Source organism: Schistocerca piceifrons, chromosome 6 (genome assembly GCF_021461385.2).
Source record: "Schistocerca piceifrons isolate TAMUIC-IGC-003096 chromosome 6, iqSchPice1.1, whole genome shotgun sequence".
Lineage (NCBI taxonomy): Eukaryota > Metazoa > Arthropoda > Insecta > Orthoptera > Acrididae > Schistocerca > Schistocerca piceifrons.
Window position 1 is genome coordinate 234,158,939 of NC_060143.1, and position 1,153,433 is coordinate 235,312,371.

The window sequence follows — 1,153,433 nt, forward strand, 5'->3', positions numbered from 1 at the left end:
CTCTTCTGTGAACCTTGCACAACTAGCACTCCTGGAAGAAAGGATATTGCTGAGACATGGCTTAGCCACAGCCTAGGTCCAGAAACAAGGTAGGAGGCGAGGTACTGGCAGAATTGAAGCTGTGATGACGGGTCGTGAGTCGTGCTTGGGTAGCTCAGTTGGTAGAACACTTGCCCGCGAAAGGCAAAGGTCCCTAGTTCGAGTCTCGGTCCGGCACACTGTGGTACTTCACTTCAACACACTGGACCACTACGTTACTGTTACTATTGTCTTCTAGGTCATTAATATATAACACGAATAGCGAGGGTCTCAACATAATTTCCTGGAGCAACTGTGAGTTTAATTCTAGATCTGTTGATGAGATTGCATGCAAGTTAACATACTGCATCCTCCCTTTGAACGAGTCCTAAATCCAACCATATATTTCATTTGATACCCCATGCGAGCGCACTTTCGACACATACAGGGATTGGACAAAAGATGAAAATACCGCGAGAACAGTATGATCGAATATAAATGCCAAAGCTAGCCAAGCCTGCAGGTTGCGCTGTTGTATTTGACCACCAACGGCAACTGAACAATGTTCTCAATACATTGCAAGTGTCTGTTGTGATTGGGACGATGTTCTGTGCAGTCGTGACTGCATCATGTCGTCGTTAAATAAACTCGTAAGCGGGCAAACTGTTGGTGCTCGTATGGTGAGTGCTTCAGTAACCTAGGTAGCCAAAGTGTTTCGTGTTTCAAGAGCCACCATATATAAGGTTTGTACTGCATGCAGGAAAAGCCGAAAAACATCAGCCACTAAGTCACAATGCGGACGAAAATGAGTGTCGAGTGATCTTGATGGACGGACATTGAAGAGGTCTGTGACGAAAAATAAGACGACAACTGCCAAAGTCACTGCAGAACTGAATGTCGCATTCGAGAACTTTGTCAGCGCCAAAACAACAGGAAGGGAGCTTCATCAGCAGGGAACTACTGAGTGAGATGGAACCCCTAAACCACTCACCAGAGATAAAAATGGGCGTATCAGAAAAAAGTGGTGTCGAAATCTTAAAACTATGGAGTAATGGAAGAAAATCGTTTGATCGGATGAGATTTCACATTGTTTTCAACCTTTGGCAACGTTTATGTCCCAAGAGAGGGTTATGTAGTGATCTGGAGTGGCCATTTCGTGGTTTTCCATGGGCCTCATTATTACTCTGCCAGATCGCATTACTGCCAAGGGTTATGTGCCTATTGTGGCTGATCTGGTCCATCCGACGGTACGGTATTTGCTACCCAACAGTGGCGCTGTACTCCAAGGCGACAGGACCCACATTCAGATGGCTCTCACCGTCCAGGGCTGGTTTTGTGAGCACGAGGATGTATAGTCGCATCTTCCCTGGGCACCACAATCACAGATCTCAATTTTATTGATCCTTGATCGTCCGTTTTGGAGAGAACGGCGCATGGTCGCTGTCCACCTCCATGATCGTTGCCGCTGTTTAGCAGGAAGAATGGTGCAAGATTCTCTTGAAATGCATGCGAAACGTTATTTATCAATTACGAAACGACCGGAAGCTGTTTTAAATGCCTACGGATTTCCTACGCCGTATTAGGCATGTAAGTGTGTTGTGTTTTTGGTGTTTTCATATTTCTGCGCCGGCGGGGGTGGCCGAGCGGTTCTAGGCGCTACATTCTGGAACCGCGCGACCGCTACGGTCGCAGGTTCGAATCCTGCCTCGGACATGGATGTGTGTGATATCCTTAGGTTAGTTAGTTTTAAGTAGTTCTGAGTTCTAGGGGACTGATGACCTTAGAAGTTAAGTCTCATAGTGCTCAGAGCCATTTTAACCATATTTTTGCCAGCCCCATTTAAGTGTTACTCTGGTACTGCTTTTCGGAAGACAAGAAATACTGCTTGTACCTGAGTGCTTTGATCCATGGCTTCCAGAATGTCGTGTGAGAACCCACGCAAGCTGACATGCAGGAAGCCATTCTATTCGGGAGACCTCATTATGACAGAACTCAGAATATTGTCTGTCAAAAGCTATTGGACCATTTCAGCTACTCTTCTTGCAGACGGGTGTGCTTTGTTCCAACTAGGGTGCAAAGTTCCTTGTTCAATGACTCTACGGTTACGTCTGTAATTAATAGTGGGGCTTATTCAGACGTAAATTGTTTATAGAATCTGTCAGGGATTCAGTCGGTCCCTGGAGCTACGTTTACGTTTAGAGGTTTCAGCTGTTTCTCTTTGCCACAAGCACTAATATGTGTAGCACTAATCGGATATTCCTTTCTGCCCCACGCTCCAAATTACGACGACGCTGTGATAAAAAGTGGCCGTGAGTATCAGGATGTTTGTCAACGACGTTACATGTTGAGTAACGATTGGAGGAAAGAGCTTGTTAGTGTGAGATCAGAAAATTATGTGCCGCCTTATTGTATATCGTGACCGGTAAAATGAATCTCTGAAAGCGGATTCATCTTTTGTCGCCCTGTGATCTCTGGTCGCAGGCACATTACTGTGTCGTTTCCAGCTTTAAAGTGAAGTCACTCTTTCCTTTCCGCTCCTCTTCATCGCCTTCGTCGTTGTTCTGTTTATTATTATGCCGCATTCTATGCCAAACATCCTCTTAATAGCTTTCAACATATCTTCTAACTCTTCCTTAGTTTCGGCCAGTAGAGCTAATTTCGTTCTAGTTGCACCTTACGTGAAGGACGGCCTGCTTGGGGTTCTGGGACGCCGTACCTTCTATGTTTGCTCTCATAACAAACAATAGTTGCTGTATGTTCCAGAGGTCAAAATCGAAATTACTTCGCGAAAACGCTTCTCGTTTCAGAGTGCGATGTACGTGCGCCATAAAGGCCACATCTCCGTAGCCCTGTAGATACGGCTCCTCTCGCTTACTGAAAAGTTCTCCAGGCGCGCCGTCGTCCACAAGCATACCACGCGTGAATTAAAAGATATATCGAAATGAAAGATCGTCAGTTGGAGTATTTATTGTGAGTTACAGTTATGGTGAGAGGCCGGATGACTCAATGAAATTAGGCACCCCAGTAGTGAGAGGTAAGGAGATTCACTAAAATCAAGCACCCTGTGATGAGAGGCAAGGAGATTTATCGATGTCAACCACCCTGGTGGGAACAAAAAACTGTCATCCACGTCGTTGTTCCTAGATCACGCTAAATGTAGTTTCTAATCAGACGTTGAAACAGATAACAATGTAGTGCTGTACACTCAAATTTGGAAGATTAGAATAAATTTCGAACATAAATGTCAATCGTTAGAACACAATGGTTTACATTTACATCGTAATTGAAGTATAGAGTCCAGTGCGTCGGTACCCAATTGCAAAAACAAGAACGTTTGATGTTTGTCGATTACAGTTTCATCTAACGGAAACAATGGTGTGAGTAAACAGCACGAATCTGAATATACAATAAAAATGGGGGGGGGGGTCCATTTGCAGATACAAAGCTGACGCCACCCAAGCAGGAGGGGTGGTTAGGAAGTGGCCAGTTTTAGCACAGACAGATGCCCCCTTTCCTAATATTAACTTTTCACCTAAAATATTGTTTTTTTTCCATACAGTGAATCGTTTTCGAGATATTTAGTTTCTCAAGTTGAAAGAAACACCCTGTATACAGCTTGTAAAGGGCATACATGCAGATATTTTTATATGTGATACCTTAAGATATATACACATCAGTGCACTGGTTGTTTTTCCTGTGGATCTAACAGTCTTCCTGCAAAAATATGATATAATTTACTACCGTATACTTTCTGCATCATCATAACTGCGCCCCAAAGTGAACTATACCTGTTAGCATAGACTACCCGTTTATCTTCGATGCATCCACAGTAGCTGACCTGCCACCCAGGGTGAAAAAAAAAATTGTGAGTTGCGTGCGGTATGCGTACTTGGAGTTACTAAACAGCCTAAAAACATACTACTCGTAATAGCTATGATTATTAGCCTGCAAATGAAGTAAATACTGATGTAATGTTGTTCTTTACACTGCCTTCAGTCATCAGTAGAAATATCTGTACTAATACCCCTAAACCCTGACATTTACGGTGGCTTAGATGACACTTAAGACAAGTAATTTAATTGTAAGACACACGGGGCGCAAATATCGGGCAAAAGTATAGGACAGATGTTGAACATGTGAACATCACCGGATGATACACCTCGCTGCACGAGTAGCGGTGGAGCCTATCGGCCTGTCACATCTGGTCATCCCAACCCAGGTCAAGTATTCACGTCGGCGTGGCCCCAGGCCTACCAGCGCGACTATAGAGCGTGGGGCTCAGGGCTAGATTCTTACGTCTGACAGGCAGTATTTTTTTGCCATTACGTTAGACATTTATGTTTTTACGTTGGCGTAATATCCATTGTTTCATTTACCAGTCTCGCGGTCTCCAGTTGTCAAGTACAGTACGACAAAAACCTACCATATTTCCTCAAGAGTAAATAAGTATAAGCTTCCGAACTGCATCACTATGTCTTCTTAACTACGTAAAGTCTCTAAACTAAAAAAGAAGGGAAGAAAGGAAAGAAACACAAAATAAGAACAGCTTTTGCTTGGTTACACTAACAGCAATAATTTTGTAACTTCGACGGTTACAACAGATCACATTTACAAAAGGTGGTCGGAAAAAGAGTAGTCTAGCGGAGCCACGTGCAGCGCCGCCCCCCTCCGGCGAGGCTGTGACCGGCAAGTGTGCGATGAGGTACGTCATCTGGTCACGTCACATGTTCAACATTTGTCGGCCAATTTTGCAATATGTCCCGACATTGCAATCAAGTCTACGAATGAGGCACTAGTGTAACGATTCAATTCACGACATCCGAGATTTATGGCTCTGTATGACATTTATTTTTATTTGGAGAGATGTATATGGGGCCTGAAGATGGCATACTGAAATGCTGAAACTGGTAACCGTCGAAATAAAATAAAAACTTAAGTTACACGGATGTTGCTGAATTTCATTGACATTTACAATTACTTAATCAACCGATGGCCCCCGTCCGTGATGGACCAACAGTATTTAAAATACAGAGGGGTCCAAAAAAATGTATCCACTGTTTAAAAGTCCATAACTTGCAAACTAATTGACGGAGTTGTCTCATTTTTGGTGAAAGTGTAGCTTAAAGTCCAACTTAAAGATTTCACTGTAGGTATTCGAAATGGTAACCATTAACACCCACACACAAACGATGCCGCCGAACTGCAGCAGGAACTACTGACTGCAACGTGTTAAGTTGGATATTTGCACATGAATGAACGATGGATTCTCGAAGGTCATCCAATGTGCGTAGCTTATGTCGATAAACGACGTCCTTTAGTGTTCCCCACAGGCAAAAGTCCAGACGAGTTAGGTCTGGGGAACGTGGTGGATACCCCACAGCACCTCTACGGCCTATCCATCTTCCTGGTAGATTTTCGTCTAGATACGCCCTAACACGATTTTGGTAGTGGGCTGGGGCACCATGTTGTTGAAAGTAAACTCTTCCGTCTCCATACAAGTCTCGGATGGCAGGTAAAATGGATGTCTGAAGCTACTGAAGGTACAACTCACCGGTAACTGTGCCGTCAAAGAAGAATGGCCACACATTTACTCCTGGCAAATTCACGGCTTTGTCTACATGGACGTTCGGATATTCGGCGGCCCAGTAGATGCAATTGTGGCGATTTACTGTACCATTGAGTTTGAACTGTGCCTCATCAGACCACACAATCATCTCTGCAAACTCTTCATCGATTTTTGGACAACATGGTTGTGGAGAGAAGCAGCGATTAGTATGATTAATCAATAATTCAAGGACAGTTCTTAATCGCATTTATTATTGTTATAATACCGCGAACCGGTTTCAACCCGACGTAGGAGTTATCTTCTGGGCGTTTACACCATTGCGCATAGTTTCCTGCCGTTATGTAGACAGGAGTGACACCACCAACAGTCGACCAATGGTGTAAACGCCCACAAGATGATCCCCTACGTCGGGTTGAAACCGGTTGGCGGTATTATAACAGTAATAAATGCGATTAAGGACTGTTCTGGAATTATTGAGACTTTTCATCGTCGCGCACCATGTTAGTAAACCACTCGCAGTACTCCATTCTACGATCTGGGTCGTCCTCGTTCATTGCGTGTAGCAATCGTAGGATGTATCACTTCCACTCTGCTGTCTTCAAAATTCGCCGAACACTTAAGCGACTCACTCCAGTTTCACAGGCACACTGTCTCACAGACTTCTGTGGTGAGCGAGTGAATTGTTGTAACACACGACAGGAGTTAGCTGGACTTGTTACTGTTGAATGTCGTCCAGATCGTTATTTGTGTACTTCTTTAACACAGCCTTCGGCTTCAAATTTGTCTCGAATGCGACGAATCGTTAAACGTGTCAGTGACTCTGTTTGATACTCATTTCGCCATTGCCGTTGAACCTCATTAATATTTTCGTACTTAAAATACCACGTCAAAACTGACTTCCTTTCATCGAATGTAAGCCTTGCGCCAGCCATGTTTACTCGAGTAACTAGATGCAGCTAAGAACAAAACACTATCTGGCGACTGTCATCTGTCAAAAGAAAACAACGCAATACAACGCTTGTGTGGCGATTGCCGGAACTACGAACTATTACACTACCAAAGATGTGACAACTCCGTCAATTAGTTAGCCAGTTATGGACTTTTAAACCGTGGATACATTTTTTGGAGCCCTCTGTATTTCTGTTCGGATTTCTCCCGCCTAATAGCAGCGACGGGGCCATGAATGTTAGCTGTCCCATCTCAGTAGCCTATTACATTCATGGGAATCACATCCACTACTCCATGGATCACTGCGGAATAGTTTGTGATGTAGCCCAGAACTATGGGGTATAGGTCGACTGATCAACAATGGTACTTTATTGGCCTCTCCTCTCATTGGCATCACCTGGATCCGAAGCAACTGCCTGTAGGTCGAATTTCAAGAATTTCCCTTCTTACCACCACCTGCTGCTCTGGGAGCGAGTCGAACCTCCGCTCGCCCTCGCACCAGAATATTCCGGTCGGAATGTGAAACGCCGACGACGACTTCCGCCCAGTGCGTCGCGCGCCGTGACAAATGCGACGTTCCGAACAGTAGAGTTCGGTGCCAAATGGCGCCGTAAATCTGGCCGGAACGTGAGCCGAAGTGCGGGTTGTGTGACACGCAGGCGTCAGTCCTCGGCCTTTCCCCGTTATTCTGTAATGGGGCGCGCCGTCGCCGCGGCACAAATATTTGCGGCCGCAATGCTGGCCCGCCTCACGTTACGCTGTTACGCCGTGTGTGCGCCCAGCGGCGGTGTTGATACAAGTGCCCGCGCCGCGCTGCCTAATAACTCACCTCGCTCGAGAGGTACACAGGCCTTGAAACTGAGAGCGCTGTGACAACCTGGGCCTTCTCCGAAATCTTCCCCGCCCACCCGCGACACCGTGATGTCAACACGGATGTCGAGGGGGATCTGTAACAGAACTTGAACTTCATATCGACAAACCTGCGTTTGAATCTCCTAATAAGGAAGCGACGAATGAAAACTTGTACCAAGGACGCAATTCAAAACTGGGTCTCCTGCTCAGTAGGCAGGTGTGCTAACCACTACGCCAGCCTGACACACTGGCGTTGCACATCTACATCTACATCTACATCTATACTCCGCGAGCCACCTTACGGTGTGTGGCGGAGGGTACTTATTGTACCACTATCTGATCCCCCCTTCCCTGTTCCATTCAGGAATTGTGCGTGGGAAGAACGACTGCTTGTAAGTCTCCGTATTTGCTCTAATTTCTCGGATCTTTTCGTTGTGATCATTACGCGAGATATATGTGGGCGGTAGTAATATGTTGCCCATCTCTTCCCGGAATGTGCTCTCTCGTAATTTCGATAATAAACCTCTCCGTATTGCGTGACGCCTTTCTTGAAGTGTCCGCCACTGGAGCTTGTTCAGCATCTCCGTAACGCTCTCGCGCTGACTAAATGTCCCCATGACGAATCGCGCTGCTTTTCGCTGGATCATGTCTATCTCTTCTATTAATCCAACCTGGTAAGGGTCCCATACTGATGAGCAATACTCAAGAATCGGACGAACAAGCGTTTTGTAAGCTACTTCTTTCGTCGATGAGTCACATTTTCTTAGAATTCTTCCTATGAATCTCAACCTGGCGCCTGCTTTTCCCACTATTTGTTTTATGTGATCATTCCACTTCAGATCGCTCCGGATAGTAACTCCTAAGTATTTTACGGTCGTTACCGCTTCCAATGATTTACCACCTATGGCATAATCGTACTGGAATGGATTTCTGCCAGGACTACCCAAGCACGCCTCCTCCTCAATCCACATTCCCATTCACACCCCAGCCCACTCGGTAATCCCCTGAACAGTATTGCCAAGATTCACCAAATGTATTAGAACAGCACCTCAGCAACGAACGACAAAGTAGATATACCGGGTGATCAAAAAGTCAGTATAAATTTGAAAGCCGGCTGCGGTGGTCTCGCGGTTCTAGGCGCGCAGTCCGGAACCGTGCGACTGCTACGGTCGCAGGTTCGAATCCTGCTTCGGGCATGGATGTGTGTGATGTCCTTAGGTTAGTTAGGTTTAAGTAGTTCTAAGTTCTAGGGGACTGATGACCACAGCAGTTGAGTCCCGTAGTGCTCAGAGCCATTTGAACCATTTTTCTGAAAACTTAATAAACCACGGAATAATGTAGATAGAGAGGTAAAAATTGACACACATGCTTGGAATGACATGGGGTTTTATTAGAACCAAAAACAAAAACAAAAAAAGAACAAAGTATTGCGACACGCGTGAAAGATCTCTTGCGCGCGTCGTTTGGTGATGATCTTGTGTTCAGCCACCACTTTCGTCATGCTTGGCCTCCCAGGTCCCCAGACCTCAGTCCGTGCGATTATTGGCTTTGGGGTTACCTGAAGTCGCAAGTGTATCGTGATCTCTAGGGATGCTGAAAGACAACATCCGACGCCAATGCCTTACCATAACTCCGGACATGCCAACATTATTCCTCGACTACAGCTATTGTTGAGGAATGATGGTGGACGTATTGAGCATTTCCTGTAAAGAACATTATCTTTGCTTTGTCTTACGTTCAAAATGGCTCTGAGCACTATGCGACTTAACTTCTGAGGTCATTAGCCGCCTAGAACTTAGAACTAATTAAACCTAACTAACCTAAGGACATCACACACATCCATGCCCGAGGCAGGATTCGAACCTGCGACCGTAGCGGTTGCTCGGCTCCAGACTGTAGCGCCTAGAGCCGCACGGCCACAACGGACGGCTTTGTCTTACGTTGATATGCTAATTATTGATATTCTGATCAGATGAAGCGTCATCTGTAGGACATTTTTTAAACTTTTTTTTTTTGGTTCTAACAAAACCCCATGTCATTCCAAGCATGTGTGTCAATTTGTACCTCTCTATCTACATTATTCCGTGATTTATTCAGTTTTCAAATTTATACTGACTTTTTGATCATCCGGTATACGTCATAGATGTTGAAAAGATCTTGGTAACCATATAGTTTCATTTGATTAAAGCACCTCTGCCTGGTTTCAGGCAGGATTTCCTATTTCGTTTGATAATGGGACGCTACACTGAAGAGCCAAAGAAACTGGTACACCTGCCTAATATCGTGTAGGGCCCACGCAACCACGCAGAAATGCCGCATCACGACGTGGCATGGACTCGATTAATGTCTGAAGTATTGCTGGAGGGAACTGACACCATGAATCCGGCAAGGCTGTCCATAAATCCGTAAGAGTTCGAGGCGGTGGAGATTTCTTCTGAACAGCACATTGCAAGGGTTCCCAGATATGCTAAATCTTCATGTCTGGGGAGCCTGGTGGCGAGCGGAAGCGTTTAAACTCAGAATAGCATTCCTGGAGCCACTCTGTAGCAATTCTGGACGTATGCGGTATCGCATTATCTCGTTGGAATATCCCAAGTCCGTCGAAACGCACAATGCAGATGAATGGATGCAGGTGATCAGACACGATGCTTATGTATTTGTCACCCGTCAGAGTCTTATCTGGACGTATCAGGGGCCCCATTTCAATCCAACTGCATACGCTCCACGCCATTACAGAGCTTTGACCAGCTTGAACAGTCCCCTACTGACATGCAGGATCCATGGATTCATGAGGCTGTCTCCATACCCGTACACTTCCATGCGCTCGGTACAATTTGAAATCAGACTCGTCCGATCAGGCAACATGTTTGCCGTCATCAACAGTACAGTATCGGTGTTGACGGACCCAGGCGAGGCGTAAAGCTTTGTGTCGTGCAGGCATCAAGGGTACATGAGTGAGCCTTCGGCTCCAAGAGCTTATATCGGTGATGTTTCGTTGAATGATTCGCAAGGTGGGACTTGTTGATGACCAAGCATTGAAACCTGCAGCAATTTGCGGAAGAGTTGCACTTCTGCAACGTTGAACGATTCTCTCCAGTCGTCGTTGGTCCTGTTCTTGCGGGATCTTTTCCAGCCGCAGCTATGCTGGAGATTTGATGTTTAACCGGGTTCGTGATATTCACACTACACTCTTGAAATGGTCGTACGGGAAAATCCCCACTTCATCGCTACCTCGGAAGTGCTGTGTCCCATGGCTCGTGCACCGACTATAACGCCATCTTCAAACTCTCACTTAAATCTTAATAACTTGCCATTGTAGCAGCAGTAACCGATCTAACAACTGAGCCAGACCCTTGTGATGTATAGGAGTGACCGTATTCTGCCTGTTTACATATCTCTGGATTTGAATACGCATGCCTATACGAGTTTCTTTGGCGCTTCAGTGTATGATTCGTTGTAATAAAATGACGAGAAGCGTCATATTCATGGTAATGGAAGTATTGTCGCTTGCTTATTATGAGAGTATGAAATTTGAAGGCGATGACACTTTGAGGATCCATGAAAATCGCATTTTTCTTGGTAAAAGTTGTTATAATTAAATTTCAGATAGTAACATAGCTACGATTAAAGGTTTCGAGAGATGGTAAGAAGTTAGGGCTGGCTACAAAAGATTCGTGGTAGGTTTAGTGCACTGAGCAACGTTATAGATTCGTAATCAACTGTGTAATATGATGGTCGTTCGTGTCCACTACATTTGCGTGTTTTTCTTCTAACGTTCGCGTTTTTAATAGGTTATGATACTTTATTATTAGTTTAATATCAGTATAAGCTATAATATTCGATGCTATGTAATTATAAGTACGTCCTTTCTGAGGGGTGAGTTTGTGCGATTGGCGTAATCTACAGGACAGCTTGCACTACTTTTAGAAGGTATTTTGCACCTTATTCTTTTAAGTTTCGCAATTAACGTGTTGTAAAGTTTTCGTTACTGAACGGGAATAGTGATCTAGTAAGAATGCCCTTAGGGTTTTACTAAAAAGTGAGAGTGATGAAATATTTTTTATCTTATATGGAGAACTAATGTAAATTTGTATTGCACGATTGAAATGGAACTTTTATGAGTCGATGCCCTTATTGACTGGACGCGATACTTTGCATTTTGCCTTTACATATACTACACGCAGAACAACGTGACTAGCAAATATATATATTGGCCACGACATCTTGGTAAATGATTGTTGCAGAGTCTGTGTGTTTATGGGTTGCATTTTTTCATATGACTTGTCAAGCCAATGGCAGCACGGCATCACTTGCCGCAATTGTCACAAGTGTATCTGGCTCCTGAGGCAGGAGCAGTGGTAGCATTACGAAGCTTTTTCTGCCTTCATCTGTCTAACAAGTCTTCATCATGCTTCGACATTCCAGATGATACATCATCACGCCACTCTGGTCTCATGCTAGCCCGTGCCTCCCACCTGTTTGTGTCGATTCCAAAGCTCTCCATATCTCGTTTACAGGAGTCCTTGAACCTCAATACAGGAAGTCCTACAGGTCTTTTGGCTATAGAGATCTCTCCAAGACTCACCTCACGTGGTAATCTGTCAGGATCCATACGGTGGACGTGTCTCAGCCAGCGGAGTCGTCTCTGCTTCAAGATAGCTGAAATACTGTTGCAGTTAGTTTTAGATAGCACTGCTTCGTTGGTCACTCGGTCCTTCCACGTTACTCCGAGGATGGACCTCAGGCACCGCATGTGCAAAGCATTAAGACGACGTTCTTGTTTGGTATAGGTAGTCCATGTTTCCGATGCATACAAAAGGATGCTGAGGACGCAAGTTTGATGTATAAGAATTTTGGTTGTCAAAGAGAGTTTGTTGTTTTTCGAAACACGTGTAGAGAGTTTGCCAAAAGTTGTCGCAGCTCTTCCAATGCGAGCATCAATTTCTTTGTCGACAGACATCTTTGATTCTATAGTAGATCGAAGATAGCCGAAGTTATCTACGACTTGCAGAGTAGTGCCATCTAGTGTGATATTCGGCTTTGTGTTAGCACCCTGAACCATAATTACGGTCTTACTGCTGTTTACACTCATCGAGAATAGGTGGCATGCGTGACTAAATCATGATACTAGCTCTTGCAGCTCTTCTGCGGAGTTCGCAACAATTGCAGCATCATCAGCGTACAGGAGTTCACGAGCGACTATCTCGTAGCGCTTTGTCTTTGTTGTGTACATAGTTGCGCGTAGTCAGCGCGTACTCAACTTTCCCAACAGAGCGCGCCCCGCTAAGCACAACAGCGCAGGCGCAGTGCTCGTCCGTCTCCGCACTACGTGATAGCGCTGTCTTAGAGACGGACCAAATTCTGCTTCCGCCGATCCGCGTATTAATATGTAACGCAGCCAATGAGATTGCTGCTAACGTAGAACCTTTTCTCCTCGCGGATCACACTCGCGCAGTGATACCTGAACGTGCGAGGTATTATAACGAGTTTACAGACCTCCGATTAGTCAGTCTGCATTAGTCTGCATCAGTCTATAGCCAAGTTTCAATCTGCGCCTAATAAAATTATCATATTCCTGTACTTTGTCAAGTATCAGAGATATGTGAGAATAAGATTAATGTACCAAGACCAAATGAACTTCAGATTGTCAATTGTAAACAGCATCCAGAATCAAGTTACGTAAAATCTATGCTTTTTATTATTTTAATAAATGTGTGTGAAAATTAATCAAGTTCTGTTTAAAGTTGGTCACCGTCAATCTGCTACTCTAAGCGTGCAAGTGGCATTTCTATCGTCTGGCCTAACGGCAGAAGATAAACACGCCACAATAAGACGACGAGAGATATTGCTGACGCTCGCCTACTTCGTTAGAGCGACAAGTCAAATAATCTGATGGTGTGTGTATCGAAGGTCTTACAGTACGCACACCACAGTCTTACTCTTCAGAAGACTGACATTGACAAGCATTCCATCTTTCCTAGTATGCAGATGTTCTCCAACATTGCAATTCTCGAAAGCCACTTGGAGCAGACCCGAGAGGAAAATTCCAAAAAGTGTAGGTGTGACTAGCAAATGGACAGTGGAGAAATGTGCTTTTTAATAGAGCTAACGTAGGTATTTAACGCGCGCCCATTTCGTAAACGGTGTGTTTTACGGGCCAGATACAACCTACAACTGCCACTGGAGTTCTTTGCGATCGCGTACACCACGCTGCAGCCCACGTACCGTGTGAACAAGTCGCATCGTTCCTGAGCGTTCGGCAGCGCACTGATCTCGGCACGCTCGACGTTGACGTTCGCAAGTACGGTCCGTTTGCTAATGGCGTTAGGTTACGGAGGAAGAAACGTAGGGAGGGCGAGGAAGTGCGCAGCGATCGTCTCGGCACCTGCGAGCCTAGCGCTCTTCCCGCCGGTCAGAAGCCCGCCGCGTGCCGTGACGCTATTTTTACGGCAGACGCCTCCGCCTCTGCCGCTGCTCGGACTGCGGGAAGCGACGGCCTCCGCGCCAAGGTCGCAGCTCGGCGCCGCCTCCTACACACTCGCCGCCGTATGCTCACATAGCGGGGGGGGGGGGGGGGGAGGCAGCCGCCGCGTCGTCTTCCCCGTCTACATCTAGATACATACTCCGCAATCCACCATATGGTGCGTGGCGGAGGGTACCTCGTACCACAACTAGCATCTTCTCTCCCTGTTCCACTCCCAAATAGAACGAGAGAAAAATGACTGCCTATATGCCTCTGTACGAGCCCTAATCTCTCTTATCTTATCTTTGTGGTCTTTCCGCGAAATATAAGTTGGCGGCAGTAAAAATGTACTGCAGTCAACCTCAAATGCTGGTTCTCTAAATTTCCTCAGTAGCGATTCACGAAAAGAACGCCTCCTTTCCTCCAGAGACTCCCACCCGATTTCCTGAAGCATTTCCGTAACACTCGCGTGACGATCAAACCTACCAGTAACAAATCTAGCAGCCCGCCTCTGAATTGCTTCTATGTCCTCCCTCAATCCGACCTGATAGGGATCCCAAACGCTCGAGCAGTACTCAAGAATAGGTCGTATTAGTGTTTTATAAGCGGTCTCCTTTACAGATGAACCACATCTTCCCAAAATTCTACCAATGAACCGAAGACGACTATCCGCCTTCCCCACAACTGCCATTACATGCTTGTCCCACTTCATATCGCTCTGCAATGTTACGCCCAAATATTTAATCGACGTGACTGCGTCAAGCGCTACACTACTACAGGAGTATTCTAACATTACGGGATTCTTTTTCCTATTCATCTGCATTAATTTACATTTATCTATATTTAGAGTTAGCTGTTATTCTTTACACCAATCACAAATCCTGTCCAAGTCATCTTGTATCCTCCTACAGTCACTCAACGACGACACCTTCCCGTACACCACAGCATCATCACCAAACAGCCGCACATTGCTATCTACCGTATCCAAAAGATCATTTATGTAGATAGAAACCAACAGCGGACTTACCACACTTCGTTGTGGCACTCCAGATAATAAGTCTGGAACCGAGCGACCGCTACGGTCGCAGGTTCGAATCCTGCCTCGGGAATGGGTGTGTGTGATGTCCTTAGGTTAGTTCTAAGTTCTAGGCGACTGATGACCTCAGAAATTAAGTCGCATAGTGCTCAGAGCCATTTGAACCATTGCCGGCCGAAGTGGCCGTGCGGTTAAAGGCGCTGCAGTCTGGAACCGCAAGGCCGCTACGGTCGCAGGTTCGAATCCTGCCTCGGGCATGGATGTTTGTGATGTCCTTAGGTTAGTTAGGTTTAACTAGTTCTAAGTTCTAGGGGACTAATGACCTCAGCTGTTGAGTCCCATAGTGCTCAGAGCCATTTGAACCATTTGAACTCCAGGTGATACCCTCACCTCCGATGAACACTTACCATCGAGGACAACGTACTGGGTTCTATTACTTAAGAAGTCTTCGAGCCACTCACATACTTGGGAACGAATCCCATGTGCTCGTACCTTAGGAGTCTGCAGTGGGGCACCGAGCCCAATGCTTTCCGGAAGTCAAGGAATATGGCATCCGTCTGATACCCTTCATCCATGGTTCGCAAGATATGTGAAAAAAGGGCGAGTTGCGTTTCGCAGGAGCGATGCTTTCTAAAGCCGTGCTGATGCATGGACAGCAACTTCTCTGTCTCAAGGAAATTCATTATATTCGAACTGAGAATATGTTCGAGAATCCTGCAACAAACCGATGCTAAGGATATCGGTCTATAATTTTGAGGATCCATCCTTCTACCCTTCTTATATACAGGCATCGCCTGCGCTTTTTTCCAGTCGCTCGGGACTTTACGTTGGGCAATAGACTCGCGATAAATGGAAGCTAAGTAAGGAGCCAATGCAGTAGAGTACTCTCTGTAAAACCGAATTGGAATCCCATCAGGACCTGGCGATTTATTTATTTTCAACCCATTCAGCTGTTTCACAACCCCAGGGATGTCTATCACTATGTCCTCCATATGGGGATCTGTATGAGACTCAAACGGCGGTATGTTTGTATGATCCTCTTGCGTGAAAGATTTCTCAAATGCTAAATTTAAAATTTCAGCTATCGTTTTGCTGTCTTCCGTTGCCAGGCCAGACTGATCAGTGAGTGACTGGATGGGTGCCTTCGACCCGCATACCGATTTTACGTAAGACCAGAATTTCCTTGGGTTTTCAGCAAGATCTTTTGCTGAGATAGTAGTGGTAGTGGTTGTATGCTTCGCGCATCGCTCTTTTTACAGCAGCACGAATCTCTACTAACTTTTGCCTGTCTTCATTCTCCCGATCTTTCCTGTACCGCGAGTGCAACTGTCTTTGCTTCCTGAGCGTTCTCCGAATTGCGCTGTTAAACCGCGGTGGGTGGTAACCCACTTTTTCGGCACATACTTCTCCAATGCGCGATTTACAATGTCTTTAAAATTTGCCCATAATTCTTCCACGTCCATCGTACCGGAAGTAAATGAAGTCGATTCATTTACTAAGCGGGATTCCAACAACTGCTTATCTGATATTTCTAGTAAGAATACTCTCCTAGCCTTCTTGACCGACTTTTTAACTTTCGTAACCATAGTGTTAATGACAACATCATGATCACTAATCCCTGTCTCAACAATGACACCGTCGATGAGATCTGGTCTGTTCGTGGCTACCAGATCTAAAATATTTCCATTATAGAGTGAGGGCGGGAAAGCGGGCCGTCCTGCACCTCATCCCTTATTTTACCGCGCGTCTGCATCTACAGGGTGGTCATGATTTAAGGGCAACTACTCACGGACGTCCAGTGTGGGCTGTAATCACCGCTAGGCCACGAAACTTGGTAGATTCACTGATCAGCCAGAAAATTATGACCACCTACATGACAGCCGGTATGTCCTTCGGCACGGATGTCCGCAGCTCGTGGTCTAATGGCTAGCGTTGCTGCCTCTGGACCGCGGGGTCCCGGGTACGGTTCCCGGCCGGGTTGGGGATTTTCTCTGCCCGGGGACTGGGTGTTTGTGTTGTCATCATCGTTTCATCATCATCATCGTCATCATCATCATCATTCGTGATAGTGGCTCGATTTGATTGTGTACAACTTGGACTGTGTAAAAATTAGGACTCTGATGACCGCGCAATTGAGCACCCCACGAACCAAACAGCATCATCATTTGGCACGGATGACACCGACGACGCGTCGTGGCACAAAAGCAATGAGGTCTCAGTAAGTCAAATTCAAATGGCTCTAAGCACTATGGGACTTTACATCTGATGTCATCAGTCCCCTAGTCTTAGAACTACTTAAACCTAACTAACCTAAGGACATCACACACATCCATGCCCGAGGCAGGATTCGAGCCTGCGACCGTAGCAGTCCCGCGGTTCCGGACTGCAGCGCCAGAACCGCTAGACCACCGCGGCCGGCTGGTGTAGTAGAAAATAACATTTCACAGCTACATGTTTTTCAGTTAAACTTGCCATTGTAAAATACGAAACAAGAACAAAACAGAGCTGCAGGCCTGAGTGGAAGAGCGGTTCTAGGCGCTACAGTCTGGAACCGCGCGACAGCTACGGTCGCAGGTTCGAATCCTGCCTCGGGCATGGATGTGTGTGATGTCCTTAGGTTAGTTAGGTTTAAGTAGTTCTATGTTCTAGGGGACTGATGACCTTAGAAGTTAAGCCCCATAGTGCACAGAGTCATTTGAACCATTAAAACAGAGCTAGCAAAATCAATCACTGCAGATGAGCAGAAGAAGTCAGGTCGACAACACAGGCGGCACTGAACTGGCAATGGGTTGCGTGCGCTTTACACGCCTAGCGGCAGAAAGGCGTACTACACCTGCTCCGCCCACGGCAATGTTTTTCCGTTTTTTTTTCCTTTTTCATCTTTTTTAAATAGCTCATCGCTCTTGCACTGCGATATAACAACACGCACTGCTTTAATCGTAGTGGACCCTGCTTAGCCGTGTGGGCAAGTTACTTTCTGCTACTGCCGCATTACCACTTGTCTTGTCGGGTAGCAGAGTCGACAATGTTTTGCCTGCATGTTTATCGCGGGTGTAGTTTCCAACGCGAAAGCTGACGGCAAACAAGTCACCCTCGGTAAGGGACCCAACTCCGAGGCAGTGTGAGCGTTAATCGTGTTTTCGGCGTTTGTTCAGCGAACTGTATCTCACCCTAACCCTCACTCTACTCACTAGACCTCCATGAATATAAATGCGATCCGTGCGAGGTAAACACGTCACGATTTCGTATATGCAGAGGCCGTCGCGAGCTTTGGAGACTGCCTGTGGGAACACGGCGAACCGCTAGAGGCAGACTTCCACAAGGAAACTCACCAGCTTGTATACATACACAACCCGGCAGCTGCGATGCCTTTTCTCATCTTGCTAATACGGAAAGCACACAGATCGGCAGATAATGACAAATCAGCTAGAGTATTGTCCCCGCGCGATAAATTAAGTAGAAAAATACCAGAATGAAAAACGCTCCTGACATATCACAAAAAAGGCGAATGTGTCCTGGGAAGAGCTAGAAATGTAAAAGAAGAGAACCAGCTTTTCGCCGTATTTGGCAGCTTCAAAGATATTTAAATCAAAATATCTTGACATATTCGAGCTCTTTCATTTGTTACTATTAGTACCCACTATAATGCATCGTGTCAAAATTGGTTCAAATGGCTCTGAGCACTACGGGACTTAACATATGAGGTCATCAGTCTCCTAGAACTTAGAACTACTTAAACCTAACTAACCTAAGGACATCACACACATCCATGCCCCAGGCAGGATTCGAACCTGCCACCGTAACAGTCGCGCGGTTCCGGACTGAAGTGCCTAGAACCGGCATCGTGTCAAGTAAAGTAATATGTTACATGATGTCATGTCATATAACATGACACATTGCAGATGTGTTTCACTCTTTAGGAGCACGCAGATAACATTTTGTCTGTTCTTACAACACTCACACACACATGTTGAGCATCGGGTCGGTCTAAGAGAGCTAGGGATAACTCGTAAAAGTGCATGAATATGTTAGATATTTTGATTTAAGTGTCTTTGAAGCTGCTAGTTAGTCCGAAAAGCTGGTTCCCTTCCTTTACTTCCCTGACTCTGCCCAGGACATATCCGCCTTTTTCTTGCTATGATAGGAGCGTTTTCTTTCTCCTTCCCAACTTTCACTCTGCCATAAGACTGACGTTAGACCGCAAAGCTCGTCAACCGACGTGGTAATGACAGTGGCACGCAAAGTGCCCTCCGCCACACACCGTTGGGCGGCTTGCAGAGTATAAATGTAGATGCAGATTTTTGTTGACTCGGGAGACAACTGATCCGGTATAGGTGTTTTATTGTCTTTCAAATCATGTTGTTTATATCGTGGCAACAGCTAAAGCTTTCAGAAAACAACACGACGACCATTAAAATTACGTGTATTTATCTACCTTCTTACAAAATTTTTACCAATTCGCACAATTCTGAAACACGGAAGTGGCGCGCGTAAGAAAACTCACAATAACGAGCTTTTGCACCTAAACTCCGAATGAAACTAAATTTTTGAAAGTAAGTTTTCCATTTTATCGCAGAAATACATTTTTTATTTATTTGGTCCGCTTTAAATTTTTTTTCCGTATTGAGTAATTTAAGAACGAATTTTACGCGCTACATTTAGCTTCGCTGCCGCTTCAGCTGCCTCGCCGCAATTCCTGTTCGACCGTCAGAGGGTGCGCGCCTTCGCCTTTGTGTCCTGGGCTTTGGCTTCTCCAGTCGCAGAGCGCCGTCCAAGGGCGCACACAGCCGATCGCAGCCTTAGCTGCGAATTCTATAATTCGCAAAAGCAGACTGTGTCACGTGTCTGCTCTGGCTACACGTCCAAAAGATCGAAATTGTCGACGTTAGGGCGAGCGTAGAAGTAGGCGAGATATCTAAACAGCCGGACTGATAGATAGGGAATCTGGCGAGCCATGGCCCTGACTTCGGTCAGACACGTCCGTGTTCGTCGAGGCAAAGGCACAGAGTAGGGTGCAGGCCTATTCCCCGCGGTCAGGTGAAATTAGGTGAACAATTCCTTCCATCATTCAAACACATGGTTCCACACTGAAGACATGTCCACCAAAACCAGAAACTCCACCAAGACCAGAAACTCCTCCAAATCCAAGAGCGCCAAAAGTACGGCACCGATTTCCCAAACCGAAAACATCGGCAATCCCAACGTCCCTACCAATGAAAGGGACGAAGTCGACGATGCAGCACCACCCATTCTCTCCCCCATACCTGGCGTAAGAAGAGAGTCATACGCCGAAGTCGCCAGCAGCGACGCTTCCCATTCACCGGAAGACACGCCTTCATTGTCTCCAATGAAAATCCCAGAGTCTGGAAACTCCAACAGCAGTCCTCCAACTCCGATCATGCCAAAAGCAGCACCAACACAAACTTCTAGCAAGGAACCCACAAGCGTAATGCTATACGACCTCCCGAAAGGCACCTCCAGAACCAAAGTAGCTGCAAAAGACAGCTCTAGATGGTGAAATCACCGACTTCGTTGTAACTAACCTGTTTCTACTGGTTATTACGTTATTAGTGGGAATAGAAAAGCTTATTGATTGTGAAATTAACTTGAGAAGATTAGGGTCGCCACCGATTCTAACCATACAACTAATTAAAGGTTTGGCCGAATCGGAAAGTAAATTAATTTGATCACAGACCAAAACTCATAAAAATGCATACGTTGTGATGTCGCTCATAGGGGATGCGATGTAATTAATAGTATTGCCCGTGCACTGTTCACGAGAATCAAACATTTAAAATAAAATAGAACATGCATGAACACTGTGCAGAAGATCAGCTCCCAACAACACATCTGAAAATAAGACTTAATCTAAAGCATTTGTTTTAAAATAAAAGGGGAAACCAATTACTGGACCTGTGCGTAAGAAAACGCGCTGGATGTGCTAACGGGAAAGCTATGAGGTGAGTGGCTTAGGTGCAAAAACGTAGCGAAATACAAGAGAAAATTGTTGATAAAATCATTTATTCCTAAGATATGGATGTGAGGTATATACACAATTCCTGATAACATTAATTCCTAAAACATCCATACGTTCACCGTTATAATCTACACCTAAAATCATTGGTGTGAATCATTCATACAACTGCTGTTGCCTGATTACTGATCGCAATAACTCGTGAAACGGTACACGTTTCGCAGTACACCCGCATGCCCACGTGGTTTGTGGAGACGCAATTTCTAGGTATCGTGGCCAAATTGCAACAATATCACATCACACAATCATGAGCAGTTAACATTCTTTAAAACAAACATGCGATCGGACAGTTAGTGATGACGGTAGCCCAACAAACTCTAATGTTCAACCACGTGGTTTGCTCCCCACGGACGAAAGATACATAAAGCAAGGAAAATTTACGAGAAGGCAAAGCTATTAATATTTAGACAAATAAAAGCTTATACAGGCACAGCTGAAGGCAAACAGACATTCATACAGAAGCGAGTGCTCACTTCTTATCGACACCTTTGTGTGGCGCTCTTCCGGCGAATCCAAGTCTGCTATAGAAATTTACTAAAAGAAAAATCTGCCAAAGTTTTGCATTCCTTACTGCGACAAGGCAAAGCAATCTTTCAGAGTTGATAAGCGAGACCAAAAGCTAATAGCTCTCCTCTCGCCAAGTAACAACGCGCCACGCGTTCAGTCTAACTCACCCTTCTTCGACTGGAACACAGCTGTGGACGCTTCGCGTACCGGCGGCAGACTGCCTCCCTTTTTTATCTCCAGCCTCTTCCACGCTCTTCGTGCCCTGGAAAACCCAAAGATGCCTATTCCACCACCAACCTAACGCAGGTGGATTTCCCACAAGTAGCGCAAACCTCTTTGCCTACTTGACCACTACAAGAGTTGGCTATTCTGTACAACTGCTGCTGAATCTGTACGACTATCGCAGACTTTCTGCAGCAGACTACGCCACCGTCTAGCAACGTGACACACAACCACATTCATTCAATCACACCACTATGAGAGTAATGAAAAAAGAGAAACAAGGAAAAGAAAGAGATATGGCAGTGAAAATGGGCTACCGGACTAATGAAAGGTGGCTACAGGACCCTTTCATCGTCATGACGCGAAAAGGCGAGGCAATCATAAAAAGTACTCGCACTTACCTAAACTAACACTAGAGCAAAAATTCCTCGTAAATAGTTTCCCAGGGGCTCGCATGAAACTACTACCACCACGTAGACCGAACGAGCCTAGACCACCCTGGGAACCAACGTCCCCAATCCTAGCAGTCGTAATCAAAAAACGTTGAAGACGACGTCTCTGGCGCCGAGAGAAATCGAACAAGGTCTAGAGAACGTGCTAAATACCCAGACAGCCCTCACAGGAGAGTAAGCAAAGCTTCTGGCGTCAATTACCGAAGAGGAAATTGCGCTAGAACTCATGTCCGGCAAACCAAATGCAGCACCTATCAGGGAAAAATGCTCACGGCCACTCCACACCACATCCTCCTTCCAACACTAAGCCGCCTCTTCAACTCTGCGGTCAATCTAGAAATAGTGCCTAAACAATGGAAAGATGCAAATATCGTCGTGATACATAAACCTGGAAAGCCACTTAATCATCCCACCTCATACCGCCCAATCTCGCTCCTACCAGTAATAGGCAAGACATTTGAAACAATCCTAAACAACAGAATACACAGATTTATTAACAAACTAAATATCCTCCCACCAGAGCAAGCCGGTTTCAGACAAGATCACTCGACTATGAACACCAGCATCGGACTCATCAGCACCACAACGCAAGTTCCAAACAGAGGTGACTGCGTACTGGCACTATTCCTAGATATCGAACGAGCATTCGGTAAGGCATTTAAAATTGCCACGCAAAACTTCCCTCCACACTTCGTACGCCTCACAACCTCCATAATAACCAATACCCAGCGACAGTATCGATCGGAAACAAACTCTCAGACAGATTCTGTCCAGCAGCTGGAGTAGCGCAAGGCGCAGTCCTCTCTCCTACGCTCTACGGTTTATACACAGCTGACATCCCTCGCCCCAACAGGTAGAACAAACACTTCGCCCTTTACGCAGACGACACCGCCTATTGGTGCACAGCACACTCGGCAGAGGAAGCCGAGACCCTAATAACATCCTACATCCCTCAACTGGAACGGTGGATGGTCAAATGGCGCATCAAACCTAACCCTACCAAAAGCGAACTGCTACTATTCAGGCACCGGAACTCAATGCAAAGCGCCAGGATAAAACACAATGACCTCTCCATAACCTTATGGCAGAAGAGTGAAAACCCTGTGCAGAGTGCTAAATACTTAGGGATGACACTCGATTCCACACTGTCATGTAAGCACCACGCTAAGAACATTATAAACAAATCCAAACAAAGGATGAATCTGGTGAAATTAATCAGCTCCAAATTCGGGGGCGCCAGCCCACACGCAGTACTACATACCTATATAGCATTCGTCAGACCAATCCTTGAGTACGGTGCCTGCCTGTGGAAAGACCCCAAAGCACAGTATGACAGAATTGCCGCATTCGACCACCGATACCAGAGACTAGCAGGGAAGCTGCACTACACCACAGCAAACGATCTAGTCTATGAGGGCACCAATGCCCGTCCCATTTTAGATAACTCCAGATGTGCCAAATACGGCCTGAACAGAGTAAGCAGGGAAGGGATAAGGAAAGTCCTAGTCAGCAGTCCAGTCTACGAGTTCAGAATTACCCAATTCAAATACCCTCACCCCCCAGACTTCATCGCACACGCAATCCAAAGAACGTTCCCCAATAATAAGGAGCTTATCCAAAAAATCAGAAAATGAAGAATTCAGTGAAGTGAAGTGCACCACACAACTCCGTTCTATCCTCACCAATCCAGGGAAGTGAAGTGAAACGACCCATCGCATCTCCCCCCCCCCCCCTTCCCCCGATCAACCTCCCCACACACTGGAGATTAGGCATAGAGTTAACCAAAACAAACCATAGGATAGACACATACTAAGTCAATATAGCCTATAGCGTAGGAATAATCCATAGTCAATAATAAAATTCCATGAACAGATGACAAAATCCATTTACCAAAAATGTTCAAATGCGTGTGAAATCTTATGGGACTTAACTGCTAAGGTCATCGGTCCCTAAGCTTACACACTACTTAAACTAAATTATCGTAAGGACAAAAACACACACCCATGCCCGAGGGTGTGTGTCGGGAGCCGGCCGTTGTGGCCGTGCGGTTCTAAGCGCGTCAGTTTGGAACCGCATGACCGCTACGGTCGCAGGTTCGAATCCTGCCTCGGGCGTGGATGTGTGTGATGTCCTTAGGTTAGTTAGGTTTAAGTAGTTCTAAGTTCTAGGGGACTGATGACCTCAGTAGTTAAGACCCATAGTGCTCAGAGCAATTTTGTGTGTGCCGGGACCAGGCGCACAGTTCATGACTGCAGCGCCCTAGACCGCTCGACTAATCACGCGCGGCTTCCATTTATCACTAGATTATCAATCAGACTAGAAACCTAACTTTAGAAACTCGCAGATATCAGAAGATGAAAATCCAGCGTGATCCCGACTGAGGTTTTGGTGGTTTCCCCCAGTTGTAAGGTGAATACCGGGATGAGGGATTCCACCGCATATATTTAGCAAAATCTCACTAGAAAATTGCATGAGGCAGAACAAAACTAACAACCAAGATGGCAGCACTCCCCCATGGAGTAAATAAATGATGTCCCAACGGCATTACCAACCCCAGGCTGACAAGGACACGTGCAAAGTATTAACCGATTCGAAGAAGTATAGAAGCCGCGCGCTTCAAAAACCTCCCAGAAAAACATGTTTCTTACATGTAAAATCCAAACGAAGCAAGATTTTTCATTCAAATGGTTAAAACTCAATTTAGACCAATGTTCGATACACCAGTGTACCATATTTGAATCATCAGTCTCGCTCCAGTCCGGAGCTTTATAAGGGTGACTTTCGGCGGCAAAAATCCGAACTTGGGTGACTGTTTCTGCACGTAAAATCCGAACGGTTCAGATGGAAATTGTGTCATCACCTGAGCATTAATTTCAGCCCAATTAAAATGTCTTGCAAAAGGAATTAATCAAAAATGGCTCTGAGCACTATGGGACTTATCGTCTGAGGTCATCAGTCCTCTAGACTTAGAACTACTCAGACCTAACTAACCTAAGGACATCACACACATCCATGCCCGAGGCAGGATTCGAACCTGCGACCGTAGCGGTCGCGCGGTTCCAGACTGAAGCGCCTAGAACCGCTCGGCCACAGCGGACGGCAGGAATTAATAGATTCATGCATTCGCACAATTTGCCTTGGCGCCAGTTCCGGTTCGTTGTTCAAACTTGCTTAATATACTGCAATATAGTTACAATAAGACCAATGTTCGAACGGCTATAGGATCACCCGCTGGTCCAGGTTAAGCCAGAACCTTTCTATTTCATGTTTCTAGCTCTAACTACACTACGGGCCATTAAAATTGCTACACCAAGAAGAAATGCAAATGATAAACGGATATTCATTGAACAAATATGTTATACTAGAACTGACATGTGATTACATTTTCACGCAATTTGGCTGCATAGATCCTGAGAAATCAGTACCCAGAACAACCACATCTGGCCGTAATAACGGCCTGGATACGCCTGGGCATTGAGTCGGCCACCATTGACCAGATGTTTTCAGTTAGCGAGAGATCTGGAGAATGTGCTGGCAAGGGCAGCAGTCGAACATTTTCTGTATACAGAAAGGCCCGTACAGGACCTGCAACATGCGGTTGTGCATTATCCGGCTGAAATGTAGGGTTTCGCAGGGATCGAATGAAGGGTATAGCCACGGGTCGTAACACATCTGAAATGTAACGTCCACTGTTCAAAGTGCCGTCAATGCGAACAAGAGGTGACCGAGACGTGTAACCAATGGCACCCCATGCATCACGCCGGGTGATACGCTTCCGATGTGCGTTCACCGCGATGTCGCCAAACACGGATGCGACCATCATGATTCTGTAAACAGAACCTGGATTCATCCGAAAAATGACGTTTTGCCATTCGTGCACCCAGGTTCGTCGTTGACTACACCATCCCAGGCGCTCCTGTCTGTGATGCAGCGCAAGGGTAACCGCAGCCAAGGTCTCGGAGCTGATAGTCCATGCTGCTGCAAACGTCGTCGAACTGTTCGTGCAGATGGTTGTTGTCTTGCAAACGTCCCCATCTGTTGACTCAGGGATCGAGACGTGGCAGCACGATCCGTTACAGCCATGCGGTGAGAGGCACCCACATGCCTTGCTCATACTGTGGCATCAAGCAGTCAGGCCTGCAAGATGAGTGGTCTGCCAAGCGAGTGGATTCATTCTTAATTTATCGAGTAACATGAACTCTCGTACTCACAATTTAAGTTACAAGTTATCCTCCTATATGATTAATACGCAACGGAAACACGCATCTGACTATCAATAATTTACAGAACTCTGACTGTACACTACGCACTGGCAATACCACATTTTCTTTTTTGTCTTTTATTTAACGGCTTTTGTCAACACGTGGCCATCGCACACATTATAAATTCGGGACATTATGACAACATACAATTCGAAGTAAAAGTCCACCAATCTTTTTCTTTTCACTATCTTATTTATTCCGATAAATTCTCTAACCTAAACACACAAATTCTACAACCTACAACAATAACACATAAGAAATTCCGCCCAGTGGGCATGGCTTTACAATGGTGAATCTCTATATTATGGTCTCGTAATTATTTTTACCGCTACAGTGAACTTTCTGGATAGGATGGTGGATCTTTTATTATACCTCACACTTCGACTCTCACAATCATCATCACGAAACTTTCCTCCAGACCGAGCGGTACCGAAGGAACAAGCATAACCCACTAATCTTTTGAAACTACCTCGCTACTCTCCCATGCAAACCACACATACCCAAATTACCTGACATACACCACACTACAATATGAAATACTACACAAAGAATGGTTACAACATTTTCACTTTCAGCTTTCCCACTTCAATTAATATTTATCCCAGTTTCACACGACACTGCCCCACTTTGTAATTCTACTTTCCTACTGTGAACTCTGGAGATATATGCACGTCTTCCTGTGCAATGCCAGCCAAGTGGCGTTGCTGGATAGACGGCCGACTCACCTTGATTCTCTCTCAGAGTTTAAATCTAGCGTCACACGGAATCATACCACACAATTTAACATTAAGAACATCACACACGCGAGTCCTCAACTGATACCATGGACGAGTACTTCTCTTTATCCTTTGTCTCATACACATACTGAGACTCACACAGTACTCACCACGTGGAAGTACTCGTCTCTAATTTCAAGTCCTGCACACGCCATTTCTTAAATATTTCAACTTATGGTACACACGCTATTTCTTAAATATTTCAACTTATTGTACACACGCTAGTAATTCAGCTTAACTTAAGCACACGGAAGTATTTCAACTTAATGCTACACGTGGTTTCATTGTGACCGTTGGTCACTCCCGAAGATTCCTACAATCCCATTAATATTACCTGCCTGACATTTAATTCTCCCCACAAAAGTTCCTGAAATAGAGAAATTAATATTTCAAACTACTCTTAAATATTCCACATGCATACCATGTCTCCACTCTTTCGTCATTTCGGAGCACAACTAAAACAGGTCTTAACAGCACAAGATCCAGCGGCAGAGTGCTGAAGCATGGCCGTTCTTGAGGTTCTCTCCCATCTCTGTCGAGGTGGGGGAAGCACCTTGCTATCGTATTGGTCAGCCACATTTCAGGCGCTCAAAGCTCTGGTAAACTTCATCTCTTTGGTCCCACCAAAGGTGGCCAAAGGATCGACTCAAAGATGATCATATATTCACATTCACTATCTGCGGTTAGCAGACGACCATACATTCATTCATTTCACAGATCTCACCAAACTGGATGCAGGGATTTACTTTGTGGGAGTGCACATGTGATCAATTAAATAAATAAATTGTCATTCTTTCCCACACTGGTATCCGGCTTCGCTGTATTAATTGAAATTGAGTTATTTTACAAAAAAATGTGTTCTTCTGACAAAAATAATGAAATATGTTGTACCTATTTTCAATGTCGGGCGGTACTGTACCCTTTCAGCGGATAAGATGCCTGTCATGTCGACTGGTAGTGATACGAGACCCTTGGGATCCAGCACGGCGTTCCGTATTACCCTGCTGAACCGACCGAATCCATATACTGCTAACAGTCATTGGACCTCGATCGACGCGAGCAGCAATGTAGTGATACGATAAACCGCAATCATGGTAGGCTACAATTCGACCTTTATCAAAGTCGGAAACGTGATGGTACGCATTTCTCCTCCTTACACGTGGCATCACAACAACGTTTCACCAGGCAACGCCGGTCAACTGCTGTTTGTGTATGAGAAATCGGTTGAAACTTTCCTCATGTCAGCACGTTGGAGGTATAGCCACCGTCGCCAACCTTGTGTGAATTTGCATATCACAGCATGTTCTTCCTGTCGGTTAAATCTCGCTTCTGTGGCACGTCATCTTCGTGGTGTAACAATTTTAATGTCCAGTAGTGTAGAACCGTGCACCAAGACCCTCACAAACCGCGATTCTGCGTGCGGTCTTTTCATACATATTTGTAACAGCGCTTCCTCGCCTTAGCGATTCTCATCTTAGAGACGATCTCAAGCTGTTAATTTCTGCTCTTAGAATAGCCTGGTACAGGTGAAACATCACACCTTCTATGGGAAGTTTATCACTGTAGACGTAGCAGCGGACCAGATAATTTTTCATTCGAAATAATTTAAACTTTATTACAGGGGAGGGGGGGGGGATAGGGGGCAGGAGCGCATTGGACCGCATGGGGTACCAGTAAGAGTCTACACTGAGTACGTGGAAGAAGTTGCTACTCTTCTAAGAACAGTGTTCCGTAGATTTCTTGGACAAATGCCGCAGGTCACCCCCGCTTCCAAAAAGGTTCGTCAAACGGACGCTTAAAATATACTTATTGCTCGCGTGTTTAACACACCCACCGTCTAGTGGAGCGTTTCTGACTAGTACGCAAAATGTCTTCAGTGCCAGGTTTGATGCCCACATCGATCAAATTTGGAATACAATCGAAAACTTCTGGCACATGTCCAGCGGCGTTGTCAGAAAGGAATGGGTAGCAGATAGAGATTGAGAGTTTGTCGTCTTCCCCTGCTTGCTGCTGCCGCTCCTCGCCCTCTGTCAGCTCTGCCCTGACCCCTTTCTCAGCTTTCTGCTGATGGTGTTGCTGCTCCCCGACCTACATCGGCTCTGCCTTTCCCTCTTCCTCCACTTGATTCTGCTGCTGCAGCTCCTTCTGCTCCATCAGCTACGCACTGTCGTCTTCCCCTGCTTGCTGCTGCCGCTCCTCGCTGTCAGCTCTGCCCTGCCCTCTTCCTCAGCTTTCTGCTGATGGTGTTGTTGCTCCCCAACCTACATTGGCTCTGCCTTGCCCTCTTCGTCCACTTGATTCTGCTGCCACTGCTCCTTCTGCTCCGTCACCTACGCACTGTCGTCTTCCCCTGCTTGCTGCTGCTGCTCCTCACCAACTGTCAGCTCTGCCCTGCCGCCTTCCTCAGCATTCTGCTGATGGTGTTACTGCTCCTCGACCTACATCGGCTCTGTTTTGCCATCTTTGTCAATTTTATTCTGCTGCCGCTGCTCCTTCTGCTCCGTCAGCTACACCCTGTCGTCTTCCCCTGCTTGCTGCTGCCGCTCCCCGCAAACTGTCAGCTCTCCCCTGCATTCTTCCTCAGGTCTCTGCTGATGGTGTTGCTGCTCCCCAACCTACATCGGCTCTGCCTTACCCTCTGCATCCACTTGATTCTGCTGCTGCTGCTACTTCTGCTTTATCAGCTACGCACTGTCGTCTTCACCTGCTTCCTGCTGTCGCTCCCCGCCAACTGTCAGCACTGCCCTGCCCTCTTCCACACCTTTCTGCTGATGGTGTTGCTGCTCCCCAACCTACATCGGCTCTGCTTTCCTAGCTTCGTACACTTGCATCTGCTGCTGCCGCTCCTTCTGCTCCGTCAGCTACACACTGTCGTCTTCCCCTGCTTGCTGCTGCTGCTCGTCGCCCTCTTTCAGCTGTGCCCTGCCCTCTTCCTCAGCTTCGTGTTGATGGTGTTGCTGCTCCCCAACCTACATCGGCTCTGCCTTGCCCTCTTCGTCTACATGATTCTGCTGCTGCTGCTCCTTCTGCTCCATCAGCTACGCCCTGTCGTCTTTTTCTGCTTGCTGCTGCCGCTCCTCACCCTCCGTCAGCTCTGACCTGCCCTCTTCCTCAGCTTTTTGCTGATAGTGTTGCTGCTCCCCGACCTACATCAGCTGTGCTTTGCTAGCTTCATACACTTGCATCTGCTGCTGCTACTCCTTCTACTCCATCAGCTACGCACTGTTGTCTTGCCCTGCTTGCTGCTGCTGCTCATCACCCTCTTTCAGCTCTGCCCTGCCCTTTTCCTCAGCTTCGTGCTGATGGTGTTGCTGCTCCGCGACGTACATTGGCTCTGCCTTGCCATCTTCATCCACTTTCAACCGCTGCTGCTGCTCCTTCTGCTCCATCGGCTATGCACTGTCGTCTTCCACTGCTTGCTGCCGCTGCTCCTCACCCTCTGTCAGCTCTGCCCTGCACGCTTCCTCAGGTTTCTGCTGATGGAATTGTTCCTCCCCGACCTACATCGGCTCTGTTTTGCCATCTTCGTCAACTTGATTCTGCTGCTGCTGCTCCTTCTGCTCTGTCAGCTATGCATTGTCATCTTCCACTGCTTGCTGCTGCTGCTCCTCGCCCTCTGTCAGCTCTGCCCTTCACTCTTCCTCAGCTTTCTGCTTATGCCGTTGCTGCTCCCTGACCTACATTGGCTATGCCTTGCCCTCTTCGTCCACTTGATTCTGCTGCTGCTGCTCCTTCTGCTTCGTCACCTATGCACTGTCCTCTTCCCCTGCTTGCTGCTGCTGCTCCTCGCCAACTGTCAGCTCTGCCCTGCCCTCTTCCTCAGCTTTCTGCTGATGGTGTTGCTGCTCCCCGACCTACATCGACTCTACCTTTCCCTCTTTGTCCACTTGATTCTGCTGCAGCTGCTCCTTCTGCTCCATCAGCTATGCATTGTCCTCCTCCCCTGCTTACTGCTGCCGCTCCTCGCCAACTGTCAGCTCTGCCCTGCCCTCTTCCTCAGCTTTCTGCTGATGATGTTGCTTCTCCCCAACCTACATCGGCTCTGCCTTGCCTTCTTCGTCCACTTGATTCATCTGCCACTGCTCCCTCTGCACCATCAGCTATGCACTGTCATCTTCCCCTGCTTGCTGCTGCCACTTCTAGCCAACTGTCAGCTCTGCCCTGCCCTCTTCCTCAGGTTTCTGCTGATGGTGTTGTTGCTCCCCGACCTACATTGGATCTGCCTTGCCCTCTTCGTCCACTTGATTCTGCTGCCACTGCTCCTTCTGCTCCGTCACCTACGCACTGTCGTCTTCCCCTGCTTGCTGCTGCTGCTCCTCACCAACTGTCAGCTCTGCCCTGCCGCCTTTCTCAGCATTCTGCTGATGGTGTTGCTGCTCCTCGACCTACATCGGCTCTGTTTTGCCATCTTCGTCAATTTTATTCTGCTGCCGCTGCTCCTTCTGCTCCGTCAGCTACACCCTGTTGTCTTCCCCTGCTTGCTGCTGCCGCTCCTCGCTAACTGTCAGCTCTGCTCTGCCCTCTTCCTCAGGTTTCTGCTGATGGTGTTGCTGCTCCCCAACCTACATCGGCCCTGCCTTGCCATTTTCATCCACTTGCATCTGCTGCTGCTGCTCCTTCTGCTCCGTCAGCTACGCACTGTCGTCTTCCCCTGCTTGCTGCTGCCACTCCCCGCCAACTGTCAGCTCTGCCGTGCATTCTTCCTCAGGTTTCTGCTGATGGTGTTGCTGCACCCTGACCTACATCGGCTCTGCCTTACCCTCAGCATCCACTTGATTCTGCTGCTGCTGCTACTTCTGCTTCATCAGCTACGCACTGTCGTCTTGACCTGCTTCCTGCTGTCGCTCCTCGCCAACTGTCAGCTCTGCCCTGCCCTCTTCCACAGCTTTCTGCTGCTGGTGTTGCTGCTCCCCAACCTACATCGGCTCTGCTTTGCTAGCTTTGTACACTTGCATCTGCTGCTGCTGCTCCTTCTGCTCCATCAGCTACGCACTGTCGTCTTCCCCTGCTTGCTGCTGCCGCTCCTCGCTGTCAGCTCTGCCCTGCCCTGTTCCTCAGCTTTCTGCTGATGGTGTTGCTGCTCCCCAACCTACATCGACTCTACCTTTCCCTCTTCGTCCACTTGATTCTGCTGCAGCTGCTCCTTATGCTCCATCAGCTATGCATTGTCCTCCTCCCCTGCTTGCTGCTGCCGCTGCTCGCCAACTGTCAGCTCTGCCCTGCCCTCTTCCTCAGCTTTCTGCTGATGATGTTGCTTCTCCCCAACCTACATCGGCTCTGCCTTGCCGTCCTCGTCATCATTATTCTTCTGCCGCTGCTCCTTCTGCTCCATTAGCTACGCCCTGTCGTCTTCCCCTGATTGCTGCTGCCGCTCCTCGCCAACTGTCAGCTCTGCCCTGCCCTCTTCCTCAGCTTTCTGCTGATGATGTTGCTTCTCCCCAACCTACATCGGCTCTGCCTTGCCTTCTTCGTCCACTTGATTCATCTGCCGCTGCTCCTTCTGCACCATCAGCTACACACTGTCGTATTCCCCTGCTTGCTGCTGCCACTCCTCGCCAACTGTCAGCTCTGCCCTGCCCTCTTCCACAGCTTTCTGCTGCTGGTGTTGCTGCTCCCCGACCTACATCGGCTCTGCTTTGCTAGCTTCGTACACTTGCATCTGCTGCTGCTGCTCCTTCTGCTCCGACAGCTACGCACTGTCGTCTTCCCCTGCTTGCTGCTGCCGCTCCCCGCCAACTGTCAGCTCTTCCGTGCATTCTTCCTCAGGTTTCTGCTGATGGTGTTGCTGCACCCTGACCTACATCGGCTCGGCCTTACCCTCTGCATCCACTTGATTCTGCTGCTGCTGCTACTTCTGCTTCATCAGCTACGCACTGTCATCTTGACCTGCTTCCTGCTGTCGCTCCTCGCCAACTGTCAGCTCTGCCCTGCCCTCTTCCACAGCTTTCTGCTGCTGGTGTTGCTGCTCCCCAACCTACATCGGCTCTGCTTTGCTAGCTTCGTACACTTGCATCTGCTGCTGCTGCTCCTTCTGCTCCGTCAGCTACGCACTGTCGTCTTCCCCTGCTTGCTGCTGCCGCTCCTCGCTGTCAGCTCTGCCCTGCCCTGTTCCTCAGCTTTCTGCTGATGGTGTTGCTGTTCCCCGACCTACATCGACTCTACCTTTCCCTCTTCGTCCACTTGATTCTGCTGCAGCTGCTCCTTATGCTCCATCAGCTATGCATTGTCCTCCTCCCCTGCTTGCTGCTGCCGCTGCTCGCCAACTGTCAGCTCTGCCCTGCCCTCTTCCTCAGCTTTCTGCTGATGATGTTGCTTCTCCCCAACCTACATCGGCTCTGCCTTTCCGTCCTCGTCAACATTATTCTTCTGCCGCTGCTCCTTCTGCTCCATTAGCTACGCCCTGTCGTCTTCCCCTGATTGCTGCTGCCGCTCCTCGTCAACTGTCAGCTCTGCCCTGCCCTCTTCCTCAGCTTTCTGCTGATGATGTTGCTTCTCCCCAACCTACATCGGCTCTGCCTTGCCTTCTTCGTCCACTTGATTCATCTGCCGCTGCTCCTTCTGCACCATCAGCTACACACTGTCGTATTCCCCTGCTTGCTGCTGCCACTCCTCGCCAACTGTCAGCTCTGCCCTGCCCTCTTCCTCAGGTTTCTGCTGATGCTGTTGCTGCTCTCCGAAGTACTTTGGCACTGCCTTTCACTCTTCCTCCACTTGATTCTGCTGCCGCTGCTCTTTCTGCTCCGCCAGATACGCCATGTCGTCTTCCCCTGCTTGCTCCTGCTGCTCCTTGCCAACTGTCAGCTCTGCCCAGCCCTCTTCCTCAGGTTTCTGCTGATGGTGTTGCTGCTCCCCTACCTACATTGGCTCTGCCTTGCCCTCTTTCTCCACTTGCTTCTGCTGCCGCTGATCGTTCTGCTCCATCAGCTACACACTGTCGTATTCCCCTGCTTGCTGCTGCCACTCCTCGCCAACTGTCAGCTCTGCCCTGCCCTCTTCCACAGCTTTCTGCTGCTGGTGTTGCTGCTCCCCGACCTACATCGGCTCTGCTTTGCTAGCTTCGTACACTTGCATCTGCTGCTGCTGCTCCTTCTGCTCCGACAGCTACGCACTGTCGTCTTCCCCTGCTTGCTGCTGCCGCTCCCCGCCAACTGTCAGCTCTGCCGTGCATTCTTCCTCAGGTTTCTGCTGATGGTGTTGCTGCACCCTGACCTACATCGGCTCGGCCTTACCCTCTGCATCCACTTGATTCTGCTGCTGCTGCTACTTCTGCTTCATCAGCTACGCATTGTCATCTTGACCTGCTTCCTGCTGTCGCTCCTCGCCAACTGTCAGCTCTGCCCTGCCCTCTTCCACAGCTTTCTGCTGCTGGTGTTGCTGCTCCCCAACCTACATCGGCTCTGCTTTGCTAGCTTCGTACACTTGCATCTGCTGCTGCTGCTCCTTCTGCTCCGTCAGCTACGCACTGTCGTCTTCCCCTGCTTGCTGCTGCCGCTCCTCGCTGTCAGCTCTGCCCTGCCCTGTTCCTCAGCTTTCTGCTGATGGTGTTGCTGCTCCCCGACCTACATCGACTCTACCTTTCCCTCTTCGTCCACTTGATTCTGCTGCAGCTGCTCCTTATGCTCCATCAGCTATGCATTGTCCTCCTCCCCTGCTTGCTGCTGCCGCTGCTCGCCAACTGTCAGCTCTGCCCTGCCCTCTTCCTCAGCTTTCTGCTGATGATGTTGCTTCTCCCCAACCTACATCGGCTCTGCCTTTCCGTCCTCGTCAACATTATTCTTCTGCCGCTGCTCCTTCTGCTCCATTAGCTACGCCCTGTCGTCTTCCCCTGATTGCTGCTGCCGCTCCTCGCCAACTGTCAGCTCTGCCCTGCCCTCTTCCTCAGCTTTCTGCTGATGATGTTGCTTCTCCCCAACCTACATCGGCTCTGCCTTGCCTTCTTCGTCCACTTGATTCATCTGCCGCTGACCCTTCTGCACCATCAGCTACACACTGTCGTATTCCCCTGCTTGCTGCTGCCACTCCTCGCCAACTGTCAGCTCTGCCCTGCCCTCTTCCTCAGGTTTCTGCTGATGCTGTTACTGCTCTCCGAAGTACTTTGGCACTGCCTTTCACTCTTCCTCCACTTGATTCTGCTGCCGCTGCTCTTTCTGCTCCGCCAGATACGCCATGTCGTCTTCCCCTGCTTGCTCCTGCTGCTCCTTGCCAACTGTCAGCTCTGCCCAGCCCTCTTCCTCAGGTTTCTGCTGATGGTGTTGCTGCTCCCCTACCTACATTGGCTCTGCCTTGCCCTCTTTCTCCACTTGCTTCTGCTGCCGCTGATCGTTCTGCTCCATCAGCTATGCACTTTCGTCTCCCCTGCTTGCTGCTGCTTCTCCTCACCCTGTGTCAACTCTGCCCTGCCCCCTTCCTCAGCTTTCTGCTGATGGTGTTGCTGCTACCCCACCTACATCGGCTCCGCCTTGCCCTCTTCGTCCACTTGCTTCCGCTGCCGCTGCTCCTTCTCCTCCGTCAGCTAAGCCCTGTCATCTTCCCCATCTTGCTGCTGCTGCTCCTCGCCCTCTGTCAGCTCTACTCTGTCCCCTTCCTCAGATTTCTGCTGATGGTGTTGCTGCTCCCCCACCTTCATGGGCTGTGCCTTGCCCTCTTCTTGCACTTGGTGCTGCTGAAGCTGTTGCTTTCCCTCATCCTATGTCAGCTCTGCCCTTTCAGCTGCTCCTGCTTTCTGCTGCTATAGCTGTTCCTTCTCCTCATGCTATATCAGCGCCGGCTTGCCCTCTTCTGCCTCTTGGTACTGCTGTACTGTTGGTGCTTCTCGTCGTCCTCCAATAGCTTTGCCTTGCTCTCTTTCCCTGCCTTCTGCTGCTGCTGCTTCTGCTTCAGCTTGTCGTCGGTCACAGAGACGACTGTGGCCAAAGTCTCCTATTGTCATTTGCCTGCCACTTCAGCCCGCTCTCGCCATGCCGTGCTCCCCTACATTTTTCGCTGAAGCTGCTGATCTGTAGATCGCTCTTTTTGAGTTCTTTTATCAGGTGATATCTCGACGAATGTCGTACGGAAGACGACTGTCATGAAGTCCAAGGAGATGCACCCACCGTCTGTCCTGGACCCAATGAGCTCTTGGACCAAGCTGGCCTCCGCCTACAGCATAATGCTCCTCACATTGCCAACCTCCTGAGAAGAGTCCATGTCAGCTGGTAGGTTCTGCAACCTATGGCCGTAACCTCCGGAGGCGCAAGACGGTCCCTCAGAGTCTGCGACTCTATCATCCTGAGATAAGAGCACACCACATTGAGCCCCAAGCCCCCTAGTGAACGCACAGTCAGTGTGGAGTTTGGGTCAGAGACCGACGCGATACTCAGCAACACGCAGACAGTAGTGGCACATCTGCAACAGACCACGGCCACTGCCTGTGGTGCTGCTGGACTTTGATGCGCTGGTGGCCACTGTCAGCCAACACGTCGGCGCTAGCGGTGGGGATGGTACCTACTGCAGCACCTCCTCCACAGACATTTCAGGTCCACTGGTCATCAGGCACCGCTTCAGGCTCCTCAGCTTGCGACTCTCCACTGAGGACCTCCTCTGCCCGCCAGAACTACTGCTGTCCTGCTTCTCGTCGTCGCCCTACCCTCCTTCGTGGTGGCCGTGTTTTAGCTGGTCTCCAGGGTGGAGGGGGGGAGTGAAGGCGAGTCACGGCTCCGGTCCAGGCCCAGCACGGATGTCTGTGCACTCTGCAGAATGCAAAGTGCAATATCCCCTCCCTTAATTTTACTACTTAACTTAATTGCTAGTGGCAGCCTTTTATACCAAGTCTCCCAACACCGATAACTCTAATTAATTTGGGTCGCCAGCCCCACTATAAAAGGTTCACCCCATGAGACAAGGCGAAGTAGTCTGAGTCTGCCCATCTGACATCACCAAGATCCAAGCATTGTTCACAAGGATGGTCGAACCGTGGGGAAATACATACACTACTGTGCCCCAACACTTTCAAAATCTGGTCTGCTCTCTTCAGTTGCATCTCCTAGTTCAGGTAAATCTTTCTCTTTCTTGGTTTCTAACCCATCATTATCAGAGGCACTTAGGTGGCTACATCTAATTCCTGTGGGGCCGAAAGATCATCATTTGAGATAATGCACATGGTCATCTTTCCCATATAGTGCGTTAAATTTACATCTTCTAAATTCTCTCCTTCTCACCGTGTTTGTTCGTTTAAGATCATTTTTTCTTGCTTGCTGCACTAATCTGAACTGCTCTGCTTATACCTTAAAAATCACTTGTTTCTTTCTTCATCCTGTTCCTTCATCACAAGCTCTTTCTCGGCCCTATTCTCGACTCTATTTCTCTTCTTTTGGGCCATTTTTTGCGACCTCTCAGCTTCTTTCTCTTTCTTATCTGTCTTCCTCTCTTTCTTATCTGCCTCCAACTACGCCAACTATTAGATCCATTTTTATTCGCACTAAATACTTTCTATTTCCTTCTTTATTGCACTCCCCAAAACTCAGCCGAAATAGACGGCCCTACTGTTTATTCCACACTTCTCATTTAGACAGTAAATATTCGCAACAAATTTCAGCATCCCACTACATTCAAGAGAAAACAGCAACACAAGCACAAAACCGAGCAACCTCACTCATGGTTGTTCCTCAAAACAGCGTTGCACTGAGCTGCAGTATTTTCTCTGTTGTGCAGCTAAAGGTCGATGTCTCTAGCTAGTGAAGATGAAATTCTGGCATAGTGGTACCAATCCTGGCAGGCACCGACAAGTGAAACTTTCCCTCCCTTAATTGCACAACCTAAATCAAATTAACTGCTATCGTCAGCCCTTATACCAGCATATCCAACACCGATAACTGCAATTATTTTGCGTCGCCAGCCTCACCATAAGACATTCAGCCTGTGGTAAAGCGGGATTCGTCCAAACGGAAATCATTGGCCCATCTGAAAGTCACGAAGACCCTTCGTCCATTCATCATGATCATCGAACTGTAGGGAAACCAGTGCAGAAATGCATACACATAAACATAGTCTATCGTCACACAAAGCTTATGGTGGACACTGAAAAATAAATGATGGTTCTTAGGACCTTTGCCAACGGCCTTGCCACAGTGGTAACGCCGGTTCCCTTCTGATCGCCGCAGGTAAGAGCTGTTGGTCTTGGCTAGCACTTGGAGGGGTCGCTGTCTGGGTCTGCAGAGCGCTGTTGGCAAGCGAGGTGCACTCAGCTCTTGTAAGGCCGTTTGTCGAGTTACATGATTGAGAAGTAGCGGCTCTGGTCACAAAAACTGACACAGCCAGGAGAGGCGTGTGCTGACCACATGCATCCCATGACGCATATCAGCAGTTGATGACACGGCGGTCGGTCGGTATCCTTGGGCCTTACGAGGGCTGTTAGGACGGAGTTTTTTTTAAGTATTACGTAGGACTTACGACACTTATTTCTGTATAGACTAACCGTTAAAGGGATATGGCAATATGGATCAAAAGTGAAAAGACTTTTAATTCATATCCTTTGACAGGCACTTCCATCCTTTCACACTTCTACAAGTAAGGTCTCATCTAGTCTCTGTATTTGTGTGTTCTGATTAACGATCCTTCCATGCACTATGAAAATTAAGGTTTAAACTAGTCTCCTTCGAACCCTTAGACACTTCTATTCCTTCCTGACTGTTAGTAAATCCCAAAAACTACCAGTCCTTTAGTCTTCAATTGATCAGAATTACTTGCGCTCGACCCATACATGAAATTACAGAAGGTTTGCTGCAGCGCTTTAACTCTGAAAGCGAACGCTGCTCCTCTCCGTTCTCCACCATTCTAGACCGAACTGCCACTCCCGTTCTCCAGGCCGCTTCCAGCTCCACACGCCGATGTCAGCATTTCACAGTTACACTACTGGCTCCGACTACCGATCAACTCCACACACACACACACACACACACACACACACACACACACACACACACATACAAACATTGCGTACAGTAATTTCACTCCTGCACCACGTCCTCAGACTCCGTCCACAGAGGCCTCAGACCTCCTAACGGTACCGAACGGCCACCGTGTCATCTTCAGAAAACAGGCATCATTCAGTGTGGATGTCGAGGGCATGCGGGCAGCACACTGCTCTCCCAGCCATCACTTTCCGTGACTGGAGGAACTACACTACTGGCCATTAAAATTGCTACACCAAGAAGAAATGCAGATCATAAACGGGTATTCATTGGACAAATATTTTATACTAGAACTGACATGTGATTACATTTTCAGGCAGTTTGGGTGCATAGATCCTGAGAAATAAGTACCCAGAACAACCACCTCTGGCCGTAATAACGGCCTTGATACGCCTGGACATTGAGTCAAACAGAGCTTGGATGGCGTGTACAGGTACAGCTGCCCATGCAGCTTCAACACGATACCACAGTTCATCAAGAGTAGCGACTGGCGTATTGTGACGAGCCAGTTGCTCGGCCACCATTGACCAGACGTATTCAATTGGTGAGAGATCTGGAGAATGTGCTGGCCAGGGCAGCAGTCGAACATTTTCTGTATCCAAAGGGTTTCGCAGGGATCGAATGAAGGGTAGAGCCACGGGTCGTAACACATCTGAAATGTAACGTCCACTGTTCAAAGTGCCGTCAGTGCGAACAAGAGGTGACCGAGACGTGTAACCAATGGCACCCCATATCATCACGCCGGGTGACACGCCCGTATGGCGATGACGAATACACGCTTCCAATGTGCGTTCTCCGAGATGTCGCCAAACACGGATGCGACCATCATGATGCTGTAAACAGAACCTGGATTCATCCGAAAAAATGACGTTTTGCCATTCATGCACCCAGGTTCGTCGTTGAGTACACCATCGCAGTCGCTCCTGTCTGTGATGCAGCGCCAAGGGCAACCGCAGTCATGGTCTCCGAGCTGATAGTCCATGCTGCTGCAAACGTCGTCGAACTGTTCGTGCAGATGGTTGTTGTCTTGCAGACGTACCCATCTGTTGACTCAGGGACCGAGACGTGGCTGCACGCTCCGCTACAGCCATGCAGATGAGATGCCTGTCATCTCGACTGCTAGTGATACGAGGCCGTTGGGATCCAGCACGGCGTTCCGTATTACCCTCCTGAACTCACCGATTCCATATTCTGCTAACAGTCATTGCCTCTCGACCAACGCGAGCAGCAATGTCGCGATACGATAAACCGCAATCGCGATAGGCTACAATCCGACCTTTATCAAAGTCGGAAACGTGAAGGTACGCATTTCTCCTCCTTACACGAGGCTTCACAACTACGTTTCACCAGGCAACGCCGATCATCTGCTGTTTGTGTATGAGAAATCGTTTGGAAACTTTCCTCATGTTAGCACGTTGTAGGTGTCGCCACCGGCGCTAACCTTGTGTGAATGCTCTGAAAAGCTAATCATTTGCATATCACAGCATCTTCTTTCTGTCGGTTAAAATACGGCTCTGTAGCATGTCACCTTTGTGGTGTAGCAATTTTAATGGCCAGTTGTGTACTTCAAATCAAGTGGCTCCTAGACTGGCCTCAAGAGTGATGAGTGCTACCCCTCACCTATCCAAGCCTGACAGCACTTAACGCTGGTAATCTGACGGCAACCAGTGTTAACACTGCGACAGGGCCGGTCGCCTCGGATTTGCAGATTACTGAAAATGGCAATGAAATCTGTAACAGATCTGTCACGAAATAAAGACTGATAATTACATTGCAACTATTCTTGACCTTTAGAATAATGGCATTATCTGACGTACAATATAAGGCATGGTTCCTACGAAAGAAATATACAATGTCTGAAGCATACACGTGTCGAACTTATTATGAAAATAGGAGGTACATACAAGATATAAACAATCATGATGGAATTAAACAGTTCCTTTCATAATACGAGTAACAAAATAACGCTTTTGCATTTCCCGAATGGAAATTGGACTGCTGTGTTTTTGGATTCTTAGTACTTTGTCCAATCTCCGTTCTTTCTAATTACATTAAAAATTCTCTTCGGCATTGATTTTCTTACGGTCTGTAGCTCTTCCAGTGCAGTTCAGTGTAGTTGTCGCCCTCTCTGCTCGTACCACTTCCTGCAGCTCACATGCGACCTAAATTGCCATCCATTGCGATAAACACACCTTGCAAGTATTCCCCAAATGTTTCCCACTGGGTTCATATCCGGGCTACGTGAGGGCCAGGAAAAACATCGATATCACTATCTTCAAACCAGTTTTTATTGTGCATAAACCTGTGCAGGTGCATTATTTTGTTGATCCTTTAGACTTTCAGTCCCCTAGGTTCCCATACATTATAATTTGTTCTGTCTCTAGCATCTCAGTGTACATACTAGAGTTCATTCTAGTTTTCAGCCAAGCAATGCGTGATTAACCTTTACTGCAGAAGGCTGCCCAAATCATAACACTTCCCCTGCCCAAATTTCTGCTCATTCTTACCTGCTGGTCTGTTATCAGATAGTGTCCGTCGTACTGAAATCGATGCGGACCATCTAAATTAAACTTCTTCTCATTACAGAACATCACTATTCACTCTCAAGTACATGACAAGTTTTTCAGCAAACTCCAGTCTATCTTGTTGTTCCATCATCTTTCGGGCGTGCACTCGGGACAGCGACAATTCTTCTTGCGATATTTCGGGTAGAAACCTCCCAGCCATCTTCAAGGCGAGTCGGAGACTGAGTTCATAGCGTTTGCGCGTGCCTATTTATACGGAGAGTCACGTGATACAAAGCTGCTGAGGACTGAAAGCGAATGCGTCCAAAGATATCAAAGTCGCCACTACTGCGCTAGTCATAGATAAGATGTATATAGCAAAGATAAACATATAAGCGCAGAGTGCAAACGAAATAGTGCTGCTGCGAATCCACCGTCCTTGTAAATAAATAATTAATCTTTAAAAGTGGTAACATCTGTCGGAAGTGAAGATGCAGAAATTCTTTCCGAACGAAGGTGTGAAATAAGCGGTTTCCAAGCATTGTCAAGATGAAATCCTTCGTCACGGTTTAGCAGGTTGTCGGATAGTTGTATTTGCACAGCTTCCTTAACAACTTAGTCCCAGAAAGATGAAGCAGTAGTTAAAATCTTAACATCTTTATAACCCATGGCATGGCCAGTAGATATGCAATGTTCGGCAACTGCTGATTTGTTGGACTGAAGAAGACGTGTGTACCGCTGGTGTTCGACGCATCGTTCCTGTACAGTGTGCGTGGTTTGCCCTATCACATCCAGTCTATCTCGTTTATGTCTGGGCGTTAGAGCAGGTTCCTGCAATCGTTTCTTGAATGCAAGATCTTTTCAATTCAAATAATTTGTGTTAACACGTTGGACAGTTACCGACAACTGTAAATCAGTAACAAACTGAGAAGAATAACGTTTTTTGGCCCTTACTTTGTGGAAAAGTAACCGTTTCGATGCCTTAGACAATTTCCTACTTTGCCCATATCTTCCGTCCGGTCGATATCGTGCACCGAATTGACGAAATTATTAATCACAGTACTTGAACGGCTCAAATTCTTGGTGATTTGACGATTGGAGAGTCCCATTTCCATCTACGCACCGATTTTCGCTTTGTTTGTCACATGATAATTTTTTCCCACATGGCTATGTCATAATCGTGCTTTATGCACATTATGCGCTCTGTCACTAATGGTGTCTGTTTCGTATCTGCAGAAAAGGCACGTACACACACACACTAACACCGCACAGAGCTGACTTACTTTATATCGCGTGCCTGCCTCTACCACCTGAATCGTTGATGTCTTGTTATATGCTATACCACTGACATCAAATGCGATACCATTTGACTGCATTTTTCAGTACAATGGCTCTCGTACTACTGCATATACACTATTCGGAACTGTTCCAACTGAAAATGTTAATTTTCCTACATACATCGATGACTTTAGACTGATTTCCACGACTGTATACCATGGTGTAGTCCAAGTGAACAAACAAAGATGCAAACAGATGTTCACTATTCTAGCAAAATAAGCGTGGTTTCTTCAGATATTATTTGTAGAGTGGACTACCACCTAAAGACTTATTTGCATTGTTTTTAACCATATGAGAAATTTTGGATTCGTTCTCGCTATGTGAATACGGCACACCTCGAAATTGTTCTCTGTGGAATGTGGTTCAACGTTATCTGCAATATGCTTCGATAGCAGGTTCTTCGTAATGCTGACATCGGATAGAGTAGTCCCTTGTTCAAAACAGGCTTCTATACAGAAGTCGGAAACCCTCAGTGCCAGAAGCAAAACTGCTGAGCCGGAAATTTGTAAAAGATACCTGTTTCTTCCTGTTGTGACAGCCAAGTGCTTTTTTTTTTTTTTTTTTTGTGCCAGCCTGGCCCCAGAGAACAGATTTCATGCGTCTGTCGCTGCTATGGTCTTAGGCACGCAGTCTGACGTTTTGCTACCACAAGACGTTTGGCTACCGTCTTGTGTTGGTGACTTCGCTATGTGTACTGCTTCGCACCATTGCATGCATCGAAGTCTCTGATGGTTTAATTTACATTTCTTTAAGATTCTTCCAACGAATCTCAGTTTGATATGGAAGTCTTCTTACTTTTAGTTCAATTTTATGGGGTCTGGCTACTTTGCGTCATCAGAAAACAGACTTATGAATTTTCTGGTTATCTATTACGCCATTTACATACATTTCGTAAACCGTGACGGCCCTGTAATACGCCCATAGAAATGACGTCAGTTGTATTTGTTGCGTGCTGACATCTCGTAAAAATTTTTAAATGAATTTATATTCACACTTGTCTGTACATTTATTACAATTTCCACTATTGCAATTTTGACCTTTTTCTCATTTTCATGTGGACAGCATTAATAAATACTGCTGTGTTTTCAGCACCTCTCATTTGAAAAATCAACAAAAGGTGGAAATTGCAATAACGGGTATTGTAACACATGTACAGTCAGCGGCTAATATGGAGTCAGTTGAGAAATTACGTCAGGTGGCTTCTCCCTGTTAAGAAACACAAGTTGAATTTTGCCAGGAAGTACTGAAAGCCGATCATAAAGCTGATCCGAATTTCCCTAATGTCCACAAGCGATCTACTTTGATGATTCCTCTCAGAACACCACAATGGATTTCATTTCGTAAGTCTTGTTCCATTTCAGTTTGCCAAGAAGTTTCTAAAGACTTTACCTTACAATTGTGGAAGTACATGAATACTCTCTTACCTTCCTCTGAGTTAACAAAACGACTGTTTGTTACTGACACCCTCCTGGTCCCAGTCCCTAGGACAACTAACATTCCGAGAAGTCACATGCATTTCGTAAAATTCCAATGCTGATTAAATAGGAAAATCTTCTGCAGCCAGGATCACTTGGTATTTTTATTTTATTTCGTAATAAACTGGTTCGACAGAATCTTGCTGTCATCTTTGGATCTATACCGTATCAAAAGTAAAAACGTAACAAAGAAAATTTATCACTGTTTACAAACCCTTATATCAGTGGGAAAAAGTACATAATCATTAGTTTACATACTTTGGGAAAAATTTTATTAATATGCCTACATGTATCAATATAATGAAAAAACGTAACACTCATAGGAAACGACATGACTTTGGCTTGTCAGACAGATAAAAAGAAACATACACTGCACCAACTCTGTGCCTAGGAGTGAATGTGAACAAATGAAAAGTGGAGTCGTAGTCCAGACACATCACAAGACAAACAGAGCAGGCAAGCAGCTTGCGGCAGAGCGAGCCGTTAAATGCACAGTCAACAGGTGGTCTATATGTTCACATACTGATACTTGGTATTGTTACAGAAATGCACTAGGGACTCATCAGTTGACACTCTTACATTGCAGTATCATTACACCGTGGGATCCAAAATATACCATATGATGCATTGAGTATTTGTGGTCCCCATTGCATCACAGTCCCACAGCACCACAAGCAGTGGCCATGGTCCTTTGCAGATGTGCCATCACTAGCCTGTTGATACTGACGATGGCGCTGGACACTGACCTGGAATTACTACTGACTGTGCCTTTGCCAGAGGGGCTGCACTCACTGTGGTGTGCTTCTCCTCTCATGACAACAGCATGGTGAACTCTGGGGTACCACCAGCACATCCAGAGGCAACGACTACAGCTCGTAGGACTTACCAGCTGACACAGAGTCTTCTCAGGAGCACGATGAGGTGGGGAGAATTATGCTGGAGCTGGAGACCAGTCTAGTTCTGGAGCAGGTTAGGACTGGGGTCAAGGATCGAGGCTTCTCCTCAGACTCCTTGACAGCCATCTTCTGAACAGCATTGGGTGAGATATCACATGACAGAGGGACTCTAGCAGAGCGACGTACACATCAGCAGTGTCAGAGGAAAGCGTTGGAGAACACAGCAAGGCGAGAGGAGGCTGAGGAGCCAGGCCGAGGACAAAAAGTGGCCGCAGCTGCAGTGGCCTTTGTGATCCGCAACGAGCTGATGCTGAAACTGAAGCAGCAGCAAGGCAGGGAGAGGGCAAGGCAAATCTGATGGAGGCTGAGGTGGTGCACCAGCCATAGCAGCAGCACCGAGCAGTTAAGAGGGCTAGGCGTAGCCGACGGAGGATGAGGGGCTGCAACGGCAGCACCAGCAGCATCAACCAGGGGAAGAGGGCAAGGCATAGCTCATGGAGAATGAGGAGCACCAACAGCAGAAGCAGCACCAAGTAGAGGATGAGGGACAGGCACAGCTGATGGAAGACGAGGAATATCAACAACATCAGCAGCAAGCAGAGGAAGAGAGCAAGGTGTAGCTGATGAAGGTTGAGCAGCATCACCAGCACTAGGAGCAGCAGCCAGCAGAGGAAGAAGGCAAGGCTTGGCTAATGGAGAATAAGGAGCAGCAACAGCAGCAGATGCACCAAGCAGAACAAGAAGGCAAGACGTAGCTGACAGAGAATGAGGACCATAAAAAGTAGCAGCAGCAGCAAACAGTGGAAGGCGCCCGTGCTACATACTCTAGTTGATGGAGGGCAATGAGCGGCAATGGCAGCTGCAGCAGCAAGGAAGGTAAGAGTGCTACATGTAGCTGATGGAAGACAAGAAACAGCAACAGCTGCTGCAGCAGCCAGGGGAGGGAGCCAAGGCATTACTATTGGAGGATGATGAGCAGCAGTATCAACAACATCAGCAAGCAGGAGTAAAGGGCGAGGTGCAGCTGATGGAGGGTGAGAAGCAGCAGGAGCAGTAAGTAATACAAGTCAAATGATGCCCAGGTGTGCAAAGGAAGTTACATGGAAGGACTGGGCTGAGTTTCATGTAAACATCATTTAGCATTTGTAAAACATTTATTACAAAATGAGCTCCAAATTTCCACTTATACATTAAGCAAACTGATTGTAATGTGTAAATTTCCAGTTTCATGTTAAGAAACTTTCAGCATATACCGAACAGCCATTGTCGCTTAATAAATTTGAAATTGAGTGAATCTGAAAATTTCTTTAACAATATTAAAACAAGCACAAGGGCCCCTAAATAAAACTTGAACAGTAAATAACAGAATTTAGTCCAACTGTGAATTCTACACGTTTAGGAAAAGGAAAATAACTGTCAGTGCCAACATGCTATGTAATTGTTCTGATACAGGCGACCAGTTTGCGTTGTAGAATCTTATACCACAATTTACATCTACACAGGGGATCCCAACTAATTTGAAACCAGTAACGTGATGGGTAATAAAGACAGTTATGTACAAATGCATCCCCATTAATAAGCTGTCTCTACATTTAAAAAACCCTTCAATTAAAAATTCGGCCAGCACCAGATTGCAAAACATTAAGAAAAAATTTATCAAATTAATAAATGGCCAATTACAGCTCTTCAAAATTTAAATCTGGCCAGCGCTATATGATACAACTTAAAAAAATTTATCTTCCTGGGGAACAGCTGCTCATGATCTTGCAAAACATTAACCCAACAGAGTGAAACTTCTAAACTCACAACATAAGATAGGATGATGCCTCTTTAGCAAAAGGAGAATAAAACCAAATATTACAATTATTGCGGCAGAAGCCCATAACAAAGCTACTTAATTTAATTCCTTGCTGCATGAGGTGAGCCGAGCGGGATTAGCCGAGCGGTCTTCGGGCGCTGCAGTCATGGACTGTGCGGCTGGTCCCGGCGGAGGTTCGAATCCTCCCGCGGGCACGCGTGTGTGTGTTTGTCCTTAGGATAATTTAGGTAAAGTAGTGTGTAAGCTTAGGAACTGATGACCTTAGCAGTTAAGTCCCATAAGATTTCACACACATTTTTTTGCATGAGGTGATACAGGAAGCAGCAGGCTTCGGCAGAGATGATGTCGGCAACCGATTCAATGTCCTCTGTGTGTCACAACAGCTGCAAGACCGGAACAAACTAAGGGAGTGTCTGCACTGTGGCACCACTAGCCCCTTTCCCCCTTTCACAATCTGCCATAATTTGATCAGGGTAGGGTTCCTTAACAGGCGCGACCTCCATCAGAGTCAATATTTCTCTGCTCATGGAACTACCAATGATTTACACACTTTCATGGTGTCAGGTTTGCTGGTGAGCATACGCTTACTAGCACCACAGCTGAGACGTTGCAGCCCTTTGCAGCACCGAATAGCAAAATACTGGGACGGGAAACAAACCCAACCACCGTCAGTGTCCCCTTCTCCAGACTTCGCCCATCTAATGTGCTTAACCAGCTCCAAGCTCACTGGGCTGAAGGAAGGCACAGCTGGTCTCATAATCGAAATGTCAAAGTACGTAATGAATCACACTTTCCAAAACACCAGACTCTCCTGTACATCTGTTCATACAAACTGAACCTCCAAATGAGAGGAAAATGACTTAAACATACAAATTGATAAATTTGGCCCTCAAGGAAGGCACAGGGCCAAGATTGCTACAACGATGAACACTCGGTAATAATGTCGGAGAACTGCTGTGTCCACTGGCGCCATATAAAACCATAACAGCTGACGTGACCAATCTTGGGCCCCACACAGCGCATCACTCGAAGTGGAGCTCACTTGATGTTGGAAACTACACTGCCCCTGACAGCAACCGCAAGACTGACTGCAGCTTCACAGCTGTGTTCCCTAATTGGATGGTACTGTGTGGCGAGAAAGCGCTACTTCTCTAGTGTACAGGGCGCGAGATTTGAAGGAAGGAAGCCACCACGGCTCAATCTCCCCCACCAAAACAATAGCGCCCTACTTCACTCCTCCAGGGTCTGCTTATTGGCTTTTCTTGACCTCCTAACATGAATTTGCAATGCTCTGGTTGTGCACAAGAAGTTTCACAGTGCTCAGAATCCTCACATTTTGATTCGGTCCCAGGAAATGAGGGCCGAAGTTACTAGCGAAACTCAGTCCCCCTTTAGATGCAATGCTGGGATTGCGCGTGAACACCCAGTCCCCAGCCTTAGCCTTGAACCCCATCGGCCTTGATTGTAATGGTGGGCCGACCTCTTGTGTGCAAAATCATATTCCGCCTAGACCTCCATCAGTTCTGCTGTATAACTCCTAGAGTAACCTGCTCCAGGGGGAGATCGTTAATACATCAAAGATTAGCAAGGGGGGACTAACCAGATAAGCTAAAGCACGGGAGGTGGGGGAGGCATTAAGAGACTTGTGGTGTGCAGTGTTGAATGGGAAGTTCAGCCAGGGTGTCAACAGAGCCCACTTCTTCTCAGATTTGCTGTAATATATAAGGAGAGCTGCCTTTGGGTTGCAGCTCGCTCATTCCACAAAGTACAGCTGTGGATAATAAGGTGTAGCGGTGAGATGCTGGACGGTGTTCTCATAGCAGAATCTCATAAATACGAGGGTCGTTCAATAAGTAATGCCCCACTTTTTTTCCCAGAACATATTGATTGTTCAGAGTCAGAATTTGGTGACAATATACATCAACATGTCTTGTCGATGTCCTATTTTTCTACATAGTCTCCATCACGTTATATGGCATTATGCCAATGTTGTGAAAGAGCGTGTGTTCCCTGCTGGTTAACACTCTTGTCCTGTAGCGTAGCCATGTCTTCACTGCATGACTGACACTCTCGTCATCTTCAAAGTGTGTTCCCCACAGGGAATCTTTAAGCTCCAACAATACAGATAAAATGGCCTTTCTTCGAATCTTGTGTCCGCTGTGAGAATTTGTGGAACCCATCTTGAGCTCTTTGAATATCCGAGAGGCCCGATCATTGCAGACGCTGACCGACAACTGTAGAGCCAATTGTCGAGTTGTTATGCTCCAGTCGGCACGAATAATGATATCCACACGATTCAGCGTGGCGGGAGCAGTGGCTGTGACAGGACGTCCCAAGCGTGATTGATCATGGAGCTCTGTTTCTGCATTTCCTGGGGCTGTAACTTTCTTTACCCGTCACCCAGTTGCATTCCTATCAACTGCAGCATCGCCATGCACTGCACGCAAACGTTTATGGACGTTCACTGTGGTTTCTTTTTCTGCACACAAGAATTTAATAGCACGCTGCTTGTAACGTGAATCCTACATAGAGGCCATTTTGACCCTGTACTACGCCTCTGACATCTGCCAGAACGGTTCGAAACTCCTCCGGCGCACAAAACAAACATCAAAAGTGAAGCACCAACAAGGACGTTTGTCTATGTGTGTTAATGGCTCTTTTAAAAATATTGTGGGGCATTACATATTGAACGACCCTCGTACCTTGGAAATAAAGGTAGGCGCATTACCTTTAATTTGCATTCTGGGTGGCCCAAAAATGGATAAAATCTCGGACAGATTATGAATAGATAAAGGAGCCCTCTGCTCAGAACCAGACAACAAAAATGGGAAAAGGCTTCCACAGCCGTCAAGATACACCTGTTTCCAGTGCGAGTACATTGGAGCGGCTCTATGTAACTAATAAAAATTTTACTCATAGGATGCTACTTCCTGGCTGACTGCATAAACCCTTTACAGGAATTAGGGCTAGTGTTACAGCTCTTACAGCTTCCACACTCTTCACTAGTCTCTGACCATCTTTATAAAGGGTAGGCCAAGTAACATATTGCTTGATCTAAGCAATAGTTTTATAAATCCTTATATGCCTGCCTACCATGGTGTTGTGGGAAAAACGAAATATGGGCACTACCAGTTCCTTAGACAAACAGCTGCAAGGTCTGCGTTCACTCTACAATGTAGCAAAGCAGTCCTCTATGCTGACCATACCTGGACACCTATTCTCCACACAGTAATCTCTGCTTCATATCTGCAGTCACAGAGTCATCTTCCTGTTCACTCTTTAAATTCACAAACAGCCCCAGAACCTCAGTTATGTCATCCAATCATCAGAGGGATCCGCCTGCTCACTGCAACCTAGCCCCTCGCCCTCGAACATCCGACTTAGGGCATCTACCACCAGATTATGAGAGCCCCTAATATGCCCAGAGTGAAAGTCAGAAATGTGGATCACACATCGAGGAATTTGCCCAGTTTTTCGGAGACGCACCAGAACCCAGATAAGGGCCTGGTCATTGGTTTCTAAAAGAAACTCTCTGTGCTTCAGATAAAACTTGATTCTTTCGAGAGCGAAGAGGACTGCCAAGGCTCCCCACTCACACATAGAATATTTCATCTCAGCGGATGACAATTTCCTCAACGCATGGGGTTTTGGACGTCACTCACCGTTTTGTTCTTGCAAGAGAAGTGCCACTACCGCAGATTTAGATGCTTCCATTTGGGCGACAGATGGAAGCTCAAAGTTGGAAAGCAGTACAGCTTCCACAACCACCTTTTCATTGGCTATCCTGTAATCAACCACTGGACGAAAGACAAGGTAACGTGGAAGGCCTAATGACCCCCTTGTGCAATACACCATCAATCAAACCACACAAACTCCTCATCTTCGGGGGAGAAAACCTATAAGGAGCTTGCCTCACGGAAATCTTAACACTAAGGCGGTCCTTACGCTCAGTTTTACTGGTAATGCGCAGTTTGTCTGTCAACACCTCCAGGAAGCGACTAAGGACTTCCAAAAGCTGGTTCGCCTCGACTGGACCCAAGTGACTGACCTCCGATTTTTTAAGATAGATAGTAACACATTAAAGATCCCCAATGAACTTCGACAGGGGCACAAGGCCAACCTCTCAGCAGAATGAAACTTAAAAGTGAACAACGCTATCCGATAGTCCAACATCAAACCCATGCCGTGTATAAAATCGTAATACAAAATCAAGTTCACCAATAAATTGTTAACCATCACCTAGATAATGAGCAAGGAAACGTTCGAAACACTCAAGTTCGCTCGCAACTCCTCAACCACAGGCTGTGTTTGCCCATTAACAGCCCAACATTCCCAGGAGGAGGGGCATAGGCAAGGCAACTTGCAAATTCTAAGAACCACCGGTACTCAAGGAAGGAAACAGAATCAGTAATTGCACACACGGGCTCCTGACTCTGTTGGGCACAAAGATAAGGCAGAGGCTTCGCCACCACAGCCTCAATACGAACATAGCACTTCAGTAAACCTCAGCTATACGCTTCTCTTGCCTCCAATGGCGTGAGGTGTTCGTCTTCCCACGCTGTTTGACTAGGCACCTACACATGAAATGCCCCTCTCCGTTGCACCAAATGCACGTCTTGTGCTTGTCCTTCCGCAAGAAAGTAGTTTTAGGTTGTTCGAAGTCCATGCAGGCACACTGGTAATTACATTCTAACCCCCCTGTCCCACTGTTGATATGCGAAGCTCTACTCTTCAGTAACGGAAACCAAAGCATCTAATTCAACAAAGGTAATAGCTTCATTGAAGCATGTAATACGCGAGCGGCCCTCCGGCTTCATGACTACCCGTATGTTGTCAAGTACTTGCAGCTCCGTAAACTGCAATTTCAAGGCTCAGTCCGAATCTCCTCAGTATGCCTGGATAAGGTTGTTTGGGAGGCCAGAATACGCCAAAAATGCCTCCGTTCAAATTCACTCTTAATACAGGATGATAATTTCAACCTGATAAAACGTTTTCGCAGATCCTTCAAAGCCCTGTGTTCCTGTAAAATTTAAGAGAATATGTGGCTCAATATACCAAGCATTAATTGGTGCAAGAAACGAAGCACAATACTATGGGAAATTCCTAAAGCATCAGCATGAAATGTAAATCTGCCTGCAAGCCACAAGATGGATCCTACCTGGCTCAACCTTTCTACAGAAAGTTACTCGATCCATTCAAGCAAAAGCACCAATGGATTATGCAATTTACTGAAGGAATCCCCAGCTGGCCCATTCACTGCACCTATGACTTTACTACTACGTCCTAGAGGTAGCTGTTCGGTAGACGACACATGCTGCCCAATCGTGGCCCCTAAGTCCTTTCATCCGAGATTGCTTATACTATCTTGCAAATCCCGCGCCTGCATATGCAAATGCTGGGCTAAATTAATCTGCTCAGCATGAAGCTCAAACTGCTGAATATCACATAAACGGTTATCCTTATGAACAAGCTCCATCAAAGCCTATAAATCTCCTTACAGGTGAGCTGACTACTTTCTAAAAATTTCACATTCTGACGGAAAGCCAATATATCAGTGGGGTAATCAGCTGGCAGTGTATCTACTTTGCCAATGCCGTCAGTACTGATAATCAAGGGGTTGTCCAAACATGTGCACAAGTGAGTCGCCTGTTCCATAATGCTACCATCACATGGAAGGCTGCATATTCTGAGCTCATATGCCAAATGTTCCATAAACAAAAGGGATAAATCAGGACAGCCACGAGACCCCATGCTCATCAATAAATATATGAAAAATCACAATTCAGTTAGTGCCCACATACAAGAGAACAAATCAAATTAAAATACAAATAGGAATAAAACAACTATTGGTAAATGGTGTCAGAAGGACAAACGCACCTCCCCTTGACCCAGGTAAAACCACGCTCTGAATTACCATCCAACTGGCGCCAAGGCACCAAGAGTAAATGACGTGGAAAGACTGGACTGGGTTATGAGTAAACATAATTTACCACTTGTAAAACATTTATTACAAAAGATTATAAGATGCAAATTTCAAGTTACACATTAATCAAACCGATTATAAGGCGCAAATTTCGATTTTCACATTAAGCAACTTTCAGTATATACCCAAAGGCTATTGCCGCTTGATGAGCTTAAAACTCAGTGAATACAAAACTTTCTTTAACACTATAAAAACAAACCCACGAGAAATAACACAGTTTAGTTTAATTTTGAATTTTACACATTTAAGAAAATAAGAAAAACTGTCAATGCCAACACGCTGCACAATTATTCGGATAAAGACGAAAAGAAGAATATTATACCACAATTCACATCCACAAACAGGATCCTGAACAATATGAAGCCAAGGACATGATGAATAATGAATGCATCCCCATTAATATACTGCCTCTACATCTAAAAAGGTGGCAGGGATAAAATACAGGGAGCGAAAGGCTACTTACAATTTGTACAGAAACCAAATGGCAGTTAAGAGTCGAGGGACATGGAAAGGAAGCAGTGGTTGGGAAGGGAGTGAGACAGGGTTGTAGCCTCTCCCCAATGTTATTCAATCTGTATATTGAGCAAGCAATAAAGGAAACAAAAGAAAAATTCGGAGTAGGTATTAAAATCCATGAAGAAGAAATAAAAAATTTAAGGTTCGCCGATGACATTGTAATTCTGTCAGAGACAGCAAAGGACTTGGAAGAGCAGTTGAAAGGAATGGACAGTGTCTTGAAAGGAGGATATAAGATGAACATCAACAGAAGCAAAACGAGGATAATGGAATGTAGTCGACTTAAACTCGGGTGATGCTGAGGGAATTAGATTAGGGAATCAGACACTTAAAGTAGTAAAGGAGTTTTGCTATTTGGGGAGCAAAATAACTGATGATGGTCGAAGTAGAGAGGATATAAAATGTAGACTGGCAATGGCAAGGAAACCGTTTCTGAAGAAGAGAAATTTGTTAACGTCGGGTATAGATTTAAGTGCCAGGAAGTCGTGGAGTGGGGCCATGTATGGAAGTTAAACGTGGACGATAAATAGTTTAGATAAGAAGAGAATAGAAGCTTTCGAAATGTGGTGCTACAGAAGAATGCTGAAGATCATATGGGGAGATCACATAACTAATGAGGAGGTACTGAATAGAATTGGGGAAAAGAGGAGTTTGTGGCACAACTTGACTAGAAGAAGGGATCGGTTGGTATGACATGTTCTGTGGCAGCAAGGAATGACCAATTTAGTATTGGAGGGCAGCGTGGAGGGTAAAAATCGTAGAGGGAGACCAAGAGATGAATACACTAAGCAGATTCAGAAGGATGTAGGCTGCTGTATGTACTAGGAGATGAAGCAGCTTGCACAGGATAGAGTAGCATGGAGAGCTGCATCAAACCAGTCTCAGGACTGAAGACCACAACAACAACAACATCTAAAAACCCCTATAATTTAAAACTCGGCCAGTGCAGATAGCAAAACTTGAAGAAAAAATTTAAAAATTAAGAAATGGCCAATCATGATTCTTCAAAATTTAAATCTGGTCAGTGCCAGATGATACAGTTTAAGGAAATTTAACAACCTGCACAATGGCCATTCATGGCCCCACAAAACAGGACCAGCAACAACAGCAGCAGTAGTAAACAGGAGAAGAAGGCTAGGTGTAGTTATGAAGGATGAGGAGCAGCAGCAGGAAACAGGGGAAGAGGGCAAAGTGTAGCTGATTGAGGATGAGAAGTAGCAAGAGTGGCAGCAGCAGCAGCAAACAGGGGGAAAGTCAAGGCATAGCTGATGGAGGACAAGGAGCAGAAACAGCAGCAGCAAGCAGGGAAATGGTTAGGCATAGCTGATAGAAGGTGAGGCGCTGCATTAGCAGAAGCAAGCAGGGAAAGAGGGTAAGCAAAGCTGATGTAGGATGAGGAGCAGCACCAACAGTATGCACAGAAAGAGCACAAGACATAATTATGTAGGCTGAGGAGCAGCAACCGAAGCATTAAGTAGCGGAAGAGGATGAGGCAACACTGATGGAGAATGAGGAGCCACAACTGCAGCAGCAGCAGCAGCAAGCTGGGGAAGAGGGCAATGTGTTGTTGATGTAACACAAGGAGCAATAATAGTGGCAACCGTAGCAAGCTGAGGATGAGGGCAAGGCATAGCTGATGTAGGATGACGAGCAGCAACAGCAGCTGCAGCAATAAGTAGGGGAGGAGGATGAGGCAACAGTGATGGAGGTTGAGGAGCCGCAGCAGCAGCAGCAAGCAGGGGAAGAGGGCAATGTGTTGTTGATGTAACACAAGGAGCAGTAATAGTGGCAACAACACCAATCTGGGGAAGAGGGCAAGGCATAGCTGATGTAGGATGAGGAGCAGCAACTACAGCTACAGCAGCAATCACCAGAAGAAGGCAACACGTAGGACAAGGAGCTTCACATGTAGCAGTAGTAGTGAGCAGGAGGAGAGGGCAGGGCAAAGCTGATGGAGGACAAGGAACAACAGCAACAGCAAGCCATTGGGCCACATCACTTTGCGACTGTCCTGCTTCCATTCTTCCTGTGTCCACCGCAGAGAGTCTGGTAGGCGTCTGCACTGTGCCGTACAGCACCGTCTATGATCGTGTATACAAATATTGTGGATTTGGATTACCCAGAAGCACTATCGCGTTTGACGGGTGCCCTGACGTCATCACTGCCATGGTTGTTCGTTGACCGGAATGCCATCTTCCGTGCAGAATGCTATTTTGGGGACATCTGTTGACAGTTGTGTACGATTATATCGTAAATTAGACACAGGACGAGGAAATAGTGGTTTGTTGCTTTAATTTTGGACACCAGTGTTTTTAACTGTCATAGAAATAAACCTGTTGCTATAGGTTCTGTTAACACAAAAGACAAAGAAAACGTCAGAGTAACATCAGAGCAGTGCAGAAGACGGCTCTCAAAACGTTTTAAGTTTGTCTCCCAAGAAAACAAAACTAGGCAAGTCAATTAATAGAGAAATACCTTCTGATCCGATCGCTATAAGCAAAGAGCAATTAATTAAGGGCTTGAAGAAAGAATTGGCTGTTGTGAAGAGCAGAAACTCTTAAGTGGAGCAAAAAATGGCAGCTATAAAGAAAACAAAGAAACATAGTGTACCTCTCAAAACATCTGCTTCTGCTAGCAAGAATACGGGGATAGTAAGGAGTCTCACCCAAGCACAGATTCCGGGCCTGTCGGAGGGAAAGAAAGAAAGAAAGAAACCTGTACAATGCAGATCGAACGGCATTGCAAATGTCTTTTGCCCTGTCGGTCAACGCTCCAAAAATAGACAAAGCAGTTTAAGTGTCAAGCAGGCATTTTAAAGGAAGTACTAGATTCAATTAAGACTAGGTCACCAATGTTTACACCAAGGCTGTCCTAAGCTTCGATGAAATGAACATTGACAACCGTGTAAGTTACGATTCATCTGACGATGTCATACTTGGATCATACAAGAATGTTCGAGTAGCAATGATAAGAAGTTTGTTTCCGAAGTGGAAGCAGCCAGTATATTTGGGATTTTACGATTTTGATGCGACAATGACAAGCAGTTGTTGCAAACAGTCAGTATAGAACGTAAAGCAGTTGGGGTTCGTGTTGTAGCAGTTACATGTGATATGGGAGCGAAACATTGAAATGTTTGGAAACAATCTGGTGTACCCACAACAAAGACGCATTTTTCGAACCCTATGGATAATAGTCTTTTTACGACGTACCGCATTTGCTAAAATTATTAAGAGATCACTTGGTTGACGTCGGAATGATCTTGCCTGACCGTAATGTATTTACTAAGATTGTAATAGAAGCTCTACTGCAACATTATAAAGTGATTTTTCGATCACTTATGACATACCAAAAACTCATATGAATGTGAGTGGGCGTGCACCTCAGAACGTTCGAAATGTTGCGAAGCTATTTTCACGTCGCACCGCCCAAGCTGTGAGATACGTTTTCCATAAACATCGCGGAGGAAGCGTCATCGAACGGACAAACGACGTTTTCGATGTGTTGAACTCGAGGAACACATCAGAAAGCACCTCATAGGAGTGATTATGGTTTCACCTCAGAAGTCAAGAAAATTCCTTGAAGAAGTTTTTGGAAATTCGCTCGAATATGCGAGAAGTGAAAAGGAACAGTCTTCCCGTTCCAAAAATATTTGTTACATCAATAAATTCACTTTTAGGACTTTTCGCAGATGTGGAAAATGTTGGAGCAACTTACATTATGACTGCCAGACTGAACAAAGAGTGTCTCGAATCTTTATTTTCTAGAATTCGTGATCTACGGGCATTTTATAATAACAAGATGCCCTTCGAGGATAAACACAGAATTGCCTACTAATACTGACTGGCCATGCGACGAACGCACTTTTGTGCCTCCTTGCTTCCACTGAAGAGCACAAAGATCGAACTTCTGCAGAAGAAACAGTGGACGAAGTCGTGAATTTTATTTCTAGTGCGCTGTGCAACAAAGCACCTGACACACTACGTCACGATGCTTGAGGTGAAGAATATTTGCTAAGAAATGCTATCTGAGTTATTTAGTGAGCTCCAATGAAGACTTTACTCACGATGCCTTAAAATACTTGGACAGATACATTGCATTCAAGTGCAAAAACATCGTCACTTCATTAGGAATTACAAAAGCAAAATTCCATGTCGATATAAAATTAACAGCTAAACAGGACTGGAAAAGGCTACGTACGAAAGGTAGATTTACTTCTTAATCACATGAGACGTTTGCTATGATAGAAGATTTCGAAATTTTTGCGGCTTTTTATGGAGCAAATATTTCACATTGCAAACGTGTGACTAGTTCATTAGCAGCACTAGTAAAATCAAGATTTCACGCAACCGAAAAGAATATCATTGATTTATATGTAGAAAGGAGAACTTTAGTCCGTTTTAGGTTTTTGAATAAAAGCCAAATTGGATGCAATGAAGTGGAGTTCGGCGGAAAGAAATCTTCTCTGGACTGCGTCGTCTTCAGCAACTTCGAATTAAATTTTCCGCGGCTACATCACCAGGTAAGTTTCGTCATCTCTTTTAAAATATTCTCTAGATATGTCGCAACTACAGTAGCACGTAAAAATTTACAATTTTCAGCGTAGTCACGTTCTTAAGTCGTAAATTTTATTGACGATCATCTACAGCTAGCTTTGTACTCGTATCTTAACAAATGTTGTCATCAGTGCTTTTGCTGCTTAACATTTCCTTTCGAATAATTTTAAAACTAATTCTTTCGCATCCCCTTGAACATCATCAATGAGGTGCTCAAAATCGAATAAGAAGGGACGTGAAAATTCGTGTTACTGATTGTGAGTGAGATTCCCATTAGCGACCGCGCGACTGCGCCAGCGCTGGCTGTCAAGTGACGTAATACGTCGCTGACCAATCAGAGCGTACTCTCCGAAATGGCCTACCATTCTAGATTATGTACCTTGGGGACAACCAATGACCAATTACCAATATCAGTTCCTTATTGTTATACCCTTGCATATGTCCACAGTATTCTTTCTTCTGTCCGCTTCAGACCAGTCTCCATTTTCACTCCCCTACCCTGGAATCATTCCATATTAAATACTATTTCGCTAAACACTTCTCAGTTAACAAGTCTCTTCTGGTGACCATTTTCGCAGCACCTGGATAGAAAATGCAGTAGTTTAAAAGAAAGACGCCTTTTGCACGCTGCTCATTACTTTTTTACGTTACTTTTGCACCCATATGGGTTTATTTGTAAGGCGTCTTTAGCGTGTTGACCTGAAATATTACACGATTTATCGTTTGCACATGTAGGTGATAAATTCAACACAGTTTATGGAAATTTTTATAATAAAATGGAAGGTACTTACATATCAGCGTCTGATTCATTACTAAGGAAAAAAGTTTTCTCTCATGTGGAATACTGATTGAAAGCGTGCACCTTTTTGTGATCGCACTGTTTAGGAAACATAGGACTTCAACTGCCATTTTCAAACAATGCACTGAAACTGCCGTTTTTTGTCCCTAGAGTGTCATACGTGTTTGCATGTGTTGCCAACCTTCTCAGTATTTGCTTTCGGTTGTTTTTCGTTTGGTTGTATGTGTGTTGACGTAAGTTGCGTATGTGTCTGCGCATAATCTTTTATTTTTATTTATTGTTGATATTATTTTATGTATTTATTTATTCAATAAAATAAAGTATGTATAAGGAAAATAATATAAAAATTAATAAACAAAAAAGCTTATAGGCACACACAGACGCAACTTATATCAACACACATGTAGTCATACAAAAACAACTGAGAACAAATACTGAGAAAGTTGTCAACACTTACAAAAACGAATGACACTCTAGAGACAAAAAACGGCAATTTCAGTGCTGTGTTTCAAAATGGCAGTTACAGCGCTATGTTTCGAAACAGTGAGGCCAAAGAAAAACTGCAAGCTATATGAGAGACAGCTGTTTACCTTAGAAATAATGAACTAGACCCTGATCTGTAAGTACGCTTCCACTTAATAATAAAAAGTTTCCATAAACTGTTTTAAATCTTCAGACGATACGTGAAAACGAAAAATCGCGTAATATTTCAGGGCACCCACTGAAGATGCATTGTAAACAAGGCGAAACGTGTGTGATGCAAACGTAAAATAAAAGAATTAATTTTCAGCATACAAAATGTGTCTTTCTTTTAAACTAATGCAATTTACTATTAAGTTAGTTGTTTCTTCAGGTTTTGTATTATTTTTCCTAAATCGTTTTCTACTTGATGGATGTAACCTGTTGCATTTCCGTCCCACAAATATTTGAGGAGCTTTTTGGTTACTCTACTCTCTAACACTCGATAGAAATGTGAAAAAATACCGGTTTCTTTTTCTCGTTACTTCTGATGTGCTTCCTACGTTTCGATAATTTTCAACAGCACTACGTAATTTCCAACCTTGCATAGTCGTGGGCCTAAAATTTTTCTAATTTATCCGCCTTTCTGACATTTTTAATTTATCTAAACTATAGATTAATGCGATTCATTCGCTTACAGACATTCAGCCTCCATTATTGTGCTGCAATGCCTATTTTTGCATTTTCAGACAGTCATTTTGTGTTGTAAAATTCTTTAGTTATACCATATGCCCTTCCCATTTTATGTAACATTTCGCCTACAGCAGCTTTTTCCAAACCGTTTTCTAGGACAATGTCCCGAAGACATATTAATTTTCAACCTTTTCAGTTTGAGAATATCTGTTTTCAGAAATTTCGGCCCATTGTAAAAAATTGTTTTTTTCTCTGCAGAAATTGCTAAGCCGATCCAACTGGCTATTTCTTCTAGAAGATTAATTTGTTTTGGAGCAGATGTGACATTTTCAGAAAGTATATAAAAGTCGTCTACAATTGCGAGATGGATTATTCCAATATTTTTGTTCCTTCTTTCCTTCCCAGCTGGTGAAAACTTACATACATTCAGTTCTTTCATTCCAAATTTTCACTGTTTTTTCTCGAACACAATTAAAAAGAATTGCGGATAGTGCATGGCATTGCTACATACCTGCCAACTCTCCAGATTTAGGCAACTCTCCCGATTTTCCAGTTTATTCCTTTATTTCTCCATATTTTTACCTAATTGTCGTCAAACCTAAGTCACTGGTTTTGAAAACCCCCTTTTAAATATTTTTGACATTTGTAGGAAATCCTGTGCAGTTTTTAATAGATATACGTATCGAAGCTTAAAGAAATCAGGAAGCCACGTGCGATAGTATCGATTATTATTTTTCCTATTTCCCGCGCATTTTGTAGATTGTGTATTTGTATTGCTCAGTGTTGTGCTGTTTGGATTTGTGTTTGTGTGTTGTCATTATGTATAAGTGAAGTAATTTATTATCCAACGTTTTTATAATCGGTGTAAATTTTTACAGTAGGTGTTTATGAGTGTTATTTTGTTTCCTTAGCCTCTGAAAGACTTTATTTTTGTTTAAGCGATTATTTCATGTGCATCTTATTAATCATATTCGTAATATTTTAATTCGATGTTTTGTTTTTCACTATGATAAAAAATATCTGTTTCATTCTTCTTCATCCATAAGAAGAAAGGTACTGTACATTTTCTTATGATTGTTCCAGTGTAACTCGATATTTAAGTGTAAATGAATACTAATAGGCTACATACGTAGCTACAGTTAAACATTATGAGAATTTTACGGCTCTAATGACATGTTTCCCTGAAAATATACTAACACCAGCTAACTTTGAACATGCTGACATATTATGTTTGAAATCTTATGAGGTGAAAGTGGATACTAACTCTGAAACTCAAAAAGGAAGCGTTATTCATAGAATTTCAGAATACGCGACGGCCAGTCGGCAAGCCTTTTTTACAATTTTCATGTGTATGTTACAAAATAATATGGCGGACACTGTTTTACGGCAATCATACATTTTTTATCTAAAACCAAAGAAATATGCCAACCTTGTACAAATTACCCGGCCTTGCAGATAACGGGTATGGAATCAACGTTTTGGGTAGTTCTAGTTTTTTCATTTGTGTTCTTATACTCGTTATACAGCTTTGTTACATCATAGAGAAAGACCCGCATCAGTTATCTCGGGACTATGGTAAAAATGAAGCGCGGTTTCGATCATTCGTGTACTTCTTGATTTTTAAAATTCAGTCTCCCATTTTCAGATTTTTTTAACGTTCGGAGGTATGTTACTGCAAAATCTTTTCAATTCAGTAATCTCTGACGAATGACTGACTTCAGATTAAATATTTGTTCAGAACTCGACTTGCAGTTCATAACATCGTTGCATTTACACTAAAGACCGAAATAAACTGATTTAGCTATGCGTATTCAAATACAGAGATAAGTAAGCAGGAAGAATACGGAGCTACGATCGGCAACTCCTATATAAGACAAGTGTCTGGCGGAGTTGTTAGATCGGTTACTGCTGCTGCACTGGCAGGTTATCAAGATTTAAGTTAGTTTGAAAGTGGTGTTATAGTCAGCGCACGAGCGATGGGACACAGCATCTCCGAGGTAGCGATGAAGTGGGGATTTTCGCATACGACCATTTCACGACTGTACGGCGAATATCAGGAACCTGGAAAAACATCATATCTCTGACATCACTGCGACCGGAAAAACATCCTGCAATAACGGGACCAACGACGACTGAAGAGAATAGTTGAACGTGGCAGAATTGCAACCCTTTCGCAAATTGCAGCAGATTTCAGTGCTGGACCATCAATAAGTGTCAACGAAACTTCATCGATATGGGCTTTCGGAGCCGAAGGCCCAATCGTTGACGATTGCACGACAAAAAGCTTTACGCCTCGCTTGGGCCCGTCAAAACCGACGTTGAACTGTTGATGACTGTAAACATGTTGCCTAGTCGGACGAGTCTCGTTTCAAATTGTATCGACCGGACGGACGTGTACGGATATGGAGACAACCTCTTGAATCCATGCACCCTGCATGTCAGCAGGGTACTGTGCAAGCTGTGGAAGCTCTGTAATGGTGTAGGGCGTGTACAGTTGGAGTGATATCGGACACCTGATTCGTGTAGATACGACTCTGACAGGTGACACGTAAGTAAGCATCCTGTCTGATCGCCTGCGCCCATTCATGTCCATTCGTGCATTCCGATGGACTTGGGCAATTCCGGCAGAACAATGCGAAACCCTTCACGTCCAGAATTCCTAGATAGTGGCTCCATAAAAACTTCCGCTGGCCACGAAACCCCCCTCCAGACATGAACATTACTGAGCATATCTGGGATTCCTGGCAACGTGCTGTTCAGAAGAGATCTGCACCCCCTCGTACTCTTACGGATTTGTGGACAGCCCTGCAGGAGTCATCGTGGCAATTTCCTCCAGCACTAGTTCAGACATTAGTCGAGTCCATGCCACGTCGTGTTGCGGCACTTCTGCGTGCTCGTGGGGGCCCCTACACTACATTAGGCAGGCGTACCAGTATCTTTGGCTCTTCGGTGTATTTATTTCAGATTTGACATAACTTCAGTTGCTGTTGATGAACAAGTAATGAACTGCTGCATTTCGGCGTCCCTTCGCGCAGATGCGTGAACCGGTGTGTCGTGGCTGTCACACTGGCTACACCGAGCGACGATACAGACGCAGCACTCGAATCGACGCGGTTGGCGCGTCGCGCGCGTTTCCACACCGACTGACAACTCGCGCTTTGCTCGCCAACTGCGCAGTCACCGCGACAGGCCAAAAAGGATGTCAAGCACTGGACAGGGATTCGTTTCTGGCAGGGCAGGAATCGCTCCTGTTTCTTTGCAAGGCCGTGGACAAGGTTTGGAGGCTCTACCTTAGGAAGTGTGACAACGCAATGCGCTTCAGCTTTTACCAGGTGCAATATTTGGACGCTTCAGTAAAAATAAAAATACAGTCATACGTTTTGTGAAATGATTGGCTTGAAAGCAAGAAATAAAATAGATTGGAGAACAATTTGAGGCGCCTCTGAATGATGCTCGAAATCATGTACAGCAAATGAGGACCCGATTGAGAATTTGAGTGCCAGAGAATATTTGTCTGGTGGTTTCCCATTCCGAGCATCAGTCAAAGGTACGTCATATACTCCTCTAATCTATTTTCCGACTTTTAAATTATTTCGCAAATCATTTGACCTTTTTAACATTTCTTTTCATACTCAAGTGATGCTCAGAAAGCATGTAATCTAACATATTTAAACATCGATTGGTATTCCGTTATTATTAAGAGTATATGAATTAACAGCAGAGCATTATCAATTTATGCTGTGTTTTGATATTTACTTCGTTGTTTTCGACATAAAGGAGAAAACTTTCCCTCAAATCACTAATTAAGTTATCTTTAACTCCCCTGATTACTTTCAAGCAATTAAATATTTTTATATCTGCAAAACCAGACGTCGCGCTGGACGACACGAGTGATGTGAATAGAGGTCCTGTGTCTTGCAACACTGCATAGTGGCGAACAAACATTGTATAATTGGTGGTCCCGATCAGCCAAAATTGTCACATAATTCTTTGCAGTAATGCCACCTTGTGGAGTAACCGTGCGTCTCATAGAATGCCACGGTACGGTCGCCCAAATCATGACCGAACCCCGCCATACTTTACTCTCGGGATGTAATTTCGATCAAAAGTTAGAAGCAGTATGCAATGGGACTCGTACGAGTAAATGACTTTCTTCCATTGCTCCATACGCCAGGTTTTATGCCCCTGGCGCCACGATTCCCTGTTAAGGGCATTTGCACTAGCGATGTGTAGCGTTGGAATTGCAGCTCGTTCTGCAGTTCCCAACTTGTGGAGCTCACTATGTGCTGTTCTGGTGCCGACAATGTGTGCGATATTCAGTTCTGCAGTGACTTTTGCAGCCGTCGTCATCTTATTTTTCGTCACAATCCTCTCTAATGACCGTCCGTGGCGATCACTCAACACACACTTCCGTCCGGGTTGTGTCGTAGTGCATGTTGTGTTTCTTCCGCTTTCCGTCCATTCTGTTCTTCGATACGGTGCATCTTGAAACAGCAAACTCTACGGCTCTCTTCGCTACAGAAGCACCCATCGTACGAGCACTAACAGTCTGTCCACGTCCGAATTCCCTTAACGTCGACATAACACAGTCACAATTGTGCACAACACTGCTCCGACCACTGCTGACACTTACAACGTATGGAGAACATGGCACAGTTTCCGTTCGTGGTCAGACACAACAGTGCAAACTGCAGGCTAGGCTGTCATCTGCATTGGCGATCAACCACACTATTCTCGCGGTGTTTCGATATTGTTAACCAAGCTCTGTATGCGGAAGCAAGTAACATGTTGCCATACTCCTGCTGGGACTTTCGGCACTGTGATTTAAAGAACTTCTGCTGTAGGGTCTGCCGGTGGAGTTGTGAGCATCTCCGAAACGGTCTAGCATTTACTAAAAGCTTTCGTGATGAAACGCGCCGCTCTTAGTAAGATTTTCTCTATCTCTTGTATTGATACAACTTGGTAAGAATAACCTATTGACGACCAACGTTAGGAAGCAGTCAAACGAGTTTCTGTAAACCACTTCTTCTGTGGATGAATTACATTTCCTCATGCTGGCATCAGCGTTTCCTTCATACAATCGTATGGAGAATAATCTGGCATTGTCATGCTGAAGGACAGCGTGCTCTATGTCTGGACGAACTTTTCGCATTCGAAACTCGATTACAGCACGTTGTTTCCCAAGCATCGACATAGTTAAGTTACACGGTACATACCACGGCGTTACACGCTACAATTCGGAGCCCTGTAGCAGCAGAGGGCTGCAAATATGTAGACTTGAAAAATAAAGATGTAGAATGTTAATAACGTTAGTATTATTTAAAAAGCTTAAAAGTCATTACTTTTCTGCACAGCTTCGTATAAGCAGAATTACACAGTATCATTGTCGTCTTTAGCCAGAGATGCTTATGCTTATGTAACCCGTGGCGCACTTTGGAATGTTGGGTTGCCTAAGTCGCAGGCGACGCTGCGCAGTATTCTTGCTAGACGGTGGTGGCGGGTTTTAGTGCCGGTATGTGGAAATGCCTCTTGCCTTCATCTGCTGCGAGAACGAGGTGCCCAGAGCTTACGGTTTTGAAGTGTTCTCCGTGTAGAAGAATAGGGGATATTCATTTTTTTTCGTTTTTATGATCGTGCTGACAGTAACAGCATTGTGTGATCGATATTGTGTGTCATTCGATATCGACTGACTATATTAATTTTGCGTAAGGAAACTGAAAGTTGCAGGACAAGGCTGTAAATCGGTCCTACAACTGTTTACTTGGCCACTTCTCATGTTGATGAATTGCGTTTCCATAAAATTGCTCCATTCGTCTCAGCTTCGCATCTGCTGTCCTTACAAATAGTTTTATGTGATCATTCCCCTTTAGTTCCTCCGGGCTGTTTCTCGTAGGTATATTAAGGTGGCCATTGTTTCCAGTGATTTTTTTAATAGTGAACAGTAATGGATCTAGTAAATGAGAAAAGTGAGAGGGGATGGACTACGAACAAAATAGGTATAGAGAATGTACGGTGTAGATGTTACACAGACATGTAAGGAAGAGTGCAGTATAGGAAACGACGGAGAATGCACCAGATTAGTCAACAGAGTAATGACTTAACTAAAATGCCCAGTCACATCGCATAGTCCACGAATTGATGCAGGTGATCAGACAGGATGCTTACGTACGTGTCAGCTGTCAGAGTCGTATCTAGACGTATCAAAGGTCTCATATCACTCCAACTGCACAAGCCCCCAACATGACGGGGTCTCCACCAGCTTGAACAGTCCCCTGCTGGCATGCAGGATCTATGAACTCATGAGGTTGTCTCCATACCTGTACACGTCCATCCGCTCGATACAATTTGAAACGAGACTCGTCGGACCAGGCAACATGTTTCCAGTTTCAGCAGTCCAATATCGGTGTTGACGGACCCAGGCGAGGCGAAAGCTATGTGTCATGCACTCACCAAGGGTACACGAGTTGGCCTTATGCTCCGAAAGCCCATATCGATGATTTTTCGTTGAATGGTTCGCACGCTGACACTTGTTGATGGCCCAGCACTGAAATCTGCAGCAGTTTGCGGAAAGGTTGCACGTCTGCCACGTTCAACACTTCTCTTCACTCGTCGTTGTAGGATGTATTTCCGGCCGCAGTGCTGTCGGAGATTCGATGTTTTATCGTATTCCTGATATTCACGGTACACTCGTGAAATGGTTGTACGGGAAAATCCCCACTTCATCGCTACCTCGGAGTTGTTGTGTCCCATCGAACGCGCGCCGACTGTAACGCTACGTTCAAACCCACTTAAATCTTGATAACCTGCCATTGTAGCAGCAGTAACCACCCGAACAACTGCACCAGATACCTGTTGTCTTATATAGGCGTTGCCGACCGCAGCGCCGTATTCTGCTTATTTACATATCTCTGTATTTGAATACGCATGGCTTAAATACTTAAATACTAAAATTCTTAGATACTGAAGCACATCCTTTCTGTACTGAACATTTCACTTCTAGAAAACCTCTTTATTAATGGAATTTACTTTCAAAAGTTTTTACTCTTTGAACTAACTTTGTATATTCATTTAATAGATTCTAGTAACTTTGCTTCGTTCTGACTGAATTTTACGTAATCAAACTTTCACTATAACACTTTGCAATAGTTAAGAAAAGTTTCTCATTATTTACACAAAAACAATTTAAATGGTGCCATTTTATACTATCTTGGCACTTCATAAGTCTGTAAAACAACATACTCAAATTAATCAAACGCCAGGAAGGAACCCTATATAGGTGTATGATTAGGATGAAATAACAGGGTGGACCAGTTTTTTTCTTTTTAAGTTCAAAGTACATACCGCACACTAAAAAAGCGGGGCTCGATCTTCAGCACATTTTAATTTTATTTGGAACATTCTGTAATAGCCAGACGTTAAACGAAGTCGTATTACTAAGTAGTCCAGCTTTGCATACTGTTAAATATTAGTCACGTAATTCGATTATCAAATGTACGTTAGTTCAACATACTGATAAATCTTGTTAATGTGCTACAGTTACCAGTGTAATAAGTATTCCATTACGTGCTGGTAAATGTACTTAAAAGAAACGTTGATTTTTCGCCGACTTTATATCGGACATTAATTATGCCGTATGTATACAGAGTCAGAGCATGAAGCAAAGATTCCAATGGTGTCCTAGAGCAGCCTTCTTGACGCTTGTTGGCAGCTTTTGGTCATACTCAGACGATGCACGTGGAAGAGTTGCGGGAAACCAATACGACGTGTATGTCCACATATTTAGCCGTCGCAGATGTCAACAACAAATCAATCCTCCACAGGGCATTGTGCATTCAGACCAGTATAGTGATACTCCGTCCCGAGTTCTTCATAATATTGACTTAATACAATAATAACTATTATTATTGATTCATGTAATGTAAATACACGAAACTCGGTGGATCTTCAGATATTTCCATGTATATCCGCATGCGTGTGTGCTTTAATGTGCACTGTAGTTAATTCTTCGCATATCTAAAGCCAAGCAAACCAGTACCCATGATGTTATCTAACGAATCTTCGCGGGGTTCGCCTCATCTGACGTATGGGAGCCGCAAAAATCTCATTAATGAATGCAATAAAAGAATTTGAATCATATCGTTCTGCCGTAAAGAAAAGAAGCAGAGAAAGTCACTAGAGAGCAATTTACGTCAGTTTGTCAGTAATTATATTCGCAACAGCACAATGTTTTAACGTCAGGAAATCAAACACGACAGAACAAGACAGCATTACTAAAGGTCGGATAGCATTAATATAGGGCGATTTCGTAAGAGCTATGAATACAGTTGTGGAATGAGGCGGACGGTGGTTAGCATTTGGACGACAAGTGCACGGCGCAGATGAGGGACGGACTCGAGAAGAAGCATTAATAACCCGGTGCCCCATTTAGACTGCTACGTCCAGAATTAAACCGGTGGCTGAAGCCGGGGTGACTAAAAAGACGTCTTCTGGTACGGATTTAGTACGGCGGTGCATAGCAGCGGCTGGCGTGCTCCCGGCTGGATCCAGATTTTTCCAGGCATTCGCGGTGTCTCCGGGAATAGCGACCTGGACCTTAAGGAGACATCCCTGTCCAAGCATCTCCTTATCATTTAAGATTGTAACCAATCATGCGTGTATGTTTTCACGGCACAGGAGAGCTATGGCTCGACATGGCTAGCCACTGCACTGAGGCGACGACAGTCACGAGACGCCTCCTGAAATCGTGTCAGACCCCCTCTTGCCCTGCATAGTGCGACAGCTGAACGTGGCATGGACTCAACAGGTCGTTTGAAGTCCCTGCACAAATGTTGAGCCACAGTGCCTCTACAGCTGTCCATAATTGCGAAAAAGTTGTCCGTGCACGATGTTGTGCACGATCTTCCATCTCCATTCTGTATCACAAATGTTCGATGGGATTCAAGTGGGGAAATCTGCATGGCCAAATCATTCGCTCGAATTGTCGAGAATGTACTTCAAAGGTAATCACGAACAGTTCTAATCCAGTGACGCAACATCATCCATGAATGGCCGCAAATGGTCTCCGAGTAGCTGAATACACTACTGGCCATTAAAATTGATACACCAAGAAGAAATGCAGATGATAAACGGATATTCATTGGGCAAATATATTATACTAGAAGTGACATGTAATTACATTTTCACGCAATTTGGGTGCATAGATCCTGAGAAATCAGTACCCAGAACAACCACCTCTGGTCGTAATAACGGCCTTGACACGCCTGGGCATTGAGTCAAACAGAGCTTGGATGGCGTGTACAACTACAGCTCCCCATGCATCTTCAACGCGATACCACAGTTCATCAAGAGTAGTGACTGGCGTATTGTGACGAGCCAGTTGCTCGGCCACCATTGACCAGACGTTTTCAGTTGGGGAGAGATCTTGAGAATGTGCTGGCCAGGGCAACAGTCGAACATATTCTGTATCCAGAAAGGCCTGTACAGGACCTGCCACATGCGGTCGTGCATTATCCTGCTGAAATGTAGGGTTTCGCAGGGATCGAATGAAGGATAGGGCCACGGGTCGTAACACATCTGAAATGTAACGTCCACTGTTCAAAGTGCCGTCAATGCGAACAAGAGGTGACCGAGACGTGTAACCAATGGCACCCCATACCATCACGCCGGGTATGGCGATGACGAATACACGCTTCCAATGTGCGTTCACTGCGATGTCGCAAAACACGGATGCGACCATCATGATGCTGTTAACAGAACCTGGATTCATCCGAAAAAATGACGTTTTGCCATTCGTGCACCCAGGTTCGTCGTTGAGTACACCATTGTAGGCGCTCCTGTCTGTGATGCAGCGTCAAGGGTGATCGCAGCAATGGTCTCCGAGCTGATAGTCCATGCTGCTGCAAGCGTCGTCGAACTGTTCGTGCAGATGTTTGTTGTCTTGCAAATGTCCTCATCTGTTGACTCAGGGATCGAGACGTGGCTGCACGATCCGTTACAGCCATGCGTATATGATGCCTGCCATCTCGACTGCTAGTGATACAAGAACGTTGAGCTCCAGCACGGCGTTCCGTGTTACCCTACTGAACCCACCGATTCCATATTCTGCTAACAGTCATTGGATCTCGACCGACGCGAGCAGCAATGTCGCGATACGATAATCCTCAATCGCGATAGGCTACAATCCGACCTTTATCAAAGTCGGAAACGTGATGGTACGCATTTCTCCTCCTTATACGAGGCATCACAACAACGTTTCATCAGTCAACGCCGATCGACTGCTGTTTGTGTATGATAAATCGGTTGGAAACTTTCCTTATGTCAGTACGTTGCAGGTGTCGCCACCGGCGCCAACCTTGTGTGAATGCTCTGAAAAGCTAATCATTTGCATATCACAGCATCTTCTTTCTGTCGGTTAAATTTCGCGTCTGTAGCACGTCATCTTCGTGGTGTAGCAATTTTAATGCCCAGTAGTCTATAACTATTTCCAGTCAGTAGTCGGTTCAGTTCAAGCAGAGGACCCAATTCTTTCCATGTAAACAGAGCCCACACCACATGGAGCCACCGTAAGTTTCCACAGTGCTTTGTTGACAATTTAAGTCCATGGCTTTGTGGGATCTGGACCACACTCGAACTCTACCATTAGTTCTTACCTTACCAACTGAAACCGGGACTCAGCTGATCAGGCCACTGTTTTCCGGTCGTCTAGGATCCAACCGATATGGTCACGAGTCCAGGAGAGGCGCTCCTGTCCATATGTTAGCAAAGGCATTGTCGTCGGTCGTCTGCTGTCACTGCCCATTCGGTAAATTTCGCCGCACTGTCCTAACAGATACGTTCGTCGTACGTCTCATAATGATTTCTGCAGTTATTTCACTCAGGGTTGTTTGTTTGTAGCACTGACTACGCAAAAAAAGCTGCTCTCGGTCGTTAAGTGAAGAGCGTCGGCTACTGCGTTGTTGGTTGGTTGATTTGGGGGTGGGGACCGAACAGCGAGGTCATCTGTCCCATCGGATTGGGGAAGGATTGGGAAGGAAATCAGCCGTGTCCTTTGAAAGGAACCATCCCGGCATTTGCCTAAAGCGATTTAGGGAAATCACGGAAAACATAATCAGGATGGCAGGAGACGGGTGCTGCGTTGTGCGTGGTGAGAGGTGTAGCCTGAAATTTTCTTGTCTCGGAATACTGAATTCCCTAACGATCACCGAAATGGAATGTCCGATGCGTGTAGCTCCAACTACTATTCGCGTCTGCTAATTCCCGTGGTGCGGTCACAATCATGTCGGAAACATTTGCACGAGTACAAATGACTGCTCTCTCAGTGCAGTGACCTATCATACGTTGTTTACGCGTTACTACCGCCATTCACATATGTGCATATCGCTATCCCACGACTTTTGTCATCTCAGTGTACAGTTAAATATGCCATGCAAGCGACTTGTCTCCTAATACATACAAAATGCTATTACTTGCAAGCATCAGTGACATCCTCGTCAATACAAAAAGTTTCGAGACTTGATTATAAAAAAAATAGAGAAAAGCGAAGATGGCGGTTTTAATGGTTTAAGTATTCTGCGTAGTCTCGCCGCCTTTGGGTACAACGCACAGAACGTTCTTACAAACAAGCGCAATTGTCAGGAGAGACCTTTCGGATGATGTTCGACTCGCACGCCACGTTGGCTTGAATGTCAGTTATTCGTCAGTGTGAATTCATGTACTTTATCGTTTTGTAATAAGTTAGTATTGATAACAAAAGTCTCGTCAGCCATGATGATGTCTTCCAGAAAAGAATTATCCCTGTTTTGTGTTTCAATCAAGTCGCAGCGGGCGCCCCTATGTCGCTCTCTTCGGGAATTTGCACACAATTTTCTCTTTTTCGAAACATTTTGGAGAACGTATTGTCAGTTGGTTTCGAAATGTCCTCCCACTGCGAATTTTGATATTACTTACCACTGCCAGCTCACATCTGACTAATCGGATGCACATCTGTTGTTTACAGTTGTCGGTTCAAGCTGCCACCGTAGTTACCTCGGCTGACGTCGCTTATAAACCAGGAATAAAATCAGCCTCCGAACTTATTAGACGGACGGTGTGAGTTCGGTGGTAGACCTTCGTTAAATGCACATTTTCCAGTTTTTGCGCTACATATTCTGTTATAAACAGCACGCACAACGTAGAGTTTCAGGCACAAATTAAACACCGGAACTACAGTCCATTCAGTTTCTATAACAAATCCGTCGAATAATTATTTCCTTCTCAGAGCAACAGATTTTTGTAATGTTTTACTTCAAATTAACATATCCAAATCAGAACAAATAAATGTTATTGCGCGCGCGGTAGAGCGCTGCAGCCTAGCAGTCATTTAGGCCGCAGTGTTACACGTGATGCCGCAGAAAGTGCCACAATTTCTTTTCTCTCCAAATCTTCACTACTTATCCATCTGCGCTTTAATTGTCAATGACTTCGGCAACACTGCATTTCAAAAACGTAATTTTTCCTGAACTACCCGTCAAAGTTTCGCTACCCTACATGGCTACACTCCAGATACCTTTGGACAAGACTGTTTAACACTTAACATATTCAGTGTTAACCAATTTCTCTTTTTTGGGAACTCATTCCTTCCATTTGTTGTTTATATCCAGTCTTCATCTTCCGCATCACGTTGTTCAAGTAGTGGAGGCAAACTAGACTGTAAACAATCAGTACTCGTGGTTGATCAGACTTGATTAGCTTCACCGCAGACATTTTTAATACTGCGAGTCATTCCTTTCCTCGACACGTTCCAACCAGACTGCCTTTTCAGACAATTCAGTTATACACTCATTTTGCAAGTTGAACGCACTCTTCAACGATAGAAGATTTGATGTATGGGTTTCCTGAGACCTAGCTCATTCGTATTAATCAGGCAATGCTGTCTCTATATCTTCATTTTTAGGTGTTTTCGAAATGTTTTCTCTGTTCCGAACATACTGCACTCAAACATTACCGTATTTTCAGTACTGTTTTTGGTTACCATCGACACTGGTTGAATCAGCATTATTGACAGTTTTGCGTTTTCCCCTTCTGTTTCTCATCAGCTGCCTTAAGCATCTGCCGTCTTCATTTTAATCGAAATAGCGATGTGTTTTCAATCCCGATTTTCCTGTCACTGCCCGAAAAAAAAAAAACCAATTAACAGGAAACATTTTGATACTAATTCACCGATTGCTACATACACTTCATTGACTTCGACACATCCATTATAGAACTCGAAAAGTTGTTTTGACGATGTCAGAGGTAAAACAGTAGTAGTAGCAAACTATTTACTATGTTCACTCTACAGTTAAAAAAGCCGATGAATACCGGTTGTGTCGCAACTGCAGATTGCAGACAGAATTGTTCTCTCCGCGTAAGGAAGTCTTTTGGTTTTATGCGAGTTTTGTTTCTCGTTCAAAGAATGAAAATGTATGAAATTACACAGTACTTTCCGGAATCGCAGTATTGTTTCAAGTTAACCAAACCATTTTCTGCTGTCTTCCACTTATTGGTTTGAAAGCTCCGAGCAAGACCAGTTTTGTGTTAGTATCCGAGTAATTCCGCAGCTGTCGCCTGCAGCGCGCGGATTTGCGGCGTCGGTGCTGACTGAATTCGCGAAGAAGCGGGGAACCAGGCTAGGTTTTGCGGTGGCCGAGCGATCGATGTACAAGCCTCGGCTACTGCGACATATGGCGTGCCGCAGACCCACGGCCCGTGGCCCTGAAAATGCAAGCGCAGTGCGGCGTGCGGCGAAGGTGCTGCCCCCTGCAACCTGCACAAGACCGCGAAAACTTTCCGCGAACTGCCGGCGCCCCTACCGGCGGAGGTGGCAGGGGCGAGAGTGGGGGGACGCCGCACAGTGGGAACAAGGCTTCGCCTGTGAGTGGGGGAGGGGGGGGGGGGGTGCACATTATTCGGCCGTAACGGAAATGCCGCCCATCCGGCGGAGTCCGCGCGCGCCAATTTTTTTGCGCGAGCGTCTTTTGTTTTCGTAAAACCGTGGCAACAAGAGAGTCACGTATTATTGTGGCGGTATAGTAGACAATTTCACAAGCATTAATGGTGACTGTCGAATAAATAACAGCTACTACAGTAAACAGCAAAAGAGTTTCGTTTATGTTAAAACAAAGATAAAACATTTCGTAACTAATCCAGATCTAATCAGCCTAATATCCAACGCTATCAGCCATCGCGATTTCCAAAATCTTAGCTGTATCATCAGGTGACATGTAGAGTTTTAGTTCGTCAGTATTGTTGCAAAGAATACAACGCCGCTTTTTTTAGCACTATAAATTAAAAAAAAGTGGAATTACTTTGACAACTATCGTTAAGGCAGGTGATGTAAACGCTGGTTAGCACACACGGAACTATTCACACAAGACGAAATTGCTCCATTTAATAAGACGCTTTACCGCTTCTACTGTAACCTATACAGTGCCACGACTAATTTTGTAATACAGTTGCCAGAACTATTTATTTGATACAAAGGATACCTGAACTACGTACTCTATAGCTGGAATAAACGCCAACCACGGTAATCCTGCAAAAAACAATATCGACATAGCCTATCTATTGTTTTCTTTTTTTATGTACCTAAGAGCAGATACGCACGCAACTGCATGCTTAACAAGCACGCATGCAGAAGTGTACTTGCGCAAGAATGCTTGAAAGTGTGCAGGATGACCTTCTGCAAGCATTAGGACCCCAGAAGAAGCTTAATGGTTGATCAACTTTCGATTACGCACGCTTGTGCAAGCGTTCAAGCGTGTGCATGCTTGAGCTTGTGTACGAAGAATATAGAGGTTCGTGTAAGCAGTGATACAATTTAATTTTTATTTGGCCCTGTTACATTGCATTCTGCACAAAGGTTGTACTGTAATGTAGGGCCGGCCAGAGTGGCCGAGCGGTTCTAGGCGCTGCAGTCTGGAACCACGCGACCGCTACGGTGGCAGGTTCGAATCCTTCCTCGGGCATGGATGTGTGTGATGTCCTTAGGTTAGTTAGGTTTAAGTAGTTCTAAGTTCTAGGGGACTGATGACCTCAGATGTTAAGTCCCATAGTTCTCAGAGCCATTTGAACCATTTTTGTAATGTAGGACAAGTCAAAAGAAGGGGGCAATACTGTAAGACGTTTTCTGTAGCGTGTCTACCACGAGTAGGTAATTGGTTGAGCTCGACGTTTTCTGGCAAACAAAGTGACGCTTTTACAAGCATGCTTGAGCCGTGTAGAATGCGAGTAATTTGTGCATGCTTGCACAAGCACGCTTACTCATCGGTGGCTCTCAAGCGTGCACTTGTACGTGTGGCAGCCTTTTTTTTTTAAAAAAAAAATATTGTGACTATTTCGGAAATTATCGCTTCCAGTTGACTAACCACACCAAACGATGTTACAAGGAATATATACGCCGACGAAGTTGGTTGGTTAGTCGGGGGGAGGGGGGGGGGGGAGGGACCAACCAACCAACAAAGTCGTCAGTCCCACCTGATTAGGGGAGGACGTGGAAGGAAGTCGGCCGTGCCCTGTCAAAGGAACCATCCCGCCATTTGCCTGAAGCGATTTAGGGACATCACGGAAAACCTAAATCAGGATAGCCGACCAAGTTCAAAGCCGGGAATAATTGAATGGGCTAGTTTAGTACAAATGCATTAGTGTAAGCAGACGAGAAAAAATCATGGGTGTGAGATCCAGTGATCATTGTAAATATTTTTATTCCACTCTTTGATCACAACATAAATTCCTTTGACGATGACCGATTTCAGTCAGTAATGACCACCTTCAGATCTACAATATAAAAAATATATACACCTAGTGTGTAGTCTATCTTTCAACACAATACAGCATTTCATATCACAATAGAGTATCATACAAACTGGGAAATGTACAGATAAAAGAAGGTAAAGCGTACCTGTTCTACACCATGTCCTAATGTGATAAGGCCGTAATGGCATCGTCAAAACATATAAATATACTCAGCACAGCATCGTCACATAAATCCAAAATATGATGTAAAATAGGCCACATCGTCCACAAGCCATTTTGCTATTGGCGTTATTGTACTAAACCTACTGGAGTGCAGTAGCTACCAGAAAACTGTTTGACTACATCCTTCATAGATGTCGCTACTGTGGGCTTAGATGTAGTCATCATTTACGTAAGACCCACAATCTGATAAAAACGCATTAGTTAAAATACATGTAGCAAACTTTTAAATTTTGGTAACTATTGTACAAAACAGTTGTGATAAAGTAGAAGACGAATACAGTTACCCATATAAAATTATTAAAAATAGAATATATAAAGAATTTAGGAATAATAAAGGAATTTATATTGTGATCAAAGACTGGAATAAAGAAACATTTGACAGTATTGGATCACTGTTCATATTCATACTCACATCGTATGTTCTGGCAAAATGTTGCACAAAAGAAGTAACCGTAGAAAATCGAGCGAGCGCGTCTGTACACATTAAAAATATTACAAAGTAACATTGGTGAAAGTTTCTTCCATTGACGTTTGTTTCTCCAGAGGAGCAGGCACCTGGACAGATTGTGATACAGATTGGACTTTAATCTAGTAACCAGGGCACGGAATTGTATCGACAGAACTTGCTTGCACTGTGCTTGGGCAAAACAGTTACAGAATCTACTATTGCAGCAGATAAAATCACAAATTAAATGCATTCACTCCACAATGATTGTATGTATTACTCATTACGCAATACGTTGGTTCTTAGATTTACATGGACGACACGTGTGCGCCTGTATTTGACCAGTGTCAATAATGGCTCAAAACAGAGTGTACCTGCAGCTAAGGCTACTGCAACACGTGCCAGAGGGATTGGAGTTTGGTTGGTTGATTTAAGGGGGAGGGGACCAAACAGCGAATCCTGCCTCGGGCATGGATGTGTGTGATGTCCTTAGGTTAGTTAGGTTTAAGTAGTTGTAAGTCTAGGGGACTGATGACCTCAGATGTTAAGTCCCATAGTGCTCAGAGCCATTTGAACCACTTGAACTTGGAGTTGGGAAAAACGCGACAGGAATTTTTTATGCCGGTCATACATAGCAACTTCCTAAGAACAGCAGTGGACAGTGTTTCGTTGGACAGCAATTTAGTCCTCGCACTATGTTTATTACTCGCTCATCGTCGAAATCATAGCCAGCAGAGGAAAAAGTGAATCCAGCATATACTAAGTTACAAGTCAACAAACGCAACGTTTGTTCTACATACCGCGAGTTACACTGAAGCGACAAAGAAACCAGTATAGGCATGAGTATTCAAATACAGATATATGTAAACAAGCAGAATACGGCGCTGCGGTCGCACCGCCTTTATAAGACAAGTGTCTGGCGCAGTTGTTAGGTCAGTTACTGCTGCTACAATGGCAGGTTATCAAGATTTAAGTAAGTTTGTACGTGGTGTTATAGTCTGCGGACGAGTTGTGGTTTGAACGTGGTGCTATAGTCGGCGCACGAGCGATGGGACATAGCATCTCAGAGGTAGCGATGAGGTGAGTCTTTTCCCAGACGACCATTTGACGAATGTACCGTGAAAATCAGGAATCCGATAAGATATCAAATCTCCGACATCGCTGCGGCCGGAAAAAGATCCTACAAGAACGGGACCAACGACGACACACAAGAGAATCGTTCAACGTGACAGAAGTGCAACCCTTCCGCAAATTGCTGCAGATTTCAGTGGTGAGCCATCAACAAGTGTCAGCGTGTGATCCATTCAATGTAACATCGTCGATGTGGGCTTTCGGAGCCGAAGGTCCACTCATGTACCCTTGATGACTACACGACACAAATCTGGGCCCATCAACACCGACATTGAACTGTTGATGAATGGAAACCCGTTGGCTGGTCGGACGAGTCTCGTTTCAAATTGTATCGAGTGAATCGACGTGTACGGGTATGGCGACAACCTCATGAATCCATGGACCCTGGATGTCAGCAGGGGACTGTTCAGGCTGGTGGAGGCTCTGTAACGGTGTGGGGCGTGTGCAGTTGGATTGATAGCGGACCCCTGATACGTCTAGATACGAATCTGACAGGCGACACGTGTGTTAGAATCCTGTCTGATCACCTACATACATTCGTGCCCATTCGGTATTCCAATGAAGTTGGGCAATTCCAGCAGGATAATGTGACATCCCACACGTCCAGAATTGGTACAGATTGGCTCCAGGAACAGTCTTCTAAATTTAAACACTTCCGCTGTCCACTAAAGCCCCAGACATGAACATTTTGAGCATGTCTGGGATGCCTTGCAGCGTGCTGTTCAGAAGAAATCTCCACACCCTCGTATTCTTACGGATTTATGGACAGCCCTGCAGTATTCATGGTGAGTTCCCTTCAGCACGACTTCAGGTGTTAGGCGAGTCCATTTCACGTCGCGTTGCGGCACTTCTGCATGCTCCCTACACGATGTTAGGCAAGTGTACCAGTTTCTTTGACTCTTTAGTGTATTTTTAGTAATATCAAATGTTAATTAATTCGAAAAACTGTTATCAACAGTGTGAACAGACATTGCTAAACCATATGCAGTGCTCACGGATTGTTCTAGTAGTTGTGGCCGGTGGCAATTACATTTACAGACACATTCATGTGGAAGGTCATGGACATTAACGAGGTTCATATTCATTGAAAGCAACTGATCTAGAGAGAAAAAAACACACAGTAAAAACAGTAAATCTTGCATAGTGCCTTCTTGACAACTTGGGTCCATGGCTTCGTGGGGCCTGCACCACACTCGAACCCTATCATCAGCTCTTACCAACTGAAATAGATACTCAACTTATCAGGCCAAGGTTTTTCAGTCGTGTAGGGTCTAACCGATAAGGTCACGAGATCAGGAGAGGCGCTGCAGGCGATGTCGTGCTGTTAGCAGAGGCACTCACGTCGGTCATCTTCTGCCATAGCCCATTAACGCCATGTTTCTCCGCCCTGTCCTAACTAAGGGATATGATCGTCGTACGTCTCACATTGATTTGTGTAGTTATGTCATGCAGTGATGCTCGACTGTCAGCACTGAAAACTCTACGCAACAACCGCTGCTCTCGGTCGTTCAGTGAAGGCCGTCGGCCACTGCGTTGTCCACGGTGAGAGGCAATGCCTGAAATGTGGCATTCTCGGCACACTCTTGACACTGCGGATCTCTGAGTATTGAATTCCCAAACGATTTCCGAAATACAAAGTCCAACTAACATTCCGCCTTCACAGTTCGTTAATTCCAGTCTTGCGGTCATAATCACGTCGGAAGCCTTTTCATTATGTGTCACCTGAGTACAAATGACAGCTCCGCCGACGCACTGCCCTTTTATACACTACTGGCCATTAAAATTGATACACCACGAAGATGACGTGCGCCAGACGTAAAATTTAACCGACAGGAAGAAGATGCTGTGATATGCAAATGATTAGCTTTTCAGAGCATTCACACAAGGTTTGCGCCGGTGGCGACACCTACAACGTGCTGAAATGAGGAAAGTTTCCAACCGATTTCTCATACACAAACAGCAGTTGACCGGCGTTGCCTGGTGAAACGTTGTTGCGATGCCTCGTGTAAGGAGGAGGAATGCGTACCATCACGTTTCCGACTTTGATAAAGGTCGGATTGTAGCCTATCGCGATTGCGGTTTATCGTATTGCGACATTGCTGCTCGCATTGACCGAGATCCAATGACTGTTAGCAGAATATGGAATCGGTGAGTTCAGGAGGGTAATGCGGAACGCCGGGCTGGATTCCAACGGCCTCGTGTCACTAGCAGTCGAGATGACAGGCATCTTATCTGCATGGCTGTAACGGATCGTGCAGCCACGTCTCGATCCCTGAGTCAAGACATGGGGACGTTTGCAAGACAACAACCATCTGCACGAACAGTTCAATGACGTTTGCAGCAGCATGGACTATCAGCTCGGAGACCATGGCTGCGGTTACTCTTGATGCTGCATCACAGACAGGAGCACCTGCGATGGTGAACTCGGCGACGAACCTGGGTGCACGAATCGCAAAACGCCATTTTTTCAGATGAATCCAGGTTCTGTTTACAGCATCATGATGGTCGCATCCGTGTTTGGCAACATCGCGATGAACGCACATTGGACGCGTGTATTCGTCATCGCCATACTGGCGTATCACACGACGTGATAGTATGGGGTGCCATTCGTTACACGTCTCGGTCACCTCTTGTTCGTATTGACGGCACTTTGAACAGAGGACGTTACATGTCAGACGGGTTACGACCCGTGGCTCTACCCTTCATTCGATTCCTGTGAAACCCTACATTTCAGCAGAATAATGCACGACCGCATATTGCAGGTCCTGTACAGGCCTTTCTGGATACAGAATATGTTCGACTGCTGCCCTTGCCAGCACATTATCCAGATCTCTCACCAATTGAAAACGTCTGGTCAATGGTGGCCGAGCAATTGGTTCATCACAATACGCTAGTCACAACTCTTGATGAACTGTGGTGTCGTATTGAAGCTGCATGGGCTGCTTTACCTGTACACGCCATCCAAGCTCTGACTCAATGTCCCGGTGTGTCAAGGTCGTTATTACGGCCAGAGGTTGTTGTTCTGGGTACTGATTTCTCAGGATCTATGCATCCAAATTGCGTGAAAATGCAATCACATGTCAGTTCTGGTATAATATATTTGTCCAATGAATACCCGTTTATCATCTGCATTTCTTCTTGGTGTAGCAATTTTAATGGCCAGTAGTGCACCTTGTGTTCGCGATACTACCGCCATCTGTATTCGTGTATATCGTTATCCGATGACTTCTGTCGCGTACATTTAATCTACGTCTGCATAGATACTCAGCAAACCACGGTACGGTGCGCGGCGGAGGGTATCCTGTACGGCTACTAGTCATTTCCTTTCCCGTTCCACCTCAAACAGAGCAAGGGAAGAACGACTCTACATGCATCCGTATGAGCCCCATTTCGTCGTATCTTTTCGTGGTTTTACGCGCAGTGCACTTTGGCAGCAGTAGAATCGTTCGGCAGTCAGTTTCAAATGCCGGGTCTAAATTTTCTCAACAGCGTTTCTCGAAAAGAACGTCACCTTCGTTCCAGGGATTCCCATTTGAATTCACGAAACATCTCCGTAACCTACCGGTAACAAATATAGCAGCCCGCCTCTGAATTGCTTCGATGTCTTCCTTCGATCCGACCTGGTACGGATCATAAACACACGAGCGGCACTCAAGAATAGGTCGCACCAGTGTCATATATATGAAGGGCTTATTTCAATAATGGTACAAGTCCATTGTTGTTCATTCTGAGATACAGAGTCCTAAAGTTAGAGTGCTGAAAAATCTGCAGTTGAGATACCAGAAATATTCAATCATATGGCTTCTTGCTGGATATGAACCTTTCTTTCTGTTTGTTTGGATCATTAATTTTAGAAGCATTATAGGCAGAAAAGTGGAGGTAATGGACTTGCACCACTACTGAACTAAGACCTTCATATAGTCTCCTTTACAGATAAACCACTACTTCCCATCCGCATTAGCTTACATTTTGTCACATTTAGTGCTAGTTTCCATTCATCACACCAACTGGAAATTTTGTCTATGTCGCCCTGTATCTTCCTACAGTCACTCAACTTCGACACCTTACCGCACACCACGGCATCGTCAGCAAACATCCACAGATTGCTGCCTAACCCGTCCGCTAAATCATTTATGTAAGTAGAGAACAGCAGCGGTCCTATCACACTTTCCTGGGGCACTCCTGTGTGCATTTATTGTAGCTACAACGTTCTGTGTGATTCACAATTATTTTTTAAAGTTACAACATTGAGGACATCTCCGTGAGAAGCACATCTGCGTTCGGAATTGGAGGCAACACAAGCAGAAAATTAGTCAGAAACCACATTGCAGACTGTTTCTGTCATGGATCATGCCTTCATCTACATCTACATCTATACTCCGCAAGCCACCCAACGGTGTGTGGCGGAGGGCACTTTACGTGCCACTGTCATTACCTCCCTTTCCTGTTCCACTCGCGTATGGTTTGCGGGAAGAATGACTGCCGTAAAGTCTCCGTGCGCGCTCGAATCTCTCTAATTTTACGTTCGTGATCTCCTCGGGAGCTACAAGTAGGGGGAAGCAATATATTCGATACCTCATCCAGAAACGCACCCTCTCGAAACCTGTACAGCAAGCTACACCGCGACGCAGAGCGCCTCTCTTGCAGAATCTGCCACTTGACTTTGCTGAACATCTCCGTAACGCTATCACGCTTACCAAATAACCCTGTGACGAAACGCGCCACTCTTCTTTGGATCTTCTCTATCCCCTCTGTCAACCCGACCTGATACGGATCCCACACCGATGAGCAATACTCAAGTATAGGTCGAACGAGTGTTTTGTAAGCCACCTCCTTTGTTGATGGACTACATTTTCTAAGGACTCTTCCTATGAATCTCAACCTGGCACCCGCCTTACCAACAATTAATTTTATATGATCATTCAACTTCAAATCGTTCCGCACGCATACTCCCAGATATTTTACAGAAGTAAGTGCTACCAGTGTTTGTTCCGCTGTCATATAATCATACAATAAAGAATCCTTCTTTTTATGTATTCGGAATACATTACATTTGTCTATGTTAAGGGTCAGTTGCCACTCCCTGCACCAAGTGCCTATCCGCTGCAGATTTTCCTGCATTTCGCTTCAATTTTCTAGTGCTGCAACTTCTCTGTATACTACAGCATCATCCGCGAAAAGCCGTATGGAACTTCCGACACTATCTACTAGGTCATTTATATATATTGTGAAAAGCAATGGTCCCATAACACTCCCCTGTGGCACGCCAGAGGTTACCTTAACATCAGTAGACGTCTCTCCATTGAGAACAACATGCTGTGTTCTGTTTGCTAAAAACTCTTCAATCCAGCCACACAGCTGGTCTGATATTACGTAGGCTCTTACTTTATCAGGCCACAGTGCGGAACTGTATCGACCGCCTTCCGGAAGTCAAGGCAAATGGCATCTACCTGGGAGCCTGTGTCTAATATTTTCTGGGTCTCATGAACAAATAAAGCGAGTTGGGTTTCACACGATCGCCGTTTCCGCAATCCATGTTGATTCCTACAGAGTAGACTCTGGTTTCCCAGAAATGACATGATACGCGAGCAAAAAACATGTTCTAAAATTCTACAACAGATCGATGTCAGAGATATCGGCCTATACTTTTGCGCATCTGCTCGACGACCCTTCTTGAAAACTGGAACTACCTGTGCTCTTTTCCAATCATTTGGAACCTTCCTTCCTCTAGAGACTTACGGTACACGGCTGTTAGAACGGGGGCAAGTTCTTTCGCGTACTCTGTGCAGAATCGAATTGGTATCCCGTCAGGTCCAGTGGACTTTCCTCTGTTGAGTGATTTCAGTTGCTTTCCTATTCCTTGGACACTTATTTCTATGTCAGCCATTTTTTAGTTCGTTCGAGGATTTAGAGAAGGAACTGTAGTGCGGTCTTCCTCTGTCAAACAGATTTGGGAAAGGGTGTTTAATATTTCAGCTTTACGCGTGTCATCCTCTGTTTCAATGCCATTTTCATCCCAGAGTGTCTGGATGTGCTGTAAGTGCTGGAAGGAGTAAATCCTAAATGGTTGTCCTAACTGGAAAATAAAGAACAACTTGCTTGTAAATATATGCGAAGTGACAATAAGTCTTTGTTATAGTTTTCGTACGTATCAACTTGATTTGTTTCTCCCCCTCTCACTTTCCACTTAATCCATGTTGCACAGCGATGCTGAAGTGATCGGGTCGGTAGTGCGCAACGGACTGGACGGCGAGTAAAAAACTGGTCGTGCGATCAGGGAACTGGAATTCCTGCTGCTCTCAGTCCTGGCCACCGTCACTTAGACGCTGCAGTTCTATACCTGCCGCATATTTTCCAGCTCTAATCCCGCTGGAAAAGTCGCACGTGCGGGTGTAGCTCCACCAGCTCCCCCGCCCCCCCTTCCATCCCCTCCCCACCCCTGTCCTCACAGCCATGCAATTTCTCCGTCAACGAGCACTGGCGTTATCGTTGCACACAGGTAAAGTTGCCTCACTCCAGCAGCCGTAAACAACTAGTCTTGCAGAGCTGCATGTCAAACAAAATTTTGGAGACTCTCAGGTCCACTGACAAGCTGTGTGATGTTTTTCTGGAGTATAGAGAGTGTTTCCGTAAGAGCGTGCAAAAATTTAACAGGACATACAGGATGCTCCACTGAACAATATGAGGTAGGGAACGTGGAGTCGGAGAAGCCAGCTGAAGGAGACAATAGGGACAAAATCACTTTACTGTGTACTTTTACTATTTACATTAGTTTCATTTAACTGCAAATGTTATCATGGACACAATGAACGTACCATTTGTACTGTATCTAACAAAATGTGCTGATACTGATAGTCAACAACATCAAAGCAAGCATGGCAGTGACGAACTAGATTCTGATACACACTGACAGATATACCTGGTGAGTTTCGAATCACATCACAGGCAGCTACAATTATGGCAACTAATTCCATTCCCGTATTCACTGGGGTCTCATGCACAAATGACATGAGATATCTCCACGGGAAATAATGAAGGGGTTCCAGCTCAGGTGAGCTCGCGGGCCATGGACTAGGACCTCCCATTCCAATCCAGCGACCAGGAAATACAGCACTGAGATGGAGGCGGACATCAACAGTGAAGTGAGGCGGTGCACCGTCGTGTCGTATCGTATTTATATTGTCGCATGACAGAACGTGCTATGAATCAACGATGTAACAGAGCCACCTTATGGACATGTAAAGTAAACAATACTTGCATCATGACTTTCAAGTAATCAGGCTCGTCCCCCTTTCTTCCTTGTAGGAAATAAAAGTTGTACTTGTAAATAAACAGCACAGTACATGTAAACTTGTACGCTTGTTAGATGTAAATAACCTGCAAAACAGTAACGCTAGACAAAGCGATAGACAAGTTTACTTCCATATCTCGAGCTGGCTTCTCCGACCCCAGGATCCCTACCTCAAATTGCTCAGTGGAGCATTCTCCATGCCCTCATACATTTTTGCACGCTCTTACGGAAACTCCCCGTATAAAATGTGAGAGCAAGAGAATATACGACAAGTGGCACGTTTTTACAGCACTTGATGCGGATTGTTATACAGAAATGCCCCGTGTAGAAACTATCATTTAAGATTACGAAACAGACCACACGACACTAAGATGGTTATCTTGGTGGTTGAGTAAGAAATGATGCACTGGAGTGGGGCGGGGCAGAGGGTCGATAACGCTAGTGTCTAGGGGAGGGGGATTGTAGGGGCAGGTCAGACACCACGTGGGCGCAAGTCACGCCACCTGGGGACCCAAGGTCACGGGACCGCAGAGGGCTCCACGCGCTCAGCGGATGAACTGGAGGCAGCCGATTGCCCGCCACTGTCCAGCCGTACCGTTCAGCCTCAGTTGGCAGCACTGTAGCGCCGGCAGATGTTCGAAACTTTGCACAATTGATGTGAACGACGAAAGTCAGGTTATGAGGGATAGTACATCTTGGAAAACGTCATAATACGGTATCGAAAGTAAGGGACTAGCAGTTGTAGAATTTATTCGCGATGGATGTTCTCGACAAGAACCGTGCGCGAGATTCCACACAGAGTTCAGAACTGAAAGAATAAGAGAAGCAGCGTAGAAGCATTTCAAAACATCAAGTTTAATACGTGCATATTATTACACATTCGATATCCTTTTATGGAGTAGAAAGAGTTGTCCATCAGATGTGACTTAAGGTTGCGTTTGAAGTTAATTTTGTACATCACTGGGCTATTTGGTCAAAAATATATGGCTGAATGGCTCACATGTTTCTGTGAGAGCAGGTTCCACAGCGGACACCACATACCAACTATCCTGAATGAATTTTCAAATTGCTGAGTAGTGACCGCTGGTATGAAACTTCGTGGCAGATTATAACTGGAACAGGACTCGAACCCAAGACCTTTACCTTTGGCGGGCAAGTGCCCTACTATTTGAATTGCCCACGCATGACTCACAGCCCGTCCTCACAGCTTTTTGCCAGCCGCCTTTTGGTGTGTGGCATAGGGTACTTGTGTACCACTGTCGCTTTCCCCTTTCCCTTTTCCAGTCGCGAATGGTTAGCGGGAAGAACGATTGCCGGTAAACCTCCGTGTGTGCTCGAATCCCTCTACTTTTATCTCCATGGACTTCTCCGTCCGCAGCTCGTGGTCGTGCGGTAGCGTTCTCGCTTCCCGCGCCCGGATTCCCGGGTTCGATTCCCGGCGGGGTCAGGGATTTTCTCTGCCTCGTGATGACTGGGTGTTGTGTGAAGTCCTTAGGTTAGTTAGGTTTAAGTAGTTCTAAGTTCTAGGGGACTGATGACCATAGATGTTAAGTTCCATAGTGCTCAGAGCCATTTTTTTGGGCTTCTCGCGACATCTTGACACTTCTAGGAACAAATCTCCGACATAGCTGCGGACGGAAAAAGATACTGTAAGAACGGGACCAACGGCGACTGAAGAGAATTGTTCAACCTGACAGAATGAACCCTTCCGCAAATTGCTGCAGAATTCAATACAGGGCCATCAGCAAGTGTCAGCGTGCGAACCATTCAATGAAACATCATCTATGTGGGCTTTTGGAGCTGGAGGCCCGCTCGTGTACCCTTGATGACTGCACGACACAAAGCTTTATTTCTCGCCTGGGCCTGTGAACGCGGACATTGGACTGTTGATAACTGGAAACGTGTTGCCTGGTCGGACGAGTCTCGTTTCAAATTGCATCAAGTGGATGGACGTGTACGGTTATGGGGACAGTCTCATGAATCCATGCACCCTGCATGTCAGCGGGAGACTGTACAAGCTGGTGGAGGCTCTGTAATGGTGTCGGGCGTGTGCACTAAGAGTGATACGGGACCCCTGATACGTCTAGATTCGACTCTGGCGGGTGACACGAACGTAAGCATCCTGTCTGATCCCCTGCATCCATTGATGTGCATCTGCATTCCGATGGACTCGGGCAATTCCACCGGGGAAATGCGACACCCCACACGTCCAGTATTGCTGCAGATTGGCTCCAGGAACACTCTTCTGAGTTTAAATACTTCCGCTGGCCTCCAAAAAAAAAAATTATTTCGCATATCTGGGATGCTGTTCAAAAGAGGTCTCCACCTCCTCGTACTCTTACGGATTTATGGACAGCCCCACAGGATTCATGGCGTCAGTTCCCTCCAGCACTACGTCAGACATTGGTCGAATCCATGCCACGTCGTGATGCGGCACTTCTGCTTGTTCTGGGAGGCCCTACACGATATTAGGCACGTGTACCAGTTTCTTTGACTCTTCAGAGTATTTGTTTATGCTGAGTGTCAATTGCCACTACCTCACCAAGCGTCGATCCACTGCAGGTCTTTCTGCAATTCGCTACAATTTTCTAGCGCTGCGATTTCTCTGTATAAAACTGTATCAACCGCGAAAAGCACCATGGAAGTTCCAATGTTGTCTATTATGTCATACACATATTGCGGAAAGTACTATACCTGTAACACTCCCTTAGAGTACGCCCGAAGTTACTCTTGTGTCCGAAAACTTTTATCCAATGCTATGTTCTGCTTGTTAGTTTATTTGCTGGGAATATATATAAATATAACAATTTTTAGAAGGCAGTACATGTCGTCCTTGTTTTATCCCGTGTATCTAATGTCATGTTTAATTGCCAAACGATTACAAAAAACTAGTTTCCTCGCTCAATGGAGCTGTTTCACTGTTGCATAATTTTCAATAAAATTTTACTATCTATGCATGTTCTTTTTTCTCATCTTGGGTATTGTAAAATGTACGAATTTTTAGTTTCAAAGATTTTCTCTTCTGTGAGAAGGGAAAATATCGAGTTCTAGTGCGAACGTTGCAACGTGTCACGAATGCAAAGCAAAGTAATTAAATTAATTTTAAGAAAACACAAAGTGCAAAATTTGCTACTGTAATGTGAATGAGCACACACTGCACTGACTGTGAATGCCACCATTTGAGATGCACTGCGGAATGTTATGACGTTTCGTTCCGTGGAGTCCAGACTTAACCAGAGTTGAAGCCATCGCCATCGAAGACACTGGCTGGAGGAAGCCGTAGGATAGACTATTGATACTATTTGTTTATTAATTTGTTTAGTGCCAGCAGAGTCCACAGAATAGCATAAAAACATTTGCTTTAAAGGATGCATCGTTCATCGAGACAGATATGGTGAAGACGCTGGGAGGAGGGAGGCTCAGGTCGCCATTAAGTTTCACTGTCGAATCCTTAAACAGTTGAATGTAAATGCTGCAACGGTTCCGGCAAGAGCGATTTCTTTCGCAACTCTTGTGCGTCCATCTCACAATGACAGAATTTCCTCGGGACTCCCTTCAAAGGAAATTTACTCCACAACAGGAGATGGAGTGATTGAACAAGAACATTTCTTCTTACGGTACTCAGACGCTGTCAAGAGTATAATCGCTGTACCTACCAACAAATTCAGTGTGCTCTTGGTATTGGATCAGCAGTTTTCTCGTACCGAATCTTCGGCTTAGAAAACTTTTTGATCGGTGGACACCACACGGTCAAAATCGGGAATAAACAGCTAAGTGATGCAAGTCCTATCAGCAGATTGATAAGATCTAATTCTGACAGCTCAAAATCGACATCCAACATCACAACTAGTGGCGGAAATTGGCTTTAACGTTCTTAGTCAGAAACGAAGTTGTGTTCGTTTATCGAAATCCTCCCAGATGATTCCGTTGCGGTTAAACAATATACAGCAAAGAATGTCGGGAAAGAATGATACAGTATCTGTTTTCTTAGTTACAACTTGGTACAACATATTACTCACACACTGTAGATGCGTGGTGTTGCAGTGCGCATTTGGAATATGTGGAACCAGTGAACAGAGAAGTGTTAACGAAAATTTGTTCTACCACAATAACAGGCCGAACTCAGGGTGGCCAAAATATGAGCATTTTCTGATGAGCTCTAAATCCAAAAATTTCCGCATGTACCTACAGGTCCAAGTGTAATCTCAGGTCATTTCTTTCTCTTCTCAAAAGTGAAAGAAATACTTGTGGGCATCAGTTTTCGTTCCTCGAACTATTTGCGTCTGATTAAGAAGTGTTCGCAAACATCTTTCCCTAATACTCAAACAGTGGATCATCCACCACGTGATTTGAGAGACTGCACCAACGCGTATATCCTGAAGGGGAATAATGAGAGATTGCATGATATAATTTTAAGATAGAGGTATTTATATGTATTTTAACGCAACTGTCAGCACAAAGCATTGTGAGCGGTAAGATGCAATTATTGGTGGAAGAAATCATTGGGCGGACTTGGGATTTAAAGTCTAATAACTGTTCATCCACACGACCACGGTAATGTGTTCTTAACGCTTCCCATGACCCTCTAATCGACGCCTGTCTCTCATTGCAGCTTCAAATTCTACATTACGGGTTCACTCCATGCATTTATTTCTATAATTCATCTATTCTTCATTTAACTTTATCGTAGCGACCACAATCAAACCTCCCTTATTTTTACTGGTAGCAACTATTAGTGCAGAAGCCTGCCTATTCATGCATTATTAACTTCATAGATGAGGCATGCTTCACAACTATCCCTGTTCATTGATTTCCATTGTTTTTTCAGAATAGGGAGTATCTATAACTGAAGCTTTCGCAAAATATATCTATGTCAAATCTTCCAGAAGAGCTTTACGTGAGGTGATTCTGGCTATGACTGTTGGTGAAAGTAACTGTTTCAAATGGCGAAGTTAAAGTAAATCAGCATCTCGCCCTTGCTTACAAGTAAAAGATGTATTTTTTCTCCCATATGAAAACAATATAGGCGTTTACAGCAATCAAAGAATTCTCATATTATTATTAACGAAAATTAATTCCTGTACAGCCTAACTTACGAATATTTACGAAATTTGACCAGCGCATTTGTTCCGTCTTGAATTCATTATTCTGTTCGAGATTTTTCTGTCTCTCTCTTTGCAGTCGCTTAGCGCTATCGATGCACCTTTGGAAGTGAGAACAAATTAATTAATCTAATAGTCAAACTCTTGTAAGTTATTAGTATTTTATATCCGAATCTAAAGTACTGATTCCAATCTGACTAACGTATCTCGCCAAAGGTTTCCTTGCACGTCGTAATTGTCATGATTGCCAGATTCAGCTTTCGTGAATAACCAAAAGTTCTTGAAACATTCAAGACGGGGAAACAACATTCAAGAAAGCAAACATACATATCACGACTACTGAATGAGGTAAAATAACTATGCGTTATAAGGTACAGTGTTTCATGCAGGGACACTCTTCGGATGAGAGATCTGCTTTCTAATAAAGCGAAAATATTCAATCGAATACAAATTTGGACTTTCACGAATGACAGGATTTCGCTGCTCCAAGTTTGTCAGTGATAATTAAGTCATAAAAACGAACGGTTCATGGTTAAACTCAAAAACAAAAAAGTCTTTTTTTTTCATATAAGGCGTTCCTTCTATCTATTTGACTACGTAAATCGGATAGCTAAAATAAAAATGTACTTTTCTAAATTCTCCGCAAAATTTTGCAGGAGGGGGTTCTACCAACTAATGCACAAAGAAGGGTAACAATACAGATGAAACGTAATTTTACTCAACTCCAATTGTAAATCAATTTGATGCGCATTCGTTCACTTGCTACTAAAATAAACTGGTGGCTTACCTAATTATGGCTTTTCTAACGATTCACACGAATCCGCTAATGAATGTACTTCACACAAAAAGGTTTCACCGAGTCCATATTTCAAAAGACGGTGTGGTGACTACCTCACTAAAAGTGTTGATTCATGTTTTTACTGGGTTATCACTAAATATTGTTTTCGTGCACACGTGTAACTTAATGCGCATCTTTTTCGCATGGCAGTCTCCAGCTATGACATGCTTCTTACTAATTAATTGTTCCATGGAAAACGGTCCCATGCATTTAACTGTCACAGAGCTTTATCTATACTTGTTCTGTTACGAACTTTATGTGAGACCGCCCCTGCGTACAACTGCTCCACATCACCGACGACTAAATGCAAGATATCTATTTACGCTCTGCAGTCGGGAAACAGCGCACTAGCGCAGTTGCAGGGTCACTAGAACACCGCAGTTGCAGGGTTGGTAGGACGACCTGCAGGGTTCGCCAAGGAATGGAATATTCCACTCGCCGATACGCCAAGCCCCTCAGTACGCCCACCACCGCTACTCCCAACATGTTATATTCCACCCTCTCGTGAATGCATTACGAGAATTTATTGCGTGGATCGAATAGCATTCCTGGTCCTTATTATTTTATGTATTTCCTTTCCAGCTTCTTCCTCACTTCGCTTCAGTGCCTTCTGGCATACTTCAGAAACTCATATGAAGACGATAAAAAGAGATAAGAAGAACAGCAAATAACAAAAGCACAAGGCGCATGACTGTGTTTTAGACCTCACGTTATCAGAGTTCCGGTGATGTGTCGGAAATATCTTGAAAGCAAAATTTGTACCGGTACCGCAGTTTTGAAATTGTTATCACAGATGTCTGCTTATAAACATGAGGCAGAGAAATAATATAATGTTTTTATTAGACGCGATAAATAATAAGACATATTTTACTATCCGTCGTAACGATTCTCCAATGGAAAACAGATTCTCTGATTACAGTAATTTTTTGTCATAAGTATTGGGAAAGCGAACAAGCTATCAAAAGGTGCTGTACAGTACAAGGGGACGTACCTTGTGCCCTGCACTTCATAGTAGTTTGCAGAGTATAAATGCAGATGTAGATGTAGACCAATTGAAATTTTCTGTACCAGTTGGAAGTCTGAACAGGTTCAAGAGCCGAAAAGACAGCAGACACGAGAAAAACTATGTTATGATTCAGAGTGTAAACCATAGAAGATAGATGAAATCAAAATGACACACAGGCATGTCTTAGTTGAGACATTGATGTGAATAGGAGAACACTCTTTCATTCTCATCTACAAGACAAACACCAGATTCGTTCAATGACAGACGTAAAAGTAAATGTTAAGTTCTGAGTGGTGGTAAAGTACAGACGATATGACACTGAGGGTCATAGCGTCTTGTAACAGCACGTGCACGTGTGAATAACGTAGTCATTGAGATAGAGAACCCGATACATGATACCATGCTTTTAAATAAATGCTTTAGAATTATGTACGTTAAAGAATCCTTCATTTATGAAAACTAGGTTATTGTTGCACATTGACAGTAATCCTGTACTATAGCCTTGAAGTAGTACTAATTAATTATTCTCCATTGTTACATGACAGAGTCACCTGTATTATAGCGGAAAAAGATATATTTAATTTAGTGATGAACCAGTCATGTCAGGATAGTCGTGCTTACAGTTATTTGTTTCTTCTGTTGCAGGTGCTTTCCTGATACCCTTTGCCGTAATGCTTGTTCTGGAAGGGATACCTCTTTTCCTGATTGAACTGGGCATTGGACAACGCATGCGGCTGGGATCCATGGGCGTCTGGAACACAATACACCCTTGGCTGGGAGGAATTGGCATTGCTAGTGGAATAGTCACGTTCTTGATCTCGTTGTACTATAACGTCATCATCACTTGGTGCTTCTATTACCTGTTCAACTCATTTCAGGTAGGAAGATCCCACCTAATTTCTGTCATATGAATTTTTTTTCCTTCAGTATTCTCTTATGGGTATAAATATGTTAGAAACCTTACTTTTCCATTGGAACATGGATTTGTACAATATGAAACGTTACTCTTCGAAGAAATAAATCTACACATTCCCTTATCCTAACGAAATTTTCAGAAATATATAAATTTGATTCTGCATTTCGAGCTGCATTGTGGAACATAAAAATGATAAATACTGATAAAGAAACTGTTCAGTCTCACAGTAGTAAACACGAAATCGACAACAGAGAAATTTTTGGGGTAGTTTAACCCTTCATCAGATAGAAACTTATAACTGAATCCTTCTAATAGATGTCATCAAAAATCCCAGTTCACGCATATATACACTCTCTATCAGACTACTTTCATTAGAGGACACTACAGCTACCCAGCAATTGCTTGGTATAGTTGCAGTAAGTGGTGGTCATGACAAGATGCCTAACAATAGCAAATACTTTCGTTCATTCATAGATTTAGAAAAGAAACAGAACCTTCTGGAGTGTGAAACAAGTCAAGGTATAGATACAAAAAGACAAGAACATTGATCAGATAACTACTTGGCACACATTGTTTGTAAGTCCACTCACTACAGCAACAGACAGACTTGCCGCCTTTGAGGGAGGATGTTCACAATGAAACAGGTAGCAGTGACCATGATGCACCTGTAGCAACATGATTACCAAAGCATGAACAGTAACTAAAAAAATTAATTTTATTCTTGACAAAAATAGATAAGCCAGCAGTAATGCCTTAAATCTAGGAGGAACTCAAGCATTTAGCTCTGGCAGGAGCCTGTAAGGAACTGTGTCTCTAGTTTAGAAGTACGAGGGTGGTTTGAAAAGTTCTCTAAACGGAAATGAAAAAAAAAGTACTTACATCACTGATACTTTTTTTATTTTTCAATGTAGTCCTCCTGTAGGTTAATGCACTTGGTCCAACGATGTTCCAGTGCCTTGATCCCATCTCGAAAATGAGTTTCCTCCGGGCCTGCAAAATAGTTGTCAACTATGGCTATCAGTTCTTCATTTGAAGTGAATCTTCATCCCCAACAAAAGTTTTCAGTTTTGGGAAGAGATGGAAGTCTGACGGAACCATATTAGGTGAATAAGGTGGGTGTGGCAACAATGCATACCTTAATTTTGCCATGGCGATGGCACGTGTGTGTGGGCGCGCATTGTCTTGATGGAAGGTGACTTTCTTCCTTGCCCAGGATGTTAGCATAGTATTCTCCAGTAATTTTTTGCTCAGTGGGGAGATAATCTACAAACAGAAACTGATGCCATGACCTTTCCTGCTGAAGGAATTGTCTTTGCTTTCTTTGGTGGCGGAGAATCAGCATGTTTCCACTGCTTTGACTGTTGTTTTGTCTCTGGAGTATAGTAGTGCACACAAGTTTCTTCAGTGGTCACAAACCATCGCAAAAAATCTTGTTCATTTCTCCTAAAATAGGCCAAACATTGTTCCGATATGTCCATTGTCATGCGTTTTTGATCCAGCATCAAGAGTCATGGCACCCATTTACATATCATTTTTTCATTTCTAATTCTTCAGTTAAAATATGATATACCCTTCTGGATGACATCTGGCAAGCGTGAGCAGTTTCACGCACTTTCAATTGGTGATTCTTCATGACCATTTTGTGCACTTTTGCAATGATTTATGGAGTAGTGACACATCTTGGCCAACAACTGCATGGATCATCATCTAAGCTCTCCTGACCAAATTTAAATTCAATTGTCCACTCGGCAACAGTTGAATATTAAGGAGCAGAGTCCCCCAGTGTAGTCTGGTAATTGGCATGAATGTATTTTGCTTTCATACCTTTCTTTACAAAGTACTTAATCACTGCTCAAATCCCGATTTTTTTTTTTTTTTTCCATCTTCACAAATCATTATGCGGGAACAACAACAGAGCCACACCACCACCACAGCTCTCTTCCAAGAACACTGACGTGGCATGTGTTTATAGGGAATAGTCCAATGAATATCACATGAACAACTCGTTGCGCTAGTGCTGACCTCCCATGGTGATTCCGAGAACTTTCCAAACCACCCTCGTGTATTTGATCAATTATTGGATAGATATGTACCTAGTAGAACAGCTCATGATGGGTTGTACCTCTGTAGTAACAGGCTCTGTAAAGGAACTTCTCAAGAAGCAGTGACTAGTGCACAATATGTGTAAAAAAAAAAAAAAAAAAAAAAAAAAGCATAGGACTATAGACAGATATACACTGAATGAAACACATTTGGATGTTGAAAGAGCAATGCATGAACCCAGAATGAGATTTTCACTCTGCAGTGGAGTGTGCGCTGATATGAATCTGCCAGGAAGTTTCAATGCATTAACCCTTCGATTACTGCCATAGTAGAGCCTTGTCAAAAGACCTCTAAAAAAAAGTAATTCATATGTTTATCTACAAAGAAGATTCAGAAATACTGCACCAATGTAACTGTTGCACCACCACAAAGATGAGTGTTGTTGATATTAATGTCAGAGGGATTGAGAAATAATTGAAATTGCTAAAACAGACAAAAGTTACGGGGCTGATGGAGTCTCTGTGAGGTTCTACACAGAATTTGCAGCTGAGTTAGCCTCTCTCTTTAACCTTAATATGCTGTGGATCCCTCAAACTAAAAGCTATGTGCAGTTGTTGGAAGAAGGTACAGGGCAAGGAGAATGGTACTAGAAATGATCCACAAAAACTACCGCCTGGAACCATTTACATCCATGTATTGTAGAATCTTAGAACATAATCCAAGATGAAATGTAATGAAATATATTGAACCAAATGACCTCCACCAGCATTGAATCTGAAAACATTGGATTTGCCAGACCCAGCTGCACTGTTCTCACATGACAACCTGGAAACCAAGGCTGAAAGCAATCAGGCGGAAGCAATATTTATTGACTTCTAAATCACTTTTGGCTCAGTGCCACACCAATCAAAAGTATGATCATATGGTGTTTCAAACAGAATTTGTGATTGGACTGATAACACTGTTCTACAAAAAAAACTTTTGTTCTATTTCTGATAAAAAATATTGTGATCCTAGTTGTATTTTGCATGCTGAATTGAAAACTGGTTTTGGTTTTTTTCTGTCAGGGATAGTTTATGAGTAATCACAATTTTATTTCTCTTTTCAGTTTCTGATACAGTGCAGCAAACGTGAGGTGAAATTCGACAAACAAATGCACATCTTTATGATGTTATAAGTTCATCACATTAATGGAGGGTGGGATCTAACATATAACACAGTAACCTTTGTGTATACACTTTGAAGCATTTATTTGACATGAGAAATTTCAGAAAATTGACAAACAATAAGCCACTGCCTTGTATTGGACATCACTTTTTTTCTCTTGTATTGTGAATCTTTCTTCTTTCGAATGATATTCCAGCAATAATCTGCTAACATAGAAGGTACCCACTTCCCTTCATAGTGCCTTTCTATGGTAGAAATGTCTTTATGGAATCTTTCCCCATGTTCATCCGATACGTCACCACAACTCTCTGTGAAGTAGTCCAGATGAGAGTCCATCATATGTACTTTCAAAGACATATTGCACCCCAAATCCTGATATGCTTTGATCATGTCCTTCACCATTTCTTTGTCGTTAGTAGCTCTTCTTCTTCCGAGGAAGTTTTCCGACACCATCTTGAAACAGTCCCATGCGGTTTTTTCTTTATCAGTTAAACATGCTTCAAAATTTGCATCTTTCTGCAGCTCCCTGATTTGTGGGCCCACAAATACACCTTCCTTTATTTTTGCAGCTGAAAGTCGGGGGAATTTGGTAGCTAGATATGCAAACCCACAGCCTCTTTGATCCATGGCCTTCACGAATTGTTACATCAGGCCAAGTTGGATGTGAAGCGGTGGAAGTAGTATATATTCAGGAGCTACCAGACTTTCACGTTGCACATTCTTTTTGCCAACTTTCCATCTTCGCCTAGGCCATTTCTTTTTCACGTAGTGTGAATTTCGGTCTCGACTATCCCACTCGCAAAGAAAACAGGCATACTTTGTGTAGCCTTGTTGCATTCCCAGTACCATAGCAATTACCTTGAAATCTGCACATATTTTCCATTTGTGTTCATTGTATTTTAATGAATTTAGCATCCTTTGTACAAATTCGTAATTCTCTTTTGTCAAACTAGTATAAGCTACTGGAACAGAGGCTATTTTATTTCCGTTATGGAGCAAAACACCCTTCAGACTTGTTTTTGATGCATCTATGAAAAGTCTCCACTCCTGTGAAATATAAGTGAAGTTCAGCACTTTCATCAGGCCAGCAATGTCATTGCAAAATGTCAGTGCTTCGCCAGTTGAAAAATAAGAAATAAAGGCATGTTCTCTGTGCCTGAACACACTGATTTTAGTACTTTGGTGCAGTAGATTATACTCTTGTAATCTTGAACCAAGCAGCTGCGCCTTTTGTTTACTTAGTCCTAGATCACGTACTAAATCATTAAAATCTGCCTGTGTTAACAAATGTGGTGATGACTCACTTGTGCAGTGATATAAAGAATCATCATCTGTGATTTCTTCAGTACTACTTATTTCAGTGTCACTTGAAATTTGACCTAGAGCTCTTGAAGGTACTGGAACGTTGTCGGAATGCTGCAATGGCATTCTCGCTGAAGGCAGATCTGGGTGAACAATGTGCCTCTTCGACTTTTTGTTTGTAAAACTCTGAATTTTTGTTAGACAGAAATAACAATCAGTAACATGCTCCTTAGGCTCCCTCCACACCATGGGAACAGCAAACAATGCCACATTCTCTTTACCTTTCCACCACTGAATTAGTTTGCAGTAACATGTAGCACAGCAGAAATGTGGTCCCCATTCTTTATCTTGGTCTCCTACCTCTACTCCAAAGTAATGTTTGTATGCTTTCTTTATGACTGAAGAAATTTTCTTTCTATTTCTGGCAAAAGTGAACTTCCCACAGATGTAGCAGAAGTTGACCGGCTTATATCGACATCCACGATGACGTGGCATTTCTGCAAATTTAAAAATACCACTTTGGTAATACACCTGTATTAAATTAATAGTAGGGAACTAGAGGAACGCTGATGTGTAAAAACAAGCAGTCGTTTTACCTTCAGCACCAGGCTCAATCAGTTTACACGCAGGAACTAAAAAATTCAACCGTGCTCGGAAATATGACAGACATTTACTTGTCAGCCAAAACACCCATTCATTAAGACTGACACAAATTGTGGCTAACACCACCGTTGTAAACTCGATGCACCTGCCCCTAGGAGGCCTGAAGCTTTACTGCCTAGGCAGCGACTGGCTGTCACCGTTCGAGTTAATGAGATGTTTCAGGTGGTCTTAATGACATAGGTGTGGCAGGGGATAACCTAATGATGTCTGATTCTTCCCACCTGCTGTTGCACAAGAAATTATCATGTTCTATCATTACTGAATGCGGCAACATACCCGTATTTCTCTATAACGTCTCTGTGTTTGCCATGAATTGTGTGAATATACATATGTATACATATTAAATAAAAAATATCCCTGACAACGATATTTTGTTTACATATTTGAATTTCCCACAGTAAAATGGTCTAGAAGCACATACTTTAATATCAGAAATAGAACCCATGTCGAACAGTGTAATTTCTTGGTAGGGAAGGTGAAGCTTGTTACCTTGGGTGGAGAGAGATTTACAGATGTAGAAGTAACCTCAGGTGCATCCCAGAAAAGTGTCTTGAGACCCTCACTGTTTGAATTGTATGTTAATGAGCCGACAGACAATGTTAACAGAAACCTCAGATGTTTTGCAGATGATGCTGTTATCTGCAGTGAATGACTATCTGGAAAAAGCTGCACAAATATTCAGTTAGATCTCAGTACGATTTAAGAGTAGTGCAAAGATGCCAATGTACTTTAAACATCCACCAATGTAAAATTGTGTGCTTACCAAAATGAAGAACATAGTATTCCATGACTACAATATCACTGACTCACAATCGAAACTGATTGACTCATATAAATACCTGGCTGTAATGATTTGTAGGATGAAATGAAACAATCACAAAGTCTCAATCATAGATAAAGCAGGCAGTACACTTTGGTTCATCCTTGGGATGCTAGGAAAATGCAACCCATTTACAAAGATGATTCCTTATAAAATTCTCGTACAACTCATCCTAAATGATTGCACAAGTGTGTGGGTCTGCATAGCAAATAGATATATACAGTGAAGAGCAGCACAAATGGACACAGGTTTGTTTGACTCATGGAGATACTGGAAAAATTGAACTGGCAGACACTTAAAGACGTGAGGAATCTAGGACTGTGTAACTCGCCTACATATTCCTACCATTAAGGACTGCAAAGACTAAATTAGACTGATTACAGCATACACAGAGGATTCTAAGCAATTATTATTATTATTATTTTATTATTTGTTGACCATCCAATTTATCGTATGCGGTCATATGAGATTTGTCATGTTTTGATACAGAAAAAAATTAATAAAATTGCCTTATGTAATAGTGCCTAAGAACAAATCTTAAGTTTATAAACCAAACACATTAAATTTTATTTGATGTAAATTGTAACAGTGCTGTAATTGGGTAGAAACAAGAAACAGTTAGCAGAATGAATTTCCACTCTGCATTGTAGTATGTGCTGATGTGAAACTTCCTGGCAGCTTAGACAGATTAAAACTCTGTGACCAGAACTTGAACTCAGAACTGTTGAGTCTCAGTCTGGCACACAGTTTTAATCCAACAGGAAGTTTCATATCAGTGCACACTCTGCTGCAGATTAAAAATTCATTCTGGAAAAATTCCCCAGGCAGATGAGGAACTGGTGGAAGTAAAGCTTTGAGGACAGGCCGTGAGCTGCGCTTGGGGTACCTCAGTTGCTAGAGCACTTACCCATGAAAGACGAAAGTTTCGAGTTTGAGTGTCAGTCTGGCACAAAGTTTTAATCTCCCAGGAAGTTTCAAGAAACGATTAATTTAATATTCTGTACTGTTGGGGCAAATTATACTGAACACTATCTCATGTAATGTCAGTGACATTGCCGTAAGGAGCACTTGATAATAGCACTGCTACTTATGAACACCCAACTTCTTTAGTAACTCTGTACATCAGCCCTGTGACACATGGCTACATGTAACTTGAATTATGGGACAGATATACTGACATTCTGAGAATCCATGTATCCACTAACACTAAAAATTTCCACTTATTAACATTTTTAAGCTCCTTTTTAAAACTGAACAACTTTAGAAGTGCTATATAAAGAATTTTGGGATGATATATGATACTGGTATTTCTTATGTAGTTTTGTTGTTGTTGTGGTCTTCAGTCCAGAGAGTGGTTTGACACAGCTCTCCATGCTACTCTATCCTGTGCAAGCTGCTTCATCTCACAGCACCTACTGCGACCTACATCCTTCTGAATCTGCTTAGTGTGTTCATCTCTTGATCTCCCTCTACGATTTTTACCCTCCACGCTGCCCTCTAATACTAAATTGGTGATCCCTTGATGCCTCAGAACATGTCTAACCATACAGTAAAGCTGCATGCCCTCGGGAAATACTATGTAGTTCTATATGAAAATAATTAGCATGTATTGTTGCACAGTCATGGAATGCACTGTTTACAGAAGAAAACTGCGGGTGAGATTTCAAAAAGCAGATACTTTTGAAGATATAAATAGATAGAAGAGACATAATTTTAAGTTCCTTACCCTAAAGATTTCCCTACACGGCTCCCTAGCTGCAACACCTTTTATTATTCTTGTTGCTCATTCTTGAATAGTGAGTGAGTGAGTGAGTGTTTTGTGAGACTTGAATTGTCCCAAAATAAGAGACCATATCACAATAGACTACGCATAAATTCAAAATAGGTACCATTACTATTTGTTCACTGCAGTAGCTTTCTAGCATTCTAAATCCATAGCAGCATTTACTTAACTTTTTGAGCGGTTCTGTATGTTTTTCCCACTCTAGATATTAATCTAGCCAAATTCCTAAAAAAAAAAAAAAATATTCAGAGTTTGTAATAGCTTCTTCTTGCCTAACTTCACAATTATATTGTGCCTTACATTATTTAATTTGTGGCTGAAATTCATCGATAATGTTTTTTTTTTCTCATTCATAAATAATCAGTTATCCCTAAATCATTTACTTGCTTCTTTTGTTGTTATTTCTATTTTTTGTGCAAGTCAGCCTAATTTTGAGCTGTGATAAAGAGACTTGTATCATGAATGAGACGTACAGTATCAGTTTATGTTAAACAGGTTGGTAAGTCATTTTTAAATATCAGGAACAATTGAGGTGCCAGCACTGAACCTTGGGGTAGTCCATAACTAACTTTCTTATATCCAGAGAAGTATGAGGCATGTGAATGGAATGGGGAGGAGCTCTAATAAGTGGTACAATGGGGGAAGTACCCACTACCATGCACTTCATAGTGGTTTGCAGAGCATAGAGGAAGATGTAGATGTTACTTTGATAAATGTCCCACATCCATGACATGAGGTGATCATATCAGTTATGAAAAATAATCCTATCACTTTTGAAGATTAGGTACTCATGACATTTACAAAATTGCTCTTCAGAATAGAATACTGTAATGTTCTATGTGCCATGTCTAATTTATTAGGTAACCCAAATAAACAGACTGGATGAAAAGACCCAAGAGATGTCACATGGGTAACACCTCAGGTCTTGATAATGGCGTCAATAGGGCAATGAAAAGTGTCCACAAGCCTGTTAAAAGATGTCATATGCAGTTGAAGCCATTGATTATTAGATCCAATAGAGGTAACAGATTGTGAAGATTTCCCTCCGACATTTGTCATGGGAAGGGTCACACGACCATCTCGAACTACTTTTACACAATATGTAGTGCCCAAAGTAACCAGTGTGTCCTTTTAAGAGGTAACAAATACTTTATCTACATCTGCAAGCCACTGTTGGTGCACGGTAAAGGGTACCTTGTTCCACTACTACTCATTCTCTTTCTCGTTCCAGTCACAGATATAATGAGGGGAAAATGGATGCCTATATGCCTCCAAACAAGCTCCAATTTCTCTTAACATATTTCCATGGCCCTTGTATACAATGCACATTGGCATCAGAAAAATTGTTCTGCAGTTGAATTCAAATGCCAGTTCTCTGAATTTTCCCAATTGCAAAGAATGTTGTCTTATCCCCAAGAATTCCCATTTGAATCCATGAAGCATCTTCATAATAGATACATGTTTACTGAACCTACTGGTAACAAATCTAGCTGCCCACCTTTGAACTGCTTCAATGTCTTTCTATAGCCCACTCAGGTGAGAATACCAAATCTCCATAATACTCATGAGTTGATCAAACCTGCCGGTATCAAATCTAACAGCACACTTCTGAATTGCTGCTATGTCTTCCTTTAATCTTTCCTGGCAGGGATCCCAAACACTCAAGCAATACTTAAGAATGAGTTCCACTAGTGTTCTGTATTGGGTCTCCTTTACAGATGAACCATGCTTTCCTAAAACTCTCACAATAAACCGGAGTCAACCATTCGGCTTTCCTATTAGTGTCCTTAAGTGCTTTTTCCATTTCATATAACTTTGCAACATTATGCCTAAACATTTAATCGGTGTGACTGTGTCAAGCAGCACACTACTAATGCTTTATTCAAATGTTATAGGATTGATTTTGGTACTCATCTGCATTAACTTACATTTTTCTGCTTTTAGAGGAAGCTGCCATTCATCACACCAACTAGAAATTTTGTCAAAGTCAATCACTCAATGACAATATTTTCCTGTATACTACACCATCATCAGTGAACAACTGCAGGTTGCTGTTCACCTTGTCCTTCAGATCATTTGTGTATGTAGAGAACAAGGGTGGTCCTATCACACATCCTTGGTGCACCTCTTTTGATACCCTTGTCCCTGTTGAACACTCACTATGGCGGAAAACATACTGGATACTATTACTTAAAGAGTCTCCAAGCCACTCAAATATCTAGAAACCTGTTCTACATGCTTGTATCTTCATTAATAGTTTGGAGAGGGGCACCATGTCAAATGCTTTCCAGAAATGTAGAGTATCGAACCTCCCCATTGCCCTTCATCTGTGGTTTGGAAGATACTGTGCAAGAAAATGGCAAGCTGAGTTTTGCATGAATGATGCTTTCTAACTCTGTGCTGATTTCTGGACAGAAGCTTTCACATATACAGAAAATTTATTATACTGAAATGAAAAATATGTTCAATAATTCTGCAGAAAACCTTTGTTAAAGATATTGGCCTATAATTTTGCAGGTGCTTCAGTTTAAATTTTTACATTAAGACAATATCAAATAATAATTCCACACAACACTTAATGGTATGTTGACAGGTCTACTCAAAATTAATAGTTATTCGAGAACCAGGCTCTAACAGATCAGTGATTGTAAGTAATTTTAGTTATTAGTGGAGAGTGTGATCTGTAACGTTATGATGACCTTTTGCTGTGGGGACAGCGGGTATAGTCTATGATTATAAGACATTTGCATCTATACTACTGTGTAGCTATTGAGATCACTTCTAATTTTTCTGTGACCTATTCACAATATTTGCTACACATTAAAAGCTGTTGGATGAAATAACATATAAGATTCTAATTATCTATAGTCTCAATTTATACAAAATTTATCTCCCTTATTGTATCACTACCATTTGTTACATGATTTGTTACAAAAATAAAAAAATAAAAGCAACAGCCTTAATTAATGTGTATTAAATGCATCTACTAGACTCCAGGATTATCAGTGGGCACTCTTACCTTGCCATTCCTCTTGCACCCAAACATGGTAATCATAGGAGAGAATCTTTATGAAGGAATCTCGTGCTTGGTTCTTTTTAAAAAGAATGAAAAGTAAACTATAATTTATTTACTTGTAGAATTATCAGTACTGTTCAACTTTCATTACTAGTGTCAAGAGAGCAGTGATCTGAAGGCTAGTGTAAAGTAATTTTCAAGGCACTGCAATAATGTATGAAACTCCCTGTTGGATTAAAACTGTGTGCCAGACTGAGACTCAAACTCATAAAGGCAACAGTTCTGAGTTCAAGTCCTGGTCACAGAGTTTTAATCTGCCTAAGCTGCCAGAAAGTTTCACATCAACGCATGCTACAATGCAGAATGGACATTCATTCTGCTAACAGTTTCCTGTTTCTACCTAATTACTCCATTGTTACAATTTATATCATGTAAACTTTAATGTGTTTAGTTTATAAACTTAAGATTTGTTCTCAGATGCTATTACATAAGACAATTTTATTAATTTTTTTTCTATATCAAAACATGACAAATCTCATATCACTGCATATGATAAATTGGATGGTCATCAAATAACAAAATAACAATAATAATAATAATAATAATAATTGCTTAGAATCCTCTGTGCGTGCTGTAATCTGTCTAATTTAGTCTTTGCAGTCGTTATGGTAGGAATATGTGTACTGATGTACCTGAGTTCATGAGAAGGTACTTTGGGAAGATGTTTGATCTTATATTACTAAGATTCTTTTGGAAATTATCAGTATACATTTTAATGCTACTGAAACTTACATCCATCTTTATGTGCAGCATCATTTTTTGTTGTGCTGGAGTATAGTTAGAGCATTTCTTAGGAAAAGTGTTTAGGATGTACACAGATTTTTATTTGAAACTCTTCTCTTCCCTTTCAGTTTCTTGCATTTTTTAATACAAAAGGGAGCCTGGGAATAACAAAATTTTCATGCAAGCCTTTTGTTGATCTCATAACCGCATGAGCATAATGGCAGATCATGTTCAATTAAAAGGGAAACAGCATTGAATCTCTCCGTGTACTTTAGTATTTCTGTTGCGTAAACAAACCTTGAATTTCATTTTATTCATTGTGGTACTGAGAGCAGTTATTCTGTAATGCATGATTCTGAGAATGTTGTATGTTACTATAGTCAACTCTGTTGACTACCAGGATTCTGTGATTCTACCTTTTATGAGCCATTCGGTTCAATTGTAAATTGCAATAGTTTTAACAAATACCATAATAATATTTTGATTTACAGAGTCCTTTGCCTTGGGCATCCTGTCCTGTAGTCAATGGCACAGAAATTGCTGAGTGTGCAAAATCCTCTGAGACAGCTTATTTCTGGTACCGAACAACACTCGACGCATCACCAGCGATTGATGACCCACAGGGCCTGAAATGGTGGATTGTAGTCCTCCTCCTATTGGCCTGGACCATAGTCTTCTGCATAGTCATGAAAGGCATTCAATCTTCTGGGAAGGTACTAATTTTGTATTTCAGTTCTATTCAAAACAATTTTAGGAGACTCTTATTTAAGAAATAATGACTATTTCTTGTTTTTAATAAATAGAATGGCACTATTGGCTTGGTAATGTACCTTAATGTTTAAAAAAAAAATTGAAAGGAAAATGTTTTGTATGTTAAGGGATGGCTTAAAATGTATGTGAGTAACAAAATGTCAAACAACAGTAATGCTATTCCATATTTAATTAGTTGTAAATAAGTATTTAATTAGACTATTACAAATATGAGATGTTATTATGTTCCAGGTTGTCTATTTCACATCGCTGTTCCCATATATAGTCCTTACAATCTTCTTCATAAGAGGATTAACATTAGAAGGTGCTAAAGCAGGAATAATCCATATGTATACACCAAAGGTAAGAGCTATAAATATTTTTATTTTTCTGTTATTTATAAATGATAAATCAGAGCCGACTACTTCTGAAACATTAGTGTTTTTTGGTCCTTCATTCTTTTATAATGTGTCTTACCCTCACATTGCCTAACACAGCTTCATTGTCTGAGACCATAATTGTTCTAAGGATCTGCTTTTCATCACATGACTCCTGTTTAGGTACTGCTTTTTGTGACACGATTCTCATTTCTGTAATGAATATGAAGCCAATATTTTACTCCAGTAATGTGTTCAGAAAATGCATTAATATAATTTATGTTAAAATGTAGACATATACTGAAGGAGACACTTTACCATAAATTACATTTTTTGTGTGGTTATGATATATCATAATGTTGCATGATATTCTCAAGCACAGAGACTTATCTGGTCATATTAATTGACTACCTGAAGAATGTTCCCGTTGGAGCACAGAAAATCCAAATATGCTCCTCTTTAAAATACTTTGATGGAAAAATGGAGACCAGCTGCATCAATCCTCATTCAGCCATCCTCACAAAAAATTTTGGCGTTCTAACGTATTTGTGATATTTTAACACAGAACATTCTAAATCCTTTTACCCAACCTCTCTTCTGTAGTTAAGCCTTTATGCTTGGCATTTCCCCCTCAGTGCCACTGTCTATATATGTATCTCTGTTACTGTCTTATTTTTCTCCCATTGACACTTTCTTCTGTCTGTCTCTCCCACTGTCACTGTCTTCATTCCTTTCCTTCACTCTTCCTTAGCACTGTTTCTTTTGTTGCCACTACCACTGTGTCTCTGTCCCATTGCTGTTGTCTTTGTCCCATTCTTTTTCCCTACCATTGCAACTGCCTCTTTCTTTCTTGCATATAGTTTGCTGCCTTTCTCTTCAGCCCCCATTGTCTCCTCTCTACACATGTCCTTGGCAATAATTTTTTATAAGGTGGTTAATCCTGCCAGGTGACACCATCGAAGAAATTCTAGTAACACAACATGTATAGGTATGGAGTAACTATTATACTGAGACAGTACATGATTAAGTTATATTGATGAAAAGATAGTGACCAGAAACATAGCTTGGTGACCTCAGAACCCTTGTGATGACCCCAGAAACCTTGCCATGTGTTCACTACATTAGCGGAAAATACATTTGCACCTCAGACTGGATATTACACACGTATTTTATGTGTGTAGGTACGGTAAATTCAAATCTCTGGATCTCAGCAACATATAATGACATAAAAATTTCTAGGTTCCCTGAGAATGCCATCTGAAGAACGTATGGTAAAAATTTTGACAATTTGCCATGAGCAGAAATGATAGAAGTGGCATCTCCACAGTTAGTATCGGTACACAAACATAGTGGTTTTTCGAGGTTTCCTCAGGAAGCAGTTATAAACAAATGGTGCTTTTACAAGCCATCTAAGGCCCACCCTATACCACATTTAACAGGGAAGAACCAACTGATTTGCTCAGTTTGCTTGGGCTGGAGAGGTGTGTAATGTTTAAATTTCACCCAGTACTGTAGAATAGCTAGAGTATGCCTATTCTTCCAATAGGTATACAGATGGTTACTAGGCCAAGGCTACTGAAGATACTTGACCCTTTATCTCTGTGATCAATAGAACCACCTGAAAAGTTACATTTTTGTGTGCAGCTTTTTGGAACATGTTGTTGTTGTGGTCTTCAGTCCTGAGACTGGTTTGATGCAGCTCTCCATGCTACTCTATCCTGTGCAAGCTTCTTCATCTCCCAGTACTTACTGCAACCTACATCCTTCTAAATCCATTTAGTGTATTCATCTCTTGGTCTCCGTCTACGATTTTTACCCTCCAATACCAAATTGGTGATCCCCTGATGCCTCGGAACATGTCCTATCAACTGATCCCTTCTTCTAGTCAAGTTGTGCCACGAACTCCTCTTCTCCCCAATTCTATTCAGTACCTCCTCATTAGTTACGTGATCCACCCATCTAATCTTTACCATTCTTCTGTAACACCACATTTGAAAAGCTTCTATTCTCTTATTGACTAAACTATTTATCATCCACGTTTCACTTCCATACATGGCTACACTCCATACAAATACTTTCAGAAACGCCTTCTGGACACTTAAATCTATACTTGATGTTAACAAATTTCTCTTCTTCTGAAATACTTTCCTTGCCATCACCAGTCTACATTTTATATCCTCTCTGCTTGGACCATCATCAGTTATTTTGTTCCCCATATAGCAAAACCCGTTTACTTCTTTAATCGTCTCATTTCCTAATCTAATTTTCACAGCATCACCCGATTTAGTTCGACTACATTACATTATCCTCGTTTTGCTTTTGTTGATATTCATCTTATATCCTCCTTTCAAGACACTGCCCATTCTGTTTAACTGCTCTTCCAAGTCCTTTGCTGTCTCTGACAGAATTACAATGTCATCGGTGAGCCTCAAAGTTTTTATTTCTTCTCCATGGATTTTAATACCTACTCTGAATTTTTCTTTTGTTTCCTTGCTCAAGAGAAGGACTATGAAAGGAAAATGTTGAGTCAGAAAGGACTTGAATTTTAGATTTCTTATTTCTATGATAGAGGTAGGTACAGGTATAGTTTAAAACATTTTAAGCAGCATAACACAGCAGTGTGATTATTCAGACAACTAAATGTTAAGTTCTGCCTGTGATTACAAACTACATGTGTGTTGTAATGATCAGATGGAAATACGGAGTGTCAAAATTGATAATATTCAGAATCATGTTTTGCTTGGACCAATGCTAGTGGCATCAGAAAAAGAGATCTTGTAAAAACATTAATTAACAGGGCTTAAGTCATTGCAAAGAAGACCTCAAGAGTCAGTACAATGAGCTTGACAGGTACAGAGAGCTGGAGTAGTTCAGATTTGTGCCCAGCTTTTCAAATAAAGCAGCATTTAAAGACAACATCTGGAGAACTGAGCTCACTTGGACTGAATAAACCCTGAATAATAAGCACAGATTATTTAAAAACCAGGAATCTTCTGTGATACTTAATTTCAGAAGGTGCTGGTCCACTTTTTCAGAGGGCTAGTGTCAGATATCGACAGGAAGTGCAAAATGGCTAAGCAGGGATCGCTAGAGGACAAATGTAAGTATGTAGAGGCTTATCTCACTAGGGGTAAGATAGATACTGCCTACAGAAAAATTAAAGAGACCTTTGGAGAAAGGAGAACCACTTGCTTGAATATCAAGAGCTTTGATGGAAACCCAGTTCTAAGAAAAGAAGGGAAAGCAGAAAGGTGGAAGGAGTATATAGAGGGTCTATACAAGGGTGATGTACTTGAGGGCAATATTGTGGTAATGGAAGAGGATGTAGATGAAGATGAAATGGGAGATATGATACTGCATGAAGAGTTTGACAGAGCACTGGAAGACCTGAGTCGAAACAAGGCCCCTGGAGTAGACAACATTCCATTAGAACTACTGACAGGCTTGGGAGAGCCAGTCCTGACAAAACTCTACCATCTGGTGAGCAAGATGTATGAGACAGGCGAAATACCCTCAGACTTAAAGAAGAATATAATAATTCCAATCCCAAAGAAAGCAGGTGTTGACAGATGTGAAAATTACCGAACTATCAGTTTAATAAGTCACAGCTGCAAAATACTATTGCAAATTCTTTACAGACAAATGGAAAAACTGATAGAAGCCGACCTCGGGGAAGATCAGTTTGGATTCTGTAGAAATGTTGGAACACGTGAGGCAATACTGACCCTACGACTTATCTTAGAAGAAAGATTAAGGAAAGGCAAACCTACGTTTCTAGCATTTGTAGACTTAGAGAAAGCTTTCGACAATGTTGATTGGAATACTCTCTTTCAAATTCTGAAGGTGGCAGGGGTAAAATACAGGTAGCGAAAGGCTATTTACAATTTGTACAGAAACCAGATGGCAGTTATAAGAGTTGAGGGGTATGAAAGGGAAGCAGTGGTTCGGAAGGGAGTGAGACAGGGTTGTAGCCTATCCCCGATGTTATTCAATCTGTATATTGAGCAAGCAATAAAGGAAACAAAAGAAAAGTTCAGAGTAGGTATTAAAATCCATGAAGAAGAAATAAAAACTTTGAGGTTCGCCGATGACATTGTAATTCTGTCAGAGACAGCAAAGGACTTGGAAGAGCAGCTGAACAGAATGGACAGTGTCTTGAAGGGAGGATATAAGATGAACATCAACAAAAGCAAAACGAGGATAATAGAATGTAGTCGAATTAAGTCGGGTGATGCTGAGGGAATTAGATTAGGAAACGAGACACTTAAAGTAGTAAAGGAGTTTTGCTATTTGGGGAGCAAAATAACTGATGATGGTCGAAGTAGAGAGGATATAAAAAGGAGAACGGCAATGGCAAGGAAAGTGTTTCTGAAGAAGAAAAATTTGTTAACGTCGAGTGTAGATTTAAATATCAGGAAGTCGTCTCTGAAAGTATTTGTATGGAGTGTAGCCATGTATGGAAGTGAAACGTGAACGATAAATAGTTTAGACAAGAAGAGAATGGAAGCTTTCGAAATGTGGTGCTACAGAAGAATGCTGAAGATTGGGTGGGTAGGTCACATAACTAACGAGGAGTTATTGAATAGAATTGGGGAGAAGAGGAGTTTGTTGCACAACTTGACTAGAAGAAGGGATCGGTTGGTAGGACATGTTCTGAGGTATCGAGGGATCACCAATTTAGTTTTGGGGGGCAGCGTGGAGGGTAAAAATCGTAGCTGGAGACCAAGAGATGAATACACTAAGCAGATTCAGAAGGATGTAGGCTGCAGTAGGTACTGGGAGATGAAGAAGCTTGCACAGGATAGAGTAGCATGGAGAGCTGCATCAAACCAGTCTCAGGACTGAAGACCACAACAACAACAGTGTCAGAACAGCTGCAATTACTATGAAGGTCTCTGCTGAAAAATTTAGTGTGGAAAAATGTAACTGAATTTAGAGACCCAATGTCATTTTACTTGTTTTTTGAGGTAAACTGATACTCTGTTTCTATTTATCAAACGAACATATGGATTCCTAATTATTATTCATTTATTTTCAGGTTGAAAAGCTTCTTGATCCAACTGTGTGGCTTGATGCAGCTACACAAGTATTTTATTCATTTGGGTTGGCTTTTGGATCGCTCATAGCTTTTGGCAGTTACAATCCGCCAAAAAATAACTGTGTTCGTGATGTTATTCTTGTTTCTATTGCAAATGCATGTACTGCAATTTATGCCAGTGTGGTCATCTTCTCAATTCTTGGTTTCAAAGCCATGACTATTGTACATAAATGTATTGATGGGTAAGTTCATGCCGATACACTATTTTTGTGTACAGTATTTCCGTGTATGTAATTTTAACTGTATAATAATTTCCACTTGCAGGAACACAGAAAAATTATTGCATTTTGGTTTCAATGTATCAAAAGATGATTATGAAGACTTCATGAACAACTTTGGAACTAATGACACTATAAAAGCATTGCAGCTAGAGGACTGCAGCTTGGAAAAGCAGCTAGATGAGGTAAATATAAAATTTGAATTAAAATTTTATTGTCTGCGTATATAAGCAAGAATGATATTTTGATTCAATTATTTATAATTACTATGATACTTTTATTAATATTGATTTCTTTACTGGCTAGTAATAGACAGTGGAGCAAAACCATTCAACATATCACCTATAGATTCTTCATTTTGTTTAAGAAAGTATGAATTGAGAAAACATTTTGTATGCAGTTGGCCTATAACTGCATTCAACAATCTGTTTTTACCTAAATGGCATTTTTCTTCATATGACATTGCTAAGTTGATTAAAACTTAACTCTGGCAATGTACTGAAAGTACATAATTAAAAAAATCATGTGTATGTGAAGAGCCTTAAAATACAACAAACAAGTCCAGTATGAGCCTAGCTAAGGACGTAAATCTTTGTACAGGCTGCAGAGGGTACAGGTCTCGCCTTCATAGTCTTCACAAAGGCTATTGTTGAGCTGCCATTCTCACCTTTCTGGTCTCTAATTTTCTTCATGATGCTGCTGGCCTTGGGCCTTGGTTCGCAGATTGGCATTCTTGAGGGAATGCTTTGCACAATTTTTGACATTGAAATACTGAAGAGGGTGCGAAAACAGTACATAACAGGTTTGTGAAATAACTTTGTTCCACATAAAGTAGGTGAATTGTCCATATTTTGGACGTTTATTTAATGCTTGGTTCTGGAAGCATTCCATAATGGAAACTAAGAACCAAGTACGCTTTGTAGCTACTAGGATGTCTTTTGTTTTTAATGATAAAATGTTTTTCCAGCGTGGATTTGAGAGGTAAGTATGAGCAGTATATTTATTTGAAATGGATTTTAAAATGTTCAATAAAGAGTTAATAAGATTTCAGAAAGAAGTGATGATATTACTGAGGTAAGCAGTGAGTTGCTTATTTTTAATCAAGGCTATTAAGTTTTGTAAATTTTAAATTTCTTAGTAAGAATCCATGTAACACCTGTATCTTGATTCTTTTCAGCTGCTGTCTGTATTGTGTGCTTCTTTGTGGGTCTCCTCTTTTGCTCTGGCGCTGGAGAGTATTGGCTCAAGCTGTTTGACTCATTTGGAGGCACTATTGGACTTGTACTTGTTGCTTTACTTGAAACAGTTGCAGTTATGTATGTTTATGGACATGAAAAGTAAGTGTTTCTCTGCATTCAGAAATCTTAAAAGCTTCTTTTTGTTACCTGAAAAAAAGTGTCTTCCGGATATTCTTTAATAATGTATTGTATAATCTTTTCCTTCCTTGGTCTGGCCATGGCAGCCAGAGACAGTGTCATGTGTGTGTGAACTGCGTTTGTGTAAATGTGTGTATGTGTATGTCGTCTACTATGTGAGAAGGCCTTCTGGCCAAATACGTATGTATTTAGTAGTCTTTTTGATGCCTATCTGTGACTTGACATCTCCACTATAAGGTGAGTAGCCATCTACCATTTTCATTATTTTGCCATTATTTTCCTTCTGTATTTACATGTGTTAGTACCTTCTCCATTTTTTCATTTTCATCTTTGTCATTTTGCTACCAGGACATTCTGCACACTTGAGCAAACATACTAAACGGTACTTTCACATGTGTTAGTCACACTAAATTTTTTGAAATTGCAGACGTTTCTGTATACATAAATCATCACTGGTGAAATAAGTATGATGTTTTGGGATTTCTTGGGGTGATCTAGCTTGCTAAGTATCCTCTATTCCCCACCAGAGCGATAGTGAAATATGCCAGTGAAGCTTATATTGTGCAAACCATTTAAAAAATTGGCATTGCTCAGTCATAAATGGAGAAATTTCTATTGAGTATTGCCAGGAAAGACATGAAAACAAACAAATGGATTGTGGATGAGACTGAAATGGAAGACATAATTATGGCTGCAATGGAGATGAAAATGAAAGTGAAGTGAATGTAACAAGAAGTCAGGCAGGTGTATGGTAGGTGACACCAAAAAAGCCCTTTGCTGTATTTAAACTGATAGGGAAAGTCTGTTATATAACTAAAAAAAGGTGGGTAGATGCCAGAAGATATGCAGGGGCATTGTCAGTGCATATAGTCAAAAACTACTGTATAATGCATGAAAAACATCAAGAAGAGGTATTTATATAGCAGTGATTGTCAAATGGTCCTCTAAAATAAAGAGAAAAAATAGTTATTTTTTAAAGAAATAGCCATGAGATACACAGCCTGACAAACAAAGGGATACACCCAGAAAACATAGTTGAATGTCAATGTAACTTCGTACATGTACACATCATCGGCAGCTTTGTAAATGATTTGAGTTGCACTGGTCTGTCACTTCAGAGTGCATTAGTGTTATTTGTGTTTTGTGTTGTTACCGGGCCAGGTAGCAAATATGAGGGGCATAAACAGTGTCTCATGTTGAGTGATTATTGTGACGGACAGGGAGATGCAAGGAAGGAAGATTGGGTTTAATGTCCCATCAACATCAGAGTCATTAGAGATGGAGCAGAAGCTCAGATTGTGTCAAGGAAGGGGAAGGTAATTGGTTGTGCCCTTTTAAAGGAACCGACTCAGAATTTGCCTGGAGCAATTTAGGGAAATCATGGAAAACCTAAATCTGGATGGCCAGATGCAGGTTTGAACTGTCATCTCCTGTTGCCCATCTGGACAGATTGTGCGTTATCTGGCTTTGTAGGACATTTGGATGTGACTGTAGCCCAATTTTAGACTGGGTGGGAATATAAGGACAGGCATACTCATCGTCAAGATCCTGTTCAACCACATCTGACCGTACAAGTAATGAATGCCATATTGTGCCCAAAGCACAGTGTAATCCCTTCATTTCTGTGCCTGCCATCCGAAAACAAGTAAGAGGCCCCATGCAACATTCTATGTCATCCCGCACCATTGGTCAGAGGCTATGAGCCACTGGACTGGGGAATTACTGTCACTCTTGTAGACTGCTGTTAACACCACATCACAGGCAGCTGCGTTGGAAGTGGTGCCATGAACAGGAAGTGTGGATTGCAGATGAATGCCATTGCATTGTGTTCAACAATGAATCATGGTTCTGTCTGCCCTGATAGCTGAGTGGTCAGTGTGATGGATTGCCGCCCTACGGGCCTGGGTTCGATTCCCGGCTGAGTCGTTCTCCACTCAGGGACTGGATTTTGTGTTGTCTTCATCGTTTCATCCCCATCCGGCACACAGGTCACCCAATGTGGCATCAAATGTAATAAGACCTGCACCAAGGTGGCCAGACCGGCCCTGTAAGGGGCCTCCTGGCCAATGATGCCAAATGCTCATTTCCATTTCCAATCATGGTTCTGCACTGCCCCAGATGAGATCATCGAAAAAGTAAGGTGGTGACCTGCAGAGACTTCCAATGTTTTGGAGAAGCACAGTGGTCTTACTGCTGGTGTCAGTGTGGGGTGCCATTGGCTGTCACCTCAGATCATGGCTGGGAGTGAGTAAGGGAACTCTGATGGCACAACGGTACATCACGAACATCCTGTGTCCTCATGTGTCACCTCTCATGTGAGAGTATCATGGTGTCATTTTTCAACAGTACAACGCTCCTTCACATAAGTCTCTATGTTGAGATACTCCCCTGGCCAGCAAGATTCTCAGATCTACCCCTGACAGAATGTGTGGGAGTAGCTCTGATATCAACTTTGCCACACTGCCAGTATCCAAGATACCAAGGACCAGTTGCAACAGTTCTGGACCAGCTTACCTCAGGAGGGGAACAATGATGTTTATGACACCTTTCCCAACAGAATCAGTTCATGCCTCTAAGCCAGAGGGGATGCAACATCGTACTGATAAATGGGCTCATACAACCAAGTTATTTGTAAATTTAACTTTATTTTATAATCAGTCAAGTCATGCCATATACCCTTTGAACCTGTGAAATACCAACTGTTTCCTTCTCCCCTTTTGGGTTTTTCACTTTTTAGGCAGTGAATAAGTAAAAGAGCTTTCACACACACTTTGTTATGTTACAGTATTTAACTGACAGGTTGTTTGAAGAACAGGATTTGAGTTTGTAACATTCTTGATTGTTCTTGTTCGCACTGGATACTTCGTAGTTCATAGATCACAGAAGACATTGTAGAGATAACAATTCATTTATTCTCATTAATTTAAATGTTTTCACCTACAGATACTAATCTCCTGTCTAGACGGTCAGAGCACCTTTTTTAAACACACTCTGTATCTGTATCTAATCAATGAACTGTTGTTCAGTTTATTTACCTTAAGAAGACGAATGTTATGTAGTAGCCAATTGTGCTTTTCAGTCATGAAGTACTTTCAAATTTATACAATTCTGTGTATAGTAGGCCTATACTCAAATTTTCATTAAATTTAAAATTGTAAGTAAGAATTCAGTTCACTGCTTTAAGGATCATCCATAATGCAAGCAACATGTGATCATTAGTGCAGTTGAACATCTGTCTGTCTAAGGCTCTTTAGTATTTTGTTGTTGTTTGGGCTTCTTAAGGATTATTTGGATAACAAATGAGATGTAGTACTTCTTAAATACATTACAAAATTACAACAAAGTTGAAACACTGGTATCAGCACATTATTTTTGGTCTGTTCACTATTTTATAGCAGAGTAAGATAAAAGTTACTGAATGTTGTGGTAAGTTACAAATGGTTTTCATAGAAGAAACAAATAATCGACTAACTATACCATAACATACTACACTGAAGAGCCAAAGAAACTGGTATACCTGCCTAATATCATGTAGGGCCCCCAAGTGCACGAAGAACTGCCTTAACATGACATGGCATGGACTCAACTAATGTCTGAAATAGTGCTGAAGGGAACTGATACCATCAATCCAGCAGGGCTGTCTATAAATCCATAAAACTACGAGGGGGTGGAGATCTCTTCTGAACAGCACATTGCAAGGCATCCTACATATGCTCAATAATGTCCATGTCTGGGGAGTTTGGTAGCCAGAGGAAGTGTTTAAACTCAGAAATGTGTTCCTGGAGACACTTCGTAGCAATTCTGGACATGTGGGGTGTCGCATTGTCCTGCTGGAATTGCCCAAGTCCATCGGAATGCACAATGGACATTAATGGATGCAGGGGATCAGACAGGATGCTTACATACATGTCACATGTCAAAGTCATATCTATATGTATCAGGGATCCCATATCACTCCAACTACACACATCTCACAGCATTACAGAACCTCCACCAGCTTGAACAGACCCTTGCTGACACACTTGGTCCATGGATTCATGAGGTTGTTTCCATACCTATACATGTCTATCTGCCTGCTACAATTTGAAATGAGACTCATCCAACCAGGCGATATGTTTCCAGTCATCAGCAGTCTAATGTCAGTGTTGATGGGCCCAGACAAAGCATAAAGCTTTGAGTCATGCAGGCATCAAGGCTACACGAGTGAGCCTTTGGCTCCAATAGCCCATATCAATGATGTTTTGTTGAATTGTTCACATGCTGACACTTGTTGATGGCCCAGTATTGGAATCGGCAGCAATTTGTGCAAGGGTTGCTCTTCTGTAACATTGAACAATTCTCTTCAGTAGTCGTTGGTCACGTTCTTGCAGAATCTTTTTCTGGCCGCAGCAATGTCAGAGATTTGATGTTTTACCAGATTCCTGATACTCATGGTACACTTTTCAAATGGTCATATGAGAAAATCCCCACTTCATCGCTACCTCAGAGATGCTGTGTCCAATCGCTTGTGCGCTGACTATAACACCATGTTCAAACTCACTTAAATCTTGATAACCCGCCATTGTAGCAGCAGTGACCAGTGTAACAACTGTGCCAGACACTTGTTGTCTTATATAGGCATTGGCAACCACAGTGCCATATTCTGCCTGTTTACATCTCTGTATTTCAATATGCATACCCACACCATTTTTTTGGTGCTTCAGTGTATATCAATGGGAAAATTACATTGAGAAAGCTTAAGTTACAAGGAGACAACATGGCTGGCTAGAACTTACCTTCTGATAGTGAAATTCTTCATGTTCCTGTCAGAAACACTAATTCTAGATTTTATGTTCCTATTTCAGAGAGTCCACAGCTCATGGTCTAGTGGCTAGTGTTACTGCCTCTGGTTCGTGGGGTCCTGGGTTCGATTCCCGGCTGGGTTGGGGATTTTTCTCTGCCTGGGGACTGGGTGTTTGTCTCGTCTTCATCATTTCATTATCATCATCACTCGTGACAGTGGCTCAATTGGATTGTGTAAAAAATTGGACTCTGTAAAAATTGGGTGTTTATATGGGCACTGATGACTGCGCAGTTGTGCCCCACAAACCAAACATCATCATCATCATCATCATCATCATCCTTCTTCAGAGAGGAAAGAGGTGCATCTTGGAGCTGGTGGGAAGGGAAGGTGACTTCACACAGATCTTAGGTTTAGAATAGCTGTACATGGTAGAAACTGTGCTATCTTCGGTACAGAAGTGTTTGAAGGGACAGAGTGAGAAATGTACTAAAGTGGGAGTGAAACGAAAAGTGTAATGAATAATGCAGTTTCCACATACATTTCCCCTCTTCCCGCTTCTGTCAACTTGAGCAACCACTCAAACTATCAGTGTTGCCACAGACACTGATGGGTGCATTTGAGAGCCCATGTTATTGTGTGTACATTAGAATGTAGTCTTGCACTAGAAGAAGATAGGTTTCTTGAAAGTTTGTTGTCTGTCTGTGCACAATATATCATCTTTTATTTACCATTTCCATCCAGGAATTACTATCAGTGTAGTAACTGGTAATTCACAGAGTACATAATTTTGTTTATGTCTGCATAAGTATCTGTTCTCTTTCCTTATTTTATGGGTGAAAATTTTGCAGGGGAAAATATCCATACATGAGGAGGATGAAGGTTTTCATGGTAGAACCGATCAGTTCCAAGTACATTAATTCTTCAGTTACTAAAGATTCTACAAAAAGTTCTAAATATAACCATATTGATCCAAAATTAAGAATAGCTTCAAATTTGCACCTGGTGCCAGATAAAGATATTTGCAAAATTATCACCCTAAAGTGAATTTTTACTACCAGAATCCTTCATCCACAATAAAGTTTTGAAGAAATGAACTTACTCAAGTCACTATGCATTGAAATTCAAATATTACTCATCAGGATGTTTATAAAATGAGACTACATAGTAATAAATCAAAATAAATGTACACAAAAACTAATTTTGTCTGTAACCACAGAGAGAAAGCTTCATTCTTGAGTGTGCACAATTTTGAAACTTTCTGGCAGTGTAGGTCCAGGACTTTGACCTGGAACATACCCATTACTTTTAAGGCTGTCCGGGCATAATTCAAGCATGATCTGCTCTCACAGCTCCTCTTTTGCGCAGTACCTTTCACCTGCTCTGTTGAAGCTCCCCTATGGATCTTGCATATTATAACCCTCACTTAGAGCCAACAATATTTACTGAACACACTCGACTTCTGTAACAACAGATTAAAATCGTCTGTTGGTCCAGAAACTAACCAGTAATAGTATTCAGCAGTGTATCAATACAAGCCACAATAGAAATTAATATAAGATAGTTCCTGTTCAAGATGAATAAGTTTAGGCACTACTTAGCTATAATTAAGTGTTTAGTAATCAAAGTTCCATTAAACATAGCAGTGGTGGAAACCACAAATCCATAATTTGTAGTGCTATGCCCACAGTAAACCGTTGCAACAGTCCGAGTCTACGGGTAGAGGCAAGTCAGATAGAACCATCTAGGAAGAAACCACTGCTGGGTGCCCTTTTATTTGCCCAATATGGAAATTCATGTGACTAGCCAGTGATATCTGTGGTGCTCTTGCTGCAAGCAGTGATGCTGGATGTGGGTGACTTTGCATATAATGATACATACATGTCTTCTATTTGCATCTCCAATGGGGTTAATAAATTGGTAGACTAGCATTTTGGAAAGAGAAAAGGCTTAGCTAAAGGTCCCAGTTTGATACACAGATTAAATCACCCACACAGTTTGAAAACTGAGTGCACTTTGCTACAGAGTGAGAGATTCAGTTTGGAAACAATGGCCTAGATGTGGCTCTCTGCAGTATCCATCAGGAGTGGCTGCCAAGAAGGAAAGTAGGAGAGAGTTACTAGCTGAAGTTAAGCAGTGAGGGTGCATCATCTGGATAGAACAGGATTCGCGTTCCAATATGTTACACAACTTCAATCTGACAATTGGTAGTTTTGCCCTGTCTTACTGTGCATCACTTGACCAAGAATTATTTGCTACTTAATTCATTAATAATATCCTTTCTAATATTTTGTATACATATTTGTATGATGTCAAATGGCAGAAAAAGCTTTTTCTGTCAATATTTGATTGTGGTCCTATAAATTTTTGAAATCTTGGTGTTAAAAGGGAATGTTGAAAGGCACTGCAGCAGAGTTATCATTAAAATGAGAGTCTTGGATGTCAAATGATGACAAAGAAACTGTATCTGTAACTAGACTTAATGTAAATGCAGGTGTATGTGCAGGCAAACTACAATGAAAAGGATATGACTCTGTAGGTGAACAAACATTTTTTGGCCAAGTGTCCACTTGGCTCAAAGTATGAATGAGCTGTGATAGTGGATTTAAGTTTGTTACTTTCGGCCTTTTGGAGGCATTGGGTTGTTTTGGGGAGGAGACCAGACAGTGACATCATCAGTCTCATTGGATTAGGGAAGGATGGGGAAGGAAGTCAGCCATGCCCTTTGAAAGGAACCATCACAGCATTTGCCTGGAGTGATTTAGGGAATTCAAAGAAAACCTAAATCAGGATGGCCAGACGTAGGATTGAACTGTCGCCCTCCCGAATGAGAGTCCAGTGTGCTAACCACTGTGCCACCTTGCTCGGTGGGCCCTTTGGAATCAACGCTGTTAAGTATTAGCAAATATAATAAAAAGTGAGTCAAAAGAAAAAATCCACAATTTCTTTGCAACAAATTTTCAAAAGAACAACAGTGACCAGCTTCAGAATATTGTACATGCTGCTGTTCCAATAAACCTAGCAAACCACATGCTACATGAATATCTAATACGTTTTTTGATTTTCTTTTGACACCTGAAACAATAAAATTTATTCGTGATGTTACCTTCACCAATTAATATATCACATCCCAACAGAAACTTTATAATGGATTATAATATGTACAAAATGATATGTTATTAGTCATCATTAATCTGTTTCACATAGATTTATATAACCCTCACTAGTGCTATTTATAATTTCTGTAAGTGTGTAGGTCATCCAATTTTGTGTTGTGTGGATGAGGTATATTTTATTGATCTGTTATATTACTGTTTCATATGCAGAACCAATTCAGTCTCTGTTCTCCAATACAGTCAAATAAATAATGTTTCCCATAAAATCTCAAAATCAGCAAATTAGATTTCTTTTAGTTATATTTATTTTAGTTAGTTTATATTGATTTATATTTATTTCAGTTATATTTATTTTATGCATATGTTTCTGTAACATGTAGGAACTCATTTGGATTTTTTACAAAAATTTACTTACAGTTGTTGATTATAAAATGTAATCTGTCTGGATTTGAAAGCAATTGCATTTTTGACTTCTTGTCTTTTCAGTCTAACAGTCAGTGATTTTGTATTTCAACACTTTATATTAATTATTTTCAGGCATCAATAATAGGAATAAGATGTAATGATTTCTGGGCATATTTTCAGGTACTAAATGAAACATAAATTAACAAAATTTGACAATTGCAGGTTCACTAAGGATATTGAGGACATGACAGGATACAGACCAGGAATTTACTGGCAGATAACGTGGAGACTACTTGGTCCACTACTGATGACAGTAATTCTTGTGACATCAGTGATTTTCATGATAATTAATAAACCAAAATACCATGCATGGAATGCAGAACTGGTGAGTAACACCTTGGTATTGACATCACCAAAGCTCATTTATACAGCTTCTTAAGTTTCCAGACTAATCTGATTTGTGAAAAGTTGGGTTCCGGATAATGTGTGTTTTTAACAAATTGCATTATTGACCTGTAATCAAAAATACTGTTTGCACTTCTTATTTGTTCTGTGTGATGTATCTCTACATTTTTATGATTTTTTTTGTTGTTGCCCTAATAAACACATATTTTTGCAGAAGCTATTCAGGAGAAATTAGTAAGTACATTATTAATGTTCCCATTAAACAGGCTTTAACTTTTCAGCTTATAGATGACTGGTACCCTTCTCTGAAGTGGCCTTTTTTTAAGTAGCTGCTTTCCTCCTTTACTTGTCATAACTTATATAGTTGATTATTAGTATGATTTACAGATATAGGCTGCAATGCCTACTTATACCTGTTAATGTGTAACTTGACTTTTTCCACAATCTTGTCAGCTATCTTTCATGATGGGATTTTTGGAAAACAATTCTTGTATGCATGAAGGAATTTAAATTATAAACTGATACTGAAACTGTGTTATGTCTTTTTTTTGCCAGGGAAAAACTGTTGCGACAGATTACCCTGATTGGGTAATGGGAATAGCTATATGTATGGTGGTTGCTGGAATTCTTCCAATGCCAATTGTATTTATTCTGAGGAGATGTCAGTGCTTGAAGCTAGATGTAAACATTCACCAAGGTTCTATCAGAAGAATTGAGACAACAGTTTCTACGAAAGAAATGATGGGAGATGTTGATGTGAGTTGTGCACATATCTATTTTTATACCTCTTGTACATACAACGCCTCATATGTTATAAAGGGAACAAAATGCAATAACTGGTCAGATGGCTGAGCATTTTTAGTCATTTAATAATTCCTTTTGCAACTTGTAATGCAATTAAAATGTTTTTGGAAAGTCTACTAATTTGTATTTCTTAATTAAGGCCTTATGATTTCTTGAATCGGATTTGATTTACATAGCTTAACAGTGATCAACATGAACTTATATTATTTGTTTGTGGCATGTCTAATAAAAAGTTTTATTAACATCTGCCCATCTAACAGTAAGTAAATAAAGTATAAGGGATCACTCCCTGTTTCATCACATAGATAAATGGGCTGCACTTACCAAAAGCTTTGAGACCTGAGCTGCTGTTAAAGTTGATAAAACTACAGAACAGAGACCTTAGAAGCAGAAACCCTTCCTCAGCAGTTGAAGAGGGGCATAAGTATTCTTTCTAATTCTGTATACAAATTACATTAATGTCCCACCGACAGAGCTCCTGATTTTATAAGCTCAAGATTCAGTGTCTGCCGGTTAATGTTACTATGGACAGACATTAGTTTCCAAAGCACTTGGAATGCATTGCCCATTTCTCAAAGACTATAAGCTTCCATTTCTAACATTTGTGGTAACATTTAAAAATGTGTTTCTTGCAAATGATAATAAAGACTATGTTTCTATTATTGCTGTAACAATAGCTTTATTACAATATTTACTTAATTGTATTTAAAATAATCCAATTAACAGCAATGTTTTACAGAATTAATTTTGTGTGTTGGTTCTTCTGGCTTTTCTGTCTGTATGTGTATCTTAGTTATAGGTTGAGACTATGGAACCACCAAGGCTTCCTTACTCAGATGTTATGTGACTCACCTTCTAATTCATCACGCATAGCAATAATAATGTAAACAGAAATTTAACACGTGAGTTATGCTCGAAAACTTGCAAGTGCCTGGAAAAAAAAAAAAGAATCATCGGAATGATATACCCTGCCTTCCAGAAATTAGTATAGCTCTGCTGGTTGTAAACCCGTATGAATATGTACCTATAGTGGCACGGTTCTTGGTGTTGGGAAGTGGAACCAATGCAAGCTTGCATCACAAAGCTTATCCCACTTTTAACTTTTACACTGTCTTCCACCTAAAATTACAATACATATATTTATCACGATGCTCAGGGCCTAAGCTCTCCTGTTGCTGACTAAAGCATTGTAGGGCTTCAGTGTCTGCCATAACCTCACCATCCTGAGCAAATTACTACATAGAAAGGTTTTGATTCTAAGAGTACAGCATCTGTCTTGCTTGCTGCTCCAGCACAAATTTTAAATCTAATGATTCAGTTTACATTGGAATGACTTTACAGACAATAAAGCACAAATCAGCTGAGCAGTTTATGATATCCAAATAGTAAAATAATCTCCATCAACTAGTCAAAATTTGTAGTTCAACAGCTTTAAATTGAATTTTCTTGGTGCTGAATCTCATTGGTTCTGCTCACTCTTTTTACATTCAGTTAGTGTTATCAGACAAGTCTAGAAACTGCCATTTCACCAGAAAGGAACTGAAACATTTGTATAGAACAAAGGTTTTTCATTCTTGTTTTGCTTCTATTTCCAGTTACCTCAAAATTTGCATGACATTTTTGAGACCTCTGCCCAAGAACTTCCCTTTTATCTTTGCATTTGAATAAAATGAAGATTCTGATGATGCTTTGACTCATACTAAGACAGTGTGATAGCCATTACATAAAACGCTATGATATTACACTCAGAATGTGCACGTGAATTAAATTTTCTAATATTATGATATTTTATAAAGAATAGCATTTGGAAAAGTTACTTTCTGTGCCCATTTTCTTGAGCTCTTGAACATCTAGTCCTCAATAATCACAGAAAACTATGGACTAGTGTTATTTTTATTTAACTTGAACATTGTGTTAATTTTTGTTGTGGATTATTGAGCTTGCCAATGTGTGAAAATGGTTTTGTTTGGGTACCCAAAACACTTAACGCATTCGTTAGCTCTGTGTTTCCCTTACAGCCTCATGGATGCTCAGTAAGCAGTGCAGAAAATAGGCCCTATTTACTATATGGGTGCCTGTCACGAGGGATATGGATCTGATCCTATCTGTATTACTCCTCAAGCAGTGACAATTTATTTGAGGGGCAAAACTACCTCCCTCCCCCACCCCAATTCATACTACTTTCTGTTAGTACTCGAGAAAATGTCTGAGAGCATATGTAAAATTATACACAACAGTAAACAAAAATCAAATTAAACTACATGTAACTAATGAAGTGCTTGTGGGAAATAGGGTTTTTGGTCAGGAACTTAATGCACAAACATACATCAAAATTGTAGCATACTGTCATAAATCTAACAGAAGTGAAGTCCAGAGCATAGCAAAAGTCATCTTCAGCATGTGCAAATAGTACAGGGAGTGATATGAATAAAAAAACATATACTCAGGCAGTTCAGCATATGAAAATGATATTAAAATTTATTGAAAATGTAGGATATTATCATAAATTTCAAGTGTACTTCAAGATTTGTAGAACAATATGACGTATCAGATAAAACTTTCTAAATATATGCAGACTGGTATCATAAATTTCAGTTCCCTCGTGTACTGAAAAATTTTATCTTTTGTCAGGCAGGGGGGGGGGGGGGGCAAAAAAGTTATGAGATATGCAGGACAGCATCAAAGAACTGTTCAAATTTACTTCATCTGAGGAAACCGACTCAGTTTAAATGGGAAACAAAGCAGTAAAAACTCACAGTAAGGTTTCACAAAGTTGAAGAAGCCACTACCATTCAATTAGAATGTGAAGAATACATTAGGTATGTAAAATTCATTCAAGGAAGTGATAGTGCTACTCTGTGTAGCAAAGTGAACAGCTAACCAGAAGTGAAGTCCAGAGCATAGCAAAAGTTATCTTCAGCATGTGCAAATAGTACCGGGAGTGATGCGAATCAAAAAACATATACTCAGGCAGGGTCAGTCACTCTTCCATCAATGGTGTGTACTGAATGGTTCATAGATTGTGAAAACTGCTGGACCAGTGCAGTGCTGCACTATTTACTGCCCACATGATGTGCCAACAGTGCTGTCTGCAGGAGCAAGCTGTGAGTGTAGTATGAAGCACAAGTATCTCTCTATCCATACTGAGGCTCAGCAGGGAGTCTGAATCACTGTTGGGTACTAAAGACACAAAATGATAATGTAGAAGTAAATGACTACAAAATTATTTACAAACAAAAATGAAACCACATACCACACATTTGTAAGCCATACTTAAATCATCAGTTACTTGTAAGCTTACTGTTCATCCAAAAAATATTAAAAATATTTGTTTAAAGACATAGCAGTAGAAACAATATTTATGATATATACATAATTCCATGGCACTTGTCTGCTGCATTGAGAGTCAAAGCAATACCAATTTTATCAGTTTCTCCATTTTGCAGAAATGTTTTATATAATATTTCTCCATTTTTCAGTGTATCTCATCTACTGCTTCATTAACTTACATCCAAATAGCTGAAAGTGCATGTGTTTGCATTTTTGATCACAGGAAATTCAATGCACTCTATAGGCAAGAGTGATTACTTTTAGAAAGAAAACTTCTAAACAGTAACTTGCATGGAATGAATACTTAAAAACAGTGTGTAATTAATTGTTAACCTCAAATTATCAAATTTTGTACAGAAACTGTGTGCACTAAATCTCAAATTTTCATTTTTAAGTGCTAAGTTATTAATGATAATGGCATGAATTCTATTTGTGTTGAGATATTTCTTGCTCTTTATTCAGAGCAATCCAAGATAGTAAATTCCAATTACCCCATCTTTCCAAATTCAGAGTTACATACAGAGGTTCTGAATTTAACATTAATGCGATATTCACACTCATGTTTATATTATGCAAACAAAACAGGGTACTTTGTACTGTATAGGACAGATTTTCTCCTGAAACTTTGTATTCTTGTGTGCTAGTAAGTACAGCTCATCACTGATATAATGGAAAGTCTTGTGTTGAGTGGGGGGAAAAATGCAAGGAGAAAAGGTAACCATTCACAATATTCTCTCTCTCTCTCTCTCTCTCTCTCTCTCTCTCTCTCTCTCTCTCTCTCTCTCTCACACACACACACACACACACACACACACACACACACACACGGGGTCTACATTGTCCCAGGGCTGCAGCTCAACTTGTAGTGCTGTGACAATGTTTTTATGTGTGACTATCTACCACTTAACAGTTCAACTGTAAAGTGAACGTTTCCTTTACTCTGTGAAACTTGAGTTTCTCCAAGCATATAGAATTTTCAAACAACTTATAGGATTCCAGCCAGGTGATGTCTGTGACAACCACTAACACTTTGACAGATGTACATGCCATCATTTTGAAAGCTGCATTTGTGTCTTGAAGATGATGGGTCGTGCACCTGTAGAAATAGCAGTTGTCAAATACATCACCTGGCTGCACTAACTTTGCTCTTTGTGTTGTTCGTACTTTATTTGCATTTGTTGCACTGAGACAAAACTTTGTAATGTTTCAAGCAATGTTATGTCTACAGTAAAACAGTGGAGATAAGTTGGTGTACTGTAAGAATTTGGTTTGTAAGGAATATTTAGCTTACCTTGTGTATGTTGTGTTTAACCTCTTCCAACAGAAAGGAACTCAGTTATTGAGCATTTGATTGCACCAAGTTTTAAGGCAGAATTATTTACCTGTTTTCAGATTTCTGCTCACTGTCAGCTTTTCACTATCGAGATAGATGGAGACCTTCAACTATCATTGCTTGTAATGTTGCTCATGATTTTAATTGTTTTAATATTACCTTTAGTTACATCAGTACTTATGCTATTAAGTGCATGACTGGCCTTGTCTGAATGTTATTATTTGTTGTTATGAAGTCTGTCTGCATACCAAACATGCATCTGAGGTGCTTCTGAAACAACCTGCAAAGAGTGCCACTGCATTCCATAGCATTTTTACTCACTAAGCTAAAAATGTTGGTAACAGTCATCATAAAAAATTAGTGTTCTATGTATGTACTCACCATTTATTTATTTTTTAAAGTTAACTTTATATATTATTTCCTTCCAATAATTAATGTGCTAATGTAAATCATAACTTCTTTTAAAAAATCTTTATTTTTTGTCCTTCTACAAACTAATATAAAAATTAGTGTATTATATTATCTATTTAGGCAGGTATGGTAGATTCAGTAAAGAGGAGAAGGTGAATACAAGTATTCACTTTGTATTCACCTTCTCCTCTTTACCGAATCTACCATACAATTTTATTCCGCCTATATATACTCAATAATATGTAACCCACTTCCAAATATTATCTATTTAATATGTTTTGGAGACAAATTGGAGAAAATTTTGTGTATATATGTTTGACTATTCCTACAAATCATTTTTCATGTAAGTTAATAATTTATTGACCCAGTTAAAACATTCATTTAACAAGACTTAACTATTACATGAAAGGATAAAAAAAGAAACTTCTCATCAAAGATTTTCACAGTGAAGCACAGAGTAAAAAAAGGCAGAGCACCCACATACAGGAGCTGGAATTTGTACAAAAGTTATCGAATGAAATAAATGCTACCTAATTTTAGCAAATGCCACTATTTTTCAATTAAAAATAGCAAATGCATAGATTTCTTTTTTAACAAAAGGTAAACACTTCATTTGCAAATTAGTGGCTTTACACATTAGCTGCTGTATGCTTAGTGACAGATGTTTCACCACCAGGCCAGGCCATGTACATGACCTTAGGTGTGAGGCTCTGCTGTGGTTGGCCGTGGCCATACAGTATCAGGCTTGCAGTTCTGTTGTGGCTTCCAGAAGCCACACAGCAGTCCATGTGTTAAGTTAGATCCAGTTTATAACTACCAAATATGAAAAGCATCCAAGATTGGCAGAATGAAAGACAACATTAGACTAACAAAGTTTGTTTTATTCTACCACTGGTGATTTAGCAGATCAGTCGCTGTTGCGATTTGTTTTGGTCTTGTGCTTTGTTGCTATGTGTGAGTTTATTATTTTACGTGACAGAATGCCTGAAGCTAACAGCAGAAATGAGTAGGAAAACGATCAAGCCATTAAGATCCAGGAAAGCTAACTCAGTATGCACACTGAATGTGATCACATTGTGCACACGTGTAATTGGGATTGACATCATCCCCTCCTGTACACAACTGTCAATCAGTTCGCCACTTTGAGTCAGATATATGTTTGCTCACTACAGATTGGTTGAGCTATTTCCTTAGATTGTATTCTATATGTAAGCGGAATAATGTACTCATTTGCAATTTATCACTGCCTATGTTAGTAAAGAAGCTTTTCAACTCAATTCTATTCAGTACCTTCTCATTAGTTACTTGATCTACCCATCCAATCATCAGCATTCTTCTGTGGCACCTCTGGTCTGAAATGTTTATTGTCTGTGTATCAATACCATAGAAGGCTACACTCCAGACAAATACCTTCAGAAAAAACTTCCTAACAGTTAAATCTGCATTCAGTGTTAAAAAATTTCTCTTCTTCAGAATTGCTTTTCTTTCCATTATGAATCCACATTTTACAGCCTCTCTACTTTGGCCATCACCAGTTATTTTACTGTGCAAATAGCAAAACTCATCTATTACTTTTAGTACCTTGTTTCCCAATCTAACCCCCGTAGTATTACCTGATGTAATTTGAGTACATTCCATCACCCTTGTTTTGCTTTTGTTAATGTTCATGTTATATCCTCCTTTCCAGACACTATCAATTCCATTCAACTGCTCTTCCCAGCACTTTGATGTCTCTGAGAAAATTGTAATGTCATCAACAAACCTCCAAGCTTTTATGTCTTCTCCCTGAACTTTAATTCCTTCTCCAAATTTTTCTTTGGGTTCCTTTACAGCTTGCTCAATGTATAGACTGAATAACTTCAGGAATAAGCTACAACTCTCTCTCATTCCCTTCTTAACCACTGCTCCCCATTCATATCCCTCAGCTCCTATAACTGTCACCTGGTTTCTGTACAAGTAGTAAATAGCCTTTTACTCCTGCGGTCTTCAGGATTTCAAAGAGAGTATTCCAGTTGACATTCTAGAATGAAATTTTCACTCTACAGCGGAGTGTGCACTGATATGAAACTTCCTGGCAGATTAAAACTGTGTGCCGGACCGAGACTCGAACTCGGGACCTTTGCCTTTCGCGGGCAAGTGCTCTGCCGACTGAGCTACCCAAGCACGACTCACACCCCGTCCTCACAGCTTTACTTCTGCCAGTACCTCGCCTCCTACCTTCCAAACTTGGGTAGCTCAGTCGGTAGAGCACTTGCCCACGAAAGGCAAAGGTCCCGAGTTCGAGTCTCGGTCCGGCACACAGTTTTAATCTGCCAGGAAGTTCCAGTTGACATTGTCAAAAGCTTTCTCCAAATTTACAAAAGCTGTAAATGTAGGTTTCTCATTTCCTTAGCCCATCTTCTTAAGACAAGTTGTAGGGTCAGTATTGCCACGTGTATTCCTACATTTCTCTGGAATCCAAACTCATCTTTCCTGAGGTTGGCTTCTCCCAGTTTTTCCACACATCTGGAAAGAATTCATGTTAGTATTTTGTAACCATGACTTATTAAGGTGATAGTTTAGTAATATTCACAACACCTGCTTTTGTTGGATTCGTAATTATTTCATTCTTCATGAAGTCTGACAATATTTTGCTTATCTCATACATCTTGCACACTGGATGGAATAGTTTTGTTATGGCTGGCTCTCCCAAAGATATTAGTATTTCTGAGGGAATGTCATTTGTTCCAGGGGCTTGTTTTGATTTAGGTCTTTCAGTGCTCTATAAAATTATTCTCACAATATCAAGGTTATTTGGCATGATAGTGGAGAAAAAGGGTTGAAATGAGATGGGAAATGCAGTTCAAGAAGTTAAAATTACGAAGTGCCAGAAATGTTAACCAATAATTACCAGCACTACGATACAAGGGTTATTGAATAAATAATCCCATAAAATTTTTGTTCAAGTCATTTTAGTATACATAGTAAAACATCATTCTAGGTCCTTCAAATTAGGTGCTTCTTCTTCACATTTACAAAGTTTTGAACAATTCCAACAGATGCAGAACCATAGTGAAACATCAGAATGGTGCCTATGCAAGACACGTGTTACAAGCAGTGTGTTGTAACTGGTTTCATGATTGCAAGAAAAGAAATCATAGTGAACATCCTTAATGTTCATGAGTACTATTATGCAAAGGGTAAAGAGATTTAAAACATCAGGAAGTGCAGAAACTGAGCTTCATTGTTGGCCACAGTTGGGATGTACTGCCGCAACCACTGCTCCTGTAATGATGAGTGTGAATGCCATTACTCATGCAGTTGATCTGTAACTGCCTGTGAGCATTGATAGTGTGTTTGACAGGTGATATTCAATATGAGTTCCATTAATACTCACAGCAGACCACAAGATTCAAAGAAAAACATTTTATCTGAACTGTTTGAGTAGTTTGAGGCCAATGAAGAGGCCTTCGTGGCATAGATCATTACAAATGGCAGAACCTGGGTGTATTGCTTTGAACTGGAAACAAAAAGGCTATCACTGGAGTGTCACTCCCTGCAGTCACAAAGAAAGAAGAAATTCAAGGCCACTCCCTCCCTCTGCTGACAAGGTCATGATGAAAGTTTTGTTGGATAGTGATTGTCTCATTCTTGTGGACTTGTTACTAAAAGGGACAATAATTAATTCAGAGGTATACTTTAAGACTCTGAGCAGACTCAAGATGCATTTCCAATGTGATCCATCTGTCAAGAATCCAAAATAAATCTTGCTCCAAAATGACAATGCATGTGACTACACACAGAACTCAGAACGGAACACATTGCCATATTTGGTTGCACACTACTGCTCTATCCATCCTATATCCCAGACTTAACACCCTCGGACTTCTGTCTGTTTGTGCCACTTAAGGATTCTCTATGTGGGACACGCTTTGAAGATGATTAGACAGTAATTCATGCAGTGAAAATATGGCTATGCACACATGACAAGAGCTGGTAGCAAAAGGGAATATGTGCTCTTACAAAACTTTGGTGTAAGACCATATAATGTGATGGGTGCTATGTAGAAAAATAGTATGTGTAATAGAAATGTGACTCATGTTGTCACCAATTTCTACCTCTTAAGAATAAATATGTTCTGAGAAAAAGTATAATTTATTGAACAACTCTCATAGAAACACACAAAAATAGATATAACACGCATAGCTTTCAGAAAAATAGTTTCCGTCTTTGGGGAGGAAGAAGACGTGAGAACAAGCAGAAAAGATGGATTGGTAGAGGAAAAGAAAATGGAAATTGGAAAGAATAAGAAATTAAATATTTTTTAGGAAAATTGAGGTGAAAATTACATATTGGTGGAAGAAGAGAGAGTGCAGGGGGGAATGGGGTAGCTTTGGAGAATAAATAGTAATTCAGATTGTTCATTTAGTGCAGCAGTCACTCATGTATGTTGAATCATGCTGTTGTGTGTGCTCAGCAATTGTTACCTCATTCTCTTTCCCTTTTTATTGCTTATTCCTACAATATGTGCAACCACTTCCCTTTTTCAAAAAATAATTCCATAATTACATTATTGTTTCCATTTTTCACTTTTAGCTCTCTTCCAATCCTTCTTTTTGTCTCGTTATATTCCTTGTGTCATCTCTGAACTGAAGCTGACACAGTGTTTACTAATCTACCTTTAACCTCCTTTTTGCCATCTTTTCCTTCATCATAGTCTTCCTTTTTCCGCAAACCAGATGTAATTATTTATATCTGGGTATATCTGCCTCCTCCTCATCCCCCCCCTCCGCCCCCCCCCCCCCCAAAAAAAAATAAAAAAAAATAACCACTATCCCAGAAACTTCTTGCAATCAATTCCTCTTTCCTCCTAGAAATAGGAACCTCTTGTTCCAAAAGCTAGGTGTGCTGCAATCCTTTATCATGCATTTACTGAATATTGATTTTATAGGAAGTTCCACTTTCTGAAGGTTCACACACGTCAATCTTTCAGTCTCTTTTTGATTTGGAACTGGGAATTCATTATGTAACACCCATGGCTCCAAGTGAAGGGAGACACCAGAGCTGGAACAGTATTTCTTTTTTCTGTCTGTCACCCCAAATTTTTCTTTATATGCCTACGTCTTTTTCTGTGTTTGTCTTTGCTCTACCCATAATAACCACTCTGTTTTTAAGTAACTGCTTCTTTCTTGTATTCCACTCCCCATCTACAGAACTACTGTCAGCTGCTCACTTAACTCAGCAGTTCCTGCCTCATAGAATTTTATGATTGTCCTATTGTTTCTCAATATTTCCAAATCCATTGCATTATCTTCCTTCTCATGAATTACAGCCAGTTTAATTATCATCACTGATAGAAGATGAAGTGTGTGTGTCATTATCTTCTGAAATTTAAGTCCTGTTGTGTTTGTTTTCTTACAGTTGTAGGCAACAAAATAGAAGCTGAACTGGAATACTGCAACCATCAAGGAGTAGTATGATGCTTCTCAAAAAAATTATGTGTACTTTGGAATATTGCCAGAATTGTCAGTAGAAATACATTTTAAGTAAAATGAAATCCAAAATATGAGAATATGAGGAATTAGTGCTAAACAGTAGTGAATAACAGAACTATCCATTAACAGCAGATCTCACTGTTATTTTCTTTACAATCTTTACAGATTTCTGTAGATCCTTAATCTTTTTGTTTCATGACATACAATGTTAATGTAAACCTTTCCATGTCATTATTCACTTCTGAAGTGAAACAAATATCGAAGGGATGATGATGATAATCACAGAATATGGTTGTAGAAGTTCACTGAATTCGTAAGATAAGATTAACATAAGTTATAAAAATCTAATTGTATTCTATGTGTGTTTCAGTTTGATGAATATCATGATATACCCCAAGATGGTTCCGATTTTGTTGATGATGACGATGATGATGAGCCCCCAAATATGGGATCTTTGAAGCAACAGAAGAGAGAATTTGCCATGGAAGTAATGGACTAAGTAATTGTGCTCAATTAGTGTTAGTGAATACGGACTTTGTGAAATGGGCCAGTGAAATGCAAGCTCAAAACGAAATGAAAGAAATGAGTTTTAAAGCATACAATGGCCAACATACTGCCACATACATTATGAACAGAGCAACAATAAATGGCACCATGAATCTCATTATGTAGATCATAAACTACCATTGTCTATAAATATTGTACATAGTGTTTTCCTAAGTTTTTATTATTTTGAGTGATCCTTTGACATTTTTCATATGTTTCATAATGATTTTTGTAGTTTTTAACCTAATAAGCAGCCTTCATTGAATCAGTGTGTGATAAACAGCCCATTGGTTCAAATATCACTCATTATGTGTAACAGCTGCAACAACCCGGTGAGAATTCATGAAAAGTACTATTTTATTATGTCACAAAAAAGAGGACATAGTGTCTCAAATTCAAAATGAAGCCAAAATTGTTGAACATGGCTAATAAGTGAATGTTATCTTGAAATATTGTTGACAGTATAATTCCTTCTGACACTTGTAGCATCCTTTTTTAATTTTTGTGATTCTTATTTTTACCTTGAGGGCACAAACTGTGTAAAAAGGACTCTAGATTATATTTTGTAACATAATGAGAACTACTAATAATTGTATATATGTACATGTAAATAGTATTTATTTAAGCTTTTTAAGATAATAAAAATTATACATACCATAAAGCAGTTGTTTCTTATTCATTATGAACCTATAGTGAATTCTTTGTGTGTAAGGGCAGAGGGACAAAGTAGTTAGACAACATGTAGAGCATGGGGGGGTTTCTTTATGAAATAACAAAGGCAGGAACATTTCTGAGAATGCTGTATGGCAGTATAATTTATTCTGTAGACATACCGTTCAGTGTTCTTGTTGCTTGTTGTAGTATTCCATTGTGGTTGATGCACTCACAAGAAAAGAAAAATGCCCAAGTAGCTGAGAACAGTAGAATTACAAAACAGAAATTGTATGATAATGTTGAGCAACTGAAAGAGCTTCCGAGTGAAGGCAGCTTAAAGATTGTCCTGATCTGATGAAAGATTGTCACTAATACGGTAACAGTTATTGAAGGTGCAAGTTGAGCACTCAGTCTGTCACAATTGAAAAACACTGCCGTAGGCATGGTGGGTATAGACTGCATTGGCAGTGTCCAATGGTATGTGCTGCAATCTGAGGAATTTACTAGTGGCACTTCCAAAGTAGACCACCGAGCAGAGAAAAACCAGGAAGTTATCTAGTATCAAATGGCTCATGGACATGAACTGATTGTGACTGCATCCTGGAGATGTGACACCCTCATATACTGTAGTGGCTGTCACAGGCAAGACAAGTTACGGTCACAGGAGAAGCTAATGGTCGCTCAACGCCGAGGTTATCAGTGGAGCTGTAGTCGAGGTGTAGGCATCTTCACAGGGCAGCATTCTGTTGTGTGGCATGTGATTGGATTGTAAGGCACACTCTGTATGCCACATTCCTTTCCCTTTCAGAGGAGATGTCAAAGCCATCTCACTATGTAGACAATGGCTACAAAGACAACACCCAGAGATATGGTGCTCCTCTTCCCCATGGAAGAGATGGTGAAGTTATCAGGGAGAAGTGAAGCTGAAGAAAATACAATAAATAGTCAAGGTCATCATTGAGAAAAGTAACCAAGTCGCCAAAGATGACATGGCAATGCCTGGCTTGTAGCAAAACTCTCAGACCAGAAAACACAAGTGCAGTGAAGCCCAACAAAAGTCCCAGAGAGGGTGCCACAAAGAAATAAGGAGAGGATGCAGAAAGGAGAAGGCTCTGAAGGACACAAGTGATGACCATGATTGGAGACATTTGGGACCCATGACCAGGATGGAACAACACAAAGAGGGGTCCAGAATAGGACTTGTGGTGCACCACAAAGTTACCTGTTGAAGAGAAACCCAGTGCATGAGACTCACAAAAGTCACAACCAGAAGAGAAGCATCCTGGGTAAGGAAGTAGGGCCTCAAGGACATGGGGCAGGAAGCTGGCAACAGGCAGATGGAATTATGGAATGAAGGACCACTTGTCCAGAGGAGACAAGGAGTGGACAGCAGAGGCAACAGACGACAGAGATGATGATGCCATTTAGGAGACTGGAGCCAATGGCACAGAAAACACCAAGGAGGGGCTTAGGGAGTTGTGGAGGAAGGTGAGTGGGCTGGCCATGTGCGTTTCTGCAAGACACGGAATGGCAGCGTATGGGTTGGTGGTGTGAGGACCTGTGGTGCATGGGCCAAAGGTTTGTGGGCCTGCAGTGTGTGGTCTGACAACTCAGAAGGTGCCAGTGGTCCTGGAACCTGAGGAGGCTCCGGGACTAGTGGCAAGAGTGCCAGTTGCGTTGGAGCAGGGTGTTGCACATGCCCAGCGCAGAGGTTGTAAGGCTTGCTGTGTTGCGCTGCTGCAGACTGGCCAGCAGGATGACGGTTAATGGCAGACAGGTGCTCAAACCAATGGTGGCATGTGGAATGCAATTATGTCGATGGACAGTGATGGCTGGGGAGGACACAGTGACAGCTGGATCCAAACTCAAAATTGCAAACAAAATGCCCTGGGAGATCACCAGATGCCTCATTGTCAAATTTAGGAAGAGTCCAGAGTATTGAGCTACCTGTAGAAGGAAGACTAACCAAGGCCCCAAGCTTCCAGCAGACACAGCACTGGAGGCAGCCAGTGGAGTGCAGCCACCAGGGCAGACTAAAGGAAGGAGTCAACCTATAAGAACAAGAGATGTGCTGGGCCATCACCAAGAAGGAACAACCACTGAAGGTGGGGAGAGCAGGTGCAGCTGGGCCTCATGGCAAAACTGCCAAGACCAGAGGACAGTAGGAGCAAGGAAGTCTGTGAGGCCTCAGGAGACGACCACGATGAAAGTTGTCCGAGGGCTGTGATCAGATTGGGGCAGCACTGGGCAGGGCCCCACAGAAGACAGAAAGCAGGCCATATAGGTGCCTGTCAGAGAACTTGAGAGTACAGGTGGGTGAGACCCACACTGAGAAGGGAAAAGGTCTGTAGGTGAAGGAGGACACTGGAGGTGAGTGTGAAGTATTGGCTGTGGGCAAAATGATGGGGGACGTTTCAGGTGGTGACAGGCCAGGATCAGCAGGAGCGGGAAAAATATGTACAGCAAAAAAGGAATATCATGTATTGCTAAACTTAACAGATTAAAAGTCTGCCCACATGCTCCCTATCTGGAAGATAAGTTAAATGAAATGGTACTGTCATGAAAAGAGGTTACAAGAAGAACATAAATCATATACAACCGCTCACTTGACGAAACGTCTGTTCCTAAAGATTGGAAAGTAGCACAGGTCACAGCAATATTCAAGAAGGGAAATAAGAGTAACCCATTGAATTACAGACCCATATCACTGACCTCAATTTGCAGTAGGATTTTGGAGCATATACTGTACTCGAACATTATGAATCACCTTGAAGAAAATGACTTGTTGATACATAACCAACGTGGATTCAGACAATATTGTTCTTGTGCAACACAGCTAGCTGTTTATTCCCATGAAGTAATGAGTGCTGTCGACAAGGGATCTCAGATTGATTCCATATTCCTAGATTTCCAGAAGGCCTTTGATACTGTTCCTCACAAGTGACTATTAATCAAATTGCATGCATATGGAGTATTGTCTCAGTTGTGTGACTGGATTCATGATTTCCTCTCAGAGAGGTCACAGCTCATAGTGATAGTCAGTAAATCATCGAGTAGAACAGAAGTGATATCTGGCATTCCGCAAGATAGTGTCATAGGCCCTCTGCTGTTCCTGATTTACATAAATGATCTAGATGATGATCTGAGCAGCACCCTTAGACTGTTTGCAGATGACGCTTTAATTTACTATCTAGTAAAATCATCAAACAATCAATTCCAATTACGAAATGATCTAGAGAGAATTTCTGTATGGTGCGAAAAGTGGCAATTGGCACTAAACAAAGAAAAGTGTGAGGTCATCCACATGGGTACTGAAAGAAATCCGTTAAATTTTGGGTATACGACAAATCGCACAAATCTAAGGGCTGTCAATTCAACTAAATACCTAGGAATTACAATTACGAGCATCTTAAATTGGAAAGACTACATAGATAACATTGTGGGGAAGGCAAAACAAAGACTACGCTTTGTTGGCAGAACACTTAGAAGATGTGACAAACCCACTAAAGAGACAGCCTACATTACACTTGTCCATCCTCTGCTGGAATATTGCTGTGCGGTGTAAGATCCTTACCATGTGGGGTTGATGGAGGACATAAAAAAAGTGCAAAGAAGGGCAGCTCGTTTCGTGTTATCATGCAATAGGGGTGAGAGTGTCACTGATATGATATGCTAGTTGGGGTGGCAGTCACTGAAACAAAGGCAGTTGTCTTTGCAGTGATATCTATTTATGAAATTTCAGTCATCAACCTTCTCTTCCGAATTTACCCAGATACATAGGAAGAAATGATCATTATAATGAAATAAGAGAAATCATAGCTTGAATGGAAAGATTTAGGTGTTCCTTTTTCCCACACTCCATTCGAGAGTGGAATGGTAGAGAAGTAGTATGAATATGGTTTGATGAACCCTCTGCCAGGCACTTAAGTGTGAATTGCAGAGTAACCATGTAGATGTAGATAAATCAAATCAAAACATGGATCATGAAGTTTAGTTGAATTAAGTTAGGTGATGCTAAGGCAAGTATATCAGAGTATGAGATGCTGAAAGCAGGAAACATGTTTTACCATCTGGCTAGCAAAATAAGTGATAACAGCAGAAGTAAAGAGGATTTAAAATGTATACTGGCAGTAGCAAGCAAAGCTTTCTTAATAGAGCGATATGTGTTAACAATGAACATACATTTAAATGTTAGGAAGTAATTTTTGACAGAATTTGTTTGAAGTTTAGCCTAGTATGGAAGTGAATATGGAAATTAAATCCTCTTATAGGCTTAAAGTGCTTATGGGGGTCAAGTATAACAAACAGTTTCTGCCAAATGTGAGATGTTAGACTGATGCAGACATTTCTGTTTCAGTGCCAGTAATTGGTTACCATCCCATTAAATATAAGAATACTGGGGACTATGTGATTGAAATAAGGTTAGATGGACAGCTATTCATTAAAAGTGGTGTAACTCTATTGCTAATAATAAGTTAATGTAAATATGAACAATAACTCACTAGTTTTTACACAGATTTAGTTATTTATTATCATGTCATAAGTACAAAAGTGCATAATCAACAAAAGGGAATAAGTTGTTGACATCAGTTTATGCATTGGTTGACCAAAAATTTGCCGCATTGAGTGCATCTGGCTTCGTCCTCATCAGGTTTCTCATAGAGCATGTGGCTGGAGATGAATAACACTATAGTTGATGGTTGTTAATCTGCACAGTGCCACACTTCCTCAAAACTCTGACTCAGCACGAAGACCCTGCTTCTGCAGGTTGGTCTTACACCTCATGGTACTAGAGTTCAGTCTGTTCAGAGCCTTCCATGTTGTCCACTTCACTGAAAATGCCACTTTGAGATCCTTACTTGTTGTGGTGTTCCTATAATAGCTTTAGTTGTTGACAAGAAGCTCTTCCTTGATTTCAGCTGAGGATGTGCAGGCTGATGGTCATATGAAGGGACAAATAAAATAAAATTAAATATATCCATCTTCTGAACTGCTATATTTATGCAAATAGTGATGATGTCTTCAGCTGTGTGTATTAGGTTTCATTTATTAAGGCCTTGTCATGAAGTTATAACAACTAAAAGTTGTAATTTCTTTCTGGTGCTACAGAAAGTGTACTCACTGTTAGACAAATAACTAATTACACAGGTAGTATACAGTTTCATGTTTATCTCAACACCATAAACAGCCTTCACAGTTTATAATAACCATCACATAGTTATGCTGCTGTTGGCAGGATGGTAAGCAACAGAGTCTGTCATGTATTGTACCGCTGACCAGTGGAATCATGGAAATCCAATCTCGGCAGTGTCAGTTTGAATGTGAGAATCTGCTGCACAACTTTTCTCCTACAGTTTCTAGCAGGAGAAGAACATAATGCAACTGGGTAAACCTGTAACTGAATCTTGCATACTGTGTTTCAATATGCTGTTTTACAACAGTAACATTATTTAGTACATTCTTCTGTGTTTACAGCAGGATTAGATCTAATACAGAATGAGATGACAGCTAGTTTCCAACACACTCATGAATAAAATAAGAAAGGAGAAAAGTGAACCTTATTTTGTCTCAGTTATTCTGGGTGAAGCAATTGATGTGTATAATTTGTCGCAGGTCTCCTTAGTACTTCACCATGTCTGTGAGAGATTTCTAAAATTCATGAACAAGCTCAGAGCTACAATGGAGCTGCAGTCGGCAGGCCATATGAATGTATTGCAATCAAGAGTGATAAACACATTTTCTGCTGCAGTATTCCACTCATCAATGGAATTTAATGCTATTACAAGCTGTGTCAGAGATCAAAGAGTGCTTAATTTTTTCCCTTATTTCGAATGGCAAGCTTTTTTACACCATGTCAGCAAAAGGGACCTGGGTTCTTGGTGAGAAAGTAAAGAAATGACTGCTAAAAGTGCCTGCTATATGTTGGAGTTCTGCATTCTGTTTCATGAAAACCTAATATTGCAGTGAACTGGTTTCAGATTTTAGTAACATAATAGATCTAGATATGTGGGACAAAGAAGCTTATACTGCTGCTCATGGACTGGAAATCATCATGCAAGATGTCAGTTTAAATTTTGTTCTACATACTTTTGCAGAAATTTTCTCTCTCATTTGATATATTTAAAACAGACTGCATGATAGCAGCTAATATGTAACAAAATTAATGAGTTTGAAGAAATATTGAAAACCAAATGTGACAGATGTACCTAACATCCTAGGAATAACCACTAAATCCCCGAGTCCTTAACGACTCGAACTCCTATGTACAAAACAGCTTCAGACTTGTGTTTATTTTACAAATGATTTAATGCATTAAATATTTGGTGTTAAGATTGTAAACAAGAAAATTACAGAAAAATTTTGAAATTATGTTTAAAGTTCATCAACCTGGAAACTCCCACATTTTGGAAGAATGGCATTTATAAGCTTCCAGAGAAATGGCAATATATTGTCAACAATAATGGTGCATACTGCAGGAAATAAATAGATTGTTTATAGAACCAATCCATCTTATGTAATCATTTTATGCAAGACCTTGTGTGTGAAGTGTGTAAGAAGACAGGCCGGCAATCACTCGGTCATCTGTGGGGAGGTGCGTTCCGCAGCATTTTCCGTGACTGCCCCTTAGCAAAAGTGAACAAACTTATGAGATAACCCAATGTATTATTCACCATCAGCACATTTCACAATATTCACTCCTTTTCATTGTATGCTCATAATTTTCAGAGGAAATGTGGCACAGTTTCAGGCTTCTTGTTGTGGTGCATAACTGTCAACCAGGTCAGTCTGCAACAGGTGATGTGAAATTCCACTGCTGCATGAAGAACAGCTGTCAGAATTTGCCAGATATCCATGGTATACATGCAAAAAAAAAAAAAAAAACCTTTGTAGTTTTACATAAAATAACCATTACTAAGATAAAATCATTAACTTTGGTTCATAGTACATTACATATCATACTTAACAATTCATTGTGTATGTGGCAAAGTCTTCAGTGCTACAGTACAAGTATATATATCATCACATGCATGTTAATTGAAATAACAGCAATTTTATCCAGAGTAACAGTTTTCATGCTAATTTTATGATCCTCATTTATAGTTAATGGATAAACAAATAGAATAAAATAGTCAAATGACAATTAAATTTTCATACAGTGTATACAATTATTTTCTGATAGCTACTGCTTTCTGTTAATATATAATAATAATAAAACTCTAAAAACATTGTGTCTGTCTGCGTGAACTTGCTACTCTCCATAACTACTTGATGAATTTTTATGGGGTTTTCACAGGTAACTTCGGCACATCTTGGGGCAACGTATAGGCTTTATTTCATAATTTAAAAACAAAAGTAAAGAAAAAGGAGAAGATATCATAATTTAAAGTTTTATCTAATGTCTTCTGCTCAGCTCAGTAGTTCGGATGTTTAATCATCACAGCAAAGTACCCCAAAGTACCAATAGGTAGCACTGCTAATTTTGTAGTACACCAAACAACCAACAGATGGTGCTGTTAGACTTTTTAACTTGATGACAGATGTATTTTTGGAAGTTACATCAGTGACAGAATTAAGTGCCACAATCTAATCTTTTCCAATACAAACTATCAGTGAGTTTAATGGGTGATGATATATGGATTTACTGATTGTCTTTGTGTATTAAAAACTTAATGACCACTGGGAAGAACAGGTAATTAGGATTGTGGAAAGGGCCAAATAAAGTTGGGGTCAGTTTCACCTTCTAATTGTAATTTAATAACACATTTACAACCAAAGTGGCACGTAGCTGAATCTTTACCAAATGCAACTCTTTCACAGCTGAAGGCCTCCAAACAAGAAATCTTAAAAATCAACAAGATAGAAATGCAATTAAAATAGTAAATAAAATAATTAAAAAACATATATCACACTAGGTGGAAAGTATCAAGGCAAAGTAGATAGAACAAACATATGCAAGATGCAATACAAATGACTGAAGACCACAATTAAGTTTCAAAATTTTAAAATATATTACCATAATCTTTTCAAGGCAGAAGGCCACAATTTTTAAGCTTGAAAGATAATTTTAAGAATAAAGTTGAAAGGCTGAAAGCCCCCCCCACAGTTAATTTTTGCAAAATTAAAAAAAAAAAAAAACTATAAGCCTTAAATTTTAAGTAGCTGAAAACAGACAATTAAACACCAGTGGGAAAGACAATAAGGACAAAGGCACTAAGAAGCCTCCAGGGAGGTCAGTCTGCCATCGTTCACTTAGGTGAAACAGGTGGTGAGCCCAACTACACTTGATCCATTGGACCCCAACCAGGGTACAGCCACAGACCAACCAACACGACGACTTGCCTGCCATCAATCAGTACACGAGAACTCAAACACAAAAGGTTATGAACATGGTAATCCGCTATGATATATGTATTAGTTGTCAAAATTACACACCATGTTGGACAGCAACAACAGGCAAGGAAAGGACGCTGCCTGAAATTATGTTAGTGGTCAGTGCAGGTAACCGGAACACTAACGGCCACAAGGCTGAAAATTCCACTGGCACTCTTGAATTTGAAATACATTAATGTAGTTCATCTACATCTACATCTACATTTATACTCCACAAGCCACCCAACGGTGTGTGGCGGAGGGCACCTTACGTGCCACTGTCATTACCTCCCTTTCCTGTTCCAGTCGCGTATGGTTCGCGGGAAGAACGACTGTCTGAAAGCCTCCGTGCGTGCTCTAATCTCTCTAATTTTACATTCGTGATCTCCTCGGGAGGTATAAGTAGGGGGAAGCAATATATTTGATACCTCATCCAGAAACGCACCCTCTCGAAACCTGGCGAGCAAGCTACACCGCGATGCAGAGCGCCTCTCTTGCAGAGTCTGCCACTTAAGTTTATTAAACATCTCCGTAACACTATCACGGTTACCAAATAACCCTGTGACGAAACGCGCAGCTCTTCTTTGGATCTTCTCTATCTCCTCCGTCAGACCGATCTGGTACGGATCCCACACTGATGAGCAATACTCAAGTATAGGTCGAACGAGTGTTTTGTAAGCCACTTCCTTTGTTGATGGACTACATTTTCTAAGCACTCTCCCAATGAATCTCAACCTGGTACCCGCCTTATCAACAATTAATTTTATGTGATCATTCCACTTCAAATCGTTCTGCACGCATACTCCCAGATATTTTACAGAAGTAACTGCTACCAGTGTTTGTTCCGCTATCATATAATCATACAATAAAGGATCCTTCTTTCTATGTATTCGCAATACATTACATTTGTCTATGTTAAGGGTCAGTTGCCACTCCCTGCACCAAGTGCCTATCCGCTGCAGATCTTCCTGCATTTCGCTACAATTTTCTAATGGTGCAACTTCTCTGTATACTACAGCATCATCCGTGAAAAGCCACATGGAACTTCCGACACTATCTACTAGGTCATTTATATATACTGTAAAAAGCAATGGTCCCATAACACTCCCCTGTGGCACGCCAGAGGTTACTTTAACGTCTGTAGACGTCTCTCCATTGATAACAACATGCTGTGTTCTGTTTGCTAAAAACTCTTCAATCCAGCCACACAGCTGGTCTGATATTCCGTAGGCTCTTACTTTGTTTATCAGGCGACAGTGCGGAACTGTATCGAACGCCTTCTGGAAGTCAAGAAAAATAGCATCTACCTGGGAGCCTGTATCTACTATTTTCTGGGTCTCATGAACAAATAAAGCTAGTTGGGTCTCACACGATCGCTGTTTCCTGAATCCATGTTGATTCCTACATAGTAGATTCTGGGTTTCCAAAAACGACATGATACTGCACCCAAAAGAACACTGCCTGAATTTACATCGGTGGCCAGGGCAGGTAATCAGGACACTAATGGCCACAAGGCAGAAAATTCTACTGGTGCACTCGAATTGTAGTCAACCAATATAGTTAATTGCACTGCATGGCAGCTAAATTTCAGCAATAGAAACACTCTGTGTTGCTCACAGGAAAACCTCCCCAACAGTGAACCACCGAAACGAACCACACAACATGAAAGGACGTGACTTGGGTAGTTGAACCTCAAAGCTCGTAGCGATCGGACAGCTGCACACAAGCTCCAACACTGCGCAGGGACTGCCAACGGACCCAGCTGACTGCACCGCATGGAGATCCATCCTGGTCCACACCAACCAACCGACTGCCTGCTGGTCCGTATGCAACTGCTTCTCCGTCACGACTGCACTGCTGGTGCGTCTCCCACTCACTTCCAGACACACAATGGCGGAAATACTGGCTTGGACCCAACCATACAGAGGAAACATGCCCACTGGCTAAACAACATCCCTGCACCAGGAAAGGAATGACCAAAGTCCCACAAGATGGTAATTGAAGGGGCTCAGAAGCACTCAGAGAACCAGTTACACATCACCCGATGAGATGACTGACCTCTCAGAGCCAGTGTGCTGACAACATTTAAAACAGGTTGTCAGTGAAAATCACACCAACTGCACACACAGTTCGACAAACACTTGCATGAAGACTTGAACGATACCCAATAGTAATTAAGCATGCTCGAAAACAAATCAGGAGTTGATGCGCACACCCACAGCCGACTCATGAATGATTGGCAAGCCAAAACACATTGTCCAGTAGCACGACTGACCGACATGTCGGTGCAGACCTCACTGCTCCAACCCGACCGCACTAGTGACGCATGCATTTCCCCGACTGGCAGGTTCGGACTGAGCTCCAGACACGTTCCAACTGACTGGAACCACGAAGTCATGACCTGAACTGCCCTACGACAGACAACGACCGGGAAGTAATAGCAGTCAAGCAAAGATACTACAAGAGGGGATACATCGATACACACAGCTAGTGCCGGTCATGGCCAGGCAAAGCAGCAATTCCGTGGCAGTAGTAATTTAAATTAACATAGTGAGGTGGAAGTACAGGGTGTAAAATACATGATGGCGGGAACTTCTTTTGGTATGTTATATTTATATTCTTTGCTAGGAAAAGTGAATTTATAAAGTTTGTTTTGTGATTTGGGTGCCTACACATTATATTCAGATTTCTTTTTTTTATGAATAAAAATGCCTAGAAAATGGTTGAGTCTTTCTGAATATACCAGAATGACTAAAAGACTGAGGACTATGCAGTCTCAAGAACCCAATTGAGATCTTGAGGCAAGACTACTTGTGGCTTGAGGACATCAGTCCTTAACTTGCTCCTTGGGAGCTTCTTCTGAGAGAGAGACATGATGTATATCTGATTGAGGTGTTATCTTGCTCCTTAGAGCCCTTCACCCACAGAGGCTCAAAGTTACTTCTCTCTAACCATAGAAGTGAAAATTTTGATGCAAAATGGTGCAGGCAAGTGAGTTTTTTTTGCATCCTGCTTATTCCTAAAAATTTACCATTTTGCTTTAAAGATGTACAGTTCCTGATGGGCTTATGTTATGCCTTGACCATAAACAAAGTACAAGGCCAGGTGCAGCATATTGCAGCTGTGAACCTTAGTATCAGTTGCTTTTCAAACAGCCAGCTGTGTGTGGCTCTCTCCTGCGTTAGTGAAGCAAACAAGCTCTTCATTCATGTCCCCAATCATACAACTTCAAATGTTGTATACAAAGATATCACCACACAGGTTGTAACTTTCTTCATTGGATATAATATTACTAGCTTCAACCAGCATTTGATCACAATACGAATGCATGTCACTGGGGTTGTTGAGTAAAGCCTAAGATCAATAAACTATTGTCATCATCAAATTTATAATTTGTTTACACCCATTAGTTCATTATGGTTTGAATATTTCATAATGGAGATGATCATTGAGGAATTTGAAGTGATATATAGTATTTACTAGCTGAGAAATCCATCATTGGTGAGGTATTTATTTATAGCTGTGCCCATATGGTGTATACAAAAAAGAGATTCCACCCATATGAAATCTTGGGCACAACTGTAAATAAATACCTCACCAATGACGGGTTTCTCAGCTAGTAAATACTAAAAATCACTTCAAATTCCTCAATGATCATCTCCATAATGAAATATTCAAAACATAATGAACTAATACATGTTAACAAATTATAAATTTGATGATACGCAAGTGTATTAATCTTAGGCTTTACTCAACAACCCCAGTGACATGCATTTGTGTTGTGGTCAAATGCTAGTTGAAGCTAGTAACATTATATCCAATGAAGAAAGCTACAACCTGTGTGGTGATATCTAAACTAAGCCACCACTATTTTATGAGGTTGGTGCATAAGTCTGCAGTCTCTTTATTTTGCATGTTGGTAATCCTGTTGCTATGGGTTTATTTATCAATTTTTGTTTTTTATTCATAATTCACTGTTGCTATTCGAGTTTACATATTGTGATTTTGTCATTTGGAGATAGTGAGTAGTGTTGTGAATACTATAAAATGGAGTGCCAAGTGGAGAAATTGGAATGTTTCCAACATATACTTTGAGGGGTAACAGCAGTGGAGGCAGCCAGAAACATTTGCACTGCATATGGGGATAATGCCACTGACAGAGCATGGCAGGAAAATAGTTTGCTCATTTTAAGGAGGTTAGTTTTGATATTAGTGACTCTCCACATTCAGGAAGACCTTTGGGGTTTGATGAATATTGTTTAAATGCATTAATCCACAAGAATCCATATCAATGTACTTGAGAACTGCAAATGTGATGAGCCATGATCATTCCACTATTGACACTTGCATGCAATGGGGAAGATTTGAAAATCAGGTGTATGAGTATTGCATGCTCCAAGTCAAAATCACAAAAATCTATGGATAGCCACATGTGCAACTCTGCCTGTTCATCATCAATAGGCTCATGAACAGCACCAGCCATTCCTACCCTGTATAATTATTGGTGACAAGAAATGGTGTCTTTATGTTAACGAAAGGTAAAGAAAGGAATGGCTGGGTGAAAATAAAACAGCAACTACTAGTACAAAGACCTGCGTGCATCCACAAAAGATAATGTTACACATCTAGTGGAACAGCAAAAGTTTGGTGTACTATGAATTGCTTCCCTGCTGCTGACATTTACTGTCAAGATCTGGGATGTCTTGCAGATGGAATCCAAGAACAATGACCAGGAAGACTGCTTGAAGTAATGCTTCTCCATGACAATGGCTGCCCATATTTTGCCAGACTGACAAAAAACACTATACTGGAGTTGGGTTGGGAAGTCATTCTGCACTCTGGGTTGAATTCTACTACATGAGCGTTTGGTACAGAGTTAAATGGAAGAATCCTTTCCATTTCTGAGCTCAAAGTTGCCCGTTAACAGAGAATAAAGAGAAATAACAGGTTACATTACCATAATGGCAAAAGTCTTCGGATTCTGAAACACTGTCAAATAAAAAAAAGCAGCTTTTTTGGGCATTTCTTCCAAAGCAAGAAATACAGATGCAACTCATTGAAGGAAAGACAGAAGGAAAACATGGACCAGAACAGAGATGAGTTTTATGGTTGCAGAATCTCGGAGAGCAGTTTGGCATCCCATATACTGCTACCCTGATTAGAACAACTGAGAATAGAGAAGAGTACTCCATGAATGACCTTTGATAACAGGATGACTTTCACAGAAGAAAGAGAAGCCATCAGTGAGCTATGGAAGCCTTGGTCTATGTTATCTGCTCATATGAACCAAATTTCTACCTCTACGTGAATTATGAGCATTGTCATCTTCTTGTGCAATATTAGGATTGGGAGTATTGCATCCAAGGTGTGGCATAAGCTAGAAGACACACTGTTATGGCATGATAATGCATTGGAAATGAAATGAGCGTTTGGCGTCATTGGCCGGGAGGCCCCTCGCGGGGCAGGTCCGGCCGCCATATCGCAGGTCTTATTACATTCGGCGCCACATTGGGCGACCTGCACGCCGGATGGGGATGAAATGATGATGAACACAACACAACACCCAGTCCCTGAGCGGAGAAAATCTCCGACCCAGCCGGGAATCGAACCCGGGCCCAGAGGACGGCAATCCGTCACGCTGACCACTCAGCTACTGGGGCGGACGATAATGCATTAATTACATGGAAGTGGGCCAAGTAAGCAACGTGAGACATACTTTGAATCAGTTGTTACACAGAGATGCCAAACAACTAGAGTTTCATCGGGTTTTGTCGGCGCAAAGACTGTTCCATTTAGTTTCGAGTGTGCAGCCGCAAGAAATCTCCTTCTTCTTCTAATATTTCGACTGTATAATATTCAGCCATCTTCACAGTGAGCCGAAAGACTGCCGCTCCAGTGCTCGCTTCGTCCCTTTATGCTGTTGTACCGCGCGACTGCGCATGCGGCCACAGATGCAAATGCGCCAGAGATGTTGGTCGGCGGCAGAGACATGCATAATGCGCGAGTTGTATCTATGGCTCCGCATGACAATGATATATCGATATGCAACACAGATCAACTGCGGAGTCATAGATACAACTCGCGCATTACGCACGTCTCTGCCACCGACCAATGTCTCTGGCGCATTTGCATCTGTGGCCGTATGCGCAGTCGCACGGTACAACAGTATAAAGGGATGAAGTGAGCACTGGAGCGGTCCTCCAAGTACTGGTCAGTCTTCCACTGCCTTACTGGTAGCCATCTCACCCCGCATTACCCCATCCTCCATGACGATCGACCCTTTCCTGACAACCTCAGTAAGGCTAACCATTTTGCTTTCCACCTATCCGAGGTCTTCTCCATTCCTGACGATCCCCATTTTGTATACTCCCTCTTCCCCACCGTCCTTGACTGCACTGACACCTCTGTCCCCCCGCTCCCCGCTCCCCCTAGCTTCCAGTACTTGGATCGGTTACCCCCCTCAGACATCAACACACTCATCACCGCACAAGACATCACACTTGTCCTCTGCTCCAAACGCAACACCGCCCCTGGTCATGATGGCGTCACCTACCGTCACCTCAAGGAATCCCCTCCATCCTTCCTGTCTGTCCTTGCTACCCTGTACAATGTCCTCCTCTCCACTGGATTTTACCCTGACCTGTGGAAGACTTCCCGTGTCCTGCTGTTCCCTAAACCTAACAAACCCCCCTCTGATACCTCTTCCTATCATCCAATCTGCCTCACCTCCGTGTTCAGTAAGGTCTTCGAGGCCATCCTCTCTTGCCGTATTCACTGCCACCTTAACCAGCACCACCTCCTTCCTCTTACCAAATGTAGCTTCTGGCCTTCCTTCTCCGCCGATGACCAGCTCCTTAACCTTACCAATCTTCTTTCCCTCCAACTTAATTCCCGTCGCTCCGCTATCTTTGTTTCCCTTGATATCCAGAACACTTATGACTGTGTCTGGCATCCCAGGCTCCTCTTCAAACTCCAGACCTATGCTCTCCCCATCAACTTCGTCCGTCTCATTGCTTCCTTCCTCTCCCATCGTCCCTCCTATGTGACTATCCACAGTTCCAACTCCCGTACTTTCTATCCCTCTGCCGGCGTGCCCCAAGGTTCTGTCCTTTCCCCTCTCCTCTATCTCCTGTACACTGCTGATATGCCCAAACCTCCCCCTCCTGTTCATTTTCTCCAGTTCGCTGATGACACCGCCTTCCTAGCCCTTTATCCTACCCTTCAACGGTCCCAACGTACCTTCCAAACCCACCTTGACCATTTCACCACTTGGTGCAACCAGTGGTTCCTCCGTGTTAATCCCTCCAAGACGCAGGTGATCATCATAGGGTGCACCACCCGCTCCTTCCGCCTCCATGATTTCTACCTCACCATTTATGGCCGTCCTATCAACCTCACTCCTACCCTCAAATACCTTGGCCTCACACTTGACCACCACCTCACCTGGACTCCCCATCTCCTTACCATCCAAAACAAAGCTCACAACCGCCTCCGCCTCCTGAAACTCCTGTCCGGCCAGACGTGAGGTCTGCATCCTTCCACCATCCTTCACACCTACAAATCCTTGATCCGCCCCATCCTCTGTTATGCCAGTGTAGCTTGGATTTCTGCCCCTCCCCGGTTCTAAAACGCCCTCCAAATCCTCGAATGCCATGCGCTCCGCCTCGCCTTCCGCATCTGCCTTCTGTCCCCCACGTGCATCCTCTACAGCCTCATCCCCTTTCCCCACCTTCTCCTTTTCCTTGAACACATCTGCACACTATACATTGTCCGCCGCCTTGGTCCCCCTCACCCCCTGGTGTCTCCCTTTCTCTCCACCCCCAACCGGTTGCTGCGCCTTTACCGTTCTGTCCCACCCTCTCTCCATCTCCACACACTTCATCTCCTTTCCCAATGCAACTTCCACCGTCTACCCCTCCTGGATGATGAGCTTCGCCCTGACATCTCCCCTTCCTACCAACTCTAACCCCACTTTCCTGCCTCCTCCTCAGGGCTCCCTCTCCTCCCCCTCCCTCCTCCTGAGCGGCTTCCCCCTCATACTCCCCCTCCATCTCTTGTGCCTCCTTTCAGTGTCTCTGCACTTCCTCCTGCCCTTCCTCTCCCACCCCACGTGTCTCCTGCCTTTTCGTGTACCCACTGATGCCCCTCCTCTCTTCATCCCACCACTTCCCCTGTTGCCCCTTGCTCTCCCTCCTTTTCCATCCTCTCTGCCCTTTCCCTCGACAGGTCCCACCTGGCAGTTTTATTCTTCGTCGTGTGTGCTCCAAGTGGGTTTTAAGTGTTTTGTTCCAGAGTGTTTTTACTACTGTGGCCGACTTTTAACATGTGCATGTCCATTCAGTGTCTTCTCTGAGTTTTGAAGAATCGCCAACTGTGTTTTTTAACTTTCTAGTGACTTTTTTTTAACTGTCCTCCATGAACGTCTCCGTGTTAGTCTATATTTTTTACCTCCATTTTCTCCCATTATTCTGTTTTAAGTTCCCCTTTATTGCCTTATGTATGTACTATTTTATTCTTATTTTAAGTTCATGTCACTCGGCTGAAGAGCGGCAGATTGTGCCGCTGACAGCCCTCCCCTGCCATATGGGGCAGGGGAATAAAATCACAATTTTTTTAAAAAAAAAAAAAAAAAAAAAAAAACCTGGAGCGGCAGTCTTGCGGCTCACTCTGGAGATTGCTGAATGTTATACAGCCGAAATATTAGAAGAAGAAGAAGGAGATTTCTTGCGGCTGCACACCCGAAACTTAATGGAACTAGAGTTTCACTTTGAATGTCATCTTCAACAAGCTGTGCCCTAAACAACCTGTGCCATAAATTCCCCCTCCCCCAATTTCATTCACTACCTTCTTGTTAGTTATTCAATCTACCCATCAGATTTTCAACACTCTTCACTAGCTTCTCATTTCAAAAGCTGTTTTCTTCTTCTCTGAACTGCTTATCATCCACATTTCACTTTCATACAACACTACCTACCATACAAATACCTTAAGCAAAGACTTCATAAATCCTAAATTTATACCTGAAGTTAACAGAGTTGCCTTGTTCACAAACATTTTTCTTCATATTGCCAGTCTGCATTTTATATCCTTTCTATTTTGGGCAATATCAGTTATTTTGCTGCCCAAACAGCAAAACCCATCTACTACTTATAGTGTCTCATTTCATAATCTAATGCTCTCAGCATCACCTGACTTTGAATATTCAGGGAAATTTTTTTCTAACAATGTCCACATTAGTGACACAAGTTGAAAATTTGTGCCTGACCAGAACTTGAACCTAGATACTCTGCTTCTCTAGAATTGTTGCCTTAACCACCTCAGCCATGTGGGCACACTTCTCGGACAACTTATCGCAGGCCAATGCAGCATCCCTGTCCTTGTACACCTTGCTCACAGTGTGACCCACATTCTCACAAGAAGAAATGAAACATGGTGTGCATCCACAATGAAGAAATTCTGTTTGGCCTCCAAGCCCATAGAAATGTTACATATCCATATATATGTATGTGATTTCTGTTCTGTTGGGTTATATTCCAATACTTTCATTTTACTTTTGCTGATATTCCTCATGTAACCTCTTTTCAAGATACTATACATTCCATTCAACTGCTCTTGCGTACCTCTTGCAGTCACTGACAGTATTACAGTTTCATTGGCAAAGCATCAAGCTTTCATTTCTTCCCCTTGAATTTTAATTCCAATTCCAAATTCCTCGTTGGTTTGCTTTGCAAGTTGCTCAGTCTACAGAGTAAATAATATCCAGGAGAGACTACATCCCTGTCTCACTCTGATCTGAACCACGGCTTCCCTTTCATGACCAACTCTCATATCTGAAGTCTGGTTTCTTCACAAGTTGCATATAACTTTTTACTCTCTTTATTTTATCCCTACTACCTTCAGAATTTTGAAGAATGTATTCTAATCAACAATGCCAAAAGCTTTCTCTGAATCTAAAAATGCTATAAATGTAGGTTCGCATTTCATCAGTCTGTCTTCCAAGATAAGCTGTAGGGTCAGTATGGCTTAATGTGACCCTGCATTTTTCTGGAACTCAAACTGATCTTCCTTGAGTTTTTCAATTATTCTCTAAATAATTTGTTGTAAGTTGCTTTCTCAAAAATGTTTATACCTTGTTCTTCCCATTGGCTATGGCCTGGCCCAGTGCCATGAATGTTTCCCTTTTTTTCCCTATGAGGCAAAATCCAGTAGAAACAAGTTCACCACAGATAACAGCCCAACAGATGGCAGCTGGCCTGAACATGACTTAATTTGCCTGCTTCAGCTGCAGCAGCATCGAGTTCAGGCCAGACTCATGTCATGCATCAGTGTGTTCAGATGTTTTATTTTGGTATAAAAGTGTTGCATAGAAATTTTGACATACTGAGGAAAGCAAGGTTTAAAATATGAGGTAATTAAAAGTCTAGACTCATAATTGTCAATTTTATTTACTGATAACTGGGTTCGGTTATTTAACTATCATTAGTCCATCTGTGTGTGCACCAGGTTATACTACATACTAATTTACAATAAGTCCATGCTGGCAGCACATTGATAGTGGTTAAATAACCAGCTAGTTACCAGAGAATAAAACTGACAGTTGTGACTAAACTTTTAATTACCTTGTAGTTAACATAGATGCCTCAATTGTGTACATTTTTGAGACAATATTAGTATGGAATAAGAGTGGATGAGGTCACTCGAACAGGAATGTTCTGTACATTGTAAAATTCTTTGGCTTCCCACCTGGAAGTATACTCTAGTTGCTCATACATGTGCTTTGCTTCCTGTTCATCTGTAAGTGCAGCAGTAGTTTCAGCAATAATGTATAATAGATGCTTGAGGTGCATCTGTTTTAAAGGTATATGAAAGAGTCTTGAAAGATAACCTGATGGCAAGTTATATTAGTTTTATGACTTTTTTAAGGTACACTATGTGATCAAAAGTATCCGGATACCTGGCTGAAAATGACTTACAAGTTCATGGTGCCCTTCATCAGTAATGCTGGAATTCAACATAGTGTTGGCCCACCCTTAGCCTAGTTCTTGGGGAATGGCAGCCCATTCTTCAGGGAGAGCTGCACTGAGGAGAAGTAACAATGTCAGTCGGTGAGGCTTGGCACAAAGTCGGCGTTCCAAAACATCCCAAAGGTGTTCTATAGGATTCAGGTCAGAACTCTGTGAAGGCCAGTTCATTATAGGGATGTTATTGTCATGTAACCACTCCACTACAGGCCGTGCATTATGAATAGGTGCTCAATTGTGTTGAAAGATGCAACTGCCATCCTGAATTGCTCTTCAACAGGAGGAAGCAAGAAGGTGCTTAAAACATCAATGTAGGCCTGTGCTGAGATAGTGCCATGCAAAACAAGAAGAGGTGCAACCCCCCTTCATGAAAAACACGACCACACCATAACACCACCACCTCCAAAATTTACTGTTGGCACTACACATGCTGGCAGATGATGTTCACCGGGCATTCGCCATACCCACACCCTGCCATCGGATTGCCACATTGTGTACCGTAATGCGTCACTCCACACAAAGTTTTTCCACTGTTCAGTCATCCAATGTTTACACTCCTTGCATCAAGCAAGGCATCGTTTGGCATTTACCGGCATGATGTATGGCTTATGAGCAGCTGCTAGACCATGAAATACAAGTTTTCACACCCACTTCCTAACTGTCACAGTACTTGCAGTGGATCCTGATGCAGTTTAGAATTCCTGTGTGATGGTCTGGATAGATGTCTGCCTATTAAACATTACGACCCTCTCCAAGGTGTTGGCAGTCTCTGTCAGTCAACAGACGAGGTCAGCCTGTACACTTTTGTGCTGTACATGTCCCTTTACATTTCCACTTCACTGTCACATCAGAAACAGTGGACCTAGGGATGTTTAGGAATGTGGAAATCTCGCCTGCAGATGTACGACACAAGTGACACCCAATCACCTGACCACGTTCGAAGTCCGTGAGTTCCGTGGAGTGTCCCATTCTGTTCTCACACAATGTCTAATGACAACTGAGGTTGCTGATATGGAGTACCTGGCAGTATGTGGTAGCACAATGCACCAAAATGAAAATGTATGTTTTTGGGGGTGTCCGGACACTTTTGATCAGTTAGTGTAAGTGCTATACTAAGATTTTTCTAATCAACAGTTTTAATTTCTGTGAAACAGGAACTATAATGTGGAAAACATTAATTTTCTGTTCTATATTTAAATCAACATCTACATAAATACTCTTCAAATGATTATGAAGAGCACGGTTTAATAGGGAATTACCATGATCAGGGAAATGAAACGGAAGAACGAGGCCCCTTTAACTAACATCATTTATCTTTGTACAGCAACATGTATTTCAATATATTTCTTTTATAACAACAGGTCCCCTTTGAAGAACAGATAGAAAAATTGAAGTTAACTTACCATTACAGGTGTTCAAAACGGTGAGTGAGACAGCTGTTAAATTACAATAATAATTATGTCAAATAAATTAAAGAAATAAGACCTTAACAATATTTTCCCCATTAAATTTTTTTAAAATTAAACAATTGTAAATAAACCAGCCAATTAAAATAATTAAAATAGTCCTAGATAAATCTCTTCGAGTGCATTCAGGTTCAAGATATTAGGTGGACTGGCAGAGGATAAATATTAATGAAGATAACGTACAGATTACCCAAAAGGTTTGCACAAAAAATTTACAATAAAGCTTTGACCAAGAATACAATATGTATTAAACATTAAAGAAAAAATTTCCTGTGTGAAGCCAGTTACCCTAAGGCCTCTTGGCTGACAAGTCAGATAGCATAAGATACTCAACTCGAGCATAGACAGTCAGGAGATTTGACTGCAAACAAATAGCAAGCCGCACTAGGAAATGCTCGGGTGCCATGCACATGAGAGAAAGGTTGGCCCTCAGTTTTAAGAAATATAACACCAGATCTAATTTTGTGCTTAGTTTTGTGTATGTAAGCAATTTCCTAACTTATTTTGGCCATTCATAGTTAATATCTTTTGTTATAGGATGAAATCAGTAATTGTTTCCTGACTTAAATAATATTGTTCATTTATAAACAAATATAATTCTGTAATAATTATGAACATTTGGAAGAAGAACTACTAGGATTCTTAAAGTATTTATTTGGCTGTATTCAAAAACATATTAGCAAAGCCAGCCCTTAACTAATTCCAAATAATTACTAGGTTTGTCAAAAGTATTGTATGTATAGCTATATCTATTAATTTCATTAGTTAAACAAATAATTCCACCTAACCTTTGTGGTAGAAATAACTGTTTAAAAGGAGGAATTTTTCTATATATTTATTTCATTGAATGTTTTACTTGTAATTTCTGTAACTTAAACATCAAGAAATGTATAGTTTCAGTGCCTATTATTGTGAGGATATATAAATGCTCAATTTTTGGTCCTGAGACACCAGACAATTTTCAGACAGGAAATGTGTATTAGTTAGAGTAACAATAACGTAGTGGAATTAGTGTAACACCAATAGGCCATGTTAAAACAATGACAGTGTCTGTTCAATTTATTTGAGAAATAGTGAACTGTGGTTAGGTATTTACTGCTCATAGATGTTTGACAGCCAACTATTGTAGCAGTATGCTGATGTTTGCCTGCAAAATATTAATGAGGCTTATCAAAAGTTAACCAATAGTGAACTGGTAATTTAAATGTGTAATACTGGGATTGGGAACTGAAAGTAAAGAACTGTGAAACGCAACTGTGCAACTGTTGGCTACATCATTTACAGTAATCAGTGTTGAACTTACACCCCCCCATTTTTCAGCCAGTATAACAATGCAGTACATCGACACCGAGGCCTATCAACGAAGAAATAAAGCAGGTGAACATCACATATGGTGCCCTTTCAGGTGAGGGCTATTGTATTTGGGCACAATAATCTAGAACTTGCAAACTTTGAACAGTGAACTCAAGAATGGTTTACAATACTATGATTTTAACAAAGGAAGTGCAACAGCCAATCACTGCATGGATTTCATGGCCACAGTATGACAGCAGCAAATCAGTGAGTGGGTTCTATGGAAGCAGCCATTGAGTACAGGAGTAACCAATCAGTACACAAGTGGACACAGCTGACTGGGATAAACAACATGCCTCACCGAGAGAATTATAACATGCAACAGCCATGCGTATGATGAATTGATATGACAACCACAGCAGCAGAAGCAAAGTGAATAAAAATAAGGTACTTTATAGCAAAAGCTGTTTTATATTAAGTGGTACATAATGAGTGGCCTTAGCGAACAAGACAGTGTGATGGGAGAGAATGAACAGTAGAGAAGTGATGTGATTGATAACAAAACTGTAACAATTAAGTTTTTAAATGAATATAATGACTTAGTAGGGACTGAATCAGAGGACAATAGTGGTTACGGAAAATTGGAAGTGATGTTAAGGCAAATTATGAGTAGTCTGAGTAATTATAAGTATGAAAGAAGACATTAGTAGGTTGGGGAATAGTCTGTAGAAAGTAGTACATAATACTAATCATAAATTAACATTAATGAGTAGTAAACATGTAGAAGAGAGAGAGAAAAACTCTGTGGTGACTATAGTAGGGTGGAGGCTTCTGAGAAATTTTGTGCTGAAATTAGCGTTAAACTTGAGAACATATATAATATATAAGATGAGTCTCTAGTCACACGACGAGGCCCATACAACAGGCTTCAAGTGAATTTCTACAGTTGGTTTGATAGAAGTGACAAAACCTTATGGTTATTCAAGTTTTATGAAGTTGACTTAGGACGTGGCCTGTTTTAGGCAAACATTTAAATAATAATTTATGTTCTGAAGAAGACGTTATTAATAACGTTGAAACCTAGGTAAACGAAAAGTTAACCTGCAACTGTAGGCTGTATATTCTTATATAAATAATATCAGTTGCTGTCACTGCATAAAAATGTTAAAAATGTTAAAACTTGAGAACCAAATTGATCAGATTAAAAATGATTTAGAAGTGGAGGTAGAAACCAAGTGTGTAGTAGTGGAAGAAGAAAAACTGATAACAGTAAATGAAAATGTAGATTCAAAATTGAATGAAATGGAGATAAACGGGGAAGAGGTACAAAATGTAAAGCATAGAGAAAGTGACAGTGGGTCTGAATCTGACGGTAGTTGTAATGATAGCAACAACGAATCCAGTAATGATGAAGATGAAGTATTTGAATTTTTTAATTGATAATGATGGCAATGTGTTAAGTAAAGAAAGAATAAAGGACGATAATATTAGGCCTAATGAAGAGTTATTGTTTAATGAGAGTGGTAATGAGGAAGAGGACCTTGTTGTCTGTCATTTGTTTTTTCAGGTAAAGGATTAACAAGGATTTGTTGTTCGAAGAAGATCACATGGTAAGTAAAACGGAAGTGTGGCACCCTGTAATAACAGCAAGTGCACAAGGTACACATGTTAACAGTTTTCTGGACAGTGGTAGTGATTTCAATGGCATTTCACAGACATTTTTTGAATCTATTAAGAGCTCAGAGGGTATAGTAATGATACATGTTTCTGGAATAAAAATTATTAGTAGTGCTACTGGTAAGCTATCAAAGAGTGTGAAACAAGAACTACTATTAACTGTGGAATTGGCAGGACAGCTATTGGAATGCAACAGTTTCTTGGTGATTCAACTGATGTAATATTTGGGACTGATTTCTTGTGCAAATAGCAAGTAGGGGGTTCAACATTCTGTGTTGGATTTATGGGAACGTGATGCATGTAGATGTATAATGAAAGAACTGTCCCACAAATATCTGCACATAAATATATATTTCCACAGTAGTCGTACACATTACACAGCAAGAGACATAAATGCAGACTCCTTGAATAACATGGCAGCTCAAAAGTCCTATCTCAGTCAAAGATCATGTTGTTCATGGTTGATATGACCTATTGACACTACACAGCCCCCCCCCCTCCCCCCCACCCCCACCCCCCACAGTACAGAGTACCACAGGTGAGGGTCCACCTCGAAGTCATTGAGCCAGGGAAGGTGGACAATGTGGTGGCCGGACCATCAGCAGGCGGGTGAGACAGCAAATGGTGGGGTGTAGGTGTGGCAAGCCCTGATGCTAACCGAGCTGTCTAGCAAGATAAAGGTGCGGATTGTCATCAGGTCACACTCACAAGGGGGGGGGGGGGGGCTAAGCACAACACTGAAGTTTAGCTGGTTGTTGGGTGGCGAGGTTGTGGTGTCTGTGAGTATGTTGTCCTTGTCCATGCGTTGTGGGGGTACGTTGCAGAGCAGGGTGACTAAGCAAGAGGGTGTCACTGTAGTCAGTGAGGTAGATGGGGTGGAGGTTGACATATCTGAGAAACCCACAAATGATGACGGGGAGGCGTCGGGTGAAAAAATAAGCATGGTGGCCTGAGGAGAAACGTTGTTGGACTCCATGGTGGCAGATAGACTGGCAGGAGAGTCTTTGGAAGAATCTGACTGAGCCAGCAGGGGGGCATCGGGGTCCATGAATCCTGGTTTGAGTTGGTGTAATGAAACAGTTTGGGAAGAGTCTATGACGATGATGTCGAAAGTTGTATCGCCCCACCGGAGGACATTAAAGGGACCAAGGTAAGATGGTTGCAGAGTTTGTTGGACTGAATCGTCTCTCAGCATCACATGGGAGTAAGTGTTGAGAGTGGGTGGCCTGTAAGTGTCTGGCGGGGAGTGGCTGATAGGTGGGTGTGGGTGCAGTCGCGAATGTTTGAAGTGAGTGCACATGCGACTTATGAAATCCAGGTGGGGGGGGGGGGGGGGAAATCTTCAGGTACCTGAGGCTGAATGAGTTCCCCTGGCAGGACGGGGTTCTCCATGAAAGCTAATTCTGAGACAGTTCCCTGTAAGTTTGGCTTGAAAGTTGAGCAGAGGCCGAGGAGCACCAAAGGAAGAGCTTCAGATGAGAGGCAGTCGTGGCACCTAAGCGCCCTTTTCAGAGTGTGGTGCCACCTTTCTACCAACCCGTTGCTTTGTGGGTGGTAGACAGTGTTATGAATTTTCTTTATGCCGCAGATGTTACATAAAATGGTGAAGCGAAGACTCAAACTGCCGACCCTGGTCAGTGGTGATGGTGCTCAGACAACCAAACCTAGCAATCCATGAGTAAATGAAACCCTTGGCCACAGTCTCATCTGTGATGTTAGGTAAAGGAACTGCCTCTACCCAGTGGGACATGCAGTCGATTATGGATAGAATGTATCTGTGGCCCTCTGACGGTGGAAGAGAACTGATAATATCGATATGTACGTGGTGAAATTGTCCTGAGGGGATGTCAAACCTGCCCAGTGGTGGGGTGGTGTGGCGGCCAATTTTATTGCGTTGACAGGGGATGCAGCTGCGGGCCCAGGTATGACAGTCCCATTTATATTTTTCCAAATGAAACGCTCAGAGACTAGCCATGTAGTGGCGGGGACGCCAGGGTGAGCGAGGTTATGCAGCGGGCTGAAGGCCTGCTGGCCCAGGGGGGTTGGGAGCAACGGGTGGAAAGTACCAGTAGAAGATTGGCACCAAACCTCGCCCACAACACAGGGGCGAATTTACCTTTGGTAAACACAAGGGATCTTTAAGGCTCCATGAGGAGAGCGTGAGATTCCTCGTCGGAGGCTTGTAGGGCAGCCAGGTTGGATAAGTCTATGATGCACAATATAGTAAAAATAGTATAGATGTTGTCCATGCCTTTGATGTGGCGAATGTCTGTTGTGAATTGGGAGATTAGATCAAAGTGGCGGAAACGCTGAGGGGGTGTGTCCTTGAGGGGGGGGGGGGGGGGGGTTGCAGAAGCGTCTGCGAGTGCTTTGTGATTCGTGAGGATGAAGAACAAGCAACCCTCCACGTCGAAGTGGAAGTGTTTGACAGTCTCATAGACCACAAGGAGTTCTCTATCAAAAGCGGAGTATTTCTTCTGGGCTGTTGATAGTTCTTTAGAGAAGAAATGAAGAGGGGAAACCGTGTCTGCCTTTCTTTGCTGTAGTGTCACTCCCACCGTAATGTCACTGGCATCCGCAGTGATGAACAACTTGGCCGAGGGGTTGGGGTGGGCAAGCATCATGGCATGAGCTAAAGAAGTGTTTAGTGCATGGAAGGCCTTCAGCATAGGTGCAGTCTAGTGAACGGGTTTGCGTCCGGAAGTCTGTTTACCCGACAGTGAGTCTGTCAGCAGGGCCTGCACGGCAGCAGAAGAGGGCAGGTGACGGCAGTAGTAATTTATTGTGGCCAGGCAATGTCAGAGTTCTTTGTAAGTAGCAGGGGTGGCACTGATGTGATGACCTGCACATGAGATTTGGGAGGCTGTATTCCGTTGGTGGAGATGGTATAATCCAAGAAAGTGACGGAAGGCTGGCACAATTGGAATTTGTTGACCTTGACACCGTTTGAGTTCAAGGACTGGAGGACCATGGATAAATTATTTTTATGTTCCTCAGCCGACTTGCTAAAAATGAATAAGTCATCCAAATATGCAAAGCAAAACTCGAACTGTTGTAAGATGGAGTCAATGAATTGCTGCCATGTTTGCTCCACGATTTTTAGGCCGAATGGCATGAAGTTGTATTGCAACAAACCAAGCGGTGTGATAATAGCTGTTTTTGGGATTTCTTCTGGCGCTATGGGAATCTGGTGGTAGGCACATTTACAATCAATAACACTGAAGATTGTAGCACCAGATAACATACGAGTGAAGTCATGTATGTTAGGCATGGAGTAATTGTCAATTAAGGTACGAGCGTTTAGACGTCTGTAATGACCGCACATTCAGAAAGAACTGTCATGTTTGAGGGCAAGGTGAATCAGTGAAGACCAGTTACTGCCTGATGGTTGCAAGATACCTGCCTCCAAAAGTTCATTAATTTGCTGCTGGGCCATGTGCAATTTAATAGGGGTTAGGCACCTAACCTCGTTCCTAATAGGAGGGTCAACAGTGGCAACTATCTTGTGCATCGTTCTGTCAGTGATGGAAGAAACTGAGAACTGCACACGAAACTGATAATTGTCCTGACGTGAAGTTTTTGGACGAGTAGAGTGCGATGAGGCATAGCTGTTAGTGAGAGTGGGAAAGGGCAGCCCGAAAGTCGAATGCCTAGTACGTGAGCATGGCACGTGCTTTTGTGGAGAGGGTGGCTGCATGTGCAGCGTGGAGCAGGTCGGAATGAGTGATGGGTGTCTGCTGTCAACCTTGCACTTGATTACCAGTGCAGGCAAAGGCAGCGTAGGCGTCATGCGTGGAACAGCGATGGCTGCCGAGTCACGTGACTGGCACGCGAGAGAGGGGGATCATTTATCAACATGCAGGGCGGGTGCTTGCATGGTGTATGTGGACTCATCATGCGCACAACTGTCATTAGAAGCAATGTTTGAAACACAAGGTACTGAACGTGGTGAACATGTCAGGGGTGCAGAACTACCAGACGTGAATCTTCATGCTCGATTAATGTCGTTTGGACTAACCTGATGAGTGTCCGAGCTGGTGTCGGCCAGAGAAACTCGATTAAGTGGCGGGACTGTGGACTGCAGTTTTAGCAGCTAGTTACGAGCTGCAACTAGCTTGTTGTAGGTGTGTGCGATGCGTTGTTACAACTCATCTTTGTCCCAGTGGAGTTGTGCTGCCGAGTCATATTCTGACAGTAGATTAGCTACACAGTTCACAATGTCACCCGTGAGGGTGGAGCACCCGTGTACTAACTCACATGTCATGAGGAAAGCAGAGCAGGCAACATAAGGACAGGAGCACAGTATCTCAGTGTTACTGGGATGGTGTAGCACTGAGCCCTCAACTACGTTCAGAGGGAGTTTGTAATGGGACAAAAAATCCATACCCAGAATTGGTTCATCAATGTCAGCAATGTAGAAAGTCCACGGAAAACACAGAGATTGAGACAGGTGCATCGTAACTTTGACAGAGCCTGACGTTTGTAATGTTGATGCGTTGACAGCTCGTAGAAGTGACCTCGTGAGTGAGGAGATGGGGGGAACCATCGATGTAGGTATGATAGAAATGTCAGCACCAGTGTCAACTAGGAAAGTGAGCCATGATGAAAAGTCAGTCACATACAAATGACTGCTCAGCAGGGCGGACAAGTGGATGGAGTGCAATGTATGAGGACGCCCGTGATGTTCCCTGCAGGACTCTGCGTATTTTAGGTCCTGCGGTCGGCGCTTGGGTGCTGGCGAGGGTACTGGCAATTTAGCATCCTCCCTGAAAACCCTGTGGTACCAGCAATATGGATGAGCCAGATATGGGGGTGGTGGTGACTGCGGCAGCGGAGGAGTCTTGTCCTCATCGATTTGTTCTGGCATGGATATGGTGCGTGGGCGATACTGGAGTGCTTGGACAGTGGAGAGAGCAAGTGTATGCTGTTAGGTGATGTAGAAGGCGTGGAGGTAGAGTGAGCATTGCCTCTGCCAACAGATGGCTGGTAAGCAGGAGCAGTTGTGCCAACTGGTTGTGAGTGGTGAGCTGGCTGGCGTTGTCATGGCAATGAATACAGTTGGTCTGCAATGTGGAGACAAGGGCCGATTGACTCAAAGGAGTGCCATAGCAGGTGGATCTATAGGTCAGTAGGCAACTAGGCAGACCACACTGCCCACAGAGTGATGTCCAGCATGGTATGCTCACTCACGAGTAACTGAAGGTGGCACCAGAGTTGTGATGGGGTTTGGTCCCCCAGGTGTTTCTCATGCAAAATCTTGATGATTAATTCTTGTGGTGAGCAGACGAGTCGTTCAATGATCGTCTTCTTCATGAACTTGTATTTTGGTGGAGGCAGTGGCGAGAGGGGTGGATCACCAGTCAAGTTTGAATGATCATGGAGACGTGTGATGAGACACAGGAATTTAGAGTTGTAGTCAGACATGTGATACAACTCAAAAAGATGCTCAATAATCACAAACCATGACACTGAGTTGTCCTCTTATAAAGGTGGCAGCTTCGGCAGATGACCTGCAGGTGGAGACGAAGGCAGCTTCAGTGCTTCTTGGAAAACTGTCTGGTCCATGATGGGAGAGGCTATACAGCAGGTCGGCACGGTAGGCGCAGGTGTGTTTCTGGTGAAAACATCCGTAGCAACCGCAGGTTCCATCGTCTTTGATGTGTCACGAAAACACCATGTGGCTGACACAGTCAGTACTGTGGGAACGGGCGGTTGTGTGGTAGGTGTTGGGATCCTGTAAACTGGGCCGTAGGCTACAGGCACTGATTTGAATTGACCCAACTCGGATATAATCTGGAAGGCCGGCGCAGCAGGCACATACGGTGCTGTGGGAGAGGCGAGCAGCTGAGCAGCTGGAACCTTGGCCCGCTGCAAGTGCATTGGAAGGGGATGGGGAGGGGGGGGGGGGAAGGGCCAGGAGGGTGTGGGTTGGTAACTTGTATGACAAAAGTTTCAGTTTTTCATGCATGTTGAAGACACGCCCCATGAGGTCAGACTATAAATGACCAGTGGAACTTCTGGAATGTCACTTCAGTGTGGTAAGATGCCATGGGAAGCCTAAATACCAAATGATGCACTCGAACCGATGTGGTTGAAAACTTGAACGATCAGTCTGGGGGGTGAGTATGTGAGTATGGAGAATTGTGCACACTAAAGTGTCCTTGATTAGTTTGCAAATGAGGCAAAACCAGACCAGGTCACAGTTGATAGTGGCCGGGTGCATTTTGCATTAATAGTGGCACTGCGCACGACACCACAGTAACTGTCATTGTGGCCCATTGAGAGTCAAAGTACGTGTGCAAATGTAGATCACTTTGAGCATTATACGGTCGATCGGTAGGTACACAGTTCTGAATATTGTTCACTTTAAACTTTACACGTTGGCGAGCACAGTCCAGTGACGCAAAACCGAGTCCATTGTTTGTGTTAGTGTTGTAGCACTCGACCGTTGTAGAGCTACAAAGTTTGAGATTAACGTGGCTGGAGATCACAAATCACTGTGAATTAATGTAGAACCGGTCATTGATGAAGGAATGAAGAGGTCCGGCAATTGTTGTTGAGCTTCCAAATCTTTGAACCAAGTGTTGGGTGAGGCGGTCATGGTGGCATGCACATAAACTGTTGGTGCTACAAAAATGCAGACTCCTAGAATAACATGGCAGCTCAAAAGGCCGATATCTGTCAAAGATCATGTTGTTTATGGTCGATATGACCTATTGTATGCTACACAGTAATAGTTTCGTGACTTAAATTCTATTTTTTACTTATAAACAAATGTAAATTCTGTAATAATTATAAACATATGGAAGAAGAACTACTGGCATTATTGAAGTATTTATTGGCTCTATTCAAAAACATATTAGCAAAGCCTACCCTTAATTAATTCCATAATAATTACCAGGTTTGTCAAAAGTATTGTTTGTACAACTATACCTGTTAATTTCATTATTTAAACAAACAATTTGGCCTAACCTTTGTGGTAGAAGTAACTGTGTAAAAGGAGGAATTTTTCTATTTGTTCAGATAATTGAATGAGTTATGTTTTATTTGTAATTTCTAAAACTTAAACATCAAACAATGTATAGTTTCAGTGCCTATTATTGTGAGGATATATAAATGCTCAGTTTTTGGTCCTGAGACAGTCAGTCCATGGATGATTTTCAGATGGGAAATCTGTATCAGTTAGAGTAACAATAACGTAGTGGAATTAGTGGTAACACCAATAGACCATGTTCAAACAATGACAGTGTCTGTTCAATTTATTTGAGAAACAGTGAACTGTGTGGTTAGGTATTTACTGCTCAGAGATGTTGTACCTATTGTAGCAGTATGCTGATGTTTGCCTGCAAAATATTAATGAGGCTTATCAAAAGTTTACCAATAGTGAACTGGCCATATAAATGTGTAATATTGGGGATTGTGAACTGAAAGTAAAGAACTGTGAAATTCAACTGCGCAGCTGTTGGCTACATCATTTACAGTAGTCAATATTGGACTTTCATCCCTCATTTTTCAGTCAGTATGAAAATGCAGTTACATTGACATGAGGCAAACATCACACCTGGTGAGATGCCACCTAAAAGTTATCGATAGTGAAATGATCTGCCATGGCTCACATGACAATGGGTGCCTAGCATGGTACCACATGTCAGGATTTCCATTCATTTTGCATATGGGATATGGTGTGGGGAGAATAAGCACTAAGTGCCTCTGTGCATGCTGTAATTGGTAGTTTATCTTAAGTCAGTGCAGGAGCAATTCTAAGTGCTGAAGCATATCTGTAGGAGCCTCACTTAATATTGATTCTTGAAATGGGGGTAGTTGAGATTGGATTCTTGAAATGGGGTAGTTTCTTTCAGGCTCATCAGTTTTCTCAATATGAGCCAAACAAACCTCTGATTATTCGTGTTGCCCTTCTTTGTATAGCTTCAAAATCCCATGTTAGTCCTATTTCACTTGATTTGTAAGCAGTATCCTTTGAAGAATGACTGCATTTTCTCAGTGTTCTGACACTGAATCACAGTTTACCATCTATGACTGAACCTATGTGATCATTTCATTTCATATCACCACAAATTGTTACATATATGTATTTGTATAAGATTACTGATTTCATCTGTGACCCATTGATGTTGTTATCATAGCATAGTACTTTTCCACATTTTGTAAAGTGCACAATTTTACATGTAAAACAAGTTACCAGTCTGTAAGCACTTTGAAATAATATCAGGATCTGAGTGGGGATATCTGTGCAGCTCTTTTGTGTAGTACCTCATTACAGAAAACTGCACTGCATGCAAAATGTCTGATATTGTCTGATGGGTCATTAATATGTAATGTGAACAACAAAGTTCCTATGACAATTCCCTGGGGCATGCCTGAAGTTACTTCTCCGTCTCTCCGTTGAGGACAGCATGTTGCAAATTCCCTATCTGAAAATTCACAATCTATCACAAATTTTATTTAATGCCCAATATAATCTTACTTTGAGGAATAAACATTGGTGTTGGACTAAGTCAAATGCTTTATGGAACTCAAGAAATATTGCATCCACCTGATTGCCTTGATCTCCAGCTTTTAGAATTTCATGTGAGAAAAGTTCACGATGGCTTCTGCATGACTGAAGTGCCTACAACGAGGAAAAAAAAATTGAAATATCTCAGAGACTAGTTCACAGGAGAACTATGGAAAAAATCAAGTTTCATCTTCACGAGTTCCTGCAGATATCATTAATGTACTGAAAAGACCTTATTTCAATATGATGACATAATCAGGAAATTTGTGCAAATTTTTTAATGTTATGAATCCTTTGTACCAGTTTTTGAGACTTACTACTGGAAAACTGTGAAATATATGAATATATGACATAGTTGCACAGTAATCTGAGCCCACCGTCATAGGGTGCTGATGACATTTCCCAGGAGTCTGAAGAATCGAACATGTGTATTGAATTTCTGCTATGGAAGAGAGACCTATAACGGATGTTTATTCAAAATGGAGAGGCAAAGGCTTTAGTATTTGCTGGAAAAATCACATAAAAAGTGACATTGCATGGTTATGAAATATTTTTTAAAACAACATGTTTTGCCTAGTAATCTAATTTTATTTCCTATCTCTTCTTCACATCCTGCAAATAACTGTAAATTATGTGGCATTCAGCAGTGACAATTGAAAATGTATTCTGAGGTAATTTTCCTTTCACATAGGAAGCTTTAACCACATAAAAAAGTATAATAAGAATAATACGCCCTCCTCACCCATATTACTCAGATATCTCGTCAAAGGTCATAGAAATCTTATTTTCACTTCCCAGCACACTGACTTCTTAATGGTATTTGTTTTGGGCAAAATATCAGTTTCAATTTAACTGTGATTTATACAACTACAAAAGAAAGTAGAAAATTAATAGTGACTCACATTTAACGTAGAGTACCTCCTTCTGCTGTGGTGAAGCCGTGTGTGCAAAACAGTGATCCTTTCTCATCAATTATTGTGTCATTATCATGAGAGGTAGAAATGATGTAGCTAAAAATCAAGTAAATGATGCTAACAGACACATAAAAGGACACTTTATAAGTTAACTGGCACTAAAGTAATTCTCATCAACATTCCACAAAGACATGGTCTAATGGAGCAATTTATTGTGAACTTAGAAGATCATAAAACAAATGATAGGCTTACCACAATATGTAATAAATTTTACAATGTGTGTCTAGTACATCTCAGTAATCTAGAAAGGGACCTGCACACAACTCATGGTATGTTTATGAATAAAAAAGGTAAAAATATTGTCATTAAATTAACTATTGAGAAATAGTTAATAGACATATGTCTGCTTGTGTCTGTATATGTGTGGATGGATATGTGTGTGTGTGTGTGTGTGTGTGCGAGTGTATACCCGTCCTTTTTTCCCCCTAAGGTAAGTCTTTCCGCTCCCGGGATTGGAATGACTCCTTACCCTCTCCCTTAAAACCCACATCCTTCCGTCTTTCCCTCTCCTTCCCTCTTTCCTGATGAGGCAACAGTTTGTTGCGAAAGCTTGAATTTTGTGTGTATGTTTGTGTTTGTTTGTGTGTCTGTCGACCTGCCAGCACTTTCATTTGGTAAGTCACATCATCTTTGTTTTTAGATATAACTATTGAGAAAATTAGACGAAATTTTTCACATAGTAATGTAAATAAATGCATTGCCATGGAATGGCAAACCTACCCCAAACAGTATCTGCCACACAAAAGCCACTCCTGGCAAGTCATGGAAACTTGTAAAAGTCTGCTGAACAGCTTGATAGCCCTAAATTATCCTCTATGGTCCAGTACAAAAGACTCAGCTCAATATTGTACAGTAGATTTCTTTTTAGTCTTAAAGACAAACTTAAAGATCTGGACAGCATTGCATGTATTGATTGACCTGATATGTTAGTTATAACTGAACTACGGGACACTGAAGATCTAGTCAGCACTGCAACCACTCTCCATGGAATTTTGCTCAGCATTTAGAAAATACAAGAATGGAGGGGATGTAGCAATATTCACTGTAAAAGGAAGTAATTCCAATGTTATTAATGAGCTTTCAGCTTTGGAAGAGTATCAAAATTTGCTGAATAAATCTAAAATGTGGTAGAGAAAACACCATGTCTGCAGGCCATCTGTGGCAAATATACATACCTTTTACAAGCCATCTGTGGGAAATATGGATACCTTTTTCAAAACTCTATCTGACTTGCTTGTATATACAGACAGGAACTTTGTGGGTTAAATGGTCTTGCAAATATTACATCGAACAGCCAAAGAAACTGGTACAACTGCCTAAATTGTGTAGGGCCACAGCAAATATGTAAAAGTGCTGCAACATGACATGGCTCGGACTCAACTAGTGTCTGAAGTAGTACTGGAGGGAACTGACACATGAGTCCTGCAGAGCTATCCATAAATCCGTAAGAGTATGAGGGAGTCGAGATCTCTTCTGAACAGCAGATTGCAAGGCATCCCAGATATGCTCAATAATGTTAATGTCTGCAGAGTCTGGTGGCCAGTGGAAGTGTTTAAACACTGAAGAGTGTTCCTGGAGTCATTCTGTAGCAGTTCTGGATGTGTGGGGAGTTGCATTATCCTGCTGGAATTGCCCAAGTCTGTCGGCATACACAATGAACATGAATTGATGAGGTCATCAGAAAGGATGCTTACATATGTATTGCCATCAGAGGCATACCTACATGTATCAGGTGCCCATATCACCCCAACTACACATGCCCCACACCATAACAGAGCCTCCACCAACTTGAACAGTCCCCTGCTGATGCAGGGTCCATGGATTCATGAGGTTATCCCCATACCTGTACACAACCACCTGCTCGATACAATTTGAAATGAGACTCATCCGACCAGTCATCAACACTCCAATGTCAGTGTGACTGGCCCAGCCCAGGCATAAAGCTTTGTGTTGAGCAGACATCAAGGGTACACAAGTGGGCTTTCAGCCTCGAAAGCCCATATTGATGATGTTTCATTGACTGGTTCACACACTGACATCTGTCAATGGCCCAGCACTGAAATCTGCAGCAATTTGTGGAACAGTTGCACTTTTGTCACATTCAATGATTCTCTTCGGTCTCATTCTTGCAGGATCTTTTTCTGGCCACAGCAATGTTGAAGATTTGATGTTTTACCAGATTCCTGATGTCCACAGTACACTCATGAAATGGTTGTACAGGAAAATCCCAATTTCATCACTACCTCGGAGACGCTGTGCCTGTCGCTCGTGCGCTGACTATAACACTGTGTTCAAACTCACTTAAATCTTGGAAACCTGTTATTGTAGCAGCAGTAACCAATGTAACAATTATGTAGAACTTTTGGATTAAAATTACATTGCATGTCATAGGATGGTCTGACTATTTGCACCTAGAGGTGGTAATGGGAACATCAGGTCCAGTAGTGATTCCATATTAATCTATCAAATGTCTCATACAGGCAATGCCGACTGCAGTGCCATATTCTGTCTGTTTACATATCTCTGTATTTGAATACAAATGCCTATACCAGTTTCTTTGGCGCTTCAGTTTGTAATAATAGGAACATATATACAGACTTATTAACCAATGATACCAACTCCAAAAAGGTAAATCTCCTACTCAATGAATTCAATCTGACCTCACCCATCCAGGAGCCAAATAGTGAAAGTGGCAACAGCAAAATATGTCTGGATAACAAAATAATCCCCCCATGAACCATGGACCTTGCCACTGGTGGGGAGGCTTGCCTGCCTCAGCGATACAGATGGCCGTACCGTAGGTGCAACCACAACGGAGAGGTATCTGTTGAGAGGCCAGACAAACATGTGGTTCCTGAAGAGGGGCAGTAGCCTTTTCAGTAGTTGCAGGGGCAACAGTCTGGATGATTGATCTGGCCTTGTGACATTAACCAAAATGGCCCTGCTGTGCTGGTACTGCGAATGGCCAAAAGCAAGCAGAAATTACAGGCGTAATTTTTCCCGAGGGCATGCAGCTTTTCTGTATGGTTAAATGATGATGGTGTCCTCTTGGGTAAAATATTCTGGAGGTAAAATAGTCCCCCATTTGGATCTCCGGGCGGGGACTACTCAAGAGGACATCGTTATCAGGAGAAAGAAAACTGGTGTTCTACGGATTGGAGCGTGGAATGTCAGATCCCTTAATCGGGCAGGTCGGTTAGAAAATTTAAAAAGGGAAATGGATAAGATAAAGTTAGATATAGTGGGAATTAGTGAAGTTTGGTAGCAGGAAGAACAACACTTTTGGTCAGGCAAATACAGGGTTATAAATACAAAATCAAATAGGGGTAATGCAGGAGTAGGTTTAACAATGAATAAAAAAAAATAGGAGTGCGGGTAAGCTACTACAAACAGCATAGTGAACGCATTATTGTGGCCAAGATAGACACGAAGCCCATGCCTACTACAGTAGTACAAGTTTATATGCCAACTAGCTCTGCAGATGAAGAAATTGATGAAATGTATGATGAGATAAAAGAAGTTATTCAGGTAGTGAAGGAAGATGAAAATTTAATAGTCATGGGTGACTGGAATTGGAGAGTAGGAAAAGGGACTAAAGGAAGCATAGTGGGTGAATATGGATTGGGGGTGAGAAATGAAAGAGGAAGCCGTCTGGTAGAATTTTGCACAGAGCATAACTTAATCATAGCTAACACTTGGTTCAAGAATCATAAAAGAAGGTTGTGTACATGGGAGAATCCTGGAGATACTAGAAGGTATCAGAAAGATTATATAAAGGTAAGACAGAGATTTAGGAACCAGGTTTTAAATTGTAAGACATTTCCAGGGGCAGATGTGGATTCTGACCACAATCTATTGGTTATGAACTGTAGATTAAAACTGAAGAAACTGCAAAAAGGTGGGAATTTGAGGAGATGGGACCTGAACAATCTGAAAGAACCAGTGGTTGTAGATAGTTTCAGGGAGAACATTAGGGAACGATTGATAAGAATGGAGGACAGAAATACAGTAGAAGAAGAAGGGTAGCTTTGAGGGATGGAACAGTGAAGGCAGCAGAGGATCAAGTAGGTAAAAAGACGAGGGCTAGTAGAAATCCTTGGGTAACAGAAGAAATATTGAATTTAATTGATGAAAGGAGAAAATATAAAAACGCTGTAAATGAAGCAGGCAAAAAGGATTACAAATGTCTAAAAAATGAGATTGACAGGAAGTGCAAAATAGCTAACCAGGGATGGCTAGAGGAGAAATGTAAGGATGTAGAGGCTTATCTCACTAGGGGTAAGATAGATATGCCTACAGGAAAATTAAAGAGACCTTTGGAGAAAAGAGAGCCACTTGTATGAATATCAAGAGCTCAGATGGAAACCCAGTTCTAAGCAAAAAAGGGAAAGCAGAAAGGTGGAAGGAGTATATAGAGGGTCTATACAAGGGTGATGTACTTGAGGACAATATTATGGAAATAGAAGAGGATGTAGATGAAGATGAAATGGGAGGTACAATACTGCGTGAAGAGTTTGACAGAGCACTGAAAGACCTAAGCAGATTCAGAAGGATGTAGGTTGCAGTAAGTACTGGGAGATGAAGAAGCTTGCACAGGATAGAGTACCATGGAGAGCTGCATCAAACCAGTCTCAGGACTGAAGATCACAACAACAGCAACATAATAATAAACAAGGCACACCTTTCCTACAGTACATCTGTCCTAAAATTAGCCTTCTCTGACCACCAAATAGTAAAGCTTCAATTGGAGTTCTATGATGTTCACTTTGTCACTAAAGGAAAACAATATGAATTAAAATGATGGTGCTCTGGAAGATGCAGTGTAGACTGCATATTTCACACCATGCTGAAATTATTAATCTATGTGTTTGTGGAATATTTGAAAAAGATAATAGTTCCAGTTTCTGCCAACAAGTAAAAGCATGGTGATGTAAGCAGTCAGAAACTGAAATATTTCCTATTTCAGTGTCAGTATGCTGTTTTTGTCACTTGGCACTGTGTGTTGATTTCTTTTGTGAAGTGAACATGGGTGTAAAGGGTTATGATGGTTGAAGTTTTCTGTATGAAACACAATGGCTATTAAGAATTAAGACCATGAGCTGCTGGTAAAGTTGTTTTATCAGAACAGCAGCAATAGCAGTGCTGCATTGTGGGAATAATGGTGACAGATGCAGCTATGAAGAGGTCTCATATATGAATAATTGGGCTAAAGAATATGGTCAAGCAATGTCAAGAAACAGTTGAATTAGATAACACAGTAGGGAGAGGTAGATGACCCATTTCCCTGGCAGTTTTTGATGAAGCTGCTGTAGCTGTAGCCAACTGTGCAATACAAACCACAAATTATGCAGAAAGTGCTTATGCTGTGTCATATGAATTGTCTCTCCCCTAGCCAACAGTTTGAAAGATTTTGTGGTACATTTTACGCTAGTATCCCTACAAGATTCAGAAAGAGCCCGAAATAAAGCCCTAAGATAGGTTACAATACTGCAACTTTGCCCTTTGTTGTTTGGTACACATGGAAATGGATAACATGAGGCTGGGGAATATTATTTGGAGGGATGAGACATTTTACTCTGCACAGTGTTGTGAATACACAGAGCTGTCACACATGACGTTCTGTTCTGTCACATGTTGTGCAGGAACACCCATCACATTCAGCTCATGTGACCATACTGGAGCTTTATCGAAAGCTCCTTCATTGTCAGTCCATTCCTCTTTGAGGAGATGACAACTAAAAGACCTTTTCCATGTACAGTGACATCTCCACTTTATAAGGACCTCCTTGTGCAACACACAATTCCAGCTTTGCACGAAAACAACTGTGACCATATCACTATTTTTATGCAAGATGGGTGACACCGCATATCACTTGACGATGAAACATTTGCTTTGAGAAACCTTCGGTAATGACCACATCATCTCTCAGCAATTTCAAAATGTTTGGCCTCTCAGATTCCCTGACCTATATCTATCCGACTTCTGATTGTGTGTCTTACCTGAAAGATCATTTCTGTCATGTATGTATCCGGACTTTTTCTGATCTGAAGGCTAGTATATGATAATGTATGGCTCTGATATCACCAGATATGCTATGAGCAACTGTCACTATGCTGTGTTATGGATGCAGTATTTGCTGTTGGCAGGCTATATTGAACTCGTGTTGTAACATGTGACCATATGTACATCGGCATCTACAGACATACTCTACAAGCCACCAAACAGTGTCTGACAGAAGGTACACTGTACCACTACTAGTCATTTCCTTTCCTGTTCCACCCACAAATAGAGTGAGGAAAAAATGACTGTCTGTATGCCTCCATATATGACCCAAATTCTCTCCTCTCTCCCTGAGAAAAGGCACACTAAATGTGCCTGAACCACCATTATTGTGTGTTTGATCATCCCCATTTTCCTGAACTGACACCACATCCTGGCTGCTTTCAGTGACTTAGTTCCACTTGGTGGTGGAAAGTGGAACTATTATTATTTCGGCATACTCATGAGCACACTGATTAGTGAACATAGATAAAATGTTTCAGTGTCCTGCAATGTGTACAGCCTACACTGTGACAATAAGGACACCTGTATTTTACTTAAAACCACCCAGTATGTATAACAATAACATCCACAGACTGAAATGCATGTTAGTACACAAAACATAGTTTGTCACTGCTAACTTTTCCTTTGACAGCTTTGCTGCTGACTTCTATTACTATTTTAATGCCACATATCCAGTCATAGCAATAAAAGGTAAACATGCAAAAAATATGAATAAAAGTACAGTAATCTCATTGAAGCAAGAGGAAAAATTAAAATTCCTCTATAGTTCAATGTTGAATAATAAAGAAAATCTTAAGCTAAAAGAAGCCTTAAAAATTTAGCAAGAATACTATAAAGATAATACAAACCAGGAGTACCTATGTTGCAAACAAGTCAGGCTTCACATAATGTTACTGATGGTATCTGGTTAGTGATAAACACTTTCAGAACATGCAGAGACAAATCTTGTATTGACTTTACTATTAACTTCAGTGGGATGTTCATAAAAGACCAAACTGAAACTGCAAATATATTCAGTGAATACTTTTCTTCAGTAGGAGTATCCACCAATGACAAACATAAAAACCTGCAGTATAACATTAAAGACAATCCATCTGAGCATAGCATAAACCTAGGACCCCCACCCCCACAAATTGCAAAGAAATAAGGAACATCATTATCTCTTTAAAATCCTCCAGTTTTACAGGGCATGATGGCCTCAGTGTTAGTGTATTAAAAGTGTATAGACAAATTGTCAATGTATTGTCTGTAGCAATAAGTAATATTATAGAATCAGGCACCTTCCCAGAGGGATTAAAACAGCCCAGGTAACACAAATCTTTAAAAAAAGGTGAAAAATACGAACTTGAAAACTACAGATCAATCTTTATACTATCTGTCTTGTAAATTAACTAGCACAGCAGCTCACTGGTTAACTGAAGAGGCATTAAGCACCACTGAGAACAAGGAACGTGTTGGAGGTACATACTTAAACCTTGAGAAAGTGTTCGACTGTGTGAACATTGCTATCCCATTAAATAACTTGTGGAACAATGGCATCAGAGACACTACTTTAACTTAATTAAGTCCTATATGTGTAACTGAAAACAGTGTGTACTGCTTAAAGCTAAAAGTGGTGTTCACAAACCATTGAAAACAATTAATACAAAATAAGGAGTGCCACATGGCTCAGTATTGGGTCCTCTTCTGTTTTTGACTTACTTAAATGGCATTAAGTTCAAAAGTAATTCTGTATGCAGACGATATGTCCACCATGTGTAAAAAGGAAGCATTTAATGAACTAGAGTGCCATTGTAATTATGTGAGAAATGAAATTGTTCAGTTCTGTTATGAAAACCACCTAAATTTAAGATACGTCTCATGGAGTTCATCAACAGTAGTTTGAATGATAAAATTAAATTATAAAGAGGTAATGAATTGGTGAAACGAGAGTTTTCTTCTAATCATTTAAAGTGGTCTGAAGTGGGATGCACCTGCTTGTTCTCCAGCAAGTAAGTTATCTGAGAATATAATCACAATTAATATGATTAGGTAGTTCAGCAAAGGCACTGTTGTCCTAAGGACTGCATACCATGCTTTATTTTTCTCACAATTTACCTACAGAATTGAATTTTTGGGGAGCAACAACCAAAGTATATCCAAGTAAGCCATTGATACTTCCAAAAAGAGCTATATTAATCATCTGTGCACTTAAAATAAGGAATCACATTGTGGCTTGTTTCCAAAAGCTAGTGCGCTAACCATAGTAACCACGTATATTCTAAAAGAAATACATTGCTTGTTAAAAGACTGCACTCCAACATTTATTCTCACTTGCATCAGTACAGTACCAGAAATAAAAAGAACAATTTACATCAGCAGCATGAAACAGCACTCTATGAAAAGGGTCCTCTCTGGGTAAAAATCTTGAACAAACTCTCTTCTTACATAAAGCACAAAATTGAGAAACCCTGTAAATGTAACATAATGTTTATTCGATTCATAAACAACATACATTATAAGGATCAGGTCACATTTGTGTCACAAGCTTGGAAAAGTATATATATGTCTAATAACTAGCATTTAGTATTGCATAAATACGCTTGGCCTATACCATATTAAATTACAATTTTGCTTACAGTACATCAGCTGTACTCCATGTACATATATTTCTATATGGCTGAAAAGTTTATCTCTCTTTTAAGAATATGTTTTGCGATTTACACATGCTACATCTCATTTTTATTCAGTACTCTGTTCCAATACTTCTTACACTATTGTGCACATAAAATGATTTTCAACATAGAAACAGTTTTCTATCAAAAATGTTCTGAGATAATTTTTTAAAACTGTTTTTATCATTTATCTCTAAAATCTGAAGGGTTTTTTCTATGCTTTTGTTACTGTATAGGATGGGATTGATTTTAAGTGCATGGTGATGTTTCTGGACTCATGGAAGAAGTTTAGTTTCTTTTTGATGGATTTTTCATGTCTTGATATCATGAGCATCAGGAACATATTTGAATTTGGGCCAGCATATGATTTAATGTACGAATATGCTTGGTAGTGTTAGTATCTTAAGTGCTTTAATTGCTGGTCTACCTGATGCTTTTCATTTATGGTTAGCTATCATTCTTATTGCTCTTTTCTGCAATTTGAGTACACTACCAGTATTCGTTCTGGAGATGCTTCCCCACAAAATTACGGAAAAACTTAATGAAGAACAAATTAATGTGTCAATTTCATATTATTTATGACTTTTACATTCCTGAGTTTGTGCAGAACATAGAGCTTGGAAGTGAGTTTTACCACATTGTTTCTCCCAATTTACATTTTCATCAATTATTATCCCAAGGTATTTTGTACATGCAATGTTTTCTGCTACTTACTCATCTATGCAGATACTGATATCTTAATATGTTGTTTTTTTAGCCTGAAATTCAAACAAAATGTTTAAGCAATGTACAGTACTATTAAAATTTATTTTTGCAAATCTTTGTATAACATCATTTACTTTCAAGCTGGCTTTTATTTCCAGATTTCCTCTGCCCACATAGCTGAATAATAGAGTTATTTCAACCATGTGAGTAGCTACATTGCCATAATTAACAATGTTTCAGAAATAATTTGTGTATAAAATAAAGAACAGTTTGCCAAGTATGGGTCCCCATGAGACAGAGAAGTATAGAATTCTCACTTCAGTGCCCCCACTAGCTGCTCCATCTGTACCCACAGCTGCATGTCAGCAGTTGCAGACATACATCAGTGTCTGTGATAGCATTGGTTTGCTGAGAGTCACAGTAGTAAAGATAATCATAGACGGGCCTTTGTTCTTATTACAACAATATTAACTATTGTTTGATGCAAAGTAATGGTATGTTCATGTGGTTATTCCCAGTCTCTTTCATGATGGGACCCACAAAACATGAATGGCTAGATAGACGGATAAGCCTACATTTGTTCACTTACTAACAATATTGACACATTTGTAACAGGTTGGTTTATTTAACACTTAATCCATGAGTTGCAAAAGAATGGTAAATGTAAAAAATGTACCTCTATGGAAATACAGCTGCTATAACACACTAATGTGCTTAGCTTACAAGAAATAGTAACTATTTAGGAAATGAACCAAAATGGACATACATAAGATCCATTACAAATAAGGCCAAGCCATTTGTGCAGATAATGTACTAGTATGGGTGTTCATTGTAGTTATATTGAGAACATGCAACTATGAAGTACAATAATACAATTTTATGTGTACTTCATGTAGATTTATATGTGTATTTATTTATTTATTTATTTTCTGTCCATATAACAAAAAGATTTCGGACATTGTCAGGAAAATTTAGATTACATTACACATATACAGTAAAATATTTACATTCTTTCATAACAACATATGGATCAGACACCATGTCTGTACACATTATTTTTCAAAATGGCACTACAAGTAGATTCCTCTATAGTGAAACACAATTTAGCTTATATTTATAATAGTACAGTACACATAATACAGTGTATAATTACATTCTTTCATAACACTGATAGATCGGACCCATTTTCTATATACACTGTTTTCCAAGATGGCACTACAACTTAAAGTCCTCTATAGAGTAACAACACTTCTCTATTAATAATTGCTTCAGTCTACTCTTTAGCATATTTAGGTTTACTTTCTTGAGTTCACAGGGTAGTGCATTGTAGAAAATTGCTCCCATTCTGTGTGGGCTGTGGTCCGTTGCCTTTTTATTGGTCACAATTCTATGGAAATTTTCCCTTCCCCGTGTATCATAGTTGTGTACATTACTGTTTCTCATATTAAATTCAGGATTTTGTTTCACGAACATGACTGTCTGCAATATATACATGGAGTACACCATAAGAATTTTATATTTTCTAAAGATGTCTCTACAAGGCTCTCTCTTCTTTAGCTTGGCTACCATTCTTACTGCCTTTTTTTGTAATCTAAAAAGTCTATCTATATGAACTGCTGATGCTCCACCCCATATCTCAATACCATACTGAAGGTGCAGATGAATTAACCCAAAATATATTTGCCTTAAAATGTCATGGTCCAAGAAGGCTGAGACCCGTTTCAGTAGATACACATTTCCACTGATTTTCTTGCAAATATAATAATGCTCTTTCCATGATAAGTGTTCATCAACAACGATGCCCAAAAATTCGTGTGAATTTGCATATGCAAGACCCAATGGGGATGTAAATACAGTATCAGTTATGGCAGCATTATAACTGTGGATGAACTTCATTATTACCATTTTGTCTTTATTTACAAGAAGCTTGTTTGCTGTAACGTATGTGGACAGGGTGTTGAAACTGATCTCAGTACTGTTAGCAGCAGACTGCATATCACTGCCACAGCTGATGAAGGATATGTCATCGGCATAGCTTACAACCATGCAATTTTGGGGTTCAAATAAGTTATTTACATATACAAGGAACAGAAAAGGCCCTAGTATGCTTCCTTGAGGCACGCCACATTGAAGTGTCCTGAAGTTTGATTTGGTTGTTAGGAACTGCTCATTATTTTGATAAGTTTGCTTTAAGTAAGTAGTTTCAAGGCTAGTCCTCTCAACCTCTACTCTTCTAGCTTACACAGAAGAATGGCATGATTCACAGTATCAAAGGCTTTACTCATATCTAGGAAAGTGCCTATTACCATGTCACTTCTGTCCAGCTTATTTAATATTTCAAGTATAAAAGATGCTACTGCTGTTGTAGTAGTTCTCCCTTTTCTAAATCCATGTTGTAGGTTGTTTAACAGATTGTATTTGGTGGAATATGATTCAACTTGATTTAGTATTACTCTCGCTAACAATTTGCCTAGTTCTGAGGTTAATGATATTGGCCTGTAGTTTTTAGTGTCAGTTTTTAATCCCTTTTTATGCACTGGTATAATTTCAGTAATTTTCAAAAGGTCAGGGAATACTCCATTTCTGAGGAAGGTATTTATCAAGTGAGTCAGGGGTTTCACTAATTCATCCCTGCATTCCTTTAGCAGTTTAGGTGAAATGTCATCCCAGCCACAAGACATTTTTGGTCAAAGTGCTGATATGATTGCTAGGACGTCCCTCTCAGTAATGCTGTGGATATAAAAGGACTGGCTAGATTTTCCAAGACTAAAATTTTGAGGCTTGACATGAACTTCATTTGTACCAACTGTACTGAACTTTTCTATAAATTTCTCACAGACTTCTCTTGGGTCATTTATTTCTTCACCATTTTCTTTTAATGTTTTGTTGCTGTGTTTATAGGAATTCTGTTTCCAACTTTCTTTATGCATTATTTTCCAGGCAGTTTTACTGATACAGCTAGAGTTCCTTATTTCAGAGGTATATTTCTGTGCTTTTAAGTTAGTCAAGGACTCTCTGTATGTTTTTCTGAGCAGTTTATATTTTGTTGAGAAATATTGTAGTTTAGTATCTCTAAAAAAGTATATAGCAATCTTTCATTTTCTCCCTCAGTTCAATAATTTCAGAAGGGAGATTCTCAGCTTTATGGTTTACAGCTTATTATATGTGGTCTACTACATATATGTGTGTGTCTGTATAATCAAGGTCGAGAGTATGAAATGTGTGCATGTAAAATTTATTTGTGTATTTGTGAAATGTTATTCCCATATGTTAAGAGTTATATTGTTATATACTGAAAACCATACAACAGTTCTTCTGTTAAACTTTATTGCAAATTATTTGACTTGTCCTATATCATTATGTACCCCTGTACAGTGTAAGATTCACAGGACCAATAAATATACAATACAATACAATACAGTAAATATATTCCCTGTTCCCCAAGAATATGCATACATTTACTATATTATTAATTACTGAAGTTTACAAGGATAAAATATAAACATACCAACAAATTATTGAATTTAAATTGCTGAAATATACTTAAAAGATTCTTTCAAATTTCAGAATTCTTTGCAAGCTTTTTGGAAAATCTGGTGATCTCAACAAAGTAGCATTGAATTAAAAGTGTAATTATTTTTTGGTACAAATATTAAGTTATTTTACACATAGAGAAATACTGTATCAGGAATGAAAAATAATGCCAATAATTGAGTTAAGAAACTCAGCTAATTATTCCTTGAAATGATAAGTGATTTCTCTTAATTGTCTAATATATTATTGATATAAATTAAAATAATTAACTCTATAATGCATAGTGAAGAACTAATTTATCTGCTGTTTCTTGGAAATGAATGTAGAGAACCTTTCTGCTCTTGACTAATGCAGTTTTCTGTATATAGACTCCCACAAATAAATTTATCTAGTTTGTATTATGGTGCCTAATATTATCAGTAAAACAGGTTTAACAATATTAGACAATCAGTCACAACATGTGTGACTATGCACTGGAAGGCTGCATGTAGCTATAACCAGACGTATTGTATTTTGTCATACTCTGCTGAGCATGGCAAAACTGTGACCAGTGTATATTACTGTAACATCTACATGAATGGTTCTTCTTGCTCAGAAGCCTATTGACATTGCACATGTGATGCAAACATGCTTATCATCTTTATGGATTTCCACTTAAAGGGACAATCAATATAGCCTCATACACTACATGTGCACTGTTGCCCAGGAGCCACAGGTACTGTACACAGTCTGCAACAACAAGGTGAAGTCTGTATAAACAATGTGAATTTGTAAAATCCTCTCAAACACAATGGAACTAATTGGCCTGCAAAGCATCATTTGTGGATACAGTGAGTAAAGTCATTAGTTCATGAATATGTGTGCAATTTATTTTGTGTTTGGATCTTTTATTTACATTAAACATGCTGTTTGCTTGTTGTACATAGGCCAATGTTCAGAACTTACTAAACATAATTCTTAAGAAGTGCTTATATTTGCTGAATTTAGCATTATTAAACCAGGTTTTTTCTGGTATTAGGATTTCAGTGATCTGAAACTGTGTCAGGCAATAATCACAGGTGATACATATTTTATTTAGAGGCACAAATATTTGGCTCTTCTGCCTACTACATGAAGTGGCAAAAATAGCCAGAGTAATATATTGTGGGACAGGTATGTTAAGAAGTTCCATGACTGAACCTGGTTCTGGATGCTACATTTCCTAGCCACTGCAATGAGACAATCTCATTACTGATTTGCCTCATTTTGAAATACAATAAAAGTTTTCTTTAAATGACTTATTTCTGTTTCATATATTACATATCTGAAGATCTTTTTAGAAAGAAAAATCTTTCGGTGGATCCACCACAACTTCACTCATATGTAGTATGTAGTTTCTCAAATATTTCCTGAGTGTGTTTAATGACATGGTTTAAGCATTTAGAATAATCAAACTTTCTTATGTGCTTTATGAATTGTAAACTCAACAAAATATTACTTATTCAACAGCTGTAAAATTGTATGTATCTATATTTTTAGTGCATCTCCTTATTTTGCAACAATATACAATGTGGCCCAGATCTGATGTATCTATAACATCTTTTACCAATTCATCTGAGGATATTCCATTACTGTACATCCAGTATCTTCTTTGCATGTAAATTATTTTTAGGTCCATATAAACTATTGTTGCTTCTGTCTCTGCCATTAAAAAGCAAGATTCGGATCTGTAACTTCTATTTTTATTTCACATTTCTTATTTAGATTTACATGTGTTTCTAAGGTTTTCTCTATTGTCTGGTCTGAATACGCAAAACCAGGTAGCTCCTTAGCCACTTTCTGTGTGAGCTGAGGTGTTACCAGTCCGCTGCTAACATTTTGACTCTACTGAATAATTTCTACATAGACAGCATAGGCAGATACTAACCCTGGCTCAGAGCTAGAGCTGACTGCTGTCTATAGCCACAGTATCTTTACAATTACTGAGATTTAGGAGAAATCAAACAATGGAAAACCCATGATGGAATGTAACAATATTATGAAAAGGAAAGTAGCTGCTCACCATATAGCAGAGATTCTGAGTTGCAGATAGGCACATCAATAGGACTGTCACAAATACAGCTTTCGGGCAGTAAGGCCTTCGTCAACAATAGATGACAGGCACACATACACACACTCCCACAAATGCAACTCACACACGACTGCAGCCTCAGGCAACTGAAACCACACTGAAACTGGGTTGGTGTAAGGAGGAGGCTGGGGCAGGGAGGGGGGGGGGGCATAGTTTGGTAGAGGTGGTGGACAGTGAAGTGCTGTAGGCTAGACAGTGGGCAGGGGAGTGGTGGGGAGTTGGGGGGGGGGGGGGAGGGGAGAAGCAGAGAAGGGCAGAAGTAGAAGGACTGGGTGTGATGGTGGAATGATGGCTGTGTAGTGCTGGAATGGGAACAGGGAAGGGGCTGGACGGGTGAGAACAGTGACTAAGGAAGGTTGAGGACAGGAGGGTTATGGAAACATAGGATGTGCTGCAGGGAGGTTCCCACCTGCACAATTCAGAAAAGCTAGTGATGGTGGGAAGGATCCTTATGCTACAGGCTGTGAAGCAGTCATTGAAATGAAAGATGTCATGTTTGGCAGCAACAGAGGGTCTTGGCCACAGTTTGTCGCTAGCCATTCACGCGAACAGAAAGCTTGTTGGTTGTCATGCCCACACAGAAATGCAGCACAGTGGTTGCAGCTTAGCTTCAAGATCACATGACTGGTTTCACAGGTAGCCCTGCCTTTGATGGGATAGGTGATGTTTGTGACTGGACTGGAGTAGGTGGTTGTGGGAGGATGCATGGGACAGGTCTTGCATCTAGGTCTGTTATAGGCATATGAGCCATGACATAAGGGGTTGGGAGCAGGGCTTGTGTAAGGATGGACAAGTATATTGTGTATGTTTGGTGGATGGCAGAATACCACTGTGGGAGGGGTGGGAAGGATAGCGGGCAGGACATTTCTCATTTCAGGGCACAATGAGAGGTAATTGAAACCCTGGCAGAGAATGTGATTCAGTTGCTCCTGTCCTGGGTGGTACTGAGTTATGAGGAGAATACTCCTCTGTGGCCAAATGGTGGGACTTTGGGAGGTGGTGGGAGACTGGAAAGATAAGGCTTTCATCATTTGTTTTTGTAGAGGGTTGGGAGGATAATTATGGTCTGTGAAGACTTCAGTGAGACCCTCTATATATTTAGAGAGTGACAGCTTGTTACTGCAGATGCGATGACCATGGGTGGCTAGGCTGTGCGGAACGGACTTCTTGGTATGGAATGGGTGGCAGCTGTCAAAGTGGAGGTATTGCTGGTGGTTTGTAGGTTTGATATGGACTGAGTCACTGATGTAGCCATCTTTGAGGTGAAGGTCAACATCTAGGAAGGTGGCTTGTTGGGTTGAGTAGGACCAAGTGAAGCAAATGGGGGAGAAGTTGTTGACGATCTGGAGGAATGTGGATAGGGTGTCCTCACCCTCGATCCAGATCGCAAAGATGTCATCAACGAATCTGAACCAGGTGAGGGGTTTAGGATTCTGGGTTTTTAGGAAGGATTCCTCTAGTTGGCCAATGAATAAACTGGCACAGGATGGTGCCACGTGGGTGCCCATAGCCGTACCCCGGATTTCTTTGTAGGTAATGCCTTCAATGGAGAGGTAATTGTGGGTGAGGATATAGTTGGTCATGGCAACTAGGAAGGAGGTTATTGGTTTGGAATCCATTGGGTATTGAGAAAAATAGTGTTCAATAGCAGTAGGGACATGGGCATAAAGCAACAACAGTGTCTGTTCTATACATACCTGATTATTCCGAAAGAACTGTGACTTATGTGGCTTTTTTTCTGCTAGTAGATGTTCAACAGTAAACTATTGTAGCAGTATGTAGACATTTGCCTGGAAACTAGTAATGAGGCTTATCAAAAGTTGAACAATTGTGCACCGGTCTTATATAACTGTGTGTTATTGGGGGGGGGGGGGGGGGTTGCAAAAAGTGAAAGTAAAAAACTGTGAAACACAACTGTGCATCTGTCGACTACATTATTTATTGTAGACAGTACTTGCACATCCAACCCCTAACTTTTCAGCCAGTATGCTGACATTGAGGACAACCAATGAAATAATAAATAAAGCAGGCAGAACTGCTACAATGGGCCTATGGATCTGAGTAGTGACAGGAGAGCCTGCTGGACTTCTGAAATGGGTGGGAAGGTTTGTAGGTGGGAGTATTTCACAGCTGGCAGAGTCCTTCTGCCAGGTAATCCTTGCGCTTCAAAACAACAGTGGTGGAGCCTTTGTTCACAGGTAGGATCAGTTTTTAGATGGTGCACTGTGGTTCTTTCTGTGGACGTAATGTTTGTATGTTGAGGGATTTGGGGAATGATGATGAGGCAGGGTTCAAGGTTAAGAAATTCTGGAACGTTAACAGGGGGTGATTTGAGGGCAGTGGGGGTGGATCATGGAGAGACTGATCAGGAGAGACCGATTCCTGAATATGTTTTCAACTTCATATTTTTCATATTTGTGAACACCATAGCTATAAGGGAAAATTCACTGATGGATCTGAACTGGAGGCTCACTTAGCTGCTCTGTGGTTTCCCTGTGTGTATCCCTAATACTCTTCTACCAAATCGGACTTATTAACAGCACTATGAAAAGGACTGAATGTTACTCATCACATAGAGAAAGTGTTGAGTGGTAGCCAGGCATGCTGAATAAAAATTACTAGAAATTATTTAGTTATCATACTAAGTCCTTTGTCAGAAGTAGACAAAATACACACAAACTTTCACATATGCATAGTTCATGAGCACATGACCTCTGTCATCTTACTATCCTTTATGCAGAACTGTTCATGATCTGAAGACACTGGAGCAGATGAGATTTACAATCCTGTGAAATTCATCAAAAGTTTTGACTCCCTGAGTGTCCTTCGATTCACATTCAGATTCTTTATTAGCCATTCAACATCAGTACATACAATAGATTTCTGAACGATGAGTGTATAAAGCACATAAATAAATCTTTGTATTCAGACACCATTTCCCCATCTAGAAATTTTGGAGAACATGGTGTCATTCTGCTTGTTATGAGAGTACAATGGAAAAATCAATCAGCAGATGTGCTAGCTAAAGAAGCAAGCATAGACTACTTTGATTGAACTGCAATTCTTATGTTTCTTCTAATTAATCATAGTCTGAAATCCACTTCCACAAGTACTAACCTTAAGTGGTCATTACACTTGAAATAACACATCCTTAGAAATTTGATGGCTGTCACTGACTCCTGTAATTGACCTAAGCTAACATTATCAAATAATGCTGGGTCATTTTGTTTATACAGTCACACTATATTACATATAAGTTCATGATGGGAAAGCCCATCCATACTGCACGGTATCTGTCTGGAAATAATGACTGCTGCATTGTAGGTGGAAACAAAACATAGAGCTATGAATACAGAAATGCTAAATGAAATGCATTTTGGTGTCGAAAGGCAATGCGTGAAGCCTTTAATGACTGCTTTAGCAGAATCTTAGGGAAAACATTGTATGTGCCTCTCATACTTTATTGGTATAATAGCACTGTTTTTATTATGATACTGGACCATGTTGCCCATATCTGTATATAACACATTACAAAATAAAACTTGTGTGGTACATCTGTGTATTCACTAACATCCAACCAGAGTGCAACATTGGTTATATCTGTCGCTCACCTTTCAACAGTACATAAGCTACAAGCACTCACTGCCCACACAGCAACAGAAAGTGAAAGTGTTAACTACATAGGTAGCAAGGCAAGTTCCAAATAATGTACCGCAAACTTGAAAATTTGCTTGTGTATATTCCAAAAATGCAATAAAAATAACAAATTGTAGTTTACATGTAATAGCTGTTCATTGCAAGTGTGTGGTCAGAATTAATTCTTGAATGTTCATTATTGTATGAGTAAGTTCAAATATTTCCTGTGCTCTAATACTGTGATAAAGTCTGTAAGAAAGGAAATGGTCACATCTAGATCATCACATTTTTGAAAATGTTGGGGTGATTCCATTGTTCCCACTTGCTATTCTTCAAAGTAAATATCTGCTGCATCCTTCTGTTTCCATCTACGATAATTCTTTTGTGGATGAAAAATTATAGTTTATTTTTGGATGAAAAATCACGATTTTCTGTTCACTAATTGATTCAGCATTACTCTCCAAAAAAACTTATATTACTGGACCATGCCTTCCAAACTTGTGTACATCATCTTATTTAGTGGTCTAGCATCTAGAACTATTCTGATTTCACCATCTTTCTTTTCATTAATGTACAATGGGTAATTGTACAGACTAGAAGACCATCCAGTGATTTGCTCCTGTAGCATTGCCTGTAATCTATTGTGAAAAATGTCTACTTTTGTCTGAGGGACTGGGTCCTGCTTGGAGTTAAATATTACATGTTCTTCAGTTTGGAAATGACAGAATGCTTTGTATGGGGCCCCTGGTTTACCAGAAAATATTTTTTGTTGTTTTCTTGCAGTTTTCGATAACCTTCTGATAAATTTGCCTGGTGAAATGTTATTGTGATGCATCGTGTAAGGAGGAGAAATGCGTACCATCATGTTTCCGACTTTGATAAAGGTCAGATTGTAGCCTATCGTGATTGCAGTTTATCGTATTGCGACATTGCTGCTCGTGTTGGTTGAGATCCAATGACTTTTAGCAGAATATGGAATAGGTGGCTTCAGGAGAGTAATACAGAATGCCGTGCTGGTTCCCAATGGCCTCTTATCACTAGCAGTCGAGATGACAGGCATCTTATCCGCATGGCTGTGACAGATCGTGCAGCCACGTCTCGATCCCTGAGTCAACAGATGGGGATGTTTGCAAGGCAACAACCATCTGCACGAACAGTTTGACGATGTTTGCAGCAGCATGGACTATCAGCTCGGAGACCACGGCTGCGGTTACCCTTGACGCTGCATCACAGACAGGATCACCTGCGATGGTGTACTCAGCGACTAACCAGGGTGCAGGAATGGCAAAACGTCATTTTTTCGGATGACTCCAGGTTCTGTTTACAGCATCATGATGGTCGCATCCATGTTTGGCAACATTGTGGTGAACACACAATGGAAACGTGTATTCATCATCACCATACTGGCGTATCACCCAGTGTGATGGTATGGGATGCCATCGGTTAAACGTCTCGGTCACCTCTTGTTCGCAATGACGGCACTTTGAACAGTGGACATTACATTTCAGATGTGTTACGACCCGTGGCTCTACCCTTCATTCGACCCCTGCGAAACCCTACATTTCAGCAGGATAATGCACAACCACATGTTGCAGGTCCTGTACGGGCCTTTCTGGATACAGAAAATGCTCAACTGCTGCCCTGGCCAGCACATTCTCCAGATCCCTCACCAATTGAAAACATCTGGTCAGTGGTGGCCGAGCTACTGGCTCGTCACGATACACCAGTCACTACTCTTGGTGAACTGTGGTATCGTGTTGAAGGTGCATGGGCAGCTGTACCTGTACACGCCATCCAAGCTCTGTTTGACTCAATGCCCAGGCGTATCAAGGCCATTATTACGGCCAGAAGTGGTTGTTCTGGGCACTGATTTCTCAGGATCTATGCACCCAAATTCCATGAAAATGTAATCACACGTCAGTTCTAGTCTAATATATTTGTCCAATGAATACCCGTTTATCATCTGCATTTCTTCTTGGTGTAGCAATTTTAATGGCCAGTAGTGATATTTAATAAAGAACAATGAACTATAATTGTTAGAAGCTGTGTGATACCACAATAAAGTATCAAAGACCATATACTTCACTTGCAGACTTCCGTGAAGATAACAAAGTTGATACTAACAATGTCTCCAGTGATCAAGTGTCTATATATGTTAGTGCATTTCTTCCTGTCATCACTTGGGTCAGCAGTTTCCCTGTATTGCAAGTACATGGTGTTTTTACAAGACACGTGGAGTCCAGCAATACTGGTAGTGGAGCAGACATCAACATTCCAAAACTCCAGCTCAGCAGACAAAACTTCAATGTAAGTGATGCCCTGAATCAGGTATGACAACATGACAACACACATCACAACGCATTGCTTAAATGCAAGAAAACAATGATTTTGCTATACAACTGCACAAGTTTTATCTGCTGATCAATTATCAAAGTAATTCAGCTTGTGTTTGCCTTTGTGCATAACCTTTCTAAGGTAATACATGTATTTTTTGCAGAAGTAGTGGTTTTTGTCATTCATGTTACGTGTATTGTGAATGTACTATTAAATTAATGCACATGCAATGTGAGATACACATTGTTCTATTCATGAGTTACTTTTATACTATCAGCATTACACATAGCGTTGTTTCTTGCTACCTACATTGTGTGGATCCAGTTATTTACTCTCTTTTACATGCGACAACATTGTGCATTCTGTAATGTGCGTCACCTATTCTATGTCGATAGTTGATGCCCAATTTCAATGAGCATTACATTTGCAAGCAGTTATCATAATGTCCACATGCGTGTAAAATAAGACATTCCTATCTATAAGACATTGTTATTTATATCTATACATAGCAGGCCACCTTACAGTATGCATTAGAGGTTACTTTCTGCATCACTGTTACTTCCCCCTTTTTCTGTTGCAATTGTGAATAGTCTGCAGAAAGAATGATTGCTGGTAAGCCTCCGTGTGAGCTCAAGTCTCTCTAATTTTAGATTTACCATTTTTCATGAGATTTGCATAAGGGAAAGCAATATATTGGATGACTCTTCTGGGAACATACTCTCTCAGAATTTTAACAGTAAACTTTACCATGATGCAAGACAGCTTTCTTGTACCATCTGCTATCTGGTACTGATCCCAGACTGGCCAGCAATATTAAAGTTCTGGTTGAACAGTGGTTTTGCAGGCTATGTCTTTTGTGGATAGACTACATTTCCTGTGGATTCTTCCAATGAATCTATCACGCCTCTGCCTTACCTGCAATTAGTGTTCTGTGCTTGTTTCACTTGTGTGCTCCTAGATGTTTTATGGATGTGACTGCCTCCAATGTTTTTTCTGCAATTGTGTGATCATACAATAGCAGGTCTTTCTGCCTATTTATACACAGTGCTACATTTGTTTATGTTGGGGATGCACCAAGCGATGGACCTCTACATTCCAGTATTTCATTAAAATTTTCTAGGATCACAGCTTCTGTGTATATGAAAACGTAATCTGTGAAAAGTCTGTGGCGGTCCCACCTGTTTATAATTTTTCAGTGATAGATTGTTGTTGATTGTCCTTGGTGTCTTCGCAATGCATTGCTACACTGGCTGAAAAATGGGTTGTGGATTCTGACACTGACTACTTTAAATGATGTAGCTGATAGATGCACAGTTACATTTTACAGTACCGGCACTTTAATTTTCACTTTGGACAACCCCTAATAATACACAGTTACATGTGAATGGTCAGTGCACTATTATTCAAACTTTCCAGAAGCCTCATTAATAGTTTGCAGGCGAAACTCCACATACTGCTACAATAAATGAAAATTAATCGAAAACCCTCACCTGCCAACAGGTGTTGTTGATATACCTCAATGGGGACAGTTGAAAATGTGTGCCCCAACCGGGACTTGAACCCACTGTCCCATTGAGGTATATCAACAACACCTGTTGGCAGCTGAGGGTTTTGATTAATTATCATTTCTTTCTAGGGAAGCTGCATGGTCATCACTGGTATCTATTCTTTCGGAACAGTTACTGCTACAATAGTTTCTAGTTGAACATCTACAAGCAGTAAAACCTAACCACAAAGTTCACAGTTCTTGAAGAATAATCAGGTACATATGGGGCAGACACTGTCACTGGTTTTTACACGCAGCCTAATTGTTTAACACTTATTTCACAGTTAATTTGAAGCATTGTTGTTGTTCTAACCAGCACAAGTTACTCGTCTGAAACTCAGCCGTGGGCTGACTGTCTCGTGACCAAAATTCGGGTCCTTATATATCATCACAATAATCGGTACCGAAACTACACCTCGTTCAACGTTAAATTTACAGAAATTAACAATTAAAACTTAACTCACTCAGTTAGCTGAATACATTGAAAAATTGCATATATTTAACAGTTTATTCTACTTCAAGGATTAAGACGAATTACTTATTTAAATCAGGATATTAACAAATATTGTCACGCAAACAATACTTTTGACAAAGCTGTTAATTACTATGCGATTAATTCAGGGCTGGTTTTGCTAACATGTTTTAGAATATAGCCAAATAGATACTTTAAGATTATTAGCATTTCGTCTTCCAAATGTATGTGATCAGTGCAGAATTTATATTTGTTTATATATCAACAATAGAATTTAAGTTACAAAACAATTACAGATTTCGCCCTATAATAAAAGATACTAACTAGTAATAGTCAAAATAAATTAGAGAATCAATTACATGCATAAAACTAAGCACAAAATTAGATCTTGTGCTAAATCCTTTAGAACTGAGGGCAAATCTTTCTCTTTTACGAAAAGAAAGATTATATTCACATATGTTAATGGTATATTGTAAAAAGTGAAAAAACGAGAGGCAGATGGCAAAACAAGAGGGGAATTAAAATTATCCCAGCTTGCTTCGTCACAAGTTTATTTGGGATTTCTCGCATATTCCGTTATGTCATTTCGATATGTTGTGAAAAGTAATGGTTCCTTTAATACTCCACTGGGGTTGTAACATTGGGTGTAATATGTCCATTATGAATAAATTAAGCAAAGAACTGTAGGTTCAGTTGCATATTATTTAGCTCCAACTTGTCATCAGTTGGTTCAATCAGATAGGTATGCAAGTGTTGGGGAGAGTAAGCAAAATAGGTTGGCTGAAGAGCAGCAGACAGCTGGACGGAAGCCGCCTGGGTTTCCTGCAGTGGCAAAAACAGTCACTGCGTGGGTGTGAACACTAAGCAGTATGGCAAGATTCTGATTGTGTTACAGATAAAGCTTGAGATATCCTCCAAAAGCATTAAAATCTAATGAAAGTGGTGATTGCTATTTGTTGAAAATTGGCATATTGAGAACTGTGGCTGTCATTGAATGAGGTTTATAACTGAAACAGCAACCAGCCATATGTATGATTTAACAAGGTGTATTTGGATCAAACCAAAGTTAGCACTGAAGCATTGAAATTGTAATACAAAGAAGAGTTCAATAAAATTATTACAACATTTATACACAAATGTTATGACATTACAAACACTTATGTATAAATTGTTTATAAAACCAGTAGCAAAAGTTCCAGACATGCAACAAATTTGTATGACACACCATATGTTAGGGTTCCAAGTCAGTTATAAAATCAGTATATTTATTACAGTACAAAACAGATACACTAATTGTAACAAAACATTATTTAATAAGTATCATCTGAGTGCCAAAACAAAGAGATCTCCACAGATATGCAATAGATTAGTTTCCACGTGAAAGATTTATACTATTGTTTCAATTTGTTTATTTTTGTTTAATAAGCCGTTGTTTGTAAGATATCTGTTTGAGTAACATAGTGAGGAGCGCTGATGACCTCGACGTTGAGCGCCCCCCCCCCCCCCCCCCCCCCCCCCCTTATGAGGAAGCAGCAAGCTGTATAAAGTAATACATCTGACTGACGCCTACCATTACATTTTGTGCAAAATGTAAAATATAATTTGAAGTTTATTATCCTGTGGCATTTAATGCATAATGATGTAATGTCTACATGCAAATCATTTAGCAGTGTATATTATGCATATCTGAAATATTTAAAATTGTAAATAGTTGTTCCTAATGGAATGATGGTCTATCTTTCAGATTCTCACTTGACCATAGTAGTCAGTCACATGATGGAAATGATAAAGTGGCATGCAGGGCTGTTTCTAGGTCTTTTGATGATTGTAGCTGGATGGGTAATGTTCTTGGTAAGGTTGAGTGGCCAATCAGCCACAAGTGTTCAGATGTGTTCGATGCTGGAATATTTCAATGTTCACCTATTTGGAACATAATCATTTTCTTGTAGATTAGCTGGTGATTTAAAGAATGTTTGAACAGTGAATGCTAGTATAGCAAACAGTGACTGAACTTTTCTATGGTGAATTGGTTACTGCACATTGACATGAAACTGTTGAGCATTAGAAATTTATTCAGTTTAGCTGATTTTGCCGCACAGCACAATGCCTTCGACTTACATTAGTCATTGCTTGCGAATCCTCTGTTGGGTCGATTATTTCACCTTCCCTTTGTTTCATTGTGTATAATAATAGCCTTTGTAGGGCCACCATTCAAGGTAACTAATGTGTGATCTGAATAAAATGACAGTGAACTCTAATCCAGAGGTTAGGCTACATTAATATCCTGAGGAGTCATTTCTTTATTTAATAATTTTCATATTCATGTATGTAATTTTCTATAGTACTATTTGTTGATTGTTTATTAGGCTGGCTGTATGATTAGTAGATGCTTTCATAACAACACAGTGCAACAGTGCACAGCTGAACCCCTATGTATACAGACTTAAACACAGATGTAAGGTTGTGTACTTTCCCTGTGGTGGTTAGGTGGCAACAAATTGAGTTCAACTAATGATCTGCCTCACAATATTTATCTCTTACTGTAAATCCTTGATACCGTTGTAGGGTTTGCCTGAAGTTACTTCTACATCTGAAGATTTCTCTCTGTTGAGAATGACATGTTGTGTTCTGTTTGCTAGAAACTCTTCAATATAATTGCATAGCTGGTCTGTTATTACAAAAGTTCAATGAACAAAATGAAAGACTTGATGAAATTAAATCATCAATCGACAGTTCAAAAGTGTCAGAGGGAGCCATTAAGCAAGATGCTGAATGATATGACAAACAGGTGGAAGAACTGATTTAAAAAAAATTGGTAATCAGTCAGGACCAGGTCATGCCAAATACCAACAAACAATGCAGAACATCAAGAAACAACAGCATGATATTAGCACATGTGTAGATAGCCAGCAACATGCTATCTAACTAGTGCAAACTGAAATGCAACTAAGTGGGCAACATAATAAGTGGCAAGAGGAAACTGTAGGGAAATTAGCACACTATGTTTACAAAATTAAAACTGAACAATGCAGTGGGTACAAAAAAATGGATACATTTTCTAATGACCTAAATCAAACACAATCGGTTCAACAAGTGCTTGGTTACATTAAGAAACAAGTCTACAGTAGAGTTAAACCAATTTTACATCGAGGAATTTGTACAGGGAATCCTTGGAATGCAATAACTAATAATGAAAATTTCCTTCATTACAGTAATTTTGTTAAGTTCCATGCTAACATAAAACTTAAATCCCACATCATGTCTCAATCAGTTATAAGGCAATTTACCCAGATGGTACATCCAGACACAGAAAATAAACTTATTCTTTTGTAAGGTGACAGCTAAATGATGAAGCTTAAACATGAGTCCTGAAGACAGGCACCAAATATCAAACTTATAAGCAAAGTAAGGAAGCATTTTTAGATAAGTATTGGTCAGATGTGCAACAAAATATTAGTCTACATAATGCTAGAACTTGTGAAATGGAAAGGAAGAATAAACTGCAAAAATATTTCAACAGTTATTATAGAAAAAGTGAAACATTCAATATGTCACTATCAGACAAATTAGTTGTCATGACAATTACATCCCAATTACCCCTAGAAATTCAAGAAAAACTAGTTGGAGTATCCATAACTGATATCCAGGCACTGAGAAATGTGTTAAGGGACTTACATTTTGTGAATTTCAGATGTTAAAAACTGTCACAAGGATGAAGTGGAAAAGATCAATGATTAAATAACTTTCAGTATGAAGACAATTACAGTGCTTCTTACCAACACAGGAATGGGTCAAGGAGAGGCAGAGGAGGAAACTACAGAACATGGTAGCTACCACCCTGAATGTGGTGACCATCATTGACAGATGTCACAAGACAGAGATGACTGCAAGGATGAGCAGCCAGATAGTGGGTTAGATCACAAATAGATTGAACATGTGCAGGAAATGATCAAGAGTTCCTAATGCAGTCCAATCAGGAAAGACAGCTATAGGACCACCAATTGATAATTTTCGTGTAATGGCTATAGATAAAGGTACGAAAGAGTATCTACTGCAAGAGGAAAATATTTTATTATAGAAATCAGAGGCTACAGAAACAATATCAAACCTGTAGTAGATACATGTAGTTCAGTCAATGCTGCCTCATGCCACCCATACCACAAATGGCTACAAAAGGTAGTGTAGCAATTTTAATGGCCAGTAGTGTATAAAGCAGAGTATGTGTGTACGTCCCAGAGCTCTTCCCAAACCCCTGGATCTGTTTCAACTAAATTTGACACTGAAAGAGTAGGCCTGCACCGTCTGACTTAAGGATAACAAACGGTTTTCCAGACCATAACATGTAGACTGCCCTGGATGACTGTCATATTCTGCTTTGCATGGCGCCCTATGTGCCAGGGGCAAATACACTCCTGGAAATGGAAATAAGAACACATTGACACCGGTGTGTCAGACCCACCACACTTGCTCCGGACACTGCGAGAGGGCTGTACAAGCAATGATCACACGCACGGCACAGCGGACACACCAGGAACCGCGGTGTTGGCCGTCGAATGGCGCTAGCTGCGCAGCATTTGTGCACCGCCGCCGTCAGTGTCAGCCAGTTTGCCATGGCATACGGAGCTCCATCGCAGTCTTTAACACTGGTAGCATGCCGCGACAGCGTGGACGTGAACCGTATGTGCAGTTGATGGACTTTGAGCGAGGGCGTAGAGTGGACATGCGGGAGGCCGGGTGGACGTACCGCCGAATTGCTCAACACGTGGGGCGTGAGATCTCCACAGTACATCGATGTTGTCGCCAGTGGTCGGCGGAAGGTGCACGTGCCCGTCGACCTGGGACCGGACCGCAGCGATGCACGGATGCACACCAAGACCGTAGGATCCTACGCAGTGCCGTAGGGGACCGCACCGCCACTTCCCAGCAAATTAGGGACACTGTTGCTCCTGGGGTATCGGCGAGGACCATTCGCAACCGTCTCCATGAAGCTGGGCTACGGTCCCGCACACCGTTAGGCCGTCTTCCGCTCACGCCCCAACATCGTGCAGCCCGCCTCCAGTGGTGTCGCGACAGGCATGAATGGAGGGACGAATGGAGACGTGTTGTCTTCAGCGATGAGAGTCGCTTCTGCCTTGGTGCCAATGATGGTCGTATGCGTGTTTGGCGCCGTGCAGGTGAGCGCCACAATCAGGACTGCATACGACCGAGGCACACAGGGCCAACACCCGGCATCATGGTGTGGGGAGCGATCTCCTACACTGGCCGTACACCACTGGTGATCGTCGAGGGGACACTGAATAGTGCACGGTACATCCAAACCGTCATCGAACCCATCGTTCTACCATTCCTAGACCGGCAAGGGAACTTACTGTTCCAACAGGACAATGCACGCCCGCATGTATCCCGTGCCACCCAACGTGCTCTAGAAGGTGTAAGTCAACTACCCTGGCCAGCAAGATCTCCGGATCTGTCCCCCATTGAGCATGTTTGGGACTGGATGAAGCGTCGTCTCACGCGGTCTGCACGTCCAGCACGAACGGTGGTCCAACTGAGGCACCAGGTGGAAATGGCATGGCAAGCCGTTCAACAGGACTACATCCAGCATCTCTACGATCGTCTCCATGAGAGAATAGCAGCCTGCATTGCTGTGAAAGGTGGATATACACTATACTAGTGCCGACATTGTGCATGCTCTGTTGCCTGTGTCTATGTGCCTGTGGTTCTGTCAGTGTGATCATGTGATGTATCTGACCCCAGGAATGTGTCAATAAAGTTTCCCCTTCCTGGGACAATGAATTCACGGTGTTCTTATTTCAATTTCCAGTAGTGTAAATTGTTTGCAGGCCCCTCATGTGTCGCCTGCCCTGCATGATGGGTATGTTGTGGGAGAGTATCAGCCTGCTTCATTGAACTCTATGGCAGGGGCTACACATGCTGATGAGCGTGGGTGCAGACTGGTTGAGACGGATAGGAAAGAGATGAGGAAATGGACAGAGAGAGAGTGAGAGAGGAAGAGCAGGGGCGAGAAGCAAGTGGCAGGTGAACGGTGTAGAGGGTAGTGAGCAGGTGGAAAAGGAAGACAGGGTGGTGGAGATGGGAACAGAGAGTGGGAGAGGAGGATATGGTCAGAGGGTGAGGGGAGGAAGATGTGGTCAGAGAGAAGGGGTGGAAGAAATGGACAAAGGGAGAATGAGAAAGAGTTGAAGAGACAGAGAGGGGGGACAGAGGAGATAGACAGATACAGGAGGGAAGATGAGTTGGATATGGGGAGGGGAAGGAGAAAATGTGTTCAGTATATGTCTCACTGCTCAAAAAAAAGGTCACTGGTGCTTCACTTCCAAAAACTAAAAATACAAAAACGTGTTGCCATGTAAGCAACTCTCCTACTTTGTTGGTACCTTTATTACTAAGGGTGAAGGTCATCCAACTCCAGTTTGCAGGTTGCCTATCTAATGGCTTTTGATGATAAAGAAAATTTGATTTTCGGTACTTCATGTAATTAATGGCTGCATTTAAAAATTTATTAAGCTATCATGTACTACTCATAAAGAGGTTATGTTAAAGGTTTAACACAGTAATTCAAGTATTAAAGTTAGAAACATTGTGTATGTTTTGAGACCACTTAACTCATAGAGCACAAATTACTCAGACTGTATTCATCAGGTATTTGAAAATGAGAGACCTTAGTGACTTCAAACAAACTTTTCACATAATTTCAAGCCTTTAGAAACTTTTTCTCACTGACATCTCTTACCAAACAATTGAAAGGAAGTAAGTTTATCACTTACTCATTTTCATTGTTCATACAGTAACACTTCAGCATCCATATAAAACATGACATTTTATTACTTCTTTTCTACGAGCTATTCATAATACATTTTGCGGACAGTATCCACACATACCACTAACTGCAAAATTATATCATTAAATGAGACATAACACTATTGGCTCATAAAGTTTTGAGACTGGATTAATAAAACAGAGAGAAAATTTAAGGTGGTATTTCTAATGCTTGAGGTGTTCTATATAGTCTCTCCCCACTTGAGCGCAATGCACAGAACATTCATACAAGCATGTGAAGTTGTCAGAAAAGTACTTCTTTGGGATGTTGTTCAACACGCATATCACATTCACACCTACTTCAGTCTTGGCAAACTGTCACTCATACTGCACTTTGTCATTTTGTAGTAGCTTCGCATTAATAACACAAAGTCTGATTACCCATGCAGATTTTTTCCAGCAAATTACTGTCTGCCTTTTCCATTTCCATCAAATTGCACCAGGCAGCCATTCATCGTTTTCTGTTCAGCAGTCAAGGTATACAGTATAAACTTTTCACACACTTTTCTCTTCCTCAAAAACATTCTGGAAAGTGTCTTAAACACATGATTTAGATATGTTGGCTTTGGTGCAATACTGAGATTTGTGATACAGCAATTATGTTGGTGTACTATGGTCGCACCTCCACTACTTAACAATGCCTGCTTACAACCACCAAAACATCTCAACTGATGGGGTGAATGCTCATCTGTTGTTTAGCCCTTAAGCTGCAGTCACAGTGGCTCCAATATTGGTGGATTCCTCCAATGACTGACATCGGCAGGGGATGGCCTATCTTTTCAAATCAATATGGCACTACATGCGTGGTAACACTATAACTAATCTTATCTACCGAACATATAGGCTTTGGATGATAATCGATGGATCAGTTCGCTTTCTTTGGTCAAATGTACCTACGTCCTTGCATACAAAATATGGACTGTGAGAAACTGAGAAGTTTAGTCTAGGAAAGAGTGAGTTTGTGGCATCCTGTGGATGAAAATATCATATTCAGATTATAGTTCAGAATCTATGGACTGAAACTGCAGGTTTATATGAAAACTTAAATAGGCAAAATCTTTATTCGAAATTTTAGGAATAAATTATCACCTCAAAAAATAATTTGTTCAAGTGAAAAGGATGCTGCTGTACTGGATCTTTGTTGTGGATGGTTGTGATTAGTTGTCTACAAATTATTATTATTGCTTACTGGCGTTTAATGCCAGCAGGGTAGAGATTCTGTTAACATGAAGTGGTTTGCAAATGTGTTGTACGGCATGTATTTCCGCTTTTAAGTGATTACAGTTTTGAACATGGTTGTTTTCAGAAACCATAAACAATTTTAAAACGTAGGAATTAAAAATGGAGACAACCGGTTGCAAATAACTGTTTGGTACAATTGACCTAGGTTTTGACACCTACTAAGGGTATCTATATTATAATGAACTTTTGAGAAATCGTAAAATTACACTGCGAGAAAGCAATGCTCAGAATTTAGGGCAGCCATGTTAAAGTAAAAAATAAAATAATTTTTTTATTTTATTTTTGACTTGAGCACAGCTGGTCTAAATTCTGAGCATTCCATTCTCACAACGTAACTTCATGATTTCTCAAAATTTCAATGTGATGACGACAATTTTGGTAGGTGTCGAAGCCAAGTCAAGTGTACCAGTTATTTGCAACTGGTTAGCTGCATAATTCCTTTGTCTGAAAAAAAATTATGTGCTTCTAGGTTTTCACAGTTATCTTACGCTAGACTTCATGCTTTTCTTTCACTCGTGTGCTAAATGACAGTCACTGAAGGTTAATTGACGTACGTCTGCACAACATTCAATAAATATAGCGAAACAGGGTATTTATAACTTGCTTTTTAAGTTCATCACGAATTATTTCGAGTATGTAACGGAACGTTTATCGTGTCATCTCACATATTCGTAAATGTTGTCTCTTTATTCCGATAACTGACGACGTGATATGTCAAGAGCTTATTTCGATAGTGGCACAAGTCCATTTTTGTTCATTCTGATATACAGAGTCCTAAAGTTAAATGAGCGCTGAAAAATCTGCAGTTGAGATACCAGACATATTCAAGTACATATACTTGAATATTTCTGGTATCTCAACTGCAGATTTTTCAGCGCTAGTTTAGCTTTAGGGCTCTGTATCTCAGAATGAACAAAAATAGACTTGTACCACTATTGAAATAAGCCCTTCATATATCACGTCGTCAGTTACAACTGCAGATTTTTCAGCGCTTATTTAACTTTAGGACTCTGTATCTCAGAATGAACAAAAATGGACTTGTACCACTATTGAAATAAGTACTGGTAATAGCCACTTTCTGTAGGAGACAGGAAAGCTGTTCATACACATCACGTGTCTTTTTAATAGAGAAGCCGTTATGCAAAACTCATGTCCAAGCATAGAGGCGCCGTGGTATTCACACCACCCTAACAGATTAAAATCTAACCTACTTCAATAGATTCTGACGTGACCTTGATCCTGTCAAAAACTGACGAAGGCTATCGGACGCACAGCATGGCACACGCTGTCGTCCGATGTTATCGGACGACCTCTGGCGACAGTGCCTGACGACCATTGTTGGTGCTATTGTGAACGCAGCCGCAGTTGATAACATGTAAAAATTGTGCACTAATGGTAACATCCTTCTTGGAGATTAATAGCGCCAAATTTGCAATTTATGTCCCCTTTAGTGAATATCAAAAATTAATAACAATTTAAAAAGCGTGATCAAATATTAATACCAACATTTTAATAGTGATTTGCGTTACATCATGCTAAAATTACTTATCTTTTGTTCATGAAATACTTTTTAAAACTTTCAATGAAATAGCTTGTAAAATTGACTTGTTTTCTCAGATATATTGATATATATTGAAAAACACGAAAGAATTACAAACTTTCTGCACATATTTTCATGGAGCCCTGTAAGCAGTTGGATTTATCACATTTCAGCACTTACGGAAATAAAGAAAAAAAATTACAAACTAACTTTCTGGACATATTTCATATATTTTCATGGAACACTGTAAGCAACTGGATTTATCACATTTCACACACATATATGCTGACATTCTGTTCAGTGGGTAGGGACAGTAACGACTGTTCTTCTCCTTTCTTTTTTTGTTGGTTCACCATCTCGCTGCTGTCCAGCCAAAATATCTGAAATAGTTTTCCTAAGTCCATCTGCTAAGTTTCGAATCTGGACTCTGGGGCCTTCTCTGCATGTCTTCCGATTAAGCATTTTCTATGCTGTTCATGAACTCAAATCTTGACATTGTTCTGTTATGTAAATACATAATATAGGCATTTGCGCACCTCATTGATATCAGGAAGTAAAATATCGCCGTGGCCACCGCCTCGTTCACCGGTTTGCTGAGTAGTTGCTGCTCTTAATGCCTAGAACGTCTACGCCAGATTTCGTGGCATTATAAAAATTGATAATTTCTGGCTTGTTATTTTTTTTACCGGTATATAATACACTGAAGAAATCAATATAACAGTATTAGATTTTTTTGAACAAAAGACGATAGTGTAAGATATTTACTGAAACCGTGAATACTGGAGTCCACTTCTTTCTTTGGATCGGAAAGAAACTCTTTTGGAACTTCTCTTTTGTTGAATTTTAGATTTCCAGCAGATGTTAACTTGCTTTTCAGTAGCTCCTTACACAATTACATAGAGGGAAACCAATTGTCTGCTGTGATATTCCTGTCTGATCAATATAATCATTTGGATAGACAAACCACAGAGTGGGTCGTCTTTTATAACTTTTTCTCTTCTTCTGATAGTGTTGCTCCATCGCTATATTTCCCCACATTAATACAAGCATTAAATAAATACGATGAGTGTCCATCTGGGAGACAGATGACCTTTATACCATATTTAGACTGTCTCTTGGGCATATATATATATATATATATATATATATATATATATATATATATATAATGAATCGGTATCTGCCTCTAAATGGGATTAGATCTCGTCAAGACACGATTGAGCTCCAACGGCGTATACCTTCTGACAATTAGGTATGTTGGACATAGCTGCTGCAGGATCATCTATTTTCCTTTGTTCACGAGTAGATGCATCATCAAATCTGAGAGCCACCAGTAAAACATCACATCGTTTTAAAGACACGGTTGCACGAAAAATGGGACGTCTGGCACAGTCATTCGCAAAGAGTGACGCCAATTTTTCATGTTCATACTTGAAAATCGAACATAGAACCACCAAACCCATCAATGCCTCAATTTGAGTTTTGTCTGTCTGTATCTTTATAACTGGAGGAGGAAGGATTCTTTAAATTATTCCTTATGAGTTAGCCGGCCGGAGTGGCCGAGCGGTTCTAGGCGCTTCAGTCTGGAACCGCGCGACCGCTTCGGTCGCAGGTTCGAATCCTGCCTCGGGCATGGATGTGTGTGATGTCTTTAGGTTAGTTAGGTTTAAGTAGCTCTAAGTTCTAGGGGACTGATGGCCTCAGATGTTAAGTCCCATAGTGCTCAGATCCATTCCTTATGACTTACATTTTTGAGTTGGTATGTACTACAATCTCATCCAAAATCTCAGTGTTGAAAAACAAACGCCACGTTTCTTCTGGGTCTGGATCGTTATATAACTGATTGGCAGGGCCTGACAGTGACAACGATCCAATTTTTATTATATTTTTATGTGGTGTGCCGCAAATGGGCGCTCTGGAACTTCAAGTGAAACAGTTCATCGTGCCATGACAAGCTATGTCAGTTTCGGTGTCATCATTTCCCCTATTCTGAACAGAGTCAGTACTATCTCGTTCATTCCCAGACGAGTGGAGAACATCATTCACATCTATCTCAGAATCACTGTCATGGTCTGAATCTGATAGGTGATCTTCTTCAGGAACATAAGAATCGTCTGGATGATAATCATTATTTCTCTCCTCAAACTGCTCTAAAGCCATCTGCGCCTTTCTCTTGCTTCTTTGCGACACATCAGGTAATCCCCCACTAGTAACCATTTGTATACAAAGCGATATGTGGAAAGCAAGGAGTGGTTGTTATGGGCTTCAGTCCAGAGACTGGTTTGATGCAATTCTCCATGCTACCCTGTCTTGTGCAAGCATCTTCATCTCCCAGTACCTACTGCAACCTACATCCTTCTGAATCTGCTTAGTGTATTCATCCCTTGGTCTGCCTCTACGATTTTTTCCCCCCCATACTTCCCTCTAATACTAAACTGGTGATCCCTTGATGCCTGAGAATGTGTCCTACCAACCGAGCCCTTCTTCTAGTGAAGTTGTATCACAAGTTCCTCTTCTCCCAATTCTATTCAGTACCTTCTCATTAGTTACGTGATCTACCCATCTAATCTTTAGCATTCTTCTGTAACACCACATTTCGAAAGCTTCTGTTCTCTTCTTATCTAAACTATTTCTGTCCATGTTTCACATCCAGACATGGCTACACTCCATACAAATACTTTCAGAAACGACTTCCTGACACTTAAATCTATACTCAATGTTAACAAATTTCTCTTCTTCAGAATTTCCTTGCCAGTGCCAGGCAATATTATATATTCTCTCTACTTCGACCATCATCAGTTATTTTGCTACCCAAACAGCAAAACTCAACTGCTACCTTAAGTGTCTCATTTCGTAATCTACACTCCTGGAAATTGAAATAAGAACACCGTGAATTCATTGTCCCAGGAAGGGGAAACTTTATTGACACATTCCTGGGGTCAGATACATCACATGATCACACTGACAGAACCACAGGCACATAGACACAGGCAACAGAGCATGCACAATGTCGGCACTAGTACAGTGTATATCCACCTTTCGCAGCAATGCAGGCTGCTATTCTCCCATGGAGACGATCGTAGAGATGCTGGATGTAGTCCTGTGGAACGGCTTGCCATGCCATTTCCACCTGGTGCCTCAGTTGGACCAGCGTTCGTGCTGGACGTGCAGACCGCGTGAGACGACGCTTCATCCAGTCCCAAACATGCTCAATGGGGGACAGATCCGGAGATCTTGCTGGCCAGGGTAGTTGACTTACACCTTCTAGAGCACGTTGGGTGGCACGGGATACATGCGGACGTGCATTGTCCTGTTGGAACAGCATGTTCCCTTGCCGGTCTAGGAATGGTAGAACGATGGGTTCGATGACGGTTTGGATGTACCGTGCACTATTCAGTGTCCCCTCGACGATCACCAGTGGTGTACGGCCAGTGTAGGAGATCGCTCCCCACACCATGATGCCGGGTGTTGGCCCTGTGTGCCTCGGTCGTATGCAGTCCTGATTGTGGCGCTCACCTGCACGGCGCCAAACACGCATACGACCATCTTTGGCACCAAGGCAGAAGCGACTCTCATCGCTGAAGACGACACGTCTCCATTCGTCCCTCCATTCACGCCTGTCGCGACACCACTGGAGGCGGGCTGCACGATGTTGGGGCGTGAGCGGAAGACGGCCTAATGGTGTGCGGGACTGTAGCCCAGCTTCATGGAGACGGTTGCGAATGGTCCTCGCCGATACCCCAGGGGCAACAGTGTCCCTAATTTGCTGGGAAGTGGCGGTGCGGTCCCCTACGGCACTGCGTAGGATCCTACGGTCTTGGCGTGCATCCGTGCGTCGCTGCGGTCCGGTCCCAGGTCGACGGGCACGTGCACCTTCCGCCGACCACTGGCGACAACATCGATGTACTGTGGAGACCTCACGCCCCACGTGTTGAGCAATTCGGCGGTACGTCCACCCGGCCTCCCGCATGCCCACTATACGCCCTCGCTCAAAGTCCGTCAACTGCACATACGGTTCACGTCCACGCTGTCGCGGCATGCTACCAGTGTTAAAGACTGCGATGGAGCTCCGTATGCCATGGCAAACTGGCTGACACTGACGGCGGCGGTGCACAAATGCTGCGCAGCTAGCGCCATTCGACGGTCAACACCGCGGTTCCTGGTGTGTCCGCTGTGCCGTGCGTGTGATCATTGCTTGTACAGCCCTCTCGCAGTGTCCGGAGCAAGTATGGTGGGTCTGACACACCGGTGTCAATGTGTTCTTTTTTCCATTTCCAGGAGTGTAATTCCGTCAGTATCACCAGATTTAATGACACTACATTCCAATATCCTCGTTTTGTTTTTGTTGATGTTCATCTTATATCCTTCTTTCAAGACACTGTTCATTCTGTTCAACTGCTCTTCCAGGTCCTTTGCTGTCTCTGACAGAAGTACAATGTCATCGGCAAACCTCCAAGTTTTTATTTCTTCTCCAAGATTTTAATTCCTACTTCGAATTTTTCTTTTGTTTCCTTCACTCAATATACAGACAGAATAACATCAGGGATAGCCTACAACCTAGTCTTACTCCCTTCCCAACCACTGCTTCCCTTTCATGCCCCTCGACTCTTATAAATGCCATCTGGTTTTTGTACAAATTGTAAATAGCCTTTCGCTCCCTGTATTTTACCCCTGCCACCTTCAGAATTTGAAAGAGAGTATTCCAGTTAACATTGTCAATAGCTTTCTCTAAGTCTACAAATGCTAGAAACGTAGGTTTGCCTTTTCTTCATCTTTCCTCTAAGATAAGTCGTAAGGTTAGTATTGCCTCACGTGTTCCAACATTTCTACGGAATCCAAACTGATCTTCCCCGAGGTCGGCTTCTACCAGTTTTTCCATTCGTCTGTAAAGAATTCGCGTTAGTATTTTGCAGCTGTGACTTATTAAACTGATAGTTCGGTAATTTTCACATCTGTCAACACCTGCTTTCTTTGGGATTGGAATTATTATATTCTTCTTTAAGTCTGAGGGTATTTCGCCTGTCTCATATATCTTGCTCACCAGATGGTAGAGTTTTGTCAGGACTGGCTCTCCCAAGGCCATCAGTAGTTCTAATGGAATGTTGTCTACTCCCGGGGCCTTGTTTCGACTCAGGTCTTTCAGTGCTCTGTCAAACTCTTCACGCAGTATCTTATCTCCCATTTCGTCTTCATCTACATCCTCTTCCATTTCCGTAATATTGTCCTCAAGTACATCGCCCTTGTATAAACCCTCTATATACTCCTTCCACCTTTCTGCCTTCCCTTCTTTGCTTAGAACTGAGTTGCCATCTGAGCTCTTGATATTCATACAAGTGGTTCTCTTCTCTCCAAAGGTCTCTTTAATTTTCCTGTAGGCAGTATCTATCTTACCCCTAGTGAGCCAAGCCTCTACATCCTTACATTTGTCCTCTAGCCATCCCCGCTTAGCCGTTTTGCACTTCCTGTCGATCTCATTTTTGAGACGTTTGTATTCCTTTTTGCCTGCTTCATTTACTGCATTTTTATATTTTATCCTTTCATCAATTAAATTCAATATTTCTTCTGTTACCCAAGGATTTCTACTAGCCCTCGTCTTTTTACCTACTTGATCCTCTGCTGCCTTCACTACTTCATCCCTCAGAGCTACCCATTCTTCTTCTACTGTATTTATTTCCCCCATTCCTGTCAATTGTTCCCTTATGCTCTCCCTGAAACTCTCTACAACCTCTGGTTCTTTCGGTTTATCCAGGCCCCATCTCCTTAAATTCCCACCTTTTTGCAGCTTCTTAAGTTTCAATCTGTAGTTCATAACCAATAGATTGTGGTCAGAATCCACATCTGCCCCTGGAAATGTCTTACAATTTAAAACCTGGTTCCTAAATCTCTGTCTTACCATTATATAATCTATCTGATACCTTTTAGTATCTCCAGGATTCTTCCAGGTATACAACCTTCTTTTATGATTCTTGAACCAAGTGTTAGCTATGATTAAGTTATGCTCTGTGCAAATTCTACCAGACGGCTTCCTCTTTCATTTCTTCCTCCCAATCCATATTCACCTACTATGTTTCCTTCTCTCCCTTTTCCTACTGACGAATTCCAGTCACCCATGACTATTAAATTTTCGCCTCCCTTCACTACCTGAATAATTTCTTTTATCTCGTCATACATTTCATCTATTTCTTCATCCTCTGCAGTGGTAGTTGGCATATAAACTTGTACTACTGTAGTAGGCATGGGCTTTGTGTCTATCTTGGCCACAATAATGCGTTCACTATGCTGTTTGTAGTAGCTAACCCGCACTCCTGAGATATATTGAAAAAACTGTATAATTCTGAATAGCGTTATTCCCAAACCTTATAGTTAGTCCCACAGACTCGTGAGGAAGAATACAATGTTATGCCAACAATCTGTAATCATAGGATGAAGGCAACTAATAGAAAATGCTAATAGAAAATTACTGACATATCCCCTTTTTGGTTTAAACAGCAGTCATTGTACTGAAATATTGTATAACGAAACAAAATACATCTACAAGCAAAATATTATTTTTAATCATTTCAACCTTGTCATACACATGTAACATGGCAGAGTTAATTCCACATGTTTTGCTTATTAAACGACCCTTTTTATATTGACAGAGATATATGTTCATAAATTTGTCACTCTTGATCACTGTCCCAAACTTCACTTCAGATTCATTGGAGTCCTCTCCACCAGTCGCATTGCTTTAGAAGGCTGTCAAAATACTCACGATACTGCAAAGGGATAACGTCAATCATGCGTGCAATATCCTTCAGTTTCTTAGGTTTCAGTGGAATGACGTGCATGTATGCTCTCGGCACATTATGGAAATGAGGGACTGTCTCAGCCTTAACCAGACGAAAATCATATTTCACCATTCCACAGCTATTGGGTGAAACAGAGACGCATTTTGACTGGTCAGTGTACTCAAATAGTTTTTAACGTATAACAACCCATTTTTCTCCTTTCACAGTTACAGACTACTTAAAAATGAATCTACAGGGTGGTCCATTGATCGTGACCGGCCAAAACGAAAAAATTACAAAGAAGGAAACTTGTCTAGCTCGAAGGGGGAAACCAGATGGCGCTATGGTTGGCCCGCTAGATAGCGCTGCAATAGGTCAAACGGATATCAACTGCGTTTTTTTTTTACTGGGAACCCCCATTTTTTATTACATATTCGTGTAGTACGTAAAGAAATATGAATGTTTTAGTTGGACCACTTTTTTCGCTTTGTGATAGATGGCGCTGTAATAGTCACAAACATATGGCTCACAATTTTAGAAAATGGCTCTGAGCACTATGGGACTTAACATCTATGGTCATCAGTCCCCTAGAACTTAGAACTACTTAAACCTAACTAATCTAAGGACATCACACAACACACAGCCATCACGAGGCAGAGAAAATCCCTGACCCCGCCGGGAATCGAACCCGGGAACCCGGGCGTGGGAAGCGAGAACGCTACCGCACGACCACGAGCTGCGGGCCACAATTTTAGACGAACCGTTAGTAGCAGGTAGGTTTCTTTAAATTAAAATACAGAAGGTAGGTACGTTTGAACATTTTATTTCGGTTGTTCCAATGTGATACATGCACCTTTGTGAACTTATCATTTCTGAGAACGCATGGTGTTACCGCGTGATTACCTGTAAATATCACATTAATACAATAAATGCTCAAAATTATATCCGTCAACCTCAATGCATTTGGCAATACATGTAACGACAGTCCTCTCAGCAGTGAGTAGTTCACCTTCCGTATGTTCGCACATGCAAGGACAATGCGCTGACGCATGTTGTCAGCCATTGTCGGTGGATCACGATAGCAAATATCCTTCAACTTTCCCCACAGAAAGAAATCCGGGGACGTCAGATCCGGTGAACGTGCGGGCCATGGTATGGTGCTTCGACGACCAATCCACCTGTCTCGAAATATGCTATTCAATACCGCTTCAACCGCACGCGAGCTATATGCTGGACATCCATCATGTTGGAAGTACATCGCCATTCTGTCATGCAGTGAAACATCTTGTAGTAACATCGGTAGAACATTACGCAGGAAATCAGCATACATTGCACCATTTAGATCGCCCTCAATAAAATGGGGGCCAATTATCCTTTCTCCCATAATGCCGTACCATAAAACCGCCAAGGTCACTGATGTTCCACTTGTCGCAGCCATTGTGGATTTTCCGTTGCCCAATAGTGCATATTATGCCGGTTTACGTTACCGCTGTTGGTGAATGACGCCTCGTCGCTAAATAGAACGCGTGCAAAAAATCTGTCATCGTCCCGTAATTTCTCTTGTGCCCAATGGTAGAACTGTACATGACGTTCAAAGTCCTCGCCATGCAATTCCTGGGGCAATCGATGTTGATGTAGCATTCTCAAGGCCGACGTTTTTGAGGTTCCCGATTCTCGCGCTATTTGTCTGCTACTGATGTGCGGATTAGCCGGGACAGCAGCTAAAACATCTAGTTGGGCATCATTATTTGTTGCAGGTCGTGGTTGACGTTTCACATGTGGCTGAACACTTCCTGTTTCCTTAAATAACATAACTATCCGGCGAACGGTCCGGACATTTGGATGATGTCGTCCAGGATACCGAGCAGCATACAGAGCACACGCCCGTTCGGCATTTTGATAGCGATAGCCATACATCAACACGCTATCGACCTTTTCCACAATTGGTAAACGGTCCATTTTAACACGGGTAATGTATCACGAAGCAACTACCGTCCGCACTGGCGGAATGTTACGTGATACCACGTACTTATACGTTTGTGACTATTACAACGCCATCTATCACAAAGTGAAAAAAGTGGTTAAACTAAAACATTCATATTTCTTTACGTACTACACGAATATGTAATAAAAAATGGGGGTTCCTATTTAAAAAAAAACGCAGTTGACATCCGTTTGACCTATGGCAGCGCCATCTAGCTGGCCAACCATAGCGCCATCTGATTTCCCCGTTCAAGCTAGACAAGTTTAGTTCTTTGTAATTTTTTCGTTTGACGCTTATTTCGTGAGGTATTTGGCCCGATCACGATCAATGGACCACCCTATATACGTTTCCGAAAGTCAAGAAATGCCTGTTGTGTGCGTAGTTCAATACACATGCGTTTCCTTGCTTTCTGTAGTACTGTGAACCATTGGTGGGGAGTATACACTGTGTCCTGTTTCCTTTTCCATAATTGCAGACTTGTAAAGTCCCTATCACAGGCATTGCAGGAATGCCCACGGGTTGGGAACATGTAGCAAACGCTGGAAAATCTACCACTATGAACTAAAGTGTACCAAAATTGAACCATTGTGCGATTCCTATCCTGTCCTGTACAGGCATCTGAAAATGCACACAACGTTTCCACAGCAGAGGCCACATGTTTACTTACGATATCCATAAGGAGAGAAACCACTTCATTAGGACCCTTCTTAGCGGTTACTTCATCAAACATACAAATGAAAGATTTGTCATCAGAAAATCTATGAATACCAAATATAAATACCCATGGCTGCCGCAAACAGAACGTATCAGTTACCGGTATGTGTGGAACAGGTACCTTCAGCATGAAATCGAATGTGATCATTTCTGATTTTCCCACATTTTCTCCTTGTACAAGTTTTTCACAACGTGCCATGTTACCATAGAACTGACGTGCCCGAAGCTTATGGAGTTTCGACTCATTTTGGGCTGCAGTCTTGATAGAAGGGTTTTTCTCTCCTTCAGTTGTACACGTAAGCCTTTCACATTCACCACAGACATCCACTCAAGGACGACCAAAGCCACAGTTGTAATGATGCTTGAAATAATCATAAAAATAACGATATCGTACCTTTGGTTTGAACAGCCCTGGGTCAGTAGTGTTACTTTGAGATCTATAAATTATGTACATTTTGGGGTCATATTTTTCAAGAAACATTTCCCACATGGTTTTCACAGATAAAGAACTTGAGAGGTATCTCTTCTTCCTACCACAACGTCCATAATGTGCTACCCTTACTGAAAACGACTTAATGAATTCCGCTATCATGACATTGGTATTTTCTGGAACAGAATAATGGTCTTGATGTCTACCACGACCATCATGTGGCGAAGTCACTCCTCCTTGACTTAAGTGGCACAGTCTCTCCACTCGGCGTTTTTTTATGCCAAGGAGTGCAACATAAGCTTTCTTGCATACCATAGTTTCCTTGAAGCCAACTTTAAACTGCAGATACAAGTGAACTAGTATCATAACACAAAAATCTACTTAATCGTAATACTGTAACCCTATTAAATATATACCTTAACTATTTGCCTTTAAGATTCTACAAAACGTGGATGAAAGATGTACATAATTCAGTAATGAAATGGTTAATAAAATAATATTACAGTTGTCATACCAGTTACCTTATAATAATAGTTTGCTATCCTTGGACAATTGGTAATGGAATTTGGGTGTGGTCTCCTTGCTTTTGGAATGAAGGGAAGAATGTGAGCACTCAAGTACGCATCCTGTCAATCTTTATTGGGCATATTGTCCAATTCTGTCAACAATAGTTACTTCTCAGAAAATGATAACTTCTCAAAACATTTACACCGGCATCTGTAAACAGATATTACAGTATTATTAACCTATATACTCGGCGAATAACATATTTTTACCGATTTCCTGTATTACAACTAAAACATAAATTGAAACTTTGCGTCCATGAAAGGAATTTATATTCACATTTTAGTACAATGTTTCTACACAACTCGCCTCTGCTACAGAATATTACATTATGTACAGAGAATCCAAACAATGAACACTGTATGACTATTTACCTGCGATCTGCATCTGTTTCCCTCCTAGGAACAATGCCTCCTTTCCATTTGGTATGCTCCAAACCCTTCACCATCTTTTGTTCAATCATATTCCTCTTCCACAATTCGGGGCGTCTTTTCTTCCTTCTAAATTCATATAAATCGTTTTCGGACTAGTCTTTTCCATCACCGAAGCCACTTTGAAATCTCACAGCTGATTAATACAAACTGCTACAGTACTGCCCTCACGCCTCAGTTTCTTTCGTGCAATATAGGGACTTGTCTCTGTGACAGGTCCTCTTTGTGCACGAAACGTAATTTCAGCACTGGTTCTGACAGGGAAAGAAATACTGAACAAGTCCCATTTTAGAACCAACAGATGCGGAATCGTGTGAAAATATCAACTACAGTAATAACTCATATACCCCAAAAATGATGGCAAATGCCGTTTCTGAACTCAATGCCTCAATTCTAATGGAATGTTGTCTACTTCCGGGGCCTTTATTCGATGTAGATCTTTCAGTGCTCTGTCAAATTCTTCACGCAGTGTCATATCTCCCATTTCAACTTCATCTACGTCCTCTTCCATTTCCATAATATTACCCTCAAGTTCATCGTCCTTGTATAGACCCTCTATATACTCCTTCCACCTTTCTGCTTTCCCTTCTTTGCTTAGAACTGGTTTTCCATCTGAGCTCTTGATATTCATACAGGAGGTTCTCTTTTCTCCAAAGGTCTCTTTAATTTTCCTGTAGGCAGTATCTGTCTCACCCCCAGTGATATATGGCTCTAAAGCCTTATATTTGTCCTCTAGCCATCTCTGCTTAGCCATTTTCCACTTCCTGTCAATCTCATTTTTGAGACGTTTGTATTCCTTTTCGCCTGCTTCATTTACTGCATTTTTATATTTTCTCCTTTCATCAATTAAATTCAGTGTCTATTCTGTTACCCAAGGATTTCCACTAGCCCTCGTCTTTTTACCTACTTGATCCGCTGCTGCTTTCACTATTTCATAAGCTACCCATTCTTCTTCCACTATATTTCTTTCCTCCGTTCTTGTCAATCATTCCCTAATGCTCTCTTTGAAAATCTCTGCAACCTCACGTTTTGTCAGTTTATCCAAGTCCCATCTCCTTAAAATGTGATCTTTTTGCAGTTTCTTCAGTTTTAATCTACAGTTCACAATCAATAAATTGTGGTCAGAGACTATCTATCCGAAATCTTCCAGTATCTCCAGGCCTCTTCCACGTACACAAACTTCTTTCATGATTCTTAAACCAAGTGTTATCTATGATTAAGTTATGCTCTGTGCAAAATTCTACCAGGCGGCTTCCTCTTTCATTCCTTACCCCCATTCCATATTCACCTACTAATTTTCCTTCTCTTCCTTTTACTACTATCGAATTCCAGTTCCCCATGACTATTAAATTTTCGTCTCCCTTCACTATCTGAATAATTTCTTTTATCGCATCATAGATTTCTTCAATCTCTTCCTCACCTGCGGAGCTAGTTGGCATATAAACTTGTACTACTGTGGTAGGCATGGGCTTCGTATGTGTCTTGGCTACAATAATGCGTTCACTATGATGTTCGTAGTAGCTTACCGCCCTCCTATTTTTATTCATTATTAAACCTACTCCTACATTACCCCTATTCGATTCTGTATTTATAACCCTGTATTCGCTTGACGAGAAGTCTTGTTCCTCTGCCACTGAACTTCACTAATTCCCACTATATCTAACTTTAACCTATTCATTTCACTTTTTAAATTTTCTAACCACCTGCCCGATTAAGGGATCTGACATATCACACTGCGATCCGTAGAACGCCAGTTCTCTTTCTCCTAATAACGACGTCCTCCTGAGTAGTCCCCGCCCAGAGATCCGAATGGGGGATGTTTTATCTCCGAATATTTTACCAAAGAGGACGCCATCATCATTTAATCATACAGTAAAGCTGCGTGCCCTCGGGAAAAATTACGGCTGTAGTTTCCCCTTGCTTTCAGCCGTTCGCAATACCAGCACAGCAAGGCTGCTTTGTGTAATGATACAAGGCCAGATCAGTCAATCATCCAGCAACTACTGAAAAGACTGCTGCCCATCTTCAGGAACCACACGTTTGTCTGGCCTCTCAACAGATACCCCTCTGTTGTGGTTGCACCTACGGTACGGCTATCTGTATCGCTGAGGCATGGAAGCCACCCCACCAACGGCAAGGTCCATGGTTCATGGGAGGAGGAAGTAAGGAGTATAACACAAAATATGTACTCGTTTAAAGTAATATCCGTCCACAAGAGGGAGGAAAATTATTCCCTTACTGTAATATCCGCCTGTGAGACGATGTGGCTGAAGTGTGTGCCCAAGTAAAAGACTACTGTCGCGGAAATTAAACAACGACGTCCACACAGTAAGTTCGACTCACGACTGAAGCGTAGTCGAAATATCAGATCAAATTAACAACGTACGTGAGCCAATAATACGTTGAGAAATTGTACATCCGCTTATGGGGAGTATGATACCAACTAAGAGACGAGAGTTGTTAGTTCAAGCTAGTAGTTACTCCAATGATGTCACTTAAGGTAAGTAGGCCTGCCTACACACTTGTGAACAAAATCGAGCGATTGTCGATAGACACTGTAGAGGGACTGTCTGCAGACATGTAGCTAGACACCTGGATGTCTTGTTGCATCTTTGCTAAATATGGCTGACCTTGTGGGGATCGCAGCTCAGAAAGAAATCGAAACAGGAGACGTCGATGGGAATGTGAACTGTTTGTGGAAGAGCCTCGTTTCGGCTGTAAATTACTTTCTACTCTGAAAGTAAAAGACAGTAGGTCTTTTTTCCAACCTCACTCACTGATACCGGTCCTTATTATTTTTTGGCCAGCACTTCGATTATCAACTTTTTCTTGTTTCGACATTCATTTTTGGAATTACTAACTTCCCACAAACATCACGTTGCGTGAAAATCATCAGTCAGCTGCAGCACTGTCTCCACTGATAAGTGTTGTATAACACACAAAAATGATAAAAAACAGATGAGGCTTTTGCATATCGCAAAGAGAACAACTGGAGGCCTTGCCACCAACACGTCCGCACTACGAAATGTTGCGCAATATTGTATAAGAATTGTCTCATGTCTCCCATTTCAAACGGGAGTCGAAAGTTTGGCGATTTTGCAGCAAATGCTTGATAAAGATAAGAAATGTCTCTCAGTTGACTATATACAATATCGGTCAATTGTCTTTAGACACTGTATAGGTACAGAATCGTTCGAATTTGAATACTATTGTGTACAAGGCATTATACACCAGGAACAAAATTAGTCTCGGAAATGTTTGTATGGACGGTGTAGTTCAGGAGATGAGACGCCATAAATATTGAGATGCGTGAAAAACTAGCTTTTCTCAAAACAGAACGCATTTGGGTTTTGGGTCTTCAAACGTGAAGGCTTTTCATGCTGAACGTCAAACATTGTACACATTTGTAAAGAAGCTGTTTTATACGTGGGAGTCAAATTATTTACAGAATCGACGGTTAGGGGAAGGTTGTGCAGTTACCCGTGTAAGTAATGCTATAATTATGTCGTTTAACGTCCTGTGCACGCCACGTTACGAAACAAGGCGTGTGTGGTGCCTTTGTGTATCCACGAATGTCCACTCAGAACACGACGTAGTTTGTATCAGCCACCCACTTTTCGAGGGGGTATAGGCTGCCACAGTTCACTGACCACACTGCAGCACATTAACTATACGGGCGTAGGTAGCTAGGCCAGTCCTACATAAAGTACCACAAACTTGAAAATACGCTCGCTTATATTCTAAAGTTCCTTCAATGAAAATAACCAGTTGAACTTTGCATTTAATAATTGTTAGCCGCACGTGTGTGGCATGGACTAATTCTTGAATGTTCATGATTGTACGAGCAGTCATTAAGGAAACAGAGTGCTGATTGCTGCACACATTGGGAAAGGTGATTCATATCTTCTGGGTTCTAAGGTTATCTACATCTATATTCCACAAGTCACCTTAAGAGGTCTGGTGGTGACCTTAGATGTTTGGTCTGTTTGAACACTCGATCAGATCACGAATCCACTCTTCTCTGACGCACAAACGAACTGGCTGGCCTTAGTCGAGGTATTCACATTCTCTCTTTCAGCACTTTCAGAGTGTACAAGGTTCGAATCTAAGTATTCTCAAATCTTATTAGTTAATCGCGTCTTTTAACCCAGCTGCTTTTACATATGGACAATTGACTGATCCTTCTGATATACTCATCATGTAACTCCGCAACTTTCTCTCTTCGATAATTTGTACATTGCGAAGAACCCATAATGGAATTTATGACTGAGGGCACTGTGCCTATGCTATTTCGAACTGGCTGAGAAAGGCAAGCATGAGACAGAGCGAGATTAATACTGTGAATACTGCAGGGAATATATTTAGCTTGTGGAAACTTTTCACAAATCACCCTTGCGCCCCTCGAAGATATCCACTCATTGCAGACACATAAATACGAGATATCAAGTTCGCAACTTTCAAGCTAGTCCATGAGCACAACCACTAACCCTCGACCTGTTAGGTCACGGACTGGAACAAAAGCTGACAAGTCTTTCCTAAGAACATAGTAGTTGTCTTCAAATGATCTTTCAGCATAGCGTAGACATAGCAATACTATATTTGCTCTGTCATTCACATATCATAGGTTTCATCTGCCAAAACAGAGAAAAAACTATGACTTCTTTATTTTACTGATTATTTTTCCTTGAATTAAAGATCCACAAAAAATATTATTTCATTCTAGTTGCTCCGACTTGTATAAAGTGCATTTAATTGTGAGGTTTGTATGTGTTTTCTGGAAGAAATGACCCCATATTTCACAAAGATTCTCGGGATCGCTCTGAAGTGGTGATATCCAGCTGTATAGATTCTGGATCAATTGTTCCCCTAAATGGTATACCCTGTCTTGCCAATAGCAGGATGACTTTTACTATGGGCACAAACTTTGTCTATTGTCTTTTATTTTTACTTTTAAGTGCGGAGTTCATCTGAGGAATGGCATCTTTGTGTCTGTAAGTAAAATTGCCAACAAAATTATCAGTTACTGAGACATTTATTTAGAGATAATGACTTTGTTCGTGTTTCTTAAACACGTCTCATGCATTTCTTTCAGATTTTGTAAACACCTTGCATACAAGCGCACCAGTATTTTAGTGGCTACTCTTTCCACTTTGTTCTTTACCGAACACAAAACAACACCTACACAGGGCCCCATTTGGTTTTAATGAGTACACCAACCAAGCATGGTCGTTTAGCCGCTGATGCTGGAAATGCAACTTTTAGGCCTCGTGATAAGAAAAGTAAAACCTTTATGTGACATCCAAGGCTCAGTAACAAACTTCATTGTCAATTCACAGTTACGAAGTCTGTGATTTATGTATGCACCAACATCAAATTTGTCACAAATTGAACCAAGAGAGGAGGACATATCTGGAACTTTCACAGATTCTTCATTTCCCTGGGCTTCGTAGTTTGAGTTCTCTGTTGGTAACTCAGAAGCAGTATCCCTCACGCAATTCGTTGTTGAGGTGACTGACTCATCAGCGTGATCTAGATAGGCATGTTATCTTGTAACGAAGTTCAATATTTAGCACCGTTATACAATTTAGCACGGAACACACTTGTAACACCACCTCCATCTCAGTAGGTAGCCAACTAACTGCATATTGTCTACAATCGAGACAAAATATTCCACCTTGTCAGCAATGCAATGAAATCAGCTATGGCTGGGAGGCCCCATTCGGGGGAGTTCGGCCGCTGTATTGCAAGTTCGCTACTTCGGCAACTTGCGCGTCAATGATGATGAAATGATAGACACACAACACCCAGTCCCCTGCCGGGAATCGAACCCGGGCCCCCTGCGTGGTAGGCGGTAACGCTGCCGTTACGCTACGGAAGCGGACATCTTATTAAGAATAACGAAACACAACACGAGAAGAGAGTCCAATTCCAAGGGAACCAGTCGATGCTACCAACATAACCAGCTCTCGCTTAAACAGTGCTCTTCATTAAGTTAGAAGATATTTGTTTTTCATACCAACGCGTTTCCTAAATCTTACGAGCATGCCGAGGATTACACTTGAGCAGTTTCACTAGTAGTCACAATAAACAGCGAATACACAGGAAAACTAATCATATTATTCGTTACTTCATGAATTAAGAACGAGCTACACCTACACTATAGAGATGTACTCGGATGAATACTCTAAATTCGCATAAATAATTTTAAAGTGCGAAGAGAAAACCCGATTGCTCTAGAATAATTAATGGCGCATAATACAACATTGTTTCTTTGTGTAGCTCACCTAGATTACTGTGGGATCAAACTGAAGCCTGGAAACTACAACATTATCAAAATAATGTAAAATGGGAATATGATATAAAATATTCTTTAAAGATTTTTTTGTTTTTTGTTTTGTTTTGGTGGGTGAGTGGTTGATCCCCTTAGTCCCCCCCCCCACAGCGACAACCCTGTGTATGCAGTTTACTAAGTCAGTTACAGTAAAATTTTAAGCGAATATTGCATTAAGAGTTTTTTCATTTTAAAACTGGACATAGATAATCGCAGATCTAACGGCATAATTAGCTATACACTGGATACGTAAATTTTACTTGCCTGCACCAGCTTCATCCATGAAACATTCAATAATGAGAGATGGGATTTTGCTACTGATATAACTAAAGTATTCCCTGGACTTGATGTTTCATGTTCATCATTTCGATTACCTAATTTATGCTCACATATCTGGGCTTCCGTAATGCAGGCAGTTAATAAGGGGCAAAACGCCATTTTGCATTTTATGTAGCAGTTATTACTCAATTTCTTACGTTATCATTGAAAAAATATCACTTTTTTATTTTCTTGGACGAATAATGTTGAATCTGTGCAGTTACAATGTTGTGCTGGTGGAACACTCTGGTTTTTCTGTGTTGCGTATTGCAGAAGCAGAAAGCTGATTCTCAGAAACAACAACGACACAGATCAAAACACCTCAAGTTTATTGCAATAAAAATCTGCACAGCCAGCAGTATAAAACTTGGGAAAATTTAGTACTATTCATGTTGTAAATACGCAACACACGTACAGGTGCGAGAGCCGTTCAATAAGTAATGCAACACATTTTTTTCTGAAAGCGGGCTGGTTTCCAGTATACCATATTGTTTCCCCCCTTTTGGCTACAGAACCCTATTTCTTAACGTAATCTCAACGTAATCTCTGTTCAAAGTGGCGGGCTTACGCCACCTTAGGCCGTGTCCTACGTGAGCGACAGAAGCGAGCGACAGCTTCAGGCGACAATACACAACCGCAGGTACTGTTATGGAAGTGTCCTACGTGAGCGACATCTATGTCGCTGCCTGTCTCCCGCTGCAACTGGCGACGTTTGAATTCAAACGTGTTTGACTCTTGTCGCTCCAGCACGTGCAACACAGAGCGACAGCCACGTGTCTTCTTGGCAAGGCAGTGGAGCGGACGCAACGGCAGTTACGAATTACTTAACATCCGATTTTAAGAAAACTATTAGGTGGAAAAATTTGATTCTTCTGCAACCTATAGCTTGATATCCTTATATGATAAAGGTCAGAATTTATTTTCGTTATTCGTCATAGTTACTGCGCTGCACGAAATTGAGTACACGGCTGCACGAAATTTTTAAGAATTTGCAGAGGTAACATCACACTGTGTAGACTTTCCGTATAGTACATTTAAGGCCCTACATTATTGCATATGAAATGTAACCAATATATCTAAATTGTATTTAAAGTTGAGACCGGAAAAATATCTCCTTTCATTCTTGCGATATTAGTTGTTATACCCGCGGACGGGTCGCTCGCGTCGCGTCCGAACCTTTCCTGCGCTTCGGGAATCAAGTGGTCGTAAAAATCGCCCGCTGTATCTCATAAAAGGTTCAAGATATCGAAACGACGAATTTTGGAAATGACAGCATGCAGAAAGGACTATTTTATCATATGATAAAGACTCGATACGTTTTTGTAAACGCGCGAGCAGAGGGAAAACAAGTCTCCCTATAACTTACACCATGAGGTTTTGTCCAAATTTTCATAGCCAAACAAAGGGAGAGAAACATGTAAACGGGATATCAAAGTTACCAGCATGGGGTCTAGTTTGGCATGAAAATATGTAACTGCTTGAGAGTAATCAGGGTAATGAACAAAAACTTAATTAGTAAGCTGAGGAAAAAATTGAAACATTCCACGAAAATCTGCTGTAAATGAAGTATCAAAAATGTCATATGTTCAAGACCTAGCTATTTTGCACATAAAGAGATACATTGGTGCGGTATTTAAATGTCAAAAAGGCTTCCTTCGAATCAAGTACGTTAGGAAGGCAAACGAGGAGTCATTACAAGATCATGCTTTCTGAATAAAACTTGAAATTCAAAAATGGAAGAAATCAGTCAAATATTTTATGAAATGATCTATGTAAAATAAATAAGTAGATCAGAGAAACGTTCTACGTGCCTCTGAATGATGCTCGAAATCATGAACAGAAAATGAGCTGCACCATACGTTTCCCTAATATTTTTTATTTCATTCTTTTAGACAAATCATTACACAAAACGTTTGACTTTCTTTTCAAAAATTTTGTAAGCTTTACTTTTACAGACTATTTAGAGTAATTCGAACACTTGGCCTTAACACCGACTGCTGATGAATTACGTTCGCAACATCAAATATCTCTCAAATTTCATGGTTCATTGTAATTTATTAGGAATTATATGTGTGTAATATATTGGGATAGGTGTGAAGATCAAGTTCTTTGGCAAGACCTTAAAACTATACTTACCGATGCAGTGTAAACAGTATACATAAAAGTTAGTATACAGAATCATAACTGAGTCAGTAAAAATACAGGATCGGTCGGGAATCGTACCCATGACCTTTACCTCACACGTCCTTATGAACTGCATACAGTATCTGTACACCACAGTTAGCTATTGTTCACTAGCATCAATCTGTGTGCTTTTGTTAGTATTTAGCGTAGTTAGTCATGTAATAGTCATTTCTCCGCATTTATTGGCTGTTAAAAGTTTTTGATCACGTAAAAAACATTCGTATTTAATGTATTGATGAGGTAGTCGAATGCTCCTCTGCTCACTCACGCGTATTCGAAGAACTTACCTGGTGATCTTCGTAGTTGACGATACTTACGAAATTCTCCATGGAGTTTCCTCCCTTTGTAAATTTCATGCACAGCATTCCTTTTTGGTTTTTTTTTTTTCAGTAAACCTAATTCTGTAGCCTTACGCTCCAGCTACAGTATTCTATAGGTTACGGACGCTGTTTTACAAAAAAATGGTTCAAATGGCTCTGAGCACTATGGGACTTGACATCTGTGGTCATCTGTCCCCTAGAACTTAGAACTACTTAAACCTAACTAAACCAAGGACATCACACACATCGATGCCCAAGGCAGGATTCGAACCTGCGACCGTAGCAGTCGCGCGGTTCCGGACTGAGCGCCTACAACCGCTAGACCACCGCGGCCGGCCGCTGTTCTACAGAAACAGCTGGTTGGCACTAAGCAACCATCTTGTAGCGCAACATGGTCGCTCGCACGCAGGATACCTGAGGTTTTCGCCCGATGCTGCTGCTTGTCGCTGGGGTGTCGCGTATCCAGAAGTCGCTCGCTGTCGCTCGCTTTTGTCGCTCACGTAGGACACGGCCTATACTGGGAGGGCCCGTATGCCCGCATGGTACCACTCTACTGGTCGACGTCGCAGCCAACGTCTTGCTGCCTCAATGACCCCCCGGCCATCCACTTACTGCTGCCTGCGGAGCGCATCCTTCATTGCGCCAAACAGATGGAAGTCGGTAGGTGGAGATCCGGGCTGGATGAGGAAGAACAGTCCAATGAAATTTTGTCAGCTCGCCGGCCGGTGTGGCCGTGCGGTTCTAGGCGCTTCAGTCTGGAACCGCGTGACCGCTACAGTCGCAGGCTCGAATCCTGTCTCGGGCATGGATGTGTGTGATGTCCTTAGGTTAGTTAGGTTTAAGTAGTTATAAGTTCTAGGGGACTGATGACCTCAGATGTTAAGTCCCATAGTGCTCAGAGCCATTTGAACTATTTTGTCAGCTCCTCTCGGGTGCGTGGACTTGTGCGAGGCATTGCTTTGTCATGGAGAGGGAAAAATCCGTGCGCATTTTTGTGGCGGCGAACACGCTGAAGTCGTTTCTTCAGTTTCCTGAGGATAGCACAATACACTTCAGAGCCGATTGTTGCACCATGAGGCAGCCCTAGAAAAAAATGTGTTGCATTCCTTATTAAACGTCCCTGGTAGCATTAATTTTTTTGTCCTCAGTCAACGGATTCTGTCAGACAGCCGTACAAATTCACTATTCACATGGGACTTGCTCATAAAACTTCAATTTTTCAGTCATGATACACTGTTAGAACAGTATAGGCTTTCTTCTTGGCATTTTTTACTGGCAGAAGTTTATCATGCAAGATAGGAAAAAAATAGAATGTTATGAGGCGCCACATTTCCTTTCCCAGTAGCTCTCGGCTTTCTTGCAGTGCTTTGACTAACCGACGATTGCTGGATGTTGTGGCTTTTCCTTCCCCTTAGTGTATTGTGTTGTCAGATGAAATACACTACTGGCCACTAAAATTGCTGCACCAAGAAGAAATGCAGATGATAACCGGGTATTCATTGGACAAATATATTATACTAGAAGTGACAAATGGTTCAAATGGCTCTGAGCACTATGGGACTTAACATCTGTGGTCATCAGTCCCCTAGAACTTAGAACTACTTAAACCTAACTAATTAAGGACATCACACACATCGATGCCCGAGGCAGGATTCGAACCTGCGACCGTAGCAGTCGCGCGGTTCCGGACTGCGCGCCTAGAACCGCTAGACCACCGCGGCCGGCCTAGAAGTGACATGTGATTAAATTTTCACGCAATTTGGCTGCATAGATCCTTAGGAATCAGTATCCAGAACCACCACCTCTCGCTAAATGACGGCCTTGATACGCCTGGGCATTGAGTCAAACAGAGCTCAGATGGCGTGTACAGGTACAGCTGCCCATGCAGCTTCAACACGATACCACAGTTCATCAAGGGTAGTGACTGCCGTACTGTGACGAGCCAGTTGCTCGGCCACCATTGACCAGACGTTTTCAATTGGTGAGAGATCTGGAGAATGTGCTGGCCAGGGCAGCAGTCGAACATTTTCTGTATCCAGAAAGGCCCGTACAGGACCTGCAACATGCGGTCGTACATTATCCTGCTGAAATGTAGGGTTTCGCAGGGATCGAACGAAGGGTAGAGCCACGGGTCGTAACACATCTGAAATGCAACGTCCACTGTTCAAAGTGCCGTCAATGCGAACAAGAGGTGACCGAGACCTGTAACCAATGGCACCCCATAGCATCACACCGGATGATACGCCAGTATGGCGATGACGAATACACGCTTCCAACGTGCGTTCACCGCGATGTCGCCAAACACGGATGCGACCATCATGAGGCTGTAAACGGAACCTGGATTCAGACGAAAAAATGAAGTTTTGCCATTCGTGCACCCAGGTTCGTCGTTGAGTACACCATCGCAGGCACTCCGGTCTGTGATGCAGCGTCAAGAGTAACCGCAGCCATGATCTCCGAGCTGATAGTCCGTGCTGCTGCAAACGTCGTCGAACTGTTCGTGCAGATGGTTGTTACCTTGCAAACGTCCCCATCTGTTGGCTCAGGGATCGAGACGTGGCTGCACGATCCGTTACAGCCATGCGGATAAGATACCTGTCATCTCGACTACTAGTGCTACGAGGTCGTTGGGATCCAGCACGGCGTTCCGTGGTACCCTCCTGAACCCACAGATTCCATATTCTGCTAACATCATTGGATCTCGACCAACACGAGCAGCAATGTCGCGATACGATAAACCGCAATCGCGATAGGCTACAATCCGACCTTTATCAAAGTCGGAAACGTGACGGTACGCATTTCTCCTCCTTACACGAGGCATCACAACAACGTTTCACCAGGCAACGCCGGCCAACTGCTGTTTGTGTATGAGAAATCGGTTGGAAACTTTCCTCAAGTCAGCACGTTGTAGGTGTCTCCATCGGCGCCAACCTTGTGTGAATGCTCTGAAAAGCTAATCATTTGCATATCACAGCATCTTCTTCCTGTCAGTTAAATTTCGCGTCTGTAGTACGTCATCTTCGTGGTGTAGCAATTTTAATGGCCAGTAGTGTATGTAGTCATTCATATTCAATTATTCTGAATAAGCTCTGAGCAACCCTTGGTCTAATGTGCTAAAGATCCCTGAAATCCTCTGATTCATCATACAGACAAGGAACCCGTTCCCTTTGGTGTTGGAAATGACTGGAATCCAGTCGTCTGGGTGAAAGGATATTTTGTTCCTCTCTATAAGGGCAAAATCTGTTATCACATGGTGGGAAACTACGCCCAGTAATCAAGAATTTCTGTTCTACAGCACTGAAATATTTACGGATGATCAGATTTTGGAAAAGTGTCGTACTATTGTGAAGATCTCTCGCAATATTTAGGTTTACATCCGAATGAAAATCATATGAAAAATAGAAATTATGATCAAAAGTTTCCAGTTTCATTGCTCTGCTCTGAATGCTGTCGTTCACTTTGTCTAATGCAATGTGGAAACACTTCTGAGGCATTCTGTAAAAATTCTGAAAACGGTCGGGATACATGTTCAGTTCTTTCATTATGTCGAATACGCCTGATTGTTTCTCTCTTTTCAACCATTCTGGATGTGACCAATATCTTATTTGCTGACAAACTGCCTATTGGCTTCTGTCTGGGGTTCTTCGGCCGACGTTCATCTAATGATTTTACTGACGTTTCGCCAGCACGAGTGGCTGGCATTGTCAAAGCTTCACCTTCCATTGCCGGTGGTGAACTGGAGCCGAGCTCGCGGCCGCAGGCTATATGTACCTGGCTCGCCAACGTCCGAGGGCTTCTCCGCTGTCATTTCCGGTATGGTTCTCCTCTTGTTACCTGCCACGGTCGTCCGCTACAGTACTGGAAGCCAGAATTCGTTTACCTTAAGGCTTTCCTCTTTCTTGTTGAAGCTGTTCCAGTGTTTGTGTATTTCTAAAGCTTCTCTAAACAAGCAGGTGTGATAGTGCTTCTCTACAGCCAGAACTTCCGTGTCGGCGAATTTTATTACGTGGTCGGTCTTACTCAGTGCGTGCTCTGCCACGGCCGATTTCTCCACCTGCCCCAACCTGCAATGTCGCTTATGCTCTTTGATCCTGGTGTTGATTGATCGTCCACTCATTCCGACATAAACTTTTCCGCATGTGCATGGTATACGGTGTATTCCCGACATTGCAAGTGGGTCCCTTTTCTCCTTCGCCGATCTAAGACACTCTTTGACCTTCTTTGTCGGTTTGAAAATCGTCTTTACGCCGTGTTTGCGCAATATACGGCCGACTCTGTCCGTCACTCTGGGAATGTATGGCAGAAAGGCGGTACCCGGCATTTCTTTTTCTGATTCCTTAGTTCGCCGAGTGTTTGACTCTGTTACACTTCTAATATAATTTGTGGAGTACCCATTGCTCCTCAGAACACTTTCCAGGTGTTGCATTTCTCGTCTGAGGTGCTGCGGCTCACATACTCGTCCTGCTCTCGTTACGAGAGTATTAATCATACCTCTTTCCTGGTTCGGGTGGTGGTTTGATAGTTTGTACAGGTATCGGTCCGCGTGTGTCGGTTTTCGATACACGCTGTGTCCCAGGTTTTCGCCGTCCCTTGTGACCAGCACATCTAGAAATGGCAGTTTCTTGTCCTTTTCTACTTCCATGGTAAATTTTATGTTGGCATGGAGGCTGTTCAAGTGTCTTAGGAAGTCACCGAGCTGTTCTTCACCATGGCTCCACACCACGAAAGTATCATTGACGTATCTGTACCACACCTTAGGTTTGCAAGTCGCCAAGTCCAGTGCTTGTGCTTCGAATTGTTCCATCAAGAAGTTGGCCAGGAAAATCATTAGATGAACGTCGGCCGAAGAACCCGAGACAGAAGCCAATAGGCAGTTTGTCAACAATTGGGCACGAAAGCTTTAACAATTCTGTATCTTATTTGGTGCTGAAATTTTACGATTTGCAAAAGATATAGTGCCTCGCTAGCTTCGTCTGATGGACACGACACACTCTAAACCCTTCGTAGCGCGACCGTCCCGCGTCTGTGTGACAGCGCTACGTCCCGCCGGCGCCATCTTCCTTCCTCGCAGCCGCTAGGCGTCCGCGCCGCGTCATTTCTGTGTGGACTACACCTGACGCTCTCGCACTGACTGAACGATCCCGCGGCAAAACGTGACGCTCTTCGTTGTATCTTATCCAGCTCCTCTACGAAGGATCCTAGAGTGATAAGCGGTACTCTAGAATCAGTCTTACAAGTATTTTGTAAGGAACTATTTTCATAGACGAATTAGCCTCCTTGTTAACATTCTACCAATGAATCTTGGCCTGACATCTGTTTCTCCTATAGCTTTTTTTATTAATATATATAAGAATCACCTCAGTGGTATTACAGTTGTTGTTGTTGTTGTTGTTGTTGTTGTGGTCTTCAGTCTTGAGACTGGTTTGATGCAGCTCTCCATGCTACTCTGTCCTGTGCAAGCTTCTTCATCTCCCAGTACTTACTGCAACCTACATCCTTCTGAATCTGTTCAGTGTATAAATCTCTTGCTCTCCCTCTACGATTTTTACCCTCCACGCTGCCCTCCAATAATAAATTGGTGACCCCTTGATGCCTCAGAATATGCCCTACCAACCAATCCCTTCTTCTAATCAAGATGCGCCATAAATTTCTTTTCTCTCCAATTCTATTCAATACCTCCTCATTAGTTATGTGATCTACCCCTCTAATATTCAGCATTCTTCTGTAGCACCACATTTCGAAAGCTTCTATTCTCTACTTGTCCAAACTATTTATCGTCCACGTTTCACTTCCATACATGGCTACACTCCATACAAATACTTTCAGAAACGACTTCCTGACACTTAAATCTATACTCGATGTTAACAAATTTCTCTTCTTCAGAAACGCTTCCCTTGCCATTGCCAGTCTACATTTAATATCTTCTCTACTTCGACCATCATCAGTTATTTTGCTCCCCAAATAGCAAAACTCCTTTACTACTTTAAGTGTCTCGTTTCCTAATCTAATTCCCTCGGCATCACCCGACTTAATTCGACTACATTCCATTATCCTCGTTTTGCTTTTGTTGATGTTCATCTTATACCCTCCTTTCAAGACACTGTCCATTCCGTTCAACTGCTCTTCCATGTCCTTTGCTGTCTCTGACAGAATTACAATGTCATCGGCGAACCTCAAAGTTTTTATTACTTCTCCATGGATTTTAATACCTACTCCGAATTTTTCTTTTGTTTCCTTTACTGCTTGCTCAATATACAGATTGAATAACATCAGGGATAGGCTACAACCCTGTCTCACTCCCTTCCCAACCACTGCTTCCCTTTCATGCCCTTCGACTCTTATAACTGCCATCTGGTTTCTGTACAAATTGTAAATAGCCTTTCGCTCCCTGTATTTCACCCCTGCCACCTTCAGAATTTGAGACAGGTTAGTCCAGTCAACATTGTCAAAAGCTTTCTCTAAGTCTACAAATGTTAGAAACGTAGGTTTGCCTGTCCTTAATCTATTTTCTAAGATAGGTCGTAGGATCAGTACTGCCTCACGCGTTCCAACATTTCTACGGAATCCAAACTGATCTCCGAGGTCGGCTTCTACCAGTTTTTCCATTCGTCTGTAAAGAATTCGTGTTATTATTTTGTAGCCGTGGCTTACTAAACTGATAGTTCGGCAGTTTTCACATCTGTCAACACCTGCTTCCTTTGGGACTGGAATTATTATATTCTTCTTGAAGTATGAGGGTGTTTCACCTGTCTCATATATCTTGCTCACCAGGTGGTAGAGTTTTGTTAGGCCTGGCTTTCCCAAGGCTGTCAGCAGTACTAATGGAATGATGTCTACTATTACAGTACATTTCTTATATTACGAATTGTTTCATTCAATGAAACCAGTTGGGTGACTGTCAAAAGCCTTTGTAACAATTTCTCACGCCGTTGTGCGGATATCATGAGTGAAGAAGTCTAGTCGTCTTGCTTAACGTTGGAGGCACATTATGGAACATGGCGAACACACAATACGCTCCACCCAGCTGCCTGGCAGAAGAATAGCAAGCAGTGGGTGCAGAGAAAATAGCATGTTGTGCGCGCAACACAGCCAAACAGCGAAACTGTTTCGACATTTCATGACACAGGGCTCTGTGTAGGGTTGCTATGTGCCGGCATCCATAACACGTTACGATTTTCTTCAGACTGATACCGGATTGATACCTGTATCTGACTGTGTGTGTGTGTGTGTGTGTGTGTGTGTGTGTGTGTGTGTGTGTGTGTGTGTGGCGGAGGGGAGGTGGAATGCAAATTCGTCTAGAGAAGGTAATATTTTCTTCTAGGAGGAAAGGGGTTTGGTCAGTTGCCCTAGCATGCCACTACCTGGGTTCTTCCCTGATTGAATAATAATATTAGACGAGTGGATGATAGTGATTTGAAACTTCCTGGCAGATTAAAACTGTGCGCCGGACCGAGACTCGAACTCGGGACCTTTGCGTTTCGTGGGGAAGTGCTCTACAAAGCACGACTCACGCCCCGTCCTCACAGCTTCACTTCTGCCAGTACCTCGTCTCCTACCTTCCAAACTTTACAGAAGCTCTTCTGTGAACCTTGCAGCTGCGAAGTTTGGAATGTAGGAGATGAGGTACTGGCAGAATTGAGGACGGGTCGTGGGTCGTGCTTGGGTAGCACAGGTGGTAGAGCACTTGGCCGCGAAAGGCAAAGGTCCCGAGTTGGAGTCTCGGTCCGGCACACAGCAAAGGTCCCGAGTTGGAGTCTCGGTCCGGCACACAGTTTTAATCTGCCAGGAAGTTTCATATCAGCGCACACTCCGCTGCAGAGTGAAAATCTCATTCTGATGGTGATTTGTTTCCAACCAACATATTTTATTGCTGATTAGCAAGAACATTATCACCACCTACCTAATAGCTGGTATGTCCACCGTTGATACGGATAACAGTGGCGATGCATCATAGGGTGGAAGCAATGGGGCCTTGGTAGGTCGCTAGAGGGAGTTGGCACCACATCTGTACACACAAGTCACGTAGTTCCCTTATAATCGGGGAGGGGGGGTGATGAGCTCTGACGCCAAGTTCAGCCACATTCCAGAATGTTCGGTAGGTTTCAGATCTGGCGAGTTGGGAGATTAGCACATCAACTGGAACTCGCCACTGTGTTCCTCAAACCAATCCATCACACTCCTGGCCTTGTCACATGGCTCATTATCTTGTTGAAAAATGCCACTGCCATTGGGAAACATGATCGGACGGAGTGGATACAAGACAGTGATCTCCCTTAGAGCGCCTTGACGACAGGAGTGGCCGCTCTTGATGTCCCATCTGAGGAACGATCCCACCCGATAACGATGGATTCCATGGAGGGAGAGTCCCTGGACCCCACTACAGCAGCGTCACTACAACTCGCCCTCGATGAGTGCGACAGTTGCTTACCACCTGTTCCACTCTCCTGGGCTGATGATGTCGACGATGGAGCAGATCGCGATGGTGGTCCTCGCGTCAGGCAGTGCCCCTTGGAGGTGCCTGACCCACCTTCCACCCAGTGATTGCGGCTACAGTGACTGCGCCGGATGTTGCACGCCAGCCGAACATCTCTGCCAATAGTGGGAGCGCGCCACAACATAACCGCATCGCGACGATGAATCTGGCCACCATGCGGGCTTCCCACTAACTGGCAATGTTCCGAGAGACCATTTACGCTTCTGATGTCGACGTTGCCCTTCTTCAAGAAGTGATCGTCGCTGATTTCTACACCCCCACTGGCTACACGGCACACATCCGCCAGGCTTCTGACAACGGTAGTGGAGTTGCCATCCTCCTCAGTTCTGGATTCCCTGCTGGAGATGTAGTGTACCTTCCTAATGCTAGAGATATGGATCTCACGCTGTTCGGCGTCTGCATCCTCAATGTACTGTATATGCGCTGCCCAGCTCCAGTCGACGTCGTGACGGACACACATTCTTTGCTGACGAGGTAACACCGCTTTTTGAGGGTCCCCTGGATGCAATGATCCTCGGGGTGATTTCAACTCCACACAAGAACCTGATGACCAACTTCCACTTCGTTCCCTGTGTGCGGGCCCTCTCCGTCATTATCAACAGACTCCAGCTTGTTGACACACAGACAATGGTTCATGGCAGACAAGCAGGTTTCACATACTGTATGGCGCATTCGCCCAGTCGCCTCGACCATATATGCCTCACACTTCTCTTGCTGCCGACACTCGACATGCCGAAGTATGGTCTCTGGCTTTCTCTGAACGCGACGCCTACATCTGCGATGTCGTCCTCGCCCGCCAACAGGTAAGGCACAGACGCGGCCTGTGGAAATTAAACATTTCCCAACTGACTGTCCCTGACTGTCGACGGATCGTTGAGGATGCATGGGCCCTCTGTCGTCGGCGTCGTCCCGCATACACGTCCACCTTACCCTGGTGGCTATCCTGCATGAAACCAGCTCTACACTGGGCACTGATGGGATATGGCAAAGACTTCAAAGCTTGGCAAGCGAGCACCGTGGATTTTTATTACGCGGCGCTTTGTGACTGCACTTCGATGGCATCCTCTCCTGTCCGTCAGACGATAGTGCATCGTTCTAAAGCGCAGATCACTTCACTCATACGCGACACTTGGAAGGGACCCTTATCAGATCCTGCACCCGTGACCATATGCCTCACGAAACGCCATCGATGCACCACCTCACAGAACGTTGACATCGTCGTCTAGCTCTCATCCACGACCTCACCGAAGCGGAAGGACGACGATACACTACGCAATGCACCATTGGTCATGCTTTCTATTATCATTTCCGCCGGCTGTACGCTGCCGTCCCAAGTCCCCCGACCTTAATTGAGGATGTAGCAACACCGACTGTCAACACCATGCCAGAGGATGTGGCTCAAGAACTTCAGGAACAAGTGACCTCCGATGAAGTCCCAGATGCTATGAAGGTGGGAGCTGCCAACAAGTCCCCTGGACCTGACGGCCTTCTCCTCCAATTTTACAGGTCCTTAAGCCACATGGGCAATCACGGATCTGTGATTAGCGGCCCATCACTCTGTTCAGCGGTGACATGAAAAATTTTATCCGTTTGTTGTCCTCACGACTCAAGAAGGCAGCAAGATACGTCACCTCCCTAATCAGTCTTCGCTGGGCGGTGGCAACAGCATCCACAGGGCCCTTTGCCGTTACAGGTACATGATTGCGCTCGCGCTGTCGCAACATTTACCTGGTGCATTAGCATCGCTTGACTTCAGGCAGGTATTCGACCGTGTCGACGACACCTTTCTGAAATCGGTCCTCCAACACATGGTTTTTCCGGCTCGTGTAGTAACAGTGGTAATGCGGCTCTTGAGCGGCACTACTTCAAGAATACTCTGTAATGGTCGCCTCAACGCGCCTATAGCGATCGAGCGCTCTGTCCGACAGGGTTGCCCACTTTTCACGAAACTGTTTGCTTTGGCATTAGAGCCCTTCTCCAGGGGCTTCGCCAACGCGTGGGCACCGCTTCTGTTGTACAGCCTATGCTGACGAACCAGTCCTCTACCTCAGCAATGAAGACCATTCGCGTGGCTCAGACTTGCGTGGCGACTGTGGGGAGGCATCAGGCAGTTCTCTTAACATTTCCAAATCCAAGGTTCTTCTCATTGGTGTGGGTCTAACTGAGAGATATGTCGCTCCTCTAAGTGTTACCATCAGCATCCGTTGTTTGGGCATTGATTTTATGAATGACCTCCGTCGTTCAGCGGCAACCAACAGTAGACGTCTCCTCCAAACGATCAGGACTGGCCTTGTGGGCCACCGGCTTCGATCCCTCGACGTTGTACAGCGTGCGCAATACGTGAATGCTTACTACGCCTTAAGCATCCCCCATGTGGCACAAGTGTCCCCGATTCCGATTACCCTCGCATGTCGTATGTTGATGGCGATGGCATCCTTGTCTGTACTGGGATGTTATTTAAAGTTCAATATTCGTCTCTTGCCCTCCCGCGGGAGCGTGGTGGAGCGGGCTTATTCCATGTGCCAGACAGAGTTACGGCACTTTTTGTTAGCTCCCAACTGAAAGTCTGGCGTCGCTGCCCGACGAGCCTGCTTTTGCATGAATACGCGCCAATCTCCATGTCAGCCCCAGTCATGTTATCAGACATTCCACCTCCCTTTAATCACTTTCGCCACTTCTTTCTTGAAATAAGGTACATCCTACACTCCTTGCCCATTCCACGTACGATATACCACTGTCAATGGCAAACAGATCAACCAGTTTCGTTTGCGCCGTATCCGCCTCGCTGACCCACCCCTCTGTGTTCACTGGGTTGTGGAGGACACAGACGCTCATCGATTCTCATGTGGTCCCTAGTCTGACGTCTGGAGGCTCGCGCAGCGTTATCTTGGCTTTTCTTACCCGACAGACACCTGCTCAGATCACTTTCCTGATGCTTTTATTCCCAGATGTGATTCATTTCTCCGCAGCAAAACTAACACTGTGAATTGGATACGCGGTCATATCGTCCGCTACCTTTTTGGCCCCGACGAGAAATCAGAACAAGCCTGTTGGACTTACCTTGACGATCGGCACTGTGCACTTGTTCGCAACCCCAGATACAAGCAGTTCTTTTCCAATTTTCTGCGGAGCGCTTTTCATGACCCGCCTTCCAGCTGGACGGTCCAAGCCACGAGATGCTGACGCTTTTTTGCGACATGATGCTCTGAACGCACTACAAACGGAAACTCCATTAAATTTTCTAGAAGACACGTTTGGATGTTTCGCCAAATGGAAGATGCTAGCGTCTCCTGGAATTCTGGTACATAGACTAATATAATTTTAAAAAAATAAGATACAAAATTCAAAATAAATAAATAAAATAAAAATATACATAAAAAGCTATGCAATAACATCAACTAAAATACAACAGCCCGTACACAACTACTTTCATTTTCATCGCTACTCTCTACGTTCTTCCCCCCTACTTTCTTCCTTTCCTACACCCTTGTAGTAATAGAGTACTTGTTTTGGTATATTCGTAGACAGGTGCCAACGCCTGAAGAGGTGCATTTTTTTTGTATTTTTGATTTGTATAGGACAGAAGTGGCAGTGGCAAGTAGATTTTTTTTTTGTAGTTTCCCTTTCTTGTCCAGGGTCAGAAAAAAGTGGTAGAGCATAAAAAAATAAAATAAAATAAAAACTCGCGTCATAGTGGCTAGTGGCATGGCCTCTCACGTTTACGTCCCGTGTTCGAAACCCGATTACTGTTTTTATTTTATTTTTTTGATTTATCTATCCATGTCCGTGGAAGGTTACTACATGAATATTTCTTATCAAGTCAGGGCATACAAGGGCGTTGTTTTAATTGTAAACTGGATTTCAACTGGATTTCACAATAAGTGTCATACATTTATTATTAGTATGTGTGTGTATGGTATTTTCAGAGGTTACAATCTTTATAAATTCACGTATTCTTATATTTCACTTTTACATTAATTCTTATATTTTATTCTTATGTTGATTCTTCGGGATGATTTGGTGCGTTCTCTTGGTTGATACCGATCGTAGCAACATTCATCTAAACACAGAAATTCTGAACGTCACGAGCATTGTGTGGAGTCAGGTTTGCCACAGGAATATTTCTTCGTACGAATCTCACTTGGGAAAGAAACATCGTTAACACGGCTGAAAATTTCATTCGTTTCACGTCAAACAAAGCATAACGTATCACTTTTCTGGATAGTGGCTCTTGCAACTGATTGTGAATCCAGATACACAGAGGTATTTCTCCGAAAATAATTTCAAATAATTTTTCCACTCATTTATTTTTTTTAATTCATTCACCAGACATACAATTGGACGATAAGCACAAAGTTTTTTCAATATACACTGGAAAAGATTCGCGTAGTAATCTTCTGCGGAAATGAGTAGATAAATGAAAAATAAGAATAACTAGCGGGTTTCGAAGACGGGGCGCAAGAATGTGAAGCCCCGACATGAGCCACTGTGCCACCGCTGCGGCTGAACGATTTCCTCTCTAAAAGGTACATAAAGTCCCTCCAAAACCTTGACCTGAGAAACGGTCGAACATATACTAATAAGCCGAGACACGTGTTCGCTTATTTTGCCGCCTCTTACACTGAGCGAAGTGTCTATGAGATCGTGTTATGGCACTTGCCATGTTTTCTCCACTTGCCCTGTATGAAGTAAAAAACTTCGATCGGTGGCTCGTTAAGCGCCAAACACTTGGGCTCCCTTGGTTACGGAAGCATTCGAATTGACTTAGCTCCGACATAATGCACTCATAAAAGAAAGAACTCTGTTCCTCTGTTCTGCCACATGCAACGTTTTGAGTAAATTGCACAGGTGCCGTTCGTGCTCAAATACAATAGCGCAACTGACAGAATCGAATAGCGTCTGTATCTACACTGACGGAAAAAAAATCGCCACACGGAGATGGAGTTGTGCAACATAAACGAAAGTTGATAAAAGTTGATAGGCGTGTCTCCACACCTGAAAGATGATGTGGCTCAGATGTCGCACCAGTCGCATAAGTGTGGCGCTAGCAGTGCCACTGTGAGAATGCAAATCAGATTTGCTTGGAATTCACGTTGTAACAGTCGTGAGCTTTAATTACACTACTTGCCATTAAAATTGCTACATCACGAAGATGACGTGCTACAGACGCGAAATTTAACCGACAGTAATAAGATGCTGTGATATCCAAATGATTAGCTCTTCAGAGCATTCACACAGGGTTGGCGCCGCTGGCGACACCTACAACGTGCTGACACGAGGAAAGTTTCCACCCGATTTCTCATACACAAACAGCAGTTGACCGGCGATGCCTGGTGAAACGTTGTTGTGATGCCTCGTGTAAGGAGGAGAAATGCGTACCATCACGTTTCCGACTTTGATAAAGGCCGAATTGTAGCCTATCGTGTGGTCGAGATCGAATGACTGTTAGCAGAATATGGAATCGGTGGGTTCAGGAGGGTAATACGGAACGCCGTGCTGGATCCTAACGGCCTCGTATCACTAGCAGTCGAGATGACAGGCATCTTATCCGCATTGCTGTAACGGATCGTGCAGCCACGTCTCGATCACTGAGTCAACAGATGGGAACGCTTGCAAGACAACAATCATCTGCACGAACAGTTCAAAAAATGGTTCAAATGGCTCTGGGCACTATCGGACTTAACTTCTGAGGTCATCAGTCCCCTAGAACTTAGAACTACTTAAACCTAACTAACCTAAGGACATCACACACATCCATGCCCGAGGCGGGATTCGAACCTGCGACCATAGCGGTCGCGCGGTTCCAGACTGTAACGCCTAGAACCGTTCGGCCACCCTGGCCGGCACGAACAGTTCGACGACATTTGCAGCAGCATGGACTATCAGCTCGGAGACCATGGGTGCGGTTACCCTTGTCGTTGCATCACAGACAGGAGCGCCTGCGATGGTGTACTCTACGACGAACCTGGATGCACGAATGGCAAAACGTCGTTTTTTTGGATGAAGCCAGCTTCTGTTTACAACATCATGTTGGTCGCATCCGTGTTCGGTGACATCGCGGTGAACGCACTCTGGAAGCGTGTATTCGTCATCGCCATACTGGCGTATAACCCGGCGTGATGGTATGGGGTGCCACTGGCTACACGTCTCGGCCACCTCTTGTTCGCATTGACGGCATTTTGAACAGTGGACGTTACATTTCAGATGTGTTACGACCCGTGCCTCTACCCTTCATTCGATCCCTGCGTAACCATACATTTCAGCAGGATAATGACCGCATGTTGCAGGTCCTGTACGGGCCTTTATGGATACAGAAAATGTTCGACTGCTGCCCTGTCCAGCACATTCTCCAGAGCTCTCACCAATTGAAAAAGTCTGGTCAATAGTGGCCGAGCAACTGGCTCGTCCCAATACGCCAGTTACTACTCTTGATGAACTGTGGTATCGTGTTGAAGCTGCATGGGAAACTGTACCTGTACACGCCATCTAAGCTCTGTTTGACTCAATGCCCAGGCGTATCAAGGTCGGTATTACAGTCAGAGGTGGTTGTTGTGGGTACTGATTTCTCAGGATCCATGCAACCAAATTGCGTGAAAATGTAATCACATGTCAGTTCTAGTATAATATATTTGTCCAATAAATACCCGTTTATCATCTGCATTTCTTCTTGGTGTAGCAATTTTAATGGCCAGTAGTGTACCTCTAAGATTAGAAATGGTTAGCTGATGTTAGCCAAGAATGCCTTTAAGGCAACAAAGACGCAATTTTCAGTATCTCACTAAGTTTGAACGAGGACGTGTAACAGAGATGGGAGAATCTGGATGACTGCTGGCAGCGGTGGTTACGAGAATGTACGGCCGCAAGAAGACCGTACCCTGGACAGCCATGTGTCACTACCGAGAGGGTTAGACCACCGTGTTTGGCGTATCACTCTGGCGCATCATACTGCATCTGCAGCAGCAACTGAGTAGCAATTGGTTACCACAGTGATACCAGAAACTGTTACAAATCGGTTACTTCAAGGACAGCTCCGAGCCAGGCACCCTGTAGAGTGTATTCCATTGACCTGAAACCACCGCCATTTGCGACTTCAGCGGCGTCATGTGAGAGCTCAGTGGAGGGTACGGGGGAGATACGCTGTGTTTTCTGATGAAAGCGCGTTCTGCTTCCGTGTCAGTGATGGCCGTTTCTTGGTTAGGAGGAGGCCAGTAGAGGACCAGCCGGCCTCTGTGACCGAGCGGTTCTAGGCGCTTCAGTCCGGAACCACGAGGCTGCTGCGGTCGCAGCTTCGAATCCTGCCTCGGGTATGGATGTGTGTGATGTCCTTAGGTTAGCTAGGTTTAAGTAGTTCTAAGTCTAGGGGACTGATGACCTCAGATGTTAAGTCCCGTAGTGCTCAGAGCCATTTAAACCGTTTTCAATAGAGGACCTGCAACCAACCCGCCTGGGTGCTAGATACATTTCACCTACGCTTGGAGTTATGTTTCGGTTGCGATTTCGTATAACAGCAGGATACCTCTCGTGGGTACCCCACGCGCCCTGACCGCAAATTTGTTCGTCAGTCTGGTGATTCGGTCTGTTGTGCTGGCATTCATGAGCAGCATTCCATGGGTTGTTTTGCAACTGGATAACGCTCGTCCACATACCGCTGATGAACCCAACATGCTCTGCAGAGTGTCGACATATTGCCTTGAACTGTTCGATCACCAAATCTGTCTCCAATTGAGTTCATATGGGACATCATCGGCGACAACTCCATCGTCACACAAACAGCATTAACCACCAATGTGTCGACCGATCGAGGTAAGAGGCATGGAACTCCATCCCACGAACTGACATCCGGCACCTGTCTAACACAATACATGCGCGTTTGCATGTTTGCATTGAAATTCTGGCGGCTACACTGGTTATTATTGTACCAGCATTTCAAAAAATGGTTCAGCTGGCTCTGAGCACTATGGAACTTAACATCTGAGGTCATCAGTCCCCTAGAACTAACACTGGTAAGCAGTTACTTCTGTAAAATATCTGGGAGTGTGCGTGCGGAACAATTTGAAGTGGAATGATCATATAAAATTAATTGTTGGTAAGGCGGGTACCAGGTTGAGATTCATTGGGAGAGTCCTTAGAAAATGTAGTCCATCAACAAAGGAGGTGGCTTACAAAACACTCGTTCGACCTATACTTGAGTATTGCTCATCAATGTGGGATCCGTTCCAGGTGGGGTTGACGGAGGAGATAGAGAAGGTCCAAAAAAGAGCGGCGCGTTTCGTCACAGGGTTATTTGGTAAGCGTGATAGCGTTACGGAGATGTTTAGCAAACTCAAGTGGCAGACTCTGCAAGAGCTTGTTGTCCAGGTTCCGAGAGGGTGCGTTTCTGGATTAGGTATCGAATATATTGCTTCCCCCTACTTATACCTCCCGAGGAGATCACGGATGTAAAATTAGAGAGATTCGAGCGCGCACGGAGGCTTTCCGGCAGTCGTTCTTCCCGCGAACCATACGCGACTGGAACAGGAAAGGGGGTAATGACAGTGGCATGTAAAGTGCCCCCCGTCCACACACCGTTGGGTGGCTTGCGGAGTATAAATGTAGATGTAGATGTAGAACTTAGAACTACTTAAACCTAGCCGGCCGGTGTGGCCGTGCGTTTCTAGGCGCTTCAGTCTGGAACCGCGTGACCGCTAAGGTCGCAGGTTCGAATCCTGACTCGGGCATGGATGTGTGTGATGTCCTTAAGTTAGTTAGGTTTAAGTAGTTCTAAGTTCTAGGGGACTGATGACTACAGACGTTAAGTTCCATAGTGCTAAGAGCCAGCCACTTAAACCTAACTAACCTAAGGACATCACACACATCCATGCCCGAGGTAGGATTCGAACCTGCGACCGTAGCGGTCGTGCGGTTCTAGACTGTAGCGCCTAGAACAGCTCGGCCACCCGGGCCGGCCCAGCATTTCACATTTGGAATGGTTTATCTCGCACTTACATTAACCTGCGATATTGCAATGTTGATCACTTAAATACACTGACTTGGCGAATGTCATGGGATAGGCACCTACAACGCATGACGCCTCCTATCAGCGTGCAGACTGCAGTGAGACGCCGTGGATGTGACTCTACAAGTCCCTGGTACTCCTCTGGAAGCAACTGACACTAAATCGTTTGCAGAGCGGCAGCCAATTCTGCTCTGTTCGTGGGTGCAGAATCCATGGCACAGAGCCTGCATTCCATGACGTCCCAGATATGCTCGATGGGGCTGAAATCTGGGCTCCGGGATGGCCACGTCGGTCTCTGGACTTCCCCTGCATATTCCTGAAATCCTGGCGACGTGGGAGCGATGTGGCAACCTGTCATCGTCTTGAAACATCGCAAAACCGTCAGGATGTTGAAAGGCCAAAAATGGGTGGAGATGGTATCCGAGCAGATCAACATAATGTGGACGATTCAAGACCCTTCCAGAACAACCAGGGGACCTGTTCCATACTAGGAAAATGCATCCCAGATCATAACAGAGACAGCACTGCCTTGACCACACCTTCTTGCCGTGCAGGATTAGTCGATTTATGCGGTTTGGACCACCCATCGGCATGGTGCAGTTGAAATCGTGGTCCGTCCGACCGTATCACGCTAGGCCATGCTCCAGTGTCCATCCTTGGTGATGGCGACAAATGCAAGCCTTTGTGCCCAATGACGTCGCGTTAACAGTGGCATACGTATGTAGCGCCAGCTCCCATACCCCATGGAAACCATGTTCCTATGGATTGTCCACTGGGAGACGAGTCTAGCACGTCCTGTATTGAACTGAGCTGCGATTTTTTGTGCTGTTGCCCTTCTGTCACTACTGACGCATCGTCAATGATGATGTCTCAAATGTCGACGATGACGGTCCTCGTGGGTAGGTGGACTGCCGGTAGTTCGTCCGTTGTGGACCGTGACACCCTCATTCAACCGTTCACGGCCGCTCTGGACACGGTTGAGCGTGTGAAGCCGAATTCCTGCACCACTGCCGAAATCTAAATTCCCATTTGGGCGGGTATCGACCACCATACCCCCCTCGAACGTCATCAGCTCATTACGACGTTGCACGTTACACAAATTCAAATTTTTTTATTTACACATCAAGTTCCATAGGACCAAATTGAAGAGCAAATCTCCAAGGTCATGGAACGTGTCAGTACATGAAATTACAACATAAAAATAGTAACAGATAAAAATAAATGTTCATGAGCCTGAAAAAAGTCAGCCCGTAAGTTTAAGTAAACGCTATCAGCGATACAATAAGAATCAGCTTAATTTTCAAGGAACTCATCGACAGAATAGAAGGAGTGACCTATGAGGAAACTCTTCAGTTTCGATTTGAAGGCTCGTGGATTACTGCTAAGATTTTTGAATTCTAGTGGCAGCTTATTGAAAATGGATGCAGCAGTATACTGCACACGTTTTTGCACAGGAGTTAAGGAAGTCCAGTCCAAATGCAGGTTTGATTTCTGCCGAGTATTAACCGAGTGAAAGCTGCTTATTCTTGGGAATAAACTAATATTGGTAACAAGAAACGACAATAAGGAATATACGTATTGAGAGGCCAATGTGAAAATACCCAGACTCGTGAACAGACGTGGGCATGAGGTTCGTGAACTCACACCACTTATTGCCCGAACAGCCCGTTTCTGAGCCAAAAATATCCTTCTAGAATGGGAAGAGTTACCCAAAATATAATACCGTACGGCGTGAGTGAGTGAAAGTAAGCAAAGTAGACTAATTTTCGTGTCGAAGTATCACCTACTTCTGATACCGTTCGAACAGTAAAAATGGCAGTATTAAGTCTTTGAACAAGATCCTGAACGTGGGCTTTCCACGACAGCTTACTATCTATCTGAACACCTAGAAATTTGAACTGCTCAGTTTCACTAATCATATGCCCATTGTGTGAAATTAAAATGTCAGGTTTTGTCGAATTGTGTGTTAGAAACTGTAAAAACTGAGACTTACTGTGCCTTAACGTTAGTTTATTTTCTACAAGCCATGAACTGAAGTCATGTACTGCACTATTTGAAACCGAGCCAATGTTGCACACGACATCCTTTACTACCAAGCTAGAGTCATCAGCAAACAAATATTTTAGAGTTGCCCGTAATACTAGAGGTCATATCATTTATATGGCAACTGCTTTGACGCGGTGGATACACCGGTTCACGTCAGATCACCGAAGTTCAGCGCTGTCGGGCGTGGCCGCCACTTGGATGGGTGACTGTCCGGGCCGCCATGTGCTGTTGCCATTTTTCGGGGTGCACTCAGCCTCGTGATGACAATCGAGGAGCTACTCGACCGAATAGTAGCGGGTCCGGTCAAAGAAAACCATCGTAACGACCGGGAGAGTGGTGTGCTGACCACACGCCCCTCCTATCCGCATCATCCACTGAGGATGACACGGCGGTCGGATGGTCCCGATGGGCCACTTGTGGCCTGAAGACGGAGTGCATATCATTTAAATAAGGAACAGGAGTGGCCCCAACACTGATCCCTGGGGCACCCCGCACTTGACAGTACCCCACTCAGATCCCACATCACAGCCGTTATCAACATTGTGAATAATGACCTTTTGCTGCCTGTTGCTGAAGTAAGAGGTGAACCGATTGTGAGCTACTCCCCGTATTCCGTAATGGTCCAACTCCTGGAGCAATATTTTATGATCAACACAATGAAATGCCTTAGTTTAATCAAAAAATACGCCAAGCGTTCGAAACTTTTTATTTGGACCATCAAGTACCTCACAGAGAAAAGAGAAGATAGCATTTTCAGTTGTTAAACGACTTGTAAAGCCGAACTGTACATTTGATAGCAAATCGTATGATATAAAATGATCAATTATCCTTTCTTACACAGCCTTTTCAATAATTTTTGCAAACACTGATAGCATAGAAATAGGTCTAAAATTATCTACATTATCCCTTTCTACCTTTTTATAAAGCGGCTTTACTACTGAGTACTTTAATCGCTCAGGAAACTGACCATTCCTAAAGGAAAAATTACAAATATGGCTAAATACAGGGCTAACATGCACAGTCACCTCTACAGCTACATCTACATCTACATCTACATCTACATCCATACTCCGCAACCCACCCGACGGTGTGTGGCGGAGGGTACCTTGAGTACCTCTATCGGTTCTCCCTTCTGTTCCAGTCTCGTATTGTTTGTGGAAAGAAGGATTGTCGGTATGCCTCTGTGTGGGCTCCAATCTCTCTGATTTTATCCTCATGGTCTCTTGGCGAGATATACGTAGGAGGGAGCAATATACTGCTGGACTCCTCGGTGAAAGTATGTTCTCGAAACTTCAACAAAAGCCTGTACCGAGCTACTGAGCGTCTCTCTCGCAGAGTCTTCCACTGGAGTTTATCTATCATCTCCGTAACGTCTTCGCGATTACAAAATGATCCTGTAACGAAGCGCGCTGCTCTCCGTTGGATCTTCTCTATCTCTTCTATCAACCCTATCTGGCACGGATCCCAAACCGGTAGGCAGTATTCAAGCAGTGGTCGAACAAGCGTACGGTAACCTACTTCCTTTGTTTTCGGATTGCATTTCCTTAGGATTCTTTCAATGAATCTCAGTCTGGCATCTGCTTTACCGACGATCAACTTTATATGATCATTCATTTTAAATCACTCCTAATGCGTACTCCCAGATAATTTATGGAATTAACTGCTTCCAGTTGCTGACCTGCTATATTGTAGCTAAATGACATGGGATCTTTCATTCTATGTATTCGCAGCACATTACACTTGTCTACATTGAGATTCAATTGCCATTCCCTGCACCATGCGTCAATTCGCTGCAGATCCTCCTGCATTTCAGTACAATTTTCCATTGTTACAACCTCTCGATATATCACAGTATCATCCGCAAAGAGCCTCAGTGAACTTCCGATGTTATCCACAAGGCCATTTATGTATATTTTGAATAGCAACGGTCCTACGATACTCCCCTGCGGCACACCTGAAATCATTCTTACTTTGGAAGACTTCTCTCCATTGAGAGTGACATGCTGCGTTCTGTTATCTCAATCCGATCACACAACTGGTCTGATAGTCCACATGCTCTTACTTTGTTCATTAAATGACTGTGGGGAACTGTATTGAACGCCTTGCGGAAGTCAAGAAACACGGCATCTACCTGGGAACCCGTGTCTATGGCCCTCTGTGTCTCGTGGACGAATAGCGCGAGCTGGGTTTCACACGATCGTCTTTTTCGAAACTCATGCTGATTCCTACAGAGTAGATTTCTAGTTTCCAGAAAAGTCATTACACTCGAACATAATATGTGTTCCAAAATTCTACAACTGATCGATGTTAGAGATATAGGTCTATAGTCCTGCACATCTGTTCGACGTCCCTTCTCAGAAGGTCTGGTATACAACTGCAGTTGGCACAGGGGGCGTATGGTGGGCATGCAACACAACTGCGCCATCTGTGCTCCAGTAACCCATTACATTTGCTAAGTCATTGTGTATTACCTAGACAAACGTATTCCCGAAATATCACTACTCTACATTAATTATTGTTTGGTGTTGCGGTTTTTTTCCGGCAGTGTGCGTTCGAGCAGGTATTTCTCGCGGTGTTTCCATATTTTTGTCCAACCCCTGTAGATCTCGATACGCGACAGTTAAGTTCTACTGTCGGCCGTATCGGTTATTCGTACTGTGGTGACAGCAGTTGGCGGAAAATAAGGCAGGCCGTGTTGGCGTACCGAGTGGGCGCGAAGTGTTGACACAGTGGAGTGATAAGGTGGCGGCGGGGCTTAGCCGCGGCCGGCTAGCGGAGGCGGCGGCGGCGGCGGCGGCGGCGGCGGCGGCGCAGCAGTTGCCGCCGACTGACGTGCGCGGGCAGCAGCTGAGTCCAGCGTAGCGGGGCCCGGCAGCCGTGCGACGCCGACAGACCGCCTACTAAGACGCCCCTACTGGCCGCTACCAGAAGCCCTCGTCCACACCCGCGTCCTGTGTTCCTTTCTCCTCGTACCGAAAAGCGACTTCTGTTTTTGGGAAATATACACGTACCCGAAAACAAAACTTGTTAAATGGCATCGCGCTTCGGTGTCCGGAGGCGCTGCAAGGATGCCTGGACAAGCGACTAGGAGGGGCGGAAAAAGGTACAGTATGGTCACCTCATACACGGAGCGAGTCCAGTAAAGGACTGTGCTGCTCTGCCTGGCTTTGCGCGTAACAGCTGCTTTGTAACAAAATTGCTTTAATGAGACTTCCTGGCAGATTAAAACTGTGTGCTGGACCGAGACTCGAACTCGGGACCTTTGCCTTTCGCGGGCAAGTGCTCTAACAACTTTTTTCTTTATTTGTTTCATTTTTTAATTTTATTTTGTTTTTTACTATTTTTGTTTTTTATGTCTTTTGCTTTTTTATTTCTTTTTTGTGGCAAGTGCCCTACCATCTTTTTTTCCAAAGAGAAAAAACACCTATAACATGAGCACAAGTTGTAGGTAAGGAGAAAACAAATAAAAACCTCTTGTGTATGAAAATAAAAGACGACGTTCTTCATAAAATAACACCATATCCTTTGAAAAACGTAAAACATAAAAGGTAGCTATATTTCCGCAACGGCCTTTTTTTTGTTAACATAAATGAGTATACAGTCTCACCATCAGCAGCAACCCAATTTTTTTATGTTATTTTTTTGGAGGCGCACAGGAGAAAGAAAACAAATAGGCTGCAGATAGAGAGCTATGCGTGAAAAGGATAAACATGTGTAAGGAAAAACAAACTTAGAAGAGGAGGAGAAAAGAGAAATGAAATAAAATAGGAAAACTTTCCGCGCCATGCTCCACTTTGGCGCGCCATCAGAACAAAATGCATTCTATCATTGACCATTAAAGGGGAACGTGGGATCGTCTAGTCTTGGGCTGGCACGGTTCGTTGAGGTTCCAGCTTTGAGGCGGGTTGGTAAAAACACTCTGTAAATAGTTCGCGAAAGTGACCCGATAGTATCGATGTCGGCGAAGGGTGTGGTGATGTACTTGGAGGCGTGTCCAAAAGTCCGCCGGATCGACGATGTCGTCCCGGAAGAGGTAGTTGACAGCCATGCCACTGATCCATGTGATGGCGTGCCACTTAGCCGATGGAAAGCAGGTCGTGTCGGGATGTATCATCATGGTAGGAGAAACGTGATGTGGCGGTACTCGGAGGTAGAAAGCCACAATCTTCTGTACGAGGGTCCAGACAGCTGACCAACTGAGCTACCCAAGCACGGCTCACGACCCGTCCTCACAGCTTTAATTCCGCCAGTTGGTAAAGCACTTGCGCGCGAAAGGTAAAGGTCCCGAGTTCGAGTCTCAGTCCGGCACACAGTTTTAATCTGCAAGTAAGTTTCATATCAGCGCACACTCCACTGCAGAGTGAAAATCTCGCCCTGAAAACATCTCCCAGGCTGTGGCTAAGCCATGTTTCCGCAATATACTTTCTTCCAGGAGTGCTAGTTCTGCATGGTTCGCCGGCCGCGGTGGTCTAGTGGTTCTGGCGCTGCAGTCCGGAACCGCGGGACTGCTACAGTCGCAGGTTCGAATCCTGCCTCGGGCATGGGTGTGTGTGATGTCCTTAGGTTAGTTAGGTTTAAGTAGTTCTAAGTTCTAGGGGACTTATGACCTAAGCTGTTGAGTCCCATAGTGCTCAGAGCCATTTGAACCATTTTTTTTCTGCATGGTTCGCAGGAGAGCTTCTGTGAGGCTTGGAAAGTAGGAGACGAGGTACTGGCGGAAGTAAAGCTGTGAGGACGGCGCGTGAGTCGTGCTTTGGTAGCTCAGTTGGTAGAGCGCTTGCCCGCGAAAGGCACACAGTTTTAATCTCCCAGGAAGTTTCATATCAGCGCACACTCCACTGCAGAGTGAAAATCTCATTCTGGAAAATTGCTTTAACTGCGCCTGCAGGTTTTTGGTATTTGATGTACTTGTCTGTGAGGAAACTGTGTGTGGTAAAAATTGCACTAATATCCAGCTAGATGTCGGCAAAATGTCAGCTAGTGCTAACACGTGACAACTTGCTCTCAATGTAGAGAAAACTGTACTCTTCACGAAACATACGAGACTGCAACGTACATTCACATATACAGGGTGAAAATTTGGGAGGTTGCACAGGACACCGAAACAAATATTTTTTTTATACTGTCATATTTTCCTGTGAAGATTTTTTGAATCGGTAGAGGGACTTTTGATGAAAATGGAATGGAGTCTTGGAGATTGCAGTGCAAACAATTTTTCTAACGTGTTTTCCCCTGAGGACAAAAAATAACACAAATAAGCTGCAATTCTTTATTACTAGGAGACAACATTAAGGCAGTAATGTGAGTCGTGCTTGGGTAGCTCAGATGGTAGAGAACTTTCCCGCGAAAGGCAAAGGTCCTGAGTTCGAGTCTCGGTCCGGCACACAGTTTTAATTTGCCAGGAAGTTTCATTAACGCAGTAAGTTTGAAAAGTAGGACATGGGGTACTGACAGAAGTCAGGCTGCGAGGGCGGTTCCTGGGTCCCGCCTGTGTGGTTCAGTCGGTAAAACCATCAACAGTGTATGGTAAATGCTCCGCATTCCATGCATCGGCACACATTTTTAATCTGCCAGAGAGTTTGAAATCAGTGCACACTCCGCTGCACAGTGAAAATTTGTCTTGGGGCAGTCCCCTGGGCTGTGACTAAGGCATTTCTCTACAGCCGTTCTTCCTCTATGAGTGGTAGTCGCACAAGGTACGCAAGGAAACTTCTGTGAAGTTTGGAAAGTAGGAGATGAGGTACTGGCGGAAGTGTAAGGGTCGGTAATACTGCTGTCTGGGTAACTCAGTCAGTAGAAAAACACCTAACGAAAGACAAAGGGTCCCAGTCTGGCAATCAGTTTTGCCAGGGAGTTTCTTCTAACAATTGTTTAGTTTGGCCATAACAGTCATTGTGTTTTGCGAAAAAGAATAATCAATGCTTCAAAAAATGTTCTGAACATAGGTAATACACTACTGGCCATTAAAATTGCTACACCACGAAGTGACGTGCTACAGACGGGAAATTTAACCGATAGGAAGAAGATGCTGTGATACGCAAATATTTAGCTTTCCAGAGCATTCACACAGGGTTTAGCGCCGCTGGCGACGCCTACAACGTGCTGACATGAGGAAAGTTTCCAACCGATTTCTCTTACACAAACAGCAGTTGGCCAGCGTTGCCTGGTGAAACGTTTTTGTGATGGCTCGTGTAAAGAGGAGAAATGTGTACCACCACGTTTCCGACTTTGATAAAGGTCGGATTGTAGGCTATCGCGATTGCGGTTTATCGTATCGCGACATTGCTGCTCGCGTTGGTCGAAATCCAATGACTGTTAGCATAATATGGAATCGGTGGGTTCAGGAGGGTAATACGGAATGCAGCGCTGGATCCCAACGGCCTCGTATCACTAGCACTCGAGATGACAGGCATCTTGTCCCCATGGCTGTAACGGATCGTGCAGCCACGTCTCGATCCCTGAGTCATCAAATGGGGACGTTTGCAAGACAACAACCATCTGCACGAACAGTTCGACGACATTTGCAGCAGCATGGACTATCAGCTCGGAGACCATGGCTGCGGTTACCCTTGTCGCTGCATCACAGACAGGAGCGCCTGCGATGCTGAACTCAACAACGAACCTGGGTCCACGAATGGCAAAACGCCATTTTCGGATGAATCCAGGTTCTGTTTACAGCATCATGATGGTCGCATCCGTGTTTGGCGACATCGCGGTGAACGCACATTGCAAGCGTGTATTCGTCATCGCCATACTGGCGTATCACCCTGCGTGATGGTATGGGATGCCATTGGCTACACGTCTCGGTCACGTCTTGTTCGCACTGTCGGCACTTTGAACAGTGGACGTTACATTTCAGATGAGTTACGACCCGTGGCTCTAGCCTTCATTCGATCCCTACGAAACCCTACATTTCAGCAGGATAATGCACAACCGCATGTTGCAGGCCCTGTATGGGCCTTTCTGGATACAGAAAATGTTCGACTGCTGCCCTGGCCAGCACATTCTCCAGATCTCTCACCAACTGAAAACGTCTGGTGAATGGTGCCGGAGCAACTGGCTCGTCCCAATACGCCAGTCACTACTCTTGATGAACTGTGGTATCGTGTTGAAGCTGCATGGGCAACTGTACCTGTACACGCCATCCAAGCTCTGTTTGACTCAATGCCCAGGCGTATCAAGGCCGTTCTTACGGTCAGAGGTGGTTGTTGTGGGTACTGATTTCTCAGGATCTATGCACCCAAATTGCGTGAAAATGGAATCACATGTCAGTTCTAGTATAATGTATCTGTCCAATGAATACCCATTTATCATCTGCATTCTTCTCGGTGTAGCAATTTTAATGGCCAGGAGTGTATGTTGTACATTTACTTAGTGATCTCGACAACGGAAATAATACAGTAGTAGCGAAAGGTGAATTTTTTATACACTGACGATGTCGTACGAAAATTGTACACTGAGCTGACGGAAGCCTCGGGACACCTCCTACTATCGTCTCCGACCTCCTTCTTCCCGGCACAGAGCATCAACTCGCTGAAACGTGGGCTCAACAAGTCGTTCCAAGTCTCCTGCAGAAATATTGAGCCCTGCTGCGTCTATAGCCTTCCACAGTTGCGAGAGTGTTGCCGGTGCAGGATTCTGTGCACGAACTGACATCTCCATTATGTCCCCTAAATGTTCGATGGGATTCATGTCGGACGATCTGGGCTGTCCGATCTTCCGATCGTATTATCCGTAATGTCCTTCAAACCAGTCGCTAACAATTGTGGTCTTGTGACATGGCGCATTGTCATTCATAAAAAACCCACCCGTACCCTACCATCAGCTTTTACCAACCGTAACCGCGACTCATTTGAGCAGGCAAATGCTTTCAAGTCGTCTAGGATCTAACCGCTGTGGTCACGAGCCCAGCAGAGGCGCTGCAGGCGATGTGCTGTTAGCAAAAGCACTCGCGCCGGCCGTCCGCTGCCATAGCCTATTGTAACGTCCCCTCGGTAAAATTATAAATGACTGTGCTGATAAACCTCTGACGTTATTTGATTTTCAAACAGCTGAGCAGAACTCAACGTACTCAGGCAGTTTTCTCTTTACTTATTCTGATCGTCACTAAACTGACACAATGTTTTAGCACAACGCAGTATGACTTTCAATAATACCTAAAGAAGAATGGCCCCGACTAACAGTAACCTTTACCTTTCATGAATCACTTACCTCACAAAAATCTTCGTTGCTCGAACTACTGCAGTACAGCGAGCGGCAATACTGCCAGCTAAATAAAAGATTCTAACTACTGAAGGCACTAACTAGTGATAGGCATAGCAAAAGAAAGATTTTGATAGAAAACATACAGTGTATAATGTTAATAATGTTCAAAAGTCATCAAATATACATATATATCTATCAATTCATGACATCCATCTTTACACATTTCCTTTTTCTGGCGGAAGCAAGTCCAGATCATCCGCTTATAGTAACCTCTCAAAACTCTGCCATCTCTCTCCCCACATCCACCACTGCTGGCGGCTCACCTCCAACTGCGCAACGCTACGCGCTGTTCCCATCTAACTGCCCAACACTACAACAGTGAATATTGCAACAATGAGTACAACCAGCCACAGACTCCACACAGCACAGTTGGTGATTTTCATACAGAGCGCTACGGGGCGTTACCAACATAAAAACCTAAACAGCCTACTTACACTATTAACGACGAATTCCGCCGTAATGTCCTAACGAATATGTCCGTCGTACGTCCCACATTTCTCCGGTTATTTCACGCAGTGTTGGTTGCGTGTTAGTACTAACAACTCTACGTGAACGCAGCTGCTCTTGGTCGTTAAGTACGTTGTCTGTGGAGAGAGGTAAAGCATGGAAATTGGTTCTCGCACACTCTTGACATTGTAAATATCGGAATACTGAATTCCCTAAACATTTCCGAAATGAGTTGTCCCATGCGACTAGCTCCAAATACCTTTCCGCCGCCGGCCGGTGTGGCCGAGCGGTTCTAGGCGCTTCAGTCCGGAACCGCGCGACCGCTACGGTCGCAGGTTCGAATCCTGCCTCGGGCATGGATGTATGTGATGTCCTTAGGTTAGTAGTTCTAGTTCTAGGGGACTGATGACCTCAGATGTTAAGTCCCATAGTGCTCAGAGCCATTCGAACCATTTTTGAACCTTTCCGCCTTCGAAGTCTATTGATTTCCGTCTTACGGCCTAGATCACGTTGGACACCATTTCAAACGAACCACCTGTGTACAAATGACAGCTTCACAAATGCACTGCTGTATTATACCTTGTGTACGTGATACTGCCGCCATCGTATATGTTTATATCGCTATCCCATAACTTTTGACACCTCAGTTTAGTACGTTGTGTATAACACTGCTCGACGAGGACTGGTGTGTCGGCCAGCCTGGATGTTGTTTTTAGGCGGTTTCCCACGTCCACCTAGGCTAAAACGGCTGGTACCCACTTCACGTCTCCCTTACGCGCTACGCAAACATTTAGAAAACGTTTCCAGACTGAGATTTTCACTCTGCAGCGGAGTGTGCGCTGATATGAAACTTCCTGGCAGATTAAAACTATGTGGCGGAGCGAGACTCGAACTCGGGACCTTTGCCTTTCGCGGGCAAGTGCTCTACCATCTGAGCTACCCACGCACGACTCACGCCCCGTCCTCACAGCTTTACTTCTGCCAGTATCTCGTCTCCTACCTTCCAAACTTTACAGAAGCTCTTCTGCGAACCTTGCAGAACTAGCACTCCTGAAAGAAAGGATATTGCGGAGACATGGCTTAGCCACAGCCTGGGGCATGTTTCCAAAACGAGATTTTCACTCTGCAGCGGAGTGTGCGCTAATATGAACCTGTGAGGACGTGGCGTGAGACATGCTTGGGTAGCTCAGATGATAGACCACTTGCCCGCTAAAGGCAAAGGTCCCGAGTTCGAGTCTTGCTCTGCCATACAGTTTCAATCTGTCAGGAAGTTTCATTTAGAAAACGTTCTTAAATCTGAACATGAGATTTACCCTAGATGAAGACTGACTGGGGTAAAGCAATTCCATCCCTGCGGAAGTGGTGGCGTTAGGAAATGACGTCCGACCACGAGCTGTGTCTAACATAGTGAAAGGCTCTTTAACTAAGTACGACTCCGTAAAGAAAAGGGGCAAGGCGAGGAGGAGGAGGTGGAGAAAGAAGAATGGATATGTGTTCACGAAAACTCTCTTCGTCGTGGGACGTTGCAAGTAGCGACCAGCGGCCGTGCAGCGCCGTGACGACGCATCCACTTGTGGCGACGCACTGCGTTGCCATGGCGACGTTTGTTTACGAGCCAGTCGCGCGTCCGTGGCCCGCGCTGGATTGCCGGGCAAGGATGGACGAATCGCGGCAGCTCGTGACTGCTGAATTAAATCAGAGCTAGCCGGCTGGCTTCTACGTGTCAAGAGCACACTTCTTATTCCGCCTGTGTGGAGTACCGCTCCTTTTGAAGAGAACAGTGGTAGGAATGCCGACGTGGTGTACAGTGTCTGTCATAATTAAGCGCGAAGACTGACGCGGGTGAAAATAAACAAATATCTATGTAAACATAGTCCAAACAGCGAATATTTGCTTAGGATCCGCCGTTGGCCTGAGCATAAATATTGTCGTGCTTGGTAAAATTGTATTTGAAATATACCGGGTGATCAAAAAGTCAGTATAAATTTGAAAACTGAATAAATCACGGAAAAAAAGTTCAAAAAACGTCCGATAGATGGCGCTTCATCTGACCAGAACAGCAATAATTAGCATAAGAAAGTAAGACAAAGCAAAGATGACGTTCTTTACAGGAAATGCTCAATATGTCCACCATCATTCCTCAACAATAGCTGTAGTCGAGGAATAATGTTGTGAACAGCATTGTAAAGCATGTCCGGAGTTATGGTGAAGCACTGGCGTCGGATGTTGTCTTTCAGCATCCCTAGAGATGTCGGTCGATCACGATACACTTGCGCCTTCAGGTAACCGCAAAGCCAATAATCGCACGGACTGAGGTCTGGGGACCTGGGAGGCCAAGCATGACGAATGTGGCGGCTGAGTACACGATCATCACCAAACGACGCGCGCAAGAGATCTGTCGGACATTTTGTAAACTTTATTTTTTTTTAGTTCTAATAATACCCCATGTCATTTCAAGCATGTGTGTCAATTTTTACCTCTCTATCTACATTATTCCGTGGTTTATTAAGTTTTCAAATTTACACTGACTTTTTGATCACCCGGTACACTTTACGTTTGGTCTCCACCTAACTGAGCGTAAATTTCATTCATGGCCTGTCTTAACGAGAAAGACAGTATTGCTTCTGTTTGTTACACGTTACAATTTATTGTACACTCGAAACTGTTAAAAGAAGTATTAGGTATTCCATGTGTCATCCTTGCATTAAGAGATAACACTACACTGAGTTACGGATTCCTTCCAGCGCCACCGGATCCTCTCGTAAACCTTGACAAGACTGTGCAACTCCTTGTTCAAGTTCTTCAACCGTATCAACGCGAGTGCTGTACGTTTCACTTCTGAGAAGACGTCGGAAAGAAATGTCCGAAGGACTGACGTCAGGTGGTCTTGGACGCCAAAGTACAGGCCCTTCTCGACCTACGCATATTAGATCGTACTGGCGCTTTAGAGGTGGTCTTACGTCAGCAGTGAAATTTGTTTGAGCCTCATCATGCATGTATAATACAGGGGCGTGACTAGCAAATGGCGCAAGCGGCTCTCTGACACCCAAAAGAAAGACAGAAAATAAGGGAACATTAAAATGAAAAGTGGAAAAATAGGAAAAACGGCCGGCATCGATATTCGTCCACTAAGGCCCATAGTATGTTGGAGGTCAAAAATTGTGTTCATCTACGAAGGGAATGGCTGAAAAACGAAAAGAGCACGAAAGCAATAACGGACACACTTTTCAGGGATGGAACCACAAGGTTCTGCTTGTAAAGACTCAGGTTTTGGCAGCCACGAGGTGATACTTCAGTAGTTTGTACAGAGGTGCTTCTGCACACGCCAATAATTTTAATCGGAAAGAGGAAGATGTAAATATTTAGTGATACTTAGTCCTTAATTATAAAAAGGAGGCGCACTAGCGACCAGTCTTCAAATGCCTTATGGTATCAGCAGTGTTGCCCAGTGACAATGGCCAACTTTGTCCCGAAATTGGAAGCCGAGTGACGTCTCATCAATGCACCGCTGTGTACGGCTACAAATATTAACTTCTGTCAGTAGGGACGCACTGTTCGAATGTCTACATCTACATCTACATCTACATTTATACTCCGCAAGCCACCCAACGGTGTGTGGCGGAGGGCACTTTGCGTGCCACTGTCATTACCTCCCTTTCCTGTTCCAGTCGCGTATGGTTCGCGGGAAGAACGACTGCCGGAAAGCCTCCGTGTGCGCTCGAATCTCTCTAATTTTACATTCGTGATCTCCTCGGGAGGTATAAGTAGGGGGAAGCAATATATTCGATACCTAATCCAGAAACGCACCCTCTCGAAACCTGGACAGCAAGCTACACCGCGTTGCAGAGCGCCTCTCTTGCAGAGTCTGCCACTTGAGTTTGCTAAACATCTCCGTAACGCTATCACGCTTACCAAATAACCCTGTGACGAAACGCGCCGCTCTTCTTTGGATCTTCTCTATCTCCTCTGTCAACCCGACCTGGTACGGATCCTACACCGATGAGCAATGCTCAAGTATAGGTTGAACGAGTGTTTTGCAAGCCCCGTCCTTTGTTGATGGACTACATTTTCTAAGGACTCTCTCAATGAATCTCAACCTGGCACCCACCTTACTAACAATTACGTTCGAGGTACGACGCCTTCTGAAGATGCTCTTCTCAGGCGGAGTCGCAACGCTGATTTTCTCAGGAAAACCTATGTATTATCGTCTAGAGAATTTCGAAAATTAAAAATTCTGATAATATATACAGTTTACTCATTTCGAGGATTATGGAAGGCATGATGTCAACAACTGTATGTTTTACCAAAGTATGCAATGAATAACAGAGAACCGTTCAAGTTACAATATTAATTTTCTTTATTACTTAATGACTAATTTCGAGACTAAGTGGATGATTTGATAATGAGCATAGACTCTAAACTGCTCACCAAGTACTAAGGTAAATTAATATTGCAACTTGGACGGTTCTCTGCAATTTATTGGATAATTTGATGTAGAGTTTAAGTGATTTTCGTAAATTTTGCTCCATCTCCCTTAACAGTTACGCTGTTGCACATGACTGGCTATACATTCAAAAGGAATTAATGTGCTACAAATCTTTTCAGCTAGAAGTTAAAGTAAAAAAAGTATCATAACTAACAACAAAAAAGTTTGAGCTAAATTTTGCATCGAAATTGTTAGCGATCGAAAGTTTAAAAATAATTCAGATATGTTATGAAATGAAGAACCTACTGTCAATCACACATATGAGTTTGGATGAAGAAATCGAGAAAAAAACTTGTGCTTGTCATAAGCGGTTTGAACCAATCCCCATAATTATGTCTGCAAACATATTTCAGTCCATTAAAATGAAAGGATGGTCAACAATTAGCTCATAAATGTTACTACTCTTTTTACTCACAATATGGAGCCTAAATTCCGTCTACAGATCACGATCATTTTTATTACAATTTTTTGTCCCGACCCCAATTATTTTGTTTTATAGCGTTCCTTACAAAATGCTTCGGCATCACCATTAGTAGCTCAATAAAAATTTAGTATAGAATATATCTAAAACGCATAACGCAGTTATTTCTGGAGAATGGCTCTGCAGAATCTCAGAGTGCGTTAAGCAGTAAGAGACTGAACATTTACGCGAAAGGACTCAACCGCAGGACCATTCACAGCATTATGCATATACCTGTGTTACAAAAAAAAAAAAAAAAAAAAAAAAAAAAAAAAAAAATTCTAAAAGAGTGCAATTTTTAGCGTAATGTTTTCGAAACCATAATTTATGTCCCATAAACATTCGTAACAAGCTGTCCTCCGTGGAAAAATCTGCAATATAACATACTGAAACACGAGTAATTTTGTAACGTCACCGAACTACTTGACAATTATGATTCAGTTCTGAAAAAAATGACATGAGAAACATGTCTCGATAAAGAATCAGAGTCTCGTAAATCATAAAGAAATTATTTCTTTGGTGGTAAGAGAAGTCAAACAGGAAATAATTCAAGATATTCAAAATGCAAAGCTGTTTTCTGTCAAATTCGATACTGCACAAGATGTTAGTAAAATCATTTAGTGGGAGTCTTTTACTATGTTACAATAATCAAAGGTGATTCTAGAAACCCGCTACCCACATCAAAGAGGAATCTACATTACCATCCGAACATCAAATAATTACGTCTACTCAATGGAAGACATTAGATCAAATTACGAGGCGAAGACTGTAACAGAGCTTGGATTATGAGCAGCGTGCACAATAGAACACAAAAAAGAAAAAAAATCAGGAATTAGCTCCTCATATCTGTGTCGTCTATTGTGCAAGTCATGATTTAAATATAATCCTCAAATGCGCTGTAGAGGTTAATCAAGGAACAGCCTCGTTTTTCAAAACAGTTGAGCACGGCAATAATTATTTTTGCATAACATGTTATAGCGAAGGAATTGACAAATTTGTTCCTTGAGTACTTCCGAGGTAACGCTAAAGCAGCTAAACCAGTACATATCCAGCTGGGTGGTACGACGCCACCTATGCGCTTATAGAAAGGTTCGTTGACGTTCTTAAGCCTTTCACAAATATAATTCTTACAAATAAGAAATAAATTAAGCAATTGCAGACATAGGTCTTAAAAATAAAACTTAATATTGTAGCTTTGTTGTCGTATTAGTGATGTAGTGTAAAATACTAGAAAAAGATCAGTACAGCATCTAAAGCAAAATAATCCGAATGTATGGACGCCGAAACTGCATATTACCTCTATGGAAAGGCTCTTCCACGAATAACTTGCTAGCATAAAAGTATCGTTAGACATGCAGCTGCATGAACTTTCAACATATTTGTAAATTACCTAACAAACAAGAAACAGTTATGAAGCATTTCGATGAGCTGCTGACAGCGCCTATAGCTATAATTGGAGTGACACTTTCTTGTTCGATGATGACGTCATTTACTTGCAACAATATATGCTATTTTAAGGAACGAAGTAAGTTACAGACAAGTACAAAGCAAAACTATCTATTGCCTGTGATGAAGATCTTAAAAATGTAGCACTTGTGTTTATAACAACATTGCCTCTTGACATTTATCCCCTGTTTGTAGAACACGTTACAGTGATAAGAATTTTATTTAAAGCATAAATGTCTAAACTGTCTAGTGTATAAGATTTCGAAGTGCCATTGTACTAGTACTGAGTAACCCTGACGTAAGTACAGCCGTATTCATGAATCTTACAGTACCTGTTGCGAAAGTCAAGCATTCTTTTTCCAAGCTAAAAATTAAATTGAAAAAGTGTTAGTTTTATATAATGATTCGGGAACGGTTATCTTGTTGTGCATCTCTCTTCAATTAACTTGTTGCTTACGTTTTGTCTCAAAAACTGTATTATTTCCCTTTTTGATGGTATTATTCTGTGTTGTAATTGATTAAATTAAATATTGTTATTTGGAACGTGAGATGGTCGTGCTATTAGACGAATACTGAATCCATTAGAAAACTGTTTTGATATTACATTAAAATTTTGCTTACACAGAGTGCGGTATTTGTTAGTGCAAAGGCGACGGAAGGAACAGATATTGCAGATATTCATGGGTCAGAGAAAATGGATTTAAGAAACATTCTGTTTTACTAAGCTATTAAAGATAAAGCACTATTTTTAAAAAAAGTTTTGTGTTATTAATTTTGGTTTTTTACCAATGTGGGAAGATAGAAGTTTTGATGATTGATTTGTGTATATGTGGGGGGAGGGGTTGGGGGTGAAGTGGTGGGGAATAACTTTGAGAGAAGCGAAGTTGGCGACGTTTTGGTTGGCTGGGAATGTGGAAGAAAGCGGCCACGGAAGAGGCTGAAATGGCGGGACGACTTTAGATTCTTGCTTTGGGACCTTCATGACTGTACGTCCCTCGTAACATGGGACGTGGGTGAAAATAAAGCCCAATTACAGGGAGACTTACTCGAAGAACTTACACTTCAATTACATTTGTACTAGGACAATGTTTTATAATGATGTCAGTGGCTGTTCACAATTATACATTTGCACTTTTCTCGCAAACAACTCGTTTGCGCACCCACGTTCACAGAAACTTTTTGTTTCTATAATCGCATATCTTCATCTGTATCAGTTTTCGCTATTATTTCTTGTACATGGTGTGTAACATATAGATCATGTTATTTCCAACTACATCCATAAGTTCATGACTACCCAGCAATTCACACTTAGTTACCTGACAGACGGTTCGTCGAAACAGCTTCAGACTATTTCTATACCGTTCCATTCCCGAACAACACTCGGTAAAAACGAACACGTCAGCTACTCCGTGCGAGTTCTGGTTACTCTTTTTTTTTTTTTTCTTTGTGAAAATCATTTAAGTCTATGTCGGTGGACGTAACAAAAGGTTTTCACAGTCAGAGGAGAAAGTTCGCGCTGAAATATTGTAAAAAGATCACGCCGCTACGTAAAATGTCTTTCTTATAATGACTGCCATCCCAAGTCACTTATCATGTTCATGACACCCTCTCTCCGTTTGTGCGATAGTACGGAACGCGGTACTCTTCTTTGAACTTTTTCAATGTACTCCGTTAATCCTACCTGGTAAGGATCACACACCGCGCAGCAATATTCCAAAAGAGGACGGACAAGCGTAGTATAGGCAGTCTCTTTAGTAGATCTGTCGCGTCTTCAAAGTATTCTGCCCATGAAACGCAGTCTTTATTTCGCTTTCCTCACAACGTTTTCTATGTGATCATTCGAATTTAAGTTGTTCGTAATTATAACCGCTAGGTATTTAGCTGAACTGACAGGCTTCAGATTTGCTTTGTTTATCGTGTAGCTGGCCCCTGTCACCGAGCTGTTCTAGGCGCTTCAGTCCGGAACCGCGCTGCTGCTACAGTCGCAAGTTCGAATCCTGCCTCGGACATGGATGTGTGTGATGTCCTTAAGGGGAGCCGGAGGTGGTCAAATCCAAAAAATTACGATTTCTTTTTGCTACCGAAAATTAATTGGAACATTCCCCTTTAATGTAAACTTTGAATTATTGTTCTACTCGCCCTAGAAGTGGAGTTATTACCATTTTCCCCCACGCCTGCAGAGGAAATGGGCGGCCGCTGACTGCATCTAACACCCTCTCGTGACTTCCTGGCGAACTGCTTGGGATTTTCTGGCCTGTTACGCATACAGCGCCTTATGTTACGCATACAGCGAGTGTGCAAGGGTTGGCTACATTGTTTTCTGTGGCAAATGAAGCGCTAAGAGCGCGGAACATCGTCTCTTTGCTGTTTACCGTTTCGAATTAGTTCAGTGTTGCGCCTGTTGTTGGTAGTATTATACTTCTTGTGTAAAGCGTTGTTCTGGTTACGATGCCACGTTTTAGTAACCGTGTATATAAGGAGAGGAAGAACGTAGTGAAAAGAAAATTAACACTAATACCAAGTTGTGATACTACAATTACTGAAACAGTGCGTTCTTCTGCTAAGCAACACATGGCCGGCCATAGCCCTGTGACATCTTCTAGCAAGAAGCTGACTGGTGGAAGTGACAGATTTCGTGAATATGTTAGTGACAGTGATGATATTAACGAAGTACTGAATATTGGACTATTATCTTCTGTGCTGAAAGAAAGTGTTCTGTGCAAAATGTGTTCAAGTGTAGGAGTGGGACTAGAGATAACAAAGCACTTTGGTTTAGCTTGTGAGATGAAGATAATCTGTGCATGTTGCAAGTATCAAGTGACTTTCTACAATTCACGTGCCAGTCTCTTTGGTGAAAATGGACGATCTAGAGTGTTTGATGTGAATGTTCGACTTGTGTATGGTCTTCAATCCATTGGAAAAGGGTCTGCTGCTGGTAAACTGTTTTGTGGTATTATGAACTTGCCATCGCCTCCAAGCAAATTTGGGTACTACTGTGAACTGGTAGGATCCTCTGTTGAAGATGTGGCTTTGAAAACCATGAAGGAAGCAGTGGAGCAATCTGTAGAAATGAACGGTGGTTCTAGGGATTTGGTAGTGGCATTAGATGGTTCCTGGCAAAAGAGGGGTCATAAATCCCTGAATGGGGTTGTAACTGCTACTTGTGGTGATAGTGCAAAAGTGATGGATGTTGCAATATTATCAAAACATTGTAGGTGCAAAAATAAAATCAAAGGACAGCACAGTGGAACCTGTGAGGCAAATTTTAGTGGATCAAGTGGAGCAATGGAAGTGGATGGAGTGAAACAAATTTTTGAACGTTCAGTTCCCAAATACAACGTTAGGTACAAATACTACCTTGGGGATGGTGACTCCAAAGGTTTCAAGATTATAGAGGAACTGAAACCATATGAAAATGAATTTGTAGTTGAAAAGTTGGAATTCATTGGGCATGTGCAAAAGCGTACGGGTGCACGGCTTCGAAGGCTCAAACAAACTTTGGGTTCAAGTAAGCTCAGTGATGGAAAGACAATAGGAGGGAGAGGCAGGCTTACTGATGAGGTGATTGAACGTCTACAGAGATACTATGGGTATGCTATAAGGCAAAATACTAGTAATGTTAGTGACATGCGAAAAGCAGTGTGGGCATTGTTCCTTCATACTGCCTCTTCCAATGAATACCCTCAACACAGCCTGTGCCCGAAAGATTCCTGGTGCAAATATAATGCAAAAAAGGACTATGATCACAAACGTGGTTTGCCAGCAATTGTGATAAATGCAATAAAACCAATTTTTCATGACTTAGCACAGCCAGAATTGTTACACAAATGTCTACACGGAAAGACGCAGAATCCTAATGAGAGCGTAAACAATATGATTTGGAAAGTGATTCCTAAAAGGGTGTTTGTAAGCATAAAAACACTGCACTTTGGCATTTATGATGCAATAGCAACCTACAACCAAGGGAACAGTGTGAAGTTCTGAAGGCATTAGGATTTACAGCTGGGGTGAACACTGTACGGGCACTAAGAAATATTGACAGAGAAAGGATAAGAGGAGCAGAAAGAAGAGAAAGGCATATGAAGTATGATGGAACAACAGGCCAGAAAAGAAGACAGAAGAGGAAGCTTTTGGAGGATGAAGAAGAAGACCCTGATAATCCATCCTGTAGTGCAGGAATGTATTGAGAAACTTTGAGAGCCATTTCCCGTAAATTAGAATTTTCGAATATAAGGAACATTTTCTCAAAATCCACTCAAGCTAGAGAGATGAAATTTTTATACAGCACTCCTAGTGGTCAAACTTACATTGTAACACAGCCATTTGGCAATATGTTCAGTAGTTTCATTTCAGTTTAATTATAAAGCAATTATTTGTAAAAAAATTTGGGTCATTAATAAAAAAATAATTGGAAGGGAACTAGAAAAGATACTCCAAAATCCCTCTGTCATAACTGCAATACTAAACCACTCTATATGTAAAAAAAATTCAAATTTTTCTACTTGGTAGTTTATTCATAAACGTTCCTCAAACTTAGTGATTTTAACATGGGCAGCATAGGCACCTCCGGCTCCCCTTAAGTTAGTTTGATTTAAGTAGTTCTAAATCTAGGGGACTGATGACCTCAGATGTTAAGTCCCATAGTGCTTAGAGCCATTTGAACCTTTTTCTTTTTATCGAGTGAAAGAAATTCCTTGTAGTACTCATGTGGATGACCTCACACTTTTCATTATAGAGAATCAATTGTCACTTTTCGCGCCATACAGATTGCATTTGGTTTTGAACTTCTGATCACTTTACTGGACGGTACCTGCTAACATCATCTGAAAATAATCGAAGAGGGAAGCTCAGATTGTTTCCTAAATCATTTATATAGATGAAGAACAACCGACGGCCTGTATTTCTGCTCTGTGTGCCTGTAACACTTCCTTGGGGAACGCCAGATATCACTTCTGTTCTATTCGATGAGTTTCCGCCCATTACTATGAACTGTGACCTTTCTGACAGGAAAACCCGAATCCAGATATACAACTGAGACGATGCTTCATAGGCACGCAGTTTGATTAGAAGGCGCGTGTGAGGAACGGTGTCAAAAGCCTTATGAAAAACTACAAATATGGATGCAATTTGAGATCGCCTGTCGATAGCAATCGTTACTTTCGTCTGAGTAAAGACCCGGTTGTGTTTTAAAAGAGCGATATTTTCTGAATCCCTGTTATTTGTCAACAGATCGCCTTCTTCGAGGTAGTTAACGATGGTCGAACACAGTATATGTCGCACAATCGTACTGTTGCAAGTAATTCTGAGGATTACCCGTATTTCCTTTCTTGAGTATTGGTGTGACCTGTGCAACTTTGCTTCCTTAGGTACGGAGCACACTCTGAAAGGAGCAGGACTAGAATACACTGAGGCGGGAACGTCATGGGATACCGATATGCACATATACAGATGGCGGTAGTATTAAGGGGCAGTGCATTGGCGAAGCTGTCGATGGTAATAAGGTTTCCGATGTGATAATGACCGGAATGGTAGTTGGAGGTAGAAGCATGGGACATTCCATTTCGGAAATCATTAGAGAATTCAATATTGTGAGACCCACAGTGTCAAGAGTGTGCCGATAATACCAAAATTTCCGGCATTACCTCTCACCACAGACAATGCAGTAGCCAGCGGCCTTCACTTAACGACCGAGAGCAGCGGAGTTTGTGTAGAGCTGTTAGTGATAACAGACAAGCAACACTATGTGAAATAACCGCACAAATCAATGTGAGACGTACTACAAAGGTACTTATTACGAAAGTGCGGCGAATTTGTCGTTAATAGGATATGGCAACAGACGACAGACGCAACTGCCATTGTTAACAGCACGAAATCTCCCTTAGCATCTCTCCTGGGCTCGTAACCGTATCGGTTTGAACCTAGACCACTGGAAAACCGTAATCGGGTCTGATGAGTCCTGATTTCAGTTGGTAAGAGCTCTTACAGGGTTCGAGTGTGGCGCAGACCCCACGATGCCACGGATCCAGGTTGTCAAGAAGGCACTGTGCAAGCTGGTAGTGGCTCCATAATGGTGTGGGCTGCGTTACATGGAATGGACTGGGCCGTCTGGTGCAACTGAACCCATCATTGACTGGAAATGGTTATGTTCGGATATTTGGAGACTATTTGCAGCCATTCATGGACTTCATGTTTCCAAACAACATTGAAATTTTTATGTTTGACGACGCGTCATGTCACCGGGCCACAGTTGCCCGTGACCAGTTTGAAAAACGCACTGGACAATTGGAACAAATGATTTGGCCACCCAGATCGCCCGGCGTGAATCCCATCGAACACTAATGGGACGTAATCGAGAGATCAGTTCCTGCACAGACTCATGCACCGCCAACACTTTCGTAATTATGAACGGCTGTAGAGGCAGCAAAGGACTTGTAACGACTTGTTGAGTCCACGCCACGTCGAGTTTCTGGACTACACCGGACAGAAGAAGATGCGACACTGTATTTGGAGGTGACCCACGACTCTTCTCACCACAGTTATAGCTGAACACAAAGACTTGCCCTTATGAAGTGAGTTGAGTGCTTCGCTGTACAAAGGATATCGACTTCTAAGTATCTTTTGTTTTCAGCTACTCTTTATTCGAATTCTGGAATATTTATTTGGTATTACGGTATATTGATAATTTTTACTTATGGACCGTCTGACAGCAAGTGAATAAAACACAATTTTAGTGCCATACGCGTTTCGCCTTTATTTTCTGCAAGGCATCATCAGTGGCCTGGAATATGTACATATGTTAGCTATTTAATTTACATTTTTGTCACTGTGCCTTTAGGTTATAAACAGTTCTGGTGGTTGGTATTTCCTATTAAGTAGTAATGTTTTGAACTGTACTTACAGGTTGCGTGGACAATTTCTTACTTATTACGCTCATGTTGCATTTTTGGTGTTGTTATTCTTCTTATGAATGCCAATTTGCGGTTTTTTTACCACATTCCACTGCACTATGAACTGAACGCTTGTTTCAATGCAATATTTTGGTTTCTGTTGCCGACTGTAAAATGTTTAAGCCAAAGATCGAATGTTATTGCCAAACTTTCGAGTGTAATTATTGAAGTATCTGTGGTCTGTTCATGTATGCATTTGTGTGTGCGTACATGAACAGACCTAGGTACAATTATGTCGCTCTTTTCATTCCTGAGCCCTTAGTGAGCGCGTAAAGATGTTATAGAAAATAGTGTCTCCCGCCAAGTACGACGGCCTGGTGAGAATTTTCCCCTGAAGCTATGCAACCAACATTACATAACTGTCGTGCGGTTTCTTCTTCAAGACAATTCTCAGCCTCATTCTGCAGGGGCAATGAAGATGTTCCTGCATCTTTTCAATTGGAAATGTTTGGTTACCCACAATACAGCCCGTAATTGTCTCCCACTGAGTTTCATCTCTGCTCAAACGAGCCGCTGGCTATGAAAACAACATTTTGGCACAGACAACGAGCTTTAGGCCAGCGTAGAGAAATGACGGAAAGCACTGGCGGCCGCCTTCTATGACTAGGGTATTGGAAAGTTGGTACAACGCTATGAAGAATGTCTGAGTCAGAACGGCGACTACGTAGAGAAGTAGCTGAAAGGTGTAGGTAACTGTTAGAAATGAAACATTTCTGATTTTCGCCGTAGTTTTCATTTCGCGATCAATCGTAACTTACTTTCTGGACAGCCCTCGTATTTAAAAAAAGTACGGTACTGATTTGTTACGAGAATCATTGATAGCATTCTACTGAAACTTATTTCCCAAATTAGGGGCGAAACCGAAACTATAAGCACAGATGTACACACAAAGAATAAACGGAAGCGTTATCTCGACTACATCACTACTACCTCTGGGTTGATACCAGAGTGCTATTGAGTGTTACTTACGAGTTTGTTGACGTGCATCCAATTGACTTTAACACACTGGTCACGTGGCACAGTGACAACATCTAACACGTTTTACATGTAGGCTGCACATCTGCAATAGCTGTGTCCGTACGTAATATGAAAAACCATTATTAGGTCGCCAGCACAATGTTTCCTCTGTCCAGACGCTGATGTATGGAATATCACATCGAACACGCTGTGAGCATAACAGTTTGTATAGTGAATGTCTAAGTGGGCGAAATTAGCCTGTTGTTGAATAAAGAAATAAAAGCTGTGAGGGCGGGTTGCAAGTCGTGCCTGGAGGGCTCAGTCGATAGAGTAATTTTCCGCAAAACGGCAATGGTCATGGGTTCAAGTCCCAGTCCAACACGTAGGTTTCAATCTGCCAGGAAGTTTTAACTAAATAAAATGTTTCTATCCTGACAAAAGAACAACCTGCACAGGAAAATGTCTTCCTTTAACAAAATACATTGGCTGTATACCCATCCACAGTTCTGACTATACAGCGTGTTAGGAGCATTTGTAAGTGCAGATGTTTTGGTCATTGGTGCCTTAATATGTACCCAGTTCAGTGTGTTAGTGTGTCTAACAATCTCCCCGCAAACGTGTCACATGATTCACTACTTGATGTTTTCTACATGCTCGTAACTGCATCACTAACTGGACTACGCGTGTCAGTATAGGCTAATCGTTTTGCGTCCACACTCCAGCACCTGACCTGCTGCCTAAGGGGAAATGTGCATTAATGGCTCGCTCTTGCCGCATATAGGTGAACTTGGACTTACTAACCAGCCTGAAAATATTATATTCCTAACAGCTATTAGTGTGGAAATGAAGTAAATACTGACGTAATGTCGTTCAGTACCCTGTCTCCAGGCACCGATATCTGTACTTATAACACCCTGTATGTGGAACAGTATCATGAAGTACGTAGACTTCATTACAGGCTCTCCCGCCGTGCCGGCCGCGGTGGCCGTGCGGTTCTAGGCGCTCCAGTCCGGAGCCGCGCTGCTGCTACGGTCGCAGGTTCGAATCCTGCCTCGGGCATGGATGTGTGTGATGTCCTTAGGTTAGTTAGGTTTAAGTAGTTCTAAGTTCTAGGGGACTGATGACCACAGCAGTTGAGTCCCATAGTGCTCAGAGCCATTTGAACCATTTCTCCCGCCGTACATACCTATTAGCAAGGAGAGCTGTTCTGCCCTCGTCATTAGCAAGCATTGTGGACACCATCGCATGTCAGGCGTACACTTGTCCTTTCTGCTGTTTTTTTGATATGCGAGTTATTTTTGACAGATTGTTGATCCTTTAAATAATGAATAGACTAGAACGGTTTGCTTAAGGCGAATTTAAATTATTTTTATTTAAGGTGAATTCGAAAGAAACATTACAAATCCTATAATTCTTTATGAACGACGTTTTCCTACGGGAGTACCAAATCGTGCTTCGTTTTATCGCTTAAAAAAAGAGTTTAACAGCAGTGGAAGTGTACAGCCGGAGTAAGGGACACGTAGAATAAATGTAAAGCGGGAAATTAGGCGACAAAGAGACAGCGAGCGATATTAGCTGTTGTTACTATATACTCTGACATTAGCTCTCGAAATGTTTGTTGTGGTTTTGGAACGTTAGAGGCTAGCATTCTCACAATATTGTGCCGTTATAGTTCTCACCACGTACCGTTGCATCAGGAACTCCAAAGCGACATTTTTTCGTAATCGCCTCATGTTTTGTAACTGGTTTGCAATAAAACTGATGCTCGATATACTCCTTTTCATCGTATGAAGCTGAACATCATACCCTTCACTCTTTTATTATATGATGTGGAATAATCGGTGGCAGACTTGTTGGTTTTTATTATTTTGGGGGTTTTCGGATTGACAGACACATGAAAACTTTATGAAGGCCAAATTACCGTTGTTGTTTAAAGATCTTAGACTTAAAGAACGTCGGATTATGTAGATAAAGAATTATGTTTGTCCATCACGGTATTCACGAAAAGCTCGGCAGATATTTGAAGGCGTTTACAACGGTCTCTGCATCAAAAGATGTAGTACAATAACAGTGGCCGTGTTAGATAACCGGATCCCTATACCTGTGAATTTATTTCTCTATGAAAACAGTTAATAAAAGAAGGAGGTAGAACGTTTTGAAATGTGGTGGTACAGAAGAGTACTGAAGATTAGATGAGTAGATCGTATAATTACTGAAGAGGCACTGGATCGAAATGGGGAGAAAAGAAATTTATGGTATAACTTGACTAAAAGAAGTGTTCGCTTGAAAGGACACACCATGAAGACTCAAGGAATCGTCACGTTCGTATTGGAAGTGTGTAGACGTGTTTGGGGGGTGGGGGGTGGATGGGGCAAAGTTTAGAAGGACACCAAGGTTTGCCTGTAATTAGCGAGTTGAGCGGGTGGAGGTGGCACTAATCTAGAGATTAAATGGCTTGTACGAGATATACTCGTACTGTCGTGGAGAGATGCATCAGTCCAGTCTTCAGGCTGAAGAACGTTACAACATGGTTTATTAAAAGAGAGCCGGCCGGTGTGGCCGTGCGGTTCTAGGCGCTTCAGTCCGGAACCGCGTGACGCTACGGTCGCAGGTTCGAATCCTGCCTCGGACATGGATGTGTGTGATGTCCTTAGGTTAGTTAGGTTTAAGTAGCTCTACGTTCTAGGGGACTGATGACCTTAGAAGTTAAGTCCCATAGTGCTCAGAGCCATTTGAACCATTAAAAGAATTGTAGAAGCAAATGCGAGCATCTGAACGCATTACAAATACACTCTTCTTCTTTATCGTCGCCTTGTCCCACGTCACGTAGGGTCGACGTTGCTCTTGTGGATCCTTCTCCTCCATAGTGCTCTATCCATTGCCTCTTCCTTATTAGATCGTTTCTCCCGTAGGTCTCCGGATATCTTATCCTTCCACCTCATCTTCGGTTTTCCTCTCCTTCTCGCTCCTTCAATCTTTATATCTTCAACTCTGTTTCCGATATACTCTTCCCCTTTTCTCTGTAAGTGTCCGTACCACCTTAGTCTACTCTCTTGTATCTTTTTCCCCATGGGTCCCACTTTGACAGCTCCTCTAACAAATTCATTTCTAATCCTGTCCTTCCTTGTTACCCTACACATCCACATCAGCATCCTCATTTCCGCCACTTCCATCTTCCCTCCCTGGACTATCGTGATTGGCCATGTCTCTGCCCCGTATATCATAGCAGGCCTTACCACCGACTTGTACATTTTTGTACACTTTCCCTTTCAACCCAGTGCTCACCTTCTTGTCACACAACACTCCACTCATTTTCCTCCAGTTGTTCCAACCGCAATTTATTCGGTGTTTTATCTCGCTTTCCAGTCCTCCGTGCCTCTGTATGTACGACCCCAGGTATTTAAATTTGCAGACCGATTTCAGCTCATCATCCTGGATCTTGCAAGACCTCATCTGCACATCCTTCAGTGCTAAATATTCTGACTTCGTCCTGCCAATTTTCATCCATCTTTCTTCTAGTGCTTCCTCGAATCCTCCAGCTTTTCCTCAAGTCTGTCAATGCTTTGCTCACAAAGAACCACATCATCCGCAAACATCATATTCCACGGCGCTACCTTCTTAACATCTTTCACCAGCACATCCATAATCAGGTCAAAGAGGTATGGACTAAGCGCAGACCCTTGATGTAACTCTACTTTTACTGGAAACTCCTTTGTCATGCCCACACTACTTCTCACCTGTGTCATTGCTCCTCTGTACATTTCCTTCACTAACCTCACATACTTCTCTGGCACGCACTGCTCTCTCATGCTTTTCCATAATTCCTCCCTTGGGACTCTGTCATATGCTTTCTCCAAATCAGTGAAAGCCATATGTAGATCGGCTTGTAGCTCCCCGTGTCTCTCCACTATCCGCCTTAAAGCATGTATTGCATCAGTCGTTCCTCTTACAGGCATGAACCCAAACTGTTCTTCACACACCACAGTCTCCTTGCGTAATCTTGCTTCTATAACTCTTTCCCAAACTTTCATTGTGTGTGCCATCAGTTTAATATCTCTGCAGTTACTGCAGTTCTGCACATCACCTTTCCCCTTAAATACTGGGATCAGTACACTAGTTCTCCACTCGTCTGGCATCTCCTCCTGTCTTACAAATACACTCTAGGACACAAAAAAAAAGACGCGCCACGAAGGAATAATCCGGAAAGAATGGAAATCGATAAATGTGATGCACATTTACAAACAAATGATTACAATTTCAGAAAAGTTGGATGATTTATTCAAGAGAATGAGCTTCACAAATTCAGCAAGTCAATAACGCGCTGGTCTGCATGTGGCCCTCATGCGAGCAGTCATTCGACTTAGCATTGATTGACAGAGTTGCTGGCTATCCTGCCAACTTCTGTCCAATTGGCGCTTTACGTCATCAGAATCCCGAGATGGTTGGAGGTCCGTGCCCATAATGCTCCAAATATTTTCAGTTGCGGTGAGACCCAGCGATCTTGTTAGCCGAGTTAGGGTTTGGCAAACACGAAGAGAAGCAGCAGAAACACTCACGGTGTGCGGGCAGGTGTTATCTTGCTGAAATATAACTTCAGGAAGGCTTGCTATGAAGGTAATTGGCAACCATTGCTGTTCAATCGCAATAAAGTCATGAGATGTTCAATTGACTCTTTTATTAGAGCATGTCACGCGTTTCGGGATTACAACCATCTTCAGACATCTGTTACAAAAAAGTACAAAATATAAGTGAACAGAACACTCAACACGTCTCGCTGTTACAGAAAATGAGATCTGGTCATATGGGTTACATACCACAAACAACTCCTTCCTAACCAACCAGGCGTACAGCCTTGACAACTCAAAGAAAGTGAGGAATAACTTATGACTGGGACACAAGCAGTCAGCGTATACTGACGCTAAACAAGTCAACTAGCAACGAAGCGCCCTTGGTAGGGGACGCTGCATGGTCATGCACTCCATGCGTTCACATGTAATTTGATAATAATATAGTCAGCATATAACATCTAACAGGGTGTAACTACGACTAGCAATCGAAATATTACTTCCGTACACGTTAACATTAAAGGATTTTTAAAAATTTTTTTTAAACTCCAAAACTTTTTTTTTACATTGCCATACTATGCCTATAGCCAGTAGAGGCACTAAGCACAACTCAAACCATATGTCAATATAAAATAAAAATTGCTTCATGAATAAACCTTTCAACCTCTCAAATCTCTAAGACAATACCACCAAATTAAATATAACCAACATTATCCGTCACAAACTACAACCCTGTGATCAGCTCACGTACACAAACGTCTTAGGCGCTACTTGTCAAAGCCAGCGGCAACCACATCGGCGGCAGCCACCCGCCTATCGAATTACAGTCAAGTGATACTCATGGGCCAAGATTGCCCAAATAGAAGCCTTCAAACAACAGCTTACACCCCTCTACCTCATGGAAAAAGTTTAATGGTGAGAGGAAGAACACTTTTATGCAACCCCAAAACACACGTGGGTTGTACGTCATTCATTCCTTATATAAACTAGTGGCACGACAATTGACCGAGTCCTGCCTATGCTATCCGGATACCGGAGAGCTCTAGATTTTTTAAAAAACAAAGAAAAAAACATTAAAACTGATAAAACTATGAAGTCTAAAACCAATAAAATAAACCATTGTGTCATCAAGGACCATCCAAAGGGTACGGTGGTGAACAAATCCGTATATACCAGTTTATCTGTCCATCTAACTTTCCCCGTATGACGTTAAACTAGCCAACCACTCAGCAAAAAACGTAGCCTATTATAACGGTACTTGCACAGAACACCACCAGCTCCCATGAAATACACTATCATACTTCTCATGAGGGGATAATAGACACCAAGTTCAAAATAGTATCCGTTCAAACAAGCCAAAAAACCAGTTGTTCCCACCGGAAGCCTGTTTATTAAAGGCTGGGTGGGCTGCGTTCTGTATACGCGCGTAGATCTCCAGATCTTGAAGGTTATCTAAAATCTCCCCTTTTGGTTCTAAATGCAGAATCCTTAGGCTATCTTCTATCGGGGCCAACTTTTGGCCAGTCTCCCTCGTATGGCACCCCAGCCCACTATTATTACTGTAGTTATGTTCTTTAAACCTTGTGGCAAAATCCCTACCCGTCTGGCCAATATATGTCCCAGCAAATCCTCCACACTTAATTTCGTGTACACCGGATAGCTTAAACTTATCTGCATCCCGTTCTTCCTTGTTGTTGTTGCTGTTGTGGTCTTCAGTCCAGACACTGGATTGATGCAGCTCTATATGCTACTCTATCCTGTGCAAGCTGCTTCATCTTCCAGTACGTACTGCAGCCTACATCCTTCTGAATCTGTTTAGTGTCATCATCTCTTGGTCTCCCTCTACGATTTTTCCCCTCCACGTTGCCCTCCAATACTAAATTGGTGATCCCTTGCTGCCTCAGAACATGTCCTACCAACCGATCCCTTCTTCTAGTCAAGTTGTGCCACAAGCTCCTCTTCTCCCCAATTCTAGTCAATAACTCCTCATTAGTTATGTGATCTAACCACCTAATCTTCAGCATTCTTCTGTAGCACCACATTTCGAAAGCTTCTATTTTCTTCTTGTCCGAACTATTTATCGTCCATGTTTCACTTCCATACATGGCTACACTCCATACAAATACTCTCAGAAACGACTTCCTGACACATAAATCTATACTCGATGTTAACAAATTTCTCTTCTTCAGAAACGCTTTCCTTGGCTTTGCCAGTCTACATTTTATATCCTCTCTACTTCGACCATCATCAGTTGTTTTGCTCCCCAAATAGCAAAACTCCTTTACTACTTTAAGTGTCTCATTTCCTAATCTAATCTCCTCAGCATCACCCGACTTAATTGGATTACTTTCCATTATCCTCGTTTTGCTTTTGTTGATGTTCATCTTATATCCTCCTTTCAAGCCACTGTCCATTCCGTTCAACTGCTCTTCTAAGTCCTTTGCTGTCTCTGACAGAATTACAATGCCATCGGTGAACCTCATAGTTTTTATTTCTTCTCCATGGATTTTAATACCTACTCCGAATATTTCTTTGTTTCCTTTACTGCTTCCTCAATATACAGATTGAATAAAATCGGGGTGAGGCTACAACCCTGTGTCACTCCCTTCCCAACGACTGCTTCCCTTTCATTTCCCTAGACTGTTATAACTGCCATCTGGTTTCTGTACAAATTGAAAATAGCCTTTCGCTCCCTGTATTTTACCCCTGCCACCTTTAGAATTTGAAAGAGAATAATCCAGTCAACATTGTCAAAAGCTTTCTCTATGTCTACAAATTCTGTTAACGTAGGTTTGCCTTTCGTTAATCTTTCTTCTAAGATAAGTCGTAGGGTCAGTATTGCCTCACGTGTTCCAACATTTCTACGGAATCCAAACTGATCTTCCCCGAAGTCGGCTTCTACGAGTTTTTCCATTCGTCTGTAAGGAATTCGCGTTAGTATTTTCCAGCTGTGACTTATTAAACTGATAGATGCAGTAATTTTCACATCTGTCAACACCTGCTTTCTTTGGGATTATTATATTCTTCTTGGAGTCTGAGGGTATTTCGCCTGCCTCATACATCTTGCTCACCAGATGGCGATGTCCTAATATTCCCCCCCCCCCCCCCCCAACGTCTTCCTTATATGGAAGCCTACGCGAACGCCAGCCTTCCTGAAGGCTCTTGTTATTTCTTGGCAACATGGTCGAACATATTCCATTGACACAAACTTACTATTTAATTTTTGTCGGCCCGACTGCCGCGCCTTGCCAGAATTTTAGCTCCATTTGTTATGAAGGGCAACAAAACGGAGCATAGAACATCATCGACATACTGCTGTGCCGTGAGGGTACCACGGGGGTTCCTGTTATGAAATGTAATGGCACCCCAGACCAAGACTCCTGGTTATCGGGCCGTATGGCAGACGCAGTCAGGCTGGTATCCGACTACTGCTCGGGGCGTTTCCAGACACGTCTTCCGCCTGGAATCTCATTGTCTGGAATATAATTGTCTTTAGTGACGAGTCCAGCCTCGAATTAACCTCCAGTTTTCAGCGAAGACGTGTCTGCAGACGCCCCGAACAGTGGTGACATACCAACCCTACTGTCATCTGCCATACGGCCCGACAGGTAGAGGTAACGACACGGGCGCCATTTATTGCGGTAGCAGGACCCCTCAGATTGTCATTCCGCGGCACCCTTACAACACAGCGGCACGTCGACGATATTCTGAGCCCCGTATTGTTGACCTTCATCATAAGCCATCTGGTGCCTACATTTCAGCAAAATAGTGCCCACTCTCACACGGCGAGAGTTTCTACTGCTCGTCTTCGTGCTTGTCAAACCCTACCTTGGCCGCCAACATAACTGGATCTCTCCAGAATTAGAACATTTGGAGCGTTATGGACAGGTGCCTCCCACCTGGTCGGGATTTATAAGGTCTGAGGCGCCAACTGGACACAATTTGGCACGGTATTCCTCAGTAGGACATCCGACAACTTTATCAATCAATGCCAAGCCGAATAAATGCTTTCATAACGGTCACAGGTAGACCAGCACGTGATTGACTTGTTCAGTTTGGAACCTTTTTCTTTTGAAAAAAATCATCCAAGTTTTCAGAAACTGTAATCATTTGGCCGGCCTGGGTGGCCGAGCGGTCCCAGGCGCTACAGTCTGCAAACGCTACGGTCGCAGGTTCGAATCCTGCCTCGGGCATGGGTGTGTGTGATGTCCTTAGGTTAGTTAGGGTTAAGTAGTTCTAAGTTCTAGGGGACTGTGACCTCAGAAGTTAAGTCCCATAGTGCTCAGAGCCATTTTTTTGTAATCATTTGTTTCTCTATTCACATACATCACATATATGTATCACATACATATATCAGTACCATTCGAATAATTTCTTCGTGGTGCGCCTTCTTCTTTTTGTTTTTTCTTCTTTTTCTTTCTTTTTTTTCTTGGAGTGTACTTTTAGTGGTGCTGGCGAAGAACTATTGTTGCGTTTCCAGGACTCCTCTACAAGAAGAATCAATAAATGTATCAAGATCAAAGATTATCACTTCGAACGAATACTGTGGTAACTCCTTTTTGCACAATTATTCCAAGCTTTGCAAAAATGCGTTTTTTATTAATTAAACGGAAAACAATGAAACGATTTAGCATAAAGCTACTCATTTTTCACGTAAAACACGCATTTGCGTAGTTCTTGAGATAAGTTTTTGCCTCAGCTTCAATGATTGATCCTTGTATAAGCGTATATCCGGACAACATTATTTTATCAGTGTATCAACCGATTACCCAGAGTTTAAATTATTTTTATGTCACTGCACTCCTACCACTAACACGTCAGCAGGGGTGAAATGTCGTTGGGGTTGTCACTATTTAGCCAACGACTCTAAAGGCCTGTGGGCGTCACACTGACATAATCCGTTTTAGATCACTTTCCCTATCACTACCGCCCTCCTCCTCCCCTACTTCCACACCTAGGTGTGCTAGACACGTAATGTCTTGGTCTCAGTATTTTTTTGAGTAGCGAGTGATATGTGTGCCAAGTTTCATTGAAGTTGCTACACACACTCGACAGTGACGCTCAATATCTCATCTCCTTTTCAGCTCCCACCCTCACACTCACCGTTGTGGATCTATCAACTCTTTTTAAATAAATTAGTATTCTATGGTGTCACAGGCAGTACTGCAAAATGGTTCAAGTCATACCTCGCTAACAGGAAACAAAGGGTGCCAGTGCAAGGGACGAGTGAATTAACTCATCAGTCATCATCAGAATGGGAAGAAATTACATGTGGTGTCCCACAAGGATCCATCTTAGGGCCATTGCTTTTTCTTCTGTACATTAATGATCTCTCACCAGTTCCACTGCCAGACGCAGAGTTCGTTTTGTTTGCAGATGACACAAGTATTGCAATAAATAGTATGTCGAGTGTAGTTCTAGAAAGATCTGCAAATTATATTTTCATGGATATTAATAAATGGTTTAAAGCCAACTCACTGACAATAAACTTCGAAAAGACTCACTATACGCAATTCAGGACCTGTGAGAGGTTTCCACCCAGCATATGCATAAAGTATGAAGAAGAGCAGATAGAAGAGGTTGACAGTCTTAAATTCCTAGGATTACAACTTGATAATAAATTCAGTTGGGAGGAGCACACCACAGAACTGCAGAAACGCCTTAACAAACCTGTATTTGGAATTCGAGTGTTAGCAGACATAGCCAACATAAAAATGAACAAGCTTGCATACTTTGCCTACTTTCATTCCATAATGTCATATGGTATAATATTTTGGGGTAACTCTTCAAGTCAAACAAAAGTTTTCAGAGTCCAAAAGCGTGTAATACGTATTATTTGTGGAGTAAATTTACGGACGTCCTGTAGAAACCTCTTCAAAGAACTGGGCATACTAACTACTGCCTCTCAGTATATTTACTCCTTAATGAAATGTGTCCTAAATAATATATATCTTTTCCCAACAAACAGCTCAGTTAATATATACAATACCAGCAACAAAAATGATCTGCACAAGGACTTAAAAACACTTACTTTAGTTCAAAAAGGGGTCCGCTACTCAGGAACACACATCTTCAATAATTTGCCAGCAAACATAAAAAATTTAGTTACAAATAAAGATCAGTTTAAAAGGAGCCTGAAAGACTTTCTAGTGGCCAATTCCTTCTACTCCAGTGACGAATTTTTTAATAGAAACAAATGATGTATAGTATATACTCATACTGTTAGTATTGTTATTTCAACTTAAAAAAAAGAAATGTTCCACATCCACGAGGATCTCCACAGCACGGACCTATGGAACGAAAAACTAATCTAATCTAATATTATGTATTCGAGATTAACACTAATCGTTCCTATGTGGCTCCATTCGCACCTCCACCAAAAGCGCCACCAAATACCTAGAGAAGAAATGTCTTCCGAATTGTTACCCAGCAATTACCCAGCAGTCTAACAAGAGCAGAAACTTTGGAATCGCCGCTAATATTATCCATTTGAGATTACTTTTCCTGACTGCCAACTGTGAAATTTAGTGCCTCCCGGTGGCGTTGCCACTACTGGACGAAGTAACGCAGGTATGAAATCGAAATATAGACAAATGGAGAATGTTCCTAGCGACGATAGGTGGCGAAGTGGCCAAGATCACGGAATTAAACGACGCTGACAAAGGGCAAATTATTATAGGCCGGCACCTGGGAAACATCGAAGGTGGACCACCGTTCGCGTGCTACTGTCTTGAGCATCTGTGTAAAGTGGTCGAATGACTGCGAAACCACGAGTAGGCGACATGGAGTTTGATGTCTACGCCCCATCACAGATCGTGATGGTCGAAGACTTGCGCCTTTGTAAAGCAGGATAGGCGGCGATCTGTGTCTGTCTGACGACATAGTACAATGCTGGTGTGTTTCGGAGCACGCCGTTCAGCGTACACTGTTGAACATGGGGCCCGGCAGCAGAAGAACTATACATGTTCCCCTTTTGACACACGACACCGTCAGTTACAATGGGCACGTTATCACCGAGATTGGACCATGGATCAATGGGAACACATTGCTTGGCCGGATTAGTCACGATTATTATTACACCAGGTCGATGGTCGTGTCCCGATACGTTGCCATCCAGGCGAACGACTGCTCGAAGCGTACCCCACGTCACCGATGCAAGCCGGCGGGAGAGTATTATGGTGGTGTGGCGGACATTAATATGTGCTTCGACGGGACCTCTGGCAGTAATCGAAGGCATATTGACAGCTGTGATCATTATTGCTGATCACCTGCATCCCTATACGGCTGATGTCTTGGCGTCTTTCAGCAGGATAACTGTCCAAATCGCCAGATCAGAATCGTGCTACAGTGTTTTCAGGAACTCACGTTGATATCTTGGCCACAACATTGTCCTGACTGGGATCCGATGGAACACATCTCGGCGTCGGTTTCGCAGCTGCAGTTTAAGGGAATAGCGTGACCTGTGTGCAGACATCTGGTTTCCTATACCTGCGGAAACCTAGGACTTCTCGTGTGCAACCCATGACAAAGAGAATCGCTGCTGTATTTCGTTGCAAAGGTTGACCAACAAACTGTGAAGGGGGTGGTTATAACGTTTAACCCCTAAAGTTATACAGGGTGGTCCATTGATCATGACTGGGCCAAATATCTCATAAAATAAGCGTCAAACGAAAAAACTACAAAGAACTAAACTTGTTTAGCTTGAAGGGGGAAACCAGATGTCGCTATGGTTGGCCTGCTAGATGGCTCTGCCATAGGTCAAACGGATATCAACTGCGTTTTTTAAAAATAGGAACCCCCATTTTTTATTACATATTCGCGTAGTACGTAAAGAAGTATGAATGGTTTAGTTGGACAACTTTTTTCGTTTTGTGATAGATCGCGCTATAATAGTCACAAATATATGGCTCACAATTTTAGACGAACAGTTGGTAACAAGTAGTTTTTTTAAATTAAAGTACAGAACGTAGGTACGTTTGAACATTTTATTTCGGTTGTTCCAATTTGGTACATGTACCTTTGTGAACTTATCATTTCTGGGAACGCATGTTGTTACAGCGTGATTACCTGCAAATACCACATTAATGTAATATATGCTCAAGATTAGGTCCGTTAACCTCAATGCATTTGGCAATACGTGTAACGACATTCCTCTCGACAGCGAGTAGTTCGCCTTCCGTAATGTTCGCACATGCATTGACAGTGCGCTGACGCATGTTGTCAGGCGTTGTCGGTGGATTACGATAGCAAATATCCTTCAACTTCCCCACAGAAAGAAATCCGGGGACGTCAGATGCGGTGAACGTGCGGGCCTTGGTGTGGTGCTTCGACGACCAATCCACTTGTCATGGAATATGCTATTCAATACCGCTTCAACCGCACCCGAGCTATATGCCGGACATCCATCATGTTTGAAGTACATCGCCATTCTGTCATGCAGGAAATCAGCATACATTGCACCATTTAGATTGCCATCGATAAAATGGGGGCCAAGTATCCTTCCTCCTATAATGCTGCACCATACATTAACCCGCCAAGGTCGCAGATGTTCCACTTGACGCAGCCATTGTGGATTTTCCGTTGCCCAATAGTGCATATTATGCCAGTTTACGTTACCGCTGTTGGTGAATGACGCTTCGTCGCTAAATAGAACGCGTACAAAAAATTTGTCATCGTCCTGTAATTTGAGATTCCCGATCCTTGCGCAATTTGTCTGCTACTGGTGTGCGGATTAGTCGCGACAGCAGCTAAAACACCTACTTGGACATCATCATTTGTTGCAGGTAGTGGTTGACGTTTCACATGTGACTGAACACTTCCTGTTTCCTTAAGTGACATAACCATCCGGTGAACGGTCCGGGCACTTGGATGATGTCGTCCAGGATACCGAGAAGCATACATAGCACACGCCCGTTGGGCATTTTGGTCGCAATAGCCATACATCAACACGATGTCGACCTTTTCCGCAATTGGTAAACGGTCCATTTTAACACGGGTAATGTATCATGAATCAAATACCGTCCGCACTGGCGGAATGTTACGTGATACCACGTACTTATACGTTTGTGACTATTACAGCGCCATCTATCACAAAGCGAAAAAAATGGTCCAGCTAAAACATTCATATTCCTTTACGTACTACACGAATAAGTAACAAATAATGGGGGTTCCTATTTACATCCCCGCGGGGTCAGGGATTTTCTCTGCCTCGTGATGACTGGGTGTTATGTGATGTCCTTAGGTTAGTTAGGTTTAAGTAGTTCTAAGTTCTAGGGGACTGATGACCATACATGTTAAGTCCCATAGTGCTCAGAGCCATTTGAACCTATTTAAAAAAACGCAGTTGATATCCGTTTGACCTATGGCAGCGTCATCAAGCGGGCCAACCATAGCGCCATCTGGTTTCCCCCTTCAAGCTAGACGAGTTTCGTTCTTTGTAGTCTTTTCGTTTGAAGCATGTTTCGTGAGATATTTGGCCCGATCACTATCAATGGACCACCCTGTATACAGGGTGTCTCTCCTAGGGCCAGCCGCTGTGACCTGGGGTTCTAGCCGCTTCAGTCCGGAACCACCCTGCTGCCCCGGTCGCAGGTTCGAATGCTGCCTCGGGCATGGATGTGTGTGATGGATGTCCTTAGGTTAGTTAGGATTAAGTAGTTCTAAATATATGGGACAATGTAGTCAGATGTTAAGTCCCATATTGCTTAGAGCCATTTGAACCATTTGGTATCTCTCCTAAGAGGCTTCAGGAGTCAGGCACATATGGTGTTTCGGCTGATTTTCGATTTCGCGATGTGTAGCAAGATCCAGCCCAAAAAAGATACTGATTACATGTCTTTCGTAAGACGCGCAAGGTCTACGGAAAGCGTCGGTTTGTTTCCCCTTACAAACAAAATTAATTTTAAAGCGGAATTTTACGTGCTCATCGCACTTCTTCACAACACACGCACTGCAAAATCGTATTTATCCGCCGATACCAGCCAGCGACCTTCAATTAAAATGTCCTCTTCTGTAAGTGAGTTACATAATGCGTACGAGTGCAGCTTTTGACACGTGAACGACGACATATGGAAGTTTGAGTCTGGCCGTGAGTCATCCACGGATAGCCAAACCGAGCGAGGTGACGCAGTAGGCAGCACAATGGACTCGTATTCGGGAGTACAGCGGGTTAATACTCGCGTCCGGTCATTCTGATTTAGGTTTTCCATCATTTACCTAAATTGCTTCAGGCAAATGCCGGGATGGTTCCTATGAAAGGGCACGGCTGACTTGCTGTTTGGTCCCCCCCCCCCCCCCCCCCCCCCCTCAGTCAACCAAACAACGAACAGCCAAAGCGGTTAAGACGACCGCTCGCGCAAAGCGGAAAGTCGGGATAACTTCCGGTCCGGCACAAACGTTCATTGCCGTCATTCCATTATACAGTTTCGTGTTCGCAACTAAATCCGAGGAGAAGCACAATGCGAAATTTGTGTCACGCGCAGCGCAACGCCAAGAGTTCGTGGATTCAGGCCACGACCGCGCGTTTTGTTTCACGCGACACGACGGAAGCTCCAGTCATATTGGTAGATCTAAGCGCCACAAACAAAAGGGAGACTATTCACCGAACACAACACTATGCTACTCAGTGTCCCAGCTGATTCTGGTTCCATACAACACTAGTCTCTGCTACCTGTGGTGTGGTGTCAGCGGCAAATCGAGATCTGCACCCAGTTTCTACATTACTGGCCATTAAAATTTCTACACCAAGAAGAAATGCAGATGATAAACGGGTATTCACTGGACAAATATATTATACTAGAACTGACATGTGATTACATTTTCACGCAATTTGGGCGCATAGGTCCTGAGAAATCAGTACCCAGAACAACCACCTCTGGCCGTAATAACGGCCTTGTTATGCCTGGGCATTGAGTCAAACAGAGCTTGGATGGCGTGAACAGGTACAGCTGTCATCTCGACTACTAGTGACACGAGGCCGTTGGGATCCAGCACGGCGTTCCGATTACCCTCCTGAACCCGCCGATTCCATATTCTACTAACAGTCATTGGATCTCGACCAACGCGAGCAGCAATGTCGCGATACGATAAACCGCAATCGCGATAGGCTACAGTCCGGCCTTTCTCAAAGTCGGAAACGTGATGGTACGCATTTCTCCTCCTTACACGAGGCATCACAACGTTTCACCAGGCAACGCCGGTCAACTGCTGTTTGTGTATGAGAAATCGGTTGGAAACTTTCCTCATGTAAGCACGATGTAAGTGTAGCCACCGGCGCCAACCTTGTGTGAATGCTATGAAAAGTTTATCATTTTCATATCACAGCATCTTCTTCCTGTCGGTTAAATTTCGCGCCTGTAGCACATCTTCGTGGTGTAGCAATTTTAATGGTCAGTAGTGTAGTAACTTGCTTCGGACCGTTTGCGGTGACACACTGCCTGTAACCTCCGCCCGTACTTCAGCTGTTGTCATCTATCAGTTCGGAAAACCACCAGAACAATACTACGATATTCTCGTGTGCACTCCTTCTAGGAGTGCCACGTCTCTTCTACTTGCCTCACTACTGTCCAGATTACATTTCGACACGACGCGTTGTACATTCATGACAATACATCTGGCCGTCTGTGCGATCTTTCACTACGATTGTCCTGCGTTCCTCATGCTAATGATTCTAACTTCCGAAAAATGTCGAGAAACTGCATACGCGAGTGCACTGGGGTTGCGGTGTCGCGATCTCCATCTGGAAAGTCCCAGTAACGTTGGATAATCCCAGTAACCTTCAGGCACTAACACTATTCATCTGTAGGAATGACTTTTTCTGCCTTGAAAATGAGCTCAGATAAGGATGAAATGTTAATCAACGTATCACTCGTGCGTGGATCAGTGTCAGTTTGGTAGGGTTCGATCAGAGTGTTCATGGTGTAAAATTTTCCATTTCTGTCAGAGATATAACGGTCAATCGACGATGGGTGAAATCACGTTTTGAACGTGAGGTCAGCGTTAGGTGAGAGGGAAGGTAAATGGTGCAGTAGACAAGGATTGAACATCAACCCTCGTGGTTTTCTGGTTCAAATGGCTCTGAGCACTATGGGACTTAACTGCTGTGGTCATCAGTCCCCTAGAACGTAGAACTGCTTAAACCTAACTAACATAAGAACATCACACACATCCATGCCCGTGGCAGGATTCGAACCTACGACCGTAGCTGTCGCGCGGTTCCAGACTGTAGCGCCTAGAACCGCTCGGCCACTCCGGCCGGCGTGGTATTCTGGGTTGTACCCGACTACGCTTTCATATGCGTGGTCCTGTTCACAAGCGGCCATCTTTCTGGATCGCATAGTTGAACGAGAAATCAGAATGTCAGGGGAACTTGGTATCTTTCAAACAAAGTATCATCAGTTGGTGAAAGTCACTGACAGTGTCGCAGAAACTTTAGTGCTAACGTCAATAGCGTATAGTATATCATTTAAAGCAGATCTCGGCCCTAAGATAAATCCAACTTTTGCATCACTGACGTCATTATAAGTGGGCACTTTGGATCTATTTCTGTTTCACTCGTCATCATTGCACCAATGTCCGCCTGCTTAGCTGAGCGGTAACGTGCTTGCCTCCCATGCAGTGGGGTTGGGTTCGATTCCCGGCCGGGTTGGAGATTTTCTCCGCTCTTGGACTGGGTGTTGTGTTGTCCTCACTATCAATTCATCCTCATCACCTGCACGCAAGTCGCCCAATGTGGCGTCGACTGAAATAAGACTTCCACTCGGTGTCCGAACTTCCCCGCATGGGCTCCCGGTCAACAATGCCACACGCTCATTTCATTTCATTGCAGCAATGAATCTACATTCATAGTTGACCCAGGTTCAGCAGTTTCTTGACTTGATCCTGAAGGGAATTACGTGTCTGATTAAGGTCAGTACTACGCATTGATTTTTGCGTCCAGGCTCAATGCTTTCGTCGACATTCGATTTGGAATTATTTGCTCTATACGTTAATGCTAGCTTCTGTAGTTCTGATTGTACTTTGCCCTCAACTTTTCAGCATCGTATTTTTGTTGTTTTGAGCCATACGCCTCTAGCCCAAGATGAGCTGTAACATATGTGATCGGAAACCTCTTTCTCAGTACTCTTTTAAATGCGGGAAATCGCCACCAACAGTCACCTGTGTAGCGGAAGTGCAAGTGAACCTGCATTCTGTGTAGAGTAGAGACAGGTAAACTCGTTCATCCTTGGGAACTAGTTCACTGGTGATCGCTCCTTTTAGGGAACCGTTCATTTTTACTCGTTCACTGTTCATTGTGCTTGGTATATGGTTCTTATGAAAAACTGAAAGTTAGTAGCATAGGTGTCTGAAGAAGGAAGGCGCCAAGAGGGGGCACTTGCCTCCCCCCTGGAGTAGAGAGTTTTTATTCATAACAGAATTCTCACACACTTGAAGTAATTTTTGTGATTCTGGAAAACGTCTCGTTTCGCCAACTGTAGCGTTATGTGGCTGATCGCAATGAAATAGTATAAGGTAATACATCATCTTGGACAGTTTCCAGCCACTGGCTGGGTCTGTCGGGAACACAAGCCTCTCCACCGTGTTCTGTCTTTCCACCATTCCCCCTCTTCCACCTTCGTCCAGTTCTCTCCTCTTCTCACCACACATTCCTTCACTCCCTTCACCCATCTATCTCTTGGTCTTCCTCTGGGCCTCTTCCCCTCCAGTTGCAGATCAAACATCCTCTTTGGAATTCTTCCCTCATCCATTCTCTTCATGTGTCCATACCACTGCAGTCTTGATTTTTCTATCCTGTCCTGTACTGGTTCCTCCTTTAGTCTTTCCCTCACATACAAATTTCGCAATCTGTCTCGTCTTGTTACACCCAACCTGCTCCTCTGGAACTTCATTTCACTAGCCTGTATTCTACTTTTGTCGCTTTTGTGCATTACCCATGTCTCACTTCCGTATGTCAATATGGGGACAAAGTAGGTTCGGTATATAATTCCCTTGGATTTCTGTGGCACCTCCTTGCTCCAAATAAGCCCCCTAATGCATTTGTAGAACTGCCCTGCTTTTCTGCATCTTTCATTTATTTCCATTGCGTTTCCCCCCTTACTTTCAATCACGCTTCCCAGGTACTTGAAGTTCTCTACCACTTGTAGTTTTTCCCCTCCACAAGTTATATCCACATTTGGCCTATTCTTCTTCCTTGTTGTGACGATTATTTCACTTTTCTTTGCAGAGAAATGCATTCCATATTGTGCTGCCGTTGCCTCCCATGCATCTAACTGCTCTTGCACCTCCTTCACGCAATTTCCCCATAACATCAGGTCATCGGCAAAAAGCACTGCTTTCATTTTATGATCTCCAATTGCATCTGATACTTGCTGTAGGATTTCATCCATAACAATAATAAACAATAAAGGCGAAAGTGCACTTCCCTGTCGCAGCCCATTTTCCAGCTTGAACCATGCAGTACGTTCCCTCCCCACTTTCACACAACTCTCACTTCCCTCATACATTTTTCTGACTTTTCGTGTAATCTCTTCATCTATCCCTTTTGCGTTCAGCACATCCCAGAGCTTGTCCCTACAGATACTGTCATACGCCTTCTCAATATCCAAAAAGGCCATGATTAAGTCCTTCCCGTACTCATAGTGCCTTTCCTGCAGTTGCCTTACCGCAAATATGAGGTCCGTTGTTGATCTTCCCGGTCTGAAACCGTACTGCTCCTCTTGCAGTCTACTTTCAATACTGCTTCTTATTCTCTTCTCCAGCATCTTTTCATAGATTTTTCCACAGTGGCATAGCAGGGTGATTCCTCTGTAGTTCTCACATCTCCTTTTATCCCATTTCTTGAAGATCGGGACTATAATTCCTTTCTTCCAATCCTCAGGAATTCTGTTCTCCTTCCACACCACCCTCAGCACTCTGTATAGCCACTGGGTTCCTACTTCTCCTGCTGCTCGTATCATATCCACTGTTACTTCGTCCCAACCTGGTGCCTTGCCCCCTTTCATCCTCTTTATGGCTTCTTCCACTTCATTCCAAGTTAGATCATCAATTTCCCCACTATTATAATCGTCTGCTGCCTTAGGCTCTCCATCGCTGTTAGTTACCTGCTTGGCAGCATTCAACAGATCTTCAAAGTACTCCTTCCAAATCTTTTTGAGCTCATGCATTTCCTCCACAACTCTTCCATTATTATCCATGATCCTCAGGCACTCGCTTCTGTCATTCCTCTTATTTCTTACCATGGTGTAAAGTACTTTTTTGTTCCCTTCACTGTCCTCTTCTAACATTCTTGTCCATTTTTCCATCCACTTCTTCTTCTCCGCCCTTACTATGGTCTGTGCCGCTTTCTTGCTTTCCTTATATTTTACCCTAGCTTCCTCTGTTCGGGTCTGGAACCATTCTCTGAAGGCTTTGTTCTTTCGAAGTACTGCCTCTTTACATATGTTGTTCCACCATGGGGTTTCCCTACTTCTCCTCTTTGTGCTAGTTCTTCCGCACACAGTCTCAGCTGCCTCAACTAGAGCCCTCTTAAAATCGCCCCATTCTTCTTCCACTGTTCTCTGATCTTCCTTTGGCAGCTTCTTCCTGATCAGTGTCTGGTACTGGGTCCTCCGTTCATCCTCTTTCAGCATCCATGTCTTCAACCTTTTCTCCTGTATATCTGTTGCCCTCCTATCTTTTTTCTCTCTTAGGGTGGCTACCAACAGCCGATGGTCGCTGTCTAAGGCCTCAGATGGTATGACCTTAACATCTGTGAGGCTGCTCATCATCTGCCTATCCACTAGTACATAGTCTACTACTGAAGTTTGGGACCAGTCCCCACTGTACCAAGTTATTTTGTGACTACTCCTCTTCTTGTACCACGAATTTGCGATCGCCAGCCCATTCCTCTTGCAGAATTCCAGCAACAATTTTCCTTCTCTATTTCGGTTCCCCCAGCCCTCTGGTCCCATTATCTCCTCGAATCCTTTCCTGTCTGTGCCAACATGTGCATTGAGGTCCCCTATTATAATCTGATTTCCTCCATTTAGCTGCTTTTGCATGTCATCTTCAAATTCCTCCTTCTCCTTTTTTGTACACCCCACCTGTGGGGCATATGCTTGGATGATTTCAATGCTTTTTCCTTTCACCCGTACTCTGGCTTTTATCATTCGATCATTGATACCTTCCACCTCCTCCTGCAGACCCTCTCTGACCACTATTGCCACTCCATTTCTTCCCCTCTCATTCCCTATCCAGTACAGTTTACATCCTTTACTTAGTGGTTTTTCACCAACTCCTCTCCACCTAGTCTCAGCAAGTCCCAAGATGTCCAATTTCCTCCTTTCCATCATTTCTACAATTTCTTCTAACTTCCCAGTTAGAGTCCTTATGTTTAAGGTGCCCAGCCGTAAACCATCTCGTATAAGGTGACGCACGAAAAATAGACCTCGAGTACAGACTGCTCGCCAAATAGGCACGATTTATTGACTTCTATGAGCAGAATAGATAAACATGTAATAACTAGGCAGTAAAGAAAGAACAAATAAGCTAATGCAAACAACAACTTCGAAACGATACATGACGATTGTTGGGCGACAATGAGCAGCCTAGTACTCGGGGTCGATTTTTCGTGTGCCAGCCTGTAGCTCTGAAATAATATTGTAGAAGTTATCATATTCTCTTTACAAAATGTGACATCACACTCTCGATTATGGAGCGTGGGCGTCATTCGGTTGTAAGTCGGTCTGCCTTCCATAACAATGGATCAAAAAAAGGCCGAAAATGGCCACTCGTGTGTGCTGTGCCGACTTCCTTTGCATGTGAAATAACAAAAAGACTTGTCTTTTTATAAGTGTGTCTTGTGCTGTTTATCGAAATAGTGAAGCAAGCTGATATGCCCTTTTGTTACCTAAAAAGATGTATGTATTACATACCACGTAATTTTTATGTAATTTACATAATTATAAAATACATCTTAATCGCCGGTCGCGGACGTTTAAAGAATACGAAAACTACCAGAAGTTTAGAGTTCAAGAACGGTTTGAAACAGATTTAGAATGACAAACTGCCTATTGGCTTTTGTGTCGGGTTCTTCGGCCGACGTTCATCTAATGATTTTACTGACGTTTCGCCAGCACGAGTGGCTGGCATTGTCAAAGCTTCACCCTCCATTGCCGGTGGTGTGTTGCGGTCCTTGCTCTTTATGTTATGTCTTAATAACCACAGGAACAGTATTATTGGCAACCTCAGACTTTTACTATGTGGAAAAAGCTGCAGAAATATCCTGTCCAGTCATAGCTAGATGTCGAAGTGATGCAATGATTATCTGACGTCGTCAGTCCCCTAGAACTTAGAACTACTTAAACCTAACTAACCTAAGGACATCAGACACGTCCATGCCCAAGGCAAGATTCGAACTTGCGACCGTAGCAGCAGCGCGGTTCCGGACTGAAGTGCCTAGAACCGCTCGGCCACAGTGGCCGGCAACAATGATTAGTAACTTGATTTAATAAATGATCATAAATGTAAAATTGTGTACTTCAAAAAACATTATAAACAGGAAACACTCATTATCCCCTTGTCCGATACAGTTGAGTCCATAGGTATTTGCAAGAAGGGTGGGAGAGGGCAGGAGGGGGTACTTTTTCTTAACATAGGGGTCGAGGAATACCTCTTACCCTTTTCCTTCTGACCCCAAATTAGACATACTCTTTTTTTTTTTTTTTTTTTTTTTTTTTTTTTTTTTTTTTTTTTTAGAACTGACCAAACTGAAGGCTAGTACAAAGAAACAATCGGTCTTGAAACGTAAGAGCCTCCCTCATGTCGCAGGATACCAATGGGCGCAAGCATGCAAAGAATGCTAGCAAATCCTGCCTGCTGGCTAACACCACGCGATAGGTTGCAATGAGCAGGACAAGCAGAACTGAGCTTTCGGCTAACTAATTAACGTACTTTTGGGACTGTAATTGTTATCCACTAGGCTGCCAAGGAATTTCACTTATGGAGTTTCATTTAGTGCGCACCCACTTGTGGCTCGTGTAATTTATTTTATTCGTTTGGAACGTGTCTGCCCTTAACTAAATCTTTCAGCTGTATGAAACTTCATTCCTTCATATATAGCGTATTCTGCACGAGGGGGTGGAGTATAGACTACAACAATATTCTATACATTTACTTTTTATTTCTTGAAAAAATATACAGATGTGAGTTAGTAATTGCTACCCACAACCTTTTACACATTACAATAATAAAAATTCTTCTACTTAGTAGAAGGGGTTGTCAAGAAGAAACTCTTTCAGTTTGTTTTCAAATTTTACTTTGCGTCGGTCAGACATTTTATACCACTGGATAAGTTATTAAAAATATTAGTTGCGGCATGTGCACCTATTTTGGGGCTATAGACAATCTTAACGTGGAGTCAAGAATGTCATTTTTCCTTCTGGTATTGTAATTATGTACATAATAGTTGCTTTTGAACTGCAGTGGATTATTTACGCCAAACTTCATGAGGGAGTAAATATACTGTGAAGCAGTAGTCAGAATGCGCAACTCCTTTATCAGATATCTACAAGATGATCTTTGGTAAGCAGCACGTATTAGTCTTACAGCACGTTTTTGAGTAATGAAGACTTTCTTTTTTAAAGATGAGTAACCCCAGAAAATTATTTCTTTTGACATTATTCAATAAAATATGCAAAATATGTCTACTTACTGATTTCCCTCTTCCCAAGATTTGCCATTATTCTACTTGCAAATGTGGCTGAACCAAGTTGTCTCAGAAGTTCCTAAATGTGCGTCTTCCAGTTTAAATTCTCATCAATAAGGATACCTAAGAATTTTGAAGTTTCCATCCTTTTTATTGTTTCTTCACCATGTCTTACATTTATCGCTGGTGTAGTATCTCTTGATGTGCAAAACTGAATATGCTGTCCTTTTTTTGTTTAAAAAAGCTGAGGGTGAGACCATTCGCAGAAAAGCAGGCAATAATACTTTTAAGAACCTTCCTTGCCATTTCTTCTGTCGCTGTATGTATGCTTGGATTGCTAAAAATGCTAGTGTCATCAGCAGAAAGAATTGAACCTACTTGTTGTATGTTAGACAAAGTCATTTACATATCTCACCCCGGCAAGAAAAGTCACCCAAGTCGAAAAGCGGCATCTTTAGTCTTTGTCACGTGTGAAGTGCCCCAACGTGCACGAAAAATATAACGGAATTTACTGAAAACAATACTTACTTAAATTTAAGGAAGCTTATTGTATAAGTTTTATAGAATTAATTTTTGAACTCGAGTTTTACGAAGTATTGTATTTTTTAGCTGTGTCAGTGTTTCTGAGCTGTGTCACTGTTTTTGCCAGAGTGCAATTTATGAGGACCTAAGATTGAGCCTTGGGGAGCCCCACAGGTATTTCTCCGAAGTCAGTATAATGTCCCCAGACCTCATTGGTTTGTCGGATTTATGTACGTTAGGCTCCACTGCAGCAAGGAACTTGACTAAAAGTTAAACCATAATTCAGCTGGGCTAAACTTTTCTGCCAAATTTAAAGGTTGTTAAGGGTACATGTATCAGTTTCAAATGACATAGAAGGATGAGACAAGCCAGATTTAATAAGTCGATAATTTTAATATTTAAAAAAGCTCAGAGTCCTGCTGGCGGAATCGCAATTTAACTTTAACGTTTTCTGTTTACCCGGTGTGTGAGTGTCTGAATTTGTCGACAAGTTCACGCTGTGGAAGACTGCACCCACCACCTGTAGAGCGTCGTGCAGAAAGTGGCGCAGTGATAAGAAGGACGCGAAGTCTCTCTCTTGTCTTTGGCCCTTATTCTTATCAGAGGATTAGCATTTAAAGTCTCGTCGCCGGCGAGGCCACTGAGAATTAAAAACGTCCTGATATGTGACAGACTTTTCGAGGATGAAACGACGGCCTCGCTAACAAGCTATGCAGACACTGACTGAAGTAAGTCACAGAAATGTGTTCATCTCTTGTTTTGTAAGAACTTAAAAAAACGACAGCGTCAAGGACAAGAAAGACAAGTGTAAGAAAAATGCATTTGCTATGATTGTGTTAACTTGTACAGTGAAGCGTCAAAAAACTGGAATAGGCATGCGGATTCAAATAGAGAGAAATGAAAACAGGTGGAATAGGGCGCTGCTGTCGGCAACGCCTATATAAGACAACAAGTGCCTGGCGCAGTTGTTAGATCAGTTATTGCTGCTACAAGTGGAGTTATAAAGATTTAAGTGAGTTTGAACGTGTTGCTATAGTCGGCGCACTAACGATGTGACACAACATGTCCGAGGTAGCGATGAAGTGGGAATTTTCTCGTACGACCATTTCACGAGTGTACCATGAATGTCAGGAATCCGGTAAAACATCAAAACATCAGGTACGCTGCGGCCAGAAAAAAAAATCCTGCAACAATGGGACCAACGACGACCGAAGAGAATCGTTAAACGTGACAGAAGTGCAGCCCTTCCGCAAATTGCTGCGGTTTTCAATGGTGGGCCATCAACAAGTCTCAGATTGCGAACCATTCAACGAAACATCATGGATATGGGTATTCGGAACCGAAGGTCCACTTGTGTACCCTTGATGACTGCATGACACAAAGCTTTACGCCTCGCCTGAGCCAGTCAACATCGACATTGAACTGTTGATGACAGGAAACACGTTGCTGCTCGGACGAGTCTCGTTTCAAACTGTATAGAGCGAATGGACCTATAGGCGTATGAAGACAACCTCATGAATTCGTGGACCCTGCATGTCAGCATGGGACTGTTCAAGCTGGTGGAGGCTCTGTAATGCTGTGGGGCGTGTGCAGTTGGAGTGATATGGGATAGGACCCCTAATACGTCTAGATACGACTCTGAAAGGTGACACGTACGTAAGCATGCTGTCTCATCACCTGCATCCATTCAAGTCCATTCGGCATTCCGATGGACTTGGGCAGTTCCAGCAGGGCAATGCGACACCCCACACGTCCAGAATTGCTACAGAGTGGCTCCAGGAACACTCCTCTGAGTTTAAATACTTCCGCTGGCCTCCAGACATGAAAATTATTTAGCATATCTGGGATGCTGTTCAAAAGAGATCTCCACCCTCTCGTACTCTTACGGATTTATGGACAGCCCTACAGGATTCATGGTGTCAGTTCCCTCCAGCTCTACTTCAGACATTAGCCGAATCCATCCCACGTCGTGTTGCGGCACTTCCGCATGCTCGCGGGGGCCCTACACGATATTAGGCAGGTGTACCAGTCTCTTTGGCTCTTCAGTGTAAATAAATATCTCATGAGCGCTGAAATGGCAGATATTGAGCAAAGTGATCCCTGAAGACGCAATCAATTAAAATCTTTGGACAGGCCCCTCCCGCCGGAGGTTCGAGTCCTCGCTCGGGTGTGGGTGTGTTGTTCTTCGCATAAGTTAGTTTAAGTTAGTTTCAGTAGTGTGTAAGTCTAGGGACCGATGACCTCAGCAGTTTGGTCGCTTAGGAACTCACACACATTTCAACATTTTTCGAGAACCACTGAAATTAATGTTATGTGGTGAGCATTCTGTGTAACGTGTGATGGAGAATATTCTGTGTTATATTTATTACTGATTCATGGAACTAGCAGTATACAGTTGGACATCCGCAGATACTCTGAAGCGCCAAAGAAAGTGGTATAGGCACGCGTATTCAAATACAGAGATATGTTAACAGGCAGAATACGGAGCAGCAGTCGGGAAGATAACAAGTGTCTGGCGCAGTTGTTAGATCAGTTTCTGCGGCTACAATGGCAGGTTATCAAGATTTAAGTGAGTTTGAACGTGATGTTATAGTCGGCGCACGAGCGATGGAACACAGTCTCTCCGAGGTAGCGATGAAGTGGGGATTTTGCGTACCACCATTTCACGAGTGTTCCGTGAATATCATGAATACGGTAGTGCTCGGGTGATCGGGCTCCCTTCCAGGTCCGATTAAAGCAAAACATGGAAGTAATTCAGAGGCGGGCGAAATCTCTGAGGCCGGAAAAAGATCCTACAAGAACGGGACCAACGACAACTGAAGAGAATCGTTCAACGTGACAGAAGTGAAATCATTCCGCAAATTGCTGCAGATTTCAGTGCTGGGGCATCAACAAGTGTCAGCGTGCGAACTATTCAACGAAACATCATCGATATGGCCTTTTTGGAGCCGAAGGAGCACTCGTGTATTCTTGATGACTGCACGACACAAAGCTTTACGCTTCGCCTGGACCCGCCAACACTGACACTTGATGACAGGAAAGATGTTGCCTGGTCTGACGAGTCTCGTTTCAAATTGTACTGAGGGGGGAGAATTTTAGGAAATGGTAGCTTATCTGCAAAGGAGAGCGCGTATAGTACACTAGTGCTCGGGTGATCGGGCTCCCTTCCAGGTCCGATTAAAGTAAAACATGGAAGTAATTCAGAGGCGGGCTGCTAGATGAGTTACCGGTAGGTACGATCGACATACAGTTATTACAGACATGCTTCGTGAATTCAATTGGGAATCCCTGTAAGGAATAAGGCATCATTTTTTTCTAACAACAATACTGAGAAAATTTAGAGAACCGGCACATTTGAAGCTGACTACAGAACTATTCTGCAGTCGTCGACGTACGTTTCGCATAAAAACCACAGAGACAAGACAAGAGAAATTAGGGCTCGTACGGAGACGTACAGAAGTCGTTTTTCTCTCGCTCTGTCTGCGGAAAGAACAGGAAAGGATGTGAAAAGTAGTGCTACAAGATATTCTCCGCCACCCACCATGCGGTGGTTTGTGGGGTATGCTCAAACCTTTCCGTCTCCTCTATATCTCATTTGTTACGGAACCTTCCCTTCTACAATAACCTATGAAACATTCCCTTAGGATTTCTATCTCTTGCTTAATAATAACAAATGAAATCTTCCCTCTGAAATTAATTCTCTTTCTCAATAAGAATAAGTGCAATCTTCGCATACAAATTTAAATGCTGCTTATTAAAAGTGATTTGCTGATTATTTCGACTCAACGTAGAATGTGTCGTCGTCGTGGCCCTCAGTCGTTACCTGCAATAACCCAAAACTGTTCCTTACCTTTTTAACTGTTACTGGATACCCAACTGACTGCTACATCGAACTGCGACATGAATATACTTATTCTGTTTTACTATACTCTATTAGCTGCTCGTGGGCTGTCATAATAAGTGGTTGTATTTATTACCAAAGCTGACGTTATTCTTTAATTAATTTGAAGTTACGTAATTCACAGTTAAACTTTTTCTTGACAACAATAAAAGTTTGCAAAGTTTTACGTTGATTGTTTTTGGGATGGATTATAATCAGTAATGCAATATTGCTGGCAAAAATTAATTATATTCTGAAAAAGATTCTTCAAATATTTACTGTTGGTAATGAAATGATTTTACAAAATTTCAAATGGGACTTACTTTTTACAATAATCTTACAACTAGCATTGCGCAAACATACCTTCAGTAGTCTTCAGTTTCTCAGAAAAAAAAATAATTAAATAATATTAGTTCCTCTTATGATAATGTTTAGCTGATGTCTCTGTACATCCGTTTATGATCTCTTGTAAATCATAGCTGGTGGCTGGCAGGCACACCGCTCCTCTCAACCTCTCGCTTCAGACCTGCTACCGACTCGCTGCACATGTCGCTTACTACTGACTTCCTACGAACGCTAAAGTGCGGTCTCTCCCGTCAACAATGCTTTCTGGTCCAGACAATCCCTGCTACCATTACAAAATGTATCAATGCGCGGTCTTTTCCGCTCTTTTCTTATAATGTATCCATAGGCGGTGTCTCCCTCCCTTTTTAAAATTATATCAATGTGCGGTCTCTCCCGACAACAGTACTTTGGTGCAGACATTCCCTGCTACCACAATTATTTCCAAAATGACAAATATTAATTATTCCTATTTAATCCTATTAATAAAATATAAACATCTTTCATAGATTGTGGTTTGAGAATAGACAACAGAAATATACATACGGTACACCTAGTTAGGTTGTAGAGGATATGGTCTATCTGCTAGTTGCTCTGGCGATGGCGCAGACGAATACTGTGTGGTTGTGGTCTCCGTCCAACCTGTTAATTCCTTCTCCTTGGATCCATTCTTGGATTTCGGGCGCGTTACGCTCTGCTTTGTTATTTCTGTCGTATACTTCCAACTTACGGCACTGCCACGTTTCTGAGACTGATAGTATTGACTGTTTATCAATCCCAATTGGTCTGTTCTATTCTGATGATGATGATGATGGTGATGATGGTTGGTTTGTGGGGCGCTCAACTGCGCGGTTATCAGCGCCCGTGCAAATTTCCAATCTTTGCTCAGTCCAGTCTTGGCACTTTCATGATGATGAAATGATGAGGAGAACACAAACACCCAGTCTCTGTGTGGAGAATATCCCCAACCCGACCGGGAATCGAACCCGTGTCCCCGTGATCCAGAGGCAGCAACGGTAGTCACTAGACCACGAGCTGCGGTCCGTTCTATGCGGAGGGCCTCAGGAGTGTCTGTCACAGCGGTCTCCCCGACGTTGACTGTGGGAAGCGGACCACAAGTATCGGGAGCACCGCAGTCAGCAGTCGTCGTGACGGTGTCGCGCAGTGCTTATCGGAAACTTCACTGCTGTGCAAATCTTAAGGATTCATCTACATCTACATCTACATCCATACTCCGCAACCCACCCGACGGTGTGTGGCGGAGGGTACTTTGAGTACCTCTATCGGTTCTCCCTTATATTCCAGTCTCGTATTGTTCGTGGAAAGAAATATTGTCGGTATGCCTCTGTGTGGGCTCTAATCTCTCTGATTTTATCCTCATGGTCTCTTCGCGAGATATACGTAGGAGGGAGCAATATACTGCTTGACTCCTCGGTGAAGGTATCTTCTCGAAACTTCAACAAAAGCCCGTACCGACCTGCTGAGCGTCTCTCCTGCAGAGTCTTCCACTGGAGTTTATCTATCATCTCCGTAACGCTTTCGCGATTACTAAATGATACTGTAACGAAGCGCGCTGCTCTCCGTTGGATCTTCTCTATCTCTTCTATCAACCCTATCTGGTACGGATCCCACACCGGTGAGCAGTATTCAAGCAGTGGGCGAACAAGCCTACTGTAACCTACTTCCTTTGTTTTCGGATTGCATTTCCTTAGGATTCTTCCACCGAATCTCAGTCTGGCATCTGCTTTACCGACGATCAACTTTATATGATCATTCCATTTTAAATCACTCCTAATGCCTACTCGCAGATAATTTATTGAATTAACTGCTTCCAGTTGCTGACTTGCGTATTGTAGCTAATGATAAAGGATCTTTCTTTCTACGTATTCGCAGCACATTATACATGTCTACAATGAGATTCAATTGCCATTCCCTGCACCATGCGTCAATTCGCTGCAGATCCTCCTGCATTTCAGTACAATTTTCCATTGTTACCACCTATCGATATACCATAACATCATCCGCAAAAAGGCTCAGTGAACTTCCGATGTTATCCACAAGGTCATTTATGTATATTGTGAATAGCGACGGTCCTACGACACTCCCCTGCGGCACACCTGAAATCACTCTTACTTCGGAAGACTTCTCTCCATTGAGAATGACATGCTGCGTTCTATTACCTAGGAACTCCTCAATCCAATCTCACAATTGGTCTGATAGTCCATATGCTCTTACTTTTTTCATTAAACGACTGTGGGGAACTGTATCGAACGCCTTGCGGAAGTCAAGAAACACGGCATCTATCTGGGAACCCGTGTCTATGGCCCTCTGAGTCTCGTGGACGAATAGCGCGAGCTGGGTTTCACACGATCGTCTTTTTCGAAACCCATGCTGAAGTAAATTTCGCATGATGTGTCACTGGCAAGTAACATAGCTCGGCGAAACGCGGACCGTACATAGAAAGAACAGCTGCAGTATATTACAGAAGGTAACTGAAGGAAATACACAATGAGACGAACGGAAGTGACACTTTCATTCAGACACACTATTTACAGTGAAGTCACCGCGATTCATGATGGAGCCTTGGACAATACAAACGGTGGGACGTGGTTCTTAATAGGATGTGTGACTATCACAGATGGAAATAGATGCTGTGGAACGTGCTCCCATGCTGGGCACAACATTGGTAAGAAGTTGTTTCGGTAGAGCGTTACGTTTCACCAGCAGCACAGTTGAAAACTGCTGGACGGTCGCTGGTGCATCTGCACGCGCTACAGTGCGTCTCCCCAACTGATACCACGCCTGCTCGACAGGGCTTAAGTCAGGGGAATGGTAGACCGGTCTGTTCACCGAACGTCCTCTCGACCCAAAGCTGCTCCACCTGCGCTGTTCGATCTGGTCGCCGATTGTCATCCAACAAAATGAACTACGGGAGGAATGCACCTCTACATCTACATCTACATACATACTCCGCAATCCACCATACGGTGCGTGGCGGAGGGTACCTCGTACCACAACTACCATCTTGTCTCCCTGTTCCACTCCCAAACAGAACTAGGGAAAAATGACTGCCTATATGCCTCTGTACGAGCCCTAATCTCTCTTATCTTATCTTTGTGGTCTTTCCGCGAAATGTAAGTTGGCAGCAGTACAATTGTACTGCAGTCATCCTCAAATGCTGGTTCTCTAAATTTCCTCACTAGCGATTCACCAAAAGAACGCCTCCTTTCCTCCAGAGACTCCCACCCGAGTTCCTGAAGCATTTCCGTAACACTCGCTTGATGATCAAACCTACCAGTAACAAATCTAGCAGCCCGCCTTTGAATTGCTTCTATGTCCTCCCTCAATCCGACCTGATAGGGAACCCAAACGCTCGAGCAGTACTCAAGAATAGGTCGTATTAGTGTTTTATATGCGGTCTCCTTTACAGATGAACCACATCTTCCCAAAATTCTACCAATGAACCGAAGACGACTATCCGCCTTCCCCACAACTGCCATTACATGCTTGTCCCACTTCATATCGCTCTGCAATGTTACACCCAAACATTTAATCGACGTGACTGTGTCAAGCGCTACACTACTAATGGAGTCTTCAAACATTACGGGATTCTTTTTCCTATTCATCTGCATTAATCTACATTTATTTATATTTAGAGTTAGCTGCCATTCTTTACACCAATCACAAATCCTGTCCGAGTCATCTTGTATCCTCCTACAGTCACTCAACGACGACACCTTCCAGTACACCACAGCATCATCAGCAAACAGCCGCATATTGCTATCCACCCTGTCCAAAAGATCATTTATGTAGATAGAAAACAACGGCGGACCTACCACACTTCCCTGGGGCACTCCAGATGATACCCTCACCTCCGATGAACACTCACCATCGAGGACAACTCGAGCCACTGACATATTTGGGAACCAATCCCATATGCTCGTACCTTAGTTAGGAGTCTGCAGTGGGGCACCCTGTCAAACGCTTTCCGGAAGTCAAGGAATATGGCATCCGCCTGATACCCTTCGTCCATGGTTCGCAAGATATCATGTGAAAAAAGGGCGAGTTGCGTTTCGCAGGAGCGATGCTTTCCAAAGCCGTGCTGATGCATGGACAGCAACTTCTCTGTCTCAAGGAAAGTCATTATATTCGAACTGAGAATATGTTCGAGAGTCCTGCAACAAACCGATATTAAGGATATTGGTCTGTAATTTTGAGGACCCGTCCCTCTACCCTTCTTATATACAGGCATCACCTGCGCTTTTTTCCAGTCGCTCTTTTTTCCAGTCTCTGAAGAGATACACACGAGGAAGGACTACGAGGTGACAGTAACGTTGACCCGTGAGCGCACAGCGCTCAAAGATTTGGAGGCCAGTTCGCCCGTGCAGTGTTATGCCTCCTTACGTTATAACATGCGGACCACCAAAACGATCATGTCTGACAATGACTGACGTACCCTCATAGGTCGAGAGGTCGGAAAACTTAATGAACCCAGAGGCAGTGTCGAACATGATCGTTTGGTGGTACAGGTGGTGCTGTATGAGGAGGCATCGAGGCGGAAGAAGGAGAAGGGCAACGTCGTCTATCACAAGAGTTCCTAACCTCGTACGTAGTGGCCAGCATGGGGGCACTGCCGTCCCTAGTGCTCACACACCCTGTTAAGAACCATGTCTCGCCTTTTGTAATGTCCAGGGCATCATCACGAATCTTGGTGACTTCAGTTTAATTATAATCTTTAAATAAAAATGTAGTGTGTGTTCATCTCGTTTCCGTATTCCTTTAAGTTGCCTTCTGCACTATACTGAAGCAGTTACTTCTATGTATGGATCAACTTTCATCGAGGTACGTGACTTCGCAATGACACATCATGCGAAATTTACTTCCGACCTAAAGATTTGCACATCAGTGTACTTCTCCATGGCCGGCCGCGGTGGTCTCGCGGTTCTAGGTGCTCAGTCCGGAACCGCGCGACTGCTACGGTCGCAGGTTCGAATCCTGCCTCGGGCATGAATGTGTGTGATGTCCTTAGATTAGTTAGGTTTAAGTACTTCTAAGTTCTAGGGGACTGATGACCACAGATGTTAAGTCCCATAGTGCTCAGAGCCATTTGAACCATTTTTACTTCTCCATGGTCGCCACGGATAAAGTGGAAATTGCGATACTGCAATCGACTTTAGCGAAAGACACGGCGAACCGAGGACACACGACTACGACGTCCTATGATTGGCGTTATTTTGGAACATAAGTAACGCAGACAGTTTTGATTCAGAGAAATGGCAACGTCGAGAGAAAATAGTTCTCATTGCTATTATGGTCCGCCCCGGTAGCTGAGTGGTCAGCGTGACAGACTGTCAATCCTAAGGGCCCGGGTTCGATTCCCGGCTGGGTCGGAAATTTTCTCCGCTCAGGGCCTGGGTGTTGTGTTGTCCTAATCATCATCATTTCATCCCCATCGACGCGCAGGTCGCCGAAGTGGCGTCAAATCGAAAGACCCGCACCAGGCGAACGGTCTACCCGACGGAAGGCCCTAGCCACACGACATTTCATTTTATTGCTACTATTATGATTAGTGATATATTAAGATAATAATCATTTGTGGAATAAAATCTAATAGAGCAGCTCTACAGCTGTAATAGACACTACGATACACAGTACGAACAAAAAAAAGTTTATCATAAATAAATCGAAGACAATACGAGAAAATACACTTTACGAATATAGCAGAAGTGGAGACTGTGATACGCATTTGCTGATAAATGAATGAATCAGGTATAAATCGAAAGAGTTACGAAAAAAACTTCAACAACTGTCGGAAAGAAAACAAATCTAATATCATAAAATAGCCGTACAATTGCATTGAGGACGATGTTACACAGTAAATAATAAATAAAAAATAATTATTATAGCTGCGCGGGATAGCCGTGGGGTCTTGGGTGCCTTGCCACGGTTCGCGCGGCTCCCCATGTCGGAGGTTCGAGTCCTCCCTTGGGCCTGGATGTGTGTGTTATCCTTAGCGTAAGTTAGTTTAAGTTAGATTAAGTAGTGTGTAAGCCTAGGGACCAATGATCTCAGTAGTTTGGCCCCTGGTACTTACCACAAACTTCCAAATTTAATAATTATGTATAAGAAAACGTAAGTTAGCATGGGGAAACACACAATCACACACACACACACACACACCCATACACGCACGCACACACACACACACACACACACACACACAGACAGACAGACAGACAGAGAGAGAGAGAGAGAGAGAGAGAGAGAGAGAGAGAGCAGAGTTAACAAAATGAAATTTCTATGTACTAATGACAAAGCAAATAATCCTATACAGAAATGCAAATCAGAATACGCACCAAGAAGCGACATTTCAACAGCCACCAACTTTACTTCGCACTTCAGATTCGACTTCTAGTACCGCAAATTATTCTTGACCCGTCGCCATGGAGAGATGCGACTGTTTCGACAGTGGTCTTTCGTTATTAGAGTTGCCAGTGGCTACAAAAGACGATGTCGTCACGCAAATCACTCCATCACGCCAAGCTGTCCTCCTGAAAAGCTGCCTGGCCTATCTCTGTCCGCTTCCTTGTCTCGCAGCGGTCTTTCACAACGACTTCTGCAGTATGGCCGTTGCTAGGCAACTGAAACATTATAATTGACGTTTGTTTGCTACCACGATCAACAGAGTAGGCTGCTAATGGTTCAAATGGCTCTGAGCACTATGGGACTTAACATCTGAAGTCATCAGTCCCCTTGAACTTAGAACTACTTAAACCTAACTAACCTGAGGACATCACACACATCCATGCCCGAGGCAGGTTTCGAACATGCAACCGTAGCAGTCGCGCGGTTCCGGACTGAAGCTCCTAGAACCGCTCGGCCACCGCGACCGGCTTAGTGTAGGCTGCCAGCCTCATGTCACACCGGTATGCGCTCCATCATACTGCAATTTTCCACCAGCTTTATCTCTTAACACAAGTTGTCCACTCACTTCTGGTCAAACGTAAAGTCGATTAACGGATCCAAACGTTCATTGAATCTTTCGTGGGTCTTCTGGTTTTGAAACTGAAGACAGCAGAAAGTAATCTGAAGTATAAATTTCACAATTAAAAGCGTATTCACATACTTGAGGATATTACCATACCAATGTATGATCACCGCGCAGTCTGACAAATGAGGGATACTGATATTAGTACTTCTAGTACTAAGAACAGACAGCTTAAAACGAACAACGATCCGGCCATGAAGGAATTTCAGTAAGATTTTATATTGAAAACGCTGTTAAATTAGCTCCTTTCATAGTGCACGGTTATGATGAACATCCTACACAGCGGATAGTCTTCCGTTACTGGAAAAGATCGGAGGTATCTGTTTAGAAAAAGGGTCAAATTTCAGATTTGCAGAACTACACACCAGTACTGCTGACGACGACGAGTTGTAGGACCATAAGCTGAACATTATGAGGTTCCTAGAAGAAAACAAGCACGCTGAGAAAGGCAAAACGGATTCAAGTAAAACCGCTTGTGTGAAAAACACATGTTGCTTCATCCATTCACTACATCTTGCAAACTAAAAGTGCATGTGAATGGGCAGATTGCTTCTATCTAGATTTATGAAAGACGTTGGACACTGTACCACATCGCCAACTACCAACCAAATTACACGGGTTGAACAAAAATGTGGAAACATCAAAAATACAACACATTAGCATGCCTAATTCAGTGTATGAAAATGGTTGGCATTCAAAACAGCTTCCAGTCCTCTCGGGATAGGTAAATATGGGTCACGTATGGTTTCCAAGGGAATCTTATAACACACATCCCGCAAAATAGTAGCAAGTTGAAGAAACGATGATGGAGGTACGTAGTTCGAGATTACGCACCCATCTCTCCAAAGTAGATGACGAAGGGTCAGTAACATTGAAATCTGACGACTCGGCGACCACGGTAGATACGGCGGTCAATCCTCGTCCTCTCGAAGCAGTCCTGTACGAACAGCGGCTTCGTCCTCTTGCAACACAGCATCACCACTGGGGAACAAACACTGCACCGTGACATGATCACGTAAAATGGTCACATAATCCTTGGCAGTCATGCGACCTTGCAGAGAATCCATGGGGCCCAACCATTACCGCTGTACGGGTGCCCAAATCTTAACCAAACCTGCAGCATGTTTGATTCTTGGGACGTAAACTCAGCCAGAATTTGGAAACTGTGTGCACAAGATCCATCTGACCAAATGACTATCTCCAACAAGACCCATCCAACCAAATGACTATCTCCAGCAAGACTCATCCGGCAAATGACTGTCTTCCACTGCTCCACAGTCCAGATTTTATGGCTTCGACACCAGGTTTTCCTGTTATGGGAACTTGCGTTTCTGATGAGTGGTCCTGGAATTGTGGCTTGCGCTGCAGTTCCACGCTCATGACGCTCCCTTCTTGTTGTTTTGATGCTGACAGTGTTCGCGAGTCGATATTCAGTTCTGGAGTGACATTTTCGTCACAATTATCATCAATGACCGTCTGTCACGATGACTCAACACGCACATCAGTCAGCGTTGTGGATTAGCGGACAATATTTCCCCGCTTTCCCTGTAGGCACTATAGATCTTCGATACGGTGCCTCGTGAAACGCCAAACACCTCGGCTACCTTGGTTACGGAAGCTCTAACAATATGCCCACATTCGATTTCACTTAGCTTCGATCTGATGCACTCACAACTACAGAGAACACTGTTGTGACCACGACTGGGACATGCAACGTATTGGGGACATCACAACGATGCCGCTTGTTGTCAAATACAACAGTGGAACGCCGAAGTTTGGCTACCGTCCGCATTTATGTTCAAGCATGTAGTTCTCGCGGTGTTTCCATGTTTTCCTCCAGCCCCTAGGCTGTAGCGCCTAGAACCGCTCGGCCACTAAGGCCGGCCATACGGAGTATATATTCGCAAATACATGATTGACTCTGTGAATTCCTGACTTACAGCATCCAGTACGTTACTTTCTGCGGCGATGATGATGATGTTTGTTTTGTGGGGCGCTTAACTGCGCGGTTATCAGTGCCCGTACAAATTCCCAATCTTTGCTCAGTCCAATCTCACCACTTTCATGAATGATGAGGAAATGATGAGGACAACTCAAGCACCCAGTCATCTCGAAGCAGGTGAAAATCCCTGACGCAGCCGGGAATCGAACCTGGGACCCCGTGCTCGGGAAGCGGGAACACAACCGCGAGACCACGAGCTGCGGACTTGTGCGGCGAACGTTCTACAGAAACGTTAATAACATCGGATGTGCCCCATGGCAGCGTTATAGGACCTCCATAGCTTTCAACACACGTGAAAGGTTCACCAGACACGATCGGCAGCATTATGAGGCTGTTCGCTGACAATATCTTCGGCACAATAATTTCGTTGTCGGTCACAAGGACTGTTGTGTACCAGGTACAAACTACCAAATAAGAAGTCGTAATTAATTACAACTTTGAAGTTTATTTCTGAAAACAAGGTGAAGCATAACACAGCGAATCACTCGTGTCCAGGCCCGTAGCTAAAGTTCATGTCATGTAGACACTATCACAGTAACGAAGTCGCGTCTGCGAGGAGACGTGCTCCGTGTTCCAGGAGGCCCACCAGGCGACTCCTTTTCAAGGCCGCGACGACCCGACCTAATCACGTGAGGCTGCATCCTGATTGGCTCTGTCGACTCCAGCGGTATGACTGGTGAATCTCTAGTGACGTCCACTTTGAAATGTGCGGCGCCTCTGGCATTGCAGTGGTGGCACACGGATCTCGAAAAGGCGGTGCCCGCGTCGTTAGTGCGGCGGCCGCGCTGTAAGAACGCACGGCACAGCAGGGACCTGCAAAGACACAGGCGAATTTTCCACGTGGTGTAATGACCGGCAACTGTCTTTAAATTTGAATTACTCTTAGATAGTGCCACCAATAAAGGGACAAAGCGCGGTAGTATCCAATGACAAGATCGTTGGTAAACATCTTTTGCACGTCACGTCGTGTAACTATTTAGCATCACTAAGAAGTGATATGAAATGGGATGATCACGTAAAGTGAGTTAATGTGTGAGGCGAATGGAAGACTCAAGATTTATTGGAATGGTTGTGGGATAATGCAATAAATACGTAAAGGTACGCCGATGACACTGTAATTCTGTCAGAGACAGCAAAGGACTTGGAAGAGCAGCTGAACGGAATGGACAGCGTCTTGAAAGGAGGATATAAGATGAACAGCAACAAAAGCAAAACGAGGATAATGGAATGTAGTCGAATTAAATCGGGTGATGCTAAGGGGATTAGATTAGGGAATGAGGCGCTTAAAGTAGTAAAAGAATTTTGCTATTTCTGGAGCAAAATAACTGATGATGGTCGAAGTAGAGAGGATATAAGATGTAGACTGGCAATGGTAAGGAAAACGTTTCTGAAGAAGAGAAATTTGTTAACATCGAGTATAGATTTAATTGTCAGGAAGTCGTTTCTGAAAGTATTTGTATGGAGTGTAGCCATGTATGGAAGTGAAACGTGGACGATAAATAGTTTAGACAAGAAGAGAATAGAAGCTTTCGAAATGTGGTGCTACAGAAGAATGCTGAAGATTAGGTGGGTAGATCACATAACTAATGAGGAGGTATTGAATAGAATTCGGGAAAAGAGGAGTTTGTTGCACAACTTGACTAGAAGAAGGGACTGGTTGGTAGGACATATTATGAGACGTCAAGGGATCACCAATTTAGTACTGGGGGGCAGCGTGGAGGGTAAAAATCGTAGAGGGAGACCAAGAGATGAACACACTAAATAGATTCAGAAGGATGTAGGCTGCAGTAGTTACTGGGAGATGAAGAAGCTTGCACAGGATAGAGTAGCATGGAGAGCTGCATCAAACCAGTCTCTGGACTAAAGACCACAACTGCAACAACAACAACAACAACGTAAAGGAAATGCTATACAAGAAGCTAGTGTTACCAATTCTAGAGTATCTTTCCAGCGTTTGGAGTCGTCATCGGGTAAGCATGACAAGAGACAAACGAACGAATTCAGAGACTTGCTGCTGGGATCACTACGGATCTCCGTAGGCTCTGTTGAAGTATAACGGAAATGATTTGGGAACTTAAACGAGGATTCTCGGGAGCAAGAGACGAAGATGGAAGATAAAGAATAAATGAGCACGGCTTTCTTCACTTAGGCTGTCTTTATTTCAATTACTGTTTCGTTCCACAGCTACACTGTTCTTCAAAACTTAAGAATTAGACAGATAAAATGAGATAACACATTAACTACTCGGTGGAAATGAATGAAAGTGCGGCAGCGTGTTGCCAGACGTCTGCCAGTGGCGCACAGTCAGTTGGACGCCACGTGGCTTGAGGTAAGCGTGACCATAGCGCCTCCAACACGAGGCAGCTGAGGGAATGGGGAGAGGCAGCGTGCGTCACTCAGCGAGTAGTTACGCTGCACCGTGCTTGTAGTCTTCATTACAACGTGGCCCAGAAACATCTTCGAAAAAGAATCATAGAGAAACTAGAAGGATGACGAAGTGTTACGAGTGTAGGCTAGGAGTTCCGTGTCGCTCACAGCATTGTTTCATGTGCAAGAGGAGCGTTCCGAACCAAGGGCACCGCTCGCCAAAACAGGGGTTGGTGGTCAACCACGACCAACTACAGCAGTAGATGACCGCTACTTGTGCAGCAGGCAAGAGGCTGCAATTGCAACTACGAGGGTCACGCCAAAAGAAACGCATACTTTTTTTTAAAATTCGTCTTTTATTCCACATGTTTGAAAGTTTTACAGTGTGTAGATACATCCTTTAGGAACAATATTTTCATTTCTCCACATAATTTCCATCCCTCTCAACTGCTTTACGCCATCTTGGAACCGGCGCCTGTACACCCGCACGGTAAAATTCTGGACCAACCTGTTGGAGCCACTGTTTGGCAGCATGCACAAGGGAGTCATCATTTTCAAACCTTGTTCCACGAAGAGAGTCTTTCAGTTTCCCAAAGAGATGATAGTCACATGGAACCAGGTCAGGACTGTAAGGTGGGTGTTTCAGTATTGTTCATTCGAGTTTTGTGATCGCTTCCATGTTTTTTTGACTGACATGTGGCCCTGCATTGTCGTGCAGCAGCAAAACACCCTGCTTTTGCCGATGTGGTCGACCATGACTCAGTCGAGCTTCAAGTTTCTTCAGTGCCGTCACATATACATCAGAATTTATGGTGGTTCCACTTGGCATGATGTCCACAAGCAAGAGTCCTTCGAAAAACACCATAGCCGTAACTTTTCCAGCAGAAGGTGTGGTTTTGAATTTTTTTTCTTGGGTGAATTTGCATGATGCCACTCCATTGATTGCCTCTTCGTCCCTGGTGAAAAATGATGGAGCCATGTTTCATCACCTGTCACAATTCTTCTAAGAAATTCATCTCCACCATTCTCGTACTATTCCAAAAGTTCGCTGCATACCGTTTTTCTTGTTTCTTTGTGAGCCACTGTCAACATCCTGGCAACCCACCTAACACAAACCTTTTTTAACGCCAACACTTTCAGTATTCTGCAAACACTTCCTTCCCCTATCCCAACGTAGCGTGACAATTCGTTCACTGTGATGCGTCGGTCAGCAGTCACCAATTCGTTAACTCTCTGCACATTGTCTGGAGTGTGTGCAGTATGAGGCCTGCCGCTGCGAGGACAATCCTCAATATCGCCGTGCCCGCTTTCATCACGTAACCTGCTTGCCCACCGACTAACTGTACTGCGATCGACAGCAGCATCTCCATACACCTTTTTCAACCTCTTGTGGATGTATACCACTGTCTCGTTTTCACAGCACAGGAATTCTATAACAGCACGTTGCTTCTGACGAACGTCAAGTGTAGCAGCCATCTTGAAGACATGCTGTGACAGCGCCACTCACGGGAACAGGTTGAACTAAGTTTGAAAACAAGCTGGAAGGATGTATCTACACGCTGTAAATCTTTCACACATGCAGAATGAAAACCGTATTTTTACAAAAATAGTGTGCATTTCTTTTGGAGTGACCCTCGTACATTTAACAGACTGCGAGGCGTGCAACCACACAATCTGCTACGGCACGGCGACTGCGTAAGGGTTATCTCTTTGCCCGACGACCAGTACGTAGTCATCCGACGACACCGGCACATCAGCGGCACCGTTTGCGATGGTAGAAGCGAGGAGTGGGTTTGCGAGCTCTTCTCGGATGAGAGGAGGTTCATACGAATAGTGGACGTACCCTCATATGGCGAGAGGGGGGAACACGCAAAGCACCAAAGAATGTTGTCCAACTTGGTCCTTTTGATGGTCCAGGCGTTATGGCATGGGAGGCATAATACTGCGTGGGCGTACTGACCTTCAAATCCTTGAGAAGAGAACACTCCTCGGGTAACGTTATTATGGCAGTGTACTCCTTTCATTACGTGCGTATTTTCAGGGGTGCATTCATGTTTATGGACGGCAATTCGCAACCGCATCTAATAGCGCAGCTGTAGGAGCTATTTAAACGAGAGGACAGTGGGTGAATGGACTAGTCTGCACATTCCTCTCACTTAAATCCCATCGATAGCTTGTGGGATGCATTGGGGAGACGTACAGCAGTTCGTCCACATGCATTCAGTAACTGTCAACCGCGCTTCTGGTGCAATGGAAGGTCCTGCCTCAGTAAAACCTCGCCAACCATGTGGAGAGCGTGGCAGCACATTGCATAGCATACATTGCCATCTGTAGTGATCGCATACCATATTAACAATCACTTCACGCCTGTTGAAAAATGCAGCGGACCATCATAAAGCGTGGTGATTTCAATGTAATTATTGTCTTTGAATAAAAATGTCATTTCTGTTCGTCCCAGCAGGCCGCTGTGGCCGAGCGGTTCTAGGCGCTTCAGTCTGGAACCGCGCGACTGCTACGGTCGCAGGTTCGAATCCTTCCTCGGGCATGGATGTATGTGATGTCCTTAGGTTAGTTGGGTTTAAGTAGTTCTAAGTTCTAGTGGACTGATGACCTCAGATGTTAAGTCCCATAGTGCTCAGACACATTTGAACAATTTTTTTTGTTCGTCCCATTGCGTATTCCTATCAGTTACCTTCTGTACTATGCTGCAGCAGATCTTTTTATGTATGGTCCAAGTTGCGCCGAACTGTGTTATCTGGCAGTAACGTAGCGTGGGAAAGTTGCTTTCGACCTTAACTTTTGCACACCAGTGTAGTTTCGACATTTTAAGCCACTGTCCAGTGTTTACCTAGGAAAACGTGTAGTACGTATTAAAATGGCCACGTATTCACATTATGCGCTTCAGTTCGTTCGGTTTACAGCTGTAGCTGTTCTCAGTGGTTACATTTGTGGAGAAATTCTTACAGGCAACCTTTATCAAAAGAAGTTTCTTGTATCGAAGCGTGCACGACTGAATCGCGAAGACCAGTAACGGCGCCATGGTTGTTCGCTAAGTCCGTATTACCTACTCAAAACGACTTTAGACGTTGGTAAAAGCATGAAACAAAGAACCAAAGTGAGTGGACCTCGTATCGTTATTATCTCTCTCTGCTATACGAAAACAGCAGACTATCGGATATAGGAAACTTCCTGGCAGATTAAAACTGTGTGCCCGACCGAGACTCGAACTCGGGACCTTTGCCTTTCGCGGGCAAGTGGTAGAGCACTTGCCCGCGAAAGGCAAAGGTCCCGAGTTCGAGTCTCGGTCGGGCACACAGTTTTAATCTGCCAGGAAGTTTCATATCAGCGCACACTCCGCTGCAGAGTGAAAATCTCATTCTATCGGATATAGGGTCTATTTTTCGTGACCACTCTCAATGCAGATACCCCAGGTTCCTATCTCCGTAGATGCCCAATTTTATCTTTTTTGTACCGGAAATTTGTGGAACGTTTCTATCCACTGCTTTTCTAAACTGCGGACAGCCTGGCGACGGTGTATATTACTCTGACCTTGCGGGAAGGACTCACGCAAAGCATAATTTGTAATACCACTCATTAATCTTAATAAAATAAATAAGATCCTGAAGTATGATTTATATCACAAATTAAATTGTATGTGCAGATAGCCAGCAAAATGGGGATAATTTGATGTCCCTTTCTGCTCTTTGCTTCAACAGGTAGCTTATAAAACTGTATTTTAGTATAGAGCGAGATCGTAGCAATAAATAAGGAAATTAGGTTATGTGACATCAATCATGACACACATTGTGCATAATGCATTAGTTGTCAGTATTTGTGGCTCTCTGTGATTCACTTGTAACATTGTACTTCGCTCTACCTTGCGAGTCATCCCTACACCAACCTGCGCCACCTAGACTTATCTCGAACAAAATGACCTCCTTGATGTCAAGCAGCTTCGATTCTAAAAACATCAAACATGTGAAACCTATCTCACTCTTTTCTCAGATGACAGCCTAAAATCGTGGTTTAAGGCAATCAAATAGATGCACCATTTCTTGACTTCCGGAAGGCATTTGACTCATTACCACATATGCCTTCGTCAAGGGAATTACGGTAATATGAAGCATCAAGCGAGATTTGTGACTGGATTGAGTATTCCCCGGTGGGGGCAACATAGAGTGTTATCTTGGATAAAGAGTCATCGAGAGATGTTGGAGTAGCTTCAGGTGTACTCAAGGGAAGTATGTTGCGACTCTTGCTATTCATGCTGTATATTAATGACGTTGCGGACAATAGCAATCGTAACCTTGAATTTTTCGCAGATGAAGCAGTCATTTATAACGAAGTGGTATGAGAAAATAGTTGCACAAATATTCAGTCAGACCTTGACAAGATTTCAAAGTGAGGCAAAGACGGGAAACTCGCTTTAAATGCTCAGAAATGTAAAAATTTGCACTTCACAAGAGGAAAATACGTAGTATCTTGTGACTGCAATGTCAAAGATTCACATTGGGAATCGGTCAACTCATACAAATACCTGGACGTAACAGTTTGCAGAGATATGAAATGCAACGTTCACATAGTTTCAGTAACTGATGTAACGGGGGACAGGATACTAGGAAAATTTAATGAGTCTACAAACCAGACTGCTTGCAAAGCACTTTTGTGCCCCATCCTAGAATAGTACTCAAATGTATAGGACCCATACCAAATAGGAGTAAAAGGGAGTGTTGAAAGGATACGAAGAATGGCAGCGCGAATGGTCACAGTTTGTTTGACCTATGGGAAAGTATGTCAAAGATGTTCAAAGAACTGCAATGGCAGACACTTGAAGACAGACGTAAAGTATCTCGCGAAAGCGTACTTATAAAGTTTCTAGAATCAACTTAAAGTGATGAATCTAGTAATGTATTACAACCCTCCACGTATCGTTCCCATAGCGATTGCGAAGACAAAATTAGACCAATTACAACGCGCACTCAAGCGTTTAAGCAACCATTCTTCCCATGCTCCACACATAAGTGGAACGAGAAGAAGTCCCTATAACTGATACAATGGGATGCACCCTTTGCCATGAGCTTCACAGTCATTTGGAATATGTAGATGTAGATGTAGATCTGACTATGAGTGGCAGCAAAGAACTTTAGCGGTCAAAGATGGGACACAGAATCTCCTTCGTTTTTTGTCCCGTCTTGGCCTCCTAAAATACTTTACCTTCCGACCTTTCCAACTAGATGCCACAGACTGATGATTCGAAAGATCAATGTTACACAGTGTTATCACACACGTTCACCCTTGACTGTGTGAATCACAGCATTCTCTTAAGTAAATTAGAATATTATGTTATCAATGGCAGTGCTGCGAAATGGTTCAGCTCTTAACTAACTAACAGGAAATACAGGGTGACGTTGCAAAATAGATGTGGAATAAGCAATCAGTCTTCGTCTGACTGAAAATTAATTACATGTGGTGTTCCTCAAGGTTCCATCTTGAGTCTGTAGAATTTTTTTGCATACACTAATGACTTCTCGGCTATTACATTGCCAGATGCTAAGTTTGTTTTGTTTGCAGATGATAAAAACCTTGCAATAAACAGCAAGTAAGCACAGATTTGGAAAAGACTGCTAATCAAGTTTTCACTGACATTAATAAATTGTTTAAAACTAATTCACTTTGAAAAGACCCACTACATGCAGTTCAGAACCTGCAAGAGATTACCTTCCAGTATGATTATACCATATGAAGACATGGAGGTAGAAGTGGTTGACAGTGTTAAATTTCTTTAATTAAAACTCGATAATAAATTCAGTTGGGATGGGCATACAACAGAAGTCTGTTTTTGCAATGTGAATGATGTCAGATGTTGGAGATATAAATATAAAAAAAGTGCATACTTCGCTTACTTTCATTCTATAATATCATATGGGACCATATTCTGGGGTAACTTGCCAAACCGAGCAAACGTTTTTGAGTGCAAAAGCGAGTGGTAAGACTTAGTTGTCTAAATTCAAGAACATCACGTAGAAATCTGCTCAAGGAACTGATTATTCTAACCACTGCTTCTTAGTATATTTATTCCTTAATGAAATTTGTGGCAAATAATATATCTTTGTTTCCAACCAATAGCTCAATACATAGTATCAACACAAGGAATAAGAATAATCTACATAAAGACCTAAAATCTCTTACCTTGTTCCAGTATTCAGGAACAAACATTTTCAATAATTTGCCAGATATTTTCGTAGGTAACTCTTTCTACTCTACAAATGATTATCTTGACAGGGACTGTTAGACTAGCTTAAGTAAAAATGTCTGTTAGATCCAGTTTTGGCAGCACTTGGTCACAACAGTCAAGATTAGATATTTTGTGTAAGATACATTTATTTAAATAGCATATCTTGACAATCTCCTGACATATTATTAGGGAAGTCAGTTTTATATTCACAAGTTCAATGTTTTTTTATGTTATACTTTCTGACATTTTCCGCACCCATGAGAATCATCTCATTTTTGGGTCTGTGGAACGAAAACTGAATCTAATCTATTCTAATCTAATCTAATCACGATTAATTCTGTTCTGCGTGAGCACACTGGGCAAAAACTTAGTCGGCACCAGGAGAGATTACGCTAATACCGTGTACCGGCACCTCTAGTCTTAATAAAGGCCTCATTTCGGCGAGGAAGAGAATCCCATAGTTTCTTCTGGCATGTCATATGCAGATGAAGCCACTCATTAATGATTGCACGCCATAGCACTATCAAAATAAGAATGGGCAAGGGGGATGTAGATTTCAGCTGCTGTTCCAATCAGTCCCAGACATTTTCTGGGAGATAGAGGTAGGGTGATTTAGCGAGCTAGTAGAGCTGTGATAGGGCGCCTCAGTGTTTGTCAAACCAGTAAAGTGTGCAGCTATGTGGACATGACTATTTTCATCTTGGAAGATGGAAGTCTCCAAAGCATGCTCAGCATGAAGAAGTGGAAGAAAAGGCAACACCCAGTCATAATAATATAGAAATAAACATCTTGATTCATGCTCAAGGTAACCTGAATGGATGGTACCGATTCATTCGAAAACACCTCCAGAAAACGTCACAGAACCGCATCCGACCGGAACTACACCCTCTACACGCTGTGGATTAAACGTCTCATTGCGTACTAAATGCACTTGACACCTTGCGTTGCATTTCAGACTACACTATATGCCTCCAACTACCTGCTACCCAGTTCTTGCGGTATTTGACCCACTGAATATGTGGAGCTTCATGTACCTGTGTGAGTAAGGCAGCATCCTACATAAGTGTCAAAAGCGACGACAGCGAGCGACGTCAGGACACGCGAAACGCCAGCAACGGGGGGCAGCATCGGATGATAACACTCAGGTGTCCCGCGTGCGAGCGACGATCTCCCGCTACAAGATGGCTACTAGAGCTGTTTCTATAAAACAGCGCCCCTAAACTGTAGAGTATTATAGCGCGAGAGTAAGACAGCAAAATTGGATTTACTTAGGAAAATAAGGCGATAAAGAAACACTGTGCATGAAATTTACAAAGGGAGGGATCTTCATGGAGAATTTCGTAATTTATACCATCAACTACGAAGATCACCAGAGAGACGTTCGACTATCTCGTCAAGAAATTAAAGACAAATGTTTCTTACATGACCAAGAACTTTTAACAGCTGATAAGTGCTGAAGTGTGAGTAGCTAGGATAAATATGGAAGAAGGAGCGACCTTCTGTACACGATATGCGTTGTGTAACGGTAGTATTGTAGGCTAACAATAGGGATCATTGTTGGGTGTGTGTTCGACCCTGTCTACAAGTGATATTTTAAATGAGTCGGATTATTGTTCTGTCACCAATGTTGTGTACTAAATTTTATCTGTACTGTTTACACTGCATCTCAACGTATGTTTTTATTCTCTCGCCAAAGTACTAGATCTATAAGTGTATACTCATCTATCCCAGGACATCACACAGATTAAATTCCGAATAAAGCATAATAAACAACCATGAAATATCACAATTCATCAGAAATCAATGTTAAGGCCAAGCGTTTCAATTAATCGAAATTGTTTTCATAAGTAACGAACACAAAATTTTAAAAAGAAAGTCAAACATTTTATGTAACGATTTGTCGAAAAGTATGAAATAAGACACGTTAGGGAAACATCTGACGCACCTCATTTTCTGTACATGAAAAGGCACGTCAAAGGTTTCTCTGATCTATTTTCTTTTTGGACAAACCATTACACAAAATTGATATACATTACTGGGGACATGCAGAAAATGTGTGCCCCGACCGGAACTCGAACCCAGGATCTCCTGCTTACATGAGAGACGCTCTATCCAGCTGGGCCACCAAGGGATGGATAGAGCGTCTGCCATGTAAGCAGTAGATCATAGGTTTGAGTCCCAGTCGGGGCACACATTTTCATCATGTCCCCAATGATGTATATCAACGTCTGTTTGCAGCTAGGGTGTCAATTTAAGCCGGCCGGTGTGACCGAGCGGTTCTAGTTGCTCCAGTCTGGAACCGCACGACCGCTACGGTCGCAGGTTCGAATGCTGCCTCGGGCATGGATGTGCGCGATGTCCTTAGGTTAGTTAGGCTTAAGTAGTTCTAAGTCTAGGGGACTGATGACCTCAGATGTTAAGTCCCATAGCGCTCAGAGCCAGTTGAACCATTTTTTTGTCGATTTAATTATCATTTCAGTCTAGAGAAGCTGCACGGTCATCAGTGGTATCTGTTCTTTCGGGAACAGATACTACATTCATATATATTTCACAAAATATTTGACCAATTTCATTCTTTTATTTTTATTTTCAAGTTTTATTCAGAAAGCATGTCTTATTGACACATCGCTTGCCTTTCTAGTATGTTCTCGGAATCCTAAATTTAGCACTTAATTCGAAGGAAGCCTTTTTGACAGTTAAATAAAACAGCAATGTATCTTTTACGAGCAAGATAGCCAGGCCTCGAATAGAAGAACACTTCATTTACATAGCTAGCAGCAGCTGTGCGTGAAATATTTCGATTTTTTCTCAAATCGGTAATTAAGTTTCCTTTGATAGCCGATTTGCTCATTTCTCACTCTTCGTTTGGCTATGAAAATTCAGTCAAATACTCGTTGTGTAGTTTATACGGAGTCTTGTTTTCGCTCCGTTCAAACATTTGACCAAAATGTTTTAGTGTTACTCATACAACAAAATACGTCCTTTTTGTGTGCTTTCCTTTGCTAAGAGCCTCGTTACGATGTCGTGACCATATTTTTGTGATCACTTGATTCCCGATGCACGGGAAACGATTCGGGTGCGCCGCGTGCGACCCGTCCGCGGATATAACAGCCAGTATCTCAATAATGAAAAGAACATAGCATTCCTCTCTCAACTTTAAATACAATTTAGATATGTTGGTTACATTTGATACGCAATAATGTATGGCCTAAAGTGAACTACACGCAAAGTCTACGCAATGAAACTTTATCTGTGCAATGTCTTAAAAGTTTCGTGCAGTCATTTACTTAGTTTGGTGCAGCATAGTAACTATGACGAATAACGAAAATAAATTCAGTCCTTCATCGAGAGAAGATATCAAACTGTAAGACGCGGAAGAATCAAATTTTTTCACGGAATAGTTTTCTTAAAACCGCATGATAAGTATTTCGCAGCAGTCAGTATGTCTGTTCCAGCGCGAGCTGCGGCGACAAGACTCAAATATGTTTGAATTCAAACGTCGCAAGTTGTAGCAGAGGACAGGCAGCGCCACGGGCGTCGCTCGCCTACGACAGTTCCGAAATCATGCCAGCAGTTGTGTTCTGTCGTCTAAAGCCGTCGCACGCTGTCGGTCGCTTCTGTCGCTTACGTAGGACGCGACCTAATTGTCTTTCGCGGGGCACGCGACTCGCCGTTCCCTATATGCAATTCCCTTCGTAATTCCTGACGGGTTTGACACTCAATGTCACTGACACTTCTAACAGCAGTGTACCGCAAGTCGCTAGAGAAACGGAAGGTTCCAAATTATTGGAATAGAGCCCAGGTAGTCCCAGTTTTCAAGAAGGGTCGTCGAGCAGACGCGCAAAACTATAGGCCTATATCTCTGACATCGATCTGTTGTAGAATTTTAGAACATGTTTTTTTGCTCTCGTAGCATGTCATTTCTGGAAACCGAGACGTGTAACCAATGGCACCCCATACCATCACGCCAGGTGATACGACAGTATGGCGATGACGAATACACGCTTCCAATGTGCGTTCCCCGCGATGTCGCCAAACACGGATGCGACCATCATGATGCTGTAAACAGAACCTGCATTCATCCGAAAAAATGACGTTTCGCCTTTCGTGCACCCAGGTTCGTCGTTGAGTACACCATCGCAGGCGCTCCTGTCTGTGATGCAGCGTCAAGGGTAACCGCAGCCACGGTCTTCGAGCTGATAGTCCATGCTGCTGCAAACGTCGTCGAACTGTTCGTGCAGATGGTTGTTGTCTTGCAAACGTCCGCAATCTGTTGACTCAGGGATCGGGACGTGGCTGCACGATCCATTACAGCCATGCGGATAAGATGCCTGTCATCTTGACTGCTAGTGATACGAGGCCGTTGGGATCCAGCACGACGTATCGTGTTACCCTCCTGAACCCACCGATTCCATATTCTGCTAACAGTCATTGGATCTCGACCAACGCGGGCAGCAGTGTCGCGATACAATAAACCGCAATCGCGATAGGCTACAATCCGACCTTTATCAAAGTCGGAAACGTGATGGTACGCATTCCTCCTCCTTACACGAGGTATGACAACAAAGTTTCACCAGGCAACGCCGGTCAACTGCCGTTTGTGTACGAGAAATCGGTTGGAAACTTTCCTCATGACAGAACGTTGTAGGTGTCGCCACCGCCGCCAACCTTGTGTGAATGCTCTGAAAAGCTAATCATTTGCATATCACAGCATCTTCTTCCTGTCGGTTAAATTTCACGTCTGTAGCAAGTCATCTTCGTGGTGTAGCAATTTGAATGGCCAGTAGTGTATTATACTGTCAATGCCGGGAAAGGCTAGATATGTGATTCCTTTCAGTATGATACATTCAAAAATATTCCATGAGGCAAGAAAGAGTTGATGATGTTTTTTTTACCTTACAATTACTTACACCGTTTGCTAGAAATTATTTAATATTTTTTTACATCTATTGCGAATTATTCCTCTACGTCACGCACGGCACCAGGGCAAAGAACATATTCCAATCAGCAATCCACCAGAATGCTGTCCCCTTTCTATTCCTCTCCCACAGAACAGGTCACAGTATGAAACGTAAATTTTCACTGCCGGAAAACTTATTGTATCACTCCAGGACGATATGCCATGACCAAGTAAATTTATAGAAGAACCCGTAAGTTTCGTCGCCGTCTGCTGAGAGTATCTTCGAGCGACATTGTAGCTTCTTTGGTGGTCCGATTCACACTTCTGCTCGCTATTGACAGAAGTAAACCTCGGTTCCACGCGCTCCATTGGGGGGGATGAGAAGGCAAGTTGTCAAAAACCAGCGTTATTGGCGACTGTCGCTTGGTGTCATTCGCTATGGTACAACGGGAACATCTAGTAGAGAGAAGTGCTACAATCTGCACTCTGTGGAAGAAATTATAGTCATTGGAGAAGCAGGCGTCACAGTGTGGACGCAACGATAGCTAATGAATTCCATATAGGCCGTAAAGCCGTAAGTATTTTGGCTTAAACAAAGCACCAAAGAGAACCGTAGCTGTGGATGACACGAATGCTGTACACCGTCTAAATGAGTATTATAATAATACCATTTATTAAAATTATCTCTGATGGAAAAGGGTATGCGACAGTAGTGATGAAGGTGGCCAACTCCGACAGTAAGCATACCAGTCTATCATACTTGCCGACATATAGGAAACTGACTCCATCAACAGATCAGTTCTCAGGACTGTCACACGGTAGATAAGAAACCCCTCAACTGAACTGTGCGCTCAGAAAAGTCAGTTTAATACAGCTGCACTACTACTGTCACTATTTGAGATGTCGAAAATTCACAAAGAAAACTTTCTGATAAGACCTATACTAAGCGCCGCTAGTTCGTTCTCTTATTCGACTGCAAAGTCGTCGACAGTAATATGACGACCACACGTGGGACGACAGGATTCTTGTATCAAGAATATGGTTCACTTTATTAGTAAACTGATAGGCATATCGATACTGCCGGGGGACATGTTAGTCAGCTTCGATGTACACTCCTGGAAATGGAAAAAAGAACACATTGACACCGGTGTGTCAGACCCACCATACTTGCTCCGGACACTGCGAGAGGGCTGTACAAGCAATGATCACACGCACGGCACAGCGGACACACCAGGAACCGCGGTGTTGGCCGTCGAATGGCGCTAGCTGCGCAGCATTTGTGCACCGCCGCCGTCAGTGTCAGCCAGTTTGCCGTGGCATACGGAGCTCCATCGCAGTCTTTAACACTGGTAGCATGCCGCGACAGCGTGGACGTGAACCGTATGTGCAGTAGACGGACTTTGAGCGAGGGCGTATAGTGGGCATGCGGGAGGCCGGGTGGACGTACCGCCGAATTGCTCAACACGTGGGGCGTGAGGTCTCCACAGTACATCGATGTTGTCGCCAGTGGTCGGCGGAAGGTGCACGTGCCCGTCGACCTGGGACCGGACCGCAGCGACGCACGGATGCACGCCAAGACCGTAGGATCCTACGCAGTGCCGTAGGGGACCGCACCGCCACTTCCCAGCAAATTAGGGACACTGTTGCTCCTGGGGTATCGGCGAGGACCATTCGCAACCGTCTCCATGAAGCTGGGCTACGGTCCCGCACACCGTTAGGCCGTCTTCCGCTCACGCCCCAACATCGTGCAGCCCGCCTTCAGTGGTGTCGCGACAGGCGTGAATGGAGGGACGAATGGAGGCGTGTCGTCTTCAGCGATGAGAGTCGCTTCTGCCTTGGTGCCAATGATGGTCGTATGCGTGTTTGGCGCCGTGCAGGTGAGCGCCACAATCAGGACTGCATACGACCGAGGCACACAGGGCCAACACCCGGCATCATGGTGTGGGGAGCGATCTAGTACTAGTGCCGACATTGTGCATGCTCTGTTGCCTGTGTCTATGTGCCTGTGGTTCTGTCAGTGTGATCATGTGATGTATCTGACCCCAGGAATGTGTCAATAAAGTTTCCCCTTCCTGGGACAATGAATTCACGGTGTTCTTATTTCAATTTCCAGGAGTGTAGTATCGCTCTTTCCTACGGTTCTGCTAAATGAGGTGCTGGAACTGTCGAATAGCATTTCTCCTGATATTTCTCCTGATATTGCAGAGTCGTCTAATACTGTCTCACAATCGCGTACTTTAAGTGGAATAAGTAGTTTTACGAATAGGCGAATAGTGCGTCCATGGGAAGCCCCTTACACTCGGTGCCAGCAGTTGTCTTCATGGAAAAATTCGAAGAACAGGTACTGGGAAATACTATGAAAAAAAAAAACCAGGACAAATGGTCCTCTACAGTGGACGATACGTTTGAGGTGTAGGGACAAGAGAAATAGGAACTACCACTTCAGTGAGATTAGTCCAAAGTCTCAGTTCACCATGCAGGAGGGGTTAGAGGCAAACTGCATTTTCTGCATTTATATCGCTGCCTTTCCTTTTAGGACATTCATTTTGTTCTGTTTTGGAGTAGGTGCTTGGGCCATACGGTTTACTAAAAATCTACGCACACAGACCGTCACCTACACCGGAATCCAAATCACTATCCGCAGTAAAAGCGCGCCTTTATGGAAACGTTTGCAAGTGGATCGAGGACCACCTGTTGAAGCGGACCGGCTCGGTGCAGAATTGCGTATCTCACCAGTGCGCTGGTGAAGGGGAACGCCGACACAGAAAGAGCGTTGACACTGCCTATTAATGACCGTAGTGATGTACAGATGTCTGCGAAATCCGAGTTATTGCTACTGTACATCAAAGACGTTACTGACTGCAAGGCCGGCCGCTGTGACCGAACGGTTCTAGCCGCTTCAGTCCGGAACCGCGCTGCTGCTGCTACGGTCGCAGCTTCGAATTCTGCCTCGGGCATGGATATGTGTGATGTCCTTAGGTTGGTTAGGTTTAAGTAGTTCTGACTCTAGGGGACTGATGACCTCAGATGTTAAGTCCCATAGTGCTCAGAGCCATTTGAACAGACTGCATGGAAAAAGTTCATGAAAAAAAGAAAACCAGAATCATATGCTGTAGTCTACAACCCCCGACCATCCCCGAAAACTCGAAAAGTGCAGGAGGTCTCTCGCAAACCGCTATAAAATGGAGGAGTTTCCAAAAAAATTGGCAGAAGGGCAAAAGTAGAAGCGGAGAAAATGGATAGATCAGCTGTTGAGAAATACGCCCTGAAGCCTGGACACCAGGATTTGATTTTATAGTAATCAGGTCCTGATTGTCCCAAATGGATACTATCATAAGCTATACAGAAAGGCGAAGGAGAACGCTAAACATGCCAATAATTTTAATTGGAAAGTGGTGGGTGTGATACAGCCCAGCATCTGGATTTTGGTGCTGAAAAAGATGTGTACCAGTGTTCCACCGTGGGATAATAGGAATAGAAGACGACAATCATTTGTTCCACTTACCATGGCTAAATGTTCCTCGCAATTCTTCTATTTGCTGTGAGTTGCTGGTCGCTAGTATAGCGTGTCTGTGACTTATATAAAGGTACGGCACAGATGACATGGAAACTAAGAACGTCTGCTCAGTAACCCACCGACACTGACTATAGCTATATAGGTGGCGCAGTACCTGTCAAGAGAGACGGTGGAGCCGCGAGCTGTTGGCGAGAAACACTGTAGCGTGATCCAGAGGTACAGAACAACCCATCTAAAGCAAAGACAGGTAGAATAACACAATTTAAAATCAAGTAGTATGAGATAGGAGAGGGGGAAAACCAGTGGGGCTCTGTTTCCAAATGGCCGACAGTTTGAAAGTCGCTACCTTGGATGCAACTCGTGATTTTCAGATGGAAACAGGTCATAAGACGTACCAAACAGATAGACAATTACACGAGGAAAAGAATAGTTTCATTCGTTTTAGCATATCTTTAGCTACTATCGAATTACGTCACATTCCGTGCGGAACAAGGCTAATGCTGGCATTAACGCACAAAAACCACTGGGTGTGCCTGATGTTCTGCACAGCATGTTGGAAAGTGGTTCTTATCCAATTTACCCATCCCTCAGGGATTTTAATCAGCACATGTACCGGAATGCGAGCGCAAGCATCAACAATCCACTGTGTTATTATGATGTACGGCTGACCACAGTTGCCTACGGGATGTGGCGAGGGCTGTGCCTTAGGCTCTTACAGAACGATTCCAGAATAATGGTTGATGTTGTTTCGTCCGAAAAGTTTTCGGTCGTCCAACTTTCGGTTTGTCTGCGGCAGAGCAAGTTTCACGGAATTTCACGAGAAGTTCACCATCTCCCTGTGGACAGTGGGTGGTCTGTCTGGGTGGCCTGGATTCAAATCCTCTGCGATAACATGGGCGCTTCTCTCTCCTGATATCGGGACGATCACAATGCGTTCGCTTGTATTAACACCATCAGCTTTCAGATCACCAGTAATGAAGAAACATCCGTCACTAGTCGAGACTGAAAGACATCATTATCTATTTTGTGTAATTCTCTGTTTGGCATATTACAAGATCACCTACCATTTGGAAATTAGGAGTTGCATCAAAATTGCGGGCTTCTAAAATAGCCTCCCATGTTTTCCCCTTCCTTGTCTCATACTGCTTGTAGCTCCTGTTTATCCCCCAGTTTTTTTAAAAGAGTGGTTCAACACCTCTGGACTGCCTCATGTAAAATCGCAAGGACGTCACAGATTGTACGCTTGTCTTTTCATTTGTATAGAGATTTAATTTTTTATTACATCTTTGATTTTCTGCCTCTTAATCCTTTATCTACTTCTGTTGATGGCAAAATATGCTTCACAGTACATTTTAAAAAGCGTGCACTAATTTCTTGCCTCTCTCTGGACTGTCCGATATGGTGAATTCCATTCTCGCAGACGAGAGTTCCCTCCCATTTTCTACGAAGCGTTTCCCTGCACAGGACAATTGTAGAAGCTACCACATCATGGTTCCGTGTCACCCTAAACCGTCTAGCTTTGCACCTCATGGTGACAAATGTTAGTTATATTGTAACAATACGGTTAAGATATAGTGAAAGTGATACAACACCCCTTTCCATATCTGTTTCTCCATTCTGACAATCGTAAGCGTTCCTAGCATATTATGAAATAAACTATGAAGGATGTAATTGATTGCAGTTAATAGCGGATCACAAAATCTACTACTTGTAGCCGGCCGGTGTGGACGAGCGGTTCTAGGCGCTACAGCCTGGAACCGGGCGACCGCTACCGTCGCAGGTTCGAATCTTGCCTCGCGCATGGATGTGTGTGATGTCCTAAGGTTAGTTACGTTTAAGTAGTTCTAAGTTCTAGGGGACTGATGACCTCAGCAGTTAAGTCCCATAGAGCTCAGAGCCATTTGAACTACTTATTGTTGGAACTGTTTCTTCTTCAAAAACCATTTCGAGCTACACAGTGGCACAGAAAAATTATGTTTATCGTAACACAACTAACTCCTTCACGTTGGAACTTCAGACATAACGGAAACGAGACGCAAATAATTAGTCTGAACATATTTTCGAAATGGATGCAATTTTCTCCCAATTATATCGAAATGCACACGTCTAAGTGCGTCTGCATCTCAAAAACGCTGCCGATCAACTGACCTACCACAAATATTACGTACACATATGAGACGACAATAGCATTAATAATTCACAAACCATTGTCACCAGGCTAAAATTATTTTTTACAGCTGGATATGACTTAACCAGTTGTTGGTGCATGAATATTGATACTCAATATGTAGCCAAACTAAACAATAAACTTAGAAAATGCTAAAAAATAGTAAATAATATGGCATGTGAGGATGTAGAATCCTCGTGCATCCCTAGGCTTAAATAAAGCCTGGAAATTTATCGCAGCTTCAAGTTTCAGTGTGAAAAAAATGGTTCAAATGGTTCTGAGCACGTCATCAGTCCCCTAGACTTAGAACTACTTAAACCTACGGACATCACACACATCCATGCCCGAGGCAAGATTCGAACCTGCGACCGTAGCAGCAGCGTGGTTCCGGACTGGAGCGCCTAGAACCGCTCGGCCCACCGCGGCCGGCTTCAGTGTGAAATGAAAGAAAAATGGCCCCAATAAATAAGCGAAATTTAATAGCTTGAGACCATATAACCATAGATTGACAGACACATAAAAATTATGTATGCTTGGCATATGTTACTAAATAAGAACGTATACAGAAGAATTATCTGAAGAAAAGAAGTTACGAAATAACAGAATGTTATGTTTTAGAAAAATGAGAGTGAAGAAGAACACAAAAATATAATTATTCACACGAATTGTTTACCATACAGAAAATGCAGCAAATAAAATGAACGAAAGCAATTATTAATCAATACCCTGGTAAAAGTCCGCGTTGATGTGTTCGCAAACACACAGACACTAGGGCAGCGTAAAGTGACAGTCCACCTCGTATTGCAATGCATCATGAATGAACAAATGCGCAGCGCGTTCCTCACAAATTGTGGTTGGCAGTGCGATTCTTTTACTTACACTTTAATGTCATTTCTGTATTTAAAATTTTGTCTTCACTTATGAAGATTATTATTATGCTACAATCAATTTTTCGCGCTCAGCAGACTCGATTTAGACAAGTTAACAGTATTATGCGAAAAGTAGCAACTGACTATAAATAATGGAAAGTATGAAGTCATCCACATGAGAACTAAAAGGAATCCGTTAAATTTCGATTACACCGTGAGTCGCACAAATTCACTGAAGAGCCAAAGAAACTGGTACGCCTACCTAATATCCTAATATCGTGTAGGGCCCCCACGAGCACGCAGAAGTGCCGCAACACGATGTGGCGTGGACCCGACTAACGTCTGAAGCAATGGTGGATGGAACTGAAACAGTGAATCCTGCAGGGCTGTCCATAAATCCGCAACAGTACAAGGCGGTGGGGATCTTTTCTGAACACCAAGTTGCAAGGCATCCTAGATATGCTCAATAAGGTTCATGCCGGGGAGTTTAGTGCTCAGCAGTAGTTTGTAAACTCAGAAGAGTGTTCCTGGGACCACTCTGTAGCAATTCTGGACGTGCGGGGTGTCTCATTGTCCTGATGCCATTGCCCAAGTCCGTCGGAAAGCACAATGGACATGAATAGATCCAGGTGATCAGACAGGATGGTTACGTACATTTCACCTGTCAAAGTCGTACCTAGACGAATCAGGGATCCCATATCACTCCAACAGCACACACTCCACACCGTTACAGAGCCTCCACTAACTTGAATAGTTCCCTGCTAACAGGCAGGCTCCATGGATTCATGAGGTTGTCTCCATACCCGTACACGTCCATCTGATCGATACAATTTGAAACGAGGCTCGCCGGACCAGGCAACATGTTTCCAGTCATCAACAATCCAATGTCGGTGTTGTCGGGCCCAAGCGAGGGGTAAAGCTTTGTGCCGTGCAATCATCAAGGTTACACGAGTGGGCCTCCGGCTCCAAAAGCCCACATCGATGATGTTTCGTTGAATGGTTCGCACCGTGACACTTGTTGATGGCCATCACTGAAATATGCAGCCATTTGCGGTAGACTTGCATTCTGTTTTGTTGAACGAGTCTCTTCAGTTGTCGTTGGTCCAGTTCTTAGAGTATCTTTTTCCGCCGGCAGCGACGACAGAGATTTGATGTTTTATCGGATTCCTGATTTTTACGGTACACTCGTGAAATGGCCGTACGAGAAAATCCCCACTTCATCGATAACTCGGAGATGCTGTGTTCCATCGCTCGTGCGCCGACCACAACACCACGTCCAAACTCCCTTAAATCTTGATAACCTGTCATTGTAGCAGCAGTAATCGATCTAACAACTGCGCCAGACACTTAGTGTCTTATATAGGCGTTGCCGATTGCAGCGGCATGTTCTGCCTGTATACATACACTCCTGGAAATTGAAATAAGAACACCGTGAATTCATTGTCCCAGGAAGGGGAAACTTTATTGACACATTCCTGGAGTCAGATACATCACATGATCACACTGACAGAACCACAGGCACATAGACACAGGCAACAGAGCATGCACAATGTCGGCACTAGTACAGTGTATATCCACCTTTCGCAGCAATGCAGGCTGCTATTCTCCCATGGAGACGATCGTAGAGATGCTGGATGTAGTCCTGTGGAACGGCTTGCCATGCCATTTCCACCTGGCGCCTCAGTTGGACCAGCGTTCGTGCTGGACGTGCAGACCGCGTGAGACGACGCTTCATCCAGTCCCAAACATGCTCAATGGGGGACAGATCCGGAGATCTTGCTGGCCGGGGTAGTTGACTTACACCTTCTAGAGCACGTTGGGTGGCACGGGATACATGCGGACGTGCATTGTCCTGTTGGAACAGCAAGTTCCCTTGCCGGTCTAGGAATGGTAGAACGATGGGTTCGATGACGGTTTGGATGTACCGTGCACTATTCAGTGTCCCCTCGACGATCACCAGTGGTGTACGGCCAGTGTAGGAGATCGCTCCCCACACCATGATGCCGGGTGTTGGCCCTGTGTGCCTCGGTCGTATGCAGTCCTGATTGTGGCGCTCACCTGCACGGCGCCAAACACGCATACGACCATCATTGGCACCAAGGCAGAAGCGACTCTCATCGCTGAAAACGACACGTCTCCATTCGTCCCTCCATTCACGCCTGTCGCGACACCACTGGAGGCGGGCTGCACGATGTTGGGGCGTGAGCGGAAGACGGCCTAACGGTGTGCGGGACCGTAGCCCAGCTTCATGGAGACGGTTGCGAATGGTCCTCGCCGATACCCAGGAGCAACAGTGTCCCTAATTTGCTGGGAAGTGGCGGTGCGGTCCCCTACGGCACTGCGTAGGATCCTACGGTCTTGGCGTGCATCCGTGCGTCGCTGCGGTCCGGTCCCAGGTCGACGGGCACGTGCACCTTCCGCCGACCACTGGCGACAACATCGATGTACTGTGGAGACCTCACGCCCCACGTGTTGAGCAATTCGGCGGTACGTCCACCCGGCCTCCCGCATGCCCACTATACGCCCTCGCTCAAAGTCCGTCTACTGCACATACGGTTCACGTCCACGCTGTCGCGGCATGCTACCAGTGTTAAAGACTGCGATGGAGCTCCGTATGCCACGGCAAACTGGCTGACACTGACGGCGGCGGTGCACAAATGCTGCGCAGCTAGCGCCATTCGACGGCCAACACCGCGGTTCCTGGTGTGTCCTCTGTGCCGTGCGTGTGATAATTGCTTGTACAGCCCTCTCGCAGTGTCCGGAGCAAGTATGGTGGGTCTGACACACCGGTGTCAATGTGTTCTTTTTTCCATTTCCAGGAGTGTATCTCTATATTTGAATAAGCATGCCTATACCAGTTTCTTTGGCGCTTCAATGTATAGAGGCCGTCAGTTCAACTAAATACCTAGGGATAACAATAATGAACAACTTAAATTGGATCCGATCACACAGAAAAAGTTGCGAGAAAGGCGAACAAAAGACTGCGTTTTATTGGAAGAAACGCTTGTCCGTCCTCCTCTGGATACTGTTGCATTCCTTACCGGATAGGATTGACGGTGGACATCGAAAACTTCGAAGAAGGACAGCTCGTTTTGTATTATCGTGAAACAGTGTAGGTGGTGTCACGGGTATGACACAGGAGTTCTAGTAGCAATCATTAAAACAGAGGCGTTTGTCATTGGGCCGAGGATTTTGGACGAATTTTAAATCATCAGCGTCCTGCCAAAGTTAAAATATTTTGGTGTCGGCCACCTACGTAGGGAGAAGTGACCCTCGCAATAAAACAAGAGAAATAAGAGTCCCCACCGAAAGATTTAAGTGTTCTTTCTTCCGCGAGCTGTTCGAGAGTGGATAGGTGAAGAAACACTCTGAAGGTTCTTTTATGAACCCTCTGCCCGGCAATTAACCCTTTTTTCGGAGTAAAAGACAATGTATGGTTACTCTAAATAACGTGGTACTCAGAAGTAACAACATGAAAAAAATTACAATTTCGTTTTCCGACAAGGAAAGGGTGTGGGATGGGACATACAGGGTTTGAGGAGATGACTGCTCGCAGTACTACAAGACGTAACAAAATCGTATGCACATCAGTGAGTAGAGCGTCTCTCCAAGCTTTTAACCCACGTTACAGAGATCGATATGGACACCATTTGTGACGTGTTAACGTCAATAAGTGCGTGAAGTTCGCTGACACGAATTGTCTGGGAATTCGCGACAGCTGCGTGCTTTGCAAATTAGTTCATCGGGTTGCCTACCTGCAGGCGCGACCTAGTGCCACGTGACAAAGCGGAGCGGAGCAGAAGGTTAACAAAGAACCTTGAACGCAGCACAAACTACCGTTGCAAAACGTGTTCAAGATTTCTGCAAACCATTGGTAGACTTACCTTTACAGATGGAACAATGATAAACAGAAATAACGAGCAGCAAATTCCCACCACTTACTTGATACGTTACTGTGGAATACATGCGTCCCATAGGTAGTGAAAGGGATAATTATGAATTGCAGAGTAGTCATGTAGATGTAGGTGTAACCGACTTGTTAGAATGCAGCACTTAGAAAATTTAAAACAAAAGTGAACATCTGTTTAAGCGCCAGTCCCCGCTATTAATGCGTGGGCGACGGGCGGGCCACACAGATGTCGAGGAAGTCGTGTGAGGTCACACCCTAACAGGTCTGTGCTCATCTGTTTGCTGGAGACGGCAACGAACAGGCAAGCCGGTGTATATCTTAACCCATTAAGTACCAGTGTCCTATTTTGAGGACAGAGCACATATTTATTTATAAATACACAATAAATTATTAAATTGCAACTATTACTGTTCTACGTCATTTGTTGATGCTTTTTATAACAAATTTATGCTTACAGGAAATTAAAACCAATAAATCCTACCATTAATTGATTATTGTATACTAAGGCACACTTTTCGTCATTACAGGTATTTACTTTATCGACAATTTGGTAATATTTGAAACATGTGGCAAAGATCTTTTTGTGATTATTTATAGTCAACAATGTGTCTTTCAAACTACTTGCATTGTTAGCTCAATTGGAGTTATATTCATTGTTTTCCATTGCTATAAAATTTGGTGTACTCGAAATAGGACACTGGGACTTGGTGTTATCATTTCAGTTATTTGTACTGCTGCACGTTCGAATATGAAACTCTGCTACTGCTGATATATATATATACGAGGGTTATTCCAAAAGTAAGGTCCGATCGGTCGCGAAATGGAAACGACTATGAAAATCCGATAAAGCTTTGCACAGATGTGTTGGGTAGTGTCTCTAGTATAACCCCAGTTAGCATCACGTCGCTCTTCTCATTTCTGAGCTCGCAGTGAGTGCGTAAAGATGTCTAGAAAATAGTGTCTGCCGCCAAGTTACGAGGGCCTGGTGAGAAATTTTGCCTGAAGCTATGCAGCCAACATTACATAACTGTCGTGCTGTTTCGTCTTCACGACAATTCTCAGCCGCATTCTGCAGGGGCAATGAAGATGCTCCTGCATCGTTTTCAAATGGAAATGTGAGATTACCCACAATACAGTCCGTAATTGTCTCCCCCTGAGTTTCATCTCTGGTCACATGAACCGCTGTCTTTGAAGACAACATTTTGACACAGACAACGAGGTGTAGGCCAGCGTGGAGAATTGGAGGAAAGCACTGGCGGCTGCCTTCTATGATGAGGCTATTGAAAAGTTGGTACAACGCTATGACAAAAGTCTAAGTCAGAACGGCGACTACGTAGAGAAGTAGCTGAAAGGTGTAGCTAATTGTTACAAGTAAAACATTTCTGATGTTCACTGTGGTTTCAATTTGGCAATCAATCGGACCTTACTTTTGGAATAACCCTCGTATATATATATATATATATAGTTACTTTGAAATTTACAGCGTATTATGTAAGCATATTTATGAATATGTTACCCATTAGTAAAAAATACAGTTCCAGATGGACACAGGTATTTAGACATTCACTTTTCTGTAGTTTGTGCTAATGTATTATTCTTTCATTTCACTTTATTTTATTAAATTTTATTTCATTTCATTTTATATGGATTGTAATGGCCTTCAGACAAGATAGATACCTCACTAACAAAGAAGTAGAAGAAATAATACACAGTGACGTATTCTATAATGCCATGTCAGATGATCAGGACCGTATGTCCTCCTGAAGTAGACCGACGAAGAAGAAGATCCAGACGATGTTGCTGGAACCTCAGATGTGGCAGGGGCAATTGAATTACATTATGTTGCATCAGAGAATAACGAAGAAACAGTATGTAAAACTTCACTGCCAAGTACATGTCAAGTTTCCAGAAGTAAATCGAAGAAGAGACGTCTTACTGATGAGAAAATCAATTGGAAAAAGACAAATCCAGTTTATACAAAGCTGTCTAGAACTAGTGAGCATGACATCAGCACAAAGAGAGAGGAATTGAAGGAACAACTTTCTTCCTTGACTCCGAAGGAGATGTTCGAAGAACTGATGAACGAAAACATATACGAGTTCACAGTAAAAGAAACTGTGAGATACGCAGTAAATATGAAGAATACGCGGAATTTTATCCTCACAGTTGAAGAAGTGGAGGTCTTTGTCGGATTTCTTCTTTTTGCTGGCTACCATAAGCTCCCTGCTGAGAAGCTATACTGGTCTGAAGATGAAGATGTTGGCATACCAATTATAAAGACAGCTATGTCAAGGAATAAATGTCAGAAGTTGAAAACATTGCTTCATTTTCAAGATAATGACTTAGCCAATGAAAACAAACACGATCACGGATTCAAAATTAGACCTCTCTTGAAAATTATAAATGAATCTTTTCAAAAATTTGGAATATTTGAGTAAAATTTGTTAATTGACGAAATGATAGTCAAATACTATGGACGAAGTGGGCTGAAACAATTTATCCGAGGCAAGCCTATTAGATTTGGCTATAAGTTGTGGTCCCTTTGTGGAGGAAGTGGCTACTGTTTCAAATTGGATTTATACTGTGGAAAGGATCCAGAAGATACTGCAAGGAATGACCTACTATTGTGATCAGGAGTAGTCCTAAACATGCTGGACTGCATTGAAAAACCCGAGAATCATTGTGTGTACTTTGACAATTTCTTCACTAGTAGAGATCTGATTCATTGGAGAAATATGGGTTTTCAGGCAACTGGGACTGTCAGAGAGAATCGAGTTGGTGACTGTCCACTAACGAGCAGCAACGAACTGAAAAAGACAGTTCGAGGGAACTATGACTACCAGTTCGACAGGAATGGTGAAGTCTTATTTGTTCGATGGCACGACAACAGATGCATTACAATTGGTAGAAATTTTGACAAAGTGGAACCTTTGGGAGCAGCTACGCGGTACAGTAGACAAGCAAGTAAGGACACAAGTGCAACAACCTGCCGTTTTGAAGTCGTATAACGCGTACATGGGAGGTGTTGATCACCATGACTGGTTAGTTGGAAAATATGCGATAGTAATTAGAGGGAAAAATTGTACTGGGTCCTATTTACACGTATGCTGGAAATGGCCTTCGTAAATGCCTGGCTCTTCTACAGACTAGTACATGGGAAAAATGCACTGGATTTACTGGATTTCAGACGTGCTGTTACAGTTACATACCTGAAATTGGACACTGGAAGACCGAATATTGGACGTCCAATGGAATACCCATCAAGTCAGTTGAGAGTGATACCAGACATCGGGTTTGATGGAACTGGTCATACGATTGACAAAAGAAGCAAGCAAAAAATATGTGTAAGAGCTAAATGCGACGGGAAGCCAAAGACATATTGTGTTAAATGCCATGTAACACTGTGTGTGAAGCGTTTTGTACCATTTCACAAGAAATAAATAGTTAAGACTTGAATACAGTGTAGTATGCTATACGATACTGTTAGATGCCAGCATCCTATTTTGAGGACGGCCATTATATCAGCATGTATAAATATTCCTTGGCTATTTTTGTACTTATTGTGGTTCATACACTATGTACATTATAATTAAGGAATAAAAAATTCAATTAAAAAAATAATTTGGGACTTAATGGGTTAATCTAATGCAGGTAATTAATCCCATATCAAATGGTGATGGAGTGCGTTAGACGAAAAGGCTTATCGTGTTTCCGGTATTACCGTTTTGTTTACTTTATTTTGCGTACGACAAGTTTGCGTAGTTACAGCATGTGCTGCAAGTGTCGGCCAATAATCAAGAAGGTGCATCTCATGCATTCCACGTAATTTCACGAAATGTGAGACGTCTGTGTGTCAGCTACTCTTTGAGCCAATCTGTCATTCGCATTGTGAAGACAAATCTGCTGTGTGAAAATCGAGCGAATTGGCGCAGAGGTCACCACAACGGACTGTCACTGAGGAGAACGACGATTCAAATACACGTCCGACCACCATGTGTCACGACTTTTGTGCTTCCGTGATTTTCCTAAACTGCTGAGGACGGATGTTGGATGGTTCCTTTGGAACGACAAGGTCGATTTCCTACCCCATCCTTCCTTAATCTGAGATTACAGTGCTAAAGAGCAGAGATCGTCTTCGACGCGTGATACAACAGAAAAATGAGTCCTGCTCGTAGTAATTACTCGACTTTTGTAATCTGTTGCTCAGGGTAAAGGCATAAGCCAGGATATCACTTCATGCATCATGCCTGACAGTAGTAAACACAGAGGCGAAAAAAGTCACGGGTCACCTCCAAATATCGTGTCTTGTACCCTCCCCCTCACTTATCGACCTTAATGACAGTAAAAAATTAAACCACATGTACCTAATGGGAATTTGGGAAAAGCAATCGTCACCGAAGTTGTTCTGTCGGTAAAGAGGGAGGAAAGGGTTACATCTAAATGAAAGGAAAAATGCAAATGAAATTGGTGAAAATTAATTTTGAGAAAAGGGTAAAATTAATAAAGAAAATAAATGTGCGGTCGTTACGTTAACAATTAATTGGCCTTAATTAGATATTTGAGATTTGGGGGAAATTACGGTCGCCAGTCCTTTGGACCACTACTATAATAACTGAAAATGAAAGATTAATGCCCCAAAAGAGTGGCAACTGAAGGTTGACACGTGCTGAGTGAAAACTGAATGTTTGTCAGAAGTAATAAATTTCGCTACACTCTCACTTAATTACCAAAAGAATTAATAAAACCGGAAAATTGAAAGTTAATTTAGTGACTGAATTTAATAATGAGATTTGTTTCTGAAGCACTACGTAATTCAGTAAAATAAGGTTAGTCTTGGGCTACCTCAACAATCATTTCAAAAGCTACTTGAATCTACGCAATTTAGAAATAAGAGATTTAACTTTGAACTTGAATTAAATGATTCTGAACAATTAACAATAGTAAAATTTAGTACGTACCAAGCTGAGCTGCAGTCACAGGTAAGCTAAAATACGGTAACAAAACTCGCACTCTTAATTTGTGCTTGTGTAATCTAAACATTGTAGCCAGCTATGAATACCTTAACTGAACTTTGAAATTAAAGCAGTGAAATCGAATGATATTACTTTAATGCTGGCATTTGAATTTCAACGACACTCGGGTTCATTCCGGAAAAGGAAGGGACCCTGCTTGGTAATGCAATTGGGACAATGAGCAACAAAGGTTCATGCTACGTTGCTGTAATTTAGTGAGAAAAATTTAACAGTTTGAAAAGCTGAGGTCTGCCATACAGTTCTAAAACTTTACGTGCTACCAGTCTTCCTTGTTGATTGATTGAAGGTTTGAAGCCGTCGATCGAGGAGGTGGCGACAGTCACTCATTGTCGGCCGTCGCTGTTGCAGAAGCTGGATGTTGGCGCGCCTTCTTCTCGACACGGTCACCAGGCGAAAGGGGCTCTTGATGTGTGCCAGCTAAAGCTTCCCGTCCGCGACACCATGTCAGAAACTAACATAGCAAGTCGAGCGCAATTACATGCTGCCAAACCCCGAAAGCGCGGCAACTCGCGGGAGCGTCACACAACACACCTGCTCAACCGCACTACTCCAGCCCGACTCTCTCTGCCCGCGCTCCACGCGGCCGAGTTTACACTACCAAAGATCCTAAACACTTTGGTTCTCCACACGACCTATCGATGTATTCGTTCGATGGCATAGTTTTTCCTAGGCAAGACCCAGCGTAAAAATACTAATAATATTTACAAAACGAACCAATTATACATCGACATAAATGCATAAATATATATATACAAATAGTAAAACAATTACAATATATAAAAACACAGAAATGTCATATCTTGAGGTAACAAAACAACGAAAAAAAATTGTAGTACAATAGATGGAAATAGGAGGATATGCATTTCCGGCGTTACAGTCTGACTTCCTCCTCTCCGGCGTAATGCAACAACTCGAACGTGGCGTGGACTCAACAAGTCCTTGGAAGTCTCCTGCCGAAATATTGAGCCATGCTGCCTCTATAGCTGTCCATACTTGCGAAAGTGTTGCCGGTAAAGGATTTTATGCACGAACTGACCATTCGACTATGTTCCATTAATGTTCGATAGGACTGATGTCAGGCGATCTGGGTGGCCAAATCATTCGCTCGAACTGTCCAGAAAGTTCTTCGAACTAATAGTGAACAGATGTGGCCCGGTAACATGGCGCATTGTTGGCCATGTGAGGTAACCGCCGAGTTTTGGCGCCCTGGAAGTATTATATGTTCGGAACTGGGGCGGCCGCACAGGGCGCTCGTCAAAGCCTGGGCCCGGCATCAAACACGTGGTGGCAAACGCTACACGGACGAGAGGGGTGGCCCCAGCGCGTGGTCCAGCCGCGTGGCTGGGAATTCCGCTGTGACAAGGACGGTGCTTTGTGTAGATGAAGGAGTTGTCTATGCCGGGAGGGCCAAAGATGGCGGATTTTGTGAAGCCTTAATGGTAGACATTTCACAGTTCGTATGGAAATTAATAGTAACCAGATGAATCATGATAACTCAAAAAGAAACATGTACATTACTATTATTTGCACGACGATTTTGATGCTGTAATTCGATTTTCAATATCTTTATTAGTTTAAAGTTTAATATCTGACTGTAAATTATACAAGTAACACGCAGCAACGAGTTTCCAAAATATAAACGCTTCATCCGATTTTGTCGATCGCCATATCTTCTAATCAAGCTGTGGGCCTATGGGGTATCGTGTCAGTTGTGCGACTGGATTCGTAATTTCCTGTCAGGAAGGTCGCAGTTCATAGTAATCGACGGCAAATCATCGAGTAAAACTGAAGTGATATCAGGTGTTCCCCAGGGAAGCGTCCTGGAACCTCTGCTGTTCCTGACCTATATAAATGACCTGAACAGTTCTCTTAGGTTGTTCGCTGATGATGCTGTAATTTACCGTCTAGTAAGGTCATCCGAAGACCAGTATCAGTTTCAAAGCGATTTAGAAAAGATTGTTGTATGGTGTGGCAGGTGGCAGTTGACGCTAATTAACGAAAAGTGTAGGTGATCCACATGAGTTCCAAAAGAAATCCGTTGGAATTCGATTACTCGATAAATAGTACAATTCTCAAGGCTGTCAATTCAACTAAGTACCTGGGTGTTAAAATTACGAACAACTTCAGATGGAAAGACCACATAGATAATATTGTGGGGAAGGCGAGCCAAAGGTTGCGTTTCATTGGCAGGACACTTAGAAGATGCAAGAAGTCCACTAAAGAGACAGCTTACACTACACTCGTTCGTCCTCTGTTAGAATATTGCTGCGCAGTGTGGGACCCTTACCAGGTGGGATTGACGGAGGACATCGAAAGGGTGCAAAAAAGGGCAGCTCGTTTTGTATTATCACGTAGTAGGGGAGAGAGTGTGCCAGATATGATACGCGAATTGGGATGGAAGTCATTACAGCAAAGACGTTTTTCATCGCGGCGAGATCTATTTACGAAATTTCAGTCACCAACTTTCTCTTCCGAATGCGAAAATATTTTGTTGAGCCCAACCTACATAGGTAGGAATGATCATCAAAATAAAATAAGAGAAATCAGAGCTCGAACAGAAATGTTTAGGTGTTCGTTTTTCCCGCGCGGTGTTCGGGAGTGGAATGGTAGAGAGATAGTACGATTGTGGTTCGACGAACCCTCTGCCAAGCATTTAAATGTGAATTCCAGAGTAGTCATGTAGATGTAGATGTAGTATAAACCTAATTTGGTATACATTACAGGCATGTAACCTGAATAGTACATGAGTCATTGGAGGTCAAAGTGGCCGATTACTGCCGGTCGCGTCAGGCCATAAGTACTCCATAGTTACACGAAGAAACGGTAGCAGCATGCTTATAAATATATTTATTCATCTATGTCTTTGATAATATCCGATATACACTATTCATGAAGAAATTGGTTAAATATTTACTGTGTTTTAGAAAGCACAGAGACATTAGGCTACTGGCCTACTTCTGTTTATATTCCTTTGATATATGTTTATTTAATTCGTTTATGTATTTAATAATGTGTGTTAGAGTGTGCTTATAGTCCAGACGTAGGAATATTTATTTAATCTCAAGTTATGTAAATATAACTCCAGTATTTCGTATGTCTTTAAATATGTTTGTGAGTGGACGTTGGATTGAAGACATGGCGCGAGCATTCTAGCCAATCACAGCGTTCGTGAATGGGGAGACTGGCTGGGAGCATCGTTTCCGGAGAGGACACGTGGTAATTCTGGCAGTGCAGGAGTGCTGGACGGCACAGTACGGGACACGACACGGGAAGTGCTGCACGCGATGGCGCGACGGACGCGGAATCGGCGGAAGGACGTGGAGGGCGGAGCGGTTTGCTCGTGGTCGCGGCAGATAGAAATAATTCAGAGTGCCGACTTGTGCACTTGTGAGATTTCCGTGACTTCTACAGTGAAGACGTAGTGTTCGTTTAGAAGTGAATATCTCGCGAGCTATGTTGTTGTTCATAACTAATTACGTGAAGTATAAATCTATTGTTTCCCTGTTATTCAACTTATATTTTATTTAATTGCTGAACCGTCGACACCAATAAGTGTTTTGCAGAAATATACCGAATTCTCAAAAGTACTTCTACTATCGTACTCATCATTTAAAGTCGTTAAGTTAGTACCTGCAGATTTTATTTATTTGCAAACTTTCATTTATAAACGTCTATGTTACGTTCAAAATTCGCAATTGCCGAGTGATAGAAAACTTCGACCAATCGATTCATGTGTGTATTCTTATCGTATACTGTAGACTCGCAGTATTTGGTCTGTAATGCGGCAACTTCGTATCCCAGCCCCTAGACAACGAAAACAGCCAAAACTTTTAAAGTTGCAACTCTGAGACGCAGGGTGCGTAGTTATCTGAAAGCCCGCAGCCATAAAAATGTCAAGGGTTACAAAGTTTTCAGCAGTTTCAGGGCGCTTACCAGCTCGACGTTCAAGCTTTCTTGCTCTCGTGGCAGACCTGATGTAGAGGAAGAATTAGCATCATTTTGATAGTAAAAAACTGTGAAACTAATAATTTCTGGCAAACAGTGTCTAAGTAATTGTATAGTTAAAATATATGAACCATTTCCTTCCTCATGGAATTCTGTTTAACGTCTTATGCTCGAAAGAATTGGACATTGTTTCCCTTGTACTACAATAGATGGATGAAATGGTGCTACAATCAACTGATGCTCAGGGTGGCACCAGACCTCATGGTAAATATTCACATACCTATATGTGTGTGCAACGCTCCGATCAGACGTTTAGGCACCAGCAGGACTGTATGTTGTTATTGAGAAGATGCAACAAGGCGACATTTATTTAGTGTAGAAGAATATATTATGTTATTAGATAAATAAGACACAAAGGCAATTTAAAATAATACACTAAACAGCCAAAGAAACTGGTACACGTGCCTAATATTGTGTAGGGTCCCCGCGACCACGTAGAAGTTCTGCAACACCACGTGGCATGGATTCCAATAATGTCTGAGTAGTGCTGTAGGAGATTGATACCATGAATCCTGCAGCGCTGTCCATAAATCCGTAACAGTTCGAGGAGTTGGAGATATCTGAACAGTAGGTTGCTACGCATACCAGATATGATCAATAATGTTCGTGTCTGGGGAGTTTGGAGGCCAGCGGAAGTGTTTAAACTCAGAGGAGTATTCCTGGAGTCACCGTGTAGCAGTTCTGGACGCGTGGGGTGCCGCATTGTCCTGTTGGAATTGCCCAAGTCCGTCGGAATGCACAACGGACGTGATCTGATACAGGTGATAAGACAGGATGCTTACGTATGTGTCACCCGTCAGGGTCGTACCTAGACGTATCAGGGGTCCCACATCACTCCAACTGCACACGCCCCACACCATTACAGAGCCTCCACCAGCATGAACAGTCCACTGCTGACATGCAGGCTCAATGGACTCATGAAGTTGTCTCCATACCCGTACACGTGCATCCGATCGATACAATTTGAAACCAGACTCGTCCGACCAGGCGACATGTTTCCAGTCATCAGTAGTTCAATGTCGGTGTTGACGGGCCCAGGTGAAGCGTAAAGATTTGTGTCGTGGAGTCATCAAGGGTACACGAGTGGGCCTTCGACTCCGAAAGTCCATATCGATGATATATCATTGAGTGGTTCGCACGCTAACACTTCTTCATTGTTCGGCATTGAAACCTGCAGTAATTTTCGGAAGTGTTGCACTTCTGCATCGCTGAACGATTCTCTTCAGTCGTCGTTGGTCCTGTTCTTGCAGGATCTTTTTCCGGTCGCAGTGATGTCGGAGGTTTGATGTTTTACCGGATTCTTGATATTTACGGTACACTCCTGAAATGGTCGTACGGGAAAATCCCCATTTTTATCGCTAGCTCGGAGACGCTGTGTCGCATCGCTCGCGCGCCGACTATAACATCACGTTCAAACTCACTTAAATCTTGATAACGTGCCACTGTAGCAGCAGTAACCGGTCTAACAACTGCACCAGGCACTTGTTGTTTTATATAGGCGTTGCCGATCGCAGCGTCGTATTTTGACTGTTTACATATCTCTGGATTTGAAAACGCATATCTATACCAATTTCTTTGGCGCTTCAGTGTATACTAACGTGCAAATTCTTTTGTGGAGAAGTACAATTAGGAATAACAATTTTGTTTGCAAGGCTATGCGCGGCAGCGAGGAGCGAAATATTTGTTTTGTAAATAAATGCCGCCTTTTCATGATGGTTGCCAAATGTATTTACCTCATTGTCTCATTTAGACCCTATATGATAATTATATATATTTTCACATAATAGTGAGGAAAATAAAACAGGACACATATAACACACACACAAATAGTAAATATTTCAAAGTGCGGTTTTAGCCAAGTTACACGATGAAAAAATCGCAACATCAAAAAATAACGCAGGTAATGAAATTTCGGGAACGCATTTGTCTAGGGAACATATTTAAGTGATTAACATTGAACGATCGCAAGGTTAATATAAGAGGGAGATAAAACATTGCAAATGTGATATGCTGATTCATTAGTAACCGGTGTAACAGCCAGAATTTTAATGCAAGTACGCAAACGTGCATGAATTGTGTTGCACAGGTGCTGGATGTCAATTTGTGGGATGGAGTTCCACGCCTGTTGCGCTTGGTCAGTCAATATAAGGACGGTTAATGCTGTTTGTGAATGATTCTACAGTTGTCATCCGACGATGTCCTCTATGTGCTCAATTGTAGACAGGTCAGTGATCGAGCAGTCCTAGGCCACACGTCGACACACTGTTGATTACAACAGCAATAATTGGGCGAGCGTTATCCTGTTGGAAAACACCCACTGGAATGCTGTCCAAGCACAACAGGTCGGATCACCAGACTGACGTACAAATTCACAGTCAGGGGAGGTGGGGTAACCACGAGGTTGCTCCTGCTGTCATTCGAAATAACACCCCAGTTCACAAATAAAACCCCAGATCATCAGTCCAGACGTAGGTCCAGGGTGTCTAACATGCAGATAGATCAGTTGCAGGCCCTCAACTGGCCTACTTCTAACACACGGCCATCCCTGGCACCGAGGCAGAACCAGCTTAATCAGAAAACACAACAGACCTGCAACTTGCCCTCCAACGAGCTCTCGCTTGACACCACTGAAGCCGGAAATGGCTGTCGTTTGGGGGCAGTGGAATGCACGCTGCAGGGCGGCTGGCTCGGAGTTGCCCTTGAAGTAACCGATTTGTAACCGTTGTGTCGCTGTGGCACCAACTGCTTCTCAAACTGCTGCTGCAGATGCAGTGCGATGCGATACGCCATATACGATGGACATCCCTCTCGGTAGCGTCACGTGGCCGACCAGAGCCCGGTCTTCTATTTTCGTGACCACAGCTGACGGCAACCATGTAGAGTGTCTATATTCCTGTCAAGTCTTTCTGCAGTAATACAGAAGGAACATCCAGTTTCTCGTAGCCCTACTATACGACCTCGCTCAAACTCAGTAAGGCGTTGATAATGGTATCTTTGTCACGTTAAAGACATTCATGGCTAACATCAACTCATCACGTGCGATATTGACGGTAACCAATGCTCATGACAGTTACAGGGTGTATTTAAAGCAGACCTGATCTGCACACTCATAGTGGCTCTACCAGTGCCTCTATTATGTGACTCACACGAAATTCGAATAGACATCGTCCTTCAGATGTAGAAACACATCTACCAACATTCATTTGTCACACAACTCCTCCTTGGTGATGCGATTTTTTTCCGTCATTGTATAACGGAGAATGTGACGAATTTTCTGACGACACCGCCTTTTTTTAATTTATTGAGACTATATACTTTTCCTGTGGTACCTGCGAAGCGCTTGCAAAGAGGGCGTCAACGAAATAACATGTGTGGTTCCAGAATGAGATTTTCACTCTGCAGCGGAGTGTGCGCTGATATGAAACTTCCTGGCAGATTAAAACTGTGTGCCGGACCGAGACTCGAACTCGGGACCTTGCCTTTCGCGGGCAAGTGCTCTACCAACTGAGCTACCCAAGCACGACTCACGCCCCGTCCTCACAGCTTTACTTCCGCCAGTACCTCGTCTCCTACCTTCCAAACTTGTGTGGTTTTTATCAGATAGATACAAGGCAACTGTGCCGCAAACTATTTTACTACCGTCAGGAGAAGAGATTCCACAGACCTCTGCGCTACTTTACCAAAAGTGGGAAAACGCGTAAGTCAGTTTATTACCATGATTGTCACATCAAATGCTCAAAATCTTGACCTAGAGCATTGATGCATGCTATAAAGCGATTCCTGTCACACAATTTCCACGTTTAACTTCATCTGGACTTACGGCAGCGCAGCCACCATGATGCGATATTTCATGTCTTCAGGAGTGTTCGATGTTCCCTTGTAGACCTGCTGCTTTAATTCTCCCCGCTGATGACATTCCAATGCTATTAAGCTTAATGAACGTGCAAACCATTATTTCTCCAAATATTGTATGAAGATGGCCTGTAATTATCTGTTCGGAATGGGTGGGACATCCATCATGTTGTAACCACATGGATGCCTTACGTCTAGTAGGATTTCTTCCAATAACTACGGCAACATATCTCTTAGGAAATGTAGGTACTAGCAACTACTTAGAGTCCCAGCACGAAAACAGTAACTATTGGTACGATTCTTGATAAGCCACACGTCAACAGGTCAAGCTGTTTGTTTGTCCTCTTTTCATAGCCAGCATGTATTTCCAGCTGACCAGTAGCACATATTGTGAAAATTGATGTACCCGTGTTTTGTGAACGATGTTTCACCCGTTAAGAAAACAACACATCACTTCGCAGTCTCCGTACGCATGATTCGGAGAAATTAAACGATTTTAAAAGTCATTGCTGTGAAGTGTTAGTGGAGCGAAATATGGATGAATGAAATGCGTTGGAATGTAGTATTCTCAGAACACTTCTTTTGCTGATACCACACGCATGACCAGTAGCACATATTGTGAAAATTGATGTACCCGTGTTTTGTAAACGATGTTTCATCCGTTAAGAAAACAACACATCACTTCGCAGTCTCCGTACGCATGATTCGGAGAAATTAAACGATTTTAAAAGTCATTGCTGCGAAGTGTTAGTGGAGCGAAATATGGATGAATGAAATGCGTTGGAATGTAGTATTCTCAGAACACTTCTTTTGCTGATACCACACGCATGACCAGTAGCACATATTGTGAAAATTGATGTACCCGTGTTTTGTAAACGATGTTTCATCCGTTAAGAAAACAACACATCACTTCGCAGTCTCCGTACGCATGATTCGGAGAAATTAAACGATTTTAAAAGTCATTGCTGTGAAGTGTTAGTGGAGCGAAATATGGATGAATGAAATGCGTTGGAATGTAGTATTCTCAGAACACTTCTTTTGCTGATACCAAACGCACTTTCAAGCTGCGTCGTACTGCCGTGCATATTCTGTGTTATCGCTGCTAACGTTAGTTGCATTTCTCTTATCAGTTACTGTTCGTAAAGGGAATCTTCCCGAGGTCAGAGAAAATACTAGCCAGGAAATGACCAAACAAGAGCTAAAACTTTGACAAGTGGGTGTGTAGCAAAGAGACTGGGACAATATTACAACAGGTCGCAGAATATGTGGCATATTTCGAAACTTCAAAGAGGATGCTTATGAGGCATGTAGATACTGGGTGATCAAAAAGTCAGTATAAATTTGAAAACTTAATAAACCACAGGAATAATGTAGATAGAGAGGTAAAAATTGACACACATGCTTGGAATGACATGGGGTTTTATTAGAACAAAAAAAAACAAAGTTCACAAAATGTCCGACAGATGGCGTAGGACATCAAAACGTCAGTGACTGCGCATGACAATCGTGTATAAAAGGAGCAGTAATGAGAGAGAGAATCAGATGCGCCAGCAGTCGCAGCATGTTGACGTTACCTGAACAGGCGCCTTTAGTGAAGCTGTATTATCAGAATGGGGAATGTGCAAGTTCAGCGTTACGATCCTATCGCAATAGGAAAGGGATTCGAACGGGTAAAGGTCCGTTGACAAATGCAGCTGTGGCGAGAATGATTTCGAAGTTCGAAGCCACGGGTTGTTTAGACGATAGACCCCGTAGGGGCCGACCGAGCACAAGGCGTAATGCTGCTGAGACAGTTCAGGAAGAAATGGAGACTGTAGCGGGTTCGTCTATGCACGGGGAAGTCAGCGCTCGTGCAGTCGCACGTCGCACCGGCATTTCATACACTATTGTTTCGTTGGCACTGAGGCGTAACCTCCGATGCTATCCGTACAAAATCCATCGGCATCATGAACTGTTACCTGGCGATTTAGTGAAGCGGAGGGCATTTGCGGTGTGGGCGTTTCAAAAGATGGCGGATGATGACGATTGGTTGAGTAACGTGTTGTGGACCGACGAAGCTCATTTCACGCTCCGAGGGTCTGTCAACGCCCACAACTGCAGAATTTGGGCTACCGAAAATTCTAGAACTGTCGTGGAAACTCCATTTCACGACGAGAAAGTCACGGTGTGGGTTGGATTTACCACATCTACCGCTATCGGGCCATTTTTCTTCGAGGAAATGCGTGATTCTGATTTTGTAACCGCTACCGCGACGGGTGAGAGGTACGCCGATATGTTACAGAATGGCATCATCCCCAGCCTGGCTGATAAACACCTGCTGGAACGTACGATGTTTATGCAGGATGGCGCTCCACCCCATATTGCTAGATGCGTGAAAGATCTCTTGCGCGCGTCGTTTGGTGATGATCGTGTGCTCAGCCGCCACTTTCGTCATGCTTGGCCTCCCAGGTCCCCAGACCTCAGTCCGTGCTGTTATTGGCTTTGGGGTTACCTGTAGTCGCAAGTGTATCTTGATCGACCGACATCTCTATGGATGCTGAAAGACAACATCCGACGCCAATGCTTCACCGTAACTCCGGACATGCTTTACAGTGCTGTTGGCAACATTATTCCTCGACTACAGCTATTGTTGAGGAATGATGGTGGACATATTGAGCATTCCCTGTAAAGAACATCATCTTTGCTTTGTCTTACTTTGTTATGCTAATTATTGCTGTTCTGATCAGATGAAGCGCCATCTGTCGGACATTTTTTGAACTTTTGTATTTGTTTTTGATTCTAATAAAACCCAATGTCATTCCAAGCATGTGTGTCAATTTGTACCTCTCTATCTACATTATTCCGTGATTTATTCAGTTTTCAAATTTGTACTCATTTTTTGATCACCCGGTACATAATGTGCGGAATTGAGAAGGTCTAGTATCTCAGCAAATGTATCATACATATCTAATAAAATCTTGGCCTCCATGTGCGAATTGTGGAATTAAATGGTACCTGAATTTGAGGAATCATTTTAGAAAGTGATTTGCAACAGTTTTTGTTGTTTTTTATAAACATCAGTATGTCCTAAATTGTTCAAAATACTTGTAAGCTATTTAGAAAGTATTCTACATTAACTGTGATGAACTACAAAACTGTAAAACGTCAACAAGACAAATAGTGCATAAAAGAAACAGTTGCTGATTTTCACAAAATGAGAAACAGAAGGATACTTCGTGTCCTTAAGGTTTTGAGTGGCTTTTTGTCTCTTGTTTATATGTCATTTCACCAATTTCTGTAACGCTTAAACTAAATTACAAGTCAGGAAGTGAATGTTATACCATTGTTGTATACGATTTCCTGTAGCCACGTGAAATTACGACCTACTTTAGATTCCAGATGACGGCTGTCGAAATGTAAGCAGTAAATAAATGAATAATAGCTTGCGATGTAGAATCGCACCGCTGCTTCAACAATTAGGTGACATTGCTATAAAGGAAAACCATACCCACTTCTTCGACTGTGATACATTGTGAAAGCGTGAATACCTTCACGAAAAGTTGTCCGATCGTTACATCAAAAGAGGACAGACTGATAGGATTCAAGTGCTCAGACGAACACCGAGGAACCGAACCATAGTTGAGGTATTTGTTTGCTTACTTTCAGTACAGTAAAATGGATGTTTGTGGGATCTCGCTGCCTGACGGAGGCGCAGTGATTTTCGGCACTGTTATCGTGACTATGTTCCACTGTATGTCGTGGAAGACCTCTTCACAGGCACTTTCCAGTGCCTAAGATCAAAGTGCATATTTCCATTAAAAACAAAAAAATTAAAAACACAACAATGGTGGAGTTATAATTCGGCACCTAAAAAGGCCAAACATTATTCTACTACGTCGGAAAATTTGCAACATAATGCTCCATGACTTAGTGTAATACGGACATCGAGAAATCGACTTGTTTTGGCTATATTTTAGGATAGTCTATCTTTGCCGTCTCACCTTGTATTTGTCTCTAAATATCCACACACTGTGGGGTAGCAAACAATAATGGGACAACCTGTTGAATGTATTAGAATAAGTTGTTCCACAGCGGCCTTCAACTTCAACATTTAGCATTTAAGGTTCAAAAACGGCTCCGAGCACTATGGGACTTAACTTCTGAGGTCATCAGTCCCCTACAACTTGGAACTACTTAAACCTAACTAACCTAAGGACATTACACACATCCATGCCCAAAGCAGGATTCGAACCTGCGACCGCAGCGGTCGCGCGGTTCCAGACTGTAGCGCCTAGAACCACTCGGCCACCCCGGCCGGCAGCATTTAAGGAAATTGGTACTTTTTGACATTGACTCCCTCTTCAAGGCAACAATTCCAATTCAGGAAACTCACTCGTTAGTAGACAAAGACGAAAATCAGTCGGGAATTGATTCTACGCTTATGCTGTGCTGTGCTTTGCGTTAAGCCATTAGTGACCGAAAAGGCAGCGGCCACTTCGAACGCTGAAAATGCGGTCAATGTTTACGTCCGCGCAGCTGCCGTCGACGAGGTTACCAGCAACACGCAGTCCCAGCCATCGAGTGTTTCGATCGATTGTTAACACTGCTGAGGAGGAGGTTAAAGCTCGCGCCGGGGCAGCCGTCCTTGATGTTGTATAAACCAGAAGCGCGTGTTCGAGAGAGACGGCGACAATCGATAGCGACGGCGTGTCGCATTCGCGATATACTCGAACTGTACCGGCGCGGCCGCGGGGCTGCCCACGCGCTTCGCTTATCTCCGCCTGCGCCTGGACTCCAGGCAATTAGGCCACGCACCACCTGTGCGGAAGCGACGCGCGAACCGCCGACGCCTTCCGGTCCGCTATCTACCTGCGACGCAGCTGACATGCTCGACGCAGTCAGCTGGAGAGGGTACGTACCGCTAAACATCACCCACAGTCGAGTTATACTGCTAACATGTTACAGGTCTGTGCCGCTGTGGCAGCAGTCAGTCTGTTTAACAATTTTGGTACGCCTTTTATACTTACGTTTTATGAAAGCACCTCTGTAGCAATCGACATGGATTCAGCAACCAACCATCGTACATAACCCAGCACGCGCTAATGGTTCACGAGACCTAGAAGGCAACAGATACCGGCGCCCAAGTAGACGACGTGTTCCTTGACTTCTGGAAGGGGTTCGACACCATTACACACTGTACCCGGCACTGAGGTGGCAAAAGTAATGGAACAGTGATATGCATATATACAGATGCGTTAGTATCGTGTGTATAAGGTGTCGAAGGGCAGTGCATTGGCGGAGCTGTCATTTGTAGCCGGCCGCTGTGGCCGAGAGGTTCTAGGCGCTTCAGTCCGGGACCATGCTGCTCCTACGGTCGCAGGTTCGATTCCTGCCTCGGACATGGATGTGTGTGGTGTCCTTAGGTCAGTTAGGTTTAAGTAGTTCCAAGTCTAGGGGACTTATGACCTCAGATGTTAAGTCCCATAGCGCTTAGAGCCATTTTTGTCATTTGTACTCGGGTGGTTCGTATGAAAAGGTTTCCCAAGTGTTTATGGCTTCACGACGGTAATTAACAAACCTTGAACGCGGTATGATAGTTGAAGCTAGATGCATGGGACATTCTATTTCGGAAATTGCAAGGGAATTACATACTCCGAGATCCACAGTGTCAATAGTGTGCCAAGAAAATCAAACTTCAACCATTACTTCTGACCACGGACAACGAAGTGGATAACGAGCTTCACTTAACGACCGAGAGCAGCGGCGTTTGCGTAGAGTTATCAGCGCTAACAGGACAGTGTGTCGAAATATGGCGTTAATTGGGCTATTGCAGCAGTCAACTGACGCGAGGGCCTTCGCTAACAGTGTAACTTCGCCTGCAGCGCCTCTTCTGGGCTTGTGGCCATATTGCTTGGAACCTAGACAACTGAAAAACCGTGGTCTGGTCAGATGATAGGAACTGATGGTACGGTCGGAGTGTGACACAGACCCCACGATGCCATAGATCCAAATTGTCCATGCAGTGTGCAAGCTGGTGGTGGCTTCGTAATGGTGTGGGCTGTATTTACGTAGAATGGACTGGATCCTCTGGTCAAACTGAACCGATCTTTGATTCGAAATGGTTATGTTCGAATACTTGGAAGCCATTTGCAGCCATTCATGGACTTCATACTCCGAAAAAGCTATGGAATTTCTATGCATGATGAGCCGTGCTGACCCCGGATCATGCATTGCTTTAAAACTTGGCTGTTACTCTGTGTTTCGTTTCCTGCAGTTATTGCGGTTATGCCGTGGTACTTCCCCCTTCTATGTGTGGCAGCAGTGGTGTGTATCGATATTTGCACCGTAAACCATCTTTGGTCTGGTGTTTATAGTTCCGGCTTGGCGGTGTGCAGCCAGTCGGTCGATTGGAGCGGATCAGCAAGCAAGTCTCCACACGGCACAGTTGGCCGGGCCCACTGGCGGCCTCTATGCAGTGTTGGAGCATGTGGGGGCTGTTCCGAGCGCTGTGAGGTTCATGGCTCACGGACCCACGACATGAAAGTTGAGTGGTGATTTAATTACCGAAGCCACGTCTGTTCACTTTCTGGCCTTGGTTGGTGGTTCACTGTCGGCGGTATTTCTGGGAGCAACAGCGAGTGTTCGAGTTGGTGAAGATTTGGCCGCCGTGTGGTGGAATTAACTATATTTGTCGGTTTGAAATTCAAGTGTACCAGCGGAATTTTCTGCCTTATGGCCGTTAGTGTTCCGGTTACCTGCCCTGGTCGCTGATGTAAATTCAGGCAGTGTCCCTTCCTCACCTGTTGTCACTGTCCAACATGGTGTGTAGTTTTTACAGCTTAATGTGTTTTTGGTTGTGGGCGGCTATGTCTGTAACGTATTGGCTTTGGAATTCTCGAATACTGGTCTGTGGTTAGCAAGTCGTCTTGTCGGTGGGACCCTGACTGTCTCTTGGTTGTGTTGCCGGCGGATCGAGTATAGTTGGACGACTTCTTGTCTCACCTAAGCGAACATTAAGATTTCAAGGGCAGACCGAGCCATCTCGAAACTTTTCAGCGCCGTTGCATATACTGCCTTTCTTGTTGACGTTGAATTGTGTATTTTTAGTGGCTTATAGCCGATGGTTGGAATTTGTATGCTTGTAATTGTGTTTTTAAAATCAAAGGCCTTCAGCCGTTTTAAAAGTAAGTTTTTCTAAATTGGGCAAGTCTTACATTGTCTGAAGATAAAGCTTGGGCCTTCTGCCTGTTGACAATTTATTGTATTGTTTTAAAGCATCGGCCCTCAGCCGCTTTAAGTTTTAACGTTCTTACTTATCAAGTATTGCATTCTTTCAAGATAAAGCCGTGGGCGTTCTGCATGTTGAAAATTTATCGTAGTTGTATTGTTCTTAAAATGATGGGCCTTCAGCCGCTTTAAAATGTTGGATTCTTACTTATCACCAGCTGCTATGGCCGAGAGGTTCTAGGCGCTTCAGTATGGAATCGCGCGTCCGTTACGGTCGCAGGTTCGAATCCTGCCTCGGGCATGGATGTGTGTGATGTCCTTAGGTTTAAGTAGTTCTAAGTTGTAGGGGACTGATGACCTCAGATGGTAAGTCCCATAGTGCTCAGAGCCATTTGAACCATTTGATCCTTCCTTATCAAGTCTTACATTGCTTGGACTTAAATACTATTTAAGGTTAAAAGCTTTGGGCCTTCTGCCTTGGAGAATTGGTTGCAGTTTTTTTTTTAAACAAAGGCCTTCAGCTGTTTTGGAGTAAGGTTTCTTATTGGTCATAAAGCTTGGGCCTTCTGCCTATTGGAAGGTCATTGTAGTTATGTTGTTTTAAATTTATGGGCCTTCAGCCGCTTTTAAAAAACTTAATGTATCTGACTAGTCAAATCTTACATCGCATGGCCTTAAACACTATTTAAAGTTAAAGCCTAGAGCCTTCTATCTAAAATACATATATATTTACAGTAGTTGTATTTAATTCATGGGCCTTGGGCCGTTTTAGAATTGAAGACGTTTTCTGCCGATAGTCAAGCTTAGAAGTTGCGCTGCAATGTTTGGGCAACTAAATAAAGTGTTATGTTTGGAGTGTAACTGACAGCCGCTCATTCTGGCCCCCTTCCACAATTCCTACTACTTGTCGTTAAACAGGGTGTCTCAGAAGACAAAGCGCCATGTCACCAGGCTACAATCGTTCGGGACTCGATTGACGAAAATTCTGGACAATTCGAGCAAATGATTCGGCCAACCAGATCGCTCGACATCAGTCCCAAGAACATATATGGGACATATTAGAGGGGTCGGATCGTGCACAAAATCCTGCACCGGCAACACTTTCACAACTATGCACGGCTATACAGGCAGCAGTGCTCAATATTTCTGCAGGGGACTTCCAACAGCTTGTTGACTCCAGGCCACGTCGAGATGCTGTGCACTACGCCGGGCAAAATGAGGCCTCCCATGACTTCTGTCAGCTCTGTGTAAGTAACAAAATATTAGCGGACAAAATGTGAGGACAGCTTTGTCATTGTACTGAAGAGTGCCTAGCAAAGAGAACACAGCATGTCGTTCTAAACGGAGAGAAATCTGCAGACATAAAAGTAGCTTCGAGCGTATCGTACGTGGTTGTTACAGGACTATTATTCTTCACATCGTATATAAATGACGCAGTGGATAAAATAGCAAACCCCACGTGGTTGTTTGTGGATGATATTGTCGTATACAGAGAAGTTAAAACGCTAGAAAATCGTAGTGAAATGCAAGAAGACGCTTGGTACAGGGACTGATAGATGACCCCCAACATAAACATATGTAACGCTTTACTCTTAAATAGTCAGAAAGACCCATCATTGCGTGGTTAGAGGATCATCGAAAAATCGCTGGAAGCATTCACACCCATGAAATATATCCGAGGATGTGAGGGAGTATGAGCGATTTAAAGTGGAAGGAGCGCATGAAACTAACCACAGATAAGGCAGATGCGAGACTGAGTGAGATGCATCGGAAGATTCGTTAGGAGGTGCAGTCCTCTCACAAACCAGTAGCTTACAAAACGCTCGTTCGACTGATACTTGAGTACTGTTGGTCGGTCTGGCACACTTAGCAAATAGGACTAATAGACGAAATAGAGAAGACCAGAGGAAGAGTAGTGCGTTTCGTCACAGGTTCAGTTACTAATCGCGAATGCGACAGGGAGATGATTATGTAACTCGAGTGGCAGACGCTACAAGAGAGGCCGTGGTTTACAATCAAAATTCTGAACTGTACGCTCCTTGAAGAGCCAACCAATATATTGTTTTTTTCCCCTATGTAAATTAGAGAGATTCGTGCTCACACAAAGGGCTGCCAAAAATAGCTTTATCGAGTATCATTCACGACTGGAAAATGAGGTGGGGGGGGGGGAGGGCGGAAGTTAGAGAGATAGACAAAGTACCCTCCGCTAAACACGACAAGTGGCTTGCGGAGTATAGATGTAGCTGTAGTTACTATCTGCCGCTGATAACCGTAACAGCAGCCGTCTGCAAGATTCGCAGGAATTAGACGGGCTTTTACTGATTTAATGATTGCCTTTCATGACCATTTCGAGTTGCGAGACGAAGGATTCACGCATGATGGATCGCAATAATTGCACATCCTGAGCCTCTCAAACGTTTAAGGTCAAGATAAATGGTTGAAATGCCTCTGAGCAATATGGGACGTAACAGCTGAGGTCATCAGTCCCCTAGAACGTAGTACTACTTAAACCTAACTAACCTAGGGACATCACATACATCCATGCCCGAGGCAGGATTCGAACCTGCGACCGTAGAGGTCACGCGGTTCCAGGCTGAAGTGCCTAGAACCGCTTGGCCACTCCGGCCAGCTTAAGGTCAAGTTATAAACTAAAAATTTATATTTGGTATTAATGGTCGGAAACTAATGTTACAGTCAGTGGGATGTCTTCACTCAAAAATGAGTGTGAGACACTGGTTTGTAAACTGCTTCTGTTCCGTCTAGGTGTGGCCGAGCGGTTCTAGGCGCTACAATCTGAAACCGCGCGACCGCTACGGTCGCATGTTCAAATCCTGCCTCGGGCATGGATGTGTGTGATGTCCTTAGGTTTAAGTAGTTCTAAGGTCTAGGGGACTGACGACCTCAGATGTTAAGTCCCATAGTGCTCAGAGCCATTTTTTGTTCCGTCTATAAAGACAAAATTATTAAAAATTGCACAATATCACGTTATTTGATCAACATTTATGAACTTTCTCTATCGTCTTGTCAAGGCAAGCGTTTAGAAATTGTCAGCTTGTTGTACTGCCGAAACGTCACAGGCATACTGTGAATGTATGTTAGCATCACGGTCAAGCTGTTACTCTGCCTTCCAATCTCCTATTTCGTTTTAAATGGTAACAACGAACCACCGCATGAACGCAGCTGTGTCCTTATTAATGAAGTACGATCTTCAGTAAATGCTTCATACTACATATGTGAAACGTAGACTGAAGCCGCCTGAAATATTTATGATCCAAGTCAAACACATGCAAGAGTACGCTGAACTGGGCACTCTGCGATACGGAACTAACACTCGGAAATACCTGTTTAGTATTTTATTGACTTAGGCAGCTTAAACCTTTTAACAGAAACTGAACCGCACAGCAACAGCTCAAGGTGATGACAGTCGGTCTCGACGCATGCATTACAGTGGCACATAAAATACAGGGTGATTCAAAAAGAATACCACAACTTTAGGAATTTAAAACTCTGCAACGACAAAAGGCAGAGCTAAGCACTATCTGTCGGCGAATTAAGGAAGCCATAAAGTTTCATTTAGTTGTACATTTGTTCGCTTGAGGCGCTGTTGACTAGGCGTCAGCGTCAGTTGATGCTAAGATGGCGACCGCTCAACAGAAAGCTTTTTGTGTTATTGAGTACGGCAGAAGTGAATCGACGACAGTTGTTCAGCGTGCATTTCGAACGAAGTATGGTGTTAAACCTCCTGATAGGTGGTGTATTAAACGTTGGTATAAACAGTTTACAGAGAATGGGTGTTTGTGCAAAGGGAAAAGTTCTGGACGGCCGAGAACGAGTGATGAAAATGTAGCATGCATCCAGCAAGCATTTGTTCGCAGCCCAGGAAAATCGACTCGCAGAGCTAGCAGAGAGCTGCAAATTCCACAATCAACTGTATGGAGAGTCCTACGAAAAAGGTTAGTTATGAAACCTTATCGTCTGAAATAGGTTCAAGCACTGTCTGCAGCTGATAAGATTAAAAGAATCGATTTCTGTGATTTTATCCTTGCTCAAATGGAAACAGATGAATCTTTCGTTTCAAAGATTGTGTTTAGTGATGAAGCAACTTTCCACACTAACGGGAAAGTCAACCGTCACAATGTGTGTATATGGGGCACTGAGAATCCGCGGGAAACAACTCAGTATGAACGTGACTCGCCTAAGGTGAACGTTTTCTGCGCCATTTCAGCCAATAAAGTTTTTGGTCCCTTTTTCTTCGAAGGTGCTACTGTAACTGGACTACAGTATCTGGAGATGTTAGAGAATTGGCTGTTCCCTCAGCTCGAACAAGAAGCACAACAATTCATATTTCAGCAGGATGGAGCGCCACCACATTGGCACTTATCTATCCATAACTACCTGAACGTCAACTACCCGAGGCGATGGATCGGCCGCGAGGCAGCCCGTGACAGAGCACTTCATCACTGGCCTCCAAGAAGCCCTGATCTTACCCCTGCGATTTTTTCTTATGGGGGTATGTTAAGGATATGGTGTTTCGGCCACCTCTCCCAGCCACCATTGATGATTTGAAACGAGAAATAACAGCAGCTATCCAAACTGTTACGCCTGATATGCTACAGAGAGTGTGGAACGAGTTGGAGTATCGGGTTGATATTGCTCGAGTGTCTGGAGGGGGCCATATTGAACATCTCTGAACTTGTTTTTGAGTGAAAAAAAACCTTTTTAAATACTCTTTGTAATGGTGTATAACAGAAGGTTATATTATGTTTCTTTCATTAAATACACATTTTTAAAGTTGTGGTATTCTTTTTGAATCACCCTGTATAACAGCTTAGTAGTTTTCGAAGTATGCTTATCATGAGAAAGTTGATGGTCCTTTTTGATGAATTTTCGCTCTCAAAAACCAATACCATATTTTCAAATTCTGCCGTGCGAGCAATTCTTTGTTGAGAACGTTGGCTCGTTCTCAGTGGCTTGTTTAGTCCTGTTTGTGTCAACTTTCTATCCAAAACAATAAATTGCACTACGACGATACCTGTTGCGGAAGTTTTCCCTATACATTCGTTCGGCATCCTGAGCACTACAAATGGATGTTTGTAGGATACCGAAACCAGTGACGCTCCATCTTACAAAGCCAGTCACGAACTGTTAAGTCTTGGTAACCTCCTTGGCGTAATAAAATCTAGAAACTGCAATGACGAATTATTAACTGGAAATAGAGGAAAAAAGTCCTATGAACATGTGTCTGGAACGCATCATTGCCACGGTAGATGGGGTTGACGAATGAAAGTTTGTCTGATAACGTGTTGTGTCTGTGGCACACAGACGACGATCATGCAGATTGATTATGCCAGATCTGGTAAAGATTCCTTCATCGGTGAAGAGGAATGATGACCAAAATCCCATAATTTTGGTAGTCTGGTGCAAAAGTCATTGACAAAATCCTTCCCACAGAAGGAAATCCGCTGTTGATAATACTTGTACTCGTTGCAGGGGACAGGATAGTAGCGGTTGTCAGGCAGGAGAGACATAATCGTACTCTGGCAGGCGATCATTGTAGGCAAAACCACCCCTTGCTTCCGTCTCCTCGATTTCTATATCACCATTTATGGTCGTCCTATCGCCCTCACCCCCACCCTCAAGTACCTTGGCGTCACCCTTGACGGTCGCCTATCCTGGACCCCCCATCTCCGGACAATCTAAGCCAAGGCACGCTCCTGACTCTGTCTCCTCAAGCTCCTTTCTGGTCGCACATGGGGTCTGGACCCCTCCACCATCCTCCACACCTATAAATCCCTCATCCGCCCTATCCTCTGCTACGCCCACCCTGCCTGGATCTCTGCCCCTCCTACCTTTTACAAATCCCTTCAAATCCTAGAACGCCATGCTCTCCCATCCGTCCCCCCCTCCCACCACACAGATCCTGTATGACCTTATTCCATTCCCGCACCTCCTCCTTTTCCTCAAACGGATACGGATCCTCTAAACCTCCCGTAAACTTTATCCCCCTCACCCACTTGTCTCTCCTGTCCTCTCCCACCCCTGTCCACTGCCGCGCCTGTATTCCCACGTCCCACCTGCTCTCCATCTATCCACTCTCCATACCCTCTCCCAAGGTGGCTTCCACCAACTCCCCCTCCCTGATGATGCCCTCATCCCCTCCATCTACCCCTCCTATCAACTTTGATCCTACCTGTCCACACCCTGTGTTTCCTTAGGGCACCCTCTATCCCTTCTCTCCCACCTCCCTTCCTCCCTCCCTCCTCCCCTGGGCTACCCCTACCTCCGTACCTTCTTTCTTCCCCCTCCCATCTCCACTGACACTGGCATCTACACACTCGCCTCTCCCTCCTCCCCCACCTTTTCCCCTTTTGGCAGGTCCCCGGACTCGCACATGCCACGTGAACATTCGCGTGCTTGAGATCATCGCTGTCGGTTCTGCGTGTGTGCCGTCGTGTCAGTGCTTTAGTGTTTTCACCGCCCACGCTCCATCGTTCACGTGTGTCGTTTCAGTCATCAGGGTCTGTGTACAAGTGCTCTGTGTTTTTTACTCAAGTGTCTACTGTTTTTTGTCCACCATTATGTTTTGTTTTTCTGTATCTTCCTTGTGCCTATTTTTTCTATCTATGGCCGAAGAGCGGCGTAATATTGCCGTTGCCGGCCCACCTTTTGTGTAAGGTATTGAAATAACAATAAAGGAAAGGAAAAATCGTACTCTGGCTTGCTCATTGGTGGCAGGCCACTTGCCTGGAGCTTGAACTACGGCTCGTCTCAACATCCCGTAGAACCCAGTCCACAAATCTGGTGTATGCACAGTCTTCCGCATCACTGTACGTTCGTCTGTCTGAAAGGACCCATGGCCACACAGACTCCCAAAAACGGCTTGAAATTTTATGTGATGTGGTTGGTATCTGTGAGGGTACTTGTTCTGGTATAACCGTGCTATCTGTCGACCGTTTACATGCGGTTGGCCGTACACAAATACCATCTCGGCTTGTTCCCGGTATGACAATGTGCAACACACAAGAAGTATATGGCACGTGGTCGGCGGAACTTCCATTCGTGAGCGCCATCTACTGTGGCAAACATGTTCATTGAACCTTTCTTCCTCCACTTCCAGTCAGGAATCTGTCCCTGCAGATTGCCGGTTTTATTAATGTTGACAAGCCGAAACATTATAACCACCTGCTTAATGGCTTGTTGGGTCATCTTTGTACAATATATCACCTATTCTGGGTATGATCGATTCTATAGTTCGCTGGTAGATTTGTGGAGTTATGTGACACCAAGTGTGTACGCAGAAGTCATGTAATTCTTATAAATAACTCGCCGCTGGTTTGTGTACGTGGTGATGGCACTCAATAGCGTCACAGATGGCAACCATAGGATTCACATCAGGAGAATTTAATCTTCGTTGATCCATTATGGATCGTGGGACGACGGCTGGCATGAACTTCTTGATGCAATAATTTACCAACAGCCGTATGTATTGTAGAAATTTATTTTACTTTATGAACTTCTATGTGCTACCAGTTGCGGCATTACATTGATGCCATCTTTTTCAGGCCCCTGTACAATGAGTAGAAGAAATTTACTATTATAAAAAGTTTATAAAAATATAGAACATATGTTAACAGTTGACAGGTATCATGTTACCTATGTAAGCGGCTCAAAGATATTGTATATCATTAAAACTATATGTAACGTCAGGGCACATATGCTTCTGCCTATGTCATGCTGTTGTTAATAGTTTTCTCTGTTTTACTCAAATAACACATGATATATGAACATATGTATACGCCATCATTCATAATGTACCAGAAAAATTACTTATATTCTCATAGATATTGTTAGGTCAATGTTTCCATACTTCTTCAAATGAGATACTTACAATTCTTGAGTACTGATGATCATGGGGATTGTAGTATCATACTTTGGAATTTTGTGTACTATACTTAGATGCTATTTTGATATTTGCCAATATAAGACACTTACGGTCAGTACTACTGTTCAACTATCGTTGCACTCTTGACTTGCCACTTAACCAATTTTATACTTGATGCAACATTGCATTTCTTGACACTGAGCTAATGGGTATAAGTCTGTTATTGTCTGACTTTGACCAGTTTTTAGGTACAGTGACATTTCGACCCATGCAGATAGTTTCTGACTCATTAAGGTCATTAGACAGAATATGATGACACTGGATGATGTACTTAAGATCCGGATAGTCATCTCATATGCTACTACACCTGCCCTTAATGCAACTTCAGAATGATTTGACATGGTTATACGTCATACCCTTAGTCTTAGGGATTGTATACATTTCATTTTGAGATTTATCTTCATACATATAGGCGTCCTCCCCTATATTTCTCTTTTTCTTCCTTTCCTTTTTATTCAATCGATTCCACTTGGTATAATCCTGCATAATTGTATAGGACTTATATGTAGGGAGATAGATATTTCTTGATATACAGAGATTGGGAAACTTCTTTGTAACCATAACTACATGAGGCAGCTACTGGCATTGCATTAATCCACTCAGCACAATGTGGGGTTGTCCAACATAAGGGTCCTAATGAAATGTCTACGATGACCAGGTATTGGATGATTTTATAGTACGATTGCATTGGTTTACTTCGGGAATGCAATTGGGTTTTAAGACAAACTCTTTTATGCCTTTTATCATTAATATTGCGGCAGCTGTTTGTCGTACTACACATAATACGACCTAGACCACATATAAGTAACTATGTATTCTGACATGGTTGTCACATTTTCTTGTATTTTAATATAATTTATTGTTATTTATACTAATTAATTTTTATTAAAAAATCTTCCATTGTTCCACTGGACGTACGAATGTATGCAGTACATCTGATGTGTTGCATGGCCTATTACAACTGTGTGTTACGGTTTTATGAATAATAGCGTACACATATGTTCATATATCATGCGTTATTTCAGTAAAACAGGGAAAACTATTAACAACAGCATGACATAGGCAGAAGCATATGTGTCCTAATGTTACATATAGTTTTAATGATATACAATATATCTCTTTGAGCCACTTACATAGTTAACATGATACCTATCAATTGTTAATGTATGTTCTATATTTTTTATAAATATTTTATAATAGTACATTTCTTCTACTCATTGTACAGGGGCCTGAAGATGGCATCAATGTAATGCCGAAACTGGTAGCACATAGAAGTTCATAAAATAAAATAAATTTCTACAATACATACGGCTGTTGGTAAATTATTGCATCAGGAGAATTTGGTGGCCAAAACAATAACGTGATATACTATCACGCTCTTCAAATCACTGTGGTACGAGCCTGGATACGGATAATTATACTGCTGAGAGATGATATCGTCCTCAGTGAAGACATCAAGCATGAACGGATGCAGGTGATCCGCAGCTGACATGGTGACTTCGATTACGAACAGGGTCCCAAGAAAACGCAGGACATTATCTATCATACCGCAATACTGCTCCACTAACCAGCATCCGTGGCGTGGTGCACGTTTCGAGCCACCGTTCGTCTGTGTTACAGCGTTTGTGGAGACGACTATCGACCTGGTGTAGCAGAAACGTGATTCATCCGACGTCCCGACAGGTTTCCAGTGATACATGGTCCAACGTCGACGATCCCGAGCCCACTACAATAGTACGAGGGTCACTCCATAAGAAATGCACACTATTTTATTTTAAAATCCATATTTTATTCTACATGTTTGAAAGTTTTACAATGTGTAGATACATCCTTTAGGAACAATATTTTCATTTCTCCACATAATTTCCATCCCTTTCAACTGCCTTACGCCACCTTGGAACCAGCGCCTGTATACCCGCACGGTAAAATTCTGAACCAACCTGTTGGGGCCACTGTTTGGCAGCGTGCACAAGGGAGTCATCATCTTCAAACCTTGTTCCACGAAGAGAGTCTTTCAGTTTCCTAAAGAGATGATAGTCACATGGAGCCAAGTCATGACTCTAAGGCGGGTGTTTCAATGTTGTCCATACGAGTTTTGTGATCGCTTCCATGATTTTTTGACTCACATGTGGCCGTGCATTGTCGTGCAACAGCAAAACATCCTGCTTTTACCGATGTGGTCGAACACGACTCAGTCGAGCTTGAAGTTTCTTCAGTGTCGTCACATATGCATCAGAATTTATGGTGGTTCCACTTGGCATGATGTCCACAACCAAGAGTCCTTCGGAATCGAAAAACACCATAGCCACAACTTTTCCAGCAGAAGGTGTGGTTTTGAATTTTTTTTCTTGGGTGAATTTGCATGATGCCACTCCATTGATTGCCTCTTCGTCTCTGGTGAAAAATGATGGAGCCATGTTTCATCACCTGTCACAATTATTCTAAGAATTTCATCTCCACCATTCTCGTACTGTTCCAAAAGTTCACTGCATACCATTTTTCTTGTTTTTTTGTGAGCCACTGTCAACATCCTGGCATTCCACCTGGCACAAACCTTTTTTAGCGCCAAACTTTCAGTATTGTGCAAACACTTCCTTCCCCTATCCCAACGTAGTGTGACAATTCGTTCACTGTGATGCGTCTGTCAGCAATCACCAATTCGTTAACTCTCTGCACATTGTCTGGAGCGTGTGCAGTACGAGGCCTGCCGATGTGAGGACAATCCTCAATATTGCCGTGCCCACTTCCATCACGTAACCTGCTTGCCCACCGACTAACTGTACTGCGATCGACAGCAGCATCTCCATACACCTTTTTCAACCTCTTGTGGATGTATCCCACTGTCTCGTTTTCACAGCACAGGAATCCTATGACAGCACGTTGCTTCTGACGAACATCAAGTGTAGCAGCCATCTTGAAGACATGCTGTGACGGCGCCACTCACGGGAGCAAGTCCAACTAAGTTTGAAAAGAAGCGGGAAGGACGTATCTACACACTGTAAAACTTTCACACATGCAGAATGAAAACTGTATTTTTACAAAAATAGTGTGCATTTCTTTTGGAGTGACCCTCGTAATTAACGATATCGTCGGACCAACATGTGGACACGCGGGAGTCGCCTGCTGCGGAGCGCCTTGTTAAAAAATGTGTGCCGAACGGTGTGCTCCTAAACACGTGTGCATCCACCGGCACTGTGCTCTGTCACCAGGGGTGACCCAGATTCTCTAACTATCCTACTTTACCGAGCAGACAGGTCTCCAGGCCCCAAGTTCTGTGAAGAGTCTTGGGTGTCCAACAACTTATCTCCTAGTAGTAGTAGTTTCACGGCCTTTCTACCACTTTCCGCAGATGCTCAACACAGAAGCACGTGAACATTCGACCAGCTTCCCGTTTTCGAGGTACTCCTCCACAAGCTCTGCATAATAACACTCTTCCCTTTGGTAAAGACACTTACCTCAGTGGATTTCTCCATTTTCAGAGCATATCTTTGCTAGGGTAATCCCTCATCCGTCATTGCTCGTCTTACATACTTTTCTTACTGCGTTACTTTCCCACAACGCCACCAGGAGGCATCCAATCTTGCAGTGGGCAGTGGTCATAACATTTTGGCTGATCCATGTATACAGGGTGACAGTTATTGAACTATACGAAAAAAAGTAAATTAGTTACAAAGTACGGCGTGCACGCACTTTATTCAACATGTAAACCTCACTACAGGTGTTCGCATTTAGGTTATGACATGTTCGATATGCCTGCCATCATTGACGATGGCCGGCCGGAGTGGCCGAGCGGTTCTAGGCGCTACAGCCTGGAACTGCGCGACCGCTACGGTCGCATGTTCGTATCCTGCCTCGGGTATGGATGTGTGTGATGTCCTTATGTTAGTTAGGTTTAAGTAGTTCTAAGTTCTAGGGGACTGATGACCTCAGAAGTTAAGTCCCATAGTGCTCAGAGCCATTTGAACCATTGAAGATGATGTGGCGCAGACGAATAGCGAAATTCTGCGTGACGCACTGAAGTGTCAGAACATCGATGCTATCGGCGATCTCCTGAACGGCTGTTTTCAGATCAACAATGGTTTTTGGGTTATTGCAGTACACCTTGTCTTTAATATAGTCCCACAAAAAGGAGTCGCATGTGTTCAGATCCGGAGAATATGGCGGCCAATCGAGGCCGATGCCAGTGGTCTCTGGGCACCCAGAGCCTGAATGCGGTCCCCAAAGTGCTAATCTGGGACATCAAATACTCTCCTGCTTCGATGGGGTCGAGCTCTGTCTAGTATGAACCACATCTTATCGAAATCAGCGTCACTTTGGATAATGGGGATGAAATCATCTTCCAAAACCTACATGTACTGTTCGGTGTTGACTATGCCATCAAGGAATATCACAGCGATTATTCACTGACTGGGCATTGCACACCATATAGTCACCTGTTGAGGGTGAAGAGACTTCTAGATTGCGAAATGCGGATTCTCAGTCCCCCAAACGCGCCAATTTTGCTTATTGACGAACCCATCCAAATGAAAGAAGGCTTCGTCGTTAAATCAAGCCAAGCATGCGCATACTAATTCCCATCATGCCACGCGGCCAACCATGCAGTCCGAATGTTCTAACGCAAACCGTTCAGACGTTACGACGATTTTATTTCATATAGTTCAATAATTATATACATACGTATATTGAAGCTAGTGGCGTAAACATCGACGTGGTAGGCTATTGTTTGTTTATGATACCTAAGCAGTTTGCAAACAAATGCCTCACCCGCTTTGTTCATTCAAGACCCCGCGCCAACTGATTCATTTGCAGCTGCTGGTTCCTCATCTCAACACAGTTTACGGTCATCTACTGTCTGTATAATGTTGACCCTATATGTTTGGGACTCCACGTATGTTCATTTAAGTTATGATACGGCTAAGAAGGGACCAGAGTTTTGCGACGAAGTCGCAAAGGTCCCCTTTCTGTCATTATTGGTCACTTCTTGCTGTATGAAAAGGCTATAATTTCTCCGCAGAGAAGACAGCTCACGCTCACGTAATCTTCGAGGGTTGATTTACTTTTTAATCGATCAGCAGTTCCTTCCAAATGGACCACGCTTCCCAGAAAACGTCACAACAGCGTTTATCGGAGCATGTGTGGTGAAAGACAAGTGACGCTAATCGCGCGCTGGTTTCACAGCAGCCGTAGCTGAGTGCGAGTCACAACGCAGGGCAGCAAAGCAAGTGAGGAGGTTATGTGTAGGGCTGTCTGTCTGATCAGCAGGCGACTCATCGACCTCCGTTGTTGTCGGAATATGAGGGCCTCGAAGTAAGCCGGCTGTCATAAGAGCAGGGATTACAGCGAGTGGTTTTGCCAGGGTAAGTGGTCGTTCCTGGCCATCGCGTGGTGTGGGGCAGACGCCATGACGAAAAATCTGAGGCTGCAAATACACTACTGGCCATTAAAATTGCTACACCAAGAAGAAATGCAGATGATAAACGGGTATTCATTGGACAACTACATTATACTAGAACTGACATGTGATTACATTTTCACGCAATTCGGGTGGATAGATCCTGAGAAATCAGTACCCAGAACAACCACCTCTGGCAGTAATAACGCCCATGATAGGCCTGGGCATTGACTCAAACAGAGGTTGGATGGCATGTACAGGTACAGCTGCCCATGCAGCTTCAATACGATACCACAGTTCATCAAGAGTAGTGACTGGCGTATTGTTACGAGCCAGTTGCTCGGACACCATTGACCAGACGTTTTCAATTGGTGAGAGATCTGGAGAATGTGCTGGCCAGGGCAGCAGGCGAACATTTTCGGTACCCAGACCTGCAACATACGGTCGTGCATTATCCTGCTGCAATGTAGGGTTTCGCAGGGATCGAATGAAGGGTAGAGCCACGGGTCGTAACACATCTGAAATGTAACGTCCACTGTTCAAAGTGCCGTCAATACGAACAAGAGGTGACCGAGACGTGTAAGCAATAGCACCCCATACCATCACGCCGGGTGATACGCCAGTATGGCGATGACGAATACACGCTTCCAATGTACGTTCGCCGCTACGTCGCCAAACACAGATGAGACCATCATGATGCTGTAAACAGAACCTGGATTCATCCGAAAAAAAGACGTTGTGCCATTCGTGCACCCAGGTTCATCGTTGAGTACACCATCGCAGGCGCTCTTGTCTGTGATGCAGCGTCAAGGGTAACCGCAGCCATCGTCTCCGAGCTGATAGCCCATGCTGCCGCAAACGTCGTCGAATTGTTCGTGCAGATGGTTGTTGTCTTGCAAACGTCCCCATCTGTTGACTCAGGGATCGAGACGTGGCTTCACTATCCGTTACAGCCATGCGGATAAGATGCCCGTCATCTCGAGTGCTAGTGATACGAGGCCGTTGGGATCCAGCACGGCGTTCCGTATTACCCTCCTGAACCCACCGATTCCATATTCTGCTAACAGTCATTGGATCTCGACCAACGCGAGCAGGAATGTCGCGATACGATAACCCGCAATCGCGATAGGCTACCATCCGACTTTTATCTAAGCCGGAAACGTGATGGTTCGCATTTCTCCTCCTTACATGAGGCATCACAACAACGTTTCATCAGGCAGCGCCGGTCAATTGCTGTTTGTGTATGAGAAATCGGTTGGAAACTTTCCTCACGCCAGCACGTTGTAGGTGTCGCCACCGGCGCCAACCATGTGTGAATGCTCTGAAAAGCTAATCATTTTCATATCACAGCATCTTCTTCCTGTAGGTTAAATTTCGCGTCTGTAGCACGTCATCTCCGTGGTGTAGCAATTTTAATGGCCAGTAGTGTAGTTTCACGGCCACCTTATAAGTGTAATCCATATTAACCCATAACTGGTAGACCTGGCTTCTAGGGACCCTGTGGGCAATTCCTTCTTTCCAACGCCTCAGTGTGTGAGGTAGAACTGACCTGACTTCCTCTGTACTTCCCTAACATTCAATTGGCTACCAGCCCACAACATCATTGCAGGCGTGTCTTTGCTAGTTTTGGTTCTATATAGGTGATCGGGTGTCGAGAACGCAAGTATACCTCTAGCGAAAGTTGTTTTTTTTTCGTAGCATTTTCAATATTTTGGATTTGCGCTACCACACTTAAGAAGAATGAACGAGGATTACAGATGACAGATGACATAAGCGGAAGCGACAGCCATTGTTTACACAACGTTTCGGTAGTTTGGGTGAATAAAAATACTGAAATTGACTGATAAAGACACTGAATCATCAAACAAAAAGATTTTTTAGCAGTTTCTGCTATTGCGTACTACTTTCATAAATGAGATAGTCATTCATCTGAAAATATTACGATAAAATTCCCCCCAAAAGTCAAGTCTGCAGAAATTTTTAAACTGAATTTCAAGTTTTCTTTAGGCTTACAGCTTTGAAACATAGTCTATTTTGTGTTTAAATGTGGAGTTTCATCGTGTAGCTTAGTAGCTGAGTTGTGGGACTTTGGAAAATTTTATTTTTCACTTTCTACATTTTATGCACTTCACAGTGTTTTTTAACGTCTGCGATATAACCAGATATGACAAATGTAGTTTTAAAACGGTTGTAATAAATCGTTATTGAATGTTTAAGATTTAACTAGAACATACTCAAAACCTACTTGGATCCTGAGAACCCATGTATACCTTATGCGTTACACTTATCAGGTGTACCATTTAGGGGCTAACAACCATACAGAGTAGGCAATGGCACAACGTGTAAGGGGAAAAGAAACAGGCGAGGAAGAACAGCTAAACACCTATCCTGCAGATATATATTTGTACTCTAGATATTGACAATGGAAGATATGAATGTACCTATTACTTTTAAAAATTAATAACCTCTAAGCATTTAGTGTCAACTGATAGCGCTGGAAAATAGTTTTAGAATTTTTATTGAAGTAGTAAAATTTCAGTTATGAGCCGGAATGTTGATTCTGAAGTTTGAAAAAATGCATTTTAGTGCAGAAAATTGCAAAACAATAAATTTTGTCCAGTATTAGATTATAGACTACAATAACATTCTGTACACGTTTCATTCTCATTCCAATTAATATAGGTAATATTAAACAATGCTATTTTTGACCATTCTCCTGAATAAGTTGCAAATAAACCCTAAACTAAGGACTCCAACAGAGCTTGGCAAAGTCTAGCCCCAATTCATTTATATTTCTTATGCTAGCTATAATTTTAAAGTTATTTTTATTAGTTATGAAGTTCCTGTGCGATATGCGAAACACCTTACGCTAGATTTTTTGATGAACAGATAATGAAATGGTATCTTTAACAGCTCAAAGGAATCAGCAACCATGCGCTAGTTGTATAAATTGTTTATATGAGTAGTTTTCGTGGTAATATGTTTAATATGTGTGATTTTATGAGTTTAGCGACGACATATCGCATTTATACACTCCTGGAAATTGAAATAAGAACACCGTGAATTCATTGTCCCAGGAAGGGGAAACTTTATTGACACATTCCTGGGGTCAGATACATCACATGATCACATTGACAGAACCACAGGCACATAGACACAGGCAACAGAGCATGCTCAATGTCGCCACTAGTACAGTGTATATCCACCTTTCGCAGCAATGCAGGCTGCTATTCTCCCATGGAGACGATCGTAGAGATGCTGGATGTAGTCCTGTGGAACGGCTTGCCATGCCATTTCCACCTGGCGCCTCAGTTGGACCAGCGTTCGTGCTGGACGTGCAGACCGCGTGAGACGACGCTTCATCCAGTCCCAAACATGCTCAATGGGGGACAGATCCGGAGATCTTGCTGGCCAGGGTAGTTGACTTACACCTTCTAGAGCACGTTGGGTGGCACGGGATACATGCGGACGTGCATTGTCCTGTTGGAACAGCAAGTTCCCTTGCCGGTCTAGGAATGGTAGAACGATGGGTTCGATGACGGTTTGGATGTACCGTGCACTATTCAGTGTCCCCTCGACGATCACCAGAGGTGTACGGCCAGTGTAGGAGATCGCTCCCCACACCATGATGCCGGGTGTTGGCCCTGTGTGCCTCGGTCGTATGCAGTCCTGATTGTGGCGCTCACCTGCACGGCGCCAAACACGCATACGACCATCATTGGCACCAAGTCAGAAACGACTCTCATCGCTGAAGACTACACGTCTCCATTCGTCCCTCCATTCACACCTGTCGCGACACCACTGGAGGCGGGCTGCACGATGTTGGGGCGTGAGCGGAAGACGGCCTAACGGTGTGCGGGACCGTATCCCAGCTTCATGGAGACGGTTGCGAATGGTCCTCGCCGATACCCCAGGAGCAACAGTGTCCCTAATTTGCTGGGAAGTGGCGGTGCGGTCCCCTACGGCACTGCGTAGGATCCTACGGTCTTGGCGTGCATCCGTGCGTCGCTGCGGTCCGGTCCCAGGTCGACGGGCACGTGCACCTTCCACCGACCACTGGCGACAACATCGATGTACTGTGGAGACCTCACGCCCCACGTGTTGAGCAATTCGGCGGTACGTCCACCCGGCCTCCCGCATGCCCACTATACGCCCTCGCTCAAAGTCCGTCAACTGCACATACGGTTCACGTCCACGCTGTCGCGGCATGCTACCAGTGTTAAAGACTGCGATGGAGCTCCGTATGCCACGGCAAACTGGCTGACACTGACGGCGGCGGTGCACAAATGCTGCGCAGCTAGCGCCATTCGACGGCCAACACCGCGGTTCCTGGTGTGTCCGCTGTGCCGTGCGTGTGATCATTGCTTGTACAGCCCTCTCGCAGTGTCCGGAGCAAGTATGGTGGGTCTGACACAGCGGTGTCAATGTGTTCTTTTTTCCATTTCCAGGAGTGTATATGGGTAGCGGCCATGTTGGCCTAGGTTAGTTCGCTCTGAAATGTCTGCCACATGGATGTGTGCTGATGAACCTCGTTCCAGCCGCAAGTGAAGTGTCTGAAATTTTTCTAGTAGCAAATCTATGGGCTTGCAGAAATTCTGCAGCAGTTTGAAACTAGGGAATTCTTCGAAAGTTGTGCTCTCGACATTGGAGTGGTATTTAAAGACCAGTGAAATTTCTGAACAGGTTTGCGGACTTCAACGCTGGACTGCAGTGTTGTGTTTATAGACTTATGAAACTTCAGCATAGCTTCACCGACGTTGAAAACTTGCCCACAACCGATTTGCCGTTCAACAGCAACGTGGTGTGCGGACTTAGTGCATTCTTGATTGAATTTGCGAATCAACCTGTCGTTGCACTCACTGTACTAGGCAAGGGTTGAATAAACGTATTCGTTACTGAATGGTACTCAGCTTGTGTTAAGGACATTCGTTTGTTTCTCCAAATATAATTCTGCCTGCAATTTAATTAAATTTAGAAAGTCGATAGAACAATAACAGCCTAAAGCGACATGCCATAGACACATACGAAGACAACGAACGTAAAAAAAAAGGTCGGTCGGTTAAGGATTTTCATACAGAGACAGTGTGTAAGTCGCGCTTGGTTGTCTAGTGGTGAAGTGCGAGTCTGGAGACCGTAGGGTATCTAAATCGAATCCTGGTCAGAAGCCGGAATTTTTCGTCTTCCTTTACGCTAGCCCTCACATCTTAGTGGGTGTGCTAGCGACGGCACGTGGTTCGGATTGCACGTTAAACTAATGGTCACCTTTCCACGGTATGATTGCTGGGGTATGACACACAGGACGCGGAAGTGGCGTCCAGTTGAAAGAATTTGCCAAAGGGAGGCTAGGCTGAACGTCTCTCCTGAGGGACACCCAGACCATCATGCCATACGATTTTACTTTAGTGTGTAAGTAGAAATACTTCAGTGAGTTTTAAGCATCATGCTGTAGCGAGCCCTTTTCTCGTCCCGTCACGTTTACGCGGTCTTGCGCGAATGTATGGTTTCGTGGTGTGATCAATTACTAAGATATTCTGGAGTTTTCAACCTCGTCAAGTGGTTAAAAACACACGGGCTTTCGGCAGAGTTCTGCTCGCCCAAGGCCGACTGGTAATCGAATCCCGAGTCACCGATCTCCTAATCCTTACCAAGCGGTGCTGCTGCCTGTGATGTCCAGTCCAGTATTACATTATGTAGTGTTTACCTCCTGCGTCCTCTTCAGTCACGCGATGACCGGATTCCACACCGCACTGAGGCCAGTGGCAGTGGCCGAGCGGTTCTAGGCGTTTCAGTCTGACACCACACGACCGCTGCGGTCCCAGGTTCGAATCCTGCCTCAGGCATGGGTGTGTGTGATGTCCTTAGGTTAGTTAGGTTTAAGTAGTTCTAAGTTCTAGGGGACTGATGACCTCAGATGTTAAGTCCCATAGTGCTCAGAGCCATTTGAACACCACACTGAAGCGCAAGTTGCTGTCTTTATTGAGGGTGCATACTAAGATTTTAATTTAATCTATCTGACGTTGCTCTACGTTGCTACCTGCTTTCCCCACGTAATACACTGGTGGCCATTATATTTGCAACACCGTAAAATTGCCACGAATTGTAACAAACACTCCTATATGCAAATGGTTAGCGTTTTAGCGCAACGGCACATTGTAGGTAGTGATAACGCTACGTACTCGTATATAGGGGAAACCAGGGTTAGTTTGCACAAGGGGTTAGCTGGCACACAGCTTCTATTTCCTACCACAGTGCTGTCATCGTGAGAATAGGGTGTGTATGTAAAGGTGCACAATCCACCGAAACTCCAGTGTGCTTGGAAGATTCACGAAGGAAGTACCCCTGTTTCATTGTAATCAAACTGCAGAGTAATTTTTTTCATCGGAAATTTTTTGGTCCGGTGAACCTGTACATCAAATTGAGGCGTTACTGATGGTGCTTTTAGAAACAGTGGTTAAGTGTGGTTGCGTGCATGTATCATAAACTCTTGTACCTGATGTTTCGAATTGGTATCCATTTTGTTTTTGATACCCCCTCGAAACTAGTTGGCGCAGCTAGATTTTGTATCAGTTGGCGTAGCTATGAAAACTTGCCCTTTTACATCAGCCACCCCCTCCATAATGTGGCCAAAACGGAAGATTTTCTGCTATTATAACAGACTCATAAAACATAGAATCGCTGCTGAAAGGGCAAATAAGATGAAAAAGCCACGTGCAGTCAAGAAGGACGACATGGTTAAGGTTGATAAGTCGAAGAAGGAGAAATGTTTTAGAAAACATCGAGACCTACAACGAACCCCAACAATTTCAAGGACAGTTTGATCACCTTGAATGTCGTATAAATGGCTGTTTTGGTGAAGCGCCACGCCCTCCAGCCAGTACCCTGGGAAGATTGTCGAAACTAATGACAACGAGATTCACTTGTTTACCATGGTCAAAAATTGGAAAAACTGGAGATGGTCAGATGACGATATTTCTGTTTTGATACGACCAAAGCAAACTGCGCAGAGTTTGACCCGACGTGTTCAGATAAACGTGCGCCCAACTCCTGCATTCGTAGTGGATTTAAGACATCAAACTTGTTATATTTGAATAACTAGCAATTATATGCAACCACTCGCTCACAGAAAGATCCGTACCTAAAGACTAGAAAATTGCTCAAGTCACGCCAATATCCAAAAAGGGAAGTAGGAGTAATCCGTTCAATTACAGAACCATATCACTAACGTCGATTTGCAGTAGGGTTTTGCAACATACACTGTATTCGAACATTATGAAATACCTCGAAGAAAACGATTACTGACACATAGTCAGCACGCTTTCAGAAAATATCGTTCTTGCGAAACACAACTAGCTCTTTATACTCATGAAGTAATGAGTGCTATCGCCAGGGGATGTCAAATTAATCCCATATTTTTAGATTTCCAGAGGACTTTAGACACCGTTTCTCACAATCGTCTTCTAATCAAACTGCGTGCCTATGGAATATCGCCTCAGTTGTGCGACTGGATTCGTGATTTTCTGTCAGAAAGGTCACAGTTCGTAGTAATAGACGGAAAGTCCGGCGTCCCCCATGGAAGTGTTACAGGCCCTCTATTGTTCCTGATCTATATCAGTGGTATAGGATACAATCTTAGTAGCCGTCTTAGACTGTTCGTAGTTGATGCAGTCATTTATCGCCTTGTAAAGTCATCAGATGACCAAAACGAATTGCAAAACGATTTAGATAAGATATCTGCATGGTGCGAAAAGTGGCAGTTGACCATGAACAAAGAAAAGTGTGAAGTTATTCACATTAGTACTAAAAGAAATCCACTAAATTTCGATTACGCTATAAGTCACATAAATCTGAAGGCTGTAAATTCAACTAAATACTTAGGGATTACAATTACAAATACCCTAAATTGGAACGATCACACAGATAATGTTATGGGTAGAGCAAACCAAAGTCTACGATTCACTTAGAATGTGCAACAGGTCTACTAAATAGACTGCTACACCACGATTGTCCGCCCAATTCTGGATTACTGCTGTGCAGTGTGGGATCCGTATCAGGTAGGACTGACGGATGACATCAAAAAAGTACAGAGAAGGGTGGCTCAAAAAAAAAAAAATGGTTCAAATGGCTCTGAGCACTATTGGACTTAACGACTGAGGTCATCAGTCCCCTAGAACTTAGAACTACTTAAACCTAACTAACCTAAGGACATCACACACATCCATGCCCAAGGCAGGATTCGAACCTGCGACCGTAGCGGTCGTGTAGTTCCAGACTGAAGCGCCTAGAACCGCTCGGCCACTCTGGCCGGCTAAATAGTGGCTCGTTTTGTATTAAAACGAAATAAGGGAGATAGAGCCACAGACATGATACGTGAATTGGAGTGGCAATCATTAAAACTAAAGCGTTTTTCGTTGCGGCGGCATCTTCTCACGAAATTTCAATTACCATTTTCCTCCTCCGATTGCGAAAACATTCTGTTGGCACCCACCTACATAGGGAGAAATGATCATCACGATAAAATAAGAGAAATCAGGGCTCGCACAGAAAAATTTAAGTGTTCGTTTCTCCCGCGCGCTGTTCGAGAATGGAACGATAGAGTGACAGCTTAAAGGTAGTTCACTGAACCCTCTGCCAGGCACTTTATTGTGAATAGCAGAGAAATCACGTATATGTAGATGTAGATGTAAAACTATAGGTAGACCTACCTATAATAACAAGCAGAAATTATTTTCTTAAATAATTCATTGTTTGTTCTACATTTAAGTTCATAGTGTTTTTATACATCTAACAGAAATTATTTGTGTACAGATATTCTTTCTTCAAGAAGAATTTATTTTTTGAAAAGCAAGTCATACTATGTGATCAAAAGTATCTGGACATCCGCAAAAGCATACGTTTTCATATTAGGTGCATTGTGATGCCACCTAACGCCAGGTACTCCATATCAGACACCTCAGTAGTCATTAGACACGTGAGAGAGCAGAATGGTGCGCTCTGCGGAACTCACCTACTTCGAACGTGGTCAGGTGGTTGGGTGTCACTTGTGTCATATGTCTGTACACTAGGTTTACACACTCCTAAACATCTCTATGTCCACTGTTTCCGATGTGATAGTGAAGTGGAAACGTGAAGGGACACGTACAGCACAAAAGCGTACAGGCCGACATCGTCTGTTGGCCGCCGACGGTTGAAGAAGGTCGTAATGTGTAAAAGGCAGACATCTATCCAGACCATCACACAGGAATTCCAAACTGCATCAGGATCCACTGCAAGTACTATGACAGTTAGGCGGGAGGTGAGAAAACTTGGATTTCATGGTCGAGCGTAAACACTGGACGATTGAACAGTGGAGAAACGTTGTGTGGAGTGACGAATCACGGTACACAATGTGGCGATCCAATGGCAGGGTGTGGGTACGGCGAATGCCCGGTGAACGTCATCTGCCAGCGTGTGTAGGCCAACAGTAAAATTCGGAAGCGGTGATGTTATGGTGTGGTCGTGTTTTTCATGGAAGGGGCTTGCACCCCTTGTTGTGTTGCGTGGAACTATCACAGCAGAGACCTACATTGATGTTTCAAGCACCTTCTTGCTTCCCACTGTTGAAGAGAAATTCGTGGTTGGTGACTGCATCTTTCAACATGATCGAACAACTGTTCATAATGCACGGCATGTGGCGGAGTGGTTACACGACAACAACATCCCTGTAATGGACTGGCCTGCACAGAGTCGTGACCTGAATCCTACAGGACACCTTTGGGAGGTTTTGAAACTCCGACTTCGTGCCAGCCCTCACCGACCGACGTCGATACCTTTCCTCAGTGCAGCACTCCGTGAAGAATTGGCTGCCATTCGCCAAGAAACTTACAGCACCTGATTGAACGTATGCCTGCGAGAGTGAAAGCTGTCATCAAGGCTAAGGATGGGTCAACACCATACTGAATTCTAGCATTACCGATGGCGGGTGCCACGAACTTATATGTCATTTTCAGCCAGGTGTGCGGATACTTTCGATCACATAGTGTACCTAAAGTTTTGAATTTTTTCCTAAGTATCCCTATTTCTATAAGGTTTTGCCAACTCACCCCTAGTGGTATGCCAAGTAGTCCGACACCTGGTTCTAGTTGGCAGTCTTACAAGCATTTAGAAAAAGTGATTTCGTGGTAACCTAAACCCGTATTTACCAATTAGGTCCTAGTCAAAGAGTTAAGCTATCCGTGGCATTCACTGTAGTCTTTCCAAGTATTGCACACACAAAAATTAAATAAAAATAGAAAAATCGAAAGCCAAAATTTATGCCAATTCGGCCCGGTCTCCCCAACTAAGGACATCACACACATCCATGCCCGAGACAGGATTCGAGCCTGCGACCGTAGCGGTCGCGCGGTTGCAGACTGTAGCGCCTAGAACCACTCGGCCACAACGGCCGGCCCCAACAGTATGTAAAGAGAGACTATACACAGGGTTTTTCCAATCATACGCCGTATTTTATTGCTATTGGTTTATGAGAAGATCGTCTTACACTCCATATACGAACAGGAGACGTGTGTCAGCACGTGTCGGAATTTAACAGCGGAAGAACTGTAGCATGTCGAGCCGTGTCTATCGTTCTGCGACGCTGGTGATCGCACTGGTCAGGAGAAGAGTGCAGTGACTGCTACTAGCGGTGAGAGCCGTCTTCGTATTGGCCAGCTGGCGTTCCACTTCCGCCTGGGCCGTTCTGGACTCGTATGCTGGCGAGTGCAGCAGGATTGCGTTGTGGGTGGATACAGAAAAACAGTGGAGAGCATAACAATTCGTTATTATTCCATTCCACTCGAACGGCCTACATGTGCACGCCCTCGTCCCGGGCGCGGCCTATCGTCGTCCCGTGATGTCCCCGTGTCAGTGCAGGGGGCGCTGAAGACGGTCCTGCGGTGGACACATACTGGTTGGAGGGCGAATTCCGACACTCCGGATGCAAATGTGGCGGCTCTGCTTGGTGACCAGGAAGACAATGTACACTACTCGCCATTAAAATTGCTACACCTAGAAGAAATGCAGATGATAAACGGATATTCATTGGACAAATATATTATGCTAGAACTGACATGTAATTACATTTTGACGCAATTTGGGTGCATAGATCCTGAGAAATCACTACACAGAACAACCATCTCTGGCCGTAATAAAGGCCTTGATACGCCTGGGCATTGAGTCAAACAGAGCTTGGATGGCGTGTACAGGTACAGCTGCCCATGCTGCTTCAACACGATACCACAGTTCATCAAGAGTAGTGACTGGCGTATTGTGACGAGCTAGTTGTTCGGCCACCATTGACCAGACGTTTTCAGTTGGTGAGAGATCTGGAGAATCTGCTGGCCAGGGCAGCAGTCGAACATTTTCTGTATCCAGAGAGGCCCGTACACGACCTGCAACATGCGGTCGTGCATTATCCTGCTGAAATGTAGGGTTTCGCAGGGATCGAATGAAGGGTAGAGTCACGGGACGTAACACATGTTAAATGTAACGTCCACTGTTCAAAGTGCCGTCAATGCGAACAACAGGAGATCTAGACGTGTAACCAATGGCACCCCATACCATCACGCCGGGTGATATGCCAGTATGGCGATGACGAAGACACGCTTCCAATGTGCGTTCACCGCGATGTCGCCAAACACGGATGCGACCATCATGATGCTGTAAAACAGAACCTGGATTCATCCGAAAAAATGACGTTTTGCCATTCGTGCACGCAAGTTCGTCGTTGAGTACACCATCGCAGGCGCTCCTGTCTGTAATGCAGCGTCAAGGGTAACCGCAGCCATGGTCTCCGACCTGATAGTCCATGCTGCTGCAAACGTCGTCGAATTGTTCGTGCAGATGGTTGTTGTCTTGCAAAAGTTCCCATCTGTTGACTCAGGGATCGAGACGTGGCAGCACGATCCGTTACAGCCATGCGGATAAGATGCCTGTCATCTCGACTGCTAGTGATACGAGGCCGTTGGGATCCAGCACGGAGTTCCGTATTACCCTCCTGAACCCACCGATTCCATATTCTGCTAACAGTCATTGGATCTTGACCAACGCGAGCAGCAATGTCGCGCTACGATAAACCGCAGTCGCGATAGGCTACAATCCGACCTTTATCAAAGTCGGAAACGTGATGGTACGCATTTCTCCTCCTTACACGAGGCATCACAACAATGTTTCACCAGGCAACGTCGGTCAACTGCTATTTGTGTATGAGAAATCGGTTGGAAAGTTTCCTCATGTCAGCACGTTGTAGGTGTCGCCACCGGCGCCAACCTTGTGTGAATGCTTTGAAAAGCTAATCATTTCCACATCACAGCATCTTCTTCCTGTCGGTTAAATTTCGCGTCTGTAACACGTCATATTCGTGGAGTAGCAATTTTAATGGCAAGTAGTGTAGTAGTCCGGTGTCCCAGTGTTGCGACACTTGGTGGTGTCGTTGACGTGGGACCGTTGACTGCTGTGTCAGGCGGCATAAAACAGCATCGGCACGGAGGTGGATGGACCTGCAGTCGTGCTTTGGACCATGAGGCGGCGAGAAGATCCCCAGCGTGTGGCCGCGTGAAGGCGGGATCAGAGTACAGGTTGCCTGACGGCGAGGCCGGTAGTTAGCAGTCGTTGATTCACAGCCCAGATGCGACGAAGCCGCTGCTTCAGAGCGACGTTGGCGACCCCGTGACCGAGACATATATTGAGGTATAGCCCTGTTGTGCCGATTAGTTTTTTCGACGCAGTATTATTTAAGACAAGCACTGGTATATACAGGATGATGATTAATTAAACCGACAAGCAGCAGGGACTGATTCCTGACTGGTAATGGAAGAACAAAAGTTCTATGAACAAGTGTCCATTGACATGGTAGATGGCGTTGACGAATGAAAGTTCTTGTGACCACATGCCGTGTGTTCCTTATGTGTTGCAGCTTGTGTGATTGACGCAGCGCACTGCAAGCAGTAGAATGGTCTGGTATTCATGTCGGTAACAAGCCCAAATGGTGTTTACGTACGGCCAAGCAGTGCAAACGTTCGAGAGGGAGCGCGGCTATATCAAAACAAGTACTCTTACAGACACCGACCACATCGCACAACATTTCAAGCCTTTTTGTGGCGTTTGTGTGATCATGGGTCCTTTGAGACAGACGAACGAGCGTAGAAGCGGCGGTCTGTGCGTACACCAGATCTGGAGGACCAGGTTCTAAAGGTTACTGAGACGAACCCCAGTACAACCTCCAGGCAAGTGGCTCCCCAACATGGTGTAAGCTAAATTACGATTATGTGTATCCTGCGTGACAATCCCTACTCTAAATATACTCAACATTTCGCGGCTCTGTCAGCAACTGTATAAATATTAATTTTAATTTTAATAATGAACAGCCTCAGTTGCACCGTTTACCTAGAATTTACCTAGGTTTCAGTCCGGATAGCCCAACCTTCTTCAGAATAGCAGTATCTACTGTCTACTGTTTGTCCATAGTGGACATCGTCAAACTAAAACTACAAATCCATAAATTATCGTCAAACTTTAAAACTTATCTGTACAGAACTCGTGGCTGCCGCATCGCGGTCGCGAAGTGGGGTCGAGGCAGTGCCAGATAAGTTTTAAAGTTTGACGATAATTTATGGATTTGTAGTTTTAGTTTGACGATGTCCACTATGGACAAACAGTAGATACTGTTATTCTGAAGAAGGTTGGGCTATCCGGACTAAAACCTAGGTAAATTCTAGGTAAACGGTGCAACTGAGGCTGTTCATTATTAAAATTAAAATTAATCCCTACTGTCCCTATCACCTGCAACGCGTGTAAGGATTATCAGTAGCGAATTTCCCTCTACAGGAAGGATTTTGTCGATGGTTTTTGCACCAGACCGTCACAATTATAGGAATTCTGTCATCAGCAATGCGACGTGTGAACACTTTCATTGCATCCCAAGGAAGCCACTTTGAACATGTTGTGCTGTGGGTATGATGCATCTTTGTACTGTATTTTGAGATTATTTTTTTCCTTCCTTGCACTCCATCCATCTTTGGAAACATGTTCATGTGACCTTTTTCCTCAATTTCTAGTCAGGTATCAATCCCAGCAGTTTGTCGGTTTTATTGATGTTCCTCCTATATTTTCAGTGTCATCAGTATCCCTTGTTAAAGTGTAAAAGCAGTATTTCTGCTCACTTCAAAGACTTTGGTAGTTCCTGAAGAATGGTCACTGTCTGGAGAACTGGGCTGGCATTGAGTATACTGCTAGTATGGCGAAATGTTGCATTGGCTAGCTGCAGGTAACGCCTTGGAGACGGCACTAGGCTCTTGCTTTCCCCTTGTCATTATACAGAGTCGAAGGATCAGGGGGGTCTTACTCAACACGAATTCGATTCTACACAGAGCATACGAAAGAACTTGCCACCCTTCTAACAGCCGTGTACCGCAAGTCTCTAGAGGAACGGAAGGTTCCAAATGATTTGCAAAGAGCACAGGTAGTTCCAGTTTTCAGGAAGGGTCGTCGAGCAGATGCGCAAAACTATACGCCTATATTTTCTGACATCGATCTGTTGTAGAATTTTAGAACATGTTTTTTGCTCGCGAATCATGTCATTTCTGGAAACCCAGAATCTACTCTGTAGGAATCAACATGGTTTCCGCAAACAGCGATCGTGTGAGACCTAACTCGCTTTATTTGTTCATGAGACCCAGAAAATATTAGGTACAGGCTCCCAGGTAAATGCCATTTTCCTTGACTTCCGGAAGGCGTTCGATACAGTTCTGCACTGTCGCCTGATAAACAAAGTAAGAGCCTACGGAATATCAGACCAGCTGTGTGGCTGGATTGAAGAGTTTTTAGCAAACAGAACACAGCATGTTGTTCTCAATGGAGAGAAGTCTACGGACGTTAAAGTGACCTCTGGCGTGTCACAGGGGAGTGTTATGGGACCATTACTTTTCACAATATATATAAATGACCTAGTAGATAGTGTCGGAAGTTCCATGCGGCTTTTCGCGGATGATGCTGTAGTATACAGAGAAGTTGCAGCATTAGAAAATTGCAGCGAAATGCAGGAACATCTGCAGCGCATATGCACTTGGTGCAGGAAGTGGCAACTGACCCTTAACATAGACAAATGTAATGTATTGCGAGTACATAGAAAGAAGGATCCTTTATTGTATGATTATATGATAGCGGAACAAACACTGGTAGCAGTTACTTCTGTAAAATATCTGGGAGTATGCGTACGGAACGATTTAAAGTGGAATGATCGTATAAAATTAATTGCTGGTAAGGCGGGTGCCAGGTTGAAACTCATTGGGAGAGTCCTTAGAAAATGTAGTCCATCAACAAAGGAGGTGGCTTACAAAACACTCGTTCGACCTATACTTGAGTATTGCTCATCAGTGTGGGATCCGTACCACGTCGGGTGAACAGAGGAGGTAGAGAAGATCCAAAGAAGAGCGGCGCGTTTCGTCAGAGGGTTATTTGGTAAGCGTGATAGCGTTACGGAGATGTTTAGCAAACTCAAGTGGCAGACTCTGCAAGAGAGGCGCTCTGCATCGCGGTGTAGCTTGCTGTCCAGGTTTCGAGAGGGTGCGTTTCCGGATGAGGTATCGAATATATTGCTTCCCCCTACTTATACCTCCCGAGGAGATCACGAATGTAAAATTAGAGAAATTTGTGGGCGCACGGAGTCTTTCCGGCAGTCGTTCTTTCTGCAAACCATACGTGACTGGAACAGGAAAGGGAGGTATTGACAGTGGCACGTAAAGTGCCCTCCGCCAGACACCGTTGGATGCTTGCGGAGTATAAATGTAGATGTAGAATACTATGCGGGAATCCAGCAGCTCCACACAGCTAGCGCCTAAGAGAATAGGTGTATTGTTCACAGGGCCATGCTGGATCATACAGCCATATGATATGCCTTGAGTAACAAAAGAGGAGTATTTGCAGCAAAGAAAGGGAGCATATGGACAGCGTGACGACGTCTAGAACCCAAATTTTCGGTACTACAACAGTGGGATATCCAACAGCAAAACGGGATATAGGAGTGCATCTTGTCTTTTCAGCCCAGTTTGGCGCACACTTCCCGATGGATGTACCCACACGTGAAGACCTGGAAGAGGATTAATAACGTTGGATGACTACATTCGGCATCATCATAACGGCCCAGCATCTAACGTGATGGTACTGGGTACCATTATGGACACAGCATTGTGACCCCTGATTCGCATAGCAAGTAATTTTTGCAGAGCTGCTGTTACATTTCTGATGTGTTTTGAAGGAGGCTAAGCCCTATCTTTTTTGAGGTCTCTTTGAAAACATCTTTCAGCACCATACACAAGACTGCATGTCGCCGATGTTCTCATACCCAAACCCGATAAAGATTTTGTTCGATTTTTTCCCTGATCAGTACGTTCTTCAGACCTCACACCCACTGAAAATTCCTAATCATGATTGACGGGAGATTGACGCGCCACTGTGACAGATGAACTCTAGTACACAGTTGTAGCAGCATGGAATCAGGCACCCGTGTCTGTCATCCAAGCTCAGTTCAGCTGTGTGCCCAGTCAAATTCTACCTGTTGTTGCTGCCTGAGGTAGTAGCTCAAAAAATGTTCAAATGCGTGTGAAACCTTATGGGATTTAACTGCTAAGGTCATCAGTCCCTAGCCGGCCGAAGTGGCCGTGCGGTTAAAGGCGCTGCAGTCTGGAACCGCAAGACCGCTACGGTCGCAGGTTCGAATCCTGCCTCGGGCATGGATGTTTATGATGTCCTTAGGTTAGTTAGGTTTAACTAGTTCTAGGTTCTAGGGGACTAATGACCTCAGCAGTTGGGTCCCATAGTGCTTAGAGCCATTTGAACCACTCATCAGTCCCTAAGCTTACACACTACTTAACCTAAATTATCCTAAGGACAAACACACACACCCATGCCCGAGGGAGGACTCGAACCTCCGCCGGGACCAGCCGCACAGTCCATTACTGCAGCGCCCTAGACCGCTCGGCTAATCCCGCGCGGCCGTAACTCTAACTGGCAAGTTTTGCACCCTGCATGTCCCAAAATAACCTACCAGATTAATAATATAGACCTTCAGCTGTAGTGTATATGCTCAACAAGTAAAATTTCGTTATTTACTATCCTTCTTGCAGCCGCAATTTCTGTGGCCATTAGTGCATTGAATATTAGGATCAGTCAGGGCACATGACACTTTATGACCGGCCATCGGCCTTATCCAGCTCATCTACTTCTTACTTACAAGGGTACATTCTCGAGTGTCAATAAACGACCTTAATTAAACTTGTCAGGTGTGTAGAGGTGCCAAAATTTTGTTTGTTTGTGCCCAGTTCCACATTTAAGAAGTAAAACACACCCCTAAGGGTAATTTGGCTTATTAGATTTGGTGGGAATGGTCTCGCACTAACAAGGGAACCTCCCCATCGCACCCCCCTCAGATTTAGTTATAAGTTGGCACAGTGGATAGGCCTTGAAAAACTGAACAGAGATCAATTGAGAAAACAGGAAGAAGTTGTGTGGAATTATGAAAAAATAAGCAAAATATACAAACTGAGTAGTTCATTGGAAGATAGACATCAAGGACACTAATGACGCAGGAGCGCCGTGGTCTTGTGGTAACGTGGGCAGCTGCGGAACGAAAGGTCCTTGGTTCAAATCTTCCATCGAGGGAAAAGTTTGATCTTTTTATTTTCAGTTTATGTGACAAACTCTTATGTTTTCTTCACTTTTTTGGGAGTGATTATCACATACACAAGAAAACGTAAATCGGGCCAGGTAGAAGAATTTTTTACCCATTCGCCAAGTGTACAAGTTAGGTGGGTCGACAACATATTCCTGTCATGTGGCGCACATGCCGTCACCAGTGTCGTATAGAATATATCAGATGTGTTTTCCTGTGGAGGAATCGGTTGATCTATGACCTTGCGATCAAATGTTTTCGGTTCCCATTGGAGAGGCACGTCCTTTCGTCTACTAATCGGATGGTTTTGCGATGCGGTCGCAAAACACAGACACTAAACTTATTACAGTGAACAGAGACGTCAATGAACAAACGGACAGATAATAATTATGCAAAAATAAAGAAAGTAAAATTTTCACTGGAGGGAAGACTTGAACCAAGGATCTCTCGTTCTGCAGCTACTCACGCTACCACGGGACCACGTCGCTCCTGAACTAATACACTCCATGATGTTGCCTATGTGGCCCATGGACTACTCAGTTTGTATATTTTGCTTATTTTTTCACAGTTCCACACAACTTCTTCCTGTTTTCTCAATTGATCTGTGTTCAGTTTATCAAGGCCTATCCACTGTGCCAAATTATAACTAAATCTGAGGGGGGTGCGATGGGGAGGTTACCTTGTAAGGTGTGATCAAAGACATTTTGAAAAAAAAATAGCTTATTAACAAAGCAAAGTTATAATAACCTTGGATGAATATCCACACAGTGTACAACAGAAATGTCTATCATGGGCCGTCGTATGTAGTAGATCTACAGAAGTGACCGCAGTGTCATAGTGGGCAGTGGGAAGGAGATCTGGGACGTTACTGGGTTTGCTTCCAGCGTATGATAGCTGACACACTGCTGGTGAAGACCGCGACGAACTGGGCTGGTACATCGCTGTGAGGAAACTGCTAGCAATGTCGAGTTGTAGCGCTTGAACTGAGTGCTGGTGCGGCCAGACTTAACACATTTCGCCGGTGGCCTAATTATGGGTGTGGATGGCACTGCGAGGGCACGTGACCTGGTCTAGCAAATTACTACCTTAACGACAGTGCTCCCTCCTGCGACAACACACTGCCTATTGGTGAGGTTGCCGCCATCTGAGGAGGCGATGTGTAACTCAGTGGTAAACAGCCCAGACCATACCAGGAAAATACACTACTGGCCATTAAAATTGCTACACCAAGAACAACTGCAGATGATAAACGGTTATTCATTGGACAAATATGTTACACTACAACTGCAATGTGATTACATTTTCACGCAATTTGGTTGCGTAACCCTGAGAAATCAGTACCTAGAACAACCACCTCAGGCCGTAATAACGGCCTTGATACAACTGGCCATTGAGTCAAACAGAGCTTGGATGGCGTGCACAGGTACAGCTGTCCATGCAGCTTCAACGCAATACCACAGTTCATCAAGAGTAGTGACTGGCGTATTGTGACGAGCCTGTTGCTCGGCCACCATTGACCAGAAGTTTTCAATAGGTGAGAGATCTGGAGAATGTGCTGGCCAGGGCAGCAGTCGAACATTTTCTGTATCCAGAAAGGCCCGAACAAGACCCGCAACATGCGGTCGTGCATTATCCTGCTGAAATGTAGGGTTTCGCAGGGATCGAATGAAGGGTAGAGCCACGGGTCGTAACACATCTGAAATGTAACGTCCACTGTTCAAAGTGCCGTCAATGCGAACAAGAGGTGACCGAAACGTACAGCCAACGGCACCCCATACCATCACGCCGGGTGATACGCTAGTATGGCGATGACGAAGACACGGTTCCAATGTGCGTTCACCGTGATGTCACCAAACACGGATGCGACCATCATGATGCTGTAAACAGAACCTGGATTCGTCCGAAAAAATGACGTTTTGCCATTCGTGCATCCAGCTTCGTCGTTGAGTACACCATCGCAGGCGCTCCTGTCTGTGATGCAGCGTCAAGGGTAACCGCAGCCGTCGTCTCCGAGCTGATAGTCCATGCTGCCGCAAACGTCGTGGAACTGTTCGTGCAGATGGTTGTTGTCTTGCAAACGTCCCCATCTGTTGACTCAGGGATCGAGATGTGGCTGCACGATCCGTCACAGCCATGCGGATAAAATGCCTGTCATCTCGACTGCTAGTGATACGAGGCCGTTGGGATCCAGCACGGAGTTCCGTATTATCTTCCTGAACCCACCGGTTCCATATTCTGCTAACACTCATTGGATCTCGACCAACGCGAGCAGGAATGTCGCGATACGATAAACCGCAATCGCGATAGGCTACAATCCGTCTTATATCCAAGTCGGAAACGTGATGGTACGCATTTCTCCTCCTTACACGAGGCATCACAACCAGGCAACGCCGGTAAACTGCTGTTTGTGTATGAGAAACCGGTTGGAAACTTTCCTCATGTCAGCACGTTGTAGGTGTCGCCACCGGCGCCAACCTTGTGTGAATGGTCTGAAAAGCTCATCATTTGCATATCACAGCATCTTCTTCCTGTCGGTTAAATTCCGCGTCTCTAGCACGTCATCTTCGTGGTTTAGCAATTTTAATGGCCAGTAGTGTATTTTGGTATCGATGAGAACCATTTTCATATGTCCTCCTGACAGGGCGGCTGCCCGCACGGCGTGCCTGATGTGTGGAGGAATCGGCTACCAGGCGAATACAGCATCACTCCTGCCTTAGAAAGAGATGGTACTGCCATATCAAAGACATGTTGCACTTACAGGGGGGAGGCAGCCTATGGCCAGCACTGCCTGTTCAGGGAACCAGAACGATCAACAATACAGTCAGCAAAGGAAAACATGTGCCCAGGAACTGACCGAAGAAATACAGTAACAGAACCTTGCATCTCAAGTGCACTGCATTGAACAAAGACACTGTATACACAGCGAAGAGCCAAATAAACTGGTACACCTGCCTAATATTGTGAAGGACCCCCACGAGCAGGCAAAAGTGCCGCAATACATCACGGCATAGACTCGACTAATGTCTGGAGCAGTGCTGGAGGGAACTGACACCATTAATCCTGCAGTGCTGTCCACAAATCCGTATGAGTACAAGGCGGTGGAGATCTCTTCTGAACAGCAAGTTGCAAGGCATCCCAGATATGCTCAGTAATCTTCATATCTGAGGATTTTTGTGGCCAGCGAAAGTTTTCAAACTCAGAGGATTGTTCTTGGAACCACTCTGCAGCAGTTCTGGACGTGTGGGTTGTAGAATTGCCCTGCTGGAACTACCCAAGTCCGTTGGAATGCACGATGGACATGAATGGATGCAGGTGATCACACAGGATGCTCACGTACGTGTCACCTGTCAGAGTCATATCTAGATGTATCAGGAGTCCCATATCACTCCCACTACACATGCCCCACACAATTACAGACCCTCCACCAGCTTGAACAGTCCCCTGCTGACATGCAGGATCCGTGGATTCATGGGGTTGTCTCCATAACCGTACACGTCCATCCGATCGTTACAATTTGAAACGAGACTCGTCCGACCAGACAACATGTTTCCAGTCATCAACAGTCTAATGTCAGCGTTGACAGGCCCAGGCGAAGCGTAAAGCTTTGTGCCGTTCTGTCATCAAGGGTAGACGAGTGGATCATCGGCTCCAAAAGCCCATATAGATAATTACATTTCTATTTTTATTTTTATTTGCCATTTGTATGTATAAATTACATTCTCATCAGATAGGCAGAAACAAATTGTATAGAACCATTTTAACAACTCTTAAGTGTGGTGTCACCGCCAGACACCACACTTGCTAGGCGGTAGCTTAAATCGGCCGCGGTCCATTTAGTACATGTCGAACCCGCGTGTCGCCACTGTGTGATCGCAGACCGAGCGCCACCACAAGGCAGGTCTAGAGATACGGAATAGCACTCGCCCCAGTTGTACGGACGACACTGCTAGCGACTACACTGACGAAGCCTTTCTCTCATTTGCCGAGAGACAGTTAGAATAGCCTTCAGCTAAGTCAATGGCTACGACCTAGCAAGGCGCCATTAACCATTTTAAGATAGAGTCTCACTTGTATCATCAAGGAATGCTGTAGACAAACGATTGATTAAAAGTTAAGTATTATAGCAGCTACGTACTTTTCTTGCTACCATTCATTACGTATCCTGTTTCAGACCTCTATCTAGCCTACGTGAGATTAACGCGTGCCTTTCGGCTACTTCAGTGTGGTGTAGCTGTCTTGTTACGCCACAACATTAAGCACTCAGTTCGCTGTAACCTTAGAGAAATGTTTATATTATGTTCTTTATATTATTTTTAAAAATGCAGTAACCGCTATATACCAGTAACATTGGAGTACTGAAAAGTGTTTTGCTGTTGGATTCAGAAGCATCCGACTCACCTTACATTTCAAGGCGGTGGGTTACTCTGTACTGTTAATGAAATAAATAAACAAATAAATAAAATTGATAATGTTTCATCCAATGGTACGCACGCTGACGCTTGTTGATGGCCCAACACTGAAATTCGCAAAGGTCTGCGGAAGAATTGCACTCCTGTCGTTGTGGCCGAGCGGTTCTAGGCGCTACAGTCCGGAACCGCACGACCGCTACGGTCGCAGGTTCGAATCCTGCCTCGGGCGTGGATGTGTGGGATGTCCTTGGGTTAGTTAGGTTTAAGTAGCTCTAAGTCTAGGGGACTGATGACCTCAGATGTTAAGTCCCATAGTGCTCAGAGCCATTTGAACCGTTTTGCACTCCTGTCACGTTGAACGATTTTCTTCAGTCATCGTTGGTCCCGTTGTTACAGGATCTTTTACCGGTCGCAGCGATGTCCGAGATTTGACGTTTTACCGGATTCCTTATATTCACGGCACACTCGTGAGATGGTCGTACGGGGAAATGCCCACTTCATCGCTACCTCGGAGATTCTGTGTTCCATCGCTCGTGCACCGATCGTAACATCACCCTCAAACTCACTTAAATCTTGATAACCTGCCATTGTAGTAGCAGTGACGGATCTAACAACTGCGCCAGACACTTGTTGTCTTATATAGACGTTGCCGACCGCAGCGCCGTATTCTGCCTGTTCACATATCTTTGTATTTGAAAACAGATGCCTATACCAGTTTCTTCGGCGCTTCGGTGTATATCAGTGGAAAGTACACACCCACAGAATTAGAATGCTAGAGACAACTAACAAGACTTCTGAGCATGGGTATAAAACCTGCGACGGCACGAAGGGTATGACAGAAGCTTTAGAAAGCTGAACGCCAGGAAGCGGCAGTGGCAGTGACGGCGGCGAGAAGACTGGCTGCGTATGGGCCAGCGTTGAACACAGGATTGGGCTGGCGACGGATTGATTGGCGACTGTATCTACGCTGTCGCAGACAGGCGTGGTGACTACGGGAAGTGCGGCTGGGACAGAGTCTGTGACGGCACGAAGATCCATCAGGACAGGGAGGACGATGCACGGGCGAACAACGGGACTAACGACGTCGCAGGCAGAGGGGGCGACGATGGGAAGAGCGTCTGGGGGAGGGCCAACTATGGGACGAGGGTCCACCAAGACAAGGCCGTCGACGGACGAAAAAAAGGACCGAGACGTCGCAGACAGACGTGGCGATAGAGTCGACGATGGGAAGAGGGTCCACCAGGACAGGGCTAGCGACAGAAAACTGACAACAAGACCGATGTCACCACAGAAAGCCTGAGCGATGACTGGAAGGCAATCCTGGACTGGACCAGTGACGCCCGGACTGTAACTGGTTAACCTATTTTGATGCTAGTCAATTGTCAGGATGAGCATTAGTGCAAAGGGCATTACATTCTAAAGCGTTGTGTCAGGGTGAAAAACACTAAATAAATTACTTTTTCTCTCTTAACAACATGTGTGCAGGGTGGGTTCTACCTTGGCTTGGGTATGAGGCAGAATGAAACAGCATTTTTACATAAGATAACTTTTATTGAACATCTGTGTGGTGTCACCGCCAGACACCACGCTTGCTAGGTGGTAGCCTTTAAATCGGCCGCGGTCCGTTAGTATACGGCGGACCCGCGTGTCGCCACTGTCAGTGATAGCAGACCGAGCGCCACCACACGGCAGGTCTAGAGAGACGTACTGGCACTCGCCCCAGTTGTACAGCCGACGTTCATAGCAATGGTACACTGACCGATACGCTCTCATTTGCCGAGACGATAGTTAGCATAGCCTTCAGCTACATTTGCTACGGCCTAGCAAGGCGCCGTATTCAATTGATAATTAATATTGAAGCATGCATCATCAAGAGCGATGTTCTACAAATGTGTATTAAAGTTAAGTATTCCAGAAGCTACGTACTTTTCTTTATAGCGTTCATTACGTATCCTGTTTCAGACCTCACGCCAGCCTGCGTGAGTTTAAGCGCGTGCCTTTCGGCTTCCTCTCATTGTGTCTAGACTGTCTTGTCTAGACGCAACAATTTGTTTCCTTACTGGATTGTTGTGGCTGGGAGAGCGGCAGCTGTGTCGTTTGCGAAGCCTTCTGTTGTGTGAGCGGCGGCGTCTGATTACGCCTGGCGGTGTGTATCTCGTATCGCTGTTTCGCCCAGTTGACTGGAGACGCGCATCGTGAGGTGGCCCGTTTAATTATTGAGAAGAAGTCGTGAATCGGATGGTGGTACCTTGGATGTGGCGTCCCAGTGTTTCTCTTCTCTATACGACCGCGTGTGTCAATGTTGTGCGTCGGCCAGCGGAGCGGCGCGGCGAGTGAAGGCCAGCGTCCCGGACTCGAACAACGGACTCCAGCTTGCCAGTCTTCGGCTGTCAGATCTTCATCACCATCTCACAGGTGACTGCTGATGTTAGGTCATCTCCTTCCCGTCCTCACGAGTCACCCGGGTACGTAAAAAATCTGTCTTCAAATACATTCTAACTTCTGTCTTCTGGCGGCGAGGCTGCTGCTTGCTACTTCACTACAGCGGCGGACTTGGTGCTTCTGTGTACGATGTAGTCTCTTCCTGCATGACGGTCTTCAGCACCGACTGAACTGTACCGGGACTGAAACTGAACTGAAAACTACTGTCGGGCCCACTGCGTCTCGCGTATTTATTTACTTCAGTTTACTGGAGGTGAACGGCATCACGGTCATTGCCTCTTCTGTCACGTTGAAAAGCCTCTCGAAGAATCTTCTTAACGTCGATCATTGGCTCTTGGAATGTAGGTGAGGGCCTTTGATCACATGTGACAACTGAGAAACACGTGAGCCGGTCGGGCGATGCCCTGACGGCTGAATCGACAGCTTCCGCTTATGTGGAGAGGGCGAGGGCTTCTCCTGAACGTGCTGACTTCACGGTCATTGCCTCTGCTGCTCTGCCCGCTGTTTGCCAGTGTTAAACTAAACTAAGTTTTTCATTTATTTCCTAATTTCTACTTCATTCACATTGATTTCACTAATTTATTTACCTGTCTTAAGTACCACTCTACAGGACTGACAACAGAGTTGGCGTCGCTGTAGACAGACTTGATGACAACGGCACGGTAGGCCAGGACAGGTCAGGCGACACGACTGACATCTTTCCAGATAGACTTGGTGGTGACGCTAGGGCCGGCTGTGACGGTGCCACTGGTGACAGAAGGGAGAGAGCCGGCAGCAAAAGGGCAGCGCCCTATATGACCCACGCTGGCGACGAGAGAGTCAGAGACTGATGGCGTCATAGGCGAGGACTGGTCCGAAAGTGGTGGGACTGCTGCTGTACAACTCTGGGAACAAAACATGGAGTGCTGCATGGCACAAAAACAGCATTGTAAACAACGTGACTGGAGATAGCGCAGCTCGCCACACACAAAACATTTGGATGTCCCATCTGTACACTGTGCATGAACAAGCTCACTCGAACCCTACCAACAAGATTGTCTGATTAAACTAAGGACATGGCACGAGCATTGCTGGGGGCGACTGACACTAGGAAAACACACATTTAACCATTCCAATAACAGCCGGCCGCTGTGGCTGAGTGGTTCTAGGCGCTTCAGTACGGAACCGCGCTGTTGCTACGGTCGCAGGTTCGAATCCTGCCTCGGGCATGGATGTGTGTGACGTCCTTAGGTTAGTTAGGTTTAAGTAGTTCTAGATCTAGGGGACTGATGACCTCAGATGTTAAGTCCCATAGTGCTCAGAGCCATTTGAACCATTTTTTAACAGTTCATAGTCTATGTCCTCCAGTCGGGAGCCTAGGAAAAACTAACACCACAAAGAAAAGATTTACACAACAGCATCGGCGAGAAAATGAGCGCTGCGGTGCCTTGTAATCCGTTGGCCATCAAGATCAACTCCAGTTGTTTTCAGTAAAGGTCCCAGTCCTCTTTCCGACCGCCAAACACACGAAAAGTCGGAGCAGATGACTGAGCAGCGTGCCGAGACGCGGCTGTTATAGCTAAAACAAGAATGAACTGAGTTACATCATGCCGCAACTTCTAAATTGTTAGCTCCTGTAACCGTACGATGTGAAGCAAAGTAGCTCCGCACATGCCACATATATGATAGGAGAAAGGAACACTCAGACCGTAGACAAAGATACACTACCAATCTTGGGACTAGAATTATCACAAAAATACGAAAAAGGCGCTAAATAACCACTGTAAACAATACAGACCAACAGCATCAACGAAGATAATTGCGTTGGCAACAACACATGAATGGAAGGCAAGCAATGTGAACCATAAATACTGTCGGAAGATTCACAGAGAGGGACGATACATCAGTGAAAATAGATTGTTGTTCTACAAAACAAACGAACAAACACAGGCTAAAATCTATTCTCTGGAAAACCTCTCAACCAATCGTAAAAACAGAACGCTATTCCGAAAAACAAACGAACACATAAAAAGAAAGATAAAAATATGCGAGACAGCAAAAAAATGGCTCTAAGCACTATGGGACTTAACATCTGAGGTAATCAGTCCCATAGACTTAGAACTACTTAAACCTAACTAACCCAAGGACATCACACACAGCCACGCCCGAGGCAGGTTCAAAAATGGCTCTGAGCACTATGGGACTTAACATCTGTGGTCATCAGTCCCATAGAACTACTTAAACCTAACTAACTTAAGGACATCACACACATCCATGCCCGAGGCAGGATTCGAACCTGCGACCGTAGCAGTCGCACGGTTCCGGACTGAGCGCCTTAACCGCGAGACCACGAAAGCAGTGAAGACAATCTCAAAACGCACTGTTAACACGTGTGAGAAATAGCCTCGTCGCCATTGAAGAATGGCAGACGTGGATACAGAAAACAACGTCAAACGCACGTGTCCCACACGGAAGAAACAAACGCCCCGCCAACAAAGAATGGCAGATATATAACGACACTGGAAAAACCTTTTACCTCGCCACTGACGTATCTCCGTATGGAGGAGAGACCTAATCTAAGACACTTTGAAACAATAACTGTTAACAAAATCCAATTATAGTGTCGTTGGATGAATATCTAGACAACTACATACAACAGCAATGTCTCTCCTATGATGTTGACTGTGATGTGCCTACACAACGAACTATAGAGTCGTAGTACGCGGCGGCGTGAAGACTTGGGACGTTACGTGCCGCTGCTGCCGGCTTATGATAGCTGACATATTGCTGGTGAAGACCACTACCAACCGAGCCGTGGCTGACGCTGTAGAGCACTGTGATGGAACTGCTGGTACTGCCGTCTGAAGTGATGATAAGGCCGAACAGAACTGCCGGTACTGCTGACTTGAGGAGCAGGACGTGACTGACTTAGCGTGGTCTGGCCTAAATAGTCGGCCGCGGAAGGATATCCGTGTGATGGTATGTGACCTTGCGTAGCAAAATAGTGCCCTGCCGACAGCACTCTCTGTTGCGAACTGTGTGCTGCATGTCACGAGTTTGGAGCCCTTGCATGCTGTGGAAGCGACATGTACTCTGTGGTAAACAGTTAAGGCGATACAAGGAAAATATATCAGTATTGATGAGAGTCATATCCTCCGTGCAGAGCAGTCGCCCTCACGGCCCTCCTGGCGTGCAGAGGAATCGGTTACCAGATGGATACAACAGTATATGTGAACTTTTTTCGTTGTTTTGGTTTAACTAACTTATCCCCAAAGTTTGTGCAAGTACTTTTGAAACACCCTGTATACATAAAGCATGCATGTATGAATGTATACATGTATGTCTCTGGTACATTCCCAAACCCCTGCATCGATTTCAACCAAATTAGGCACATAAATATCAAACCCCATGAGTTTCTGCACTTTTTAGCTCCAGTAGGAGACAGCAGAAAGAACTTGTTTTTCTTACCTCCTCCCGTTTAGGCTGTCCTGCATGACAGGCATGTTGTGTGGGAACAGTATCGGCTTGCCTTATCGACCCGCTTTGGAGTGGCAAGAAACCGTTTACTAGCCCTGAAGTGTATTATGCTTTATCGACCTGTTTGGCAAGGGCTGTATGAACAGATGGGTGTGGTTGTGGTATGATTGACATGGATAGAGGATGATGATGATGATGACGATGATGTTTGGTTTGTGGGCCACTCAACTGCGTGGTTATCAGCACCCGTTCAAATTCCGAACTTTTGCTCAGCCCAGTCTCGCCACTTTCATGATGATGATGAAATGATGAGGACAACACAAACACCCAGTCATCTTGAGGCAGGTGAAAATCCCTGAACCCGCCGGGATAGAGGAGGGGATGGTCAGAAATGGGGGATAGGAGGGGATGGACAGGGAGAGAGGAGCAAGAGGCGATGGACAGAGAAGGGGGCAGAAATGGATGGACTGAGAGAGTGGTCAGGAGTTGGGAGCAAGAAAGGAGCAGGATGAGATGGATAGGGAAAGCACAGAGGAGGAGATCGATGGTGAGAAGGGCACGTAAAGATGAATAGGGGAGTTGACTAGGTGTAGGAAGAGAGGACAGCAGTGGATGGATAGGAAGAGGGAGTCAGGAGTAGATGGGTGGAGAGATTGGGAGAGGAAGATTTGGATAAAGAAAGAAAGAGAGGGAGGGCTGGACAGTGAGAGAGGGGAGGACAAGATAGACAGAGACTGATGGGGTAGGAAGAGTAGACGGACAGCGAGGGGAGGGTAGAGGATATGGACAAGGGGAGATGCAGAGCAGGAGATAGAGAGAGAGAGGGAAGAAGGTACACATATACAGATGAAACCATGCAGGGAGGGGAGGGGGGGGGGAGATGGCTAGTCTATATACGTAAATCAAATTGTAGGTATGGATGCTGTATGTCCAGAATCTCCTCCTGCTTTCAACAAATTTAGTCACGCTAAGAGCAAACTTCACAAATATCAGCACTGTGGGGTTTATCACCTCGTAGCTTCTATCGGAGTGGAGCAAAAAACGTGTTTTTTTCGGCCTCTACATTAAAGGCTACACTGCCACATAGATGTGTTGTGTGGGAATAGTACTGGACTACCTTAGCGATCTTCTCTGATGGCAGTATACAGGATGGTCCATTGATCGTGACCGGGCCAAATATCTCACGAAATAAGCGTCAAACGAAAAAACTATAAAGAACAAAACTTGTCTAGCTTGAAGGGGGAAACCAGATGGAGCTATGGTTGGCCCGTTAGAAGGCGCTACCATAAGTCAAACGGATATCAACTACGATTTTTAAAATAGAAACCCCCATTTTTTATTACATATTCGTGTAGTACGTAAATAAATATGAACGTTTTAGATGGACCACTTTGTGATAGTTGGCGCTGTAAGAGTCACAAACATATGGCTCACAATTTTAGACGAACAGTTGGTAACAGATAGGTTTTTTAAATTAAAATACAGAACGTAGGTACGTTTGAACATTTTATTTCGGTTGTTCCAATGTGATACATGTACCTTTGTGAACTTATCATTTCTGAGAACGCATACTGTTAAAGCGTGATTACCTGTAAATACCACATTAATGCAATAAATGCTCAAAATGATGTCCGTCAACCTCAATACATTTGGCAATACGTGTAACGACATTCCTCTCAACAGCGAGCAGTCCGCCTTCGGTAATGTTCGCACATGCATTGACAATGCGCTCACGCATGTTGTCAGGCGTTGTCGGTGGATCACGATAGTAAATATCCTTCAACTTTCCCCACAGAAAGAAATCCGGGAACGTCAGATCGGGTGAACGTGCGGGCCATGGTTTAGCGCTTCGACGACCAATCCACGTGTCATGAAATATGCTATTCAATACCACTTCAACCGCACGCGAGCTATGTGCTGGACATCCATCATGTTGGAAGTACATCGCCATTCTGTCATGCAGTGAAACGTCTTGTAGTAACATCGGGAGAATATTACGGAGGAAATCAGCGTACATTGCACCATTCAGATTGCCATCGATAAAATGTGAGCCAATTACCCTTCCTCCCATAATGTCGCACCATACATTAACCCGCCAAGGTCGCTTGTGTTCCACTTGTCACAGCTATCGTCGATTTTCCGTTGCCCAGTAGTGCTTATTATGCCGGTTTCCGTTACTGCTGTTGGTGAATGACGCTTCGTCGCTAAATAGAACACTTGCAAAAAATCTGTCATCGTCCCGTAATTTCTCTTGTGCCCACTGGCAGAACTGTACACGACGTTCAAAGTCGTCGCCATGCAATTCCTGGTGCATAGAAATATGGTACGGGTGCAATCGATGTTGATGTTTTGTTGCAGGTCGTGGTTGACGTTTCACGTGTGGCTGAACACTTCCTGTTTCCTTAAATAACGTAACTATCCGGCGAACGCTCCGGACATTTGGATGATGTCGTCCAGGATACCGAGCAGCATACACAGCACACGCCCGTTGGGCATTTTGATCACAACAGCCATACATCAACACGACATCGACCTTTTCCGCAGTTGGTATACGGTCCATTTGAAAACACGGGTAATGTATCACGAAGCAAATACCGTCCGCACTGGCGGAATGTTCAGTGATATCACGTACTTATACGTTTGTGACTATTACAGCGCCATCTATCATAAAGCGAAAAAAGTTGTCCAACTAAAACATTCGCATTTCTTTACGTACTACATGATTATGTAGTCAAAAATGGGGGTTCCTATTTTAAAAAAACGCAATTAATATCCGTTTGACCTATGGCAGCGCCATCTAGCGCGCCATCCATAGCGCCATCTGGTTTTCCCCTTCAAGCTAGACGAGTTTCGATCTTTGTAGTTTTTTCGTTTCATGCTTATTTCGTGAGATGTTTGGCCCGGTCACTATCAATGGACCACCCTGTATATACCAAGAAGAAAAAACTGGTTTTTATGCTCCTGACGTGGTACAGGGGTACGGTCTTTGATCAGTGATCAAAACGACCTCGGTCCCGTGTTCGAACCCCGCCACCGCTTAAATCTTGAATAGAAATCATCAGCAGTGGCGGCCGAGGACTTCCGGCATGAGGAGTCACCCCTCATTCTGTCAATGGCCTTGTCAAAGAGTGGACAGAGGTTCAGGGTACTCTCTTGCCCATGGGATGGGAAACTGCCCGTAACGCCGGAAAAATCAGCAATGATGAACGGTATGAAGATGCAGAAGGCAATAGAAACCCTGCATTAAAGACAATTAATGTGTATCCACAAGATATGTTGCCTGTAACCGGAAAGTGCCATGATGATCTCTCCATTGGCAGAAGATTCCGGGCTAGTGCTCCATTTGGATCTCCAGAAAGGAAGTGCCGAGGGGGTGATGACCACCAGAAAAAGATTGAATAATCAACGAAAGAATAACGTTCTACGATTCGGAGCGTGGAATGTCAGAAGCTTGAACGTGGTATTCAAGCTAAAAAATCTGAAAAGGGAAATGCTAACGCTCAGTTTAAATATAGTGCGGGTCAGTGAAATGAAATCGAAAGAAGACAAGGATCTCTGGTCAGATGAGTACAGGGTAAAATCAAGAGCGGCAGAAAATGGTATAACGCCATTAGGAATCATTATGAGTAGGAAGGTAGGACAGAGTGTCTTACTATGAACATTTCAGTGATGGGGTTGTTTTAAATAATGAAAAGTGCACCAGTTACTTATGTTTTGCTGCTCAGCACAATGCGTTTTCGGATTTTTTTTACATTTTCAAGGACATTTGCGTATTTACTTACATGAATATGATTGCTGATGTTTGCATGTGTGATTTTCCGCCTCTCTTGCGTCTATTCGAGGTTAGATTGGAATCGGAAAATCGGACAAAATGAATTTTTCGGGGTTTTCAAATGCTAAATTCTTTTTGTCCGATTTTACGATTGCAGTTTAACCTTGAAAAGACGCAAGAGTTGGAAAATCACATGTGCAGACATCACGTACGCAAATACACGAAATTCTCGAAATGCGTTGTGCTAAGTAGCAAAAAATAAGCAACTGGTGCAGTTTTCATTATTTAAATCATGAATTACACAATTGCAGGCTTTCCCAAAACCTCTAATATGATGAACGGAATTAAAATAGGATTCTTCTCATCAGAATCGACAGCAAACCAACACCGACAACGATAGTTCAGGTATACATGCCGACGTCACAAGCCGAAAATGAAGAGACAGAGTAAGTATATGAGGATATTGAACGGGTAACTCAGTACGTAACGTGAGATGGAAACCTAATAGTAATGGGGGGCTGAAATGCGGTTGTAGTGGAAGGAGTGGAAGAAAGGGTTATAGGAGAATATGGGCTTAGTTCTAGGAATGAGAGAGGAGAAAGGCTGATTGAGTTCTGCAATAAATTTCATTTAGTAATAACGAATACTCTGTTCAAGAATCACAAGAGGAGGAGATATACTTGGAAAAGGACGGGAGATACAGGAAGTTTTCAGTTAGATTACATCATGGTCAGGCAAAGGTTCCGAAATCAGATACTAGATTGTAAGTCGTATTCAGGGGCAGACATAGATTCAGGTCACAATTTATTAGTGATGAAGAGCACGCTGAAATTTATGAGACTAGTTAGGAAGGTTCAGTGCGCATTGGAGTAGGATATGGAAATGCTGAGGAACCAAGAGAAACGCTTGAAGTTCTCTGTGGCTGTAAAGACTGCGGTATGGAATAGCTCAGTAGACAGATCAGTGAAAGAGGACTAGACATCTCTAGAAAGAGCAATCACGGAACTTGCAAAGGAAACCGTGAAGGAACCATGGGTAACAGAAGAAATACATCGATTGATCAATGAAAGAAGAAAGAATAAAAACGTTCAGGGAAATTCAGGAATACAGAAATACAAGTCACTTAGCAAGGAAATAAATAGGAAGTGAAGAGAAGCAAAGGTGAAATGGCTGCATGAAAAATGTGAAAACGAAAAAGAAATGATGGTCGGAATGACTGTCTTCTCATATAGAAAAGGGAACAGAAACTAAACGCAAGGGCGGTAGCATTAAGAGTGCAATGGGTATTTCATGTTAAATGCAGATAATAGAGCACATAGGTGGAAAGAGTACATTGAAGACATCTGTGAGGGGGAGGACTTATCTCATGACGTCATGCAAGAAGAAATAGTTGTCGATAAGGAAGAGATAGGGCTTCCAGTATTAGAATCAGAATTTCAATAGCTTTGGAAGACTTAAAATCAAATAATGCAGAACGAGAAGTGGCAGCAAAACAAATATTCACGTTGATTTGTAGAATGTATGACTCTGGCGAAATACCATCTGACTTTCGGAGAAACATAATCCACACAATTCCGAATACTGAAAGGGCCGACAAGTGCGAGAATTATCGCACAGTCAGCTTAACAGCTCCTGCATCCAAGTTACTCACGAGAATAATATACAGAAGAATGGAAAAGTAAATTGAGGATGTGTTAGATGACGATCAGTTTGGCTTTAGAAAAGGTAAAGGCACCAGAGAGGCAAATCTGATGTTGTGGTTGGTAATGGACGCAAGACTAAAGAAAAATCAAGACACGTTCATAGAATTTGACGACATGGAAGAATCGTTCGACAATGTAAAATGGTGCAAGATTTCGAAATTCTGAAAAAATAGGGGTAAGATATAGGGAGAGACGGATAATATACAATATGTACAAGATCCAAGAGGATGGTCCATTGATCGTGACCGGGCCAAATATCTCTCGAAATAAGCGTCAAACGAAAAAACTGCAAAGAACGAAACTTGTCTTGCTTGAAGGAGGAAACCAGATGGCGCTATAGTTGGCCCGCTAGATGGCGCTGCCATAGGTCAAACGGCTATCAGCTGCGTTTTTTAAATAGGAACCCCCATTTTTTATTACATATTTGTGTAGTACGTAAAGAAATATGAATGTTTTAGTTGGACCACTTTTTTCGCTTTGTGATAGACGGCGCTGTAAGAGTCACAAACATATGGTTCACAATTTTAGAAGAACAGTTGGTAACAGGTAGGTTTTTAAATGAAAATACAGAACGTAGGTACGTTTGAACATTTTATTTCGGTTGTTACAATGTGATACATGTACCTTTGTGATCTAATTATTTCTGAGAACGCATGCTGTTACAGCGTGATTAACTGTAAATACCACATTAATGCAATAAATGCTCAAAATGATGTCCGTCAACCTCAATGCATTTGGCAATACGTGTAATGACATTCCTCTCAACAGCGAGTAGTTCGCCTTCGGTAATGTTCGCACATGCATTGACAATGCGCTGACGCTTGTTGCCAGGCGTTGTTGGTGGATCACGATAGCAAATATCCTTCAACTTTCCCCACAGAAAGAAATCCGAGGACGTCAGATCCGGTGAACGTGCGGGCCATGGTACGGTGCTCCTACAACCAATCCACATGTCATGAAATATGCTATTCAATACCGTTTCAACCGACGCGAGCTATGTGTCGGACATCCATCGTGATGGATGTACGTCACCATTCTGTAATGCAGTGAAACATCTTGTAGTAACATCGGTAGAACATTACGTAGGAAATCAGCATACATTGCACCATTTAGATTGCCATCGATAAAATGGGGGCCAATTATCCTTCCTCCCATAATGCCACACCATACATTAACCCACCAAGATTGCTGATGTTCCACTTGTCACAGCCATCGTGGATTTTCCGTTGCCCAATAGTGCATATTATGCCGCTTTACGTTACCGCTGTTGGTGAATGACGCTTCGTCGCTAAATAGAATGCGTGCAAAAAATCTGTCATTGTGACGGAACTTCCCTTGTGCCCAGTGGCAGAACTGTACACGACGTTCAAAATCGTCGCCATGCAATTCCTGGTGCATAGAAATATGGTACGGGTGCAATCGATGTTGATGTAGCATTCTCAACACCGACGTTTTTGAGATTCCCGATTCTCGCGCAATTTGTCTGCTACTGATGTGCGGATTTGCCGCGACAACATCTAAAACACCTAATTGGGCATCATCATTTGTTGCAGGTCGTGGTTGACGTTTCACATGTGGCTGAACACTTCCTGTTTCCTTAAATAACGTAACTATCCGGCGAGCGGTCCGGACACTTGGATGATGTCGTTCAGGATACCGAGCAGCATACATAGCACACACCCGTTGGGCATTTTGATCACAATAGCCATACATCAACACGATATCGACCTTTTTCGCAATTGGTAAACGGTCCATTTTAACACGGGTAATGTATCAGAAGCAAATACCGCCCGCACTGGCGGAATGTTACGTGATACAACGTACTTATACGTTTGTGACTATTACAGCGCCACCTATCAGAAAGCGAAAAAAGTCGCCCAACTAAAATATTCATATTTCTTTACGTACTACACAAAAATGTAATAAAAATGGGGTTTCCTATAAAAAAAAAAACAGTTGATACCCGTTTGACCTATGGCAGCGCCATCTAGCGGGCAAACCATAGCGCCATCTGGTTTCCCCCTTCAAGCTAGACGAGTTTCGTTCTTTGTAGTTTTTCATTTTATGATTATTTCGTGAGATATTTGACCAGGTCATTATCAATGGACCACCCTGTAGGTGACAGTAGTTTATACCACGACCAGGAATTGAACCTGCTGCGTCAGAGCGGAGTGTCACATACAGGCGGGCGTTAGCGATTCGGCTATGAAGACTGGTAACAATGAAAGTACGACGGTCGTTCAACTAGTAATGCAGCACATTTTTTTCTCTCGGCTGATCTCGACTGAAAAACAAGCAGAATTTGCTGTGAGACACAGTGAAACATTTCAGCTTCGTGCCCTGTAGCTTCATGAAGTTTCGGGAGGTGGTGGCGCAGTTAATAGCCTTCAGCATGGTGCCTGTAACGAATGTACGTCCCACGAAGAGAGGAGTTACTGTGTTCCTTTTGGCAGATATTGACAGGCTCTTGTAGAATGTCTACGGAAACCTGGCAGTGAAAAAAAGCACGGTGAGTCGTTGGGCGAGGCGTATGTCATCATCGGAACAAGATGGCGCAAACTTGTCCACCTCCCGCGTGTCGGCCGGTCACGCACACCCGTGGCCCCTGCAATGGTTGAACGACGGATTGGCGTATCAAAAACACCTCGCTGCCTAACTGGACTTCTCTGCTGACACAGTCGTTCACCAGTTCGGGCATTCAGACGTTTGTGTGCCCGCTGGGTTCGTCGCCGCCTAATACGAGGGGCGTTTGAAAAGTCCGTCCAAAGTCCGAGAGATGGGACCACCGGATTGTATCGAGGTCATGTTTAGTTAGTAGCATCTTTGGAAAGAACGCACACCAAGTTGCAGCCATATTGGTCTATTTCTTTGTGTTTGGCATTCGTGTGAATCAAGGAAGTCGAGTGATTGCCAAAAAATGGACGATAAAGAATTTCGTGTGGTGATTAAACATTACTTTATGAAAGACAACACGCCTCAGGAGACTAAAGAGAAGCTTTATAAACATCACGGTGACTCTGCTTCTTAGATTAGAACAGTTTATAAGTGGTTTCAAAATTTTCGGAGTGGCCATATGGGCACAAGTGATGCTGAGCGTTCTGGACGCCCTGTGGAGGTTACGATTCCAGAAATCATTGATAAAATCCATGATATGGCGATGGATGATAGAAAAATTAAGGTGCGTGAGATTGCTAGTGCTGTGGGCATCTCGAATGAACGGGTACACAATATTTTGGATAAACATTTGGACATGAGAAAGCTATTCGCAAGATGGGTTCCGCGATTGCTCACGCTTGACCAAAAACGGAATCGTGTTGCAAGGTGGTTTGCTGCTGTTCAGGAAGAATCTGCAGGACTTTGAGCGTCGTTTCGTCACGGTGGATGAAACATGGATACATTATTATACTCCTGAGACCAAACAACAATCTAAACAATGGGTTACCAAAGGAGAATCTGCACCAAAAAAGACGCAGACCATTCCATCGGCCGGAAAGGTTATGGCGACTGTCTTTTGGGATTCGCAACGTATAATCCTCATCGACTATCTGGAAAAGGGTAAAACTATTACAAGTGAATATTATTCATCGTTATTGGGCTATTTGAAAACCGAGTTGCAAAGAAAAACGCCGGTGATTGGACCGCAAAAATGTCCTTTTCCATCACGACAATGCACCAGCACACACCTCAGCAGTTGTGGTCGCAAAATTAATGGAAATAAGATTCCAACTCGTATAACATCCCCCCTATTCTCCAGACTTGGCTCCCTCGGACTATTATTTGTTCCCCAATTGGAAGAAATGGCTAGCGGGGCAAAGATTTTATACAAGCGAGAAGGTGATTGCAGCAACTAATAGCTATTTTGCAGACTTGGACAATTCGTATTATTCGGAAGGGATCAACAAATTAGAACAGCGTTGGACGAAGTGTGTAAGTCTAAAAGGAGGCTATGTCGAAAAACAAAAACGGTTTTACCCCAAACACGTAAGTAGTTTTTATTTTTTTCCGGACTTTTCAAGCGCGTTACGAGGCTGATCGTAACAATTTTTTATTCGAAATTCGTCACAGGCGATGAAAACATGAGTTCATCACTTCCAACCGGAAACGAAACGGCAATTCATGCAATGACACCACACCGCCTAGCCTTCGAAAAAATGTTCAAAGCTCCACCCTCAGCCGGTGAAGTCATGGCGATGGTTTCTGGGGCTCTAAAGGGGATATTCTGTTTGATAGCGACCCTCAAGGTGCAACGATCAACTCTGAAATGTAATGTAAAAAGGACTTCGGCGTGATCGCAGCCACCAATTCAAAAAGAACTTCTTCTTCTCCATGGCAACGCATGACCTCACGCAAGTCTGCGCATCCGTCGGGAGCTCACAAAAATTCATTGGACTGTTCTTCCTCACCCACCCTACAGTCCAGATGTCGCACCTTCCGACTTCCATCTGTTTGGTCCAGTGAACGTGGATGATGGGGAGGTCATTGATTCAGCAAGACGTTGGCTCCGACGTCGACAGGTAGAATGGTACCACGTGGGCATACAGGCCCTCCCTTTAAGGTGGTATAAGACCGTCGCACTGAAGGGAGATTATACTGAAAAATAAGGCTTTGTAGACAAAGGAGTGGGGAATAATATGGAGTACTAGAATTCTGAATAAACCCAACCTTCTCTCAGAAAAAGAAGTGTTGCTTTACTTATTGAATGTGTCTCGAAATAATTCTGTCCAGGGTATTTGTTGTTTCCAGGGAAAATCTGCATTACCTGAACTTAAGTGCGTCATTGATCTCAAGACACCATAGCACACACACACACACACACACACACACACACACACACACACACACACACACACACACACTCAGCCGGCCGAAGTGGCCGATCGGTTCTAGGCGCTTCAGTCTGGAACCGCGCGACCGCTACGGTCGCAGGTTCGAATCCTGCCTCGGGCATGGATGTGTGTGTTGTGCTTAGGTTAGTTAGGTTTAAGTAGTTCTAGGTTCCAGGGGACTGATGACCTCAGAAGTTAAGTGCCATAGTGCTCAGAGCCATTTGAACCATTTGAACACTCTCTCTCTCTCTCTCTCTCTCTCACACACTCACACACACACACACACATTTGTACAGAAAACCGGATTTGTACACTGCTGGAGTGAAGTTTTCTCGTTTTCGTAGTCTTACACGTCTGTTTCCAACCAAAATAAATATACGTGTTTGACACGACCCCCACTATATCGGCCATTAAAATTGCTACACCAATAAGAAATGCAGATGATAAACGGGTATTCATTGGACAAATATATTATACTAGAACTGACATGTGATTACATTTTCACGTAATTTGGGTGCATAGATCCTGAGAAATCACTACCCAGAACAACCATCTCTGGACGTAATAAAGGCCTTGACACGCCTGGGCATTGAGTCAAACAGAGCTTGGATGGCGTGTACAGGTACAGCTGCCCATGCAGCTTCAACACGATTTCACAGTTCATCAAGAGTAGTGACTGGCGTATTGTGACGAGCCAGTTGCTCGGCCACCACTGACCAGACGTTTTCAATTGGTGAGAGATCTTGAGAATATGCTGGCCAGGGCAGCAGTCGAACATTTTCTGTATCCAGAAAGGCCCGTACAGGACCTGCAACATGCGGTCGTGCATTATCCTGCTGAAATGTAGGGTTTCGCGGGGATCGAATGAAGGGTAGAGCCACGGGTCGTAACACATCTGAAATGTAACGTCCACTGTTCAAAGTGCCGTCAATGTGAACAAGTGGTGACCGAGACGTGTAACCAATGGCACCCTATACCATCACGCCGGGTGATACGCCAGTATGGCGATGACGAATACACGCTTCCAATGTGCGTTCACCGCGATGTCGCCAAATACGGATGTGACCATCGTGATGCTGTAAACAGAACCTGGATTCATCCGAAAAAATGACGTTTTCCCGTTCGTGCACCCAGGTTCGTCGTTGAGTACACCATCGCAGGCGCTCCTGTCTGTGATGCAGCGTCAAGTGTAACCACAGCCATGGTCTCCGAGTTGATAGTCCATGCTGCTGCAAACGTCGTCGAATTGTTCGTGGAGATGGTTGGTGTCTTGCAAAAGTCCTCATCTGTTGACTCAGGGATCGAGACGTGGCTGCACGATCCGTCACAACCATGCGGATAAGATGCCTGTCACCTCGACTGCTAGTGATACGTGGCCGTTGGGATCCAGCACGGCGTTCCGTATTACCTTCCTGAACCCACCGATTCCGTACTCTGCTAACAGTCATTGGATCTCGACCAACGCGAGCACCAATGTCGCGATACCATAAACCGCAATCGCGATAGGCTACAATCCGACCTTTATTAAAGTCGGAAACGTGATAGTACGCATTTCTCCTCCTTACACGAGGCATCACAACAACGTTTCACCAGGCAACGCCGGTCAACCGGTGTTTGTGTATGAGAAATCGGTTGGAAAGTTTCATCATGTCAGCACGTTGTAGGTGTCCCCACCGGTGCCAACCTTGTGTGAATGCTCTGAAAAGGTAATCATTTGCATATCACGGCATCTTCTTCCTGTAGGTTAAATTTCGTGTCTGTAGCACATCATCTTCGTGGTGTAGCAATTTTAATGGCCAGTAGTGTATGTATGGTATGAAAGGCAAGTGGACCTTACAAAATGTAGGCCAGAAAACAACTATGAAAATGTAACTGCATTAAGATAGCAAACAGTGGATAAAAGCTAGAAACTCGTCTGTACAAAACAGAATTAAATGGTGGATGATTGCTGTCTTTGTTGAGTGATGAAAATAAGTCATCAGATTCATTAAAAAAAATTATCGTTTGCTGTATCCCAGCAGAATAAGTAGTTTCGAGGAATAATCATGCCTCAAAATATTTCCTTGTTGCCGGCCGTGGTGGCCAAGCGGTTAAAGACGCTACAGTCTGGAACCGCGCGACCGCTACGGTCGCAGGTTCGAATCCTGCCTCGGGCATGGATGTGTGTGATGTCCTTAGGTTAGTTAGGTTTAAGTAGTTCTAAGTTCTAGGGCACTGATGACCTTAGTAGTTAAGTCCCATAGTGCTCAGAGCCATTTGAACCATTTCCTTGTTTGCGTATTATCACTTCCTGAAACCCGCATTTTTATACTGTGAACCGTTTCTGAAATGTATAGGGTGCCCACCTCATGAAGAAACCCTGTATGTAACTGGAGATGCCGTTTATAAGACGGAAGATATGCGGATAAAACTTGAAACAATAATGCAGCTGTTCACCTTCTCGCCTGACCGATCAAGGCAATCATAAGTGTGTCTGGTCGTCAAGTATCATTTCGAGGACGGACAAAAGTTCAGAGTAAATTTCGTCATCGCCAGATTCCATCGTAAGAGCAATTAAGCGTTTAGCAGACGTCACACCGCTGACTGTAGATGCTATCTCGGCTGGTTCCAGATAAAGGCGTCGCTATCAATCGGATAGGGCCGTTACGTTATTTATCGGTCCACCTGTTTCTGGTGGCGCAGCCACCTACGGGAATACCGTCCACTGTCTCGCTCGACCTACGTGCGTTGGTTCACGCAGTAGCCTGGAGAAGACGATCAACAGTACCCACCACAATCGTCTTCTAAGGCTAATAATAATCTTCTCCGGCGCATGTCTCTGTTTTTGGACAGGTTCTTGGAAAAAATTAAAATTACAGCACAGGCGGCATTTCATAGATGTAGGTATATATGTAGAGAAGTACCATATCGCTTATTTATAACATGAAACTATGTTGGCGCGCTCTTCAAGACAGTCGTAGTATAACATGGAGATGATTTTACTGTACGAGCGATTCCCTGTCTTCACTGGAATCTATTTCCACACTGTCTGTGGCAACTTGTAGAGGTTAATAAAAAAAGAAAAAGAGAAGAAAAGAAAAGAAAAGGTTGAAAATGTGGGAAGAAATGGTGAATAAAAAGGGGTTTTTAAAATTGTTAATGACCGTGAAAAAGGGAAAGAATGAAATGCAAATTGGACTTCGTATTACAGAAAAGCTATCGGACTTCGTGATCCGGAAAAGCTATTGTTGGGGTGGTCATTGTGGCGTTTCGGGGCAAAAGTCAAACCAATTTCTACTACAAAAATTATTTGAAAGAGAACAGAAAATAACAAAATGTGATTAACAGAGGAATTGGCGTAGATAAGAGTACATTCATTGCCATGTTAATATGTCTTCTCTCGTGCGGCGTTCAGCTCTTGTTCTCCAACAATCTCCTGCTTCATGGTCGTGCGGTTCTAGGCGCTGCAGTCTGGAACCGCAAGACCGCTACGGTCGCAGGTTCGAATCCCGCCTCGGGCATGGATGTGTGTGATGTCCTTAGGTTAGTTAGGTTTAAGCAGTGCTAAGTTCTAGGGGACTAATGACCTCAGAAGCTGAGTCCCATAGTGCACAGAGCCAATCTCCTGCTTCATTTCTGCATGAAAAAGTCGCAACTGCTCCAAAATCTTGCAGGAATTACTAATTTCTACGAATGAATACCATATTGATATTGAATGCAATGTGTTTTACGGCTGCTTCCATCCTCCAAATTTCATACAAGCTTTCACAATACTGTATGTCTGCACATCAATAAGTTTTTACGTCTTAATCAGACCAAGACTAACGAATAAGTTTTTACGTCTGAATCATACCAAGACTAGCGAATAAGTGAAGTTAAGCTTTCGCCCTCGAGAGACAATAGCGGGTAGAAAACAAAAAGAGTTACAATTTTTGTGCCTTCATTTTCTTATAAATATTTTCTCTGCCGTCGAGCGCTCATACAGCTGAGACGGTATAATTTATATCTGAGGGAACGAGTGTAGCGCGGCGAAATTCGAAGTCCCGCTACAAACTTCTCCTTCGGTAGACTGATCAAATGGAACACTATGGTAACTGTTTCTGTCGTATTGCATCAAAATGATTTCTTTTTTCTTTCAGTTCGCATTTTCTTTTCACTTCCCTCATCCTAATTTTATAACGTTAAGTCACCGAGAAACATCTTGTCGATATCAGTTTTCTGCACTGATTATTCCTGATTTAAATTTTTTTCATACCGAACCAATTCTTCTGACATGTAGCTGACAATATTCTCCGCAAATGATTTTATCATATAGTTCTTCGTCGTTTTCTCGATCTTAGTGTTCCTCAAGGCAGAGCCTAGCTATCCTATTATGGCTTCTCCTGACCCAATTTTATGGAGCACATATATTTCGCCTGTTCCGTCCTAGTCAGAATAACCCGATAGCAAACAGAAGCCACTTGTCAGTAATTTAGTATAAGATCAGTCGTGAAAATATTGAGCACACCACATCGTATATTTAAGAGTGCTGCCAAGAAGCGATTTGGAATGCGACGATCACGTAAACTAAGTAACAGAAAAGACGAGCTGAAGACAGATTTGATGAAAGGGTTCCGAGACAATACAATCCATTTGTAAAAAAAGTTGCATAAAATATGGTAGTGAAACAACAGAAAATTGCTACAGTGTTTGCAGTCCTTATCGAGTAGTTTCGACGACAGACAACGAACGAGTTCAGGAATGCAATGCTACGATCATAACAGGTCGGCATTGCCCATAGGAAAGGATAAAAAAAAATGCGAGGTGGACTTAAATTGAAATGTAAGTTAAGAGTCTGTATTCGGAGGAGACTGTGCGATGATTATACAGGGTGGTCCATTGATAATGACCTGGTTAAATATCTCACGAAACAATCATCAAACGAAAAAACTACAAAGAACGAAACTCGTCTAGCTTGAAGGGGGAAACCAGATGGCTTCAAGCTAGACGAGTTTCGTTCTTTGTAGTTTTTTCGTTTGACGCTTATTTCGTGAGATATTTGGCCCGGTCACGATCAATGGACCACCCTGTATAATATGTTTTGTCATTCAGAGGAGAAATTTGGCTATAGAAATTTTGTGAAAAGATCCCGCCGCAACGAAAGACGTTTTTGTTGTAATGATTGCCCCCACAATTCGCGTATCACATCTCTCCTCTTTCATTATAACACAAAAGGAGCTACCCTTCTTTGATTTTTTTCGGTGTCCTTCGTGAAACCTATCTGATGCGAATCCCACAGCGCACAGCAGTACTCCAGAAGAGGGCGGACAAGCGTGATGTACACAGTCTCTTTAGTAGACCTGTTGCGTTATCTAAATATTCTGCCCATAAATCGCAGTCTGTGGTTTACTTTCCCCACATAATTTTCTATGTGATCGTTCCATTTTAAGTTATTCGTAATTTTAACCCCTAAGTATTTAGTTGAATTTATAACCTTTAGATGTGTGTGATCTACCGTTTGCTGGAAATTTAGCGGATTTCTTTTGACACTCACATGGATAACTTCGAACTTTTCGTTGATGCCACATTTCGCACCATACACATATCTTGTGTAAATCATTTTGCAATAGGTTTGTAACGCCGGAAATGCATATCCTCCTATTTCCATCTATTGTACTGTAAATTTTTTCCTTATTTTGTTACCTGAATATATGACATTTCTGTGCCTTTATATATTGTAATTGTTTTACTATTTGTATATATATATATATATATATATATATATATATATATATATATTTATGCATTTATGTCGATGTATAATTGATTTGTTGTGTAAAGATTATTTGTATTTATACGCTGGGTCTGGCCTAGGGAAAACTATACTATCGAACGAATACATCGATAGGTCGTGTGGAGAACGAAAGTGTTTAGGATCTTTGGTAGTGTTAACTCTGTCGCTTGGAGCGCGGGCAGAGAGGGGGTCTGGCTGGAGTAGTGCAGTGGAGCAGGTGTGTTGTGTGACGCTCCCGCGAGTTGCCGCGCTTTCGGGGTTTGGCAGCATGTAATTGCGCTCGACTTGCGATGATAGTTTCTGACATGGTGTCGCGGACGGGAAGCATTAGCTGGCGCACATCAAGAGCCCGTTTCGTCTGGTGACCGTGTCGAGAAGAAGGCGCGCCAACATCCAGCTTCTGCAACAGCGACGGCCGACAATGAGTGACTGTCGCCACCTCCTCGATCGACGACTTCAAACCCTCAATCAACCAACAAGGAAGACTAAAAGCACGTAAAGTTTCAGGACTGTATGGCAGACCTCAGCTTTTCAAACTGTTCCATTTGCCTCGCAAAATTACAGCAACTTAGCATGAACTTTTGTTGCTCATTGTCCCAATTGCATTACCAAGCAGGGTCCCTTCCTTTTCCGGAATGAACCCGAGTGTCGTTGAAATTCAAACGCCAGCATCATTCAATTTCACTGCCTTAATTTCAAAGTTCAGTTAAAGTATTCATAGCTGGCTACAATATTTAGATTACACAAGCACAAATTAAGAGTGCGAGTTTTGTTACCATATTTTAGCTTACCTGTGACTGCAGCTCAGCTTGGTACGTACAAAATTTTACTATTGTTAATTGTTCAGAATCATTTACACTGCTGGCCACCGTAAATGCAACACCCTGAAGGAAGCATCCGAATCAAGTGAAATTTACACCATGGGTTTGCAACGATGAGATATGCAACTGATTAGAATTTCGGCGCAGGCGCACATGAAGCGCGCCTGTGGCGCCACCTCATAGCGCCATTTAAGGCTTGGTGATTTCGACGAGTGTACGTTCGGCACGTGTGTTTACCTTGTGGTTGTTTCACAAGACGATCAGTTATGTCTCGTAGACAACAGCGAACATCTTTTGATCAAGTATCCGAGTTCGACAGAGGAAGGATAGTGGCTTACCGAGATTGTGGATTATTATACAGAGAAATCGCTAGTCGTGTTGGACGAAACCAAACAACTGTAATGCGGATATGTGACCGTTGGATGTAGGAGGGTACGATGGACCGACGTGGTCGATCGCATTCACCTCGGTGCACCACTGCACGTGCTGATAGGTAAATTGTGCGCATGGCAGTGACGGATCGCTCAGTGACATCCCGAACCATAGCACAGCACATTGCGTCTGTAACGCATCATCCAGTGTCTGCGCGTACCATTCGACGCCATGTACAGCAGAGTGGTCTGTCCGCAAGACGTCCATTGCTTCGTCTACCATTGACGCAGAACCACAGACGTCTCCGTCACCAATGGTGTGATGACAGACGGATGTGGATGGCAGAATGGAATGACGTTGTCTTTACTGTCGAGGCACGCTTCTGTCTGCAGCACCACGATGGTTGGATTCGAGTGTGGAGACATCGTGGAGAGAGGATGCTGGACAGCTGCATTATGCACCGCCACACTGGTCTTGCACCGGGTATTATGGTATGGGGCGGTATTGCATATTACCCTCGCACGCCTCTAGTACGCATTGCCGGTACTTTAAATAGCCGGCGCTACATATCCGTGGTGCTGGAGCCAGTTGTCCTTCCTTACCTTCAGGGCTCGGCCACAGCCATATTTCAACAGGATAATGCGCGACCACACGTGACACGCATTGTCCAAAGGTTCTTCGTCAATAACCAGATTGAAGTGCTTTCCTGGCCGGCTCGCTCTCCGGATCTTTCGCCGATAGAAAACATGTGGTCCATGGTTGCTCAACGAGTGACCCAGATTACATCCCCAGCTGTCGCAGCAGATGATTTTTGGCAACGTGTGGAAGCTGCTTGGGCTGCTGTACCCCAGGAACACATCCAACGTCTCTTTGACTCAATGCCGAGACGTGTGGCAGCGGTGATCTCCAACAATGGCGGCTACTCTGGCTACTGATTCTGGCAGGAACCACATGTCACAGACGTCTGTAAACGTAATCATTTGATACTTGGTCAACATGTTATCTACAAAATAAACTTTGTTGTGCTACCTCTTGTCTATCTTGGTGTTGCATTTACGGTGGCCAGCAGTGTAATTCAAGTTCAAAGTTAAATCTCTTATTTCTAAATTGCGCAGAGTCAAGTTCCTTTTGAAATGATTGTTGAGGTAGTCCAAGACTAACCGTATTTTACTGAATTTCGATGTGCTTAAGAAAGAAAGTTTCTTATTAATTTCAGTCACTAAATTAACTTTCAGTTTTCTGGTTTTATTAATTCTTTTGCTAAATTAAGTCAGAGTGCAGCGAAAGTTATTACTTCTGACAAACTTTCAGTTTTCACACTACACGTGTCAAACTTCAGTTGCCACGCTTCTAGTGCTAATTATATGTGTAATTACCTTTCTTTTTCAGTTACTATAGTAATTGTCCTTAGGACTGGCGACCGTAATTTCCCCCAAATCTCAAATATCTAATTACCGCTAGGTAATTGTTAACGTAACGGCTGCACATTTACTTTCTTCATTAACTTTACCCCTTTTCAAAATTAATTTCCACCAGTTTCATTTGCATTTTTCCTTTCATTTAGATGTAACCCTTTCCTCCCTCTTTACCGACAGATTAACTTCGGTGACGATTGCTTTCCCAAATTTCCATTAGGTACACGCGGTTTAATTTTTCACTGTCATTAAGGTCGATAAGTGAGGGGGAGGCTACAGGTTGTGATCTGATGAGTTTACAAGACGGTAAATGACAGAATCGAACCCGGGCGTGGGAAGCGAGAACGCTACCGCACGACCACGAGCTGCGGACGCCAACCACTGAGAAAGAACTGAAAGAAGACTTTGGTGGGCAGAAGACTCGCCCCGCATGCCTGAACACCATAGAGCCAAAATAGCGCTGGTCGGAACACCTGAAGGAAAACGCCCACTTAGCGGGCACAGGAAGTGACGAATGGTACTGGACAGATTAAACAAAATGTTGCAAGCATTAGGCATCTTCTTTGATGTAACTAAGGCATTTTAACACGAAATATTACCACAGTGGGTGGACCATTATGGAATAAAGTACTTGACAACTGGTTCCTCCCACACTTTAAGAATAGACAGGAAAAGGCTCTTCTCTACAGAAATGAGAACGGCTGTGAGGTGACGTGTGACTGGGGCACGCTTAAGTGGGGGCTGCCTCAGTGGTCGCTGCTGGGACCATTGGTGTCTCCAATACAGATAAATATGACGCGTGATTCTAGAATATTTCTTTTTGCTGATGACACAAGCTTGGTTGTGAAGGATGTCGAGTGCAGCAAAGGCAATATATTAAATATTGCAGTCCAAGACAAAGGTCATAGCTTGCTGAAACTAAATGTACGCTATATCACAGCGAGACTCAGTGGTTACGGTTTCTAACAAACGAATCAGCTAAAACTGGCATTGTGATTACACAGAATGGGCATATGATTAGTGAGTCTGAAGAATCCAAATCCCTAGGCGTTCAGATACTAGTAGATAGTAAGTTTACACAGGAAGCCCTTGTTCAGGATCTCCTTCGAAAAACTGAATGCTGCTATTCTTACGATTAGAACGAAACCGCACCAAGTGTTAGGCCAATATGAAAATTAGTCTTCTTTGCTTATTTTCATTCGCTTGTGCCCTACGACATTTTATTGTAGGGTAACCATTCCCATGCACAAAGAGTATTTTTGAATTAGCAACGGGTAGTTGGAGCAATATATGGTGCAAGTTCATGAGCTTCTTATCGACTCCTGCTCAGGAGTCTGGGAATACTGGCATTGGCCCCTCAATATACGAGGGCTGTCCAGAAAGTAAGTTCCGATTGATCGCGAAAAGGAAACCACAGTGAAAACCATAAATGTTTTATTTGTAACAGTTAGCTACACATTCCAGCTACTTCTCTACTTAGTCGCCATTCTGACTTAAACATTTGTTGTGGCGTTGTACCAACTTTCCAATACCAACATCATAGAAGACAGACACCACTGCTTTCCGCCAATTCTCTACGCTGGCCTACAGCTCGTTTTCTGTGCGAAAATGTTGTCTTCATAGCCAACGGCTCATGTGAGCAGAGATGAAACTCAGATGGAGACAATTACGTGCTGTATTGTGGGTAATCAAACACTTCCAATTGGAAACGATGCAGGAGCATCTTCATTGCCCCTGCAGAATGCGGCTGAGAATTGTCTTGAAGAAGAAACCGCATGACAGTCATATAATGTTGGCTGCATAGCTTCAGGTGAAATTTCTCACCAGGCCTCGTACTTGGTGGGAGACACAATTTTATAGACAACTTTATGCGCTCACTGTGAGCTCAGAAATGAGAAGAGCGAGGTGATTCTATCTAGGGTCATACTAGACACTGCCCAACACATCTGTGCAAAGCTTTATCGTATTTTCATAGTCGTTTCCATTTCGCGACCGATCGGAACGTAATTTCTGGACACCCCTCGTATATTTACTTTAATGTATGAGTTTATTAAGAATTAGCAACTTTCACACAGTTAATACTAGACAGAAATCATGTCTGCATTTGTATCACACCTCCTTGACTTTTCTACAGAAAGGCGTAAAGTAAACTGCTGCATCCATTTTCAATAAGATATCACAAGAATTAAAAAACGTCAGCAGAAATTCTTGACCTTTCAGGTCTAAATTAGAGAAACTGCTCTTGCCTTGATTCTTTTGCGTTGGGGAGTTCTATCCACCTACATTTATACTCCGCAAGCCACCCAACGGTGTGTGGCGAAGGGCACTTTACGTGCCACTGTCATTACCTTCCATTCTGTTCCAGTCGCGTACGGTTCGCGGGAAGAACGACTACCGGAAAGCCTCCGTGCGCGCATGAATCTCTCTAATTTTACATTTGTGACCTCCTCGGGAGGTATAAGTAGGGGGAAGCAATATATTCCATACCTCATCCAGAAACGCACCCTCTCGAAACTTGGACAGCAAGCTACACCGCGATGCAGAGCGATTCTCTTGCAGAGTCTGCCACTTGAGTTTGCTAAACATCTTCGTAACGATATCACGCTTACCAAATAACCCTGTAACGAAACGCGCCGCTCTTCTTTGGATCTTCTCTATCTCCTCCGTCAACCCGACCTGGTTCGGATCCCACACTGATGAGCAATACTCAAGTATAGGTCGAACGAGTGTTTTGTAAGCCACCTCCTTTGTTGATGAACTACATTTTCTAAGGACTCTTCCAATGAATCCCAACCTGGTACCCGACTTACCAACAATTAATTTTGTATGATCATTCCAATTCAAATCGTTCCGCACGCATACTCCCAGATATTTTACAGAAGTAACTGCTACCAGTGTTTGTTCCGCTATCCTATGATCATACAATAAAGGAACCTTTTTTCTATGTATTCGCAATGCATTACATTTGTCTATGTTAAGCGTCAGTTACCACACTCTGCACCAAGTGCCTATCCGCTGCAGATCTTCCTTCATTTCGCTACAATTTTCTAATGCTGCAACTTCTCTGTATACTACAGCATCATCCGCGAAAAGCCGCATGGAACTTCCGACACTATCTACTAGTTCCGGGAAAAACCTTAAGCAAATTCTTGTGTTATGTTGTTGTTTATGCTAATATGTATTCAGTAGCTTGTCATCTGATAAGGATTCGTAAAAATTTTATTTCACTTATATTATCTGTTCTGGTGTAATTTCATGTATTGACTCGTTCCGTGAACATGGGGATTGACTCGCCAGGTTTCCCCTTTTGAATACAGAGTAAATAAAATTAAAGTCATAGACGACCTCGCACAGCTGGCATTGAAACTGAATGGAGTGAGGTCGGGGTCATAATATATGGAGCCAGATAAGGCAGACTGTGAGGTCAAGTAGACTTCCATAAGTAAGACGTAGATCCACAATTGTTAGTAAACAATAAAACCTGTATACAGGGTGTTACAGAAAGGCACGGCCAAACTTTCAGGAAACATTCCTCACACACAAAGAAAGAAAATATGTTATGTGGACATGTGTCCGGAAACGCTTACTTTCCATGTTAGAGCTCATTTTATTACTTCTCTACAAATCAGATTAATCATGAAATGGAAACACACAGCAACAGAACGTACCAGCGTGACTTCAAACACTTTCTTACAGGAAATGTTCAAAATGTCCTCCGTTAGCGAGGATACATGCATCCACTCTCCGTTGCATGGAATCCCTGATGCGCTGATGCAGCCCTGGAGAATGGCGTATTGTATCACAGCCGTCCACAATACGAGCACGAAGAGTCTCTACATTTGGTACCGGGGTTGCGTAGACAAGAGCTTTCAAATGCCCCCATAAATGAAAGTCAAGAGGGTTGAGGTCAGGAGAGCGTGGAGGCCATGGAATTGGTCCGCCTCTACCAATCCATCGGTCACCGAATCTGTTGTTGAGAAGCGTACGAACACTTCGACTGAAATGAGCAGGAGTTCCATCGTGCATGAACCACATGTTGTGTCGTACTTGTAAAGGCACATGGTCTAGCAGCACAGGTTAAGTATCCCGTATGAGATCATGATAACGTGCTCCATTGAGCGTAGGTGGAAGAACATGGGGCCCAATCAAGAGATCTCCAACAATGCCTGCCCAAACGTTCACAGAACATCTGTGCTGATGACGTGATTGCACAATTGCGTACGGATTCTCGTCAGTCCACACATGTTCATTGTGAAAATTTACAATTTGATCACGTTGGAATGAAGCCTCATCCGTAAAGAGGACATATGCACTGAAATGAGGATTGACACATTGTTGGATGAACCATTCGCAGAAGTGTACCCGTGGAGGCCAATCAGCTGCCGATAGTGCCTGCACACGCTGTACATGGTACGGAAACAACTGGTTCTCCCGTAGCACTCTCCATACAGTGACGTGGTCAACGTTACCTTGTACAGCAGCAACGTCTCTGACGCTGACATAAGAATTATCGTCAACTGCACGAAGAATTGCCTCGTCCATTGCAGGTGTCCTCGTCGTTCTAGGTCTTCCCCAGTCCCGAGTCATAGTCTGGAATGTTCCGTTCTCCCTAAGACGCCGAACAATTGCTTCTAACGTCTTCCTGTCTTGACACCTTCGTTCTGGAAATCTGTCTCGAAACGTACCGCGCCACGGCTATTTCCCCGTCCTAATCCATACGTCAAATGGGCATCTGCCAACTCCGCATTTGTAAACATTGCACTGGCTGCAAAACCACGTTCGTGATGAACACTAACCTGTTGATGCTACGTACTGATGTGCTTGATGCTAGTACTGTAGAGCGATGAGTCGCATGTCAACACAAGCACCGAAGTCAACATTGCCTTCCTTCAATTGGATCAACTGGCGGTGAATCGAGGAAGTACAGTACATACTAACGAAACTGAAATGAGTTCTAACATGGAAATTAAGCGTTTCCGGACACATGTCCACATAACATCTTTTCTTTATTTGTGTGTGAGGAATGTTTCCTGAAAGTTTGGCCGTACCTTTTTGTAACACCCTGTATACTTTTCTCCAACTTGTCCGCCTGTTCGACTACACTTTTTAGAGCAGTGTTTCACCAACAAAGCTACTGTTCTACGAGACTGTGTCGACCCTGTTCTGGAGATGTGCCTGCCGTCTGTCCAGATAGAATTGGTACCACTGGACGTACAAGGTCTCGCCGCTGATGGAAGCAAGTATGTGGTGTCGGTCGGGCTCTGCAGACTACAGTGCCCGGGGGTCGGAGAGCAACGCCGGGCCAATGACGACGCAGCCGTCACTCGCCCAAAGCCGCAGCCAGACACAGGCTGACGTCACTGCTGCTATGCAATCTACAGCTCGCGACAGGCTTTCGACTGTGTGAACGAAGGTATCCTAACCCAGAAGTCAAAATATTACGGAATAGCAGACAAAGTGGGTTCATGATTTTTATCTTATTTGAATGACAGGAGGTAACATCAGTTCCATGTCACTCATATAACGATAGACACTCAATATCAATTAGACATGGTGTTCCACAAGGTTAGATTTTGGGTCCTCTTGTTTTTGATAAACACAACTTCGGAAGATATGAATCGTCCTTTTTGCAGATGATTCACGGATAAGGACAAAAAATTAGTACCTGCCACCCTAATAAAGTGCAAATGGATCACTATCTTAATTGCCGGCCGTTGTGGCCGAGCAGCTCTAGGCGCTTTAGCCCGGAACCACGCGACCGCTGCGGCCGCAGGTTCGAATCCTGCCTCGGGCATGGGTATGTGTGAAGTCCTTAGGTTAGTTAGGTTTAAGCAGTTCTAAGTTCTAGGGGACTGATGACCTCAGATGTTAAGTCCCATAGTGCTGAGAGCCATTTGAACCATTTGAACTACCTTAATTGTAAAACCCACTGTCTAGAATTAATGATGCGTCTTAGTTTAGCAGTGTTTCGAGGACGCATAAGTGATTTAAAATCGAAAAAAAACTAGTTAATCCTAGTCTTGCAGTCGCGAATGAGGTATGGAGCCGTTTTCTGGGAAAACTGAACGTACAGGGGCAGTACTTTCAGAATGCAGAAGTATGTTACAGGAATTAAATCTCTAACAGAGACTTAATTCCTGTAACACACTTCTGCATTCCTAGAACATCCTGCAGAGACTGCTTAAAAATCGCGTATCATACAGTTTAAGAGTTTCTGTCGATATATTCTTCAATGTAACAGAAGGAGTCGCCCAACAGAAAGTACTTTAATTCAGTCATAAACTCCATTACATCATCTACGTACGTGACAATGTACTCTGACAGATTCTTGAAGCACGTGTTACCCATGCACTTGTCTCATTTTTGTATTAACCCTTCGAAGTCTTTGTAAAGTTTTTTTTTTGTCCTAGTGTTAAATTCATGCTTTTGTCTATTTTTTGACAAAGACACAAATATTGCTAATTACAAAGACTATTAACGCATTTATACACAGAGTGTTTGTTTTAAGTTAGAATAACTAAATACCTCGAAAAATACGGATGATTCAAATGAAAAATTAGTATATTCAAGGGGGACATATGTCTGTACTAAAACGGGCCACTCATAAACCCACCCAACCTCTCGCATGGGAAAGTAAGCTTTTTGTTTTGAAATGGGAACCGCCCATTTTTGTTGCAGTCCGCCAGAAAATACCTAGAGCTACCAACAACATTTTTTTCCATCTACATCTACATATCTACGTATATACTCCGCTAGCCACCAAGCGGTGTGAGGCGGAGGGCACAATTCGCGCCAAAGTCATATTTCCCCCCTCTGTTCCACTCGCGGATCGCGCGAGGGAAAAACGACTGTCTGAACGCCTCAGTACGAGCTCTAATTTCCCTTATCTTTGAATGATGATCATTACGCGATTTGAAAGTTGGTGGTAATAATATATGCTCTACATCCTTGGTGAAGACTGGATTTCGGAATTTAGTGAGCAGCCCCTTCTGTTTAGCGCGTCGTCTATCTGCAAGTGTGTCCCACTTCAAACTTTCTATGAGATTTGTAGCGCTCTTGCGATGGCTAAATGTACCAGTCACGAATCTTGCCGCTCTTCTTTGGACCTTCTCAATCTCTTGAATGAGACCCAACTGGTAAGGGTCCCATACAGACGAACAATACTCTTAAGACTGGACGAACTAACGTATTGTAAGCTATTTCCTTTGTTGAAGGACTGCATCGCTTCAGGATTCTACCAATAAACCGCAATCTAGAGTCCACCTTACCCGTTGCTTGTGTAATCTGATCATTCCATTTGAGATCATTTCGAATAGTCACACCCAGATACTTGACTGATGTTACCGCTTCCAAAGACTGATCATTTATTTTGTACTCATCCTGTAACACATTTGTGATAGAGGGCGCTCTAATGGACAGAATTCAATTTTTTCGGTTTTTGCAATTAAGAACAAACTCGTTTGGTTCTGCTTTAAATTTTAGATAAAAATTTATACGTTTTCGTTGTAAACAGTTGATATTATTCTTAAAAAATTAATTTCGTTTAGCAAATTTGATGATGCAGTAAAATTTTATTTTTAGACATTTAAACTTTTAACGTAACGTATTTTTCTGTTTGCTTTGGGGTTGATTTCGGTGAGTCACCACACCACCAGGTCGCTTGATTTTGGTGAGTCCTCTCGAATCTCACAACCAGGGTGACCGGTTTTTGTGTGTTCTTCTGCCCTACCGTCGTAAGCCTCGCTCCGATGACAGTGCCATCTACCACGAATGGAAAAAATTGTCTCACGTAAACTCCAGGTATTTTTTATCGTAGAATCCGAATCCGCAACAGAAAGGGGGATTTCTATTTGACAATAAGAAGCTGACCAACTCCCCAGGGGGAGTGGTTGGATAGTGGATGGCCAGTTTTACCAAAGACAGATGTCCCCCTTGAAGTCAATAACTTCTCATCTGGAACATTTATTTCATACGATTCGTATTTTTCGAGATATTTAATTGTTACAAATTAAAACAAACACTCTGTGTGTATATTCAGCAATGATATTTGTAATTAACAATGTTTCTATTTTCTCAAAAAATAGACAAAAGTATGAATGTACAACTGGGACAAAAAATAATGTGTACAGAAAGACTTTAGAGGGTTGATACAGAAAGGAGTCAGATGCATGGGTAACACACGTTTCAACAACCTACCAGAGCACGTCGCGTATATAGATAATGTAGTGGCGTTTAAGACTGAATTAAAATGCTTTGTGTTGGGCAAATCCTTCTACTGCATTGAAGAATACCTTACTCTTAAATTTAATGATTTAGTTTATAATATATAGTTTATAATTAGAGTCCTCACTGTTATGCAATAATGTAACGTCGTTTCGCTGAATTGCAAATAAATTAATTAGAATGTATAATTATTCGTGGGATCCGTGTAATACGGCTAATATAAAGTAGCGAATGTTTCGGATTTGTTGATTAGAAGTTACCTTTATAGCCGACCTGGATAAAACGTCAATGCAGATGCCAGTTCCTGTTCCAAAGCAGGCGGATAGTGACAGGTGGAGGTAGGAATGCGAGAGGTAACACTGGCCTTACGACTTAACTTGGTAGATAAACTGAAGGACGGCAAACCTAACTCTGTAGCAGTTGTACATTTTGATAACGCTTTTCAAAGCGTCGACTGGAATACACTATTTAAACTCTGAAGGTAACAAGGAAAGTCATCTATAACTTGTACAGAAAGTCGACTGTAGTTATAAGAGTAGGCCATGAAAGCAAACCAATAACTGAGAAAGAGGTAAGACAGGCTTGTAGGCTACCCCCAGTGTTATTTAATCTGTACATTTATCATGCAGTAAAGGATACCAAGCAGGAAAATTAAAACTATTAGGTTTGCCGATGATATTGTAATGCTGTCAGAGACGGAAAAAGGACTTGAAAGTCCTTAACAAGACCAAAGGATAATACAATGAAAGTGTCCTTCCTATTATTAGTTTAAAGAATGAGAGAGGTCGTACCCCACCGGTGCTCACAGATGCATTAATCACAAGTTGGTATCTTTATATCCCTGTATCTGAGCAGCTTGAGCGGCTGTCAGATGACGTTGCCTTTTACAGTGTAGCCAAGTCATCTGAAGATCAAAATCAACTGCAAAACGATTTAGATAAGACATCTGTATAGTGCGAAAATTGGCAGTGGATCCTAAATAATCAAAAGTGTGAGCTCATCCGCATGGGTGCTAAAATGAGACGTTTAAACTTCGGTTACACGATAAATCAATCAAATCTAAAGGCCGAAAACTCAACTAAATAGCTACGAATTACAATTACGAGCAACTTAAGTTGGAAAGTAACAATAGAAAATGTTGTGGTGAAGACGAAGCAACAACTGTGATTTTCTGGCAGAAGACTTAGATGATGCAACAGATCTAACTAAGATACTGTCTATATTACGCTTGTTCGTCCTCTTTTAGAATACTGCAGCGCGGTGTGGGATCCTTACCAGATAGAATTAACGGAGTACATAAAGAAAGCTGAAAGAAGAGCAGCACGTGTTATCAAGAAATAGGGAAGCGAGTGTCACGGACGTGATATAGGATCTGGGATGTACACCCAGCCGCAAGGAGAAACTCCTTTGTTTAAGGCGTAAACAAATGCGTTTGTAGTTGCGGCGGGATCTTCTCACGAAATTACAGTCATCAACTTTCTCCTCCGTATGCAAACCAACCTACATAGGAAGAAACGATCATCATAATAAAAAAAAGGGACATCAGAGCTCGTACAGAAAGGTAGAGGTGTTCGTTTATTTCGCGCGCTGCTCGAGAGTGGAATAATAGAGATTTATTTTAAATGTCATTCGATGAATCCTCTGCCAAGCACTTAAGTATGATTTGTAGAGTATCTACATCTACATCTACATGGATACTCTGCAAATCACATTTAAGTGCCTGGCAGAGGGTTCATCGAACCACCTTCACAATTCTCTATTATTATTCCAATCTCGTATAGCGCGCAGAAAGAATGAACACCTATATCTTTCCGTACGAGCTCTGATTTCCCTTATTTTATCGTGGTGAGCGTTCCGCCCTATGTAGGTCGGTGTCAACAAAATATTTTCGCTTTAGGAGGAGAAAGTTTGTGATTGGAATTTCGTGAGAAGAATCCGTCGCAACGAAAAACGCCTTTCTTCTAATGATTTCCATCCCAAATCCCGTATGATTTCTGTGACACTCTCTCCAATATTTCACGATAATACAAGACGTGCTGATTTCTTTGAACTTTTTCGATGTACTCAGTCAGTCCTACCTGGTACAGATCCCACACCGCGCAGGAGTATTCTAAAAGAGGACGGACAAGCGTAGTGTAGGCAGTCTCCTTAGTAGGCCTGTTACATTTTCTAAGTGTCCTGCCAATAAAACGTAGCCTCTGGTTAGCCTTCACCACAACATTTTCTATGTGTTGTTTCCAATTTAAGTTGTTCGTAATTGTAATACCTAGGTATTTAGTTGAATTTGCGGCTTTTAGATTAGACTGATTTATCGTGTAACCGAAGTTTAACGAGTTCCTTTTGGTACTCATGTGGATGACCTCACACTTTTCGTTATTTAGGGTCAACTGCCACTTTTCGCACCATTCAGATATTTTTTCTAATTCGTTTTGCAGTTTGTTTTGATCTTCTAATGACTTTATTAGTCGATAAACGACAGCGTCATCTGCAAACAACCGAAGACGGCTGCTCAGATTGTCTCCCAAATCGTTTATATAGATAAGGAACAGAAAAGGGCCTATAACACTACCTAGGGGAACGCCTGAAATCACTTCTGTTTTACTCAATGACTTTCCGTCAATTACTACGAACTGTGACCTCTCTGACAGGAAATCGCAAATCCAGTCACATAACTGAGACGATATTCCATAAGTAGGCAATTTTACTGCGAGCCGCTTGTGTGGTTACAGTGTCAAAAGCCTTCCGGAAATCCAGGAATACAGAATCGATCTGAAATCCCTTGTCAATAGCACTCAGCACTTGATGTGAATAAAGAGCTAATTGTGTTTCACAGGAACGATGTTTTCTAAACCCATGTTGACTGTGTGTCAATAGACCGTTTCCTTTGAGGTAATTCATAATGTTCGAACAATATATGTTCTAAAATCCTGCTGCATATTCGACCTTAATGACATGGGCCAGTAATTTAATGGATTACTCCTACTACCTTTCCTGAATATTGGTGAGACCTGCGCAACTTTCCAGTCTTTGGGTACGGATCACTCGTCGAGAGAACGGTTGTATATGATTGATAGGTATGGAGCTAATGCATCAGCATACTCCGAAAGGAATCTATCTGGTATACATTCTGGACCAGAAGACTTGCTTTTATTAAGTGATTTGAGTTGCTTCACTACTCCGAGGATATTTACTTCTACGTTACTTATGTTGGCAGCTGTTCTCGATTCGAATTCTGGAATATTTACTTCATCTTCTTTTGTGAAGGCATTTCGGAAGGCTGTGTTTAGTAAATCTGCTTTGGCAGCACTGTCTTCGATAGTATTTCCATTGTTATCGCGCAGAGAAGGCATTGATTGTTTCTTGCCGCAAACATACTTCACATACGACCAGAATCTCTTTGGATTTTCTGTCAGGTTTCGAGACAAAGTTTCGTTGTGGAAACTCTTACAGACGTCTCACATTGAACTCCGCCCTAAGTTTCGAGCTTATGTAAAGGATCACCAATCTTGGTGATTTTGCGTCTGTTTAAATTTGGCATGTTTGTTCTGTTGTTTCTGCAACAGTGTTCTAACCCGTTTTGAGTACCAAGGAGGATCAGCTCCGTCGTTTGTTAGTTTATTTAGTATAAACCTCTCAGTTGCTACCGATGCTATTTCTTTGAATTTAAGCCACATCTGGTCTACACTTATATTATTAATTTGGAATGAGTGGAGATTGTGTCTCAGGAAGGCGTCCATGTATATGTTGATATACTTGGGTACATGATTCCGAAATGCTCAAAAAGGAATGCTGATTTTAATTACCATTTGAACAAACTCATTCTGTATAAACGTAACTCGAAAGGAACACGATCTACAAGAAACAAAAGTGATACAAGCATGAAGTGCACAAATTAAGCCAAGAACATACAGCAACTCACCAAAATATATGTGGTACAGTGTTACTAGTAGTATCTTACTCTGTACAATAAGAAAGCCAGCACCAGAGTGACTTTCTGTTGTCACCACGTTGTCTCAAACTGAAATTTTTGAACTCAGCACTCTGTCTGGCTCCCACAGCCCAAAGTCCATGAGGTCGGCGAGACATAACACACTAGACAGCACAGAGGTAACTGTGGCTGTCAGCAAGAGATAGCAACAATGGAAGTATAATAAGGGGAGTTGACATCACATCACGAACTTGAAGCCGGCGCCCCCATGTCAGATGTCGCGAACTTTAGCTTCTGCTGAAAGTTTTTAGCTCAAAACTACCAGCTTGCGTCATTTACCTGTGCACTAATCGTTCTAATTATAGTCTGAAGTGGAAAGGAATCACATTTAATTGGTAAGTGTTCTCTCTGAAGCGATATGCTTTAATGTTGGTCGTACTGTTTACTTTATCTGTGATCGTTTTACTTCTTTCATTTTGGCTCACATTTACTATAAACTCGACGAGCTCTATGGGCGAACGCTGTGAGAAGGTAAAATTAGAAACCGACCAAACATAGGAATATACACTACTGACCATTAAAATTGCTACACCAAGAAGAAATGCAGATGATAAACGGGTATTCATTGGACAAATATATTACACTAGAACTGACATGTGATTACATTTTCCCGCAATTTGGGTGCATAGATCCTGAGAAATCACTACCCAGAACAACCACCTCTGGCCGTAATAACGCCCATGATACGCCTGGGCATTGAGTCAAACAGAGCTTGGATGACGTGTACAGGTGCAGCTGCCCATGCAGCTTCAACACGATACCACAGTTCATCAAGAGTAGTGACCGGCGTATTGTGACGAGCCAGTTGCTCGGCCACCATTGACCAGACGTTTTCAATTGGTGAGAGATCTGGAGAATGTGCTGGCCAGGGCAGCAGTCGTACATTTTCTGTATCCATAAAGGCCCGTACAGGATCTGCAACACGCGGTCGTGCATTATCCTGCTGAAATATAGGGTTTCGCAGGGATCGAATGAAGGGTAGAGCCACGGGTCGTAACACATCTGAAATGTAACGTACACTGTTCAAAGTGCCGTCAATGCGAACAAGAGGTGGCCGAGACGTGTAACCAATGGCACCCCATAACATCACGCCGGGTTATACGCCAGTACGGCGATGACGAATACACGACTCCAATGTGCGTTCACGGCGATGTCACCAACACAGATGCGACCATCATGATGCTGTAAACAGAACCTGGATTCATCTGAAAAAATGACGTTTTGCCATTCGTGCACCAAGGTTCGTCGTTGAGTACACCATTGCAGGCGCTCCTGTCCGTGACGCAGTGTCAAGGGTAACCGCAGCCATGGTCTCCGAGCTAATAGTCCATGCTGCTGCAAACGTCGTCGAACTGTTCGTGCAGATGGTTGTTGTCTTGCAAACGTCCCCATCTGTTGACTCAGGTATCGAGACGTGGCTTCACGATCCGTTACAGCCATGTGGATAGGATGCCTGTCATCTCGACTGCTAGTGATACGACGCTGTTGGGATCCAGCACGGCGTTCCGTATTACCCTCCTGAACCCACCGATTCCATATTCTGCTAACAGTCATTGGATCTCGACTGACGCGAGCAACAATGTCGCGTTACGAGAAACCGCAATCGCAATAGGCTACAATCCGACCTTTATCAAAGACGGAAACATGATGGTACGCATTTCTGCTCCTTACATGAGACATCACAACAACGAATCACCAGGAAACGGCGGCTGGAGTGGCCGAGCGGTTCTAGGCGCTACAGTCTGGAGCTGCGCGACCGCTAAGGTCGCAGGTTCGAATCCTGTGTCGGGCATGGATGTGTGTGATGTCCTTAGGTTAGTTACGTTTAAGTAGTCCTAAGTTCTAGGGGACTCATGACCTCAGAAGCAAAGTCCCATAATGCTCAGAGCCATTTGAACCATTTTTGAATCAGGAAACGCTGGGCAACTGCTTTTTGTGTATGAGAAATCGGTTGGAAACTTCCCTCATGTCAGCACGCTGTAGGTGTCGCCACCGGTGCCAACCTTGTGTGAATGCTCTGAAAAGCTAATCATTTGCATATCACAGCATCTTCTTCCTGTCGGTTAAATTTCGCGTCTGTAACACGTCATCTTCGTGGTGTAGGAATTTTAATGGCCAGTAGTGTATGTTCTCAGCAGCTTCGGAAAGAGGACATAATCTGAGCGTCATTTTGGTCAGTACGTATTAAGAAAAATAAGAAACTTACTGCATTACAAAAGCAGGATTTTCACATCACATACTTCTTCTCTTAGTTATTTGAAACCTTCAGCGAAAGGAAAGTTACATTAAAGGGGCGAAATGCGTCGTATTAGTGGATCAAATATGCTTTTGAGACCAGAAAAACGACTGAAAATTCCTATCTGACACTGTGTTATTCACGAAAGCACTATAACATTTTCCATTTAAAACAACTGTTGTGTGTCGTGCGCACACGACAGCAATTATGAAAAATAGCAATCGTAAGCAGCAGTCAGACAATGTTTTGGGGCATCTGTCGTGGTGATGCCGGCTTTAAAAGTAGCGTACAGCGTTAAGTCTGTAGCCCCATCTTCCCTTACTCTACTTCCTTGTTAGCTGCCTACGATGCTTTGGAAAAATAGCCGGTTGGCGAGCGGTGTTCTCAAACACTTACAAAACAGGTCGGTGCGGGAAAAGCCGACGTCTTTCGAAACATGTTCTTGTTGCGTCTCTTATTAAAGCTAGCTGTTAAATGTCCAAACAACTTCTCTTCCTCTAATATTTATAATATTTAGCATTATCATATTCTATCAAGCATCGACGGAAAATTCAGATAACATTATATATATGAAGTTGTGGAAAGAAATAGTGGCAGCAGACTCAGAGATAACATGCATCTTACACTTCTTCTACTAATAAACTGTTACGCTGATCAACACCTAACACATAAGGTACTTCAGTGAGACACCACTGTGGTTAAGTAGGACGGGCGTCGCGCATGCGCACACTGCAAATTCTCATCCTGTGTGCAAGTGAACGGCTGCACGCCCGTGGACAGTGCTCACGCGGCTGTGTCATTAGGGGAGGCTTTATCGGTCATCTTCGACAACTTCCGTCAAGTTATGTGGCCACTCGCATTCTCTCTCGCACACCACAGCTGTGTGCAGTCTGCTCGGATGTTCGACGCGCCTGCGAGGCCCTGGTTTAGAACTACTACCAGGCAGGCATCTGACCACCCACTGATGACTTATACAGGTCTACTATAAATGATTCATTCCTTTTCAGAGCTCTATATTTTACGAAGTATTACATTTACAAATATGAATGATGCATGAATAGAACCGTAAATGCACCGACTTTGCGTTGTGCCCACCAATTGACGTTAAGAGTGTGGTGCTTTGATAAATGGCGACAAAGCAAGAAAAGAGTTTTTGTGTGTTGGAATGTGCGAGATGTTTTTCTGTTACGACAGTGCAGCGTGCATTCAGAAGGAATCATGGAAAAGATCCGCCATTTCAACAGAGCGCTGTGCGTTGATATCGACAATTTAAGAAAGATACCATCGACCAAGTGCGTCAGATGCAATTGTGTGCAGGGCGAGGGTAAACAGTAACATCAGAAATTCAGTGTGCCTTGATGCAAAACACCTTGTTATTCGTTTATTTCTTTATTATCCCAAACTAGTTTCGGCGACAAATATCACCATCATCAGTGGGCATTTTAAATCTAAACTTACTTAGCGAACATCATGTCACCTGCAACATGTTCGCTAAGTAAAAAACGGCAACAGAAAAAAAGAGTACAGAAAACATGTCGCAAACAGCGCCAATAATTGCTTAAAACATGCTTTAACATACAATAAATAAGGTAGTATGAAAATATCCATAGAAAACTATATTTCAAAAGACGAATAATAAAAATGTAATAATGTTTTACTGTGTTCGTATAATCATGCTATTTTCTACATGTTTTGGATTTAAAATCCCCACTGATGATGGTGATATTTGTCGCCGAAACAAGTTTGGAATAATAAAGAAATAAACGAATAACAAGGTGTTTTGCATCAAGGCGGACTGAATATCTGATATTACTGTTTTCCTATGCAAACACGGAGCAAAATGGAAGAGTTCCAAGATAAAATCATTGGGCGAGGGTAAGTTTCAAATGGCTCTGGCACTATGGGAATTGACATCTGAGGTCGTCAGTCCCCTAGAACGTAGAACTACTTAAACCTAACTAACATAAGGACATCACACACATCCACGCCCGAGGCAGGATTCGAACCTGCGACCATAGCGGTCGCGCGGTTCCAGACTGAAGCGCCTGGAACCACTCGGCCACACTGGCCGGCGAGGGTAAGTTTCGTACGCATTAAAAAAAAAAAAAAAAAAAAATCAACCCACGAACTTGAAATACCGCAGCAAGCTGTGTGGAAAACCTTGCGACGGCAGTTACATTTCAAACCGTACTGTCTTCACTTCTTGCAACATTTAAAACAGGAAGATTATGACCGGCGCCTTCAGTTGTGCATCACAATGCACTTGTGGTATAACAACTCGCCTCCAGACCAATATTCAGCGACGAAGCAACATTCCATGTATATGGAGATGTTGATCGCCTCAATGTAACAGTTTGGAGCACTAAAAATCCCCAAGGAATTGTGGCGCACGAACGAGATTCGCCTACAGTTAACGTTTTCTGTGCAATGTCACGGGCGAAGCAGTGTGAGCTGTTTTCGTACTATGAAAAGACTTTGACGGGTACCTCTTACCTTGATATATTGCAGTTTTGACAGTTTCCATAGCGGCCTGCTGATTCCAAGCAGTCCATCTTCCAGTAAGACGGAGCACTCCGTCATTGCAGCATAGACGATCGTCGGTACCTAAACAAGGAACTTCTGCACCGCTGGATTGGAGGGGGGGGGGGGGGGCGGAATTGTGGTGAAGATGATGTGGCTCTATTCCCCTGCCCCATCTCCCGACCCCCAACCCACTCCCCGCCGGTTGCATGATCTAATGATTTGTGACATTTTCCATTGGGGACACATCAAGAACCGTGTTTACGTACATCCACTACTACGAATATTGGAACAGCTAAGAGAACGCACCACTTTTGGTGTGAGGATCACTGTCAGGATGTTGTTACACTACTGGCCATTAAAATTGCTACACAAAGAAGAAATGCAGATGATAAACGGGTATTCATTGAACAAATATATTATACTAGAACTGACATGTGATTACATTTTCACGCAATTTGGGTGCATAGATCCTGAGAAATCAGGATCAACCACCTCTGGCCGTAATAACGGCCTTGATACGACTGGGCATTGAGTCAAACAAGAGTTTGGATGGCGTGTACAGGGACAGCTAACCATGCAGCTTCAACAAAATACCACAGTTCATCAAGAGTAGCGACTGGCGTATTGTAATGAGCCAGTTGCTCGGCCACCATTAACCAGACGTTTTCAGTTGGTGAGAGATCTGGAGAATGTGCTAGCCAGGGCATCAGTCGAACATTTTCTATATCCAGAAAGGCCCGTACAAGACTTGCAACATGCGGTCGTGCATTATCCTGCTGAAATGGAGGGTTTCCCAGGGATCGAATGAAGGTTAGAGCCACGGGTCGTAACAAATCTGAAATGTAATGTCCACTGTTCAAAGTGCCGTCAATGCGAACAAGAGGTGACCGAGACGTGTAACGAATGGCGCCCCATACCATCACGCCGGGTGATACGCCAGTATGGCGAAGACGAATACAATCTTCCAATGTGCGTTCACCGCGATGTCGCCAAACACGGATGCGACCATCGTGATGCTGTAAACAGAACCTGGATTCATCAGCAAAAATGACGTTTTGCCATGCGGATAAGATGCCTGTCACCTCGACTGCTAGTGATACGAGGCCTTTTGGATCCAGCACGGTGTTCCGTATTACCCTCCTCAACCCACCGATTCCATATTCTGCTAACACTCATTGGATCTCGACCAACGCGAGCACCAATGTCGCGATACGATAATCCACAATCGCGATAGGCTATAAGCCGACCTTTACCAAAGTCGGAAACGTGATGGTACGCATTTCTCCTCTTTACACGAGGCATCACAACAACGTTTCACCAGGCAACGCCGGTCAACTGCTGTTTGTGTATGAGAAATCGGTCGTAAACTTTCCTCATGTCTGCACATTCTAGGTATCGCCACCGGCGCCAACCTTGTGTGAATCCTCTGAAAAGCTAATCATTTGCATATCACAGCATCTTCTACAAGTCGGTTAGATTTCGTGTCTGTAGCACGTCATCTTCGTGGTGTAGCAATTTTAATGGGCAGTAGTGTACATAAGGTATGGACGAACTAGACTACTGCTTGGACGTGTAGCATGTGGCCAGGGGGCCACTTAAAGAACGTTTGTACAGCGCAACATGCAAATTAGATGAGTTTATTGTTCCATTCATGCATCAATGTTATTTGTACACGTATTACTTTGGGGATGAAAGGGAAGCACTGTCTGAGACAGGGTTGTAGCCTAATCCCGATGTTAATCAATCTGTAAATTCAGCAAGGAGTAAAATTACCAAAGAAAAATTTGAAGTAGGAATGAAAGTTCTGGGAGAAGAAATAAAAGTTTTGAGGTTTGCCGATGACATTGAAATTCTGTCAGAGAGAGCAAAGGACTTGGAAGAACAGTTGAACGGAATCGACAATGTCTTTTAAGGCAGATGTGAGATAAACATTAACAAAAGCAAAACAGGAATAATGGAAAGTAGTCGAATTACATCAGATGATGCTGAGGGAATTAGATTAGGAAGCGAGACACTCAGAGCAGTAGATGAGTTTTGCTATTTGGGCAGCAAAACAACTGATGATGGCCGAAGTAGAGAGGATATAAAATGTAGACTGACAATAGTAAGTATAAGTTTTCTGAAGAAGAGAAATTTGTGAATATCAAATATAGATTTAAGTGTCAGGAAGAATATTTTCGAAAGTATTTGTCTCGAATGTAGCCATTCATGGAAGTGAAACATGGACAATCAACAGTTTGGACAAGAAGAGAATAGTGGCTTTTGAAATGTAATGCTACAGAAGAATATGGGTAGATAGCTTACCTATTATGGAGATACCAAACAGAATTGGGGAGACAAGAAATTTGTGGCATACCATGACTAAAAGAAGTGGCTGGTTGGGAAAACACATTCCGAGACGTCAAGAGATCAACAGTATAGTACTTGAGGGGAGTGTGTGTTTGTGTTAGAGGGGGGGAGGGCTAAAACTCGTAGAGGGAAACGAAGAGATGAATGCAGTAAACAGATCAAGAAGGATGTAGGTTGCAGTAGTTCAAAAATGTGTGTGAAATCTTATGGGACTTAACTGCTAAGGTCATCAGTCCCTAAGCTTACACACTACTTAACCTAAATTATTCTAAGGACAAACACACACACCCATGCCCGAGGGAGGACTCGAACCTCCGCTGGGATTAGCCGCACAGTCCATGACTGCAGCGCCCTAGACGGTTGCAGTAGTTATTTGGAGATTAAGAAGCCTGCACAGCATAGAGTATCTGTGGTGTCACCGCCAGACACCACACTTGCTAGGTGGTAGCTTGAAATCGGCCGCGGTCCATTAGTACATGTCGGACCCGCGTGTCGCCACTGTCAGTGATCGCAGACCGAGCGCCACCACACGGCAGGTCTCGAGAGACGGACTAGCACTCGCCCCAGTTGTACGGACGACGTAGCTAGCGATGCACACTGACGAAGCCTCGTTCATTTGCAGAGCAGTTAGTTAGAAAAGCCTTCAGCTGAGTCAATGGCTACGACCTAGCAAGGCGCCATTAGTAACATTGCATGTATCTACAGAGTCTCACTTGTATCGTCAAGAGCGATGTAAACAATGATGGATTAAAGTTAAGTATTCCAGCAGCTACGTACTTTTCTCTACAGCATTCATTGCGTATCCTCTTTCAGACCCATCTCTAGCCTGCGTGGGTTAACGCGTGCATATCGGCTTCCTCACTCAGGTAGTGTTCGTAGTGTTGGCTAACTGCTAACACTACAGTATCGAATAGACCTGCATCAAACTGGTGTTAGAACTGTAGAGCAGAACTGAAACCTCGCAATAAGGGTTGAGATAACCTTAAGGAAAAACATGTGGTAGGTGGACTTACATATTTCGTCATTTCATGTTTCATGGAACACACTTAGTTGTTTAACAATAATTATTATGATTACAATTAAAAACCTTGTCAAGAGAATAACAACGGTCACAATAATTTAAATAACTTGCACAGGATCAGTTCGTTAATAACAAACAGTTTGTACCATTAAGAATAGGTCTTGGAACCAGGAATACACAGTCCTCAAATACAAGTAGGGAGTCACACCAATTAGGTATGGCCGCAATCTGGTTCAAAAAACTGAGTTTTACCAGTAAAATGAATGACAAATGACTGCCAGTAAAGGTACTAACAATTTCCAAGCACGGATAACACCTTAAACAAATAGACAAAGCCCACCTAAAATACAGGAAGGATAACAAGCCAAGCGGCTGATTGTGGCTGTGCTAAAGCCCTTAACAATTTATACACATTAATAAAATCCTGTAAGCAATAAAGTACGCAATCCTCCAAAATACAAGAAAAGCTGGAAAGGCATACAATTTAAAATGTGACTCCCAGCTGGTATACACCAACAGGAATATTGACAATGCCCCTTAAATAAATATGCAATCCCCCAGAACACAAGATAATCTGGGAAGACATGCAATTTAAATGTGACTCCCAATTGGCATATGCAGTAGAGCGTCGATTATCCGAAGTAATTGGGGGACATGGGTGTTCGGAAAACTGGTTTGTTCGGATAATCGAACTGTACATGTTTATTTGCCAAAAATAAGTACCGTACAGTAAATTTATTCATAAAAACAGGCATCTCTTTTAGTATTACAAAGTAACATACAAAGGCAACTTCAGTAGGAATAAATAGTATGTGGCACAGTTTATTAAACAAAAATATACACATATTACTTACTTATTTTGCGTGAGCAATACACACAGTATACAAAATTAACGTTTAAAAAAATCCTTTATTTTGGTCTGTCTAAGCAAGCCTACACGCTTACGAGCAGCTAAATCACGTACTTTTTTCATTACAGATATCTGAAACTGATCACTTTCATCTTGGGCTTCAAACCACCGCAAGGCAGTATCTAAACAAGTGAACGCCTCAGAAGCTGTTGGTATACTTTCATCTTCACTTTCTGGAGCGCTGATTGATGAGATGCTGGCGGCGTCATCTTTATCAGTGACGACGTTTACAATCTCGCTGTCCTGAATGATTTGGTGTCCTGGATCTGCATCATCGATATTCATCCATTCATGAACGTCTTCTTCATCACATTCGTGGCAATCTATTTCTTTTAGCATACCGAGAATTTCGGACATATCATTCTGTTCCTCATTTTCAATCATACCTTGTGAATTTTCCTCTGTGTCCAAAATTTTATTCCAGGCTTTCTTCAAATTCTCTTCCTTTACACTATTCCATGCTGCGCTGATCATGTAGGACGCGTCTTTCAAGTCAATATTCTTATGATTTCTTAAGAGACTTTCTTCTCCATCCTCTTCTCTTTCTAACAATAACTTGCGCAACAATTGTTCCGCCAGCGGTGGCCCAGTACGGCGACTACTGTGGGAAATTTGGTTTGGGAGTGAGGGGGATGATGGACGGTAGGGTGGGAGAGTAACAGGTGCGAGCGAGTACACAGTTCGGTTAAGCGGTCGTTCGGTTGACCGACGTTCGTATAATCGACGCTCTACTGTACCAGCAGAAACTTTGGCAATGACCCTTAAATAAACATACAAACCCCCAAAATACAACCTAAGCTGGCAAATGCAGGAGGTGGCTGTCAGAGGCAACAAGCAGGCAAGTTTTACAGTGAGTGAATGTCGATAATAAAAGAAAAACTCAGCAGTTTAGAACTTGACACACTCCGGAACTAGCAATAAAAGAGCAAGGATTAAACGAGCAGGATAGTGACAAGGAACTTCTGGCTTGCAGAACACGCTTCAAAGCTTATGTGCTTGCTCAGTTCACAGTATTGAATAGATCAATAGTTCCGGATTAACTGGCGACACTCCGCCGTGGCACGTATCAAACGATCGAATTTGCTTAACTTGGTCCAACACGAGGCGGGAGGTAGAGGCACCAGATTGCAGGCCAACCCAGAAGTCTTGTGACGACGGAAGTGCCGTCGCAGCAGAAAGAAAACATGGCTCACGAAATGATAGTACGTCATCTGCAGCCAAAACTACCCTGCCAACACACATCAGAAGGGAATATTAATCTGCCCAAATAAGGCTACAGACGAGAATGTCTAGCACTTACTCCGGACGTGACAACACATACAAGTTACAAGCTTAACACTCCTCAAAATTACTTGAAAATTAATAAGGTGAAATACGAGCTCCTGCAAATCCAATTACTAGGGCATACTCATCTGCAAAGGGTGCCTTGCCCTCGACACAGAATGTTACAACTTCATTTTCATGAACTCAGTTTATAACAGAGAATGCTCGTAAACTTGCACGGAATATGGTCTGTAACAACAAATTACCATCAGCTACACTGACCAATGACCACGCACACAGTCATTTGGAGGTGCGTTAATATAAGATGTCCAGTACCACATTAACACAGACGTGCTCGTAAACTTGCACGGAATATGGTCTGGAACAACAAATTATCATCAGTTACACTGACCAATGACCACGCACACAGTCATTCGGAGGTGCGTTGATATAAGAGGTCCAATGCCACATTAACACAGACGTGGCCTTACAGTACCAAGTACCAATAAAAAACTTCACTTAACTTCACTCAGGTGTGAAGGACCCGTAACTTTCAGGATTTCAAGCAGGTGTATTGTTGCCTGCAGTCCGTACAGACAGCTTTCGAGGTGCCATAAAAGTTAAGCTTGCAGAGTAGGCCGGGAAGTTGCCGACCAGGTTGCGCGTTGCAGAGTAGGCCGACCAGGTTACACGCCGTGTCCACTGCTCTTCCCGCATCTCGCCGCTGTCAGTTCTTAATCCAGCCAACAAGGCTTGCCTCCGATCGATTCAATCACTCGGCTTCTCGAGGCCCCGTACAAGGCAACAGGAGTCCCCCAAGACCAACAATTTCCCAGCCACGTGCACTCCAGCTAACTGTCCTTACCAGGTCCAGGTTAGGAAAAAGATCCTGATCAACACGGACTAGAGACGATTGTCAGGAAACTGGACAGCAGCTAATTATGGAAAGCGTAGTGCGGTCCGACGAGTCTTTTGAAGTGATGCTAGGTGTCAAGTGCATATGCAGCCCCGCGACGCACTTAATCCGCATTGTGTGAAGCGTGCAGGTGGTCATATGATTCCAGAATGTGATTTTCACTCTGCAGTGGAGTGTGCGCTGATATGAAACTTCCTGGCAGATTAAAACTGTGTGCCGGGGGCAGGCCCGTGTGGCAGAGCGGTTCTAGGCGCTTCAGTCTGGAACTACGCGGCCGCTACGGTCGCAGGTCCGGTCGGGGCATGAGTGTGATGTTCTTAGGTTAGTTAGGTTTAAGTAGTTCTAAGTTCTAGGGGACTGATGACCTCAGCAGTTAAGTCCCATAGTTACTAAGACAGTAACTTGTTCTCGAAAGAGCAGTTACTGTTGATGACCGTGCAGCTTTTATATAGTTAAAAGGCTACCCAGCCATTGACCTTCGTCTGTGCGAATGCGCACAGGTTGCACAAACTCTTACGGGAATCGCCAAAGCGTGCGCGAGTAATGAGTGTGTGGGCAATTGTCTACAAGGTACAATACATAAGTAGAATTGTGGACAGTTGGGAATGTGAGTCTCACGGGAAGCGTGCAAGGGATAAGTCAGTGCAGTCGCGCTATTCATCTGTGTCCTCGGTGGCTCAGATGGATAGAGCGTCTGCCATGTAAGCAGGAGATCCCGGGTTCGGGTCCCGGTCGGGGCACATTTTCAGCTGTCCACATCGAGGTATATCAACAACACCTGTCGCCAGCTGAGGTTCTCAGTTAATCATCATTTAAGTCCCATAGTGCTCAGATCCATTTGAACCATTTTTGTGTGCCGGGCCGAGACTCGAACTTGGGACCTTTGCCTTTCGCGGGCAAGTCCTCTACCAACTGAGCTACCCAAGCACGACTCACAGCTTTACTTCTGCCAGTACCTCGTCTCCTACCTTCCAAACTTTACAGAAGCTCTCCTGCGAACCTGCAGAACTAGCACTCCTGAAAGAAAGGATATTGCGGCGACATGGTTTAGCCACAGCCTGGCGGTTGTCTCCAGAATGAGATATGATGATATGATGTTTTGGCGTTGTTTTTCCTACTACGGTTTAGACCTACTCATTCAGGTTAGTGCGAATATGAACCAAGATGTTCATTTAACATCGGAACCATATCCTCTACATCTTGATGACGAGTACGCTGTAGACACTCCAGCCTTCCAAGATGACAACAGTCTTGTCCACAAGTCATCATACGTACCAGATGGTTATAATTGAAGTGCAGCTTCTCACAGAGATCAGATTAATGCAGTAATTATCGTATGGCAGCCAAACTTGTCAGAAATGCTAAAGCATTAAAGCGAAATCGATGTAAGCTAAAAAAAAATAGTTCAAACAGTGGCCACCGGAAGCAAATCTGGTGCTGTGAATCTAGAAATACGCGTAGAAATGTTTTCATATATAAGGGATTAGGAATGGGACGTGGGCAGGAAAAGTCAAACATGTGAGAAAGGCATAATGTTAATTTTATTATTAACTACCCCTTACACAGTTTATTCAGTATGGGCATTGAAGAGGTGCATCCTTAAAACGAGATGATCAACAGTTCTGGTGGAATCTGAATAGTAATCTTCAGATCAGGCAGAGACCTAACGTGTCCCTGGAAACGTGTTCTTTTTGGTATGCCCAGAAGCAAGTCACATGCATTGAGAGCAGGTGATCTTGCAGGTCATGTATCTGGAAATCCTAAGGAGATTACAAGTCCATGGAAGACTGCCTTGCCGGCCGGAGTGGCCGTGCGGTTCTAGGCGCTACAGTCTGGATCTGAGCGACCGCTACGGTCGCAGGTTCGAATCCTGCCTCGGGCATGAATGTGTGTGATGTCCTTAGGTTAGTTAGGTTTAATTAGTTCTAAGTTCTAGGCGACTGATGACCTCAGAAGTTAAGTCGCATAGTGCTCAGAGCCATTTGAACCATTTTTGAAGACTGCCTTAAGCGGATCCTTCATTGGGCGAGCGACGCGATGTTCCATCTTGCATGTAAACAGGGGTTTCCACACATTTGCACTCTTCCAAAGAGGGAATCACGCACTTTACAAGCAGGTCTCGATAACGCGAAGACGTCACGGTACACCTGACAGGCCCTCTGGGTGTATTCTCTTCAAAGGAAAACGGACCGACAGTAAAGGTACATCTACATCTACATCTACATCTATACTCCGCGAGCCACCTTACGGTGTGTGGCGGAGGGTACTTATTGTACCACTATCTGATCCCCCCTTCCCTGTTCCATTCACGAATTGTGCGTGGGAAGAACGACTGCTTGTAAGTCTCCGTATTTGCTCTAATTTCTCGGATCTTTTCGTTGTGATCATTACGCGAGATATATGTGGGCGGTAGTAATATGTTGCCCATCTCTTCCCGGAATGTGCTCTCTCGTAATTTCGATAATAAACCTCTCCGTATTGCGTAACGCCTTTCTTGAAGTGTCCGCCACTGAAGCTTGTTCAGCATCTCCGTAACGCTCTCGCGCTGACTAAATGTCCCCATGACGAATCGCGCTGCTTTTCGCTGGATCATGTCGTGAATCCACACTGCAGTCACGTAAGGGCGAGTGCAATGGCCCTTCGTGCGCAACACGCTGTTTAGCAGTATTCGATATTCGACAGTTCTGTGTACTTACTGCACACCACAGTGTAAAATATGCCTTGGCGCTCATAGGATATAGCCTAGTCAACGTCATCAACTTCGATCGGTACCAGAAACCGAAAAGAAAATTCAGAGCGTTACTGCGGATCATATGGTTTAAGCTGCTGCATCGTCTGGATTCTGTATGCGTACCAGTGTAATACAGACCGCAAAACTTTCGGTGCTGTTGACCATGGGAAAGACAATTCTTGTGACCCTACACGAGGTTTAGCGCTGCTGGGGCACGTCCTGCATGGTCTGTTACAGTAACAGCATCCTTGTCGCTAACTTCCACCAGGATAGGACTCCTACCCCTTCCAGATGTCGCACGAAGCTCAACCGTGTTTTAGAATTTCATTGTCATTGTTGTGTCGGTAGCTGGGCCGACACCGTGAAGTTGAGATGGCTGAAAAGGCAAGCTAGACTAACGCAGACGGGCGTGAAGTACTGGAACAGGATACGTAATTAATGTTAGGAAGAAAAGTACGGAGCAGGTTTAATACTTAACTTTACTCAATCATGGTGGTACATCGATCTTGACGATACACAGGAGACTTTAAGTACAATCACTGTATGGCTAATGGCGCCTTGCTAGTTCGTAGCCATTAACTTAGCTGATGGCTATTCTGTCTCTCGGCTAATGAGAGAGAAAGGCTTCGTACATCTGGTCGGTAGTTAGGTTCTCGTACAACTGGGGCGAGTGCTCTCTCGTATCACGAGACCTGCCTTGGTGGTGGCGCTAGGTCTGCGATTACACAGTGGCGACACGCGGGTCCGACATGTACTAAATGGACCGCGGCCGATTTAAGCTACCACCTAGCAAGTGTGGTGTCTGGCGGTGACACCACATTCCTCCCCCGCAAATCGGCGAACGGTCGTGTGATAAGGCTTCCGCCCGCCGTGGGGAGGACCACATGTTGACGTATGCGATGAGGTGGGGAGCCTAACAACAGGCGAGGTTGTGCCACCCGCACCCGGCCATTCGGTCCGAGGGGAGCTAGGAAACGCCTGAAAAACTAGTCCAGGGTGCACGTCAACATGCGGTGTATGCGCCCGTAAAGAGACAGGAGGGATCGAAGGATCAACCTCCATTGCGTCGGGGTAGCCGACGCGCGATGACGTCATGTAGTCCGGAGCGGGCGGGAGTTCCATGGCGGAGGACAGCTGGTCACGGGAAGCGATCGGCGGCGCGTGACCCTGGGAGGCGCTTGGCGGCTGCAACGAAGCGTCGAATGCGGGCGGCGCCGGCGGGAGAACAAGCGGCGGCGGAGGCTGCTGCTGCTGCGGCGGCGGCGGCGCGTCGCCATGGGGCAAAATGGAAGGCAGCGCCGGTAACACCTGGGGATGAGGCGAGCCAGTAGATGGGTCCCCAGGGCGCTGACCGGACGGCACCGTTGCTGAAAGCAGACGGGGAGCGGCAGAACCCGAGCGACGACAGAGGCGCAGCTGATTGCGATGCCGACGCACCTCACCAGAGGCCCCCAAAACCAAATACATCGCGCGGCCGAGGCAGCGAAGAATGCGCCCTGCGAGCCAACGCCGTGAACCTCGATAGTTGCGATAAAATACAACGTCGCCTGGAGCAAAAGCAGGAGTCTGCCGCTGCACAGGAACCTGATGCGGCGGATGCAGCAAAGACATCAAGGTGCGATGAGGACGACCGTGGAGCAACTCAGCCGGCGAGCGACCATCTCGGGGCTGAGAGCGATACGAAGACAAAAAGAGCAACAATGCGTCCTCCCGAGAATGCGACTCTTTCAATTTCAACATATGTGACTTGAAAGTCCGGACCAATCGTTCAGCGGCACCGTTGGACTGAGGCGAAAACGGCGCGGATGTCAGATGTTGAATACCATTGACCTGGCAGAATGACTGAAATTCTGCGGACATGAATTGTGGGCCATTGTCGGAAACAATAGTCTGCGGAAGACCTTCAATGCAAAAGATAGCAGACAACGCTTGGATGGTGGCGGAGGACGTCGTGGAAGACATCCGGACAACAAAAGGAAAATTACTGAAGGCGTCGACCAGAACCAACCATCGAGCATTCCAGAATGGACCAGCAAAATCAATGTGCAAGCGTTGCCAAGGGGAAGTGGCTTTTGGCCATGCAAAGACTTTCCGCGGCGGTGCGGATTGTTGTTCGGCACACGCCGGGCACGAAGAACACATATTCGTAATCGCAGCATCGATTCCGAACCAAGTACAGTGCTGACGAGCAAGTTGTTTCGTTCGCACTATACCCCAATGTCCTTGGTGAAGAAGCCGTAAAACAGAGGACTGTAACGAACGTGGGACCACGACTCTGGACTGATCATTATCAGAACGCAACAACAAAACACCACGTCGAACAAAAAGTCTCTCCTTGTGAGCAAAAAATCTGCGAACCAACGGATCCTCGATCCGAGACTTTGACAAAGGCCATTGCGTAGCAACAAAACGTAAAACAGTAGCAAGGACAGGGTCAGCAGCTGTGGCTGTAGCGACACGACGAAAATCAATCGGAAACGATGCGACCACTTCATCGGTTTCCGAATCAATGAACATGCAAGCAAGTTCGGAAGAATCGAATGCTTTATCCTCAGCAACAGGCAAACGGGACAACGCATCGGCGTTTCCGTGCTTAGCAGTGGACCGATACAAGATATCGTAGCGGTACTGCGAGAGGAAAATAGACCAGCGAATGAATTTCTGCGCTGTACGTGGAGGTACGGGCTTGGTCGGATGAAAAAGCGATGTCAAAGGTTTGTGGTCTGTGACGATGGTAAAGTGACGACCATACAAGAAATCATGGAACTTAGTAACACCAAACACGAGAGCCAAAGCTTCTTTCTCTATCCGTGAATAATTTCTTTGCGCAGACGAGAGCAATTTGGACGCAAAGGCAATAGGGCGATCATGGGAGCCAACTTTGTGCGCAAGCACAGCACCGATCCCGAAATCCGATGCATCTACCATCAACAAAAGGGGTTTCTGGGGATCGAATGGCGTAAGGCAAGTATTAGAAAGCAACGCCGATTTCAACTGGCGAAAGGCGCGTTCACATTCCGTCGTCCAGACGAACGGAACACCTTTACGGCGTAAGCGATGAAGCGGAGCTGAAATGGAAGAGGCATTGCGCACATATTTATTGTAATAATTAATTTTACCCAACACACTCTGTAGCTGTTTCACATTTTGAGGGGAAGGCAATTCTTGTATGGCACGGAGGTGCTCTGGACTCGGATGGATGCCTTGGGCGTTAATGACATGTCCCAGGTATGGTAAGTCACGAGCAAAAAACACACATTTGTCCTTCCTCAAGCGAAGACCATTTTGCCGCAAGACCTGAAATAATGTTCGTAAGTTCGCAAGATGATCTTCTTCTGTCTGTCCGGAGATCACTATATCGTCCAGATAGTTTGCTGCCGTAGGGACCGACGCACAAATAGTTTGTAAATATTGCTGAAACAAGGCAGGGGCGGATGCACACCCGAATGGCAGTCTTTTGAAGCGGTACAATCCAAGATGCGTGTTAACCACCAATACGCGCTGGGATTCGTCGTCCACCGGTATTTGCAAGTACGCATCGGCTAGGTCCAACTTTGAAAAATATTTTCCCGGGCACAGTTTAGCAAAAAGATCTTCCGGGCGGGGCAAAGGAAAAGTAGCAGTCACTAGCTGTGGATTCACTGTGGCCTTGAAGTCCACGCAAAGTCTCAATTTTCCGGAAGGTTTTGGCAAAATTACTAAGGGTGAGGCCCAGAGAGAAGCTTGCACACGTTCAATTACACCCTGTGATTCGAGATCGTGTAACGTTCTGGCGACCTCATCACGCAATGCGTGGGGAACATTGCGCGCCCTGAAAAATTTCGGTTGCGCGTTTACCTTCAGTTCTAAATGTGCTTCATAGTTTTTAGCGCAACCTAAGCCCGGTGCAAAAATGTCTGCAAATTCGTCACACAGCCGAGAAACACTGTCTGTAGGCACAGTCTGATTCACTGATAGGACCTGATTTACAATAGACATGTGAAACAACTGAAACAAATCTAGACCAAACAAGTTCACTGCAGAAGAAGAACGAAGAACGTAAAATGACACAAGTTTTGTTTGTCCCTTGTATGTCGCAAGAAGGCGGCACTGTCCTAACACAGGAAGTTTCTGTCCGGAATATGTAGTTAGCTTAACATTTGCGGAACGCAACGGAGGTTTGCCCAGTTGTTTGTACGTGTCGTGATTGAGCAATGAAACTGCAGCTCCGGTATCGAGCTGGAATGGTATCACTTTGCCTTCAAAGTCTAAGTCCACAAAAAGTTTATTGTTCTGCTGACGACAAGAGCGACTGTTTTGTGCAATTGGAACAGACACTGGTACAGAATCACTTGCTAATTGACGTGATTTCCGGCGACGTCGACGCACAGTTTTTGTGGGACGATCACAGTCACTGTTAGAGAAAGTGTCACTGGACGAAGCGGAATTAACGACATGAATGTCCATAGGCGAAGGTCCACGAGCCTGAGTGTCCTTGGTTCGATTCCGGCGCGAAGCAAAGGGCCTGGAATGATTGTGATTGTCTGATCTGAGCTTTTTCTGGCAAACACTTTGAACATGTCCTTTCTTATTGCAGAAAAAGCAAATAGCTCGGCGTGACGGGCAATGTTCACGCGAATGTCTAGTAGCACACCGCGGGCACGATTTCACTACATTTGTGGGCTGGTGCGGCACACGTGGCTTAGCGCGCGGCGGCAGCTGTGCGGACGTGCGCGAGGCCCGGTTACGGGGCCGCGCAGCGCGTCCAGCGGGCCGGTTAATGTTACACACGGCTGGTGAAGTTTCAAAAGATTCCTGAGCACAGTCAAGTGTGTCCTGTCTATCCAATATGTCTATCACTTGTTGAAGGGAGGGATTAACTAGTTTCAAAATTTGCTCCCGTATGCGAACATCAGAAACGTTCTGTGCAATTGCATCACGCACCATTGTATCTGAATAAGAAAGACCACAGTCACATTCAAAGGCACAGTCCCTAGTAAGTCCTTGCAATGTTGCTACCCACTCCCTATTAGTTTGACCGGCCGTACGTTTTGTACGAAAGAACGTATACCGTTTTGCAACCACATTAACTGTTTCTTTGAAATAGGCATCTAATGCAGACAAAATTTCCTCGTAGGACAGAGTTGCTACGTCGCGTCTGGGAAACAATTTCACTATCACACGGTATGTGGACACACCGACACAAGAAAGCAAAAACGGCTGCCGCTCTTTACCTTGAATTCTGTAGGCTGCTAGATGAAAGTTGAACTGGCGAGACCACTCGTGCCAGGTCTCATCGGCTGCCACGTATGGTCGAAAGGGAGGTGCAACAGCGTTTAGTGGCAGCGGTAGCGAAGAAGCGGCTGCGGCCGCATCGGTGTGCAGCGCACGTTGACCCTGGACGAGCTGTCCAAGGGCATCCAATAACGCCTGCGTCTGCTGATTCTGCAAGCGATAAAATTCGGACAGTACATCTGGAGAATGTGGCGAAGCCATGACACAGTTAAATGTAAGCAATCAGAAAGAACTCTCATCCCATCCTCGTCGCCAATGTTGTGTCGGTAGCTGGGCCGACACCGTGAAGTTGAGATGGCTGAAAAGGCAAGCTAGACTAACGCAGACGGGCGTGAAGTACTGGAACAGGATACGTAATTAATGTTAGGAAGAAAAGTACGGAGCAGGTTTAATACTTAACTTTACTCAATCATGGTGGTACATCGATCTTGACGATACACAGGAGACTTTAAGTACAATCACTGTATGGCTAATGGCGCCTTGCTAGTTCGTAGCCATTAACTTAGCTGATGGCTATTCTGTCTCTCGGCTAATGAGAGAGAAAGGCTTCGTACATCTGGTCGGTAGTTAGGTTCTCGTACAACTGGGGCGAGTGCTCTCTCGTATCACGAGACCTGCCTTGGTGGTGGCGCTAGGTCTGCGATTACACAGTGGCGACACGCGGGTCCGACATGTACTAAATGGACCGCGGCCGATTTAAGCTACCACCTAGCAAGTGTGGTGTCTGGCGGTGACACCACAGTCATCTTCTTTAAACCATTTAATGACATCGGGCCTCTGCACAGATCTTACAGTCGGCGATACTCTCTCAATGCAGCACTCTAATTGCTGCTGTTCACATAACACAGATTCACTAAAGTGCTCGGCAAACGACAGCGTGAATGTTAGACAGTCATACAAACCGTGTGCAGCGCCAGATTTTTTTCCAGAGTAAATCAGTCCTGCATTAAAACATTAGCATATCTGCCAAGTTTTGGTTCCATACTATAATTACTCCTTGAGTAGCTGCACTTTAATTGCAATTACTCAGTATATCCCTGGTTCGACAAACACTCAGGCATCCTTTTGAACCTCGACTGGTCCACTGAATTACCCGATCTTCCCACAGAAAAAGTGTGGTAGCATTTGGAACAGCGAGTGAAACGTAGCGAACAACATCCCCACAATTTAGAAGCTGTACGACACCTGATCTTCAATGCGTTGCTGAGGAAACTTGTTGACTCTTGTCCACGCGGAAATGGGGCCATTAGCAACGTCAGAGGCGGCGTCACGGGATGTTACCGCATGTCTTCTGTGGATGACTGCCTTTTTTGTCCAGTATGGTTATGCAACTGCATAGTGGTATTTTGTGAATAGCGCATTTAGCATGTTATGACGTGTTCAGGCGTGCACAGAGTTTTGCGAAATCATTGTCATGATTATTCTAACAATAGGCCATAGCCGGCGCTTTTACGACTCTGATAGACTACTGATTTCTGTAGTACACACGTTATTGCTAGTATTAAATGTAGTTATACAGGGTGTTACAAAAAGGTACGACCAAACTTTCAGGAAACATTCCTCACACACAAAGAAAGAAAATATGTTATGTGGACATGTGACCGGAAACGCTTACTTTCCATGTTAGAGCTCATTACATTACTTCTCTTCAAATCACATTAATCACGGAATGGAAACACACAGCAACAGAACGTACCAGCGTGACAGGAAATGTTCAAAATGTCCTCTGTTAGCGAGGATACGTGCATCCACTCTCCGTCGCATGGAATCCCTGATGCGCTGATGCAGCCCTGGAGAATGGCGTATTGCATCACAGCCGTCCACAATGCGAGCACGACGAGTCTCTACATTTGGTACGGGGGTTGCGTAGACAAGAGCTTTCAAATGCCCCCATAAATGAAAGTCAAGAGGGTTGAGGTCAGGAGAGCATGGAGGCCATGGAATTGGTCCGCCTCTACCAATCCATCGGTCACCGAATCTGTTGTTGAGAAGCGTACGAACACTTCGACTGAAATGTGCAGGAGCTCCATCGTGTATGAACCACATGTTGTGTCGTACATGTAAAGGCACATGTTCTAGCAGCACAGGTAGAGTATCCCGTATGAAATCATGATAACGTGCTCCATTGAGCGTAGGTGGAAGAACATGGGGCCCAATCAAGACATCACCAACAATGCCTTCCCAAACGTTCACAGAAAATCTGTGTTGATGACGTGATTGCACAAATGCGTGCGGATTCTCGTCAGCCCACACACGTTGATTGTGACAATTCACAATTTCATCACGTTGGAATGATGCCTCATCCGTAACTAAAATGCGCTCTAACTTGGAAATTAAGCGTTTCCGGACACATGTCCATATAACATCTATTCTTTATGTGTGTGTGAGGAATGTTTCCTGAAAGTTTGGCCGTACCTTTTTGTAACACCCTGTATAAGGTGCAACCCATCGCTTTCTTTAATCATAAATATATGTCCACATGATGCTAAATGTTATTATTTTTACATAAATAAAAGTATTATCTACTCAATAACCTTCTGATCGTGAGCTACACCTTTAATTTTGCATATGAAATTAGTGAATTTACTCAGGGCACTTTTGTTACATATGTCTGCGGTCATTTTCAGAATTGAAAATAATAATGAAATCAACTAATTTAATATGATGGAACTTTGAATTGCTGGTGTATCTATGTATCACCACAATAAAATAAAAACAGTGAATAGTTGAGGAAGTATGGATGAGAACAGTTGTGTATTTGAGTTCGCAAAAATAAGGACAAGTTCGTATTAATCCTTCTATGCTCACAATGAGCAGATAACTCTTACAAAAAAGGTGACATAAATCAGAAAAGGGTTGGCTCTTGGTTGACAAAGCATTCATTGGCGGGGAAACTATACAAATTCTCTCCTGAAGTAACCCCTGTTACAGCGCAATCCGACTTCGTTTACATGAATCCACTGTGAAGCCCAATTCTATTCAAATGGAAACAACTGTGAATATCGTTTGACAACCCGTGCAGCAGTACTTTACCCTTCCACCTAGATTCTGGCTGCAGCAGGAAATGGTACGCTGTAACAGCTTTAATGTTCTGTCACGTCCACGAAAATTTGCAGATTATGCGGACTGGCATTTTGATTATTAGAACATGCGAAACTTTTCTATCAGAGCCCTGAAATCCCAGCGGATGTCAGTGTGAGATGCACCCATTCACTGGTCTGGCCAAACCAATGTGACTCACAGGCACAACAGAGCGTCCAGAAATTGTCAGACGTCAGACAGCCGACTCGGGACAAATAAGTTCACCCTCGTGACACGTGATGTGTCCGGGATGATACACAGTTCCACTGACAGTACAGTTGGGAAGTGCCACTGACTCGTAGTCCACTACAAGCTGCAGACTGCAAGTCTCACCCACTAGGGAAATGCCTGAATTCTCCACCAGCGGAGGACCAGACAAATCACCACCGCTTTCCACCAAGCCTCGGTGGTGGAGCCGAATTAGCAAAAACGAAACACCCTCCACAATGTACAAACCAATCGAACTCTCCTCTCCTCACTGACTTTCCCGTTTTACATCTACATCTACATTTATACTCCGCAAGCCACCCAACGGTGTGTGGCGGAGGGCACTTTAGTGCCACTGTCATTACCTCCCTTTCCTGTTCCACTCGCGTATGGTTCGCGGGAAGAACGACTGCCGGAAAGCCTCCATGCGCGCTCGAATCTCTCTAATTTTATATTCGTGATCTCATCGGGAGATATAAGTAGGGGGAAGCAATATATTCGATACCTCATCCAGAAACGCACCCTCTCGAAACCTGGACAGCAAGCTACACCGCGATGCACAGTGCCTCCCTTGCAGAGTTTGCCACTTGAGTTTGCTAAACATCTCCGTAACGCTATCACGCTTACCAAATAACCCTGTAACGAAACGCGCCGCTCTTCTTTAGATCTTCTCTATTTCCTCTGTCAACCCGACCTGGTACGAATCCGACACTGATGAGCAATACTCAAGTATATGTCGAACGAGTGCTTTGTAAGCCACCTCCTTTGTTGATGGACTACATTTTCTAAGGACTCTTCCAATGAATTTCAACCTGGCATCCGCCTTACCAACAATTAATTTTATATGATCGTTCCACTTCAAATCGTTCCGTACGCATACTCCCAGATATTTTACAAAAGTAACTGCTACCAGTGTTTGTTCCGCTATCATATAATCATACAATAACGGATCCTTCTTTCTATGTATTCGCAATACATTACATTTGTCTATGTTAAGTGTCAGTTGCCACTCCCAGCACCAAGTGCCTATCCGCTGCAGATCTTCCTGCATTTCGCTGCAATTTTCTAATGCTGCAACTTCTCTGTATACTACAGCATCATCCGCGAAAAGCTGCATGGAACTTCCGACACTATCTACTAGGTCATTTATATATATTGTGAAAAGCAATGGTCCCATAACACTCCCCTGTGGTACGCCAGAGGTTACTTTCAACGTCTGTAGACGTCTCTCCATTGAGAACAACATGCTGTGTTCTGTTTTCTAAAAACTCTTCTATCCAGCCACACAGCTGGTCTGATATTCCGTAGGCTCTTACTTTGTTTATCAGGCGACAGTGCGGAACTGTATCGAACGTCTTCTGGCAGTCAAGGAAAATGGCATCTACCTGGGAGCCTGTATCTAATATTTTCTGGGTCTCATGAACAAATAAAGCGAGTTGGGTCTCACACGATCGCTGTTTCCGGAATCCACGTTGATTCCTACAGAGTAGATTCTGGGTTTCCAGAAATGACATGAGTGTTCTGTTGGCCTGGTAGCCAATCCAGACACAACACCAGGATTCCCACGTAGAGGAAGCAAGCCTCTGCTTTGCATATCCTGAGAGGAGGCAACCAGCGATTCAGAATCTGCCTGAAAAAAAGAAAATTTTAGACTAGGGTGGCGTCGTTCCGGTGGTAAGCATGGCCATGTTTCGGCAAGAAACGTCTACCTAGATGGGATCTAATCTTTCCAGGCTGACCATTTCCAATTTCGGAAAGAAGGCAGTTAAGCGTCCCAGACTGTCGTTTCCACGAAATACATGTTTTTGCCGTTCGCTAAGACAACCTGGCGACTTTCTGTCATCGGGGGAGTTACAATCTTGTCTCCACTAGACATGTGCACCAACTGCTCCATCTTTATCGTCCCAGCTTGGAATTTTACGACTGTCCCACCATTCTTGCACAAAAGCTCATATTACAGCAGTCTGTCGTAAATGGCTTCCTGCACCCACTTTCCGCCAATCAGTCACCTTGGTGATGGTCTGTCATCTGGCCCAGGTAAAATTCTTTTGTGAACTGGAGCCCTCCTGCTCCGACCCAAAGTGGGAAGACGGGAGTGCCATGGCCTGAGTCCCTCTGCGGGTACAATCTGCTCAGTGCTGCTTCTCAGAATCATTCGGACAGCCAAGTTGCTGCACACAGCGTTTAAGGCCCCCATCCATCTTCCTCCGTGTTCTCCACCGTCTCCACTACGGCCTCGTGAGTAGAAGTTCTCTACAGGCTACGCATGCAGTTACATGAACATTCTGCACAAAATTTTCTTATGTAAAAAGTGGTAAACCATATTCACTGAATGTAATACTGAGAGACGCCGAGATCGTGACCTAAAATATGAATATTAATCTGGCTGAGAGTGTTGTTAAAGTGAGAGAGTGGCGTGCTGTGGCGGTTTTTGTGTATCATCTTCGACAAGTACAATGAATATGGATGATACGATACTCTATGGTATTCTGTGGTTTGAATTCACTCTGTTTCTTTTTAACAGTTGCATTGATTTGATTTTATAAATGACACTGTCAATATTATACACATGTATAATGCATTATTCATACTATAACTTCTCCCGGATAGTTATTTTGTTCAAATTGCGCAAGAATTTCACCTGACGTAGTGTAATAATGTTGACTGTAAGCTGTGTTCATATCACTAAAATTACAGATCGTACATCAGAGCTGTTATAATTTTTTTGTCTTCGATGGATTTAATTATTCTTAGCAAATTGATCATGAAAAGGAACCACAGAATACCACCCGCACACAACACTGACGTATGCTGCCAGAAATATTTTTCTCCGTGATTCGTGCGTAGTTTAATTTTGGTCACATATTATACACATGTATAATGCATTATTCATACTACAACTTCTCCCGGATAGTTATTTTGTTCAAATTGCGCAAGAATTTCACCTGACGTAGTGTAATAATGTTGACTGTAAGCTGTGTTCATATCACTAAAATTACAGATCGTACATCAGAGCTGTTATAATTTTTTTGTCTTCGATGGATTTAATTATTCTTAGCAAATTGATCATGAAAAGGAACCACAGAATACCACCCGCACACAACACTGACGTATGCTGCCAGAAATATTTTTCTCCGTGATTCGTGCGTAGTTTAATTTTGGTCACATACATCAGCAATGAAATCTTATTCAACAATAAATACCATCAGCACTGTTCTTAGAAAATGCAGTCTGATTCGATTAATTTTTTCTTTTATAAATAGAGTTCAGTACCACCGGTGCACATTTATTTCTTACACATCGGAATATTGAAAGTTTGCAGTTTCAAGTAATTTAAATTTGCCGCTTTGATAAAAGTTAAGATGGCGGCCATAAAAGATAGAGGATTTCTTTTTTAATTAAGATTTTCCTTTTCCGAATAAATCGTTTAAATTGACGCCACCAATAAAAAAAATTATTAAATTTTCTGCAAATTACTTTAACACAAACCCATGCTATTTTCAACTAGAAGTACAGACGAAGTTGCTATATAATCACAACTAACAATGGCTGCGCTTCTTGCGGCTATGAGAAAACAATTAATACAAAATTATAATTAAAAGAGGAAGTGAATTTTCAATAATTAATCATAAATAGTTTTAACGCATTTGGCTCTACTTGTTTTTACCAGCAAATGAACCTAAAAGTACAATAATTTTACATTAAATGTTTTTCATTTAACAGACCTCAAACCGATTCGCGTCTTGCGTCGGCGATGTACATCAGAAGAACACGACAAAAGGGTACAGAACAAAAGAAAAGAATGACATAGATTAACAAAGAATGTGAGACAAATATTGTCTCTGTTTTACATAATTATCATCTTTTTAAAAAATAATTACATAATTGAATGAATATTATCCACACGTTCATATTCCACTCGTAATAAAAAAATATATATCTCGTGGATGTTATAGTGCCCATCTCTCAAAGGTGCGATCAAAAAGTTTCCGTTCCAAGACCGTACAGTCAAGAACCGGTATGCCAATCAGGTGAAATTGCCATGCGTATTGAGGCAATCATCGCACTGGTGCACCAGATTGATGACAACGCATTTGGTAAAACACTGTGTCCTGCTGCGTGAAGAAGTCCGTAACTGCCTGCTGAACATTCTCAGCTGACAGGAATCGTCGACCCTTCAAAGCCTTTTCTAAGGGATCACAGGCATGATAATCGCATGGGAACACATCAGGACTATTGCGGCGGTCTCGTGTGTCTCCCACTTGAGTTATCTTAATTTCTGTGTTACGATGTTTGCGATATGGGGACGTGTGATATCATGAAGGAGCAACACCCTTTGTCGCAGTTTTCCCGAACGTTTCTCCTTAGTTGCACGCCGTAATGTCTCCATCTTAGTGCCGTTCCGTTTTTCTGTGATGGGAACACCAGGTTCCTTGAAATCAATAATTACTGGGCACGGTAATCAAAAAACAGGGTGAACATCATCTTTCCAGCAAATGGCTGGCTCTTGAACTTCTTGGTGGTTTGGTGGTTTTCGACAGACAAGCTGCCCCATATACGTTCGTCATTCCCCGACGGATGTCTACCGCGCGTTGGTTATCCTTCTGCAGCTAAGAAAAGAACAGCACATTGGTCCCGTTTGGACACGTTTGGTAATCACGTCGCTATAGTTCACGTTTCCGCATTTACCGCATGCACGTCGGAAAGAGACGAATGCCACTCTAATCATTTGCTTACACGTCATTGCTTATACACTCGCATTGGGGTCGCACACGTTGCTTATGCGCTGCAGCAACACTATCAAACGGAAATATTTGAATCGCCCCATATGTATGGTTCTTAATGAAACTACGCTCTTCTGTATCAAACACAATTCTTTTCTCCTCTTTTCCTTACACTGTGTCAATATGGTTTCGACACCTGTGTGACCTCTCGTTTTGTTTCTGTAGAAATATTACGCAACTGTTTTAATGGCTTTCTCTTTTTGGATACTACAATAACATGTGCGTCAATTTTGTTGTGACTGCTCACCTGAAGCTACATTATTTATGGTTTGGAATTGGCAGGGTACGCTACTGCTGCGCGCTTTGTGACGTGACGGCGTCTCAACTGCGGAGTAAGAGAAATAGCATTTTTCTTTGTTCAAAAATTTATATGCTCATAATATCCTTAATTTTATGGGTGTGACAATGCTGAAGCGTTCTTATTCAGTAAGATACAAATAATAAATGAACCGCAAAGGCACTCACAAGCATGATGCAAAATACAATGACATGCTTGAAACGTGAGCCACAAGGAAAAGCAGATCAATGTCAAGACTTTCTCTAAGACTGTAACAGATGCTGCCGTTACGCTGATATTTCGAAGCTAATGAGTTTCCATGTAATTGTGGTAATGTTTATCACGCATTGGTTGCTGACCTTAAGGTTCTTGACGAGTCAGTATCGGATTGGCCATTATTCTTGCCCTGCGCTTCTTATTTCGAGCTCTGCTCTGTCACCCGAGATCAGTAGTGACGAGTATTTTTGCTAATCACATGTATAAACAAATTATAAATTACCTAATTGTACTGACGGAAGTTTCTGTAATTGTGTTATGAAAGGCGGTACCGCTCGTGTTATTCCATTTACGATTTAATCGAATCGAAGTCAACCTAAAGTCTTCTACTTAGAATAGAGCGCAGCTTCTTCAGTTACGTACTCCAGTCGTATGAGAAAAGGAACGCATATTTCTGGATTTATAGATTGATGACAGTGTATGCTGAGTAAATCATCTGGTATATCTTAAAACAAATGAATCATCATTGCATGTTATAAGAATACATACAGATTTTATGTAATATACACACATCAGAAAAAGTTTTGCATGACCTCGGTTCCGGAACCTACACAGAAAATTAGAATAGAGATCAACATAAACATCATTTCTGCCCTTTTTATTGCTCATGAAAGCCACACATTTCATGTTGTACCACCACACAGCGAGACCTTCAGGGGTGGTGGTACCTCTAATACCCAGTAGCACGTCCTCTTGGACTGGTGCATGCCTGGATTCGTCGTGGCATACTATCCACAAGTTCATCAAGGCACCGTTGGTGCAGATTGCCCCGCTCCTCAATGGCGATTCGGCGTAGATCCTTCAGAGTGTTTGGTGCTCATGTTGTCCATAAACAGCCCTTTTCAATCTATTCCAGGCATGTTCTATAGGGTTCATGTCAGGAGAACATGCTGGCCGCTCTAGTCGTTCGATGTCGTTATCCTGAAGGAAGTCATTCACAAGATGTGCACGATGGGACGCGATTTGTCGCCCTTCCTGGCACAAAGTAACAATGCTGACGCGATAAAACCGCTATATTGACCATCTAGGTATGGTTGAACTACAGACAACACAAGCCTTGTACCTCCTTCCTGGTGGAATGACTGGAACTGATTGACTGTCGGATCCCCTCCGTCTAATAGGCGCTGCTCATGAGTGGTTGTTTAGTTTTTGGGCCGGTGTAGTGACATCTCTGAGCAGTCAAGGTGACTGTGTCTGTGATACAATATCCACACTCAACGTCTCTTCAGGAGTTCTGGGAACCAGGGTGATGCAAAACTTTTTTTGATGTGTGAATTTTGTATATTTACTTTACATGGTAATGTTAGTGCCTTTGGGCTCCCTAGTAGATGTTCCTTTGGAACGATCGTTACAGGTAATATCAGGGCAAGCACTGTCGCCTATCGAACAAGACATGAGTGTGCAGGATATCAAATCAGCTTCGTGACTGGATTGAAGGATTGCTAGCAAATGGAACGCAGCATCTCATTCTGAATGGAGAGATATCTTCAAACGTGAGAGTAGTTTACAGAATATCCTAAGGGAGTCTTGTAGGACTATTACCACACAGTACACAGGTTGTTTCAAAGTCTTTATTTGTTTATTTAGTTGCTATGTTCTTTTAGTGAGTTGTCTGTAAGAAGAGACCGAATGCTGCAAATGAATTGGCTTCGATATAGCACATAATATTTTAATGTAATTTCAAATTTGTTAACAGAATTAAGAATTATGGTTTACGGGAGAAACCTATATAGAATATCTATAGCAATAGAATAATAATAGCAATAATAATAACAATACAAAAAAGAGTCTATCTACTACCATTCGGCCATCTGATGCACAGATATCTTCATCCGGGATCCAGAAGGCATGTGCTATTGATATGCTACGCTATGCAGCATTGGTAGATCACAACGTTTGTGATTTATAATTCTGAACTACACTACATTAAACAGTACTACACTACCATACTTGGTCTGAGAACCGAGCTAGATTTGCCTGGATAGTTAGCTCCTAGTGCACTGAGGTACAACTCAGGATTTAGGAGCTGCGTTGCTGTGCCACCAAAGTTGTAGAGATTGGGAGATGGCTGTCAGGGTCTCAAGAAATCCTTCCTGGGTCTCCCTGAGGCTTGTCTCCTTAAAGCTTCCGAAAGGTTGTTGAAGATTCTGCCATGGTGCGTCTCGCTGTCATGATGTATGACTTCTTCTTGGTTGACTCTGAGACACGTACACTCGCAGTTCATAAGCTCATATTTTAGCTGTTAGCAAGTTCATATTATAGACAGTTGTGTTACCAAATTCCGGTCCTGTCTTGGTCTGCAGCTTTTGTCTAATAGCACATTTCCAGACGATGTTGTCTGGGATCTTTGCATCAAACGTCTAGGGACAATAGATCCCGTCATGAGGAACAACTTTTGTTCGAGACAAAATGTTTGCTGACATTTCCCGACGACGCTGGGTATCTTTTAATACTGGCTACGCCCCTAAGAGGTAGCAGTGCGTAGTCGCTCTGCAATGTGCATATGCAATGTGTATTGCCTATATTCTTGTCATCTGCTCCCTCTGATTCGCTTTTAATATACTTTTCTTCGCTTAAAGACATTCTTTCTTAAGGCTTTCTTGTTGAAAATCACCCATCAATGTACTGGGGTAGGCAGTGTACAGATGCAGCATACGTCCTTAGCAGACCCTGCTAGTTGAATGAAATCTCATCGTAGCAGGGCCGGCGAATTCAACAAAATGACGCCTAACGTCGCCAGGAAGAGCCAGTGAACATCCTGTCTAACTAAAGTTGTTCCCCATGATCAGCTCCATCACCCCTAAACGTTTGATGCAAAGACTTCGATACACCCTATATACGACATAATGGATAACGTCAAAAACTCCATGATACTGTTCACGGATGATTTTGTTGTAGCTAAACGTCACAACGCTAGAAATTTGTAACGAAATGTGGGAAGGCTTGCGACAGATCGACGCTCATTGCAAATATTGTCAGTAACCCATAAAAATAAACAAATGTACCGCATTGTGAGCAAATATTGTTTGATTACACTGTTGCCGAAAACTCACTAAAACTGTGACATACATTTAATATCTCCGAGTATACATTCGGAGTGATTTAGAGTGGAACGACTATTTAAAACTACTTGCAAGAAAGGCAGATGGCTGAGTGATTTGTCTGAAAAATCCTCAGTAAACACTGCTTACTCACAAAGGAGGTGACTAACAAAATCACGAATCGACAGATAATTGAGTACTGTTCCTAGGTCTAAGACATTTACCAGGCAGGACTGATAGAGGCTATAGAGAAAATTCTAAGAAGAGCGGCGTGTTTCGTCGCAGGTTCGTTTGGTACGCGCAAAAGCTTCCTCCAATTTCAATAGCACAGGGTGCACGAGAGGCATTGTACATCATGGTGTGGGCAATATTCACAGCTGGAACAGGAAAGGGAAGTAACAATGACACTCGAAGTATTTTCTGCAGCATATCGTAGGGCGGCTTGCGGAGTACAGAATTAGGTGTCGGATATATATATACACTCCTGGAAATGGAAAAAAGAACACATTGACACCGGTGTGTCAGACCCACCATACTTGCTCCGGACACTGCAAGAGGGCTGTACAAGCAATGATCATACGCACGGCACAGCGGACACACCAGGAACCGCGGTGTTGGCCGTCGAATGGCGCTAGCAGCGCAGCATTTGTGCACCGCCGCCGTCAGTGTCAGCCAGTTTGCCGTGGCATACGGAGCTCCATCGCAGTCTTTAACACTGGTAGCATGCCGCGACAGCGTGGACGTGAACCGTATGTGCAGTTGACGGACTTTGAGCGAGGGCGTATAGTGGGCATGCGGGAGGCCGGGTGGACGTACCGCCGAATTGCTCAACACGTGGGGCGTGAGGTCTCCACAGTACATCGATGTTGTCGCCAGTGGTCGGCGGAAGGTGCACGTGCCCGTCGACCTGGGACCGGACCGCAGCGACGCACGGATGCACGCCAAGACCGTAGGATCCTACGCAGTGCCGTAGGGGACCGCACCGCCACTTCCCAGCAAATTAGGGACACTGTTGCTCCTGGGGTATCGGCGAGGACCATTCGCAACCGTCTCCATGAAGCTGGGCTACGGTCCCACACACCGTTAGGCCGTCTTCCGCTCACGCCCCAACATCGTGCAGCCCGCCTCCAGTGGTGTCGCGACAGGCGTCAATGGAGGGACGAATGGAGACGTGTCGACTTCAGCGATGAGAGTCGCTTCTGCCTTGGTGCCAATGATGGTCGTATGCGTGTTTGGCGCCGTGCAGGTGAGCGCCACAATCAGGACTGCATACGACCGAGGCACACAGGGCCAACACCCGGCATCATGGTGTGGGGAGCGATCTCCTACACTGGCCGTACACCACTGGTGATCGTCGAGGGGACACTGAATAGTGCACGGTACATCCAAACCGTCATCGAACCCTTTGTTCTACCATTCCTAGACCGGCAAGGGAACTTGCTGTTCCAACAGGACAATGCACGTCTGCATGTATCCCGTGCCACCCAACGTGCTCTAGAAGGTGTAAGTCAACTACCCTGGCCAGCAAGATCACCGGATCTGTCCCCCATTGAGCATGTTTGGGACTGGATGAAGCGTCGTCTCACGCGGTCTGCATGTCCAGCACGAACGCTGGTCCAACTGAGGCGCCAGGTGGAAATGGCATGGCAAGCCGTTCCACAGGACTACATCCAGCATCTCTACGATCGTCTCCATGGGAGAATAGCAGCCTGCATTGCTGCGAAAGGTGGATATACACTGTACTAGTGCCGACATTGTGCATGCTCTGTTGCCTGTGTCTATGTGCCTGTGGTTCTGTCAGTGTGATCATGTGATGTATCTGACCCCAGGAATGTGTCAATAAAGTTCCCCTTCCTGGGACAATGAATTCACTGTGTTCTTATTTCAATTTCCAGGAGTGTATATACGCATAAAAACTGGATTCTTCCGGGTCCCATATCTCGAGTTCTATTGGTGACAGAAAGGTACTGTCAAGTGTTTTGGATAGCCCTTGTGCTATGGACCAATTTCTATACCCAACACGAAGATGGCCTTAGTATCACTATCCTACAGTACTGGGCCAAAGTATGACTATTACACACTTTCTCTTGCTTAGGCAACTCTACGGAAACGGTTGGTTCTTTTTGCATGTGATGTGGTCTAGATTGGGTCTTAAGGAACTTATGAAGGTGCCATTTGTCTACTGTCACTTCCTTAGAAAACCCCATAAAAAGGGATATTTTACCATTTCTTCGTACCAAAACGGAGCTGCGGATTCCAAGACGGTTATGCGCAGCATATGGCTGAAATTTTTACAATATATTCCTAAGATCACGATCTCGAACAACCTTGAAACTTTTCTTGATATCTTTATCCGTTTCTGAGATACAGAGATTCAATGTTATTAGCTCATAGGCGGTTCCTCAGAGAACAGAGCGGCGGATTCCAAGACTGCTACTCACAGCAAATGGCTGAAATTTATACGATATTTTCCTAAGATCAATATTTCGAACAAAAATTTACTTGATGTCTTTATCCGTTTCCGGAATACGGAGGTTCAAAGTTATTATCCCATGGGCATGTCCTTGGAGAACCCCCAAAAAGCGTTTTTCTATCATTTTCTCGTACCAAAACAGAGCCGCGGAGTCCACGACTGCTATACACAGCAAATGGCTGAATTTTTTACTATCTCGAACAACATTGAAAATTTTATTAATATCTTTATTCGTCTGCGAGATGGAGAGGTTCGAAGTTGCGCTACCTGTACACGCTAAACACGCACGTAAAACCTGATGTGAGGTGAAAACGTAGCACGGAGAAATATGCTGTAAAATGTCATCAGAAGGGCTCTGGAACCCCATGTTGTAGTACTGAAGCACATGCAAAATCCGGTCTGAGGTGTGAAATTAGTTTTGCGTGACTTCAATTTCACTTAACTAAACTATCAAAATTTTACTGAACCATCAAATTATTTTCTCATGAGTGACATGCCCTGCTGTGGCAGGAAATAGAAGGAAAGCAGCGGAAAACTGCTCCTATCGCAGCCAAGAAAGGTGAATATCCTTCCGTTTAAAAAACTCTGAAAAGTCAGGTACCAGCTGCCTCATTCTGCATTCCTCAACACCTTTAAAAAGTTTACCCAAAAATTTTGGTTTGAGGACATATTCGCACTTTTTTGTGCTGAGAGAGGAAACAATGGCAATTGCAAAGAGACAAAAAAGTGATAAATACTGGAAGACACTACTCAGTGGTTGTAGACAGAATGAGCGAAGGAGACAATGGCACTGTGAAAGAAAGAGAGGGATACAGTGCCAGTATAATACGGTTGATAGTAACGGAACAAAGTTGGGAAAAGAGTGAAGGAGATAGTTTCAGTGGGAGAAGAATAAGTCCGCAGCTCGTGGTTGTGCGGTCGCGTTCTCGCTTCCCACGCCGGGGTTCCTGGGTTCGATTCCCAGCGGGGTCAGGGATTTTCTCTTCCTCGTGATGACTGGGTGCTGTGTGATGTCCTTAGGTTAGTTCGGTTTAAGTAGTTCTACGTTCTAGAGGACTGATGACCATAGATGTTAAGTCCCATAGTGCTCAGAGCCATTTGAACCATTTTTGAGAAGAATAAAGAGTTATAGGAAGTGGAAGTGGGTGAGAGCGGGTGATAATGAGAGGCACAGTCTATGACAATGACAACGAAGAAAGAAAGAGATAGTGACAGTGAGAAGAGACAGCAGCAGTGGGATTGAATGAATGAGATAATAGCTGTAAGAGAGAGCAGGATGGAGAGGTGACATTAGTAATAGGACAGAACGAAGGACGCTGTGGTTGTGAAACAGGAGACAGTGACAGAAAGACACAAAGAGATAATGACAATGAGTCGGGTTGAATGAGTGAGTGAGAATGGGCAATTAGAAGTGGATGTGAGCGAGCGACCTACAGCAACGATCTAGTAGGTGTGAGCGAGTTACAGTTAGGGGAGGTTGTGGGAGTGAGACGTGCCTGTTAAAAATAGCGCGAATATGTTCACATACCAAAATCTTTGAGTAAATTTTTTAAAATGCTGGCAAGGTAGAATGAAACAGCTAGTATCCCACTTTTCAGTCAGTTTTTTAAACAAGAGCACATTCGCCTTTTTTGTTCTGTGATAGGAGCATTTTTCCGCTGGTAGTAATAATAGTTACGTTATAAACAAATCTTTAAGTGTACTAGAAAATGACCAATTATGAAAGTTCTTGGAGTGAACAACGTTAACAGGTCGTAAAATATCAGCAAATTATTCTGAAACAGAATACCTAGACAAATTTGGTCGCACCGCACAGCTTATTGACATGTCAGTTCAAGACAACAGCTTAATAAAATATCAGCGAATTATTCTGAAACAGAATACCTAGACAAATTTGGTCACACCGCACAGCTTATTGACTTGTCAGTTCAAGACAACAGCTTAAACTAAATCTCGTGGAGCAAATAAATCTGATTGTGCTTAAATTCTAGTTTTGTCGTTTTCTTGATAAGCATAATCATAAATGTCTGTTACAGAGACGTGCCTTCTCACAAGTATTTCTATAATACTAAACATCACTCATCACAAGGAACATACCTCATTCATTCCAAGCGTATCAACAGGAGCCGAGCATACCAGCAGAAACCAATTTGAAATACAAAAATCTGTAATACTTGTAACTACAAGAGCAATCAAGATACTGACGGAAACTGGAGACTAAAAGTGAGATTATTGTCCCTTAACTTTCAGCATCTCGTACATTATTATTCCACTGTAGAACGTACTGTGGTATGTGATATTATAATTAAGCAAATCAAAGTAAAAGCTGTACACAATATTTGATCAAAAGTATCAAGGCAGCTATTAATGACTATTAATATGATGTGTGACCACCTTTCCTCTTTATGACGGCTTGAACTCTGCTGGGGTCACTTTAAATAACACAAAATATTTACAGACATTGGATGCAAGCGGACATTGAAATGAATGAAGAAAGTTGAAAATCTGTGTCTCCTGGTTACTAGGAAGATACTCTGACCACTAAGCCATCTGGACACAGTAGTCGTTGCAGCTACACGCCCCCTGTCAGACCCAAATTCTCATCCACTCACTACTAATGTACTTAAAATGAGGTGCCTGGGGGGGGCGGGGGAGTGGGGGGTCTGTGGATAAAAGACATCCCATGCTTCCTCAAGAGGGGTAACCAGAGAAGGTAGTGACATATTGGACGCTGGGATCTGGGGCAAAGTCGACGTTCTAACTTCTCCACTGGATATGGGCAGAACAGTCCATTTTAGAAATGTTATTGCTCACAAGCGCAAACCTTTATCTCAGAGATGCTGCTTATGATAGAAAGCATTCTCATGATGACACAAACAAACATCGTCTTCGAAATTTTCTTCCACTGTACGCAGTACAGAATACTGTAAAATGTTTCCACATTTAGTGTCTTCTTAACCAACTTAAGGGAGCCATACCCTTACCCCATACACCACATCCTCTGTACTTCACTGTTAGAATGATGGCAGGTAACGTTCTACAGCCATTTGTCAAACAGATTGTCACAGGCTGTACGTGACTGATAACTTCAAATCACTCAGGTCCAGTCATCCTATAACCTGTGGCGTCTCTAGCTGCACCTTAAGCGTCGCTTATCACTGACTGGAGAAATTTATAACTTACGAGGTGAGCCTGACCACATTCTTTTTAGCTCCTCAGTCACACTCACTTTGGAACCCACGAGCCGTTCCTTCCCCGATTTCGTGCGATTTTTGCAACCAGCCTTCGCATTGCTCGACGGTCCCTGCCCGTCACAGCATGCGGTCTGCCTGTCGTGCTTTATCTGTGGTGATTCTTCGCCGTTCCACTTCACAGTGACATCACCAACAGTCGACTTAGGCAGCGATAGAAGGGTTGAAATGCTGCTAGTAGATTTGTTACTCGGATGAAATCCAGTGGCAAGTCCACATTGGAAGTCACTGATCCATACTGACTAATCCATTTGCTGTTACTGCTTCTCTACTGACAACACGATACTCCCCATCCCCTTTTATACCAATGGGTGCGCATTTCATGACATCTAATGGTTAGTTCCACATTCGTATGGATGTCTGGATGCTTCTGAACAGACAATGTATATTATATCAGATTATACTAGTATCTTCACAACGTGCTTTCGGCATTCGAGTCTTGACCTCCCTCTAGGATGTTTACCCCCTTCCCCTCTTCTACCAAATGGTTCAAATGGCTCTGAGCACTATGGGACTCAACTGCTGTGGTCATAAGTCCCCTAGAACTTAGAACTACTTAAACCTAACTAACCTAAGGACAGCACACAACACCCAGCCATCACGAGGCAGAGAAAATCCCTGACCCCGCCGGGAATCGAACCCGGGTCGCTCTTCTACCCCCCCCCCCCCCCCCCACCTCGCTACCATCCCACTAACAACTATTCCTCGATTCTCGACGTATCAGGATGTGTCCTATTAACCTATTCTTTCTTTTGGCAAGTTGCCTCATAAAACTCTTTTCTCCTTAACTCGATTGGGTGCTTCGTCAGTTACCAGATCTATAACCTACCTTCAGAAATCTTCTGTAGCACAGCATTTAAAAAGCTTCTGTCCTTTTCTTGGTCGTAGTGTTTGTCGTCACGTTCGACTTCCATGTAAAACAAACTTCAGACAAATAGTGTCACAAAAGACTTCCTAATATTTAAATTTGTATCCAATGATAATGGACGCAGGCCTATATTCCAGTTTTTCAGAAAATCCTTTCTTGCTCCTGCCAGTCTGCATTTTATATACGAGTACTCTTGACTTTTGCCGTCATCAGTTATTTTGTTTCTCAAATAGCGTTTCGTTTTGTAATCTACTCCCCTTATTATCATCTGCCTTAACTGCACACACTCCATTATATTTGTTGTACCTTTGTTGATGTCATTCTTATAACCTCTTTCAAACGGTTACCCATTTCGTTCAAGCACCCTTCCAAGTCTTTTGCTGTCTCTGATAAAATTATATCTCATAGGCAAATCTTAAAATTCTTTCTTACATGGCCCTGTACTGTAAATACTTTTAGAATTTATTCTTCGGTTTCCTTTATTGTTTTCGGCATGTGCAGACTAAGCAACGATGGGGATTGGCTACAACTCTGTCCCACTTTCTTCTCAACTGCGTCTTGTTAATGTCCTTTGGCGCTTCTACAGAGCTGGTTTCTGAACAAATAATAGAAAAGTTCCCGCTCCCTGTATTTTCCCCGCCAAATTTTCAATGACTGTATTCCAGACAACATTGTTCAATGGATTTTTTCTAAATCTTCAGAATCCATAAAAGTGGCCTTACTTCCATTCAACCTATGTTCTAAAATAACTAGTAGGGTCTACATTGCTTCGCACGTTCCAACATTTCTCATAAACCCAAACTGATATTCCCCCTGGTCAGCTTCCACCAGTCGTTCACTCCTTTTACAGGAAATTAGGTTACAGCCGCGACAAGTTGCACTGATGATTCCGTAAGACTCAGAATTGCCAGCCCCTGATTACATTCTTGGGATTATTACATTCTTGTTTAAGTCTGAGGGTGCTTCGCCTCTTTCATATATCCCAGCTCACCAGATGGAACAGTTGTGCCATGACTGTTTCTCACAAAGATCTTAATTCTGTGATTATTACCGCCAAATAAATGGAAATAAATTCACTACATTATTTTGTACAGGCTGTGACCACCAGTCGAAAGAACTTCATCTTCCTACATCTGTTTCCCTCAAGCCATCTTATGATGGTAAAAGAACAACATTTTCTAGATTCCTTTCATTTAAGTTATGAAAACAAGACAAGAGAGAACTTATAAATCGCGGAAGGGCTATGCCGAGATGGAAGGCTCCTCCAGAGCGTCGATTACAGAAAGCGGATGCTTTTAGTGGGTCGCAGAGGAAGCTTTCTTTTTTCTCGCAGAACAACCCTAACGTGTTTCATGTGGCTGGTGCGTACGCGCAGGCGTTGCGTTGGTGTGAGGCCTTGGAATTTTTCTGCCCGGCAGTGAGTGGGCGTCAATCTACACAGGGCAGAGATTACGGGGCACGTACGGAAAATTCGATGTCGTTGAGTGTGGAAATTATTTGATGAGCGAGGGTCTCTCTGCAGATAAAAACCGGCGGCGGTGTCGTTTACAGCCGCGTTATCTATGTTCTCGCCTATTATCGCAAATCCTAGCAGGCACGTGGCATTTTGACGTCTCTGATTACGGCGGTAATGAGTCTCATCCCTGCCTAGTCATGTCGAATTATATTATAGTTCCAGTACTAGAGGATACTAAAGACAGATTTATAGTGAATGTAATAGCGGTTAATGCTAATGCAAATTCCAGTAATGTATGGCACCGAAAATTTAGCAGTTCAAATAATAATTTTGGATTCTTTTGCCACTGTGTCCAGTCCTGTTTGGACCAAATGCGTGGCACTTTATTTAAAGCATCTTTTATGACACTGTAACACTTGACGTCTTGTTTACAAATCTATTTCACAAGATCATGTTCAAAAATTATTTTTATACTGCTAACGTTTTTGGCTACTACTTTCTTTCCACACGTTCTTCAATACACAGGCTTTTGTTTTCTAACATGTTGCACAATATTTTCTCGTTAGCATGTGAATGTGAACACATGAAAACAGGTAAAAAAACTGTCGAACGATATCTTGGAAAAGAACACTCGGATTTAGGAAGGCACGTTCATGTACAGGTAATATATTTATTGTTAAAAAACTGATAAAGAAAAGAAGGGAATTAAACCATCCCCTACACGTGGTATTTTTAGCTTATGAAAAAGGCTATGATAGAGTTAAAACACGTACGCCTTGGTGAACACTGGAAATTATCAAGACCCAAGTAATTTAATCAACGGATTAAAACGTTTACACCAATCAGCAAACATCATAATGAAATTGGAGTATACAGAATATACAGAAACCACAGAAATTAATGAAGGACGTAGGGACAAGGATCTGGTCTAAAACCATTGTTATTTATTATCTTTTGGGGCCAAATGGTCGAGGAACGCAAAGGAAAGGAAAACCCCCCTTAGTGTAAAAATAAACAAAGGCGCAGTGTTTCAAATATTATCATCTGTAGACGAACAGATTCTAACAACTAGCGAAGATTATTTACGGAGGTCTGCATATAAATTCGAAACACTAACACACAGGAGCACATGATTTTTTGTCGTTACATATTTCAGCCTGTGGTCACGCAATTAGTATCATTACCTGTTTCGAATTATTACTAAGTCCTTTGGAATGAATGCAACAAAAAAGAAAAAATAAACCGTAATTTAAAGGTAAGATACAATAAACATGGCTGTGATCTGATCAAAACTGAAGATAAGGGGGATTAAAAAATGTTAGGAAACTAAATTACAAATCAAATTAACTTCTGAACACAACATTCGTACTTAAGTACGTTACGCAGTAAATCGTCAACTAAAGAGGCCCGTAAATGAGAGAATGTAAACATCTCTGCCCTCTGATTATTGTGACTGAAGGCTATAGTTGACATCCTAAATAGCACGAAGTTGGTAACTATACCAGTTGTGTGACTTCAGGATGAAAAATAGAATTAAAACAACAATTACAAGATCGTCACTGTTTCACTAAGGCTGGGTACAATATGAACATTTCGGTAATCAAAACAAAATCAATAACTGTAACTGGAAAACCTTTAATGGGTAAAATCATGCCCACCAAAGTCGTACTGAAAGATTCAGATAATTCAACTAGAAACTGCAATTTCTCATCCACAGTAAACCGAGAGACATAAACAGCAGTAAAGGTCCCTTTACTCTGTGATTAACGTAAGTCCGAAAACTGTTTCAGAAGGGTGAATATGACCCTTCTTGAAAAATAAATCTGCCCTAAAGAGGCTAACGACTTTATGAAGCAACTTATTCACATGTAATGACTTTGATAAACAGCGGAACAATGATGTTTACACGGACGCATGTGATTGCTGCTGGCTGCCGTTACGGAATTGACGTCAATTTAGAAGGTGTTATCTTCGGACTCAGTGCATTAATTCATTGCGTAAATGACAGGGATACGCTCGTGTCTTCACTGTTCGGTAAATAAGGAAGTTACCGATTACAGCAACAACGGTGCACTTGTTTTAACCGAGGAACAGAATATTCAAGTTTAGTTACACTGCATAGTCTAACGATGGCATAATACGAGTACGTTACAGTAGACTATGATAACATGTTGTCAATGGATCAGGTCTCATTCGAAAGAGAGTATATCAGTTTTCAGCTAAATTTCCTCGGCAAAACATTTTATTGTTTGTACCTAACGGAAGACTTTTGAAACAATTTAATCCATGTTTGATATGAGAATTTACGTAACTGCCTATGCAGTATTAATGACGAGGAAAATAGAAGGCATCTAGTTTCCTATTTATTGTGTCATCATGGATTTTCAAGTACTGCTCCTATGCCCGCATAAAGTATCATCAAGGAAGTCTGGCTTCAAGCAAAATACAGTTGAATGTTTGTCTTCACGAAAGATATGACATCCTCAGAAGGAATTTGCTAATGTGCACTGAAACTACAATAGTAGCAATATTTTGTCAATTTTGAACATTTGCGGGATAAATTTAGTTATTGCTACTGTTTACATTATAGCTATGTCTATTGTACGTTGCCTGTAGATTACGGTTTCTTTTTTTTTTGTTGCATCCCTATCCAAGGACTTGTAACAACGTATTACACTGAAGTATTTTTTCGTGTAGAGCAAATGAATAATACGTTCACATCAACAAAAAAAACAAAAAAATCAAGTAAGTGATATCTAAAAGCTTAATAAAACATACCATAATACTTAGAGCAGGCCAACTGTTATAAATAAGTAGACGCACACTAACTTTTCTAGCCTCAATATACTATTTTACAATTCTAGGTACAATTTTAGGATAGAGATGTTTTATGAGCGTATGTATGTTTCCAACAAGACGGATACAAGAATTACTGGCAGATCCCGGATGAGACCAACGCATTTGACGATACGGATAATAAATGGGATGAAGCACTATGTGCGGCTAACTTTCTGACTACACAAAACAATTATTCACTAATCTTCTAGCTTGTACACCCACCTATATCTGCACGATAAGAAAATGTAAATTAGAAAGTCACTGTTCATAGGGTTTATGAATGCGTGGTTGGATTTTTAAGTGTTGGTTATGCTACTAGCTAGAGGTTAACCAACGCAGCTGTGACATTAACACTAAAAAATACAATAGAAAAGTTCAAATAAATGCAGGCAGGAATTTGATGCGAAAATAATGTTCACTACTCACACCATTTTAAATCTTAACAAAACTTAGTTTATTCGATCACTACGACATATATCACGTGTTAATAATGGTTTAACAATGAATTAATTAATATGAGAGTGAGGGCACATCTTAAACGTAATAGTATCTCATGCTCACGCAAACTTTCGTAAAATAGTCAAAGTTCCCTTAGGACGAGTTTAAAGATAAAGCTTCACAACTGCAAACTAACGGAATTTCTAGTACAGACCATCGCAAAAAAATAACCTTAGTAAAATTTTAGAATTCACACTAGTTCTCCTGACGCGTAGTATTTTAAGTCCCCAAGTGAAAAATATTTCAGAGTATTCGCTGGTGACACGCGTGCCTATCACAAGTCCACGATTCAGTGCGTAGAATAAGTTCGACAGACTAGAGGGGTGACCTATTGCTGCTCATACGTACTCCCAGCTGCAGATCTCAAAAACGACAGGCCCGCAACCGATTCAAAACCAAAGCTCCCCTGTGCCAAGAATGCTGCTCCTATTTAAGCCCTCGCGTTGACGTGAGTCAAACACACACACTTCTGACTTCGACAACATACTTAAAAACTGTAAATTCAATGTTACATGCATGCATCGTTTATCAATTAATACGCAACTGTCCTCGGCTTTCTGTTGCTTTTCTTCGTTTTTCTCTACGTTGGGTAGTTGGTTCATAAATGATAATTTCGTCCAGGAAAACACTACTTTACGATGTTTCGTTACTAATATATATAAAAAATTAAAATTACTTGCATTCATGTATCCCTATCAATTTCCGTATTAGCGCTGCTGCTTTAAATATTTCCTTTATTACTCATGTGAAAATTCGCGATTTTATGAGCAGAAAACGTATTGCAGCCTGTAATCTAAAATAGGTACTGTTTTTAATAAAAATCTGCTATGATAGTCCGATAGCTCTCATTGAGACGTATCCACAGACACTTCGTTTGAGAAAATCGCTTAAGGCGCTGTGGAATCTTAACTTTCAATGTTCGTTTTGTACTTAAAACACTTCACACGAAATAACTTAAAAAACTGATTTTCGGATCGAGTGCCCATTTTCAGTAACGCACCCCACTTATTTTTATTTTTTTAACCATGTTGCTGACTTCTCTATAACTAGTTGGATTCACTTTTTGTTGGATTTAATATTATTTGATATTTATTCTGGACACTCAAGATAATGACGGCAGTTACGCCTCAATGCCCGGCCGGGGGGGCCGAGCGGTTCTAGGCGCTACAGTCCGGAATCGCGTGATTGCTACGGTCGCAGGTTCGATGCCCTGCCACGGGCATGGATGTATGTGATGTCCTTAGGTTAGTTAGGTTTAAGTTCTAGGGGACTGATGACCTCAGAAGTTAAGTCCCATAGTGCTCAGAGCCGTTTGAGCCATTTGAACACCTCAATGTTTGCAGCCAACGGCCAGGTATTCCTAAAGATGCGGCCAGAACACAGGTTTACCTGCTAGCCGCTGTCCTGCAATCTTAGTAATTCTGATACGCAGACCGTCTGCCAATCACTAAGGCTCAAAGGCTGCCACTGTCTATTATTGACGAAGCCAGAAAGACCGTGCGGCATCTGAGCTCTGTCTGGCTAGTCCTGCACACCTCCTCGTCTGTCAGAATACTTGTGCTGGCTTGGCCGCGCCTTTCTCTCGCCACAAACTGAAAGCGCGCGCACAGCAACGTCCATTTTTACCAGGTTGCACCGTCTCATGTTGTAGATAGAGTGCTGCCTTCATTATAGATCTGTAGCACAAATGGATGGACAGTCACAGAAACAGCACACTGCAATCTGAAGATAATATACGACAGACAAATAAAATATAAACAGCAACAATAACAAGTCCAATACTTCAAATCCAACACAGCCTCTACCCATGAATTTTCAGAGGAAGTTAGTAAATGCCCACTGAAAATGTCACAACAGTTGTTATAACGCTTGAACGGGGAAAGACACAGGTGTTTTGTTAAAGAACGAGCTCGTCAGTCCATGTTAAATGACATTTGAAAATACCAATGTAGGACTTTCTGGTTTATTTTGAATCAAAGAAAGTATTTTTCTGTGATCAAAATTGTTTCGGTGGAGTTTGACAATCATTAGAGCATTTTTATTTCCAAAAATTTGTGAAACGACGAAAACAGAGTTTGTATGCAGTAATTTTCCCTCTTGCTACTCCAGTCCGTAAAGATATTTTACACCTTTGCAGATCGAACTAGCACTTCCGGGTTGTATGTCAATTCAGACGCAAAGTATCGACCTGGATGTAAGCCATAAAGTTTCGACGTACATCCTGAATTAACTACTGGCAAATCGCTATCAGGCATAAAAGTACAGGAAGTAGTTGTTCTAATTAGTAACGTAATGTACTCTTATTATTACACAGTTCTATTGCAACAGAAACTATTAACTCTTGATTTTTAGATTTATTCACTAGCAACAACCAGAGAATTACAAAAAATCCTGGCGGAGGAACATCCGTAACTGAGCGTTATAGACGAGGTTGAAAATAACGCTTCAGTTATAAAGTTCTTTTTAATATTCAATAGTTACAACACGACCATCGTCAGGTCCTATAACTTTGTACTGTGACCCCGAGCGTCGCGGTGGGCGAACACAGGACGCGACGTACCACCACCGAGCGCAGAGCAGACAGAGTTACTACTTAGGTGTTTGGGGTACCCAGAACAACCAACTCTGGCCGTAATAACGGCCTTGATACGCCTGGGCATTAAGTTAAACAGAGCTTGGATGGCGTGTACATGTACAGCTACCCATGCAGCTTCTGCACGATACCACAGTTCATCAAGAGTAGTGACTGACGTATTGTGACAAGCCGATTGCTCGGCCGCCATTGAAAAGACGTTTTCAATTGGTGAGAGATCTGGAGAATGTGCCGGGCAGGACAGCACTCGAACATTTTCTGTATCCAGAAAGGCCCGTACAGGACCTGCAAAATGCGGTCGTCTATTATCCCGCGGGTCAGGGATTTTCTCTGCCTCGTGATGGCTGGGTGTTGTGTGCTGTTCTTAGGGTAGTTAGGTTTAAGTAGTTCTAAGTTCTAGGGGACTGATGACCATCGATGTTAAGTCCCATAGTGCTCAGAGCCATTTATTATCCCGCTGAAATGTAGGGTTTCGCAGGGATCGAATGAGAGGTAGAGCCACGCGTCGTAACACATTTGAAATGTAACGTCCACTGTTCAAAGTGCCGTCAATGCGAACAAGAGGTGACCGAGACGTGTAACCAATGGCACCCCATACCATCACGCCGGGTGATAACCCAGTATGGCGATGACGAATACACGCTCCCATTGTGCGTTCACTGTGATGTCGTCCAACACAGATGCGAGCATCATGATGCTGTAAACAGAACCTGGATTCATCCGAAGAAATGGCGTTTTCCCATTCGCGCACCCAGGTTCGTCGTTGAATACACCATCGCAGGCGCTCCTGTCTGTGTTGCAGCGTCAAGGGTAACCGCAGCCACGGTCTCTGAGCTGATAGTCCATGCTGCTGCAAACGTAGTCGAACTGTTCGTGCAGATGGTTGTTGTCTTGCAAACGTACTCATCTGTTGACTCAGGGATCGACACGTGGCTGCACGATTCTTTACAGCCATGCGGATAAGATGCCTGTCATCTCGACTGCTAGTGATACGAGGCCGTTGGGATCCAGCACAGCGTTCCGTATTACCCTCCTGAACCCACCGATTCCATATTCTGCTAACAGTCATTGGATCTCGACCAACGCGAGCAGCAATGTCGCGATACGATAAACCGCAATCGCGATAGGCTACAATCCTACTTTTATCAAAGTCGGAAACGTGATGGTACGCATTTCTCCTCCTTACACGAGGCATCACAACAACGTTTCATCAAGCAGCACCGGTCAACTGCTGTTTGTGTATGAGAAATCGGTTGGAAACTTTCCTCATGTCAGCACGTCGTAGGTGTCGCGACCGGCGCCAACCTTGTTTGAATGCTCTGAAAAGCTAATCATTTGCATATCACAGCATCTTCTTCCTGTCGGTTAAATTTCGCGTCTGTAGCACGTCGTCTTCATGGTGCAGCAATTTTAATGGCCAGTAGTGTAATAGGAATTGTCGAAGACAGCAAAACAGCTATTAGTTGCTGCAATCACCTCCTCGTTTGAATAAAATCTTTGTCCCACCAGTCATTTCTTCAGATTGGAGAACAAACAGCAGTCCTAGGGAGCCAAGTCTGGTGAATAGAGGGGATGTGAAACGAGTTGGAATCCTATTTCCATTAATTTTGCGACCACAACTGCTGGGGTGTGTGCTGGTGCATTGTCGTGATGGAAAAGGACTTTTTTGCGGTCCAATCGCCGGCGTTTTTCTTGCAGCTCGGTTTTCAAACGGTCCAATAACGATGAATAATATTCACCTGTAATAGTTTTACCCTTTTCCAGATAGTCGATGAGGATTATCCCTTGCGAATCCCAAAAGGCAGCCGCCATAACCTTTTCGGCCAAAGGAATGGTCTTCGCCTTTTTTGGTGCAGATTCTCCCTTTGTATCCCACTGTTTAGATTGTTTTTTGGTCTCAGGAGTATAGTAATGTATCCATGTTTCATCCACACTGACGAAATGACGCTTTAAGTCCTGCGGATTCTTCCTGAACAGCTGAAAACCACCCTTGCAACACTTCACACGATTCCGGTTTTGGTCAAGCGTGCGCAATCGCGGAACCCATTCTGTGGATAGTTTTCTTATGTCCAAATGTTTATGCAGAATGTTATATACCCATACATTCGAGATGCTCACAGCATTATCAATCTCACGCACCTTAAATCTTCTGACATCCATCACCATATCATGTATTTTATCTATGATTTCTGGAGTCGCAACCTCCACAGGGCGTCCAGAACGTTCAGCATCACTGGTGGCCATATGGACACTCCGAAAATTTTGAAACCACTTATAAACTGTTCTAATCGAAGGTGCAGATTTTTTTTTCCCTTTATTGAGTTTCAGTTCCCCCCGAAGAGGGTGGGCTGGCAGCAGCTTAGTACACCGCTCTTCAGCCTACACATTTTGTTTTAAAAGATGAAGATAATAAATAATAAAAACGGGCGATAAAATCGGTGACTTAAATGGTAAAATGGCGGAAAATCGTGAAACTTAAAACATAAAACAAGGGGTTGATGATGCTAATAAAATACATATGAAGCAGACAGGTAAAAGAATAGACATACAATTAAAAAAACACGACGACAGTCTAGTTCCTGTTCGCAAGAGACATAAAATTTACATCCAGTGACAGCATGGTTTCTGTTCGCAACACTTTGGTAAGACGAACAACACTGAACATTCACTTGAACACTGCACTAAAAAATTGGCACAAATATGATATACCACAGCCAAGGGCAGATGGGGGGAACCTGGACAGATGACGGGAAAGGAAAAGGGGGGGGGGAGGAGAGGAAAAATCGAAGTGGGGAGGAGAAGGGAAAGGAGCTGATGGAGGACGAGGGGAGGAAGAGGGGGAGGAAGAGGGGGAGCGGGTGCTGGGCAGACGTGACAGGGAGTGGGGAAAGTCAGAGGTGGGGTATACAAAAGGACTCAGGGGGGGGGGGGGAGGCAGAGAGTGGTTAGGTGGGGAGAAAACTGGATGGAAGGGGGAGAAGAGGGAGCCTGGGGAAAGGACAGGAAAGGAGGGGGGGGGGAGGATCAGGGTTGATAGGAGGGATAAATGGAGGGAGAAAAGGCACCATCCGGGAGGGGGAGTTGATGGAAGCCACCTTGGGAAAGGAGATGAAAGGTGTCGAGATGGAGGGTAGGAGGGACACAACAGTGAAGGCGTGGAAGGGGGCGGGGACAGGAGAGGAGCGGAGCAACCAGGGGGTGAGAGGATCAAGGTGGCGGGAGGTGTAGAGTATGCAGAGAAGGTGCAGAATCACCAAAATGTTTATAAAGCTTCTCTTTAGTCTCCTGAGGCGTTTTGCCTTTCATAAGGTAATGTTTAAGCAGAACACGACATTATTTTTCATCCATTTTTTGACAATCACTCGACTTCCTTGATTCACACGAATTCCAAAGACAAAGAAATAGACCAATATGGCTGAAATTTGGTGTGCGTTCTTTCCAAAGATGCTAGTAACTAAACATGACATCGATACAGCCCAGTGGTGCCATCTCTCGGACTTTGCACGCACTTTTCAAACGCCCCTCGTATAAGATCTAATGATGGGCACGTAAGAGCCCGAAACCGGTCGTGTTTTAACGACTCAAAAATCAAAAGAACCTTACAACTGAAACTGTATTTTTGACCTCTGCAACCTGACGACTGTCTATATTCATCTGTCGTCGAAAATTTTCCTAATACTCTTATCTTCCTGTTTTCTAGGGTGAAAATGTTTGCTGGCCTAAGGTGCTAGAAACTTCGCGTGTTGCGGACTTGTGGTAAGTAGAATGTCTTAGCGTTTTGACGGCTGCAATAAAATTTTTCATCACTGTAGTCTGTTTTTTACTGTCTTGGGTCACTTCTTTAAACAAGAGGGTATCAACACTACCTTTTGATGAGTTGTTCGAAACAGCTATATGTAAAGAAATTTTCGTATGATGTGTATTATGACTAATTTCACCTGTTATATTAAATAAGTCGTGGACTGCTAAATTGGTAACCAAGAGTTCACGTTATAGTAATAATAATAGAATTAACGGAGATGTCGTGTGTCTCAACGGTGTGGTGCACGTCTATCAGCTGGACGCTACTTCGGAGACTTGCGTGTCCCGGAGCGAGCTACACCCAAGGTACCCAGGTGGTCACCCATTCAAGTACCAGCCGGGCCCAGCGGTGGTTGCCTTAAGCCGTCGGCCCACCGACCGTGCATCCTAACGTTGAGCGTTGAGCGTGCCGAGTTTCTGACGTCATTGCGTGGAACAGCAGTAATTTTAAGGACCGTGCTCTCTACTGTGAGAGGCCACTGTGGGGGGCCCAGGGAGCAGGATACTGAGTGAGGTGTGGTGCTACAAAAGAATAAGATCGCTTCTCGGCTTTTGGCAAGATCAATGTGTAGTTTTTTATTAATGATAATAGACCATACAATCACCAACAAATTTACAATCTTCCATATTAGATGTACCACTTATTTTTGACCAAATATAAATTTTTTCGTCGGAATTAATCTTACGCCTAGACCTACAAGTAAGAGACAATGAACCATAAGGTACTAAATAAGAACCTTCATTAATAACAATAATTTCGGACAAATGTACAGTACGAAATGCCAAAACTTCACGAGATGTAAAACTTTCCAATCCAGTCCTAGAAGCATCATGACAAACAACAGCAGCGAATGTAATCCAGTGACTCTTACTCATTACGCTAAACTAACATCACAGCCTTCACAAGTAATCTGGTTATCTTACCCCTTGCTAAAATCCTTAATCGTAGATATGTTACTAATTGAAATTTAATTATAACAAATTGTACCAAGAACAATGCGTTTTGGGTGGTTCCTCAGTGTGTCGTTGCCTTTAAATAGCCTACTCTCATAATACGCAAGTTACAATAATTATTTTGCCACGAATATGATGTTTCTCATTATTTTATTGGAACGAATCACACAGTTAACAACGGATTTTCCAGCTATTCTCAATTTGCTGGTGCTCAGAAACGGCATATATGCATATAGGCTTGAAATGAATGCCAATATGGCGCCTCACAACTCTGTAATGATGGGACACGGTGTGCGTGTGACGTAGGTGGCATTGTGCTATCTCACTGGTCAACGCTCAGAAGCACGCTCAGAATATCTGACCTGCTAGATATTGCCCTGCACGTTCGGAAAGACTCCCGAGCGTGCTATTCCACGCTATGATGTCAGGAACTCGGGACGCTCAACGCTCAACGTTCGGATGCACGGTCCGTGTGCCGACGGCTTTAGGTTACCGGGCGAGAACCGACGTACCCAACGTAGCAAGGCCATTGGCTTGTTCAGTTCTCAAATGTTGCTTTGTTAGTATGTATACGTTGCACACTGAAGCGTCAGAAGGAATTTGCTGCTGCAACAATATAAAGTTCTAACATACGACTGTTTCAAGTTAGTTACGAAAAATTACACTAGGCCGTGACCTAGGTACAGGATCGGCTGAATCGCTTCTTCATTAAGCCAGAAAAATTAAAAATCGGTAGATGAGAATGCGGAGAAGTGACAATAGTGATAAAATCGTGAATAGAAATGCATTTTCGGCTATAACAACTGAATCAGAATTTATGTGCACGGTGAAGATAACTTATCGGTAGGTTGACAGTCCTCTTGAAAACAATAAAACAAAACAGTGTGTATGAAGTCGACGTTTCATTCAGCTTCTTACCATGACGTTAACCCAAAAGTATGAGATGCGCCTTAAAATTGAGTTCGCTGTGAAAGGGAACGGGTATGAAATATGGCGCCACCTCTACCCCCAAACAGCAATACTATCGATTTAAGTACGCGGCCTAGTCACAATAAAGTGGCCACCGCCTATGTTCGACTTTAACGTACAATAACAACCCAGACGGCAGATAGCAGCACTGCCAGTGGAGGGTAATACAGGGTGTTACAAAAAGGTACGGCCAAACTTTCAGGAAACATTCCTCACACACAAAGAAAGAGAATATGTTATGTGGACATGTGTCCGGAAACAGTTACTTTCCATGTTAGAGCTCATTTTATTACTTCTCATCAAATCACATTAATCATGGAATGGAATCACACAGCAACAGAACGTACCAGCGTGACTTCAAACACTTCGTTACAGGAAATGTTCAAAATGTCCTCCGTTAGCGAGGATACTTGCATCCACCCTCCGTCGCATGGAATCCCTGATGCGCTGATGCAGCCCTGGAGAATGCCGTATTGTATCACAGCCGTCAAAAATACGAGCACGAAGAGTCTCTACATTTGGTACAGGGGTTGCGTAGACAAGAGCTTTCAAATCCCCCCGTAAATGAAAGTCAAGAGGGTTGAGGTCAGGAGAGCGTGGAAGCCATGGAATTGGTCCGCCTCTACCAATCCATCGGTCACCGAATTTCTTGTTGAGAAGCGTACGAACACTTCGACTGAAATGTGCAAGAGCTCCATCGTGCATGAACCACATGTTGTGTCGTACTTGTAAAGGCACATGTTCTAGCAGCACAGGAAGAGTATCCTGTATGAGATCATGATAACGTGCTCCATTGAGAGTACGTGGAAGAACATGGGGCCCAATCAAGAGATCTCCAACAATGCCTGCCCAAACGTTCACAGAAAATCTGTGTTGATGACGTGATTGCACAATTGCGTGCGGATTCTCGTCAGCCCACACATGTTCATTGTGAAAATTTACAATTTGATCACGTTGGAATGAAACCTCATCCGTAAAGAGAACATATGCACTGAAATGAGGATTGACACATTGTTGGATGAACCATTCGCAGAAGTGTACCCGTGGAGGCCAATCAGCTGCTGATAGTGCCTGCACACGCTGTACATGGTACGGAAACAACTGGTTCTCCCGTAGCACTCTCCATACAGTGACGTGGTCAACGTTACCTTGTACAGCAGCAACTTCTCTGACGCTGACATTAGGGTTATCGTCAACTGCACGAAGAATTGCTTCGTCCATTGCAGGTGTTCTCGTCGTTCTAGGTCTTCCCCAGTCGCGAGTCATAGTCTGGAATGTTCCGTGCTCCCTAAGACGCCGATCAATTGCTTCGAACGTCTTCCTGTTGGGACACCTTCGTTCTGGAAATCTGTCTCGATACAAACGTACCGCGCCACGGCTATTGCCTCTTGCTAATCCATACATCAAATGGACATCTGGCAACTCCGCATTTGTAAACATTGCACTGATTGCAAAACCACGTTCGTGATGAACACTAACCTGTTGATGCTACGTACTGATGTGCTTGATGCTAGTACTGTAGAGCAATGAGTCACATGTCAACACAAGCATCGAAGACAACATTACCTTCCTTCAATTGGGCCAACTGGCGGTGAATCGAGGAAGCACAGTACATACTGACGAAACTAAAATGAGCTCTAACACGGAAATTAAGCGTTTCCGGACACATGTCCACATAACATATTTTCAAGAATGTTTCCTGAAAGTTTGGCCGTAAATTTTTGTAACACCCTGTATAAAGCGTGCTGAGGGATGCGGAAAACAGCGCAGTGACTGTTGCAATGCGGAAACGGAGCGATTTATTTGACATCCAGAACAGGAGGATCATTGGTTTTCGGGCCAAGGGCGGTAGCATTTCCGACACCGCTAAGATTACAAAATATCTGCGTGCCGCCGTGGTTAAACTATACCGTACGTAGCAAAATGGCGCTGTGCGAAACCGTAGGCGAGGCAACTGTGGTGCACCACGGGCTGTAGATAACGGGGGAAAATGACGGCTGCAAAGATGTATGCGTACGGGCGAATACACGAGCAGTTGTCGAGAAACTGACCACCTGCATGAACAAAGAGGCTACCAACAGTGTCTGCTCAACGAACGATCGGCGAACGTTGCTGCGTGCGAGGGTCGGAACTTTAAAAGTGCCAACTATATATTTACAGGTCGTACAAAATAGATACTTGTTTCAAAGTTTTACGGACTTTCAAAGTAGTCACCAGCATTGTGTATAACCCGTTGCGAGCAATGCTCAATCACTTACAGTGCAAGCTGTTACTGATTTGTTTGACTGATGCGGCTGCTAAGTGCTGTACCACCTACTGCACTGCCCTGACTTACGCCTTCGTAAGTTCAACTCGATTTCTGAAAGAATCACTTCACGGCATTCGCTTCAGAACTGCTACAAATTCGTCGGGCAATAGACCGCGCCACTCGAACTGTCAACACAACTGGCACTGCTAAGAGTATCATACGACTTCCACATCGCTGGCGACGGGTTACGCTCAATGCTGGTGACTACTTTGAAGGTCAGTAAAACTTTGAAACACGTATCTATTTTGTACGACCTGTAAATAAATACTTTCCACTATTAAAGTTCCTACCCTCGTACACTACTGGCCATTAAAATTGCTACAGCACGAAGACGACGTGCTACAGAAAAGAAATTTAACCGACAGGATGCTGTGATATGCAAATAATTAGCTTTTCAGAGCATTCACACAAGCTTGCCGCCGGTGGCGACACCTACAACGTGCCGGTATGAGAAAAGTTTCCAACCGATTTCTCATACACAATCAGAAGTTGACCGGCGTTGCCAGGTGAAACGTTGTTATGATGCCTCATGTATGGAGGAGAAATGCGTGCCATCACGTTTCCGACTTTGACAAAGGTCGGATTGTAGCCTATCGCCATTGCGGTTTATCGTATCGCGACATTGCTGCTCGCGTTGGTCGAGATCCAATGACTGTTCGCAGTATATGGAATTGGTGGGTTCAGGAGGGTAATTACGGAACGCCGTGCTGGATCCCAACGGCCCCGTATCACTAGCAGTCGAGATGACAGGCATCTTATCCACATGGCTGTAAAGGATCGTGCAGCCACGTGTCGATCACTGAGTCAACAGATGTGGACGTTTGCAAGACAATAACCATCTGCACGAACAGTTCGACGACGTTTGCAGCAGCATGGACTATCAGCTCGGAGATCGTGCCTGCGGTTACCCTTGACGCTGCATGACAGACAGGAGCGCCTGCGATGGTGTACTCAACGACGAACCTGGGTGCACGAATGGCAAAACGTAATTTTTTCGGACGAATCCAGGTTCTGTTTACAGTATCATGATAGTCTCATCCGTGTTTGGTGACATCGCGCTGAATGCACATCGGAAGCGTGTATTCGTCCTCGTCATACTGGCGTATCACCCGGCGTGATGGTATGGGGTGCCATTGGTAACACGTCTCGGTCACCTCTTGTTCGCATTGACGGCACTATGAAAAGTGGACGTTACATCTCAGATGTGTTACGACCCGTGGCTCTACCCTTCACTCGTTCCCTGCGACCATCATGATACTGTAAACAGAACCTGGATTCGTCCGAAAAAATGACGTTTTGCTATTCGTGCACCCAGATTCGTCGTTGAGTACACCATTTCAGGCGCTCCTGTCTGTGATGCAGCGTCAAGGGTAACCGCAGGCACGACCGCATGTTGCAGGTCCTGTACGGCCTTTCTGGATACAGAAAATGTTCGACTGCTGCCCTCGCCAGCACATTCTCCAGATCTCTCACCAACTGAAAACCGGTGGTCTATGTTGGCTGAGCAACTGGCTCGTCACAATACGCTAGTCACTACTCTTGATGAACTGTGGTATCGTGTTGGAGCTGCATGAGCAGCTGTACCTGTACACGCCATCCAAGCTCTGTTTGACTCAATGCCCAGGCGTATCAAGGCCGTAATTACGGCCAGAGGTGGTTGTTCTGGGTACTGATTTCTCAGGGTCTATGCACTCAAATCGCGTGAAAATGTAGTCACATGTCAGTTCTAGTATAATATATTTGTCCAATGAATACCCGTTTATCATCTGCATTTGTTCTTGGTGTAGCAATTTTAACGGCCAGTAGTGTATATGCCTCCAGCGCAGGTGCTTTGTTCACGCACCCATGGTGACTGCAGTCCGTCGAGCACGAAGACTGGAATTTGCTCGCCAATGCAGAAACTGGACGTCCACTGAGTGACCTTTCAGGTGAATAATGTTCATGCTGCAAACAAAAGGTATCGTTATGGTATGAGGAACATTTACTTGGCGTTCGATGCACAATATCGTCATTCTGAAATGCACAATGGGTACTTGACGACATTGTCCATCCCCACACGCACTTCTTTTTTTCGGCACGGTGGCACCTTCCAGCAGTTCACAGTGAACGTAAGTGCTCGAAGAACACCTGGGTGAGTTTATCGTATTCCCCTGGTCACCACATTCCCCGGATCAAACGCCATCGAGAATCTATGGGGCCACCTCGATAGGGTTATTCGCATGGATCCTCAGCCGAGAATCCTGGAGCAGCTGGCAACGGCAGTGCTATCATTACGCCACCACAATCCTATCGGTACTTTCCAAAACCTCGTGGACTCTCTTCCCGAACTTCCGCGCTGCAAAAGGTGCTTATTCAGGCTTTTGAACGGTTGTCACATTAATTGACCAGACCGCGTAAAAACCGATCCAATAGGCAATGTTACTGTACCGCGAAGTAAACCACTGACCATACATTAATGTTAACACTGCAGCAATTTAGTGCAATGAATGCTCAAGACAATAATATGCACAATATTAATGAACTAAAGAGACTTCCTAACAAAGATGCATTAGCTTCATACTTAACAATCACATACAACCGTTCGCTCGATGAAAGATCCGTACTCAAAGACTGGAAAGTTGCACAGGTCACACCAATATTCAAGAAAGGTAGTAGGAGTAATCCACTAAATTACTGGCCCATATCGTTAACGTCGATATGCAGCAGGATTTTTGATCACATATTGTGTTCGAACATTATGAATTACCTCGAAGGAAACGGTCTATTGACGCACATTCATCACCGGTTTAGAAAACTTCGTTCCTGTGAAATACTACTAGCTCTTTATTCACATCAAGTGCTGAGTGCTATTGACAAGGGATTTCAGATCGATTCCGTATTCCTGGATTTCCGGAAGGCTTTTGACACTGTACCATACAAGCGGCTCGTAGTAACGTTGCTTGCTTATGGAATATCGTCTCAGTTATGTGATTGGATTTTTGATTTCTTGTCAGAGAGGTCACCGTTCGTAGTAATTGACGGGAAGTCATCGAGTAAACAAAGGTGATTTCAGGCGTTCCCCAAGGTAGTGTTATAGGCCCTTTTCTGTTCCTTACCTATATAAACGATTTGGGAGACAATCTGAGCAGCCGTCTTCGGTTGTTTACAGATGACGCTGTCATTTATCTACTAATAAAGTCATCAGAAGATCAAAACAAACTGCAAAACGATTTAGAAGAAATATCTGAATGGTGCGAAAAGTGGAAGTTGACACTAAATAACGAAAAGTGTGAGGTCATCCACACGAGTACTAAAAGGAATTCGTTAAACTTCGGTTACACGATAAATCAGTCTAATCTAAAAGCCGTAAATTCAACTGGATACCTTGGTATTACAATTACGAACAACTTAAATTGGAAAGAACACATAGAAAATGTTGTGGGGAAGGCTAACCAAAGGCTGCGTTTTATTGGCAGGACACTTAGAAATGTAACACACCTGCTAAGGAGACTGCCTACACTACGCTTGTCCGTCCTCTTTTAGAATACTGCTGCGCGGTGTGGTATCCTTACCAGGTAAGACTGAGGGAGTACATCGAAAAAGTTCAAAGAATGGCAGCACGTTTTGTATTATCGCGAAATATGGGAGAGAGTGTCACACAAATAATACAGGATTTGGGCTGGAAATCATTAGAAGATAGGCGTTTTTCGTTGCGACGGAATCTTATCACGAAATTCCAATCACCAACTTTCTCCTCCGAATATGAAAATATTTTGTTGACAACGACCTACATAGGGCGGAACGATCACCACGATAAAATAAGGAAAATCAGAGCTCGTACGGTAAGATATAGGTGTTCATTCTTTCCGCGCGCTATACGAGATTGGAATAATAGAGAATTGTGGTTCAAATGACTCTGAGCACTATGCGACTTAACTTCTGAGGTCATCAGTCGCCTAGAACTTAGAACTAATTAAACCTAACTAACCTGAGGACATCACACACATCCATGCCCGAGGCAGGATTCGAACCTGCGACTGTAGCGGTTGCTCGGCTCCAGACTGTAGCGCCTAGAACCGCACGGCTACTCAGGCCGGCAGAGAATTGTGAAGGTGGTTCGATGAACCCTCTGCCAGGCACTTAAATGTGATTTGCAGAGTATCCATGTAGATGTAAATGTAGATGTAGATTGTCTGTCCCCTTCTTTAGTACTGCTGCACGGCATGAGATCCTTACCAGGTAGGATTGACGAAGGATATAAAAAAATTTAGAAGAAGTGCAGCTCGTTTTGTATTATCATGAAATAGGGGAGAGAGTGTCACGGATTTGATAAGCGAATTGGGGCTGCAGTCACTAAAACACAGGCATTTTTCGTTGCGGCGAGAGCTTTGACGAAATTTCAAATTTCTCCTTCGAACGTAAAAATATTTCGATTATTCTCACCTATCTAGTGAGAAATGGCCATCTTAATAAAATAAGAGAAATCAAAGCACGCACTTGTATCTTTCCAGACTGACAGAATAAAAAGTGAAAGAAATATTTAAATCTGGTAAAAAGTATGCAATGCATTAAGAGAGGTTTGCCTCGGAAGAGACACGTCACAAATGCGATGACATGATACGCTTACTGCTTTGACACACTTCAAATTGGAATTACTTATCGTATCATATTTCGTAACCATTACCCTTCTTCTGCCATCGCTCTCTTATCTTTTGGTGTATCAGGCTCCTGGTGGCCATTGTACGTCTTCACTGTTTGAAAGCATCTTGACCATGAAACTACTATAATTTCCACATAAAAGTTGGTAATGAGTATTGAATAGGCTTTCGTAGAAACGAATGTAGAAAGTACAGGTACGACACGACGCGATAAGCCATCCGTCGCTCTGCTCTCAAACAATTAGTGCACGATCATGATACATCTTCCTGAAACATAAACCTCATACAACAAAATTAATGCATTCTCGCTAAAGGGATTCTACAAATGACCGCGTACACATTTAGCTGGAGAATAATAATTCTTATTCAATAATTGAAAAAGTACATAAAGCCCAACACGTACCTTCAGTCACTTCGCAAGAGACAACTGAAGTGACTACGAGAAGAGGAAGTCCTCGTTTCTCAACTGTTATTTAAGAAAAAAATTGAAAGAGTTTTAAAAATTGTACTTGACATTGCTTATGAACGCAGTCTATGTATTACAACCAGTATTATTTCACTTATACATCATATTACGTTCATTTTCTATTACATGGTTCTCACACAGAGTAATTATTTCATGATAAGATAGAAAATAAAAAATTATACGTCTTTTACAAGATATATTTCACACGAAAAGATTTTGGTGTTCACTTTCCCCCTTCCCACTGGAGGGTGAAATACTAGAAAGATAATCTGAAAGTCATTCTATGAATACTCCGCCGAACATTTAAGTGTGATTTGCACGGTAAGCATTAGGATAGGGGTAAAATATCCCACGCTGGTTAGGACGACGGGTTTTACACCGTCAGCACTCCAAGATGTTGTTTCCGCTTCTGCCATTTGAACCACACAGGTGGCTGCAGATTCGATGGCTTAATGAGAGACAGAGCTGAAGCTTATCTCTAATGCTATTCCACGTGTACGTAGGACATACTGAAGAGGAAAATAACAAGAAATTTCTAAAAGGAGTTAAAATTAGGGACAAGTAATAAAATTTTTACTGTTTGCTGATGACATTGTAACTGCCGTATGACAGGGACAGAATGGGTCGTATAAAATAGATTGTAGGATGAACATCAATAAAAGTGAAGCAAGGGCAATGGAGCTTGCTCAGAATAGGTGAACAGACTATTTAAAAAACATTCGATAACTACATGAATTTCACTTGAGTTATTCTGTTGGCGTTAATATGGTTTGGCAGTGTGTTTTTACTGCGTGAGGCGTGCAGTAACATACATTTACATATTACTGTAGTCATGTCTCAAAAATTCTTCATGTGACGTAAAGACACCAACAGTGTGCCACTGATGATGGGCATATGGTCCGGAGCCAGCCCGGTACAACCAAACAATACAAAATCCTATGCAGTCGCTGTCCTGTTATTATTTGAGTCGTTATGATTGTGGAGCCCAGTTGTGAAGTAAAATGTCCAACGAACGACGTTCTTGGTATGTGGAAGTGGCGTGCACCTAGAAGACTAATGGCAGGTAGCATTGATCACTGATGATCGATGTATTTGCGTGAGTGTTTGAGGGCAGAGAACGTTACGAGAAAACAAATACAGGCCAGCGTAATAAGTGTGCTTGGCTGGGCGGGTCATTTAAGCACACATGGCTTCCATAGTCCTTCAGCAAGGTCACCTCGGTACCAAACGCCATAACAAATGTATAGTGTGAAACTTCCTGGCAGATTAAAACTGTGTGCTGGACCGAGACTCAAACTCAGGCCCTTGCTTTTCGCGGGCAATTACTCTACCGTCTGAGCTACCCGAGCACGACTCACGTCCCGTCCTCAAAGCCCCACTTCCACTTGCCCGCGAAAGGCAAGGTCCCGAGTTTCAGTCTCGGTCCGGCACACAGTTTTAATCTGCCAGGAAATTTCATATCAGCGCACTCTCCGCTGCAGAGTGAAAATTTCATTCTGGAAAATGTGTGGTGTGCTCTACATCACCTAAACTGTTGCGGCGTACACACGCATGAGTGAGAGAAGAGTCGTTCGGAGGGAGATGACGCGCTCCCAACTGTAAAGCCATCTACCTGGCAAGGTTGTATTTTCTTGCTGCCTCTCATCTGAAATGACGAATCGCTAAGATGCTTGTGATTATGGCCCTGGCCTTCGATGCTCAATTTCTCCTCCAAAGAGAGCGTTCTCAGGTGCTTGTGGTCACAGTCCAACAGTATATCACATTCTGGCGTAATACACCTTGTTAGCTGGTGACAGGATTTATGACACGTTGTCATATGTAAGGAGTTGTCACATAGCAAGTACTAGCCTTTTTGAAATATGTAATACATCACTAAAGATATTTTTTCAGTGAGACTAAACTATTCCCTAAATAAACCCCTATAGAGCAAAGTTAATGTCAATGATTACCAACCTATTTCACACCCGAGATTCTTTTCTAAAAATGTTGAGCGAATGATATAACCTAGCACAGCGGCGGTTGCAGATTGATAATAATATTCTAAGTAAATAACAATTCGGATTTTGGAGCTATTGCTGAAATGATAATGCCAATTGTTTATTTATTTAACCTGATACCGAGAGAGGTGGCACAGTGGTTACCATACTCGCATTCGGGAGGACGACAGTTCAAATCCCCGTCCGGCCATCCAGATTTAGGTTTTCCGTGATTTTCCTAAATCGCTTCAGGCAAATGCCTGGGTGGTTCCCTTAATAGGACACTGCCCATTTGGTTCTCCATCTTTCCCTAATCCGAGCTTGTGCTCCGTCTCTAATGACGTCGTTGTTGACGGGACATTAATTTCCTCCTCCATTAACTAGATCTGATTACGGCCATGGGGCCCTCTCTTACATCGGACAAGAGTTACACAACTGCAGTACTTTTTTTTCGTCGTAGTTTCCTAAGAAATAATAATTCTTGTGACAAATAGTGTTAAAATTATTTGAGTGTCTATGCCAACAATGTGAGTAAATAATACTGCCTATGAACTAATCACGTTAATGCTGGCAGTACTTGTGCTCTAATAGTGGTAACAACAATAATAACAGTAATAATAATGATAATGACAATAATGATAGTGTCTGATATAAAAAGAATTTTTAGTGGACAAAATGGATGTTTTCTAATATAGCGAGTTATGGGGAAACGAAATCTAAGGAAACTACACCAGCTAAAAATACTGGGAAATGAGGAAGATCTGTTTGGAAAGAAGGATGTGCAAGGGTAACGAGTACGTGCAGGGACAATGGTAACCATTATTGTTATCTTTGTAGACATGTTATTATCCGACTCCTGAATCTGGAAATGTTATTCAGTTCTCTAATATAATGCGGGAGATTATTCCAGAGTAGTATTCCTGCTACTGAGAAAGACTTCGAGAGTGTGGCTAAATGATGGAGTGGGACAGAAAGGATTTTGCTTTGATGGGAACAGGTGTTTCTGCCGTGTTGTTCAGACAAGAACGTTAAGGTCGAGAAGCAATATGGGGGATAGTGTACGTTCATAAGACAGTAGAGAAGACAGAAGGTATGGATAGCATAGTATATGATGATGAAATATGATCGAAGAGTCGAACATCGCAGATATAAAGAACGCAGGCATTCACAATCATTTACGCAGTCACTCGCCAAATTTTACAAGTCGGGTAACCAAAAAGCAGAGGAAGACATTATTGTGACCTATCAAAGGCATTTGATAGTGCCAATTAACAAAAATGAAGAAAAATCATCAAAAGTTTCATTATCAAAGTCAACAACAATAGGATGGGGACATTTTTGTAATTTGGAGAAAATCATCGTGGCCCACAATGTGCAATATTAGCTTAACTATTTCTCATATATGTAAATGATCTTGCATTTACTACATACATAGCGGACTTAATTTTTTAAAGCTTCAAAAGTATTGGAATCAATCCCTATGGACATACGGCACAATGGATAGTTATAAGTAAAGTGTTTAACGAAAGAAAACTCCAGTTTCCACACGGCAATTATACACTCACTGCTATTCGTACCACTATCAGCTGATTTTGGCTGTTTGCCATTTCAAAGTGCGTATTTCTGCACTCGTAAATTTACACTGTCACGCTTGTGGGTAGCCATCATTTTAACACGTAACCGCTGTCGTACTAAACACGAGCGAGAACTACATTCCACAGTCGTCAATGTTATAAAATAACCTTACTGCTGCAGTGACGTATGTACGTAAACATAAAAACTGGTGTATATCCCACCGAACGTTGTTCAAAATGTATTGATTCGACACTGTCCACTTTAAGGTATACAGCTATTCATAAATATAGCGACAGCCACCACTGCCCATCTGACTACATCTACCGATATGTGCCCGGGACATGGTGCCTATTAAAATTTTTTGTCGGTGTGCTTAAAATTATTATCGTATATGAATTCTACCTCGTACACACAAATATGTTCATTCCTACGTCATGCCTACAGTGACTCATTCAAAAAAATAACCTCAAAACTTTAAAAGCAAACATTTCCAAACATTGAAATTGAAATGTGTCACAAGCACCCTACGGTATCATCAATACACGGCACCTGGTAGACACCTTTTTTCGTGATGGTGTTCTGTCGCCGGTAGTCGACGCACAAACGGCATTGTACCTCCCTTACACTTGACAAGGACTACAGGAGGCGACCAAGGAGGAAGGTTCAATGATGACATCTTGCAGAATCTTCTCCACTTCCTCGTATATTATCCCGTCGTTCAGCGGACATCTTATACGAGCGCTCACTGAGTGTTGGATGATCCCCAGTGTTTTCAGATGGTATTTTACCAGAAACCGCTTCGTCGGTCTTCTCTCAACTGCGGATTCTGAAGCGTCCGGAAATTGTGTCGGAACGGCGAACACTGGCCGACGTTGCTCCTCGGTCAGCCTAGATACCACTGGCAGTTCGACAGTTATTCTTCATCGATGGCGCTAACAAGGCGACCGCGCCTACTCGTCACCGATTTCGTCCAAACTTACGGCATACGCAGGGCATGGTCAGAAACGAAGGTGATAAAAGTGGAAACTTCAGATGGCCAATCTTTTAGAAAAAAATAGCACTATTGGTGCGGTTCAGAGGAGCATAAGCCATTTATGTTAGCTTCATCTGCAGGCAGCGGCTGGTGTAAAGTGAGTACAGACCAGTAATTCGAGGTACGTGTGTCGAGTCCTTATGCCAAAATTGTTTAATTTTTTATTTTCAAAATTTACGTTACTTACACTGCAGATGAATGGAAATAATGCTCAGTACATTGCATTTATTAATATTTGATAAGAAACGTGAAAAGGAAAGTCAAAGTGAAATTCGGAATTGCAAATAAATTCCCATGAAGGGGCTGTTGTGTGTACACGAGATAGTTCGTATATAAAATTAGATACCATTAATATTTTACAGTTGATGATTTACATTTGCTGGAGTGGCATTCATCTTACAGACAGGGGAAGCAATAATTTTCTCGGCATCTTCCACACGTTATAAACGCCTCGTTTTAACAATTACGTGTTGCTTTAAAGCTTCTATAGAAAAAAAGCTAGTTTTCATAAAAGATTCTCTCTCATCGTACGTTTTAGCAGCAAACCAAGCACAACACAAAATTTCGTCAAATATTGGCAAGGATTGCTATACACTTGGCCATTTCCATCTCCCACTCGCTATTTTCAGTTCTGGCCAAGCCCTACATATACCATCAATTCGGACGAATATTTTCTTCAATTCTGCCTAGAATTTGTCCCAGCTACTGAGCTTCTCTTCATTGATCTCCAAGCACCGCTGGGGTGTGCCGTCCAAGTAAAAGCAAACATTTGTGAGACACATCATGTAAGCTTGCCTATTGTATATGGCAGCTACGTCGAATCCTTTAAATCGATTCATCAGATCCTAACCAGCGTCTCCAGGAAACACTGATGGATGCCTGTTCTGCTGTTCTGGAATTCGTTGTTTTCCTAAACATACTACCTGGGGAACGATATACTGCTTGTATTCCGATTCCTCTCCGTGTAGTCGACGGCGTTGACGTACACTACTGGCCATTAAAATTGCTACACCACGAAGATGACGAGCTACAGACGCGAAATTTAAGCGACAGGAAGAAGATGCTGTGATAAACAAATGATTAGCTTTTCAGAGCATTCACACAAGGTTGGCGCTGGTGCCGACACCTACAACGTGCTCTCATGAGGAAAGTTTCCAACCGATTTCTCATGCACAAACAGCAGTTGACCGGCGTTGCCTGGTGAAACGTTGTTGTGAAGCCTCGTGTAAGGAGGAGAAATGCGTACCATCACGATTCGGACTTTGATAAAGGTCGGATTGTAGCCTATCGCGACTGCGATTTATCGTATCGCGACATTGCTGCTCGCATTGGTCGAGATCCAATGACTGTTAGCAGAATATGGAATCGGTAGGATCAGGAGGGTAATACTGAACGCCGTGCTGGATCCCAACGGTCTCGTATCACTAGCAGTCGAGATGACAGGCATCTTATTCGCATGGCTGTAACGGATCGTGCAGGCACGTCTCGATCCCTGAGTCAACAGATGGGGACGTTTGCAAGACAACAACCATCTACACGAACAGTTCGACGACGTTTGCAGCAGCATGGACTATCAGCTCGGATACCATGGCTGCGGTTACCCTTGACGCTGCATCACAGACAGGAGCGCCTGCGATGGTGTACTAGACGACGAACCTGGGTGCACCAATGGCAAAACGTCATTTTTTCGGATGAATCCAGGTTCTGCTTACAGCATCATGATGGTCGCATCCGTGTTTGGCGACATCGCGGTGAACGCACATTGGAAGCGTGTATTCGTCATCGCCATACTGGCGTATCACCCGGCTTGATGGTATGGGATGCCATTGGTTACACGTATCGGTCACCTCTTGTTCGCATTGACGACACTTTGAACAGTGGATGTTACATTTCAGATGTGTTACTACCCATGTCTCTACACTTCATTCGATCCCTGCGAAACCCTACATTTCAGCAGGATAATGCACGACCGCATGTTGCAGGTCCTGTACGAGCCTTTCTGGATACAGAAAATGTTCGACTGCTGCCCTCGCCAGCACATTCTCCAGATCGCTCACCAATTGAAAACGTCTGGTCAATGGTGGCCGAGCAACTGGCTCGTCACAATATGCCAGTCACTACTCTTGATGAACTGTGGTATCGTGTTGAAGCTGCATGGGCAGCTGTACCTGTACACGCCATCCAAGCTCTGTTTGACTCAATGCCCAGGCGTATCAAGGCCGTTATTACGGTCATAGGTGGTTGTTCTAGGTACTGATTTCTCAGGATCTGTGCACCCAAACTGCGTGAAAAAGTAATTACATGTCAGTTCTGGTATAATATATTTGTCCAATGAATACCCGTTTATCATGTGTATTTCTTCTTGGTGTAGCAATTTTAATGGCCAGTAGTGTAGTATGTCTACAGTGATTTATATATTGTGAAATACTCGGCGCCTAGACCAAACAATATCACGTCGTAACGACAATCAAGTCCAAATCCGTAGTCAGGGTCATCAACGAAGTTCAATATTTGTACTTAAAGGAGAGGGTGCTCCATGTGTGGAGGAAGTCTTTTGTAGTTAGAAACTTGATTACAACACACAGTTTCTCACGCACCGATATAGTTACGTTACACATCGCCATGTTACACGTATCAATTCGGGGTCGTGTAGCGGCGGAGAGTATCTCAACCAATACCGAGAAGAGAAGAAAAAATTCAGAGGTATTACTTTGCAGCGCGCCTTCGTCTTTTGCCCAGTTGACTTAGTACTACCTACTAATACTACGTGTCTATTTATTTAAACTGTATTTCAACTGCTTTTGCATAGTTTACAAATGTTTTTGAATATTTCTCTATCTCTCTCTCTCACGCTCTCTTTTGGTTTTGTTTCATTTTTTTGTTTTTCGTAACATTAAAGTACTGCACTTTATAGTTTAATGCTGCATTATAGTCTATTACAGCTAATGGCTTTCATTTATTAGTTTTACAGAGACCTGGAACATTTGATAAACTGATAAAATATCTCAATTTAAATGTTCCCTCAGATTATAAGTGAAAGAGTGATACATTTTTATATGTGTATTTTTTTGTAATGTATGCTATCTAGTGTTTACTTGGCAATGAATGACATGTGTGTAGTACATTTTGTACACCATATAGATTCATGTCACCAAATGAACTATAAATAAATGCTATGTGCTTACTTGACGTATGGATAAATGCATTATGTGACTGAAATTCTGATAAAATCAAATGACAGTTATTTTGGCTAGAAATGTATTTTAAAAATTGTACTATCTTGTTTCTATAATTTCTGTATTCAATCGTTATATGATAAATCACACACTATCACTTCATCACACTGACATACTCGATATCATATGAACAAGCATGATCTTCATGTAAGTGACGAATAAAACTGAACTGAACTGAATCTATTTGTGTATATTTTTGAGGCGATACGTCATGCACCAAATACGTACACTCGCAGTATCTACATGTACATCTGGAAGATCGTGAATCAGGTTGAAGTCAGCAGAATCTACAACACTTATTTCAGTGCAACTGCTTATAACACACACACACACACACACACACACACACATATATATATATATATATATATATATATATATATATATATATATATATTTCATTCTGTACTCGTTGGAGCAAGGTAGGTTGTTGTAGAACTTTGTATTCAAGCAGCAATGTGAATCCACTTTTGTGAATGCGAGAGGATTTCCAGGTATCCAAGGAAAACCTCGTTCACTACATTTTTGTGTACTTTTCATTGTTTATCTACAGTAGACTGTTCCAGCAACTACGCATTGTATAGTCAGGGACTTTTCAAATAAATTCCAGGCGAGCTGTTAGTAGCGCAAAGGGAGACCTAATTGGGATATTTGAGTGGGGACTTCCATTTCGGTATCTGCCTCACATCGAAGGTAAGCCTCTCGAAAACCTTCTCAGAAGCGGGGGATTCGAACTATCTTTAATTTAAATACGGCCGATTTTGCTTATGGCTGCAAAACATTTTTTTAAATTTTTTGTCCATTGCGATTACAATTTCTAGTACTGCTCACCTTCAGGCAAAAGTCTCAAATGTAAATATACACACACGCATAATCACAGCCACTAAAACAAACACCAAGGGAATTATATAACACTAACCGTCACCGACTACTATGAAAATGGCGTAAAATTACTGCTTACTACTACTGGCTCTTTAGGTGGTGATGTAACCTTTAAGGTTTTTGCTAGTTTTTGCGTTAAATCACGATTTGTTGCATTTTTTCAGCTGGTTGAACCAATAAAAAAAATCACAGTTTAAAGATATACTTCACTTTATTCCACTTGTGACCCTGGCATTCCAAGATTTTTCTAAATGATAAATTTATTAGTTCTTAACAAAATACAATAACTCTGTTCTACTCATAGCGATAAATTCTCCATGATATGTGCCGTATATATACTACCACTATTACTTTTCTGCGGGCCCAAGAGAACAGACTTCCAGTGGAAACAACTTATATGTGCATATGGTATCTTTGAATTATTTTTAGAGTCTCTAAGTTGCTGTCAGCTACAAATTACCGATGTTATTGTAACGTTGTACACAAAAACATAAATACAGTCGCCAGTACAACCATCAAAGGAATGCGAACAGTGCCCGGGTCATACGGTATATGAATAATCAGAAAAATACAATAGTAACATTTCTTACGTTATAAGCATTTCTTTCTATTATAAATTTTAATGGTCTTGATCACAAAAATGTATCAACAGTTAGATAATAATTGCTTTCTGTTAGTGTGGAAACTTCCTAATGAAGGTATTAAAACATTAAAAATAGTAAAACATTAAAAATGTGCTATCACTGATACCTAAGTACAGTGTTATCCACAACAACATCGTTACTAAGCATAGTTTGTCATCGTCGAAAGGCTGATCAAAACGCGACTATTGGTATAAAAAACCAGTATGAGACTAATCTTTGTCCATGCTTGCATGCAGAGATGTGTATAAATTGTTTAAAACCAGATACTCCCCCATTAGCACAGGAAGTTAGAACTAGGAGTGGAGTTCTGTGGTTGAAGATTAAAATTCATGAATTATACAAGATTAAAGACTTACGTGAATGGGGGGGTTTCAAGAATACAGTTTCAACTTCGCAACGTTCTGTCCAGTCTGAACATAACCATGTACACTAATATTCTCTGGCATGAGAACCCATTTATAGGTGACACAAAAAAATTTATATATAAGAAAATGTTTTAAAAGGAACTTCTAAAAGTACACACATTCTATGATAGAACAATCAGTCTTGAGGAGCAAGCTATGCTAAAAAATCTTACGCTACCATTTTGTCCTGAGCTTAGGCTGACTAAAAATAAGAAATTAATGCCAAAACAAAAGTAGCCACTGAAGTAGTTAAGATGACTAAATTCAATATAACTGATACCGCTGTTAAAATCAAATAATTTCTAATAGAACAGCATAATACTAACAATGCAACTAATAAAAGCAATCAGATGTTGAATAACCTTAGTAAAAGATAATGAGAAAGCCACCATTACTGACACTGATAAAGATAACACAGTTGCCATTACCAACGATAGCGACTATATTAAGAAAACAGAGTGCTCATTTAATGCAAATGGCAGTACTGAGATTAAAAACATCCCTCTAAAGTATTTCGTAACACCATAAAAAGATGAAGATTACTATTTACAACAAGTAAGAAGAAGTCTGTTAGAATGGTGAATCCCAGTATTCCACAGCTAAGATCTTAAATTAAAATTCATAGAGAGGAGAACTATGAATTGAATAAAGTGCAAAATAAAAAATTAAAAGAGGCTTATATTTTCAACAGTTCTTTAGTGTAAAGAATAGTTATGAGCTTGTTAAAATGTTGGCACAAATTAAAATCCTTGATGGTATGAAATTAGCATCTCCAGACATTGCCAACTTAGATACAAATATCCCAACCCAGAAAGTATACGTTTTGTAAAGGCAAATTCATTGTTGCATAAGATTAGTAGAGCCACAGTCATCGAACTGGTAATGTTGCTAGAGCTGTCACTAATGTGTAACCTATTTGTTTTTAATGGAAAGGTATATCACCAAAAAGATGGACTTGCTATGAGCAATAGTCTAACTGGCACGTTAGCTGAAATATTCATTAATCATCTGGAAAACAAATAGTTTCAAAAATGTAGTATGCTATAGTAAGAAAACTATGTATTACAAGCGATAATTAGAGGATACAATTCTTCTAGAAAGTAGCAAATATGACAAATTATTAGACAACCTTATTACGTAATACGGACTCTAAAAATTAATTTTCCTTTAATTGAACAGAATTATTGTATTAATAATCTTGACTGGAAATTATTGGCAAAAATGACAAGCTTGTCTTCGAAATATAGAGAAAGCTGACGTGCAGAAACGTTATAATTAGCACACATTCGTACCACCCACAGCGTTAAAAAAAAGTTTTTAAATCTATCATCCAGTGTCTCTTGTGGTTAGTTATTCAGCCGGACGAGACCAAGAAGGAAATTGAAATTTTAAAGCAGATTGCAGTAGCTAATGTCAGTAATATTTACTGTAAAAAAACAGAGGCTCTCACAAAAAGCTAATGACACCACCTTGACTAGGAATAATAAAAGAAAGTTAAAAACAAAGTGTGATGCCACGACATACAACAGTTAAGTATGACTGAAAATTAACATTTTTTTCGAAAAACAAACCTAAAGACAGGCTTCCAAACCACCAATATCTTATAATCACGTCTTAGACACAAAAATGGTCTCAAGCACGATAAATTTCTTATTTCAGGAACATATAAAATTAACTGAAATGGCTGTGACCAATATTGCGTTGGTCAGACGCAACGCTCTTTCAAAACACAGTTTAGTGAACACACCTGCTGGCAGTATAAAGGAACTTTCGGGGTGCATATTACTACAGAATGCCATCCTGTTCAAGATATTAACAAAAATATGGAAATGTGGCACACTGCAATGAAGGGAGGTTGTAAGATGTACGGGAAGAAATCGAAATGTATAGTAAAAAGAAAGATTCTCCTGAGCTAATACTCGACGAGCAACGAGACTAAAGTCATTGCTATTATTTTAATGTTTTTGATGACCTACTTTAAAGAGAGAAAATTTAGTATTTTAACAAATTACTTTGCCGATAGATAGGAAAATTCACATTCTGAATGTGTTCTACTTCGAAGGATGCCAACACAGACTCATTGTCTTCCCGTCGCCCACGTTGCTCGTGCTTCGACATCGGCTCTCTTATTGTTTTAATCCTCCTATAAAACTATTTTATAATTTTTTTAGGAGCCAAATTAACTGAAAGGTAATTTTTCTGTTTGTTTCCTTACATTTGAGGATCGTTTCGAGTAAACCGAAACTGGTTATTGCAGTGTTGTTACTACGTTTTATTGTGATCAAGACAATAAAAGTTTATAATAAATAACGCAGATCACCACTGATCAGTGCGTCTCCCTCAGCCGATAATATCAGGTCTTATGCGCTTGTTATTTAACTGTCATGAGGGAATATACAAACGAAAGTTGGAGCCACAATCACCAAGCAAAGCAATCTGCATCCTCGTAAACACTGTAAGGTAAAGCTAAAACTGTCGTCAGGCCAAAGGTTTACTTGAAGAGCCTCTCTGTTTCACTAGGTGTGGTCCTGTCGGAGGTCGAGTGCCCTTGCCTCCCTCCGAGATGTGAACTGACTTACTCAGCCATTTACAGGGGAACTTATAGTTCAGCGTGGACTAAAAACAACTGTGCAACTCGGCAGTATTCACATAAACAATGCCAGAGGTTAAAGAAAGGATAAACGATTTAGGCAGCATAACGGAAAAAGAATGGTACTAGGCCACTTTCATTATGAAAACAAATTTGCTTCTAATAATGGCACGAATAACTAAGTGCTTGTCCAGCCAAATGGTTGGTCAGTTCATTTCCGGGGATATCGACATGTTTTAGGACCAACAGATAGAGAACTAGACAACAGTATAACTAACAGAGACAAGGCCAAGAGTAGCACCCTGTGAGGGGTGATAAGAGTTACATTATGGCCTGGAGACTGTTCATTGAGTCACTATAAATTAAAACGCGATTGAGTGATTTCTGTTTAATAAACTTAGAGGTCTGTCAATAGTTATCAGTATCAATGTTAAAAACACTACACATCCCAGCAGCGAATCCTGACATGCAGGAGACGTAATAGCACATCCCATCCTGTCCATGGCTTTACAGCCATCACTGTACATGGTGATAGCACGATGGTACCCCTGAAGAATTTAGAGAAACAGACGCCGAAATGTCATGGGGCGAGTGACACTTTAGGTCCTTCAGACTCATCAGTCCTCATTCGTGGTCTGGGTACTAACGAAGCGGGCGTTTGTGCAGGTAAACACGTGACGCATATTCTAAGGGGGTATGCGAAGTTCCAGCCTAGAGCCTCGAAGCGTATTCCAAGTGGTAATCCCACACAAGGTTGGGGGGAGGGGCGGACTAGGTGGTCGACGTTGCTTATATGAAAAAAGAATATTTCACGTTGGATGATTGGGAAATTTTCAGGCGATAGTTGTAGAAGTGAGCAAGAGTTGATACTTTCGGAACTGAAGATGTTGGTTAGTTGGTTGGTTGGTTGATTCGGGGGAGGGGACCAAACAGCGAGGTCATCAGTCCCATTGGTGTAGGGAACGATGGGGAAGGAAGTTGGTCGTACCCTTACAAAGACACCATCCCAGCATTTGCCTGAAGCGATTTAGGGAAATCACGGAAAACCTAAATCAGGAAGGTCGGACAGAGTTTGAACCGACGCCCTTCCTAATGCGACTGAAGAGGTAAAATCCCCAATTTGGTGAGGAGACTCTCTACAGGACTAATTCAGAAGGCACTGATAGATTGGGTCCAATAATTAAATAGCCAAAGGTGCAGCTGAGTCATAAACATGGCAGCTATGGTCCAAAGGATACGAGGCCAGAACCTAGCAAATATGATGTAGAAGGTGCGATCTACTACTCAGCAGATATCAGAGAGCATTCAGTTTCCGCATGCTGCTAGTCTTTAGTTGACGAATAGGTGGCGGCCATGTCAGCTTTTTATACAAGAAGGGTCCCAAAAATCTGGACTACGCAACAACATCCAAGCGCTAGCTACTCAAGTAGAGTTCTGGGTCTGGATGGACCGTGGTACGACGACAGAAATCAGGGGGAGAACTGGAAGCAATTGGGTAGTGGTCAAGCAGAGACCCTGCGGCTGGCACCTTGGAGCTGGCGTTCATTTAAGGCTACAGATCAGGAGTTATTCCAAATGTAAGAGTAGACACTATACATCACGGGGTGATCAGTGGTTCGACGAGCCTATATCCTCTGAAGAAGAAATCGTTTCCAGTGTAATGTTTCTTTATTTACGTGACAATTACGGCACTCCAACCCCAGTTCTCGATACCAGTAATATCGTACTACTTTTCTGCGAAGTAACAGACATATTTTTGTGACAATATTCACATTTGGATTTATTAATGTATAGGTACTCCGATGTATCGATATATTACAGTGATATGGTTCTTGTGTTTATTCATTACTGTAAGACTGTCATAATCTTTGACTTACTTGTAACCGTTTTGGCGTAAATGCGCACAGAGCAGTCTTTGTTTCACTTTGCAGAAGTTAAGTTGTTATTTCGCTTAGTAAAAGAACAGTCAAGTCTTGTGTTTGGTTAAAGTGGAAATTAAATATATGAAGATTGATACAAAACTATTTTCTTGATGATGTGACAATTAAGAGGAAATATATGTGAATTTACAAGAAGTTTATTAAAAATGTGGATCGTGAACACCAAGTCAAACATTATTTCAACCATGCCATTGTTCTGATCTGGGATTGTTTGATCATTAAGAATTTCCTGAAAAACGCATTTGTTAGGTCTTCAAATATTGCTAAAATACAGATCTGGACCTTCTAGCAATCAACAAGATGAGCCATAACGAATTCGACGAAATCTACGTGGGAATCCATTCAAGATAAGTGCCAAATTAATGAGTTTTTCTACAGTGACCTCATTATTTCCATTCTGACGATACCATCCACAGTCAATAACTTAATTGTTGCCCGATAAAGCGAACATATGCTGCGTGAGCAACATTATTAATCTGATTTCTAATCTACTTTGCAAGTGGTGGTATTGTTAGATCAGTTAGGCGGCTGCGCGAGCCATCGGGTTCTCCAAGTCAACAGTGAAATCCTCTAAGGTAATAAGGACAACCGTTTATCACCACTTTCCATTGCCGAACGGTATTTCTACGTCAACAAACTCTTTGAACATACGTCCTATTGTCTGCAGTTCTAAATTAAAATGATAGTGTGACATTGATGGCAGGGAGGCCCCAACCGAAGAAGTTCGGCAACCAAGTTGCAAGTCTTATTTCAGGTGACGCCACATTGGGCGACTTGCGTGTTAGTGATGATGAACGATGATAATACAACACCCAATCGACGAGCGAAGAAAATCTTCAACGAGGCCGGGAATCGAACCCGCGAACGCTGCATGGTAGGCAAACACGTTACCACTCAGCTAAGCAGGCGGACTTGCAGTTCTAACTATTAACACTTCACATACTGCTCTGAATATTCTCTAATATTCTGATTAATCTCATGTTTACTTTCTAGCGCCGCAATTTTCGCTGGTGTATTGTACTGCTGTCCCCCCCCCCCCCTCCCCCGTAACACAAACAGAGCCCCATAAGTTAGATTAGAATCTGCACTTCCCTGACGCCAGCGGTTGGCTGCGACACGGTCGCTTACGTGGAGCGCCAGTTTTCTGGCGTGCCTAGCCTACAACACCAGTGAATGGCGCGTCAGTGTACAGCCAGCCGCTACTATGGCGGCTCGTAACTTAAACAGCAGCTTCACACAAACAGTACGTATACCAGAGTGGCGCGCAAACCATTTCACATTTTGGCTTAGCCTTCTATCATTAACTATTCTAATTTTTCTTAAATTTGTGATTATCCTTTATGTTATGTAATTTGATCATTCGCAATGTAAGTGTGTGCTGGTTAGAAGACTTTAAGTAATCGATTACTGGCGGAAGAAACTGAACAAACGATTGGGTCACCACTGTTAAATTAATCTGTAATTCGGTACTGGGAACCACAGACTGTTCATTATAGACACCCAAGGAGCAGCCCCCTGGTATATATTCCCCGATCCTTTTTTCTCCTCAGTCTCCCTTGAGTTTATTTTGTTCAGTTTGCTGCTCCCACCTTGTGATAAATGACTGCAGTGAAATTACCTACGCAAACACGTACCTGGCTAGTCACGTTGTACTGATAGCGCAGGCTGAACGGGTCCCGTGAAACCTGCCCGGCTTGCGGAAGCCCAAGTTGGCCTGCTTTAACTATTGTGCTTCGGTACACATGTACTCTCGTGTCTCCGTTGCGGCAGGTCGAGCTGCTATTATGGTTGCGGCCCCCATCTCCGCCGCAACCATTATAGCAGCTCGACCTGCCGCAAAATTCATCGAGGAATCTCTCTTACTTATGAAGAAAAATGTACCTATAGCAACAAATGCTGCCATTATAAATGAAAAAAATGATGTAATTTCATATGTAAAAAAACATTTATTTTGTTATGTTTTCGAACTTGCACTGCTGTGAGTGTAAATTCTGAATCCTTCCTGGTCACGCTGACAAAGTTTTATGAAACTATCTGTTAAAGTATAGACAGTGGAAATTAAAATGTCCTGTGATGCCTCTCCTGCTCCAAGTCGGCCCGTTTGACGTCCTACCCCCATTAAATGTTCACGTAATCGTTGGCTGTAACACGACCTTTGACGGTAATGTTGGGACCTTCAGAATACCATGATATGGTTGTCAACACCATCACACTTCCTCCTCCGTGCTTAACCACTGGAATCAAGTAATCAGGATTGTAGGCTTATTTTGGCGTTCTCCAGACTTAAAGCCGGCCCGACGTTGGAAATAACGAAAACGTTGACTCGTCGGACCATAGGACGTGTTTTCACTGATCAGCCGTTCAGGATTTATGCTCCTGACACCACGTTTTGTGCTTCTTTGGGTTGGTTTTCGTCACTGATGGTTTCGATACAGCATCTTGTTCACGAATAGTCGCGTTATGAAGTTCTCGGCGGACAGTGTCGATAGATACGGGGTCTCGAAGATGGCTATCGAGCTCTGCAGTCACTATAGCGGCAATAGTTTTGTGTTGTTTTGACACAATTCGTTTCAGAGTACGACGCTCTCTGTCATTTAGTTTTAATTTGCTCCCACTATTACGTTTATACGATTATGTCTCTCCATGTTTTGTGTAGGCTGTCATGACTGTTGAAACAGTTGCTCTTGAGACATTCAGTAAGTTGGCTGTCTCGGTTACTGATGCTCCAGCTAATCGGGCTCCCACACTCTGCCATCTTTGGAACTCTGTTGGGTTTCTCATTGCAAGTCGACCTCGGCCTCTGAATGCAAATACGAAATGTGCACTACTCGTAAACAACCTGCACTGATGCCTAGTCCGTACTGAACACGCGCAGTCCAACGCGACACGTGCCTTACCTGCGTTGTTGACCGTCAGACACAACCATCCCATTACTACCACTGTTCACATTATTTTGCCTATCCCCTGTATTTCTGTATTCAATAAAAAGCGACGCTTGAAGTGGTGTAAAGAGCAATGCAACTGGACAGTGGATGGCTGGAAACGAGTGATCTGAAGCGATGAGTAACTTGTGACAATCCGATGGAAGGGTTTGTGTATGACAAATGCATGGAGGGCGTTACCTGTCATCACAATATAGTGCCAACAGAGAAGCAGAGGGGAGGTTATATTGCGTACGGTATGGAGGTGTTTTTCGCTGGTAGTGTTTGGTCCCCTTATTGCGCTTAATAGAACGCTAAATGTGGAAGGCTATTGAATCTGCCTTTTGTCCGTCATCCATGGCTCGCACGATATCGTGTGCGAAGAGGACAAGCTCATTTTCGCACGAGCTACAGTGGTTACAAGTCCATATTAAACCACAAATCACCGGCTGAGTACGTCACTTCAAAGGCCTGCAAGAGGCAAGGGCGTAACCACACCCACTAAAGCACTATGGTTGAGGATAAGGTTACTTTCTTTAAAATGGTGTAACTAAATCACTCCCACAACGAGCTACGGCCAATTTCGTCCGTCTCTCTACTCCCTAGCGTGACCTAGTGCGTGGCCTCTAGCGACCTGCATGTCGACGGGACGTTACTCCCTGACCTCACTGCTTTGTGCAAGTTATGAACACGTGCCAGTCGATGAACAAAACAAGCTTCCGCTCAGCTCTCTGCTGTGACAAACGCACGGAAAGGCACGCTCTGCTGATTCGAAAAAACATATCACAAGTTACTACCGGGGCAGGTCGACTAAAGGAACTCATAACCTCCACAAAAACGCATCTCATAATTTGTCCGAAAAAGACCTATGATAGTGTTACAAGAATAAATGTGCTGTTCATAGCCACGAGTATAGTAAAGCAAGTATAATGAAGACTAAAATTAGAGGTACAGAATTTCTTGAACGATTTCTACACGCATATGCTTCGCAAATCATTGCACAGTGTATGTCAGAGGTCTCAAAATTTTCCAAAAATTTTTGATTCAGTACCACATCGACAATTTCTAAAGGAAATTTGATACACACAACTACATCGAATCTATCCTGAAAAGCTGGACGTAGCACGTTATCCTGAATGCAGAGTCATTTACTCACGCTAAAGTAATATATATTTTGAGCAGTGGAGGTTGTCACTGTCGTACACCAATGACTCTGAAAACAATATCGGTAGCACTCTCAGTGTAAAGGGAAGCAACAGAGGGAAGCACCCTCCACACGCATGCACAGTCTATGGAGTCGCAGTGTATATATATACGTATATGGAGAGAGAGAGAGAGAGAGAGAAAGAGAGAGAGAGAGAGAACCACTTTCAGCTGCTTTTTCCTTTCCCGTTCCACTGGGGAATGCGTAGGACAGGGGGAATTAGTTTACAAGGAAGATATCTTCAAAACGCTCTTACGACTCATCATAGAATATTGCTCCATATGTAGGACCCCTTCCAAATAGGAAAGGGGGTATTGAATGCATAAAAAGGTCAGTACGAATAGTCATGGATTTGTTTGACGCTTAGGAGAATGTCACAGAGATGCTGATGAAACTGAAGTGGCTGACGCTTTAAGAGACACACCGACTACAAAGCCTTCCTGCAAAGTTACGAATACAGTGTTAAGGGAGGCGTCTAGGAACATACTACGTATCGTTCCCATGGGGACCGCGAAACAGTATTAGACATACTAAGATAAAACAGACAAAGGAGCAGAAGAACGTCTTCTTCTTGCTCGCTAACATTTAAAGAGAATCGTTAGTGGCCTTATTGGCAAGATGCTGCCCCATGGAGGAATTAAACCAGTATTCCAGAGCGGTCGCAAGACCCGATACCTGGCTCTGCACACTGCAGGTGTCTACGAACTTCGACATGACAGCGGTGAAGTCTACGTTGGTGAAACCGGGAGACCGATTAGCACTCGCGTCATAAAGGAGGACCGCTACGTACGACTGGAGCAACACAGCAAATCGGCTACAGTTGAACACTTCCAGAACTGTGGCCGATCTGTTAGTTTTCAAGGACCTGCTCGGTGCCGTGGATACAGCAGCGTAAGATAAGAGAGACTGTCGAAGAAATGAGATGATCGTGGTCCGGAACCGCGCTGCTGCTACGGTCGCAGGTTCGAATCCTGCCTCGGGTATGTATGTGCGTGATGTCCTTAGGTTAGTTAGGTTTAAGTAGTTCTAAGTCCCATAGTGCTCAGAGCCATTTGAACCATTTTTTTTAGATGATCGTGTGACACTGATGGCTGGGAGATCCCATCCGGAGAATTTCCGCTGCTGGGTTGCAAGTCTCATTTCAGGTGACGCCACATTTGGCTACTTGCTTGTCTGTGATGATGACATGATGAGGAAGACAATCCAACACACCACAAGCGCAGAAAATCCCCAACTCGACCGGGAATCGAACTCGAGCGCGCTGTATGGTAGGCAAGAACGTAACCACTGAGCCAAACAGGCGGACATGGAAGAAATTAAACCCCCTTACAGCTTCAACTGGGAGGAAAGCCACAAGTTACAGTCAGATTGGCTGCCAGAGATCCTAGTCCATCTGGTGGCTTATGTTCGCCAGCTAGGAACTCCACATGAGCCGGGTTCAAAAGCATATTCAAGCGGCCATAGAACTGCCGTTTGGCATCAAGATCTCGCTGACAGTAAACTGTTGTCTACGAATCTCCTGCCTTAGTAGCGAAGGTAATATCCCACCGTCCAGCCACCGCTCCACAGAAGTCTTTACTTCAAACTGTCGATCCCAGAATGTGACGTCAGTAGACACCTGACAACGAAATAAGACAATACACAGGGTGAGAGTTAATAAAACCGACAAACCGCAGGAACGGATTCCTCACTGGAAATGGAGAAAAAAAGGTCCTATGAACATGTGTCCAGAAACGGATCGCGTGCGTGCATCGACAAAAACTCGTCCCGGAACACAGTAGAGCTACACTGCATCCACGTCACGACAGATGTTCAAAGTGGCCTCCATGGGATGCAATGCAGGCGTTCACACTTCGGATCAAGGCTTGCCACACTCTTTCGCACGTATTGTTCTCTTTCCGAAAAGCGTCAAAGGCGTCGTGAGCACGCTCAAAAAATTGCTCTGAGCACTATGGGACTTAACATCTGAGGTCATCAGTCCCCTAGAACTTAGAACTGCTTAAACCTAACTAACCTAAGGACATCACACACATCCATGCCCGATGCAGGATTCGAACCTGCGACCGTAGCGCTCACGCGGTTCCAGACTGAAGCGCCTAGAACCGCTCGGCCACTCCGGCCGGCGTGAACACGCTGAAGTGTCTGCACATCAGAACTGGTTCAGCATAATGCTTTTCTGATGGCTCCAAAACTAAAAATCCTGGGGTTTAAGCCCGGTGATCTAGCTGGTCATGCTACAGGGCCTCCAGGTCTTATCCAACGTCCAGGGAAGATAATGTTGAGGTGTTGTAGAACTGTAATGTATAAGTGGGGTGGTGCTCTGTCAGGCACAAACCGCATCACCTGTCATATTGCCAAAGGCACATTCTCAAGCAGCAGAGGCAGAGTATTCCACAGAAAGTCCAGGTACGGTCCACAGCCCAGGCATTGTGGAATAATAACCGGTCCAGATATGTTATCGCCAGGAATCGCTGTCCGTACATTGACGCTGAACCGATGCTGATGAGACCCCTCAATCATTCCCCGAGGATTGTCTGTAGCCTACGGATGACGATTATGAAGATCGATGCTGCCAGTTCTGACAAAGGTTGCTTCGTCGTGTAAAGAAACTGGTTCTCTACTTCAGAAAAAAAGACCTTTTAAATAATAAAACATGACCTATACAAGGAAACTGACTACCCCTGTTAGTCATCGACGAAGAAAAACAAATTTTGGCATAGTCTTTGTCAGAACGTGCAGAATCTTATGTGGGGTCAATAAGACGTCAATTTTAATCTAAATATGGTATGCCAATGTTTACGTAATAAAAAAATAAATTAGGTAACTCAGTACAATTATTATATAGATGCGATAAATCACTTTAATGAGCGCCAAATGAACAATTAAAGTCAATATAATTCCAGTAAAACATCAATAGTAAAAAAAAAAGAAATTATTGTAGGGGCCTACATAGACATCGCGCATCTGCTAGATGTCCACGAAATACGTAATTTTGTTTTGAAGCTGACAGCCAATGAGAAAATAGGTGCAAAATACTATTGGTCAGTTTTCAAGCAGTAATGGCGGACAGCATCAGCTGGTAATATACGTAATTTTATGGTAGCTAATTTTACTGCACAAGAAATAAAATATATACTCCCTCCAAAAGAAGTTACACACGAACATTAAAATAAAACTATGATGAGCAGCAAAATGTCTGAGAAGAATTTTGAAAGGAAATTATTAATTGAACTTTAATTTGGCGGGTTTTCAACACTGTCAACAAGACGAAATAATGGAAAGAATATTCATTGGAACTAAACAAAATTGAACCTTGATATTATGACAGTATGTTAAAAATAGATAATTTAACTGCAATTGTCTTTAATTTTGAAATGAGAGAGAGTGTAATAATTTTCTTTTAATGTCTTAACTGTTGCTGCAGGCAGTGCGATGACGTCAGCGGTGGTTTTCGCGGACGATGTGTGAAGTCAATCCTGGTTCGTGGCGTGAAGATAATGATGGATCCTCCTGTTTCATTAATATTCCAGTTACGGCGATGGTCCACGTCTCCGTTGTAGTCGAATCAGCTGGCAGCACTGACGCGATAATAATACTTCCAGTGTGTGCGTTATCGTTACGCGTGCGACGTTTCATTATAAAAGTTTATTAATCACGCGGTGCGGGTAGGTCGGAATTATGCAATGTCTTTAGTATTTACGATATATAGTCGGTTAATGCCAATACTTCGCACAGTTCTTTCACCGTGTTGCCACAGGAAAACAGTCACGTGTGTTTATCACTATAACAGTCCGTTAAACATTAGTTCAATTTACGTCGTCGTCTTTAAGACGGTTTGGATGATATAATAAATGTTTCTTGATCAAATCACAGCACTGTTCTTTTACTTAACATTTTTGGTTTGTTCCACTTTCACGCAATTCTAACAGTTAGTGCCTCCACACGACAATGGTGTCTGGTTCACGGCTAATTGTCACAAGTTCACACAGTATGTAAAATCGTCACCGCAAACACTCGATATACTTTTCAGGTTTTACTGTTCACTTAATAATGCACGATCTCCTATTAACACAGCGGACGCACTGTAATTAATTGTTCCTCCGCGTATCACCGTCTTTCACGGCGAACTTTTCAACGTTTCTCCACCCGCGAACTGGCCACGATACCACACTCTCTATCGATAGTCGTTCGCTCTCTCTCTCTCTCTGACACAGTACCTCTCCTAGCCTAATCAAAGATTTACAAAGCGTATAAAACCAGAACATTTATATTCGTACAATATAAAATATAAAACAGTAGCAAAATGAATGACGAAACAATGTGACGTGTTAACAAATAAAGAATAGTTGAAATAAATGATATATACGTACTATGACAAGGTAATGCACAAAAGAAAAAAAATATTATAGACCTTCGGGGAAAGCAATGTCTTTCCAGTCGGAGCCGGCCGCTGGTAGCCGAGCGGTTCTAGGCGCTTCAGTGTGGAACCGCGCGACCGCTACGGTCGCAGGTTCAAATCCTGCATCGGGCATGGATGTGTGTGATGTCCTTGGTTAGTTAGGTTTAAGTAGTTCTATGTTCTAGGGGACTGATGACCTGAGATATTAAGTCCCATAGTGCTCAGAGCCATTTGAACCATTTTTTACGGTCGGTAGAGAGGACTGATGATAAAAATCCCATAATTGTGATGGTCTGTTGCAAAAACCACCTCCCTGCACGTTCGTCTGTCTGAAAGAACCCACGATCACACAACCAACCAAAGAGGTCTTGAAATGTTGTATGATGTGGTTGGTATCCTTGAAGGTACTTGTTTTGGTGTAGCTGAGCTGCCTCTCGACAGTTTCCATCTGCTTGGCCGTACACAAACACCATCTCGGCTTGTTCCCGACATGAATACCGGACCATTGTGACGCTCACAGTTCGCTGCGTCATTCACACAGCCTGTAACACCCAAAGAACACACGGCCCGTGGTCGGAGGCACTTTCATTCGTCAGCGCCATCTACCGTGGCAACTATGCATTTCCGGACACAAGTTTCTCTATTTCCAGTCTGGAATCCGTCCCTGCAGTTTGTCGGTTTTATTAATGTTCAACGTGTGTAGGGGAAGACCTTGCCCAGTGCACTCGGTCTTCAGGCCACAAGTGGCCCATCGGGACCATCCGACCACCGTGTCATCCTCAGCTGAGGATGCGGATAGGAGGGGCGCGTGGTCAGCACACCACTCTCCCGGTCGTTATGATGGTTTTCTTTGACCGGAGTCGCTACTATTCGGTCGAGTAGTTCCTCAATTGGCATCACGAGGCTGAGTGCACCCCGAAAAATGGCAACAGCCCATGGCGGCCCGGATGGTCACCCATCCAAGTGCCGGCCACGCCCGACAGCGCTGAACTTCGGTGATCTGACGGGAACTGGTGTATCCCCTGCGACCTTGCCCAGAATCCACCAGTTACCGCTGCAGAGTCGGTCGAAACGTCGGCATTTTAGAGCTTTTAATGTTTCATAATGACGTGGCCTAATACCCTAAACGATTTTTTTTTTCAAATTCATACTGACCGTTGAAACAAACGAACTTACATAAGAATAAACTCCCTGCAGAAGCATTAATACACTACTGCCATTAAAATTGCTACACCAAGAAGAAATACACATGATAAACGGGTATTCATTGGACAAATATATTACACTAGAACTGACATGTGAACAACATTTTCACGCAATTTGGGTGCATAGATCCTGAGAAATCAGTACCCAGAACAACCACCTCTGGCGGTAATAACGGCCTTGATACACCTAGGCATTGAGTCAAACAGAGCTTGGATGGCGTGTACAGGTACAGCTGCCCATGCAGCTTCAACACGATACCACACTTCATCAAGAGTAGTGACTGGCGTATTGTGACGAGCCAGTTGCTCGGCCACCATTGACCAGACTTCAATTGGTGAGAGATCTGGAGAATGTGCTGGCGAGGGCAGCAGTCGAACATTTTCTGTATCCAGAGAGGCCCCTACAGGACCTGCAACATGCGGTCGTACATTATCCTGCTGAAATGAAGGGTTTCGCAGGGATCGAATGAAGGCTAGAGCCACGGGTCGTAACACATCTGAAATGTAACGTCCACTGTTCAAAGTGTCGTCAATGCGAACAAGAGGTGACTGATACGTGTAACCAATGGCACCCCATACCACCACTCCGGGTGATACGCCAGTATGGCGATGACGAATACACCCTTCCAATGTGCGTTCACCGCGATGTCGCCAAACACGGATGCGACCATCATGATGCTGTAAACAGAACCTGGATTCATCCGAAAAAATGACGTTTTGCCGTTCGCGCACCCAGGTTCGTCGTTGAGCGTTCCTGTCTGTGATGCAGCGTCAAGGGTAACCGCAGCCATGGTCTCCGAGCTAATAGTCCATGCTGCTGCAAACGTCGTCGAACTGTTCGTGCAGATAGTTTTTGTCTTGCAAAAGTTCCCATCTGTTGACTCAGGGATCGAGACGTGGCTGCACGATCCGTTACAGCCATGCGGATAAGATGCCTGTCATCTCGACTGCTAGTGATACGAGACCGTTGGGATCCAGGTCGGTGTTCCGTATTACCCTCCTGAACCCACCGAATCCATATTCTGCTAACAGTCATTGGATCTCGACCAACGCGAGCAGCAATGTCGCGATACGATAAACCGCAATCGCGACAGGCTACAAACCGACCTTTATCAAAGGTGGAAACGTGATGGTACGCATTTCTCCTCCTTACACGAGACGTCACAATAACGTTTCACCAGGCAACGCCGGTCAACTGCTGTTTGTGTATGAGAAATCGGTTGGAAACTTTCCTCATGTCAGCACGTTGTAGGCGTCGCCACCGGCGCCAACCTTGTGTGAATGCTCTGAAAAGCTAATCGTTTGCATATCACAGCATCTTCTTCCTGTCGGTTAAATTTCGCGTCTGTAGCGCGTCATCTTCGTGGTGTAGCAATTTTAATAGCCAGTAGTGTATATTCTTTCCAAGTTCCATACGTGAATGAAGCGGTATGAAACCCTAAAACGTACTACAACCCATCTGCCATGCTTCTCGCAATGGCTTGCAGATGTACAGATACAGATGTATATGTATATATCGCGTCAGAGCTATGAGAATGGTGTAAGAGAGATTACGTCCCGTACGGAGGCGTAGAGACAGTAACTGTGTCCTTACCCCGTACTCGAATAGAGTAGAATTAAGAGTCGGTGATAGCGGTATGAAGTACGCTTCGTCATGCAATATACACTGGCTTGCAGGCTATACTTGTTGGTTTACACTGGTGAGCCAGAAATAGAGTTGCGCTTTGCCAAAACTATTGCTCGGTAGCCAACGATTTATCTTTCAAATGGTTCAAATGGCTCTGAACACTATGGGACTTAACATCTGAGGTCATCAGTCCCCCTAGAACTTAGATCTACTTAAACCTAACTCACCTAAGGACATCACACACATCCATGCCCGAGACAGGATTCGAACCTGCGACCGTAGCGGACGCACGGTTCCAGACTGAAGCGCCTAGAACCCCTCGGCCACAAGGCCCGGCAATTTTTCTTTGTTTCTTTTTCTGCTTGTTTTGCACATAATTAGAACCATACATCTTTCGTCTTTAGTCCATTGTGTATTTTATATCCTTACAAAATATGAATTGCATTTTAATAAGCAATAAAAATTAATGAATCGCTTATCTCCTACGCTATAATGTAACCAAAGCAATTATTCTGATGCAAGTACAGTTTACATGCATAAACATAAAAGACTTTTGGAGTTATTAACATTAGAAGACAGTCCTAGGTTGCACAACGTTCTTGCTTTTGAGTGAATAAAGAGCATTGTGCAATATAGGACTGTCCTTTAATATTAATCACAATAAAAGGTTGCTGCACCACCGTGACACAACGGATTAGAATGAGTTTGATATAATTATTGTTGTTATTTTGTACTCACTAGAACGGTCTTCATCATGATCAAAGGCAAGAGTTTCTTGCTGTTGTTGATAAGTGCAAAATTTGTTTGTGAATGACAGAAACGTGTTTTCTGTATCTCGAAGAAGCATTGAAGCGGTGTTTGATATGATTTTGTGTGTGTGTGTTTTTTTTTTTTTTTTTGAGATTTTGCATTTTTTTAGTAATTTGCTTTCGCTAGCGCTATGTGAAATCTATATTAGAATTCCATTTCTGCTGTAAATACTGTCTATTTTTAAGAAACAATTCGTAGGATAACTACATAGTAGAAAAATGTTCCGGAGATTAGGTGGCCCTTTATAGATCCCCAATCACTTTCTACACGGTCACCGCCTCCAGTTGATAGACCAATCTTGTAAATACAGAAACAAAGCGATCCAAACAACGTAATGCCCATTAGGTACGCAACACACCTAATGTTGAGGTAACGCGGTTACGATCTTAACTGACCTACGCTAACTGGAAAGCTACCGTAGTCTACGCTTACTTATGACAGAGTGCGGTAGCCTACGGTAGCTCTACAACTCTAGCCAGAACATTTTGAGCACTGAATGCCGCCTGGTGGGTCTGTGGCCACGTGATGCGGCAACGAAAGTACCGGGTGATCAAAAAGTCAGTATAAATTTGAAAACTGAATAAATCACGGAATAATGTAGATAGAGAGGTACAAATTGACACACATGGTTGGAATGACATGGGGTTTTATTAGAACCAAAAAAATACAAAAGTTCAAAAAATGTCCGACAGATGGCGCTTCATCTGATCAGAATAGCAATAATTAGCATAACAATATAAGACAAAGCAAAGATGATGTTCTTTACAGGAAATTCTCAATATATCCACCACCATTCCTCAACAATAGCTGTAGTCGAGGAATATTGTTGTGAAGAGCACTTTAAAGCATGTCCGGAGTTATGGTGAGGCACTGGCGTCGGATGTTGCCTTTCAGCATCCCTAGAGATGTCGGTTGATCACGATACACTTGCGACTTCAGGTAACCCCAAAGCCAATAATCGCATGGGCTGAGGTCTGGGGACCTGGGAGGCCAAGCATGACGAAAGTCGCGGCTGAGCACACGATCATCACCAAACGACGCTCGCAAGAGATATTTCACGCTCCTAGCAATACTTTGTTTTTTTCCGGTTCTAGTAAAACCCCATGTCATTTCAAGCATGTGTGTCAATTTTTACCTCTCTATCTACATTATTCCGTGGTTTATTAAGTTTTCTAATTTATACTGACTTTTTGATCACCTGGTATATTAGCTGAAACGAATGGGAACACATTCTAGCGACAATACTGGCCACAAATGAAGAAATCCACTGACATACCGACTCTGGCGGAGGGCGGATTGTTACGGCCCAGTACCTGGAAAAAATCAATGCGGAAACAGCGAAGCTGGTCCACTGTTGGCGTGAAATTATCCGAAACAGATCGTCAATGGAAAGTGGTTGATAGACGGTGAAACGATGATTAGATGCCCTCACGTCATCACAAAACGTTTAACTCGGGGCTTGTCCGTTCTATAAAGCAGGATAGGCGGCAGTCAGACCCATGTATTTCGGAGCACACCGTTCAGCGTTTATTGTTGAACATGGGGCTCTGTAGCTGATGACGGCTGTGTTCTCATGGTGACCCAACGAATTCGTCCGTTAAGTTAGCAGTTGGCAGGGAGTTTGGACACTGGAGGAACGGAAACGTTTCGCCTGGTCGGACACATCACGTTTCTTGTTACACCAGCAGGATGGTCATGTCTGGATGCGCCGTCATCCAGGGCCACGGTTACTCAGTATGGGCACCACACCACAGGTGTAGGCTCGTGGGATAGTACTATTCTAGAGGCGACATTCATCTGGGCATCCACGGGACCTGCGGTAATATCGAAGGCACCACGACGGCAGAGGACCACCTTCATCCCTTCCCCGACGGCGATGGTATTTTCCAACAGGATAACTGTCCATGTCGCAGGGTCAGAATCTTGCCATAGTGCTTTAAGAAGCGTGATGGCGAGCCCACGTTGATATCTTAGCCTGATGTGCACCCAATGGAACATATGTGGGATGCTTTCGGGTGCCAGCTCCTTGTCCATAAAGTCACTGGCCCACAATTTACGTTAACTGTGTGTCCTGCGCGTAGACTTCCGATGACACATCCTCAGGAAAGCTACCAAGGATTTGGCGAATTCGTGCCATGGAGAATCACTGTTCCATTGGCTTCTAAAGGAAGACTGAGACGCCATTAAGCTAGTGGTCCTAATATTTTGGCTCAAAATTGTGGCTGGTATACATCAGACTTGTAGTTTCAATTTAAACAAATAAAGTAGTCGTAGCATGAAACAGTTAAAAGATGGATAAACTCACCGTGGGGAACTAGTTGACTGGTGACTGGTCGTTTTCGGACTCGTTTATTTTTATTCGTTCACTGTTCATTTGCTGTTAGCTAATCACACCGCCCAACAAAAAAATTAAGAACCCAGAATTCCACGAGGAAAAGAATTAAACTTCATGGGTTCAGACGGTATGGGATGTTATTTCAGTATTTTTAAAATCTAGTCAAATTGACAACTTGGCAGTATGAGCCCACTTATGAATAAGACTCTGGGCTGGATGCACGCACTGTTTCGGCTGGGAACGGTGTCTACAGCCGTTGTATGCTCACCTAAGCTGCCCCACAACTGTTGTAATTCATCCCTGAAATTCTTGATTCTGGCTCCGAAACGGAGTTGACATCCTGGCTGGATCTACAGTTATTATCAGGGACATGGCAGGGGTTCTTGCTGGCCCTGGCAGTACCTCAAAATCAAGCAGGTAGTTCATAGAGTTACGTGTCATGATTGTTTTTGGGCATTGTCCTACTCAAAAAATGGCGCCACAATATCGTCGCACGAGAGGTAACAAATTAGGATCCACGCTGTGCAGGACGTGCAACTGTACCGTCGGAGTTCCCTCACTCACCACCAGTCGTGACCTGAGATCATACACGATGGCTCCCACGTCATGACGACACGAATAGCACTGTTGCGCCTCTCTATAGCATTCGAAGGACAGGACCTCTCCCCAGGCTGTTGCCATACTCGCCGACGGTGGTCATCTGGGTAGCACAGGACCGCCATCATCGCCGTACACAATGCTACGCCGTTCATCAGCAGTCTATGCTTGGTGATCACGACATCACTCCAAACACAGCCCTTTGTGTTATGGTGCTAATGACAGCCTATGCAACGAACGGTAGTTGCCTAGCTTGGATGGTGCTGATCTCCAACCAGTGGTGCAGAATGACGGGAAAAACCCACTATGGTTCAACAACAATGTTAGGAAACTACTGCGAAAGCAAAGAGAGCTTCACTGCAAATTTAAACGCAGCCATAACCTCTCAGACAAACAGAAGCTAAACGATGTCAAAGTTAGCGTAAGGAGGGCTATGCGTGAAGCGTTCAGCGAATTCGAAAGTAAAATTCTATGTACCGACTTGACAGAAGATCCTAGGAAGTTCTGGTCTTACGTTAAATCAGTAAGTGGATCGAAACAGCATATCCAGACACTCTGGGATGATAATGACATTGAAACAGAGGATGACACGCGTAAAGCTGAAATACTAAACACCTTTTTCCAAAGCTGTTTCACAGAGGAAGACCGCACTGCGGTTCCTTCTCTAAATCCTCGCATGAACGAAAAAATGGCTGACATCGAAATAAGTGTCCAAGGAACAGAAAAGCAACTGAAATCACTCAACAGAGGAAAGTCCATTGGACGTGACGGGATACCAATTCGATTCTACACAGAGTACGCGAAAGAACTTAACCCCCTTCTAACAGCCATGTATCGCAAGTCTCTAGAGGAATGGAAGGTTCCAAATGATTGTAAAAGAGCACAGGTAGTCCCAGTTTTCAAGAAGAGTCGTCGAGCAGATACGCAAAACTATAGGCCTATACTCTGACATCGATCTGTTGTAGAATTTTAGAACATGTTTTTTGCTCGCGTATCATGTCGTTTCTGGACACCCAGAATCTACTCTGTAGGAATCAACATGGATTCCGGAAACAGCGATCGTGTGAGACCCAACTCGCTTTATTTGTTCATGAGACCCAGAAAATATTAGATACAGGCTCCCAGGTAGATGCCATTTTCCTTGACTTCCGGAAGGCATTCAATACAGTTCCGCACTGTCGCCTGATAAACGAAGTGAGAGCCTACGAAATATCAGAGCAACTGTGTGGTTGGAATGAAGAGTTCTTAGCAAATACACTCCTGGAAATTGAAATAAGAACACCGTGAATTCATTGTCCCAGGAAGGGGAAACTTTATTGACACATTCCTGGGGTCAGATACATCACATGATCACACTGACAGAACCACAGGCACATAGACACAGGCAACAGAGCATGCACAATGTCGGCACTAGTACAGTGTATATCCACCTTTCGCAGCAATGCAGGCTGCTATTCTCCCATGGAGACGATCGTAGAGATGCTGGATGTAGTCCTGTGGAACGGCTTGCCATGCCATTTCCACCTGGCGCCTCAGTTGGACCAGCGTTCGTGCTGGACGTGCAGACCGCGTGAGACGACGCTTCATCCAGTCCCAAACATGCTCAATGGGGGACAGATCCGGAGATCTTGCTGGCCAGGGTAGTTGACTTACACCTTCTAGAGCACGTTGGGTGGCACGGGATACATGCGGACGTGCATTGTCCTGTTGGAACAGCAAGTTCCCTTGCCGGTCTAGGAATGGTAGAACGATGGGTTCGATGACGGTTTGGATGTACCGTGCACTATTCAGTGTCCCCTCGACGATCACCAGTGGTGTACGGCCAGTGTAGGAGATCGCTCCCCACACCATGATGCCGGGTGTTGGCCCTGTGTGCCTCGGTCGTATGCAGTCCTGATTGTGGCGCTCACCTGCACGGCGCCAAACACGCATACGACCATCATTGGCACCAAGGCAGAAGCGACTCTCATCGCTGAAGACGACACGTCTCCATTCGTCCCTCCATTCACGCCTGTCGCGACACCACTGGAGGCGGGCTGCACGATGTTGGGGCTTGAGCGGAAGACGGCCTAACGGTGTGCGGGACCGTAGCCCAGCTTCATGGAGACGGTTGCGAATGGTCCTCGCCGATACCCCAGGAGCAACAGTGTCCCTAATTTGCTGGGAAGTGGCGGTGCGGTCCCCTACGGCACTGCGTAGGATCCTACGGTCTTGGCATGCATCCGTGCGTCGCTGCGGTCCGGTCCCAGGACGACGGGCACGTGCACCTTCCGCCGACCACTGGCGACAACATCGATGTACTGTGAAGACCTCACGCCCCACATGTTGAGCAATTCGGCGGTACGTCCACCCGGCCTCCCGCATGCCCACTATACGCCCTCGCTCAAAGTCCGTCAACTGCACATACGGTTCACGTCCACGCTGTCGCGGCATGCTACAAGTGTTAAAGACTGCGATGGAGCTCCGTATGGCATGGCAAACTGGCTGACACTGACGGCGGCGGTGCACAAATGCTGCGCAGCTAGCGCCATTCGACGGCCAACACCGCGGTTCCTGGTGTGTCCGCTGTGCCGTGCGTGTGATCATTGCTTGTACAGCCCTCTCGCAGTGTCCGGAGCAAGTATGGTGGGTCTGTCACACCGGTGTCAATGTGTTCTTTTTTCCATTTCCAGGAGTGTATATAAATGACCTAGTAGATAGTGTCGGAAGTTCCATGCGGCTTTTCGCGGATTACGCTGTAGTATGCAGAGAAGTTGCAGCATTAGAAAATTGCAGCGAAATGCAGGAAGATCTGCAGCGGATAGGCACTTGGTGCAGGGAGTGGCAACTGACACTTAACATAGACAAATGTAAATGACTCTGAGCACTATGCGACTTAACTTCTGTCACCAGTCACCTAGAACTTAGAACTAATTAAAACCAACTAACCTAAGGACTTATGAAAGGCGAGTGGTACGTGCGTGTCGCCCCAGGCCGTTGACCTGCTGTAGCGGACGCGTGGAGTGTACCCCAACCGGCAGTGGAGTGGGGAGTGCCGCGGCTCTGTCGCCCGTCGCCATGGCGACGACAGCTCGGCCCCGCTAGCGGTATGGGCGCGTTCTGCGTAGCATCTCAGCGCTATGACACCCAATCAGTCAGACCCTTCCGTGCATCTCGCAACATTACAGACAAAGGATATTCTTACAGTATTTAAATACTCATTGATTACATGTATGATCTATTAGATACATTGGTAATAAAAGAATCTTTGTTCTAAAAAAAACATAAAATCATACCCCCTAGTTTTCTACAAATACAACATCAACATTTATCCCCTTTCTATATACAGCCCACACTTGTGCTATTGATTGTACCTGTCGTCCCTCATACAAAACATGAAAGTGTAAAAAAAAACAAAAGGAATAATAAACAATCTATACAACTCATAATTACAATATGAAATAGTAGACTACTCTAACATCCTATCACAGTGAAAATATTAGAAACTGTTTATTCTAAAACTACAATATACAGTGAACCTTTGTGCTTGTGACAGACTGAAATTAATACCACTTGAAAGTGTTCTAACAAAAAAATAAGAAATAATCTACACAGCTCGCAACTTCCTACCACATGTTATTAACTAGTAAACTAATTTAACATCCTAACACGATAAACATTTTAGAAACTGGTGACTCTAAATCTACAACATACAATGCACCTTTGTGCTTGTGACAGACTGAAATTAGTATCTCTTTATACATTTTACATTTTATTATATATAACAACATTTCTAGGACACGTATGTACCATCCACATGTCTGATGCTGACCTGACATCGAGGTTCATCCCAATCTAACAATACACAATAATGTTTTAGTTATGGATCGGTAGCATCCACTTTACAGGAGTGTGCGCATTGATCACACTACTCTACGACTCTCACTCACCAGACATCACATTTTCCTTCTCATTCAATCCATTAATACACTAACAGAATAGGCCTAGAAGTCAGCTAACCTTAACACCACCACACTCATGACAACATACCATACCTTTGCTCCCTTATACTCAACCACATAACACATGAAGCCGTTTCGGAGATAGCTTTCCAGTCTCCGAATTCGTCCTTTCACTCTGGCACCTCTCTCCATCGGCTTACCTCTGCATTCACTTCACCGATTATTCATCCTGCTGAATATCACTTATAATTGCGACATTTCATCTAACAACAAAAAATACACAAATTATTCATCCTGCAAAATAACTGTACACATTCTTGGTACCGTTTTGATCAGTTATACTGGTACCAGGCTTCAACAACAACAACAACAAAAATTACTTTTTTTTTACATAGCAACTGTTATGGTAAGAATTAGATTTACACTTATATTACATCCTACGTCAGTATCCCACAACGTTCACCATCTGGATCTCATACTCCCTTTATGTCCTTTCACGTTGTGCAGTTGTCCTCATCTCTTCATTCGTATTTCGGCTCTCCGTCCGTCCATTACTCCATCATTTCCTGGTCTTCCTTCGCCATTCGCATCGATCTCGATTGCAGCATACACCGACCTCTCTGTAACATACATCTAAGACCTCTCCACATTATTCAATTCTACTCACCTTTATTTACCACTGTTTCATCACGTCGAATCTCTCTTTATTAATCACACTGCTTCACGTCGCTTCTCTCCTTAAATATCCCCTTTATCCACTACTATTTATCACGTCGTTTCTCTATCTACCATCTTTATCCACTCATTAATCATCACGTCTTTTCTGCTTGATCCTTATTCATATGACAAAAAATACATACATACACCACTCTGTCGACTCCTGTTCATGACTCATTCGACCAGTCTATTCCGTCATACTTCCTGACATCCCGCCTGAAAATTCTTATGTTCGATTTGACCCTGCACAACGTTACACACCACAAATAAATACACTGACTATCTACCATAACTTGGCTACTTTCGATCTACCCTTAACTTTTCCATAATTTGATGTTAGAAATGTGATGAAGCCCACGAGATTGTTTTCCCTTGATCGTCTCAATCAGTACAGCATTTTCATGGACAATCCGCCTCACTCTTAATGGTCCACTATACACAGTAAAGGATTTGTTAGTTAGGAATCTGTGCTTACATGAAAATTAAATGTGTGCAGAGAGTATACAAGCTGGGAGAAATGGGACAGCCCAAGTGTTAGAAACTTTGGTGCTAGTGGCCTCTTTCCCTAACACCAGATTCCAAACAACCATACACAGCACCTCATTATAACTGTCACCCCGACTATGACATACTATAGATCAGATGGCGTCTAATTTAAATACTTCGATCACATTACTGATGTGACCTGTAACAGCAGTATAAACGTACCCTATTCCATACAGATCACGATGTTTACTTTTTTTTTACATGGTATTTGCATTCCTACATATCAGTAGAGTATGTCTGCTACATAGACAATTTTCAGTGCCAGCTGCATGTGTTTTAGAGCAAGATGTTAAAGGCTGATATGTTGGATTAGTTTCTCCTATTCTTCAATCCATTATGACAAGAATGAAATGCCTGGATTCCATGCTCTCCTGTCATTCTGATAGTGTCTATCCTCGACTCTGTCTGACCTATGAGTCATGTCTCCGTTCACAATGTTGCTCTCATTACCCAGTTCCTGTGACAATTGTTCAAATGACGCAGAATCGTCTACGCCTCTGCCTGCTATCACTATATCTCTGCGCAATTTCACTGGCAACTTCGCTATACAGATCCTAATGAGCTCCCCAGGTTCGTATGTCACATCCAAATACCTATTTCGTCTCAGGATTTCCTGATAGCACGACACTGGATCTCTTATACCACCTTCGTGACAATTTGGCATCATCAATATGCTTTGCTTAACCTGGTCCTGCTTACTTTTCGACCAGAAGTCATTTAAAAACTTGTCACAAAATATCTTGTAGCTACTAAAGTCTTTAATAACTTCCTGCATTTTCGCTCTAGCCTCGTCCCTCAAATGGTTACACACAAACTTCATTTTGAGGAGCGGTCCCCACGATGAAGGTAATGAATCTTGAAATTGAGACAGCCACAGGCATGGATGTTGGTAATTATCAGGATCCGGAAAACAAGTGTATGTTTGTACCGACACGAAGTGCCTCCTACATTCTTCTTCCGCATTTATGTTTTCCGACCTTGGGCTATACCCAGTTGGGTTTGCCACCTGTTTTATCCGACACAACCGTTCTTCTAACTCTCTGAGTTCGTCTTCCTCTTTCTGCCTATTTTCGTTTTTTGAATTTATCTCCCTCTCCCTCTGCAGTCTACCTGGTGGTGTTTCACCTTCGCTTCTGCACGCTAATTGCAACTGTGCTAGTTCTTCCCTATGTTTCCTATTCGTTTCTAATTGTGCCTCTTTAAACTGTGATAATGATTGTATCTCGTCCTGGTCGGCATAAACCTCTCGCTGCATACTGTCAGAGCCTGTTTTGCCTCTTATACTGATCTTTTCTACATCTGCGCTAATCGTATTCATTCTGGCTACTACCTCCGCAACTTCATCCCTGTGTTTATTTAGCGCCATTTCCTGCCGTGTGACTTGAGCTTCCACGCTGTCTAATGCCCCTTGTTTATCTGCAAGTAAGTCCTCCACTATCTCTTTGATTCGCTCATCCGGCCACACGCCCCTATGTTCTGTAATATCACTCTCTATTGCACTTATTCGTACCTCCAAATTATTGGCTTTTTCTTTCACGGCATCACATACTTGCTTCACCGCACCCAGATTCTTCTCCCCCTCATCTAACCGATTATTAACTGCGGACAGACACTCATCGATAACTGTGTGTAGCTTCCTCATTGCCTCTTTATTTCCCTTATCCATTGCCTCCAATCTTTCCTTATTTGCTTCCAATCTTTCCTTAGTCTCCCTATCTCTCTCCTTAGTCTCCCTATCTCTCTCCTTATTATCTCTATCCATCGCTTCCAATCTTTCCTTATTTGGTTCCAATCTTTCCTTAGTCTCCCTATCCATTGCTTCCAATCTTTCCTTATTCTCCCTATCTCTCTCCTTATTATCTCTATCCATCCTCTGTAAAAACTGTAGTATCACATTGTCATTTGCCACTTTCGACGCGCTCACCTCGTTCGCCCGAGAAACCATAGCCTCGCTAAGGGTAGCTGCACTTTCACTGCATACCTGACCTAGTCCCGGCTCGCCCGCGTCGTCGGGAAAAGCCCCGATTGTGAACAAAGCCCGCCGCATAAAGGATCACCTAGCCGCGGTCCGCTGAACAATTCAGCCCCTTCTGAGTGCTTGCCGTCCCCGCTCATTAACCCATGGTCAACAGCTACTTCCTGCTGCACTGCTACGTCCACCCCAGAATCGCTATTCTCCATGGTGGCTACACTTTTCGACTGCGACCTAGTTACTACGGACACTACGCAAAAAAAAATTATACCACGATCTTCCAGCCTTGGACGATATAGCAATTAATTACATAAAAAAATAAAAGATCCTCACCAATCCAGAAAGAATTTGCAAACAAAAAAATTTTACTTCTTAGCGCTATCACAATATATTCCATCAAAATAAAAAAAATCTTAACAGCAAACCCTAACAGCAAAATATCCTGGCAGGGTCGAAATTATGAGAGGCACCCACATGCCTTGCTCATACTGTGGCATCAAGCAGTCAGGCCAAGCGAGTGGATTCATCCTTATTTATCGAGTAACATGAACTCTCGTACTCACAATTTAGTTACAAATTATCCTCCTGTATGAATAATACGCAACGGAAACATGCATCTGACTATCAGTAATTTACAGAACTCTGACTGTGCACTACGCACTGGCAATACCACATTTTCTTTTTGTCTTTTATTTAACGGCTTTTGTCAACACGTGGCCACCGCACTGAATATGAATGGCGCACACATTATAAATTCGGGACATTATGACAACATACAATTCGAAGGAAAAGTCCACCAATCTTTTTCTTTTCACTATCTTATTTATTCCGATAAATTCTCTAACCTAAACACACAAATTCTACAACCTACAACAATAACACATGAGAAATTCCGCCCAGTGGGCATGGCTTTACAATGGTTAATCTCTATATTATGGTCTCGTAATTATTTTTAACGCTACAGTGCACTTTCTGGATAGGATGGTGGATCTTTTACTATACCTCACACTTCGACTCTCACAATCATCATCACGAAACTTTCCTCCAGACCGAGCGGTACCGAAGGAACAAGCATAACCCACTAATCTTTTGAAACTACCTCGCTACTCTCCCATGCAAACCACACATACCCAAATTACATGACATACACCACACTATAACATGAAATACTACACAGAGAATAGTCACAACATTATCACTTTCAGCTTTCCCACTTCAATTAGTATTTATCCCAGTTTCACACGACACTGCCCCACTTTGTAATTCTACTTTCCTACTATGAACTCTGGAGATATTTGCACGTCTTCCTGTGCAATGCAAGCCAAGCAGCGTTGCTGGATAGACGGCCGACTCACCTTGCTTCTCTCTCAGAGTTTGAATCAAGCGTCACACGGAATCATATCATGCAAAGTAATATTAAGAACATCACACACGCGAGTCCTCAACTGATACCATGGACGAGTACTTCTCTTTATCCTTTGTCTCATACACAGATTGAGACTCACACAGTACTCACCACGTGGAAGTACTCGTCTCTAATTTCAAGTCCTGCACACGCCATTTCTTAAATATTTCAACTTATGATACACACGCTATTTCTTAAATATTTCAACTTATTGTACACACGCTAGTAATTCAGCTTAACTTAAGCACACAGAAGTATTTCAACTTATTGCTACACGTGGTTTCATTGTGACCGTTGGTCACTTCTGAAGATTACTACAATCCCTTTCATATTACCTGCCTGACATTTAATTCTCCCCACAAAAGTTCCTGAAATAGAGAAATTATTATTTCAAACTACTCAAAATACTCAAGTACAGGGTTATTACAAATGATTGAAGCGATTTCACAGATCTACAATAACTTTATTATTTGAGATATTCTCACAATGCTTTGCACACACATACAAAAACTCAAAAAGTCTTTTTAGGCATTTACAAATGTTCGATATGTGCCCCTTTAGTGATTCGGCAGACATCAAGCCGATAATCAAGTTCCTCCCACACTCGGCGCAGCATGTCCCCATCAACGAGTTCAAAAGCATCGTTGATGCGAGCTCGCAGTTCTGGCACGTTTCTTGGTAGAGAAGGTTTAAACACTGAATCTTTCACATAACCCCACAGAAAGAAATCGCATGGGGTTAAGTCGGGAGAGCGTGGAGGCCATGACATGAATTGCTGATCATGATCTCCACCACGACCGATCCATGGGTTTTCCAATCTCCTGTTTAAGAAATGCCGAACATCAAGATGGAAGTGCGGTGGAGCACCATCCTGTTGAAAGATGAAGTCGGCGCTGTTGGTCTTCGGTTCTGGCATGAACCAATTTTCTGCGGGCTACACGTGAAACTTGCCCGCACGCGTTCAACCGTTTCTTCGCTCACTGCAGGCCGACCCATTGATTTCCCCTTACAGAGGCATCCAGAAGCTTTAAACTGCGCATACCATCGCCGAATGGAGTTAGCAGTTGGTGGATCTTTGTTGAACTTCATCCTGAAGTGTCGTTGCACTGTTATGACTGACTGATGTGAGTGCATTTCAAGCACGACATACGCTTTCTCGGCTCCTGTCGCCATTTTGTCTCACTGCGCTCTCGAGCGCTCTGGCGGCAGAAACCTGAAGTGCGGCTTCAGCCGAACAAAACTTTATGAGTTTTTCTACGTATCTGTAGTGTGCCGTGACCATATGTCAATGAATGGAGCTACGGTGAATTTATGAAATCGCTTCAATCATTTGTAATAGCCCTTAAATATTCCACATGCATACCATGTCTCCACTCTTTCATCATTACGAAGCACAACTAAAACAGGTCTTAACAGCACAAGATCCAGCGGCAGAGTGCTGAAACATGGCCGTTCTCTGGGTCCTCTCCCATCTCTGTCGAGGTGGGGGAAGCACCTTGCTATCGTATTGGTCAGCCACATTTCAGGCGCCCAAAGCTCTGGTAAATTTCATCTCTTTGGTCCCACCAAAGGTGGTCAAAGGATCGACTCAAAGATGATCATATATTCACATTCACTATCTGCGGTTAGCAGACGACCATACATTCATTCATTTCACAGATCTCACCAAACTGGATGTAGGGATTTACTTTGTGGGAGTGCACATGTGATCAATTAAATAAATAAATTGTCATTCTTTCCCACACTGGTATCCGGCTTCGCTGTATTAATTGAAATTGAGTTAATTTTACAAAAAAAATGTGTTGTTCTGATAAAAATAATGAAGTATGTTGTACCTATTTTCAATGTTGGGTGGTACTGTACCATTTCAGGCTTACAAAACACTCGTTCGACCTATACAGGGCTATTACAAATGATTGAAGCGATTTCATAAATTCACCGTAGCTCCATTCATTGACATATCAGTGTGAGATCCGTACCACGTCGGGTTGACAGAGTAGATAGAGAAGATCCAAAGAAGAGCGGCGCGTTTCGTCACAGGGCTATTTGGTAAGAGTGATAGCGTTACGGAGATGTTTAGCAAATTCAAGTGGCAGACTCTTCAAGAGAGGCGCTCTGCATCGCGGTGTAGCTTGCTGTCCAGGTTTCGAGAGGGTGCGTTTCTGGATGAGGTATCGAATATATTGCTTTCTCCTACTTATACCTCCCGAGGAGATCACGAATGTAAAATTAGAGAGATTCGAGCGCGCACGGAGGCTTTCCGGCAGTCGTTCTTCCCGCGAACCATACGTGACTGGAACAGGAAATGGAGGTAATGACAGTGGCACGTAAAGTGCCCTCCGCCACACACCGTTGGGTGGCTTTCGGAGTATAAATATAGTTGTAGATGTAGAATGTTGGAAGCAGTTCATCACTTGTTCTTGGATGGTAGGCACAGATGTGAATGGGTTACGATGTGGCTGGTGCACAACACGGGGATCCTCCCTTGTGGTGGTCACATATGGTCGGTCAGAAGCTTCACGAATTGTGTGCTTGCCCTCACATTCAGTTGTATTCCTACATCGGGCCACTGTAATATTGAAATGTCCCACAAATCTGGATAGTGCGCGAATCGGTCAGGTGCCGAGATAGACCGATGATGAAGCCCTTTCAAACTCTGTCACGCGCTGATAATGGTGTTTCACACGAGGCATCGGCATGTCCTTCACAGTGATCCTCAATATCTGAGGCTGTTCATGTCCCTAATACAGCCCACCAAACCTGATAGCTACGCTAAACATGGAAAACAGCAATGCGCTCCAGTAGCCGTTCTATCTGGGACTGTAATCATTTACAAACAGCCCGATGGTGCGTAGTTGTGAAGCGTGTCGTTTGCCACGGTTCCTGTTTTCCCTTAGTTTATTTCTGTTTGAGGTTTCCGCTCTTTCCTAGAGGCCGTTGCGGAGCCTCTGCGAGCTCGCTGCTAGCGCGTCCGCTGCGAGGTGGTGGTCAGCCGTGCGGGGGGCGGAGGCAGTTGAGACGAGTGCTTGGCCCTGCACGACCGTTCTGGAGCGGGACGCTAGGTGCTTCTATGCTAAGAGTGGTTGGCCCAAAAACCCGGGGCGTGAGGACACGAGAGGCCGTAATTCTGTGGACAACGTTTGGTTTCCGTTCATAGGCTGGGGAAGCTATGAAGTCCGTCTGCGGCTGCCAATAACCTCCAGGAGGTGGTGTCGTCACTGAAAGTAAGATTTTTCATCTAGTTATTGCAACGGTCCTCGTCTGGCGGGGACAATCTCCCGGTGCTGTGGGAGCTATTTATAACTGTGTGGCAACGTTTCTCTGCTTTGAGTCTGTGATCGGAAATTGCCTTGCGTGTGTGTTACTGGCCCCTTGCATGATTGTGTATTTGAACGCAATGCTGACTTACTTAAGGCGCGTGTCGGAAAAAAAATAAAAAAATAAAAATTTCTGGCTGTGGACCTTCTGCAGGCCGTTGTTTTCCTATGGACGGCGTAGGTCACTGTGTGGATAAGAACGTTGTAAAATGTAAATAACCTTGTACCGTCTGGCGGAGAGGTAGAGTGAACTGTGCCCAGTTAATTTTATGGATGTCTGAATTGCAAGATTATGTTAATGTTCGCTAATATCTGTTGTGTTTTAGTACGTAGGCATATTTAACTTCAGGCATTGTTATTGTGTATATATTCTTGTGTTAAGGAGTTTAGTTCAAATGGTTCAAATGGCTCTGAGCACTATGGGACTTAACTGCTGAGGTCATCAGTCCCCTAGAACTTAGAACTACTTAAACCGAACTAACCTAAGGACATCACACACATCCATGCCCGAGGCAGGACTCGAACCTGCGACCGTAGCGGTCGCGCTGTTCCCGACTGTAGCGCCTAGAACCGCATGGCCACTCCGAAGGAGTTTAGTCCCCGTGGCATATAAGTGCTCTATTTAGTTATAATTAAGGTAGTGCTAGAGTTTCTATTTGGTAATCCGCCTAGCCACGACTGATGTCGGTTGCTCGGTCTCTCTGAAATGTTGGGTCTATTGGGTAGAGACCGTTGTTGACTTGCTCTCCTCAGCTCCGAATCCCTGTATTGATACTACGGCGGTAATTCTGCCGGAATCTCATTTGCAGAAGTTATCAGTTCTTGTGAGCACAAATAAAGCTACCTATGCCTCTGTTATTTTCGTCCGCTGGCCAGCAAGGTTTGGACAATGATGAAAAATCGCCAACTGGTATTCGTCCAACCTACTGGCTCGTGTTAGACGAGTTTCCTTTCCAGTTCGGGTAAATGTTTCCTCCTTCTGGTGAAGCCGTCATGCTTCCCGAGCCCTGCTTCGGTAATAGTTGCCCGAGCGTCTATTGCCGCTCAATGTTCCAGGAGAATGAAATAAGGGGTTAATTATCTACTCCACCGTTATGCCCAAGAATGGCGAATGAGAGTAGTTCTGGATAACCTAAGTATTGTACATTATTAAGATAATTCTAGGTTTCGAGAAATTGCTGTTTGGCAAAATTTAGCCTTCTCTGTCTGTAATCCGGCGTATTCCACGATCCAACATTGTTATAGAACTGAAAGATTTGATTTTGATACATTTGCGAAGACGTGACCTCATTATTTGCTATTGATGTTAGTTGCTTTAAATGAATCTTCTTTAATCTGTGGTTATATTTCTTAATGAATTATCGTCCTTAACGGTGTAACATTTAACGTACTTCTGATTGTCCCCTATGTCACCTACTGACTTCATTCAGAGACTGAAAAGGTGATCCTTGCTCAAGTTTATGGAACTTTATTAACCGTTGTTCTTTATCGTTTATGGTCTTAAATATATGTTTGTTAAAAAGGAATAATCATAAATTCCTATTGTTTATTAAGTAATTCTTAAGTTATGTAGCAACTCTTACGAGTGCAAACATTCTCTCATTGTTACACTTGCTTGTTCTGTGGTTTGCGCTGAAGGGTGTGACAATAAATGCAAAATCTAAAGTGAAGAGTTGGGGCGAATTAATCCTTTCCCTTATCATTACCTTTAAGATGTCCGCGGCTCGTGCTCTTGCGGTAGCGTTCTCGCTTCACGCGCACGGGGTCCCGGTTTCGATTCCCGGCGGTGTCAGGGTGTTGTGTGTCTTTCATCATCATTTCATCCTCACTCGCAAGTCGCCGTAGTGGCATTAAAGAACAAGGCCACAAATGCCACATGCTCATTTACCTTTAAGATAACTGATTGTTTGTCGCTTGTTAGCCGGCCGCGGTGGTCTAGCGGTTCTAGGCGCGCAGTCCGGAACCGCGCGACTGCTACGGTCGCAGGTTCGAATCCTGCCTCGGGCATGGATGTGTGTGATGTCCTTAGGTTAGTTAGGTTTAAGTAGTTCTAAGTTCTAGGGGACTGATGACCACAGTAGTTAAGTCCCATAGTGCTCAGAGCCATTTGAACCATTTTGTCGCTTGTTGTTGAAATTGGTTGGGAGAATAGTTTATTGATTGACCCCTAGAAAGTGTATATCAACTTGTTACATTGACATAGAGCGTGTCTTCTAGATTCTTCACTTTCTTTGTCAGGCTATGTACTTAATACTGTATGTCTATATCGAATTTTAATTTATTTTCATATGACCAATAATTAAAAATAAAAAGACGCTATTTTTGTTAAAAATACTTAGTCAATATTTTTAACTAACATTTCTGTTTGTTGATGCATATGGAATTTAAATAAAATTAGAGACAGAAGTGGTTCCTAGCGAGAGTGTAACGAGCGACTTCACTGCTGTACACTGATCAGCCAGAACATTACGATCAGCCATCTAATATGCGGTAAGTCAACCTTTGGCACGGCTAACAGCGGCGACACGTCGTGGGATGAAAGCAATGAGGCCTTGGTAGCTGGCTGGAGGGAGATGCTACCACACCTGCCCACAAAAGCGACCTTGATCCCCTTAAATTCGGAGGAGGAAGGCAATGAGCTCTGAGACATCCCAGATGCTCTTCTATCACATCCCAGATGCGTTAGATCGAGTACAGATCTGGCGAGGCGGGGCTGGGGGGGGGGGGGGAGGGGGCAGCACATCAATTCGAAGGCGCCAGTGCGTTCCTCGAACCACTCCGTTACACTCCTCGCCTTGTGACATGCCGCATTATCTTGTTGAAAAATTCCACTGCCGTCGGGAAACATGATCGTCATGGATGGGTTTACGTGCTTTACAACCAGTGTACGATATTCCTTGCCCGCCATGGTGCCTTTGCACGAGCTCCACTTGACCATGGATGCCCACTGAATGTTCCTCAGAGCATAATGGAGCCGCCGCCAGCTTGTCTCCGTTTCATAGTACAGGTATCAAGGAGCTGTCCGATCGTCATAGCGAACAAGGTATCGGGATTCATCAGACCATGCAACGCTCCGCCACTGCATCAACGTCCAGAGCTAATGGTCGTGTGCCATTTCAGTCGTAGTTGCCAATGTTGTGGTGTTAATATTGTCACCTGCATGGGTAGTAGGCTGCGGAGACCCATCATTAGGAGTGTTCGGTGCACTGTGTGTTCAGACACACTTGTACTCTGCCCAGCATTAAAGTCTGATGTTAGTTCCTCTACAGTTCGCCGCCTGTCCTGTTTTACCAGTCTGCCCAGCCTACGACGTCCGATATCTGTAATGAGGGGTGGCCGTCCAACCGCAAGACGTCTGGACGAGGCTTCACTCTGGTTTCACCGTAAGTTGAAGACGCTCACCACAGCACTCCTGGAACATGCAACAAAATGTTGAAATAATTTACGGGTTTGCTGCCGGATGACGTCGTCGACCACCGCCGAAATTTCGGCAGGAGCACACCCTACCATTCTCAAGGCACAACCGCAAGGAGGAAGCAATGTGCAAGGGAATTTAATACCTCGGTTCATAGAGGAGAAACAAGGAAGATGCAACACACAGAACAAGTAACCGCAAAGTCAACACACAACCAAAGATAACCAACATCAGAAACATCGATAGTGACTATTAATCGACAGGTGAGGTAGCACTAGTTCTGTCCCTCTGTTTTTTGATGAGAGACAGAGCGGGATTCCAAGCAGCATTTAGACAAAATCCACCATCTCTGTGTATAAGGTTGCTTGATAGTTTGATTTCAACAGCTTCCTTAAGGGGGGTAGGACGTCAAACGGGCCTACTTGGAGCAAGAGAGTCACCACAGGACTGTATATACTTTTACAAATAAATTCTTAAAACTTTTTCACCATGATCAGGAAGGATTGAGGACTCACACTCATCGCAGTGGAAGTTCAAAAACGTAGCAAAATACCTTTTTTTACATGTGAAATTTCAACATTTTTTCACTTATTACTGTTTGTATTTGTTGCTATAGGTAGACTTTTCTTCCTAAGTAAGAGAGATTCTTCGATGAATTTTTCATAGCATACAAACAGTTGTTACAGGTGAATGAAACTCTAGAATTTTCCAAATCTATTAAAAAACTGTGGAAAAAATTGAGATAATTAAGTATAAAACTTGAATTTTTTCTAAACACGAAGTCTAAAATGCAACAGTTTATTCATTTTTTCATAAATTAAATAACTTCTAGAATTTCATACACCTGTAACTATGGTTTGTATGCTGTGCAAAACTCATCGAAGAATCTCTCTTACTTAGGAAGAAAAGTGTACCTATAGCAACAAATGCAGCCAGTAGTAAGTGAAAAAATGATGAAATTTCACATGTAAAAAAAAGTGTTTTGTTACATTTTTGAGCTTCCACTGCTATGAGTATGAATCGTGAATCCTTCCTGGTCATGCTGTTTTAAAGTTTTATGAATTTATTTGTAAAAGTATAGACATTGGAAATTAAAATGTCGTATGGTGCCTCTCCTGCTTCAAGTCGGCCCGTTTGACGTCCTACCCCCCTTAATGACACTATCCCAATAGCTGGACGTGCAAGCCAGAATCTCCGAGTTGTTGTATTCCATAGGATGACCGGTGTCAAGGCAATGTTCTGCAATAGCGGATTTGCTCAGCTGTTGTAAGCTTGTGTAACGCTTATGTTCAATACACCGGTCTTCCACAGTCCTGATTGTCTGACCAATATATGACATGCCACAACTGCAAGTAATACGATAGACACCAGCCTTACGCAAACCAAGATCATCTTTTACGGACGCCAACAGGGCCTTAATCTTAGAAGGCGGTCGAAAAAAATACGGCCAATCCTGTTGGAAATGCTTCCTGCGTAAGGCAAAAAGGCCGTAGATTTAGGTGCCACTTCGTTGCTATCGTCACTCACAGAAGGCTGATAGCGCAACGCACGTTTGATTTGCCTCTCACTATAACCATTCTGACGAAAGGTGACTTCGAGATGTGATAGGTCAGCTGCAAAACTTTCAGGGTCTGAGATAACGTGGGCCCTGTGAACCAAGGTACGAAGTACTCCTTCACGCTGAGCTGGATGGTGACAACTACCAGCTCGCAGATACAAGTCAGTGTGACTAGGCTTCCTATAAACAGAATGTCATAACGTACCATCAGTCTTCCTTCTGGCCAACACATCAAGGAAGGGAAGGCATCCATTCTTTTCCACCTCCATAGTGAACTGAATATTCGGGAGGATTGAGTTCAGGCGTTCCAAAAACCAGTTTAAATTCTCACTACCATGAGGCCAAACAACAAAAGTATCGTCTACATATCTGAAAAAACATGCAGGTTCAAATGTTCAAATGGCTCTGAGCACTATGGGACTTAACATCTTAGGTCATCAGTCCCCTAGAATTTAGAACTACTTAAACCTAACTAACCTAAGGACATCACACACATCCATGCCCGAGGCAGGATTCGAACTGGCGACCGTAGAGGTCGCGCGGTTCCAGACTGTAGCGCCTAGAACCGCTCGGCCACTCCGGCCGGCTATCGATAGCAGGTTGGAGATCATAATGCTCTTGCTGATCAGTGTACTTCACTATACGCTTAATGACCAGCGGCTGTCCTCATCGGCGAGAACTGTTTTGTACTTAACATAGATTAGAAATTCCAATCTTCAACGCCTGTTTATCGAGTTTTTTTGCGAACTGCGTAGTATTGCTTTAGCAAATTGAAACCTGGTCATTGATCTTCCAATCCTATAAGTGAAGAACATGGAAGACAATCAGTATGTAAAGAGCCCTTTTATGCGAATATCGTATATACGACAAACTCAAGTGTAATCAGAACTTTTCTAAATTTGAAGTAACGGTGTTTGTAACTTAGGCGACCGAAACATTATGGACTTTTTGTTGTCCGACTGCCCATTACTATCTTCATAAATTACCAGCCACGCCTCAGAATCTGAAAAGTGAAAATAATACAGCAAACTGTTTTGATAAATTGCATTTAACTATATTATAATTTTTTTGTTTGGAACTCGTAGAGAATATTTGTACACAAACATAAACAGTGCCATTGATAAACATTATTTCTGAAATCTGAGGTAAAAACTGTGGGCACTGTTTTTAAAAATGTGCACTACTGTATAAAAAGACGAGTCCCCGCGATTATAGTTAATTTTAAGATATAATTATAACAAAGCTGTACAATACCGGTGGTGTACCTCGAATGGTGTACGCAAATAAGAGAAATATTCGAAAAGTAAGGTCCGATCGGGCGCAAAAAGGAAACCACAATGAAAATCCCATGAAGCTTTGCACAGATGTATTGGGCAGTGTCTCTAGTATGCCAGTCGATGGCGTCATGTCCTCTTCTCAGTTCTCAGTGCACAGTGAGCACCTAAAGATGCCTAGATAAATAGTGTCTCTCGCTAAGTACGAGGGCCTGTGAGAGATTTCGCATGATGTCATGCAGGCCACATAACAAAACTGTCATACGTTTCCTACTCCATGACAGTTCTGGGCCAGAATCCGCAGGAACAGTGAAGATGCTCCCGCAGCGTTCTTTACAGGAAGGCTGCATTTTGACGACGTGTACTCATGTCAGATAGTCTTATATTCTGACAGAATCTAACTTTTGCAGAGTTACTTGAAAATGGCCCTAAGGCCGAAATTGCAATCGTAATAATAAATATTTCATACAGTCAACGAAGAGTATGATGTATTTGAAGAAATATCCTATGAATGTGAATCTCAACCATGAGAAGTTTACATGAAGTGTTTGATCACCCAAAATATAGCCCATAATTGGCTCCCCCTGAGTCTCATCTCTGCTCATATGAATCGCTGGCCATGAAGACAACATTTTGGCTCTACCAACGAACTGTAGACCCGCATAAAGAATTGGCGGAAAGCACAGGCGGCTGCCTTCAATGACGAGGGCATTGGAAAGTTAGTACAACGCTACAACACATGTCTAAGTCGGAGTGGCGGCTACGTACAGAAATAGCTATAAGCGGTGCTGGCGAGAACTGACACCATGAATCCTGCAGGGGCGTCCACAAATCCGTAAGAGTACGACGGGGTGGAGATACCTACTGAACAGCAGGTTGCAAGGCATCCCAGATATGCCCAACATTGAAATCTGCAGCAATTTGCGTCAGTGTTGCACTTCCGTCACACTGAACGATTCTCTTCAGTCCCGTTCTTCTGGGGGGTTTGGTGGCCAGTGGAAGTGTTTAAACTCAGAAGAGTGTTCCTGGAGCCACTCTGTAGAAATTCTGGACGTTTGGGGTGTCGCATTGTCCTACTGGGATTGCCCAATTCCGTCGGAACGCACAATGGACATGAATGGGTGCAGGTAATCAGAAAGGATGCTTTCGTTTATGTCAGCTGTCAGAGTCGTTTCTAGACATATTAGGGGTCCCATATCACTCCAACTGCACACGCTCCACATTATTACAGAGCCTCCACCAGCTTGAACAGACCCCTGCTTACGTGCATGGTACATAGATTCATGAGGTTGTGCCTATACCCGTAAACATCTATCCGCTCGATACAATTTTAAACGAGACTCGTCCTAGCAGGCAATATGTTTCCAGTCATCAACTGACCAATGTCGGGGTTGACGGGCCAAGGCGAGGCGTAAGGCTTTGTGTCGCGCAGTCATCAAGGGTATACGAGTGGGCCTTCAGCTCATAAGGCCCCTATCGAAGATGTTTCGTTGGACGATTCGCACGCTGACGCTTGTTGATGGCCCAGCACTGAAATCTGCAGCAATTTGTGGAAGGGTTGCACTTATGTCACGTTGAACTGTTCTCTTCAGTCCCGTTCTTACAGAAGCTTTTTCCGCCCGCAGCGATGTCGAGGATTTGATGTTTTACCAGATTCCTGATATTCACGTTACACTTGTGAAATGGTCGTTCTGGAACATCCCAACTTCATCGCTATCTCGGAGATGCTGTGTCCCATTGCTCGTTCGCCGACCATAGCACTACGTTCAAACTCACTTAAATCTTGATAACGTGCCATTGCAGCAGCAGTAACCGATCTAACAACTGCGATAGACACTAGTTGTCTTATATAGGCGTTGCCGACCGCAGCTCCGTACTCTGCCTGTTTACATATCTCTGTATATCAATACGCATGCCTGTACCAGTTTCTATGGCGCTTCAGCGTAAGAACGGTGAAGCTCGAGCGAGGAACGAGTGACCACCCGAAAAAGAACGAGACAGATTGCACGAGACCGAGGTAGGAACAAGGAGCAAGACCGATTTGGCGGGAACAGTGGCCGCCAATTCTTTTGGAGTCTTTCCTTAGACTTCTTTTTTTTTTTTTTTTTTTTTTTTGTCCCCAGTCTACTGACTGGTTTGATGCGGCCCGCCACGAACTCCTTTCCTGTGCTAACCTCTTCATCTCAGAGTAGCACTTGCAACCTACATCCTCAATTATTTGCTTGACGTATTCCAATCTCTGTCTTCCTCTACAGTTTTTGCCCTCTACAGCTCCCTCTAGTACCATGGAAGTCATTCCCTCATGTCTTAGCAGATGTCCTATCATCCGGTCCCTTCTCCTTATCAGTGTTTTCCACATATTCCTTTCCTCTCCGATTCTGCGTAGAACCTCCTCATTCCTTACCTTATCAGTCCACCTAATTTTCAACATTCGTCTATAGCACCACATCTCAAATGCTTCGATTCTCTTCTGTTCCGGTTTTCCCACAGTCCATGTTTCACTACCATACAATGCTGTACTCCAGACGTACATCCTCAGAAATTTCTTCCTCAAATTAAGCCCGGTATTTGATATTAATAGACTTCTCTTGGCCAGAAATGCCTTTTTTGCCATAGCGAGTCTGCTTTTGATGTCCTCCTTGCTCCGTCCGTCATTGGTTATTTTACTGCCTAGGTAGCAGAATTTCTTAACTTCATTGATTTCGTGACCATCAATCCTGATGTTAAGTTTCTCGCTGTTCTCATTTCTACTACTTCTCATTACCTTCGTCTTTCTTCGATTTACTCTCAAACCATACTGTGTACTCATTAGACTGTTCATTCCGTTCAGCAGATCATTTAATTCTTCTTCACTTTCACTCAGGATAGCAATGTCATCAGCGAATCGTATCATTGATATCCTTTCACCTTGTATTTTAATTCCACTCCTGAACCTTTTTTTTATTTCCATCACTGCTTCCTCGATGTACAGATTGAGAAGTAGGGGCGAAAGGCTACAGCCTTGTCTTACACCCTTCTTAATACGAGCACTTCGTTCTTGATCGTCCACTCTTATTGTTCCCTCTTGGTTGTTGTACATATTGTATATGACCCGTCTCTCCCTATAGCTTACCCCTACTTTTTTCAGAATCTCGAACAGCTTGCACCATTTTATATTGTCGAACGCTTTTTCCAGGTCGACAAATCCTATGAAAGTGTCTTGATTTTTCTTTAGCCTTGCTTCCATTATAACCGTAACGTCAAAATTGCCTCTCTCGTCCCTTTACTTTTCCTAAAGCCAAACTGATCGTCACCTAGCGCATTCTCAATTTTCTTTTCCATTCTTCTGTATATTATTCTTGTAAGCAGCTTCGATGCATGAGCTGTTAAGCTGATTGTGCGATAATTCTCGCACTTGTCAGCTCTTGCCGTCTTCGGAATTGTGTGGATGATGCTTTTCCGAAAGTCAGATGGTATGTCCCCAGACTCATATATTCTACACACCAACGTGAATAGTCGTTTTGTTGCCACTTCTCCCAATGATTTTAGAATTTCTGATGGAATGTTATCTGTCCCTTCTGCCTTATTTGACCGTAAGTCCTCCAAAGCTCTTTTAAATTCCGATTCTAATACTGGATCCCCTATCTCTTCTAAATCGACTCCTGTTTCTTCTTCTGTCACATCAGACAAATCTTTCAATGTATTCTTTCCATCTATCTGCTCTCTCCTCTGCATTTAACAGTGGAATTCCTGTTGCACTCTTAATGTTACCAGCGTTGCTTTTAATGTCACGAAAGGTTGTTTTGACTTTCCTGTATGCTGAGTCTGTCCTTCCGACAATCATATTTTTTTCGATGTCTTCACATTTTTCCTGCAGCCATTTCGTCTTAGCTTCCCTGCACTTCCTATTTATTTCACTCCTCAGCGACTTGTATTTCTGTATTCCTGATTTTCCCGGAACATGTTTGTACTTCCTCCTTTCATCAATCAACTGAAGTATTTCTTCTGTTACCCATGGTTTCTTCGCAGCTACCTTCTTTGTACCTATGTTTTCCTTCCCAACTTCTGTAATGGCCCTTTTTAGAGATGTCCATTCCTCTTCAACTGTACTGCCTACTGCGCTATTCCTTATTGCTGTATCTATAGCGTTAGAGAACTTCAAACGTATCTCTTCATTCCTTAGTACTTCCGTATCCCACTTCTTTGCGTATTGATTCTTCCTGACTAATGTCTTGAACTTCAGCCCACTCTTCATCACTACTATATTGTGATCTGAGTCTATATCTGCTCCTGGGTACGCCTTACAATCCAGTATTTCGGAATCTCTGTCTGACCATGATGTAATCTAATTGAAATCTTCCCGTATCTCCCGGCCTTTTCCAAGTATACCTCCTCCTCTTGTGATTCTTGAACAGGGTATTCGCTATTACTAACTGAAACTTGTTACAGAACTCAATTAGTCTTTCTCCTCTTTCATTCCTCGTCCCAAGCCCATATTTTCCTGTAACCTTTTCTTCTACTCCTTCCCCTACAACTGCATTCCAGTCGCCCATGACTACTAGATTTTCGTCCCCCTTTACATACTGCATTACCCTTTCAATATCCTCATACACTTTCTCTGTCTGTTCGTCTTCAGCTTGCGACGTCGGCATGTATACCTGAACTATCGTTGTCGGTGTTGGTCTGCTGTCGATTCTGATTAGAACAACCCGGTCACTGAACTGTTCACAGTAACACACCCTCAGCCCTACCTTCCTATTCTTAACGAATCCTACACCTGTTATACACCTGTTATACCATTTTCTGCTGCTGCTGATATTACCTGATACTCATCTGACTAGAAATCCTTGTCTTCCTTCCACTTCACTTCACTGACCCCTACTATATCTAGATTGAGCCTTTGCATTTCCATTTCCAGATTTTCTAGTTTCCCTACCACGTTCCAGCTTCTGACATTCCACGCCCCGATTCGTAGAAACGTTATCCTTTCGTTGATTATTCAATCTATTTCTCATGGTAACCTCCTCCTTAGCAGTCCCCTCCCGGAGATCCGAATGGGGGACTATTCTGGAATCTTTTGCCAATGGAGAGATCATCAAGACACTTCTTCAATTACAGGCCACATGTCCTGTGGATACACGTTACGTGTCTTTAATGCAGTGGTTTCCATTGCCTTCTGCATCCTCATGTCGTTGATCATTGATGATTCTTCCGCCTTTAGGGGCAATTTCCCACCCCTAGGATAAGAGAGTGCCCTGAACCTCTATCCGCTCCTCCGCCCGCTTTGACAAGGCCGTTAGCAGAATGAGGCGGACTTCTTATGCCGGAAGTCCTCGGCCGCTAATGCTGATTGTTTATCAAAATTTAGGCAGTGGCGGGGATCGAACCCGGGACCAAAGACGCTACCCCTAGACCGTTGCTTATGCCAAGACTCACCCTTCATCTTTAGTGGACATAATACAGTTGTATCATTCGTCAACAGATAGTTTTTGTCGCATTGTGAGTAATGCACCTGCAAAAATATTACGTTTAGTGAATAGTTACGTGCATTTTCGTCTATTCTGTGACTTGAAGCTCAAGTCGACACATTTATATGCATAGTACAAACACAGCTTCAGCGATACTGTGCAGCATTTGCCATGTCACCGACTTGTCCATCTGTTTTTATTAGAAACTGAAGTCAGAATTTTCTTGTCCATGCCGAAGCCACTTCTGAAGTGAGTTATGCTTGTAGATTTAATATTGCTGACTTTAAAACTAGATACAAAAAATGGTTCAAATGGCTCCAAGCACTTTGGGACTTCACATCTCAGGTCATCAGTCCCCTAGACTTTAAACTACTTAAACGTAACTGACCTAAGGACATTACACACATCCATGCCAGAGGCAAGATTAGAACCTGCGACCGTAGCAGCAGCGCGGTTCCGGACTGAAGCGCCTAGAACCGCTCGGCCACAGTGGTTCAAATGGCTCTGAGCACTATGGGACTTAACATCTGAGGTCATCAGTCCCCTAGAACTCAGAACTACTTAAACCTAACTAACCTAAGGACATCACACACATCCATGCCCGAGGCAGGATTCGAACCTTCGACCGTAGCGGTCGCGCGGTTCCAGACTGCAGCGCCTAGAACCGCTCGGCCACAGCGGACGGCGACCACAGCGACCGGCCAAACTAGATACACTGGGTTATCTTACAGGTGGCTTTTTCACTAATAATGGTATGAAATGACTATATTAGCAGTTAACATGAACGGTTATCTACGTAATGGAGTAGTGACTTAATATCATAAACAGAATGTAAACTAAATTAAATTGAATGTTGCAACACTCATATGACATTTTAAATATAGATGCAATGTCAGATGTTTTATACATCAGGCTATTAACTTTATGTAAAGCGTGTCGCCAGTGTATTGCCCTTTCAGCTTGGTAACGTCCTCGAGGATCCTATACTCCTGCCTCTGAAGACCTTGTTTCTAATCTGGTCTCTGAGACAGATTCTCAGCGTCTGCTGCTCCATTGCTGGTGGCGCTCAGTCTAATTTATGGACGTTCATCTCTCTTAGAGCCAATGTTTTTCTACATTAAGAGGATACGGAATCGGATTTTGGGTTAAAAAATCGAATTTTTTTTTATTGGCGTATTATATTCTGCCATGTTTCCTCTTTAAAATGACGTATCATACATAGCTCTACTACAATTATAACTATTTTATTTTTATATATTTGTGAGATCGGGTATTGCGCTTTAGTTATACACGTCTCTCGTGGCTGACCATGAACTTTTTGGCAGTACCTTTAAAGTGACATGAATTCAAATATCCCGGTTTCCAGCGACTATTTATACACTAGTTGCCCGAAAATGTTTCTCTCTGGTTTCCTCAAGTTACTCTTTGACTTTGTGGCGGGACTGTTTTGTAAACAGTGTGATATAAGAAAGTAGTTGTTGTTGAGTTATTTCGTATTTAGTGCTTCATTTTTCGCAGTGAAAATGCCTAGAGCTAAAGCAAAAGTATTTAAAAAGCGTGTGAACTGGCAAAAGAAAAGAAATAATGATTCATTAGCAAAGCAAAGCAGTTCATCATCATCACTGTTGGAAAATGTGAATCCACTTGTTACTGATTTGCCGAACGAACTTACACCAAATGAAAACAGTGCTTCTCATAAAAAACTAAGAGATTTGGAAGAGAAATATAATTTACTTGATAGAGGGAATGAAGTTTTTGAACTCATTGATACGAATATATTGTGTGAAGCTCTTGAAAACAGTTTGTGCTGCAAAAAATGTCATGGAAACGTTTCTCTGAAAGTAGAATCCCATGTTGGCCTGGCTGCCCAGTTTAATTTAATATGCAGTGTTTGTAAATACAGCTGTAAGTTTCCAAGTTCGGTTTCAGTAACTGTAAATAATGGATACAAGAAAACTGAACTTTATAGTGTAAATATTAGGTTAGTTTATGGATTGCGAGCAATTGGTAAGGGCAAAGCAGCTGGTGATATGCTATGTGGTGTTCTAAATCTTCCAAGTGCACCTTCAAAGTTTGAAGCTTACAATTATGTACTAGGATCTGCAGTTGAAGATGTAGCACAGAAGTCAATGCAGGTTGCTGTGGAAGAAGCAGTGGAAGAAAATGACGGCAGTCGTGACCTCACAGTGGCGTTTGATGGCACGTGGCAGAAAAGGGGCCACACCTCCAACAATGGTGTTGTAACAGCAACTAGTGTTGATACTGGCAAGGTTATTGATGTTGCAATAATGTCTAAATACTGTAGGTGCACAGGCAGGCTGAAAAATGAACACAGTGATGACTGTATTGCTAATTATTATGGTAGTAGTGGTGGCATGGAGGTTGCTGGGGTGAAGAAAATATTTCATCGCTCTTCACAGTGGTATAATGTTCGCTATGTCAAATATCTGGGAGATGGTGACTCTAAAGCATTCAAAGAAGTTTTGGAAAGCAAACCATATGGGAACAGTGTAAATATAAGCAAACTTGAATGTATAGGACATGTGCAGAAGAGAATGGGTGCCAGGCTGAGAAGGTTAAAATCAGTTATGAAAGGGAAAAAACTAGATGATGGGAAAACCTTGGATGGCAGAGGAAGATTGACTGATTCCATAATAGACCACATTCAGAACTGCTATGGCCTTGCAATCAGGCAAAATACAGGCAATCTTGAAGAAATGAGGAGAGCTATATGGGCTTTATATTTCCACACCGCATCCACGGATGAGCATCCACAACATGGTTTGTGCCCCAAAGGTGAAAACAGCTGGTGTAAATACAATAGGGGACTAACAACAGGAGAGAAATACATTCACCACCACAGTCTACCATCAGCCATCATGGCAGAAATAAAGCCCATTTTCAGAGATCTGGCTGACAGAAGTCTTCTGATGAAATGTCTTCACGGAAAAACGCAGAACCCCAACGAGTGCTTGAATAGTGTGATATGGCATCGTCTCCCAAAAACAGTGTTTGTCGGAATTAATACACTACATTTTGGTGTGTATGATGCTGTGGCAACCTTCAATCTTGGAAATATAACTAAATGCCAGGTCCTTCAAAAGTTGGGTATGCGTGTTGGTTCCCGTACGGTACGTGCTATGTTCTTTTTAGATCAGCACAGACTAAGGCATGCTGATAATATAATCAAGACATTAGTGAAAAAAGCAAGACAGGTGCAGAGGGGTGCCAAAAGAAGACTTGAAGATGATTATGAAGACTGTGAAGGGGGTATTAGCTACGGATCAGGAATGTTTTAATCTTCTTTCTCCGTTTCCCGTAAGTTTACTTTTTACTTCATCTAGGAACATTATCTCAGGTACTGGTCAACCTAGAAGTCTGAAATTTTTATGACGTAGTGACATAGGTCCCTATTACATACTGAAACAACGATTTTTTAATTACTTGATTTACAAAAGACTTAGGGGTGATAGTCTAGTAAAAAGCGATGGAAAAAATTTACTTAAAAATAAATGTACAATATCTCTGTAAGAAAATACTTTGACAATAAACTGTTGTTTCAGTATTGTTGTAACATATGAATGCACATACAGTAAAATTTTTACCTCTCTGTCTCCAGTAGTTTGTGAGAAAATGTTCCCTATAGTAGGCATATATTAACATTGCGGGGATAGGTGATTCCGTATCCCCTTAAGTTTTTACCGATCATTGGAACATCGTTGGCGGTCAGGGTGAATTGAGACTTTCACACTGCTGTCCATCTCAGGTCTGATCTTTCAGTGATTTCCGTATTTTTGTTGGCTTTCTATAGTTGAATATTACGGTCGAGGTAGAGGTGTTGGGAAACAACTACGCTAGCTTCACAGTCAATTGGATTTTTGGACTCACTCAGAACTTTAATTTTTTCGAGTTCATTTCCAAACTACCTCTACAGATGCAACTTTCAGATCACGACTCATGGATTTCAGTTCTGTCAGTTCTTCCTTTATAAGCAGCCTGTCATCGGCGTTTCATGGACTGGTCCTCGATGCTGATCACTACTTTTAAAGTTAGAATGAACAGTCAAGATCGCAATAATGTCAGTTTATTTACCGATTTCGGCTTATGCAATAGCCATTTTCAGAATTTTTGGCGACATGTGACAGTAATATCACAATGTATTTGCCCACAACTGCGTAACTGAGTGATGTAGCGCAGTGGTTAGCACACTGGACTCGCATTCGGGAGGACAACAGTTCAAGCCCGCGTCCAGCCATCCTGATTTAGGTTTTCCGTGATTTCCCTAAATCGCTTCAGGCAAATGCCGGGATGGTTGCTTTCAAAGGGCGCGGCTGATTTCCTACCTTGAATCCTTCCCTAATTCGATGGGACCAATGACCTCGCTGTTTGGTCCCCTCAACCAACCAATAACAGCATATCTGCATTTTGGATATAAGATGTTCAGTTTCTTAGTTGTTATACATATATGCCTCATCAGAGATTGAAAATACCGCTTCAATTTTTCATTAGTTTAGCTAATGAAAATAAGAAGAACCTTACAACTGAAGCGGTATTTTTTCTGATTTTTCATTAGTTTAACTAACGAAAAATAAGAAGGATCTTACAACTAAAGCGCCATTTCCAACCCCTCCTATAATGCTCAGTTGCGGATGTTCCTCCGGCAGGACTGTTCCTGCATCCGTGCCTATGACAATCAAACACCCTGTATGCAGACATCAGCACAGCCGCACTGCACAAGTCGAGCAAGTCCTCGGTTTTATTCGGTATACGCAGAAATGTACACATATACTCATAGACTAGACTCTCATTTTTTTATGTCTGAGATACCGTCCCAGAACTAAATTTAAAAGTGTTCTCATTTCTCAGTCTTAACCAAGTTTTTTGGAAGATTCCCGTTGGTTGTAAGACAAACGCAGTAGCTGACAACACACTCTCCCATTTATTCCCAACTGGGAAACCCTTTGCTCCACAAACAGCTCGCCTGGTAATTGCCTGAAAGAACCATGACTCTGTAATGGACTGGAGCACAAACGGCTCGCTTCACTCTTTACAGCAGAGAAAGAAAACTGCAAGAAGGAAGTACGAATGTCAAAACTGGAGACATTCCCAGGTTTGAACTGAGCCTTACTACCAACTTGCTGGGATTTTGCTGAAAAGAACCGAACCCTCCAACAGCCCATTCTGCCGTCCTTGCCGACGAATGAAATATGCACACAAATCGATATCATTGTTCCAAAAACTAATTAGAAGTACTTTCCTACTTCCGGCTTCCGACGAAGACTTTCGAGAAATTCCGTTGGTTACAACGTTTATTCCAGAACTGTTTCCATATTCCCAATTGTGAACTTCTTTGTCGCCTCATTCTCAGTTCTCCTTCAGGATTTAACTGAAAACAATAAGGTTCTACTGCGCCTTACACTGCCCTCGTCGGTACGGAATGATGGATTAAAAAAAAAAATTCTCTCCAGTCTCTATCCACGAGAAGGACTGGAAGATATCTGAAATCATGGAAAAGTAGCAACTTCCCTCTAGTAGTGTACAGTGATTCGCACTTTTCATGTGCAGACGTGACGTAATAGCATTATCCTTCACAGTGTTGTAATAGTTCACCAAAAATGTTATTATCGAATACGCATCTGCCGCTTCACCGGTGTCACGTAATGCCGTCAATAGAAATTGTACTACACATTTAGCCACTAACTAGAGAAGGCTCAAGATGATTTTTCTACCGAAAGCGATTATATGTTTGTAAAAAAGTAGTGAGTTGCGCCCTATACAGGGTGTTACAAAAAGGTACGGCCAAACTTTCCGGAAACATTCCTCACACACAAAGATAGAAAATATGTTATGTGGACATGTGTCCGGAAATGCTTACTTTCCATGTTAGAGCTCATTTTATTACTTCTCTTCAAATCACATTAATCATGGAATGGAAAGACACAGCAACAGAACGTATCAGCGTTACTTCAAACACTTTGTTACAGGAAATGTTCAAAATGTCCTCCGTTAGCGAGGATACATGCATCCACCCTCCGTCGCATGGAATCCCTGATGCGCTGATGCAGCCCTGGAGAATGGCGTATTGTATCACAGCCGTCCACAATACGAGCACGAAGAGGCTCTACATTTGGTACCGGGGTTGGGTAGACAAGAGTTTTCAAATGCCCCCATAAATGAAAGTCAAGAGGGTTGAGATCAGGAGAGCGTGGAGGCCATGGAATTGGTCCGCCTCTACCAATCCATCGGTCACCGAATCTGTTGTTGAGAAGCGTACGAACACTTCGACTGAAATGTGCAGGAGCTCCATCGTGCATGAACCACATGTTGTGTCGTACTTGTAAAGGCACATGTTCTAGCAGCACAGGTAGAGTATCCCGTATGAAATCATGATAACGTTCTCCATTGAGAGTAGGTGGAAGAACATGGGGCCCAATCAAGAGATCACCAACAATGCCTGCCCAAACGTTCACAGAAAATCTGTGTTGATGACGTGATTGCACAATTGCGTGCGGATTCTCGTCAGCCCACACATGTTCATTGTGAAAATTTACAATTTGATCACGTTGGAATGAAGCCTCATCCGTAAAGAGAACATTTGCACTGAAATGAGGATTGACACATCATTCGCAGCTGCTGATAGTGCCTGCAGACGCTGTACGTGGTACGGAAACAACTGGTTCTCCCGTAGCACTCTCCATACAGTGACGTGGTCAACGTTACCTTGTACAGCAGTAACTTCTCTGACGCCGATCAATTGCTTCGAACGTCTTCCTGTCGGGACACCTTCGTTCTGGAAATCTGTCTCGATACAAACGTACCGCGCCACGGCTATAGCCCCGTGCTAATCCATACATCAAATCGGCATCTGCCAACTCCGCATTTGTAAACATTGCACTGACTGCAAAACCACGTTCGTGATGAACACTAAACTGTTGATGCTACGTACTGATGTGCTTGATGCTAGTACTGTAGAGCAATGAGTCGCATGTCAACACAAGCACCGAAGTCCACTTTACCTTCCTTCAATTGGGCCAGCTGGCCGTGAATCGAGGAAGTACAGTGCATACTGACGAAACTAAAATGAGCTCTAACATGGAAATTAAGCGTTTCCGGACACATGTCCACATAACATCTTTTCTTTATTTGTATGTGAGGAATGTTCCCTGAAAGTTCGGCCGTACCTTTTTGTAACACCCTGTATAGTTAACGTTCTGCCATTCTATGATAAACATAACTTAGAGCTAGTGCAGAGGTAAAACACTGTAAGGACGTAGCTCTCATACCGATATTGCCCTCGTGATCGAGGCCTCTGAATTTTTAATCCCCATTTTACGCATTGTTTGCACTGAAATTACGCTACAGTTCCCCCACTCCATTCCACACCGCCGTTCTGTTCAGCCATGCCAGAGCTGAGTCACCAGTAATTATCCGCCGTCGACCGCGCATTACAACATATAAAAAGTAGACAAGGCCGGTAGTGCAAGGTTACACGCAACCCGGATTAATTCTTTCTACGAAAGCAGCTATATGTACGGTGGAAAACGAAGTTATTTTCTTGTAACTTGGCGACGAAGTTCTTGCGTCCTGATAAGGTAGTTGACAGTGCCGACACCGAACTGCCTATCACACATTTTTACTTCTCATGACCGGCAGACTGATGTGCAAGGCTGGTTCTAAGCTAGATTACGTCACCGCTGATAACATACGCCTTTCTGAAGGTCTCACATTGTTTTTCCAAGTTACGACTTACCTATACGAGCTGACCCGCGTGTCACATTCCTCGACTACCTAACGTTGCCAGGAGACGGCACACGCACACTTCAGATCATCTCTATACTGCTTCCGTCTTTTTCCAAAAGGTACTTACGTTAAATTCAGATTTTTTTAAATATATGTGAGCCAACTTTGGTTGATTTTCCTGCAAACGTTCCAGGGTTTTACTTACCCTTCCCGCCACCACGCTCCCCTCCTCCCTCCCCATTCCACAGGGTTAAATCTCCGCAGCAATGTCACTACTCAGTCTACCAACCCCAAAAATCAGTTCTTTCGATGCTGATATCATTCCATTATTGCATGACCCCTTCATACCTTCACCCCATCCCCAAGATGGCAGAGCATCTTACACCCACAGCAAACAAAGTACATTAATGTGCACCAGGCCGTCCAGAGTTATGCTTTGATACCACCCTTTTCTATCGCTCCTTCTCCTCTCCCTTCCACCCTATCCCAGAGCTTAAATCTCATCAGAATTATATGAATTTGTGGTGCCTGTTCTTTCGGACGTGTTCGAAGTAACGCGCACCACACATTCAAATAACTGATTCTCTTCTGTGAGCAATGAATACACAACCTTCAGTGTGGATCCACAATTCGTTGGACTTCCTGTGGGAATTTCAAAGTAGCGAGCATGGTGGACGGATAGCCAATTGCGGATAGGTGTCGCTATGTAGGAATGTGTGTCGGACGAGAGGCATGACGAGACAGTTTGCGCAAGTGCGTTAAACACTGTGTCCACGTGACGCAGGGGTTAACCCAACTGCCCAGTAAGCAGGAGATCCTGGGTTCGAATCCCGGTATGGCACACATTTTATCTCATCGCTGCAGATTCCGCATAAAGTCCCGATGCTGCTGTTATCAGTAGTTCCTTCCCTTTCCTTTCTCCCCCCTCCACCCTCAAATTACATAATGCTCATAAGCATTGTACCAATAGTCTGTTGACACAGAAAACGATGGGTTCGACAGTAATTTCTTTCGATTATTTCTGTTCATTAACCTCCACTGGCACCCCATCCCTAAAGATGCTAAGAGTAACACACACACACGCACGCACACGCACACACACGCACACATACGAGTACGCAGGTATATAGGACTACTTTTTTTCTATGTCTACGGAAAATCAAACGCCGTACATATAATGCTGATTAAAGAAATCGACGAAAATCTATGTACCATTTTCCACGCAAACTAGTGTTGATAGAGCTATCGCTGTTTTTCTGAAGCTCACAAACGACACGTTTGAAGAACATACAGCTAAGCAATTCATGCTACTTCGTCCAGACAAAGCACGTTTGTCGCAAAGTATATGAGATGTTTCAGCAGTGCACCACTCGAAAGTGGGTCGCAACTTGGGGAACGCTGTATTTCCTCTCGACTCGGCCAATAGCGCTACTTGGCGAACGACGTCGAGCGAATATGTCATACTTTTCCTTGTATGTGAACACTTAGCGTGCTTGTAAACATGATTTTAACTACATTACTAGCCATTAAAATTGCTACACCAAGAAGAAATGCAGATGATAAACGGGTATTCATTGGACAAATATATTATACTAGAACTGACATGTGATTACATTTTCACGCAATTTGGGTGCATAGATCTTGAGAAATCAGTACCCAGACCAACCACCTGTGGCCGTAATAACGGCTTTGATACGCCTGAGCATTGAGTCAAACAGAGCTTGGATGGCGTGTACAGGTACAGCTGCCCATGCAGCTTCAACACGATACCACAGGTCATCAAGAGTAGTAACTGGCGTATTGTGACGAGCCAGTTGCTCGGCCACCATTGACGAGACGTTTTCAATTGGTGAGAGATCTGGAGAATGTGCTGGCCAGGGCAGCAGTCGAACATTTTCTGTATCCAGAAAGGCCCGAACAGGACCTGCAACATGCGGTCGTGCATTATCCTGCTGAAATGAAGGGTTTCGCAGGGATCGAATGAAGGCTAGAGCCACGGGTAGTAACACATCTGAAATGTAACGTCCACTGTTCAAAGTGCCGTCAATGCGAACAAGAGGTGACCGAGACGTATAACCAGTGGCACCCCGTACCATCACGCCAGGTGATACACCAGTATGGCGATGACGAATACACGCTTCCAACGTGCATTCACCGCGTTGTGGCCAAACACGGATGCGAGCATCATGATGCTGTAAACAGAACCTGGATTCATCCGAAACAATGAAGTTTTGTCATTCGTGCACCCAGGTTCGTCGTGGAGTACACCATCGCAGGCGCCCCTGTCTGTGATGCAGCGTCACGGGTAACGGCAGCCATGGTCTCAGAGCTGATAGTCCATGCTGCTGCAAACGTCGTCGAACTGTTCGTGTAGATGGTTGTTGTCTTGAAAACGTTACGGCCATGCGGAAAAGATGCCTGTCATCTCGACTGCTAGTGATACGAGGCCGTTGGGATCCAGCACGGCGTTCCGTATTACCCTCCTGAACCCACCGATTCCATATTCTGCTAACAGTCATTGGATTTCGACCAACGCGAGCAGCAATGTCGCGATACGATAAACCGCAATCGCGATAGGCTACACTCCGACGTTTATGAAAGTCGGAAACGTGATGGTACGCATTTTTCCTCCTTACAAGAGGCATCAGAACAACGTTTCACCAGGCAACGCCGGTCAACTGCTGTTTGTGTATGAGAAATCGGTTGGAAACTTTCCTCATGTCAGCACGCTGAAAAGCTAATCATTTGCATATCACAGCATCTTCTTCCTGTCGGTTAAATTTTGCGTCTATAGCACGTCATCTTCGTAGTGTGGCAATTTTAATGGCCAGTAGTGTATTTGTAAAACCTTGGTGTGTTGCGTCAGCGCCTGAGTGCTGAAGGTTCATGGCCCATCCGAGAGGTCTGCAAGCGGCTGAGTGCGCGAAGCAGAGCACGAATAGACTTCGTGTAGCTTCGCGGAAGTTGCCGAAGATGACCGATGCTGTAATCGCCTAATGGCACAGCCGAGTGAGCGCTGCCCACGGTCAAGCGGATTTCAAACGCTCTACGCATTCACTTCCACATTGACTGCGAATTTGCAGCTTGTGCATACGCGGCGACCTTCCCTTACAACTACGCCTAGCCCTTCCGTCCTCTTTCCGTTATCAACTTGAACGAGTCCTATAAAGTTCATTTGGTCAGTTTACTCACGCGAGCCTACCGTGTAGCTGGATCGAAGTTTTTTTGCTACTTGTAAATAAAGTTGACAGTTATAATCAGTTGTCCCATTCCTCAAAGTAAATCTCTTTCATTTGTTCCGTCGAAAATATACATCACTGTCAATGCGATTTTAGCTGCGGAATGAATGCACCAGCTACTCGTTCACGCTAATGTACAGCTCTACAGCTAAATCAGTAATGTTCAGTAATATTCAGTATTCGAGTATCATTTTAATTTTCGTCATACTTAATCATAATAATCAGTCACTGAGGTAATACTTGGTGATCGCAGATATACGGGATACACTTTCTTCATAGAAAAAGTGGAAAATCAACCACTAAAAAAAATTCTAATTGTAAATGCATTCCGACACTTGCTAGGCCCATTACTGCCCCGCGTTGTGACGAAGCTATGTAGAGTCACGGTTCCTTAGCCGCGTAGCACGACCACTCACCTGTTAACCCGCACTCACGAGGAGAAAGCGGTAAGTGCCATAACCTGATTTCCCAGAAACTTCGCTCAGTGGAAGAGGGGTCAAACTAAGCGAATAAGTGTCTGGGGTTATCCGTAGATACCTGACAGTTTCTGAGATAACGACGGACAACATTTCCGTCGTAACTGAAATGTCTTTTAGAGCGCGATAATCACAGCCGAAGTGGAGCCGGCACGGTAGCTCAGCGTGTTCGGTCAGAGTGTTAGCGCCCCTCTGTAATGAATTTATATATATATATATATATATAACCAGTTGAGCGGATGAACGACAAACTTGAACAGGTGTTTTTTACCCATGTCCGGAGAATATTTCTTACAAATAGTAAAATTACATCAGGGAGTCTCAATAAGTGTCATACACTTATTATATAATTGTAAAGTATGTATGTAGAACCGTAAACGGATCCTAGCCAAGGCTCGACATACGTTACGTACCAAGAGTGCGCAGTACTGGTTAAGCCACCTCACAAGGACAGTTATAAATTTAAAAATTACAGGGTCGCCACCAGCCCAAGCCCTTCCTAACAATTAAGAAAAGACCGAACTGGAAATTATCAGTTCAATCAAATTAAGAATTTAATTATAAGAACGCAATTTTTTTAAAGACATTAACAAGATGAACAGCATTGTATGTCGTATATCAATGAGCTTGTTTAATTAAATTGATTTTTTCCTCCCATTTTTGTTCATCACAAGCAAGCAGATTAACTTAAAAAAATCAGGGAATAGAAAATTAATTTGAAAACTGGCATCAATGACAAAGATAAAGGTTCAAAATGGCTCTGAGCACTATGGGACTTGACATCTATGGTCATCAGTCCCCTAGAACTTAGAACTACTTAAACCACTCAGTCATCACGAGGCAGAGAAAATCTCCGACCCCGACGGGAATCGAACCCGGGAACCCGGGCGCGGGAAGCGAGAACGTTACCACAAAGATAAAGGACACAGAGTTTATCTTTTACGTAGCACATTTATTTCATTACTGAATTTGATGCACATCCTATGAATACACATGACTGGTGCCTGAATGAAAAATTTAACTAAATAATACGCCAAAAAATGGTAGAGTAGCGCAATTAAAAAAAGGAAAACCACACAAATGGGAAGTGGAACACAATAATTCTATCATTTCCACCTACATACCCACGACAGAAATAGTTCAGAGATATACCTGTCACCATAATGCTCATGCACTAGCTTGGAAAGAGGTTTATCCGATTCACAAAGTTTCTATAGCAGATATACGACATGGAATCCGCGCCTGCCGCTTGCGAACGGCCCAACTTCAGCACGTGGTAAACTTGATTACGAGTTAACTGTTCAGAAATTAGACATTAAACCAGGCACAAATGTAAGAAATTTTAATGGTGCAATAGCAGAATGATTTTGCCGTCGCGAAATAAAATTAATTCGGCAAATCAGAAACCCTCTCTAGGAGCTACGAACTGTACACATCAACCGCTAGCTGCAGAGTGTCCTTTCTCCACCGAGCTTCGCCTAACTACCAGTGCAACGGAAGCTGCCAGAGGGGTAGGCTTCCGCCACCAACCTGACAGACAAACCAACCTCAGACTAAAAGGGGTAAACCTCTCTGTCCAGGTACTGGGATTCTAAGTTGGCCATCCTGTGCTACCCTCCAAACGAGAAGAAAACAACACCTGCTCCTATCACACGACAACCAACTCGGCGTCCCCCACAAAAGAAACCCAAAACCACTCGTAAAAACACTCATCCAGTCACATTCACGCACACGTAGGATAGGGTGAAGGGAAAAACGTAATAAATACAGGACATGATTTTCTATGGAACACAAAAAAATCAAACATAATATCATTTAATAAGCCTTAGTTTGATTGCTCAGTCTTTCTGGGAGAGTTAATAAATTAAACCGCAATCAGGTGGTGGACAGAATAGGATGCACAGAGTCCAGTGAGACAAGCGTCTATGAAACGACTCCACAGAGACGTTTCATAATGTATATGTGCTTGGTGATTTTAAGGGTTTCGATCGTTTTCAATTCTCATATGTTTAGAAAAGGTGTACCGAAATTCCCATTACGAACTTCTAGGACATTAGAGGGTAGTGAGTACAGAACATTTTGAATAGGAACCCATCTCCGAAAATGTCATCCAACGACGCTACAGAGTGTTAAAACTATAGACGCCAGCGCCTGTAAACGTGTGTATATACAGGGCGATTCCGTGATGATGTTACAGAATTTCTATGGTGGTGGAGAAGGAAAAATGTATCAATTTGAGGTAAGGGACGCTGGTCGCAAAACGACCGAGTTGAAAATTACAAACGAAAATTATTCTGTTATATCTGTCGGTGGAATGTCTGCACCGGTACTATTTTTGTTAAGATTGTAGGATAAACAACTTTCAGAGTTGAGAGTACTAACCAAAACAAGAAACATGGGCTCTAGAGAACTATGAGCAGTTGTTCAGTAGTAGAGATGTATGTAAGTCTGCATTCTTTCGTGGCTGTTGTCCCTGAAGTTAAAATCTTCTGGATTATTAGGCCGCGTCATGTTTCTTCTAAAATTCTCGACGTTTAGACCTCTCTGCTGGGATCTTCCGCAGGATCTTTTGGTGTCCACTGCTGATAGAACACTGTGTTGTAGCAGTAGTGGACACCTAAAGATCCTGAGGAAGACCCCAGCAGAGGGGTCGAAAAGTCCAACATTTTTGAAGAAACATGACGCGGCCTAATAACCCAGAAGTTTTAACCTCAAAAAATGGTTCAAATGGCTCTGAGCACTATGGGACTTAATATCTGAGGTCATCAGTCCCCTAGAACTTAGAACTACTTAAACCTGACTAACCTAAGGACATCACACACATCCATGCCCGAGGCAGGATTCGAACCTGCGACCGTAGCGGCCACGCGGTTTCAAACTGTAGCGCCTAGAACCGCACTGCCACACCGGCCGGCTTTTAACCTCAGTAGAGATGTATTTCTCGGTAGCGAAGATGAACAAGTGCTCGTAGCTCCTAGGATATGCCATGTTTACTATACATTCTTACTTGTTTTCGTCGATACTACCCCCTCCGAAAGTTTCCTTCCCTACAGTCTCAGCAACAACAGTACCGGTACATGTATTCCACTGCCAGAAGTATCAGAACGATCTTCGCTTATAATTTTCGTCTCGGTCGTTTCCGGACCACGGTCTCTTACGAGCGTTGCACAAACTTTTTTTTTTACACTGTAAGGGGCAAATGTGCAGTTGGGCAACAACAGGGATAGTTTTTTACCTGGTACAAATGAAAAACTAAAATTATTTTTCTGATTTATTTGTCTTTATTACATTTTAATGAAGGATGTGTAAGTTTTGACATGCTTTTGATTGATGTTGCATATTTTAAAATATCACTGCACTTATAATGACAGTTGAAAATGGTCATTAATTCACTTTTTGCCAAATCCGAGGTACATTTATTTCGTACATCAGTCCCTTTTAAGGCCGGCCGAAGTGGCCGCGCGGTTCTGGCGCTGCAGTCTGGAACAGCGAGACCGCTACGGCCGCAGGTTCGAATCCTGCCTCGGGCATGGATGTGTGTGATGTCCTTAGGTTCGTTAGGTTTAACTAGTTCTAAGTTCTAGGGGACTGATGACCTCAGCAGTTGAGTCCCATAGTGCTCAGAGCCAGTGCCAGTCCCTTTTAATGCCATCTATGAAAAAAAAAAAAAAAATACTTTCTGCGAAGCAGTTGCAGCTAGGGATACTAAAGATGAGCGATAAGATGCGAAAAATGTTAGGATTTCATTCTTGATAAACCCTTCCATGATTTTCTTCTACTTCTCAATGGCACCCTTATTTTTGTCATCAAAAGACTGTGCCATGTCCAGCTTTCTTTTAATTATTTGAAATTCTTCATACAAGGAGTCCATTTCAGTTGCTTGATCCATAAATGTTCCTCACCTTTTTCAAAGTGGTCGTAATTTACTGGTAAATTAAATTTAAAAACGGCATCTTTGAAAAGATGTTATTTTCCGAGAAATCATATCGTGATAACAAAAATCCTACAAAATTGGTGTAGTACTGTAGAAAATCGTTTCGAATGGATTCTTTTGCATTAGTACTTAATTCACCCATTTTCTCTTGTCTTACTGCCGAAAAAGTTGTCTTTTATTCTTTTTATTCTTTACGCAATCTTTTCGCGAGTCCCATGCATTTCAGCAGGCATCTCAACAACTGACGGAGAATCTGGTCCAATCTTCTTCATTGTTGTTTCTACCGAAAACATTACGTTATGCAGAAACGACAATTAAGCCAAAGTTTTTCTCTCTTCTTCTGGACATGTGATTATCTTTTCTAATAGATAAGGACATTCATCACGGAATTCCAAAATATGAGATTTTAGTGCAGGTCATATTTTTAATACTCTTTCGACAGCAGGACCAAGAGATAAAAATCTCGTGGCAAAATTTTTATTATTCCTTCCCATTGCATCTCACTCGCTTTAAATTGGAGTTGCAAGTCCGCTCTTCGTTTCTAAGACCTACTGAAGTGCTTGCATATTTTCAGTATCAAACTTTCTACATCCACTTCCCGTTTATCAGTACTGTTTTTTTCTGTATTGTGGAGAATATGGACGGGGCAACAAGCTTTGACAATTTCACCATTTTCAGCTAAAAGAAGCGTACAAATGGAATGACTTCTGCCGAAGTTTATGTTAGTGTTGTCAGTGGCGAATGCCGAAACTTTAAATTTTTAAAGACAATCCATTCTTCTCCATTGTGTCTATTAATAATTTCGAAACTTGAAATGCACATTCGTCGTTACATTCTTCAAATTCTAGTAGACAATCTACAACATAAATGACACAGTCAAAGAAACGTAAGTAAATTGGAAACCATTTTCTGTTTTTTTTATTACTTGCATCTGTCGCTGTAGAAAAGTGTAGATTTTTTTCTTGGATGGTCTTTCAAACATTTTCATCAGATTCTTCGCCAATAGTTCGCATACAATAACTTCTGCTTTTATTCCTCCACAGCTAAAACTTTGAGCGATTTTTGAATCACTGCAGATATATGGTAATAATTTGTGTGAACAATCCATACTATGGTAACTAAGAGAATGCTTTACCGTGTGAAAAACAGATGCGAGGCATCCAACAGTAATATTGTCCGCCTCCGAGGCGCATGGTGCAGGCTTCAAGAAATATTTGGATAAGGTACTCGATACTCTACTGCTAACAACGGTTATGAGAGATTCAGTAGGTGCATGTTGTTTTACATAAGCAACACCTCCATGAACACACGAGTGAAATTCATTGCAAAGACAGCAGTACGTCTTGTACGAATTTTCTTTTACTTGGCTTAACCAGAAATAATTATTTTCTCAGTTCCGATTATACTGAGTAAGCTTTTGTGTATCTTCGAAGGTATTCCATCAATTCTAGACGAATTAATTGTATCACTGACACTTAAATCACTCATTTTGTCTACAGTTTAAGAAATAAACCGAAGAGCCAAAGAAACTGGTACACGTGGCTAATACCGTGTAGGGCCCCAACGAGAACGCAGAAGTGCCGCAACACGACGTGGCATGGACTCGACTAATGTCTCAAGTAGTGCTGGAGGTAACTGACGCCATGAATCCTCCAGAGTTGTCCATAAATCCGTAAGAGCAGGAGGGGGTGGAGAACAGCACGTTGCAAAGCATACCAGATATGCTTAATAATGTTCATGTCCGAGGAGTCCGGTGGCCAACAGAAGTGTTTAAATTCAGAAGAGTGTTCCTGGTGCCACTCAGCAGCAATTATGGACGTGTGGAGTGTCGCATTGTCCTGCTGGAATTTACCAAGTCCGTCGGAATGCACAATGGACATGAGTGGATGCAGGTGATCAGACAGAATGCTTACGTACGTGTCACCTGTCGGAGTCGTATCTAGACGTATCAGGGGTCCCATATCACTCCAGCTGCATACGCCCCACGCCATTACGGAGCTTCCACCAGCTTTAACAGTACCTGCTGATATGGATTCATGAGGTTGTCTCCATACCCGCACATGTCCATCCACTCGATACAATTTGATTCGAGACTCGTCCGCACAGGCATCATGTTTCTAGTCATCAACAGTCCAATGTCGGTGTTGACGGGCCCAGGCGGGGCGTAAAGCATCAAGGGTTCACGAGTGGGCGTTCGGCTCCGAAAGCCCATATCGATGATGTTTCGTTGAATGGTTCGCACGCTGACACTTGATGATGGCCCAGCATTGAAATCTGCAGCAATTTGCAGAAGAGTGACACTTCTGTCACGTTGAACAATTCTCTCCATTCGTCGTTGGTCCTGTTGTAGCAGGTTTTTTTTCCGACCACTGCGATGTCGGAGATTTGATGTTTTGCCCTATTCCTGATGTTCACGGTACACTCGTGAAATGGTCGTACGGGAAAGTTCACACTTCATCGCTGTCTCGGAGATGCTGTGTCCCATCGCTCGTGCACGACTATGACACAACGTTCAAGCCCACTTACATCTTGATAACCCGCCATTGTAGCAGCAGTAACCTATCTAACAACTGCACCACACACTTGCTGTCTTATATAGGCGTTGCCGACCGCAGCATCATATTCTGTCTGTTTATATATCTGTATTTGAATACGCATGCCTATACCAGCTTCTTTGGCCCTTCGGTGTACTTCACAAGCGTAACACGTTCACCTCTCAGCATTTCTCGCAAAACAATGAAGTTTTAAACTAGAATAACAATCAAGAATGGAATTAAAAATCCTTCCAGAATTGTTACCACACGTTGACATAGCATTTAACGAGTTAGCGAACGAAGCAAAATTAAACACTGCCGGCCGGGGTGGCCGAGCGGTTCTAGGCGCTACAGTCTGGAACCGCGCGACCGCTACGGTCGCACCTTCGAATCCTGCCTCGGGCATGGATGTGTGTGATGTCCTTAGGTTAGTTAGGTTTATGTAGTTCTAAGTTCTAGGGGAGTGATGACCTCAGAAGTTACGTCACATAGTGCTCAGAGCCATTTTTTAAACACTAAATTGTAAAAAGTAAGAGAAATGGATAATAAACAAATGGAAGACTGTAAAAGAAACAGACAGAGGCAAACAGAGACGCACGGTGCCGTTCGGGAGGGTGGGAATCGATGAATATCGGCCCTGCCCTGCACTCTCATAGACTAATAGCCGTATGTGCATATATTACAGGTGTTTCCTAGCTATACAGCGAAAGGTTTCGCAATAATAATCGAACAAGTTTGAAGTAAGGGACAGAGCCTGTCACGTCGGGACATTTAAATACGGGACATCCCGGGAAATACGGGACGTCTGAGAACACTGTCTCTTACGTCAAATTGATACATTTACCCTTCTCTGTCATATCTGGAAGTTTGTATCATCAACATGGAATCACCCTCTAGATCGATTGCTTCAGTTCTCCGACGTACTGTTTTCCTCGGTTGGTCTGCCGTTGAGCCACCTTTTTAAGGTTCTTTTCGTAAGTATTCCTTTTAAGTATCTCTGTAGGTAAAAATCGCAGACAGACAAGTCCGGCGAAGTGGTGGCTACAACACTTTGCTTATTGTGCCTAATTTTGCGAAGGCTTGAAAAATACGAGACAGCTATTTACGGGACGTGTGGCATGTAGCTCCACCTTGTTCGAAAAAACAGGACTACATTTTATGTTCCTTTAACCGACAGTAAAAGCTATCGAAGTTTTGAAGATAGGCGTCTGTAGCGATAGCGGTTCAAGAAACGTCAGGCCGATTTTTAGACTTCCAGAAACCGTGCACCAAATACCAGTTTTTCGTCGTGAAGAGGAATCTGAAGCACAACGCGAGAGATTTCTGTGAACCAGTTGCGATTATTGACTTGGCCACAAAGGCGAAACCAAGCTTCTTCGCTCATAGAAAACAGGTCGGATGAAGTTCACCATCAACAATCCTTTCAAGCAACCAATCGCAATACTTAACCCTATTTTCTTTGTCAACTGGGAATAATGTCCCACGCGGCTGCTACGGTCGCAGGTTCGAATCCTGCCTCGGGCATGGATGTGTTTGATGTCCTTAGGTTAGTTAGGTTTAAGTAGTTCCACGCCTAGGGGACTGATGACCTCAGATGTTAAGTCCCATAGTGCTCAGAGCCATTTGAACCATTTGAATAATGTCCGCATACATGAAGCGCGATAAGGTATCTTGTGTAAGGAAATAAGTACAGCATGATAAAATGTAAGTTTAGCACCTATCTACTGCGAAAGCCACTCGACTGCCGGCAGTAATTTTCTGCAAAATGTTTGCAACCCCTTTCTAAGTTCGAACTGAAGGCTTACGGATATGCTCAGAGTTAGTGGCACCGCCACAGCACCACAATTTACTTAACTTCAGTACGCAACTTCCTACAGCAGTACTGGAGTCCGAGAATTTTAATTTTAACGACCTTTCTTAAATGAATCAGTTCGGATGTAAGTTTTATTCCCAGGATAAAGCATATTTCGATTGACTAACGGAGAGCGACGAAAAGACGCACAGCACTTTCAAGCAACAAGCCCCAACTGAAGCCGTGGCAATTAACGTCGACCGTTACATGATGGGGAAGATGGGCGAGAAGTAGAAAGTAACATCACAACATTTAGCTTTCGGAACGGTGCAGCTTATATCTTGGATATACTGTGGAGTTCTTGGCATAAAAATGCATCAGTTCATATTTAATGGAATCTTTTAGAAGTTGTTATTTGTCGTGTTATGTAAACTGAAAAGTGTAATTAATATGTTAAATGCCTAATAGTATGTTGAAACAAACATTTTAAATCGATATTAGCAAATACTTTCAACTTTTCACAACAGGTAGCAGCACCTATTAGACACTCAGCACAACATAACACGCAGTTACACCACTTGCAAAACATCAAAGATAATACACAAGTACTGAAAGAAATCTTAGATGCAAAGATTTATTATTTTTGACACAATAATTTTTTTATGACACAAGCATAAACGATTTCGGCCTATAGTGGCTAGCTTCATCTGCTACGACAGAGAAAGGAAAGCTTATATCAAGACCTGAAACATGTACAAATATTTTCAACATGTCTTCTTCACACATATGGACAGATCTATGGGCGTCATTGGTAAACAAATTTTCATGCGTTGTCATCTGAAAATAATACCACAAATCAGGACCGCGCGGTCTAGGGCACCTTTTCACGGTCCGTGCGGCTGCCCCTGTCGGAGGTTCGACTCCTCCCTCGGGCATGGATATGTGTGTGTGGGTGTGTTGTCCTTAGCGTAAGTTAGTTTAAGTTAGATTAAGTTAGTAAGATTATGGACCGATGACCTCAGCAGTTTGGTCCGATAAGATGTGCCACAAATTTCCAAATTTTTTCGCAAATCAGGGAGTTATATACATGCAACTAAATGTACTTTTCCTTCCCTACTCTTTGCACTGGATACGGGCGCTCTCTATAAGCCAATCTTCCCTTGTGAAAACCATAACATATGACAAATAATATTTCTATCAGTCAGTCATGAAATATGTAAGTAAAAAACATGTTGCTAAAACCGTAAAACACGTTTAAAACAGGGCAGCAGTCTTTGTGGTACATATTTCTAATGCCTGATGGCGCTGTACTTGAGGCTGCTAGATGTTTACGCCGCTGCCAATAGCCATAGAAGAGACGACACGGAATGCAACGACAACTACCACTGAGCTACCCCTGACTCCCAGCTCCCGCTACTTGAGCAGCATACCACAAATACAATTAAGCAGCGCAATCACGGCATGGACATAAAACAAGTACTCCAAAGAAAACGCAACACATCCTCTGGTCATGACCGCATCACCTGTAGACACCTCAAAGAATACCCTCTCTCCTTTCTATCCATCCTTAAAACTCTTTGCACCACTATCCTTTCCAAAGGTTTAGTATCCTGAGCTGTGGAAAACCTAAAACATCCCTCACTTTTCTCAAACTGCACAAACCCCCTACTGATACCTCCTCCTACCGCCCCGTATGCCTCACTTCAGTAAGGTCTTTGAATCCATCCTCTCCTGACGTAACCACCGACACCTGAACCAACACAACTTACTTCCCGTTAAAGAGAGTGGCTTCCTTTCCACCTTCTCCTCTGATGAGCAGCTCCTGCACATCACCCATCTCTTATCCCATCAGCTCAACACCCGTAAATCCGTCATCTTTGTCTCCATCAAACTGGAGAAAGCCTACGAACGTGTATGGCTTTCCGGTCTCCTCTTCAGATTCCAGACCTACGCACTTCCAATTAATTATATCCACCTTATTGCCTCTTCTGTCACCATTGACAACATGTCCTCTCCTTTATCTCCTTTACATTGCTGGTATGCCCAAACCACGCCTACCAGTCCACGTCCTCCAGTATGCTGATGACATCGCTTTCCTCGCTCTCTGTCCTGCACTCCAGAAATCTCCAACAGTTCCCTCCAAAGCTACCTCAATCAGTTTACCTCCTAGGGTAACCAATGGCTCCTCAAGATCAACTCTTCAAAACCCTTGTCAATAATTGTAAGACACACCATCCATACTTTCCATGTCCGGGACTTCTACTTCACCATTTTCGACCATCCTATCCAGTTGCTTAACACACTAAAATATCTTTGACTAACCATCCACTAGCATCTAGCGTGAAAACCTCATCTACTAACCATCCAACAACAGACTAAAACGATTCCTGCCTAGCGCATGGATGTGTGTGATGTCCTTAGGTTAGTTAGATTTAAGTAGTTCTAAGTTCTAAGGGACTGATGACCTTAGATGTTAAGTCCCATAGTGCTCAGAGCCATTTGAACCATTTGAACAGACTAAAACTGCTAATTGGCCGAACTTGAAGATTGCACACCTCCACTGTCCTCCACACCCACAAACATTGATACGACACATCCATTGCTAAGTAAATGTTGCATGCATATCTGCCCCATCCCAAGTTCTGTAAGTGCCTCCATATTCTTGAATGCCATGCGTTCTGCCTCACTTTCAGCATCTGTCTGCCTCCCCTCACATGGATCCTCCAACAAATCATCAAATTCCCACCTCTCCTCAGTCACACTGATCATCTCCAAACAACCTACATCATCCACTAACTCAACTCCAATAATCCTATAGCTTCTCCTCTACTTTCCAAACCCAGGACGCTGCCGTGGGTCAACCAGCACATCACACCAACCCTGCACCTACACAGCCTCCACATCCTCTCCCAAAGGAACTTCAGCCATCTCTCCCTCCCACATCATGAACTCTATCCCAACATTTACCCTTCCTAGCAACTTTAAACCCACCCCGCCCATCCCACCTTATCAGGGCTCTCACTCCCCCTATCCCCATAATTCCCCTACTTCCTTTTTTCTCTTCCATCCTTCCTTTCCTAGCCCCTTTTCCTCACTACATTTTAACCTCATTAATAACTCTCTACTCCAACCCCTCTCTTATCTCATCAGCTACTCCTACCCTGTCGATACATCTGCACAAGTTCTCCATCCATATACCACCTCTTTTCTACCCTTCAACAACAGACTACCTGTCACAGGGCAGGTCCTCCCAGCTCTAGTGACAGTGAAATGCTTCTTTTTAGCATCAGTGTTTCTGCATCAAGGCTTTTAAAATGGTTTAAATGTAATCTTATTATGTTTCTGATATTTACCTTCTATTAACTAAACGTGAAAAAAGTCATGTCTCTTGTATATAACAACTTCCATTTCATTTTCACCTTTGCAGAGGTTTAAATTGATTGTAAACATCTGACCCTTTTGTTTATAATTCATTCATTTTAGATTCCCCGCCCCCCCCCCCCCATCTCATCCATCGAAGGTGACAGCCAGGGCTGTTTCCGGCTGCAGCTCTTCAGGCTGCGAGTGTTTACATTAGCTGCGCAGATGCTAGGAAGTGCAGCAGCGGCCCGGAAAGCACAATGCTGCAGTCGGTCACAAGGAGGCCCCATCATCAGCTGGAGCATGTATGCAGGACGCAGCGACATCTCAGATAAATAGATCGTAGAAAATATTAAAATATGCATTTGTTCCAAACTTATTCTGCTCACTGAGGTGTTCATCCGGTTCACTGCATTTCGTAATATAAGTTCTTCTAAAATGTCTAATCGTTTACTTTTTCATCTTCGTGTACAATTAATAGTTGTCAGTCAGTGCTACTAATACCCGCCAGGGTAGCCGAGAGCGCTAACGCGCTGCTTCCTGGACTCGGGTAGGCGCGCCGGCCCTGTGTCGAATCTGCCCGGCGGATTAACGACGCCGGCCGGTGTGCCGGATAGCCTGGATGTGGTTTTTAGGCGGTTTTCCACATCGTCCTAGGTGAATACCGGGCTGGTCGACACGTCCCGCCTAAGTTACACGCCTCGCAGACATTTGAAACACTTTCACACTATTTCACGATTTACACTAGATAGAGACAGCTGGGGTACATTCCTTCCATCCCGGGGGTATGGGGTGGCGGCAGGAAGGGCATCCAGCCACACCTTAAACTTAAGGATGCCAATTCCGTTCTTGACCCTCCGCACAATGCGGAATAAAGGCAGTAGCAAAAGAAAGAAAGTCAATGCTACTAATATTATGTCCCTTCTTTTGCATATGTAAGCCTAATACGGTTTTATTTCTGGTGCAGGTGTGCAGACCTGTCCGCATGCTTAGCTGAGTGATAATGTGCTTGCCTCCCATGCAGTGGGCCCGGGTTCGATTCCCGGCGGGGCTGAAGGTTTTCTCCGCTCGTGGACTGGGTACTGTGTTGTCCTCCTCACCATTTCATTCTTATCACCGGCACGCAAGTCGCCCAATGTGGCGTAAACTGAGATAAGACTTGCACTCGGCGGCCGAACTTCCCCGGATGGGGCCTCCCGGCCAACAACACCATTCGATCATTTCATTTTTTGTGCAAACCTGCCTGTCTGACCAATATAGCGTTTATCGAAGTCATGGCATCATATAGTATGGACACGAAATGTCCCAGGTATATTGTTCTTATGTGGCACGTTACGACACGCTGGTGTTTTTATATTATGTGATGTCCCGAACGCAATTTTAATTCCCTTTCGCGGAATAGGTACCCAATTCTATGCGATGTTTTGCCTCTGTATTTCATGGTGGCGTACTTGACCTTATCGGATGCCGTCTGTACATGTAGTTTATTTCTCTTCATTACGTTCCTTTTAGTTTTGTTGTTGTATGGTGTTCACTATGTTGTGGTCATATTCATTTGCAAGGGCTACCTGTCTTAATACACCTTGTTGTATCTCCACTTCCGCTTGGCATAGTGGAAGCATTATTATTGTTTGTATCATAGATTAAAAGTATGTCTGCCCCAGAAGCAGAAGACGATTGGAATAGGCAGTGAAGGGTAGTCCACACAGTTGTGCAAAGCCATGTGCCAGGGTGGCGTAGTGGTTAGCGCATGTGCCTAGCGAGCAGGGGAGACCCGGGCAAGACAAGTGGAACTACCTACATCTACATATATATTCCGCAAACCACGTTATGTTGTTCGGAGCTAACTCGTACTTGCTTCCATTACCACGATACAGCAGTTTGTGTTAACGTACTATACCACATATGACGGCTACGTATTCGACAACGAGAACCAGAAATTTGAAACACACAGTCGAACTTTGGGGGGGGGGGGGGGGAGGAGGGGGGGAGGTTGCGTAACAATTATAAAGTTGTATTTACCAAGCTATACACGGGTTGAAAAAAGAAAGGCATCAAGTAGGACAATACTACACTACTTGCCACTAAAATTGCTACACCACAAAGATGACGTGCTACAGACGCGAAATTTAACCGACAGGAAGAAGATGCTGCGATATGCAAATGATTAGCTTTTCAGAGCATTCACACAAGGCTGGCGCCGGTGGCGACACCTACAACGTGCTGACATGAGGAAAGTTTCCAACCGATTTCTCATACACAAACAGCAGTTGACCGGCGTTGCCTGATGAAACGTTGTTGTGATGCCTCGTGTAAGGAGAAGAAATGCGTACCATCACGTTTCCCACTTTGATAAAGATCGGATTGTAGCCTATCTGGATTGCGGTTTATCGTATCGCGACATTGCTGCTCGCGTTGGTCGAGATCCAACGACTGTTAGCAGAATATGGAATCGGTGGGTTCAGGAGGGTAATACGGAACACCGTGCTGGATCCCAACGGCCTCGTATCGCTATCAGTCGAGATGACAGGCATCTTATTCGCATGACTGTAACGGATCGTGCAGCCACGTCTCGATCCCTGAGTCAACAGATGGGGACGTTTGCAAGACAACAACCATCTGCACGAACAGTTCGAAGACGTTTGCAGCAGCATGGACTATCAGCTCGGAAACCGTGGGCTGCAGTTACCCTTGACGCTGCATCACAGACAGGAGCGCCTGCGATGGTGTACTCAACGACGAACCTGGGTGCACTAATGGCAAAACGTCATTTTTTCTGATGAATCCAGGTTCTGTTTACAGCATCATGATGGTCGCATAAGCGTGTATTCGTCATCGCGATACTGGCGTATCACCCGGCGTGATTGTATGGGGTGCCATTGGTTAGACGCGTCGGTCACCTCTTGTTCGCATTGACGGCACTTTGAACAGTGCACATTACATTTCAGATATGTAACAGCCCGTGGCTCTACCCTTCCTTCGATCCATGCGAAACCCTACTTTCAGCAGGATAATGGACGACCGTATGTTGCTGGTCCTGTACGGGCCTTTCTGGATACAGAAAATGTTCGACTGCTGCCCTGGCCAGCACATTCTCCAGATCTCTCACAAATTGGAAACGTCTGGTCAATGGTGGCCGAGCAACTGGCTCTTCACAATACGCCAGTCACTACTCTTGATGAACTGTGATATCGTGTTGAAGCTGCATGGGCAGCTGTACCTGTACACGCCATCCAAGCTCTGTTAGACTCAATGCCCAGGCGTATCAAGGCCGTTATTACGGCCAGAGGTGGTTGTTCTGGGTACTGATTTCTCAGGATCTATGCACCCAAATTGCGTGAAAATGTAATCACATGTCAGTTGTAGTATAATACACTCCTGGAAATTGAAATAAGAACACCGTGAATTCATTGTCCCAGGAAGGGGAAACTTTATTGAAACATTCCTGGGGTCAGATACATCACATGATCACACTGACAGAACCACAGGCACATAGACACAGGCAACAGAGCATGCACAATGTCGGCACTAGTACAGTGTATATCCACCTTTCGCAGCAATGCAGGCTGCTATTCTCCCATGGAGACGATCGTAGAGATGCTGGATGTAGTCCTGTGGAACGGCTTGCCATGCCATTTCCACCTGGCGCCTCAGTTGGACCAGCGTTCGTGCTGGACGTGCAGACCGCGTGAGACGACGCTTCATCCAGTCCCAAACATGCTCAATGGGGGACAGATCCGGAGATCTTGCTGGCCAGGGTAGTTGACTTACACCTTCTAGAGCACGTTGGGTGGCACGGGATACATGCGGACGTGCATTGTCCTGTTGGAACAGCAAGTTCCCTTGCCGGTCTAGGAATGGTAGAACGATGGGTTCGATGACGGTTTGGATGTACCGTGCACTATTCAGTGTCCCCTCGACGATCACCAGTGGTGTACGGCCAGTGTAGGAGATCGCTCCCCACACCATGATGCCGGGTGTTGGCCCTGTGTGCCTCGGTCGTATGCAGTCCTGATTGTGGCGCTCACCTGCACGGCGCCAAACACGCATACGACCATCATTGGCACCAAGGCAGAAGCGACTCTCATCGCTGAAGACGACACGTCTCCATTCGTCCCTCCATTCACGCCTGTCGCGACACCACTGGAGGCGGGCTGCACGATGTTGGGGCGTGAGCGGAAGACGGCCTGACGGTGTGCGGGACCGTAGCCCAGCTTCATGGAGACGGTTGCGAATGGTCCTTGCCGATACCCCAGGAGCAACAGTGTCCCTAATTTGCTGGGAAGTGGCGGTGCGGTCCCCTACGGCACTGCGTAGGATCCTACGGTCTTGGCGTGCATCCGTGCGTCGCTGCGGTCCGGTCCCAGGTCGACGGGCACGTGCACCTTCCGCCGACCACTGGCGACAACATCGATGTATTGTGGAGACCTCACGCCCTACGTGTTGAGCAATTCGGCGGTACGTCCACCCGGCCTCCCGCATGCCCACTATACGCCCTCGCTCAAAGTCCGTCAACTGCACATACGGTTCACGTCCACGCTGTCGCGGCATGCTACCAGTGTTAAAGACTGCGATGGAGCTCCGTATGCCACGGCAAACTGGCTGACACTGACGGCGGCGGTGCACAAATGCTGCGCAGCTAGCGCCATTCGACGGCCAACACCGCGGTTCCTGGTGTGTCCGCTGTGCCGTGCGTGTGATCATTGCTTGTACAGCCCTCTCGCAGTGTCCGGAGAAAGTATGGTGGGTCTGACACACCGGTGTCAATGTGTTCTTTTTTCCATTTCCAGGAGTGTATTATTCGCCAAGCAAAACTGACATCTTACCGGAAAAAACTAATTATCGGGTTGCTGCTTAATATCGCAGCGTTTGTCCATACATTTAATAAGCACAACTTTCAGTCATCAACAAGAAAGTCTCCTTCAGTATATACAACAATCTGATGGCGTAAATTTTCAATTTCGCGACTGTAGAAGTCACGTGGTTTTTATGCGAAGAATGTGTCGAGCCATGGTTCAAAAATGGCTCTAAGCACTATGGGACTTAACATCTGAGGTCATCAGCCCCCCTAGACATAGAATTACTTAAACCTAACTAACCTAAGGACACCACACACGTCCATGCCAGTGGCAGGATTCGAACCTGCGACCGAGGTAGCAGCGCTGTTCCGGACTGAAGCGCCTAGAACCGCACGGTCACAGCAGCCGGCCGTCGAGCCATGTTCTGAGCGTATTTTCATCTCGAAAGGAAGTTACTTGAAGGTTGTGCGATAGAGAGCGGAAAAGGCGAAAATCTGAGGTCGCAACATCAAGTGAATAAGGTGGGTACTGAATGACTTCCCAATCCAACTCCTGTGCTGTGTTTTTTTTTATCAGTCTAGTAGAACGCGAGCGGACGTTATCCTGGAGTAACCAGATTTTTTTCACCTTCCCCACTGCATGCAAATATCGCTCGATGGTGGAATCATCCTAGTTCATCGTATTTTCAAGTTATCGAGTACACGGACGTGGATCATTGTGAGCTAACGCAGTCTTTCTGGTCGTTCTTCTTCGATTGCGCCTACAAGACATCTCAGATGTCGACAATAAATGTCAGCGTTGAAGGTAATGCAATATTTCTGACAAAAATTAATTATATTCTGAATGAAATGATTTTACAAACGTTCAAATGGGACTTACTTTTTACAATAATCTTACAACGAGCATTGCGCAGACATACCTTCAGCAGTCTTGAGTTTCTCAAAAAAATAATTCAATAATATTAGTTCCTCTTATTATAATAGTTAGCTGATGTCTCTGTACATCCATTTATAATCTCTTGTAAATCATAGCTGATGGCTGGCAGGCACACCGCTCGTCTCAACCTCTCGCTTCAGACCTGCTACCGACTCGCTTCACATCTCGCTTACTACTGACTTCCTACGAACGCTAAAGTGCGGTCTCTCCCGTCAACAATGCTTTCTGGTGCAGACAATCCCTGCTACCATTATAAAATGTATCAATGCGCGGTCTTTCCCGCTCTTTTCTTAAAATGTATCCATACGCGGTCTCTCCTCCCAACAATACTTTTGTGCAGACATTCCCTGCTACCACTATTATTTCCAACATTACAAATATTAATTATTCCTACTTAATCCTATTAATAAAATATAAACATCTTTCATAAATTGTGGTTTGACAATAGACAATAGAAATACACAGGTCTTACAATGTTTATTAAGCCTCGAAGGTCTTCCACAAAGTGCAGATCACTAACGTCAAAACCATCCTTCTGAAAACGAGAAAATCATTTCCTTGCCGTGCTCTGTCCAGTGGCATTATCCACATACATGGCGCAAATGTTACTCGCTGCCTCCGCTGCTGTCATCCCTCAATTGAACTCAAACAGAAGAATATGTCGGAAATATTCCGATTTCTCAACTTGGCACTCCATTTTCTAGAGTCACAGCTCCACTCACTATCTCCAAATGACGAAACGACAACATGTAAACTCAAATAGCAACAGTGAGTTACAAATAAAAATGATAAGCGATAAAATAAACCCATAGCGACCGGAATACCAACATGCAAAACAAAAACGCTGCCAACCTACGCACCAACCTAATACATAAGAAATGAGGTCTTCTGTTCACTGTTGGATTAATGTTATCCCATACGTTGTACCAACCACCATTGATCATCGGTCGTGTAAAGCTCAACTTATTCTTTCCTCGGATGATATCCTGAATGCAATGGATCCAGGTAGGCATGAAAGATGTATTTTAAGCCTTCCGAAAAGTATTCGACTCGGTACCAGCGAATGTGTATTAATGAAAGTATGATCATACGGGATACATAGAAGATTTATTAGTAAAGGGGATGTAGCATGTTATTGTCGATGGGGTGTGTTGAGGGAAGTAGGAGATATTTTAGGATCACCCCATGCAACTATGCAGCACCCCTTTCTATCCATGCTGTGTATTAATAATCCTGTAGGTAACATTAAGAAAAACCTGTTGTCTAAAATAATTTCTTCTGGATAATACTTTCCATCATATCGACAAGTTTCTGTTTAAAAAGTGGTAGACTGCAAAGAAACCTAATTTTTAAGAGTAGTTGCAAGAGTCAGATTTAAGAAACAAAAATGTCCAATAATGTTAACACAAATCATGTAACCATATCTCGTAAACTGACACGTTACACGAGATTTCGATAAAATAATCGTTCAAATTATCTATGGAACATGTAACTAACTAATGTCTGACTTGATGATGCAGATATCTGTAATGAAGTATAGCCTGCAAATAGCGCGAAAATACTCAACCAGATTTTAATCAGATTTCAAAGTTGGCCAAATATTGGCAGTTTGTTTTCAGTGTTCATAACTTTAAAATGGTGCACTTTAAAAAACGTGAAAACGAAGTATTCTATAACATCAATGAAGCACAATTTGAATGAGTCAGCCCACCAGATATCTGGATATAACAGTATGTGGGAACAAAAATGAATTGGTCACATTGGCTCAGTCTTAGGTAAAGTGGGTGGAAGGCTTGTACTGGTATGGTACTGAGAAAATGCAGTCGTTCACTAAGGAAGCTGTTTAAAAAATACTCGCGCGACCTGTGCGTGGGTCTCGTGCCAAATAGGACTAGCAGGTTGTAACGGGGCATCCTTTTCCATTATTGCCGTCCCTCAACAGTAGCTGTCGATACCAGTATTATTTTTCGAACTTTGCACAGGTCAATATTATGTCTGTTGCTTTTCCGGAAACTTTCATATGGTTTTTATACAGTATGTTCTATTTCAAGCTAAAATTTATGAAAAGGAATTATTTTATAAAATACCTTAATTTCAACGATATAATCGGTAAGTACTAGTTTTGAATGTACAGTTAAAATTATTTTTGTAGAAACATTTGAAATTACGAATTATTTGCACACTTAAAATTTATATTATTAGTTATGCAATCCTGTACTGTTTAGTATGTTTATTTCTGGATTCATTTATTAAATAATAATCGAAATGAATAATGTAACGAAAACTAGTAGGAATTCATTTGTTATTAAAAACCGTAAACCCTTTGGAATATTGTTATTTACGCAGAGTGTGCGTGCCGTAAGCTTTCCTCTGATGTGACCGTACGTATTTTTGTATAATAGGGGCGAACAATGTAATTTCGGCTTTGTTAATGTGAAAAATCAAAATACTGCATGATATATTGAAATGTGAGAAAATCAGTGGAAAATATATTTACATAAAAAATTCTACAACAACATCTTCCAATTTATTTAGTTCAAACCAACCATGAGGAACCGATGTCAGATTTTCAGCTTCAAGAATCAGACCCCTAGAAGAACTGGGGCCATCTCAGCATGACAAGCTAAGTAAACTCGAAAGTTTATTGTAATCTTCGCTCCTCTCAAATTTTCATATAAGATTTTGCTTATTAATTACTTGGACTGGGGGTTGTTTAATGTGGACAATAGATGGAAAAAGGAAGGAGGTGGGAGATTACAAGATGTTACAGAACTTATACGAAGAAGAGCAGCGCGAGTGGTTATAGGTTTATCTGACTTACGGAAGAGCATTGCGGAGACGGCGAAAAACTTGAAGTGGTAGATACTTTGAGATAGAAATGAATTATCCCACAAAATCCTACTTCAAGCTCGAAGACCCAGTATTAAGTGAATAATCTCTAAACGTACTTCAGCCTCCTATGTATCGCTCCCTTAGGGACTGCAAAGACATGATTACACAAATCACACATAAGGAGCAAGCTGTTTGGACTAGTCAAGAACAATCAATACGCAAAGAAGTGGGATACGAAATACTAACGAATGAAGAGACAGGACTGGAGTTCTCCGAGGCTATAGATACCGCGAATATGAACAGTTCAGTAGGCAGTTCAGTTCAATAGTTATGGACAGCTCTAAAAAGGCAATGACAGAAGATGGAAAGGAGAACATAGGTACGAGGAAAGTAACTGCAAAGAACCATGGGTAACAGAGGAAATACTTCAGCTAAAAGAAGAAAGGACAAAAATATTCAGAAAAGTTTAGGATTACAGAGATACAAATCACTTAGGAATGAAATAAATAAGAAGTGCAGGGAAGCTAAGGCGAAATACCTGCATGAAATGTGAAGAAATCGAAAAAGAAATGATTGCCGGAATGACACACTCAGCATACATAAAAGTCAAAACAGTCTATGGTAAACTGAAATGCAGAGGAGATAGTGGATAGGTGGAAAGAGTACATTGAAGTGCACGGATTAAAAAGGATGTGAGGCAGGGATGTAGTCTACCGCCCCAACTGTTCAATTTATAAGAAGAAGCAATGACGGAAATAGAAGAGAGGTGCAAGAGTGGAATTAAAAATCAAGGTGAAAGGATATCAATGATAAGATTCCCTGATGACATAGCTATCCTCAGTGAAAGTAAAAAGGAATTACAAGATGTGCTGAATGGAATGGACAGTCTACAGACTACAGAATACAGACAGAGTAAACCGAAGAAAGACGGAAAGTAATGAGAAGTAGCAGAAGTTAAGGAATTCTGCTGCATGGGCAGTAAAATAACCCCTTATGGACGGAGCAAGGATAACATAAAATGCATACTAGCACTAGCAAACTAATATCAAACACAGGCATTCATTTGGGGAGGAAGTTACTCAGAATGCACGGTTGGACAAAACATTGTATGGTAGTGAAATGTGGACTATGGGAAAGCGGAAAAAAAAGAAAATCGAAGCATTTGAGACGGGTTGCTACGGAAGAATGTTGAAAATTAGGTTGTCTGATAAGGTAAGCAATGAGGAGGTTCTCCGCAGAATTGGTAACGAAAGCAATATACCGAAAACATTTACAAGAAGAAGTGACAGGATTACAGGGCATCTATTAAGGAATCTATTAGGGCGTCTATTAGGGCATCTATTAAGGAAGATGTAGAGGGTAAAAACTGTAGAGAAAGGCAGAGAATGAACTTACAGTACTGGCCATTAAAATTGCTATACCACGAGGATGACGTGCTACAGACGTGAAATTTAACCGACAAAAAGAAGATACTGTGATATGCAAATGATTAGCTTTCCATACCATTCACACAAGGTTGGCGCCGGTGGCGACACCTACAACGTGCTGACATGAGGAAAGTTTCCAACCGATTTCTCGTACACAAACAGCAGTTGACCAGCGTTGCCTGGTGAAACGCTATTGTAATGCCTCGTGTAAGGAGGAGAAATGCGTACCATCACGTTTCCGACTTTGATAAAGGTCGGATTGTAGCCTATCGCGATTGCGGTTTATCACGACATTGCAGCTCACGTTGGTCGAGATCCAATGACTGTTAGCAGAATATGGAATCGGTGGGTTCAGGAGGGTAATACGGAACGCCGTGCTGGATCCCAACGGCCTCGGGACGACAGGCATCTTATCTGCAAGACAACAACCATCTGCACCAACAGTTCGACGACGTTTGCAGCAGCATGGACTATCAGCTCTGAGATCATAGCTGCGGTTAGCCTTGACGCTGCATCACAGACAGGAGCGCCTGAGATGGAGTACTCAACGGCAAACCTAGGTGCACGAATGGCAAAACGTCATTTTTTCGGATGAATCCAGGTTCTGTTTACAGCATCATGATGGTCGCATCCGTGTTTGGCGACATCGCGGTGAACGCACATTGGAAGCGTGTATTTGTCATCTCCATACTGGCGTATCACCCGGCGTAATGGTATGGGGTGCCGTTGGTTACACGTCTCGGTCACCTCTTGTTCGCATTGACGGCCCTTTGAATACTGGGCGTTACATTTCAGATGTGTTACGACCCGTGGCTCTACCCTTCATTCGATCCCTGCGAAATCCTACATTTCAGCAGGATAATGCACGACCGCATGTTGCAGGTCCTGTACGGGCCTTTCTGGATACAGAAAATGTTCGACTGCTGCCCTGGCCAGCAAATTCTCCAGATCTCTCACCAATTGAAAACGTCTGGTGAATGGTGGCCGAGCAACTGGCTCGTCACAATACGCCAGTCACTGCTCTTGATGAACTGTAGTATCGTGTTGAAGCTGCATGGGCAGCTGTACTTGTACACGCCATCCAAGCTCTGTTTGACTCAATGCCCAGGCGTATCAAGGCCGTTATTACGGCCAGAGGTGGTTGTTCTGGATACTGGTTTCTCAGGATCTATGCACCCAAATTGCAGTTCTAGTATAATATATTTGTCCAATGGATACCCGTTTATCATCTGCATTTCCTCTTGGTGTAGCAATTTTAATGGCCAGTAGTGTATGTTGCAGTTGCTGCTCTGAGGTGAGAATGTTAGCACAGGGGAGGAATTCGTGGCGGGCCGCATCAAAGCAGTCAGAAGACACTAAAAAAAAATTCCTAGACATTTATCGCTTGATTTGCTTGCAGTTTATCTTCACACACGTTTTGTTAAGGTTACACTTCCCACAGACAACGACGTTAATACATATTTGTCACCTAACTGTGATTTTGTCTACTAAAAACAATAAGCGGTCTGCTTTAGCTTTCTTTTTCTAGGATTTTAATATTTGAACATTACTGGTAAAAGGAGAACCTCCAGATAGATTACAGATTAAGAATCAACAGGGAGACTCAGTGATAAAGACAATGGACTCGTCTTGCAAAGTGATGTGGTCTCTGTTTCCAACAGAGCATCCTAATTCAGGTATTCCATAGTTTCTTACAACCAGCCTAGTATCTAGATGGTTCCTCGGAGTAAATCCATGGCCTTCGCTACACCTACCCTTCTAGTACCACAAATGTGGTACTAACATAGTGCTCGAAAGAGATAGTTTTCGATGCCACGTGAACTCAAACCTTTCTTTTTTCCTGCATTTTCTAAATATTTGCAGCATTCTTTCTTTTGTGTAATTACCTTGAAACGGACAGGTAGATGTCACCGATAAAACAAAAATATCTTTAGTATACACTTTTCGCAACATTGTACAGCATTAAAACGCTAACAGTTTGGCCGCCAAAGCAGTCACTTTTTGTTTTTCTGTAGAACAATTAGTGCGCTTGACAGTCACCTAATTAGTCGGACTATGGAGTTGTTCCTTTTTTCTTAAGAAAAACTATTATTAGCTCCTCCAGTTCAGATACGTCAATACCACATGTTTTGAAACATCCTCGTGACAGAGGCTGCGCGTGTAAAATACCCAACTTTCGCAGTTAAGAAACCGCTACACCAACTGCGATAATGTCTCTTGATGAGGTTTTCCTGATAACCTGTCCCTGACCTTGAATCGTAATTCGTTCTTGGCTGTGAAAATTATCTAGATATCTCTGTATTCTGTGCTCTCGGCATTAATGTTAAGTTCCACAGAATCCGATAATTTTATGTCCTACCGTCGGCTTCTTCAGCCGAGTCATCTTCAGTTAAACGTGAACAGCTTGGTATGTAAAAGTAAATACTTTCGCTCTGATGATAGCCACCTTGGACAGCGTCCGGAACGTTGGTCTGTATTAGAATCGGACCAACTGTTTCATCTTTGAGATCTAGTTCACTAGTGGCTGGCCTTTTTCAATACGTTTAATACTATTAGTATTTTACAAACTCGTAAGGAAATCTAGGAGTGCCACACACAGCAGCAGGTATTTGCTCAGCTGTGGGAAGGGGAATTCAGTTTCGCGCTGAATCGCGAAAAGTTTTCAGATTTCATTAAGAATGGTTCCGGGTACACTTAGCGTCCACTACATGTTCCGCCTTTCTTCAGAGCGATAGATCTGAAAAGCATCTTTGTGAAAAGCAGGAGGGGGCAACTGGATAGGTCAATAACTTATACCCACATTTTCAACACTGAAGCATAATTTTCGAAAAAGAAATATTGATAAGAAGTTTCTCATGAAATTTCACTCTTGTCGTACATACGACATTCCAATGAAAAGCAAATGTACGTATGCAGGTTTTCCCAATGGTCAATATTCATTGATATGACAGGAGTGCTCATTTGAAACAAAAAACCTTCGTATGGACATATGCCCTATTCTGATCGGTTTATGAGATAGAACAGATTTAACGTACATTATTCTTTATGGAACTCATGGCTTTGCACAGAACCAGTTTACATCATACTTAACAAACAGAATGCAAAAAGTTATACTGTACAATTCAAACAATGACAAACTGCCTATTATCTTCTGTCTCGGGTTCTTCGGCCGACGTTCATCTAATGATTTTTCTGACGTTTCGCCAGCACGAGTGGCTGGCATTGTCAAAGCTTCACCCTCCATTGCCGGTGGTGAAATGGAGCCGAGCTCGCGGCCGCAGACTGTATGTACCTGGCGCGCCAACGTCCGAGGGCTTCTCCGCGGTCATTTCCGGTGCGGTTCTCCTCTTGCTACCTGCGACGGTCGTTCGCTGCAGTATGGGAAGCCAGGATCCGTTTACCTTAAGGCTTTCCTCTTTCTTGTTGAAACTGTTCGCGTGTTTTTGGATTTCTACAGCTTCTCTGAACAAGCGCGTGTGATAGTGCTTCTCTACAGCCAGAACTTCCGTGTCGGCGAATTTTATTACGTGGTCGGTCTCATTCAGTGCGTGCTCTGCCACGGCCGATTTCTCCACCTGCCCCAACCCGCAATGTCGCTTATGCTCTTTGATCCTGGTGTTAATTGATCGTCCAGCCATTCCGACATAAACTTTTCCGTATGTGCATGTTATACGGTATATTCCCGACATTGCAATTGGGTCTCTTTTCTCCTTCGCCGATCTAAGACACTCTTTGATCTTCCTTGTCGGTTTGAAAATCGTCTTTACGCCGTGTTTGCGCAATATACGGCCGATTCTGTCCGTCACTCTGGGAATGTATGGCAGAAAGGCCGTACCTGACATTTCTTTTTCTGGTTCCTTACTTCGCCGAGTGTTTGGCTCTGTTACACTTCTAATGTAATTTGTGGAGTACCCATTGCTCCTCAGAACAGTTTCCAGGTGTTGCATCTCTCGTTTGAGGTGTTGAGGCTCACATATTCGTCCTGCTCTCGTTACGAGCGTACTAATCATGCCTCTTTTCTGGCTCGGGTGGTGGTTTGACAGTTTGTGCAGGTATCGGTCCGTGTGTGTCGGTTTTCGATACACGCTGTGTCCCAAGTTTTCGCCGTCCCTTGTGACCAGCACATCTAGAAATGGCAGTTTCTTGTCCTTTTCTACTTCCATGGTAAATGTTATGTTGGCATGGAGGCTGTTCAAGTGTCTCAGGAATTCACCGGGCTGTTCTTCACCATGGCCCCACACCACGAAAGTATCATCGACGTACCTGTACCACACCTTAGGTTTGCAAGTCGCCGAGTCCAGTGCCTTTTGGGCTTTCGTTGTATCTGATTGTGCCAAGAGGGCCGAACTGTGGACTGATCTTTGCTGATGAAAGGCGATTAGAGAGAGGGAACAGGCTTACCTCGGTTTTAGAAGCATTTGGTCTCAGTCGCCATGTCCGTACGAGCCCTAATTTCTCGTATCTTATTTTTGAGGTCTTGTGCGAAATGTATGTTGGAGGCAGTAGAATCCTTCTAAAAGTCCGCTTCAAATGCCGGCTCCTTTCGCTGCAGGGATTTCCATTCGAGTTCCCGAAGTATCTCTGTAAAACTTACGTGTTGTTCGAACCTACCGGTAACAAACCTAGCAGCCCGCCTCCGAATTGCTGCGATGGCTTCCTTGAATCCGACCTGGAGCGGAACCCAAACGCTCGAGCAGTACTCGAGAACAGGTCGCACCAGCGTCCTATGTACTGCCTCCTTTACGGACGAACCGTACGTTCCTAAAATTCTCCCAGTAAACCGAAGTCAACCAGTCGCCCTCCTACCAAAACCCTCAAATGCTCGTTCCATTTCATATCTCTTTGCAAAGTTATGTCCAGATGTTTCAACAATGGCCATCTTCAGAGTCTATAGGTTGTAGTAATTAATGTAAGAACTGACAGGGATGAAAGGATACGACGACATAAGCAAAACCGTTCCAGTAAACATGGATCAGCAAACGAGACATTTTACAGATAACTGAAGAATAAAAAATGCCTACTACATTACCGGCATTGGCAGGGAGACACATTTGGGAATTGGGCTGCCTGGTGCAAGTCTCTTTATTTGACGCCAAATTGCCGATTTGTGGGTCGATGATGAAGAAACGATGATGAGGACAACAGGCACATCCAGTCCCAAGCTGAAAAAATTCCCTATTCGACTGGGAATCGTACCCGGGACCCTGTAATCGAGAGTTACCAACGTTAACCCAAAGACCACGAGCGACTGACAGATAATTATAGGTTTGTCGTTGCGAGCCTCATTGGTCTCAATGTGAAGTACTGTCTTAGATGCCACAAATATACTTGGGGTGTAAGGTTTTTGATCCTCGTCTAATTTAACTCAAATTTCACCTGTGGCTCATGATTGGAGAATGTCTTATACGCATGATGGGGCACCGGCAGATAATGCTACTAATGCGAGACGAGATCTGACATGTATGTACGGTCCATGACGGGTCGATCGAGGAAAACGCATACCTTGGCCTTCAGTATCAACTGACCACAGTCCTCTAGATTTCTCTGTCTGGTATCGTCTCAAAAGTGTACACCAGTTCTAGTACAACAGTTGACGAACTGGGCAGAGAATTGTACAGTCTTTTCATGATTTAAGAGATGACCTGGGAAACGTCCCCTTAGAAAAATTATGAATAACTATGCTGGTAAACTTCTACGTTATTTGATTTTCAAACAGCTGAGCAAAACTCAACGTACTCAAACAGTTTTCTCTTTACTTATTCTGATCATCACTAAACTGACACACAATATTTTTTTAGCGCAACGCAATATGACTTTCAAAAATCCCTACAAAAGAATGGCCCTGACTAACAATAACCTATACCTTTCATGAATCACTTACCTCACAAAAATCTTCGTTACTCGAACTACTGCAATACAGCGAGCGGCAATACTGCCAGCTAAATAAAAGATTCTAACTACTGGAGGCACTAACTAGTGATAGGCATAGTTAGCAAATGAAAGATTTTGATAGAAAACATACAATGTATAATGTTAATAATGTTCAAAAGTCATCAAATATACATATATATCTATCAATTCATGACATCCATATTTACACATTTCCTTTTTCTGGCGGAAGCAACTCCAGATCATCCGCTTATAGTAACCTCTCAAAACTCTGCCATCTCTCTCCCCACGTCCACCACTGCTGGCGGCTCACCTCCAACTGCGCTACGCTACGCGCTGTTCACATCCAACTGCCCAACACTACAATAGTGAATATTCCAACAATGCCAACCAGCCACAGACTGCACACAGCACAGTCAGTGATTTTCATACAGAGCGCTACGTGGCGTTACCAACATAAGAACCTAAACAGCCTACTTACAGTTGTTACTCACTGCAGAGAGCAATATTGCCTCCAAATGAGAGGTCGATTTTTGGGACACCTCCCTCAACAGAAACTACTGTCCAGTAAATTGTAACATGTAACTTGTGAAATAGTATTGCACTTCCTGTTAAGGTAGGCCATGGGTCAAATTTGAGGCTAATTACGTGTCTTAATCGAAAACTTAACATACTGAATACATTGCACTTATACTGCAGCACGACTCTGGCCTTGTGATACGGACTAATATCCTGCTGGAAGATGTCATACCTGTCGGGGAAGAAATCGAGCATGAAGGGATGAGGGTGATTTGCAGTACCTTACACGTCGCCCAAACCTGTCATTGTGCCTAACGCAAGTTTCATGGAAGCCCGGTTGAATATCGACCTTAATATAATACTGCCGATACCGTCCTGCGTCCGTGACGAATTGCATTTTTAGAGCTGCGTTTGCGTGGATGTCGGACTCTGCCATCGGCCTGGTACAATGAGAAACGAGCTTCATCCGACAATGGGACTGCTTCCCGTTGATCGACGCTCTGATTTCGAAGTTTCCGTGCCCACTGCAACGGTAATTAACAATGTCGTGGAGTGAACATGGAAACACGCAGGGGCTGTCTGTTACGGAGCCCCGTGTTTAACGATCTGTACTGAAACACCTGTATCTGCACCAGCTGTGAATTCTGTCGTCAGACCTGCTACACATCACCACCTCCTCTGCTTTATAGTGCGGAAAGCCCCCGCCTCCAAGCTCTGTGGAGAGGCGTGGCCAGCGTCTTGTCACCTTCTCCTGGTTTCCCCATCCTTCAACTGTTCTCCGTAGATGGTGACGATCGTACGCTACTGGCCATTAAAATTGCTACACCACGAAGATGACGTGCTAAAGACGCGAAATTTAACCGACAGGAACAAGATGCTGTGATATGCAAATGATTAGCTTTTCAGAGCATTCACTCAAGGTTGGCGCCGGTGGCGACACCTACAACGTGCTGACATGGGGAAAGTTTCCAACCGATTTCTCATACACAAACAGCAGTTGACCGGCGTTGCTGGTGAAACGTTGTCGTGATGCCTCGTGTAAGGAGGAGAAATGCGTACCATCACGTTTCCGACTTTGATAAAGGTCGGATTGTAGCCTATCGCGTTTGCGGTTTATCGTAAAGCGACATTGTTGCCTCGTATCACTAGCAGTCGAGATGACAGGCATCTTATCCGCATGGCTGTAATGGATGGTGCAGCCACGTCTCGATCCATGAGTCAACAGATGGGGACCTTTGCAAGACAGCAACCATCTGCACGAACAGTTCGACGACGTTTGCAGCAGCATGGGCAATCAGCTTCGAGACCATGGCTGCGGTTACCCTTGACGCTGCATCACAGACAGGAGCGCCTGCGATGGTGTACTCAACGACGAACCCGGGTGCACGAATGGCAAAACGTCATTTTTTCGGATGAATATAGGTTCTGTTTACAGCATCATGATGGTCGCATCCGTGTTTGGCGACATCGTGGTGAACGCACATTGGAAGCGTGTATTCGTCATGGCCATACTGGCGTATCATCCGGCGTCATGGTATAGGGTGCCATTGGTTACACGTCTCGGTCACCTCTTGTTCGCATTGACGGCACTTTGAACAGTGGACGTTACATTTCAGATGTGTTACGACCGCGGGTCTACCCCTCATTCGATCCCTGCGAAACCCTACATTTCAGCAGGATAATGCACGACCGCACATTGTAAGTCCTGTACGGGCATTTCTGGATACAGAAAATGTTCGAGTGCTGCCCTGGCCAGCACATTCTCCAGGTCTCTCACCAATTCAAAACGTCTGGTCAACGGTGACCGAGCAACTGGCTCGTCACAATACGCCAGTCACTACTGTTGATGAACTGTGGTATCGTGTTGAAGCCGCATGGGCAGCTGTACCTGTACACGCCATCCAAGCTCTGTTTGACTCAATGCCCAGGCGTATCAAGGCCTTTATTACGGCCAGAGGTGTTGTTCTGGGTACTGATTTCTCAGGATCTATGCACTCAAACTGCGTGAAAATGTAATCACATGTCAGTTGTAGTATAACATATTTGCCCATTGAATACTCGTTTATCATCTGCATTTCTTCTTGGTGTAGCAATTTTAATGGCCAGTAGTGTACGACGCTAACAACCCACCCATCTCACCTTTTTTGAGATGCTCGTTCCAGGCATCGGGTCATGACAATCTGCCCTTTGTGGAAGTCCGTTATATCAGCGGATTTCCCTGTTTGTGACCCGTATCATCACTAAAACGATTCCTCAATCGTTTCGGCTTTGCTTATCTGCTTACGAATCCGCAATGCCACCAGGCGCCATTCAGTCTCGCAGTGGGCAGTGGTCATATAGTTTTCGCTCATCACTATCTTATTGCATTGTAATAGCAGCATTACGTTTGAAATTCTACCCTTGTTTATTATTATTGCTATAATTCTTACTGTCGTTGTTTTCAGTCATTCAAGTTTTTAATAGGCTGATCTTTCGTAGGAAAGAAAAGGAGCACAATGTTGATATATATTAGGTTAGTTGATAAGTTCCTAGCGCTTTTCCATAAGCTTACTAAATAAGCAGATACACATAACAGAGACTTCAGTCAGTCTCCTTCACTATTTCCAATAATCTGCCAGCGCTGGGGTAACTTTTCGATTCCGCGGCTGTAGATACGAGGGTTGGAACTTACATAGTCGCAACTATTTATTCACAACCGATACAAAAGAGCTACATGTTTTCACCTGTTACTGTCCTTCAAAGTAGTCACCAGCGCTGTGTAGATTCCGTTGCCAGCGATGTGGAGGGCGTAGTATACCGTTAGCAGAGCCTGTTCTGTTCATGGTGCGAGTGGAGCGGTCTACTGCCTGTCGAATCTCAGGAACAGTTCTGAAGCGAATGCCACTAAGTGGTTCCTTCATCTTCGGAATCAAATCAAAGTCACAAGCTGGTCGCAGGTGATGCTCCAAAAACGACCAGCTTTGCGAAAGAAGCGGCGACACTTTCTCCGCAAGCCACCCATCATTTCGCACGACAATTCGCGGGCGCATACAGCGCAAGCTGTGGCTGCTCTGTTCGGTCGATGGGACTGCGAAGTATTGTACCATCCCCCATAGTCCCGGACTTAAGCCCTTGTGGCTTTGATTTGATTCCGAAAATGAAGCAACCACATCGTGGCACTCGCTTCAGAACTGTTCCAGGGATTCGACAGGCAGTAGACCGCTCCATTCGCACCATCAACAGAACAGGCTCTGCTAACGGCATACTACCCCTTCCACATCGCTGGCAACGACACAACGCTGGTGACTACTTTGAAGGACAGTAGCAGGTGCAAACATGTAACTATCGGTTGTGAATAAATAGTTGCCATTATATAAGTTCCAACCTACGTATAATGTGGTTCTCTGGCAGAGAACTCGTCGAGCAGTGTTTGAAGCTCATTTTCGTCTGGAAAGGAAGTTCCGTGAAGCTTGTTCGATAAAGAGCGGATAAGGAAAATCTTAGGGCACAAAATCAGGTGAATAAGATGGGTACGCAATCCTTCCCGACCCAACTCCTGTATAATGTTTTTTGTCAGCCTAGCAGAATGCAGGCGGGCATTGTCGTAAAGTAGCATCACTTCAGGCAGGCTTCCTGATTGTTGTTCTTGGTTTTCGTCTGAAGGACGTCTTAGTTCCTGACAATAAATGTCAGCAGTGGTGGTTAAACCCCGGGGAAGCAATTCGAACTGCACCACACCGTCGCTTTTCCATCAGATGCATAACATTATCTTTTGTGGATGGCGCAGTTCTTTCTGCGGAGAATTGCTGCTTTGTTTGGGCTCAGTCATGCCTTTCTTTTCCTTGTTTTAGCATAAAGACGCCGTTTCTCGTCACCAGTAAAGATACTGGATAGAAATGGCCGGTATTGTTCACAAGCCAATTGATGAAAAGCAAACAGAGATGCATATAATTTTTGTGACTTTGGGTTAGAGCATGCGGTAACCATGTACCGGATTTTTGAACCCGTCCCATTGCATGCAAATGTGGTACGATGGTGGAATGATCACAGTCCATCACATCTGTCAGTTCTCGAGTTCACTGGCGTGGATCATTGTGGATTAATGCGTTTAAACGATCTTCGTCAATTTTCCACTTGGCACTCCATTTTCTAAAGTCCACCACTTCACTCACTACCTCTAAACGACAAAAGGACGATATGTAAACTCAGATAGCAACAGGGAACTACAAATAAAAAGTGGCAATCGATGAAAACTGGAATATCAACATGCAAAACAAAAACGCTACGAATTTATGCACCAACCGAATAACTAATCACCCTGAAACTTCCTGGCAGATTAAAACTGTGTGCCGGGACGAGACTCGAACTCGGGACCTTTGCCTTTCGCGGGCAAGTGCTCTACCAACTGAGCTACCCAAGCACGACTCACGCGCCGTCCTCACAGCTTTACTTCTGCCAGTACCTCGTCTCCTACCTTCCAAACTTTACAGAAGCTCTCCTGCGAACCTTGCAGAACTAGCACTCTTGAAAGAAAGGATATTGCGGAGACATGGCTTAGCCACAGCCTGGGGGATGTTTCCAGAATGAGATTTTCACCCTGCAGCGGAGTGTGCGCTGATATGAAACTTCCTGGCAGATTAAAACTGGTGTTGTGTGATGTCCTTAGGTTAGTTAGGTTTAAGTAGTTCTAAGTTCTAGGGGACTGATGACCATCGATGTTAAGTCTCATAGTGCTCAGAGCCATTTGAACCATTTTTGAAGATTAAAACCGTTTTAATCTGCCAGGAAGTTTCATATCAGCGCACACTCCGCTGCAAAGTGAAAATCTCATTCTGGAAACTGATCACCCTATTTCATTGAAAGGAAAAAAAAAGATGTGTTTATTTGAAATGTGCCCAAGGAAGCTATGACAAGTGTTTCGGTGAAGACGTTTTAAGCTGGTTTAAGTACACTTGTCAACGTTTCGCGATATTTCTCAGTGTAAAAGAAAAACCCTGGAATAAATCTGGTATTCTCTAGAGGAAAACACTGCAATCTATAGGAAATCCGGATTGGGCAGAATGGCAGCGATTATTTCTATAGAAAATTTTCCAGAGGTGTCCACTAAACTCGGATATAGTCGCAATATTTGCTCGACCTGTGGTAATTACATTTCCGTTATCGCACCTCTTCTCATTGCCAAGAATACTTGACTCTGATATCTGAACGCTAATAGACACGGCCAGAGTCCCTCACGTTTCGAAATTCCTTTTGTCAGATTCCCTACGCAGTTGACTCCCCAAGGTCCTGGCGGAGCTGCCTTGGTGGGTGGCCTTGGTGATACTGCTGGAGATACGGGACACTTTCGCCGAGAGTTCGCCATATCACGCGCAGCTGTCATCAGCACTCAGCACTCTTGGAGTAGTTGTTCATTTCTCGACCACCTGGCCCACGTGTTGCGGGGGTGTTTCGGTCTGTTTCTTTATGGTCTCTGTGTGGAAGTGTTACGCGTTGGAAAGTAGTTAATGTGCATAAACGACGGGCATACTTGTACAGTTGCGTAGAAGGCCTAGCCAGACGTAACATTACGGGCCACGACTATCACTACCGCTGAATGTATATTTACTTTACGACTACAGTGAACGAAATGTAAATTATGTGACGTATGTGCCGTAATATAAGCTGACATACATTTTCAGCAAAAGGAGAAACTTATGAGACTTAATTTTATTAATGAATTAATATATTTCTAACACCTTTGTTTGCAAGGCCATCTTCCGCATTATTGGCTTTCCGTCTTCAGCTTATGGCAGTTTAACTAAAGAGAGCTACGCCAGATGCATTTCGCTTTTATTTATAAAGCATCTTCCGTGGTTATTCTGAAAATTGTAAACGTACGTTTGTACATTTTTGGTTGTTTTTGGTTAAAGACATCGTTTTGTCTATAAAGTTGATGTGCAAGTTACTTACGGTGTTTCTTTTCATATTCTGGTAGTTCCTTGCTTGCTAGCAGCGGTTAACGTCGATAGACTTCGATTCACATATACACTTGGCAGTTCTTGCCATTCTGCTGTGTTTTTGTTGAGCTGCATTATTTGCGCTTCACTTTTGTAAATTGAACTTAAGTTATGTGTGTTTCTCACTTTGCAGGATAACAGTATTTATGTCTGTCCGTTTGTTGTCGTTGACGCTGTTAGTATTGCCAACCTGTGAAACTACTTGTTTTTTAAATTCATGTGTGTGTGTGTGTGTGTGTGTGTGTGTGTGAGAGAGAGAGAGAGAGAGAGAGAGAGAGAGGGGAGAGAGACAGACAGAGAGAAAGTTAGTATGAATTAGTGAAAATGTCAGGCAGAGATGTCAGAGAAAATGGGGGAGGCGATCGGCAGTTTCTTTTGGGGGGGGGGGGGGAGGATAGGCCTGGATGGTGATTATAGGACAGAATCTAGGAAGAGATAGTAATGGTAAATGGAGCCTGCGGTTATATCTTCCTTCTAAACAAATGATAGCTTTCGCTTCGAGTCTAGGTTACACCATGGATACTATGTATTCGCTTTTATTGGCTATCAGCAAGAACAACATAAGAAGCACACTAGTACTGGCAAAAAGGGCATTTCTGGCCAAGAGAAGTTTGCTACTGTCAAACATAGGTTTAATCTGCGGAAGAAATTTCTGAGAATATACGTCAGGAGCACAGCAATGAACAGTAGTGATATATAGACTGTAGAGAAACTGGAAAAGAAGGGAATCGAAGCATGTGGTGTTACAGAAGAACGTTGAAAATTAGGTGGACTGGTAAGGTAAGAAGTGAGGCGGTCCTCCAGAAATCGACAACAAAAGGAAGTTATGGAAAACACTAACAAGAAGAAGGGAAAGGATGCAAGACATCTTTTAAGGCATCACGGAATAACTTCCATGGTACTAGAGGGAGCTGTAGAGGGAAAAAACTGTAGAGGAAGACAGAGACTGGAATACATTCAGCAAATAACTGAGGACGTGTGTTTCAGGTGCTACTCTGGCATGAAGAGGGTGGCACTGGAGAGGAATTTGTAGCGGGCAGTATAAAAAAAAAACTGCAGTTGAGTGCAGACGGAGCAGGTTAGCTCCCACATGGTTTCCCTGTGCCCCGGTGCCCGTTCCAAGGTGCTTCGCCACAGTCATTAGGATGAAACAGTGTGTCAAACGATACCAGTGGGTGTCTCTAACTGCGTCATAATTTATGAAGAGGTCATGCACAAGAAATTAAAAAACATGGAGTGAACCTATGAGATCTGACTCGCGCGCGCGCGTGTGTGTGTGTGTGTGTGTGTGTGTGTGTGTGTACAAGAGAGACAGAGAGGGAGAGGGAGAAACTGATCATTGCGGTATGACAATGTAGGTTCTTTTAATTTCAGCGCGTGGCTTTTCGTTTACGAGTCGCTGTGACGTTAGACTGGAACCTGGAGGTAGGGATGTGTGGTGGTGGGCGTTGGTGGAAGGGGGCGGAGGGAGGGGGAGGGGGGGGGGGAAGAGAAGACAGTGTGCCGAAGCGTGGCGATAGAAATAGGACCTGCGTGCTTTTGTCAGATTCGCCAACGTCCGCATGCGATGTCGTTAGCAATTCAGACAAACAGTCACTATGGTGCACATTTACGCATGTGGAGCATAAACAAAGGTACAGCAAAGCATGGCAGACCAAATTAAAGAGATAAACGAAATGCTTATTTTGATGTATAGACTAAGGAAGATAAATATATAATTAATTAATGAGTGAAAAAGGACTCTGTATAGACTTTTCGCAATAACTATAATACCGTTTATACTAATTAAGTCACAGAGAAGATAGGCCTAACAACTGAAAGAGCTCGTCGAGGAAAACCGAATTAGATACTCGCATTTTTTTATGTACATACTTATCAGAATTAAATACTTAATTAAAGTCAGCAAAACTAATTATAAGAATAGATACTCAAGTAGTATTTCAGCATGGTAAGCAAACACAGTGAACGAAATTTAGACCGTAAATTTTCAGTGTTTAATTACCGTTATTGCTCAGTGAATTAGATTATTGTATAGTTTTCCCATAATTCAAATTCTTTCAGTCCTACATAAATTTGAATGACACCAGCAAAAAGAGCAGCTCATTTCCCATAGAACTGATGTGTGCAACTTACATGTATCCAGTAAATAGTCAGGGCATAGTCCACTAAAATTAAATATACCCCTAATTATGTAGAAATTGCTTACATTTCAATTACGACTGCTGGTGGACTATTCATACTGAAGTTTATTATGATATATTATTTATAACCAGCGTCTTGGTGCACATCTTTCGTTGTCTCTTGTTTTAAGCTGGCACGTCATGATAAGAAGTTGTAGTGAGGACTGATGAATGACAATTCTAGTTTCTTTTCACAATTAAAGGTAAGCCTTGGTGCCGGCTATGAAGAGGGTAAACCGCAATGGCCTATGGCCAGTGTTCCGCGAGCTTTCGAAGAGGCAACATCTGTGTCACTTTGGGTAGCGAGTTACTCACTTGCGTAAATAAATAAATAAGTTTCGTACCTACGTTAGACTTTTTTGCACCTGTCGAGACGCGACTATTCGTGAATGCTGTGAGTCGAGGTTTAACAGTGACAGGGCAGTGCGCACCATTTGGATGGATTTGTGTTTTTTGCCTGTAGAGTCAATCTGCTCTCTGCATTATTCGCAGCTCATGTCGTTGGGAATCTGCCTCATCTATTCAGATATGAATGGTTTCAGACTTAGCGCTGTAAAATCTGACAGTCGGATTTATATTTTTAAAGCTTTTTAATTTTGTGAAGCGGAACTTTGAACTTTAAAAGCTCATACAAGCAATTTTATTTAAATTTATAGTAATTTTGAAACAGTATATATAGGAGCCTCAGCTATATTTAGGCTGTAAGTGCGACACCAGTTATGTCATTATTCATCAGTCCGCTTCTGAATGTGTGAAATAATATATTATCAGTAGTATATTGTATCAACAATTTTTAATTGCTGATCATGTTGTCGGGTGACATTAATTATAAGTCATACATCCAATGTAACAAACTAATTTTTCTGATTATGCAGATGGATGAGGTTTAATGTAATTTTTATTGAGAAGGACAAACAGAGATCCTACGACGTACATGAGCCTTACTAAGACTTCATATAGGGTGCTCGCCTGAGAGTTCTCAGCGGCAGGAGTACCGATTGAAATTATTTCGAAAAAATTAACTAGAATTAGTGTTTTACTAACTACATCCTTCATTCTTGGACTACATTTGCTGAGAATTCTTCCAATAAATCGGTATGGCATCCGGCTTTGCTATGATTGATTTTAAGTGGTCGTTTCGCCTTTAATCTTTCCCTAGGCATACTCCCAGAAATGTAATGAATGTAAATGTTTGCAGAGGTCGTTTGGTAGTCTCCCAGGCTATTGCTGGGAAGTTGAAATACACTCCTGGAAATTGAAATAAGAACACCGTGAATTCATTGTCCCAGGAAGGGGAAACTTTATTGACACATTCCTGGGGTCAGATACATCACATGATCACACTGACAGAACCACAGGCACATAGACACAGGCAACAGAGCATGCACAATGTCGGCACTAGTACAGTGTATATCCACCTTTCGCAGCAATGCAGGCTGCTATTCTCCCATGGAGACGATCGTAGAGATGCTGGATGTAGTCCTGTGGAACGGCTTGCCATGCCATTTCCACCTGGCGCCTCAGTTGGACCAGCGTTCGTGCTGGACGTGCAGACCGCGTGAGACGACGCTTCATCCAGTCCCAAACATGCTCAATGGGGGACAGATCCGGAGATCTTGCTGGCCAGGGTAGTTGACTTACACCTTCTAGAGCACGTTGGGTGGCACGGGATACATGCGGACGTGCATTGTCCTGTTGGAACAGCAAGTTCCCTTGCCGGTCTAGGAATGGTAGAACGATGGGTTCGATGACGGTTTGGATGTACCGTGCACTATTCAGTGTCCCCTCGACGATCACCAGTGGTGTACGGTCAGTGTAGGAGATCGCTCCCCACACCATGATGCCGGGTGTTGGCCCTGTGTGCCTCGGTCGTATGCAGTCCTGATTGTGGCGCTCACCTGCACGGCGCCAAACACGCATACGACCATCATTGGCACCAAGGCAGAAGCGACTCTCCTCGCTGACGACGACACGTCTCCATTCGTCCCTCCATTCACGCCTGTCGCGACACCACTGGAGGCGGGCTGCACGATGTTGGGGCGTGAGCGGAAGACGGCCTAACGGTGTGCGGGACCGTAGCCCAGCTTCATGGAGACGGTTGCGAATGGTCCTCGCCGATACCCCAGGAGCAACAGGGTCCCTAATTTGCTGGGAAGTGGCGGTGCGGTCCCCTACGGCACTGCGTAGGATCCTACAGTCTTGGCGTGCATCCGTGCGTCGCTGCGGTCCGGTCCCAGGTCGACGGGCACGTGCACCTTCCGCCGACCACTGGCGACAACATCGATGTACTGTGGAGACCTCACGCCCCACGTGTTGAGCAATTCGGCGGTACGTCCACCCGGCCTCCCGCATGCCCACTATACGCCCTCGCTCAAAGTCCGTCAACTGCACATACGGTTCACGTCCACGCTGTCACGGCATGCTACCAGTGTTAAAGACTGCGATGGAGCTCCGTATGCCACGGCAAACTGGCTGACACTGACGGCGGCGGTGCACAAATGCTGCGCAGCTAGCGCCATTCGACGGCCAACACCGCGGTTCCTGGTGTGTCCGCTGTGCCGTGCGTGTGATCATTGCTTGTACAGCCCTCTCGCAGTGTCCGGAGCAAGTATGGTGGGTCTGACACACCGGTGTCAATGTGTTCTTTTTTCCATTTCCAGGAGTGTATCCCCCTAATAACATGACCTGAACATTTACGCACATTTTCCTAGTATCCCTGAAATGTTCGGCCGCTACAGCTCCTGATGGAGGAGTCTATGCAAATATACGTGAATGATATTGAGCCCTTATCGGCACCCAAACTATTTCGTATTTTGAGTCTGTTCTAAGTTCACCACATACTACCGTCTCATTTACAGCTGTGCCTTCACTACCGCCGTGCAGTGTATCTTGGCAGTTTACATTCAGATCAGAATTTAGAATTTCAGTGCCAGTTAACATCTGGTGTTAGCCAGCTTTCTGTGCTTAGCACTACGGGGGTATTATTACTGTTTATAATCGAAATTAGTTCTGGGACCTCTTGCAGTTAACTAATACTACATTAACATTTTCTTCTTTCTCAGATGTGTCATTACTAGTGACACCTTCTGTAATTAACGGCCTTCTCTGAAACTAGAACATAATTTATCGGTACTGTGCTGGTATTTCTCTGACCGAAATAAAAAACAACACACGTGTACGCCGCTTGTACTCTGCTACCGTAGTACCCACTTCCTGTATCTAGTACAAGGCGATTTTCAGGCGTCTGACACCAGACGTACGGCAGGCCCAGATATGAAGTGTGAAAGTATATACTAAAAATCTTAGTACCAGAAGATTGCTGAATTGAGTCGTTGAAACTCTTTAATCGTTATAATCCTTCCTGACAGCTATATACATGTAAAAACTTTCAATCTACTGTCTTCACAGAAAAGGCTGATAGCCAATCAAAAGCGAATAAATCATAGTATCCGTGGTGTAGGGTATACTCGAAGCCTGCCTAGGTAGCAAAATTCCTTCAGTTCATCTACGAGGGTTATTCCAAAAGTAAGGTCCGATTGATTGCCAAATTGAAACCACAGTGAACATCAGAAATGTTTTACTTGTAACAATTAGCTACACCTTTCAGCTATTTCTCTACGTAGTCGCCGTTCTGACTTAGACTTTTGTCATAGCGTTGTACCAACTTTTCAATAGCCTCAGCATAGAAGGCAGCCGCCAGTGCTTTCCGCCAATTCTCCACGCTGGCCTACACCTCGTTGTCTGTGTCAAAATGTTGTCTTCAAAGACAGCGGTTCATGTGACCAGAGATGAAACTCAGGGGGAGACAATTGCGGACTGTATTGTGGGTAATCTAACATTTCCATTTGAAAACGATGCAGGAGCATCTTCATTGCCCCTGCAGAATGCGGCTGAGAATTGTCGTGAAGACGAAACAGCACGACAGTTATGTAATGTTGGTTGCATAGCTTCAGGCGAAATTTCTCACCAGGCCCTCGTACTTGGCGACAGACACTATTTTCTAGACATCTTTACGCACTCACTGCGAGCTCAGAAATGAGAAGAGCGACGTGATGCTAACTGGGGTTATACTAGAGACACTACCCAACACATCTGTGCAAAGCTTTATCGGATTTTCATAGTCGTTTCCATTTCGCGACCGATCGGACCTTACTTTTGGAATAACCCTCGTACTTCGTGATCACCAGTCCTGATATTAAGTTTCTCGCTGTTCTCACTTCTGCCACTTCTCATTACTTTCGTCTTTCTTCGATTTATTCTCAACCAATATTCTGTACTCATTAGACTGTTCATTCCATTCAGCATATCCAGCAATTCTTCTTCGCTTTCACTGAGGGTACCAATGTCATCAGCGAATCTTACCACTGGTATCATTTCACCTTGAATTTTAATTACACTCTTGAACCATTCTTTTATTTCCGTTATTGCTTCTTAGATGTATAGATTGAACTGCAGGGGCGAAAGGCTACATCCCTGTCTTACACACTTGTTAATCCGAGCACTTCGTTCTCGGTTTTCCAGTCTTATTCTTCCCTCTTGATCCTTGTACATATTACATGTTACCCATTTTTCCCTATAGCTTATCCCTCTTTTTCCCAGAATTTCGAAGCATCATTTGAGATTGTCGAAAGCTTTTTCCAGATCGACAAATCCTATGAACGTGTCTCGATTTTTCTTTAATCCTGCTTCCATTACCAAACGCAGCGTCAGAACTGCCTCTCTGGTGCTTTTACCTTTCCTAAAGGCAAACTAAACATCGCTTATAACTCGTGAAAATTGACGAAACAATAACCAAAACACGTGATCCGCGGTCTTCGATCGTGGTCACTCTCACGAAGATGTCGTGTTTTCCACGAAATCTCATTCTCTCTTGCAGCGGCGGTTTTCCCCACCCGATTCAAGGCACTCACGGTACACCCTCGACAGTGTGGATCGCGGAAAGCCCGGTGCCGGCGTATCATCATAGAGTGAGTGCCCGAAGCGTTGGGCTCCGGGCATCTGGGCTCGACGAAGTGAACTGATACTGAGCGCCTCGCCCACCCTGCGTTCTGCTGTCTGTCCGATCCCACCACTGGGTTCGACGAAGTCCAGTCAGGTGACACGCCCAGGGCCGCGTTTACGCGCGGACTATCTGTGCTGGGAAGAGGATATTGGAAAGAAAATTGTGGATCTGTTAGACGACGATCAGCTTGTCTTTAGCAAAGATAAATGTGGTACGACGCACCAACACCACGCCACCGGCGTCTTTAAGTTGGCAACGGAAATGCAATTTCCTTCAGACGCCGATAGTGGTCGTGTGGGACCCGGCGGACTCAGTGGAGCATGTCTACTACTGGGCAACACCTCCAGCGGCGCCTTGAGAGCCTGTATACAGAGAGAGTGGCCATAGGTGAAGTTGCCCGTGATTGGTTGATTAGCTTTGGCAGAAAAATGGCGCCAAACGTCTCTCGCACCTCCTATGTTCGCCTTGCTTTTGAGTTGAAGTTCAGAGGACTTTTGGAAACGATTAAAAGGTATTTCAATTATTGAGAGGCTTGTTATGCGTTGTGCATGCATGTTCGATTTAGTTTTATATCGTTTTTAGTACGTAATTAGTGTTTGCGATCTTAAATACGAGTTGAAATAATGAAGCGTTTTGTGATGAAGTCGGTACGCCTACATGTTTGAAGTAAACGCGTTAGTAATTGTACAGTATTGTTTTTGACATCTGTAATTCGTTCTGCAGACGTTCGTAAACGATGAAAGGTTGTGCTGCATTTGGTTGTTCCAATAGAGGCGAAAGTGGATTTCGCATGTTAACATTTCCACGAAATGAAGAAAAACGAAAGCAATGGGCAATCGCAGTCAACAGCGCTGACATAAATCAAACAGGAGCCTTGTGGAAACCAACCAAGTACTCTTATCTATGCGAAGGAAGTCGTTTTTGCTTTTTACTACATATAAAACAACTTGCAATGTACTTAGTTAAATTTGAAAACAGACCTGTAAATTGGCCGGTGAAAATTATTATAACACATTATTCTTATAAACATAGAATTAAAATGAGATTGTGTATCTAATGTGTAAGAATTTTGCTAAGTTGCAGACGTCATAATTACGTCCTTCAGTGTCATAACGTTTTTTTTTTCTGACAGCACTGTATTGAAGATTTCCCCGAGTGTCATTTGATTTCTAGGCCACTGTTAGTAATTCCAGGTAATATGATTGTAGTTTTATAACTATTTCATTAATGCTGTTAGAGCAGGAAGTTTCCCAGATTTCTGTCTTCATTTTGTCGTGGTTGCTGAAACATTAGTCGTGGTAAATAACTGTAGGTACTCTTGAAGACAGTTCTTAATAGGCCTACTTACTGTGGGGTAGAAGGGATACGGTAGTTTTCTTGTTATATTTGGTCGTTATTACAGTAGCCTACATTTAACATTACCTGATTTTTGTAATCCTTTACGTCTCACACTTTTTGCATGTCACAAGTAAACAACTACTTACGACTTTCATTCATCTGACGTAATACAGGTGCGTTAAATCTTTAGCGTTATGCACTTCCGATACAAAACAAATGCTATACACTATTTTTTTTATTTACGTTACTTTCATTGCAATATGTCTAGTAAACGAACTTTAAAGGAGATAGATGCAAGTAACGAATAATTTTTACAGCCACTGTATCAAATTTTCCTGTGCTGTGCGTAGTAGGCTACTATGAGTATATTGTAGCTGTAAAGAAAGGCATTTAACGGATGATTTCGCCATATTGTCTTGTGCTTTTGATTCGATGAGTGTGTACGCCACTACTGGCCATTCAAAAGTCCCGCCCGCAGTGTGGTAGAAAAATGGCCGCCGTATCGTCCGGTTGGCCACTCTCTCCCTATATAGGCTCTCTACGACGAGGTACTGTATAGCACCCTCTGCCACCGCAATATAGAACGGCCGGCGACATCCAGAGGTCCATTCGCGCTTGTAGCCTTCTCGCTACCACGTCATCGTTCGTGCCTACTTTAGAGAGCATCTCCCTTTTTGACGTTGACAGCTTGACATTATGTCTTGCTGCGTTATTCGCGATGAGTCTTCGTACGCTTGGAGAATTACAAGCTAAGTGAATCTTCTGTTTGCTGTGTTAACCTGTTAGCTTATCATTTCCGCTCCTGTGCAGCTTTCCTACGACGACAGTTCCCTCCCGCTCTGTAGCCCACCTCTTCTTACTGTTGTGTACGAAGTCGTACAGGACAGTAAAGGCACCAGACAGACAGTTCTGGCGTTGCACTCGATTTTTCTTAAGCCTTGCTTCCATTATCAAGATACGTACGTATGATTTCTCGACCTACACGAATCGTTCGACAGTGTAAAATGCTGCAAAGTAATAGAAATTCTTAGAAAAATAGATTTAAGCTATATGGAAAGGCGGATAACACACAGTAGGGGCGACCAGGGCACTTTTACCCACGAGACATGTTTTCGTACAGCGCTTTTTTTCGGGCACCCTCCTTGTTAGGGCGTTACGGACAATGGAAGACTAGTACCGCCATCTGCTGAGGCCTCTCACAAACTTCACAGCACCAGTGAGAAGAACTTATATGTCTTGTTATATAAAGTGAGTAAATTTTGTTACTGAAATATCGAAACTCTAGGGAGCACACCTGTTTGAAATGCGAAAGATAAATATATGTTCGTTCACAACAGATCATTTCACTCTCCATGACACAAGCGTATAATTTGAAAGTAATTTCGAAACTAATTGAGAGATGGCGACGGGACACGTATACGCAGTTCTGTTGGGGCACGTTTACGTGCAGTTTTGCATTCCATCCTAATTGATATTCCCGTCAAGGAAACTTTAAGACAACAGCAGTAGGAAACACAGTCTAAAAAAAATGAAGACGCAGGAAAATAAAAGATGGACATCTCTAAAAGTGCTATTTCAACGTAATGAATCTCAAATAGACAGTAACTGGTAAAACCAAGACCAAGGAAAAACGTGGATAGGACTACTGCTGATATCATTACTGATCTGCCCAAAGGCAGGTTTTCATATGTTAACTCACCATTCTCTCATATCGCCTCCCATACTCTTCAAGTATGCGTAATTTTCGCTTTCGTCTATGTCATATATCATCAAATATCTCTTCCTCCTTCTCAATCTCATTTTACAAACTAGTCCCTACAAAGCGTCTATTAGCAAGCATTCCACTTTCAACAAACATCCCATCTAGTTTTTCTTCCTTTCTCTTATAAGCTGCAGCAGTGTGATGAAAAGGATGAAAACTGCGTGTGTATTTACTAGCTGGAACGATACAATCGATCAAAAAAATCAAGAATGGGTCAAATGTCGAAGATCTAAAAGGTTGGTTGATAAACCTGGTATTGCCCGTGTATTCATTTTGACAATTTTCTATTAAAAACAAAAATAAAAAACGGCTGTGTTTGTACAATAATATGTAAAAAATTTCGTTTCCTTGAAAACACCTGTCAAATTATGAAACAGTTGTACAAAGAAATACACATAAACTAGAAATGGCTCTGAGCACTGTGGGACTTAACTTCTAAGGTCATCAGTCCCCTAGAACTTAGAACTACTTAAACCTAACTAACCTAAGGACATCACACACATCAATGCCCGAGGCAGGATTCGAACCTGCGACCGTAGCGGTCGCGCGGTTCCCGACTGTAGCGTCTAGAACCGCTCGGCGACCCCGGCCGGCCATAAACTACAAATGTACAAGTACAGTCTCTACGGCAACCGCCTGTTCATAGCTCTACACACGGTTGTTACTTTCTCTTACAGCCGCCTGTTTTTCGCAGTTGGAAGCTGTCAAAAGCACTGCTACGTATCAGTCACTTTCTTAAGTCGACTGGAGTATAGAGGAATCTTACGCGTAGTAGTAAAGAACAAATGAATTAAAGCTTGCATGGTGGGGCATTTTTCCGTGTCTCTCAGTGTTCATGATGTGATATCTCATGAACTATGTGTCATACAATGATATATTTGTCTAGGTATATTCAACGATATATGTGAATACTGTCTATGAAATATGTTACGAATAGAGTTAGTAGCACAGAAGTAATAATTTTAAAGTTTTTCACGCATCTTAGTTTTTATGACGTCATACCTCCTTAACTATGTGTGGTACCAAGATATAATTTTGTAACTGCATTTAGTGGCATGTGTGGAAACTGTCTGAGAAACTTATTGCGAGTACATTTCATAGCACAGAAGTAATAAATTTGAACGTCATCCATGACGCGGCAGTTTTTCACACATCTAATTCCTTATGAATTCCATACCTCCTGAACTACGATACGTGGTTCTTGTCACCCTAGCGACTGTTACCTGATAGTATGAAGTGTGGCTGAAACCGGTCCAATGGTTCAGGAGGAAATGTGGAACGTGCACACATAACCATAAACGCAAGTCCATTTTTGTAATACACTGAAGTGCCAAAGAAGCTGGTATAGGCATGCGTATTCAAAGACAGAGATATGAAAACTGACAAAATACGGCGCTGCGATCGGCAACGCCTATATAAGACAACAACTGTCTGGAGCAGTTGTTAGATCGGTTACTGCTGCTACAATGGCAGATTATCAAGATTTAAGTGAGTTTGAACGCGACATTATAGTTGGCGCACGAGCGATGGGACGCAGCATATCCGAAGTACGATGAAGTGGGGATTTTCCGGTAGGACCGTTTCACGAGTGTACCGTGAATATCAGGAATCCGGTAAAACATCAGAATCCGACATCACTGCGGCCGGAAAAAGATCCTGCAGGGAGAGACCAGCGACGACTCAAGAGAATCGTTCAACGTGACAGAAATGCAACCCTTCCGCAGGTTTCTGCAGATTTCAGTGCTGTGCTATCAACAAGGGTCAGCGTGCGAACCATTCAACGAAACAGCCTCGATATGGGCTTTCGGAGCCGAAAGCCTACTTGCATACCCTTGACGACTGCACGACACAAAGCTTTACGCCTCGGCTGGACCCGTCACCACTGACATTGGACTGTTGATGACTGGAAACTCGTTGCCTAGTCTGACGAGTCTCGGTTCAAATTGTATCGAGCGGATGGATGTTTATGGATATAGAGACAAAACTCTTGAATCCGTGGACCCTGCATATCAGCAGGGGACTGCTCAAGCTGTTGGAGGCTCTGTAATGGTGTGGAGCGTGTGTAGATGCAGTGACAGGGGACCCCTGATACGTCTAGATACGAGTCTGACAGGTGACAAGTACATAAGCATCCCGACTGATCACCTGCATCAGTTCATGTCCATTGAACATGCCGACAGGCTTGGGCTATTCCAGTAGGACAATGCGACACCCCATACGTCCGGAATTGCTACAGAATGGGTGCAGGAATACTGTTCTGAGTTTAAACATTTCCGCTGGCCACCAGACTCCCCAGAAATGAACGTTACTGCGCATATTTGGGATGTCTTGCAACGTGCTGTTCAGACGAGATCTCCACCTCCTCGTACACTTACGGATTTATGGGTTGGGTTGTTTGGAGAAGGAGATCAGACAGCAAGGTCATCGGTCTCATCGGATTATGGAAGGATGGGGAAGGACGTCGGCCGTGCCCTTTCATAGGAACCATCCCGGCATTTGCACGGAGCGATTTAGGGAAATCACGGAAAACCTAAATCACAATGGCCGGGCGCGGGATTGAACCGTCGTCCTCCCGAATGTGAGTCCAGTGTGCTAGCCACTGCGCCAATTCGCTCGGTACGGATTTATGGACAGCCATGCAGTGTTCACGGTATCAATTCCCTCCAGCACTACTTCAGACATCAGTCGAGTCCATGCCACGTCGTGTTGCGGCACTTCTGCGTGTTCGCGGGGGCCCTACACGGTATTAGTCAGGTGTACCAGTTTCTTTGGCCCCTCAGTATATGTATGGACTTACACCAAAAGAAAAAATAACTAGAGGACAGGGAATAACATCTGATCAGAGCAGATAAATACGTAACAAAATCCGTTACAGTATTATTTCGTGCGGAGGCATGGCACTGAAATTACACTGCTTGCTAGTAAAGCTGCAGAAGCATGAAGGCAACAATAATCAAACTGGTACTCTTGGGTTGCAAATCATCCTTTCAACGTAATGACGCGAAGTAGGTAAGAGTAATGCCATCTACATTCTTGACATGAGAAAAAATTACACAGCGGATTACTCACAAATAAATTGCAACTGGCTGTAAGTTGATTGTGAGAAAACCCTGCCACGCTTCTTGCAGGAAAAGGAGACGTCTACCATCACTTTTCGGATCTCGACAGTGGCAGGATCGTGATCTACTGAGACTACGGTTTATGGTTCTGCGGTACTGTTGCTCGTGTTGGTCGTCATCCCATGACTGACGAGACTATGGGACAGAAGGGCTTAAGATGGCCATAGTCAACAGCATGCACATTGCAGTACCTCAGCAACCTACATGACTAACGCCCGAGAGGAAAATGTTGTTTTCTCGGCTGTACAGGATAGTTCAGCAACGTCTTGTACGATGAGTCTGGAAGTGGCCTTGTTCTCAGCAAGGGCAGTACGGTGATGTCTGGAGCATCACACACTGTCAGCACGGCCACCGTTGTTGCAGTATATCTTGACACGGCAGCAGAGAGGGTGCGCGCTAGACTAAAAAACTGGACACAGGAACGGCACAACGTCGTCTTTCCAGACGAATTCCGGTTCTGTTTACAGCAACACGATGGACATACGCGTGTGTGGAGATTCCGAAGAGAACCCATGTTCCTGGATTGCATTCGTCATCGACATATACGCCTAGTGCCTTCCGCGAACCGTGATAGCCTGTAATTTGGACGTCAGGTATTACATTTCCGACCTGGAATTACGGCCTTTCTTCAATGTCTGCGTGATATCATTCAGCCCTTCGAAAACACCCAGTCACGTGTTGACGAGATACTAGCACGCCACCACTCACCTGCCACTGCGATCGATGAACTACGGCAGTGAATTGAAGTAGCTTGGAATGACGTACCCTCATTTGTCGTCCAAGCTCATTTCGACTCAGTGCCCAGTCGAAAGACATCGTTGTTTCTGCCATAGGTGGTAAACCTGTGAAATGAATTTTGCACGCTGCGTACCACCGATTACTAGCAATTTAATCATGTATTCTTCCTACTACACAGTATATATACAATAAGAAAAATTTCGCTTTTGCTATCCTTCCTAGCGTTCCAGTTTCAATGGTCGACAGTGTACTCAATACAGGGTGTGGGTTTCAAGCAGACGATAAGAGGAATGTTATACAATATGCGAAGATATAGCTGAAGATACAATAAGAGATTAAATGAATACTAAAGGTGTAGACGCCACATTAATCAGTTAAGGGCACAGAGTGCAGAGTAATTAACAGCAAAAAGAAAACTGCCGGCCGAAGTGGCCGTGCAGTTAAAGGCGCTGCAGTCTGGAACCGCAAGACCGCTACGGTCGCAGGTTCGAATCCTGCCTCGGGCATGGATGTTTGTGATGTCCTTAGGTTAGTTAGGTTTAAGTAGTTCTAAGTTCTAGGAGACTAATGACCTCAGCAGTTGAGTCCCATAGTGCTCAGAGCCATTTGAACCATTTGAACCAAAAAGAAAACTGTACAACCAGTCCCATCTTAAATTCTTTAAATATTTATATATTTCAAGAGATGGAACATAGGTAGTTAATACTGGAAACAGTGACGCTACCGAATTAGTATTAGATGAGGTGAACAGCTCAATTCAAGAAAGGGAAGGTGTTGGTAGATGACGATTAAAGCTAGAAGCAAAGTAGTGAGAAACGAATTTGCAAAATTATTTACAGAATGTACGATATAATTTCAATAAAGATATATGTCGTTTGTCATCAGAAGTTTGCAATGTTTGTCAGGCATTGTCTCATATACTGTTTTAACTGTTCCTTAGGCTGTTTTGGACCAAGTAAAACATTTCGAATTTATTCCGCAAAAATGGAGTTTGCTTGAGAAAATTTTGGCTTCGTCGTACTCTTAAAAGCTTAACAAAAATTTCATCTAACGGTAGAACCCATCAAATTGTTTCCAGATTGTTACTCTGAAGAACAAAACAGGAATATACAGGAGCTTGACACACTACCAGTAGCTATTTTTCTTTGTGCTTTACTCGGTGATCTCTTGGCGAAAATCAGTTCTCCTTGCACTGTTAGACAGTGTACTCAGCCCAACAGACGTTTCCTCATCCACAACGCGGCTATACGAGTACGTTTAATTTCCAACGTGTTTCTCTCTTTGCTTGGTCTCGTTTTGTGTCTTGTATTTACAAATTTATCCACTTGTAACGTTAGCCAATTACTAACAAGAGATATACGACAGTGGTCGCTTTGAAGTGGAGCGGATGATTATTAACTTTGTGCCAGGCAGCCGGGTGATCCTTCATCGCTGACGTATCGTGGCAGTTAAGCGCTCTTCTTGTGTCATTCCGTTGTTTGGAACCAGGATATTAAGAAAGGTCGACGTGGAGATGTGACAGACTGTCAGAAATGAGCTCTCGTGTTTGACCTGCCCACGGCCTCACACCGAATGAAGTTGCCCGAATGTTAGTGTGTGAAAGCAGATTGTCCGCCGTGTCTAGAAAGAATGGTGCACCACTCCGAACCATGTAGCACGGTGTTAAAACAGTGGTCCTAAGAAGATGTCATCCAGTAGAAACCGGAGGCGTATGCGGCGTTTTGTCAGTGACGGGCGGTTTCAGTACAAGACAGGCACTGCTAGAGTCAGTGAATGCAGGTCCACCTTTAACAGTTTACAAGAAAACGATGCGATGAGCACTGCGTGCGACCTAGATATCTGGAGTCGGGTGCCCAAAGCGGCACGTAAAGCTTCCAGGCTTCAGTGAACCAAACAGAAGTGGAAAGTAGCTGACAGGATACGAATCACGTTTTTGTCTCTGTTCAAATGATGCGATGCGTCGAGTGCAGCGACGGCACAATGAAGCGTTTAACCCGTAATTCTGGAGGGTGTAACTCAGGTCGGAGACAGCTCTGTAAAGTTTTGGGAGTGTTTTAGGTAGCTCTCATTTAGAAAAGTATGGATTCCGTAGAAATATTGGAACACATGAGGCAATACTGACCTTACGACTTATCTTAGAAGATAGATTAAGGAAAGGCAAACCTACGTTTCTAGCATTTGTAGACTTAGAGAAAGCTTTTAACAATGTTGAGTGGAATACTCTCTTTCAAATTCTAAAGGTGGCAGGGGTAAAATACAGGGAGCGAAAGGCTATTTACAATTTGTAGAGAAACCAGATGGCAGTTATAAGAGTCGAGGGGCATGAAAGGGAAGTAGTGGTTGGGAAGGGAGTGAGACAGGGTTGTAGCCTCTCCCAGATGTTATTCAATCTGTATATTGAGCAAGCAGTAAAGGAAACAAAAGAAAAATTCGGAGTAGGTATTAAAATCCATGGAGAAGAAATAAAAACTTTGATGTTCGCCGATGACATTCTAATTCTGTCAGAGACAGCAAGGGACCTGGAAGAGCAGCTGAACGGAATGGACAGTGTCTTGAAAGGAGGATATAAGATGAACATCAACAAAAGCAAAACGAGGATAATGGAATGTAGTCGAATTAAGTCGGGTGATGCTGAGGGAATTAGATTAGGAAATGAGACACTTAAAGTAGTAAAGGAGTTTTGCTATTGGGGGAGCAAAATAACTGATGATGGTCGAAGTATAGAAGATATAAAATGTAGACTGGCAATGCCAAGGAAAGCGTTTCTGAAGAAGAGAAATTTGTTAACATCGAGTATAGATTTAAGTGTCAGGAAGTCGTTTCTGAAAGTATTTGTATGGAGTGTAGCCATGTATGGAAGTGAAACATGGACGATAAATAGTTTGGACAAGAAGGGAACAGAAGCTTTCGAAATGTGGTGCTACAGAAGAATGCTGAAGGTTAGATGTGTAGATCACATAACTAATGATGAAGTATTGAATAAAACTGGGGAGAAGAGGAGTTTGTGGCACAACTTGGCTACAAGAAGGGACCGGTTGGTAGGACATGTTCTGAGGCATCAAAGGATCACAAATTTAGCATTGGAGGGCAGCGTGGAGGGTAAAAATCGTAGAGGGACACCAAGAGATGAACACACTAAGCAGATTCAGAAGGATGTAGCTTGCAATAAGTACTGGGAGATGAAGAAGCTTGCAAGGACAGAGTAGCATGGAGAGCTGCATCAAACCAGTCTCAGGACTGAAGACGACAACAACAACTAATTTAGACTACCCTGAACCTAGATCAATTTGTTTATTTTAACATTCTCATGGTCCAAGTGTCACCCTTCTATTTACTTCGTCACAATGCGTATGCTGCGGGCACTCCCATCTTGCAAGGTAACAAAAGCCGTGGTCATGGGGATGCACGTATACGTTCCTCGTTAGACAATCATTCGTGCATCTTATTGCACATCGACTGACGAGCTAAATCGCCCGATCGTTATCCCTCAGAAAATTCCTTGAACATTTGGAAAAGCGACTGTAATGTAGCTCTGCGAGGTCCAACCCTCGATGAGTGACTGCAGCTGGATGTGACATACCTCATAAAACTTGTGGGCTCTCTTATTCGTCGAGCTGACTCCGTTATCCAGGACCATCAGAAACAGTCTAAAAGATTGTAAGGCAATTGCAAGATAAGTTGCGCTGAGAAGTACATTACTGGCCATTAAAATTGCTACACCAAGAAGAAATGCAGATGATAAACGGATATTCATTGGACAAATATGTTATACTAGAACTGACATGTGATTACATTTTCACGCAGTTTGGATGCATAGATCCTGAGAAATCAACACCCAGAACAACCACCTCTGGCCGTAATAACGGCCTTGATTCGCGTGGGCATTGAGTCAAACAGAGCTTGGTTGGCGTGTACAGGTACAGCTGCCCATGCAGCTTCAACACGATACCACAGTTCATCAAGAGTAATGACCGGCGTATTGTGACGAGCCAGTTGCTCGACCACCATTGACCAGACGTTTTCAATTGGTGAAAGATCTGGAGAATGTGCTGGCCAGGGCAGCACTCGAACATTTTCTGTATCCAGAAAGGCCCGTACAGGACCTGCAACATACGGTCATGCATTATCCTGCTGAAATGAAGGGTTTTGCAGGGATCGAATGAAGGGTAGAGCCACGGGTCGTAACACATATGAAATGTAACGTCCACTGTTCAAAGTGCCGTCAATGCGAACAAGAGGTGACCGAGACGTGTAACCAATGGCACCCCATACTATCACGCCGGGTGAAACGCCAGTATGGCGATGACGAATACACGCTTCCAATGTGCGTTCACCGCGATGTCGCCAAACGCGGATGCGACCATCATGATGCTGTAAACAGAACCTGGATTCATCCGAAAACATGACGTTTTGCCATTCGTGGACCCAGATTCGTCGGTGAGTACACCATCGCAGGCGCTCCTGTCTGTGATGCAGCGTCAAAGGTAACCGCAGCCATGGTCTCCGAGCTGATAGTCCATGCTGCTGCAAACGTCTTGCAAACCACAATTTGTGGTTGTTGTCTTGCAAACGTCCCCATCTGTTCACTCAGGGATCGAGATGTGGCTGCACGATCCGCTACAACCATGCGGATAAGATGCCTGTCATCTCGACTGCTAGTGATACGAGGCCGTTGGGATCCAGCACGGCGTTCCGTATTACCCTCCTGAACCCACCGATTCCATATTCTGCTAACAGTCATTGGATCTCGACCAACGCGAGCCGCAATGTCGCGATACGATAAACCGCAATCGCGATAGGCTACAATCCAACCTCTATCAAAGTCGGAAACGTGATGGTACGCATTTCTCCTCCTTACACGAGGCATCACAACAACGTTTCACCAGGCAACGCCGGTCAACTGCTGTTTGTGTATGAGAAATCGGTTGGAAACTTTCCTCATGTCTGCACGTTGTAGGTGTCGCCACGGGCGCCAACCTTGTGTGAATGCTGTGAAAAGCGAATCATTTGCATATCATAGCATCATCTTCCTGTCGGTTAAATTTCGCGTTTGTAGCACGTCACCTTCGTGGTGTAGCAATTTTAATGGCCAGTAGTGTAGTTGTCAAGGAAAAAACTCGAGACGCTGCGCCGTTTCCGACTTAATCAGCATTGAAGTTAGCCAATCTGGGACGCAGCCCAAACAAAGCAACGGTCCGCGCAACCCACGTATTTGGAACACCGCAGTACACTTTTTGGAAGATTTTGCAACGGCGGTTACATTTCACACCTTACCGCCTGCAGCTAGTGGAACAGTTAAAACCGGAAGATCATGGCCGGCGGTTTCAGTTTTGCTTCAGAATGCAGAAAGTACTTGAGGATGAACATTTCCCCTCCTATCTGATATTCAGCGGCGAAGCAACCTTTCATTTATCTAGAAATCATAATCTCCACAATGTGAGAGTAAAGGGCACTCAAAATCCTCATCAAATTGTGGCGTTTGAACGAGATTAGCCGAAGGTTAATGTTTTCTCTGCAGTGTCTCGGATGGAACGGTGTGGATCGTTTTTCTTTCGGAGTTAAACGGCAATTTAATGAGTCTCAGTGAAAATAGTGAGATTATGATAAACTTATAGTCAACCAACGAATTGAGAATAAATAATGTCTTCTATTGTCACAAAGAACTGTACAAATACAGTATCTGGAGCACAAGAGATCATGAATCTACAATGAACTACATTGTTACAAACAGGAACATCCATTTTCATTCAGTGCTACATCTTTGGACTTTAAACTCCGCCTATATATGGAGCGACCAAAGCCTACTCACGTCAAAAATCAGATTGCCTGTAGGAAGGAACAATATTATTAAAGAACCACGTAGAGTCATTATGGAATGAATCTACAAAAAGATTATGTTAGAAACGATTAACAGAAAATATAAAAATATACCGATTAATGCAGGGGATAATGTAGATCAGTATTGGGAGAACATCAAAGAAAATATTGAAGTAGCAGCTCAAGAAGCTTTAGGTATAAAAGCAAGAGAGGAAACCAGACACCATGATTTTGCAAAAAGATTAAAGAAAAGTGTAAAAAGAGTTGTGTCTATTTGAAATAAAAAACACTCATAACACAAGAGTCTTATAAAGATGCACGAAAACTCGAAACAAAATCACTAGTGAATGTTTTTAAACAGGATCATTGGGAAATTTCTATGAGCAGCACAAACAAACTTGGAGAATCATAAGGCAGCAGAGAAAGAAATTAAATGAAATTTTGAAAGTCAACGACATAATGAGGAATCAGTGGTTAAATATTTAACTGTTGTATGCAGGTAAAAAAATTACCAGATGACGAAGAGAGATCAAAGACCAGTACACAAGCAAATGATGATGCAATTATTTCACACGCAGAGGTACAAGATGCTGTAAGTCTGTTAAAAAATAGGAAGTCTGCAGAGAAAAATGGGACCCCCAATGAATTACTTAAGTATTGAGGATATCCACTAACTGAACAATTAACCAAGTTAGTTAACAATGTTATAACTGGTAATAAAATTCCAAATGATTGGAGAACTAACACTACAATTTTCATGTACAAAAAACAAGATAAGAAAGACCCATCCAATTACAGAGGGATCAATCTACTCAGTTTAGTTCTTAAACTCATGACAAAAAATAGGAAATAAAGTAAAAAAACTTTACAACTCTTACATAGGAGCAGTATGCATTTAGATCTAGTAGGTCATGCACAGATGCACTACTCATGCTTAGACAGGTTGTAGAGAAATTCATTGGATACAGCAGACCGATCTACCTTTGTTTCATTGACAAACACAGAAGGCTTTTGATAGGATTCAGTTAATAGATGATAAATCAGCTCTATAACTGGGGGATTCCTTCCATCTTAATAAAAACAACTGAAGACATTTATTCCAACAACAACATCCAGGCGAAACTTGGTTCCAGGTCAACTAGCTGCATAGCAGTTAATAATGGTATTAGACAAGGTGATTCTTTGAGCCCGCTTCTTTTTAATATAGTCATGGACGAGGTGTTGAAGAAGATACTGGCTGGTAGTAGATATAGAATGAGGACGAAGAAATAAAAATAATTTGTTATGCTGAAAATGCAGTTTTGCTAACAAACGGTGAAGGTAACCTTCAGAAACATTTACATACATTCAACGTGGCAGCCAAAACCCTAAATATGAGAATACCCACTCAAAAAACCAAATGTGTGATCACATTTGAGGAACCAATTAGATGCAGACCGGAAATGAATGGAAAAATTATTCAACAAGTAGTGACATTTAAATATCTTGGTATAGAATTGTCTCTCAGTGAGAATGTCAAAAAGTAAGTTAGAAAACAAGTAGCACACAAAGTGGCAGGGTGTTTAGGTGATACTGTTTGGGAAAACAAACATATACGAAAGATGCAAAGGCGTGAATATACAAAACACCAGTGAGATGAATTATAATATATGCAGCTGAGACAAGACCTGAAACATCAAAAACTAGAGGACTTTTGGTAAGCGCGGAAATGAAAATTCTGTGAAGGACTACAGGTAAGAAAGAGAAATGAAAGCATTAGAAAAGGATGTATATGGACTCCATTAATGAGTGGGGACGTAAGAGAAACATGAATGGAACGAACACATAGGATGGATAAACGGGAGATTGTGAAAATCGTAATAAATAAATCACCAGCTGGTAAAAGAAATATTAGCCGCCCTGGGAAAAGATGAAGTGAAAACCTCAGGATCGCCTGAGAGGTACAGAAGGAAAACAAAGAAGAAGAAGAAGGAGAAGGAGAAGAAGAAGAAGGAGAAGAAGAAGAGAATACTGTGACGGGTACCTCCTGCCTTGATATGTTGCAGTTGTGGCTGTTATCACAACTGAGGTCTGACTCCGAGACTTTCATCTTCCAACAAGACGGGTTCTATTCATCATTAACATGTGTAAAAGTAATACTTTGGAAAACACAGAGCTTTGAAAACAAATGAAACTATATTACATTTTACCAATGGGGCTAATTAAAAGGACTTGTAACTTTTCTGATAAGCTCTCCAATCAAAAAAAAACAATGAACATAATTTGCTGTTAAAAAAACAGTATTTGTCACGCGTCAAGGGGAGCTCGTCCTCTGAACATCTGCGGGAGACACAACAGCGGACTGTCTGTATTTACAACAGAAGGACCCCGGTGGGCTGCGGTGCTCGTTCACCTCACGTAAATAAAAGGATAACAAAAACAAAATCGTTGTGGAAAAAGTATTAAATATACGAAATTATACATTATCTGCAACTGCGCCAATGGCAGGAGTACGAACGCTAATGTCAGTAACTACATAACTGCCTGTTCCCGCCACAGCAAGTTTCTGGAGGTCGTTCCTATAATCGGAAAATCTTGACATTGATTGTTGACTAAACCGTTGGACCAAGAATTTTCGTCTGCAAATTATCTGTACTTGTTACAGATGTATGCACTTCGTAGACCTGCCGGCCGGAGTGGTCGTGCGGTTCTAGGCGCTACAGTCTGGAACCGAGCGACCGCTACGATCGCAGGTTCGAATCCTGCCTCGGGCATGGATGTGTGTGATGTCCTTAGGTTAGTTAGGTTTAATTAGTTCTAAGTGCTAGGTGACTGATGACCTCAGAAGTTAAGTCGCATAGTGCTCAGAGCCATTTGAACCAACTTCGTATACCTCCAGTATGCCATACTTGCCCTCATTTAACAGGGTGGTTTGGGTACATAACACAATCAACTCTGTTTGCGTCACTAGGAGAGCCAACACATTAACCTCCCATCACTTCTGTAGTTAATGGCTCTAAGCATCATGGGACTTAACATCCGAAGTCATCAGTCCCCTAGACTTAGAACTACTTAAACCTAACTAACCTAAGGTCATCACACATATCCATGCCCGAGGCAGGATTCGAACCCGCGACCGTAGCAGCAGCGCGGTTCCGGACTGAAGGGCCTAGAACCGCTCGGCCACAGCGGCTGGTTTCTGTAGTTACTCAAGGCAGTTTTCCGATAAGACGCTAAGTCAAACATCGTATGAAACTTGTCCCTGCCACCAGTTCTCAACACACGAGTCTCCCATTTCATGGGAAGAGACCTACACTGGCATACGAAGACATCTGTTGGACATTCGAAGCCTGGACTGATGTGCCGCGTCATACTTCGGGGTATGTCGACGGCAGTGTGCCAGTAGGTAGAGATAGACTGGAGGCGATGCAGCCCTCAAGTGTTCTGATTTCAGTCCTTATGGAGACCTGTGATAGTCACCAAGCGAGATATTGGTGTCTCTCGGTGAACAAGTGATATATGCGTAACCTCAGCAGCTGAGCGAGGTAGGATTACACGTGCAATTAGGTAAGTGGCCGTCACGTTCACGAGTCGGTTATTTGGGTCTAGCTCGTCGTGAATTCGAGTTCAGCGACTTGACCACTACACCCCTCATACCGTTTTCTACATGATGTTTTTCATCATCTCTCCATGACTACTCGTTTCTTCACTCTGTGATTTGACTTCTAGATCTTCATGTTCACCTACAGCGAGTAACATAATTAAGAACGAAAACTGACATCGGTAAAGATGTACAGTAACAAAAGCGAAAACGTTCCAGTAAATGTGGGTCTCCAAACGAAGGACATGCGTGATAGTAATTACCTCGCAAATTGTTCGTTTGTGAATGTGTGATTACGAGCTGCCACTGAGTCATTTATCGTACGCATCATTATGCATTACTCGTTGTGCACGAGAAGCAATCCACAATGGGATGTTTTTTACAGAATCGGACACAAACAGGGCGGACAGGACGGATCTAGTCCACAGTCGTAGCAGTCACGTCACTTGTCTGAACGGTGGCAAGTGTTGTCACAAAGGAGCCTTGCAGCAACGAAGAGCATGTGAACATGTACAGCATTTGTGGTAGGAATGACAGCAATGCTTCGAAAGCTGAATGTTTTTACCATTAAAATACCCTGATCCGTCTCGCATTTACAAGCATTCATCAGCGTCTCCAGCACCAGGGGAATATTGCACGTGGCAGGACAGCCAGAAGACCTGCAAGCTTTATACCCAAAGTTGCAAAGTTGACAAATTGTTTTGTAAACAGTACAACTTGTAAGGTTACTGCTAGGTTTGAAAACTGAATGACCAGTGCTAGCAAATCCGCACACGCCCTGAATTGAAAACTATGCACTCTCATACACAAAATTTTGATCCAATATTTAAGTTTAGCGTCGCAATAAGACTAGAAGGGTATATGGAAGCATGCCGGGGTGGCCGAGCGGTTCTAGGCGCTACAGTCTGGAACCGCGCGACCGCTACGGTCGCAGGTTCGAATCCTGCCTCGGGCATGGATGTGTGTGGTGTCCTTAGGTTAGTTAGGTTTAAGTAGTTCTACGTTCTAGGGGACTGATGACCACAGCTGTTAAGACCCATAGTGCTCAGAGCCATTTGAGCCATTTTAGTTAGGTTTAAGTAGTTCTTAGTTCTAGGGGACTGATGACCTCAAAAGTTAAGTCCCATAGTGCTCAGAGTCATTTGAACCATTTGGTATATGGAAATTTCCTGTCAACCTACCTGGATAGGTTTCAAATTGTCTGCCTCTTCACTCTGCAATGGTAGACACTGGTTTAGCTGACAAAAGCAGCGTTGACGAAAATTCGACTAAATACCTACCACGAGAAGGCCAATAACTCCAGTCCATGGGCAGCAGCTGAAAGATTGTTAAAATATCGAGCTTTCGAGAATCTTGCATGAATTTTTTGAAACTATATCCGAAATTTCCTTTAAGTTCGTTTATTGTCTCAAAACCACGGAAAATGCCTATCAAGTCCGTATTTAATATCCCGGCATCACTTATGCAATGTTATTGACTGCGTCTGTTACACGTTCACATCCGAAAGCAGCCAGAAGATATACAGTCCAACCCGATATTTTGAACGTCCTAAACAGTCACTGACCGACGACCATTTGCGAGTTAACACATTCAGTCGTTCAGTAGGGTTCATGTAAGGAAGTGCTCGCAATAATTTCTCGTAATCTACAGTAAATGCGCCACGCGGAGTTTATGGACGACATGAAATCTTTACACGCAGATATATTTCCTAAAATAAACCACTCACAAAGCTCAAACTTTCGCAAAATACTCGACATTGTAGTCGCTTTTGGTCAACGACACGAGAACCGATCAAATGCGCGCATTTCTTGATTTTGGTACAAATTTGATCAGCGCGGTTTAACATAGGTGTTCAGCAGAAGATGACTCTCGAGTGACTCTCTCGACTCATAGAACGGAGGCAAAAAGCCCTACTCAAACGCACGCGAAGTGCTGAATTTCTATCGGCTAATATGTTAAGCAGCCAATGAGATCATTTCAAGCAATTGTATACTAACGGTATTTCTAATTTCAGCCAATCAGATTACCACAAGTAATTCAGACTAGAAATCTCGTAATTTCGAAACTAAATAAAATTTAATTATAACAAAATATGATTCCTTCACACAAAATAAATTACTAATAAATGTAATACTCAACGCCCCTTCTGGCTGCCCTTTGCAAAATCAAGCTCATTTGGACATACACTACTGGCCATTAAAATTGCTACACCAAGAAGAAATGCAGATGATAAACGGCTATTCATTGGACAAATATATTATACTAAAACTGACATTGATTACATTTACACGCAATTTGTGACGACCCAGTTGCGCGGCCACCATTGACCAGACGTTTTCAATTGGTGAGAGATCTGGAGAACGTGCTGGCCAGGGCAGCAGTCGAACATTTTCTGTACCCAGAAAGGCCCGTACAGGACCTTCCACATTCGGTCGTGCATTATCCTGCTGAACTGTAGGGTTTCGCAGGCATCGAATGGAGGGTAGAGCCACGGGTCGTAACACATCTGAAATGTAACGTCCACTGTTCAAAATGCCGTCAATGGCACCCCATACCATCACGCCGGGTGATACGCCTGCATGGCGATGACGAATACACGCTTCCAATGTGCGTTCACCGCGATGTCGCCAAACACGGATGCGACCATCATGATGCTGTAAACAAAACCTGGATTCATCCGAAAAAATTACGTTTTGCCATTCGTGCACCCAGGTTCGTCGTTGAGTACACCATCGTAGGCGTTCCTGTCTGTGATACAGCGTCAAGGGTAACCGCAGCCGTGGACTCCAAGCTGATAGTCCATGCTGCTGCAAACGTCGTCGAACTGTTCGTGCAGATGGTTGTTGTCTTGCAAACGTCCCCATCTGCTGACTCAGGGATCGAGACGTGGCTGCACGATCCGTTACAGCCATGCGGATCAGATGCCTATCATCTCGACTGCTAGTGATACGAGGCCGTTGGGATCCAGCACGGCGTTCCGTATTACCCTCCTGAACCCACCGATTCCATGTTACGCTAACAGTCATTGGATCTCGACCAACGCGAGCAGCAATGTCGCGGTACGATAAACCGCAATCGCGATAGGCTACAATCCGACCTTTATCAATGTCGGAAACGTGATGGTACGCATTTCTCCTCCTTACACGAAGCATCACAACAACTTTTCACCAGGTAACGGCGGTCAACTGCTGTTTGTGTATGAGAAATCGGTTGGAAACTTCCCTCATGTCTGCCCGTTGTAGGTGTCGCCACCGGCGCCAACTTTGTGTGAATCCTCTGAAAAGCTAATCATTTGCATATCACGGCATCTTCTTACTGTCGGTTAATTTTCGCGTCTGTAGCACGTCATCTTCGTGGTGGAGAAATTTTAATGGCCAGTAGTGTACATCATAAATTCTCCTATTGCTCAGCAACTTTGTCACGCATACATTTACATAGTTTTAACCAAATATCGCATTCTCATTTTACGTATGCTCTTCATTTACTCTGTGAGTCTCTCCAAAGCACTCATACAACCAAAACACGATAAAATAATAATTTTCCAAAGTACTTTTAATGAGGTAAGAAATCTGTGGTAAAGAACCTGAAGAAATTCCAGAAAATTAGATTATATGAACCGATCCTCTTGGTTGCAGTTACAATTGATACTACAATGAATACATTACAGCCTCTATACCTCAGTTTCACGATTCCCACACGGTTATTAAGTGCTTTAGGTAAAAATGTATATCTCCGAGAGTATCCCACCAATCTACCTACAGGGATTTTGTCAAAAAAGGCGTCTTTGTGCGGAGGTGTGACATCAACTTTAAGCGAAACAGCGGCCTAACCCTTAATAGTGCACGTAATCGGATGCTTGAAGTTGAAAGGCAACACAGGAATAAAGTGAGCTGTCCACTGTCTAGCGAAATCAACATCGCTATCGGCATCATCTTTGCTTGCATACGGATTTTCCGTGACTTCATGGTGCCTCAGTGACATAATTTGGGCACCTAAATAAAGTATCGAATGGCCTACAAAAAACTGCTGAAGATGCCGACGGGCCGGCCGGTGTGGCCGAGCGGTTCTAGGCGCCTCAGTCTGGAACCACGCGACCGCTACGGTCGCAGATCGAATCCTGCCTTGGGCATGGGTGTGTGTGATGTCCTTAGGTTAGTTAGGTTTAAGTAGTTCTAAGTTCTGGGGGACTGATGACCTCAGATGTTAAGTCCCATAGTGCTCAGAGCAATTTGAACCATTTTGATGCCGACGGAGGAAGTCATCGAAGGCTTGAGCATGAACACAAATCTGACACGGTTAGAACTCGGTGAACCATTTATTGTAGCAACGTATTTCTTGTTTAGGTATAGAATAGGTGAAATTAGAGACCAGTTATGGGGACTTAATCGAGATGTTCACATTACAAATAGATTTATTCTAACTATGACAATATTTCACAAAGAAGTCGGTAGCGGTTGGTAATCACACATTCGTAATTATCGCACAAACGGTGCCAAAGGGATCGTTTGTGGATCTACGTTTACTAGAAAGTTTTTGCTTGTACAGTCGTATACATTCACTCGGTCAGATTTCGCTATTAGTGATGATGCAGCCTGCATACTCCGCAAGCCTCCTCTCTGGTGTGTGGCAGAGAGAACATTGTATAGCCCTGTCGCTTCTCCCCTATACTGGTCCAAGTCACAAATAGTGCGCAGGAAGAACGGTTATTGGTCAGCCTACGTGTGGGCTCGAATCTCTTTATTGCGAGATATACGTGGAAGGGTGCAAACCATCCGTTGACTCTTCCAGGACCGTATGTTGTCGGAATTTGAACAGGAAACCACTTCGTGTTGTTCGACGCCTCTCTTGCAGCGTGTCACTGGAGCTGGGTGAACACCTCCGTGACGCTTTCGCGCTAACTAAACGAAAGTGTGGCAAAGCACGCTGCCCTTCTTTGGATCTTCTCTGTTCCGTCTATCAGTTTTATCTAGCATTGGTCCCAGGCTGATGAACAATACTCAAGTTTCGGGTGGTGGAGGGTTTTTCTGGCTACCTTCTTCAAAGATGCACTGCACTTCGTGAGGATCCTTCCAATGAATTTCAATCTGAGATCTGCCTTTCCTGTTATTAGTTTTGTGTTGTCGCTGCACTTTAAATCGCTACGCACACATACTCGTAGATATTTTACACATGCTCTCCAATGTTTTAATCATACAATTACGGGACTCTCTGCCTATATGTTATATTTGTTTATGTTTAGCGTCAACTGCCAATCCGTGCACGAAACATCGGTCCTCTGCAGGGTTTCCCGCATTCCGCTCCACGTTTCTAGCGTGATTACTTCTCAGTATATAGTAGCACCATGCGGGGACAGCCTCACGGTGGTTTTAGCGTTATTCACTAGGTCACTTACATGGACTATATATTGTGAACAGTAACTGTCCTACAAAAATCGCTTGGAGTACGCACGACCCTTATCACAGATAAATATAATGTATTGCGAATACATAGAAAGAAGGATCCTTTATTGCATGATTATATGATAGCAGAACAAACACTGGTAGCAGTTACTTCTGTAAAATGTCTGGGAGTATGCGTACGGAACGATTTGAAGTGGAATGTTCATATAAAATTAATTGTTAGTAAGGCGGGTGCCACGTTGAGATTCGTTGGGGGAGTCCTTAGAAAATGTAGTCCATCAACAAAGTAGGTGGCTTACAAAACACTCGTTCGATCTATACTTGAGTATTGCCCACCAGTGTGGGATCCGTACCAGGTCGGGTTGACAGAGGAGATAGAGAAGATCCAAAGAAGAGCGGCGCGTTTCGTCACAAGGTTATTTGGTAAGCGTGATGGCGTTACGGGGTTGTTTAGCAAACTCAAGTGGCAGACTCTGCAAGAGAGGCGCTCTGCATCGCGATGTAGCCTGCTGTCCAGGTTTCGAGAGGGTGCGTTTCTGGATGAGGTATCGAATATATTGCTTCGCCCTACTTATACCTCCAGAGGAGATCACGAATGTAATATCAGTGAGATCCGAGCGCGCACGGAGGCTTTCCGGCAGTCGTTCTTCCAGCGAACCATACGCGACTGGAACAGGAAAGGGAGGAAATGACAGGGGCACGTAAAGTGCCCTCCGCCACACACTGTTGGGTGGCTTGCGGAGTGTAAATGTAGATGTAGAACTTACTTTTACGTTGGAAGATGTCTTTCTCTTAAGAATGACACGCTGTGTTCCATTTCCTAGGAACTCTTGAATACAGTCCCAAAAATGGTCTGATATTCCGTGCGTTTTTACGACAAAGCGGGAACTGTGTCAAGCGCCTTCTGGAAGTCAAGGAACACCGCATCAACCTTCGCGCCGTTCTCCATTGCCTTCTGCGTCTTGGGGACGAAGAGTGTGCGAGCTGGGTTAAAGGCGATCATTGTTTACAGAATCCATGTTGACTGCTGCAAAGGAGGTTTCCGTTACTCCAGAGAGGTCACATTACGCGAGCATAATACGTGTTCCGTGTCAGCGACATAGGCCTACAATTACTGTGAATTCTTGAAACACAACCATACTTTCGCCATTACCAGTGAACGATAACAATGAGACTTTTGTATAATCGTGAGTGCAAACGAAATACCGTGACCATGGCTGAAATCTAACAATTCCTCCCGTTACCAATACACAGGTCACAAAAACCAAAGTGAGCATGTTTTCTAGAGCCTGCCCATGTTTTTGAGCTTTTGTTCCACCTGATTCCCGAGCAGCGTTACGGTCTCTTTTACAGTGAGATAGGCGTGTGTATACGGGGTGCCCAAGAAGGAATGGTCAATATTCAAGGATACGACAGGACCCTTATTTGATGGAACAGACTTCATATGCCGTGCCCTATTCCGAATGGTTTCTGAGACAAAACACATTTAATGTACGTTGTTATTTATTTTCTTTATTATTCAATACACTGTCAGGTTTACACATGGGCACATGTAACCGTTACAACATACGTTTTACAAATTATCAATTGAAAATGCGTATTAAAGACATAATAACCCCTAAGTACCGTCGTACAGCCGCGACGGGTAGCCGCGCGCTCAGGGACACCTTGTCGCGGTCCGCGCGGTTCCCCCAGTCGGAGTTCGAGTTCTCCCTCGGGCATGGGTGTGTATGTCGTACTTAGCGTACGTTGCTTTAAGATACACTACTGGCCATTAAAATTTGTAACACCAAGACGAAATGCAGATGATAAACGCGTATTCATTGGAAAAATATATTATACTAGAACTCACGAGATTACGTTTTCACGCAATTTGGGTGCATAGATCCTCAGAAATCAGTACCCAGAACAACCACCTCTGGCCGTAATAACAGCCTTGATACGCCTGGGCATTGAGTCAAACAGAGCTTGGATGGCGTGTACAAGTACAGCTGCCCATGCAGCTTCAACACGATACCACAGTTCATCAAGAGCAGTGACTGGCGTATTGTGACGAGACAGTTGCTCGGCCACCATTGACCAGACGTTTTCAATTGATGAGAGATCTGGAGAATTTGCTTGTCAGGGCAGCAGTCGAACATTTTTTGTATCCAGAAAGGCCCGTACAGGACCTGCAACATGCGGTCGTGCATTATCCTGCTGAAATGTAGGGTTTCGCAGGGTTCGAATGAAGGGCAGAGCCACGGGTCGTAACACATCTGAAATGTAACGTCAACGGTTCAAAGTGCCGTCAATGCGAACAAGAGGAGACCGAGACGTGTAACCAATGCCACCCCATACCATCACGCCAGGTGATACGCCAGTATGGCCATGACGAATACACGCTTCCAATGTGCGTTCACCGCGATGTCGCCAAAAAAGGATGCCACCATCATGATGCTGTAAACAGAACCTGGCTTCATCCGAAAAATTGACGTTTTGCCATTCGTGCACCCAGGTTCGTCGTTGAGTACACCATCGGAGGCGCTCTTGCCTGTGATGCATTGTCAAGGGTAACGGCAGCCAAGGTCTCCGAGCTGATAGTCCATGCTGCTGCAAACGTTGTCAAACTATTCGTGCAGATGGTTGTTGTCTTGCAAACGTCCCCATCTGTTGACTCAGGGATCGAGACGTGGCTGCACGATCCGTTACAGCCATGCGGATAAGATGCCTGTCATCTCGACTGCTAGTGATACGAGGCCGTAGGGATCCAGCACGGCATTCCATATTACCCTCCTGAACCCACCGATTCCATATTCTGCTAACAGTCATTGGATCTCGATCAACACGAGCAGCAATGTCGCGATACGATAAACCGCAATCGCGATAGGCTACAATCCGACCTTTATCAAACTCGGGAACGTGACGGCACGCATTTCTCCTCCTTACACGAGGCATCACAGCAACGTTTCACTAGGCGACGCCGGTCAACTGCTGTTTGTGTATGAGAAATCGGTTGGAAACTTTCCCCATGTCAGCACGTTGTAGGTGTCACCACCGGCGCCAACTTTGTGTGAATGCTCTGAAAAGCTAATTATTTGCATATCACAGCATCTTCTTCCTATCGGTTAAATTTCGCATCTGTAGCCGTCATCTTCGTGGTGTAGCAATTTTAATGACCAGTAGTGTAGATTAGGTAGTGTGTAAGCTTAGGGACCGGTGACCTCAGAAGTTTGGTCACAGAAGAATATACCACAAATTTTCGAATTTCTATTGTCGTACACATTACATAATAGCTGTTGTATCGTTCACAATAAATGTTCCAATATCCCACCATCAACTTCAGTGCATTTGTGCGCTCTTGGAAGAACATGCTGAGTTGCTTGTCTGAGTGCCTCTGCACGTTCCCTGATGAGGACAGCAGCGTCCATGATGCGACCAAGCAGTTCATCTCAAGAATTCACCCTTCGTTCGTACACCTCAGACTTCAACACCATAAACAAAGATCTAATGGCGTAACGTCTGGCGATCTTGGTGGCCAGTTCTATCACCACGATCAGGCTTGAGGTCAGGGTAGGTGGGTTGCGAAGTTCTCGCAGAAGTCTGCAAAAATTTGGACGGGCCACGTCATGCTGGAAGTACGTTGCAGTCCGCGTGGCCAAAGAAACGTCCTCGATATGTAAACAAACGAATTAAAAAATAAGTAAATAAAGTTCCTTTGTCCCGTTTGTTCACTCTTCAAGCCCAAGGTCAAATATACAGAGAATGGGTTCATTCTGAACAGTTCAGTGATAGGGTTATTCTCATCTGAATCGACAGCAAGCCGACACCAATGATAATTTAGGTATACATGCCGGCGTCGCTAGCAGAGGATGAAGAGATAGAGAAAGCATATGTGGATACTGAACAGGCAATTCAGTACTTAAAGGGAGATGAAAATATAATAGTCCTGGGTGGTTGGAATGTGGTTGTAAGAAGGGGGAGGGGGAGGAGTAGAAGAAAGGGTTACCAGAGAATGTGGACTAAATTTCATCTAGTAACAGCGAATACTCTGTTCAAGAATCACAATAGGAAGGGATATGCCTGGGAAAGGCTGGGAGATACTGAAAGATTTCAGTTAGATTACGTCATGGTCAGGCAGAGATTTCGAAATCAGATAATGGATTGTAAGGAGTACGCCGAAGCAGATACACACTCAGATCACAATTTAGTAGTGATGATGAGTATGCTAAAGTTTAAGAGACTAGTGAGGAAGAACCAACGCGCAAAGAAGTGGGATACGGAAGTACTAAGCAATGGAGAAAATAGGCCTAAGTTCTCTGAGGCTGTAGATACTGCAATAAGGAATAACTTAATAGGCAGCTCAGTTGAAGAGGAATGCACATCTCTAAAAAGGGCAATCACAGAAGTTCGAAAGAAAAACATAGGTACAGAGAAGGTAATGCGAAGAGACCATGGGTAGCACAAGAAATATTTCCGTTGATCGACAAAAGAAAGAAGTACGAAAATGTCCAGAAATACAAGTCACTTATTAATGAAATAAATAGGAAGTGAACGGAAGTTAAGACGAAATGGATGCATGAAAAATGTGATGAAATCGAAAAAGAAATGTTTGTCGGAAGGATTGACTCAGCATACAGAAAAGTCAAAATAAACTTCGGTAAAATTAAAATCAATGCGGGTAACATTAAGAGTGCAATTTTCCACTGTTAAATGCAAACGAACGAGTGGACAGATGGAAAGAGTGCATTGAAAGCCTCTATGAGGGGATAGACTTGTCTGATGACGTGATAGAAGAAGAAAAAAAAATGGTTCAAATGGCTCTGAGCACTATGGGACTTAACTGCTGTGGCCATCAGTCCCCTAGAACTTAGAACTACTTAAGCCTAACTAAGGACATCACACACATCCATGCCCGAGGCAGGATTCGAACCTGCGACCGTAGGGGTCACGCCGCTCCAGACTGTAGCGCCCAGAACCGCACGGCCACTCCGGCCGGCGACAGAAGAAGAAACAGGGATCTATATAGAAGAGAGAAGGGATCCAGTAATAGACTCAGAATTTGAAAGAACTTTGGAAGAATCAAGATCGAATAAGGCAGAAGGGATAGATAACACTCAATCAGAATTTCGGCAGTCATTGGGGTAAGTGGCAACAAAACGACTATACACGCTGGTGTGTAGAATTTATGAGTCTGAATTTCGTAAAAACATCATCCACACAATTCTGAAGATTGCAAGAGCCGGCAAGTGCGAGAATTATCATACAAACAGCTTAACAGCTCATGCGTCCAAGTTGCTGACAAGAAAAATATATAGAAGAAGATTGAGAATATGTTAGAGGACGATCAGTTTGGCTTTAGGAAAGGTAATTCTGACGTTGCTGTTGATAATGGAAGCTAGACTAAAGAAAAATCAAGACAAGTTCACAGGATTTATCAATCGGAAAAAAAGTGTTCGATAATATCAAATGGAGCAAGTTGGGCGAAATTCAGAGGAAAATAGGGGTAGGCTATAGGGAAAGACTGGTAATATACGATAAGTTCAAGAACCAAAAGAGAACAATAAGGGTGGAAGACCAAGAACAAAGTGCCCGGATTAAGAAGTGTTTGAGACAGGAATGTCTTTCACCCCTCCTGTTCAATATATAAGGTGTCCCATTTATCTTGACCACCCTAAAAACTGTTTGATCAAATGCAAATTACAATATTTTCAAGAAAATGTTCTTTAGCCGTCAGTGGGACATCAATCAGCATGATTGTCTTCGTTGTAGCTTTGTTTTTTCAAAGATATGAACAGCGGTATAACTTTTTTAAATGGCGCCCAATATTTTTTATTCGGTAATTAAAAAAAATGTTCAAATGTGTGTGAAATCTTATGTGACTTAACTGGTAAGGTCATCAATCCCTGCGCTTACACACTACTTAACCTAAATTATCCTAAGGACAAACACACATACCCATGCCCGAGGGAGGACTCGAACCTCCACCGGGACGAGCCGCACAGTCCATGACTGCAGCGCCTTAGATCGCTCGTTTCGATCATTCATTTCCTGTCCTAAAGACCCATTCAAAAATGTATCATAGTGTACCATTCACAGAAACACAACGTTATTAATTACATAACACAACATTGACTATGAGCCCGGGATCACAAACTCGTCCACTTGCTGGAGTTGTCAGAAAACAAATGAAAACCAAGTAAAAACATAACACAAAATTGAATTTGACTCTCCTGCACCATTGCCCAGGAGTAGAACATTCAAAGGTGCTCAAAGTGGTGACCCTGGACACCAATACACTGGTGCACTCGATTGAATGAAAGAATTATTGACTGCTTCCATTGTTGCCTGCTGAAGAGAATTACAAGCAAGCACGATACGTTCCTGCATATCCTCTGCAGTTGTAGGAATATTGCGATAGACAACGTCTTTAACGCATCTCCAAAGAAGAAAGTCCAGAGGATTTCCATTAGAAGACCTAGCAGGCCAAGTAACTGTTACTCTTCGACCAACCCATCTGGCAGGATACATTCGGTTCAGAACACGACGTGCACGCAAGGCATTATGTGCTGGACATCCATCGTGTTGATTCCTCATAAGCATTCTGGTTCTTAGCGGCACTTCATCCAGAAGAGGAGGAAGAATTAGTCTGAGGAAATTGGCATACGCCGTTCCGTTTAGACTACCATTGATGAAATAAAATGGTTCAAATGGCCTTGAGCACTATGGGACTTAACTTCTGAGGTCACAGTCCCCTAGAACTTAGAACTACTTAAACCTAACTAACGTAAGTACATCACACACATCCATGCCCGATGCAGGATTCGAACCTGCAACCGTAGCGGTCGCGCGGTTCCAGACTGAAGCGCCTAGAACCGCTCGGCCACAGCAGCCGGCATTTGATGAAATAAGGGAAAATAATTGTAGTACCAAGCATCCCACACCAGTCATTAACTCTCCATTGACGCTGATGTTCAACTTGTCTAAGCCATCGTCGGTTGTCGCTGAACCAATAATGCACGTTTCTGGTATTTACATGTCCTTTGTTTGAGAAGAAACATTCATCAGTAAAGAGAACATTGGAGAAGAACTTCGGATTGGCGAGGATTTGCTGTTTTGCCCACTGACAGAACTGTACACGATTCTGGAAATCATTCCCATTCAATTATTGATGTAGGTGTACATGGTAAGGACGGAACCGATGACTCACATGTGGATTCACAGCAACGGAGGCGAGAACAGTAACTTCGGCAGCTTCGTCTATGTGAGTGCTACGACGATTGCGTTGTCGTGGGTTGAAACTTCCCGTTTTCTGAAGCGTCGCAACGGGACGAGAAAACATCCGTCGGGAAGATGTGTTCTTGTCAGGATATCCCTCTCTGTACAGTTCCGCTGCCTGCGTAGCATTTCGCCTACCTTCAGCAACAACAATAAAAGAAACGTTACGTCGATGCAGTTTGTAGGAAGAACAGCCGTTACTGTATACCTACTCAATACAACAGTATTTAAAAGGACTAAGCTACTGTACTAAATGTACCCGTACATAAGAAAACAGTATTGCGATTACTGTTCTGCTAACTTACGTTAACCATAGATGAGTAGCATTTCTACCTTCTCTTCGTTGGTGTACATTCTACTCACACAACTCTTCAACTGACAATGGTTGACGGAATGACGGGCGTGCATTATGCTTATATTTACATTTGTCCTCTGTCAACGTCAGCATGTGGATGTGTTCCATTACCCCGAGTACCTGCACTAAGCACTGGGGGTGTCGACGTCAGTGTTGTGTTATGTAATTAATAACGTTGTATTTCAGTGAATGGTACACTGTGATACATTTTTGAATAGGTCTTTAGGAGAGGAAATGAATTACCGAATAAAAAATAACGGGTGCCATGTAAAAAAGTCATACCGCTGTTCATATCTTTGTAAAAAACAAAGCTACAACGAAGGCAACCATGCTGATCGATGTCCCCCTGACGGCTAAAGAACATTTGCTTGAAACATTTTGTAATTTGCATCTGGACACACAGTTATTTAGGGTGGTCAATATAAATGGGACACACTGTATACATCCAAGGAGCAATGATGGAGAAATAAGTTCAAGAATGGAATTAAAATTCAAGATGAAAGGATATCAGCGATAAGATTCACTAATGATATTGTTGTCCTAAGTGAAAGTGAAGAAGAATTACGTGATGTGTTAAATGGAATGAACAGTCTAAGGAATATAGAATATGGAATGAGAATAAATCGAATAAGAAATGAGAAGAAGCAGAAATGAGAACAGCGAGAAACGAATTGGAGAACACGAAGTAGATGAAGTTAAGGAGCTGTACTACCTAGGAAGCATAATAACCCATGACGAACGGACCAAGGAGGACATAATAGGCTGACTAGAACTGACGAAAAGGACGTTCCTGGGGAAGAGAAGTCTACTAGTATCAAACGTAGGTCCTAATTCGAGGAAGAAATTTCTGAGAATGTACGTTTGGAGCACAGTATTGTTTGGTAGAGGAACATGGACTATGGGAAAACTGGAAACGAAGAGAATCTAAGCATTTGAGATGTGGTACTACAGAGGAATATTGAAAATTAGGTGGACTGATTAGGAAAGGAATGAGGAGGTTCTCTATAGAATCGGCGGTAAAAGGAATATTTAAAATTAGTTCTACTGGTTGCTGCATATTTGGTAATTTTATGGTTTACGGTCGCTGCACGACTTGGTAACCACATGGAGCCCACCATTCAAAAGGAATATTTGTAAAATGCTGACAAGAAGAAGAGACAGTATCATAGGACATCTGTTAAGATACCACGGAATAATTCCATCGTCCTAGAGGGATCAGTAGAGGGTAAGGGTTGTCGAGGAAAACAGAGATTGTAATACATCCTGCAAATAATTAGGGTTGCCACAGGAAAGGAATTCTTTTTTGGCCGGATCAAACCAGTCAAAAGAGTGATGACTCAAAAAAAAATCTGACAAACCATTCGAAATCTGAAAAACCATTCCAAATAGGGTATGTGTCCATATGGTTTTTTTTTTTTTTTTTTGCTTCAAATGAACATTCCTATCATACCCCTAAATATTTACTATTCCTCCTCGGACATCTTGTATACTGTGACACATGTGTGCATTGCATACACTTACGAAACAAAAGTGGAACTAGCGTAGAAGGAATCCTTCTTCCTTAATGAAGAATAGGAAACTTATCTCGTACTAGATACGCATGATCAACACTGTGGCAACCTTGAGTTTCCGCATGACAAACATCGTCAGCAGTATAACCGGGTTATGAGTCACGTGGGATATTCCGGCTTAGCGCATACATTGTTTCAGCGCGCTACCCACACACCTTGATACGGGCACAATCTGCGGTTGTTTCCTGCTGTTATGTGCGATGCGTGCACCGCAGACATGCGAGTCACGATCTCGATACAAACTGCTCCTGAAATGGTTTTACACCACCTTCATGACGTGAACTTTTTTTTCAGATCGGAAATGTCTATCTCAAGACTCTAGACAATAGGAAAAAGGTAGCAGAAGCAATCTGTGTAGTAAAGTGCAGTTGAGCAGAGCACTCTTATGTCTGGAATCGTGAACGCGACAATACAATTCGTGTACGCTGTTCAGTCCTCTCCGAGTGCCTCGAACGGTACTTTGAAGTTTGGGCCATGCGCACATTGTCATTTTACTGCAAGAAGCCTTCTCGGTACGAGAAGTTCCCTGCCCAATTGATGCAGGAAAGACTGGAGTAATGCCGACGTACCAGAGAATACCGACCCCATTGTTGGCGTCGTAGGCAGCAGGAGATGGTGCAGCAGCCATAGAGGCATAACAAGGGGAGCTGCCGTGACGTCACCAACTTGAAGCGGACGCCTGCCGAGGTAGTAGGGCTAAACATTAGCTTCTAGTGGAAGTGTTTTGGAAAACAGCAGCTTGAATCATTTACAGGTGTACCACTCATTTTTATTATAGTGTAAATTACGAGGGTCACTCATTCTGCATGTGTGAAAGTTTTACAGTGTGTAGATACATCCTTCCCACTGGTTTTCAAACTTAGTTCACCTGTTCCCATGAGTGGCGCTATCACGGCATATCTTCAAGATGGCTGCTACACTTGACGTTCGTCAGAAGCAACGTGCTGTTATAGAATTCCTGTGCTGTGAAAACGAGACAGTGGGAAACATCCACAAGAGGAACAAAAAGGTGTATGGAGATGCTGCTGTCGATCGCAGTACAGTTAGTCGGTGGGCACGCAGGTTACGTGATGACAGCGGGCACGGCAATATTGAGGATTGTCCTCGCAGCGGCAGGCCTCGTACTGCACAAACTCTAGACAATGTGCAGAGAGTTAACGAATTGGTGACTGCTGACAGACGCATCACAGTGAGCGAACTGTCAGGCTACGTTGGGACAGGAGAAGGAAATGTTTGCAAGGTACTGAAAGTGTTGGCGTTAAAAAAGATTTGTGCCATAGGGGCTCCCAGGATGTTGACAGTGCCTCACAAACAAACAAGAAAAACGGTATGGAGCGAACTTTTGGAACAGTACGAGAATGGTGGAGATGAATTTCTTGGAAGAATTGTGACAGGTGATGAAACATGGCTCCATCATTTTTCACCAGAGACGAAGAGGCAATCAATGGAGTGGCATTACGCAAATTCACCCAAGAAAAAGAAATTCAAAACCACACCTTCTGCTGGAAAAGTTGTGGCTATGGTGTTTTTCGATTCCGAAGGACTCTTGCTTGTGGACATCATGCCAAGTGGAACCACCATAAAGTCTGATGCATATGTGACGACACTGAAGAAACTTCCAGCTCGACTGAGTCGTGTTCGATCACATCGGCAAAACCAGGATGTTTTGCTGTTGCACGACAATGCACGACCACATGTCAGTCAAAAAACCATGGAAGCGATCACAAAACTCGGATGGGCAACACTGAAAAATCCACCTTACAGTCCTGACCTGGCTCCATGTGACTATCATCTCTTTGGGAAACTGAAAGACTCTCTTCGTGGAACAAGTTTTGAAGATGGTGACTCCCTTGCGCACGCTGCCAAACAGTGGCTCCAACAGGTTGGTGCAGAATTTTACCGTGCGGGTATACAGGCGCTGGTTCCAAGATGGCGTAAGGCAGTTGCGAGGGGTGGAAATGATGTGGAGAAATGAAAATATTGTTTCTAAAGGATGTATCTACTCACTGTAAAACTTTCAAACATGTAGAATAAAAGATGGATTTTAAAAAAATAGTGTGCATTTCTTTTGGAGTGACCCTCGTATAATGGAATCACATTTCGTTCGTAAGTGAACTCGTTCAAACGATATTTTCTTTATATTTATGTATTTCTGTTGCACTGTTTACCTCTATTGTAGTGGTCTTATTCTTGTAATTTGACTTTAGATTTCCTATTAATACACCCTGAAGTGCGCTCTGGTTGAACATTGTGAGAAGGAAATGTTGCAAACCGCTCAGACAGAGTAAAATGTGTTTTCGGTATTTTCGGGAAGAGGACACGAACGAAACATCAATTTCGTCAATCCGTATTAAGGTAAATGCTGGATTATGAAAGCAGCCTTTTCACATCAGATGCTTCCGGTCTTGGTTATTCTAAACGTGTAACAAAAAGAAAGTTACATCACCTAGGCCTAATGCATAGTATTACTCGCACAAACATCCCTTGAATACCAGAAAAAAATCTGGAAATGCCTTCCTGACACCGCACTGTAATATTTACTACTTAAAATAAGTGTTAGGTGGACACGACAGAAATTAAGAACAGTAGTCTGCTAATGTTTAAGGTCTACTAATGTAGCGGCGCCGGCTTCAAAGCAACGTTCAGTGTTAAAGTCGGTAGTGTTTCCTACCTTTATTATACCAACATGGCTGCAGTATAGCGGAAGATGTCAGAAGAAGTGTGGAGGCGACTAGTTATCGTAAACGACAGTCTTACTGTGGCGCTGAAAATTATATTTTATTGAATTTTGATGTTATTTTTAGTTTATGCTTAAATTGAGGTAAGTGTTTAAATGCTTTTTTAATGGTAATAACTACTATGTAGGTAGACGCTATGTCTTCTGGTGTGTCTTTTAGCACGGTTTTTGTAAATTTTCGAGCAGTAGCAAAGCCAAGTCTGATCTCCGACATGATATCTGAGTGAGCTAATATCGACAGAAGATGGTTGGTTGGTTAGTTTGGGGGAAGAGACCAAACAGCGAGGTCATCGGTCTCATCGGATTAGGGAAGGACGGAGAAGGAACTCGGCCGTGCCCTTTCAAAGGAACCATCCCGGTATTTGCCTGGAGTGATTTAGGGAAATCACGGAAAACCTAAATCAGGATGGCCGGACGCGGGATTGAACCGTCGTCCTCCCGAATGCGAGTCCAGTGAGCTAGCCATATCGACAGAAGAATACGGGGCAATGTCGACAGGGTATCGACATGTCCCCAACCTACAAACTTCAGAAAAGAATTGTTTACCCTTCAGTAAGGTCATAAATCTAGTTTCAGATGGCGAGGACAAGAAAAAGGAAATCAGAATGGGCTAAATAGATTGAAGAAACCCTGAAGGAAGCATTAAGTTTAGTGAAGTCAGGGAGATCTGAACAGCATATCAAAGGAGCTGAACATACTAAAAATTACACTTTGTAATCTGTTAAAATCAAATTCAGACAAGGAATCCTCCTTGGCGAAAAGACATAGTCTTACTACTGAACAAAAAAAAGGTCAGCCACGTGACTACTTTATTCTAGAGCAGTTCTTTGGTTGAGTTGCGGTGAATTTCTAATGACACTGCCCAAAGACTAGTCCTTAAGCACAGCTTAATGATTGAGGAACAGTAGATTTGTAATTATAAAGAAATAAATTCTAAAACAATCTTACGAAACCCATCGAAGAAGTATTTCAATAAAACTGAAGTTGATTTATTTTTTTCCAGCTGGAACACAGTTTTCTAAAAAAGTGCTGTGAACGTATTTTGATACATGGAAAATTGTACTGAAATGCAGGAGGATCTGCAACGAATTGACGCATGGTGCAGGGAATGGCAATTGAATCTCAATGTAGACAAGTATAATGTGCTGCGAATACACAGGAAGAAAGATCCTTTATCATTTAGCTACAATATAGCAGGTCAGCAACTGGAAGTAGTTAATTCCATAAATTATCTGGGAGTACGCATTAGGAGTGATTTAAAATGGAATGATCATATAAAGTTGATCGTCGGTAAAGCAGATGCCAGACTGAGATTCATTGGAAGAACCCTAAGGAAATGCAATCCGAAAACAAGGGAAGTAGGTTACAGTACACTTGTTCTCCCACTGCTTCAATACTGCTCACCGGTGTGGGATCCGTACCAAACAGGGTTGATAGAACAGATAGAGAAGATCCAACGGAGAGCAGCGCGCTTCGTGACAGGATCATTCAGTAATCGCGAAAGCGTTACGGAGATGATAGGTAAACTCCAGTGGAAGACTCTGCAAGAGAGACGCTCAGTACCTCGGTACGGGCTTTTGTAGAAGTTTCGAGAACATACCTTCAAATCATATGTGCGTGACATCTTATGGGACTTAACTCCTAAGATCATCAGTCCCTAAGCTTACACACTACTTAACCTAATTTATCCTAAGGACAAACACACACACCCATGCCCGAGGGAGGACTCGAACCTCCGCCGGGACCAGCCGCAAAGTCCATGACTGCAGCGCCTCGGACCGCTCGGCTAATCCCGCACGGCGAACATACCTTCAGCGAGGAGTCAAGCAGTATATTGCTCCCTTCTACGTATATCTCACGAAGGGACCATGAGGATAAAATCAGAGAGATTAGAGTCCACACAGAGGCATACCGACAATCGTTCTTTCCACGAACAATACGAGACTGGAATAGAAGGGAGAACCGACAGAGGTACTCAAAGTACCCTCCGTCACACACCGTCAGGTGGCTTGCGGAGTATGGATGTAGATGTAGATAATAAAATGTGTTACTTTCTTAGAACGGGATTTTTATTCTGTGTGTATATCATATTATTGGTATCACCCTGTAAGTTTACTCAGGGCAATACCGACAGGATGTAGACTTCAGAAAATGCTTATATAGCTCCGAATGTATTCAACATTTTGCGAGTTTTCTGGTACAGTAATACACCTAACTTTCCTGTGCCATGAACTTTTCCGTAGAAATGACATATTCTAAACTAAATCGAAAAATCTCTTAAGAACTCGGTGTTCCACTAGTCTCCCTAACACCAAGGCAACCTCATTAGAACGCTGAACCGCTACTGTGAGACACAAAATATTACTATGACGGTCACTCCAAAACAAATGCATAACTTTTATTCAACATCTTTGTTATTCACAGAGGTTTCCGCAATTCGAGCTGTCGTAGAGCTCCGTCAAGATGGCTACAGCAGTTGAGGTTCGTCTGAAGCAACGTGCTGGTATAGAGTTCTCGTACTGTGACAATGAGACAGCGACAAACATTCACAAGAGACTGGAGAAGGTGTACGACGATGACGCCGTTGGTCTCAGTACAGTTACTCGTTGGGCTTGTCAGAGCTGCTAAGCAGAGGCTGGTCCTGATTTCTAACGTGCAGGTGCACAGGTTTACTTCCATAGTGGTGAGAGGCAGTGGAAACGGAAGAAGATTAGGTGGAAAAATGATATTTTGTCTCTGAACATTATATGCGCATACTACAAAAATAACAGAGATATGTATAATAAATTGAATGTTTAAAAAAACATTGGGCGTTTATTTTGGAGTGAACGTCGCTTCTACCTCTTAGCTGTCGCCCGCGCTCAAGAACACCAGCTGTTACCTACAGATGGTGACTCATAGGAGAACGGAGTAGAACTGAGAGATGATGCCTTTTCGGGGGCAACTGGGAGGGCTATGTTGAACAACATTGACGGTAAAACAAATCGCAGCACTACAAAATAATTAATGTTGAGTAATGAAATTCCGGGCATTCATTTGTCTACGATGGTTCCCTCGAAAGGGCACGGACACGTTCCTTCTCATTCCTTTCCTAATCCGAGCTAGTACTCTGTCTCTAATGACCTCGTAGTCGACGGGACATCTCCTCCTAGTCCACTTGTCTAGGTAACATATTTAAGTGATTAACATTGTAAGATCACATGTTAATGTAAGGCGAGTGATAGACCATAGCAGATATGAAATGCTGGTACGTTAATGACCGGTTTAACCGCCAGAATGTTGAATGCAAGCGTGCATGCATTGGGTTCTGCAGGTGCCGGGTGTCAGTTTGTGGGGTGAAGTTCCGTACCTGCAGCACATGGTCGGTCAACACAGGGACGGTTAATGCTGGCTGTGGATGACACAGGAGTTGCCGTCCGATCATGTCCTACATGTTCTCGATAGGAGACAGATCTGGTGATCGAGCAAGCTGAGACAACATGTCGACACTGTGTGGAGCGTGTTGGGTTACAACAGCAATATGTGGGCGAGCGTTATTCTGTTGGAAAACACCCCCAGCAACGTTGTTCATGAATGCGAGATAACTAAGAGAATTGTCCTACTGTCATGCAAAATTGCACCTCAGACCATAACTCCAGGTGTAGGTCGAGTGTGTGCGGCATGCAGACAGGTTGGTTTCATGACCTCAACTGGCCTCCTTCTAACGAACGACTTTCATCAGAAGACAAAACAGACGTCCACCCTGCCCTCCAATGAGGTCTTGCTTGACACTACTCGAGTTGCAAATAGCTGCAAATGGCGGGGGTTTTGGGCTCCGTGGAGTGCACGCTACAGGGCGTCTGGCTCAGAGCTGTCCTTCAAGTAATCGATTTGTAACAATTCGTTGGGTCGCTGTGGCTGCGGTAAGGCAACTCCTGGAAAGTATCTTAGATCATTGGCATTGGATACTCTTCACCGACGAGTACAGGGTTGGTGGACAGGTGCCGTGCAGTCGCTCGGACTCAGTGTCCCATGTTTTAGGCCGGTAAGTGAAATGACGGTATGGCATTTTTAGCTGAGAGACCCCATCTGTGGTTGTTCGGTCGTCTGGTGCAAGTCTTTCTATTTGACTACACTTCGGCGACTTGCGCTTCTTTGTGATGAAGATGAGATGTAATGATCAGGACAAAACAAACGTCCAGTCTCCGAGAGAATAAAATACCCAATCCGACTGGCAATCGACATTGGAACCACGCAGTACAAAGGCAACGATGCTGCAAGCTTTCTATAAAATGTTGTCTGTATGTGAGAGAAAACTGAATATAAAGGGTGTAACAAAAATGTACGCCGCAAATTGCAGGACACATTCCTCACACGTAGACGAAGAAATTATGCTATATGAACATGAGTCTGCAAACGCTTTGTTCCCGTGTTACAGCACATTTTCTCAATCTAATTAATCATCAGAAACACATACGAACAGGTCACGCGAGCATCCCACATGCAATTCTTTCTCACAGGAGATGCTGAATATGCCCTCCGTGGGCAGTGATGCATGCATCAAACCGTAGTCGTAATGAACCTCGGATGCGCAGATGTACCCCTAGAGTATTGTGTATGGTTTCGCAGCCTTCCATAATATGGGCACTAAGACTCTGAACACGTTGTACTGCAGTTCCATACACAAGAGCTTTCAAATTACTTCAGAAATGAAAGTCCAGTGAGTTTTGTTCCGGAGAGCGTGGAAGCCAAGCATTCGGTCCTTCTCTATCTGTCCATCTGTCACCGGATCCGTTATTAGAAGCCGACGGACATTAACACTAAAATGAGGAGATATTGCGGGGTGATGTGAGAATGAGTTTCGTGTGGTATGCTTGTGCGTTCTGGTCGTATGTGTTATCCATCATTAATGAGTTGAGGGAAATGAGTTGTAACATTGAAACAAAGCGTTTCCAGACTCATGTTCATAAAACACAATGTGTTCATCTACGTGTCAGGAATGTGTCATGCAATTTGTGCCATACATTTTTGTTACACACTGTATTCATTTCAGAAACTCTCTCCTCATATAACTGGAACATTAGGTATTGTATTCAATTGCAGAGCACAACTGATTGTTGGTTGGTCCTATGTTGCGCATGTTAAACGTGTCGTGAAGTAAAACTGTAAACTTCATGAAATACAAAATTCGGGGTAAACAAAATGAATCTAACTAAAGGCCAAAAAAACTAACTGCATCCTCAATGAAAACTATACAACTAAAACTCAGTAACGAACTCATTATGCACGTTGCGTGATCTGAAGTGAAATATTAGATTTGGAGTACTCATAACAATAAGTTAATGCTTCACTCAGAAGAAAATAGCTGTTTGAAATTGCCAACAGCGTTCCCTGAAAAATACTGTACTTGCTAGGACGACACCTGACAATCCTGACTACACACTGTTTGCACAAAAGTGCAAAGTGAGGTCTGTCCTGAAATAAAAGTGACCCATCTCCTGCTCAGCACGCTGCTTTTGTATCTGGAGTACCGATGTTCTCGAAAGCAAATACAAATCAGCAAATTCAGCAGCTAAAGATAAATAATCTACTCTAAATTTTTTGTTAGAAACAACCTGTTGCATCATGTGGCGTAAGGCGCGATGCACACACGATAAAAAAAATCAAAACTTTTTAATTAATCAAGGATATGGGTTTTACTGTAAAGAAAATCAATGAGGAATCAAACTCAGATTATTGAGAAAAGGCAGCACAACATAAGAAGACTCTAACAATTACAAAACTCTCATTACAAAAGTTACAAACATACCTTTAAAATTCCTCCAAACTCTTCTCCATCAATATAAGTAACAAGAAAGTATTAAATGATTTTTCATCTCCGCAATAAAGTACTGCTGATAGATTCTCCCAGATTCACAAATAACCGACATCTTTCTCTGAAAAAACTCAATTGCTCGCCACTATGAGCCAAATAAAAATGTCCAAGCGTTGCACAACTGGCTTACTAACAAGTCAACTACAGATAAATCTAAAGACAGAAAATTTGGAAATTTGTAGTAAGTTTTTATGGAACCAAACTGCTGTTGTCATCGGTCCCTAGGTTTCACACTACTTAATCTAACTTAAATCAGCTTACGCTAAGGACAACACACACGCCCCTACCTGAGGGGGGGGGGGGGGGGGGGACTCGAACCTCCGACGGCGGGAGCCGCGCAAACCGTGGCAGCTCGCCTTAGACCGTGCGGCAACTCCGCGCGGCTCTAAACACACAGGGGTCTTATTCACTACTCATGCAGTGCGCTCATTCGTCTTTGTCTCAGTACAGTAAAGGGGAATTATTTACAATAGCAGAAAACGTATGAGAACTTTACAAAGGTAACCACGAGAGTACGTACGAGCTCCGACTGTAGGCGGGTATTATGTGCGAATGTCGGTCGCCTCGCTTCGCTATTGAAGGTTGTGCAGTAACTTTGAACCAACTGCCCAGCCCTAAGGTCAACATACAAGACGATAATGCATCAGCACACTACACCCACCTTGTGAACATCTTTCTTCAGTAGGTGGGAATCAACCGAGTGGAACAGCCTGCGGTAACTGCTGACATTAAAACGACTGGGCATGCCTGAAGCCAGTTGAAACTTCTCTGGAACGTCATTGCACGCTATATGACCTAAACAGTGAGACAACCTCGAGTAGCAACTATTCGACTATCTTCTGGACGACATACCATGGTGGCTCTAAGCATGTTACAATGGAGGGGGTGGAACAACGCGATGCTATATGTTACCCAGCAGCAGATATTGATTCTTCAGATGTGCACTTTCGGAAATACAGAGGTTATCATTTTCTTCTGGGCGGGTATCACAACCTCAATAAATTTGAGAAAAGACACCATTCCATCAAGCTGTATTTTAAAACTGCTTTATTCAACACTAATAGTTTCGAGTTTAGCCATTTTCAGGTGCGTCTAAAACGAGAGGAGGTCGATATTTCCTCATCTGTTGTAGATGCACTTCAAAATGGACCATGCCCGCTACTAGCAGTGCTGAATAAAGTACGGTTTTGAAACAGAGCCAGGTGGTATGATGCCTTTTCTCATAATGGAAGTGCTTTGGTTATTATTTCGTCTTTATTTTACTCTAAAGTTATTCTTTTATTATGTTTCATAAGGCTTACTCGGTTATCCATTGTCCCCCGTGAATGTAATCCGCCGGCCGGAGTGGCCGAGAGGTTCTAGGCGCTTCAATCTGGAACCGCGCGACCGCTACGGTCGCAGGTTCGAATCTTGCCTCGGGCATGAATGTGTGTGATGTCCTTAGGTTAGTTAGGTTTAAGTAGTTCTGAGTTCTAGGGGACTGATGACCTCAGAAGTTAAGTCCCATAGCGCTCAGAGCCATTTTTTTAATGTAATCCCACATACGATCGCAAATATGCAAATGGAGAAACTGTTTTCTGAGCAGTTTAGATTAGTCTGTCTCAGCCAGTCAAAACGGCCTACAAATGTTGTGGTGTCACCGCCAGACACCACACTTGCTAGGTGGTAGCCTTTAAATCGGCCGCGGTCCGTTAGTATACGTCGGACCCGCGTGTCGCCACTGTCAGTGATTGCAGACCGAGCGCCGCCACACGGCAGGTCCAGAGAGACTTCCTAGCACTCGCTCCAGTTGTACAGCCGACTTTGCTAGCGATGATTCACTGACAAATTACGCTCTCAATTGCCGAGACGATAGTTAGCATAGCCTTCAGCTACGTCATTTGCTACGACCTAGCAAGGCGCCATTATCAATTGCTATTTATCTTGTGATGCATGTACCGTCAGACCGATGTTCACCAATTATGGATTAAAGTTAAGTATTCCAGCAGCTACGTACTTTATTTGCTAGTCTCAATTACTTTACCTGTTCCAGAGCTCACGCCAGCCTGCATGAGCTTAAACGCGTGCCTTTCGGCTATCTCATAGTGGCTTGGCTGTCTTGCCAAGTCACAACAAATGTATCGATCCAATACAGTCAGCGAGTCTGAAAGAGACAGCTTTGCAATAGTGAAACATGTTAACGTTTTGCCACTTCCAGTCTGCGCAGAACCTTATGTGTAGCGCCGGCCGGGGTGCCCGAGCGGTTCTAGACGTTACAGTCTGGAACCGCGCAACCGCTACGGTCGCAGGTTCGCATCCTGCCTCGGACATGGATGTGTGTGATGTCCTTAGGTTGGTTAGGTTTAAGTAGTTCTGAGTTCTAGGGCACTGATGACCTCCGAAGTCAAGTCTCATAGTGCTCGGAGCAATTTGAACCTTATGTGTAGCTGTTTCTGGGAGACGTAATCCTCCGAAGCTCTCACCTTCAACAATTGTCCGTCACCTTAGCTGTGTGGTTAGCGCGTCTAACTGCTATTCAGCGGGCCCGGATTTCATTCTCGGATCGGAGATTTTCTCCGCTGGGCGACTGGGTGTTGTGTTGTCCTCATCATCATTCATCATCAACGACACGCAAATCGCCCTATGTGGTGTCAACTGGAAACACTTGCAACTCGGCGGTCGAACTCCTCAGATAGGGACCCCGGCCATCAATGCCATACCTTCAGCAGTTTAAGATGTTCCACCATTTTTATATTTTGTCTGGCTACTAATTCCAGCTAAGCTTCAGGGGTGGTGGATTCGCATTCTGGTGGATCGGCGTCAAAATACCCAACATGACATCCAGATATAGGCCTAGCTATTCTGGAGTCTCATCCTCAGTTAATGTGCATGTGAGGATGGTTTCTTAGAAGTGGCTGCTGCTGTTTTTTCCTCCCTCTGCTACGTCCATCTGAGCTACACTGATGAGTGAAAACACCGCGAGACTCAAGTCGAACTGGTGTAGATGTGCGGACGCGACGCTGTTAGCAAAGTATGCAGGCGGAGCAGAGACGAACGAGAAATCATCGTAGCGACGAAACGGTCCTTAAATAGGGAAATCTGCTGACATGATCGAGTCTGATAAAACAGAAGGTTCTTATAGCCCGACGCCGGGAGCGACCACATCAAGAATGTGGAAACTGATCGGCTGTTAGCCTGCTATCTTCGTGTGCATCTATGGAAAATACTTGATGGATGGATAACACGAGTAGGCGACAAGGTGTCGGAAGTCCACACCTTGCCACAGAATGTGGAGCTCGGAGGCTTGCTCGCTCTGTAAAGCAGGATAGGTGGCGATCTGTGGAAGATACAATTGCAGGCACAGTGTTTCTGATCACAGCATACGTGCACATTGTCGAACGCGGGTTTCCATTCCTACGTGTTCATATGTTGACCCAACTACACTGAAGAGCCAAAGAAACTGGTACACCTACGTAATATCGTGTAGGGCCTCCGCGAGCAAGCAGAAGTGCCACAACACGACGTGGCATGGAATTGATTAAGGTCTGAAGCAGTGTTGGAAGGAATTGACACCGCAAATCAGGGCTGTCCATAAATCCGTAAGAATACGAGGGGGTGGAGATCTCTTCTTAACAGCACGTTGCAAGGCATCCCAAATATGGTCAATAATGTTCATGTATGGGAAATGTCGTGGACAGCGGGAGTGTTTAAACTCAGAAGAGTATTCTTGCAACCACTCTGTAGCAATTCTGGACGTATGTTGTGTCATATTGTCCTGTTGGAATTGCCCAAGACTGTCGGAATGCTCAGTGGTCATGAATGGCTGCAGATCATACAGGATGATTATGTACGTATCAAATGGTTAAAATGTCTCTGAGCACTATGAGACTTAACATCTGAGGTCATCAGTCCCCTAGACTTAGAACTGTTTAAACTTAACTAATCTAAGGACATCACACACATCCATGCCCGAGGCAGTATTCGAACCTGCCACCGTAGCAGCAGCGCGGTTCCGGACTGAAGCGCTTAGAACCGCTCGGTCACAACTGCCGGCACGTACGTATCACTTGTCAGAGTTGTATCTACACGTATCAGTGATCTGCACACGCCCCACACCTTTACAGAGCCTCTACCAGCTTGAACAGTCCCATGCTGACATGCAGGGCCATGGCTTAATTAGCTTGTCTCCATACCCGTACACGTCCATCCACTCGATACGATTTGAAATGAGACTCGTCCGACCAGGCAAAATGTGTACCAGTCATCAACACTCCAATGTCGGCGTTGACGGGCCCAGGCGAGGCGTAAAGCTTTGTGCCGTGCAGTCACCAAGGTTACACGAGTGGCCCTTCGGCTACGAAATCCCATATCGATGATGTTTCGATGAATGGTTTGCACGCTGACACTTGTTGATGGCCCAGCATTGAAATATGCAGCAATTTGCGGAAGGGTTGCACTTCTGTCACGTTGAACGATTCTCTTCAGTTGTCGTTGGTCCTGTTCTTGCAGGATCTTTCTCTGGCCTCGGTGATATCGGAGAGTTGATGTTTTACCGGACTGCTGATATCCACGGTACACTCGTGAAATGGTCGTACCGAAAAATCCCCAATACATTGCTACCTCGGAGATGCTGTGTCCCATCTCTCGTGCGCCGATTGTAATACCACATTCAAACTCACTTCTTGATAACCTGCCATTGTAGCAGCAGAGCAGCAGTAACGGATCTAACAACTGCGTCAGACACTTGTTGTTCATAGAGGCGTTGCCGACCGCAGTGCCGTCTTCTACCTATTTACATATCTCTGTATTTGAATACGCATGCCTATAACAGTTTCTTTGGCGCTTCACTGTATGTGGTCAATTACGAATTCCGTGGCCAATGGATAATCTAGATTGGACCGTGTATGAATGGTAATTCTTCTCCTAGTCGGACGAATCACGTCTCTTGTTACATCAGGTCGATGCTCGTGTCCAGATAGGCTGTAATCAAGGCGAACGGCTGCTGAAAACGTGCACTGTGCAACAGACGCAGGCCGATGGGAGCACTACTGTATAGCGACGGGCGTTCGCCTGGGCTTCCATGGGACTCGTGCATGCAACTGGAGGCACCATGACAGTTATGGGCTATGTGAACGTTATTGGGGACTACTTGCATCCTTCCATACCTAATGTCATGCCCGACGGCCATGGATCTTTGAGCAGGGTAACTTTCGCTGTCACAATGCCAGAATCGAGCTATACTGGCTTGAAGAGTATGATAGTCACTGTAGTGGCGTGGCAAGACAACCAAGCCACTCGGAGGTAGCCGAAAGCCACGCGTTAAGCTCACGCAGATTGGCGTGAGGTCTGGAGCAAGGTAAAGTAATTATCCTATAAAGAAAAGAACGTAGTTCTTGGAATACTTAACTTTAATCCACAATTGGAGAACATCTCTCTTGACTGTACATGCTTCACAATATAAATATCAAATGCTATGGCGCCTTGCTAGGTCGTAGCAAATGACGTAGCTGAAGGCTATGCTAACTATCGTCTCGGCAAATGAGAGCGTATTGGTCAGTGTAGCTTCGCTAGCAAAGTCTGCTGTACAACTGGGGCGAGTGCTAGGACGACTCTTTAGACCTGCCGTGTGGTGGCGCTCGGTCTGCAATCACTGACAGTGGCGACACGCGGGTCCGGCGTATACTAATGGACCGCGGCCGATTTAAAGGCTACCACCTAGCAAGTGTGGTGTCTGGCGGTGACACCACAGTCACCTCTTGTTTATGTCTCGCCCACAAAATCCACTTCCTGTAAACCCGACGGAACACATCTGGGACGCTATCGAGCGCCAACTGGACGCCTACAAACCAGAGGACCGTAATTTACGGGAGTTGTGTGACCTGTGCGTAGACACCTCGTGTCACATACCTCCTGAAACGGACGAATGACTTATCGAATACACACCAAGCAGAATCACTGCTGCACTGCTTCCAAAGGTGGATTAACTAACTGTTAAGAAGGAGATAGTAATGTTTTGGCTCGTAAGTGTAGTACAATTAATGAAATGCTTATCTAGATATGAACTGACATTGGTACTAAGTAATTAGGGCACATGGCTGACTATTGTCGGCAAAGAATATTTGTAAAAAACATGCGAAAACATGTTACACAGACACACAAAGACACAGTAGATGAACGCCGGCGCGGTGGCCGAGTGGTTCTAGGCGCTTTAGTCCGGAACCGCGCGACTGCTACGGTCGCAGGTTCGAATCCTGCCTCGGGCATGGATGTGTGTCATGTCCTTAGGTTAGTTAGGTTTAAGTAGTTCTAAGTTTTAGGGGACTGATGCCCTCAGATGTTAAGTCCCATTGTGCTCAGAGCCATTTGAACAGTAGATGACATCTTTGACTGTGTGGTGGTACTGCAATTCAAAAGGTAAAAAGTTGAACAACAGTTAAGTATAAAGGGGCCAAACAGGAAAACCTTAACGCAATTCGCGAAAACCATGCCTATACAGGGTGATTTTTTTTCCACTATGTACAAATTCTAGGGATTGATCGATGAGAGAACACGGAACAAGAAAGATCTAATGAACTTATTTCCGGAAATGCATGGTTTCCACGCTAGAGACCATTTATTCAACCACATTTTGTAACAGAAACTGCGGTCTAACACGCACCGTACCATGCAGCCACACATTATGCCTGGTTACCTCCTAGACGGTGGTACTGCGCCTCATAGGTCGTGCCCTAGCACCCTCTCTTGCCATAGTAGTAACAGATAATGCTGTGTCCGATTCACTTCTTTTGCTGACTCACCTTGTAGTGGATGTGATTTAGTGTTGTACACAATGATTTGTATTCGAATCGAGAGATTGTTTTCATGGTGTTTATTTATGGAAAGGGAAATGCCAACAGGCTGCGGACAGCAAGGTTGTATAGGGAGACCTATCCCCGACGACAACAGCCACAGAACTCAATGTTTGCAACAGTGTGTCAAAGCGTTTGTCTGAGACAGGGTCGTTTCAGGAAGCAGGGAATCACGAAGGACGTACCCCAAATGTTCGGCCACCAGACTTGGAGGAAAATGTGATTAACACTGTGGAAGGCGAACGCCGTGTCAGTACCAGGCAGTTGGCCCCCCAGTACAGAGTAAGCCAGACGATCGTGTGGAACATTCTCCGTGACAACTGTTACTACCCTTATCACTCACAGCGTGTGAAGGGCTTACTAGCGAAAGACTTCCCACATCGGGAAAAGTTTTGTTACTGGTTTCCTCACCAGGCAACCACAATTCCGGGATTTGCGTCACAGAAGAGGCCATCCTTACCCGCAGTGGTATCTTCAACTTTCTTAAGTCATCTGTGGTATAGTATGCAGATCCCCATGGTATGGTGACAGCGAATCATCAGCATTGATGCAGCCAGAATGTGTGGGCCAGGATAATTGGCGACCGTATTTTGGGACCAGTCTTCCTTCCACAACGTTTCTTGCTGGTTCCTTTGCCTCGCCTGATGGAAGAAGTGCCATTGATGATTTGAAGAGTTAAGTGGCTGCTACACGATGGCGCTCCAGCCCACTTCGCCGTTAATGTCCGGACGCATCCTAGTCGTGTCTTCCCTGGTCGATGGATCGGACGAAGTTTTCAGTTGCATGAGCTGACCGTTCACCGGATCTGAATCCGTGCGATTTCTGGTTGTGGGACCATCTCAAAAGTATCGTGTATGCAGAGCCCATTCTAGATGTGGAGACACTGGAGCAGCGTATTCATGCTGCCTCTGACACTGTTCGGATGCAGCCTGGCCTATGGGAACGTGTGACACAGAACAAGCTATTGCGCGTACACGCATGCGTTGAGGCACATGGAAACTATTTTCAACACATACTGTAACTGTGACTGCATAATACAGTGCGTATTAGACCGCAGTCTCTGTAGCAATGCATAATTGAATAAATGGTGTCTAGCATGGAAACCATGCATTTCCGGAAATAAGTTCATAAGACCTTTTTTGATCAGTATCCTCTCCAACTTCAAGCGGTATTAAACATGGAAAGTGATACAGAAACCAATTAAAGGAATGAAATAACAATTTTAACTACAGAATATATGCAGTACATAGGCAATCCCAATAAAATAAAATAAAAGTAACAGTTCCCTTTATATTTATCTATATTGCAACTTTTGCCTTTTAATTGCAGTACCTCCACAATGTCAAAGATGATATTTACTGTGCTTTCTTTCGCATTCTTCCATTTTCCTGCATTTATTCATTTCTGTTTATCTTACTGAGTTTGCTTATGCGCTCCATATGTTCTGCTGTTATAATTGTTAATTCTTTCTTTTAACTGGGTTCTGTATCACTTCCCATGTTTAATATCACATGAAGTATCCTTCTCACGTTCTAATTTTATTTTATTTTATTGGGTTTATTACAATAAACCCTTACGCAGGCTCGATTTTCCTGTTTATTGTTAATGGTTACCTCTTTTCTCCCTTTATATTTATTTATTGTTCAATTTTTATCTCTTGAATCTAATTGCCATCACACTGACAAAGATGTCATTTACTATGTGTTTGTGCTTGAATCCAGATCTGTAACATCTTTTCGAATGTTGTTTACAAACATTGCAATAGTCAGTTAAAGTCTGATGACGGCCTTGTAAGCCGAAAACCGGTTAACTGAATAAATTAACTGTGACAACGAATGAACCTGTGTTCAGTGTATGCCGCCTTTAGAATCTGAAGATGGTCATTGTCTGGCCGAAACCGGTTATTACTGTGTCATAAGACTGTGACTGTGTCTATAAATAAACAAAAAAATTTTTACAAAATATTCAATCACGCACTCCATTGGCAAAATGTCGTTTTTTCGTAAATTAACTGTTTACAAACATTGTAACTTCTTTGGCCACAATAGTCATTTAAAGTCTGATGGCCTTGTACGCCCAAAACCGATTAACTCAATAAATTAATCCTGTAGAACATAAGCAATACATTGCTTTTTATTCATTACGAATATAATGTTTGTTGTTCTACCAAGAACCGACGGAAGAATCAGTTAACGTAATCAATCAATAATAATCCGATCCAAATCAACGAGGCCTCGCTGTGAAGAGAAGTGTGTATAGAACGAATCTTTCACCCTGTAGCAGAGTGTGCGGTGTTTTCGAAGTGGTTGGTTCGAATGGCTCTGAGCACTATGGGACTTAACATCTGAGGTCATCAGTCACCTAGAACTTAGAACTACTTAAACCTAACTAACGTAAGGACATCACACACATCCATGCCCGAGGCAGGATTCGAACCTGCGACCGTAGCGGTTGCGCGGTTCCAGACTGAAGCGCCTAGAACCGCTCGGCCACCTCGGCCGGCTTGGAAGTGGTAATAGAGCACGAAACCTCAGCTTTCGTAAGCAGTGCTCAGTGCCGGTGCTACCCAGACATGGCGTACATTGATAGCTCAGTCAGTAATGGCATAAGTTTTATGAGCAGAACACTTACAACACGCAACAGGTCTGTTAAAGAGACTGCCCACACAACGCTTGTTCGTCCTCTGCTAGAGTACTGCTGCGCGGTATGGGATCCGTATCAGGTAGGTTTGACGGAGGACATCGAAAAAGTTCAAAGAAGGACAACTCGTTTTGTACTATGGTGAAATAGGACAGAGAGTGAGACGTTTTCCATTGCGGCGAGAGCTTTTCACAAAATTCCCGTCACCAACTTTCTCCTCCGAAAATATTTCATTGGGCCCATCTGTACAGTGAGGAATGATTATCGTAATAAAATAAGAGAAATCAGAGTTCGCACGAAATGATTTAAGTGTTCGTTTTTCTCGCGCGCGGTTCGAGAGTGGAACGGTAAGGAAATAGTCTGCTCCCAACTGACTGGTCGAAGACACTTCTGTTATCAGTTCAAGCTGTCACCGTAGTTACTGCACTAACCTCGCTTGAACCCCGAAAATAAAACCAGTCTCGGAACTATACTCGTTCACCTGCCTGACATCGGAGTGGCCCCGCGAGCAAGCAGAATTGCCGCAATACGACGTGGCATGGACTTGACTAATGTCTGAAGTAGTACTGGAGAGAATTGACACCATGAATCCTGCATCGCTGTCCATAAATCCACCAGAGTACGTAGGGATGGAGATGTCTTTTGAACAGCACGTTGCAAGGCACCCCAGATATGCTCAATAATGTTCATTTTCGCGGAGTCTGGTGGCCAGCGGATGTGTTTAAAGGCAGAAGAGTGTTCCTGGCGCAATTCTGGACGTATGGGGTGTCGCATTGTCCTGCTGGAATTACACAAGTCCGTCGGAATGCACAATGGACATGAATTGATGCAGGTGATCAGACAGGATCTTTACGTACGTGTCACCTGTCAGAGTCATATCTAGACGTATCAGAGGTCCCAAATCACTCAAACTGCACACGCCCCACACCATTACAGAGCCTCCACCAGCTTTAACAGTCCCCTGCTGACATGCAGGGTCCACGAATTTATAAGGTTGTCTTCTTACCCGCACACGTTCTTCCGATCGATGCAATCTGTAACGAGACTCGTCGGTCCAGGCAACGTGTTTAAAGTCATCAACAGTCCATTGTCGGTGTTGACGGACGCAGATGAGGTAAACTTTTGTGTCGTGCAGTCATCAAGGGTACACGAGTAGGCCTTCGGCTGCGAAAACCCAGATCTATCATGTTTCGCTGAATGGTTCGCACGCTGACACTTGTTGATGGCCCAGCATTGAAATATGCAGCAATTTGCGGAAGGGTTGCACTTCTGTCACGTTGAACGATTCTCTTCAGTTGTCGTTGGTCCTGTTCTTGCAGGATCTTTCTCTGGCCTCGGTGATATCGGAGAGTTGATGTTTTACCGGACTGCTGATATCCACGGTACACTCGTGAAATGGTCGTACCGAAAAATCCCCAATACATTGCTACCTCGGAGATGCTGTGTCCCATCACTCGTGCGCCGACTATGACACCAGGTTCAAAGTTACTCAGATCTTGATAACCTGCCATGTAGCAGCAGTAACGGATCTAACAACTGTGCCAGACACTTGGCGTTGCCACCCGTAGCGCCGTATTCTGCCTGTTTACTTATCTCTGTGTTGGTGGTGATGGTAAGTTCCTATGCTACCAAACTGCTGAGGTCATCGGTCTCTATGCTTACACACTACTTAATCTAAACTAACTTACTCTAAGGACAACACACACACCCAAGCCCGAAGGAGGACTCGAACCTCTGACATGGGGGGGAGAGGGGGGAGGGGGGGGGCGGTGCGAATCGTGGCAGAACGCCTGAGACAGCGCGGCTACCCCGCGCGGTTACGTATCTCTGTATTTGACTACGCATGCCTATACCAGTTTCTTTGGCGCTTCACTGTATGTAAGGTGAACCAGAATTCCACCGAAAAACTTTCAGAGGTTGTTCAGGGATATCTCAGGAGTATTTTTCGTATAAGTAGTAATGTAACTATGTTTTATTCGGTTTGTTACCCCAGATACTCTTGTTTCTGTGAAAATACGTTGATAGCAATGAAAAGTGCAGTAACGTACAATCACTTAAACGTTCAACGCAAAGCAAAGAATAATTCAACAACCCTCAGTACCGTGACGTCGTTGCTACCGCTGCGGTAACAGTTCAGCATAGCGTCGTTCGCTGAACCCACACATGAGAGGTATACTTCATTGTATCATTGGTAACGTACAACTAACATCGGCGGAAAAACAAACCCGAGACAGGAACGGGTAGTACTGAATGTAAGCTGAAGGTGCAAGAGTAAAATAATCATTACTGATATCTGCAGTATGTTTCGAAAATCAATGGAACAGTTTTGTTTCCAGACAAGATGCAAGACGCATATCGTCGGCATTTACATTGTTTTCAATGCAATACAAATACGAAGCTAAATCGGGCAAGAAAGAAAACGAAATGTGATAGCTCTGTAACGAGCCACTGGAGACCGAGGGTCCCTTTTATCAATGTACTCAAAAGGTATCCTTAAACAACCTCTGACAGTTTGTCGGTGGAGATCTGGTTCACCCAGTATAAACGGCAGAAGGCAGACCCTTTCTCGCTGTCTTGTTGTGACACTCCAAAAAGACTTGTGGTTACACACTTGGACTGAATTAGGTTTATGTTCAGGTCGGACTCTTCCTTATTTACTACGAAAAATCACTCTGGATTAGTTTTCGATTACTGTGATTTTACTTCGTGTCTAATCTACCTGTGAATTTTTTGTTTAACAAACGGACGTGTTTCATGCCGCCTCACAAACCTTTGGTTCGAGGTCTTCCGCCATTACTTCTGCTCCTGCGCCAGCCTCTTCATACCGGAGCTCTGCCAGTGTCGTGAAGCAAATACCCCTCCTTGGTTAGGTCCCTGCGACTCTTCGTCTTCACGACTGCACAGACTTCGTCAGAAGATTTTGGTTGTATGCTCCTGTGATGGTTTGCATCTTACGGGCATAATGTGTTAGCCCAACCGTACTCGATGGTGGCTGTGTTTTTACCTTTTTTCGGTGATAGTAAATCCACATGTTTCCAATGCTGGCCTTGCTCCACTCTCTCGGCATCTTAGTGATACACGCAACATTCGTGCATGATGATAAGCGCCTAACGACGTCATCTGGATTGGTCTGACAGAGTTGCGACATTTCCACTGCTGCCTCGGTTCGGCAAGTGTTTTTTAACGTATATCAGCTGTCGCAGAACCTAGCGGCCGATGACCTTTGTCATATACAGAGGCTCATGAGGGATGCTGAAAGCTGATTTGAACTTTTTGCACAGTCGCCTCAATTGCGATATGCCCGAGCATTAGGTCTCCATTTGTCTGGCGATTCCGGGTTCTTAAATGAGAGGTGGTCCACCACTTCTTTCTTTTTCAGTCAAACTTGTTTGACCACACTGCAAGTATCTGTGCCGACCAACCACAGTGTCATATGATAGTGCACTGTTGCCGTAAACTTCCGCCAACTCAACATGGATTTCCCTTTAAATATACATTCGTGTGCAAAACTTAAGGAGGAAAGAAATTCCCTCATGATGTGACACTGCCAAACAACATATCTCAATGAAATTTGGACCACACATAGAAAGAACTGCTACAGTATGGAACAGAAGCTAACTGAAAGAAATACACGGTGAGATCAACAGAAATTACAATAACTACACTGAAGTCAGAGTGATTAATGACGGTCTCCTGGACCTTATAAAGGATAGGACATGGTTGCTAATAGGGTGTGTGATCACCAGGGAGCATGCAACAGTATGCCTTCCCTATACCATAACACTTGGGCCACCAAAATGGTCATGTTCGACATAATTGTGGACGTACCATAATAGGCGAAAGGTGCGGACACGCAATGCATCTAGGGACATTCTCGAACGTAATCGGTTTGTTGATAGCCCAAGTATTACAATGTGTGTCTGTGGACGGGGGAGAGGGGGAGGGCAGGGGGGGGGAGGAGGGCGGCATATTTTGCATTGTTGCACTGACCTCCAAATCTCTGAACACGGCATACTCACCAGTTAACGTTATTGGCAAACTGTACTCCTTCCCCATCTGCATCTTTTCAGTAGTGCATTCGACTCCGATTTGATTGTTATGTATGATAATGAGCGACCTCTTCGAACTGTGCACGTGTAGGAGCTCTTTGAAGGAGAGGATATTTGGCGATTGGATTGGCCTGCACGTTTCCCCAACTTCAATCCCTTCGAGAACGTGTGGGATGCGTTGAACACTTCATCTAACTAGGTGTTCCACAGGGTTCAATCATGGGTCCCCTTCTGTTCTTGATATATGTGAACGACCTCCCTTCCTATCTCAAACAGGAAGCTGAACTGATACTGTTTGCTGATGATACAAGCATCATCATTAATCCAGTGCAAGAAACTCCAATTGAAAATGATATAAATAAGGTCTTTGGAAAAGTCATTAATTGGTTTTCTGCAAATGGGCTTGCTCTAAACTTTGAAAAAACACAGCAGATCCAATTTTCTGCTGCAAAAAGTACAGTTCCTTCAAAAAATATAACACATCAACAGATGTTAGTAGACAGAGTAGAGCATACCAAGTTTTTGGTTGTACACATAGATGAGAATCGTAATTGGAAAATTCATATTTTGGATCTTCTAAAGCAACTAGGTTCAGCAATTTTTACACTCAGAATAATTTCTGATTTTGAGGATATAGAAATTAGTAATCTAACATACTTTGCATATTTTCACTCTCTGATGTCATACAGAATAATATTTTGGGGTAACCCAAAATTTAGAGAAAAAGTATTCACCACTCAAAAGAAAGTGGTTAGAATAATGTGTGGTGTTCATAGTCGCACATCTTGTAGGTATCTTTTTAAAAGATTGGGAATTCTTAGAACAGCCTCACATTACATTTACTCAGTAATGAACTTTGTTCTCAACAACATGGACCAGTTCAAAAACAACAATGACATTCATGATTATAATACCAGAAAAAAGAAAGACTTATACTATCCTTTACTCAACCCATCTTTGGCACAGAAAGGGGTAAAATATGCTGCTATAAAAATTTTCGACAAATTACCGGATGAAATAAAATGCCTGACAGACAGCAGTAATGGCTTCAAAAATAAATAGAAATCATATCTCCTCGACAACCCCTTCTACACCATAGATGAATTCTTGAATAGGAATAAATAAATCTATAAATGTAGTATATGCATTTTGTGCCATTTAAGGGAATGGGGTAACTAATAGAAATATTAATCGTTAACTCTGTATTGTAATACATATGTATTAAAAAATATTGTTTCACATGTGTATTTCTTGTGCACTTGACACGTTCCACATCATACGGCCACCGTACCGTGCGATTGATCAATAGAACACGCAACCAAACAACTAACTAACTAACAAACAAACAGACGTATCGCAGCACGTCCAACTACACCAGCGACCGTCCATCAGTTGTCAACATCGCTGGCAGAGAAATGAGAAACCCTTCCACAAGAACTCCTTATGAACCTTGTCGCCAGCGTGGGAACATGTTGCAGAACGTGCACTTTCGTCCATGGTGATCACACTCTCTGTTAAGGACAATTTCCTCCATGTTGTAATGCCCAGGTCGCCGTCATGAATCGCACTGGCTTCAGTGTGTTATTGTCTTTGAACAAAAATGTAATTTCTGTTTGTCTCATTGCTATTCATTCAATTATCTTCTGCATATATGGTCCAAATTTCATCGTGACATGTTATTTAGTAGTGACAGATCATGCAAAAGTTAGGTTAGTTTTGCTCCTTAGTATAGAAACGAATTACCATACGAGACTCCGCTTTATTAACATGCTCCTCCATTTTGTTTTGGCTCTTGTACTGGTGTTCTGTGGTATTGTGGTGTGGGGATTTCAGTGCACACACTTCAACAAAATCTTGGAATTTTACAATGTTTATTATGAATGAAACACACACAACACTGGTGTAATATTCTACAATATTTATTATTTGTTACATGAACCAGTTTTCGTCTGTTACAGCATCATCAGGTACAAAAATAAGTACGTGATGTAGTGAAATTTTGTAGGATCAAAGATTTAAACCAGTGCATGTACAGAGTACCTTCATTTCTAGAGATGAAAATGTTGATGTTAGAATAGGAATAAAACAAGCCAGGTTATTTCAGTGTAATACCGGTGTAAGATTATTTAACTAAGATAAAACATGTGACACATTAACTAATGAAGTATAGACAAATTAAAACAGTTTTACATTGAAGAACATAATTGAACAATAAGTTTTGGTGACATATTCGAAAGATATGTTCGAATAAAATAATCTTGTCTTTAATAGAATATAAATTAAGAACAGATGAGATACAACAGTGATATTTAGCAGGAGAGTGATGCCACTGTGATTATACGGAGTAAAATTTTTTTAACACAATAAGAGAAATTGTAACAACTGAATTAAAGGACATGGAGCATATGCGTAAGAATGGTAATTTACAACATGGCCTTGATGGGATTATGAGTAGTATTTGCAGTTAGAAGAGGTGAGCGAGAGAGCCGTGTCTGGTCATTCGGTATTAGGTTTGGGTTGATGGAGATGTGTTTATTGATTTCCATAATTTAGACACTTCACATTCTATGCTTTGTGGATGCGATGTAATATTTCATGTTTCATCTTATAACTATGGCCTTCTTTAAGCAGATGGTCTGCATAAGTAGAGTCTCCTTTTATAAGTTTCCAACTTCTGTGGTGTTCCTTCAACCACGTACATATTGCCTTGCCAGACTGAACTGCATAGAATTTCTCATAGTTACAAGTAATTTTATATATTCCCCTTCTTCCCAAGCTGAAGTGTTGTCCAACAGTGTCTTGCACATAAAATGATGTTTTTACATTCCTGGATTTAGGCTTTCTTGAATGGGGCATCATTTATTGCATTCTTAAGATAGTTTTAAGGGTAGGGTAACGAAGAGAGTACACTTGTTGTTTCTGCATTTTGTGCTTTATGGAGTCCACTAAGGTAGGGAGATAGCCATTGTTTGATGCCATTTGATTGATGGCGTTTAATTCCATTCCGAAGTTGGCTTCACTAATGGATTGGATAATAGGTGACGTATCATGGAATGCCCCCCTCCCCCCCCCCCCCCCCCCCAATGAATCATGCACCTTGCCGTTGGTGGGGAGGCTTGCGTGCCTCAGCGATACAGATAGCTGGACCGTAGGTGCAACCACAATGCAGGAGTATCTGTTGAGAGGCCAGACAAATGTGTGGTTCCTGAAGAGGGACAGCAGCCTTTTCAGTAGTTGCAGGGGCAACAGTCTGGATGATTGACTGATCCGGCCTTGTAACACTAACCAAGTCCTTGCTGTGCTGGTACTGCGAAGGGCAGAAAGCAAGGGGAAACTATGGCCGTAATTCTCGCGAAGGCATACAGCTTTACTGTATGGTTAAATGATGATGGCGCCCTCTTGGATAAAATATTCCGGACGTAAAATAGTCCCCAATTCGGATCTCCGGGCAGGGACTACTCAAGAGGACGACGTTATCAGGAGAAAGAAAACTGGTGTTCTACGGATCTTAATCGGGCAGGTAGGTTAGAAAATTTAAAAAGGGAAATGGATAGGTTAAAATTAGGTATAGTGGGAATTAGTGAAGTTCGGTGGCAGGAGGAACAAGACTTCTGGTCAGGTGAATACAGGGTCATAAATACAAAATCAAATAGGGGTTATGCAGGAGTAGGTTCAATAATGATTAAAAAATAGGAATGCGGGTAAGCTACTACAAACAGTATAGTGAAGGCATTATTGTGGCCAACATAGATACGAAGCCCACGCCTACCACAGTAGTACAAGTTTATATGCCAACTAGATCCGCAGATGACGAAGAGCTTGATGAAATGTATGATGAGATAAAAGAAATTATTCAGCTACTGAAGGAAGACGAAAATTTAATAGTGATGGGTGACGGAATTCGATAGTAGGAAAAGGAAGAGAATGTAACGTTGTAAGTGAATATGGAATGGGGGTAAGAAATGAAAAAGGAAGCCGCCTGGTAGAATTTTGCACAGAGCGTAACTTAATCATAGCCAACACTTGGTTCAAGAACCAAGAAAGAAGGTTGTATACATGGAAGAGGCCTGGAGATACTGGAAGGTTTCAGATAGATTATGTAATGGTAAGACAGAGATATAGGAACCAGGTTTAAAATTGTAAGACATTTCCAGAGGCAGATGTGGACTCTGACCACAATCTATTGGTTATGAACTGTAGATTAAAGCTGAAGACACTGCAAAAACGTGGGAATTTAAGGATATAGGACCTGGACACACTGACAGAAGCAGAAGTTGTAGAGAGTTTCAGGCAGAGCATTAAAGAACTATTGACAAGAATGGGGGAAAGAAATACAGTAGAAGAAGATTGGGTAGCTTTGAGAGCTGAAATAGTTCCGGCAGCAGAGATCAAGCAGGTAAAAAGACGAGGGCTGGTAGAAATCCTTGGGTAACAGAAGGAATATTGAATTTAACTGATGAAAGGAGAAAATATAAAAATGCAGTAAATGAAGCAGACAGGAAGGAATACAAACGTCTCAAAAATGAGGTCGACAGGAAGTGCAAAATGGATAAGCAGAGATGGCTAGAGGACAAATGTAAGGATGTAGCCGCCTATCTCACTAGGGGTAAGATAGATACTGTCAACAGGAAAATTAAAGACACCTTTGGAGAAAAGAGAACCACTTGTATGAACATAAAGAGCCCAGACGGAAACCCAGTTCTAAGCAAAGAAGGGAAAGCAGAAAGGTGGAAGGAGTATATAGAGGGTCTATAGAAGGGTGATGTACTTGAGAACAATATTATGAAAATGGAAGAGGATGTAAATGAAGATGAAATGGGAGATATGATACTGCGTGAAGAGTTTGACAGAGCATTAAAGACCTAAGTCGAAACAAGGCCCCAGGAGTAGACAACATTCCATTAGAACTCCTGATAGCCTTGGGACAGCCAGTCCTGACAAAACTCTACCATCTGGTGAGCAAGATGTATGAGACAGGTGAAATACCCTCAGACGTCAAGAAGAATATAATAATTTCAATCCCAAAGAAAGCAGGTGTGACAGATGTGAAAATTATCGAACTATCAGTTTAATAATTCAAGGCTGCAAAATACTAACACGAATTCTTTACAGACGAATGGAAAAACTGGTAGAAGCCGACCTCGGGGAAGATCAGTTCGGATTCCGTAGAAATGTTGTAACACGTGAGGCAATACTGACCGTACGACTTATCTTAGTGGACAGATTAAGGAAAGGCAAACCTACGTTTCTAGCATTCGCAGACTTACAGAAATCTTTTGACAATGTTGACTGGAATACTCTCTTTCAAATTCTGAAGGTGGCAGGGGTAAAATACAGGGAGTGACAGCCTATTTACAATTTGTACCGAAACCAGATAGCAGTTATGAGAGTCGAGGGGCATGAATGGGAAGCAGTGGTTGGGAAGGGAGTGAGATAGGGTTGTGGCTTATCCCCGATGTTACTCAATCTGTATATTGAGCAAGCCGTAAAGGAAACAAAAGAAAAATTCGGAGTACGAATTAAAATCCATGGAGAGAAATAAAAACTTTGAGGTTCGCCGATGATTTTGTATTTCTGTCAGAGACCGCGAAGGACCTGGAAGAGCAGTTGAACATAATGGACAGGGTTTTGAAAGGAGGATATAAGATGTACATCAACAAAAGCAAAACGAGGATAATGGAATGTAGTCGAATTAAATCAGGTGATGCGAAGGGAATTAGATTAGTAAATGAAGGACTTAAAGTAGTAGATGAGTATTGCTATTTGAGGAGCAAAATAACTGATGATGGTCGATGTACAGACGATATAAAATGTAGACTAGCAATGGCAAGGAAAACGTTTCTGAAGAAGAGAAATTTGCTAGCATCGAGTATAGATTTAAATGTCAGGAAGTCGTTCCTGAAAGTATTTGTATGGAGTGTAGCCATGTATGGAAGTGAAACATTTGACGATAAATAGTTTAGACAAGAAGAGAATAGAAGCTTTCGAAGTGTGGTGCTACAGAAGAATGCTGAAGGTAATACGGGTACACCACATAACTAATGAGGAGGTACTGAATAGAATTGGGGAGAAGAGAAATTTGTGGCACAACTTGTCTAGCAGAAGGGATCGGTTGGTACGACATGATCTGAGGCATCAAGGGATCACCAATTTGGTATTGAAGGGCAGCGTAAAGGGTAAAAATCGTAGAGGGAGACCAAGAGATGAATACACTAAGCAGATTCAGAAGGATGTAGGTTCCAGTAGATACTGGGAGATGAAGAAGCTTGCACAGGATAGAGTAGCATGGAGAGCTGCATCAAACCAGTCTCTGAAGACCACAACAACAGCAACAACTACATCATGGAATAAAAAGCAACATGTTATGGGTCACTTGATGCTGAGAATTGCCTGCAAATACCACTTAAAATTCCTATCCCGGCCATGCGTAAATTACCTCTCTTACTCCATTCCTTTATTTCAGTTACTATAATTTCTCTTGTTGTGTTAAAAAACTTTTACTCTGCATAATCGCAGTGGCATCACTCACCTGCTTAATATCACTATTATACATCATCTGTTTGTAATTTACTATCTATTAGAGACGAGATTATTTTGTTCAGCCATTTCTTTGGAATATGTCACCAAATCTTATTGTTCGATTATGTTTTTCTATGTGCAACTGTTGTAATTTGTCTATAGTTCATTAGTTAAGCCGCGCGGGATTAGCCGAGCGGTCTCAGGCGCTGCAGTCATGGACCGTGCGGCTGGTTCCGGCGGAGGTTCGAGTCCTCACTCGGCCATGGGTGTGTGTGTTTGTCCTTAGCATAATTTAGATTAAGTAGTGTGTAAGCTTAGGGACTGATGGCCTTAGCAGTTAAGTCCCATAAGATTTCACACACATTTGGATCATTAGTTAATGTGTCACACATTTTATTATAGTTAAATAATCTTACATTGCATTTGCGCTTGTTTTATTCCTATCCTAACATTAATATTTTCATCTCTGGAAATGGAGATAGTGAGCATATGCACTAGTTTAAAATTTTTGATCCAACAAAATTTCACTACACCACTTATCTTTGTACTGGTGGTGGTGTAAAAACCGCAAATCGGTTCGTGTAACAAACAATAAACATTGTAGAATATTACACCAGTGTTATGTGTGGTTCATCTGTAATGTAAAAAACATTCAACCAAGAACGAAAAGTGAATCTGATCTAATCTTACTACAATGACTTCTCATATTACACCCATTGAGGTTTGTACAATACATTTTTAACGAAATAAACATAATTCCTTCTAACAACAAGAACTATTTTGGTTAGTTACAAAAAATCATTACAAAACAGCAGGACCTCTCTTAAGTGTACACCTTGAAAAACACAACAGTGAAAATCTTCATCTCATGGCGATGATCATTATTGTTTAATAGCGAGTATCTCCTCCCCGTATACGGATTAGTTCTTCCATTTTGCGAAACATGCTCTGGATGTGAAAATCAAGTCTGTCTTGAGGTATGAAGTCGCACTCCTCAATGGCAGCTTCAATGAGGTCCTGAAGATTGTCAGGTGGATTCGGACGCTGTGCAATGACTACCTTCAGCAGGCCAAATGCAGGCTAAATTCATTCATTTGTGGGGACTGTGCTGGCCGATGCATTCCGTTGATGTTACGTCTCTGAAGAAACCGAGATACCGCTAGATTCCGGTGCGATCTTGCCTTGTCATAGACTAGAATGAAGTTGTCATCGACTGTAGGGCCTTACAATCGTTTGTAGGACCTCTTGGAGGTGACTGCGCCCAGTCAAATTGCCTTAGGTGGGAATTAGAGGGGTCTGCCGTCCCACCACGATTGCCGTCCAGAACATTACACTTCCAGCTGCAAACGGATGAGCTTCCTGAACGTATCGGCGTTCCCCGTGTTGTCTAGCGCTTCTCGAAACCCTAACGCTTGAGATTACTCCATTTTGCAATGGTCCAGTGCTGATATGCAAGAGGCCAGGGCCTTCGACTGCGTCGGTTCCGTTGGTTCAATGTAAAACTTCCCATTGGTCTTCTGGAATGGAGATCACCTTGATGCAATCTTCTACGCACTGTTTTGTCTGAGATGTGAATCCCTGCTTCCCGGGAAAAGTCATTTCCAATATTTGTGGCAACTCATGGACACCTGCGAGTCGACAGTAGGCATACTGCTAGAGTACTGTGCGGTCTTGCCTTGTCATAGATTAGAATGAAGTTGTCATCGACTTCACGTCTTTAGGGCCCTACAATCGTCTGTAGGACCTCTTGGAGGTCTCGTTCTAAATAAGAGCTTTATAGGTTACAGGTAGTACCAGCACAATAATGATATTCGTAGCGGCCAGGCGTTGCAAACTCCACATGTGCAAAATACTCCCACGACTTTCAACGTTTCAGCAAGGGACTGTATTTCAGACGATAATAATAAATAAAAAGCACTACTTTGCATATGTTTAATTTATTGCGTTAACCAGTTTCCGCATACGAGAACGAGCATTACGAGGTCTATCGTTCACATTTCCCGTCTCTCTGTACTTTCTCCACGCCTTAGACACACCACTTTGAGTGACGTGTAGTCAATCGGCAACATCTTGCTGTGTATGACCTGCTGAAAGTAAAGCCACTACAGTGACTCTATCCAAGATTGTATGCCTCTATGTGGCATGTTACTGCAGTGCTGAAGACAAACTGAACGAAGCTGTTGTTGATACCGCACTGCTCGCGGAATGCCGCTGTGGCATCGGTGTGTTTACATGACTGGGAAACGGGCACAAAGCAAGCCAATAGTAAATACCGTCTACTGTATGTGTTCTAACTGGATAATGCATGATGTGCCTAGGTCAACGAGACCTCTGGTATCGTAGATTACATTTCACGATAGTATTCCAAACTTTTACTGAGAAGTGTACGACTGCAGACTTGTACCTGAAAACACGACAAAAAATACTCGAGCAGTCCACGGGTGTACTGCCGGTCCATAGTGTCCAACGGAAACAATATCTCGGCGATCAGACATGTCGCCATCATCAGCGCACCTGACGATGGCGAAATGTCTGATCACCGAAATACTGTGCCCGTTGGACACTATGAACCCGCAGTACACATGTGGACTGTTCGAGCAAGAAATACGCCGGGAAAAACTGAAGAATCACACGGCAAAAAATAAATTACATAACTTGATTTTTTTAGGCCATAATTCAAATTGTGATCAACACGTCGTAACAGACCATTAGCTTTCTTATTCATTCTTAACTGAATCCTACTGCTCCGAATGCCAATCCCACTTCTTAACTACCATCTAAGCTCGTCCTGTTTAGCATCTGGAGGCGTTATGTGAGTGGGTGACAGCGACCCAGCACAGTGCGATGGATGCCCGGTCAGTGACACTGGGTACGGGGCGAGATGTGCCACGGAGCGGTATGCGCGCCTCCGCTGCCCACGCGGTTTGGACGCAGGCACTCGGGGAAGCCCGGGGCGCTCAGTGTCGATACGACGGCGAAAGGCCAGAGCGGCGGTCGATCCAGCAGGCGGCCTCGCGGGGTCGATCTGCGGGCAAACAACGACCGGCACCAGGGTCCGTCTGGCGGCCCAGCCACGTACCGGACAACGTTACAAAGGTTCCGACACCAGAGCCGGAACGATATTTGATGTTGTTGCTGTTGCGGTCTTTAGTCCAGAGACTGGTTTGATGCAGCTCTCCATGCTACTCTATCCTGTGCAAGCTTCTTCATCTCCCAGCACCTACTGCAACCTACATCCTTCTGAATCTGTTTAGTGTATTCATCTCTTGGTCTCCCTCTACGAAACCTCCACGCTGCCCTCCAATACTAAACTGGCGATCCCTTGATGCCTCAGAATATGCCCTACCAACCGATCCCTTCTTCTACTCAAGTTGAGCCACAAACTCCTCTTCTCAGCAATTCTACTCAATACCTACTCATTAGTTACATGATCTACCCATCTAATCTTCAGCATTCTTCTGTAGCACCACATTTCGAAAGCTTCTATTCTCTTCTTGTCTAAACTATTTATCGTCAAATGTTTCACTTCCATACATGGCTACACTCCATACAAATACTTTCAGGAACGACTTCCTGACATTTAAATCTATACTCGATGTTAACAAATTTCTCTCGTTCAGAAACGTTTTCCTTGCCATTGCCAGTCTACATTTTATATCTTCTCTACTTCCACCATCATCAGTTATTTTGCTCCCCAAATAGCAAAACTCATTTACTACTTTAAGCGTCTCATTTCCTAATCCAATTCCCGCAGCATCACTCGATTTAATTCGACTTCATTCCATTATCCTCGTTTTGCTTTTGTTCATGTTCATCTTATATCCTCCTTTCAAGACACCGTTCAGCTGTTCTTCCAGGTCCTTTGCTGTCTCTGACAGAATTACAACGTCATCGGCGAACCTCAAAGTTTTTATTTCTTCTCCATGGATTTTAATTCCTACTCCCAATTTTTCTTTTGTTTCCTTTACGGCTTGCTCAATATACATACTGAATAACATCGGGGATAGGCTACAACCCTGTCTCACACCCTTCCCAACCACTGCTTCCCTTTCATGCCCCTCGACTCTTATAACTACTGCCTACAGGAAAATTAAAAAGACCTTTGGAGAAAAGAGAACCACCTGCATGAATATCAAGAGCTCAGATGGAAACCCAGTTCTAAGCGAAGAAGGGAAAGCAGGAAAGTGGAAGGAGTATATAGAGGGTCTATACAACGGCCACGTTCTTGAGAACAATATTATGGAAATGGAAGAGGAGGTAGATGAAGATGAAATGGGAATCAGGATACTGCGTGAAGAGTTTGACAGAGCACTGACAGGCCTAAGTCGAAACAAGGCACCGGGAGTAGACAACATTCCATTAGAGCTACTGACAGCCATGGGAGAGCCAGGCCTAACAAAACTCTACTATCTAGTTAGCAAGATGTATGAGACAGGCGAAATTCCCTCAGACTTCAAGAAGAATATAATAATTCCAATCCCAAAGAAAGCAGGGGTTTACAGATGTGAAAATTACCGAACTATCAGTATAATAAGTCACGGCTGCAAAATATTAACACAAATTCTTTGCAGACGAATGGAAAAAATTGGTAGAAGCCGACCTCGGGGAAGATCAGTTTGGATTCCGTAGAAATGTTGGAACACGTAAGGCAATACTGACCGTACGACTTATCTTAGAAAATAGATTAAGGAAAAGCAAACCTAAGTTTCTAGCATTTGTAAACTTAGAGAAAGCTTTTGACAGTGTTGGCTGGAATACTCTCGTTCAAATTCTGAAGGTGGCAGGGGTAAAATACAGGGAGCGAAAGGCTATTTACAATTTGTACAGAAACCAGAAGGCAGTTATAAGAGTGTAGGGGCATGAAAGGGAAGCAGTGGTTGGAAAGGGAGTGAGACAGGGTTGTACCCCATCCCTGACGTTATTCAATCTGTATATTGAGCAAGCAGTAAAGGAAACAAATGAAAAAGTCGAAGTAGAAATTAAAATTCATGGAGAAGAGACAGTAAGGACCTGGAAGAACAGCTGAACGGAATTGACAGTGTCTTGAAAGGAGGATATAAGATGAACATCAACAAAAGCAAAACGAGGATAATGGAATGTTGTCGAATTAAGTTAGGTGATGCTGAAGGAATTAGATTAGGAAATGAGAAGCTTAAAGTAGTAAATGAGTTTTGCTGTTTGGGGAACGAAATAACTGATGATGGTCGAAGTAGAGAAGATATAAAATGTAGCCTGGCAATGGTAAGGAAAGCGTTTCTGTAGAAGAGAAATTTGTTAACATAGACTATAGAGCTAAGTGTCAGGAAACCGTTTCTGAAAGTATTTGTATGGAGTGTAGCCATGTATGGAAGTGAAACGTGGACGATAAATAGTTTAGACAAGAAGAGAATAGATGCTTTCGAAGTGTGGTGCTACAGAAGAATGCTGAAGATTAGATGGTTAGATCACATAACTGATGAGGTATTGAATAGAATTGGAGAGAAGAGAGATTTGTGGTACAACTTGACTAGAAGAAGGGATCGGTTGTTAGGGCGTATTCTGAGGTATCAAGGGATCGCCAATTTAGTATTGGAGGGCAGCGTGGAGGGTAAAAACCTTAGAGGGAGACCAAGAGATGAGTACACTAAACAGATTCAGAAGGATGTAGGTTGTAGCAGGTACTGGGAGATGAAGAAGCTTGCAGAGGATAGAGTAGCATGGAGAGCTGCATCAAACCAGTCTCTGGACTGAAGACCACAACAACAACAACAACAACATTTGTGTAAGGAATGGTTATCAAGAAATTTACGCCACGATCTCTCCTCCCCTTTCCGGCCAGATATTGGCAGTGAAAATTTTCCATCATCAGAATTCAAACCAGATTACCTCCGAGTCGAACGCCACCGCACAGATGTGCCGCAGCGACCTCAGCTACGGTGGCGGTAATTCTATAAATACCTCGCTAACATCGGAGAAAAGTCGTCGATGCCGAGATCACTGCAAGATATTGATTGTTTATACAGGGTGAAGAAAAATTCGAGCACTCTGACTTCGCAGCACGATTGCTCATATACTCGAAATACAGAAATGTCTCTCACAAAATTTCGTCCTGCGCATATTTCGGGCAATAAATGGACGCCAAAGGTTGGCAGTCTGGCAACACTGTAATGCCGTGTATGGTGACTATCTCTGTCAGGAGGCAGAGTAGTGCTGTAAAGTTGGTGCAATGGATAACGGTTTGGGTTAACATGCGTTTCTGGGTGGAGGTTTATTTGTTTTTATTTCCTAAAAGTAGTCTACGTGGTTAAGTACCTGGCGTCTTAGTCGTCAAACAGCGACTGCAGCGGGTCTACTACAAAACATTTGCAGTTACGTACTACGAACACAGAAATGGGTGTACAGTCGTTCTCATTGGGCAGCTTTGTTTCGCAGCACTGCCTCTACTAGGTTTAAAACCTATTTTCTGTGTTCCCTCCCCCAATGGTCCCATCGGAATTGTTTGCAAAGTATGCTGCTAGCCATACTGGTGACATAACGCCCTAACGGAATGACGGAATGTAATGGACCTGAAAACGGCACGAATAATGGTTGGTATTAATCGATGGGACAATTCAATTGAAGTTGGGGGGGGGGGAGTACATACAAAAGAAGTTTGCAATCTAGTATTTGCATTGGTGTGAAACTCGCGTCCACGACATGAAAAAAGTTTCTTTAAAAGCTGACCAATGAAAACGATTGTATTTCTATTTCTGTGTTCGTAGCACGTAACTGCTTATGTTTTATAGAAGACCCATGTTTTTCGCTGTGTGATGATTGTCTTAATCCGTTACCAAGCAGACTGCTTTTAGCAAATAAAAACAAATAAACCTCGAGCCAGAACCGAGCCCTCAATCTCCAGCATGTTAACCGAAAACGCTATCCACTGCACCAACTGTACAGCACTGCTGTGTATATTGACAGAGATAGTTACTGTAAACGTGATTGAAGTGTAGCCAGAGATCCCATCTTTAACGTCCATTTACAGCCCGAAATATGCTCAGAACAAAATTTTGTGAAAGACATTTTTGTATTGCCAATATTTGAGGAATCACGCTGCAGAGCCCGAGTGCACGAATTTTTATTCAGCTTGTATATTTTTAAACACCCCTTGAACACAAAAAGGACTTCTTTTTCATAGTGGCCATCACAACTGTAATTTTTACTGAATGTAACAACATAACTCAGTATCACTTATTAGTGAAAATACGGTCCCGTGGAGTCACAACCGAAAATTTGACTAGAGTGAGAATTTCTTCGTAGGGATGACATAACATGGACAGTCATCGATGGATGTAGAAGTAGCATTAGATGTGCCTTGGAACGTTTGTTGGGACTCTTGCTGTTTATCCCGTACTTAAATGACTTGGCTGACATTGTTAATAGTAACTCATGATTTTCGCAGATGATGCATTACCTATAACAAAGTACTGTCCAGAACGTCCAACGGCACCGACCGGCCGCCATGTCATCCTTAGCCGTTAGGCGTCACTGGATGGGGATACTGAGGAGCGTGTGGTCAGACACCGCTTACGCGACAGTTGTCAGCTTTCGTGCCCGAAACCGCTACTTCTGAACCAAGTAGTTCCTTAATTGGCATCACAAGGGCTGAGGGCATCCCGCTTGCCAACAGCGCTCGGCAGACCTGGACGGTCACCCATCCAAGCGCTAGCCAAGCCCGACAGCACTTCGGCGATCTGACGTGTTGTTGCCACTGCGGCAAGGCCGTTGCCACTGTCGGATGAAAGCTACACAAATATCCAGTCAAATCTTGATAAAATTTCAAACTGCTGCAATGATTCGCAGCTTGCTATGACGACGCTACGAATGAGTTACTACTGGAATCACTAAACTCATACAAATATCGCGTTTATCAGCCTGTGGGGCTGAGAAATGGAATGATCACATAGCCTCAGTGGTAGGTAAGGTATGTTGCGTATTTCAGTCCACTGGTAGCATACTGCGAAAATGCAGTCTGTCTACAAAGGAGACTGCTTGCAAAACGCTCCTGGGACCCATCCTAGAATAATGATCAAGTGTGCGGGTTCCGTGATAATTAGATCTGACTGGGTATATTGATCCTATACGAAGAAAGTCATCACGAATTCTCACAGGTTTGTTCGACCCACTGTATGTCATTGGCATGCTGTAAAACATGAACTGGCAGACACTTGAGGACAGAAATCAATTATCCCGCGAAAGTTTTTTCCAAAGTTTAAGAAACAGTATTAAATGAGAAACCTAGCATTATATAAAGAACCGCAAAGACAATATTAGACGTACATTGGACTTCCCGCGCTCTGTACCCAAAAAGAACGGGAAGAAATCATAATAACTGGTACAATAGCGAGTTCCGTCTTCCTTGCGCTTCACAGTGGTCTGCTGAGTATACATGTAGATGTAGACGTAGGTAACAACCTTTCTCTCCTCTTAGAAAAATATCGCCTTCATTCGACCAAAGGCGAAATATCTGCTTGCATGCTCGTCCTCTTCCAATGTCACCCATGATTTCAGTCCTGTTCCTGCCTCTTCCTCTCATTCCTTCTACTTTTTCCTCTATAATTTTTGTTGCAGACAATTTTTAAGCAGTATATATCATAGCCAAGATTTCTTCCTCTTTCTGATCACTTCCAATAATCTTCTTTCTTCCCCTATTTTTCTCATTACTTCTTCATTCATAAGTTTGTCAGTCCCCTTCATCTTAAACATTCTTCTCCATAGCTCCATTTCAAAACTTTCTAAATATCTTCCTTCTTTGTTTTTAACTGCCCATGATTCACTGCTGCATAACACTACGCTCCAAACATAACATTTAGCAAATCTTTTCCTCACTTCCATCGAAATTCTGTTAAATTTCAGTAACTGCTTCACCTTTTTAACTGCTCTCTTTGCCATTGGTATCCTCCTCATTTCTTCTGTACAGCTTCCGACAGCTTCCGTTCAGTGTAATTAAACTTCCCACGCATAAAAGAATTTTACTTGTTCTAACTTTTTTCCGTCAAAAAGTATGTTCATTGAAGTGTCCTTCTTGCTTATTCTCATCGGTTTTGTCTTTCTTATATTTGTCTTGATTCCATACTCTTCGTCCTTCGTGCAGTATTCTTCAACACCTACTTTAGCTCCTCTTCCGATTCCGATAACATTGCTTGATCATCCGCGTATTTTATATTCTTCAACCTTTCTCCTCCAGTTACAATGCCACTCACATCCTCGATAGCGTTACTTATCACTTCTTCACCATATACGTCAAATAGCTTCGGTGACAGTGAGCATCCTTGCTTTCCACCTCTTCCATTTCTCTTTTCTTCCGTCTGCTTATTCCCTACACTGTCATTTTTTGCTTTGTACACGTTTCATTTTATCTTTCTAGTCTGCACTACCATCTTTTAAAATTCTCAGCAGAGTACTCTAGTTGACACTATCGAAAGCTTTCTTCCAGTCGATAAAACAGATATACACCTCCTTGTTCATTTCTATCATTCCTTCAGCAATCATCCCCAGACAACCCATAGCATCTCTTTTCCTGTACCCTTTTGACCCCTAACTGATCTACCCCAGTATTTTTCTCAATTTTCTTTTCAGTTCTCCTCAGGATAACTCTCGAACAGTCTTTGTAGCATGGGTCATAAAACAAAGTGTCTTGTAGTCTTTGCATTCTTTTGCGTTTCACTTTTTAGATATAAATACTAGAAAGCCCTTAAGTAGATCTTTAGGTCATACTCCTGTGTCACAAATTCTGTTTACTACCTCAGAAGTAAGATCAAATATCCCAATTGTGATCAATTTTATGCTAACTGTACGTGACAGAATTACGCTGTATCATTGTAAGATTTCTTTTGGCATAAAAGCACTCCTTTGCAAACATTTTTTCGTAGAACTAAAGCACTCATCTCGAATATAAAATAAAATATGGGAATTATGTTAAATTTTCGCTATCAAAATTGAGTATAAAATCAATACTCGAAACACTTTCCAAGGTAGTGCGTATTTTTATAATTACTGGCATACGCTACTCAAATCTTATTTGTATATAATAGACTGCTCATGATATTGAATTTTTCCTACTGTACTTGTGTTTCCTGCATATCACATAGTTGTTGCCGTTGTTACGATGCTCAGTCTGAAGACTGCTTTGCTTCAGCTCTCCATGCCAGTCTATCCTGTGCATACCTACTGAAACCCACTGCCATCGGAATATGCTTACTGTAATCGAGCACACTCCCCACAAATTCCTGAGACTAAGAAATGCTATAAAAGTATGCACTTAAACTTATACTCGTTGGTAAGGAATTTCCATTTTTCAGACGTACTTTTACTGCTATTGCCAGTCTTCGTTTTACATTGCCTCTACTTCGGTCGTCATCTGCTATTTTGTTGCCCAAATAGCAAAATTGGTGTACTACTTTCATTGCTTCATTTCCTAATCTAATTCTATCAGCATCGCCTGAATTAATTCGACTACAATCCACTGCCCTTGTTTAACTTTTGTTGACAGTCGCCTTATAATTTATTTTCAAGACACTCTCCATTCCGTTCAACTATTTTTCTAAGTCTCTGACGGAACTACAATTTCATCGACAAACCTCAAGGTTGTGATTTCTTCTCCTTGAAATTTAATTCCATTTTCCAATTTGTCCTTAGTTTCCTTCACTCTTTGCTCACCGTAATGACTGAATTACATCAGGATAACGTATAAATTTGACTGACTCTCTTTTCAGCCATTGCTTTACTTCAATTCTTGGATAACATTTCGTTGCCTGTATTTAGTTAACCATACACATATTGAAGTTCTTGATTCTTTCTACTCACATCATCAGTCAGATGTAATATCACAAAACGGTATACGAAGTTGTTGACTAGTCCTATTGCTTAACCCTCATGCCTCTTTTTACTGTGTACTGAATAGCGTTCCTCGACCATCGCATTTTATGTCTGTGCGACTGGTACTTTCAAATCGCGCTCCTGTGTTAGTCATCATAACAGAAATGAAACCGAAATCAAACGAAACTGAAGGACGAGCGAAGAAATGTATTTTATATACCTTAATATAAATTAAGCACGTTATTTTGCAAGAGTTAATACACCTCTATATCAAAATCATTATCACTACCATTCAAATATTGAGTTAGACTTGGGGGCCTGTTGCTATCATTGGTCTTCCCAAATGTCTTCTATTTGTCAACAGCTTATTTAGTAAGTCGCTTACTGCCTGTCTGAAGGACGTAGTTGAGCCATTTTTTTCCCTGTGTTTCCCCCTTTTTGTTTTTCTTTAACGTTGAGAAGCTCTTCAATATTCGCCCTATTTCGTCATTAAAGATTTGATCCAATCTGCTAAAAGCATTGATTCCTCTCAGAAACTTCATTTCTGTATTTTGAATTCAGAGGAGTTGTCATTGCTTTTTTCTTGCAGAATTTCACCTTGCCTTTCGTGCAATGGATCTTCAACAGTGGATTTCTGAATTTGCTGCACATCTATGGGAAACTAGTTACTTTCTCTCTGTGTTATAACAATATGTTTAGTTTTGTGCGTTAACTTACAGCTATAATCGTCGATGAAAAGATATTTGCAGAGAAAAGCACTTAATGATATATATTGTATTTTAGGCCAATAGACATAACTAGTTTGCAAAAACAGACATAATGTCTTATGGGATAACAGCAATCAATGATTTTATAATGTTACTTAAAATCCGTCTTGATTGCAAATTTTTGTATTCATATGACCGGTTTCGGTTCATTCAGAACCATCTTCAGAACTGATATTTCAGATCTGAAGATGGTTCTGAATGAACCGAAACCGGTCATATGAATAAAAAAATTTGCAATCAAGACGGATTTTAAGTAACAACATAACTAGTTGTTATAGTGGTTTTGAATACCTTTACTGGTCAGGAGTAAACGACTATTGAAAATATAATTGTTTTTGGATAGCTCAACATGAATTTCCTAAGGGACCGAAGTTTATCATGCATTTACCAGTGGAATAAGGTGCGGAGAAAATATTTCGCAGTATGCAACTTCCGTCCGATTTCGACGAAACAAATTGAGACTGTGAACCATCAAAATTTGGAAAAACATAAAAGAAAATTAAATACGTGTGGCCATGAAGTAGTGAGACATAGGTTCTATACTAAATCATTAGTCCATACACAAGTTCCAATTAACTTTGAATTTACGACCATCAATAAATATCGAACTTACATCCTTCGACATTTCCAAATACACGTCGCACAATATAGCTTCACACATAAATCTACTGCTATGCAGTTTGGCACTTTCACATGACACTAAAATAACATTTTTTTAAAACAATAGTAATGCAGTGGCAAGACGTACGTGTCCGACACAAATTACAAGAGACAGAAGAGTGAGTAAATGTTCATCGAGAATATCTCGTACATCAAAAAATTTGTAAAAATGTTCTTCTTTTGTCCGCCTTTCGCGCAGCGGCTTTCAAAGTCACTGTATCTCTGACGGCGCTTCCATAATAAACGCGTCACGTCGCAGGACATTCGTTTTTTACATTCTCGTAACGTTATTTGCTAACTGTAGCTGTTGCCCAGCACCTGCTCGGTTAGTGAATGATTTAAAATGGTAGAGCAATCACATAATGTTACAATGTGTCTGTCGAATTCGTATGCGATTTTGCAGTCAAGGTAGTTTAAGACTGATATTTGTTCAAGACAGATGGCCTCTGATATTTTTTATGTTATAAAATCCTTTTCCCTTAAAGGTCATAACTTTAGTTTTAATTTTTGAGATTTCACAATTGCATGTTTTGGTAATTCTCTGTAGCTGATGGACTGGACTCCTTTCTGTAACTTATGTTCAGAGAAGGTGATAGCATTATCGTCATCTACATCCGAACGATTGATATCAAAGCACTATTGAACCTTCCACCTTGTGTTGACAACAGGCTTATTGGTTTTCTAAAAATCATATATCTCATACCTATCATCGACTTTCAAAGGTCATCCACTGTAGTGATGTGAGGGCAGTCCTTCGTTTATCTCAAAGAGAAAATGAAAGAAAAGTGCAGCAGAATACTATCAGAACGTGGTGGCCAGAGCGTGACTAAGCTGATAAAAGCACCAAGCTGGAATACGGCGTATAAAGACGATGACAATCGAACAAAAAGATTTGTAGAAGGCCAAAAAAATCAAAAATTAATTTTCATCACCTCGCTCAGATTATCCCAAGGCGAAATTCAGTTTCATAGGATAAGAGCATTGGTAGCAGGCGCGGTATGCCTACCTTATCGCCGTAGTGGAATGTGGTTTCTCTTTCGCCGACATGTTATGAAGTGTCAGGCTGTGGATGAGTGTCCTGAGGACTCGTACAGCGTAATCTTGTGTTTGTGTTGTTGTAAGCGAGGGGAAGGAAGAGAGTGGACCTCGGTGCCGGCAAATAGCCTACTCCTTTCGAAAAGCACCAAGGCGGCCGCCGAACTTAATGTTCCCATACGATGGACGAATCACTGTCACACGCTAGCGGTGACAACTCCTATCACCACCAGGACTGGAACAGGCTCCCTCTGAGTCGACTATGGAGGTCGGTGTCCAGCTGTCTAAACTTTAAAAAAAGGCAGGGGAACAAAACTGGCAGTTCCGCCGCTGGAAAGTGTTATTGTGCAATACTCTTGAAGGATTTTAGGGAACCATGGACAACGTAAGTCAGAATTACCAAGTACTATTTTGAGTCTAGTTCTTCCAGTGCCCTATACTATGTGACATATCACTCGATTTAGATCGGCAAGAAAAGATCAGTCTGGTCACACACTTTCCTAACAGCAGTTGGTAGTGCCGACGTATTTGGCTCGCGTCATTTGTACATACAGACTTACTCTTCCCCTCCGTTAAACGTATTCTGCAGAATTCTCCAGGACCGTTTGAAGAGGATGAATAAAATACGAGCGTACGAAATATCATGCCAACTTTGTGACTCGGTTGAAGAGTTTCTAGTAAACAGAACACAGCACATGATTTTCAGTGTAGAGCAATTTTCAGACGTAAAAGTAACCCCAAGAGAGTGTTATAGGACTATTAATTCCCATAATATATATGTGAATAACGTCGGAAACTCCATGAGGCTTTTCATGGATTTGGGTTGGGTTGTTTGGGGGAAGAGACCAAACAGAGAGGTCATCGGTCTCATCCGGGTAGGGAAGGACGGGGAAGGAAGTCGGCCGTGCTCTTTCAAAGGAACCACCCCGGCATTTGCCTGGAGCGATTTAGGGAAATCACGGAAAACCTAAATTAGGATGGCCGGACGCGGGATTGAACCGTCGTCCTCCCGAATACGAGTCCAGTGTGCTAACCACTGCGCCACCTCGCTCGGTAGCTTTTCATGGACGATGGCATTACATACAGAGAAGTCGCAATGCTAAAAAAAAATTTGTAGCAAAATCCCGGAGACCTGCAGATATCGACACTTGACTCTCAACATAAACACACATAGCGGACTGTGCATAAATGATCAAAAAGACCCAATATTGTTTGAATGATTGTGAAACAATCATTGTAAGTAGTCAGTACGATTAAACATCTAGGACTATGCATACAGAGCGATTCAAAGTGAAACAACCACATCAAACTAAATGCGGATAAGGCAGATGCCAGACTGAATTCATTGTTGGAAACTCGGGAAGCGTAGTCCATCCACGAAGAAGGCAATTTACAAAACCCTCTTTCACCCAGTACTTAAATTTTGCTCGTCAGACTGCGATCCATACCGAATCACGTGACAGAGGAAATAGAGAAGATCCAAAGAAGAGCACCGGGTTTCGTCACAGGTTCGTTAAGAAAGCACGAAAGGGACGCGGAGATGCTCAGTCATGTCCAGCTCCAGACGCAACAAGAATGGCATTGTGCATCACGTCGTAGTTTCCTGTTAAAGTTCAAAGAGTGTACGATCATAGAACAGTCAACTGATTTAAGGAAAAGCAAACCTACGTCTCTAGCATTTGTAGACTTGGAGAAAGCTTTTGACAATGTTGACTGGAATACTCTCTTTCAAATTCTGAAGGTGGCAGGGGTAAAATACAGGGAGCGAAAGGATATTTACAATTTGTACAGAAACCAGATGGCAGTTATAAGAGTCGAGGGGCATGAAAGGGAAGCAGTGGTTGGGAAGGGAGTGAGACAGGATTGTAGCCTATCCCCGATGTTATTGAAGCTGTATATTGAGCTAGCAGTAAAGGAAACAAAAGAAAAATTTGGAGTAGGTATTAAAATCCAGGGAGAAGAAATAAAAACTTTGAGGTTCGCCGATGACATTGAAATTCTGTCAGAGACAGCAAAGGACTTGGAAGAGCAGCTTAACAGAATGAACAGTGTCTTTAAATGAGGATATAAGATGAACATCAACAAAAGAAAACGAGGATAATGCAATGTAGTCGAATTAAATCAGGTGATGCTGAGGGAATTAGATTAGGAAATGAGACACTTAAAGTAGTAAATGAGTTTTGCTATTTGGGGAGAAAAATAACTGATGATGATCGAAGTAGAGAGGATATAAAATGTAGACTGGCAATGGCAAGGAAAGCGTTTCTGAAGAAGAGAAATTTGTTAACATCGAGTACAGATTTAAGTGTCAGGAAGTCGTTTCTGAAAGTATTTGCATGGAGTGTAGCCATGTATGGAAGTGAAACATGGACGATAAATAGTTTAGACAAGAAGAGAATAGAAGCTTTCGAAATGTGGTGCTACAGTAGAATGCTGAAAATTAGATGGGTAGATCACATAACTAATGAGGAGGTATTGAATAGAATTGCGGAGAAGAGAAATTTGTGGCGCAACTTGACTAGAAGAAGGGAACGGTTGGTAGTTTTGAGGCATCAAGTAATCACCAATTTAGTATTGGAGGGCAGCGTGGAGGGTAAAAATCGTAGAGGGAGACCAAGAGATGAATACACTAAACAGATTCAGAAGGATGTAGGTTGCAGTAGGTACTGAGAGATGAAGGAGCTTGCAAAGTATAGAGTAGAATGGAGAGCTGCATCAAACCAGTCTCGGGACTGAAGACCACAACAACAACAACAACAAACGGGGGCAAACGTAGCTTTGCTCACGTAGATTAAATTTGTCACATCCGAAAACGGCACATTTTAACTTGTAACGATCATTTCAACAAGAGACAACTCACGGACTCACAGATGTCCCTATATTACCGCATTTTAACGCGTGCAAGTGCTTGAATTTGCGCTCGCAATGACCTGATTGATTAACTTCAATGCTAAATAACTCGGAAAAGGCGCAACGTATCGAAATATTTTCTTAGCAGTTATTTCTCAGCACAACCTCTGCTTCATCATCCTTACAAAATTTTTTGACTGCTTCTGGCCACCTTGCATTACTTCCCCCTTTTGTATACCTCGCGAAACCATGAATGAAAATTTAGCGAAATTCGAGCTTACACGGAAGCTTACCAACAAATGTTCCTCCTCGAACCATTCGTAACTGGAACAAGAAATGTGTTTGTACAGGTGGGTGGTGGGGGAGGGGGGGGAAGAGTCATGGTGGTATATGAAATACGCCACCACACACCATAAGGTGCTTCCAGAATGAGATTTTCGCTCCCCAGGCTGTGGCTAAGCCATGTCTCCGCAATATCCTTTCTTCCAGGATTGCTAGTTCTGCAAGGTTCGCAGAAGAGCTTCTGTGAAGATTGGAAAGTAGGAGACGAGATACTGGCAGAACTGAGGAGGAGTCGTGAGTCGTGCTTGGGTAGCTCAGATGGTACAGCACTTCCCCGCAAAAGGCAAAGGTCCCGAGTTCGAGCCTCGGTCCGGCACACAGTTTTAATCTGCCAGGAAGTTTCGTCATAAGGTGGCTTACGGAGTATAGATGTAGATACATATGATAAGTGAGAAGACATTTGCCACGTCTGTCGTTTGAAAGAACCGATCTCCAATATTAACGATCAGATTTTTGAAGTGGAAATATAGGTGTTATCTTGCTTTCGCTCGAATCACCACAGTATTCCGCAATTATTTCACAATCATTTGATAGTGATAACACCGTGACATTTAGCACGCGTTTTGACGAGCACTCATGATTATGTGATGTAGTAAGTAAAATAGTTTAGTCATCAACTGAAAGTCAAAGGACAGCAGTCATTTATTTGCTTATTTGAGTCTGAAACAAAGGGAAACTGTACTTAAGTTATACCAAGTAACTGCCAATGTTCAATGTCTTGCACGGCCTTCTCATTACATTACATCATTCTCTGTCATCTAGATAAGGGTCTCTGAAATCTAGAGAGGCATCAAAGATTGACCTTTGAAGTTCAGTACAATAAAACGACTTAACGTTATGAAATATTACTGTATCAGAGAAGAGTAAAGTGTTGCACCTCGCTACACTTATCACACTTTCACTCTGCAGTAGAAATTATTTTCTTATTCCAGTTTTAAATGATGGCATTCACTTTTCATGTACTGCGGCATTTTACCTGAAATTAAAAAAAAAATACTCCGGAAAATTAAAGTTTTTTTCAAATGTGAAAACATGTTCCAAGGCACCACATGGTCTTGTGCCTAGCAACAAATATTCGATGTTGTTGTTGTTGTTGTGGTCTTCAGTCCTGAGACTGGTTTCATGCAGCTCTCCATGCTACTCTACCCTGTGCAAGCTTTTTCATCTCCCAGTACCTACTGCAACCTACATCCTTCTGAATCAGCTTAGTGTATTCATCTCTTGGTCTCCCTCTACGATTTTTACCCTCAAATATTCGATTAAAATTTAAAAGAATTGCAGTGGAGAATACCTTCTCAGTACTGTATTTAATAGTCTGTCTGCTACATTATTACTGTACTACACACCAACTATCAGTAAGTAAATTCAAATTAAGCAGAAGTATTGTCAAATCCCAGTTACAAGTTAATACATTTTGAAATAAAAGTTGTTGGAAAGTATCATAAATTTCCGCTGAGGAAGTATTGCATATTCCATAATAAAAGAACTTCTTCACCATCGTACAAGATGATTGTACGACCGACGAAATATGGATGAACTATTCACGCTATATACACTACTGGCCATTAAAACTGCTACACCACGAAGTGACGTGCTACAGACGCCAAATTTAACCGACAGGAAGACGATGCTGTGATATGCAAATGATTAGCTTTTGAGAGCATTCACACAAAGTTGGCGCCGGTGGCGACACCTACAACGTGCTGACGTGAGGAAAGTTTCCAACCGATTCCTCAAACACTAACAGCAGTTGACTGGCGTTGCCTGGTGAAACGTTGTTTTGATGCCTCGTATAAGGAGGAGAAATGCGTACCATCACGTTTCCGACTTTGATAAAGGTCGGATTGTAGCCTGTCGCGATTGTGGTTTATCGTATCGCGACATTGCTGCTCGCGTTGGTAAAGATCCAGTGACTGTTAGTAGAATATGGAATCGGTGGGTTCAGGAGGGTAATACGGGACGCCGTGCTGGATCCCAACGGCCTCGTATCACTAGCAGTCGAGATGACAGGCATCTTATCCGCATGGCCGTAACAAATCGTGCAGCCACGTCTCGATCCCTGAGTCAACAGATGGGGACGTTCGCAAGACAACAGCCATCTGCACGAACAGTTCGACGACGTTTGCAGCAGCATGGACTATCAGCTCGGAGACCACGGCTGCGGTTACCCTTGACGCTGCATCACAGACAGGAGCGCCTGCTATGGTGTACTCAACGACGAACCTGGGTGCACGAATGGCAAAACGTCATTTTTTCGGATGAATCCAGGTTCTGTTTACAGCATCATGATGGTCGCATCCGCGTTTGGCGACATCGCGGTGAACGCACATTCGACGCGTGTATTCGTCATCGCCATACTGGCGTATCACGCGGCGTGATGGTATGGGGTGCCATTGGTTACACGTCTCGGTCACCTCTTGTTCGCATTGACGGCACTTTGAACTGTGGACGTTACATTTCAGATGTGTTACCACCCGTGGCTCTACCCTTCATTCGATCCCTGCGAAACCCTACATTTCAGCAGGATAATGCACGACCGCACGTTGTAAGTCCTGTACGGGAATTTCTGGATACAGAAAATGTTCGACTGCTGCCCTGGCCAGCACATTCTCCAGATCTCTCACCAATTGAAAACGTCTGGTCAATGGTGGCCGAGCAACTGGCTCGTCACAATACGCCAGTCACTACTCTTGATGAACTGTGGTATCGTGTTGAAGCTGCATGAGCAGCTGTACTTGTACACGCCATCCAAGCTCTTTTTGACTCAATGCCCAGGGGTATCAAGGCCGTTATTAAGGCCAGAGGTGGTTGTTCTGGGTACTGATTTCTCAGGATGTATGCACCCAAATTGCGTGAAAATGTAATCAGATGTCTGTTCTAGTATATTTGTCCAATGAATGCCCGTTTATCATCTGCATTTCTTCTTGGTGTAGCAATTTTAATGGCCAGTAGTGTATAAATAATTATAAAAATATAGACCATTTTATGCACCACCAAATTCTGTACCTGAAGAATTAACGATATCATTCAAATAGCTTTAATGTATTATACAGAACTTAAACGTATAGACCGCGAAATGTTCACCAATACTGCGCAAAACACAACCTCATGTCTAACAACAATAAAAAATGTAGAAAAACCCGGAAACTGCTTTTATCGCGGTCTCTAGTGTGCATTTCATCTGTTGATTCTAAAGGCAGTGACTAGACTGAAGTAACAACCAAAAAACATCGTGTTTTTCAATGTACACTTCCCTCTAAGTACAACTCTCTCCGCTAATAATAGTAATTACAATGTAATCTACGACATTAATTTTAATAATTTCTGTTAATATACCCTTCAGTGAAGTAGGAGTCTCCCAAAAGAAATTTCTTTATTCAGTGTAAAGCTTCACCACATTACCCACAAGACATATAATAATGTGCTTTGATAGACTGCTGAATACATAATTTCTTGTGAAGAACTTCTTCTAACCCTTAAACGAGTGTTTTTCTAAACAGTACGTCCTCGTAGCAGAAAATTACGGCCTACGCAAGTCGATAGATATTTCCATCTCCGCCGGCCTGTGTGGCCGTGCGGTTCTAGGCGCTTCAGTCTGGAACCGCGTGACCGCTACGGTCGCAGGTTGGAATCCTGCCTGGGGCATGGATGTGTGTGATGTCCTTAGGTTAGTTAGGTTTAAGTAGCTCTAAGTTCTAGGGGACTGATGACCTCAGATGTTAAGTCCCATAGTGCTCAGAGCCATTTGATTTTTTACAGCTCCTGTCTGGCCACCTAGGTCTAGGTTCTTTGTGATTTCCCTAAATACTTTCAGCAAATTCCGATACGGTTTCATTCAAAAGGAGACTGCCAATTTTCTTCCCCTTCTTTCCCCGGTTTGAGGTTGTCATCCGTCTCTAATGACGTCATCTTCGACGAAGCGTAAACCCTAACGTTTCTTCCTTCCTCCTTTCATAAAAATATTGATTTAGTTTTAAATTTGTGTCTAACATGCAATATGAGCAACAACAAAGACCAGTACTCACACTCAGCGTACGCTCTGTGCGCTGCAAAGGAGAGTAATTGTTTCGACAGAAGTCGGACAGCGTAGGGCTTCGGAGCGATATTCGCTTGTTGACAGTCACTATCAACATTACTTTTCAATGTGTGGTAGTACACTGAAGCTGTTGTAGACATACTATTACCGTGTCATTACGTCCTGTCATTATGATCATATATATATATATATATATATATATATATATATATAGGAATTCACATTATTTTTAATTAGTAAATTGTATCTGCTGGCTGCATTTGGCTACGTTGACAGCGCAAGGAAACCTATGAGTATCGATCGAGGCCACTCGATTTCAGTCGAAACATCTCCCATCAGCCACCGCGAAAAGAGTCTTCTTATCGTTAGAATGTACGATTAGTACGCTCATTCTTATGAAATATAAGCCAGTCGCTATTTAGTCATCTGTAAATGAGCAGTATGTAGGCAAACTCACAATCAAACCATTTAAACGTAACCTGTAAAAATACTTGTTCTACAAAAATTTCTAAAGAAATAACGCAAAAGATCTGTGATTAATATAATTAACTAACTTCAATTTAGTTAGCAATTGAGTGCCCGAGGACAGCAACCGTTTATTTCTTTATCCAAATCTGAAACAACTGGGGATCACATTCTGAAATAAAATTACAACCGCAATCGGTTTACACTAAATAACACGCAGTGTTCAGCACCTTAAACGGCCACGTGAGAATTCCTTCAGTTCAGCCTCACTTCTTCATGTTAGCCTTGCACTGAGACAGTCCAGGTCAATCACATCCACTACACACTACGCATATTTTAACTGGATGGCCAGAACCAACGAAGCCGTCTCCTTGTCTTCACAAAATGCTTCAAACTTTTCATATACCTTGTTTCGTGAACCATGGCACATCTGTTTTTACCAACGAGCATCGCGCTAGTTTGCGACTCAGCGATGCGTGTCAGATCTGAACCGAATCAGCGCTGCGAATTAACGGCCGTCGACTTGAAACACTGGCCAGCCTCAGTGTGGTTTTCCACAATCCTTTAGGCGCATGTTGAGCTGGTGCCCGGTAGTAAAACACGATACACTGACATTTAAAATATGATAAAACACAGGAAGAAGCTTGCATATTACACAGACAGGTAGCGGAAATGACCCACCCTTAGGTTAACTGGAAACTGCGCTAGCAGGAAGGAAATCAGGCGACACAGTTAAAAGAAAACTGTCAAATTATGAGAACAGCGGACCACTGACAGTTCACTGGATCATATTTGCGGCGACTTACTTGTGTTAGGTGGTTTGCAAATAAGATACATTTTATCTGTGAAAATACGAGTAAATTCTTGCCACTTACATGCCTGAATTTTTACTCACAGCTTAATGTACAATAAAATGTAATAAATTTAACTCAACTAGACAGTACTTAGTGTGTCCGCAATTTTTACTCTTTCGCTTTTTTTACTGGTCATCCTGCAATTCTCTTCAATATTCTTAAATGGAGAAACTCATTAACGAGTCCTAATTGGTTTGTTAGTTTGTACCATTTCCCTTCCTATTAGTTGACTCTACATTATTTTGGATAGTCAGTCGTAGTTTCAGTGTTCATCAAGCGCTTTCATTTTTTGCTGAAGGCAAACTGTGCAATATCTTCAGCCAAACATAGCCGATTCAGCTATTTGACATGGGAATACGGGGTTTTCAGAAGATTGATCCAATTTTCAGAAGAATATATCTTCTACGTTAATGAAGAGAAACTTGGAGTGAATTTTAACTTACGTATAGCAACTAAAAGCTTATGATGGCGCCAGTTGTTGGTTGCTAGTTCATATGGCTGACAGTGCGGGTCTGACTGGTGCAGTTAGATCGCTCTTTCGTTCGCTACCCAACATGCGTCCGGTCGATGTGGCACTATCACGGCAACAGTAGGTGTTTTTCGTTCTCCGTTCCAACAGGTGGAATTCATTTAAAGTAGTGCGGTGTGATTTTCGTCGCGTGCACGGCAGTGCACCTCCATATAGCTCAAACGATTCGACGATGGCATCGACAGCGTCAAAATACTAGTTGTTTACGTGAAGGCCAATCCACAGGCAATAATCGTGTGATCATTAGAGATATAGAGCTCTGCACAACTCCACGGAGGACTACTCGTCGTACCAGCTGAGAATCAGCCATGCCCAATGCTCTGTCTGGCGTGTTTTGTGACGACGTTTCTGTTTCAAACCATAAAGGAATCAGTTGCTACAAGCCCTTACGTTGATGATAAATAGTTTGTGAAAGATAAAAGAAACCTTTGATAGTAAATGTATTTGTGAAAAGTAACCTAAGGCCGTACGTGGGTGCAAGTAAAAGACATACCCTTATACAATCGGATTGTTCTTTTGAATACAAAAACTTTGTAGTGGTACGTCTAACTTAAAATTCACCCCAAGTTTCTACAGTGCATGCTTCTTGTACAAGATATGGTCTTGTGAAGTCAGACGAATATTTTTTAGACATACTGTGTATTCCTTCTTGTTCATTTTCCCGGTTCAGCGTCCAGGACAGTTACGCTGATAACAGTTTTGGTTACACGAACTCCTTGCCTCACTCCTTTTAGTATTCTGTATTTATCACTACTACGCCGTAAAATTGAAAAACGTTTTGCAGTATATAGGCCAGAACAAAGTTTTTCCCTGATTACAGAACATTATATCTAGCCAACTATACTAGATACAGCTATGCGGTATCTCGCAAAAGATACCTTAACTAATAAGATCTTTTATGGGCTCATCTCCACATGTAAATCGTTTGTTGCCCGTAGGAGTTCTAGGCGATACTCCACGTCTTTGTCAAGATCTCTTCCGTCACCACCTCTACACCATCTCGTATTCGTGCCGCAAGAGCTTCTACGTTGGGAACTGGCACACTAAACACTTTATCATTAATGCAACGTTTGTATAAAATCTACACTACAGTGCTGTGAGGTACTAGACGCGTCGATTTCAGTGACCTGCGTTGAAATGCACGGTATCAACAGTGTCGTCACTGACTCCAGTCTAACGCATCTTATCTTGTCAACAACACTGTCTGTATCTTCACTTTTCATGCCTTCCTTTAAGTCTCTTCACATTTGGCGGATCTCGAAAATACGCACTTGTAAAATGTCGCTTAACTGTATTTCACGAAGCCACAAAAGACATTGCGCTTTCATAAACGAAGCTAACATTTGTAAATAAAAAAACCGCCTACATATGTGAAAGGATATCCATAAAAATTTTATGAGGCTTCTTTTTTCAGCAAACCACACAGCTGTATCCAGCATAGCTCCTGAGAAATAAAAGTTTGTAATTAGGCAAAGTTTTATGCTCTGCCTGTGTTAACAGGTTAAATAAATGTTTTGTTTGCCAAAGGCTATTACTGCAGATTTTGTTGAATTAAGAGTCAAAAATTTTTTCCCGTTCATTGCTCCATTCTAAACTGCTCAAACAATGTTTAACGACAGCCTCATGCCCTGAAGAGCCATTTCAAGTTAAAATAGTGCGCGCATTGTCACTTCATGACAAGAAGGGTTGAGCGTTGCCTGCAAAAGAGGGGGGGAGGGAGCTGGATGGGGTGGGGGTGGGGGGGGGGGGAGTGTCGATGTAGACAGTACGCAACCGCCTTCACAACATCAATTCTATCTGAAGGTATCCGTTTCGAAAATCAGAACAAACCCCCAGCACCGGAATTTCCCTTAACTCTAAATGTAGCCTGGAATAATGGCATCCAGATAACATCCAGTTCGCTCGCTGACGAGTGCGGGATTTACCTCATACTTGATGGTCGTCCTACAAGATTATTGGAGGCGGACAAGTACCAATACACGTGGCCGGCACGCACTCGTGCGTTTCAGTGGGGGTAGTTGGGGGGGGGGGTCATCTTTTAGGCTGGTATCATGTACGGTTTACGGACGCCTCTTATTGTTATCGCCAGCCGGAGTGGCCGAGCGGTTCTAGGCGCTTCAGTCTGGATCCACGCGACCGCTACTGTCGCAGGTTCGAATCCTGCCTCGGGCATGGATGTCTATGATGTCCTTAGGTTGGTTAGGTTTAAGTAGTTCTAAGTTCTAGGGGACTGATGACCTCCGATGTTAAGTCCCATAGTGCTCAGAGCCATTTGAACTGTTTTTTTCTTATTGTTATCAGCGTAAATCTGACGAGGTTCTGAAGTTCTGGAGAGGATCCTCCAGCACTCCGATCAACATTTCAGTGATGGGTCCAGTTTCGAGACAGTAGTGCACGAACACACAATGCTCACTTCCACGATGCAGGAACCAATAAAATGGAATGGCCTGTGGTACCCACTGACGTGGATACCGCTACAATGCACAGGTGTAGCATAACGGTATACGATGTTACCCAGCAGCTTCCTGTCTATTAACAGCTGTGCAAAGATGTTCACGTTCGAACAGACTACCTTAACGTTGGTTATTGTTTTGTTTTCAGTTCATAGTACACCTACTGTTTTTTAGTTTCATGCACCTTATTCTTTTTATTCGTTGCTCCATACGAATCTAAGTCCGCACCCATTGGTAGATAAATAGGTGGTGCAAAATGTCTTTAGCAGTTTATGTTTTTATTCGAAAATTCAAATAGTCCTAGGGCAGCTTATATTTTTGCTTGACGTTCATAGTTTAAAAGTCCCATATTCTTATCATGCTCATGTTTCGTATTATGCTGCCACCATGCGACAGAAATCAAGAAAGTCTGTAGCCTTCTATGAGACTGTGAGCCCATACCTGAGCCTTCGAGGCTCCCTGCGAGAAAGCATTCACCACCCCTCGCTAGACACTTTACCGACATCGCGCGCTAGCGTAGCATCCCGCAGTAGGGCTAAAAATGAATTACAGAAAACTGAGAGCGACGTGCAAAGAAATAAAAGATTGCAATCGAGACGAGTCTCATCTTGCCGGCGACTTCTTATTTCACTACATTTAATGTTGTTATTGTTGTGGCCTTCACTCTGAAGACAAAATCGTTCAATACTGAATCAGTATTAAGCTTTGTCATCTAGAACGTCGAATTTAATCCTTTCTTCTGTTGATCTCTGCCGTCTCCACTCTTCCACCTGAACTGTGAATTCGTTTCGCAGTATTAACCAGATTTTACTGTACGAGTCAGGTTCTTATCTGATTGTGCACGAGTGCAGGCTATTAAGAGCTAAAACTAAGTCAAATTCAGGAAGTTATTCACAACCGTTCACCACAGCACTCCGTCATTTGTTAAACAGCACCACGGCCACCAAATCTACCGTTTTAATGACAATAGTATTCTTATACTGATGAGTTTTTTAGCAACATTAATATTGTGTATTTCTGATACTAGTTTCGATCTGAGGAAGCATAATCTGACAGAAGATATTATAAAAGAAACACCATTTGCCTATACAGCACTGACTACATCTACATCGACATCTACGTGGTTACTCTGCAATTCACACTTAAGTGCCTGGCAGAGGGTTCATCGAACCATTTTCATACTACTTCTCTACCATTCCACACTAGAATGGCGCGTGGGAAAAAGGAACACCTAAATCTTTCCGTTCGAGCTCTGATTTCTCTTATTTTATTATGATGATCATTTCTCCCTACGTAGGTGGGTGTCAACAAAATATTTACGCATTCGGAAGAGAAATTTGGTGATTCAAATTTCGTAAATATATCTCGCCGCAAAGAAAACCGCCTTTGTTTCAGTGACTGCCACTCCAACTCGCGTACCATATCAGTGACATTCTCACACCTATTGCGCGATAACAAGAAACGAGCTGCCCTTCTTTGCACTTTTTCGATGTCTTCCGTCAATCCTACCTGGTAAGGATCCCATACCGCGCAGCAATAGTCCAGCAGAGTGCGGACAAGTGTAATGTAGGCTGTCTCTTTAGTGAGTTTGTCGAATCTTCTAAGTGTTCTGCCAACAAAGCGCAGTCTTTGTTTCGCCTTTCGCATAATATTATCTATGTGGTATTCCAATTTAAGTTGCTCTTAATTGTAATTCCTAGGTATTTAGTCTAATTGACAGCCCTTAGATTTGTGCGATTTGTCGTATACCCAAAATTTATCGGATTCCTTTTAGTACCCATGTGGATGAACTCGCACTTTTCTTTGTTTAGTGCCAATTGCCACTTTTCGCACCATACAGAAATTCTCTCTAGATCATTTTGTAATTGGAACTGATCGTCTGATGATTTTACTAGACGGTAAATTACTATTCGTGGAAATAGATAATATTACAATTAAAGCAGCTGCTTTGGTGATAACGATGTTGTTTTTCAGGTAAGGTAGACCAATCTAAAAAATTACTGCGGAACTTTCCGTCAGTTACAAAATACATTCACTATTCCGTCTGGAACAAGACACAGTCTAGTTCTTTATTGAAAAGTCGCTCAAAATGTTCTACAATATAACAACGCGGCCTATTTTCCGAAGATTTCATTTGTTTATTTGCTACTTCCTATAAGTTCGTCAGAAAAGTATATACACGTTCACAAATGAGAAGCACAAAATTTTGAATGTTCTACGATATTAGTTTACTTAGTTAAATAGGCATTGTCAGGCTGCACGTGACAATCATCATGAAAGAGAATACAGAACTGGTGAACGACACTGATGATCATATTACACATGGAAGGTAACAAAGAGGTATATAATCATATTACGTCAATCTACTACCTCTGTGTGAAGTGTCCCACCATCTTTTCTTTGTAAAGGTATCTATAAACCTATACAAACATAAAAATCTTCTGTAAACGTACTTGGAGTACGGGGTGTATCCAGCAGCAATAACATAAAAGGAATAAAAACGCTATTACGGTCATTCTAAATTTAAGGAAAACTGACACATGCAGAACGGCCTTCCAAAATCTAAAAATGTTCGCCTTCCCAGCCACGTATGTACAGTGTGAACCAGAGCTGCACCAATAAACTTTCAGAGCTTGTTCAGGGATAGCTTCTGAGTATTTTGGTGTGAGTGACCCACGGTCTTAGGCGGCTCGTTACAGAGTAAATATGCAATTACGATTTATTCGCTGTACTACCGCCGTCAGCTTTCGTCTCTGTAAAAATACCGCCACAACAGTGAAAAAGCGTGGAGTATGCAGTAACCAAACGTACAACGTACAACTCAAAATAGCTATGTAATAACTATCATTGTCAGATGTAAAGCCAGCCAGAGTGGCCGAGCGGTTCTAGTCGCTACAGTCCGGAACCGCGTGACCGCTACGGTCGAAGGTTCGAATCCTGTCTCGGGCATAGATGTGTGTGATGTCCTTAGGTTACTTAGGTTTAAGGTGTTCTAAGTTCTAGGAGACTGATGACCTCATAAGTTAAGTTCCATAGTGCTCTGAGCCATTTGAACCATTTTTCAGATGTAAAAGTACTGTGATGTGGGTGCCGTCGCTGCGGTAACACCTCTGAACAGCAACGTTGCCATTAATTGTAGTGAACCATCACACGAGGTGAACATCGACCAATTCTTCTTCAGTAAACCTATCCATACTGTTAACATTTGTGAGAAAACAAAAGCGAGCTTGAGTGGGAAGAGTGAAGTGCGCATTATTATCGTCAACAGCAAGTTCCTTGACTGAGTAGAACAGGTATGTTCTCAGACAACACACAGGGCGTATACTGTAGACATCTGCTGTGTTGTACACTATTTACGATGCAACACCGACGCAAAGGTAACTGGGGCAAGAAACAATACGAAATGCAATAAATCTGTAACGATCCGGCGGAGACCGTGGATCCCTTATATCAAAATATGCAGAAGTTGTCACTGAACAACCCCTGCTAATTTGTCACTGGAATTCTGTTTGAGACTGTGTACAGAACAAATCTTTCATTAATAAAAGATAATACATCATCAGAAAAATGGCAGATGTCCGTTCACACGGCACAAGAAGACCAGCTGCGAACTGTACCACACACACCGAGAGTTCTCGAAAGAGGCCGTCGATATACAGATGTTCACTAATAGTGTCTGATAAGGGGTGTACGGTATGAGTGAGACCCCATTCCTTAAACGTTTTGAGGACTCTTTAACGCAAAGAGAATTTTACAGTATATATGTACACTATTGGCCTTCAAAATTGCTACACCAAGAAGAAATGCAGATGATAAGCGGGTATTCATTGGACAAATATATTATACTAGAACTGACACGTGATTACATTTTCACGCAATTTGGGTGCATACATCCTGAGAAATCAGTATCCAGAACAACCACCTCTGGCCGTAATAACGGCCTTGATACGCCTGGGCATTGAGTCAAACAGAGCTTGGATGGCGTGTACAGGTACAGCTGCCCACGCAGCTTCAACACGATGCCACACTTCATCAACAGTAGTGACTGGCGTATTGTGACGAGCTTTTTGCTCGGCCACCATTGACCAGACGTTTTCAGTTGGTGAGAGATCTGGAGAATGTGCTGGCCAGCGCAGCAGTGCAACACTTTCTGTATCCAGAAAGACCCGTACAGGACCTGCAACATGCGGTCGTGTTTTTTCCTGCTGAAATGTAGGGTTTCGCAGGGATCGAATTAAGGGTAGAGCCATGGGTCGTAACACATCTGAAATGTAACGTCCACTGTTCAAAGTGCCGTCAATGCGAACAAGAGGTGACCGAGACGTGTAACCAATGGCACCCCATACCATCACGCCGCGTGATACGCCAGTATGGCGATGACGAATACACGCGTCGAATGTGCGTTCACCGCGATGTCGCCAAACACGAATGCGACCATCATGATGCTGTAAACAGAACCTGGATTCATCCGAAAAAATGACGTTTTGCCATTCGTGCACCCAGGTTCGTCGTTGAGTACACCATCGCAGGCGCTCCTGTCTGTGATGCAGCGTCAAGGGTACCCGCAGCCATGGTCTCCGAGCTGACAGTCCATGCTGCTGCAAACGTCGTCGAACTGTTCGTGCAGATGTTTGTTGTCTTGCAAACGTCCACATATGTTGACTCAGGGATCGAGACGTGGCTGCACGTTCCGTTACAGCCATGCGAATAAGATGCCTGTCATCTCGACTGCTAGTGATACGAGGCCGTTGGGATCCAGCACGGCGTTCCGTATTACCCTCCTGAACCCACCGATTCGATATTCTGCTAACAGTCATTGGATCTCGACCAAAGCGAGCAGCAATGTCGCGATACGACAAACCGCAATCGCAATAGGCTACAATCCGACCTTTATCAAAGTCGGAAACGTTATGTTACGCATTTTCCCTCCTTACACGAGACATCACAACAACGTTTCACCAGGCAACGCCGGTCAACCGCTGTTTGTGTATGAGAAATCGGTTGGAAACTATCCTCATGTCAGCACGTTGTAAGTGTCGCCATCGGCGCCAACCTTGTGTGAATGCTCTGAAAAGCTAATCATTTGCATATCACAGCATCTTCTTCCTCTCGGTTAAATTTCGCGTCTGCAGCACGTCATCTTCGTGGTGCAGTAATTTTAATGGCCAGCAGTGTAAATGAAACTGTATGTATCGTAGTCATCTAAGGGTCTGCCAGATGATGTAAGTTGTCGACTCCACTTTCAGCACGATGAAGTTTTTGGCGGTATATGATCAACGAGGGTGCACGAAAATACGGAAACACCACAAATACAACACATTAGCATGTCTAACATGCTGCAGGAAAACAGTTTTTAACCTCCCCCTCACTTATCGACCTTAATGACAGTAAAAAATTAAACCGCGTGTACCTAATGGAAATTTGGGAAAAGCAATCGTCACCGAAGTTAATCTGTCGGTAAAGAGGGAGGAAAGGGTTACATCTAAATGAAAGGAAAAATGCAAATGAAATTGGTGGAAATTAATTTTGAGAAAAAGGTAAAATTAATAAAGAAAGTAAACGTGCAGTCGTTACGTTAGCAATTAATTTGCGTTAATTAGATATTTGAGATTTGGGGAAAATTACGGTCGCCAGTCCTATGGAGAACTACTATAATAACTGAAAAAGAAAGGTTATTGCACATATAATTAGCACTAAAAGCGTGGTAACTGAAGGTTGACACATGCTGTTTGAGAACTGAAAGTTTGTCAGAAGTAATAAATTTCGCTACACTCTGACTTAATTTAGCAAAAGAATTAATAAAACCGGAAAATTGAAAGTTAATTTAGTGACTGAAATTAATAGTGAGGTATGTTTCTGAAGCACTACGAAATTCAGTAAAATAAGGTTAGTCTTGGGCTACCTCAACAATCATTTCAAAAGCTACTTGAATCTACGCAATTTAGAAATAAGAGATTTAACTTTGAACTTGAATTAAATGATTGTGGACAATTAACAATAGTAACATTTAGTACGTACCAAACTGAGCTGCAGTCACAGATAAGCTAAAATATGCTAACAAAACTCGCATTCTTAATTTGTGCTTGTGTAATCTAAATATTGTAGCCAGCTATGAATACCTTAACTGAACTTTGAAATTAAAGCAGTGAAATCGAATGATATTACTTTAATGCTGGCGTTTGAATTTCAACGACACTCGGGTTCATTCCGAAAAAGGAAGGGACCCTGCTTGGTAATGCAATTGGGACAATGAGCAACAAATGTTCATGCTAAGTTGCTGTAATTATAGTTACGAAAATGGAACAGTTTGAAAAGCTGAGGTCTGCCATACAGTTCTAAAACTTTACGTGCTTCCAGTCTTCCTTGTTGGTTGATTGAAGGTTTGAAGTCGACGGTCGAGGAGGTGTAGACAGTCACTCATTGTCGGCCGTCGCTGTTGCAGAAGCTGGATGTTGGCGCGCCTTCTTCTCGACACGGTCACCAGGCGAAACGGGCTCTTGATGTGCGCCAGCTAATGCTTCCTGTCCGCGACACCGTGTCAGAAACTATCATCGCAAGTCGAGCGCAATTATATGCTGCCAAACCCCGAAAGCGCGGCAACTCGCGGGAGCGTCACACAACACACCTGCTCAACCGCACTATTCCAGTCAGACTCTCCTCTGCCCGCGCTCCACGCAGCCGAGTTTACACTACCAAAGATCCTAAACACTTTGGTTCTCCACACGACCTATCGATGTATTCGTTCGATAGCATAGTTTTCCCTAGGCAAGACCCAGCGTAAAAATACAAATAATATTTACAAAACAAACCAATTATACATCGACATAAATGCATAAATATATATATACAAAAATAGTAAAATAATTGCAATATATAAAGACACAGAAATGTCATATCTTGAGGTAAGAAAACAAGGGAAAAAATTATAGTACAATAGATGGAAATAACAGGATATGCATTTCTGGCGTTACAAGTTGGCATTCAAAACAGCTTCCAGTCGTCTCAGAATGGATAAATACAGGTCCTGTATGGTTTTCTAGGGAATCTTAAACCATTTTTCTTGCAAAATAATGACAAGTTCAGGTATCGATGACGGAGATGGAAATCGATCACGCTCCCTTCTCTCCTAAGTAGACCACAAAGGATCAATAATACTGAGATCTGGTGACTATGGTGGCCAGCGGAGGTGTGATGATTCATTTTGGTTCTCACAAAACCAGTCCTTGATGACAGGAGCTGTGTGAACAGGGACCCTGTCGTCTTGGAACAAGGCATCACCACTGGGGATCCAACATTGTGCCATGGACTGGACCTGATCAACCAGAATTGTCACATAATCCTTGCCAGTAATGTGACCTTGCAGAGTTACCATAGGGCTCATGGAATACCACGATATGGCTGGCCAAACCATCACAGTAACAAATCATCAACAGCAGTCTCAGCAAGGTTCTACTATACAAGTACTGTACACAAACCAGAAACCTTACGCCCTAAGGTAGTTCCACCTATCAGACTGGAGCAATGGACACCTGGGCAACACTCTTGCCTGGTATCTGATGCTTTGGGCCATCCTCAGCGCAGAAACCCCATACATCCAGTGGCCAGAATAGGCTACATCCACAGGTGAGGAAAGGACCATCCCCCCCCCCCCCCCCAAACGCCTACTCGCTCAGACCCCAGATAAGAATCTACACTTATCCAGATACGTCTGCATGGCGGGATCCACCAACATGCGCCGCATTAGCATCATTAAGTTGCCTGCTGTGGCAAACCTCACAGCATTCCTGTGAGGACAGGATTGGATACTAGATCCAGGCCACTGCCCAGACCCCAGCCCAGATCTGACACTTCACTGCCCACCCTAGCATGAAGGCAAGCGGGCATAATGCCAAAAGCCACCCCCCCCCCTCCCACCCCCACCCACCCAAATATAAGATCGCATGATTCACACTCTCGCTGACAAAGCCGATTCTAGGGATATGGCACTGCTACTATGAAACCAACACCATCGGATGCTGGGGGAGGCGGGGGGGGGGGGGGGGGGAGCACTGGCAGCCAGCGACCAATGTGGCTCCCCCGCACCCCTGCCCATAGTCCTTATGTTACCAGGATTACTCCTGCAACATTTGACAAGTCACCATCTAGTATTTGTGCTGTAGTCGCCTGAGTGGAAGAGTAAAAATGGGTCAAATGGCTCTGAGCACTATGGGACTTAACTGCTGAGGTCATCAGTCCCCTAGAACTGAAAAGTACTTAAACCTAACTAACCTAAGGACGTCACACACATCCATGCCCGAGGCAGGATTCGAACCTGCGACCGTAGCGGTTCGAGACTGTAGCGCCTAGAGCCGCTCGTCCATCTCGGCCGGCGTGGAAGAGTATCTAAATAACTTTTAGATATAAATATAAGGTTAATAATGAATGCGTTAACACTATCATAATCGCCAGTTACTTGTTACAGATTCTAATACATATGTGGTTATAATTAAACTGACAGTGTTCCGAATGCTGCAGTGTGGGTGGTATACATCATGAAACAGAAATATCATAGGTACTTTTATAATCAGTGTTCTAGTGGAGTACGCTGAAAAAATAATAGTTTCACTTTCTGTCACCAGGTGAAGATTTGGCGCTGTAAGCAGTTACAATGTGGTGTGGGTGCAGGAAAAGAGGATGAACAATCGAACACATGATAATGGCGCATTTATTGGGATATCACTGTTTACAACATGTGTTCAGTGCGGTCTTCCAGTTCAGCAACATGCTGCATCCGTATCACGGCATGGTTGACAGTCGCTTGCAGCATATGCAGTGTAATCCTTGTGACATGTCGTCGTATACTTGCCTTCAGATCAGGTAGAGTCGAGACACGTCCCTGATAGATACTTTCTTTCACATATCCCCAAAACCAGATATCGGTGGATCTGGAAGACTACTAGAAATGATGCGGCTATTACCACAGGTTCTCGCAGCAAACCTTTCACCCGGCGAGCGAATGTAGTGGCTTGCGGCCTTGTATGGTTCAAATGGCTCTGAGCACTATGGGACTCAACATCTGAGGTCATTAGTCGCCTAGAACTTAGAACTACTTAAACCTAACTAATCTAAGGACATCACACACATCCATGCCCGAGGCAGGATTCGAACCTGCGACCCTAACGGTCGCGCGGTTCCAAACTGAAGCGCCTAGAACCGTTTGGCCACACCAACCGGCACCGTCTTGTATGAAAACAGTGGTGTGGACACAGTTGTATTTTTACAATACTGGGATCACGTTTTACGCAAGGAGGTTCTTATATCAATATCACTGCACACCAAACAGGTCTGCGAGTTGTCACCTCCTCAAAAGAAACGGACATAGAGCGAAGGAGCTTGTGAAATCATACCACACTGTCACATTAGTTGAGCACAGTGGATGCTCCCGCGCAAAATGTGCCAGAGTAGAACCTCATATGGGAAGTTCGTGGATTCATTGCACCACGAAGAGTAAAATGTGCCTCGTCTATGCAAAGTTTATTCCCAGACAGAAGTCATCCATCTCCATGCATGCCAAAAAAACTAAGGGCTAAGCCCTGACGTTGTAGGCTATCTTGGGGCTTCTTTTGGCGTACATTCTAAATCTTTCTGGGATACCAGTGTAAAATTCGCCATAAAATCTTTTGAACTTTTGACCAGAGGAGAGACAGTTCGCGAGACTCAGTACTGGCTGCAGAATTTGAGGCGTGTGCTGCACGATCGGCTGTAGGTAAATCACCTTCAACAACTGCCATGGGAATGGGCCGTCTTCCTTTCCCCACTGCCCCCACTTAATTCATCTGTTTTTTCAAATTTTTTTATCATATTCTTTTGCCCATTTATTGACATTGGGACTCTTCGCAACTGTTTCTGTCAGTGATATTCCCGCAGCACACTGACGTCATAACAGGATACATTTCACATTCAGATTGCTTACAGCGCCATATTTTACCTGGTGGCAGAAAGTCAAACTATTATTTTTTTCAGCATTTCCGTGAGCACATCGATCGGTAAACAAACATACGATGTTTCAGCGTCCTGCGATGCATACAACCCAAACTGCAGCACTTGGAACACCGTCAGTTTAATTATAAGCACCCACGATATATATACAATCTTAACCACACTTGCAGTGCAATAATCCAAGCCGGCCGCGGTGGCCGTGCGGTTCTAGGCGCTGCAGTCCGTAGCCGCGGGACTGCTACGGTCGCAGGTTCGAATCCTGCCTCGGGCATGGATGTGTGTGATGTCCTTAGGTTAGTTAGGTTTAAGTAGTTCTAATTTCTAGGGGACTGATGACCTAAGATGTTAAGCCCCATAGTGCTCAGAGCCAATAATTCAATAGAAAGTTTCACAGAGCTCTCGTCTCGAGTACACGATCACACCTCTACAGCACGTAGGAAAAACAAATATTTAAATACGAGGGTCACTCCAAAAGAAATCCACACTACTTTTTTCAATCCATCTTTTATTCTACATGTTTGAAAGTTTTACAGTGTGTAGATACATCCTTTAGGAACAATATTTTCATTTCTCCACATCATTTCCAACCCTTTCAACTGCCTTACGCCATCTTGGAACCAGCGCCTGTATATTCGCACGGTAAAGTTCTGGACCAATCTGTTGGAGCCACTGTTTGGCATCGTGCACAAGGGAGTCATCATCTTCAAACCTTGTTCCACGAAGAGAGTATTTCAGTTTCCCAAAGAGATGATAGTCACATGGAGCCAGGTCAGGACTGTAAGGCGGGTGTTTCAATGTTGTCCATCCGTTTTTTGTCATCGCTTCCGCGGTTTTTTGACCGACATGTGGCCGTGCATTGTCGTGCTACAGTAAAACATCCTGCTTTTGCCGATGTGGTCGAACACGACTCAGTCGAGCTTGAAGTTTCTTCAGTGTCATCACATATGCATCATTATTTATGGTGGTTCCACTTGTCATGATGTCCACAAGCAAGAGTCCTTTGGAGTTGAAAAACACTGTAGCCATAAATTTTCCAGCAGGAGGTGTGGTTCTGAATTTTTTTTTTCTTGGGTGAATTTGCATGATGCCACTCCATTGATTGCCTCTTCAGCTCTGGTGAAAAATGAGGGGGCCATGTTTCATCATCTCTCACAATTCTTCCAAGAAATTCATCTCCACCATTCTCGTACTGTTCCAAAAGTTCGCTCCATACCGTTTTTCTTGTTTCTGTGTGAGCCACTGTCAATATCCTGGGAACCCACCTGGCACAAACCTTTTTTAACGCCAGCACTTTCAGTATTCTGCAAACACTTCCTTCCCCTATCCCAACGTAGCGTGACAATTCGTTCACTGTCACGCGTCTGTCAGCAGTCACCAATTCTTTAACTCTCTGCACATTGTCTGGAGTGTGTGCAGCACAAGGCCTGCCGCTGCAAGGACAATGCTCAATATTTCCGTGCCCGCTTTCATCACGTAACCTGCTTGCCCAGCGACTAAGTGTACTGCGATCGACAGCAGCATCTCCATACACCTTTTTCAACCTCTTGTGGATGTTTCCCACTGTCTCGTTTTCACAGCACAGGAATTCTATGACAGCACGTTGCTTCTGACGAACGCCAAGTGTAGCAGCTATCTTGAAGATATGCTGCGACGGCGCCACTCACGGGAACAGGTTGAACTAAGTTTGAAAACAAGTGGGAAGGATGTATCTACACACTGTAAAACTTTCACACATGCAGAATGAAAGCTGTATTTTTACAAAAATAGTGTGCATTTCTTTTGGAGTGACCCTCGTAAACGATACTGTACTGATGATCCCGCCATGCGATATATGCCTGTTGTGAACTGCTACATTTAGGCACAATGCTTTCTCTGCTCACTGTAGACTGTATTTAGCTCACACAACTCTGGCTTTGACAAGCTGATAGAAAATCACCACAGACCGCTAAAGCGCATTCATAGTGCTCCTATCTCTTGTGATAATCGAAACCTTCGTCACCGGGAATGAAACCGGCCGCTCACTCGGCCTGTTGCGTCTACACCATTCGGCCACGCCCCACGTCGACCGTTAGTGACTCCAATATCCCGGCTCCATGGCTTACGAGCTCGCAGTTGACTTTCTTGACTGTTGACTACCACGACTGACTGACTGTTCCGTCGCTCCATGCAGGCACCTCCGCTCCAGTGGCTCTGACGTCAGTGCACGTGCAGGTAGCGAACAGATACCGCGCAGCACGGAAAAGCCACCAAAACTCCTCCTGGCAGTGGGAAAATCAATGGTGCAACTTTACTCGGTACAAATGCCTGTTGTGGACGGGGATTTGTCCTCGTTCCAGTCACTCCAGGACGGCCCCAGGTTCATTCAGCCCGCTGTCAAAATGCGTACTGGGGATTTTTGCCAGGGCTAACATGCAGTCACGTCTAGCGACCCACCATTCTTCCCCCTCCTTGTGCCGTGGCGGATAGAAGAGCTGCACTCTAGTTGCCATCAGGCCGACAGTCAGGGCCAGGTCTGTGCCACAGGCTTTACCTTAACCTTCCAAACTGTTCAACCTAGGTATTTGTATGAGTTGACTGACTCCAGCATAGAGTCATTGATTTTGTAGTAGTAGGACACTATTTTTTTCTATTTTGTGAAACCCACAGTTTTATATCTCTGAACATTTAAAGCAAGTTGCTAATTTTTGCACCATTTTGAAATCTTAATAAGATCCGACAGAGCATTTGTGCAGTTTTTTTCAGACAGTTCTTCATTATACTGCATCATCTACAAAAAAACTCTGAGTTTATTATTAATATAGCATGCAAGGTCATTAATACACAACACGAACAGCTAGCATCGCAACACATTTCCCTGGGGCATACCTGAAGTTACATCTACAACAGTAAATCCTCAATCAAGCCACAAGTCTCGCTTGATACCTGATAAGATCGTACTTTCGATGATAAGTGTATGTGTGGTACTGCGTCAAACGCCTTTCAAGAAACGCTGGAGCTATCTGACTGTGTTGTCATGGTACGTCATGTGAGAAAAGGTCGAATTTGGTTTCGCAAGACCGAGTTTTTAGGAATCCATGCTGGTTGTCACTGAGGAGTTCATTCTATTCGATATACATCATTACGTTTGAGCTCGGAGTATGTTCTAAGATTTTACAAAAAACTGTTGTCAAGGACACTGGACAGTAGTTTTACGGATAACGTCTGCTATCCTTCTTGGAGACCGACGTGACCTGTACTTTCTTCCAACTACTGGGCACTTTTTTTTGTTCAAGAAATCTACGGTAGACTATGTTTAAAAAAAGGGCTTACTCAGTTGCAAAACCTGTACAGAAGTCTAACAGGAATTCCTATAAGGCACTGGGGCTTTGTTCAGTTTTAGTTATTTCAGCTGTTCTCAACACCATTGGCACTAATTTCCGTGTCACTCTTTGTAGTGGTGTGAGAATTGAATTGGGGCAATACCCCTGGGTTTTCTTTTGTAAGGAAAATATGAAAACGAAATTTAACATTTCTGCTTTCGCTTTGCTAGCGTTAGTTTCAGTCCCATGGCATTCATGAGTGTCTCGACACTAGCTTTGGTGACACCGACAGCATCTACTCCTTTACTCAGACTCGTTTTATTACCATCCATGCATTGTTCGAGAGACATCTTGTAGCTTTTCGTTCCACAGTATAATACTTAAGCGAGTGTTAGGGAGAGAGAAGGCCGGGGCAGTGTGTAATATGCCCAACGATAACGCTACTTACTAACCAATTTTATCCGTATTCCATTTTATCTGCTTACTAATTAAGGTCCAAGACATTTCTTATTTCCTTCCGTTACTTTTATTCCGGACTGCGCACGCGTATATGTTTTAATATGAGAGATCATTATTTTTGCCTTTTGCATATTTATCCGTTATTAGTCGCATAACTGAAAATCTCATCAAATTATCTACATCTACATCATACCCTTCAAGCCATCTAATTGTGTGTGGCAAAGGGCACTTTCGGTACCACTATCTGATTTCTCCAGTCCTGTTTCTCTCGCCAATAGTGCGTGGGAAGATTATCGGTAAGCCTCTGTATTGGCTCTAATTTCTCGAATTTTCTCCTCGTGATCACTACGCGAGATGTGTGTGGGGGGAAGTAATATATTGTCTGACTCCTCCTAAAAAGTGCTGTTCCGATAGTTCAATAGTAAATCTCTCCGTGATGCACGACGCCTCTCTTGTAACGTCCGCCAGTGGAGTTTGTTTAGCATCTCCGCAACTCTCTCGCCATCTCAGCGATCCCGTGACGAAACGCGCCGCTCTTCGTTGGATCTTCTCTATCAGTCCTACCTGATATGGATCCCAGATAAATGAACAATACTCAAGAATAAGGTGAACAAGTGCCTTATAAGCCACTTCTTTCGCGGATGAGTTACATTTCCTTAAGATTCTTGCGATGAATCTGAGTCTGGTGTCTGTTTTTCCCACTATCTGTTTTATATGGTCATTCCACTTAAGGTCGCTCTGGATAGTTACGCCTAGATATTTTACGGCAGACGCTGTCTCCAGCTGTTTGTCATCAATAGTGTAGCTGTACAGTAGTAGATTTCTTTTCCTATGTATGCGCAATATGTTACATTTATTTACGTTCAGGGTCAGCTGCCAGAGTCTGCACCATTCATCATTTCTCTGCAGGTTCTTACTATCTTCTGGCGTTGCTACTTTGGTGTAAACAACTGCAGCATCTGCGAATAGCCTTAAAGAGCTTCCGATGCTTTCTACTAGATCATTTATATATATATATTGTAAACAGCAACGGCCCTATAACACTTCCCTGTGCTACTCTGGATATTACCTTTACATCTGTCGATTTTGTTCCGTTAAGAGCGACATGTTGAGTTCTATCTGCAAGAAAGTCTTGAATCCAATCGCAGGCCTGCTCCGATACTCCGTAAGCTCGTATTTTTTTTTTTCATTAAACGGCAATGCGGGACGGTGTCTAGTGTCTTTCTGAAATCAAGGAACACGGCATCAACCTGAGCGTCGTTGTCCACTGCGCTGTGGATCTCATGGAGGGACAGAGCGAGCGAGCTGAGTTTCGCAGGATCTGTGTTTGCGGAAACCATGTTGATTTTTATAGAGGAGATGTTCATTTTCCAAGAACGTCATAATTCCTGAGCATAAAACATGTTCCATAATTCTGTAACAGATTGACGTCAACGATATACGTCTATAATTGTGTGGATCTGTCTTACGGCGTTTCTTAAAAACGGAAATGACCTGCGCTTTTTTCCATTCGTTAGACACCTTTCGTTGCTCAAGCGATCTACGATAAATTACTGCTAGACGGGGAGCAAGTTATTTCGCATAATGTTTATAAAATCTTATAGGTATATCATCTGGTCCTGAAGTCTTTCCTCTACCAAACGATTGTAGCTGCTTTTCAACTTCGCGATCGGTTATCTCAATATCTGCCGTTTCGACGTTCGCACGACGATTGAAAGGAGGGACAACGTTACGATCTTTCGCGGTGAAACTATTTCGCAAGACCGAATTCAGTATGTCGGCTTTCTATCTATTATCTTCCGTTTCGGTGCCGGTGTGGTCGCTGAGAGAATTAATAGATGATTTTGACCCACTTCCTGATTTTACATACGACCAAAATCTCTTAGGGTTTTTACTCGGGTCGGTTGACAACGTCTTACTTTCGAAATCATTGAACGCTTCTCTCACTGCTCTCCTTACTCTCAATTTCGCTTCGTTCAGCTTTTGTTTTTCAGCAGGGTTTTTACTTCTCCTGAATCTGAGACGAAGTACTATTTGTTTACGTAGCGCTTTTCTAACACGGCAATTAAACCATGGTGGATCTTCCCCATCCCTTGAAACCTTACTCGGGACATACCTGTCTAGGGCATATTGAACGATGCCTTTGAATTTTTTCCATTTGTTCTCCGCACCTTCGTCCTGATCATCGAATATTTGATGCTGACTGCTGAGATATTCTGAAATTGTGTCATCCTTGCTGAGCAAATGTATCATCCTACCTTTCTTGGCAATCATTGTAGGACCCGTCGCCATAGATGCTGTCACAGCCTTATGGTCACTGATACCTTCCTCTACGTTAACGGATTCGATAAGTTCAAGTCTGTTTGTTGCCAGGAGGTCTAAGACGTTACCCTCACGATTTGGTTCTCTGTCTGCTCAAGGTAATTTTCGGACAAGACACCCAGTACAAAGTCACACGATTCCCTGTCTCTGGCACGAGTTTTGATAACACAATACTCCCAATCTATTCCTGACAAGTTGAAGTCACTCCCTATTACAACGGCATGTTCCGGAAAATTACTAATGATATTCTGCAAGTTTTGTCTGAAGCGCTCTACATCTACGGATGTCTGAAGCGCTCTACAACTACAAATCCTGACCCAGGTGGTCTATAAAAGGATCTGATCACCATTTTTGACCGTTCTTTGATACTCCATTTCACCCAGATTAATTCACATTCAGAATCCGTGATAACCTCGCTAGATTTTATCGAATTTTTTACTGCAATGAACGCGCCGCCACCATTGGCGACTAACCTATCCTTACAATACACATTCCAGTCTGAACTTAGGATTTCGTTGTCATTGACGTCTGGCTTCAACCAGCTTTCTATTCCCAATACTATCTGTGCATTATAACCTTCAGTAAGCGATATTAATTCTGCGACCTTTCCTTGGGTGCTCCTGCGGTTTACTAAAATCATATTAATCTTTTCTATCTCTGATCTGCGAGGACCAAGATTCTCTGAGGTCGCTGTGGCTGATTTAACAGGCAAATTGTTTTTGCTCCCAAGAGAGGGGTCCTCTAACTTAAAAAAAAAAAGCATCATTTGCCCACCAAACGTACTCCGCTACCCTAGTAGCCGCTTCCTGTGTGTATTGCACGTCTGACCTTTTAAGGGTAACCCTACAATTCTGCACCCGATAGCGGAGCTCGAGAAATTCGCATCCGATATCGTCGCAGACCCGTCTGAGCCTCTGGTTTAGACCTTCCACTCTGCTCCAAACCAGAGGACCGCGATCAACCCTGCGTACGATGCTACAAATAGACAGCTTAGCCTGCACCCCGCTTGCGTTGCCAGTTGCCTTCACCAAATCAGCCAGCCGCCGAAAGGAGCCGAGGATGGTCTCAGAACCCAAGCGTCGGGCGTCATTCGTGCCGACATGTGCCACTACTTGCAGCCGGTTGCACCCAGTGCGCTCGATAGCCGCCGGCAGGGCCTCCTCCACATCACAGATGAGACCTCCCGGCAAATGTACCGAATGCACACTGTAATTCTTTCCCACACTGTCTGCTATCTCCCTGAGGAGCTCCATCACCCGAATGACAGCATACCCATCATGTGTACTTGTCCGGACTGGGTAGGAAAATCGACCGCTGGCCCTACAGGAGAGGCATCCCGTGCTGGCTCAGAGTTATCATCAACACCGGGAAGCAGTGCTAAGACGTAGGGAGCCAGCCGCACGGCCTGCTCCCTCTTTCACCTTCCGCCCAGTAACACGCGAACCCACCACCGTCCGCCACACACTCTGGAGTGAGGACGGACAGGTCAGACGTTGCGTATGGGAAGCCGCAGCGACGTCCAGGTCACCAGGGGATTCCAGTGGCACCAAATGTGTCGCAGGTCTCGTCACTGGCGCCCCGACGTCACTGCAACTTTGACCATTAGCTAGAAGCTTGTCGACGGTAGCCAACGCAGCTTCCAGCTGTTTACGGACAGCAGCTAACTCTCCTTGTGTCCGCTCCCAACAATCACAGTCCCTAGCCATATCGTACTGTGTTTAAAATAGATATAAGGTCTCAAATGGCGCTACTGAGTTTGAAAATGTACCAAAGGTGAATAAAGTACCACTAAAAGTTGTTGTGCAGATTTCTCACTGTACTCTGAGATCGCAAGCTATTAAACAGGAATAAATCTCTCTACGTGGAAAATTTACACTAGGAAGCCGCCCTACACAAGTATACTCACAAGACTTACGCAACAGCAGAAACTACGGTTAATTTTCTAACCACTAGTCTACACAGTAAAACACACACGTACAGTTCACTTCTTTGCAGAAGCACGTGAACAAAAAACAAAGACTAAATCAATTTACAGTTTATCGCACAGCTGCTCAGCTGCGCGTCCTCTCGGCTCGGCGGCTGCCGCTATCATTAGGAAAGTGGAACGCGCTCACGACTGTGATATAACTTTCAAAATGATAAAGAGCAGCAATCTGTCGTCTTTCCGTTCTAGCTTCATTAGAGCAGATCCAGTTTCCGGCTAGTAACTAGCTATTATCAGTGCAGTATTCTGTAGTTGTTATACTGAGCCTAGTATATCCACACCTAGTGTTCAGGCTCTTGTGACAGCTCATTAAAGACTAATTAACCGTGGCAAGAGCCTGAACAATAGGTGAGGACGTACTACGTAGGCCGTGTGTAACAACTATAAAATACTGCACTGTTAATGGCTAGTTACTAGCCGAAATCTTGATCTGTGCTAATAAACCTAGAATGGAAAGGAGGAGCGATTGCTGCTCTTTATCATTTTGAAAGAGAATATCTCATTTTCAGAAATGACGAACTTCCTACATACATGTTTGACGTATTTAAAGGTCATAGGTGCTCTGTACTCCACCTATATGGTCAATACACGTTCCGCCTACATCTACATCTATACTCCGCAAGCCACCTGACGATGTGTGACGGAGGGTACCTTGAGTACCTCTATCGGTTCTCCCTTCTATTCCAATCTCGTTCGTGGAAAGAAGGTTGTCGGTATGCCTCTGTGTGGGCTCTAATCTCTCTGATTTTATCCTCATGGTTTCTTCGTGAGATATACATAGGAGGGAGAAATATACTGCTTGACTCCTCGGTGAAGGTATGTTCTCGAAACTTCAACAAAAGCCCGTACCGAGCTACTGAGCGTCTCTCTTGCAAAGTCTTCCACTGGAGTTTATCGATCATCTCCGTAACGCTTTCGCGATTACTAAATGATCCTGCAAAGAAGTCGGATGCTCTACGTTGGATCTTCTCTATCTCTTCTATCAGCCCTATCTGGTACGGATCCCACACCGGTGAGCAGTATTCAAGCAGTGGGCGAACAAGCGTACTGTATCCTATTTCCTTTGTTTTCGGACTGCATTTCCTTAGTATTCTTCCAATGAATCTCAGTCTGGCATCTGCTTTACCGACGATTAATTTTATATGGTCATTCCATTTTAGATCACTACTAATGCCTGCTCCCAGATAATTTATGGAATTAACTGCTTCCAGTTGCTGACCTGCTATATCGTAGCTAAATGATAAAGGATTTTTCTTTCTATGTATTCACAGCACATTACACTTGTCTACATTGAGATTCAATTGCCATTCCCTGCACTATGCGTCAATTCGTTGCAGATCCTCCTGCATTTCAGTACAATTTTCCGTTGTTACAACCTCTCGATACACTACAGCATCATCCGCAAAAAGCCTCAGTGAACTTCCGATGTTATCCACAAGGTCATTTACATATATTGTGAACAGCAACGGTCCTACGACACTCCCCTGCGGCACACCTGAAATCACTTTTACTTCGGAAGACTTCTCTCCATTGAGAATGAGATGCTGCGTTCTGTTATCTAGGAACTCTTCAATCCAATCACACAATTGACCTGACAGTCCATATGCTCTTACTTTGTTCATTAAACGACTGTGGGGAACTGTATCAAACGCCTTGCGGAAGTAAAGAAACACGGCATCTATCTGGAAGCCGTGTCTATGACCCTCTGAGTCTCGTGGACGAATAGCCCGAGCTGGGTTTCACACGATCATCTTTTTCGAAACCCATGCTGATTCCTACAGAGTAGATTTCTAGTCTCCAGAAAAGTCATTATACTCGAACATAATACGTGTTCCAGAATTCTACAACTAATCGACGTTAGAGATATGGGTCTATAGTTCAGCACTTCCCTTCTTGAAAACAGTGAAGACAGTCATTCACAAGATGTACACGATGGGGGCGCGAATTGTCATCCATGAAGACGACTACCTCGCCAATATGCTGCCGATATGGTTGCGCTATCGGTCGGAGGATGGCATTCACGTATTGTACAGCCGTTACGGTGCCTTCCATGAACACCAGCGGCGTACTTCGGCCCCACATAATGCCACCCCAAAACAGCAGGGAACCTCCACCTTGCTGCACTCGCTGGACAGTGTGTCTAAGGCGTTCAGCCTGACCGGGTTGCCTGCTTGAAGGTATATGGCACACTCGTCAGTGAAGAGAAGGTGATGCCAATCCATTCGACATGTTGTTGGGCCCATCTGTACCGCTCTGCATGGTGTCGTGGTTGCAAAGATGGACCTCCCCATAAACGTCGGGAGTGAAGTTGCGCATCATGCAGCCTCTTGAACACAGTTTGAGTAGTAACACAACGTCCTGTGTGTGCAGAAAAGCATTATTCAACATTGCGGCGTTGCTATCAGGGTTCCTCCGAGCCATAATCCATAGGTAGCGGCCATCCACTGCAGTAGTAGCCCTTGGGTGGCCTGAGCGAGGCATGTCATCGACATTTCCTGCCTCTCTGTATCTCCTCCATGTCCGAACAACATCGCTTTGGTTCACTCAGAGACGCCTGGACTCTTGTTGAGAGTCCTTCCTGGCACAAAGTAGCAATGCGGACGCGATCGGACCGCGGTATTGACCGTCTAGGCATGGTTGAGCTACAGACAACATGAGCCGTGTACCTCCTTCCTGATGGAATGACTGGAACTGATCGGCTGTCGGACCCCCTCCATCTAATAGGCGCTGCTCATTCATGGTTGTTTAAATCTTTGGGCGGGTTTAGTGACATCTCTGAACAGTCAGTCACAAGGACTGTGTCTGTGAGACAATATCCACAGTCAACGTCTATCTTCAGAAGTTCTAGCAACCGGGGTGATGCAAAACTTTCTTTGATGTGTGTATAATATCGACAGACACACAGCGGCAGGACGAAGACGTTTTGGGAAGGTAAGAAGTTCATTTTGGGTTCTGGAGAAATACAGGAGCACGCGAGGCAATCCGACGCTATTACGGCAAGTTGAAAAAGAGAGAGAGCGTGTGATATATACGTGCTTATGATAAACCCCTTCCCTCAAAAATATTTCTCTCCTTCATACCTCCTCTGTGTTATCACAGATGATATGTTACTGATCTCATTTGTACTAAAATTGCAGTACTCGTGAGGTGCCTATTTGCTTCCACCGCCCCGAGTGGAATGCATAAGTTCTAATAAATGTTCACCAAGCTGCAGTCTTATATACTTGTCTCCTGCGCAGAAAACAGCACGTAGGTCATAAATGCGTTATCTTGGAGCTGTAAGAAGCTCTTAGCGAGGAATTGTTATTTTATAAATAATTAAATTCTCAATGTTTGTTTATCCGGGATGCCACTCGCTTTTTATTAGCGGAACACGAGAGACTGCACAATTACATTCCGCTTTAGGGTCACAAATAATTTCTATTCTTCAACAAATTAATGAACTTCCTATTTCCGTAACTACAGCTCTCACATTTACAAACTAGACATTGCTAACTACAGGTCTTTACTGATACCGCGGCAGACAACATGCCCGTCCTCCGAGATTGCCGAACCAACTCTGATCTTACAGCCGAACCACTTCGCCCGCCATCCAAGTTAGGCGCGATCCGAAGATCACCAAAGTGCCTCGTCTTCCTTTTCGTTTAGCAGTTGTTTATTATTCTGCTGTTTGTTAATACTTGCGAAATAATTGAATGATACCACGCTGTTGAGAGATGCTTTAATTTCAAATACAAGTAAATGCTGTTTCGTTTGTCTAATATTACTAACAGAAAATTGTGATTTTGGCGCATAACTTCCGAACGTAGCAGCCAACTGCGGAGGAGAGCCACAATTTTGGTGGTCTTTCTCACGATACGCATAGTGAATAAACCATCTGTCATCGGTACGTCACACCACATTACATATTCCCATTCCTGCCTCCTCAACTGCCCTAATAAGGGCTTATTTTATCTTAAAATGATGGCTGCAAAGCCAGAAATATTACATTACGACTAATCTCATGGGTTAGAAGAAAGGCAGATCAATATTTATAGCATTTGTAGTCTTAGAGAAAGACCCGATAATGTTGATTTGAACATTTTGCTGGAATAAAATACAGAGAGCGAAAAGTTACCTACAACATATACAGAAATCAGACTGCATTTATAAGGGTCGACGGACATGAAAGTGAAGCACTAGTTAAGAAGGGAATGATGCAGAGCAGTCGCCTGTCTCCGAAGCAATAACTGAGAAGTGAGTGAGGCAGGATAGTAGACTACCCCCGACAGACGAAAACAAAGAGATATTTGGAAAGGGAATAGTATCGTCATTCTTTCACAAGCGGCAAAGGACTTGGAATAGAAGATGAACGAAATGGATAGTGTCTTGAAAAGTGGTTATAATATAGACATCGACTACAGTAAAACAAGAGTAACGGAATCTAGCTGAATTAATGATATACAGGACATAAAATCCCGTCTGAGGCCTGCGATCATTTTTATGTTAATAATTGGCAACCAATGCTGTACAATCGCAATAGAGTCATGAGATGTTCAATTGACTCTTTTATTAGAACATGTTACGCGTTTCGGGATTACACCCATCTTCAGACGTCTGTTACAAAAGAGTACAAAACGTAAGTGATCAGCACACTCAACATGTCTCAACGTTACAGAAAATGAGATCTGGTCATATGAGTTACATACCAAAAACTTCAGCTACTTCCTAGCCAACCGGCGTACAGCCTTGACAACTCAAAGAAAGTGTCCAATAACATATGACTGTGGCACAAGCAGTCTTGAAGCAGAGCGTATACTGTCGCTAAACAAGTCAACTAGCAGCGAAGCGCCCTCGGTAGGGGGCGCTGTAGGGTCATGTGCTCCATGCTTTCACATGTAATTTGGTAATGATATTACTCAGCATATAACATCTAACAGGGCGTAATTATGACTAGCAATCGGATTAGTACTTCCGTACACGTTAACACTAAAAGATTTTTTTTAGTTTTTTAAAAACTCCAATTTTTTTTTACATTGCCATACTATGCCTATGTAGATAGTGGCACTAAGCACCACTCAAACCATATGTTAATGTAAAACAAATAATAGGGGGGGGGGGGATTCCTTCATGAATAAACCTTACAACTTCTCAAATCTCTAAAAGAATACGACCAAGTTAAATATAACCAACATTATCCGCCATAAACTAAAACCCTGTGATCAGCTCGCGTACACAAACGTCTTAGGCGCCATCTGTTAAGGCCTTGTTGTTGTTGTTGTTGTTTGAAGGCTTCTATTTGGGCAATCATGGCCCATGAATATCACATGGCTGTAATTCGATAGGCGGATGGTTGCCGCCGACGTGGTTGCCGTTGGCTTTAACAGCTGGTGCCTAAGACGTTTGTGTACGTAAGCTGATCACAGGGTTTTAGTTTATGACGGATAATGCTTTTATATTTAATTTGGTGGTATTCTTTTAGAGATTTGAGAATTTGTAAGGTTTATTCATGAAGGAATTCTCCCCCCCCCCCCCCCTCCTATTATTTATTTTATATTGACATATGGTTTGTGTGGTGCTTAGTGCCATTACCTATATAGGCATAGTATGGCAATGTAAAAAATTTTGGAGTTCTTAAAAAATTAAAAAAAAATACCTTTTAGTGTTAACGTGTAAGGAGGTACTATTCTGATGGCTTGTCATAATTACACCCTGTTAGATGTTATATGGTGAGTATATTATTGTCAAATTACACGTGAAAGCATGGAGCACATGACCATGCATTGCCCCCTACCGAGGGCGCTCCGCTGCTAGTTGACTTATTTAGCGTCAGTACACGCTCTGCTTCAAGACTGCTTATGTCGCAGTCATATGTTATTCGACACTTTCTTTCAGTTGTCAAGGCTGTACGCCTGGTTGGTTAGGAAGGAGTTGAAGTTTGTGGTATGTGACTCATATGACCAGATATCATTTTCTGTAACGTTGAGACATGTTGAGTGTGCTGTTCACTTATGTTATGTACTTTTTTTGTAACAGATGTCTGATGATGGGTGTCATCCCGAAACGCGTAACATGTTCTAATAAAACAGTCAATTGAACATCTCATGACTTTATTGCGATTGTGCAGAATTGGCTGCAAATTATTAGCTGAATTAAATCAAGTGATGCTGACGGAATTGGGTTAGTAAATCAGAATGAAATTTTTACTCTGTAGCGGAGTGTGCGCTGATATGAAACGTCCTGGCAGATTATTTTGTGCCAGATCGAGACTCTAACTCGGGACCTTTGCCTTATGCAGGCAAGTGCTTCACGCTGGAAACATCCCCCAGGCTGTGGCTATGCCGTGTCTCCGTTGTAGTCTTTCTTCCAGGAGTGCTAGCCTTACAAGTTTCGCAGGAGAGCTTCTGTGAAGTTTCGAAGGTAGAAGATACTACCAGAAGTAGAGCTGTGACGAAGGATCGTGAGTCGTGCTCGGGTAGCTCGTTCGAAGGCAAAGGTCCCGAGTTCGAGTCTCGGTCCAACACAGTTTTAATCTGCCAGAAAGTTTCAGGTCAGGAAATGATACGCTAAAAATAGTAGATAAGTTTTTCTATTTAGGCAGCAAAATAACTGATTATAGCTTTGGTAGAGAGGTTATAAAAGGCAGACTGCAATAGCAAGGACAGGGTTTCTGAGAAAGAGCACTTTGTTAACATTGAATATAACTGTAAGTGAAGCTTCCTGGCCGATTAAAACTGTGTACTGGACCGAGACTCGAACTCGGGACCTTTGCTTTTCGCGGGCAAGTGCTCTACCAGCTGAGCTACCCAAGCACGACTCACGCCCCGTCCTGACAGCTTTACTTCTGCCAGTATCTCGCCTCCTACCTTCCAAACTTTACAGAAGCTCTCCTGCGAACCTTGCAGAACTAGCACTCCTGAAAGAAAGGATATTGCGGAGACATGGCTTAGCCACAGCCTGGGGGATGTTTCCAGAATGATATTTTCACTCTGTAGCGGAGTGTGCGCTGATATGAAACTTCCTGGTAGATTAAAACTGCGAGTTCGAGTCTCGGTCCAGAACACAGTTTTAATCCGCCAGGAAGTTTCATATCAGTGCACACTCCGCTGCAGAGTGAAAATATTCTGATAACTGTAAGTGTTAGAAAGTTTTTTATAAAGGTATTTGCCTGTAGTGTAGCCTTCTACGGAAGTGAAACGTGAATGCTAAACAGTTCAGACAAGAAGAGAATAGTAGTTTTAGAAATGTCGTGCTACAGATGAGTGATGATAATTGGAGTGATAGATCGAATAACTAACGAGGAGGCACTGAATCGAAATTGGGAGAGAAGGAATTTATGGCACGAATTAACTGAAAGAAGGGATCGGGTAACATGACACATTCCGAGGAACCACTGACTCGTCAGTTTCGTATTGGAGGGACGTGTGTGGGGGTAAAAGGCGCAAGGGGACTCAAAGGCTTGACTACAGTCAGTAGACCCAAATGGATGTAGGTTCCAGTAGTTCGGCAGAGATGAAGAGGCTTGCACAGGATAAGCTCACTTTTAGAGTTGTACCAAATCAGTCTTTGGCCTGAAGATGATGACAACAACAACAATACAAAAGTTGTTCTGTGTACTCTTTAAAGACCCGAAAGTAACAATAATAATCAAATTTCAATATAGTTAAATGGTTTTATTTTTGGCCACATACACTATGTAACCAAAAGTATCGGGACACCCCCAAAAACATACGTTTTTCATATTGTGCATTGTGCTGCCACCTACTGCCAGGTACCCCATATCAGCGATCTCAGTAGTCATTAGACATCGTGAGAGAGCAAAATTTGGCGCTCCGCGGAACTCACAGACTTCGAACGTGGTCAGGTGAATGGATGTCACTTGTGTCATACGTCTGTAGGCGGGATTTGCACATTCCTAAACATCCCTAGGTCTACTGTGTCCGATGTGATAGTGAAGTGGAAACGTGAAGGGACACGTACAGCACAAAAGCGTACAGGCCGACCTCGTCTGTTGACTGACGGAGACCACCGACAGTTGAAGAGGGTCGTAATGTGTAATACGCAGACATCTATCCAGACCACCACACACGAATTCCAAACTGCACTAGGATCCACTGCAAGTACTATGACAGTTAGGCGGGAGGTGAGAAAACTTGGACTTCATGGTTGAGCGGCTGCTAATAAGCCACACATCACGCCGGTAAATGCCAAACGACGCCTCGCTTGGTGTAAGGAGTGTGATTAAACAGTGGAAAAACGTTGTGTGGAGTGACAAATCACGGTACACAATGTGGCGATCCCATGGCAGGGTGTGGGTATGGCGAATGCCCGGTGAACGTCATCTGCCAGCGTGTGTAGTACCAACAGTAAAATTCGGAGGCGGTGGTGTTATGGTGTGGTCGCGTTTCTCATGGAGGGCGTTTGCATCCCTTGTTGTTTTGCGTGGCACTATCACAGCACAGGCCTACATTGATGTTTAAAGCACCTTCTTGTTTCCCACTGTTGAAGAGAAATTCCGGGATGGAGACTGCATCCTTCTACACGATCCAGCACCTGTTCATAATGCACGGCCTGTGACGGAGTGGTTACACGACAATAACATCCCTGTAATGGACTGCCCTGCACAAGAATCCTCACCTGAATCCTATAGAACACCTTTGGGATGTTTTGGAACGCCGACTTCGTGCCAGGCCTCACCGACCGACATCGATACCTCGCCTCCGTGCAGCATTCCGTGAAGAATGGGCTGCCATTCCCCAAGAAACCCAGCAACTGACTGAACGTATGCCTGCGAGAGTGGACGCTGCCATCGAGGCTAAGGGTGGGACAACACCATATTGAATTCCAGCATTACCAATGGAGGGCGCCGGGAACTTATAAGTCATTTTCAGACAGGTATCCGGATACTTTTGATCAAATAGTGTAATTGTATTAAAAGCTGAAGTATTTTGGGGGTTAAATAACGACACTCATACGCGTCGTAAATCTGCCTTCCACAATTGCAAACTGATTTACGTTAAACCGCCATGGAGGCAACGGCATAAATTTTTCATATGATTTGCTGTTGAATGAATGAATGAATGAATGAATGAATGAATAGTTCCACAAATACAGGAAACAAACGAGTGAATGTCAAGAGTTAAACGGTAACGAGGCGCTCAGGCAAAAGTAATTCCGAGAACGTACGTTCACCTGAAAGTACAGCGTCTCAGATCACCTTCGAAGTTACCAGGAAGCGGCCGATAATGTTATCCTACAGAAAATGAAAAAAAGATGGAGCCGCGTATCTGCAGCGCTATCTCCCGCGTCTGTATTCGCCACGCCCCGTCGCGACCTGAAAGCCCGTCTTCGGTTTGGAGTAGCGGCTGCGTGGGAGACACGTGCTAGGCAGCGACGCTGGTGAGTAACTCACATCCGTTGCATGCAAAACGCAATACGCAAACCTACCACTTAGCTCGCGGTAGGCATTACCATTCTGCGCCTCACATCTTTCTAGCTTGTCCATATTCTGCTAAGAGTAGACTAGGGAATAAAATACGCTTGTTTCGCATTCCACGTCTACGTCTGCGTAGATACTCCGCGAGCCACCATACGGCGCGTGACGGAGGGTACCCTGTACCACTATTGATCATTTGCTTTCCTCTTCCATTCACAAACAGAGAGAGGGAGAAACGACTATATGTCCTCGTATGAGCCCTAATTTCTCGTATCTTATGTTCGTCGTCCTTACGCCAATGTATGTTGGCGGCAATAGAATCGTTCGGCTGTCAGCTTCAAATGCCAGTTCTCTAAATTTTGACAGTAGTGTTCCTCGAAAAGAACGTCGCCTTTTCTCCAGGGATTCCTATTTGAGTTCCCGAACCATCTCCTGTTGCTCGAAGCTACCGGTAACAAATCTAGCAGCCCGTCTCTGAATCGCTTCGATGTCCTCCTTCAATCCGACCTGGTACGGATCCCAACCACTCGAGCAGTACTCAAGAATAGGTCGCAACAGCGTCCTATATGGTGCCTCCTTTACAAATGAAGCATGTTGTTGTTGTGGTCTTCAGTCCTCAGACTGGTTTGATGCAGCTCTCCATGCTACTCTATCCTGTGCAAGTTTCTTACCTACTGCAACCTACGTCCTTCTGAATCTGCTTGGTGTATTCATCTCTTGGTCTCCCTCTACGATTTTTACCCTCCACGCTGCCCTCCAATAGTAAATTGGTGATCCCTTGATGCCTCAGAACATGTCCTACCAACCGATCCCTTCTTCTAGTCAAGTTGTGCGACAAACTTCTCTTCTCCCCAATCCTATTCAACACCTCCTCATTAGTTATGTGATCTACCTATCTAATTTTCAGCATTCTTCTGTAGCACCACATTTCGAAAGCTTCTATTCTCTTCTTGTCTAAACTATTTATCGTCCATGTTTCACTTCCATACATGGCTACACTCCATACAAATACTTTCAAACACGACTTCCTAACACTTAAATCAATACTCGATGTTAGCAAATTTCTCTTCTTCAGAAACGCTTTCCTTCCCATTGCCAGTCTACATTTTATATCCTCTCTACTTCGACCATCATCAGTTATTTTGCTCCCTAAATAGCAAAACTCCTTTACTACTTTAAGTGTCTCATTTCCTAATCTAATAACCTCAACATCACCCGACTTAATTCGACTACATTCCATTATCCTCGTTTTGCTTTTGTTGATGTTCATCTTATATCCTCCCTTCAAGGCACTATCCATTCCGTTCAACTGCTCTTCCAAGTCCTTTGCTGTCTCTGACAGAATTACAATGTCATCGGCGAACCTCAAAGTTTTTATTTCTTCTCCCTGGATTTTAATACCTACTCCAAATTTTTCTTTTGTTTCCTTTATTACTTGCTCAATATACAGATTGAATAACATCGGGGAGAGGCTACATCCCTGTGTCACTCCCTTCCCAACCACTGCTTCCCTTTCATGCCCCTCGACTCTTATAACTGCAATCTGGTTTCTGTACAAATTGTAAATAGCCTTTCGTTCCCTGTATTTTACCCCTGCCACCTTTAGAATTTGAAAGAGAGTATTCCAGTCAACATTGCCGAAAGCTTTCGCTAAGTCTACAAATGCTAGAAACATAGGTTTGCCTTCCCTTAATCTTTCTTCTAAGATAAGTCGTAAGGTCAGTATTGCCTCACGTGTTCCAACATTTCTACGGAATCCAAACTCGTCTTCCCCGAGGTCAGCTTCTACCAGTTTTCCCATTCGTCTGTAAATAATTCGTGTTAGTATTTTGCAGCTGTGATTTATTAAACTGATAGTTTGGTAATTTTCACATCTGTCAATACCTGCTTTCTTTGGGATTGGAATTATTATATTCTTCTTGAAGTCTGAGGGTATTTCGCCTGTCTCATACATCTTGCTCACCAGATGGTAGAGTTTTGTCAGGACTGGCTCTCCCAAGGCCGTCAGTAGTTCTAATGGAATGTTGTCTACTCCCGGGGCCTTGTTTCGACTCAGGTCTTTCAGTGCTCTGTCAAACTCTTCACGCAGTATCATATCTCCCATTTCATCTTCATCTACATCCTCTTCCATTTCCATAATATTGTCCCCAAGCATACTTTCCTAAAATTCTCCCAATAAACCGAAGTCGACCATTCGCCTTTCCTACCACAATTCTCACATGCTCGTTCCATTTCATATCGCTCTGCAACCTTACACCCAGATACTTAAACGACGTGACTGTGCCAAGCAGTATACTACTAATACTGTATGCGTATATTACATGTTTGTATTTCCTATTCATCCTTATTAAGTCTCACTATCCCACATTTAGAGCTAGCTCCCATTCATCAGACCACGTAGAAATTTTATCTAATTCATCTTGTATCTTTCCACAGTCACTCACTTTGGACACCTTACCGTACACCACAGCGTCATCAGAAACAACCGCAGATTCCTGCCCACCTTGTCTGTCAAATCATTTATGTACATGAAGAACAACAGCGGTCCTATCACGCTTACCTTGGCCACTATTGACGATATCCTTGTCTCTGATCATCGCGCGCTGTCAAGGACAACATACTGGGTTCTGTTTCTTAAGAAGTCTTCGAGCCACTCACATATCTACGAATTTATTCCATACCCTCGTACATTCGTTATCAGCCTGCAATGTGGCACCGTGCCAAATGCTTTCCGGAAATCTGAAAATATGGAATCTGCTTGTTGCCCTTCTTCATCCATAGTTCGCAGTATCTCTTGCGACAAAACTGCAAGTTGAGTTTTGCAGGATCGATGCTTTATAAAACCATGCTGATTCGTGAATGAGATTTTCACTCTGCAGCGGAGTGTGCGCTGATATGAAACTTCCTGGCAGATTAAAACTGTGTGCCGGACCAAGACCCGAACTCGGGACCTTTGCCTTCCCCGGCAAGTGCTCTACCAACTGAGCTACCCAAACACGACTCACGCCCCGTCTTCACAGTTTTACTTCCGCCAGTACCTCGTCTCCTACCTTCCAAACTTTACAGAAGATCTCCTGCGAACCTTGCAGAACTAGCACTTCCGAAAGGAAGGAGTGGTAGAACGCTTGCCCGCGAAAGGCAAAGGTCCCGAGTTCGTGTCTCGGTCCGGCACACAGTTTTAATCTGCCAGGAAGTTTCATGCTGATTCGTGGACGTAAGCTTCTCAGTCTCAAGAAAATGTTTTATATTCGACCTGAGAATATCTTCAAGGATTCGTCAGCAAACCGAAGCTAGAGATATTGGTCTGTAATTTTGTGGGTCCGTTCGTTTATCCTTCTTACAAACATGAGTCGCCTCCGCCTTTTTCGAGTCGCTGGGCGAGAGATATTCGATAAATAGGAGTTAGGTAAAGGACCAATGCCGAGAGTAATCTTTATGAAATCGAACTGGGATTCCATCCGGACCTGGCGACTAACTTGCTTTCAAATCTTTCAGTTGTTTCTCTACGTCAGGGATGCTTATTACTACGTCGTCCTTACGGGAGACTGTCCGATGGTCAGATGACGGTATGTTTGTGCGACTCCCCTCTGCGAGGACGATTTCTTGAACGCGGAACTTAAAATTTGCGATATACTTCAAAACTAAATACCTAGACAAGTGCGTCATTCATTAATAAACTTGAGAATATGTTTTAGTGAAAAGCACAAAGACGCACGGCATTATTTACTTCGAGAATACGACTGGATAGATTCACCTGGCTAAATAGGAAAATCTGCTCTGTTCTGAGGATTTGGTAAAGTTACTTCGGGAAATCTGAGTATTGTGTTTTATAAGTGTAACAATTTTATTTGATTGCTTTTATAGTGTAGTACTCCGTATTTTTATCATTATGATTTTATTTCTATTCTGTGGATATTGGTATGCTCCACATTCTTGCAAGAAAGTAGCAGATCGTTAATACTCTACAATGCTGCTATTGCTGCTACTACAATGGCATTATACCGCTGCGTAAGCGCAGAGTTCAACAGCAATTTTAAATTCTCTAACAGAAAATAACAGAGCAGGAGACCCACACGTAACTCAAAAATATTCACGAGGGGGCTGGCTAAGTAAACTACAACAAAACAAATTTCTGAAGTATTTGGTATTAAATAGGCTATTATTATGTACCTATGACCGAGAAAAAAATGATGTAAGAGATAGAGAAAAAAGGATACCAATCTTGCGTTTATGTGTCAATCATTAATTAAGTAACTCAGTAAGAACGTGCAGTCTGGGCCTCTCCAATCGGCTCTTTTTTCTACACATACTCTACTACGTGGGGACTTGGTCCCACTCCAAGACCATCGCGCAACAACAGTGGCGCATTGTCAGAAGGCTGTGCGCGTTCCTGTTTTCCTGCAGGGAAAGCTCTGCCAAAGTACGCACAACAGGCGTATCACAGTCAGCTGGTGAATTGGCACGGCGACTACAAAAAGTACTCCAGCGTTAAAGCCCGCGGCTAGCTACGATTCTTGTAGCCAAAATGGTTAAATTGCATACAGATTGATCGTGAAATTCCAGCCGTACTGGAACGGCGCCGACAACTTGACGAAGGCGACGCTGACCGGCCGGTCTAGGTCCTGCACCTTTCAACAAGCTGGAAGAACATCAGGGGGCCAAACAGATTTCCCAACCACGATTTCATTCACGTAGCAGTTCTCGAGTGGCTGCGTCACCAAGGAACGGACTTCTATCGTCGAGAAACTGACCGATTAGTAGAACGTTCCGACTGTTATTTACAGAGACTTGGTGACTATGCTGACAAACGGCGTCATGTATATGTGTCACTTTTTAGCGAAGTGCAGTATCCAATTAAAGTCACTTGGCTGACATAATAATGTATATCTTACTTTTTGAAGTCGCCTCGTATGTTTCTTGACATGTGTCTGAACGTGGGTTCTCGAAAATTTGAGAGTAAAGTTCTCTCCGATGTACAAAACCTTGTGGAAGCTCTCATTAGAGTGAATCATTTCTATGAAGCTCTCGCAGCGAGAAAACAAACTCGTGAAGAAGCTAGCAGTTCTGTTTCGAAACTTCTCTGTCTCGTCCGTTATGCAACTTCGTGACAATCCACTAACGAGGAATAAAATTGAAGAAATGGTCGAACAATTCATGTCCTTGTCGGTGAATTACACTTCTCTAGGATTCTGTTAATAAGGCTAAGTCTGGCGTCTTCCTTCTCCAATGCTATAACTACGTGTTTGTTCCACTTTAAATCGCTCTGCAGAGAAAATCTTTGACAGTAAACAGCCATGAGTCACTAATCACCGATGGTGTGATCAAAAGATTCGAGTCTCGTCGTGCACTTACGCACGTTATGTTACATTTATTTCCGTTGATAGGTCAGCTCCCAGAAAGCGACCATCCATCGTTCAGCTTTGCTCGGGAGGGAGGGGGAGGGGGGGAATTTGTTCGTGATTTACGGTGATTTTCAAAATGCGTTTCACCTACGACTTGTCTGTTAAAGGAAGGAGGTATGAGACTGATGCATACAACATGCCTCAGACGTCTAGTATTTTCATAACAACAATAACAATTCATAAAATATTTTAATACGGTAATAATTTGTGCATATTCTCTTCTCACTTTTTGTACATATGGAGGAGATATTTGATGAATTCTGTTCCATAGGTGGATCTTCTCCCGCTTCTATTTTCCCGAAGAGTTTCTGTAGACATTACTTCACTTCCTCCATACTTTCTAAGTTCCATTCGTATATTTCCTGATCTTGGGGCTTTATTAACTTTTACTTTAGCAGCCCTGCTAGTCGACCGGCGTGGCCGTGCGGTTCTAGGCGCTTCAGCCTGGAACCGCGTGACCGCTACGGTCGCAGGTTCGAATCCTGCCTCGGGCATGGATGTGTGTGATGTCCTTAGGTTAGTTAGGTTTAAGTAGTTCTAAGTTCTAGGGGACTGATGACCACAGAAGTTAAGTCCCATACTGCTCAGAGCCATTTGAACCAGCCCTGCTTTTACATCCTCCTCCGTTATTTACCTAATCAATAGCTAGATTTTTGTATTGCAGTCTTCTTTTGAAAACCAATTTAAGATCGCTATGATAACATAGTCACTCAATTAGTAATTTCGGCAATATGTATTGCCATCCTCAGACCCATAAAACCGGGTAGTGGTAGTTACATCATACAATGTTTCCACCACTCTGTCACATGAGGGCCACGCAATACGCATAAAAAAGTCACGGCATTGCAGTGACCTGTTAGGAGTTCTCTCATAAAGTATGAACAACTTTGAATACGCATACCTTATGTCAGAACACCTGGCACGTCATTGTAATGCCTCGACTTTTATGCATATTGTATACTCCTCATGTAACAAAGTGTTGTGAGAATTGTAACTACCACTTCCCGGTTTTAAGACTTTGAGGATGTCAATACATACTCCCAAAACTAGAAATCTGGTAATTGTGTCAGCATAGCGATCTTAGTAAATAAATTAATTTTCAAAATGGGACTACAATAAAAAATTATAGATCGCCTCCTGTACTTAATGATCATGAGGTAACCATTTCTCCGTTATTTTGAGTAAGAAAATAGAAGAGGATGTGTCGGCTTTACGTGAAGAGCGAAGTGATTTTAGGCAAGGACAATCATGTCTTGATAACATTCGTTGTATCAGACAGTTACAGAAAAAATGCTGAAAAAAAGTAAAAGCGTATATATTACTTTTGTGGACCTAAGAAAGCTCATTAAAATACCCATAGAACAAAATTATAGGAAGAAATGAGAAGGGTTAATGCGAGAGAAAATGGATTAATATGGTTAAGAAGTTCTAGAGGAATACAAAATTAATGATTTAAAGGGGAAAAAAGGTTACCCGAATGTTTTCGTTGACAAAGGTCCAAAATAAGGTTGTGGAATGTCACCTATTCTGTTTAACGATTACGTGGAAAAGGCGCTGAAAAAACTGGTGACGGTACTCTTCACTCTCTTTTTTTGGCGAATTACCAGGTAATATTCTCTCAAGATGAAGGCGATATGGAATACATTCTGAAGGCGATATGGAATACATTCTGAGAAACCTTCACAGTGTATACTGTGCGGCTGACGTAATATTACGTCGCTTGTGGGAGATGAGACTGTGCGGCGGACCTAACATTAAGTCGCGCCAGTTACGATGGTTTTCCACGGTGTCAAACGTACATTTACGGCTCCCACAAACGTCTGTCAGATCTGCAGGCTTCGTAGTTTTTGCTAGGAGGTAGTGGAGATATTATTACTGGGAAAACTCGTCGTCTTTGAAACCTTCGTCATTGCCTCTCGTTTCATAGGCGTTAGCTGATGCTCAAGTTCTCTCTGTTTCGTGAGTTTTGGTGTTGATTTTGTGTTCAAAACGTGCAGTGAAGAGGAGAAACGTCTGGAGCAAATGATTTACAAAGTCATTGATTAGTCTGCAAATAGTGAGAGCGAAATATTTGACGGCGATTTAGATTAGACGTTTATCGTTTTATTTTCGCTGATTGTGTTGTTATGAAGAATTTTCCTTCAGGTAAATCAGGAAAATAGACCAGTGAGTGTCTTGTTGTACTAAGTATCTCTCCAGGTTTCAATTTTAACACACTGTACTCCACTATGAACGCTAAAATTTGCTGTGTTCTTGTGTTTTGTGTGTTTCTTTAGATTTAAATGGGCTGTAAGAAAGTTGAACAGAAAGATCACTTGTTTACTTATTTACTTATTTTTATTTGAATACCAATACGCATTTTCAGTTTTTTTCTGCGATAGATACTATTAAACTGAAGTTTCATTCGTGAATTCGCATTTAACACTAGCAACGCCAATATATGTATATTTAAACTAGAAACTACAGTAAAACCTAAAAATGTTTTGAAATGGCACCTACATATTTGAACACACGAGTTTTAACTTCAAAAATCACATACTTTAGCCAGTCCACAGATGATGGCAGCTACGTACAAAACCAACACCGTAAGTATTAAGAGCAGTATAGTAAATGGGGTTTGGGAATAAATCTGGACAAGACCGAGTGTATGTGTGTGGAACAGGATATGGCAAAAATTGACACAGAGGAAGGACAAACAAAATCTTGCAGAAGCTACAATAATAGATAATTCCGATAGAAAAAAATGGCTCTGAGCACTATGGGACTCAACTGCTGTGGTCATAAGTCCCCTAGAACTTAGAACTACTTAAACCTAACTAACCTAAGGACAGCACACAGCACCCAGCCATCACAAGGCAGAGAAAATCCCTGACCCCGCCGGGAATCGAACCCGGGAACCCGGGCGTGGGAAATTCCGATAGATGTGAGAAGGATAATATCTACAGAATAGCATGAGATAGTATGGAATAATAATATTTGGCAGTATAGTAAGAAAAGAATATTTAGCAGTATGGTGGAGAACATAATTCTGCATGGAGTTGAGATGTGGTCTCAAACAAGTTAGGGAGAAAATCAGAACAGTGGAAATCGACTATATGAGAAAATGTATGCAATTAACGAGGCAAGACAGGATACAAAATGAGGAGGTATAGAGGCGAATGAGGATAACACGCTCCACAACAATAACTTTGGAAAACTGAGCGCTTAAGTTGTAGGGGCACGTACAGAGCATGCCCAACCATACGTGGCCAAGTAAGATTTTAAACTGAGAGTAGCCCGGAAGAAGAAGGACAAAAGGCCAGCGCTAAGATAGGAAAAATGCAAAAAAAAAAAAAAAAAAAAAAAAACGGAAGACAGAAATCTATGACCAGATGACTGGAACGAAAGAGGCCTATGGAGATCGAAAACACCTAACTGATAGAAAGAAACGCCGCAGAAGAAAAGAGAAGAATATAATAATACTGATTTATTTAAATCAGTGCTTAATACATGGCTATAGCATAAGATCAAAGAAACTGCATTTCATAAAATACATTATTTGAAAAGTACTCGTCCCAAAAATGGGAAAAACATGTGCCATGCATTAATGGAAGAATATAATAGCAACCAACTTTCATAACTTTGACAACTTCATAATTTACAAGACATGAAATCGAAGTATGACTCGTCATTATAAAGTCTGCAGATTACGGTTCTGTAGGCTAATACAGTCGGGAAAATGTTTGTTTTGGTCGTTTTCACGCTATGTTTGGAAAAGGCCAGTTCTTTCCGATACTTTTTTGTCTTAATGAAAGGTCTTCCCCCTTCTGCCTTGCGTTACTCAGCTTCCTTGCACTCACGAACATGACGGGTTTGTTGTTGACAGAAGGTACAGTCAGTCTGTGAATGGAATGTTCTCTACAGTCCACCAGCCCATCTCAAAGGCAACCAGCTACGAAGTGGAATTACCTACCAATTATCAGACGCTTAGTTTTCATACTACATGCTTCATCAACACCCAGTTAAAAGGTTTGGAAATTGACGTAAGTAAAAGTATAAATGGTTTTAATAAACTGATCTCCGGAGGGGGGGGGGGGGGGGGGGTAGGTTCTCTACGAACCTCCACTTCTTCACTTTGATCCACCCGCGGCTGCCTGTCTTTGCACAAATTGCTGATTATCTTCTGGTGTTTCCGCATTTCAGGTTATATCTTGCCTCCTAATTAACTGGACGTTTATTTCGTAGTTGTTCTTCCACTTATTTTGAATTTGTTTGGATTTTGTTTGCAAGGAATGATTCGGCTTCCTCTTAATCTTGTATACAGCTCTATTATCAAAGTAACGTTCTACAGAGTTAGACAAAAATATGGCAACACCAAAAACACAGCACAGTACGGTGTACGAAATCCATTGGCATTCCAAACAACCTTCAGTCGTCTCGGAATGGATAAATACAGGTCTGTGTGGTTTTCAGGGGAATCCTATATCATCCCTGCTGCAAAATAACGGCTGGTTCATGTAACGATTATTGGGGTGGATAGCAGTAACACATCCTCATCTCCAAAGCAGGCCACAAAGACTCTGAGCTCTGGTGGCCGTGGTGGTCAGGGGATATGTGACAATAGTCATCCTCGTGTTCACAAAAGCAGTCCCGTCCTGTCGTTTAGGAGCATAACACTTTGTCCTATGGGTTGGACCTGATCAGACAAAATTGTCACATAATCCTTGGCAGTAGGCCGACCTTGCAAAGTAACCGTGGGGCCCGTGAAACGCCATGATATGGCCTCCCAAATCATCACCATGTTTCACTCTTGGGACGTAAACTCGGCCAGAAGATGGAACCAGTATGAAACAAGACTCATGCGACCAAACGACTTCTTCCATTGATCCATGGCCCAGATTTCATGGCCTCTTCACCACGTTTTCCTGTTACGGGCATTTGCACCACTGACGAGTCGTTTTGGAATTTCAGCTTGCCCTGCAATTCCCTGTTTATCGAGCTCCCTTCCTGTTGGTTTGATGCAGACAGGGTTCGCGAGTGTGACATTCATTTCTGCAGATACTTACGTAACCGTCGTCCTCTTATTTTTCATCACAATGTTCTTCAGTGATCGTCCGTTACGATTCCTCAACACACACTTTCGTTCGCGTTGTGACTTAGCGACGATGTTCTTCGGCTTTCCCTGTGTGCGGTGTAAATCTTCAGTACAGTGTCGATACTGCAAGCACTTCGGTTACTTGGTTATGGCAACACCCACCATACGAGCAGCAAAAATTTGCCTACGTTCGAAATCACTTAGCTCCGACGCAATGCATTCACAACAACAAAAATAACACTGTTCTGGCCATGACTGACACTTGCAACATACTGAGTACATTACACACAGCTGCCGTTCGTGTTAAAATACAATAGCACAACCTACAGGCTTCACTAGCATCCGGATTTATGTTCAAGCATGCTTTTCTCACGGTCTTTCTTTATTTTTCACCAATTTCTGTAATGTAGTAGTTGAATCATAGTGGATCTTCTTTGTCCTCCACAGCACAAACGTGTCTACTCTAGTAAAATTGCAGCACCATGAATGTGTCATCCACCAGACGTCCAATTGACATGTCTGGATGTACACCGAAGAGCCAAAGAAACTAGTACACCTGCCTAATATCGTACAGGGGCCCCGCGAGCACGCAGAAGTGCCGCAACAGGACGTGGAATGGAGTCGACTAATGTCTGAAGTAGTGCTGGAGAGAAATGACACCAAGAATGCTGCAGGGCTGTCCATAAATCCGTAAGAATGCGAGGGGTGGAGATCTATTCTGAACAGCACGTTGCAAGGCATTACAGATGTGCTCAATAATGTTCATGTCTGGAGAGTTCGGTGGCCAGCGGAAGTGTTTAAACTCAGAAGAGTATTCCTGGAGCCACTCTGTAGCACTTCTTTACCTGTGGGGTGTCGCACTGTCCAGCTGGAATTGCCCAGGTCTGTCGGAATGCACAAGGGACATGAATGGATGCAGGTGATCAGACAGGATGCTTACGTACGTGTCACCTGCCAGAGTTGTATCCAGCCGTATCGAGGGCCCAATATCACTCCAACTGCACACGTCCCACACTATTACAGAGCCTACAACAGCTTGAACAATTCTCTGCTGACATGCAGGGTCCATGAATTCATGAGGATGTCCTCCATCTGCTCGATACAATATGAAACGAGACTCGTCCGACCATGCAACATGTTTCCAGTCATCAACAGTGCAATGTAGGTGTTGATCCAATGTCGATGTTGATGGGCCCAGGCGAGGGGTAAAGCTTTATGTCGTACAGTCACCAAGGGTACACGAGTGGGCCTTTGGCTAATAAAGCCCATATCGATGATGTTTCGTTGAAAGGTTCACACGCTGACACTTGTTGATGGCCCATCACTGAAATCTGCAGCAATTTGAGGAAGGGTTGCACTTCTGTCACGTCTGAACGATCCTCTTCAGTTGTCGTTGGTCCCGTACTTGCAGGATGTTTTTCCGACAGCAGCGATGTCGGAGATTTGATGTTTTACCGGATTACTGATATTCACGGTACACTCGTAAAATGTTCGTGCGGGAAAATCCCCGCTTCATCGCTACCTCGGAGATGCTGTGTCCCATCGCTCCGGCGCCGACTATAACACCACGTTCGAACTCACTTAAATCTTGATAACCTACCATTGTAGAAGCAATAACCGATCAAACAACTGCGTCAGACACTTGTTGTTAGCTTCTGCCTGTTTATATATCTCTGTATCTGAATGCGCATACCTATACCAATTTCTTTGGCGCTTCAGTGTACAAATTACTATCATTTCAGCGCAGTCCCAGAAAGCGGGTAGGAATAATAGCAACTACATTTTGCATAAAAGGAAAGATTGTGCAGCTGTTTCCCATTCAGAAACCAGCTTCAAATGTCTACTTATTGTGAGAAGTAGTCTTAGCTTCGTGTAAAAAGGATAAATGTCTACAAGCGCATGTCGGAATTCATCAGTACTGTGGCTAATAGAACTGCTGGAATTGCTGCGTATAACAAGGCGACAATCCACATTAATGTACGAGTACAAAATAAATGATCAGTCTTTCGAAGCGGTAACATCAGTCAAGTATCTGGGTGACTATTCGAAATGATCTCAAATGGAATGATCAGATTACACAAGCAACGGGTAAGGCGAACTCTAGATTGCGGTTTATTGGTACAATCCTGAAGCGATGCAGTCCTTCAACGAAGGACATAGCTTACAAAACATTACTTCGTCCACTCTTAGAGTATTGTACCAGTTGGGTCTGATTCAAGAGATTGAGAAGGTCCAAAGAAGAGCGGCAAGATTCGTGACTGGTACATTTAGCCATCGCGAGAGCGTTACAAATCTCATAGAAAGTTTGAAGTGGGACACACTTGCAGATAGACGACGCGCTAAACAGAAGGGTGCTCACTAAATTCCGAAATCCAATCTTCACCGAAGATGTAGAGCATATACGTATTATTACCACCAACTTTCAAATCGCGTATTGATCATCATTCAAAGATACGGGAAATAATAGCTCGTACTGAGGCGTTCAGGCAGTCGTTTTTCCCTCGCGCGATCCGCGAGTGGAACAGAGCGGATGGGAGGGGGAGGGGGGGGGGGATATGACTTTGGCGCGAATTGTGCCCTCCGCCACACACCGCTTGGTGGCTAGCGGAGTATATATGTAGATGTAGATGTAGAGACAGCGGTTTATCATTCCGCGACAGTTCTGCTAGCTTTGGTCTGAAACCCACGACTGTCATGCGAACATGGAATAGATGAGCTCACAACGTCCATACATAATGCACTGCGAGCTGTCTTGGAGGTAGCACACGGAGTTGAACCAGTCTTTTTTTTCTTCTTCTTCTTCTTCTTCTTCTTCAAACTCTGCCTACCTTACCGTATTGAGGCTTTATTTCATTGTCTAGAAGTTAGTTGGTCTAGGGTATCCAAACAGCAGGTTCTCGCCTTTAACTTTGTCCAATAATATTCTGTACTTATACCTCAAGGAATCTGCACTCATATGGGAATAGCTAGGCAGATCTTCCTCTTAGTGGGTGGAAAATTCTCTCAAGTAACGACAAGTGCCAAGTGTTCTCAAGAAATAATGACTGCTATCGACAGGGAATGTCAAATTGATTCCGTACTTTTAGATTTCCAGAAGGCTTTCGACACCATTCCTCACAAGCGTCTTCTAACCAAACTGCGTGCCTACGGAGCAGCGCCTCAGCTGTGCGACAGGATTCTTGATTTCCTGTCAGAAAGGTCACAGTTCGTAGTAATAGACGGAAAGTCATCGAGTAAAACAGAAGAAATATCCGGCGTCCCCAAAGGAAGTGTTATAGGACCTCTATTGTTCCTGATCTATATTAACGACATAGGAGAAGATCCCAGTAGCCGTCTCAGATTGTTTGCAGATAATGCTATAATTTATCGTCTAGTAAAGTCGTCAGATGACCGAAACGAATTGCAAAATGATTTAGATAAGGTATCTGTATGGTGCGAAAAGTGGCAGTTGACCCTGAATAAAGAAAAGGGTGAAGTTATTCACACGAATACTAAAAGAAATCCGCTAAATTTCGGTTACGCGATAAGTCACACAAATCTGAAGGCTGTAAATTCAACTAAATACTTAGAGATTACAATTACAAATACCCTAAATTGGAACGATCACATAGATAATGTTGTGGGTAGAGCAAACCACAGACTGCAATTCACTGGCAGAACACTTAGAAGGTGCAACAGGTCTACTAAAGAGACTGCTTACACCACGCTTGTCCGCCCTATTCTGGAGTATTGCTGTGCGGTGTGGGATCCGCATCAGATGGGAGTGACGGATGACATCGAAAAAGTACAAAGAAGGGCAGCTCGTTTTGTACTATCGCGAAGTAGGGGAAATAGTGCCACAGCCATGATACGTGAATTGGAGTGGCAATCATTAAAACAAAGGCGTTTTTCGCTGAGAGAGGATCTTCTCATGAAATTTCAGTCACCAGTTTTCTCCTCCGATTGCGAAAAAATTCTGTTGGCATCCACCTACATAGGGAGAAATGATCATCACGATAAAGTAAGAGAAATCAGGGCTTGCACAGAGAAATTTAAGTGCTCGTTTTTCCCGCGCGCCGTTCGATAGTGGAACGACAGAGAGACAGCTTGAAGGTGGTTCATTGAACCCTCTGCCAGGCACTTTATTGTGAATAGCAGAGTAATCACGTAGATGTACATAGATGTAGATGTTCATTCATTTAACGAAAAATGTTTATCTGATTATTACATTAAACACAGTTGCCCTATCCAATGTCCCCATGGGATCTTGACGGCTACTGATACTTACCGTATTCAGACTAGTATATATGACAGAATGTGACACAGTCTGCGAAATCATCAAAGTCCATAAGTATGCACCACACAAACCAAGTTCAGACTGAGTGTGAATTACTCTAACTAAAAAGTCTCCCACGAACAGTTAACAGTCCAATAGCCACGCGAGATTCTCCAGAATCTAAACATTGTAGCTAGCCCGCCGCGTATACCGATGAACTGGTCATAACGACTGACTTCCAAGCCGCTCGGCGATTACTGGCCGACTAACCCCGTCGCCCACGACAGGATTCATCTCCAGGGGAGCGCAACGGAATGCCGTATGTGATAGGGGTATGAGACCCAACCGTGGATGCGTCTTTTCATCGCACATCTCGCTACATAATCAGAATTTAGGTATTGTAAACAGTATTCCAATAATGGTGAAAAGAATGAATTATTTTCTTCTCTAATATAATTAATGACAAGGACAACATCGTTATTTGCTATGTAACACCATGATTTTATGGTTTTATCGGGAAGAGCAGATCGCCAGCTTCTAGGTGGTGTGTTACTGGGACTGAGCTCTGTTTTTTACGATCGAAATACCATAGCTGTTTATGACCACAGCAAAATGTCAGTTTATAGAAGTTGACTGATGTGCGTAATGTGTTGCGTAATTTAAAATGGCTTTTTGCGATTGTCTCCAGTAATTTTATCTACGCCATCTTTTTATAAACAAATATCAAAAATTAAATGCTACACAAGATATTCATTATTCTTGCTTAGAAATAGTTAACAATCAGCAATTCTGAAATGGATTCTTATTCTACACTGTTTTCCTTCTTATTTGAATTGCTGTTCATGTCCCTGCTAAACCTCTTAACAAAGTTATGAATCTGTAAGGTTTATGGGCTTCTGTTTCTCTTTATTGCTCTGTAATTCTTGAATTAATAAAGCTGTCACTTATATATATCTATACTCTGCAAATCATTGTGAAGTGCATGGCAGAAGGTACTTCCCATTGTACCAATATTATTAGGGCTTTTCTCTGTTACATTCAAGAATAGAACTCTGGAAGAAGAACAGGTGAAACGCCTCTGTGCGTGCTGTAATTAATCTAATCTTCGTCATCCTCATTGGAGCACTACATGTGGCGTTGTAATATATTCCTAGATTCACTAGTTAAAGTTGGTTCTAGAAATTTTCCAAGTAGGTGTTTGCGGGATGCTTTGTGTCTAACTTCAACAGTCTGCCAATACAGGTTTTTCAGCATTTCCGTAATTCTCTCCCATGACTCAGTCAGTCCTCCAACCATTCGTGCTGTCCTCCTCTGTTATCGTGCAATATCACCTGTTACTCCTATTTAGTACGGGCCCCACACACTTGAGCAATATTCTAGGCTGTCATATGAGTGCTTTGTATGCAGTCACCTTTGCACACTGATTGCATTCCCCTAGTATTCTAACAATGAACCAGAGTCTGCCACATGCTTTACCTACGACTGAGTCCATGTGATCGATCCATTTCATACATCTTCAAACTGATTCACCCAGGTATTTTTATGAGTTGACCGATTCCAACTGTGACTTACTGATATTAAATTCCAGGATGCTACGTTTTTGTGTTGTAAAGTCTACAATTTTACAATTCTCAACATTTAAAGAAAGTTGCCAGTCTCTGTACCACTTGGAATTTTTATCAAGCTCTGACTGAATTTTTGTCTTCAGTGTACAACACGGACAGCAAGGGTCTCGACACATATCCCTGGGGTACATCTGAAGTTATTTCTATATCTGTCGATGAATCTACATCGAAGATAGCTTGCTGTGTCCCTCCCATCAACGAATCGTCAATCCAGTCACAAATCTCGTCTTCTATCCCATATAATCGTACTTTTGATAACAACCGGATGTGTGGTACTGAGTCAAATGCCTTTCAGCAATCAAGAAATACTGCGTCCATGTTTTTCAGGACGTCATGTGAGAAAAGAGAGAGATGATTTTCACGTGATCGTTGTTTTCGAAATCCATGCTGGTTGACATGGCGGAGGAGACACTGCACGAAATTGTCCTAAGAGGTGCCATTCTTCATCGCACGTTTGACCTGCCGATGATAAATACAACCACACACTTTTGCATTTTCACGTGGAAGCCAGTCTCACTGGCTCACTTTTTATGTCTTTTCTCGAATTTTGTCCGTTTTAATCACATTCGTTTCTACTATTTTCGCATGGGCACTGCTAACATCGTTGTTGGGCACCCCGTAACCCACAAAGACGGACACACACACACACACACACACACACACACACACACACACACACATTGAGACATCATTCACCGTCAGGTTGACAAGTAGTGATAGATGCTGCACTTCTTGCAGAGGAGGCAGTACGCACAGGAAGTACTGGAGTTACCTTTGATATCTCTGGTAGATGATTCTCGGTAGCCCATCACACGCCTGTTCGACGCAGCTTCCAAACACTTGACAGTAGTTAAGGCGATTTGCAGCTGCTTATTAAAAGCAACCAACTCATCCCATGCCCTAGAACAGCTTACATAATTGGGGTACTACTTGCAAGTAGCCATTCGTCTTCGAAAATATTAGAAACACCCCATGTCCCCAGTCTTGTAGCCCCCCTTTCCCCCTTTACGCTCTTGGTGGCTGGTGAAACATTTTACAGAACAATAAACAGCTAACTTTAAACTAACCTTGCTGATTCTCTTTTAATTTATGGGACTGATATGCTACAAATAGGCCTATTGCCAGTTTCCATTAAGAACTGAACCTATTGATAGCCAAAACGAGATATGACAACAACAAAAACTGGAACAAAATTTACTATTTCTCTGAAACGTTCTTGAGGTTATGGTCACTAACAAAAACAATAATAGCGTTAATTTACGATAAATACTGACAATATACGTTATTCATAATAGAGGAAACTAATGTGACACGATTTATTAGTTATTTACAGTAACTGTAAATCACAAACAGCGATTACTACGAAACAATTTATGCAGAACATTCGTAACTAACGAAACTCCTCGGAAGTACCGGTTTTGATTTATTCACGTAGATATGCACTGAAATATACAATGAAATTAGGAAATGAGTATTTTGGAACGAGGATACTGTTGCTAAAAGCTTCTATAAAGCACGAACTAAGTTTACAATTGACGGTCACTTGACCATCTTCTTCTTCTGTGCGAACGCACAAACAGTGCCCGAACTCTTACGGGAATCGGCAACGCGCCGCGAGTAATGAGTATAATGGGCGGGGGCACTACGAATGTAGTGCGGGACAATACGTTGAGAATGTGGGTTTCGCGGGAGGCGTGCCAGAGAGAAATCCCTGCAGTCGCGCTATCCTCTGTGTCCTCGGTGGCTCAGATGGATACCGGCACGGTAGCTCAGCGTGTTCGGTCAGAGGGCTGCGTGCTCTTTGTAATAAAAAAAACTGAGTCAAGGACTCAACGATCAACTTGAACGGTTGTCTTGTGACGTCCGCCCAGACCAAAACGCAACGAACAATACCGAACAAAATGGAAGGAAAAAAAAAAAAGATGGATAGAGCGTCTGCCATGTAAGCAGGAGATCCCGGGTTCGAGTCCCGATCGGGACAGACATTTTCATCTGGCCCCGTTGGCGTATGTCAAAGCCTGTAAGCAGCTAAGGTTGTTCATTTCATTGTAATGACGGTATATATCGTACGAGTTTTTCGCGGCACTCGCAAATGTTCGAAAATAGTTCACAATACTTCACAATAAACGCAAGTATTGACAGAGTGAAAGATTATGCGAAAATGGCACAACAGAAGAATATTAGAATATAGTATTTTAGCTCGGACCTATCTGGTCAGTTTTTATGTTTCTCGCTGATTTAAGCAAATAAATTCGACTTTAAAAAATTTAAAATAATATTTCATAAAACACTTACATTACCAATATACCATAATTTTAAAAAAATCAACTCTACAGGCATTCGGAAGTCGGTTTGTATGCCGAGTGTCTCTCATATGCGTCTTCAGGAGCATTTTCTTTGGCGTTTCGGCAGATACATATTCACTTTTGCAACGTGTATCTGGAGTCGGCCCAAACAAAGACTGCTTATCACGTCTTTCATACAACCCCCAGTGTCGATCGAAAGCGTCGGTTTGTTACCCATTGCAAAAAAATTATTTACAAACAGCAATTTTACGCGACCATTCGATTGAGCAGTCCCAAATTAGCCTCGTGCGATATTCGTTTTATCAATATGTACCAGCAGGAACAGTGAAACACGAAGAGTAACGAGTACTCCAGTAGCGACTGAACAGCGGTGCTGCTGCATGGCGGTAGCAGTCAGCACGGGCCAGGGCAGTGCTGTTGCTGCTGGAGTACTGGATACTCTTCGTGTTTTACTGTCCCTGCTGGTACATATCGATAAAACGAATATCGCACTAGACTAATTTGGGACTGCTCAATCGAATGGTCCCAAAAAATTCCATTTAAAAAATCTTTTTTTTTTTTTTTTCATCTGCATCTGACACTGGGTGTCGCGTGAAAGACATGATGGGCGATATTTGTTTGGTCTGACTTAGGGTGACCAGACGTCAGGATTAATCCGGACATGTCCTCGTCTTTAGCTCTTTTTCCGGGGTCCGGACGGATTTTTAGTGTCCGGCTTTTCCGCATAGTTGAGTGTAATACAGTTAAATTTACAATTCGTCCTGTTCTATTGCTCTTTTCTGAAATACTTTAACTATTGGCACGGCCTTCGTGACAAACACGCACGAAGGCGGTGTTAGTAAGTGGCACCAGGATCGTCGATGTTATCGTTGATCTATCTATAAGCGAATGCAAATATCGATTATTTAAAATTTTCGTTTCGTATCTTCGCTTTGTATTGGCTTGGCTTCCTGTAGTGAACGTGTGATTTGTGAGTGTAATTTTTAACCGAGTGACTTACCTAAAATATTTGGCTATGCCTAAACGAAAGTATACATTTTCTGATGTCCTTTCCTGCAAATATCCGGCTTCAAAAAAGGGAGAAATGAATTTGAAGTGGAATGTAAAATATGTGGAGCTGAAACGTACGTCTCAGTGGCCAATAAAGTTAAGAAATAACTCGACAGATAAACTGTCATGGTTTTATTTTATTGTTTCATAGTCATTCAGTTTATTTGTATTCGGAAGGTTAAAGTGCAGTTTACAGATCGTTAGCTGCTGCTTGAATTGTAGATGTTGGTAGTGGTGCGTCGAATGAAGGGAGGTGAATGGTCTTACGTTTTTCGCTTTGCAAACAATTCCCTGTTGTTGACATAACTAAACAATTGACGCCACACTGTCACCGCAATCGATGTTTTTTTTATATATATATTGCTCGTTTAACCACCACCTGACCATCAGTAACAATCAACTACTAGTTTTACCGGTAATTCCCGGCAGTCACGTGACTTGTCCAAAGCTGACGGGTGGTATCCTCACCTGCAGTTGACCCGTTTGATGTGTCCTCTTTTTTCTTCCTTTGTCCTCCTTTTTGAAGTTGTTTGTCCTCCTTTTTAAACAATTGCATCTGGTCACCCTAGGTCTGACTCCAATTACACGTTGTAAAAACGAAATTGCAAATATCTGCCGAAACACCAAAGATAATACGCCTGACGACTCGTAAGAGAGAGACCCTGTATATTCGCATACTCGTAAATGTGCGAATTGAACGAATTTTTTACTTAGCTGAGTTTACGACACCTTCTACACTGACACGCCAATGATTAACATTTGCAGAGTCAGTCTATCAGTCAAAATTGCAAAAAATGTGGAGTATTAACAAAGCATGGTTTCCACTTGGGGTACCTAACAATCAATGCCTAATCTAATTTTCTTTGTCCCTTCGAGACCTTTTCATTGGTGTGTTCAAGTACTGTGTGAAAGAAGCTACATAAATATTCAGTCAGATCTTGATAAGATTTCAAAATGGTGCAAAGATTGGCAACTTACTTTAAATGTTCAGCAATGCAAAGTCGTGCACTTCACAAATAAAAAAAACTGTAATATTCTGTGATTATGTAGGTAGTGGGGAGCGGGTGCGGCAATTACAACGATAAATAATCACTTGCACCCCTGTCACTTACTAAGAATACTTTCACTCTCGCAGCGTATACACAATGCGCTTAGCATAGAGCGCGCACTACAGAGAACTGATCTGGCAAAGATACAGTTGTTCTTGCAGCAGTAGGGCAGTGACATTACTGCGGGGGGGGGGGGGGGGGGGGAAGCCAGTGACTCTACATCTCCACAGAGACACCCCCCCACAAGTGTGGAGAACGGTGACTGGTGTATGTCGTGGTGCACTGCCCTGCTGGCGACGGTGTGAGTTGACATATCACAGTCCGCCAGGTGGCTGGGCAGCCGTAAAGGATAGCTGGCCTTTGGCATCAGCAGCAGTGCAGGGGCAGTAGTGGTGTCCATTAGATGTTGGTGGCTGGTGGTGCGTCATCCGGCGAGGCTGTCAGTCTGCCACTGGCAGTGTCCAGGGTGTCAGTCGTCGTTATGAAGTGCTCTAGGCCGACAAGAGCAGGTAACCATCCGAGGAAAGAATGGATTTCAGATCTGTGGTGTCGATTGTAGGCAGAAGGGGCGTGGAGTGCTCCAGTGACCTCGAGACTATGCTGTGGCCAGACTGTCTATTGTCGTTTTTTTGGCCCTAACCATGATTAGTGAGTCCCACAGTGTTACGGAAATGTCTTCTGGGAGGTAGTCTCACCCGTCTAGGCTGACTGTAAATTGACTTGCGGAGAACCGAGCTAGGGCCGGTGGAGGGCAAACACTGGGTATGTCTGCTGGAGTCCACACTGGTTTTAGGTGGTTCAGTGACACTGTTGTCGTTTTTCCAGCTTGCAAGATATCAAAAGTGTTTGGTCCTCATTTCAACACCTCGTACAAGCCACTGTATGGTACACCCCAGGTGTTACATGCTTCACCCACTGTCCCTGCTGTCGAGACATCTTCGCGGGTACCGGCCGCGGTTGGGCCACCCTCTCCCTAAGGGGAGTGGCAGGTTCAGTGGCGTTCGCGGCGCACGAGGCGGAGGGTGAATGTGGAGGCTGGCCGTGTGGCATCGCCCGCTCTGCCTGTGAGTGGACATGTGGCCGCTCCTTCAGCAATGTCCGAGCAGGCACACGGGGGGAGGGGTTTATTAGTTATTGGGAGCTCCAACGTTAGGCGGGTGATGGAGCCCCTTAGAGAAATAGCGGAAAGGTCCGGGAAGAAGGCCAGTGTTCACTCTGTCTGCTTGCCGTGGGGTCTCATCCGAGATGTGGAGGAGGCCCTGCCGGCGGCGATAGAGAGCACTGGGTGCACCCGACTGCAAATTGTTGCTCATGTCGGCACCAATGACTCCTGCCGTCTGGGTTCAGAGGTCATCCTCAGTTCGTACAGGCGGTTGGCGGAATTGGTGAAGGCGGAAAGCCTCGCTCGCGGGGTGGAATCAGAGCTAACTATTTGTAGTATCGTTCCCAGAACCGATCGCGGTCCTCTGGTTTGGAGCCGAGTGGAAGGCTTAAACCAGAGGCTCAGACGATTCTGCGGAGATCTGGGGTGCAAATTTCTCGACCTCCGCTATCGGGTGGAGAAATATAGGGTCCCCCTGAATAGGTCAGGCGTGCACTACACGCAGGAAGTGGCTACAAGGGTAGCGGAGTACGTGTAGAGTGCACATGTGGGTTTTTTTGGTTAGAGAATTCCCTCCCTAGGCCCGACAAGACGCCTCCTGAGACGCGGCAAGGTAGGAGTAGGCAAAATGCAACAGGGAATAACAATATTAATGTGCTAATAGTAAACTGCAGGAGCGTCTGTAGAAAGGTACCAGAACTGCTCTCATTAATAAACGGTCACAATGCCCACATAGTACTAGGGATAGAAAGGTGGCTGAAACCAGACGTAAACAGTAATGAAATCCTAAACTCAGATTGGGATGTATACCTCAGAGACAGGCTGGACAGTGAAGGGGGAGGCGTGTTTATAGCGGTAAGAAGTGCAATAGTATCGAAGGAAATTGACGGAGATCCGAAATGTGAAATAATTTGGGTGAAGGTCACGGTTAAAGCAGGCTCAGACATGGAAATTGGATGTCTCTATACGCCCCCTGGCTCAGCAGCTGTTGTGGCTGAGCACCTGAAGGATAATTTGGAAAATATTTCGAATAGATTTCCTCACCATGTCATAGTTCTGGGTGGAGATTTTAATTTGCCGGATATAGACTGGGAGACTCAAACATTCGTAGCGGGTGGCAGGGACAAAGAATCCATTGAAATTGTTTTAAGTGCTTTATCTGAAAACTACTTTGAGCAGTTAAACAGAGAACCGACTCGTGGCGATAACATATTAGACCTTCTGGTGACAAACAGACCCGAACTATTTGAAACAGTTAACGCAATACAGGGAATCAGCGATCATTAAGCGGTTACTGCATCGATGATTTCAGCCGTAAATAGAAACATTAAAAAAGGTAGGAAGATTTTTCTTTTTAGCAAAAGTGACAAAAAGCAGACTTCAGAGTACCTGACGGCTCAACACAGAAGCTTTGTCTCAAGTACAGATAGTGTTGAGGATCAGTGGACAAAGTTCAAAACCATCGTACAATATGCATTACATGAGTATGTGCCAAGCAAGATCGTAAGAGATGGAAAAGAGCCACCGTGGTACAACAACCGAGTTAGAAAACTGCTGCGGAAGCAAAGGGAACTTCACAGCAAACATAAACATAGCCAAAGCCTTGCAGACAAACAAAAATTACGCGGAGCGAAATGTAGCGTGAGGAGGGCTATGCGAGAGGCGTTCAATGAATTCGAAAGTAAAGTTCTATGTACTGACTTGGTAGAAAATCCTAAGAAATTTTGATCTTATGTCAAAGCGGTAGGTGGATCAAAACAAAATGTCCAGATACTCTGTGACCAAAATGGTACTGAAACAGAGGATGACAGACTAAATGCCGAAATACTAAATGTCTTTTTCCAAAGCTGTTTCACAGAGGAAGACTGCACTGTAGTTCCTTCTCTAGATTGTTGCACAGATGACAAAATGGTAGATATCGAAATAGACGACAGAGGGATAGAGAAACAATTAAAATCGCTCAAAAGAGTAAAGGCCGCTGGACCTGATGGGATACCAGTTCGATTTTACACAGAGTACGCGAAGGAACTTGCCGCCCTTCTTGCAGCGGTGTACCGTAGGTCTCTAGAAGAGCGTGGCGTTCCAAAGGATTGGAAAAGGGCACAGATCATCCCCGTTTTCAAGAAGGGACGTCGAACAGATGTGCAGAACTATAGACCTATATCTCTAACGTCGATCGGTTGTAGAATTTTTGAACACGTATAATGTTCGAGTATAATGACTTTTCTGGAGACTAGAAATATACCCTGTAGGAATCAGCATGGGTTTCGAAAAAGACGGTCGTGTGAAACCCAGCTCGCGCTATTCGTCCACGAGACAGAGGACCATAGACACGGGTTCACAAGTAGATGCCGTGTTTCTTGAATTCCGCAAGGCGTTCGATACAGTTCCCCACAGTCGTTTAATGAACAAAGTAAGAGCATATGGACTATCAGACCAATTGTGTGATAGGATTGAAGAGTTCCTAGATAACAGAACGCAGCATCTCATTCTCAATGGAGAGAAGTCTTCCGAAGTAAGAGTGATTTCAGGTGTGCCGCAGGGGAGTGTCATAGGACCGTTGCTATTCACAATATACATAAATGACCTTGTGGATGACATCAGAAGTTCACTGAGGCTTTTTCCAGATGATGCTGTGGTGTATCTAGAGGTAGTAACAATGGAAAATTGTACTGAAATGCAGGAGGATCTGCAGCGAATTGACGCATGGTGCAGGGAATGGCAATTGAATCTCAATGTAGACAAGTGTAATGTGCTGCGAATACATAGAAAGATAGATCCCTTGTCATTTAGCTACAAAATAGCAGGTCAGCAACTGGAAGCAGTTAATTCCATAAATTATCTGGGAGTACGCATTAGGAGTGATTTAAAATGGAATGATCATATAAAGTTGATCGTCGGTAAAGCAGATGCCAGACTGAGATTCATTGGAAGAATACTAAGGAAATGCAATCCGAAAACAAGGGAAGTAGGTTACAGTACGCTTGTTCGCCCACTGCTTGAATACTGCACAGTAGTGTGGGAGCAATACCAGACAGGGTTGATAGAAGAGATAGAGAAGATCCAACGGAGAGCAGCGCGCTTCGCTACAGGATCATTTAGTAATCGCGAAAGCGTTACGGAGATGATAGATAAACTCTAGTGGAAGACTCTGCAGGAGAGACGCTCAATAGCCCGGTACGGGCTTTTGTTAAAGTTTCGAGAACATACCTTCACCGAAGAGTCAAGCAGTATATTGCTCTCTCCTACGTATATCTCGCGAAGAGACCATGAGGATAAAATCAGAGAGATTAGAGCCCACACAGAAGCATACCGACAATCCTTCTTTCCACGAACAATACGAGACTGGAATAGAAGGGAGAACCGATAGAGGTACTCAGGGTACCCTCCGCCACACATCGTCAGGTGGTTTGCGGAGTATGGATGTAGATGTAGATATGCTGGGCAGAGGGCCGGTTTGACAGCATCAGTTCTCGGCATGACATGTGTATATGATTGGAGGTCCTCCTGCACAGAGGCAGTCAGTTTGGCGTGGTGGGATGGCGGTGGGATGCAGACGTGGTGGATGTGGTCCCCGACATGTTTTCTAGATCCAGGAGGTTGACATCCACAGTGTCGGTAGTTTGTGATACAAATTCTGCTGGGAGGGTGATTGTTTCCCCACAGAGCACGTCTGCCAGTGAGGCATCTTCTTTGTAGGCAGCTCGTACGCCCAGCAGCACCCACAGAACAGCCTGCATCCACTCCTGCTTGTGGTATATGAGTGCTGTCTTGAGGATGAGGTGCCACCGTTCCATAAGTCCATTGGATAGAGAATGGTATATCATCGTGTGGAACCGCTGGCACCCAGAGAGGCAGCGGAGCTCAGAGAATAGAGCCGACTCAAATTGCCGGTCCTGGTCAGTTGTCAGCGGCAGACTCTGAGCAGCCAAAGTGTGCAATCCAAAGTGTGATGAAAGCTTGGGTGACAGTGTTAGCCGAAATATTAGTCAGAGGTGTGGTCTCCACCCATCGAGTTGCCCTGTCTATGGTTGACAAGGTGTACTTGTCTCTGTTTGAATCTGGGAATGGCCCCACCAGGTGTATGTGGACATGTTGGAAATGGGTGTTTGGGATGGGGAATTTCCTGAAGCGTGGTTGGGCGTGACGTTTGTATCTCACGATGATCGGCGGCATGTTGGCGCGAGCATAACTCGATATTTTGTGGCGTGGTTGAAAAGACCACTGTAGGTAGTGGGGAGCGGGCACAGTAATTATGACAATAATCACTCACACTCCTGTCACCATGAATACTTTTATTCTCACAGCGCATATACAATGTGAATAGCGTAGACCGCATACCACAGATAACTGATGTGGCAAAGATACAGTTGTTCTTGCTGTGGCAGGGCAGCGATATTATTGGGGAGTAGAGCCAGTGGTCCTACATCCCCACAACTATAACATCAGGGAATCACTGTTGGAATCGGCCACCTCATACGAATACCTGGGTGTAACACTTTGTAGGGATATGAAATGGAATGATCACATAGCCTCAGTCATGGGTAAAGCAGGTAGTAGGGTTCAGTTTACTGGTAGAACACTGAGGAAGGGCAATCACTCTACATAGAAGATTTCTTACAAATCACTCGAGCAACCCATCCCAGAACATTGCTCAAGTGTGTGGGGCCCCTACCATATAGGCCTAACAAGGGATATTGAACATATACAGAGAAGGGCAGCACAAATGGTCACAGATTTGTTTGATCCATGGGAGAGGGTCACAGAAATACTGAAGGAACTGAACTGGAAGACTCTTGAAGATAGACATAAACTATCCCAAGAAAGTCTGTTAACAAAGTTCCAATAACCAGCTGTAAATGATGACTCTAATAATATACTATAAACGCCTACATATCGTTCACATAGGGATTGTGAGGATAAGATAGGAATAATTACTGCGCACAAAGAAACATTCAAACAATCGTTCTTCCCGTGCTCCATACGTGAATGGAACAGGAAGAAACCCTAATAACTGGCACAATGGGACATACCGTCTGCCATGCACTTCATGGTGGTTTGCAGAGTATAACTATAGATGCAGATCAGCCTCTGTGTCTACCCATCAACTTTGTACAGACACATGACTGGTCCATTTTATATGCGATCTCTCATCTTGGCCACTTGCTCATTTCTGCTACGCGTGCTGCGTGTCTATCAGACTCTCATGAATGCTATTATGTTCTCTCTGCTGGACAGCCATACAAGCACTTGCACTTACAAGCGCAGGATCTCAGCAGTCCCACAAGACTAGTGGCCAAGAGGGCAGACATATTGTTCACTCAGTTGTACAGAATCGTTCAGCTGTGCCATGTACCTTGAGTGAGGAGGTGGAACTGTTTGCAGCACGACATGCAAGAACGTGGGAAGTGCAACAATATCTACAGCACCATGAACTGTCAGCAAGGCGATTATTGACGTGACTTTCCTTTATATGACAGCAAAGAGTTGCAAGCCAATACAGCTGCGGCCAGTGACAACGCCGTACACATGACTGGCACCATGCCATCATTTCTGACGAGTTCCGGCTCTCTGTACAGCTTCATGATGGATGTATCCATGTCTACATCTACATCGGTGTACATACTCCACAAGCCACTGTATGGTACATGGTGAAGGGTACCTCGTACCATTAACAGTCATTTGCCTTCCTGTTCCACTCACAAACAGAGCGAGGGAAAAACGACTATTTTTAGAAAAAATCTACATAAATGAATTCTAAATTCAACACATTAATCTGTCAAAATAGTAAATTAATTGATATTAAATCAATAACATAAAGAATATGCCTTTCTTAGAGCCCTGATTTCTCTTATCGTATCTTCATAATCTTCGTGCGAAATGTACGTTGGCGGCAGTATAATCGTTCTGCTGCCGGCCCCAAAAACTGGAATAGTGTCTCACGAAAGGAACATCGCCTTCACTCCAGGGATTCCCATTTCAGTTCACAATGTATCTCCATAACATTTGCATGCTGATCGAACCCACTGGTACAAATCTAGCAGCGTCTCCCTGGATTGCTTCAATGTCGTCCTGTAATCTGACCTGCTGGGGATCCCAAACGCTCAGGAAGGAATAAAAAATGGGTGGCACTAGTGTTCTATATGCGACCTCCTTTATAGATGAGCAATAGTTTTCCAAAATTCTCCCAATAAAAAGAAGTCAGCCATTCGTCTTCCCCCCTGCCAACTTGATGTGCTCGTTCCATTTCATATTGCTTTGCAATGTTATGCCTAGATATATAGCTGATGTGACTGTCAAGCAGCACACTACTAATGCTGTCTTCTATTTTTTCCTATTCATCCCCATTAACTTATATTTTTCTACATTTAGAGCAAGCTGCCATTCATCGCACCACCTAGAAATTCTGTCTGCACTATCTTGAATCCTCCTACAGTCATTCAGTGACGACACCTGCTCGTGCACCACAGCATCATCAGCAAATAGCAGTAAATTGCTGCTCACCCTCTCCATCAGATCATTTATATATATATAGAAGGTAACAGCGATCCTACAGCATTTCCCTGGGACACCCCTGACGAAACCTTTACTTCTTTTGACCACTCGCTGTCGAGGATAACATACTGGGTTCTATTGCTTAAGAAATCTTCGAGCCACTCACAAATCTGGGAAAATAATCTGCATGCTTGGACCTTCGTCAACAGTCTGCAGTGGAGCACCGCAGAAAATGATTTCTGGAAATCTAGGAATATGGAATCTGTATGTAGCCCTTCATACTTGGTTCACAGGAGGAAGATGACTTTCGCACGAGTGATACCTTTTAAATCCGTGCGGATTTGTGGACAGAAGCTTTTCTGTCTCGAGGAAATTTATTACATTCGAAATGAGAATGTGTTAAGAACTCCGCAGCAAACCGATGTTATTGGTCTGTAATTATGTGGGTCCGTTCTTTTACCTTTCCTATGTGTAGGAGTCAGCTCTACTTTTTTCCAGTCACTTGGGATCTTGCACTGAGCGAGGGATTCGCAATGAAAGCAAGCTAAGTAAGGGAACAATGTTGCATGGTAATCTCTGTAAAACAGAACTGGGATTTCACCTGTACCTAACGACTTATTTGTTCGCAACTCTTTCAGTTGCTTCTGTATTCTAGGGATGACTATTTCTATGTCCTCCATGCGGGAGACTGTTCCAACCTCCTGCATAAATAACTTTCTTAAAGATAAAATTTAAAAGTTCAACTTAGCTTTTGCTGTTTTCTATTGCCACCCCAGACTGGTCGATGAGTGACTGGATAGAAACCTTTGACGCACTTAGCGATTCTACGTAAACTAGATTTTTTTTTTTTTTTTTTTTTTTTTTTTTTTTTTGCGTTCTCGGCAAGAACCTTCGCTAAGGTACGAAGATAGAAGTCGCTGTATGCTTCACACATCGATCTTCTTAGGGATGTACGAATTTCTACTCATTTTTGCCAATCAACATTTGCGCGTTCTCTTTTGAACCGAGAATGCAACAGTCTCTCCTTCGACAGGATTTTCCGAATTTTATTATAAAACCTGTTATGGAACCAGTTTAAATTGTGCCCTTACTTCCTCTGAGTCTGCCACACTAGGACTACTAAATGGTGTCAATTCATTGTCTTAGTAGGATGCTAATAACTGTTTATCTGCTTTTTGTAGCGTAAATACTCTCCCAGACTTCTTGATGGATTTATCAACTTTAATAACCATCATCATTATAATGACATTTGAGCACTAATCCCTGTCTCTATACTGACAATGTTGACAAGGTCAGGCCTGTTTGTAACTACATGGTCTAAAATATTTCCACTGCATGTGGGTTGTCGAACTAGTTGCTCAACGCAGTTTTCAGAAAACGTGTTCGAAAGGACTTCACAAGACTGTCTGTCCATACCACCTGCAATGAATCCATAGACGTCTCAGTCTATACTGGGTAGATTAAAGTCCTCTCCAACTAATATTTCATTATCTGGGTGTTGACGCACTATTGTACGTAGATTTTCTTTGAATGGTTCTAGAACTGTTTTGGTGGAATCAGGTGGCAAGTAAAAAGATCCAATAATTAACTTGATTTCACCTAAGCCTGCTACGCATATTCAGATGTTTGGAGGCTTCAAGGAGAGCGAGCACAGCCAAATTACGTTCATCTTTGACATATAGTGGCTGTGCCCTATCTTTGAGATTGTGATGTTATTTTTCGACAAGACAATGGATAACCACACATTGCAAATGCTGTTCTGACCCACCTCCATACACAGGGGTACTCGACCGTTGCCCTAATCAGTACAATCCCCAGCACTCTCTCTCTCTCTCTCTCTCTCTCTCTCTCTCTCTCTCTCTCTCTCTCTCTCTGTCTCCCTCTCTTTCACTGAAAAATCTGGTGATTGGCTTCCAGGAGAATGGCATGCCACCACTTGTCAGACACTGTAGTTGATGAAGTCTAGCATGGATTCGAAGCAGTGGAATGATGTAGTCGTATCCATCATCCAAGCTCCATTTGACTCTATGACCAGTTGGGCTAGTTCCATTGTTGCTGCCAGAGGCTGTAGCTCTCTGCACTAACATTTGCACCATATATCCACCTAGATCACCAACCAATTTACTCATGTATTCTTCCTATGATACTGTGGGTATTATGTGGCATAGAACCGCAATGACACACTTTTACAGTCAGAATGAACATTTATTTCGGCACTGAAAAGAGAGAAAGTGTCACTTTGCGTCAGAGCCAGATAAAGTCTTTTTGCAAAGTATAAAACACACATTCCCACACATTCACACAAGCACCTCTCACACACCAGCTACAGCGCCCAGAGACAGTGCATACATGTGCATGAGTTGTGCTTGTGTGAACATGTGTGTGTTTTCTACTTCAGAAGGAAGTTTTTGTCCAAAAGCTTAACATTTTAGCCGTCTTTTCCGTTGTGCCTGTCTGTGACTCAATGCCTCCTCTATGTGGTGAGTACCACTCTATCCTTTCCATATTGTTTTATCCCAAACAGGGAGTCTTTAGGAAGATGTCAGGCCTTTCAATTTGTGTGGCATGTGCTGTTTCACAAACTGTAAACCCAAAAGTGTGAAAAGAATCTTCCCCAAAAACATTGTCCACTTTGAAGGGGAGCTGCAACAAGATAATTGCCGGGTAAGAAACTTGATTGCAATTAAATAAAATGGATAGTTTTCCTAGCAAGTGGGCACATGATGGCATCCATAGGCCCAAACGTTTGGCTTGGCTGGCTGTAAGTACAATGATAATAACTTAAGTAAGTGGGTCAGTTTAGCAAGGACACAGCAGCACCAGCTTCAAGGAGTAACTTCACTGCGCGTTTGTCTACGAATTCATCTAAGTACACTTGCTGGACTGCATTCTGAGAAGTCTGCACATTGGTATATTTACCACTCACTTCATTCACTTTCATACATTAGGGCTTATTTTGGGCAGAGTTGCTAAATATATGTTTTGCAAGTGTGCCTATTTGGCACACTTGTGACATGTTGCACCCCAGTGGAGTCATGGAGTGATGCACTGCATGTGTGGTGAAGGAAGCAACATTTTCAGCCAGTGAACAATGAGGGCTGCCACTGATGGGGCCCATTGCCACTGCTATGATTGTTGATGGAATCATCTGGGAGGTGGGAAAGATGAGCGTCCCACCAGCATTACATCTGGCATGTCTGTTGTTAGAGAGCTGAGTACAAAACAGCAATTCCTAACAGAAATTCCTACATAACCTGTGTAGCTCAGTGGCCCAGACTACATGAGATTGAATGGGGTCGTTTTTTAACTGTCAAAATTCAAACATGGCACTAATAACATGTTTCTTCATTTAAAAATACTGACCACAAAAGATGACTCATAGCTGTGGAAAAGTATTACTAATGATTGACCACCAGAACATCAAAAATTGAGGTGGAACTAATGATGGAGTAAGAACTAAAATGAGGGTAAGTGAAACAGTGGCAGATCGAACTGAAAGAAAATCATTAAACTAGTATAGGCATTTGGTGAGAATGCCAGATCATTAGTGGCAAACGGAAACCACCTGACAAACAAACATGACAGACCATGACATCCTTGGAATGATCATATCAACAAAATAATGGAGCATCCGGGTGTACACAAGGAAGGTGCCCCAAATAGAGGGGCTCGGTAGAAAATAACAGGAATACAGCAATTTGTTGTTTTCAACTGATCTTTTTATTAATTAGCCCTGTAATGATATTTGTAATGCTTTCAGGGTGAGTAAATGACTCCAGTTCTTCTTTGTAACTTTATTGCCTCTGGTAAATCAACTTCATAAGGGCCCCGTACTGACAAACAATACTCAAGAATTAAATAGGTGGTAAATAAAGGGATGCCTGGGGACAGCCCATTTTTCACTGGTATGAGTGTGATGGTGCAGAATGAAGATAAATATGCTAACAATACATAGAGCAGGTTAAAAAAGTGTATGAACAATAAGAACTGCAACAACTAAGTTGGTACAGCCACATTAAGCTTCGCTGTCTTTTAGTTCTTCTTTTTTGACCTTAATACCATGAATTGCACTAGACCTAAAGTTTTATTGTTAGAGACATGTTAACTTTCTGGAAAAAAGTACATTCTACTGCAGTAGGAAGTCAGATTGGAAAATAATGTTTATAATGAAACTGTAGCAAAAAAATTTACCATGAAATAATTCATGATATGGTATTGGGAAGTTGTGTGAAGTTCTTAAACTTTCAAGCATGTGTCAAGAAGTCTACTTGAAAGCATATTTGTCCTTGAAGTGGATCACCACTAGAAGGTGTGACAAACATCAGTTGGAAGATAGAGGTCAATCGATACTTATCAAGATCACAGTAGAGATAAATGATTTTGATTGCAGCTTACATAAATGTTTCCAGCCAGATAACTGTATGCTCCATTTCAGAGTAGGAATACCACTTCATTCAGCAGCAGAAGATATAAGCAGTCATACACTTATCAGCCACTCAGTCAGGTGTCAACTGTGCTGCTGCAATGATGTTCAGTTGATCTGCTTCATCTGTAAATGGTGAGTTGAACTCTTCTAATGAAGTTACTTGTTTTGCAAAATTTCAATGTTTTGTCAAAGCTGTTGGCCTGAAATCTTAACTGAATTATTGTCATATACATACCAATGTCACAGTGTTAAACAACCACATACTCGTAGCATATAATACAGAATGAAAATCATTCAGTGCATTGTAATTACATAGTTATTTCTTCGTTCTCAGCTCTTCTATTTGATTCTACAGTAAAGAAAGCACTTTATTGTAAACTTAGCAATGTATGTAGATGTACACCTTATCTCCACTTCATTTGAAGTTTAGCTGGACATCAAGTCTATGTAACATTTGGGTTGTCATTTATCTCCTTTCTTGTATCCTTGTATCAACCATGTGATTGCAACTGAAGCCTCATAGAAGTTGTTCATACCATGATTTTCAGGTAGGGTGAAACAAAATCAGTGAAACTGAGAGAAGCAAGTGATAAATAAATTATTCTGAAGCCAGCAAAAAGGCACATCATGACAAAAGCCAACTTTGTCATAAAACACAAGGGTGAAGATTATGATATTGGAAAATTTCTCCATTTTCACCCTGGAGGCACTAACACTGTTGCTCCTTACAGAGGGAAGGAGATTAGTCACAAATTGGATGAAATACATCATGCTCCATCAGCATATTACATGATGAAAGACTACAAAGTGAAGAAAGGGGAAGGAGATGACTTAGAGGTAAGAACAGTAGCAGTAGTTATTTATTTATAATCCAGAATCTCACATTTTCATGGAAGTACACAGTCAAGATGGTCATTGTTTCATTTATATCTACAGAACACTGGCATAGGAGACATGATAAATACCACCTCACACTCTTCATATATGTGCTGAATAATACATAGTAGTCTACACTGATACTACAAATTCTTTTTCCAAAGGCACTGAATTTTATAAAGTCCTCTATGATTTGGATTACCTTCAGCATTATTAATTATGAACTATTACAGTATAATATATAACATTAAATTTAAACATGTGTTATATATTACTAGTTCATTTTACCTTTTGTGGGAGATAATTAGGAAATGAACTTCTACAACATTGCTTTTAGTGTGAATATATATTCCAAATACAACACATTTTTCTTTTTTTGTGTTGTGAACCAAACACAATTGTTTTTTAACTGCAGTATTTTAATAAAAACAGTTCTCATGCAGAGCTTATGTACATGATCGTCACAATTAGGATGGTTCTGAACAAATCATTACTTTATTTACTGGAGCCACTTTCCCATTCTCAATTGGAGTTTCTTGCAGTACTTAATAACTTTCCTCTGTAATGTGTTATTTATTCATAAAACCTCTAACTTTTTTGTATTTTATTAATTTTTTTCATTTATAAACTTACTAATCATCATTCTGTAAATTTGTACTAACTCATTCTATAACCAAGAAGCTATGGCTCACATGGTCACGGACAAATAAATATGGATCAGTTCTGCACAAAGTAAAATATGAGGGCAATCCATAAATCAATCTCCATTTATTTAAAAAAAAAATGTGAACAAAGTTACAGAATTTGTAGCAATACTGTGAACGTACACACTCCAATTTATTTTTCCAAATACTTTCCAGCCACAGTGAGAATTTGTTGTAGCCTTTGACAAGCTCTGAAAGTCCACATCTTAGAATTCTGCCACCTGTGACTGAAGCTGCTATGACATTTGTTTACAACTTACTTTTCTACAGAAATGCACAAATAATCTGCGTAAAATGAAAACAAAGCTCCACAGTGTTGAATCTGTGTTTTCTCTAACCCTTTTGCCAATCAAATCAATCAGATCTGTCCTTGTGATTCTCATTAGTGAGAAAGGTGGCTGAACAAAATCATAAATGTTTTGTTTGATTAATGGAAAGGTTAGAGAAAACAACAAATTCACCACTGCAGAGATTCCAGAGATTTATGTTCATTTTTCATGGATTATTTATACTCTTCTATACAAAGGGGAGTTGGAAATCCACATTGTAGATTGCCTTCAGCCACAGATATGACTGCAGAATTTCAGAGCTCATCAAACACTATGACAATGTCTCAATGCAGCTGGAAACTATGTGGAGGAATAAATTAGAGTGTGTACTTTCACAGCATTGTAAAACAAATTCTTTAACTTCATTCATTAAAAAAAAAAAAAAAAAAAAAAAAACAAATGGATTTAACTTCATGACTTGAACAGAGAAATGAGGATAACAAACTGAACAGTCCTATATTATAATACTAAAATTATCTTCATACTGTTTCCACACAGTATATTGAATCTCAACACTACCCTGCTACAGTAGCATTCTGGAAATGGATTTCTCAAAAATACGTCGTCTTTTCAAAAACTTCAAGAGCTTTGTGCACAAATTTTTTCTGCACTTACCTTTTACTTATTCTGTATGGTCTCCTTTGAAATACTCACCTCCACAATTGATACACTGCTCCCAATGTCTTTTGCACTTCCAGAAGCAGTCTTGGAATGCCTCTTGCTCGATCACACGGAGTTCTGTCTGTGAATCCTCTTTTACCGTGTCTATCATTGAAAATATTCACCCTTTCAATAGGGTTTTCAACTTTGGAAATAAACAAAAAGTCCACAGGGCCCAGGTCTGGAAGTATGGAGAATGATGCAGCCCAGTGATTTCATTTTTTGTGCAATGTGCAGGTGCATTATCGTGATGCAAAAGTCATAAATTGTCTCACCACATTTGTCCCTGAAGCATAAATTCATGATGAACTAATCTTTCAAAGTCAAAGAAAACTATCAGACTGGCTTTCACATTTGACCTGAGCTGATGAGCTTTTACTGGTCTTCAGGAACCTTTCCTGACCCACTGTGAAGACAGAACTGTGGTCAACATCATAACCATAGACCCACATCCCATCACCAGTTACAATTTTCTTAAGGAACATCTCATTCTCATTTGCGTGATCCAAAAGCTATTCACAGATTGTGAAGTGAAGGTCTTTGTGGTCTTCACTCATGAGCTATGGGATGAACTTGGTGGCAACACGATGCATTCCAAGATGCTGTGTGAGGATTTCATGACATGATCCAACTCAAATGTTACATTCTTCTGCAGTCTCTCAGACAGTCAGTCTTTGGCACGCACAGTTTCACTGATGTTCCTGATATGTTGTTGGTAGATGTCAAAGGGCATCCTGAACGAGGGTCATCTTTAACTTCCATATGATTGTTTTTAAGAAGTGTGAACCATTCGTAACACCAAGTATGGCTTAAGCTCTTGTCACCATAGGCTTCCTGAAACACTTGATGTGCCTCTGTAACAGTTTCCATGAGTTTCACACAAAATTTAAATCAGACAGATTGCTCCTCTAAATCTGACATCTCAAAATTCACAAACTGTGTGACACAACATTCTACTCAGTACAGCCCTGAGAAATAACTAACAGACATACAACAATGAAACTTCCGGCAATTACACATTAAGCACAGGTTTGTGCAGGGATGCCAGCCACAGTTTGCTCCAACACACCACTGGCATGAAATTACAAATGTTCTGGAATTTTTTGAACAGACCTTGTATGTAATCACACCAATCTTTAAACATGGAAACAGAAGAGATTGTAACAACTACAGAGGCATCTCTTTAATCAGCGTTGTGGGTAAAATCTTCTCAGGTATTGTTGAAAGGAAAGTGTGAGTATTAGTTGAGGACCAATTGGATGAAAATCAGTGTCGGTTTAGGCCTCTTAGAGGTTGTCAGGACCAGATCTTTAGCTTATGGCAAATAATGGAGAAGTGTTATGAGTGGAACAGGGAATTGTATCTATGCTTTATAGATCTAGAAAAGGCATATGACCGGGTTCCTAGGAGGAAGTTATTGTCTGTCCTATGAGATTATGGAATAGGAGGCAAACTTCTGCAAGCAATTAAAGGTCTTTACATGGATAGTCAGGCAGCAGTTAGAGTTGACAGTAAATTGAGTTCATGGTTCAGAGTAGTTTCAGGGGTAAGACAAGGCTGCAACCTGTCTCCACTGTTGTTCATATTATTTATGGATGATATGTTGAAAACAATAGACTGGCTGGGTGAGATTAAGATATGTGAACACAAAATAAGCAGTCTTGCATATGTGGATGACTTAGTTGTGATGGGAGATTCGATTGAAAGTTTGCAAAGTAATATTTCAGAGCTAGCTAGATCAGAAATGTAAGGACTATGGTATGAAGATTAGCATCTCCAAAATGAAAGTAATGTCAGTGGGAAAGAAATACAAACGGATTGAGTGCCAAATAGGAGGAACAAAGTTAGAACAGGTGGACAGTTTCAAGTACCTAGGATGCATATTCTCACAGGATTGCAACATAGTGAAAGAACTGGAAGCGAGGTGTAGCAAAGCTAATGGAGTGATTGCTCAGCTACAATCTACTCTCTTCTGCAAGAAGGAAGTCAGTACCAAGACTAAGTTATCTGCGCACCATTTCAATCTTTCGACCAACTTTGTTGTATGGGAGCAAAAGCTGGGTGGATTCAGGTTACCTTATCAACAAGGTTGAGGTTATGGATATGAAAGTAGCTAGGATGATTGCAGGTACTAATAGATGGGAACAATGGCAGGAGGGTGTCCACAATGAGGAAATCAAAGAAAAACTGGGAATGAACTCTATAGATGTAGCAGTCAGGGTGAACAGGCTTAGATGGTGGGGTCATGTTACATGCATGGGAGAAGCAAGGTTACCCAAGAGACTCATGGGTTCAGCAGTAGAGGGTAGGAGGAGTCGAGGCAGACCAAGGAGAAGGTACCTAGATTCGGTTAAGAATGATTTTGAAGTAATAGGTTTAACATCAGAAGAGGCACCAATGTTAGCACAGAATAGGGGATCATGGAGGAATTTTATAAGTGGGGCTATGCTCCAGACTGAACGCTGAAAGGCATAATCAGTCTTAAATGATGATGATGATGATGATGATGACCTTTTATGTCAGTGGTCTTCCACAAATATGCCTGTATTTCATCACCTGGCATGGTACAGAATATTTCTAGAAGAAAGGAGTACACAGAATGAGGTGATAGTAAGGACCACATGAAACAGAAAGCATAATGTAAACATTTGCTCTCCTTTCAAAGCAATTTTAAAATCACATTGTTAGCCATGTTTATCATATGACTTCACATATAATCTATATCTAAAAACAAAGATGATGTGACTTACCAAACGAAAGCGCTGGCATGTTGACAGACACACAAACAAACAAACACAAACATACACACAAAATTCAAGCTTTCGCAACCAACTGTTACTTCATCAGGAAAGAGGGAAGGTGAGGGAAACATGAAAGGATGTGGGTTTTAAGGGAGAGGGTAAGGAGTCATTCCAATCCCGGGAGCGGAAAGATTTACCTTAGGGGGAAAAAAGGACAGATATACACTCGCACACACACACACACATCCATCCGCACATACACAGACACAAGCAGACATGACAAATGTGTCTGTGTATGTGCGGATGGATGTGTGTGTGTGTGCGAGTGTATATCTGTCCTTTTTTCCCCCTAAGGTAAGTCTTTCCGCTCCCTGGATTGGAATGACTCCTTACCCTCTCCCTTAAAACCCACATCCTTTCATCTTTCCCTCTCCTTCCCTCTTTCCTGGTGAAGTAACAGTTGGTTGCGAAAGCTTGAATTTTGTGTGTATGTTTGTGTTTGTTTGTTTGTGTGTCTATCAACATGCCAGCGCTTTCGTTTGGTAAGTCACATCATCTTTGTTTTTAGATATATTTTTCCCACGTGGAATGTTTCCCTCTATTATATTCACATATAATCTAGTAGACATGCTTACACGGTTTGCATATGAGGATAGGTATTACCTTTCTAGCTTGAGTTAGAATGTATGAAGAAATTTTTTGGTGTAGGTTTAATTCTGTATTTCTTATATATTGAAGTGACCTTTGCTATTTTCCACTCCTCTGACATCTCATATTTTACCCAGCACATGTTAGAGAGACGTAGCATTCTTAATTATAAGAGAATTCTCCCGTATTTAATCTGTTCAGTATTTTTGCATCTAGTAGTGGTGATTTTTTTCCATCAGATGAATAAAATTTATTCCTTGCAGTTTCAGTGCCCCCCCCCCCCCTCCCTCACACACATACATGAGAGAATTTAATCCAGAAACTTACCTAGCATTTATGGACTATGAAAACGCATTTGACAGAACTCACAGAGACAAGCTATGGGCAATAATGGAAAAAAGAGAAATCTATAAGCATCTGATCTGAGTCACGAAAACCCTATACAAGAAAACCAGAATGGGTTTGACACATGTAAGGAATTAACTCCTGGAAAACAAACAAATCAAGGAGTAAAACAAGGGTGTAGCTTGTCACTTAGATTATTTAATATCTATGTAGATGACGGGACCAGGGAATGGAAAAAAAACAGAACACCATCACGCATAAAGGAAGGAACACATATATTAACACCATGTTAGTTGTGGATGTTCAGGTTAGCATACAAGACGATGTAGATAAATTACAAATGATATGCTGTCTAGGGTTTGTTCCCTATGTCCACTTTCTCAGTTCTTTTGTTGAATACTGTTGCCACAACCATTGTGTTTTACCAACTCCAGTGCAGGAGACAAGGCTTTGCTGTTGGTGCCCAGTCATGACTCGTTATATTTTCTATTATCTTTATCTCCATTCACTCTCTTATAACACTGTCCCAGTGTTTGGAGGTCTGTGCTAGAACCCCTGTTTCTTCATACATCATAGATCAGTTCTCAGCAATAGCTGATTTAGTTGCCTGTCCCAGCAGGGTGTGCCTCTGATGTCCACTATTGTAGTCATTTGGCCAATCCATGAAATGCCACATTGGTACGGTATGTTACAAATTCCTAAATTCCTGGTTTTTGTATGTCAAGGTCATCTTTCACATACCCCAGCAGTCCTCTTGAGCACCAGACTGAAAACAGAACATCAGCTCACTGTCAGACACACTGGACTGAAAATTGAACATCTCAGGACAATTCTAGTGAGAACAAACTGCAGATGGAGCACCTAGAGCTGACCAGAGAGGGGTATTGGAGCTGTTCCACTCGACTAGCTATCTCAAGTAGTATCGAATGAAGACATCAGTCATGCCAAAATATTGTACATGGACAACACTGATATCCAGCAGAACACGTGAAACCTCAAGATGTCAACAGATTGTGAAGAAGGACAGAAGAATTATCTACACACACAGAGTGGGTCAACACAGTGTAACTCAGCAGTGTTTGCAATGAAAACACTAGGTTTTCTGTTTGAGAGTGCCAACTATGGTTTCATGTACAATAAAAAGCTATGCAGTACACTTCTTTCTAGTGGACTTCAACAAGATGTATGAATATGGGGTCTTCCCTGTGCTGAGACCACAATGTTAATAAGATGTGAATCAAGTCAAGAAAATTCTCACAATCAATGCTGCCCAATGAATAGCTGTAGAAAGGTTTCTACACAGCTGGATGTTCCATACCATACTGCCTTCTTCAAGACAGCCAGAAATTCTTGTGCAGACCAATGTGATGCCTACCTGCTACAAAGCTATTGTAAATCCTCCCTGTGGTGTCTGAAAAATCGACAACTTTCTGGATCCGAAGATACTCACAACATCTGCTGCATTCATCATCCTCTCTCTCATAAGTGTTTTTAATGTCAGCAGATATTAGGACACATTGTTATGTGGGGTGTAATTAAAACCTAGTCTGCAGTTTTGTCTGTCGTATAGCCTGTATGGTATTGTTTTGTCTAAGCCAGCATTGTATGCAACCCATGTTTTCTGTAGAAGAAAATATGTGGTGTCTGGGAACCAATGGAAACCACCTAGAAAAATTTTTTACATGGTCAAATGAAATCTAGTGAACTGCAGGGGTTGAAAAGAATCCCCAATAAACTGGAAGGAATTAAGAAGTTTTAACAGTCAGTATCAACGTCGACCATTAGCGGAAAACCATACTAAATCTGACCAAAAGCACAGAACAGGCAACTAACACTGGAACTTCAGAAGAGAGGAGACTGAACAATTAAAAATGGCTGCCTACACAGAAATCTATTTAGTTACTTTTCTGATACCACTCGTTGGTGTTCTGCTGAATTTTCCATTCTACAGCTGTACAAAAAGTTGGCATGTACCTATGTCCACTGATGGCACTTTGTTGGTAGATGCAAAGTATATCAGTGTACTGAATGACCAGACAGCTCAATGCCTGACACGTTTATGGCTTCAGTTTGAGAGATAACACTCATGAAGTAGGTAATGAAATTACCTGTCTGCACAAAATTCTCCCGTTCTACCGAGACCAGCACCTCACTCAGCTGTTCAATAAGCATTTGTTAAGTACACATGCACCTGAATTTAAGGTCTCACATGGAATAATTGTTATACAAGGTCTTTTAGAAAAATTCTGGTTCTCCACAAAATTTTCCTGTGCTTACCTTTTACTTAATGGGCATGGTCTCTTGGAATTACTTTCCTCTACACTTGATACACCACTCATAAAGCTGGGTGCAGAAAAATTTCCACTGCCAGTCACAATAAAAGATTATTTATTCATCACATGACTGGTTTCAGGTGTTGGCCCTTCCTCAGGTGTTTATACATTCATGTACACATTTATATGCATGGAGAGTACTGTATAAATACAAAGAAAATTATTTTCTGGTGACTAAGCACATACAAGTGGAACAATTGTAAGTGGCAAGGCAGCATTTGTCAAAAGTATATCTGTACTTACATAAAGATGAAGCATCATTATCATAATTACTCTGCGGTGACAATTTTTCCATTTAGTTGCGCATTTGTTATCATGTGATAATGATAAATGTGCAACTAAATGGAAAAACTGTCACCCCAGTGTAATAATAATAATAATGCTGCTTCATCTTTATGTAAGTACAGGAATATTTTCGATAAATGCTGCCTTCCCACTTACAATTGTTCCACTTGTATCTGTTTAGTCACCAGCAAATAATTTTCTTTCTATTTGTACAGTGATATCCAGTAATATACATATGTACATGATTGTATAAACATCTGAGGAAGGGCACATGCCCAAACCCAGTTGTGTGATGAATAAATAATCTTTTATCGTGCTTGGTAGTGGAAATTTTTCTACACCCTGCAAAGGAACAGTCACAGAGTTCAACAGCATCCACTGTGGATAAAATTCACTCTCAAAGCTGTTTATACTTCTGGATGCAATCCTAGTATGTCTGTTGCTGGATTGTGTGAAGCACAATTTGTGAATTTTCTTTTAATTGGTGCAAAATTATGAATGTCCCATAAGTTTTTGAACAGACTTCTTCATACAATCAATCTTCCATCTAAGTCAAATGTTCTGCTATGCACTGGGAAATATGTTTGTCTGGCAATAAAGTTTTCTAGGCTGACATTCTTGTATAAAATTTTATTTTGTGTGAAAAGAAGATGAAGAATATCTAATATAATAAATTTACCTATTTGTTTCATTTAAAATATACATTAATAGTGGAGTCTTTGTTTTAATGTATGTTGTTCTCTATTAGGTGGATTTTCTTCATGTAATCCATTCCAAACTCTATAAATCTGAGCACTGTTGGTTTGCCTCCAACAATCTGGAATCCAACAATCTTTCAAAAATTGGTGAAAGGAGATAGAAGCTACTACAGCATTGCTTATTAATGTGGGGCTAGCAAAACATATCATTATATAACTGGAGACCAACATGGCTCCCAGCACAGTATACCACTAGAAATACATCCTAACTTAGCGCTCAATAAATTAGCAAGGATTGTATTTCGATCAGTTACAATGTGTGGAGCATCTTGACAAAGGCAGTACCCGATGACATGAATCTTGTGACCAGATAATAGCTATGTTGTTGTAGTTGTCTTCAGTCTGAAGAGTGGTGTGATGCTGCTCGCTGTCACTTTTATCCTGTGCAAGCCTATCCATCTCTGAGTTACTACTGCAACCTACATCCTTCTGTATCTGCTTACTGCATTCATCTCTTGGTCTCCCTCTATGATTTTTACACACCACATTTCCCTCCTGTACCAAATTGGAGATCCCTTGATCCCTCAGAATGTTTCCTACCAACCCACCCCTTCTTCTAGTTAGGTTGTGCCACAAATTTCTTTTCTCCTCAATTCTATTCAGTACCTCCTCATTAGTTACATGATCTACCCACCTAATCAACACAAGTCTACTGCAGCACCACATTTCACTCCCTGTATTTTACCCCTGCTACCACCAAAATTTCAAAGAGAGTATTCCAGTCAATATTGTCAAAAGCTTTCTCTAAGTCTACAAATGCTCTAAGCATAGGTTTGCCTTTCTTTAACTCTTAGTGTATTCCTATATTTCTCCAGAAACCAAACTGATCTCTCCTGGGGTCAGCTTCTACCAGTTTCCTATTTGTCCGTAAAGAATTCATCTTAGTATTTTGCAACCTTGATTTAGGAAACTGTTAGTTCAGTAGTTTTCACACCTGTCGACACCTGCTTTCTTTTGAATTGGAATTATTATAGTCTTCTTGAAGTCTGAAGGTATTTCACCAGTCTCATACATCTTGATCATTAGATGGAAGAGTTTTGTCATGATTGGCTTTCCCTACAGTAGTTCTAATGGACTGTTTACTCCCAGGGCCTTGTTTCAGCTTAGGTCTTTAAATGCTCTGCCAAATTGTTCACACAGTATCATACCTCCCATCTCATCTTCATTTACATCCTCTCTCATTTCAATAATACTGCCCTCAAGTACATTTCCCTTGTATACAACCTCTATATATTTCTTCCACCTTTTACTTTTAAATTCTTTGATTAGAACTGGTTTTCCATCTGAGCTCTTGATGTTCATACAGATGGTTCTCTTTTCTCCAAAGGTCTCTCTAATTTTTCCTGAAGATGATGTCTATCTCCTCCCCCCCCCCCCCCCCTCCCCCCGAGATATATGCTTGTAAATCCTTATATTTGTCCTGTGGCCATTCCTGTTTAGCTATTTTGCACTTTTATCAGTCTCATTTTTGAGATGTTTGTGTTCCTTTTTGCAGTTTTCCTTTGCTGCATTTTTATATTTTCTCCTTTCATCGATTAATTTCAATCTCTCCTGTGTTACCCAAGGATTACCAACAGCCCCCTTCTTTTTACCTACTTGATCCTCTGCTGCCTTCAGTATATTATCTCTCAAAGCTACCCATTCTTTTTCTACTATATCCCTTTCCTGTTCTTATCAACCATTGTCTAATGCACCCTCTGAAACTCTCAACAAGCTCTGTTTCTTTCAGCTTATCCAGGTTACATCTCCTTAAATTCCTACTTTTTTGCAGATTCTTCACTTTTAATCTACAGTTCATACCAATAAACTGTGGTCAGAGTCCACATCTGCCCCTGGAAATGTCTTGCAATTTAAAACCTTGTTCCTAAATCTCTGTCTTACCATTATATAATCTATCTGAAACCTTCCAGTGTCTCCAGGTCTCTTTCATGATTCTTAAACCAAGTATTAACTTTAAGTAAGTTATGCTCTGTGCAAAATTCTGTATGTGGCTTCCTCTTTCATTCATTTCCCCCAGTCCGTATTCACCTACTTCTTTTCCTTCTCTTCCTTTTACTTCTATCAAATTCCAGTTCCCCTTGACTATGAAGTTTTCATTTCCAATAACTAACTGGATAATTTCTTTTTTATCTCATCATACATTTTTCAGTCTCGTCACATTCTGCAGAGCTAGTTGGCATATAAATTTGTACTATTGTGGTGTCTGTGAGCTTTGTGTCTGTCTTGGCTACAATGAAGTGTTCACTATGCTGTTCATAGTAACTTAAGCGTGTTATAATTTTTTTATTCATTATTAACCCTACTCCTGCATTAACCCCATTTTATTTTGCATTTATGAAACTGTATTCACCTGACCTGAAGTCCTGTTTCTACTACCACTGGACTTCTTCACTATGTAACTTTAACCTATCCATATGTAACTTTAACCTATCCATTTCCCTTTTTAAATTTTCTAACCTGCCTGACTGATTAAGCAATCTGACATTCCACGCCAGTTTTGTCTCTCCCCATAATGACATCATCCTGAGAAGTCACCATGCGGAGATCCGAATGGAGGACTATTTTACCTCCAGAATATTTTACTCAAGAGAATGCCATCATCATTTAACCACACACTAGAGCTGCATACCCTCAAGAAAAATTACAGTTGTAGTTTCCCCTTGCTTTCAGCCATTCACAGTACTAACACAGAAAGGGCGTTTTGGTTGAAATGCTGCAAGGCCAGATCAATCAATCAGACTGTTGCCCCTGCAATTAGTGAAAACGCTGCTGCATCTCTTCGCGATATATTTGTCTGGCCTCTCAACAGATATCCTTCCATTGTGTCTGCACCTATAGCTAACAGCTAATGACAAATTAATTCAGTACATTTGTTTACTGATGGTCTGTGACCATCTTCAGTGCTATCAATAATAATCAAAATTATCATACAAAGGCAGGTAAACAGTCTAAACAGTGTTGTGAGCAGAAACTTCTTGAGTTAATGTATGGTATTGCAGTTTTGATAACCAACTTATTAATCCAGTTATTGTAGTAACAATTTTTGCAGAATCTGTAACAGGACAACTTGAACTATGTTCTTTGAGAACAGGGGCTGCAAAATATCTACAAGATAAATCCTGTGCTCATTCTTTATAATTAGAGATCAGGACTTCAATAACACTGTTGTGGGCATTGCATCAGTTGTGATGATGGTCACCAAGATCCCCTTTTGTTTCTTCAATACACTATTGTTTGTGGAGTAACCAAAAAGTAAAAAGAAGTAAGGAGTTACTTTCTTACATTTTAAAGGCTTGTCGACACATTGAAAAATAATGTAGGTATCAACTTTGATTAACAACATGGCATTTGTCTACATGAGCTACAAAGTATATATAAAAACAAAGATGAGGTGACTTACCGAACAAAAGCGCTGGCAGGTCGATAGACACACAAACAAACACAAACATACACACAAAAATCAAGCTTTCGCAACAAACTGTTGCCTCATCAGGAAAGAGGGAAGGAGAGGGGAAGACGAAAGGAAGTGGGTTTTAAGGGAGAGGGTAAGGAGTCATTCCAATCCCGGGAGCGGAAAGACTTACCTTAGGGGGAAAAAAGGACAGGTATACACTCGCACACACGCACATATCCATCCACACATACAGACACAAGCAGACATATTTAAAGACAAAACTCTTTGTCTTTAAATATGTCTGCTTGTGTCTGTATGTGTGGATGGATATGTGCGTGTGTGCGAGTGTATACCTGTCCTTTTTTCCCCCTAAGGTAAGTCTTTCCGCTCCTGGGATTGGAATGACTCCTTACCCTCTCCCTTAAAACCCACTTCCTTTCGTCTTCCCCTCGCCTTCCCTCTTTCCTGATGAGGCAACAGTTTGTTGCGAAAGCTTGAATTTTGTGTGTATGTTTGTGTTTGTTTGTGTGTCTATCGACCTGCCAGCGCTTTTGTTCGGTAAGTCACCTCATCTTTGTTTTTATATATAATTTTTCCCACGTGGAATGTTTCCTTCCATTATATTGAGCTACAAAGTATATTGAATACATTGGATTGTCTTTCAACATGAGTAGCAGAGGGAAATTGACAATAAAATAGAAGTAAATACCTGATGAGTGACTATCAGCTGCACTGTCCCCATACCTGTCAGTTTCAGAGAGTTGTAGCTCAGAACCTATTAAGAGAAGAATTACATTTGTCTGATTTTTTTCCCTTCATACATATCAGTATTAGCATCTGTTAATGTACTCCAGTTGCCTCTGGAAATAACCTGATTAACCACCAACAGCATTATGTCTTTCTATGTTTACTGAAGCCAGTTAACTTCCCAGTGTATTTTGTTATGGTTATTTCATGATGTGTTTCACATATTCATGGACTTTATAACTCCACTCCTGGCAGATAATTATCAGATAACTGGTATATAATTTAAACCTCTTTCTGCCAGATAAGCTTAATATACTGTCAGAGAGCCCATTTTTACTGCTGAACGAACTGACATAGTACTTTGCAAGAATTTTTTTACAAAAATCTCTGAGTGTTTAGAATGTGAATGTCATACTTAGCTTTTGCTAAAGTTAATCTTCTACACTTCACTACTAAATTTAAATTACTGCCTACCATGAAGACATCAGAAATGGAGAATCCACACAAATTTGACAAATGTGTCATCCCCCAACACCTGCCTAGTAACTGCATCTAATATTTCATATATGAGCTAACATTGTTGGATGTTTGCATTCTACTAGGCAGATTTGTGTTTCTCTATTAGTGCATCAGGACCTACTGATACCACCTGCAACAAATTAATGATATTTGTGAAACTTATCAATAATTTCCAACACCTAGCCAAGTGGAGTACAGTACTTTCTACTTCCATGTAAAATCCAACAATTATTTCTACAAACTAGTCTCAACAAAATTACACATGGCAATAAATGTTATATAAAATAGAACACAGTACACAGTATTCAGTGCTCAGTAAATTTATTCTGACTTGTAGTTACAAATTAGATTATTTTAAAGGAATGTATTCTTTTTTCATTGTTGCTTGTATTTGAAATACACACTTGGTTAAATAATTTCCAAAAATTTCTTGATAACTTTTTCTATGCATCCATAGCATTTGAAATACCAGAATACGTTCAATTGCTAAAACAGAAGCAACCAGTGGAGGTTTGAAACACACACAAATGAAAAATTAATGTTAATTTTTGAGCTTATAGAACTTTATTTGTGATTCTTTGTTTGGAAAATGTTGAGGGACAAGGCAGAAACAGAACAAGACAAAATAAAAGTGAATAAGTGAAAGGGAGATCAAAAGTATATTTACTTATTTATTTATTAGGAGAGACCAGAACCAACATCTCCTTCCCTCACTCATGTGGACCTATTTTCTTTCAAATTAAATGGTAACAGCATTATAATTATAATGTAGTTGTGCAACTACATCATACACTTCATGACAAAGTATGGCAACAGTACAAAATCTGGAAGTGTTAATATGAAAAATTGCAAGCCATGAAATGAAAATAAAAATTTCTAGAAATTGGTTAAGTAGTGGTGTAACATAATATTCAGATCTTAATAGAGATCAGTGATCATATTGGCTACTTCTAGAGTTCGACTCTACCAAAACAATGCTTCGCTCGTTTTGGTACATTACATAACTGACATAGTAAATGATAGGATTACCGGTGGTATTGGCAGTGTTGGTAGGGAAAGAAAAATAAATGAATGTGTAAGAGAGAAACTGGTAGCTGATGACTTTTCTTTGTTTTTACTGTTTTTTGTTTTGCACATAGTTAGAACTGCACAGCATTCAGTGTTCATCCATTGTGGATTTTATATCATTACAGAACATAAATTGCATTTTATGTGTAATAATAATTAATTCATCATGTAACTTCTGCCCTTTTATGTATCCAAAGAAATTTCTTTTGATGTAAGTATCATTTACATGTACAAACATAAAAAATTATGTAATTGTTGTTGTCACTTTGTACTTGATAGAATGTCCTTCATTATGATCATAGGCAACTGTTTCCTGTTATTATTGATAAATGCAAAAGTTGTTTATGAATAAAAGAAACATGTTTTATATATGCTTGGCAAGGTATTGAAGTGTTGTTTAAAGTAATTTTTTAAGGAAATTGCATTCAGTGGCACTACATGATAAAGCTGTATTTTTTATTTTGATTATTATTATTATTTTTATGATGACATCCATCTGTTTCACACTGCAAATCAACAATTTTCGAATAAAACCTGAACACTGACAATTGCAGTTTTGCTATAGGCTGACATACAGTTTATTTTTAAGTAACAAACAGAAGAGTAACTATGCAGAACAAAAATTTTCTGCAGATTATGCGGCCATTTACATCCCCTCATTCAGTTTTTAAACACTTCACTTCACTGCTTCCAGTTTCTAGGGGAATCTAGTAAGACACTGAATGCATATATAAAGAAAGCAAATGATATGAGGTAAAGCCCAAAGGGTATGCAACACATCTAAGGTACAGGTAACAAGGATACAATCTTCACTGACCATGGCTACTAGGAAAACTAACATAATCTACACTTACTTACGATAGTCTATGGGAGTTTTACAACTCTAGTTTCTACTAATAGAGGCTAACTACGTCCAGTCTTTAGGACTATGTAAGTCCTAATAAGAAACTCAATATAATTAGACAGATCATATTCCCTACATGCTAATTATTCCACTTACTGAACCAGAGTCTAAGAACTTGTTCATTCACCCATTGGGTATTCTACAGGTAACCACTGAAAATTTTTACATCAATCAAAAATTATGTAAGATACATTTACGAAAATTATTGTAACTATTCAACTAACGTGTAATTTAACATAGACTTGATAACATTCCATATGTAATCCGAAATATATGCAAAATATCTGTACATTGTGCTATTACTAACAAAAAAAGTACTTTCTTCTTACAGAAATATGTTGATTGGTCCAAACCAATGCTGGCACAAGTTGGAAAACTTGGAAAACATTATGATCAATGGGTGCAATCTCCTGTAGATAGAGAGCTGAGATTATTTGAGTCTGATTTTCTGGAGAAACTGTCAGTAACATATTGGTATGTGATACCATTAGTATGGGTTCCTGTGACATCACTCTTCATTCTTAAAGGGATCTCTCATAACAACGAATTTTCTGCAGGTATACTGATTTTCGTAACTTTTCTTTAACAGTACGGTATTTATTGTTGCTTAAACATTCAACCTTTATCAGAAGTTTTAACTGAATGAATGGAACTTCTGATAAAAATGTAACCTCATTTGGAATGTTCATCATAAAAAAAACTGGCTACAGTTCACTTCTACCATGGAAAATTAACACTACTGTTAAGAGGGGACCAATTAGGACAGTTTTAATACAATATGTCAATACATCTAGACTGCTTTAAAACACCTTGCTTTTACTACACATGTTGATTACTTGTCTGATTATTTCCTAACCGGTGAGACACACATTTCTTCAACAATATGCTATTTACAAATACAGCCTTAGTCTACAACACATTCTGAAGTTTCTTTTTCTCATTTTCTAGTTTAATTTATTAGTCCTCTAGACCACACATGATACACAAAAGTACATTACGAAATATGACAATGTGTGGTATTCAATTTCAGAGTGCAAGAAAAAACAAAACTCCCAGGCAAATTAAAACTGTTGCCAGACTGGGACTCGAACCTTGGACCTCTGCCTTTTGCGGGCAAGTGCTCTACCAGCTAAGCTAACCAAGCATGTCTCACAACCCATCCTCACAGCTTTACTTCCACTAGCACCACATCTCCCTTCTTCCACCTGCCTGCAAAAATCAAAGGTCCCAGATGCATGTCCCAGTCCAGCACACAGTTTTAAGCTACCAGGATGTTTCACATCAGCACACATCTGCTAGAGAGAAAATTCATTCAGGAATGGAAGGGGAAAGCTTGTGCACCTGTTCAGTTCAGTGCGCACTGATTCATAAATACTGATTACCAAGCCATTAGGCACACTGCTTACAGAACAAATCACATAAAATTATTGTGTATTTTGAATCTATGTAATCTCCACATTTTCAAATATCCTTAACTGTCTGATCTTGTACATTAAACAATGGAAAATCCAGGATGGAAGGTTAACAGTATTATGAAAAGGATAGTTGCTACTCACCAACCTAAGCAGCCAGAGACTATGGGTGTGTGTGTGTGTGTGTGTGTGTGTGTGTGTGTGTGTGTGCATGTGATTTTTGCCTATTCCTGACAAAGGCCTTGTTGGCCGAAAGGCCACTTTGACAGTCTTTTTGTTGTGCCTATCTGTGACTCAGCATCTCCACTATTTTGTGAGTAGCATCTATCCTTTTCATAATATTGATCTTGTATATTTTATCATTAATTACCTAAATCTCTAAGAAGCATAAAAGCAGTCACTCATTTCACACTCCATGAGGATGAATCAAATAGGATGTAATCTTGATACGTTGCACAATAAAAGGTGTCCCCTGATCACATCTGATGAGGAGTTACTAAGTATAGACACACAAACTGTAGATCTCTTGTTATATAACTCTGTTTCTATCTTTCATCTCATTCTGTATCTCTAGACCCTTTCCATCCAATGCTCCACTCCTACCACAACAATCATCGTAAGGAATTACTAAACAAATTGCCTTTTAGTCAACAAGTAATACGCAAGACATTTTTCCTAGTTTTCATTTTCAAAAAGCAGAAATGTAACATGTCCTCAGTTGAAAAATTTCCTACATTACTGTTTGGAACATGAAAATAGCTCAGCCCTCAATAAAATAATGTGGTCAGAAATGTTTCAATGCTAGTTGACACTACAGTATACCTTTCTTCTCTCACAGATCCTACATTCCCTGCATGGGTGATTGGCAGCTTCCTGTTCGGAGTAGGACTATGGTCTCTCCTAGAGTATACTTTACATCGATGGGTATTCCACATGAAACCTCCAGCAGATTCTCCTGGTCTTATCACATTTCACTTTTTGATACATGGGTTACATCATAAGGTAAGTACCTTAACCATAATTTCTAAACATACCCTGAAGAATACAGCAATGTACATTACTTCTAAATGTTTTCACATTGTTCAAGATGAAATCATTAGACCAAATAAATGTTGGTGTTACAGACATAAAAGTTGTGATGAGAATTTTTCATTTCTTGTGGAAAGTAATGAAAATTCAAAATAAAAGTTCAGTTTATCTAAGACATATAAAAGTCTACTCTCAATAAAAAGTTTAAGTTATGCAACAACTTTAAAAAAGACTGCAAATATCAAGCTCCCTGAACTAGTGTTAGTTCCAGTCAGTTCTAAAACAGTGGTAGAAATTCAAAAGTAATAAAAGCCAGGCAGGCAGAACCCTTGACCCAAGTCAACAGAAATCAGAGAACAATGGAGTTTCCAGCATTATGTGTGTTGCCCACACAAGTAAACATTACATTTCCATTAGCTGGTGGTTTCTGTGTCTTTTTCACTAATAGTAGGAATGAATATTCCTTTGTTTGGAGGATGGAGAACGAATCTCAGCTTTAAAGGGACACAAATGTGAAACATTTAACAAGCACCATGTTGTTGGACCTGAGAAAATGATGATATGTTACATATAAGAGTAATGATTGCAACATGTGATTTTGTTTTAGCAGTGATAGATAATAGTTGTGGTTGTAAGTAAAAGCATTCTCCAGATGGTTCAGTATGAAATTTATCATCACAAAGACAAAGTAACTTTTTCAGTTTACATTGCAAGCGAAAGAAATCATAAGCCCTCCACTGGGGTAGAACTGTTAGATTTAAAAGTATGGTTATCACAAATTCCTTTTGAAAATAAAGGATTAGTAAGCATGAGAGAGCACCTTTGAAGACAGGTTCTTAAGGCAACACTATTGCTAGCTCCTACTGTGCTGTGCAACCTCAGATATGATAGTTGGGATCAGCGACAAAAGAACTGGGTTGATCTTTTTAAAGAAACATTTAACCTATTGCTGTAACCTCTAATTAGCTGTCTGGAACATCATTTATCAGAAACTGAATAACATAACTGCAGAATTTCATATAGGGTAGAAGTTTCCTTATCTTTTATATTTTGCAGCTCTTGCTGATCCTTTCCTTTGGCTGCTTTGTCATCCTTTTTATGTCAAAAGGAGATTTCACCTAAGAAAACTGTAAAACACAAGGGTACCAGATGGCTGGCCAGCACCGACTTCCAGAATGAAATTCAAGTACTACTAATACAGTTTCTCATATGCTTTAAAGTTCGTATTCCATTTCCTCCCCATTTCTTTTTTTCCCCTTTTTTTCTCTCTCTTTACCTTATTTTTACATTTTTGTCTTCATATTTCCCTCTGTCTCCCTCTTTTTGTTTCTTTCTCTCATCTCTTTCTTATTTCCTTCAAGTTCTTAAAAGTAGTTATTCATTCCATGTCTCCTTTTATCTTCCTCTCAAGCCATCTTCCTCTGGATCAAAGATGGCGAACTGATTGAAAATGTACCATCTTTGTACTTGCAAATTCTGATGCCTCCTCCTTAATCTTTTGTCACCCTCACCCTCACAACAGGTAGATTACTGTCGACGTAAGATCTGAGTGATGTGCCCTCCTTCCTCAACATAACCCTCTTCCTTCCACTGTGAAAAAAAAAGTCAGGAACAGATTTTTTCTACTTTTAGTAGCACTTAATTGTGAATTGTAACCATGTAGATGTATCAGCAGTGCTGAATTTCTTCTTCTGAAGGTAAGCATGGGCTAGCAGGCTAGTATCAGCATGGGAGGCTCATTAGAAACCAAATTCCCACCCTGCACTGCCATCTAAACAAAGCTATCAATTCAGCATCAGTCTGCAAAAAGGTGGGTCATATAATGGACACCCACTAGTAGCAAGTGCACCCAGAACCATGAGAGCATGCGGAAAAGTAATGCTAACAAATTTTTGTGTGACAACTCTTAAAGCTTCCCAAACAAAACAAATTTTATGAACGTACTACATCTTTATTCTTCCTGTCAACATATTTCTTTCTCAACATAGTCATCCACGCAACAAGCACATTTCTCCCAAGGAAAGACCAGTTTCTTGATACCATCACTGTAGAATGTTTGACTTTGTTCATAGAGCCACAACCTCACCTCTGCTAGCACCACTCCATCACTATCAAACTGAAGTTCTTGAAGGTGTGCTTTAAATTTTGGAAACAGATGTAACTTGGACTGGGCCAAGTCGGGACTGTATGAAGTATGATCAATTACAGTGAATCTGAAGTGGCAGACTGTTGCAGATCTCACCGCTCTCATGTGTGTTCTGACTTTGTCATGCAGAAGGAGAGGGCAATCTATGTGTGAATGAACTCTTCAAATTCGAAACACTGTTACAGTACACTGTTTCTCATGCACCGACATCATTGCTTTATACGCCACCATGTTACATGCTACAATTTGGAGCCCTCTGGCAGCAGAGGCTTGCAGCTGCAATTATGGAGGCGTGAAGAATACAGATGTAGAATGCTAATAATGTTTGTTTTAGTTAAAAAGTTTTAACAATTTTCACATAAAAAATTTGGAGGCATCGCTTTTCAGAGTGCTAGCTTTTAGCAAACAGAGGTGAAACAAATTTGAAAAAATCAACTGAGTTTTTCAAAAATGACCTAGACATTGAGAGACTGCGCTTACACTTGAATAATATGTTAACCGATATCGCAAATGAAAAACAAGTGGTCTAGCTTTTAGCAAATAGAGGTGAAACAAATTTGAAAAAAGTCAACTGAGTTTTTCAAAAATGACCTAGACATTGAGAGACTGCCCTTACACTTGAATAATATGTTAGCCGATATTGCAAATAAAAAACAAGTGGTCTTAAAAAACATGCATGATGTAAGAAAGTACATTACACAAGAGCTTGCAGTTGGAGAAATGTTATGTGAAGTAGTGATGTGCATTAAGCTTCTCCAAGTAGTTCCAATCACGACAGCAACAGCAGAATGGTCATTTAGCGTCCTTAGACGTCTGAAGTCATATCTCTGATCAACAATGGGACAAAAGCGATTGAACAACTTGGCTGTTGTTCATGCTCACCAAGATGTTTAGGATGAATTGGATATCTGACCAATCATCAACGATTTCATATTCAGTCAACCAGTCAGATGGTCGAAATTTGAACCTTTCTAAAGACACTCTAGCCCTAATAATGGCATTTAGAGCAATATTAAAAATCTTTATAAAATAGAAAATTAAATACATACATAATGTTAAATTTTCAGTTTCAGAATATTAGTACTAGTTTAGTACTGTATTACTATAGTACTGTATTAGTTATTTTCAAATACTTAAATATTTTTAGGGTGTAAGACCCAACTAAAACCCGCTACTTACATACTTTTCGATTGAAAGTATTAGGCATACTGTATTAACTTTATTAACTGTATTAAAGCATTAACTTTGAAATATTGTTTTTATTTAATGAACCCTGAGCCTTATTCAAAGTATGCTTAAATTAGCTACTTCACTTATTAATCCAAGTGTTATTACTGTGTGACAGCAGTATTTCATGTTTTATTCTTTTAATTATAGTTTAGGATTTATTTAAATATAATTTCAGTCTTTTCAGAGATACATATTCACTGCTCCGTAATAGTCTATAAGCATGATTATTACTGTACATTAAATTAGCTTTTTACAAAAATACCGTGTGTGTTTATGTTTCGTTTCTTTTTTTCAAAGCCAAAAAATGTGTCAAGCTTGTCGAGTTTCCCAGAGTTAAAGTTATCGAGATGCCAGTTTTTGAGGTTCTAATGTTGATCATATGACTATAAAATGCTTAAAAAAACTTTAAAACCACTATTTTTCATCTAAAATTTAGAAAATTTCCCGGGACAAGATCCCCAGTATGCCCCCCCCCCCAATATTTTTTATAAGTTGGCACCCCTGGCCCTCTGAAGTAAGAAAGGTATGACAAAGCTGTCCTCAAGGCTCGCTCGAACACCGCTTTGCATTACTGTGTGTGGTAGTTTTGGATATGGTATGCCCTCTGCCCTTAGAACTGACTTACCCAGACAGCTGGCTTACCCAGACACTTACGGACAGGACAGCTCTACATAGTAAGGTTTGATAAAGCTGTCCTCAAGGTTGGTTTGAACACCGCTTTGCAATTACTACGTGTGGTAGTTTTGGATATGGTATGCCCTTAACTTCCTCTGCCCTTAGAACTGGCTTACCCGGAATGTAAAGTCTAACAGTCCACCTAAAGCTGTCCTTGTTGTCCAAAACAAAATTAGCAAGCTACTTTTTCAAATAACGGGATCCTCTTTATTCAGTTTTTCTACGCACAATACAATCATTTAAAAAAGAATTAATGTCTAAATTATTGTTTAATATCTTGTGGTTTCTGTTTTATAACATGCACAGAAATACAAGAAGCAAAGCCATTTGTTGGGGCCAAATTTCAAAGTTGTTTCCAAACACAAATATTCTAAGCTCCTTCCAATTTACAAGAGTTAGATTCTTGTATGACCTGTCCTTCTGCACACAGCATGTTCTGCCCATTCTGTATCCATTACTCTGATTGAATGGTTCTCATATAGTGCATTACTTTTGTAATTTGTAGTTATACCATGCCTCTAACACCACTTACTCATTCTAAACTCCAGCTAATTTTTAAGTCAATGCATTTTTTATGATAAATGTATCCTGATAAACTTAAATGCTCACGATTTTAAAATTGCTTACAGGTACCATTTGACCCAGGCAGACTGGTTTTCCCTCCAGTGCCTGCTGCCATCATAACAAGTATAGTATATTTAATCTACATCATACTTTTCCCTGCTTCACTGGCCGACTTCATTTGTGCTGGATCCATAGCAGGTATGTCTTATCTGCCAGCATTAGAGCTACTTTTCTTAGGTATAGGAATTAGTAAACATTTTATAAATTTTTACCTTCATTTCACTAAGTCTAGATATTTGTAACAATTTTATGCCTTTGCTGCTGAGATATAGATCACAGATCTTACAATTGTTACAACAGAATTGAAGATTTCTGGAGATATTAGCTATGCTATGTGTTTCTTGAAATGTCCATAACACGTGTGAAAGCTTTTCAACCTTTCCAATGAGTGCAGTCATCCATCATTGAACTTTTACAAATTAATAGATATATCTGGGAGCTAAAAGTATTGTCAGCTGATGCCAATATTTTCTACTGGCCAACACATTCATTTTACAAAAGATAATGCTCTACACTTCCTATATCCATTTACACCTTAGATAAGACATTATTTCAGGTTTTGTTCATAAAAGTTTGCTATTACTATCTCGTGTTACCCACCTGAATCTTTGAACTAAAACATCATCATTTTAATTTTTCAGGATATATATCATATGACCTCATACATTATTATCTTCACCATGGATCGCCTAACCCAGATTCATACCTATATGAAATGAAAAGGTACCACAACCAACATCACTTCACCGAACATGACAACGGTAAGTATATAACTGACTGTCATAAGCAAATCATGGTCCAATTTATTAAGGAAAGTACAAAGGTATGAAGGCAAGAATACACATATAAACATCACTAACTTAGCTATTGTTTGAATGTAACAGAGGGCATAAAGTTCAATGCATAGCCGTTAATAGTTCATGGTACTGCAGCTGTTGAAATCAGAAAATAACACTATCCGAGACTGTTTCAATGCCTAATAAAAACAAATTAATTTAACACAAATTAAAACTGACACAGAAAAACTTGAAACATTCAATAATTTGGTCATGCATATATGGTTTACCTTTGTACCTACAATACTTGTAAAGTGCTATTTGATATTGCTCAATGAGAAGGATAGATCAGTGCCATCTATGAGTAATGGGAAATCTAAGATCTCTACACCAATCTGATTCAAGTACTATTGTTGGTTGATTGTATGCAGTGAACTCAATATGAAAGGTATTAGCGCAAAGTTTATGCAAGAGCTGACAGATCACAAACAGGAAAAGTTTTAATGTGGATTTCCACAAGCAATTGCTTGGTTTAGATATTACTTTTCTTCAAAACTAAGCAGAATTCACTCTCAATTGAGGAATGTCTTCTATCTTGTACCAACAAAGCTTAATTATACAAACTCTTTCTACAATAATAATACAGTTACTGTGAAAATGAGGTTAAACTGGTAAGAAGTCAATCATACCAAGACAGAAAGTGAATAATACAAGGGGGAGGATATAGGTTGGATTGGAACTTTGTGATTGTAAGGCACACAGTACTCAGACTGTGAAATGCTTTATGATATGGAAAGCAAGGTGCAATGGAAAGAAATATATTGATACATTTATCCGGATATGTTCCATTAGTAGCACAAACACTGAGAATAGTGTCTGCAGGTCCCAGGGAATCAATCTGAAGCTGATAGTCATAAATGATGGCAATGTATATTTAATGTTTTTTGCTGCATATGCAGGTTTGAGCCACTCGTTTCCTCTTCCCCTCTGTTTTCATTCCCTTCTTCTGTTTGTCTTAATACTGAAGCTTAGCACCGAATTCTGTGCTCATACCACAAAACTCTCTTTCACTCACGTCAATATACAGGAAGAAGTGATCATCAAGACTATTCTGAGAGAAAAGCTTTTCATACAAGAATTATCTTCTGTAAACAGCTTGCAGCACAAAGCTGTTTGGAACTATCAGGACCAGGAACATTACAAGTAATGTTAAATAAATAGACAGTTATTTGTTGTTTTTTCCTCTACAATCATGCCCAAATACGCCACCATGAACTTAATGCATCTCCCATCTCATGTAGATGGATGTGTTGTTAATCAGAGCTAGTGACTACACACTGATAGCAGAGAATATGATTATTAATATGGTTTTTTTCTCTCAATAGTCTATGCTATCACTTACATAAATTAAGTCTGTTTCCTCCTGGAACACACTGTATGGATACCAGACATCATTTGATTACAACCAAAAAATGTCTGTCTTTCTCCCCCCCCCCCTCATGTCACCCTCTCACAATCCTCTCAAACATAACAACAGATTCCTTACTTCTAAAAGTTAATTCATTTCAATCATGGAGATCTGGATCACTCTGATGGTCCCAAGACGGACTCCTCTCAGGCTACTCTTTTTGGAAAAAGTCTGCTAAAGCCATGTAGGATTGTATGAGGACTGGGGCAGTGTTGCCAAGTTGGGCTTGGCCAGGGACACTCTCACAAGCAGAGAAGGGTGGATGGGAGCACTGTCATGGCACTATTGTCAGTTATCAGTGATCTCATATTGCATTCAGATGATCCTTTTTCTCAATCTCTCGAGCACATTGACAGTGTTGACTATCTGCCCTTAGGCTACACATTCTTTGTAAACTTCACATTTGTTACTGAAAAAGTCTCTAACACCCATACTTCACTGCCTGTAATGACACTGTACAAAAATTAAACACACTAAAACAGTTCACTCACAGTCATTCATTATTCATCAGTTATTCTTGTGGTTGTCATCCACATACTCATTTGATGGTTGGTGTTGAAAAGATCCTGAACTTGACACAGATCTGTGTCAATTTTTCACTGATGGCTGTCCACAGTGAGGACCGTCATTCATCTCTTCTTGGCACCCCTTCAACTACTTCAACCATTTTGAAACTAGAGAACATGGCAAAAGCAGAGTCCTCTCAGACTTTCGGATTCATTAGGAAGGTGCTGACAAGACTTTTCTTGAGGTTAGGACAAACTTTGTTGACTTCATCAAGTGTTACGAAATTGCGCTATCAGGAGGTTCCATGAAACACCAATACTGAGGCTCCCGAGCTCAAGGCAGACTAAACTGATGACATTACTTTCCAGATTGCACATTGTATATAAGTGTATATTATCACAATTCTGAATTATGTATGTTATAGTAAACATGAATCAAATTTTTTGTCAACATGTATTTAGGTGTGCTCATCACTGGTTATATGAGGAGTTTTCATATCTTTGGCTTTAATTTTCCTATACACACCATTAACTTGGATAAAAACATAATTGAAGAAAGGAGTATCAAATTAATCATGACTACTACTAAACTAGTGCTAAAAACATCTATGGAAACATACTTAGAAGTGTTTGTTTCTTTTCTGAAAATATGTCACCCTCATTTTTAATAACATCTCGTTTTCAGGGTTTGGTATCTCCAGCAAGTTTTGGGACTACATCTTTGGAACAAGAATACTGCTGCGAAAACTGAAATGGGTATTGCGATGGTGATGTTGAACAGTTTCCAGTTCCAATGTGTCATATATTTATTTCATTCATGTATATGTGTGCAAAGACCACAGCAATTCAGTGTTCAAGAAACTTGTAATTTATTTCTATATCTGAGATCAACGTTGTTTATAAGTCCACTGTGTGGGCTAAAGAGTTTACTTTGTGCAAAACCGAAAGACAAGGCACTGTCTTGTATGAAAGGTCTGGGTATGGATGTCAGTTCAGGTATGACCATGTCCACAAGGAGGAGGAACACCACTCTGGCCAAGCATAACTAAAACTGGCATGTCTAAAAGACATTCATTTTTGCTTAATGACTTTTTTACATTAAAGTGTTTTTGTTTCCTTTTTTAACTTACAAAGTGTCTTGCCTGTAAAACATGCAAGTTTATTTTCACCAAGTATATGGGATTCCACCACAGGCTGACAGACAACACAGCTGAATAATGTGATCAATCTTTTGTTTTAAACTGAAGAGTTTTATCAAATTTTTCTAATTAAAATTAAACAATGTATGAATTTTTAATGATTCGATTATTTTGTTTTGCACCTGATTTCTAAAATTTGAGATACAAGCAAAGGACACTACTCTGAATTTCATACTGCTATGAACATTTATAAAAGTGGTAGCCAAGAGAATACTTGGAAACAACTAACCTTTTAGTGTTCTAAGATTTGTATTGAGCCATATCATTTTCAATATGAAATTTTGTTTATAATCACTAAATTAAAATTTTGTAAATTTCTGTAAATTAAATTCTTGCTGGTTAAGAACAGATCCATATATAAATATGGCAATATGATGGGAAAAAAAGAAAAGAAACACACGGCAATATGTTACTAAAACAAACAAGACAATATGCTTTTCTACAACAATACGTTCAAAGACAGAACTTATCTCTTAAAGAAATGTGAAATTCAGCTTTTACAGCAACCCCATGTGTGGTATATGTAACAGAACAGTGGCAGTTCTCCCAACATTAACAGGTCAAAGTGTTCCAGAAGAAAGTGTCATTCAAGTTCCATACTTTCAGTGTGAAAATGTGGTGCCTATTTCTGAATTGTGATCAATCATTTTATTTATAAAAATATTTTCCTGTGTTGTTATTTTCACAAAACCTCACTTGACATAATTATAACCAAAAGCACAGCACAGAATGTGCCAAGAAATAACAAGGAATATGGAATATTATCACAGGTAAATAACACTGCAACAAATACTGTATCACATACATTAATTGCACATTATATTTCCCCAGTTTAAAACAGAAATCACCAAAAAAAACTTACTCTTGTCTCATTTTATAGCATTTGCCATAAGAATGCAGCCTGCTTTACCTGTACTGGAACACTGGGGTTAGATTGTACAGTTGACTTGTACACAATACTGCAAATTCTGGCTGTCAAGATAGTGGCCAATAGTTTTTAAATGTTTTTCTAAAACTAAGACGCTGAGTTTAACTCAAGAAGTCTTCACAATTTATCATTTTTTAAATGTGTTGACAAAAATACATTAATATTACACTTACCACAAATAAATAATTTTTTTCTGCAAAAAAAATGTAAGATTCTCTAGCACAATATTTTAGACACTTCACTAGCACAATATTTTACACACTAGAAACTTCAGACAAAAACAGAAATAGTTGAACAGAACATATTATTTTTGTACAGAAATGGTATTACATTCAATTTCCAACAAAAATGAGAAGGCAAGAACAAATACTGTCTCCTTGTGATAAGAGTCACAAGTAATGAACACATCAGGGTGTGTATGGGCTAACTTAGGAGGGGAGATTATACAATTCAAACCAAAACACTCATTGCTTACATTTTAGAAAGAAACAATAATTTGAAAAAGGAAAGGATGAAAATGTTAATTGCAACATATAAGTTACCTCAAATTAATTATCTCAAACAAGAAACAAAACACATTGCCTTTAATTTTTAAGCTGAGTATCTACAGGTTGAATCTTGTCAGTCTTATCACTATGCAACTTCTCTGCTCAGATCAAACCATCTCTAGCAAGTCACATGTTTTCACAAACACGTAAATGCCTAATGTTCTTATTCCTGATGTTCTGTCCTGTCCTGTAACACCCTATACCAATACTCCTTTGTTAACAACATTTGCTGAGTTTTTGGAAAACTTCAAGAGCCATGTGTTAACCATCACTTCTGTAAAGTTCAATAGGATCCAACATGAACTCTTTTTACTTCAACATCTGATATTCACATTTTTTGGAGATTTAGTGTTGTTTTATGAAGGGTTTCATCTCGTATAATAATGTAAGTAATGTCAACTGTATAAATAAGAAAATCATCCCAGAAACATGAGAGAAAAAACATGGATACAGTTGTGTGTGGGTGTAGATTAATCAAAAGATAAGCCGAGTTAGAGTGAAGCTGGAGGATGGAAAGCATGTAGACAGGGGTGGAGGTAGATGTGCAAGTGGAGGTGCATGAAGATGGGTTAGCCAAGTTGATGTCAGGGTGCTAGCACAATCAAAGGATGTGTTACAAGGACACATCTCATCTATAGAATACAAAGAAGTTGGTGTTGATGGGAATCCAAATGCCACAGGTCATTAGAAAACAACTATAGTCACACACTTTGTGCTCTGCCACTAGTTGGTCAACTTTAGTCTTTGTGGTTGTCATTCATTTGTGTGGGCACTTAATGCCAAGATGCACTTAATGCCAAGACAACAGACTGTGTTAACATTAAAGCAGAGTTGATATATGACATGACTGCTTTCACAAGTGGCCCTGCACTTGATGGGACAGGGACTGGAATATACTGAGCTAAGCTATATCAGGGACATAGAACAGGTTTTGGATTTGGGTCTTTTATCAGGATACAACCCATGTGACAAGGGGTTGGTGCAGGTGTAGCCTACAGATGGATCAGAATGTTTCACAGACTGGGAGAGTGGCAAAGTTGTTCCACTCTGGAATGATATGGGTAACAATGAGGGTGATCCTTAGTAGATCATTTGTGGAGGTGGTAAGAGAATTAGCACCAGGTGTGTATATATAGCATGGGAAATGTTTTGTGAACTAGGTTTGGAGGGTAGCACCTATCTGTAAATATCGTCAGCACACTGGAAAATGGATTTATTGTAACTGCACATGCACAATCTACAGGTGGCTTGACTGTAAGGTGGGTGATTATTCTCCTCAAAGGAGAAGGAGTTATGGAATTATGTGTAAGGACATAGTTTGACATGTCAATGAGAAATGAAATGGCCATTTGGGGTTGGCAAAATGTTGGGCAATGTAATGTTCGATAGGGGCAAGGTTGTGGAATTGGAGTACGTTACCATATAGTGAGGTAGTGTCTACAGTGACACGCAAGGACGCATTTGGTAATGAGGTAGGACAGTGGACAGGAAATGAAGGAAGTGGTTTCTATCCACAATTCAGGAAGAAGTTAAGTAGCAGGCAATAAGTTGGAGATGTTGGTCAACTTGGGCAGAGATTCTTTCCATGGGAGTACAGGAATAAGTTACAATGGGAGTCCAAGAGAGCCAGGATTTAGGATAGGGAAGGAAATGGATTCAAGGAATGACTATAGTTCCTAATTGATAATTTAACAACAGAGTTGTGGGTTTTTGGGTTCTGCGCTTTGTGGGTTGATGCGAGAGAGTTTCAGGGAATGTGACAAATGGAAGAGGTGATCAAGGGTCTGGGCACCAGGGGGGTTATTGTGGAGGGGAGGGGACTTGGTCCCCAGGGGTTGGATACGTTGTCTTGAGCAGTGGTATTCTGTGGCAAGTGTAGAAACACAATAAATTGGATAACTACTTTGAGATGATATTTGCAATGTTGTTCTAATTATTGGAAAGCAAAAAACTAACTAATTGGAATATGGGATGTAGGAAATTGGGTTGCAAAATACGAGAATCTTAAAGGGACGCCTGTGCCATGGAAATCTGATTCTGTAGTACTGCATTTCTAAGGAGTACAGAATGGCAGAGTCTGAAGATTTAGGGGGTGGGATCCAGAAAATGGAATTTTTATAGTTGGTCATTAAGGAATTCCACAGCTGGGGCAGCATTAAAGAAAAATGATGTGGAAATAGGTCTTTGCTGGCTAGGGATAGAAAGGCTTTTCTGAAATGATACAAGTAGAAGGGGGCAGGAATCCATTATGAATGAGTGGCAAATATAAGGAGAGATAAGGAATGTAAGTTATGTTGGAGTATGATCCTTGCGAGTAAATACTGAAAGGAATTACTGGTAATACACTAATAGTAGAGTCATAGGAAGAAGGTGCCTGGCAGCTGATGGAGCTGTTGCCAGCTTTCAACTGTGAAATGCAAATGGCTGTTGGCAAAACACTAAAATCTTCAACACAATAATGACACACTGAGGCACTACCAAACAAAATCACATTGCATGACTGTTTGAGGCTGAAATGCAAAGCAGCCACAGGAGTCCCACCACAACTATCAGATATCTTCTTTCACCAACTCCAAAGAGGTACACACTAAAAGGAAAAACATGAAATAAACATGGGAAATAGGTGAACCAAACAGTGAGATCACAATAAAAACGTCTGTTGGAAAACATTTGGTGACTTTCCAGTATCATGTAAGTACTTGTGCCTGCAAATGAAAAACGAATTGACAGACACAGGTTTTTTTTTCCAACATCTTGTTGTTTCTGATTATTATATTTGTGTCTTGCAGACTACAGTAGATCCTAGTTGGTATTCACATAAACTGACAGAAATTAGTGGATTCTCAGTGGAACTAGTGAAATTATTCACAAAGAAACACATTGCACCAAAAACACATCTTCCAAGTTTGGAAAAATCAATTAGGACTATCAAGAACATCAAGACAATCCTGTTGCGTGAAAACTGCAACACACATAACTGTAAAGCTCATAATACTTGCTTGTGTAGAATATTTAAGTGATATTTTGCTGCAAAATTTTCAGTCATAGACAGCAGAAAACTCACTTAAGCAAACTATAAAATTATGAGACAGGATTCCTGGTCAGTACTTACCTTCAGAAGGCAAAATTTTCAGTACTGCCAATAGACACACAATAAAGTACAAGAAACTATTTTCGATTTCAAAACTATTCCTTCCTTTCTCAGTGAGACAAGTTTGGTGTAGGTTGAAAAGAAAGGGTAGGTCACTCAGACACAGGGATGAGAGTCAGAGCATATTGTTCTGAATAGATTTTATGTAAAGTAAATTGGAACAGAACAGCAGGATTATTGTTCATTACAAAATAACAGCCTCAATACTCATTATTTATAATAACTATTAACAATCATACAGTGAATATGGAATGAAGACCCAACCAATAACAAGAAGCACAAAAGCAGAACAGATGAATGTTTTAGTTTTATTACACAATTTTTTTCACAAGATAAAAAAACAAAACAATATCACCCAGTTACACTCTTTGCCAATACTGTAAATCTCATGCTTATCCCTCCATTCTCCCTTCTGTTGAAAATGAGCTAGCCTTCTAGATCTGCAACATTTGCAAAAAACATTTGGTGGGCTAATACCACATTTTTAAATGATAGGTCTGAGAGTCGCTCTCTATTAGCTAGACAAAATACACATCCCTTAGTCAACTGCTGTACTGGCTCCAGCAGAAAAAAGCAAGCTGGTAGTAAATGCTGTATAAATTGATCCAGTTCTTAGGATAATTACACCAATGTAACAGTGCTGTTAATTTGTGTCAGGCCTTCCAATACTTTTCCTAACCATGCTCAACTGTGGGAAAGAGCTTTTATTTGGTGGTGGGTTGAGTCTTGATGTAAGGTACACGAAAGGTTCAAACAGAGTGCTCCTATCCATGGCATTCACTTCAAAATGCTTTATTTTCTCCCTTGCAGCCCAGTGAGCTGCCTTACTGGCAGTATTCTCTAGATTGCCAACTTCTGACTGTTTAATTCTATTTCCAATAACTACTAGCACCATCTGAAAGAAAAGAGAAGCACATTAACTGCAATGTGCAAACTTCATACAAGCATGTGTATACGTATTTGACAACAAACTAGTATTAACTGAGAAGGGAGGGGGGGAGGGGGGGGGGAATGAGGGTTTGGAGATTGATGAGTAGGCAATAAGATGCTTAAAATTGACATGTATATTCACTCCCATCAAGAATACTCCTCCCAGGCTATATGGATTGCCTAAAATTCATAAGCATAACACGTCACTTCCCTCAGTTGTGAGCAACACTGTGGTGTCAACATACAACTTGGTAAATCATCTGGCAGTGCAAATGAGACCTTTAGTAGGAAAATGTGGGCACCACATATGTAATTCAGAAGACATTCTTCACAGGTTCTAGTACCTCTAAGAGGCTCCCTAAGCCTCATCGGAGAAAAATTCAGACCAACAGTAACCAAAGTTTTTGGATTAGTACTTACGTCAACATACTTTCTGTTCAAAGGGAACTACTACGAAAAACAGATGGAGTAGTGATGGGCTGTCCGCTATCACCAGTAGCTCTCTTGCTTTTTTTGATATGTAGATAATACATTCATAATCTGGCCGCACGGACGACAACACCTCCAAGACTTTCTGCAGCATCTGAACTCACTGCACCAGAATATCAAGTTCACGATGGAGGTAGAACAAAACAACCAGATTCCATTTCTAGATGTGCTCGTCAAGCAAAGACCAGATGGCACACAAGGACAAAGCATCTGCCGTAAGTCGACACATACAGATTTGTACCTGCATGCCTCCAGCTGTCACGCTTCTTCACAGCTTGAGTGTGTTCTGAGCACACTGATGCATGTAGCAAGCGAAATCTCGAACTGTGACAGCCTAGCAGCTGAATTGCAGCACTTGCAGGCCATGTTCTGCACAAACGGTTACAACAACTGGCTGATAAAACGCACCTTAAGACCAAAGAAGCCGAAACCGCAGCCTTCTGAGGATGAAGGCAAACCAGTTGAGACAGCGATCATACCATATGTCGGGAACACATTGGCAAAGATCGGCAGAATACTCAGAAAATATAAATGTCAAGTGCATGTTTCGCCCTCAATCCAAAACAAAAACATTATTACGATCAGTCAAGGACGACTTAGGACTCCGGAAACCGAGAGTTTACAGCATCCCTTGCCAGTGCGGGGAAATGTAAATAGGCCAGACCATCCGGATGGTACAGGAGAGATCTAGTGAACATAAAACGCCACATAGGCAATGCACAGCCGACCAAGTCTGCCGTGGCAGAGCACTGCATCTCACATGGACATGACATGAACTACGATGGCACAAAGGTGTTCTAGCAATTGAACACCTTCTGGGACTGTATCCTCAAAGAGGCAGTGGAGATCTGGCTGCATGACAAACTAATAAATAAAGACAGTGGTTTCCAGTTAAACAAAGCCTGGGATCCAGCTATGAGTATGATTAAAACACAACGACAGTCTACACATAAATCCGCTCCTGTCAGGACACCTGAAGAAGAAGAAGAAGAAGAAGAAGAAAAAGAAGAAGAAGCATTGTCACCACGGTGGCAGAGTTCCACATGCGGTCGTAGCCGCGGAAGGACTGCGGCCCATGATCTGTTGCGGGGTGCCGTGCTTCCCCCACCACCCAGCACCGCCCTTCCCCCACCACCAGCCGCAGACCGCTCGGAAGTGGGCTGCGGGGAGGGGTGGAGATTATATAAAGTCGGCATCCATCAGAGATCAATCAGACACCAAGAACGCCTGAAGATGGAAAGAAATTGGCTTGCCAAAATATCGCGCCTTTTGGACAATGCTACCCGGCTGAATACCTGAGAAATTTTGAAGATTTCTGTATGCCGGGAAAACCTAAGATCAAACAACTGCCACATTCTTTTTCTGTAGACATGTATCAAACAGGAGACGGGTTTAGGCGTATAATGATTGTCTCTAAGCTCTGTCAGCCATTTGCTGCAAACCTTTTCCATAAATTTAAAGGAACAACAGTGAAATAATGTAAAATTACCATCAACATTGACTTCACCAAATTCACATTATGTAACATTTTACCTATCAAACATATCATACAAACCAACACACCATCTGGAGCAAATGCACTAAACATCATTAACAAAAGGCACTCAAGTCATAGATGACATGCTGTATGAGGAACACATTGTCGGTTATCAGACTAGAAACATGTAAGAAATACATAAAGGAAGAGGTACTGAAATGAACATAAAGCAAAAACAGTTTAAAATTAACATATCTCTCAATATCTAGCAATCTACACTTTGTGTTTTTTAAAATAAAATATGAAATAAATAAAATTCTGAAAACTGTGTCATTGTTTAAGCTATCTTGAGGAGAATGAAGTATCTGCACCACAGTTAACCCACAAATCCTATATTGTCTTACTGCAGGCACAGATCACTCACTTATCTAGCAGTCTCAGGCTACAGTGTGAACTCTGCAGAGCAGATTTTAGTGTTTTTTTATTCTCCTCTTGTTTTGCTTATATTACAACCTAATTAGCACCACAGCTAGGCAGCTATTGAGTGAACCAGGTGCAACGGGTAGCAAATAGTAGCACATGTCGACACGAATGATGCCTGCCACTTGGTTTCTAAGGCCTTCCTCAGCTCCTTTCAGTGGGCTAAAGATATGGTGAAGGCAAGTAGCATCACACGCAGGGTGCAGACTAAGCTGACTATCTGTAGAATTGTACCCATGATAGATCGTGGTCCTCTTGTTTGGAGAACCCCTCCCCCACTTGGGATCAGAGATGAATTGTCTGCCAAAATCGAAGTTACAACGGCCACAATGTTCTCAGAGAAACATCATTCTCATAGATCAGATAGAAAAGGTTAATATGATATTAGTAAACCGCAGGAGCATCCAAGGTCCAAGAATTAGTATCACCGAAGGTTATAATTCCCGGATTGTATTAGGAACAGCAATGAAATCATAAGTTCAGATTGGAATATTTATCATGAGGGTAAAACTAAAAGTAAACTCCGCCCGAACAGGCCATGAAGGCCCAACGGTACCAACCAACCATCATGTCATCCTCACCCCACAAATATCACAGGATGCGGATATGGAGGGGCATGTGGTCAGCACACTGCTCTCCTGGCCGTATGTCAGTTTTCGAGACTGGAGCCGCTACTTCTCAATCAAGTAGCTCCTCAGTTTGCCTCACATGGGCTGAGTGCACCCTGCTTACCAACAACACTTGGCAGACTGGATGGTCACCCATCTAAGTGCTAGCCCAGCCCAACAGTGCTTAACTTCCTGAGGCAAGGTCGTTGGCATCATAAGGGTAGGTTAGCAAAAATATTAAAGAACTCAAAAATATGTAGCGAGGTTATCATGGATTCCAAATGTGAATTAATCTAGGCGAAGTTAAGCATCAAAGGTCAGTCAAAAATCGTAACTGGATGCTTTTATGGGCCACATGGGTCAAAGGCTATAGTGCCTCAGAGAGAACTTTCAGAATATTGTTAATAATTTTCCTGATCATACTGTTGTAATGGCAGGGGAGGGTGTAGGGGTTACTTCAACTTGTCACAAATAGACTGGGAGAGTCATGCTATCAAAACTGGTGCCAGTGACAGGGATACGTTTGACAGTACTCTAAATGTCTTGTCCAAAAATTACTCCAAACAGATAGTCAGAGAACCAATCATGAAGGTAACGTCTTGGACCTCCCAGCAAAAAACAGAGCAGATCTTATCAAATCAGTTACCACAGAGGAAGCTATTGGTGGTGATAAGGCTGTGAAAGCAACTATGACTACAGGTTTTGCAAGGAATGTTAAGAAAGGTACGAAGTTGTTTTTGCTTAGAAAGAGTGACAGGATCAAATTGCTGAGTATCTGAGTAGGCAGCATCAAATGGTCAGTGATGAGGATGAAGATGTGGAGCATGAATGAAAAACCTTCAAATGCATCATTCAACATGCCTTAGACAAGTATGTTCTGAACAATGTTCTGAACAAGGTTGTACAAGATGAGAAAGACCCACCATGGTTTAACATCCATGTTGGAACACTGCTATGTAAACAAAGAGAGATTCATCACAGCTTCAAGAGAAGTCAAAATCTAGCTGACAAACAAAAGCTGAACAAAGTTAGAATTAGTGTAAGAACAATGGTCAGATAGGCTTATGGTCAACTTTGGTTTATTGGGAGAATTTTAGGAAAGAGTGGTTCACCTGTAAAGGAGACTGCACACAGGATGGTGGTGCCACCTGTTCTTGAGTACTGCTCGAGTGTTTGGGATCCATACCAGGTCAGACTGAAGAAAGACATCGAAGCAATTCAGAGAGGAGCTGCTATGTTTGTTACCGGTTGAAGATGCATCTTATTCAGGCCATTCACAACTTGTTGCAATGTCAGACAATATCAACTCATTAGGTGAAAAGTTGTAAGAATAACCAATACAATTTTACAGGTATTAAGGACTGTCAACATAGGAGCAACAGCAATGAGGACTCACATGCAGCAATCTTGCCTTGCCTGAAACTGTGTTTTTGTGTGTCCCTCATTCATTCACTGGACTGGAAAAGAGAGGCAAAATCAAGATATGTCATTCCTCCTACAAGAACTAAACACCACGATGTAACATTTCGATCATCATCACATATTAACCAAACTTGGATCTCCTATTATACTCAGGAAGTCTCAAGTGATAGTTCAAAAATGAAGTGAAGAAAATGTGTAGGAAAGGAAGATAGTTGTGCCTTTATACTACAAGTAGTACAAGTTGGAAGAATTCCATTTGACAACCAGGCAGTCAGTAAATGCCAAACAGTGCATTCTCATCTGTGATACATGTTGCATAAAAGACAGCTGACTACAAATGATGCAATACTGATCTTTTACAGATGTACAGTCACAGTGGTGTGTGTGTGTGTGTGTGTGTGTGTGTGTGTGTGTGTGTGTGTGTGTGTGTGTGTTTTCTATTTCTGAAGGACAACTTCTTTGTCAGAATGCTTAAATGTTAAGCAGTCTTTTCATTGTGCTTGCCAATAACTTAGCACATCCTCTATGAGAAGAGTAGCAATCTATCTTTTTCATAATATTATTATAATTCCATCCTGAATTTTCCATTCTTTTATTCAGCTAAATATAGTAACAGGTCAAGACATTTCTTTTATTTTTCACAGATAATCATTCTTCTGGATGAGGCAGCAAATTCAGTGAATATGTCTCTTCCTTGCAGTGCCAAAATGTCACAACTGCTCATTATAGGTGGGTTACTAACTCCAGTTTTAAAATCACTGGATGTGCACACTAATAAAATAAGAACATAACTCAGTATTACCTCTTTCTTTTCTCTGTTCCTGTCTATATCCTTTTTTAATGCAATCAGGGCATCAAGAGACTCTGGTCTGTCAGTATCATAGACTAAAACATAGCCATCTGCAAGTCCAAAATACTGTCGTGGCAACTGCGGTTGATCTCGTGATGCTGGACTGTTTGGAAGTGGTTGATCTAAGCCACATATATCGTAGAACCGGACCTTTTCTCTTGTACCACGATCTGTTTCAATATTGGCTACATATATGTCTTCTATTGTTGAATGCAACTCCTGAAAAAAATTACAGTTTTCTGAAATAAAAGTGTATTCAATTGGAGGAGCATAGATCGTGCAGTGTAGAATATAATAAAATTCATTCCCATGTTTCACTTTAATCATTCTTCTGTACTGTAATCTTCTTCTCTCTCCTCTCCAACTTCACACTCTTTATTACTCTGTAGGTAAAGGTGACCAGGCATCTAACTAAATGAGCACTGTGTAATAAGAGGTTCTTCACCATAAGACACACAAGTGCAATCACAATGTGTCAACATTGTATGCATGTTTTATAGCACAATGAGTCAAAGGCAGAGAGATGGGCACATTCAAGCTGAACATGACTGTAAGATTCACAAGTTCCACAAGCCAGACTGCACAAGAGTTGAAGGGTACTGCAAGTGACATTTTGCAATTGATGTACTTATGCCAATGATTGAACTTAAATTTATTTTGTTTGGAGTTGTTGGAGCAACTAACTGAATTACATTCTCCCCCAGGGTTTCAACTATCTCTCGTCGTGCCCTGAAATGAGAAATGTTCTTCCCACAATCCTTCCCGCCCCTCCTACAGTGGTATTCCGCCGTCCATCAAACCTACACAGTATATTCATCCATCCCTACACAACACCTGTTCCCAACCCCTTACCTCATGGTTCAAAGCCCTGTAATAGACCTAGGTGCAAGACCTGTCCCATGCATCCTCCCACCCCCCACCTACTCTGGTCACAAACATCACCTACCCCATCAGAGGCACGGTTACCTCTGAAACCAGTCATGTGATCTACAAGCTGAGTTGCAACCACTGTGCTGGATTCTATATGGGCATGACAACCAACAAGGTGTCTGTCCATGTGAATGGCCACTGACAAACTGTGGCCAAGAAACAAGTGGACCACCCTGTTACTGAATGCACCGCCAAATATGACATCCTTCATTTCAGTGACTGCTTCGCAGCCTGTGCCATATGGATCCTTCCCACCACCAACACCAGCTTTTCTGAACTGCACAAGTGGGAACTTTCCCTGCAATACACCCTCCTTGTCTCAACCTTTGTTAGTCACTGTCCTCACCCATCTAGCCCCTTCCCTGTTCCCATTCCAGCACTACACAGCCGTCATTCCACTATCACACCCAGTCTTTTTACTTCTCTTTTCCGCTATTCCCCCCCCCCACCTCTCTCCCGCCCTCTTTCTAACCGGCACCACTTCACTGTCCGCCACCCCCACCATACTATCCCTCCCCCAATGTTGACGTAGGCCTTAATGGCTGAAAGCTTTATTTGTGACAGTCTTTTAGTTATGCCTATCTGCGACTCAGTGACTCTGCTATATGCTGAGTAGCAACTTTCCTCTTCATAATATTGTTACACTCCAATCCGGATTTTCCATCGTTTGATTACTGTGTTTTACTTCGTAACTACTGTTAATTAGTGATAATCATCTTCAGATCAGTCCCGAAGACACAAAAAGAAAAAGCATATAGTTACAAGTGAGAAAAATTACATAATGATTAGAAAACATCTGGGTAACTTTATCTTCACTGTGAAAATATTACACTTCTTCATATTACTGTGACATGGAAAAGTCAAGAAGCAAAGATACAACCTACGATATGATGGACCTCAGACATTAGCTATTACATATCAGTGAACTCAAAGACAAACTATACAAACCAGTTAGATATTGTTGTGACATACTGGAGAGGATTTCATTAAATGTCCGATATGGAGGAAATCAATGAAACAGCATACTGAGAAACAAGATGACTTACTTTCCACAACTATGCTGCTGTTCATATAATAAATATCCCACCCAAATTCTGCAGTAATAGTTTCAACACTTTAATGCAAACACCTTTCATTTAACACTCTAAGGAAGTCACAAAGCTCATATGCAGAACTGGTGGTAAACATTGTACAATCACCAAACCAAACTATTGCTGTCCCCCTTTAAAAGAAGGAATGATAAATTGCAATATCCATTATGTAATTTGCTCTGCAGTCTACTCATTAACCTTACTTCATGTTTGAACCGTGTAATTATCTTGCAATATGGGCTACGGTGAGATGTTTTACACAGTACTTTTTTGGTTCTACTATGCAGTGAATTTGACATTGCAAGCGTGTTACTGAATCTCATCATTCAGGAAATGCTACACTTATTTGTTATGGTATATTTTGCACAACGTAGTTACGCAGTCCCCATGACGTAGTTATCTACTCATCTGTGAATGCCATCTCATATCTTTAGAATAATTCCTAGTGGAAGATTGTTCTAATAAATATGCCTTGTTAAAGTGTCTCACATTTGGTGTACCATGTTAGCATCCCACCTACTACACTTTCTCCGTTCTACCCCTGTTCGCACCCACTAAATCCACCTCATCCAGTCACATCTGCCGCCCCTCTTTCTACGCTTATCCATCCTCAAACCTGCTACCCACAGTAATATACATACATTTATTAATGATTAGTTATTCTCTACTTTGACTTTCGTGACTTCTCGCCAATTTTAGTGAGTTTTCACCTTCCAATATCGTTGTCTTCCTCAGATTTCATCTCTTTTTTCCCACCCTGTGCATCCATTTCATACTTTTCACACATATTTGGGTGTATTTCTGCGTAATTTTTCGGACGTAATTGTACTTTCTTACGTGTTTTTTTGCATTTTTGCACCACCATGGATCCTTGCGCCTTCAATCTGGGTCAATACAGAAAAGTTTCCTTATACCTAGCCAGATCCCAGACCCACGTACTGTCCCTGCGTTGCTACTTGGCTCATGAAATCCCCCCTAATGGCCTTACCATCAAATTACCCATCTCTAGTTGCCACCCCTCCTTCCACAATGACCTCCACCTGTTCAGTGGCCCTCACCAACATAGTCCTGCAAAACCATATCAACCAAGCCCAATCCTCCTTGCAGTACCTTCTCTCCATCCGCAAAATTCTCCTGTTACGTAATCCCAAATTCCTGGAACCCATAACACACACTGAAACTCTCGCCCTGCAGGAACTTGTGCAACATGCACAACGCCACCTCTAAAAGCTATCCATCCTTCTCACTTCCTAGTCCCACCTCGGAGTAGCACTGTCCACCACTTCTACAACAACCTCCAAACCTCCCTCACACCCCCTCATAGCTGACAAACCCTGTTTCGCAGACCTACTACACTTATCCCACCCTTCAGAACTCCCGCCCACCACCACACAGAACTCAAAACCTAAACAGACCCGCAACACAGTCGTGAACCTTTCTTCCAGAAGCCTCAGTCCCACAGAAATATCAGTCCTTTCCAAAGGCCTCACCTTTTGTCCCACTCCCAAATTCAACCATGCAGGACTAGTTAAAGACCTTCTCTCCTTCTCCCGGTCCCTACAGTGGAAACACTTTTTCGCCACCAACCCGACCAATCAGACTCAACCAAAGACCAATATTGAACCTTGCCTAACTCGGTTCACTCCTCCATCCAACCGTGATCCACCCCCACTGCCTCCAAACCACCCCCTGTTAACTTTCCAGAATTTCTTATCTTTGAACTTTGCCTCACAATCATTCCCCAAATCCCTCAACATGCATACTAACCTGACTTCTGCAGAAAGAACCACAGTCCACCATCTAAAAACTGATCCCGATCTTATAATCCTACCTTCAGACAAAAGCTCCACCACCATAGTTTTGAACCGCAGAACGTGGCAGAAGGACTCTGTCAGCTGTCAGATAGTTCCACCTACAAACCATGCCACAGTGATCCCATTCCAGCAATCCAACAGGATCTCCAGTCACTACTCAAATCATTAGGCCCATCCCAGAACCTCTCCCCAGAGTCCATCTCTCTACTTACCCCTACCACTCCCCGCACTCCCACCTTCTACATGCTTCCTAAAGTGCATCAACCCAACCACCCAGGATGCCCCATTGTAGCCGGTTACTGTGCCCCCACTGAGAGAATCTCTGCTCTCGTAGACCAACACCTTCAACCTATTACCCAGAACCTATCCTCCTATATAAAAGATACCAAGCATTTCCTCGACCGACTCTCCACAGTTCCTTTTCCTTTACCACACGGTGCCCTGCTCATCATAATTGATGCCACCTCCCTGTACACTAACATTCCTAATGCCCATGGCCTTACTGCTAACCAACACTACCTTTCCAAATGCCCTATGGATTCCAAACCAACAACCTCCTTCCTAGTCTCCATGACCATCCCCGCCCAAAATTACTTCTCCTTTGAAGGCATTACCTACAAACAAATCCGCGGTACGGCTATGGGCACCCGCATGGCACCAGCCTATGCTAACCTATTCATGGGCCATCTAGAGGAATCCTTTCTAAAAACTCAGAATCCTAAGCCCCTCACCTGGTTCAGATTCAATGATGACATCTTTGCTATCTCAATTGAAGATGAGGACACCTTATTCACATTCCTCCAGAACCTCAACAACATCTCCCCCATTTGCTTCACCTGGTCCTACTCAACCCAACAAGCCACCTTCCTAGATGTTGACCTCCACCTCAGAGATGGCTACATCAGTACCTCCGTCCATATCAAACCTAATAACCACCAGCAATACCTCCACTTCGTCAGCTGCCACCCGTTTCATACCAAGAAGTCCCTTCCGTACAGCCTAGCCACCCATGATCGTCGCATCTGCAGTACTAAGCAGTTCCTCTCTAAATATACTGAGGGTCTCACTGAAGCCTTCACTGACTGTAATTATCCTCCCATCCTTGTATAAAAACAAATTTCCCATGCCTTATCTTTCCAGTCTCCTACCACCTCCCAAAGTCCCACAGTCCAGCCACAGAGGAGCATTCCCCTCGTAACTCAGTACCATCCGGGACTGGAGCAACTGAATTACATTCTCCACCATGGTTTCGATTACCTCTCGTCGTGCCCTGAAATGAGAAATGTCGTACCCACTATTCTTCCCACTCCTCCTACCATGGTATTCCGCCGTCCACCGAACCTACACAATATACTCATCCGTCCTTACACAACCCCTGCTCCCAATCCCTTACCTCATGGCTCATACCCCTGTAATAAACCTAGATGCAAGACCTGTCCCATACATCCTCCTACCACCACCTACTCCAGTCCGGTCACTAACATCACCTATCCCATCAAAGGCAGAGCCACCTGTGAAACCAGTCATGTGATTTAAAGTTCAGCTGCAACCACTGTGCTGCATTCTATGTAGGCATGACAACCAACAAGCTGTCTGTCTGCATGAATGGTTACCGACAAACTGTAGCCAAGAAACAAGTTGACCACCCTGTAGCTGAACACGATGACAAACATGATAAGCCTCATCTCAATGACTGCTTCACAGCCTGTGCCATATGGATCCTTCCCACCAACACCAGCTTTTTTGAACTGCGCAGGTGGGAACTTTCCCTGCAATACATCATATGTTCCCATAACACTCCTGGCCTCAACCTTCGTTAGTCACTGTCCTCACCCATCCAGCCCCCTCCCTGTTCCAATTCCAGCACTGCACAGCTGTCATTTCACCACCACACTCAGTCTTAATTTATTTTTATTTCTCTCCTTTCCACTAATTACCCCCTCCCCCCCTCCCCCCTCCGCACCTTCTCTCCTGCCCTCCGTCTAAACTGTAACACTTCACTGTCCGCCACTCCCACCATACTATCCCTCCCCCTCCCCGCCCCAGCCTCCTCCTTACCGTCATCCACTCGCCACTCCCATCATGTACTGGTGCTGCCGCTCGCAATGTAGTTTCAGCTCTCTGAGACTGTAGATGTGTGTGCAAGTTGTGCTTGCGTGTGAGAGAGAGAGAGAGAGAGAGAGAGAGAGAGAGAGAGAGAGTGTGTGTGTGTGTGTGTGTGTGTGTGTGTGTGTGGGTGGGTGGGTGGGTGGGTGGGAGGGTGCGCGCGTGTTTGTGTATGTGTGTCTACTGCTGACAAAGGCCTTAATGGCTGAAAGCTATGATTGTGTGAATCTTATCATTGTGCCTACGCGACTCAGCACCTCCGCTATATGGTGAGTAGCAACTTTCCTTCTCTTGTATTGCTACATTCCATCCTGGATTTTCCATTGTTTGATGTTATTATCCAAGGAATTTAACTGATGGCCTCTTGCTCAACGGCAGTGGTCGCTGCACCTGTGAAATGCAGTCATGTAAAGTAGAAACTCAATATAATGCTGGTGTCAGGAGACATGCTTTAGTCTTGCATTATAGCGTAAATATGGTATATCAAGTGAGCTGTGTAATGACAACACAGAAAGCTTGGAATGCATCTAATACAAGGGCATGGTGAAGCATGATGTCTCCAAGCTCTTTATGTGAAAATTCTTAAAGATTTTTAAAGAAAACAAACGTTATTAAAATGCTACATCTTCATTCTTCATCTACATATTTGCAGCTGCAGGCCCACGTCGCTAGAGGTCTCCAAATTCTAGTATTTAACACGGCAGTATGTAATGTAACTACTTCGGTCATGGTTTCCAAAACTTAAAGAATGCCTACACGGACTTCACTTTGATAGTGATGTACCAGTGCAAGCAGAGGTAAAGTTGTGGCTCCACTAACAAAGTCAAATATGCCACAGTGATGGCCTCTCATAGGGTGAAATTTATTTGTTGCTTGGGTGGCTATATTGAGATATAAATAAGTGGCCAAGAAGAACAAAGATGTAGAATGTTAATAAAATTTGTTTATTTAAAAAGTGTTAGTAGGCTCCACATAAATTCAGAGGCAGTACTTTTCAGTACTTCTTCATAAAAGTCATACTGTGCTATATAATGTACACACAGCAATCGATAAACTTCACTGAAATGGCGACCCAACAATAAGACTACAGTAGATCCAAATAAAATAATGTGCTGCACTACAATGTGTATAATATTAACTGAATTTTCCACTGGAGCTCGATAGAACATGATAAAAATAAAAAAGGAAAGACCCTCCTAATGTTCTGCAAATTTATATTTATTTGGTCACAAACCAGTTCTCGGCTTCTCAGGCTACCTTCAGGTGACAACTAAATGTCGCAAACCCAGGTCAACATGAAGTGCGAATGACACAGATATTTTTTGCACAAAAGATACGAAAATGACAGTCATAATGTACTCCCTGTGGGACATCCACAACTGTTGCTAAAATTTTTCATGATGAATAAATCTGCTTCAGTCATACTTCACTAATCCTTTATTTACCTAAATAACGTTATTTTTATTTTACCTAAATAAAGGATTAGTCAAGGACAACTGGAGTGGCTTTATTCATCATGAAAAACGACAGTGTTTATACAGAAATACTGTATGCTAGTTAATATGAATCCTATGGATCCTGGACTGTATGGTCTACCCAAATTACATAAAGATAGTGTCATCCTTCTCTGCTCCATATTACCTACTTATGAAAGAGCTTTATCATATCATTAAAAAGAAAACCAATTTTAAACTATGTTTGGTAACAAACATTCTATGGCTCTTGTTGACAAAATTAAAGATATGAAAATCCCACCAAGTTACAAACTAGCATCATTCAATGTCACTAGTCCTAAACTACCAGAAATTTCTATGTGCAGTTTCGTACAAGTTTTCTTTCAGAAACAGCCATTTAACTGTAAGATTAAGTATTGGTTCAGATATGTCGATGAAATGCAGTGTCTCTGGACTCTTAACACTACACATTAGGATACGTTACTACAGCATTTAAACTCACACAAACAAAGATTTGGTTTTGCAATGGAGCTGGGAGGCTTTCCTATAGTACTAGTACAAGAAAACAAATGTTTAGCATTATAGAAAAAACATAGCTAATGATATGGTAATTCTTGCATGCTCACAGCATCCACACTGCTTTTCATTCAATAGTGCATCCCCTCATATCTGTTCCATTATCCAAATCAAAAAAGAACTACAAACCATCAAAAATCCCTTAAACAAATCACTTCAGCAATAGCTATAGATTTGTCCCGATTAACAATATTTTACTAAAAAATAAAATTATACTGTTCTGTACACTGGCAAACAGCAATCATTCAGTAGTTACAAAGTCTGGTGCAAAATTCTATATATTGGCAACATTTCAGACGATCTCAGAAAAAGTTTGTTTCATAACTACAGACCTGCATATTATAATATCAATAACATATCAAAATTTTTATTCGATAGTGAAGACAAACTGCAATTCTTGGCACACAGTGGTGTATATAAAATGACTTGCAAGAAGGTTACATTAGTCAGGCAGGCAGAGCTGCGGCAACTATGCTATGTGAAGATGGGAGAGAAGCTGGCAATTAAGGAAGAAAGATTTGACCTTTGCTAATCATCTTTTAGCAGAAAACCATTCATATGATGTAGAATGTGAAGTTTTACATTCTTTCAAGAAAAGCAGAAAGATGACCCAACTGGAAATCAACAACCTAATATTTAATGATCAGACTCAGTTTCCATTTTCCCCTTCATTAAATTAACTCTTCATTAGATAGACTAGATTTCTTTCTTTCTTTCTTGGGCCTTTGTCCTGCTTCAATGCAGGGTCAGCCTTGTTACTATTGATTTGGCAGTGTTAGTTGCAGAGGGTGGCCAGATGCCCTTCTTGTCGCCACACCAAATGCCCCCCCCCCCCCCTTCCCCCCTGCCAGGACAGATTTAGTGTACCCCAGCTGTTTGCGTCTAGTGCCAGCCATGTAACTGCCAAATGTCTGCGAGTCATGTAACTGAGGTGGAACGTGGGGACAAGCCCGGTATTCACGTAGCGGGATGTGGAAAACTGCCTAAAAACCACATCCAGGCTGGCTGGCATACCGGCTTTCATCGTTAATCTGCCGGGCAGATTCGATCCGGAGCCGGCGCGCCTACCCGAGTCCAGGAAGCTGCGCATTAGTGCTCTCAGCTACCCTGGCGGGTTATTAGATATACTAGATGCCAACCATAAATTCATCTTTTTTTTCATCATTTGTTAAATGTATCTCCATGTAAAAACTTTGTTTACCTCTTTTTTAGTTAAGGTAATTATTGTTATGTTTTTCTATGTAAACATTGTCATTTCTGTATCTTTTGTACAAGTAAGATCTGTATCACATTTCATGTTTTATATATTTTTGCAACACCTGAAGATTGCCTGAAAAGCCGAAAGCTGGTTCGTAATCAAATAAATATAATTTTGCACAATAGTAGGAAGTGTTTCCCTTTTTAATATTAGTATAAAAATACACTACAAAACACACAACTATTTACAACAGTGTCTGCAAGCTGCTGTACATTCATTTTTCCACTGATCTGAAGAAGCTTATTACTTCTTTTTGTGTGTTATCTCATGCATTTTCGTTTGTGTATTGCTTTATGTTCATCAGGTACAACTGCTAAATATGGTTCACTCAGTCTCTCCATCGAAATAATCACTTTGTTTATAATGTCCACAGTTTCATGTGTATATGTTGGCCTGCATTACAACTCCCGTTTCATACAGTATCAACAATATTCTTGTAACCTATTATCTCTGAAATCAGATCACCATAGTCCACGAATGTCCAACAGTTCAAGTCTTAAAGATCAATACTGCACAGTAGAACATCACATACCAACTGGATGTCATTGTTGTTGAAACCTGAGTCATCACGTTTTTCATCTGCTGCATTTCCTTCAATGGAACACTTGTTCCAGCAACTCCTAACAGTCATCAAACTGATGATTTGCATTGTCAGTCTGGTACCAAGAGCCGCAGGTTTCGAATCAGCGCCAGACGGCATGGACCTCGATTACCACTAGAGGTCTCTCCAGCCGTTCCGCCATAAGCCACGGCTGCGCACACACTCTTGGCCCACGTATAATGTGAGGACACCACAGTGGAGCACATGGTCCCAGCGGTCAATAGCAATGTACTCTATCAGGTATTTAAGCACCTGCTTCTCGCTCAGCAGGCAGTCTGATATTCGTGTTACTCTATAAACATCTCGGCTACGCACAGTGTGTTTACTTGGTTTCCGTGTACGAGCGGATGTTGTAAATTCACAAGGTTTAGCTTGTGACCCCATTAATATTTGTGTGTTGTTGTTCGTTAGGTCTTCTTCGGTCTTCCGTCATTGTTCGTGTCCGGTCTTCCGTCATTGTTCGTGTCCATCCTTCCCCATTCGTTTTGTTTCTTCGCGGGCCACTTCCATCTGGTCCTGCCGCGCTTTTATTCTCAGCAACCCCGCGACCAGAACGGTCGTGGTTACAACATTTTGGCGACAAGGTAAACAGTGGTTGCTGTTAGCATGGAGGCAAAGTTGGTCTGTCTTCTAGAGCATCAGCAGCAGCTCATGCAGCAGCAACAGCTCCAGATAGACATCTTACAACAGTCGCTGTGGTTGTTAACGGACGAAGACGATGCCCAGGACGCATTACCACAACAGCTTCCGAGTCCTCAGGTGTCCGATGCTTTCCCACATCCGCCACCATTCCCACCATTTAATGACACTAAAGAAGACTGGGAAACATATTTACATTGACTGAAACAACATTTCACAGCTTTTCAAGTCACAGATGACTCCTTGCAGCGGTCGTTGTTTTTGTCTTGAGCCTCCCCAGACAGTTCTTTCTTCTCCACAAGGTGGCACCATTGTCCAATCCTGTGGCTCTCTCTTTCCAGGAGATATGCCTTTTAGATTAGATTAGATTAATACTAGTTCCATGGATCATGAATACGATATTTCGTAATGATGTGGAACGAGTCAAATTTTCCAATACATGACATAATTAAGTTAATTTAACAACATACTTAAGTTAATATAACAACTTTTTATTTTTTGTGTTTTTTATTTTTTTATTTTTACTTTTTTAATATTTTTTCTTTTTTCTTTTTTTTTTCTTAATTTATATCTAAAAATTCCTCTATGGAGTAGAAGGAGTTGTCATTCAGAAATTCTTTTAATTTCTTCTTAAATACTTGTTGGTTATCTGTCAGACTTTTGATACTATTTGGTAAGTGACCAAAGACTTTAGTGCCAGTATAATTCACCCCTTTCTGTGCTAAAGTTAGACTTAATCTTGAATAGTGAAGATCATCCTTTCTCCTAGTATTGTAGTTATGCACACTGATATTACTTTTGAATTGGGTTTGGTTGTTAATAACAAATTTCATAAGAGAGTATATATACTGAGAAGCTACTGTGAATATCCCTAGATCCTTAAATAAATGTCTGCAGGATGATCTTGGGTGGACTCCAGCTATTATTCTGATTACACGCTTTTGTGCAATAAATATTTTATTCCTCAGTGATGAATTACCCCAAAATATGATGCCATATGAAAGCAATGAGTGAAAATAGGTGTAGTAAGCTAATTTACTAAGATGTTTATCACCAAAATTTGCAATGACCCTTATTGCATAAGTAGCTGAACTCAAACGTTTCAGCAGATCATCAATGTGTTTCTTCCAATTTAATCTCTCATCAATGGACACACCCAAAAATTAGGAATATTCTACCTTAGCTATATGCTTCTGATTAAGGTCTATATTTATTAATGGCGTAATACCATTCACTGTACGGAACTGTATGTACTGTGTCTTATCAAAATTCAGTGAGAGTCTGTTTACAAGGAACCACTTAGTAATTTTATGAAAGACAGTATTGACAATTTCATCAGTTAATTCTTGTTTGTCAGGTGTGATTACCATACTTGTATCATCAGCAAAGAGAACTAACTTTGCCTCTTCATGAATATAGAATGGCAAGTCATTAATATATATTAAGAACAACAAAGGACCCAAGACTGACCCTTGTGGAACCCCATTCTTGATAGTTCCCCAGTTTGAGGAATGTGCTGATCTTTGCATATTATGAGAACTGCTTATTTCAACTTTCTGCACTCTTCCAGTTAGGTATGAATTAAACCATTTGTGCACTGTCCCACTCATGCCACAATACTTGAGCTTGTCTAGCAGAATTTCGTGATTTACACAATCAAAAGCCTTTGAGAGATCACAAAAAATCCCAATGGGTGGTGTTTGGTTATTCAGATCATTCAAAATTTGATTGGTGAAAGCATATATACCATTTTCTGTTGAAAAACCTTTCTGGAAACCAAACTGACATTTTGTTAGTACTTCATTTTTACAGATATGTGAAGCTACTCTTGAATACATTACTTTCTCAAAAATTTTGGATAAAGCTGTTAGAAGGGAGATTGGACGGTAATTGTTGACATCAGATCTATCCCCCTTTTTATGCAAAGGTATAACAATAGCATATTTCAGTCTAGCAGGGAAAATGCCCTGTTCCAGAGAGCTATTACACAGGTGGCTGAGAATCTTACTTATCTGTTGAGAACAAGCTTTTAGTATTTTGCTGGAAATGCCATCAATTCCACGTGAGTTTTTGCTTTTAAGCAAGTTTATTATTTTCCTAATTTCAGAGGGAGAAGTGGGTGAGATTTCAATTGTATCATATTGCGTAGGTATGGCCTCTCCCATTAACAGCCTAGCATCTTCTAATGAACACCTGGATCCTACTACTCCACAACATTTAGAAAATTATTATTAAAAATATTTTCAACTTCTGACTTTTTGTTTGTAAAGTTTTCATTCAATTTGATGGTAATACTGTCTTCCTGTGCTCTTGGTTGACCTGTTTCTCTTTTAATAATATTCCAAATTGTTTTAATTTTATTATCAGAGTTGCTGATTTCAGACATGATACACATACTTCTGGATTTTTTAATAACTTTTCTTATATAACGCAGTAGTTTTTATAATGTTTGATAGTTTCTGGGACACTATTCTTTCTTGCTGTCAGATACATTTCCCTTTTCCGGTTACAAGATATTTTTATACCCTTCGTAAGCCATGGTTTGTTACAAGGTTTCTTACAAGTATATTTAACTATTTTCTTGGGGAAGCAGTTTTCAAATGCATTTACAAAAATGTCATGAAATAAATTATATTTTAAATTGGCATCAGGTTCACGGTACACCTCATCCCAGTCTAACTGCTGTAGGCTTTCCCTGAAATTTGCAATTGTTAAATCGTTGACTGAACGTACTACTTTGGAGGACTGTTTAGTATTGCTGAATGGAGCTATGTCATATTTTGTAACTAGCTGTGCACCATGATCAGAAAGACCATTCTCAACAGGCTGAGCATTTATCTGGTCTATAAAGAAGTTATCTATCAGTGAGCTGCTATCCTTTACCACCCGAGTAGGAAAATCAATAACGGGTGTCAAATTGAAAGAACCGAGTAATACTTCAAGGTCATTTTTCCTATTACCCTCATTCAGAGAATCTACATTGAAGTCCTCACAAATAATAATTTGCTTCCCCCTGTCTGACAGATAGCACAACAAGGAGTCCAAATTTTTCAGAAATAGATGAAAATTTCCTGATGGGGACCTATATACAGTTACAATTATAAATGTGCCTTTATTTAATTTAAGCTCACAGGCACAAGCTTCTATATGTTTCTCTACACAAAACTTTTTTGTTTCTGTACTTTTTGCACAATGATAACCTTTGACATATATGGCAACTCCTCCTTTCTCCATATTTTCTCTCATTACATGTGCAGAGAGCTTATATCCACTTACATTTAGCTTATCCATATCAGTAACAATGTGATGCTCAGACAGGCATAGTATATCTATTTCATCCTCAGCTTCTAAATCTTCTAAACAAACCAGAAGCTCATCTATTTTATTCTTTAAATTTCCAATATTTTGATGAAATATACTTACATTACTTTTAATTATACTTTTATGAGAACCTTTCCTTATTCTAACATTTGCAGTGCTCTCCTGTCTGAGTTTCTCACTGTGCTTAGGCCTAGTTCCTATACCAGTGGTCACATGGTGTTCAGAGAGGCAGATTATGTCAACTGGGTTGGGTGACTTTAATTCATCAATGCAATTACCTAGGACTGAGATACAACTTGGTGGAGATAAAATTTCTGGTGATTGGTGAAAATTTATAATTGACAGCTGTGATTGGTGATCCAATGTGCTAGAATTGTGCTGTTTAATTTCTTTCCTAAACTGAAGATTTGATTCAATCCTGACCTCTCGTAGAACTTGACATCTTTCTGTCTTACCTATCCTAAAAAATGTACTGCTCCAACACCTGTAACTTTTGCTGATGAACTATTATTCCCAACGCTGCCACGTGGTCGCCTCTCGGCTGGAGTTCCACCAATATGATAAACAGCCTGGTCAATCATATCGCTCCTCGGTCATGGACTTGCACGGTCTCAGCTGTCGATGAGATTCTACATGCACCAATCAGCAGTGTAAGGCTTCGTAGGTGGACTCCCGGATCCAGGATGTGGTGGTTCAGCTGGCTCCTGATTCTGAGGTCCGCACTGCGGCGTTGAAACTCGAAAACCCCTCCTTGGAAGAGATTCTCCGCATTGCGCACTCCTTTGAAACTGCTCAGGCAGCTAATGAGCGTCTTATGGCGCGGCCGCAAGTGGCGGCAATGGATGCTTCTCAGCAGGTTCCGCCCTCACAAAGTCGATGTGGCCCTGACGACTGGTGCCAGCGCCATCGGGACTCCTCTTTGTGTGATGTCTCTATGGCATCGGCGCCGCTGGTTGCGCGGCCCACTTCCATCTTGCCCACATGGCTTTACTGCACATTCACGAGCCGATTGTCCCCACTGCTGGAAAACGTGCATGCTGTGTAACAGGGAGGGCCACATCCAATCAGTTTGTCATAGTCGCTCGACTCACTCCAGTCCTGCCCCTCCTGGGCCTCAAGATACCGTCCATGCTCTGCAATCAGTAGTCCCACAGGACGACTCATCAGCGCGGAAGCTTTTCCTCCCCCTCCGCCTATTCACTGAAGACGTCAGTTTTCAGGTCGACAGTGGGCCACCGTCTCCCTGATTAATATGGTGATATATACCACCTGAGCACTCCTGAGTTGTCACCTCCCTCTTTGCATTTAGTCGCCTACAGAGACAGTTCCATTCCCCTTTGAGGGCAGTTCGTCGTCCAGGTGACGTAAAAACGTGTTCCCTGACTCCTTACCATATTTGTCGTCAACCATCCATTGGCTTCGAGTATATTTGGCATGGGTGCGTTTCGACTGTTTGGCTTTTCAATTTCCGATGAAGTTAAGGTTGTTTCCACAGCTGTTCCTTTTCAAGAATTGGATGATCTGTGCTCTGCTTTTGCGTCGTCGTTTGCAACGGATCTTGGATGTGCTTCTGATTTTCAGGCGCACATCACACTTCGGCCCGATGCGTAGCCTCGCTTTTTCGGGCCCGACACCTTATGGCAGGCAGTTAAGAAGGAACCTGATCGGCTCCAGGCCGCTGCTGTTCTGGAGCCTGTGACATACAGTGCCTGAGCGACACCATTGGTGGTCATACGGAAACCCAATGGGTCCCTTTGCCTGTTTGAGGACTTCAGTGCTAATGTCAATGCTCAGTCCCTAGTTGACACTTATCCCATTCCCTGACAGGAAGACCTTCTTGCCAAGCTTGCCAGGGGGAGAGTACTCTTCCAAGATCAACCTGGCTGAGGCATACCACCAGTTACCCTTGGATGCCAATTCCCAGAACATCTTGGTTATCAATACGCCTTTCGGATTGTACAAGTACAAGCGCCTTCCATTTGGTGTCTTTTCGGTGCCAGCCATTTTCCAGCAGTTCCTGGAGCAGCAGACACAGCTGATCCATGGATCTGGATGACACCTTGGTCACCGGATGTTCCCACCTGGAACATTTGCAAAACCTCAGCGTCTTATTTCATGCTCTGCATTCTGCAGGTTTACACTGTCAGCTGGACAAGTGTTGTTTTTTTTTCAACTGGAAGTGGAATACTTATGCCACTGGCTTAGCAAAGATGGCATTCGCCCTTTAGGTTGTAATGTCGCGCGCCATTGAGGCCCTTCCTCGTCCCAAGGACTTATCTGAACTCCAGGTCTTTTTGAGCAAGGTTACTTATTACTTAAAGTTCTTACCCCAGGCTGCCTCCATTGCTCAACCCCTCAATCACTTGCATCGCAAAGGGGTGCCTTTTCATGGGACTCCTATGACCAGGCTTTTCTCCGTTTAAAGGCGATGCTGAAGTCCGCCCCTTGCCTTACCCCCTTCTCTCCGCCCCTTGGTCGTGGCGGCTGATGCGTCAGCATACGGCACTGCGGCCGTCCTCGTGCATCGGAATGCCCATGGCTCCGAACAGCCCACCACTTATGCGTCTAAGACATTGACCCTAGCACAATGGAACTACTCCCAGATTGAAAAGGAAGCCCTGACGATCGTGTTCGCCATCCAAAAATTTCACACCAATCTCTTTGGGGCAAAGTTCACCCTCCTAACAGACCATAAACCCTTAGTTACGCTTTTTGGACCCAACTCTCACCTTCCAGAGCAGACGGCTCAACGTCTCCAGCGCTGGGCGTTATTTTTACAAAATTACACTTACACCATCCGGTACAAGCCCACCACCCACCACGCTAACGTGGACGCTTTGTCGTCATGTCTCCCAACACGCCCCGATCCTGTGTTTGACCAAAAGGAGTTCCTCTGATTTCACAATTTCTATGGCTACCCGCTGTGACCCTACCTTGCAGCAGGTTCTCCACTACGTTGTCCACGGGTGGCCCTCCTATATTACTTGGCGGATGTGGATCGATTTCAGCCCCTGGTGCCACCTGTCCTACAGGCTCTCCGTGGTTGATGAGGTCCTTCTGTTGGCCATGGAGTCGGATGCCCATCGGGTGGTCACCCCTCCAGATTTGGGGTATCAAGTGCTTAGTTTGTTACACAGTGGGCACCGGTGTATGTAACACATGAAAGTTTTGGCTCGCCAGCAAGTGTATTGGCCTGGCATCGATGGCGATACTGACCGCCTGGTCTGCGGGTGCACTGTGTGTGCGCATCACCAGGCAAGCCCCCCCTCAGTCGTTCGGACCCTGGCCTGTGCCTTGCTGGCCCTGGGATCACATCCATCTCGATTTTGCGGGCCCGTTTTTGAGGTCCATGTGGTTACTTATCATTGATGCCTACTCCAAATACCCATTTGTCGTCCGATTGGCGTCCACCACCATGGAGGCCACACTCACGGCCCTGGCCCAGGTTCTCGCCAAAGAGGGCCTGCCTCACATATTGGTCTCCAATAATGGCCCCCAATTCATAGCATCCTCCTTCCACAACTTCTGTCAGGCCAACAGTATCAAAACATATCTGTAGACCGCCTTTCCACCCTACCTCAAATGGCGCGGCGGAGAGGCTCGTCCGCACATTTAAATAACAGTTGATGAAGGCGGTCGATACCTCTCCAACCACGTTGGCCCTCGGCCTGATTTTGAGCATCTATTGCACCACGCCGATTGACGGCCGCAGTCCTTGGCAAAAAATTTCATATTAGCCCCCCATTCAGACCTTTGGGAGACGACCACTACAAGGGATATGAAACCATGAGAAAAAGACTGGGTAATCTGTGAAAAACAGTAACAGTCTATGGGCTGGGTGTGAAAAGTCAGAAGTTCAAACATAGCAGGGAGGCTAGAAAATCTGAAAAAGGGAAAGCAAAAGCTCAATCTACATATAATGGGGTTCAGTGAAGTGAAATGAGAAGAAGGTAATTATTTCTGGTCAGACGAATACATGGTAATATTAACAGAATCAAAAAATGGTATAATGGGAGTAGGATTCATTAGGTATAGGATGACACGGCAGAGAGTGAGTTATTGTAAACAGTTCAGTAATAGGGCCGTTCTCATCAGAATCGACAGCAGACCAATTTCAACAATCATAATTCAAATGTAAATATCAACATTACTAGCAGAAGGTATGGAGGCAGAGAAACTATATGAGGATAATGAATGGGAAATACAGTAAGTAAAGGGTAATTATAATCTAATTATGGGCGACTGGAATGTACTATTTGGAAAGAAAAAGAAGGAAGTGTTACAGGAAAATATGGGCTTGATAGTAGGAAAGAGAGATGAGAAAGACAACTTGAGTTCTGATCACAATTTAGTAACGATGAACAGACTCACTCAAAAGTTTACGAGGATCATCCCAAAGAATTTGTGTGGAAAGAAGTGATGTACTGAAGTGCTGAAAAATGATGAGATGTGTTTGAAATTATCTAAGGCTGTAGGTACTTTGATAATGAATACCACAGCTGGCAGCTCAATTGAAGAGGAATGGACATTTCTAAAAAGGGTAACTGGACAGACAAACATACATACAAGGAAGATAATGGCAAAGAAAGCAGAAAGCAAAATAGCAGATAAAATATTTCAATTGATTGATGAAAGAAGGAAGTACAAAAATGTTCAGGAAAAGACAGGAATATAGCAATATTACTCACTCAGGAATGAAATAAACAGAAAATGTAGGTAAGTCAAGGCAAAATGGCTGGAGAAAAATTGTAAAGAAACCAAAAAAGATATGGTCATTGTAAGGATTAATTCAACATGTAGAAAAGTCAAAACATCTTTTGGTGAAATTAAAAGCAATGGAGGCAACAATGAAGAGTGCAATGGAAATTCCATTGTTAAATGCAGAGGAGGGAGCAGATAGGAGGAAAAGAGTACACTGAAGGCCTAATTTTTTTTTTTTTTTTTTTTTTTTTTTTTTTGGGGGGGGGGGGGGGGGGGGTCTGCACTTATCTGATGGTGAGATAGAAAAAGAAATGAGAGTCGATATTGAAGACACAGGGGGTCCAGTATCAGATTCTGAGTTTAACAGATCTTTGGGAGACCTGCGATTAAATGAAGTAGAAGCTATTGATAACATTCGTTCGTAATTTTAAAAATTGTTGGGGTAAACGGCAACCCAATGTATAGAATCTACACAATTGGAGATATACCATCAGATTTTTAGAAAAAAATTTATCCACACCGTTCCAAAGAAAGCAAGGGCAGATATGTGTGACAATTATTGCACAACCGGTTTAACTTCTAATGCATCCAACCTGCTGACATGAATAACATACAGAAGAATAGGAAAGAAAACTGTAGATCCGTTAGATGACGATTAGCTTAGCTTTAGGAATGGTAAATGCAACAGAAAGGTTGGAAGCAAGACTTCAGAAAAATCAAGACATGTTCAGAGGATTTATCAAACTGGAAAAAAATATTTGACACTGTAACATGGCTGAACATGTTCAAAATTCTGAAAAAATGTAATATAAAGATAGGATTAAGCTGTAGGGAAAGATGAATGACATATAATATCCACAAGAACTAAGAGGGAAGAATAAGAATGGTAGACCATGAACAATGTGCTCAGATCAACAAAGTTTTAAGACAAGTACATGCAGTCTTTTTCCCCAACTGTTCAATCAATAAATCAAGGAAGAACTGACAGTAATAAAAAAAAAGTTCAAAGGTGGAACTAAAATTCAGGCTGAAAGTATATTAATGATAACATTCCATGAAGACATTGCTATCCACAGTGAAAACAAAAAAGAATTACAGGAGCTGGTGAATGGAATGAACCACGTGGTGAGTACAGAACGTGAATTCAGGGTAAACTGCAGAAAGTCTAAAGTAATTAGGAGTAGCAAAAATCAGATTAGTGACAAACTTATCAAAATCAGTGACAATGAAGTAGGTGAAGTCAAAGGAGTCTGCTACATTTTAAGCAAAATAATGCATGCCTGCCTGTCTGACAAAGCAAAGAAGACACAAAAAGTAGACTAGCACAGGCAAAAACAGCATTCCTGGCGAAAACAAGTCTACTAGTATAAAAACATAAGCCTCAATCTGAGGAAGAAATTTCTGAGAATGTACATTTGGAGCACAGCATTGTATGGGAGTAAATCTGGAGAACAATGTTGACAATTAGATGGAATGTAAAATAAGAAACAAGGAGGTCCGCCACAGAGTCATCAAAGAGAGGAATGGGTGTTGAGATATCAGGGATCTGAAGACACAAAACCTATCACTGTTAGGGTAAGAACCATCTACCTAATATAAACATATTTCAGGAGATATGACATCATAAAAAATGAGATGCATGAAAAACTGCCGATGACATCATAAAAAATGAGATGCATGAAAAACTGCCGATGATATCATACAAAATGAGATGAATGAAAAACTGCCGCATCATGCTTGACACTTAAATTTATTACTCCTTTGCTACTAATTCTATTTGCTACGTATTTAAGACAATATCCATGTATGTCACTGAATGTACCCACACAAATGCATCACTCAATATCCATGTATGTCACTGAATGTACCTACACAAATGCATCACTGTGTGACAATTCAAGAGCTATGACGTCATACACACTGAGATGTGTTAAAAATCGCATCATGCATGAAATTTTAAGACATTTATTCTTTACTACTAAGACACTTGTACAATCAACAAAATTAAGGAAACCCTTGACACATGGCATCACTTTTGACAGCTGTCAGCTGCGAAGGTGAGAATAGCAACCATCTATAGAGTTACGAAAAGGCATTGCCTTAGAGACATTTACGAAATCACGCTGTAGACGTGCTAAACAGCTGCACCTAGCACACAAGAACTGTCCAGGGCCACTTTTCTTAATTTGGATACTGTACTTACACATTTGTACATTATAAATTTTTCTTTGTACAAATGTTTCAAAATTTCAAAGGTGTTTTCACAAATACTTCATTACAAACACAGTTCATTATTTGTTTTACTACTACTACAAAATTGTCAGCTAGCAAATAAACAAGTATACTGTAATGATATATTTACACGCTTGAAACATTTTGGGCTTTTACTTTTTCCTGCATGAAGAGGTTTTGCCTTATGGCTAATTAATTCATTTGTGGCAAAGTGCAGGGTACTTCTGTCTTTATTCAGTTTGAAACCAGTCTCATTAACTGATTTTTTTACATCAAGGATTCTCATATGAAGCAGTCGATAACAAAAGTGCTCTTATACACTTGATGACTAAAATTTGCATCTAACATTACTTTGTGTAGAATTTCAGAAAATTGTGATGCAGGTGCCATAAGAAATCTTGCTTTTTCAGTGCTTATCTGGCTATTTCCGTGGGAACATTTTCATCTTGAAAATCATATTTAATAATTGGCCCTGAAGAAAAGTATACTTTCATTTCGCTTTATTAAAAATCACCTATAAAAACATTTGCCAAGATGCTGTCCTTTCCTAGATTTGTCCTTTTTTCTATCCATTGCAACAGCACTTTCACCTGTGCTTACAAAACTTCAAGGTTTATTCTCTTCTTTCATCCACCTGCTGGTTGCTCCTTTTGGTACACCACATTCTACATCTACATCTACATGATTACTGTGTAATTCACATTTAAGTGTTTGGCAGAGGGTTCATCAAACAACAAGCATATTATCTCCCTACCATTCCACTCCCGAACAGCGCGCAGGAAAAACGAACACCTAAACCTTTCTGTTCGAGCTCTGATTTCTCTTATTTTACTTTGATGATCATTCCTACCTATGTAGGTTGGGGTCAACAAAATATTTTCGCATTCGGAAGAGAAAGTCGGTGACCGAAATTTCGTAAATAGATCTCGCCACGACGAAAAACGTCTTTGCTTTAATGACTTCCATCCCAACTCGCGTATCATATCTGCCACACTCTCTCACCTATTATGCGATAATACAAAATGAGCTGCCCTTTTTTGCACCCTTTCGATGTCCTCGGTCAATCCCACCTGGTAAGGATCCCACACCGCACAGCAATATTGTAACAGAGGACGAACGAGTGTAGTGTAAGCTCTCTCTTTAGTGGACTTGTTGCATCTTCTAAGTGTCCTGCCAATGAAACGCAACCTTTGGCTCGCCTTCTCCACAATATTATCTGTGTGGTCTTTCCAACTGAAGTTGTTCATAATTTTTACACCCAGGTACTTAGTTGAGTTGACAGCCTTGAGAATTGTACTATTTATCGAGTAATCGAATTCCAACAGATTTCTTTTGGAACTCATGTGGATCACCTCACACTTATCGTTATTTAGCGCCAACTGCCACCTGCCACACCATACAGCAATCTTTTCTAAATCACTTTGCAACTGATACTGGTCTTCGGATGACCTTACTAGGCGGTAAATTACAGCATCATCTGCGAACAACCTAAGAGAACTGCTCAGATTGTCACCCAGGTATTTTATATAGATCAGGAACAGCAGAGGTCCCAGGACGCTTCCCTGGGGAGCACCTGATATCACTTCAGTTTTACTCAATGATTTGCCGTCTATTACTACAAACTGCGACCTTCCTGACAGAAAATCACGAATCCAGTCGCACAACTGAGACGATACCCCATAGGCCCACAGCTTGATTAGAAGTCGCTTGTGAGGAACAGTGTCAAAAGCTTTCCGGAAATCTAGAAATACGGAATCAACTTGAGATCCCGCGTCGATAGCAGCCATTACTTCGTGCGAATAAAGAGCTAGCTGCGTTGCACAAGAACGATGTTTCCTGAAACCATGCTGATTATGTATCAATCATTCATATACTAAAGCTGCTATTGTATCAGCATTCTTCACACGATCAATAATTTGTATTCACACAATATGCTTTTCACTTCTGTGATGCCATAATGTGTTGTTTGAAGAGCTAGGTGCCAAACCAAGGTTGCTACCTCAAAATGCAACCACGAAAAAAGACAAAACACTATAAGCCACACTGACTTTTCACTATGCCGCTGCAACCGATCTTCTACTTATGGCCTAGCACAGTACTGCTCAGCTAGAGCTCTGATCAACGACAAAGACGACAGCATTATCTTTTGGTAGGTCAGCTGTGTAACAGGGTGAACACTACGTGAAAGTTATTGTTATACGTACTCTGAGTAAGAGGCTTGTATATTGTCTGTATAAAAAGAAATGTTAATGTCGAGAGACAGCTGTATATATCCTTGACATTTCTGTGGAAATAGACTGTGTAAAATTGAGTAACTCATCTATCCATTTTGTAGTAAAATGAGCTAATATTTTGTGTTTTATAGTACCCCTCAGTCTCCTTCCAGAGCAAATCAAAGAACACTTGTTGTACCGATGAATGTATCTTTGGCTTTTTGGCTTATACAAAACAACAACCACACGTATATCTAGACTCTGGATGTACAACACACAATGTATATTATAGTTGTGCTCAGATCCATTATTGTGAAGCACTGTTATGTAGTCACTCTGTTCAATGCATCACAAGTTAGCCATGAGACATGTATCCAGGTTTCTATCTAGCAACACTTTTGATACAATACAAAGCCAAGGTTAAGTTTAGTTGGCCCTATCCCTTTCAGTTGTTTTCAGGGCTTCAAAGTATTTTTTAATACACAATCAAAAAAAGTTTTGCATCACCCCAGTTCCCAGAACTCCTGAAGATATACGTTGACTGTGGATATTTTACCATAGACACAGTCCCTCTGACTGTTCAGAGATGTCACTAAACCCACCCAAAGATGTAAACAACCATGCATGAGCAGTGCCTATTAGACAGAGGGGTTCTGACAGCCAATCAGTTCCAGTCATTCCACCAGAAAGGGTTCAATCATACCTAGATGGTCAATACCACGGTTCAATCACGTCTGCATTGTTACTTTGTGCCAGGAAGGGCTCTCAAAAAGGAAAGTGTCCAGGCGTCTCAGAGTGAACCAAAGTGATGTTATTTGGACATGGAGGAGATACAGAGAGATGACATGCCTCACTCAGATCACCCAAGGGCTACTACTGCAGTGGATGACTGCTACCTACGGATTATGGCTCTGAGGAACCCTGACAGCAATGCCATCATGCTGAATAATGCTTTTCATGAAGCCACAGGATGTCATGTTATGACTCAAACTGTGCACAATAGGCTGTATGATGCGCAACTTCACTCCTGATGTCCATGGCGACGTCCACCTTTGCAACCATGACACCATGCAGTGTGGTGCAGATGGGCTCAACAACATGCCGAATGGACCGCCCAGGATTGGCATCATGTTCTCTTCACCAATGAGTGTCGCATATGCCTCCAACCAGACAATCATCAGAGACGTGTTTGGATGCAACGCGGTCAAGCTGAATGCCTTAAGACACACTGTCCAGAGAGTGCAGCAAGGTGGAGATTTCCTGCTGTTTTGGGGCGGCATTACGTGGGCCGACGTATGCCACTGGTGGTCATGGAAAGTGCCATAATGGCTGCACAATCGTGAATGCCATCCTCCGACCGATAGTGCAACCATATCAGCAGCATATTGGTGAGGCATTCCTCTTCATGGACAACAATTCATGCCCCCATCATGCACATCTTGTGAATAACTTCCTTCAGGATAATGACAATGCTCGACTAGAGTAGCCAGCATGTTCTCCAGATATGAACCCTATCGAACATGCCTGGGATAGATTGAAAAGGGCTGTTATGGATGACGTAACCCACCAACCACTCTGAGGGATCTACACTGAATCATCGTTGAGGAGTGGGGCAATCTGGACCAACACTGCCTTTATGAACTTGTCGATAGTATGCCACAACGAATACAGGCATGCATCAATGCAAGAGGACATGCTGCTGGGTATTAGAGGTACCAGTGTGTACAGCAATCTGGACCATCACCTCTGTAGGTCTCAATGTATGGTGGTACAACATGCAATGTGTGGTTTTCATGAGCAAAAAAAAGGGTGGAAATGGTGTTTATGTTGCTCTCTATTCCAATTTTCTGTACAGGTTCTGGAACTCTCGGAATCAAGGTGATGTAAAACTTTTTTTGGTGTGTGTACTATGTTTACAACCTGTCTTCAAATTAAGCTAGCCATAATCTATAACAATGTACCAACATCATTCTTCAGGTGTGTAAAACGTGTACTTAGGAGAAAACTGCAAGTCCACTTACTTGCATGCCTTCTTCTTCTTGTTTTCCTTTTAACCATACAAATTTTACAGGCTGCCTTGAGATAGTCGGGCAGGATATGAGACGCGTCTCCTTCCGCAGGAACACAAGTATATCAAGCTGGAGGAAGACCACAGTCTTTCATTTGACAAATGTCCTCATGTCAACCCACACATTTCACTCAGTGTGACAACTATACTGCTAATCAATAAGCAATTATGACAGAGGTACAAGAAACATTTTGAAAATGTCACACATATAAATTGTTCCTCAGCACTGGGATAGAATTTTAGAAAACACCTTTACAGTGAAGTATGCTAGCATCCCACTGAAATGTAGCAAGATAGAATTACTCCCTTTGCTACCATTCTACTCCTTACATAATTTTGTTTTCTTTTTCCCTACAGTATACTAGTTAACATGCCATAGATGGTGATTTGTGTGTGTGTGTGTGTGTGTGTGTGTGTGTGTGTGTGTGTGTTTCCTTTACTGAAGAAGGCTATGGCGGAAAGCTAAATGTGTAACTGTCTTTTCGTTGTGCCTGTTTGCAAAACTCAATGTGTCACATTTATAGCGAGTAGTAATCTACCTTTTCCTTATATTGTTGATATTCCAACCTAGAGTTTCCACTGTTGAAAATGTTGAAATCTTTATTTAGACCATATTCCTTTAAAACGTATAATTCAATAGTTCAGTTAAGTTATGCTGATTCAAATGGTCTACCTAGTTTTACTGGAAACCTTTTGTAGCACAAGAAATTGGTAGATGACTGTGTTCCCATGCCATGTGATCGTAAAAATGTTAACTAATAACGGTCCACACACAAGAAAGAACTAGCTTACTGGACAGCCCTAACGTCACTCTTTCCAATAAACAGTTTACTTTTTATCGAAGTCATTAGTTAAAAAGTTATTAATTGAAGTCCACTAAAGTTTTGTCCCATCTGAAATTACTTCTGTTATTTGAACTTGTACGCTTATTTAATTCACACGTATGATGTTACACTTTTGTTGCCATAACTTTTGTGAATCAAATGGTACATTTGGTTACCCAAATATGACCCTATTTAAGAAAGTAAATAAATTAATGAAATTATGAACTAGATAATTTTACAGGAAAGTTGGTAAATAATCCCTTAGGTATACAACCAAATAAACCATCCAATTTAATTACTTTTACAGGCATCTAACAAACAGTTAAACAAAATGCAACAGAATGAGACCATTATTAAATTATGTCCCTGTATCACTATAAAGTAAAATGTAGTTACTGACTTTATTAATTATCCATACACCTGTCATTACATATAGTCACTAAACAACAAGTTGGTAGTTCGAGGTTAGCACTCACATGTTAGCACATTTGTGTAAGCGTTGAGCTCTGAATGGAAAGTTTGCAGTTATAAGTCACCCAATTAACACTAATTTGTCAGAGTTTGCACCTGGAACTCAACTGGTTAACATCTTAGTATCAAGTCTGTGCCATAGGGTAAAAGTTCATGTTTAGCCACCCACTCACGAACATCCTAGGTATAGATATGTCTAAATATCTCATGTGAATTTCTTTCGAATCCATGGTCACCATACATCTGACATCAAGAAGGGGATCAGTTTTTGACAAATTGTCACTATTTAAACATGCTGTGGCTGGTATCTAACTTGTTTTAGTAGCAGTGTTGCAAAAGAAAGTGGACTGTCAAACAATTAATAATATTACAAGATTAATTGTGAACTGGTGTGTTAATATAAATATAAGTGAAAAGCTCTCACATTTAAATCAATGGTTTTGAGTCTGTTATTGAACTATGAAATCACCAATTAAAGCAATTTCAAAGTACGAGACTTCATTTCATGGTGAGTCACCAACCATTTGAAACGATGTAAACACGTTAATACTGTTCCACCATATAGCACACCCTGCAGCCATTCATCCTGATGAGCCTTTGTTTGCAAGTAATCACTGAATATAAGTCCTCGTGATCCACTAGAGCCTTAAAAATAACAAGTGATTTCATAAGTGGCAACATACCAAAGTGGTCAAATTATCTAGCTGGTGGTGCTGAAGGTTGTGGGTTTGAGTCCCATCAGTTGCCATATACCTTTATAAAAATTATTGACATAACTGAACATTATTTTTGTTCATTTAATTGGTTGAAATACATTTTTTCCATTTCTAATCCTTTGCCACATCATTTTAATCATCATATTAATTCTTTCATTTGCTCTTGTTTTTCTTCATCCTTTATTCTTTTTTCATTTGGTAGTTTGCCCCTTGTGATTTTTATTTATCTATTCTACTACTTAAACATTTAAAAATTCGACTTCTCTATTAATAAATAACCTACTGATATTGGTTGTGCAATGGTCACTAAAATCTGTTTTTGTTACAATAGTACCTTTATTTTATGTTTATCGTCATACAAATATTTAAAATGTTTATTTTCTCACAACATGAATAAAATATAAATGCTACCTCACTACCTTTAACAAATTTAGAGACATGCACACTTCATTAACATTATGAAATACCGCCCTTCCGTACACAATTTTGATTCAGACCAGCCATACCACACAAAATTACATACTACAGAATATAATGAACAAATGAATGGATTTTAATTGTGTCTTCACGTTTAGCAATATCACATTTATTTCAAGGTTTTCCATCACTATTTATAAATACTTCATCACATAATATATTGTCAATCTGACCATTTCACGAATCTACAAACAACAAAAATCATTTTAATCGATGAATAATTTTTGTATGGATTCAAAATATTTTGCGTTCATTTCTTTTGTTAATTTTTCAGAATTCATGTGATGACTACATTTCCGTTTGACTCCAAGCATTCAATTTCTTTTGCATCGCTTGGTCCAAATTTATTCCAGATTTCCTTCATACGTAGGCAGTAATTCTTTGGCGAATGACAAAACATAATGCACGGTATATGAATGTGTTGTTTTTTCTTTTCCACGAAAATGATTTTTTATCCCTGAAAGTCAGTGAGCGAATATATGAGGCGTGTTTTTTAAGTAAGCACCGTTTTGAAATTAAAAAAAGACGTGCTAAGATATCTCAATAATTTTATTTTCCATGAAAGCCTGTACCTTAATCTACTTTTTTACATATTTTCCGTCAATATTGAGGCACTTGGCACAATGTTGTGCCAGTTTTTGAATACCTTCCTCACAGAAGTCTGCTGCCTGACTTGTTAACCACTGCATCACCAATGTTTTGACTCTGTCATTGTCTTGAAGACGCTGGCCACCCAGGTGTTTCTTCAAGTGCAGGAACAGATGGTAGTCACTGGGCGCAAGATTGGGGCTGTACTGAGGATGATCTATAGTTTCCCATCAAAAAGATGTGATAAGATCTTTGGTCTGATTCGCCACATGCAGACAGGCATTGTCTTGCAGCAAAATGATGCCCTTGCTCAACTTGCCACGTCTTTTGTTCTGAACTGAATGGCGCGGATTGTGCAATGTCTTACAGTAAGCTGCTGCATTGATTGTCTCATTACAAGGCAGAAATTCCAAAAGCAATACTCCTTTTCTGTCCCAAAAACCTGTGCACATGATTTTCCAGGCAGAAATTGTTTGCTTAAACTTCACTTTTCTGGGTGAATCTGAATGCCGCCATTCCACGGACTGTTGCTTTGATTCTGGTGTGACACAGACCACCGATGTTTCATCGCCCGTAACGATTTGCCTTAAGAAATCATCAGTCGTTGTGGTACCGCTCAAGGAAAGCCAATGCACTGTTTAAACGTTTGGTTTTGTGCACATCCGTCAACATTTTTGGTACCCAACGTGCACACAATTTTCAGTAATTCAAGTGCTCGGTCACAATGCCATACAAAACACAACGAGAAACATTGGGAATGTCATCCCGCAAGGAGGAAATCATAAAGCATCTGTTTTCTCTCACCTTATTGTCTACTTCCTGCACCAAACTTTCATTAACGAACGAAGGATGCCCACTTCGTTGTTCATCATGCACATTTGTGCGGCCATCCGTAAATGCTCTCACCCACTTTCTTACCATTCCATCACTCATAATGTTTTCTCCGTAAACTGCACAGATCTCACGAAACATCGTTCGCTTTTACGCCTTTAGCACTAAGAAACCTTATAACAGCCCGTACTTCACAGCTGGCGAGACTCACAATTATCGGATGCATCTCAAACACTCAGTGCACAATGTAAACAAGGAAGAATCAGACTGCAATGGCGTCAGCGCGTAGACAACAGATGTAGGTACCCAGTGCGCATGCACAGAACGCCGACCACAGCACTGTGGCAGCGGTGTGGCAAAATGGTACTTACTTAAAAAACACACCTTGTACACTGATCGGTAACTGCACCCCATTTGATCAGTTTTAATGACAAATTTTTGATTTTACTCACCCATTATCAATACAATTTGTTTCTGAGACGGCTTTGCTGCTTCAATAGTTTCTTCAAGTTTTCCGACATCATTCTGCTAATGAAGCTGACCAATTTTCTTTGATGGACTCCACATCCCATTTTAAAATTTTCACCCACTTCCCACTTGCAAAAAGCTAAAAGTTTTCTTATAAATAAGGAAAAGTGATAGCCATCAGCCACTGTTGGAGGGTACAAGCTGTCATTTGTTCGAGGCACAACCGAGCTTCCTTAAATTTTTCGAATATTTCAGAATCTATCATGCACAGCTACGTGATTTTTGTTCCTCCTTGCTTCTTTCCATTTCTTCAAATATTCAGTTCTTCATATACAGGAGAAACCACTTCCTTGTTGGTTCTTCAAAGAATAACTGGGATGGTCTTCAGTAAAGGCAACTGCTCTTGCTTTGTATGTTAACAAAATGTAATTTGATCAAAGTGCTTCAAAATTGCAACAGTTTAAAATATTCATCCACTCTTCATTGTCAACAGTACACTGCAATGAATATATTTTTCATTTTAGCATCAAAAGGAAAAAAAAAACAGAAAACCAATAGATTGTCGTATGTAACAACATACCTCATCATACAGTCTCTCTTCGTCAATCTCTGTGTTTAAAACGACATCTTCACTGTGAATAAAAATACACTCCTTCACGAGTCAAATTGTTGCCTCTGTGATTCATTTGCCCATCATTATTGTTTCTGAATTTATCAAATCAGGAGTGTTTTTAGATATGAGAGCTCTATCTCTGTAAATAAATAACACCTAGTGTACGGTATTGAAATATGTTCTCCTTGCTTGTTCACTGAATTCCTCCACTCTTTCATCACGACTTTCACTGGCTGATGGATTTGTGTTGTCATACATTAAAATGCCTCACTTGCAAAGAAGCTCCTCAAATGAAAAACTGATTTGTAATGATTAATGGGAAATCCACCAATTATTTTCATCCCACTGGAGAGATCAAACATCAACCCAAATTCTACATACCTGTTGTGACACAAAAAAAAAAATATCTTACTGCCAATAGTAATTTTAAAATACCTATTACAGCTATAATGATACATACCAAGATTTAAATGAAAGAAGGAATTACAAATAAAATGGAATTCAAGCAAAACAGATACTTGAAATAATGACAGCAATAACATGAACAAAAAATAAATAAATAAAATGAGGACGCAGAGGAAATTAAAACGATGAAAATATATAACAAAGTGTAAAATTACATGAACAAGTTTCAAAATGGAAAAAATAAAAGGACAAAAAAATGACATCATATAAAAAAGTTAATACAACGATTAAAGTGACACGGCGAAGGTTAGAAATAAAAATAATATACCCACATCAATTAACTGAACAAACATTGTTGCAGTTATCTAAATAAAAATTAAAAAATAAATTATGGTACCTGATGGCATTCATGTTGGTAAACTTCAGTGCACCAGCTAAACAACTTAAACGATATGCTGTAATGCCATTTGGGAAGTTTGTATTAATTTCAAGGCTGCACTGGATCACGAAAAACACATTTTCATTGATTTCTCGTAAATGAAAGCCCAACAAGGTGAATGGCTAAAGGGTGTCATATCTGAGACCCTAACCTAACCAACTGTATGGATGGTTTCAAAAATTAGGTGCCCCCTCTGGTAACCTCCTATTGGCTCCAAAACGTTGATCCCAACCCTAGTGAATTTCCATTGTAAGGTCCAGATCTTCAAGACCAACTGGAACACCTCACCACATCTCAGTGGTAGCATCTTCACAATTAGACCTAACTGAGAAGATTGTCATCGCTGGAACTGTTGAAGATCAATGCTTCCAACTCCAACACATACAGCTGGTTTATGGCACAACAGGCCAAAGTTCTTTCTGGGCCTGCAGTAGTAGATTTGACACAGATAGTTAATTAGTGCACCAGTGTGTTTAATTTACACATTATATTATAAATCATTACAATTGCTGAATGAGTGGAACAGCAATGTGGATCACTTTTTTACTACCTTTTATGTATTTTTATTTTGATTGCACTTTCCAAAGACGTTTGTTTTTTAAGTTCTATGTTAGAAGGACTCAGCTATTTGTATGATCAATTTTCCATTCACACATATTCTGCTAGTTTGTAAAACACTTTGTTAAGGGACTGTGGAACTATTTCCTCTGAGCTTCACTTAATTTTCTTCACTTTTCTCCCATTCTGTTTCTCACACACTATACAGAATTTTTTTAAACGACATGAAAAGGACAACCTAACATATGAGAGGGACTGTGGTAATAAGGGAGGGAGATTATGGGTTAATATTTTATTGAAAAGAAGGAAAAATGAAATCAGTTACACATCTTTAAAAAAAATCCTAGTGTTAAACAGTTAACCTAAATCAGAGAGGCCAGAGGGGGAATTCTGAAAACTAATCTGGTGTCTTAACTAATGTTCCACGTCGCTCATTACAGTGTTGTTATGACACCATGATAATTATCTCCATCATACACTGACAACTGGACAAAAAGCAACAGCTATTCACTGTGTGGAGGAAAGACTACATTGTTGATATTCCTACCTGGCATTTCCATTATTTGTCTACTATTGCTTTTAACATAAATGAGGTATGTTTATTGCACAAAAACACTTTGCTCACTACATTTTAACTTTTGAACTTGTGTTTTTCTTCAGAGTACACATAGTGCAAGAGGCTAATGCAATGAGTGTGTGCTATGAATACGTATGCATTTCAAATGCTGAGTAGGAGTGTTAAACTCCGAGACTGTATCTATCAACTACTGAACACTGTCTCTACACAATGAATGTTTAATTTTTCTATGTTACTGTTTGTATTCCATCCATATCTTCCATTATCCTATTTAACATAAAAAAATTATTTGTGTAAATGTGTTAATTCTCAATGTCGGTAAATGCCCCTAATTTCAAAGTGATGTTCTCCACAACACAGCTGACCGCAGCTCGTGGTCGTGCGGTAGCGTTCTCGCTTCCCGCGCCCGGGTTCCCAGGTTCAATTCCCGGTGGGGTCAGAGATTTTCTCTGCCTCGTGATGACTGGGTGTTGTGTGATGTCCATAGGTTAGTTAGGTTTAAGTAATTCTAAGTTCTAGGGGACTGATGACCATAGATGTTAAGTCCCATAGTGCTCAGAGCCATTTGAACCATTTTTGAACAACACAGCTGTTTGTCTTTTTTTTCCCCTCCCACAAATATAAATGAATGGTTTTAATGTATGCCACATTATTCATATAACTGATATACACCAGTGGGCTAAGTAAAAATCCACAATTCATTTATCTTTTAAAGTGTTTAATACATTCTAATATTTGTCTCATGTGTCAAAAATTTTATTAAAGCAAATAAAGACAATTTCTATTACTTACAGTGGATTTTGAAATGTTTCCATAAATTAGTTGTTCAAGTACTGCTGTTTTTCCAACTTTTCTTAAGCCACACATCACAACCCGAGCTGTTTTGCCCATTTGATTTGGCTTTAGTTTGTCTATACCTTGGATTTGGCGATATGCTGCAATGGAAAAGAAACTACTATTACTTATAACAACAACAACAAAAAAGTAACAATCCATCTTTTCCTACATTGTTGATATTCCTACCTGGAGTTTCCATATTTTGTCTACTATTACTTTTAACATAAATGAGGTATGTTTATTGCCACAAAAGCAAACTACCTCTAAAATAAATAACATTTACACAGACTCCTATAACTTTATTTCACTGTCTCACAGAACTTCCATCTGAAAAGCAAAGGCCTGAAATGGAATTTTAAAGTACATGTACTTTTCATCTATTTGCCTTTGATTCCTTGTGCACTTCAGTCATCTTACACATGCATCAAGACATTAAGGAATGAATGAAAAATAAATATGATGATTATTATTATTATTATTTCTTTCCTTTCTCAGACATTATGTCTGGTTAAAAATGGAAAGTGACGCGGACCTTGATCAAGCGTGACTTCCTTTTAACTGTACAGTATATGTTACATAGCATTTAGGAATTTTCGGGTAATTGAACATGTATCAATAATTACAGATTTCTGTAGTTGTATATATAAGTTTGGATGTAGCTGTATTGCGTCCATGTACTGGTGGATATTGTGTGGTATGACTCCTGTAGTTGATAGTATAATTGGTATAATGTCAAATTTATCCTGATGCCACATGTCCTTGACTTTCTCAGCCAGTTGCATGTATTTTTCCATTTTTTCTCCCATTTTCTTCTGTATATTTGTTGTATTGGGTATGGATATTTCGATTAGTTGCATTAATTTCTTCTTTTTATTGGTGAGTATGATGTCAGGTTTGTCATGTGGTGTTGTTTTATCTGTTATAATGGTTCTGTTCCAGTATAATTTGTATTCATCATTCTCCAGTACATTTTGTGGTGCATACTTGTATGTGGGAACGTGTTGTTTTATTAGTTTATGTTGTATGGCAAGTTGTTGATGTATTATTTTTGCTACATTGTCATGTCTTCTGGTGTATTCTGTATTTGCTAGTATTGTACATCCACTTGTGATGTGATCTACTGTTTCTATTTGTTGTTTGCAAAGTCTGCATTTATCTGTTGTGGTATTGGGGTCTTTGATAATATGCTTGCTGTAATATCTGGTGTTTACTGTTTGATCCTGTATTGCAATCGTGAATCCTTCCGTCTCACTGCATATAATAACTTTTCTTAGCCATGTGTTGGATGCGTCTTGATCGATGTGTGGCTGTGTTAGATGATACGGGTGCTTGCATGTAGTGTTTTCTTTTTCCAATTTACTTCCTTCATATCTGTTGATGTTATGTGATCTAAAGGGTTGTAGAAGTGGTTATGAAATTGCAATGGTGTATCCAATGTATTTATATAAGTGATTGCTTTGTGTATTTTGCTAGTTTCTGCTCATTCTATAAATAATTTTCTTAAATTGTCTACCTTTATTATTATTATTATTATTATTATTATTATTTTGGATGTGGAGTATTCAACAGTATAATCATCAGTGTCCTTACAAGGAGTCAGCATTACATTTTCTTTGAGTGGGGGAGGGGAGGAGGACGATATAAGCTGTTCCCACAGGCATCATTGTTTATAATGCAGTAACGTCCATCCCCTCCCCAACACTTAAGGTATGTGGCCCGAGCCCGACAGATCAAAAAATTTCAAAACCCTTACAACTGGTGCCAATGTCAGCGAGGATGGTGGACAGATTTCCACCCAAATCAAGGGCTGCACTAATGTCAGTATATAAAACATATGTTGCGAAAATATACTGAACCAAAGTGGCACACCATAAAATTCACGGAATGGTGGACCTTCCTGCCAGAGGGGGAAACCTGGATTAAAGGGCTATGCCCTATGCACAGTTTGGTGAGCAGCACCTCCTTCAATCAATCTTGATGGCACGAAGTCCATCATACCTGTATGGTGGATTTGAGTGACTGCAGTTTGTTGTTGCCATCTCTAAACCATTCAGTCCTCCACTGATATATTATTCTTCTGTCAAATAATGAGATGACAGTGCGTAAGGGAATGGCACATCAACACAACACCATCCCAACATGCTTCTTAGGCTGCTTTGTTGGCTAAGTCATTTCCATGTATTCCCAAGTATCCAGGTACCCAAAACAGGCCACACTCCTGGTCTTCCTGTTGGAGCCACTGTAATGTGCCATGTATGAGCTGAATCAACTGGTCTACCAGGTGCATTTAGTGGACCGCTTCTAGCTTACTGAGCGAGTTATAACCGACAAGAAACCTTTTACTGTGATGCCTTTCAATCCACTCCAGGACCATCATAGTCCAATATAAATAATATATCATAATTTGTATAGTGTTCCAGAAGGCACGTTTCGAAAGCCCTATCAGAGAAAACAGTTTAACAACTGAGGGCATTCCCTTGTTGGGATCAACAATGAAACTACAGTGAAAACAGAGTTGTAAAAATGTAATCTGCAGTACAAATTTTCTTGTACTGAATCAGGCTTAAAATTATTTGGGTCTTTGAAGATGCCTTGTAACACCAATATCGATTGTAAGTAGTTTATACTGTGTAATTATGTGTATTTGACTATGAAGTGTTTGTTCTTTACTAATGAAGGTCATTGAATTGTCAGAGAGAAAGCTGAATTTTGTAATACATGTATTATGAAAACTAAAATAACGTTTAAAAATAATGAGACTTTGTAAAATATATATGTTCAGCAAGAGAAATTGTAGTTTGAATGCTGGTTCATGCTTAGGAAACTTGTGTTGTACAGTATAAAAGATGTAGGGAATCCCCTCCGCTACAGAAGTGGTTTGGCGCACGTTAAAAAGTGGATTTGGCAGTCAATCTGGGCAGCTACGGGGCGAGCATGCTACGAAGTCAGTGGCTAATTGTTGTATGGTTAACATTGAGGGGCCAAGTGAGGCATTGAATAGCCAATTTATATTGGAATTGCCTCGGATGTGGTTTTGGGTGGCGTATGGTGCTCTTGTTATATGGAATGGCTCTAAAACAAGGATAATGCATCACCAAGAAGACATTATAAAGAGCATTCAACATCAAGAGTGTGAGACCAGATAGCCACCATGTGCTCGCCACCACTATTGCGCCACTGCCCCGCCAACTTCAGGAACTCAGATATGTATCATAGTATGGACCAGTATGTTTGTGTGAACGTTTCTCAATAATAATCCCAGTGGTATAAACGTGTGTTTGAACCTTAAAATTGTCCTGATCATGAAACCAACGTAGGGTGCCATCCTAAATATGCAGAAACCGGGTATCCTGTTTCTAACTAATGTGCTAAAGTTTCGTGCCAAAGTGTGTAGTGTTATCATAAAAATAGCTGCTTCACAGGTAATGGATAAGGCATACAAACTGAACCTATATGAAAAGTAATTTTCCTTTTATTATTACTATCAACAGTTTTCTGAAGTTAGTTGAACTTAATATTTGAATTACTTGCTTTAAAGTATGAACATATAAACTATTTCATGTGGGATTAGAAAGCAATATTGGCAAATTGCATTTTGTTTCTGAAATATCACCAAAGTTCCCTGTAAAGACTGTTTCTGTTTATGGGCCCCCACTATATTCATTTCTACTATAAGAAAGATAAACTAAATACTGCTTTTGCTAAAGAAACCTGAAGCATTTCCATAAAAGTGTGAGTATAAAAAATGTCTGTGTAATGTTATTTGCTCTCTGTTGCAATGGATTTACTGCCATTTTTTTGAATTTTTTTGTGTCTTTTTTTTTTCCTTACTTATGGGAGGAGTTGGTTGCATGGGTAGAGAGGACTCTGATAGCATGCAGTGGTATGTGGCCTAGAATCCATGCATGTTGTTGATGGCTTCCAAATATTTTTGGAGCCAAGTGTAGCTTCTCCCTCCCCCCTCCACTTCCCCTCACCCCACCACCACCCCAAAGGTATACTGAGAAGTGCATGTACTCGTACTTGAATCTGCGGTCTGGGTTTGTGCAAGGGCATCACACCTAGTGATTGGCTTTTTAAGGGCCAGTGCAAAATAAGTAGCAAACACTGGACATTGCATTGCTTTGGAAGCTTTTTTGGCTTTACACAAGGGTATGGGTCTCATGACTTATCAACTAAATTTTACTTTCCTCATTATAAACTCATCTGCCCCCATAACCGAGTGGCCAACGCGACTGACCGTGATGCAGTGGACTTGAGTTCAATTCCCAGTACTGCAAGGGATTTTGGGATTTTTCCTGGGTGTAAAGAATGGACTGGGGTGCACTCAGTCTCATGATTCCAATTGAGGAGCTAACTACCTGATGGAGAGGTCGTGGCTCCAAAGTCAAAAACGTCAACCATGGTGAGAGTGCAGTGTGCTTACCCCCATGCACCTCCATACTGCATCCAGTGATGAATGCTGAGGATGACATGGTGGTTGGACAACTATCGTGTGGTCTTCAAGGTCTCATCGGGAAAGGGGTGAGGGGGTCCTTTATTTTTCGTTTTTCACTATAAAACCCCTCTTACTGCTCCATACCCTGAGTGATCCCTGGAGCAGTTTATTTATTTCAGAGGATGTGTACAAGATTCGCCCGATTTGTGAGGTTACCCTATAAATTTTCACACGTAGCCTTCCCATTACATGCCAAGTGGTATGACCAAATCTTTGATACCTAAAGTATCGCATTGGCCTGGGAACAAACAGTCGAACTTTTAAGATGGACATAGCCTGTAAGACTAGGTTCAGGTAAGTCCAGAGTGTTGAAAGTTAGAAGAAATATTGCAGTTTTTTCCAACATGCCACTGACTCTTCTCATATGGTTCTGTACTTCCATGACACATTTTTCTATTCTGCTCATACCTCTTCAGGATCCATATCCATTATATCGGAGCTGGTAATCATGCCTTTACAGAAGTTACGCTTGTTATCCAATACAAATACAAGAAGGTGGTCACTCCATGCCTTCCATCCCAGAAGTTTAGATACTTGGTATGATGTGGCAGTTTCAACTAGAAATATTCCACTATGAAGTTATTTAATACTTTTTAAGGATCCAGCAATACCCTTCAGCATCTTGCGAATATAGAAAGGGTATACCTTCTCAAAGGTCCCCTCTGCTCTCATGATTACAAAGAAAGTGTTAGGGCACACTAGTACCCTGTTATTGTAATTCTGAGACTTATTCCCGGATGGAGTGACCAATCAAGCACTCTTTTGTTGGTTGGTTTAGGTCAGTGTGGTTGTAATTTAACTCAAACACCCTGCCCCCACCCCCAAAACTAAAGCCATATGGTTAAAAAAAATTAAAAAGTCTTTAAAAAAGAAATGCCAAAACCCAACTATATTTATCATGAAAATCTGATTAAAATACAAAATGTTAACAGCTAGCTTTACATAAATTAAAAAGTGTTATCACATTTAGTAAATGCAGCTATTTACTGTCACAAGAATTTAAGTATTTAAACTTTTCTTGCAATATAAGAAACACAACTAAATAACATTTACACATCCAGATAAAAAAAATTAGCTTGATGTAGAATCATAACGATAAACACTTTTTGGAAGGATGCAGAAATTTATAGATTGTCACTAATTTTCGGATCTTTTCTTTCCCAAATCATTTCTTAATTTTGACAAAACAAGACCGTTGATGGAGAAGATTCTGTCAATGGATACAATGCTGGCAGGAGAAGAAAAGAGGCACTAATTAAGTATTGTAAGATTGTTTTGAATAAATTAATCATAGGAATTTGAACTGAACTCTTATATTGTCAATACAAAAAAATCCATAAAAACCTTATTTTACCCACTGGTTTACACCCCCTCTCTCCACCCCCCCCCCCCCTCTCTCTCTCTCTCTCTCTCTCTCTCTCTCTCTCTCTCTCTGTAAGTACTATCTGACAACACACCTAAACCATCAATGGGAAACAAATGACAACCAGGAAGAGCCCCACATGCCTCAGCAAGCCTTATACAACCCTTAGAAAAATGGGGTGAGGGGTAAGAGGGCAGGGTAGGGGGTGTGCAGGTGCCTCAGAGGTGCCCACTCTCAACAGCCATTCATGCCATCGGCATGTAGCAGCACACCATGAGGTTGAGGCTTTTCTGTGTGTACCTTCCTCACAGTCCAGACAGTGAAGCCAATGACCTTGTTCTCCAAAACACACTATGCTCCATCACCATGCTTAACAACAGTCCCTGAAGTATGCAGAGAGTTTATGGTAGAAGAGATCTGGTGGTGCTGACCAGTCCCCAGCTCGGGAAATCAGTGGTAGCGATGCTCATATCCAACCATTGCTGGAGGAGATCCCTGGGGAAAACACAGCCCTCCCCCTTCCATAAGCTGTGGGATACTTTTCACTGGCCCCTGTGCTAAGGTCTGTCTGGCTTGGATCACCCTACCAGTAGTTATGCTACTGCTGGGATAGACCTCAACATCATTGTGCCACACAAACCCAACCCTTTGGCACTGAAGGTGCTTAATATAAGGCATGTTCCACAGGAGGGAATTAACCACATAGCCACTCAAGAGAGCAAAAAGTACTATAAATACATAAAATTGCAACCAATCACTTTTTTGAAATAGTTATTTAGTCCATGAATCGGTTTTTGAACCTTTTCAGGCTCTTCTACAGAGGGTGTACTGGTTACATAACTATTTCAAAGAGTAATGCTAGGCACTGGCTTTGTGAAAAAAAGATGGAAAATGCTTTAATGCATCACCTTGAGAACTGTTTATATGCCGATTTGGATTCAAAATTTAGTTTTGTACTTACTGCGACAGTATGGGTGGTTTTTGTTGTTAATATCAATCTGTCTGCTTCCATTATTACGGACAGTTGGTGCCAGGACAGTTGGTACCGCATCACTCACTTTTACAGAACATGAATGCATGTATACTGTAATAACGAAACTTTGCAAGTTTCCAGCATGTGCTATACAACTGTTACTTGTTACAAAGATCTCCACACAAAGATATGGCATAGGCATACTTTGAACAGAGATATTATTTGTTTTTGTTTGCATATATTAAAGGGCATGCAGCTTTACTGTATGGTTAAATGATGATGGCGTCCTCTAGGGTAAAATATTCCGGAGGTAAAATAGTCCCCCATTCGGATCTCCGGGCGGTGACTACTCAGGAGGACGTCGTTATCAGGAGAAAGAAAACTGGCATTCTACGGATCGGAGTGTGGAATGTCAGATCCCTTAATCGGGCAGGTAGGTTAGAAAATTTAAAAAGGGAAATGGATAGGTTAAAGTTAGATATAGTGGGAATTAGTGAAGTTCGGTGGCAGGAGGAACAAGACTTCTGGTCAGGTGACTACAGGGTTATAAACACAAAATCAAATAGGGGTAATGCAGGAGTAGGTTTAATAATGAATAGGAAAATAGGAATGCGGGTAAGCTACTACAAACAGCATAGTGAACGCATTATTGTGGCCAAGATAGATACGAAGCCCACACCTACTACAGTAGTACAAGTTTATATGCCAACTAGCTCTGCAGATGACGAAGAAATTGAAGAAATGTATGATGAGATAAAAGAAATTATTCAGGTAGTGAAGGGAGACGAAAATGTAATAGCCATGGGTGACTGGAATGCGAGAGTAGGAAAAGGGAGAGAAGGAAACATAGTAGGTGAATATGGATTGGGGCTAAGAATTGAAAAGAGGAAGCCATCTGCTAGAATTTTGCACAGAGCATAACTTAATCATAGCTAACACTTGGTTCAAGGATCATAAAAGAAGATTGTATACATGGAAGAATCCTGGAGATACTAAAAGGTATCAGTTAGATTATACAGGGTTGCTCTGAGCACTATGGGACTCAACTGCGGAGGTCATTAGTCCCCTAGAACTTAGAACTAGTTAAACCTAACTAACCTAAGGACATCACAAACATCCATGCCCGAGGCAGGATTCGAACCTGCGACCGTAGCGATCTTGCGGTTCCAGACTGCAGCGCCTTTAACCGCACGGCCACTTCGGCCGGCCAGATTATACAGGGTGAGTCACCTAACGTTACCGCTGGATATATTTCGTAAACCACATCAAATACTGACGAACCGATTCCACAGACCCAACGTGAGAGGAGGGGCTAGTGTAATTGTTTAATACAAACCATACAAAAATGCACGGAAGTATGTTTTTTAACACAAACCTACGTTTTTTTAAATGGAACCCCGTTAGTTTTGTTAGCACATCTGAACATATAAAAAAATACGTAATCAGTGCCGTTTGTTGCATTGTAAAATGTTAATTACATCCGGAGATATTGTAACCTAAAGTTGACGCTTGAGTACCACACCTCCGCTGTTCGATCGTGTGTATCGGAGAGCACTGCAACATACATCGCGTTTCTACAGAATGACCTGCCAACGTTGCTCGAAAATGTCCCACTGGAAACGCAACAACGTATGTGGTATCAGCATGATGGTGCACCTGCACATTCTGCAATTAACACTAGGCTGACCCTTGACAGGATGTTCGACGGGCGTTTCATAGGACGTGGAGGACGCATAAATTGGCCAGCCCGTTCTCCTGATCTTACACCTCTGGACTTCTTTCTGTGGGGTACGTTAAAGGAGAATGTGTACCATGATGTGCCTACAACCCCAGAGGATATGAAACAATGTATTGTGGCAGCCTGCGGCGACATTACACCAGATGTACTGCAGCGTGTACGACATTCATTACGCCAGAGATTGCAATTGTGTGCAGCAAATGATGGCCACCACATGGAACATCTATTGGCCTGACATGTCGGGAAACACTCTATTCCACTCCGTAATTGAAAACGGAAACCACGTGTGTACGTGTACCTCACCCCTCATGGTACTGTACATGTGCGTCAGTGAAAAAGACCAATAAAAAGGTGTTAGCATGTGGACTTAATGTGCTGTTCCAGTCTCTTCTGTACCTAAGGTCCTTCATCGTTCCCTTTAGATCCCTACGTAATTCGGTGCTCTCCGATACACACGATCGAACAGCGGAGAGTGGTACTCAAGCGTTAACTTTAGGTTACAATATCTCCGGATGTAATTAACATTTTACAATGCAACAAACGGCACTGATTACGTATTTGTTTATATGTTCAGATGTGCTAACAAAACTAACGGGGTTCCATTTAAAAAACGTAGGTTTGTGTTAAAAAACATACTTCCATGCATTTTTGTATGGTTTGTATTAAACAATTACACTAGTCCCTCTCCTCCTGTTCGGTCTGTGGAATCGGTTCGTCAGTATTTGATGTGGTTTACAAAATATATCCAGCGGTAACGTTAGGTGACTCACCCTGTATAATGGTAAGACAGAGATTTAGGAACCAGGTTTTAAATTGTAGGACGTTTCCAGGGGCAGATGTGGACTCTGACAACAATTTATTGGTTATGAACTGTAGATTAAAACTGAAGAAATTGTAAAAAGGTGGGAATTTAAGGAGATGGGACCTGGATAAACTGACTAAACCAGAGGTTGTACAGAGTTTCAGGGACAGCATAAGGGAACAATTGAAAGGAATGGGGGAAAGAAATACAGTAGAAGACGAGTGGGTAGCTCTGAGGGATGAAGTAGTGAAGGCAGCAGAGGATCAAGTAGGTAAAAAGACGAGGGCTAATAGAAATCCTTGGGTAACAGAAGAGATATTGAATTTAATTGATGAAAGGAGAAATTATAAAAATGCAGTAAACGAAGCAGGCAAAAAGGAATACAAACGTTTCAAAAATGAGATCGACAGGAAGTGCAAAATGGCTATGCAGGCATGGCTAGAGGACAGATGTAAGGATGTAGAGGCTTATCTCACTAGGGGTAAGATAGATACAGCCTACAGGAAAATTAAAGAGACCTTTGGAGAAAAGAGAGCCACTTGTATGAATATCAAGAGCTCGGATGGAAACCCAGTTGTAAGCAAAGAGGGGAAAGCAGAAAGGTGGAAGGAGTATATAGAGGGTCTATACAAGGGTGATGTACTTGAGGACAATATTATGGAAATGGAAGAGGATGAAGATGAAGATGAAGATGAAATGGGAGATATGATACTGCGTGAAGAGTTTGACAGAGAACTGAAAGACCTGAGTCGAAACAAGGCCCCGGGAGTAGACAACATTTCATTAGAACTACTGACGGCCTTGGGAGAGCCAGTCCTGACAAAACTCTACCATCTGGTGAGCAAGATGTACGAGACAGGCGAAATACCCTCAGACTTCAAGAAGAATATAATAATTCCAATCCCAAAGAAAGCAGATGTTGACAGATGTGAAAATTACCAAACTATCAGTTTAATAAGTCACAGCTGCAAAATACTAACACGAATTATTTACAGACGAATGGGAAAACTGGTAGAAGCTGACCTCGGGGAAGACGAGTTTGGATTCCGTAGAAATGTTGGAACACGTGAGGCAATACTGACCTTATGACTTATCTTAGAAGAAAGATTAAGGGAAGGCAAACCTATGTTTCTAGCATTTGTAGACTTAGAGAAAGCTTTCGGCAATGTTGACTGGAATACTCTCTTTCAAATTCTAAAGATGGCAGGGGTAAAATACAGGGAGCGAAAGGCTATTTACAATTTGTACAGAAACCAGATTGCAGTTATAAGAGTCAAGGGGCATGAAAGGGAAGCAGTGGTTGGGAAGGGAGTGACACAGGGATGTAGCCTCTCCCCGATGTTATTCAATCTGTATATTGAGCAAGTAATAAAGGAAACAAAAGAAAAATTTGGAGTAGGTATTAAAATCCAGGGAGAAGAAAGAAAAACTTTGAGGTTCGCCGATGACATTGTAATTCTGTCAGAGACATCAAAGGACTTGGAAGAGCAGTTGAACGGAATGGACAGTGTCTTGAAAGGAGGATATAAGATGAACATCAACAAAAGCAAAACAAGGATAATGGAATGTAGTCGAATTAAGTCTGGTGACGCTGAGGGAATTAGATTAGGAAATGAGACTCTTAAAGTAGTAAAGGAGTTTTGCTATTTGGGGAACAAAATAACTGATGATGGTTGAAGTAGAGAGGATATAAAATGTAGACTGGCAATGGCAAGGAAAGTGTTTCTGAAGAAGAGAAATTTGTTAACATCCAGTATTGATTTAAGTGTCAGGAAGTCGTTTCTGAAAGTATTTGTATGGAGTGTAGCCATGTATGGAAGTGAAACATGGACAATAAATAGTTTGGACAAGAAGAGAATAGAAGCTTTCGAAATGTGGTGCTACAGAAGAATGTTGAAGATTAGGTGGGTAGATCACATAACTAATGAGGAGGTATTGAATAGGATTGGGTAGAAGAGAAATTTGTGGCACAACTTGACTAGATGAAGGGATCGGTTGGTAGGACATGTCCTGAGGCATCAAGGGATCACAAATTTAGCACTGGAGGGCAGCGTGGAGGGTAAAAATCATAGAGGGAGACCAAGAGATGAGTACACTAAGCAGATTCAGGAGGATGTAGGTTGCAATAGGTACTGGGAGATGAAGGAGCTTGCACAGGATAGATTAGCATGGAGAGCTGCATCAAACCAGTCTCAGGACTGAAGACCACTACAACAACAACATATTAAAGTTGATGTATGGGCAAATACTTTAATCAAAATTGGTATTAACATGAATGCCCAAAATAAATAAATAAATAAATTACTACAAGAACAAACTTCAAATATTTCTATTCTTATGTTAACATATAATACAGTCAATTTACAATCAAATATTTTAATCAAAACTGGCAATAACTTGAATGTCCAGGTGTAAAATAATAAAGAATAAGTTATAGTATTTGCAATGAACTGCAGCTGTTTGTACGACCATGAACTTTATATTTAAAAAATAAGAACAAGCTTCGAATGAACTCCTGACTTATTTCTATTCTTACATTAACATGAACTTGAATATTAGTAAACGCAAACTCTGTTTACTTCAGCTAAAGGTAATATGTATAGAAGTATCTCTTTATTTTAGCAGCTGGGGTTTTGACATTTAGTACAGGTCTTATTCTGTGATGGTATATTTATGTTGATATGAATATTAGTAAAGGCAAAGTCTAGAGGTAATATGTATAAAAGTATCTCTTTATTTTAACAGTAGTTAGGGTAAAGAGATGGATACAGGGGGTGGGGTGTCAGATTGGGGGATGGGAAGGGGGCATAGCTGGCTGATTGATTACCTGTTTTAAAAGAGTAAGCAGCTCGGATATGAGTTGCAAATGAGTTTGTATACACCTGACTTCTGATACTGTTGTGTAGTGATTTTGGTACTGTATATGATTTTAGTTGTATTTTATTGTCTGTGAAGAAGTTTATTTTTATGTTATATGTCCTCAAGAGGTTGGCCATTTGGTGAAAAATCTTCCCTAGGAGCGACAAGCTTACAAATGTAGTCGTCTTGTTTGTGGGTGTTTGTTCAGCAATTGGTTGGTTTAATTTTGTTCTATTGATTAGTTTATCTATAGTAGCAAAATTGTACCAATTACTGGAGGCAACTAATTTAATAATTTCTGTTTCTTTTTGTCTTTCACTTGGGTCTATTGGGATTTTAAGCATGTGATTAACCATTGTTCTGAAGAATGCTTTTACATGTTGGTCTAGATGGCAAGAAGAGTTGTGTATGGTAATATTGATGGTTTTGAAAGTTATGTTCTTGATTTTTATTTGAAATTTTTAAACCAAGATAGTTAATGACTTCTGGTGTTTCATGTTCTACAGTGAATTGAATTTTGTGGTGTAATTTATGAAGTTCTTTGGCTATATTTTCTATTTCTTTTGTTGTTCCATTGAACAGAAAGAGTGTAATCAACATAGGATTTGTAACTGCTGATCTTTCAGTTTGGTTGAGGATCTAAAAATTGTTTCCAAGATTGTTAATATATATGTCTGCTAGCAAGCCTGCAAGACCACTACCAAACGGCAATCCATTTTCCTGAATCTCAAACATCCTGTTGAACATGAAGTAGCAGTGTGATTATATAAGCTCCAGGATCTCTGCAAGTTCGTAGATTTCAGATCTTCCCATTGTTCCATGTTTGAGTATGTCGTTTCTTATTATACTGATTTTTCCTTGGCACACATGTTTGTATATAAGTTGACTATGTCACGAGATGCAAATCTAGTTGTGGCTGGCATGGGAATATCTTTTATGCTGCCACTGAGCTCATAATTGTTGTTGGCTGAAAACTTATATTCAAATACAAGTACCTTGTGGATGATGTCATTAAGTTTCCTGGGGATTTTATAGCTTGGACTATTGATGGAGTTCTCAGTGGGATGTTTAGGATATTCTGATTTATGGCTCTTAGGTGGTGATCTCAATTTCAGTGCCAATGGGTTCATCACTATACAATGTTTTGCTTCTATTGGTGTTAACAGGAAGCCGCTGTTTTTAAGTAACTTTCAAATTTTATCAAGGAATTTTAGAGTAGGATCATATGCTATTTCTTTTATGTTATTATTTCTGAAGAATTCAAGAGTTTTGTTAATATAATCTGATTCATAAACGACAATAGCTGTGCCGTCCTTGCCTGCTCTGACAACAGCATTTTGGGTCGAAAGTTTCTTGTGTCTGTTACAATATGTCCTATGTTCACTATTCACCTTACTGCACATTTTGCTCTGGTCAATATTTCTCATAATAATTTTTGCCTTTTGGGCTACAGCAATTTGTTCGCTGTGTTTTAGTTCAGCAGTTGTGCATTTAATTTTTGTGCTCACTATTAGATCTTTAATACTGTTTTTATTTAGTGTGGGGGCAATATTGTGATCAACACCTTTGTTTAAAAGCTTTAATTCATTACTTCTGAAGCATATTTCTGTAGTATTTATTTATCGAAAGACTTATGTTCTATTTGAGAAAAAGATGAAGGTACCCCTAGGGGTATCTAAACCAGGGTCAAGTCTAAAAATAAATAAAAATTGCCAACTGATTGGCTGTGTACTTTATTAATTGAATATATTTCAACTTAATTGCAGATAAACAGCAAACTGAATACAATAAAATAGCTTCACAGGCGATTCTTCCAACACCCCTCTACTCTGCCGCTCCGTATCGCCTGCGATGGCTCTCTCCTCCATCCTCCTCATCCAATTCTGAGTGATAGAGACCAAAGAGCCCCATACACTTTCTTGTTCAGCAATACTGGAAACCTAGCGGTAAAGACTAATGAACCACAGCGCAACTCAGTTACCTCAGAGATAGGCAAGCCATCAAGCATCAACACACGCGTACTGTAAGGATGTGTGATGTCGTGAAAGGAGGAAAAGCTTTTTCAGCGTTATTTTTTTTCAGTAAATTGTGAACTTCATGACTTTATTTGGGGTCCAGTAGAGACTGTACCTCTTACTCATGGCCTAGGAAACCCCTTGTGACCACCTGACGCTATTTCCTTCAGATAGGCCAACAGTATACTGTATTTCATGTAAAAGTATGGCTCGCCCTGTTGCATATAGTACAGACTTAAATGCATTTTTTGAGATCACAGTGCTTATCTTTTTCTCATGTCTAAGTGAGATGACAATTATGTTCTTTGTTGGCATATAAATTGGCAGTGTCTAGAAAGAGCATCAATACATGAGCAATAACGTTACGGCTTAGCTCTGGGTGCATATCGTAGAGCTGTGAACTGAGAAGATCTTTCTTTTTGTGAAGAGATTTCATTTCAGTTTTTAACCAAATAATTTCACATTGTGCTTTTGCTGTCTTGATGACATGAAGTCAGGTTTTCTGAGACACCCTTTTTGCTAAATGTTTTGCAAGCGTGGTTTTCATTGGTTTAAGTTTACATTTCCAAAATTCGCACGTTCTAATTACCTGCTGTGGTATCAACAGATTAAGCTTATCCATTATGGATATTTAAGAACCCATGACAGTTTTTTTCAATGCAAATACATAAAACTGCAACCAATAACTATTTCAAAAAAGTGACTGGTTACAGTTTTATGTATTTACATTGTATAAACAGTCACAGGTTCTTCAACATCTGTAATGGATAAGCTCAATCTTACGAAAAAGTAATATTTGTGACAAAGATTTTTCTCAAAATGTATATCATGCTATGTACTGCATAGAAAAAAGTGTAAAGAAAAAGAACTCCAAAATCAATTAAATATATGTCCACGACAGAAACACTTCTATTAATCATACAGTGGAGAGGGAGGGAAGATGAGGAGGAGGCGGGCAAATAGATCTTCGTCTGCCTTTGTTCACTGTGGGGTTGGATTGACCTGTCCAACTTTTTTAACCATTCCCAACCTACCCCTCTTTCGTCCCTGACAAAGGGACTATTAGTTCCAAAAGCTAGGTAGTGTGTATCTTTTACTTTAAAGTGTGTGTGTGTGTGTGTGTGTGTGTGTGTGTGTGTGTGTGTCTATTGCCCTATTGGGAGTACAACACATTTCACCTCCTGGAGATAATTACTGGCAAGCAATTCCATCTCACAATTTAACAGTTTTTCTTGGTTAAGTCTTCCTTTGATAGCAACAGAAAACTGATGTTCAGAACCCAATATTTCCTCTATGATAAAAAAGACAGCTTGAAAGCAATTGGACTACTGATAGATTAGCTAGGAGATTCAACAATGATGATGATGATGATGATGACAGTGATAATTTAAAGGGACTTAACTAGAAGGTTATCAGTCCCTTCAATAACACGAAAAGGTGGAAGAGAAATGGTGCCAGAAAGAGGATGGTTTAGAATTCACAATTTTCCATTTCCTCATTATTATCTGGTACACACTGCTTATGTGATATAGATTAAAAGGGAGATGCTAGACATTTAGTAACAGACTTGACTTTTTATACTGCTAAAAGAAAGAGGGAATTTGGGGGTGGGGGCAGTGGGAGGGGGGCGGCACACTGGTGTGTCAGCAGAAAGACTGCTACAGTTGTAGAACATTCAGTTTTGTAAAATACCTGTGGTGAGGCGCACTAACCACACCCATACTGCACTAACATCAGTCCATAAAATATACCATTGAGGAAAAAGATGAAGATGATGATGATGAGTTTAAAGGGACTACACTACTCCGCCAGCCTGACTGGCCGAGCGGTTAAAGGCGCTACAGTATGGAACCGCACGACCGCTACGGTCGCAGGTTCGAATCCTGCCTTGGGCATGGATGTGTGTGATGTCCTTAGGTTAGTTCGGTTTAAGTAGTTCTAAGTTCTAGGGGACTTATGACCACAGCAGTTGAGTCCCATAGTGCTCAGAGCCACTACACTACTCAGTATCAGTCCCTTCATTCATAGCAAAATGGCATAACAAGATATGAAATGAGAAAAGGAGAACTGTCAGCTCCAATATCCGTGACTATGTCATCATGGTTGAGAATGTGTGACACAACATTTAGCCTGACAGACAAAAGTGAGATAGAAGACAAGCACTGGGCACTGAAGTATACACTTAGAAGAATCATCACATGAGGCGTGAAGCTAAAATGGGGTGAGAAAATGCCAAGACAGACTGAACACAAGATCTGCTGCAGCAGCATAAGTTTATATGCCAACTAGCTCCACAGATGAAGAGATGAAAGAGCATATGATGAGATAAAATAAAGTATTCAACTCGATACAGGAGAAGAAAATTTAATTGTGATGGGGATTGGAATTTGGTCAGAGGAAGAGGAATAGAAGGAGAAATATTTGATAACTATGGACTGGGGGAAAGGAATGAAAGAGTAAGCCACCTGGTAGAATTTTGCACAGAGCATCATTTAACATCACTAGCACTTGGTTTAAGAATCATGACAGAAGTTGTATATTAGGACAGGTCTGGATCTATACAGGTGAGGGAGAAGGCCTGAATCTATACAGGTGAGGGAGTTGGGGGTGGGGTGGAGGGGGCAAACCAGTCCGGGCAGCAATTTCATGGAGCACCAAATTCATATTCTTGAAGAAAAAAAACCTTCTTTCACAAAGCTTCTTAGCAGCCAGGGCACTTTGGTCTATTGATTATTCATAAAATTTTGGAATGCATCCCAGTTGGTTTCTGAACATTTTTGAAAACATTCTAAGTTGATTTCTGAATGCATGCATGGTGTACATGATGTCCTTGCCAGGGGAATCCCTGTCACATTTAGAAATAAAAAGTACTTTCCTGCAGACAAAAGGGGACAGTGCTTACGAGCTGAGCCGAATAAACCCGAATGGGTCACTGCCAATTGCTGTTTGTTTATGTGGTTCACTGGATGTGCAAATGATCAGCATTGTTATAATTATTAGTGAAATCCATAGATTCAGACTACCAGAGTGGAAATAAACAACTCACAGGAATAACAGTTAAGAAAGATTACATGTTATCTTCTCAGTGTATCCAAGAAAATGAAATTTGGCAGAAAACTTTTGCCATACCGCTACACTACCAGTTGTACACTTCCCAGTTAGCAGCAGCGTTATGTTCTATTCTCAGAATAGCATGAAAAGCGCATTGTATGAACATGCAATAATGCCTAACCGGAGAATAAACACAGGATAACTGAACATGTGATTCTGGCAGAGAATAGGGGAGGGAATAGTTACAGATTTAGTGATGGCAAGATTGTTTGTTGGAATGAAGAAGGAGAAGATACAGGGACACCACACACATTATATGGAAGAATATGACAATTTATATAAAAGTTTCTTACTGCTGCTTTTCAATCACATGCTTGATAAACTGGAACATGTGAATGAAATGCGAAACTTTTTGCTTGTAGTAGGCCTAATAGGCATTTGATATTGGTATTTCATGAATTATATTCTGTTGTGTTATTTATGCCAATAAAGTACATAAAAATGACCATTTGGGCTAAAACAGTCTTTCTCATTTAGTGTGTGTTACAAATGCTGAAATATTAAAAAACACTATTTCATTTTATCTAGCACGCAGTGGCAAAACAGACGTAATCAAATCGAGAAACCAAACCAATCTTGGATACTATTCGTATTAACAGCTTTTTCAGCATAAGACAACTACGTTTTGATTTCTCTTGTAGTAAAACATTTGACGAACTTTCATGAGATTCTTTCACAGAAAGGAAAGCATGTCGTGTAAAGCTGTAGCAAGATTACAGACAGAAAAAATGCTGGGACCTAAGGAGTTAATAAAAGTGTACTGCCTTGCTTGTCTCTAGTTTTATGTTTCCTATATTTGTTCTGGTTTTATGTTTCCTATATTTACTTTTATGTCATGCAAAAGAGAAAGTTATTAGCTAATAGGCAATAAAGAGTGCTAATTTTCTGAAGGTTTCTTATTCTCCTGGTCACAAATAATTCCACCCAGTATTAATTGTGAGAACTTTTTTTTTAAAAAAAGGGGGATAGGATGTCAAACTGGCCAACTGGGAGCAGGAGAAGCACCACAGGACATTTTAATTTCCACTGTCCTGAATATAGGTTTGATGGCTTCCATTACAAAATATACACATTTGGATTCCACAGAGCAAACTGCAGAGACGTGAGATAGAAGGATGCTGAGTGAAGACGTGTGGTACTGCACTTTGGCACACTTGAAGACCAAATAATATATTAAACTCTAAGAAAGATGTGCACTAAAAATGAACATATTTTTGAAAAATTGATTTTTTTTTTTTTTAATGTTATGTCCTATCTCAAACATGGAAGAGACCTGGGGACACCAGAAGGTTTCATATTGATTATATAATGGTGAAACAGAGATTTCAGAACAAGAATTTAAACTGTAAGATATTTCCATGGGCAAATGTGGACTCTGACCACAATTTATTTGTTATAAAATGTAGATTAAAAGTGAAGAAATTGCAAAAAGGTAGGAATTTAAGGAGATGGGCCCTACATAAGTTGAAAAAACCAGAGGCTGCTGAGAGTTTCAGTGAGAACATTAGGCAACAGTCGACTCGCAAGAGGGGGAAGGAATACAGTAACGTAAGAATGGAGAGCTTTAACAGGTGAAATACTAAAGGCAGCAGAGGATCAAGTACAGGTAAAAAGACAAGGGTTATTAGAAATTATCTCAGAAAAAGACTAAGGAAAGGCAAATCTACAATTACAGTTTATGTAGGTTTGGAGAAAGCTTTTGACAATATCAGATGGAATACACTTTTTTAAATTCTGAAGATAGCAGGAATAAAATGCAGGGCGTGAAAGGTTATTTACAATTTTTACAGAAATGAGATGGCGCTATACGAGCCGACGGGCATCAAAGGGAAACCACTGGTTGACAAGGGGATGAGAGAAGGTTGAAGGTTGTAGCCTATCCCCTACGTTATTCAGTCTGTACACTGAGCAAGCGGAAAAAAATGGAGAAGGAATTAAATTTCAGGGAGAACAAACAAAAATTTGAGGTTTGCCAATGACACTGTCAGAGCAAGAGACTTGGATGAGCAGTTGAATGGAATGGACAGTGCCTTGAAAGGAGGATATAGGATGAATATTAACAAACACACATAAAGGTAATGGACTGTAATCTAATCAAATCAGGTAATGCTAAGGGAATTAGATTAGGAAATGAGACAGTAAACACAGTAGACAAGTTTTGCTATTTGGGCTTTAAAATAACTGTTGATGGCCAAAATAGATAGGATACAAAATATAGGCTAGCAATGGCAAGTAATGCATTTCTTTAAGAAGAGAAATGTGTGTGTGTGTGTGTGTGTGTGTGTGTGTGTGTGTTGCTGACAAAGGCCTTAATGGCCAAAAGCTAAAACTGTGTGAATCTTTTTGCTGTGTGTATCGCGACTCGGCATCTCTGCTGTATGGTGAGTAGCAACTTTCCTTCCCTAATATTGTTACATTCCATCCTGGATTTTCCATTGTTTGATAGTTAGATAAAGATAACAAATGTTCAAAAATGTATGGCAATAAGAAGGGAGAAAGTCCCCTGGGGCACACACTGCAGTGAGACGTACTTCCCCGACAACTATATCTGACACCAAACATGGAGGTGCATTAAATTTTGTTACAAACTCTGTTTTCCCACAGGATACATCTAACCCATCATTGGCAAGTATATGAGGCATGAGACAAACATATCAATTTTTCATCTCAGATCAGCCAGCCGGTCACACACTGCAAAAAGTGTGAGCAACTGTGGGATGATTACCACAGCTGCACTGAGGGGAGACCTACTAACGAAAAAGGAACTCGTGGGTAAGGCTGGCATGGGCGACACACAGTTTGTCCACTAAGACAGCATCATCCTGACAGGGCCAGTGAGAAGTCTGGCATGCCTTGGTGGTTCCCTAATTTGCTCTCAGTTTACTCAGTTCCCTGAACACCCCATGGCTCAGTGTCCAGATGAATATTACCATTGTTCTGGAGATGTGGAAGTCAACTAATGTGTCTCAGATGTTTTTGGGGTAGATATGCCTTGTAACCAGCCCATGGGGTCACTACAAACCACAAAGTCCTTAACAGCAAGAGTTTTAATGTTATGCAGGGCCCATGACATAGCAACCAACTCTGCAGCGTATACATTGCACACTCGAGGCAGAGAATAGTTCTCACATCCCCTTGCATGTGCAAATTCTAACCTGACCCTACTGTTGACATTCACTCCTTTAGGTAGTCATGGAGAACCAAACGGAACAGGTGTCTGAGAATCACAGAATCATCGTTTTTCTTGGGGCCACAAAAAAAGGTTCACCCTAATGATAGAACTGGGTACCTAACACAGAAAGATGGGGATGGGAAAGGGGGGGGGGGGGGGGGGTGTCTCGAGAACAAACTCTACAAAACAGACAAGAGGGGGCGGTTGGAGATCCCTGTACACAGCCTCCAATAATATCCCAGTTGATTACCTATTTTTGGGCGATTCATGAACAGTCTGAACTGTCTGTTATGAAACAGAGTCAAATAACATGGATGAGTAGGCCGCTGACAGATTATGAGTGCATAGTTCGTGAAAGAGTTGCTGGCATCTGACCCTCCATGGTAAGACACAAGCTTCCACCAGGAGGCCATCTACAGGGCTCGCGCAGCAGGCTCCATTGCCAACTACACATCACTGTGGTGGACCCAGTCTAACAAGCTCTGTACTGATGGTTCTGCTGGCCTGTAGGCAACACATCTGTAGTCCAGTCAAGATAAAATTTCAGAAGAACTGTGTGATCTGTGCCCCAGGAGATGCTGCTGAAAAATCTGAGGGGGGTGACAATCCTCAAGCAATATGATGTGTGATCAAAAACTAATGGGGAATTTTCGTTTTTTAAAAAACATCTTTATTTATTCGTCAACAACTGATGTGTCTCCATCAAAGTAATTGCTCTCAGAAACAATACACTTATTCCAGCACTTTTTTCCAATCTTGAAAGCACTTCTGGAACTTACTTTTTGTGTTCAACTCCTTCAGTGATTCTGTTTTCTTCTCGTCAATGGTGGTGAAACAATGTCCTTTCATGGTTCTCTTTAGCCTAGGGAATAGGCACACACACACAGTGGCTGAGGCAACATAATGGTTTTGTTTTTTGCCAAATAATCATGAACAAGCATTGAAGTGTGAGCAGAAGCATTCTCATGATGTAGTTTCCACAAGTGATTTTGGCGCAATTCTGGTCTTTTTCTTCAGACTGCTTCACACTGACTGTGCATAACTAATTCATGTACTGGGCATCCAGAGCAGTCGTCACCTTCAACACCTCCATGACCATCTTTGAATTGTTTATACCACTCATAAATTATTGTTTTACTCATAGTAGCTTTGCTAAAAGCCACAGTCAACATTCTGAATATAGTGCTGCAATTCATTCCATTTTTCAAGCAAAATTTAATACACATTCTTTGAGCCATCTTTTTCAAAAATAAAAATTCGCCGAGCACTCAAAAACACACATAATCATTTTGACTGTCAACAATAAATTAAACATTGAAAACAGCTGAAAATACAAAAATACATCAGAAACACGTGTACCACAAGACAAAAAAAATCTTGATGTATAAAGCCCGCAAAATTAAAAAATTCATTTTACTTTTTGATCACACCTTGTATGCCTTGAGCTGGTGTACATGTGGTAACCACATTAACATAAAACGAAAGGCCTAAAATGCAAGCCCGAAATTTGTTTGAAAGGCCTAAAAGTTTGAAAGTGTCAACAATTCAAGTAACTGGTTACTGAGGTAAAGCTCTGCATGTGGCTGGACAGTCCTGATTTGACTATAGCGCATGACACGAGTTTTCATGGGATAAAACTGATATCCACAATTCAGGGCTCAATTGTGTGCTTGCTTTGTGTATGACTCCCTGAAGATCATGCTCTGCAGTGCAACACACTTCAGCTAAGTGTGCCGTGAAACATTCAGCAATTACCACAGGATCAGTACAGATGTCATCGTTGAGGGAGGTACCAGGAACTACTGTGGATGGTAGGTGGCAGCAACTGCAGAGGAGTTTAGTCCGTACTTGAGGTGATGGTGTGTGGGCTCCCACAGATGGTACATACTGCTCCTGACACTCCTGCTTTATCTTCTTCATTAAGAACTGTGCTTTTCTTTCATGTCCCCTAAATCCTGTTAAACGTACTGTAAAGGGATGGGGTTTGTGTCATTGAAGTGCCCTGTGACACTCTCCGATAGTGACAGCTAGTTCTTCAGACCACGATGACACATGTATCTGTCAGGAATAGCCTGAAGAATAGGGTATCACTGCTTCCATACTGTGTACAATCATGCCAATTGCATCTTGCACTACTCATCTACATCTACATCACATTTTAAAGTGCCTGGGAGTGGTTTCAGCAAACCACTCTCACAGCAATTCTCCATTATTCCAAACTCAAACAGCGCGCAGAATAAGCAACCGCCCATATCTTTCCATGCAAGCTCCGATTTCCCTTATTTTATTATGATGAGGGTTTCTCCCTATGTAGGTTGGCATTAACAAAATATTTTCACATTCGGAGGAGGAAGCTGGTGATTGAAATTTCGTGAAAAGATCTCACCACAATGAGAAACACCTTTGTTCTAATGATGCCCACCCCAAATCCTGTATCATGTATGTGACACTCTCTCCCTATTTCTCAATAAAACAGAATGTGCTGTCTTTCTTTGAACTTTTTTGACATATTCTGTTAACCCTACCTGGTAAGGATCCCACACTGTGCAGCAGTACTCCAAAAGAGGACAGACATGCACAGTGTCAGCAGTCTCTTTAGTAGATCTGTTGTATCTTCTACGTGTTCTGTCAATAAAATGAAGTCTTGGTTCACCTTTGCCACAACATTTTGTGTGTGTTCTTTCCAATTTAAGTTGTTTGTGATAATAATTCCTTGGTATTTAGTTGAATTTACGGCCTTTGGATTTGATTTATTTATCAGGTAACCGAAGTTTAATGCATTCCTTTTAGCACTCCTGAAGATGACGTCACATTTTTCATTATTTAGGCTCTTCTCCCGACTGGTTTCAAAAGTTGCTTTGGAGCTGAGAGCTTGCCAGTTGGCTTTCCGAAGTGAGCAATGTGATGCATGTTCCATTGGCTGATGGATCAAGAAAGAGTGTGAGAGGAAAGCGGTCACTGTCACAAAGGTCCCCATGAATGGACCACTGGTCCTGGATTAAGGGTAAGATGCTCACGATGCAGAATGTAATATCTATGGATGAATATGTTCCATGGGCTGTTCTGAGATGCGCTGCAACACCAGTGTTGAGGAGACAGACTTCCAGTTCTGAAATTAACTGCTATATTACTTGGCCCCTCTGGATGCAGAGTATTTTGGGCACTGAGGTCCTTCAGTAGGAGGAATGGTAGAGGCAGCTGTTCCATTAGCTCCACCAGGTCATGATGTATAGAACCATTGGGGGTCGGAGGTAGATACACATCACACAGTGTTATTCTAACTGATAGATAGCCACAAACAGCCATGATTTGTATAGTAGGATTTATAATTTTCAATTGTATGTAGTTGGATTTCTGAGATCCACGTCTCCTGAAGTGCCACACCAACTGCAGAATAAGTAGCCATTAGGCCTAACTGAGTTCGGCCAGCTGGCAATAGTAGCCATTACAGTTCATTGAAGAAACATTGGACTAGGATCTGAGAGTGCAGCAAAGGGGAATTACTTTGTTGCTGAACTGTGCTCCACCTGAATGTACAGTTCTTTATCAACCTCTGGGGGAGGGTGGACCGGATCGACTGGAGCAGCAGAATTTGGTTTAAATTTCAATCTATCCATCTTGGCCTGTGATGTTTCGGTTTTGATGAAGATCTCCCTGTTTCAACTTCTGGGACTGAAGAGGACCATTCCTTTTTAAGCCGAGCAGCCTGTGGCTCTGTCAGCCATTAGGTGGTGGTAGACTGCTGGTCTGTTTCGTCCTGGGAAGGAGGCAATTGGGCACGTGTCCTCATTCCTGATGATGTCGGAGGAGGACGAGGAAACTCCAGCTGCACATACTGGGTGGTTATAACCAGTGTTGTTATGGGTCTGGGGGGTTGAGGAAGCTGGTGTCGCTCCCCTGTCTGAGATACAGGCAGTGGCACGTACCTACTGTCAGGAGTCACTGTTTGAGACATTGTCATCAAAGGAGGGGTGTAAATTTTACACAATATTTGCAACGTTTGATGTCATATTGAGTGGATGGAGTCATTCAAACTTTTCATAGGGTCTTGATAGACAGGTGGTCAAGTGTATTATATTCATGAATTTTCTACCTCCTCTTGAAAACTGAACATGTGGTGAAAGAGGGGCAGTTTACACATGTAGGGGTTTGCTCACAAGAGCTGCCCTCATGTACTGTACTGGCACATGCCCCACCAGTAGCCTCACTAGTATAGAGGGAGGACACGTGATAAAATCTGTGGCACCATAAACATTTCATAGGAGGAGGAAAATAGGGCTTTACAGCACAGCTATAAACCATTACCATAACTTTCTCCGGTAAATCATTTCCATCAGAAGCTAGGATAAAAGCTTCAGGGTCCATGAACAAAATGGAATCCATGCCGCTCTAGGTTAGCATGCAGTTCTTCATCTGTTTGTAGTGCAGCTCGTCATGAAAGATGACATCTTGAATCCTGCTAAGTTTGACAAGGAGAGATTGTAACTTGTATATTCTCTTGCTTGTCATAGGCCTGAAGTGCCTGTGATTGGTTAGCACTCAATGCTGTGAGCAGCAAACATCTATTTCTCATCTTGTTTATTGCAGCAACTGCTTCTAACAGATCCTCAATATTTTCAAAGGAAATCAGTGGCTGCATTGCTGTAAAAGATTCTCTGTCAGTTCTAGAGCATTCCAAGAACTGGGCAAGCTGGTCAGCCCCATTTCTTGTTGTCCGACTCTCATCCCATGGTAAGGCCAGTGACGGACATGCCAGGGGGTTGTTGTATGTCTCTGCACCAAAATTTGGCTTTGATCCACTGATTGTCTTGGTATGACCACTGGTCTGGGTCAGTTTGATCCATTTCATGGCGTATCATTTACCCTGATGCCACTCTCTCCGATCGGAGGCTCTCCCCATGGGCGTTCTCCCACCCCTCCTCCACATGGCAAAAAAGCTAGCTTGCGTAGTAGCCATTGCCTGGAGTCCCAATCCAACAGACTAGACAGGCACCAACCACACCTGTATTTCGTTAATTGAGTACAGGTGCTAATAACCTCACCGTTGAGAGACCTGTACATAAAATCACCACCAACTGTACAAGCACCTATTTGGTAGCAGAAGTGGGGAGGTTACAACTCAGGCAACAGCAGTGCGATCCCTGCACTGTCAAACCATGAGGGTGCATGGCGACCATCCCCTCCCCTCACCCTCAACAGATTGGCTTGGCTGTTGCACTGGATTTCAAATGTGAACATAAATTCACTCTAATAGCAGGTCCAGAAGAACACAACCCACAATGGATAGATTGTGCACTATGCAAGGTGTCCTTCACCAAACAGTTTACACTTTTGAGAAACTGAGAAAAGTGGAGCTAAGACCTTAAACTGAACCACAAGTAACTATATCAAAAAGGTTGAGGGGATTGATCACGAACTAAGCTAAAATTTGTGTGTCTTAGTAATGGCCAAGTTGGCAACGTAAAAGCATCACTAGGTCTAAAAAAATCCTTTTATTTGCCTCTCATGACAGGCAAGGAATAACCACATGTCTATTCTAGTCCCCCACACTGCATGGGGGAGTGAGAAAAAAAATTCTGTGCAGTATGGCAAAAGGATGACAGACTTGATTGTGTGTAGACTGATAAGAGGTATAAGAAGGTCATTGGTTCAAAAAGAGAACATAGCTGAAGGTCACCAGACACATAACTGCAGTGAGAGGTACTTCTTCAACGCTCAATCTCTAAACTGGTGAAGAAGGAAATGACAACTACTCTCTCACATAATGTATAAAACACGGTCAACAGCTACTGTATCAGGATGAAGTCTTTCGCAATAGCACTTTTGTATAAAACATTCTCAGACTTCTTGCCATGTCAATTCAGGATTAAACATTGAGCTATTGATGACTTCCATCACCGTCATCGTCAGGAGCAACTGGCATCAGTTGCTCTTGACAATGAAAATCATGGAAGTCTTCAAAAGCTCAAGGTTTTAACCCGAATTGATGCGGCAAGAAGTGAGAGAATGTTTTATACAGCTGTTGTATCACTGAATATCATCAGACAAAAGGATGTACACACTTTATGTTTACATTGCAGATCAGTTAAAACAAAGTATTCTTTAATGATATGTTAACATTGTCATGTGTGCTCTTCAGACACACTTGGAAGGGTCCCCCAGCCACAAGACAAGTTTGTTGATGAGTTGGTGCAGCCAATTCAAAGGTGGCACAAGGAGAGCATCTTTCAAAAGGTTCAGGTCAAATTCCACCACTTCTTATCATCTTTGAAAGTTTGGGCGTTTTTCATGGTATGCAATAGTTTGCCATTTCATGTCTCACGCCTTCAGAATATGGTACTGCAGATGTAACCATAGCTAAGTATTTGGGATTTCCAGCTCTAATATTTCTGTTGTATCTTTGGATAGTTTTTCAGCACATACATTGTCTGGCAAACCCAAATGGTTTGATGTTCAAAGGAATGTGATGATGAAAATCCTCCTCTGTGAAGGTCATATAATAGGTCATGAATATTACTGAGATCAGTGAGTAGCATGACCAACATTGGTCTCTTGCCTGTAGTCCACTCAAGAAGTCACTACAAATGATAAATATCTAGACTCGAAAAGTTTCACTGTGTTACAGAACTCTTAGATTAAGATGTCAATTTGGCATCAAAATACTGCAACATTTGGGAGAGTCTTGTTTGAGACCACTTAGGTTTATATATAGACATAATTGACACACACATTAACTTTGAAGCCGTCTATGCATAGAATTACAAAATATTAACAGTCCTAAAGGTCCGAGTAAAATATTTGTGGGTAAACGGCAGGGCCCTTAGTTTTGGTGGAGTTATGGAGCAAGTCAGTCAATACAATTGGGTTGAGGAAACACTACAGATAGAAAAGCTGTGAGGACCGGGCGTGAGTCGTGCTTCGGTAGCTCAGCTGGTAGAGCACTTGCCCGCGAAAGGCAAGGGTCCCGAATTCGAGTCTCGGTTGGGCACACAGTTTTAATCAGCCAGGAAGTTTCATATCAGCGCACATTCCGCTGCAGAGTGAAAATCTCATTCTGGAAACATCCCCCAGGCTGTGGCTAAGCCAAGTCTCTGCAGTATCCTTTCTTTCAGGAGTGCTAGTTCTGCAAGGTTCGCAGGAGAGCTTCTGTAAAGTTTGGAAGGGAGGGGACGAGATACTGGCAGAAGTAAAGCTGTGAGGACCGGGCGAGAGTCGTGCTTCGGTAGCTAAGATGGTAGAGCACTTGCCCGCGAAAGGCAAAGGTCCCGAGTTCGAGTCTCGGTCGGGCACACAGTTTTAATCTGCCAGGAAGTTTCATATCAGTGCACACTCCACTGCAGAGTGAAAATCTCATTCTGGGCTACAGATAGAGTTCATGCAAAATAACATGGCCGGTATGTGCGCAGTCAGCAGAGCATGCATGGAGAGAGCGGTAGTGGTGGAGGTTGCAAGCAAGCACTGTAGGAGAAACACTGACAGCTCGAGGGGAAGTGCCATTCTAAACTGAATCTTACGTTCATATTTTTTGTAAATATTAAGTGGAGACACTCCACACCCACACTTGCATGGCAAACATTCAAAAAAAAATCTACTGTTACCTCTGCTTTGGTTAGTATCTAAAAAGTATTCCACTGAAAGTGGAAAAAAAAAAGCTGTGACCTAATTTCACCTGGCATGTTAACCATTTGCAGCTTTGAGAGAAATGCCATGAGTGGCGAATTTTGAGTAAAACATACATTTCTCTTGTTGCCTTGTTAAAATTTGCTTCTTTTGCCAAAACACAGCAGAGTTTACAAAGTGTCATCTCACTAACATGTTGTGCAGACACAAATGCAAGAGAATTATGAAGCAGCGGCTTATTAGGTAAAGAACTGACCAACAGTTTATGAAAAAGCACCTCCTTGGTACAAAAATAAAAGTGTAATGTCTTCACTTGTGGTGTTCCAAAATCCACTGCATCAATTCTTTCACTGCAAAAGTCTGTAGTTATTGGTATAAGACACTAGGGAATGAAAATTTGCATATTAACTGTGTGGCAAAATACTCTCCTCTTTGCATACTATCATTCACCAAAATCTCATTTTGATACCTCAAACCATTTATTGCTGGTGTGTGATATGAAATGAAATGAGCATATGGCATTGTTGGCCGGGAGGCCCCATGCGGGGGAGTTCGGCCGCCGTATTGTAAGTTCTTTTTAGTTGACGCCACTTTGGCGACTCGAGAGTCAATGATGATGAAAATGACGATGAAGGACACACAACACCCAGTCCCCAGGAGGGAATTGAACCCAGGCCCCCTGTGTGGTTGGCAGAAACACTTCCGCTATGCTATGGAGGCGGACAGGTGTGTGTGATCACAACTGAGTATGCCGCATCAGCTCAATTTTCTCAAAATTGGTGACAGATGGAGACTTCCACCTATATCTAAAGAAAAATTCAATATGTTAGCTGAATTTCATATGAAGCAACATATTACATACTATGCACAAAACACAAAATCATAGGGAACTCTATCTTACAGCAGCAAATTTTGCCAAATTTCAGGCAGTGTCTTACTTAACTTAAATGCAAATATCACAATAGCTGAGACCATTAACAAAATGATGGGCATGTCATCATGAAGCTGACACATAACGCTATAAGTAATGCAAAAATGAATGAATAGTTTCTGTAAAATCGTTTGAGAAAGACTGCAAAGCATGCATCTCGATTCTGTCATCGCTGACCAGCCGAAAGCCAGCGAATAATGGCAGCCTCCCCTTCCAAAAAAACAAAACAACTCGCCCAGTGCTTTGGATGAAAATTGGTCACTGTGCATTGGCCACCATATCCCACACAGACTCTTGTCTGCAATGTGATTGTGTGCATTCAGGCCAGCAGAAGAAACTGGAGTTATCTGTGTAATCCCTAAAGCCATGCCGAGGATGATTGGCTGTTTGGAGGTGAGTCATGAGCACTCTGATTCTTTGGTTTTGAAAGTACAATAATAATGGCATTTAGGCACATGACTGAATGTGATCTTATAGCTGAAGAGGAATTTCTGGCACTGTAAACTGAATGACGGTACTCCCACTTCAGCTAGGACATTGTAGACTGGACTCTTATGAACGGCTCTATTTGCTAGTTGTACTTCACAATGGTATAAGGTTGCAAATACAGCTAGTATGTATGGCAGTGATGAATTATTAAGTGACACTGTCCAAGGTCCAGAAGAGATGAAATTAACATTTTGTAAAATCTCAAAAATTATTTAAACCACTCCTAACAAAATGTTACTGGAGAAAGAGAATTCCTAGTGGAATGTGCCTTAAATTGGGATGTGTTTAGCAACCACATTAATTTGTTATGACATAATAACCCTAAACACCAGAAGTGTTAACTACTTTTAGTAACTGACCTAAGTAAAGTTTAGGGAGTGTATGTATAGATTTCAAAACATTCAGTACTGACACCAGCAAGGCTCTATTTATATATGGACATTTTAACTTCTATGGATTATGCCTTCTCAGAAATAAAACAATCAGAGAGATGGCAAGTTTTACTTAAAAATGGGCAAATAGCCCTGAAAACTTCATTTATGTTTAGTGAACAAAATGTAATACCACCACACAATCATTTTTATTTTCCCAGCAGAGGCACTGCAGCATTTCATGAGGCCTGGAGATGTATACCAACAGAAAGCTTATGAATAAATGTTGTTATGCTTCTATTCACTACAAGGAAATTAAAAGTTTTTAGGTGCCTGGTGTGTAACAATTGACGGTTTCTAAAAGTGAGATGATAATTACTGAATGCAGATATTTCTGTTAAGTGTATTGCTAGAAGGTCACTACTATCCAGCAAGCTGCCGTTAACGTGTTTCCTAACAGAGAAAAGGCATTTGAAGCTGTTTGCAGAAAAGATTTACTGCAATTACAAACATTTCGCATAAGGGCCACAAAGATGAGACAAATTAGGGCTCATACAGAGGCATACACACATTCATTCTTCCCTCATTCTATTTGTAATTGGAACAGGAAAGGAAATGACTAGTAACGGTATGAGGTACGCTCTGCCACAAACTATACAGTGGCTTCTTGTGGTTAGATGACCAATTTTTTTGTTTATAGTGTCAATTTTCACTTTAAATTTGGGGCACCAAACAAAAATTTTCACCATCATTGTGACATTCTGAGAAAGAAAAAGTGGGTGGAGGGACTTCAAGAAGGCCACACTGTCCTGGCTGTAGACCTATTTATCAACCAATGGCGACATATTCGAACCAAATGTGAGTTTAAAGTCAGTAAATTGGTGTAAATGACAAAATAGTGGGCTGAGTGTAAACTGCCCCCATAGAGCAATGATGTTTTAAGGATTTTAAAACTATACGGTATATTTCAAACAATAACTGTGGAGTTTAGCTTTCTTGCTTCACTTTACTGAATAATAAAGGCACCAACTGCAAGTTTTCCTCTCTTTCTGAAACGCTCTGCTTTAAGGAGCAGAAGTATTCGATACAGCACAGCTTTTCACTGAATAATCTAAGCCATTTTATCTGTTTATGAGGTGGTTGTAGTCTCATTGCAAATACATGGTTTAATCTCAGATACCACTTTGCCAATTCATTACCGAACTGTCATCTTTTAACTACTCTTAACGCCCGGGTTATATTACAGATAGGGACGTCACTGCAACTTTGATTTCGTATTGACATTCGGTGGCTTCCCCAACTCACGACCAAATTCTGACCTTACAACCAAACCTATACATGGTATTACGCTACTACAGATGATTCTGTCACCACAACCTACAGTCCATGAAACAGTATACACGGAAAAAAATATGGTCAGTGTTCTGTACCAATCCTGTCTGCGTACTTCTGAAGTCACAAGATACACTATTACGTCACACAGAGCACTCATCCTCCGGAATAGGGAGGTCCAGTCGTCCCATGTTGTCAACAGAATTTACCACATTAGGCCTACTGTTTCAATAAATAAAGTTCGCTTGAATAGAAACAAACTGAATCCTAAATATTACGATTTTAAAAAGAAACAAGAAGCGAATAGAAGGAAAGAACAAAAATAGTCAGGAATACGTGCTCTTCTACACAGCACATAAAGTGTGTTGTAAAAGGGTATGGACTCAAGCATCAAACAAAATTGTTGGAGCTGATACCATGTAAGAATATCCTGTGTTTCGCTAAAACACCGCGGAAGCGCCCATCTTTGAATGAATTTGGAAATCCAAATGACATTTTGCTATTTACTACGTACTCCGTCACACTGACACGTAAAAACTAAAGCACTGCAGCAGCGCATTCGGTGGGCTTTAAACATCTCGCCTACTCAAACAATACTAATTACGTGTTAATTTCGTTGTAGGTAATTCACATGTCAACTGTAAGAGGATTTCAGCAACTGTTTGTAATGTATTAAATAACATACGTTAATCAACTTAAGCTCTATTCACACTTCACGCTCATTCACTTAACACATTGACAAATTACCTTTTAATTATCAATGCCTCTCGAATGCCACATCAGCAAACACAAAACATAACATCTAATTTTCACATAAGCAGTATAAACATAGAACCAAACAATTGCAAATGTAAACATAGCAGTACAGTATCGATAGTCGCATCACTTGCTCGTCTTTTATTCAACGTTGGAGAAAAATTGTCTTTGGACTGGATAGTTTTTAATATTTGTTTTAATATTTAGAATAATTACTAAACAAGCAGCAACCAGTCGCAAAATCATGTTTTATTTATTCACTTTTGTAAAAGCGAATAAATAAAACATGATTTTGTGACAAAAATGAATAAATGAACATGATTTTGCGACTTGTTGCTGGTTATTTGGTAAGACTATAGAGTCTCCTAGTTTTTGTTACTTCTCTGTTGTTTTTTTTAGTTTCTTCTCATTGTGAGTTTTTGCAAGTAAATATTTTTTCGTTAACACATTATACCGGACGGCTATGCAATTATTTTTTGTAGGCAAGTCGCCTACATAATTGGTGACCTCCGATTAAGGAACTTTAAACCTTTCGTTAGCTACGTCGAACATTAACTGCAAAAGCAATGAACGACGACGGCAAACGATACGGTTCGATAACGGAAGAAATTCATAGGCTTCAGAATGAGATAGAAACTTTACTGTTGCATATTTCGAAAGATATGAACTTCAAGCATATACCAAGCCAAAGAAATGACGTTGGTTCAACAACCATGGCACACACCAGCAAGGCAACATATCGGAAACTGGGACTACTGCAGCACAACCACAGCAAGTAACAGCAATGGAACTACCCGCTGGTTTCAACGCTTCACCAACTCAACGGTTGTAATTACGAGCGCCCCCATTCATGCCTTCTCAGCCACACACATGGTTCGCGGTAATGGAAAATATATTTCTACAACAGTGAATAGTCAGTGACCACGAAAAGTTCACCTTGTTGATAACTAATTTGGACCATCAGACCTCGGCTTTGATATCTGACATTATAGTGAACCCGCCTACAGAAGAAGCATACTGTAGACTGAAAGAAGAATTAATTTCTCGGTGTGCGAAGTCAGTCGACATCAGAGTCAAACAAGTACTTTACCAAGAGAAACGGGGAGATAGGATCCCGTCAGAATACTGGCGTCATTTACGCAGCCTAGTAGATAGTTCGTCAGTCTCTGATAGACTGTTACTCCAGGTATGGCAACAACAGCTACCAACACAAGTAAGAACTACACTTGCTATACGACGAAAGATCAGTTGACAAACTGCTGCTCGCTGCAAACAGAATCTACGAGACGCACGAGCCTACTGCAACAGTCGCAATGACGTCGACAGATGCCACGCACGATAACTGCCATTACCAGCAAGACCAAACTGACGATATAACAATAAACTGGGCCGCGGTCGCAACGCGACAAACAACAAATAGTTGGGTCATTCCATCTCAAGTCACCCAGGCCTTGACACCAACCATGTCAGATTTTGATGAAACTTGGTACAATTACCTCTTTCATCATCCTGAAAGCACTTGTAAAATTTGTTTGCTCTATCTCTTATAGTTTTTTTATAAATTTTTAAAGTTTTTAGATTTGGCGTTGTTTCAGCAGTCGGAAATTGTAACTTAAACGTGTCCTCACAACTAAAAAAATTTGTATATTAAAGAATACTCAAGATATCAGTATGAAATTTTGGAATAAGTTTGTGTATTATATCTAAATGTTAAAAAATTACCATAAAGATATATTAAAATCTTCCAAATGAAAAAATTTACAAGTTTTTTATTTTTGTTAGCTAACGGATGTTTAGTTTTACAAAAACTGCAATATCTAGAGTCTCAGACCTGATAGAAAGCTCAAATTTGTTTCAAAATACTCTTAATTGTGTAGGCTATTAGATAAAAGAAAAATTATGTTGCCTTTTAACCTGTTTAATAGTTATCTAATTTTTAAAATAATATTAATTATATTTTAAAAATAACAGATACCAAGTGACTTAGACACCGAAAATAAGTTTATGTCTTCTTGGAGTAACAATGTACACTTGGATTTTGTTTTGTTACTCCTGTGTTTTGAAGTAAAAAATTATTACAGTGTTAAATAGTGCTTGGATAGTATTTTATTAAGTTTATTCGAACTCTCAGTAAGTACTGTTACTTAGTTTACAGAGATTCTTTTCCAATATCCTATAAAAGTAACCAGAACAGTAACCAGACCAAAAGTGAAATCAGTATGTCAGATACCTGTAGTGTAGGGTTATTTAAAAAATCTGACTGTTTCCAAACAACCTACACACCTTCAAAAAAGTTACAACCGGTATCAGAATTGAGTGAGGAAGAAAAAAATTTGATACACTTACGATCTGGAATTAATATGTGTGAATTTAAGAATATACAGGGTGATTCAAAAAGAATACCACAACTTTAGGAATTTAAAACTCTGCAACGACAAAAGGCAGAGCTAAGCACTATCTGTCGGCGAATTAAGGGAGCTATAAAGTTTCATTTAGTTGTACATTTGTTCGCTTGAGGCGCTGTTGACTAGGCGTCAGCGTCAGTTGATGCTAAGATGGCGACCGCTAAACAGAAAGCTTTTTGTGTTATTGAGTACGGCAGAAGTGAATCGACGACAAGTTGTTCAGCGTGCATTTCGAACGAAGTATGGTGCTAAACCTCCTGATAGGTGGTGTATTAAACGTTGGTACAAACAGTTTACAGAGAATGGGTGTTTGTGCAAAGGGAAAAGTTCTGGACGGCCGAGAACGAGTGATGAAAATGTAGCACGCATCCAGCAAGCATTTGTTCGCAGCCCAGGAAAATCGACTCACAGAGCTAGCAGAGAGCTGCAAATTCCACAATCAGGATGGAGCGCCACCACATTGGCACTTATCTGTCCGTAACTACCTGAACGTCAACTACCCGAGGCGATGGATCGGCCGCCAGGCAGCCCATGACAGAGCACTTCATCACTGGCCTCCAAGAAGCCCTGATCTTACCCCCTGCGATTTTTTCTTATGGGGGTATGTTAAGGATATGGTGTTTCGGCCACCTCTCCCAGCCACCATTGATGATTTGAAACGAGAAATAACAGCAGCTATCCAAACTGTTACGCCTGATATGCTACAGAGAGTGTGGAACGACTTGGAGTATCGGGTTGATATTGCTCGTGTGTCTGGAGGGGGCCATATTGAACATCTCTGAACTTGTTTTTGAGTGAAAAAAACCTTTTTAAATACTCTTTGTAATGATGTATAACAGAAGGTTATATTATGTTTCTTTCATTAAATACACATTTTTAAAGTTGTGGTATTCTTTTTGAATCACCCTGTATGTTCACACCACAGCTACTACTTTTTAAATGTTTTTGAAAAGTATCAAACAACATGTGTAGATCCACTAAAAAAAACACAAAAAGCCCATCAAAAAATCGTTGAGAAGTGTAGGCTTGGATCTTTCTAAACAATTACTGACAAAAAATATTAGCATAAAACCTGGACAAAAGCTTTGCTCAACATGCCGCAACTTTTGTGAGGAAAAATTAAGAGTTGAAGTCAATCAAAGTGAAACAGATGATGAAGTCATGGTTGAATTAGAATCATTGGAATCCAGAAATGAATCCCTCGTACAAACAAACATTGCTCTTGATTATTTAGGTTTAACACCGATAAAGCTTCATGGTTTGTCAGAACAAAGTAAAGGGTCTTATTTTAAAAGGAAGGTTAGCAGTATTGAAAAGACTGCAAAAAAGGCGGTTTCAAAAGCATTAAAATATGATGCACCAAGTTCTGATGATGACAAAGAAGATAAAAGTGTGGTTGAGAAAGCAAAGGATTTTGATGTAATGATTTCTCTTATAAAAGAGAAGATTTCATCTGTTGGGAGGTCTAGAAAAATTCAGATTCTGACCTTGGCTCCAGATTCTTGGAGTCGAAATAAAGTGATGAGAGAATTTAAAGTAAGCAAGTACATGGTGCGACAAGCTAGAAAGCTAAAATCTGAAAAAGGTATTCTGGAAACTCCTGGTCCAAAAACAGGTAAAACTCTTTCTGAAAATACAGTAAGGCTTGTAACAGATTTTTATGAAAAGGATGACAGTTCCAGACTGCTACCTGGAACAAAAGACAAAGTAAGTGTTCAAAAAAATGTGTACATGCAAAAAAGACTCATTTTGTGTAACTTGAGAGAACTCTATTATTCTTTCAAATGGGAGAATCCCGAGGTAGAAGTAGGATTTTCAAAATTTTGTTTCTTGAGACCTAAATGGTGTATCCTTGCTGGTGCTGCAGGCACACACACTGTATGTGTATGCAGTATCCACCAGAATGTTAAACTATTGCTGGATGCTGTGAAAATTGAAGAATCTGATAAAGACCTAATTAAGATGCTTGTGTGCAACACAGAAAACCAAAACTGCATGCTACATCATTGCAACAGCTGTCCTGCAAATACTGCACTAACAGAGTGCTTAACTGAAAAACTAAGTGAATATTATGATTTAGAAGAAGAAATTGTAATCAGTCAGTGGGTTAACACAGACAGGGCAGAAATGATCAAACAGTCTATCAGTGTTGAAGACTACATTTCTTTATTGCTTAGGTCATTGGAAAAGCTCACCCCGCACTCGTTTATAGCAAAATCCCAATCAGCAGCCTTTAAAAGATTGAAAGAAGACCCACCACCCAAAACAGCAATTATTGTGATGGATTTCAGTGAAAATTATTCCTTTGTTATACAAAATGAGATCCAAAGTTACCACTGGAATAGAGGTGGTAGTACTCTACACCCAGTTGGAGTTTTTCTAAGGAATGAGGAAAACAATGTTTTTGTTTCCAACCACTGTTTTATTAGTGATGACCAAGAACATGACACTGGTTTTGTTAACTTTGTACAAAAATAAATTACAAAGTGGCTGTCATTACATCATACTGACATTGACTCAGTTCACTACTTTACAGATGGTTGTGCTGGGCAGTACAAAAATAGAAACAGTTTTAAAAATTTGACTGAACACTTGAGAGACTTTAATTTTAAGGCCCAACACTCTTTTTTTGCAACAAGTCATGAGAAGTCAATTTGTGATGGCCTAGGAGGAACTATTAAAAGAATTTTAGGGAAAGCCAGTCTACAGCTTTCAGACAAAGAACAAATAATGACAGCAATCGATGTGTATAAGTTTTGTGAAAAAATATTGAAAACATTCATTTTCACTTTACTGACAAAAAAGAAGCTGATTTGCTACGGTTAAAACTAGAAAAACGTTTTTCAGCAACCCGAACCATTCCCGGAACAAGAAGTTTTCATAACTTCAAACCACTTCCAACAAACAACCTTGAAATTAGAAGGACTACAAATAGCGTAAAACCCTCCTTAGTCTTTTCTTTCCATTCTTCTTCTGATTGGGTTCGTGTTGAACCATCCATAAATAGCTATGTGGCTGCAAATTATGATGGTAACTGGTACTTTGGACTGGTAAAAACAATATTCAATGATGAAGAAGATGCAGAAATTCTATTTCTACATTCTTCAGTACCCGCTGCATCATTTTATTGGCCTGAAAGAGAAGATTCCTGCATAGTGCCTTTGGAGCACATAGTCTGTGTAGTAGACGCACCTCAATCAAGCGGCACTGGGAGAATGTATTACTTCAAAAAAGACTGTATCAAAAGAACTGAAAGCTCTTGGATGAAGTGGAAAAACAGTTTGAATCAGCATTAACGTTTATTAAAAAGCCAAAATTACTCAAAAAATTCAATGTTTCAAGCAATCCGTTGGGTTATACATAAGTGTCGTAAGTAAACTATCTTTGTACATAATTCTAATGTAATCTACTATAATTAATAAACACGTTAAAAAGCCATCATTATTTTTGTTTTATCAAGTAGCTTATATGTTTAAGAGTAAATTAAAACAAATTTGAGCATTCTATCAGGTCTGGGACTCTAGATATTGCAACTCTTATAAAACAAAACATCCGTTAAAAAAAAAGAAAAAATACATATTTTTTTCATAGAAAATATTAATATTATTTAATAGCATCATTTTTATCTTAAAATATGTATAATAAATAAACTTGCTGCAAAAATTCATGATGTTATCTAAAAGAGTTTTTAAGATAAGCAAATTTAAAGTTTTGAATACAAATTAAATTGACCATTTCCGAAGGTTCAGAAAACGCAAAACATAAAAACTTTAAAAATTTATAAAAAAACTGTAAGAGATACAGCAAAAAAATTTCAGATGTTGTCAGGATGGTATTAGAACCATTTGAGCCAAATTTCATGAAAATCTAAGGAGGTGGGTGTAAAATTTATTTTTTATTGGGTGATTTGATATGGAACGACCCAGTTCAAACGAAATTAGAGATTTAAAAACTGCAATAGAGGATTTGCGAACGCTGCTACGCACGCTAGAACGACCACAAGTTATCTTTAAGCACAAGAGAGACCGGGTTGGGCGTGAAACACAAAGTCAACATGAGGATGAGCGTAAGGTGTTTGTACACAAAGACTTATACGATTGGTCTCACGTAATGTTGCGAACAGACTCAGTCAAATCGCCTTTACAACCACCATATACGGGCCCATTTCAGGTCCTGAGTAAAAATAAGCATACCGTGGACATAATGTACAATGGTGTTCCGACAAAGATATCAATTGAACGTGTCAAGCCAGCATGGGGTTTACCCTCTCCGACCTCTGACACTACACCTGTGCATCAACACATGATGGACGCAGAGCATACCGAAACACAACTCAGTACATCGTCCGAGACAGGTGAATCACCACCACAAACAACAACGTCACCGCTCCTGAGACACCCGACGCACACCAGAGCTGGACGTCGAATAAAATTCAAGTATCAAGATATCCCTCGGGCTCCGCACTTTGAGGGGGGGGGGGGGGGGCTGTGTGGCAGTGATATTTTTCTCTGGTGCAAAGCGATATCAAAAGTGCGCGAGAGTTTTTTTCTAGTTATGTGTTGTTTTTTTATCTTTGCCATAAGGCTATAGAGTCTCCTAGTTTTTGTTACTTCAATGTTGTTTTTTTGTTTCTTCTCATTGTGAATTTTTGCGAATAAATATTTTTCTTTAACACGTTATACCGGACGGCTATGCAATTATTTGTTGTAGGCAAGTCGCCTACAAACAAATACATCAAACATCAACTTTTCATCAAAGATACTTGCTCCCCTGTAACAGAAACAAATATGAACTTGTAATAGTTTTTACAATCCTTTAACACTCTCCCTCAAGTTCATATTTCATCACCAAATCCAGAGTTTAACTCAATCTTTATTTTCATTAGTTACTTCCATCCCAATCAAAGTTTTCATTCTTGATAGCTTCTTTGCTAATAAGCCCTTAGTCAACTGCCTGATCTTATGCTGGAACATACTCGACATTGATCTTCTTCACATTGACTAACTGTCGTACATACTGATAGCATGTTTCAGTATGCTTAGAGCGTCGATAGAATCCTGCGCCTTTGATATATTCAATAGCACTTTGATTGTCAATGCGTAAGGTAGGAATTGAACTCTTTTCAAAAATGTCAATTTCTTTCAGTAAAAGATCAAGCCATACAGAAGATTTACTTGCCTCACTGGCAGCAAACAAATTCAGCTTCCATTGATGATTGTGCGACACATTTCTGTAGTTTACTTTTCCACATTACTGGTCCACCACAAAACTTCATTAAAACTCCACTTCATGAACATCTAGTCAATTTTTCACCTGCATAATCAGCATCGCTATAACCTTCTATGGCAGAATTGCTCGTTTTCTTAAACTGAATTCCATCATTTATTGTACCCTTCAAATAGCGAAGAATTCGTTTAATTAATTTTAGGTGTGCTTCGGTAGGCGAATCTTGTGCTCTTGAAGCAACGTTTACAGCATAAGCTAGATCTGGACGTGTCCCCATTGTTGAATATGTGAGACTGCCTACAATTTTTCGGTAAGTGTCGGCATCAGTAGCTGGTGGTGAATTATCAGGAATCCATCCAGGCTCAATTGGTAATGATATTGGCTTTGCATCAGTCATATGATAGTTGGCTAACACGCTTTTCACATATGAAGTCTGATTAATCTTCATACAATCATTAAATCTTTGGACTTGCAAGCCAAGATAACAATCCACTTCACCTACTACCATATCAAACTCTTCATGAAATTGTTTTGTGTAATTATGAACTGTTTCACCACGTCCCATTATCAATCCATCATCCACATGAAATAAAACGATTAAATTTTCATTAAAATACATACAAGGGACAGCACTACTCTCCCACAAATTTGATTTCTTAAGGTATAACTTTAAACACTCATACCAAAATTTTGCTGCTTGCTTCAGCCCATATAAGCTTCGAAGCAATCTGCAAACACGGCCTGTGCCATCATCATAACCTTGTGGTTGTTGCATGTAAATTTCTTCCTCCAGTTTACCATTCAAGAATGGTGTTTTAATGTCAAATGTTTGATGTTCCAATTTCTTTGAACAGCAACACATAAGAGGGCTCTCAGAGTTTCAAACCCAACCACAGGACTGAAAGTTTCAGAAAAATCAACCCGTGGCCTTTGGCTAAACCCTTTTGCAAGTAGCCTAGCTTTGTGCTGTACAATGTCATTGTTATTATCCAATTTAATTGCAGTCACCCACCGATTTCCAATAGCCTTCCTGCCAGCTGGTAAATCAACTAATTTCCAAGAACCAACCATTTGATGTGAGTTCATTTCTTCATCCGTTGCAGCTTTCCAATTTTCTGCATGTGAGGATTTCACTTCTTCATCATAGTTCCTTGGAACGTCTCTCAGCATCATCATCTTGGGTCGCTCAGGTTCATCTAGATAATGTATCGGCCTTCTAATTGTTTGTCTGTCCCTCAGAACTCGATGACCATCTACATCTTCAGTCGCTTCTACATGACCTTGATGAACCAGTCTCGTAATGTTTTCTTTTCATATTTCGTCATCATTAGAATCAGATATTTCTGTATCATTCATAGACGATGTGTCACCTAGTTTGGTAAGATCACTCTTCAATGATTGCTTCAATATTTCATCATTGAATTTTACATCTTGGCTAACAATAACTGAATGCGTATCTGGAAGGTATACACAATAGCAACAGTCATCATTACCTACTATATAACCTTTCAGAAATTTGGCATCAAACTTTCTTCATTTCTGTGCTGGAATCCAGACAAAACATTCTGTCCCAAATACTTTTAGATGATTAAACTGACTCTTCCTTCTCAAAAAATAATTCTGTTGGTGTCTTTCCTTTAACTTCGTTGGCCCAGTTCGGTACAAAGTATGAGTAGCTGCAAGTACAGCTTCTCCCCATAAAGCTTTTGGAATATGCTTCGCTGAATGAAGCCATGAACGTACCATTTCGCAGATAATCCTGTTTTCACACTCAGCAACTCCATTTTGCTGTGGTGTATATGGAACAGTCAAAGAATGTTTCAATCCAGTTGACTCAGCATATCTTCTCACATCATTATTGTCAAACTCATTGCCACCATCAGTCCGCAGTTCATTAATGGTACATTGAGGTTGTGTTTTCATCATCTCAATAAATATTGGCAACTTCTCCTTTACCTCATCCTTTTTCCATAAAAGAGTTGTCACTCTGAAGCTTGACAAGTCATCTTTAAAAACAAGAAAATATCGATGGCCAGCTAAATCGTTTTCTTCCATTGGACTACAGACATCAGCGAAGATTAATTCACCTGGACTAGTTGACTTGTCAACTCGTGGACCAAAAACTAGCCTATGATGTTTACCTAGCATACAACCTTCACATAATTCGTTGTCTAACCTTACATTGATATCATGAGCAGTCAAAAATGATTCTACATGTTGTTTGTTCTGGTGCTCAAATCCTAATTGAAGAGTATTAGACGCTTCCTTTACTATACAGGACTTATCTTGCTTAATCGCTTTCACAGCCAAGTGATAAAGTTCATTCTTGCTTTTAGACAGAGCAATAGCAATTGGAATATTGTCTCCATACAATGACCATATTTTACCATCATTTTTGATACTTTAATCACTACCTTTTTCTCCGGCCTCTTTGACAGAAATAAATTACAAGCACCATCTGGACAATACCATTCATCTTCAAAATATCGTCTGCTCCACTCTCTTCCATTAAAAGTTTCAACATCAATACGACCACTCCCAAATGCTTCGATATGCACATTATTTTTAGCACCGTCCATTTTCTGTGGTACATCAAAAGGAGTGTATAAAACATACCAGTCTTGACGATTTGTAACGTGATGTGTCGCGCCACTATCAATATAGCACTCGTCACATTCTGATACATCTACATTTGTAGGTAAATTACGTACCTTAAACAAAGTTTATTCTGGAATTACTCGTGACAATGTTTTCACGGCTGATAACATTGCAGAACCATCACCACCACAAGGACAGTTACTGGAGATATGACCTTTGCTTTTGCATTTAAAATACACTATGCCCGTTTTGCAGTCTTTGGAAATATGTCCGATCTTACGACATGAAAAACATTTCTTCACATCGCGGTTGCTTCAATTTTGCACCTTTTTCACATTACCCAATTTAATTTTGCTTCGTTGTTGTGTAGATACACTTCCCTTGGTTCTTGAAAACGTTGCAACAACTACATTTGTTTCTTCTCTGTCTTGAATTCGCAGATCATAATTTAAACACCTTTTCTGTAGTTTGTGCCATGTTTTGTCAGCTTGTGGTAGATCATGCCAAGTTACGTAAATGTGATCCTTTTGGCAGTGTCTGAAGCAAATGTGCACACTTATCAGCTTCCTATATTGGTTTATTTAGCATAGACCTATTTATTTGTACTTAGTCAAATTTTGCTAAATAACCTTGCATACCGCCTGACCACTCCCATTCGATATTGTGAAACTTCTGTCGCGACAAGTCGATATTTTCAGCAGACTGAATTTCATAAATCTGGTGTAATTTATCCCAAACATCTTTTGCAGTTTCACATGTAGCTACAAGAAGTAGCGGTTTTGTTTCTAATGAGAAAACAAGAATTTTCTTCGCTTTTGAATTCGCATTCGTCCATGCACTTAATTTCGTTACATAATCTTCAACGTTTGTTTTCGGTTTCACAAAAGGTCCACATACAATATCATAAACAGCTTCACTTTCCAAGACAGCCTTCATGAGACTACACCAGGTAGTCCAATTTTCTTCGGCATTTAATTTTTCAACCTGTTGTTTTTCTTCAGTCATGATGTTTTGTCCTTATTTTCTGTTTACCCTTACAAACACGTAGAATAACTATATATCAAACATATATCAAATCAATGGTACTCTCAGCCACACTCTGCTACAATGTTAGGATAAAAATATATATATCCAACCTCTAAATGATTGCGGAAAGATTTATTAAAGTGCCAGAACTTAACGTAAGATTAATCTACTGAACAACTATATATTTTTTTAAAACTTCACAGATCTCTAATACAAAGAACAAATACATCAAATATTAACTTTGCATCAAAGATACTTGCGCACATGTAACAGAAACAACTTTTAACTTGTTATATTATTTACAATCCTTTAACAACGTATGAATAGGCACAGTCACTGGTGAGACAGACAGTTCGGCTCTGTCTGCCCTTCCAAATGTGCCCAGATAAGGTGGATTTTTCCCCAATTTGCATAATAATAAGGGAAATAAATATTTATTTAGCTAATGCTTTTTCGTTCAAGTTATGACCATAATTTATTTAGTTATTTTCTAGAGAGTTACAGCAATGAGACAGAATTTTTTTAATAGAAAATTTTATTTTTCTATTACATAGCTGATGTATATAAACAAACTGTGTATAAAGCAATTTAACTCTAATTTCTACAATTTGACTTAGGGAGCCAAAACTCTCAAAGTGTAACGGGTTGTTGTAGCATTCTGTACATTATCGACTGTGTTCAGACAGATGTTCTGCTGGTGGAATGTTCAAGTGAGATTTGTAGAACTCTCGTGTGTCCAGATGGGTCAGGTCGTAGTTATTCCATGATATTTCGGCACTCAGGCTCGTTGCCATCATTCCTGAAGACTGCTGCTCTGCTCCTGCCTTGGTCCCATATACGTTGGACGTTACACTCCTGCACCACTCTGCTCCTACTACTAACCGTAGGGCCGCCACAGTGGATAGTGGTGGTGGTGAGGCTAGCACTGCCCTGCTCCAAACTATGATCTTTAGTGTCCGTGCTATCGTCGTCGGTTGTAAACCTCAGTGTACTGCAATGATTTCTTTTTCTTGGCACATTGCAGGGTTCCACTCCTGACTCTGTTGCAGGCTGCTACCTTTATTAATTAGGCCATCTTGAACCCTAATTTGAACCCTTTAATCATGCAATCTCAGAAGGAGGAAGATTGCCTAAGTATATTGGCATTGTTGTAATCCATGGTATGGCCAGTTTTTAAGGTTCCCTACCTCAATCAGTAAAAATGGAACAATCATATGATCACTCTATTCTCCATCTGTCTGTCTATCTCTCTGTCCAACTTTTCACCACCCGTTTTCTCAGGAACAGGTTGAAGTATCAAAGTGAAATTTATGTCACATATTAAGGACTACAGTCCCATCGCAATGCAAAAAAGTGAAGCTTCTAAGTCAGTGCAGCCAAAAGATATGTTCATTTATGTAAGATATTTTGATACTCACAAACTCACTCCTCAAAACCTACAGGGCACTTCCCCTTGGCGTTGAATCATGAAATTTGTCAAGAAATAATATTTTACACTAAAACCAAAAAAATCCTAAACTTGATAATTCGAAATTATGTTACAAAAAAAAATTGTTTTCATTTGTTATCAGTCCGTCTCTGTGGTCAATCTGCAAAGACCTCTTTTTCTCAGGAATGGGTAGACATGTCAAATTAAAATTTATGTCACATATTAAGGTCTATGGACCCTTGTTGTTGTTGTTGTTGTTGTTGTTGTTGTTGTGGTATTCAGTCCTGAGACTTGTTTGATGCAGCTCTCCATGCTATCCTATCCTGTGCAAGCTTCTTCATCTCCCAGTACTTACTGTAACCTACATCCTTCTGAATCTGCTTAGTGTATTCATCTCTTGGTCTCCCTCTACGATTTTTACCCTCCACGCTGCCCTCCAATGCTATAGTTCAATTCTTTTATCTTGGCGGCTCGCGCATGCCCGCCCAGACGCTGGAGATTGCTGCGTTGCCAGTTGCACGCGACGCACGCGCCAATAGAAGCAGCGCCATAGTATAGCATAGTTCGCAAGCTTACATGTAGGGGGGAGCGCGCAGTTCATGAAATAAAGCCACCACGGCCGCATTAACCCTTTCGCTGCTACAAAGACGTGCTCCCTGCATTCCGCGCTGTGGGCGATTTTGTCACTGCACTGCTCACCTGTGCAGACACATTGTGTTCCGACTGCTTTGACACTCTTTATCATTCGATTCCACAAAAACTATTTGGCTCAAAAATTAGATTTTTACCTATCTTCTTGACAGATACCTTCCCCCCATAAATGACTTTGTTTCGATGTTCAACGCAGTTATTATGCAGCATTAAATATAGTAAACCTTTGCACGAAATTTTGAAGAGTTTGCAGAGGTAAAAGTCCATAGAGTATACTTTCCGTATGGTCGATTTTAGTTGCCACAATGTTGAGAATGAAATGTGGACAAGATACCTATATATTTCGTTTAATTTAAGTACCATATAAGTGTCATATGTAATATTGAGAAATATTCCACCTTTCGCGACTGTAACAAAAGTTTTACTTACACTGGGCACGTTTGGCTTTATTTTAAAGTACTTCAATCAATCAAAAGAAAGTAGACAAAATACATTAAACAAAACTGTGGACTTACAAAAAAAATTAGGACTTGAATATACCGTCTGTCAGTGAAGTGCTCAGAGCTATGTCAAATATAATTTTGTGTGTGGCACACACAAACAGCATTTATTTGCTAAAACACTGATGAGCCAACACAAACGTTGAATATTGTGCTACCACAGCACAAAACTACGAAAGGTGACTTGGCAATGGAGGACACAAAATACAGTCCTCTTATGATGCTTCAAAAGAGAGAAACGCGTCTGGTCTAAATAAGTAGCTTATTACAGTTGCAGAAAAGAGATATATTTCAATACCATTGGTAAAATTGCGACTGTGGAACAAAAACAAGAAATAGAACATGAATACCATTGTGTATGTGCCATACCTTTCACCGATGGAAGTGCTTTAAAATAAAGCCAAACGCACCATGTGTATATAAAACTTTTAGTACAGTCGCGAAAGACGGAATATTTCTCAATATTACATACGACAACTATGTGGTACTTAAATTAAATGAGATATTGTTATACAGTAAATATTATATGAAATTTAGGTATCTTGTCCACATTTCATTCTCAACATTGTGGCAACTAAAATCGACCATACGGAAAGTATACGCTATGGACTTTTACCTCTGCAAACTCTTCAAAATTTCGTGCAATGGTTAACTACATTTAATGCTGCACATCAAAACAAAATTAAGTCATTTATGGGGGGGGGGGGGAGGTATCAGGCAAGAAGACGTGTAAAAATCAAATTTTTTGGCCAAATAGTTTTTGTGAAATCGAATGATAAGTGTGTCAAAGTAGTGGGAACACCATGTGTCTGCACAGGCGAGAAGTGCAGTGATGACAAAATCGCGCACAACGCGGAATGCGGGGAGCACGTGTCTGCAGCAGCGAAAAAGTTAATGAAGAGGCAAAGCACTAGAAATTTCATTCAAACGAATAAAATTCGTGAAGTAAGGCACTCCAATATTGTTTTTAAATAAAGAAAATATTAAGCACCACATAAGGTTTGAACTCATAAACTTTCAGATGGCAGCCCAACACCTTTACCGTTCCGCTACCTCCACTCATCGAAAAGGGTAACTCCAAAAGGACTCTAACACCTCACGCAACTGCTTATAAACACTGTTGGTATGACTATGAATTACTCACGCTTCGTCGAAGTACAATAGGAAATAAACAATTACCACTCTTCTTTATTGGGAAAAAGCAGTTCGTGAGGTTGAAACAAACACCTTTCCTTGCTATCGCCTGAATTAGGAGTCTTATTGCTTGTTTGGTTTAATTAATTAATAGAATAAGAAGCAATTGGTATAAAGAATGCTTTTTCCAAACTTTCTGTAAAAGAAAGTCTGCTATCAAGACATTGCTTTTGTTCTATTACTTTATTTATGACTGAACGTTTCTAAACCTGAAGACACTCGTCCGTGCTCTGCACTGCTGTCGAGATCTGGCAACGTCGTTCTCTAATCATTGGCTGACTGTGTTTTGTGACGTCAGATGCGCAGAACCTAAATTCGGCCGCCAAGATATATGACGCGCACTTTAAATTTGTGATCCCTTGATGCCTCAGAACATGTCCTATTAACCGGTCCCTTCTTTTTGTCAAGTTGCGCCACAAACTCCTCTCCAATTCTATTCAATACTTCCTCATTAGTTATGTGATCTACCCATCTAATTTTCAGCATTCTTTAGTAGCACCACATTTCGAAAGCTTCTATTGTCTTCTTATCCAAACTATTTATCGTCCATGTTTCACTTCCATACATGGCTACACTCCATACAAATACTTTCAGAAACAACTTCCTGACACTTAAATCTATACTCGATGTTAACAAATTTCTCGTTTTCAAAAACGCTTTCCTTGCCAATGCCAGTCTACATTTTATATCTTCTCTGCTTCGACCATCATCAGTTATTTTGCTCCCCAAATAGCGAAACTCCTTTACTACTTTAAGTGTCTCATTTCCTAACCTAATTCCCTCAGCATCACCCAACTTAATTCGACTACATTCCATTATCCTCGTTTTGCTTTTGTTGATGTTCATCTTACACCCTCCTATCAAGACACTATCCATTCTGTTCAACTGCTCTTCCAAGTCCTTTGCTGTCTCTGACAGAATTACAATGTCATCGGCAAACCTCAAAGTTTTTATTTCTTCTCCATGGATTTTAATACCTACTCCGAATTTTTCTTTTGTTTCCTTTACTGCTTGCTCAATATACAGATTGAATAACACTGGGGAGAGGCTACAACCCTGTCTCACTCCTTTCCCAACCACTGCTTCCCTTTCATGCTCCTCTACTCTAATAACTGCCATCTGGTTTCTCTACAAATTGTAAATAGCTTTTCGCTCACTGTTTTTTACCCCTGCCACCTTTAGAATTTGAAAGAGAGTACTCCAGTCAACATTGTCAAAAGCTTTCTCTAAGTCTACAAATGCTAGAAACGTAGGTTTGCCTTTTCTTAATCTTTCTTCTAAGATAAGTTGTAAGATCAGTATTGCTTCACGTGTTCCAATATTTCTACAGAATCGAAACTGATCTTCCCCGAGGTCGACTTCTACCAGTTTTTCCATTTGTCTGTAAAGAATTCGTGTTAGTATTTTGCAGCTGTGACTTATTAAACTGATAGTTCGGTAATTTTCACGTCTGTCAACACCTGCTTTCTTTGGGATTGAAATTATTATATTCTTCTTGAAGTCTGTGGGTATTTTGCCTGTCTCATACATCTTGCTCACCAGATGGTAGAGTTTTGTCAGGACTGGCTCTCCCAAGGCCGTCAGTAGTTCTTGTGGAATGTTGTCTACTCCTGGGGCCTTGTTTCGACTCAGGTCTTTCAGTGCTCTGTCAAACTCTTCACGCAGTATCATATCTCCCATTTCATCTTCATCTACATCCTCTTCCATTTCCATAATATTGTCCTCAAGTACGTCGCCCTTGTATAGACTGCCTATATACTCCTTCCACCTTCCTGCTTTCCCTTCTTTGCTTAGAACTGGGTTTCCATCTGAGCTCTTGATATTCATACAATTGGTTCTCTTTTCTCCAAAGGTCTCTTTAATTTTCCTGTAGGCTGTATCGATCTTACCCCTAATGAGATAAGCCTCTACATCCTTACATTTGTCCTCTAGCCATCGCTGCTTAGCCATTTTGCACTTCCTGTCGATCTCATTTTTGAAACGTTTGTATTCCTTTTTGCCTGCTTCATTTATTGCATTTTTATATTTTCTCCTTTCATCAGTTAAATTTAATATTTCTTGTGTTACCCAAGGATTTCTACTAGCCCTCGTCTATTTACCTACTTGATCCTCTGCTCCCTTCACTATTTCATCCCTCAGAGCTACTCATTCATCTTCTACTGTACTTCTTTCCCCCATTCCTGTCAATTGTTCCCCTATGCTCTCCCTGAAACTCTGTACAACCTCTGGTTTAGTCAATTTATCCATGTCCCATCTCCTTAAATTCCTACCTTTTTGCAGTTTCTTCAGTTTTAATCTACGGTTCATAACCAATAGATTGTTGTCAGAGTCCACATCTGCCCCTGGAAATGTCTTACAATTTAAAATCTGGTACCTAAATCTCTGTCTTACCATTATATAATCTACCTAATACCTTCTACAATGTAAAACAGTGAAGCTTCTAAGTCAATACTATCAAAAGACACAACCATTTATGTTATATACTTTGATATTCTCAAACTCACTCATTAAAACCTACAGAGTACTTCACCTTGATGTGGAATCATGAAATTTGGCAAGAAGAAAGGGTTCACAGTATGAGCACAGGAAAAATGCCAGAAAATTGTTAAAATATAATTATATGAGACTTAAAATTTTATTTTTTTATTTTTTTCTGACTTCAAACTTGAAATTAAAATATTCTCAAAACTCATGGAATCTGTGGAATGGGTATCTTGCCAGAATCAATGTTGGTTACTGGAAAAAATCGTTGACATTCTCGCTTCCTGGAATTTATGTACCGTATATATAAATAATTGAGTTGGTAGGGCATCCTCAGTGTACGAATCTTATTCACATAGGAACAATTTTATATACTGGGGTCGATTGTAGCTGATCTGGTGATCTGGCATAAAACAGTGTGGCCTCTGTGTTCACAGCATCGATGTTCTAATGTGCATAGAGTTTCCCCATGTAATGCTTCGCTTCACTGGCAGGGAATTTGGTACACCCCTGGTTTGTGAGCCTAGTAGTGTCAATGTTTAAGGGTGTGGACGAAGTACAAATCACGAATGGTCTAGGACAGGTTTCGTCAAAACTTTGATCGCGATCGATCACTCTATTACCATGTGTTTATGAGTCGATATTGAAAACCCTTTGCCCACTATCTGTTTAAATGATCTGCTTTTTGTAAAATATCAGTTTGCTGGCAATAAGTGTTTTGCGCGGTATTTGAAAGCGGTAAATCTGGCAGCAATGTATCTCCCTCTTTCGTCTCCATCTGAATTTCACTGCTCTTAACTCTCATGTCCAGCAACAATCTTTCCTCCGGGATGGTGAGGTTACTACTTGTGAAGTGTAACTTGGTGTGTTGTGAGCAGGGATTGGGGTGAATAGGAGAGCGCTCACGGGCTGCTGCGGGACGAGATGCAGTGAGCAGTGTAGTATGAAATAAGCTCTGTCTCGAGTAGGCAACACAAACCTGTGGTCTCTAGCTTCCACAAAACAACAATGTGTACAACCGAGATAATGATCAGTTAAACACTCTTGTGCTGTCGATACTGATATTTCTGGCATTGGTATGTCAAACATTCGTCTCATCATTCATTTCTGAAACAATCGAGATCTAAATGCGGCAATAATACACACCACAGCGACAGCATAGCTCAGCGACTATGCAATCAACATTGGCGAATAGCATGCTACATAGTAGGCAACAAACACCTCCAAACCACTATGGCGGGAAATCTCCCAACTGCTGCTGAATGCTACCAATCAGAATTAGGGGTCCACGTGTCAAGTTATAGTTTTCACTTAGTAATGTGTTTGTGAAAAAAGAGTGCAGCTACACATGGGAAAATGTGTCACTTCCATGCGTTGTTTGAAGAACAATTTTTCTTTGCAATGCGTAAAGATAGGTGTATGTGTGTGATATGTAATAATACTTAAGCGACACCTAAAAAAGCAAATTAACTTTTGGAAATTACTGAGTATAAAAATCTGCCCTAACAAAGTAAAAGTGGTATTGCATGTTTTATCATTTTTTTTCAACTTACCAATGTGATGCTGCATTTTCGAACGTAGTGAAATCCAAGTCTAGAAAAAATCTGACTGGTCCTCATTTTTCAGACATTATAAGGTTGGCTGGCACTGATAGATTACTCACTTTATTATAATAAACTTGCCAAGTATCTCACTAAACGTTTTTCAACAATATTCATTTTTATATTTTATTTTCTTCACATATGTAATATCTCGAAAATTGAGTAGCAGGCCTACAACATTTGTTGGAGAGAAATTTAGTGTAATTAAATGGTTAATTTAGTCTGATGTTTTGTTTTATGCTCAATCCTTTACGAATTTTTAAGTCAGTAGATTTCTAAGTGGGCTAAACTGCATGTAGTAGATCTCAGGGCTGAAAAGATTGGGCATCCTGATCTAGGCCTTTGCAAATCAGAGCTAAACAAAAATACCTTGCCAGTGTAGCAACGAATATATTGGGCAAATTGTACTTACAATAGAAGAGAGGTGTCATGAACATGTTGTTGTTGTTGTTGTTGTGGTCTTCAGTCCTGAGACTGGTTTGATGCAGCTCTCCATGCTACTCTGTCTGAGGGTATTTCGCCTGTTTCATACATCTTGCTTACCAGATGGTAGAGTTTTGTCAGGACTGGCTCTCCCAAGGCCGTCAGTAGTTCCAATGGAATATTGTCTACTCCGGGGGCCTTGTTTCGACTCAGGTCTTTCAGTGCTCTGTCAAACTCTTCACGCAGTATCGTATCTCCCATTTCATCTTCATCTACATCCTCTTCCATTTCCATAATATTGTTCTCAAGTACATCGCCCTTGTATAGACCCTCTATATACTCCTTTCACCTTTCTGCTTTCCCTTCTTTGCTTAGAACTGGGTTTCCATCTGAGCTCTTGATATTCATACAAGTCGTTCTCTTATCTCTAAAGGTCTCTTTAATTTTCCTGTACGCGGTATCTATCTTACCCCTAGTGAGATAGGCCTCTACATCCTTACATTTGTCCTCTAGCCATCCCTGCTTAGCTGTTTTGCACTTCCTGTCGATCTCATTTTTGAGACGTTTGTATTCCTTTTTGCCTGTTTCACTTACTGCATTTTTATATTTTCTCCTTTCATCAATTAAATTCAATATTTCTTCTGTTACCGAAGGGTTTCTACTAGCCCTCGTCTTTTTACCTACTTGATCCTCTGCTGCCTTCACTACTTCATCCCTCAAAGCTACCCATTCTTCTTCTACTGTATTTCTTTCCCCCATTCCTGTCAATTGTTCCTTTATGCTGTCCCTGAAACTCTGTACAACCTCTGGTTTAGTCAGTTTATCCAGGTCCCATCTCCTTAAATTCCCACCTTTTTGCAGTTTCTTCAGTTTTAATCTACAGGTCATAACCAATAGACTGTGGTCAGAGTCCACATCTGCCCCTGGAAATGTCTTACAATTTAAAATCTGGTACCTAAATCTCTGTCTTACCATTATATAATCTATCTGATACTTTTTAGTATCTCCAGGGTTCTTCCATGTATACAACCTTCTTTCATGATTCTTAAACCAAGTGTTAGCTATGATTAAGTTGTGCTCTGTGCAAAATTCTACCCGGCGGCTTCCTCTTTCATTTCTTAGCCCCAATCCATATCCACCTACTACGTTTCCTTCTCTCCCTTTTCCTACACTCGAATTCCAGTCACCCATGACTATTAAATTTTCATCTCCCTTCACTATCTGAATAATTTCTTTTATTTCATCATACATTTCTTCAATTTCTTCGTCATCTGCAGAGCTAGTTGGCATATAAACTTGTACTACTGTAGTAGGTGTGGGCTTCGTATCTATCTTAGCCACAATAATGCGTTCACTATGCTGTTTGTAGTAGCTTACCCGCATTCCTATTTTCCTATTCATTATTAAACCCACTCCTGCATTACCCCTATTTGATTTTGTGTTTATAACCCTGTAGTCACCTGACCAGAGTCTTGTTCCTCCTGCCACCGAACTTCACTAATTCCCACTATATCTAACTTTAACCTATCCATTTCCCTTTTTAAATTTTCTAACCTACCTGCCCGATTAAGGGATCTGACATTCCACGCTCCGATCCGTAGAACGCCAGTTTTCTTTCTCCTGATAACAACATCCTCTTGAGTAGTCCCCGCCCGGAGATCCGAATGGGGGAGTATTTTACCTCCGGAATATTTTACCCAAGAGGACGCCATCATCATTTAATCATACAGTAAAGCTGCATGCCCTTGGGAAAAATTACGGTCGTAGTTTCCCCTTGCTTTCAGTCGTTCGCAGTACCAGCACAGCATGGCCGTTTTGGTTATTGTTACAAGGCCAGATCAGTCAATCATACAGACTGTTGCCCTTGCAACTACTGAAAAGACTGCTGCCCCTCTTCAGGAACCATACGTTTGTCTGGCCTCTCAGCAGATACACCTCCGTTGTGGTTGTACCTACGGTACGGCTATATGTATTGCTGAGGCACGCAAGACTCCCCACCAACAGCAAGGTCCATGGTTCATGAACATAGACACCTTACTAAGCTACACCAGATGACCAAATCAGCCATGGCCGAATGCAGTATAAAAAATGGCCATACTGTGGAATACAACAACACCAAAATACCAGTACCTAGGCAGCCCTTTTGATTCTGGAATTGTGTGATTCAAGAGGCCATTTAAATTAGGGTTCAAGATAGTCTTATTAATAAAGATGTCATAATGCTCAGGACATCTATATCCTTTATTTTGCAGTAGATTTTGATTCCCATGTACTGGGTTGTCTGTTGATAGAGTTTTAAGTGATGTTTTGGGGCAGGAAAGGTTTTTCTTGTCCAGTGCTGTACATAGCTTTGAAAGGGTTTTTCTTCAGTTAGCTCAGGATTATTGTATAAAAATATGATAATCTCAAGTCTGTACAATGCAGGAACAGGTTATATTTTTAGGTTCTTGAATAATAGGCGACTGGTTGTTTTTGAAGTGGCAGTATAAATGTTTCTAAAGATTCTTTTTTGAAGTAGCACTATTTGTGAGATGTGGCTTGAATTCCCTCAAAAAAATTAAAGCATATTTAATCATGAATTCAAAGTCACTGTGGTACATTATTATCAAGGTGCTTATGCTGTTATCCAGATAATATATCCATTGCTGAAGCAAGGCTGTTTAATTTAGTAGCTAAATAATCTGCATGTCCTTGCCATTTAAGATTTTTGTCCAAGTTTAGTAGCAAGGATTTGATGGACTGAGTTTCTTCCATGATTTGATTTTTATATATATATATATATATATATATATATATATATATATATATATATATATATATATATAATTGTTTTGTTTTCAATCTGCAAATAGAAATTTGAAAGTGTTAAGCTTAAGACAGTTTCATTGAAACCATGCATCTAGGTTGTTTAGTGTGTTTATGATACCATCTGGACTTTCTCTTGCATTTTCTTTTTCGGTAATTACTGAAGTATCATTGGTAAATATGGTTGGCTGGGCGCTAGTGTTGGGAGATAAAGCAAATATATAAAAGAGAAGAAAGATTGTCCCTAAGATTAAGCCTTGAAGTACATCTTGTGAATTGTATTCCAGTGAGATGCATAATTTATGTCATTAGATTACCTTTGTTTCCAGTTTGTCAGATAAGACCAGAGCCACTGCAGAGTATTTTGTCTGATGAAGTACCTGTCTAGTTTATGATGCAGCATGGAGTTATTTACTGAATTGAATGATTTTGTAAGGTTGCAAAGATATTTTCAACTTTATTGCTTTCATCCAGTGATGGAATGATTTTTTTCGATGAATTCATGATACGTTACCCTTTCTAGAATACATATTGGTTTTTGAGATCAACAGCAAGTTTTGTTGTATGTATCTTTTTAAGTCTCCTAAGTGAATGCGCCAAGTTTCCATCACTTCCAACAGACAGCATAGCTACAATACAGTTTCAAAATTCTGTCTGTATGTGATGTACATTAGAAGCAATGTGCCGTCATTGAATTTCTCACTGCAGAGAAAAAAACCATATGGAATATTCACAAATGCTTGGGCAAAGTCTATGGAATATCTTCTGTCAACAGAAGTACAGTTTCTCGCTGGGCACGGAGGGTGACGTCAGGCGCTTCGGTGGCCCTCCACGACATTTTGAGGATGATGAGGAGGTGATTAAAACAGTGAAGCACTGGCTCTGCCACCAGCACAAGGATGGGCACTGACAGGGCATGTTGTTATTGTGGTCTTCAGACCTGAGACTGGTTTGATGCAGCTCTCCATGCTACTCTATCCTGTGCAAGCTTTTTCATCTCCCAGTACCTACTGCAACCTACATCCTTCTGAATCTGCTTAGTGTATTCATCTCTTGGTCTCCCTCTACGATTTTTACCCTCCACGCTGCCCTCCAATACTAAATTGGTGATCCCTTGATGCCTCAGAACATGTCCTACCAACTGATCCCTTCTTCTGGTCAAGTTGTGCCACAAACTTCTCTTCTCCCCAATCCTATTCAATACTTCCTCATTAGTTATGTGATCTACCCATCTAATCTTCAGCATTCTTCTGTAGCACCACATTTCAAAAGCTTCTATTCTCTTCTTGTCCAAACTATTTATCGTCCATGTTTCACTTCCATACATGGCTACACTCCATACGAATACTTTCAGAAATGACTTCCTGACACTTAAATCAATACTGGATGTTAACAAATTTCTCTTCTTCAGAAACGCTTTCCTTGCCATTACCAGCCTACATTTTATATCCTCTCTACTTCGACCATCATCAGTTATTTTGCTCCCCAAATAGCAAAACTCCTTTACAACTTTAAGTGCCTCATTTCCTAATCTAATTCCCTCAGCATCACCCGACTTAATTAGACTACATTCCATTATCCTTGTTTTGCTTTTGTTGATGTTCATCTTATATCCTCCTTTCAAGACACTGTCCATTCCATTCAACTGCTCTTCCAAGTCCTTTGCTGTCTCTGACAGAATTACAATGTCATCGGCGAACCTCAAAGTTTTTATTTCTTCTCCATGAATTTTAATACCTACTCCGAATTTTTCTTTGTTTCCTTTACTGCTTGCTCAATATACAGATTGAACAACATCGGGGAGAGGCTACAACCCTGTCTTACTCCCTTCCCAACCACTGCTTCCCTTTCATGTCCCTCGACTCTTATAACTGCCATCTGGTTTCTGTACAAATTGTAAATAGCCTTTCGCTCCCTGTATTTTACCCCTGCCACCTTTAGAATTTGAAAGAGAGCATTCCAGTCAACATTGTCAAAAGCTTTCTCTAAGTCTACAAATGCTAGAAACGTAGGTTTGCCTTTCCTTAATCTTTCTTCTAAGATAAGTCGTAAGGTCAGTATTGCCTCACGTGTTCCAGTGTTTCTACGGAATCCAAACTGATCTTCCCCGAGGTTGGCTTCTACACAAACCATTATTTCGCTCTGGAGGAAAGCCATAGAATGGGATGGAGATTACATGGAAAAATAGATTGTATAGATAAAACACCATTTTTTTGTGTGTGTAATTCTCATTATGTCCAATATTGAATTGTTGAAGAAAAAATGCGGTACATTACCTTCTCGGCAACCCTCATACTTTGGATAAGACTGGGAGGATAAAAATAGGACGCAATTTCTCATACATTCTTTTGATCCTTTTTTGTGTAATTGTTTTACCCCTGTATTTTTAGTACATCCAGAAGTTCGGGTTTCCAAACGATTGATTTATTATGAATGACACTGAGCACTATGGGACTTAACTGCTGTGGTCATCAGTCCCCTAGAACTCAGAACTACTTAAACCTAACTAACCTAAGGACATCACACACATCCATGCCCGAGGCAGGATTCGAACCTGCGACCGTAGCAGTCACGCGGTTCCAGACTGTAGTGCCTAGAACTGCATGGCCACTCCGGCCAGCTTGACACAGGGTGTGCTGTTTTATCAAACACAAATTTCATGATGTTGGTGGGTATTTGATCCCACCCTGCAGCATTTTCTTTTTCAAGAGTAAATTATCATTTTTTTAAATTTTTGGCTGAAATTTTAGTAAGTGTCCCTCAGTAGGGGGGGGGGGAATACACTGGTCTGTTCCAGATCAAAGAAATTTACACTGCTTTGAAAATTAATCATATATCTACAGTAGATTTGACTACATGTATGAGAAATTTATTAAAATATTGACGTACATGAACATTTTTCACAATAGTGTTGATGTTTTGTTCAATTTTTGAAATTTCCTGGTGCTTAGCTATTGTACCTAATTCAGATTTAATAACAGACTGTACTGCCTCAGACTTATTCGTAAGTCCTATAATGAACTTATCATCTCACATTCTTTTTGTAGTTTTAACAATACTTCTAAATATATCTTTACAACATCTCACATCTACATAAATAAAAGTGTAACTATTCTTTCGTTCAAAGTCATATACCTAAAAAAAGTTCTTTATCAATTCCTTCGAAATTTGCCACATTTCATTTTTACTTGTGTACTGGATGGCCATATATATATATATATATATATATATATATATATATATATATATATATATATATGTGTGTGTGTGTGTGTGTGTGTGTGTGTGTGTGCATTTGTGTGTGTACTGTATGGCCATCCAGTACACAAGTAAAAATGAAATGTGGCAAATTTCGAAGGAATTGATAAAGAACTTTTTTTAGGTATATGACTTTGAACATATATATATATATATATATATATATATATATATATATATATATATATATATATATATACACTCCTGGAAATGGAAAAAAGAGCACATTGACACTGGTGTGTCAGACCCACCATACTTGCTCCGGACACTGCGAGAGGGCTGTACAAGCAATGATCACACGCATGGCACAGTGGACACACCAGGAACCGCGGTGTTGGCCGTCGAATGGCGCTAGCTGCGCAGCATTTGTGCACCGCCGCCGTCATTGTCAGCCAGTTTGCCGTGACATACGGAGCTCCATCACAGTCTTTAACACTGGTAGCATGCCGCGACAGCGTGGACGTGAACCGTATGTGCAGTTGACGGACTTTGAGCGAGGGCGTATAGTGGGCATGCGGGAGGCCGGGTGGACGTACCGCCGAATTGCTCAACACGTGGGGTGTGAGGTCTCCACAGTACATCGATGTTGTCGCCAGTGGTCGGCAGAAGGTGCACGTGCCCGTCGACCTGGGACCGGACCGCAGCGACACACGGATGCACGCCAAGACCGTGGGATCCCACGCAGTGCCGTAGGGGACCGCACCGCCACTTCCCAGCAAATTAGGGACACTGTTGCTCCTGGGGTATCGGTGAGGACCATTCGCAACCGTCTCCATGAAGCTGGGCTACGGTCCCGCACACCGTTAGGCCGTCTTCCGCTCACGCCCCAACATCGTGCAGCCCGCCTCCAGTGGTGTCGCGACAGGCGTGAATGGAGGGACGAATGGAGACGTGTCGTCTTCAGCGATGAGAGTCGCTTCTGCCTTGGTGCCAATGATGGTCGTATGCGTGTTTGGCGCCGTGCAGGTGAGCGCCACAATCAGGACTGCATACGACCAAGGCACACAGGGCCATTACCCGGCATCATGGTGTGGGGAGCGATCTCCTACACTGGCCGTACACCACTGGTGATCGTCGAGGGGACACTGAATAGTGCACGGTACATCCAAACCGTCATCGAACCCATCGTTCTACCATTCCTAGACCGGCAAGGGAACTTGCTGTTCCAACAGGACCATGCACGACCGCGTGTATCCCGTGCCACCCAACGTGCTCTAGAAGGTGTAAGTCAACTACCCTGGCCAGCAAGATCTCCGGATCTGTCCCCCATTGAGCATGTTTGGGACTGGATGAAGCATCGTCTCACGCGGTCTGCACGTCCAGCACGAACGCTGGTCCAACTGAGGCGCCAGGTGGAAATGGCATGGCAAGCCGTTCCACAGGACTACATCCAGCATCTCTACGATCGTCTCCATGGGAGAATAGCAGCCTGCATTGCTGCGAAAGGTGGATATACACTGTACTAGTGCCGACATTGTGCCTGCTCTGTTGCCTGTGTCTACGTGCCTGTGGTTCTGTCAGTGTGATCATGTGATGTATCTGACCCCAGGAATGTGTCAATAAAGTTTCCCCTTCCTGGGACAATGAATTCACGGTGTTCTTATTTCAATTTCCAGGAGTATATATATATATATATATATATATATATATATATATATATATATATATATATATGTGTGTGTGTGTGTGTGTGTGTGTGTGTGTGTGTGTGTGTGTGTGTGTGAATAAAGACAATATGATGTTAACAAAAATCTCATGTTCATTTCCACAAAATCGTAAATCTGCTATCATCTGCTATCATTCTTCACCAATTCCTTTGAAATATTGACCCAACATCGCACTCAAATACATGTTTGTTTCTATATGCCTACTGATGGAACGCCTTATGGTATATAAATATATTTGGGAGTGATTTGATAAGTCTTGTAAACTACCATGAAAGAATGGAACATTTTTGATGCATCTTTTTGATGGTAAGCTTGATTATTCCAGGGATCAAATAAAAAATTTCAACAATGTACAGCATACAGTTCATTGTTGAGAACCGTCTGAATTGAGCAGCTTGTTGACTATGATTTAAAATGGAGGCCGAGTTTCATGCTGTTATTGAACCGTTTCATTTGAAGGGCTGGACTTCTGTACAAATCAAAACAGAGTTGGATGGAGTTCACTTGGATTCTGCACGGTAATTGAAGAGCATTTAATTTTAGATTAATGAATTTAAATGTGGATGGGCAAGCACCAACGTCGAAACACACTCCAGCTGTCCAATGGAGATAGCTGCAAAGGAAACCACTGACAAAAACCCATGAAAAGGTAATGCAAGACCACCGAATAAAAATGTGTGAAATTGCTGACATTCCGGGCATTTCAACTGAGTGATTGCATAATATCCTGACTATGAAGAAAAGAAAAGTGTGAAGTTATTCACAAGAGTACTAAAAGATATCAGCTAAATAAGTCACACAAATCTGAAGGCTGGAAAATTAACTAAATACAATTACAAACAACCTAAATTGGAACAATCACATAGATAATGTTGTGGGCAGAGCAAATCAAAGACTGTGATTCATTGGGAGAACACTTAGAAGGTGCAACAGATCTACTAAAGAGACTGCTTACACCACCCTGTTCTGGAATATTGCTGTGTGGTGTGGGATCCGCATCAGATGGGTATGACAGAAGTTCAAAGAAGGACAGCTCGTTTGGTACTATCGCGAAATAGAGGAGATAGTGCCACAGACATTATACGTGAATTGGAGTGGCAGTCATTCTTATGAAATTTCAATTACCAGTTTTCTCCTCCGAATGCGAAAACATTCTATTGGTACCCACCTACATAGGGAGACATCATCATCACGATAAAATAAGAGAAATCTGGGCTCGCACAGAAAAAATTGAAGTGCTCGTTTTTTCCCGTGTGTTGTTCAAGAGTGAAACAGTAGAGAGACAGTATGAAGGTGGTTCACTGAACCCTCTGTCAGGCACTTAATTGTGAATAGCAGAGTAGTCACATAGCTGTAGATGTAGATGAAGAAGCTGTGTATGAGGTGAGTACCACGATTGGTCACTGTCAACCGAAAGTGCAACTGGTACAACTTTTCAACATTATGTCTGGCGATGTTTAATTGCAATTTACAAGACTTTTGGCGACAATTTCTGATTGTTGATGAAACCTGGATCGATCATGATGCATCAGAGTAAAAACGGTAGTCAAACACAATCGACAAAAGGTTGATGGAAGTGCATAACAGAACGCAAAGACGATTTCGTCAGTTGCTAAGGTCATGAACACAGTTTTTTGGGCTTCCCAAGGAATAATCCACATAGATTACTTGGAAAAAGTTAGAATCACACCTGGTCCCTATTATGGTTAATTATTGGACCATTTGAAACCTGTCTTGGCTGAAAAAAGACCAAGGCCGGTATACATTAATGTGTTCTGCCACCAGGATAATGCAGCATCCCACACATCTGCGATAACAATGGAAGCATTGCTTCAACTGGGCTTTGTATTGGTTCCTCAGCAGAGCTATTCACCAGACTTAACCTCAAGTGAGTTCTTCCTGTTGCTTAAACTGCTGTTTCAGCTTGATGGGAAAAAATTTTAGTCAAATGATGAAGTGAAAGTTGCAGTCAAGGAAAATTTTACAGCATTTGGCAGAACCTATTTTCCTGATTGGATGAAACGGTTGGAGGATTGCTGGACCAAGTGTATATCACTCAAATGAAACAACATCAAGAACAAAGGAGAGCTGCTTAGGAAAAACAACTTATCTTGCTTTTTTTTTTAGAAACTTATCAAAGCACAATGCAAAATAAATAAAAATGTAATATGGCACCTCATTAACTATGCATGTATTTAAATATAACATTGTGTCAAAATTTTAAAGGAACTGGTGAAGACTTTCTGGATTATGCACAAACAAACATTTGCATCTATGTAGACAAAAATGTAAATGTTCATTCGTTTGAAATCTTAAACCTACGAAGGTTTGTCACTGACTGCTTTGAAATTTGGACCCAACATTACATTAGAATATGAGCATGTTTTTATATATCTATTTTTGTAATACATATTTCTTAACATAATATACAAATAAATACGTAATATATATAGGGGAAACATTATCACCAAAAATGTCGAAACGTTCGTGACTGATTTGATTCAGATGTTTACACAAACTCTAGTGAACATTGAGACAGATGTGGGTTATATATTATTAACATACATGCTAGACAAATAAACATATGATACATCTAATATGAAACATATCAGCGTAGAGGAAAGTTGTTTATATGGCTTATTGGATCACGATTTGAATACTGCTACAGGATCTAAATTTGAAATAAAAATAACCAAGACTTAAGATCAGTAAGAGGGGGAAAGTAGAGATGAACAGAGGGGGGGTAGAAAATTGACAAGGAAAGTAGGAAGGAGGATATTGGCAGAGAGAGGGGGCAGTAGGAGATGGTGGAGGACAGGGAGGATAATATGAAAATAGAAAAGGGGAGAACGTAATGGATAGAGAGATGATAAGAGAGAGGGGACAGGAGGAGAGGTAGAGAGAGGGGAGAAGGAGTAGATGGTGAGAAGGAAGAGGAGAAGATGGACCGAGAGAGGAGGAGGTGATTGACAGAGAGAGGAGAAAGGAGGGGGAGATGGACAGAGATAGAAGAGAAGGAGATTAGGCTGTACAGCCAATTTCCATACATGTTTTCTCTTTTCTGTCATTTACATTTAACAAGCTAGAGCCATAGCAACATGTGGTCGAGTACAGCTATCAGTTAAAATAGCTCTTTATGTGGTTCTCATTTTATCACACTAGATATTTTTAAGCCTGGAGTAATCCAGTTTAATTTACTTTCGATTTTTCGGTGCCAGACCCTATGTCACAATGATTCACATAATATCTCTAGAAAACTTCTTAGAAGCTTACCAAAGTTCTACGAACTTGACACACTACTATTTATGGGCTGTTTCTCTGCATCTGTATTCTGTATTGTCACAGCAGACATTCAAGTTTACTTTTTTTTAAAAAAAAAAGCTTCGTTCCATATAATACATTACAGGCCATTAAAATTGCTACACCAAGAAGAATTGCAGATGATAAACGAGTATTCATTGGACAAATATATTATACTAGAACTGACATGTGATTACATTTTCACGCAATTTGGGTGCATAGATCCTCAGAAATCAGTACCCAGAACAACCACGTCTGGCCGTATTAATGGCCTTGATACGCCTGGGCATTGAGTCAAACAGAGCTTGGATGGCGTGTACAGGTACAGCTGCCCATGCAGCTTCAACACGATACCACAGTTCATCAAGTGTAGTGACTGGCTTATTGTGACGAGCCAGCTGCTCGGCCACCATTGACCAGACGTTTTCAATTGGTGAGAGATCTGGAGAATGTGCTGGCCAGGACAGCAGTCGAACATTTTCTGTATCCAGAAGGGCCCGTACAGGACCTGCAACATGCGGCCGTGCATTATCCTACTGAAATGTAGGGTTCCGCAGGGATCAAATGAAGGGTGAAGCCACGGGTCACAAGACATCTGAAATGTAACATCCACTGTTCAAAGTGACGTCAATGTGAACAAGAGGTGACCGAGACGTGTAACCAAAGGCACCCCATACCATCACGCCGGGTGATACGCCAGTATGGCGATGACGAACGCACGCTTCCAATGTGCGTTCCTCGCGATGTCGCCAAACACGGATGCGACCATCATGATGCTGTAAACAGAACCTGGATTCATCCGAAAAAATGACGTTTTGCCATTCGTGCACCCAGGTTCGTCGTTGAGTACACCATCGCAGGCGCTCCTGTCTGTGATGCAGCGTCAAAGGTAACTGCTGCCATGGTCTCCGAGCTGATAGTCCATGCTGCTGCAAACGTCGTCGAACGGTTCGTGCAGATGGTTGGTGTCTTGCAAACGTCTCCATCTGTTGACTCACTGATCGAGACGTGGCTGCACGATCCGTTACAGCCATGTGGATAAGATGTCTATCATCTCGACTGCTAGTGATACGAGGCTGTTGGGATCCAGCACGGCGTTCTGTATTACCCTCCTGAACCCACCGATTGCATATTCTGCTAACAGTCATTAGATCTCGACCAACGCGAGCAGCAATTGCGCGATACGATAAACCGCAATCGCGATAGACTACAATCCGACCTTTATGAAAGTCGGAAACGTGATGGTACGCATTTCTGCTCCTTACACGAGGCATCACAACAGGGTTTGACCAGGCAACTGTTGTTTGTGTATGAATAATCGGTTGGAAACGTTCCTCATGTCAGCACGTTGTAGGTGTCGCCACCGGCGCCAACCTTGTGTGAATGCTCTGAAAAGCTAATCATTTACATGTCACAGCATCTTCTTCCTGTCACTTAAATTTCGCGTCTGTAGCACGTCATCTTCGTGGTGTAGCAATTTTAATGGCCAGTAGTGTATTTTTATCCATTGGGTTCATTTATTCCTGGCACCTGTATAGTGTAGTTTCATGTGACTGAGTGGATTTTTGATCTATGTTGAGAATTCACAGAATGAGCCTTAAACAAAATTTTTACATTATGATGAAAGGAGTGGACACGAGCTAGCGGCGGCAGATTATATGTACCTGCCGCGACAGTGTCCAAGGATTTTCCGTGATCATTTCTGGTGCAGTTCCCCTTTGCTGTCTGCAACAGTCGTTCACTTCAGTATGGGAATCTGTGTCCCAGGTTTTCAACCATCCTTCTTCAGCAGCCCATTTAGAAGGGTAGCTATTTGTCCTTTTCTACCTCCATGGTAAATTTTGTGTGGCATGGAGGTTGTTCAAGTGATTTAGGAAATCACAGTGGTGTTCCTCATCATGGCTGCCTACAATGAAGGTATCATTGACTTATGTGTACCAATACCCTACGTTTACAAGGTTCCAAATCCAATGCCTGTGCTACGAAATGTTCCATGAAGAAGTTGGCCACCACTGGACTAATGGGACTAACAATGGCGACGCCTCCATGTGTTTGTTCAATTTGCCATTCCACATGAAATAGCTCATTGAGAGATATGAATGAAAGAGCTCAGTGTCTTGCAAGAAAAAGGGACTAATGCCCACCAAGAGTCACTGAGTAGCACTATGGTAAACAAAGAAACAACATCAAAGCTGAATAGGATGTCGTTTGGTCCAAGATTTAGTTTCTTCAGCTTTTCAATGAAATGTAATGAGTGCTTTGTGTATATGTCAGTCTTTCCCACGTGCGGCTGGAGCAGAGTGGAAAAATATTTCACCAGTTTATACGTCGGTGACCCAGAAGCACTACCTATCGGTTTTAATGGAACATTATCCTTATGGATCTTTGGTATTCCACACAACAGAGATCGTAGGGCTTCTGTGTGGTACAGGTTCCTCTGTATGTCCACCGCGAGAGAAGACCCCTTGATTAACCGATTTGTAGTCCGTGCGATCCGCTGCGTCGGATCTGGGCTTAGTTCCTGGAACTGGGCTTAGTTCCCGGATCTTCTGCTCATAATTTTTGGTCTTCATTAAGACGGTTGCGTTTCCCTTATCGGCAGGGAGAACCAGTATACTGCTGTCGCTGTTAACACTCTTGACAGCTTGTAAAGCACGTCATATCTACGACAGAGTAGAACAAGCTTTTCTTCGTGAGTGAATTCATGCAACACGGAGATACTTATCAAGAAAAAATGAGTGATTTTCGGACATTTTCTATCAATTAAGTAACGGAATGCATTAATACGACAAGGATAAGATCGGCAGCATCAGGGCGTGCAGAACGAACTCGATCGCTGCACTGAGCGAGACAAGAAAAAGTTTGCAAAGTGCGGGGAGCAGATTGACAAGGCGATTCCCAGCGTGTCACACACAGTGGGCAACTTTACTGAATGACAATTGACCAAAGAAGAAGGTATGCCCTTCGAATAGGAGGGAATTTCACTATTATCCCGAGAACTATACCTATGGAGGACATCATTACTAAGACCGAAGTGGTCGTTAGGACTACCTTGTGAAGGAGCTGAGGAAATACGCACTGAAACCGCCAGGATACTGTGGCGAGCAAAACCACAGCTTCCAACCTGAAGGAAGAAGAATACCAAGCTATCAAGATTGTTAAAGCTGACAAGAGTATACTGGTAATGCGTGGTGATAAGGGAAATGCGACCGACGTAATGAAGGCCGTTGATTATCAGCTCAAGATCCAGTTCCTATTAGATCCGACGACGAATCGAAAACTAAGCGCAAATCCGACGCAACGGGTCACACGGTATACGAATCGGTTCATCAAGGCGTCTTCCTCCCGGTGGACGTATCGAGGTACCTGCATGACACAGAAGCCCTACCACCTCAGTTGTATGGATTACCAAAGATCCGTAAGAATAATCCTCCATTAAGACCGATAGTTAGCGCTTCTGGGTCACCGACGTATAAACTGGAGAAACATTTGGCCTCTCTGGTCCAGCCATATGTGGGGCAGACTGACACATCCATGTAGAACTAATTACATTTAATTGAGTAGCTGAAGAAACTAAAACTTGGACCAAACGACATCCTGTTCAGCTTTGACGTTGTTTCATTTGTTTACCAAGGTGGTACTCAGTGACTCTCTGGTGTACATTGGTCCCTTTTTCTCGCAAGACACTAAGCTCTTTCATGCATATCTCACCATGAGCTATTTCATGTGGAATGGAATTTCTACGAACAGATGGAGGCATCGCCATGGTTAGTCCCCTTAGTCCAGTGGTGGCCAACTTCTTCATGGAACATTTCGAAGCATCGGCATTAGATTTGGCACCTTGCATACCTAAGGCATTGGTATAGATACGTCAATGATACCTTCATTGTATGGAGCCATGGTAAAAAACAGCATTGTGATTTCCTAAGACACTTGAACAACCTCCATGCCAACGCAAAATATACCATGGAGGTAGAAAAGAACAAATTGCTACCCTTTCTAACTAGGCTGCTGACGAAGGATTATGAAAACCGGGGACACAGTATGTACAGAAAATCAACACACACAGGCCGATATCTGCACAAACAGTCAAATCACCAGTTGTACAGACAAGAGGCATGGTTAATATGCTCGTAACTCGACCTAGACGAATATGTGGGCTGCAGCACCTCAGGTCTAAGATGTAACACCTGGAAAGCATTGCGAGAAGCAATGGGTACTCCACCAGTTTCTTAAGAAGCATCACAGAATGAGACACTCAGCGAAGTGACATATCAGAAAAGAAAATGTCAGATACAGCCTTTCAGACACACATTCCCAGAGACACAGACAGAATCGGCCATATACTGAACGTTATAAGCCAACAAAGAAGATCAAAGAGCGTTCTCAGATCGGCAAAGGAGAAAATGGACCCACTTTCAATGTCGGGAATATAATGAATACCATGTAATGCTGAAAAGTCTATGTCGAAATGACTGGACGATCAATCCACGCCGGAATCATCGCAATTAAGCAGCATTGCAGTTTCTGGCAGTAGGAGAAATCGGCCGTGGCGGAGGACGCGCTGCATGAGACCAAACACATAGTAAAACTCGCCGATATGGAAGTTTTTGCTGTAGAGAAGAGCTAATACACTCATTTGTTCAGAGAAGGTATAGAAATATACACTACTGGTCATTAAAATTGCTACACCACGAAGATGACGTGCTACAGACGCGAAATATAACCGACAGGAAGAAGATGCTGCGAAATGCAAATGATTAGCTTTTCAGAGCATTCACACAAGGTTGGCGCCGATGGCGACACCTACAATGTGCTGACATGAGGAATGTTTCCAACCGATTTCTCATACAGCAACAGTAGTTGCCTAGTGAAACGTTGCTGTGATGCCTCGTGTAAGGAGCAGAAATGCGTACCACCACGTCTCCGACTTTGATAAAGGTCGGATTCTAGCCTATCGCGATTGCGGTTTATCGTATCGCGACATTGCTGCTCGCGTTGGTCGAGATCCAATGACTGTTAGCAGAATATGGAATCGGTGGTTTCAGGAGGGTAATACGGAACGCCGTGCTGGATCCCAACGGCCTCGTATCACTAGCAGTCGAGATGATAGACTTCTTAAGGCCGGTTCCCACTAGGGCTGCCGCGCGTCAAAACCGCGCGTCAGCGGCGTGGTTGCCATGGAAACGGCGTCAGCGGCACGGCGCGGCGGGCTCTGCGTCGCGGTTTGCCCATGTCGAACCGCTTCCGCTGCCGCGTGCCGCGCTCCAATTGCGCGCCGCCAATCACAGAACGCGCTGAGCGTGACGTCAGGTACGGAACCCGGGGCCACACGACCTTTCGCTGAACCGCTGGCGCGGCCGCGGCGGCAGCCATGAAATACTTATCATCCGATTCCACGGAAACGACTCGGTAGAAAAATTTGATTCTTGGGAATGTTACAGCCTGATATCTTCTCTCGATGAAGGACCGAATTTCTTTTCGTTATTAGTCGTGGTTACTTGCTGTATCGCATTTACGTAAACCTTTACACGAAATTTTAATGAGTGTGCAGAGGTAAAAACGCATTGCGTGGACTTTGCGTACAGTTCATTTTAGGTAATACATTATTGCATATGAAATTTAGTCAACATATCGAAATTGTTTTTAAACCTGAGAGCAGAACGATAGCTATCACCGTTCTCGAGATATTGAATGATATGTCGGCAGATGGGCTGTGCGGTGACCATGCGCGGGTCGCTTGCGACGCGACCGATACTTCGTCCTGCTCGTCGTAAACCATGTGGTTGTATCAACTGCAAATTTCGTAAACGGTTCAGAAATCGAAAAGTGCTTTTTTGCAAACGATAACTTGTAAAAAGTCATGTATTTCGTCACATGATAAATATCCAAAATCTTTTTATCTACCGAGATATGAAAGAAACTACAGTTTTTCGGAAGGGATTGATGAATTTTTTTAAACGGCATTTAATAGCATGTGGAATTAGAAGTTAAACCAAGACTAATTTACTGGTATGCCATAAGATGTAATTTGCTAAGTATCTACAGCTATTGATTATTTCCTTTGGAAGTAACAAACGTTTTTTCTTTATCCAGTGTACTTTATTGGTTCAAGACGCGTTTCGCCTTTTACTTTAAGGCATCTTCGGTGGATTCTAGAATGATTCAGTTTTGTTTTGATATGTGATACTTGTAGATTATAAAACAGTTCACATCTTTTTTACGTGAATAACTGATTACTTACAGTGAATCGAGTAATTGGCAGACATCTGCGTTTCCCCTCACCTGGTCACATGCTGGAGGTTGAACTAAAACTTAGATTATGGAACATAAGCACATTTTCATGTTCTTTTTTTTTCTTCTGTCACTAGCTGTAGACATTTTACAGAAAACACTGATTTGAAGTCGTAACTACAGTGTGTTCACCTCATATCCCTTCCTGTTTGGTTTGTTTATGTACATGTTGCCAACCTAAAGAATTATATGCTGAAAACTAATGTTTGTTTATTTCTGTTCTCCTTATATCTGTATGTGTGTGTGGCTAGCCAGTGATAGTTATAGAAAGTTGAAAGTGAATGCAGTAGTTGTCAGACAGTGGTTGAAAGATTTGGTGTTCAGCTGATTTCAGTTTTGGTTTAAATGTTTTGTGGAGGAGTGCATGGAAGAGTAAATTCACTGCTTACATTAATAGATAAAATAGTAGAATAGCATTTCAACAGATGATTATTATCAGAATACTATTACCCAACCCCGTTGTCCTCACTCTTTGATGCCTAATAATATGTCCTGTCAACTTACCCCTCTTGTAGTCAAAGTTGTGATAATTTCCTCTTCCTCCTCTATTTAATTCCGTACCTCTTCTTTAGTTACACGATCCTCATATCTTATCTTCAGCATTCTTATTGATCACCACGTTTTGAAAGCGTCCACTGTCTTCTTGACAGAACTGTTCATCGCCCACGTTTCACTTACATACAAGGCTGCACTCCGCACAAATACCGAACTCCACACAAATACCTTTGTAAAATAGTACCCAGTCATTAGAATTTATATTCGATGTGAACAAATTTTCTTTTTCAGAATGCTTTTGTTGTTATTCACAGTCTTCATTTTATATCTTCTCTACTTCTGCCTTCTCAATTACTGCTTCCCTTTCAAGTCGTTGAAGTCTTAGAAATGCAGTTTGGTTTCTGTACAAGTTGTAGATAATCTTGTGGCCCTGTGTTTTATCGATGACATCTCCAGAGTTTCAAAGAATGTTTTAATTAAGATTGTCAAAACCTTTCTCTAAACATGCAAATGCTATAAACACAGTTTCGCAGTTCTTCAGTGTGTCTACTTAGCTAAGTTGTAGGATCAGAATTGCCTTGCGTGTTCAGACATCTCACAGGAATCTAACACTGTGCTTATGTCAGTTTGTACAGCCCCTCCCCCTCTCCTCTCTACATATTCCTTCCACTTTCTAGCCTTCTCTCATTGGCTTAGTTCTGGCTTTGCCAAATGAGTTCTTGACAGTTGTTTCTTCTTTGAGCAAAGTTTTCTTTGTTCTTTCTCGTTTTTCATTCCCCTATGTTTTCCAAGAGCAAAATGGCATTGCAATTTTGGACTTTCTGTTAACGTTATATTTAGACATTTCTATTTCCGATGGCCTACTTTATTTGCTACTTTTTTATATTTTCCCTTGTGTCAAATTTAATATATCACGTTTTATCTAACGATTTCTACTGTACCTTCTTCCCGTTCACGTACTCTGCTGCATTCAACACTTCTTCTCTCAAAGATATCCATTCGTATTCTAGCGGATTCCTTCCTCTGTTTCAGTCAGTCGTTGCATTACGGTAACTTTAAAATTATCGAAAAACTGTGGGTCTTGACTTATTCAAGTTCCATTTCCTTAATTTGCTATCGTTTACAGTCTCTTTAGTTGTAAACCGCAGCTCATAACCAATAAATTATTGTAGGTTTGCGTCTGCACCAGGAAATGTCTTAGAATTTAATATCTGGTTTCGAAAACTTTGTTCCAAAAATATACTATCCTTTCATGATTCTTAAGCAAGGTGCTGGCGATGATTACATTATGCTCTGTGCGAAATTCTATCAGGTGGCTTCCACTTTCATCCCTTCCCCCAAGCCTTATTTTAAATTTTTGTCTCGCTTAACCATCTGAATAATCTCTTTTGTCGTACATTGTTTCAATGTGTTAGGAGATAGTGAACAATGAACGGTAGTCATGAAATCTGTTTATGGTGAAATGAGAAAACATGAATAATGAAATATGTGAAAGAGTACAATGTAAAAAAATGAAAAATTGGTATGTCTTCACCAACTTCGTCTTTCCTTCATGTAGGTGTAAGATATAGTTATTCAAACACACCGGTCGTTTCGGTGGGTCCCAGCCCGTACCTCAGCGGCTGTCCGTCATTGGCTACCGCTAGCGTCTGCCGCTTCCAGGTGGGAACGCCAATTCCGCGAGCCGCCGCGTCAACGCGGAAAACGCTTGCCGCTGCCGTTGCCGCACGCCGCGCTGCCGCGCTCTAGTGGGAAGCGGCCTTTAAGGCCGGTTCCCACTAGGGCTGCCGCGCGTCAAAACCGCGCGTCAGCGGCGTGGTTGCCATGGAAACGGCGTCAGCGGCACGGCGCGGCGGGCTCTGCGTCGCGGTTTGCCCATGTCGAACCGCTTCCGCTACCGCGTGACGCGCTCCAGGTGCGCGCCGCCAATCACAGAACGCGCTGAGCGTGACGTCAGGTACGGCACCCCGGGCCACACGAACTTCCTCCGAAGCGCTGGCGCGGACGCGGCGGCAGCTATGAAAAACATATCATCCGATTCTAAGGAAACTATTCGGTAGAAAAATTTGATTCTTGGGCATGTTATAGCCTGATATCTTCTCTCGATAAAGGACTGAATTTCTTTTCGTTATTCGTCGTAGTTACTTGCTGTATCGCATTTACGTAAACCTTTACACGAAATTTTAATGAGTGTGCAGAGGTGAAAACGCATTGCGTGGACTTCGCGTACAGTTCATTTTAGGTAATACATTATTGCGTATGAAATTTAGTCAACATATCGAAATTGTTTTTAAAGCTGAGAGCAGATCGATAGCTATCACAGTTCTCGAGATATTGAATGATATGTCGGCGGATGGGCTGTGCCGTGACCGACCGCGGCTCGCTCGCGACGCGACCGATACTTCGTCCTGCTCGTCGTAAACCATGTGGTTGTATCAACCGCAAATTTCGTAAACGTTTCAAGAAATCGAAACGTGTGTTTTTGCAAACGATAACTTGTGAAAAGTCATGTATTTCGTCGCATGATAAATATCCTAAATCTGTTTATCTACCGAGATATGAAAGTAACTACAGTTTTTCAGAAGGGATAGATGAATTTTTTTAAACGGCATTAATAGCATGTCGAATGAGAAGTTAAACCGAAACTAATTTGCTGGTATGTCATAAGATGTAATTTACTAAATATGTAGAGCTACTGATTATTTCCTTTCTTTTTTCTTTATCCAGTCTACTTTACTGATTCAAGACGCGTTTCGCCTTTTACTTTAAGGCATCTTCGGTGGAATCTAGAATGATTCAGTTTTGTTTTGATATGTGATACTTGCAGATTATAAAACAGTTCACATCTTTTTTTACGTGAATGACTGATTATTTTCAGTGAATCGAGTTTTTGGCGGACATATACGTTTCCCCTCACCTGGTCACATGCTGGAGGTTGAACTAAAACTTAGATTATGGAACATAAGCACATTTTCATGTTCGCTCTTTTTTCTTCTGTCACTAGCAGTAGACGTTTTACTGAAAACTCTGATTTGACGTCGTAACTACAGTGTGTTCACCTCATGTCCCTTCCTGTCTGGTTTGTTTATGTACATGTTGCCAACCTAAAGAATTATATGCTGAAAACTAATGTTTGTTTATTTTCGTTCTCCTTATATCTGTATGTGCGTGTGGCTAGCCGGTGATAGTTATAGAAAGTTGGAAGTGAATCCAGTAGTTGTCAGACAGTGGTTGAAAGATTTGGTGTTCAGCTGATTTCAGTTTTGGTTTAAATGTTTTGTGGAGGAGTGCATGGAAGAGTAAATTCACTGCATACATTAACAGATAAAATAGTAGAATAGTATTTCAACAGATGATTATTATCAGAATAGTATCAACCAACCCCTTTGTCCTCACTCTTTGACGCCCCATAATATGTCCTGTCAACTAACCCCCATTGTTGTCAAAGTTGTGCCGTAATTTCCTCTTCCTCCTCTATTTAATTCCGTACCTCTTCTTTAGTCACACGATCCTCGTATCTAATGTTCAGCATTCTTATGAATCACCACGTTTTGAAAGCGTCTATTGTCTTTTTGACAGAACTGTTCATCATCCACGTTTCACTTACGTACAAGGCTGCACTCCACAAAAATACCTTTGTAAAATAGTATCCAACCATTAGAATTTATATTCGGCATGAACAAATTTTCTTTTTCAGAACGCTTTTCTTGCTATTGACAGTCTTCAGTCGGGTTTGCGTCTGCATCAGGAAATGCCTTACAACTTAAAATCTGGTTTCGAAAACTGTTCGAAATATATATTATTCTTTCGTGATTCTTAAGCAAGGTGCTGGCGATGATTACATTATGCTCTGTGGAAAATTATATCAGGTGGCTTCCACTTTCATCCCTTCCCCCTAGCCTTTGTGTTCTTACTGTTTCGTGTACCTGCTACCGTATCACATTTTAAATTTTTGTCTCGCTTAACTATCTGAATAATTTCTTTTGTCGTACATTGTTTCAATGTGTTAGGAGATAGTGAACAATCGTGAACGGTAGTCATGCAATCTGTTCATGGTGAAATGAGAAAACATGAATAATGAAATATGTGAAAGACTGCATTGTACATAAAATGAAAAATTGGTATGTCTTCACCCAACTTCGTCTTTCCTTCATGTAGGTGTAAGATATAGTTAATCAAACGCACCGCGCGTTTCGGTGGGTCCCACCCCGTACCTCAGTGGCTGTCCGTCATTGGCTACCGCTAACGTCTGCCGCTTCCAGGTGGGAACGCCAATTCCGCGAGCCGCCGCGTCAACGCAGAAAACGCTTGCCGCTGCCATTGCCGCACGCCGCGCTGCCGTGCTCTAGTGGGAACCGGCCTTTATCCACATGGCTGTAACGGATCATGCAGCCACGTCTCGATCAGTGAGTCAACAGATGGAGACGTTTGCAAGACACCAACCATCTGCACGAACCGTTCGACGACGTTTGCAGCAGCATGGACTATCAGCTCGGAGACCATGGCAGCAGTTACCTTTGACGCTGCATCACAGACAGGAGCGCCTGCGATGGTGTACTCAACGACGAACCTGGGTGCACGAATGGCAAAACGTCATTTTTTCGGATGAATCCAGGTTCTGTTTACAGCATCATGATGGTCGCATCCGCGTTTGGCGACATCGCGAGGAACGCACATTGGAAGCGTGCGTTCGTCATCGCCATACTGGCGTATCACCCGGCGTGATGGTATGGGGTGCCTTTGGTTACACGTCTCGGTCACCTCTTGTTCGCATTGACGTCACTTTGAACAGTGGATGTTACATTTCAGATGTCTTACGACCCGTGGCTTCACCCTTCATTTGATCCCTGCGGAACCCTACATTTCAGCAGTATAATGCACAGACGCATGTTGCAGGTCCTGTACGGGCCCTTCTGGATACAGAAAATGTTCGACTGCTGCCCTCGCCAGCACATTCTCCAGATCTCTCACCAACTGAAAAAGTCTGGTCAATGGTGGCCGAGCAACTGGCTCGTCACAATAAGCCAGTCACTACTCTTGATGAACTGTGGTATCGTGTTGAAGCTGCATGGGCAGCTGTACCTGTACACGCCATCCAAGCTCTGTTTGACTCAATGCCCAGGCGTATCAAGGTCATTAATACGGCCAGACGTGGGTTGTCCTGGGTACTGATTTCTGAGGATCTATGCACCCAAACTGCGTGAAAATGTAATCACATGTCAGTTCTAGTGTAATATATTTGTCCAATGAATACTCGTTTATTATCTGCAATTCTTGTTGGTGTAGCAGTTTTAATGGCCAGTAGTGCATAAATTTTAAATAGCTGGTACATGGAAGAAGAAAGTCTCAAGGTGAACGAACCCTGGATTCCCATGCTGAAGTGAACGGCTGTTGCAGACAGAAAAGGGGAACTGCACCGGAATTGATCACGGAAAAGCTCTTGACATTGGCGCGGCAGGTCCATATAATCTGCCGCCGCTAGCTCGTGTCCAGTCCACAACCAGCAATGGAAGGTAAATCTTTACAGTGCCAGCCACTCACGCTGGCGAAAGGTCAGAAAATCATCAGACTAATATCAGCTGAAGAGCCCAAGACGCAAGCCAAATGGCAGCTTGTCAACAACTGGTCACGAAAGCCTTAATAATTCTGAAGGAAGATTTATCGATTAAGTAGGAGAATTGATGTTGGGAGTAATCATCAATATAGTGTATGTAATTAGTGGAACAAAAACTGAAATGGCCTCTGAAATTTATTATCATTTATCCAGTACAGAAAACATTGGATGGAAAATTAACGACGACACAGAATGCGAAAATAATGAGAATGATGGTGATGATGATAAGGGAGAAGAAGATGATATGGAACAACGAAAAAGATGACAAAAGTTTCAGAAAAAATTTAAATTTTCATAGAATTTTTTTTACATTAAGGGTGCTCTTAATGGGCTGTAATTAACAGTAAATGATTGTTTTTCCAAGAAAAAGGCATTTGAAGCTTTTTGTTTCGGTCAAGAAAGGTACACTTTGGGCTGCAGTGAAATAAGCTTTGCAGGCAGAATTCGACGTGAAGCGCGATCTTATGAGATCCACAAACTTTTGTATCTCAAAATACACTCCTGGAAATTGAAATAAGAACACCGTGAATTCATTGTCCCAGGAAGGGGAAACTTTATTGACACATTCCTGGGGTCAGATACATCACATGATCACACTGACAGAACCACAGGCACATAGACACAGGCAACAGAGCATGCACAATGTCGGCACTAGTACAGTGTATATCCACCTTTCGCAGCAATGCAGGCTGCTATTCTCCCATGGAGACGATCGTAGAGATGCTGGATGTAGTCCTGTGGAACGGCTTGCCATGCCATTTCCACCTGGCGCCTCAGTTGGACTAGGGTTCGTGCTGGACGTGCAGACCGCGTGAGACGACGCTTCATCCAGTCCCAAACATGCTCAATGGGGGACAGATCCGGAGATCTTGCTGGCCAGGTTAGTTGACTTACACCTTCTAGAGCACGTTGGGTGGCACGGGATACATGCGGACGTGCATTGTCCTGTTGGAACAGCAAGTTCCCTTGCCGGTCTAGGAATGGTAGAGCGATGGGTTCGATGACGGTTTGGATGTACCGTGCACTATTCAGTGTCCCCTCGACGATCACCAGTGGTGTACGGCCAGTGTAGGAGATCGCTCCCCACACCATGATGCTGGGTGTTGGCCCTGTGTGCCTCGGTCGTATGCAGTCCTGATTGTGGCGCTCACCTGCACGGCGCCAAACACGCATACGACCATCATTGGCACCAAGGCAGATGCGACTCTCATCGCTGAAGACGACACGTCTCCATTCGTCCCTCCATTCACGCCTGTCGCGACACCACTGGAGGCGGGCTGCACGATGTTGGGGCGTGAGCGGAAGACGGCCTAACGGTGTGCGGGACCGTAGCCCAGCTTCATGGAGACGGTTGCGAATGGTCCTCGCCGATACCCCAGGAGCAACAGTGTCCCTAATTTGCTGGGAAGTGGCGGTGCGGTCCCCTACGGCACTGCGTAGGATCCTACGGTCTTGGCGTGCATCCGTGTGTCGCTGCGGTCCGGTCCCAGGTCGACGGGCACGTGCACCTTCCGCCGACCACTGGCGACAACATCGATGTACTGTGGAGACCTCATGCCCCACGTGTTGAGCAATTCGGCGGTACGTCCACCCGGCCTCCCGCATGCCCACTATACGCCCTCGCTCAAAGTCCGTCAACTGCACATACGGTTCACGTCCACGCTGTCGCGGCATGCTACCAGTGTTAAAGACTGCGATGGAGCTCCGTATGCCACGGCAAACTGGCTGACACTGACGGCGGCGGTGCACAAATGCTGCGCAGCTAGCGCCATTCGATGGCCAACACCGCGGTTCCTGGTGTGTCCGCTGTGCCGTGCGTGTGATCATTGCTTGTACAGCCCTCTCGCAGTGTCCGGAGCAAGTATGGTGGGTCTGACACACCGGTGTCAATGTGTTCTTTTTTCCATTTCCAGGAGTGTATGACAGAAAAGGGTATATTCACGAGTATTTTCTCGCAGTGAAAGAGATTGTCAGCCACGCTTATGTTTACAAAGACTTTGCAAGAGTTCGGTCTATATGTGTGTTCCCAATAGACTACACACCTGCCCTGTTGTATTTGTCGAACTCCCGACTAGATGAAATCTTCTTAGAACCCTGACAACTTGGGAGTTATAATCAGACTTTATTATACATCGACTATACATTAGATGCCAGATTATCATGTGTATTTACGTGTTTCATCCAATTCGGTTTATAGCATTCAATGAATTAAGCAGAACGCCATGTCAGAAAGATTCAATATATGTTAATATTATTGCTTATACAGGGTGTTACAAAAAGGTACGGCCAAACTTTCAGGAAACATTCCTCACACACAAATAAAGAAAAGATGTTATGTGGACATGTGTCCGGAAACGCTTTATTTCCATGTTAGAGCTCATTTTAGTTTCGTCAGTATGTAATGTACTTCCTCGATTCACCGCCAGTTGGCCCAGTTGAAGGAAGGTAAAGTTGACTTCGGTGCTTGTGTTGACATGCGACTCATTGCTCTACAGTACTAGCATCAAGCACATCGGTACGTAGCATCAACAGGTTAGTGTTCATCACGAACGTGGTTTTGCAGTCAGTGCAATGTTTACAAATGCGGAGTTGGCAGATGCCCATTTGATGTATGGATTAGCACGGGGCAATAGCCGTGGCGCGGTACGTTTGTATCGAAACAGATTTCCAGAACGAAGGTGTCCCGACAGGAAGACGTTCGAAGCAATTGATCGGCGTCTTAGGGAGCACGGAACATTCCAGCCTATGACTCGCGACTGGGGAAGACCTAGAACGACGAGGACACCTGCAATGGACGAGGCAATTCTTCGTGCAGTTGACGATAACCCCAATGTCAGCGTCAGAGAAGTTGCTGCTGTACAAGGTAACGTTGCCCACGTCACTGTACGGAGAGTGCTACTGGAGAACCAGTTGTTTCCGTACCACGTACAGCGTGTGCAGGCATTATCAGCAGCTGATTGGCCTCCACGGCTACACTTCTGTGAATGGTTCATCCAACAATGTGTCAATCCTCATTTCAGTGCAAATGTTCTCTTTACGGATGAGGCTTCATTCCAACGTGATCAAATTGTAAATTTTCACAATCATCATGTGTGGGCTGACGAGAATCCGCGCGCAATTGTGCAATCACGTCATCAACACAGATTTTCTGTGAACGTTTGGGCAGGCATTGTTGGTGATGTCTTGATTGGGCCCCATGTTCTTCCACCTACGCTCAATGGAGCACGTTATCATGATTTCATATGGGATACTCTACCTGTGCTGCTAGAACATGTGTCTTTACAAGTACGACACAACATGTGGTTCATGCACGATGGAGCTCCTGCACATTTCAGTCGAAGTGTTCGTACGCTTCTCAATAACAGATTCTGTGACCGATGGATTGGTACAGGCGGGCTAATTCCATGGCCTCCACGTTCTCCTGACCTCAACCCTCTTGACTTTCATTTATGGGGGCATTTGAAAGCTCTTGTCTACGCAACCCCGGAACCAAATGTAGAAACTCTTCGTGCTCGTATTGTGGACGGCTGTGATACAATACGCCATTCTCCAGGGCTGCATCAGCGCATCAGGGATTCCATACGACGGAGGGTGGATGCACGTATCCTCGCTAACGTAGGACATCTTGAACATTTCCTGTAACAAAGTGTTTGAAGTCACGCTGGTACATTCTGTTGCCGTGTGTTTCCATTCCATGATTAATGTGATTTGAAGAGAAGTAATAAAATGAGCTCTAACATGGAAAGTAAGCGTTTCTAGACACATGTCCATATAACATATTTTCTTTCTTTGTGTGTGAGGAATGTTTCCTGAAAGTTTGGGCGTACCTTTTTGTAATACCCTGTATATTGCACTAGAGTCGTCGATATTCCGTGCAGCGGTGTGTAGCACAGCAGTCTCTTTGCTGCACTTGTGATGACGTCAAGTACAGCACTGCAGTTATCGTTTCTGCACGAAGACCGTTAGGAATACCTGAAGCAAATAAACAGAGCAACCAAACAGAATGTGCTCTGTAACGAACCTTCATACATAATAAAGATAGTTTTAACTCTCGAAATGATTCTTCTAGTCAACTTGAAAACAAAACACACAAATGTGAACAATTGTTCATTTATATATCAAACTAGTATGGGATTTTCCAATCAATCAAATTGTTTCCTTTTTTGAGGTTCTTACCTATAAAACATGGGGAAAAATCGTACTCTCTCAACCTACTAATGCAGTGTGAGATGGATGGGACAGAAAATGGACCAGGCACAAAAAAGTGAAGCATTACAAAAGTACTCTGAAGCCATTGCCAAAAAGAAACAGCAGATGCTACAGGAATAGAAATTTCAGAAACTCTTTCAACTAAGGTTAGTAAAAGAAACACCGAAATCGCTACTTGAAATTTGTGTTTATTGTAGCAAGACCTCTGTGAGACAGCGGATACTCCAAGATTGTGTGACACTGATACAATATAGACAGGACTATGGAGTAAGTTATTCTTCCCACAGGGGCATTTTACAGTTACTTTAAGGATAGGTAATGTTAAAACTGAAACAGAAGTTTATGTTGTTTCTGGAGATGTCATGAATCTAGGCATGGCACTTAGGAACTGTTCGATTTTCTATATGAAAGTATATTTTACACATACGTCTATAGCAGACAAACCAGAATAAGATACCAGTACTGAGGACTCTGCTAGCGACGAAATCAGGAACATATTATTGATTTCTTGATTAATTACATTTGAGCAACAGCAGAGACCACAGATGTCAATACATAGAGTGTTGTAGAAAAAGAACAACTAATGTATAGCAGATTCATAAGATTGTCACAAGGAGGACAAGAAATTGTTATCAAAAATGTTCATTTGTGGACTGATCAAAGAATATATGAATAAAGTTATCCCCTATATGCTGGCCAGGTCATAGCTGTAAAATAGAAAAATGGGGATTATCGCTTCTGTAATGACCACAGAAAATTAAATAATATTACGGTGAAAGATCGTTACCCATTGCTCCTAACAGAACATCTTGTAGTTACATTTCAAAATGCCCTTGTTTTGCGCACTAGACCTCAGCAATAGATTATTTCACACAAAATTTATACATGCTTTTCGTACTGATTGTCTTAAAACTCCTGTGCTTGTTGTATTCTCGAACTCTGACTGCTACGAAAAAATGACTCATACTATAGCAACAGGTGAAATCTACGTCTACAATATTCTCGTACCGGTAAAGAAAAAGTTGTTCATCGATAATTTCAGCGTATATCTTAATTAATAAATGTATATTTTTTAAGTTTCCAGAAATTACGAGTGTCGTGTGTAATGTATTTCGTAGTAACTCAGCGTTTGTGAGTTACAATTGCTGTGGAGTATATTATAACTATCAGATACTGTTACGTTTAGTTTTCACTTACACAGGAATAAAATTAGTTACTTTTTGAGTTTGTACATCATTCTGTTTGTTAGTGACCATAATTTTAAAGAAGCACAAGTATTTTTAGGAACTCAGTAACTTTTTTTCAAGATTTTCCTGTTATCATAGTAGAAACCTCTGTGCTAGGCATTTATCGCTTCACTCCTTAAAGGGAACTCGCAATACTCATAGCATTACAGATCCAGAAAATAAATTAGGAACAGTAACTTAGTTTAAAGTTGTTCATTTACATTCTACAAAACGCCTCCGCAAGTGACGACTTGAGGTCGTCTTTGTATGCTGCCTGGGCACCTAACACAACCCAGGGTGGAGGGTCCGTCCGTTGAGTGTCGTGGCACATTAGGGAGGCCTCAAAGTGTGGTGCCACATTTCCATTTGCCCGTTACTCTGAGGATGGTAGGCCATTGTATGGAATCGTTACATGCCGTGTAGATTGCATGGCTCAGTGGAGAGGACGGATTCAATTTGTCGGCTTGATCGGTTGCGATGGATAGGCAGTGACCGGAACGGGAAATCCAGCTGTTAACGAAGGCCCCTGCCATTGATTTTCGGTTGTTATGTCGTGTAAAGCGGTTGCTTCTACCCAGCGGTTACTGTGGTTAAAGGCCAATAACATGTAGTTGTAGCCTTTAGGCTTGGGTAGGGGGCTGATTAAATCTATGTGTATGTACAGGAAGCATCCTTTAGGTATCGTGAAGGTGCCATGTGGAGGGTATGCATGCCATTCGCTCTTGCTGAGCTGGCATGGAACAGATGGCCTCACCCATTTGCTGCAGTCTACTTTAAACCTGGCCGAGCAAGATGTTCTGTGATGAGCCTCATAATGGGGCAAGCCATGAGGATGACATGTTATGAAGGGTGCCATAAATGAATTTTCTGAATGGGATGGGGATTAGTGGGTGTTGTCTTCGCCATGATGTGTCACACCAAACTTTAACATGAGAGTCGGGGAGCTTTATTTGTTTATCTTTGTAGACCTGTGTTGGTCTTAACTAAGAATTCATGTAAATGTTCGTCGAGTTCTTGTGTGTTTGCTAGGTCCTCATACTTGATTAGGTACTGATGGTATGGATAGGGGACATGTAGTCCACCACCACATCTCCGCCCCCCCCCCCCTCCCCACCGCCGTTCACATGCTGGATGTCTGTCGAGAACCGAGGTATCAGTCGAGGTGTCACAAGTGTGGAATGATACATCCAAACTGGGATTGGAAATTTCATGTACCAAGGGGTGGTGGTCGGTAAAAAATGTGAGAAGGTGGCCTTCAGTGTCCCCTCTGAAGTACTTTACTTCCTTATACAGCTGTATGTGGACCACAAATTTTGCAATCCCTTCAATATGTGTGAGAAGTTTTGTGGGGGTTGGTGTACACTGTCAAAAGTTTGCTGTTGGGCAGCAGCAACTGTGCTGTCGCCAGCTTCAGCAGTGATTGACAGATGGCTGTTGGTGAGGGATGGGCCAGAGTCACAACCCTTTGTAGTGACTATTTAATTGTCCTGAAAGCCTGTGACATTTCTTCTGCCACAGAACAGTTTGGTTGCCTTTGGTGTTAGTTCTCGAAAGGGCGTTGGTGAGGGGCGCCTAGATTATGGCTGCCTGCGGAATGTGGCGCCAGTAGAAATTGACCATTCCTAGAAATATTCGTAGCTCCTTGTACATAGTGAGCCTGGGAGTGAATTGTATGAGTTCCTACCTTTTTTTTGTTGGCCTGATCTCTGCTGACGAAACACAATAGCCTACGAATATTAGGCTCTGCTGACGAAAGTCTCACTTCCGGTGTTGATGACCGCACCTAGCTGTTCTAGGGCGTGAAAAACCTGTGGTATGTGGTGTTCTTGCTCTTGGGACGTAGTAGAGTATATCAATATGTCGTCCAGATAAGGGAAACAGAATGAGAATTTCGGTAGGTTGGAGTCGATGAATCGCTGCCATGTTTCAGCCACATTTTTTAGTCTGACTGGCACGAATAAGCATTCAAGAAACACACAGGGAATGATAATGGCAGTTTTAGCAGTCTTCAGTCGCCATCGTTATTTAGATATACGCCTTTTGGCAGTGAATGACGCTGAATATCGTAGCACCCAATAATGCATTTACGAAGTCCTGGATGTTGGGTAGCAGGTAATGACCGGTAATTGTCCGAGTATTAAGGAGAGTACCATCTTTTTTTTACAGGCCACAGGTAGAAATGAAGCTCAAGGGCTGTTTGAAGGTCGGATGATGTCCAAGTTAAGCATCTCGTCTACAGTGGCTTTGGTGATTTGTCATTTCTCGGGGGAGCAGCACTGCACTTTTCGAGAATCGCATGGTCGCTCTGTTGCTCCGATTCTGCGCACTATGCCGTTAGTAATATCAAAGAGGGGAGGAGACTGGAGGATACGGGAGGGGGAGACATGTCTGTGGTAGTCACTTGTTGCACAAGGACTGCCTGCTCTATCACTTGTTTCACTGGTACTGACCTAGTGTTTGTCAAAGGTGTTTGTTTGCTGATAGCGGGGGGGCGCCGTCCGCGAAGACTCGATCAGATCCATGTGATACTGGATGGTGTCTGCTGCTTGTCTCCAGTGATGGCACGAGCGTGTGTCGCTGGTAGTATTTGTGGAGTTCAGGGTAAGCAGTGCCGGGGTCAATGATTCATCGAGGTAATGGCATTAATTGTCGTCTCCAGAGTTGGCCGAGAATTTCTGCACTGAGGTGTGGAGGTCCATATATCCACCAGGTTGGTGTTCTGATGGGGTAGTTCTTAGTGGCAGTGGTAAGTGAGGACCAAAGTGCTGTAAGTTGTAATTCTGGCTCTGCTACCTGATTTTGACGCTTATGCAGTAGCCTCTTAAGGTATGAGTTTTCCTCCCGTAATGCGAGGTGTTCTTTCCTTGTGTCGTTGTACGGTTGGTTGATTGCTGACAGTTGATTCTCGGTGAAGGATTGTAGCAGTTGGACCTGTTTACTGCTGAAAGGTAGGTGTCCTCATGTTGTACAGGAGTTGGGACTGATGGACGTTTGATGGTGCTGTTGATGGTGTTATTACTTGGTATGCTTAGCAGTCCTTGTTGTAAATCCAGTAAGTGACGGAATTGCTGTACGAAATCGGCCCTAATCAGTGGTTCATTGAGATCAACGCAAGGAAACGTCCATGTGAAGTGTTGGCCACAGCTAAGGCCAATGTCGCATGTGACGGTTCCGTGAGTGGCAATGGTCAATCCATATGCGGCTTTTAGTGTAGATGCAGAGTAGGGGGTCTGAGGGGGGATGAATGTATTCGGGACTGTACTGATTTCCAATCTTAAGTCCACCAAAAAGTGCTGTTTGATGTGACGATTTTGCACGTAGAGCCTGGAGTTGTTTCCGAACTGGTTTGGTTCGCCAGGTACTGTGAGAGGCGAACTTGTTGATGCTGTGGCCTCTGATGCATAGTGAAGGATATGGGAAGCATTTGGTTGTTGGCAGGGTTGGGAACACTTGCGTGCAGTTGATGTGAATCCAGCTGCACTGAGCGATCTCTCAATTGTTGTTGGGACGTAACAGTCCATTGAAACCCATTTAAAGTGTATAAGTCCTGTAATTGGTACGAATATTTAGGATTAAAGTAATTAGGTGAAATCTGGACCAAATGATTGAGTACATTGCTCAAAGTCATTTCTTTGAAACTGAGATGTATTTGTGTTAAAACAATAACTAAATTAAAGTCTGTTGTATTTAAACGAAAAACCAACTGAGAGAATCAGAATGGATTAGAAAATTAAAATGTTATTAGCGAAAATGTTATAAGTGGCGTGTAAACATAGGTAGTTCTTTAGGCATTTTGTCAATAATAAATAAAAGATCTATTTTGCCACTGTCAGTGGGAGACTTGGAAACATATATATTGGTAGGAACATTTTCCAATCCATATATCTCTTGTATTCTATAAAAATAGTAAAAGTAAGCCACACCGGCCAGCTCTCCCTTTCAATTCACGTCACTAAATCTGTATTTTTATTTGATTTGGTCCTATTTTGAAAGAATATATCAAGAGGATTAACAGTTTTGTGTTATGTCCCTAGTAATTTTGAGGTATAAAAATTTAAAATATCGCCTGCCATAAAAATTATAAACACTACAACAAAGCACTAAAAGAAAATCCTAAACATTTTTTATCAAGTGGAAAAATTTTAAGAGTGAACACTGATCCTTGTTGTATACTTTTACTGGAAATAATACACTATAAGAACGATAATATAACAGTAATTAAACCATATCTGCCGGCCAGAGTGGCCGAGCGGTTCTAGGTGCTTCAGTCTGGAACCGCGCGACCGCTACGGTCGCAGGTTCGAATCCTGCCTCGGCATGGATGTGTGTGATATCCTTAGGTTAGTTAGGTTTAAGTAGTTCTAAATTTTAGGGCACTGATTATCTCTGATGTTAAGTCCCATAGTGCTCAGAGCCATTTGAACCAAACAATATCTGCAGTCATCATTTATAGTCAGGATTACTGTATCTGTAACCAAAAAGGAAAAAATAATCAGTATTGTCATTTATAAATAAAATTTCACCCATATGAGTCGATGTGAGTCAGTTTCTCTTCTCAGTACATATTTGTCCTACTTTTGAAAATATTCATTCACAGGGCACTTACGTTACTGTGATACATGTTACTTTTAGAGCCAATTGATACAGCGTTGCCCATAACAGTTTTCTTGTTTTCCATCAGTTTAAAATATTTTTGTTAATTTGTGGTAAGATCTTATGGGACCAAACTACTGAGGTCATTGGTCCCTAAGCTTACACACTACTTAATCTAACTTAAACTAACTTACGCTACAGACAACACACACACCCATTCCACCAGAGAGACTTGAACCTCCAATGGGAAGAGCCTTGCGGACTGTGACATGACGCCTCAGACCACACAGCTACCCTACATGGCCCACCCGTTTAAGGGAGTGCTGTTTCTACACAAATACCCCATCCACTGAATATTTGTCCAATAGTTTCACTGAACTCCTCCCAGATTGAAGAAGTTTCAGGTGTCATGATAGTAACTGCTTGAGAAATGAGCTCTGTTTTCTCTTGTTGAGCAACCAATGCTTTAATTTCTGCAGCGGCCTTCATGTAGCAGTCCTGAAACGTTTTCTTGTCTGAAAATCGTTGCCTATGAATTGGGGGTCCAGTAATGTTGCCTGACTATCAGATCATTGCTGGAGATAACCCCAAACCACTCTGATATATCTTTAAGCAAATTATCAACCAATGACTATTTTTGGATGACATTATCTATTTTTGTCTTCAAAAGATTTTAGTTGCCATTCCATTAATCTTGGCAAGATTTTCTTTTTCGAAAGTGAGACTGTTTTCTCTGAGGACACCTTCTTGGTTGCCTCATTGAAAGTTTTCAAAATCTGTAATGCCTGTTGCATTATCTCCCAGTTTGTATCTTTTAAGGTGATCGATTTTCCACCTAAAATAGTGAGGCAAGAAATTATGGGATCTTTATTTAAAGTAAATCTTCGCAACATATCGTACATAGAGTTCTATCTGGTTAGGATATCCTTTTTTCAGTTTCAGTCACGTATTTTTAAATTTTCAGCAAAGTTTCCGTAAACCAAAGGGTCTCTCCTTAAAGAACACAGCTCTTTTGATCTCGTCAATGGTTTTCTGTATGGACTTCTGAAATGCATATTGCACAGTGAAGTTTAAATGTAGTGCAAAGCATAGGACATGTGAAAGGTTGAGAAACACGGTAGTTAATTTCATATTTGATGCATTGTCTGTTACTATTGAAATAATTTTTAAATCAATATTGTATTTGGCAATAATAGACTTTACCCAGTTTGAGGTTTTTTCTGCAGTGTATCTGCCTTCGAATTGTGAGCACTGTAAAAGGTATGATTTCAGTTCACTCTTCTCATCCATGAAATGTGAACAAAGAGCGTATAAACTAATGTAATTTACACTCATCCACACACCAGACGTTAGGCAGACTGCCTTTGTGGTGGCCAAATCATTTTTTAATTTTATCGAATAACTCATGGTACAAACTTAGGACTTAGAGAGTTTGACAACGTTTTTCATCTTAGTAAATTATAATTTGCGCAAAACATATAATAAATAACGTTTTTAAAATTCTGTGTCGTCAACTTTATTTCTAATGCCATACTTTTATTTAATGTTAGCGATTTTATAATATTAAAACATTTACTTATTGGTTGTCGTATATGAAAAGCAGTTGGGGCTGAGGAAATCACAAAAGGAAATAAATCAGGACTTGGTCCAGAACCTGACACTGGATGCAGCTTGAGGATCAATTTGTGTTTCTGAGAGCATACCTTCACCTGAGGTGGAAGCAGATGCCAGTGAGGATGGTCCACGAGAAATGGTTTCTCGAAATCCTGCATCGACCGATGGCGATCTCGATCAGCTTCCTGACTCAGATTGTTCCAGAGGTACCATAGGATGCTTTGATTTTAGATGTCGCTTCAGGTTAGATATGAGCCAAAAGTCATGGAAATTATCTGCTGACAGTAGCGGCATTTTCGTTTTTCTTCCATTTTAGTAAAATGGTACCATACATCGCTCATAATTCTTCTAGTTAAAGGCATTGTGGTTGACATATTGTTGTGCAACACTGAAAAGTACATAGAGAAAATTAAAATATTTACTATTAACAAAGACAGTTTACAAGCTTACAGCACATTCTATATTCAGAAGTTATAGAGAAAGATTTAGACTGTTGTTTTTGTTGTTGTGGTCTTCAATCCAGAGACTGGTTTGATGCAGCTCTCTGTGCTACTCTATCCTGTGCAAACTTCTTCATCTCAAAGTAACTACTGCAACCTACATTCTTCTGAATCTGCTTAGTGTATTTACCTCTTGGTCTCCCTCTACGCCGGCCGGTGTGGCCGTGCAGTTCTAGGCGCTTCAGTCTGGAACCGCGTGACCGCTACGGTCGCAGGTTCGAATCCTGCCTTGGACATGGATGTGTGTGATGTCCTTAGGTTAGTTAGGTTTAAGTTGTTCTAAGTTGTAGGGGACTGATGACCATAGATGTTAAGTCCCATAATGCTCAGAGCCATTTGAACCATTTTCTCCCTCTACGAATTTTACCCTCTGTGCTGCCCTCCAATACTAAATTGGTGATCCCTTGATACCTCACAACATGTCCTACCAACCGATCCCTTCTTCTAGTCAAGTTGTGCCACAAATTCCTCATCTCCCCACTTCTGTTCAGCACCTCCTCATTAGTTACGTGATCTACCCATCTAATCTTCAAAATTCTTCTGTAGTACCACATTTCGAAAGCTTCTATTCTCTTTTTGTCTAAACTATTAACTTAACAATGTTTCATTTCCATACAAGGCTACACTCCATGCAAATACTTTCAGAAAAGATTTTCTGAAACTTAAATCTATATTCGGTGTTAACAAATTTCTCTTCTTCTAAAACGATTTCCTTGCCATTGCCAGTCTATATTTTATATCCTCTCTACTTTGACCATCATCAGTTATTTTGCTCCTCAAATAGCAAAACACATCTACTACTTTGAGTGTCTCATTTTCTGATATCATTCCATTAGCATCACCTGAAGTAATTTGAGTACATTCCATTACCCTTGTTTTTCTTTTGTTAATGTTCATCTTGTACCCTCCTTTCAGGACACTGTCCAGCCCATTAAACTGCTCTTCCAAGTCCTTTGTTTGTCTCTGACAGAATCACAGAGTCATCGGCAAACTTTAAAGTTTTTATTTCTTCTTCCTGAACTTTGACTCCCTTTCCAAATTTCTCCTTGCTTTCCATCACAGTTTTCTCCATATACAGATTGAATAACTTTGGGCATAGGCTGCAACTCTGTTTCACTCTTTCTCAACCACTGCTTCTCTTTCATGCCTTTTGACTCTTATAACTGCTATCTGGTTTCTGTAGAAGCTGTAAATGATCTTTTACTCCCTGTATTTTACCCTTGTCACCTTCAGAATTTGAAAGAGAGTATTCCAGTCAACATTGTTAAAAGCTTTCTCTAAGTCTCCAATTCTAAAAACGTAGGTTTGCTTTTCCTTAAGCTATCTTCTAATATACGTCGTAGGGTCAGTATTGCCTCACTTGTTCCAATATTTCTATGGAATCCTAAATGATCTTCCCCAAGGTCGTCTTCAACCAGATTTTCCATTCGTCTGTAAAGAATTCATGTTAGTGTAGGACGTTACGATCTGTGAAACCTAGACCCACAGCCGTGACGTTTGTATGAAAGAGTCATAGTGATTAAGTAACTTGTGAATACAAATCTGACAATGCACGAGGATTTCACTGTTGAAAGATAAAAATTTTGGATGTGGTATCCGAACTTGGGCTTTATAGCATGTGAACAAGAGATGACAGGATAATGGTGCAGATAAAGCCCGGAAAAAAGCAGTGCAAATGAACTCTAAAGTCTGTGCTTTAGGAGCTACGAACTTGTCTAGGTATGCAGCCACTAGTTCTACCAGTATTGTACTTCAGAATACAGCTGACCATCACTTTCAACTCATTTCGACGAACTCCGCCATATATTTCAGAATATCGATATCCACGTCTTTCTTCTAACAAAGTGGACACGTTGCTCAAGCCAGGTATCCAGCCCAGTTCAGTAAATATAAGCTCCATTGTCCCAAGACACCACAGCAGTAACGGATGAAGAGGTGGAGTAGCAGCACACAAAATCTTGGGCTTAATATCGACAGCGCTACTTGAATCCAACAGTAATGAAGACTAATGAGCCGAATATATGTTCGCAAATATCATATCTTTTAACAAAATTTGCCTAATCCGCGTCCTCTATAGCCCCCTAAAGTAATTGGGATAGCTTGTTTCAAAACCGAGCTTTCAAAATTCGATCCGACTTAGGAGCACAAAAATATAGCTAGTAACACACAAATATTCTGCCAGTTCACTCTGAAATTCAAATGTTTAGTTTCTTCTACAAATATCACATCATTTCAGCTTGTTCCTACCCATAACGTAGTCTATAGTCATACTCTCATACATATGTCACGAAATCCATAAGCAAAGAAATTCGTACCTGGAATCAGCTCACAAAATCATATTCACGACTAACTCTCTAAAATATCCCTGGAATAAACTGTAACTGACAACATACAGAGACTTTAAGTGTATCCTTGTACCTGAAATTGCATCGGAGGCCCAAGACCCTAATTTGAGAGACGACTTCCATTCCATTCCTGGACTTGAAAGACAAACTCTATGAATTTACTACCAAACTCTCTCGATTTCACAATATATATTCTACCCCAAAGGCCAGAAACCTGTAGGGAAAAGCTGCCTCTTGGCCAACAGAAGAACTAAAACGGTTCATGAATCTCAGAGACACTGCATATCACAATTACAAATGACCTCTTGCCATTGAAAATGAAACTAATTGCAAGCAGAAAGCAAACAGATTAAATTAATCTGAGAGAAACGATAACTAAGTCATGCCAATACGTTAATCTGAAACTTAAAGACCAGATGTTATGTGGAAAAGCTTGTGTGATCTAGAAAAGCATAGGCAAAGTAGAGGCTGCTGACCCCTTGGTCCCAACCAAGGAAGTAGACCAGTACTTGACTTTAGCGATATTCTTAATTGAATCATAAACATAGACTTATTGATTATTTTACTGAAGTAAATGGTGGTAGCCGTGTATTATTCTGTCTAGAGGTGACGGCGCTGTCGAAAAATCCTTCAGATCAGCATTTACTGTACAGGACGTCGTAGCAGTCCAAATGATCAAGCTTATTGTTGATCCACTACTGCTCACAAGAACACCTGCTCCCTAGACCTTGAAGCTCCTGCCTGGACAACACAGCGGAAACACTTGTTCCCATTAGAATACAAGCACTACAGCTCTGATTCCTAAGAAGAGTAACTGGATACATTCTTGATGATACTATTACCCAGTGGGCAGAAAATAGCTAGACAGTTTCAACTAAGAGGGCGTAACAGGCAAATGCCTAACATATGCAGAGAGAAGAAGAAGAGACAGCGTATTAAAAGTGTTATGGTTTTCTTAAGTAACTGTGATTTTAATAAGATTAGTAATTACATATAAAACTCTGGTCTCATGTAAGAGGGGTCCTGAAGCCATTAATCTCTCCAGGTTAAAAGAATAGTTAAAAAATTTAACATAACATACAAGTTGTCCCAGGATGAATGGTCAACACTCAGGGATGATAGAAATGATCATTTGAAACACAAAACTTCAGGTAGACATATGCACTATACTGGATGGTTTCCGAGATAGAACATATTTACTTTACATTGTTATTTATTTTCTGTATTATTCAGTACATTGTCAATGTTTACAATGTACCACAGTAGTGTAGGTGAAGTCGAGATAACTAATTTGATACAGAACATTTGGTCTATCAAATCGGGAAGCTACCTCAAATTGCTTTAAAAAAACCTGCCTGCATCTTAGTGCATGTGCATCTTGCAACATTTTCATTATTCTCTCTTTTTCTTGATGCAAACTGTAAAGCCTAGTGAAATAATGAATAGGGCCCTTTCTAGAGGAAATTTTGTATTGCAGCACATTTTCGCTATAGGTCGCGGGTTTCGTGTAATTCAAGGAAAATGAACAAATGTAACTTTAAATGTGTTCTGTCTCAGAAACAATTTGGAGTAGGGTGTGTGATAATGTTTAGTTTTTTGCTTCAAATGGTCGGTCCTGTCATATCTGTGAATACTGACCATGCTTCCTGATACAGCCTGTGCACATGGACTATCATACAGGTTAAAATAAATATGTGTTACCCATAACGTTATTTTTAATAAAAAGCTGAACTCAGATCGAGAGGTACTCAGGCAGGAAAGCGAGTTGCAGGCTGCATTACCTTGCCAAGAATGCAGAGAACAAAGTGACACCTCAAGTTGTCGTGTGATCTGTTCCGTGTGATCTCATCTGTGAGAGTCGTGGGGAGCAGTGAGCTACCTTGCAATCCAATCCATAAGAGTGGTGGGGAGAAGTGAGCTAGTGAGCTACCTTGTAATCCGATCCCTAAGAATGGTGCGGGTCAGTGAGCTACTGACCTCCTTGTGATCTGACCCCTGAGGGTGGTGGGGAGCAGTGAGCTTGTGAGATGGCTTTTGGTGTGGCCGAGCGGTTCTAGGCGCTTCAGGCTAGAACCGCGCGACCGCTGCAGTCGCAGGTTCGAATCCTTCCTTGGGCATGGATGTGTGTGATGTCCTTAGGTTAGTTAGGTTTAAGTAGCTCAAAGTTCTAGGGGACTGATGACCTCAGATGTTAAGTCCCATAGTGCTCAGAGCCATTTGAACCATTTTTAGATGGCTTTTGGTCCGATCGCTGAGAATGGTGGGAGCGCCAGGCTGTTGGGAGGGGAGTGATGCCTGCATCACTTTGTGATATGTGCGCAATGGTTGAAGACTACAGTTTACATGACTGCTGACAACACATTCCAAGAGTGATGCTAAGTCAAAGGATAGGAAATAACAACTCTGTCTAAAGTATATAAACGTTTATCGAACTTCTGAAATTTGAGGTTTTCTTTTCAAATCGAGAGAAGAAACACTGCGCTGGAAGTGTTTCCTAAGTTAATGTATCACTATAAAGGACTGGTAATTCGCTAGTCTCTGTAGCTGCGCAGTCAATGAGGCGGATAGCGAAGTAACTGGATCTGGGTTCGCTACTCGGCTGGGTCAAAGGTTTTTTACCCTCTTGGAGACTGGATGTTGTGTTGTGCTTATTTTCGTACCGTAGTAAGTGCCATTACTATTAAGATGACTGAATGGGCACGGCCATCAGGCCATCAGGCCAATAAATGGCATGAGAAAATGGAACGTACTTTATATCCTGTTGTTTCCATGGATGAGAAAAGCTTAACATACTAATAAGGCATGTATATCCACATACGCACATTGTCTATAACACATTTTTTGTAGCTTGGGAACCATTTTCTTAAGGATGTGGCATGGGGCGCCATTGCAGCAGCCTACTGCAGAATTTTCATTCTGCTCATTACAGCCACCAGAGATGCATTTTGAAATCACATGCGCTACCATTCAGTTTTTATGAATCATCCATCACCTGCTCTTACAAGGATCTGGCTCTTTGAGTCAATTCAGGAGCAGACTGCCCATCCCTAATATGTAGTCGTCAGCTGTGAAGGGTGTGGTGTGGCTGGTGGGGATTGACCAGCTGTGGTGGCGACAGGTGCTGTCGAGAAGGAAATATGGGAGCTGTACAGAGCACTATCGAGTTGTTGAAGATATCCATAGGTTATTATTTGATTAGATCTGGGAGTAGCTGCTTGCAGAACCCCATTGGTTGTATGCAGCATGGTAGGGAGACTGGCAATGGGCGTGGCTCGGTTGACTGAGCTCCACCACTAGATAGGGACAGATTCGTCATCTGAGAGCCGAACACGGTAATACAAGTGTTGGCATGGGGGCTGAACAAGTGTCATTAAATGTCAACACTGGTCTCCCACAAGATGGTAAGACTGCTTATATGTTTTGGGTGCAGACGATGTTTCGTAGATGGGTTGATTTGGTTTGTTGCTGTATGAGTTGGCAGCTGGTGCCATGTCGCGATGAGGGTTTCGAGTGTGCACATGGGAGATTGGAAGAAGTCACTTTCGCTCACACTTTCATGCTTGACATGCTCAGGCAGTTCGTGAAGAACACTATCAAGTCCAGTGAAAGGTTTGAGATCTGAAAATTCCCTTTGGTCACTGGTATCCGTTGTCCTGGCGGCAGTCTGCATGTTCACTATAAATGTGGTGGATATACTGTCGCCTCTGTCGCCTGGGGTCAACGCTGTGTGAGTGACAGGTGGCTGGGGTCGAGTAGTATAATATACAGACACCATGGTGAAGTATTCCACATTCTTTTGCCTTGAACATAAACCGAACATTTATAAGAATCACTTGCGTGATACACACATTTCGAGACAAAAGTGGGAACTGGCGATCAAATATCGTTAACTTAAGCTAAAATACATAGTTGCTGCATGTGATAAGTTAGCCAGAGTCAACACTGCTGACCAGTGTCGCTGAAGGCACCCTCAACATCTTTCTCAATAAAGATCAATTCGCTGGCCTTCATGGCATGACACATCACATCAAAACAATCCCGAATGCATTTCAAATGGCAGCATACATACAGTCCGTTAACAGACTGTCGCTGCATCGCATTATGTCAAGACTTATTGAAAAAAAGGTTTGACGGTGTCATCATCTGTAAACATAGAAAGTGAACCTGTTTCCGACGCGCACATTTATCTTACAGCCGGCCGGATTGGCCGAGCGGTTTTAGGCGCTACAGCCTGGAACCGCGCGACCGCTACTGAGGCAGGTTCGAATCCTGCCTCGGGCATGGATGTGTGTGATGTCCTTAGGCTAGTTAGGTTTAAGTAGTTCTAAGTTCTATGGGACATCACAACTTGGATATACACTGACGAACAAAAAAATCTCAACACCAAGAAAGAGTTGTGATACATAAACCAAAGTTGGTAGACGTGTTTCTACATCTGAAAGATGATGTCTATTCAGATTTTGCACCAGCCCTGTAAGAGTGGCGCTAACATTGCCACTATGAGGATGGAAATGAGGTTTGCTTTAAATACACACTTTAACGATCGTAAGTGATACTTACCTTTGAGATTGGACGTGGTGAATTAATGTCAGTTACGAATGCTTTTAAGGTGACAAAGACGACATTATCACCACCTCACTAAGTTTGAAGAAGGTCATGTAATAGGGCTATGAGAGGCAGGATGTTCCTTCTGCAATATTGCAAAGACTTGGCAGGAATGTAGCCACTGTACATGATTGCTGGCAGTGGTGGTCACAACAATGTATGGTCGCTAGACGACTGGGCACATGCTAATACTGAGAGGAAAGATCACTACGTTCAACGCGTGGCTCTGGTGCATCATACTGCATCTGCAGCAGCAATTTGAGCATCAGTTGGAACCAAAGTGATGCAATAAACTGTTACACATCCATTACCTCAAGAACAGTTGCAAACCAGACGCCCTGTAGGATGCAGTCCACCTATCCCAAACCACAGCCATCTGTGACGTCAGTGATGTCAAGCAAGAGCTCATTGGAAGGCAGGGTGGAAGTCTATTGTGATTTCTGATTAAAGCAGGTTTTTCCTCAGTGCCAATAATGGTCGTATGTTGGTTAGAAGGAGACTAATTGAGGGCCTGCAACCAACCTGTTTATGTGCTACATACACTGCATCTATGCCTGGAGTTATTGTCAGGAATGCAATTTTGTATAACAGCAGGAACACCTTGACTGCTAATTTGTACATCAGTCTATTGAGTCGACCTGTTGTGCTGCCGTTCATGAATATCAATCCAGTGGGCATTTCTGAACAAAATAACGCTCGCCCACATACTGCTGTTGCAACACAACATGCACTAAAGAGTGTCAACACGGTTTCTGGGGCTGCTCGATCATCAGATCTGTCTCTAATCGAGCACATGTGTGACCTCATCAAATGACAACTCCAGTGTCATTCACAAACAGCATAAGTCATCCCTGTATTGACCAACCAAATACAACAGGCGTGGAACTTCATCGCACAAATTGACATCTGGCACTAGTACAACACAATTCATACACTTATGTATACTTGCTTTCAGCATTCAGGTGGTCACATGGGTTATTAATGTACCAGCATTTCACATCTGCACTGACTTCTCTCGCATTTACATTACCCTTTGATTCTGCAATATTAATCACTTAAACATGTTACCTAGAAAAATGTATTCCCAAAATTTCATTACTGTATATTAATTATTTTTGGTGTTACGGTTTTTTTCTTTCAGTGTATTATTCCATTGAATATTGTTCTTCAAGCAAGGTCAGATATCTGAAAGTGAAAAATTATTTAGGTTTATGAATACATAGAACATAGCAGACAACCACATTCTATATGAATGAGAATTTAAGTTGATGAAGAAATTTTCATTAAATAAAAGTGAAAAGTCGGCTTTAATGAAGGGGGACCAGGAGATTATCGTTTAACATCCAATCAACAATGAGGTCATTAGAGAGGAAACACAAACTCGGATTAGGGGAGGATGGAGAAGGAAATCAGCTGTGCCCTTTCAAAGGAACCATCCCGACGTTTGCCTTAAGCAATTTACGGAAATCACAGAAAACCTAAATCTGGATAGCTGAAGGCAATTTCAGTGTCCAGACCAATGCACTGCCTCACAGCATTTTAATGAGGGAGATGGACACAGTTGTTTATGATGCTGTTAGTTATGCAAGGGAAAAAACATAATAGATTAGTTAAATAGCCTCTGCTTATTCCCTTATGAAATATTGTTTGATTTGTTTGTATGTACATGTTTATAATATTATATCATTTGTTTAAACCTACCTATTAACCAAATACAACACATTAACATTATATGAGCACATTCATAGCTATGGAACAAGACAGCAGTCTGATCTACATGTGACTCAGTCCAGAACATTTGTTACAAAAGAAGTGTCCTACATCTTGGGACATGGATGTGTAATAGCTTACCAGCTAAAATTAAAAAAAAAAAAACCCACAGAAATACCAAGAGTTTTCACGTATCTATTTAAAAACATCTTTTTGAGCAAAATTTTTACACAGTAAATCATTTTTTTAAAAAAATGTAATAAATGTCAACCACTTTCTTAATAATTAATCACTTAGGCCTGATTATAGTCCATGTTTCTTTCAAGTATGGACACGTGAAAGAATAATGTGATGTCTATCACCTTTTTTTAATATTAACAAACTTTCATGACTCAATTAAAATTGTAAAAATATAATTGTAAAAATTACTTGTAAAATGTATGCTGACTTGTACAATATCATATGTGCCAATTGTACAATATTATGATTTGTTTTTATACTTGACCGCAGTTCTCATAGTTCTCCAAATTCGCGATATAATGAGATAAATTATAATAAACCAATTTTTCACTAACCATATGCAGCAAAACATCATCACAAATGTCTGCCATCTTCTCAATCTTTCTATCAATCAAAATGTTTGGCAAATACAACAAACGCGATCTATGCTTGACAGGCACGTCAAAGAGCACTGTATGCAGTCAAATATTTGGCAAGCATAGTTAACTCTGACAAAATGTTTGATCATTTATGGAGACTTTAACCCTATAGAGTATCAAGGTGTGAACCCCGAGACATAAATAACAAGGTGGGGTAAAATTTACCCCATGTTTTTTCTAAATTATCTCTGTTTAAAAAAAGTTCTAGAGCAGTATAAAGTAATAATCAAACCATATGCAACATTTATTACAAAGTATTGTTAATGTTTTACTATATGACAAGCAAATAATAATTATAATATCAGTGTATTTTATTGTATCATGGCTGTCATATATGGATATATGAGATTGCACTTATCTATTGTATTCAATTACCCTTTTTGTTATAACACTGCAAAACAATATAGAACATATCATAAAGCATAAGAATCATTGAAGGAATCGTTTAGCATAATATCACAAATATATGTACAGTGGTAAAAAAATATAAGGCTAACATTTACGAAAAATAGTTTCTTATGTCAAAGCAAATACTGATTTTATAAATTAATTTCAAAATTTCATGAATATATCAAACATTTCCAAGTTAAACTGTTATGGGAACTTTGACAAATATTTTTCTGATGGTCTTTGCACATTGGTTTCGAACAGACACAGCATTCAAAGGAACTTATCCAGTTTTCATTTCGACTGCAAAGAAAGCATCATCCACTTATATTTGAGATTGTCTCTGGTTGTGCTGCTGATCTTGGAATACCATTCCCAAAATGTGCCAAAACCTGATCCATGGTTATGTGATGCTCTTTGGGAAATTTTTTTCTCATGAGTCTGTCTTTCATTTCTGCATTGACCAGCCCAAAAGCCAATGACTTGAGAAAATTTCTTCGGCTATTTGTGCCAGCATTCCCCTTATACAAGACCAAGGTGTTTATTCTTGATGCATCTAAAAGCCCTTACATGAATCCATTGGCCAAGGCTTGTTTTTCATGCTGTGATCTTGTTGTGTGTAAATCAAATATATCGTCTCCCCCTTTTAATCACTATAGAAAAGTACTACGTTCGATTTCTTTGTCTTCTCATCTATTTCACCTACCTCATGCATCTTTGAGAAAAGAATAACGTTTTTATTTTTCTTTGGAATGTAAGACTCCAACATTTTTCTCTCCTTTAAATGAATACAGATGAAGAAACTGCTCTATCCTTGGTTTGTAGCAAGGATTCTGGGATCTATGGTTTGCTATTGCTTAAGATGCCAATCATTGTGATCTTTTTGCTGGCCAGTTTGTTGGCTACTTCACAGTGACCAAACCAGTTGTCCATCGTAATATTCCAGTTGGTTCCATATATAGGTGCACATAATTTCATCACATAATATGTAGGAACTGAAACACATGTATCCCTAGTCTCTTTCCCCAAATATGGGATGTAAAAAGTAATATGTCTCCGCCTCACATAATGAAATTATCTTCTTGCCATATTTCTCCAGCATGCTTGGCAGATACATTTTGAATGGGCATCTGCCTCGGAAGCTAAGGAGTATCTCGTCAATGGTTAGGTGAGCAACAGAGTGTATGGTTCTTTACTATGCTTGACAAACATACACCATAAATCATGGAATGCAGTGAACTTGTCTGCTGTTCTTCTTTGTAATCTAGTATTTTGGTCATCAAATCTTAGATTATTGATAAAAAGGTCGAATCCGTTTTTCGTCATAACTCCTCAGTAAAACGGGGACCCTTATACCACAGATCACGAATCACTACAATTGACATGCCATTTTTTAGAACTCCACTCACAAAATGTATATTAAATAAGGCTTTTATTTCGTTTTGGTTGATATCTCCAATATACCATTGCAACGATGTGAATTTTGCCCTTAAATTAGCAATTTTTTGGTTTGTGTATGTAACTATTAGTGAAAGCTTGTTTTTAGTAAACAATAGTTCAAATAATTTCAGGAGAGACGTTTCGTCTGTTGTCTCGCCGAGTGCATCAGGTAATGTATCACTAAGTACTTTGCTGTCACGGTTTTTTATGGAAGGGGTGTGTGTTCCAACAATTTTCATTTCTGCCATATAAAATTTTTTCTGACTTGGCGATCACCTTCAGCTGATGAATCAACTTCAAATGGTGTTACATCGAATTCATAATTTTCCTTTTTGTCTGTGATATGACCGTCTTCAGGTTCACTCACATCTTCGTCTGAGTCACTATAATTTACTTTCAGTTTCTTGACACTCAAATTATCTTATCATTTCCTCTGGAGTTCTTAATATTTTCTCAGAAGACATTTTCTGTGTCTTCAAAAGAATGTACCACCTAATTTGTAAACAAAAAATTAAGATAAATAACAAGGCAGAGTGATTCTTTTCCCTGACGGATAAATTTCACAATTTACCTGATAAAGAATGATGGGAAATGGACTGGGGTAAGTTTTTACCGCACCTCGTTATTCTAGAGTTAAAACAGGAGTGGCAATTACCGAAATGGCAGCAGTGTGTCATCTTTCCACCCATATGTTATGCAGGAGGAGGAGAAGAAGAAAATCAATATTCTACACTTAATATACAAGTGGGATGCAGTTGTACTAAAAAAAAATATCTCTTCCACGGGAAATGTGGGCTACATGTTTACACATCAGGGTATTTTGATGAACTGCCAATAGAGGACCACATAGAAGAGAATAAATTTTAAGCCACTCCCTGGACCAGCATCTTATTTTCTTCCCCTTCTCTAAAGACAATACGAGAGTCAGTGTAGCCACTTCCACTAGTGTCAAAATGCAGCATCTGCTTGAAATTGAGGTTAAACCATGGAGGTAGAATAAGGGGAGATGGCGCTACAGACTTGCGCTGTACGTTGTTTTGAAGCCAGTGGGCGGGACCTGCCGCCATCTTGGATCCCCCAAAACATTAGCAGACGAGTGTTTACAATTGCTTCTTGTTCGTTATTTATGTCGTGTGCACGTGATATTTGTTTTATATAATAAATGTTACTCGGTTTTAGTGAACAACACAGCATAACGAACGCAACTTCAAACGTTTTTCTGGTCTTAAATGCGTATTCGATTCAGTAATACGTAAAAATATTACGCTTCTTGCCTCAGTACTGTAATTCCTTTCTGTTTATACACTTAGAATAACCGAGAAAAGACGTATGTGCTATGAAAAGCGTGCTTTTGTAATCCATTTCTGTTCACTTTCATTGTGTTTGTGTCGATAATTGATAAAGCCAGAACTCCAAAAACAATGATTGATAGTTTAGAGGCACCGATTTGTATTCGTTGCATTTTCAAGTCAAATGCAAATTTTAAATGTTCACGTTTGCAAGAAACTTACCTTATTTCCTTTGGTGTCCCATAGACGTATGCAGGGATGATATAAACAAGCCAGCTGTGATGTCAACAAAGTGAAAAATACGTTAAATTACGAAGGAACAGAACTGAATTTAAGATTGTCAGGCCCATTGCAATTTCCACATCTGCTTGCTTTTTAAATTGTACCTACCAAATGACATTCAGTGTGGCAAAGAACAGAAATTTACAGGGTAATACGACAACACAGTGATTAATGTAATGATCTAAGCCTGGACTTCGATAGGGAACTTTGCTTTAACAAATATGTAACCATTTAAGTACTTATAATTTAACCACTGTAACTGAAGATTTAATTAACTACATGTAGTTACATTAGTTTTATATTAAATTATTGCATTTTAAAACATTAGTCCCCATTTCCAGGATATTTCTTGCCAGGACTTTTCAGTTACTTCAGAATAACCACACAGTGAAAACCAAGTGTAATGCTCACTTCCAGACAGCTCTTCGCCTTGGATTGATAGGAAATCTAAAGTTAAATCACAGAAATAAAACCTTACTGTAAAACTTTACAGTGCATCAGAATTTCAAGTATATATAAGAAAATAGCGCTTAAATAAGTCCACTTACGAATGAAATGTGATTTGTTTAAACTTTAGACTACTATCAGAACGATTAGTACACCCGTGAGCGACGCAAGCCGGCATTTTTTATCAAAACACTTCACGACTACATGGAATCAAACCACCAGAAGCGAATGTTTTGGGGTAGCTAACATGGCGGACCTTTTCTTGGGTCGGCTTCAAGTTTGTGACGTCATGACAACTCCTCTTATTTTTGCCTCCATGGGTTAAACTGATAAACTTTGTTTTTATGCCTACATCCATATTTGACAAATCCGCAACTAGATAAGGGTTAATTTGACAAATAAGTTGCTTGTTTACATGGGCATTAACATAACACACAAGGAATCTCATCGTGGTCAGAATATAGGAATGTGATGCACTATTGGCTGTGAGAGAAAAACAGGCCTTATTTTTTCTCAGCAAACAATTAACATTGAGAGGTGGCCTATGTGGAATACATTCTGGGGTCCGTTTAGAATCAGTTAACTGAAAGTGCTTCCCTGACTTTTCAGCAGGGCTTTGTGACAGCACTCACAGCTGGCGTCTGATTATATGGTTCCATCAGTTCCCCCAGTTTAACCCCATCGATTTCTATCTCTGAGGAACATTAAAAGAGAACTTTACAAAGCAAATCCACACACTCCAGATGGAATTAAAATTAACATTAGTCAAGAAATTGCTGCAGTTTCTCAGAGGGAAGCGCGAAGTGCAATGAGGAATTTCCTAACCGGTTGTCAGAAATCCCTGAACTACGAAGGGCTGATGTATCCCTTTCTTAATATACGAGAGTAATTTACGTTTCTTATATTAAGCTGTTATGTTATGTAGGTTAGAGAAAAATTACGCGACAAACCGTAGGCCTACCATATTTACTGCAAGCACCTTGTCAGCACCCACACGGCGGACGTAGCCGCCAGCCTTGTTGGCCAGCAGCACTTCACGAAAGCGGCTGCGTTCTCCCCTTATACGAACAGATCACGTTCAAAATGTAACAGGCCGGTATTGGTGGCATTGGGGGAAGTAGCTATAAAAATCTCAAGATATTAGTAAACGATAGCAAGGCACAAATGACAACATTAGATCAGTGGAAGAACCTACGCCTTTTTTTCTGTTGAAATTTATTGGGTAGACAGAATTTTTACTACGTGATATTTGTTTGTGAACTAAGAATGCAAGACGAGAGGGAACAGAAGACGGAATGAGACACGACTAAATGCGTTTACGAGTCTAACTATGCATGATGAAATCGCCTACAATGTTCTTTACAAACATATCTACTACAACACGTACAAAATTGCGTATTGTTATTATTTCAAGTTCCTTAAATTATACTTATTATTTGTTTTGTCGTTATTTAAAGTCTTTATCCAGAAATTATTTGCTTCCTGTGCTTATTTGATTGTTCCCTACAAAAAAAAAATAAAAAAAAAATTAAAATAAAATAGTAGGCCGCTAAATACATATACACAGAGTCAATGACGTTGCGTTACATTAATTCGAAGTTGTGATCTGTATCTGAAGAATAACCTTTGATTTAAAACTGATAAGTCACTGTGTATTTTTCTTCTCGATGATTCTGAGACCTTTAGAATTTGACGATATACCTATGAACAAAGTGCGTCGTTCGCACTTCGCAGTCATTCCTGAGTTGTCAGTGGTCCTTGACAGAGCTAATCAGTTTTATGTTGTTGTTTTGTGCCGATAAAGTGTTGGCTATTACGGCGGAGCGCAGCCGTAGATAGCAGTGTCATTCATAATATTCCGGTTTGTTGTTGTATTGGAGACTCCAATTTCCATATTTTGTTGCGTAAAACTACGAATCCTAATAGTTTTGCGCGTTTTAAAATTTTGTCAAAATGACTTCGGTAATTACCATTCCCAGTAAATTACCGCTGCTTGTTACTAATGATGAAGTGCTGCTGCCGGGATCATCGAAAAAATTTACCATAACTGACCCGAGCAAGTAAGTGTGAATGGTCATTGAATTGTTAAATCAATCCCATCCAACGTGATAACATGAGATATTTGGTGGTTGTCTGTATCACAGAGATAATGAAATCAGTCTGAGATAATGTCACTGAATGTAAAATTTGTAACCCATTCTTTAGCCAAATTTCTGTATACAAAACGTCTATTTATTTATTTTGATCCATCTTTGAGCATTTCCATGGAATCGATGGCGTCATAGGGAATTTACATACATTGTACAAACACATTGTACTAGTAGTAATACAAGGCACATAAATTATACACTAGAGACAAATTTATTAACTTTACAGTAGGCCTACCTAGAAAATAATATACAGCAGTATCAAATAACCCATTGTCTTACTAATTTAAATACAAAATAGTTTATAGTTAATTATCTTTAGAATAACAAGATGATTCAAATCTGTTAGTTACCTTAACCTAGCTTTTGCAGGAAGATGCAGAGAATGCAGTCCTAGTTACATTATTTATGGTTTAAGCAGAGATGACACATTCATAAAGGCCTGTCAAAACTGCCGTGTTTTATCTGCTTCCTGTTCATTGCGTATAAGACCACAACAACAAGAAATCGGTTTCCAATATGTTCTTTTTAGTTGTGTTTAGAGGTGTCAGCTAAGTAGCAGAATTGATCATCAGCTGCCCTGTTATGAAAACTTAAACGTAAAAGTCCTCAATTCCATGCTAATATGTAAATGCCGTAATGTTCGTAATAAATCATAAAAGTGCGTTTGAAACAAAATGTGAGACACATACAACAAAACAAAGTATAAAAATAACTTACATATGAGGACAGAAATCTTCATCTTCATGTGTGATCTTTTACCACAGGCATAAAGGATACTGAGAGTTCCCAGAAATACAGTAGTAGTGTTCATTAGTTTCCTCCCCCCCCCGCCATTTCCCCCCAGATAACCATGCACATTAGTACACCGCTTTCGAGATTTGGGGAGGCTTGCTGGCCCCATATCGAATCTGCCGGGCAACAAGGGCTGGTGTGTTGGCCAGCCTGGTTGTAGTGTTTAGGTGGTTTCTCATATCAGACTGGGTGAATACAGAGCTGGTACCCACATTCCACCTCAGTTGCTAGCTTTGCAAACATTTTGAATACATGCTCATATTTTCACATGGATAACACTAGACACACAGATGAGGTACACCATTTCCATTTGGGGGTGGGGGCAAAAGGGGTGGCGACAGGAAATGTGCTGAAATGTGTTATTAATAACAATTGCAGTTGATTTTAGCAAGCTATAATGTTGGCCCATTCCTGTTGTTGATGGAGCTGGAATGACAGAAATAATGTATTGGTCTGGAATCGATCAAACATCCTGCTCTGTTGGCCAATAGAATGAATATGCAGGTCAACTGGGGTGCATGAAACTATGACATCATTTTCTTTGTCTGAAACTTCAGAGACATTACCAGTCCACCATTTTCCATTAGTAAATCCAAGCAATGTATTGGCCTGGTCATAAGGCTGCAATATTTCTGTGAGAAACTGTTGTTTGACTCAGCATTTGCCACAAAACAATTTGTGTCATTGGATACTGTTCTAATACAAACTTGCTTTTCATTTAACGGCACAAAGTGATGATTCTCTCTTGTTCCTGATACTGTGCAGTCATTTTTGAACCTTTCTGCCTGCTCAGTTTTTTATGCTTTAATTTCTTCTTTTGAAACAAAAATGAATTGGATTCCACTGATATTATACTTTTTGTACAGTATTTAACCAAATCAGTTTGTATCAAAATCTGGTCTTCAGTTGGTCTTTGAAGGCTTGTTCTTTCTGCAAGGCACTTTACAGTTCTTCCAACTCCCATCACATGGTGGTTTTCCATGGCTTAAAAAAAAAAAGTTCCATTCAGTTGAGATTCCAGAGTCGTTTTGATGGTGGCAAAGAGTCAGAAAATATTTTAGTTCTGCTGACCCATCACTGAAGTAGTAAATATGTATGATTTTTCCAAGGTGACACTTTGGATCTCTTATTAATTTCACTATAAAAGCATGTACTGTGATTGCCTTATGCTTCGGGCTGTCACTTATTACACAGTAGCTGATGCTGTTTGTGTCCAAGTTATTTCTGAAGTACACAACAAATGGGTGTAAAGTTGCTTGGGTGTTATTGTGGTGAAAACTTTGAGCTGCATCAAAAACCATTAATATGATGAATTTTTGGCTTGAGGTTTTCTTTTATGCTCTTTAGGGCTTGCTTAGCTGCTTCACAATATAATGAAGAGTGGAAAGCTTGTAAATTTTTGAAATCAGATCTTCAATAAAATCCTCAGTGGTTATCTGCTTTGCTTGTAATGTATCTCTTTCAGCATGCACCCACTGTTTGCACTTATCGATATCATCTGGCCCACTGTCTTCAAAAGTGCTTTCAAAAAACTGTTACAGAAGTTCTTTTCCTGGACAGATTTCACACCGATGAAGCATGTTGTCTTTGGATTCCAAATCACACATTGTTTTAGCAATCACTTTTTTCTAATCTTGTTTAATTGGACAGTTTGCAAGCATGAATTTTACATATTGGTGTAAAGTGCAAAAACAGACTGAGTGGGTTGCTGCAGCTCCTACATTTTGGCCTCAATTCACAAAATTTGGAAAATCCAATTTCAGGCACATGCTGATGTCGATATACTGCAGACATTTATTTCAAAGTCTTCAAAAGAAGGTATTTTGCATCAAAACTTCCTTTCCATCTATTCTAAATGGTACACAGTCCTTTTTACCTGGGCAAATTTGGCTAAATTTTTCATTTTGGAAAAATGTTACCACTTTTTCATTTACAGCATCTGGAATCCTTGCTACACTTGTTCTTAGGCAGAGCTAATGCACAGTTTTCTGCCTTTAACTTCCCTCTGCTTTGTCCATCCTTTCTGAAAAGCCAAGTCCTTGCATTGTCTCTTTTGTAGTCCAGCTTTGTGCTACTAATGTCAAAATCTGCCGTTTTTCAGGCTGCCTTGACAATTACAACTTTTCTTTCAATTCTTTATTCAGGTGCTTTTAATCTTCACAATCAGGACATGCCTTACTTGTACTAGATGTTCGAAAATCTGTGGGGTCGAAGCTCTCAGCAGCAGCAGCAGCAGTGTTATTCACAATTGCCTCTTGAGTTATGCTTATTTTTTTATTTTGAATAACCTTTGGTATACCGTGTTGATACTCTCTGAAATTTTGGAGGGGAGACCCCATAAGCAATTATACTTGTATCGAGTAATTCTGCTGGATGTAACTCTGCTTCATCCTCTGATTGGGATGAAGAATGACAGAGATCTTTGTGCTTTTCTTGCTGAAATTCTTTTTCTACAATTAGACAGATATTCTGACCAGATTTCCCATTGCTTTGTCACGTCTTTCAATTGCTTTGCTGTTTCTATGTTAACAATCTGCAAAACCCATTTTTGGAGTTGAAATTGTATGCATGGACTCCACAGCATATGACAATATATAACAAATTAATGTGGAAACACATATGTAATATGAAACCAGAAATTTTAAAAATGTGGGTACAGCAGATTCTGTGGGAGAAATTCTACTATTCAACAGAAGAATTCATAGAGGATGAAATGATAATTTGAGCAAAGAGTAATTAAGTGTTAGATTTTATTGTAAGTGTGTATAACAAAATTGGGAATAACAGAAGCGTCAGATTCCACCCCTCTGCTTTGACCAATGACGTCACCAATATGGTGGAAACCACCATTCACAACAACTCTCATACCGCTCCTATGACATCATCACATAAACATGACAACAAACACGATAATAGATCGAAAAACCACCAAACAGATCCTCCAAAAATGTAACGAAACTAATGGGACAAATGGGGCAAATTGGGAGTTTTTGGGTGGGGACAAACTAAATATAAACACACACCACTACACCAAACGACAAAAAACATTAAAATAACAAGACCCCACAACCTTCCCAAATTCCACTACACACAAAATCCACTGGAATCGATCACTTCCATTGACCTTTATAGGTCAACAGAAACAACCGATACCACACTATAAATCTCAAAACTTTCACCACCACCCCACTTAATCCTACCCCCCCCCCCCACCCCCCAAAGAAAAAAGCCTAGAAAATCAAAATTGGAATCGAACACTTCCCTTGACATGTCAACAGCAATTAAGCCTCATTTCTTCACGACACACCGAACACTTCACGACTTCAGTCAACAGGCCAAATAGCTTTAGAAATTTTGTTAGACACAACACACTGTCCCCCATTATCGCCGACAACTGAAAACTGTTGACCTTGTCAGTCATATCCATACCTACCAAAGACATAAACAAAGCAATTTACCAAGATTCACATACGACGAACAGAAAAAAAGATTACAATAACCTTGACATAACAAAACCAAAATCAGTTAACTCACTGAAAAATATTCCGCTGAAAGCGCAGTCACTACCGATACCACACATGTGCAATGCTACCACGCAAATGAACCCCATACACCACATGACACACTACCCATAAACACACCACCAGAGAAACCACCAACCACAACAATGCGCCACTCAAACTAAACCAAAAACATCACCTAACACACAACACATAAACACACAACCAGAAAGCACCACTGATCACATCAAACTGACACCTACAAACATTCCACTCTCACAAACTAAACTCCATGCTGTCGTCATGTCACACACCACAACAGCCTTACGTTGCGGGTCAAAGCCAATGGGTGGAATCGGATGCTTCCGTTTACCCCAAAATTGTATTATTATGTTGATGATGATGATTTATTTATTTATTTATTTATTTTTTAAACATCAGTTGTTCTTTCTTTATGGTGCAATTGTGCTGCAGATTTGACGTGTCTCCGGTACCTGAATCAAATGATGTAGATTTTGTATGTTATGAGGTAAACACAGCACAATTCACAGAATAGTTCTGTACATGATAAAGTTTTACAATAGGATCTCTATAGTGAAGAAATTCATACATATTTGTGCATTTTCAGTAAGACTTATTTCACTTCTTCGGTTAAGTAATTCTTGTTCTACTGAAAATTCTTTGATATGTTTGAAGCCTTGTTGGTGTGTGTATATGTTTTCAGGTGACACACAGAATTATCTGCAAGGCCAGTGCTACATGCCATTGAAACATCTTTGATATCCCTTAAACTACAATTCAGTTTTTACTTCCAATTGTCATTGCTTTCAGTATTTGATAATGTCAAAGTTCTGTGTATTTACAACTGGGAAAAATTAAACAGTCAAAGATTACAAAAACTTTCATAGGGAATTGAACAGAAAAAGACTTTAAATGATCAGATAAACATTTCTAAAACTTCAGACACCTTCAAATAATTTGTACTTCAGTAAAAACATGTTTATGTAGTAATGAGAACAGACTTTACATCGTATAAAAAAGCACACATTAAATCTGAACATTCTTCACTACACAAAACTGTGCTTCAGAACCATTGTTGAAGCTTGTTTTTACACTCCATTGTTGCCACTAAACCTGTCTGTCCCAAAAACAAATTCTTCTGATCAAACAAAGTGAGTGCTTTTCAATGGTGGCAATGAAAATCCGATTTGAGTGATCCCTTGTGAGATATGACCTCTTGAAAATGAGCCAAAATTGAGTAATTAAATTTTTAGTAGACTTTGAACTTAGATAACTCAGTTATTATTTGTGCACTCTAAGTGCCACTTACAGAGCTTTGTGAAACACTGACAGGCTGCAGATGAGTATAGAATCAGCTTCAGAAAGGTATCCTTTCAGTAGATACAAGCTGATAAAGTATGATTAGAATTTGTTACAAGAAGAATTACGAGCCACTTTGATGGCACATTATCATGAATTTACCATAATTTGACCTTTAGTTCTGCAACTAAGCTATAGTACCCCAAAAGTTGAACAGGATCACGAAGTTTCAGCATGATGGACTTTCAGATCCTGAGGAATGATAAAACGAAGGTGATGATTTTTAAATTGTGATGGGAAAAAAAAGGCTTTACAAAAAGGTGGTTAGTAGCCCAACCATACTACTTATGGAGCTGTAATTTGGCAGGGCTTCATATAAGTTCTGTATGTACATCTTGTAAAAATGTCATCAATATTGGAGAGGGTCAAGTGGGGGCTCTTAGGCCACTTAACATGGAATGACCTTAATTTAGGAACAGGAGCTGAAGAGAACCATTGAAAGAAAAAGAGCTTGTTTCTTTTTAATGTGGCTTCTCTACTGGTTACTTAAACTTTTAATTTGCACCTTTTTAAAGTTTAAGGAGAGTATGCCAAATGACCTTAGTAAGTAATGCAGCGATGCTGTCATTGATGATAGGTGTTTTGAAGTGATTGATTATAACTATCTCTGTGAAATAGTAGGGCTTGTTACTGGAAGTTATAAAATGTGAAATATGATTTCCTTATCAGGGTAAAAAAACAAAAACAAAAAAGACCTTGTACAAACTGACTACTGTGACAGTAATAGTAGATGCATATTGAAATGAAATGGGAGGTTAATGCTTGCTGCATCTGTGGTGTTTCATAAGCTGATCACAATAGGAGATTCATGTGAGTTGTTTGTCACCCATGCCAAAATGCTGTGATTGGCTTACTTTGATGAGTTTTACAATGTGCACCACCAGTCTGATTTCAAAGTAATCATCTCTCAGAGACATGGCTCAAGCCAAACATCTCCTCTGACTCCATCTACATGCTTCTAAGTGTTCATTGTATAACTATGATGCCCTACAAAAGTGCTGTTTAGGTACTTCATTGCAGGATATAAACAGTGAGCTGACACTGGACAATAAAGTCTGCAAATTAAGTCACAGAGGTATTGCTTTGTATGACAAATGTGTCCCTAAACATTCTGTCAGAGTGAAGAGAGCTCCTACTCCATGGCTGGCTATAGAGCTGCACCAGATAATGAATAAATGTGATTCTGCATGTAGAAGATTGAGGTGAAATCCAACTCCAAAACTATATGAATTATACAGAAAACTGTGAAACAAACTGAAGAAAAATGTGCATAGTGCCAAAATCATGCATGCCTGCTATGTTGTAGGCAGATTGTTGAGTTCTGCAACACTATGGAAAAGACTGTAGAACTTCTGCATAGGAAAGGCAAAATCTGATAGTTTTATAGCCACTGCAGATGATTTAAATGATTTTTTTCCTGAACAGCAGTCGGTTTCCGAGCTGTGAAATGAATTGTTTATTATTTGGTGATTGTTTCCAGTATGAATTCTGGAAACAGTTCCAGGCTGTGGCTAAGCTATGTTTTGGCAATATTCTTTCTTCCAGGAGTGGTGCCCAGCATGGTTTGTAGGAGAACTTTGTGAAGTTGGGAAGGTAGGAGATGAGGAACTGACAGAAGTGAAGCTGTGGGGGTGGATCATGAGTTGTGCTTGGACAGCTTAGTGGGTAGAGTACTGACTTGTGGAAGGCTAACGTCCCAGTTTTTGAGTCCTGGACCAGCATACAGTTTTCATGTACGAGGAAGTTTCAGATCAGCACACACACTGCTGCAGATTGAAAATGTATGCTGGAGATAACATTCAAATAATATCTGTGCAGTATAACTAGGCACTTTCCTGGACATGGAAAAATTGTTGGAAGTTGGGTGACTTTTCGCAATTACTGGTTGACTACTGTATGGTTATGCTTCCAGCACTCTGTGAAAAGTGCTAAGTTATATTGTCCGTATAGTCCATGCAAAACTTCCTGCATTCACATTTTTAGTAGTTTTTGGGATTGTCTAGTAACATGAGAAACAAACATTGTGAACTGAAGGTATAGCATAATTGGAAGCTGTTGGTATAAATCAGACCCATCTGCCATTTTAAGTAGCAGTTTTGCATTTTAGGTAGGAAGGATAATAGCAGGGAATGGTAAAATAGTTTTGAGGTTTCATGACAAATGACTCTGGGCATACTTGCTACTATGCAATATCCATTATGCTTTTTGTGTTTCTTTAAACTTATACATCTGCCTGTGTGTTGGGGCTGGATGCAAATTTGGTTTGGGAAGATTCCACCCAAACTCCACCAGATTCAACTGCCTTCACATGCCCCTCTCAGGGTATGCCTTCACTGTTGCCAAAGATTTTGATTAAACTTGTCAAACAGAATAGCATCTAAAGGAAGCTGCGGAGATGAATACTCTGCAAAATTAACTGTGGACTTGGAACAATTAATTGGCTGTGTCACAACAATGAAACCGCTTCCAGAATATGTGGTTCGCATTACAAGCACCATCTGTCCTATTGTAGATTCATCCAGCCTACACTCTTCAGAACTACATAGGAGACAGCCAATTTTTGAATTGAATAAGCAGCCCTGCTCTGCAGACAGTAGCCATTGTACAGCCTTGCAGAGTACCATGTAGTGAAACAGTCAGGCTCATGTGTAGACATGTTGGTAAAAACTCCCATCCTTTTGGATAAGGAGGGGAAAATGCAGCATTTCTATTATGCTCAAGAAATTTGAAGCCAAATTTATATATTAAATTTTAGCAAACAACCCTTAATTAGTTGATTGTCTCCACTGCTGTTTCGGGGATCCTTGCACATTGTTGTAGACTATATACCATATACGACAAGACAAACTGATGATAAAATCGGGCTGCCAATGAGGAAAAAATCACACATAGGTACAAATAAATGTATTTTATTTTTGTTTCCTAATGTAAAACAAACTTCTTTTCAGAACGTGAACTGAACAAGATTGTTGAATGTTGTCACATTGCCATTATTTATAGAGATAAAAAAATGCTATCAGCTATAGTGAAGTAGAAAAAATTGCATTATAAATTAAAAAAAACACAAAATACTATTATTTTATGAAGTATCAAACTTACTTGAAACAATTTTGTAACCTCCTCCACACCCCTCTCCAGAGGATTTACAAGTCTTTTGCGAGTATGTGCATGGTGAGCATGGGGTTCCAACCCATTGCAGTACTTCTTCCTTTCATGTGCTGCAATTTTGCTCTCTGTGTGATTTTTCTAACAATGGAAACTCCAGTTAGTAAGATTAACAGTGTAGGAAAAAGACAGATTGCTACTTACTGTAAAGAAGACACGTTAAGATGCAGACAGACACAATTAAAAGACACTTACATAAGCTTACAGCAATAGTCTTCATCAGTAAAAGACACACACACACACACACACACACACACACAAAAGCAAGCGCACCTAATGCGCACATGACCGCTAACTCCAGTAGGTGCTTAAAATTGTGTGCATGAGGTATGCTTGCTTATGTGTCTGAATGCTGTGTGTGTGTGTCTCTTTTATTGATGAAGGCTGCGGCTGAAGGCTTATGTAAGTGTCTTTTAATTGTCCCTGTTTGCAACTATATCTTTTTTTTTCTGACTTATTCTCGAGGACAGAGCCCCTGGTGTCAGCCTAGTTCACCTGTAGTATGTTGATTCTGGCTTCTCTCTCTTTGTACCCTTATTATGCACCACATAACTTGGTCAACTTATGTTCAGTCCCCACATATGAGCTTGACCAACACCTTTTCAATTTTTATTACAGATTGCGTGAGCCCTGTGGGAAAGATCGGCCAATGCCCAATATGTTACTCAGTCCATGTTGTTGGGCAAGGGGGGAGGGGGTGGAGGAGGGAGAGGGGGCGTCAGGTACCCATATGGTGTAGTCCCCTGACCATGCAGGGATTGTACTGTTGCTGCGTAAAACTTCATCTCCCTGTGCATGCTGAGGAATAGATGCCTGTACATTTGGAGGCACCAGAACTCTGGACACTAACCCCCACACCAAGTGGGCTCTGCTTTGGCTGGGGAGTAAACACTGGCACATTCTTCCTCACTTACAAGGGCTATTCGCATCCAGAAAACGTTAAAATCATGTTTTACCATTACGATGTGAAGCTATAGTTTTCACTCTTAGTGTGGTGTTTTAAACATCAGTGCTTTGGGCGAATGTTATCCAGGTGTACATATAACCCAATTTGTGGAGACTGTGGCTGGCCACTTCACAAATATTCACCATGCATGCTACCATTGGTCTGTGTCAGTTGCAGGAATGAAAAACCTCCCCAATACCCGAAGTGTGCTAATGTACTGAAGAAATGTGAAATCTAGGAACAGAAGTCACAGATTGCCACCTCATATTTTGAAGCTAGGAAAAAAGTGATCATTTGTATCCAGTTTCACTATTGTGGGCAGGTCATCAGCCAGGCTATATTTAGTCCCTTGACATTGACATCTGGTAGTCTCACAATTAAACTTGATGATCATGGGGAAATAGGCCCTCCACTCTCTTGTTCTCTGTGGCAGCATCTTTCACAACAATTTCCTGCACCCGGCTGGAAAAGCAGCATCCACCTCCGGCATCTACTGGTGGCGGGGCTCCCTCTTTCGAACCCTGTCCCTGGAAATCCACAGATCAGAGGCTCGACATCAGCTAGTGGTTGAGTTAGCCACAGACTGGGCGTCCCAGGGATGCCTGCTCGTCTTTCATTCCTTCATCCATAGTTGATAACCCCTCTCAAGATTCATGACTACTGAAAGTTGTGAAAGAGAAGAAGAAGAAGAAGAAGAAGAAGAAGAAGAAAAATCCTCAGCAGAACGCTTCTCTGGTGAATTCAGTGATGACCACCTCCAACCCTTCCAGGTTACTGTGAATCGTGTCAGAGCTGTACTTGCCCCAAGAGAACTTCCTACAGGGTCTATACATTGATTTGTACAGATGTCATCAGCGAGTGGATTCTCCTCCCTGCTATGCTGGAAGCAGAGTGCAAATGACCTCAGCAATCACCATTTGTAGTGTTCGTTTACGTCCAGGCAGGGCACTTACTTACCTGGAGATGACCACCTTAATCCAACAACTCTTCCCTCCTTTCTCCCTAAGTGGGGATTTCAATGTGTCGGATCTTCAACTAGTTTGTTTGGAAAGCAGCTTGTCAATCAGCAAGCTTCCTACCAGATGACACCCTCTGACAGGAGGTAGTGTGCATTGAAATCTCCCTCTCCTCAATGAGGGGACTCCTACCCACTACACCACTAACCACGATGTCTTGTTAGCTGTTGATCTTACAGTTTCTTCCCCCAATCTTGTGACTTCACGACAGTGGTCACTACATGATGATCTTTGTGACAATGACCACTTTCACCAATCTTGCTACTCCTTTGTCACTAGCCACAGATGATTTAATTTGTTAGGCTATTCAGATAGCCAGCTGACAGTTTTTTCAGTTTTATACCTTTGCTGTCACCTCCCCCCCCCCCCCTTCCCCTCCCTGCCTATCTGCGAGACTGCATTGATGAGGTTGTGAGAGACATCTCCAACACACCACTAGAACTGCTACTCCTCCTCTTACAGGTCCTCTCTGCCACTGGCTGGTAACCATGATGGACCAAAGACATTGGAACAGCTATTGAGGACTGTTAAAGAGCTGGCAACATCTCAGGCAACAGCCTTCATAGACCACCCTCCTCAGTTTTAATTGGCTTCGCACTAAATGTCAGTATCTAATTAAACACAGTAAGAAGCAATGCTGGGATTACTATATCCTGCTTGGTAGCATATACCTCTTCATTCCAGGTACGGACCAATCTTCGTAATACAGGGTGATTCAAAAAGAATACCACAACTTAAGGAATTTAAAACTCTGCAACGACAAAAGGCAGAGCTAAGCACTATCTGTCGGCGAATTAAGGGAGCTATAAAGTTTCATTTAGTTGTACATTTGTTCGCCATTTCAGTCAATAAAGTTTTTGGTCCCTTTTTCTTCGAAGGTGCTACTGTAACTGGACTACAGTATCTGGAGATGTTAGAGAATTGGCTGTTCCCTCAGCTCGAACAAGAAGCACAAAAATTCATATTTCAGCAGGATGGAGCGCCACCACATTGGCACTTATCTGTCCGTAACTACCTGAACGTCAACTACCCGAGGCGATGGATCGGCCGCCAGGCAGCCCGTGACAGAGCACTTCATCACTGGCCTCCAAGAAGCCCTGATCTTACCCCCTGCAATTTTTTCTTATGGGGGTATGTTAAGGATATGGTGTTTCAGCCACCTCTCCCAGCCACCATTGATGATTTGAAACGAGAAATAACAGCAGCTATCCAAACTGTTACGCCTGATATGCTACAGAGAGTGCAGAACAAGTTGGAGTATCAGGTTGATATTGCTCGTGTGTCTGGAGGGGGCCATATTGAACATCTCTGAACTTGTTTTTGAGTGAAAAAAAAACTTTTTAAATACTCTTTGTAATGATGTATAACAGAAGGTTATATTATGTTTCTTTCATTAAATACACATTTTTAAAGTTGTGGTATTCTTTTTGAATCACCCTGTATCCTGGGCTGCCAAAGATCAGTAACTGTTCCTGGTCTCTTCTTTCATTGTAGTATTTGTACAGATGTGCATGCTCTTGCTGAACACTTTGCAACTCACTTCTGCTCTCTCTCTCCTCTCCCCTCCCCCTTCCGTCACACCAAATTATCCAATGAACCTTTCCCTGATGTGGAACTGCTTGAGGCTCGTGGCTCATCACACAGTATGGCCCCAAGCCCTGATTCAGTTTATAATCGGCTGCTTGTCCAAAATATGAATTTTACCAAAGACTCAGTGTATTCAGTGTCTTCAACTGTGTTTGGCTAGAAGGTGTTTTTACCTTTAACAATGGTGAGACAGTATCGTTATCCCAAGTCGTAAACCGGGCAAAAATGCCCTGTCCCATTGAAAGTTAATGACTGATCAGCCTGACCAATGTGTTGTGCAAACTGCTTGAGGTGATGAGCTCCCATTGATTATGCTGGGTTCTTGAATCATGGGGTTTCTGTTCATCTGGCTAAGTTGGAAACAGCAATTCTACAGGATGTTTCTAAATGTCAGCACCTCATTGTAGTCTTATTTGACTTACACAAAGCCTCCAACACTGCTTGGTGCCATCATATTTTACTTACGTTGCATGAATCGGGCTTTTGAGGCTCCATACTCACTGGTTGTTTTGGGTTAGAATTAGCACAACACTCAGCCCACATATCCATGCAGAATGTTACACTCTTCCTCATCACTTTCAGTGGGTTTGTGGCATCTTTTGGAACATTGGTCATGCCCGCTTTTTATGTTGGTGACTTTTACATTTTGTACAGCTCCCAGTCTGTAGGCTTGGCTGGATACCAGCACTTGGGCAATATCTGAAGGGTCTGCAATTGGACCCTTTCCCATAGCTTTGAAGTCTCATCTGCAAAAATGAGACTCAGTAATTTGTGTTGTTGTACCATAATCCAGTCCTTAGCCATATTTGGGTGTCTTTCTCTGGGTCATCTGCGTATCCCTGGGAATGAACTGATCAACAACTTGCATTGAGAATAGATTACTTGCCCAACATTCCATTCGGTTTTATGATCTCTGCCACATATCTACACGTGCAAATAAAGTTTCTCCTGACTCTCAAGATGGAACATCTGGTGGGCCACAGCCCCCTCTAATAAACTCTGCAGTGTCTGGGAGGCTACTGCTGCATGGAACTTCTCCCTCCATTCTTGCCAGAAGGAATCCATCATCCTATGTTGCCTCCGCACTGGTCATACCAGATTAAGTGATGGTGTCGTTTTGTGTGAAGAGCTACCCCACATTGTGGTGATGGAGCCATACAGACAGTAACTCACATCCAGGCAGAATGCCTGCTCCTTCTGACACACCATGCTGAGCTTGGTCTTCGGTATTCTTTGCCTCTAATATTAGTAAACACTAAGTGGACAGTTGAACTGGTTCTCCATTTTCTGTGTGAAAATGATTTTTATTCTCAGATATAATGTCTTAAACTATCACTGCGGTGAGGGCAGAGGGGTATGGGTGGGACATCTCCCACAGGCGTGCTGGGTCTGGCGGACCCTTGATCCTGCCTTCTTTACCAGCTACCTGAATTATCCCTCTTTTACTCTGTTTTAATTGCTTTTTGATATGATTAGCCTGTTTTTCTGTTGCACCCTACTTTCTCTTTTAGGGGTAGCACCCTGATGAATAGTGAGTGTTGTTCCTGTCTTTTAATGCTTTGGCTGTAACAGGTGCACTATTCCGCCCTCGGTAGCTGAGTGGTCAGCGCGACAGAATGTCAATCCTAAGGGCACGGGTTTGATTCCTGGCTGGTCGGAGGTTTTCTCCACTCAGGGACTGGGTCTTGTGTTGTCCTAATCATCATCATTTCATCCCCATCAACACGCAAGTCATCGAAGTGGCGTCAAATCGAAAGACTTGCACCTGGCGAATGGTCTACCGTATGGGAGGCCCTAGTCACACGACGACCAACAGGTGCACTGGGGTCTGGGACTGTGGGAGTGATGATTCTTGTCGCTTGCAGAGCCCTGAGAAACATTCTCCTAGCTCACCCAATTTTTGTCCTGATTATTTTTATTTTTTATTTTATTACTGATATCCATTATTTCTTTGATCTTCTCACTTGTACTATTAACAACCTCCCAGCTAGAAGGCATTCTGCACACTCTAACTATCCTTACCCTTAATTGGGTTGATGAGGAACTCAGATGTGGTCAAGAGTTTGTCTTGCTACAGATGAGCTGTGGAAGGTTCCTTGTCTCCTATGACTTACACACTGGCCCGAACCTTATACTTTTACTTCTCTTTAAATTACTTTCCACTTCAGGCATCAAAACTGCTTTTAGTGCTTCAGTTTTGCTACTCGTACATACTTTCATAATTTAGACAGGTTAATGGCTGGCATCTCTAATTCCAGATGAAATCTTTGGACCTAGGGGCTGATTACGTTGCTGTTTACTCCCTTAAACTACAACCAACTAACAAAAATTTTCCTTTCACATAAGCCAAAAGAATGCCTTACATTAATAACACCACATTCGTCAGGCATGTACAGCCTAGTTCTCTGCACCTTGATCTACTCTTTTGTTACCAGTGGTGATTTCTGGCATGTGCAAAGTGCATTTATATCGTTTTAGTCCGTTGGAGCAGTGATTGAACTGATAGTGTTTTCTGTTTCTTCTCTTCATCTCATTTATCACTTTCCTCTTCCTTAGTTTCTAAATTTCTGCTGGTGATGTTTTTTTCTTACAGACCAAAACAAAATGCAGTTGGAAATACGAATTAATAGAATGAAATGGTATAGAATGCATGTTGGTAATAGGTGCATGAAATCTAGTTGTAGAGATCCACTGTATTAAATATGATGTGACACATCTAATTTTTAAAGTACTGAGCGATTTTGGAGTAAAAGAGTCAACTCATTGAAGAGCAGAAGTGTTGAGTCATCAATAAGCACACACAGAAGCTATAGCAAAGATTTAGTTCTGTCGTGTGTGTATCTGTCAATAACTCAACATTTATGCTGTTCGATGAATGGACTCCTTTACACCTAAATTATTTACATACTGTCAGAATTTTCATGCTATATTTTGAACTACTGAAATTGTCTTTCTCTTTATTTTGTTCAGTGGAACTGGACTAGGAGTACTGCTAACCCTCTCATGGGCCATGTTCTCAATTGAGGCCATATTATTTTTGGCTGACTTCTCTTGCCTTTGACATTGTTGTGACCGTAAAGATCTTGATTCCTTAAACTAAGACAAATAATAGTCTCAAGAATGTCTGCAAGATGGTGATGTAGATTGTTGATGGCAAGCTTAGTTTTGCTAGTGCATTCTTGGTGTAACCATGAAGCTTTGTTGTGCAATTTTTACATTGATTTTTGGGGAAAGCACTGCAATATTCACAGAGATATGAGGTGTAACTATTTGCTGATATTTATTACAGATTATTTGATAAGGTTTGCAGGTGTCTGAATCACATGATTATTGATTTTTGTAGTAATCATATGTGCCCTCATATGAGGACATTATCCACCTAAGAGAACTTTCCATTATTGTCTCCACTTCATACAGACTTTAGATTTTCTTTCCTCTATGCTTTTATCATACACTTGCTTATTACACACTGATAAGCTAAAACATAATGAAGGGTTTCGAGGCTTTTCTGCTCTGTAAAGTAGGATAGATGAGGATCTGTGGTTTCTCTGCTGAAAGAGCACAATGCTGAAGTGTGCTCAAACGTTTCAGAGCTCACTGTTCACCATAGATTGTTGAACATGGAGCTTCACAGCAAACCACCCCCTATGTGTTCGCATGTTGACCCAACATCATCAATTACGATTGCATTGGGCACAGGACCATTGGGATGCAACCGTTGATCAGTGAAAATGTGTTGGCTCTTTGGGTGAATCACATTTTTGTTACACTAGATTGATGGTTATCTCCACAAATGACGCCGTGAAGTATGGTGGCTCAAAATGTGCAGTGCACCACAGACGCAAGCAGGTTGGAGCAGTATTATGCTATGGGAGACATTCTCCTGCACTTTCATGGGACATGTGGCAGTAATCGAGGACATGCTGACAGCTGCAACCACCTGGATACCTTCATGCTTGATGTCTTCCCCAAAGGGATGTCATATTTCAGCAGTATAATTGTCCATGAGGAGAATTACAGTGTACTCAAGTTGACATCTTGGTAACCAAATTCACCTGACATTAACCCTATGGAACCCATCAGGATCACTGTTGGGTGCCATTACCACATATGCAAATCAGCAGTCTGTTATTTACACAAATTACATGACCTGTGCATAGACATCTAATACCACATACCTCCACAAACCTACTGACAAACTGTTGGATCCATGATATGCAGAATCAGTGATGTATTTCATTCCATACATGGACAAACAAGCTATTAAGCAGGTGGTGATAATATTTTGGTTCATCAGTGTGTATAGAATCCAGTCATGAAGTCATTTCCAAAACATACTGAATGTAGTTACATGTTTTAGCCAAACTTCAAAAAATTAATTTTTTTTGTGTACATAGTGATATATTGCATAGTTATTTTCAAAAAGTTCCTCAAGTTATACTATTCGTTTGGAATGACAGACAGGCAACATTCATCGGCCAAGGTGTTAAAGGACAGTAGAATTTGCTCAAATGAATAATGTAAGATGTATTTTCAAATTATAAGCGATGCAGAAATTCTACAAATTTTGGCGGCTGATAATGTAATGTTTGTTAGAAAGGGAGAGAGAGTAATACTTTCAGTGCTGTTCACAACAATGAAACAGATGTAACAAATAATATTGAAGTTAAACTGAAATTCAAAGGGATCTTTCTGAGCCATGAATATCAGCAAAATCCGTTAAAAGAAATGTAATTTGATTCAGTGAATTACACAGTTCAATTGCGACACTACCATTTACTGGAAAAGCGAAGGTTTAAGTTTCTGGAGGAAGTCCTCTTGATTTCTTTATAGATTTATTTCCAGATGGCATCATACTTGAAATAGTTTAGCAGACCATCTTACATGCACTCCAGAATGTAAAAGAATATATCTTTACTGTTGCCTCTGACCTGAAGATATAGTTTTGATATAACGACTATGATGATTTACTTGCGATGCATGGGAATGTGACAATATTGGTCTGAAAAAACTGGCTTAAGCATGAATAACTTTACCATTTTCTACTTTTCAAAAACATTTCCACACTTCCTTAGGACAGTACTGACAAAGCTGTCACATTATAACCAATTTTTAAAGTATTGCATCATAACTACCAAGGCTCTCGAACCTGGAAAAATGTTGATGGGTTGGTGATTCTGTTCATAGGGAGAACATCACCGAAGCAGTACCTGCCAGAGAAGCTGAAGAAGTGGGGCTACAAAATTTGAGTGCCGTCAGGTGTTCCTTATTATGTGTATTGCTTTGAACTGTTTCGGGTGATGGAGCATGACACAATGATGGGTCTGAATATGGAGTAGCAGGAGGTGTTTTCAGTTTGAGTCACAACTTTCAGGGAAAGAAGTACAAGGTTTACACTGACAGATTCTTCAGTTGCATTGCCTTGGTGTTGACATTAAAAGAGCTAAACGTATGGTGCATTGATGCCATTTGCAATAACAATGGTGTGTATGCGTGTGTGCGCGTAAGAGTGCGAATGCACAGAACAGAAAATTTCAAGTACCTAGGAGAAACGATACAGATTACAGGAAGAAATAAGGTATCTAATAAAGAAAGAAGAGTGAAACTAGAGAAGGCCTACAAACTGACTTGGAATCACTACAGTAAGAAAGCCATATCACGAAAGGCCAAGCTACGACACTGCGAAACGGTGGTGCTACCAGAAACACTAAGCAGCTGAGACCATGGTAGTCAAAGACAGACACAAGTCAAACAGATAGAGAAGACGGAACTAAAAATACTCAGGAAAATATTTGGGGCAACGCAAAAAGACGGGGTATGGATAAAGAGGCCAGCTGAAGAACTATATGAACACACAGAGAAAATAACAGACCAAACCAGGAAACGAAGACTATGGTTTTATGGACACCTCAGCAGAATGGCATCGCATAGGATAATGAGATGGATCTTGGACTGGGTTAGCACAAGGAAAAACAACAAATGGATGAATTAAGTACGAAATGACATGGGACAACTCAACATCACACAAAAAACAATACAAAACAAAACACTCCTTAGTAACCTGATCAGAAGAAACAAACCACAAGAGACACCACACAACAAACGCACGTAATGGACCTAATAGAGATGACAAGAACACAGCCAGAGGCTGAAGGAACACTGGGGGCTTGGGGGTCGTTTGGGGGAGGAGACCAGATAGCGAGGTCATCGGTCTCATCGAATTAGGGAAGGATGGGGAAGGAAGTCGGCTGTGCCCTTTCAAAGGAACCCATCCGGCATTAGCCTGGAGCAGTTTAGGGAAATCACGAAGAAACACTGGGCAAACAGGAAAAAAGAGAAGCTGAAGAGGACGCAAGACCTTAAAGTGGACCGAAGAATGGAAGCAGAAAAACAGCACACAAATGAGGGAAGTTTGGGCAGAATGTAGAGAGAAAACAATAGGGAAATGGACATGAAGTGTAGTCTAAATGCACTCCACCAACCGTTTTTCAGCATTGGACTCCACAGATCGACCGCACAACCACGCCAATGCTTCTGTGGACTCCATAGAATAGGATCCTCCTGCTTCTGTGGCCTGTAGTAGCAACTCCACACCGACTGTCCCTTGGCGGCAGCCGAGTTGACATCCCTACATCTCTTCCTCCTCATGACTGTCCTCCTATGGAACGTTCGTAGCCTTCAATCCCACAAAGGGGATTTACGGCTTCTTCTAGCATCGCAGTGTCCCCTTGTACTCTGCTTTCAGGAAACGAAATTGTGCTCTCAAGACCGCTTTAAGCCTTCACATTACTTACTGATTCGTTTTGACCTTCCCCCTCAGGTCGGCATTCCATCTCATGGGGGCATCATGCTGCTCACATGGGAAAACCTTCATAGTCAACCCATCTCCCTGACTACCCACCTTCAAGCTGTTGCCGTTCGCCTTTTCCTTCCCCACCTGACTTTCTCCCTCTGTACCATTTATGTACCTCCGTCCTTCAATGTCACCGGGGCAGACTTGCTTCAATTTACTGGGCAGCTACCTCCCCCGTTTTTGCTACTCGGTGACTTTAATGTTCATCATTTCCTTTGGGGTTTTCCCAGGACCTGTCAGAGAGGTGCCGTCTTGGCTGACCTTCTTTACCAATGTAACCTCTTCTGCCTTAACACTGGAGCACCCACTTTCCTTTCTGACTCCTTACACACCTATTCCCGTTTGGACCTATCCTTTTGCACTGCCCAGCTTGACCATCATCTTGAGTGAGTGGTGCGTTCTTTCTGATGCCTACTCAAGCGACCATTTCCCATGTGCTCTCCATCTACTGACTCCTAACCCATCCACATGCACGCCCAAATGGCAGTTTACTAAGGCTGACTGGCAGCTTTACTCCTCCCTGGTGACCTTCAGAGAACAAGATTTCCCCAGTTGTGGTGACCAGGTGGCCAGGTGGACTATCTCACAAGCGTTATCCTTACTGCTGCAGAACGTTCCATTCCTCGCACTTCATCTTTACCACATGTCCCCATCCCTTGGTGGACTGAGGCATGCCGCAATGGAATTTCACACGCAGAGATGTGCTCTCCACGTATTTAACGGCTACCCTACACTAGAAAACTGCATTCATTATAAACAGATGCATGCAAAGTGTCGTTGAGTCTTTGGGTAGCAAAAGAGTTAGCTGGATTACATTCACTAGTTCTTTTAACAGTTCCACACCTTCCTCTGTCATGTGGGCCACCTCCGACGGCTCTCTGGAACCAAGATCCATTCCCCAATTTCCGGCCTGGCAGTAGTTGATGATGTCATTTTGGATTCTATTGCTATCTCCAACACCTTGGGTCGCCATTTTGTGGAAGTTTCAAGCTCTTTCCACTATCACCCTGCCTTCACCCATCGGAAATGAGTGGAGGCGGCTCGGACAATACCATTCTGTTCTTAGAATCGTGTGTGCTACAATGCCACCTTTACTATGAGGGAGCTAGATCATACTCTCAGTTCATCCTGGTCCTCCGCCCCAGGGCCAGGCGCCCTCCCCATTCAGATGTTGCAGCACCTCTCTTTTGCGAGCAAGCACTTTCTGCTTAACACATAGAACCACATCTGGGCTGAGGGCACATTTCCTGGACGCTGGCATGAAGCCACCGTCGTACCCATACCTAAGCCCATTGAGGACAAAAACCTTCCTTCTAGCTACCACCCCATCTCTCTTACCAGCTGCGTCTGCAAGGTGATGGAACATACGATTCATGCCCAGCTGGTGTGGTGGCTCGAGTCTTGCCATTTACTCACAAATGCAGTGTGGATTTCAAGCGCGGTGTTCTGCAGTTGACCATCTTGTTACTGTGCCCACCCATATCATGAATGATTGTCTGCGGAAATCCCAGACTGTGGCCATGTTTTTCGATTTGGAGAAGGCCAATGACACCTGTTGGAGAACTGGTATCCTCCGTACTCTTTACACGTGGGGCTTCAGTGGGTGCCTGCCCTGTTTTCTTTGGACATTTTTACAAGACTGAGTTTTCAAGGTGCATGTGAGTTCTGCCTTGTCGGACACCTTTATCCAGGAACATGGTGTGCCTCAGGGTCCTGTCCTGAGCGTCATCCTCTTTGTTATTGCCACTATCACTATACTGGCCTGTCTCCTGCCGGGTGTCTCCGGCTTAAAAATTCATCAACACTACAGTAGCAATTCTGTAGCAAGTAGTCACTCACTGCAGTTTTGAATTTATGCATGCCAGTTATTGCCATAATTTTTTTTAGGTGGTTTGTTATACAGTTTTTTTTCCTGCTTGCAAGTGTCCTTTTTGTTTTAGTGTTGTATGTGAACACTGCATATGTAAATCTTGATTATTCCTTGTGTTGGATAAATGGATATTTTGGTTTTTTGGAGCAATCTTGCTATTTTCGTGTACAATTTTCCTTATAAAAATTGTTATTTCTAGGATATATAGGCATGGTAATGGAAGAATATGAAGCTTTTTAAATGAGGGTTTGCATGAGGATCAAGGTGCTGTGCCTTCCATGGCTCTTATAATTCTTTTTTGTGTGCAATAAAACAGCTTTTGCTAGGTGGTGAATTTCCTCAGCAAATTAAACTGTATCTTAGTAGTGATTCTGCTTGGTCATAGTACACATTTTTTATGACTTGCATTGATATGCATCCAGCAAGAATTTTTACTCTATAACAAATGGCATTTAATTTAGTACATAGGTGTTGTGTGTGTTTCTGCCATCTTAGGTCATCTTTGATCCAAACTTCCAGAAATTAAGTGCTATTTACAATTTCAGATCTTTTGCCTAACAGTTCTATGGTTGCAGTTAAAGGCTGTTTATTCTGCACTGTGTGTAGATGCATAGTGTTTGTTTTGTGTGTGTCTTTTATTAAGTTGTTCATTGTGAACCATTCTGATACATGTGAAGTGCTGTTTTTTATTTCATTTTGGAGCTCTTCGGGGGTCTTTCCTTTGATAAGTATATTTGTATCATTGGCATATTTAATGTACTTATAGTTAGAGCTGGATGGTTCCAAGTCATTTACAAACAGCAAGAACAAGTTTGGTCCCAGTGCGGAACCCTGCAGCACACCATATTTAACACACTGTTTTTCTGATTGATAGGAAATTAAATTTTTTCCTTCTTTGTACAAGACTTCAACTATTTGGTGTCTGTTTAGTAGCTATGACTTTACCCACTCATAAGCTGTGCCTCTGGCACCAACATTTTCTGGCTTCCTAAGCAATAGACCATGGTTAATGAAGTCAAATGCTTTTGAAAGATCTAGGAATATTGCTGCTGTGTGTTCTTTTTTATCTAATGCATTTAAAGCTTCATTTAAGAAATTGATAATAGCTGTCTCGGTGGATTTACATTTTCAGAAACCATGCTGTGTAGCTGAGAAAAGTTTCTTTTTTTTCATTGAAATCTACGAGTCATTTATAAAAGAGCTGGGGATCAGATATTACAGAATATCAGATATTACAGAAGAGTTTTCTTTCAGTTTGATATTATGGTATTCTCTCCTGTTTCGTGCCTTACAATGTTCCATGTGGCTTTTATTTTATTTGATGCATTTGCTATGAAGGAACTATTTGCCATTCTTTTTGCTTCTTTAATGACTGTAGTTAAAATATTTTTGTAATTCATAAAATAGGAATCAAATTCTGGGGATGTGGTGTGCTGTCGAGATATTTCATGAAGTAATCTCTTTTTCTTTGCAGATATTTGTAGCCCTGTAGTGATCCATTTTATTTTTAGATCATTTTTTGTGACTGTCTTTTTATGGAGTCGAAAGCAAAGTTCAAAATAATAGCTAAAACTGTTTAGGAGTTTGTTGAACTTATCATTTGTACTTTCACATTCATAGATGTCTTCCCAAGTTTCTTTACTCAGGTAGTTAAGGAAATGTGTATATTCTGGTCATTATACTTCCTAGATGTAGTTGTTAGACATTCAGCTGAACAAAACTGTTTTCCTAATCTTACACTAATTACTTGGGCTGTGTGGTCCTCAAAGCCTCTATTGTGAGTTTATGTTGAATATTGCAAGGGCACATTTGGAAATATTTGATCAAGGATTGTGGCTGAGGTTTTTGTAATGTGTGTTGGTGTTTCTGTAGTAGCCTTTAAACTGAAATTTGCTAAGAGGTTCAGTAAAGCAGTTTTTTGTTTGGACTCAGTTGCAAAGTCAATGTTGAAATTCCCACATATAATTAGTTTTCTATTTTTTTGTGTAGTCTTGTGTAAGATATTTTCAGGGTTCTTTAACATGATGTTGATATCACCAGTTGACACCCTGTATAGACAAATTATAGCAATTTTTTCATCCACGATTTCAATTCCATTTACCTCAATATCTTTCTCTATGGATAATGATGCGCGGGCCATCAACCGCGTTTTACTTTTTATCTGCTGAAACAATATGGCGAAGGCTATTTAATTTTTAGTTTTGGACCTCCAGTTTTGTATGGTGTTTTTTAAGCCTTTTTTCCATGTGCCTTTTTTAGCTGTCTCCTATTCCATCCATTGGGACTGCAATACAGTTGTTTCCCTCATCTCTGTGTTGTGTTGTATAGTTTTGACTTGGGCGTGTATGACCCCAGTTGTTTTTTGTGCCCTAAGAAAAAACAAAACAAACAAAACTTGCTGGTGAACAAATGCCAACAGTCTCTAAGCGTTCCAAGTCTCAGTACAATGCAAGTAAGTATGATCCTAAATCATTCCCCTCCCTGGCCACGCCATGGGAGGAATGCCAGGCTAAGGTTGGCAGCAAACCTTATTCACCCCAGTACCTCATATGTATGAGAGCTGATGGGGACTCCTTTGTCTCAATGAAGCCTCAGTTTTTTGTAGAGCATTTAGAGGACAAGTTTGGGGACGTAGAGGGCTTGTCTGCTTTTCCAAAATGTGGTCGGAGTCAGTCTTGATAAAAACAGCATCCTCTGCCCAGTCACCGGCATTACTCACTTGTGGCAAGCTGGGGGATGTTCCCATTACCACCACGCCTCATAAGAGCTTAAATATGGTCCAGAGTATTATATTCCACAGGGACCTTCTTTTGCAGTCTGACGACAAGCTGCACACCAACTTAGACTGACGAGGAGTTCATTTTGTCCGGCACGTCCGTCGGGGTCCGGTGTCTCGCCTGAGAAGGACAAGGTGATGGTCTACCACTGTGATGTCAAGCAATATATCCCTCCCCCGATGTGGTGCTGTAAGTGCTGGCAGTTTGGCCATATGTCTTCCCACTGTATTTCCAGCATCACTTTTTGAGATTGTGGACGTGCATCACATCCCAATACTCCTTGTGCCCCACCTCCCATCTTTGTCAACTGCAGAGAGCATCATTCCCCTTGCTCGCCAGGCTGCAGGATTTTACAGTGCGAAAGGAAAATGGTGGAATACAAGACCCTGGACTGACTGACTTACACTGAGGCTAAGAGGAAATTTAGAGTGCCTACATCCTGTGGCTATGACCATCTCTTATGCCGCTGCTACAAGAACAGTTGTAGCTCCATAAGTTCCGCGAGTTCCAGTTGGCTCTCAGAGCCAGAAGACTACACCTGCCCCCATGATGGTGGGGGGCACTTCCCTTCCTGTTGCTCCCACACCACCTACTTCAGGAGCACTGTCCCCCCCCCCCCCCAACCATCTAGGACACCAGTCCCCACTTCTCAGCCGGAGAAACGTAAGTCTTCTTCGGCACCTCTCGCTTGGAAGGGGTCCCTTGGGTCACTCCATTCCTAGGTTTCTGTTAGCGGGAAAAATGACTTCGGCCAGTGGTTGAAGTGCCCAAAAGTAGCTGGTTGTAGGGCTTCACGATCATCCTCAGTCCTGGAGACTGAATCAGTCAAACCCTCCCAGCCAGAGAAACACAAGGAGCAGCGATAGAAATCCAAAAAGAAGACTCCCCTAGACCAAGGGACTTGCGGTGGCACCCACACCACCGCTACCTACAAGCTTTGCTTTTGAGGATGAGGTGGAGATTCTGGCATCCGCTGAGGACTTAGATCTCGTCGGACCCTCAGATACCCTGGATACAGACTGCTCAGGAAATAAATCGGTGGCAGAAGGTGACCCTAAGGCGTAAACTGCCTCATTGAATGTTGCATGCCTTCCCAGCCTTACGATCATGTCATCATCCAGTGGAATTGTGGCCGTTTTTTCCACATCCTGGCTGAGCTACGGCAACTGTTGAGCTTTACACCCACTTTCTGCATTGCCCTCCTGGTTCCCGGCAATGCGGTCCACTGCCCTTACAGGAACCGTAGCGACTAAAATCGAGTGTCAGGTGGAGTTTCGTTTATGTCCTAAACTCAGTCTGTAGTGAAACTTCACCCCTTCAAACCTCTCTTCAAGCTGTGGCTGTCAGAATAAGGATGACGCAGGAAATAACTGTCTGCAATGTATATCTTCCTCCAGATGGTGCAGTACTCCTGAACGTATTAGCTGCACTGATTTATCAACTCCCTAAACCTTTCCTACTTTTGGGAGATATTTTAACGCCCATAACCCCTTGTGGGGTGGCACTGTGCTTACTGGCCGAGGCAGAGATGTTGAAACTTTACTGTCTCAGTTTGACCTCTGCCTCTTAAATACTGAGGCTGCCGCACATTTCAGTGTGGCTCATGGTAGTTACTCAGTCAATGGTTTATCAATTTGCAGCCCAGGACTTCTCCCATCTATCCACTGGAGAGCACATAATGACCTGTGTGGTAGTGACCACATACCCATCTTCCTGTCACTTCCCCGGGGCCAGGGCCACAGATGCATGCCGAGAAGGGCTTCAAAGAAGGCGGACTGGGAAGCATTCACCTCTGTTGTCACTGTTGAATCTCCCCCACATGGTAACGTTGATGTGATGGTTGAGCAGGTGACTGCAACTATCATTTCTGCGGCAGAAACACGATCCCTCACTCTTTGGGGTGCCTGCGGCGAAAGGCACTCCCTTGGTGGTTGCAGGAAGTCAAGGACGCATTTAAGGAGCGTCCGCGAGCTCTACAGTGGCATAAGTGACACCCTTCCCTGGGGCAGCTCATAGCATTTAAAAGGCTATGTGCCCGCATTTGCTATCTTATCAAACAATGGAAGCAGGAGTGTTGGGAGAGATATGTCTCGGCCATTGGGTGCTCTACGTCACCTTCCCAAGTCTGGCCAAAGATCAAACATGTTTTCGGGTACCAGACCCCAACAGGTGTTCATGGTGTTAACATAAATTGCGTGTTATCTGCCAATGAAAACGCAATTGCTGAACACTTTGCTGAGCACTATGCTTGAGCCTCTGCGTCAGAGAACTACCCCCCAGCCTTTTGCACTCTCAAACGGCAGCTGGAAGGGAAAGTCCTCTCATTCACTACAAGCCACAGTGAATCCTATAATGACCCATTTGCAGAGTTAGAGCTCCACAGTGCCGTAGCACATTGCCTCGACACAGCTCCTGGGCTAGATCTGACCCACAGTCAGATGAGTAAACATCTCTCATCTGACTACAAGCGACATCTCCTCTTCATCTTCAGCCAGATCTGGTGCGATGGTGTCATTCCATCACAGTGGTGGGAGAGCATCATCATTCCAGTGCTCAAACCCAGTAAAAATCCACTTGATGTGGATAGCTATCGGCCCATCAGCCTCACCAATGTTCTTTGTAAGCTGTTGGAACGTATGGTGTGTCGGTGGTTGGGTTGGGTCCTGGAGTTACGTGGCCTACTGGATCCATGTCAGGGTGGCTTCTGCCAGTGTCAACTCTACTGCTGATAATCTTGTATCCCTTGAGTCTGCCATTCGTCTTCTTTGATTTACGAAAACTGTATGACACAACCTGACAACATCATATCCTTGCCACATGAAACGAGTGAGGTCTCCGAGGCCTGCACCCGATTTTTATCCAAAATTTCCTGTCGCTTCATACTTTCGTGTCCAAGTAGGTGCCTCTCATAGTTCCAACCATATCCAGGAGAATGGAGTCCTGCAGGGCTCCGTATTGAGTGTCCCTCTTATTTTTAGTGACCATTAACAGTCTAGCAGGAGCTGTAGGGCCATCCGTCTTGCCTTTTCTGTACAAGGATGACTTCTGCATTTCTTACTGCTCCTCCAGTACTGGTGTTGCTGAGCGACACCTAGAGGGAGCCATCCACAAGGCGCAGTCATGGGCTGTAGCCCACGGTTTCCAATTTTTGTTGGCCGCAAAATCATATGTTACCATACTGTTTGACCGGAACCAGAACATGATCTTACTGACAATCCACTCACTGTAGTGGAGGTATATCGATCCTTAGGACTGGTTTTCGATGCCTGATTGACTTGGCTACCTCACCTTTGTCAGATTAAATGGAAATGTTGGCAGCATGTCAATGCTCTCCGCTGCCTGAGCAACACCAACTGGGGTGCAGATTGCGCTATGCTGCTGCAGCTCTACAGAGCTCTTGTTCAATCCCGCCTTGACTATGGGAGTGTGTTTTATGGTGCAGTGGCGCCCTCAGCGTTGTGTTTACTCGACCCATTGCACCACTGTGGCATTTGTCTAGTGTCGGGATCTTTTAGAACAAGTTCGGTGACCAGTGTCCTGGTGGAGGCCGGAGTCCCTCCATTGAAGGTTAGGCATGCACAACTGCTGGCCAGTTACATTACACATTTTCGTAGTTCTCCTGCACATCCAAATTACCGTCTCCTTTTCCCACCTGTGCCAGCCCATCTCCTGCATCGGCGGTCCAGGTCAGGGCTAATGATTGCGGTTCACGTGCGATCCCTTCTGTCTGAACTGGAGTCCTTGCCTTTACCAACTTTACTTGAGGTCAATTCATGTACACCTTCATGGTGTACACCTAGGCCGCTTCTTTGCCTGGACCTTTCACATGGCCCTAGGGACTCAGTTAAACTTGTGACTCTCCGCTGTCACTTCCTCTCATTTCTCAACATGTACTGGGGTCGTGAAAAGGTTTACACTGATGGCTCAATGGATGATGATCAAGTCTGCTTGCGTATGTCCATGGAGGACATATTGAACAGCATTTCTTGCCCAATGGCTGCACTGTTTTCACTGCCCAGCTGGTGGCTATATCCCGTGCTCTTGAGCACATCTGTTCATGTCCTGGTGAGTCATTTCTCCTGTGTACTGACTCCTTGAGCAGCCTAAAAGCTATCGACCAGTGCTACCCTCACCATACTTTGGTAGTGACCATCCAGGAGTCCATCTGTGCCCAGGAACGGCCCGCCTCCCCCCCCCCCCCCCCCAGCCCAACCACTTCTAATCCGGTCAAGCATACAACTTCTTTGGCTCCTCTCACTTGGAAATGGTTCCTTGGGTCATTCAATTGTGGGAAAGATGACACCCACCAATGGCTGAAGAGCCCAAAAAGAGATGGTCGTAGGACTTCACACTCATCCTCAGTCCTTGTGGATGAGGTGGAGATATTGGAGATTATGGCATCCGCTGAGGACCTAGATCCCGCCAGACCCTCGGACACAATGGATATAGACTGCTCAGGCAATAAGTTGGTGGCAGCAGGTGACCTGAGGCATAAACTGCCTCATTGAATGCTCTGTGCCTTCCCAGTCTCATGAGTCATCCTTCAGTGGAATTGCGGCCGTTTTTTCCACCACCTGGCTGAGCTATGGCAACTGTTAAGCTTTACACCTGCTTTCTTCATTGCCTTTCAGGAAACCTGGTTCCCAGCTATGCGAACCCCTGGCCTCCACGGCTATAAGGGGTATTACATGAACCGTAGTGACTATAATTGAGTGTCAGGTGGAGTTTGTGTTTATGTCCTAAACTCAGTCTGTAGTGAAACTGTGCCCCTTCAAACCCCTCTTCAAGCTGTGACTGTCAGAATACGGATGACGTAGGAAATAACTGTCTGCAATGTATATCTTCCTCCAGATGGTGCAGTACTCCTGAACGTATTAGCTGCACTGATTGATCGACTCCCTAAACCTTTCCTACTTTTGGGAGATTTTAATGCCTATAACCCCTTGTGGGGTGGCACCATGCTTACTGGCCGAGGCAGAGATGTCAAAACTTTGCCTTCTCTGTTCGACCTCTGCCTCTTAAATACTGGGGCCGCCACACATTTCAGTGTGGCTCACGGTAGTTACTCAGTCATTGATTTATCAATTTGCAGCCCAGGACTTCTTCCATCTATCCACCGGAGAGCACATTATGACCTGTGTGGTAGTGACCACATACCCATCTTCGTGTCACTGCCTCAGTGTTGGGGCCATGGACGCCTGCTGAGATGGGCTTTAAACAAGCGAACTGGGAAGCGTTCACCTCTGTTGTTATCGTTGAATCTCCCCACATGGTAACATTGACGTGATGGTTGAGCAGGTGACTGCAACTATCATTTCTGCGGCAGAAAACACGATCCCTCACTCTTTGAGGTGCCTGTGTCGAAAGGCAGTCCCTTGGTGGTCGCCGGAAGTCACTGAAGCAATTAAGGAGCGTCGGCGAGCTCTACAGTGGCTTAAGTGACGCCCTTCTGTGGAGCACCTCATAGTGTTTAAAAGGCTCCGTGCCCGGCGTTTGCCATCTTATCAAACAATGGAAGCAGGAGTATTGGGAGAGATACTCCTCAACCATTGGGTGCCATACGTCACCTTCCCAAGTCTGGGCGAAGATCAAACGTGTTTTCAGCTACCAGACCCCAACAGGCGTTCCTGGTGTTAACATAAATTGCATGTTATCTGCCAACGAAAATGCATCTGAGAACTACCCTCCAGCTTTTTGCACTCTCAAACAGCAGCTGGAAGGGAAAGTCCTCTCATTCACTACACGCCACACGTTCATCTGGAACCAGAACTTTGTCTTACTGATGATCCACTCACTGTAGTGGAGGCATATTGATTCTTAGGACTGGATTTAGACTCCTGATTGTCTTGGCTTCCTCCCCTTAGTCAGCTTAAGCAGAAGTGCTGTCAGCACCTCAGTGCCTTCCGCTGTCTGAGCAACACCAACTGGAGTGAATATCGCTCTACGCTGCTGCAGCTCTACAGAGCACTTGTTTAATCCCACCTTGACTATGGAAGTGTGGTTTATGGTTCAGTGGCGCTCTCAGCATTGTGTTTACTTGACCCATTGCACCACTGTGGCATTTGTCTAGTGACGGGAGCTTTTAGAACAAGTCCGGTGACCAGTGTCCTGATGGAGGCCGGAGTTCCTCCATTGAAGGTTGGCATGCACAACTGCTGGCCAGCTGTGTTGCACGTGTTCATAGTTCTCCTGCGTATCTGAATTACTGTCTCCTTATCCCACCCGCGGCAACCCGTCTCCTGCATCGGCATCACAGGTCTGGGCTAATGAATGCGGTTCGCGTGTGATCCCTTCTGTCTGAACTGTAGTCCTTGCCTTTACCGCCTATACTTTAGGTCGATTCATGTACACCTCCATGGTGTACACCTAGGCTGTGGCTTCGTCTGGACATTCCACATGGCCCTAAGGACTCAGTTAACCCTGCGGCTCTGGACTGCCGCTTCCTCTTGATTCTTCACGTGTACTGAGGCCATGAAAAGGTTTACACCGATGGCTGATGATCACGTCAGCTTCGCGTTTGTCCATGGAGGACATATTGAACAGCATTTATTGCCCGATGGCTGCACTGTTTTCACTGCCGAGCTGGTGGCTGTATCCTGTGCTCTTGAGCACATCCGTTCATGCTCTGGGGAGTTGTTTCTTCCGTGTACTGACTCCTTCAGCAGCCTACAAGCTATCGATGAGTGCGACCCTCATCATCCTTTGATAGTGAACATCCAAGAGTCCACCTATGCCCTGGAATGGTCCAGTCACGCAGTGGTGTTTGTGTGGACCCCAGGCCATGTCGGAATCCCAGGCAATGAACCTGCTGACAGGCTGGCCAAACAGGCTACATGGAAACTGTGTATGGAGATCGGCATCTCTGCAACTGACCTGCGTTCAATACTATGCAGCGAAGTTTTGCAGCTTTGGTTGACAGAATGGCATAACCTCAGTATACAAAACAAACTGCGTGCCATTAAGGAGACTACGAATGTGTGGAAGACCTCCACGCGGGCCTCTCGCAGGGACTCTGTGGTTCTCTGTCATTTCTGCATTGGCCATGCTTGGGTGACGCATGGCTATGTCCTGTGCCGTGATGACCCGCCTCAGTGTTGGTGCGGCACCCAGCTGACAGTGGCCCGTATCTTGGTGAGCTGTCCTTCTTTGGCTGCCTGAGATGGACTGTTCAGTTACCGGATTTGTTGCCATTAATTTTAGCTGACAACGCGTCATTGGCTAATTTAGTTTTATGTTTTATACGTGATGGTGGGTTTTATCATTCTATATAAGTTTTTAGTGGATATCCTTTGTCCTTTTGTGTTCTGCACACTAATACTTTTAGGCTGGATGTTTTAATGTGTCTCAGAGTGGCTAGCATTTCCTTTTATTCTCATGGTCGGTGAGCCACAGTCATGTGCCCTCTTGTTTTTATCCCTTCTGCATGTTTCTTGCTTCTCTTTGTCGTTTTCTTTGTTTTGTTCATTGTAGTGCTGGTTGTCCTCCTGTCGTTCTACTGGTTCTTCTTTTCTCCTGTTATTGTGCTGTGTGTCTCCTTTCTTTTCTTCTCCACCCCCCCCCCCCCCCCCCGGCTATCATATCCTTGCCACATTGTATGAGTGGGGTCTCCGGTGCCCGCTCCTGATTTTTATCCAAAACGTCCTATTGCTCCATACTTTCCATGTCCAAGTTGGTGCCTCCTATAGGTCTCTGCGTATTCAGAAGATTGGCATTCCACAGGGCTCCTTATTGAGTGTGTATCTATTTTTAGTGGCCATTAACGGCCTAGCAGCAGCTGTAGAGCCGTTGGTCTTCCCTTCTTTGTATGCGGATGATTATGCATTTTGTATTGCTCCTCCAGTACTGTTGTTGCTGAGCGGCACCTACAGGGAGCTACTCACAAGGCCTAGTCATGGGTTCTAGCCCATGGCTTCCAGTTTTCAGCTGTGAAGTTGTATGTCTTGGACTTCTGGCCATATCTCGTACAATTCAGTGCATCTGTTCCTGTTCTGGTGAGTCATTTCTTCTCTGTTCTGATTCCCTGAGCAGCTTACAAGCTGTCAACCCAACCAATGCTACCCTCGTCATCCTTTGGTAGCGAATGTCCAGGAGTCCATCTATGCCCCCAGGACATGTCGGAATCCCAGGCAATGAACTTGCTGACAGGCTGGCCAAACAGGCTATGCGGAAGGCTTTGGGAGGCAGAATGGCATGACATTATGTACAACAAACTGCGTGTCCTTACGGAGACTGAAAATGGGTGGAAGTCTTCCCTGCGGGCTTGTCGCAGGGAATCAGTTGTCCTTTGTCGACTCCGCATTGGCCATGTGTGGCTCACACATGGTTACCTCCTCCGTTGCGGGGACCCACCTCAGTGTCGCTGTGGCTCCCAAGTGACAGTCGTTCACCTCTTGCTGGACTGCCCGCTTTTAGCCACTTTGCAGTGGACATTTAACTTTCCCAGAATCCTACCTTTGGTGTTGGGGGACAGTGCCTTAACAGCAGCTTTAGTTTGTTTTATTTGTGAAGGTGGGTTTTATCATTTGATAGGAGTTTTAGTGCATGTCCTTTGTCCCTCTGTCTCCTCCACCCTAGGACTTTTAGGGTGGAGGTTTTAATGTGTTGCAGAGTGGCTGGCTTCTCCTTTTTTATTCTTATGGTCAGCCACCCACGGTAATCTGCTTTCTTGTTTTTAATCTCTTCTCCCTGTGGTTTTCTTGTCCAGTTTTGTCCATTGTAGTGTTTGTTGTCCTTCTGTCTTTCTTCTGGTTCTTCCTTTCTCCTGTATTGTGCCATACATCTTCTTTGTTTTCTTCTTTCCCTTCGGTGATTGTTCTACTGGGAACAAGGGACTGATGACCTTGCAGTTTGGTCTCTTTCCCCTTTTTAAACCAACCAATCATATTATATCTGTGAGAAGTGTATTGGTGCTCTGTATCCTGTGTATGTCGAACAATTTCATTCCAATGATAAAAATACAAAATAGTGTGTACCCTCATTGATGTGTTCTTTGATATTACTAATAAATGTTCTATGTAAGATGTAGTTTTTTCATTCTCACTGTCCTCATATGAGGACATCCCCCTAAAACTAATAAGTGTTGTATATAAGATGTTTTCATTCTCACTGTCATCAAGTAAAGACACCTCACTATTGGTCTACAGAAATTTTTTTGACATTAATTGTAGTTAATTCTGCACAATATAGGTCACATGGCACTGAAAACTATATTAATTTTTTGTATTATGGCTTGATAATTCATGCCTTATTGGTTTAGAAGGCAGTAAAGCTAAATTAATAATACTGGCATTTCCTTCAAGTAGGTGTGCTAGGTTGCTTGGAAACCAATTGATAAGGCTGTTCCTGACTTGTACTGATTGTTGTGAGAATGACAGCTAATGTGGTCGTTCTGCAGCAAATAAGATACAGTTGACATTTGAATAAAATATGTAACGTGGACGAACTTAATGTGAATGAATGTATCAAATAGTACTAGGTAAGGTAGAAAAAAGAAAATATTGAGAAAAAAATTCATTAACTTGAATAATTTGTCCAGTAAGCTTCAGTTGCATTAGGAGGGTTTTCAATTGTAACTGACTTAGAGGTTAATTCCTGTGACAATGGTGGATTAGTATCACTCTTCCGAACCTTAATCCACGAAAGGAACCACCTTCCATTGATAGCTACTGACCAATGACCCATACTTTTGTGCTCTATAAATTACTTCTAAACCAATCAGGCATGAATCATCAAACCACATTTCTTGAGTTGGGGCCTCATATCCACTTAACCAGTTTGGTTTCTGGGAGGGGTCTCTCCACAATCGACTGCCTCGCATGGTCATATCTTGACTACACTCTGTTGTTGAGTCTTTTGCGGCACTTTACAGACATTTATCTAGAACTTGTTTTTTCACTGATCATTTAAGGTTATTTGGAACATGCCTAAGCTTCCCGTAGTTGCAGGAGAATGGTGTACCACAGGACTCTGCCCTCATTGTCATCCTTTACCTTATAGCTATCAACAGTCTTGTAGACCTCGTGGGACCAACAGCTACTCCTGTTTTCTATGCAGATGACTTTTGTATTTGCTACAGCTCTCAACCCATGGCCGTTGCGAAGTGTCAAATCTGAGGAGCCATACGAAAGGCCTTGTCTTGGGCCCCTACTGAAACATGGCTTACATATTGTTATTGTTGCAGAATGATGCTTTGGATCCAGAAATTTTACTAGGAACCTGTTTTTTTGAAGTAGTTGTGCAATCTCACTTTCTAGGCGTACTATTTGATGACAAACTGATGTGGCTGCTCCACATCCACCAGCTCAAACTTAATTGCATAGGGAAACTGAATGCTCTCCTATTTCTGTCATATCTGTTGGGTTGCAGAACACTGTGCACTATTAAACTTCTATAAGGTCCTAATTTTATCACAGTTGTGTTGTATTATGGATGCTAGGTGTATAGTTCAGTGGCACCATCAACATTTTGATTGCTATACCCAGTTCACCATTGTGGGTTAAGGCATGCTACAAGAGCCTTTTGAGCAAGTCCAATAGGTGGTCTGCTGTAGGAGTCTAGGATTCTGCCCTTGCAGTTTCACCACCACAGCTACTATTCTTCAACTATGTCTTCACTGTCTGCTACTTCCCTAACCATCGCATATATCAGATTCTATTCTTTGGACTGAAGTTTCACCCCCTGAAATTCAGTCTAGAACTGGACTCTAAATTGGAATTAAACTTGAAATCCTCTGTAGAGATGTTTCTCTCCCCACACTTGACTGTAACCCTCAGACAGCTTTACGTATCCCATCCTGGTGCATACCCAAGGTTCATCTAAGTGCATCCCATGGTATTAAAACTTCCATTTCCTTCATTGTCAGTCAACCCATCTTTCTTGCTGTTTTTTGTGAGTACCAAGATTTGGAAATCATCTATACCAATAGCTCTGATAAGAGGAGGATGGTATATGCTTTCGTGTTTACTAATTACTAGGAACTACATTTTCTGACAGGTGTGTGTAGTGTCTCCTCAGTGAAACCGGTGTTGATGCTGGAGCCTTCTATTTTATCAAGAAGAAAGACTACAATTTATTCCTAATGTGCAGTGAGTCATTGAGCAGTCTGCAGGCTGTTAGTCAATACAACCCTCACTGCCAGATAGTCTCTAGCATCCATGATCTTTTACATGATCTCAGCCAAACTTGAAGCTAAGTTTTCTGGGAATGAGATGGATGATCAGCTAGCCAGGAAAGTGACCTCATGGCCGACTCTGGAAATAGGGATACCCAGCTCTCACCAAGGAGTGCATCTATGACATGTGGTCTGTCACAGCTGGTACAGAAGATGGTGTGATACCTAATTGTGTGTCATCAAGGAGACCACTGCTGTGTGACATTCCTCCATCCATTTATCTCGAAGGGAATCCACAGTTTTAAGCTGGCTCAGAGTTAACACACTCATCTGACTTACAGTTGCATGCTGTGTAAACAGCCCCCACAATCTCCTACCCACCCACTCAACCCCTGACGAGCCCATTGTAGTTATGGTGCCCTACTGATATTTGACTACATCCTAATGCAGAATTTTTCTTCTTACAACCCTCCTACGAATGCAAGGCCATAAGGATTCCTTATCCTTGATAGTGGCTGTTCATGAAAGAACAGTTGAACAGGCTTTGCTTTTCTGAGAGAGTAGATTTTATTCCCAACTTCATAAGGTTTTAACCATACCAGATCAGGGGTGGGGTAACTGAGGGAGGAATGTCTCCCAGTACATGCCGATCCCATGCAAGCCATCAACTCTCTCTGACCTGCTTACTAGTCCAGTCTTTTTTTCTTTTAGTCTTGTTTTATTATTTTCTGTGTCTTTCTGATCTTTTCTATGGTTTTAGTCCCTCCCCTTTGACTCATACATCATATATCTGCATGGGGTGGGAGTGTTTTATGTCACTGTTTCATCTGTGCATTGTTGCAGATGAGCCCTGGGATCCCATATTTGCTGCCCAGCCTACAAGCTGACCCTTTCCTACACTTACTTTAAATCTTGTGCATCTACTCTGATCCCAAGTATTGTTATTGCCCAAAATAACAAAATTCTACCATGACTACACACTGTGGAAATATGACCAGATGGCTTTTACCAGTAGCTGGTGGTACTACCCTTTCAGAGATTTGTTTTTGAGCAAGGAACTGATGACATTGTGGTTATGCCTGTTGACCTACAAAAAACAACAATAAGACTTCTGAGAAGGATGGCAGCATACCTAAGGATGCTTTAGCGAGAAATGGGAATATCCAGCTCCAGATGCAGTCCCAAGGCCATAGTGTAGAACTACATTGAAGATAGAGCCCTAGCCAGAATCTGAGGGTCATTCTAAAAGTTAATTTTGTCATAGTTTTTTTTCACACAGAAACCTTATTTCCAAAAGCAAATACACCATGGTCTCATGAACTATACACCAAGTACTACTATTCGACATAAGTCACCACTGACGTTGATACTTTTGTCATAATGAGCAGTTCATTGGGAGAAACTACTGTGGTAAAACTTGGTGCCCTGCAGTGCAAGAAATTGCTGCACAGCCTGGCATCTCATCATTGCTTTGGATGCTTCAAAGTCATTGAGTTGAGCGTGTATTCTCGGATAAAGTGGCGCACCCATGTCTCATCACCTGTGATGATTCTGAGTAGGAACTCATTTCCCCTCTTGCATGTACCTCATCAAGTGATTGAGGCGGATTCCCATTCTTGCTCTCTTGTAACCTTGGGTTAGTTTTCTCAGCAACCGTCTTGCAGACACTTTTTGGTAGTTCAACACATCATGGAGTGTGTGATGGGCCTGAGCACAGCAATGTTGTTTCATTCACAAATGTGAAGGGATGCCCCTTTTGACCTTCGTCCTCCACATTCTGTCTTCCTTCTTCAAACATGCAACACCAGTGGCTGACTATTTAACAAGCATGACCACCTCATCATATGTGGTCTGTAGGCATTCATGGATGATGGACACACTTATCCCACATGCCCATTCATACCAGATAAAACTGCACACTTCTATTGGTGGCCAAGTTGCCTGTACACGTCTATGTGCCATTGTGATGTGCGCATGAGTAATCTTGGGCATGCCAGTCAGCTGCTACTCTCTCTTCTTTGGCACTCTGCGCATGCATCATGCCTCCTTCTCTGATGATGCCCTTCCTGTCGTTGAACCAGCAATGAGTGTGAATTCATATGGCACTTGTTTGTGTTACATTGTTTATGTGGTGTCACCGCCAGACACCACACTTGCTAGGTGGTAGCTTTAAATCGGCCGCGGTCCATTAGTACATGTCGGACCCGCGTGTCGCCACTGTGTGATCGCAGACCGAGCGCCACCACAAGGCAGGTCTCGAGATACGGAATAGCACTCGCCCCAGTTGTACGGACGACTTTGCTAGCGACTACACTGACGAAGCCTCGCTCATTTGCCGAGCAGATAGTTAGAATAGCCTTCAGCTAAGTCCATGGCTACGACCTAGCAAGGCGCCATTAGTAACATTGCATGTATCTATGGAGTCTCACTTATATTGTCAATAGCGATGTACCAAGGATGGAATAAAGTTAAGTATTCCAGAAGCTACATACTTTTATTTATAACATTCATTACGTATCCTGTTACAGACCTATAACTTGCCTGCTAAACGCGTGCCTTTCGGCTACTTCCGTGGCGTGGCTGTCTTGCTACGCCACAACAGTTTATCTTCTTCTTTTTCAAAAAGAATGATGAAACTTACTTTCAGATCATCCTTCGTAGCATTCTGCCATAATTGAGAGTTGCAGTATGGACAGAAATTCTGCTAGTAATGTAATTGTCACTTCTGCGTGTTATAGCTGTATTCCCCACTTTATGTGGCATGTGGTACTACTGCTGTCCAGTGTTAAACCCACTACTGTGTACTTTTATTTTGTTCATCATAGGGATATGGATATTGGGCATAGATTTTTAAATGTTTTTGAAAATGAGTGTTTTAAAAATGAATGAAGCCTTTGGACCCTGTATTACAAACCATGAACAACAAGGCAGAGATTAGCTAATTGGCTGTCTTAAACCTAACGACTAATTGGTAAGAAGAATAAAGTTTTGATGGAATAAATGATTGTCCAGATTAAAGGGTGAGATTTTGGTCCACCATTCAAGGAAGCGTTATGAACCAACCATAAATCTACATTCTGATAATACCTCTTAATTTCTTCTGTGTTCTCCACCAAGATGCGGAAGAGATACTGTGTGGATTTTAGAAAATTGGTAGGGATGAATTGCCAGGTTGAAGCTTTAATTAAGTTGAATGCTGTAGATTAAACAGCATTTCCTTTTAAAGTCAATGATTAGGCTAAAGTTGCAATCAGAGACACCGTTTTTATCTGTAAGATTAGTTATTGAGCAAAGGGCAAGAGAACTTTGAAGACAGAAGCATCATTTTGAACTTTTTGGATAAACGCTTATATGATGGGGTAGATGAAGGCTGAAGAAATCACCCAGGCTTTGTTTCAGTGGGACTGTACAAATTATTGTTCAAAGTCTGCACTCTGATGGTTGACATCTCTCATATATGGGATCCTGTCTTCATGAAGTAATGGTAAGGAAATTCATATTTAGATAAAAAGTCCACTTAGTCTTATGAATCATAGCTTGCCAAAATATTGATGAAAGCAAGTTGATAAGACATGAAAAAGGTCTGGTACTTTTTGAGTACAGCTTGCATGTTACATGCTGGACTCAGTCATTTTGATTATGTATGTGAACTGATGTCCTTAAGTAGTATGTGGGAAGGACATATAGAATCACTTTTAGAAAAGGCAAGTGCATGACTTTACTATGTTGAAAGAATTCTGAGAAGGTACAAGGCTCTTTGGCTAAAGTGTGGAATAGGGGCAATGCTAAATCGGGGCACTTCTCCTTTGTAGTACAAATGTTGGCAATTCAACAATTCTGTATTGCTGTTGCAGTTATAATTCTAGGTAACCATTGTGAGCTGAGGAAAGAGATAATGCATTTTAGCATCATAATCAGAATCATTCAGTATTCTCCTATTGGTCCTCGAAAGGTAGCCTAAAGTGATGCTGTTGTGGGGTCGGATTTTTAAAAGAATGAAGATTATGATGACAGGCTGATCGTGGAGAAGAGACCAGCTACAGTTACTGAAATTTTATAGTAGTGATTCAGAAGTGACTACAAGTTATGTATGTCGCACATTACTTTGCAATTCTGGCTCTGTATCATATATCACAAAATAATTTTTATTGTTATAGGAAATATATTTTAAACTTTTCGTGTTACAAACACTATTTTTAACACATTGTATATTCTGTTGGGATATTTGTACCAGGATCTGACAAAGTTGCATCAACTGATTCTTATGAAACACATTGCCTGCTGCTGTCACTGGATATTTAAATCACCTGTTTATGTATCCTAATGAGTGCAGCCAACATTGATCTGCAAAACATATAAGTAATAGCATTACTCTTATTCTTGACTCTTGTATGCTCTGTACTTTAATACTGCTCAGATGTTGTGTCTCATGAGGCTGGATTGAAAGAAGAGATTGAATGAATTCAGAGATGTGCTGGTATATTAGTATCCAGCCAGTTCAGTTGACATAGGGTCATTATGGAAAAGCACAAGCATTTTAGATGAGAGCCTCTGCAAGAATATTAACTTGGCATAAGCAATTTCTCAAACCATGACTCTGTAAGGAACTGCAGAGAGGTTTGAAATTTAATGTAGAAAATTATCTCAAAAGTTTGGTGACAAGTAATTTTACGCAGTTGCCTCTCCTGCTGCTTGTAAAATATTGTGTATAAATACTACTTCTACCACTGGGATGCAGACTTGATACTTCCAAGTGACCACACTGTACAAGTGTGTGTTATTAACCTTGATCATTTGTGTATCTTACTGGAAGACTACAAGAACAAGAAAAGGAGATAGGCCACATGTGGAGTCATACAGCCATTCTTCCTGGACTCAAAGAGTGGTACAAGAAATTGGACAATGGTTAACTGTATGTAGTATCTTCCACCTTTCACAACACTATAGCTTACTAAGTGCTTATGTAGGTTCTGATATGGTCTGGAAGAGGAAAACATCTGTTGAGATCAAATGAATTAGCACGGTGGTTGAGACAGAGGACAGTTAAAATCCAGTCACAAGTTTTTGTTCTATGCAGTGTCGTGAAAGTTGGTTGTAAAAGTAATGTAGAGAGTAAATGTGTTGGTGTGCTGTTTATTTAAGTGCGTACACATTTTTTGGCATCCTCAGTATTATTTAAAATTAAATCAGAATTTGAAAGATGGAAGTTTCACTACCATACGATCATTACAATACACCCAAAACACAACAGCACTTAATTCACCTCATTTTGTGTAGAGCAAAAGAAACAGTAGTCAATACAGTGCTGACTTCTTGCAGCACAAATACCCAGAGTGGTGATACAGGGCAGTTTTTGTATGACATTTGTGTGTCAAATGACAGGACACTAACACATTTTTTTTTACAAACTGTCAAAAGATAGCCTTAATAGGCGTATAATTACTGTACTTACTAAGTATTTTTACATTCTCCCATTTAAAAGAGTAGTGAGAAATACATTTTTGGGGCATTGCAATGATTGTATTGACAAAGAAATTTTGAAATAGTTACAATCATGTTGAGGACTAGCATCTGTCTTCTTATGCTTAAAACTTGTTGATTGAATTAAAGCAAATTGTATCCCTCAAAATTTTTGCACATTTTTTTGGTGTGTTCTGCATGTAGTATGTGCAATTTTGCTTTATAGGCTAATTTTAGTTGTTTTTCAATAACTGTTTTGGTAAGATAATGATGATAATATAAACTTGTTACCAAACATCACACAGTGTTTGAATGAAACCATGATGTTTTTGACAGCATTGAAATGATCAGGAGCAGGATAATGTCCCGAAGCAGCCTAGCCAGCTTAATTCTTGGTGTTCTGCCCAAGGAATTGGCTGCAGATTTGCAGGTATACTTTCATTTTATTTCTTCTAAGCGTGTTGTTGAATATAGTAGTTTTAGTTAGAACTTTTTTCCAGAAATACAAGCATTTGCTTAATTGGTGCTCCTGTGTTTTGAAAACATAGGTTATTTCTTCATCTCCCCCTCCTTCCCCCTTCACCCCCCTCCCCCCCCGCCCCTCCCCGGGTCCTTTGTGAGTTTGTGTGGTGCAGATGGGACCCTGAGCTATTATGGCCCTTTCTTCCATCCCAGGCTCAGCCTGCTGAACAGCAGACCCTCTATGTGGTGAATGTGGACACCCACTCAATGGTGGTAGCTCATTCGTTCTGCTGCCAATGTGCATTAATTGTCACAACCATCACTAGTTTACCCTACACTGAGGTTCGTCAGAAATTTGGCCATCTTTACCCTGTTCGTCTGACATCTAACTTTGCCTGTGTTACGTCCTTTCGTGCACCTCTCTACTCCTTATCCCAGTCCTGGTCCTTGTTTCCTCTCCCTCTCCCTCTCCCTTGCGGTTTCCATGTCCTCCCCTTTCCCTTTAGGTGCCGTTCCCGCCACTTGATCAGAGAAGTGCCCCCTCCTTTGGTGTCCGCTGGTGATGGGATCCTCCCTGGGGACAGCCAGCCCCCCCCCCCCCCCCCCCCCAGCTTCTGCCACACACTGGCTGTGGGACCCACATTCCATGCATCCCAAGGTTGCCCGGTCTCTCTTAGTTCCTGATCTTGCTAAAGCCTGCTCTTGCTAAAGCCTGCTCTTCCTCCAGGCCCTCCTTCTTTGACGTATGGAAAGGAAGAAGAAGAAGAAGAAGAAGAAGAAGAAGAAGGTCCTGAAAAAGGCCACTTTGGTACCCCTATAGGTACAGACCCACCCTTGCTACCTCTACCTCTACATCCATAATCCGCAAGCCACCATTTGATGTGTGGTGAAGGGTACCCTGTATCAGTACTAGTTGTTTTCTTTCCTGTTCCACTTGCAAAGAGAGTGAGTGGAAAATGACTGTCTGTATGCCTCCATATGAGACCAAATTTCTTGTATCATATCTTTATGGTCCTTACATGGAGTGTGCGACAGCAGTAGTGGAACGTGAGTCTGACCTCTTGTTTCTGGATGTCGCACCTTCCATGTTGGTGATGAATGGTGACCCTGCAGTGTGTCTGGCTTCGGCCCGTATGCATCCCATTTGGATCCTCATTCTGTCCTTATTCAATGGAATTGTAACAGTAACTTCAATCCCTTTTGGTGTTGCAATCCCTTACTTCCTTTTACTCTGCAGCTTGTGTCATTCTACAGGAATCCTTCGTGGGTTCCATGCTTTCTGTCAGAACTGAGTTGGCCTGTTGAGGGCTTCTGGTGGTGTTTGCACATTGGTCTTGTACGGGTGTTCTTAGGATATGCATCCCCATCATACTATCCTAGTCCACTTGGGCTTTGTGATTGTGATTTGCAATCTGTATCCCACTTTACAGACCACCTATGTCTGCTGCCCTGTCTTCGTCCTCCAAGAGAGTTCAATGCCCATCACCCCTTGTGGGACTGACTTATTTCTTGGGCCTCTTCATAGACAAATTTCTTGCGGACCACGATTTTTGCCTTCTTAATGATGGTTCCTTTACCCATTTTAGTGCCGCTTATGGCACTTTCTCTGCCATTGATCTTCTGCTCACTTCCACTCCCCTTCACCCCTCATTACACTGGTCACTGCACAATGATGTCTGTGATAGGGATCAATTCCCACTGATTCTCTCATTCGCTTTGTGTCATGCTGATTGACCTCTGTATACCTCCCATGTCATGTTTACCCCCTCTTTGCCAGGTTGTATTGATGAAGTGTGACAAGGAAAGCATATCTGGCAGTGATAGTGGAGGCTGTAGGCTAGAGAGGCTTAATTTGGAAGGCGATAGCAAATTTATTTGATCTGGCTGTGGCTCACGTGCCTGTCTCACAAGCAAGAGCACTGTGCCTTAAGCTGTATCAGCACATCTTAGCTTTCCTCTTCCCTGTTATTATTATTATTATTATTTCATTCCTTTATCAGACATTATGTCTGGTTATTATTATTATTATTATTATTGTCGTCATTATTATTACTGTTATGAGTAAGAACAAATGAGGTGCAAATACTTGGGAGTAAGTGAAAATATTAATGGATGACGCAAGTAGTTCAAAATTACAAGGAGATAGCATGCCTGGCATGTACTAATCTTCAGTAAGTGAAATTCCTAGATCTGCTGCTAGAAACAGTGAAAGGACAGTCAGTAGGACTAGCTTTCAGAGCTGCTAAATGTTCTTACCTTAGGGAGGAAAGATATATTGTTTGGTTAAGGTTGGAAAAGGGGGTGGGAAGGGGGAGGAGGAGGAGGAGGAGGAGGAGGAGAAGAAGAAGGTGTTGTTGTTGTTGTTGGTGGTGGTGGTGGTGGTGGTGGTGGTGGTGACCATGTAAACCTAGGTTAAGGTGCTGAGAAGAGAAGGTGAGTTAAATATGATGGAGAGGGCATCAGAGACACTGGGTGGTCAAGTTTGGTAAACTCTGTGCCAAATGGATTTCAGAGATAAAAGAACAGACAAAGTTATAAGTAAAGTTGAAGAACATAGAAAGAAGTTCTCTGAAGGTAGACAGAAGATGGCTACATGATGAAAATAGATGACAGATGGAGAGATTCAATGATCTTTGTTTTCTTTTTTCAGTGGTCTTTCCATGATAGCCTTCTACAGACAATCCCTCTTTCCTCCCTGGAGATAAATACTGCTGAGTCAGTGTCTCTCTTTTTGCAACTTGAACAATTTGTAATTCAGTTTTCTGTCTGATCCAGAATGTAGGTAGGGCATTCCAAAAAGGTATTAGCTTCTATTTATTGAGTACTTATATCTTGAAGATAGTTATATGGAAGTTCTGTAATTTCATTAGCAGTTCTACAAAGAAATCGTATAGAGAACAGCATTGATATGCCATAAAAAGGTGGATTGAATGGAAAACAATGTATCTTAAAGTGGATTCTTTTTCTTCTCAGACACCTGAAGAGTGTTAGTAAGCTATAATTTTGCATACTAGCACTGAAACTATTTATTTATTTTTCTCTAACATGCATATTTCTTATAGGGGTCCGTTCCATTGCATCCAGTTGGCACAGCAGCTCTTGTTGTTCAAGTGGTTGGCACTAGCTGGAGACATTCTGCTAGTTTTACTCTTCTGCTTTATGGAATATGTCGTTTTAGGCTGGAGAAGCTTGTAATGGAAGTGCCATACCCTGTTGGTGTTGTTTCACAGCTGGATAAGTTGGTGGTTCATGATGGTAAGTTTGTGTGTGGGCGTGGGCATGGGCCTGTGCGTGCGTGTGCGCGCGCGCGCGTGTGTGTGTGTGTGTGTGTGTGTGTGTGTGTGTGTGTGTGAGAGAGAGAGAGAGAGAGAGATTGTGCTGGAAAGTGGGAAATCATCTGTTTTATTCTTTTCTCTTTCCCTATGATCTTTTAAAAAGTTTTCGCTGCTAATCTGTCTTTGAATTGAGTCCTATGCATACCTATAGAGATTTGACACACATTTTAATCAAATACAAGGCAAGTATTTTCAGGTAATTCAATGATAATAGTAGCCGTGCAGGATTAGCTGAGTGGTGTAAGGCGCTGCAGTCACGGACTATGCGGCTGGACCCAGCGCAGGTTCAAGTCCTCCCTCGTGCATGAGTGTGTGTGTTTGTCCTTAGGATAATTTAGGTTAAGTAGTGTGTAGGCTTAGGGACTGAGGACCTTAGCAGCTAAGTCCCATAAGATTTCACACACATTTGAACATTTTGATAATAGTGATACCAGGAGGTAACACTGTCCTTCGCTACCACCCCACCTCTCCATGGTCACATGGTCATTCTTGCCCAGGTAGGGGAAGAAGGGGAGAGAGGGAAAGGGAGAGGGCGATGGCGATTGGGGAGGGGGGGGGGGGGGAGGAATGACCAGACAGGAAAGGTAAACCCTCGTAATATAAATAAAGGTCATTAAATAGGGGAAAAGATCCAGTATTGTTTGATTGTACAGTTAGTGATCAGTCACTGGAATCAGTCATAACTATCAAGTATCTTTAAATTCAGTCTGAAGCAGTTTAAAGTGGGATGGTAGATTTCAGGCTAATATTTACTGGAAATGCATCAAAGAGTTAAAAAAATATGTATTCAACTAATTCTTGAATGCCATGATCTGCAACCATTATCAAGTTTGATTAATGGAAGAGAGAGAAACTTTAAAGACTGCACTCTGTTCTTCTTCAAGGTTCACATAAAGAGATTAGGACTTACACAGAGAAGTGCTATCAACAATATTTCTTCCCCTGTACTATGATGAATGGGATAGGAATGTGGTGGTAAATGATACTTATTTATCGTGTAATGACTGCCACACTCCATACAGTGGCATATCTAGTACAAGTGTAGGTTTAGATGTATAATCTTGCAGACATATCTATGACACAAAGTATGAACCTAATATCCCTACTGTCTCTGTTAATGATGGTACGAACTTAGGGAATAGGTTTCCAGGTACAAGAGTAGCTTGAAGATTTCTTAAATAATAGACCCCATTGTGTTAGCCTTGACAAAGAGTGTCCATCAGAGACATGGGGATTGTCAGGAATGCCCCAGGGAAACTTGATAAGACCGCTGTTGTTTTCTATGTATAAATGGTGTGGCGGGCAGGGTAGGCAGCAATTTCCAGTTGTTTGCCAATGGTGCTGTGGTGTACATGAAGGTGTCGAAGATGAGTGACTGTACAATGATACATGATGACTTAGACAAAATTTCTAATTTTTGTGATGAATGGCAGCTAGCTCCTGATGTTCAAAAATATAAGTTACTGTGGATGAATAGGAAAAACAAACAATTAATGTTCAGATACAGCTTTAGTATTGTCCTGCTTGACACAGTCATGTCATTTAAATCTCTGAGTGTAAAGTTCCAAAGCAATATGAAATAGAATGAGCAATTGAGGATTGTGGTAGGGAAGGTGAATTGTCACCTTTGGTTTATTGGGATAATTTTAGGAAGGTGTAGTTCATCTCTGATGGAAACCATATATAGGATGCTAGTGCAACCTGTTCTTGATTACTGCTCAAGAATTTGGGATCTGCACTAGGTTGGATTATGGGAAAACACTGAAGCAATTCAGAGATGGACTGCTGGATTTGCTGCCGGTAGTGGTAAACAACACGGAAGTGTTAAAGAAATGCTTTGGGGATTGAAATGGGAATCTCTGGAGGGAAGGCAACATTCTTTTTGAGGAACACTATTGAGAAAATTGAGAGAATTGACATTGAAGGTAACTGCAGAACGATCCCATTGCCGCCAACATACATTCAACTTGAGGACCACGAAGGTAAGATACTAGAAGTTTGGGCTCATTCAGAGGCATATAGATAGTCATTTTTCCCCTTCACTATCTGCAAGTGGAACAGGAAAGAAAATGACTAGTAGTGGTGCAGAGTACTCGGCCACAAACCATATGATGGCTTGTGGAGTATGTATGCACATACATAGATACAAAGTGGTTGCGGTCTGTAGATTGATATGATACTTGTTTAATTAACAGCGCAACTTTCCAAAACCTAAAGCTGTCATTGGAGGAATGGTTGTGTGTAAACAGTCACTTAGTATTCACTATGTAATTACATTTTGCTGTCAACTTGATAGCTGGAGAAAGCATTTAGGTGGCACACATCCTAATGCCATGTTGACAGTGACAGTGTGGGCGGGAGTCGACAGTGATGAATGAATTGACTTCCAGTACAGCCACAGTTGACTTAACAGTCTTTAGGACCTCAGAGCTATGTGGATGATATGCACTTACATTGTATTGTTAAGCTTTTTGAGTAGGCTACTTGTTCTGGATGATTGCTTCAACCTCATTACTGCTGTCCTGTCATAGTGCTAATTTGGTTCTTGGCACCTCTATCATACAGTGCTATGTCCTTTTCTTATGTAATATGTGTCGTGCTGCTGGTTGTTTTTTCTTTTTCAGGTATGATTGTGCTTGTCCCCACATGGCTTAGAGGATGATTTCATTCAAAGAAAACACACCATTTGATTACTACAGTCCATACACTTCCTGAACTTGAACTCTAAAACATGTCTGTGATTCCCTTGGAAGTCATATCACTTTCTACATTACAATTGCTTCTTCTAGAAGAATGCTAAAAAATCACAGAAGGAAGCTTTACTATAATGAACTGGACTGTACAACACACAAGAGTGAAACACTGTTGTCCCATTCCATTTTAGGGAACAGTAGCTATGGTTGCTTTGTGTGTTTGTGAACTATTCTTCTGGTGTAAATTATTGCTGTCACATCTGAAACTACTTACATTAGAATTGCAGATCACTTATTATAGTATATTTATGTATGCTATATTGTATTTGAAATTATTCTACTGTGCAATGCATCTGTATAGATTAAAATTTTATCTTTGTGTATTGTTCAATGCCTCACCTGGTCCTGTAATTGTTATGGTCAGAGTAACTGTTACATGAAACTTAAAACATTACAGGGACTGCAAGTAGAAGAAATAAATGTAATAATAAAATTTTGCAAATGGAATGGACGGGTTACACATTTGTCAACATCGTTTCAGAAATCTTACACTACTGATTCTGAAAATTGCAACACTAAGGAAGAGGATGAGAGATTGAAATAAAATTTATTCTATAGATTAGGGACATGACATTATGCTAAAGATTAAATTTATGGAACTGTACATACATTCTGACTGTGAGTATTCAATATGGTGTGAAGCCATCACATGATGCAGTCAGAGGACCAAAACAAAGAAGTTTGCTGACTGACCATGTCTCAGGCATGTTTGATGGGCAGCATGTCAGGCTAATCTGCAGGCCAGGAAAGTAGTGATACCAATTGTTCTTCGAAGAAGGCTTGTGCACTCCTTACTGCATGCTGCCATGCATTGTCCTGCTGAAACATGATACATGGAGCTGCTTGCAATAGGGACAAGTGCCTTGGGCTCTAAGACTTTGTGATGTAACCGTTGCTGTTCAGATTTCCTTCAATATGTAGGAGGTGAGCTCACATGATATAGCCAGTGACTGTATCATCACTATCACATTTGATGTTTGTCGTCTATGCTGATCAGCGGTACAGTCTGCCCAGTTGCCATCAATGCAATTGGCATCAAACACGTACCTGGCTATCACTATAGGACAACTTGAAGCAGCACTCATCTGAAAATACAACATTTTGTCACTCAGTATTGATGCCATGCAAGTGTCCGTTGCCATCTGAAGGGTTGGTGGGTTCTGGACTGCGGAAGCTGCCACAATGGCATTTGTGCCAGCAGACAGCACTGAACTGTTCACATAGATGCAGTGTGTGTGTGTCAAACCAGCACTGTGAACAAAGCTACTCTGTCGATTACAGTCGTCCAGACAAGATGGCAGTTATTCCGTACTCTGATCACATGGTGTGGTCCAGTACCCGCTTGTCGCTATGTACTACCCTCTTCTATCCCTTGGTTCCACATATGCATCACTGTCATAACAGCATGTTCTGCAAGAGCCATAGTGTAATTGTATGGTAAACCTGTTTCCCTAAGACCAGTTATCCTGTCCTGCTCAAGCTGATATTGTGCTCTTTAACATTGAGGCATACTGATACTTGTTTGTAAGTTTCCACTTCATTTGATTGCACTGTACCAACTGATTATGGTGTAACTCTGAAACTGTGACCTGTGCAGTCTCACAAAAGAGGGCACTGCTGGACCTGCATGTGTGCTCTCTCTCTCTCTCTCTCTCTCTCTCTCTCTCTCTCTCTCTGCAATCTTAATCACTTGTTACATTTCCACTTTTCTACAAATCCTCTGATTTTGGAGTGATTCAGACCAATTATTATGGGAGTTACAGTTTTCACATTTTTGACATTTTTAAAAAAAATGCATGATGTGATTGATGCCTTTAATATTACACTTGTTAGTTCACACCAAATTGTTCTATAAGCTGAACTATGTGTAACACTGCTGGATTAAATGAACCTGCAAGGCTTTCAGTAATGACTGGTATGGTAGCAAGCAGACCAAAATATTGGCTGTAAAATTAAGGATAACTCTGGAGAATTCACAACACACTACAAAATTTAAGAGATTCCTATTTGCAGATTTCTTTGCAAAACTTGCTGCAAGCTGTGTCTAATTTACAGTTGTTCATTACTATGTGATAACTTGACATTATGCAAGTAGTGCACAGATGTATTTAAATGCATAACAACTTGTTTTTTTGCCCCCGTCAAGATGATGATGACAGCCCAGAGGTAAATGCCATGCTGGAAAATCTTCGTGAGCTGGCAACAAAACTAACAGACTTCCTTAATGTTCCACCAGAAGTAGCTGCACAGTTGAAGGTAACTTCAGAATTTATGTTTCTCATTTGTCGGTAAGGTATTGTAACAGAAACCTTATATTTGTGGTTTATTTTCTTTGTGTGAGTTAACATAGTGTTTCTCACAATTTGATTTTCTAATTACGGCAAATTTCTTCAGGATAAATTGTCCTCCTTGCCAAGCCACACATTGGTTGATTTATGTGCATCAGTTGTGGATGCTTCTTTCCCAGAGAAACTAAAAGTTTTAGATGCTGTGAACTTAGCTGATCGTTTGAAGATTACTTTACCACTGCTAATTAGACATACTAAAGGTAAGTACAGCTTTCATTTGGGTAAATGATATTGTTATGTTTATTTAAATCAGTTACTGCTTTGCATCATTAGCTCCACCATGTTCCTACATTTACTAATAAATTTGATCTGTAGTTGTTCTGCAAGAAGTAGGTACAATATCTTCTTGATGGAGATGGGAAAATATGTTTGCACATCAAAGGGCCATGATTTTAATTAAAAAAAGGATGATGTGGAGCAAAAAACACAGAATTTAGTAAATGTGTATACTTATTACCTTTACTCTTAAATTACTTGCATTCTACTACAACTTTTCTGTTACCATAAATTTATGTACCTGTGAGAAATAAGTTGCTGGTTAATTTAGAAAGAAAATATGTGTGTGGTACGTACTTTGTTCATATTGTATTCATTTTAGTCTCTCTTTGTTTACAGTAATTGTTTAATAGCTCTTTTTGCTTGTTATTTAACTTATTATAGAATATTCTTTGTTAAAAGAAAACTGCTATGAATTTTTGATTTGATACAAAAAAATTTTGAATTAAAAAAACAAAATTGTCAAAAATTCTGTACTTCTGTTGATGGAAACAATTATTTCTCTAGAACTGGAACTGACACGAAGTCCTCGCAGTAAAACCAGTATACTTCCAATTAATAATGGAAATACTCGGCGTGGGATGAGGATAGTTATCCCAAGAGGGAGAGCTGGGATGAATGGAATCAGCAGAAATGATATTGATAATGATGATGAAGATGAGATACAAGAACTGTATAGGAAATTAGAGTAAGTAATGGCTTTTGCCTGTAAACTGTTTTTATACTGTTGTTTGTTGGCTAGGTGAGGTGACATGGTGGTAAGACATCGGATGCATATTTGTGAGGATGGTGCTTCCAACAATTGTCCAGCCATTGTCATTTAGATTGTCCATGATTTTATCTAAATTGCTTAAGACAAACAGTTCCTTTGAAAGGACATGATCAATTTTCTTACTCTTCCTACCCCAATCTGAGCCTGTGCTCAATCTCCAATGACTTCAAACACTATGCATGCATCCGTTACAGGGTCGTTGAACCCCAATATCTTTTGTACAATATTGCACAGGAGGTGAAATATAGGAGTATATAGATTCCCTTGGGCAGCTGCAGTAAGAAAAATTGTTAGTATGGTGCAAACATTGGACATTCTTTCATGAAAATCTAGTCTTTTGATCTGTCAGTATGCTTTATAATGGTATTTATATTCCAATCAGATGAAATGCTATTACTTCATAGAACAGTTCAGAGTGTGGACAATGACTCATTTTCTGTGCTTATCGGGTGGTGTACGCACAGCAGCAGCACAAATTGTGAGTTTTAATTTGTAGTTATATTGAAGAAAGGCAAGTGCTCACCTGTAGCTGATTGGTGCATTGTCCACAGAAACTTTAGGTATCATCCACAGAAACTCACAACAGCACATAGGTATTACAAGGTTTTAAGTTATTGCACTTTCCATGTTTAAACAGTGTCACATATACAATGTTGCAGACAACCAAATGCACACATCTACAGCCATGGTGTCACTGATCAGTTGTGAGTTGTTACTTTGGCTGCAGGAGTGGGAGGGGAAGAAAAAGTGTCGTAGCTAGGAGAGAGTATGATATACGGGCAACTAGATTGTGAGTATGTGACAAGAGACATGGAGGAAGATACACATGGCACTCAGTGAAAGTAGTCTAAATGGTACGACTTGACCCATCACATTGTTTTCTACGGCGTTCCATGAACCATTCTGCGCACACAAGTTACACTGCCGAAACATTTCGTGCCACTCTAGCAGCACTTTTATGGTTGGATGCATCACATTCCCTCGTGTCAATAATATGCCCCCTTTCAAACTCACTTATTTGATTTGATGGTATGGTTCGTGCACATGTCTGCAAGGTATCCTGCGTGTCTGCTCAAGTCACACTGATCCAATTATCTTTGGTTTATAGTGACAATGAGAGCCACAGGCTGTTTAAGAACTATCTTGTACTGTTTGAAGTATATATGAAGAAAACGCCTCTTTTTTTTATATAGAGGAGTACGTGGATTGTTTACTTTTACAGGGGTCCATATATTTATGGTGAGCTAATGTTTAACTTGTAGGAAAAATTGAATTACAGAATGTTCATGATTTCATCTGTTTTCTCGTCAACATTGTTACTGCTCAAGAAAACATATGCGCCGCTGTCATGACTAGCATATTTTGTGTTTATTTGTCCAGAAACCTCTGTTTCAACATGGTTTTGCTCCCAGAAAGTCACTGCATACATCGTGTGTATAAAGGTGCTAAAAGTGAACCTGTGTTCTCACTGTAGTTCAGTAGAGCACACACTGTGTCCAGTCATGAAAGGGATAATTTTAATTATGTAAATTTTTGAGTCTGCCAACATGCCTTAAACGATCATTTGAAGCACAAACTGTGTGTGCATTGTCACTTTATGACAAGAAGGAATGTTAGCAGGGGAAACTGCCCTCTGAATCAGCATACAACAGAGTGATATTGTTTGAGCTTTCAGATGCTATCTTGAGGTGCTACAGTATTATCTAACTAACCTGTAGAGTTTGTCTGCAGTCGATACTACCATTGCCAGCTGATGACAGCTACCTGTGGCTCATATCTAACCCAAGCAGAATGCAAATAGAACTGCCACACTTTTTTCCCCAACTGGCAGGATTTTGTCAATTCAGACAGTACGCAATGATTTCCATATAATTAATTCGGCTTCCACAGATGCAGTTGGTCATTATTGTGGTATGTAAAAAAGGTGGACAAGGGAACACTTGGAATGGAACCTGAATTAACAGCATCAGGTTTTCTGTGCTGATGAATGAAGGATTTGTCTGATGCCTGATAATCATCATTAAAGTGTGTGGCGGTAGCCAGGTATCTATATGCACCTGAGCCACACAGTTCCACAGGTTCTGCAAGGGGGTGGTATAACTTACGTTTTATACTAGTACCATGCATCATTGTTGGACACCTCTTATCTGTGTTATAGGTAAATTGAAGGTTGTGCTGTATTAGGAGAGGACTCATCAACCTATTGCTTATCTCTACAGTCAACTTTTCAACAATGGTTTCGTATTTCAAGATGGTAAAAATGCATGAACATACCATGCCCACTTGGAGAACACCTCCCTCTAGGAGGCAGTAATAAAATGAATGGCAGGGTCTATGATCACTGCTGAGATGAACTCATCTGAGCAAGGTTCGGAGAAATTGAAACTTGCAGTGTGTCAATGAAGTAAGCCTTCTCTCAAAGTGGATTATTTCAGGGGGTTCACCATTGAAGGTTTGGATAGGCTTGATCCTTCAGCAGTAATGTCTTGCCGACTTTGAGGACAGCATGCTGTGACATTACGGACTGGTTCTGAAGAATTTTGCCTGTTAATTAGACAGTGCTCAGATGATAACTTCCCTCTGAGCATATGCCACATTAATCTTCCTGATTTGAAATGGAGTATAAATCTGGAGTTATTTGATGTTGCAGGAACTTTTAATCATAATTTTGAATCATAATTGATTTCTATACATTGCCTGTGCTTTATGTGACAGCCCCCCCCCCCCAACCTTTTCAGAGAATATATTTGTATTGTAAATATATTAATTGTGCTTCTCAAGTAAGTGATAAATAATTAATATTTTTCATCAAATAACTTATGGGAATGTGGTTGTCAGTGTTGTCACCCGGCTATGTTCCCAAACATTATTTGAACATTGTATGTGCTGGGAGAAACTTGGATCTTATTTTTCTTTCTTTTCAATACTTTAGTTACATGGGTAAATCATTCAATGTAAAATTGCTGCATTTCATTAAAATGTATTACTATTGCAGGCAAATAGCTCTCCATACAGTTTATTCTATTGTCATATCAGATTCAGATATACATTTCCAATACAGCATGTAATTTCAAAGTGTGTGTACTTCATGATGGTTCAAATATAAGTGAATATTAAAACATGACATGGTACATTACAGATATAAACTCTTTCATTTCTTTTCCTTTTTTACATTGAAATATCGTCATTTACAGTAGAGTCAGAGGTTGCCAACAGTGAATGCCGAGATCTTGCGATCACAGACTGTTGGGTAAGCTGTGTCGGGGGGGCTGCCTCAGTACGTTTGGCTGCTACAATGAACATTCTGCTACTGGCATGTTGCATTGATTGTGTTCTTGACATGAAACAGAAAACGAAATAACATTTAAATTTCCGTAAAATCTTTAACATATATTTAATTAATATAACCTCGTCTGACCTCTATTCACTTAGGCAGGAAGTACAGCACTATATGAAAGTTTTAATACCTTGTCACACCACAAAACCAAGGACAATCTAAAGATGTTACAGTTCACAAGGTGGAACAACATGGTACTAAAAGGTTACGCAGCAGAGCATTTTGGTTTCACAGAGCTGTATTTTTGAACAGAGTGCCTTTAATAAGTTCTTTGTTTGTTTTTTGAGCCTTATTATTTCAGTCTCCACTTCGCCTGAATCTAAACCTTCACAAAATTACAGATGGCGAAAAGGTATCTGAGCAGTTTACATGTTACCATGCAATACTCTGAAGCAGCTGATAAATGTTATTACATTATTTCTGTCAGTTACAAATCATTTAGAAACAAAATTAGAAATTATATTTAAATATCAGGGATACTGTGCACACTGATGCTGACTTGCTATTAATAGCTGAACATTTTGTTATAGTTACTTAGGTAAGTGTGCTGTCTGTGTTTTCCAGTTATAATGCCTTAGAATACTCTGTAGATTTTGAAATGTGATGGGTTTCTATGCAAAGTCTGTATTACGAGGGGTATTCAGTAAGTAATGCAACACTTTTTTTTTCCTTGGTCAGTTTCAGATGAAGAATGTGGAATTTGTTGTGGTACATTATGAAATATTCCCGCTTCCGCCCCTATAGTTTCATGAAGTTATGATAGGTGGTGACTTTATACATAGCCTTCAAAATGGTACCTGCAATGGAGGTGCATTCTAAACAGGGAACTATCATCGAGCGTCTTTTGGCAAAAAACCAGAGCATTGCAGATCTTGATAGGTGCTTGCAGAGAGTCAACAGAGACAAGATAGTGAGCAAAAGCACGGTGAGTCATTGGACAAGGCACCTGTCATCATCGCAACAAGGTCATACAAACCTGTCCGATCTCCTGCATGCTGGCATCACGCGCACAGCTGTGACTCCTGCATTGTCGGAACACTCGGACATGTGTGTGAGGTGATCAAGGGATCACAGTCGAACACCTCGCTGCTCTCTCTTGGTAGTGCTGACACAAACATCTGCCAAATGGCATACTCCAAAATGTGTGCCTGCTGGGTTCCTCACCACCTAACTGAAGACCATAAGGAGCAGTGAAGGACATTTCTGCAGGATTGATTGTGTGTTGCAAGGCTGATTGTGACAAATTTATAGTCACAGACAATGAAACATGGGTTCATCAGTTAGAATTGGAAACAAAATGGTAATGCATGGAGTGGTGCCACACCACCTCTCCTCTGAAGAAAAGGTTCGAAGCCACACCCTCAGCCAGTAAAGTCATGGCGATAGTCTTCTGCAACTCTGGATGGGTTATTCTGTTTGATGGCCTCCCTGATGGTGCAACAGTCGACTTGGAAGTGTATTGTGCGACCCTCAGGAAATTGAAGAAATTACTGCAGCTTGTTCATTACCACAAAAATGTAAATAGACTTGTTATTCTCCATGACAGCACAAGGCCTCGCACAAGTCTCCACACCTAAGAGCAGCTCACAAAAGTTCATTACACTGTTCTTCCTCATCCACCCAACGCACCTTCCGTCTGTCCCAGTGAAGGATGCACTCTACGCAAAGCAGTATGGGGGCAATATGGAGGTTATTGATGTAGCAGCAAGATATTGGCTCCATTGGGACCAGTAGAGTGGCACCATGCATACATACAGACCCAACCAATAAGCTGGCATAAGGCCGCCGCGTTGAACAGAAATTATGCTGAAAGATAGAGTTTTGTAGCCAAAAGAGTAGGGAAGAATATGTTATATTGCAATCCTGGAAAAACCAACTACTTTCAGAAAAAAATGTGTTGCGCTACTTATTGAATGCCTCTCGTAAAACAGCCAGATAGTAAAATTTTGTATGATTTCAGTTGCTGTAGATATGTTCAGATTACTATTTGATGATTTATAAGTGCAGCTGATTATTATGAATCACAATATTCGAATTCTTCATTAGTTTATTTAACCTGATAAAATTATGGCCTTCAGACCCTCCCTTTCACCTGGCCATTTCAATCTCTTGATTCACCTGTGGCATTACACTGTGTCATTAAACTGTGCCGTGTGAGAATTGAGCAACCTCCTGCCTTGTTATTATATCTGTAGAAATTTTTCAAGTACACAGTATCCTTATGCGTGTACAGTAGGAATTTCATTGCCTCTCAGCTACTCTGATTAAGATGACAGTTTCTGAATAGTTATTAGCAGCAATCTACAATCTTTGAATCTTATTGCTCATGCATTGTGTATGCTGAAAATAAAGGTTTTTATTTTTTTATGGAAGCAGTTGATCCCTATCATCTTTGTGTTACCTGAATTCCGACAAAAATTGACCAACCTAAAATTGGTGTTGCATTGTTTGACTGCAGGTACCAGTTTATGACATCTTCACATTTGAAAACGTGTTACTATGTGCTGAATTTTTGTGTATTTTTTTGATGAGTAGTTGTTAACAAAGACTATATTTTATACCATGAACTGTGATTCCTCCTCCTTTTCCTCTTTGTCTTTTTCTACCAAATACAAATTTGATTTTCTTCAGATTAAATGCAAAGCTAATTAGGGCCAGAAACCAAATGAAATACAGTAACTCTGTAATGAACTGCTGGAGACTGTCTCTTACACCAAAATACTCAGGAGGTATGCCTGAACTGCTTCAGAAACTTTATTGGTGGAGTACTGCTTCACCTTGTACAATAGGATGAAATCATGATACTTGGACTGTACAATCAGATGTTGAAATGCATGATGTGTTTAAAATAAAACATTTGTGGGACAAAAAATTGGAAAAAATACCCTGTCAATTTTTTGTGAAATGAAATGATTTGTCAAAAATAAGGAATAAAATAGATTAGATAAACATATGATGTGCCTCTGAATGATGCTTGAAATTGTCATTTGATTATGCTTTAAACTGTGTGCAGTAGCGGAGACACTTATACATTAGTGACAGAGGAAGACCACTGAGTGAAATTCCATCAGACAAGTAGTTTCTATTGGTGGAGTTGTAAATGAAGGCAGTTGATTTTGGGCTCCTTCTGTGCACCTGATATCACACATTCTCAGAGAATCAACAAGCATTTAGTATTGATCTGAGCACTCTGCTGTGAATGTTGTAGTTACTTGTTGAATTTTTCTTCCAGTTATAACTTGTCATGGCTGTAATGGTGGTAAGCAACAAATTGTACAAAAGCAAGTGAGAGAGAGAATTTGCAGTACACACATTTTTGTCATGTGCAAAGCATCTTTATGTGTTAACCTCAACTGTCTTTTGAAGCCAGCAGTGCTGCTGTCCCATCTGTTCCTCGACCTGCATGAATCATCTTTGTTTGTGATTTGGGCTACAGTACTCTTTAAAATGATAAGATTCTAAGTTAATCATGTAGCTTTAAATTCTCAATCAGCCCTCACTTGCTCTTCACAGTAGGCTGTTTGACTGTTTTCTGGAAATTGTCTTAAATGATTAATGATGTCATTTTATGCTCCTAACATGCTTGTTTTCATCTTGGATTTCAGTATTCTTTAACAAAACGGTAAATGGTATTACAATAATTTGAAAGTGCGCTAAAATGCTCCATTTGAGTCATGTTATGCTTGTTACGCAACTGGCTAGCTCGCTGCTGCTACTGTCACAAAGCTAATTCGCAGAGATGTATTATTTTGGAATTTGGTTTTCAGAAAATGGGTTACAAATGGTGTGCGGTGCCATACTGTGCAATCACATCTATAAAAACTCGTGAAAAGTTATTTTTGACTGTTTCAGAGAATGAGAAGATGCCTAAAATGTGGTTGCACTGTACTGGAAATGTGCCTCCATGTCGACGTACAAGTTCCCTAACTTAATTAAAAATATCTTGCACTCGGAGTTTAACATTAATTTTGCTCAAAGATATTCTTTCCTACTGTTATAAGGTAGGATAGATAACTTCAGTGAAATTAAACTCCCTATGAAAATTGTCGACAGGTTCGGTATTACAGGCACTCTTTGGTAACTATACATTCTTTGGCAGTGCAGTTGCTATGAAAAGGCGTGAAAGAGTATTTTAATTTATTTGTAAAATGACTCAACAGTCCTCGCATGTGAAAACCAAATCACAGTTACAAAACTTCTTCACACTGATCAGGAACAGAGTATTGTTATGTTTTCTTTGCCATTTACATGCACTTACATTTGTGGATGCTGTTCACACACGTCACATTGAAAATGATACTTTCTAGTTAATGTGACCACACAGTTTTTTCTTTAAAAACAATTTTTTTAACTTCCTATTGTCTAGCTTGGGGTGTTTATTGTTTAAACTTTTGAAATTTCATCATCTTATATAAAGTTTGGAAAGTGGGATACAAGGTACTGGCAGAATTGAAGCTGTGAGGATGGGTTGTGATTTGTGCTTGGGTAGCTCAGATGGTAGAGCACTTGCCTGCGAAAGGCAAAGGTCCCAATTTCGAGTCTCGGTCCAGCACACAGTTTTAATCTGCCACGAAGTTTCATCTTATGTAAAATGAAGTAAGTCTGCTTCAAACACTGACATTAGTTTAAACTCAAAAATATCACAGCCCTTAAGTTTGTTTACCTGCACGTGGCACGTGCTTTATATCTATTCATATAGAAAATCTCATCGTCCTCTGCCTTCTTGTACTGTGGATGTGTGGTGATATCTTCACTACAAGCAATGCTTTCCAAACAAGTGAATTGTTTGTTTACAAAGTAAATGCATTTATCCTCTGTTGACTATTTCTCAAACTAAGATTAATGTGAAACTGTATATAATACATACCACCATTGAAACAACTGCTCCTGTCAGTTCCTGCTAACATTTTTTTTTGTATTTCATGTAAAACTTTTAAAAATACATAACCCTTCCAGGATTAAAACATGAGACCTTTTCACTTGAGATGAGTTGTGCTGTCATTGTGCCTTCTGGGGGTAATAGCTATGCTAAGTGTCTCCTATAGAGGAAATCAGCTCTAAGATTTGGCAAGAATAATTTTATCATGACCAATAGTTGACACTCTAGTTATAATATACAGACTCCTTTGCAAAAGCTCTACAATTCCTTAGTTTTGAGTGAGTTTAATGATGTTGCAGGGAGCAGGGAAAAGAATATTCATAGTTGCACATAGTGCCATTCTAAATGTGTGGAGCGTAAATGCATCAACTTTTGCAAGGTTTCCACTATCACTATCTACAAAATTCCTCTCTGTTGTTACCTAAAAGTTGTAATTGCATTTTCCATCAGTAAATAGCTAATCTGTATGCAGAAAAAGTACACAAAAACCTTGTAACTTTGGCTAACACTCCTGTAAAACATGTGAACTTTATCTAATTCCTAGTCGGTGATGTTACCAGAACTTGGGCCAATAACAGAGCATTTTCGATCATGTCACCAAATCTAAATATTTAATGAGTTTTAAGCTTTAATTGTGTAAAAATGACAGATATTTTGTGAGAATATTGATCGTAAATGCTAATTTAATGTTATAATCAATCAGAATAACAACTATCTGAACCACCTTTTAACATATGAAAATAGCCTATTTCTAGCATCATTCAAAGGCAAGTTGGATTTTTCTGTAACCCACCTTACTTCTTATTTTTGGACAAATCACTTCACAGAACTTTTGACTGCCCAGCCCCCCTCCCCATCCCCCTGCCCCCTCCTCCTGCCCCCTCCTCCAAATGTTTTACGTTCTGTTCAGAAAGCATAAAATATAACACATTTCAATATCAATCTGTTTTCAATATTATTATTATTATTATTATTATTATTATTATTATTATTAAGAGTACATAGATCAAGAGAAAGAATAAAAGATACAATTTATACTGTGATTTGATATGTTTTTACACAGCAGCAGCTGTTTATGAAATATTTCAATTTTACCTCAAATCACTGATTAAGTTCTTGTAATTACTCTGATTACATTCAAGCAATGAACTCTTTGTTAACAGAAGTGGACTTCAATTGGTCAATTTGATACCATATTTGGTCATTTATTGCTCTTCATTTGACTATGAAAATTTGGAAAAGAATCTATTGTGTAATTTATGGGGGTCTTTTCTTGCTCTGTTCAAACATCTGACCAATAAATCATCACATTACCACCCATAGTTGAATCTTTAATTCTTTAAGTAGAAGTTCATGTGTAGTTGTGGGCAAAACGCAGAGTATGTATTACTGTGGTAAGCATTTGGTTATTTAACATAGATTTATTACTACCATTGTGGCTGCTTTATTTCCTTTAGCCAACTAAGTGAAAATTCATTTATTTTAAAATCTGCCACAAAGTATTGACAGTTCTATGATGAAGTACATTGTCTGCAAAAACCTATTCATTTATATCATTTGGTTTCAGTTCATTTGCTTGTATTCACTGCAGGAGATTTTATTAATGTTTTGCAAAATTTTAAACAAAATTTTTGGGATTACAGTGAAGCTAATCTTCCTCAACATGCACGCAAGGTTGCAGTCAAGGAATTACAACGGCTTAGTAAAATGTCACCCATGAGTCCTGAGACTGGAATAATAATGCGCTACGTTGAGCTGATGGTTGATCTCCCATGGTCTAAATCTTCTGTAGAGACATTAGATTTGAATAAAGCTAGACAGGTAAGACATTTCTTGGATGTTACATGTATGTAATTAATCTAATACACTAATCTATAACATAATGATGATGAATATATTGTAACATTACAATTAAATTTTATCTGTCCTAAGTTCTCTCTTGGTCTGAAATTGTGGGTGACTCTTTTAATTCTTGTTCAGTTCAGTTGGTCCAGGCCTTTTCATGCTTTAACATATACAGGTATATCAAGTCCAGAAAGTTTGGTGTTTGCCTTTCACTTGAAATGTGATCATTTTATATGTGTATGGATGGTTATTCGTAAGTGCCCCGGGGTTTCAGAAGATGAGTACATGAAAACTAACATAAAACAATGGAAAATCCAGGTGGGAATGTAACAGTATTATGAAAAGGGAAGTTGCCACTCTCCGAATAATGGAGTTACTGAGTTGCAGGTAGTCACAACAAAAAGACTATCACAAATAAAGCTTTCAGCCAGTAAGGAATTTGTCAAAAATAGACGACAGACACACGTGCGCACACACACACACACACACACACACACACACACACACACACACACACTCATGCAAACACAACTCGCACATACAACTGTATTTTCATGGAACTGAAACCACACTGTGTGCAGCAGCACCAGTGCATAATGGAAGTGTCGACTGGGTGGGGGTAAGGAGGAGGCTGGGTATAGGTAGCGGACAGTGAAGTGCTGCAGGTTAGATGGAGGGCAGGGGAGGGAGAGGTGGGGAGGACGGGGTAGCAGAAAAGGAGAGAAGTAAAAAGATTGGGTGCAATGGTGGAATGAGGGCTGTGTAGTGCTGAAATGGGAACAGGGAAGGGGGTGGATGGGTGAGGACAATGACTAACAACTAATAGAACTAGATGCAAGACCTGCCCCCATACATCCTCCCACCACCACCTACTCCAGTCCGGTCACGAACATCACCTATCCCATCAAAGGCAGAGCTACATGTGAAAACAGTCATGTGGTTTACAAGCTGAGCTGCAACCACTGTGCTGCATTCTATGTGGGCATGACAACCACTAAAGATGTTTGTCCACATGAATGCCCACCAACAAACTGTGGTCAAGAAACAAGTGGACCACCTTGGTGCTGAGCTTGCTGCCAAAGATGTCATCCTCCATTTCAATGACTGCTTCACAGCCTGTGCCATGTGGATCCTTCCCACCAACACGAGCTTTTTTGAATTGTGCACCTGCGAACTTTCCCTGCAATATATCCTACATTCCCGTAACGCTCCTGGCTTCAAACTTTATTGGTCACTGTCCTCACCTATCCAGCACCTTCCCTGTTCTCATTCAACCACTACACAGCCCTCATTCCACCATCGCACCCAGTCGTTTTACTTCCCTCCTTTTCTGCTACCCCATCCTCCCCACCTCTCCCCTGCCCTCTGTCTAACCTGCAGCCCTTCACTGTCCACCACCCCTACTCTTTTATCCCTCCCCCTCCCCACCCTAGCTCGCACACAAGTTTTAAACCGACATTGCAGGTGCTCAGTATGGGTACCTGTTGTGACATGGCAAAAGTCAATACAGTAGTCAAATTTTTGTCACACACATCCCAACGTATCATGGTCGATATTGTGACCGCTTAATTGTCCTTCCTTGCAAACTCTTCAGAATTAAGTGGCAATGGAGGCAGGAACACATTATCTTTGACATAACCTCTAAAGGAGAAATTACACAGGGTTAAGTTAGGGAACTGTGGGGGGCCACTGAAGTCATTGTGAGAAACATGCCCAATCCAGTGCTGAGACAGTTGGGTATTGAGGTAATCTAGACCATTAGAGAGAAAGACTGATGGGGCACAACCTTGTTGCAAAATTAGATCTCCATTGTCTTACTGTAATTGTGGAATATGCCATTGCTGCAGAATGCCCAGGTGCACAAAATGAGTCACAGTTTCCCATGCAGATAAAAATGGTCCATAAACTTTTGAAGGGGACATGGCACAAAAGATGTTAACTTTATGTGAATCATCAGTGTGTTCCATGATGTAGTGTAGATATTCTATGACCCTAACACCTGATTTTCTTTCTAGGCACATGAAATATGGTTTTGTTACTGAAAACAAACATCCATCTTCCTCCAGTTGTCATCGAAAGTCATTACAACTGTCAGAATGAAGATAATTGTACCGAACTTTCAGCACACGTAACAACTGCTGCTGGTATGGTTCTACATGCAGTTGTGTCAGACAGTTGACTCCAGTATCTGCAGTTTTCTGCTTGTGTGTGTAATTTATTTCTTCTGGCTCCCAATGAATAATTCCCACACATGCATCTCGTTCCCTGCACATGATTCCGGCTGGCCTGTTGTCTTCGCACCACATGAGCAGCCAGTCTCACAGAACATGGATTGTTTTATCCGTTGAAGCTTTTATCCGATATATGGTGTGAAATCATCAGAGAACCATAACATTTTACTTAAATTTAGTGACTTCAAAGACACAAAATGCATGCATTCCTCCAAATATGTAATGTTCTGACATGTCTGCCCCCTAATGGCTCGTTCTGCATCTATGCCATGGCGTGTACTATGAACTGAAACTTAGAGAGATGCTCTATCAACTGATATGGGTCATTTTGCTGTATGTCTTGTAGTTTCCACATGGCATCCTCTGAAACATGGGAGAAACTTGTGAATAAACCTGTACTCCACTGTAATTCCGTTATTTCGTGATCTGACGTAAAGAATTTCTGACCTTCTATGGAGTTGTCCTTTACACTGTCAAAATGAATGAAATTTTGGTCTAAAATAATGGTAGTGTGTATAATGTGTTGCAAAGTCCATTGGTAAGCAATCATCTCCATAATCAAAGGTTCAGTGTTTGTTCTCCAGTTGATCCCAGGCATTCTTCTGATCTGCCATGAAACTTTCACCCATGGTATTGTTTTGTGTATCTGGAACAAAGTGGAGTAGCACTGTAGTTTGTATCCAACATCAAAATATAGGACCTCCTATAACTTATTTGGGTGTCAGTCATCACATCGAAGGAAGCAATAAAACTGTTCCTAAAAGCAATGTGATCTTTGAACCGATCTTCAGGGTTCACCAGCACACTGAAAATAAGATGTACACTGATAAGCCAAAACATTATGATCACTGCCCAACATGATGTTGGATGCCACCTGGTGGCATTGCAGGCACATGACGTGGTAATGAAAGTATGTAAATGGAGCAGACGTGGATGAGGGATCCCCCTAGTGAAGATATGGGGTGCAGATGGGGAAATCCATTGAGATAAGCAACTTTGGCACCAGGCAGATTATTATTACGCAGAGCCTGTGAATGAGTATCTTGAATGTTACTTTCATGAGCATCTATGAAAAGAGGTGGGACAGTGAAACTTCCACTACGCACCACATGGCTGGATGTCGGCAGCTCTTCACAGAATTTTGGGTTCGGAGGCTTGTCTGCTCTGAAAACTGGGATAGATGGTGACATGTGCCAACTCTGCCAAAAGAGCACAGTGCTGGTACACACACAAGTGGTTTAGAGTTCACCGTTCATCATACATTGTTGAACATTCAGCTCCACAGCAGACCACCCTTATGTATTCACATGTTGACCCAACAAAATCACCAATTACGATTGCATGGGCACAGAACCATCAGGATTTGACCATCAGTCAATGGAGATGTCAGCTCTTTGGGTGAATCACATTTTTGCTGCACTAGGTCGATGGTTGTCTCCACAGACGCGGTCATTGATGTGAACGGTGTCTTGAAATGTGCAGTGCACTATGGATACAGGATGGTGGGAGCAGTATTATGCTATGGGAGACATTCTCCTGCACCTCCGTGGGATCTGTGGTAGTAATTGAAGGCACACTGACAGCTGTGAACCACCTGCATCCCTTCATGCTTGATGTTTTCCTCGATGGTGATTCATCTTTCAGCAATATAATTGTCTGTATCTTGCAGCCAAAACCATGCTACTGTGGTTTGAGAAGCTTTATAGAGAAGTCGCGTTGATGTTTCGGCAACCAAATTGGTCTGATGTAAATCCTGTGGAACTCATCAGGGTCACTATTGGGCACCATTACTGTGTATGCAAATTAGCAGCCTGTTATGTATGCGAATTATATGGCCTGTGCATAGCCATCTAATGCCACAAACCTGCCAACAAACTGTTGGAGCCTGATGTGCCGGATCAGTGATATATTTCATTCAAAAGGCGGAGAAACAAGCTATTAAGCAGGTGGTCATAATGTTTTGGCTCATCAGTGTATACTTGAAAATTTTATTGTCTTTCCCAGTTCAATATTTATACTTTTTTGCGTGCAGGATTTGGATGCTGACCATTATGGACTCGCAAGACTGAAGCGTCGTGTCCTGGAGCACTTGGCAGTCCGGCAGCTGAGAGATGGGCTGCGGGGACCATTGCTGTGCTTTGTTGGACCTCCAGGGGTTGGGAAAACCAGTGTTGGCAGGTCCATTGCACATTCCCTTGGACGCAGTTTTCATCGGTGAGCATGTCTGTCTGTCATTTCCTGTTTCAGTAATCTCTTAAGGTTGTGTTTATTAGTTATAGTTAATCTGTGGGTCACATGTTAATTGCATGTGGTAATTTTCTCTACCTGACTGTAGTTTGAAGTATGTTTTCCTGCTCAGTTATTCATTCTAAACAAGGTAACATGCAGTTAGGTGCAGTAAATTGGATGCGACAAAGGATGAAATGAAGGATTGTGGCATATAGATCATTTTCCTGATTATTGAGGTTGTCATAGTCTTCCTCTTGAAGCATGCTGTGAAGTAACAAGGCTAACAGCATGCTTTAAATAAAATTACATATGATGTACAATGCAGTGAGGAGACTTTCTTTGAACTTGCACTTACTAAATGTTGGACTGAGAAATTAGCAGACAGCAAATAGTTATAGAGTGAGCTCCCAGTTATCAAGTTTGTGGATTATCTGTACATAGTTTAATGACTTATGGAAGAAGAAGAAGAAAGAATCCTGAAGTCTTCTGTCATAATTAGATAATGTTTTTGTTTAGAATACACTACTGTGCACACTACTCATGTTTTACTTCCTGAAGACGTAGCAGGCCACAGTCTCATTGCCAGACATCCCTGAAATATTTTTCATTGTTTCCCATGTTACCTTTTTTTTAAATATATGAACATGACCTCCTAATGTATCTACAGCCAGTTTATTATCTAAATGTTTGCTTAGCCCTTTAACTTGGAGCTAAAAGTCATTAATTTCCAACTGTTGTTTCAGATAAGTGACATGTAAATAATGCTGTGGGCTTTAATGGCTACATGTAACAGCATATTATATAAGTACAAAAGTAGCAGTTTCCATTAAGAATATGTATTTTGGATTATCTGTATCTTTCAATTATCCATGGAATCTCTTGTCTATAATAATATGGATAATGAGGAGCACACCTAGTGAAAGTGTATGCTATCCAGTGATAACTGAGGGTAACAGCTGATCTGTTTGCTGATTTATTCCAACAAAAACCAATGGAGAGTATTTATCATTGTAAAGGATTGTGAATCAAAGTAAATTAGCTTATGGTAATAGCCCTGTAAAATTTTTCAAGAAACACAAATGTCAACTTTTTCCCATAAAAATGGGTTATACTCAGGAAAGAGGTGCTAAGGGAAAAAGGTGGAAGAATAGCAGATGGTCTCCATGAGAACAGTTCCATAAGTATTCAGACAGATTTTTCACTGTCACAGAAAATGTGAAAACATGTATATGTATTCTGGAATGGCCCGTTAACCTAACTCACCTTAAGTGAGTCCAGAGAAAAAACAAAAGTATACATACACACATAAAGACTCAAAAAATTAGTTGAAGAAGATTATAAAGGGAAAGACACTGGATCTGATATCAGAAATTAACTGGTATGGTGGTGGTGACTGGATGCAATGGCTTGCCAATCCACTGACAGTCATACTTAAGAAAACGAAGAAGGCAGATTTATCATCTACTTTTGTTGTCATTGCAAGTGTTGGTGTTTATAATGTGGGTAGTGGAATGGACAAGTACACTACCAGATGTTCTCGTTGAGTGCAAATATGCACTTAGTGTTAGCTTTGATTACTAGGTAATTTAATTTTAAAGATAAGTAAATGGTCCAACATAAATTATTTATAAAAAATATCATTTTGAGAGCGATTCAGTTTGAAGAAAAGTTTACCGATGTGGAGCTGGTACTACTGCTCATTGGACATGCATCTTAATTTTAATTTGCCCATACATGGAACAGAGATAATGCCATTTACCTGGATCACTGATGATGAGTAGTAAAAGATACACTGCCATAAAAAAATTACAACACCTGGAAAAATGATGTCACTTTTGATCTGATGACAAAATATACCACCTGGGGGATGGTGGGTGTACTGATAATGATATCCGTGTCCTTCACCAGCAAATCACATTGTGGCCTAGCTACCAGAGGGCCACCTGTGTACACCATTTTAAAGGGTGTGCTTACAGCCAAAAGGCTAAGCATGGTGCAGACATGTAGAGCAAGCAACCATCTCACAACAGTGCACATGTGCTTCCTGCAATTAATTTAGCAAGATTGAGGGGGTCAACTTGTGGCCTACAAGTGGCAGAATATCATTTTGGAGAATTACCACAGATGTTGAAGATGGAATGTCAGTTGTGCAGTGATGCTGGCAGCAGTGGACAGGTGAGGGCTTTCCACTCAGACAAGATTGTGGATGTCCATGTAGCAGTCTCCTGCCAAGTGTGTCGTTTGTAAGGGCAGCAGTGGCAGAGCATGTAGTTTCCACTGTACGTACAAGACCAGATGTGACCTCATAAGTATCAACAAAATGTTATGAACCAGTTACTTGCACACACACCTCTGTCCTGTCTTCCACTTTCGCCATGGCATTGACCGATGTAGGTGGCACAGTGATTAGCACACTGAACTGCTAGTTCAGGAAGACGAACATTCAAATCTGTCTCTGGATGCGGAGTGTGCAAATGCTGGAATGGTTCCTTTGAGAGAGCATGGCTGGTTCCTTGCCCACAAGTGAAACACTAAGAGCTTGTGCTCCATCTCTGAGGGCCTCAATGTCAGCAGGCTGTTAAACTCTTGTCTGCCTCCTCCCTCCCTCCACTGCTTGACTGGTTCCATCAGAGGATCAATTGGAGGATGGACTGATGAACCATGTTCTTCAGTCTGAAATTAAATTCTACCTGTATGCAAGTGATGGTTGTTTGCACTGATTACGTGGACCTGGTGAGTACTATCTCGAAAAGTGCATTAGTCTGAGACACATAGATCCTTCCCCAGGCCATATCGTCTGGGATATGGTGAGATACAACCCTCATTCACCTTTGCTCTTTGGGTGGGGAACACTAACCAGCACTTGATACATGCAGAATGCTGTTAGACCAGTTGTTCTGCTGTTCTTATAACAGGAAGGTGATGTGCTGTTCCAATGGGATAATGCTCGTTCACAAGCTGTATGTAAAACTCAGTGTGCTCTGCAAACGAACAGCAGCTTCCCTGCTTGTGCGATTATAAGACTTACCACCATTCGAGTACGTCTGGCTCATGACAGGACAACAAGTGACTCATGCTTGTTGTCCACGTACAGCTCGCACAGAGCTAGGGGAACAGATTGGGTAGAAGTTGAATAACATATCTCCAGACTGTATTGGTCACCTTCATGTTTGTCTGCATACCAAAGCCAGTGCCTGCTTTGAGGTACATGGAGGCTACTTTGCATACTAATATGGATGTTTCAGCAAGGTTTCTCACCTTGCAGTCCCCCTGGACTAACCCTCCACTAACCTGTTTCTCATTGCCTCACCTTATCTTTCCCCTTTAGCCTTCTCTCTTCTGTCTACACCATTCCTTTCCTGGCCAGGTTGAATATTGCCTTCTCCCACCACTCTTTCTGTTGTGGACTGGCAAGACAGCCAATCCACTGTGACGGGTAGCCGAAAGGCATACGTTTAAGCTCACGCAGGCTGGCGTGAGGGGTCTGGAACAGTTAAAGGGATATGAGACTAGCAAAAATAGTACGTATCTGTTGGAATACTTAACTTTAATCCATAATTGGTGAACATCGGTCTGACGGTACATGCATCACAAGATAAATAGCAAATGATAAAGGCGCCTTGCTAGGTCGTAGCAAATGACGTAGCTGAAGGCTATGCTAACTATCGTCTCGGCAAATGAGAGCGTAATTTGTCAGTGAACCATCGCTAGCAAAGTCGGCTGTACAACTGGGGTGAGTGCTAGGAAGTCTCTCTAGACCTGCCGTGTGGCGGCGCTCGGTCTGCAATCACTGACAGTGGCGACACGCGGGTCCGACGTATACTAACGGACCGCGGCCGATTTAAAGGCTACCACCTAGCAAGTGTAGTGTCTGGCAGTGACACCACACTTTCTCCCCCTCCCCCCCATGTGGGGATCCTCTCTCTCTCTCCTTCCACACCCTTCTCCCCCCCCCCTCCACACCTCGTTCACCCTCCACCCCCTCCTGCCTTTCTCTCCCCCTCCACCTCTCTCCCCATCTCATTCCCATCTCCACCTCTTTTTCACCCCACTCTTTTCTCGCATCTCCCTCCTCATCTCCATCTTCTCCTATCTTTATGTCCTTTCTCCTCACCTCCCCCCTCCTTCTCTCTGGCTCTTCTAAACCATAGCTTCTGAACTCCTTTCATCTTCGTGTGCAGCCACTGAGTCAAAAGACCTGCCTTACACTGTCCTGTTACCTGATCCTCACCTCATGCATCCTTCCCTATGCACGACCCACCTCCATATTCTCAGGCAATTGCTACTGATAATCGATGGGGCACCACAGCCACAGGTATGTACGTGTGTGTGTGTGTGTGTGTGTGTGTGTGTGTGTGTGTGTGTGTGTGTGTGAGAGAGAGAGAGAGAGAGAGAGAGAGAGTATGTATGTACATCTGCTTAAAAAAAAAAAAAAAAAAACAAGAGGTCGAAAGGTTATATAAATACTGTTTACTGTTGATGGTGATAAACACATCATTTAGAAGCAAAAGATTCAATTATTGAAAAACTGTATAAAATAAAAACATGCAGGATGGGAAACTGCCTTTCATTCATGACTTTGTTTCCTTCAAATTCAGGAAAAGGAAGAAAATCCATGTACATTTACTGCTTCCAATGCAAAGCAAAAACTTGGGGCTGATGGTGTCATTATTACAGAATGACAATATGCACAGAGAACATATCGGGTAGTCAGAGAACCAGAAGAGTAAAAATTGTTTCGCCTTCAATTGCATGATAGTCCATATAGAAAATAAAACATATAAATGAAATAAATGCTAGGAAAAAAATAAAGAGGGCCTAATTTTACTATAAACCTGCTGCACTGTATTATTTAGTTGGTCCTGTAACCAAAGAAAGACTGTGTTTTTCTCAGTTCCAAGTAATTTTGGTCCAATATGTGTCTTTGTCTGTCTCACACTCACAGCCTAACAGATAAAAAAGGAGATAAAATTTCGGCAAAGAAAATTAGACCTTGTATCATTTGATCCAGAATGTGGACATGATGCACAAGAAGGAATTAGAGTTTAATCCTTGAGTAGCATGCTGTTTTCAATAACACAAGCGGATCTGTGGCATACTTTGTGCATGTCTAAGGAATAGCTGTCTTTATGTTATCAAGGTAAACATATATTAGCAAAATCATAGTTTAATCTTTATGTAACTAAATAATGATAAAATAAACACACTTAATATGAGCTAAAGCACTGTTTACTTGAACTGTAATGAAATAAGCTTTCATTATATCACATTGTTGTCACAGACAGGTGTTACCCCTCAGTAATAATGCACTCGAAGCATTAAACAGTGCAGTTGCATCAGATCCCAGCCAGCTGCTTGTTTGATTACTAATTATCTCGTAGACACCTGCCTCATTGTGTGTTTGTGCTGCTAGCTCATAATCTGTGCCATTTTCTTGCACAGATCGTAAATTTTTTCTCTCCTAACTTGGTGTGTATTGTATATTACTACTGCTGCTTGGATGTATGACAACACAACTTATTACTGTGTCAGCTGAAGCAATAAGAAAGAAATCGGTATGGGCTTGGAATCATGAAAAAAGTGATGGACTGGTGCAAAATGATATTATTTGTGAATGGCACACTTTATATATAGGCACACTTGCTCGAGGGTTAAAATAAGGAAATTATCTGCAGATCATTTATTAAAACATACACTGCATTTGTTCTCACCTTCTGTTGCCATGCTGACATGTAGGAAGGTGGTACTAAGTATGATAAGCCTAGAGAAAGGGGGAGGGGGGTGAGGTAAATATGCTTAAGATTCCTTCTTAAATGTGATTATCATCTTGATGTTCCACAATGCTGTCTTTATGGTCCTTCTGTGTGAAATGTTGAGAATGGACCATCATTAATTTAAAACACGCAAAAGACAGTGTGACTACACGTAAGAAAGCATATGAAGTTGGTATAGTTACCATACTGAAGTAGCAGTTCACAGCAAGTCATCAATAGCATAATAACAGTCAGTCCAAATGAGATCCAACAACGTGAATCAGGTACTTCAGTGGCTGTTATCATTAGAGCATTCCAGCAGATTAATTGAGTAATCGACATGCAGAGGGATGAGCACCAAGTTAAATAATTAGGCTGTGTCAACATTGTTTAATGACAGCACACTGTCAAAGGGCGTGTTCATGTACTACCCACCTTGGGCAGTGATATGCTGTCCTTTGTGTGTGAGACTGCTTTCAACTGCATGTTTATTTATTTATTTTATTTATATACTTGTTCCATAGATCTGTACATGTGAGCAAGTCACTCAGATGTGGAACGTGTCAATATACATAATAAAATACATAGAATAAAGACATTGTTATAGTATTAATAACAGTGCACAAAAGTCATACTTATTAGCTTAAAAACTAGTCAACATAAATGTGAAGATAGCAGTTTCATATTTAGGGCATTATTGCATTTATTTTAACCTTGAACAGTAATCAAAACTTCCCACTTTGGGTTTAAAAGTGACCCAAAAATGGAAATGAGAAAAACAGGAATTTTTACATTAGGGCATTATTACATTAGTTTAACAGTAAACAGTGTCAAAAAATTTAAAAACATCTTTACAATCTGGGTTTTACTTATTTCTCTGAAAGGATTCCTCTAGTGAATAAAGGGAGGTCTCAAGTAAATAATTTTTCAAGCTACGTTTAAATACTGATGTACTACTCCTTATACTTTTGACGCTGTTGGGTAGGGAATTGAAAATTTTCGTTCCAGCGTACTTTACCCCTTTCTGAATAAGTGTCAAGTTCTTTAACTCACAGTGGAAATCCTCTTTTCTTCTGGTGTTATGTTCATGATGTAGGCAATTCGTTTCATACAGAGTGGGGTTATTTATTATGAAGCACATCAGTGAATATATGTACTGAGATGTTGCTGTCAGTATTTAAAGTCATTTAAAAAGATTTCGACATGAGGTTCGTGGGGGTACACCACAAATGATTCTTATTGCTCTTTTTTGTGCTGTGAGGATTTTCTTTGTGGCAGGTGTATTGCCCCAGAAGATGATGCCATAACACATGACTGAATGAAAATAGCCAAAGTAAGCTGACTTTGAGATGGTAATGTCATTGAAGCATGACAAAATTCGTAAAGCAAATGTTGCCGACGTCAGCCGTTTTAGTGTTTGTAGAACGTGATGTTCTCAGTTCAGCCTACTGTCCACGTATACGCCTAGGAATTTTGATAAGTACACTTGCTTTATCACCTGATCATTCTGTGTGATAACTATTTCTTTTGGGTTTTTGTGGGTTGTCTGGAACTGGATAAAATTGGTTTTTTTCAGGTTTATTGAAAGGGAGTTAATACTAAACCAACCCAGAACTTCTTTAAGGATATCATTGACCTCGGATTCTAAGTCAGTAGTTGACACATTATCCACCACAATGCTCGTATCATCAGCGAACATTGTAAATTTACACTGCTTATTGATGGATAAAGGCAGGTCATTAACATATATGAGGAACAGCAAGGGCCCAAGCACTGATCCCTGTGGCACTCCATGCTGCACAATTCCCCACTCAGAGTCCACTATATATTGTGATACACTATCTGAAACATCTAGAATAATCTTCTGCTTCCTATTTTCGAGGTACGATTTTAACCAGTTCCCTACAGGTCCTGTAATTTCATAATGACAGGCCTTCTTGAAGAGTATCTGGTGATCTACACAGTCGAACACCTTTGATAGGTCGCATAAGACACCAATTGGCAGCCTCTTGCTGTTTATAGACTCTAGAACATCATTTGTGAATGAGAAAATCGCGTTATCTATTGAAACTCCCTTTTGAAAACCAAACTGCTGACTGTTAATGATGTTCAGGTCGCCAAGGTGTGCCACAATCCTGTTGTACAGAGCTTTTTCTAGGACTTTTGAAAATGTTGTTAATAGAGAGATAGGGCGATAGTTTGACAAGTTTGACACATTTGTAGCATCCCCTGCTTTGTACAGGGGCCTGACAACAGAGTATTTCATTCTGTCTGGAAACACTCCTTGTTGCATGGGTGTGTTGCAGATGTGAGACAAAACTTCGGCCACTTCACTACAGCAAGCCTTCAACAGCTTGCTTGAAATATCGTCGATACCAGCAGAATGTTTATTTTTCAAAGACTGTATGATTTTTTTGGTTTCATTGGCAGTAATGGGAAGCACACTTATTTGACTGAAAGGTTCTGGAAATTTATTTTTCATCATACAGGCAGCTTTATCTACAGAGCCATGGCAACCTATCTGTGTTGGGACAGTTAAAAAAATGTTGGTTAAAGATTTCAGCAATTTCCTCACTATTAGTTATCTCTGAGTTGTCAACAGTTAAAACAATATTTTTGTCTTTGGTGTAGTTTACAGTCCCTGTTTCTCTCTTTATCACATTCCAGATTGTTTTAATTTTATTTTCAGAATTAGTAATTTAAGATGCTATACACATACTTTTAGAGTTTTTAATTACTTTGGCAAGAATTTTACAGTAGAGTTTATAATGTTTTAGCTGAGCAGGGTTGTTAGAAGTCTTTGATGCTATGTAGAGTTGTCTTTTTCTCTGACAGGAAGCTATGATGCCCTTAGTGAGCCATGGTTGTTTTGCAGACCTAGCAGGTTGGACTCGGTATGACTTTTTTGGAAATACACTTTCAAAGGTACCTGCTATCTCATTTGTGAATAAATTGTATTTTGAATTGGCAGTTTCTGCTAGGTAAACAGGTGTCCAGTCAGTATGCTGAAGACATGATCTGAACGTTTGAATAGCTTCCTCACTTATTTTCCTTACTGTTTTCCATCTAAGTGAGGTGCCACTCAGAAGAATTCCCAAGCTGTTGAAAGTAACTCGTTGTCCGTCATGGTCAGACAGACCATTTATAACCATTTCAATATTAATATGGTTGACTTTACTCTGATCAACAAAAACGCTATCAATGAGAGTACTGGAAGAGGTGTTGGTTCTGGTGGGTGAGCTAACCACGGGAACAAGGTTGTACGTGCACATGAGATTTTCAAACTCCACCTTGCAGGGAGAATTAACCAAGAAATCTATGTTAAAATCCCCAACAACTACCATGCCCCTATTTTTTCTACTTAAGTACAACAAAACAGTATCTAATTGTTTAACAAACACTTTAAAATTACCAGATGGTGCCCTGTCAACTGCCACAACTGTTAATCTGGAGACAGTGTCTAGCACCTCTATAGCACATACTTCAAAATGTAGCTCAAAGCAGAATCTTTGTACATCTATTGCCGTGAACAAGACATTGTTTTTTACATATACAGCTACTCCTCCTTTGTCCATATAGTTCCTGCAATAAGACGTTGCCAGAACATAGTTGGGAATAGCGACCACTTCAATACCAGCAGTGATGTGGTGTTCTGTTAGACACAGAATGTGGGCACTGTTTATACCTTTTGTGTCTTCTATATTTGCTGTGAACTGATCCAGCTTGCAGTATAGGCCTCTTATGTTCTGATGAAACACTGTTAACTTTTGTTTGTCTTTAATTGTATTGCTGTTTGAGTGAACTTTCGTTTGTGTATTAATTACTTGTTGCAGATTTTTGTTACTGGACCAAATCCTGCTAGAGTTGGCCCAGCTCACTAGTTTCCCTCGTTAGTTAGGGATATGACTGGTCTGCTTTCATGATCGTCATTGTTTAGGCCTATTATTTCATGAAAAGCTTTTCCAATGTCTGCTGCTAGTTTATTTTTGCCAAACTGATATTTAGATGTAGTCCATGCTTTGTGAAGCAGTGTCTCTCATACCTGTCTGCATCCAGTAGTGTCACATTCGTAAACTTAGTGCAAAAGTGTTTCAGTTTACTATTCGTTAGGCAAATTTCTCTGTTCACACAAGACCAGTCTGCCAGGTCATATCTCGTGGGCACAGTTGTTAGTATTATGTTTGTATGCTGTAATAACTGCAGCAATACGAGTAGCTTTTTAATGAAAGTGCTGGCCTCGTTGCAATAAACATCGTTTGCTCCTGCGATTATCGCAACACAGTCTTTTTCCGTGAATTTAGCACATTCTGTGTGTATGTCTTCTACCACATTCGTGAATTTTGCTCCTGGTTTAACAATTGCTGATATACACGAACCATCTTGAGCAGAGTTCGACATGCATGTCGAAATATTGAGAGCATGACTGTCTCCAAATATTTTTCCGTTATTTTTCCGTTGTGTTTGTTTACATACGCTATCGGAACTTTTTCTTACGCAACCACGCGTGTTTTGTGTACACGTGTTGCCGTCTACTACAATTTAGATGCACTGTTTTTGTTGTTTGAGTTATCACTGTTTATCAAGCACTGAACTTTGTCCACTGTTGAGGCTTCTTTATTCACTTGTGGGTTTCCTTTCTTGTATATAAATATGGTGTCGTCGACGGTTACGTTTTCACGATGTACATAACACCGATCTACACACACTGTCAAAGCACTACTGTTTTGTAGAGCCAGTTGAGATGTTGATATTGACACCTGATTACTGTTCTCTCTGTTTTATTCTTCACAGCCTGTTTGTTACATTATATTATGTAATTATTATAGTATGCCATTTCCTGTGTCTATACTCTGGGTATGTCTATGATTGTAGGATTTCATTGGGTGGTGTGAGCAACCAGTCTGATATCAGAGGACACAGGCGCACATATATTGGGGCTATGCCAGGACGTATAATACAAGGACTTAAAAATGTTGGGGTGAATAATCCAGTTTTTCTGTTGGATGAAGTAGACAAGCTGGTATGTCTTGAATAAGAATGAATAAAGTTGGCAATTATGTAAAAACTTTGTAATTGTATATAATAATAATGATACTTATTTTCATGCAGGGAACAAGTGCTGTAAATGGAGACCCAGCAGCTGCCTTACTGGAGGTGCTTGATCCTGAGCAGAACTGTACATTTGTCGATCATTACTTAAATGTTCCGTTTGATTTATCAAAAGTGATGTTCATTGCAACAGCCAACACCACGAAAACAATACCTCCAGCATTACTCGACCGGATGGAGGTGATACACATACCAGGCTACACACAGGTATTTGGGTTCAACTTTTTAGTTGTTTATGCACTCATTTGTGATGTTAGTTCCCAACTTCATTATGATCCTGACGTTTACAGGAAGAGAAACTTCATATTGCTACAAGGCACCTTTTCCCAAAACAGCTGGAACTCCATGGACTGACAAAAGAACATTTGCAAATTCCAGATGAAAGCTTCAAGTTCATGAGTATGTAATATTATCTTTGAATATGAATTAAGAAAAAAATGTAACTTTCTCGAATAAAAAAATAATCGTTTAGTAAATATCATATTCGTGCAATTGTAAAGAAAATAATGTTAACTCTTTGCAGTTTCTGACTACACACGTGAAGCAGGTGTAAGAACACTGGAACGGAAGATAGGTGCCCTGTGCCGAGCTGTTGCAGTGATGGTTGTTGAATCAAAAAATTCAACGAAACCACTGAAATTACCTGTTGTTTTGACCGAGGCATCAGTGGAGGAAATTTTGGGAGTGAGTTTAGAATTTTTGTTGACAGTATATTGTGTTGTTAATTGTATAAACAAACAAAGGATGTTCATGAATGCTGATCAGTTTGTCTGCTGGACAAAATTTGAGATGTATTTTTTTTCTATTTCATTAGGGCGTAATAGTCTAAGTATGTGTAACATCAAATTTGATGTTTACTATTTTGAAAAATTATAAAGTTGTCCTTTTTAAAATTTAATATTCCATTGACAGCAGGAGGTAAGAGATGTTATTACTTACTTTGCCTGTTGTGATGGAAAATATTCTTAAAGAGTAAATGCATTAAGAAGTATAGTAATTACTCTTCTGGTATTTCCTAGTGCTCTGTATCGAAAGATGTTTGTCTCCCACTATCCTCAAAACAGGTGTTTCCCTCTCATCCTACAATCTGTGATCTGTCCTTCCTTTTCAATTTCCACCAACCCGTTTCTCTCTCTTCCTCAAGAAGGAAACTATCAGTTCCTAAAACTAGGTTAGTGTCATGTATTTTTGTATAAGCCTATTGCCAGTACTGATATTTTGCCTGCGGAAGGTAAGTTCTTGTTGTGGCAGGGTGTATACGACCCGGGACAACCGGGAGACCCGGGAAAAACTCGGGAATTTTTTCATCCAGGAAAAAACTGGGAAAAACTTGGGAATTGTTTAGAATTCTGGGAATTTCTCATTGTTTTAGTTTTCAGTTAAATTTTTGTGATTTTTACTGGTAAGATTGGTTGGTTGGTTGTTTTGGGGAAGGAGACCAGACATCGAGGTCATCGGTCTCATCGGATTAGGGAAGGATGGGGAAGGAAGTCGGCCGTGCCCTTTGAAAGGAACCATCCCGGCATTTGCCTGAAGCGATTTAGGGAAATCATGGAAAACCTAAATCAGGATGGCCGGACGCGGGATTGAACCGTCGTCCTCCCGAATGGTAAGAACCAATACTCTAACAAAGGATATTACTGTATCCCGCTACTGCAGAATAATACTGCAGCAACAAAACATGAACGAGAGAAAAGAAAAACGAAAAGAAAACTTAAGTTGCAAAGGAAATGCGCCATATACAACAATAAAACAGTGTTCATACAAGCGTCTGCCAACAGCAAAGTGTGTCAAAGGTTTTAGGAAGACTATGCAATGCTTTATAACAACAAATTGCCTCCGATGAGTGTGACGTGACAACTGTTTAAATTAGATTCGTTTGAGCTGTTGTGGGCGCGCTCTTGAACATGCGCAGTGGAGTCGCGTATGAGTAATACCTTCTCACCCTTCTGGTTGCAGAAGTGTGACTGGGTGCCACTACTTAATATTGCCCCGGTTCGGAAATATAGTAAATCTGGGGCTGATGCACAGAGCAGTCTGAGTTGAGGTGGGGAGTCTCCACGTGATCTGTGTTTACGTTCAGTGATTTTGTTGTTTCATCTTCATTTATTGCTTTCACGTTAAATGATAACAAAAGGGATTTTTATAGCCAGGAGCTATCAAATGAATTAAAATATGTTCGCATAATTACGGAAGGCTAAAATATGTTATTAGCATAATCACCTTACAGAACAATGAAATAAAGAGATTGGGCTTAAAATTAGTCTTGTCTGCTGAGGCAGTCAATTTATTTGAAACGAAGTGTTTAATTTCACACTGTTGTTTAGTTTCAACTTTTGCTACATTTCAAGTGCACGTATGGCATTATGCCATAATAAAGAACCAAACATGAGATAATACAGTACTGGTACTCCAAGAAAATTTACAAACGAATGTGCATTTTAAGCTGAATTATACATTTTAGTATGGTTCACGAAATTCCGACGATCTTGAAGTATCGTCTGATGTCTTGTTTCTTTTATAACATATGTAAGATCTTTTAATGTTTTACACATATGAACATATGGGCTTAGTGGTTTGAAAAGCGTTCCATTCAAAGCAGATTTCCTTTTACGCAAGATGAACTATGTGCAAGAATGTACGATGAATTTCTTTAATCACAAAGCGTTTGACTCTCATTTAAAAATCAACTCTTTGAGGGCGACCATTTAGAAGAATTTTGAGCCCAGATCAGACATTTACGTCGTTATTAAAAATTTTACTGGCACATTTGTGTGATGTATCTTGAAGTGTAACACACACAAAAAAGATCAACGTTATATGTGGAAGCTTAGCTTCTCTTCCAGCTTATTAATCTTAGAGACCAATATTATATGTGAATACTATGTATATTAATTTAAACCATTAACTTTTCTTATTTGTGTGTTCACGTTACTGAAAAGTGATCTTGCTATTGGCTTACTACATCACGTGTCCTATGCTGCCATCAGCTGGCAGGATCACGTGACATGAGCTATGACTGTCTTACAAAAGCGCATCGCAATCTCGATTTCAATGTTTCGGAAAGTAACATGCGGTGTTTGGTGGAATTCAAATTTATACCTTCGTAATACGAAAATATGCAGAGTACATGTTGCTGCACATCAAAGGTCTGTCAAAAAGTGTTTTTCCCCCCTGATTTTCGTTTTCTAAGGTGCCGGGAAATTCTAATCCAGTATATAAAACCATAAACATTCAAAGGATTGATGAGTTTTACTGTGCTGAGGAAAGGTATACTGTCACTTAACATGGAATTGTATTGTCACCCAGGAGAAAGTGTATTTTTAACTGGGAAATCCAGGAAAAGTCCAGGAATTTTTTTTTTCTCTGTCCACGTATACACCCTGTGTGGTCTTCAGTCAAAAGATTGGTTTGGTCCAGCTCTCCATGTAGTCTGTTGCATCTAAGTCCATTCATCTCTGCATAACTATTGCAACCAACATCTATTTGAACCTGCTTACTGTATTTTAGCTTTTGTTTCCCTATATAATTTTTACCCTCCACAGTTCCCTCCATTGCCAAATTGACAGTTCCTTGGTGCATCAAAATGTGTCCTATCAACCTATCCGTTTGTGTAATTGAGATGTGCTATGAATTGATTTTTCTCTTGATTAGATTCAGCACCTTCTCATTAGTGACATGATCCACTTGTATAACACTCAGTATTCTTTTGTAGCACCACATTTCAAAAGCTTCTATTCCCTTCATGCCTGAACTGCTAATTGACCACTTCCATATAAGGCTACACTCATGACAACATCTTCACACTTTTATGTTCCTGGAATTAATGTTTTCCCGCTGTTTATGAAATTTTTTATCGTTCCTGTCAAATTTTCTATGTCCACAATGTTAAATTGCACCTGATTTTGCATCAACATATTTATAATTTTCCCACGATTTACACATTACCAAAAAAAATGTTTGTGGAGGAAAAAATGTTGCTGGCATTATGTTGGTCATCTAGTAGTGTTTACATACATTATTTGGTTAAGTTTCTTGACACCAGGGCACTCTACTCAGCAGACTCGAACTGGTAAATGTGTAAATATTGGAACAATTCATGCCATCTCTCTCACCACTGCCAAGCTCTACTTAGCATGGTGGCTGATGGGAGTAACTAGGTTTGTTCGAATAAATATTTCACAACCAATTACAACCCTTTCCAAACTGTCTCTACTGCACAAATGCAGTTTCGTGATTGTTGTGATAATTGTGACACCTTTGTCAAACTATTTTTAGCGTGAAACTTCCAGGCAGATTAAAACTGTGTGCCAGATCGAGACTCGAACTTGGGACCAAGTTTGAGTCTCAGTCTGGCACACAGTTTTAATCTGCCAGGAAGTTTCATATCAGCACACACTCCACTGCAGAGAGTGAGTTTGATTCTGGTAACATATTAAGTGTGTGTCAGTGTTTGGCCACTTGTAGGGCTAGTTAACACCATCATTCACTTTACATTGCTCAAATGTTTTTTGTTTTTTCACAGTGCCAGTCATTTTTTTTTTTTTTTTTTTTTTCATACTGAGCATAGCATGTTTCGAGAAATTATTCTCGTTGTCAAGTGCAGTATTGACATATGTATTTTTTTGTGATGTTACACAAACTAACAATGTGTGTGGTTTTCCACATAACTGAGGAAGCACAGTGCCTGATAACCTCAAAAAGTCGACTACAGTGCAAGAGACGCAGAATATTCAAACACCATACAAAATACTTATGTACATATTTACACTTGATAACGAGAAAAAATTCTTGAAACACATTATTTAGAAAATGAATGACAGCTGTAGACTTTCAGAAACATCGATTATGACGTATGAAATTGAGTCAAACTTTCCTACTTTCCATATAGTTATCAGTTCCAGTCACGTCAGCAGTTTTTGTTGGATAATAAACCTTGATTAGATAATAAACAAGCCCCCTGCCAGGTCTTTTGATACCTGTTATGTACGTATACCACACATAAAGTGCGAAAATGCAAGGGGGTATCCTATTTGTAACTTGTACAGTTTATAAAGTTATTTTTCACATTTTACATTTTCCTGCATTTTACACCTCTTTTTAGTCCCTTGAAAAGTGGGTTTCACAGTACTTAGATTTGTATTAGACTTTAAAAAATTTATCTTTTTCCAAAATGCTTTACTTTTTGTAGCCAGTCTACATGTTGTAAAATGACAGAGTGGGATTACACTTGCTGATTTGATTGATTCCATGTCAACTTGAATACCTGATAGCACAGTAGCATTTTCTACTTGCACGCTGTGTCCACTGTTTAGCTTGTGTATTCATATGTTTACAACTGTATGAACTTTATTTCAATTTACATTTAGATATTTACGTAACTCTCAGTTACTTATACAATATTATTATATAGAATTGTAGAACAATTTTTGCATTATGGGCATGTTAGTAGTAAAATTATTGAGTGTTATTGCCTTTCTACACTGCAGATCATAGTAAAATATTTAGAAATATTATGATTGTAAGAGATGATGTAATTTATGTCATGTGTAACTTTTGTAAATCCTTAAAATTTTGATTGTAATTTTGTCAAAATGATTTTTCCAGTAATGTAAAATTACTTTGCAATTATTGTTATGCTATTTAAGACAGCACTGCAGAAATAACATGTGGCAGCTGTAGAATTTTCCCTCTGTGTGGAGTGCAATCTGTACCAGTTAGCATAATTTTTACAAAGCTGATTATAAATTTTTCAGATAGTCAAAAATGTGTCATGTACATTATTTAGTAGAGTCCTACTCACGGAAACTAGTCCAGGCTACAAAAGCTTCAACTGCAGCACAGTCAGTTTTAACCCGTTGACAAGAGATTAAAATCAAAGTCAAGTTGTGTAGTTATTGGCTAGTTAGAATTTTGTATCCTCTTTATTTTGACCATCAACAGCTAGTTTGCTGCCCAAATAGCAAACCTCATTTACTACTATCAGTGTCTCGTTTCCTAATCTAATTACCTCAGCAGTGTCTGATTTAAAAAGACTACATTCCATTGCCTTTGTTTTACCTTAGTTGATGTGTATCTTATAATTCTTTTCATGTCATCATCCATTCCATTCAACTGTTCCTCCAAGTCCTTTGCTGTCCCTAAAAGAATGACATTGTCTTATTTCTCCTCCTTGAACTTTAATTCCCTTTTCAAATTTGTCCTTGATTCTTGCTCAATATACAGACTAAATAATATTGGGGATAGTCTAAAACCCTGTCTCAATCCTTTCTCAAATATTTTTTTCTCTTTCATGCCCTTTGACTTTTACAACTGCAGTCTGATTTGTATGCAAGTTGTAAACAACCTTTCACTCCCTGTATTTTATCCATGCATACATCCAAATTTCAAAGAGTGTAGTTCAGTCAACATTGTCAACAGATTTAGAGAAATGTATAAATACTGTAAAGTAGATTTGCCTATCCTCAGTCCGTTCTTTACGACAAAATATGAGGTCAATAGTGACACACTGCCTGTTGGCTTCTTTCTCGGATTTTTTGGCCAATGTTTGTTTGATGATTTTTCTGATGTTTCACCAGCTGACATTGGATTGGATTAGATTAGGTTAGTTTTTTGTTCCATAGATACGTGCTGAGGAGATGCTCGTGGATGTGGAACATGTCAATTTTTTAAGCTGAAATAACAGTACTAATAGTGTGAATATATACAATACATCATTTATTTCTATTAAAAAATTCGTCAATGGAGTAGAAGGAATTGGCCACTAGTAAGTCTTTCAGGCTCCTTTTAAACTGATCTTTATTTGTAACATAAATTTTTTATGTTTGCTGGCAAATTATTGAAGATGAGTGTTCCTGAGTAGTGGACCCCTTTTTGAACTAAGGTAAGTGCTTTTAAGTCCTTGTGCAGATCATTTTTGTTCCTAGTATTGTATGTATGAACTGAGCTGTTTGTTGGAAAAAAGAGATATATTATTTAGGACAAATTTCATTAAGGAGTAAATATACTGAGAGGCAGTAGTTAGTATACCCAGTTCTTTGAAGAGGTTTCTACAGTATGTCTGTGAATTTACTCCACAAATAATAGGTATTACCCACTTTTGGACTCTGAAAACTTTTGTTTGACTTGAAGAGTTACCCCAAAATATTATACCATATGACATTATGGAATGAAAGTAGGCAAAGTATGCAAGCTTTTTCATTTTTATGTCGCCTATGTCTGCTAACACTCGAATTGCAAATACAGATTTGTTAAGGCGTTTCTGCAGTTCCATGGTGCGCTCCTCCCAGCTGAATTTATTATCAAGTTGTAATCCCAGGAATTTAAGACTGTCAACCTCTTCTATCTGCTCTTCTTCATACTTTATGCATATTCTGGGTGGAAACCTCTTACAGGTTCTGAATTGCATTTAGTGAGTCTTTTTGAAGTTTAATGTCAGTGAGTTGGCTTTAAACCATTTATTAATATCCATGAAAATATCATTAGCAGATCTTTCTAGAACTACACTCGACATACTATTTATTGCAATGCTTGTGCCATCTGCAAACAAAATGAACTCTGCTTCTGGCAGTGTAACTGATGAGAGATCATTAATGTACACAAGAAAAAGCAATGGCCCTAAGATGGATCCTTGTGGGACACCACATGTAATTTCTTCCCATTCTGATGATGACTGATGACTTAATTCACTAGTCCCTTGCACTGACACCCTTTGTTTCCTGTTAGTTGTCAAAGCTCCATTGCCTATTGCAATAGAGGGAGAAGATTTGACAATGCCAGCCACTCATATTGGCAAAACATAAAAAAAAAAATCATCAAACAAATGTTGGCTGAAGGACCCGAGACAGAAGCCAACAGGCAATTTGTCAACAAGTGGCCATGAAAGCCTTCATAATTTTGCAGGTCAGTATTGCTTCGTGTGCACCTACATTTCTCTGCAACCCAAACTAATCTTCTCGAAGGTCAGCTTTAACAGTTTTTCCATTCTTCAGTAAATAATTTTAGTAATTTGCAATCATGATTTATGAAACTGGTGGTTTGGTAGTATTCACACTTGTCAGCATCTGTCTTCTTTGAATTATTATATTCCTCTTGAAGTCTAAGGATATTTTTCTTTATCAATTCTTGTCACTGAGTGGAACAGTTCTGCAACAGCTGTCTCTTCTGAGGAACTCCCTAATTTTGGAGATATGTTGTCTACACCAGGGGTTTTGTTTACAATTAGATCTTTCAGTGCTTTGTCATATTCTTCTCACAGTATCATATCTTCCACCTCATCTTTACCTGCCTCCTCTTTGCGTAGTATTGTCCTCATTTTGTTTCCTGTTTTATAAACCCTCTACATATTTCACCTTTCGGTGTTCCCTTTTTTTAGTACTGGCTTGCCAACGTAGTTCTTGATATCCATACAGTTGCTTCTCTGTTCTCCGAAGGTTTCCTTAATTTTCCTGTAGGCAGAATTTGTCTTTCCCTAAATATTGCATATTTCCGCTGTCTCACATTTTTCTTCTACCTGATTAGCTATTTTGTGCTTCCTGTCAAATTCGTTCTTTAGACGTCTATATTCCCTTTGCCTACTTCGTATGGTGCATTTTTATGTTATCTCATTTAATCAATCAAGTTCAACAGATCCTGTGTTATTGAATGATTTCTACTAGACCTTGTCTGTTTACCTAGGTGCTCTTCTGTTGCCTTCACTACTTTGCCTTTTATAGTAATCATTTCTCCAGTTTCAATCTAACATTACCCAATACTCCCACTGAAATCTTATGCAGCATTTGGTTTTTCAATATATGCAGCCCCCATTTTCTTAATTTCGTACCTTTTTGCTATTTATTCAGTCTTAAGGTAAGTATTGTGCCCAGAAACTCCATATTACAAATTTGTCTTCTTGAGAATTTCCTTTTTGATACAGTTATCTGTTATTTAGTTCACAATGTTTGAAAGCTAGAGATTTGACATACTCTAGTAGCCTTGTTGACACGGTTTTCTGTGAATAAGCATTGGACCAAGGAAAATTTTTGCTTCTGGTGGAAGACATCCTTAGAGGCAGTGGAGATGTGGGTAGATCATTCTTCAATGTAGACTACATTATAAAGTGAATCAATGCACACTGTGCTTGCTTAGCAAGCTGGAACTCCTGAACAATTTATTAACAGCTGTAAAACAGTCAAATCAGAATGTTATCTGATGATTGAGAAAGATCACAGAATCATGCCATAATTTTTATACAGCAGAAGTGTGACTTAACTTGCTTTATTTAGCACTTTTGAGGATAATAATGTCTCTAATTTTAGCTCTTCCTCTTTTCTGTTAAAGTAGTTGGTGTGCTTCAGATTTCTACACCCTCCATATAATTCCTAGCATACTAATGATCTGTCCTTGAGGAAACCAAATTATCAGAGAACTGAACTTGTTTACTTCTGGTCTCAGTGAATGGTATGCTATTGCTGATTTATCCTTGTTGCCCAGATAACAGTCTTTTTTTATTTACTTTAATACGAGTGTTAATGCTCGTTTGGTTGTTCCTGTGTACACTGAATTTTGTATACCCATGCAATGGCAAGTTGGTGGCGCAATTTGTTTGCAGTAATCAATAAATAATGCACCTTTCTTGTTGAATACTATGCCAATACTGTTTCTTCTTAGCGCTCTGCTGATGTGATCTGATTATTCTTAAAAAATGAGAGGAAAACTTCTCCTAGCAGGTTGTTTTCACCCAAAAACTGGAGTCTAGCGAAGTAGCATCCTGTTAATCTCTGCCATAGTAGCCACTTCGTAACAAAATCTCTTGTGTTATTATTTTACTAAATTTTTACTTTGATCATGTTACTAATGGCCTGAGGGGTTACTTAAGCAATCTGACTTAGTTATTTATTGATCTCCGAAACACATCACGACCTTTAAAAGGCTTCCAGGATTCTGCATGTCTTTTCAGTGTCATTCACTGGACCTAGGTCTGTTGTGACTTGGAAAGAGCAAAGAAGGGTGCGGTTCACACAGTCGATAGTGTGGCCATTAGCAGCCTTGCGGCAAGTGCAGAGAATCTGGAGTGAGTGCAGCACCTGCTGGCGGCCAGCCTGGAATTGTCATACTTGGCTGAATTTGAAGTAGTGCACTTGGCACCTCACTTCTAGTCAGTGCAAATGCTGCTGGTCCCACAGCATCTCCGAATTTGTCATTGGATTCTTTTACTCATTGTGCAATATACAGATTGAATAACACTGGAGATAGCTTACAGCCCTGTCTCACTCTCTTCTCAGCTATGGCTTCTCACACGTCCTTTAAGTAATAACTAGTCTGGCTTCTGTACGAGTTGTAAATAACCTTATGCTTTCTTCATTTTATCCCTGTTACCTTCAGAATTTCTAGTCAACATTGTAAAAAGATTTCTCTAAGTCTATAAAAGCTGCAAACATATGTTTGTCTTTCTTCAGTCTATCTTCTAAGATAAGTTGCAGGGTCAGTATTGATTGCCTTGTAGGTTCATACATTTCTCTGAAAACCAAACTAATCTTCCCTAAGGTCAGTTTCTAACAGTTTTTCCAGTCTTCTCATATCATTTTGCAAGCTTGACTAATTAAACTGGTGGTTTGGTAGTATTAACTACTGTCAGTACCTGCCTTCTTTCAAATTGGGGTAACTTCATTCTTCTTGAAGTGCGGGAGTATTTCACCCATCTTAAACATCTTACACATAAGGTAGACTAGTTTTGTTACAGCTGGCTCTCCCAAGGGTGTGAATAATTCTGAGTGATTGTTTTCTATTCCAGGGCCTTGTTTTGACTAAGGTCTTTCAGTGCTCTGACAAATACTTCTTGCAGTATCACATCTCCCACCTCATCTTCATCAAGCTTCCTCTTTTCTTTCTATAGTATTGTGTTATAAGTTCGGATCTCTTGTATAGCCCTTCTGTATCTCTCTCCAGTCTTGTCCTTCATCCAGTGCTGCCACTACCACTTTTGTGCTTGTTGCACAGAAGCCTCCTCAGACAAAAAATCAGAAGTCGAAGGCAAAGAATTGCTCAATGATGGTGTCAGGAAGTACATCGTCTGATGATGTCGACATCATCCCTGCTGATGCCTCTCTCGAATACTCCTCAGAGGCGCTGGACCTTGATTTTGCACTGGGGCAATTTTCTAGCCCCGAGACTGAGCCTCTGTCCACTGTAGTCTCCCCTCTAAGTCAGAAAGTCAGGATGAAATTGCTACCTCTCTGATAGATGGATCCCACCCTACAGTGGAACATTAATGGGTTCAGAAAACACATGAAGGAACTGAAGATCCTCACACAGAGATGCCCACTGTGCTTGTGCTTGCTGGAAGCACACTTTAAAATGTCCAATGCCCCTGTACTATGGGGCTATATGCTGTATTGCAAGGTTGACCTTATGGGGCCAGGGGCCAAGGGAGGGGTTGCTGTGTTTGTCAATAATAGGCACCACTCCTCTGCTCTCTCCCTGCCTACTGACCTGCAAGCAGTTGCCATTGAAATTCATGTGTGTTGGAGGATCACAGTTTGCTCACTGTACCTACCTCTGCAAGATGTAGCAGACTCCTAGGCTCTCACAGATCGTGTGGGACAACTCGTCCGACCATTTCTCCTATTGGGGCTCAACCTCTACTTGCCGTCAGAGTCAGGTTTTGGAGATCCTCATGGCGTCTCATGAGCTGTGCATCCTGCACACAATTACTCACACTGTGCTGCTACTGGATCATTCTCAGCCATTGACCTCTCCTTCTGCTCCCCAGTGCTTGCAGACTCTGTTCGGTGGGGAGATGGTGATGACCTTCATTCCAGTAACCTTTTCCCATTCGGAATTCACGTACTGGATGTAGCATTACCTGAAGAGAGGCCACCAAAATGGTTGGTCAGCAGGGCTAACTGAACGCTGTTCAGCTGCCTGGCTGTGTTGGAACACAGTGACAGTGTCCAAGAATGGGTAGACAACATTATGTAGTGGTCCATCACGCTGCTGACTTGTCCGTCCCGAAGTCCTCAGGTCATCTCAGGAGGCAGTTTGTACCTTCGCGGCCCAGTGAGAGCCACTCAGCAATCTGGGGCATGTGTGTGGCTTTTCAGCAGTTTAATCACCACCAAACAGCAGAGAACCTTACAGCATTTTGGATCATGAGACCCATTGCTTGACACGTAGTCAAGGAGAGAAAGGGAAGGTCATGGCAAGGGTTCGTGGACTCTGTCAACCATTTCACTTGTTCTGCAAAAGTATTGGAAGCTGGTATGAGGATTTCTGGTAAACACAGCTGTTTACCAATAGTAGCAGTGCTGCATCAAACAACACTTTGAGACATCACTCAGATGATGGCAGAGCATTTGCAAAATCTGCCAGCCAGGATACATAGTGTCACTGCTACTGTGTGACTGTAGAGAGGGACAAGTTGTACTTTAGATCCAACAATTGTAAGTCTGACAGCAACCTTTTCTCCATGTGAGAACTGGAATCGGTACTGTCTTGAGACTCGTGATACTGCACCTGGTTATGACCAACTCCGGTACTGCATACTTAGACATTTGCTAGCTTTCTCAAAGGAAATCCTCCTTGAATATTTTAATTTGATGCGGCAGACAGGTCAATTTTACAACTTGTGGAGAGAGTCAATTTTTATTCCTCTCCTCAAACAGGGAAAGAACTCCATGTGACTCAATAGTTACTGGAGTATTGCCTTAACAAGCTGTGTAGGAAACACCCTGGAGTGAATGGTTAACCACCATCTGGTCTGATTATTAGAGACTGGGCAATTTCTTAGCCACTCTGTGTGGATTCCGAAGATTTCAGTTCGCTGTGGACAACATGACCCTGCTAGAGGCAGCTATCCAGCAGGCTTTCCTATGTAAAAATCACTGTCTCGGCACATTCTTTGAGATCAGCAAGGCATACGGCATTACTCTGAGACACAGTATTCTCACACAATTGCATCAGTGGGGCTTTTGTGGCCACCTCCTCAACTTCATACAGTCTTTCCTGTTTCAGTAGTTTTTTAGGTCACAAGTGGGTGACACTGTGTCAGATCGTTTTGAGCAGGAGAATGGTATCCTTCAGGGCAGTTTTTGAGTGTTACTCTGCTGTTTACTGTGTTTGCAGCTTCAAGGTCCGACTACCTTGTGACTTTACTGTCTTCGACATGGAAATTTATGCAACCTTGAGGGCACTTGGGCAGATGAGACATGCTTCAAGTGCTAAATTCCTTGTCTTTTCCAATTCTCTACATGCCCTCCACTGTCTGCAATGCCTGTGCCCAGCAGATAAAGTAGTCCAGTATATCCAGGACACTCTCCTCCAACTGTAATGGCTGGGAAAGGAGGTGTCTTTTTTTCTGAATGCCAGGGCACATGGGTATTGTGGCGAACGAAAAGGAAGGTGTTGCAGTCAAGGAGGAGTGTCCTGACCCCCCCCCCCCCCCCCCCCCCCCCCCCAATGTTATCTCCTTGCTGTTGAGGTACAGAGTCACGTGTCACTGGGAAGAGAAGTTTCTGAAAATGACAGATAATAAGTTGGGTCTAGTAAAGCCCACAACACAGCTGTGGTGTACCTCCTTCCAGCCACGTTTTGGTCTTTATATCATGGTCCCCTGTAGGGTTTGACCTCCATTCTTCAAAATTTTCCCGAAGAGCGAGCCAGTTGGGAAGGACACCTTACAAGGTGCATCATGTATTGAGATCTTTAACCCACTCTCTCATCATCACATTGCAGTCCTGCCCATTCTCCATCTCTTGGGCAAGGACACCTTCCTGGGTGCGTTTTCCACCATGCACTATGCAGTGTTGATTTCTGCATTGACGATGACCCTGGACTTCTTTGCACCTGATATGCAGCACGGCAGCCAGTCCGTTGTGGTGGGGCCGCCATGTACCCTGTTGGTTGTAGCCCTCTGACCACACAGGGATTGCTCTGTTGACGTCTGTGCCGTTAACTCACCAAGTATGCCAAGAGGTAGATGCCTATCCCCTTGGGGCATTGGGACTCCCAGCAATGGCCATCCTGCCAGGTGGCCTTTGCTGCAGCTGGGTCGTGCCCATGGGGAGGGCCCCTGATCAGGGTGGATGACACGCGATGAAGCGTAGTCCATCATATCTTGCTGGTGGTGAAACACCTGCAGTCTCTAAGCGATCACGAGCTCAATTCAACACACAGAAGTACGACCCCAAATCGTTCCCCTTCCTGGCCACACCATGGGAGGAACGTCAGGCTAAGGATGGCAGTGGATCTTATTCACCCCAGTACCTTGTATGTTCGAGAGCTGATGGAAAATCTTTCATGACGATGAAGCCTCAGTTTTTTTGTTGAGCATTTAGAGGACAAGTTCAGGGAGGTGGAGGGCTTGTCCAAAATGAGATCTGATTCAGTCTTGGTCAAAACAGCATCATCTGCCCAGTCATGGGAGTTACTCGCTTGTGACAAGCTGGGGTGTTTCTGTAACCAACACGCCCCATAAGAGCTTATATATGTTCCAGGGTATCATATTTCACACAGACCTACTTTTGGAGTCCAACGATGAGCTGCACGCCAATTTAGAGTGGCGAGGGTACATTTTGTCCATGTCCACCGGGGTCTGAAGGATAATCGGGTTGCCACCGGTGCCTTCATCTTGGCCTTTGAGGGTGATACATTGCCCGAGAAGGTCAAGGTGATTGTCTACCGGTGTGATGTAATGCCCTATATCCCTCCCCTGATATGATGCTTTAAGTGCTGGAAATTCAGCCATACGTCTTCCCGCTGTACTCCCAGTGTCACATGCCGAGATTGTGGATGCCCATCACATCCCAATACTCCATGTGCCCTGCCTCCCATATGTGTCAACTGCAGAGAGCACCATTCGCCTTGCTCGCCTGACTGCAGGATTCTTCAGAAAGAAAGGACAGACTGACCTACACTGAGGCTAAGAGAAAATTTGAACACCTGCATCTTGTGCGTATGACATCGCCTTACGTCACTATTACAACAGTTCTGGCACTATCAGCTCCGCCAACCCAGGTCACCTCTCAGATCAGACCCGGAAGACTACACCTGCACTGTTGATGGTGGTGGGCATTTCCTTCCCTGTTACTCCTGCACCACCTACTTTGGGGATGTCCGCCCCCACTACTAGGCTGGAGAAGTGTAAGTCTTCTTCGGCTTCTCTCGCTAGGAAGTGGTCCCTTGGGTCACTCCCTTCCCAGGTTTCTTCTAGTGGGAACGACGACACCTGCCAGTGGCTGAAGAGCCCAAAAGCAGCTGGTTGTAGGGCTTCATGCTCATCCTCAGTCCCAGAGACAGAGGCAGTGAAGTCCTCCCAGCCAGGGAAACCCAAGGAGCAGTGAGAGAAATCCAAAAAGAAAACCCCTAAGACCAAGAAAATTGCCGTGTCAGCCACACCACCGCTACCTACAAGCTCTGCGGCTGAGGATGGGGTGGAGATTTTGGCGTATGCTAAGGACCTAGGTCTCGCCAGACCCTCAGACACAATGGATATAGATGGCTCAGGCAATAAATCGGTAGTTTTTGCTCGAGTATCATGTCGTTTTTGGAAACCCAGAATCTACTATGTAGGAATTAACATGGATTCCGGAAACAGCAATCGTGTGAGACCCAACTCGCTTTATTTGTTCATGAGACCCAGGAAATATTAGATACAGGCTCCCAGGTAGATGCTATTTTTCTTGACTTCCGGAAGGTGTTTGATACAGTTCTGCACTGTCGCCTGATAAACAAAGTAAGAGCCTACGGAATATCAGACCAGCTGTGTGGCTGGATTGAAGAGTTTTTAGCAAACAGAACACAGCATGTTGTTATCAATGGAGAGGTGTCTACAGACGTTAAAGTAACCTCTGGTGTGCCACAGGGGAGTGTTATGGGACCATTGCTTTTCACAATATATATAAATGACCTAGTAGATAGTGTCGGAAGTCCCATGCGGCTTTTCGCGGATGATGCTGTAGTATACAGAGAAGTTGCAGCATTAGAAAATTGTAGCAAAATGCAGGAAGATCTGCAGCGGATAGGCACTTGGTACAGGGAGTGACAACTGACCCTTAACATAGACAAATGTAATGTATTGCGAATACATAGAAAGAAGGATCCTTTATTGTATGATTATATGATAGCGGAACAAACACTGGTAGCAGTTACTTCTGTAAAATATCTGGGAGTATGCATGCGGAACGATTTGAAGTGGAATGATCATATAAAATTAATTGTTGGTAAGGCGGGTACCAGGTTGAGATTCATTGGGAGAGTGCTTAGAAAATGTAGTCCATCAACAAAGGAGGTGGCTTACAAAACACTCGTTCGACCTATACTTGAGTATTGCTCATCAGTGTGGGATCTGTACCAGATCGGGTTGACGGAGGAGATAGAGAAGATCCAAAGAAGAGCGGCGCGTTTCGTCACAGGGTTATTTGGTAACCGTGATAGCGTTACGGAGATGTTTAACAAACTCAAGTGGCAGACTCTGCAAGAGAGGCGCTCTGCATCGCAGTGTAGCTTGCTTAGAGCGATTAGAGCGCGCACTGAGGCTTTCAGACGGTCGTTCTTCCCGCGAACCATACGCGACTGGAACAGGAAAGAGAGGTAATGACAGTGGCACGTAAAGTGCCCTCCGCCACACCCCGTTGGGTGGCTTGCGGAGTATAAATGTAGATGTAGATGTAGCAGAAGGTGACCCTAAGGTGTAAACTGCCTCATTGAATGTTCCATGCCTTCCCAGTCTCATGATGTCATCCTCCAGTGGAATTGCAGTGGTTTTTTCCACTGCCTGGCTGAGCTACAGCAACTTTTAAGCCTTACACCTGCTATCTGCATTGCCGTCCAGGAAACCTGGTTCCCAGCAATGCAGACCCCTGCCCTCCGCGACTATAAGGGATATTACAGGAACCATAGTGACTATAATTGAGTGTCAGATGGAGTTTGCGTTTATGTCCTAAACTCAATCTGTAGTGAAACTGTGCCCCTTCAAACCCCTCTTGAATCTGTGGCTGACAGAATAAGGACGACACAGGAAATAACTGCAGTGTAGGCCTATATCTTCTTCCAGATGGTGCGGTACCCCTGAGTGTATTAGCTGCACTGAATGATAAACTCCCTGAACCTTTCCTACTTCTGGAAGATTTTAATGCCCATAACCCCTTGTGGGGTGGCCCCATGCTTACTGGCCGAGGCAGAGATGTCAAAACTTTACTGTCTTAGTTCGACCTCTGCCTCTTAAATTCCGGGGGCCGCCACACATTTCAGTGTGGCTCATGGTAGTTACTTGGCCATTGATTTATCAATTTGCAGCCCAGGACTTCTCCCATCTATCCACTGGAGAGCACATGACAATCTGTGTGGTAGTGACCACTTCCCCATCTTCCTGTCACTGCCGCAGCATCAGGAACTCGGACACCTGCCCAGATGGGCTTTGAACAAGGCGGACTGGGGAACTTTCACCTCTGCTGTCACCACTGAATCTCCCCCACATGGTAACATCGATGTGATGGTTTAGCAGGTGACTAGCACAATTGTTTCTGCAGCAGAAAATGCGAACCCTCACTCTTTAGGGTGCCCGAGGCCAATTAAGGAGCGTCGGCGAGCTCTACTGCGGCATAAGCGGCACCCTTCCCTGGAGCACCTGATAGCCTTTAAACGGCTCCGTGCCCGTGTTTGCTACCTTATCAAACAACGGAAGAAGGGGTTTTGGGAGAGATAAGTCCCACCATTGGGTGCCACATGTCACCTTCCCAAATCTGGGCAAAGATCAGATGTCTTTACGGGTACCAGGCCCCAACAGCTGTCCCCGGTGTTACCATAAATGGTGAGTTATGTACTGACGCAAACATGATTGCTGAGCAGTTTGCTGAGCACTTTGCTCGAGCTTCTGTGTCGGAGAATTACCCCCCAGCCTTTTGCACACTGAAACGGCGGTCAGCCTCACCAACGTTCTTTGTAAGCTGCTGGAACGTATGGTATGTCAGCGGTTGGGTTTGGTCCTGCAGTCATGTGGCTTGCTGGCTCCATGTCAGGGTGGCTTCCGCCAGGGTCGCTCTACCACTGATCATCTTGTGTCCATCAAGTCTGCCATCCGAACAGCCTTTTCCAGATGGCATCACATGATTTTCATCTTTTTTTACTTACATAAAGCATACAACACGACTTGGCGATGACATATCCTTGCCACATTGTATGAGTGGGGTCTCCGGGGACCACTCCTGATTTTTATCCAAAACTTCCTGTCGTTCCGTACTTTCCGTGTCCAGTTGGTGACTCCCATATTTCCATCCATATCCAGGAGAATGGAGTCCTGCAGGGCTCTGTATTGAGTGTCTCTCTATTTTTAGTGGCCATTAACGGTCCAGCAGCAGCTGTCGGGCCCTCCGTCTCACATTCTCTTTATGCAGACGACTTCTGCATTTCGTACTGCTCCTCCAGTACTGTTGTTGCTGAGCGGCACCTCCTGGGAGCCATCCACAAGGCGCAGTCACGGGCTCTAGCCCACGGATCCCAGTTTTCAGCCGCAATGTCATGTGTCATGCACTTCTGTCTGTGTCTTACCGTTCATCCGGTACCTGCACTTTACCTTAATGACGATCCACTCACTGTAGTGGAGACATATCAATTCCTAGGACTGGTTTTCAACACTTGATTGACTTGGCTCCCTCATCTTCGTCATCTTAAGCAAAAGTGCTGGCAGCACCTCAATGCCCTCCATTGCCTGAGAAGCACCAATTGGGGTGCAGATCGCTGTACACTACTGCAGCTCTACAGAGCCCTTGTCCAATCCCGAATTGAGTATGGGAATGTGGTTTATGGTTTGGCAGTGCCTTCAGCATTGCATTTACTAAACCCTATGCACCACTGTGGGGTTCGATTAGCGACATGAGCTTTTAGGACGAGTCCGGTGACTAGCGTACTGGTGGAGCTTGGTGTCCCTCCACTGCAGATTAGACGTGCGCAACTGCTCGCCAGCTACGCAGCACACATTCATAGTTCCCCTGAGCATCTGAATTACCGTCTCCTTTTCCCGCCCGCGGCAGTCCATCTCCCGCATCAGCGGCCCAGATCGGGGCTAACGATTGCGGTTCGCGTGCGGTCCCTTCTCTCCAAACTGGAGTCCTTCCCTTTACCACCTCTACTTGCAGTCCATCCGCGTACACCTCAGCCTCAGCCGCAGCTTCGTCGGGACCTTTTGCATCGCCCTAAGGACTCAATTCATCCCGCTGCCCTCCGCTGTGAGTTCCTCTCGATTCTTGACGTGTTCCGTGGCTTTGAAGTGGTTTACACCAACGGCTCAATGGCTGACGGTCATGTAGGCTTCGCATATGTTCCTTGCCAGTTGGCTGCAGTGTTTTCACTGCAGAGCTAACGGCCATATTTGTGCTCTTGAGCACATCCGCTCATGTCGTGGTGAGTCATTTCCCTGTGTACTGACTCATTGAGCAGCGTACAAGCTATCGACCTGTGCTACCCTCGCCACCCTCGCCACCCTCTGGTAGCATCAATTCAGGAGTCCATCTATGCCCTGGAAAAGTCTCGCCGTTCCGTGGTGTTTGTGTGGACCCCAGGACATGTCGGAATCCCTGGCAACAAACTTGCTGACAAGCTGCCCAAACGTGCGACGCGGAAGCCGCTTCTGGAGATAGGCATCTCCGAAGCTGACCTGCATTCTGTCTTACACCGCAGGGTTTTCCGGCTTTGGGAGACGGAATGGCATAACAGCACGTACAGCAAACTGTGTGCCATTAAGGAGACTATGAATGCATGGTTACCTCTTCCGTCGTGAGGACCCACCTCAGTATCCCTGTGGCTCTCAAATGACAGTCATCCACCTCTTGCTAGACTGCCCACTTTTAGCCACTCTACGGCATACTTTTAACTTTCCCAGCACCCTGCCTTCGGTGTTGGGCGACAATGCTTCCACAGCAGCTTGAGTTTTACGTTTTATCTGTGAGAGTGGGTTTTATATTTCTATGTAGTTTTTAGTGCATGTCCTTTGTCCCTCTGTGTCCTCCACCCTAGTGCTTTTAGAGTGGAGGTTTTAATTTCTTGCAGAGTGGCTGGCATTCCCTTTTTATTCTCATGGTTGTCCAGCCACTGTAATCTGCTTTCATGGTTTACTCTCTTCTGTTTCTAGCATCCCTCTGTTTTCTTGTCCTCTTTTGTTCCTTTTAGTGTTTATTGCCTTCCCTTCGTTCTTGTGGCTTTTCCTTTCTTTCCGTTTTGTGTTATATGTTTCATCCGTTTTATTCTCCCACTTGTGGCATTGTTTTATTAGGAACAAGGGACTGATGATCTCATAGTTTGGTCCCTTCTCCCGCCTTCTTGCTCCAGTGTGATGACCCTCCAGTGTGTGATGCTTGTGGCATACAGGTGAGTGTGTGCCATTTTTACTAGACTGTGTTTTATCTTTGGACCAGAATGCAGTGGCAGATTTGCTGGCAGTTGTGCCCTCTATTTTAAGTGACATTGAAGCAAATGTGGTTAGAGTTTTAAGGTTTTCAGATCTCTCCAACTTGTTTCTGTGAAGTTTGGGGAGATGTCCTTGATGTGTTAACAGGATGACTGGCTCACACACGTGTTTTGTAAGTGGGCAGCCAGTCACTTTTCTCTGTGCCTTTCATTTAGCTGTTCTGTGCTTTTACTTCTGTTTCAATCCTATCTATAGCGGCCTCAGCTGCCAGAGACAGTAATCACGTGTGTTCAAGTTGTACTTGTGTGCATGCGTGCGTGCGTGCGTGTGTGTGTGTTTTTCTACTTTAGGAGGCCTTGTTTGTAGTGCCTGTCTGCTACTCAGCTTCTTCACTATTTGGCAATTAGCAATCCATACTTTTGATAATATTGTCAAGAGAAAAAAGAGTTTTGGCTACTTCTCACGACAAGAGTTTTTACCATGTATATCACATTTTGATTTGCAGCCAGCAGTGTACAGTGGTCCAGAGCTGTGGTCCAGGCTCGGACAGGCTGGAGTTGCCCTGGGCCTGGCGTGGACAGAGGCTGGTGGGGAGCTGCTGCTGGTGGAGGCCAGCCAGATGGCCGGCTCTGGAGACCTAATGCTCACGGGGCAGCTGGGCAGCGTCATGCGTGAGTCGGCACAGCTCGCTCTCAACTGGGTGCGTGGTGCGGCCAATCAGGTAAGAACGACCCTGCTGCTGGTGGTTATATGTTCATTTCTTCATTACTGTTGAACCCCCCCCCCCACACACACAAAGTAACCAAATTAACTATCCCCTATTATCTTAACCCAGTTTGATTCAGTACTTCTTCATTAGACTAATAATTAATTGTAGAGTCTCTCCTTTGTTGACTCCATAAGAGGAAGCACATGCTTATTGAAATTATATCCTCAAATAAAATAGAAATAGGGGAGGAGAAGTTAAAGGTGCTGCTCTTTCTTAAAAGTTTATGCTTGTCTGTAATAGTGTGAAAATAGTTGTTACTATCTCGCAGCTTAACAGTCAGGAGGCCACTTTTCTGAATCGACCAATCTCCAGTGGTGTTCAACAGAGCTCCCCATGTGGTGTATTTGTTGACCTCTACTGCAAATTAAACTCTGTCTGCTTACAAGAATTATGCCAACCTAATAAACATTGCCATAGGCTTTATTTGGTCATCCAAAATGACGCAACTTTAGCTGTGATATGTACGTTGATGGCTCTAAGGACAATGAGAAAGCTAGCCTTGCATTTATTGACAAAAATGCTTGTGAATCACACTCCCTTCTCACCGAGTGAAGCATCTACACAGCGGAATTACTAGCATTACTGAGAGTTCTCACGCATGTACAGGCTTAATCTGCCAGAAATACACTCCTGTGCAGCGACTCCCCTAGTAATTTGAAGGCAATTGAAATTTACTCTCCAACACATCCACTGCTTGCCACCATTCATGAATTTTAATGCAGCTTGCACTATACAGGAACATAAGTGATTGCTCTGAATACTGAGACAAGCAGGTATCCTGGGCAATGACAGTTTTGATATGTTATTGAAGAAAGCATCTACAGTCGACCTGCTGCCAATACAAATTGCAGGAGTTGACTTGGGACAAAGATTAAGAAAAAGGGACAAACAACCATGCTGTTAAATCACTTCAGAACCACTAATGGGATTGAACATAGGAACACACTCCTTAGTGCTGCCTTTCTGATCCAAGACAGCCAAAATTGGTCTACGGATGAATCCTTAGTGGTGTCAAGCCACTGGCCTAATGCTGATTTTTCCTGTGTGCCTTGAGTCTTTATCATTTTGACATGGGTTTCCTTGCAGTGAAACCATACCAGGAGCTGGAGAAATTCACCATTTTTCCAGTTAAACCACATAGGTATAATAATTCTGACAGGGTACTGTGTTTCTTTGTCACATAGTATTCATCCTGTAGGAAAGTGTGAAGGTGCAGAAAACACACATCCATTATAGATGGCCAGATGAATGGCTGATTAAAAGCTGTTCAATGTCTATGTGAGGAAGTTGACTGTCACTTGTAACACCATTTTACAACAGTTGTGATATACCAGGATTCAAGAAACATTCAGCAGCAATATGAGAAAGATAGATGATGTGCTTCCATCCAGTGTCAAGAGCTTCATCTTACCATACCTGCAAGAACACATCCAACTAGCACATCCTCTACCCTGTCTAGAGACCTTTTGTGACCTCTGTGGTAAATGGCTCCTGTAGACTTATATTATTGGCTTTGAAAAGTTGTGCTGTGTGCTGTTGTGGACATAGCATATACATTTTCTTCACATGAAGGAACTACATTGTTCTTTGAATTTGGTAGCTCACTCACTGTGATTGATCCCGAGAATAGGGGCGATACAAAAGGTAGTCATAAAGTTCTTCTGAAGCTGTGGTTTTGATTGCAGAGTGATGATCATATGATGCATTCCTGGAACAGGTTGCAAACTTTCCATTACTGTGGGAGGGGCAGATACGGAAGCACCTTCTTTCTCATTTGAGGTGGCATCACTTTAGCAGCTCATGTGCAGCTGCATTGTTTTTCTGTGGGTAATGTGATGGCTATGGTGGATAAGGATGGTATTCTACAGTGACATGCTTTTCTATGGTGTGTACAGAGTTCCATCTGATGGACGATAATGCCTGACCAAACACATATATTCATACATACAGCGTAACAGCTCTTGACCGGTCTTCTTACTTCCCAGATTTGAAAATGATTGAGTGAGTCTAAGATGCTGTAGACTGAAGGCTGCCTCCCCTCCCCCCGCCCCTCTCTTTAATTTGCCCTTGGCACAACCACATGACTGTAGTTACATTTTGTCTCTAGTTAAGATATTTATTTTGGTAAACAGTGATCAAGTGGTTAGCATCTACTGATAGAATTTCAATGGCTGAGATGTTCCTGAGCTACAGAGTGTGATGTCTACCAGTTGGAAACCTTCCAGATTTGAACAAGGCCACCAAGTCACACCCATGAATACAGATAGGTGCCATGGGAATCATCTTCAAAGCTCTGGATATAAACATGTCTTCTTTGGTAGAAGCAAGTGAAAGACTGTGGATGTGGAAGTAGGTGAACCCCAACTGCAGTTGCCTAGTATCTCTGATTCACTGTAAAACTAATTTTGAGGGCATAAAAAAAAATACAGAAATGGAATGCCTTTTCTTGTGGCAATTAGTGTCTGAATACTATATGAAGCAAAGTGTTGGAAGCTGTTCCATTACACACAGTTTGAACGTATCATAGTAGATTACATTGGTTGCCCTTGTTGTGTGCCTGGTTATGTTGTGCAGCAGTACCTAGTCATTGTGAAAACCATATGTGGTGGTTATTCACTGAGTCAAGGTATGAAAGAGCTCATTCTAGATCTTGTGCAATTTTATATAAGCTCATAGTTCCTCTAATAAATAACAATTAAATATTCACGTTTCTCGCTGTATTGTCAGGTTTTTTTTTTTTGTCAGCATTTTTAGCCTTTTATGTGATTTACTTACAGTTGTGTAAACCAGATTGATTATATTTCAGTATGGATTAAAGCTTGATGGAGAGACATTATCACATTTGGATATCCACATCCATTTCCCTGCTGGAGCAGTTGGAAAAGATGGACCATCAGCAGGTGTGACTATAGCTACTGCATTAATTTCACTGTTTTCAAACAAACCAACGGCCACTGACATTGCCATGACGGGCGAGATTACTCTTAGGGGTGTTGTTCTTCCAGTAAGTATGTTTAATCTTTGTACTTATTGTGTTTCAAGTGGCTTAACTAGTTGAAAATTAATTGCTGTCCAAATTTGAGTGATTGAAGTGACTGTGACATTTCTTTTCTGATTTTGAATATTTCTGGATTGTAGGTACACCTTTCAAAGCTTCTAGAGTTTTACAGTATTAATATTGTAGTGTTGACCACTGAAAATATGAGTACCATGCAGTTTTTTCATTAAAATGGCCTTCTAGTTGCAGCTTTTGAAATAACTGTAATGATATTTGTTATGTAATAAATTCATTTTTTTGTGTGATGGAAGATGGATTCAATTTCTTCTATTGATGAGCCATTGCTGTTTCAAGTATAATATACATACTGAAATGAAATGTTGACTAGTAGCTTTTATAGGGCACAGGAAGAAGTGGAAAAATTGAGATTAACAGTATTAACGCAACTAGAATAAAGACCTGGAAAAACTGTTGATTGCTAGGTGACTGAAAAAATGACACAAATTAAAATAAGGGCTATTAAAACATTTTGAGTTCAGATGCAAGATAGGAAAGGATAGATAGAATGTTTTCCAAGTAGCATTTTGACATCAGAATGGGTGTAATAAAGTTCTGCAATATTACCTCTTTTTTCCCCCACGGTATTTCCCCCTAAACTGAGTACACCTTTTCATGTTAGAGACAACTCATGTAAACTGTTTCCACCATTGAGGTCTTCTAGCAACTAGCCATATTTGTCCAGCCTCTGAGTTAGAAGCACTATTAAACCTCTACATCTTGCAAGAAAAATGTCTCTCTTACTGCAGGAACAAACTACATCAAATATTTTGTCTTGTAATTTGCATAACATTTACCTCACTAACTAATAACCACTGATATTTTATATTTCATCTTGCGAGTATTGTCTGTAAAGTCACTGAAGACAAATACTCTTCAGCAATAAATGCTGTAAGTTTAGCAGATTTAGTTCATGTATTTTCACTTAGCATTTCATGAATTTTTTTATAGGTGGGTGGTGTCAAAGATAAAGTGTTGGCTGCCCATCGAGCTGGTGTCAAGAGGGTTATTCTGCCCAAGAAGTGTGAAAAAGATTTACATGAAGTACCTGAAAATGTGAAGGTAAGCACTTTTATCCTGTTTGTCATTTTATAAAACTTGTCATACTACTTTTTTTTAATGTATCTTTTACTTTTTACTTTGCAGAAGGACCTGACATTTGTGTTCGTTAACCATATGGATGAAGTTCTTCAAGCAGCCTTTGATGGTGGCTTTCCCCCAGGCTCATTGAAGATGGAGGTTCCCATGTTAAGTAAACTTTGAAAAAATATGTTGTTAAGAGAATTATACATTCCTGGTATTGGTTTTCATTTGCAGTGAACTGCAAAAAAGTCATTTTTGTTTTCAATACTGTAGAAAGTAATGCCCATGGTTACATGAAAATGTGCTGAAGTTGCTTTCAAACAATGGAGTGATATGTTTCATTTTGCTGCTGTGATGTGTACAGTTGTTAAATAATTTTTAAGAGATATGTGATATTGAATTACATGTTACATTTATTTTTCTACTGTTTTATAAATTTATATTGTACAGTAATAAAGTCAAGTGTACATGAAACTGTCATATTTGACACAATGTCTAGCATTCTGAGAAACAGATTATTTTGTTGCATAACTAAATGCTGGGTAATGAATTTAGTGAAAATGAGAATAAATATGTCTTTTTTTTCTTAAGAATTAAAAACAGTTGCACTTTGGGGCATCCACTTTATGTACTGAGTTTTTTTAAAAAATAGAGTTAAATAATTAAATGTTGTTATAATTGTTTGTACTTTCTTGTATTTAGATCCAGTGTGGTGAAGTTAAATGATGGTAAGAAGGAAAGATGAAAGTAGGACCTATTAATGTGTTTGATCCACATTTGTATTATACAGTCCACCATATGATGTGTGACAAGAAGTACATAGTGTTCTGATTCCATGGAAACACTGTACAAAGGGAGGATTACTGCTGGTATGTCTCAGTGTAAACTCAAATTGCTCTTAATTGTACCATCGTGGTTATTGCACAAACTGAGTGCTTGAAGGAGGACTACATTTATTATCTCTTAGGGAACGTAAGTTACCAGAAAAACCACACACACACACACACACACACACACACACACACACGAGGGAGGGAGGGAGAGAGAGAGAGAGAGAGAGAGAGAGAAAGAAAGAATAAGCACTGCTTATGTGGAGTCACAAATAGGGGCAGACACCTCTTACATTGCCAAGTATTAAAAGATGTTGCTGTGTGGTTGCTGCTCAATATTGAGGTCATCAATGGCGTTACTAAAATAATGTCAGGGAAATGTGACCAAAATATTTGTAATGTCAATCTAGAAGGTAGAATATGGAAGTGAAATCTGATCCACTGTGTGCCATTATCTCTCACTTTTGACTCAGTCTAAAGTCATTTCATAAAATAAATTGTTGAAATACACATAATGACTACCATATTTACTCGAATCTAAGCCGCACTTTTTTTCTGGTTTTTGTAATCCAAAAAACCACCTGTGGCTTAGAATCGAGTGCAAAGTTAAGTGGAAGTTCTGAAAAATGTTGATAGGTGCCGCCACAACTAACTTCTGCCGTCGATTATATGAGCGCTACACAGGCACAAAGATAAATACTGGCATCAAAACCTCTGCGTCAGCAAATAAATTAAAAGAAAAGGTAGAAGAATGTAAACATTATGCTGTGTATTCTTTCATGTTTGCTGCTATCTCATTTAAATCCTGTCTGCCTAATAAACTACGAGACAATAGCAAACACGGAAGAATATACACATCATGTCATGTTTATATTCGTATTATTCTTATGCTGATTAGTGATAGTCAGAAATGAAGCACGGCAACTGACTAGATTTTTAAATCTAAGCTGACTCTAATTTCTGTGCAGAATGTAATGTACTAAAGAGGCGTCTGCAAAGATTTTCAAACGGAGAAAAATTTTCGCTAAACTCTTGTTCAGAACATCTTCTATAATATGCAGTATATTATTTGGTTCTTGTTGATCATTATCAAAAAAAGCAGCAGTGTAAGTAACAACAAATAGCAGTCTCTTGCCATTGTTTCGCTTATGAGACAATTCCTCTCCTTTTTTTTTTTTTTTTATTGTAAGTGGCGGTAGCGTGCACAAAAGCGAGCCATGCCGCGAGCGGCTACAGGTCGTAAACACTCATTATCAGAATGCGAAAAAGAATGCATGACACAGTACAATAATGCAGTTTCAGCTTAGAGTGAGGCAAACACCTATAACAAAGAGAACGGCACTTATCAGATCAAAGCACAATAAGCATTCGATTCAAACCAGACAAAGCACATGAAAAAGGAAGGGTACCCGTATAAATATGGACGGAGCGCCCGACACATAGCTATGGCTACTTGGTAAATCTTAACTGTTAAGCTTATGACTTGAACCAAACTACTGTAGCTGTATCTTCATCCATTCGACCTAAATTGTGTCTCATGTTACAATGGACCAACTTTGTTTCGATTTGGAGGTGCGGTCTAAAACTTTTCTCTCCCCTTGAATTTCAAGTCTCAAATTCCAGGTGCAGCTTAGATTCGAGAAAATTTTTTTTCCTTGATTTTGAGTCTCATTTTTCAGGTGCGGCTTAGATTCGAGTGCAGCTTACATTCGAGTAAATACAGTATGTAATGGCTAAAATTATGTAAGAGTGTACTGTGACTCTCTTCACTGACAAAAGAAAAGATGAGGTAATTGCTCATTTGTTTAGTTGTCTCCTATAGTAGAGGGCATATCAGTTGGTAAGCCAGTGCAGCTCTCATGTTGGGTTACAAAACACGTGCTTCAGATATGGTGTGCTAATATCTGTATGCCACAAATACTGTGCAGTGGGCAGGAGAAACCCATATATCCTGGGGCAGTGCTGTACTGGAGAGAGATTAAAATTATCTTCTCCTGTCTCAGTGGCCAGAAGGAAGAATGCCAAAGTTGTAATGTTTCACTGGCTGTAGCTTGTTGTTCATTGCTAGCCAGTCCACTTCCCACTGATGTGTGATCCAGTGCCACAACAGGAATGTTGACTATATGTACAGTGACAGCACAGTACGCAATTATACTTGCTATGCAGGCATTATTTGCAGCTTTAACTGTTGCTTTGTTTCCTTGCAAACTGAAAGCACATGATTAATGCAGCATTAGAGCACCTTCATCATGTAACAAAACTGCACCTAATAATGAAGCTGATACACAAGGTTGTGTGTAGTTTCAAGATGGAATCTTATGTAATCTAGGAATTAGTTACATCAATGTGATAGGGAAGAAAATCTACACCAGAGTCTCTACTGGGAATCTGAAGAAGTTAATAATTTCAAAATCTGTTTATGAGGGGATGTCTTAAGTTCATCTACGTATTTGTCAAACAGTGCCTTAAAATAAGTAACTCAGTGAACTGGAACATTGTCATGTTTGAGGATGACAACTTAGCTAAGGAACACTATACGTAATACAGGTGATTCATTCTTTAAGACAAGCAATTAAATTTAATTAGACTATAATGCAATGGTGCAACTAAACTAGGGTAACCAGGGCAATGCCCCTAGAATAAAAGGCCCCCTGATAAGTGGAAAAACAGAAAATATGGCATTCATTGATTTATTCCTAAATACCCATAGCATTTTGGTGATCAACAACTGTATTCTGGAACTAGTTCTTTGAATGTTAGCTAAAGGGATTTCAATCCATTCAGACTTTGTGAATAACTCAAATAACTCCTAGATGAAAGATACTCGACAGCTGCACACCACCCCAGGCGAAAGTGAGCACATCATTGTATGGAGGGAAAGAGGCAAGTATATATGGAGCACTAAAGTGTCATCTGTATTGTATTTGCATTTATTAAAAGGGATAAGGATTCAGACACATGAACATTCAGTCTCATGAAAATTCTTGTGTTACCTATGAACAGTGGAAAAGATACTGTGCAGTTGACAAAAAAAAAGTAAAAGTAGAGCACAATTTTTGGTGTTGAAGGTAAGTACTACAAAAAATATTTTGCCCAAAGCACATACTGAAAAAAAATTAGAGACGTAATCAGGAAGAGGAGAACTGCTTTTTGTGGACATATTCTAAGAATGGACTCTAACAGACTTAAAAGATAATTGTGGTAATTATTTTACAAAATTGAAAATGGTTAACTAGTGAATCAAACAAACTGGAATGAAATTACTCTAGGGGACGTATAAGCATGTGTAGAATTTGGAGAAAAGTTACAAAGTTATGCAGGTTTCTAGGAAAAGCCCAACAAGAAGGCTTAAGCACCATGGACTGAAAATAAGAAGCCAGTGTGAATGAGAAGGAAAGAATGAAATAGTTGAAGTTAATGTTATGTATATTGGCTAATACAAATAAAAAAATAATGAAAATTAAATTCTACTATTGCTGTTACTTGACTAGTAAACCAGTGCAAAGTACTAGAAAAAAGCCCGCCCGGTTGGCCGTGCAGTCTAACGCATGTCTTTCCCGGAGGGAAGGAGCACCGGTCCCCAGCATGAATCCGCCCGGCAGATTTGTGTCGAGGTCTGGTGAGCCGGCCAGTCTGTGGATGGTTTTTAGGTGGTTTTCCATCTGCCTCGGCGAATGCGAGCTGGTTCCCCTTATTCTGCCTCAGCTACACTATGTCGGCGATTGCTGCACAAACAAATTCTCCATGTACGCGTACACCACCATTACTCTACCACGCAAACATAGGGGCTACACTCATATGGTGTGAGACGTTCCCTGGGGGGCCCACCGGGGGCCGAACTGCACAATAACCGCGGGTTCGGTGTGGGGCAGCGAAGGGGTGAAGTGGACTGCGGTAGTCGTCGTGGGGTTGCGGACCACTGCAGCTGCGCTGCGGCGAGGACAGAGCCTCTCCGTCGTTTCTAGGTCCCCAGTTAACATAACATAACATAACTAGAAAAAAATCAATATGGTATTGAAGGTCTAATCTGTGAGTATATTGTTCCAGCTGGATATGAACTATTAAGAAATATGCTGTCAGTAATAGCATCAAAGTATCATTTGACAAACTGCTTGACAAAGCTTTCAACATTTGTGAAAGATTAAAAATTACCTAACAAATTAATAAAAATAATAAAGCACTTTGAGCTTTGCAACAGTAAGAGGATAACAGAGCCAATAACTAGATTTAGAATAACACTTCTTTATTCAATGACTGGTGTAATGGTTTTCATAATTAAGAAGTACCGAGGACTGAAATAAGTTATAGATACAGATGAAACAATATAGCCTTTACTCATATCTGCTGCCTGTGATGGTCTGAGAAATGTAGCACTTAAATTTGCAATGATGTTTGCAGATGACTTATCTCTCCTGTTTCCAATATAGTTGATGTTGATAGAACTTGTTTTAAAGTACAAATATCAAAAGTGTTCTGGTGACAGGACTTGGCAGAGCCGTTGTTCATAAAGCGTAGCTCACTGGTATTGAGTAGCCCTGACAGCCGTCCTTATGGGACTAATGTGAAAGCTGAGCTTTCTTTTGCCAAGCCAAAAATAAAAATAAAAAAAACTACTTATGATCTAAAATGTGTCAGAAATGGTTATCTGATTTGGCAATTTTATCAAAAAAAAAAAAAAAAAAAAAAAAAAAAAGAAGAATATTCTATCTCGTAAATAAAACAATGGAAAGTCCAGTTTAGGATATCAACAATATGAAGAGAATAGATTGCTACTCACTGTAAAGATAACACGTTCAATTACAGACAGGCACAATGAAAATGCGCGTACACACACACACACACACACACACACACACACACACACACACACAACATCCAGCACATCTTAATCCAGTACTGTCACTGGCTTATCCTTCCCCATCAGAGGCCAGGCCACCTGTGAAAGCAGCCATATCATATACCAGCTCTGCTGCAATCATTGCACAAGTTCTTTATATCAGGATGAATGGCCACCAGCAAACTTTGGTTAAAAGCAATGTGGACCACACTGAGGCACAACATGCAGCTGAACATAATGTGATTGATTTCAGTTTCTGCTTTACAACCCAGGCCATCTGGACCCTCCTCTCCACCAGCATCAGTGAACCTAGCAGATGAGAGTTATCCTTACAGCACATTCTCTGCTCCCAAAATCATCCCAACATGAAGTTACAGTAACCTACTAACCCTAAACCCTTCACCCACCAGTTTAACCCTTCACCCACCAGTTTCTGTCCCATCTGTTCTATCACCTGCTCCCAACTCATGTCCCCTCACCCTCACTATGTGTCACTTTATAGCTTGAGCGGCGAGAGAGAGCAGTCTTGTGTGTATGAGATGTGCTTTCTTGTGCGAATGTGTATGCATTTCCTTTCTGAAGAAGGCTTTGGCTAAAACTCTGTGTGTAACAGTCTTTCCACTGTGCCTGCCTGCAGCTTAGCATGTCACCTTTATGATGACCACCAATCTTCCTTTCCACCATTATTGTAAATAATTTAGAATTATAGGTGACCTGTCATTGAATAGCAGCTGCAGTGCACAGTGAAGATCTACTTCTACATCTACATACAAACTCCGCAAACCACCTTACGGTGCACGACGGAGGGTACCTTGTACCTCCATATGAGTCCAAATTTCTCTTATCTTGTGTTCCTTAGAAAGACTGTCACCTTCCATGCAGGGATTCCCATATGAGTTTGAGTTGATGAGGAGGCGTAGATTGGGAGGGGGTGACAGGATAGAGGAAGAAGGAACTACTGGATAGTGGTGTAGGGACAGTGAGTTAGCAGAGTGAGACCAGGAGAGTTGTGGGAACAAAGGATGTGTTGCAAGTATAACTGCCATATGCACAGTTCAGAAAAGGTGATGCTGGAGATAAAGGGTCCACATGACACGGGTTGTGAAGCAGTGATTGAATTCAAGCATGTTTTGCTGAGCTGAATGTTGTGCCCCTGGATGGTCAACTTCATTCTGGCCACAGTTTGGCAGTGGCCAGACTTGAAAGGAGGCAAAAAATCAAAACAAGAATTGGTACCTGGAATGTCAGAACTCTGCTACAAGCAGGAAAACTAGAAAACCTTAAAAGAGAGATGGAAAAGAATCATATGGACCTCGTAGGAGTTGCTGAGGTAAGATGGAATGGACATGGAGAGTTGCAGTCAGATGAATATGTATTCTACTACTCAGGAGGAGAAGTAAAAGGAATGAATGGAGTAGGAATGATTATGACAAAGGAATTGGCTAAATGTGTGGAATATGTAGACTATGCAAATGACCGGGTTATTGGTGTAAGGCTGAAAGGAGCACAAACAGATTTACTGATTGTCCAGGTGTATATGCCAACTTCAGAACATGATGACCAAATTGTAGAGGAAATGTACAATGTAATAGAGAGAATAATGGACGAAAATAAAAAATGCTGCAAAATAGTAATGGGAGACTGGAACGCCATTGTGGGAGAAGGGAAAGAGGGAAACATAGTAGGCAGTCATGGTCTTGGAAAGAGAAGTGACACAGGTTAATGGTTAATTGACTTCTGCAGGGAAAGGCAGCTGATAGCGGCAAACACATGGTTCAAGAACCATAAGAGGAGGCTCTACACTTGGAAATCACCAGGGGATAAATATAGAAACCAAATCGATTTTATACTGGTAGAAGAAAGATACAGGAATGGAATCAAGAAGGTGCACACATTACCAGGTGCAGATATTAATAGTGACCACAACTTACTTATGGCAGAAATAGAAATAAGAATGAAAAAACTGAAAAAGGCGACAATGGTGAAGAAGTGGGATCTAGAGAAGATAAGGTCCAACAAAGAACAAATTACAAAAATGCTGTCTCGGGACTTTCTAAACACATTACGAGACAAAGAAGCACCTGATAATGCCAATGAGTACTGGAATATGCTGAAAGAAGGAATCATTAAAGCAGGACAGCAAAATATAGGATATGTAAAAGGGAAAAGGTCAAAAAACCCATGGGTCACACAAGAAATGATTTCCAAGATGGAGGAGAGAAGAAAATTGAAAAACAAGAACACTGAAGATGCAAGAAAGATATACCAAAGGTTAAATAATGAACTGCGAAGAGAAACAGAGCAGGCTAGGAAAAAATGGCTAAAAGAGGAATGTGATGAAATTGAAGAACTGAACAGGAAGGGAAGATACGACTTACTATATAACAGAGTAAAGACTATGACATGGGAACAAAACGGAGCAGGAAGTGCTACTATGGAAATTTTGAATAAAGACGAAGAGGTAGTGTACAAAGATTGTGACAATGTCCTCCAGAGATGGGAAGAATATATAAAAGAGCTATATGACACAAATAGCAAACCAGAAACTCTGGAACTTGAATCACACAACAGTGTAAGTGATGAAGAGAAAGGACCTACCATCATAGGAGAAATACTAAAATGCTTGAACCACAATGGAATAAAAGAAATATTGAGGTTATGTAATAAAATATATGACAGTGGTGAATGGCCTGAGGACTTTTTGGCAACAGTAATGATTCCATTACCAAAAAAACAAGGAACCAAGAAATGCAGCGAGCGCAGGACAATCAGCCTCATTTCACATGCAGCCAAAGTTATGTTAAGAATCATGAATAAAAGACTTGAAAAAGTAATAGAGGAGAATCTCGGCGAGGAGCAGTTTGGCTTTAGACAGAATACGGGCACCAGAGATGCAATAGGGCTCCTACGAATCTTGGGAGAAAGGTTTATTGAAAAAGGAAGAGACCTATATATGTGCTTCATCGATTTAGAAAAGGCATTTGACAATGTGGTTTGGGACAAGCTGGCGACTATTATGAGGGAAAAGAGAGTGGACTGGAAAACCAGAAGACTTATAAACTCATTGTACCTTAATCAAAAAGTTTCAGTTAAAGTGAGAGGAGAAAGTACAAACTGGATCAGACTAGGGAAAGGAGTAAGACAAGGATGCTGTTTATCACCTACTCTTTTCAACCTGTACTTGGAAAATATGATTGACCAATGCTCATTAGATGACAAAGGAGTAGAAATTGGAGGAAGAAGAAGAGTAGGGTGCTTGAGATTTGCTGATGACATGGTCCTTCTAGCCACAGGGGAAAAAGAATTACAGGATTTGGTGGACACCATTGCAACTAACGGAAAAAAATATGGAATGAAAATTAACACAAATAAAACAAAAGTATTGGCAATAGGAGGAAATAAGGAAATAAAAATTGTGCTGAATGGAGAAACACTAGAACAGGAGCAAAATTTTAAGTATCTAGGAAGCAGGATAGACACCGACTGGAAGTGCACCACAGAAATTAAAACAAGGATAGCAATGGCAAAAGAGGCGTTTTATAAGAAAAGGAGAATCTTCTGCAGCGGTCTGGACAGAGAACTCAGAAAGAGACTCATAAAATGTCTTGTATGGAGTGTTCTTCTATATGGCGCTGAAACATGGACTATGAAGAAAAAAGGCAGAGAAAGGCTGGAGGCTTTTGAGATCTGGACATGGCGGAAGATGGAAAGAATAAGTTGGCTGGACAGAGTAAAAAATGAAGAGGTACTGAGAAGAGTGGGAGAGAAAAGACAGTTACTAGATGTAATAAAGAGAAGAAAAAGAAATTGGATTGGGCATATATTAAGAAAGAATGACGGACTGATAAAAACAGTTTTAGAAGGTTATGTAGAAGGGAAAAGGAAGCGAGGAAGGAAGAGATTCCAGATACTGGATGACATGATGGACGGTACAACATACAGCAGCCTTAAGAAGGAAGCAATGGATCACAGAAAATGGAGAGGCAAAGGACCTGCTAATATAGCAGATAACTGATGATGATGATCCTGTGTTCAAATTAATTAATTTTTAATGTGGTTAATATGAAAATAAAGATGCTGTTTTGTTAGGGAATACAGATTTTCATGAAAAAACACATTAGTTTTTGTATTTCACTTAAATTTGCCTAGGGTAGTATACGACAGTTGTTATGTGCAATGGTGTAGGGTTATATAACTCTTTCAGGTATTAATGCAGCTGATAAAATATGGTTAACATTATGTTTAATTTTACCCAGATACTAAAATTCAAAGATTGATTTCTTTAAAAAGATTTTTTTTTAAATGGTACTATGTTGAGTGTCTGCAGAAATAAATCTAATATGATGCAGAATATTTCCTAAATCATAAAGTATAGAAACATTTTTATACCAAAAGAGAACTTGCTAACTTCTGTTTCTGCCAAATCTGAGAAAATGTATGTTTGTTCTCTGTAGAAGAAACTGTAAAATCATTTTAGATTAATCTCACAATAGCAGTTTTACAGAAACCTACAGCAACATCTGTTTTTTGTTTGTGTTAACATAGTTCAGAAACATTTGGAATTGGGAGCTGATACAATGAAGTATTTAAACATTTTGAATGGTGAAGTCTCTCTCTAACTGATGTTGGTCAAGCTTCAAATTTCCTCACAGTTTTCCTACTCGGAGAAAACATCCTGTTAACTTTATGTCTACAGCTATTTTCAAGTAGTGATGCCAGCAATACACAGGTTAGTGTACATGTGACAGAACTATGCTTCTATGTGTGTAGGAGAAGTAGACAAAATGTACAGTTAATTTTGTCATGTTAACTGAAGCTGTGCTCTCTATTGATTCTAGATTGGTGTGAAAACACTTTGTCTGATGTTAAATACTAAATCATAAAAAAGTTGTTAAAGTTGAGATACCTCTATTTTTTGTTTGCAGAAAAAATTTTTGTGCTAGTGGTGGGGATAGGGTGGAGGGGATTTGGATGTCAAATGCAGGTGTTTCCTGTCTGTTCCATATGCTTCCTCTGCAAGTTCCACATCAGAGCAACCCTGATGTATTTTTACTACTGTGACATCTCACGTGGAGTACCATTGGAAATTGCTATCCACATATAGAATCATTGTACACTCTCATTTCCACTGCTTCTTTGGTGACTGAATACCAGAACCCATCGGAGTAGACAGTACTGTTGTCTGTTCAAAAACAGACTTGAGGCCATTGTTGTTACTGTGCTCTCTCAATGTCAACTTGTCAGTGAATAGTCTGCCTGCTGAGCTGCATGGGAACATGTTTGCCTACCATGCAGTGGGTGCGGGTTCGATTCCCGGCTGGGTTGGAGATTTTCTCAGCTCGTGGACTGTGTGTTGTGTTGTCCTCATTATCCTTTCATCATCATCACTGACATGCAAACTGCACAATGTGGCATCACCTGAAGTAAGACTTGCAACCCGGCGGCCCAACTTCCCTGGATGGGGCCTCCCGCCCAACAATGCCACACAATCATTCCATTTTTTTATCGGTTAAAGCTCCTCGCATGTTCTGAACAGTGCCGCGGCATGCATTGCTGTGTTGGGCCGATGCACTGCAAGCCACACTTGCAACGGATGGTGTAGGCACCAGATGTCTTTCACTGACCCAAGTATATTCATGTTTTAACTACTGAGTGGAAATGGTTTTTATATTATGCTTCTCCATTATCCTGGCTGTCGTGGTGGACAGTCTTGCATATGGAAAGAACGCTGGGCAGTTGGTATCTCTTACTGGATTGTTTTCCCTCCTCTTTTCACTTGGCTGAAGAGCACTCGTATTTGTGTCTCTGCATAACTGTTCTGTGAAAGATTAAATGCAGATGCTGTAACTCTGTAGGCAGACTTTCCTTGTTGCATATGGCTTGTACTCTGTGTACCAGCATAGTCAACACAATTTACGCTGTGCTGGATGGTGGCAGCTTTTGGCAGACAGAATGTCCCAGTGCAACTTCAGGATTCTTCTATATCAGAACATCTAGGAATGGTAGGCACCCATTTTCTTTATCCACCATAATGAACCTGAGGTCATCTATACTGTAATGTGGCAGGAATTCTCGTAGATTTTCTGTACCATATGCCCAAATGATGAATGATTCATCCACATACCTGTGGAAATGTCCTAGATGCTTCAAAAGCTACAAATCAAGAAAGCGAGCCTCTTTTGCAATGTTATGAAAGTGCTTCAAGAGGTACACATGGACAAGAGTGACCTTCGAGTAGGCTTCAGTGTCATATTTCTCTTCACATGAACACCACTAGAAGATTACATGGTATTACGAGAGTGTCATTTTGACAGCAACACAATGAAACTGTTTCGGCGCGTGTTCATAACCATCTACTTTTGTTGTGGAGAGATGTGTGAACAGATGGATTGAGTTGCCATGGGATCCCCTTTAGTATCGGGCATGACTAATTTATACACAGAACACCTCTTGCAACCAAGTGACTGAAGTGAAAGGTGTTCTACAGATATATGAATGTGACATTTGTCATTTGCCTGCATGCTAAAGAAGAGCTGCAATAATTCCTGTGCTACCTTAAATCATACACAACAGTGTTAGGTTTACCATGGACATTAAAGAAAACAGATGCCTACTGTTCCTAGACATTCTCACAAATACTAACCACTATGGCATGCGGGGACATTCTGTATACAGTAAGAAGATGCACACAGACCTGTAACTAATCATGAACAGCTACCACCATCCAGTGCAGTGTACATGGAATGTGAGCCATAGGTGACAAGTGAAAGTCTGCCCACCAAGTTACAGCATTTGCATGAAACCTTCACGGCTATTGGAAGACACAAATAGGAAACGCCTTCCCCAGCAAGGCAGAAGAAACTAAGTGCCTATTTCTCCTTCTGCACATATGGATAATAGAGAAGCATAACATAGAAACTATTTTCCAGTTAACTGTTAAAATTATGAATACACTTGGATCAACCAAATGTCAACTAGTGTTGTTGTCACCAGGCGTCTACAGCATCAGTTGAGTGTGGTGTGCATTACGTCGTCAGGTGCAGTGAGGAATATTACAAAGGTGCTGAGCCACCTCAGTGTCTTCTAGGATTCAGCTATCAAAGAGGCTATGGAAATAAAGAATACATGATGATCTTATCAACAAAGGCAGCAGTTTCCAGCTGAGCTCTGCATGAAGTATGTCATTAGCAAAAATATGTCAGGAAAGCTATGATGCAAATATGGCAAAGGCAGTGGGTTGAATAGACAGACAACACCAAAGCCTGGACCCTCCTCCACCCTGCTGGAAGCCCGCCCCCCCAGCACTGACCATGACCTCTTTTCCAGAGGCAATTGGCCTTCTGTTGGGATCTCAGCAGATGAATCTGAAGTCCAGCGGGTGTAAGGTACAAAATGGATGTGCATCTGACACAATGTGTGGAGACTTCATGTTGTGACAATGTGACGCCATTACTTGGCTTGTAACCTGAGAATATTTCATCAATATTGGATTAAGTTTCATTCTGTTAGTAAAAGCGTGTGATACTGATCCAAGGAAATTACTTTGGAAAGAGCTATATTTAGTAAGTTTAGCACACCCATTAATTAAAATAATACAAGAAATATATAAAAGTAACAGATATCAAGCTAAAAGCGGTAGTACGCTGTCACAGAAAATTGCAACAAACCTGTTACAAGGCACCAACATTATTTAAAATTTGTATAGGTATTAGTCTTAGGAAATGGTCTAATAAATATAGGAGAATGGAATTAGAAATTGTAGGGGGAACATATCTACATCATTCTTTATTTGCTGGTGATCAAGTTGTCATATTACAAGACAGGCAGGATGCAAATTATGTATATGATCAGTTAACTACAGAATGCAAGAACAAGAATCTGAAGATGCATTATCAAAAAACTGAATACCTTACCAACAATTGTGAAGACCTGTACATGTTGTTGTTGTTGTTGTCTTCAGTCCTGAGACTGGTTTGATGCAGCTCTCCATGCTACTCTATCCTGTGTAAGCTTCTTCATCTCCCAGTACCTACTGCAGCCTACATCCTTCTGAATCTGCTTAGTGTACTCATCTCTTGGTCTCCCTCTATGATTTTTACCCTCCACGCTGCCCTCCAATACTAAATTGGTGATCCCTCGATGTCTCAGAACATGTACTACCAACCGATTCCTTCTTGTAGTCAAGTTGTGCAACAAACTCCTCTTCTCCCCAATTATATTCAATACCTCCTCATTAGTTATGTGATCTACCCATCTAATCTTCAGCATTCTTCTGTAGCACCACATTTCGAAAGCTTCTATTCTCTTCTTGTCCAAACTATTTATCGTCCATGTTTCACTTCCATACATGGCTACACTCCATACAAATACTTTCAGAAATGACTTCCTGACACTTAAATCTATAATCGATGTTAACAAATTTCTCTTCTTCAGAAACACTTTCCTTGCCACTGCCAGTCTGCATTTTGTATCCTCTCTACTTCGACCATCATCAGTTATTTTACTCCCCAAATAGCAAAACTCCTTTACTACTTTAAGTGTCTCATTTCCTAATCTAATTCCCTCAGCATCACTCAACTTAATTTGACTACATTCCATTATCCTCGTTTTGCTTTTGTTGATGTTCAACTTATATCCTCCTTTCAAGACACTGTCCATTCCGTTCAACTGCTCTTCCAAGTCCTTTGCTGTCTCTGACAGAATTACAACCTCAAAGTTTTTATTTCTTCTCCATGGATTTTAATACCTACTCCGAACCTTTCTTTTGTTTCCTATATTGCTTGCTCAATATACAGATTGAATAACATCGGTGATTGGCTACAACCCTGTCTCACTCCCTTCCCAACCACTGCTTCCCTTTCATACCCCTCGACTCTTATAACTGCCATCTGCTTTCTGTACAAATTGTAAATAGCCTTTCGATCCCTGTATTTTACCCCTGCCACCTTCAGAATTTGAAAGAGAGTATTCCAATCAACATTGTCAAAAACTTTCTCTTAAGTCTACAAATGCTAGAAACGTAGGTTTGCCTTTCCTTAATCTTTCTTCTAAGATAAGTTGTAGGGTCAGTATTGCCTCACGTGTTCCAACATTTCTACGGAATCCAAACTGATCATCCCCGAGGTCGGCTTCTATCAGTTTTTCCATTCGTCTGTAAAGAATTCGCGTTAGTATTTTGCAGCTGTGACTTATTAAACTGATAGTTTGGTAATTTTCACATCTGTCAACACCTGCTTTCTTTGGGATTGGAAGTCTTATATTCTTCTTGAAGTCTGAGGGTATTTCACCTGTCTCATATATCTTGCTCACCAGATGGTAGAGTTTTGTCAGGACTGGCTCTCCCAAGGCTGTCAGTAGTTCTAATGGAATGTTGTCTACTACCAGGGCCTTGTTTCGACTCAGGTCTTTCAGTGCTCTGTCAAACTCTTCACGCAGTATCACATCTCCCATTTCATCTTCATCTACATCCTCTTCCATTTCCATAATATTGTCCTCAAGTATATCGCCCTTGTGTAGACCCTCTATATACTCCTTCCACCTTTCTGTTTTCCCTTCTTTGCTTAGAACTGGGTTTCCATCAAAGCTCTTGATGTTCATGCAAGTGGTTCTCCTTTCTCCAAAGGTCTCTTTAATTTTTCTGTAGGCAGTATCTATCTTACTCCTAGTGAGATAAACCTCTACATCCTGACATTTGTCCTCTAACCATCCCTGCTTAGCCATTTAGCACTTCCTGTCGATCTCAGTTTTGAGACGTTTGTATTCCTTTTTGCCTGCTTCATTTACTGAATTTTTATATTTTCTCCTTCCATCAGTTAAATTCAATATTTCTTCTGTTACCCAAGGGTTTCTACTAGCCCTCGTCTTTTTACCTATTTGATCCTCTGCTGCCTTCACTACTTCATCCCTCAAAGCTACCCATTCTTCTTCTACTGTATTTCTCTCCCCCATTCCTGTCAATTGTTCCCTTATGCTCTCCCTGAAACTCTGTACAACCTCTGGTTTAGTCAGTTTATCCAGGTCCCATCTCCTTAAATTCCTACCTTTTTGCAGTTTCTCCAGTTTTAATCTACAGTTCATAACCAATAGATTGTGGTCAGAGTCCACATTTGCTCCTGGAAATGTCTTACAATTTAAAACCTGGTTCCTAAATCTCTGTCTTACCATTATATAATCTATATGCTACCTTTTAGTATCTCTTCTTTCATGATTCTTAAACCAAGTGTTGGCTATGATTAAGTTATGCTTTGCGCAAAATTCTACCAGGCGGCTTCCTCTTTCATTTCTTAGCCCCAATCCATATTCACCTACTATGTTTCCTTCTCTCCCTTTTCCTACTCTTGAATTCCAGTCACCCATGACTATTAAATTTTCGTCTCCCTTGACTACCTGAATAATTTCTTTTATCTCATCATACATTTCATCAATTTCTTCGTCATCTGCAGAGCTAGTTGGCATATAAACTTGTACTACTGTAGTAGGTGTGGGCTTCGTGTCTATCTTGGCCACAATAATGTGTTCACTATGCTGTTTGTAGTATCTTACCCGTACTCCAATTATTTAATTCATTATTAAACCTACTCCTGCTTTACCCTTATTTGATTTTGTATTGATAACCCTGTATTCACCTGACCAAAAGTCTTGTTCCTCGCGCCACCGAACTTCACTAATTCCCACTACATCTAAATTTAACCTATCCATTTCCCTTTTTAAATTTTCTAACCTATCTGCCCGATTAAGGGATCTGACATTCCATGCTCCGATCCGTAGAATTCCAGTTTTCTTTCTCCCGATAACGACGTCCTCTTTAGTAGTCCCCACCTGGAGATCCGAATGGGGGACTATTTTACCTCCGGAATATTTTGCCCAAGAGGATGCCATCATCATTTAACCAAACAGTAAAGCTGCATTCCCTTGGGAAAAATGACAGCTGTGGTTTCCCCTTGCTTTCAGCCGTTCACAGTACCAGAACAGCAAGGCCATTTTGGTTGGTGTTACAAGCCCAGATCTGTCAATCATCCAGACTGTTGCCCCTGCAACTACTGAAAAGGCTGCTGCCTCTCTTCAGGAGCCACACGTTTGTCTGGCCTCTCAGCAGATACCCCTCCGTTGTGGTTGCACCTACGGTACGGCTATCTGTATCGTTAAGGCACGCAAGCTTCCCCACCAACGGCAAGGTCCATGGTTCATGGGGGGGAGGACCTGTACATAATAGGTACTAAATCAAAAAGATAAATAATTTTTGCTGCTTGGGCTCTATTTTAGAAAGAAATAGAGAAAATCAGATGTTTAAGTTATTAACAGATTGACTAATGGCTAGAAAGTCACTGGGATGCTCAACTCAATATTATGGAACAGGAATATGATGAATAGAAATAAAAGAATGAATTTGGAATCAGTGTTAGCGAGTATAGTGATGTATGGAACAGAACCTGGACAGCTAGTACGAAACATATTAATTACCTGAAAATACTGGAGACAGACTTTGAGAGAAGATTTAAAGAAAATAAAAATGAAGTAACAAAAGTTTTAAAGACAATGGGAGTGAAAGAAGGAAAATATGATGCATTGGGTTGAAGGAAACTGCAGTGATACTGATATGTAAGAAGAATGGAGGAAGCGAGGATACAAAAACTTACTCTTGGATGAGAAACTGAGGGAAGTATGAGAAGAGAATGGCCCAAGGCTACAGGACTCCAAAATTGACAGTTGAGAAAGAAAAAATGTGTTATAGATAAAGAGAGACAAGATTGAAGTATATGAATGAACATTTTGAAGAGATTATGTTTAATACTTCTGTGCTAATACGTTAAAATTACTGAGTTACTGTTATGTTGGAGTAAACCTCTGTATTGGGGAAATCTCAATTAATAAAATGAATGTTTGCCACTCTTTATACAGTGAAGATGCTGAGTCGCAAACAGCACAACAAAAAGACTGCCAAGCAAGTAAGCTTTTGGTCAAAAGGCCTTCTTCTCAATTAGAAAACACACACATTCACGCAAATGCAACTCACTCTTGCCATTGCTGGCTTTGGCAGCTAGAGACAATGGTCGTGTGTGTGTGTGTGTGTGTGTGTGTGTGTGTGTGTGTGTGTGTGTGTGTGTGTGTTAAGCCTTTTAGCAGTCTCTATTGTCTGTGCTTACTGCTAAGATACCACAATTCTCTAGAAGCAGCAGACTGTCTTTTAAATGTATCCTCAAAATACATGACTTATTCTGTGGACAATTAAAAATCATACTATTCTCCATCATTTCTATGGTCAATACAATGTCTGGGCTTCCTGTTATTACCGCTTTTCTCAGTAACTAAACTTTTGACTTTTGCTTTTATATTTTCTGAATGGTACTAACACCTATCACATGAGATCTCAGTGGCTACTTAATGTCTGCAGAACTGCTGTGGGCTTTGGTGTTATGGACCATAGACATCCCGTTTTTCAACACTATTCCAATTTTATATAATGCGTCCTGAAAAGAAAAACTTGGATGAACAATACCATGGGAATGGTAGGCTGCCAGAAGTCTTAAAGGTGACATATTGAGTTGCTGCCAGGCACAAAAATATGTTTTCTTTTCTTTTATTTTCTGAAGAAGGCTATGGCCAAAAGTTCGATGTGTAGCAGCTTTTTTGTTGTGCTTGTTTGCAACTCAACATCTCATCTTTATGGTGAGTAGTAATCTATCCTTTCCACAGTACTGTTAATATTCCATCCTGGACTTTCAATTATGAGGAGCTCAAATTAGTTTCTTATGTAGATGAGCCCAGCAGGCTCTTGACTGTTCCACATTTCTTGTCATAGCAAATGCTCAAGAAAAGAGGAATCCATACAATTTAGCATTGAAGGTGGCATGGTATTCTAATGAAACCAGAAAGTTAATTAGAGGACTTTGAGGGTGAGGAAATCCACAAAAGAAGTACTTGTATAGCTGTACAGCCCTAAAAGAAACAGATAAAAGAAAAGACAGTTATTTTGAAGTTTGGAGGTCTATAGTGGAGTCAGTTTGGATTGTTCAATTAGTTGTAAGCTTTCCTCTGCTGAGTTGGTTGAGCTAAAAGGTGATAAATGAGGGGAACATCATCTGTCAGCCTGCACGAGTAATTTGGCAAATGTGTGACCCGGTTTCAATAAACTTGGCTGGTAGTCTATGTCTAAGGTGCAGCTTTCACACTCTTCCAATAAGCCCTGCTATTCATCATTACTAGATAATTGCTTACAATTTGCAAAACTTACTAACTGCTTTTAATAAAAATGTGAAAAGCTGATTGAACTGAAGTTACATGTGCTGTTTATTCAGCAAACAACATAAATTAAATTAATGGTACCCATTAGAAATGTGACTGTATAGAACAGAACTGCACTGTGAATTCTTGAAACTGAATCACCATGCGGTAAAGATTAATCTTTTGGTAAACATGCAAAATCTCTTATCTTTATTGCACATGATAGGAACATAAATACGAAGTCCGGATGCACCTTAAAAATAAACATAATAATATGCTCCTAAGTCAATCTTGCAGCCATATTAGGAAGTGAAATTTACGATCATATTCCAAAGCATAGAGAATATTCCAAGGCCAAATGGCTGCAAAAGGCAGTCATTGTCCAAAGTTATAATCCAAAACACGTGGAAGATTTTCTATCGCCAAAACCAGAAGTAAATACTGCGAAGTCCGAAACATGTGAAAATACTGTATTTCTGTCAGTGGAATGCTAGAAACCGTGCGGTCTTGTAGTGCACAACACTTAGGCGTCTCCCCGGACTGATTGCCATTGGCAGCTCCTGTCGTGAATGACCCAGCGGCTGAATGACTGATACTGACTACTTAGCTCGCAAATTCCCTCTAACGTTTCACAAATTCATACTTTTCGAATACTATTTACACTTAAAATAAAAGGCAGAATATAAAGCAAATGCTGATGCTGATCCAGGGTTTGGGTCTGGCAGGAACGAGGTGTGGGTCATGTGGCACTGTTCGTTACTGGGATGCGTTGGGAAGACGTATTGCACCACGTCCACACGCACCCAAGGCCTTCCAGCTGTCGCCAACGGCGAGGATAGAGGAATGGAACACCCTGCTACAAGGACTCATTTACAAAGTTGTGGCCCGCATGAGCTCGTATTGCCTCATACCTACAGGATTTGCGTTATTAGTAGTTGTCGCGTAAACCCCACCGCGCTTTTGACTTTATACGCAGTTTATACGGTATAATATTTTAATTAACTGTATATTGCTTATTGTTGTTAGTACAACAGATAAAATGCGATTCTCACTATTAGTTTCTGCAGTTGAAAATATTTTAACTTTGTGCACCTTGATCTATTATGTGGGGATTCGCACAACACTAAGAGATTTCCTGCTGTTCACGTATGATCTTTACTTTGCAAACTATTTTTATATAACCCTGATCTGACTTGTTAGAAATGGAATACGGTATGATTACTGTAACTAATTATGAAATTAAACATGTCCTTCGCTACTTTCATCTCTGAAATGCACTGAAAATTACTCTTATTATACGTACACAACTTACAGTATGCTATGTTCGCTAAAAATAAAAGCTGCAGTGGATTTTTTAATGTATGAACACTATTGATTGTCACGACTAACACGAGAGCATGAAACTAAAAATGGAATTTGGTTTTTGTATTATTAGCCTGAACAGGTTTCACCACAGCAGTCTTTGATATCACACAAGTAAAATTTTATTAATCTGATTTACTTAAATTATTTGCGGCACTGCCCATGTCCACCTGAAAATGACGTAATAAAATCCACCATTCACCACTGAGGTCTCCGGGAAGCTTAAACAAATAATTTTAATGTACCGTTACCTGCCCGCTTAATTGCGGGAAAACTGCTTTCATTCAGTTTAATTTGAATTTGCCGCGGCAGCGGCTCCCGCGATCTCTGCAGAGCTCTGCGTCATGACAAATTCTAAATATGCTGAAAACGGCTAAAAATGTGGAATGAAATACTGGGCAAGCTAGCAAAAAATTATTACAAGTATTTTTAACAATTTCTATATTCAAAAATCAACATAAATTTACAGTACACACATTTTTCATTCATCAGCCTCCAATGGTGTCTTTCTGGAACAAGGAACAAAAGAAAGCTAACCAAGCATTCAATCGAGCGTTACAGGCTCTTACAACTTTAAGGGCTACAAGAAGATAGAGAGAGTAATGTTTTAACCTCCACTACTTATAGGCATTTTAACATGTATCTTTGTTATCTTTTTTTAATTATCATTGTCTGCTTTGATTTCTACCCTCGCCGACCACAGACGTTATTTGCAAAATATAGATACATGATTATTGGACAAAAATAAAAGTGAAAAAAGATTATTTCTTTTTCTTACAGAGTCTACATAATCGACAACCGTTCATACAGAAATAAAATAATAATACAGATAAATGTTTCTTTTTTTCAATATATTACAACGATTTTGTGAATGTCTTGCCAGGGGACGTCACATAGTGTTAGTATGATGAGTTGCCACTAGGCGCCTGTACTGATACGGCGACGTAAGGAGGAATGCGGACCTCAAAGATCAAAGATATACAACGTGAATGGCACACGCTTCTGTGATCTTCTTCGCCAATATATCATCCCTGCTCTACAGGAGTCAGATGCTTTGGACTCAACTGTTTTGTTGCACGACGGAGCTCCACCTCATATTGCTCGTGAGGCTACCCAGTTACTTCGTAACACATTCGAGGAAAACGGTATCATTGGTCAGTCGTTCCAAACTGTATGGCCACCAAGATCACCAGGTCTGAACTGTGTGATTTGCAGCTGTGGGAATAACTGAACGACAGAATTTATCAAGGGGACACTTAACACACGTTGGATGAGTAAAGTGAGGGGGTAGCCAAAATAGGCACCTGAGGTATGTCGGGCAGCAGTAGAGCAATATCTAATGCGGTTCCATGCTGTCATGGATGCAGATAGTTGTCACACTGAGCTACGTTTGTAACCTGTAACATAAACGTGGTACGCAACTAACAAATGTTATCCTCTCATGTAGAAATTAAAGTCTGTTTCTTTCAATGATTTATTCGTTATTTCTCTTCTGCATGTTCTTACAAATGTTTCCACAAAGTTTCGTTGGCCTGCAATCACTCGTTGTTCATGAGGTCTCCCTCAAGTAGCGAAAGTTTAATTATAGCCGCCCTCTATTTCTCCGTTTTTCAAACAGTATTTTTCGGTGTACGCTGCGGATTTTTAACGTTAATTCCCTCGCCACGAACCTTTCTATTACAGCGGACATAGCTCTGAGACAGGTATGTAAAGGTGGTGTTACCAGTATCTTCTCACAGTAATCGTCCTGTACAAAGTTCTTACTCATTGTAAATGAGGGCGCATATAAACGCTCCTCTAGAGCACCGATGAAGTAGACAACCCGCAAAGCATGGCGGTGTTGCAATGAGCGAGCTGATATCTAAAGGCGCTTTGGCTTTCGTGTTCTCCGTCAAATACTTTCAAGGGCGTCGAATAATGACAACGAACAGCGAAGACTATGAAGGGCTATGGAGTGGGAGAGTCACGTGGTCCCGCCCAAAGTTGCAGCTTTGTTTACATTATCGCAGTAGTTATTTGCTTGTGCTACGTCTTTATATCTGAGTTAGATAAGTAAAAGAAATCGCCACTAGTGATACGATCTCAGAGAAGAGAATGCGTATAGAATGTTCTGTAATTATTGTGCAGAGTAGAAACGGATAGGCCTTACTATTTCCCTAAAGACAGCTTATAAAATGGATACTTCAAATCTCCTGGATAGATTGATTCTTTCACGTAGGAGGAGCGGTCATAAACTTCTGATTATCACCTCTAAAAATAATCTTGCGTAAGTAACATTTAATTTATTTGCAGGCACATGTCTGCGGTTTTGATACACATTCAAAACCCCGCATCACTGAACCACAATAGATTACTCGAGGAGTTAAAAAAAAAAATTGCCTTGCCACTCTCCACTTTATCAGTGGGCGCTTTTTACTCCTTGAGCTGTCTGTTACGGTACTATGGCACAGGTTTTTCAAAGTGTATGAGAGCTGCAAACATCTACCGAAAACAAACAGAATGTTAATTACGTAACTTTAATTCCTGAACACATTCTGAGTTCGAATGAAATAAATTTACTTGACACAGAAAAACTTCTGTCCGCAAATCAGCACGGATTTAGAAAGCATCACTTGTGCGAAAATCAACTTGCCCTTTTATTACATGATATCCTACAAACCATGGATGGGGGGAGAGGGCAACAGACAGATTCCATCATCCTAGATTTCCGGAAAGAATTTCACGCTGTGTCCCACTGCAGATTGTTGAAGAGGGTCAAAGATTATGGTTTGGGTTCCCAGATATGTGAACAGCTCGAGAACTTATTAAATAATAGTACCCAGTATGTCGTCCTCGACAATGACTGTTCATCAGAGACAAGATATCGTCAGGAGTGGTCCTGGGAAGTCTGATAGGACCTATATTCGAATGGTTCAAATGGCTCTGAGCACTATGGGACTTAACATCTCAGGTCATCAGTCCCCTAGAACTTAGAACTACTTAAACCTAATTAACCTAAGCACATCACACACATCCATACCCGAGGCAGGATTCGAACCTGCGACCGTAGGGGTCGCGCGGTTCCAGACTGAAGCGCCTAGAACCGTTCGTAGGACCTATATTATTCTATGTATACATAAATGTCCTGACGGGGAGGGTGTGCAACTATATATGCTTTTTGCTGATGACGTTGTGGTTTATGGAAAGGTGTCGTCGTTGGGTTACTGTAGAAATATACAGGATGACTTAGACAAAATTTCTAGTTGGTGTGATCAACGGCAGCTTGCTCTAAACGTAGAAAAATGTAAGCTAGTGCGGATGAATGGCAAAAACAGTCACGTAGCTTTCGAATGCAACACTAAATAGGACGCCTTCATGGTTTCTCGTAGCTCGTTCAATGTAACTAACTTCCGTTCATAAACTTCATTTTTGAAGGTCCCCCATAAGTAGAAGTCAAGAGGTGTAAGGTCTGGAGACCGTGGTGGGTACTCAGCAGGTCCTCTTCTACATCTACATCATACTCCGCAAGCTACTTAAGAGTGTGTGGCGGAGGGTTCTTTTATACCACTAACTGAGCCCTCCAGCCATGTTCCACTCGCGAATAGCGCGTAGGAAGAATGATTGCCGGTAAGCCTCTGTATTGCCTCTAATTTCTCGAATTTTATCCTCGTAGTCATTACGCGAGACGTATATGGGGGTGGGGAAGGGTAATATGTTGTCCGAATCTTCCGAGCACTCTCTCGAAATTTCAATAATAAGTCTTTCTGTAATGCACAACGCCTCTCTTGTAACGTCTGCGAGGGAGTTTGTCGAGCTTCTCCGTAACGCTCTCACGCCGACTAAACGATCTCCTGGTGAAACGCGCCGCTCTTCGTTGGATCTTCTCATTCTCTTCCATCAGTCCTAGCTGGCAGGGATCCCAGATGACGAACAGAATCGGTCGAACAAGCGCCTTATACTCTAATTCCTTAGTGGATGAGCTACATTTCCTTAAAATTCTTCCTATGAATCTGAGTCTGGCATCTGCTTTACCCTCTATTTGTTTTAATTGGTCGTTCCACTTAAGATCGCTCTAGATAGTTACTCCTAGATATTTTACGACAGATACTGTTTCCAGCGGTTTGTCATCAATAGTGAAGCTGTACAATAGTGGATTTCTTTTCCTATGATGCGCAGTGTGTTACATTTATTTACGTTCAAGGTCAACTGCCAGAGCCTGAACCATTCATCAATCGTTACTATCTTCTGGCGTTGCTACTTTGTTACAGACAACCACATTATCATCGAACAGCCTTAAAGAGCATCCAACGTTTTCTACTAGATCATTTATATATATTGTAAACAGTAACCGTCCTGTCACACTTCCTTGGGGTACTCTGGAAATTACCTTTACATCTATCGATTTCGTAACGTTAAGTGCGACATGTTGAGTTCTGCTGCAAGGAAGTCTTCAATCCAGTCGCAAATCTGCTCCGATACTCTTTAAGCTCGTCTTTTTTTCACTAAATGGCAGTGCGGCACGGTGTCAGATGCCTTCCTGAAGTCAAGGCACGTTGCATCAATCTGAGTGCCGTTGTCTACGGCGCTGTGGATCTCATGGAGGAACAGAGCGAGCTTAAATCTGCAGGCTCTCTGTTTGGAATCCATGCTGATTTTTATAGAGGATATTTTTGTTCTGGTTCTACAACAGATTGTGCATCTGTCCTACGGCCTTTCTTAAAAACGAGAATGCAATGACCTGCGCTTTCTTCCAATCGCTAGGTTGCCTTCGTTGCTCAAGCCATCTACGACAAATTACTGCCAGAAGGGGAGCAAGTTCTTTAGTTAATTTTTGTAGAATCTTTTACGTATCTCATCGGGTCTGACACCTTTTCACTACCAAGCAATTGTAGCTGTTTTGTTATTCCGCGGTCGGTTATCTCAAATCTGCCATTTCTACATTTATACGACCATTGAAAGGAGGGACCGTACTACCATCTTCCGCGGTGAAACAATTTCGGAAGACCGAATTCAGTATTTCGGCCTTCTCTCTGTTATCTTCCGTTTCAATGCCAGTATGATCACTGAGTGAATGAATAGATGATTTTGGCCCACTAACTGAATTTACGTTAGACCAAAGCATCTCAGAGGTTTTACTCAGATCGGTTGAGAATGTTTTAGTCATTGTACGCTTCTCTTATTGCTCTCCTTACGCTCATTTTCTCTTCGTGCAGCTTTTGTTTGTCAGCTAGGTTTTTACTTCTCTTGAATCTGAGATGAAGCTATCTTTATTTATGCAGCAGTTTTCTAACACGGCTATTAAACCATGGTGGATCTATCCCCTCCCTTAAGACCTTACTCTTCGACCCATCCATCTTCCAGGTAGATTTTCATCCATGTAGGCTTTGACATCTCTGTGTTAGTGAGGCGGAGCCCCATCTTGCTGTAGGTAAAGTCTTTCATTTCCAAATACCTATCGGACGGCAGGTAAAATCGTTCCAACATATGAAGATACACCACACCAGTTATGAAACCTTCAAAGAAGAATGGGCCATTAAAACCGCGCGATGACAGATCAAACCACACATTAACATCCTGTAGATTAACAAGTTTGTCCACGTGAACGCGAGGATTTTCACGAGCGCAGTAAACGCAGCTGCGGCGGTTTACTGTACTTTCAGTTTGAATTACGCCTCGTCAGACCAGATAATCATCTCTGCAAATCTTTCATCCTTGCGAACCATGCCTTCAAACCACTCGCATACTCCATCCTTCAATCCGGGTCGTCCTCGTTCATTGCGTGCAACGATCTTTGAATGTACACTTCTCACTTTGCAGCCTTCAGAATTGGCCGTACGCTTGATTGGCTTACCGCGCTTTCACGTAAAACCTGCTACACAGATTTTTGAGGTAACCTAGTAAAATGTTGCAACACATCAGTCCTGGAAGCTTGACTTGTTGATGTTTTTGGTCGGCAGGCCTTTCTTTATGCACATCAAATTTATCCCCAATACGATGATTCAAAAAACGTTCAAAAGCGTGTGAAATCTTATGGCACTTAACTGCTAAGGTCATCAGTCCCTAAGCTTACACACTACTTAACCTAAATTATCCTACGGACAAACACACGCGGCCATGCCCGAGGGAGGACTCGAACCTCCGCCGGGTTCAGCCGCACAGTCCATGACTACAGCGCCTGAGACCGCTCGGCTAATCCCGCGCGGCCAATACGATAATTGCTGTACACGTTGGTGGCTGAGTTATGTACACATTACGCCATTGCTGTTTTACCTCCATCATGTTTTGGTACTTTCAGGACATCTTCAATATGGCCTTGCGTTGCTCAAACGACAATCTTACTTCATTCATTGCTGCACAGTCATCCGCTGGAAAACGCGCACCATATCTCTTGAGAAAACAATGGACTACGCTACCGCGCAAAATTGCAGTTGTATGTCATTTTGTTCCAAAGATGTTAACTTTCAAAGGATGTATATATTTTTCTGGGTCACTCTGTATTAGCTGTGAAGCATGTGTTTTGGCAGGACAGGAAAGGGATGCAGCAATAGAGGAAGGAGCGAGAAAGTGTTGCAACATATCTCCCTTCATATTCAATCTGTACGTAGAGTAAGGAGTAGATTCAACTCAGTAGAGAACAGGAAGGAGAAATTTGGGAAGGTAATAATTCAACGAGAAGAGATGAAAATTTTAAGGTTTACCGATGACGTTGCAAACGGGATGGATGTTGTTGTTGTGGTCTTCAGTCCTGAGACTGGTTTGATGCAGCTCTCCATGCTACTCTATCCTGTGCAAGCTTCTTCATCTCCCAGTAACTACTGCAACATACATCCTTCTGAATCTGCATAGCGTATTCATCTCTTGGTCTCTCTCTACGATTTTTACCCTCCACGCTGCCCTCCAATACTAAATTGGTGATCCCTTGATGCCTCAGAACATGTCCTACCAACCGATCCCTTCTTCTAGTCAAGTTGTGCAACAAACTCCTCTTCTCCCCAATCCTATTCAATACATCCTCATTAGTTATGTGATCTACCCATCTAATCTTCAGCATTCTTCTGTAGCACCACATTTCAAAAGCTTCTATTCTCTTCTTGTCCAAACTATTTATCGTCCACGTTTCACTTCCATACATGGCTACACTCCATATAAATACTTTCAGAAACGACTCCCTGACACTTAAATCTTTACTCGATGTTAACAAATTTCTCTTCTTCAGAAACGCTTTCCTTGCCATTGCCAGTCTACATTTTATATCCTCTCTACTTCGACCATCATCAGTTATTTTGCTCCCCAAATAGCAAAACTCCTTTACTACTTTAAGTGTCTCATTTCCTAATCTAATTCCCTCAGCATCACCCGACTTAATTCGACTACATTCCATTATCCTTGTTTTGCTTTTGTTGATGTTCATCTTATACCCTCCTTTCAAGACACTGTCCATTCCGTTCAACTGCTCTTCCAAGTCCTTTGTTGTCTCTGACAGAATTACAGTGTCATCGGCAAACCTCAAAGTTTTTATTTCTTCTCCATGGATTTTAATACCTACTCCGAATTTTTCTTTTGTTTCCTTCACTGCTTGCTCAATATACAGATTGAATAACATCGGGGAGAGGCTACAACCCTGTCTCACTCCTTTCCCAACCACTGCTTCCCTTTCGTGTCCCTCGACTCTTATAACTGCCATCTGGTTTCTGTACAAATTGTAAATAGCCTTTCGATCCCTGTATTTTACCCCTGCCACCTTCAGAATTTGAAAGAGAGTATTCCAGTCAACATTGTCAAAAGCTTTCTCTAAGTCTACAAATGCTAGGAACCATGAGTTTGCCTTTCCTTAATCTAGTTTCTAAGGTAAGTCGTAGGGTCCGTATTGCCTCACGTGTTCCAATATTTCTACGGAATCCAAACTGATCTTCCCCGAGGTCGGCTTCTACTAGTTTTTCCAGTCGTCTGTGAAGAATTCGCGTTAGTATTTTACAGCTGTGACTTATTAAACTGATAGTTCGGTAATTTTCACATCTGTCAACACATGCTTTCTTTGGGATTGGAGTTATTATATTCTTCTTGAAGTCTGACGGTATTTCGCCTGTCTCATATATCTTGCTCACCAGATGGTAGAGTTTTGTCAGGACTGGCTCTCCCAAGGCCGCCAGTAGTTCTAATGGAATGTTGTCTACTACCGGGGCCTTGTTTCGACTCAGGTCTTTCAGTGCTCTGTCAAACTCTTCACGCAGTATCATATCTCCCATTTCATCTTCATCTACATCCTGTTCCATTTCCATAATATTGTCCTCAAGTACATCGCCCTTGTATAGATCCTCTATATACTCCTTCCACCTTTCTGCTTTCCCTTCTTTGCTTAGAACTGGGTTTCCATCAAAGCTCTTGATATTCACACAAGTGGTTCTCTTTTCTCCAAAGGTCTCTTTAATTTTCCTGTAGGCAGTATCTATCTTATCCCTGGTGAGACAAGCCCTTACATCATTACATTTGTCCTCTAGCCATCCCTGCTTAGCCATTTTGCACTTCCTGTCGATCGCATTTTTTGAGACGTTTGTATTCCTTTTTGCCTGCTTCATTTACTGCATTTTTATATTTTCTCCTTTCATCAATTAAGTTCAATATTTCTTCTGTTACCCAAGGATTTCTACTAGCCCTCGTCTTTTTACCTATTTGATCCTTCTCTGCCTTCACTACTTCATCCCTCAAAGCTACCCATTCTTCTTCTACTGTATTTCTTTCCCCCATTCCTGTCAATTGTTCCCTTATGCTATCATGGAAACTCTGTACAACCTCTGGTTCTTTCAGTTTGTCCAGGTCCCATCTCCTTAAATTACCACCTTTTTTTGCAGTTTCTTCAGTTTTAATATTCAAAAGAGATACAAAATGAATGTCAAGAAAAGTAAGTCAACAGTAGTGGATTGTAATCGAATTAAATCACGCAAAATTGAAGGAATTAGCTGTGAAGTGAGACCCTAAACGTATTAAATGAGGTTTGATATTTTTGCACATCAAAATTACTGGCGATGGCCGAAGTAAAGGGGATATAAAACACAGGTTGGTACAAGGAAAAAAATTGTAAAAAATAGAAAGAACACCTGTGCTTATTATTAAATAAGTTTCCCTTCGTGTTTTTCTGTCTGTTATAGTTAATCAAAGGAAATAATGTAGGGTCTTTTGATACGATGCTCACGTATCAGAAATAGCGTGTGTATGTTATACATATTGCCGCGAGCTGTAGGATCACTAATTGGCGTACTGCAGGTCGCCAATTCAAACCCGACCGCCAGCAATTATTGATTTAGTACTTACCATTTTTGGAATGTTCTTGAAGTATATTGTTTAGAAATATTTGTGTATTTTGAACCAGTGTTTGTATAAACACTAGCATTCTGGAATATTCGAGGTATATTAATAGTTACACCCTCTGTCCAGGAGTTCAGTTCTGTTCTGGCTGTACGTTGGTGTCACTAATAAACGTGCTTTCAGGTCTAAGTGTTGCGCTTCACTGGACTTGATTGCGGTTTCTACGTGACAATGCTACAAACAAGTCGTCTGGCTGTGCGTACCTAGTCGAATATAAGCGTAAGTGTTACGAAGTGTGTTTGTGTTGCTTGGAGTCTTACATGGAAGTGAAACTGTGTAGAGAACAATAGAAGCTTTTGTAATATGGTGCTGCAGAGGAATGTTGAAGATTAAATGGCTAGCTCGTAGTGAATGGAGAGGTGCTACATCGAATTAGGGGGGAAAAACTTTACAGCATAACCTGACAAAAAAAAGGAGGCATCAAAGACTAGTTTCTATATATGACAACAGCAAGCAGGTTCAAGCCGATGTAGGCTGCAGTAATTACGAAGAGACGAAGCGACTCGAGCAGGATAGAGTAAAGTGGAGAACAGTATCAATATAGTCTTCAGGCTGAAAACTGCAACAACAACAATAATTTTTAGTGCATGAATGCTTAACAGCTCACGTATCCTAGTTGCTGACACGAATAATATACAGAATAATGGGAAAGAAAGTTGAGGATGTATTAGATGACGATCAGTTTGACTTTAGGAACGGCAAAGGCGCCAGAGACGCAATTCTGACGTTGCGGTTGATAATGGAAGCAAGAATAAAGAAAAATCAAGACACGTTCATAGAATCTGTCAACTTGGAAAACTTTCATAAAACTTGTCGACTCGGAAAAAGAGTTCGACAATGTAAAATGGTGCAAGATGTTCGAAATTCTGAGAAAAATAGGGTTAAGCTACAGGGAGAGACGGGTAATATACAATATGTACAAGAGCCAAGAGGAAAGAATAAGAGTGGACGATAAAGAACGAAGTGCACGGATTAAGAAGTGTGTAACACAGGGATGAGGTCTTTCGCCCTACTGTTCAATCTATACATCGAAGAAGTAATGATGGAAATAAAAGAAAGGTTCAGGAGTGGTGTTAAAATTCACGATGAAAGGATATCAACGTACGATTCACTGATGACATTACTATCCTCAGTGAAAGTGAAGAGCCGCGTGGGATTAGCCGAGCGCTCTAGGGCGCTGCTGTCACGGACTGTGCGGCTGATCTCGGCGGAGGTTCGAGTCCTCCCTCAGGCATGGGTGTGTGTGTTTGTCCTTAGGGTAATTTAGGTTAAGTAGTGTAAGCTTAGGGACTGATGACCTTAGCAGTTAAGTGCCATAAGATTTCACACACCTTTGAACCTTAGAAAGTGAAGAATAATTACGTGATCTGATGAATCGAATGAACAGTCTAATGAGTACAGAATACGGATTGAGAGTAAACCGAAGAAAGACGAAAGTAATGAGAAGAAGCAGCAATGAGGACAGCGAGAAACTTAACATTAGGATTGATGGTCACGAAGTCGATGAAGTTAACGAATTCTGATACCTAGTCAGCAAAATAACCACTGACAGACGGAACAAGGAGGAAATAAAAAACGGTCTAGCACTGGCAAAAAGAGCATTCCGGGCCAAGAGAAGTCTACTAGTATCAAATATAAGTCTTAATTTGAGAAAGAAATTTCTGAGAATGTACATTTGGAGTACAGCATTGTATGGTATTGAAACATGGACTGTAGGATAACCGGGACAGAAGAGAATCGAAGCACTTGAGGTGTGGTGCTACAGACGAATGTTGAAACTTGGGTGGACTGATAAGGTAAGGAATGAGGAGGTTCTGCGCAGAATCGGAGAGGAAAGATATATGTGGAAAATACTGACAAAGAGAAGGGACAGGATGATATGACATATGTTAAGACATCAGAGAATGACTTCCATGGTACTAGAGGGAGCTGTAGAGGGCAAAAACTGTAGAGGGAGACAGAGACTGGAATACATCCAGCAAATAATTGAGGGCGCAGGTTGGCACAGGAGAGGAATTCGTTGCGGGCCGCATCAAACCAGTCAGAAGATTGATGACTAAAAAAAAGAGAGAGAGAGAGAGAGAGAGGGAGAGAGAGAGAGAGAGAGAGAGAGAGAGAGAGAGAGAGAGAGAGAGAAAACAGGAGAATGCTCTGTGAGGCTGATATAGTGGCAATGGACATATGCAAACCACTTGCTCACTAAGTCACGGTCTAAATGCACCCCGAGAGTCTCCGTGCACCAGACAGTGACTGCCTGCACTCCGTAAGTCCCGTTCACTTGAGTGAATACGCTTATCTGTTCGGCTGAGTCAGGTGCTGATGTTTACCTCTGCCGGAAAAATTGTCGGTATGACGCCCTCTTACATACTCATATTCCTCTGGTCTAGTTGTTTTAACGTTTAAATCCTGATTTTCCTTCGTTTATCATGCGTGATATATATATATATGCGTTATCACCTTAAATTTTGTTTGTTTGTTATTACGCAGGTTGTTCTATGATGCTTATTCCATCCTTTCAAAATATATCTTCCTTAAAACACAGTTTTACGAGGGTGAGTCAAATGAAAACCTTAAATATTTTTTAAATATTATTTATTGTGCAGAAGTGGCACAAAGCTGTATCACTTTTCGACATAACCTCCCCCACGTTCAATGCAAGTCCTCCGACGCTTACAAAGTGCATAAGTTCCTTTAGAAAAAAATTCTTTTGGTAGTCTGCACAACCACTCATGCGCCGCGTGGCGCACCTCTTCGTCAGAACGGAACTTCTTTCCTCCCATTGCGTCTTTGAGTGGTCCAGACATACGGAAATCACTTGGGGCAAGATCTGGTGAGTATGGTCGATGAGGAAGACACTCAAAATGCAGGTCTGTGATTGTTGCAACTGTTGTACGGGCAGTGTGGGGCCTTGCATTGTCATGTTGCAAAGGGACACCTGCTGACAGTAATCCACGTCGCTCTGATTTGATTGCAGGCCGCAGATGATTTTTTAGGAGATCTGTGTATGATGCACTGGTGACAGTGGTCCCTCTAGGCATGTAATGCTCCAAAATGACGCCGTTTTCGTCCCAAAAGAGAGTCAGCATAACCTTCCCTGCTGATGGTTCAGTTCGAAACTTCTTTGGTTTTGGTGATGAGGAATGGCGCCATTCCTTGCTCGCTCTCTTCGTTTCCGATTGGTGGAAGTGAACCCAGGTTTCGTCTCCAGTAACGATTCTTGCAAGGAAACCATCACCTTCTCGTTGAAAGAGCCCAAGAAGCTCTTCACAAGCATCAACACGTCGTTCTCTCATTTCAGGAGTCAGCTGCTGTGGCACCCATCTTGCAGACACTTTGTGAAACTGGAGCACATCATGCACAATGTGGTATTCTGACCCATGAATAATCTGTAGACATGCTGCAATGTGCTGCAATGTTCTGTGGAGTCACAATTCGTTGTGCCTGACCTGGACGAGGAACATCTTACACTGAAGTCACAGCATTTGCGAACTTCCTACTCCATTCGTAGACTTGCTGCTGTGACAAACATGCATCACCGTACTGAACCTTCATTCGTCGATGAATTGCAATAGGTTTCACGCCTTCACTACGCAGAAACCGAATAACAGAGCGCTGTTCTTCCCGGGTGAAAGTCGCAAGTGGGGCGGCCATCTTTGTACGGATACCGCGACGGTATGTGTGCATCTGCACTATGCTGCCACCTACAGGTCATTCTGCACGCTGTTTGTAGCACGCTCACCAACTTGCAGGATAACGGCGCGAAATTTCGATTTATTATTACAAATTTAAGGTTTTCCTTTGACTCACCCTCGTATAATGCCCCTATATCTTCTTCTTTCAAGACAGTGTCTTGAAAGGAAGATATAAGATGAACATCAATAGAAGCAAAACGAGGATAATGGAATGTAGTCGAATTAAATCGGGTGATGTTGCGGGAATTAGATTAGGAAATGAGATGCTTAAAGTAGTAAACGAGTTTTGCTATTTGGGGAGCAAAATAACTGATGATGGTCGAAGTAGAGAGGATATAAAATGTAGACTGGCAATGGCAAGGAAAGCATTTCTGAAGAAGAGAAATTTGTTAACATCGATTGTAGATTTAAGTGTCAGGAAGTCATTTCTGAAAGTATTTGTATGGAGTGTAGCCATGTATGGAAGTGAAACGTGGACGATGAATAGTTTGGACAAGAGGAGAATAGAAGCTTTCGAAATGTGGTGCTACAGAAGAATGCTGAAGATTAGATGGGTAGATCACATAACTAATGAAGAGGTATTGAATAGAATTGGGGAGAAGAGGAGTTTGTGGCACAACTTGACTAGAAGAAGGGATTGGTTGGTAGGGCATATTCTGAGGTATCAGGGGATCACTAATTTAGTACCGGAGGGCAGCGTGGAGGGTAAAAATCGTAGAGGGAGATCAAGAGATGAATACACTAAACAGATTCAGAAGGATGTATGTTGCAGTAGGTACTGCGAGATGAAGAAGCTTGCACAGGATAGAGTAGCATGGAGAGCTGCATGAAACCAGTCTCTGGACTGAATACCACAACAACATCTTCTTCTTGGCAATACTGATAAAGATGTGTGGACTATAGCTATAAAGAAAACTGTTTTCATATTTTGAAGTGATATATAGGGAACTGGCCCAACGTAGCACTAAGAATATCTGTGTGCGGCTTATGTGGCCTACATACGTGCATATTCCTAGCCTTTTAGTTAGTATGACAATGTATCTTAGGTACATTACATGAAACATATGACGATCCACGGATATGTACCAAATTCTATGCTTATTTTAAAGTATGCTCTGCGAAGAAGAAGAGATACGATTTTTAAATTTCGCGTTTTTAGTGTAGTTTTTATGCATTCCTTTGTAGTTTCTGAAGATCCGGTCATAAGTAAAGATTTTGTGGCTGCGTTAGTCAGAAATAAGATAAATTATGATCACTTCCGATTGTAAAATCGTTGCCATTACTGTTCTTGTTCGAACATCTCAAGCTCTCTTCATCAGTACACGATGTAAGAGCGCTCGGCTCTTCTTCCTGCCTGACAATTGTGAATTGTGAATTATGATTTATTAGTCTCATAACATACACTTACAAATCATGTGATTATGGTACAGGAGACACGTCCAAAATTATAAACTAGAATCTAATATTAATTTTTAAAACTATATTTAGTCTACCCCCCCATGAACCATGGACCTTGCCGTTGGTGGGGAGGCTTGCGTGCCTCAGCGATACAGATGGCCGTACCGTAGGTGCAACCACAACGGAGGGGTATCTGTTGAGAGGCCAGACAAACATGTGGTTCCTGAAGAGGGGCAGCAGCCTTTTCAGTAGTTGCAGGGGCAACAGTCTGGATGATTGACTGATCTGGCCTTGTAACATTAACCAAAACGGCCTTGCTGTGCTGGTACTGCGAACTGCTGAAAGCAAGGGGAAACTACAGCCGTAATTTTTCCCGAGGACATGCAGCTTTACTGTATGGTTAAATGATGATGGCGTCCCCTTGGGTAAAATATTCCGGAGGTAAAATAGTTCCCCATTCGGATCTCCGGGCGGGAACTACTAAAGAGGACGTCGTTATCAGGAGAAAGAAAACTGGCATTCTACGGATCGGAGCGTGGAATATCAGATCCCTTAATCGGGCAGGTAGGTTAGAAAATTTAAAAAGGGAAATGGATAGGTTACAGTTAGATATAGTGGGAATTAGTGAAGTTCGGTGGCAGGAGGAACAAGACTTTTGGTCAGGTGATTACAGGGTTATAAATACAAAATCAAATAGGGGTAATGCAGGAGTAGGTTTAATAATGAATAAAAAAATAGGAGTGCGGGTTAGCTACTACAAACAGCATAGTGAACGCATTATTGTGGCCAGGATAGACACAAAGCCCACACCTACTACAGTAGTACAAGTTTATATGCCAACTAGCTCTGCAGATGATGAAGAAATTGATGAAATGTATGACGAGATAAAAGAAATTATTCAGGTAGTGAAGGGAGACGAAAATTTAATAGTCATGAGTGACTGGAATTCGTCAGTAGGAAAAGGGAGAGAAGGAAACATAGTAGGTGAATATGGATTGGGGGGAAGAAATGAAAGAGGAAGCCGCCTTGTAGAATTTTGCACAGAGCATAACTTAATCATAGCTAACGCTTGGTTCAAGAATCATGAAAGAAGGTTGTATACCTGGAAGAATCCTGGAGATACTAAAAGGTATCAGATAGATTACATAATGGTAAGACAGAGATTTAGGAACCAGGTTTTAAATTGCAAGACATTTCCAGGGGCAGATGTGGATTCTGACCACAATATATTGCTTATGAATTGCAGATTGAAACTGAAGAAACTGCAAAAAGGCGGGAATTTAAGGAGATGGGACCTGGATAAACTGAAAGAACCAGAGGTTGTACAGAGTTTCAGGGAAAGCATAAGGGAACAATTGACAGGAATGGGGGAAAGAAATACAGTAGAAGAAGAATGGTTAGCTTTGAGGGATGAAGTAGTGAAGGCAGCAGAGGATCAAGTAGGTAAAAAGACGAGGGCTAATAGAAATCCTTGGGTAACAGAAGAAATATTGAATTTAATTGATGAAAGGAGAAAATATAAAAATGCAGTAAATGAAGCAGGCAAAAAGGAATACAAACGTCTCAAAAATGAGATCGACAGGAAGTGCAAAATGGCTAAGCAGGGATGGCTAGAGGACAAATGTAAGGATGTAGAGGCTTGTCTCACTAGGGGTAAGATAGATACTGCCTACAGGAAAATTAAAGAGACCTTTGGAGAGAAGAGAACCACTTGTATGAATATCAAGAGCTCAGATGGCAACCCAGTTCTAAGCAAAGAAGGGAAAGCAGAAAGGTGGAAGGAGTATATAGAGGATCTATACAAGGGCGATGTACTTGAGGACAATATTATGGAAATGGAACAGGATGTAGATGAAGATGAAATGGGAGATATGATACTGCGTGAAGAGTTTGACAGAGCACTGAAAGACCTGAGTCGAAACAAGGCCCCGGGAGTAGACAACATTCCATTAGAACTACTGATGGCCTTGGGAGAGCCAGTCATGACAAAACTCTACCATCTGGTGAGCAAGATGTATGAGACAGGCGAAATACCCACAGACTTCAAGAAGAATATAATAATTCCAATCCCAAAGAAAGCAGGTGCTGACAGATGTGAAAATTACGGAACTATCAGTTTAATAAGTCACAGCTGTAAAATACTAATGCGAATTCTTTACAGACGAATGGAAAAACTGGTAGAAGCGGACCTCGGGGAAGATGTTTGGATTCCGTAGAAATGTTGGAACACGTGAGGCAATATTAACCTTACGACTTATCTTAGAAGAAAGATTAAGAAAAGGCAAACCTACGTTTCTAGCATTTGTAGACTTAGAGAAAGCTTTTGACAACGTTAACTGGAATACTCTCTTTGAAATTCTGGAGGTGGCAGGGGTAAAATACAGGGAGCGAAAGGCTATTTACAATTTGTACAGAAACCAGATGGCAGTTATAAGAGTCGAGGGGCATGAAAGGGAAGCAGTGGTTGGGAAAGGAGTGAGACAGGGTTGTAGCCCCTCCCCGATGTTATTCAATCTGTATATTGAGCAAGCAGTAAAGGAAACAAAAGAAAAATTCGGAGTAGGTATTAAAATCCATGGAGAAGAAATAAAAACTTTGAGGTTCGCCGATGACATTGTAATTCTGTCAGAGACAGCAAAGGACTTGGAAGAGCAGTTGAACGGAATGGACAGTGTCTTGAAAGGGGGATATAAGATGAACATCAACAAAAGCAAAACGAGGATAATGGAATGTAGTCAAATTAAATCGGGTGATGCTGAGGGGATTAGGTTAGGAAATGAGACACTTAAAGTAGTAAAGGAGTTTTGCTATTTGGGGAGTAAAATAACTGATGATGGTCGAAGTAGAGAGGATATTAAATGTAGACTGGCAATGGCAAGGAAATCGTTTCTGAAGAAGAGGAATTTGTTAACATCGAGTATAGATTTAAGTGTCAGGAAGTCGTTTCTGAAAGTATTTGTATGGAGTGTAGCCATGTATGGAAGTGAAACATGGACGATAACCAGTTTGGACAGGAAGAGAATAGAAGCTCTCGAAATGTGGTGCTACAGAAGAATGCTGAAGATAAGGTGGGTAGATCACGTAACTAATGAGGAGGTATTGAATAGGATTGGGGAGAAGAGAAGTTTGTGGCACAACTTGACTAGAAGAAGGGATCGGTTGGTAGGACATGTTTTGAGGCATCAATGGATCACAAATTTAGCATTGGAGGGCAGCGTGGAGGGTAAAAATCGTAGAGGGAGACCAAGAGATCAATACACTAAGCAGATTCTGAAGGATGTAGGTGGCAGTAGGTACTGGGAGATGAAGAAGCTTGCACAGGATAGAGTAGCATGGAGAGCTGCATCAAACCAGTCTCAGGACTGAAGACCACAACCAACCAACAATTTAGTCTATGTAGCAGTACCTATATTTGACTGTTTACCAGCATAAGTAAATATCTTTCTTGGTAATGGACAGTTTTTTTCCACAATATATCGCTAATTTGCAGTTGGAGTCTGCTCAGATTGTCAGTTCATCTTCCATGAACTCTTCTAATGAGTAATAACATTTGTGTATAAGAATTTCATGTAACTTCTTTTTTAGTATTCCATGTTTAGAATGTTTTTGCCTTTAAGTTTGTTGTAGACCTTCGTGCCCATATATTGTGGGGACTGAGCATATAATTTCAATCTATGGGCAGGAAGCATAAAATTATCTTTAATCCTTGTACTGTATGGATGATCAAATTGCTTTCTAATGAACAATTCCGGTTTGTTGTGTAAAAATATCATTAGCTCTTATATGTATAGGGAGGGGACAGTCAAACCTTTTAGTTTCTGTAATAATGGACGACATGGTTGTCTTTGCTGTGCAGTGCACATATTTCTGATAATTTTCTTCTGGAGCCTCAGTACACGAGATATATTATTGGAGCTCCCCTAGACAATAATGCCATATCTTATCACTGATTCAAAGTAAATTAGATATGCTACTTTGCGGGTGGACATATTAGTAGCACTTGATAATACATGCATGGCATATGCAAAGCTACCCAGTTTGCTGCACAGGTATTCAATATGTGTGTTCCAGTTTAAATTCTTATCGAGGTGTAGACCTAAAAATTTGACAGAATGCACTTCTGTTAATTCTTCGCTTTTATGATTTATACTAATTTCCTGGTCTCTTGACTGTTTCGTTCTGAATTCAGTCAAGTTTGTTTTTGATATGTTAAGCTTCAGACCATTTAACTGGAACCATGACTCTAGCCTGACTAATGTACCAGTGACTCTATCAGGAATCGTTTCTGATTCATCGCTTTCTATCAATCATCAGCAAACACAACGGATGGTGAATTTATGTTTAACCGTAAGTCGTTGACATACAATAGAAAGAGAATTGGACCGAGGATCGAACCTTGCGGGACACCCTGTGTTATTGTTTTCCAGTCTGACTGGTTGTTTACACCATTTGAAGAGATGATTGTTCTTAGTTTTCTATTAGATAAGTCAGAAGTAAGCCGTTGAAGTACTGCACCCTTAATCCCATATTTTTGTAGTTTGTGGATTGGCAAGGAATGATTTACACAACCGAAAGCCTTTGTGAGGTCGCAGAAAATTCCGGCTACTTTACTTTTTTTGTCTAGAGCTGTCCTAATTTTGTTGTTTCTACATCTACATGACTACTCTGCAATTAACATTTAAGTGCTTGGCAGAGGGTTCATCGAACCACAATCATACTATCTCTCTACCATTCCACTCCCGAACAGCGCGCGGGAGAAACGAACACCTAAACCTTTCTGTTAGAGCTCTGATTTCTCTTATTTTATTTTGATGATCATTCCTACCTATGTAGGTTGGGCTCAACAAAATATTTTCGCATTCTGAAGAGAAAGTTGTTTACTGAAATTTCGTAAATAGATCTCGCCGCGACGAAAAACGTCTTTGCTTTAATGATTTCCATGCCAACTCGCGTATCATATCTACCACACTCTCTCCCCTATTACGTGATAATACAAAACGAGCTGCCCTTTTTTGCACCCTTTCGATGTCCTCCGTCAATCCCACCTGGTAAGGATCCCACACCGCGCAGCAATATTCTAACAGAGGAGGAATGAGTGTAGTGTAAGCTGTCTCTTTAGAGGACTTGTTGCATCTTCTAAGTGTCCTGCCAATGAAACGCAACCTTTGGCTCGCCTTCCCCACAATATTATCTACACTCCTGGAAATTGAAATAAGAACACCGTGAATTCATTGTCCCAGGAAGGGGAAACTTTATTGACACATTCCTGGGGTCAGATACATCACATGATCACACTGACAGAACCACAGGCACATATACACAGGCAACAGAGCATGCACAATGTCGGCACTAGTACAGTGTATATCCACCTTTCGCAGCAATGCAGGCTGCTATTCTCCCATGGAGACGATCGTAGAGATGCTGGATGTAGTCCTGTGGAACGGCTTGCCATGCCATTTCCACCTGGCGCCTCAGTTGGACCAGCGTTCGTGCTGGACGTGCAGACCGCGTGAGACGACGCTTCATCCAGTCCCAAACATGCTCAATGGGGGACAGATCCGGAGATCTTGCTGGCCAGGGTAGTTGACTTACACCTTCTAGAGCACGTTGGGTGGCACGGGATACATGCGGACGTGCATTGTCCTGTTGGAACAGCAAGTTCCCTTGCCGGTCTAGGAATGGTAGAACGATGGGTTCGATGACGGTTTGGATGTACCGTGCACTATTCAGTGTCCCCTCGACGATCACCAGTGGTGTACGGCCAGTGTAGGAGATCGCTCCCCACACCATGATGCCGGGTGTTGGCCCTGTGTGCCTCGGTCGTATGCAGTCCTGATTGTGGCGCTCACCTGCACGGCGCCAAACACGCATACGACCATCATTGGCACCAAGGCTGAAGCGACTCTCATCGCTGAAGACGACACGTCTCCATTCGTCCCTCCATTCACGCCTGTCGCGACACCACTGGAGGCGGGCTGCACGATGTTGGGGCGTGAGCGGAAGACGGCCTAACGGTGTGCGGGACCGTAGCCCAGCTTCATGGAGACGGTTGCGAATGGTCCTCGCCGATACCCCAGGAGCAACAGTGTCCCTAATTTGCTGGGAAGTGGCGGTGCGGTCCCCTACGGCACTGCGTAGGATCCTACGGTCTTGGCGTGCATCCGTGCGTCGCTGCGGTCCGGTCCCAGGTCGACGGGCACGTGCACCTTCCGCCGACCACTGGCGACAACATCGATGCACTGTGGAGACCTCACGCCCCACGTGTTGAGCAATTCGGCGGTACGTCCACCCGGCCTCCCGCATGCCCACTATACGCCCTCGCTCAAAGTCCGTCAACTGCACATATGGTTCACGTCCACGCTGTCGCGGCATGCTACCAGTGTTAAAGACTGCGATGGAGCTCCGTATGCCACGGCAAACTGGCTGACACTGACGGCGGCGGTGCACAAATGCTGCGCAGCTAGCGCCATTCGACGGCCAACACCGCGGTTCCTGGTGTGTCCGCTGTGCCGTGCGTGTGATCATTGCTTGTACAGCCCTCTCGCAGTGTCCGGAGCAAGTATGGTGGGTCTGACACACCGGTGTCAATGTGTTCTTTTTTCCATTTCCAGGAGTGTATGTTGTCTTTCCAACTGAAGTTGTTCGTAATTTTAACACCCAGGTACTTAATTGAATTGACAGCCTTGAGAATTGTACTATTTATCGAGTAATCGAATTCCAAGGGATTTCTTTTGGAACTCATGTGGATCACCTCACACTTTTCGTTATTTAGCGTCAACTGCCACCTGCCACCTGCCACACCACACAGCAATCTTTTCGAAATCGCTTTGCAACTGATACCGGTCTTCGGATGACCTTACTAGACGGTAAATTACAGCATCATCTGCGAACAACCTAAGAGAACTGCTCAAATTGTCACCCAGGTAATTTATATAGATCAGGAACAGCAGAGGTCCCAGGACGCTTGCCTGGGGAACAATTGATATCACTTCAGTTTTACTCCATGATTTGCCGTCTATTACTGCGGACTGCGACCTTCCTGAGAGGAAATCACGAATCCAGTCGCACAACTGAGACGATACCCCATAGGCCCGCAGCTTGATTAAAAGTCGCTTGTGAGGAACGGTGTCAAAAGCTTTCCGGAAATCTAGAAATACGGAATCAACTTGAGATCCCCTGTCGATAGCGGCCATTACTTCGTTGTTGAGTTCAGGCAGGGCTGGCCGCGAATGCCGAGGGCGTTGCACCGCATCCCCGGTGGAGGCGGCGCGCGTGCCGGCAAGTGAGCGGTGAGCGACGGCCGCTAGCTGCTGGCTGCTAGGCATTGCGCGCACGCGCCGCCGCATCCGCCAGCTGTTTTCGGCAGTCGATGGCCCGGCTTGACCCTGCTCCCTCCTCCTCCTCCTCCACCTCCCGGCGATGCAGCAGGCGTCCACCCACACCACCCTAACGGTGGCCGCCGGCCCGGGATGTCGCGGCCCGATTCGCCGAACTCCTGACAGGCGGCGTTTCTCCGAGATGGAGAGAGAGCGGCCGGACACCGCCGCAGCTGGACTGTGATGAGGCCGTCTAGTGACACCTTACTGTCGCTTCTCGTGCGCCCGTATGGTGCTTAGGACAACGTCCACTTTCTTGGACAATGACTACGTGACTCCGAAGTTTCGTGTTGGTTGCTCCAGGAAACAAACAAAAGTCATACGAGTGATTCTGCTAGGTCCTACGTACGAGGGTCACAACCAAAGAAATGCACACTATTTTTTTTAAATGCTTTTATTCTACATCTTTGAAAGTTTTACCGTGTGTAGATACATCCTTTAGGAACAATATTTTCATTTCTCCACATAATTTCCATCCCTCTCAACTGCCATACGCCATCTTGGAACCAGCGCCTGTATGCCCGCACGGTAAAATTCTGGACCAACCTGTTGGAACCAATGTTTGACTGCGTGCGTAAGGGAGTCATCATCTTCAAACCTTGTTCCACGAAGAGAATCTTTCAGTTTCCCAAAGAGATGATAGTCACATGGAGCCAGCTCAGGACTGTAAGGCGAGTGTTTCAGTGTTGTCCATCCGAGTTTTGTGATCGCTTCCATGGTTTTTTGACTGACATGTGGCCGTGCATTGTCGTGCAACAGCAAAACATCTTGCTTTTGCCGATGTGGTCGAACACGACTCAGTCGATCTTGAAGTTTCTTCAGTGTCGCCACATATGCATCAGAATTTATGGTGGTTTCACTTGGCATTATGTTCACAAGCAAGAGTCCTTCGGAATCGAAAAACACCGTAGCCATAACTTTTCCAGCAGAAGGTGTGGTTTTGAATTTTTTTTTCCTTGGTGGAATGTGCATGATGCCACTCCACTGATTGCCTCTTCGTCTCTGGTGAAAAATGATGGAGCCATAGTTCATCACCTGTCACAATTCTTCCAAGAAATTGATCTCCACCATTCTCGTACTGTTCCAAAAGTTCGCTGCATACCGTTTTTCTTGTTTCTTTCTGAGCCACTGTCAACATCCTGGGAACCCACCGGGCGCAAACCTTTTTTAACGCCCACAGTTTCACTATTCTCCCCTATCCCAACGCAGCGTGACAATTCGTTCACTGTGATGCGTCTGTCAGCAGTCACCAATTCGTTAACTCTCTGCACACTGTCTGGAGTGTGTGCAGTACGAGGCCTGCCGCTGCGAGGACAATCCTCAATATTGCCGTGCCCGCTTTCATCACGTAACCCGCTTGCCCACCGACTAACTGTACTGCGATCGACAGCAGCATCTCCGTACACCATTTTCAACCTCTTGTGTATGTTTCCCACTGTCTCGTTTTCCAAGCACAGGAATTCTATGACAGCACGTTGCTTCTGACGAACGTCAAGTGTAGCAGCTATCTTGATGACATGCTGTGATGGTACCATTCACGGGAACAGGTTGAACTAAGTTTGAAAACAAGCGGGAAGGATGTATATACACACTGTAAAACTTTCACACATGCACAATGAAAACTGTATTTTTACAAAAATAGTGTGCATTACTTTTGGAGTGACCCTCGTACTAGGGGCAGTCATAGAGCATTGATTATCACTTTTAAAAAACAAAGTTGCGTAATTAGTCTTTGTTCGTTTTCGGGCACTTCTCTGCGGTACTGTTACACACACTAAAATACTCGCACCTCAGTACTGTAGGTATGGAGTGGGGAAGTTGTCGTGAGTTGTCATGCAGTCACAAACTTGACGCTTCGTCCGCCTTGTTAACTGCCCCAAAAACTAGCTAGGGGTGGGAAGGTTTCGATCAAAAATTCCAACTTTCTCCATTACGGGTGTAATAATCATTCCGATTATAGTCCAGAATGTAAAGGAGTCACATTTCATTAATAAGTGGATATGTTCAAGCTAAATTTTCTTATGTACAGGGTGGTCCATTGATCGTGACCGGGCCAAATATCTCACGAAATAAGCGTCAAACGAAAAAACTACAAAGAACGAAACTTGTCTAGCTTGAAGGGGGAAACCAGATGGCGCTACGGTTGGCCCGCTAGATGGCGCTGCCATAGGTCAAACGGATATCAACTGCGTTTTTTAAAATAGGAACCCCCATTTTTTATTACATATTCGTGTAGTACGTAAAGAAATATGAATGTTTTAGTTGGACCACTTTTTTCGCTTTATGATAGATGGCGCTGTAATAGTCACAAACATATGGCTCACAATTTTAGACGAACAGATGGTAACAGGTAGGTTTTTTAAATTAAAATACAGAGCGTAGGTACGTTTGAACATTTTATTTCGGTTGTTCCACCTTTGTGAATTTATCATTTCTGAGAACGTGTGCTGTTACAGCGTGATTACCTGTAAATACCACATTAATGTAATAAATGCTCAAAATGATGTCCGTCAACCTCAGTGCATTTGGCAGTACTTCTAACGACATTCCTCTCAACAGCGAGTAGTTCGCCTTCCGTAATGTTCGCACATGAATTGACAATGCGCTGCCGCATGTTGTCAGGCGTTGTCGGTTGATCACGACAGCAACTATCCTTCTACTTTTCCCACAGAAAGAAATCCGGGGACGTCAGATCCGGTGAACGTGTGGGCCATGGTACGGTGCTTCGACGACCAATCCACCTGTCATGAAATATGCTATTCAATACCGCTTCAACCGCACGCGAGCTATGTGCCAGACATCCACATGTTGGAAGTACATCGCCATTCTGTCATGCAGTGAAACATCTTGTAGTAACATCGGTAGAACATTACGTAGGAAATCAGCATACATTGCACCATTTAGATTACCATCGATAAAATGGGTGCCAGCTATCCTTCCTCCCAAAATACCGCACCATACATTAACCCGCCAAGGTCGCTGATGTTCCACTTGGCGCAGCCATCGTGGACTTTCCGTTGCCCAATAGTGCATAATATGCCGGTTTACGTTACCGCCGTTGGTGAAAGACGCTTCGTCGTTAAATAGAACGCGTGCAAAAAAATCTGTCATCGTCCCGTAATTTCTCTTGTGCCCAGTGATAGAATTGTACACGACGTTCAAAGTCGTCGCCATTCTATTCCTGGTGCATAGAAATATGGTACGGGTGCAGTCGATGTTGATGTAGCATCCTCAACACCGACGTTTTTGAGATTCCCGATTCTCGCGCAATTTGTCTCCTACAGTCCTACTGATGTGCGGATTAGCCGCGACAGCAGCTAAAACACCTACTTGGGCATCAACATTTGTTGCAGGTCGTGGCTGACGTTTCACATGTGGTTGATCACTTCCTGTTTCCTTAAATAATGTAGCTATCCGGCGAACGGTCCGAACTCTTGGATGATGTCGTCCAGGATACCGAGCAGCATACATAGCAATGGGCATTTTGATCACAATAGCCATACATCAACACGATATCGACCTTTTCCGCAATTGGTAAACGGTCCGTTTTAATACGGGTAATGTATCACGAAGCAAATACCGTCCGCACTGGTGGAATGTTACGTGATACCACGTACTTATATGTTTGTGACTATTACAGCACCTTCTATCACAAAGCGAAAAAAGTGGTCCAACTAAAACACTCATATTTCTTTACGTACTACACGAATATGTAATAAAAATAGGGGTTCCTATTTAAAAAAACGCAGTTGATATCCCTTTCACTTATGGCAACGCCATCTAGTGGGCCAACCATAGCCCCATCTGCTTTCCCCCTTCAAGCTAGACGAGTTTCGTTCTTTGTAGTTTTTTCGTTTGATGCTTATTTCGTGGGATATTTGGCCAGGTCACTATCAATGGACCACCCTGTATATACATCAATATTGGTTGCACTGTTTACTTTCAATATAGTGGTTTCATTTCTGTCATTTGATTTTAAATATCCAATCAGTTCAATTCGGAAAGCTCTCAGGACGAACACTGTGAGAAGAAAAGATAGGAAGTCGAGCAAGCGTAGCAAAATACATTCTAAGACAAAAAAGGAAGCACCACGAAGGAGTTGTACGAATAGGACGAGAATTGGTAGATGTCATGTACATGTACAGGCAAAAAAATTATCATAATTGCATGATTTATTCAACAGAAAGAGGTTCACAAACTGAGCAAGTGAGAGGTGGACCAACGCGTTACTGACTTGCTCAGTTTGTGAACTTCTTTCTCTTGAATAAATCGTCCAATTTTTGTGGAACTGTAATCATTTGTTTGTCTGTACATGTACATCATACCTACCGATACCCCGGCCGGCGGTTCTAGGCGCTACAGTCTCGAACCGCGCGACCGCTCCGGCCGCGGGTTCGAATCCTGCCTCGGGCATGGATGTGTGTGATGTCCTTAGGTTTAAGTAATTCTAAGTTGTAGGGGACTGATGACCTCAGAAGTTAAGTCCCATAGTGCTCAGAGCCATTTGAATTTGAAATACCGATTTCTGTCCCATTCGGATAGTTCCTTCGTGGCGCGTCTTTTTTTTTTTTAATTTTTATTAGAGCGTATGTTCTCAGCATTTTCGAGAAGGGAACATAGAATAAACATCAGTTCCGTCAGTCCGGATTAAGAAAAATGTTGTATTATGAAAGCAACCTTTTCATACCACCTTTTACTCTTCTTAGTTATTCGAAACGTATAACAAATAATAAATTATATTAACGAGGCGAAATGCGTCGAATTACTAGTTCAAATTCACATGTAAGACCTGAAAACATCTAAAAACACCTTTCTGATGTTGTGTTGAACACGAAGGTGAGTAACATTTTCTATTTAAAACAGCTGTTGCGAGCACACGACAGAAATTAAGAATCGGAAGCAATGGTAAACGGTAGTCTGCTAATGTTTCGGGGCACCTGTCATGGCGGTACCGGTTTCAAACCAATGTACACCTTAAGTCTGAAGGTGGAGCACCCTCTCCGCCTGTCATACCTCCATGACCGTAGCACATCGTTACAGGTGCCAAAACAAAATGGCACAGTGTGTTGATGAAGTGGAGGTACTTACAGTATCCTGACAGCAACAAATGGCTCTGAGCACTATGCGACTTAACTTCTGGGGTCATCAGGCGCCTAGAACTTAGAACTAATTAAACCTAACTAACCTAAGGACATCACACACATCCATGCCCGAGGCAGGATTCGAACCTGCGACCGTAGCGGTCGCTCGGTTCCAGACTGTAGCGCCTAAAACCGCACGGCCACTCCGTCCGGCTGACAGCAACAGCCCACCGTAACCGAATCGAAGAAAATATCCTCGATCAAAATGGAACATCATCTGCAGGAATGTAGGTTAAATTGTCATAAATAGTATCAGTTTTAGGATTCTGATTTTCAAGAAATCTAATATACACTATCAAAATGTAATGCTAATAATGCATAGCTCATTCTCTCGGGAAACTGTGTTCATATGTATAGGAGATCGCATAGAAGACACTGTTCTCTTTATTCGTTAGGCGGGACAACAGATATCGAAGTAACTGAGACTCGCATTACTGGCATCGCAACAGGACGATATGGACCATACGAAAATGTAACGGAGATATTTGGGGCACATCTTAATCTCTAACTCTACTCGAACGTTCCGTCCACCTTCTGCTTAAACACCGAGTGAGGTGGCATGGTAGCTGAGAGAATGGCCTAGCACTGTGGAGAAAGGCGAATTAATTCCCTACCCCGGCCATCCGTATAACAATGTAGTCTTTCCGCTTGTACAAACAATTTACTAGTCGAATACCATTAGGCTTCCGTAAATGTCGCGGCCCAACATGTGCCTTAACAGAAGTAATAGAGAACCTGAAGCTTGTCATGGATGCACAGGAGGCAACTACCGTGTTCTTCTTAGACGTCAGCAAAGTCTTTGACACCGTCGGCTATGTTTGCCAAACTTAGCAGCCTAAACTTCTCGGCAAGCGCAACGCAATGGTTTAGCTCAGACCTGTCGTATCGCCAGCAATGCGTTATGTCCAGCACCATAAAGTCACATTGGAGGCAGGTAGTATCAGGCGCCCCCCAGGGTGCGGTATTAGGTCCTGTACTCTTTCGTTGTACGTAAATGATTTGCCATCAGTTTTGTCGTACTGCAGGTACCGCATGTACGCTGATGACCTCCAAAGAAGCAAAATCAACAACCAATAAACCTGAAGACAACCATCGAGAATCTCACCACCGGGCTGTGTGCACTATCAAAATGGGCGCAGGATATATCTCAACTCTTTCAAAACCCAAGCAGTACTGGTTGGTCATTCTAAACTCATTAGCCCTAAATATCGGGAATCCCTACCGTCTTTAACTGTAAATGGAGCAAATGTCACCTTCTCTCAGTCAGCAATAACAGATGAAAATCTAAATTGGACTGAGCACGTAACAGGAATGTGCAAGAAGGCATCAGCATCTTTCCATGCCCCACAAATATATGTAAAGCTCTTCCTCCTTGAACTGAAAAAGAAACTTGTATAAACACTTATACTTCCAGTTGTCGATAACAGCGATGTTATCCTGCAACGCCCTCCTCAGAAAAGCTCACGGTGCATGGAACTGGTTATGAGTGCCTGTGTTCGTTGTGTTTGCCATGTTCGACTCTTTTTATCACATTCCATCGTCGTATGCGCAAATAGCTGTCTGCGTGCAGACAAGCGCAGAGATTTCCATACCCTCTGTCTTCTTCTCGAAGTCGTTCTGGTAGCAGAACCCCTACTCTGGAACAGTCTGCCGCATTATATTAGAGAACTAAACTACATCTCTAGCTTCGGTAGACAGATAATGACAGATCCAGTAAAGCAACAATAAGGATTACCATTCATCCTGTACCCACTCGTGACCTTCGTGAATCCCTATTTCCAACCTAATCTTCCTCATTTCCTAGTATTTTTAGCCGATGCAGTCTCCCTAAACTTCCCTTTTTCCAAGACTCGCTATATCAGAAAACATCTGCTTTTTACTTCTATAAATCCTTCTTGTATTTGCCATTATCGCCCCGATAACTGAATGGTCAGCGTGACGGACTGCCATCCTAAGGGGCCCGGGTTGATTTCCGGCTGCGTCGGGGATTTTCTCCGCTCAGGGACTGGGTGTTGTGTTGTCTTCATCATCATTTCATCCCCATCCGGAGCGCAGGTCGCCCAATTTGGCGTCAAATGTAATAAGACGTGCACCAAGGCGGCTGGACCTTCCAATGACGCAAAACGCTCATTTCCATTAATGTTATTAATGTCACAAGTATTGTAATTATTATTATTATTATTATTAACGAATTTTCACAGTAAATTGAAGAATTTAAGCAAATAACTCAATTAACTTTTCCTTAGGTTCGTCTTGCTGTTCCAGTATGTTTTCATTCCTTCCTCGAAGGCTTGTTTACTTTCTTCCGACCACTTTAGTTTTGTTTTTGTTTTTGTTGCTCCCATGTAACTTCCCATTTGTCTACTTCGCATCTGAAGATGTCTCTTTCTAAAATGTCGATTAGTCTTGTGTTTGCGTTTCTGAGGTCCTTCCGGATTTCGTTCCGCCAACGTGTTGACTTCTTAAGTGATGTTACGTAGTCCATCATCCTTTTTGTCGATCGATTTCCTGGTAGTCTGCTGAGATGGCCGAACAATTTCATTCGACTTTTGTTAATTTCAGTTTCAACGTCTGAAAACTTTTCTGTTGTTTTGGTTGATTGTAGCCTGTAACAACCATAGGCATGTCTTGCTCCTAAAATGTTGCTAATGACATTGCTCTCACCTTTTTAAATTTCTTCAAGTTCGTCCTTTCTGTTTAGAGTCAGCGTTTCGCATGCGTAGAAGACTGTTTGTTTTGTAACTGAGTTGTAGTGCCAAATTTTTGTTTGCCTTGAGGTGGATTTTTTGTTGTATAGGTTTTGGACTAACCGCAATGCCTTTTGGCTTTCTGGAGGTGATTTTGCTGTGAGATTTTTTCAGTGCCTGTCGGTTCGATGAATTTCCCGAGATATTTAAAGTACAGGTCCCTGTAGACTGTACCGTATTTTGTTTTCACGCTCGCTAGTTTCTATCTTTGAACTTAAGAATTCAGTTTTCTCAAATGATTTTTGTACCCCTGCTTTTACTACATATCCTTTAAGTGCCTCGAGCTGTTTGACGGCAGTCTCTTCGTCCTATGCAAGTATCACCAGGTCGTCCGCAAATGCGAAGTATAGTATTTAGAGGCTGTTTCTGGGAAAGCCCAGTAGGATTGGTTTCCAAAACTCACTTTTTTCGAGTGCTTTCGCCTGTTCTTCTATAACCTTGTCTAGGACGATGCTGAACAGAACAGCAGAGAGTCCATCTCCTAGTCTCACATCTGTTTCAATGTCAAAGGGTTCTAAGATTTCCCGCATAAATTTCACTTTAGATTTCGTGGAGTTAGTGTACGTTTAATGAGCTCTCATGTTGAGGATCTATCCCCTCTCTTCTAAAATTTTAAATAGATAGAGCCTATCTACCGAATTGTATGCCTTTTTAAAATCTAGAACTGTGCATAGTAAAGATTTTTGTCCGAGGGCTCCCATTTTGAGTGTGGTTGTGAAGTTAAAAGTTTGTTCTGCACATGACCTGTCCGGTCTGAATCCTGCTTGATATTCTGCTAATTTGGGTTCTAATTGCTTTTGTGCTCTGCTCAAGGCACAAGCTGATAGCATTTTGTAGATGGCAAGTAAGAGAGAGATTCCTCTATAGTTATTTTCACCTAATTAGTTGCCTTTTTTATGCAGTGGATGGGTGAGAGCAATCCTTCAATCATCCGGAATTTTCCCAGTTTGCCAAATGTTTCGGATTATTAATATTATGGATTATTTGTGTAATTTCTTTAGGTGAATTTGAGCCTACGTCTTTCAAGAGTCCATCTACAATTCCGTCATCCCCTGATGCTTTGTCGTTTTTAAGTTTCTTGATATGTAAATAAACTACTTCTTGTGTTGGTGGTGATGAACTTTCCGTTGTGGTTTCCGTATGTATTTTCGTTAATCTCTCTTTGGTTTCCAGTTCCAGATAATTTAAAGTCTGTGATAAATATGTGGCCAGTTCGTGGCAATTGTCTTTATTTCTCAAGGCTAATTTACCATATCGTTTTCGAAAGCAGTGGTTCTGTGGTGAATACCCTTTGATTTGGTTTGCAAAGGTCTTGCAGAAATGATGTGTGCTGTAATTTTTGTAGTTGTCTTCAAGTGACTCCAGTTGGACAATGACATATTTTGGTTTATTTTGTCTTAAGATCTTCTGTTTGCTTGTAAATTTGGAGGAATTTATTTTGTGTTTCTTCAGATTTACTGCAATTGTAATTTTGAAATGCCTTTTTTCGTTCTTCAAGTCCATTTTCACACACACATTTTGATTCCAGAAACGGTATTCTGGTCTTTTTGTGAAGAGGGATCAGGTCTTTTGATGTTTTGATGACTTTAATTTGAAATTTCGTACAGTATTCTGGATGTTTTTCTTTCCATTTTTCTGTACATATATTAGAGCCTTAGGTTTTGTGTAGACCAAATATTGAGGATCACCGGTATTTTCGTGATGACTTTTCATCTGGATGTGAATTTAAGTTTGATTTTGCTTAAATAATGATCTGAATCGATGTTTGCACTTCTGGGTATTTGTACATTCTGAATTTCTTTTTGGTAGGTGTACGATATCGCCACGTGATCAGTTTGAAATTATATTAAATGATGAATGGGTGAGTAATAGGGCAAAGTATATCGTAGTGCATTTTGTTAGTGTGGGTTGCCTGCATCAGGGGCAGGTATGCACTCAGGGGCAAACCTATTGTTCTCCTTTGATTGACAGGCACTTAACCTATTGTTCTCCTTTGATTGACAGGTCCTTAACCTTTTGTTCTGCTGAAAGGATCATTCCTTTTGGTTGGCAGGCACTTAGCCTATTGTCCCCCAGCCCTATCCCCCTCCCCCCCCCCTCTCAGGAAACCTCTCCCTCACTGCCACAGGTACACTTTCAGGTATGATTTATTGGAATAGCCCCTCTCACTCTTATCAATTTGATTGACTTCTTAATTAAGTTGATCAATTAATTAACCTAACCCCCCTCCCCTCCCAACCCCAGAAAATGATGGGAAGTTCAAATTCCATCAGGACAATGCAACATACCGCGAATACCTCTACTAACCTAAGAAAATGGTGGGAATAAAGGACAATTGGGCTACATTATCTAACCTAAGTCATCCGACTGCCACCTCTTCCTTGGCGGGAAAAGGACTCAGCCTGTGCAGGTTAGGATGGATGTAAGCAATTATTTTGCAGGCAATCTTTATTTAAACAATTTGAGCAGTACCGCCATCCAGTGTGCCCACCACAAAGTCTGGAGTCCAACTGACCTAGTACACAGTCCTGTCAGCAGAGGGTCCTGTCATCCCTCCTGTGATGTAATCCTAGATGGCGGTCTGGAGGGAGAGAAATGGCTGAAAATGACTCAACCTGTTCCAGGATGCTGCAGAGAGGAAGAAGTGTACTTTATTTATTTCGGTACAACTTATTTAAGGAAGGATTTGACATAATATATTTATTACACTGATACAAAACACTCACCCTGACATGCTTGAGGTCGCAGTAAATAGTCTACAGACCTGCATACTACTCGTAAATAATGCAGTACACTGATGTGCAGAAACGCAAACATCTCTAGGGCAAACATGTTGCATAACTCAATGTTCAGCACTGTACTCTGGGTGTCTTAACGTGATGTTTAGCCCTTTGTTGACACTTAACATATTGTTCTGTTAATTGGTTTTCCATGTCACCCCTATTTCCTTAAACTATTATAGCACCTTTGATACCAAATTAAGTGTTTAGTTATGTCCTCCCACCATTTTCTGGTACACTTTGCGAATTTCACATGCTTTTGAACTCTTCTTCTTTGTCACCCACCTCGTTAAACTATTGTACTGCATTTTACATAAAAAATTATTCAAATTAACATAGTGTTCTGCACTTAACCTACTGTTCTGCCCCATGGTACCCACTCACACACGCCCTCCCCTTAACTATTGTACCCTAACACCACATTGATACAAAAAATTCATGCAAATTAATTAAATCGATATTCTTCACATGCGTGGGGTAGTTTGTTTTAATTCATGGCATCCTATTGGTAGATGAAATCAATGGAATATACTTAAAAAAAAAGATCGCTAATAAAAAACACATCTAGCCACTCGATGCCCGATATCAGAGTCAGGGTGCTCTGACAGACACCGTGAAGTGACGACGTGGCTGTCAGCTGCCAGGGGTCCATTTGGGTCCCGCAAGGATGCAGTGGTGGCATCCCTTTCATACTTGACACCTGAGAAATTCCTGCCGAAATATGTGTTCACCTAAGCACCATTGCTGATATGATGGCCCTTGGGTGTGGTGCAGGTCCAGTGCGGGGATAGATGTTTGCATAGCAGCTAAAAGATTCGCAATGTTATACTGATGTTACATGTCTATCTAAATAAGCGCCAACTCACCCTCTGCGCCTCTGGCGCGAAACCTCTCGACCTATGGATAATGACATCACAGGTCGTGCAATAGATGTCTGTTCCAATGCTTTCCAGAATAACATCGAATGCTTTCTCCCTAGCAATCCTAATGGGACATGCGAGCAGTGTCTGTTTGTACATGCGTGCCCAGCGTGGCTGACGCACTGCTGCAAAATATTCATCCTGCTGTCAATATACATTTCAGAAATGTTAAACGTTCTCACCACTAAAAACCTTCATCATGTTTGTGCATGCGAAACCATCATTAATCATAAAAGCATTCTTGTTGTTTGGAAAGAGAGCACTGTCTAAGCACACAAGGGAGGAAATCAGAACAATCACACAAACAGAATTCGAAGCACTGTCCTACAGAAGAGAAAAATGACGGGAATTTTCGGTATCCTACAGCTACTCGTCTGGAGATGTCCTAATGCGACAGTGGCGGATGAGTGGCGGCGTCCCCGCCAGAGATGGATGATCTACTTCAACTTGTCTTTGGACACCTGCTTTCTCAGAACATTCCATAGATACCCAGCCTCCATCTTGTTCGAATCGGTTTGTAGACGCTCCTATGTTCCAGCACGAAGGACGTCATGCGACTGAATGGAGCATTCTAATTGGCCATTATTGAATTTACCCGTCAAACTGCTGCTGCTCGTGTGGGAGCACCATCCACCATTTTTTTCTGCAGACGGGACTTCCAGCAGTTAAAATATTTTGTACAGATCGCCATAGTGCACTGACAGTTAAACACTGCAAAAGTGCCACACAGATTGTGAAATACGGAAATACTCTGCTGACGGGTGTGGCTCTGGAAATAGAAATATCTGTACTATTCTTATGACTTGACATACTCTTCCCTTTGCTATCGTATTCCACATCAAATCCATACATTCCTTGAGACTGGACACAGCCATTTCCTTTACACATGTCGCAACACACACACACACACACACACATACTTTATAAGCCTCATGCTCAGGATGAACCTAACACGCACCCCATACTACTAAGTATAATACTTCGCCAATAACTGATTGTCAGCGATACGAAATAATACTTACCGAAAATCAACGACGGGGGGTGTCTCATAGGTTTTTCTTGCGAGTGCTACCACTGTGTCTTAGAAAGAGAGGTGTAATCGTCTTACAAACCGCTATATGTTAATAAAAAAAAACACTACCATATTACAATCACAAGCGGTCTTGGTTCTACAGGTGCACACAAGTAACCATGTTAAAAGCTATACCGGCTTTATAAATCCATGTATGGCATTACTATGAATGACGTGGTTTTTCCAGACAAATACCGTGACACTGAATATACATGGTGATCGCCAGAGTGTGTATTATCAGACCAGCAGACTGGTTACACGTCACTGAAGGTGCACCCTTGTAATGAGATTACCGAATTTTGAAAGTGATTCGGTTAAGGAGCGCGGTATGAAACCGATATTTGCAACTCCCTCACCCCACTGCCACAAGATATTTCTCCAGTATTTGTAACACATTCTGTCTCGATGCCATGTCAGAGGTTCAGTCATATATCGACTACGTTACAGGTGACGGTTGATTGAGAAGGATCACAAGCAGTAGTAGATGGTGTGCTGATTGAGATTGTAAGAAATGTACTCCAGCTTTTCAGATATTTAGTGGTACGCTGTCTGGGATTTGGAATCAAGTCTTTCCATTCAACCATATACCTGCGTTGTATCCTATGGAGAAGTCCTTTAATGGTTACAGCCACTAGTGAATCATATTTCTGGCACTCTCATATATCGAAACGAGTCACCTTTCTTTAGCTGTTCTCCTATAGTAAAATTCCAACGTGGTTTTAGGTGGCCCCTATGCCTCTTGCAACTGCCCCTCAGACTCTGCGCTACCATCCCTGAAGTTTTGTGCATGTGATCATTCCAATGTAAGTCGAAACTGAGTAGAAGTTGGAGAAAGCTATATCTACCACTCTCTGTGAAACAGGCTAAGCTGAGTTGCTGTGACGGGACTGTGTTTTGACCATTCGATGGAAACTGGAACTGGGAGAACGACGAGGATTTTGCTACTGCACTGTGGTGCATCCCTAAACTACATACAAATACTATAGATCAGCATACTTCAGGACCCATTCACATCTATCACCCCAACATGCCATCTTCGTTATTCTGTACCATTCAACAGAGAAAAATTACGAACTATAAAAGCTCCACTAACTTCATCCGATAGAGAACTCGATAAGATTTTTATCGCATCTCTCTCCTCCCATATATCGAAAACAAATACCGCATGCGTGCCAGCATCGAGCACATGTGGTGACCCTATTAAATATGCAGGTATTGATCAACTGCACAGACCTCTTTAAAGCAACTGCACAGACCAGGTTAAAGTTTCATCACCTGCGCTGTAGGAGGATGATCGTATCCCACAGACTATACTGTAAGTCGCAAGAGACACTCCCTGTGACCACGTGTCTTTGTTTGAAACATTTTTTTTTCTGCCGTAACACGCTTTGTACACTGCCCTACATTTTGTTTTTCCGCTACGACTTCGAGGTCTGTGTCAGGTTCTAAACTGACATTAACACATTCTGATCCATTGCCTCTCGCAGAAAACTAGACAATGCACGGTGTAAATCATGTTGTTACTACTGTTACCATAACACATTGGAAGAGTTTGGTGGCGTCGTGGAGAGTTTCCAAACTGCAATCCGAAGGTGACTGACGACATCTACATTTAAACTCACCTGTCACAGTGACAGAATAGTTGATGGCTCTGTGTTCCGTTTCGACTGATTCCTCATATTGCAGTCATGTACGTGATCTCTGTTTCGGTGCTAGCCATCCCCAGAAGGTGTTGTCTCTCCACCAGAACTCTTTCCCCAACTCAAACAAGCGCCGGTGACCTGCAGTGGGAATGATTCACGTTTCCTGCTAATGGTAGGAGCTGTTCGAATGGAGGCCTGTTGGGGTGTAGGAATGTAGCTGACTTAACAGTATCGTTCTCTAGACAGCCGAATAGCAAACTAATACTTAGTATGTATTGGAGAGCTTTCGTGATCATGTGGAAATTTGAGAAGATTTTATACGGACGTGTGTTTGCGCATGACTGTTACTCCCTCCCATGTAAATTGATCGGCTGACTGCTTCTGCACATTTCGCGCGTTTATTTAGTTGAGGGAACATCAGTTGTGGTGTGTGCAACTAGCAGATGAAAGGTTCTCTAGACATGATTTGTAGCTTGTTATCGCCCTGACTAAGGGCACATTGGGCAAAGTGCGAGATAGCGAGCTAGCAGCACCAGGGAGACTTATACCACCAACAACGTGAAAAGTCAGACTACAACTGGCGCTGTAATCCCACTATTTATTATCATCACCACAGCTTTCTGATCTCAGAGATAGGTCCTATGACATTTTTTCGCTCAGCATTTGCTTTTAGGACAAGTGCACTATCTTGCACTTTCATCGGTTGTAGCCGTCTCACAAGGAGAACACGGCTAGTCCCATGACACAATTTCCCAGAAACTTAACTCAGCGGAAGAGGGGTCAAAATAAGCAGACACATTTCTAGGCTTATCTGTAGATAATCGACCTTTCTGAGCAAACGAACGGTCAAAGTTTTCGATGTCTTCTAAGAGGCAAATAGTTCAGCCGGAGCGATGGCATAGCAGCTAGCGTCGTGGCCTCTGAGTTTTGGACTCCGTGTTCGAAAACCGATAGTTATTTTTATTTTATTTATTTATTTTTTCATTTACCTACTCATGTCCGTAGAAGTTTAGTACATGAATATTTCTTATCAAGTTTGGGGATACAAGGGCGTTATATTAATTATAAAATTGCAGCTGGGTTTCAGAATAAGTACCATACATTTATTGTGTGTATGGTATTTTCAGGAGCTGCAATCTTTTTAAATTCTCGTATTCTTATATTTCATTCTTATATCAATTCTTATATTAATTCTTGTATTCTATTCTTATGTTTATTCTTCAGGGAGATTTGGTGCATTTCCTTGGAAGGTACTGATCTTAGACACATTCGAAACAGAAATTCTGAACGCCTCGAGCATCACGTGGAGACAGATTCGTCGCAGTGACGTTTCTGCGTATTCGGGCAAGAAACGTCATTAGCGTTGCTGATAATTTCACGCGTTGACAATAATTTAGTTGCAAACAACGCATAAGTGATCACTCTACCGATAGCAGGTGCTTGTAGTTAATTTTGAATCCGGATACACCATAGGAATTTTTTTTTTCACCCGGCTCCTTATAATCACTTGTTTGTAACAGAGTAACACACCATGATTTCAAGTGACGAGACTGAGAGTGTCAGCTATCTGAGTGTCATATTACTGCAGAACTGTCACTACTGTGAAGGTATTTTTATTTCAATGCAATGATAACTTTTTCCTTTAGTCTTTGTGTGTAAATATTGCCGTGAAATGGAAATTTATTTGTGGCTTTTGAGATTTAAAATTTCTCTTGCCGTTCATTAAATGCATACGTAAATATCATAGTGTTGTAGTGGAGCTATCATTGAGTAATGACTGTTCTGCACTAGTAGTACATTCTATGGTTACAAAACTAAGTACCAATTTACAGCATCTGTGAACCTTGAGTACCTCTGAAAATGAAAACAAAGATGAAATGTTGAGACAAAAACTTTACTTTCCGATGTACCTTCAGTATTTTTAGATAACATAAAAATTTAGAAGCTCTTCAGAATATAATATGTATATTGCAGTGGCTCCAGTTGTGTGATACTTCAATATTACTTGAATTTAAAACGAGCTGCTACGGCATCTTGGATACGTGCATCAGACTATTATACAGAGCCAGAAATATGGCTCAAAAATATTTCAGAATTGGTTTTAATTATTCAACAAAGATTTTAGAACGAAATCTCTTTCTCGTCAGATAACTCTGTTATTAGCGTATTAGATGTTCCCAGCGATTCCTGTGAGATGTCAGTATAAGCTCTTTGGCTAAAAGCTGAACAGCTTCCGTACGAATAATTTCTCTTATTGCCCTCTTGACGGTCGGTCAAATAATATTTCCAACTCAGTACTCTAGGGTAGAGGTTATGGTTGGGGATGAACGTGTAAGAGATTCACGCCTGTGGAAACCCGGCTTAAAAGCTATGAGCAGTTGTTCACCTACGCTACTGTGAGAAACATCTCTTCTACTGAACAAGTGTTCATAGATCTTAAGGCATGTATTTTAGAACCCACGCCTGCTAGACAATTTTTTGTTGTTTTGGTGGATACTGCTTGCTCTCAAAACAAGGAAAGCAAACATCTTGCCTCATAGTATCGAAGGTGAACAAGTGCTCATAGCTCTTAAGGTATGCATTGCAGAGCCTATGCTTGTTAGACATTTTTGCTTCGAATGATCATTCCTGTCATACCCCTAAATATTGACCATTCCTCTTGGGACACGCTGTATGTGGTTTACTAGCCCACATAGCCAGTACTTTAAAACTTGAGCTATTGGCGGCGTGTCGAACGTTCAAATAATACAAGAATGTTGCTGGGTAGCTTCATCTACAATCACCCACATTTCGTCGGGTAAACTCCCAGTCATTTTCAAGGCACAACTGAAAGAGGGATCGCTGTGCGTGCCAGCTGATGCCAATGATATTTTACAATAATTCTTCAGTTGTATTAAACTGTTTGGAAAATTATTCAAAGTTAGGGAGATGGTGCATTTTTCGCTCTTCTGCCAAAGGCGCAGGATCACCTCGGCACGGTTCGGGTAAGTATTAGACAATTGGTGAACTTTGAACTAACAAGGGGACCTTACGAGCTTACCCTGACCGATCTGGTTCATATTGACAGGATGTGTAGGGTAGGACCAGCGCCTCAACGCATGTAAACAGGAAGACACAAGACCCAACAGTTTCGGAGAAAATCGGGTTTGTGAATTTTAGGCGTTCTTATATACTTTGCATGGCCGCTAGAATTCAGGAAGTCCATAGCTGTGCGAGAAAGTAAGCGCTTAGTTTCGAAAGCACGAGGTCTGCGTTTCGAATCTCGTTACCAGTACTCTAATTCTAACGACAGGTATATATAGTACGCCACGAACCTTTGTGATGACCGAGAACAGTTTATGAATGTAAACCAAATTTGTTTTTCAATAGACAAACTGGAAAAACAATGCACGTGCAGAAATTCGGTGTTCATTATATGTGTTGTAATAAGAAAAGCTGTCATCACTGCGCAGATTGTTTGAACATCACAGTGCTTTACTAGGTATGGCACGGTTGGAGGTGGTATGCCGTTGCTTCCTTTGACCTTTGAAGTGACTTACCCAGGCTGTTGTAAGGGGACCTGGAGTTTAACGTAGATTCCGAACCACGTTGCTGTATGTAGCAATAAGTATTGTTTTCAGTGTTTCCACGATCAGTTGCTGAGAATTCTTCCGGACATCTTCGGAGATGTCCAACGTAGCCTTGGACGAAACGTTAGGGATAGAAGAGTTCCATGGACCACGGCCATACAACCCGGAAGAATTCTCAGCAGCTGAAACATTCGGTCGTGAAAGTCTTCGTTGTATGGTTCTACGATCAGAGTTTCAGTATCACTGAAATAATGCTCCGTAAGCTACACATTATACTTGCCAGAAATCTAGGTGTAATAATTTAACATGACTATACTGATTCGATTGAAGTTCTTGTGTATCCTTTTTTATTTTCGATCTTCTTACGAAGAGCATTTTTCTCCGTTTTTCAGGATTAAGATTATGAAAATAATAAGTAAAACATTAAATATTGATTATTTGCACAGCCATAATAAATATGTTGTTAGAATTACGACGGGATGGAAAAAAGAAAAGAAACAAGTACCGGCAGTGAGATTCGATCCAGAGATCTCATGCTTGTAAAACTAAACACTTACATTTTTTTTCTTTTATGTCTTTTTTCTTTTTGTTTGTAGCGGCAGGAAGGTACAGACACAGTCACGTTGAGGCTGTGTGGAGACAGGTTGGGCAGGGATCGAATCCTTTCTCCCTGAACCTCCCCCCCCCCCCCGCCCCCCTGCCTGTCACTGTACTGATCCCTTGCGTGACACTGGGCTTTATACACAACTTGCTACTCAAAAAGAAAGAAACAAAATCGGAGTTTGTTCTACGTGGGCCGGCCGAAATGGCCGAGCGGTTCTAGGCGCTTCAGTCTGGAACCGCGCGACCGCTACGGTCGAAGGTTCGAATCCTACCTCAGGAATGGATATGTGTGATGTCCTTAGGTTAGTTAGGTTTAAGTAGTTCTAAGTTCTAGGGGACTGATGAGCTCAGATGTTAAGTCCCATAGTGCTCAGAGCCATTTGAACCATTTTTGAAGAAGCAATATCCGACGTTCCCCAGGGAGTCTGGAAGGAGCTGCATCCTGCCAAGGTTCTCTCAAACAAGTGTTACGAAGGACAGGCGTCCGGCACTATGAGATGATGAATACCATACCTGCAGATGGCCGGCCGGTGTGGCCGAGCGGTTCTAGGCGCTTCAGTCTGGAACCGCCCGACCGCTACGTGGTGGTGGTGGTTAGTGTTTAACGTCCTGTCGACAACGAGGTCATTAGAGACGGAGCGCAAGCTCGGGTTAGGGAAGGATTGGGAAGGAAATCGGCCGTGCCCTCTCAAAGGAACCATCCCGGCATTTGCCTGAAACGATTTAGGGAAATCACGGAAAACCTAAATCTGGATGGCCGGAGACGGGATTGAACCGTCGTCCTCCCGAATGCGAGTCCAGTGTGCTAACCACTGCGCCACCTCGCTCGGTGCCGACCGCTACGGTCGCAGGTTCGAATCCTGCCTCGGGCATGGATGTGAGTCGTGTCCTTAGGTTAGTTAGGTTTAAGTAGTTCTAAGTTCTAGGGGACTGATGACCTCAGATGTTAAGTCTCATAGTGTTCAGAGCCATTTGAATCATTTTTTTCCACATGGCTTCTTCCATTTAAAAAGGAAAAAAAAAATTCCAGCCCTCGCTTCCAATTTTTTGTATATTTTTTTATTAATCGAACAAACGAAACCAACACAAACATCGCAACAGAAATGAAATGAACTGTGTAACAAAACACGCGAAAAGGGACCACGACAAAAATACCACGAGGACTGGTTAACTCATTCCTTTCTTTTTTTTTTGCCAATTTGATCAAAAGCAAGGTAACACCACGTAGCGCTCTATATGAAAATCACTGACTGTGCTGCGTGAAGTCTGTGGCTGGTTTGCATTGTTGGAATATTTGCTATTGTAGTGTTGGGCAGTTGGATGTGAACAGCGCGTAGCGTTGTGCAGTTGGAGGTGAGCCGCCAGCAGTGGTGGATGTAGGGAGAGAGAGGGCAGAGTTTTGAGAGCTGACGATCTGGACGTGTGTCCGCCAGAAAAACGAAATTTGTAAGACTGGATGTCACGAACTAATATATACATTATGACTTTTGAACATTATTAAGGTGAATACATTCTTTGTTCTCCATCAAAATCTTTCATTTGCTAACTATGCCTATCAGTTGTTAGTGCCTTCAGTAGTTAGAAACTTTCATTTAGCTGGCAGTATTGGCGCTCGCTGTATTGCAGTAGTTTGAGTAACGAAGATTTTTGTGAGGTAAGTGATTCATGAAAGGTGTAGGTTATTGTTAGTCACGGCCATTCTTTTATAGGGGTTTATGGAAATTCAGATTGTGTTGCGCTAAAAATATTATGTGTCAGTTTAGTGTTGATCCGAAAAGTAAAGAGAGAAATGTCTGAGTAAGTTCAGTTTTGCTCAGCTGTTTGAAAATCAAATAACGTAAGGTGTTTATCAGCACAATCATTCATAAATTTTTCTAATGGGAGGGTTCAACAGGGACGAAACATTCGAACAGAAAAGGGAATCTGCACATCGTCCACCTCCTTGACGATAAAATGTTCGCAAAAAGCGAATCTCTGCCATGTCCAGAGCGCCGTAACCGCACACTGGTAAAAGGCACGAGGGTCCGAGTCATACCCGTTCCCCACCACTTAATGAACAACTCGCTCAGCTGCGGACTCACTGATTACCAATGACCATACAAAATATATGGTTCAAATGGCTGTGAGCACTATGCGACTGAACTTCTGAGATCATCAGTCGCCTAGAACTTAGCACTACTTAAACCTAACTAACCTAAGGACATCACACACATCCATGCCCGAGGCAGGATTCGAACCTGCGACCGTAGCGGTCGCTCGGTTCCAGACTGTATCGCCTAGAACCGCTCGGCCACCCCGGCCGGCTACAATATATACTCGTATAAGCACGTCTGAAATCCTCGTCATGTCCTGCACACGCTGTCAGTATGAATAACATCGGTGAAGGGACGTTCGTACGGTCCCCTTGCAAACACTGCAGCTTTGCACTAGTGGAGGCGCGACACGCTGCAAGCTTCCACTGAAGAAGCGGCGAGCGCAAGGCGGCGTGCGTTGGGCGCCGAGGATCGGCACGGAGGGGGCGTCGCCACCCGCAGGCCGGCCTGTTCGCAGAAGCGGCCGGCGTCTGCAGGCTCTGGGACGCGGGGGCGGGAGGCGGGGGCGGCGTCCGCGATGGCAGATGAGGCCCGCACACGCCGGCCACTTCCCGTGTCAACAACCCCAGCCACTAGCGTGAGCGCGCCTCACGGCGCCGCCGCCAGCCATTCCGTCTCTCCGTCTGGGCCCCCAAGTCGCATGCGGCATCCACGGTGTTCACGATTCTGTCACCATCCATCATCATCATCATCATCATATCATCTATTCGACTTACACTGCTGCATAAAGGCCTTGTAGGAATACCTCACACGCCCACGCTTTGCTGGAACATTTTACTTTTTGACAAACTGCCTATTGGCTTCTGTCTCGGGTTCTTCGGCCGACGTTCATCTAATGATTTTTCTGACGTTTCGCCAGCACGAGTGGTTGGCATTGTCAAAGCTTCACCCTCCATTGCCCTCCAGTTCACCACCGGCAATGGAGGGTGAAGCTTTGACAATGCCAGCCACTCGTGCTGGAGAAACGTCAGAAAAATCATTAGATGAACGTCGGCCGAAGAACCCGAGACAGAAGCCAATAGGCAGTTTGTCAACAAGTGGCCACGAAAGCCTTAACAATAGAGTACTTTTTATTCCGTTGGTGGTTATCTATGAGCCGCAACACCGCTAACGCGAGTTTGGGCATTGTCTACGCAGAACGACAGTCTGACGCAGGAATGCGAAACGTGTAGTTGTGTTTGGAATAGAGGGCCCGCCAGCTAATTTCACGGACTGCGGCCGGTGTATATGAGATGTTGTCACTACAGCTGTGCACAGTATTTATTTATACACTACTGGCCATTAAAATTGCTACACCAAGAAGAGATGCAGATGATAAATGGGTATTTATTGGGCAAATATATTATACTAGAACTGACATGTGATTATATTTTCACGCAATTTGGGTGCATAGATCCTGAGAAACCAGTACCCAGAATAACCACCTCTGGCCGTAATAACGGCCTTGATACGCCTGGGCATTGAGTCAAACAGGGCTTGGATGGCGTGTACAGGCACAGCTGCCCATGCAGCTTCAGCACGATACCACAGTTCATCGAGAGTAGCCACTGGCGTATTGTGACGAGTCTGTTGCTCGGTCACCATTGACCAGACGTTTTCATTTGGTGAGAGATCTGGAGAATTTGCTGGCCAGGGCAGCAGTCGAACATTTTCTGTGTCCAGAAAGGCCCATACAGGACTTGCAACATGCGGTCGTGCATAATCCTGCTAAAATGTGGCTTTTCGCAGGGATCGAGCGAAGGGTAGAGCCACGGGTCGTAACACATCTGGAATGTAACGTCCACTGCTCAAAGTGCCGTCAACGCGAACAGGAACCGAGACGTGTAACCAATGGCACCCCATACCATCACGCCAGGTGATACGCCAGTCTGGCGATGACGAATACACGCTTCCAATGTGCGTTCACCGCGATGTCGCCAAACACGGATGCGACCATCGTGATGCTGTAAACAGAACCTGGATTCATCCGAAAAAATGACGTTTTGTCATTCGTGCAACCAGGTTCGTCGTTGAGTGCACCATCGCAGGCGCTCCTGTCTGTGATGCAGCGTCAAAGGGTAACCGCAGCCATGGTCTCCGAGCTGATAGTCCGTGCTGCTGCAAACGTCGTCGGACTGTTCGTGCAGATGGTTGTTGTCTTGCAAATGTCCCCATCTGTTGACTCAGGGATCGAGACGTGGCTGCAGGATCCGTTACAGCCATGCGGATAAGATGCCTGTCATCTCGACTGCTAGTGATACGAGGCCGTTGGGATCCAGCACGGAGTACCCTATTACCCTCCTGAGCCCACCGATTCTATATTCTGCTAACAGTCATTGGATCTAGGCCAACGCGAGCAGCAGTGTCGTGATACGATAAACCGCAATCTTGATAGACTACAATCCGATCTTTCTCAAAGTCGGAAACGTGATGGTACGCATTTCTCCTCCTTACACGAGGCATCACCACAACGTTTCACCAGGCAACGCCGGTCAACTGCTGTTTGTGTATGAGAAATCGGTTGGAAACTCATGTCAGCACGTTGTAGGTGTCGCCACCGGCGCCAACTTTATGTGAATACTCTGAAAAGCTAATCATTTGCATATCAGGAGCATCTCCTTCTGTCGGTTAAATTTCGCGTCTGTAGCAATTCATCTTCGTGGTGTAGCAATTTTAATGGCCAGTAGTGTAGTGTTGGTGTTGTTGTTGTGAACTTCAGTCTGAAGACTGGTTTGGTGCACCTTTCTGAGCTACCCTATCCTGTGCAAGCCTCTTCATCTCCGAATAACTACTGGAACCTACATCCTTCTGAATCTGCTTACTATTTTCATTCTCTTGGTCTCCATCTACGATTTTTACCCTCCACACATCCCTCCAGTACTAAACTGGTGATCCTTTGATGTCCTGAGACTGTGTCCATTCAACCGATCCTTCTTTCAGTCATGCTGTGCCACAAATTTATAGTCTCTCCCGTTCTATTCAGTTCCTCCTCATTAGTTACGTGACCTACCGATCTAATCTTCAGCATTCTTCTGTAGCACCACATTTCAAAAGCAATAGTATTATTAACATCAAATGTATGTGTTGTAGACTCGCGGTAGCAGTACAGACTCTGTCTTGTTTAACTCCCTAGACGTAAGTTTTAATGCAGTCGAACAAATTAGTAAAATCTCTATCCCGATAGCTACATCAATACGAATCTTAAAGGATTTACTGTATTTTCAGTACGTCTATTAGTGATCTAAATATTTCAGTTCACGTGGAAAAAATATGCTGCAATAGATTTATAAACAATCGTAGCTGCAGTTCCTTACCTTCGTATGTATTCACCTATTAGTTTCAGACTTCTGGAATTTCTTTAGGCTAGTCTCACTCATATGGCACATGGAAATCTAAACTTCGCGTAATTCATTATTTCTTCTGTTGTATATTAAAAAAGATGACCTTCTACTGGTTTATCAGTAAGCAACTGGTATTCGTATTCTTCATCTTCGCTTAGCAATCATTTGACAGTTTGAACAAGTAAAGAATCGTACTCCAGTGTGTAAAACAGCTCCAAACTTCTGAATGTTGTTGTTGTTGTGGTCTTCAGTCCTGAGACTGGTTTGATGCAGCTCTCCATGCTACTCTATCCTGTGCAAGCTTCTTCATCTCCCAGTACCTACCGCAACCTACATCCTTCTGAATCTGTTTATTGTATTCATCTCTTGGTCTCCCTCTACGATTTTTACCCTCCGCGCTGTCCTCCAATGCTAAATTGGTGATCCCTTGATGCCTCAGAACATGTGCTACCAACCGATCCCTTCTTCTAAGCAAGCTGTGCCTCAAATTTCTCTTCTCCCCAATTCTATTCAATACCTCCTCATTAGTTATGTGATCTACCCATCTAATCTTCAGCATCCTTCTGTAGCACCACATTTCGAGAAAGCTTCTATTCTCTTTTTGTCTAAACTATTTATCGGCCATGTTTCACTTCCATACATGGCTACACTTCATACAAATACTTTCAGTAATGACTTCCTGACAATTAAATCTATATTCGATGTTAACAAATTTCTCTTCTTCAGAAACGTTTTCCTTGCCATTGCCAGTCTACATTTTATATCTCCTCTACTCCGACCATCCTCACTTATTTTGTTCCCCAAGTAGCGAAACTCATTCAATACTTTAAGCGTCTCATTTCCTAATCTAATACCCTCAGCATCACCCGATTTAATTCGAGTACATTCTATTATCCTCGTTTTGCTTTTGTTGATGTTCATTTTATATCCTCCTTTCAAGACACATTCCGTTCAGCTGCTCTTCCGGGTCCTGTGCTGTCTCTGAAGAATGACAATCTCATCGGCGAACCTCAAAGTTTTTATTTCTTCTCCATGGATTTTAATTCCTACTCCGAATTTTTCTTTTGTTTCCTTTACTGCTTGCTCAATATACGGATTGAATAACATCGGGAATAGGCTACAACCCTGTCTCAGTTCCTTCCGAACCACTGCTTCCCTTTCATACCCCTTGACTCTTGTAACTGCCATCTGGTTTCTATACAAATTGTAAATAGCCTTTAGCTCCCTGTATTTTACCCGTGCCACCTTCAGAATTCGAAAGAGAGTATTCCAGTCAACATTGTCAAAGGCTTTCTCTAAGTCTACAAAGACTCCAGAAGGATGTTGGAAGTCTGCAACATAATTTTGCAGGTACATTCAGTGACATATGTGAATATTTACGTGTTACGAATAGAGAGAGTACATACATCAAAAAACGTTTTGCATCACCCCGGTTCCCAGAACTCCTGAAGATAGACGTTGAATGTGGATATTGTATCACAGAGACAGTCACTTTGACTGTTCAAGAGATGTCACTGAACCCGCCCGATGATGTAAAGAACCATGCAAGAGCAGCGCCTATTAGACATAGGGGGGACGGCCGGTGTGGCCGAACGGTTCTACGCGCTACAGTCTGGAACCCCGCTACCGCTACGGTCGCAGGTTCGAATCCTGCCTCGAGCATGGATGTGTGTGATGCCCTTAGGTTAGTTAGGTTTAAGTAGTTCTAAGTTCTAGGGGACTGATGACCTCAGAAGTTAAGTCTCAAAGTGCTCAGAGCCATTTGAACCATTCAGACAGAGGGGGTCCAACAGCCGATCAGCTGCAGTCATTCCACCAGGAAGGAGGTAGACGGCTCGTGTTCTCTATAGTTCAGCCATGCCTAGACTGTCAATACCGCGGTTCAATCGCGTCCGCATTGTTGCTTTGTGCCAGGAAGGGCTCTCAACAAGTGAAGTGTCCAGGTGTCCCGGAGTGAAACAAAGCGACGTTGTTCGGACATGGAGGAGATACAGAGAGACAGGAACTCTCGATGACATGCCTCACTCAGGCCGCCCAAGGGCTACTACAGCTATGCACGACCGCTACCTACGGATTATGGCTCGGAGGAACGCTGACAAGAACGCCCCCATGTTGAATGATGCTTTTCGTGCGGCCACAGGACATCGTGTTACGACTCAAACTGTGCGCAGTAGGCTGCATGATGCGCAACTTCAACCCCGACGTCCATGGCGAGGTCCATCTTTGCAACCACGACACCATGCAGCCGGGTACAGATGGGCCCAACAACATGCCGATTGGACTGCTCAGAATTGGCATCACGTTCTCTTCAACGATGAGTGTCGCATATGTGTTCTACCAGACAAACGTCGGAGACGTGTTTGGAGGTAACCCGGTCAGGCTGAACGCCTTAGACACACTGTCCATCGAGTGCAGCAAGGTGGAGGTTCCGTGCTGTTTTCGGATAGCATTATGTGGGGTCGATGTACGCCGCTGGTGGTCATGGAAGGCGCCGTAACGGCTGTACGATACGTGAATGCCATCCTCTCACCGACAGTGCAACCATATCGACAGCATATTGGCGAGGCATTCGTCTTCATGGACGACGATTCGCGCCCCCATCGTGCACATCTTATGAATGACTTCCTTCAGGATAACTACATCGCTCGACTAGATGTTCTCCAGTCATGAACCCTATCGGTCATGCCTGGGATAAATGGAAAATTGCTGTTTAACCATCAACCACTCCGAGGGATCTACCCCGAATCGCCGTTGAGGAGTGGGACAATCTGGACCAACAGTGCATTGATGAACTCATGGATGTTACGCCACGACGAATACAGGCATACATCAATGCAAGAGGACGTGTTACTGGGTATTAGAGGTACCGTTGTGTACAGCAATCTGGACCACCATCTCTGAAGGTCTCGCTGTATGGTGGTACAACATGCAATATGTGGTTTTCATGAGCAATATAAGGTCTCGCTGTATGGTGGTACAACATGCAATGTGTGGTTTTCATGAGCAATATAAAGGGCGGAAATGATGTTTGTGTTGATCACTATTCCAATTTTCTGTACAGGTTCCGGAACTCTCGGAACCGAGGTGATGCAAAACTTTTTTTTGATGTGTGTGTGTTATAGCAGCCAGAGTTGAGAGAAACTCAGGCTTTTTTTTTTAGAAAACCAACCCAATGGATTAAACTGGGTTTTTATGGGTTTTGTTGGTTTTTGGAACTTTCTCGTATTGACAGTTAAATAGTTCAGTTTGCACTCTTATTAATAATTTGTTCAAAACATTAAGCCTTTTTTTACAGCTTCTTAATTAGTGAGAAAACTGATAAACTAAAGAGGTAAAAATTGGTAAATTAAATTATCTTATGTTGGCAGCCAAAGGCTACAGGCTTGTCTGATTAAAATTAAGAAAGGAGAGAAAGATCTGAGAAATTAGTGAAGTTCTATAAATTTCTACATGCTTCCAAAGACGGATAAGTTGTACTCTGCAGTCATTACGATTCTACATCAAGCTAAAGGTTTTTTTCTGGAATTGTAACTGTTACGTAACAGTGTTTCTTATACGGCAAGAAAAGTTAAAATGCAATATTAATTAGACACATTTTTGTGACAGTGAATAGATGCCTTTAATGAATATGGTAGCTCCTTTCAATTTGTGTAATGCTAACTAAGTACCTTTTGTATATTAATTAATTTTTCATAATTAACTATAGTTGGATTTTATTAGTTTTCTGGCGTTTTTAAATGAGTGTTTTTAAAAAATCTTAATTGGTTTTTTGGGTTGGGTTAAATTACAAGAAACCTGATACAAGTAATAAATGACAACGTCTTACCGCGCTAAACCTTTAACTTAACATTACAACTCTCATATGTAGAATATGATAATATTTTAAAATTTTAAATTGGACCAATAATTGTGTGAATTATTGGAAATCAAATTTTTGCTTCCTTTGGAAACTGTAAGATAAGCAACCTTCATCTGGGATTGTGCATCACAGCCCATGTACGGCGTTAGCCATGTAGTAATATAGATTAACGTCATTGCTTTATTACCTTTAGGTTTCCCTTCTTTTTGAAATATGAAAAATCTGATTGCAGTAGATTAAAATATAATCCCTAATTTTTATTTATTCTCATCAATTTCTGCTGCAAATTCTTTTACTACACATAATCTTTTGCTTTTATATGCCGTGTTAAGGAAATGATGCTGCATTTTTTTTTCTTATGCTGTAAACCATTCTATTTCAAAAAACGGTACAACAATCTTGTAGTACCAACATTTTATAAGAAGCTATTTGATTTGTCTCATCCACGATAACAACTGCAACAAAATAACCAATAGTGCTTCCAATCACTAACCTCCAAAAAGCGTAAGGACTTCACCTTAGTAATGATAAAATTTATGATCATATCCAACCTAGTAACTAAGAAAAGAAGTAGCTGTTCAAGCCACTTCATGATCATTGCAAAACTGTCGTGCAGACTAACCGAGCGAAAAAAACAACAGTATTTGTGTCCTTCCATACTCTTCCAAACTAATTCCACGGTAGATAATGAATGTTAGATTCAAATTTATCTTTTTAGAATCATCAGTCTTCTGGTTGGTTTGATGTGGTCCACCAAAAATCCCTCTCCTGTGCCAACCTCTTCATCTAAGAGTAGCACTTGTAATCTACATCATCAATTATTTGCTGGATGTATTCCTGTCTCCGTCTTCCGCTACAGTTTTTACCCCCTACTACTCTCTCTAGACCATGGAAGCCATGATAGTTATTCCCTGATGTCTTAACAGATGTCCTATCATCTTGTCCCTTCTCCTTGTCTGCGTTTTCCATATATTCCTTTCCTCTCCAGTTCTGCACAGAACCTCCTCATTCCTTACCTTATCAGTCCATCGAACTTTTAACATTTGTCTGTAACTCCACAATTCAAATACTTCGATTCTCTTCTGTTCTGGTTATCTTATAGTCTATGTTCCACAATCATTCAATACTGTGCTCCAAATGTACATTCTCAGAAATTTCTTCCTCAAATTAAGGCCGGTATTTGATATTAATTGACTTCTCTTGCCCAGGAATGCCCTTTTTCCAGTGCTAGTCTTATTTTGGTGACCTCCTTGCTCCGTCCGTCATTGTTTATTTTGCTACCTAGGTAGTAGAATTCCTTAACGTCATCTATTTCGTGACCATCAATCGGGATTTAAAGTTTCTCGCTGTTCTCATTTGTGTTACTTCTCATTACCTTCGTCTTTCTTCGATTTAATCTCAATCCGTATTCTGTATTCATTAGACTATTCATTACAATCAGCAAATCCTGTAATATTTCTTCACTTTCTCTGAAGACAGCAATGTCACCAGAGAATCTTGTCGTTGATATCTTTTCACCTTCAATCTTAATTCCACTCTTGAATCTTTCTTTTATTCCCATCAGTGCTTCTTAGAAGTATAGATTGGACAGTATGGGCGAAATACTACACCCTGTCTTACACCCTTCTTAATCCGAGCACTTCGTTCTTGGTCGTCCAGTCTTATTATTCCCTCTTGGCTTTTGTACATATTGTATATTACCCGTCTCTCCCTATAGCTTACAACTATTTTTTCCTCAGAATTTCGAGCGTCTTGCACCATTTTACATTGTCGAACGCTTTTGCCGGTCGACAAATTCTGTAAGCATGTCTTGATTTGTCTTTAGTTTCACTTCCATTGTCAACCGCAAGGTTAGAATCGCCTCTCTGGTGCCTTTACCTTTACGGACAAACTGATCGTCACCTAACACATTCTTAGTTTTCTTTCCCATTCCTCTGTGTATTATTCTTGCCATCAGCTTGGGTGGATGAGCTGTTAAGCTGATTGTGCGATAATTCTCGCGCTTGTCAGCTCTTTCAGTCTTCGGAACTGTGTGGATGATTTTTTCAGAAAGTCAAATGGTACATCGCCAGACTCATACATTCTACACACTAATGGGGACAGTCGTTTCGTTGCTGCTTCTCCAGTGATTCTAGAAATTCCGATGGAATGTCATCTATCCCTTCTGCCTTATTAGATCTTAAGTCTTCCAAAGCTCTTTTAAATTCTAATTATAATACTGCATCACTTATCACTTCTATATCGACTCCTGTTTCTTCTTCTATAACATCAGACACATCTTCCCCCACATAGAGGCCTTCAGTATACTCTCTCCACCTAGCCGCTCTCTCCTCTGTATTCACAATAGAATTCCCGTTACATTCTTAATGTTACCACCCGTGTTTTTAACTTCACCGAAGGTTATTTTGACTTTTCTTTATGCTTAGTCAGTCCTTCCGAACAACTTTTCTTTTTCGATTTCTCCACATTTTTCATGCAGCCTCTTACAGTACGTACCGGTCATCCAGTGCCGTAGTTGACCACCTCCTCTGCTTCGGGCAATCAGTGCCTGTGGTTTGAAACGCTCCACATGCATACGAAACAATTTTGTCAGCAATATCAAACTGCTGAGCTCCACTCGTCACACTTCATCCTTCCTCTAGTTTCCCCCTGATTCTTCCCCGAGTGAAGTCATCCAGATGTTATCTCCGAACATGTTGTAATGAAAAACACGACCACAGTCAACTGTAACTTGTCCCTGTTTGACACATTCTTTGCTTTCCCGTTCCTGCCTCGTGTTTCAAGGTTAGTCCCATCATGCGCCATAGTAACGCTGAACTCATGCCATGTGACGTGCGGTTTTCTGTGCACGACTGGGAACCCTGTGGCAACATGTTTCACTTTCATTCATTTCCAACGAATAGTTAATATGTTATGTCACATTGTCTATCTCGTTCTTAACTTTTGCAGAGCAGTGTACAATTCTAAATAGTGGTAGGCAGCTTGCAGCCTCCTTTACAACTTGCCACGCATTACGACCTTCATCTACACGCATCCGTATCGATCGTGCATGTTTCCTGACCGAGCGAGGTGGCGCAGTGGTTAGCACACAAGACTCGCATTCGGAAGGACGACGGTTCAAACTCGTCTCCGGCCATCCTGACTTAGGTTCTCCGTGATTTCCCTAAATCGTTTCAGGCAAATGCCGGGATGGTACCTTTGAAAGGGCACGGCCGATTTCCTTCCCCATTCTTCCGTAATCCGAGCTGGTGCTCCGTCTCCAATGACCTCGCTGTCGACGGAACGTTAAACACTAATCTCCTCCTCCCTTTCTATGTTTGCTGCTGTCATCTACTCACCTTCCATTGGGTCGTCGTCTCGACTGGAATTCAGCAAAAAACTCTCATGGTTCATCCAGCACCCTTCTAGCCTCGTTTCACTTTATTGCGGTCGTAATTGCGTTTTCCAGTCCAGCCTGTTACCTGAACCATTTGTTTCCCTTTCTCTCCTAGAAATTCCCATCATGCATAAATCGAGCGAGGTGGCTCTGTGGTCAGCACACTGGACTGTCATTCGGGAGGACATCTGTTCGAATCCCCGTCCGGCAATCAATATTTAGGTTTTCCGGAATGGCTCCTTTGAAAGAAAGGAAAAAAAAAGGACACGGCTGACTTGCTTCTCCACCCTTTCGTAATCCGAACTGGTGCTCCGTCACTTATCACCGGAACATTTAAGTTTAATGTTCCTTCATCAGGCGTCTCTCCATCGGCTGCTTGGTAACCTTCGGCTTTCGAGTGTTTTTAGCCTTGAAGGTCATAAGAAATCTGCTAGTACACACGGATAGTAAACTTTCTTTTCAGACACGACAGCGGCTTAGTTCGAAAAAATTTATTTATTATGACAACTCTAGGCCATTTTTACTCTACAGGAAATTTATTTCACAGTAATACCAATCTCTTTCGTCAGCCTTTCACAGTTTAAACATAGTTATATGGTATTTATCATAATTTATAGTGAAAGCAGACACGGATTAAAATATACTATAGGAAAAGCAAAAAATGTTCTCGTAGACATGGGTCCGCAAATGAGCCATTTCTGAATGCGTAGTTACGATTCGCCACTGACTTCGGTAAAAAATATTGTCCCAGTTAGTCAAGTGTATTTGACATGTAAACTTTAAGACTGAATTGACTAATTGGGATGAGCCATGGCTTACGTTAACAGGAAATATAATACTGTTTCAGCACATTACACGTTACAAGTTACTATACTCTCGTTTCTGTTAGAGGGGATGCTCCACTTCACGTCCTCGAATATGGATGCAATACTGCAGAAGTTGAGATAGCGGACTCAGTTACTGAAAAATTTTCCTGCAACCCAAAGGTACGTTTCTCTTACTCTTGTAGAAAATATCAAAAATTTATTGGAACCGCAGCATAACAACGGATAAAACAATCTGTTCCAATCGACGTGACGTAACGGTGATGAATAAAACAGAGCAAGTCAGCTGACATCATTTAACTTAACATCAAGAATTTGCAAACCACCTGCAACGAGAAGACGGCCAAATAAAGGTTTCTGGCAGATGAGGTGAAACCTTATCTCGTCCTTGTAATAATACCTGACACCGGCGTTTTACCACGCTGTATACGAGACGGTTACTTTGTTCATATTTCTGTTTATTTGTAGCACAAGTAACATGGAAATTTGGAATAAAAAATTGTTTCCACATAGGGACTCGAAACCCCCCAAGAGCCTCGGAGAAGCGTTATGTACTCTTTCGCTGCGGAAAACTCCGGCCTGGTATCCACGCAAACACAAATGACTCATGAGCCGCCCCAGCCGCGACAAATATACTAATTTTTCTGAACACTTGACCCTCTCGAGCTTCCACTTACGTCACTTTCATTTCTGGCCACGTCAGATATTCGATAAATTTGGACGAAGCCGGTGATGACGAGTAAGCTCAGTCCCCTTGTCAGTCGACTAATCGTCGCAAGTGAGTCTACTGCAGCGCCCCTGGCGGGTTACTCCTGTACTGAGTCTCGCCTCTCCAGTGGTCGCTTTCGTGTGCACGTCGGCGACAAAGCTGCGTGTGTTGCGAGAGGTGTATGCTGCTCAGCTTGGCACCTAAACGGTGGAAGAGAGCTTGTGAGAGACAATCCTTTTTAAGAAAAGCCAGGAGTGTAGTAATAGAAAGTAGGAACAAGCAATGGTAATGATCAAAGCAAAATTCATAGTGGATGCTCGTGACAATGGTCGTATAATACAGTGAGAACTGAAAGCATAGAAAAAGTGCAAAAGTGTCCTTCGAAATTCTCAAAATATTTACATTTATTACTCGAGAAAATACCTACAAACTCATCACATAATTTTTAGAAGGCAATAAATACTACCTTTTGACTTCATGCTTTGTATCTTGCTTTTTTTTAAGTGCTAAAAAATATCCTTAATTATTATTCTTGTTAAACCGAGGTAATATTTTTCACTATTGACACAATTTTCGTTGTTGTTGTTGTGGTATTCAGTCCTGAGACTGGTTCGATGCAGCTCTCCAAGATACTCTATCCTCTGCAAGCTTCTTCATCTCCCCATACCTACTGCAACCTACATCCTTCTGAATCTGCTTAGTGTATTCATCTCTTGGTCTCTCTCTACTTTTTTCGCCCTCCACGCAGCCCTCCAATACTAAATTGGTGATCCCTTGATGCCTCGGAACATGTCCTACCAACCGATCCCTTCTTCTAAGCAAGTTGTGCCACAAACTCCTCTTCTCCCCAATTCTATTCAATACCTTCTCATTAGTTATGTGATCTACCCATCTAATCTTCAGCATTCTTCTGTAGCACCACATTTCAAAAGCTTCTATTCTCTTCTTGTCCAAACTATTTATCGTCCACGTTTCAATTCCATACATGGCTACACTCCATACAAATCCTTCTAGAAACGACTTCCTCATACTTAAATCTATACTCGATGATAACAAATTTCTCTTCTTCAAAACGCTTTCCTTGCCATTGCCAGTCTACATTTTATATCCTCTCTACATCGACCATTATCAGTTATTTTGCTCCCAAATAGCAAAACTCCTTTACTACTTTACGTGTCTCATTTCCTAATCTAATTACCTCAGCATCACCCGATTTAATTCGACTACATTCCATTATCCTCGTTTTGCTTTTCTTGATGTTCATCTTATACCTTCCTTTCAAGACACTGTCCATTCCGTTGAACTGCTCTTCCAAGTCCTTTGCTGTATCTGACAGAATTACGATATCAACGGCGAACCTCAAAGTTTTTATTTCTTCTCCATGGATTTTAATGCCTACTCCGAATTTTTCTTTTGTTTCCATTTACTGCTTGCTCAATATACAGATTGAATAACATCGGGGAGAGGAAGCAACCCTGTCTAATTCCGTCCCAATCACTGCTTCCCTTTCATGCCCTTCGACTCAAAACTGCCATCTGGTTTCTGTACAAATTGTAAATAGCGTTTCGCTCCCTATATTTTACCCCTGCCACCTTCCGAATTTGAAAGAGAGTATTCCAGTCAAATAGTCAAAAGCTTTCTCTAAGTCTACAAATGCTAGAAACGTAGGTTTGCCATTCCTTAATCTATTTTCTAAGATAAGTCGTAGGGTCAGTATTGCCTCACGTGTTCCAATATTTCTACGGAATCCAAACTGATCTTCCACGAGGTCGGCTTCTACCAATTTTTCCATGTCTGTAAAGAATTCGAGTTAGTATTTTTCAGCCGTGACTTATTAAACTGCTACGGTCGCAGGTTCGAATCCTGCCTCGGGCATGGATGTGTGTGATGTCCTTAGGTTAGTTAGGTTTGAGTAGTTCTAAGTTCTATGGGACTGATGACCTCAGATGTTAAGTCCCATAGTGCTTAGAGCCATTTGAACCATTTGAATCTATTGTATATTCATTTTCCTGTATCGATTTCTTTATTATTATTATTATTATTTATTAACCCATTCATTTTACCCGGTAATTATAAAATTATAACGATTTAAACAACAAGTTAACACTAAAAATCTTCCTGGGAGATTAAAACAGTGTGACCGACCGAGACTTGATCTCAGGACCTCGCTTTTCTGTGCCAAGTGCTTGCCCGCAAAGGCAAACTTCGCGAGTTTGAGTCTCGGTCCGGCACACAGTTTCATATCAGCGCACACTCCGCTGTACATTGAAAATTTCATTTTGGAAGTTGTCACTAACTTAACTATGTCTTCCAAGAACCCGACGAACTATTCTGCAGGTATTCAGTACTACTGTCTTCTGCAGTTGCCAAGAGACGGAAGCATGCAGCTTCGGATCCTGTACGCCAACATATCGTATACAGCGTAATATCCCACAACCCTTTCTGTGAAATTGTTGCCAGCAATGAACGCATACCTACATGAGCGTACTTGGCTCTTTTGGATTGAGAAATCAAAAAAATGGTGGATGGGTACACGGCAAAATATAGGAATGTCGTCATTACTTCGTTAAAATCAGGAAAAGTTACAACAGCCTTACGCAAAAAAAAGACTGATACGATGAAGCTATAAGTGCAGGAGAACAGATTTCTTCTGTTAAATGACTCCTCGGGAAGACAAACAAATCTACAATTACAGAACGAGGTTTCTCAAGACGCAAAAGTATTGCTGTCGCGCAGTATTAAAGTGATTCCTCCCAAATGCATTCCGCTAGTGCAACCATGTGGTGTCATTTTGTATCATTGGACAAAGAATGTAATTAAAACGCTTCAAAATTACTCTTAACTCATAGGGAGAGAAAGTGAAATCACATCCCGATAAGGGTGCATCAAAATACCTTTCATCGTACATCACTGGCTTTGCTCGCCAACATTTGACGAAATGATGCATTACATATGGTTTGATGCCAAACTCTGCAATGAGAGCGAACTTTTATGTGCAAACGACGTTTGTTTCTCTACAGAAACTTTAAAACAACAAGGTAACTGTAAAAATAAGGATTTTGTAGCGTGTGCAAGGTGCCGAGAACATTTTTGCTTCCCCTACTTTCACGGTGAATGTCACATAAGCACTTTTACATTGTGAAATGTAAAATCATAAAAGTATCTAATTTTATACACGAACTTCTCGTGTAGGGCTTATTATACCTCCCTGCATATTAATTATAATTCCAAATTTTCTTTTACCTTTTCTTTTCATGAATTTCAGTTGGTTCTACTGAGAAATCCATCAGTAAACTAGTTGACCACCAGTAAACCCTTTAGGCTTCTCTTGAACTGAATTTCATTGGTTGTTAAGCTTTTAATCGCTGCTGGCAAGCTATTGAAGTGGGGAGTTCCTGAATAATGCATACCTTTTTGTACAAGAGTAAGTGACTTTAAATCCTTGTGAAGATTATTCTTATTTCTAGTATTGATTCCATGAACTGATCTTTTGGTTTGAAAAAGTGATATATTTTTAATGACAAATTTCATTAAAGAATAAATATATTGGGAAGCAGTAGTCAGTATCCCTAGTTCCCTAAACAGGCTTCTGCAGGATGTTCTTGAGTTCACACTACATATAACTCTTATTGCTCGTTTTTGTGCCCGGAAAACATTAGCTTGGTTTTATGAATTACCCCAAAACTAATCCCACATGGCATTAATGAATGAAAGTAAGCATAGTGTGCCAGCTTTTTCATTTTTATATCCCCTATGTCTGACACAATTCACATTGCAAATAGAGACTTGTTAAGACGCTTCGGCAGTTCTGTGGTGTGCTCTTCCCAGTTGAATTTATTATGAACCTGTAATCCCAAGAATTTAACACTGTCCACTTCTTCTATCTGCTTGTCATCGTATGTTAGGCACATACTCGTGGGACACCCCTTACAAGTTCTGAACTGCATGTAGTGTGTTTTTTCAAAGTTTAGTGACAAATAATTTGCTAGGAACCAGTGGTTAATGTCCATAAATATTTTATTAGCCGATCTTTCTAAGACTACACTTGATTTGCTGTTTATTGCAATGTTTTATTGAGGTAAATTGTCATCAGTGGTCTATAACTAAAGATATTTATAATTTGATTTGTTTTAAGATAGAGAAACAGTTTGTTAACTATATTTTGGTTTTTACTTACGGTGATTTCCGCTTGGTTTCTCGCCTGCATCAGGAAATGCCGTCTGCTAGCACATCTTTGGTGTTTTTTGTTCATTAGACACTGGTACTTGGAGTCTAATTTTTAGTTCCTCTGCAGAACTATACGTTTCTTACATCTTACACAGCACGTTTTCCGCACATCACTGTTCTCTGTTTATTTTTATACTTCTAAGCATGTATTGTGGTTTATGTTTTGTAGTGTATGAATAGCAAAGGAACAGTGGTGGGAGTGCTTTTATGTGGTGGAGTGAACGTAAGTATGGTGTGTAGTGTGGTGTGATGGAGTGTGAGTTGGAAATCACCGGAAATAAAAACCAACATATTGTTAATGATGTTAAAAACTAATCAAATTGTCTATATTTTTAATTTCAGACCACTGAGGATGATTTACCTCAACAAAGTGAAACACGTTTGGTGAAAAAAAACCGCATTTTCTTGTAGCTGCAAAGATAGAACGAAAATACCCTCAGGAATTGTACAGCAGCTGCGGACTATAGGGCCACCCAAATGAAAAATGTTATGAGAATATTGATAAATACGATATACTGAACATTACTTTGATTTATCTGCTGTGTAAGTAGGGTAAAAAAGTTTCTGCATAGAAACTCGACCCCACGACCCTTGGATTACCATCCTCTACTCTTTCCCGTAGAGCAACCGATGCGTAGAAGTTACATTAACATAAATGTTACAATGTAGGCTTTCACGGCCGGTGTTGTCTTCAGTTGAAACTTCCGGACTGAGAGGCCGTGGTCGATGTATAAAATTTCCACCTAACGTTTCGTCTCCACCTGCGGGAGACATCTTCTGAGGCCGTCCGGCTACTGCCACTGAGGCTCCAGTTACTCTCGCATTTATAGAGCGCATAGAGGGCTCCACCATTCGCCACGTGATGCCGACGGTATGCCTATCTTTGGAAGGCGTCATCATTCTCGATTAAGAGTAATCGATTGTCATTCTGCTGGCACAACGTCGACATCCATATTTTGTCCAACATTAAAATTTCTTCTTTTCTATTAAAATTATTATGGTGTTTGTGAATCTATATTGCTTCTCTATGCATGCGCGCATGAAATGGGATGTTCGTGCTAGAACGCTTGTCTCATTAAATTTAATTTCGTGGTTCCCATCTCGAAAAACATGCTCAGCTACGGCCGAATTTTCGATGTACCCCAAGCGACAGTTCCTTTTATGTTCGGCTAAGCGGGTGTTTACACTTCTTTTCGTTGTTCCAATATATACTTGTCCACAACTGCATGGAATTCCATTTTAAATTTAATGAGACAAGCGTTCTAGCACGAACATCCCATTATCATGCGCTCATGTATAGAGAAGCAATATAGATTCACAAACAGAATGATAATTTTAATAGAAAAGAGGAAATTTTAAAGTTAACAAAATATGGATGTCGACGTTGCGCCAGCAGAGTGACAATCGATTATTCTTAACCGAGAATGATGAAGCCTTCCAAAGATAGGCATACCGCTGGCATCACGTGACGAATGGTGGTGCCCTCTATGCGCTCTATAAATGCGAGAGTAACTGGAGCCTCAGTGGCAGTAGCCGGACGACCTCAGAAGATGTCTCCCACAGATGGAGACGAAACGTTAGGCGGAAAGGTTTATACATCAACCACGGCCTCTCTGCCCGGAAGTTTCAACTGAAGATTAACGTAAATGGCTGATGCCTCGCTCCACCCGCCCCAAAAGTGTTTTTTTTTTTCTGTCACTTCCACTTCTAGCCAAACCTTGCAAGTACCATCAATTTGGACAAATCGGTAATGACGAGTAAACGCGGTCCGCTTGTGAGACAGGGGAGTTACTTGTGTAGAAGAGGCTTAACAGCGTCTTTTTGTGTCTGACCGCCACGCTTGTAGAGGTGCTCGTGCCTCAATGTCAACTAGTGTGTTTTAGAGATGGACAGGAGTGGCCACCGTGAGGCGGTGAAAGATCTGGAGGCGGTCTGGAGCGGCGCAGACCTCCAGTCTGCCAGGGCGGGCGTTCCCAGAGCGAGGCGCGAGGAGGGGCGTGGATGTGCGGACGGATGCGGCAAATGGCAGAAGCGTGTATCGGAAGCAGCAGCATGCTGGTAGTCGCCAGATAGCGGCCGGGCAGCTGGCGCGGCTGCTGCGAACGCCCGCCGCTGCGTGTGTGTGTGTGCGTCGCGGAGGCGGGGAGGTGGAGCGGGGGCGGCTGACTCAGCGGCAGGTGCGCTCCGGGGCGACGCCTCCAGCGCCAAGGACGCCCGCCTCCCGCGCTCGCCTTTTTGCATCGACTTCTCCACATCCTTTTTTTTCCCTCCCTCCAAGCGCCGTCTCGTTGCACGGGAGTCGCTTTGTGAATCGACGTTCTCCACCTGTTCCGCTCAAATACGTCTTGCACTAGGTACTTCGCAAAACGCGTACACCATCTAAACGCAAGTGTTCGGACACAGATTAACGAATATTAATGTGGGATGTACCCACTCTACGCCTTCATGACGACTCGAATTCCGCCGGCCGGTGTGGCTTCAGTCTGGAACCGCGCGATCGCAATTTCGAATCCTGCCTCGGGCATGGATGTGTCTAATGTCCTTACGTTAGTTAGGTTTAAGTGGTTCTAAGTTCTAGGGGACTGATGACCTCAGATGTTAAGTCCCATAGTCCTCAGAGCCATTTGAACCATCTGACTCGAATTGCGCTGGGGACACTTTGAGTGTGATGTCTGAATGTCTGAGGAGGAAGAAGTCCATTTTTCCCTCAGAGCAGAAACCAAAGAAGATACTGATATCGGACGCTGCAGTCTGCAGAGAAGTCTACGTTCTGTCTCCTCCAAACTGTGTCCATTGGGATCAGGTCGCGACTCTGGGCATACCAGTAAAAATGTAAATGTCGTGTGACTAGGGCCTCCCCTTCGGGTAGACCGTTCGCCGGGTGCAAGGCTTTCGATTTGACGCCACTTCAGCGACTTGCGCGTCGATGGGGATGAACATCTAGTCCCTGAGCGGAGAAAATCTCCGATCCAGCCGGGAATCGAACCCACGCCCTTAGGATTGACATTCTGTCGTGCTGACCACTTTTTTTTTATTTTGTTCGATATTGTTCGTTGTGTTTGGTCTGGGCGGACGTCACAAGACATCCGTTCAATTTGATCGTTGATGCCTTGACTCCGTTTTTGTATTACAGAGAGCACGCAGCCCTCTGACCGAACACGCTGAGCTACCGTGCCGGCGTCCACTCAGCTACCGGGGCATGCCAGTCCATTTCAGGAATGTTATTGTCCACAAACCATCGCCTCCCAGTTTCTGCCTTATGACAAGGTGCGTTGTCATGCTGATACAAGCAATCATCATCTCCGAACTGTCCCTTTATTGTACGCAGTACACAATCCTCTAAAATGTCTTCGTCACCTTCCGCATTCAGCGTTTAGTTAAGCACAATAACGGGACTATACACTAAACACGAAAAACACTCCCATGTCGTAACACCATGTCATCCGTAGTTTATTGTGGCTGGTACATATGATATCATCCAATGTCTTCCAGGTATTCACCAAATCCAAAACCTACCATCGGATTGCCACAGGGTATAATCTGATTCATCACGCCAATCACTGGTTTCCAATCACCCACTGTCCAGTAACGTTGCTCTTTACCCCACCTGAAGCGTCGCTTAGTATTGGCTGCTGCTCGACCACTGAACCCCATTCCTTTTCACTCCATACTGCGGCAACCCTCCCATCTATTACTGCAAAAAAAAAAAAAAAAAAAAAAAAAAAAAAAAAAAAAAAAAAAAAAAAAAAAATACTGCAATAATAAATATTACGTTCCTTTTCTGTTTCTTGTAGTTGCTTGTCGAAAATGTGTCTCGCTAAGAAACATGACTCACGAAAAGGATAATTTTTCGTCTAGTAAGTACCGTTCAGGTTTGCCTTCGTGATACGAACAGAGCGTGGTTAAGTTTAATCAATTCGTCGTTTCATTTTCTCCATTTCACCTTTAGTATTTTTATGTTTCCATCTCGATAAGATTTTTCGCAGCAATAAGATAACAATTGTTCAACGTCACAACTTCAACATACAACAGCAAAAGCAGACTCCAGACTACAATTTACAGAAGATAACAACTAACTTGCACCATATCGTGTTAGCTGAAAAAAGAACAAAGGTATGCAAAGTCGCAGTACAGCCATCTTACAAAGTATCGACTCTTACATCCAGAGACAAATGTATATACATGACTATTTCTCCTTCTAATGCTTATTAAATTATTACTTAGAATAAATTACAGAAATAAATATAAAGACAATAATAATTATTGGCCACGTGGGATTAGCCGAGCGGTCTGGGCGCTGCAGTCATGGACTGTCAGGCTGGTACCGGCGGAGATTCGAGTCTTCCCTCGGGCATGGGTGTGTGTGTTTGTTCTTAGGATAATTTAGGTTAAGTAGTGTGTAAGCTTAGGGACTGATGACCTTAGCAGTTAAGTCCCATAAAATTTCACACACATTTGAACATTTTGAATAATTATTAATTCCATCCGTCCTTCCAAAATTTGGAAAACAGCTTTTTAGTATATTTGGTTTTTGTAGTTAAGAATAATTCATTACAATTTTTACAATGAAATAAGAGTAATATATTATTTTACTCTTTGTTCATTTAAAATAAAATAAAAAACAAGTTATTATGATCTACGAAGAATATCTGTGTATTAGATATTCCTATTATTTGTATCAAGTATTGTAGTTCTTACATCGTATCGATTACCCTAGTCCTTTGATTGTATCGAGTACTCCAGTATATAATAAAAGTGGTCTGCTGACCAGTTCCATTTCAGTACGTACAGTTACTCTGCTAACTGGGCTCCTTTTAGCATTTTGGAGCTCACGAGCTATTCCTTCCGCTGATTTTACTGATTTTATGCGATTTCTTACAACAGAGGGAAGGAAGTTAGATTACAGTTTAACGTCCCGTCGACAGCGCGTTCATTAGAGATGCAACAGAAACACGTTTTGTTTCAAGGTGGGGAGGGACACTGAACGAGCCTTTTCCAAAGGAACTACACTAACATTTGGCTGGAGCGTTCAGCGAAAACACGGGTAACCTAAATCTGGATGGTCGGACAGGGATTTGATCAGTCGTCCTTCTGAATGCGAGTCCAATGTGCTAACCATGGCTCCGCCTTTTTAGGCCGATTTTTTGCCCCCTTCAGCCACCCTTAGTAATGATCGGCGGTTCCTGTTCTGCCTATTCTTGATTTAGCTTCCTTCACATTTCTTCAAAATCACATCACGAACAGTCGACATGTGCAATTCTGAAACGGCTGAAATGCCCCTGATGGATATGTTACTGAAGTGAAATCCAGTGATTAGTCCACATTCGAAGTCACCGAGGTATCCTTATCGACATACAATATTGTGCTATTACAATTTCGCTACTGACAACGCGATACTCCCCGTCTCCTTTTACACTGCAGTACCGCGTCTCGTGACATGTAGTGATCAATTCCGCATTTTATAGTGGTATCCGGATACTTTTTCGCATACTGTCTGTAACATGATGCTGTCTGCGCGGTATGAGCACCAAGCATCAACAGATACATAGGGAAAGACGTTACAGTTGACACCAGTATAGCTCACACCAATATTCAAGAAAGATAGTAGGAGTAATTCACTAAATTATAGGCCTTTATCGTTAACGTCGATGTGCAGCAGGATTTTAGAACATATATTGTGCTCAAACATTATGAATTACCTCGAAGAAAATGGTCTATTGAAACACAGTTAACATGATCTTAGAAAACATCGTTCCTGTGAAACACAACTAACTCTTCGTTCACATGAAGTGTTGAGTACTACTGACAAGGAATTTCAGATCGATTCCGTATTTCTGGGTTTCCGGAAGGCTTTTGACATTGTACCACACAAGCGGATTGTAGTCAAATTGCGTGCTTATGGAATATCGTCTCAGTTATGTGACTGTATCTGTGATTTCCTGTAAGAGGGGTCACAGTTCGTAGTAATTGAAGGAAAGTCATCGAGTAAGACGCCGACCGCGGTGGCCGAGCGGTTCTAGGCGCTTCAGTCCGGAACCGCGCGACTGATACGGTCGCAGGTTCGAATCCTGCCTCGCCCATGGATGTGTGTGATGTCCTTAGGTTAGTTAGGTTTAAGTAGTTCTAAGTTCTAGGGGACTGATGACCTCAGATGTTGAGTCCCACAGTGCTCAGAGTCATTTGAACCATTTTGATCATCGAGTAAGACAGAACTGATTTCAGGCGTTCCTCAAGGTAGTGTTATAGGCCCTTTTCTGTTCCTTATCTATATAAACGATTTGGGGGACTATCTGAACAGCCGTCTTAGGTTGTTTGCAGATGAAGCTGTCATTTATCGACTAATAAAGTCAGCAGAAGATCAAAACAAATTGCAAAACAATTTAGAAAAGATATCCGAATGGTGTGAAAAATGGCAGTTGAGCCTAAATAACGAAAAGTGTGAGATGATCCACATGAGTGCTTAAAGGAATTCGTTAAACTTCGGTTACACGATAAATCAGTCTAATCTAAAAGCCGTAAATTCAACTAAATACCTAGGTTCGACAATTACGTACAACTTAAATTGGAAGGAACACACATAAAATTCAGTGGGGAAGGCTAACCAAAAACTGCGTTTTATTGGCAGGACACTTAAAAAATGAAACAGACCTACTATGGAGACTGCTTACACTACGCTTGTTCGTCCTTTTATAAAATGCTGCTGCGCGGTGTGGGATCCTTACCAGATAGGACTGACGGAGTACATCGAAAAAGTTCAAAGAAGGGCAGCACGTTTTGTATTACCACGAAGTATGGGAGAGAGTGTCACAGAAATGACACAGGATTTGGGTGGGACATCATTAAAAGAAAGGCGTTTTTCGTTGCCACGGAATCTTCTCACGAAATTCCAATCACCAACTTTCTGCTCCGAATGCGAAAATATTTTGTTGACACCGACCCACATAGGGAGGAACGATCACCACAATAAAATAAGGGAAAACAGAGGTCGTACGAAAAGACATAGGTGTTCGTTCTTTCCGCACGCTATACGAGATTGGAATAATAGAGAATTGTGAAGGTGGTTCGATGAACCCTCTGCCAGGCACTTAAATGTGATTTGCAGAGTATCCATGTAGATGTAGACGTTGATGTGTTGACCCGTAGACGGAAAGCAGAAACACCTATTACGATCCAAGTGACTGACCAGAACACGGCAATTTCTTTCGCATTCGCTGATAGACAAACAGGCAGCTACTTAGATTTTACTAACGTCTTGCTTAATGTGCGGTTTGAATAATGTGAGCGTAGTTTACAGCTCTCTAAACAACTGCTTCCCTATCATGTCCTTCGACTCACATAACTAAAGTCCGGTTTTTGTGCTCATTGTAAGTAAACTATCTCTCCATACGTTTTATCCCTCCTAACTTCAGAATTTCGAGTAGTTTACTGCCAGTCAAAACTCTCAATTTTTTTTCTAAATCTGTAAATGCTGTATATCTTACTTAGCGTTTGTTCATTCTTCTAAGTACTTCGTTGTGTCATTATTGTCTCGTTAGTTCCTATGTTTTCTCGAAACCCAAAACATAAATTAGTGTCCGGATTTTGCAACTATGACTTATTGAACTGATGGTTTGGTAATTTGCAAATTTGTCATTACCTTCCTTCTTTGGAACTGATTATTAAATTCTTCTTGAAGTCTTCAGAATATTTCGCCTGTCTCACGTAATTTACATGCCAGGTGAATGTTGGTCCCTACGAGCAGTTTTAATAAGATGAAGCGACACAATTAATTTTTTGTTCGTTTGGGGTTACATATCTGCAGTCCTGGTGAACAGAGAAGTCCCCACTTCCCTACACCGTAGCAGTTCATCTTCGTTTTATCAAATTAATGAAGAAACTTTGTTTTTCGAGGTGACAATTAAAACTTTATGAACATCCCTCGTACAGTTTGATAGGTTATTATAGGTCTGAGTGTCTCACTGTGTGGCCTTTTCTAAACTCGAGGCTAACAAAAAATTAAATTCTGGGCCTCTGTTCAACTGATGCCACGAATCCAACTCCTAGATTTCATCAATAACATAATGAATTAAAGTGGCTGCTCTCCATTCCAAGACTTTATTCATAGTACAATGTTTATTAGACTGATCGCCATAAAAAGAAATGCATCCACAAGGACAAGGCAGATTACCATCATTATTGGCAGGCACAAAGACCATACCACACGAACGAAATGATTATACTCTCAACCTTAGAATATCTCTCCCCACACCATCACACCAGGCTGGGGACACAAACCACTCTCCGTGGCTCTCTGCACTGTATCTTCAGACACGGGCCCAGCGGTCGTCGGTGTGCGGACATTTGCCACGATTTTACCTGCTCCGAAGGGTTGGGTCCCTTGTATCCCCCCCCCCCCCCCCGCCCTCCCTTCTCCTCCTCCTCCTCACCCGCATTTAGTAACACCACTTCAGTGGCACTGTCATCATTACGGTCGCTGTCGCGCAGTAAAGGTACTTACTGAGCGTTTCCGCCGGTTTACTTAACATATGACCAGAATCTCTTCGGATTTTCCGTCACATTTCTAGAGAGAGTTTCATTGTGGAAACTATTAAATGCATCTCGCATTGAAATCCGCACCAAATTTCGAGCCACAGTAATACTTCGCCAGTCTTGGAGATTTTGCGTTCGTCTAAATTATACGTGCCTTTTTCGGTGCTCCTGCAGCAGCTTTCTGTCGTGTTTTGTGTACCACGGGGGATCAGTTCCGTCTCTTATTAATTTATTTGGTATGAATCTCTCAAGTGCTGTTGATACTATTTCTTTCAACATAAGCCACATATGGTGTTCACTTACATAGTTTGGAAGCATTGGAGACTGTCTCTTAGAAAGACGTCAACCGAATTTTTAGCAGCTTTTATAAATAGATATATTTCGCGTTTAGTTTTGGTGAATTTCTTTGTTACGGAATTGAGCCTCGCTACGACTGTGTGTTCACTAATCTCTGTATCCGTCCTGATGTTCAGGATTATTTGTGGCTAAGAGGTCAAGTGTGTTTTCGTAACCATTTACAGTTTGAATGGCCTCGTGAACTAATTGTTCAAAAAATTTAAAAAAAGCATTTAGAACAATTACGGATGTTGTTTTCTATCTACTATAGGGTCTGAAAATGTATTTTTGTCAACATATGGAAGGAAGATTGAAGTCACTGCCAAATATAATTGTATGAGTAGGGTACCTATTGGTGATGAGACTCAAATTTTCTTTGTACTGTTCAGCAACTGTTTCATCTGAGACCGGGCGTCGGTAAAAGGAGCCAGTTGTCGAATATAACCTCTATCCATACTAAGTCACAGGAACTATCTGCTTCAATGTCGCTTGTGAGCTGGAACACACATTACATTATTTTTACTTAAGTTGTGCTTCTTGTTTCTGCGTAGTGCAGACCATTACAATTACGGCTTTTCCCTCCAAAATCTAGGATGCTTTCTCTGTGACCCTGTAAATACCAGAGTTAAACAATGTAGAACAACAAAGTACGTTACAAGCTTAGCATTCTGTATTACTTCATTTCCTTATTTCTAACATTTTAAAATTGTACGTCGACTTTAGATGACATGTCAGTCATAGATGTTCTTATCTCTATTTAGCGAACGTATTTTCAGTCATGTTTTGAACATTGTCCCACTACACTTTATCAACTAATGTTTCGCCACAAGGGATATCGGATTTTGGAGAGTGAATTGATATGGAGTATATCGTTCTTCTTTTCAAACATTCACATATCCATTTCTTCTTGTCTGATTGTCTTTTGGACATGCAGTTGTAGTAATTAAAGTAGGCACAAATGCAATGATCAAAAATAAATGATTAGCGTACATTCGCATTCTCTTTACATCGTTCCTTTTTTGTTGCTCCCATGGCGATGGACTATTTCTATCGCAATCAGTAAACGTGAAAGGAAGCTACCGTACAGACAGAGGGATCTTTATTTATACCTGGTAGGACTAATTACATACTGACATAATCGCCGGTATTGTTTTCATTTCCCAAAAGTTATAAATATTTCGACTTCGGAAAAGAAGCTCTGTATTTCGCCATGATGTCGAAGAAGAAGTTCCCTTACGTACTGGCTGTATCGAGTAAGATGTGGAGAAGGCGGTTAGAAAGCGGACAGAAGAAACACGAGGAAGGGCGTCCCTTACCTGAGAGATCGCTACTCAAGCTATCTGGCGAAGGGGCAAGTGTGGCAAATCTCCGGCGTGTCAAGTGTCCGGCATTCCGGTCGTCGCCTGCAGCCGCCTACGAGTCTGCAGAGTCCCGTGTCCATCGTTACCGTCACAAGACGAGCCGGCGTGACGTTGCGGGGGTGTGAGTGGTAGGTGTCCTAACGGTCGGCGTGGAACCGCTTTCCAATGGTACCAGCATTTATGGAATGTTGCGTAGAAGGCAGGAGGGCCCACTGACCGGCCCCTATCATTGTTGGATCTGGTCAGGCGTTGCGGACAGTTCATCGGTCCTCCTCCCCTGTGGTGTGCTGGACGTGCAGATCCCCCATGTATGCCTTCGTATACCCACTGTCGTCACCAACAGGCAGTGGTCATGTCCGTAAACCCGGTGTGGCTCGCCAATACCACGACAGGACCACTCACCCAGCCTTCCGCAGCTCTACGATGCGGCCCTCTCCAATTCCTCTGCTGGGCGTGTTGCTGCCGAACGTACCCCTTGGACACAGTGCCCATTCTGGTGATGTTCTACCCGGTATCGACTGGCCAGTAGGACCGTTCTTGGGCCTGTTATACCAACCGATGGGCGCGACACCGTGGCTCAATCCGTGCTCCTCCAGTGGGCGATTACCTTGCAAAAGTAATCATTGGTATATCTGATGTCGTGCAACATGCCCTCCCAGTCTGCATTGGATTCGTCAGGTCTTTTTGGGTGCAGCTCTTTTTATGGCGATCTGTGTACATAGTCCCAGTTCACAGTCAGAGCTCGCAGTAACAACAGCCATCGGACATGTTTCGTTATCGTTGCCAATCTACCTGTGAAAGGCATTCACCATAATATACATGTATTACCGGTCTCACCGCCCTACCTCATTATCAACTCACACTGAACTGCTTTCAGCTGTCGGACGGTGTGGCCGAGCGGTTCTAGGCGCTTCAGTCCGGAACTGCGCGACCGCTACGGTCGCAGGTTCGAATCCTGCCTCGGGCTTGGATGTGTGTGATGTCCTTGGGTTAGTTATGTTTAGTTCTGGGGGACTGATGACCTCAGCTGTTAAGTCCCATAGTACTCAGACCCATTAGAGCCATTTTTTACTTTCAGCCAGCTCTCAAAAATCTGTATACATACATGCCTCTTCCCAGCGAGTTTCTACATCTACATCTACATTGATACTCCGCAAGCCACCCAACGGTGTGTGGCGGAGGGCACTTTACGTGCCACTGTCATTACCTCCCTTTCCCGTTCCAGTCGCGTATGGTTCGCGGGAAGAACGACTGTCTGAAAGCCTCCGTGCGCGCTCTAATCTCTCTAATTTTACATTCGTGATCTCCTCGGGAAGTATAAGTAGGGGGAAGCAATATATTCGATACCTCATCCAGAAACGCACCCTCTCGAAACCTGGCGAGCAAGCTACACCGCGATGCAGAGCGCCTCTCTTGCAGAGTCTGCCACTTGAGTTTATTAAACACCTCCGTAACGCTATCACGGTTACCAAATAACCCAGTGACGAAACGCGCCGCTCTTCTTTGGATCTTCTCTATCTCCTCCGTCAACCCGACCTGGTACGGATCCCACACTGATGAGCAATACTCAAGTATAGGTCGAACGAGTGTTTTGTAAGCCACCTCCTTTGTTGATGGACTACATTTTCTAAGCACTCTCCCAATGAATCTCAACCTGGTACCCGCCTTACCAACAATTAGTTTTATATGATCATTCCACTTCAAATCGTTCCGTACGCATACTCCCAGATATTTTACAGAAGTAACTGCTACCAGTGTTTGTTCCGCTATCATATAATCATACAATAAAGGATCCTTCTTTCTATGTATTCGCAATACATTACATTTGTCTATGTTAAGGGTCAGTTGCCACTCCCTGCACCAAGTGCCTATCCGCTGCAGATCTTCCTGTATTTCGCTACAATTTTCTAATGCAGCAACTTCTCTGTATACTACAGCATCATCCGCGAAAAGCCGCATGGAACTTCCGACACTATCTACTAGGTCATTTATATATATTGTGAAAAGCAATGGTCCCATAACACTCCCCTGTGGCACGCCAGAGGTTACTTTAACGTCTGTAGACGTCTCTCCATTGATAACAACATGCTGTGTTCTGTTTGCTAAAAACTCTTCAATCCAGCCACACAGCTGGTCTGATATTCCGTAGGCTCTTACTTTGTTTATCAGGCGACAGTGCGGAACTGTATCGAACGCCTTCCGGAAGTCAAGAAAAATAGCATCTACCTGGGAGCCTGTATCTAATATTTTCTGGGTCTCATGAACAAATAAGGCGAGTTGAGTCTCACACGATCGCTGTTTCCGGAATCCATGTTGATTCCTACGTAGTAGATTCTGGGTTTCCAGAAATGACATGATACGCGAGCAAAAAACATGTTCTAAAATTCTACAAGAGATCGACGTAAGAGATATAGGTCTATAGTTTTGCGCATCTGCTCGACGACCCTTCTTGAAGACTGGGACTATCTGTGCGCTTTTCCAATCATTTGGAACCCTCCGTTCCTCTAGAGACTTGCGGTACACGGCTGTTAGAAGGGGGACAAGTTCTTTCGCGTGCTCTGTGTAGAATCGAATTGGTATCCCGTCAGGTCCAGTGGACTTTCCTCTATTGAGTGATTCCAGTTGCTTCTCTATTCCTTGGACACTTATTTCGATGTCAGCCATTTTTTCGTTTGTGCGAGAATTTAGAGAAGGAACTGCAGTGCGGTCTTCCTCTGTGAAACAGCTTTGGAAAAAGGTGTTTAGTATTTCTGCTTTACGCGTGTCATCCTGTGTTTCAATGCCATCATCATCCCGTAGTGTCTGGATATGCTGTTTCGAGCCACTTACTGATTTAACGTAAGACCAGAACTTCCTAGGATTTTCTGTCAAGTCGGTACATAGAATTTTACTTTCGAATTCAATGAACGCTTCACGCATAGCCCTCCTTACGCGAACTTTGACATCGTTTAGCTTCTGTTTGTCTGAGAGGTTTTGGCTGCGTTTAAACTTGGAGTGGAGCTCTCTTTGCTTTCGCAGTAGTTTCCTAACTTTGTTGTTGTACCACGGTGGGTTTTTCCCGTCCCTCACAGTTTTACTCGGCACGTACCTGTCTAAAACGCATTTTACGATTGCCTTGAACTTTTTCCATAAACACTCAACATTGTCAGTGTCGGAACAGAAATTTTCGTTTTGATCTGTTAGGTAGTCTGAAATCTGCCTTCTATTACTCTTGCTAAACAGATAAACCTTCCTCCCTTTTTTTATATTCCTATTAACTTCCATATTCAGGGATGCTGCAACGGCCTTATGATCACTGATTCCCTGTTCTGTACATACAGATTCGAAAAGTTCGGGTCTGTTTGTTATCAGTAGGTCCAATATGTTATCTCCACGAGTCGGTTCTCTGTTTAATTGCTCGAGGTAATTTTCGGATAGTGCACTCAGTATAATGTCACTCGATGCTCTGTCCCTACCACCCGTCCTAAACATCTGAGTGTCCCAGTCTATATCTGGTAAATTGAAATCTCCACCTAAGACTATAACATGCTGAGAAAATTTATGTGAAATGTATTCCAAATTTTCTCTCAGTTGTTCTGCCACTAATGCTGCTGAGTCGGGAGGTCATTAAAAGGAGCCAATTATTAACCTAGTTCGGTTGTTTAGTGTAACCTCCACCCATAATAATTCACAGGAACTATCCACTTCTACTTCACTACAGGATAAACTACTACTAACAGCGACGAACACTCCACCACCGGTTGCATGCAATCTATCCTTTCTAAACACCGTCTGTACCTTTGTAAAAATTTCGGCAGAATTTATCTCTGGCTTAAGCCAGCTTTCTGTACCTATAACGATTTCAGCTTCGGTGCTTTCTATCAGCGCTTGAAGTTCCGGTACTTTACCAACGCAGCTTCGACAGTTGACAATTACAATACCGATTGCTGCTTGGTCCCCGCATGTCCTGACTTTGCCCCGCACCCGTTGAGGCTGTTGCCCTTTCTGTACTTGCCCAAGGCCATCTAACCTAAAAAACCGCCCAGCCCACGCCACACAACCCCTGCTACCCGTGTAGCCGCTTGTTGCGTGTAGTGGACTCCTGACCTATCCAGCGGAACCCGAAACCCCACCACCCTATGGCGCAAGTCGAGGAATCTGCAGCCCACACGGTCGCAGAACCGTCTCAGGGATATGAGGTCACAGAAACGAAGTACAAATATGTACTTTGTATTAGAATTGAGATGTCTGATGGCTAGTACTATTTTAATTTCTGTAAGTCTTAACATAAAAGAGTTTTTCGTTTGAATATTAAATTAGTCGTAATATCTATTAACCTTGTAGCGACCATATTTGAATCAACTATTCCTTCCACAACTCGTTCTGCCATTTTAGCAAAATAATACTTTACAAATCTATTCCACAAAAATCCCCTTTGTTCATATCCATACTTCTTTGAAATGTTCCCACATTAAATCCCACTACGTAACTCGTTAAACAATTATCTTCATATTAACCTTAAAGCACACTCACGCATCATTCATACTGCTAAAACTCATTTATAACATTTTACCTACACAAAAAGACATAATAACACTTTATGAAAATACTAGAAAGGTTCATGAAAAACATTCTATTACTTTAGTGCACTCTAGTGGACACAATCGAAACTAAAATCACAGTCCCCCTATCCAATATCGTCCTCTATCGGCTGATACATAAACTACGTGCGCGTCCAGTCTAGCGTCACCATCTGTCACTATCCAGCTCTGAGACACATCTCCCACTTAACCGCCTGCAAGGCATGATCGTTATACGGCGCTGCGCCTCAGGCTTTCAGGTAAAATTAATATAACTGAGATATCTCAGCACGTCTTTTTTTAATTTCAAAACGGTACTTACTTAAAAAACACGCCTCGAACATAATATCAATTTAGCTTAAGGTCAGAGAGTCTGGTGGTTGGTGTCGTCATCGACTATGCTTCAGTAATCGACTGCTGTAAGAGCAAAATTATACGATAGCAGAGATCGTCTCAAAATGTTTTCTGTTCTCAGTTAGCCATCTAGTGCCTGAGCCATTGGAGTGGAATGCTCCGACGAGAAGAGACAAGGAGCCAGCCATTTAGTTGCGAGCGCCCCCAGCTGCGGCTGCAGGGGTTCCGAAGGTCGATCTGCAAGGGCGGGCAGTAAAGCTGCCACTCGGAGGCCCGTCGGGCAGTCGGGTGCGCATGTGGATGCAGACGTTGGGACGGCCCAGACGGTGACGTAGCCGGAAGGCGGCGGCGGCTACGCAGAGGCAGCTGAGTCGGCACCTGCGACCCGACTTCCGCCATGAGCAGGCGATCGGCGAGATACCGCCGGCCGGCCCGGGCTGTCCCCGTGGGAGCGGCGGCGCCTGTCCGCTCGCATGGAGACGGGCCACCCCCATCTGGGTGTCAAGGCGTTGCTACCTACCGCACGAATTCACGCTGTTATGACCAGCTGCTGCCACCCCAGGGCAGCGTCCGTTTGTAGCACTCAGAGCGCAGAGGCCAGATCGTGGGAGCTACCGATTACGACGAACTTCGGCCTACTGGTCGGGTGCCTCTCGAAAAGGTTTAGGTGGAGGGGTCTAGGTCCTACGCTTCCGTTTCAGAAAAGAAAAAAAAAACTGATGTCATAGGTCAAGATGCAGGGTAGCAATCAAAAACAAGGACATTGAATGTATGCATATGAAGCCACCAACCTGCAGAGGTCAGTTACAGGAGTTAACTGAAACAAAGTACGTGTGCACGTGGACCTCACTACTTACAACATCTTCTACTGTTTCGTAAAATAATGAAAACTCTTGCGAAACATACAGGGTGGCCCATTGATCGTGACCGGGCCAAATATCTCACGAAATAAGCGTCAAACTAAATAACTACAAAGAACGAAACTTGTCTAGCTTGAAGGGGGAAACCAGAAGGCGCTGTTGTTGGCACGCTAGATGGCGCTGCCAAAGGTCAAACGGATATCAACCGCGTTTTTTAAAAATAGGAACCCCCATTTTTTATTGCATATTCGTGTAGTACGTAAAGAAATATGAATGTTTTAGTTGGACCACTTTTTTCGCTTTGTGATAGATGGCGCTGTAATAGTCACACACATATGGCTCACAAATTTAGACGAACAGTTGGTAACAGGTAGGTTTTTTAAATTAAAATACAGATCGTAGGTACGTTTAAACATTTTATTTCGGTTGTTCCAATGTGATACATGTACCTTTGTGAACTTATCATTTCTGAGAACGCATGCTGTTACAGACTGATTACCTGTAAATACCACATTAATGCAATAAATGCTCAAAATGATGTCCGTCAACCTCAGTGCATTTGGCAGTACGTGTAACGACATTCCTCTCAACAACGAGTAGTTCGCCTTCCGTAATGTTCGCACATGCATTGACAATACGCTGACGCATGTTGTCAGGCGTTGTCGGTGGATCACGATAGCAAATATCCTTCAACTTTCCCCACAGAAAGAAATCCGGGGACGTCAGATCCGGCGAACGTGCGGGCCATGGTACAGTGCTTCGACGACAAATCCACCAGTCATGAAATATGCTATTCAATACCGCTTCAACCACACGCGAGCTATGTGCCGGACATCCATCATGTTGGAAGTATATCGTCATTCTGTCATGCAGTGAAATATCTTGTAGAACATCGGTAGAACATTACGCAGGAAATCAGAATACATTGCACCATTTAGACTGCCATCGATAAAATGGGGGCCAATTATCCTTCCTCCCATAATGTCGCACCATACGTTACCCCGCCAAGGTCGCAGCCATCGTGGATTTTCCGTTGCCCGATAGTGCATATTACGCCGGTTTACGTTGCCGCTGTTAGTGAATGACGCTTCGTCGCTAAATACAACGGGTGCAAAGAATCTGTCATGTCCCGTAATTTCTCTTGTGCCCAGTGGCAGAACTGTACACGACTTTCAAAGTCGTCGCCATGCAATCCCTGGTGCATAGAAATATGGTACGGGTGCAATCGATGTTGATGTAGCATTCTCAACACCGACATTTTTGAGATTCCCGATTCTCGCGCGATTTGTCTGCTACTGATGTGCGGATTAGCCGCAACAACAGCTAAAACACCTACTTGGGCATCATCATTTGTTGCAGGTCGTGGTTGACGTTTCACATGTGGCTGAACACTTCCTGTTTCCTTAAATAACATAACTATCCGGCGAACGGTCCGGGCACTTGGATGATGTCGTCCAGGATACCGAGCAGCATACATAGCACACGCCCGTCGGGCATTTTGATCGCAAGAGCCATGCATCAATACAATATTGACGTTTTCCGTAATTGGTAAACGGTCCATTTTAACACGGGTAATGCATCACGAAGCAAATACCGTCCGCACTGGCGGAATGTTACGTGAAACCACGTACTTATACGTTTGTGACTATTACAGCGCCGTCTATCACAAAGCGAAAAAAGTGGTCCAACTAAAACATTCATATTTATTTACGTACTACAGGAATATGTAATAAAAATGGGGGTTCCTGTTTAAAAAAGCGCAGTTGATATCCGTTCGACCTATGGCAGCACCATATAGCGGGCCAACAATAGCGCCATCTGGTTTCTCCCTTCAAGCTAGATGAGTTTCGTTCTTTGTAGTTTTTTCGTTTGCTGCTTATTTCGTGAGATATTTGTGCGCGGTCACTATCAATGGACCACCCTGTATACACTGACGAAAGGAAATCGCGACAACGAAAGATAATTAATGTAAAGTAATGAAATTACAGGAACACAGTTGTCTAGGCGTAACTGCCAGAATGTTGAATGTAAGCATGAAAATCTGCATGCATAGTGTTGTGCAGTTGCCGGATGTCAGTTTGTGGGGTAGAGTTTCACGCCTGTTGCCACAGATCCGTCAATACAGGGACTGTTAATGCTGGTCGTGGAAGGCGCTGGAGTCCTCGTCCGATGATGTCTCATAAGTGCTCGACTGTAGACAAAACTGGTGACCGAGCAGGCCGAGGTAATACGTCGACACTCTGTAGACCATGTTGGGTTACAACAGCGGTATGTGGATGAGCGTTATCCCGTGGGAAATTATCCTCTGGAATGCTGCTCCTGAGTGGCAGGACAACAGACTGAATCAACAGACGGACTTACAGAGTTGCAGTCAGGGTGCGTGACATAACCACATGAGTGCTCCTGCCATCGTATGAAACCTCACCACAGACCGTAACTCAAGGTGTAGGTCCAGTGTGTCTCGTGTAATGAGCCTAGTGTTTTTAAAACATTCCGAACTTAGGGTGGAAAGTATGCGTGGGTGACTGATATACAAATTCTTATTACTGTTATACGTTTTTAAATCTATGCATTAGTCACCCACACTATCAACTCATTTTTTATCATTTTATTATTATTTTAAGGAAACAGATGATGGGGAAACTTTCATGTTTATTTTAAAATTTATCAGTGTTAAATAAAACGGATAACAAATGCTAAGCCTGTTTCAAAGCTGGTGCCTTATTTACTATTGTAGATTAATTAAGAAACGTGTTACTCAGAGGGGGTTCAATCAACATAAAACGTGATTTTCTAAGAATAGGGAACAAAAAAATAGGCAACAGGATGGGATACCGCATTCAAACAAGCACACGAAGATAGTTCAAGTGTACTCAAAAAAGGAACTGAACCATCAGCAATCCATTCTATTTAAGCAAAGAAATTCCGCTCCTCGCGCAGTCCTGTTCCCAATGGCTACCCACAGGCTGGTATTGGAAGTGTAGACAGAGATCACGTGCTTTGATATAACCACAATCTTACCAAAATGCTCTATATAAATGTTTCTAGAAATCATGAGGAAGGAAAAGCTGCTCGCGATAGCGATTAATTCAGTTTGAATACGCGAAATATTATGCAAAAAAGTAGCTGAGGGCTAGTTTCGTTACTACAGCACATGTTCCACGTGCACAAGAACATGTACAGGAACTATGTAATTCCACAACGATTTTAACGAAGAAATCAAATCCAAACACATTAGTTACAAAAGAAATTTCCGAACTGCGTTAATAACGGCATAATATTGACCTGATGGCTCAAACAATTTTACGAGCACTTGGTACTGCTGCTACAAAGCACACACCACGTGGGTTGAACACAAACAGAAATTATTAATTTCAAGAATTTCAACGAGAGAAAACACTTATACGCAGATTCACTCTAAAGAGCGACGATTTTAATCAGAATTACGCCTTCTGTTAACGTGCTTCTGCTTTCCTTTACGCCGGCCGTGTGTGGCCGAACGTTTCTAGGCGCTTCAGTCTGGAACCGCGCGACCGCTACGGTCGCAGGTTCGAATCCTGCCTCGGGCATGGATGTGTGTGCCGTCCTTAGGTTAGTTAGGTTTAAGTAGTTCTAAGGGGACTGATGGCCTCAGATGTTAAGTCCCATAGTGCTCAGAGCCATTTGAACTTTCCTTTACTGGATTGGAAGCAAAGCAACTACCGCAATACACTCCGAAACCAACACTGAAATCGCACTGCATCCCGATTTAAAATAATATATAAAACATTTTAGATGTAGATCTGTAAGAACAGTAATTAATATTTCAGTTAGGCTGAAAACTTAAGGATTTCATTGTCTTTCGGACTCACCGAACACTCGCTTACCCGGAGATGTTACCACTTGAGAAACTGCCCGCAGACTGACTAGCGTGGGCCCCGTCCGAGGGTGTCCCTCACATACAATAGGAAGTGACCAGAGAGGTAGCTTCCTTTACCAACCTGACAAGGGACGGGCAGAACCACACCAAGGGGACAAACCTCTTTGCCTTAGAAATCGTATCTACCTACTCACACGCCGGTACTGCTGTTCTCTAGCAGACAGAACTTCTCTGCTACCACCGAGCATGCAACTACAAATACTCTCACTCATTATCCTTTCACACCAGAATTGAAGGAGATGACAGTATCTTAAGACATGATGTACACTACGTAAATGAGGCGGATGTGGCTTTCATAGGAAACAGTATGATAAGAATGACATATAAAAATGTGTTTGAAAATGTTGTATGACAAGTTGTTCGTGTTTATATGTCAATATAACAAATTCCACTGCTCAGTCTCCTCCCAGATAAATTTAGAAATACCACAGTAAATTTAGAGGTGCAAATAAATCGAGGAAAATAGCATGAAAGGAATCTAACAGAGATCTTTTACTAGCACACAGACAGGTTGGTTCCAGGCCTTCAGATGGCCTCCCAAACAACACACGGTAATCACTGGCACCGACGCAGGTCTAGCTTTCATCAGAAAACAAAACTGACCTCTACCCCGCCCTCCAGTGACCTCTCACTTGACACCACTAAAGTCCCAAATGGCGGTGGTTTGGGGTCAGTGGAATGTACGCTACAGATCGTTTGGTTCGGAGATGTCCTTGAAGTGACCGGTTTGTAACAGGTCGTTCTGTCGCTGTGGTGCCAATTGCTGCTGCAGATGCAGTGCGATGCGCCAGAACCATACGCCGAAAACGATATTCTTCCCTCTCGGTAGGCCCACGCGGCCGTCCGCAGACCAGTCATCTTGCGACCGTACATTCTCGTGAGCAGCGCTACCAGCAATCATGTACAGTGGCTACATTCCTGCTGAGTCTCTCTGCAATATCGCAGAAGAAACATCCAGATTATCGTAGCCCTTTTACACGACCTTGTTGAAACTCAGTGAGGTGTTAATAATGCCGTCTTCGTCGCCTTAACAGCCCTCTTGACTAACATCAACTCACCACGTCCTGTCTCAAAGGTAACTTACGCTCACGACCGTTACAACGTGTAGGGGAACTCGGGGCAGCAGGGAATAGCGGGGCACAATGGGAAATCGCTCTTTTCTAGACTGGACAGTGTTGCAACCTGTTGTACGGGCATGTAACTATTTCTCCGAATGGAAGGGAAGTGAGGGCAGCCATTCTGATTTAGTTTGAAATGCGAGATCTAAGTGAATTGTTGTCCGTCACGTTACCGCTTGCGTTGTTCTAACGTTTGGTGAATTTCTACGCCAGGTAAGTTGTTAATTGTTAGTTGTATACCCTAAAATGACACATTCCTTTAAAGTGCACGGCATTTGTTGTACTTTAGTTATTTAATGCGTTTAAATACGTCAGTTATTACACTCCATAAAGGTTGTTAACCTCAAAAGTGCTCTTGGGGCGGAACGGGACGGGGCAGAATGGGCTAGTGTCCCGTTCTGCCCCGTCATATTTTGATGCAAGTAGAAAGCAAACGCAGCCTGAATGTTCATGGATGCCAGACTCTCCCAACCAGCAATGTTCGCCGAACAACTCAGCTTTCCAGATATCGCCCGAGGCTGTCATTCCAATCCCACTAATCTGTCAAAATACTCGGCGGACAACAAGACGAAAAGGAAAAACCGCCGAATTAACAGATTCTCCTTATAAGAAGGAACTGCAGAACGCTGCCGCACGTAAAGTAGGCCTACAGAAAGGAGGAAGGTGCACGAATATAATGTCAGGGCAGAGACGTCAGGTGCAATGCAACTTAAGGGAAAAATATCAAACTGTACACCCAAAAAAACCAAAACAGAGGACATCAAAGACCTCAAGAAAAATAAAAGGAAGAAGATGAGGGACAAGAGAGAATCAGAGAGAGAGGATGCTGAGTGTCTCTACTGTGGGGACTTCTATTCCGTTTCTAATGAGGGCTGGGTCGCATGCCAGAGTGGGCACACAATTCATGTGCTGGCATAGACAGTGAAGATGAAGAGGAAACACCGATTTGTGACTATTGTCGAAAGGGCTAGTAGTTAGTGGTTTGGTGGTTATTAAGCATTGTACATTTTTCAGAATGACATTAAAATGTTTTCTTATTTTGAGGAATGACTTTTTAATTGTTTAAATTACTTTAAATTACACATTCCTTAGTCTGAATTGCCTGTTATACAACATTTTGTCGTAGTTTAATAAGATATTCGTAATTCAAATTCAACATTTATGCAATAAGTTAACAAAAAAATACCCTTATCCCATTCTGCCCCGTGGGTGGGGCGGAACGGGAAATATGCAAGACTTTCTTTGAAAAATTGTAAAAAATGCAAAATGTATTGTTTTAAGCGATTTTAAAATAAGGTACATTAGGCTACACTACAATGTGTTTTTTATCACTTCAAGCTTTGTGTTCCCTTATTTTACAGAAATTGTTAAACATTAAGTATCCCATTCCGCCCCAAGTTTCCCTATTTAAAGCAAACCTGATTTCCATCCTCATAGTGGCGCAACTAGTGCCACCCTCATGGGACTGGCGCGAAATGGGAACAGACATCATCTTTTAGATGCACAAACACGCCTACTAACTTTCGTTTATGTCGCAGAATTTCTTCTTGGTGTTGCGATTTTTTCCGTCTGTGAACAAAACAAATTTTGTTGTGACCAAAGGAAGATGGTGTTAGCACCCACCCACCCACCCGTCTACATCTAGAGCATTGGACTGTATGGAGCAGAGACATGGACGTTGAGAACAATCGAGAAAAATTCCTGGAAACTTTTGAAATGTACTGTTAGAGAAGAATGGAGAAGATCTGAATACAATTTTTCAGAGGAAGGCCAAGTGGATCGGACACATATGTAGACACGAGGGACTCGTACACGATGTCATCGAAGGAAGATCGGATGAACCACAGGACGAGGAAGAAGAAGAAGTCAACATGTGAAGGACGTGAAAGATGGAAGGGGATATGGCAGAATGAAGGAAGAAGCTGAAGATAGGAAACAATGGCGTCAGAAATTCTCCGTACACACACAGATACACACACACACGCACACACACACACACACACACACACACACACGCACACACACACACACACACACACACACACACACACACAAACACTGTGACTTCTGTGGCTTTGGAGCCATAAGCTTCCATTCCAAGATTGCGCCGTAGTTTGGTTGAGACCGCGGTAGCTGAGGCGTGATGTAAGTAGTGGAGTGAGGTGCAAACAAAAGATGGTACTGTGAGTACCAGTTCCTTGAGAAATTGCGCCAGTTTCGTAAGAAGATGATGACATTGGCTGCCGCCACAGGAGCGTGCGCCACAAAGTTCTAAGGTAAGAGTTAGGCTTTTAATGAATGAGTTTGTCCTTTTTCATAGACTGACAGAAGGCTTTCGACAGAGTCAACGGGATAAAATTGATGAACATGTTTAAGGAGACAGGGATCAACTGGAGAGAACGGAATCTAATTCTCATCTTGTACCTGGTATAAAGCGTAAACGTGGGACTGAACTACGGAGAAACGAACAGCGTGGCAATAGGAAGCGAGATCAGATGATGGTGTCTATCGCCGTCTCTTCAACGTGTATGTAGAATGGCAGATGAGAGAAGCTTTGAATGGTTGCGGAAACTTCAGGATAGGAAGACGACTCGTCAAAACCATCAAATATGCAGATGATCTGATAGTGCTCGCCGTAAATCAAAGACAACTTCAGCACATGATGAACCGGTTGATAGATACTGGAAGGAAAAATGGCATGGAAATGAACATCGAGAAATCAAAAGGGATGCGGATATAAAAAAGAAGTGAATTTTGAGGATAACTGTCGACACTCGAGAAATGGAGAATGTTATGCGGTTCAGGTACTTGGGAACCTTGCTGACAAAGGATGCCACTGCATAAATGAAGTTCGAGCAAGAATCTTTATGGCCAGAGTCCTATTGAACAATAAGAGGGCTCTGCTGACCAGCAAGTTGGGCTTGGAATTAAGGAAGAAACGGGCGAAGTGCTACATCTGGAGCATTGGACTGTATGGAGCAGAGACATGGACGTTGAGAAAAGTGGAGAAAAAATTCCTGGAAACTTTTGAAATGTGCTGTTAGAGAAGAATAGAGCAGATCTGAATACAATTTTACAGAGGAAGGCCAACTGGACACATCCGTAGACACGATGGGCTCGTACACGACGTCATCTAAGGAAGATCGAATGCACCACAGGGCGAGGTAGAAGAAGGAAGTCAACATGTGGAGGAGGTGAAAGATGGAAGGGGATACGGCAGAATGAAGGAAGAAGCTGAAGATAGGAAACAATGGCGTCAGAAATTCTCCATACCAAGGCACGGACTTGCCGCTAGTCACAGTACTGCATAATAATAATTATTCATTTTTAATTGCATTTCATGATGCGTATATACTCTCAACAGCACCGAAGTTAAGCGCTGTCGGGCGTGGTCAGCGCCTGGATGGGTGACCATCCAGGCTGCCATGAGCTGTTGCCATTTTTCGGGGTGCACTCAGCCTCGTGATGCCAATTGAGGAGCTACTCGACCGAATAGTAGCGGCTTCGGTAAAGAATACCATCATAACGACCGGGAGAGCGGTGTGCTGACCCCACGCCCCTCCTATCCGCATCCTTCACTGAGGATGACACGGCGGTCGGATGGTCCCGGTAGGCCACTCGTGGCCTGAAGACGGAATATACTCTCAACAGAAAGCTATCGTATAATCCACTTATTTCAGATCTTATGTTTATAACAATTTTTATTAACATTAGAATAACAATATTCAAACGAAACACTTCGTGCATCTCCAGCTCCCGCCAAATTAAATGATTCGGGCTGTCTCGTTAATCGCGGAACGAGGGATTGAGCGATATGGCTTGCGTTGCAGGCCGCACAGTTAAGATCTCGGATGCGCGCCGTGTAAAATTTTATTCAGATATAGCGACTGTGCGTGCAAAGCAGAGAAGAACAGAGTGAAAGTGTACATTATTTTTGTAAACATATTTTCTACAAGATACTTAATGTAATAGACATGTGATAGATTCTAACATGAACTGTGAAACATGTGACTTTGAAGGCGCATATATCCAAAACGTCTTATTAGCAGTTTGTAGATTTATCCGCTTTGTGTGTTATGAATAAACGAAAAGCCCAGTGTTTTTGTTGTGAATTTTGCAGTTGACACATTTGCGATCGTGCACTATACGAGTGCTGTTCAATTCCTTACGATTTTAAAGTTTTCTTAAGCGAAATAAGGGACACACACCGTAACCACGACAAAACGCCCATACCGTAACATCATCTCCTTTGTACTTCGCGGTCTGCACTACACCTGGTGGCAACATGTTCTCCAGACATTCACCAAACCCAAATCTTTCTATCAAATTGCTATAGTATATAGCGTGATTATCACTCCAAATGATTCAATCATCCACTGTCCAAGGGCGTCGCTGTTTACCTCAAGCATCGCTTAGCACTGACAATACAAATGCGTGTCTTATGAGGAGCTGCTTGATTATTGTACTCCCTATACCAGTCACTGCGTTAGTTGGACTGCTGGAAGCATTTTGGAATCCACGAGCTATTCATTCGGCTGATTTCGCCTGATTTTTTACAACCAACCTCTGCATTTCTCGACGGTCACTGTTCGTCGTTACTTGAGGTGTGGTTGTTTCTTCGCGTTTCTGCTTCACAGCTACATCATCACCTGCCGACTTGGGCAGTTTTAGAAGGGTTGACATGTCCCTGATGGATCTGTTACTCAGCTGACCTCTAATGAGCAGTCCACGTTCGAAGTCACTAAAGTCTCCTCACTGACCCATTCGGTTGTTGCTGCTTCTCTACCGACAACACAATGTGTGATAATTTCTGCATTACATAGCGACGTCCGCATTCTTTTGATCAGATAGTGGACTTCTCCCTCTGCAGCAAGAGAAGGAAACAGTCGTCTGTTTTCTGGATTATTTGTATTTTCTCTTTTGGGTACATTAGCTGTAGCTCTTCTCGGACATTCAACGCATCAATGCAGATTATAAATTTCTACCCTCGACGATACCTGAAATATCATTTGTTTCTTACTTGAACTACACTTCTGCTTCAGTGCCTACAGGATCGTGCAGAGCGGCGCACTGAATACTTGTAGTAAAAGAATGTTAGTGGTTGAGTGCCAAACTACAGGTCCAAAAGTATCAGTTTCCATTCCCGATGTGCTACGTTTCACCTGTTTTGGCTCTCGCAGTTTTATTAAAGTGCAAAACGTTGAGTTGCTCCCTGTTTGTAGATCTACATCAAGCTGTAAGTCCCCCTGTAACTGGCTGGACAACTTAGTTTGAAGGACGGACGAAGGCAACGGTACGCCTGGTATTCAAACAAACCTTCAGGTTGATGACAGCTTCAGTCCCGATTATCTAAATCTGGAGACACGGTCGGAGAAGACTATTGGCCGTATCGGACTTGGCCGTCTACAGTTCCGCCTTGGCAGTCATAGCAATCGGTCACGATGTTGTTTGCTTCTGTCCACTGCACTGTATTCACGAGTTACGTATTTCTCGCGCCATCTCACGACGTAGCGTCTATCACACAAGTGCATTACATGGAAATCGATATAGTCTTTACACTTTACGAACTGTGTGAAGCAGCTTAAACAACAAAGGAAACATATCCCCAGAATAATACTGTGGAACCGGAATTCCCCAAGGACAAAGAGCGGCCAACATCTCTCGGAATTCAGAATTCGTTAACTATACACAAGCCTAATAAGAGATGAAGCAGACAGTGTGAAACTCTGAAGCTGTCAACCTGCTATTACAAACTTTTCTTAGCTTAGTGTAAGAGCGAGTAATCCATCAGTGTGCTGGTAGCTTTGAGTTAACATTAGCAACAAGCTCTGTCTCGACGTTTACCTTTAGTTCAATCGATGGCAACTTGACAAATGTGCATGTTTTTAGCATTTCCGTGGAAGTTCCAAAGGAAGCAATAAAACTCAAATTGTAGACTTACTGAAATGTTTATGCAATTCGAAGCGAGGTGCGAGCTGATTGTTAACCGCTCCCCGTTCAAAACGGAAGGTCTATGAACAGGGAAGTTAAAAAATATATTCAGTCACTAATTAGTGTTGAGGGCTATACATTACATACAGGGGGCAACTACCAGCATGCTTATGTACTGAAGGAGGAAAAATTACTTTAAATTTTTAAGAGTGGAGAAATATATATAGTCATCAAAAGGAACATTATTATTTTATTACTACTTTTTCCCATGGAATGAAAGAAAAACCTTATCATTTAGTTTTCAAGTAAGAATAGCTTCAGTTTAAATTTTAAAAAATGTAGTTGGTAAAAACGAATCGCCGCAGTAAAAAGTATTGTTACGATAGTTAATTTCCACCATTTTCCATGAGAATTATAAAGTTTTAACAAACAAGATGATAAAAGAACGATTTATTATCGCTTGAAAAAAAGGTACTCTTAATAAAAAGGCAAAGGAGCCATGCCGAAAAGGTAACAAAGGTGAGCGAATGGAAAGGACCTAAGAGGAGGTAAGGAGAGAGTAAAAATGGTAAAGGGTATGCTTGGAAATTGAAATGTCGTAGGATAGGATCCTGGTGTTGCAACTTTTCAGTCAGTCTTGACCCTAGCCTTCAGCTCTTAATGAAGTGATGATACGCCAAGAACGACCTGTTATTCTGATTCCACGTCAGAGTGTAAATACACTTTCTCCGGTAGGGTTAATGGACTGGGTTAGGCACTCGTAAGTTGCCGTAGTGACGTCCAGTTGAAAGCCTTGCACCGGGTAACTGAACACCACTCTTGAGAGACTCTCAGCAAATCACGCCTTACGATAATTGTTTATAACCGAGGGTGTTCTTTCTCTTTTGTGCCATCTGCATATATTCTGAAAAACTCGTGACGATTATTTTAAATATTGTAATATAAAAAATTGGAGTACATTTCTCTTTGAAGGCAGTAAAGTTTAAAATTAGTCTAGGCCTGTTAAGAAACCAAGTTGGGATTTTAATACGACCTTGAAGTAAAGTATCAATAGTTGCTTACACCCATTTACAATTGAACACCTTTATCCATCAAGAAGGCAATGTATACACGGATAAGAGAAAACATTACGACCATCTGTTTAATAACTTCTTTGTCCGTCATTGCAATGAAATATGTCACGTATTCTGCGTATCAGGGATGTGGCAGTTTGTTCGTAGGTTCGTATAGATATATTCCATTATATGTCTACTCACAAGTCATGTAATTCACGTTAAAAACGGGATTCTGACTTGTGTGCGCGGTGATGGCGCCCTATAGCGACCCAGATGGGTTCCACAGGATTTACATCAGGCGAATTTGGTCGGCAAGGAATCAACGTGACTTCACTATAATGCTACTCAAACCACTGTAGCACGGTTCCGGCTACGAGTCACGGACGATTGTACTCCTAAAGAATGACATCGCTGTTGGGAAAGACAAGCATGGAAGGATGCAGGTGATTCGCAGCTGCCAGCGTGTTTTCGATTACTAAGACATGTCGCATGCAAGCGCAGGAGAATGTCTGCCGTAGCATAGTATTGCTCCCACCAGACTGTGTCCGTGGCGCGCTGCTCGTTTCGAGCCGCCGTTCCCCTCGATGACGGCGTTTGTGGAGACGATCATCGATCTAATGTTGCAAACATGTGATTCACCCGAAGAGCTGACACGTTTCTATTGATCGACGGTCGAATCCCGATGGTCACTGCAATCTTAACTGACGATGTCGTTGGGTGAACATGTAAACGTGTAGGGGTGGTCTACTGCGGAGCTGCATGTTCAATAATCTACGATGAACAGTGTGCTCCGAAACACTTGTGCGTTCACCAGCATTGTGCTCCTTCAGCAGAGATGGCACAGATCACCATCTATCCTACATTACTGAGCAGAAAAGCCTCCGAACCCACGTTCTGTGAAGAGTAGTGGACGTCCAATCATTTAGCGCCTGGTAGTAATTCACTGTCCTTCTACTTCTTTCCGTAGATAACCACGACAGTAGCACGTGAACATTTGAATAGCTTCGCAGTTTTCGAGATACTCGTCCACAGGCTCTGCTTTACAATGATCTGTCCTTTGTCAGAGTTCCTTGTCTCAGTGGATTTGCAGTCCATGTCTTCGCTAGGGTGCTCCCCTATTCGTATCCGCTCCGCTTACATACTTTTGTCACTTGCCCGTAACGCCACCAGTGGGCAGTGGTCATGTTTTGGCTTATCAGCTTGTGACGAATATCAAGAAACCTCTAGATGAATAACATTAGGAGATACAGATACAGTAGTTTCTTGCGAGGAAATAAATAAAAGTGCGCTGGATCCAGGATAAACTGAGACTCAAACTATGTGGGTTTCAGTCGAAATATCGAGGCATTCACAAGTTCCAGGACACAGATCCAGAACGGATGCAATATGGACTGAGGAACGAAGAGTGAAATAATACTGTACAGGGACAGAAACTGAAAAAAGCTGATGTACCTTGTTGTTGTTGTTGTTGTGGCCTTCAGTCCTGAGACTGGTTTAATGCAGCTCTCCATGCTACTCTTTCTTGTGCAAGTTTCTTCGTCTCCCCGTACCTACTGCAACTTAAATGCTTCTGAATCTGTTTAGTGTATTCATCTCTTGGTCTCCCTCTACGATTTTTACCCTGCCCGATTAAGGGATCTGACATTCGACGCTCCGACCCGTAGAACGCCAGTTTTCTTTCTCCTGATAACGATGTCCTTCTGAGTAATCGCAGCCCGGCGATCCGAATGGAGGACTATTTTACCTCCGGAATATTTTACCCAAGAGGACGCCATCATCATTTAACCATACAGTAAAGCTGCATGGCCTCGGGAAAAATTACGGTTGTAGTTTCCCCTTGCTTTCAGCCGTTCGCAGTACCAGCACAGCAAGGCCGTTTTGGTTAGTGTTACAAGGCCAGATCAGTCAATCATCCAGACTGTTGCCCCTGCAACTACTGAAAAGGCTGCTGCCCCTCTCCAGGAACCACACGTTTGTCTGGCTTCTCATCAGATACCCCTCCGTTGTGGTTGCACCTACGCAAGCCTCCCCACCAACGGCAAGGTCCATGGTTCATGGGATGTATCTTAATGTGATCAAAACATGGTCAAAACGAAAAAGGAAAGTGGCATAACAAGAAGAGGACAAACAAGCAGAAGAACAAGAAGGAGAAGATCTTTTGTACGCATCTGTAATCACGGCTTTGCTCGGCAACAGTTGTGGGTGAGCATCGAGATCGTCAGCAGGTAAAATATAGCGGCTAGAGGTGGACATTCCGGTCCTAAACTGAATCAGAAGGCGCAGTCGTACGCTTTCACCCTTTGTTCCTGTAAGAAAGTGTGGTGTCACCGCCAGACACCACACTTGCTAGATGGTAGCCTTTAAATCGGCCGCTGTCCGTTAGTATACCTCGGACCCGCGTGTCGCCACTATCAGTGATTGCAGACCGAGCGCCGCCCCACGGCAGGTCTAGTCTAGAGAGACTCCCTAGCACTCGCCCCCGTTGTATAGCCGACTTTGCTAGCGATGGTTCACTGTCTAGATACGCTCTCATTTGCAGAGACGACAGTTTTAGCATAGCCTTTAGCTACGTCATTTGCTACGACCTAGCAAGGCGCCATATTCAGTTACTATAATTACTGTCTTCAAGAATGTATTCTGAACAGATAATATTGTGAATCATGTACAGTCAAGAGCGACGTTCATCATTAATGGATTAAAGTTAAGTATCAAACTAATTCCGTCCTCTTTCTGAATTCTCATTCCTTGTCATGTTCCAGACCTCACGTCAGTATAGTCCTTCCCTCCTCACATCATCCTGCGTGAGCTAAAACGCGTGCATTTCGGCCTCCACTCGTGACACGGTGTTGGCTCTTCTGCTAACACAAAAGAAAGTAATTTACTCCTTTGCACTGATTTCAACATAAAGTTTCCCACAACAGAGCGGTGCAGACAACAGAACACACGAGTGGTAGCGCAGTGTGCTTCTCGGCGACAGCTCGCCGCCCGGCTTTCACCGCACTGTAGACCGCAGCTGCCATTGCTAGGGCAGGCGCAGCGGTCCCGCAGTTATCACGCAAGGGCCGCAATGGCTCCCGTCTGCCGAACCCTATACGAACGCTTCTAGCTCCTTTCTGTTCTTGCGTATCCGTGATTCACTGACCCACTTCGTCATTTTTTCCCTTTTGTCTCTTTCTCTGATTCATTCAACTAACAGCTCAATCTGATTCCTTTTCCTATGTTCGTCGCCAATATTATTTGTTTTGATATTATCAATATAATATCAGTCACATAAGAGGGTCATTTCAAAAGCGGTGCACACTGCGCATGCGCAACCGTTGCGGTGGAGTGAGCAAGCTGAAATACATGTCAGCTGTGAGCGAGACCTTAGGCGGATCGGCCGTATATATGTTTGCTAGTCGGCGTAGTTGTGTCGTGAGTAATTCGGTTTTAAAATGGAAGCTGGACCCAAGTCATGTCGAATTAAACGTGGTGACCAGCCTTCCTACAGTAAAATCGAATACCTAAATCGTAAGAACCCAACGGAAACTTACAACGCTTTGAGAGAGGTATGTATGAATAGTGTGATGGATCGTAGCACAGTACACTGTGGACTGGTCGTTTTCTTTAGGTTAGGGTAAGCACTGAGGACAATCCGAGAAGTGGAAGGCCATCAACTGCAACAGAATTCACCTCTCAGGTTAATGTTAACTACATTTTGAGAGAGGATCGACGAAAACATGTGACGAAATTGCAAATGAGGCCAGAATGTGTGTTACTTCAGTTTACAGGATCATAACTGGAAAATTAAAGATGAGAAAAAATTGATACCAAATAGGTTCGGTGTGATCTGAGTGGAGAGAAGAAATCAGGTCTCAAAAGAATCGCAGAAGCATTGCTTCGACGTTATCGAACATAAGGATAACAGTTTCTGCAAAGGACTTTTGCACTTGGTGAAACCTGGATAAGAGATTTTGAGGGAGAACAGATGTCTCAGCCACAAGGGGAAAGATCCGACTCTCCACGCCCAAAGAAACAATATAAAGCGAACTTCATCATGATTTTTGCGTATGACATGAATGGAGTCATAGGTATAAATAGAGAGCCCCAAGGGACGTGTATAACAGGCGAGTACTACAAGCTGTTTTGCAAAACGTTTTGCACAAGAAACTTTTTCCTTGCGGAATTTGTGAAAGGCTTTAAACTCCTTTAATAATCCTGTCATAAATAAAAGCAGTTCAGAACCCATGTGAAAACTCTACAGCAAGGATAAAAACACAAGTTTTTCTCACCTGGATTTAAAGTTACAAAGGGATTGTGAGAGAGATGCAGCTTATCACCAACACTTTATAAAAAACGTACACAGAGTGTTCGGTAATTCCTGTTAGAAACTTCTAGGACTTATAGACGGAAGTGAGTTCACAACATTCTGAACAGAAACTTGTGTCCGGAAACGTACCGTTTCCGTTCTACGACGGTTTCATTTCAGATGTTTAACTCATCCACTTCTGCTTGAGGAACTGAATTGGGTGTGACACAGTACAATTGTTAGGTAACAACGTTAATAGCAGGCGACACTCTGACATAGTACATGTAATTGCGTCTACGCTACTGCATACCAGGACGAGCAATTCTGAGAATTGCTTCTTTCCCTCAGCAGATGTGGACGCGTTGCACATCTGAACTGAAACCATCGTAGAACGGAAAGGTTACGTTTCTGGACATGGGTTCCTATTCAAAATATTATGTCATCACTCCCCTCTACAAGTCCTAAAAGCTTGTAACGGGAATTTCCGAAGACTCAGTATGCAGAGAATGCGTTGGAAAATTGTATGGAAATACGTAAGAGCACGGGAATCCGAATAAATGATAGTACTGTTATGTTCAGTACAATTTGTTAACGACCATTTACATTTAAAAGGCAAATAAACTGATACACCTGCCTAATATCGTGTAGGGGCCTACGAGCTCACAGAAGTGCCGCCTGACGACGTGGCATCGACTCGACAACCGTCTGAAGCAATGCTGGAGGGAACTAACACCACGAATGCTGCAGGGCAGTCGATAAAACCGTAAGCGTACGAGGGGGTGGAGATCTCTTCTGAACAGCACGTTGCAAGGCATCCCAGATATGCTCAATAAGGTTCATGTCTGGGAAGTTTGTTGGCCAGTGGAAGTGTTTAAACTCACAAGTCACTCTGTAACAATTCTGGACGTGTGGGGTGTTGCATTGCCCTGCTGGAATTGCCCAAGTCTATCAGAATGCAAAAATGAGATGTACGGATGCAGGTGATCAGACAGGATGCTTACGTACGTGTCACCTGTCAGAGTCGTATCTAGACGTATCAGGGGTCCCATATCACTCCAACTGCACGCGCCCCAAACCCTTACAGAACCTGCACCAGCTTGAACTGTCTCTTGTTGACATGCAGGGTCCATGGATTCATGAGGTTGTCTCCATACCTATACAAGTTCATCCACACGATAAAATCTGAAACGAGACTCACCCGATCAGGCAACATTTTTCCAGTCATCAACAGTCCTACGTCGGTGCTGACGGGCCCAGGCGAGGCGTAAAGACTTGTATCGTGCAGTCATCAAGGGTACACGAATGGGCCTTCGGCTCCGAAAGTTCATGTAGATGTTTCATTGAATGGTTCGCATGCTGATACTTGTTGACGATCCAGATTTGAAATATGTTACAATTAGCGGAAGGGTTTGACTTCTGTCAAGTTGAACGATTCTCGATTCTCTCCCGTTTTTGCAGGATAATTTTGCGGCCGTAGCGATGTCGGAGATTTGATGTTTTACCGGATCCCTCCCCCGGTAGCTGAGTGGTCAGCGCGACAGACTGTCAATCCTAAGGGCCCGGGTTCGGTTCCCGGCTGGCTCGGAGATTTTCTCCTCTCAGGGACTGGGTGTTGTGTTGGCCTAATCATAATCATCATAATTTCATCCCCATCGACGCGCAAGTCGCCGAAGTGGCGTCAAATTGAAAGACTTGCACTCGGCGAACGGTCTACCCGACGGAAGGCCCTAGCCACACGACGCGACCGGATTCCTGATACTCACGGTACACTCGTGAAATGTTCCTACGGGAAAGTCTCCACTTCATCGCTGCTTGGGAGATGCTGTGTCCCATCGCTTGTGCACCGACTATAAAACCACGTTCAAAATCACTTAAATCTCAATAACCTTCCATTGTAGCACAGTAACCGGTCTAACAACTGCGTCAGAGACTTGTTTTGTATACGCTTTGCCGACCGCAGCGCCTTATTCTGCCTGTTTACATATCTCTGTATTAGAATAAGCATGCCTATACCAGTTTTTTGGTGCTTCAGTGCAATTTTGGCACAAGATGAAGAAGACGTTGAATTTATCGCCAGGAAATTAACAGAGGGGTATAAAAATGGATCGACACGAATAATATCGACAGTGTAAGGTGGGGGGGGGGGGGGGGGAGACGATTACGCACGCTGAAGAGCACGAATATCTAGTAGTAAAAATGAGACAAGATGCTAAACAAGGCAAGGAAATTGAGTCAAGAATAAATCCTGGAAAGTTCATTATTGTAACATTAATGGTATTTTATGGAATCAGTACGTTAGAAACGAAACATCAGAAAAAATTTCAAAATAATTATTAGAAGCCTTGTGACACACGGATCAGTATTATGGGCAGTTAAACTACAATTAATGAAAATACTGATGGCAATTCAAATGTACTTTTGGAGACTGTCTGCAGTGAAATCCAGGTGGGGAAAGGTCACAACTGAAGTCATGAGAAAGAAAATGATTGTCACAAATACGATTATTGAGTTTTAGAATTTCATGAAAGTGAAACGAAACATTACTTCCTTTCACATATTTTTCTGTACACCCAGGCGCTGCACGAAATTTCAGTGTATAATAAAACAATCATAGCAATAACATAAAGCACCCTGCGGCGTATATCCATTCGTCTACTGAGGAACAAGTTGCTTTCAGTATAATGGAATCATTTGCAATCTTATATGCAAATCGCCGATACAATGTGCCACGCTAAAAGGAACACAACCAAGCAAGTGGCACTTCACCACTTTCAGGTCGACGATCTATTTGATTACGTTACCCTTGGTGTAATATGATCAAATGACTCGGCAAAATATCGTCCAAGCTGTTTTGTAACCTCAGAATACTTGCAAACACTGCTAAATTGCAAGCTCTTACTTCTTGTGCGTCACTTGGTTGCAAGAAGTTCATATATTAATTAGAGAAGAAATATTGAAGACAATTTGTGGGGAGATAGCCATAAATGGTGAAAGGAACTTAATTTTTATTTATAAACTTGTGATACAGGATAATATAAGTATATTGTATAACGGGGAATGATAATAATCTTCAGAACAAAGAAGCACGATCAACATATGTTTCTGAAGTGCAGAATATTAGAGACCTTACAGGTACTTAGATACAGACAAAAGGCGGTGACAGCAATCGGCATAAGACCGAGACGATAGAGAGTGGAATGATTATATCAAATTAATATAGCAAAATACACTGAAGCGCCAAAGAAACTGGTATAGGTATGCGTGTTCAGAGATATAACAGGCAGAATAGGGCGCTGCGATCGGCAACGCCTATATAAGACAGCAAGTGTCTCGCGCAGTTGTTAGATCGGTTACTGCTGCTACAATCGCAGGTTATCGATTTAAGTGAGTTTAAACGTGCTGCTGCAGTCGGCACACGAGCGATGGGACACACCATCTCCGAGGTAACGTTGAAGTGGGGATATTTCCGTACGACCATTTCACGAGTGTACCGTGAATATCAGGAATCCGGTACAGCGTCAAATCTCCAACACAGCTGCGGCCGCATAAAGATCCTGCAAGATCGGAACCAACGACGACTGAAGAGAATCGTTCAGTGTGGCAGAAGTGAAACCCTTCCGCAAATTTCTGCGGATTTCACTACTGGGCCATCAACAAGTGTCAGCGTGTGAACCATTCAACGGTACACCATCTATATGGGCTTTTGGAGCCGAAGGCCCACTCGTGTACCCTTGATGACTGGATGACACAAAGCTTTATGCCTCACCCGAGTCCGTCAGCACCGACATTAGACTGTTGATGACTGGAAACATGTTGCCTGATCTGGCGAGTCTGGTTTGAAACTGTTTCGAGCGGATGGACTTGTACTGGTATGGAGACAACCTCATGAATTCACGCACCCTGCATGTCAGCAGGGGGACTGTTGAAGCTGGTGAAGGCTCTGTCATGGTGTGCGGCGTGTGCAGATTGAGTGATATGGGACCCCTGATACGTCTAGATACGACTGTGACAGGTGACACGTACGTAAGCATCCCGCCTGATCACCTACTGTGGTGTCCATTTTGCATTCCAACTGACTTGGGAAATTCCAGCAGAACAATCCGATGAGACCGATGACCTCGCTGTTTCGTCTCTTCCCCCAGACAACCCAACCCAACCAGTCTCTTTGGTTTTTGAGTGCAAGATGCTAGGCTGATATTTGTCAGACTATACTTAAAGCAACGTAATTCATCAAAGACGGGGACAGTTTACTAAATACTCTCCCGTTTGGTCCATTCTTCGGTGTCTCCCTAACCGGGTGGCATTAATAAAGGAAAAAGAGAAGTTGCAAAGGAGGGCGGTGCGTTTCCTGATGTGTTTGTCCAGCAGTAAAAGGGTTGGTAAGACCAATGGGACCAAACTACTGGCCGGCCGGGGTGACCGAGCGGTTCTAGGCGCTACAGTCTGGAACTGCGAGACCGCTACGGTCGCAGGTTCGAATCATGCCTCGGGCATAGATGTGTGTGGTGTCCTTAGGTTGGTTAGGTTTAAGTAGTTCTTAGTTCTAGGGGACTGATGACCTCAGAAGTTAAGTCCCATAGTGCTCAGAGCCATTTGAAACATTTGTACCAAACTGCTGAGGTCATCGGCCCAGCTTACACACTACTTAATCTGACTTTAACTTACGCTAAAGACATCACACACACCCATGTGCGAGGGATGACTCGAACCACCGACGGGGGCAGCCGCGCGAACCGTGACACGCCGACCTGACCGCACGGCTACCCGGCGCGGCTGTCCAGCAGGCGCGGGAGCGTTACAGATATGCTCATCAACTTCCAGTGGCAGGCGGTAGAAGAGGGGCGTTTTGCATGAAGGACACTTCCAAGAAGAAGGAAAGAAGATTAGCGTTTATCGTCGCGTCGACAACGAGGTCATTAGAAGCGGAGAATAAGCTCCGATTTATTAACGACGGAGATGGAAAACGGCAGTGTTCTTTGAAACGAACTGTCTCGGACTTTGTCTCAAGCGATTTTGGGAAATCATGGAAAACCTAGATCTGGATGGTCGGACGCAGATTTGAACCGATATCCTTCTGAATGTGAGTACACCGGGCTAACCGCTGCGCCACTTCGCTCGGTGTTCCATGAAGAGTAAGGCAACATGTTACTTCTCTCCACAGAAATGATTAGGATGGGGAAATCAAAGAAATTAGAATTCATACGGAGGCTTCGCGACAGCTAATGTTCCCGCGCACCCTCAGTGGATGGAACAGAGGAAGGGATACAGTATGTCTTTATTAACAGGGAGACCACGTCTGGAATTATTCGGCCGACGCGTGCAAGTCTTTCAATTTCACGCCATTTCGGCGATATGCCAGTCGATGAAGATAGCTGAAATGATTAGGACAATGGAAAAATGGTTCAAATGGCTCTGATCACTATGGGACTTAACATCAGAGGTCATCAGTCCCCTAGAACTTAGAACTACTTAAACCTAACGAACCTAAGGACATCACACACATCCATGCCCGAGGCAGGATTCGAACCTGCGACCGTAGCGGTCGCACGGTTCCAGAGTGGAGCGCCTAGAAACGCTCGACCACAACGGCCGGCGATTAGGACAACACAAACACTGAATGTCCTAGCAAAGTAAATCTCCGAACCTGCCGGGTATCGAACCAGGAATCCCGCGATCTAGAAGCAGTGACGCTAACCAAATTTATTTTCCATTTCATCTCTTTGTTCGCAAATTTTCGTCAGCTGTGCGGATGTCGCATGACACCTCTCATATTCTATCGATGAAAAATTCACTTTTTTTCTGAGTACTCCTCGAGATGCGTACTGTGGAACAGCAAAGGGGGAAAACGATATTTGTGCCATACATGCTATCTGTTTGTGAAGTAAAATGTTAGTGGTGATGTGACTGCTTCCAGTGATTATTTGGCAATCGTGTAAACATTCAGTAAAGAGGATTTCCTCCAGTTTATGCTCAGTAAGCTGAATTTTTTAATGAAGAACGTCATCATTTACCGCCAAGAGCAGCTAATAAAATTTCTTTATTGGACAACCAGTTTTGGTCCACAGACCATCGTTAGGTGATCGCCTGGTGATTGTCTGTGGACTGGAACTAGTTGGCGGTGAATTATGTCATTCTTCAAATACGAAGGGTGTTCAATAGATAATACAACACTTTTTTTTATGAAACCAGGTTCTTTTTATTCAGGATTATAGCGCAGCATATTAACCCGCACTCTTTTGGCTACAAATCGCTATTTCTCAACATAATATCCGTTCAATGCGACAGCCTTACGCGACTTTACTGGAAGGGCCTTTATGCCCAGATGGTACCACTCTACTGTCGAGCCGGCCGCGGTGGTCTCGCGGTTCTAGGTGCGCAGTCCGGAACCGCGCGACTGCTACGGTCGCAGGTTCGAATCCTGCCTCGGGCATGGATGTGTGTGATGTCCTTAGGTTAGTTAGGTTTAAGTAGTTCTAAGTTCTAGGGGACTGATGACCACAGATGTTAAGCCCCATAGTGCTCAGAGCCATTTGAACCATTTTTTCTACTGTCGATGTCGGAGCCAAAGTTTTGCTGCATAAGTAACCTCCCATCATCGACGTACTCCCTATCGAGTGCATCTTTCATTGCGCCAAACAGAAAAAAGTCGGATGGAGCGAGATGCAGGCTGTACGGCAGATGAGCTGGTCTCGCGGTCGCAGACTTGAGCGAGGCCTTGCTTCCTGTCTTGGAGAAGGAGACGTTCGCTTGCATTTTTGTGGCGATGAATTCCTGAATTTCCTGAGGATAGCACAATACACTTCAGAGTTGACGGTTGCATCATGAGGGATGACATAAACAAGAATAACCTCTTCAGAGTTCCAGACGTCAGTCGCCATGTGTTTACTGGCTGAGGGTGAGGCTTTGAACTTTTCCTTCGGAGGATGCACATTTATGTTTAATCTTCTGCGTGAATCCAAAATAGGCGAAAAGTACATGGATGAGGACTGGAGATAGGTGGCGCGGAATGTGAGTCGGCCGGGAGTGTGCCGAGATAGGTCACGCATCCGGGTGGCGCAGTGGTTAACGCAACTGCCTAGCAAGTGGGAGATCCCGGGTTCGAGTCCAGTTCTGGCACACATTTTCAATCGTCGCCGCAGATTGCGCTTAATTTCCCGACGCAGCTGACATCATTAGTTCCTTTCCTTTCCTCTCTCCTTCCTCCACTTTCAATTACATGAAATGTATATTTTACAGTAGTCAAAATTGGAGATTGTGATTTCTGTGACAATCTGTGGATTGCTGTTTTGTTTCTGGTTCGAAGTGATTAATGCACATTTCATCGTCTGTGACAATTGTCGACAAAAAAAGAAGATGTCACGATCAGCCTCGTCATGCGCAAGTAGTTCCACAACTCCCTGCGGATGGTGCTTCGCTGCTCTTCACCGTTTTCTGCTAAGGGGGCGAGAAACCCTGTGAGCATATGCCTTTGAGTACCCCAATGAGTGTGTCAGCAATACCAACAAAGACGTCCAATTCTGCAGCGAGGTTTGATCCGCCGATCTCCTCGAATGAGAGTGTCCACACGTTCCAGTATTGCAGGGGTCACAGCTGTGTGCGGCCGACCTGCACGCGGGAGATGGGACAGGTTTGCACGGTCTTGTTGTGGTGATGATAGACGCTTCGCCCAACGGCTCATCGTGCTTTTGTTCACTTCCTGGTGTCTGTAAACATTCTGAAAGCGGCTATGAATATGTGCGATACTCTGGTTTTCTGCAAAAAGAAACAGAGACAGCTCTCTGCTTGGAACGCACCTCTGTTACAGATGGAAGCGCCGCCACCTATAGGAACTTCATGAAACTACGTGGGTCACTCCAAAAGAAATGCACACTATTTTTGTAAAAATACAGTTTTCATTCTGCATGTGTGAAAGCTTTACAGTGTGTAGATACATTCTTCCCGCTTGTTTTCAAACTTAGTTCAACCTGTTCCCGTGAGTGGCGCCGTCGCAGCATGTCTTCAAGGTGGCTGCTGCACTCGACGTTCGTCAGAAGCAACGTGATGTCATAGGATTCCTGTGCTGTGAAAACGAGACGGTGGGAAACGTCCACAAGAGCTTGAAAAAGGTGTATGGAGATGCTGCTGTTGTTCGCAGTACAGTTAGTCGGTGGGCAAGCAGGTTACGTGATGAAAGCGGGCACGGCAATATTGAGGATTGTCCTCGCAGCGGCAGGCGTCGTACTGCACACACTCCAGACAATGTGCAGAGAGTTAACGAATTGGTGACTGCTGACAGACGCATCACAATGAACGAATTGTTACGCTACTTTGGGATAGGGGAAGGAAGTGTTTGCAGAATACTGAAAGTGTTGGCGTTGAAAAAGGTTTGTGCCAGGTGGGTTCCCAGCATGTTGACAGTGGCTCACAAAGAAACAAGAAAAACGGTATGCAGCGAACGTTTGGAACAGTACGAGAATGGTGGAGATGAATTTCTTGGAAGGATTGTGACAGGTGATGAAACATGGCTCCATCATTTTTCACCAGAGACGAAGAGGGAATCAATGGAGTGGCATCATGCAAATTCACCCAAGGAAAGAAAATCAAAACCACACTTTCTGCTGGAAAAGTTACGGCTACGGTGGTTTTCGATTCTGAAGGACTATTGGTTGTGGACATCATGCCAAGTGGAACCACCATAAATTCTGATGCATATGTGACGAGACTGAAGAAACTTGAAGCTCGACTGAGTCGTGTTCGACCACATCGGCGAAAGCAGGATGTTTTGCTGCTGCACGACAATGCACGGCCACATGTCAGTCAAAAAACCATGGAAGCGATCACAAAACTCGGATGGACAACACTGAAACGCCGGCCTTACAGTCATGACCTGGCTCCATGTGACTATAATCTCTTTGGGAAACTGAAAGCCTCTCTTCGTGGAACAAGGTTTGAAGATGATGACTCCCTCGTGCACGCTGCCAATCAGTGGCTCGAACACGTTGGTCCAGAATTTTACCGTGCGGGTATACAGGCGCTAGTTCCAAGATGGCGTAAGGCACTTGAGAGGGATGGAAATTATGTGGAGAAATGAAAATATTGTTCCTAAGGGGTGTATCTACACACTGTAAAACTTTCAAACATGTAGGCCAGGCGGGATTAGCCGAGCGGTCTGACGCGTTGCAGTCATGGACTGTGCGGCTGGTCCCGGCGGAGATTCGAGTCCTCCTTCGGGCATGGGTGTGTATGTTTGTCCTTAGGATAATTTAGGTTAAGTAGTGTGTAAGCTTAGGGACTGATGGCATTAGCAGTTAAGTCCCACAAGATTTCACACACATTTGAACATTTTGAACAAACATGTAGAATAAAAGATGGATTTTAAAGAAAAATAGTGTGCATTTGTTTTGGAGTGACCCTCGTATAAGGGGTGAAGCGGTAACATTCCAAGCAGTCTCACAAGAAACTGCGCATTTTTTCAACCGAAGCAGGGTGCTGCACTATTCGTTGAACGCATCTCGTATTTGCGGGCTGTGATGCATCACCTTTTCAAAGAACATTCCATTTTGCGTGTCGAGCGACAGCTAGCAGTCGCTGCACAAAGCGTGAATCTCTGCAGGTCTTCCGACATTCGTTTAGAATTTCCTAGCGTTGTGACGTGTCTGTACCCAGGGTGTCCACCCAAAGCCTTCCAGATACAAGGCCTACGCACGGCTGCCTTATTGGCACGTGACGTCACAAAAGCGTATGTTGTGTTGAAAGTGTGTGACACGTGAAAGTGATATACAGGGTGAGTCACCTAACATTACCGCTGGATATATTTCGTAAACCACATCAAATACTGAAGAATCGATTCCACAGACCGAACGTGAGGAGAGGGGTTAGTGTAACTGGTAAATACAAACCATAAAAAAATGTACAGAAGTATGTTTTTAACACAAACCTACGTTTTTTTAAATGGAACCCCGTTAGTCTTGTTAGCACATCTGAACATATAAACAAATACGTAATCAGTGCCGTTTGTTGCATTGTAAAATGTTAATTACATCCGGAGATATTGTAACCTACAGTTTACGCTTGAGTACCACTCCTCCGCTGTTCGATCGTGTGTATCGGAGAGCACCGAATTACGTAGGGATCCAAAGGGAATGGTGATGGACCTTAGGTACAGAAGAGACTGGAACAGCACATTACGTCCACATGCTAACACCTTTTTATTGGTCTTTTTCACTGACGCACATGTACATCACCATGAGGGGTGAGGTACACGTACACACGTGGTCTCCGTTTTCAGTTACGGAGTGGAGTAGAGTGTGTCCCGACATGTCAGGCCAATAGATGTTCAATGTGGTGGCCATGATTTGCTGCACACAATTGCAATCTCTGGCTTAATGAATGTCGTACACGCCGCAGTACATCTGGTGTAATGTCGCCGCAGGCTGCCACAATACGTTGTTTCATATCCTCTGGGGTTGTAGGCACATCACGGTACACATTCTCCTTTAACGTACCCCACAGAAAGAAGTCCAGAGGTGTAAGATCAGGAGAACGGGCTGGCCAATTTATGCGTCCTCCACGTCCTATGAAACGGCCGTCGAACATCCTGTCAAGGATTAGCCTAGTGTTAATTGCGGAATGTGCAGGTGCACCATCATGCTGATACCACATACGTCGACGCACTTCCAGTGGGACATTTTCGAGCAACGTTGGCAGATCATTCTGTAGAAACACGATGTATGTTGCAGCTGTTTGGGCCCCTGCAATGAAGTGAGGACCAGTGAGGTGGTCGCCAATGATTCTGCACCATACAATTACAGTCCACGGTCGCTGTCGCTCTACCTGTCTGAGCCAGCGAGGATTGTCCACGGACCAGTAATGCAAGTTCCGTAGATTCACTGCCCCGTGGTTTGTGAAACCCGCTTCATCGGTAAACAGGTAGAACTGCAACGCATCCTCTGTTAATGCCCATTGACAGAATTGCACTCGATGATTAAAGCCATCACCATGTAATTGCTGATGCAGCGACACATGAAACGGGTGAAAGCGGCGACGATGCAGTATGCGCATGACACTACTTTGACTCAGTCCACCGGCTCTCGCAATGTCCCGTGTACTCATGTGTGGGTTCATGGCAACAGCAGCTAACACACCAACTGCACCCGCTTCTCCTGTGACGGGCCTGTTACAGACCCGTTTGCGTGCTACGACCATACCTGTTGCATACAGTTGGCGGTAGATGTTTTGCAATGTGCGGCACGTTGGATGCTCTCTGTCCGGGTACCGTTCTGCATACACCCTGCAGAAATCAGCTGCATTTCGTCGACACTCGCCATAGATGAGTATCATCTCCGCCATTTTCAGAGTTCTAATACACCATGGTCACAGTTCCTACAACACTACACTATCACAGACGTCTGGTAACACGGTGTGCTACAGTTGGTCTGCGTGAGGAGACGAATGCAGAATAACAATAGCAGCAAGCGCTACATGCGGACACTGCGACAGCTAGACCAAACCACAACAGTGCACTACAGCCACACTTGTAAACACGGTCGCCATCGTCAACATATCCCTGCAGATGCTGCTCGCCGACCGTGGCCCGTGTTTGTTACCACACGCAACTGAACGTCGGGGGTTTCAAGCGTCAACTTTAGGTTACAATATCTCCGGATGTAATTAACATTTTACAATGCAACAAACGGCACTGATTACGTATTTGTTTATATGTTCAGATGTGCTAACAAAACTAACATGGTTCCATTTAAAAAAACGTAGGTTTGTGTTAAAAAACATACTTCCGTGCATTTTTGTATGGTTTGTATTAAACAATTACACTAGCCCCTCTCCTCACGTTCGGTCTGTGGAATCGGTTCGTCAGTATTTGATGTGGTTTACGAAATATATCCAGCGGTAACGTTAGGTGACTCACCCTGTATATTTCATAAAGTATTCGCCTACAGTTCTTCGAAGTATGGGATACAAGTGTTGCGTTCCCTTTTGCCAGGGAAATTTTAAATTCCAAAAAGGCATGAAAGTGCACATGTTTCGATTTCCCAAATGTGTGAAGTTGAGAATTCGCAGGATTGCAGCCATTTCCAGACAGGAATTTGTGTCTACGCATCGTTCAAGGGTAAGTAAATGACAAAAAATTTATAGCGTGTTATTTGTTTCCATTGCACCACATTTGCCAATTGTTTTTAAAAGCAGTTATGTATCATGTACCAGAATAATTTGTTTCTCAATTCTGGACCATTGCTGCGAGGTTAATACGAGGCAACTATTGTCACACAGAAGCTCTCCTGCGAACCTTGCGGAACCAGCACTCCTGAAAGAAAGGGTATAGCGGAGACATTGCTTAGCCACAGCCTGGGGGATGTTTCCAGTATGAGATTTTCACTCTGCAGCGGAGTGTGCGCTGATATGAAACTTCCTGGCAGATTAAAACTGTGTGCCGGACGGAGACTCGAAGTAGGTACCTTTGCTTTTTGCAGGCAAATGCTTTACCAGCTGCAGAGTGAAAATCTCATTCTGGAAACATCCCCCAGGCTGTGGCTAAGCCATGTCTCCGCAGTATCCTTTTTTTCAGGAGTGCTAGTTCTGCAAGATTCGCAGGAGAGCTTCTGTAAAGTTTGGAAGGTAGGAGACGAGGTACTGGCAGAAGTAAAGCTGTGAGGACGGGGCGTGAGTCGTGCTTGGGTAGCTCAGTTGGTAGAGCAATTGCCCGCGAAAGGCAAAGGTCCCGAGTTCGAGTCTCGGTCCGGCACACAGTTTTAATCTGCCAGGAATTTTCATATTAGCGCACACTCCGCTGCAGAGTGAAAATCTCGTTCTGGTTCCATACTTTCATTACAAGGCCATGTAGTAGAGGAAAGCACGAGAATCCCTATCTGGTCTCAGCTCTAAGACTCGTAAAGTTTGTATAGTTGCAGAGTGCTTAACAGGAGCGTCCCGATACAGACTCGGCCATCAGTATGTGACGTCACAAGTGTGCGCGCAGGCCTGTAGTCTAGTGGTGTCGGTCCGCCATGCGCCGCGGCCAGTAAAGCGCGGGCGCTGGCGCCTGCGGAGTGCGGGCTGACGAGCGCCGCCTGCCGAGCCGCAGGTGTCGCGTCCGGGCCGGCTCCCGGCTGTCCCACGGTGCGGCACCGCCTTTGTGGCGCTCTCCCACGCGCTGGACCCTGACACGGCGCTGCTTAGCAATGCCGATGAGGCCGGAAGGCGGGTCGCGACCCACCGCCGGCCGCACTCGTCGCCGGCTCCACGTCTGCTCGTAACCTGGCCTAACCTGACGCCCACCGTGTAGCCGCGCAACCCCAAAACCCACTCGAGGCCGCCGTCTAACCCCACAGCACTCAGAGTGACAGGTGTGACTTTTGACTTCATTGTAATTTTATTTCATCGACTTCCGTGGATGCACGTGACCTAAACGTACGTTGCAACACCAGGAACGATAGCAAATAAGGAAATTTTGCCTGTTCGGCGTATACAGTACACTAGGAAAGAAAAAAACCTGACCATATCCGAGTAGGCCTCGCGCACTCAAGTTTCTGAACAAACTTAATTATGCATACAGACAGCTCACCCTGTCCGGGAATCGAGAATCTGTCCCATTTTTGCCTGTTATCGACGCTGATACTGGCAACATACCGGTCGGACGAATTACACGATTTTCGATAATGTTTCAGTTTCAGTAATAAACTACTGGCCATTAAAATTGCTACACCAAAAATAAATGCAGATGATAAACGGGTATTCATTGGACAAATATATTATACTAGAACTGACATGTGATTACATTTTCACGCAATTTGGGTGCATAGATCCTGAGAAATCAGTACCCAGAACAACCACCTCTGGCCGTAATAACGGCCTTGATCCGCCTGGGCATTGAGTCAAACAGAGCTTGGATGGCGTGTACAGGTACAGCTGCCCATGCAGCTTCAACACGATACCACAGTTCATCAAGAGTAGTGACTGGCGTATTGTGACGAGCCAGTTGCTCGGCCACCATTGAACAGACGTTTTCAATTGGTGGGGGATCTGGAGAATATGCTGGCCAGGGCAGCAGTCGAACATTTTCTGTATCCAAAAGGCCCGTACAGGACTTGCATTATCATGTTGAAATGTAGGGTTTCGCAGGGATCGAATGAAGGGTAGAGCCACGGGTCGTAACACATCTGAAATGTAACGTCCACTGTTCAAAGTGCCGTCAATGTGAACAAGAGGTGACCGAGACGTGTAACCATCGGCACCCCATACCATCACGCCGGATGATATGCCAGTATGGCGATGACGAATACACGATTCCAACGTGCGTTCACCGCGATGTCGCCAAACACCAATGCGACCATCACGATGCTGTAAACAGAAACTCGATTCATCCGAAAAAATGACGTTTTGCCATTCGTGCACCCATGTACGTCGTTGAGTACACCATCGCAGGCGCTCCTGTCTGTGATGCAGCGTAATGGGTAACTTCAGACATGGTCTCCGAGCTGATAGTCCGTGCTGCTGCAAACGTCGTCGAACTGTTCGTGCAGATGGTGGTTGTCTTGCAAACGTCCCTATATGTTGACTCAGGGATCGACACGTGGCTGCACGATCCGTTACAGCCATGCGGATAAGATGCCAGTCACCTCGACTGCTAGTGATACGAGGCCGTTGGGATCCAGCACGGCGTTCCGTATTACCCTCCTGAACCCACCGATTCCATATTCTGCTAACAGTCATTGGATCTCGACCAAAGCGAGCAGCAATGTCGCGATACGATAAACCGCAATCGCGATAGGCTACAACCCGACCTTTATCAAAGTCGGAAACGTGATGGTACGCATTTCTCCTCTTTACACGAGGCATCACAACAACGTTTCACTAGGCAACGCCGGTCAACTGCTGTTTGTGTATGAGAAATCGGTTGGAAACTTTCCTCATTCCAGTACGTTGTAGGTGTCGCCACCGGCGCCAACCTTGTGTGAATGCTCTGAAAAGCTAATCATTTGCATATTACAGCATCTTCTTCCTGTCGGTTAAATTTCGCGTCTGTAGCATGTCATCTTCGTGGTGTAGCAATTTTAATGGCCAGTCGTGTACCTGGTCGTACCGAAAATCGAACCTGTATGCCCCACATGAGGGTATGCCATGTTGACAACTCGCTTACAGCAACGGACTCTGAAAAGAAGACATGATTAAATTTGCAGGTCGTTTTGGGGAGAATAGGGTTACAAATTTAGGATACACAGCTAACAGCTCTGGTAGGAACAATGGTTTAAAAAAAAATGGTTCAAATGGCTCTGAGCACTATGGGACTTAACATCTGAGGTGATCAGTCCCCTAGAACTTAGAACTACTTAAACCTAAATACCCTAAGGACATCACACACACCCATGCCCGAGGCAGGATTCGAACCTGCGACCGTAGCGGTCGCGCGGTTCCAGACTGAAGCGCCTAGAGCCGCTCGGCCACACCGGCCGGCAATGGTTTTCATTCGGCTAGCTCTCAAGTCAGATTGAGACTGGTTGAGGGGTACGGGTATGTCATGCTATGAGCCAACTCTGTGTCAGCGTTCATCACTCACAGTGGCTGGCGGTAGTGCATGCCACTCCCTCGACGTATCACGACCAAATGTTCGGCAGGGTGGATCAGAACAGCACGGACAATGAGTGATCTTCCTTTTTTTTAATGAAATTAAATAAAGTGTGGTGCCTCTCCACGCCCACAGCGACGTAGTGACTATCGCTAAAGTTCCACTGTCACCGCCATGTTGTTAGTAACAATCGAGATCACGTGATGTGGGGCTGTGATGTCCTTGCGTCTGGTTAGGATTACCCACTAACACGGGCCCATCTAGGACATAGATGTTGCCGAAAAGCGAACGAAAAAACGGTTCAAATGGCTCTGAGCACTGTGGGACTTACATCTATGGTCATCAGTCCCCTAGAACTTAGAACTACTTAAACTGAACTAACCTAAGGACATCACACAACACCCAGTCGTCACGAGGCAGAGAAAATCCCTGATCCCGCCGGGAATCGAACCCGGGAACCCGGGCGCGGGAAGCGAGAACGCTACCGCACGACCACGAGCTGCGGACGAAAAGCGAACGAAGCGTAGCGGGTTCAAGGGGAGATGGGAGAAAGTGCCAAGGCAAGCGCCAAGGGAAAGAAACCTCTGAGATAGTCAGGACAGGCAGGAAGAGCAGTGGCGGTTCTCTTGCTGTCTGCGACAGATCATGCATACTTAGTTTTTGGGTGTCGTACCACTGTCATAGCATGTGCTCGTCTTAAAGATAATAGCCCAAATTGAGGAGATGTACTGGTGAAGCAGGGCACCTATGATGTCTCGTGGGCCTATAACATGCCAAGATTATCATATGAGGGGCCGACTGGTGAAAAAAAGATCGCACGTTATTATTTTTTTTATTTACACGTCATGTTCCGTAGGACCAAATTGAGAAGGAAATCTTCAAGGTCATGGAACGTGTCAGTACATGAAATTACAACATAGAAGTAATAACAGATAAAAATAAATGTTCATGAACCCGACAAGGGTCAGTCTATAAGTTTAAGTAAACACAATACAATAAGAATCAGCTTAATTTTTCAAGGAACTCCTCGACAGAATAGAAGGATTGACCCATGAGGAGACTCTTCAGTTTCGATTTGAAAGCACGTGGATTACTGCTAAGATTTTTGCATTCGAGCGGCAGCTTATTGAAAGTGGATGCAGCAGTATACTGCACACCTTTTTGCACAAGAATTAAGGAAGTCCGATCCAAATGCAGGTTTGATTTCTGCCGAGTATTAACCGAGTGAAAGCTGCTTATTCTTCGGAATAAACTAATATTGGTAACAAGAAAAGACAATAAGGATTATACGTATTCCGAGGCCAATGTCAAAATACTCAGACTCGTGAACAGAGGTCGACAAGAGGTTCGTGAACTCACACCACTTATTGCCCGAACCGACCGTTTCTGATCCAAAAATATCCCTTTAGAATGGGAAGAGTTACCCCAAAATATAATACCATACGACATAAGCGAATGAAAATAAGCAAAGTAGACTAATTTTTGTGTCGAACGATCACTCATTTCTGATACCGTTCGAATAGTAAAAATGGCAGTATTAAGTGTTTGAACTAGATCCTGAGCGTGGGCTTTCCACGACAGCTTACAATCTATCTGAACACCTAGAAATTTTAACTGTTCAGTTTCACTAATCATATGCCTGTTCTGTGAAATTAAAACGTCAGGTTTTGTTGAACTGTGTGTTAGAAACTGTAAAAACTGAGTCTTACTGTGACTTAGCGTTAGTTTATTTTCTACAAGCCATGAATTGAGGTCATGTACTGCACTATTTGAAACCGAACCAATGTTGCACACAACATCCTTTACTAACAAGCTAGTGTCATCAGCAGACATTTATATAAATAAGGAACAGGAGTGTCCCAACACTGATCCCTGGGGCACCCCCCACTTGACAGTACCCCACTCAGACGCCACATCACAGCCGTTATCAACATTGTGAATAATGACCTTTTGCTGCCTGTTGATAAAGTAAGAGGTGAACCAGTTGTGAGCTACTCCCCGTATTACGTAATGGAGCAATATTTTGTGATCAACACAATCAAATGGCTTAGTTAAGTCAAAAAATATTCGAAGCGTTCGATACCTTTTGTTTAGCCCATCCAGTACGTCATAGAGAAAAGAGAATATAGCATTTTCAGTTGTTAAACGACTTCTAAAGCCGAACTGTACATTTGATAGCAAATCGTGTGATACAAAATGATCAATTATCCTTACATACACAGCCTTTTCAATAATTTTTGCAAACACTGATGGCATAGAAATAGGCCTAAAGTTATCTACACTATCCCTTTCTCCTTTTTTATAAAGCGGCTTTACTACTGATTACTTTAATAGCCCAGGAAACCGACCATTCCTAAAGGAAAAATTACAAATACGGCGAAATACAGGGCTAACATGTGCAACACAGTACTTTCATATTCTGCTAGACACTCCATCATAACCTTGAGAGTCCTTAGTATTCAGTGATTTAATTACTGACTCAATCTTCCTCTTGTCTGTATCACAGAGGAGTATTTCAGCCATCACTTTCGGAAAGGCGTTTGTCAAGAAAGTTATATGGTTTCCTGTAGAAACTAAATTTTTATTTAATTCACCAGAAATCTTCAGAAAATGATTGTTTAATCTCACCAGTATTTGCTTTGTCTGTGTGCTTGTGCTAGCCATAGGTCGTCAATTGTCCCTAACAAAGAGCGTTTGTAGGCGATTGTGTTTCCATCTACGGTTGTGGTCCTAGTTCCTCAGGTTTAGGGAGAAGGAATTATTCGACTGTCTCGAGTTTCTGTTGTCTTTCGAGTCTGGCCTTACCTTGTTGAAAGATGCTGTGCAGATTACCGTCTAAGGGAACCAGACGGTCTTGCGCACATAACAGCATCACTTATGATCTTGCCAGGTTCTGGGCGCGTATGACGATGACGAATGTAAACTGGCTACCCTCAATCCCTTCGGAACATTCACACACACGTACACTACTGGCCAGTAAAATTGCTACACCGCGAAGATGACGTGCTACAGACGCGAAATTTAATCGACAGGAAGAAGATGCTGTGATATGCAACTGATTAGCTTTTCAGAGCATTCACACAAGGTTGGCGCCGGTGACGACACCTACAACGTGCTGACATGAGGAAAGCTTCCAACCGATTTCTCATACACAAACAGCAGTTGACCGGCGTCGCCTGGTGAAACGTTGTTGTGATGCCACGTGTAAGGAGGAGAAATGCGTACCATCACGTTTCCGACTTTGATAAAGGTCGGATTGTAGCCTACCGCGATTTCGGTTTATCGTATCGCGACATTGCTGCTCGCGTTGGTCGAGATCCAATGACTGTCAATGAGTCAACAGATGGGGCGTTTGCAAGACAACCACCATCTGCACGAACAGTTCGACGACGTTTGCAGCAGCATGGACTGTCAGCTCGGAGACCATGGCTGCGATTACCCTTGACGCTGCATCACAGACAGGAGTGCCTGCGATGGTGTACTCAACGACGAACCTGGGTGCACGAATGGCCAAACGTCATTTTTTCGGATGAATCCAGGTTCTGTTTACAGCATCATGATGGTCGCATCCGTGTTTGGCGACATCGCGGTGAACGCACATTGGAAGCGTATCACCCGGCGTGATGGTATTGGGTGCCATCGGTTACACGTCTCGGTCACCTCTTGTTCGCATTGACGGCACTTAGAACGGTGGACGTTACGTTTCAGATGTGTTACGACCCGGGGCTCTACCCTTCATTCGATCCCTGCGAAACCCTGCATTTCAGCAGGATAATGCACGACCGCATATTGCACGTCCTGTATGGACCTTTCTGGATACAGAATATGTCCAACTGTTGCCCTGGCCAGGACATTCTCCAGATATCTCACCAAATGAAAACGTCTGGTGAATGGTGGCTGAGCAACTGGCTCGTCACAATACGCCAGTCACTACTCTACGCCATCCGCTACTCCCGATGAACTGTTGTATCGTGTTGAAGCTGCATGGGCAGCTGTACCTGTACACGCCATCCGAGCTCTGTTTGACTCAATGCCCATGCGTATCAAGGCCGTTATTACGGCCAGAGGTGGTTTTTCTGGGTACTGATTTCTCACGATGTATGCACCCAAATTGCGTGAAAATGTAATCACATGTCAGTTCTAGTATAATATATTTGTCCAATGAATACCCGTTTATCATCTGCATTTCTTCTTGGTGTAGCAATTTTAATGGCCAGTAGTGTAGTTCCATTGCGAAGCCATACGCAGAACTAGGATTCATCTGGAAAGGCGACGTGGTGCCGGTCTGGTGTCCAATGTCGCTGCTGGACGCTCCACAGTCGGCGCGCCTCTTGCTGCTGCGCCGAAGAAAGCGGCAACAGTGGTCGCCGTGCTGACATTCTGTTTATTTGTTCGTTTGAGGGCGCAAAAATAACTAAAGTCATAACCTTGGATCAGCAAGGAGGAAAAGAACTTAAAAGCGACTGTACGTTAAGTCCAATCGACGGAAGGAAAGCGAGCTAAGAACAAGAACTACATTGTAGAGAAAGGTCCACACAAAATACACTGTAAAGACAGCGGAGGTCCCGCAGCAAAAATCAAACATCCTTCGCCATATTGCTGCGATGGATAAAAAGTAATAAGCCGTCGGCAGCCCGCGCGTCGTTCGCTGAAACAGCCGATAACTCAGACGGCAAACATTCATGAGAACGTAAATGGTTAAACATAAGGGCATTCGGTCAGGAAACGGCGAAACGTCAAAGTTTGACGACAATGAGCACAAAGTGGCGGGGGACCACCACTTAACAAATGGCTATGCTAAAACGACAATGCCCAATACGCAGCCTAGTTGAGTTGATCTCGTGGCGAGAAGGCCGATATGAGGCCGGACAAATTAAGGTTTACTTCCCTGGAGCCTGTTCTCTTGAAGAGAAGACCAGTGGTGATGCCAAAGGAACACCATCTGCTGCGACACGTTGTGCTCCAGACATCGTCACAATGACGGTGAAGATGCTTGTCTGCTTCACACAGGCCATTCTCATGATGCAGAGCGCAAGACGTGGCTGTGCCATGCCGCATGACTGAGTGAATTATACGTCTCTCCTCTTGGGCGCTGACGACGTGGAGGCATTGAGATGCTGCACTGCGTTGAGTACGATCTACCTGGACCAGTTGATTACACACTTGCGAGACAGTGATGACCAACGGGAGCAGCAGTATAGCCGAACGATACATTGCAGCCTCGATACACCACGATCCTGTTGCTGACGAATTCCGACACGTGCTGGTAACTGTTTCTCCTTGCAAGAGCCATAGTGCGATTTTCTCACAAACAACCAACACTGAAATGTAGTTTATGAGTGACAGACCCGCAGTGTACTCTTTCCTTGTAAAAATACTGTAGATGTCATTACTCCCAATGACTCTGTGCAGTTGTGATGAAATGCACATATCCAGGTATGAGGAATAGTACAAGACGCAAACCTTAACAACAACGAAGGAAGCATTGACTTCGAGGCGCACATGCTGACCGATCTCATCACACAAGCACAAAATACATCCGTACGAAAAGCAAAGGACACAAAACGCACACAAATACCATTTACAAATGAACTGAATAGACTAACACAAGAGACCCGAAGTGCGAGATGACTACACCAGCAGTCAATAGCAGACGGAGATACACAAAGAAGACTGAAAGCATTTAGGCTCGTAAAAGACCAATACAAAAGTGAGTTATTCAAAACACGTAAATAACACTGGGACAGACAAGTCGCATCACAAATGCAGACAAACTTGTGGGGGGAACCTCACAAAACAACTACCGAAAAAAATAAAGAGCCCACTATATCTGCGAACGCTAAGACAGGATGACAGCGCGATGTCAAAGGGATGGAGACAAACATCACAATTCCTGCAGCACAAGCTCTTAATGATGACATCGACATCACTGACACAGACCAACAAGCAAGACTGCGAGAGGAACTGAATGCACGATACAAAACTGCCACAGTCACATGTCCATTTACGCAAGAAGAAGTGGCGATAGCGATCTCAGAACTTAAAAAGGAGAAAGCATTTGGACCAGACGGAATTCATTCAGATGTATTAAAACAGTTTATACTACAGATCACCCTACTCCTTACAACTCTGCTAAGTGACGCTCTACGGCTGGATCAAGTGCCTACAGTGTGGAAGGCCTCCGAGAAGATATCAAGTCATATAGGCGTATATGTCTTAAAAATACGCTAGCCAAGGTGCAGGAGAAGCTATGGAAGAGGTGTTTACAGTCGCACAGAGCTCTCCATGGCCTAAGCCAATTCTTCTTCAGAGAGGGAAATTCGATTGGTGACGCCATGAAACGAGCGTTACAAATCACCGTCACACCAGGGCTAAGTACACAATGGCAATTATCATCGATATTGCGGGTGCCTTTGATAATAATCTCTGGTGTCTGGCAGTGTTCAAGAGACTCAGACAACTGGTGGTACCCGAAACACCATACAACAGTCTATCAACAGAGTGGTCGAATGGCAGAGGGATGGCAGAAAAGTAATCAAACGAATTACAAAAGGCGCCCCCCCCCCCCAGGGTCGATCTGTGGCCACACCTTCTGGCACATCACTATTGAACCCCTCCTGCAACTGCTGGAGGAAAAAATAGCGACAGATGGCGTTGTCGCATATGCAGACGCCCTTTTGGTCGTAGTGTCTGCTAACAACAGGTCCCAGATAGAAGAGGGAGCAAATGGAACACTCAAAACAATAACACTACGGGGTCACAGCAGAAAAATCAAGACAGCCAACAACAAAACAACACACAATAGAAGAAGGAGCCAATGGAACACTCAGAACAATAACACTACTGGGTCACAACAGCAAACTCAAGACAGCCAACAACGAAACAACATACACTTTACTTAAAGGGTCTCTCCTGAGAAAGTCTAGTGTTAAAATAGGGTGCAAGGTGGCTATAATTTCACACCTTAGAAGCACTCATCTACATACTTTGTGGTTATTTACAACCGGAATTAGGTATCATTTGATAGGTCGCAGGTTCGAATCCTGCCTCGGGCATGGATGTGTGTGAGGTTGGTTAGGTTTAAGTAGTTCTGAGCTCTAGGGAATTGATTACCTCAAATGTTAAGTCCCATAGAGCGCAGACCCATTTGAACCATTTTTTTAATAGGTTGCCCATCGTATATTTGAATATTTACAGAAGATTGACATTGTCACGTATGCCTTGTAAATAGTTGTTAATGCTTATTGCATGAAAGGTGATGAATCGCCTTTATTATCAATATGGCGTAATGAATTATTACCTATACTAGCAGAGGCTGGACAGCCAGTGGAAATGAAAGGGCAGGCGTAACTCAAGCCCTGGGTGGAAAAGCCCGTACAGGTGTGCTGGTCCCGTTAAAAACAGGAAGTAGCCCAAGATGGACGATCGGGGAACCTGAGTGCTGAAGCACAATAGAGTGGCGGCTGGCCGGTTTGTAGCGAAGCCGGAAGGATAACCGTAAACTCTGAAAATCTTGGACGGAGCAGGCAGGCACAAGGAAGCGTTACTTCAGAAATTACACAGGCTGGGTTATTCCCCAAGATTTTTACTGTGAGAAGCGTGTCAATGTATGTATTCTTAATTATCAGGGATAGGTATTTCCTCGCAAACTTTCCGCGCTGGACGACAAAAGAGTTAAATATGGTTGGTTGGCGTTCGGAAGAATCTGTAGAGATGGAGAATATTCCGTGGTTTCGAGAATATGATTCGCCTTTCAGCAGTTACGAGGGAGGGGAGCCGAGCTTTGCTGGGAAGCAAACGGTGGAAAGACAGAGGTCTTGTGTGCCCGTGTCTGACTGTCGCATAGTATCAGCTTTTGTTGGTACAGACGGACTTGTTGACATTGCTCTCAGGAGATCTTATAGTCAGAACAGTTAGGCATTGTACTGTAGCGAACTTATACGGTTCTGGACTTCGCCTGCGGATAGGGAGTCGTTGTTCAGTACTCAGCGTTCAGTGATTGAGAGCACTTCCTCTGTCTATACTCACGTAGAGACGTTATCTGAATTCCGTCCTTGTGGCGGGGAGCTCGCGTTTCTTCTATGTAGAACACAGAGAGGAGAAGATAGTATTAGATCATACTCGTCAGAGGATCGCCTTCTGCCATCCTAGTGTTTGAAACAGTTTTTTTTTCTGGAGTTCTTCCATTGTCGCAGACATGTACGAGAACTATCACTCCGACGCACCGGACGCAGTACATATGGTGATAATGCTAGTTGCTTCGGCTTGTTAGAGCTACAAAGCTAAACAGCTGTGATCACGTAAGTTTTATTTCCACTGAGTTTGCACACTACTGTAGATCATCTCTGAAAGTATTGTCTTCTAGTGTCTGGTATGTAGATGATGTCAGTCATCTCCCATTATTTATTGTTGACCACATAGCCATAAAAAGGGGCAGATTTGGGCAATTGATCAGTAATATTAGTAAGGAAATTCATTTGTGTCTCTTTATGTCCATTGGACATTGATATATAAACATTTGTAATATATTAAAGGCGTTTTAATCTACAATAAATGCATAAGCAGAATTAACATTTATCATTTTGTAGTTACTAGTTCCCTTAATCGTTCATTTCTGTAATTTATATTTTAAAGAGCAACAAGGAGGAGGAAACCGAGCGAGGTGGCGCAGTGGTAGCACACTGGACTCGCATTCGGGAGGACGACAGTTCAATCCCGTCTCCAGCCATCCTGATTTAGGTTTTCCGTGATTTCCCTAAATCGTTTCAGGCAAATGCCGGGATGGTTCCTTTGAAAGGGCACGGCCGATTTCCTTCCCAATCCTTCCCTAACCCGAGCTTGCGCTCCGTCTCTAATGACCTCGTTGTCGACGGGACGTTAAACACTAACCTAACCTAACCTAACAAGGAGGAAATAATATCACCATTATGAGATCCTAAGATCTGCTTCAGGAGGTAGTCAGACAGGGCCATATCTTCATTTTCGCGTTCAGCATTTTCCGTTGCGCACATTAATTTTTACACCCGCCTGGAGTAGCCTCTTGTAAGGGGACAGAAGTATTAAACGAGCGGTCACCACACGATATCTTGGGGTACACTTAGACAAAAACCAGAATTTCTATGAACGCAAATGCACTGTCAGAAACAAAGCAGGAAAAACACTACACAGACTAGTAAGCCTAAATCCGGAACTTTAAACTCCCCTTGTCAGTTACATGGATATACCATTACGTCGTTATTTAGCTTCACCGCCAGCGCATGGGCTGACAGGTTGAGCAGTTTACTTAAAGTATCGGCAGCTTTCGGCACCACCTCAGTGGAATCACTGTGTGTGGCGGTCGGAATTTACCCAGTGGACATTGCGACAAGATACAGAAAGGCTATGTACTGGCTTAAGGTAGGAAGGCACGACCAAGTTCGAAACATCACTGGAGTACGAATTGACTCAAAACGCCAATTAAAAAAACTGGAGGGCAGATATCTGGCAAGGTGAGTGGGACACAAGGGATACGGGCCGCAGGCTACAACAGTTCTTTTGCGATGTAAGGGAGAGACTAAACCTCGGACATATCGATCCCAGCCGTGGTACGGTCCACTTCTTTTAGCATACGCCCGTTATCCTACGCACGTAAGCCATGCGAGTCTGAGGCAGAAACCAGCATGCACATGTGCGGAAGAAGGCTCCACAGAACACATCAGGAAAGCTCCTCCAAAAGCGACAGTTAACTATTTCTGTAACACCTTACGAATTCTGGGAAGGGGCTGATAAGTAATGGACAGGCTGTCCAGTTACATCTCTCTCAGCGCTGGACCCTCAGCTCTGCATCATCGCGCCAACAACGGTGCCTAGGTGAACACGTATTTCCACAGGTATTTCTCAGGTGTCATGTATGAAAGGGATGCCGCTCCGTCATCCTTGCGTGACCCGAACTGACGCCTGCATGTGGTTCAGCAGCTGACGGCTGCGTCGTCACTTTGCGGGGCCGCCTTTGCATCCCGGCTCTTGTGAGCGTGTGCGGCAGCGTCCTGGGTGGTCCAGTGGACAGCGGACGGCGGGCGGTGCCTGCTTCGCAATCGATTTTTAACTGTGTGTAATTACGCGTGATGTGTGTTTCATGACGGTATTCCTTGCGCGGTCGGAATAAAAAGGAGGGCAATCGATTTAATTACTTCTTACAAGACCTGCATCTTTCCAAACAGCATAGAATGCTTCCAGAGTGAGATTTTCACTCTGCAGCGGAGTGTGCGCTTATATAAAACTGTGTGCCGGACCGAGTCTCGAACTCGGGACCTTTGCCTTTCGCGGGCAAGTGCCTTACCATCTGAGCTACCCAAGCACGACTCACGCCCTGTCCTCACAGCTTTACTTCTGGCAGTACCTCGCCTCCTACCTTCCAAACTTTACAGAAGCTCTCCTGCAGACCTAGCAGAACTAGCACTCCTGAAGGAAGGTAGGAGACGAGGTACTGGCAGAAGTAAAGCTGTGAGGATGGGGCGTGAGTCGTGCTTGGGTAGCTCAGTTGGTAGAGCAATTGTCCGCGAAAGGCAAAGGCCTCGAGTTTGAGTCTCGGTCCGGCACACAGCATAGAATTGTGAGCAAGACAAATCCAACCCTTGAATTTTTTTTTTAGTATAAATAAACAATATACCCTTGAATTTCCCTTCATGAGATCCTTCCTCTCCACCACTGGGCTGCCAATTTCCCGGTAGGGGAGGGGGCGAGAGGGGGTAAGGATGGGGTGGTGGGAGTGGTGGTCGATTTCCTGAAGAATTCTTTAAATAAATCCATAAATTATATTCCAGACACTGCCCAGAATCCCCTAAATTGTTTAAATAAACAATATGCCACACAGTGTCTAATTTGCTTAAACAATATTCCATAAACTGCAATCGATTTCCTGACATATTCTTTAACTAAATAAATAAACTATATTCCATACACTGCCATAAATAGTTAAAAAATATTTTGTACATTGTCTAAATTGTTTAATCAGTATTCCATACACGGCAATCAAATTCCATCCAAATGACCGATCAACTGTGTCTTTTTCCCTCCAATTTCTGAGAGAGATGTTGGGAAGAGAGAGGGTTTACCAGAGGACGAGAGGTTAATTAATTAATCAGTTTAATTAAGTAGTCAATGAAATTGATAAGAGTGAGAGGAACTACTCTAATAACTCAGATCTGAAGGTGAGGGGGGAAGTTTCATTGGGGGGGTGGGGGTGGATGGGAAGGGTGCAGTGGAACAATAGGTTAAGTGCCTGTCAATCAAAAGGAAGGATCCTCTTAGCAAAACAGTAGGTTAAGTACCTGTCAATGAAAGGAGAACAATTAGTTAACTACCTGGCAACCAAAGGAGAACAATAGGTTAATGATCTGTCAAACAAAGGAGAACAATAGGTTTGCCTCTGAGTGCATACCTGCCCCTGATGTAGGCAACTCGCATTAACAAAATGTGCTGACGCCCTTGTTGTTCCACTACTAGCAGCGTGGCGTGTGCCTGAACTGTGAGTTGACACAAAGGTGAGAGACTTTGACGAACTGTGGTACAGCTACATCCTCACCCGCTCGATATAATGTAGGCCTTCGCACTTCATTTGTAATGTGACAGGCGCGAAGTTTAGGCTCATGGTCCACCTGCCAGAGAACAGTTTACTATCATACCATCGAGAATAAGAAACAGCTAATCCCGAAAACAGCGTTTGGGTCTCATTTAAGAAAACGTGGATTTAAAATGGGATATGTCTTATTATGTCCCTAAAGAGTGACATTTGATACAAGAAAGAGCTTGAAATTATTACAAATTAAAAAAAAATCATAAAGTTGTTAAATGGATAGAGGAATTTCCATAAAAAGACTGTTTTGAAGTATTTGTGTAATCGTAATTAATGCATCTCAGTGAACCAGGGAATACTTCCTTTGTTTATATAACTTGTTAAGGCGATTGTGTAGTATGTGTTCTATTCAATTCGATGAACTGGAATACCATGTCCTTATAAAATTATTTGTTTTGAACGATTTATCGTCAACTGAAGCTCATCCATACTTGAGAACGGCTTACAACTGAAGACACACTTCTGTGCTGAAACAAGTTTTCCATTTGCAGCTTTCTTTCTGCTGTGGTGCATGCTACTGAGGTTGCACCAACACGTGTATAAGTTGGTCAAAAAGCAGAACTCTTCTTGCTTTACGCTGAGAAATATGCATGGAGAGGAAATGTATTCATTACTTAGTCGCAGTCGTGGGTGAAACAGATGTGAGGCTAGGTACAGTATTGAGAAAATACAATGAGTCTGCAAAAGAGATTGCTTACAAAGTACTAGTGCAACACATCGTAGAATAATGCACAAGGGTTTGGGAGGCTACCATATAGGAAAATATTCAAATGAATCTAAGCATTATGAGACTTAACGTCTGAGGTCATCAGTCCCCTAGACTTAGAAGTACTTAAACCTAACTAAGGACATCACACACATCCATGCCCGCGGCAGGATTCGAAACTGCGACCGTAGCAGCAGCGCGGTTCGGGACTGGAGCGCCTAGAACCGCTGGGTCACAGCGGCGGCTACCATATAGGACCAACACACGAAGAAGGGCAGCGTGAATGTTCGAAGGTTTGTTCGACGGCAGAATGACTCTGACATGCTGAAACAGCTGAACTGGCGGACAACTGAGGATAGACGCGAATTATTTCGTGAAAGCCTACTTACATAGTTTGAGGAACTAGCATTAAGTGAGAACTGTAGGAACATACTACAACCCCTTGCGTATCGCTCCTTTATGGACCACGAAGGCAAGTTTAGAGTAATTACAGTGCGCACAAGTATATGTCAATAGTCATTCTCCCGCGATCCATAAGCGAAATGGCTCTAAGCACTATGGGACTTCATCAGTCCGCTAGACTTAGAACTACTTAAACCTAACTAACCTAAGGACATCACACACATCCATGCTCGAGTCACGATTCGAACCTGCGACCGTAGCAGCCGCGTGGTTCCGGACTGAAGTGCCTAGAACCGCTCGGTCACAACGCCTGGCCGATCCACACGCGGACGGAAGTGGAACAAACCTTGATACAGTGTACAATGGGAAGCAACCTCTGTCATGCACTTCACAGTTGTTTGCAGAGTATCGAAATAGACGACCATCTGGCAGATTTAAAATGTGCGTCAGACCGTGACGCGAACCCGGAACCTTTGTCTCTCGCGGGCAAGATCTCTACCGATTGAATTATCCGCTATCGCTATTGCGGAATGAAAGCCGCAGTTTACGACAACAAACAGTCACGAAACTTTACAGTGCATAAAACTGCCCATTTTGACAGCTAAAGCGATGCTAGAATTTGTTCAGACACTAAACGTAGCACTGATTTTTCCAATACGAATAGGAAAATGTAATTAATGTTGTTCCGGCGTAAAGTCAAGCGCCGGCACGCCGGTCAGGAACGTTAATGCATAGAGGGCTGTGAAGAAGACGTGAGCCAATGGTATGCGGACCGACCCCTGTCGAGGACGACACCGAGACAGCAGTGGCCTCTAGGGGAAGAGAACATAAGCGCCGCCTCGCCTGGCCATGGCCCAGTTGAAGGCTAGCCGTTCTGCGAGCTCTGTTGCAGCGAACTAGGAACTCCATGTTTCACTTGAATTAGGAATTCTATAAAAAATGTATCCACTGTTAAAAGTCCATAACTGGCACACTAATTGACGGACTTGGCTCGTCTTTGGTAGTGTAATGGTTTGTAGTTCCGGCAATCGCCACACAAGCGTTGGATTGCGTTGTTTTGTTTTGTCAGATGACAGTCGCCAGTTAGTGTTTTGTTCTTAGTTGCACCTAGTTACTCGAGTAAACATGGCTGGCGCAAGGCTTACATTCGATGAAAGGAAGTCAATTTTGAAGTGGTATTTTAAGTACGAAAACATTAATGAGGTTCAACGGCATTGGCGAAATGAGTATCAAACGATTGCTACATGCAATGAACGAGGACGACCCAGATCGTAGAATGGAGTACTGCGAGTGGTTTACTAACATGGTGCGCAACGATGAAGAGTTTGCAGAGATGATTGTGTGATCTGATGAGGCACAGTTCAAACTCAATGGTACATTAAATCGCCACAATTGTATCTGCAGGGCTGCCGAAAATCCGAACGTCCGTCTAGACAAAGCCTTGAATTTGCCAGGAGTAAATGTGTGGTGTGGGTTGTCTTACCGGGGCTTGATTGAGCCATTCTTCTTCGACGGCACAGTTACCAGTGAGGTGTACCTTCCGAAGCTTCAGACATCCATTTTACCTGCTATCAGAGACTTGTATGGAGATGGAAGAGTTTACTTTCAACAAGATGGTGGCCCAGCCCACTACCAAAATCGTGCTAGGGCGTATCTCGACGAAAATCTACCAGGAAGATGGACAGGCCGTAGAGGTGCTGTGGAGTATCCACCACGTTCCCCAAACCTAACTCCTCTGCACTTTTACCAGTGGGGAACAGTAAATGACGTTATTTATCGACAAAAGCCACCCACAGTGGATGAACTTTGAGAATCTATCGTACATTCATGTGCAAATATCCAACTGAACACGTTGCACATCATTGTAAATTCTCAAAGTTAAGTACTGTCGTTCACCTTACTGTAATAAAAAATCATTAATACGATTTGCTTGAATTGTTGTCTAGCGACCCGAGAAAGTAGGTTTCCTAGGCACCCCATATTCGCAGTGTAGGCAGGATACAGCAAATGTAAAATCCCGTCTCCTGTTAATGTCAAGATGTAATAACGAATGCTCAGTGCAATGTATACTGTTGGACAACTGGTAAGGAACAGAGACATTGTTGGACAGAAATAGCCACAGGCACGACATGGAGCGCAGTTAAATACTTAATGGAGGTGGAGAGGTATATTTACAAGGAAAAATGATACGGATCTCATGAAATGGGAAAACACGATGATAGACACAACTAACATTTATGTTTGATGCAGGTCAGACTCCCAATACAAAGGTTGACCTCGGACTCTCTTCGGACGCTAATGCACATTTTGCACCTGTTATTCGTGCTGGCTACCAAATTGTTGAGGAGTCCTTGGGACATATTGTCTCAGTTCTCTATCAAAGCGGTTTTCAGTTGTTGCGCGGTTCGGGGAGGGGGTATTCGTTGAGAAACATGTCTGCGAAGACCATCCCAGTCAGGATCTGTAGGGTTTAGGTCTGGCAAGAACACAGACCATTCCGTAAGTTCAATATCTTCACTTTCGAGTGTGTCCAACACCTCAGGGCTACTGTGGGGGTGAGCATTGACGTCCATAAGCAGTTAGTCCTTACCTATCACACCCCTAAACAGACGGTCATGATCCAGAATAGTCTCCCTGCAATACCGCTATGCTATAAGGGTGCCTTACACAAAGACATGCAGCGGTAACCGGACATTGTGCATAATGCCTACCCACACCATAACGCTTAGGTCATACAGATGACGTTCATGAACATTCTGTGATGTGTAACCAGTTCCTCTGTGTCCATACTAATTACTGGCCGCAATCACTTGCCAATGAGAAGTGGGAGCATCACTTAGGACCATTGTTGCTGACCCCAACCAACATGCTGCCTACACCAAAGGACTCTTTTTCGACGATGACATGGCTGAAGTGGAGTGCACTTAACAGGCTTCTGAACATACGAACCACCCTGGTTTAATCGCCGCGGAATGGTTCTGGCAGAGACACGTGTACCGGTAGCCGTTGCAAGGTCTACAACGATCTGCCTAGGAGTGAGACGTCTGTTCCTTTTCGCCATTAGCGTATCTATCGATCCTCTTGCTATGTGGTGATACATCAGCGACCACCGGTATGCTTTCGCATAACATTTTCACCTTCAGCGGCCTTTTTTAGTCGCGAGATGACACTTTTGTATACTCTTTTCTGTGGCCACACTAGTGATACTTTGACCTGCTTCGAGCCGTCCAGTTGTTCGTCCACTATCGAAAGCACTCAAATGATGTGTTGCAAACATGTTGCCATACCACATGGACTGTCGCACTAATCGGTTCCTCAACAATCGTCATCAGACACCATACTGCGCGAACTGTCGAATGCACACAGAGCGTTCGAGCACCAAAAAATGGTTCAAATGGCTCTGAGCACTATGGGACTTAACAGCTGTGGTCATCAGTCCCCTAGAGCTTAGAACTACTTAAACCTAACTAACCTAAGGACATCACACACATCCATGCCCGAGGCAGGATTCGAACCTGCGACCGTTGCAGTCGCACGGTTCCGGACTGCGCGCCTAGAACCGCGAGACCACCGCGGCCGGCGTTCGAGCACAGGTTTCGCTTCTGTTAACATGTCTCACCCTCTACACTTCGTTTTAATATCACTGGTCGGGCATTTAGTAGCAATCGTCGGTTGTTCCGTAGCAATCGTCGGTTGTTACGTAGCAATTGTCAGTTGTTCCGTAGCAAGTGGCAGTTGTACCTTAGCAAGTATCAGTTGTTCCTTAGCAAGTATCAGTTGTTCCTTAGCAGTTGTTTTCAGTATCACTGGTCGGGTGCTTCGAAGCAATTGTCGATTGTTTCGTAGCAAGCGGCAGTTGTTCTTTACCAACTATCAGTTGTTCCCTAGCAACTGTCAAGCAGTGCAATATATTGGGTGGTCAGAAGAAATCTGAAAAGCTTGAGACAGATACGGTGTCGCCAAACGTTTTGGTTTGCTAAAAACAGTAAGAGAGCGATACAAAAACCAGGCATTGCCAAAGGCTGAGCAGTCTCGTGCGCTATTATCTACGCTACGGGAACAACTGACACTAACAGCATCTGGCTGGGCGCGCGACGGCCTGATCGGTTAACTTCAATGCTAATTAACTAGGAAACGGAGCAATGTATCAAATTTTTTTGTGACAAATATTTTTCAGCACAAATTACCCTGCAACACCTTCATAAGCTTTTCAGACTGTTTCTGACCACCTTTATGCGACTCACAGTGGCAGAGTCGTAATCGTGTCTATGAAAATCCTTTAAGACGAGAAACAAATTGAGGAGCGCCGGAACAAAAACCCATAAATCCGCATTTGCTGTTAATACAGAAAGTAACAAATAGTGACCGGCTCCACAAGCTATAAAAAGAAGAAACACGCCATAAAACACTTGATGTCGCGTTGTGCTGAAAATTATTTTGTGGCAGCATGTATTACTTCCGTATCTCCCCCAACAGCTCAAACACGCGAATACAGCAAAAGTGGATATATCGGGTTTTGTTCCGGCGCTACTGAGCTGTAATCTTATACGTATTTTATGAAGCTTTGCGCCCAGTGTAGTTCGTTTGGCGAGTTTCTTTGCAGATTCCAGACTCAATACATTCAAAACTAGGCACGACTGTTACATTCTTGGAGATTAGCTGCTACTTCTTCTTACAAACGCCCCTTTGGACTTTTCCTTGCTTCTATGCCTTGCGTGTACGTATTGTGTGTGTTTTTTTTAAATTCTTTATTTCATAAAACAATAATAATTATACAATATTAACCCACCTCCTAAGATGATTAGTGGGTCATAAAATGATACATAGATTAGATTACAACGCAGCTTTTACAATTATGTTAGTGAGCTACAGTTTAACTACTACAATGTCTTAGTTTCAGTTTTCTACGACAATGGGCAATTTGATCTAACCACTTGTTACTTAACTAACCTACTATGACTATTACCTGCAGCGTCACAGGTGTGCCAGTTGTATATAAACCTACTTAGGATATCTACATCTACATCTACATCTACGTCCATACTCCGCAAGCCACCTGACGGTGTGTGGCGGAGGGTACCTTCAGTACCTCTATCGGTTCTCCCTTCTATTCCAGTCTCGTATTGTTCGTGGAAAGAAGGACTGTCGGTATGCCTCTGTGTGGGCTCTAATCTCTCTGGTTTTATCCTCATGGTCTCTTCGCGAGATATACGTAGGAGGGAGCAATATACTGCTTGACTCTTCGGTGAAGGTATGTTCTCGAAACTTCAATAAAAGCCCGTACCGAGCTACTGAGCGTCTCTCCTGCAGAGTCTTCCACTGGAGTTTATCGATCATCTCCGTAACGCTTTCGCGATTACTAAATGATCCTGTAACGAAGCGCGCTGCTCTCCGTTGGATCTTCTCTATCTCTTCTATCAACCCTATCTGGTACGGATCCCACACTGCTGAGCAGTATTCAAGCAGTGGGCGAACAAGCGTACTGTAACCTACTTCCTTTGTTTTCGGATTGCATTTCCTTAGGATTCTTCCAATGAATCTCAGTCTGGCATCTGCTTTACCGACGATCAACATTATATGATCATTCCATTTTAAATCACTCCTAATGCGTACTCCCAGATAATTTATGGTATTAACTGCTTCCAGTTGCTGACCTGCTATTTTGTAGCTAAATGATAAAGGATCTATCTTTCTGTATATTCGCAGCACATTACACTTGTCTACATTGAGATTCAATTGCCATTCCCTGCACCATGCGTCAATTCGCTGCAGATCCTCCTGCATTTCAATACAATTTTCCATTGTTACAACCTCTCGGTACACCACAGCATCATCTGCAAAAAGCCTCAGTGAACTTCCGATGTCATCCACCAGGTCATTTATGTATATTGTGAATAGCAACGGTCCTATGACACTCCCCTGCGGCACACCTGAAATCACTCTTACTTCGGAAGACTTCTCTCCATTGAGAATAACATGCTGCGTCCTGTTATCTAGGAACTCCTCAATCCAATCACACAATTGGTCTGATAGTCCATATGCTCTTACTTTGTTCATTAAACGACTGTGGGGAACTGTATCGAACGCCTTGCGGAAGTCAAGAAACACGGTATCTACCTGTGAACCCGTGTCTATGGCCCTCTGAGTCTCGTGGACGAATAGCGCGAGCTGGGTTTCACATGACCGTCTTTTTCGAAACCCATGCTGATTCCTACAGAGTAGATTTCTAGTCTCCAGAAAAGTCATTATACTCGAACACAATACGTGTTCCAAAATTCTGCAACTGATCGACGTTAGAGATATAGGTCTATAGTTCTGCACATCTGTTCGACGTCCCTTCTTGAAAACGGGGATGACCTGTGCCCTTTTCCAATCCTTTGGAACGCTACGCTCTTCTAGAGACCTACGGTACACCGCTGCAAGAAGGGGGGCAAGTTCCTTCGCGTACTCTGTGTAAAATTGAACTGGTATCCCATCAGGTCCAGAGGCCTTTCCTCAACGAGCTAAACCCGAGGAGCATGCCCCTGGTACTGGGCTGGCCAAGCTAAATAATAGCTGCAGTTCCCTAAATTAATGTCCTAATCCAAGTCCTACAAAACTAACTTAACCTACGTCGTATCCGGTGCTTGTCTTGATCGGTGGTGTTGACCCCCCCCCCCCCCCCTAGTCCTGTACGTGGTGGCGGATTCCAACTATGATGGAAGTCGGCCAGCCCACGCACAGGTGGTATGGGAATGGGATCTGGTCTCAATCAGTTTGATCTACGAGTTGATACCTAATCTAGGTCCATCAGGTATTTTACTAACTCTTTTCGTGATACCCCATCTGCCAATGCATTCAAAGTGTGAAAAGTGTCTTCTTGTCTGAGTAGGTGGTATGTGTCGTTATTTGGAAGTCTGTCTCGGAGTGTTGTCGCGACATCATTGAAGAGAGGGCACTCGTAAACCACATGGTCGGGAGTACCCTCTGCCGCGCCACAGTCACACGCGGGGGTTGCCCTCTTCCCAAACCGACATAAGTATGTCGGATAGGGTCCACGGCCGGTGAGAAAGTGAATGAGTCCTCGTGTAGGTTCAAAGTATTTCATGCCCCCACGCTCTTTTACATCTGGTAAAAACTGGAAGGTTCTTCTCCCAGTTTCTTCTTCCGCCGAAGCCCTCTGCCAAAGTTTCTCCCCTCTGTTTATTTATTGTGTTTGTTTATTCTGCTTCTCAGGTATCAAATTGTATACATACTGTTGTGTCACCCGAAGAACGAGGGCCCAACGCAAGGTTGGTACCTCGCGACGGAACCGTAAGTAAGCACAGTCGCTGTCAGAAGCAACGACGAATGTGAGGCGTTGGCGTAGACCCGCCCTCAAGAGTTCCGATACTCCACAGCTGGAGCACGATTACTTACGGCAGAGCTCCCATTTGCAGTCATTGCCGAATACGACAGAACCGTCCTTCTACCGCCAACGGTGCGAGAGTTGTGTTAGACAGACTATGCAGCAAAGTTTATAGACAACTGTACTTTGAGAGAGGAGACTATCGTCTTGTACTGTATCTACTAATGCGGTAGTGTTCAGAGACGGTAACAAATATACACACATTTCTGTCTTTCTTTCTTTCACTAGTGCCATGTCCCACATTGACGCAGGGTCGGCATTATTAGGAACGGATTTGGCAAGGTTAGTGGAAAGGGGTGGCCGTATGCCCTTCCTGCCGCCATCCTGTACCCCCCGGGACAGAATTAGTGCACCCCTGCTGTCTGCGTCTAGCGTAATTAATGGAATAGTGCGAGCATGTTCAGATGTCTGCGAGACGTGTAACTGAGGCGGAACGTGGGGACCATACCGGTATTCACCTCTCGGGATGTGGAAAACCGCCTAAAAACCACATCCAGGCTGGCCGACACACCGACCGACGACGGTAATCCGCCGGGCGGATTCGATCCGGGGCCGGTGCGCCTACCCGAGTCCAGGAAGCAGTGCATTAGCGCTCTCGGCTAACCTGGCGGGTCAAATATACATGACATTCCTGTCGCACTGAATTTTTACAAAGTTAAGTATTTCATCTTGTTCATGTTATAATAAGGTGATCTAATATTTTGTGTGTGTTGTAGAATGAACTCGGCCTGCTATAGAAATAAATCTAAGAACCCATCACTGTGTCGATGAGTGTTATTTCGTCCGGCACAAGATACATCTTCAAGATTCTCTTTCCCGGTTGTAGCATTGAATCCTCCAGCATGTCTGCGTATGACGCTTTGTTGTTATTGATGCGCACATCCTTAACTACAACTAGCATACGTTTCATTATATTTAGCACAAAGTACAATGCCTATTCACTTTCGATTACCACTACTGTGTTATTAATTAATCGTGTTGTGCTAATTTTCTGTCCTTGATGAACAATAACAGTCCTGCACATTTTCCAAATCCGACTGACGCTGCTATAATTTATAGCACTACAAAATGTCCGAAATACGATACAATCTGCATTCCGATCGTGCTTCTGCAAGCACTTCGCAGTGCGTTTATAGATGCCAGCTGGTTGGCGATGCTGCGCTTGCGAAGTTCCATAGTTTTTATGGAAGTTTTGTGACTCATTGTCTTGAACTCGGGCAAAACTGTGACAGCGGATCGCCGGTCGTACCTCAATAACTCAGTTGGCAGAGCATTTGGCCGCGAGAGGCAACGATTCTGGGTTCGAGTCTCGGTAGAACACAGTTTGAATCTGCCAGAAAGTTTCATATCACCGCTCACTACACTGCAGAGTGAAAACTCGTTCTAGACAGATACAGACGTAGACCCTGTCTCAAGAAAAATTTAATAAACTAGCAAAGAAAGAACAGAGTAAATGAGTTCAACCTGAAGGAAAATGTTATCTCCTTCAGAAACGGAAGAGACATCCCGAATGTTACGGCGTAAAGTCGAGTGCCGGCACCCCAGTCGGGAACGATAGAGCAGAGAGGCTGTGACAAGACGTCAGCCAATTGCACACTGACCGACCCCTTTCCAGGACGACAACGCGACAACAGCGGCCCCTGTGTGAAGAGAATATAAGCCTCGCGCCCGACTTGCAGCGGCCAGTTCTACAGCAGCTTGAAGACTAGTGACTTGTATAACAGCGACTTAGTAATTATTACACTGAAGAAGTGGCAAGAATATCGCTGACGGCCAAACGTCTCTGACATTGTATCTCTGTTATTGTTGTGTATTCCTTGTCCTTAGTGAAATATGTGTTGGTCTTGTGTCACGTCATATCCTCTTCGGTGTCGATGTTTCAAAAAATTGGTGCCAAAACGGGGTAATAAATCAAGGAAATTAAATCACGAGAATATCGATGAGGATCGCAAGATGACGAGACATTTCGAGCGACTCACATCGTACATGGCCGCCACGCTGAACACACACGCAGTTCCCGCAGCGCTACAGACACTTGATGGGCGCTTACTGAGTTTGTGAAAGCGCCACAAGAGGTAAGAGCTAGTAATTTATCAGTGCATGCAATGATTATGTGGTTACGGAACAGCTGGCAACCATATATTGCAGAGTTGGTGCTAGCTCGCAGTTCATATTACACAAAAGCTAAAATATTCTGTCAGACCGCCTACTCGAAAATAGCAAATGAAATTTACTCGGTCGTTTTCTTTTGACGTAGTGTGATACATTCTATAGGCGAAATTAGCGACTATATGACTCACTAGTTTGTCCTTAGACTATGAATGAGATGGCACGTGAAGTCGTTATATTCAAACCAACACGCTGATCAGTAGGCAACTGGATATAGGCTCCAGGGTGATTTATTGTGTGGTTTCGGTTATTTGACACAATGCTGAAAATTTTTGAAACAAGTAATATTTTGTTCCACAGTTAAGAAGTTTTAAAAATATACTACTGGCCATTAAAATTGCTACACCACGAAGATGACGTGCTACAAACGCGAAATTTAACCGACAGGAAGAAGATGCTGTGATATGCAAATGATTAGCTTTTCAGAGCATTCACACAAGGTTGGCGCAGGTGGCGACACCTACAACGCGCTGACATGAGGAAAGTTTCCAACCGATTTCTCATACACAAACAGCAGTTGACCGGCGTTGTCTGGTGAAACGCTGTTGTGATGCCTCGTGTAAGGAGAAGAAATGCGTACCATCACGTTTCCGACTTTGATAAAGGTCGAGATCCAACGACTGTTAGCAGAAAATGGAATCGGTGGGTTCAGGAGGGTAATACGGAACGCCGTGCTGGATCCCAACGGCCTCGTATGACTAGCAGTCGAGATGACAGGCATCTTATCCGCACGGCTGTAACGGATCGTGCAGACACGTCTCGATCCCTGAGTCAACAGATGGGGACGTTTGCAAGACAACAACCATCTGCACGAACAGTTCGACGACGTTTGCACCAGCACGTACTATCAGCTCGGAGACCATGTCTGAGGTTACCCTTTACGCTGCATCACAGACAGGAGCGCCTGCGATGGTGTACTCAACGACGTACATGGGTGCACGAATGGCAAAACGTCATTTTTTCGGATGAATCGAGGTTCTGTTTACAGCATCGTGATGGTCGCATTGGTGTTTGGCGACATCGCGGTGAACGCACGTTGGAATCGTGTATTCGTCATCGCCATACTGGCGTATCATCCGGCGTGATGGTATGGGGTGCCGTTGGTTACACGTCTCGGTCACCTCTTGTTCACATTGACGGCACTTTGAACAGTGGACGTTACATTTCAGATGTGTTACGACCCGTGGCTCTACCCTTCATTCGATCCCTGCGAAACCCTACATTTCACCATGATAATGCAGATCCTATACGGGCCTTTTGGATACAGAAAATGTTCAACTGCTGCCCTGGCCAGCATATTCTCCAGATCTCCCACCAATTGAAAACGTCTGTTCAATGGTGGCCGAGCAACTGGCTCGTCACAATACGCCAGTCACTACTCTTGATGAACTGTGGTATCGTGTTGAAGCTGCATGGGCAGCTGTACCTGTACACGCCATCCAAGCTCTGTTTGACTCAATGCCCAGGCGGATCAAGGCCGTTATTACGGCCAGAGGTGGTTGTTTTGGGTACGAATTTCTCAGGATCTATGCACCCAAACTGTGTGAAAATATAATCACATGTCGGTTCTAGTATAATAGATTTGTCCAATGAATACCCGTTTATCATCTGCATCTCTTCTTGGTGTAGCAATTTTAATGGCCAGTAGTATACCATAATTTAGGCAAGAATTTTCGGAGATGCAAATATTCTTTTGGTTAAGAATAATTATTTGTACATATATGTTACAAAATTTTTGATAATAATCCTTAACTATTGGTCTCATACCAGTTCGTCCGTAAATTTATTGAATATAAATTCTCTTTCGTTTTTTCTGTCCCTGATGTAGTGTTTGTAGCTTATTTCCTCAGAATTATCAATAGTGTAAACAGTTTTCCCACTGATTCTACACGAAGGAATGTCCTAAGTTTTGCTTAGAAAATGAACATTTTTAAGGCAGACTACCATACAAAGCTACACAGAAAATATTTTTCTTCTGAAGATTGTGACACTGGTGTCCTGGGTGAGGGAAGAAAACTAAAGAAAGATCATGTGCCACCATTTTCTAAGTTGTCATGCACTTTTTTCAGTCGCATTAAACGCATAGTATCAGTCCATATGAAATGTGATTTAGTTTAGCTTGTATCAAAATCTGCGAAAGGATCCATGCATGGTAAGGAGCTTCTGTTACTAGAACATTAATGGTCAGGATATTGCGAGGCAATATATATATATATATGGACAATCTGTTCTGAAAGATGGGATTTATGACGTACCTTGGATCAAAGCTCGATGAATGACTCAGAGGCTTCGGAAGCTTGTCTGTCCTGTAAAATAGGATAGATGGTGATATGTGGCATCTCTGCCGAAGTAGCACAATGCTGGTGCATGCACAAGTGTTTCGGAGCACATTGTTCATTGTACAGTGTTGAAATTGGGAGCCCGCAGCAGACCACCCCTATGTGTTTACATATTGACCCAACGACATCGTCAATTATGACTGTAGTGGACACGGGGCTATCGGGATTCGACTGTCGATAAATTGAAACGTGTCGGCTCTTCGGGTGAATCACAGTTTTGCTATACTAGGTCGCTGGTCGTCTCCACAAGCGCCGACATCGAGGGGAACAGCGGCTTGAAACGTGCAGCATTCCATGGACGCAGGCTGGTGGGAGCAGTATTATGCTATGGGAGACATTCTCCTGCGCTTGCATGGAACCTGTGATAGTAATCGAAGACACATGACAACTACGAACCAACTGCATCCCTTCATGCTTGGTGTGTCCCTGACGGAGACGTCATCTTTCAGCAGTACAACTGTTCGTGTCTCGCAGCCATAAACGTGCTACAATGGTTCGAGGAGCATTATAGTTAAGTCACGTTTATGTCTCGTCGACCAAATTTGCCTTATGTAAATCCTATGGAACCCATCTGAGTCGCTATCGGACGCAATCATCGCATACGCAAATCAGGGGTCCTTTATTTATGCGAATTACATTACCTGTGCATAAACTTCTATTCCATATACCTCCACAAACCTACCAACAAACTCTCGTTTCCCTGATATGCAGAATCAGTTATATATTTAGTTCCAATCACCAACAAACAGGTGGTCATAATGGTGGTACAACATTATTTCATGTTTCTTAAAACCAACTGTTAGCAATGATTAAATTATGCCATGTGGAAATCTCCGCCAGTCTGCATTCTTTACGCCAAGTCCATTTCGCTTTGACTTCCTCTTGCTACTACTGACTTCCAGTCCCCTACCGCAATTAAAGTATCATCTTCCTTAATGTACTGCAAATAATTTCCTTTAGCTAGTCATTTTATGTTTGGTGTGGTACCAGTAAATCAGTACCTTATAAACATGATTCACATTATACAGAATTGGGAGTCACTAAGGACCTGCCTTTCATCTTATGAATGACTGAACGATACAGTAAATTTGCGCTAATTGCTGACCAACAGTTCAGTTATAGTCATGACGTCATCACAGGTGCCCACAAACATAACTGCTGAGTAACAGTTCAGTTACAGTCTTCACATCAACATATGCATAACGTAATTGAAAGTTTTCATAATCATGCAGTTCGTACAATCACACTTCACCGCAAATTGTGCACGCATTAATACTGTTCAAGCTACTTAACGCTTTATCGGTTTCCAATCATGCAAGATTGTGCGATAATAGCCATATACATAATTATGCTTAAAAGTGTCCACTGACGAATGTGCAGATTTGTACAAGCGAATGTCAGTTGTGCAGCAATCATCGTAAGGGCATTGTTTCGAACGACAGAGCAAATTAGTGGCGGATTATACTGGGAAAACTTTCCTTGCTTCAATAAGATGAGATTGGAAGGCTATCACTATAAGGCAAACAGATTGCCTCATATGTTATACCCTTAACACAAAGCAACTAATCCTGTCATAGACAAAAACTTGATTCCCAGAACTAATTACAGGAGGGAAAAGATTATCGAATAAATATATTGATCCAGGGTAGAAAGAGATGAAATACGGTACGCCAGTCAACACTCGTGTATTGCAGGTGCGTGTTGATGCGGTCTTGGTTCTTCGTCGCCCCTTCAGCATACGAGAAATCTCAGTCTTTCGTGCAGTCTTATAGTTTCTCCCATGATTGTATTATGCTTTTAAAATCGATGATTTGAGTAGCAAGAGGTTCAAATAAGCTTCTTTCTTTGTCCTGAAATAATTATACACACCACGTGGACGTATCTTCAGCTCGGAGTAACTTCATGTGAGAATGCGTTTTTCGTTTCATTAACTAGTCTTTACAATATATATTACGTTTCCTCTTTTTTTCGTTTCTTTGGCCATAAATAACAAGTAGTCTTCATCTGATCTCCACGTACTGCAGGCTCTACGTGATGTTTGTAAAAGCACAATCGGACTACGCGAAGACGGAGGGCATTTGTGCATGCCTGAGAAAAACGCTTGGTTTTGCATGCTTGTCAAGTTTTCGGTTTTGTGTGTGGGCACCATCTGACGTATAACTCGGATAACGGTTGAAAACGGCACGAGCTGCACTTGCCCAGCTGTTATAGAGTGTTGGTGTCACAGACTTTTTATGTTGGCAGTACTGATTTCTAACATGTTGGATATCTGTGTTAGCATGTTATTTGTTCGGAAGTGGTTAACAGGAACTTATTACGCAAAGTCTGTTATTTATTTTACTCGTTGGTCATACAAAAGAAACTTCAGTACTTGAAGGAAGCCGTCAACGTGGACACCTAGAAGACATGGAGAGGTGAAACATTTGAAAGATAAGTATGATATCCACAAGATTCACAGATTTGCCGATGTACGCATTTCTATCCAGGGGACTCGAACAACTTGCTATCAAACAGATAACGTTAGGCAGATCGCTCACTGAAAATGAATATCGGTACATGTAGTAGTTAGTTATTTGTATGTTCCGTGGATCGTAGCTACGAACTCTAACTATAATGTGAATCGAGTCAGTTAGTTTACAATTACGATAGACCTTCTCAATGAAAAATGTGGCGCCATGTTGACCGTTTTTCATTACTTTTAACCTACCTTCATTTTTATTTTTTTTCTTGATTTACTGATTAATACTTCCACCCACTCTCACTTGCTCTCTCTCTCTCTCTCTCTCTCTCTCTCTCTCTCTCTCTCTCTCTCTCTCTTTTTCTCTCTCTATCTATCTATCAATCACACACATACACAAACTTTTGAACATCATTATCTTTGGAGAAACATCAGTTTATGGTACTGATCACGAATGTTCTTGGAGAACGAGGCACCTAAAAAAGAAGAAGAAGAGTACCTTTCTGTACCCCACTAAGGGTGCGTGATATATGTCATTGTTCCTTTAAGTGTTACATTTATGGATGTAACTATTATTTTCGAATTGCAACAAGAAATATTGTCAGTAAATGTGATGCGAGGCAGTTTTCTGTACACCCAAACATTTCAAGAGGTAGTGACATAATTCTGTTGAACTCGCCTATCTTCTTATAAATCCGAGATGACTACGACCAATCGATCTATTTCAAATCGATTTCTTCAAATGAAAACAGCTTCGCAAACTACATCCTATGATTCTCTGTAGTATTAAGTTGATTCTGGTGTAATATAACAGACACTTACGACCACTGCATAAAACTGCTTGAAGTAATCCGCCCTTTCCATGTTGATCTTTTTACTGAGTTTACTTTTTAAGCTTTCTTCGTGTGGTTAAACTTTTGGTATTTCTTTTCTCTTTTAGAAATTATCTCCAACTTCATTAACATGTACTGGAGGTTAGCAACACCTGTTATTTGTAGTGACGTAATAGGTTTGTGGGAGATAGCTTCCATAAACTAACCATATAAAGCTTAATGAGAGAGCGCTGATCGTTTTAATTTTGGAATTAATTTGAATAGCCTTTTGAAGCAACTGATGTATTACAGTCAAAGTAAGATTGCTATTTTTCTTAATAGTCGATAGTTTAATTACTAATAATTAATTAAAATTCGATAAAGATACATCAATAGTTCTCGTAATACTTTCTCTTTACGAAGACGAGTTTCATTTTCGTAAGTCTCTGATCAAATGGAATTGCTTTACAGTAACACTCTATTTGGTCTGTAATTTAACATTAGTTGCCCCTAGAGGAGTCACTCGAGGTTAGACAGTCATTTA

The 1,153,433-nt window shown here is 42.5% G+C and overlaps 4 protein-coding genes and 1 non-coding gene across 9 annotated transcripts in view; 4 read left to right on the top strand and 1 right to left on the bottom strand.

The window, feature by feature from the left end:
• LOC124802960 (sodium-dependent neutral amino acid transporter B(0)AT3) overlaps positions 1 to 133,440 on the top strand; it is a 188,089-nt gene extending 54,649 nt beyond the window's left edge. Inside the window, exons 2-12 of one of the 2 annotated variants that reach the window (XR_007017171.1) lie at positions 92,571 to 92,803; positions 104,910 to 105,131; positions 105,421 to 105,531; positions 110,584 to 110,825; positions 110,908 to 111,046; positions 111,462 to 111,663; positions 112,039 to 112,198; positions 120,761 to 120,923; positions 121,499 to 121,699; positions 122,547 to 122,649; positions 132,666 to 132,801. Coding sequence is in view for 1 of the 2 variants with exons in the window: in XM_047264052.1 (XP_047120008.1) it covers positions 92,571 to 92,803; positions 104,910 to 105,131; positions 105,421 to 105,531; positions 110,584 to 110,825; positions 110,908 to 111,046; positions 111,462 to 111,663; positions 112,039 to 112,198; positions 120,761 to 120,923; positions 121,499 to 121,699; positions 132,666 to 132,794 (1,802 nt within the window). In the remaining variant the exon portion in view is untranslated. Of the gene's footprint in view, positions 1 to 92,570; positions 92,804 to 104,909; positions 105,132 to 105,420; positions 105,532 to 110,583; positions 110,826 to 110,907; positions 111,047 to 111,461; positions 111,664 to 112,038; positions 112,199 to 120,760; positions 120,924 to 121,498; positions 121,700 to 122,546; positions 122,650 to 132,665 lie in introns of both variants that reach the window. The other variant, XM_047264052.1, reaches the window with a different exon arrangement.
• A 108,518-nt stretch (positions 133,441 to 241,958) lies between these two features.
• Positions 241,959 to 751,080, top strand: LOC124803048 (fatty acid 2-hydroxylase). 3 transcript variants are annotated; one of them, XM_047264166.1, is made up of 9 exons: positions 241,959 to 242,171; positions 463,938 to 463,993; positions 723,616 to 723,738; positions 724,155 to 724,443; positions 740,249 to 740,474; positions 742,168 to 742,331; positions 747,039 to 747,171; positions 747,675 to 747,794; positions 750,469 to 751,080. In XM_047264166.1, exons 4-9 carry the CDS (start codon positions 724,234 to 724,236, stop codon positions 750,552 to 750,554), a joined length of 939 nt encoding a protein of 312 aa, XP_047120122.1. In that variant the 5' UTR covers positions 241,959 to 242,171; positions 463,938 to 463,993; positions 723,616 to 723,738; positions 724,155 to 724,233; the 3' UTR covers positions 750,555 to 751,080. The 3 variants fall into 3 exon arrangements, with proteins under 3 accessions (XP_047120122.1, XP_047120124.1, XP_047120123.1); XM_047264168.1 differs by lacking the exons at positions 241,959 to 242,171; positions 463,938 to 463,993 and adding an exon at positions 488,788 to 488,895; XM_047264167.1 differs by lacking the exons at positions 241,959 to 242,171; positions 463,938 to 463,993 and adding an exon at positions 514,395 to 514,555.
• Positions 751,081 to 751,772: 692 nt separating this feature from the next.
• LOC124803049 (NF-kappa-B inhibitor-interacting Ras-like protein 2) lies at positions 751,773 to 826,823 on the bottom strand. Of its 2 annotated transcripts, XM_047264170.1 has the most exons (5): positions 826,695 to 826,823; positions 794,629 to 794,771; positions 786,823 to 786,939; positions 761,818 to 762,084; positions 751,773 to 756,504 (listed from the first exon to the last, which is right to left on the bottom strand). In XM_047264170.1, the coding sequence occupies exons 2-5, from the start codon at positions 794,725 to 794,727 to the stop codon at positions 756,253 to 756,255; spliced, it is 735 nt and encodes a 244-aa protein (XP_047120126.1). In that variant the 5' UTR covers positions 794,728 to 794,771; positions 826,695 to 826,823; the 3' UTR covers positions 751,773 to 756,252. The 2 variants fall into 2 exon arrangements, with proteins under 2 accessions (XP_047120126.1, XP_047120127.1); XM_047264171.1 differs by lacking the exon at positions 786,823 to 786,939.
• Positions 826,824 to 896,622: 69,799 nt separating this feature from the next.
• Positions 896,623 to 998,669, top strand: LOC124802974 (lon protease homolog 2, peroxisomal-like). The gene is made up of 16 exons (XM_047264071.1): positions 896,623 to 897,036; positions 937,919 to 938,012; positions 941,107 to 941,299; positions 946,279 to 946,388; positions 946,527 to 946,680; positions 947,264 to 947,444; positions 957,388 to 957,565; positions 961,853 to 962,034; positions 972,675 to 972,822; positions 972,912 to 973,118; positions 973,202 to 973,310; positions 973,435 to 973,595; positions 993,794 to 994,009; positions 996,864 to 997,061; positions 998,064 to 998,174; positions 998,259 to 998,669. The coding sequence occupies exons 1-16, from the start codon at positions 896,930 to 896,932 to the stop codon at positions 998,373 to 998,375; spliced, it is 2,466 nt and encodes an 821-aa protein (XP_047120027.1). The 5' UTR covers positions 896,623 to 896,929; the 3' UTR covers positions 998,376 to 998,669.
• Positions 998,670 to 1,122,108: 123,439 nt separating this feature from the next.
• Trnas-cga lies at positions 1,122,109 to 1,122,183 on the top strand. Its single transcript has one exon. It is a non-coding gene; the product is annotated as a tRNA-Ser (tRNA).
• The last annotated feature ends 31,250 nt before the right edge of the window (positions 1,122,184 to 1,153,433 follow it).

Bases quoted from the DNA above. Each gene is read 5' to 3' on its own strand.
- LOC124802974 (XM_047264071.1), top strand. From the start codon at position 896,930: ATGACTTCGGTAATTACCATTCCCAGTAAATTACCGCTGCTTGTTACT. The intron at 962,035-972,674 runs GTGAGCATGTCT...CTATGATTGTAG, and splicing joins CTTGGACGCAGTTTTCATCG to GATTTCATTGGGTGGTGTGA. The intron at 973,311-973,434 runs GTATGTAATATT...AACTCTTTGCAG, and splicing joins TGAAAGCTTCAAGTTCATGA to TTTCTGACTACACACGTGAA.
- LOC124803049 (XM_047264170.1), bottom strand. From the start codon at position 794,727: ATGGGCAAAACAGCTCGGGTTGTGATGTGTGGCTTAAGAAAAGTTGGA. The intron at 762,085-786,822 runs GTAAGTGGACTT...AATTTTTTTCAG, and splicing joins AAGAAGAAGAAGGCATGCAA to GAGTTGCATTCAACAATAGA. The intron at 756,505-761,817 runs GTAATACTGAGT...CTTTTCTTTCAG, and splicing joins GGAACAGAGAAAAGAAAGAG to ATGGTGCTAGTAGTTATTGG.
- LOC124803048 (XM_047264166.1), top strand. From the start codon at position 724,234: ATGACAAAAGCCAACTTTGTCATAAAACACAAGGGTGAAGATTATGAT. The intron at 740,475-742,167 runs GTATACTGATTT...CTTCTCTCACAG, and splicing joins TAACAACGAATTTTCTGCAG to ATCCTACATTCCCTGCATGG. The intron at 747,172-747,674 runs GTATGTCTTATC...TTAATTTTTCAG, and splicing joins TTGTGCTGGATCCATAGCAG to GATATATATCATATGACCTC.